General features: G+C 43.5%; 4 protein-coding genes, 9 long non-coding RNA genes, 1 other non-coding gene and 5 pseudogenes across 42 annotated transcripts in view; 13 read left to right on the forward strand and 6 right to left on the reverse strand.

The window, feature by feature from the left end:
- Positions 1-3852, forward strand: part of 4930425L21Rik (RIKEN cDNA 4930425L21 gene) — a 24479-nt gene extending 20627 nt beyond the window's left edge. Inside the window, exons 3-5 of the long non-coding RNA NR_126088.1 lie at positions 1-193; positions 545-794; positions 3702-3852. The exon at positions 1-193 is cut by the window's left edge and continues 34 nt beyond it. This is a non-coding gene — a long non-coding RNA (RIKEN cDNA 4930425L21 gene). The remainder of the gene's footprint in view (positions 194-544; positions 795-3701) is intronic.
- Positions 3853-9538: 5686 nt separating this feature from the next.
- Gm38911 lies at positions 9539-22030 on the forward strand. The gene is made up of 2 exons (XR_869507.2): positions 9539-9616; positions 21464-22030. It is a non-coding gene; the product is annotated as a predicted gene, 38911 (long non-coding RNA).
- Positions 22031-33681: 11651 nt separating this feature from the next.
- On the reverse strand, positions 33682-494076 carry Grin2b (glutamate receptor, ionotropic, NMDA2B (epsilon 2)). 7 transcript variants are annotated; one of them, NM_001363750.1, is made up of 15 exons: positions 493934-494006; positions 493326-493398; positions 491877-492343; positions 364352-364780; positions 243333-243931; positions 163549-163663; positions 100595-100797; positions 99687-99858; positions 99122-99275; positions 95244-95369; positions 92654-92883; positions 61383-61543; positions 59420-59607; positions 56745-56983; positions 33682-54409 (listed from the first exon to the last, which is right to left on the reverse strand). In NM_001363750.1, the coding sequence occupies exons 4-15, from the start codon at positions 364760-364762 to the stop codon at positions 52559-52561; spliced, it is 4449 nt and encodes a 1482-aa protein (NP_001350679.1). In that variant the 5' UTR covers positions 364763-364780; positions 491877-492343; positions 493326-493398; positions 493934-494006; the 3' UTR covers positions 33682-52558. The 7 variants fall into 7 exon arrangements, with proteins under 7 accessions (NP_001350679.1, NP_032197.3, XP_011239523.1 ...); NM_008171.4 differs by having other exon boundaries at positions 493326-493564; XM_011241221.3 differs by having other exon boundaries at positions 50533-54409; positions 493791-494076.
- On the forward strand, positions 53331-64763 carry Gm14329. The gene is made up of 2 exons (XR_001785389.1): positions 53331-53473; positions 64325-64763. It is a non-coding gene; the product is annotated as a predicted gene 14329 (long non-coding RNA).
- On the forward strand, positions 172820-206470 carry Gm14330. Its single transcript, XR_003956535.1, has 3 exons — positions 172820-172839; positions 178953-179025; positions 198113-206470. It is a non-coding gene; the product is annotated as a predicted gene 14330 (long non-coding RNA).
- On the forward strand, positions 493489-496171 carry Gm26653. Of its 2 annotated transcripts, none has more exons than XR_378074.4 (3): positions 493489-493570; positions 494315-494435; positions 494961-496171. It is a non-coding gene; the product is annotated as a predicted gene, 26653 (long non-coding RNA). The 2 variants fall into 2 exon arrangements; XR_869508.3 differs by having other exon boundaries at positions 493500-493570; positions 494312-494435.
- Gm18224 (predicted gene, 18224) lies at positions 576493-577677 on the reverse strand (annotated as a pseudogene).
- Positions 601688-601877, forward strand: Gm26105. Its single transcript, XR_003956650.1, has one exon. It is a non-coding gene; the product is annotated as a U2 spliceosomal RNA (small nuclear RNA).
- Positions 601878-647999: 46122 nt separating this feature from the next.
- Positions 648000-650444, forward strand: Eif4a3l1 (eukaryotic translation initiation factor 4A3 like 1). The gene is made up of 2 exons (NM_001142734.1): positions 648000-648109; positions 648982-650444. Exon 2 carries the CDS (start codon positions 649004-649006, stop codon positions 650237-650239), a length of 1236 nt encoding a protein of 411 aa, NP_001136206.1. The 5' UTR covers positions 648000-648109; positions 648982-649003; the 3' UTR covers positions 650240-650444.
- On the forward strand, positions 704129-705378 carry Gm15476 (predicted gene 15476; annotated as a pseudogene).
- Tubb3-ps1 (tubulin, beta 3 class III, pseudogene 1) lies at positions 718887-720596 on the forward strand (annotated as a pseudogene).
- E330021D16Rik (RIKEN cDNA E330021D16 gene) lies at positions 720773-740334 on the reverse strand. 5 transcript variants are annotated; one of them, XM_011241097.3, is made up of 4 exons: positions 739460-740333; positions 739032-739126; positions 735788-736495; positions 720773-722347 (listed from the first exon to the last, which is right to left on the reverse strand). In XM_011241097.3, the coding sequence occupies exon 4, from the start codon at positions 722289-722291 to the stop codon at positions 721176-721178; it is 1116 nt and encodes a 371-aa protein (XP_011239399.1). In that variant the 5' UTR covers positions 722292-722347; positions 735788-736495; positions 739032-739126; positions 739460-740333; the 3' UTR covers positions 720773-721175. The 5 variants fall into 5 exon arrangements, with proteins under 5 accessions (XP_011239399.1, XP_011239400.1, XP_011239398.1 ...); XM_011241098.3 differs by lacking the exon at positions 739032-739126; XM_011241096.1 differs by lacking the exon at positions 739460-740333 and having other exon boundaries at positions 739032-739268.
- A 29013-nt stretch (positions 740335-769347) lies between these two features.
- Gm36844 lies at positions 769348-775181 on the reverse strand. 4 transcript variants are annotated; one of them, XR_869511.1, is made up of 4 exons: positions 775100-775181; positions 772309-772434; positions 769851-770149; positions 769348-769470 (listed from the first exon to the last, which is right to left on the reverse strand). It is a non-coding gene; the product is annotated as a predicted gene, 36844 (long non-coding RNA). The 4 variants fall into 4 exon arrangements; XR_869510.1 differs by having other exon boundaries at positions 772309-772495; XR_869512.1 differs by lacking the exon at positions 775100-775181 and having other exon boundaries at positions 769851-769912; positions 770086-770149; positions 772309-772726.
- An 8954-nt stretch (positions 775182-784135) lies between these two features.
- On the forward strand, positions 784136-791869 carry Gm36897 (predicted gene, 36897). The gene is made up of 2 exons (NR_168025.1): positions 784136-784444; positions 791219-791869. It is a non-coding gene; the product is annotated as a predicted gene, 36897 (long non-coding RNA).
- Positions 806586-807647, reverse strand: Gm6728 (predicted gene 6728; annotated as a pseudogene).
- On the reverse strand, positions 808570-839214 carry Gm44140. Of its 7 annotated transcripts, none has more exons than XR_001785390.2 (5): positions 839059-839214; positions 838910-838953; positions 838687-838789; positions 835843-835925; positions 808570-809088 (listed from the first exon to the last, which is right to left on the reverse strand). It is a non-coding gene; the product is annotated as a predicted gene, 44140 (long non-coding RNA). The 7 variants fall into 7 exon arrangements; XR_001785393.2 differs by lacking the exon at positions 808570-809088 and adding an exon at positions 815424-815802; XR_001785396.2 differs by lacking the exon at positions 808570-809088 and adding an exon at positions 834527-834556.
- On the forward strand, positions 809196-809661 carry Rpl36a-ps3 (ribosomal protein L36A, pseudogene 3; annotated as a pseudogene).
- A 35-nt stretch (positions 839215-839249) lies between the features above and the next one.
- Atf7ip (activating transcription factor 7 interacting protein) overlaps positions 839250-902500 on the forward strand; it is a 92062-nt gene continuing 28811 nt past the window's right edge. The window contains exons 1-7 of one of the 9 annotated variants that reach the window (XM_006506391.4): positions 839250-839424; positions 880225-881900; positions 884221-884307; positions 885478-885623; positions 887109-887246; positions 891934-891999; positions 895706-895779. In XM_006506391.4, coding sequence (XP_006506454.1) covers positions 880232-881900; positions 884221-884307; positions 885478-885623; positions 887109-887246; positions 891934-891999; positions 895706-895779 — 2180 coding nt within the window. In that variant the 5' untranslated portion in view covers positions 839250-839424; positions 880225-880231. Of the gene's footprint in view, positions 843817-848285; positions 853515-871628; positions 871678-873072; positions 874546-875883; positions 876002-880224; positions 881901-884220; positions 884308-885477; positions 885624-887108; positions 887247-891933; positions 892000-895705; positions 895780-902500 lie in introns of those variants that run through there. The other 8 variants (XM_017321681.2, NM_019426.2, XM_006506390.4 and 5 more) reach the window with 8 other exon arrangements.
- On the forward strand, positions 874552-876006 carry LOC108169175. Its single transcript, XR_001785397.1, has 2 exons — positions 874552-874966; positions 875879-876006. It is a non-coding gene; the product is annotated as an uncharacterized LOC108169175 (long non-coding RNA).

A 902500-nucleotide genomic window follows, 5' to 3' on the forward strand; every position in this document is an offset into this window, starting at 1 on the left:
TAAATGTGTGGATACTAGAACAGAAGGCCCTTTAGAAGCCTTAGAGGACGCCACGCCTAAATGGAATATTTCCTACATGGTGTGAGCCGTGAGTAGAAGATTGAGCCCAAGGCTGGAGACCTAGCCAGGTTTCCTGCTTGTTCATACTGGAAGGATCCAAATTTCTGCATTTCACCCCTGAAAGCCACAGCAGGTAACTGCACAGGGCTAGGAAGACAGTGTTCATTTCTATTTGGTCAGACTACCTGGAGTCAGGCATTTCTTATTCTCCTATGAAGTATGCAGTCTGGAGCAAGTTACTCAGCTGTTCTGTTGCTTAGAAATTTTTTTCAAGCAAAGCAGAACTACAGTGTACTTCCTCCGGATTACTGTATAATTTTAGTAAGATTAATGCATCTAAGATGAGTAGCCCGGTATGAGTGCTCCGTAAATTATAGCTATTATGATCATTGTTGACGTATATTATGTTTTAGGACTCGGAACGGACAGAAGGGGAATTGTGGGCAGTAGTAACCATAAACAATCAAATTCCTCCTTGTCCTAGGTGGGTTGTTTCTTCTTGCTGTGATAAATGCTCAAGAAAACAGCCTAAAGCAGGGGACTTCGCTGACTGTTTCGGATGGCTGAGTTTGTAACAGCGCGTGTGCTGAAGTAAAGCTGTTCCCTTCCGGGCTGCCGTGGTTTGAGTGTAAAATATCCTGCCCAGGGTCACGTTTAGACACTTGGCCCACAGCTGGTGGTGCTGAATTGGAAGTCTGTGAAATCTTTGAGGAGATGGAGCCTCATTAGAGGAGGTGGGTGACTAGCCCTAGTCGGGCTTGACGTTCTATATCCTGGTCCCACATCTGTGCTATCTGCTCACTGTTCCTGATTGTGGACAACTTGTGAACAGATGTCTCACACGCACGCGTATTCTTCTGACTTGGTGGCCTGTACACCTTCTCAGACTGTAAACCAAAAGCAAGCCCTTCATTCCTTAAGTCACTTTTTTTCAGGCATATTGCCACAGCCGAGAGAGCAGTTACTGACATAGTGACCAATCAAGAAGCAGAGAGAGGAGTCGTGGTGGTGCTTAGCTGGGTCTTTCTTTCTCCCATATCTATCCCATCTGGGGCCCCAGCTTATGCTGGGAATGATACTGTCAGCATACAGCATGGTCCCTCCCTCTTCATTAATTCTCCCTAGAATCCCACCATGGGTACACCCAGAAGTGTGGCTTGCCCATCTCCTAATTGAACCTAAATTGAGCCAAGTGAATGCCACGCTCTCCGGTCCAGTCAGCTTGACAGGCTGAGGCTTGAAAGCTACTCACGAGGCAAAAGAGTTTCACGGAAACTCACTCCTGGAGTTTGGCATTCTCTCTAACCCATACATTAATTTTCCATTCCCGAGTTCGTCTAGTGTATGGATCCATGTGCTCTCTTTTAGTATTATCCTATTATAAGTGCCTTTTAAGATTGAATTCTGACATAGCTAAAGCCTTCCGCCAGTGTTCCAACAGTCCTAGAACGTCCTTGAGCAAGACCATGGGCTTGAAATCAGTAAGAATGTTGCTATTCACTGATGTTCAGAATAGCCTCTGGTACGACACTATCACTTTGAATAAAAGCTAAGTCACTCCCTTACACAGAAATTTACCATCACTAAGGAAGAAGGAAGTTTCAGACCAAAGGAGAAACCAGAATAGATACTTAGAACTATAGCAGAGTTGCACCCATACACACGTATTTACAGTGGCCTAAGCGGAAGGTGGACTATACAATAGACTAAAATAGGAACTATGGCAAGGGCACGAAGCCCTTGACCCTGGCTTCTAAGATTAAGTGAATCTTAGGTGGAGCCCTTGTTGATCCCAGTTGTTAACAATGAATTCTATCCCAGGTGGTTCCTGTTAGACCTTCTGTGTTTGCATTCCTCTGTTTTATGTAAGAATCCAGTAACCTCTTTGTACCTTGCTGGTGTGTCACCCAACTTCCTTATTGTCTTCTGTATAAAAAGTCTGATGCTCGATTTGACTTTACATTCAGATTCTACACAACCTCTCCTGTGTGCATCTGTCTGTCAATTCATTCGAAGCTTTGCCCACCCGAGACTAGAGACCCGTTCCACACAGACAAAGGGGCCCAGAGGGTCTGTGGCAAGTGAACACATTGGACAAATTTGTTTCTCCAATGTCTCCAAGTTCTGGAAGGCTGTGTATATTTTAGTTAATGGTCATCCAACCATGCATTCTCTTCTCCTTCTCCCACAAATATAACATTAATAGACACTTTGAGGTCTTTTCTAATTAATTTGTTTTTGTCCAGTTGATATTAAGAAGTCATTTGGGAAGAGGCAATCAAAATTGAGATAATTGCCCCACAAGATTTGCCTATAGACAAGTCTGTGAGGTATACTTATTAATGATGTGGGTGGGCCTGTCCTTGGAGGCCAGTGATACCCCTAGACTGGTGGTCTTGAGTTATATAGAAAGTCCATGTAGGGGAAGCTAGTAAGCAGCATTCTGCTATGGCCTCTGATTTGGTTCTTGCTTCAGCCCTGACTCCCTCAGTCGCAGCATGGGACCTGAGAGCTTAAGCTGGAGTAAATCCTTTCCTCCTCACATTGCTTTTGGTTATGATGTTTCTTCACAGCAGTAGAAACCCTACGTAAGGCATGGTCAAAGCAAGATAGCCTGCAGACAAACCTGTCTCTGCTATAGTGAGGCTCAGGTGTCTTACTGCACAGAAAACTCAAATTAGGGTCTTTCAACTCAATAGCATTAGTACCAGAGGAAAGACTAAATAAACTTTAAAGCTAATGAAGTTAATAAAAATTTGAATTAACAAAGTAAAACTTTCTAATTGGAGTCATTATTTTTTAATATCCCTTTGTTGTCTTTGGAATAGTTGCATCTGCCAAATTCCAACTAGGTCAGGCCAAATGTTTTAGTTGTCCTCTCTGAGTTGGCCTCAGGGTCATACCTCAGCATCAGACACCCCTAGGAGCGTGCTAGCTGCTGCTGATTCAGACTCCCTAACCCATGTTCTAAACCAGATATACCAAACACTGGCCTGGGGACGTTGTCTTTCCTATTGGCACACTAAGAACTTGAAAGTGGAATGACCATAGACAAAGAAGAGGACCTGGACCCCAGGTTTGATATGAAGAAAGGAAAGTGCTGGAAGTGTAGCTCAACTCAGAGCATTTGCTTAGTGTCCTGAAAGCACCAGAATCAAAAGCAAATTTAAACCAAAGGTAACTCTACAGGGTCTCAAATAGCAGGGGTCACGAATAATCCATCTTCCTTTCTCTCTGTTGGTTGACTATCCTACCTTGGCAAGAGCGAGGGAAAGGCTTTGTTGTGGTTAGGAAGGAGCCCCTTCTGTCACATTTTAGTTGAGGCTCTGTCAACATTTCAAGGCCAGCAGGCACTCAGTCACTTCTTGGTAAACTGTGAGGACAGGGAACCCGAGGACCATGATACCCAATGTGTTCAGATCAAGGTGGCGCCTGCTGGCAACAGCTCCAACATCTTGTCATCCTCCCAACGCCTCCCAACTCCTTGGAGAAAACAGCAGCCACCTCTCAGAACCAGGAGGCACAGGGGAGGTGACTCAAGCAGTTAATGGCCAAAAGACTCCACATGCAGCCCAAGGGATTCTGAAAATAAACAGAATTCTTTCCTAACCGGTTGTCTGTCTTACTCTTCCTTCTCCCAGCTACGTCCCTGCTGCCAGACATGGAGAAGTTTGTAATGATGGTGGAAAATTGCCAAGCTCAGCACACTTCTTCAAACAAATAATGAAATTCCAGTAAAGACTGCTTGAGTTTGCTGGAACAATAATGAAGGCAATAATATTTTGTATACCTAAAGTGCTCCTTCTCCCCATTTATTATTTAATATGTGAACTTTACATATTTGCATATGCCTATAGGAGAATAGGCACAATGTATATTAGGGACATAAAATAACTACATGAATCATTGGTGGCTGTTTAATTCTCAAACAACTATTCTTCTCCTATTTAAAAACTTTAATTTCAGATATCACAGTTGCTTCCAATCAATTTTAGCAATTTCTCCCATTAGCATTTTACCAGGAAAAAAAATTTGTCTATTAATACCTTGCATGCAACTAAGGAGCCATGAGTCTCTTCCTCTGAGGGTACAATTTCCCACCCTGAAAGCTAAAACATGAAAGAACTGGAGCCTTAATACAGGAATAAAAAAACACTTTGTCATTAAGGATTGGGCCTGATTTTTCTACTCAATTTCTCTGAGGTCAAAAGCTCATGAACTAGGGCACGCTAGCCAGAGTTTATCCGAAATAGTAGAAATATAAAATTCTGTGGCACTAAGATTCCTGCAGCCAGAGTGACTCAGGAACATAGCAAAGGAGATAACATTTGATTTGGGCTCTGGTCTGGAGCTGTGCCATCTTTATCTCTTTCAGCCTCTTTAATACCAAGTGTTCCCCACCTAAGATATCACAGCATCAGTCGACCATTTCCCCAAGCTCCTGGAGAAGAAAGATTGCTCCTGTGCAAAGTAGAACCCCTGCTTTATCAAGGATACGTAAGAAAATGAAACCAGGTTCCTACAGTGACTGAGAGATGTCACTTGACTGGTTACATCTCTGTCACAATGGGCTCATTGGAAAGCTTTGATTTTTTTTTCCCTATGGAAGTCAAGAGGGCTGTGAGTGTGGGGGCAGCAACAGTGAAGAGAGAAGGGCTTTCACAGGGAGGAGATGCACTTCAGCAAGTGCTCACTGAGGCAGGTACTTGAGTGGAAATCCAGAGACGACCTGCTGAGTGAAGTCATGAAGCAGACAGTTTCAACACAATGTGCTCACAAGTGATCCTGAGCTGTGGGAGTGGACGGACCTGGGGAGAGCACTGTGAGGCTCCTATAACCATGGAGACTTCAAAGAGGAGTTCCTGGTGATGCATGGTTGAACTCTTGGTTAGTGTGTCCAAAGCTTTGGGTTTGTTTTTTAGCATTGTAAAATAAATAAATAAATAAAAATAAATAAATAAATAAACAAATAAAAGAGTGTTTTTTTAAATTACTAAAATTCTAAAAGATATATGGAGAGAGAAAACATGACCAAAACTGTGAACTAGTGCAGGGATAAGAATAGGTATATAAGTATCTCGAAGTTAGGACTTAAGAGACCTTTTGTCGTATACCAAGAGGTATCTGGTTCATACGACAGATCTATTTTACACCGCTGTCCACAGAGGCCGTGCCAGTTTATAACCCCCAAAGCAGTGTATAATGGCTTCTATTTCCCTACATGCTTACCAGCACCTGTCACTTCTTTTCTTGATGGCATCATGTCTGACTGGGGTGAGATGAACTCTCCAGTACAATTTGTTTCCCTGATGGCTGAGGATGCTGGAGACAGGGGTAGACTGAGGAAGTGTATAGTAGAACTCACTTTACATGAAAGCAGAAGGGGTCACTCAGGGAGAGGAAGGGGTCCGGCAGGGGTTGGGTTGAGGGACAGGACAGGGGTGGGGTTTGGAAAGAGGAGCAACAAGAGCTATGTATGAAAATGTCATCATGAAATGCCACACTGTATTTTTTACCAATGGAAAAAAATAAAAGAAAATGACAACATTCAAGAGAAGAAACTACAGGTGTGTGGTGGGTGTGCTGGCTCCTCATTGTCATAAGAAATGTTGAGAAAGGAGAGTAGAGGGGTAGGGAGTGAGCTCTTGCCTCTTCATGTTGAAGTGGGCATTGCCTAGTATGCTAAAGTATCTAAGTCTGGTTCACTGATAGTGTTGGAGCCATTGCTTGGCTTTAGTTAAGAGCAAAGGGGGTCCGGTCTGCCTTGCATTTCAGACAGATGCTTTTGCTAGCCATGAACAGGACAGGAACAGGAGAGGCGGAAGGGAAAGAACTAGTGTGGTGCTGTTGTGAAGACAACCAAGCATTCTGGAGACATCCATCAATGGGGTTTGCTTAGTTCATTGCTGCATAGGAGGTTGGGCCTCTATAAGTGACACCTGGTTCTCCATGATGATAGCCACCATGTTGGAAATCATCTTGGATCTGACATAAAGGGAGCCATCCAGACATTCTACACCAGAAGATCCCAGGCTGGAATCCACCAATCAGCTAACAAGCTCCATACGCGATTTCAATGGGCCTCCAACCTAGAAAACCACAGGCACAGAGCATACTGCAGGGGGTTGCCTCGGAGCCCTGGTGAGTCACAGCTGATGGCTTTATCCTTTCCTGAGTTAGGGAACTCTCCAAAAGGATATTGGTGTTGGTGGATGCCAGGAATTTAAGACAGAGAGAAAACCAAGATCATACAGCAAGTAAACAAAAAGGGAATACAAGGGAACCGTGAAGACGAAGAGAGGCTCACTGAGTTGGCTGAGGGAATGTTTCCAAAGCTGACTTGCTCTTCCTGAGGTAACGGCAGGAGAGAGGTTCCAGTCTAGATTGTGATTTAGCAATTTGTTTCTGAATCACCAAAATCTCAGGGTTTTCTCAACTAGTCCCCCCACCCCCACCCCACCCGTGCCATTCCCTGCACTTGACATTAACGTTAAATACAGACAATCTGCGAAGATCTGAATCCTTCCCATCCTGGCTTGGCCAGGAAGAATAGGGGAAATCCAGGAGCCCAGATTCACGCATTCCAGGACCCATGTCCCTTTTGTTGTAAGACGAGCATTTTCCTCAGGCAGGAGCGAGGAGGTACTTTGGAGCTCATTCCAAGAAACAACCAAGAGACCAGAAAAGTTGCTTTCACAAGGATACGATATCCAGTTATTCACCCCCCAAGACTGTCATGGTGCCAGGCACATAGCCCAATGTTACCCTAGTAAGTTTTTAGGTTGGTGTAGGGGGACCTTAGGGAATAAGGAAGACCAAGGGATAAGGCCAAAGGGTATGCAGGCTCTTTTGGCTGAATGCTATGTCTACAGTTGGTAGAACTGTTTGGAAAGGACTTACTGGGAAGTGTGAGTACTTACTCTTGTTGAAAGAGATGTGTCCCTGGGGCCAGGACAGAGGTTTCCAGTGCCATTGATTCCCAGTGTGCTCTCTGCCTCCTGCTGGGGTTTCTGAGTGTGACCTCTCAGCTGCTGCTCCATGTATCTGTCATCTGCTCTCTACTCAATCACAGACTCTACTCCCCACTCACCCCACCCCACCACTACCACCCACCCACCCACCACCACCACCAAGGCTATAAGCGTCAAACAATTCCTTCTACAAGTTGTCCTGGTCATGGTGTCTTATCACAGCAACAGAAAAGTAACAGATGTGTTACTTCCGCTATGTGCTATGGTACCACGGGCAAAATGAGCAAGGACAGTTCAGGCAGTGGGGGGGGGGGGTGGGGACAGAGGAGGGGCAGTGGTTAAAGGATTCTACTGTAAAAAAGGATTCTGCCCGGATCCAGTGCTACATGCCGGCAAAAGAGGTAAGACAGCCCGGCCATTCCTATGAAATGGAGTTGCTTGCCCAGGATTTTCACATCTAAATCAGAAGATTTAGTGCACCAAGAAGGAAGACCACTTGCTTGGGCATGACAGATGTAGGGAAGCTTTTTCTTAATTTGGGTAGACATGTCTTTTAAGTGCTCTCCCCTAATGCAAATCCATCATCGCTCAGATGTGCTCCTTGAACAGCCTTTCAGCAGTGAGAATGGGGTGTGCGGATAAAGCCACATGTTCCGTGCCAGCCCTCCCAAGCCCTTGGCTTCACAGCACTATATACCAACCAACTGTTCCTCTCTCAGTTCCAAGTCATTCTATACATCAATGCCAGATTGATTTCCTAAGTAGGTCCTATGGCAGTCTTCTGCTTTGAATCCACAATGGCTCCCCGTTGCCTCTACAACTGAAAACCAACTTTTCAACTTGGCCCAGGTATCCGCGGTCCTCAACATTTATGCCTATCTCTCCCCCGAAGCTATAATGGGGGCATTGTGACACCTGGGAAGAATGGCACAGTCTCTCATTAGCATCCATTGAAAATGTAGCAGTGGGTACATTTGACAGATGGATGGAAAAGAGGCTCCTGTGGACAGAGGAGGAACATTTTTAAATTAAACCTTCATTCATCTGAGCTGTTTTATGATAGGAATTTCAATCTGGCTCATATTAATGGACAGGAGGGTGTGGGAAGTGAGGGACCCTGATGAGGTCGATGAGTAGCCGTGCTTTCATACAAGGACTCTGTACTTAGAGAAACACAAGGTGGGCCTTGGAAAGGGCCCAGTGTCCCCTGAAGCAAATCAGGTGCCGCCCAGCAGCTCCTTGTAGGAAGATGAGTTAGGAAGTCTCTGTTAGGGCAATGTCTCTGTGAAGGGGTGTGGGAGATGCAACCCCTCTCAATTTCAACTACACTCTTGCTTAATTGGTTTTCTTCTGGGGGCTCCCACTGCAAACGGGCTTCAAGTTCTTTTTTTCCCCCCTTCTTCTTAAATAATAAATTGATAATGCCAAGAAGTTGTCAACTGTTTTCTTGGGAATCATCAAACACGAACGCATAGCCTCCTGTTCCCTGGGGGAAGAACAGCTGAAGCCAGAACTCCGAGTAGCAGAGTGTGTTCTGGTTTTCTGTTCCTGGCAGGGTGCTTTGTGATCTTGGCAGAGTCACTTCGGCTGCCCGTGCTTCAGTGTCACCACGTGTAAACTGGAGATGAATCATGGCAGTCCCTGTCTCATAAGAGTCCTATAAAAATTGAGATAATATGTGAAAGATACTTGGCATGGTGCCACGGGCCATGCAGAGGGTCTACATCGGAGCTGCTGCTCCTGTGAGTGGTATGGGAAGCTTGCTCCTGAAACCAGAGACCCTGGGTTACAATCTCAAGTTCGCTTTATGACCTCGGCCAAAGCAGTGGCTTTCTTTCTTTCTAGGCTTCTGATCCTTCAAGTGGAAAGTGGAAGCAGGTAGCGAATCTTTTTCCTGAAGACTGAAGTGGAAGGAGTGGGTCCACCCCTTTAGCACCATAGCTCACGGACTATCGATCACTAGCTATTGTTTACTTACTTCGGTCCTCTACCTATCTCTACTGCCTGCCTCTACTCTACTCCAAACGAAGTGAGTCTTTCAATGATAATAGTATTTTTTTTTTAAAGTTTAGGAATCCTCAGATCTTCCTTTCTGAAAACTAAGTCTGTTTCATAACTTGCCCGTGGATTGTAGGTTTGTAAACCCCGGTTGTTTATTTCCCAGTGATGGTTCTCTGGCTCAGTTCCACCAGAATCGGTATGTATTTTTAAAACCTCTGTGATGGTTAACCTTGACTGTCTACTTTGTGGGATTTAGAATTACCATGGAAGCACACTCCATGGAGGGTGGGCCGATTCAGAGTTTTGGCTTACAGTTTGGGAATAAAGGAGAATGTGGTGTGAACATCAGGATCTCTCTCTTCATGGCTTCCCAACTACGGATAAAAAAGGACCAGGCACCCAGGTACAGAAGTACGGGATGCGTAGATGTTCCAGCTGCAGTGCCTTCCCTGACCAATCATCTGATTGGTTCTTTGAACTGCGAGTCAAAATAAGCCCCTCCTTCCGGAAGTCGCTTTCATCAGACACTTCATCAGCACAGCAAAGAAAGTGATGGAGAAACTGAGCCTCTCATTCTCATCTTAGTGAGTATTTTAGTTAGAGAACCAATGGACCAGACTAACATGAATCAAAAGGCAAGAACTCTAGGAAGTGAGGACTGCTGAGAACTGGAGGAATAACCTTTCCAGGGAAGAGCGTACCAACTGGTCAGCCAATACCATGTGGTCAGCCTTGAAAACATGCATACAAGTTACATCGTACAGACTGGGCAGGTTGTTCTAGGAATATAGATGCATATACACGTTACAACTACAATCAATGGACAAAGGTTATGAATTTGAAAGAGTATGCTGGGGTGTTATAGGGAGGAGAGAGGAATGTTATAATTATACTATAATCTCAAAAAAAATTTTAAATGAAAAAAAAAAGAACAAATGGAGACTAGACAATTACTCAGTGGTTAACAGCACCCAGTGCTCTTGCAGCAGACCTGGGTTCATTTCTGAGAACCCTGGGTGTTACTCCAGCTCTCTGCCATCCAATGTTCTTCTGGTTTCTACAGGCATCCTAGTCATCTCTCTCTCTCTCTCTCTCTCTCTCTCTCTCTCTATATATATATATATATATATATATATATATAAATGATAGAGAAATACTCACATATACAAAATAAAAACAACTTTTAAAGTGTTAGAAACCAGGAGAGCCAGTAAGGACTGAGCAGACATGCTAGGCTGCACATCAAAGCCCCCCCAAAGCCTTCTTTCTGCTGAGGAAGTGATCCGGGAGCCTTGATAAACACTCCAGGCTGATTCTGGAAGCAGCTTGTATTTATGGAACTCTTAAAATCATTCTGAAGTGTGCTTAGCTTCAACTCAGTTGCCTGCTGTGACATTCACTGTGGAGCCCTGCTCAGGTGTTCTCAGGCTGGGGAACAGAGAGTACCACTTGGGAGACATTAGGCACTGAGTCTTCAGCTATGGTCTTTAAGAATTGCTTGGGTTACAGAGGACAGGGAGAAATGGCTGGATGTTCCTGCTGGAGCGGAGACATTCGGCTTTTTTTTTTTTTTTTAATCTAGAGGCAGATTTCAGAGTCACTGTGCTTCAGGCTAAGGACTGTGAACATTATTCTGCAAGCTGTGGAAATTATGTGAAGATCCAGTGCAGGGGAGCAATATCACCAGTAGAATTACAAGAGGAAAGATGAAGGTCTAGGATGGATTCCATCAGGGAGAGAAAGAAGGCAGGGCTGTCACTAGAAGGCAGAAAACTCAGGGGCTGGGGAGATGGCTTGCTGAGCAGGCATGAAGACCTGAGCTCTATCCCCAGAGTCCGCATAAAAGGCCAGGTGTGGTGCTGTGTGCTTTTAATCCACGAACTGGAGATGCAGAGACAGGCAGATCCCTGAGGCTCAACGGCCAGCCAGCCTATCCTAATTAGTAAAACCCAGGTCACAGTGGAAAAACCCTGCCCCAAAAACTCAAAATAAAGAAAAGCCAAGGTGGATGGCTCCTGAGGCGTGACATGCAGTGTTCACTTCTGACCTCCACACTGGGCACACACTCGTGCTCCCTACCCCACATACAGACAGAGAATGCAGCTGGAGCATCCTGGATAAGGAGACTCAGAGCCAAAGGAAGGCTATGTGATAGGATAGAGAGCCAGGTGTAGTGTATCAGGAACAAAGATGGAAGTTGGAGGGATATTACCCAATGCCCTCAGTTATGTAGCCCCAAGCCCATTAGTTTATCTTTCCTTCAGCCAAACGTATACAAGCCACAGAATATGTCAGTTATGGGAACCAGTTACTGTGAGCAGAAGATGATCAGGAAGGATTATATAGCGTTCGGTCACTCCTGATGATAAACACGAAATACATTAGCCTTAAGTCCTATACAGAGGACCAAAATGAAATGGTAGCTGTTGACTGCCTCACAGACCACACAACAATTAAGCCGAGAGCCGAAGACAAGAAAGATCTGACTTGTGCTGATTGCTGGAAAATCACCCTGTGCAGAGAAGTAGAAGAGCAAAGGTGGCCATGGGCTTAAAAAACCGCAGAAAGAGGTGGGGAGCAGGTACAACCAGAGCCGGCAAGCTAGGTAGAGAGTGGTCCCGGGTAAGACTCTGGGAGGTACAGAACCAGATCACAAGGAACTTGAGAATACATGTGCTGCTCCAAATGAGAGAAGGGTGGGGTACATCTGGAAATAAAGACTGCTTTATGGAGAACAAATTGTAGGCAAGACAAAAGAGGGAAGGCTAACCTGGCTGAAGGTATGGGATATATAGTTTACAGACACTGGGGTGTGTGTTGGCGACCTGGTACGTATTTAATGGTAGAAATTTAATGGCAGGACTGGAGACCTTTATGGTGAACAGTAAAGAGAGATAAAGGATTCTTATTCCTTCTTAGCCTGAGGTTCTAGACACAATATATTAAGATGGAGACATTTCCAAACTAGCAAGGTCACTTAGGTGAGTGAGTCATTGAAGTTCGATTCCTATCATGCTGAATTTACATAATTATTAAACTAACTTTCTAATAAAGAAGTATGGGCTAGACAGAGGGCTCCACAGTTAGGAATACTTACTCCTCTTGCAAAGAGCCCAAGATTGCTTCCCAGCACCCATGTAAGATGGTGGCCAACCTTCTACTACATCATGTCTAAGGAATCTGGTGCCCTCTTCTGGCCTTTGTAGACATTGCACTTGTGCACGTGCATACAAGTGCATGCACATACATGCTCACACATGCGCGCGTGCGTGCACACACACACACACACACACACACAAACACACACACTATAATTTTAAAATAAAACAAATCTTTAAAAAGCAAGAAGTTTATGCTGGAGGAGACGTTTAGAAGAGAGATTTCCCTGGGAGAGCGTCTGAGGGCTTATAAGGTAAGAGCAGATGAGTGCCCTAGTACAGAGAAAGGTGTGTTCTGGATGCAGCTGGGAGCAGAGGCAGTGTGTGAACAGAGCACTAATTTCACAAGGAGGTGAGACAGTGCAGGGAACTGAAGTTGCTGTCTGAGTGCTTTATTACGCATTTTTATTGTGGTATAATACATTTAATGTAAGATTTACCATCTTAAACATTTTAGAGTACATTTCGGCAACAAAGCATGCACTCATTGTATAATGTCAACCATCCCCACAGTTACGTTCATCTTGTAACACTGACGCTGTGCATCAAAAACAGCCCCCTAGCTTCCCACCTCCCCACACCCCGCAGGCCTGCTTCTGACCCTCCTGGCTTTATACTTTCTGTCCTTTGATCGCTGGCCTACTCAAAGAGTCTCAAATAAGCAGAACAACAGTGTTCACCTTTCTGTGACTGACTGATTTCCCGTAGCACAATGCCTTCCAGGTCCACCTCTGTTCTAACATATTGTACAATTTCCTTCCTTTAAAAATTGAATAATTTTGCACTGTGTGCACATGCAACTGTCAAGCGGGTTAAGTGTTCTTTACCTCAGCTGTCATGAATAATGATGCTGTAACCAGGAATACAAACGGTGCTTGTAGACGGTGCTTTCCATTCTCCTGGCTATATACACTCACTAACGCTCCGTTCACTATTGTAATGCAGTGCAGCAATATTGTCCTCAGTGGCAACTGTAAGCTCCATTTCCAACGATAGCGTACAAAAGTTCCAACATCTGTTTTTAATCAACACTTCTTATTCTCTGGCCGTCATCTTGATGTGTTCAAGGTGCTGTTTGCCCAGTGACTACGAATTCATGCTCTCTTTGGTCACTTTCAAATCTTCTTTAGACAAATGTCTATTCAAGGCTTTTAGCCAGTTTTGATTTTTTTTTCTGCTGTTGCTGCTACTGTACTTAATAATTCCCTGTATAGTCTGAGTATTGGCCTCATGTTTGGGATACATGTTTTTCAAATATCTTCTCCCATTCTTTGCCTTTTTACTCAACATAACTTATACTTATAACTATAACTACCTTATGCTTTTCTGTGATGGTTTTTATTCAATGAGTTTTTACTTTTAATTTAATTTTTAGTAAAAATGAAGTTTTTATATAATGTATTCTAATCACGTGTTTTTTTTCTCTCATCTCCTTCCAGATCTTCCTCACCTCCCCACCCTTCTAACTCCACACCTTCTTTGTCTCTCTCATAACAATACAAACAGGCCAATAAACAACCAAACAAGAATAAAACTGTAGAGGAATTTTAATCTAGCAACCTGGCTGCTTTGAGTGGAATATAGACACACCCTTAGTATATACCTTTAATCCCAAACAATGTTGGTAAAGTTAGTTTATAGAAGGAAACAGCCATGATTGAATGATTGAAAGTGATATCTAATTGAGGGGCAGAAAAAGTGACAACTCAGAGAATAATTTGACAGAGATTGAATATGCCCAAACTCTCATAGGAACAGACAGGAGAAAGAGAGGAGCAGCAGCAGCAGGAGAGAGAGAGAGAGAAAGAGAGAGGAGGGAAGGGGAGGAAGAGAGGGAGAGAGGGGGAGGGAGGTTGAAAGGGAGGGAGAGGAGGCAGTTTTGCGGAGACAGTTTTAAAGAGACACATTGAAGAAAGAACAAGCTAGACACAGGTGAAGACAGAATGAGCCAGAGAATGAGAAGGAGCCAGAAGATTAGAAAAGATTGCCAGAGTTAGTATGAGGCCAAGCAGAGCAATTCAGTGAGAAGCTGAAAGAAGCCAGTTTGAATCAGTCAGCTTGGAGAGGAGTTTGAGCCAGAACAGCTGAGTTGAACCAGCCAGCCAGAGTTCAGAAAGAACTAGAAAGGGTGAGCTTAATCAGCAATAATTCTCCAAGATGACAATTACATCAGGTGACTACAATTACTTTTATATAAAACAAAATAACAATTAAAAAAAGAAAGAAAAACAAGAAAGAGCACAAGAAATACACACACACACACAAACATAACTTGTAAAAATTCAAAATTGGAAACCATAATATACAAGCAAATAATGAGTAGCATTTGAAAAAGGCCCACATAAAACAATATAGACAAAAATATTAAAAACATTCATTTTGACATTTGTCAAAATCTTCAAAATCACTTTGTCTTCATTTTGTGTAGGCCATTGAATGCTGATTATGGAGTTTGCCCTTAAGTGTGGTTTGTATACACAGTGAGACTCCACTGGAGAAACTAATTTTTTTCGTTGTATGCAGTTATTAATTGGCCATAGTTTCTTGCTTGGGGATGAGAGCTCATGCCTACTTCCCCTTTAAGTACTGGGCCCTGTCTAGTTTGAACCTTTGTAGGCCCAGGGCATGCTGCCACTGTCTCGGTGAGTTCTCTTGTGTCTGGATGTTTTCTTGGTGTCCGCCATCCCCTCTTGCTCTTACAACTTCTGCAGGGTTCCCTCAGATCCAAGGCAAGGGATTTGGTGCAAACATACCATTTAGGACTGAGTGTTACAGGATTTCAATATATTTTTCAAAGAGCAATTTCAGGTTCACAGCAAAAGTAAGTTACAGAAATTTCCCTGTACATCCTCTGTTCCCACAAACACACTCTTCTTCAAGCACTGTCTTGACGCACTTGAAAATCATTTTCATGAAGCACAAGTTGTCTATTTTTCATTTTGATACCCATGTCTTTATTTTCCAGAAATCAGTGACAAATTCAATGTTATGAGTTTTACACACACACACACACACACACACACACACACACACACACACACACATGTCAGCCCATCACCTCTGGTCTCCAAAGTTTCTGATGATAATCTGGTGATAAACTTATTAAGAATCAATTGTATGTGACACATTGCTTCCCTGATGCTGATTTTTAATACTTTCTCTTTGGTTTTGGCTTTTAGCAGTGTGCTTCATTGTGACTCTCTAAAAGTTCACTGTATCTGGAGGCCACTAAGCTTCTTAGATGGTTATATTCATGCATTTTACCCAATGTGGGGTACAGCCACCTTTTTCTTCAGATATTCTCTCTATCCCTGTTGCCCTCGATTCTTCATTTAGAATGTGCATGAAATGTGTGCACACAAACCAGTCCATTCAGTGGTGCCCCATAGTTCCTTATGGTATTCTGAGTTGAAACATTCCAAATGTTTCTTTCTGCTCCTCTCAAAACAATGAACAAACAAACAACATGTATCTTCTCATCTCAGTCTTACTGATTTTGTTCTCATACACACTAAACCCCACTTTCAAACTCCTCCAATGATTCTAGGAGTTTACTTGGGGTATCCTTGACCCTCCTGATTTCTATAATCCTTACTCCTCTTATTTCTCAGGTTTTGCCAAGTTCTTTCTAATGTTTGGCTGTGGGTCTCTGCATCTGTTTCCATCACTTGCTGGAGTCTCAGTCTTTGATGGTGATTATGCCAGGTTCCTGTCTACAAGTATAGCAGAATTGCATTCACTTTTTTTCCTGGGTGTGTTTGGTTCTATCCTAGGTCTCTGGGCCATCCTGCCTCTGGTGTCTGGGCCTGCAGTCAGTGTAACAGATGGGTTCCCTCTCATGTCATGAGTCTCAATCTGGATCAGTCACTGGTTGGCCACTCCCACAATGTCTTTACCACCCTTATCCCAGCACATGTTATAAGCAGGACAGATTATAGGTTGAAGGTTTTGTGGCTGAGCTGGTGTCCCAATCTCGCCACTGGTAGTCTTGCCTGGTCGATAGGAGATGATTGGTTCATATCCCCCCAGTGTTGGGGACCCCATTGCTAGGGTCACCATTGCCATTGATTCCTAGGAGTTTCCATTGCTCTAGGTTTCTACCCTGTCCCTGAATTGCACCCCACCCCCCCAATTTCAGGACTCTCTCCCAATACTCTCTCCCTCTATCTTCCCCCAACATTGTCTCTCCTGTTCCCATTCCCACGTGCCCCCAGTCCACCAGCAGAATCGATTTTATTTTCCCTTCCCAGGTAGATTTATGTATCTCTTGCGTAAGCCGTCCTTGTTATGTCGCCTTGCTGGGTCTGTGGATGTAGAATGAGTATCTTCACTTTACAGCTTCTATCTACCAATATGTGAGCACATACCATGTTTTTCTTCCTGGGTTTGGGTTACTTCACTCAAGATGACTTTTCTAGTACCATCCATTTACCTGGAAATTCACAATTATTTTTAACAGCTAAGACTCCATTGTATAAATGTACCACATTTTCATTATACATTCTTCTGTTGAAGGACATCTAGGTTGTTTCTGGTTTCTGGCTAGTGTGAATCAGAGGCTCACTGAGACAATCAGGGAGCCTGCATGGGTCTAACCTAGCTAGGCCCTCTGCATATATATTATAGTTGTGTAGCTGGGTGTTTTCTGGGATTCCTAACAGAGAAAGCATGGCTGTTTCTGATGTTTTTGCCTGCTTTGGGGACCTTTTTCCTCCTATTATGTTGCCTTATGCAGGCTTAATATGAGGGGAGGTGCCTAGACTTGTTGCAATCTGATGTGCCATGTTTGGTTGATATCTCTGGGAGACCTGCCCTTTTCTGAAGGGAAACAGGAGGAGTGGATCTGGGGGAGAGGTGAAGAGAGATTGGGAGGTAAAGAGGGAGGAGAAACTGCAGTCAGGATATAATATGTGAAAGAATGAATTAATAAAAAAATCTAAAAAATAAATATTGGAAAATTAATGCTAATTTAACATAAACTGATTTGTAAATAACTAATGCTTGATAGAAAATTTCCTCTAGTGAATGTATTTGTTATTGTCTTTTTCTAGTTGAATAATTTACTTATCTGTCTCATCGTTGGTATTTTCATCCTATTGTGTCATTTTCGTTGCTGCCTCTGCTTTCTTTTTGTTCATACAGCTATTCCGATGTTATCTAATACATCTGCAATCAGAGTTTTGGGTCTGGGGGATGGTATTTTTGCATTTTCCCCCTTTGGGCCATATTTTCCAGTGTATTTGTGTGCTTTTGTGAGTTTGTTTCAAGTTGTTAAAATCCATCATTTGCATCTAATAATGTGTGAGCTCCACAAATCAGCTCTGTTTCTCCCAGTGGTTTCTGGGTTTTATTTCCTTGTTATTATAGGCTGCCTCTACAAGGACCTGTGTGAGGTTTGAAACACCTAAAGTCACCGAGTCTGAGCCTGTGCTTTTCCTTGGTCCTGAGTGTTCACCTTGCCTCTGAACCCCACTCTATTCTGAACCTTGCCTCTCCCCCACTCTATTCTTGAATGTCTTAGTTTTTAATGGCTGAGCCTGGGCCATAAGATGGGAGAAAGGAACCAATGATAGTTCCTTAAATCTCCAGGAAGCTACCTCAGCCAGATGGAGAGAGACTTGCAACAATGAGAATGGTTCTGGGAGAATGGTCAAAGATCTCACAGATCACTGTGAAGAAGTGGGTCAGTTAAAAAAAAATGGTACCCAGCAAGGTCAGAAGAAGGCATCAGGCCCCCTGGTACCAAAGTTACAGGAGGTTTTAAGCTCTTCTGTGACCTGAAAATCAACCCCAGGTGTTAAGAAAGAGAAGCCGGTGTTCTTAACCCCTGAGGCACCTCTCTAAGGCAGAGCAGAAGTGAATTTTGCTCACCCTTGTTCCTTCAACTCATGTATAGGTACTTCTGGAAAATGTAATGTAGCCATTTATCTTGGGGTGAAAATAAGTGGGTGGCTAGTTTCTACTTCATTTTTTAAAAAAAAATGTAATTAAAACTGAGGAAAATTGACAGCAAGGAAGTGTCTAAGCCTTTCCCTGGATGTTGTATGCAAGGATGACACACACATCCCACAAGGGTTTTATTAGAAAAGTTCTGCACATACAGTTGTTGTCTAGGTCACGTGTAGTGTCTTCACGGGGTGGTTCTTCGTCATTTTCTGCTAACTGGTTTTACTTCTAAATCAAGTACGATACAAGGTCATTAATCAAGGGAAAGGAGAAATAGCCATAGTAGCTCTCATTGGTGGCAGAGCCGAGGGCATAAAACACTGTCCCCATCCTTACCTCTTAGAGTCATCATGGAAGACTATGCTTCTGTGACAACCTCTGTGGACTTCCATGGCTGCACCTTTATCTGCATCCTCTCATTACCCATAATCCTCATGTCTTCTCTTATGTATGCAATACTTTCCTAAAGCTATCTCACAAAGGGACCTTCTCTCTTTCTCCTCTTCCCACATTCTGATGTCTTTATTCAGAAGTTATTTTCTGGACTCCCTCATGACCATATTTATATCCTCCATATAAAATATATTATAGTTTACCCTTTAATGAGACATTTCTTCTTGTGTCTTAGCCACTTAGCTAAATTTTAAGTGCTCAAGGGCAAGAGCCATAGCCTGACAACTATCTTGGGATAGTCTTTCTGACAGTAGAAGCAGGAAAAATAAAGACTCTAATCTCTTAAATACAGGAGCTGTGTAGTAAAAGCTCAATAAACGTCTACTGGATACATATGACTGAATATATAACATTAAAGTATAAGAATAATATAAACCCCACATAATGCTTTCTCTATGAAGTCACTGTAGTTTCTTGTAATGTTTTAACACATTAAATCATGAAGACACTGAAGGCCTTTGTGTTTGTTTGAAGAGTTATTAATGCCATGGGCAGACAGATAGATAAACAATTACATGGCAGAGACTCTTAAGAGTTAAGTCCCAATGTCACAAACAAGTATGGTGGGGAAGAGAGTGGGTAGGGGTCTCTGAAGGGAACAGAAGACCCACCCACCAGACAAAATAGGAATTGCTTCTCACAGGGTCTCACAAAAGCCTGCAACCAAGATGTCTGTCTCTAGGTCATCAGCAGGCCTTGGGGAAGGAGCTGTATGTAGGAGGGGGATGTAGTCACTGGTAACTTACTTGGAGTCTCTTAGTCGGGGTTGACAGTAGCTGTAGTTCTAGAGAAAAGGCAAGGTTGCTGAGAGCATCATTGCTGGGGCAGCGGTCTGAACTGCATCCTAGCAGACACTCAGTAAGTGTCGATATTATTTCCACTTTGGAGAACAGAAAACTAAATAGAGAAGTTGGACAGTGGTCCCAAATCCCATAGTCAATTCACAGTCAACAATTTCAAATGTAATAAATTCTCTTAAATCAGTGTTCTCTAAAAATTCCCGTGACATATATCATAAGAAATACTCCTCAGACAACCATGTGACAATGCATCTGAATTGAGACGTTCACAAGCACTTAACCTGTGGTATTTCCTATTTAATGTGACTTTGATTTCGGTACAAATGCCCATTGGATTCCACACAATGATTTCCCAGCTTAACCAGTGAGAGTCACAGGCTGCTAAGTGCTGCCCTGGCCAAGGAATGCATGATCTACGTTTCTCCTGCTCTCCCAAGCCACCAGTTTAGGTAACAGTCATTTAAAGAAGAAGTATCCTAATAATAGGCCTTGGAGCTGGTGTTTAATTACACAGTGTTGAACTTAAGTTAAATGACATATTCCCTCATGAGTTACAAGTAACGTAACTACAGAATCGCTGAAGGATTAGTTAAGACAGTTGTAATTGAAAAAGAAATATAATTAAGTTCAGAGAAGTCAACCGTCTCTGGAGCAAATCCCTCTTCTAGCAAAAGATTTCCTCTCGTGTGTGCCCCACTGGCTAAGCATCTTCCTGACAGGTGGAAACTGAAGTTACTCACAAGGTTACTAATTTACCCGCACAGTTATTTGGGCAAGATTGGTTGGATGCAAAAACCAATCAGCGTTTTTAGTTTTCAGGACGGGCCCTGTCTTCAGTGTGAAATTGGGGTCATTTTTGTCTTAAAGGAAAATTGTCCCAGCTATACAGGGGGACAAAGAGCGAAGCTGTACCCAGGTCTAACGGGAATGGGTCAAGAGAAGGAGAGCAGATGCGTGATAAAGATTTTATAGGGGGAAAGGACTGGAAATGGCAGGCGGGGGGCGGGGGGGAAGAGAGACAAACGCTAGTAAAAGAAAGAAAGGGACTTGCTCAAGGTGTGGCTGGGCTCGTGCTGACGATGTAGGGACAAAGACATGTAAGCTGAGAAACGGGACAGGGACAGATAGTGTGTTCTGTGCTTAGGAGGCAAGGAACCACGAAGCTCTGCGCCCATTGAATGGCACCAGTGTTTCAGAAGGCACGCCCCTGCTTAGGAGGCGTGGTGAAGTGCAGGAGTTGGGAGTCCAATTGGAGTTGAGGGTGTGTGAGCAGGAGAAAGAACAGGAGCTAGTGATGGCCGCATGAACAGTGGCACCCTGTGCTGCGGTGGCATCCAGGCAGATGTCAGTGCAGTTTGCCAAGATGAACTCAAGGAAGGTGAGGAGAGAGGGAAGATGGACTAGTAAATTGTTTACATTATTAGATGTTGGCATTTAGTCTAGGCTCCGCCCCGCAGTTATCTAGCAACAGTCCCATGTGTGCTTGACTCACTGTAAAAGGGGCTACTTGCCTCCTCCTCCTCCTCCCCCTTCCCCCCCCCTTAATTCCCCTCCCCATGCCCTGAATAAACTCTATTCTATACTATACCTTCATGTGGCTGGTCCCTCAGGGGAAAGGGATGGCTCAGCAAGGGCCCACAGAGGCATCCCCTTCCCCCACACCTGACTGCACCTCCACCAAACATATTTCTTCTCTCCCTTATATTTTTATAAAACAGAACACTAGTGAGTTAGTTTAGAAAGCTACGCTGGTTATCACCAAGAGACGCCTGGGTGTAGCAAGGATGAATCTGGGATGATCGCTCAGACCTGATTATTAGTATAGATCTACAATCATGAGCTCCAGCAGACAGTTCAATCAGTGTAAACAGAGAGCGCTTGCGGACTCAGAGCCCTTTTTCGAGACTGCCAATTCTCAACATTCCCTAAAAGTGACATAATACTACTTAGTGATGCCTCATCTCTAGGATGGATTAGCAATGCCGCTCTCTGCCCCAAATTTGAGGAGGGCTGTATGAAATAAGAGTCTGACGTCACATCTTTGTGTTTATTTTGACCACTGTTGTTTGGACAGCAAGTAGGAAAAGGTGGAGGAGAACAGAAACTGGAGCAACCGGAACAGAACATGTAGCTGATGGGGACAGGAAACGCAGAAGAAGAGGCAGGAAATACATCAGACGTGACTCGCCAATACAGCAGGAGGCCACAGCGGGGCAGACCAGAGACTGCAGAAAAGGAAGCAGCAGAAAAGAGGGCTGACTAGGCAGTTCTGTATCGTGATTGAGGGGAAACCCTCATGACAGTCTCACTTACTCAACTAATATTGATTGAACATCCACTCTGTCTTGAACATTTGTCTAAGTCCTAGGGGATAAATCAGTGAAGAAAACAAGATAAATATTCCCCATTTATAAGACAAACGTCACAGATGACAAGGGATCAAATTCTGAATCTGCCACTTCTTTCTTGTGTGGCCTGGAGAAGTTATTTAATCAAAGCAAGTTTTAGTTTACCAGTCCATCAACTGTTGTGATAACGGTCTGTGTGTCACTGTGTAGCTGGAAGCCACAGAAACATAATGTGAATCACTTGGCTCAGTGGACGGCACCTAATTATCCTCAATAAACGTTAACTACACTAAGTAGGCTGTGGGCTACTTTTTCCAGAGATGTGCATATGATGGTAATTAAAAGAGATCTGATTACAATTAAAACTGGGTCTGTGATTGGGGGTGGAGGAATTTCTCAGGATGGGAGAGGCCTGGAGTGTGTGTGTATGTGTGTGTGTGTGTGTGTGTGTGTGTGTGTGTGTGTGTGTATGTGTGGATGAGTGTGCTGAGTGTGTGGATGAGTGTGAGTGTGTGTGTATATGAGTGTGAATGTGTATGGATGAGTGTGTGAGTGTGTGTATATGAGTGTGAGTGTGTGCGTATGAGTATGAGTTTGTGTGTGTGTCCGCACGTGCACATGTATAAAAAGCAAGGAGGAGCAGGCTGAGTGTGTGGACCTGGGGCAGAGCAGAGTATCTATGGGTTGGCCTTGGGTGGAGCTGTAGGTCAGACTCATCTTACCCAGAGGGTCAGTCAGGTGAGACAGTAGCCTGACCTCCATACTCTTTTATTATATTTTCTACATATCTGTTTTTGGATCACACTGCTCACCCACTCAGGGAAGAAGTCATGAATGGGCAACTCCACCACAAGGGCAACCGTTGTCCCAAAAGTCAAGGCAAAAAAGGATTTCTATCATTGAGGCAACTGGAAAAGGCTCGAAAGAGAAGGTGACTCTTAAGTTGACATTTGGTGGGGTAATGGAGTCCTGGCAATACCAAGGATGCTTCGAAGGTGTTCACGTCCATTCACAGGTACAAAGTAGAAGACACAGATGGCTTAAGGTATCAACAACCAGAATTCTACTGTGTGGTCACCTTGCACATTTGAAGAACAGATGGGCCTGGAACTCTGAGGGGGAAGAAGAACCTTCAGGACACCATTCGTTGCCATTGTGTTGCTCCTGACCGAGTAAGGGAGGGCCTGACCTAGACTGCAGGGAATTTTAGGCATATTTCTGAGGTCGATTTGGCTGAGCTTTGCAACTGTCACATTCTTGAGATGGGAAATGGGGGAAGTCAAACCTGATCCAGCCTTGTGTTAACCAACCTGTTGCTGTGATGGAATACCCGAAGAAATCAGCTTATAGGGAAGGAAGGTTTGTTCTGGTGTGCTGTCTCACAGGCCTTACTCCACAGCTGGTTGGCTTCATTGCTTTAGGCCTATAGCAAGGGAACAGTCTGTAGTCTAGCAAAGCCACTCAGCTCATGGAGGCTTAGAAACAGAGAATAGACCTGCAGAGAAACATTCCCAATGACCTGCTTCCTTCAATTATGCCTTAGTTTTTTTTAAATTATTTTTAAAATCTTCCACTTCCTAACTGTGTGTCACCAGTAGGTGATGGCATCTTCATTGCTGGGACTTTTGGAAGACATTTTGTACCTAAGCCACAACAAGCCCAAACATACAAGAGAAGGACAGTGGCTTTATAAGAGTTGAGAATTTACAGGGTTACAGGAGGCTAGAGGCTTTATAAATGAGATACTGCAGTAAGCATCTGCCTCTATCTTACCCATGCTTTACCCAGTGCTCATTGAACACTGGGACATTGATCCACCCAAATGTGATGCTTGGGCTTGTGAGAGTACAAGGTAGAAAGGCTGAGATTCTTATCTTGAACAGACATTGGTTCTGGACCCATGGGTGCCTCTGTTTCCCCTTTCTGTTAAAATTAGTTAAAAACTGCACACAGCCTGCTGTATTGTATGTAAGTCACATGACACAGCTTGTCCTGCATGAACTGGCCAGAAAAGAGACTGTCATGAAAACGTGATTGGTTTGTCCACATCAAATTCTTCTTATGCTGGCAGCATTATAAAGAATCTACTGTGCTATTCCTAGTGTGAGAGAGGTGGGGTTATCTCAAGATCAGACCAGATTCCAAATAATAGAATTACACTCCCTGTGAGCCCTGTCCCCTCCTTTCCCGACCCTCTTTTCTCTCAGCTGGCCCTCTTCAACTTTGTTGTGTTCCTGTGTAGATGGTTCACCCCTGCCAGACTCCACCTGGGAAGGACCTGCATTTGGGAGAAGAGGACAATGGTTTTGAGAGAAACAGGCTGTTTCCCTCCAGGGCACTGGGGCACTGCAGGGGTCTGAGCAAGACAAGGATATTAGTTTTCCCTTCTCTGCCTTCCAAACATGAAGCTACCGGTGGCATCTAAATTACAAAGGCTATGCCTCTGTGCTGGGCCCCTTGACTTGGGATTACTGTGGAAAGAAGAAAGAATTATTATGGTTTGCCTGACACCCATGGAGCCTGTCTCCATGGGAATGTGGTTATCAGTGGGATAGAAGCTCCCGGGGGAGAGTACCTGTGGTGTCTCCTTGTGATGCAAGACCAGAAAGCTTTATTGCTTTGGAGATGGGCCAAGAACTGCAAACATTCCATGACTCTGACCCTGGAAAGCAGGGTTTTAATCTAATCAGGAGGGTGCTGGAAATAGTTAGTTTAGACAGGAATATAGTTCCCACCTCCCTGGCATAAGAAGTGCAGTATGAAGCACCCCTGTGGTTGGTTCTGAAACACCAGCTTGTTCAGACTCAAATTACAGGACACACAGGGCTCTCAGCATCCAGGATCCTACACCCCAAGGATCCCAAGTTCAAGGGAGAGAGCAGAGTTGGCCTCCTAGAAGATTGCCATGGGTGACAGGCTGCACTAGTAGACATCATGGCCTCCAAGCCCTGGTGTCTGCCTGGCTGTGGCTCTTAGGAGAGCTCCTGTCATCTTCTGTTCTGTTCTGTGGCTTCTCATCCCAGAGTGGATGACATTCAGCCTAAAGCAGGTTCCAGAGGAAAACTAAGAGGGAAGACAAAGGTTTGAACTAAGAACGGAGGCCGGATTCATGTGCGACATTGAGCTCTATGTGGGAGAGAAGAGAATGACTTGAGTTTCTATTTTTGCTATATTTTGTTTTGTTCCTGTGAAAGAGGGCAGTGCTTAGCCATGGGAAGGATTGGTCCGTGTTTCTTCTATTCTTCTATTCAGTTCAATCCTGCCTTCCCTTCTTGTTCTCCTAAGAGTCTGTATTGATGCATCCCATCCCTTTTGTAAACTCCCAAGAAGGAACCCCCCTCCCCAACCCGCCTGCCACTACCACCACCACCACCACCACCACCACCATCATCACCATCACCACCATTACCACCACCACCACCACCACCCAGTGACTTGGTGCCTTTAGTTTTTCCTTGATCACGTTTGCCATTTTCTTTTGAAACATGTTTTCCTGATAGCCGGCTTCAAAAGGAAAGACCGCTAGGGCTACAGCCTCAGGGGGGACTTCCTGGGCAAGATCAATGATACCTGGGGTATTCAGAATATTTATCTCTAACAATTAGTACTCAAGTGATGCTCAGTCATGAGAGCATCCCTAGGGCCACAGAAGAGGTAACTTGTACCAGTAAGAACTGTACAGGGTCTCCTTCCATCATTTTTTTTTTGTCTTGCTTGCATAGAAATTGCATGAGTTGCAAACTAATGTGTGAGGTGTTGCTATTACATTATACAGACAAAAGAGGATGACAGAGACCAAGATAGTTTAGAGCTTGAACTGTCAAGTTATGGCCAGAAGGAGTTCAGCTGAGAATCTGGTTTACCTTCCAGGGGAGGGGTTTGTAGATGTACCTCATGTTGCTCTATTCTCATCACCATATGCCACAGTTTTCTTCTGTAAGTTCTTGCAGTTATGCATGTTGGTCGGGAAGGGAGTGTGGCACAAAAGCTAAAGCACTGGACTTGGAAAATGTGAGATCTACTTCTTCATCTCCGAGTGATCATGGAAATGTCATACACCTAGCACCGGTTCCGTCCCTCGGTGGCACTAGCTGCCTACCTACCTGTCAGGTATGCCGTGAGACTCACAGAGAAGTACTCTGGAGCCATTTCTGTTTCTAAGTCAGTTAGTGTTCTCCATCTCTCTACCTGTAACTGACAAGTCTCTAGTGCTCTGGACGGTTCTTGATGGCAGTATCTGGTTCTCACTGCAATTTGGGTGTGGCTTTGATGGACTTCATGATTTGTGTCTGTCGAAGAAGAATGCTCCTTCTCAGAGGGTAGTCACTGTGCCTGATAGCTTCAGCAGCTGTTACACTGGAGCTGGTACCAAATGAGTGTGTGTGTGTGTGTGTGTGTGTGTGTGTGTGTGTGTCACCCAAATGAGTGTGGGGTTGGGAGTGATGTCATCCAAATGGTTGTCTGAGGAGTAGCCTGGGACATGGTGCTCAGCTTCCCACATAAAAGCCAATCTGAAGGTTTGCCTGGACTCAAGCCTTTCCAAGCCTTTCCAAGGAGGCCTGAACAGGAATCCTTCTGGGGAAGGGGAGCTAGGGTTTTCTTTGTTTTGCAAACTACTACTTAACCAATAAAATAATAATGCAGAGCACACAGTAGACAATGAATACTTGAATGAATGAATGAATGAATATGAATATGAAATTATTCTAAATAGAAACTCTAGCCCCCAAATCTTTCTACAGGCTGCGGCAAGTTTTTGTGATCATTGTCATCTTGGAGGAGGCTTCCTTGATAAATATTTGCCAGTGTTTATTCCAAGAAAAATGAGAGAGAAACCGAATAAAATCTTCTTAATGTCCCCTTATCATAAAACAAGACAAAACTCTTTTTTTCTTTTTCTTTTTTTTTTCTTTTTTCTTTTTCTTTTCTTTTTTCTTTTTGCCTTTGTTGTGTTGGAGATTGGAATCCAGGTCCTTGAATAGGCTAGGCAAGCACACCACCACTGCAATAGATCCCTTACATCTCTCCATTAGTTACCACAACCAAGAGAACAAACGTAAAAATCTCCTTACATGAACTACGTATTATTAAATAAGTAATATAGAAATTAAGTTATGCACTGTATATTGTGTATTGTATAGTAATCTTATGTAAATACAACCATCTATGTAAAGTCGGTAGGGAGTAATGTCTTCTCATTATATGCAGCTTGCAAATTAATTTATTCTAGCTCACCTGCTGGGATGACAGAGCAAATCCAGTGTTAGCTGTCACTGAACAAAGAAGCCTGAAGCTCACTAAGCTTTTCCTGCAATCATGAATTGAGATATGAATGTTCCTGTTATACCCATGAGGTGTGCTTTTTAGAAAAAATTATGTTGCTGGTTGAAAGAAGGAGACTGGACAAAGCCATGTCTCCTCTTCACGCTTTGCTTTCATGCCAGGGTTGTGAAGAACGTTTGAGGTTGACAGGAAGTTCTCCTTCCGGTAATCCAGTGTTTACCCAGTGAGGATCCAGGCCGCAGTTGTAACTTGAACAGGGGAATTTTCACGAAGAATGTTGTTTATAAGGCAAATTTCGCCCGAAAGGCTGAAAGAAAACACTTGAGTTACCACCTCAGGACAACTGCAGCCTGTGCTGAGATTCTATACTCTGGTGTGGGTATGTGTGGTGGTCTGGGTAAGCATGGCTCTCATAGGCTCATATATTTGAATGTTTAGTCATCAGGGAGTGGCGTTATTTGAGAAGAATTAGAGAGATTAGGAAGTGTGGCCCTGTTGGAGGAGGCATGTCCTTGTTGGAGGAGGTGTGGCCTTGTTGGAGAAGGTGTGGCCTTGTTGGAGGAGGTGTGGCCTTGTTGGAGGAGGCAGGGCCTTGTTGGAGGAGGTGTGACCTTGGAGGAGGTGTGGCCTTGTTGGAGGAGGCAGGGCCTTGTTGGAGGAGGCCTGGCCTTGTTGGAGGAGGTGTGACCTTGGAGGAGGTGTGGCCTTGTTGGAGGAGGCAGGGCCTTGTTGGAGGAGGCCTGGCCTTGTTGGAGGACGCGTGACCATGTTGGAGGAAGTGGGGCATTGTTGGAGGAGGTGTGTCACTGGGGCTGGGCTTTGAGGTTTCAAAAGCCCACTCCAAATCCAAGCTCTCTGTCTGCCTGTGGATCCGGATGTAGCTCTCAGCCACCACTCCATTGCCATGCTCCTTCCATGCTCCCCACCATGATGAATTCAGCCTCTGAGACTGTAAGCCCCCAGTTAAATAACAGTTGCCTTGATCGTGATGTATCTTCGATAGACTAAGAATGTTAGTTAGTTAGTTAGTTAGTTAGTTAGTTAGTTAGTTAGTTAGGGCACTGTGTCAAGGGTTAGCTGGAATTTTCTCTCTCCTACTCTGTGTGAGTCCTGGGGTTACACTCAGGCCCTGGGGTTTGAGCAGCAAGCTCTTTTACCCTCAGAGCAATCTCACCAAGCCTATTATTATTAGCTGGCTTCCTAAAGGGAGGCTTCTGGGTAACCAATCAGTGCTCCTTCTGACAGGTACCCTAGGGTTCTCCAACATTGTTGGTAAGGCTAATAGGAATGATTGGGAGCACAAGAGAGCTGCTCCAAGCTGGGAAAATACATACATGTGGTACCGGGCTCCTAGGTCAAACACATTTAAAAATTATATATGTAAGTAAGTATGTAAGTAAGTATGTATGTATGTTTGCATGTATGCATGTATATATGTATTTGTGTGTGTACCTGTGTGCATATCTGCCTCTGTGTGTGTGTGTGTGTGTGTGTGTATCTGTGTGTGTGTGGGGGGGGGTGGATGTGCTTGTGCAGGCCATAGCATATGTATGATGGTCAGAGAACAACATTTCTGGATTTTTTTTTCTCTCCTTCTACTCTATGTTGATCTTGGGGATTACACTCAGGCCCTCGGGTTGGAGGAGCAAGCTCTTTTACCCTCAGAGTAACCTTTCCAGGTCAACCATTATTCACTGGCATACCTCTAGGCAAAAAAATATTCCTGTGTTTTATCTCTGGATTCATAAGGATGGGCGGCTTTATACCAGTCTTTTGCTTACTGTCTGGTTTTAATTCTGTTGTTTGGCATTAACCAACACCACTCATGACCAGTCGTGACTCCATGTCAGAATCACCTCGGGAAGTTTCACAAAATTCTGAAGATGTAGCTTTTGTCCTTTCAAAAAATCTCAAGTAACTCTAGCATGCAGCCATAATTAATGACGGACACTACAGGACACCAAGAAATAAGGTTGCTAAAAAAAAAAAAGTTAGGACCACTGCAGTGGGGCCCTATCCGGAAAAGGCCTGGGGCGAGACAGAGCTCTGAAGGTTGGGCAGCCTTATCCTTTATGCCACCCCTCATCTAAGCATATCTTGTTTTTCATCTATGTAAATAAAAGAAGGTAAATATGATTTTTCTCAGCATTATTACAAGTCACTAATGAGAGGACATGAGGAATATTTAAAACAATACTGATGGTTTTAAAGTATTCAATAGATAGTATTTTGGGGTGACAAATGGTTACTTTCACTGGCAAGAATCACTTCTGCGTGTCTTTCTCAGACTTGCAACCAACGTGGCTCTTGAACAAAGGAAATGTTTTGGTGCAGGAAGGGAACAAGATTATCCAAGAGTTACTGCCAAGTAGATGTAATTATTATGGAGCACCAGAACAGGGCAAACCAACGCCAAGGCATCGCTAGACAGAATGGTGCTATGTTTGCCCAGTAACTTCCTATAGACAGTGTGACGGACTCTTCCCGACCTACCTAGGAGGCATCAGCTTAGTGGTAAAGGGGTAAGTAGCTCCCAGGACCAGCCTCGTTGTTTTGAAATGGTCTTTCATCCAAAGGCTGAGTGATTTTAAGCAAGCAGGTGATTCTTTGAACCTCAGTTATCCTGGATTGCTAAGAGAGAATTCCTTGAGTAATAAATTAAAAATGCTTAGAATACATTGTTTGGTTGTTAAATGACAGCTTCCTCCACATTCAACTTGAAGGAAAGGATGTTGTCTTTTCTGATTTCAAAGACTCTTTTTTAGACAAAGAGTTAGAGTGCTGTCTGCACAGGGATTAGGGAAGGACTAGTGCAAACATTGTCTTATCTCAACACAGATGGAAACATTGTGGCATTGAGAGCTTTGATGGGCAGGTTTGGTTGAGTGGTGTAGGCAGCTGGGTTCAGGGGCGGCTTTGTCAGTCATTGGTGGGATGGGGAACCTGGGGATATAGACCGAGGAGAGAAAGAGAGGCAGAACCAGGAGCTGCTTTGCCCTGAAGCATCAATAACTATCATCTGGTGGAAACACACCTTTTGCAAATGTGTGGCAGGGCAGGAGGAGGCGAGTGCTCCTCTCAGGACAGGGAAGACTCAACCACCTTTCCAGGTGAGAGGTCATGGGAAACTTTAGGGGCTGCAATAAACTGGAGACTAAATTCCATCTGAGATACTCAGCTTTAAAGCTCAAAAAAAAAAAGTTGCCAAAATGAGTTTCTTTACTATGATACGGAAGACTGAAGGAAACTGAATGTGCTCTGGATTTCAATATTCCCTCCTGGAGAAGGAAACTGGCTCACAGCACTCAAGAAGCTTAAAAGGCTACAAGATTCACCAGCCCTATCTCCGTGGTTTCACACACGCACACACACTAATGCATACACACATGAGCACACTCACTCACAAAATACTAAGTGTAAAAAAAGATTTAGTGAATAAACAAAAGAATAGGTGTACCCTTAAAAAACTCACATTCTAAAATTGGGAAGTTTAGACGTTTCCTTCCATGGTTGTGAAAGTGATCACATTTAACATTCATTTCAAAATGTAAATTTATGTAAGGAATTTCTGTTGTATAGATTAGCTTTCGGCATGTCCACCTAAGCAGGTACTGCGGTCACATGAAGCACAGGACAGGGCTATCGTAGTCAATTGTGTCTGTTCTGGGTTGATTCTGTAGCTCCTAATGGAGGAGAAACAAGGTTTAGAAGTTCCCTGTTTACAAAATTGGATCTGTAATGAACATATACAGAGCTTTTGAAAACCCACCATCCCTTAAGCAGTCCAGCTTAACAAGTATTTACACAGTGCTAACATTATGTTAGGAATTATGTTATCTAGGACGTGACTCGTAGTTTACAGGAGGAAGTGCATTGGTTCTATGCAAATACTGTGCTGAATTATATAGAAGACCTGAGCATCTCCTGAGCCTAGTGATCCATAAGGAGGCCCTGGAGCCAATTCTCTATGGATTCTGGGGGCTGACTGGTTTCAAAGCAAATCACCACGGGGATTCCACTTTATGAGCAGTGTTATGGATGGTTTGGGCGTAAAATATCCCGCATAGACTCATATGTTTGAACACTTGCTTCCCAGTTGGTGGTGCTGTTGGGAAGGTTGGGGACCGGCCAGGAGGCAGGGCTTAGCTGGAGGAGTGAGTCACTGGGGATGGGTGAAGGTCTTGAGAACAATCACAGGCTGGCCCTACCTCAGGCCTCCACCAACTTCCAGGGAACCAGAGCTGTTCCCCACTTTCACTGCCACAGCTATGAGCTGCTACCATGGTCAGGCCTTCTCCTGATCTGCGACAGCTTCAAGAAGAAGAATTCTTCTTCCCCAAGGGACTTCTCGTCAGTTGTGTGGTCACAGAATGAATTCTGCTGTCTTTCCAAGACAGTTGGTGGACAGTGATGTCTGTGGTCTTGCTGGTGGTACAGAGCTTCATTGAACATAGAGACTCGGAGCCAATGAACTTTAGAAGTCTCAGATGGTGTATGATTCAGGCAGTGTGAAGAAAAGATTCCTGCTACAGTATCAAAAATCACGACATGTAATCTGGCCACTTGAGTCTTTGTTTTATCTAAAGTGTCATGACCATCATCAAAGGCTTGACTCTGTCTCTTATCTCCTCTGGCATTCTGGTTCCTGCTTTCATATTTTCTTATTTAAAACCAGTGCCAAGTGAATGGTGAAGTGTTCTCTCTCTCTCTCTCTCTCTCTCTCTCTCTCTCTCTCTCTCTTTCTCTCTCTCTCTCTCTGTCTGTCTTAAACAAAACACATTTCAGGTTTTCCAAATCATCTCTATTGTGGTAACTTTCAGAGTCTTGTCAAAACCTTAGGACATTTTGGGCCTTAAGGATGTCTGTCTAACAGTGAAGACGTGAAGATGTTTCTCTGACCAGAAACAACTCTAGTTTTATATCAGAGCTTTCTAATTTCTGGAATGTTCAAGAATAACAGGCTCTTTCACTCTGGTACAGAGAAAAACAACACAGGAGGAACCAACAGAGAGAATCTCTGAGAAAGTGGCTCCAGAGTTGTCTTGGAAGATGCCATGTGTAATAGAGATTAGAAGGACTGGCTTCTGGTCTGGACTCTGTGTTTGAACTCATGGAAGTCATAAGGCAGATAGCTATTAACTGGCCCTTGGTATGACCCTTTCCTATTGTAGGGTGAAAGATGGAGTATATGGCTTTTAATAAGTTGTGCTGGGATGTGCCCATGATTGCATTTTGATACAGCCTATCTAGTATTTTATTTCATCATGAAACAGCTAAAGAGGGACTATTAAAATGAATAAATTAGAAATTGAGACATAGAAAAAGAATCGTGTAGTATCTACATATAAAGGCCAGTGGAAGGGCTGCAACGAGGAAGAGGAAAATCCATTGTTGAGAAATACAGAAGTCAAGAGAGAAACTCTTGACTATGGAAAGCAATCTGATGCCTTTGTAGCTAGGCCAGTGTTTCTGCTGTGACCTGGGGGATACTTGTATCTCTGGCTATCTAATTCCTATAAATACAGTTCTCACTGGCCAAAGGAAAGGACAGATGACATTTCTGATGTCTCTAAGGAATGAAATTATACATCAAAAGGCATACTAATTAACAGTTTGTAGAAAATTCGGAGGACAGAGTACAGAGAGCATGTTGGTCATTAATTTGAGAGTTCAAGGGTCAAAATAAACTAAGGGAGCCCCACAGGACAAAATTCAGCAATTACATATCACATACATTCCGAGATTAAAAAAGAACCAAGAGGAAAATCTATAGACTCAAATAAACCCAAGAAAGAGTTGTGGAATCTGAAGATGGTGATCCTTGACTTGATCCCCGGAGAGTGACATTATATTTACATACTGAAGTGTAGGATCAGTAGATATGTATTATTGTGGCCTATTTGTGTCATAATGGCACTGTGACCACTAAAACATCATCCTTTTTAGGAGTACCTCCTTGAGATGCAGGTAAAAATAATCAAATTGTGGTGCTTGTTTTAGGATGATGGAGGAAAAAGACCTGAGTAGAGCTATAATTGTTCTTCATGGACATTATTACGTTTTTATTTATTTGTGCTGTCTTCATGATTGTGTGTGTGTGCACACAGACATGCCCTGGATTGCCACAGTATTTGTGCAGAGGTCAGAGGACAACTTTTGCATGTCTATTCTTTCCTTCTATCACGTAGGTCCCTGTGGTGAGCTTGGGTCTTCAGACTAAGCAGTACAAGCACTTTTACCTACTAAGCCATCTCAAAGGCCTTAGGGTAGTGGTATGATTGCAACCCCAACAAACACATTCTCATGACTTAATGGTTATAGAAGCTGCGTCTTGATATCTGCAGGTGCATCGTGGCATTCTTGTCTACTTTTGAATATATTTAAAGTTCTTGTTTTATATTGCAAAGAAAGCAAAACGGAGTTGACGGCGGTGAAATAATCTTTAAGAAGCTAAAAGATTGATTTGGGACCATGACTTCAACTCTAACTTATAACCCAGAGATTCCTAACCAGCAAGATTCGCAGGAGAGAAGAATGCTGATAACCTGAGTCCCTTGGGAAAGGAAGGCACCTTGCCTTGCTCAAGACAGGTTTTTGATAAGGCTCTCTATGCAAGCCACTCGAAAGAAAACACCAAGTCCAAGAAAAGACAGCGATTCTGGATTTTTTTTTACCCTGATAATTTGTGGTAGGTTTCTTTATTTTTTGAATATAAAGTGACAGAAATAATTTGCCATTAGAAAAGAGAAAGGATCTTTGACTATGTACAGCTTTTATACATCACAAAGGTTTTTCTTGTTTTTATGTTGTCTTTTTTTTTAACTCATTTTAATTTTTGTTCCTGCATCATTTGAACAAGTCCAAACTGGAAATCTATACAGCTCACAAAAAAGCCCTCCACCCGAGAGACCCCCCCACCCCCACCCTACCCCAATGAGAAACAAGATAAAACAAAAGAATGAAATCAACTTATTTCGATTGTTAAAGGTAAGTCATTTGCTTATATATATACTTGTATTTTTTTTTCAAGTTCAAACACCAAAATCCAAGAGAGAAAGAAAAAAAATAAAAGACCCAGTCATCCGCCCCTCCCCCCACTCCAGAATCTCAATTGATCCCTGCATGTCCAAAATAAGAAATCGATATTTACAGAAAACCAAAACAAAAAACCGAAACAAACAAACCTAAAAGAACTTGGAAGTGAATGGCCTGGGGGGATCTGAGAGTCAAGAGGAAGGAAGGCTGGCCCAGGGGAGGAATGTGGTATCTGGCCTCACAGAGTCCAGGCAAGCCTGAGTGCTTCCGGTGCCGGGGAACACCACACCCGGGAAGCTATGACCATTACCCCTCCCCAGGAATGACTCCTGCAGGGCTGTGGTTCTGAGACTGCAGCCCAAGCCACCGTGGGTGTGTTCTGTGTTTCCACCATCAGCCCTTCACACTCCTGCTCAAACTCACACACACACACCCACAGGCACACACGCACATGCTTCGGCCATTGTGGCTCAGTGTACTTATGACACATCGTTGGAGCACTGGAAGAAAAGAGATATTTCCTACAGGTAAGAGTTCATTGTCCTATCCCGTGTCGTCTCTGGTCCCATGCTATCATGCCAGCTAGCTCCCAGGATGTGTTTCCACAAATGCAAGGGCTAACTCTAAGGTATGAGTGCGGGGGTGGTCAATGGGTCACAAAACTCCCACTTAAAATTTCTTCTCCTTTGTCAACCTCTCCCCCACTTGACACAGATTCCATACTTCTTCTTGCCCAATTATGTTGGTGTGACCTCCTAAAGCAAGGGAAGTCTCAGTAGATGGAAACTAGGCTGTGCTCAGTTTACCTTTGAAAGGCTGGATTCCTGCTGGGCAGGAAGTAAAGCAGTCAACACATACCCCAGTAGCTCTGGCTTTCCTATTCTTTGCTAAAGGAGCTCTAGCCAGCATTGGTGCACAAAGCATGGAATAAGCCCTTGAGTTGGCTGTAATACTATTCCAACGCAGAACTGAAGACAGGCATTAGATGAGCCTGGGTGAACACCAGCTAATCTTTGAGAGGACCATCAGGAAGGATAAGACAGAGGTGAAGGGTACATGTTCCCTGGTGAACAGTGATGCTGAACCAGCCACTGCCCTTATGATATCCCCGGTCCCCTGTTCGAGATTCTGTTGGGTCAGGAGAACTAGAAATGCCTACTGTCTCTTCAAATTATGATTTCCTAAAGGCCCATTAAATGAAATAAGACCAGTTGGTCATTGGAGCCAGACATGAGTGTGTGGGGAAGGCAGGATCGAGTTTATGCTTGCTAAATCTCCAGGTGCTACAAAGTGGGTCCCCCAACCCTACCCTCTGCCATCTCCTTTGGTCAAACTTATTTTTTCCAGTATTATCTTCAAAATACTTCTCCCCCTCCCCTCCCCCTCCCCCTCCCCCTCCCCCTCATTCAGCCTCACTCAAAACCCGTCCTCCCTAACCAGTCATCCTAATCATCCGAAATGCCCTCCCTGCAGAGCTTTTAGAGATGTCCAATCACTTCCTAATGCTCCTGGCCTATTGTTCTCTGCCACAAAAGGAAACACCGGATAAAAATGACCAGTCAGAGGAAACCTTCACTTGCCAGGGTTGGGCAGAAGCAAAGCTGTTCGCTATTCTCTGAGATTTCTTTTAAAAGATGAACAAAGACTAAGATAAGTAAGAACAAAGAATTCTGATTCCCCCCCCCCCCCCAAGGAGAGCAACTTTAGTTGGAAGATTTTAAAGGAGAAAGGGTAAGGTTGACAGTTGGGTATGATCTTTCTGGAAGTGAAGAGTCACTGTGCAGTTTGCATTCAGGCTCATATCTAAAGACATCTGTGACAAGAGGCACAGCCAAACCAGGAGTGGACATTGATGCATGTAATTCCAGCTCTCTGGAGGCTGAGGCAGGAGGATTGGACTTTGTCTCCAATCAAGTAAATAAGCAAAAGTAGAATGTGGGGGTAGACATTTTAGGAGCAATTAAAAAGCAGGTGTGGGGTGTGGGGGTGGTGATGGACCATTACAGGTGCCACACGTTGCTGGTGAGGCCTAGTCTAGCCCGGGCAGCCCTGCCACTTCAGTCTGATAAAGACGACCAGTACCAACTTTAGCTGCCCATAGCTTGGCTCAGGAGAGTCACTGTGAGGAACCCGCTCTGACCTTCATCCATGGGTGAGCGTGTTCATCTCCTAGGTGGGCCCATCTTCCATCCCTCCTAACTCCCATTCCTTCCTGTTAATTGGGGTCCTCCACTGCCATACATTCCCTGACGATTGCTGCCACCTTCCTGGCTCATCCTTGAGGCTCCGGCAGTCTCACTGAGTAGTGTGCTCTCCTGACACACATCTGTCCTGGCACCAGTCTAGAGGTGGCTCGCTTGCTCCTCACTGCCATTCTCAGACCATTCCACCTCTCTCCCTTAAAACAACACAGTGACCAAATCTAGAGTCAAGTGCATCAGGCAATCCTCGCTGTTCTCCTCTGCCTGGTTTGGTCCTTGAAACCATCCTGGGTAGCCCCTTAACTTATGAGCTCCTTTTGCATGTCACTGAAGAATCATCAATCAAAACAGACAGAACCCCCAATCTATCTACCTACTTGCATCTGTGACCAATACCATAGTCTTTCCATTATAAATGGCCTGCAGGCACCTACATCCAGCCTTCTGTTTGTGCATTGGATTCCATTCCCTTAAGCTCATCATAGATATTACCCATCAGCATCTTCTCTTTCTAGGAACTATCAATTTCTTCTCTCTACTGGATCATTCTGGCCATCACAAAATGGGCCATTTCAAAAAACAAACAAACAAACAAACAAACAAACAAACCAAACAAAACAAAAACTTCCCTGGGGACCTCAACGTCAAGCTTGGCCTAATCTGCTTTCCACCTGAATGTCTGCTAAGCATCTTAAGGTTACTACAACATATGAAAGATTTCCTTTCAGTGACACACGAGGCTCAAGAGACAGAAACACTGGTGTGCTCATTCCCAGCACCTAGACTGTCCTGGAATAGGGTTTCAATTGCATAAGCAACCTTACAAGGATAAACATGTCCTCAAGCTGCAAACAAATGCTTTCCAAGTCCAGTTTCATAGAAAAGTAAAGTAAAACAAACGACCACTAAAGCGCCTCTTCCAAGAAAATAAATAAAATGAAACCCTGGATCTCTGTTACTTATGCAAACATTGGCGTGACAAACACAGAGCTCATTTGGAATCTAAGAATTGATGCTGGGTTTATTATTATTTTTAATAATTAAAAATAACCTTAATTTCTCATTAGTTGGTTGGACTCTGTCTCCATCCTTTTCTCTGCTTGTCCCGTGTTGCCTACTTTCCAAACGCCTTCTGCTAATTGTAGAATTAGCAGATAGAACATTCTCGAGCATTACTTCATACTTTTAACAAAGTTGGTTCAGAAACACATGATCTATTTCCCTTCAGTGAGGTTTTACAGCTTAGGAGATCAGGTCTGAGTCAATGCATTCCATGTTACTATGTGTAAGAATCAGGATTAAGGCAATCTGTAAAATGCCTGTTTGTAATTGAATCCACCAATTTCCTTTCTGGAGTAAACAGTAATCAGATTATAAAACTTGGTGTTTTCACTGGGGTGGGAAGATGTGATTGACCTAAGTTTGTGATGGCAAGCCACGCTGAACTTGAAGAAGATGAAGAAATTAAAAAGGGTGAACTAGCTCTGTACTCTTGATATATTCACCTCTCCTCTGTGCCCTTTGGCTTCTCAAAATGAGTAATTGCAGCTACAATGATCATGTGGCTTTTCTCCTCAGAATATTCTAGACTGGAGAATGGAGACGGCTAGTGGGGAGTGGTCCTGAGGTCTGTAGATGAGTCTTGAAGACTCAGGGTGTATTGTTTATCGGTACCTTTCTGTAAAAAAGTCTGAGACTGTTTCTAAAGTCAGTCCACCTCCATGTCTGAGCAATCACCAGCAGCCAGCAGTAGCAGGCTTCTCCTTCCGATAGAGCTCATGAGGGCTTGGGGGTGAAAGACTATTTTTTAGTGGGGATAACCAGAGTGTCTTGGTGTGAATATTACCCTCTTTTGTCTTCCAAACTATTCAACCCCCTTTCTTTTGCTTCTGGACTTTTTTCTCAGCTTGGTGAAGAACATTATTTCAAAACCACGCTCTGTTCTACTTGTCGCTGAATTTATTTCTCATCTATCTTTTTTTCCCTCTCATTTTAATATATTCTAAACAGCTCGTACCTGACATGCAACAGCTCATTGGTAGAAGGATTTAAAAAGCATTGGCTTCCTCTATACTCAGGGCAGAGCTGGAGCGAGCGTACCATCATCAGTGTGCTCAAATGAAAACAAACACTCTCCATGCACAGATCCGGGGCCTTGAAATGACAGAGAAAAGGAGCCAGCGTTGCAGGAAACCAGAGCTGGGGCAAGAGATTAATGTGTCCATGCGCACAGAAATCATCTTGACCAAAGCCCATGTGCACCTGCTCAGTGGCTGCTTAATATTCGGGAGCACAGCTCTCTCCTTTACACGTCCTCAGGCTCCCACTTGAGGACACTCACTTTCTGGGCACTCGACCTTGAGTTGAAGCGTTTGAGGACGAGGCCTGGTTTGCCTGCTTTCTTACTATTTCCTTTCAACTCCTTTTCAAATTAAAGAGTAACGAGAAAGCCAATGAGAAATTACTCTCAGATCATTTTCCAAGCAGACTGTCTAAATAAGAACTCAGTTAAAGGAGGGCATTCTTTGCTAACAGGAGAACAAGGTAGAGAGGGAGAGCCGCATCAAGAAGTGGTATCAGGAGCTATGGCAAGAGGCAGGGAGGGAAAGACAGATTTCCCTGTGGGAAGAACTGGAAAAGCTATTGTCAACTATAAAACCCACTTTTCAGTGGCTATAAAATAAGTATTATGGGGGCCAATTTCCTAGCATAGCTACCATTCATGTTGTAATAATGGCTTTTAAGGGGAAGGTCTTCAGAGGAGGGATGGATTATAGACAGACAGAATTATATTCCCCAAAGATGACTGGGATTTAGTGAAACACACTGATTTTACTCGTTTGTTGTTGTTGTTGTTTAATTATTTATTTTATGTCTATTTGTATCTGCATATGTGCCTGCATGCCAGATGAGGGCATCAAATCCCTATCATAGATGGTCATGGGCCACCATGTGGTTGCTGGGAATTGAACTCAGGAGCCAGTGATCTTAACCACTGAGCTCTCTCTCCGGCCCCTGGTTTCACTATTTCTTACTAAATTTCTGTATTGTATTTTGCTAGTATGGTGTTTGATTGGTGATGACTGTGCAGATTTTTTGTTTTTATCATGTGGCAGGTAATATGGGGAAAGAAACAAAGATAGGCAGAGGGCAGTCACAGCTGCCTGGGGATGTTTGGCTTTTGGTCTTGGTCTGGTCTATCTCTCTGGGAAGAAGCACATTTGGTATCCCAGGCAGTGAGCTGAAGACGAAGAGAATAGGAATATGCCATCTTGTTCCATTGAAATAAAGATGCCTCGAACCTACAAAAGCCTTTCGGACTTTCTGATTAGATTACAAGTTACTGGGCATGCACATTTGCACAGGGGGCCTCTCTTCTTGGTGTTGAAACACGTTGCCCATTTCCAACCTCCACCCAGATATCTAGCTTCATCCAGCAGGCCTTAAAACCAAACAGGTTTTCAGGATTGCTCTTCAATAGAAGTGGTAGATGACAGGAGGCTAAGGGAAGGTTATAACTTACCCCAGGGCTCAATGACCAGTGGGTAAGCTGGGCTTAGGAAAAAAATCAATCTGCAATATGAGAGGAATTCCGTTCTGTCCCCAAGGTCAGCGGCAAGGAGTTTAGGTTCATGCACACACTGCTGCTGAGGAGAGAGCCCTAGGCTCTGAGATGGACTTTTACCTGTTTCTATCTTAGCACAGGAACAATCTGTGCCAGCCATAACACCCTCACAATAGGAAGCTACTGTGATTCTTTTATATTTTCAGTTTGGCTGCTTTGGCCTTGGTTAGATAGGGACTTTCTTTCTAAGACTTTTCCCATAATGCTTCTCTGATCTGTACTGTGGGCAGCTGGGCTCGAGGGTTGCCTTTTTCATTTCCACTTTAATATTTAATATTAAGCACAGGGGCTTTGTGGTTTCAATTAAGTAATTCTCCAGCCATGCCCTTAGGGTCCTACGAATCCTCTTTCCATTCTAACCGACAATGAATATGAGAATAGCACCAAAGAGAAAATGGCCATCTCAGGGGACTCAAATGCTCCAACACCCGTCAGATCTTGGCCTTGATATCTGCTAGTAGGGAGCATCATGACATAGGTAATGCAACTCATAAGAATGACAAAGCCACTGTGGCATCAAGGTAAAATAAATGGGCTGCCCCTTTTCTTAGTTTGCTATGCATACCAACATGTTCTTATGCCAGGAAGCAGGAGGCAAACAAGGGGGAAGAGAAGTGCTATTTGTCACCAACTTAATTCTAAACTTTCAGTGTGAGGAGCATTCCTATGCTGGCCTCACTTCCTCTTCCCATGCATGGGAATGAGGAACCAGAGAAGGTAGCTATGGGGGGAGACCTTCAGTTATGATTATTAAACAATTTACCATTATAATCTTGGGGTGAAAAAAAAGTCTCATGACGACTTGCTGCAGACATTACTACTCCCCTTCCTTTAGGATTTAGGAAGTCAATCATTTATTCTGGCTCCGGGGGACAGCAGGTCTTTTGTCAGGAGTTCCTTGCACATGCTAGTTGCACTATACTTCATGTACATAATGTTTCCAAAACCAACTTGTGCCTTAATATTAGTAGTCGAATATGCTTAAATGTGGCTACATTAGATACAATGACCCAGGGAATAATGTAAATGATTCTCCTTTGAAGTAGCTATCCCTGTGGGCTAGCCCAAACTACTGACACCTTCAGCATTTCATTACCACCTCACACATATTCTTAATAGTTCCCTTCCTAGGCTACTAATCTGGGAGGTTTGGTCTGATCACATTCCATAAGAAAATTTTGAATAATGAAAGTTATTCTCCATGTCTAACCTCACAAGATCCATACATCTTGATTTGCTCTTCAAATTTCCTTCATTACAGAAAATTTTCTGTCTCTGTTTTTCAGATGCCCGCTTTGCTCCACTCATTGACTGGCTTCTATAGACTAATGGATTATGGGAAGTGGGCAGGGTGGAAATCTGGGAAGATGAATTTTGTGTGAAAGGTTTGGTTAAAACAACTGCCTGGATTTCATGGCTTCCCTCTGTTGTTTGGTATTAGAAACTTGGAGTAGGAGAGTTATACATGCCGCATGATTTTCTGAGACAGACTGTGGTACAAAATCCAGACAATGCACTATGCAAGCTTTGACTTACCAATGCATTTGTACTTCAGCGTGTTCATCTGTATAACTAAACTCCATTACGTTTCCATGTCCAAGGAGGTTGTCTGGAGAAATGGTGATGGTAAACTATCCCATGTCTTAGTGATTTCTTTTGCCGTTTATCAAGACTGAACTCAAATAACTCAATAGCTGAACTCATTGCCCTAGTCATTTAAAATGCCCAAGAGTCTCGAGGACTGTGATAAAATGATTATTTCCTCTGGTTCAAGATGCCTTGTTATTTACGTCTTGGGCATCAAAGGACAAAGTGGGGGGGTTAACAGAACTATACTGGTCAGGCTCTTGTTTAGGAGCATTAAATATCATGTACACATTAATGTTCTTAGCTTTTTATCCTAATTGTGTTTGTGTGTGTGTGTGTGTGTGTGTGTGTGTGTTTGAGGGGCAGTGGTAAAATACACAAACATGAAAGTACTCATAGCAAAGTGATCATCTAATTACATGCAACTATGAGAAGGACATGGAACCTATTTGTAAGACTGAAAGTACAATTCAGACAGAGACAACAAGGTGGCATCAGCTGTGGCTTGCTAATGTTTCTTATACCACGTCGAAACATTAAAATAGCTCTAATTGCAAAAGAAAATGATTATTGATAATAATTGACTACAATTAACTAATTAGAATTAAAATGCGGCAATGACTGCTACACAAACTAGTCTGACTAGGGCTGAGGTATCAGAAAGGCATAGTACTTTGTTTTGTTGTTTCGTTTTGTTTTAAAAGGAGAAACGAATCCCTTTGGAGCTAAGCAGTACCATCATCTTAAGGAAGCAGGCCCCTGTGCGCTTTCACATCACTGTGATCACAGCCCCTGCAGCTCCTCCCCTGTCAGAGCCAATACTGTGAACCTGCTCCTGCCAAGGTAGACAGATTTGCAAAGGTTAGCATTCTACAGCAAGGATGGTAGGACAAGCTGTGCTCTCTGTGCCCAGGGTGGTGAGCAACAACTCTCTGGGTGTCATCCAAAGGACTAGGGCAATGACTCAGGGATGACAAGTGACCAGACTTCCTGTAAGCATCTAGAACCTCAAGGATAAGGCTGAGTCCAGCTCCCTTACCTCAGGTACAGAGTTCTCTCTGGATACCTCCCCTGGCATTTCAACAATGGCTCACACAGCCTAAAGTCCCCAAGTACTTTGAAATGGGCCATTAGAAAATGCTTTGTAATATACCCTAGATCGAATCTGTCTCCCTTTTGCCTCTCAGGTTACAACCAAAAGAGGTAAACAGAAAGGAGAATTCTTCCCTCCTTTGGGAGACTCCTGGAATCATGCTCTCCTGTTAACGTGAGGTTTCGAAAATTAGCTGTGGCCAAAGGAATGGGCTATGGGCAAGTCTGGTCCTTTGGGGGTTCCTTACTTCCTGAAGGGAACCTCAAATCAGGGACCATCAGGCTCTCAGTTCTACTTGTGATGTGAAGGTTAGAACTATTATGGGCCTCTTATTATTTACCCTTTACAGGTACTGGTAAATAATTTCTTACAAAGAGTAGAATAAGACAATAGAAAATAATCATGGAAAACTTCATGCAGTTTGTTGACACATCCACTGGTCCAGCAGAAATGCCCGTCTTTGAGAGAACAGCTGTCTGTCCCCACAGCCACTAGTTAGTACCAGACTGTTCCTCTGCTTAAAACCAGTCTCATAATATCATAAGATGGACTCTACTTTAAAATGTTAATTATCCCCATTGCTAGGATTAATATTATCTACATCTATTAGAACTGACAAAAATAAACCCTACCCCTTTAGACTTAACATTTTAACTTTTACTAGATTCCTCCTAAGGTGTCACAAGTTTCACTCCAGCTTGCCAATAATAATCTCTCGACCCCTTCCTGTCTTGATGAAGAATGAACCCTGCTAGGTTTTTTGAAAAACAGACTTGTCATTGCCTGTAACTTATTTGAGTTAGGTTCACTCCAGTATGCTTTAAATTAGCACTCAGTGGCAGAAGATGCCTCCCAAAGGAGAATAATTCATGACCAATGACATCATGAGATTTATAGGGGAAGCTGGGCAGGAGAAAGAAAGAGAATATTACCTGGTACCAGAGAAGATTAAGTAAAAGTATAGGACTAGCCCCAAGAGTTCTTTCAGAGACAGAAATGGACAGTAACTAGAATGAATAGGTGGAATTGTTCAGTAAAACTGAGGGACCAACAGCAAAGGCTGCAGGAAGACAGAGCAACAAGAGGATCATCAGGCCAGTGGTGCTACACTCTCCTCTAGGGCAACGAATCTAATCACATCTAAAGAAAAGAGGAATTGAGACACTAGAATTCTTCTGGATCAAGTCATTAAAATTCTGACGTGTTCTCACTTGAGATGTGCATGTCAGAGGTAATGTGTTTAATAACCTCAGTGCCATAAAGCCTCAGAAAGGGCAAGAAAAGAAAGTCATCAAGCCAAGGGGAGAAGCAGAACAAATAGCCCCTGACCCCGGGTCTGGGCCACCTGGTTACAAAGGTGGCAACTTCCAGCACTCAGTGCAATCCTATTGGATCACAAATCCTATTGAGACTCACAAAGCTGAGTGGTTAGTGAGCTTATCTTGTAACAAGGGTCCAAATAACTCAAACTGTCTAACTCTTGAAACAAAGACCTGTCAATCCCAGCATAGATCATACTGTGCTCACTCAGGACAGTGACATGTCCCGACATCAGCTCTACTCACCTCCCATTTGATCAACATTCTTCGAAGTCTAATCTTCTGACATTTATTTTGTGCACAACCATCACTGCAGAGACACATTAATAACCATGAAGTAGCCAAAGAAGAAGGACTTCAGAGAATGAAGCATGACTTGGAGAAATACACATTTCCACTGGAAATAAGCCTGTGGAAATGCACACACATGCTGTGAGTGTACTACTGAGGCTCTGTGTGGAGAAAAAGAGAAACGTGGAGTTTGTGGGGCAAGAACTCATCCTTACATATTCCTGTAGATTCAAATATTCTGTGGGTAAAATAAGTGAACTCATTTTCCATTGTTATTTATAATATCAAATATTCACTAGTGTTCTTCATATACAAGACACCCAATTAGGTAATATAGGAAACAATAGACTACTAAATGTATGGCTTGTTCAGAATCTGGTGTGGGGAAGATAGCACACACAACCAAATCATTATGAGGGTGGTCTCTGTTGGGTGCCATCCAGGAGATATAATTGCATGTCATGGACATTCATAAATTGCCTAGATTTTTTGTGCAGAGCTTGTGAAGGGGAATATATGCTATAGTTGTTTGTCGTTGTTTTTGAAGATTTAAACAGAAGAAGTGGATTCTGTAAGAGAGGAGGGTGAGGAGAGTTGGAAGTAGGGAATTTGGGGAAAAGAGTAGTTTAAGATACAAGCCAATCTAGCTGGCTAAAGAGTAAGGGACAAGTTTGTAATTTAACTGTCCTGCCACAAGGACAACACAAGGGAACATGGCCATCAGTCCTGCTTGTTGGAAAACCATGGCCAGGGTGGCTCATTAAACTTGTTTCTGGGACTAGGGAGGATGTGTACTAGCTGTCGTTAGGACAGGCAAGCTGATGAGAGTAGACTGAAATATAAACTCTTCAAACAATGATGTACAACACTGAAACCATCAATGAAGGGAAGAGTTAGGAGGAGCAACAGAGGCCAAACCAACTCTAGAGTGAGAACCAACAGGCTTTCCAAATGATTACATGTGCAAAACTGGGGACATGAGAGAGGCAAAAATTCTTGGCAAAACCTTAGTGTGGTGAGAGACCAGTGGTACCATCAGCCAGAAGGAGACTTTCTAATTATGTTGGTTTGAAGGGGCCAATCTGGGTATTTGAGTCAATGTAAGGTGAGATTCAGTACTGAGCTGAAGAGAAAATTAGGGTCTAGGAGTGAAGACTTGAATTCACTCAGAACCATGAACGTTATAGGAGTCAGAAAGATTTTGAGGAGTTAAGATAGAGAGAGTCAACCTTAGAATACACGCCAAGTCAAGGTTGAGCAGAATCAGGAAGCAGCAAGCTCACCGAGGACCTGAGAGCTAAGATGCACATCAGAATGGACCACCTCTTGATGCTTAGCTCAGGTTAATGTCTACACATGAGCAGCAGAGCAAAAGAAAGACCGGTGGGTTTTGTAGCAAGATGCTCATTGAAATATTGCTGTTCGGTGTTTGTAGGTGAGTAGCAGATTATAGACTCATTGCAAAGCCGTGTCTATGTGGACACCAATGTCCACATTGGGTGTGGATGTAAAGAAAGACTATCCAATTGAGAAGGCCGGGAGAGCAAGAACAAACAGAGATTAAAAATGGGCATTCAAGAATCTAATCAAACGGAGAGAAGATTTGATCCTACAGTTGGTTTCCAAGTTTTGTTTTGAGATGAATATAGTCAGCTGGGTGGAAGGGAGTAAAAATGCAACATGGAGAAGCCTGAAGTGTACCTCAAGAAGGTCTCAAGGGCAGGGGTTGGTGCACAGGGATGAAGAGTGTTCAGCTGAGAAACTGGCAGAGATGAGTGAGGAATTTCAAGGCTGTGATCTAAGGGAATCTCTGAGAATTTAGCTCTAGAATGGGTTGTAATCCCAGAAGAAGTGACGAGGGCTTGGCCTTGATGTAGAAATGTTGAATCTTTGTGGTATTCTTAAATAACATGATGGATATCTTTGACACAAACCCTGACACCAGAAAATATTAAACCTTCATGTATAATGAGAGGACTTTATGCACACCTATTTATATAGACACAATACATACATGTAAATAGCTAACATTTGTGCATTTGCACAGCCTGCATGAACATAACATACTCCATTTTAAAAACTTTTATATGCTTCTCAGCACCAGCTCAGGGTCATAATAAATGCTCAACAAACATTGGCTTATTTTAAGTTACATATTTATGTAGGACTTTTTAATTGATTTTTTTCTTTACTACCCTTTAAATCACAACTGTAAGATGATTATTAACTGACAAATAGAGCTCAGGTTAGAAGCCATATCTTTAAAATAACAGTTTTGTAATGGACTTAGATTGTAACTCTGACCCTTGCACTAAATACCACTTTCACTTTTGCCAAAATCCATATGCTCTACGGCAGCATCCCAAGGCTGTGAGGAACTCTACCGTTCACTCTACTTTCCACTCTCAGTTCCCATTAACAGCCCCCCCCCAGTCACACCAGCAAATGCAAAATGTGGGCCATCACCAGCAGCTCACAATTATTAACTCTGATATCAATGCCCAAGGACACAGTGGCAGAGTGATGCACAGATTCCTAATGTTCTGTATCCCAGGCATCACTATGGTAACCCAATACTCTCAAAGCAAAGTTACTTCCCTTTGCTTCTGTACTACTACCTAGAGCTCTCTCCAAGGCATTATAAAAGCACAGACTTTCACTTAAGGCTTTGGCTGGGGCTTTGTTGTTGGAGTAGAGAGGTAATATTCCAAGCCACAGAACTCACAGAGACGGGATATGACTGAGAAAATGTGGTTAGAACGGGATGGCAGCAGGATGTACCATTCTGCCTGTGACCTTATAGATGGCTGCCTCCTCAAGTCAGATGGAATCCTAGACCCAGATCAATACTAGAAGCCTTCAGAATGACAAATGTACACTGTAGCATGGACTCAACCATATCATAGGCCCACAGGTTAAATAGCACCCGAGGGTCAATTGGCTCCTTCACAGGGAATATGGGGAAGGAGACTAGAAAAGTTTAGAATGCAGGCAAGACAATTGAGTGGCCGATCATTTGATCAGGAACAGAGAACAGATTCTTCAGTGATTCCTACAGTATACTAATGGGTTATGTACTAAATGTGAATGACCGTTTTTCTTTACGGCTTTCTCTTCACTATCTTGTATTTGAGGAGAGGTGTCTGTCTTTTGCTTCCCAAGTCACAGTTCTTACCTGCTCTACATGGTGTTAAATTCTGCTGTTTATAAACTATGTACATGAGTGTGTGTTGAAGAATCAACGCCCATGTAGAACTCCTAAGCCAGGTTCCCATGGGCCTTAACTAAACAGGTAGAGATGAGGCATGGCTTCACTGACTAGTTTTCGGGACCCTTTATTCTTTCTCCCTGCTCTGAGGTTCATGATGCTCTACTTGCCTTCTCCTGCTGGCTTATTAGAGTTTATCCCCAGGAAAAGGAATGAAAATCCTAATGTAGATTAGGTGTTTAAATGTACAAATCCCTAATATGGCTTAGTATGTCACTCTTCCTGGGAACACTTTCATTTCAACAGCAGATGGACAGCTCGGCCCTAGTGTAGTAAATCTGTCTGGGAAGCCAGCAGTTGGCAGGCTCTTCTGGGATCTTGAAAGCGAGCCATGGGTCATTTGCCTTTGGTAAGGCTAGAGCCACTCTGGTATGACTGACCTCCTTGGGGTGCCTCTTGCCCTAAAGAATCCCTTAGACAGCAAGAACATTCTCTGACACCAAGGTGAAGAAAGCAAAGGTGACGCCATGTGTTTTCGCGGCCCCTAGATCCCACAATTTCTATATGGCTTTGGGAACATACCATATGGCCACAATGCCCAGAAACACCAAACACATTCACCAATAAACTGCCATTACATCATGTATGCGCACACATGAATCATTCCTAGCACACCAAAACAGACACTCACAGGGTGCCAAGTAAGGACAGGGCCTTTTCAGAGACGGTGATCAAAAAAATAAAAATAAATAAAAAAAATAATGACAATTTGAGTTCAGGAATAGCTTTTCCAAAGGCTTTTGCCCAAATATTATAGTTAATCTTTCCCTAAATCTTCAAGTTACTGAAAAAAAAAACAAACAAACAAAAACCAAACCAAACAAAAGAAACCCTAGCTCTTAAATGAGAGGTGCAGGTGACCAGCACTCTGCAGAGAATTCTCCCTGGGGCAATTCCTGATGGCCATGGAAGACTGGGTGAGTGGTACTCACATCACTGTATAGAAGACTCCTATTTTACACATGCGTTTGGGCACTACTGACACCACCAACATTTAATGGGATCATCTGGGAGTTTTGCCCCAATCACAAAATGGCTGTGGCCAGTACCAGGGAACACACATTAGGGACGTTTCCCAAGTGCTGGTTGAGGATACACAGTGACAGCTTGGAAATAACAAGGTCCACTGTACATGCCACACTCCGAGAGGGTGTGCACATCTTCACTTCAGGCAAATTCAAGGGTCAGGTTGTTGAGGTCACTGGGCATGCGAATGGGTCAGCATTGCCACTAAAAGGAGTGATGCAGGACCACACCCATCCACCCACTCCCGCAGGGGAAGCTAGCACTCATGAGAGAGAGCATGGATTCTGAAGGACACTGTGGAACATAAGGTGCTCTCAGGGCTCTACAGAACCTCACAGTTTTGGATGGATTGGATCTTGGTCCGTATCCATCAGGGATGGAGATGGGAGCCACTGCTGAATTCTTAGGCATCCTACTGGCTTGTTATGATGGAATTTTACATCTATAACTTGACAGACTTCATTTTCTTATTCATTCTAGAGTAGGCCATGAAGACCGTACTTTGGTCCCAACTCCAGTATCCAGGTGAAAAAAAATGATCAATTGAGGCCAAATAAGGGGTTTAGGATAGTTAAATTTCCCAGATGACAGTCTCTGATGGTAAGAGAATAGGGGAGAAAATGCAGTATGTTGGGTATATCAATTTAGGAATGGGGGGGGGGAGGATGGGGGAGGGGAGAGAGAAGCTGCTATCTTTCACAAAGCCAACAATCCAGTAAAAGAGATTCTATTTGTCTGGTTAGCCCCAAATCAGATTTGGGACACCTGATTTGAGCAAAATAGCACCTTCCTAATGGCAGTAACAAGAACAAGGTAACTCTTAAGCCACCATTGATACTGTCCCTCACATACCCACTTGCCCACCTCTATAACTAGTTTTAGCTATCTTGCTAGTTTTGAGGGAGTCTGGGGACCTTTTCTAGAAAAGCATATATGTCTGTAAGACCCTTGTATCCATTGCTATCCCTCTACCAGCCTGAAACCACATGCTTAAGTAAAATTAGTGGAGATTTCTTGGGTGTGCCCGAAGAGGTCATTTCTACAGGGAGGCACAGGTAGACGGATGGGGCGCTCCGAGCTCGGGTACCAGAGCATGAAGGATCAGAATGGTAAGATGATTGTTGAGTATCAGAGAAGGCTGCTGTGAGATTCCTCGGAACCTGGCTTCCTGAAACCTCTCAGCCATGCCAAGAAAGGAGGCCGCTGGACCTCAATTCTTTTTCAAGCCCTTTTGGGGAACCTTTGTAAGCCTAGGTACTGACAGAGAAAAATCTGATGCCACCAGCTTGTTTTTGACAGATTGATGGTTTCCTATGGTCTCCCTAGAAGACAAGAGTCAGACCAAGTTTTGCTTAATACTGATAGAGACCCAGCAAAACTCAGGTAAAGTGCGTGCTCACTTCTCACAGATCCGCAGGAAGACAGGTTTCAGAGATGGGGCATGGACATAAATGGCTTTCCCCTGGCTTAGTCACCATAGTGGCTTCTGTTCCCGTTAACTTTTTTTTTCCCAGACACTCTGAAACAAAGGCCATGTCAAACAATTTCCCCAACTGAAAATGAAAACCCATAACGAAACAATCCCCCCTCAATCCCATCCCCACCCCACTCCCTCCGGCTCAACACCCTGAATACTCACAGGAGAACACTTTATCTATACAAAATTAATTAGAAAACAAAATATTTACATACCAAATAAACACCATCTTGATTTCTGTGGCCTGTGGAGACCACCAGAGCCCCCTGTTTTCTAGATTGCTGTTCGCTAGGTTAGTTGGTTTGGTTTTTTCTTTTTTTTTTTTCCTTTTTTTTTTTCTTTTTAAAATTTTAAAGGGTGAGAGGTAAGAGGAAGAGTGGGGGATGAGCCTCTGGCCCTTGGACAGAGCCAGAGTGAAGCAATGTTTCTATGGCCCTTCTCCTTCTTCCTCTGGGAGACGCCTCACGCCCTCTGTCCTCTCTCAGAGTCTTTCCTGGAACCTAAAATAAAGCACTCCGCGCTCCTCTCTCCAGGGTGTTGAGAGGTTCAGCCCCTTGCCCCCACGTTCATTTTAGAAAGAAAACAAGGCCTTCAGTTGGCATTTAAATGAGAGATACTGAGGTAAAAAAAAATTAAAAAGAAATCAAGGAGGAAGGTGGGAGACAGCAGTCGAGTATGGGGATGAGGGGAGGCCATGAGGCGGGGCGACCAGGAAGGCAAGAAGCAGGCCAGGAGGATGTGACGTGAAGAGACATGGCAGCTTCGTTCCAGAGAAGAATAAGCACCTTTCTGGTTTATGTGTCCTGTGTGCCACACGGCGATCCTGCAGTCAAGCTTCCACACAGACCCAGGGCTCTTTGGACGCCACCCTGTGTGAGGGGAGGGCAGGGCAGCAGAACTGACCCATGGAACACCCCTACCCCAAGTTTCAGGTCGGGCAGTGACAAATATTCATTTCCCTTCTTAATTTTCCAACTTTAAGTGAGGGGGCATCACACCTGCCAGCACCCCCATCCCTGTAGTTTTACACACACACACACACACACACACACACACACACACACACACAAGCACACGCACACGCACACGCACACGCACACACACACACGCACACGCAGGCACGCAAGCACATTCACTGTCGAGTGGTACAATCTGAGAGGGAACTGGGGCTTGTCGAAGCGCTTGCACTATTTCAAGTCACATGCCTAGGGACCCAGGCTCCCACTTCTCAATCCTTCATGCTCTCTGGCTTTCCAGGGATGTACCCTTGGCGATGAGCTCATTTCTCTCCCCCACGTGTCCCCTTGACACATCACCAATCCAGGGGGAATTTGCTTGCCCTTTCAGTTCTAGGTTAAGTAAGAAGGGATCAAAGCATTGAAAACATCCCCCTTTCTCACTAACCCTACCGTTAATGACTAAAAACATCCCCCTCTCTCACCCTACTGTAATGGCTCTTTCACAAAGCCTTATACGAAGAGCTTTCCCCAAAACCTCATCCAGCTAAGGGGCTGAATGCCTAGATTCTAAGTATGAGTAAAGGACTCACAGCTATTTCCATTTCCCTTCAGCCTTACTGAAAAGCTCTCTCTGCCCAAGCTGGTGGAAAGCATTAGCAGCTACTGACAAAGTATTCTGTAGGGTTGACTCAGTTCCATTCATTTCCTTCTGTTGTCTTTTCTGCAATATGGATTCGTCTTCATCAAGAATCTCTATACCTTCACTCAAGAAGGAAAAAATGGAGAGATAGCCCAAATTGGGGTGACATCAGTTTATATATAAGCCAAAAAAAAAAAAAAAAGCGCATTGCTTTCGTATGTGGGAGGAAGCAGCCAGTCGAGGTTTCGTTCTCTGTATTCAGAGGCACCTGACTACGTGTGAGTGCAGGTGTACATGTATATGTGCATACACAGTCCCATACTCTTGCTTCCAATGCACCATGGGACACTGTAGCAGTGAACTACCCACTTCGTTCAGGAATCTCTCTTCTACCAATGGCTTCTCCCTTGGTTCACCACCCCTGAGGCTTCTGAAGCTGAAGAAAGTTTTTATTATTATTATTATCTTTTTGGCTTATATATATACAACGACTTCCTGCCCTCTGCTTGGCACATGGCCCCTCAGCAGATGCCAACCATGCAGCAAGAATTCAGAGAAAGCCTCTTCTCTCTTAGGAGCAGGAGGTTCAATGGCCTTCCTTAGATAAACACCTTCGCTTCCTTGCCTGAACAAAAAGAGCAGTATCAGGAAAGCCTCGCTCAAAGTGAATCGCTCAGAGCCCTTCTGCGCTAGGAAGAAGCACACAGGCAGCGCTTCTGGTCTCCTCTCCAGCCTCCCACACTGAGGCCCGTTCTATCCTCTTATGGGAACAGGAATGGTGGACAGACGCGGGAAGAAGAGAACTGCGCAAGGGAGGAGAAAGGGTGCTGGCCACGAGGGTTGCCTTCAGTAAGGAACCAGAACTCCAGGATCCCATAGAGAAATTAAAAGAAGAAGAAAAAGCGAATGGGAGCCAAGTTCACCCCCGACTCTTTCCGTGACATGCGCACCACGCGGCCCACAGCCCTATCCCTCCCGCACCCATCTTAATCTCTCTCTCTCTCTCTCTTCCCTCACTCAGACATCAGACTCAATACTAGAAAGTTTCTCATAAACATGTCCATTGCTGGAGCCATTGAAAGCCCTGGGGTTTTTGTTGTTAGGCACACAGGGGTTGGACTGGTTCCCTATACAAATGTCCTTCTGGAAACGACCTGGCACAGCCCCATGAAGGGCTGACACCACTGGCTTATTGGTGACAAGGGCCCGGAAGTCCGGCCTTGTTTTCGACGCCCCTGCCACCGTGGGCTGCCTGAAGAAGTAGGATTTGCTGCCGTGAAGCAAGCACTGATCATCCCCAAAAGTGGGGATGAAAGGGTTTTGCGTGACCCGGTCAGGGTAGAGCGACTTGCTGAGCATGTAGCCGCTGCCGGGATTGTTGTGATGGTGTCCGGCAGTGGTCACTGAGGACTTGTTGGCAAAGGAGCTCTCACCAGCTGGCATCTCAAACATATGGGCGTAGGGGCTCCCATCCATGAATCGGCCCTTGTCTTTCAGGCTCACGCTGCGTGGGGCCAAGGCGGCCTCCTCCTTCTGCAGGTCCACGAAGGTGTCGTAGGAGTGCTGCCGGCGCAGTTTGTTCCGATTCTTCTTCTGGGCCTTGGAATTAGTCGGGCTTTGAGGATACTTGGTGGTGGAGGCGTTGGATGACACAGCCACAGGGGCAGCAGGCTGGTCCAGTTCCTGCAGGGAGTTGTCCTCGCTGATGTCATACAGGTTGCCAGCCTTCTTGCAGGCCTCACACCTGATGCAGGCCTGCCGGCCCGAGTTTTGCCCTGCCACCGTAGAGGAGTAATTGTGCAGCTTGGAGGGACAGCTGCGGCAGAAGTTGCCCCCAGACCTATCCTCCCAATCCACATTGGTCAGGTTCTTCTCCCAAGGAGCAGGCACCCCGCCTACCACTCCGTGCTTATCGCCTGTTCCGTGTTTAAGGTGAGACCTGTTGGTACAGGGCCCGCCTCCACTGACCGAATCTCGCTTGAAGTCATCACTACGTTCTTTGTAAATGTCAGTCAAGTCCACGTGCTCCCAGTGAGGCGAGTTCTCCTTTGTTCGGAACTGGTCCAGGTAGAAGTCTCGGAGCCCTTCTTTGTCCCTGAAGTAGCGCTTGTGGTCTGGGGAGCGGGGTGGTCGGCGACGGTAGGCCAGCTCGATTTCATCAAACTCCCTCCTAGATTTGGCCGAGGCTGGCCGCTTCTTTAGACTGTCCTTATATTGCTGCTTCCTCCTCTTGGCTGCGTTGCCCTCGATGTTGCCATAGGTGACAGTATGCGTGGAGATGTCTGAGACATCTGATCGAATCAAGTCATCATGGCCACTGTAGCGGTCACTCTTGAAAGAGAACTTGCCGTACAGGTCGCTGAGCTGGCTGTGTTTGGAGGAGGGCAGGCCAATGTCCAGGGGTTTCTTGCTGATTGACCTGGGCTGGGTGGTAAAGGGTGGGTTGTCACAGTCATAGAGCCCATCAATGGAGCTGGTGCTGCCGATGCTGTGGGGCCGGTGGTGATGGTGATAGTGGTCTTGGTACACATTGCTGTCCTTCAGCTGCAGGTTGCCAAATGTTCTCTCTACCTCACTAATGTAGTCACTGAACAGGTTTTCCTCACAGGGTGGGTTATTGTACGACTTGCAGTCTGAATGCGTGAAGCTGCGGCGATGCTCAGAGATGTCATAGACAGAGGACTCACGGCGGATGAAGTCCAGGGCACTCTGGGGGGAGCCGTTGACTCCAGACAGGTTGGCCATGTTTTTGGCCGTTCGGAGCAAGCGTAGGATATTGGAGTGTGTGTTGTTCATGGTGGCAGTGGGGGAGTTCATCACGGATTGGCGCTCCTCTATAGCTACTCCGTGGATACAGCTGTAGATACCCTGAAGGGATATAGGATGGTACACATTGAATTTAGAGAAACCCAAACACACCATAAACAACAGTGCCCTACCACTGATGATTTAATGAGGTAAGACAAAGATAGGAGAATCGTGAGGCAGGCAGTTTGCTGAATTCACAGAAAACGTGACTAGAAGCTTGGTTGATGTAGCCCCTTGAATTCAGCCAACTTCATTTCATGAGCTAACGATCATAATCTGCCATCAGGGAGGGGAGTGATCATACCAGAGGACTCAAATAAACAGAGGACATGGCTTACGTGCCTCAACTAAACCCGCGATCTATCTTGGGTTTCCCTCCTATTTAGGATGCAGAGTCTTACATTTTATAAAGGGATCCAGGCTGTAGACATATAGCAAAAAGCAGGAGCAGAATATTGGAAGCACCATAGACACTAGAGCCACTTAGCTCTGGTCGGCCAAGCCTGGCTGATGCTGCTCACAGTGGCTTCTTGTTTCTGGCTCTGACCGATTTTGAACAGTTATTTTTTTAGAATTTTGATCAGCAAATAACAAGGGAGCAATGTTGTTCTGCAGCTAAGCATGAACTGAATTCACACAGAGAGTTGGAAAGCCCTGGGGTCAAAGAAGGATTTTCTACTGCTGTGGCCTACACTGTGGGAGGGAAAAAGTGGGACAAATATCAAGAGCTCAATGTGAATGAATAACTCCCTTGTTGAGGTCTCTCCTTTATTCACCCTTTAACTCTTGCTTTCTTTTTTATAGTCAATATTATCATAAATAATTAATGTTCTATCAAATTAGTATTGATGAAGAACGCCAGGCAAATAGCTACTTGTTCGGGGCACTGAAAAACAGCATCTGTGAGGAAGGCTGGGTTGCTTGCCTGGGCAGACAGTGTCCCCACATCTCAAGTCAGGTCAGCTACTGTTCATCTCTCATGTGCTGCTTGAAAGGCAAACAAACTTCCCTAGCAAGGTGAGGCAGATGAAGAAGTGGCTTTAAACGGTGTCTTTACACACAAGAAGGTTAGTCTAGAAAAGAAGATTATCTGAGCGGTCAGGACCGAGAACAGAAAAGGTCAGAGGGAAAAATGGTAGCTATGTGGCCAAGAAGTGTCAGGCCTTGTGAGACACAAGGTCTTCCTGGAGGGCACTCTACTCCCTTTCTGCTTCTTATTTCTGACCTCTTGACAGTGGTCAGGAAGAAATGCCAAGTGTCCTCTTCTGTGAAGACAGTGCCCATGTCAGAGGGCCACAACTAAAATGTCTCTTTTCTCCCACCTCTCTGGCCTCTAGGAAGTGCTGAATAACGGGGCCCAGGGACCAGGAGCCCCACAAGCTCCTTTCTCCTGTTCTTATGTGACTGAATGACCTGTGCACACTGACAGCTAGAGAGGAAATGGAGAAATTTTTCCCTGTCCCTAAAACACTACAGGAAAATGTCCAGAAAATGAAACAGTTTGATGAGAAATCCATTTTCTTTCATAACTCTATTTGAGTCATATCTGCAACACGATCTTCAATCCTAAAAGGATATTTGAGTTCACCACTCCATGCGTGAGTCCACACAACTATGTCAACAAAATCAGAAGAATCCTACTCTTTAAAAACTTCCCATCTGTGACCCGAGTTTCATATATCTAACTGCTTTCCTAATACCTCAATTTGAATCAGAAATGAAGGTGATCTAAACAAAGAATGGCCTGGAGTCTTGTTCCTTTTAAGTAAGTTTTTGTAATATACTTTTTAAAAAAAAAAAAATTAATCAAGACTTGGGTTCTTTAGGCTCTTTCAAATGGTATTTATATCTGTACTCCACAGACCCAGGCACATACACATGCCCACACGTGATCCTCCTGCTGTAGTCTTCCAGTGTTGGTATTTATTGTGGGCATATGTCACTGTGTCCACCCTTTAGGCTCTTTAATTTCCCTTACTTCACATGTGGTTAAAATATAGGAACAGTAAAAACACCAATAATATGTCTTTGTGTGTTAGAATAAGCTATGTGACACTATGCTATTTAAGAAAATGTTATGATTCCTACCTCAAAGGATGAATTGATTAATGCAGCCTATACAGAATCAATTAGTGGTGGTGTAAGAGGCAAATGGGGAAAAGCCAAATTTGATAGAAAAATCAAATGTCTGAGTCTAAAATGGAAGGAAAGAAACATAGCACCACCCATCTTAGAAGCATTTGAAATTCTCTCACACAGACCCTTGGGGAAGTGCCCGTGATCTGGCTTTATGATTTAGCCACATAAGGCTGGAACAAGCACCTTCTTGGTCTCTTTGCTGAGCAAGGCTGAACTGTCCTTAGCAAGCTCTGAGTATCTCAATCAAAACACTTACTCTGCTGATGGAGAAGACCATGCCAGGCTTGCCAGAACAGACACCCATGAAGCAATGTCGGAACTGCCAATAGAAGAGATGTTCACAGATGAAGGTGATGAGGCTGAGAGCCATGGCTGCCCCCAACATATAGAAGACGCCCGCCATGTTGTCAATGTCCAGCTGGCTGCTCATAACCTCATTCTTCTCATTGTGGCAAATGCCAGTGAGCCAGAGAGCTTCCAGTTCTTCCATCTCCCCTAGAACGAGGACAAGAAGGAGACAGATAGAGGAGGGAGGGAGGAGAAAGGTGAGAAAGAAGGAAGGACATTGAAGAAGGGAATAGACAGAAAGGGGCAAACACAAAAAGAGAAAAAGAATACATTTTATTAATGCCATTATATCTTAACTCATCAATACATTCCAAGTATTTAGTGGAAATGTAATGAATGGAACACAGGTAACTCAAGGACATGGGACTTCCTTGTGACTCTGCTCTAGCCAGTGCAAATTGGCAGCTCAATGCTTGGTATTATATACAATATGCCATGCAAGGAACAAGAGTTCAAATTAGTGAGAACAGTTTGTGAGAAAAGCAGTCAATGGGTTTGAGAGGGAGGGAGAGAGAGAGAGAGAGAGAGAGAGAGAGAGAGAGAGAGAGAGAGAGAGAGAGAGAGAGAGAGAGAGAAACTTGAGACTGGGGATGGATTTTAATTTATATTATATTTAAAGGCATTGCAGGCAGCAGGTGTAGAATTATCACCAAGGAAGAAGTAGAAAAATAGATGCTCATTTACAGAGAGACAAGAAAACCAGTTCAAGCAGAGTAGTAACCCTCAGCAAAGAAAGCTTAGTAAAAGAATTCTGAGGTTAAACTCTCTGACCTCTATTTTATAGACAGTGGGGATAACATAACCAAACAAGTAAAAACTTGGAATTATACAGAGCACATTAGGTTGAGGAAGGAGAGGTAGACAGAGATTGAAAGAGGTTGAATCATTATGCTCTCTCAGAATTTCAGAAGTCTTTTAGAGGAAAATATGAAACCCAAATGAGGAGGAAGCTGGAATGAAACATGATCACCTAAACTTGCCTCCTCTCAACTCTGCTTAAAGGGACAAGGACTTCTCCAGTTGTGTCAGACTCTGACCTACTATCACTAGACACTAATCAGTAGAAATGTAAACATCTCAAACAACACCCCCAAAACCCAAAACCCAAAACCCAAAACCCAAAAACCAAAAACCAAAAACCAAAACCAACCAAACAAGCAAAAGACAAAGAAAACAAGTACCTACTCCAGGATGTCACTAATTCATACAAATGAAAGTCTAGTTTGCTAAAATTTTGCATTTGCATAGCACAATGAATCCCAAAATCCTTTCTACTGATCTACTTGGTAATAGAGTCTGGATCCATTTGGCTGTGACTACTGGTTATACCAGCATGGCTTATCAGCATTCCAGCTACAAACCCCTACTCGTTCTTATAGAAATCCACTCACGTTTCTTCTCTTCTTTGATTCAACAATGCTTTTTCTAACTAGTGTAGAAGCCAGATTCAGGTGGAACCTGGAAACCTGACCCTGGCCTTGTGTCTCTGATGTCTTCCCTAATAAAAAATGTCCCATGGACCTAGTTGACAGACCCACGTGTCTGGTGGACTTCAGAACCATGCAGAGTGAAGATCATCTCTATCTAGATTAGTTTGTGTGTGAGGATTATGGGTAGACTGTTTTGGGCAAGGACATGAAGAGAAATGCAGAAGATAGTAGTCCGGTGAGATACATTTCTCAGTGTTCAGCCCATGACCAGAAAGACACAGGAAATGCCTTCTGGTATCTACATCTGAGGATCCTTGCCCTCCACCTCTTCAACCAGAAGACCGTGGCAGGACAGAATGAAGGATGTAGAAACAGACAAACATTTGTTTCACTTTCCTTCCTCCTGGAATAGAAAGAGCACTGCCCTACATCTGTCTGGTGTTGTGCCACATGTAGGGTGACATCTAACTGTAGCCTACTTCATTCCCGGAGGCATCAAAGTCCCACACAATCTTCAAATGTTCCCTTATCTCCAACTACTTTAATTCCTCCCTCATCTTTACCCAGTGCAGGTTAAAGTATGTCTCCTTGTAATTCTCATATTAAACCACACCTTTATGGTAGCTTAGGGTGTGATTTAGAAATTGGGTCATTGCAGATGCAATTAATAATGGCAAAGCACACTGCAATCCCCAGCAGGCCCCTAACCTCATGTGATTGGCCTTAAGAAAAGGGTGGATGCAGAGAAAGATGAATACAGGAGAAAGACATTCATCCAGGTAGGATGAAAGTAGAGATCTGAGTGGTGCTTTGACAAGTCAAGGAATACCTAGTGGAACCAACAAGAAGAGAGCACCAAGAAGACACATCAAAAGCCATTCAACAAGCATACAGAGGATTCCTCCTCATCACTTCCAAGTGAAGCTTCCTGTACTGATACCTGTAGTGCCCAGAACTTCAACACAACGAATTCAACTGTTTACATCACACCATTCCTGTCATTTGTTATGGTGGCCCTAAGAATTCAAAACGTACTCTCCAATCTAATCATATCTTGTGACATGCTGATTTGGATAAATAGAGGATAAAGGTTGCTATTTCAGAACAGCTATTGGTGGAGGCCAAGTGGACACTCCCCTTTACTTTAACTCACCATCTCCAAACAGCTGCAGGATAGCAAGGTCCACCTGGCGTTTCCAACCAGAGTCTTTTTGGATAGCAATGCCATAGCCCGTAGAAGCAAAGACCTTGCCACTGCCAATGGTCACCAGCTTGCAGCCTTCGTCTCTTCCAGCCATGTAGTTGAGCACGGCTGCATCGTAGATGAATGCATCAAGTTTCCTGCACAAGAAAGAAGCGAACCAACATATACTAAGGAGGAAATTACACAACAGTACTACCTACTGGGGCATTAGTCTGAAGTGGTAGGGTTGCAGAAGCTATGTGGAGGACTGGCTCACAGTAAGGCTCAAGTTGGACTATTGTCAGAGTCTAAAGCCTGCATCCCAGGCTGCCCTTGATGGGACTTCAGGTTGAAAGGAGTTGTTTCTTTTATTCCCCCCTCCCACCAGGAGTGATAAGAATGTAAGTTGGGCCTGAGGCCAACTCATAAGCTGTGTCTGAAAAGGAGAAGGAGTAAAAAGGAATCAATAAAAATAATAACAGAAATAATGAAAAGTAAGCACCGCAGTGATAACAAATAGCACGGGTAAGAGTTATATAACATTTTTCATTTCTCAGTTCATTACAGTCCAGAGTGGGGGAAAGTGTAGGTGTATATGTTTCAGTAGATATGTGGCTATTTTGGTGGTCAGAAAGAATTCAGCATTCTCTTGTGCTGTGTGACTCTGCTTTGAGGGGCCAGGCTGGTGGCAAGCTCGTGTGAGAGCACATTCACAGCACTGCAAGAAGGTAGCATTCAGAAGGACCAAGGACTTTCAGATTCCTAAGCCTACATGCACATTGCGTGAAACATTGAGCTTTGCAAAGAAGGGATGCACCAAGAAAAGATGGGGTGGGCTAAGAGCGAGGCGGCATGCACCAATCACTGTTTCCAAACGTTTCCACACCGAAAGGCTGAGGGAGCAGTTCAGATAAAGCCATGCAAGTGACAGGCATGAAAGTGAGCAGGGCATGCAAGCCTGCACAACAGTTACAGGCTAGGCATCTTTGTCACTCCTCAAGAAAAAGGGAAACAAACAAACAAACAAACAAACAAACAAGCCCACAAGCCCTTTTTGATATGACTAGCAACAGGCAATTTCACAAAATGCATCCTATAAAATGCAGGTTGGTGGCATGCCCAAACACCAAGCATCCGGTATAATTGAGAACTATGCGGATCCCGTAGTTTGGACTATCCAGAGCACTCCTACCCTAACCTCAGATCCTGTCTTCTGAAACCTGTTGTGATTTTGTTCAGAACAGTGAGATTGAATGCCTCCACATTCTAAATGGCCATAAATCTAGGTGGTACTTGGGAACCTTAAGACGCAAAGGTGGCCAGAGGAGGTCCACGGTCACCATAGGAGAGAGGGAAACAGCTGTATGACCCATTGGCCTCCAAATTTCGACATTTACAGTGCTCAAGTGCTGGCCATTCTTCATAGCTTTCACTTTCTCCAACTAAAGGACAAGTGTGCCCAAATCGCTGCATTAACAGCTTGTGAACAAATACACTCTGGGTACAGAGAATGGCTATCAGGAGTGACAATCAAAGCTGAAATTGGGGATCAATCAACACATTTCTACTTGTTGCCGTCTACAAATTTTGCACACTTCCTGTTTCATTTCTCCCTAGACACCGGAACTGTCTATTACACCTCTTAGACTACAGCTCATGTGTAACAGATATGCGCTCTCTCCTTGACGCTTCCTTTTTAGTTTTTGATCTGTTTCTTTTCCACTCCATGCCCACATTCATGCAAGCAGAAAACAATTTGCAGGATGGTATATAGAAGCAAGTAACATCATAAGAACTCTTGTACAAGGGTTGGAATAATGCCATCAAATTTGACTTGGAAACAGTCTTTTGATTTAATGAGTATGGTTCAAGTTCAAACTGTGTCCAGTGGATGTGAGAGGTGTATCACTCTGAGCTTGGAGGCCGTTCTTACCCTGTTTTCAGGGAGAGCAAGGCATCATCTACACCCCTTTGGTTGAACTTTCCCATGTAGGCATGCATTTCTGCATAGTTATTACGGATATTCCTCTCTGTGCTGCCATTGGGCACAGTCCCAAAGCGGAAAGGGGGTGAGAAGTCATTAGGTCTCTGGAACTGGAGAGAGAAAGAAAGACAGAGAGAGAGAGACAGAGACAGAATAAAGAAGAAATGCTTTAGAAAAATGTGAAGAGACATTAAGTCAGCATTAGTGAGTTTATAATGGAAAGGAACCGACTATAATTCACCAAACACATTAGCCCTCACTCAGGAGCAGTAATTGCCTTCTGGAAGTGGACTTCAGTTCAACTCAATTTAATACGTATTGTTGAGAGATTTCTATTTGCCCAGTCCCGAGTTTAATCTGTAACCCTGTGTGTTCCTTCTATGCATCCGACACAATACCAGTGATGATGGGCCTGAAAGTGGCATGATATAGTTTGTGGTACATTAGTCACTTTTATTTCCAAAAATTGTCTAAAATCTGCACTCAGGCCTCTTAATTCAGAGGCCCAATCACATTGTCCTTCTACAATTAAGGTCACACAGCATGTCAGTCATGGAAATAATGTTTGAATATTGAATATATTTTGCTAAGAAATTTTCTTTTGACCTTCAAAGCACTCAAAATTCTGTTGATCCTAAACCAGCTATTGGATAATTCACATGTTATTTTAGCTATGTTCCCTGCTTGCTTAAACACTGAGAGTGTCTCTCCAGTGCCTAGCACTAGAATTTAAATTCCTTGGATCCTGTCTCTATGACATCAGCGTTATTCATAGCTATTACCCTTCAATGAGTTGGGTCTTAATGATGCTTCCAGAGCACACAATTTGACCATTTGGATTTTCACAGCCTCACCAAATTCATCTCTTTAATACACACTCACCCTTCTCTTTGGGCCAACTCAGTTTCTTCATTTTAAAATATAGCTCAAAGCAACGGCTTTGGGGAACCTCCTGTGAATTCTCCCTTCTATCAAGTTGGCCCAAAATGATCCCTCAGTACTTGTTATTCTGGTTTAGAGTCCTAGATTGATTCTATAAATTCAGCGACTCCCTATGTCTACTGACTAAGTACCGAGAACTAGACCTTCATGCGGTCATTAATAGTTTAAGCTTGAGATTAAAACAGATATGATGACCAACTCTGCCACTTACTACTTAATGACTGTGTTCCTTGACAGAAAAGATGTACCTCTTCTTCCTCCATAATAAGGAGTTGATGATGCCCAGTTTTCAAGAATGTAAAATAAGTACTTGGCACAGCACCTGATAGATACACCATAGGGTTGCCTGACACAAACCAGGTCACTGGGTTAGAGGGTTTTCAACTGAGAAAATGCCTGGAGCAGACTGAACTGTAGGCGAATCTCTAAGGCATTTTCTTGATTAATGATTGATATGGGAGGGCCCAGTCTACTATACTAGGTGGTCCTGGATTTATCAAAAAATCAGGCTTGAACAAGAAATGGAGAGCAAGACAGGAAGCAGCACTTCGTCGTCATGATTTTTGCTTCAGTCCCTGCCTGCTTGAGTTCTTACCTTTGCTTCCCTCATTGATGGACTGTGATTGGTACATGGAATGCAATAGCCCCTTCCCCCCATATTCCCTTTGGGTCTGGCCTTTATCACAGCAACAGAAAGCACACTAAGACAGATGCTCAGTGATTGGTCCCATATTGTTCTAAATCCATGTTCATATTAGTTTTGTTTTGCTGATAAAACAGCAGGCTACCTAATGTTCTTGTCCTGTAAGTATATCTAAGATGACACAGAATATGGGCATAAAGCTGTCCCTTGGCATAGAGGGGACACTGCAGGTGTTTAAAGTGCTCTGGATTTCAATGCTATTGCTATTATTTGTTACCTTGGAGCTGTATTTGAAAACCTAGCCCACTAACCAGGGCCCACTGAACTTTATAAACAGCACAGGTTCCATGGCCTTTCTTCTTCTTCTCAGAGACTGTGAGGGCTTCGTGGGCTATAAGATTCTTACAGCACAAGGAGCTATTACAACCACTGTAGCTGCTCCTGTTGGCCACAGTTGAGAGTTGGGTCAGTGTCATATGCTGTGGTGGTGGGATATTTAAATGTCACATCAAAAACAGACTTTCCAACTGGAAAACCCTTCTCTTGAGATGAGCACGATAAATGCCACTACTAGCCTCTCTCTCTCTCTTTTTTAAGGGGTTGCAATTTTTAAGCAAATAAAGATAGGAGAGTCAGAATTGTCTTCTCAAAACTAAGTAGCTTAAATCTTCCATTGGACAAATGATAAAGAGGGGCCCAATGAGGATAATTTGTTCACTATCACCCAGGGGTAGTGGTGGCGAATGTCATCAGCATTTTCCCTGGCCTAATTAAGAGTGACTCCTCACTGTGCCCGGCAGAGAGCAAGCTTACAGTAAACAAGGCTAGGCTTTAATAAAAGAGACAGACACCAGAAGACTTCACACATAGCTGTCAAACAGAACTCCTCAGAAATCTGAAGAAACCCATCCCCTAAATCCAAAGCCAAGCGGATGGCACAGGAGGGAGCAGCCCCCGGAGTCATGTGACTGTCCTGTCCTCTGTACCTCTGCACTTTGCTAAGTCAATGGGTACGAACATTGACTAGGGTACTGCAGGTCCCTCCCACAATAGTTTCTGAAGTAGTATTGAAAGCTGGAATCACATCCAATTCAGATCTGATAGAAATTATTTATCATCTAGGTATTTTTGAAAAGCTTAATGCATGTAAGGTCTGTGCAACGATTTTTGATCAACCAAACGGAATCCCGTGCCCAGTGTTCCACTTCCTGACGGAGCTACAGGCCAAGACACTTCTCGTTCCGAACCATAATCTTTTTTTTTTTAAGTTTTAAATGATGTTTAGAGTCTCTATATTATTTTACAGTCACATCCATAGATGCACAAAACATGTCGAAACGTGGACCTGGAAGAGCAAACACCCTTTGCGAAGAGGGGCCACACTGATGGAATCAATCTGAAGACTTCCCAAGGAGCTCCAGAGACCTTACTGCACTGGTATAACACTGATGCAGGAGAAGGCTGGCAGAATGCAGCAGCTGCCCACAGCCATGCACATGGCCAGTGTGAAGGAGGCTCAGTGGAGATAGGCGAGTTGTCAACAAATGGTGTGAAGGTGATTAGATGCTTCTGTACAAAACAAAGCTCACTCCCCACCCCCACAAGATCAATAGCAATTACGCCGAACTTGCGAACGTTCCAGGAGAAAAAAATATATGGGAACAGTTTTGTAACCTAGAGCTAGATGAAGACTGTACATCACGTGTCCAATCCACCAACAGAGGGAAATAAAGATAAATTAAAGGTCATCAAAATTCAGAGCTTCTCTTTAAAAGATGCAGTTAGGATTATGAGAAGGTAAGCCACCAGCTGGGAGGAAGTATCTGAAAATGAATTAAAGCGATTTCAAAAACAAATCAGGTAATAGCAGAATAAGACTTACATCATTTAGGGCACCATCCCCGAGCAAATAACCAGAGAAAACAACCCTGACTACAATGTGGACAAAATTTAGCCTGGAGGCGATTTGGTTTAGATTCAACCTTTTCTCATGCTTGCTGTAGGAACATGAACACAGGCAAGTTACCTAGCCTTGCAAGGTTTCATTGTATTCTGGAAATATTATTTTAACACCTAAGATAATAAATACATAGGAAAGCACTTAACACTGTAAGAAAGCTCAAAGCTGTTAGTTTCTTCTGTGGCAATGCAATTCTGTCCTGTGTGAGGCAGCGCTCCCTCATTCTCTAGTCTGCCCCTGTAACTAGGCCAGTCTGAGGGCCTAGAGTCAGCCAGAGCAGATGCAAGAGACCAGCTTGCTGTCTCCTCTGAAAGGTCTTGTTCAGCTCGATGGGAGGTTTAAATAAAGCAGGTCTTTTAAAACTGTCAGTGGACCTTGAACTTAACTAAAATTCCCATTCACAGGGAACAGTTAGTATGCTTAAGGAGACCTGTGGGGAAGAAGGAAAAGACAACTCCCACATGCCTTGATGTTTCAATAAATGCCCTTGTCATGAAACTCACCCCAAGATGTAAAGCCCTGTTGTTTAACCTTGGTGACAGTTGATGGACTCTGGGGAGGAATTAAAATGTATACTATGAGGAATATAAATTAGAACACTAAAGACCTTGACAAGTAATTTTAAAAATTAGGACTTCAAATAAGCCAGGGAGAAGAATAATTAGATTTGAAAACTCTGATTTCAAAATGGTGATAACTTAAAAAAAAACCAGCATTTTTATTAATCACCTTTGACCACCCAAATTGTGACTGCTAAAACACAGATCCATTTAGTGAAATGAAAGCACAGGAGGGAAGGATCCTCAGGGATCAGGCCCATTTCACAGATGAAGACACCAAAGTAATGGAAAGGTGAAGGGTATTGCTCCAAGCTGTGTAAAGAAGAAAGACAAGGCAAGCCTCTCCATTGCCAGCTGGGACGCTGCTGAGAGTCATTGTGCCCTGGCTTTCTGGGCAGAGAGGCCATGTGTTGTTAATGGGGCCACCTGGGAGGCCATCCATCCATTTCTGATATCACAATTGTTTGCTTCCACCCTCTCCCCTGGATCCAACACCTGCTCTTGGCAATGGCTATGAACTCACAGTAGCACAAGGGGTAACACAGAGGGAGAGCGTCAAGGGAATTGTAATCTCACTTGCTCTTCCTGAAAAACAGAGAATCAGAAATCAACACCTTGAGCCTTTAGCATCTGAACCTCAGTCTCTGTCTTGATGACCTTAAAGTGGATTCCTCTTGACAGTCAGCCATGCAAGGAGGAAGATTCCAAGGATGGGGCAAAGGCCCTCACTTTCTGTTGGACTCTGGCCATTTGGCTGCCACCACCCTACAAAAAGGTCTCTCATAGAGCTTGTAGCAAAGAAAAAAAGAAAGAGGGACAAGGGGCGTGGGAGGGTCTAGTCTAGTTTGTTTTCTTCCAGTCAACTAAATATGTCAGTTGACTTTCCCAAGTACAGGGCTCTGTTAATCCAGTGGTAAAAGCCACATTCATTCAACGCCTATGAATGTGCTGTGAATTAGCACCTCATCTTCGTTATCTATGGTAATTAGAATACAGCAGTTCATTTGGAGTGGAGTGTATCAAGAAAAGATGAATAAAACCTCCAGTTTCTAGGAACTAACCTCCCAGAAGAGTCAGAAATATAAGTGTTCTCTGCCATTCACATCTTCTCATACAGTCTCTCATTTATATTTGTATTCAGGAAGTATTTATTCTGTGCAGACAAGGTTCTAGGTATTGGCAATTTGGCATTATAGAATAAGATCCAGAGGCTCATATCAAAGAAGGAGATGGGTAACATACTAACATGCATAGAAACATATGTGTGTGTTTCCATATATGGACATTGACATATGTACATATGTGTGCTCAACTATGTGGTAGGCTAAAGTTGGTCACATACATTTTGCCAGTCCTCCTATCAAAAGGGAAGCCTGTGTTCCCTCTCCTAGGCAGAACAGGTGACCTGACATGGAAAGATTCAGAAGCCCCGCCCAGAGACTTCTGGCCTTGAAAAATGAGTGTGTGCTTTTACGGCCTCTTCACTGGCGTCCCAGAACCTCCTTCCAAGGGAAGGCTCTTAGCATATAGGGAGTATTACATATCTAGTCTTGGGGCCAGTCTTAAGCCCCAGTCTTGAGGCCACCAAACTGAAGACAGCACCTGTGGGTGCTCTTCACTGCAGCTCTAGCTTGTCTCTCAGCTCTACCCATTCCTGCCAGCACACCAGAGAAGTCAGTAAAGCCCTTTTGGTCCCTCAAGTCCAGCCAGGCCCAGCTCTACCCTTAGGTGAAGATCAGATGACTCTACCAAGGCCACATAAAGTCGAAGACACACTCAGCTCAGCTTTACACAGACATCTGACCCCCAAGACAGTGAAACACAACGAAGCGGTTTTTGTGCTGAGACTCTAAGCACTGGGATGCCGGCCCCACAATGAATTACTGGTGAACGTGGAATGTTTCAAGACAAGACAAACCGTGTAATGCTACAGACTGATTGGCAGTCATCAGTAGACCTTTGTGAGAAGGTCACATTTGAGCCGAGACTTCAGTAAGATCAGTTATCCAAAACACATGTGGGACATACAAGGAGCACAGGAATTGGTCAATAAAAAAGGTCCAGACTGCTGAGATGGGCAACAAACAAGGTGATGGGAGCCCCAGAGAAGCAGGACTGTGTCAGTGGGAACACAGGGTGAACAGCAACACAGAGGGTGACACAGAGGAGCTTTCTATTTGAACAGAAGAAGCAAAGCAATGTCTACACAGCATGCTCTGCTCAAAGGCACAATACAGACGTCCTAATAGCCACACTCACTCAATACCTACGGAATGACAAAGCTCAGGCACCATCACAGACCATGGAGACCTCCTCCCTTTTGCTACAGCCTTATAAGTAAGGCTGAGGGCTAATGAAGGATGAGGAAGGAAACAGGACCTGGCTCTCAAAAGGAGCCCATATCTATGTTATGTTATGGTTGGGGGTGGGGGGCGGTCACCACAACCTGGGGAACTGTGTTAATGGGTCACAGCATTAGGAAGGTTGAGAACCCTGCTCTAAGGTATGCTAAACGGGAGGAGAGCCTCGACACATCCCAGCTCTGCCATTTGATAGCCCTGAGACTGCACTACTCGCCTTCTCTGTGCCCCGGTTCCCACACTTGTAGAGTGCACCTATGCACCAAGTGTTCACCTAGTTTCCTGAGCACTGTAATAGCACAGTGCCTGGCCCAGGAGAAGCAAGCTGAATTACCCATTATTGTTAACACAGGCCCTGCTATGATCGCACTCACTGTCACTAGCGGTGACCGAACAATTCTGTCAGAATGACAAATGTGGGGTTTTGTGATAGAAAGAGTCCTCTGTCACCAGCACATATTCCAGGCTGGAAGGAACAAATTGAGGAGACGGGAGCTCAAGAGGATCTGAGCTCTGAGAAGAGCCTGGGCACTTTGGTGGGGCAGGGAAAGAGAGCAAGGTGAAACTTCAGGGACATTTAGTAGTGGCGTGAATAAGGATGTCCCCCAGAGGTTCTCACATGAAAACACTTTAGTCCTCAGTTGTTTTAGGGAGGGTTGGGAGCTGTGTGTGGCCTTCCTCAAGGACGTTGCTGCGGGTAGGTTTTCAGAGCTAAAGTCCTCTTGCTGTTTCATTACTCCTCTCTGTCTGACTTGTGCCTGTGGTCCATGTGTGAGCGCTCAGCATCCTTCTCTAACCTCCATGCCTGCCTGCTGCCTCGACCTTGCTATCTAGAACTCTAACCCTCTGGAACTATAAGCCCAAATTAACTTTTGTTCCACAAGTTGCCTTGGTCATGGTGTTTTATCACATCAACAGAAATGTAACTAATATGTTCTAATATTCTCCATCTCGTTGAACACAAAAGACCCTAGCGATGCCATGACTATTAAAATTCCAAATCAGAACTGCTGCCATGAGGCCAGGGTTCCTGGAAGGCTCCCTAAAGGGGACAGATTGAAGTTGCAAAGAGGGAAGTGGAATTTTCAATGGTGTGTGTGTGTGTGTGTGTGTGCCATTGGAAAGAGGAAGTTCTGAAAGCCACACCCCAGACCCCCTCAAGGCCTAGGCCTCTGTTGTTCTAGGCTGCTGCTCTGACACTGAGACCTTATACCCAGTGGCCTGTCACTTCTCCTCAGGAGGCTAACAGATCAACTGCAGCTAAATCGGGCAAGTGACACCACACAGGGAAAGAGGCTCTGCTGAGATGAAGGGGTTGGAAAGTGCCTTTCAGGGTATAGACCTGCCTGAAAACAGCTCTTCTTCAGCCTGTCTGCTCAGCGTATGCTGATTAGTGCAAACCAGAGTCGTGACCTTGAGCTGCACACTGGACACTTTGCTCACAGCTATGCTGCTAGTGAGGAGGGAGCTAGGGGCTTTTGTCTTCAGAGCGTGACAATCCCACACATAAATAATTCATCCTGTTACTTCTGATTCTACATTTGAATCACAAAGAGAATCAATGCCCGAATGCCACTCAGCCCTTCTAGGCCCTCGGGGGGGGGGGGGGGGGGGGGGGGGGGGAAAGATGGGTGGGTTCTTCACAATGTCTGTGTACTGATATGAACTCTACAGGGACCCTCTTTACCTGCCCTGGATTCCTCTCACCACCCCTATTAATGTCATTACCGTCCATCCTCCACAGCTCTTCCAAACCATGGACTTTAGACATCATTATCATCACTGATGAGCATGTCTATGAATCTTAGCCCTACATCAGATCTTACCATCAGCACTGTCAAGTTACAATATAATTTCACCACCCAAGAAAACTCCCTCATGATACTCCTCCATAGACCTCCCCTGGCTCCTGACACATGATGACCTGTTCTCTGTCCCCATAGTTTTGACTTTTAATCATTCTTCATTACCCAGGAGTATTAAACCAAACTACCATACTGCTTACTCCCATATATTCCCATTTGTCATTGGCATCTATATACCAAGTCTTATTTTCAAAAGCCAGGGTGGGGAAGCCCACCAAAACAAACAAACAAACAAACAAACAAACAAAAATTAAAAGAAAGAAGATGATAACACAGTAAACTTGGGAAAGATGTGACATACAGACGGTCTGTTAACAATGGAGGGCAATTTCATTCTAAAATGCTATGTGTATGGATTGCCTCAAGGCACAAAGATCTGTTCCAGTTTGAACTTTTCTATTTTGAAATGTGGGTTTCAGAACAGTCCCTCAAGGCGCCACTCAAGGGTCAGCCTAGCTGTGGAGACAGTGGTGGATTAAACAATGGGATTCCTCACTGTCCTTAAAGTGACAGTATGGAATGGAGGTAGGAGGAACAAATGATCACTTGGGGGCTGTAGAGAAGGGCCAGGAGGTAAAGTGCCTGCTGTGAGTTCTAGTCCCCAGAACATGTGTAAAATTCTAGGGTGGTAGTGGTGAACTTCTAAACCTTACTACCTACTGAGGGGTAGAGGGAATAGAAATATGCAAATCCTTGAAGCTCTTTGATGGGTCACACTAGAGGAGTCCTTGAGCTTCATGCCAATGAGAGAGCCTCCCTCAAAAAACAAAAATTATGGAGAGCAATGGAAGAAAGATAGGCTGTATCAACATAAGGCTTCAACACTTCCATGCACCCATGTGCATACACACACACACACACACACACACACACACACACACACACACACACACGTTCACATGTCCACACTAACAAGTACACACACATGCAAACACCAAAAATTTCGCCTTACATTTTATTATAAAGCTATATTTATTATTCATTAGAGAATATATTGTTGGAATTTACTCAAAGGTGGTAAATAAATCACTGTGACAGCAGCACTACAGAACATAGCAAGAAGACATAGATTCATAATTTAAGGTGACAACATGAATTCAGGTCTGTTTCTGGGGCCCTGGTGAGCCCAATGACATTTGCTACTACCATATGGTGGCACTCATCGAGCACTAGGTAGCCCCATTGCTCTAGTTATCTTTATCAAGTCTCTCTCTCCCTCTCTCTCTCTCTCTCCCTCTCCCTCTCTCTCTCTCTCTCTCTCTCTCTCTCTCTCTCTCTCTCTCTCTCTCTCTCTCTCTCTCTCTCTCACACACACACACACACACACACACACACACAAATACACACTACACACTACACACATGTATGCCTGTACTTGCATGTAGGAAGATTGGTTAGCTGGCCCTTCTCCTGTCCCTGGTCTCACCATCATTCTAGAAGCCTCCTTCAGAATTCTGCATGCTATGCTGTTGGGGAAGAAGATCTCTGCCTCTCTGGGTCCCTGTGGAATGGCAAATTACCCCAAAGGCTTCAGAGAAAGGAGGTGAGGGAGGGACCAGGCTTCTCTTTCTCCTGTCATCATTCTCCATTGGGGTTTCCAGGAAACAAAATGCCAGCTCTTCAGGTCTCTTGAGATTAGCTAACTACCAGATTTCCTCACAACAAGGACCTTGATGCAGCAAAACAATGATTTGTTTGGCATTTGCTAAAAATTTAAATAAACAAACATTTGTTTCTATGTTTACCACATCAATTTTATTGACTAGGTCTCCATCTGTTCCCTGAGGTTTTAGGTGTTTGGCAAAATCTGTGACTTTGCCATAAAATGCTCTCATCAATATGGTGGGTACAGCCCCAGGTATGTGCTTGATCTCTGAAGAACAATGGCGATGTACCAACATTACATGTTAACTTTGGACTAATGATAGTTTGGTGTCAATAGCAGCGAACATACCTCCCAGCACACATTATGTGCTCTACAACTTGTATGTAGCAAGTCATTAATTTTCTCAATAAACCCATGGGGTAGACATTTTTATTCCCATATCGTGGGTAAGGACACTAACATCCTGATAGATAATTTTGGTCAATCCTTACAGGTAGGTGAGAGCAGAGAAAGAATTAAAACAGAGTCCTTACACATAACCATAAGTCATATCACACCAGAATACAGACAGAATACAGGCTCAGGAAACAGATTGTCTCAAGAATCCAAAGATCCGATGACCATGACAACTTCCCAGTAGCAAATAGGAAAAGGGAGGACTATAGAAACTTAGAGCACACAAGAAATATCATGACGGGGGTAGAGCTAGGGTGGAGAAACCTTTACACACTTGCCTTGCTTGACTGTTGGCAAGGGGCTTGTGGAAGGCATCTGACCAAGTAGGCTTTCATGAACAAAGGCAACATAGCCCATGAGTACACTGTGTACCCTGAAGGTGAAAGGAATCTGTGTGTGCAAATATGATACATGAGTATGATACCTGGATGAAGGCCACTGCTTGCACACAGTGGCTGACCAGGCCAAGGAAAGACCCAGCAGTTAGCTGAATTAGGATTAAACATAAGGGTATAGCTGGGATAACAAAGGGGCTGTGTAAGAACTGTCTACTAGAGAACTACCAACTTGAACTTAAATTTATGGTATCATAATGGGCAGGTATAAGTGAAAAGGGCGCCAGAATGGAAAACCATGTTCAAATCAAGGAAGGTTCTATCCTTGCTCTTCCTCTAATGCCCAGGTTTCCCTCCTGACCACCTGGTAGTTGCAGAACACATCGGGGGTTCCTGCCAGAGCCCCCCTCTTCTCTGTCCAAGAAAGCCCTGAGTAACTCTGTGTACTCCCTCATTTCTACCAGCTCAATCACATAGCCCTCCCCTGACCTGCTGAGGGGAAACTGCTACTCCCTGTCAGCATCTATATATTGCTCTCCTCTCAATTCTCTGCCCTTCTTCCATTTACACTGTGATGTAACAGGCAAGATTTTTGCCCGTTGTACTCATTGGTGCAACTCAAGTGCCTAGGACACTCCCTGACTCTAACTAGAGTCTCCCGATGAATGATCTAAATGATCTAATAAATTAATGAATTGGATTCTGTGCATTAAGCCTCAAACTCCACTTAAAGTGCTTACTGGTTAATGCAGAATCATGCAACATGACCGAGTGCGATGTCTCTCAGATGTACTGCTGGGCTGCCATCCCCAGTGACGAGGAGTTAATTTGTCCTCATGTCAGTTGAGGACATCTTTCTTGGCACATTCTTCATTTTTCCTTCAAAAAAATTGTATCAGAGCTGAGATCCCATAAGAGCTTGTCAGATTCAGGACTTGACGATGTGTATAGATATTTCATTGGCCTCAAAAAATGTGACAGAGCTGGGAACAGTTATGATAACATGAAGATGAAGTGAGCCAGAGACATGAGGACACAGGGTTTAAGTTTTATCCTTCGGTACTCCTGTGTCACAGCTAGCCTCTGCTCTCCCCTCCAATGTTCTTTCAGGCAAGACTGAGCTTTCTGCCTTCCCACATCATGCCAGTTCCCTGCTGGCTTGGGAGAGATCAGAGACGTTTTTCCAGATTTTGTTAGAAGCTGTGGGTACCAGCAAAGACCAACGGCTCTTAAAGAAGCCTTTAGGTAAAGGATGGATGTAGAGAGACTCACCACAGAATGAGGATCTAATGTTAGTTGCTCCAGGAGTCCCAGCAGATTTGATATATTGTGGAAGGTTATTAGAGGCCCCTACCAGATATCTCTATGGAAGTTGCCTCGCTGAATCACCTGTATTTCAGTTCTCCTGAGAGCCACCATTGATGTCTTCTGAGACATGAAGCTGGGATGGGAACTTGAACCTTCAAAGGACTGTGCCAGGTGAGACCTCTGGCCCCAGATGATCAGAGGAGGGACATGTCAGGGTAACAGGCACACATCTGCTGTCCTGGCAAGCCATCTGATCAGTTGGTTTCAAATTGACTAATGGAAATGAAAGCATTTGTGTCAATTGTCACTTTATGACCATTTATAGCACAACGGGATTTTTTTCCTTTGGTCAGTAAAGTTGACTCTACACAGAGACACCACAGCTGGATGAACGTCCGAGCCCCAAGGTAGTCTAGTGATCCCACCTGGCACATTGCATCCCTCTTGGCTTCACAATGGGTCTCAAAGACCAGGAAAACCCCCTTGGTAAAGAAACTGGTTTAACTTTGACACACTCTTTCGCTAGACTTATCCTGCCCTGGGTTTGTTTTACAGCCTACCCATTATTCCCCTCTATAACCTTGTGAACTGGGAAATATAACTTAGAAATGGAGATAGAATCACTTCTATACTACACAGAGGAAGAAAGAAAAGCCAGAGAATCATCAGCTGTCTCAGATCAAAAAGCCTTCCCCATTTATGTCTCCTCCCACCCTCTTCTATTCACTCAGCACATATCTTGGGTTCCTGAGCTGCTCAAAAAATGAAGAGTCTTAATGGCAAAGATAGGCAGGGACTTTAGCTCCTTTGTCCTTGGGGATTAAGTCAAGTCTTCATACCTAACTCAAACATGAGGGACCTCCAAGAATAACGTATTAGAAGGTTAGTGCTACAAAACTATCAACAGTGAGCGTGTTAGGGGAAGGAAATTCAGCATTCCCTAGTGATAAAGGGTTGGATATCCCTCTAAACCATTAGTTCATAATTCATATTTTACTTAAACATCATATATTCAAATACATTCAGTGAACACCTTTGATGTATCAGATCATATAGCTATGGAAGCTATGTTGGGATTCGGATACAAAAGACCATGGATAATTTAAGAAATAATGTTTGGTGTGTACTTATGCTAGAAAACAATCTAAGAATCTACTAATACCCTTAATAATGCCTTTATATGAGCCTGTTTGGTTGTGGCTTGTTTCTTGTCCACTCGGAACGTAGACGGCGTTAATAGTTCATTTGGGTTGGCTGACTTTTGCTGTGAGTGACACACGGGAAAATGGCAGGTGCTCTGCAAACACAGGGCTGGCTGGGAAGAAGGCTCTCCCCTCTCAGGGAATAAAGCAGGCTCAACAACCGGCATACCATAGAGAGACACACTTTACTATTCACAAACTGGAGACAGGTGATAATCAGGGGCTCTGAAGAGGTCTAATATCTCCCCAAATAAATCCTGAAAGAATACTGTGACTTAAGATCTGACAAGCCAAAATAGTAGCACAGTTGGAGACCCTACTTACTCAGATTTCCTCTTAAATGTCTGCCTAATTTAGGTGGCTTGACAGGAGGAGAAAATAAAGGTGTGAAAATTCTATCTGGAACTGTAAATGTCAAATATTTCTCATCTACATTACCTTCCCTTTCTTTCTCCACAGCCATTTGTTATGAAAACATTTCTCACACTCAAATAGCTATATGGCTTTGTCTTATACCATGAATACTATCTGAGTTTAATAACTGTCTTCTCATTCATTTATTCACTTATTCATTCATCCATCCATTCATTCATTCACTCATTCACTCATTCACTCACTCATCCAATAAACTCTTACCTCCACTGTGGTTTTAGTCTAAAAAGAAAGGAAAAGTAGTGGGAACATCTCAAATATCTGTATATCATGCCAATTACCATGTGATTTCTATTGCGAATAAAGAAGAGTGCAGAAGAAGAAATTTAGCTTAGAACCTTTCCTAGATTTTAAATATCTTTTCCCCCACAGAAGCAGAGATTGTATCTAGGACCTTGAGGATGCTAGGTGAGCAATCTACCACTGGGCTATGTCTCCAGCATCTCAGACTGTACACCATATGCGCATTTGGTGACCTGAGGTCTGGCTTCTGCATCCTTGGAAGCTCTTGCTGATGAGACTATGCCACCAGGGAGCACCTCCTTTTTAAATATAGCCCACAGCCTGGAGTGAGTTCTCAGGAGAACTTCAAGCTTACATCAGAGAAACACATTAAAATAAACTTATTGTTTTCATACAACACTCAAGTCCTGCATCATTCCAGGCTTGGGGAAGCTACTTTGTTCAGAGGAAGCACATAGACAGAAGGAATTGGATTGCTGCCATGGTATATCACTCTGAATGGCCAGCCATCCTTGGAGAAATTATCTAGATGAGTCCATTTCACACACATATTTTAAAGATCCAACTGAGAAGAAAATATCCTCATTAATGAGGATATTTCTTTATCAACCTCCATGATATGACGATTCTACTACAAGACCAGCAGCAGGATTTCTTTATGGGATCCAAGCATTGCCCATCATGTTTCTCTGTCAGTGGACTGCAGAGAAGCTGGACTTGAATTGTGAACTTGTGAGCCAGAAGCTAATTAATAGAATGGGAGAGAGTGCCAGGATAGCTATAAAGAGAGACACCCCTCACTGATGAATGCCAGCCAAGTAAGTTCAGGGCCCTGGGTTCCAGTCCCAGAACTGAAGAAACAAAAGGATCCTTGTGAGATAGGAGATGTGCATCACAGGGAAGCAGGATGGTTAGAGAAAGGGTAGCAGTAACCATTAGAGCTGGGTCTGTGGGGTAAGGTACCAACCACATGGGAAAGCATTTGTTTTCTGTAATATCACTCAGAGGATGCAATGGAAGTACTCTCTCAATCTGAATGACTGCCGACAACACTGGATGGGACTGGAGTGCTAGGCAAGTGCTCTGTCATCAAGCTTTATCCCCCGGACAGAAAAACATCCTCCTCACAGCCTCTTCCAGTGCACTCCCCATTCAATTAATTGGCTTCTGGTTTTCAGTTTCATAAATAATTTTAAAGCAGCCTGTCTTCTCTGCAATCCATTGACAAAGAAATAAGGTACTTGAGAGAGAGAATTACCTTATGTTAGTCCCTTTTGTTATTGCTATTAACCAATACCCCACAAAATCTACTTTGGCTCATGGATTTAAAAGGGGCACAGTCGGCATGGTGCAGAAAGCAGGGTCTCAGCAGCCTGGGATGGCAGGCCACATTGTTTCCACAATCAGCAATGGAGAAGAGGAAGTGAGGCCCATACTACCAAACCTCAAAGCCAGCCCCCAGTAAGTCATTTCCATCAGTAAAACTCTATTTCTGATGGTTCTACAAACTTCTAAAACCAGCTGGAGACCCAGGGGTTAAACAATGAACTTTGGGGGGGTGAGAGGGGGTTTACTTCCAAGTCACAGCACACAGAAAAATAGGCAGTCCAAAAGAGGAGGGAGAATATGACAAGGACGAAGTTTAGTCAGAACACATGCAAAAGGGTTCTCACCATGCACCACAGCAAGAAGGATCAGGAACTCTTTGCCAAAACCATGTTCAGAAAGACAGTGCGATCCCAGTGGACCATGAGAGCCATGTGTTTAGGATGGAGTGCTGCCTTTTAATGGAGGGTTAAAGACCAAAGTGGGGTAAGACAAGTGTTTGGGCCATCATCGATGCAGGTTCATTATCAACATGGTGTATTCCCTGTTATGATTTACAAATAAAATTTGACTCATAGAAAACAAAGTTAGTTCATTAAACAGCTAAGTTGCGGAGAGCAAGGTTTTAGGATGAAAGGTTAAATATTTTTTTTCTTTGTTTTGTGTTTTTGTTTGGGTTGGCTTGGTTTGGTTTGGTTTGGTTTGGTTTGGTTTGGTTTGGTTTGGTTTGGTTTGGTTTGGTTAGTTTGATTTTTTTTTTTAAAACAGTTTCTCTGTGTAGCCCTGGCTGTCCTGGAACTCACTCTGTTGAGCGGGGAGGCTTGAAATCAAAAGATCTGCCTGCCTCTGCCTCCTGAGTGCTGGGATTAAAGGTGCATGCCTCCACTGTCCACTTTTTTCTTTTTTTTTTTTTAACAAGAAAAGGGACACCCAAGGGGATGTCTCTGACATGACATTTGTTATTCTGTCTAGCTTTCTGAAGGATGTGATTAAACTCATTCTGTAGACAAGGCTGACCCTGAACTACACCCTCCTGCATCCATCTCCTAAGTACCACCACACTTGGCTCATTCTATGCCTTTGGAACTCATTGTCTGCCTTCATCAGTGGACTGTTGTTCTCCATGTCTCTGCTACCATGCAAAAGGGTTCCTGTGCATGTTTGGACTATACTTATATTAAAATCATATTCTCGGAGGTTAAATGAGCATCTCATTTGCTCACGTAGGTAGCTCCATTTGAGGGGTCATCCAATAAGCACATCCATCCAATAAGTATACACTGAGCAAGCTGTTTCTATATACTAGGTATGATTAATATACCAGGCATCATCTATACACCAAGTATTATCTATATAGTAGGTATCTATACACTAGGTATCATCAACATACTAGGTAGCATGTTAAATTCAGAGAGTACACAGTCTTAAATAAAAATTCCAGGTAAATAATACAAAGAGACATGAACTGATTTAAAATGTTGGGGGGTAGGGCAGGGTTTTGGTAGAACTTAGACTCCATACTCAGCATGGGTCTTATGAAGGCTAGGACCAGTTTCCAGAGAGACCCTGAGATGAAAACAGCTGTTGAAAACAGCTGTTCCAGAGCATAAGGAAGGATGACATCAGCTAAGCCAGTGGTCCTCAACCTTCCTAATGCTGCAGGACTTTAATACCTTATGTTGTAGTGACTCCCAACCACAAAATTGTTTTCATTGATATTTTATAATTGTAATGTTGCTACTGTTGTGAATTATAAATAGCTAATATACAGGATATCTGATATTCGACCCCCGTGAAAGAGTTGTTCAACCCCCAAAGGAGTCACACCCCACAGGTTGAGAACTTCTGATATAAGCCCTCCTGAAAAAGACTATGTGGAAGAATACATGTTTGGCTCATGAATGCGGAAGCAGTGTCACCAGCCACCTCAAGCTTGTGCCACCACACCTTCCCCACTGTGATACACAATATTGCTTTTCATTTTTCTTCCATTGTGTGCAAAACAAAGTCCTCCATAAGTACAGGGATGAGTGGCAGTGTGCTCGCACAGACCTGCTGCTTCCTGCCCTTGGTTCCAGTGAGGGATACATAGCAGGTTTTAGGCTCTCTGTGATAAATGAGTTAAGACAAGTGGGGCTGGAGGGTAAGGCTGTACAGCAATGGTGAATTGCTATCACTCATTTGGAGGAAATCATCCTGACAGTGTCCCATCACTCAGACACGCCAGAAGAATGTGTTAAGAGTGATCCGACCAAAAGCTCAGGTGGTCTTAGGGGAAAGCTGGGGCTGCAGTTAACACTCAACATTAATATGAACTGAGGACTTAGGCATGAGGTACATACAGTTCTGACCACTTGGCAAGTAATAAACCTTAAATCACCACAAAAGCTGGTGGGTTGAAAACCTTTTACCCCCTAACTGGGAAGGGAGGCTCCAGAAGGTTTAGGAACAGAGCAAGGCCATAGAGCCTCTTGTCTTGTTTTTTCTCCCTGGTTTTTAGCATCTGCCTGAAAATTAAGCTTCAGAGGAAAAGTTAAAAAAAAAAAAGGGAGGGGGAGCATTTAGCTGAGCGTCACCCAGGGGTCACAGATGACTGATGAGCTCTCTGGAGTCTTTGTCAATGTGGCTTTATAATAGTGGATATCATGGATGGGGGGGGGGCACATGATTGCTCATCTCAAAAAGGAGCACCCAATACAAATGCTAATTCATTTGTGGCTTTGGAATGCAATTTTCCACAGGCTCTAAGCTAAGGACATACCATTCTCAATAGTTCATTGCTAAATCAGCTGTTGAAAAACACTAACACACTTCCCCCAGTGAAACAGTACTGCAAATGGTTAGCTAATTAAGGGCAATTTAATCCATCAGAGAGCAGAAGTTTAGTGTTAGTACCAGCACATGTCCTGGGAGCATCCATCCTTTAATAAATGTAGCCAGTCACTGAGAGCAGTCCTTTCCTTCAGAGGGGGCAGCGCGTGAACATCACTGCCAGCATGTACACCCATTTCCTGGGCCATTATGATGTCTTATTCCGTTCCGGGTCCCAAACCAAACAGTCTCTGTTTCATTACACAGGTGTGTCTCCAAAACCAATATTCCTCTTCTTTCCATCTGAAGGACCTCAGGCTTAACAGGGAGACGATCTGAAAAGATATCTTACTAACAGACGAGTAGGTGATAACTTTATTCTTCTAATATAAATGTAAATTGTAAATTGTATTTTAAGAGACAGCTTAAAGTTGCTTTGCTTTTATATAAAGAATTAAATGGGGATTTTAACTGCACAAAAGCCTTTGTGATGGTGAGCTTGGTTGGCAATGTGGCTAGATTTAGAAGCACCCAGAAGAGTGTTGAAGCACATTTCATGGTACACTTATACACTTATACAATGTTTGTGGAGAGTTAACTTAGGAAGAAGTGCCACCCTGAACCCTATATCCTCTTCCCTATCCATCATGGGATGAACTGTATCATATGTTGCTTCTACCGTTACAATCTGCCATAAATCCCGTGGGACCAAACTACTACAGCCAGAGTCCTCTAAAACCAGACATTTTGGTATCAGCTATACATAAGTAACCGTCATAGCATTCCAGGAAAATGGTATCACTCAGACCAATCTGCTCAGATGACAGATTGCTTGGGGAATTACTTTCTGCAATTCCTACTCTCCACAGAGCCCTGGATATTGTCCTAGTTACACGGTACTTCACGTCTAAGTAGCTAGTGCCATCATGAGTGGGAGTAAGTAAAAAGGTTTCTCAGCTGGGTCATTTATCACCTTGAGAGATGCTTCCTAGTACACGGGGCTATTGGATGATGAGTGCTTTCAGAACACCTCCAAAGAGGAGCTGAAGCCACCTTATAGGCATGGTCTATACTCAGCACACAATCCCTACTCCACCCCAACCCTGCCATGATGGCAGCTCCCTCCCAGGAACGTCCCTCAGTGCCCTGAAGAATGTCTAGTTTGCAGCATACCTTCCTCAGAACACCAGGCTGACAATTATGTTTGAAAGCCTCTTTCCAGTGATTTGGAGTTGACAGGCAAGGCTAAAATTCCAACTCAAGAGGATCCTAGGAAATACTAGGACAAGGCAGGGCAGTCAAGATCACCCTGTGACCACTGGGGAATAAACTCCCCTTCTTCTGCATAGAGCATGTTCCAAGCAAGTAAATGACTGAATTGGTCCAGGCTCTCTGCTGGTTAATCTCATGGTGGGAAAATCTGGAGTTTATTTTCCCTCATGTGTTGGTCATGCTTATAGATATGAGCACACACTTGCCCTTGCCTGCAGCTAATCCACAGTTGAGTATCATTATGCCAGGGTTGATCCAGTATAAGGATGCCCACCATATACTGAAAAAGCACATTTACAGTTGTCAGGCCAGAAGCGCATGTCAGAAATAAAATTTTCCGGTCCATGTTGTTTCCATCCCAAGCCATCCCAAAGTATGTCTAACCCTGGAGTGACTTCCTAGGTCAGGGCTAAGTGACAGCAGGATGATGGTGCACCTCTCCAGTGCTGGGAACATGGTGGAGCTGACTATGATGCTGAGCCTTCTCAACCTTCTCAAAGAAACAAACCTGGCAGCAGCCTTTTAAACGTAGCTACCTGGAGTCACGGGTGAGCTGAAGGTTGTATTGCTCTATGGATGTTTGAATATCAGTCCGCACAAGGAAGCAGGTGAGACCATCTCGTGCCTGCTCGGGAGGACCTGACTGGCAGAGAGGAAGAGGTTTGTACAAAATTTACTGCAATTAACTTGGCATGCGCCTAGAAAGAGAAATGGAAAGGCAGAAAATTGCTCGGTGCCCAAAGTCAAAGCCACACCCATGTTCTGCCATGTGTGTGCACGTGACAGTTTGCAGTGATGACTGGGTGTGTCTTGTAAAGACAACAGTGTTTGTCTCACTGCGTGCCCACCCCCCTCGCCCCCCCACCCCCACCCCCCGCCGCCGCCGCCCTCTGTCAAACAAGAAGAAATTTGTTCCCCAGAGGTTCCCCTGCCCTGGGTTGCAATGTCCTGCGTAACACTACGCTGTTAGCCGTCTCGCTCAGTCTGTATTTGAAACCAACTGGGAGGCATTGCTAGGATTCATAGCCTTCTTCCTTCAGCACCAGGTTAACACCCAACTCAACACGCCCTTTTGCATTCAGTCCAACAATGGCTGGGTCCTCTTGGCTATCTCGGGGTCTCCTGGCAATCAGTTCTTGCAAAACACTCCAGCAACTTGTACATTACTAGAAATGTTCTGTGGCGCTAACGGTCACCTGGGAGATGTGTGACGAGGTTTTACAGAATTAAGTATGAGGGACTTTACTATCACGGTGGCCTTCAAGCTTATGTCCTTGAGGGCCTTGTTGCAGTACTTCCGAGACAGTGTCCCTCAGTCCATCCTTTATTCTTTTCTCCTCTCCTCAGATAAGGATGGAGCAGGGGGCAATGTTTTACTCCCCAGTTCTTCTTCTGTTTTGCTCCCATTAAGGGGAAGGCTCCCGAGAGTGATCTCTGTTCTTAGCCGGGTTAAGAACAGGAGTCCCTGAGTAGAAGGAACTCTGGTATTCCTTACCATTCAATGCATCTCTGATCTCACAAGAAACGTGGGAAGAAACAAGATGCTGTATGCACACCAATGAAGAATGCAAAGGGCTGCCTGGAAAGACTTCAAGACTAGAGCAATTGAAGGCCAAACGCTCTTGCTGTGCACCTAAACTGGGTGAAGATCCATCCCTGTTATGGGTGTTAGAGTCATTGATTTGAGACTCAGAAGTCAGGCCAGGAAAGCTGTAATGCCTGGCCTTACGTTGGGAGTGTTCACTAAAAAAGTAAGTTGGTTTGGCCCAGCTATTACCTTAGTCAACAGCTATAAATGCACACGAATTCTGCTATGATTGATCCTATATTCTGATCTCTGAGATGTGTGTCAGTGGTGACAGAATGTGAAGGTCTTAGGGAAAATGCTTTATGAAGCAAGCATTGTAGATATCTGATATTTATCTACTCCCTGCCAGGAAAGTTCAAGGGCTCCCCAGGGATATTCTCAGTGGGAAGATTCGTCTATGAACCCTCAATACAGCTTGGTCACGCCATCACCCCCAGCCTTTATTGAATGACAGTTCTTCCTTCTTTTGACTGTGAGTACCTCATGTTGGCCTGGGGCGCAATAAGAAGGTTCCCTGAAAAGCACCTCCCTATGGAAATTTCCTCCCCGAAGAGGCTTGGGTTTTCTGGGCTCCTTGTTGACAGATATTGTGTAATAGGAACTTGTGGATCCAGACAGTGGTACAGAGTTCCATGTAATAAGAAAGGGTCCCCACATGACCATGCTGTTACATTTTTGCTGGGAGATCTGTTTTCCTGTGACACACGCATATGCAGGCCAGAGGACAACCTCACATGTTCTTTTAGTGTTGTCCAAATATTTTGTGACAGGGTCGTTCAATGGCCTAGGACTCACCAAGAACATTAGGCTGGCCAGCCAGCCCCGTGTCTATCTCTCCAGTGCTACAAGCCCATGCCATCATGCCTGACTTTCACACGTGGGCTTTGGGAACTGAGCTCAGTTGCCTATGTCTGCAAGAAAATATGTCAGCACATGACTGGACTCTCCGGTGTAAGTCCTGCGATAGAGTCCTGCAGAGACCCAATCTTTTCACTCCTGATTTCTCTGAAAACTGGAGCTGCCTCCTCTGCTAGGGAGCCTGCCTGCTCATTTTCTTCTCTTGCTGCCCTGGGGATGGAACTGGCCCAGAGCCTGTGCCCTTGAAGGTGTGGATGAAGGCTCCTGTCCAAAACTAGACAGTGGAAAGATCTCAGACTGTGTTGTTTACAGAGCGTGAGCTGTTTTTGAAAGATTCTCCATGACCCATGCTGGAAAGGAAATCTCAACATAGCACTGTGAATGAAGTACCTGGGCTTTCCCAGTGCCAGGCGGTTCTGGGTCCCCACTGCCTCTTGCAGATGCCCAGCTAGGCAGAAAGGGCTCCAAAAACTAGAAGGCTGCACACAATTCGCTGAGAACCTTTGCCACTCTTGTTGCCTTTGTAGCTGGGCACATGTAGAAGCTGGCAAGGCTGAAGCATCCATAAAGAACCAGACCCCGCCCAGGCACTGACTTTGACTGTGAATATAATTCTGACATCTATAGAGCCTGAGTCAGTCTAGGATTGATGCCTTAGGCCACAGATAAATTTTCATGCTGCGTTAATTTGTCTCTGAGGATTCAAACTTAGTTACTCAGAAGGGAAACACTAATTCTTAATATGTTTTTACCCACAAGCTGAGATATAGTAAGCTCAGACTCCCTGAATTAAAACAACTATTTTTAATTTTTGTTTTTAATCAGAGAGAAAAGGATGTTGGAGAACTGGCTTATTTCTCTTTCATGTAAATAAATTTCAGACGGAAGAAATTGTCTTTAAGGGACAGCTAAACACAACAACTCTCCTCTCTGAGAACTGGAGACTTGTCTACACAGAAGGTCCCAACTCAGAGAGTCCCCAGAGGTCACCCCAAGCTGGAGCCAGAACCCACTCCACACGGAAATCACAGATACACTCAGTGACCCTGAGGGTGAGAATGGGACTTGCAGCTTTTCCCACCGAGACCAGCAAGCATAAGTGAGCTTCCACTACAAGTGGGAGCTGCTTGCTACCTTTTGGTGTTAGTACAGTTCAATTCAGGTGGGAAAACACTGAGGGCAAGTTAATGCTAATTTGCATAATTACATTTAAAAAATTCCAGCTCCTGGGAGCCTCTGGTCATCTAGCATCTTGCATAAGGATAACTTTCTAAAGACTAACTTCTGTAGATCTAGCCCAGGAATAGGTCCAAATGGGTTGTCTCTTCAGTCTCTTCTTTCCTCCCACTCCCTCTTCCCCTTTGCTACAACTACCTTCTCCCCTCCACTCTCCCTCCCTCCTCCCTTTCCTCACTCCCTCTTTCCTTCCTTCTTTATTCTCAAATCACTTTACTTTTTGAAAATATGGCTCCACTAATGTCTGCTGAGTGAAACAAAGCTATGTTCTTTTTTTCTGGGTGAGGAAGACCATCAATCCAAGATGATGTGCTTTGACTTTCATTCTTTATACATGAGAGATGTGTGTGTGTGTGTGTGTGTGTGTGTGTGTGTGTGTGTGTGTGTGTGTGTGTGTGTGTTTTACGACAAAGAAGCCGTGAAGGGGATACATCAGTCTTACAGAAACAAGCCTTTAGTCACTTTTCCCAGTGACCTCACAACAGGCAATACAGAAGATTGTGCACAGAACATATGGGGAGAAAATGGCATTAGTCAGGCTCAAGGTCAAAAACTGGGAGCACATGGTGCCACTGAGGATCCTGTTGCTCTAAAAGGTATCAGCAAAGAAAAGACCTTCTTGGTGTAACCCATCTCCCTGACAATCTACAGCGAGAAGTGGGTGGATTCTACACAAAGAAGGATCAAAACCTGATGTGAGAAATACTCCTTTCATAAGGACAGGGCCATACAGCTGAATATAGGAGCTGAGAGAAGGAAGAGAAGACCCCAAATCTAAAGGGCAAAAAACTAGCACAAAATGCAGACTCTAGAAAGAGCCATCCATGGCTCTGTGCTAAACTCCTGTTGCTACCACACAAGAAACCTCGGGCATAAACCTCTTCCAATAAGTTACACAGCCTGTCAGCTGTGCCATAATATTTTTAGAGGACCAGGGGAGACTTCACCTCTTCCAGCTTTTAATGACTCTGCCATCTATTTGTGTGTGTCCCTTCAATCCCAGTTTCATCCTTATGTGAACTTCTATTCCTCATCTGTGCCAAAAAAAAAAAAAAAAAAACTATGCATTTTGCTTATAGGGGTCATTATTATCAGCCACACTAAATACCTTGACAACTGAAGAGAGGATGATCTCACTTCAGAGTCTTAAGTTACATCTACAAAGACCCTCTTTCCCAAATTGGGTCAGAATTCATTGAATGTAAAGGTTGGATTGTAGATGTGGATTTTTGATGACACCTTCCTGCCTCCTCAGTAACCCACTGGGACAACGGGAGTCAGGGGTGAGGAATCCCAGATGAAAAGTCACTGGGTGTTAGAAGAAAGGCAGCTACTGAGGTGATGTGTGGAGGGGCACATAGAAACGAAGCGAAAGGAGTCGTGGGAGCCCCCATGGCAGCCCAGTGGTGAATACTGCTTCATCTGCAGCCTGGATCTTGAATGTGGCCATTCCTAAATCCCAACGGAGCTTACAGACTTCCTGTCCCACTGAAGTCAGGCCCTGGAATTAGAACTCAAGGTTGTTTGCTAAGAAACAGGCAGATTCGGGCTTAAACAAAACTACACAAGTGGTAATAGCTGGCCCTGGTGGGCAGCCCTGAGCCTATTCAAGAGCTTAGGGTTTGTTTTGGACCCATATGAACAGGGGTTGCCCTGGCAAGAGAAAGGAGGGCTTGCAGTAGGACAGTGATCCATAAAATACATTGGATTAGCTCTGACAGTTAAGATAAAACAAACAAACAAACAAACAAACAAACAAACAAAGAGGCAGAAGTTCCTCCCCTAACCCTCTGCATTTTGTACTCCATATGCTCTCAGGATGTGAGCACTTCTATTCTTTTGCCATTTCCAGAAGGCTGCTGTCTATCAGCTTTTCCAAGAGGACACATTGCTGGGTGTTGTAATCCTAGCATTTGGGAGGTGGAGGCAGGAGGGTCACAAGTTCAAGGCGAGTCTCAGCAACATAATGAGTTGGAAGCCAGACATTTATTTAAACCCTGGCTTTAAATAGGTAAGTAAGTAAGTAAGTAAGTAAGTAAGTAAGTAAGTAAGTAAGTAAGTAAGTAAATAAGTAAGTAAATAAATAAATAATGCTTTATCAAAAAATTTAAAGACTGTTGTTGTCGTTGTTGTTGTTGTTTACAAAGATGATATGTTTCTTGACAGCCCCGGAAGATGCCTGTGCATGGAATCTGCCACTACCTGGATGTCCAGCCTAGGCCCTCATTGCTAGTGGTCTGGCTCGTTCGTCATGCCTGACACTTCTACTATGCTATTCTTAGCCCAGTACTCCATGATTTGACCAAGATGGTCCGGGCCACAGCCAGGATGTGCCAGATCTGGTTTGAGCTGTCTCCTGCTGGCTTTCAGCCTAAAGTTAATAGAGCAAGCAAAATACATTTGTAGAATAGGAACCATGGCCCCATTTCTTCACATAAACTCAACGAAATCCAGTTGTTTCAGGATAGTAGCCTGATGAAAATGCACATCAGCAAACTGCCCTCCCTCAGGGTTGCATGTTTGTTTGTTTGTGTGTGTGTTGGCTTGATAGCCATGCCCTACTGTCTCCACCCACTGTATGTCACTATAGCAGAATATTACAGATCTGGAGACTTATAAAGCAATCTATTCATCACTCTTCCAGAGGCCAGCAAGTTTGGGATGTGTTATCAGTATCTGGCAGAGGCCTTTGAGCCGTGTCAAAAGCAGGCCAGCATCATATTGTGAGGATGCCTGTGTGCATGCAAAAAAGAGCAAGAAGAGCAGAGCCAGGGAGCTGAGGGAACTGGGCTCACATTCACAACAAAACCAGGCTTAAGACAAGTAACCCACTTCCAATAAGGCAACATGAGTCTGTTCTGAGGCAGAGCCCTCATAACCTCAATGCATTTTAATACTGCTACAATGTCAATTAAATTTCAACCTGAGACTGGCAGAGGACGTTCAAACCCTTACCTGCTTTCTTGCCAAATAGAGACATAGTAACATTCAGAGCCTGTGAAGTATCTCAGACACCCAGCTTCACAATTGATGGAGAAAAGCCAAGGGGTCCTCACTTAGGTGTTAAGTGGCCATCTTTACTGTTCTTCCAGGGCTGCAGGCAGGGCTGAAGACTGCACTTGGCTAGAACACTTGCCTATGAATGTTGTGTGGCAAAGACTGCTATTGTCTGCATAGGTGAGCAGGCTGTCAACAAAACCTTTCTAGCTTCTTCCGTAAATAAACTACAAAATGTCACTTGAGGGTGTCACAGTGGTGCTAGGAATGTGTGGAGCAGAATGTAGCCAGATATCCCAGAGAGCCCAGTAGCCACATAACCATCTCCCTGCAGGCTTCCTTAAACCCAACCTCATCACCTCTGCCTCTGTCCGCAACACCACTTGCTGCCATCCAACAATGGCTTAAAGGTTAGGGTCATTTAATGCCCAGGCTAAAGTCAATCTGAAAGCTATTAGCCTTCCCAAGTACTGGAAATCACTGTTATTGTCTACTTCAATGCTGCCTCTGAAAGATTTATCAAACAAGTGCAAATGTTAGAATGCTATCTAATTATTATGGCTTAATTAATTAGATAGCTTAATTTTTTAGTGCAGGGAAACGATTTAGCTTGTTAAACTTTGATAAGGTATCCAGGGGAGGCAGGAAAGGGGTGCTTAACTAGAGAAAGCATCATGCTCTAAATGGTGTGGCACACTGGTGGGGGTGACGGGCGTCTGAGAATATGGTAAGGGCGAGTTACTTAACCTCTTAGCTTCAATTGCCTCATCTACGAATGAGGATATTAACGACACCATTACACAAGACTATCTCTGCAATGTGTTTGGCATTATGCCTGGCTTAAAAGGAGCCGAAAAGAGCGTTAGCCAAGATAGTGCTGAAGTCTCATTGGTAAGAATAACAGTGGTGATCTTTATCAGCAGTAGTAAGAACAGTGATACAATGTATAAAAGCTGGGTTAAGTGGACCCCAAACAGCCAGTTAATGAAAGGGTAGAGAATTGAAGAAGAATTCCCTAGAGTAGAGTCAGGGGAGGCCGTATGAACTGTCGTGGTGAAAATGTGACGTAGTTCCCATAGGATCACTTGTTTCAATGGATTCCCCCATTGGCTGTCACCATTTATTAAGGATCTCAGTGTTTTGGGGATCCTTAGTAAATGGTGCCTTGTTGGGAGAAGTGAGTTGTTGGGGGCGGGGCTTGAAGCTCCATAGTTGGGCCCTACCTCATGTACATTCTCCGCTCCAGTGTGCCAGAGCAGTGTGACAAATATCTAATACTCTTAATACTGTGCCTTCCTTATTGTGATGCCCGTATTCCATCCCACGAGCCAGAGTAATCCCTTCCTTTTTCCCTTAAGTTCCTTTTGTTAGTTACTTTGTCGTCACTGTAATAAAAAAGTAAACTAATACATTAGTCTTCATCTATGTTATAATGTTGCCTGGGATTTCCCCCCACATGGGAAACATCCTAGGAAAAGGGTTTCAGAATCAAATACTCGTGGCTTCAACCCTGGCTGTAACCTCAAGGAAGTTTCTAGGCATCTTGGAGTTGCAGTGCCCTTATGGGAAATGGGGATGGTCACACCTGGGTGAAAGATTATACACATATGCAGTAAAGAAAATGCACCTAGGACCCAGCAAGTCCTGGTGGGTGGTCTTTCCCTTTTGTACTATGTTTGGCAGACAGCAAGATGGAGCATCCATCTGGATAGGTGAGAAACATCAGAACAAACACTGTAGGCTCATTCATTGCTCAGTGGAAAGCAAGGCGCTAATTCTTTACTTCCCCTCCTCCCACCGGGGTGTTTGAAGGAGGTACAGTAGGGCTGTCAGAAGGTTGGCCGGCCTACATTTCATTATATTTCATGGTAGTTTTGGGTTCGCTGGAGTGCAGGACAATCAGAGGGAGGGGATGCAGCAGGAGCAGGTATCCTGTCAATAACAATGAAATCTCAGGCACCACTTCCTCCCCTCCCCACCCAAATATTAAGGGCTGTTTTAAAGCTATGTATAAGAGCCACAGATAGACCTCTCCCCATTGCCACTCTGAGATGCTTATCGTTTGCTTTGAATGGCACAGATGATATGGGCAACCAACAGTCTGAACAAGCTTCGGAGCCCTTCTCCACTGTGAATGCTGCTTGCCTTGATGGATGGAAAAGTAATTTCACTGAAAAAAGATCTTACACATCATCTCATTTCGACTCTCAGTAACATTGTTTCAATGCATACGTTATTTCCCCTTTCCTAAATTCAAATAACATGCTTCCTCACACACACTACCCATGCCCGTTCCGAGATTTTGTTTTCTTTGGGTTTGTTGAAGTAAAGCTGATATGAATTTTGACATTTTAAGTACACTTTCAAAACACTCTCCTGTGATTTTTATAACTGTTCCTGACACTCGTGTGCAGTCATATGTCATTAGTTACCTAAATGTTTTCTATAATTATGTAGATTATGTTGACACTTTCTGATAGGATGCTTGTAATTTACTATTTTGTCATTTGTGCCGTTCTGAAATCCATCAGATAACCATTTTCAATCGTTTCCAGATCAAGCAGCTGTTAAAGGCTCCTGCTGTGCTGTGGCTTTGCTGCTGCATCCACTGTGGGCTCAGAAAACTTCTAAATACGTGAATTCTTTCTCCACTCTCAAGTGGACTTTTCCTTCCTTCCTTCCTTCCTTCCTTCCTTCCTTCCTTCCTTTCTCTTTTCTTTTTTCCTGTTTTTTTTTTTAGCTCTAGTAATGACCAAATAATGTCACTGTAACATTCACAGTCAAATAGAAATACTACTATACACAAGTCTTCATATTATTGTACAGAACATGGAAGCTGTGTTATAATAAAGGCCCAAATAATTGTGGTGAAATGGAGCCTGCGAGCTGCCCGGATGAGCCTAGGAGAGTTCCACAGGTAAAGGTTCTCTAATCCGAGCCTGCTTTAGGTAGGAGTAAATGAGCACTGGGAAGAACAATTTCCCAGGCAGATGCCTGTATAGAGCTGTGGTAAAAATGATGGAGAGTTAAGGATTCCTAGGGTGCAGGATGAAAGCATTGGCCAGAGACGTTGGAGAGTTTATGGCCGTTAATAAAGGGCAGAGCAGCCATATTGGGGGATCAATCAGCTGTGTTTACTAGATGTAAAATTACTTATTATTAAATGTAAGATTGTGTTATTACTTATATGTAAAATTACTGATGTAATCTAATTTCTTTGAAAACAACAGTATGACAGATTCACATTTTATCTGCTATAAGTAGCCCAGGATGGCCATTAGGGAAGGGAAACACGCCCCATCCCATCTTAGCTATTTTTAGTTCAAATAGAAACACATTACAAGTTGTTTCTGAGTGAAATGAAGGTATGAGAGAGATACATGTAGTGTTAGGAGTGCTTTTCAGAGACAGATGAAGAAAACAATAAGACAAATAGAGTAGGTTATCATCATGTGTCGCCTGCGACCCACCATACCATTGCCATGGTGATGGATAGAGGCATGAACTTGTCACATATGCACAATTCATGCCTGGGAATTTGATTCACGACACCTATTAGAAATCGGTGAGAGGTGACATGTTCCCATGATTCAGCCACATTTTGATGCACCAGATGAGTACCATCTCTCTGACAAGTCTGTGCTTGGCAGCAGAGCCCTGCAAGATTCTGGTACAGCCATGAGTTTTTGTGGGTGTGGTCTACCTAATCCATATTAAGTCCAAGTGAAGGCAGTGGTAAAGCTTGGTAGCATGAAGGGAGGAACGATGTTAATTCCAAATCTAGTTAGTTACGAAGTGACAAAGGATGCTGATGATGGAACCAAAAGCCAGAGGAAGGCCTAAAAATGAATCAAGTACTAAATGGATGAACACATAAATAAATGTATAATAAATTATGAGTTAGAGGAATAAGTGATGCTTTAGGAAGGGAGTAGGCCATACAAAGAAAGACATTTCTCATTTTAAATAAAAATAAAGCCAAATAATTTAACAATTTGAATCAGATAAACTAAAACCATGTAATATATCACATATAAGCCATGAACATAGTGTATTCGTGTGTCTCTCTTTCACACACATGCATATATGCACATGTGCTCACATATAGAAATGTATATGTACACACACACACACACACACACACACACACACACACACAAGCCACCATAAAATTCCCTTGAGGAACAGTTTTACTTTCTCATACACTTCTGAGAATTCTCAGTGAATGAGAGTTGTGGATGGAGAAATCAGCCCCTGAATCAAGACAGCATCTCACCATGATCCCCACCCATGTGAGAAAGCATTACCCATTGGTCTGAAAACACATCCACTCTTATAACTTCATCCTGGAAGTGGAAATGGAAAGTCACACTTTCTAAATATTAAAGAGCCAAAAATGGAAATTGTGCAGTAAATATAACAATGCAAAGTGCTTTGGCCCCGAGCTTTCCCAGACACTATAAAACCCAGCCCTTCTAGTCTCTGGGCACCAAGGTTGTAGCATTTCCAGGGAACAAATCGCCCCTAGAAACTGGTGTGCTTCAGGCTGACCTACATGGTCCTATACGTTTAGAGCAGCTTTTGTACCCCTCAGCCAGGAAAGATGGAAACCAGTGTGTACCTCCCTTCCTCTCTCCAATACCAGGTGGGTAGGGAGGACAACAATTGGTATGGGGGCAACTCACTCATCAGTGCCACACAGGGGACAGTCATGCATTAAATAGCACTTCTCGTCAAGATACAATGTGAACAACCCCCTGGTTCAGTCCTGGGAACACACGAGTGTGCGGAGTAACAAAGAGAGAGCCCACAGCCAAACCCCACCGGGAAGAAAACGAGCTGTAAAGCTCTAGCATCCCCAGTGTGGTACACAGGGGCAGCCCTCTAATAACACAGCACATAGGCATCCCTGAGCTGAGAGACCACCCAACTGCATCCAACAAGAGCTGCTATGTACTCAGAGAACCTGCTAGTGTACCAAGCCCCTCATTTGCAGCCCAGGGCGCCCTTGTGACAACCTTTTAGGAATCCGAAGGCAAGTGTGATGGAGTATTAATTTGGTAGGCAATCCGGCTTCTGTGCCCATGGCCCAATCGAAGGAAACACAAAAAAAGAGCTGTTGACTCTAAACATTTAGAAAATTACCAGCTACATGAGAACTTCTGAGTATGGCTCAGGACGGCATAAAAAAAGATGGAAGGTTTTAAGTGGGTCTCTTACCTTCTTGTCACTCAGGCCGGAAACCTGGTCCACATACTCCTCTTGGATCATGAAGGCGGCTAAGTTGGCAGTGTAGCTGGCCAGGAAAATGACAGCAAAGAAGGCCCACACTGACACCATGATCTTGGAGGTGGTCCCCTTTGGGTTCTGCACAGGTACGGAGTTGTTAAACACCAGACCCCAGAGTAACCAAATCGCTTTGCCGATGGTGAAAGATGGGCCGCCTGGCTCTGGTGTGATACAAAAGACAGGGAGAGAAGGTTAAGCTTGAATCAATGGATCTGCTTTGATCTACAAGTTCCCAGAGCCGAAAAGGTCCTAGCAAGAGTAGGAAACCTCTCCACTGAGCCATTCAAATGACAGCTTCACAAGTCAAGATCCTGTGTCTCCTCTGGGAGCTAAGGAAGGCAGAAGAGGGTTTCTTAGAGGTAACTCCAGAGCCCTGGTGTGTGGTGAGGTCTTTTGCCAACTAATCTTTTCCTGTTTTCGTATATGAGACCATCTAGATCACATAAAGTTGGGTAACAATGGTCAACTATCCTACTGTGGTCATATTGACCTTTATTCTTAAAATGTACCATTGTATCTACCAAGGAAATACTTTAACTTCCAAGATATCAGCAAGAATAATGTGAGGCTCCTTTCTACCACTGCCATAAGCCTCCATATGTCAATATTGGATGATTGAAGGTTCTTTTGGCTAAATTTTATTTATCTTCCAGCCCCTAGCAGCCGATGTCTTTAAAATGACCTGGATTTCCCTAGCCCCTCCAATGTCAATCCTTCCCAAATGGCCTGCTGCAGCACTGGCCTCTGTACAAGGAAGCTCAGAGAAGAGACCGTAGACTGTTGGCCTGACCATGTCCATCCAGAACAAAAATGTAGCTCTTCTTGATAGACGTTCCTCCGATTAATCTTAGGGCTTCTGCCTATACATGATTGGTAACTTGTCTGATGTCCCTGATTGTGGAGGGAGTGACCTCATGCACTATTTGGATCTTTGTGCACACTGCCACTGGAGAAACGAATATCTGCCCACAGAGTTTTCCAACATATTAACAAAGGTCTTGGAATCCTGGGATCCTGACAACCTGTGCTCGGCCAACCACAACATCAGTGGCTGTACACGCTGAACTTACTGTGCTGTGCACAAACACCCGTGCGTGTGGACCTGATTTCATACAACAGATGGATAAGTAGGACGTTGTTTACGAAGCAAAGTTTTGCACACTGAGATGCTCTAAGGGGTCTTGACATTTAGAGTGGAACAGTGTTGAATTCCTCTGTAAGAGAAGCTTTGTAAGGTAACAGGAGTGATCATAAACTCCTGTACCGTATTTGTAAATCTGAATTTCTGTTCTGGTTTCCTATTTTTCTCAGGGTAGAGAGCAGTCTGCACTATCTTCAGCTGTTAACCATGTTGACTTTTGTCTACAGGAGCCTCAGATGGTTCATTTCCAAGTACCCTTTAGGTTGGAAGATAAATCCCTGCTTCAGGCTAGCCTTTAGCATAGGTCAATGGCTTGTTGTGGAGACATGTAAAACTCCACCTTAGAAAACACACTAAAATATAAGGTAGGGCAGCACTTGGAAGTCCACTGATGAAGCAATAGCGTGGCAACCACCCTAGATAAAGAGATACACCGTGAATCTGGTCATTCTAATAAGACCAAGGTAAATAACCAGTATTTTGAAACACACAGTGTCTAAGTTGCATCCCAGGTTTAGTAAATCAGTATTCTAGGTCCAAAGACCCATATACAATTCTTATTAGTATCTAAGCTTAAGAATCTGTCCTCCTGGAGGTACATTCTAGAATAACTAGAATTACAGAAGAAGAAGATTGAAAATTGGCATATTTCTTAATCCTGGGACTTTTATGAAGTTCTGGAGGAACTTCATATTTACTAGGCTCTCATGACTCCTTTAAAAGTCTGGTGAACTTTTCAAAAATATTAAAAGTGCTTCAAGCACGAGGCTAGTGTGTCGATGCTGATGCCTACCTGCCCAGTGAATGAGACCACCCTATAGTAGCTACAAGTGAGAACTGGTTTCCTGTGCCCGTTTTATTTCAGACATGAAATTTTTATACTCCTTAGGAGGGGAAGGAGGTTAGGCCAAAGACACATGCTGTGGAGACCCTGAAACTCAGTAGTAAATCTTCAACTGTGGGAAACTCTAATGACTCAGATAATCTTCATATACCCTCAGGTATTCTAAATTTTCTTATTCTTACTGTGTGTGTACAGCCTGTCTTTTTCCTTACATTCTCTCCCCAAAATTGCCTGTAAATTATGGTTTAAAAACTAGTGCCCAGACATGTGCTAGCCATCTCTGTTATCAATCTTTCTCCTTAATGATCCAGTACCAGGCTTGGATCTAATATGCACCAAAAAAAGAACAAGGAGAACCTAGCACACATTTTAACTGCACATTTCTATAACATTGCTATGCTGACAACCAGAGATGCTAATGACTTCCATCCTCACAGAAAGTAGGGAGGATATATGTAACAAACAGTGGATATAATGGTTCTGAGTTGTGCAGTCAGGTGGAAGGGTGGAGATGCAGGAGTTCCATGTAGCCTTACCTCTGCCATCAGCTAGGCACCGGTTGTAACCCACAGGGCTGAAGTATTCAAAGACAAAGACAGCTACAGCAGAGACAATGAGCAGCATCACAAACATCATCACCCACACGTCAGCACTGAATGGCTCTGGGAAGGAAAGCAAAAGAGTGCTCAGGGTCAAAACAGAGAACAAACAACTCATCATTTCCATAATCATCTGCTCCTGCAAACACCTATTTTAAGATGAGCAAGCCACAAGTGTGTCCTGTGCCCTTGGAGAGCCAGGGTTGAGTCAGGAACACATAAGATACACCCAAGCAGCCCAGTCTCCACTTGGGCGTAGAAAGACCATTTTATTTCAAATGCATAAAGACCCCATCATGCTTCTGAGCCCTGCTAGGCTTATAGGGGCAACTCTGTTACTCTCAGAACCATGCCTGGGTCTTTCGATGAGATTGCAAAGAGTAGATATTCTACAAGGAAATGATATTAAACCGACTTGCTTCATGTCCTCATCAACATAGCTATACCATGGGGGGAGGAACCCTCAAAAGTCTTCCACAGTGCTTGTGAGTCTTGTGAACAAATTCTTGGAGGCACTATTTTTGAGTTGAATCAGTTGAGCAACACTGTCATACACTGACTAACCATTCCCATTTGCTTTTGTGTCCACACCCTTTTCTTAGGGTACAGCGTGCATTTACTTTTTCAGCTTACTTTGTTATAGGATATCATCCTAGATATCATTGCGGTATGAGAACACAAGTCAATCAGTTTTTGTTTGTTTGTTTGTTTGTTTAAAGCTATCAGGCAGAGGTAGTGTACATCTTTAATCCCAGCACTTGGGGGACAGTGGCCGGCAGATCTCTGAGATCAACCTGGTCTACTGAGCCAGTTCTAGGACAGTGAAGGCTAGGCAAAGAAACCCCGTCTCAAGAAACCAAAAGCCAATACAAGACAAGTAAAACAAAACCTATCTACAGTGACTATCAGTGTCTGCAGTAGTGGAGATTTTGCAGGGAATAAGAGAATAGGCATCGTTTTTGAATCACAAAGCAGCTACAATTTGTCTCTTCTTACTAACCACTGTGGTTAACGGGCTAATGCTAGACTAGAGAACAAGAATGCTCTGTGAATGTTTTCTTCAGCATCTTTCATTGTTAAACCTATTTTAGCTGAGTTAGATCTCTCTGGCTTAGATGCACTCATATTCCAAAAGCCATCTCTATGACTCCCTAGATACAAAAGAATGATCTTAGTTCTGTCCCATGATACAGTGCCCCTCAATTGAGTCCTAAAAATAATTCTGGCCTTTTTAGCTGTCATTTCACATTGTAAACTCATAAATGGGTGAATTAACATGCTGTTTCCCCTTCTTACAAGTCATTAATAAAGATGAAGTTGAGAGAGGGGGAATTGGTGAAAATTAGAAAATATATTTCCCACTCTGAAATCTACTTTATTATTGAACTTCCAAAAGGACTATTAAAGCCCAGGTCACTTAATCAATTAAAAAATACCCTTAACAAAGTCCCAGAGTTTACTATACCAACCATTAAACACAAAGCATTTCAGAGGCAGCGGTACAAACCTACGTGGTACATCTGGTTCATCTGGTGTGGGGAAACCTCCTCCACTCTTAAGTCTAATTTATGAAAATCCTACCCTGGTTCCATGTTTTTATGGTTGACTGAGTATTGGATGAAAGCTTTGTATTTGTAATCTCCCCCCACCCCCACCCCCACCCCCACATCATCTAGTTTAGGGCAACTTTCTGCAAACAAATGTACCAAACATTATTATTGATCTTTACAATTTATAAAGGACTTCTCCACACACCATTTTTTCTAATCCTTCCAATGGGCCTTTCATTATGAGATGGCTGTATTTATTCTGCAGAGGAGAAAATTAAGTACAAGAGGTCAAGTTTCTTTCATACACAGAAAGTGGCAGTCAGCTTATGAACTGAGGGTGTCTTGAAACCTTGCCTAGCATTTCCCACAATATTGTGTGGCTTAGTTCTCTCTGTCCATCACAATGGCTCCCAGTTGTGGTGTGGACTAGAACACAGGCTATGATGGCTACCGTGCCTGAGCTTTATTACAGAACTCCTGGAAAATGCTTAACTTAACCAAGATTCCAAGGCCTAACAGTGAATCTAGTAACAACTCCAATAATTTCATAAAGCAATGCATGCATCCATGGCAGGTAGTCAGCACATCTGACATCTGTTACTATTATAATACATGAGCCTCTCCTCTACCAGACACTCACAGGAGGAAGATAATCTGCTTAACATCCCCACAATCCCAGGTCTACTAGCTGTACTGAGAGAACTGAAATTAGAACCTACTTTATGTCTTACAATGTTTCAGTCTGCCTTATAAAGTAAACTTGCAAATAAGTTATACCCAGAAGCTACAAAAATGAACACTTCAATGTGTACCATCTAGTAACATTTCATGTAAATTAGAAGGATCAGAATTCGGTACATCATGAGTAAGAAGACTGGCTAAGAAACTTAAAAAACTTAGGGAAACATTTCATATAAGTTTCATAAGTATCTATAATTCCACTTAGTGGTACATTAAGTGAATTAATTCCTAAAGTCCAGATTTGAAAATAAATGCTTGTTGTTGTCTCTTCTAATATTTCCATTAAAAAAAAAAGTCCATCCCCTTCTTCCCCTCAGAGTGATTATGACAGTCTAAAGACTTATAGCTTGTTTATGACCAGATCAGGCTTCCTGTCTCCTAGCCCAGTGTTCTGGTTTCAAGGTGACAGTTTATTCTCCAACCCCTAGCTCCATATCCCCTGCAAAAAAAAGCACAAGAAATGGGTATGAGCTCACTAAAGACCTCATCTAATTGAAGTCGTGGCCTCATCTCACCCAGTCTTAAATCATATCTAATGCTTTTTACATTTGGGTGATGCTAGAAAGTAGGGAAATCAAGAATGGTATTGGGGGAAGGCAGTGAGAAGCGGGGGGGGGGGGGTACGAGGAAGTGTCAGATGAGATCTGGCCAGCAAAATCTCAGAAAACTCACATGGAAACAGAAAATGTGGATAAATTTATGTGTGTGTTAGTCCTAAGTTCAATTCTCAGAGACAATGAAAAAGTAAATAGATCTCTTGATGATGTGGTAGTTTAAATGAGTATGGTCACCAGAGATTCATGTATTTGCTTGCTTAGTGCCCAGTCAATAAACTGCTTGAAAGGATTAGGAGGTGTGGCTTTGTTGGAGGAGGCGTGGCCTTGTTGGAGGAAGTGTGTCACTAGAGGCGGACTTTGAGGTTCCAAAAGCCTACACCAAGCCCAGTGGCTGTCTCTGTCTCTGCCTGCTGCCTACGGATCAGCATGTAAAGCTCTCAGCTACTCCTCTAGCATCATGCCTGCCTGTTTTCTGCCATGATGATAATATGTCAACTCCTTGAATTGCAAGTGAGTCCTCAATTAAAGACTTCTTTTATATGAGTTGCCTCCATCATCGTGTCTCTATAGAGTAATAACATAGTAACTAAAAGAGAAGATATTTAAATTTAGAAGTTGTTGCAGCAGAAAAAAGACTCAGAGGTCAACTAACTGAGAACCATATTCTGTCATATACTGTTGGTGAGAAAAAGGAAGTCCCTGGATGGAGTAAATTTGTTCAAGGTCAAATGAACACTGAGGATGAAGAGGAGACTAAGTGGCTTCTGATGACCATTCAGGCAGTATTTGCTTATATGACATCATACCTCAATGATTCCTGGGTGCTCTTAATGTTTTTGTGTGTTGAAGAATAACCAAGTACTCCCCAAGTGGATTAAATGTCCAACAAGCACTTCCTGCAATTGTTTCTCATCCTGTCTACTTGTTCTTGAGTCCATTTCCTATCACCAGCAAACACATGATTTACCTAAGAAGGCAGAAGGTGACACAGTCCCATTGCTGCGTGATACCATGACACTGATGCCAGTCTCTATGAAGGGCACAGAGAAGTCAACCACCTCTGACCGTTCTTCATTGATAGTTAGTGATCCCACTGCCATATAGGCCCTCTTCATGACCACCTGAAGAGAAAGACACAATGATCCAATCAAAACATTCTGGAAGACAGGTCCATCACAGGCAAAATTCTCATGGCCCAGCCGTAACTTGGGCACCATGAATACCCTTCACCTCCTCTTGGCTCTGTTGTTGGCCTGATTTTCAGCAATTTGGCCAGCAGACCCCAGCGGGCCCTCTGGGCACTTGGATTATAAGCACTCATCACTGTGCTTGAATTTTTATTTGTGTTCTGGGGCTCAAACTCAGGTCCTCATGACTATGAGGCAGCACATTACTGGCTGAGTTATCTCTCCATCTCTAGTTACTATTCTACAGTTTGTTAAATTCATAAGACAATTCTTTAGCAATATTTAAGCAAAACTTAAGTGCACAGCAGAAGTGACATTGTCGTGACCTTGCCTCCTGACACTTACCTCACCAATCATGCCGTTCCAGGTCCCGTTGATTTTCTTTCCATGCTTGCCATTGGTCACCAGGTAAAGGTCATAGGTGAACTTCACAGACTTAGAAATTTTCTTAAGGATATCAATACAAAACCCCTTGCAGCATTTTTTGATGTAGCCTGGTTCCTCATCTGTTTTATTCCTACCCAGTTAAAGAAAAAAAACAAACAAACAAAGCAAGACTTTGTACAAGAAGGAAAATGTACTTTTTCATTAAATCTCCAACACCAACCCTCATCCCCACAGTAGAATTTATTCCTAAAGGAAATAAGGAGGAAAGAGAACAAGCCTAGAACTGTGGTATTTTTAACTATCTCGGTATCCTGAACCATATCACAGCTTACTTCAATGTTCCTTTGGAGTATAACGTAGATAGGGAAAAGGCATGTATCCTACATGCTTAGTTCAATAACTTTTTCCATTGAGTTCATAGTTTTAATCAAAACCTGAATTGAGATGCAAAATGTCTACCAGACCCTGCAGTCTCCCTTTGAGATGTTTTTCCTTCCCCTCCTCCACAAAGAGTCGTATTATCCCATTTTTACAGCATAAATCAAGTGGAATTATTTCCAAATATGGGTCTAATTCTCAAAATACTAGCTTAGAGGAAACCCATTTCCATGCCCAAAGAAAGTTAAAGCTCAGTAAACTTCAGGTCCCAATCATTGAGGCTGGGCACGTTCAAAGGAAACTTAGCATAGCAGTCATTCCCTCCAGTCAGGGGTATAGATGGAGCCACACATTTGATCAGAACGCCCATTGATCCTATAGCCCAATAGCAGCTAAGAATTTCAGAGGGTGCCTAGCTCCAGGTCAACAAACAGCACATCTGACTCTCCTGGGCCACCTAGACCCATCCATCTGGGGAGGTGTCATACTCAGAGATGATGCGCTTCTGGCACGGGACTGTATTCCGCATGCAGGTCCCACTGAGAGGGTCCACACTTTCCACAATGACAAACGGTGCCTCCTCCAAGGTAACGATGCTCAGATGGTCATCTTCCTGTTCTTCAGTCTCAGGACACATTCGAGGCCACACATAGTATTTCATCTGCAGGGACTTGTCTTTCCATTTTCCCACCTGCACAGAGAGAACGAAGAACTCAGCAGCCATAAGCCGTAGATAGTTCTCTAGCCTCTCCTGGTCCTCTCTGAATTGTCTTAGAAGCTGTTAAGCAAGGGCAAAACAATTCCAGCACAGACCACGATGGAAAGAATAGTTTCTAGAACATATGCTGAAAATAAAAAGACTTTATCTAACACAACGGTTCTCAACTTTCCTAACGCCACAACACTTTAATTCGGTTCTTCATGTTGTGGTGACCACAAAATTATTTTCATTGTTATTCCATAGTGATAATTTTGCTACTGTTATGCATTGGAACACAAATATCTGTTTTCTGATTGTCTCAGGGAGACCCCTGTGAAAGGGTAGTTCAATCCCCAAAGGGTAAAGACCCACAGATTCAGGACGGCTGCTCTAAGAGAGGTAATTCTTTCAATTACCTACCCTTTCATGTACTCAGCATTGAATGAGGACCTGTTGTGGCCAGAGCATCCTCCTAACCTCATTGCTCCCACACTAAGAGATGTGTAATTCTTGACTTTCCTGGACCACATAACTGTGGGGTTTGTTTGTTTTACTTAACTATAACAAGAAATATAATCCCAAGATCACAAAGAATTATTAGGAAAGATAAAAGAATGCCTATGGCAAATGAGCAAGCTGGAAGTCCTCTGAGCTGTAATGGAAGTTCTCGGGGGAATTTTTCAGGGAACTAGGAATCTCTGATTGGAAACAAGGTAACATTTATATGAATGGATACAGACACTACTTGCTTGGAGAAGGGAGTGTGGTCGGTTGGGCTAGTGACAATGTGTGCATGTGTTAACGCAGAGTTAGTTGCACCTACTGGACTAAGAAGACATGTAGGTATGAAAGGGATAGGTGTCTCTGTGAGAAGGCACTTGGGGCCACAGCCACTATACCACTCATCACTAGGAAACACCATCACTGTGACTCTAGTGCGAAAGGTGCGCACTCTCTGAATCACCTACAGCAGACCTGCTGTCAGTATACAAACCGGGAGAAATGTATGGGTTCAGATGCCTTGTGGCAGAGGCCTTCATCCCCGATTTTATGTAGAAACTACGCAGTTTTGTTGCTAGGTTCTTACTGTACTAAAGAACCTACAGAGGAAAGAAATCATTTTACTTTTCAATAACTGAGCATCTTCAGTTGTCTCCAGGAGATAAGGCATGATCCAAGTCTACTTCTTTCCACAGTTAGGGTGATGCTGGGGAGGGACCAGGTCTATGAAACAATTTGGTTTGTGTAACTCCAGGAATAAATGAGATTAACTTCACTTTCAAGCTGACAGACACGGATTGCTATACTAAGGCCTACTCAAGCTCCCTCTCATCCGAGTGTTTGCTTTTGTCTGCATTTAAGCGTGGTTAGTTCCTCCCTCTAGCTTGTCCCACAAAGCTGATCACTTTACTCCCATGGCCAAATTAGGCCCCCCCTAGCCACCGCCTGTTCATTACATCTTCATAACATGGGCATTGATTTTGTGTCCTAGACTATTTTGTTTGGCACTTGCTCAGTTTTTCTCTGGCATTAACTCTGGGGCCAGCTGATTTGTTTTTATCCTTTAAGCTAGTTTGCTTCTAGGCTCAGAAGGAAGTGTTGAAACCAGTATTTTCTTTCCTTTCTATGTATAGATGCGCCATGACCTCTGATGGGATTATGACCTAATAATCCATCATAAATTGAAAATGTTAGATTAAAATGTATTGCACACTCTTGACCTATGGAACACAGTATTATATAGAGCATTGGTTGTTTGCCTGTGTGATCTTGTAGCTCTTGTGGCTCATGAGAGATGTGGTTCACTGCTACTGCCTAGCAGCATGAGAGGATATTCTACCACATATCAGCAGTCCCCAAATCAAAATACGCACAGACACACACACACACACACACACACACACACACACACACACACACACACACACACACACACCCCTATAGTGGAGACTGTTTGCTCGTCAATAAATTATTGATCTTGAATAAACTATTGATCTTGATTTTGTCGCAAATCTGTTCATCTCATATTGCTAAGGCTAAGCTAGCTTCAAATGACTTCCCAGAAATGTGGAAATATTTAAGCCCTCAGACAGAGCTTTGGCAAGAGAAGACACAGCCATTGAATCAGATACTTTCCCAAGCAAGCATATTTATTCCAGGAGCCAAAGCAATATTTTATTATTCTATGCATGCTTGTCTATAAGAAAAAGGTTGAAAGGCCTTAAAGTGCCTATAAATTTATTTATTTATTTATTTATTTATTTATTTATTTATTTACAAATCCCATCATCTTCCCCCAATAAGTTCTTCTGGCCTCTTTTTCTTTTAACTGCAATTGTATTCTTCTGTCTTTATTGCAATTAGCCTATACTAGAGAAGCCTAGCAGATCCTGTGACTCCCGCAGGACATCTGGGCTCACATGATATTCCCCAAGAGTTCTGTTGTACATACTGCTTCCACGTGGCTTTCTTATTGAATGCTATGGATTTGATTAGTTATAGAATGCTTTCAACGCAAACATGAAGATCTGTGTTCAGATATCCAGCACGCATCTGTAATCCCACCTCTGGGGAAGCAGAAACAGGTGGATTCCCCAGAGCTCACTGGCCAGTCAGTCTAGCATGACTTGAGAGCTTTAGATACAGTGAAAAATCCTGCCTCAAGTAAGGTGGAGAGCAAATAAGAAAAGTATTCACTATCAATTTATGTCCTTCATACACATACATGCACATGTGCACACACTGACATAACCACACATATCACTCACACACACACACACCTCAAGACTTTGCCATACAATGTCCATTCAAGGATTCAACAACTTCTCCCTCTCCTTAGCACTGTGCTCAAATGTCTTGCTGATATGTTCAAGGCCTGTGTGTGACTCTAGTCTACCTCAATGGAATTAACTTCAGTGCCATGGATCATGAGACTCAGAAAAGAAAGTCATTTGATTTAAGGGTGCCCAACTCAGGTCAGCCAGGAACAGATTGTAAGAAAACATCGTCATTTTCTTTGCTAACAGACTTAATGTATCTGGGAGGGTCGATGCTGCGGAGAGAGCTCTTTGGCAAAGTTTCCCCTGACATTCTTGTGAACAAGATGAACTACAACATGGATTACTGCATACTTTGACAGATCGAGAAGGGGTTTTAAAAATCTATATCCGAAAAGAAGAGAAAGGATTGTTTAATGAATCAGTGTCAGCGCAGAGAGGGGTCTTTAGTGACATGTCAGGAGACTCTGTTCTTAGAAGTGGCCTATATAGTGTTTTAAAGACAAAACTGAAATTGTGTTCAAGAAATTGCAGACAATAACAACCCAGTGAGGACAGATAACGTCACATAAATTGCTGAATGGAGTCTGAAGTGATGCAAATTAATTGGGATGGTGGATGGAACCGAATGGAATGAAATACAATGGTATTTATTCTCAAACTCTAGCATTCTTTTTTTTTCCCCCAAAAGCAACTGTTCTGAAAAGGAATATTTCAATCAATGGCAATCCATAAAATCTATTGTAATAACAGATGATGTATTTATAGATGTACAGTGTCTAGCACATGGTGTGAAGGGAGGGCACAGATTATCACTCCCTGCTCTGTGTTCACAATGCCCCAGCAGGAAAACTCAGTTCTGATCCTATAATTCTATGATCTCCTGACTTTTATTAAATATGCCATTCTCATTTCCCTAACAATAAGGTGTTCCCAGAGTTCTCACACACCCTTTCCCAGACTAACCGGATCATACCTATGTTGTGTGTCAATTCAATTCAACAAAAATTACACACCAGTGTGTGGCAGGCGCTGGGTTTAATATTGGTAGACAATAGGACCGCATGGTGTTTATCGGGGGTGGAAATGTGTCAGGCTCTGAACTTGTCTAATAATCTCATTTGTCATCACAGCTAACCTGTGGGATTCACTCCCCATTGATAGCTCCCTCTGCAAAAGGAGTTGCTGACTTCTAAGATATCAAGAAGGATAAGTGGGTGCCGCATGTACCATTAGTCAAGCAGGCTGACTCACTGAGCACCCGCTGTAAATGTTCTCCCAACTCAACACTGAAATAGTAAGACAAAGGCACACCCTCCAAGGACAGTCCAGAGCAGGCCAACCTGGTGGACAGCCTCACGTAAGGCCTTGGCCATTGCTACCATGGGGGGGATTAACAAATACTTTGGCATTCAGAGTAGAAGTGATCATTTTGGGAAAAGTCACAGAGAAGCTTTACAGAGACCTCCCCTCCCTTTTTAAAGCTGAACCTTAAAAAAGAAATTGTAGCCCCTGAAGTGGAGAGTTCTCCATCCCCTGGAGTAGCAGTATTCTCTTCTTTCTAAGGTCCTAATGATCACTGCTGTCCAAACTCCATCACTCTCAAGAGGCACCTCAACTGCACTCATCTCTTTCCACGTGGAAATTGCTCGGTGGCATTGGTGGCTCGGACTGAGCACAGACACCATGAAATTGTTAAATCCTACAGATCAGCACTGCCTTGGCTCACCCTGCCCTGTTGTTGGCATTGGCCAGCTCTCCTCTATGCAGAATAACCAAGCCACTCTACTCTGTGCTATTTCCTTCCTTCTTAAATGGCGTCAATTCCTTTTTTTTTTTTTGAAGCATTGTCAGTGTCTTGTCCTCTTAAGCTAAGTTCTAAGTGGGTCCCTAAAGGATTCCAGTGAGCATGAGCAAATTTCTAAAACTCTCAGGGCTTTGCTTTGCATATTCAGAAAACAGGAGACTTGATTTCTGAGTCTCATACATAGTTTTATGATCCCATGACCCACTCTGGATGGGGGATTTCATAGTATTGCCTGCAGAGAATGGCCAAGGAGGAAACTTCCTATTGCCCAGCTTCTCCAACAAGGGCAATAGCTGAGGTTTTGGTACAACACACTCTTCTGTCTTAACCACATTTAAATTTCACTGTGTTTCCCAAAGGTCCAAATTGATGGAGGACTGAAAGAAGAAACCTTTGTAGACAATTCAATACATAGCAACTCAGGTCGGAGGGTGTACTCAGATAAATACCTTAAATTTGATGTTTTCTGTGCTGGGAAGCAAACTCAGGGCTATGCCCATTTTCAGTAATTTGCTCTACTAATGTGCCATACCTTCAACCCCACCTCATATTCTTTATAGAGCAAGGCAGGTTATTTTAAATGATAAGCACTCAAAATTAAAAATCAAGGAATGGATTTAAGTAGAAAACCTGGCGAACGTTTCAAGTATTTGTTTCCACAGCAGGAGAGACTTGTGGAAACACTCCAAATGGGACTGACTGGTTGAAAGCGAAGTGAAGGGAGTAACCAGGCACGCTTGCCTCCAGAGAACGGAAGCCTTGTCTGGGAGCCTGGAAAGACGGGAGTGTGTAAACCTGATGATGTGGATAAGAAAGGAGGTGAACTGGAACTATCTCAGAGAAAACCCGAAGCAGAAAACTGAACAAAGTGTTCATAGTCAGGATTAAAATATGACCAGGAAAAATAAAATCTTGAAAAGCACCTATGAGAATGTTTGTAAAGCACTTGGAATTCCTTGGCGGTAACACTAAACAAACACCATTACCTCAAAGCTTCTTTAATAGCGACATCTGTCTATAAAAAAAAGAAAAACTTCCATTAGCTCCCATAATCACGGTTATAAAGATCTCCTGACAACTCAAACAAAACAAACAAAACCCTCAAAAACAAAACAAAACAAAACAAAACAAAAATAACAACAAAACAAAACTCTGTTTGCTTTTCTCAGGGAAAGACAGGAACCATTTCTTTAGGGTTCTTGGTTTGGCTCCTTTGGTACCAGCTGAGCCAACAACCCTAGGGCACACAGCAGACATGGCTCCTGACATTCCTTAGTGGGAATTCTAGGGGAACCAGACTGTGGTGACTTGTGACTTCAAAGTCTTCCTTTTGCCAACATACCAACAGCTACGTGCCATGACTGTCAGTTATGGCACTCATCTCTGAGCATCCTGATAAGGCCACATACAAGGGGACATCCCTGGGAGCATGGCCCTCTCTGAAAGCCATGATCCTGTCCATCCCTCCAGCATGAAGCACACACATGCATAGCAGTGTCATTGAGGAAAGGGACAGGGGACAGGACAGGCTTTGCTTGCAGGGCTTTCCTAACACAGATAAGCAAAGGATGTCAGTCTCCTCGGGTCACCTCTCTTGTTGCCATACAAAGTCATTTTTAAAGATTTTTGAACAAAAGTGCTTATTAGAAGCTCTTTAGGCGTCAAAGGTTATTTTTCAAAAATCAAAGCATTCCTGCTTCTCCCTTCAAATGACATCTGGATCTCACATGAAACACTTATTTTAAGCCTCTGACTATGACTTTTGAAATGAGGAATTTAAAGCTATGGGTTATCTCTCTGAGCGAGCCTGAGAGATGGGAGGAGCCTCAGCAAGGTTCCTGAACTCTGGATTCACTTCCTTCCAAAGGCACATCAGGTTCAGCCCTGTTTCCTGGCTCCCCCTTGTACCCCTGAGGCATGCCTGAGACCTGAAAAGGGGACTGCTGGACACAGGGAACTCCTACTTATCCACTGCCCCTCCCCCACAGTATATCTTAACTCTAAGATTTTTAACACTACACTAACACTACAATAGCACTTTATTTTCTTCAGTATTGCTCTGTATCCTGTTCCAGTAACATGTCCCTTGTAACAAACAACATTTATATAGACAACTACTTCCCACATTCATCCATCCAAACTACTTCCCATTATTCAAATCCCTCTGCACAAAGGACATCTGTGAGCATGTGCCTGCACATGTGTATGTGTGTATTTCCCAAATGCACCCATTCATCTACCGGTTGCCTTTCCTTCCAACCTAATACACTGCAGAGCTAGCTCTTTGTATATGAATATGTGTACATATGTGTGTGATATATGTATGTGTTAACATGTATACATGTGTGCTTGAATGTGGACATCAGATGTTGATGTTAACTTTTTCAGTTACTCCCCATTTCCGTTTTGGAGACACCACCTCTCGCTGGGTTCCATAGTTCCCTGATTAGACTGGTTTGGCTGTCCAGTGAGCTACAGAGATCAGCCCATCCCTCACTCCCCAGGGTGGGATTACAAATGCATAGGGCCACACTGGTCCTTTCATTAGGGTGCTGAAGATCTATCTGATCTTGGGTTTCATGATTCTGTGACAAATATTTCACTGGCTCCCTTAGTCCTTCAGTTCTTATTAAAATAGTTCTTAATATGAATGTACCTTGATTTATTCTACCATATCTCTGTGACTAAGTATTTAGGATGTTTAACACACACACACACACACACACACACACACACACACACACACACACACACACACACACACATCTTGGTATTATAACACCTATTTTCCAGAGTGAAAAAGCACAGCTATTTTCCCTTCCTTCCTTCCTTCCTTCCTTCCTTCCTTCCTTCCTTCCTTCCTTCCTTCCTTCCTTCCTTCCTTCCTCCCTCCCTCCCTCCCCCCCTCTTTCTCTCTCATTTTCTTTTCTTTGTTAAACTATTCTGGTTCTTGGGAGAACACAGAAGTTTGCAGCAATCAACACTGTCTTAGGCAGAGCTGAATGTGTCCCCTTCACTCAGTTGGCACCAACATCAACTTTTGCTCACTTGGAAGTGCCTGCCACCCTGAGGGATGGTATCTGGCTGCCGGAATTTTCATCTCGTTGACTCCCAGCAAGCACCACTGCTCTTCCCTCACCCTTAGACTTTAGATTAGCCGCTTTACCCTCCGGTCACATCCTTTCCCCATTTCCCACTGAGCTCTTTGTCTCCCTTATCTACTCCTGGGAAACAGCCCTTGGTATATTCTGACATGGGGCCCTTTATCCTTCAGACATTTTGGGAATGCTTCATTTGGTTTGGGAGAGCTTTTTAGTATGCCTCAAAGTTTCATTTTTCTTCTCCCCTTTCTCCCTCTCCCTGACCCTCTCCTCTCTCCCTTTCCTTCCCTTTCTCTCACTCCACTGTGTAGTACCAGGGTTCCTGAAACTAGCAGTCTTCCTGCCAGAGCTTCTCAATGCTAGGATTGCAGGTGAGGGCCACTATGTCTGCTTCTCTCTGTCTCTCTGTGTCTAACCCCCCAACCCCTCAGTGTGTGTGTGTTTGAGACATGGTCTTGAACGTCCTATCACCCTGTCCACATTTTCTCAAGATCTGTGACCACATATCCTACCACGCCAACCAGGTTTCCCATTTCCCTTTCTTAAGTCTACCTCCTGTCTTTGCACACAGATATCTTTTTTAATCCTGTCAATATCAGAGGTGCAGATGTGCTGTTTGCTATTATGCAGTATTTTGAGTCTTCTAAGTCCCTTTGCCAGCACGGGCGCTACACGCTTCCATGTTTCCAGAATGTTCTACCCTGTTCTCTGCACTTCCCCAACATGGCCACTTCTGTGATCATTCATTCCAGAAAAAGGAAAGGGGGTCAGGGTGGCTGTTGTTATTTTTGTCTTTCACAGCAGGTTTTGTGAGTCAACCCTGCCTTGGGTTCTGCACTAAAATATGAGCTTTATTTTGATATGCAAACTCAAGTTTCTGGGTGTGTCTTTCAGTGCTTCCAAAGTGGGATGGCTCTATCATTTTCTTTCTCTTGTCTCTTGTGCTGCCTGGTACTGTGTACTGTCAGCCAATTACGGACTGATGGACCAGCACCTCAGACTCTCCACCAAGTCTCCTTTAGATCTTATTCCAGGGTCCTTGCAGGAAAAGATGGTGCCTCGAAGACATCCTTCCCTTCTTTTCTCTTTGGCCTTTCTGATAAGAACCTTTTTTCTTTAACCCAGCCTAAACAGACCCAGTTGCATGTGAACTGTTGTAAGCGCAGCAGCATGATCTGCCGCAGTGAGCATCTAACAAGGCCACAGGCACAGCTTGACGCTCCTTCTTGTCATCATTTGCATACCCAGTCACGTCTAGGTTTAGGAATCTAGACTTTGAAAAATGTGTTTGGAAATAATTTCCATATTTATATTTAATCCATGACTGCCTTTGGCCGGTTACTGCTTTGTTGTTTACTAAGCTGAGGCCTGGTGTACTGGACCATTCCTGCTATGACCTCAGTGGCCATCTCTGGCCTCAAGATGCCACCCCTGGATGATGCTGCCTTTCCAGGAGAACTCCAGGCCCCTTGCATCTATTGTTGCTGTGGGACCAGCAGCCAGACTCCACCTGAACCTTACTGTCTGCTACTGCTTCTAATACATTTCCTCTGGAATTCTGGAAGGGGAAGGTGGAGGAGGAGCAGGTATCACTAACAAAAGTTGTTCATTCCTTGGGCACCGGGCAGCCGCTATAGTCATTTCAGATAACATCAGTCACAGAGCTGTGATAACATCAGGATAATGGCAGCTGTGAGGGTTCCAGCTTGATGCCAGACTCCCTCGGAGTCACGTCAGTTTAAGGTCACTGATTCCACCAAAGACAGCCATTGTCACATTGCCAGTTACTCACAACATAGACTGAGAAACTTGCTGTTCACTGAGGTAGTTACAAGTGTGTGTGATACGCATGAATACATTCACATTTACACGTAGGGGTGCATTGCATGGGTCACTGTTCACACTTCCGTGTGTGGGTGCATATTTGCATGGGTCACTGTTTGCTATTGCTCTCGATCACTTTCCGCCTTGTACACAGAGGCAAAGTCTCTTGTTGAACAGTGAGCTCACTGTGTTGGCTTGTCTGGCCAGTCAGCTTGCTCTCGGATCCCTTGGTTCTGCCTCTCTCAAACTGAGATTGCAGGTAACTACCACAGTCACCTGGCACTTACGTGAATTCTGAGGACTGAGATTCAGGTCTTCATACTTGTCATGACAAGGTCAACTGCTGAGCCATCGTTTAGCCCCGAGACCGAGACCTTTTATCCTTAGTCAGTTTGACTCTGGAACCCTGTATGTTTTTCATCACACCATTGTTCCCTGCGAACATTCTTGACTTTTGTAGTCCTTTATAACCAACCAGGGAGAGACTAGAAGAGTTTTTATCAATCCCACTGACTTCCCTCCTCACTGGAGCCTCGATGGCTGTGTGAAAAGGCTGCGTGTTGCACATGACAACAGAAGTTCATGGTGGGGTCATGCAGACAGAATGGTGGCAGGTAGTAGGGAACTGACATGCTGTGTGACACTTGGTCAGTTTTTTAACTTCTCTGTGCCTAACTCATTAGTTTTTGCAAGTATTTGATGTTTTCTTCCTCAGCCTCCACCTTTTCCTAATTATTGTTATTTAAACAACAACAACAACAACAACCCTCTAAATTCACCTGTTTCCCAGGAAAATAATTTTTGTTTCCAAGTAGCAAGGGAGAAACAAACTCTAACACACCAAGATTGTAACTCTGTTTCAGAATGCCAAGGTAAACTCCACACCATCCTTTTGGTTTTATTCCATACTCGTATTCAAGCAAATAAAGGTAGGATCACAGGACAGAACTGTTGCTACCTTTTTGGCTTTGAATCCAGAGAAACCCCTGGCTCCAGGCTATTGCCACATAATCCCCTTCCCAGGAAAAAGCAGGTATCTTACAAATGGCTTTAATCCCTTTATTTACAGAGCATTCTGTACATGGTTTGTTCAACAGGCTCAGCGAGGCTGAGGGAGTCAGCTCATCTCTTTCCAAGTAAAGGGGCTTTTGAACTCCCAGGCTTGCTTTGCCATCTTTGGAAAGCCAGCCTTCAGAGTGTCCTTCTGGGAACTAGAGGAGCAAAGGGCAGCACTGAGTTCTGCCTTCTCCACTGGTGTGTGTCCTTCCAAGGTCCTCCCCTCTGCCACACCTAAGCTGATCCTAAGCCATTCTGTGGAACATTCAGGATGCTCTGAGGGACCTCTCAGCCTATGCACCAACTTTCTGGGCATCAATTCCCTACTGCAAGATTGCTACCATGGGGCTTGAAGGCACTCTTCAAGGCTGCTGATGCTGGCCAGATGACACATGATGGGAGAGCCTTGGGGTGCTGGTTTAGTGTGTTTTGGAAACTAGGCTATAGGCTTCAGGCATTGGCACTATTTGTCATTTTCTCTCCTTGCCATTACTCTCTACCTTTATCCTCAGGTGACAGCTGTAAGGGAGAATCAAGGTGTGTAACACCGAACTGTCAGTTACTTTCTGGATGGGAGCCCTGACTTGACAAGATGGTCCTTCACACTTATGGCTACTTATATGCATGTCTATATGAAGTCATTCCTGCACTCCACTCCATTCCGCCTGGTCGTGTTAGTTAAGAGCAGAGGCTGTGAAGTTAGAATAGCCTAGTTGGAATCCTGCTTCTGTCACTGCTGACTAAGTGTGACTCTGGAGAAATCACCTTTAAATTTCAGATCCTGTGTTGTGGCTAACTACCGTTTGCCTGCCAACAAGCTACCCTGCCTCTCTTCTGTAACTCACTCTTTCTGCCACATCTTTTTCTTTTATCCAGGGTCTTCTTTCTTTGTGAGCTGCTCTTCTGTCAACTCCAGCCACAGGACCTTGTGAAAGTCCTTATGTTGCCACATATCCACGAGTACCCTGGACTCAGTCACAAAGGAGTGGTTGAGAAGTAGGGTACCTGACTGGAAGAGTGGAATCATTTGAATTTGGGGCTTTAGAAATAAGAAGAGTTCCCTCTAGGTCATTTTGTAGCATAAGCTGCAGAAACCCCAAGCAGCCATGTTCCATTGACCATGGAGAAACTATCCACCTACCCCATAGAGAGAAAGAAGAGCAAAGCCAATGGCCACAAAACAGCAAATGCAAATAAGAGAAAGGAGCAAGATCAATGACAGAATTGAAGTTTTCTCTCTCTCTCCTCCCTTTTCTGTTGATACTACCTAATATCCTGAAGATCCCCACAGCAAGTTGAGGATACATCCTATACCTGGCCCTGAGCCTTGAGGCAGTGGCTTAGAAGTCTACAGAGGAGCCAACCTCACTCAGCAGTTCATGTGTCATTTCGTGACCCAGAGGTCAAACCCTGCTGCCATATCTAACTGCCTGCAGGCTTTCCAGATTTTTTTCTATTCTCCATTTTGTACTCCTTCCATAAGTCCTTCCCTGGGTCCAAAGCCTCCTGATCAGAATGTTCCTGTATGATCTTGTGCTGGCAAACTTTCATTGACAAGTTAGCACAGTCTAAGGGGGCTGCGAAGAGAGAACCTCAACTGAAGGTTTGCTTGGCCTGGCTGGTCAGGCTATGAGGAGCTGTTTCGATTACTGATGGATACAGTAAGGTCTAGCCCACTGTGAATGTTAAAATTCCTTGGGCAGATGATCCTGGGCTGTATAAAAGTACTAGCAAGGGGTAAGCCATTAAGCAGCATTGTTTCTGCCCTAGAACTTTGCTTTGAGCTCCTGCCCTGATTTCTCCCAGTGATGGATGGTGGCCTGGAAGGTGCTCTGTTCATGCTGTTTGTCATAACAACAGAAAAGCAAACTAGAACAGATCCTTGCCTAGGGGGCTTCCACACCAAGGAGGTGGCAAGACCAGGGCTTAGGCAGGCTGACACCAAAGCCTTTGTCTTTTGCTTTTTTTCTTTGCCACTTCAACTCTCAGCTGGGCCCACAGAGTCCAGAGAATGGCATAAAATATACAGTAATAATGCCCTGGCTCATCTGTCCTGTTCTCTGTAGTAGCTATGATGTACCTGGGACCTGTGGAACACAGAACGTCTTAGGTATCTGAAACAACAGGAGGATGAATGGTTCCAACAAGAAACAGTACTGCAATGCAGAAGGCCCTAAGTGCCCCCTGAAGACCACACAGAGTCAGAGGTGATTTTCCTGGTTTTCAAAGGATGCTAACTCCCAACCTGCCCTGCTTTTGGCTTCCTGATCCATCTCATTACACCCTCCTTCACAGTTCTCCTCCAAATTTTAAATGCTTTTGGTATCTTTAAAGAAAACATTACTTAAAAATATGCAGAATCCTGTCCAGGGATCTCAGACACATTAAGACCAGCAGGGCTTTCAAGTATGTCTCCAGACGCTAATGCACAGTGAGGCAAATTGTCTCACATTTAATAAGCTGACCCAAACCAGCAAGATCAGCTTCTCAGGCAAAATTTTCAGAGCTAGAAAAATCTAGCTAGACCTGAGCAGGACCTCCTGGCCAGATGAGTCTGCAGAGAGCTGTTTTTATCATTGCAGGGTGCTCGTGCACAAGTGTCAAACAGAAGGTAATGGGAGAAGCTGGAGAAGAGATGTGTTGCATGAGGATAATGACAATTTTCCAGAGTACACATCTGAATGTAAACTCTGATGGTCATGAATGTGCTTTCCGGGGCAACAGAGTGACTTCATTTCAAACATGATCATAGAGGAAATCTAAGGCACGGGGTATGAATATATATGAAACCCAGCAAGCCAAGCCCTACCCATGACAAAGACTCACAGGATTATGGAGGGACTAATGGCGCTCAAACAAAAGAGGCCAACGTTTTTAAGGATCACTGCAAGACCACAGATACTGCAGGGAGCGGGGAGGATATTGAAAGCTCTGTGTCTAGGGAGATATTCACTCTTCCACTCAGTTACCTGGCTGGACCAGGGGACAGTTTGCACATACCATACAGACAGTATCAAAAGAGCTCAAAGGGCTGAGCTGGTAATATGGCTTGATGGATACAAGCATCCATATGGTAGAAGGAGAGAACTAACTCTCACAGGTTCTTGAATGAGTTAAAAATGCTCTCAATGGCACAAACCCTCTTTCCCAAGCATAAATATCCAGAACAAATATTTACAACTGAATAAGTGATGGGCAAATGTTAAAAGAAGTTCAAAGTCCACCACCTCCCTTGTCAATGCAGGGTTTGAAGGTACTTAATAATTATGTACAAAATAGTTCTGCCTAGATATTCTAGACAATGCTAGGCCAAACTAGGGCTTTCATCAACACTCGGTCAGCCCTAAACTGATATGCCTCTCCCAGCCTGGAAGACGGAAGGGGTAGAGAAGGATTCCTTCCTGGTTCCACTCTCTCCCGCTCTGCTTCTGGCCTGGTTTTCTACGTGACATCTGCTTTCCCCATCTCTAGCCTTGTCTTCCTCCGGTTCATTCTCCATCCAGTTCTCAAGGTGATCTCTCTAAAACACAGAACTTTCCCATCCGTGTGCTTCTCCCAGGCCACCAGTGCCTCGTCATTCACCTTCATCCAACCTCAGTGGAAAGATAGACATGTTTTCCTCACCTTTGTTCCTTGTCTCCTCATTCCTGCCTTTGTTTCTCTTCAGCATGCCACTTCAGTATCGTTGGCCTCTGCACAGCATTTGATAGCAACACTCTCTGCTTTCACTGACTCAAATGTCTTCATACAAACGGCATGTTCTACCCCAACCCCCTGGTGTCCCCTAGTGCCCCGGATGAACTTCACTCTGCTCTTGGGGTTCAACTTAGGCAATGCCTACAGTCACCCCAAAGTCTCTGCTTACCATAGCCCTAAGGTGGATTTGAGTTTGAGATCTCCTTCTTTGGCATTTCCAATTCCCATGTATATCGCAATTACCAAACTAGCCAAAGAACATCACTGTGTTGGTCTTTTTCAGAAGACCAGGAGATGTTGGCAGGACTGAATTTTATTTTCTTATATCCCTTAATGCCTGACATAGGGAGGGAAGAATCCCTCGATTGGCACTGAGTAAACATTAGCAAAACAAGCCAGTGAACATTTCCAAAAAGGATCTTTTTCCTGATGCTTTCGTATAAGCTTTGTCACATTGACTTTGGATTTGGCTTTGTGACTTGCTTCACTAATAGGATATCAAAAATATATGACATGTGTGGAGATTTGCTGAGCAATGGTGACATAGGACTCATGCTCTTGGAATCCTGCTAACAGGGCTTAGCACTCGGTGAGCCTCTTTGAGGATAAGTTGGAGGGGCTGGATCCCTTCTGAGATGCAGTGTTAACATCAGAAACAACAGTGAGGCCATTTTGATTATTCAGGCTTGGTTAACTGTCAGGTGACTAGCTAGATATATGAGGCCCTGTGAGTCTGTTCCAGGGACCACACAGCTAATCCCAACTCAAACCAGCCACCCACTTAAAGAAAGCAGAATGGGAAAAGGGTGGTTGTTTCATGCCATCAAATTTGAAGGTAGTTGCCAAGTAGCAGAAATGTATCAAAATATATTATTTAGGGGAAAGCTTTAATACATATACCAGGCAGAACCAACAAGTGAGTAAAGAGGTTAGGAGACTGCTCATTCATCAGAATTCTGGCCTTGCAAACACGAGAGTCAGAGTCCCATTCCCGGAACCTACTTTTAAAGGCAGGATATGGTGACACACACTTGGAATGCCAGAGCTGTGAAGGTGGCGACAAGTAGGTCCTCAGGGCTTACTAGCCAGGCAATTTAGCTTACCCTGTGTAGTCCAGATCAGTGAGAGACCCGATCACAATAAAAGGTGGGCCATGACTGAGAATAAGCACCAAGATGGTCTTTCATCCTTCAAATTCAAGTGCACGTATGTGCACACATATGTAGAACACACACGTGCAACACCCATGTGCAACATAAGAGGGAAAAGCAAGCAAAAACTAATAGACAAGAACAGCAAAACTTCTTCAGTAAGCACAGCGCTGACATCTTTCTTAATTATAGTCCATTGAAACAGAACTAACCTTACAATAGGAAGCTGCGGAAGCAGTCCCACCTCTCCCACTGAAGAGCCTCGTGAATGTGACAATTCTAACCTTTGGGCCTCTTAGATGCTTACTGTAAAAATGGGAGATTGTAATTTTATGTCTATCTGGCTATATGTATACATGTATCTTTCTTATCGCACAAAGCTGATAATACAACCGGTCATATATGGAACTGCCGATGTACAAATGTTACTGAAATTAGTTAGAAACATTGAGTTACATCACTTGCTGACAACGTACTTAGCCAAAGCAGGTGGGCTGTCGAGGGAAGATGCTCCAGGGAGGGGACCTAGCAGCAAGCTCCTTCCTATTGGGTGATGATGGCTAACAGGTGCTTCGCCACCGTGAGCATCACTGATTAGCATTGATTTCTTTAATGAGGTGCTATTTCAGGCAGCACTCCTGTAACTCTCCTCCTGCCCCACTCCCAGTGTTTAGCACCTCCTTTTACATTCTGCTGAAGGTCAGGAGGAAACCTGGTCTCCAAGGAAGAAGCTCAAGGCCAGGAGTATGAAGACAACGGTCATGCTCCATCTCTGGCTAGCTCTGGGATTTTGTCCATTCCCATTGCAGAAACGGATTCTCTCTCTGTAAGGCGTAAAGGTCACAACAGTTGTCAGCTTATCAACAATGGGTTGGAGAAAGACCAGCATAATAATGCAAACAGAAGTAGCTTGAAGCTAGCCATCCCTGAGCTCAGCACAAAGTCAAGGTTAGTATGGGAGATCCCTCAGAGAGGCATACCTGGAGTATAGAGAGTGTCAACCACACTCCAGGTCCCAGGCTAAGCGGTAAGGGTTGAAGGAGGGAACGAGGAAACTGACATTTTGTGATGTGAGACAATTCGCCTGCAGCCACATAATTAATAAATGACTTAATTGAATCCCAATCCTTACTGACCTTCTTCCAATGCCCAGATTTGCCCAGTGCTGGGCAGCCTCCAAACGACCTGTCCGGAGCCTGTAGGAGATTGGAATTATTGGCTAGGTAGTTTGCCATTAAGTAGGGTCATCAGCTTGTGGCTAAAGAAACAGATGATCACAAAAAAAGGGCTAGGGGAGAAAATGCCTGTTTACAAACACAGCTTAATTAATTAGTCAACTCAGACCAAGCGGAAGAGGCGGCTTCCCAGATGTCTGACATAGAGAATTAATTAACAGAGAGGCACCAGTCCCCAGGCCTTGGGTTCATGTCCAGACCACATGGTGGAATTAAATTACTAAATTGCCTCAGTGCTCCTCACCTTAAAACTAAATTGTCCCTCAACTTAACTAAAGCCATTTGACTGAAAAAAAAATATTCATTGAAAATGACAACTGAATTGAAAAGCCTCTGCCAATTTAAAGCTTTAAATGAAGCTCAAAGAGCAAGGCAGAGAAGTTTCTAAGTACGTTTAGTGTAACATTAGAAGGTTCTAGAATAAAAGTGAAGGTGAAGTTAGGTTGAGCGGCACAGATAAAATTCCACGTCTATACTTGCCACTGTGGTTTGAATACGAAACACCCCCCACAGGCTCATGTGTTGAATCACTTGTCCCAAGCTGGCAGAGATATTTTGGGAGAGCCTGGGAGCTGTGGAGGGTGGAGACTAACTTGAGGAATTAGATCACTGGGTGGATCCTTGGCCGCTGAGTTTTGTCCTTCCGTTATAGTTTGAAAATGTAATGTCCCTCCCCAGGTTAATGTGCTTGAACTTAAATTCCCAGTTGGTGACAGTGTTTATGGAAGGGAGGAGAATCTGTAGGAGGTGGGGTCTAGCTGGAGGATGTGAGACACGGGGGCGGTGGGCTCTGAGCAGTTCAGGCTAGCCTTGGTTCTGGACTGAGTTCTCTCTGGTTTCCATCCTCTGCGACATGAGCAAGAATCCCAATGTTCCCTCCACCCTGGACCAAGCTACTCCCACCACCATCAACACTGCCGTGCCTTCCCTGACATGAAACTATGAGCCCAAAGAAATCCTTCCTCCTTTGAGATGCTGCTGGCCATTCATCAAAATGCAGAGAAAAATCCCCAATCCATGTCCTCTCTGCTTCCTGACACCCATGAAGTGAATCATCACTCCTTCATAGGTTCTTGCTACCATGACATTCTCCTTCAACATGTTGTAGCCCAGAGTCATAGCTGTGGTCTCTGGCTTGACATTTCTGCATTCCATCAACAAAGAAAACCTTTCTTCCTTCAGTCCTATTGGGTATATTGACACTGCAATGAGGAAAACGGGGGTGATCGAGGCAGGAAACTAAAATCACTGTAACCCCCGTTAGGGTTTGTCACTGTCTTGCTTGCCTCATCTTTCAAGCCACAAGCCAAATATTCTAGGGAAAGGCAAAGCATCCAGATGCCTCCACTTTCAACATCATTTTGCTTATATAAGATAAAGGATTCCTTAGGCAGGAGACAGAAATATGAGTCTGTGGGAGTCACAGCTCACCGGGGTGGACCGATGCCGGAGTAAATACCACAGAGCCAATCTCCAGTGAAGCAGTATAACGTTTCCAATCCTGTGTGGGTCTGTGAGGAAGTCACATTCCAGCAATGCTTCCGCTTCCACAGTTAACATTTTCTGGGGGTGGGAGTGGGGCTCCAACAAGTGTTCTTTAGCCTGTTGTTTATATTTCGTCAGTTAATTTCCATGTATTCTGCACTGTGTTTGGATCTCATCTTCTGTCTAATTAAGCAGAGGGAGTTAATAAAGTATGAAGTGACTTTGGGCCACAGAGTAAATAGAAGAACATGCAGGGGCATTGGGGGAGAGGGTGGGCACACAGCAAAGAGTCCAGGGGTCTGGAGAAAGGGGAAGTGGACACCGTGGAGTTCAGTGCACACCGTGGGGTTCAGTGCACATGAATGTTGACTGTCTGATCTAGCTCTGACAGCAATCTAGAGAGGTGTCAAGTTTGTGTCCGAATCCCTTATTCACCGTTAAAACTCTTATTTTTCAGAACAACTGTAATGGGATTTCTAAGCAGCATTTAATCTAAACAACAGTGTCATCCTGTGGAGTGCAAGAATTGAGAGCACTCATCTCTAGCAAGCTCTTCCTTTTACAACTGGGAGATGGGGAAATATATCATGATTCAAAATCTAAAATGACCTCAAATTCATGCGCAGGAATGTTTTTCTGATAAAGGGTGCTCACTCAGCCTATCTTCTGGGAAGGAGCAACAGGAGAGGCAGGAAGAGGATACAGTGTGAGGCCACGGTCCATTGCATGCATGGGCATCTACACTCCCTATCAGCCACACCTTCAACCTGTCTTGAGGGAAAAGAAGCCCTCACTTTTGGGAGCCTTCATCTTAGAAGGCTGTGGCTTTGTGCAAGTCTGCAGATTTTTTCATCAATGGGGAGTAAGGATAAATGGTTCAAACCAGTGGCCTTTAAAGTGTGACCCCCCCAGATCATCCCTCCCACACCCATCATCATCATTATCATCATCATCACTGCCACCACCATCCATCAGTGGCAACAGCAGCAGCAGCACCAGCACCAGCACCAGGTGCTTGGGCATTTTCTAGTGATGAAAGCAACCAGGACTCTACTCCAGATGTGCCCAGTGAGCAGTCTTGTTGGTGGAACCCACCCACATCTGAATTTCAACCAGCCTTGCAAATGCTATTTACTTTTTTAAAAAGGAATTCATGGAAGAAAGTGGGGATGGGGGTTGGGTGGGAGGGTGACCAACAGGGTCCATGAGGACATTGACCAGAACTGGAAATGGAAGCTGTCAGCATACTCTTGCGTCATCAAGAGCCACAGGGTAAAATTCAACTCTTACTCTAATGAGGATTTTAATATTTACCACGCATCCCCTGCCTGGCTTGCTGCAAGCTGTTGAAAAAAAAATGCCTCTTTTTTTTATTCAAGAGATCTGACTTCAAACAGATAAATTCCCATTTTGAAACAGTTTCCTTTGCTCCTAGGACAGGTTAGTCTTAACGGATCCATTGCTATTGTTAACACTTGCCTTTGGATGACAATAGATTAGATAGAAATGTGCATATAACAGTTTTTAAAAGAAAAAAAAAAGAGATGATCACTGTTGTAATTGACTTTCCGAATGCATTCATAACTCACCCCCAGCTACTGACATAAGCACCGCCCCCAAGCCCACCCCCACCTGTTTCTGATTTTTCCTTGGCTCCAGGCCGGTCTCAGCACCCACGACGCAGCTGCTGACAGGAGGAAGGTGCAGAAATGATGGAAGAGCTGGGTCACAGTAGATAATTCATTTATGGATAATAAAAAAAACGGGTGTCACACTTCACTGACCATGGCAGCCCTGAGCTGTTATACCTACATTAGAGATCTTTCAGACTCGAGACGGATTTCAAACCAAAACAAAAAACCCATACAATTTGGCCGAGTTACTAAGAGTGTTTTACCTCAGCCGAGAATAACAGGCAGAATCAGACTCTCTGACCAACAACTGTTTACTCGTGGCATATCTTGTGCTAGGTTCTCAGGGAGATCCTATACGTAATGCAGAGGAGATATGTTGACCCTTCCTTCAAGGAGCCGATGATAAAATGGAAAAGGAAGAGATACATGTCCTGAAGACTATGATGACTTAACTACTGAAGGGGTCTGTGAAATGTAAAATTATAACAGTACAATTCCACATCTACTTCATGACACTCCATTTTGGCTCCATAGACAACTTTGGCGGCCATTCTGTGGACTCACATGAATGGGGCTTCAGCTGCCTTCAACATAGGGCTGCCAAAGTCCCTGGGAGGTCCCTTCATTGCAGATAGACACAAAAGCAGCATGAATCTTGGTTGACCTTGCATTAGGAAAGATTTTTATGGGTCAATCCTGAAGGTGACATCTTGACAACTGCTAACTTGGCTCCTGCCAGTCACAGTCACACAGGGTAACAGGAGTCAGATATGTGACCATATCTCACTGCAACAGGGAAATAGATTCCCTGTGTCTATGAAGAAGAAAGATAAACACGTTTTGGTTAGAATATACTAATTCAGCCATGTAAAACATGACTGGAGATGAACTAGGAGACTGGATGTTGGTAGTGACTTTCTCCACACAGCCTCCACAGATGTAATCTTATTCCACTGTCTCCCACTATCCTCCATTGTCAAAGCTCCCATCGTCTGAATCCTTCCTTAGAGTGTCACAGAGCATCTGATAGAGCAGTCTAAGGATGGGTGTTACAGGAGTCTGTGGGACAGTTCATCAAGACTGGGGAAATTCCTGTTACCTTTGAGTCCCTCCGTCCAACCAGTGACCCAATTCACAGAAACCACAGCAGCGTTGGGCCTTGTTGGAAAACACTAAGTTTTACTCAGGTATCTGAGCTAAGAGAGGGTCCAGTCAGGCAGGGTGCTAACTGTTCCCTCAGCACGAATGTCTGTCCTAGAGTCTGAGGGGATGTCAATGCTAACGAGGGGTTTAGGATTATAGGACGTTAAGAGATATGTGGGCAGAGAGAAGAGGAGCTGGGGAAATAAAGTCAGTAGAAAATGGGGAGGGGATAATGTATTTTCTCCTAGGTTTACAAAGAGCGCACATAGATAGAGGACCCGCAAAAGTTTCCCTGTGTAAGGAATATATTTCCTGACCTTGACCTTGACTTTGACCTATACCTACACCTATACCTATACCCCTGCCATCTTCCCCTCAACTGGCCCAGGCAGTGGTTTGTCAGTTAAAGTTAGCAGGAGGAGCAGCAGCAGCAGAAGACAGGAATGCATAGGTAAACATGTGTGTGTCACTCTTCAGCAAAGAGACTTTTCCAATTGAAATCAACAGACGCTCAGTGTCTGCGGTGTTTGTTGAAAGGAACAGACAGAAGTCGTCATGAAAAGGTACAGAATGAGCACAGAAGGGAGAGCATCTCTGTGAACATGGCCCTATCGCTTGCTGTCCTGGGCCCAGCCATTCTTTTACTTTAAGTGACATACTGCTTCATGGAAGCAGTTTGTACCAGCGAGGAGGTAAATGCTTACTGGATTGCCACACATTGTGTGCCGGAAGGTATTTTACATCTCTGGCATTTTGTTGTGGAGAAAGAAACTCAAACAGGATTTGTGCGTGCCTGTACCTGTCATTAGAATACTAGCCCAGCATAGTCTCACAAGAGACAGCTATATCAGTGCCTGGCAAACACAGAAGTGGATGCTCACAGTCAGCTATTGGATGGATCACAGGGCCCCCAATGGAGGAGCTAGAGAAAGTACCCAAGGAGCTAAAGGGATCCTATAGGTGGAACAACAATATGAACTAACCAGTACCCCGGAGCTCTTGACTCTAGCTGCATATGTATCAAAAGATGGCCTAGTTGGCCATCAATGGAAAGAGAGGCCCATTGGACTTGTAAACTTTATATGCCCCAGTACAGGGGGATGCCAGTGCCAAAAAGGGGGAGTGGGTGGGTAGGGGAGTAGGGGGGAGGGTATGGGGGACTTTTGGGATAGCATGGAAATGTAAATGAGGAAAATACCTAATTAAAAAATATATATATACAGACAATCGGAAAAAAAAAAAGAATACTAGCCCAGTCTTCTTTTTTCTTTCAACAAAGTCTACTGCATAGCTTCTGTGATTTGAATGTCCTTATCCAAAATTCATGTCAAAATTTACCCCCCCCGTAAAGTATTACAAGGATAGAAGTTTAATGCAACTTTATATTTAATAATAAGTAAATCCGCAAGGACGGGGATCTGATCTAATGGGACTGTAGATTTCTAAGTAAGGACAGGAAACCTGAGCTAGAAGGCTTTGCCCCTTCCTCTACTTCATGCTACGACCTCTGACTCTGCAGCATCTTTACCAACAAAAAGAACCAGAATCAGCCACCCAGTCTTGAACTTGCCATCATTAAGAAGCACAGATTGAATAAAACTCCTTCTCTTGCTTACTATTCACCCAATGACATTCAGTTACAACAACAGAGAAAAGCTACTAGGAAATAAGCCCTTTGCTTTCTGTAGGGGGCGGTGATGACAACTGTAGAGAGAATACCTTGTGTGTTGTATGGATATATCACTGTCAATTAAAAGGTCTATGGCCTATGGCTTAGGCAGAGAATAGAAGGTGGGTCATCAGGAGTAGAAAGAATTGTGGGAGAGAAAGAGGCAGGGAGACTGGCATGAAAGATGTGACCAGACAGATACATGGTACCTGAGCACAGGTAACCAGCCATAAGGCAAAATGTAGGCTAAAATAACGGGTTATTTTAGTTACGATGTAGTCAGAGTAGAGCCTAACAATATGGCCAAGGTATTGGTAAATATATTTTGCGTTTGAGTCTTATTTCTGGAAGCATGGGGCTTAGAGGAAGAAGCAGGGCTTAACTACAACAGACAACCCTTTTCCTGTCTTTCAGAGGGCCACCTTCTAGCTAGAGGAAGAGATGACCAGCTAGTACAAAGCCATCCATCATTTAACAATGGGGATGACTTCTGGCAGTGTGTCATTGGGTGCTTTTGACATCATGTGAATATTATAAGTGCATTATCTTATATAAGAACAAGATAGTAAAGACGTCAGGAAGAAATGAGATCTTATGAGACCAATGTTGTACATGTGGCTCTACTGTGACCACAACAGTACTATGAAGGTTGGAAGCCATCAGCTAGAAAGAGCTGCTATCATGATAAAGGTGGGAAAGAAGATGGTGTGTGGTGAGATTTAGACAAGGGGAAGTCTAAAAGAATTATCATCTTGCTATTCGACCTTGATCAGGATACTGAGGAAACAGAAACTCATCCAGCAGAGATGGCACTCAGGAGTATGTGGGGAACTGAGGCTGGCAAGATTAGGAAGTGCCCCAAAGTTTGACAGCTGTCAACTTGAGATAGCCTAGAGTCCTCCAAGAGAGTATCAACTCAGAGATTGTTCCTATCAGACTAGCCTAAAGTCATGTCTATGAGGCATTTTTCTTGATTGATTGATGATTGGTGTGGGAGAGACCAGATCATTATGGAAAACCTTCCCTAGCATGAGCCAAAGCAAGTTAGGCTGGCAGCAGCATTCTTCTCAGCATACTTCCATGGTCTCTGCTTTACTTTTTGCTAAAGCAGAGTTCCTGCCTCATCTTCCCTTAACATTGGACTATTACCTGGAAGATCAAGCTGAAATGATTTCTTTTCTTCCCAAGTTGTTTTTGATCAGAGTATTCATCACAGTAACAGAAAGCAAACTAGGACAGATGGGGACGTTGTGATGATGATGATGACGATGATAGAGAAATACAGTATATTCTTGGAATGTAAAGACAATGGGGTTGATAATAAATTTTATATAGGAGAGGAGAAGAGAAATATAGACATAGGAACACAGGCATTTAGATGTAACTCATTGCATTGGATATTATAATACTGTCTTTGGTGAGCAAATTTACTTACCTGATAAGAAATTACCTAAAAATGAAAAGGATACTTTTAGGGCAGTGTGCAAGAAAGGGGACTAGGGTCCACCTGAGTAAATGATGCTTAAGTTGAACTCTGAAGGGCATGTTTCTCTCTGTTCAAGTTATATCACAGCACTGGTCCCACAGTCAGCAGGCTAAAATATGCATATTAAAAAGTAACGGGGCACGGAAGTAGGAGCTAGCTATGCTTTTCATGGATATGTAAGCTGAGGGCTCGACGTCCTACCACAGAGAGACTTGCATGCCCATGTTTATTGCTGCACTGTTAACGATAGGCAAGACTGGGAGTCAGACTAAGTGTCTGTGAACAAATGTATGGATAAAAACCAATGTGGCCCTTGTATGCACAATGGAGTTTTATTCAACCACAAAGAAAAACAAAGTCTTGACCTTTGTGGGAAAGTATATGGAACAGGAGATGTTAGGTGAAGTAAGGTAGGCTCACAGAGATGAAACTATGCTGCCTTTCCCCTTAGATGAAGGCCGTGGGCTTTAATGTTCTATGTTCATGTATCTGTATGGGAGGATGATCATAGGTCATGAGAACTAGAAGAGATAAAAAGAGATCTCAAGAGGGGAGATGGAAACAAAAAGATGTATGGAGGTGCATGCCATGAAGGCAGAGGTGCTACTAGCGTAAGGGGTGTCAACAAGATCAAAGGATGTATGCTCATGTCACGGTGGCAGCTCATGTCACACTGATGGCCAGTAGTTACTTTGTATCCTAGTTCTAAAAAAACAATAAAAATAAAATAAAGACAATTAGCTATGTACCGGCATGTATTTACTTAAGAAAAACAAAAACCCTTTGGTTTTAGAGATAATCTGTCACCTACAAATGTAAATGTCCCAATTTCCAAACTGCTTACAATTCCAGCAAGAAATAGTTCACAGCTTAGTCAGCATTTTCTCCAAGTGATAAAGGTGATCACAACCTGAAGCCTTTTCTAAGCCAATAGATTGTTACCCTGCAATCCGAAGCCTTCCCTAAACCAATAGATTGATACCCTTCATAACCGAAGAATAAAGAGCACCCGCGTGAAAAGATTTACTGGCTTTCTTGATGCTTAGGACATTAGAACTCTCCTGTGTACAAAGATGCTATAAAGACTAAACAGCCTGTTTAAAGAGCTCGCTGATGATTTCAAGGAACCTCTGCATTTCTTCCCCTCTGGCGCTGAAGTCCAGGTTTTACTTACTAAGAATCAGAACATTGTTTCCCTAACTAAGGCAGCGCTTGGTGAAGCGTTTAGTCCCAGACAACGCCACTGACCTGGAAATAAGCATGCATATCTAAATGGCAAAGGGAGTTTTAAAGGAACAAGACAAGATTCCCGACTGACGTGGAAAGGAAGGAGTCTGCTCTTCAGTGGAGACCTGCTGCCAGCTCTTCGCTTGCTGTCCCTGATGGTGAAAGTTCTGCGCTCCTTTCCTTAAGCCAAAGAGGATGAAAACACAACAGAGCAGTAAACAAGATCTGCTGGGCGATCGACCCTGACCGGTATCTTCAATGTTTGCACTCAAAAGAGATGTTCCCAGAATAGGACACCTCCTGACCATGTCCTCCACACTTTCCTTCACAAGGGAACTAAAAGACATCTTATGGGATACTCTGAGGACTCCCACAGTACCTAGAAGTGGTGATGATGTATTTAAAGGTCTGTAAGAAGTACATCAAAGCCAAGTTATGATCATATACGCGCATGGGTCCCTAATGGACGTGCACACAGGCAAAAGGAGTCACCAGCAGAAATGACCACTGAACTTGGGCCAGAGTGTGTAGCCGGCAACTCTAGGGGCAATCCAGGAACGTGAATCCACAGAGACAGTGCTGGGCCTTCTAGTTTTGGGTCTATGCCTCTGTCACAGACATGCATCTTAACTTGCAAGATTAATGCCTATCTGGTCAAGTACAAACCCAATAGACTTCGGTTTGAACTTCGGTTTCAAAATATCTCTGTGTTGAACATGTAAATTCCAGGGTACATATGTCCATACTGAACAGTGATAGACCTGCTCAGCAAAGAAAGATGGGGGAAGCTTCTGGAAAATCACACCATCCCAACAACTGGGTATACCTGGTGAGAGTAGTCAGCCCAGGCCTGCTCTATCCTCCTCTATAGAAATGGATGGTTCTGAATCCTCTCATGCTACTCCATTGGGACTTCAACACCCCCCCACCCCCCACCCCCCGCCTAGTTTAAGTTCCTCAATTATGACAACCCATGGAGAAGACTAACCGTGCTCTGTGCCTTGCACCCTACAGGCAAAGAGAAATGAAAGGTAGAATTTATGGGATCACTCTTATTCCTTGAAGATGGAAAGTCTGCACTCCAGGGAGATATCTTATATTCTCTCTATTAACTTAGAAGGAGAATGATGCTTGCAAAGTGTAAAGTTTGTAACTTGCCAGGGGTGGATTCAATACACGGCAGTGTAACAATTGGTATGCCATAGTCTCTCCTGAAGCCGCTATCTTTCTAGGGAAGGTAATGCGGGTTGTATCATGCCTGTCCTACTAAAGATTCCTGCAGATTGTCAGGGGCAATGCTTGCCTCACAGGCTGAGGCAACCAGTGGGCAGAAGCTCCTGATGCTGGGCAGTTTGGGACAGACCACAAACCCCACAGGATTCTGTGGAGGTACAGCTTCAGTGTCCAGACATGGAGAGGTTGACCTATGATAACTTAGCAGTCACCACGCTAATAGCTATTTCATACCTGAAAACCAGCAGTGGGTCACTTCTCTGTCCGAGGTCCCATTTTCTTTTAAGATTCCATAGGTCTTCAAGCTCCCTTCCTTCTGCAACCTTATCTCCTCTTGAAATGGACATTCACAAACTTCTTTTTTTTTTTATTTCTGTGCATTCTACAGGTCTTGACTGGGCCCAATACTGGAGGAAGTTTAGAAAAACAGTGCCATATAGATAGGTACCCGGCCAACACCCAGGTCACTCTTGCCAGCACCTACCACACCCTGAGTATCGGGTTTGCATTTCTCTACCTAGCTCTGCAGCCTTGATCATCTCTGGTTCCCCATTTGTTCTACACCTTGTTCTGTCTCTTTCCTCTACTCCTCATTTTCACGCTTCATTCCCAATGCCTCTCATTTTTCCAGACCCCCGAAACTCCCTCCCCTCACTTTATCCCTCATGTTTTCTTGAGGCAAATTATTTTTGCTGAAAGAGCTAAGCTACTACAGGTAATAAAGCATGTTCAAATGATATTTCTTCTCTGACAGAGTCCTCGGACAGGGAAGCAGCGTGCCCTTCCCTCGGCATTCTGCTTATGCGCCGGCATGAGAGGTAAGAGCATCCGTGGGAATTCAGGCCAGGACTTTGTATAGGAGTCAGACACTAACAAGCAACAGGCAAACCCTTCCCTATCGATACATCTTCTCTTTGTTATCTCCCAGAGCTGTTGTTTCTGATCCTGGCTCCTCTCCACACACCTCTTCCTGGATGATGGTTCTCTATGCTGAACCCCCCTTTAAAAGGAAAGAACTAGAGATGATAGTGTGTTACATATCAATGAGCTGCTGGGTTTTCAGACATAATAACACAAACATTAAATACGCTGAACCATCCTGAACTCTTCATTGAGAATGAAGAAGATGAGGTCCAAGGGGTGACCGGGTTTCTGTACTCCAGAAACAAAATGTGGGAATGAAAAGAAGTCTATCTAGAAAATCGATCAAGTAGGTAAGGGTCAAAGTCTTTACCTGGCCAGGTCAACAAAAAAATATTGAAAAACACTTATTTGGAAATGATTTTAAATGAGGAACAATGCTAACCTATTGGTATAGTTTAGCTTCTGTTGTCCCAACAAGCATGTTGGCCAAAAAACAACTTGAGGAGTAAAGGATTTATTTTAACTTACAGGTTCTAGTGTATCATTGAGGGAAGCCAAGGCAAGAACTCAAAGCAGGGGCTTGAAGCAAAAACCTAAGGAGGAATACTGCTTATGGAGTGCTCACTATGGCTTACTTCGCTAACTTATACAGCCCCATCTCATCTGCATAGAAACAATCCAACCACTGCTGGGCCTTCCTACCTCAGTTAGCAATTGAAATATGCCCCCACAGACATAGCCTCAGGCCAATGTGTTGGAGACAATTTCTCTGTTGAGGCTCCCTCTTCCAAGGTGGCTCTGAACTCCTGTCAAGTTGACAGCTAATAACCATGAGTTTTTATACTAGGGTGCTTTTTTGGTGGAGACAACTGTAGTATAAGGAGAAGCATTTTGGTTGAACTATTCACAGATGTTTCAGAGTTTCTTCTTACCAGGAGGCACTGGATCCCCCACTCGCTTCACCCTCCAGATACTCATCCCAACTAGCAGAGTTCCCTCTGCAAATGCTGACTCAACAGTCCTTAATTACACCGTGTTAATCTGAGGATCAGGAGAACTCACAAGGCTTTGCTAGCTCTCAGCCTGTCCAGCCCTTACTGTGCCTCAGATTTTTCTTTATTTTCTCGGTGATCTTAACTTCCTTTTTGTCCTTGGCTTGACAGAGCTTCATCCTGTTCCTCCCTGATTACTTGACCAATTTGTTGAGGCCATTCCCACTTCGCCTCATTGTTGGACTTAATGAACACGTTGTGGCAGCATCCAAGTCAGGGCTGACAGTATTAACTAGATGTGGGTCTCGGACCTAGACCAGTGCGGCAACATTCTTATGTGTTCACTTGTCAAAAGGAATATGTGTGCAAGCACTTTAATGAAGTTCATTTTAGAAAATGTGAAATACTTCTCTAAAATCTGGGATGTTTCCAACAGGAACTGACATTTTTTGGCAATTCAAAACTGTCTCTCCACATAGGTGACATTAAGCAATCAAAGTCATTGTTCAAAACATAATTTTATTTCTTTAAAAAAAAATTTCAACTCATTATTTTGACTATAACAGCTAGTACCCTGTTGTCACCAACATTTTTCTGGGAATTAGTCTTGCTGACACTTTGTCCTGCTAAAGGAGATCAAAGCCTTGCCATCTTGCTCCATCTCTGTCAGTTAGTGTATGACCTTGGGTGGTATATGACCTTGGGTTAGTCACCTGACCTTGCTCAGCCTAGACTTGAGCCTCATCAGTAAATGGTAGATGTCTATTTGGTGACCACTGATACATCTTCCAGATTCAAGATGTTGTGATTTTTCTCTTAATTAAGAAAGTAAGCATTTCCAGTTGCAAATTACTACATGAATTCTTTGATTGCATGCTTTCCCATGGCATTTATATATTTTATTACAATTTTGAACACACTTAAATAGGGTTGGGTTGGATTTGCAAATCATTTAGAATTTGTTATCTGAGAGCCAGGCAGGGTGGTTCACACCTGGAATCTTAGCACTCAGGAGACAGAGACTGGGGCATCATCTTAAGTTCCAGGTCACTGGGTCTATCCAATGAGTTCCAGGTCATGCTGAGCTATAGAGCAAGACCCTATCTTGAAAATATCATGTGTACATTTATGTATTCCTTTTCTATCTAATCTTGAATGTCTGAATGCTGATTATGTGATGGGTTATGTGATGGCTCGTGTTCTCATGGTAGCATAAGCAACTGATATTTTATTAACATTTCTCACATGAGAAAACAAAAACAAAAACAAGCAACCTGAAGCACAAGCTGGTTTGGGACTGCCTGGAGTCACACAACTTGCTTATGAAGGAGTGGCAGCTTGTAGCTGGGTTAGGACGTAGTTCTGAGGTCCTCTCGCCTGGTGGGATCCTTCAGACACTTGTTAAAACTCAGTCTGGGTTACACAGGAAAGTGCTATCACTCCGCAGCACTAAATTGAAACGTCTTACCACACAATGGAAGACTGTCTCTCTCCCAGTGATAAATGACCATCAACTTAGCCTCTGGAGAGAGAGAAAAAAATATTCTAAATTTTCTTACATCAGGAATATATAAATGATCCTTTTATGGAAGTATGTAAAGACTATTTTCTAAAAGATATTTGGCTCCAGGCTTGGTAAAGATTTATAATTTTTAAAAGGTTAGGCACTTGATACTAATCTCTTTAATAAAAACAGCTCTGTTCTCTCCCCCCTACCCCCCTTAACTTCAGCCTTCCATTTCTCTTCCACGGTTTTCATCCTCCAGGCAGGGAAAAGACTTCAACAGCTCCTTCCTCAACTTCCCTAACACCTTTCCCCTCCAATTCGCTGGCTTCCTTGGACTTTCTTGCAAGGCAGTTTCTAAATAAATACATGTTTCTCCAACAGGGAAAATGGGAAGGTATTTTAGTGATTTAATGTGGATTAAGGGGGTGAGTAGAAAGGAAGAGATGTATGAAGGATATGTTGAGAGGAGTGACCAGAAGAGACTCAACAATCTCTTCACTTCAATAAAATATATTCTTCTAGTCAGTCACTAGAGACCATTGGAAGGCTTAAAAGCACTCACAAGACAGTGACTCTGATACCAGAAAGGAGTAGTCTGCAGTAGCTGCTGTGTGGGACAATAAGAAACAAGAGCTGGCCACAATACAAGTCCTGGGCATAGAAAGATGGCTCAGAAGTTAAGAGCACTTGCTACCCTTGAAGAGGATGGGTGTTCAATTCTCAGCACCAACACGGTGGTCTATACCTCCAATTCCAGGGCATCCAGAGCCATCTTACTCTTCTGCAGGTGCCAGGAGCACATATGGCACACATGCATACATGCAGCACATAGCACGATGCATTCATGCAATAAAGATACTCTTACCCATCATTAACAATCTTCAAAAGTTTTGAGAAGTGTTCTCTATGCTCAGCTGCATAATCACATAGACAGATTTTTTTAAAAAATGACTTAAATCTAAAGAAATCAAAGACAAGTCACAAGAGGCCAAAACTAAGAGGATCATCTTCCAATCACAAGAGACAAACTCAGAGAAGTACACACAGTAATTCTAATGATGGGCTCTGACCCTAGGTATCTATCTGCTCCTAGCTCACCTTCCTGCATACCTGCCCCTCATCAACTCATTTGTTCTTGGTCCTCTCATGTGTGTCTTGGAAGGAACCAATGCTCTATTTACATGGTTAACATAGACAGGTTCATTAAGTCCTCCCCATCTATTAATGTGGTGGAACTACCACAGTAGATTCAGAGTTACCAGCTGTGTGATCCTCTCCTCTGGGATTCCTCTAACTGATAGAAGAGGCCAGATGAGACAGTATGACACTCACTTTCCCCTTTTTATATAGTCTCTCATATACTATACCCTGACATCAGTTTCCCTTCTCTCTCCTCACCTCAGTCTCCCCTCTACTTCTCCTTTCCTCTAGATCCACACCCTATCTACCTTCCCTCAGAAAAGAGCAGGTTTCCCAGGGACATCAACCCAACATGGCATAATAAGCTACAGTAAGACCAGGCACATACTCTCACGTCAAGGCTGAATGAGCTAACCCAATAGGAGAAAAAGAATCCCAAAAGCAGGCAAAAGAGTCAGACACAGATCATGCTCCTACTGCTAGGAGCACAAGAATATCAATCTATACAACCATAACATATATGCAGAGGGCCTAGGCCAGACCCATATAGAGGCTCCCTGACTTATGTGAGTCTACTTCAGTCTGGTCAGTTGATTCTATAGGCCTTGTTTTTGTGGTATCTTTGACTCCTTAGTCTCCTCCAATCTTTCCTCCCCCTCTTCAACAGGACTCCCGAGCTCTGCCTACTGTTTGGCTGTGGGACTCTGCATCTGCTCTATCAGTTGCTGGATGAAGTCTCTCTGTTTTTTCTGATGATGACTATGCTAGACTCTAGTCACAGCATATCCTGTAGGCATGACAAACTAAAGGTTGGAGGTCTTGTGGCTATGTTGGTGTCCCTATCCCTCCACTTTGGACCTGGCCTGGTTACAGAGGATGGCTGGTTCAGGCTATGTGCCCTCCATTACTAGAAGTCTTTGTTAGTGTCACCCTCATAGATTCCATGGAGTTTGCATTGCACCAGGTTTCTACCACATTCCCAAGATGCCTTTTAATTCCAGTCAGCTCTCCAGCATTCTCTACCTCCATTTCCAACCCGATACCTGTTGTTCCCATCCTTGTCTACCCCCAGACCACCCAGGAAATATATTCTATTTCCCCTTCCCAGGGATATCCTTGCTTCCCCTATTAAGCCCTCCACAGAGAGACTAGGTTATATTGTAATGGCAAAAGTTGTATGATGTTCCAGTATGATTATGATATGTTATATAAGCTGTCTTAATAGACTTTTGGAATGAGCCTCCTGCTGACATTGAAGGAGCAGAAAGCATGCTATTAACTATCTATGGAGAAGACCACATGACTAGGGTCTGTGTATGGCCTCTGAAAGCTGGGGGTCCATCCACCATCCAGTAACAACACCAGTCAGTGTGATAAGAGCTGAAGCAGATGAACCAGCTAAACACACGTCCAGGCTCCTGAACCTCAGACACTGTGAAAACATGCCTGGGCTCCTGAACCTCAGACACTGTGAAGCACTAAGTGTACTCTAAGTTCCACTGGGCTTGTGGGAATTTGTTGTCCGACAATTGAGAACTGTAAACCAAGTTTTAGAGAGGTTAGTTAACTGTATTCTAGATCACACAACCAGCAAACAACAGAATTCAATTTATACATCAATCTCCCTAAAGCCCAGAAGACCAGATGTTTTCCAGTACATTCTTGCCTTCGGACTTCCCTTCTCATTGTTCTTGTTGATATATTATTATCAGTATGGGTTATGAAATTACTCTGGGCAGTAATGAAGCTGTTATGTTTATGAGCCTGAAGTTACAATTTAAAGACTGGGGGGTATTGTGTTCTTTTTCCTGTGTCCCACTTCTCATCTAGAGAGCAAAAGGAGAGGGGGAGGGAGAAAGGTAGAGAATAGAGAGGAGGATGGGGGGGGGGCGGAATCACACCTACTTGAAGTGGGGAATCAGATAACTGTCCCTGTGTTGGTTAATTTTTTTTCCCACTCTAATAAAACACCCGAAGGAAGTAAGTGAGGAAAGACTAATTGGCTTCATGGTTTAGGGGGTACAGTTCATCACGGCAGAGAAAGCATGGCAGCTGGAGTTACCTGGCCATGGCTTAATTGAACTTGGTTTGGAGAGCCAGAAGCCTGCAGGGCAATTTCTACAACTCTTCAGAGTTTGAATGAGAGATGGACAGCATCTAACCCTCAAGCTTAACTTCTATATCCCTGTGTCTATCAGCTACACTTGATGTCTGAAAGGCTTTACAGCCCTTCCCAAACAACACTACCATCCAGCGACCATGTGTCAAACACATGAACCTATAGAGGATGTGTCACATTCAAATCATAACAAGGGAATTAGATGAATATCTTCCAAAGAGAAGCACTCCAGCAGGGAAAGAGCTTTGAGGATAACAGGAATGAACCCCTCTCCAGGAACACCCATGAGACAAAAGTCTGGAGCTTGTGGGTAAGTTTCCGTGCTTTGGGGTTAACGCCTGGTTACAATTAATCCCACAGCTTAACTTCCATACTGTTGGTTTGGGTCGGCTGAAAGAATGCTGGCCGAGGGCTGACTTGGAGCTTGACAAGTCAAGGGACATTGGTTCAGAGATCTAAGGGGTTGTTTCTTTGATGTGGGTTATAAAGGCTGAAAATTCATTGGTTAGGCTTGGCTGAGCTTGTCTGTTGTTGGGCCGAGTTGGACTGTATTTTATATGTGCCTCCGTTAAAGCACTGGAACAGTAATAAACTAGGTGTATCAAAATTTTGACACGCCAAATTACATGGGAGTGCATAGGGAGCAGTATACAGCCCAGCTTGGGCTAGTTCATCACAATGCTCCATTATGAAATCTCTGTTTAGAAAGAGCTTAGCAGTTGATGCCCAGGGCTGGGTGTTCTGTTGGAAACTGGGTGAGTCCTGTGCACTTTCACTCTTCTGAAGTCCATAACCCAGTGGCACAGGGATGCCTCAGCAACTATATAATCTTGCAGACATTTGGAAGAATTTGCCTCTAGAGTAGGTGATGGTGAAAGTCACAGCCAGAACCAGTCAGTTAGGTGACAGCAAGTCACCCAGAGAAACCATCATCAGGTGTGAAACACCTAAGGGACCAGCTGTCATTCGCTATAAGAATTCTTAACATCTTAAGAGAAGCAGTCTGTCTTTAAATGAAAGATCTTAGCTATTGCAATTATGCCCCAATGACAACAGGCAAGGTCCAGTTGTAGAGTAGGAGGCTGGTGAACATTTCTGAATTTCATCATATTCACATTCTGAGTCAATGTGGAATTAGGACCTGAAAATATGGATGGAAAAATCCCTGCCCCAGAGGCTCTTGTGATCTAGTTAAAGAAAATGATATTACAGGAGAAACTGAATAACAAAGGGGCACTGAAGCCTTCTGAGCTTTATTGAAAGTCTTGAGAGTCCAGTACCTTTTACAATTTATGACAATATTAATTGCAACACATTCCCTGAGTGATAATATTACAAGGGAGAGGGGGAAACCAAGGGGATAAGAAGAAATGATGTACAGAAAATGGCGCAGTAGACAGAGACACTTTAGTTACACACCGGTTTGAATGTGGCTTTCCCACTAATTTGCTTGTGTGATTTGGGGTAACTTTACCTGCCATCTCATCTCCCATTTCCTCATGTTTAGGCAAGCAGTGCTGTCACTGTCTCTGAAGTGCTCATTAAGGGTAAGCAGGACAATGCTTGTCAGAACTACAGCAATATAAAGTTCGTGTAGCTGATGTTCAAAACACAGTCTTCTTAAGCCTGGCAAGGTGGGGTACAAAGGTATGTCACTAAGGTATGTCACTACCTGCGTGGTGGAGTGGCCTTTCAGTCACTCCTCACTCTGTTCCCTCGTTTGTAAGATAACAGGTTGGATATATACATTCTAAGCAACTGTGTCACCTTTAACAAGTTAACATTTCTATAAGGAAGTGGACATTATGACTGCACACCTCCCTATATCTCTTCTTGACAGTCAGTAGTGTCCTTCATGGGTGCTCAGCAGACACATACTATATACCTTCTGGGTGACAGCCATGTGACACTTTAGCTTCCTTCTATTGATGGCTCCTAAGGGGTTCTACTAGAACTAAGCTCCCATGGCCTGCTCAAGGCCTCTAGAGCTTAGCTGTTTTCTTTCTTTTCATCTCCCAAGAGTTTCATCCCAGCCTGAGATCTCTCCATCATTTCCATAGTATTTGTGGTATTATTCTTGGCCACGTGCCATCTCCCTTCTCCTACAGCGCCATCTTATTTTCTATACATTTCTTCCTCCACTAGCCAGCATAAGGTCCACTCTTCTCTCAGGATCCCACAGGAAGTCTCCCCAAACACTGGAGGTGGGGGCTGTCTCAGTAACACAGGCAGATCCTCATAGAACTTCCATGAAGGGGACAGGATGTCCCCATGTGTCTTTTTATCTTTGCAATCAAATCCTATGAGCTACAAGCAGAAAATGACATCAGCCTCCCCCCACCCTTATGCTCTCAACCAAGATTACATTCCATAATTAGCAATAGGCATGATGGTTAATCTTTATTACCGACTTGACCAGATTTAGAATCACCATGAAAACACACCTTTTTGGATTATCTCTAGATGAGCATTTTGGGGGAGGTTTAAGTGACCAGAATTGAACAAAAGAGAGAAAATGAGCTTTGAGCTGAGAGGAACTGTTTCTCCCCCCTCTGCCTCCTGACTGCAGACGCAATGGGACCAGTCACCTCACAGTCCTCCTCCTCATGTGACGTCCCCTCCTCATGTGATGTCCCCACCACGATGGACTGAACTTCATCTAGGAACTGAAAGCAACCCTTTCTTAAGTTGCTTTTCTCAGGAAGTTTGTTTCGGCAGCAAGACAAATGATTAGTAATGATAGACAAATGTGGCCAGGGACGTTCTCCCATTAGGTAATTTCTAATTCACCCCGTGAGGTCGCCCTTCTCTTACCTTATCGATAATGCTGACACCTCCCTTCCATCGCCTCCTTCCTTTCATTTTCTCTCTGTAGCATTTCCCCCGAACTAGGATGGTACACTATTTATCACTTCCTAATGATACTGGGTACTCGATGTAGCAGAAACTTGTGTTTTTTCATTTTAGGTTTTGGTGTTATCATTAAACAGTAGCGCTAGAGCACTTGGTGCACAGTAGGTACAGAGTAGTTCCTGAGAGAATCAAAATATGCAGAACTCTCTGATAAAAGCTGTCAAGAAAATATCTAATGAGTTCAGAAAACCTCTTCCTGTATTTTATTTAATTTCTTGACCCATAGATGGAGTTTTCTCCCTAAACGAGAATGATGGTAACTTGGAACCCTTTCACCAGGGCCAAAGGAAAGAGAATAAGAGAGACAGCAAGAACATGCTTTTGCTTCAAAAGCTGACTCCTGAACTAACCTAGATTTTTTATCCCAGAGGACTGGAAGTAAACCAGATAATGTCGTCGTGTGGCAGGAGAGAGGAGAAATGATAAGAACTATCTCACTTGAATAAAGATAAAGATAAGGAGGATCAAGCAGTGTGAGAGATGAACCACGAAGGAGTCAGGCAGACTCAGGGGTTCAGTACCATACCAAAACTGGCTATGTGATCAACCATGTGTTACCCACTCATGTGAATAGGTCAGTGTCCAGCATCTTTCTCTTAACCCAGTGGAGAAAGAAACACAGGAAGTATATCTACACCGCAGAAAGAGACATAAATTAAAGGGCAGTGGTTTGAGGGCCAAGGGATAGGGAAAGCATTTTAAAAAATATTTGAAAAATGTTCTCCAAGAAGATAAGCATAAACAGTGGTTCCATGCCTGCCTGCCAGTGGGTTGGTTGGTAACATTTTGTTTGTTTGTTTGTTTTTAGTTTTAGTTTGTTTTTTGTTCTTTTTTACATTGGTTGGAATGCAGAGCAATACAGAGGACAGGACCATGTCCATTCATGCACTGGACTTCAGGTCAGAGGACGGCACAATGTCTGTCCATGTACTGGACTTCAGATCAGAGGATGGCACAATGGCCATCCATGCACTGGACTTCAGATCAGAGGACAGCACAATGGCCATCCATGCACTGGACTTCAGATCTACAGCGCCCTCACTCCTTAGCTTGACTCTCACCCTCAGTCCCTTACCAGCAGTGCTTCCTCATCACTCTATCCCTAGCTGGAACCACCCAGCATCACAAGTTGTTTTGTAGTGTCAGTAGACAGAAGTCAGTCCAGTGTCCAGAATCCATGCCAAGAGTTCACAAAGCTTGGACCGACCCCAGTGGCTCCAGGGTTTGGCAGGTTTTCTGATGCTAAGCCAGCTATTTAATCTTTCCAGATCTTGGCAATCCCATCTGCAAAGTGGGGATACTATTCATTGAGAGGATCCTGTGGAAGATTAGTAAAACACTCCAGAATTGTATGCTGCCTTTGTTAAGTGGTTCTGAGCATTTAGTGAGCTCCTGGCTGTGCTATGTATGAGGTATTGAAGCCTGAACACTCATACTTTTGCTGTTCTGGAACGCACAGTGTAGAGAAGAGAAGCAGGGAGAAATGAGCAGTGGGAAGCAGTTAATCTCATAGTCCTTATGAGAATGGTTCCAAGACCTCCTTGGATCCAAAACCCAACAGATTTTTAAGTCCCTTATGGAAAAGCAAATCACACATTCATGAACATTATCTTTGCATCCTTGTATAACGACGTATTTATTCCTACTTTGTGTGTAAGGATATTTTGCCTGCATGTACTGTACATGTCTGTGTACTGTATAGTGTTCTGGTACCTATGAAGACCAGAGGGTTTTTGATCCCCTGGGACTGGAATTACAGATGATTGTGAGCTGCCATGTAGATGCTTGGAATTAACCCTGGAGCTTCTTAAAGAGCAACTAGTGCTCTTAACCATATCTCCAGTCTCCTCCTGGATTCTTACTGGATTACTTATAATATATAATATAACATTAGTGGCATGTACATAATTGTATACTATACTGCCGAGGGAAGAAAGAAAGGAAAAAAGGCTGTACATGTTAGTTCAGTTGCAAATTCCTTTGCTATGTATTTCTGATCTACATTTGGTTGGACCACGGGACACAAAACCTGGAGCTATGAAGGGTTGACTGTATGCTAAATGTACAGATGGAGTGTCTACTGGGTAGTTTGAGAACATACATAATTGGTTCCTAATGGGTCCTTTGAAGAGTTCAAGCTTCCCACAGGAGGTAGCATTTGTACTGACCCTGGATGAGTCACTGAGACTTAGCCAAGCAGAACAGGTCTGAAGGAGAAAGAAGAAACGTGGTCTTGCTAAGTAAAGTGGAAGCCATGTATCTATAGAAAGAAGCAAGTGTCCAGGGTGGTCAAAAGAACTGTAGTCAGTGTCTGGAGGTTAGAGCTCTTGGTCTGAGCTGAGAAACACTAGAAAATGAGAATAGAGAGACAGGTGAGAACCTAGAGGCAGAATATGAAGACCAACGTTCTTCAGTGTGGCTTTGTGTTTATACCCAATGCCACTGGAGAGCTATGACAGAGTCTTAGTCAGGGAATTGACATGACTAATTCTGTGTCTGGGGAGGAGCCATGTGACACTGTGTGAAGGCTACATTAGAGTAAGGAGAGATCAAACTAGGGGAGGAAGTAACTGTGGTAAGTCATATAATAAACGACAAATAAGAGAAGAGATAGCTCCAAGAGACTCTAAGAACTCAAAGAGATGAGAAAGAGGAACCTAACAGCTTCCAGCTTCTACCTCGGATATTCAGGTGGACAGTGGAGACAGGATTTATTCAAAGAAAGCCTAAGCCATGTCTTAGTGCCTCTGTAGAGCATAATAGTCAAGGCTTAAAAGACAGTGGTGGGGAGTTGGGGAGACTTCTCAGTCAACAGTGTTTTTGTGTACTTCCCTGAACCCATGCAAAAAGTTAGGCATTTTGTCACCCCATTTCTGTTATCCCAGAGCATGGGAAGTCAGTCCCTGGGGCTGGCTGAGCAGCCAGCCTAGCTTACAGGACAGACTCCAGGTCAATGAGACATGGCTTTGAGGAATAATACACAGGTTCTTCTTTGGCTTCTATGCTCATACAAACACATAAACATGTGTACTTGAATGTGCATAGATGTGCTTGCACACACACACACACACACACACACACACACACACACACACACACACACACACACACGGCTGCAGGCTCAAGGGAAGAATCCAGGCATATCTATTGAAAGTTTCGGTTTTAGGCATGTGTTATTCTTAAAGTCTATGTAGATGGGTTTGTGGAACACTTCAGTACATTAACAAATAAGAGAAAGTGGAATGAGGGTGAAGATGAAAATGAAGGAGACAGAAAGAAAGAAGCAGAGGGCAGAGGGCAGAGGTCAAAGAGATTCCAAGGAGAGAGATAGATTGGGGGAGAGGAGAGAGAGAGAGAGAAAGAGAGAGAGAGAGAGAGAGAGAGAGAGAGAGAGAGAGAGAGAGAGAGAGAGGCCAATAATGCAAGTATTAAAGAAGTCACTTAATATGTCTAATCATTGATTGAATGCTGGAACTCATACGTGACCTTCGGAAGAACAGATATAATGAAAACACACACTGTAATATTAACTCAATAAGCAATATCCATCTTGTTCATCAGTATAGACAGTAGAATCTGGTATGGCATTGAGTTCATGTCTTAGCCACTTTCACCAGCAAATCTCGTCTAGACCACTCATTGGTGACATTCCCTGACCATCCTTTGCTTTTTCTGCAGTGCAGACCATGATGTCTTCATATCCAACTTTGCAATTGCTGAGCCAAAGGATTGAACAGTTAATGCTTTATGCTATAAATCGTACATAAGAAAGGCGCTTACACAACCATGTTTCCTCTTTTCTGTGCTCCCCTGCCTCTCAAAAAAAACAAAAAGGCTGTAGCTTTGCTTTTGCTATTTCCCTCTGTGACCCAAAGCAGAGGTGGGCTGCTGAATAGCTGGCCCTGTTGGAGGAGCACCATAGGATCCCTGGATAAAAGGCAGGTGGAGAAGGTAGTTGTTATTTCTAGAATTATCACGATAAGAGATGTAATGAGGAGCTCACTGCAGGGCAGGGATGGAAAGAGGAAGGGGGAGACAAAGAAGGGAAAGAAAAGGCCCTGGTTTCCATGAAAAGCAGTTCTAGGAAAATATTTGAAAATATAATGTGCACACTGAGAAGTAAACCGAAAGCAAGAAGGACGGCCCTTGAGGATGGTCGGCTTGCCCCATTTGCTTGTTTATGAAAGACCAAAGTGAAAATCTTGACAGGGTGTGTGTATATCTCTAAAGAAACCCCTGGTGACTCTACAGCCTATGGCTGCTGATTAGGCTCTGGTGCAACACAGAACAGCCTGATGGGGGATAGTAAGGTGAAAATGAGAAAGGTGTTTATGTCACTGGCCCCCTGGACCACTCACTGCCAATGAGTGAAGGGGTTCCGCATCTGAGCTAATATCCATCCAAGTTCTGGTGTACCGCAAGTGCCAACTCTTCTATTTCTTAACCAAAACTACAAAAGGCTGTAAAGTCCAGTTCTCCTCACCCTGCTGGTGCCTGGCCCTCAAGCTTGGTACTGTTCAGATAACCAGGGTCCCGGTGTCCCCATCCAACAGGTAGGATATGATTACAATAGAGAGAAAAGTGATTTGCCCAGCCCACAAAAGCCATTTAGAAGGATATCTTATCCCAAGTCACAGGTGCCTCACTGAAGTTTTCACAAGCGAAAGACATTGTCAGTGAAGCCGGGAACCCAGGGAAACAACAAAACATTGCAGCTGAGGAAGGGGGTGTGATGGTGTGAGTCTTCACAGGGAAGAAAGAAATCAATAACCCTCTCTAACCCTCTCACTTGGGCTTGCTGCCGAGACAAGTCTAGCTGGCCCTCACTTCCGAAAATCCAGAAACATTAGACAGGAAGAGGTGGGACGGTAGCTACTGATCATGTTGAATGATTTACCATTGAAACAAGAAAAACTGACGTGCCAAGATCTCTGAAGGCGTTCCTAAGATGTATCATTGTAACCTTCTTTTCTCTGCACAGGGACATCAATGGGACGAATTTTTCTCAGGAGCCCTTGAAACCCCTCATCCCAGAACAGAGCCACACAACTCAGCTTAGGATTGTGCCTAAGCTCCTTGAATTGAAAGCCAAGATACTAGCTAGCCACACTCTGCAAATGAGGCTCATGCCTGGATTTCACAGCAGCGACCACTGATGGAATGAATCAGGTACAGAGACTCCTGGAAAGCCACTGTCCCTGTGTCCATTCTGGGCCGCCGATGGCATATGAGTGGAACCAGCTTTTCTGTGATATTCAGCCTGTGCATGTTGGGATGGAGGAGGCTCATTACAGACTGGAATTTAGCTATGACCCAGATCCTGGTGCCTCCACAAGCTGGCTGTACTCTCCCTGGGTTAGTATATGTCTTTCCCCCTTTGTCCATTAGCAACTGGGCCATGAGGACAGTCATTTGCTTTTTGTTACTCTTTAACAGTGTCTCCCCAGAGGTGCTATGAGGATTATTTTGAATTAAGTGATCTGTTTAGAATAGTGCTTGGATTATAAACACCAACACACTGCAGACAGACAACAGTGCTACTTATTACAAGCTTGCTCTTATCTGTTAACCAAAGTGTCTATGGCATTGGAAAATCTACCTTATCCTGAAGAGCTGACCCCACTGAATCTGACTCTTCTTTCTGCTTCCCCCACATCCTCCCCACATCCTCCATGGAGGTAGTCTTCCCTCCCTCTCGAGACTGCTCCTCCTACATTATGGTCGGTCACCCTTTATTTCATCTGTTCTCTTGTGTACCCCTCCCATCTCCACTTACCTACCACCACCCCCTGCCCCATGGTATTGTCTTAGAAAACATATTCTTGCAAGTCATGATGTGAATTAGAAATGTCTTGAATTACCCGAGTATAGACATAGGATTTAGTTTTCAAATACCACCGTGATTTCAAAGTCCAGAAAGACAACAGAGGACCACTGGGGTCCCAAGTGCTGTCTCTAATTCTGACAAAAAGAAATCACAAATACCTACTTGCTAAACATCATCTAGAAATAAGACAAAAAGAGAAAGGGTGTTGGGCTGTGAGGTCACACTGTGGTCTGGGTGTTATCTATGGCATACCAGTATGCCAGGCTCATCAGGGAGGAGCCTCGGATAGGAGGTAAGTCTAGGACAGTCAGGTAGGACAGTCGGAGGTCTCTGACCACTCAGCAATAAAGTTCCATCAGAGGATGCTTCATGGTCATTGTTATTGCTGTGGGTCACTAAAAAGTCAGAAATAGGGGACATGGGGAAAATTCTCCCTTCCGAGCATCTGTCCCCAACAGCAGCTGGTAACAAAGCCCCTGGAGCTGAATGACTGAGCTGCCCCACGCTGGAAAGGAAGTTCTAAAAATAAGCAGTTCTATAACCAATTCTGTAATTAATGAATGAATGGTTGTCACTGAAAATATGCCATAGTCAGAGTTCTGGAAAACCCAAGGCTGTACTTAAAACCACAGATTGTTTGAAGTTCTTAGACAGAAACTTACAGGTTCATCGCACTCTTTTCTTACACAGATAAGAACTAGAGATGAGGAATATTTGGGGCTCAACCCGGTGCACATAAGAAATTGATGTCAGACACATATTACATAAGCCTGGCAGGGAAGAGCCACCTATATATGGGACTCTGGTATTAAGCAAATGGATCCTTCCTATCAAATCAGGTATAGGTATCCTGTTTGGGAATATAAACCCAGATGACTGCAGACCTCTTAAGGCAGCCAACTGGTTACAAAGATTTGGTGCAAGTTGAGTCAGGACTGAGAAGGGAACAGGAAGAGAAAATGGAGTAACAAAACCCACCAGGAGAGCCACCTGCTTCCCTGGGAGGAGCAGTGTTAAGTGGCGACCTGGGGAACTGGGAACACGGCATACAGGGAATCAGCTCTATGGGCCAATAGCATTCCCAGGTTCTACAAGCTGCCCAAGCTCTCTTCCGTGAAGAAGGGCCCAGGTGCTCATCTGTTATTGAGCATGTTTAAAAAGGCATTTAGGAAAGAGCATCAGGAGACAGATTTGCAGCTACGACGTCAGTCCCCAGAGGGCTGTGCTGGCTTAGAGACTGAGCAGGGTTCATGTTAGCAATGTGGGAAGAGCCAATGCTGGCAGGTGTCCTGGTGCTCTCTGAGACACCTGTGGGCATAGTCTCCTCCAGAAGCTCACCCACAAGTGAGTGCTGTGAAGGGTAGCAATCCACACAGACAGACCTCCCTCTGTCTATGCACTCAGCCAAACAGCTACAGTGACGATTCTGACTCTTTTGGATGAAGGTTGAGTGTGGGATAAAGGAGGCAGTGATTCAAATGACGACATGTCGTGGGACTGGGAAGACAGTTCAATCTATAAGTTGTTTGTCTTGCAAGCATGGGGGTGCAAACTTGATCCCTCAAATCCATGAGAAAAGTTGAGCATAGTGGCACACAGTCATAACCTCAGCATTGGGGAGGTAGAGATAGGGGGATCCCGGGGCTCATGGGCCAGCCAGCTTACCTATATGGCAAGTTCTATGACAGTAAGAGACCTTATCTTAGAAACAGGTGGGTGGTCCCTAGGGATAAAATTCCTGAGATTGTCCTCTGAGCTCCACATGTATGTATGTGTACATACATACACACCTACATACAGTACCTAAAGATATATAAATACACACATGTATAGGTACACAGAGATGCACAAAATTATGCCATAAATAAATGTACAATAAGCAATAGATAACAAATAAGCAGGTGTGACATGTATTGGTACATACCACTCATATTTTTGAAAAGAAAAATGGAGACTACAGAACTAAATCAATAACTTCCAGATTTTATGAGACTATGCCTCCATGTATCTTTTATAAACTATGCTTCCAATATGTAAAGACAAAGGCACAGGCCTGGAATGGTAGAAATCAAGATGCAAGCAGAGACTGTGCCTGGATAACAGAGTCCAGAGTGAGCATCATTTTCTCCTTCATGCTTGAGAATGGATTTCTTCTCCATGCAATGGACTAACAGTCTTTATGTTTTCAAAGAGTCCTCAAAATCTCATGGGAAACATGAAAAAAAAAACCATACTTTTTCTCTTTTAGGAATCTTCCCCATAAAAGGGTCTGTTAAGTAGTAGTAAGTCCATCTAGCTAAAAACAGATTTGAATATTGGCTCAGAGAAGAAGCCAGGCATGGTGGAGTATAGCTGTAAACTCAGAATGTGGGAGGCTGAGGCAGAGGGATCTTGGGACTCTAGAAACCAAGGTCTGCCTGGACTGCCTGATAAGACTGTGACTCGGAAAACCAAGAACTAGTCAGCAAGCTAGCTCAGTGGTAAAGGAGCTTGCGGGGAATCCTGAGTTCGATCCCTGGGACCCACATAGTAGAGAGAGAGAACTGAGTCCTGAAAGTTGTCCAGTGTACTCCACATGTGCATTGTGGCATGTGTGCCTCACACACATATACAAACAATAGATAAATGTAATAACAATTAAAAATGATAAAGTCAGCAGGATTGGGAGAGATCTCCAAGCTAGAAGTCCATGAATAAGAAGATCCATTCAATTGAAGTTGTCAATTGGAACGACCTAGTCCTCTGAGAGATTACAGAACAAAGTCCATAGACTGTTTTCAGGAAAACACAGACACAGGCCTGGTGTCTTAGCAATTGCATTAAGACTCCTAAGATACTCCTTCAAAGAAGTTCACCTTGAGAAAAAGAAAAACTTGAATTTGGGTGAAAATACATGTTCACTTATTCCTTAACCTAACAGAGCCCTACACATTCCAAGATTTACCCAAGCTGCCAAGGAACTGGACAGCGTTGCCTGATCTAACTCTTCTGGGGACAGACCTGGTGAGACATGCCATCTGATAACGCATGTGTGAGCCCCCAGTGACCTTCCTTGGCATCCTCTCCTCTCCTCCTTAAAGCTGCTGGTCATTGCACAAGGCTTTCCTCCTACCCCTTGCAGGACAGTTTCTCCCTTTCCTCTGACAATTCTACCATCTTCTCATGACCTCAGGCAGAGTCTTTAGCTCATACATGCCCTTGATCCTCTCTTCCCTGGGTCTTTACCCATCTACTTACTGGCTTTTAGTTACTTTTACGGAGAACAACCCCAAATCTGCACTTTTGTGGCATCTTCCCAACAGAATAATAAATGTATATAAATTTATATTTCTTTTTTTTCCCTTCTCGACAATGACTCAGCTTTAAGACACTTAAAATAGAATCCATATAATCTCTTCCCTTGCACTGACTCCCGTCTCATTTGGATCCAAGTGCCCCGTGCTCATCCTGGCGTCCAGAGCTCGGGCTTTGTCTCTTCTGATATGGTCCTGATTCGTTCTCCCTGATCCTCGTCTCTGCTCCCTATGCCCAGTGTTTGTCCATGGGTCCTAGATAACGAGAGTGGTCATCTCAGTCCCTCAAAGCTAGTAGATACATACTCTAAATAAAAGCCATAATTACATCTGGTTTTCTCATGACTCCATAGTTTCTGATTGCTTCTTGAGTTTTCATCCAGGCTCTCTTTGCCTTTAATGGCCTCCAGGGCCAATGGTTCTTTAAAGGTCATTCTCTAGTCTCTTGTTTGTACCTACCATTAGGACAAGTCAGAAAGCCTATTATCCTATGAATAAAAACACACTTCACCTTCCATTACCTCTGGCTGTAATAGTACTCTCTATCCATTGTGACCTGCCTCATGAAGACCAATTTAAAATCATAGTCTCAAATCCTTCCACAATTTTAAAATCAGAAATGTCATTTTATTCTCTAAATCCTTTTCATTTATTATCTATGACTTTGTGAAATTTTCACCACAAAATGCATTCGAAGAAAACACTTTATTTATTTATTTATTTATTTATTTATTTATTTATTTATTTATTTATTTATTTATTTATTTTTTGGTTTTTTGAGACAGGGTTTCTCTCTGTAGCCCTGACTGTCCTGGAACTCACTCTGTAGACCAGGCTGGCCATGTACTTAGAAATCTGCCTGCCTCTGCCTCCCAAGGGCTGGGATTAAAGGCGTGTGCCCGGCTACTTTTTTTTTTAAATCATAGTTTTCATGGGCCAGAAATCCAGGTGCAGCCTGGCTGGATCCGCAGGTTGGACGTTGTAACTAAACCCACAGTCAGATTTTTGGGCGGCTTGGAAAATGGCACCTGGCAGGCCCCAGATCCTTGTTGGCTGTTGGTCAGAGACCAGAGCTCTTCCTCATGTGAGAGAGCTTTTCTGCAACAGTATGGTGAGCTTTCTTCAGATCAAGGAATATGAGACGGAGAAAGAGTAATCCAAGAGAGGAGTTCATCGTACAAGTTCATCTCAAAAGCAGCAGCACACCATCTCTTCTGGCTTATCCCATGCCTGCTACTCTAAGCTCCGCCCCCATCTCTTCTGGCTTATCCCATGCCTGCATCTCTAAGCTCCGCCACCATCTCTTCTGGCTTATCCCATGCCTGCATCTCTAAGCTCCGCCCCCATCTCTTCTGGCTTATCCCATGCCTGCATCTCTAAGCTCCGCCCCCATCTCTTCTGGCTTATCCCATGCCTGTATCTCTAAGCTCCGCCCCCATCCCTTCTGGCTTATCCCATTCCTGCATCTCCAAGCTCCGCCCCCATCTCTTCTGGCTTAGCCCATGCCTGCATCTCTAAGCTACGCCCCCATCTCTTCTGGCTTATCCCATTCCTGCATCTCCAAGCTCCGCCCACACTTGGAAGCAGGCTGAGCTAGAACTTTGGTAAGAGCAGGGGCCATGTCCAGGGAGTATCTCATTGCAGCATGCTCCTCATAGTCTTCCCTGCCTCTTGACCTTCTTATCCCTTCTGCTAAGTGCACACAGTCCTTGAGAGAGAGAGAGTGAGCTGTCACATTCGCCTTGATTTTTCTCTTAGCCTCTGATGCAGGGGTCTCTATGACTGAGTCCTTCACCTATGTCTGCGGACTTAGACTAAAGCTGACTGCATGCTGACAGCACAGGGGGGTAAAGGCCAGACTCTCACAGACTGCAGAAAAGCCAGTCGGGATGGATTTGTCTGTGCTCTGAAATGTGGCTACATGATCCTTGTGGTTCTCTGAAGAACCAGTTCCACTCTGAGATGGAATGCTTCTAACTTCAGGAGTAGGATGTGGGAGAATCTAAAATGCCACTTTCCTGGAACAGAGAGAGACTAGGCCCTCCCCTCACATCCTTATTTAGAACTTGCACAAATATACAAGCAATTAATGCCATTACCTTCTTCCTTTCTATCTGGAGCGCTGAACTAACACACTCTCTCTCTCTCTCTCTCTCTCTCTCTCTCTCTCTCTCTCTCTCTCTCTCTCTCTCTCTCTCTCCCTTCCTCCCTTAATCGCTGTCAGTTTTTTTTTTTTCATTTTACATTTAAGATGTGACGGCATTTTCCTATTCTAAGGGGAGTGGGGTTTTTGTTTTTATTTATTTTTCTGTTGTTTGTCTGTTTGTTTTTAATTCTACACTTCTTTCTCTTACTCCCCACCAACATACCTTTTTGAGCCCTCCTTACTCTTGGTTGAAGCCTTCTCCTCTGGGCCCACTGGTACTTTTGGATCACTCCAAATCCTCTTGCAACGCTTTAAGGTGTTAAATGGTGGCATATTGTTTCTATATTTTGTTGCCTGAGAAATAGAGGGGCCTTCACCCAGTGTCTATTGTTTTCTAAGGTGAAATGGGAGACTTAGTGTATTACAGACTGAGGTGGTTCAGACTTCGAAGACATAGCACAGAAGTCTCAGTCGCCCTCTAGAGACCTCAAGATGAACTGCAGGGAGGCACCAAAAGGCCAGATAAACTGGGTACCCCTTAATCCCAGTGTGCCCTTTCCCAAGGCACACATTTTAGCTCTTAAACAAGGAATGGGTGCTTTCTGAAATCTTCTCTGTTCTTGGAGATGACTCTCCAGTGTCTCCAGGGGTGGAAATGGAGAACGTGTAGTGCAGCCAAAGGAGACTGCTCTCCTTAGCTCCAGAAGGGCGATAGTCCGCTGCTGCTGCTGCTCTCTCTGATATTTAGAAGATTCTGAAATCCAGAATTCTACAGAAATCTGAATCCTTAAGTGCTAGGAGCCAATTTAACCTTTAGATGTCCCATCTTTCCTATAGGACACACAGATCACATCTATGATCTAAAAACAGACAGAGAACTTCCTGTTTTATATCCATCTGCACCACGTCCCTGTGTAAGGTCACATTGGGATGCTACAGGGTCAAGTGAGGACAAGTAAAAAAGTGACATAATTGCCATAATTAACAGTCAGGAAAGAAAGCCAAAAGATGTCATGTTCGCTTATGACAGCAGATTAGAGAGGCAACTTACCATACATAGCTCGTAGTGAACAATGAACATTCATGCTTTGTTGGGAAACGCAAGCATAAATATTGAAATGGTTACAAAAATTCATCTCATTCTCTATGGGCTAGCCACAGCATAACAACAAAAGGAGATCAAATATTAACACCACATTGCTCCGTTCCATGGGTAGGAATGTGCCTGAAGTCTCGGCACAACAGCTTTATAAAATTTCAGCAGAGGGTCTATCGGCATAATTTTAAAAAATTAAATGTTTACTTGAAGTCAGTCATGGTTTAAACTTTCCCCAAATAATGTTTCACAATTGGTACACATACAAGTAGCAACTTTCTCTATGAATAATCGCATTTCCAGGAGGCCCTTTGAGGCTGGGACCATATGGCTCAGAGCCACCGCATCCTGGCTCACGGTTCCCAGAGCACTTGGTATTATATTCATTCATTTGCTCATGTGTTAGCTCCCTAGCCCCGCCCACCAGGAAATGAGCTCCCTGAAGCCAGGGAAGGGGTCAGTTTTGTTCAAAACTGCCCTCCCCTGGTCTCTGCCAATCCCTAGAAGAGTGCTTGGTGCATTCATCTTCTGTGGGCCACTTAGAGTCTCCTAGAGCCACTGGGACAGGTCTTAACTCTTTCCTGCTGGGCTGATGGCTTTCTTCTCTCCTTTATGAAAGGATAAAGATTTGGTCTTCTTTTAAAGCTTAATGGCTGGGAGATAAAATGAGAGTAGGGGACAGAAGCAGCGCAGCAGCTTAAGTATCTATTAAACAGATACTTCCCCCCGGGAAAAGAAATGTCTGTTATAAACCATCCCTGGGTTTTATAGGTTAAGCCTCGGATGACCGGACTTCATCTCTAGAGCTTCCTGGTAGAATCTGAGAGTTAGCACTCCCCAGAGGTTCCAGGGTGGAGCCAAAGCTCATGCCCAGTCACACTGTGGGAATGTTAATGTCTGTGGGCCACAAAACACTATGTACGTATCAGGTGTTGCTGTAACTCAGTCTCCCTCTTCGCCAACATTTCCTTTATATGCAACCCTGAATCTGGCTTTGTCTTTTATCATTAAACAATGTTCTCCTGTGGAAGGAATTCCTTTATGGTTATAAGCCGGTCTATCCACCGCAGATGGAAGAAGCCATAAAGGGGAGTCCTTTATGACCAACCACAAAGTTGTGGTTTATTACAATGAAACAGGATCCAAGTATATCAAAGAGCACAAGGACACGCTCTGAGGTTTCATAAATAGGTGTGCCTCCTTATGTGCTTCGGCTGCTATTGAAAGGCTACTGAGAGGCCACAGAATGCTTAGTCTAAACAGTATTTCCAATACTCCCGTGACTCTGTGTAGCCCTCGGACTGCTGGAGACTTGATCTGCCATGATCTTGCTACTCATTAGTATTTGAACTGTGAAAGTCCATGAGCAAAAAGTCATATCAAACCTAGGTCCTCAAAAATACTAGACAAGTGATCAATCCCTCAACTATATCCTGTTTCCCAGAAGTCATCTCAGAATGACAGGAGAAAGGATGCTCATTATCAATTTGGGGGTTTGTTTGTTTGTTTGTTTGTTTGTTTTGAGACAGGGTCTCAAGTAACCTATGTTGGCATGGAATGTGCTACATACCCAAGGATGACCTTGGACTGCTGATCTTCTGGCTTCTGCCTCTCAAATGTGGAGAATAGAGCCACATGTCCTCATGGTGGCTTGTTCAGTCATCATCAAGTACATGAACAATTTCATTTGCTGCTTCCTAGCTTTGGTCTTGGTTCAAGACCAAATTGAATTTGTTCTTAGTGTGTGTTTCTATGTGTATAAGGGGTCATTTTCTTCTTTTCTAGAATCTGATTCAGTTGTATCATTTGTTTAAACTGTGTTCAAATGCAATCATAGTGGACACATTTATGATAAACCTTGGTACATGACAGGTACTATATTAAGAATTTCCCATGAACTAAAACTCATTTGATGCTTACAGCAACAATTTAAAGGAAGGCACTGTTACTCTCCCCATTTGATAGATGAAGAAACTGAGGTACAAAAAAGATGGACCAGAGAGAGATCCCAGGGATATTGAGGGAGGTTGGTTGTAATTATCCTGGAATGTAGTCTGAGTGGAGAGAGGTGAGGGCTGGGAAAGGAAGGCAGAGCGGGCCAGCTTTGAATGTTGTGACCTGGACACTGCAGTGAGAAGCAGGGCCGGCCTAGTTCTAGTTGCTCTCATGTGTATGTGGTGTTCCTATGTGGGCCTGTGAGTCTGAGTGTGAAGGCCAGAGATGAAGCTTGGGGATACTCTTTCATGATTTCCCAGCTTAGCTTTTGATATTGGGTCTCCCATTAAACATGGCCCTTGCCAACTTGCCAACTTAGCTAGACTCTCTGGCCAAAGAGCTGTAGGGGTTCACCTGTCCCCACTGATCCACCTACCTACCTAGTGCTGGACACACACACAAAGATGCTAGGACCATCCTGTTTTGTGGGTTTCAGGCATCCAAATTCAGTTCCTTCTGATTTGTGCAACCAGCATAACATTTTTTGTGCACTGAGCCACCCACTGCAACGCTTTTGCAATGTAGGTGTACCAACTATACTGCTTAGAGTTTAAGCATTGAAATACTGTCCTCCTTAAAATGCCATATATATTAAAATTTTTCATATCATACTGTAAATATGAGCTATGTTATTTGCTTAAAGTGAAAGACAGATATCTAAATAGATAAATGATTATTGAAATTAAAAATTCCCATCCCTGTTAAATTAACTAATGTCGAGCATCTGAAGCCCACAGCTCAGGAAATACCGATATAGCAATGATGAATCACCACTGACTGCTGCTTCTTGGTTTCTTTCATCTCTATATTTTAACTTAACCAACCTGGTTTGATCGATAGTGTTTTATTTGAGACTTTTAAGCCCTTTCCCCTTAGCTGGTTGAGTTCATAAAATATTTGGTATATTGTGTTTCATATAAAAACAAAGCTGAATTTTAATGTCACTGTTTTATAGGTCAGCTATTTTTAATTATGTTGCATTCTCTCTTTTTTTCTGTACATCCAACAGATGCTTGATCAATGGGGCTGTGTGGTTCCAGGACCATGACCATAGTGGGGAACGGATTTTCAGTAGCATTTATTCAGAAGATGATGGTTTTCTAGAAATTCCCCTACATCAGGATGATGTGGACAGCTGTCCGATCTGTTTATGTAAGTAGCATGGCTTTTGTCATTCAAAGACACGTGCTTTCTGTCCTTTCCAGTTTGAACAGAATCAGGTGTGTGTGTGTGTGTGTGTGTGTGTGTGTGTGTGTGTGTGTGTGTGTGTAGGAACATTCATATCATAGGATACTTTTGGAGGTCAAAGAACAACTTGTAGGTATTGGTTCCTCTCCTTCCAACATGCAGGTCTTGGAGACTGAACTCAGGTCTGCAGATTTGGCAGCAAGCACTTCACCCACTGAGCCATTTTGGCATCCTAGCGTCATTTCCTAACACTTTGTTTTAAGAGTCTTAAGTGATGAGGCCCACACATTGTCACGGTGTAAACCATCCTCTGGTCTACATAGTTGGTTCCACTGACATTTCTAGACTTTGATGCTGCTAGCATCTTCTACCCTGTTACACGGATTAGTCAGATACTTGGCATGAAGGGACTAGGTGATAAACTGATCTCTGCCACTGAGCCTGCATCACTTTGATAGTGGGTTCATATACCCTAAAGTTCTCCATCAATGCAATTGCTAATCAAGTGCTGTATGCAAATACATTAGCTGAGTTAATGGGCATCTAACGCTCCTTAATCCTAGGCAAGGATGCTCCAGCCTTGTCCCCAGTTCCTTAGAGAAAATGGATTTTTTTTGAAAACTTTTCTATAAAGGGAATGCTGAGTTGGCTCAAATAGCTTCCAGAAATTCTACCTAAGAGGTTAGCTCCTCCTTTGCCAGCAAGAACCTTTTCCTATGGGATAGAGGAATAATGGAAAAGAAAGAACAGATTGTAGGGGAAGCCAAAGACCATGACCTCAGAAGATGTCCTATACCAAGCCCTGAGACTAGAAAATGGAAAAGGGTGTTCAGAGGAGGTCTGTTGGAAACCAGGACGTGATGCGCCTGGGAAGTTCAGCAGGAGGCTGGTCAGCTGGCCTCTCTGGGTCCATTATTCTCCCTCCAGTGACTTCTGAGATACAAAGCCTTTCCCATGTTCTACTTCCTCTCCACAATCAGACTTGCCTTCTCTGCATCCCTTGGCACAGACTAGCTTCCAATCCGAGCCTTCGCATTTGTCGGACGGGCCTGAGAAGGGGAAGTTCTGTAGACCCTGCAGTGGGTGTTTTGAGCAGCTGCATAAAATGCTCAGACGTACAACAGAGAGTGCGGACACACAGAAGGGATAAAAGCGAACAGCTAACCATCAGGAAACATCAGAATAAATGAAAACAACCCATAAATAACAAACAGAAACCATTCTGGAAGAGAAAGTAATAAAATCATCCGGAATTATTTAAGATCTATGGCTTCTGTGGGAGATTTACAGCCATGATTTTTATTAATAACTTTCATTTTTGAAGACAATTTGTTTTCCTTTGTTGGCCAGTGCTTAATTAGATCTGCACAGCACAGACTGCTCAGCGGTTAGCATGTTGAGTGAAGTCAGAGCCTCTCTTTCTGAAGGCACTTTTACTCTGGTCCTGGCCGGCTCTCACAAGCAGGCATAGACATTGTGGAAAGAGGCTGAGAGAAAACAGAAAGATGGCTTGCATGCACCAATACAAATCCATCATCACTGTAGGAAAAACGAAAGGTGTGAGATTTCCCGGTGCAGATCAATAGAGGTATGCTTGCATATGAAGGGCAATCAGGTATCATAGCTTTAACGTCAAACTTAACACTTAGTGAATGTCAGTATGCCTTTAATATATTCACAGAGTAGCTTGGGCAGTAGAAAATACACAAAGGTATGAAAAGAGTGCTAAGTACACCATTGTAAAAGTCTCACTGACCTCCGACATCAGCTTGGGGGTGGAAAGGTCAGTCAGCTGGCACCCCTAGTGGCCAAATAAAGTTTCTCTGTGGACCAGGCAGTAGAAATGGCAGAGGAATGGCATACACCCAGGGACTTCCTGGGGTCTGGGGAAGGAGGACTTGAATTTTTCAAATCTCTAACACTCAAGAAAATGAAACAAGTATGATTAGAGCAGAAAGACACAGAATACGGGGGCCACCCGCACTGCCCGGGTGACGTCATCACCCAAGGAAAGAAATAAGAGCATGGCTGAAAGGAAGCCTGTTCAAATGAAAGGTCAACAGGAGGAGGTTTCTAAAGGCCCCAGCAGATCAGGGCAGCCTTCCACGGACTGCGCATCCACCGCAGATTACTGAAGTACAGCAAACCAAGCAATTCCTTATTTAATAATAAGAAATAAAAAGAGGGTGGGCAACCTATTTTCAGGACCCTCCCTGTTGCAGAGATTTTCTTTTTCTCGGCTTCTTAGTAAAGCCTTGGCTGTTTACCCTTCATCGAAAGTGACCAGCTCTTCTCATAATTAAAGCGATCGATGGTCTCAAATATGGGCCACCTGTGACTCTGAAATTATTTCTACATGAAAACACAAAAATGAATGGCTTGTTGTAAAGGACCTTATTGCAGAAGTTTGACATTCATACATTGAATTATTAGGCAGTTACTGAGTTTCACTGGTTTGAATATAATTTAATAAGAACAAACATGTCTACAGTCTCTTAGTGAGGGAGGGAAAGGGGCAGTTGTTTATTTGTGTACTATTTTCTCAGCTATATTGTATCTTGTGTTATAACAGATACATTCATTCAGGTATACAGAAAGGGATGGCTGGGAAATATGAAACAGCTAACTGTTAATTCTTTTTATGTGTAGATATAGGTAAATGTGATGGCACTGTCTTCTAAAATGTCTAATAACACTAAATATCTTTAATATGTGAAAAAACAAATGTTTTTTAATGAAAAAATAAACTTCCCTATCTTCTATATTCTCTGATATCCTCTCTCCCTCAACCCCTCCACTGGGGGTGGGGGTTGGGGGAGAAATAAGATGACCTATAAACTAGAAGAAATAGTCGAGAGGCCTCATGGGCTGTCTGCATGTGACACTCGTGGAATAAACACTGCAGTAGAGTTAAACAAGATGGTTCATCTGTCTTTGGTTTGGGGCTACTTCCTTCTGGCTGAGTTCTGCTTTTACCCCATTAACAAGTCCAGGTTTCAGAAGCACAGTCAACTAAGGTCACCTTGCTTTCTAGTTCTTTTGTTCTATGGTGATGACAGCATCTAAAAACATGTAGCCTTTCTGGAATATTTCATTTTAGAAAAATCAGTTATGAGGGAGTTCAAAACCACAACTCCCAAGCTTCCTTGGCAAATTGGGTGCTAGGTCTGGGGTTGAGTCTCACAGTATGCCTTGCCCTTCTTCCTGATCTGTTTCATATTTGTAGGGACTGGGCCACACAGTGCTCCTAATATACCCAGGGTTAATGGCATTCTTCCTTCTGCCCAACTCCCCCACCCACCAGTTCACATTATCTTTCTCCTCCTCTGCTAGAGTTTGGTTCCCAGTGGCCTTTCCCTAGAACCTGAGAAAAGGGAGGAGATTAGCATGATGCTCTAGCACTCAGGAACACTTGAATGTGAAGATTCCCAGTATCCCCAACTCAGAAAGGCATACCCAAATGTGTACACCCTTTGCACAGCCCTTTGGGTTAACTTCTGACATAAGCAAAAGAAGTTGGTGTGAGTTAGTTATCAATGACCTTGCAGCATCAACCCACCGATGGGGCATATAGATGGGAAGATTGGGCTACAGAGACATGGAATATCAGAAAAAGCACCTTTCTTATTGCAATGTATTTGGATTGTGTTGTTGTTTTTAAAGTCAGCCACCAGCAAAACTATGATATCGAGCTGGTAGGAGAAAGCTTTGGCTCATAGAAAATATTGAATAACAGTGTGTGGGTAAAAAATGGAGGGAGAAAGGGAGGAAAGGGGAATGGAGAAGAGAAAAGGAACACAAAGCAGGAGAAGAAGGAAGGAAATGGGGAAGGGAGGGAAGAGAAAAGAGAGGAGGGGAGGAGAGAGAAGAGGAGAGGAAAAGATGGAAGGGGGTGTACAGGAACAGAAGGGAAGATAAATGAAGGAAGGCTGGAAGGCTCTTAAAGGCATAGTTCACTCGTTGCTGTTTAGGTGGAACTGTGTACTTCACAGAGAAATAGGGGCTTAACCATTTCTGAGGTCTTTCAAAGTCATCTGTCTGTGTTGTTAACAGTTTGGGAACTCAACCCTTCTCTCTATTAAGAAATTTTCTCTGTAGTCAACATAAATCCCTTCTGCTTGATCTTAAGCCCACTCTCTCTGGGTCTGTCTCAGGAGGAGAAGAACAGCGGATCTCTGTGCTTGGCATGATAATTCTTCTTTCATTTGAAGAGAGTAAGCCATCACCTTGCAGCCTTCCCCTGCTCCTTAATGATCTGAATTCCCATTGCCTTTCTCCATAGACCCTGCTTTCTAATCCCTTAATCTAATGAAGCATATTAGGACTGAGTTCAGAGCTGGTAAAAATAGCATGTTGTTGAATGCAGGTACCAGTAGATCCAGAACAAGCCCGTCTGACACAAGGAGCTCTGTGCCACTCCTCCACCCACCTCTGTGGAGCCTGGGACAAACACAGACAGACCTTTGTGGCTGAGAGATGGACTAAGGTTTAAGCACCTGTACTCAAGCAGTCACCGAGTGTTTACTGGCCAGTCGGTGGCACTTCATATTATTCTGGGCACACAAGTGCAATGAAGATGAAAACATATATGGATCCTGTGTCCATGAGCAGTCTGCCAGTTTGATCGTGGGTGTGTGAGAGAGACTTTTAGATCGTGTCAGTCAGAAATTCTTATGTAACATCTTCCTCTATCACAGTATCAGTTGATGGATCATGGTGGATGGGGGCCATCACTGCTCAGGTGCTAGGATCACAGTGCACACACACACACACACACACACACACACACACACACACACACACACACACACACACAGATCCAGTGCTGTCTACTGTGTGTACAGCTACTAGAGGCAGCAACTTCTCCTGCCTCTTTTAGTCATGTTAGGCTCTAATACCTGCAGCACATTCAGCCTTACTGTGCTGTTGCCATCGCTATTATAGGTATTGTGGGGGGCAATCCTCTCACATTTGGGATCCCTTCTTCCCTCTCACTGACCCCTCCACCATGAATCCATAAGCATTGCTGTGGGCCGAGCACCAAGTGCTAGGCTATGCACCCCAACTCTAGCACTTTCTTCACAAGGAGATCTGGCTGTGACTTCTCAGTGTCCCAAACTATAGATGACAATGGATTCTTGGCATCCCCCAAATGGTACACACTAAGGATGCCCTACTCTACAATGGGAGGGGATCTTTTTCAGGTAAAGTCACAAAAGAGGGAGTGGAGTTATAAAACATATCTCTGGTGTCTGTGTGGAGACAGCCCACAGAGATTTAAGTTTTGTATTGCCTCTTTCTGTTCTGACCCGGACTGTCCCTTGGAGGTCTGTTTACATCTTCCAGCCTGAATATGCACCATCATCATTTCTTAAAGTCATTACTCAGAACAACCCCCCACGCTGCATTTCATTTTTATTATCCCCGTTTTAGGAACGATTAAATGGAAGCAGATAGCAGTTGCAATGAAGCAAATCATGAGAGGCTCTGATAAAGACAGCAGCCTGAGCAGGCTCAACTGCTACTCTGTGCCAGGCTATTCTTAATGCATGTTTATGCAGCTGTCCCCCACTTCCAGGCTTTTATAAATGAGCCATCCTGTGCCCAATTATCATTATTTTTACCATTCCCTGCCCTTCTGACTCCCCATGCCATGTGTACGTGTATGTGTCTATGTGTATTTATATGCAGGATATAGGTGTTTGCTTTGTTTTAGAGAGGTCTTGCTATGTAGTCTAAACTGGCTTCAAATCCATAATCCCGCTGCTTCAGCCACCTGAGTACTGGGATTACAGGTTTGTGCAACCACACCCAGCTGATATTCCTTTTAAAATGTCCCACTCCACATTCCTTAATGGCAGAGAGGTTTTACTGGCTTTCTGTAAATAGGATTCTGTTCCAGAGATCTCTGCCGTTCAACCCCCATTCCTCTTACCCACTATTTACAAAAGACCTCATTAAAGGTTCCTAGGAACAAATTCAATTTCTTTTTTTTTTCCTTAAAGCAGGTTGAGTCAATACATCAAAGGCATATCTGTTTGGAATATTTTCAGAGCAATACATTAGAAATTATGACAATGCCTGCTCTGGGGAGGGTTCCAGAATTTCAGAAAAATTGTGGCCCTAGAGAACAGTGCAGAGATGGGAGGAGTTTCTTTTTATTGGATTACCAATTGACATAACTTTTGACCACAGCAAACATATCCCCAAGAAGTTACCCAAGAAGGTTGGTGACTACCGATCGACTTTGTTGAATTCTGATTGTGTCCCAGTCACTATTAGCTGGTGTTTGACTGTAAAGTCTCATTTGATATTTACAATGGATTTGTTTAAAAACCTATTTCACTAAAGGGAAATAGACTGGGGTAATACCAGCTACTTCTCTTGGCTTCTCCAGCTGATAAATGACATTGTGGAGAATGGGATGTAGCTCTTTCTGACTTCTGAAACCATAAACTAGGTTGTGTTGACCTCAAGTCTTTCCAACGGAGCCAAATTTATAAGCAGCTGTAGGATTAGTTTTAAAAACCAAAAGGAATGTTGTGAAAGCCATCACATGGCTCACACCCACAGCGTCATGAATCTTCCTCCAGCTCCTTGGGAAAGCTGCTGACAGGCCCCTCTGTTGGATCCTGAACTGGCTGGATACTCCCTGGTCTTTCTCAGGCACGGCAGCACTCATTTCAAAGAGAGGAGATGCCATCTCTCATGATATCTTCTGAAAACCATTCTGTCTAAAGGGAGGACGAGGTGTGTATGTGTGTGTGTGTGTGTGTGTGTGTGTGTGTGTGTGTGTGTGTGTGTGTGTGTTCACGCCTACATGCACAGGCCAGATAGAAGTGAAAAGGCTGGCCCATGGCTTTTTCAGGTGTATGTATTCTTCATTTATTTAACAGTGATCTCTGCATGCTCACTTTGAGCCAGGCACTCCCCATAAGGGTTACAATTGTAGGCGTGAATGAGGTCCTTGTCTCCATAAAACATCCATCCTGTTGTGACGAGATAAGCCACAAGGAATCAAGTGAAGAAGTAGAATCCTGGATAAAAAAGTGTCCTGAGAGTAAATTAAATTGGACTGTTGTGACAGAGCAGATGGGTGACTACTTTAGCACAGGTCGCTGAGGGAAAGTCTGTCTGCGGACACTTTATTTACCTACATTACCGGAACAAGAATGACACCATGCCCTTCACCTACTGTGCTTCCAAATATCCCAGGCTTCTCTTTATTTACAGTGTGAATCTGTAATCCAGAGCTGTAAAGGGTCTAGACTGGGGGGATTAGTTTTGACTTTAAATGCTATCATTTTAAAAATGAAGAAAGGCACCAAGAAGAGCAAACTACTTAATCAGGCTATAGAATTAGTGGGTGATCTGGCTACGAGATGTTGGCCCTTCTTTCAAGGACCCAAGTGGCCCCTACCCCCCTGCTAATTTTTGTAGTATCAAGCTTTCCCTGTAGAATGCTTACCATCATGCCTACTGGTCACGAGTGAACAGATTCTAAGTTCTCATGAACCCCAAGGGACCTGGTGAATGGACACTAGGAACCTTGGAAATGATATCCTGGAGGCTGTGGCAACAATGAGAAAGAACATCAACTCATCCATCACACCTAGCCATACTCTGGGGCTGAGGCTGCTCCGGCCACTCCTTTTGGCCTATGAGCAACCAGAGCTTCTGGATTTGGGGATGGGCAATGCCTAGCCCAGTAAATTCAAGTATCACTAAGCACCTTTCCTCAGTGATGCTCTCTCCTTTAACCAATTTGATATGCAAATGTTTTAGTCTATGATCTCCACCCCGCCCCACCTGCCTGACAAAAAGATTAGCCTCAGAATTTCTTTAAATAGTGAGTTCCTTTGGTGCATTTAAAGTGTGATCCATAAAAACTCAATCTATGTAAGGATTTTATTCTTCCCTTTAAAAAGAAAACAGCCATTATATCAAGGGCACTAGCATAAACTTGGACTCTTAATGATGGATTTTTGGACTCTCTTATTATGTAATGGTTCCCATTCATTCCACAAATATTTATTGAGCTGCTTTATGCAATGCACACATCCAGATTGCTATGAGGACACAGGGACAGAAAGGATGGCACAGCCTCTGCCCGCTGGGGGTGTGCAGGCACACAGTCCTAACTCAAGGCAGCTATGATGAGGCTGTGACAGAGGTATGAACCAAAGTTGCAGGGCACATGGTGTAAGACAGTATGCCACAATAACAGATGCAAGCAGGGGAAACAACATCCTAATTGGACTTCAAAGAAGGCTCATAACTTGTATAATTCTATGACTCGTTCATGCCCAGAAAAGGAAACTAGGTATATTATGCAGGAAGTAGGATTCACCAGGCACATTCTCAGAACCGAAGGAGCCAAGGGTAGACAATGATAAGGAAAAGATGATAAATATTGGAAGGTGAACCAGAGCCTTGAATGCAAGAACAGATAAAATGTAGACTTGGTCCATAAACCCTAGCAAACTCTGGTGTTTGGGCCAGAGATGAATACAGAGTTGTATTTTAGGAAGCTCATTCCAGCAGCCACATGTAGGGCTGATCTGAATGGGAAAAGGCTGGTTTCATGACAAAGAAGTCCATTCACTTAAAGTCTACATATAGAAGATGGAACAATGGTTGAACTGATGCTACAAATGGTCTAACCCCCGGAGGGAAGAATTAGTTGTAGAAAAAGGTGAGTGTCCCAGGCCTCAGAGATGGGGCCAAGGCAGCAGAGCTCAGCAGGCTTCTAAGTAGTGACTTTTAAAGGACAGTTCTAAGATGCTAACTGAAACAGTTATGATGATCCTAGCTGGACAGCACATTATCCATGCATGAAGTCTCAGTCATTAATAACTCCTCTCCTGGAAATAGGCAGAAATGCATGGTAAAAAATGGGAGGGACGAGAACACTTCAGAAATTATGGCATCTCAACAGAAACAGTGAAAAGTCGGTTGAGTAGGATAGAGAGCAGGAGCCCAGGGTTCAACTCATTCTGATCAAATGAGAACTCAGTCGTGGGAAATAGCTTTAACCATCAGGTATCATTTAGATCTTTTAGCTCTGATGATGTCACAATAACATGATGGGCTGGGGCCTTTCAATATTAAGAATTGGGCCTTGAGTCCCACAAGTGTTCAGTTCACAGGTGGATATTCATATAACTTAGCTGTCTGAGGTTCTGCGACAACCCTGTGAGTTTTGGAGAGTTCATCTCTGGCTGCTTGGTCTTAAAGAGAGTCGAATGTTACATTATGAATACTGAATCTACCCCAAAGTACACACACCAAAGGCTTACATGTTAGCCTGTGGCATGATTGGGAAATGGTGGAACCTTTAGGATATGAGGTCTAGGGAGAAGAAGTTAGGTCACTGGGAAGGTGCCTTCGAAAGTATACTGGGGTCATGGTATTTTCTGTTTTCCAGATATCACGAGGTAAGTAGGTCTTCTCTGCATCATGTCCCATTGTTATCTTTGTCTTACTATAGATGAGTGTTTCTCAACCTTCCTAATGCTGTGACCCCTTAATAGAGTTTCTCATGTGGTGGCCCCCAACTATACCATCATTTCCACTCTTACTTCATAACTTCAGTTTGCTACCTTTATGAATCATAATGTAAATATCTGATATGCAGGATATCTGCCATGAAATATGAACCATAATGTAAATGTCTGATATGCAGGATATCTGCCATGAAATATGAACCATAATGTAAATGTCTGATATGCAGGATATCTGCCATGAAATATGAACCATAATGTAAATGTCTGATATGCAGGATATCTGCCATGAAATATGAACCATAATGTAAATGTCTGATATGCAGGATATCTGCCATGCAACCCTGTTGAAAGAATCATTCAACCTCCAAAGGGGTTGCAGCCCGTAGGTTGGGAACCTCTGCCAGAGACCCAGATCTACAGGCTTACATGACCATGGAGTATATATCCATAAACTAAAACCAATCTTTTCTTTATGAAAGTGGGTGTGACTCATTATTTTATCACAGTTATAGAATACTGATGAACATACTTGGTTTCTACTCTCTTTAGAACCACACGGACATCATGAAATCTATTCTCAGCCAACTGACCCATAGCAACCAAGGACATAGTCTTAAACCAGTTACTCAGTGTTATTTTCACGGAATAATATTATTATGAACTGAGTGGTCTCATGATAAGAATATTTTGGGAAAAGTCATATTACATAAAGTTAAAGATGCCTCTTTGTTCTAAAAACACATCTGAACTTTTCAACTGTTAATACATCCTGAAATTGCTCTGGCCTGAACAGCAGTAAGCAGCATCTCTCAGTCTTATTTATTTTATTTTCAGAACCACTTGTCAGAGTGTTTCAAGAGACAAATGCTAGCAGGATGCACCTCCAAAAAATACCCAGTGATTACTCTCGGGTATTTAACCTGGGATCTAGAATCATAGCTAAAGACAATGATTACTGAGTGCTCACTGTATGTCAGGTATTGCTCCAAATATTTTAAAGATGCCAATATATTAATTCTCATTTTATAGGTAAAGAAACTGAGATACTGAGTAGCTAAGAGACTACCCCGTTTGCTCCCATGTCCTAAATAGACAAGTAGGTAAGCAGGGGTGACAACAGAAATTGATGTCTAAAGGTAGAATTTCAAACGCTATGGTCAATTAGTAGCAGAACAGATTCCAAGTAGAGCCCTGTGTACCAAATTCCAGTCACAGCAAACCTTGTCAGCACTTCTGCTTGTGTGCTTGGCTTATTGGCTTCCTCCAGCACCATGCAATAGAAGCTCTAACCGGTACTGCCTAGTTAGATTCCTCAGGAAATGTGTTGGTTTGCATACATATCATCTCCCATTACAGCAGACATGAGTTATACAACCAGCGATGGATAGCAATCAGAACATAAAGAAAAACAACTCGTGGTTAGCCCAAGTAGCAAGAGACTGAAAATGAATGCTTGCTTGAGGTCTAGCTTCTCCTGGCCTCTCAGAGTTCCAGTATCTTGCTCCTGATGCCTAGATAACCAAGAGGCTGCTTTTCTTTAAGGCAATGGGAAATTGTGTACTCCTGCTGCTAGGGTGGGATCCAACACCTGCCTGTCTACTTAGCTCAAGGATTGCCAAAGTCATGTCCTACCCTCTCCCACTTCCTCTCCTTGTTCAGAAGGATTATCACCAGCTTCGGATGCATCTGGTAGCCATCTTCACTGAAGGACAGGTTTCTCCCTTCAAAAGTGACGTTGATCAGATACCTGTAACGATAAAATTAAAGGAAGATTAAAAGTATGAAAAAGGACTTGAAAGCAGAGGGCACTCAGGTTGACAAAAAGATGAACCAGTAGATAGGAACACAGATGACCATTAGTCAACTGACACTCTTCAAATTCCTATTTATTATATAATACCCATGTATATTTTACAGTAGGAATCATGTGGAAAAATAATACAATTTAAAATAAGGCTGGCTCATTACCAAATAATTGAGAAAATTATTTTAATTTAAATTATATGTGTACATATTTGTCTGTGTTGGGGTATATGTACATGAGTGCGGGTGCCTGCAGAGGCCAGAAGGAGGCACTGGGTCCCCTTAAGCTGTAGTTACAGATGGTTTGTGAGCTACCCAAAATAGGTTCTAGGAACCAAACTCAGGTCTTCTCTGAGGGCAGCACACACTCTCACCTGCTGAGTCATCTCTCCAGCCCTCACTTAGAGACTTTTAAGACTGTTTCCTCTTCCCCCCATCTGCAAAAAGTCTGGTAATAAAAAGATCACCTAATTAAGTCTGTAAGCTTAAATGAGACAACTAGGTTAAGCACTTACCATAGGGCCTGGCGCATAGTAAGTGCTCATTAAGTGTTAACAATCATTATTCAAAAAAGGAGGCGGAATAAAGGGGTGGAGGAGCTAGAGACAAGAAAAGAAAATGGCTATGTATCAAGACAACTTTCTGCCAAGAAAGGTAGCAAGTAGGCACTTAGGGTCTGTCTCCACCCCCAACTATGCACATTCTTTAAATTCTTACTAAGGTCTTGCTCAGCCCTTATTTGTAAGTCAAGTGAGCATGGCAGGGCAGAAGCATGTAGAACCCAGGACTTCTGCTGGATGCACTGTAAGTGTGGGGAAACGAGGTGTGTGTGTTTCATACTGTGCTTTGGGGATGAAAGCATAAATTAGTGAAAATTCTGGAAGCCACCAATATCAGACCAATAGAATGGTTTTCCTGCAGGACACTTATCCCCAGCCTATCCTGTCCATTGCTAGCTGCTAGAACTAAGAAGCAGCTGGGAATTCCCATAGGCCTGGTCATTACAAGTGCATTAGTGCAACTGGGCTGATAGTAATTAATGTCCCTCTACCATATAGGCCCACAGAATCGATAATGAAGTTCTGTGCTACATGATATGCTACTCCAGCATTTTAGGACTGATGCTGTTTGTGAGTTGAGTCTCTGCGAAGGAACCAACTAGGCACCTCACAAAGCAGTGGAAGAGGCCAGTTCAGAGGACCTACTTCTAACTGCTCTTCTTGAGAACATCTGGGAAAGTTGCCTGACGCAGGCAAAGCTATAGAAATGTAGAACCTTCTAGCAACTGTAGAGATGTCTGTGCATCATAACCGCCCAGCCCCCAGGGATACTTTTTATTCTAGGGCTCTGTGGGAGTGGCAAGCTTGTCATGACTCTATCATATGCAGCTTTAGAGGTACAGCTGTGAGCACGGAAGACTCCAAAAGAACAGAAGTTCTTAGAATTTCAAGCTAGACGTTTCAGGCCAGCTAGCTTGTTTCTTACAATTGATGCTTTCTTTATACAGAATCATTGGCTTTGACCTCTAGGCTTCTTTTGAATATTCCTATCTGTTGAGGTACTCACCATGGTGTCTTCCATCCTCAACACACCATCATCTCATGATTCTGTCTTATTTAAAGCTGATTCCCACCCCTTTACAACTCTTGAAAACTTGTTTCTTCTTATGATATTGTATGGTCTTAGTCTAGTCCTTCTTTGATCTGAGCATTCTTCAAGTATTTGAAGACATGTATCAAACATCCTTTATAAAAATTCATTTCAACCTGTGAAGACACCTTAAGCTCACTTGCTTCTATAATTTTAATTTTGTGGATTAGGAAAGAAAACATTAAATTATTTGCTCAATATTATCTTACTAGTTTTTATCAGAAGTAATAGTTAAGTAACATATTAAGTTCCATGGCCTTTCTTCCACACCATCCCTGTTCTCACAACAACATAGGATTTAGGATCCCATTTCCTTACATGATCATCGTATACCATGGCCTCAAGTTCCTCCTCATTTTGAGAGCCTTAAATCAGTCAAGTGTGGCATCCACGATCCAGCTCAGGTCCCACACAGTATCTTCTTCATTCCTTACTCTGATCCTCACCTCTTAGCTCAGTCGGTGCAGCATCCCCATTGCTGCTTTGAAGATAATATTCAGGTTTCCTGTAGCTGGCACTAATTCCAAATACAACCCAAATCCCTACAGTATTCAGTCTTAGGGATATAATTACAAAACCAGCATTTTAAATGGACAAACTACAGTAGAAGCATCCACCATCATGAACCTGAAAAATATGTTCTTCCTATAATAGTACTGAGCTACTTGGAATTATTTCTGGACATCTTTAGAGAAAGATTATACAACAAAAAAAGTTTAATCCCATTTTGTTTTTAAAGAAGGAAAGATGAGAGAGAGGAACAAAAGAGAGGAAAATAAGGAAGAGAAAGAGGAAAGACAGAATGGAGGAAGGAGGAGGGGGAAGGGAGGAACTAAATTACCAGCTTAAGTACCCACCTCTTCACCAGGCATGGCTATAAATTATTCTGCCTTTATCTAAACTACTCTTAAAATATTTAAAAGGAAGTGTCCATTTCTGAAGGCAATTACAGAAGTTCCAGAAATGATTAAATTTCTACGTAACATGAATGGGGTTGGTATATAGCCTCACGATGACATCTCTGAAGGGGATAGCATTGAGCTGCGAGTCCATGTGCAGAAATTTAAATTTTCAGGAAATAAAGCCCACTTGAAGGCACTGCAACTGGCCTGCAGTGGAACATCTCTCTTCCCGCGTCTCCACGTCCTGATTTCATGCAGAAACCATTGCCTTGCAAATACGTTCTTTCTCTTCCTTTTCTCTGTGTTCATCCCATCTATCTAAGCTCTTCTTGGATGCTTCACACTTATCAAGACCATTTATAAAGCTTCATGACACTCTACAAAGTACTCTACTATGTGTGTTTTAATCATCTGGGTCATTCCACAGCATATGGATCAATCATGCACAGTGTGTGTGTGTGTGTGTTTTCTTTCTGAGGAATTGCCTGTGCTGTGACACCATTTAGCTATTGGGACATTTGAAAACTTAAACATGCTCTGAGTGAGGATGGCTTTTGTACAGCAGAGCCCATCAGTCCACTCGGTGGTAATAAAGGGTGGAAATGATTATGGCTAAGGTCGCGTCTCAACTTGTGAACCTAAATGATACCTCGTTAAAATGAAAATGTCATTGGACCTTCAGCTATCAGAGAAAACAGCTGTGGTCATGAACAAATGAAATCGTCAATAGGAACACTGTATAAAATGTGGTTTATATATGAGGTTATACAATAGCAAGCATTTTAAAAAATGGTCATTATCATGATCTGACCATATAACAGCAAGACACCTGCTTCAGTGAAGGAGATTCTGATAGGACATCTAGCGAGGCCTGCTCATAAATGAGCTACACAGAAAGAATGAAGGCTGACGTTCATATCTGGAGGTAACATGAAGTCGTAAGATCACATGGATGATTAAACTTCCCATGAGAACTGAAAATACTCAATATCTGACTATACTTTATCAATTTAAGACATTAAGACCTTGAAACCTAAGTCCTGGGTAAGAAGCTGAACTATAGTTAAGACTCCGAGACCCCATAAGCACTGGTTTCTCTATACAAGCCATTATCTCACACACAGAAAAGACCCTGGCTTAAGTGGAAGCCCAATGCAGAGTGTTGCCCATTCATTACACTCTTTGTCTCTCAGAAGTCCCATCAAGGTTGGATAGGTTAAAATTTTACTTGATTTGTTTCTCAGATGTGGTTTCACATCCAAGAAACCCAGTGGCCTACCTCCTTAAGTTGTGGGATCACACCGAATGTGAGCTTGCTGCAACTCAGAGAACAGCAGAAAACTGTTTGCTGGAAACTTATTTTAGAGAGGAAACAGATCCCGAGATGCTAATTGATCTCCCCCAGTGACACTCACACTCAGGATCAGAGATCAGACCTTCTGTTCTGAGTTCTATATCTTCTCATGACACTCTGAAGTGACATCAGTGTCCAAAGCCTCATCAGCGCCTGTCATGGTGCCTTATATCACCTCAACTGGAGACTAAATGAACTAAAACAAATGTCCCTTCCTGCTTACCTTCTTGTTGAACAAGAAACTCAGAATCTTGACGGGCTTCCAGCTAACACATTTGTTTTACATAGCCTAAGTCACACACCGGAAGGTTTAATAGGGTCAAGCTAAGGTTGGCAAATCCTAGGCCATTTTTACTTTGACCACATAGAGCATCCACAGCACCATGTAGACAACTGGCATCGTGAGTCTGCGGTGTGTGCTGGGCAGGAGGCACCTGATGGACTTCTGCCAGCATTTGTCAGCAAATCAAGAGCCCTGGCGTGATGGCATCTTTCTGTCTTCATATTGTTACAAAGCATTAGCTTTATAAAAAGTAATATCCACTAACATGGTGGCAAAGTGAAGTAGCTCACCATCATGGCTCATCCAGTCCTCTCTCTCGCCGTCATCCAGAGGTTTCTATGGCTTTAACCAGATCACACCACAGGGATAGAAACAGCATCCAGATGTCCTCAACCCCAGCCCAAATTCCTTCCAATCACCACCATGTTTCAAAAGTGGAGCCAAAGCTCTTCCCTCCTTTCCTCACACTGATTGCTCTCTACTGGATCAGACGAAGGCAGCTTCGGGTCCACCATCTTACCCGGAAGTTTGGAATCTGTCTATTTGGTAGATGACGGAAATAAAGGTATCAGACACAAAAGGTATATTCATGATACACAGTTACACAGGAATTTTCAGAGACAGAAACTTGTAAGCGAGAGGTCAAGAATTCATTCTCCTGCAGGATGAGCTAGAAAATAGAAATGTTTTGAAAATCTGGCTCTACTTTTGAAAAAGCTGAGAAAAGGCAGGCCATGCACCAAGAAGTACACACAGGCCTCCAGCCGGGGCTTCCCTGGAAGCTGGAGAGAAGCAGAATCCTCATCAAAAAGGTCTCCCTGCAGCCTGTGTGCAGGGAGCCATGGTGCTGCCCTCAAGAGTAACCCGCAGCCCTCACAAGCCACAGACCCGGCAGTGAGTTTCGGTAAGACACTGATTGGACCAGGGCAGCGGAGGTACCATCCTGAGAGTGGCCCACTGTTAAAACTGGGATACTCTAAGGGTTTGAGAATAGATGCTGAGAGGGAATTGTGGAGAGTGAAAAGAGAATGATTGGAGCATGAATCTGAACAATGTATAGTGGGAATTACATACCAAATGCCATGATGAAACCGATTACTTATATGCAATTTCAAAAACAATTAATAAAAAATAGATTGGTTAAAGCCATCTTAGAGCTTGAATGATGTGGGTAATAACAGCTATACTATATTGACATGTTCTCTGGGGCATTTTATTCTTTCTTTCTTTCAAATTAACCTTCTTTAAATTAATATGCTTAAGGTATACAATATTATGTTATAGGACATATGTAGTTAACAGATTATACAGGAGAGCAATTAATCTACCCCTCATTTCTTCTGATAAACACTGAGTCTGCTTGATTACTGATATCTGATTGGCGAAGCCACAAGGCTTTCTAAACCTCTTCCTAAAGAGTAGAAGGTGCTGTTGGAAATGACTGTTTCTTCTACAAATTTACCCTGGAAATAGTGGAAACAATTTCTCACAAGAACATAAACATAGATTTTAAAACCTTTTAAAGCCATTTCATTAAAAATAGTATTGAAGGAGAGAGGCCAAAGTATTTGTAAATTAGCTTTTTATACCTGTTAACATTATCCTTTGGATAAACTTAATAGGAATGTCTTACTTTTTCCTAAATTAGGAACTCGTTTATCAAAACGGATCCTGAACTATCAAGTCAGTGTAGTGGGTTTGTTTTGGTAGGCTGTTGCTGGTGAATTTTTGTCAAGCCCTATGGGAGAAGTTTACAAGCAAGGCCCCCCCTCTCAGGAGCCCTGCTTAGTTCTTGGATTCATCTGACCTTAAGCTGTGTGGTAACATTTCCAAGAGGGATAAATTATTTCATCTAGTCAATGTTTTTTATTTGTTTGTTTGTCTTGCTTTGCTTTTGAAAGAGGACTTTGAAGAAACTTTTAAAATCCCCCTGAAGCTATAGTGCCATATATAGCAATATGAAGCCATGCACCAGACAAAATAATTAGAAAATTAGTTTTGTAAGCTTTTTCTCTTATTTAGGAAAAATAATAGCTAGTAGAGAACATTGAGAGAAACTAATTTAAAGGTTACACCACAATATCCATTTATAATTACTTGAGGCACATTAAATATAGTTTGCCTTCTAATAAATTAAACATTTTTATCTTTCTGAAATGGTATTTAATATCATTAATTTCTTTCACGGAACATTCACAAACAACAATAAGTTCAAGTGTGGCCTAGTCCATATATAAATTATTTAAATTCTATTTGTGATGTTAAATTAATGAGAGAGATTTTAAGGCACCCTGAGAGCTGGCTGCTAGAACCCCGCCACGCTCCTCTCCTCTGCTAGAGGTAAGAAATATACTTAATCCTTTTGGGAGTTTGGGATGAACTACTTTCATTTGAGGGACAAATGGTGACATCAATCACAATTTTACTACAAAGAAGAAGGAAAAAATTCTCTTCAGACTCCAAAGTCCAACAATGAAAAATCCTGAGAGCTTTCGCATGGACCCTGTTTCACAACTGAATGTCATGACTTAGTTTTATCTGAAATGAAAGAAAATAGAAGAGAATTGTTGAGACTTTCCCAGTAATCTCTGCTTGGACCGAGGAGGAGGGCAGAGAGCATTTATTTTCCTCCAGAAAGCTGTTATTTATGGACAGTCATCAAATCAATGAGATTTGTGTACAGGTGCTACAAACGTACAATAGAATCCTATTCGCCTCAAAAGAAAAATGAAATCATGGAGTTGTGGCTCTGCCACAAGCTGTGATGGCTGCTGAAATCCTCACCGTTCTACCAAGTGGGTCAATGTGGCTGTCCATGCCAGGGGGCAATTCTCTCCTGAGCTTGTTTAGAGTTCTCTCTGGGATCAACACAGAGTCTTGTTTTCAGTGGTAAGAAATATAAGCAAATGAAAAGGCCTGTCCTGTGTCCCCAGATGCTGCTGGGGAGAGATGAGTAGAAATAAAATAAAAGCAGGAAACAAAAGCAATTAAGAGAAAAGAGAAAGTTTGTAGAGATACTATCTATCTCTCTCTCTCTGTGTCTCTCTCTGTCTCTCTGTCTCTCCCTCTCTCTCCCTCTCTCCCTCTCTCTCTCTCTCTCTCTCTCTCTCTCTCTCTCTCTCTCTCTCTCTCTCTCTCTCACACACACACACACACACACACACACACACACACACACACACACAGACACACACACACACAAAGTCCAATAAGTAATGTTATGGCATTGGGGTGGATGTAGGGTATATTCTTCAATTACCCATCATCTCATTTTTTTGAGTTATCATCTCTCACTGAACCAGAAAGTTGAGGGTGTGGTCAGGCTGGCTGGCTCAAGAGCTCAGCCTGTCCAAGTCTCTCCAGTGCAGGTATTACAGGCACTCATCTCCACACCTGACTTGTGTGTGACTGGCATCCTATTTATTCAGTCAGCCATCTCTCAGGCTTCGATTGTTCCCTTTTTTAAAGATTAAAGATTGTCATCTTCTTCTATGCTTGTGTTTGTGAGCATGAGTGTATGTGTGGTCCACATGCATGCAGGTGCCTACAGGGGTCAGAGGAGGGAACAGAATCCTCCGGAACTGGAGTTAGGAGTCACGTGACGTGGGTGCTGGAAACAGGTCCACTGCAAAAGCAGCAAGTGGTTTGAACCTCTGTGCCATCTTTCCAGCCTCACTACTGTTCTCTTTCAAAAACACTATTTAGAAGTTGGAAACTTTTAGCATTTGGGGGACTAGATCACAGCCTCCCCTTCACATTTACTGCTGATCATACTGAGGTCTGGAGAACTGCTGCTGAGCTTTGGCCAATTAAGTTCAGAGTCTCCCAATTCCCCAACTTTTCCTTTGCTCTTAATACTACAGTCGGAGCGTCTCTCATTGCTCCAGCAGCCCAAGCTGAGGCTAGAGAACATTTGCTTCTCGCTGTTGTGGTTTAGTGAATCCCTGGGAGGGTTTCTGCAGTTGGAAATCACTTAACCAGACTCCTGTAATATGATGTTTCCTTCCCAGAGAACACAAAAGATAAGCTTACATCCCATAATTTCAGTCCACAGTAAATGACTATTCAAAATGACCCCTATTCTGATCTCCTAGAGTTCTGCCTGAACACTATGTAATCCTTAAAGTCTCTTCAGGAAAGACATACTCCTACTTGGATATGAAAGTATGGTACTTCCTATGGGGAGGCAACGAAGCCATCCTTTGACACTAATTAATGAGCAATGCGGCAAACCCGCTTCCAATTCAATTTTGCGTGGAAAACCAGAAAGAGAAAAGAAATGACTTTTCACTTCACCACTCTTAGTCACCTTGGCTATTTGGAGAACTGATAAGGTCCTGCTAAGGTAATCACAACAGTGGGACTTCCCAGTGACAGGCACCAAGAGATGCTTTGATAACAGGAAGATCGCAGAATTGTTTTTGCTTTCTAGCTCATTTTCACATGGCATCCATGAGTTCAAAATATTGAGTATAAGTTGTTTTCTTTACCACCTTACTATATTGAATACATCCAGGATATACTGTCCTCACTAAGCCTCAGGACTTATTCAGGGAGAAATGTTAAAAGTCAAAAGCTAGCTAGCCCCTCACTTATTGCTGTTACCTCTTTATGTATACTGCCCTGGTTGGTTTGTGTCAACTTGACACAAGCTCAAGTCATCTGAGAAGCGGTAACTCAGTTGAGAAAATGCCTCCATCAGCATGCTTGTAGGCAAGTGTGTAGGGCATATTCTTGACTAATGATCGATATGGGAGGGCCCAACCCACTGAGGGTGGTGCTACTCCTGGTCCTGTGCTGTATAAGGAAGCAGACCAGGCAAGCTATGGGGAGCAAGCCAGTAAGCAGCACTTCTCTGTGGTTTCTGTTTCAGTTCCTGCCTCCAGGATCCAGCTTTGAGTTCCTGCCCTGACTCCCCTCCATGATGGATGGTAGGCAGCAAGCTGAAATAAGCCATTTCCTCCAAGATTGCTTCTGGTTATAGCATTTATCACATCAATAGAAAATATCTAGGGTGCCTACTATGACTTTTAAGGCAAAGGCTTGTCTTTCTGATATCCATTTTTTTTTTTTTGCTTATGAAACAGTATTTAGGGAAAATGTCAAAACTAAACAAGCACCAATTGACAAAGATTTCTCTAGAACATTCAACTTTAACCAGAAAACACTTCTTTCCTGTGACCTTCCAGTTAGGTTGAAAGAAACCCTTGATGTATAATCCCTTGACCGAGGACCTGAAGGACCCTGGGATGAGACCCTGGGAAGAGGATGATGAGGCTTTTCTCATCTTGACCTTGGTTTGTTCTTCCCTCTTCAGGATCCTCTCCCTGTCTATCACCTTAAAGGATCAATAAGACAAGCACACTGGAAGAAGCACATGTAGTCCCCATTCTCCGGGCAGCTACCACAAGTTTAACTTTGCCTATTATTTAGCTCTACTAAAGCAAAGGACAAAAGGAGTGAATGAATTTAGGATGAATCAGTGACAGCTTCCGTCACCAGGGATGGGAACAGAGATTATGAAGAGTTGTCACTCATGGAAAATGAGGCTGTAATTTAGTCTTCTAGCGATAGTTGACAGATTTCTACCAGTGGGGCTTCCCAGAAGTCATTATGCTGTATGGGGAGGGGAAGGGGACCAAAGGAGTCAGGGTGATTGCAATGGTCAGAGATGGTTTGGAGTAGACAGGGAAAGAAGATGTCGCTGAGACTATTATGACTTTAAGGGATGTGGGTATTCTATAATCCTATCATGCTGCAGGTGCAAGAAACATGGTTGTGGAAGATGCTGACTTGTTTAAGAGCACATCTCTGTTTTAGAAAACCCAGCTGCTGAGGATGTTGCTCCTTAGTAAAGTACTCGTCTAGGATGCACAAGAGGCTATGAGTTTGAGTGCTGGTACAGGTTCATGAGAGGCTGTGGAGAGGACTTATCTACAAACCATATCTGCCATGTGGATGAAACTCTCCCACACGGAGGAAAACGTAATAACTTGTTGAGTGTAGGACTTAAGAAAAGACATGAATAATGAGGGAGGCAAAATGGAACACAAGATGCTGATGGAGACAGTAAAAAGGTTGTGCTAAACCTACATGCGAAGAAGAGGATGCAGAGTGTAAAATGGGATGGGAGTGAAGAGGGTAAGCAGCCTGAAGGTCAGCAGGAAACGTCAGTGTGGGGTTGGTTCATGTTGCTTCTGTCATGAGCCTAGCGAATGGCTCTCTGGATAACAGATTAGTGAGAGGAGACGTTCCTAAAGTAGGATTGGAGTCAAGAGCTGAGGAGTTTAGCATGTTTGTCCTGGGTGGATCTGAAAACAGTAAGAATCAAGGATGGTATTCCTCTTTGTAATGCTTGATGAGAAGGCCTTGGTTAACATTGTTTAGCCTGTCTGTCTGGGCTTGTGAGATAGCAAGTAAAGGGACCTGCTCTCAACCCTCATGGCCCAAGTTTGAGTTCAGGGACCCATGTGGGAGAAGGAACAAACCCACTCAACTTGTCTTCTGACCTGTGTTATGCAGCCACATAACACACACACACACACACACACACACACACACACACACACACACACACACACACACACACATGCGCGCATGCACACACACACTCTCATACACACACACATTAAAAGAAATAAAATGTAATATAAAAATTTAACATTGTCCGCCAAATCTAAATCTTAGTTGTTCAGAGCTTGTAAAAACGTAGCTTTCAACCCCAGCACACCGTGACAGTGAGCAGACTGGAATGGAGAAGGAAAAAGGGGTGGGGTGCAAACTGACCTGTTTACTTATTTACTTACTGAGTTAAAGACATCTGTTAATAACTAGTCAACCAGTCTAACACGGGTTGGCCTCTGATTCAGAGCTTCAGACAAAATGAGGACAAGAATTTATGTGAACCAAACCAGCCCCCCCATCCCCCCGCCGCGCCTGCCTAAGAGGACAGCACCGTGAACCCCAACTGCATCTCCCCGGGGTAGATGAGAGAACCGTGTAATCATCTCTGTTGCTGTACTGTGTGGGGGCTAGAACTCTGCTGTTCCTTCTTTGTCAGGGGATCTCAGTTCTCTCTCTCCCTCTGTAGGTTGATGTTTCCATGGAAACCTGCTCTTTAATGCTTCTGAAATTACTGTGCATTTATACCATTAACTCTTTGTTTACTGGGGCAGTTTGCAAAGTGATATTCCAACCCCTCTCAAAGGTAATTATATGGACATCTCTACTTACTGAAAACTTTTTGCAAAGATAATAGACACCTGTTGCCTGCCTCTCAACATCAAACCCTACTCCTCAACCCCTTCTGTCTTGGCTCTTGCCTCTGCTGGCTAGTCTACCAATATATTTCACGAAGTCACTGATCATCAAAACAAGGTCTAGGAAATTAGATGAGAGCAGTGTTGCTCTGTCCTTCTGTTCCTTGCTCACCTTCTCCTGCTTGATGCTGGTGAGAATTTCCCCCGTAGACATTTGCTTTGCATATTTGCTGCTTAAAGTAAAATATTATCTTGGTTTTCTTTTTATACCTCAGGCCAGACTTCCCTCCTTTTACGTCCCTTTCTTATTGAAACTCTCTGTTTTGAGAGTACCCAAGTCTCAATGTCGAACCTACAACTCTCCCTCTGGCTCACTCAAGACACAGCCGCTCACTCATCACCTCCGCACACCAAGAGTTCGGCATCTATTCCAGATCTCACCTCTGCCCTGAAATAAGCTCCGTATGTCTGCTCAGCCAAGTGCAACACATGCCTTGAGATTAATTCGAGCTTAACAGGACCAGCTCCAAGGCCAGCTTCCCCTGTCATTTCGTGATGGAAGCAATGTAAGACTCCAATCCTTAAAGGGTTCCAAATCTTGGTATAATTTGATATCTCTTTCTGTTTCAACTCCTTTTTCACCACGTGAATGGAAAGGAGGACAGATTGGCTCTTCTTAGGAGCTGTGTTCCTAGAACCAATAAACTCAGTGAAAACGCAGCAATACTCCAGCATTGGGTACCGAATTTGCTGATTGACACCTTCTTCTTTTTTCAACATACAGCTTCAGAATTCTGTCTCCCTGAGGTAAATTAATCTCCTAGCTTTCTAACACATAAGTAAAAATGCTTGGAAGTCATATTTCAGCTCTGGCTGGGCAATAAAAGAAAGCCCAACAATGAATGCTATCATTTATTGAACACATGCCAAGCTCTGTTCTGGGTGTTTTATGTTATTTTAAATTCTCACAGCAATGCTATAAAATAATAGCATATATTATATGTGATTATGTAATAGCTATGTTATAATGAAGCCTGAGGTTGTTGGCAGCAGGGATTGAATCCATCCACTTTTTAGTAATCCCCAAGCTCATGTTCCTTTTCACATAGCCTCACACTGAGCATAATGCTGTCAACAGAAACCATGGTTAGAAGAGAAGGACACAAAGAATCCAGAGACTTCTACCGTGGTGGAGCCAACAGCCCAAGCACGGACCTCAGTGCCTTCCCCTCGGGATTTTAACCAGTCATGCTCTCCTCGACCCCAGGGATGACTGGAGTCATGGATGGTCAGGACATATAGAATAGAAAGAGAGCCCTGCTCTCTAGGGGCTGTCAATCTGCCACCTGTCACACACACAAACCCCTCAGAAGTGAAGAAATGGAATTCATTTGCCTTATAAGACATCAGGGGACAAAGCACAAAGCGGTAAGCTTGACTGGACTTATAGGGGAATTAATTTTCAGCCCGTGCTCTGGGAGGCAGTCAGTTATGAAGGCTGGGGCCACATTCTCAGAGCATTTGTTAGAGGCTGGGCAACAATAGCTAGGGTATTTATCTGGCTCCATTAAGATTGGAAGTTTATCTTGGTTTGGCACAGAATGTCCAAGTTCTCACAGGGTTTCAAAAGTATGATATTAAAGTCATTCTGGGAGCTATAATAAAATCTCATTTACTCTCAATGGGGGAGGCAGGCCCACACTTTGGGTCTGGACAGTCAGATCCACGGATCACAAGGTAGACATATTCTGCAGCGTCGCTTCCTGTCTAAATGCTCTCCTACAACTGTGACCTGCTCTCCTTCTTCAGCTGTGACTCAGTTTCCCTTACCTCCTTTGCTGTCTGCACCCCTGGCCCCTCCCTCCCTGGCCTAGACTCCACTTAAATCCAGGCTGGTGAACTTTGGTTTGCTTGAGAGATCTCGTTCCCCTTCCTTCTTTGTCAGTCAGCACAGGCTGATGCACCCTGGGAGCTCTTCTTAGACGCCATATCTTCAGTCTGACTGACTTGCAGTCCTATTCGGCTCATCTTTATTTTTCCTTCCGTTTCCATGTATGTACACATGTAGACATGTTTGCCTTGGGTGGTCACACATGTATGTAGGTAAATGTGTACATTCGTGGCTTGTGTATGTGGCGGCCTAAGGATGAGAAGTATCCACTATCTTCTACTTTGTATACCGAGGAAGGGTCTCTCAGGCAAAACTTGCTGATATGGTTAATCTTGCTGGCTGACTTGCTCTGGGGGATCTCCCAAATCTGTCATCTCAGGTTGGAATTACAGAATGGCCATCACACCTCCCCAACATTTATAACATATATGTGGGCCATGGGGATCTGAACTCCATAAGTGTGCAGTCTCCATTAGTGTGTATCAAATGCTTTAATCTTGAGCCCTCGCCCTAGCCCTATGCCTCCGGTCTGAACCTCATCTCGTCGTCTATTTTCACCCCCTCAGCTGAGATCACTAGCCTTCCCTCCATTACAAACTCACAGTGCCTGAGATGAAGCTGAGAGACCACTCCCTCAAAAGAGCCAACTGCCTGATTACTCTTTCTCAAAGTTATTGAATACTTACGAAGCACTTGGACAATAGTAGGCACCCTGTAGATGCTAGCTTGTCTGACTCCTTCAGTCCTGAGACTTGCCAGGTGTCTCCATCCTCACTCATCACTTGACACTCCTGCTCTTGTCCCAAATGCTGGAATTACAAGCCCACCAGCCCTTACAAGAAGCCCCTGCATGAGTCCCCTCCTTCCTTCTTTTGTGCTATGGAGCCTTATCGTTTCCTATGCAGATCTCTCAAACAGCCTGTCTCTGAGACCTCTGTCTTACATCCTCAAGATCCTTAAGTGCATCCCTACTATAGACTCCATATTGCTGTGTCAGCCATTGCTTCCAAAACTCCAATGGCTTCCTACTAGCTGGAGTAAGAGCTGAACTTGACTCAGGGCCCTCCCTCCACACCTTGACCCCCATCTGCACAGCTGGACTTCTCTCCCGTTCTCCAGATGAGCCATTGCTAAAGTCAAGTGGCTTCTTTGCTGTCTTGGAACAGATGCATTTGTCTGCTTCTCTACTGTTCACTTTCATATGAATGCAATTTGAATATTGCTCCTGCTTAATAGCCCCGCTAAGCTCTTACCCACCTTCTCTCACTTTCTTGCCCATGCAGGCCTCCTCCCTTCTCCCCTCCCTCTGTCCTCTAGCTTGTGGACTACATTTCAGTAGTTCATGTACTGTTCCTACAGCCCATTTTATTCCTGTTGGCTATTTAACTTTTCATGCCCGTGACTTGAATTCTGTGACAGACAATGCACTATTTAAAGAGTCAAATCTCATCCTATTATCCTCTTGCAGAATCTAAATTAGTTCCTTTCTGGTGCTAAGTGTTCAATAAACACCTATCGATTCGTTAGAACTTCTAGAAGACTAGCTTGGAAAGTGGCTCTCACTACTTTCTGGCTTTTCCATGCATACACACACACACACACACACACACACACACACACACACACACGCACATACGCACACACACAATGCACATACATGCACATACGTGCACACACGTACACAATCAATACACATACACACACAGAGGGAGAGGGAAAGGGAGAATGTTTCTTTGGGGGAAAGTGACTCAATTATTGATTTTAGGGAAAAAAAATGAAGTATCAAAAACTGGTTTCTAAAAGCAGTGAGAGAAAATGTAGGTTGACCTCATTCTTGTGCAGGTCCCTGTAAAATGTCTCCTTTTTTGTTTTCCACATTAAATCATCCCTAAAGTCAGCTTTACCTTTTGGATCACGTGACCTGCTTGCCCTCCTGTCCTCTCACGGCCCTGAGAAAGCAGACATAGGTAAGTAAACACATTGGAGAGCCATGGGAAGAGAATGGCGAGCCCTGGTTGTTTCTGAGCAGTTTTGTTATAGAAGAAAGAAAACGATATCGGGCTGTGTCTTGTTGATCATCTAAGGTGACTGCCTAGTGGGTTGCTTTGAGTTTAGAAAATTGAGGCACCTGGAACATACGTAAAAGGTAATTCTGGGATTGTTTTTACTAATGTGAATTCTTTTATCAGTTTAGGAAAGAAAGAAATATAACTCATTTTGCTTATGACATTACAGATGAGAGAGCTTTTTTTTAAGGAAGGGGATGAGGGAAAGGTATGTTTATATATTTATTTCCTAGTGTCTTTCTAATTATCGAGAAAAAGAAAAACATCTTTGGTATACATAGGAGAAACTATTAAATTTTCACCTGGTTAGGTACACATACTTACAAAGTCTTTCCCTCAGCTCTTCTCATTATCTGCCAGTTACAAGAGTCATGGGAGGGGGAGGTTAGCAGTCAATAGTCACATGACGATTTTCTTCATGTGTGGACCAACTCCTGACAATGCAGCATGCTGGCATCTACAGCGATGCCTAAGGCTTAATGCAAATAATGGGCAAAATGGATATTTCATGGGCAGGCAACTGGGAGCGAAGGCATCTCAGAGCTATCTGCAGAGCAGAGATGCGAAGGAGCTCAGGTGGAAACCAGCAGGTATTGCTACTAAGTCTCTCTCCACCTGGTAAAGACCTAATCTCCGGGAAAGTAGAGGGATGTTAATTTGATTAACACTTGCCTGAATTCCCTCAGCCTCCCAGGCAACCAGCATAAACAAGGGAAATTTAACATTTGGGGCAACTTTCTTCCCTGTTTCCCAGTCAGTACAGGTTATTCTGATTATATGAAATTAAAACACGTTCAATAAGAGTGTGTGTGTTCGGGGGAGGGGGGGCTGTAGCAAAACGGCTTGAAGAAGTGTGGTGTTTGATATCTTCAATTAGGAAAAAAAAAGGTTGGGGTGGGTGTCTGCGAGGTAGAATGGGAGCGAACAAGCACACACTGGAGAGAAATGAAGAGATGGAGAGAAGATGAAACAGCATGCGGCATGCTGGGTAGCATCTCCATGGCAACCGCATTGCACATCCAGAGCACTGCCAAAAACAAGTCAAGATCCAAGTAAGTAGGTGTTGCAGAAAGAGGAGATAAGGGCCGGCTGTGGACAGGAACCACCTGGAGGAGATGAATTATCTTGAGGGTTTCATGCTTCTCATTTCTTTGCCTAACCACACCTGAGGCTCCAGTTGGAGCGCGAATGCCTCTAAAGCAACCCTGCTGCCAAATCTACATCTTAGGCAGGAAGGTCTCAGGACAGCAGGGATGAGGTCTGAGGCACTCCAGCTGGAGCCAAAGAGGAAAATTATGAATGAGGATCCCAATCTCCTTGCAGCTAATTTGTTTGCTTTCTTAAGCCATTATTTAATCTAGTAATTTGCACCGAGTAACTAGATGTTGTTCTTCATTTTTCAGGTCCAGTAAGGAGGGGAGGCTACATGGGTGAGGATCTTATTGAATGTGGAAAGTTAGGTCCTGTCAAGACAGACACTGCATTCCCGTACTACTGTCCCTTAGTAAAAACCTATGCCTGTAACTTACAGGAATTCTACTTTAAAAACATGCTCAGGACATCCCTGGAGATAGTAAATGGCTGGAAATGTAGTTTCTGGGCCATTTTAGATTACCCAGCACACGTAAACTGAAGGATGGTGTCTATCGTGGTTCATAGGTCTTCCTTCACACTCAACTAAGAACAATTAAGATCTTTAGAGCTCTTGTGCCTCCTTTAAAATTGCAGCCTGAAAACATGGCTTAAAGAAAGCATCGCAGGCATGTACATGTTAGCATGCCATCGGCCCTTGCAGGTTTATTGTAAGAGATCAAGCTGGGTCCCTGATACTTACCCAGTAATCCTGGTGAATGTGCAGATCTCGGGACCCTAGTCCTAAGACTAGGACTCTATCGATATTCCTCGGATAGAACCCGAGAACGTGTGTTGTCAAGCTCTCTTGCTAGTTCTGCAGTGTAGATGGTTCTGTAAACCATGAAATGGGGGCACTTATCCCTCCTCTTCTGCTCTAATGACTCTGCTACTTGTGGCTCTTTGCCTGGATGAGAAGAGTCTTGCCTCAAGCCCAGGAACGGCAGAGCTGTCAAACCTGCCAGAGAACTGTGCAAGGTAGACTTATAACTCAGTATCAAAAGAAAAGCACAAATCTGAAAGCAACTCAGGGCCACTGGCCAGAAAATGTTAAAGGAAGGGGAAGAGGTGAGATAGGGAACAAGAACATAAGCTAGGAAGGAAGTGAGAGGAGTCGGTTCTTAGTGTTCTGAACCAGAGGTAAGGACGCCCAAGCCCTGCCTATCCATGTCCATTCAGGTGCTCTCCTCATGTGAGAGCCTTGCTATGGAAACTATAAGCAACCATAAGAGCCTTTGCCCTCATTTAACCTGCAACTTGGCTCTCCCGCCTCTCAGTAACGTGAAATTCACTTGCTAGGGCATGTGACAATGGTCAAGTGGGAACAGAAAAGTGAGAAGCCACGTCTCGCAGGCACTCACTGCTCCAGGGAGCTTGCATGTGATGCCGGATGTGATGCCATATTACAGATGAGGAAACGGGCTTGGCCATGGCAAAAGACTAGTGATGTCAGACAGGTCAGAATTTAAATGAGATATGCCTAAGCCCCAAAGTCTATTTCTGAACCCCAGCCCACCAGCTCTTTCCCACGGTCTAGTCTGTAATTTGAAATGACTACATCAAGGATAACCTTCCTGATCACATGCCTACATCTCTTCTCTCCTTCCATCTTTCTCCAGAACTGAAGGAACTGGTACAAGTCTCTCTGTGTGTAGGGTAAAGCTTCCTTTGTGACTCTGTTAATCTTTCCTCTTATTCTTCCTCATTCATAATACTTGAAACAATGTGCACACCATTCTTTGGATGCATCTGGCTTGATGTCTGGTTATATAAGCCTGTATTAGAAGGCATGGAGTATAAGCATCTACATACCTTAAGTGAACCTCTGGGTGTGATACCTAGTAGTACAAAATAAGCAAACAGATACTCCTATAGCAGAAAAGGAGTGGTATCACTAGAAGGTCAAATAACCCGAGTTTTAAGCGATAACAAGGCTTCTCTGACTACCTGCTAATTTCATGGCCAGGTTCTGATGCAGAGATGTGCCTCTGAGGCAGACAGGGGAGTACCTAGTCCTGATTTGGTGACAGTGACAAGGAATGAAGAACTTGTTGTCCTATGGAAAGCAACAAGGAGTCCCTAGGGTTTCTGCATTGTCCCGCTCCATCAGCAAGAAGATGAACATGAGGGGGCCCTTGGCAAGGAATCAAAAGAACATGTATGGCTGGGGCACACCCCTGAGGTGCTAGAGAGGACAGAAAATTCTGACAACTGTGTCATCTTCACTCACATGTCCCCGCTCTCCCAGACCGCCCGGACCCTGCATGTTTTCTCTCTCAGGAATGGAGCCACAACGATAAGTGAGCCACAAATATAAAGGATTTAATCCTAAAGCCCCACAAATAACAGCATCATAAACACAATGGTTTCAACACTAGAAGCCTGTAAATTCAACGCCTTAAATACCCAAGCCTAACAAGGACCACAGCTTACACTGTGCAGCAGAAACTGGCTATGTTGGCCCATACCTCTAAGCCCAGGCTGAGGCAAAAGGAACAGAATGAAACAGCGTATCAAAACAACAACAAAACCTATTCAGATAGTTTAAAAAGGGGAGGGTGTAGTGTTGGCAAGAAGGGCATGGGACTCTTTTAGCTGGGTCATAGAATAGGAAGAGTTTCTGCCAGGGAAGGCAGGCATGAACTGCCCAGAGTATGATGGATTCTGTGGCAAGGATGAAGCTGTAGTTGCTGAGTGGGGTGGAAGACAGAAGTACAGAGGTGGAGAGCTAAGGCTGCAAAGACAGCGAGCCCTTTGCAATGGTCTTGAATATGGTGCTGTGACCCTATATTAATAAGAATCTAAGAAAAGTTTTCAAACAGGGATGATAAGTGATCCAATTAATTTTCTAATTAATTTTTTATTGTGAAGAAAATAATGCCTGGAATAAAGACAAGCGAAGGGGCTCACGGTCCAGATAAGGAAAAAAAAAAGATGTGAGTCTCAGCCACAATGGTGGAGGTTGATTGAATTTTGGAGGACAGTCTCATTCAGGGTCCATTGTGAACCAGACAGAAGGATTCAGAGTGTGAAGTGGGCCGGATTTAAAATGTCTCCACATCCTGACAAAGGAGAAGGAGCATAGCTCTGAGGTCTGCAGGCAGTGCTCAGGGTGGGGCCCCTAGAGTTTATGTTCTTCCTTCCTTTAACTACGTCTGACTTTGGGCTTTATGATCATGGTGAACTGACTGGACCTTCCAAAGACAGGCAGAAGAGGAAGGAATGCTGGTGGGTCTAGCAAGAAAGCGGTGTGCTTATACCAAGCAAGAGGTAGCCAGCAGAGTCACAGGCATGTTTGAAGGTGCTGCTGGTAAGAATGGGAAAATGGTCCGTGAGAACGAGCTCCAACAAGCCATGGTGCAATCACCTTGGGAACCCATTGATTTCAGGTTGGAGAATTTGGGTGTCTTTACGTCTGGGGACTCTCATTGAAGGGTTTGAGTTGCTTTCACTGAGACCTCTCAAGATCACAAGATCCCAGCCATCTCCTTTGCTCAGTGGATGAGGTCATTTGATGATTATCTTAGGAAATTTTGCCCAAGTCTGCACCCTGCTTCCTTTCAAGTTTTGTTACATGGAAGTGCTGTGCCTGTGATTTGAAGATTGCCTCAGGTGACCCTAAAGTCCAGCTTTACCACATTCACACCCTCATTGAATTTGCGTCCATTTTACTATGTGCCTGACCTATGTGAATGGCAAGAAGGCTTGCACACCAATTTGATACTTCAGTGAATTCAGATGGACTTGGACTCCCTCTCATTACTGTATCACATTACAGGAACGTGCTGAAGCTACGGCTCACTGCAAGATCCCTGCATTTGGCAGTCCATTTCTATCCTGTTTTCCACAAAGTCAACTCTTCATTTTCAGCAGCAATGGGGACAGGCAGGGCATCAAACCCGAATTGGCAGATCCCACCCACCAGACTGTATGCAAGGGTTCAGGTTTCTCCCTCTCTCAGCCCTTGTAGATCTATCATGAATCAAATGCTTTGGCTGTTCTCAGTCCTCATCCTCACCCGATGGTGGAAGCCCTAACAAGCAGGAAAATGACCCAGATCCAGGAGAAGGTGAAAGAGTGCAAAGCAAGAGACCCAGCAACCTCACAAAGTGGATAATAAGTCCTTGAGTGATGAGATGTTAGAAAATCAGGGCCCCGGGTTGATGAGCCTTATTTCCCACCTAAATGCTATGGAGACAAATCAGCAAGCAAAGTTGCTCCAAAGATGTAAATTCCCAGTTACCATGAGTTACACAGCCCAGGAGACAGGCGAAGAATGGGAAAAGCCTCAATGTTCACTTTGGAAATCTGCAAGCATAACCTTAAAATCTATCCAATTCAGGAAGCAGCTTGTCTCTAAATGCGATGAAAAAAAAAATAGCTCAGTCTATTGAGTCTATCGGCATTCCTGACACACTCACAGATGGTGCAATTAGCATCGAGCTGAGCCACATTCTACCCCCGTTTCTCTCTTGTCTCCTAGTAACTTAGGGCAATACCTGATTTCATATCCCCTTCTGTTTTTAACCTTTGTTCTCCCTCCCATGGGTGCTACAGTTGCTAGAGGGGGATTCAGCTCCTGCAGCTGTAACCTTCTGAAAATGAGAAACAGGGTGGAAAGACTGGATAGAGCGTCCAGCCTCCACAATCCTCACCTAAGGTTGTTCTAAGATTGTACTTAGGGGCCAGTGTACCTGGCAAAACTGCTCAAGAGTTCTGCAGTGACAATAGCCAAAATTAAGAACACTTAGCCTGCGCAGTAGAACTATAATATCTTCTGACTATTTTCTGCACTTGAGTTGAATTTAAGGAATTTCATTTAATAAAGAAAAAAAAACAACAAACAAACCTCTCACCTTAGAAAAGAAAGACAGTGGTGTTTCTTCAGCTCCATGACCTCACCATGTAGATAGAGAGTAGCAACCTGCAGCCTTATTTGTAATAGCCAGAAGCTGGAAAGAACCCAGATGCCCCTTAACAGAGGAATGGATACAGAAAATGTGGTACATTTACACAATGGAGTACTACTCAGCTATTAAAGAGTAGCAACCTGCAGCCTTATTTGTAATAGCCAGAAGCTGGAAAGAACCCAGATGCCCCTTAACAGAGGAATGGATACAGAAAATGTGGTACATTTACACAATGGAGTACTACTCAGCTATTAAAAAGAATGAATTTATGAAATTCCTAGGCAAATGGAAGGACCTGGAGGGCATCATCTTGAGTGAGGTAACCCAATCACAAAAGAACTCACATGATATGTACTCACTGATAAGTGGATATTAGCCCAGAAACTTAGAATACCCAAGATACAAGATACAATTTGCAAAACACATGAAACTCAAGAAGAACAAAGATCAAAGTGTGGACACTTTGCCCCTTCTTAGAATTGGGAACAAAACACCCATGGAAGGAGTTACAGAGACAAAGTTTGGAGCTGAGACGAAAGGATGGACCATCTAGAGACTGTCATACCCGGGGATCCATCCCATAATCAGCCTCCAAACGCTGACACCATTGCATACACTAGCAAGATTTTGCTGAAAGGACCCAGATATAGCTGTCTCTTGTGAGACTATGCAGGGGTCTAGCAAACACAGAAGTGGATGCTCACAGTCAGCTAATGGATGCATCACAGGGCCCCCAATGGAGGAGCTAGAGAAAGCACCCAAGGAGCTAAAGGGGTCTGCAATCCTATAGGTGGAACAACGATATGAACTAACCAGTACCCCGGAGCTCGTGTCTCTAGCTGCATATGTATCAGAAGATGGCCTAGCCGGCCATCATTGGAAAGAGAGGCCCATTGGACTTGCAAACTTTATATGCCTCAGTACAGGGGAACGCCAGGGCCAAGAAGTGGGAGTGAGTGAGTAGGGGAGTTGGGGGGGAGGGTATGGGGGACTTTTGGGATAGCATTGGAAATGTAAATGAAGAAAATACCTAATAAAAAATAAAATTAAAAAAAGGAGAGATGCACTTCTTGATAGATGATGTGCATGGCTTTGGAAACTCGGCCCCTCTCCCCAGCCTATCACAGAAGTATATAAGGCTCGGCAAGGCTAGAGATGACACCTTTGTATCTCACGGGTAGGATGATAAATAGACCTTTCCCATTCTTCCCCATTAGGTAGGTAGCATTCCTAAAGAGGCATTATTCAGATGTGACAGGGCTGCACAAATAGCACCCTGCCAACCCCGGCGTTCAGCTGGAGTCACCTCCCACATCACTGCTGGGCTCTGCTCCATGGCTTACAAGCTGATGAGCATATTACACATGCGGCAGAAGCAAGTGTGCGCCTGCCATTCCCTCCCGTTGGACTGCCACATGCAGGAACTGTTTCACATTCAGGGATGTCTCCAAAGCCCTGCAATTTCTCAGCTTGTGGAGATCACAAACACATCTTAAGAGGAGTTCCCATGGAAAAGCAAGACAGCAAAGAAAGTCTAAAATTACTTTCTCTTGTGGGAACATACAAATATTAACCAAAGGTGGTGTTTTTTGAGAGAATAATTTCAGTTCTGCATGTGGTGAAATGATCCCCCTGTGTCTGTGTAAACAAAATATATCTAAACACATTTTCAAAGCCTGGGAGGAAATATTCCAAAATGTAAGACTACTCTCTCTGTGTAATAAAAATTTACATATTCTTAAATGTATACCAACCAAACAAATGACATAGTGTGCAACATATATGTACTAGTTTTCCATCTTGAAAAATATCTTAAGAACCAAATATTTGTATTAATCATTTGTATAGAATATGACAAGCAAATAAAAATGATTATTGTAATATGTAAAAGGTGGAAAAAAACCCATCCATCAAAATGTTGCCCTTGCTATAGTGGGATTCTGTCAGCAACAGACAACCAACAGATGCTGGCTCCTGAGTCTCCAGAACTAATAAAACTTCTCTCTTTATAAAGTTAACCAGCCTCAGATGTTTTGTTACAATGATGCAAAAATAACTTATATAATGAGTGTGTAGTTCTAACAACTTAAAAATAATTTATATAACTAGTGTGTATACAAGTTGTAACAGCCCAAAGTAAATTCTCATTGCTGTCATGCTAAAACTTAAGAATTGAAAAATTAAAATAATAGCATAACAAACTGGATGCCTAATGATAGTGGGTGCACAAAACCAAGAACAAGGGTCAGAGACGAGAACAGAATAAAAGCCCAGTGTTAGCGTGGTGGATGGGAGCTGTTTTTCTGCTCAAAATGTGTTGCTGCTGTTTTCTGTCCATGGGCTTTCATTTAAAAACAGAGCCTCGCTGTGTAGCCCAGGCTAGAATTGTGCTTTCCACCATCCACCCTCTTCTTCCTGAGGTCAAGGATAGCAGGCATGTGCCACACTGTCACACTTGTTTCTAGCTCTTAAAATGGAATCAGTACCATGTTTTTTTTTTTTAGTTGGCTTACTCTGGTTGTGGTAAGAGTACCTTCAGCAATGGTAATACATTGTCCCTTTGATGTAATTAGCCAATGGGTTTGCATAAAATAACATGAAGCCAGTACTGACAGAAAGAAATGAGCTTACCACTTGTGGTACTCTGCTGTGTATCTGCCTTCCCAGCACTTGGGAGATGGAGGTAGAAGGATCAGGAGTTCTAGGTCAGCCTTGGCTACACAGCATATTCAAGGTCACTGAGAGGGTAAGAGTGAAAGAGTGATGGAGAATGATGGGGTATGAATGTGTATCAGCTCATGTCTACCTGATAACAGTGCAGAATTATGATATGGACAAAGCAACACGGCACTACCTGCAGTATAAGAAATTAATAAACAAGTACTACTAGAGCACTTGGGTCTTCTACATCAACCAGACTGAGTAGCACTGACGATTCTAGTCCAGGTGGGTCTGAAACCATCAGCAATCTGCAGGGGACTGACAGGAGTGAACACATACAAGGTGTTTAAGTGGGGATCTTAAGAATGACTGGGGTGGCAAAGGAACTATGTCTCCTTCAAGCCTACAGAAGAAGGATCAATATAATAAAAAGTAGCTCCCTCAGCGCCACAGAGGAGGAGAGAAACACCCTATCTGATAGAAAGGAAAACTTTGGGGGTCCAAATCAGTATTTGGTAGAAGACATTACACTGGAGGTAGGCACACTCGAACAAAATTAGTGACGTCACACCCTTACAAGGCAGTCCTCTTTTCTTCTTCTTCTTCTTCTTCTTCTTCTTCTTCTTCTTCTTCTTCTTCTTCTTCTTCTTCTTCTTCTTCTTCTTCTTCTTCTTCTTCTTCTTCCTCCTCTTCCTCTTCCTCTTCCTCTTCCTCTTCCTCTTCCTCTTCCTCTTCCTCTTCCTCTTCCTCTTCCTCTTCCTCTTCCTCTTCCTCTTCTTCTTCTTCTTCTTCTTCTTCTTCTTCTTCTTCTTCTTCCTCTTCCTCTTCCTCTTCTTCTCTCTTTTCCTTCCCTTCCCTTCCCTTCCCTTCCCTTCCCTTCCCTTCCCTTCCCTTCCCTTCCCTTCCCTTCCCTTCCCTTCCCTTCCCTTCCCTTCCCTTCCCTTCCCTTCCCTTTCTTTACCTTTCCTTCCATTCCTTTTCCTTTTTATGGGGGCATGTTTTTAACTTTCAGAGAAATTTCTTCTAATGAGGCAAACTCCTCCTTTGAATAGCAGAGGAGTTGAAAACAATGAAACACTATGCATGTCAGGAGCATGGGGTGGAAAGGTTAGAACACTAGAACTTTTTAACAGTTTTTATCATGTGTGTAGTAAGTATACTGGGTCTCACTTGGATTGTGTTTATTTGCCAGATTTTGAGTGGAAAACTGATAGACCTTTTTTCATTCATTCAGTTTACATCTTGATCCCAGCTGTAGCCCCCTCCTCCTTCTCCTCCCAGTCCTACTCTCACATCCCCTTTCCCCCAAGATGGGGAAGGTCCCCCATGAGTAGGATTATTTTAAAGTTTTTTTTCAGATAGTTCCCACTAGGTAGCTCCAGCTAGTCTGGAACTCACTATGTAGGCCAGGCTGGCCTCCAAGTCATAGAGACCTGCCTGCCTCTGCCTCATGAGTGCTGGGATTGGAGGCGTGCTCTACCATGATCAGGAAATGATGGATATTTTAAGGAAGCCAAACGGCATCCTTCTCTTCTTGGCCTGTGTAATCTGCCTGTGGACTCTTTCTACAAGAACCACCACATAATGGGCAATCAACTTGAGTGGATGGATAAATCTTTACAAGGGAACTTGTGTCCAAGGGAACCTTCAGAGTTCATTCAAAATGATAAATGCCCCACCATTTGTCCCTATCAAGAGTCTTCCATTGCTCCTCCCCACTCCACCCAGACACTCAGATTGCAATGGAAGGTTCTATTTGATGGTAGAGACTAGGCAACTTCAAGAAGCTTAGCCGCACCCAACAGAGGTGAGTGGTGAGGGGTGGCTCAGCACTGTGATCTGGGCAGGCACTGGCACACAGCCATGATCAGTTCATGCCTCCTGTATCATCAGTTCACGATCTCTGAATGTCAGACAAAGGCAAACCAAAGCAGAGGCTCAGAAGGAGGAGGGAGGAATCATTGAAAGCTCCCTGAAAAATCCTTAAGCAACCCCTTATATGCCATCCCTCTTCCAAGTAAGTTGAGTCTTTTCTACAGAAGCTAATGCTGGTTGCTTCAAAGTCCAAGAACATTACTTTTTTAAGTTAAATAATCTCAGCAATCATATTACCTTAGTAATCTTCAAATTAGTATTCACATTAATTAAAATTTATGTAATGGGTGTTTTATAATTCATGGACCTCTTTCACGTACATAAGAGTTTCTCCATTATCATTCTTGGGAAATATTTCCCATAAGCCCTTTGTCTAATCTCTCCCCAGCCACGGCTGAGTATAATAACCACTAAAATGTCTACAATTTTACTAGTTTTAAGGTTAAGGATATTCCCCTACAAGAGATCTCAAGGTGTTGCTTTTATTTGATAATGTGATGTGTGGCCCAGATCCAAGGAGCACTTAGTAACAGAACCAAAAAGCCAGAGCAGACTTGTGGCATCTGTTTGTTCGGAGATCTATGGGTTTCCCGACTGGCCCTCCGGCTCCTCATTTCAGTAAGTCGGGAAGTGTCACTGCATCCATGATAGATGGAAAGATCCAGGCTTGAAATTATCACAAGTGGCTGTGGACTAATGCAGGAAGCACAGCTGTTCAATGAGCATTATGATTTGAACACAAGAGCAGATCCCATTAATCTGTCCTCCATGGGGGGCCACACACAATTAGTGCAAAGCAATCCATCCCTGGGTGGCAACTCCATTATAATCAGGGATTTAGCTTCACTTCCAAAGGCCGCATGAGGAGGGACCCTAGAAGAGTGACAGGGCAACTCTTCAGGGAGCTCCTCGGTACAGGATGCCTCAGTCAGCATTAAGAGCGTGAGATGCTGCTTTGGGGTCAGCTTTCTATTGAGTCTCTGTCTTCTTCCTTCCTTTGAAGCGTTAGTGTTGTTTCTAGCAGCCCCCAATTCCAGGGTTCATAGTTCCGTCAGACATCATTGACATCATCTGCTCTCTCCCTACCATGCAAGTAAGTATGTATGCAGCCAGCAAGACTCCATCCCTTAGCATTAAGGTCTCAATTCACCTAGGAGGAAAGAGATTTGCTTGTCATCTTATTTGCATGCAGGCTCATGCACCACAATGCGAAGGCCACCACAGTCTTTTCATTACGGTAATTTCCCACACCTGGCAATAAGGCGCTGTGAAGAATCAATGCTTTTTTCCTAATGTGTTCAAAGATGCCAAGTGAGCTAAAATATTCTGGGAATCACTGACAACTGTTGTGGACCTGGGAATGTGTGCTTATTACCTCAATAAATTTCTAACTGGACAGACATTTTAGGAAGATATTTTATCAATGAGTAGGCTTTTCTTTAAGCAATTTTATGTCTATAAAGACGGAAGACAGAAAATGGGTGATGGAATAGATGTATCATGAAAGCAGAATAGGAAGGAGGCTATTTGTAGGGGAGAAAGAGGCTGCTAACAAGAATGAGATAGAGAAGTGCGAGAGAGGGAGAGTGGAAGAGAAAGAGGAAGACAGGGGGATGGAGAGGCCAAGAAGAGTTAGAGCAAAGCACAATGGTCACCTTGGGTAATGTTTATTGTCAACTTGACACACCCTAGAGTCACCTGAGTAGAGGGAACCTCAGCTAAAAAATATTGCCCAGGTCATATCTGTGGGCATTTGTTTTTTGATAGCTAACTGATAGAGGAGGGCCAAGTCCACCGTGGGTGGTGCCATCCCTAGGCAGTTGGGCTGTATATAAAAGCTAGCTGAATTTTATCCAGCAAGCTGATTCCTCTGTGGTTTCTGCTTCAGTTCCTGGTTGAGTTCCTCACCCTAACTTCTCTCAGTGATGAATTGTGACCTGGAAATGTAAGACAAAATAAACCCTTTCCTCCGGATGCTTTACCACAGAAACAAAAGGAAAGTAAGACAGTATATGTAATATGTCATGTATAGCATGTATAATTATATATACAATAATGTCACATGAAGCCATTTTATATTTAAGCAAAACTTAATAAAAATAAAATAATTTTTTAAAAAAAGAAATGGGCTTTGCAAACACTATCTAGTGCAGGCAGAACAGCACGTTCTCCCGTGCGCCCATGCTTCCTGTCTGCACTGCTCCGCATGCACACCTGTCCTCTCACAACTTGGTTTGTAGTAATTGCATGCTCCGTGTTAATCAATCATAGTCTACAAATTAGCAAATGCAGTTATAAAACTCAATTCAATCTCCCAGAGATAACCACGTTCTTACTTTCAACAACATTCCTAGATATTGCCCAAGCACAAATATGTAAGTGAAATAAAATGCGCGTCACATCGTATACAACTGTTCTAGCTTATTTTCCTTAATACTGTCATCTCCTTCCTCACACACAGATGGAAGGGTATGAAGTGTAGTATTGAAAATCCTAATTTCTTGGTTACCTAAAAATGTAATTGATCCCTTCTTCACAGAAAGTTCAGATTTTTCAATTTACAACATCTGGATAACGTCTCAGTACGCTTTACCGGTTCTTTAAAATTAATGCTGATGAGAGGTTCCTTTAGCTTTAAAGTATTTGTTCCCACAACAACCTTCTTCTACCCAGGGAACCCACATAATGGTCCACAACTGTGACCTCACATAATTGCCTTCATTCACAATGACATTCAGAGTCAAACTCAAAGTCACAAAAAGCCACCCAGTGTGCAGATTCTGCAGTCACTTGTCCTTGTACTAAAGGAGAGGGAGAGACTGGATGTGGCAGGGGATAAAGAGATGTGGGCTGTAGAGGAGGAGGAGTTATTACTGAAAGCTAGTGAGAAGCAACACCAAGACGGAGATAGAAGAGCCATGAGAAGTTCCTGAAGATGGTGACTCTAGTTATGAGGAAAGAAGGTGGCATGGAAGCCACCAAAAAGAGAAAGTGATGCAGAGGCTGACGGTGATGGTGGTGCTTCAAGGTTGTAATGCACAGGGGAATTTGAGCCAGGAAAGGAGGCCCACTATACTCATGCAAAGCCGGGGCAAGGAGCAACAGCTTTTAGGAGACAGGAGCCTTGGTAAGAAAATGAAAGCTGAGAGAATAGAGCCACAGCTGGAAGAAGGACGAAGGACTTGATCTCTATCAAGCATACGGCTCAAATGGCCAAGCAGTTTGCCAACATTTCTCGATGACTCAAACCATGTCCTGACACAATCAGTGATTTCTCTTACTTACTGCACATTCATCTGCTGCTAGGAACCCTAGCAATGGAAACAATTCCAGTAGCCTTGTGTCCTTCTCCGTCATCATGACGTCCCCATCCTAGCCCTCAATGGATACCCACGTGGCCACCTAAACTAGGGACCTAATTCTCTAAGCCCTATTGGCACCTTCTTTACATATACCCTTCTGTGTCCTGCAGACCCACCTCTCCATAATTCCCACCATGGTTTTATTGATTCGGCTCCACGGTTCTGCCTCTTCCAAATGGAGTATGTGGTTTACAGTATTGTGAAGGTTCAACGAGCCCACGTGTTAGATAGGAACTGTTAAGTCCTCTGCCTGAAATACTGTCTAAACTTCATTTTCACCATGGTTACATTTATTTTCTCACTTAGGAATAAAGCCATTCTGCTGATAAGTTTCCCCATAACTTATCAAGACTGGAACTCCGAGGAGCCAGTTTCTTTCTGACTAAAATATCCATACAGATTGAATTCAGAACTGTCCCTGTAATGAATGCTCCTTCCCTGATTCTCTGGTGCCCTGGAATCCCTTGATATGACAATCTCAACCATTTTGTTCCTTTCTGTCATAATAATAGGCACTGTACACTCATGTGTCTGTCCACGGAGCTACCATGCACCTCACACAAAGGAGGCTTTAGGAATGCGAATTGTATTCCCCCTTCTCTCGCTTTAGTCCCTTCTCGCTGTCGCCTTAACTTCCCCACAGAGCACAAAGTCATCTCACAGGGAAACAAATGCCACTCGACTTTACTGTTATTATATCTGTTATTTCAAGGTCTTTAGGCGCAATACTCTAAAATGCACTGGAGAAAAAAATGTCCAAAACTGGTCAAACAAGAAGGGAGCAGACTGTAGGGAGCACAGTGCCTTGCATTCTCCAGCTTTACATTTCAAAGTCACTTCAAGACAGAAGGCTCCAAACTAGGCTCCTAAGGACTCCTTCCATTTGTCACCCCCAAATGGCTTGGGGACATAAAAAGTCACTGATCTGGTCTCCAAAACTGTCCTTGCCGTAAGTCTGAATTCCTGCTCACTGTAACTTTGAAACAATGTAGACAGTTGCAGGAATTCAGAGGACTTTCCAGAAGATGGCTAAAGACAAAAAAAAAAGAACACTTTGAGGCAAATCTGGGGTTGTTTTTCATGACACAGAAGAAGCTGAAAGGCTACAATGGATTGTTTGTTTGTTTGCTTGTTTGTTTGTTTCCAAGTTCATGAGAGATTGTTATTGATGACCTCATCAGCAGCCGCTCCCCATGACCTCAGTGGACAACACAAGAAAATGAATTCCAAGCAACAACATTTCAACTAGACAAGGAGACGCCTGCTCAGCTGCTTAAATACTGGGATAAAGGTCGCAAGAAACGTTGCCATGCTCTTCTTGCGAAGTGTTTCCAGGGACAATGAGCTTAGCAGAGGACACATCTGAATACAGGGGAGATGACTTCCAGTGTTACCTCAAGTGTTTGAATTGATACGGTCTTACAGGGTTTACCGGTGTGTCTCATTGGTTACAGAAATAAATTGGAACTGGAAAGAGGCCGAGGCTCAATAATCCTGAGAACTCAGAGCCAGGATTAGCGGTAGAGTTAATTCCTGAATAGACGCTGGAGGTGCCATCCACCAACATGATCATATTCTAGCTCTGTTGAGATCAAAGGAAAAATGTCTCAGCTCACACTTTCCCAGTGGGAGACTAAATGCTTAGAAATGAAATCGTTCCTTCCAGTGACTTAAGCAGAACTCAATCAGCAGAGAGAATAAAAAGGTCGCAGCAGACTTGCAGTTTAATCAGAGTTTCTAGTATACCAACATGCCTCCCATAGATGGACAGCCCAGCTAATGCTGTTTGTTTTGTGGTGAGCAATGTTTGTTACCTTCTTACCCCAGCCTGAAATTACAATCTCAACCTTCTCATGCTGGACCAATCTGACTACCTTGAAAGCTGGGCCCTGAACATGAAGCTCAGACACTGAGACCATGAAGCCTGAGGTCCCACAGTTAATAGCACATGAAATCATGAATGACAGAGCATGCCACCTATATTCCAGGGACTTGAGAGGTAGGCATAGGAGAATTGGGAGTCCAGGGTCATTCTTCATTACAATATCATATAGAGCTACCTATTTAATTCCAGGCTAGCCTGGGATACATGAGACCCTGTAACAACAACAACAACAACAACAACAACAAGGGTCTATCTAGAGAGATGGCTCAACTACTCTCAAAAAGGATTGTGAGTTTAGTTCTCACAACCTTCTATAACTGGAATTGGAACTCTAGTTCTAGGGGATCTGATGCCCTCATCTGGCCTTTATTGGTACTGCACACATGTGGTGCAAAAACAGGCCTGTAGGCAAACACTCATACATATAAAAATAAATAAATTTCTTTAAAAAGAATGAAAGAAGAGAGAGAGAGAGAGAGAGAGAGAGAGAGAGAGAGAGAGAGAGAGAGAGAGAGAGAGAGAGAGAGAAACCCCTGGCTCAGTCCTACCTTTTTTTCCTTCCTGTCTTGAGAATTTAACCCAAAACTTCATGTGTGTTAGGCAAGTGCTCTGCCAATAAGCTACTCCAGTCAGCCTCAGATGCCAGCTTTTAAATGAAGACCCCAAGACTCCCTGGATGGGCATGCAAGACCTACATGATTCCTCTTCTAGGCCCAAGTGGACTGGACCAGAGGGTCAAAGCAACAGAGCTAATAAAATTGCCAATTGCCGATCTGGTAATTATAAGCTCGATATTCCTGTGAAGACTAAGGACTTACTAAGTTGGCCACAGTGAGAGAGACTTTGGCTCGAATCTTCCATGCATTATCTCAAGCTGGTCAGCCCCCAGGGCTTCCCATCTTCCTCAGAAGCAGGCTCTTCCCAAAACACTATCTCCACCCTCTTCCTCAGAAACTACCCTGACATTAACTACCCTTACAACACCTGAGCCTGGCCACCCGGTGCTAACCAGCTTCTCCAAACCCCAGGAGGGCTAGTGTGTAAGCCCTTTATGTCTGAAGGTCTTTCTCTGTGGCCATGGAGGTAGGTGGAAAGGGATTTTTAGAAGCACGAAATTATAATAAGATGAAAATATTCTTAGGGCTTTGGTCTGGCTCCTTGATCTTAATCCGCTTCTGCTGTGGCAAACGGAATCTTGTTTGGCTTTCATTCTTAAAGCAAAAAGCCAATAAATGTCAAACCTCAACCACTCCCCATTGTGCCCTTTTCTTCCGTGAAGGTACAGTCAAGGAAGGAGGGCTCATCTATCCTAGCATCAGGTGGCGCCGCAGATCTCATAGGGACAGCACCCAAATCAGTATGCATCCTCACATTCATTCTGCCTGAATCCAGTAGCTCAGCAACAACGAGCTAAAAATCATAGCAGAGTGGTCCAGTTGTTCTTCATTTATATAATAGCCCCTCCCACTCCAGTAATGCTACCTCTCACGGTCATTAGGATTTTATGAATCTATAGAAAAGTTAAATATGCTGTGTCAATGAACAACTCAATCAAGGCTTACTTTTTAAAAAACATCAGATATTTTGTATCAGTGCATGGTCATAAGGTAGCATTTCCATACAATGCCCAGGCAGGGTAGGGCCTGAGATTGGTCAAGAGTGTGAGCCAGAGGGCTCTGTGTGTGGTGGCTTTGAGAGGGAAATAAAGACTCGTTTAGATGTTCAGGACTGTTGTTAGCATATTTCTATTCTGTGCCTGAAAGCAAAGAATGAAAGCGTACCCTTTACCTAAGAAACAGTGTATTCAGAACCTCTATGTCATAGTGGGGCAGGCTACTGGACACCAGTGGGTAAGGCACATAGCGCTCTCTAGAGCGCTCTCTAGAGGGCCAAGGGGGAATTCTCAGCACTGCTAGAAACCTGAGGGATGCACTTTTTTTTTTTTTTTTTTTTTTTTTTTTTTTTTTTTTTTTTTTTTTTTTACTGTAGGGACCAAAGTACTCCTAGGCAACGAGGCAGAGCAGGCTGTGACTCAGCAGCCGTGGGGCTGTGTCAAACTTAGCCCAGCTAGACTGGACCCAAAGATCAGCAGCAGCAAAGATAATAAGGCTGCCGATTACTGATCAGGCAATTATAAGACTCTTTGACAGGCTGGGGAAAAAGAAAAGCAGTTTCTCATTTTCTCCTATGCCTGCAATTTTATCCTGTCACACTCGAATTAGCTCTTTGGGAGTAGATAGTCTTGTGCCCATTCTACAGAGAAATACAGGCTCAACTTGGGTGGGATGAAAACATTTAGCCCAGCCACAGAGATTCCAGCACATCTGTATGTCATGTAGCACCATTCGCAATAGCCAAGTTACAGAATCTACCTAAGTGCCCATTGACAGACAAGTAGATAAATAAAATGAGGGCACACACACACACAGGAGACTTACACGCAGCTATGACAAGGAAGGAAATTGCATAATTTGCAGGAAAATGAATGGATCATGATGTTACGTGGGATGAACAACATTTAGAAAGATAAAGACTACAGTTTATCATGAGACATGAAAGCAGACGAGGTTACACTGGGGCAGAGAAGGCTTCAGAAAGTTGGGGAAGAAGAGAAAAGAGTGGTGAGGGAAGTGTGTGGACATTGGTGAAACTGCAATGTGTAAGCAGAAGCATATAATGGAACCCATTTCTTGGTACAACATCTTTATGCCAATTAATAAGGGGGGAACTCTCTTGACTTTCATTGTCATATGTCTCCATAAAACCCATTGCCCCATCACAAAAACCTGACCCTTGTTTTTTTTGTTTGGTTTTTTTTTTTTTTTTTTTTTGCCTAGCTTCACCTTTCATTATGTTTACATTTGCAGAGTAATGGAGAGGAAATTTAGAAAAATGTGTTTTTGAGCCTGTACTATGTCCTAAATATTTTATTTCTCCCTGTGAAATAAATGTCATTCTATGGTTATATAAAAGAAAAACGTCACGGAAACACAGAGAGGTTAATCAACTCGTCCAAGGTCATCAGGATTGGTTGTGCTAATTACCTTCTTACCGCTGCGAACTGCTCAGTGCACAGCCCTGTGTGCATCCTTATTTATTGGCCTTTTTGTTGTTGGGCATCCAAATGTCCTTATTGAGAGCTTCTGATGCGTATGTACTTCCAGGCTCTGCTCTGAGAACTCGGGATATCGAGAACAGAGTCTTCCCCCTGAGGAACTTCGATTCGAACAGTGGTAACCTGGTAAGTAAATGCTAACACTAAGCTATAAGGTGAATAACTGGGTTTTCGTTTATCTTGTAAGTGTGGGCATTCAAAAATCCAAGCTTCCTGGTTCTGGTTCAAGATAAGGTGAAGTAAAGGCAGGCCAGCTTGTCTCTCCCACTGAGTAGAGCCATAAAGCCTGAGCTGACTGCATGACACAGCCCCTTCAGGTCTCTGAAAATCAAGTATCAACAAGCAGATTAAGAAGAACACTGGAATTCAAAATATCACCAAACTACTGGCTGTAATCAAGAATCAGAATCGCAAAACACAGCATTCAAGCCAGCCAGAATACACTCCTAAATCACTCAGCACACAGAGAACCACGGATATTTCAACTTATGTGAAGAAGGAAAAAAAAAAAAAAAACAATCAACAGGCAAAACCATGGCACAGATGCTGGAATTATGTGGCAAAAATGTGATGTAGCTACTATCTATAAAAATAGTTAAATGGGCAATCAGAAACATGTCTGACAAAAGGCATCAGCAAAGACAGAGGAGACATGCAGAAAAACAAGTGGAAATTTTAGAAGCAAATGTATAAAGCAGCCAGAATAAAAACATCCCCGTGGCTGAGGGCATGCCCAGAATGCTGATGACAGAGAAGGCTGAGATCTTTAAGGCTATTTAAGGTGTACCTCCTCCTCTTGAGCCCCAGATTCTATGCTAAAGTCCTAGGGTCCTAACTAAGAGTGCTTGAGTTCTTGAAGCCACCGGCTCATCTTCTTTTTTTTTTTTTTTTTAAAAGATTTTATTTATTTATTATATGTAAGTACACTGTAGCTGTCTTCAGATCTCATTACGGGTGGTTGTGAGCCACCATGTGGTTGCTGGGATTTGAACTCAGGACCTCCAGAAGAGCAGTCAGTGCTCTTAACTGCTGAGCCATCTCACCAGCCCTCATCTTCTTAGAGATCTATTTTTTATTACCTCTTTTTTTTCCTCCCCTCTAATTTCTTTTATTACCTGTTGGTGGAATATATTTCTGGCAAGGATGTAGAGTAGTACATCCATTTTTTAAAAAGTAGGTTGAACATATCTTATAAATTCTATTTTGGGATATTTGCCCAGGAGAAATAGAAATATAAATAACAAAACAGCATCAACAAAAATTCTTAGAGCATTTTTATTCATCATAGGTCCTAAAGGAGAAACAACCCAAATGTCCATCAGTAGAAAACAACAGATTCTGATCTATTTATACAGTGGTATAATGCTCAGCTTTAAGAAGAACATATTGTTGATAAATATGATGATATGAACGGATTCCAAGCCTGCGCATTGCTCATATGGAGGTCAGAGAACAACCTCCAGTGTTGCTCCTCGGGCACTGCCGACCTTTTAGATTTCTTTTAGTTTTTTGAGTTATTCTGAGAGATAGAAGCCAGATTCAAAAGAACACAAATCTTATAACTGCTTTTGTGTAAACTAATATTTTCTGTCAACTTTTGATACTATGGAGTATCAGCATATGGCTATTTATTTATTTATTTATTATTGGATATTTTCTTTATTTACATTTCAAATGTTATCTCCTTTCCCGGTTTCCCCCCTTTCTAGAAACCCCTTGCTTCTATAAAGGTGTTCCTCCACCCACCCATCCACATACTCCCACCTCCCACCCTCAATTTCCCTACACTGGAGCATCTATCGAGCCTTCACAGGATCAAGAATATCTTCTCCCATTGATGAATGACAAGGCCATCCTCTGCTACATATGCAGCTGGAGCCATGTGTACTCCTTTGTTTTGTTTTTCCTTCCCTCTAATTTCTTTTATTACCTGTTAGTGGGATATATTTCTGACAAGGATGTGCAGTAATAAAACCATTTTTGTAACCATGGCTTAGTCCCTGGGAGTTCTGGGGGGTCTGGTTCATTGATATTGTTGTTCTTCCTATGGGGTTGCAAACCCCTTCAACTCCTTTAGTCCTTTCTCTAACTCCTCTGTTGGGCACCCCACACTCAGTCCGATGGTTGGCTGCGAGCATCCACCTCTGTATTTGTAAGGCTCTGGCAGATACTCTCAGGAGACAGCTATAACAGGCTCCTTTCAGCATGCACTTCTTGGCATCCACAAGAGTTTCTGGGCTTGGTAACTGTATATGGGATGAATCCCCAGATGGGACAGTCTCTGGGTCACCTTTCCTTCAGTCTCTTCACTTCATCTCCATATTTGCTCCTGTGAGTAATTTTGTATTTTGTTCTCCTTCTAAGAACTGAAGCACCCACACTTTGGTCTTCCTTCTTCTTGAGCTTCATGTGGTCTGTGTATTGTATCTTGTTTTTTTTGGAGCTTTTTGGCTAATATCCATTTATCAGTGAGTGTATACCATGTGTGTTCTTTTGTGATTGGGTTACCTCACTCAGGATATTTTCTAGTTCCATCCATTTGCCTAAGAATTTCATGAATTCGTCGTTTTTAATAGCTGAGTAGTACTCTATTGTGTAAATGTACCACATTTTCTATATCCATTGCTCTGTTGAGGGACATCTGGGTTCTTTCCAGCTCCTGGCTATTACAGATAAGGCTGCTATGAACATAGTGGAGCATGTGCCCTTATTACAAGTTGGAGAATCTTCTGGGAATATGCCCAGGAGTGGTATAGCTGAGTACTATGTCCAATTTTCTGAGGAACCTCCAAACTGATTTCCAGAGTGGTTGAACCAGCTTGCAATCCCACCAGCAATGGAGGAGTGTTCCTCTTTCTCCACATCTCTGCCAGCATCTGCTGTCACCTGAATTTTTTATTTTAGCCATTCTGACTGGTGTGAGGTAGAATCTCGGGGTTGTTTTGATTTGCATTTCTGGCAGGGCCTCTCAGGAGACAGCCATATTTTGATTGGAACATTATCTTTATGAAATACTTTTAAGACTCTGCTCATCATGAAAAACGAACATTCTCTGTCAACTGTTGATACTATGGAGTGCCAGCATATGTTTCTCAACTTCAAAATTATAAGCCTAATTTAATACTGTAAACATTTCCCAAGTTCCAGTCATCCTTACTTCTCAAGTAGTCCCCAGGAAAAGCTTTGTGTTGTAATTTAATTTAAATTCAGAATGCATAGTGGTAAATACATTTCTCCACTTAAAATTGCTTCACCTCAATAAATACTAAAAGTACAACTTTGTGCAGAACACGACAGTAAATGATGGAGGAGTTTTAAGACTCGTGATATATAGCCCCTCCTTTCATGCCATGTAGCATGAGATAAAACACCAAACTACTGTATTACAAACAGAATATATCTGTAAAGATTGTAGTACAGTATAAATGGTTTTTGAAGCCTGTATAATACATTTGAGACATGTTAGCTGCTTCTTCTAAGAGCATTGGTTGAAAGTCATTCCAAAATGATAACACATTAATCCATTTAATGTGCTACTGAAAAACATAGCTAGCAGACATGGGTTAATTCAATTCATCAAACCCCCCCCATTTGACCAGCTTTAATACTGTTAGCAAGTAGTCTCAAAAATCAACAGTAGATGACGTAGAAACCCCAGATGCCAAGAAGTCTTGCCTCTGCAAGACAGGCAATGGGATTTCCCCTCCAAGGAGGAACTGACTTCTTTCTAGAGGAATCAGAGAGTTTAATTCTCTCGATTCTTATCTAAGTAGCAATCAGGACCCATATGCTACTAAAAGAACAGCTGCAATACTTCTACCCAAAGAGCAAGAGAGTCTTAAGAGGCCACATGCTTAATAGCACACTCAACAAGTGAGTAGCTGAGGATGTGCCTGTAGGTTTTTTATCTTGTCCTTCTTTACGGCTGTCACTGTTACCAATGCTTAATAAAGAACAATGGAGAGAGGGTGGAGCACCCTTGAGACCATGCAATAAGTGCATGAGAAAGTATTCTACAACCGACCCAGAAGGGGAAAACAAAGCCCAAGCACACTGAAGTTCCATTGCATACTAGTCCGAACAGCCACCATTAACAAATAACATGTAGACTTGGCTTCCATCTTTGTGGACTTTCAGTCCGCATATAAATTAGTCCAGCCCTTATAGAAATTAGTAAGGAGGTTCATAAAAACTAAAATTAGAACTATCATATATATAATCCAGGTGAACCACTCTTAAGCGTGTGCCCAAAGGGCGCCAAAGTCAGCAAACCATAGCTAAATCTTCATGTAATGTTTACTGTAGCAGTATTAGCAACAGCTAAGTCATGAGGCTAAAGCACCTGTTGGCGGATGAATGTGGTGCGTATCCATCCACACAATGAGCTTATCTCCATTTCTATAGAGAGAGCAGAAGTATGTGACGTGCAAGAAATGAATGAAACTGAATATTATCATGATAAGTGAAACAAGCCAAAGCCAAACTCAGAGAGACAAGGCCACATATTTTCTCTCATAAAGGTACCTGATATATATATATATATATATATATATATATATATATATATATATATATCATTAAGGTAGGGGATTATATTTGGGAAGAGGAAGGGACCAGCAGGAAGTGAGGAGGTGGACAAACGAGATTAATAAGACTATATGATTAAAATACATTTTATATACATGCATGAAAATATCATAACAAAGCCCATTCTTTTGTACAATTAACAGGTGCTAGTTAAACAGGGGGAAATTGAGGCAAGAAATCCTCTACGTTGGGAAATCTGGTTCCTCTTCTGAACACTACTGCAATCCCATACAGCTGCCCGGCTGTCCACTGGAAAAGCGCATTGTGTATGAAGTGTGAGACACCAGTGCTTTGTGAGGGCTATTCTTCCTCCTACAGTCCTTACCGCTCCTCTGGACCTAGAAAGTACCATTTTCAGTTTCTGTTTAGCATCCTTAAGGTGAGCATTGTTTTTAGCCCTAGTTTCCAAAAGTGAAATCCTCAAGGCTCCCAAATTAAACAGAGTTCTAAAAATGGATCCTGTATCATTCAACCAAAGACTGTCTCTCAGGAAATGGGTGGGAATAAAATTCTCTCCTTCCTGTTCTCCCCTCCCCCCTCCCTTGAGCCATCACTGTTGATGGATTGGAGATGTCAGCTTGTCAGCTCTTATTGGGTGCTGCCTGATGTAAGTCCACACTGAGGCAGTGAAAATCTGTTTGCAGTCAGCTCTTTTAATAAGTCCCAGGAAACAGGAGGAAAGCAGATCATTGGGCACGATGCTTCCTCTGATACGGTAGGGGAAATCGCCGATGACAGAGGCTTGATATAGAGAGGAAGGTTTGAAACAACGAACAGTTCTTTTAAAGAAAAAAAAAAACTGAAAAAAAAATAAAAAGTTTCCCAACAACTTTGGGGATTCTAAGAAACATGACACTTTTATGTTTGTGATTTAAAGTTGACCTAGACTCCATTGTTTCTAAAGGAGGTCAGATCTCCTGCATAGAAAGCCCCCATTCCAGTGAGTCCTGTGGGTCCTTGGCATTCAGTGGGTTCTGAACTCTGGTGAATAATATTAGTGCCTCCTCTTATTCTCAGTCCAAAGAGGGATCCCCCAGGGGGTTACCTAGCCTCTTTTCTTCCCCAGAAGGATAACGATGTCTGATGCTATCAAAGGCACTGGAGATGTATCACACAAAGCATCTAGCATTTCAGGGAACCCAAGCAGAATTCCCTAGAGAGTTCTGAATTCTAAAAGTGTTTCCATTGCACCAGCTTCACGTTATTAAGATCAAATTAGGTGCCAGGTTCCTGAAAAGAGCACTCCAGTCTTTTCAAATATCCCCTGACACTGTGTCAGTGAATTGCCAGAGTCGCTGTGCTGTGAGTCTTATGATGCTAAATGCTGGTGGATGATGGAGATAGAATAGTCACGGTGAAGATGCTGACGGAGATGATAATGGTATCCACTGCTAATAATAAGGCAATTTTCTTAAATGAGCCAACTAGGTGAAATAATCTAAGAACAATTATTATGTATGTGGTAATTCAATCACATTTCTGGAGTCTCTCTGTTACCATTAGCCACGTCACACTGGAAGAACACAGAACTGACAAAAAGTGAATTTCAGAAGTCTGGCTATCAACGTTCCAGCTAAAGTGATTGCAGGATTAGACTGACAAACATGTCCTCTCTGGTAGGAATTAATAAAGTAATGACTACTGAAGGCCCAAACAGCATGTGGCTTTTCATGATTAATCTTACACAGAAAGTTAACTATTTCCTTCATTTCTGACCTCCAAGGCAAGTAGCCTGTCATAAGCACACAGCTTGTGGTTTGAATGAATGTGTGCATGATTGGATAAAGGAGCGTATAAATGAATAAGTTAATGAGTGCTTCTCTGCTTTTCATAATAAATAGTACATGTGCCAGTAATAAATACATTTTTAGCAAATTTTGGTGTTATGCTCTAATAAAAAATCATCTTGGGCTGGGCATGGTGGCTTTCCATTGTGACTCCAGTACGTAGGAGGCTGGACAGGAAGATCTGAAGTTTGAGGCCAGTCTGGGCTACATAGTTAGACTTCATCTCAAAAGGCGTATGTGGCAGTAGGGCATATCTGCTCAGGGAACCTGAATCCCAATTTTGCAAATGAACAATATTACATTATATCAACTTAAGGGATGTATTAAAAATATGACAACCCCTGCCTCCCCCAACCCCCTCAAAGCAGAGGAAACTGGTAATGATGGCATGAAAGTAAACCCCTTTTAAACCATTATAAATGTCTTCTCCATATCCAGAGAAGTTTGATTAAAATATCTGCAGAAGCATAGGGGTTTATCCTTATGCAGCATTTCTGTGTTCTTTCTAACATTTACATACCTTCCCCATAATATCTATTTAGTGAGCTAACATCAATAAAATCTTTTCTGTAGATTAAAAAACACTCAAACCTGACAACTGAAGTCTCCAAGGAGAGCCAGTGACCTAAACCAATACTAGACTAAGAACTCAGTGGTGTTATGAATATATCACATTTGCTTCTGTATCTACAACAAGATTGATTGTAGGTTCTATATTAAATGTGTCTGACACCATGCAGGAAGAGCTGCAACGGACAAGTGAGCTTCCTAGAGATGGCCCACCATCTTGCTCTGCTGCAATAGGTGAACCCTGAAGAGGCACAGACCCAGGAGATGGCCCACCATCTTGCTCTGCTGCAATAGGTGAACCCTGAAGAGGCACAGACTCAGGAGATGGCCCACCATCTTGCTCTGCTGCAATAGGTGAACCCTGAGGAGGCACAGACCCGGGAGCTTTCTCCCTGGGTTGCATCTTGCTACAAGAATGCCTTCTCAATTTTTTCATTGCTATAGTCCTCATATATCTGGCTTGATGTGATTGGGCATTGCGAGACCCTCACTGCCTATAGCCTGGTGATTACTTCTTGGCTCACCTGTTGGGCAAGTTTCCTATCCATCAACATGAAGATGTACGCTCTTGAGACAATGCTGTTTAGGTGACTTAAGGATTTCATGGAATTCCTGATTTGATTTAGATAGTTTTAGAAAGCTAGGTTGAATTAAATAAGTTTGGGAAGTGAGGGTAGTTGATAGAAAGCTTGAAGTTAGAATCAAGAATAGAGCATGCCCCTTCCTCATAAAATAGCAAGAGCTGAATAGGTTAGAGAAAGGAGTACATTTTATACATTACAAGCATGAAAATTGTAGTATAAATAAAAATAGATTGTGACAAGTTAATGATCAAAAAAATATTCATTCTAGTTTGGGCCTGAATTCCTTAATCTACTGAACCAGGGATATGACCACAGGTTTCAATGTGTACTGTGAGGGGAAGGTCACGAACGAAGGGTAGGGCTCATTCACATTTCATTGTGAATGGAAGAACAAAGAACAGATCATTACCCATTTAGTTGACCATGCCTTCAAAAATAAGACCTAAGATAGATGACCTGCTCCTTAGTAAATACAAGTTGTCATCAGCTAAGAATAGGGAAAATTTTCTTACTATAGACTTGGTTGTTAATCTATGACATAAAAATTATTGCTTTGGGGTTACAATGAACTCATGGAGAGAAAGAGAGATGTTAAACATAAGTTTCAAAAGAAGAATATGCAATCATAATGCTGCTGTAATTCCCCCTTCCTGTAATGACTTTAATCTGTTATTTGAAGAATATGTTTTTGTGGTGATTGTTTTTAGAAAATTTTTAACTGTGGCAATGAGGTAATTTTCTTCTTACATAGAAAACTTTGTCTTAAGGGGTATAAAAGGGCTAGGGGAAAAAACTAAGTTGTTGAAGCCTGCTCATTGGAGCTTGCCTTGCTTCATATACTATCTCTGTGTGTGCGTGTGTGTGCGTGTGTGTATGTGCGCATGTGTGTGTGTGTTTGTGTGTGTGTGTGTGTGTGTGTGATTTTTCTCTATTCTTTCTTTTCTCTAGCTGCTGGCTGTCCTTGGCAGCAGCCTCCATTGGGTGGTATCTGAACTGACCTCTGTTAGCTCTACTAATACCTGACACCTGCACTGGTTACTATTAGCCGTGACACTATTGCTGATGCCAAAATCAACCCTCACCTGCTAACACTGTGGTTACTGTGTTAACTTTGACAAAAAAAAACAAAAAATACATTCTTAACGAAGGTATGCTAGTTGTTAAATAGAGGGGTGGAACTGGAATGCAAACGTGGAAACTTAAGAGTGTGCAAGGTTAGAGACAGACCAGCATTGTGTGAGGAGGTGAATCAGAGAGGTTCCATGGAGGATTCGAATAAGAATAGTATTCTGCTGGAATAGTAGCTATGCTAGGGATCAGTACAAAACTAAGCTTCTCATTTGGAAAAGCACTAAGCACTTAGGGACCTCAGCATCCACATGTGAAACTTATATGAGGTTGTCTGTCCTTTAGCATCTTAGTCCTTGAGCAAGACTCTCATTGCATGGTCACAAGGACCTCTGGTAAGTACCAAACAGCATGCTTTGTAAAGAAATGTTGTGAGAATTCCATAGATGAGCTCAATAATATATATATATATATATATATATATATATATATATATATATATATATATATATTATATAAAGAAATAAAAGACAGGGTCAGGCAATGAAGACACAAAAAATAAAGGTGGAAGAAACAAATTCTCTTGTTAAAAGAAACCCTTCTTTCTCACATCTGAAGCTGCAGAGTTAATTTGAAATTGAAAGCCCGTGGTTGAGAGGAATTAGCTGCTCCAGGATACATGTTATTATACTATTACATTCCTGTCATGCATGTTCACACATGTTGGTCCTACTTGTCCAATTTCAGATCTTTGAGACGGAGGAAAATCCTTTTTATATATTCTTCACCTCTACATATGATGTTGAGACCTGATATAACTAATAACAAATTCTAATTAGTCCTGGTACTTCAACTGTAAAGTAGATATAGAAAAACTTCTAGGTGTGCAAACACAAAACATAAGAAGAGTGGATTTTCATGAAAAGTGGAAGTTAGGGGAAGATGAGTTAGCATTTCTTGTGTAAAAAGCACATTTGAATTATATTATACTCTGCCTCCCCCCCTCCCCTCCCTTCCCCTCCCTCCCTTCCCCTCCTCTCTCTCTCTCTCTCTCTCTCTCTCTCTCTCTCTCTCTCTCTCTGTATGTGTGTTGTACACCCAACTGTTACATACAATCTTCATCTAGGAATACCATCCTTTTAGGATTGGCAAAGCTGGAATGAGAGTGATTTATACATTCAGTTAAGCAGCTAGTAAATTGTTATGGATTCTGGATTCCAAGCATATTAGAATTTATAGCAAGGTAAGGCTGACTAAAATATATAGTAGCACAGAAAACAGATAGAGCATGACAATTTTTGGAGGTAATAATAATAATGATGATGATAATAATAATAATTGACTTGAAATAAAAGGCAGCACTAAATAAAAGTATAACTAGAATTAAACTTACAAAGGCCCATTTAGAATAGTATCTCTAATTTAGGAACATAATATTTTCCATTAGCCTTAGTTTTTTCAAGAAAATATAAGGTAGAAAATAAGAACGACCAGAAAAACATAGTAACAGAAGTCAGGTCTGATCATTGCTGAGGATGGGCCAGGAGAGCTACTGGCAAAGATTCTGCACACCAAAGGTGGATAGTAATGAGGTAGAAGTAGGAGAAGTCATGAGACCATCTTCTTCTCCCAAATCTACCATAGACAATAAACTACTAGATATTTTAAAGGATTTCCTGTCCTGCTGGAAACCCAGGGACCATTCTACCTTTGCCTTCATTTTATAGATGAGAAATGAAAATCACAAACATATCGGCAGTAGAGGGGAAGGCTCAGTTTAGGAACTGTGAGTCTGAAGTTGGAAACATCCTTTTTTGTTGTTGAACATCTCTTTTCTCTTTGTCTCCCCAGGGAGACTACCTGACAACTATGGTTATCTTTGAGAGGGGAGAAAAAGGACAGAATTATCCCAGGGGACAACCATGACACTGTAGTGTCCCTAGCTTTTTACCCTGGGTCATCTGCCTGCCATCATAGGTGCCCCAACAGACACAACCATAGGTGTGCATGCATCTCCCCGACTCCAAACCCTACAGAGCTTCCATTCCTGCATGGTCCACCACCAGGACACTAGAGAGTTTCTGCTTCCTTCCGTTTGGTGAAACAAAGTCGTACAAGCTGATCAATTGAGAAACGTAATGAAGAATACTCGTGGATTCACAGCTGTAAATACACACTGGCTTCAAACAGTACTAAGGGAAAAAAACAAAAACCCGGTCTGAAATGGATGGGTGAACAGAAGACGTGTGATGTAGCAGCTGGCGTTTTATCATGATGGGAAGTTTCTCTGGGAAACTCCCATGGGACTGGAGATGCCAAAAACATAACTAAGAGAGCATGGTGCTGCCTTGCACATTTAAGAGGATCGGGAAGCCCCTCCAGTCGATTATATGAAATCCCATGTAGGCAGAGTTTGTCACATGAGCTTAAACTTAGTAGAGATGACAAAGTCAACATGCCACCAGTCTATCACAGACTATGTGGCTTTGTATGTATTCATTCAGGGCGCACAATCCCTGGCTTCCTTCGTGACATGAGTGAAGCACAGTTGCAGAACGTATTCCATGAGCATCTCTCTCTAACTCCTTGGCTGAATGCACAGTGGTTGCAGAAGCCCTTATAGAGCAGCCCACTCCAATTCCACAAATGCCCATACACACACAAAATACATATGAGCATGTACCTGCATACTCTCACCAATCATAGGCAGCCTGTACTACTCAGTGTGTCTCGGAGGCTACTGGTCACTCCACACACACACACACACACACACACACACACACACACACACACACACACACACAGACACACACACACACACACACACACAGACACACACACACAGACACACACACAGACACACACACACACACAGACACACACACACACACACACACACAGACACACACACACACACTCCTTTCCTCATCGTCCCTCACACCTTCCATTTGCAGCTGTCCAGATGTTGATTTACACCCAGCCTGCAGCAGATCCCCTTTCCCTTCTGTGCCCAGGCTTCCTCTGGATCTCAGCCTGTACACTGATGCGATCCACTCACTTTCTGGATCAATCTACGTGAACATTCCGGGGGCATTCAGCCTCCTGTCCTTGCTTGCTCTCACCCAGTTGAGTGAGCACTCAAGTGAAATTCAACTTCTTGGTTCGCTCATATTATTCAGACAGTTTTCAGTAAACAATCCTCCATCTGCTGTTATCACTCACAAAGCATGCATGAATATGGTTCTTTTCACAGAAAAGCTAATTCATCCTCTAACACGTTGGGTCACTGTCTGAAGGTCACTTTTCTTCATATAAAACCTGTGACCTGCTCTAAACGCAGGCATCAGGTTCACATGACAACTTCGACACATTGCATGTGCTTTGGAAATCTATCCTTATGTTAACACGTCCCTTTTGTGCCATGGCTACCTGGGCCTCGGGGTTAGGAGACAATTCCGTTCTTTTACAGAAATGGAATCTTCTAGGCAATCTTCTAGGGCAATCCAATCCGTCTAATTAATTGGTGTTCTTCTCCAGTAAGGCCCTGCTTGTGAATGCCCAACTGGTTAATCACAATACTACTTCTAGTTCTACAATCTTGTGTACTTCTAAGTGGATACAGAAGATGACTAACGCAAACCCTCAGTTCCCATATAAAGCCAGGAAAGAGTTGGCCCCAGGGAAAGTGAAGTGTACTTGCGGCATGACGAAAATCCTAGCAAAAACCAAGGGATGTACCTGGAGTAGTGCAGACATAGGTAAATGTTTGATAAGCCCCTTTTTTGTCTAATTAAAAAAATAACTTTCTCCTATGGACAATCCCTGGCTAGTGTCACCTCCTGGGCACCTGTGGCCTGGCATATGTCAGAGGGTGTCTGACTCTATTTTGGTTTATATCAGCTAAGCCAACTTCCTTTTCTTATATAGCCAGTTAAAAATAGTATGCCATTTCTAGCAACTGTGGGCAGGACATGGTGAGATGCAAGGTCTATATGGAAGGTACTTAATTCAGTAGCAGGTTGGTGTAACTTGAAGGGTTACCTGCAGCTCGTGACACTAAGGAATACCCTGTTATCATAAGAAATGCTTGCCTTGTTCAAGACACATGGATGTAGTATCTGATTTACCTTCTCCTGCAGGTGTGCTTCATAAAGGTTTCATAATTTCACAGATGCCCCCTAAAAGCCTCAGCCCTTAGCAATTCTATCCCAGGCTCTCTCCCCATTCTTTGAAGTTTAGCAAAGAATTAAATAAACACCTTATTCATAAACAGCCCTTCTAGAGTTTTAGAGAGAAAGGGCGGGCCTGGAGTAAAGGCAGGAAGAAGAACTCTGGTGTAAAGAGTGAGACTACACAAGTTAACTGGAAACTGCCCAGAGTCAGTGAACCATATTTGCTAGTTTTTTTTAAAGCAAATATCATATATTATATAGTGGGTTAAGTGTTCAGAGATCAATACAAGTAAGTTAGACACTGGTCAAAGGGTCATAATACAGACGTCTAAGTGAGAAGAGAGATAATAATGCTAAAATGAATTAAGTGAAAGAAGCAGCCAAGGAGAGGGAGAGACATTCAAGTATGCAGGGTAAAACAGCATGTTTGAGGGACAGGAAGAATGTGAAGGAAGTGTGGCCTGTAAAAATGACAGCAGACAACTGAGGGGCTGGGGAGGAGTGCCTGGTTGCTCACAGACAACTGAGGGTCAGTGAAAGAATGCTCGAATACCCATACAGATGTCCATTTGACTCTAGACTATGTGCCTTTTTGTTTTCTAAGTCATTCTGGTGTGGTGTGGGCAACCAAGAGATTCTTGTATCCCAGGAAGATGCTGGCTTTGACTTGATGCCCGAAGGATAGGAGAGTCTCCCATGTGAAGAAAAGGCAGCTCTAGTGGTTTGTGCATGAGTCTGAATTTGGTAGTAGAGAAAAAGGATAAATTAAGGAACATTTGAGCATCTGAGCTACTCCACCCATCCCTTTCCTGGGCATGAAGATTAAAGTGTGAATTTCAGAGTGGGAAAGATGTTCCTATCTGTCACCTTGGATTTTAGGTGCCCATCACACAATGTGTAGGAGCATCTAGTGGCCAAGATGGCCTAGAGAGTGCAGGAGAGGAGTCCTGGTTGGGAGATCTCTACTTGAGATTTGCTGTATCAAAAGAATATGTAAAGCCACGGATTAATTGAACTCACTTGGTATATTTTTGTAAACATGGAGAGCCTTTCTGACCTTAGCTGTCAGGATAAAATCGTGTTTTCACTTGTCTATAATCTTTCTAGTCACTTGGAATAATTAAAGCACTCTGGTAAGGAAATTTGATAATGGAGTGTCTGGGTGTACTGCTGGAGTAGATGGAAAAGCTCTTTGGTATCTTGTAAATTTTGGTGTGAATCTGGGACAATGGTAAGCAATGATGATGTCTATTAAGATAATGATAACTTGTTCAACTGTCTCAGATTTTAGAATAAATACATTTTCACTTCATGCATAGCAAGAAAGAAAGCAAGGGGGACTTTAAGACAAAGCCCTTTGGGTTGCCACATCCATCTCTATTTAGAAGTGGAAAGTGGAAAAAATAAATCTAACAGAGAATATTGAAAGGAAATGCGTCATAAAATGGGAGTAAAATCACGAGAGTATGGTTTCACAAGAAACAAAATGAAAGAAAGGAAAAAAGAAAGTATTTAAAGGAGACAGTTGTCAATTGCATCACACCCTGCAAAGAGGACATTTGGCGCACACTGACTCTTGGGACTGACTGCTCTGTTTATCAGGTATGAATGGAAATCCATGTGAAATGAACTGGGAGACACGGTGGCAAGGAAGGAAAAAAATGCAGACAGGTCTTTCTGGAGCTTTTGCTATTTAAAAAATAGTGACATGAGGAAATAGTCAGTGGAGGATGTGGATAAAGGGTCTTCTTAATTTCCATACAGGAGGTATACACGTACATCTATACCTAGTGGAAATGGTACCGGGGAGAAAGAGAAAGAGCAAAGGGTTTGGAGAGAAACAAGGCTGGGATCCCACATCTGAGAATGTAGAGCAAGATTCTAGATCTGCTTCCTCGAGGAATAGGCTGTCTGTACAGGTTGGTCCCTGATAAAAGCAAGGAACTCCATGGCAACAGACCTGAGAATGGAGGTCCTAGCAGGGATGCAGTTGGCTGACAAATCTGTATGAAAATGAGCATGTTCCTTGGAGTCGCTCCACTTTCTCAATGACTTAAGAGACTGATTTTATCAACAGAGTGCTAGGGAGAGAGAGGAGACATGTTGAAGGAGACAAGGGAGGTTATTCTGGGATGAGAGTTAGCTTAGGAGCTGAAACAGGCATGCTAGGCAGGTCTAAACCACAATGGGAGGGTTGTGGTACCGTCCCGGGAGTTGTGCTTCCTTCCCCAACTTGGAGGAACACAGGGAACTTAAGCAGCTGCTTTTCAGAGCATAAAGGAGATATGAAGTTGGTTTAATCAGAGCTAAGTGTCAGGCACTAATCTGAACTCCTTCAAATACCCTGGCCACCTCTGCCACTGTGGCTGCGTATGACCATAGCGACCATTTCCACCTGAGACTTAGCCAACTTCATTTAGCATCTCACCAATGGGTGTATGTATGGTCTGGATTCAGCGTCTTGTAGCTTTGGCTTCTTGTCCTGAGTTTTCTCTGCCAGGAGGATGTTAGACACTGATAAAGTAGTTACTGGTTGTTTTAGCACATACAACTCAAAAATATATGACTATACGTGGGAATGTGTGAGCTAAAGTCTGTGAATCAATGTGTCAGTCTTTTGTCTTTGTTTCAGTCCTAAGGACTCTTCAGAGCTTTCTGGAAGGATGGAGACTGCTTTCTTCCACCAGTGCTCAAACCACTAGTACCGACTTTCTCTCTCTCCCTGGGTGAGTCTTCTGGTTTCTGACTCCTGTGGCCTGCCTGCAATTGCTTAATTTTTTTTTTTAACATCATGGTCTGTCTCCATGGAATTCATGGAAAAGATCATTAGCATCAGGAATTGCTCTAGAAATTAGAGGCTTTGCGGTCAATTTCTGTGCAGCACAAATTGTACTCCATGGCTGAAAGAGGTAGATGCAAAGTTGCAGAGGTGGGGGTATGAGGTAGTTCTTGGAGGGGCTACTGGGGGGAATGGGGGTGAATATGATCACATTGCATGGAATTCTCAAAAGCATGAATAAAAGTGGGTTAAAAGAAAAAAAATCAATGCCCTAAGATGGGATTGTAGATCTCTGTGAAGACCACACTGTGGAACCCTGCTAGCAATTACTAGTCTATATTCGAAGCACAAATTCCAAGACTTTCACCTAGTGGACTGCAGTGGGAGTGAAGCACAGGTTGATGGGTTGGGTTGAGTTAGGTCTTTGGGGTTTGAAAAATGTAGATTCTGGAAATAAAAACATATAGAGGTTGGGAGTAAGCCTTGGAAATAGAAGCTGGAATAGTTAAGTCAACCAACTGTCCACTGAAGGACACCATTGAAAGTTACACACAGTATTAAAGCATAATGACAAGGACAGCCCCAGACTCCAGAGAGACTCCATGAAAAATCTTGGTACTTATGTGTAAAATTTTTGACAGAAAAAGAATTGGGTGGTAAGGCCCATATGGAGACATCCAGGTATACAGTGTGAAAAGATTCTCCTGAAATCTCTAAGAAGACAAGAAAAGCACCTCTCTTTTGGCTAGAAGAAAGAAATCTGCCCTTATGTAGACACACTGCTAATTGTTACACAATGCAACTGTCTCTCAATGGGACTCTTCCTTCTGGATTACCTGCCTGCTCCTCCTCCAGCTCTCCAGGGACACAGGGTGGAGCATAACCAGAGCTGCACAATGCGGTTCCACCAAGAGGACCTACAACCGGGAGGGAATCGTTTGTATGCTAAGAGAATTACAATTGAAGAGCCTTACTCTTACAGATCTGTTTTAATTGGGAAGGTCAAGGGAGAGACTTTGAACTAGGAGCTGGCTGAAAATAGGACTTCCTCTCCAGCATGTTCTTATGAAATGCTTCACGTTTCTTGCAAGTGCTCAACAGGTACGGTCACTACCCTCCTGGAACAGAAGCCTAGTAAAGGAGGTGATAAGGGGTGGAGGATGGGTTTGCTAAAATACTGCACAAGAGCTCCAAAGATTGTGCAGGATTCAGTGTAACGACATTAGTGTGCAAGAGTCTGAGGATTGACTATCCAAGGTGTATGTCATGGTCAAAGCCTCTCCAGAAGCCCTGGTAGGATCTGGTCACTCCTCCCCTTAGGGGCTAGCATCTCAAACCTATGATTGCCTCTCCTTGCCAGAGTCACTCTCATGCCCCTGACTTCCATTCCCTAAGACTATTCCCACCCCCTTCCTGCCCCCAAATTGCTTGCACATGTGCTTCTGAGAAGCAGAAATTACAGGTAAGTTAGGGTGTCCTAAGATTGCTCTGGGTGCCACCACTGACTCCAAAGTGGTTACACAATACTCTACTGAAGAGTCTGGGACAAGCTGGACCCTCAAGAGATAAAGGTTGTCTCCTCCTTCTTCCTCCTCCTCTTCTTCCCTCTTCACTTGAATCAGACTGGTTCGCTTGAACCAGTCAATTCAGATAGGGAAAGGCAAACAGCTCTTGGAGGCAGAAGAATAATGCAAATTCCTCAGCAGCAAGTGTCTGTGTTCCCTGCCAATGCAAAGTCCTCCACCCCCAGAACCCATTCTTCTAGAGTGGGACTCAGCTGCCTCCTTCCATGGTCATGGTCTGGCCTCAGGAGAGCTGCATCCCCTGGAGGGATCAAATCCCCTCCTGGGGAAATCAAAGAGGAGATCAGTAATTAGTCACTGGATTGTGTCACTTGGAATACAAGGAAGAAAGGAAGAATGAGAGGAAAAAGAGTGGGAGGGGAGGAGGAGGGAAGGGAGGTGGGCAGGTGTGAGGAATGAGGAGGAAGGCAGAAGGGCAGCCGTACTGGATCTGACAGCTTCACATGATGTATTTTATTTAACTAGCACAATCCATTTGCAAAGCTTTCACCTAGTCATACAGAAGGGGATGCCAAGGCTTGTGGGGTGTGGGGCTGGATGGGGAGAGAGGGACAGAGACAGAAAGAAATGAGAGAGGGAGGGAGGGAGGGAGAGAGAGGGAGGGAGAGAGAGGGAGGGAGAGAGAGAGGGAGGGAGGGAGAGGGGGAGAGAGAGACAGAGAGAGAAGGAGGGAGAGAGGAAGGGAGAGAGAGAGGGAGAGAGAGAGAGAGGGAGGGAGGGAGGGAGGGAGGGAGAGGGGAGAGAGAGAGAGAGAGAGAGAGAGAGAGAGAGAGAGAGAGAGAGAGGCAGTACATGCATGCGGACATGCAGGTGTTCATGCCTCTGTGTATACTTAGTGCCAGAGAAGAACAGTGGGCATTGTGTTCTGTTACTTTCTGACTCATTCCCTTGAAATGGCACTTTTCATTGAATCTGGGGCTCCATTAAGCTCCATGATTGTCCTGTCCACAGCCCTGGGGTTATAGGTACACCTGGCCACACGTGGTTTTTGACCTGGGTGTCGGGGTCTATATTCAAATCCTGGTGCCTGTGCAGCTAATACTGTTACCTACTATATTATCTCTATAGCCCCTAATTAACCCATTACATGCCAGAGTGGCAGGTAAGAGTTACAGGTGCCACAAAACCAGCCAAACACAAAGGTCACACAAGAACAAAGAGTCAGATCACAGACATCACTTGGCTTCTGTTTCTACAGCTTGAACTTAACTTGGAGGTGCCAACAAATGGGAAGCCATCAAGTGACTGGGACATCGACAAGCAGAGAATTTTCAAGCTCCCTCTGCTTAATAAATGATGGGAACTGGACAAGCACATATGAAAACATTTCCATGGATGAGGACCCAAAGACTTGCAGGGAGTACTGACTTTATTGGACTCTGTATTGTATTGCTGCCGGGTGGAGGAGCTCTAGGTGAGGCTAAGAAGAGTGAGGTGACTGGTTAATTATAGATGAAGTGACATTGATAGGTGATAAGATCAAACTGATTCTGTTGAATATCCATATTTTCCATACTTTGTTTCTGGAGAGTCCTGGCTACCACCCGTCCCTGACTTCCTACTGAGTGTTGCTCGTGACTTCCTACTGAGTGTTGCTCGTGACTTCCCAGTTATATCCATGGAATAGCTCATTGCTCCTGTATCCCTTCTGAGGTTCCCTGCTCACATCGTCACAGCTCTTGGCCTGTTCAGCTCCTTTGTAAGTCTTTGTAAGTTTTATATCTTCTCACTGCTCCCGATGCTAACAGGCTTCAAAGGCTCACAACATCCTAACACTAAAAGGACCCCCCCTTTTTTAATTTAAGAAGCCATTATATAGCATTGACTCCAAGCCATACCCCATTTAATCACTTAAAACTATTAACTTGTTTTATGAAATGTGCAAAGCAATCTAAAGAGATAGGTGCAATTCTTTGCCTCAGTTTTCAGATGAGGAAGCTGGGCAAAAAGAGATAGTGGTGTGCTCATTTTTCAATCTGCATGGAAAGTACGAAGAACTAGAATCTGGAACGGGGAGGGACTTGTTATTATGGAGAAAGATAAAGAAGAGGGAGGGAATGCTCAGAGGTGGGATTCGGAGACAGGCAGTCCAGTTCTGCAGTTGGCGCTTTGAACCTTGGGAGGCATTTAATCCATTCCTTTTATCTTGCAACTGAAACAATAAAACACAACGAACCCAGTAACTTATATAGGGATGATGTAGGGTGTAGCCAACATGATGGGCACATGTGGAAGTCTTCTCATTTTTGGATCCATACGTGGCTTTGTTTCTAAGCAATAGTCTTTTCCCCACTGACCCACCGTCTCAGGTTTTGTTGTGTTTTATTTTTATTATGTAAGTGTGATGTATGTATGCACAGGAGTGTCTGTGCACAGGTGCATGGAGTTTTTGAGACATCATCTCTTGCTGAACTGAGAATCCACTGATAGGCTAGACTGGCTGCAGCAAGCTCAGCTTCTTTTCCTCCAAGTGCTGGGGTACCAATATGCAGCACCACATCTTGATTTATGTGTGCTAAGGATCTGAACTCTGGTCTTCACGCTTGTGTAGCAAGCGTTTTACAAACAGAGTCATTTCCTCAAGCCTCGTCTAATGCCTCTATAATGGTTACCCTTGAGTTCTTCAGTTGATTCGTACATTTATCATCACGCAGTAGCTCTCCACTTTATCCATGCCATGGAATAGAAGCCTTGGGATTGGGAATGTTCAAACTCCCTCTGGTCACCTGGGGCTCAGAACAGCATAATCCAGTTTCTGGCTATTCACTCATTAGCTGTAAAGCCACAGCATGCTGCTCTAACTCTCTGGAGTGGCCAAGTGGTAGATGCGAGGGTGCCTGACAAACCATAAGAAGACTATAAATCTTGTTATTACAGTAATGATGGCGATTAGTCCTGTTAAAAGCACGGTGTGCTCATTCCTTCAGCAGAGTCTGTGAAACCATGACACAAATATAGACTCAGATGGTCATTGTTTCTCAAGGTGGGAGGACCCAGCGCTGCGCTTGCTGCTGGGAACAGAGGAGGCTGGGAGTAAAAGGCTTAAGAAATGTAAACTGTGTTCCTGTTTATTAATGGCTCAAGATGAGAGCTTTGTGGCATAAAATGGAAAACTGTAATAACAGAGAATCTGGCATCCATAGAAACATACCTCTGTAGGCCTCTCTTCTCCTGGGCATGGGAGAATGCGGTCCCCAGCCCTTTCATAACTGCTACTAATGTAGCATCGTGGGTGAGCGGCCACCTGCATTATTAGAGACCAGGAACTCTAAGGGGCAGGAGTGTGTGCATTTTATTCTCTACTTGCAAAGCAAGCAGCATGGCTGACCCCTGGGAGACAGTGGTTAGAGAATGAATGGATGAACAAATAACTGACTGTTAGACCAACTTGAATTATCTCCGTTTTCCTTTCACTCAGCAGCCCATGGCTGTTGAAGACACTCTAAGAACAGCACACCCAGTAGCCCTCCTAAAATCGTGTGTAGAAAGTGGTTGACATCAGAGAGGAGGAGTTGGTGCAATTTCCAGGAGACTGGGAATTGCTTTACATCGTGAGAACCGACCTTTGGTTTCCTGATGCTCTATCACTTAACGAACCCACAAAGTGTTGCCACCCTTTCCTGTGCAACTGAGTGCTTGCCTTACTTACACTAGACAAATAAAGAACAAATCAGAGTTTTAGATATCAAGACATATTATATTGTCTTGCATGTGCTTTAATCCATCCTGAAGTGTAGCTGTCAGTTTCCATGGAGTCCCTTATTTGTAATCTGAGAGCCAGCTTGGATTGTTCAAACCTGTGTTAGCACTGTACAGGCCATTACCAGATTCTAAAATAGTCAACAGTCTCCAGCTCTCTATGTCTCTGTTTCCGTCTCTCTCTCTCATCTCTCTGGTTGTCTCTGTCTCCCTGTCTCTCTCAAAACAAAGAACTGAAGAGAACAAATGACTTAGTTTAAAGCCATGATTATAAACCGTCTCCTAACTCCACCGGTTTGCCCAGCCATTCTGATCCACCCCTGAACTGGGGGCCTTTCTTCCTTTGTTCTTTTAATCGTTGTTTGTTTAAATGCTTTGGAGTAAGGTATCAAGTAGCCTAGGGTAGTTTTGAACTTGCTAGCTATCCAAGGTTGCTTTTGAGTTCCTAATCCTCCTGCCTCTATAGACTGAAAGATGACAAGAGCCACCACATCCAGCCTTGTACCTCTAATCTGATGTCACTCTTGATGTCACTCTTGACTGTCCTAGATTTGGATCATGATAACGATTTCCAAAGCCAGATAACTCAAGGGCCAAGAATAATTTATTCATGGAGAGACAATCTTGGAGGAACAGGGAAGGACTTGCTATTACTGAGAAAGATAAAGAAGATGGGGGGGGGGAGCTCAGTTTTCAGAAGAAAGTGAAACACAGAGGTGCAGGGCACAAGCAGAGAAGACTGCTTCCCACTTCCCTTTTTTTTTCACGAACTTCCAGAAAAGAGATGGCTGAAGGAATGGAGGGTGGATTTGGAGACTACTCCTCTGTGAGAGGATTCACTCCGGCTGCTGAGGGGAAATAACCTACAGGATAAGAGAGAGACAGAGAGAAGGCAGGAGTGGGGTGGGCGAGACAAAGAGGAAGACATATGGGGAGGGGGGTGGGAGGAGATGAGTGAGGAGTAGAGAACATGCTATGGGCGGCAGCAACACTGTTGGAAACATAAGAACCGCCCCCGGAGACGAAATGCCAGCGTCTCTGGGCAGAATCGAAATTGTCAGCGCACACATTCTTGCTCGGAGAAATAGTCACTTTTCTTTTCCTTTCAAGATGACTTCCTCTTTCAGCCTCAATAAAACCTTCTGATAGAAACTGGTGGAGCTTCAGCCCCACCATTCTTGGCCCCTTCCCTGGCATTTCAGCTCAGATCCCATAGCAAGGGAAATTCAAGAACAAGTAAGAGCCTGGATTTCATATAAACTCGCATCTTACAAGATGAGAATGGAAGAAATGCATCTCTCCCAAAAGGACGAGGAAAATATCATCGTTAATGATCATACTTTCTAAATATAATTCCCCACTCACTTCTCAGTTATTAACGCCAATAGGAACAGAGGCAGTGCCATAAAACAAGTAAAATTAGATAATAATAGCAAAGCTGACTGTGCTGTGAACACTCTCTTCAAGGGCCCTCTGCAAGGAGCTTTGGTGTGTTCTCATTTAACAGATAAGAAGGGCAGTGTGATACAGTTAGTGTTGCCTCTGCGGAACAGCTGGGGAACCAAGTTCACAGAGGTTAGGTAACTGGCCACAGCTCTGGGTTAACAGGTGCAGGAACCAGGATGGCGAGGAGTCCCTGTGGCTTCTAGTCCTGTACAAAAGGCTCTAAATCTTATTTTAGCCAACAGTTGAATGTTAAACTCTTTCCTCACCAACTTTTTCTTGTACCTGGTGACTGGGGATTGTTTTAAAACCTTTCAGTCCCTTTAATTTCTTCCTTATGCTATGTAAACAAATTAAGGTGATCAAAAACTAGATGCTGCCTGATTTAAAAACCATAAACAATCAACTTGTGGTTAATGATAGCTGCATAAAAGAGAAGAAAAATTAAGAAGGCACATGACCGCATAATGTCCACCTTATATACCATATCAGACACCACTCTTTTTCCTTAATGGCTTTAAAAAGCTATGCCCCGATTCAGCTGGTGACCACAGTCTCCATCAGGCCTGTGACTTTTGCTCAACACTGTCCGCACTCTCCCGCTCCCATGGTTGTGAATGCTGGGGAATTCAGCTTGAATCACACCTTCCTCTTCTCAGCATGCTCTCCTGAGAGAGCTCATCTTCTCTCAGCTCGGCGGCCGACAGCCGTGCCAACTCTACACTGATGAATCTGGAAGTTCACATTCATAGCTGTAGGCACTGCAAGGCAACCGCAGGAGCCGGTACAGCTTCAGCTTAGAATCAGCTGCATCTTGTGTGAGAAACAGGCTCCAGTGTCAATCGCTCTCCCTCATGTGTTTCCTTATTAGTCATCTAAGAGCCGGCTTTGATTGTTCAAGCCTGTGTTAGCAGTATATAGGCCATTACCAGATTCTAAAATAGTCAACGTTCTCCAGCTATCTTTGTGACCCCCAACTGGTCCTTGTTTCTTCACACGTAGGATATTTACCAAAAGCTTCTCAATCTGTCTCTGTCTCTCTGTGTCTGTCTGTCTTTCTCTCTGCAAAAAAAATAAGCCAAGCCCTAGAGAGAATAAATGACTTGATTTAAAACTACAAAATTAAAATGATTAGAAGCCAACTCCCAAGATGGTTCCTTGCCAGTATATCCTGTTGTCTGTGAAAAGAACAAGGCTCTTCTACTGTGATCCATCCTCATTTGTCATCTCTTCTCCCCAGTTCCACTAAGATATGTTGATAGCAACATGACCCTCTCTGTCAAGTTTTGAGTTTAAATCTTTGGTCATGTGATTATTCCCACTTGGAGAAATATCAGCTTCTTAGCTATTTTTATTCCGCATCCTTTGAAGTCTAGGATGAGGACCACTGCCTACACGTTCTCCAAGCAGTTCCAGGGCTTTAACTTCAGCGATACAGACAGTCCCCGCCTCTATAGCACAAGAGCCATGCCACCCCTTTGAAACACTTCACTGTGATCTGTCTCTCACACTTTTACTCAATATGTTTGTGTGGGCGGGCTTTGCTTCCTGAACTGAACTTGACTTGTGAAGTAAATTCGATTGTGTCTTTTCTATTGTGCTGTCTTTTACACTGAGGACAGCTCTGGGCTAGAGTAGATACTTCACCATTTGTTTAAAATAAAAAGAATCAGAGAATAGAACCTGACATCAAGTCTTCAATAATATAGAACACCAAAAACCCAGAGGAAATCGAGTCCATAGGTAATGTAAAGCTTAATTTCACAATTAGCTTCAATTAACTCACTCATTCAAGAAACCCAGAATGGGTTGCTCCAAGCATCCTGCTGATGTGGAGCCAACCATCCAGGCACAGAAAGAGTCATGTATGTAAAGGTTAGTCAGAGTTGTGGGTAAAATGAGAAAAAGTGGATGGATCCCAGATGAAGTCAGTTAGAGACATAGTAAAATTCAGGAACTGAGAGAGGTGAATGGAGGAGAAGGAGGATTCAAAGAATGGCAATGGGACTCCCAACTCAGGCAAAGAAAGGAGAGCATGCTGTTTCTGGAGGCAGAGAAAAGCAGCCGGCATTCATGAGGTCTTCCATGAATTTTCAAGCATCGGGGTGGTGAACAGTTCCGTGGTTGGAACTGTGTCAGAGTTTGCAGCCCCCAGGCCACTGAAGGTTTGTTTCATGACTGTCACCCTGCTGAACTGCAAAGAGTTTTTCTCAAAAAGCGCTCCCACAAGAGGCCCAAGAGGAGGACGGTGCTGCTCAGGCCAGCACCTGGCAAGCAGACTGAATCACTGCCCAGCAGAGTTTGCTGAGGCAGGAAGAGCGTAAAATGAACCCTCCTGTCAAAGAAAATCAAGTCTGACCTATTTGTTTTCCTTTATCAAGTGAATCAAAAGCTTAGCCGAGCGAACTAAAGCCAAGTCTAGAAAAGAGTGTAGACAGCGCCACAGAGAGTAGACGCAAGATGCAAGCTTCCTCTGAGACCCTTAATCTCTCCTCCCCTCCAGGTGTGTGGTCAGCTGCTGCAGCATCCTGTGGTACGAATCAGACTCAGGTTCCTGTTCAAGGCTCTTCACTGAGCACAGTTCAAGGAAAGGGCCCAATCCTTCCCACTATCAGAGAGTCAAAAAAAACCTTCCTAATTAGAAGGAAGAGGAGGCCCCAGTCTCCCAGACCCATTCTTTCCAAGCAAACACCTCTCCTGTGATACTACAAAGGAATCAGAGAAGGTGAATGCCTTGCTTGCCAGGAAGCAACAGCACTGAGCTAGCGCAGAGCTGAGGAAGTTCCATGCTCTCCTGCCTTCCCAGGAGCCTTTCCTCCACAGCACCTTGTTCTGGTAGCATAGGAAAAGGGCGGTGACTGGAAGAGTCCCTTCTGAGATCTGCGATCAGGCTGATGGGATGCAGGGAGGATGGTTTTCTAAGTGAAGTCATCATAGGTCCTTTATCACTTGCATAAAATGATCCAAGTGAGATGTGATCCATTTAAAGTAGAGACTGGGTAAGATGATTCAGTGACGTGTAAGAGAGCACGGAGAAGCTTGCTACAGAATCTAGGGGCAGGTTAATGAGTTTAGTAAGGATGGAAGTAAAGAGGAGAGTGTGACTTCACTTAGGGCCACTGTGCAGGAATGAGTGGTGTCTGACCAGCTGTATACATAAAAGGGATGAAGGGCAGAAAGGAATTACTTCCAAGTACATGACAGCAATGATTAGGTATAAGACTGTGTGAACACTCTCACATAAAACAAATGCTGAAATTCAAAGCCAGATTTTCCTATCGGTGAATCTGCAAAATCACCTTCACACATGAAAGAGAGAACATTTAGTCTTTACAGAGGGTGGTAAGCTTTCCACTCCACAGGCACAAATCCTGCCTTTCAATTCTGTACTGCTTCATCTGTACATGGTGCCACCCCTTCCCTGCTGAACCATTGGCTACTGGCAGGTTCTCGGGGTGAGGCAGTTATTGTCTTCCATTACATACCCAACAGTGATACCACCAGACTCCAATATATAGCTTCAGACCTGTAGTCACACACACAGCCCTCTCTGGTCAAAATCAGTGTGTCATAAAAGAAAATAAAAAAGACGGAAATGTGGTTGAGGGCTTCATAGCAAGAAAGGAGGATGAAAGAGGCAAGAGGGAGAGAATGCACTTGGAAGTACTCAATTCATTATCTACAAGTATGAAATTGTCTAAGAATGGAAGTTAATGATTTAAAAAAAAAAAGGTGGTGTTTACCATGCACGGAGTTCTACTTAAGACAACTACAAAACATGAATGAGATGTTCCAATCCATCAGTACCCCACGTATATTATTAGTTTGACCCATGTGCACGTAAGACTGCTTAAATAAATAAATAAATAAATAAATAAATAAATAAATAAATAAATAAATAAATAAAAGAGGGATGGACAAAGGAGTGTGGGAATGTGAATTTGTATCTGCTGATTTTCAGAGAAGGCTTCATAGAGGAGGAAACACGTATTACATCTTAGAGGACATTTCTAGCCATCCCCAGGGATAAAAAGAAAGGGACATTAATGTCAGTGGCTGTTGCAAGTGTGGGGAGCAGTAAGACTGTTTGCTTAGGGGGTGGTCAGCCATGTCGTCTGTGCCATGTGATGATGTGTGCTACAGAAAGCAGGCCATGTGAAAGGGTGTGATGGTTAGATGAAATAGGTCCTATCCGTAAGGGCAGGCTCAGATGTCCCAGAGGCTAGCTTTGAGACTCTGTGCCTCATCTTGTTCATAGAAGGGAGGCACCAGAGATTTGGGGCAAAGTGAGATTTCCTCTCTAGATGCCCAAGTCTCTCCTATGTGCAGCATATTCAATTGTTATTCAGCCAAATGCTATGACACCTTCCTCCTCCACATTTGGTTTGAGAAGACTACTGTATTCTTGTCCCAGCCTCTGTCTACAAAAGCAAGGTTCCCAGGTTGATGGGTTTTCAGCAGCAGCTTCTTGGAAGAGGATCATCAAGGGTTAGACCATGCGTTTGGACTTGGAGTCCTTTGTGAGAGAATGAAAGCCATATTTGAGGAAATTTTGAGCACATGACACTTGCAGAAGAAGTTAATTTGAGTTCAACTTCCAGGAGCAAGGTTTTTCTCTCTCCTATGGCACACTGCTGCCAGGTTAAAGCTTGCCATTCTCCTGCCGTGAGGCTGGTGCCCGTGCAGCAGCATGTGTGGCTCTTGCAATCTGGACTAAAGGCATGTGCTGGGACCCTGCCAGCCGAGGCTCTGTACTGAGGACTGTGCATTGACCTTGCTCATGTCTGCTATGTCTTTCCCATCAGTGAGATCCTAGTCTTTACGTATCCTGTCAAATTCTTTTCTTTTTTATACACATATTCCCAGTTGCTTACTAATAGCCAGATGACTGATTTCGACAGCTGCTTCAGCCAACTAAGTAGGCTTCCTGCTCACAGCTCAGAAGGAATGGAAGCCACAAGGATCTCTCTCTCTCTCTCTCTCTCTCTCTCTCTCTCTCTCTCTCTCTCTCTCTGTGTGTGTGTGTGTGTGTCTGTCTGTCTGTCTGTCTGTCTCTGTCTGTCTGTCTCTTAAATTTCTGGAAATAAATAACTTTGGCCAGAAGCGTGTGTCACTTCCGGAACTGACAGACCAGCAGACTAAGCATGTATGACCTTTACACAAGACCCAGAAGACCTGGGAGGCTGACTTGAATGCAGTGTTTCCTGTCATTTTCCACTTTCGAATCTTACCTTCGCGGTAGAAAAAAGAGCATTCCCCAGCCCTGCCAGCCCTTAGACACATACCCATCATGGTCCACCGCACAGAGAGAAGAGAGAGGCCAGGTGAGCTCTCTTTAAGTTGATACTCAAATACAGGTCCAGGTTTCCAGTGGCATTTCTGAGTTACCCCCTTTGACTGAACGTGCAAATATAGATAGATGGGGGTAACTGGGAGATGCTCTGGGCAGGTTAACTATCATGTCTTTGCTACTTCCTGCATGATTCATATAATACCAGCACCAAATGGCTAGCATAGCATGAGGCTCAGATCACATCAGGCAGGAGGACCAGAGCACCAGCCAGGGAAGGGAAGTGTAAAGAGCTAGGGGCATTAAAGAATGGTCACAGGCCCTAAGCTACTAAATCCATGAGTCTATACTGGTCTGAGAGTGTAGTGTGGTTGCTATCTGTCTTTCAACCATCTGTGACTTCCAGTGAAAACCTTGGGTGTGTGTGGATATAAAATCCAGAAACGCTTATAATGCCAAATGCATAATTCTGCTTGCAGAGCCTGCCATTAAGTCGTGTGTAAAATAAGAATTCGACTGTCTGCCTGTGTAAGATATTTTTCTATCAAACCTCAAGAAGCCAGATGAATATTAGAATATGCTACACAAGAAATGCCTGGCTGGTTCCAAAAGGAGAGCAAGCACTGTAAAGCAATTAATAAATGCTATTTACGAGCGGTGATTAGCTCTTTTCTTGTGTTGCGTTATTGGTGAGGGGATGTAGGAAAACTCATATAGCCACTCTGTTGGAATCTCGATTTGAAAGGGAACAAGAACCCTAGATTCCCACCCCTTCTACTCATTCCACAAAGCCTAAATCTTACAAACGTAAGGATCAGATGCAAAACTTCTGCTTGTGAGGGAGACGCCTGGGTACGTGGAAGTCTGGCTAAAACCAATGGCAACGATCACCTAATGATGCCCCTGTGGTAAGTGCGCCTGGTGGCTCTGCCCTGGTTCTCTCCTACAAATCACAGGGAACTAACAAGAACAACGCAGCACTTTTTTTTCCTTTGTCTTCTTATTTCTTTGGCGAAACATAGCATCTCCCCCCAAGTCTTTAATCAGACAGTTGGCACTCGTCTGTTCTGCAAATGCAATATTCCTTAATTGTGTTTCTTAATACAATTACAGAGCTGTGCTTTGGCCGCGCTGGCTCACAGAACCGTGCCAAGATCGAGCCCAGTCAGAGCCACAAAAGTTTAAATGCCACACGTTACAGAAGTGCCTACCAGCCCCTGCCACCGTAGGATCAGAACCAATGAAACTAACTGCTCAAAAGGCAGAGGCAGCAGGGAGAGGTAGAAGGTGGACATCTCACTCTCTGCACTGTGGTACTCACCCACTGCTCCTCACTCTAAATACTATTTTCTCTTTCTTGCATTTCAGTCTACAATTCCATTAAATATAATAACAGCGTAGAAATACAAAGAACATCTTTTTTTTTTTTCAGCACGAAAAAACTTTCATTTTAAAGCCCACTGTGTGCTCCAAAAATTTAGCAATGCATCAATTTCTCATCGGGGCCAGGGCACACATGGTACTGGAAGCTTTAAAGTTCAGTGTCTTTTCTCTGTATATGGGTTGAACTAAAGACTCCTTAAAGCCAACCCATTCCGATGCTTCTGTTGCCAACCATGCTGATAGAAACTCATCTCTCTGCATAAAATAGACCCACAAATGTCAGCTGAAGGAACGGGATGCACGAGAGAATCAGGATTTCTTCTCATGCGATAAATGTTCACAGCTTGTACCCTTTCCAGAATTTGAGGTTCCCAACACCAGCAACAATTACAGTTTTTGGATTGACCTTCAGGAGGGAAGCAAAGGAAGGGATTCTTTCATGAACACCAGGTTTAAAATCCATTTAAAATGTCATTCTACCCTGTTCTGTTCATCTGGGCCACACAAATGACAGCAGAGTGGTTCTAAGCCCCTGGCTGCTGGAATCAACCTCCAAGCCCTGATACACATCGTTTCTGACTGAGCCTGTACCCCTTTCTGGTCCTTCGGAGTTAGAATTTGCGTTAGGTCAGGCCCGGGTTCTGGACAGACTCTCATCAGTTTTCCTGAACTCTTCCATGCAATTGGCAACAAGAAACTGAGGATTCAAAACACAGGGAGGGGAAAACGGCAAAGACAGCAGGCAAGGAAGCCAGCTTGTCAACACTTCCCCGAGGCTGTTGACTCATTACCAGGTGATAACATTTTGAAAGACTCCTCTAGCTGGAAAACTAAGAACGCTAGCTGCTGATCACAGCAAATCTCCCTTGCTTAGTGTACAGTAATGCCACCGCTCCCTCAACCACCAGCACCCCACATTATCCTACTAAGAGTTGTGGGTTGCAAATCCCCCGCCAACTGCCCCTTCCCACTTTGTAGCATACAGTAGGCATCGGCCCATTATCATGACTACGAGGACAGATCTGCTAAAAGCTGATCCCCTAGAGTCCACTCAAAACATCCCAGTATTCCACTTGCCCCTTGCGGGTTAGTTTGGGGACTGGGCAGAACCGGGGAAGGAAACGCTTCCCTAAGGATTGTGCCGCCGCTAGAGGCCGCTCTGAGCCAGATTCTCGCCTAAATCTGCTCTGAAGGGAAATCGCATCAGAGGGAAGAGGCAGCACTGAGTAGCACCGGGAGTCATGGCAACACCATGGCTCCTATTTTTAAACTTGTGGGTGAGTGAGCACACCAAGTGTGCGTGTATGTGCGTGGGGGGAGGGATTGGGGCGCATCTCAGAGGAATATCCTCCCATATGCTTTTGAGTTTTCAGGGGTGAATAATCTGTGTCCAGAAGGTCATCGAATTAAATTGGAACTTGGGATGGAAGAATGTGTTCTTTCCTTAACTTCACTACCTTGGTCTCAATCACAAAAGATCCTTTAGGTCCTAAAGGCACACCTAAATTCCTGATAGCTCCAGCCAGCGTCCTCTTTAATGCTGATCTTTGTTCCTTCCGCGTGCTTTGCCAGCCTCTTGGGTGATTCACTTTGTGTTGCTAGAAGAGTAAGAAGTCTAAGACTGCAAATTAAAGGGATCTTTTTGCGGATGCCCCACTCCTCCTGAGGCCAATCAAAGTGCATGCTGGGTAGCATTTGCATCGTCCAGAACCTTGAACAAGCCTCAGTATAGAAAAAAGGGTGCAGACACCCACTGCCTATGTTATCAATTAAACCAAGTGCAAATGGCATCTAAAATGCAGAAAACTGGCCCAGGTTGGTTCAGCCCGTTTCTTCCCCAGCAGCACTCCCCCACCTCTGTTTCCTTCTGGTCTGCTCTCCGGCAGTGTGTATGCTTTGAACAAGTCCAAACTTATCTAACCTGTCAAAAATGAACGGTGGCCCTGGAGAACATCTGTAAATCAAGACAGAGGTCAAGGTCTTGCTTTTGTCTTAACACATGTCCAACGACAATATTTTCAATGTTCCTCTGACCTTTCTGAGTGCCAACAGACTCTAGAACAGAATGTTTGCCTCCTCCTCTATAGGAGGAATTGCATCGGCCACCTCTATGTAAATGCCAAATGCCGGGACCACGTAGCCATAAAGGCATCTCTTATAGGAGGATTTAATTGAAGACTGTCTGAGAGACCAAGGATTTTTGAAGTAGACAATGCCAGCCAATCAGGAACTGTTGTTTAGAAAAACTGCTCTCTTGGAACCAGTGGAGCATAGGTGGAGGGTATTAAAGGAGCTTGCAGCCGTGCTCAGACGAGTTTGCCACTGCACTTCTTACCTGCTCCCAGAGTCTGTGTCATTTACTCTGTGCCACCTCACCTCCAACCCCAAGGACGGGGAGGGTCAGCAGCCAGTAGTCCAGGGCACAGGCAACACTCTTTCATCACAAGATTCTCAGGTGTGGAGTGATTGGGTATGCTTTTCCATGTATGAGATAAAGAACTTGGGAGCATACAGCCAGAGTAAGAAAGAAACATCATCCTTTCTTGTGTGAAAAGAAAGGGGCCCAGAGCATCATAGCAAAGTGAACCTAGATACAAAGTGGTGTCCCCTGGGATCAATGTAGATGTCTTTAAAACACATTTATTGGATGTTGCCCTCAGGCTCCCTCTGGGTTTCTCATGGTCGAGCAGAGGCTAGTGCACATATGTGTGCAGTGCGTCTTTATTTGTGTATGTATGTATATTTATTTGTATGTGTGTGCACCTGTGTTCATTTGTGTGAGTATATGTTTGTGCATGTGTGGGGGTGTGTTCATTTACTGAGTGTGGGCACATACACACAGAGATCAGAGAATATTCTTGGTTGTCAGCTCTCACCACCTTGCTTGAGGCATAGTCTCTTGTTCCCTGCTATATATGTCAGGATAGCTGGCCTGAGATTTTCCAGGGGTTCCCCTGGGTCCACCTTTTATCCCAACAAAGGAATGCTGGAATTACAGACCCCCACTGCCACTCCCAGCCTTGTGTGAGTTATCGGTACTGCAAGTACTTTACACACCAAACCACCTGCCCAGCCTAAGGAAGAAATTCTTGATTCTGAGCCACTCTGTCCTGCGAGTTAATGCTATGATCTTCACAATCAAAGTCCTTCACATTTGAGTCAGTACTGAGGGAAAGGAAGTGGTCCAAGGTGGGTCGACATCCGGGGGCCCACTGCCTCTGAGATTTGTACAGTGTGGGCTGGAAATGGGATCCCACCTGCAAGTCAAATGTAAATGTAACCCACTCTGTTTGAACTCCATTTTTCTAACCTGAGAAAATACGGAGGCAATAATGCTCTAGGCTATACTCTCCAGATTAAATGATGCTGCACAGAACACTTGGCACATAGTAGTCATTCAATAACCCTTAAAAAAATAATTTTACTAAATTGCTGAAGCTTAGTGTTTTCAAGTCCCAAGCCTCCTTTTTTTTGTTCCTGATTATAGGAAGTCTTTTAATGGAAATTTTATAAAGGTAAGATAGAGCTCTTGGGCTCCTGAAATCAAGGCTAATCAATATAATTTAAGTTTCCATTGATGACTTCACAATGACTATGCTGTTTTGCTACATGGAGATCATTTATACTTCTGGGCAGTGTTTGAGATTTTCCCCAGTAGCCTTCCTGTGGTGCTTCTCAAGGTCTTCTGCTGGGTTTCCCTAATGCTGTCCCATTTCAACAGTCCTTTGTTAATGCTGTCAGCTGCCTACCTGATCCCTGTCACCGTTTGTGTGATTCCTAAGCTGTTGTGTTCTGAAGAGTCACATGAGCAAGTATGTCAGAGACTACTCATTGCCTAACAAAAATATGTTCTTGATGTTCTCCAGTTCACAGAACTTGATTTTTTTTAAACCTGGGCACATTGCTGTCCAGGTTAGAAGCTGAACTTTTCAGTTGTCATTGCAGCTCTTTGTGAGTACAGAATGATTTCTGGCCAATAATGTCTAAGTCGAGTGTGGTATCATTAGGACTCCCCTAAAAAGAAAAACCTTTCCTTTTGAGAAAGCCTTCTGCTTTCTCATATTAACTTTATTGGTTGCTTCTTGAGTTTTGGCTGCCATCTTGGGCAGAATGATGTAGGCCACACCCAGAAGGGAACTAGCAGGAAGTGGGTCCGGGGAGTCACATAGCTCCTGTGCAGCTCCTGAATGCTGTCAAGATTTTGTTTAAATTAGGTTACAGATATTGTTCACAGCTTCCTTTGAAACACAGAAAACTTGACTAGGTTGACTCTGAGTTAAAACAATCCCTATAAACTTGGTTTCAGTGGCGTTAGTTCAGGGTGCTTGTTTTCTTTCCTCGTTGGCTATGCAACAGGAGAGGTTGGTGAGTATGTGACCCCATTGCCGCGAATAGAAAAGCAGGTCTATGTGTGAAGACATGTGACATATGGTGCCAGAGGAATGCAGATGATGGTCCTGTGCAGCCTGTGGAGTCAGTATTTTAACTAATAGTCTACAGCACACTCATGTACAACACACACACACACTATTTTATTTTTTCTCTATATAGGCAATAATAAGTAGAAATTTGTCCCACTATTCAATCTATGTAATAATTAAGTACGTTCTGATAGCCTTCTATTGTGCTATGTTTCCTTAAGCAAAGTACCTGGCAGACTTTTGTTCAAAGAGAAGAAAAGAGAGAGAGAGAAAAACTGTGTTGGGAGTGCCTGGATAAAAGAAGAGGAAGCAGCTGACTTCTCCCTGTCGATGGCCATTGCCCATACGCACCAGGCTTGTTGCCATGGTTACGTGAGGTGATACACATGTCAATTGCCCGCATGAAAATGCTCACTTCTCTTCTCATATTTCCTAGGCACGATAATGAACAACTTGCAGTTTTTGACCATCAGTTTTGTGACATGGGTCAGATGATGACCAGTGTCTCCTGACATACAACCTCATGGACCTTCTACTTGTAATCTCTTGTCATAAAGATGTCCACTCCATGCAAAATGAGCATGTTACTGGCACAGCATGACTTCTGTGGCTATTTTATTGTTTTGTCCAGGGAGAATGTGACTTAAGTAAAATAAGACATTTATGCCTTGTCAAAAATGTGTAACGTCATTTGACTGCTAAGCCTTCTTGCTTCCCTCCATTTTGGTACTGAACTCAGGTCCTTGTGTGTACTAGGCAAATGTTCTACTACTGATCTGTATATCCCCAAACCAAGTCTCTTCTTTCTTTGACCAAACACAAAAGCCTTCATTTTCCCAACTGCCATTCTTATCCCCATCAAGACTTAAAAGCTAGAAATCACCAAAGATTCATTGGGGTGAGAGTGAATTATATTTTAAAGGGTTCCTATCCCACAGTCAATACAGACTTAGCAATAGGAAGAACTAGGTAAACAATTCTTCCTATTTTATCCACCTCTCTTGATGATGCTCAACTTTATTGGACACATGCACACACAGGCTCTCATTGCATATGCAATATTCACTAAATGACTCCAGGTAAGTGCATGCAAGAACTATACATAAGGTTGCTGGTGGATACAGAAAACTGTCAAAGCTCTTCAATGAAAACCAGCTGAAAAGAGAAGGCCAGTCAAAGATCAATGAACACAACACTATCCTGGAAAGAAAAAAAGAAGACGGGAGGAGAGGGGGTGGGCATGAAGCAATAATGAATGGGGAGATGCAGCCGGAGCAGAGCAGTGAGAGATCTGTGGGCAGCCCCTGGCCGGCTGCTGACACTGGAAGCTGGACAAGAAGGAACAGACTTCAGCAGCAGGGAGCTCTAATCTGTCAGCTGCAGTTCCTCCATGTGTGACCAGCCTTCCCAGCTTGGGGACAGGTGCCAGTCTGGGTATGTTCACCACTCCAGACACTGCCACAAGATAGTATGCCACTGGAAAAACCTTGAAAGCCCAAGATAGGTTTCTTGTGTGTAGCAGGTACCTCCAACCTACTCCTCCTTGGTTTCTACCCAAGGACTATATACAGTGCCACTTCAGACACCTTAGCAGCCATGCTGAGTGTCCACTTTTTCCAAATCCATATTGGGCATCTCATGTACTAGTGATCTGTCTCTAGGATGTGACCACCTATGCCCCACTGTCTGTGTCACCAGAGAGGAAGTCCGAAACCACTGTTTATCTAAAACACAAGATCTTATATGGCTGCAAAGGCCATATGCTTACCACTGCTCTCAAGACACCAAGGTTTGCCCAGATAACCATGACCAGCTGGGGTCCAAGCCCTTACTAAGATTTCCAGATCATGTCTATAATCATAAATGACAGTCCTCTAGCTTCCTGGAAACCCCCACCCTTTATTCTCTGGTGGGAAGAGAGTGCAGACAGAAAAACAACTCCCACTCAACCTCTAAATAATGCCAACTTCAGCTCTCATTAAATGTGAATCTTTGCCTTAGTCTGGGTTAAGAAGCAAAGGAGAGGCAAGAGTTTTATAGATGCAGTCAGGTCAGGGCTAAAGTTAACAGCCAGCCCTGGGCTCCCTGGTTAACACTGCCCCAGCCATCAGGGCCCTTGGGTTTCAGGCCTGCCAGCCTCTAACAGATAAGTAACCTCTGCAAATCTCTTCTCAGATTCACAAGATTCTTCTTTGCATCATTCCCTAGGAAGACAAGGGTGGAGAGGGATTGGGTTAGATGAGCACCAGCCGTGCAAAGGGGTGGGGGGGCAGGCCTTTCCCCAAAATTTCATTCTGTGCCACACAGGAGTGGCTGTGTCGCAGGTTCACACACAGATGCAGCCCAGGTCTGACAAGGTCCCTGAGATTCAGGTTTCTTAAAAATACATGGTGATAAAAAAAAAAAATCCCAGCACTCAGGAGGTGGAAGCAGGTGGGTAACTATGAATTTGAGGCCACTTTGTTCTACACAGTAAGTTCTAGGCCAGCTAGTTTGCTATTTGTGCTCTCCCTCTCCCTCTCCCTCTCCTCCCTCTCCTCCCTCTCCCTCTCCCTCTCCCTCTCTTCCCTCTCCTCCCTCTCCTCCCTCTCCCTCTCCCTCTCCCTCTCCCTCTCCCTCTCCCTCTCCACCTCTCCATCTCCCCCACCCTCCCTCTCTCCTTCCTTTCCCTCTCCCCCTCCCCTCCCTCCCTCTATCCCTTCTCTCTCTTTCTTTCTCTCCCTCTCTCCTCCTTCAGCCTCTCCATCTCCCTCTCCCTGTTACTCCCCTCTCCCTCCCCCTCTCTCTCCCTCTCCTTCTCCCTTTCTCTCCCTTTTTGTCCCTCTGTTTCTCTCTGTGTGTTTCTCTCTATGTGTTTCTCTCTCTCTCTCTCTCTCTCTCTCTCTCTCTCTCTCTCTCTCTCTCTCTCTCTCTCTCTCCAAGTTGCTTACTATCTTTTTTTCCATGCTCTTACCTAACGTACATTCACCAACTATCTGCTTATCATCTATTCTAGGAATATAAGCATTAATTAATGATAAAATATTTGGAGATCGAAATGGTCTGGGAGGAGAAAGTTAGGAAAACCTGTAAAGACGAACTGTAGTTAGCTGTTTGTTGTGTGTCATAGAGGGAAGTAGAGCAATAGAAAGGGACAGGAATGGTTAGAAGGGTGAGAAGGACAGGTTACACCTTTAAACATGGTGACCAGTGGATGTCTCTTGAGAACATTTGCATCAGAACTTTTGCAAATGTTCAATAATGTGATTCCTCCTATTGCCTGGCTGGTGACTACTGTGTTTCAATGTGTACAGGATACCTTCCTTTTAAATCTATCTCACTGGTTCCAACCCCATGATTTCAGAGATGAAGTCTCTTCTGCCAAGTGAGATCTGCTTAATCCTCCTCTCTCTGCTTTTTTCTCTCCAAGAGGATTGTATTCCTTCCCATAGACAGGGTGCCACTGTATCTTCCTACAGGCATGCAATGTCCTTGCTTAGTTAATGCTTGTCTTACCTTCCTCTTCATTCTAATCCTCTTATATGTCACTTTTTAAAGAAAGAGAAAGGACAGAAGGAAGCAAGAAATGGAGGAGGAAGAGAAAAAAATTCCACCTATGCCATGGGTAAATTTTAAATCTTGCAAATCAGACCCAGAATAAAATATGATCAAAGAAATAATTATGTAAGGGTCTCAACATTGAGCATTAGTGAATAGCTATGAAGAAAAACCCAATCACGTGGGGTTGGAGAAACTGCTCAGTGGTTCAGGGCAATCTTTCTACGGCACAGGAGTGGAGTTTGTTCCTAGCGTCCATGTCAGCTGGCTCACAACTTTCTGGAACTCCAGCGCCAAGGGATCTGATGCCCCCTTCTGGCTTCCTTGGGCACTGCACTCATGCATATACCCACATGTCGACACACATACAATCTCATGATTAATTGGTTTTTTTTTTTAAAGAATCAGCTGACTGGAATTAGTGTATGTAATATTAGAGAAAGTAGACCAGAGCAAATAACAATTTAAACAACCCTCAAATCTTATTATTGTTCATGTCTGCTTTGTTATGCTTGCAAAATTCTCATTGAATACATATTTTAGTATAGTTAGTATATCCTTCAGTCCTGTTTCCAGTTTCCATGCCCTCTTAAAACCACTGAGTGGATAGAGTCTCTCTTCCAGTATACACAGGTAGCACTTGCTTTTCAAAACAGTTTATATGAAAGAGCTTTCTATAGATCCTTTAGTGGCTTTGTCTGACAAGGTAAGGACGACTACAGCAGGTCCTTAACTTACAAAATACATGTTCACATAACCTTTCACCTGGTAAACAAGTAGACTGGATGGAGGTATATAAACTGAATACACATGTCTGCCTTACTGTAAATCTGCCTACGCTTGGTGCTTAGTGGACATTTAATAGCAAAGCAGATGGAAACGACCACTCAGCTCTTGCTCATACGATCTAAATCTAACTCTTTTAATTCTTTGTTTATTTCTTAAGCTCCCAGCATTTTCCAGGCCAAGAGAGTCAAGTGGGCATCCCATGAGAGCAGCCAGCTGACGCAGTGGTTCCAAACCGGGAATAGGCCTCAAGGTTGCAGGAAGATTATATTCATCACAGCTCAGTTACTAAGGATCTAACAATGCCCCTTTCTTCATATCTCTATTCTTCCATAGCCAGGCTGGGAAGGGTCTGATCCTTCTGAGATGAAATCATTCACTCAGAAGGAATAATGTAGGGTGAGTGCAAAACCAGAATGGAATAAAACCAGCATGGGAGACACTGGGGCGCAGGGGGAGATCGTTAGGCAAGACTCATAAGAGGACGGCTATATTAAGATCCATCTTTCTCAAGTAGCATCTGCTCTTCCTCCAAGTTCCATCCGCTGCTGAGCAGAGAGAGCAGAAACACTAAGTTTTGGGGATTTTAAAAGAACCCAGAAGTACATGGCAGGTTCACCATCACCCGAATGACAGAAAGGACCCAACAGAGTATTAGCCCACATATTGAGAAGGAAAATAGCCATGAGTTCTCCCTGGGAAGGGTAAAGGAAGAAATGTAGACCTGTGCTCACTAGTACCTTAATCTCCTTCTCTAGCTATGTGACAACGGAGCTAGACATATCTTAAAAATATTTCAGATAATATGCTATCAAAAGATTGGTAGATGTTTCTCAGTAGAGGAGCCTTCACTAGCCACAAGAAATTCTCCAGCTCTTTCCATCAAATGAAGTTCCCAGTTGGAATCAATCCCTCTCAGCATGCTCTGCATTGTGGCAGGGCATTGTACTGTATTTATTAATAAGGCATAAATGGATGTGACACGGTTCCAAAGTAAATTAGTTCTTATTAATGTACAAATTAGAGCTCTTAGATTAGCAAGTAAAAAACAGGAGCCTCGTTAAACTTGAATTTCCTATGAATAACAAATATTATTTCTGCAGATGGAAACCCTGTGCAGTAGGGGAGATGGACTCACACCAAGACTTATGTTCCTTGTTTATGCAGAGGTCAGAGTCCACTGAGCTCTGTTTTGTTTCTTTGTTTGTGTCATTTGTAATCTTTGAGACAGAGTCTCCCTAGACAAGACTTGGTTGTCCACAAACAATCCTCCTCTTTTACACTCCTGACTTCTGGAATTCAATACATGGACCAGTGCACTTGGTCTGTATGTGTCGTTAGGCAAGTAGATGGTAGACAGATGGAGAAAAGAAGTGAGGAGAGAGGAGAGAACAGAAGAGGAGAGAACAGAGGGGAGAGGGGAGAAGGGAGAGGGGAAGGGGGAGGGAAGAGGGGCGAGGGGAGGGGAGGGGGGGAGGGGAGGGGAGGGGAGGGGAGGGGAGGGGAGGGGAGGGGAGGGGAGGGGAGGGGAGGGGAGAGGAGAGGAGAGGAGAGGAGAGGAGAGGAGAGAGAAGAGTGAAGCTCTCCAATCAACCTAGAGTCTCTCCAGACATAATCACCAGATCTCCAGCTAGTCAAGCTTCAAGGTTTAAACTGATACTTGATATAAACCATTTATATGATAATGATCTGAAATTATGCAAGGGTCCTCTCGGAGGATCATTTTTTAAGACGTCTTTGGGTTGCTAAACAAGTGACTCATAAGTACGTATCTGTCTTTGAGACTCAAGCCCATTAATCTTCCTCCAACCCCCTCCCCATGTGTGTGTGGTGTGTGTGTGTGTGTGTGTGTACATGTCCATGCATATGTACTTGTATGTACAGGTATGTATGTACATACTTATATTCATGTGTAGAGCCGAAAGGTCAACATCAGTTGTCTTCCTCTGTCATCCACTAAGTGTTTGTTTGTTTGTTTGTTTGTTTGTTTGTTTCGTTTTGTTTTGTTTTATGATAGGGTCTCATACTGGATTTGGGTCTCAGTGACTTGACATGACTGACTGGCCCATAAGCCACAAGGGTTCTCTTGCCGCTGCCTTCCCAGAGTTAAGATTATAGGCACATATCATCATGTCTGGCCTTCCTCATGCGTGTTAGGGATGCAAATTTGCACCTTACTGAATGAGCCATCTCCCTGGTTCTTCGTATAATCTTTTATCCTGGTTCCTGAAGGAACTTGACACGCATGAGAAGAAAGCCCTGATTCAGTGGATGTAAATAGGTGCTCAATCTCCTCTCGATATTTCTGGAAGGACAGAACTTGGGGGTAAGAGAAGCCCCCTTCCTGCTCCCCATTCCTAATGTCCTCTAGTGTCTGGGCCACTCTTGGAATTCTCCAGAGGAGCCTACCTCTCTGGGCTGTGGTCAAGGAAAGGAACAGCCTGCCAAAGGGACCTTCTTTGTCATAAAACAGCCAACCCTTTGCAGCTATTTTATTTGCAAAGATTTCCTGCTGTGGCTAAATAGTGCAGCTGCTTGGGTTGTTATTTAAAAGAGTGACCCTAATGAGACCAGAGCTCTGTTGAGGGCCAAGTCTTATTTCAGAGAGTGAGAATTGCCAAGACAAAGAGTGCCTAATTGAGTCCCAGGGAGGTCTCCAGAAGTCCATGCCTGGTGACAGTACCTCAGGCCTGGGGAGACCACTTTATAAGTCCCAGCTAGATAACACAAGCCTTTCTGAGCTCACTTAAAATAATCTACTAAAATAACCCCATCAGAGGCTGCAGATTGGAGCCAAAGAGTCCCTAAAGCTGTGCTTGACATGAGAGGGAAAGGGGAGAGGATGGAGAGGAGGAAAAGATGCAACAATAGAGAGGAGCAGAGACCAGGAACCGGTGCCTAGCTGTCAGGTAGCTACTTACAGGGAGGGATATCAGGAGCTGAGGTGAGAGAGCATATTCACCAGGTAGAGAGGTGGGGAGAGCATGCAGAAGCTACTCTTGATGGTGATGGTGGAGCCTGCAGGCCGTGCTCTCTCTCCTCCCTGGAGCCTGCAACTGTGTGAACAATCTGCACATTGCAGCCCCTGCCCTTATGCTTCCGGTCAGCTACACCCAAGACAATGGAAGGGAACATCTGTGGCTCAATGTGTTGATTTTCTTCTGAGGGTGGGGTGGCTTTTTTTTTAAACACAGGGTCTTCATATACTGTGTACAGGCTGATCTGAAGGCCACTGTGTTGCCAAAGTTGACCTCGAACAGGTCACTCTTAGCTCAGAGTTAACACTCCTGTAGGGTGACATGCGCTCCTAGTGACTTAAATATAAGGAGAGGGTAAAGGAGAGCTGGGGAGAGCAACCTCTTCGTGGACCTCACAGGGCCGCTCAAACCCAAGAGATTCTGGACAAAGGTTAAACTAATGATGGTCTCGGGGATGTGTGGAAAGGGGCCCTGGTTCTAGAGGTGACATTTACACTCTGGTAGAAGATAAGCTAAGCCAGAAATAATATACCTGAAGGTTGCCGTTTACCCTAGGGGAAGGTTTAAGAGAAAAGCGGGCGAGCGGGCAAGCTTGAACTGCGTTTAGAGGCTTAGCGTTCTGTTCCCTTCCCTTGATTTGTGCTGTTTGACAGATGTTTTGGTCTCAGTAGTCCTTGGCCTTTGGCTTTGGTTTTAATCAACAAATTCTTGGGAAGCTGACATGAATAAGATTTGAATTGAACACTAAAAATAACAGAAAAGTGCATGGGTCTGCGGAACCGACTCAGCAGGAAGGTTTTCCCACCTCAGAGAGAACAGCAAGACAGGCTGCCCTCCTCTACAGTGTGGACAAGCACTGAGTCCTGGAGGACCTCGCTCACATCCTTCCCCATGTCACACACTGTGCTAGAATAAGGACAGAGAGACGGGAAAGGACAGAAAGCTGCTGCTTGCTGTCATGGAGCATTTTTGGAAGGCACCTTAATTAGGAAAGCATTAGATTTAGTGAACTCTTGTAATTGGGGGATGCCAGTCCAAGGCTTACAAGTAACTAACTTCAGGGTGCCAGTTAAGACAAACGGAGGCCTAGCAATGACTAGCACAGGGTAAGCAAAGGAGTATCTGTTTGTGTTTGCTGGTGGCAAGGGGCATGCAAGTGCGTGGAGGGCTAGAGATGTAGCTTTGGGGCAGTGTGCTTGCTTAGCATGATTGAAGCCCTGGACTTGATCCCCAGCACCACATACACATAGCTGGATGTGGTGATGTATAGCTGTAATACTAGCACAGGGGCTGGGTCATCAGGTGTTTAAATCATCATCCCTGGACTATGCTACAAATTCCAGCCTGGGGCGCATGATGAGACACAGTGACAGAAAGGGAGTTGCACGCGAGAGCGACCCTAGTGTTTTTTATGTTTTTTTTTTCCTTTCTTTCTTTCTTTTTTTTTTTTTTCCAAGACAGGGTTTCTCTGTGTAGCCCTGGTTGTCCTGGAACTCCCTCTGTAGACCAGGTTGGCTTCAGACTCAGAAACCTGCCTGCCTTTTCTTCCCAAGTGCTGGGATTAAAGGCATTCGCCACCACTGCCTGGCAGCCCCTAGTGTACTAAAAAACAAACAAAAACAAAAACAAAAGCAAAAAACAAAAAAGTAAAGTATTCAATGCTTTGGGAAGGTCATGTTGGAGGGAGAGCAGGCATGAGATGGTTTTGCAGAGACAGGCAGAGCCCATGCTGTGTAAAACTTTATAAACCATATTAAGGAGACTCTTCCTTATTAGAGCAGCAATAAAAAAGCTACTAGAAAGCATTAAACAGGCGGGCGATGAAATCGCGTTTGATTGTAGATCACTCTGGTTGCAGCATGGATTGCAAAGAAGCAGAGCTGGCTCCAGGGAGAGCAGTCAAGAGGCCTGCAGCAGCAGTGTAGGGAAGAAGATGGGTGGGTGTGGGGTGCAGTGGGAAAGAGGACCACACAGCCAAGGCATTCCAGAAAGACTTGAACCCACAAAGAACAGCCCACTGGCTGTGAGCTATCAGGGACACAAAGGACTGAGGAGATCTTGGGAATTTTAATTTCATTAATCCTCTAATAGGATGCATCTCAGACAGAATAAATTTGGTTAGGAATCTGGGAATGGGAAAGTCGTCGGACCGGTTCAGATTTGGAGACATGGCTTCCCAGTGCCTGTGGTATCAAAAGAAATGTCTTTTCTGGTTGAAAACACAAGCTGGGAGCCAGGCCTGGTAGAACAGGCCTGTAATCCCAGCTACCCAGGAGGCTGGTATGGAACAATTACAAGTTCAAGGCTGTCTAGGCTGCAGAGAGAATTCAAAGCCAGTATAGGCAACTTAGTCAGACCCAGAATCAAAATTAAAAAAAAAAAGTGTGTGTGTGTGTGTGTGTGTGTGTGTGTGTGTGTGTGTGTGTGTGTGTGTGCCAAGCCTATAGCTCTGTGGTATAGCACAGAACTAACACACACATACAGGGCCCTAGGTTCAATTCTTAGTACAAAAAAAAAAAAAAAAAAGGAACCCGGGGCTAGGGTGTGATCAGAGATGTAACCTCAGAGAATATGCAGATATTGAGTCAGTGACCATTAGTTCAGAATTAAACAGCCAATAAAGCTGTTTTTCATTTTAACTCTAGATTAAGAGCTTTGCTTAGAGACTATAGATCAACCTCCCTCCCGAGATTAAACAGAGCTAACTCATGGGAACCCTGAGCAAAGGTGTTTTAAGTTTCTCAGACTACACTCTAGCCTTTTGGGAGCTAGATGGTGGGTACTCGAGGATTCAGGGTTTCTGGAGAACATTCTTTATGTCCTATTTAAATAGCTCAAAATAAATCTTTACATGGATGTGTTCAAAGCATGCTGCTGTACAAAAGAAAGTCATCTATTGAACAGCAGGCCATAGTTCCACATGTGTAAAAGTGTATACTTAAACCCATATAGATACAAATGTGTAGCAAGATATCGAGGGTGGTTCCTAACTAACTTAATTATATATGGTTAGTTGAATCATACATAATTCAGGTTAGCTTAATTTTCTTCTTAGTGTTCGGTTTTGTTTGGATCTGCACAGCCTACATAGAGGACGACTTTACAAAAACACAAAAATCACAAAGGAATGGTATAAGAGCCCCTCATGCTGTCAGTCAACTTCCAGAAGGGCGTGGCCCAGTCATGGTTGCCTCAAATGAGTCGAGGTTAGGATCACAGCATCACAGCATTCCACAGGTGAAGTTCTGGATGTGAGGCATCCTCCCTGGGGCTCACATTATCAATGCCTGGTGCCCAGTTGACGGAACTATTTTAGAATGTGGGAAGAGCTTTGGAAGGTGGAATTAGGTGACTGAGGGCAACTCTTTGAAGGATATACCTGGTATCTCTTTGTTTCTCTCTGTTTTATGCATCCTGTGAGGTAAACTGCCTTCCTCACCACATACTCCCAACCCTGGTGTCTTCCTTCTTCATGGGCAGAAGCCACAAGCCTGTCAATCATGAACCGATGCCTCAAAAACCACGGGCCAGGATGTCGTCGTCCCTCCTTTTAAGTTGTTCCCTTCTAGTGTTTTCTCGGAGCAAAGAAAGGGAGTGGGGGATTGAAACAGAGTCTTGGCCTTGCTACGAACTAGACTAAAAGGAACATCTCCTGAGCACGCTGACTCATGAAGACAGACAGATAAGGAGCAAAGATAAGGAGGCCATGTCTGTTTCTACACAAGCTAATGGAGGCTGTTCTCCACTTCCTCCCACTACAGCAACTTTCCAAAGGAAGTTGACTCCTCTTGTCCCTTTTGTCAAAGCCTACTAACTATGGTGATCAAAAACACTCAGGGATCAGAGAGGCCTGGGCTCGGTCCCAAGTTGACCTGCTCACAGTTTGGTTGAAGACAATCTGTGTCTATAAGCCTTATTCTCATATATTATAAAATGGATATGATTTTTTTTTAAAAAAACCCTGACTGATGGGATTGGGAGATAGAGGGAAAATATGAAAACTCTTACAGCAACATTTAGCACATAGTTGGTACTCAATAAATGAGGCCTGATTTCCTCTGTGTGTGTGTGAGAGAGAGAGAGAGAATGTATGTATACATGTGTATGCATGTATATATATGAGTTTGTATATGTTCACATGTGAGCATGTGTATGTATATATGAGTTTGTATCTGTGCATGTGTGTATGCATGTGTGTATATGCACGGGGATGAAAGATACAGGGTTTTACATACCCCAGGCTGCCTTAGTTGCATGCAAATGACAACTATGAACTTCTGATCCTCCTGCCGTCCCATGAACTGGAATTGCATATGTGTACCACCACACCAAGTGTGGGGATAGAACCCAGAGCTTTGTGTGTGCCAGGCAAGCATACCAATTGATTTGCTATTTTTTAGAATAAGAACACAAAAGAGCAATATTTAACTACATGCTCCCCACCACCACCACGACCAAACACCATTTTAAGGCCAGCTTTCAGTCTGCTGCCATTCTGAACGACCAATCCCTGCTCTTGCCTTTGGACCACCTCCAAGCCCCGCCTTCGAGGCTCTCTCCTGACCCCCACCAGGAGCCCAAGCAGGACAGTTCCACACTCACCTATTCAGCATGTTAGACTGGTAGATCCTCTTCTCGTGGGTGTTGTAGCAACTGCTCTTGGGCTCAGGGATGAAACTGTGTTCGGACAGCATGTCCGAGGCAGCAGTGGTGATGATGGCAATCCCATCTCTCACTCTGGCAGGAAGGCCATAGTCCCATTCGTCATATGACACAGAGATGAGCCCCGTGGGGAACTCTGAAGGCACCGTGTCCGTATCCCCCGCCACCAGACTCGGCACGATCCATGTGTAGCCGTAGCCAGTCAGCCCAACTGAGTTAGCTACTTCGAAGATGTAGGTGGCTTCTTCCTTTGTGCAGTAGAGGAGAATGATGGGGCTCTGCAGCTTCTTCAGCTGATTCTGGATCTTAGAGTCGCCATCGTCTAGAGACATGTCTAGCAGGAGGACTTCCTCGAGCTCCCAGCCCACAAAGCTGTTCTCAATAGTGCTGCGGATCTTGTTCACGAAGTCCTGGTAGCCGGGGAAGTAGGTGGTGACGATGGAGAAGATGTACCAGTCGTATTCTTCCATGATGTTGAGCATGACAGAAGCTTGCTGTTCAATGGATGGGCCAAACTGGAAGAACATGGAGGACTCATCCTAGAGTAGTCAAAATACAAGAGAAAGGGGAGAAATGGAAAAAAGAAATCAAACAGATAGCCACAGGGATTGTGAATCAAGTGGATGCAAAAGTTCATGCTCATTGTTTTTTCCTCATAGATATTTTATTTTCAAAATTTTCAGTGGAAAAAGATGTTTTTGAATTTTGGTGTAAGGACATTCATCTACAATGTACCTGATGCTTAGCTATGGAAACCAATGATAGCATATACCTGTTAGTAACAGCGCCCACATAGTACTGGAGAATGAAGCCAAGGTCTCATATGCTATGCTTTACCACTGAGTCTATATACTCACTGCCCCCCACCCCCACTGTTCATTAAAAATGATGTAGGCTCTCACTAGGCTGGACTTAAGCTCACTCTAGTCACTCTGTAGTCTCAGGAGACTTTTGCTTGGAATCCTCCTGCTTTGGGTTTCTGAATAGCAGAAATATTACTTGCATTCTCTTTTAACTTAGCTTATTCTCTAGTGGTTGTTCTGATAATAAGATCTACAACTTAGAGTGAGCTCAAGCTACACCTCCAAGCCACACATGAAAGTACTTGTAGCTAGACTGTATATGTGGCTGTGCTTGATTTTAGAGAAACCAACACAAGAGGGTTTGCTTTCTAACCCATAGAGTGTCATGGGTCTTAGACTGATCTGTGTAACACATAGGCACATATGTGCACATGTGCTCACACACATGTATACACACACAGATAATTCTGAACATGTTTTTCTCCCTGTCCTTTTGAGGGAGAAGCCATTTGAAATTTCTCTCATTGTAAGCTCCATTTCACCTGCTGCTTTGAGAAGTTGAAACCTGGTATTTTGGCTCAACTGTACAGCTACAAGAATCTGAAAGCACAAAATGAATACCCTCTCAGCCTCAGCCTCTCTCCATTCATTTCCTCCTGATTTGTTCCTGGTAATGGTGTCACTTCTCTTAATCTATGTTCTCACCTTACATCCGAGAGCCTCTGTCCATTTTGAAATAGTCTAGGCTAACACAATTATATCCCTCTTCAAGGGACATTTCTTCCTCCGACCCCCAAAACCCAGGCTTTAAAGTATAGTTACAAGAGACCAAGAAATTGGACCTCTAAGCAAAATTATATAGAGATTTCTTAACCCAGGAATAAATAGCCAAGAAACACGAAGTATTTCTTGAATGCCAGCTATTGAAAAAAAATACAGACTGGGAAATATCCTACTTGTATCTCAAGGCTGTAGCTGGGCAGTGAGAGCTGCCATCCCCTAGGCTTTCCAGAGTGACATGTGATTCTTCTCATGCTTGGACTGGTCACATTAACCCCAGCCTACCCAGAGTAGAAGATATGTTTATCTACTGGGTGGTGAATCTTTCTGCTAATGGAGCCATGTTGCTTTTCATGCTTGTCCCAACTGAGCTTAACAGAGATGAGCCCCAAAAGACTACAGAAGTCAAAAACATAGGGAAGATGAAGCAGCAACAATAGATAGAAAGAGGAATGGGAATTACTTCAGAGTAGAATAATTAAAGGCAGTGTGTGTGCCCATTCTGAACTTTGGCTAGACCTTCCTCCTGGATCTCCTTTATGATACAAGGAGTATTCTTCAAGCTAAAGTAGCCAGTCTTCCATTGAACGTTACAGCTGTGATGTGGACTAAGTACTGTCTCTTCCTGTTAATAAATTCTATAACCACCAGGGTGAAGGTAGTAAGATGTGTTGTCTTTTGAGAGATGATAGGTCTTATAGGGGAAAAGCTCAGAAATGGATTAATGTCCTTTTAAAGGAGACTCCAGAGAGCTGCCTTGACCCTTCCACCTTGAGTGGACACAAAGAATATCTGCCTCTACAAACTGAAGAGGGAGTCTTCACTAGACACCAGACCTGCTAGCACCAATGATCTTTGACTCGTCAGCCTTCAGAACTATGAAAACTAAACTTGTGTTGTTGATAAGCTGTCTCTTTTATGACATTTTTTTAAATAGCAGCTTAAAATGACTAAGACAAGTGGGTATCTGAGACAATGAAGCTTAATTATTCCAATGCTTGTCAGGGACCTGCAGAGAATCACAAGGGAAAAAAGATAGAAAAGAAAGCCCGTTGACAGAACAACTCATTTTGACTAGACGCTGCTGAAAGAGATATCTGCTTGATTTTCTTGTAAACATGGTCTTGGAGATTCTCACATGGGAAATCTCATCCTGTGAGTTTCCACAAGCCCAATGGTTACACAAAGTGAAAATGCTTTCAATATACTTTAAGGTGTACAGGACTTAGGGAGAAGGAAATCTCAATTGCAAATGAAATAAATCAACCTGTTCTGTGATGGGTGAACAGAATTTAATCACAAGGAGACTCTTGAGTGCACACGAAGCCCCACATATGGTGAGGCCATAATTGGCTCAAATGCACAGCAAGAATCAGCTTTGGGGAAAAACTCATGGTTGTCTATCTCAGACGGTCAATGTTAATGAGATTGAACTTAAAGAATGAAAAAAATCTGCTAAACAGCATCTTGACCCTCTCTCCCTTTTGTTTCTCCTAATGCCTCTCCAACAGTTACAAATGGCTATTCTGCAAAGAAAACTAATCTACAATGAGCATGAGACACTCTGAGCATACCTTCGAATGCCCTGATCATATACAACCCCTCTTCTATACAGCCCTCAGCATGCTCACCTTACCCATTTTGTATTGCCAGGCCTCAATTCAATGAGTATGCCTTCTACAGCCATTTTATTTGCCACCAAACCAAGTCTGTTGAAGCCAAGTAGAAACCAAGAGACAGTTATGGCTTGAGCAAAGGCTTCCTGTATAATGAGGAGTGTAGTGTTGTTTATTTAGTTGATGCAACAGTCTGGTGTACAGTGGTCCGGAATAGAATAGCTCTTTTTTTCCCAACAAAGCTTTGAGCTAACTCTAAGTTGCAAATGGTGACAGGTTTTGCAAATTACGGTCTCTGCCACAAATCAAAGCATAATCTTCATATGTGCACGGAGTGGAAAGCCCTGGTGGCCACACATCTATCTTTCCAGGCACCCAGCATGCGCTACGATCACCCACTAGTGATCAAGATGAAGGACAGAGACATAATTCTGTTTGCAGTTCACTGTGATTCCCCGTGAACAATTTTATCTTCTAATGCTATTACAAAATGTTGACACTCAGGGATCCTTGGAGAAGCCACCTCCCTCCAGTGAAAATTCCCAGCCAAATTTATTGCATGAATGCACTTCAACTTGCCTTAAGAGCATCTTGAAAGTCTTCCTGCATAAAAGGCTGCCTTAACTGAGATGAGCAATTAGCACAGGGGAGGTAGAATTGTACATTAGACCCCATCAGTCTACAACCTTTATGCTGTACTTCCATTACATTGATGGTTGTGGTGTTTATTTGCTAATAAGAAAAAAATAAAAAGATTTTTTTTCCATTCCATTATCTGCCACAGAAAACAGTTGCCTAAAGAATTAGGAGCACATGATGTTTTTCATCATCCAGATCCCCTACTGATCGTCTTCCAAATTAAAGAAATAACTATCCCAGTGACCACAGTGCCCCTGGTAACAGACGTCATCTCAGTTCCCTGCCTCCAACACACACACACACACACACACACACACACACACACACACACACCAGATGAAACAAGCCATTCATCTAAGAATGTCTCTTCCTTGGATACAGAACCCTCCCGGCATGATTGGCTGTCAAGGTGTTATAAAGTCCTGCTCTGTTTGCTCTAAAGCTAGGCAGCTCTGAAGGGTCTGTCTAGCTTCTTAATTCCCTACAAGGTTAGTAGAGTGCTGTTACAACTGCATTGCCCGTACCTCCTCGTCTGCTCAGTCTAGTTTCCACTGCCTGTACCTTTCTTAGTGTTGATGTCAGTTCCCTCCTCCCTCAAGCTTCACCCTGCCTTCACACTCAGCCTGCTCTCTGTGGATCCTGACTCCATTTTCCTCCATTATAAGCATGGAGAAGGGTGTCTTAAAGGTATGAACAGAAGGGCTGGGAAGATGGCTCAGTTGGTAAAGCGACTACCTTAGTAGCATGGGGAACCTGTGTTTGGGTCTCCAGCATCCATACTTTGAAAAAGAAATGCTGAGCGTGGTTGTATCTGGCTGTAACCCTAACTCAGTGATATAAGAGACAAGCAGGTCCCTGAAGTTCACTGGTCGGCCATTTTTGCCAATTTTTAAGCACCATGTACAACAAAAGACCCTTTCTCAAAAGACAAGGTGAACTATGATGGAGGAAGACACCAAATATGGAGCTCTGGACTTTATGTACCCATGTACAAACATTCACACCCATGTGGATACACACACAACACACACACACACACACACACACACACACACACACACACACACACACACAAAACACATAAATAAAAATAAAAAGGAAATATTTTAATGTTATACTTACGTTCATAAATTATGGTCATTTATGCAGTAGAAAGATAATCCTCTGTTCTTTGACTAGAGATGTCATAACTAGGGTGAAGCGGGGTCAGCTGAATATCAGAAATGCATTGATGGAATGAGCCTCACAAGGTAGTGAGCTCTCCATCACCCTAAGAAACAGGAGCTTCATTCTTATCTGATGAAGGGTTCTTTTCCCTCGCTCTATCTATCTTCATTCCTCCCTCTAAGACCCAGATCATGGGCTGTTCCTTTGATACATGGTATCTTTTTTACTCTCAAGGGGAGGTTAATCCTCATCTCCTGTGCCTTTTAAACTGTGCATTTCTGTCTCTAACCTACCTACCACATGATAGCAAGCAGATTTATCTCTTCTCTCTAGCAATGTGGGTTTTCTATATGTGTGTGCACATAGTATGTGGTGTGTTTATGTACCTACATACATCATGCAATGTACCTATATACATGCACATAAATGTACCTCTGCACACGTGTAGAGGCCAGTGGTGTCTTCCTTGATCATCCTCCTTGGTAGTTTGAATAAGAATGGCCAAGTAGGCATATACCTTTTCATATTTGGTTACCAAGCCAAGGAGTGGCTCTGCTTGAAAGTATTAGAAAGATTAGGAGGTGTGGACTTGTTGGAAACAGTGGGTGACTGAAGCTTGGCTTTGAGGTTTCAAAAGCCCATGCCAACCCAGTTCCTGTCTGTCTACCTGTCTGCCTGCCGCCCCTCCCCATTTTCCTCTCTGGTTACAGATCAGAATGCAGCTCTCAGCTACTGCCGCCATGTCGCCGTGTTTCCTGTCATGATGATAATGGGCTAAACATCTGAAACTGCGACTAACTGCCATATAAATGTTTTATATAGTTGCTTTGGTCATGGTATCTCTTCACAGCAATAGAACAATGACTAAGACAGAAGTGCCACTTTTTTTTTCTTCCTGAGACAGTGTCCCATTGAACCTAAAGCTCACTGATTGTCTAGACTGACTGAGCTGTCCCAGGAATCCACCTATCTTCACCCCTGACTCAGTGCCAGGTTTACAGAGGCTTGTGGCCATGCCCAGTTTTTTTTACAAGAGTATTGGGTACTCAAACCCAGGTCCTAGTACAGGTTTCTTACTGACTGGCTCACCTTCCCACCCTCAAATGTCTTTATTTATCTCTAAAACTATAAACAGCACACAGGGGGAAAAAGCTCTGTGTGCTCACTATTGTTACAAAGAAACTTGATTGAATGGGTGGAAAGTTGGCAGAAAATATCTTGATGACATCATGAAGTTTCCTACGCTGATGGTGCAAATCACCACCATGAAAATGGGCTGTGCCTACAATGGTACATGTAACCTGCACTCTAAGAAGAGGAGAGCAGACCCTCTTCTGTCGTAGGCAGTCATGTTGGCAGAGAGTACTACCAGCACATTGACACACTCCCATTGCTGAAAACATTGAGCAACTCATCTTTGCACACCTCCTCTAACCCCCTTCCTCTCATTCTGTTCTTTCATAAAGAAGCAGGGTGATTCTTATAGAATATAAATCAGTCATGCTACTCTCTGCCTTAGCCCTCCATGGCTTCCTGATTCACTAAACAAAGCAGCCAATCCACTTGGCGTCTCCTTTATCCAGCACATCCTATGTCCTCATACCCCACCTCCCCACTCTCCACCTGAAACTATCCTGCTTCCCAGGTATCCACAGGGTTAACACACATATCTGCTAAAACCATGCCTTCTCTGGTCAGGGGGTGTGGCTTTGGATAAAGCACTTGTTTGCTGACACATGCATACAACACACACACACACACACACACACACACACACACACACATAACACATAGAAGTAAATAAACAAATAAACAAAATCTTGCTTTCTCAGATGCTGCAAGCATATAATTCTCAAATCTATTACTAGCTTTCTTTCTTGAGTACTTCTTTAGTATCTTAACATCTTTTGCATTATTCTTTTTTTATTAGATATTTTCTTCATTTACAATTCAAATGCTATCCCAAAAGTCCCTTACACCCTCCCCGCCCCTTTGTAATATCATCGGAAAAATGGTTCTGCAGGGCATTTGAGTCATTTCATATCAAAACAAACAAAAATTTTCCTCTGTTCTCCCCAAGTCATTCTCCTTAAAATTTCAATTAGTGTGTATTAATTGTACAAAGTAATGGGTTTCGTTATGATATTTGCATTTAAGTTCATCATATCCTTGACTCATAGCCACCCATTCAAGTCTCACTCTCCACCCCTCCCTGTCCCTTTCCTTCTCTTTGACTTTCATGGCCTTTCATATATTTTCATCTGGATTCCACAGGGGAGAGGGAGTGTGTGGTCATTGTCTTTCTGAGTCTAGCTTATCTTGAGTCACACAACAGCCTCCAGGTCCATCTCACTATCAGCAACATCTCATGCTTCTTTATGGCACACAGACTGGTTCCAACATCTAGCTCCTGTGAACAGTGCCACAACAGTCGTGGACGCTCAACTGTCTGCTTCTCACTTGGGATTCCTGTAGCTATGCATACAAGTGGGTAGCAGAATTGGAACAGAAGACAGTTCTAGTTTTAGTTTTCTAAGGAGCTTTCTCATGGATTTCCACAGGGGCTACACTCATTTACATCCTCACCAATAGTCTTAGAGGGTTCCCTTGGAGAGAACTCCATCTCGCTGAAAGTCTGGATCTTCTGGGCTTTTCCTGACAACTCTTCAGCTCACCAGATTTGAAAGAAAGAATAAGACAGTGGGACAAGAATACAGGCTATGAAAGAATTCCTGGGTATCCCTTTGTGTTTCTTCTACATTTACAGAAAAGTAGAAGTTACATGAGGGATAGAATCGTTCCTTCCATGCTAAAGGGAAGATTTCCTCTCTACCTGGACAGCAAGAAACCCCTAGCTCTGCAGAAGGCCCACCCTCAGACCATGCTACCATTTCATCTCTACTCACCAAGGCTGCAGTTGCCTACCTAAGATGAGTTTGTATGGTGCCAGTTTTGTGTGCAATGCCTTAAAATACAGGGACATCTGATCTTCTCCAGTGTCACCATTAGCTGGAAATGCCACAACAGAAGTATAGAACAGAAACTTCTGGATTGAGAATCTGGAGTTTTCCCCCCTGTCAAATGTCAGATTCATTTTCTTTAAAGCCCCACACATAAAGGAGAACACTGAATGTCGAAAGGTCTACAAACATAACACCCAGTAGCTCAGTTGGGCTCCTTTAAGAGCCACCCCAAGTTGTTAAATCCCTTCCACAGAAGCTAGCATTTTTTGCTCTTCCAAAGATAAGTTTACTCCCTCCTGGAATTTTGTTCCACTCTCCTCCCTGGTGGGCATTCTTGGTTTCGTGATCCTCTAAATGTAAACTGGGAAACACCTTAAAGATATTTACTCTGAGAATGTCTTTCCAGTCCCTCATGAACTCTAGGTCTTGGATAGCTGTATACCAAGAAGGACCCTGGGAGGAATAAGGGGGGAGATTGCAAATTCTGATCCCCATTCCTACTTGGACACCCAGCTGAGCTCCTGCCCTGCTGTCAGAGCAAAGGGCTGGGGAACAGGAAGAGAAAGGAAGAGAACTGCAGCAATGTGTTCCTGCTCTGTGATGTACCCGGGCTGTCAAAATCTTAACAAGCCTATTACATTTCATCGTAAATTAAAATTCCTCTCTATGGCCTACTCCGTTCCACAGATCAAAACAGTTCTCTGATGGGCTGTAGTTCCGTTAAGAGGCCTCTTTTCTACAAAAAAGCAAGCTGACGAGCCCCGGCAACAACCAGGCTCTGTGATGGATGAGATACAGCTTTTTCAGTTGAGAGTTTCATACATGCATCTAATGTGTTTTGATCAAATCTACTTCATCCTCCCTACAGCTCCTCCCCATCCTCCAGTAGATCCTCTCCATCCTGTGTACCTCTTATCCCTCCCAACGTCAGCCTACCCCTAGCTTAGATGCCTTAGATGCATCTTAGCTTTGAGGTAATAGATGCACTTTTAAATAGATGGGGAGTGCAGAGAGAGTGGTTGAGAAGTATTTTAAGAAACAAGGTGAGCAAAAACAGCGTAAATATTAAACTAACATTAATTAGATAGTAAAGTTATCAGTAATCAGACTCAATTTATTGAGACAAATCAATATAAAATCAAATGTGTCCCATATTTATCCCAGTGTAGATATGGGTGGGCATAGACAGGATATTAAGAAAGTTACATAAATCCAAAACCTAATTACTAAGAGGGAAATCAACTTCCCTCTTATTAAATATGAAACCCCAAACTTACATGCTATCAGAATCTCCTCATTGAACTTAAGCCAAGCAGGTAGCATCTCTGGATTTATGATTGCTGTTAAAGAGTGGGGTCAAGTACAAGCCAGTGGGATCCCTGACATGCAAGGGACAATTTTCAGAGTAAATATGTCGGCATTTGTCTCCAACAAATTGCCATTCCCTGCTCCTCGTGAGTGTTTGATCAGAACACCACGTTCCCACACGGAGGGGAGTGGGGAGAGCAAGGCCCCAAAGAATAGAAAGGTTTTCCACCATCTTATTTGATTAAGCTGTGAGTGGCCCTGCTTCCTGTGTGGCCAACGAAAAAGAAAGCCCGGGTTCTAGATATAGTCACTATATTTGTCCCCATGGGTCTCTTTACGGATTGCTGGAAAACAGGGCACTCTTTGTCCCCTGGTTGCTCCATATGGAGAGAGCAGAGCCACAAGGCATGGCTGGCTCTTGAATGCGGATCAACCACACTTATTTAGCACCAATTAACAAGCCACTGTCTCCAATGGCTAAATCCAGCAAGAAGTTTAATGAGAAAGTTTTTCTTTTCTTTCCCCCTCACTAAACATCAGTGATTGATTTCGCCATGTCTCTGGTTTGGAAAATAGATTGCTCGTTCACTGAGGACAGTGAAGTATTCACAATCAAAATGCCTCAGAATTTATTTACATCATTACACCCAAGCTGGTCATTTGTCTTAAAAGAAACAAGCATTTTGAACTGCTCAAGAAAGGAAAATAACATAGCATACCAAAAAAAAGGTGTTTTAGGTTTATTGGTGGTGGTGTTTGAATACCAGCAACACTTGGCAGGACCTGCCTACCCTGCCTCACTGAGAGGACTTAGAACACTGGCCAGCAGGTAGCTGCCTGCTGTTATCTAAACTCAGACTGGCCAAGAACCACCCTCACAACACCTTCTTCTAAACCTGACCACGAGCTTGGCTGGATATTCTTGGCCATCAAGATTGAGCCGGTTTTCCTGTGTGCCTACCATGTGCATGCACCCAGCCAGGTGGACTACGTTGCTTCCTCTTGTCCTGGTTTTCATTCCAGTCTCCTCCAGATGAAGAGCTCTATTCAGAACCTCCAACTACTTTGCACAGTTGCTGACAACCTGCCTAAACCCAGTTCTCCACAGTTACAGATGCCTCCTAATTCTCTCTCAACAGTTCCAGCTCCTGCTCTGCAGTGGGGTTGCCCCCAAGTTATTAATGCCAGTGCCCTTGCATTCATTTGTGACCTTTAAAGAACCCTGACTGCATACCCACACTAGTCTGAATGACAGCGAGGGTCACCTGATCTTATGGGGTACTGAGACCTTGGAAAACTGCCCTGTGGCAGGCAATACTGTGTCATAGGTGAGTGTAAAATCTCTCTCCGACTCTCCCTGAATCTATTGTTCACAACGATAGATATCATGGTCTGCATGGCGTAAAGGTGGCATCCCATGTTTGGCATCTGTGTTGGATTAGCTGCACACAAGTTTCTCTGAACTTTTGATGTTACTACAGTTTGCTTTAAATGGGAAGTCCCTTTCCTTTGGCAGAAGTACCCAAAGCTTTTGATGGTTCGTTCTTAGCATAAGTTAGCACTGAATACCAAATCCTTTAGAGTTCTGAGTTCCTTGGACCAGTGAGATGGCTCAGTAGGTAAAGACACCTGTCACTTAGCTTGGCAATCTGAGTTTGATCCCTGGGACCCATATAGTGGAGACAGAAGACCAACTCTGCTAACGTGTTCTCTGATCTTCACAGGTATGCCATGGAATATACACACGTGCACACATGTATACATGCATACACACAAACACTGAATGAATAAATGAATGAATGTATGAATGAAATTTTAAATTTGAAAGAAGAAAGTTAAAAAAAACAAAACAAGCTTGGTATTCTACTAGGAGTAACAGTACACAGCTATGATCCCAGCACCTGGAAGGCCGAGGCTGTGAGGTCGTGAGTTTGAGGCCAGTCTGGGCTACATGATGAAACCCAGCCTCAAAAGAAGTAAATATACATCAACAAACAAACACAGAAGGGGTCAGCATTCCTAACTTTTTACCCTTTATCATCTACGCATTTAACTCTAATGGGAATGACTACCTAGAGAACACAAGCAGAAGCCAGCTCTTAGCCCTGCACAAGGAAACCCATCCTAAAATTACCTGCTGGTCACACACTCCCCTCCACAGTCTTAGAAACGAACCTTCTTATTCATCTATCCATACAAAGGGGTCTGATTTGGGATAATGAAGAATTAGCTTCAAATAAAGTCACTGTCTATGGCTTAGTTTGTCCTTTCTGATTTGCCATTATAGAGCCTGCCAGCCTCCCAGTTTCCCCTTCACTACTGTGACCTCATACAGCCTGGGTCCCAGACTTCTTCCTTTGCCTCATAGAAGGGGTCTGCAAGCCTATAGGATGAACAACAATATCAACCAATGAGACCCACCCCCAGACCTCCCAGGGATTAAACCACCAACCAAAGAGTATATATGGAGGGACCCATGGCTCTATCCACATATGTAGCAGAGGATGGCCTGGTTGCACATCAATGAGAGGAGAGGCCCTTGGTCCTATGAAGGCTCAATGCCCCAGTGTAGGGGAATGCCAGGATGGGGAAGCAGGAGTAGGTAGGTGGGTGGAGGAACACCATCATAGAAGTGGGAGGTGGTGGGATAGGGAGTTTCCGGAGTGCAAACCACCCAGGAAAGGGGATAACATTTGAAATGTAAATAAAGAAAATATCTAATAAAATTTTCAAAAAGGAAAAAAAGCCCTTATGTTACATAGCAACTTGTCATCGGAAAATCCTCACTGTTCCAACTACGTGTTCATTGTCCCCTTGGGACTTAGAGGAACCGAAACACTCATTTGTCCACTTGATGCTGGGAGACTGACAAGAGATAGGAACAGCATCAGCAACCTCTGAAGGAAGATGACAAAGTTGGTCAAATCTTTCCTAGAATTAAGAGTTTGAAAAGTAATAGAATAGCCCATATCTTTTTATTTCAATAAAAAGGTTAAAGGCTTATTTATTTTTACTTTATTGAGCACACACACCACCAACGTGTGTTTGGCCTGTGTTTGTATGTGCAACACATGTCCGCAGTGGCTCCAGAGGACTGAACAAGGTACTGGATTCCCTAGAAATTGAGTTACCAGAGGTTATGCGGTTCCATGTAGGAGCTGGGAAACAAACCCTGCAAGCACATTAAGAATTCTTATTACTGAGCTGGCCCTCTAGGACTGCTGAAAATTGTTTTTACACTATCTTCAGTAATATCCAGCATTTCCCCCACTTCATAACAATTCGCTGAATTCTCCTACTATGGCAAAGAGGTCTTCAAAAGAAAATGGTAGTAGGGGACATTGCCCAGTTGGTAACATTCTCACTTTGAATGCCAGAGCATCTGATTCCCAAATGTTCACATAAAAACACAAAACCCTCTGGGTGTGTTGCTGCATACGTGTAATCCCAGTGCTGGGGAAAAGGCTCTGTAGCCATGCAGTCTAGCCCTCTCTGTAAACTCCATGCCAGTGAATAAGCTTCTTATACAGATAAAAGGGTGAATAGCATCCATCCAAGGAATGGTACCCAAGGTTATCCTTTACTCTCCGCTTGCATACAACACACACACACACACACACACACACACAGAGAGAGAGAGAGAGAGAGAGAGAGAGAGAGAGAGAGAGAGATTGTTTTCCAAAATCTCTAGTACTCTTCCATTTCAACTTGGCTCAGCAGAATGGCCCCTACAAAAGAAGATAACAAGAAAATCAAGAGCCATTTTGCCATTCATGCTATCTTAGCTACTGACTTGTGACCTGAGGATACTTCATCATTCACAAGCCCATCCTTGGCCCATCCTTCAAGGGATCTGTCCTTCAGACACTCAAAATGTATGGGAATCTGCATGAAAGATATGGAGACTCCGGGGGGGGGGGGCGGTGCACAAGTACCAGACTCAACAAAGCTGCCTGGGCAGAAGAATAAGAGATGCACTATATCACATCCCTCTGCAAATATTTTTGTTTTCAGAAAACGCAATAGGAATCTCTAAAGAGTCAGTAAACACGTCCTCTACTCTGGTAACCTATATTCTTGTCTCCATGTTACAAATCTACAGATCTAACTGCTAAATGGATGGAATAAGGGAGAGGATGAGGAGAGAGGGGGAAGAAGAAAAGGAAAGAGAGAAAGGGAGGAAGGAATAGAAAGGAAGGAACAAAGGAAGAAGATAGGGAGGGAGGAAGGAACAGAGGGAGGAAGGAAGGAAGGAAGGAATACAAAGGAATGAAGGAACAAAGGAAGAAGGGAAGGAGCAAGGGAGAGAGGAAGAAAGGGAGGGAAGGAGGGAGGAAGAAAGAAAGGAAGGAAAGAAGAAAGGAAGGGGGAATGGAAAGAAAGAGTGAAAGAGAAAAGAGAAAAGAAGATAGCAATTGTTATTTCAAACAGAGAAAAGTAGCATTTGTTTGTTGTCCACTCCTTTCAAACCTCCCTTGAGTAGCCAATTGGCATTATAATTAGATACTGACTGCAGTTCACTAATTGCTAATCTGCACCCTCACAGTTGGGTCTCTGACCACAGATGAATCAGCAGACAAGCTTGCGGCTCACATGATATTGTCCCTGTAGACTTGCCACTCCAGCAACTCACCTGGAGTCATCAGGCTTATACCAACTGGCCAAGGACACTGGTCTGTGCTGATTAACCAAATGGAAGCCTCCTATGGCTCAGCAATGGCATTTCCATATAGCTTTGGTATGCTTCAGCCTGTGAGCTGAGACAGTCAGATCACAAGAACAAATATGCAGAATGGCCTAAGAAGTTGGTGCCCAGCACTGAGTAAGACCACTGCTAAGCAGATGAGAAAGATGTATGAGGTGTAATTAGATTGTTTTCTAAGTCTTTTTTTAAAAAGTCGTTATTTCCTCCAGTTGCATAGGCCAGTGAGCTCAGCAGAAATACATCCTGTGTCTACCTCAGTGCCATCATGCTGCAGATTAAGTTCTTTGGTTCTCGTAGTCTCTTTTGTGAAGGAACAAAACAGCCCTTAAAAAAAATCATCAATCAGATCGGTGTTCAGATGGGTCATGGCTTGTGCATTACCCATGCACAAAGATTACGATTAAATACACTCCACATCGTTCTTCCTAGACACAAGCAATCATCTTTTCTTTTTTCATCTCTTAAGGCTCTATTGCTGTTCTTTGAGTTTTAAATATAGGGTTCTTTGTAGCCCACGCTGGTCTTGAATCCCCTAGGTAGCTAAGGCTAGCCTTGAACTCTGGTTACCCCTACTTCCTCTTCCTGGGTGCTAGGATTGCAAGAACGTGACCTAATGCACAGATAATTTCTTACAGTTCTTATGACGATATTTATTGAGCTGCTTACAGGATGTTCTATGCTGTCTAAGCATTATGCAAATTAATTCTCATATCCTTGTGCAATGAGCTCTGCTATGTCCTGTTTCTTACCGATTGAGACGAACGAGTTTTGAAAAGTTAAATGACTTGTTACAGTTGCTGTCAGGAGAGAATCTAGGCAGGTCCAGCTCAGGTTGTTTGTACATGTAACCACGGCAGCACACATGTGCTAGAGCTTCCTGGGGTCACCTCAGAAGCTCCTGTCTGAGTCATCTATGTCTTACTTCAGTTGAGAATGGCCCATCGAATACTAAAAGTCTAACCTATATGACACTATGTAGTGAGTTTTACAACCTCCCTAAGCTTCACTCCCATGCGTTCTCTCTCTCTCTCTCTCTCTCTCTCTCTCTCTCTCTGTCTCTCTCTCTCTCTCTCCTTCTCCCCGCCCCCCCCTTCCCCGCCAGCTAGAAATGGCCTTGGTAGTATTCTTTTGTTGCACAGTCATGGAACAAGTTCTTTAAAACGTTACCACTGACCAGTCAATCACACATTTATTAAATGCTATAGGGTGTAGAAGTGAAGTTCGTCCTCAGTGAGCTGAAGGGAAGATAATGATAGCTGACACAAAGTAAGTGTATCTAATTCAAACCATACATGTTAGTTTTGAAATGTCCTAAGATACATGAGAAGAGAAACAACTATGTGTGGCTAGCTATACTGTGTACATGTGGTGTGTGTCTGTGTGTGTGTGTGTGTGTGTGTGTGTGTGTGCGTGATGCATGTGTGTGTAGATGTTCCTGTGAGTTTGCATGTGTGCTGTGTATGGAGGCCACAGGTTGATTTATGGTGCCTTTCTCAGTCACTTTCCACCTTATTTTTTGAGACATGGTCTCTTACTGAGCCTCACACTCTCCAGTCAGGCTAGACTGACCACTGAGCTTCAGAGAACTGCTTCTCTTCTCCCCACCCACCAGCCAACCAGAACTAAAGTTACAGATGTATGTAGGCTTTTTACATGTGTGCTCCAGATCCAAACACAGTTTCTCATGATTCCATGGCAACGAGTTTGCCACTGCCCCAGGACAGCCATCATTTTAAGTCTTCTCTCTATATACCTTAAAAAAATTGGTCATCTTTCCCACCAGTCAGTACACTGAGCAAGCAATACCCATGTGTGTGCACTGACACCCAAGTGCCAGACTGTGATCAGGGGCACGGATAACCCTGGGCCTTGAACTTAGCCTTTCAGCAGTCCTTGATAGACAGTGAAACTCAGGTGTCTGCTATCTCACAAGCAAGGTGGAAGATGACGGACATACCACATTGCAACACATCCAAATCGTATCTACAGCCTAAATGAATTACACACAACTCTTCTCCCTTGATCTTCCCAGACTTTCATTTTCATCTCAGAAGATTAGATTAGTATGACAGGACTTGTCCATTATGAAGTCAGGCTCCCAGATAAAAGGCTTCTTCCCTTCAAATGATTGCAAATTGGTTTTGTTAGGATTTCATTTCAGTATTCCTTGAGAGAAGCTACTATGGGTGACCATTTCTAGTTTCATTTTGTCCTTCTAGGGGAGCAATCATGTCTAGCCTTTTCTCCTTCCATATATTGGATTCCTTTCTGCTGCCCCTTTCCCTCTGGACTTACATTACCTTTTAATTAGACACACTGGCTAGAAGATCAATCACTAATTTAAATGCTGCATAGAAGTGACTTAAGTTGCAAATTTATATCTAAGCAACTTGTGAAAGCAGCCTGATGCCAAATTCTCCTCCCATTCAATGTCTTACTCCCTGCACTCCAACCACTTATCAATATATAGATGGATACATAAAAACCACCAGTTCTCAAAGCTGCCTGCCTGATTATCAAAGAAATATAATGGCTATGTTTCTTGACTTCTTACTCATTGAGCAAAGATCAATTTTAAAAGAGCTGCTTTTATACTTGGCCAAAAGAAATTAAATGATCATGTGGTGACACCAGGTGTGCTGGTACCTGCCTGGATCCCTGGTACGCTGGTGTGATTCTAAGGAGGATGCTCATGAGTTAAAGGTCAATTTGGATTATATAGTGAATATTGGGTTAGCCAAGGCTACACAGCAAGACTGTCTCCAAAAACAATGCTAAACTTGCTACACTTATCATAATAATTAACAATGATAGTAAATATAGTAGTTATCTAGTATGATCTTCTACCCTTTTCATACTAACATCACAATCTGAGCTAGAGAAGCTTCCGAGAACAAGAGACAGGGCATGATATTCTTTTCTACCTGTTGACATACATAACAATTTCTCAACACAGTTACTAAAAGTTACTTGCAAATTATGCTTCACAGAAAAGAGGAAAGATGTCTTTGGCTCTTTAGGAAATGGTTTGTTTGATTCATATTTCTGCATTCTTCAATGATAACAAGATTATCAGAAATATCTAGATAAGAAACCCTAAAATAGTTCCCACAAAAGAAATGTGATCTCTGTGTGATGATGTAGCCACTATGGAAATACTATGAAGCTTCCCCCCAAGTTAAAAATCAGAATCACCCTATGACCCAGCTGTACCACTTCTGGGTACTTTCCAGAAGTAGTCTAAGTTCACTGATGACCAATAGATCCATTTATATGCCTGTTGACTATTGCACCATCCACAATAGGTAGGGAATGGAACCACATACACATTCATTAACAGATATAAACAAAGAAAGGCATGGCACATATACAATAGAATTTTATTCGGGTACTCAAAAATAATTACGACACGTGCTCAGATTAACCAGTGAAATAAACCAGTCTCAGAAAGACAAACACTATGTGGTGGTGTGATGTCTAGGTTTGTTTGTATATGTGTGCATTTATGTGTATTTGTGTATATATGTGTGTGTATGTGTATTTGTGTGTTTGTGTGTGTGTGTGAGGGGGGGCGGTATGGATGCAGGCAAGTGTGTGTTTACCACAGTCCATGTTTGGAGGTCAGAAGACAACTTCCATCTTTGTTTCTTCACGGCTGCATAAGCAAGTCTAACAGGCTGTTGGAAGTCTAACAACACTTTTGTCTCTGCTTCCCGTAACCCTGAAGGAGCACGCTGAGATCACAGACTCCTGTACTGCTCCCCCACCCCCAATTTTCCATGGGTTCTGGGGATCTGAACTCAGGTTGTCAGGCTCACAGGCCACAAAAGTAGAAAGGGAACCTATGAAAGGGGAGGAACAGATCTTAAGGGTGGGAAGGAAAGAAGAGAGCAGTAGAATTCTTATGAAATGAAAGAGGGGGGTGAAGTATTTGGGGACTGTGGAGAAAGGGGATTAACAAGAGAGGGGGTGGGAGGAAGAGGGGAGATCAGTGGGGGAGGCAGAGGGACAAACCCAAAATGTAACAATTACATTGTACGCCAACCTAAAATATTGATTGCAAATAAGAGTCAAACCCCGTCAAGGGATTGCACTGTATCAATAATCTGGTCGCACTGAGTTCTCAATGGTCTTCTGTAACAAAAAACAAGTTCATTTAGTCTTAATTCTGCCAACTCCTTAATTCTACCCTACTGTAGAACAACTTCCAGATTCTTCTATTTGTTCCCCCATATGAAAGTTTGCCCTGACTATCCAGAGACTACCCCACCTGGGGATCCATCCCATATTCAGCCACCAAACCCAGACACTATTGCATATGTCAAAAAGATTTTGCTGAAGGGACCCTGTTATAGCTGTCTCATGTGAGGCTATGCCAGTGCCTGGAAAATACAGAAGTGGATGCTCACAGTCATCTATAAGATGGAACACAGGGCCCCCAATGGAGGAGCTAGCTGAGGCAATCCTATAGGTGGAACAACAATATGAACTAACCAGTAACCCCAGAGCTAGTGTCTCTAGCTGCATATGTAGCAGAAGATGGCCTAGTCGGCCATCGCTGGGATGAGAGGCCCCTTGGTTTTGCAAACTTTATATGCCCCAATACAGGGGAATGCCAGGGCCAAGACGTGGCAGTCGGTGGGTAGGGGAGCAGGACAGAGGGAGGGTATAGGGAACTTTCGGGATAACATTTGAAATGTATGTAAAGGAAATATCTAATAAAAAAAAGTTTGCCCTCCTCTGATCACAGTAAGACTCTTCAGACACCACGTTGCCTTTTTATTAAACGTGTTCCAGGGGAGGATTTGAACTTTGCTCAGTGAATGGCTTCTACCTTAAGCAACGAATCCCCTCCATCTTAATCAATCTTCCTTTGCCATGACCTTGGGCTCTCAGTGTCAGCTTCTCTTTTTTGAAAGACACAGTCATCATTACTTAGAGGTAGATGCTGGGCTGTACTGAAGCTGCCCATTGTGGTGGGAGCCATCGAATCCCATGTCTCCTGGATTAAATCTTTAAATGATGAAAAGACAGTAGGTCTTTCATGTAAGACATAAAAGGAGCAAAGGCATGGAAAACCAAGGTCATGGCACAAGAAGCTGAGGCTAGGGATTGCAGAGAGGAGCTGGGCTAGGTGACTCGGACCACAAAAGAACTGGAGGGACTTTAATATACAGACCTATGGCTGGGAAGATGACTCTGTTGGGTCAAAGCACTTCTATGTGAGCCTGACAACCTGCACATAGATCCCCAGAGCCCATGTAGACGTGGGGGCAGTGGTATATGAGACTGTAATCTCAGTGTGCCTCTATGTGGGGGTGGGGGTGGGAGGTGGGAGGTGGGAAGCAGAGACAGAAGTATTGTTAGACAGCCATGTCTACGTGCCTACACTTACACAGGAAGAGACCATGTCCCTAACAAAGCTGGAAGTTGTCTTCTGACCTCCAAACATGGACTGTGGTACACACACTTGCCTGCACCCATATATCACACACACACACACAAACACATACACACACACACAAAACATACATACACATAAATACACACACACACACATATATATATACACACACAGACACACACACAAATACACACACATGCACACACTCGCCTGCACCCATACAACATACACATATACATACACAAACTCACACATATACACAGAAATACACATACACACATACATACACAAATACACATACACACATATACACAAAAATATATACACAAATACACACATACACACATATACACAAAAGTACATACACATACATACATACTTACCTGCACCCATACATCATATACATACACAAATACACACATATACACACAAGTACATACACAGATACACCTACACTCATTTGCACCCATACATCATATACACACACAAATACACATATATACACACAAATACATACACATACACATAAACACACACATACACAAATACACACACACTAGCCTGCAACCATACACATCACACACACATTCACCTGCACACACACACACACACACACACACACCAGCCCTTGTGTCTCTGAGAGAGTCCCAGTAGGCAGCCCATCCTGAAGTGAGCTCCCACCTTCTCCAAAGGCAGCCTGACTCTAAGTTGCCAGCTACTGTGTTTTGTTTCCATTCTGGCTTTGCCCTCATCCCATTGACAACTATTCTCGCTAAGTTCAAGAGCCTTACAACATAAGCCCACTGAGGTAGCCAGTGTTTTGATTTTTTAACATTGTATATGCTTTCTGTTTTTGGAGGCAAGCATCTACCTAGGTGACTTCCACCTTGCTTGGAATTCAACAGGACGGAGCCACTACGGTCAGGCTTGGCCCCGGGGCTGAAGTTAGTGGAGCAGAAATGGTGGCTTGACAGAGTTCCCTCAGCAACACAGGTCATTCTCAGAAGAGCCTCCCACCTCCAACCAAAGCCCTTTCCTTGGTCTCCATTGTGCCCCCATCCACTGGCTGACTGGCACTCATTCAAGTGTGGCCTTTTGTCACAGAGGCCTAAAGATAAATGGCTTCTTCACTGTGTTCATACCACAGTAGCATGCACACGCCTGGCAGTGCAGGGGCCCACACTGGCAGCATCTCTCCATTTTCTCTTGTACCTATGCACCCGCTGATGTCTATTCAGTATGTAACACGTGGCTGACACAGGGTAGGGCATGGCAAGGACAATGTAGTTTGTGACAGAGTAAAATTTGTTTTAAAAAGGCGCAAACCAAAATAATCTAGTTTCTGAAATACTGAAGAATTTGTTGGGCCGGGGGAGGTGGCAGCCATGTGTTAGCGCTGACTTGAGGTTGGAAGGTCAGATTGTAAGTTACCCCTTGTATGGATCTATCTCAACACAAGCTGCAATGTCCTCCTCTTTAGCTACCCAGAGAAGACAAATGCTGTTTATTTAGAAATGCAATGGCTTAAGTTACTCTGTGGGGGTTTCTATTAAAATCAAGAAGCTGACCCTCCCCCTATCCCTCCCCTAAGGAGACCTCTGCAAACATTTGCCTCCTGTGTTCCGCCCACAGGACAGGCATCTCAGCATTTTCAATGAATTTTGATACCTGGCATCCTCTGGCTCATACTTCATAATTGATTCCAGAAAAAAATACCTAAAATCTATGTTTCAGTACTATGTTTCAGTAAGCCAATGTGGATGTAAAAAAGATTTTACTGAGTGGCTGAGGCAGTAAAGCAGTAAGTGCAAAATTTTCTTTTAAAGCAGCAATGACTGATATATATATATATATAACTAGATCAAAATGGGGAAGTTGAATCTTAGCCTCCTATTCGCCTGGAAGATGAGAGTGCCCGTTATTAGTTAATAGATCAGTAAATAGGTTGACATGAAACCAGAATGTTTTGTATAGTCTCTGGTGCCTGCTCAAGTTTTCTGGTTCAGTGAAATATTAATCTATTAAAGACTACGGATGCCAGAGAGCCTTATCTCTGGCAGGTTTATAAATTGGTTAATTTGCAAAATTCTTCATTGTCTCTATTATCCTCTCATCTAGGCAGCAGTCGTGTCTGTTCAGACACAGCTTCTAAGTTTGACTGATCCTGCAGGGTACTGCCGGGGACCATTGACTCCTGCGTGGACAGACTTTGAGTCATCTCCCACCTTACATTGGGTCTACCCATGACGTCAGGCTGTTCCTCGGTAGGATGACTGCTACAGTGTCTAGCCTAAGAAATAGACTTTGCCTCTCTCTTGTTTCTTACTGTCCAGAGAGATATCTAAAGATGAAGCAGTGACTCAGTGAGGAACTCTGTTCTGCTGTCTTACAAAGGCCATCTTCTTCCACTACTGTTTGCAGCTGCCACCTGGACTCAGGTCGGGCAGCTCCCATCAAGTAGGTTCACCAGGTGCCATTTTGGCAACCATCGGGCTTCCCTGCTGTGCCAAGTGTAACAGCTCTTTACTACCATGTGAGAAACAGCCCTTGTCTTCACACAGGGAAACAAGGTTTCCTCTATTTGTCCCATTGTGAGTCCTCCCAGTTGGAGGAAGGCTATCGTTTCTGTCTCCTTGCTCAGCACATACAACGTGAGCATCTCCTTTCTTCTTCTCATTTGTGACCCTCTTAGGCCACAAGCTCCTCTTGCTTCTCTCTGATGACTCATTGGATGCGATATGACCACTGAGGCAGCTTTCTAATATCATCAGCTCATCAGAATCTGACAGTGTGAAGTTCTGTAGGTATGGATGCAAAAGAATGCAAAAACAGTCTCCACTAACCAAGAAGTGCTGCTTACATCGTGACTGTATGGAGTAAATACTTGGCTTGAGAGCTGGAAGAGAGGAAGGCAGAAATGAAAACCAAGTTTCCAAATATCTGATATATTAGTCACACAGTTTTATCACGGGCGACCTGCCATTTTTAAAATGAATTAATTTATTTTATATTATCCTTTGTTGTTTGAAAACTCCATGTATGTATATAAATGTTTATTTAATCAAATCGATCCCAAATCTCTTCCCTTCCAATTCCTCCTTCATTTCCCCCATCACTTCCGCCCTCACCCCAGCTTCATATGCTCTCTCTCTCTCTCTCTCTCTCTCTCTCTCTCTCTCTCTTTCCCTCCCTTTTTCCAAATCCACTGCATTCGTTTAGTGCTGCCTATATGTGCATGGGTCTGGGAGCACCCGCTGGAGCATGGGTAGCCTCTCCGGGCCTCAGCCTTGAAGGACTGCCTCTCTCCCTTACACCCACTCCCACACAGCAGCCATCAACAGCCAATAGCTCCTCAGTAGTAGGAGGAGCTCGTGAGCCCCACTGCTTTCCGTGTAGGGATTTTAGTTGGCATGATCTATCTTATGAAAGTCTTAAGCATGCAGCCCCAGCTGTTGTGAGTTCCTGTGTGCAATGGCCCTGCCATGAATGGCAAATGCTGTTGGCTTTACTGCAGAGGTCCTCTACCTCTGGCTTTTATAGTCTTTCTGCTCCCACTTATTGATCTCTGAGCCTATGAGGGGACATGGTGTGATACAGATGTCCCTTTGCTCAAACAGACATTGACAATCTATAACGGATTGTTTTCTCTTACAAATCAATGAATTTCCAAACTTGTTCATAGGAGTCCATAGGTAATCATCCTTTCCAATGCTACACATTATTATCTAATCACTTCTTCCTTGATAGTAAATTGTAAATTCTTTCTTGATTATTTTGTATCCTTATATATGTGCTTGTAAAATTGTATACTACAGGATTCCAATTGGGTGGATGTTTTAATGTACATACACCTTGACTGATAAGTTCTCAAGGAGAATTAAGAGAAGTAGGTAGGGTCAGTGGCCAAGCAGAGGGAAGTCACAACTTCTTATATCCATAACTTCAAAAATAAGACAAGACTGCAAGGTTCAGTCTCTAAGAGGGACCAGGGAGCTCACTGGTTCTGGCCATGGGAGAAGCTCACCCTCAAGCATTAGGATACTAGGAACTGCCCAGGGGGGTAGTCAGGATGGTTAAAACTATAGCAGTACTAGTGTACCCATGTTGTTACCCAGTGATCACAGTCAAGTTCCTTGCAAGCCACATGGGAACAGAGCAACTCCATCAAAGAATGACTATTTTTTCTCTAAGGACCTACATATTTCTTGTTGTTCTTTTCCAAGATAAATGTTTACATTATTGGGAATGGTCTGGGTATTGTTGTGGGCATGTGCATGCCATCCTTGCAATGTGTTGTGTTGTGTGCATTTGTGACATACAGTTGGGGAGACAGGAACACCTAACATATAGGCGTTCCATACACACGACTTAATGTTGTCAGGCAAGAGAACTTGTTGGCCCTTCCTTATTATGGTATACATAGGCAATGGACCTAGAAGGAACCCACATCTTCCTAGAGATGCTCTAAGACAAACGCCTCTCCCTGGAGGAGACATAAAGCACACTTGGCCATCATCATGCAAGGATTCTTCCTGCTCTGGCTGACATTGACATCAGGAGCAAAGGTGGGGAAAAGTCATAAGACTAGAATATACCATTGGGATAGACAGATTCATACACCAAATCCTATCCATTACATTGAGAAGTGGGAGCATATCTTAGTAGTAGGACATTTTCAGGCATTCATGAAGCCTGGCTTTGATTCTTCACACTAGGAAAAGAAACACAGAAGAAAACCAAAGGAACTATTCCAGATAAGAACAACCTTCAGATAGGAACTGCTAATCAGAAAGAACCACAGTGGCTGGCTCTGTCTCAGACATAGGGCTATGCAATGAACAAGCTCAGCATAAGGTTTAACAGGTGCACAGAAGAGGACAGTTACAGTACTGCACGAGTCACCGTCTGGACGTCCTTTCAGATATGGTCACCCTGGAATAATGGCTTTAACTTGGAAACACTGAACAAATTAATTGATTAAGTTAATTTGACTACTTTAATTAAATTCTTCCATTATTTAATTAAATGAAGCAATGCAAACGAACGAGATCTCAGAAAAATAAATCAAGGAGAAAATGTAAGTTCTGATACTATGACAAAATTCCCGAGGCTAGCTTGATATTTTAGAAGGATGCTATTTAGCTCCCAGGTTTGGAAGTATTACATCCAAAAGCATGGTGACAGCTCTGGTGAGGACTTCATGGTACAAGTGAAAACAATAGAGGAAGGTTTGTCAGATGGGAAACCACATGGGAAGGCACCATCCATGGTCTTCCGCAACAGCCCCATAAAAGAATCAACTTCCCAACCAATCACATCACTTCCTCTTGGGATCACACCCCATCAGCATATGAGTCCATCGCTTGCAGTTTCCACCATGTCCCAACAGTGTCGTACTGGGAGGCAATCTCCCACCACAGGACTCTCTGCTGGAATAACAGCTCCTCTGCCCCGTTCCCTCTGCTTGTGCTGTTCTGCTCCCTCCTCCCCTAGGGTCTAGAGTCAGGCTGACCTAAGGGAACTCCTGACGTTCTGCAGCAATCTGGTGAGATAATGGAGAAACGTCAGGGTTGAATTGTGTTTCCTGCTACCATGGGCAGAAGTGAGGTTTAGTAATAAATTGGAAAATAAACATGTGACTACGTTTTCTCCCCAAGCCAATGACTGGTCCAAGTGAGGACAAAAATCAGTCACACAGAAAATGAAGTTGGAACCACTCTGGCTCCAATTTACATCAATTTGCTAGTAGATTTTGTGTTTATCTCAAATGGTGAAAAGATAGAAAAGTGATACAGTAAGAGATAAATTCCTAGGTGATTTATGTGGTTGTTCAGCCCAGTGCTCAGAAATGGGTGGGTGGGGGGATAGGGGGCAGCTCAAGGTGAGAGCATTTGACTGGCATGTGTGTGTGTGTGTGTGTGTGTGTGTGTGTGTGAGAGAGAGAGAGAGAGAGAGAGAGAGAGAGGGAGAGAGAGAGAGAGAGAGAGGAGAGAGAGAGAAAGACAGACAGACAGAAACAGAGACAGACAGAAACAAAGACAGAGAGACAGAGACATGCAGAGAGACAGAGAGAGACAGAGACACAGAGACACACAGAGAGACACAGTCAGGGACAGGCAGAGACAGGTAGAGACAGGTAGAGACAAATAGCAACTTTGTCAGAGGAAGTTCATTCTAGGAATGAAAATTCAGAGACAAAGGAATGAGAATGCTAAAATGGTTAAGCACAGAAAAGGCATTTACTATGATTTACAGATTTCATAATAATTGCAATGCAGGATTTAGCAGGAAGGGCTCAATACCACTGTTTTCCTAATTTTGCAAAATCAGATGAACAAACAAAGAACAAACACCGTTTTTTGATTGTCCATATCTGTTTTGTTTTTTCTATTGTTTTGGTTTTCATTGACTTATTTATTTATTCACTTTACATCCCAGTCATAGTCCACCCCTCCTCCTGGTTCCTGCCTCGTGCAGCCTTCATCCCCATCCCCACTCTACACAAATATTAATTTTAAAACATGGTATCATACTAGAAGCAGTGCTTTGCTAAGGCTGCTCTCTGTGGGGGCTGCAGTGAGGGCATGTAGCACACAGAGCCCTGTGAATTTGCATGCTTTCAATCACTTCTGAGCACATACTTTATCCAAGGCCTGTGTGAGGCACAATGAGGGTACAACATTCAACAACACAACAGATTTTTTTTTTTTGAGACTGGGTCTTACTGTGTAGCCTCAGGCTGCTGATGTGACCTTCTTGCTCCTACTTCCCAACTCTGGGATTACAGACATGTCTCTCCATGCCTGTTGGAAATGACCTTGGATCAGAGTTCAAAGCTCTGACAGCTGTAATATACAAGGGACAGCAGTGCAAAGTAGAAGGCAATTGTCACCAGATGTTGTAGGGCTTCCGAAGGGAAGGACACACATGAGCAGGGATCATGACAACTGTCACTTTTTGAGGAGTGGAAGGTAGTCATGATTCAGGTGGAGTGGCAGAGATGATTACAAGATACTCCCAGGGATTCGATCAGAAATTAGAGGCTGATTGATGGCTCCTTGGGTAAAGAAAGGTATCTGTCACCAAGCCCGAGTTCAGTGTCATCCCCCTCTCCCCCAAAAAGCTGACTCACAGAGGGGAAGGAGAGAACTGAACCCCAAAAACTGTCCTGTAAACTGTTCTCAGACCTCCATACATGACACCACTGTGTCTATATAGAGACACATATAAATTTAATAAGTATATGTAGTCAGGACATTCCCTGGGCAAATATTTTTCAGAATTTCCAATAAACTCTCTGCTACAACTTCACAGAAAAGAGAAAGGACACAGTCAGGAAAGGGGTGACATAGACTCCCCTGTACAGTGAGCCTAATGAGGAAAGAGAGAGTCTTATCACCATGGTGGGCAGGCAGGGCCAGACTTGGAAGTAGGAGAGCATTAGGAGCTAGAAGGAGCATCATACCTAGGCAGCATGACCAGGCCTTGAAGAGAGGTTTCCCTTCAAATATGGAGAAAAAGAAGGGTCTAATTCACAGGTTTTCGTGATGGGGCACAAATTTTGTACCACATAATTTTTTGTGTCAGTGCCTATCCTACATATCAAGGGACACAGAGGCAGGTATCATGTAGGACCATAAACTGATCTTGCAGATGCAAAGCAAAGGGGCTGCAACACCACAGCATAGAATGATTCTGTCCCAGAGAAAGCTATGGTGGGGCGTGGTCTGATTTCTAGGCAGGAGACAAGAAGGCAACTAAAAGATTGGTCTAACACTCTCAACACTAGACTAGAGGCTAAAAGTCAAGGCTGGGGCTTTCCACTTCAGCTTGCATAGTACAATAATAAAATAGTACTTAGTTATTAAGTGGCCTTTCCATTAGTCAGTACAATAGAACACTGACTAATGGAAAGGCCACTTAATAACTAAGTACTATTTGCCATCGGCCTTGTAGAATGGAGCCCAGGAGCAGTCAGTGCTCTTTGATGAGTCTGTCCGGTCTGGAACCAGACCCTACCATCTGAAGCTGCTTGCTACCATAAAGCAATTACATAGCCTGTCTTGCTATGGCTTCTTAACCTATAACTGGGTTAGGAAAGTGCCCACCAACAGGGTAAGCAAAATATAGCCTGTGTGGTGCTGGCTATAGAGTGAACCATGCATTAGGGCTCAGCAGGTAATTCCACAAGGCATGTATTTGTTTCCATATCTTTGTCTCTTTGGTGCACCATAAAGACAGCTTTTTAAAGATTGCCTAGGGAAGACTCAGGCAAATATACTAAGTTTTCAAAAGGCAGTAATGGGTTTTTACATATTACTGTATCAGCCAGTATACACAGTAGACAATAAGCACATTACTGCATAATACAGTAATGTTATGTTGTTTCATACTTACTCAAGCAGTATATATAAAAGTACTCTGACCCTATAGCTAATGTGCTCTGTACACATGCCTGTGACCCTGGGACTTGGGAAGCAAAGGCAGGAGGAGCAAAAGTTTAATGTCATCCTTGGGTACATAGTGAGTCTGAGGCTAGCCTGGTCTGCATGAGTTTAATGTCATCCTTGGGTACATAGTGAGTCTGAGGCTAGCCTGGTCTGCATGAGTTTAATGTCATCCTTGGGTACATAGTGAGTCTGAGGCTAGCCTGGTCTGCATGACGTCCTGTCTCAAAAGGAGACATATATTATACGCATGTGCTCTTTAATTACTTTATTAGTTTGGATGGCTAAACCATGAGCTACTGTTTTACTTTCAATCTATTTGTTTAAAGTGAGGTTGAACGTTTTTGTGTCATTGGTGACAATTACATTTGTTCACAGAACAGTATGTCTGTTTTGCAGTAGCAACTCTGTGGTAGAGACTGGTTTTAACAAGCAAAGAAATGTGACATTCTCTAAAATAGCTGAGAAGATACTTAAGTTAGTACTACCTCATACTCCTCCATACAAGTGCTGGGTCATCTCATGTGTATTCTGAGGGAAGGGAAGGCATAAGCTAGAAAATAAAGGTGAAAATCTGTGAAGGTTTTGAGCAGGAATCACTAGGAATGAGGGCAGACGAAAACCGAGAAGACTATAGTCTGCTCCGAGAGAACAAAATGAAGCTGCAGGGAAGAGAGACTGAGCTTTAAAATGATCGTCAATGCCAAGCGAAGAAAGAGAGGACACATTAAAAAAAAAGGAGTCCCCCAACCGTTAAAATCAACGTATTCAATTAATCATAAATGATTACCCTTATGTCCTTAAGTGTGGTCCTGACCACAGTGCCATGCTGTGGAATGAGAGATGTTGTGGGCAACGGAGGGATAATAATAGTCCAGGGGGAACAAGAGCATGCTAACGGGAGTCCCAGAGGTGCATGGCACCAATGCCAAGATGATCTGGAGCCCTCTTCCATTAACCTGGTGGCCCTGTCTCTGTCCTGATCCCAAGCAAGAAGAGCTTCTGAGTATGGATGCGTTGGGCCAAGGCACCTTTGGAATGCCCCCTTTCAGTTCTGAAAATGGAAGGACAGCTCAGAGAAAGCAGAGTCAGCAGTGGGAGCCAGCACAGCAGTGACTCACAGCCTTCTTCCTGTAGGCTTCCTGGAGAACTCTTCTTTCAGACGACTGGTCACATGGCAAGCTCTGGTCCACATCTGGACCGCTCAAACGTAACTGATACCCTCCGTTGACTCTCCTTATCCATGTCAATGTCAGCCCACCTCAGTTGTACTAGGGATCCACAGTGAAGCCAAGTCAAGATGGGTAAAGGAAAGAAGGCAGGAGGAAGATTTAAAGAGAGTTGCTGCTTGGGCCAGAGAACCTTCTCCATGTGGTGACCAGCAGTTAAACAGAGACTCACGACTGGTCAAGTGCTGTGTGTGAGTGTGAGCCTTCAGCCTTGAAGGGCACTTGTACATCAACTCCCTCCTGAAAGCTTAGGTCACCCTGTCAAAAAGAGAGCAGAGAGAATGTAGGAGCCAGAGGGTTTGTGTTTGGAGCAGCGCTATGAATTGATGTCTTCTGGATACACATGTCTGCTGCAGTCATGAACTCACAGCAGCTACGGTTACCTACTCAAGACCCATCCAAGATCAGCTAACGTTCTTGTGGACTTCACTAATTGGACTTAAGGAGTGAGGGAGAAGAAGACATAGAAATACAAGGGAGGGGTGTCTCAGAGAAAGCAAGAGAGTTGGGATGGGTAAGATCAAGATCATTGTAGACATGTATGAAGCTGCCAAAAATTAAAATATATTATAAAAACAGTTATAAAAAGGAAAATGTAAAGATCATGTCTCCTAGTGTACTGGTGGACACAGAACCCCATTGTACAACGGGAGCTCGGGAGGAGATAGGCCTCAGAAGTAGCTGTAAAATCAGGAATGGCTGGGCAGAAAGGCTCAAAGCCAGAAACGATGTCAGCACAGAGGTTCATGCCTGAAACCTCAGCCATCAGGAGGCCGAGGTAAGAGGACTGTGGACCACTCAAGGCCCTACACAGGCAGTGCCAGCCAGCCGGAGGCTTTCTTCCTTGTCCCCCTTCCCTGAAGAACGCAGATGTCCCAAATGTACATCAGGTATTTTGGGTGCTCTGTGCTTCTTTGAAGCCCACGTGTAGGTGGTGCCCCTGTTCTATGGAAGCTTTGTTGACTCAAATCCAAACAGCAACTTTAAGGGCGTCACAACCAAACTGTCTCCCTGGATTACCTTTGCCACAATTCCCGTGTCTTCCTTCTGGTTATCTCTATGAGCTCTCAAGCCTGATTGCTACTGTTCAGCCCACACCAATTAAAATCTAAGGTCAAGCTTTTTGACTTGTTCTAGCACAGAGGAACTCCCGGCCATACCATCCACTCTGTGAGTGTAGGAACTTCACAGACTTGAACACATCAGGGAGGCCCAGTGTTGCAGATCGAGTGACCTTCCCCAGCACTGTGGACACACTACTCTTTCCTGTCACATTCTTCCTCCAGGGTCCTCCTATTTTTGAACATTAGAGATGTGAACAGAAGTTTCTGGAAAGAAACTGCAGTTTCCGCTGACCTTTCTGCAAATCTGAATGTTGGATTAGAATTCTAGTGATTGAGAGAGGTTGGGATGATGCAAGTCCAGAGCCAAATTATCTTGGGAGCATTTTTAGCCTCCATAATAGCCATTGATTGCCCTCCTTCTCTACCTTACCTAATTATTTAAATTATTTGGAATATACAAACACAGACTTAGTTTTCAACCAAACAAAAAGCTTAAAATGTCATCAGATAACATCTGAGGCCTATAGCTGTAACTTTCCTGCTTTACCTAACCCACCTGCCTAAAAAAAAAAAAAAAAATCTCCACCTGTGTTTGATTTATGACTTTTCTTGCTCTGTTACTATAAAAACATCGTGAAACTGCTTCCACATTGGAACACGTAATTTAGGGTAACCTAAATCTGTATCCCTGGGCCGTGGTCACTCATATGTGGCTTCCGGATAAATTGTCCCTTACCCCCTTCAAACTGAGAGTTGTGTCTTCGCATCAGCAGATACATTTATTTTTATCTTGTTCATGTATTTCTTCTTCATTTCAGACAGAACATTTACCTCTTTGAAGTCCTCTGAGTTCTCAGTTTCTACTCCAAGTAGATTTTTTTTGTATTATTTTTATCCTGTTCCCATTTTCCTGTCTGTCTGTCTGTCTGTCTGTCTCTGTGTGTGCAGGCTTGCTTTTGTATGTGTGTGAGCACATGTACATGTGAAGTCACATACAGATGCATATCTGAATGTAGAGACCCAAGATTGACATCAGACATCATCTTCAACACCTTTCCACCTGTTCACTGAGGCAGGCCTTCTCAGTCAAACCCACTTCCCAGCAGTCTTGCTAGCTATCTTGTTCTGGGAATCCCAGTCTCTACGTTCCATGACTAGAATGACAGGTTGGTTGCCATGACTACCCAGTATTGGTGTGGGTGCTGGGTCCTCATGCTTCTGTGGCAAGCACTTTAGCCTCTGAACCATCTTCCCAGCCTCTGAATTAACTCTTTTAAAGATCATATTACTCTCTCTGCACAGGAGTCCACAGGATATACCTTTCTTCAGTCAGATCTCAGGATGATATAAATTGCATAACACTAGAGAAGTTGTATGCCAAGAGTGTCCCCATAAGCATAGGTAATATTCAAAACATAGCTGGCACAATGCCTTTAATAGTCAGCCTTATTCAGAAGTGGAGCATGCTCCTGCTAGGTCCTGACTTATGAGAAAATTAGAAGGACTAATTGTCCATTACTAACTGGTATAGAAGTACAGATGTCCCTCTTTGTCCTTGGGGGATCAGGCTCAACAACCTCCTCAGTGGATACCAAACTCCGAGACTGCTCCCTCCAGTCCCTGATATAAAATGACAGCACAGGATTAGCATATGACATATGGCATCCTCCAGCAAGTAGACTTTAAGTCATCTCTATGCATAACTCCTAGTATAATGTAAATGCTAATGCTAATAGCTGGGTAAGGACTAATGGTAGTGAAAAAACTGTCCAGACTCAAATGTTTCATAAATACTTCGGGTCCATATTCGCTTGACTCTGTTGATGTAGAACTTGGGGATACAGAGTCTGGTTGTGCTTCATGAACTGACGTCAGCATGAGCATATAGGTGCTTAGCAGCTGAACTCCAGATCATCCTGGATTAGTAGGATGCCTAATCCGAGTCAGCGGCTTCTCTGACATCTCACAGGATCCTATTTTATTTGACTGGAAGTATTGCTTCCCGTCTTCCCAGTCCTTCTCTTATAGAATCACCTAGAAGTCATCGTTTGAAGGAACCCTGCCCCTAATTTGATCATGTACTGATGGATTTATAATTTGGCCGAGGATCAGTGTTCTGAGGTGTCTGAGAAATTCCCTCACTTTTGACCAAATATTTTCCTTTAAGTTCATGGGGAAATTAACTCCATTCTAAATCACTCAAATGATTCTGACCTTTCCAGTTTCCAGTTTCCACTTTCCCAAGGTCCTTCCAATAGCCTCTTTTCCAATAGGTCCAATTCAACTCACCTTACCATAGGTCTGTCTTTGTTCATTTGAAGTTTTATAGATTTTACTAAAACTCAACATTTCCCTTTGCTTTAAGTTTTTGTTAAACAGCAGTCTTGATGTTCATGAAGAAAAATATAATATGGACCGTTTTTGTAATAAAGTTGTCTCATAGGTACATTGCAAACAAACAAAAATGAATACGCTAAGGCTCTGTAGATGAATGCTAACTAAATGTATAAAAACGTTCCAATGCAAAATCACTGTATAAATTAATAATGAGCTAACTCATGTTTCTTGAATTAAATTATTGGTGTGTACTTTGCACATATAATGCATCTCAATTTGGAGTAGACATACTTTAAGGGTGCACATGTGCCCAATTGCAGACGCTGGAGCTGGGGCCATACTGCCCGCCCAGCTACCGACAGCTCAGCCAGTTGTTAGCTTGGTCTTAAATAGGAACTACTCTGCCTGTGTCCCCATCTTTCAAAAGGCAATGGTGATGCAATGCACATCAGACGATTACCCGACAAATCACCCGTGAGGCTGGGATTCTGAAGCAGAGAAAGACTGGATTAAATGGCACTGTTAGCACTATCATTGCTATGGCCTTTATTTGCCCAATACTACTTACTGTTCACCTTTTCAGCTCTTTGTTCAAAATATCCAAAAGAACTGGTGTCACCACAGCAAAGCAACTTTCCTGTTAGAAAATTATTTTTCAGCTACTTCTTTCTCTTATCTGGAAAACCCATACCCTAGAATGATGCTCTCTCTCTCTCTATATATATATATATATATATATATATGTGTGTGTGTGTGTGTGTGTGTGTGTGTGTGTGTGTGTGTGTGGTGTGTGTGGTGTGTGTGTATGTGTGTGTTGTATATATATATACATATATATATATATATGTATATATATATATAGTAGTTATAGGATGCTGTTCCAGAGGCTGCAGACTGAAGGTCACACAGAGGTGAATTAACTGAGTATAGCAGCCCAGGCACAAAGATACTCAGAAGTGCAAACTTTATTTAGCTGGATCCTTATTTATTGTAGAGCCATCTTTTAAACCAGTCTTCTCATTTATGCGAGCAATTTCATCTCTATGCCTGAATCCTAGACAATATTTCATGATGACTCTGTAGGAAAAAAGCACTCAGTGTGATTTACCCTCCCAGATATTGTAGGATATTATTTATGTGGCCTGAAGCAGGTGCCGCATCCATCCCCAGCTGTGGCTTCCTTTCAACCACGAGAAACAGCAGGTGTTCTGGTTCCCAAAATGTCTTTCAAAAACAATTCTGACGGTGCCAGGAGCACTGGGAACACTGGTGACTGGAGAGCTGCTCGTGTGCACAGGGATGACCATAGACTGCAGAGTGGGGAGAAACTGAATTAGAATCCAGCTCTAGGAAGGGTCAAGTTCAAGAGAGCATAGGGAGAAGTGAGTTCAAGTTCAAGAGAGCATAGGGAGAAGTGAGTTCAAGTTCAAGAGAGCATAGGGAGAAGTGAGTCAAACGTTGACAGTCAAAAATCCTTTAGGAGCAAAGATATTTGCAGAACTAGATTATATGATATGTGTATGGGAAGTGACTTCATTCTATGTCTCATAAAATGGTTTGAGAGAACTTGAGGGGGGGAACATGAGAAGTTTGCATAGGCAAGAATCATGGTTTATGATCGTTCAAGAAAAGAAAAGAAAATCCACGAGAGAGGCTTGTGCAGTGTGTCAACCTATAGTCTATATGGACTTTTGCCTTGAAGGGAGATTTTTATCATCACGTATATAGCCAAGTAGCTCAACAAGACATTCAATAAGACCCATGTGAAATTCTGACAAAATTGTAGAAATAATGGAGAGAAAGATGGCTACTAAGTCCTGTTCCATTCAAAGTTTGATCAGTGATCTGGAGAACATTGGATTAATCTACAAAATGCATACATGCCAAGAAGATGAGAAGAACAGAGGTGTCCAATGAAAGACCGAAACTTGAAAATTACTCAAGTAGGCTAGGGAAATTAGAATCGTCTGATCAAATGACCATGAACAGGGTTATCTCTGAAACCACCTATATCAATAGATCATGAGACATTTAAGAAACCAGTCTGTCAAAACAGCTAATGTCCCCAGCATCTTTAATAGGCATACCCTCCTATAAATGAGGAACATGACAGTTCATCACATTAGCCTGTAAGCAGGACACACTGATAAGCTGATCAACGGTGTCTTGATCAAGTGCCTACCCTGGAACAGCTAGAATTTACATTGAGAATAATCCACAGAAATTTAGGTGACTTAGGTTATAAAAGAGAAAACCTGGGGCTGCCCTGTGGGATCTAATGTACTCTGTGGTGGTCACATGAAAAGCGGTCTTAAAATAACTCCAGAAAGCAAAATGTGACTCCCCCCAAATGTCAATGACAGCACAGCAGATTTCTCAAAATAAAGAAAAATGTTCTCGTTCTGAATAGAACAAATTCCCTTGATTACCCAAGTGACTTTCCTGCTCTGAGGAACATTCTAAGGAAAAGCTACTGGATACCTGTCAGGGATTCCTGAACAGAATGAGATCTTGAACTAAGTGTTCTTTACTGCTCCTTGTAAGATTCTGTAAATGTGCTGTCTATGTAGAAAAGCATGAACAATACCAGAGGGCTCTTTTCTCAAAGTCTATATAGTTTATACAGGTTTATCTCGCCCACTACACTCAACCTTCTCACTAAAGGTCATGACTGCTTCCACTAGATGAAACTCAAGAATAATAGATGGAAATGATCTTTTCTTCTTGTCTGTGAAGGCGAGGAATGGATCCACCTAGCATTGTTGTTAATAGTCCCATGCCAAGTGGCATCTGGTGCTAATAGTCTGAGTTCAGACTACTCTGTTAAAGATTTGTTAATTTATGTTATATATGAAGTGTTTGCCTGAATGCATGTATGTGCACCACATGCATGCCTGGTACCTGAGAAGGCCAGAAGAGGGTGCCATATCCTTTGGAATATTCACTTACAGGCACTTGTGAGCTTCCATGTGGGAGGGAGCTGAGCCCTTGCAAAAACAGCTCATGCTGTTAACTGCCGAGCCACTTCTTCCACCCCAATTCAGGATACATTTACTTCCAAGAGGAACATTTTCTTATATAGCAAATGAAAGAAGTCTTAAAGTCTATTATTTGTACGTTCGCTATCAAATTTCAATAATACAAAGATTGAGCAATTTTATTACATACAACCAAAAATAAAATCATTTTACTCGACGGTTTTGCTGAAAACTCACTCAAGTATTCTCCACATGGGTTTATTTCTCTCACATACCCCAAACATCATGGGGAAAGATTGAAAAGACAATAGTATTCATCACCATGGAGAGATAGAGAGGAGAGGGGAGGAGAGGAGGAGGAGGAAGAAGGGGAAGAGGAGGAGGAGGAGGAAGAGGATGAAGAGAGATAGAGACAGAAACAGAGAGACAGAGACAGACAGACAGACAGACAGAGACAGAGAGACACATAGAGAGAAATACAGAATGAGACTTAGTGTTCTGTGCATAACCAGGATCCCCTCTGTATTGCATTATGACATCTACCAATCTCCAAAATATAGGACAAGAGCGTTGCTAAGAGGAACAGACCTTCAGAGAACCACAGAGAGGAGGTGAGGTGAAATGCAAGCCACCCTTTGTTCCAAGCAACAGGCAGAGTTAGGTAGGTGTGAACAGAGAAATATTTCAAAAGCTAATAGCCACAGCAACAAGGTCGCCTTGACCTAGGCACAGCGATCTGGGTTACACAGACAAAGGGAACCGACTGAGGTCTTTGAAAACCTAGAGAAGTTGATTAAGGTATCCAGGCTCCTCTGTGGAGTTAAAATATGTTTTCATCATGATGAAACAGACATCATTTCCATTAAGCAAGCTCTTTCCAAACAGTTAAACTCTAGAACCTGCTTACTGGCCAGTCTTGGTATATACTAGTGCTGAATAAGCCTCTTAGACGATCAGAAGAAGGTAGAAATGAGAAGATACCCAAGACATAGAAGGTATCCCTTGGTGTTCTAGCGAGTTATTTAAGTGTCTCCACAGCAGAAGCCTTTCAAAGGCCAGAGAAACTTGGAATGGTGACTAAAATATACAAAGCTTTCAGCAAACATTTGCTGTGTGGATACACAAGCTCAGCTTGATCTGTGACCACGTGACAGACTGAATATCCCTGGCTCCCATCCGTGATCTATTGTAGCCATGCCTCTGTGAGTGTGAGCGAGCAGTTTTTCCCACTAAGAAGTAGGTTTATTTCCTCTGCCTTTCTAATGAGTTAGCATCGGGAGTGATTTCTGCCAAGGTGATGTGGATGAACTATTGCTGTACTCGCTCTAAGGTTGGGCCAAGAAGCACCGGAACAGGCGAGAACTCAGCTGTGATTGGCAGAGAAGACTTCCCAGCACACAGCGGACCACAGACCACAGAGGGGAAACCAGAGGAACCACCTACTTGATGACTAACCTCCTGGGAGCAAGATGTGGTCACTGCACTCAATCCTTGCGTCTTGCATCATCGTATTACAAACAACAGTGAGGAACGCGACTGCTAAGAGCACATCTAGCGATCTTATTGTTGACCTTGCCCACTCACATTTGTGATCTATTTTAGTGGTTCCTAATTTAGTTTAAGAGAAAAGGTAAAGAGGCTCTCATTCTGTAGAATCCTGAATCCTCACAAGCTTCTACCTGCCAGTGCTTATTAACGTCTTCATTTGGTTCCCAGCCTTTCATTTAAATTAGCCTCAAGCTACTTCCCTGGCGTCCACCTCAGCTCTAACCCTACCCAAAGCCAAATTGAAAGAACTCGGGGCATAATTACAACGAACATGTCAGGAGAAGTCCATCCTTTTAAGCCGTTTGGTACACAACCTAGTCAACTTTCCTATATTCCCGATTGTGCTCAGTTCTATTGCAAACATACAGTTCCACGTTAGGGTTCTAACTATAGACCCCATGAGGTTTCGCATCCCTCACCTCCGAAAAAACGTTTAACTCTTTCGCACCATGTACGGAGTAGGAAGGAATAGTGAGCTATTCGTGCGGCCAAGCATTGCTCACAGTTTTACCCAATATGTGCTTTCATTCTGGTCTGAGACCTTGGCTCTCACGGCAATTACATCACAGACTTTCTAGGCTCCATCGCCATTTGCCCTCCTCCCCTCCTTTATGTCTTGGTTCAACTTGTCTTGTTAGCTTGAAACCTCCTTTTAAACAAAACCCCACTGGAAGCCACCTGCTACCCCTGAGGTGCTACCCCAATCTTGACTCTCTTTCTGTAATGAAAGGGGCATAGCAACAACAGCCATAATATCTATCAAGCACATGCAGATTCAACCTGTGTTGTTAATCACAAAACCCTTTGACATAGTCACCGTCGTTATTTTCTATATATATTGCAAAGGAAGAAGCTGCCTATATACGCACACTATGTCATCATATGTCATATGTCTATGTTAATAAAGTCAATTAAGCTGAATTAAGTGACTTGCCCAAGGTGACGCAGTCACCAGCAGGACTCGATCATTAATCAAAATATTTTTCATCCCCCAGTCTCACACTAATTTTCTGCTCCCTAGGAAAACATAATAGCTCCCTGGCTTCTCCAGCAGAGTCTGAGAGGTTTGGCCTTTGCCCATTTTTTTTTTTCCAGTAAGAATTCCTAAACTGAACACAGCAGGTAAATTTTTATTTTCTCCTCCGTGTCACACTCATTGTTTCTCAGTCAGAGTTCCAAGGCAAGAGGGAGAAAGTAAGTCTAAAGCTAAACTGAAATAACAATTTGGAGGTAATTAGAATTAAAAATTTAGAGAAAAAAATCCATCCTCTTAACCCATTCATCCGTGGCTGAGCCAATATTTTCATAATCCCAACTGTGCTCCGTTCTATTTTGAACATGCCTCTGCATGGAGATGTGTGTTATCACATTCATCCAAACGTGCGCGCACACACACACATGCACACACACACACACGCACACACACACACACACACACACACACACACACACACACTTCACTAATGCCTTCAACATGCTAATCTCCTTCTCTCTTTCACACATTGATCTCTCAAAGAACATCACACAAAGGTGCTTTCTGATCTTTGCTGCCCTTTAAAACTCACATTTATTCATCTGTTTAGAGCAAGCAAGAAGCATGGAAATCAGAGAATCTGCTCTCTCTTTCTACCGTGGTCCCAGGGATGGAACTCCGGTCCTTGGGTGTCAGACTTGGCATTAAGCATCTTTACCCTCTGAGCAACTGGGCCTATACTGCTTTTAATGACATAACATGGCACCCACAACAATCCTAGTCCACGTGAGCCTGAGGGGACAAGTGTCCAAAGACCAGAGGCCAATACAGGCTTGGAGAACCAGGAAGGGAGGAATGAATGAATGGATCGCAAGTGTCCAAGCTAAAGAGGAAGGCAAAATGCGAAGAGCTGGATATAAACCCGGGTGAGCCGTGTAAGTTTGGAAGTTACTCTTTTACTAACTCAGTGGGGAATAAAGGAAGATGCATGCGTTGTTTAATGCTCAGCTTGCCCTCTGCCTTTCTCTGTGGGTGACACTATGCAGCAGGCGGGGTCGACTATGGAGAGCAGCAGGGGCTAGGAAGGGAGCCAGAAAGGGTCTATTCACGATTGCTTAGTCCTCCCAGTTTGAGACTCCTCACAAAAGAAAAGCAGCCAATGCAAACTTGTGGGAACTTGAGGGAACATGTGCAGAGGGATGCACCGCCTGCCTCCAAGGGAACTGACAGACGGCTCTTACCCTCTGCTTTATGGCCATCCCTCACCTCTTCCCTACTCATCGAAAAGTATTTAAATTGCTTTTTCTCAAGTCCTATAAGTGGGTTATTGGATGAAGCCCAGGGTTCAGGAAAAGCATCTACTGAATATCATCTGAAAAACTTTCTTAAATTTCCGAGGAGCTCTGCACAAAGGAAGGCGACAGCTGGAGCGCGGAACTCACTCATTGCTTGTCACACGTGTAATCAGTAAGGGCGCAGACTCTGCAGCTTCTGCAATCTAGGAGCGAGGAAAGAAATGGCAGGTGAAATCGCTCTTTGTTGCTATAAATGCTCCTAAATAGAAAAGGGAGAACTGATGGTCTACAGCAGCGCATCTGCTCTATTGTATCCTTGAGTCAAAGGTTGGCTTAACTACGCCCTTGCGTCTCCTAGGTCCCTCTCCTTATGCAAGATGACAAATTGTCAGTGCCTGCGCCAAAGGGCAGCAATATGGAGAACCACACACTAATGTCAGCCATCTCAGCAAGAAAAATATTTTAGGAAGGAAAAGAACAACAACAACAAAAATGGCTGTTCATAAGACATGCTAATTACCGAAGGGTTTCATAAGTTCTGTGTGCTACACTTGTTTTGATTGATATCTAAGACCGCTAATTCCAACACGTGTAACAGGTCATCAATAATCTGGAGATGCAATCCAAGCTAGTCAGAATGGTGGATCTCGGTGCTCCAGTGTGAAGAGCTCTGTACTGCCAAGTACTTCAAACTAAAAGTCACTGGGAGGCAGCATCTCTCGCTTTCTCCTAATCCAGTCCCCACAGATACAGGAAACAAAAACTAGAATCCTCTTCCTCAAAGTCAAACCAGAATGCCTTTCTGTTTATAAAAGCCAGACATGAAGAAGCCCTCTTGACCTATCTTGTCCAATAGGAAATCAAACACCCTCACTCCATGGAGGTCTTGTCCTCGATCCAACAAAAGGAGATGCTGTGCAAGGGACAGCAAGAAGAATCTGATAAACAGGTTTCAGGTTTAGTTCTCCCTTTGGCCTTATACATTAGATCCCGCTTTTTAGTCAGATCTCATTGATATGAATTGTCTACTCTTCCAAAAGAGTATGAAAGCACAGTTCCACTGGGCCCCAGGGATCCATTCTGAAGGCTTCCATGTCACATGAACGTCAAGCAAATGAATGAGCAAAATTTCCTCTTGTTAAATTGTCTGTTGTTATGGGATGTTGGTTATGAGGCTAGTGTGTATATGAACACATCACGCCTTTCTGCAGAAGCAAACATTCAGAGGAATTACATTTTTAAGAATAAAAATTCAGTCTCAGAAAGACAAATTGCATGTGTTTTCTCTCATTTCGTCCTAGATTCTGCGTTGATAGATTAAATCATGTATTGTGCTGGTTTGACTAGGTTTGACCCCCATAGACTCATGTGTTTGAATGTTTGACCCATGGAGAGTACCACTAATAGGAGGCGTGGCCTTGTTGGAGGAGGTGTGGCCTTGACAGAGTGATTGGTTGTCAGGCAGGCTTTAAGCTCTCCTATGCTCAAGCTCCACCCAGTGTGGACCCTAGTCTCCTCCTGGCTGCCTTTAGATCAAGGTGCAGAACTCTTGGTTCCTCCAGCACAAGTCTGCCTGGATGCTGCCATGTTTCCCATCATGATGATAGTGGACTAAACCGCTAAAACTGTAAACAAACCCTAACTAAGTGTTTGCCTTTTATAAGAGTTACCTAGGACATATTGTCTCTTCACAGCAATAAAACTCTAAGACATTTCTGGAGTATGTATATATAGCATCAAAGAAGGAATGAACCTCTCTGGAGAACAAGGACCCTGGGACATAGGAAGGAGCAAGATAGATGGGTATGGGTTAAGGAATATGTTCAGTGCTCAATATATACTGTACAAAAATTGAAAATAGGAATAAATATCTCCATTTCATTATCTCACAGATGAGGTTAGACACAAATATAACCATATGTCCCAAGTTTATTTTCAGGCCAGCAACTGAGAAATCTGAATTTACTTAGAAATATCATTGATTGGGTGTGATAAATGGTGATAGCAAGTTCAGACCATCATTACACCAGGCTATCTCAAATATGTGGAAATGATTTTCATAGTAGCCCTGTGCTCATGAAACCCCACTACATTATTAAGTCCTTCGGGACTAGTGCCTTGACATACAGATCCAAGGGAGGAAAAGAGGAAAAGACTATATTAAGTTGGGTTTTGTTTGGGGGTTCTGGTTTGGTTTGGGTTTGGGTTTTGTTTTTTTTTGTGACAGGGTCTCTCTACATAGCTCTGGTGTGCTAGAGCTCAGTCTGTAGACCAAGCTCAAATTGTCCAACTCACAGAGATCTGCCTGCCTCTCCCTCCCGAATGCTGGGATTAAAGGTATGCACTGCCTTGCCTAGCCAGTTGCCTTGCCTATTAAGTTTACCTGGGTAGTTTCTGAGGCAGTTGCTGAGAGGCTCAGGGTGGGGAAACTAGAAAGATGCCCTGTCTTTGGAGCCAGTGACTACCCCAAGGATGGTAGATTGTGTGTGACAAAGCAAGCTACTGTGTTTCTGAGAAAAGGTACAGAATCTAGAGGGTGACATTGGACTCTCAGAACATTGGAAAGGCCACTGCGGTGGCATGTATAATATTTTTAGCAAACATAGCCATTAAAATAAATGACAGCTTTCTCTCGTTTGTACTAATCGGAACCACCTCATGCTGGTGGTAGAAAACTAGAATAAAAAGCTAATTCACAGGCTCAATTCAGACAGAATGTTGGGTCATTTAGGGGTCATCGACTCAATCACCTATATTAAAAAACAAACAAACAAACAAAAAAGGTCCCCAAGGGGAGGGAAATGAAATGACTTCCAGTAAATGAAACACAGAAGTCACCTGGTACCCATTTCATGTTCTCCTTCTATGAAATCTGGCTTCTTCCATCCTTGGAACCTTTGGTTTCTCTGTGTTGATACTCCTGCTGGGTACGTAGGTTCTGCCCCTAACAGCAATGCATGTGAGATAAGGACCAATAGCTTCAGCCCAAGCAAACCCTCGTTGATCACCCATGGCTCAGCTGCAGCGCCTTTGCTGCCAGAGAGACGCCTCCCTCTTGTCCAAGGAAGGCCACTCCTGGCCCAGCGCAGGGGCCCCGGGTACTTGCCTCTGAGCAAGCACAAGCTGACAGGGGCAGAGCGGTAAACATCCTGCGAGCGCTGCACTCACTTAATTTGCTGACCATCTGATTAATTGCACATCTCCACACTTCAGCTCAGCCCCAGCTAAACCTCTGCAGCTTCTTGCCAAAGGCGTCTCTAAATGTCCTGACTTTTTTTTTCCTATAGACACTTAAAAACCTCATTAACTAAGAGAGAATGTTTTTAAAGCAGCCAGATAGTGTTTTATCCATAGCCTTGAGTGTTGGAGGTTATAAACTCTTATATTCAACAACAGCCTCTATAGGACCCATGCCAGGGCTCCTGAATGACATACCAGTGGCTCCAAAGGGCTACGCATTAGCGACCCAGATCTTCAGAAGCAATGTCTACAAAAGACGTCATATTAAATGGAGTCAATATCACTTCCATGTTCCAGCAAAAATGTTCCAGGATAAAAGAAGCTTAAAGAGTGAGAGAGATGAGTGTCCTCAGCTTGCTTGCATCCAATGGGACTCGGCCATATAGGTGATAAATCCCCCAGTGTTAGTACTGGATGCCGGTCCTGGATACGTTTTCTTCATGGCTGAATATTTGGCAAATTCCTGTAACTGTTACTATCCCTAGTTTCAGTTAAGAGTGAAGGTAAGAGCAACTGTGCCCTTGCAGGCTCTGCTGTGATGATTAAAGGGTCCCGGATCTGTCTGGGAAGACGGTGCAGTGGCTAAGAAGAAGTACCACTCCTTCAGAGGGACCAGGCTCCGTTCCCAGAATTCACGCCAGGTGGCTTATAACTCCAACTCCAGGTCATCTGATGTCCTCTCCCAGTTTCTCAAGACATACGCATGCTCACACACAGATATAATTAAAAATGAGAGAAATCTTTTCCAAACGTATTTAGGGTATGCATTAGAAGCTGACAAGCTTTGGTAGCAACCCAAATGACTTTGCCACCGCTTTTCATAAGACAAATTGGAAGGAGAGTTTTAGTTGTAGATAGGAGAAAAAGAAGCTTGGAGTCTTTTGCTTCTTTAAGATTCTGGGTCCCTCTCTAGGCCACACAGCTTCCGAGATAAAGCATTCATATACAGAAATGGTCTTTACTAAAAGGTAAAACAGGCCCCGGCACATGTGTGGTCATAGAAATGAGGTGAATCAGAAGTCCCAAGTCCCTTAGCATGGTGTGAGTGTAAAGCACGGATCGTCCACTATCATATCCCTTCATCCTTGGGGTGTCACCTGGGAATTGCTCCTTCCTGGGCCCTCAGCTCAGCCTCAGGTCTGATCTACACTGAGCAGGGTGTGAAAAGTATTTGCCCAGGTCCAGCTAAATCAGTTCTGTACACTTCTGCCTCCGCCAGCCTATCCACTACAAATGCAGTTCCTCAGTAAGGGATTCTCTGCTCACAGGGACCTCAGTTCCCCCTGGCAGAATCCCTGAAGGCTCCACCTTCTTAGTGGACCCCCATCCCTATGACTTGCATCCTATAGCCTCCTCCCATCCTGGTTCCTCAGGCCTCCATATCCACCTCATCCTTCATCCCTTCCAACTGGGGTCATTTCCTTGACCATTGTTGTGGATTTGATCTAATGCTTGTATTATGTTAATTGGGTTCCCCAAATTGCAAGAGAATCTGCAAGTAAGACACTGAAGGTCCCTGCCCCCAGTTAGTTCTGATTGGTAAATAAAGTTGTCATTGGCCAATGGCCGGGCAGGGAGAGAGAGGAAGGACTTTAGGATCCATGGGCAAGGGGACTGAGAGAAAAGGATTTAGAATGGCCATGCTGGAAAAGGAATAAGGTGTGGGCAAGAGAGCTACAGAATTGAGAGCCAGGGAAGAACAACCCCAGCCTGCCCCCTCCCCATTGGGTCTAGGGCAGCGAAGATGTAATATAGATTTTAGTAAGTCATAACTCAGGAGTATTGGAGGGGAGGTGTTGGCCACGAGGAGGTTTGGGAGTGGCCCCACCATTGAGCTGCTTAGGGCATATTAAAATATAAGGCTGTGTTGTCTTTCATTCAAGAATCCAGAACACTGGGGAGGGATAGCGAGGAACTTTCACCCACTGCTGCTACTGGGGTGTTTTGAGCAGGATTAATCACCTTCTGCCACAGACTGTTAGATGCATTCAATAAAAACAAACACACAAAAGTCTCCCACTTTAATCACAGTGTTCCTTAATCATTTCTGCCTAACCCAGATGAGAATATCTTTCTATTTTTCTGAGACCCAAATAGATGCATGTGCACCTAAAGACAACACCAAGAGACCTGCAGAGGTCATGCACGTTTTCCATAATTTTAAGCATAATTACATTTTATAGTGGTTGCTACTCATAAATTTTCTGTGGAAAATCATTTCTTAAGGATCATTGCCTATTGGTGCAGTGCATTTTATTAAATACATGATAAAGCTGGGCACCGTCGCTTCTGCTTGTACTCCTAGCACTCTGGATGTGGTAGCAGGAAGACTACCTGCTGTGCGTTCTAGGTAATCCTGAGTTATTTTGTGAGAGTCTCTACAAGTAGATATATGACAGATAGATGATAGATAGATAGATAGATAGATAGATAGATAGATAAGCGGATAAATGGATTGTACTGGCTAGTTTTGTGTCAACTTGACACAGGCTGCAGTTATCACAGAGAAAGGAGCTTCAGGTGAGGAAATGCCTCCATGAGATCCAACTGTAAGGCATTTTCTCAATTAGTGATAAAGTGAGGAGGGCCCATTGTGGGTGGTGCCATCCCTAGCCTGGTGATCCTGGGTTCGATAAGAAGGCAAGCTGAGCAAGCCAGGGGAAGCAAGCCAGTAAGCAGCATCCTTCCATGGCCTCTGCATCAGTTCCTGCCTCCAAGTTCCTTTCCTGCCCTGTGTGAGTTCCAGTCCTGACATCCTTTGATGAACAGCAATGTGAAAGTATAAGCTGAATAAACCCTTTCCTCCCCAGCATGGTTCTTGGTCATGATGTTTTGTACATGAATAGAAACCCTGACTAAGACATGGGTAGATAAATAGATGATAGATAGATAGATGATAGACAAGTAGATAGATAGATGATAGATAGATAGATAGATAGATAGATAGATATAGATAAGTAGATAAGTAGGTAGATGGATGATAGATAGATAATAGATAAGTAGATAAATGATAGATAGATGATAGATAGGTAGATAGACAGATAGATAGATAGATATAAATGAGTAGATAAGTAGATAAATGGATAATAGATAGATAGATAGATAGATAGATAGATAGATAGATAGATAGGCAAATAAATAATTAAACAGACTGTAGAAACATTTGCTATAAAGATGTTATTCTTGCTGTGTCATCTTTAGAATGAAATTAAAATTGTAGTTAAATCCAACCCAGAGTTGAAACTAGGACCCCTGATAAGCAGATAGGTCCAGGAAAGACCGAAGTGGAACTAAGGACCACAGAAATGAGATAGAAATGTAGGTGGGACCATGCATGCTAGGGACTGGTGTTCCAGGGGAAGGGACAAAGCTGACACCTTGCCTTGGTAACAGAACAGCCAGTCCAGAGGGAGGTAGGAGTGAGAGCTGGTATTCAGTGTCAGAGAGAGACAGTGATAGCTCAGGGAAGTTCTCTGTCTGACCCCTTCTTACTTCAGAGCAGGTAACAAAATAATACTAATCAGAAAAATGTATGGTAGATACATTTCTTAAATTAAATTAAGGGGTTCAAATAGAATCTATACAGCACAAAGGAGCTCTCATTCCATCTTTCGAAGATTTCTATTGGTTAACAGGATTGGCCTCAGGCAGTATATGAGTCACCTTATTGGTGGACACAGCTTTCTTAGTTAATCTTATGGTAATATGCTCTTGTTAGATTTTTCCATTTTTTCCCAATACCTTTTGAGGTCATTTTTAACTCAAATATGAACATGAGAAAAAAAATAAACCTTAGAGATACTGAGGGACTTGTGGGAGGCCATAGAGCTGGCAGATGCCATAGGAAATCACTCCATGTACTGATTCCATCTCCAGTCCTGCCTGCTGTCATCCTCGGGTGCTCACTATAACTGTTGGCACCATCTCCAGCTTCCTGCAAAGGTACCCAGTGGCTAGGACCGACCCATGAAGGTCAGGTTCCCATACCTGCAGCATTGACTTTTCAAAGCTTGTTATACCAGGAGAAGCCTCCTGTGGTCTACTGTAGTGGGTAAAGGAATGATGAACTTAAGCAAAGAAGGAGTTAAATTTAATACACTAACAGACCTAAGGGTTTACATGATGGAGGAGAGGTTATAAGCCAGGATGGTCAGCACAGAAACTCCTCTCTCCTATATGGCCTGCAGGTTTTCAGGGAATACAAAAGTAGTATACATAAGTATAAACTAAAGACAAAACAAAACATTTCCAATACAATTTTTATTTTAAAAAATATTAAGCCATGGTCCTGAGTCATGTTAGTAGTGGTATATAGCATGATTGTATGTTAAGGGGCTTTCTCCCTTACATTCGTCTTCAGAGGCCATGCGAAACTATAGCATCACCAGGTTCAAATGTATTTGAGGACTATAATCACCAGGGAACTTTGATATCAGGGAGTCTGTGTTCTTAATGGAAGAAGGAACAGGACCTGATAGAGGCCATGGAGCAAGGCACAAGCCATGCACATCAATGCATCTCCTGCAACAATCAGCAGCCACACCCGACATGGGCAGACGTATATATACCAGGCTTGGTGGCATGCTCCTGTAATCCTGGCCAGAAAGAAGCCAAGGCAGGAGACCAACCAGGGCTACACAGAGAGATCTTATCTCAAAACCAAAAGAAGTCCAAAAAGGAGAGAGAGGGAGAGAGAGAGAGAGAGAGAGAGAGACAGAGAGACAGAGAGAGACAGAGAGAGACAGAGAGAGAGACAGAGAGAGACAGAGAGAGACAGAGAGAGACAGAGAGAGAGACAGAGAGAGACAGAGAGAGACAGAGAGAGACAGAGAGACAGAGAGAGTGAGAGAAGAGAGAGAGGAGAGAAGAAAGAGAGAGAAGAAAGAGAGAAGAAAGAGAGAGAAAGACAGAGAGAGAGACAGAGAGAGAGTGAGAAGCACAAATATTCAAATAGTGATAACAAGGATAAATTAGGGCACACAGGGAAAATGGTAGCCACCCCCAACTGATATCATAACTGATTTTGAACCTGAGACCTCACCAAAGCGCCTCATGAATGACAACTTGAGGGTAGTTATGAACTTGAAGGGCAGGAGGAAGCAAGAATCAATGCTATTGGGGCCATTGCTGATAATGTACACTCCCAGAGCACCGAGGTCTGGGGAAATCAGTGTGACATGTCATGTCCCTGGTTCACTCCTGATGGCTGCAATTTGGACCAGTCTCAAAGCACAGCTGAATCCCTAAGAGCTGTTCACGTGCATAGATCTCCACTCTTCAAGGTGTTCCTTGCCTTCCAAACAAGAGCATCTTCAGCCCTGCCCCTCCTTTCTGAAGCAGCTGACTGCACCAATGTCTGCCTGTTCACTTGAGGCATTCACTCATCAGGAATTTGACCTCAGCACCTCTCCTCACTACAGACCTTAAGATTGAAAAGGCCTCTCTGGTCTTAGCTCTTCAAGTTGGTTTGGCTCCTATGACCACCCTGTCCTGGCCTCTGCATCAAAGAACAGTTGTTGAGTTCTGTCCACACTCAAGACCTTGGGAGAGGGGGAGAGCAGGAAGGCGGGTTTCTAATGTCTGAGAAATCTGACACCTAATGAAAGTTAAAGAAAATGTAAAAAGAACGGGAAAGCCTGGGTTTACTCACCTCTCTGTTCCCAAACACTACTTCCATCTCTATGGCAATGGCCCAGGAGCTGCCTTTTAGCTGGACAGCCATTTTAGCATGTCCACAAAGACACACCTCTTTGCTAAAGTGCTCAGAGACAATGAGCACACACTAGAACCCACTAGCACCTCTTGGCTCTTCCATCTCTACGATACCAATACCACAACCTTTCAGTGAACTAACAAAGCCTGCAAGACTGGTAAAAAATTCCAGGGCATTAAGGAAAATAGTGTATTTTTGCATCCATTCACTCCCAGCAGAACTCCCTTTAAGTTGTCTGACAGAGACATCATTTTTCACGTGTAAAAAAATTGTTGAAGACAATTGAGTAATCAGGAGAAATGGAACTAAAACTGAAGTTAGCTGTGGCAGGGAGAACTCAGCAAAACCCTGGCAGGTACCTCTCCAGTCTCCAAGCTCCAGGACACACAATGCCCTGGTCCATTCAGTTGTGACAATCTAATTCAGGTCTCATTCTCCCAGGAGGTGATCGCTGATCCAGATGGACACCAAGACACCTCGTCTTCCTGGACATTGAAGCCAGACTGCCCTGCAGGTAGACACTAACATTCAGCTCCCTGTGTCTGCTGCCAGCTAGCCTGGCCAGGAGAGGAGCTGCCACATGCCTTGAGCCAACTCCTGGGTTGCAGGGTATGGCCAAGAGCCCCAGGACTCCTCAGGCCATTCTTATGTCTCAGGACTTAAAGGGACAGTCAGAGTCCAGCTCTGCTCCCTTGCTAGAACTGGGGGACTAGAGCACACCATCACAACGCTATCGGAAGCAGGCAAAGGTTAACTCTAACAGCTAAGGACTAATAACAGCAAAAACAATCACCATCTGTATTGAGCAGGCAAAAGTTAATGGCCTTCAGTGGTCAAGAAGCTAACTTAGCAATGCAACGGGATGGGAAAAGCTATCACAACAGGATCCTACATTTCCAGAGAGCATGGCAGAACTACGATGGGATTTGTTGCCACTGAAACATGTATTAGAACTTGCCTACAGTGAGGCTGGTTATTGTAATGGCAAATTTAGACAAACAAACCAGCAAACGTTACTTAGAAAATGTGGCCCTGACCTCAGCATGCATTTCCACTGTACTGTCAATGGAAACCCTCAAAAACACCTTTTTATTCACCCATAAACCAGGAATAAGGACAACACACAATCCTGTTCTTGTGCAAATTCTAAGAACCCCATGAGGTAATGTATATGAAACATTTGTGTAATGGGCAACGGGAGTCTAATACACACTAGCTTTTAATAGAATGTCTACTTAGATCTCCCCACAAAGGTGGATGGAAGAGGGAGGGGGGAAAAGGACCAGAGATGAGCCACAGAAGACTGGCTGTCAACTATAGCTGGTATCACCAAGTATCAGGTAAGTCCTTCCCCGCTTTGGAGTTGCTTTTAAGATCATTTCAGACTGGAATGCCCACTAACCCAGAAAGCAAACAGCTAGTCTACTACGAAGTCACCTCATAAAAGGCACAGGGGAAGCCAGATAAGCTTAACCCTCTGCGAGACAAACGAGCCTTTGGCAACACGTTTATTCTCACCATCTGGCTGGCCAAATCTCAGTTCTTCTGTCTGCCACTCATCCCCCTGTTCCCGCTTGACTAGCTGTGCCCCTACAGCCACAGGAGGCTGAACTGAAAGGCCTTAAATGCCATCCAGCCCAGGTCGGGCTTACAGTCTCAGTTTCATCCTTTGAACGCCTAGGGAACTGAGACTGTAAGAAACTGACGTGTTTCCAGGAACTGAACTTGGAGGCTGTCTGTGATCTTAACAAGATGCTGGTTTTCAGGGTTACCTGATATGACTTCCTGCTTCAACCCAATACATACTCCGACATCTGTAATTATCAGAGTATTAGTGTGAGTGAGATATATGAAACTTACATGCTTTTATCCTATTCTGAGTAGCTAATGATTTAAATAGAAGAGGGAATAATTATAGCCCACATCTTAATAAAATTTAAGTTCTTAGAAAATGTGAAGCCCCAGCCAAAAATGCTAGCAGATGTAGTATATGGCAAAAACTGACTTCTTGATTCAGAGATGGGGCCTTCCCTACCTGGTGGAGGGGACCACAAAGTCTTCTTCAGGCCTGTGGGCTCTGCCTCTCTAACCTATCTGGAGGCTCCATGTTCTAATAGCATCACTTTCAGAGTTAGATTTCATCCTAAGAGTTAGGGAAGACCTCAGCAAATGCTATCATTTGAACCTTACTAAACATGATGGCAGAAAAATAGAAAACCCAGTTGCCATTAGGGCAGAGATTGGTATATCCTGTTTGAGTTAAGTTATACAGAATTATGTTCACAATTCTGAAATGTACTATCAATTCACAGAATACAGGTCAACCACTTTCAGGGACATACGGTTGCATCCAAATGAACACAAAATTACATTCTAAGTAAAGTCATAACCGATTGGAATTTCCTTTAACATAGGATTTAAAGCCATTGAATAAGTGCTCTGCAGGGGTGGGTGGGTGGTACACCTGGAGGCAGAAAGATCAGGAGTTCAAGGTCACAAGGCCACCCTTGGCTAAATAATGAATATGAGACCAGCCCAGGCTACCTGATTTTGTCATACACACGCACACACGCACACACACACAGAGAGAGAGAGCGAACACAAGGGAAAGAAAAAGCTATTAAATCAATTAACTATAGGAAGAATCTCATGTTCAAGAGGATGGCTCTTTGGATAAAGTATTTGCCTCACAAGTGTAAAGACCCGAGGTCAGGTCCCCCAAATCCACATAAAAGTTGGGCAGGCACAGCAGCTACCTGCCGTTCCAGAACTCAGGATCAGGGCAGGGAATCCCTGAAGCAACATGCATAGCTAGGCAAGCTAGAAGGGCAAGCTCAGTCAGGTTCAACCAAAAGACCCCACCTTAGTAAATAAAGTGGAAAGGAAAGGGGGAAGGTACTTGACACCAATTTCATACACATATATCCACCTAGACATGTGAATACACACACACACACACACACACACACACACACTCACAGACACATACACACTCACACTCACTCACCACACACCCCCCAAAAGTTCAGAGTTTCTTGATCTACAAGACAGACACTACGCTCTTAATAATGGACAAGAATCTATGATCAGACTTTGTATGATCCGAATCCCTAGAAATCTTATGAACTAACACTGTCCACGATGACTGGCCTCCTGGGCCCCCTTCTGTGTTCTCTCATCTTCCACTACTCAATAGGAGCATTTTCCAGTCACAGCCAACACTTCACTGTGATCATCCATCCCAGGACTAGCACACCGCACATTTTACTTCATAGGATGTTCCCAGCCAATCAACAGTGCTTGGGGGTATCTTTAGGAAACTTAGAGGTGGGCCCCCAAACCCTAACAATGCCCTGGGGAATACTGATATATTTATGATTTGATGACCATGTCTTGAACACTAGAGCCCTAGGATATACCCTATGAGCAACTATACTCCACACACCAAGACCATCCCCTTTTTTTCTAAAATGCTTGCAATGGTTTAGGTGTGTTTATTTTGAAATGAGTGTTATGGCAAGATGCCTTGGTGGATAAGAATGCTTACTGTACAAGATCAACTATTTGAATTGTATTCCCAGAACTTACATAAAATAAATAAACAAACACGTGTTCCATGGTGTTCATCTATAATCCCCCAGTCCTATAGGGAGATAGGACTATAGACAGTGGAACCACTTGGAAGCTCACAAGCCAGCTAGCCTGGAGTTGACATTATAGCAGAAATAAGAGAAACCAGACCCTACCTCAACAAAGGGGAAGGAGAGATCCAATTCCAGAAAGCTGTCTTCTGATACTACAGTATGCTTGCATGTACACAGTCAGGGACACACACATACAATAATAATACATTTTTAAAAGACGTAGTAAGTATTATGATAAATCACATGGGATCATCTATTCAATCAGTAAGGAAAGAAATCTACTTACAATACATTGTGCCAGTCCCTAAAGATTAAAAAAAATGAATAACAGAATCTTATACTGAATTAATCTCTTCATCTGTCTACTCACCAGCTGAATGACCTAGAAGAAACCATGTAATCCATTAGTGTGGGTTTCTCTTCTATAAAAGGAAGATAACACTGTTCGATTCATGAGGCCGTGAGAATATGAGACACAGCGGTGTGCATAAAGTCATAACACTAAGGTGTTGGATGCTTATTGGCCCAGAGCATATCAATTGCCATATTGTAATTGATCTCATGGTTCCAAGAGCTGGTATCCTCTATAACCCTTCCACCAAAACTAAGTCTAGCCCACTGCTTGCTTTCTATAGCATCACTCCCAGCCACTAAACGTTGGCCTGCTTCTCTTCAGTAGCGCATCTTAGAACCTTCCTCCAGGACGTTCAGTGGAACTTTCAAATCTCTGTTCTGACTGGCTTCTTAGCCCAGTGTTAAAGACCTTGAATTTAGCAAGTGACCTCATTTCCCATGGCCCTTTCTTCCCATTGATTTCAAAGCGTGCCCCACAATCACCTTTTGTTCAATAAATATTCACTGGATGGCTGAATTTTAATATCAAGGTTTGACATTTGTAAAGTCTAAACTTAAAAAAGAAAAAAAAAGACAAGTTGGGAGTTGTGTATTAGAATCTGTGGCCTGCTTTCCCTCCACCAGAAATTCACTGTTCTTTGTCATGGCGACCACCCGTCACGTCACATCCCTGGCTGCTGATCTGAGGTCTTTATGCTGCCCCTTGATTTATACACCTGTTCCTTAAGAATCATGACACTGAAGTAATTGACACTAATTAGCCCTTCTCACTCCAGGTTCCTCCTCAGGGCTAAAGGCTAATAAGGCCAAACACATTCTGCCTCTGAAGGCACAAAGGGTGACTGAGGCACGAGAGATGGGTGGGAATGGACTTCTGGCTCTCCCTGAAATCCCTTGCTGCCTTTCGCTCTAGTATCAGACTGTGCTTCCAGTCCAGCAGCCTGTCAGTCTGGCAGCAAATCCACTGGGGCTGAGGTACAGCCACCCTGAATGCTTTCAGATCCTAGGTCACCTGAAGGGTTGCTTGATGGTGGTGACCCTGGAGCCTCTTGCCCATTGCCTCCTCCAGGTGCCGCTCCACAGACAAGATTAAGAAGAAGGTTCTATTTAAATTTCCAAAAGAGGCACTGCCCTGCCTTTTTGGGTCTATTTAAAATCCTCCCGGCAGCTGCAGTACATAATAACAAATCAGAGCAGAAAGGGAGGAGAGGGAAGAGGAGGGAGGAGGAAGGAGGAAAGAGGGGGAGGAAGGAGGAGGAAAGGAGGAGGGGAGGTGATCTGGAACATCCTGGATTGTTTCTTGTGAAAATTTGACTGTCAGAGGTGGCAGGGGTGAGGACCCCTTAAAGATGCCCCCGCCCCCTGCTGTGACAGTAAGGGAGAGAAGTACTCAGCAGAGACAGGGAGGCAACTTAGGATTCTCATGTGAAAAAAAAAAAATCTACAAGATGCAAAATTTTGCTGCCAGCCTGAAATGTATCCCAGACCCACTCTGATGAACCCAGGGGACTCTAACCAATAGCCAGACAGTCACATGGGTAAAGGGTCAACCAGGGAGCAAGAGCCCTGGAAAGGAACCTGATCAAAGCCTGCCAGTGTTGCTCCTTGATTTGGCATTCCAGAATTGGCCAGTGGAAGACCCAGACAGCTAGTGACTGAGTGATCTCTTTTACAAAACAGTGTCCCCTCTCCCGCCCCCATTGACAAGGCCTTGCATGGTGGTGGCTTTGATGATCTGGACTGCCTTCCTGTCCACTTACCTTACTAGATTTCCACATCTTCTTTACTGTCTCGACAGCAAAGAAGTTTTATGAGGGATACTCACAGCGTCCATCCAGCTACAGAGCACAGTCATCTTCCTGTCCATGTTCCAGCCCCCACTCCCCACCCCCAAGAGCGTGAACCTTTGTGAACCTCACTGTGACTCATATCAGAACTCCTGGCCATTTTCTCACACTTCTTCAAAGTGATATCAAAAAAGTCAGTTTTCTGCACTGGAGTGGCCCAGAGCATATCACTCACATGCCAGGGTAAGCCTCATGCCCAGATGAAGCTGGCCAGCACAAAAAAGGACTCCGTGTTCTTGTGTGATTTTTATCTTGTTTTGGTGTGGTTGGGTAATTTTTTGTCATATTGTTTTTGTTTGGTTGGGTCTTGTTTTGTTTTGTTTCTTTTAGAGAAAGAAAGAAACCTGTATATGTACAAATTTAGTTACATTTAATTATTAATCACGATCTTCTTTTAGTTTCCAAACTACTATCCTGTATTTTCTCCTCAAGGTGTCTTTATAATAAAATGTTAACATCACTGAATTCATAGGCACAGTAGTTACCAAATGAAATGGGCACCATGGCTCTGGGCAGCATATTATTAAATTGAGAAAAAAAGGGTATGTATTAACTGATCAGTTTGCTTCTAGAGATGACCAAATTGCAAGCCCATGTTAAAAGGGTTAGCTCTGAATATAGGTCATGAGACTAGGATGTTCGTAATGATTCAATAAACCACCTACATGGCAAATCTCACTTTCTATTGCACACAGTTTAAATACTCTCAGGGAGATATGTTTATAAATTGTATGTTACATAAGATATAAGATATATGCACACACCATACATAGAAATTATAATGTGTACACATTTCATTTGCTTCGAAGAGAATATTCTAGTAGATCAGTAAATGTTAAAGGGTTTATACAAATTAAGAATGAATTCCAAGAGACTTTTTCTACTTTTTCTTTTGTTTCTGGTTGGATGCACTATAAGAGATTTATAAAGCTGTCCCTACCAAAGACACAGTAGGCAAATGATGCATACAATTTATAATCAACCAGATGCTGCCATATCAATATATACATCCTGATTATAAATATGGATTTAGAATTAAGTTTGATATGATAAGGACAGTAAATATTCACAGACCATATTATGCATAATGTACTAAATGAATATCATCTGCATACATTGACTTCATAAAACACCCTGCCATGTGTTCAGATCATTATCTCTGACCCTTTTACCAAAACTAATTTATAAAAAATTACCATATCCTGTTAGTCTCTGTCCTTCTTTTTCATTCTTGGATGTTTTCCTAGAAACATTACTGAAGAATTCCAAAGAGCGGGAGCACAGAGTAATGTAGGCTTTCCAACATGAGTAGTAAGTACCCTGACACCTATCCACAAATGGCCAAGGGAACAGACGACCTTGTGCTGACTTCCCAGGCAGGTGGAGAGAAAATGAATCTACCCTTTGTTAAGAAAGCAAATGCCATTGGCCAAATAAAATGGTTCAATAAAAATAAAGACTACAAAGAATTCCTTTTGCATGAAGTCATGGATGAAGAAGTCAACATGTCAATTTCAAGTTATCCTTTGGAAAAACATTTCAAAGGAAGGAAGGAAGGAAGGAAGGAAGGAAGGAAGGAAGGAAGGAAGGAAGGAAGGAAGGAAGAAAGAAAGAAAGAAAGAAAGAAAGAAAGAAAGAAAGAAAGAAAGAAAGAAAGAAAGAAAGAAAGAAAGAAATGTAGCCATGCTGAGCTGCCCCTTATTCAACTTTCCCTGGGAGTTTTAGCAAAGGACCCATACCCAGAATTTCTGTCCCCTCTGGTCTCTAGGGCATGTTGTAAGACTTTTGTTAAACTGATTTTGCTCTAGTCTTAGAAACTATACACACAGCTTAGACAAAGAGTTGTTACTCTGCTGTACAGACTTCTGTACGTCTGATGGAGTAGACAGAGATCCCCTCTCACCTTGGTTCATCTCTTCTTCCATCTCCTTGGTACCCAGGCATGCATAGCTCCATCAGATGTTTATGGAGTCCTTACTGTGTGGTAGTTGCTCTCAACACAAATAAAATATATGAAGAAGTCTAAAATCCAGATGAAGAAACAAATATGCCAATAAAGAATAGCAGTAAACCAACCCAGAAAGACAGAGTGAACATCTTCTACCTGAAAGTATCAGCTGAAACGGCAGACAAGTCATAAAAGCAAAAAAAGAATCATGTAGCTGATAAGTGTATTTTAAAAGCTCAACTTACGTAAGATTTAAATAGTAGTGTTTTACTTTCTTAACTATGCAAAGATATTTTTCTCATTATTATAAAGGTAGATGAAGTGAATATTGTCACATATTTTTGCTAAATGTGAATGCTACTTAAAATTTCTGAAGGTCAATGTGAAAATACTTCCAACGCAGCTGACACAATTAACTAAACAAATCCAGTTATATGAATTTACGATAAGGAAATAATTAAGATAGACAAACAATTTATTTACAAGGATGCTAATCATCAAATTTTTATAAAAACAGAGTTTTAAAATATTAGGACCTAGAAAGATGACTCAGAGTTCAAGAGCACTGACCAGTCTTCCAGGTGACCTGAGTTCAATTCCTAGTACCCATACAGTGACTCACAAGCATTTGAAACTACAAGTTTCTAGGGATCCAACACTCTCTCTCTGCCCTCTAGGGCTACCAGGCACAAAAGTGATCCAGAGATATATATGTAGGCAAAATGCCCATATAAATTAAATTAAATAACAATATTTTAACAACAAATGAATTATTTAAATTACAGAATCCTATAAAGTATGAGAAATGATGCAAAACATCTATTAGAATAACATTATTTACGAAAAAATTAAAAAAGGATGGATACAAAACAATATGTATAGTATTGCTTGGTTTTGGTTTTATACCCAGCACAAGGAAGATACTTAGAATGCTAACCGCTACCCAGGAGAAAGACGGCTGGGTGAACTTCTTCCTTCTCGTCTGCTCTCTCTATTGTGTATACATTGCTTTGACAACAAGAAAAATAAGGTTGTACTAAGCAATGCTCCTTCCATATGTGCATGCGTGTTTGTGGAAGTCAGAGGACGACTTCCAGCATCAGTCCTCACGTCCTCCTCACCTTTGCCTTGTTTGAGACAGGGTGTCTCATGCTTGCTGCTGCATATACCAGGCTAGCTTGCCTGCAACATTTTGGGACTCTCCTGTCTCCCACCTTCTGTCTCACCAAAGAGTAGTGGAATTATAGATAAAAATTGCTGCATCAGTGGGTTCCTGGAATTCAAACTCGGGTCCTCACACAAGCATAAGCACTTTACCCACTGAACCATATCCTCCTGCTAAGCATGGGGGAGGGAGAGGAAGAGGAGAAGGAGAAAGGGAAGGCCATGTGACAGAAGTGACAGGTGTTGCTCAGTTCTGTGTATAATACCCTGCCAAGGACTGCTGAGACAGACTGACTTACCAGGTCAGGAGACTTCTGAAGCCACACTCCACCTCTCTGTCCTCTGCCCATGATGTCTACCCACAATGCTCATTTACCCAAGATATGCCTTTAAAAACATCTGTTTTACAAAGCCAAAGCCTCTCTCAACCAAGGCTAAACACGATGATAAAACTCAGGCGATTGTGAATAGACGAAAAGCTGTGTTTCTGAGCATACAACACAGCACCACAAGCCCTGGGCTCTAAAATGGAAGACACATTCAGAAGCAAACAACAGCTCACACAGGATCACTCTGTGCAGAGTCCACCCTTGTGGACATCGTCTTCCCCCTGGGAAATCTACTGTTGAAAGGTGTCAACCAGCCAGCCGGGCCCCTCCACGCCTGTGCTCCATATCAGCTGTCAGGTTCATAAGTGCATTTACTCATTATTGACCCTGTGTTTATCTCTACCTCAACCACACACATTGCATCTCTCCGTTGGAATATGTAATCCTGGGGAGACAAGTTAAAACCTGCGATGCTTTAGTATCTTTTCTGGGATCTGCCCATGTCTGCGGCTCCAGCAGTCCTTTCTTGCCACAAGATGTTCCTGTTTGTAAGCAATCTATGCAATGTTCACATTGTTCTCCATAGCTTGTGGGGTTTCCCCCTCTACTTCCTGGTTTTAGCAGCATACCAGGAAGATCAGTGTTCCACTGGTGTTCTGGGTTGCTGTTCATATAACTTTCAATTTTATATACCTTTTGGGCTGTCTATGATTATTTGGGGTCTTCATAATCCACCCCCACCCAGTTTAGAGTCCTTCCCTCCCACACACCTTCAACACCAAAAAGCAACACAATAGATCCAAAGTGGTTATTCTTAAAAGTTCACATTTTCCATTTCTTATTCCAGTCTCCACATCTTAGTTGAGTGTTCTCTCCATGGCTCCCTTGTCCTGCCCTCCTCTTGGTCCTTGTCCTTCCAGGACATCTATGCCAGAGCACTGCCCTCTGCTTAGTCTAATTAAAGCCTCTTTCTGAGTTCATATATAACACTTAGTCTTGCAGCTCCTATGGTGCTGCTCAAGAGATTTATACTATACACATATGGTTATGTCTTATCTCCTCCAATAAATCTCAGGCTCCATGAGGTCTCAGCAAAGGGCCTGGAAGCAGTAATGTCCACCGTGGACACTTGAGATTTGTAAAAAAATATGAGCAAATGAATCCAACCAGGGTTCACTGAAATCCCAGCTATGAAGGCAAGGACGCATGTGCGCAATGGATCGATCCCTATGTGTCTTTCTGCACTAAACCAGTTTCCTGGACTACTGGGTGATACATTGATTCCTGTTTGTCCCCAGTACACACAGAGAGGTACACAAAGCCTTGCCCCTTTTCTGAAAATGTCAGTCTACTTTGGCTTTGATCTGACATATTTTAAATTTAGGAGTCAATTTGCATAATCTTTTAGTATTTATTTAGTACATAATGCTCATTCAGAGCTTTGTGGTCCTTGACGAATTATCCTCCTGAAATGCAGATCAGTGTTGTTATCTGTTTCACAGTTAAGAATCTGGAGCCCGGGACACTTCAATGACCCACAAAGGCACAAAGACAAAGTCGATATTAAAGCACTCATGCACCTAGACAAACGTGCCTCAGCCTATTCCCACTCAAGCCAGGTAGGTCCCCAGGGTCCCCAGGAGACAACCTCAGACCATAAATGAGACCAAGGCTGGGAAAATATGACTAATTGAAAGGTCAAACATTATCTTAACATGAGAGAAATCACTTGTTCCATTGAAATTTATGTCGCTGGCGTACAGTGTAGTGCAAGATACTGGATCCCCATAGTGAGGTGTTTATTTCTCTTAGGACATTAAGTATTCAAACTATTACCCTCCATGTTAGTAAAAGTGCAAAAATACTTGGAATTCTTTTTGTGTTTTTACTTGACGAGTAACTAGTAGACATCTACACATGCATTAATAGTATACAAATTATGTTTTGAAATATGCATATGCATATATGCATCATAGAATATTTGGGCATATGTATGTGCACACATGTATGCACAGTGTATGCAAATGTGTTGTAGGGTATGTATGTACATGTACACATGTGTGTACAGGAAAGAGGTCAACCTCAGATGCCATTATTCAGACAGCCATCCAGTTTGACTTTTGAGAAAGGGTTTGTCACTGGCCTGGAAACTGCTAAGTAGGCTAGACTGCCTGAGCAGTGAGCGCTGACTGCATCTACATCACCAGTGTGTACATCACGAGAGAGTGTGCATCACAGGTATGTGTGCCTCACAGGAGTGTGTACATCACAGGAGTATGTGTGTGCATAGCAGGAGTGTGTGTACATCACAGGAGTGTGTGTGTGCATCACAGGAGTGTGTTTGTGTGCATCACAGGAGTGTGTACATAGCAAGAGTGTGTGTACATCACAGAAGTGTATGTGTGCATCACAGGAGTGTGTGTGTGCATCACAGGAGTGTGCAGCAATGCTCAGCTTTTTCACGTGGATTCTCAGAATTAGACCCAGGACCTTACATTTTCAGGAAAAGTATTTTATCAAATGAGCTACGGTCCCACCCTCAAGACCAATTCTCATCAGATGGCTCTTCTGTTGAGTTTGAGTCTTTGCAGTGTGAATATTAACTCCTTCACAAATCTATGGCTTGAAAATACATACGTTCTCCCATTCAGAATGCAATCACTTCTTGTTAACTGTTTCCTTTTCTGGGAAGACTGTTTCAGTTCAGTGCAACCCATTTGCCCATTTAAAAAATTTTGTGATTTGTGCTCTGAGGATCATATTTTAAAAGAAATCTTTACACCCAGTTGTGGTGTTGGACCCCTATAATCTCAGATTTTGGGGAACAGAGGCAGGATAGCAAATTCCAGGGTGGCCTGGTCTACCAAGTGACTTTGAGGGCATCTTTTAATATATAAAACCCCACCAAAAAGAAAAGGCAGTGGGGGGTGGATTCCTCATATGAATTAAAGCTCTAACACCTTTCCTCCTATATTTTCTTCCAGAATGTTGACAGTTCCTGGACTTACAATGGACTCTGTAATTCAAATAATCGGAATCTTGTATACGGGATGAGAGAAGTGTCAAAAGTGTTTAGTTCAAATTCTACTTTGAAAAATACTGCCTGCCACTTAGATGTATTGACCGTGCTTTGCAAGTAAGAGTACTTCGAACAACGATAAGGCCCATCCGTCTTCAGCTGCTGTGGCTTCCCTTCGTGTCCCAGCAGCTTAGTTAACAGGCTTGGCTTAACTGCCTTCAGGTCTGGTAGTCTCAGACAGTGTTTGCATTCCTTAGTGTTGTTCTAGCTGGACAGGACAACTTCCTATCCTCCCCTTTAGCCCTAATGTCACGGCTGTATAAGTGCCAGTAACGGATATACTCCAATTTCCCTGTGAAAATGATTCAGGGTGGGGAGTGGCAGCTGTGTAGACAGGAGTGTAAAGTTCTGCTCAACACTTTTCATAATAAGCCCTAGAAAACACAGCCACTCCGCCACTGGCCCACCTGTCCGCATCTTACCTCATGCAGTGTCTTTCGCTTGGCTCTCCCCTCTTCTCATCTCTCTGACCAGTCACCTTGCCTCCCCTCTTCTCCTGACAGTAAGTAAGCTCTCCTAGGCAAGGATGGATTCTCACCACAGCGAAATTTGCCTCAATTTCAATCAGCCACACAGAGGGGGAAAATGTCCAAATTAAGCTGCTTGATTACAGAAATTAATCTTGTCATTTAGCGGCCCCGTTCTGCAGAACTGGGCCTTTGATTAGTCTCCTTGTTTCCGAATACTACAAGCAGACGTTTATTAAGCAAAGGCATCTTTTTTATAGTCAGGAAAGCCAGAGGGAAAGTAAAGGTATAGAGAGGCTTCTAAAAGAAGGGCACCGAGTCAAGGGTCCTAGCTCACTCTGGGTCCCTATTCTCCCATAGCAAGAGCGCATGGAAGAGGGACCTCAAGTCTTGTACACCACAGCAGGTCGCTCCCCCGAGTCAACGTTAAGGTGCAGAAAGAGGAGGCCTCATCTGGTTTGCTTTGTTTTGTTGTTTGTTTGTTTTGTTTTTTAGTAGTGGGATGAGCTACTTGATCTAGACAGCCAATAGGTCCGAATAGCAAGATTCCCTGTAAACTAACTACGTGGAGTCTTGTTCTGCATCGCACATTCTGCAGCTCTGGATGCTGTTACTGCCCAGGTTGAGCAAGTCATTCATATCTTATGAAGGCAGCCTGAGCGCTTGGAGAAGAAGATGTTCTGTGGAGGCTATTCTCCCTCCCATCAGGGTATACTACACACACACACACACACACACACACACACACACACACACACACATATGGGAGGTGGATGTGTGGTGCATGCAGGTGTGTGTACTGGTGTGTGGATGCATACGCTTGTACACGTTCACATGGAGGACTGAAGTGGATGTTGAGTGTCTTCCTCTATCACTCTGTACATTATATATTGAGACACAGATTTTCCCAGATCTGGTGCTCACTAATTGGGTAGGCTGGCTGGCCAGCGAGCCCCCAGGTTCCTCCCGTCTCTACCTCCAAGCACTGGCAAACTAGGCACGGCATACTACCTTATAAGGCTAGTGATGATCTCTGGTCGTTGAGCATGCTTGCACAACAAGCCCTTTACCCACTGAGACATCTCTGCAGATCCACAACGCACATTTAAACTCTGCAGGGGTGCTAACCGCCATACCACATCAGAGGGCTTCCCAGACACTCTGAGTCTTGGGGGCAGGACTTTAAGTATGTCCTGAGAGCAATTCTCAGGACCTTCTGTCAGAATAGTCTTCTCAGGGCTTGAGAGCTTTGCTCTCACCTCTGCAGAGGAAGTCAGGCATGACACAATGGAGTCATTCAGGGCTTAAATCCCAACACCTATAAATGACTGCAACTACCTGGAGGGCCCCTCTCCTCTCAGATAAGCACTAACACTACCAGCCTACAGACCAGACAATGCAAGAAAAAGAGCTAGCCTTCAACAAAGACTAGCATATCAATGGACTCCATCTCCTTGCATAGTCACTAACTTGTTCTGTGAGAGTGAAAACCACAATGTGCCCTAATTACATTTGTAAGAAGACTGGGAATGCAAACAGCCCTGGCACTGAGCGGCTCAAATTTGGACCCACAGACACTTTTGTGAACTAGCTATCAATGTGGGCACTTGAAGCAGAACCCCAGCTTCCACCAAGTAGAGATCAGTGGCACCCTACCTGAAGCTATGATCACCAGCATTGTCATCAAGTATTGACAAGAGTGACCTGGGGGAAAAGTCAGTGTATACACACACACACACACACACACACACACACACACACACACACACACACACACACATTCTCTCTCTCTCTCTTTCTCTCTCTCTCTCTCTCTCTCTCACACATTCTCTCTCTCTCTCTCTCTCACTCTCACACACACACACACATTCTCTCTCTCCCTCTCTTTCTCTCTCTCTCTCTCACACACATTCTCTCTCTCTCTCTCTCTCTCTCTCTCTCTCTCTCTCTCTCACACACACACACACACACACACACACACACACACACTATCTTAGTCAGGGTTTCTATTCCTGCACAAACATCATGACCAAGAAGCAAGTTGGGGAGGAAAGGGTTTATTCGGCTTACACTTCCATACTGCCGTTCATCACCAAAGGAAGTCAGGACTGGAACTCAAGCAGGGCAGGGAGCAGGAGCTGATGCAGAGGCCATGGAGGGATGTTCTTTACTAGCCTGCCTCTCCTGGCTTACTCAGCCTGCTCTCTTATAGAACCCAAGACTACCAGCCCAGAGATGGCACCACCCACAAGGGGCCTTTCCCCCTTGATCACTAATTGAGAAAATGCCTTACAGTTGGATCTCATGGAGGCATTTCCTCACCTGAAGCTCCTTTCTCTGTGATAACTCCAGCTGTGTCAAGTTGACACAAAACTAGCCAGTACACACACCAAGCAAAAACTGTTGAAAAATATCAGCCCCCCCCAAATTCCTTACTTTCAAATAAGTTCATACCATATTCTTCAAGAATCTTTTATTTTCTAATTGTGTGTGCACATGTGTGTAAAGTCCCACTTCACCTTCTACCTTGGAAAGGACTTCCTGTTCACCAATACATACACTAGGCTAACGTGACCAAGGGATTCTAGGAAATATCCTGTCTCTGTTTTCTGTCTCTCCATAGGAAAGCCAGGGTGACAGATGCACACTACCATTTCTAGACGTACGTGTGTCCTGGGGATCCAATCTCAAGTCCCTGCGTTTGTGAGCTAAATGTTTTACCCACTGAGCCATCTGCCAGGATGATGTTAGGAGAAGGTGGTATGATAGGAAGACCAGAGATTTAGAGATCCAAATGTCTATCAAGAAGTCTGCTTCATACAGTGTGTGTGGGCACAACTGGAACTTCATATCTCTGAGCTTTCGTGCCCTCATTGCAAAATGAGAATAACAATTTCCTGATAGGAAGGCTTTGCTGAAGATTAAAAGACAGAATGTGTTCTTGCCATCTGGCTATATTTGGAGAAGTTAAACAGTACTAGTTATTATTTTATTTCTAAAACTATTCTCTACGACAAAACCACTTGCCAAAGTCAGCACCTGAATGAAAGTCTTAACCACAGAGATGGCCACCATAAATGTTTGTTTAAGAAGGGCTCAAGTACGGAGAGGAAGGTTGGAGTAACCAAAACCTACCAGAAGTTGAATCTCTTGAAGGCAAAACACATTGTGACATAGGAGAACTAAATGAATAAGGAATATGTGCATGATTCTAAGTTGGCCTCTTGTTCTGCTATGGGGCCCCTACCACCCCCACCTAATCTTCACGTAGAAATCGAAAGTAGAGGCCTCCTTTGTAACCACATAGCCTGGCATCACTTCTCTGCACACTGAGGGTTGGATCCAGGATTCTCATCAGGGCAGTCAGCCTCCCTAATCTCACTTCTAACCTCCCAACTCCCTCTGTTCTATGGGGGAGATCTTTTCATACCTGAAAGGTCACCCCTTTCCTGTCATGGGGTATCTTGACCTCCTGTGCTCACCCTTCATGACTTTAATGAAATGCTGTCTCTCCCAAGAGACCTTCCCGGCCACCATGTCTCAATGAACCTCATTAAACGTCATGTTTATAACCTCAATCACACTTAATCTCCTAAACCTCCTTACTTACTTCGAAGCACACAATTCTTTCTCAAATCACTATATATATATATATACATATATATATATATATATATTGCTTGCTGCCTTCCACTGAAAGGCAAACTTCATAAAAACAGAGATCCCGTCTTGCCCACTCAGGATCCCCAAGGCCTATTCTCTAATGGATACTTAATAAATATCTATTAAATAAGCATTATTGGATTAATACATGATCATTCTAAAGGGCTTATAATTGCTGAAAGAAGCCTATTTTTTTTCCTAGAAGCTCATTTCTCTTAGTAGAAGACCCCAAGACGCGAAGTAATTCCCATTGCTACTAAATGAATGAAGGGTTGTGAGCATGTGTTATACTCTGGACTTGACACAAACCAAAATCAGAATCTGTGTCACTCTGCTTGGCAGTTTTTATACATCTCACGCTTATGAACTGCCAAGCACATAGTAGGCACTCACAAATGTTGGTTTCTTTTGATGACCAGATGGATGAGAAGAACACAAAATAGCACTCATTTTTCCAAGGCTTGGACCTTGGAAAGATTCATATTGATCCCCCAAATCCTGGCTCACCTTCATTCCAGAACACCTAATATATTCCCACAAATAACGCTATACCACCTGGTCTGAAAGTCCAACTCTATGAACTGAATTTAGGTACCAGTGTTGCAATAAAACACTGGCTACATGTCACATCAAGGAAGACTAATGTATTGCATCTATCAGCAATATTCATTTATCTGATCCATTGCCAAATATAGAAGCCAGCCAAACATGAAGGCTTCAGTTCAGGGAAATGAAATTGGACACATATCAATGATCAGGAAGGGGATATAAGGAAGATGCCAAAATATAATTGACAGTATAAAAATCTAACTCTAACCATCCAGTTCCATTCTGCAAGGGACAGCTGCCACTAACAAATAACCTAGTCTTGTAAAGTATATGTTCACAATGACTACAGAAACATCAACGGTCTTATCCTTGCTTGTAGTGACATGTGTACTATATTACTTTCCTGGATGCTGAACCAGCCATATTCTTTCAAAGGCAGTACTCTCTGGGCTTGATGTATAGACCTGCAGGATCCAACTAACAGACCAGAATGATGGGAAAGCAGAAAGTGGAGGCTGACATTAAGGCTTGTGACTGGAACAGGGCACAGAGATCAATTTCTATGAGGAATGAAGGAGATAATAAGGGAAATAGATGATGGCGGGGTAGGAAATGCTAAATTTGGAATTATTGATCAGTCTTGAGAGATTTTTTTCTCAACATGTGAAATTTGGCAAATGGATACATTTCTGAAAGTGGGATCTATCACTTTCTGCAGACTCTTGAGAGCCCTATGATCAGTCAGTGGCCACTGTTTTGTGGAACTCTCAAAAGTGAAAAGTAAACAATCTATCATGAATTTCAGGGTATGATGATAGTCACGGGCTCAGAGTTAGAATTTTAAGTTAATAAATCAAATAGACCTCAATTCAATGGGTATTTATAAAGCTTGCAACGGTGACCAAGACTCTATATATCATAATACTTCTAGATCTATGACCAACAAAAGAAACTGTAAGAAATTATAAGGGTGAGTTTCTTCCATGTAGGAACAAAAATTAGCAAAATATGGACTGAAACAACTTCTGTGACCAAATATTTGAAATGAATTTTGTTTGCTTATGATATTAGCATTTTCTGATACCTATTCTTTCTGACCTCCATGTTCATTGGTACATATTTTTCCATTTCCCTTTTCATTTTATTCAGCTGAATCTATTTAAATTTTAAGTATCTCCCATGAGCAACATGATATCCAGTAAAGAAAGATTAGTATAAAAACCAAACAAATGAAATATAAAATAGAATAATTAAAGAGCCAGGATGTTTTCACTGTTAAACCTGAGACATCTATGGAGAGTAGGCCACAACATCTGTAAGAAATGGCTATGAGGAAAATCAATGCAATAAATAGCATGGTCAGAGATCTTGATCAGGTTGTCTACCACAAACATGAGCTATTGAAAGCCACAAACTATTCGCATCTGGGATGGAAAGGTCATAGACTTTCCCTTAAAGTCATAAGGGAAGATAGCAGCTTCACAAAACATAGCTAACTGGTATCCGGAATGAGACAAATAATTGGGAAGTTGGAGAGAATTTTATTTAAAATTGAAAAATCAAGAAAAGTAAAGACCAAAAGAATATTATTTAATGTTATTTAGAGTTTTCCATTTCGATACTGAATAGGGAAATCATAACATACAGGCAGGGAGATAAGAGAGCAGAAAGGAGAAGTGTGGAAATTGGCTTGGATCACAGGCATTCCTGTGCTTCTTAGATGCTAGGTCCTAGCAACCAGATGCAGGACGAGAGTAAAATGTCTGTTAGCAGCAATAACAACAGAATCAAAATCGAAATGAAATCAGCAGTGTTAAGAAGAGCCCACTATGCACCAGTGATGTTGGGATACCCACCCTCTCTCTCAATGGCTCTTCCACAAGGTTCTGTAGCTTACAGGAAGCTGAAGATCTAAATCATGAAGACACTTTCATTTACCTGGGACTTAGACTAACTCCACAGTGCTAATTCCTTCAGTGAGGTGTAGAATAAGTCAGAGTGCATCATCATTTCTTTTTAAGAAACATTCTTTGGCATGGAAGAGGGAGAGGCATGAGTTACATAGATAAACATATTTAAAGTTCTCAAAAAACGTGAAATTATCAAAGAACAAAGTTAAAATGGGGCTATTAGGTTGAGTCCTATCATAGTTTAAATGACAAATATCCCTGATAGACCTACAAATTCGAACACTTGGTCTTCACCTGGTGATGCCTTTGGGGAGGCTATAGACATGTTATGAGGAACAGCTTTGTTGTTTGGCGCACATCACTGGGGAGGCTCTTGAGAATTTACAGTCTCACCCCATCTTCTGTTCTCTCTCTTTGCTGCATGTTTGCAGCTGAAAACATGTTCTCCCAGATTTTTACTCTCACCACCATTTCTCTCCTGTCATTTTGGACTCTTTCTCTGAAACTGTAAGTCAAAATAAACTCCTTCATTAAAAACAGCAGCAGCAGCAGCAGCAGCAGCAACAACAACAACCTTATCAATACATGTATTCAATCTCACAAAACAGGTAATGAAATCACACTTCAGGAGTTTATTTTTCTGTGTCATTTTAATCAGTCTGACCAGTCTCTCCAGTGGAGAAAGATGAAGACTTGAGTCTCATATGTGTGCCTTTATGACATACATCACCATAAACCATCTATTGAGCCTACAAGTCAACATGGCCTCAGAAGAAATAGTGGCAAGCATGTGACAACTGAAGGGAAAGCCCAGAATGGCTCGATTTGGAAGAAATGGAAATGTTAACCGAGATTACATCTTAAGGAAGGACAGAGCAGAGGTCAAGGTTTGGTTGTGTGGAGTTGAGGCCAGGAAGCTGAAGGCTCAAAACCATTCCAGACAAGTGAAAAGAAAAAAAGACAAACCTCTTTCCTCACTCAGGAGCTCCCCAGAACGAGCTAACGCTCAGTGAGAAAGTCTATACAGGGAAAAGACACACATGGCCCTTGGTGTTGGCAAAGATGGCCTACAGGTCAGAGATGTGCCTTTTCTAATGTGATGCTTGCTTTGTGAAGTCCAGGCTTTATGACACTTCACTGGGCCATTGTGTGAGCCACTGGTCTATTTCTGTAACAAGATAGCTGTGGTGAGTGCATCTAAAGGAGGAGAGATTTGTTTGGGATCACATCTTTGGAGATCTTCGTCCATGGAGTTTGTTAACTCTTCTTGCTTTTGGACCGGGAGCTAGGAAGCGCACCATGTAGGAATACCCAGAGGGAAGTGCCACCAGCCTCGTGGCATTTGGAAAGCTAGGAGAAGCTACAAAGTCCAGGATCCCAGTAGCCTCCCCACAAAGGACTACAACAAAGAGTCAAAATTTCTCCCATGAGACTCCACATTTTACAGGCCCCATGCAATAGCACTGTGTGCTGGGCCCTAGGACCTTACCATGGGAGCCTTTAGAAGATGCTCCAAATTCAAATTATAACAGCATCAGCTACAAATGGCCATGAGGCTCAGTCCTAAGGAAGACATCCAATGAGTTTCAGAGAATAACTAGAGTCCCTTCAAGCCACTAAATCTGTTCTTTACCATTGTAGCTTTTTCTCAAACAAACAAAAAACCCTGACAGTCCCTTCACCTAATTTTTTCTTCCATGATCAAAATCTCTTTAAAATTACAGTACCAACCCTTAGAACACCCCAGGAAAAGTGGAGTGCTCTGTGTCTCTGCGGTCCAAACAAGCTAACAGTTGTATGTGGTTATTGAGCCTTTCAGCTGTAGCTCATAACAACTGAGAATCAATATTCAGCTTTATTTCATGTTAGTTAATTTAACTTGAAAGAGCCACAGGTGGCTCATGGCTCCTCTATTAGCCATTGCCTCAGCTTCCAAGCGGAGAGAAGCCTGGAATTTTATTTTGTGGTTCTTCTTGTCCATGAATACTATTTCTACTTCCCTCTTAACTTTCATCTCTTTGAGTTTTTAAATCTATCTTTAAATGTCAACCTTGTTTTTCTAGGTTTTGTTTACATTTCACTTTTATCTTCAGTTAAAACATATAAAATTGCCCTTTGATAGGTCAAAAACCCAGCTCAGTATCAGCCGTCCTTCTCTCTTTTCGGCTTTCCCCAAGGCCATTGGTCTTCTTTGTTTGGACCAATGTTCAGCAGAATTATGTAGAGATGGAAAATGTTTGTGGCCAAAGAATTAAAGGACAGACGATTGAATTGTGGTCACTGAGAAAGAAAGCTTTCTTCAGGCCAGCTTGATATACTAAGATTGAGATTAAACAGCAACATTTCTTCAAATTAAAAAAAAATGCAATGGTCATATGGTTCGGCACATGAAGACATGATTCTAATATCACAGAAACAAAACCACAGTAAGACATTATTGAAAGACAATAAAATATAGAAACTAATGACACAATATGGAGGGACTTACAAATTCCTTAAGCAGAAATTTATTTTAAAATAATTTGATAATTCAAATTAGGTCTGATGTCATAGCTACTCTGAAGGCTGAGGCAGGAAGATTACAAGTTAGAAACTTGCCTGGTCTGCAGCATGAGTCGGCGCCATCCTGATAGCTTAGCAAGACTCATCTCAAGACAAAAAGTAAAATTACTAAATCTAGAGTGGTACAGTACTCCGCTAGCGTGTGTGAAACCCAAGGTTCAATCTACTGGGAAAGAAGGAGGGGGAGAAAGAGAAGGAGGAGGAGGAAGAGGAACAAGAAGAAGAGGAGGAATAGGAAGAGGAAGAAAACAACTTGAGTGGGTTGTTAACTGAGAAAAGAAATGGGATAACTGAAATGGGACGATTAAAGAAGGTAATTGGGAGATGAATTTGGGGGAAAGAAGAGAAACGGAGAGAGGGGGAGACAGAGAGAGAGAGGGAGAGGGAACGGGAGCAAGAGAGAGAATAGCGTATGTATTTATACAGGGAGAAAATAGAAAATACCAAAGAAAATACAGATTCACATTCTAATAAATGCCCTTTGGGAATGTTTCTCTACAAAATGACAAGCAGAGTTTGTCTGTAAGCCTGTGAGTATAAGCTTGCCAGTTTTTAAAGTCTAACAAAATGAGCAAAATAAGCATTCCCTGTAAACTAGCCTAGTCTGCTGTTGTTCACAAAAGCTCATTTTGCCTATTTATGAAGTAAAAAGGTAGGGTTGAAACCCTCATTCATTTTCTTTCTCCCATTCTCAAAACCATGCCTGTAGATTTTACCCATTTTCTTTCCTCTGGTACTTGTATTCATGAGCTGCATTTGACGTCATTCCCAACACTGGAATCTTTCCATTAAAAGAACACAAGCAGGTGGTCACTGCAAGCACAATCGGCCCCCCATGTCGGGAGAGTGAACACCCGTGCACACACGTGCACCGCCCCCCACCACAGTCCCCTGTGTATGAAGGGTTTCTACTGTAACCCCTGCCAGCCATGCACACACTGTGGAGAAATTTGCATAATGAAGAACCTATAGTGACTCAACCATGACCGGCGTCCTAGCCCACATGTGCCAAGGCATGGGAAGCATGAGATCACGGTGTGACGGCAGATCCCGAAACATACTAAGAAAATGGGAGCAAAACATTGGCCCCTGTGATACCATGGGACTTAGCAATGCTACAAAATGTAACTGGTAAAAGGGACAACTCGGAGGAAAACTAACTTTTTATCCTCTATCCTGATTTAAAAAAAAAAAAGTGGGAGAGATTTTTAAGATTCAGAATTTACCCCTGTGTTTCAGACTATATTCTTATATTTAACACTCCCCCTACTTCTAAGAGGCCAGAAGAATAGGTCACACAAGGTGACAATGGTAAAGCCACCATGTGGATCAGATGCCAGGGGCTGCACTGGAGCCCATGCTATATGAAGCATGGAAATTCCACTCCAGGAAGAAGAAAGGCTCGGGACCTGGTTTCCATAGCACTACCATGGAGACAGCTCTCAGTGACTCTGCCTCCAGGCCCTCTGAAGCCAAAGCATCTCCCCTTTCTCTCCAACACCCACCTCTGTATCACCATGCCTCCAGCCCCCTCACAAATGATTAAAGACTGCTGGGAAGGCAGGGGCTCCGCCAGGCATTAACCTGGCAATCTTAATGCACATCGGTGTCCTTAAAATAAGAGGGGGGAAAAGCAGGTTTCTTCCCCTTTTTGGTGCAAAGGGAAAGACAAAAATGAGAAAATGAAAACTCATATCACTGAACCCCTGCACTTAAATTGCAAATTTTAAAAAAAAATCTTGCCAAGTTATGTATTAAAGACATAGGCATGCTAATCCCATCCACTGGGTACATTATCTTCTCTTCTCTGCCTGGCATGCCAGCATGCAAATATGAAAGATTTAATTAATTTAGAGCATCCAAGAGGTTCTCCTTAATCTTTACCATTGATGACTAACTGGAGTTTGGTAGGGTTCTCTCTCTCTCCCTCCTTCCTTCCCTCCCTCCTTCCCTCTGTCCCCCTCTGTCCCCTCTCCACTCCTATCTCTTGGTTGTCAATATGAAACTAAACTAAAGCTGGGACTTGGACTCTAGACTATGGTAGAAATTTCTACGTAAAGAATCCTGGGCTCTTTAGCACGTTCTTGTGCCTCACCCTGCCCCTCTTCCCTTTCTGCAGTGGCTCCAGGGGAATGAGCGATGGCGAGCCTGTAGTGCACTGATCTGGACTCTGGCTGGGCAGAGTGACTCCATCCCATCTGGAGTGATGCCCACTGACCTGGAGCAAAAGAAAGGCCAAGAATCCTGTTAGCCAGCAGATGCTTGGGAACTTGACAGAGCATGTGAGAAAGGCTGCTGATCCAGCTGACCAGCCTGCACACCCGCCAGGGATTGCAGTTGAGACCTGGCAATCCCATTCCTGAGTTCAGGTCTTCCTCCACGTTTAAATATGAATTTAGGGCAACTGGCCTGGACACGTGTGCATTGTGTGAATACAAAAAGGCGTCACGGCTGAGAGGACCCTGAAGATCCGGCTGCTGTTTGATATCATTGAGGGGGATACAAGAGTGGAAAGCTTAAACAACTGCTGATTGGAAAAAGGCTGGCAGGTTTTGAACCTCCAAATGGGAGACAAGCCTGCACACACACACACACAAAGGTGTGTGTGTGTGTGTGCATGTGTAAGCAAAGAGGAACTAATGTCAGACTGAGTCTCCAGCAGCTCAAGAATGGATCTTCTGGGGCGACTCACGAGGAAGCCCTGTGTCTATATCTTTATTGCTCAAGCTGAGAATTCTCTTCTGCCTGCCTTACTGAGCACTGTAAAATGGAAAGCAAAGCCAGGGTCGGTCAGAGGCAGGCAGGACAGAGTGAGATGACACAGGAGTTCTGAATTATTCATTTTGATTTATGTCTCATAGTGGCAATTGTTGCCACTTTCTGTTGTTTCTCCTGAATGTTGAAATTGTAAAAAGAGGACTGAATAATTCGGCATGACTCAAGAAGGCAGCCAGTGCTGGCAAAATAGGTTCCTTTTGTGTTTAGTCTGAACATTCGTATGATATATTGGTTTGTAATTTAATTAACAATCTATGATGGCCCTAATGAGTATGGTGATATTTGCAAAGCATTTCAGTGTTCAGTGAAAAAGCTGAATGGTCCGACCCCCTTTATTCTTATCAAAAAACAGGAAGGAAGGAGGACCCAGTGGCTTGGAGACAGGAGCATGGCTGAATTCAAGGCTGTTTCTGGGAGACATCAGAGTTCACCCATTCCAAAATCCATAGCTGCTGCTTCCACATCTGTGCTGTCTAAGCATCTTGCCTAAGCTCTCTTGGAATCACAAAATCCATTTGTTCCTCTTAAAGTGCTTCACAGGGCACAAACACACTGTTTAAAGGGCGCAGGTAAAACACAAGGGAGCAGTTCAGTGTGGAGGCATTCAGTAGTTCTAGGGAGAGGACACTCATTGCCTTGTGATTGCCAGCCACTAGGGCTGGGGATGTCTCAGCCGTGCCACACAAGCATGAATCCCTAAGTTCCATCTCCCAGAACCCACAATCAAAAGGCAGACCTAGCACATGCACCTGAAATCCTAGTGCTGGGGAATGGGAGACAGGGCCATCCCTGAGCTCACCAGCCAGTTTAGCACAACTGATGAGCTCCGGATTCAGTGGGAGACCCCGTTTCAAAACATATGGTAAAGAGTGACTGAGGGAGATGCTTAAACTCAACCTCTGGTCTACACACACACACACACACACACACACACACACACACACACACGATCACACATGATCACCAGCCATCAACTTAGTGTCCCTCCACAGAGTATGCCACAATAGAGGCTACTCGGCATCCCCAGACGCGCATTACTGCCACACTGCACAGCCATGGAAGAATACATTCACTCCTTTGAAACACCCTGTAGGAGTGTGATGGGACGCAATGTGTCAATCTGAGTTTCATGTGTTGGAGCCTTAAGCCTGGTGACTTCAGACTGTGGCTTGGTTTGGACTTGGGGCTTTTGAGGAAGTGATAAAATTTAAGTGATTGTTAGCACGTAGAGGAAAACCCATGTGAGGACATGGGTTTAAGGTGGTCATCTCTAAGTCAAGGAAGGAGAGACAATTGCTAGCTTTATATGGGAGTGGGGAAATTGTATTTGTTGTTTAAACCATCTAGTCTTAAGGATTGTCTTATGGCAGTGTAGACAGCCAAGAGAGGGAACAGTACTACACCCTCCTGAGGACCAGGCATAGGTCCTGCACACATGCAAGATCCACATGTACCTTGTCCTACATCTTTCCAAATACCCAAAGGAAGTAAAACCCGTGATCCTTTATATAAGATGGTAGCAGGATATGTTTTTGATGCCAAAATTTCAGATTTTAATAAGATAATAAAGTGTCACTGCCAAATATTTCCAATCATTATCCTAGGGGTGTCCGGAACAAGACCTTTTAAGGTATCATGCAAATGTTTATTCCATGAAACATAAAAACTATAAGCGCTATTCATTTCAAATTAAGTGGGACATACTTGCCGAATGAAGCTTCATATTAGGGGAGATTTTAATGCTTATTGAGTTACAGCAATGCCTTCTTTTCAAAACCTGTTGGATTTCAAAGTCTTGATGAAGGCTCTCATCTACCTTCTAAGGAAAAGTCTATGAAATGAGATCTTGAATCTCTAGGTTGGCAGTTAGATGACGTCTCTTCTGGTGAACTGGAGCAACCTTCAAACAACCTTAAACACTCTGCCTGGAGGCTCCACTGTGCTTAGGATTCTCCCATCAGGCCGAACTCCAGATTGATGCTACTTTCCAAAATCTCTGGCCTTTTTCCTCAGTATCCCTGATTTCTAATGGATGAAGCTTCCACAAGATTTTATTGAATTTCAGGTGATAAAAAAAGACAGATAAACAGCTACACACATCCTACTTTGGCTAACTAGCTCAGAAGTTTCCAAGCCTCCAGTAGAGTTCCCAGGATACCCTGAAGAGACTCCATCTTGCAGTCGAATACCTAGTGAGCCCCCAACACTTGCACCTAGGAACACAGCAGTGTGTATCTTTGCCTTTCCATCTTTAAACTCTCTGGGAAAGGTCTCTTCTTTGGCCTGCATTAAAGTGTGGGAGAATGTTGTCAGTCACCTGCCTCTCCATCCACCCAACCAAGCTTCATTTACTCTGCTAAGCAAGCACTGTCTTTACCTAAGCCCTGCAGATATAGTTCTAAGCAAAGTACCAGAGCTTCTTGGAAACCTTTGCACTTTCCTCTTCAACAGCACGGGTCCCTCTCCCTCTCTAGTATCCATTGTACTTCATGTTAATTGTAGTGTCTGCCTTCCTAATTCTACTTGAACCCTGTTAAGGGAGAAGCAGCATCTTTTGATTTTTTTTCAAGTATTTAGCACAATGTTTGGCCTTCATTATGGAGCTCAGATAAATGTTTATTAAATTAAGGGATAAATGAACTGGCATGAGGGAGAACTTGGCCACTAAGTGCTGTCTAGTCCATCTTTGAGCTGTCTAAAAGGCAATCCGTTCCCTTTTTCCTGCTCCTCTGCTTTCAATGATCCTTGTGTACACGTCTGCAGCAGAGGCACTTCAACTGGTCTTACCACCCACAACAGTCTGCCCTCCCCTCACTGACACCAAGAAAGACTTTGTACTCCACCTTCCATGATTATTTGGGACCAATTCAAACATCATTTCTCACATGAGTTCTCCAATTCCCCAGGCAAATTTATCCTGTTCCTTTGAAACCAAGCAAGAATGCTAAGTGCCAGGACAGAGGGATCAGTTCATCTCTTGCACACGCTGTACACACAATACACATTCTACACACATCATGTATTCTCCGTACACAGTACATTAGGAAGGGGCCATTCCTGGGGCCCAAATATTAATCGTGAAATGCAGTTCTCTACCTTCAAGAAGCGGCTGTGAAAAGAAAGCACCCGGGGAATGCCATATACAAGAGAGAGTGAACTGGCAGCTGAACCACAGAAAGTGGGTAGTCCCAGGGAAGACAGGGAGGTAGAAAAGAAGCTACATAAGAAGAGAAAGAACCATGTATCCCATTTCACTGTTCACCAGGGACCAGTCCTAGACTCATGTACTAACCTTGATCATTTGGCCATTCAGAAAAAAAAAATAATAATACCAGTCATGTGAAATATTCCCTCGAAGCCACATGTGATTGAATGAGATGCAGGCAAGATCCTGAAATTGTCAACAGCTGAGTTAACTCCTCAAGAATTTCAAGTTGGCCATTCTATCCAAGGCCAAATTTAAAAATAAATAATCCAAACATAGGACGAAAAATATGCAGTTAGAATTTTTAAGGCTTATAAACACTAGTGACTTTCTTTATTATGCAGGATAAATACAGGAGGACATTAATAGTTAAAAAGCTAGCCTCTAATATTCTCAAAGCTGGACATGAAATATGTTCTGACTTTAGCATAAGTAAGGTAGCAACTCAAATAAAAATCAGAGACTTAATTGGGTTTGCTTGCTGCAAATTCTGTTCTCTGGACTGTACATATTCTCTCAAGGGCTAGGCTTAAAATAATTGCAGTTTTAAACACAGCAGTTTCTAAGGGAATTTGGTGTGCTAAAAACAGGAAGAACTATGTAAAAATGATGGACTTTAATTTGGTTAAAATAATGGTGCTTTTTTTTTTCTAGTAAATTTGACTAAAAGCAGTCATATAATCTAGTGAATTCTGGACTATGGATTTAGCTCCATGTTTTCCAGTTAGACGGTCCAGAGTTGAATTCCTAGCATGAGGGAAAAATAATTCTAAAAGTATCTGTATTAATTATTTCTCTATTGATGTGCTAAGAAACAATGACCAAGACAACTTACAAGAGAAAACATTTAATTGGGCTTAAATTGTCATGATAATGAAGCAACTACATGGTAGCAGGAACAACAGCTGAGAGCTCACAGTCTAATCCACAAGCAGGAGGTAAAGAAGCTAAATGGGGATGGGAAGCCTCAAGGCTCATTCCAGTGCCAAGCTTTCTCCTGCAAGGCTACACCTCCCAGTCCTTCCCAGACAGTCCTAGGAAACACACACGCTATGCTGTAGTCAAGATCTAAACTCACCAGGTTCTAGAATATGGTTTGGGGCCTACAGATAAAAACAGGACACAGTCCATCCAAGTAGGATCCATCTGGTAAGACCTTGCGTGCTCGGAAAGAAAAGAAAGAGACAAAGACTAATAGGATGAGCAGTTTAAAAAGAAAGCTTAGAGTTTGGAGTTAGACTAAAGGCTCCTAAAAAAAACTAAAGTTGTTTTCCAAAATATTCAATAAGTCAAATACTTTACCACAGCTCTATTAAATTCTACAAACACCACAACAATGACACCATCACAAACTATCTTTGTCCGTTTATCTAATAAGGTAGGATAAACATTTTTTACTGTTTTATTTTTCAATTACTTCTTTTATTTTTTAAAACTTTTTTTAAAAAATTACATTTTCCCCTCCCTCTCTCTCCCTCCAAACTCAAACTCTTCCATATACCTCTCACTGCTTTGAATTCATGGCCTCTATTTTGCAGTAATTGTTATTTGGTACACACACACACACACACACACACACACACACACACACACATCACCACCACCACCACCACCACCACCACCACCACCACCACCACACATAAATGTGATTTGTATAACGCTACTTGTACGTATGTTTTCAGGACTGACCATATGGCATTAAGTAACCAATTCCTGGGCCCTCCCCTAGGAAGACTTTCTCCTGCTCCCAGCCCTCCTCAGTTGTCTACAGTGCTTTGGGTAGGGTTGAAGGCTTGGGGCCTTTTTTTCCAGCTACTTTGGCATCTCCATTGGTGTCATCCTTGCACAGCTCAGGTTTAGGAAACCAATCAGTGAAACTTGACGAGTGGAACTTCTGACATTACTTAGAGACACAGTCTCATAGCAAAGTCCCTGATCTTCTAACTCTTACAATCTTTCTGTCCCCTCTTCTGCCATGTTCTCTGGGCCTTTTTATGTCTAAGAGTTGTTTTGTAGATGCATCTATGGGACTGGGTTCTACAGTGTGACGTTTTGGTTGGTTGGTTGTGATAATCTAGAGAGGTTTCTGTCTGGTGCAAAAAGAAGATTCCTTGCTGAGGGGTTAAAGCTACATATAGCATAAAATGTTGATTAAGAAAAAAACTATCTCTACTCATTGTATTTTCAATTAGAATATAAAAATGTTCACACATTTGCCAAGTTTTTTTTAATAGGGACAAAGCCTTTCTTTGGCTATTAATTGGATGACTGAACGTTTTATATTTTTTACATAGATACTCCAAGGTCACAACCATGCTTCCCAGTTTTCAGTTCTTTATGGTGGTGACCTCATAGGATCATTTCTTGGTCCATAGTCCCATCCAATTATGCTGGAAACATTTGTGGAATGTCCTCCCACTGAACCTTCACTGAGAAGCAAGTGAAGTTAAGGCACATATTCCTTTCTAAACCCTGCTATGCTCCATTATCTTTGTGCTTGTTTTCATGCCAATACCACACTGTCTTTATTACTGTCGCTCCATTTTAAGTTTTAAATATGGTCATGTAAGTCCTCTGGTCTTATTCTTTCATGTCCAGAATGACATAGACTTTTCAGAGCCCTTGAAGTTCCCCCGGAACTTTTTATAATGACATTAACTTTCTAAAAGAAAAAAGTTTTACTTATGTAATTTTTCACACGGGGGCTCAGTGACAAGGACTCATTATTTAAATTTGAGTGGTATACAACTCTCTGTATAAACCAAGCTCACAGTGGTCTACCTGCCTCTGCCTTTTAAGTTTTGTTTAAAGGTATTCACCATCATGCCCAACCCTTATGAAAACATTTTACCAGCTAAGAGATGAATCGCAACATGAAGCTGAGGAGAAGTTAAATATTAAAACATGGATTCTCTAGATCCCTTATGTTTGCTTAGAAATCCTCTAATTTTCAGCTTTATTATATATATGTTACTCTATCTTATTGTGTGGTTTTGATGTTACTATGAATCATCATCACCTGTTAATATATAAAAGATAACTGATATTCACATACTGAATTTTTATTTAATAACCTTTCTAAATTCATGCAAGTGCTCATGATTTTATGTAAACCGCTTTAAATGTTCTAAAAATGAAAGATCATAGCATATTAAAGGTAGTTTTACTACTTCTTTTACTATGGGTGTGCTTCTAATCTTTTTCCTATCTTATGCCATATGCTACAATTGCTAGTGTAATGCTGAGTGGAAACAGTCAAGGCAAGCATCCTTGCTTTCTTCCCCATTTTAGGGCAAAACCATTCAGTGTTTCACCACCAACTACGATGCCAGCTGTAGGTTCTTCGTTGGTAATTTTATCGAGAGGAAATTCACTCTTACTTTTTATTACAATTATCTGTTCAAACTGACTTCTTGCATCTATGGTGATTATTGCATATTCTGTCTCTCTTCCCCACTCTATGGTGAGTTTCACTGATTGATCTTCAAACATTATACTAATGTAGCAAAGCTGAGATGAGATAGTTCTTAGAGAAGACAGTGTATCCTCCTTGTGTCTTTCTGGATTTATAATTGTGAATACTTCATTGAAAACGTGTCCTTTCCATGTTCATGAGGAATATTTCTTAAATCTTATCTCATAATGTCACCAGGAGAATACTGATTGTGAGTTTTACAATGTTCCTCTTTGTTTTATGTTCTGGAAAGTTTTATGTAGGCATTTCTCTTATATAGTAGATAGAATTCACCATTGAAACTTTCTGGCTTTAGATCGGTGAGAAACATTTTAAAGGAGAAATAGTCTTTTGACTGCATGTGGAGTTATATGAGTGATTGTTTTTCTGCTTTAGAGAGCTTTTACAGTTTTGTGCTTTTCAAGGAGTTTTCTCATTTACCTAAACTGCCATGGTTATTGGCATAAAGGTAATTGTTTGTTTATGAATCTTTAAATTACTTTCCAATCCAAAGTGGTGTGCCTCTTTCATATCGGATATTGGTAATCTGTGCTTTATCTCTTTAATTCTTGCTATTTGGGGAGATATTTTTAATTTTACTGGGTCTCATCTAAGTTCTAGATTTTGGCTTTATTCTTCAATTCTTGTTTAAATTCCATCTCATTGATCTCTTGTTATTTTTATTATTTATTTCTTCATTCTGTGCTTGTGTTGTTCGTACTATATTCTTCACATGGAAGCTTAGGTCATTAAAGACTTTTCTTCTCTTCTAACCTAACCTTATAAGTCTCCAAATGTCTCTTACTACAATGGCTGTATTAGACCAATTTTTATATACTGGATTTTGTTACAATTCAATCCAAAATATTTCTTTTTGTTTTGTTTTTGTTTTGTTTTTCGAGACAGGGTTTCTCTGTGTAGTCCTGGCTGTCCTGGAACTTGGTCTGTAGACCAGGTTGGCCTCGAACTCAAAAATCCGCCTGTCTCTGCCTCCCAAGTGCTGAGATTAAAGGCATGTGCCACCACACCCGGCCCAAAATATTTCTTAATGGCCCTTGTGATTTCTTTTTTGGACCCATGTGTTGCTTAGAAGTTCATTGTTTAATTGTAAAGGTTATTTGTTTGGTTTTTTTTTTGGTTTTGTTTTGTTTTGTTTTTTGTTTGTTTTTGTTTGTTTGTTTGTTTTTTTGTTTTTGTTTTTGTTTTTTAGCAGACATGGCTCTGTTGAATTCTGATGTGGTCAGAGAGGCAACTTTTAAGGTTTCAATCAGCATAAATTTATAAGACTGTTGCATGGTCCAGAATACCGTATCTGTTTTGTACTTTTGCCCTAGGATCTCTTGGTGAAGTCCTCTGACAATAGCTTCGAAAAAAAAAAAAAAGAGCCAGTTCAAAATAAAAGAGGATAGATTCTCTTCTCATGTTGGGAGCACATGAAGAAGTGATGAGACAACAAATTAGAGGTGAGTGAGCTTGGACAGAAGAGGACAGGAGATGAGACTCCGGTCTGCGTGGCAGGACTAACGTAAATTACAAAGCACCTGTCCCTAACTCCCAGGGAGAAGGGGAGGCATGTCTATCAGCACACCAGACAATGACTATGGTCTGTCCACAGCTAAGTCCTATAGACTCTTATCAGGAAGGTATCTAGTAAAAGCCAGAGCTTTACAGAGAGAGGTCTTACAATCCTGAGAGACATCCAGAGCAAAAGGCATGATCAAGTTCACACAGCCAGGCACATACCTGCGGTCAGACTGAATAGTGCTATTTTTGTAACTCATCACCATGAAGACCTTTAGTTAAGAAAACTGCCAGAATTGTAAGAATGGAAACAAAGTAAGTGTATTCATGAATCGTCTTTGAGAAATAGGATTTTCCAATAGATGATATCTAACTTTGTGGTCCTCCATGAACACCCAGAGATGCTATTTCTTTCATCTCTTCATGAGAATGGGAACCATCGAACAACTATGAAATGATTGTAGGAAAGAAAACAAATGCCTGACCTTTTCTCCTTCAAGTCCACACATTGCTTTATCTTTCATACACACTAGTCTGTCTTTAAATAACTTTAATAGAGGAACAAGGCTGTGTACCTGTGGATTACAATTCGTGTACTTATTAACCCATTATATTAGTTACTTTATATTGTAAATACCTGAGAAAAGCAACTTAAGGAAGGAATGGTTAATTTTGTCTCACAGTTCCAGGGCATAGTCCATCATGTCCAAGAAGTCATGATGGCAGGAAGCTGAATGGTAGTCACATCGCCTATGCAAATGGCAGTCAGAAAGAGACAGATGATAGTGCCCAGGTTCCTCTTCTGTATGTGGTCCAGAACCTCAGCCCACACATGGCGCTCCACAGACTTAGGGCGGGCCTTTCCACCTCAGTTAATCTCATCTAGATTACTCCTAACAGACATACCCAGGGGTTTAGCTCCTTCATGGAAGCTTAGGTCATTAAAGACTTTTCTTCTTTTCTAACCTAACCTTATAATTCTGTCAAATGACCAACAATAGTAACTATCACGCATGTTATCTCCTTTCTTCATTGCAGATGAGAAACAACAACAGGATGGCACTAGGCATACACGTCTAAAGTCTTGTTTTGTACTGAAGCAGCCTGAAGTTACATGTGATATGCTGAAGTATAACGTCTTAGAAAATCCTATTTCTCCAAGTAGAGAGAAGATGAGGCATAGACAGGAAGTCCCAATATATGTAGCATCATGACGATTTCCCCTGTCCAACCCATCACTCATCACAGCTAGACATTAAAACAAAATGCAAGCTAAAGCAAGTGTCTTTTAAGTTGTGTTGCTGACAGTAGAAGAGCTGGGCATGGGTATTCTCAGTGTCCCCAGCTTTTGGGGATCCTTTCTTCCATGCCAGGAGCAGGCATACAGCTTGGATACTGGAAATACAAGCTCAGGCCCAAGAGACATGAAGACCAGGTGAGGGCACTGAAGCCCACGGGTGAGGGGGATGATGTCAGTTCACACTGATGCACAGTAACACACAGTAATCAATAGGCTTAAAGGGACTGAGATTGGGCCTGTGAACACAAGCAATAGGCAAGGACAGGAGGAAGTGGCGAGAGGTTCACGCCAGGAAACTGACAGCTACACACACTTACCTCCAGATCTCTTCAGATGACCCATGCCCTGGCCACCTGTTAGTACCAGTGATGTATCCTGTCATAACATATTTCCACTCTCTCTCCTCACTCAAACTTACAAAGACTGTATACTGACATATCCAGAAGCACAAACGAATCTGACGGTGATTAAGAGAAACTAATAGCAGGCCTTGAATGAGCACAAGAAAAAGTATTGTGACAAACATTAGAGTTTGGAGCCCTTCAGAGAAATCTGAGCTCCCAAGGGAAGTCTCTACATAGCAATTCTGAAATCCACACATCTACGTGTATACTTTTTTTTTTCCTCCTGATGATGGTGAATAATTTTTTCTTAACTTACTTTTATTTATTGATACTGGCCAGTAAAGGCAGATGGTCAAACTTAAACAAAGACAGCAAAGTAAAAATGAAATCCATACATGAAAATAGAGTCTAAGAAAAATGTTATTGTTTCAATGGTAAGCGTCTCCAATAGTCTCTGGCATTTGAAACCTTGGCCCGGGGTTGGTGGCACTGTTTGTAAAGTCTCAGTAGGCGTGGCCTTGTTGGAGGAGATACGTCACTGAAGGGACATTTTGAGAGTTGAAAGTCATGCATCATTTTGAGTTTGCTTTCTCTCTCTCCTTCCCGCTTGCCGTTTAAGCTGTGAGCCCTCAGCTGCTGACCCAGCCACCGTGCGCCACCGTGCACATTGCTCTCTGCCTTGCCTCAAAGCCATGATGGGCCATATGCCAAATAAACCATTCCTTATATAAGTCGCCTTGGTCATGATATTTTATTACAGCAGTAGAAAAGCTCCATAAAAGAAACTTGTAATGTTACTGAGACTCGTGTGTTTAAAGGAAAAAACATATTTTATCATAAAAATAATGTGATACATATTAATCATGGGAAACTGAACACTTAAAAAACACCAGAAAGAACATTTTGACTACCTATGCTGCTATCCAGAGGTAATAGCACTATTTTGGCATCTTCATGCCAACCTCTTTAAATGCTAATATCATCACAATAGTACACTGTTCCTGTCTCCTGAAAGAAACACACACACACACACACACACACACACACACACACACCCTCAGTAACCTCCACCACCACAATGGATTTAACTTCCAAGGCAAGGGTCTATCCGATTTACTTATTATCATTCTCTGAATATACTAGACTCAATATTTATTGACTGTTATTACAGCCTGCTGCTTTTCATGTATTTATGGAAATGACATTTTCCCATTTCATTAAATATTCTTTTGCTTTAATGTAATTTTAATGATTGTTTATCATCTATTCTATAATTTCATTGAACTATCCCTTCATTGCTGAACACATATAAAGTGCTTCACATTACTTATTTTGACAAATAATGTTAGAGTGACTATCTCCCAAATGATTATTTTTGCACTGTCATGGGATCAACTGGTCCGCATTGAAGAATTGAATGAGTACGCACAGCACTGCCAAACTGTCTTGCACAAAGGTTGTTCTGATTTAAATTCTTACCACAAATTCACAAGAGTGACTTTGCAACCTGATTATGTAACAACTTTAAGTACTTTTATCTTTGGGGTGGGACTTCTTACTGATGGATAACCACATCATGAATAAAGAAAGCAGAAGGGGAAGGGAGGAGAGTCTTCCACATATCTGATCATTGTTGATGTTGTAGCTATTTATGTTGTTGTGAGATTATTGAGAATACTGCCCTGTGTGGTGCTTGATATATGAAAATTATTCTTTTTAATTATTGCCCCTTACACTGAACATAAATATAGGCTGTGGCTTTTTATTAACCTGTGAGCATGGCATCCATCTGAACTTGGCAAATACCAGGCTATTGAGACATATCATAATGGAAATCAAATAGTCAGACAGCTGTAGGGACTTATGAGAACTCTCTATTGTCCAGGTTCACTGCCCAGGCCTGGTCCTCAGAAGAGGAACCTAGAACCTCTCTTAGACATTGAGAATTGGCCTTGGAACCTTCTCTGTGCCTTCAGAATCTTGGTCTTTATGTCATTCTAACTGTGCTCTCTAGTTTCTCCCCGATTCCTAGTTCGGTTATTTAAGCTGGATTCTTTTTTTTTTTTCCATTTTTATTAGGTATTTAGCTCATTTACATTTCCAATGCTATACCAAAAGTCCCCCATACCCACCCACCCCCACTCTCCTACCCACCCACTCCCCCTTTTTGGCCCTGGCGTTCCCCTGTACTGGGGCATACAAAGTTTACGTGTCCAATGGGCCTCTCTTTCCAGTGATGGCCGATTAGGCCATCTTTTGTTACATATGCAGCTAGAGTAAGCTGGATTCTTTAAGAGTATGTTTCATTAAGCCTGTGTTCCACTGTTGTAAGTTACAATGGGTTTGCCTGTATAATCATTGATCCCATGATACTGCATATATGAAATATATTTTCTCTGCCCTGTCTTCAACACTGGCCTAAGACGAGAATGCCACCTTGTTGCCAGATGATAAGAAAGGTTTAGCAAGTGGTGGGTAACAACCTCTTCATAACTGAGGAGGCCTCGATGGCCTCATTCTGCTGGCTTCCCACCACATTTTATACACTAGGAAAGAATATTCCGACTTCACAGCATCAGGGATTGTAAGTGACAACCAGGGAGAAACTAGGATCATCTGAACTGCCCTCCCCACCCACACGCCAGATTTCTCCTCAGTAGCAACCAAAGAGTAAACACCCAAACTGAAGGTCATTCTAAAAGTGCTTTCTGAATGTGATACAAAATCTGAAAATTTCAGTGGAAGGCTCCTACCATTCCCTGAAACATACACACCTCTAACTTGCAATGGCAAGCTAGAGGTGCAAGCTGAAAATATAGCCACCTACTTGCCAACTTTTGGAGATGTAACAGATCAATGGGAAGATCTATCCACAGCTCTAGGTCAAACTCCAAAAGCAAATCAAAATGCCAAGTCCAGCTCACAGCTAAGAGCTCGTCTTTCAACCTAAGTGCAAATCCATTAGCAGCCGTGACCCTGCCTGGATTGCCCATTCTGTCATGGCTGCCTTGCTGGTGAACCTTGGCCTATGACAGCACCCTCCTTGTTTACCTAGCTAATTGTGTTGGCGTTCTCCCTTCACCTCTCTCACAGGTCAAGGAACATGATGTCCACACAGTTGAATCAGTGACCTTGGATTTGCTAAAGGTGATAATCAGGGCATAGAGAGGGGAAGGCCCAAATTGCTAAACAGCGCTTTTTAGCCAATGGTTTCAGGAACGGCTACTAAACGCCCTAATGGGTAAGACCCATGATTACTTCCTTCAAAATTGATCCCTATCCCATCTCATAAATCAAATTGCTTGCTTCAATAAAAAAATTCTGGTGACCAAGTTATTTTCCAAAATGACTGTCCCAGGTACTTAGTAATAATGACCTAGTTCTCCTCTCTGTGTGTGTGTGTGTGTGTGTGTATATGTGTGTGTGTATGTGTGTGTGTGTATGTGAAAGAGAGAGAGAGAGAGATTTCAAAGCATGCCTGAGCTCATTCATTCCTCTGAACATTTATCAAAAGAGTCTTTTCTAATTGGCCTTAATGTAATAATAAAGAAGCAGAAAGGGATGCATGGTCTACCTTGTTCTCTCCATCCTCTTTCTCTCTCCATTCTCATCCAGTCTATAACTTTAGGGTCTCAGGTAGCCTACTGTGAAACAGAAGTACCCCGAGGGAAAGAAAGGCCACCATTGTCCAGCCTGCCCTCATTCTTTTCTCCCACCTTTCTCTGTGCCCACCTCCTCCCTCCTACCTTTTGAACACTGACAGCCTCTGTTGTTCTCTGTTCCTCTTCCTGTTGCAGTGATAAGGTACAAAAGCAACTTTAAGGAGGAAGGGTTTATTCTGGTTCACAGTTCAAGGTACAGTCTGCCATAATGGGAAAGTGTAGGTAAGGAGCTGGCCACACAGCCGAGAAACAGAGCACTGTACGCATGCTGCTGCTAAGTTCTTAGGTCATTTAGATAGCTCGGGATGCCTTGAACAGGGATTGATGCCAGCCACAATTAGCATGGAGCTTCTCATATCAATAAACACATTAAAGAAAATCCCTGAAGTGAAGTTGGCAGTTGACCCTAACCATCACACTTTTATAATACCAAACTTTCTGAGAGTATGTAGTGTCCTGGGACCCTGTGAATTTCATTGTCAAGCTGGCACGATTTAGAATCACGCATCTGTTTGGAAGCACACATCTGTATCTATGAGGCTGTTCTCAGAAACATGTAATGGAGCAGAAGAGACATATCCTGAAAGTGGGCAGCACCTTTCCCAAGTGAGAGTCCTGGCCAAATAAGGAGATGCAAGCTGGGTACCAGCATTCAGCTCTTTCTGCTTCCTGACCACAGATAAAACATGGCCGCCACCTCATAACCCTGCTACCATGAGTTCCACATCACAATCAGCTATGCCTTCAAACTCTGAGGTAAGGCAAACCTTGTTTCCTAAGTTGTTTTTAAGGAATTTTGTCACAGCATTGAGAAAAATAATTAAAACAGACCCTGAAATGCCTTGTGTGGGAAAGATGTTTGCACCCCCATTCACGCTGAGTCCGTTTATCGCCCTAGTGTCTCCTAAAGTAGCTGTGAGCCTGCTGGAAAGATTTGAGGACATTGGAAGTCTAAACAGCAGAGCATCTTCCTCGCCACATTCCTCTCACAAAAGGCTTTTTGGTAAAACAGAAATTCCTTAGTGTCACCCAAACCAAACAGATATTAGGTGCAAAGACAGCAAAAGAGGACTCTGATGGTCTCAAGAACCTCCATGGGCACAGACTGCCAGGGACGGGGTTGGAGGATGCATGTAGGCAGAGCATTGAGGAAGTATAAAGACCCACCCAGCTCTGACTACAGGTACTTAAATTAGCATTCTGGGGGAGAAAAGCAGGCAAGGGCTTAAGGAAGCAAGAGAGGAGGGAGGGAGGGAGAGAGAGAGACGCAGAGACACAGAGAGACAGACAGAGACAAAGTGTGAGACAGAGACAGACACAGAGAGAGACAGAGACAGAGAGAGACAGAAAGGGGCAGAGAGACATTCCGAGAGAGACAGAGATACAGACAGAAATAGAGAGACTGAGAGACATGCAGAGAGAGAGAGAGACAGAGAATGAGATAGACACAGAGAAACAGAAACAGAGACAGAGATGGAGAGACCACATCAGAAAAAAAAAGGAAGGAAGGAAAAGCAGCTGCAATGTGTCCTAATTTGGAGAACCCGGCCACATTGCCATGGCAACCCTGAATCGCCACAAGGCAGCCAGGCAGGGCTTTAAACACTGAGTTAAATAGTTTAACTATGAAAAAGAAAGAAACAGATGTAGGGGGCTTTTTAAAAAAATTCCGAAAGAAAGGCCTGGAGCCTGCAAAGGTCCAGAAAGAGACGCTGTCCTGGCCTGGCTGGATTTCAAGAGAGATTTCAAGAGTGGAGCCAAGGGCTCTACTCTGGATCTTCCTTCTCTGATCTGGGCAGGCTGGAGACTCGGTATGTGTCTATAGCTAACCTCTACCTTAAGAAAAATCCCCCTAATGACAGTTGGATGCTAAGCTAGACATTCCTCAGGCATCTGGGCGATGCTCAGAACTACAGCCCAAAGTCAAACCTGTACATCACTCTGAGGCCTTGTTCAGTGAGCCACAGGACACGGTAGTCTCCTAAAGGCAAAGATACTGAGACCACAGAGGGCTAAGCTAGGCAATGGTGTGGCTGCACCTGTAACCTATACATGGCACACTGGCCTATGGGGCCTGTATGCCTACACAGTTCTGGGCTATTGGGGGGGAGGGAGAGGCACATTTCACATGTTTAAAACAAGAAATTAAAAGCCACCCTGAAACCATGCCTCTGTGAGCTTCACCGTGTGGGATGCTTTCAGATGTAGGCAGCGATGACAGCAATTTGGAAAAGAGTTTTCAGAGTGGCTCTGGACCTTTGGAAAATATGAATTAGCATATAAAACTGTTCTTCCATCTGGAACATTAATTACTCAAATTACACACTTAGTGTTCGACATTTTGCTTTACCTGGCAAAAAGGCCCTCGACTCCTTGCCTACTGCAGCCCTTTTGATCTTCTGCTGTTAACAACAAAAGTTCCTCTTCCCTTACCTACCCCATCACATCCTCTTACTCCTCTGGTGGGGCCCAGGATCTCCTGTGGGAGCTGAGGGTGCCATGTGACTGGGCCGTGTGGGATCAAGCCAGACAGCATCGAGTTGGTCATGCCACACAGCCACTCGGTGTCAAAGGAGGGAGTGGTGTGTGTCACAGGTATCCAGGCAACTGGACAAGCTCTGAGATGAGCTTGGGATGGAGATGACACTGGGATGGAGAGTCCATTTTCCTTGTAGCTGGACACCAGTAATGAACCCAGAAGAGCTCCGCTTTTCCCCCAGGCCACGTTCATCATCTCCTTTCTTGTACATCAACTTACATTACACCCCTTGCTCTATCTTCATATCCCCAGCTGCTGTAGCTGACCAGCTACTTCCTCTTTTCTGCTCTACATGAGCATCCACTGAGTACCCACCCCACCAACACTGCCCAGAAGCCTACCATGTCTCTCTCACGGCCAAGACCCAAGGCAAATGACAGAGAACACATGGCAAGCTTCCCTGGGTCCCATGACAAATGAAATCGGGCCTTTCTCACTGTGAGCCCCCTTTTCTGAGCCTCTCCCTGTCCCCTAGGCCAGACCTTTTATTAAGTCTTGTCCCAAACCCTTAACTTCTTCCATCCGGCTCCGGCTCTCCTCCGTGCGACCATTGAGAAGGTTGAATGAACCATCTATTGCATGGGGCCAAGTGCCTGGCAACAAGAAGGGCTTCCATCTCGTCAAGCAATGTGCTAGGCGCCCGGGCATTTGTTTCACTGGCAAGACTGGCATTATCCATCTGATTGGACAGTGCGGAACCCAGTGCTCACAAAGGTTATGTAATATCCGAAGTCAAAACTGGTAGGAACTACTAAATCCAGTTTGATGCTCAAAGCACTGCATTGAATCTCTACCCACTTCTCAGTGGGGCCTCAAATTGCCTCCACAGAAGCATGGTGTTGGCAGAGTGGCCAGAAGGTGACAATTCCAAGGAGTGCTGAAGACCTCTGCAAAGCCCAGATAGTGTCTGCATGGAGCATGTGTATTTATTTGCAGGCTAGCCTCTCCTGGAGCTACTGTGGCCCACTGCCTTTCTAATAAACAGGATCAAGCTTTTGGTTAAGGAAAAACATCATGCTATGTATTCCTGAACTGTAATACTGTCATCTCCAGGCCGGTGCCTGAGTCAACCAGAGATGTGATGGTTCAGGAGGGGCAACTAAGAGGAAAGGGGAAACTACTTTCCTTTCAGTAAAATTAAATGAGGAAACGTCTCCATAGCAGAGGGACACATTAGATAAACGGGACAGATGAATGCTTAGGTAAGAAAAGTAGCAAAGGAGCAACAAAGTCAGGATCCAGGGTTTGCTCAGGCACTGCAAGCCTCCATGATCAGCGCTGGGGCGGCAGAATCAGATGGGTCTCTGTGAGTTCCAGGCCAGCCTAGTCAGTATGGCAAGTTCCAGGCCAGCCAGGGCTACATAGCAAAGCTTTGGCTCTAAAGCTATGAACACGACCAGAGAGACCTCCAAACCACCTACGGGGAAGAAGTTAGCAATAAATCCAATTTGGACCCTTCTGAGTGACTGCTGAGATGCCCATGGCTGCCTCAGTCACGGAAGAGAGAACTTCTAGCTGAAATTCCCCGTTTCTGAGCAATTTCCAGCTCCATCGGATTCCTATTCTCACTAAGCTCCAATCTCCCTTCCTCACTTCTCCAGTTTTTCTTTCTGCTTCACTGTTGAATTAACCTGCACTTAAGGAATAATAGAATTATCCTGCATTGTTTCTGCACATTACTTAAATGGTTTCTTGTGATTATAGTGCCAACCTTTTGGCCTTGGCCTCCTGCTGTCTGTCTCTTTTCCACCCCCTAGTCCCCCAATCATATCTTCGTTCTCTCCTATCACCCCTTCAAGGATTTACAGGGTCATGTCACCTAGCCAACTGGTCAGTTGTCACTGATGATCAGGTATGACACAAGAGAACCTCTAACATGGCCTTGAAGGTAAGGGCCAGAGGTGGTGGGGTGGGGAGAGCAGTTGGAGAAGGCCAATGTCCTACCCAAGAAACGAGAGTCACTGAAGATAGCTGTGCAGCTGGAACTGCAGGCTCTCCTGCCCTACTCTAGACAAGCTAAGGCATGGAGCCCATCTCCTTCCCAGCTCCATACTATACCAAGCATTCCATCACTTGCAAACCTCACATTAATAGATAGTCTGATCCACTGGAAAGTCCTTATCTGGGAGCAAGTAAAATCACAAAGTCCCTTAGCAAGGCACCCAATGTCTGGTCCACATCTTATCATTTACGCTGCCAATGCTTAACCACGAGGTGCCACCAAGGACTCTTCTGTGTCTCAAACTTACTGATCACACTCCAGTTAACCCAGCCCTGGCACAGGAAGCACGCCTGTGGACAGCAGTGAAGAACGCCACACTGGTCTCTGTTGCAGCATGGCCGGCTGATTTTCTGTCATCCAAAATCAGTTATGTGGCAACATGTCCATAGAACAGAGTCCCGGAGCTCAGGAGTGGCTTTGGTGACTCACTTACACAGAAGCAATGTGTGGACTCAAGTTTTCCCAATGAAGGGAATTTGAAAGGGGTCCAATCAGATTAAACAAAACTAAACACACAATCAGCACGGCGAAAATCTTTGAATCATTTCAATTCCTCCTAGCCGGAGTCATGCTCATACCTAAATGCTTGCACAATGCTGAAAGATGAGCAAAGCCTCTTACAGACCTCATTTTAATCATGATATCATCCATTATCATCTTATGGACAGAGAAATTTTGGCTCAGAAAAGTCCAGGGACTTAGGCCAGAGCTCTGCAGCCAACAGGAGGCGCAGCCAAAGTGAAGAGCCAGGTGTCAGGGAATGGTCTTGTGACTTTACCTCAGATTTGTGCCACAGCGGTGCACAGTCCTCAGAGAAATGAGGGCAAACACAGAAAAAGCCCCCAAAGAACCATGACTAATTCACATACTAAAGCAATCCTCTACTGCCCATTCGATATTGAAAATTCACCTTTAGTGACTAATAACCTGTCACCTCTTTTAATGGATCTATACAGTCAAATGAAATATGCGTCATATCAGGACGGGGATCATAAGCCCTCCACGACTCTCTGAAGAACAACTGGCAAATGGCTGCTGGGGAAAGGGGTGTCATTTTCTTCAGTGATGTAGCCACTGGTAAGTTCTTCTGCTCCAATGAATAACCCCATAGCCATGCTCAGGCGAGCAACACTAAGAACGGATCCAGGTAACAGCGGGTAAGAGATGGTGAATGTCATCAGATGACATTATACACATGCGTGAAGTTGTCAAAGAATACACTTTAAAACAAAAATCATAGAAAATCTGCATCCGTATATTTATTCATTTTTCTAAGAGCTATGGTATAGATTTATATTTGAATATCTCAAAAGAAAATGCAATGTGTCTCCCAGACGTGGCTGAGGAAAATGAGCAGATTATCTAATGAAAGGCCAGAGCACTTGTATCTCAAGCAGTAGAGAAGGCTTCTCCTCCTCTCTAAGAGGATATTATGCATGCCACCACAGCAGGCCTTGTTGCTGTTTCATCCTGCTCCTCTCAGTTCTGCCCCACTGCACCCTTCTCTATCACCAGGGCCAGACTCACTTCCTCTGCTACCACTTCATTCGATCTAAACTGAAGCTTGTCCCAGACATACAGCCAGAAAACAATTCAAGGTCAGCTTGTAGGAAGGCAAAACAGCAGACTAAGACAGGTAAACTTCCAGAGCCGAGAGCAGAGCCCTGGATGCTTTCGAATGATAGGAAGTAACCGTGTGGGGCCTGTAAATGCAGGGAGACTCTTGAGATTGGAAACCAAAGACACCTAGTTAAATCCTGACAGCCATTCACTATGTCTGAACCTCACTATCGTGTCTATAAAGATGGGGTGTACTTTCTTCCTAAGAGTATAAGAAAACCAAGCAGTTTCATTGATGCAGTATCAATTAGCAAATACAAATAGGTAATGAAATCCTTGAAATACAGGATGAAGTAAGCAGCAATTTTCAATGCAGACAACTTACCACCTACTACATGCAAAACATACTAAATATTTCTTCATTGATTTATTTTTTAAGGACAATAAACAGCTGCTTTTTAAAAATGCAATGTCTGTAGGGTTTTGTCTTCTCTTGAATGGTTTGCTCTGATTTATTTACATATATTTTTTTTCTTAAAAGTCATTGTAAGGCCAGGCAGTGATGGTGCATGCCTTTAATCCCAGCACTCAGGAGGCAGAGGCAGGTGGATTTCTGAGTTCGAGGCCAACTTGGTCTACAGAGTGAGTTCCAGGACAGCCAAGGCTACACAGAGAAACCCTGTCTTGAAAAACCAAAAAATAAATAAATAAAGATTTTTTTAAAAAGTCAATGTAAGAGAAATTCTTTCAGTTTGTTTCTCTAGAGGCCAGAAGCAAGAAGAAGAAAAAGTATTCCTCGCTCTGGGTATGAATAATGCCCTATATTCATACCTTTATTAAGTAATCATAGTTTTCCTCTTTTTATAAATAGACATTGTAGCAACATGAGAAAACTGTACATCAATGAGCTGTTACAGTATTAACTCAAAGCAAGGAAATGTACCGTTTTTCTCAGCCCAAGCAGCCTACTTGTGGATGAGTGCAAGGCTCCTGTTGGGGTTCTTTGATCCTGAGGATGACTAGATCTGCTCTGGGGGACACCATTCTCCTCTTACAGATAAGGAAACCGAGACCCAATAAAGCACAAGTTGTGTTCAAGATTGCTCATCCCAAACCAGGCTATCTCATTCAGTCTTGTTAAAACCTCTAATGAACAATACAAAGATTAATGATTGTAACTCTCACTCGAGTTTTCTTCCCTTTACAAGACATTTTAATTAACTAATTAGTTAATTAATAATTAATTCACTTTACCTTTCAATATCCATCCCTGCCTCAGTCTCCTTTCTGACAGCAACCCCCCCCCAACTTCACCTCCCCTTATCTTCTGCAAAGGGGAGGCTCACATAGCTATCACCCCACCCTGGCACATCAAGTCTCTGCAAGACTAGGTGCAGACTAGCCTCTCCCACTGAGGCCAGACAAGACAGCTCAGTTAGGGGACCAGGATCCACAAACAGACAAGAGATTAGGTGACAGCCCTTGCTCCAGTTGTTAGGGGACTAACATGAAAACCAAGCTGTACATCTGCTACATATTTACGGGGGAGAGGGGGCAACCAAAGTGCAAGACATTTTTGAAATCACCTTCCCTCCAAAAAGTTGTGTCGAGATTTCCCTCTCTCACATTATTGACGAATATGTCACCACCGACAGAAATAAAAGGCTCACGAAAGCCAAGGCAGAACATCCATCACGCCCCCCATTTCCTCGTGCCTCATCAGGTTGTCACTGGAGGAGAGTGTGATATGCCACAGAAGCTCAGGGAAACACTCTCTGTCACACTGTTATTTCTGTCACAGAAGCAGGTGTGCACAGTCCCTCCTCACCTGTCAGGCTGGACATCGACAGGTCAAGGGGCACAACTGGAGTGAGATCCCGTAGAAGTAATATGCACAAAAATGCTGCCTCTGGTCATAATGCTTCCAAAACCATGTATCAATGACAAAGCCTGATAGAGTTACCATTGAGACATGGAGACATAAGCACAGTGAAGACAGCGAAGGATGGCATAGCATCCAGGTGGCACAGGGAGGTGTGTTCAATTGGAAGGGGCATCCTGCATCCGATACCACACTCTTTCCGGTTGTAATTCTACTTTCAATATCCTTTTGTCAAGAAAGGCACAGTGAGGTGAGGAACTGGCTAAAACCTCTAAGGGACAACATAAAGATTCATGATTCTCCAGCCACCACTATGAGATTAGTAATTTGAGAAACTTGGTCTGCACTTCCACCAAGACTGAAACACTTCCAACAGAAGACCAGTGAAAGAGGATGGCCATCACTGCTGGCGGCGAGGGACTCTGAGTCCAGAAGATGGAGTAAGACTTTGTATAGTCACACTCTGTCCCCCATCTCCAACTCAGGGATATTGGAATTAAGTCTCCTGAGCTGTTTACTATGTGACCCTGGGTATTTGGTTTTAATTCTTTGCTTCCATTTCTCATCTTCAAGACATCAGTGACAGCCATGTGCTGCCAGCCAATGCAGAAGATCAGATAGGCTTTCTTCTTAGAGTTCTGAGGTGATCCCTTAGAGTGCCTAAGTTGAGCATGCACACTGCACACATGCACACACGCACAATTTAAATGATAACCCATGGACCTTAGTTTCTCAACCTGGACTTCCTCATCTGTCTTCTGTGTCATCTTCTTTGGTTCAGAATCCTGCACATTAGCCCTGAGTCCAACCCTGCTTCTGTTCATTGTCATGAACATCACCGCTGTGTCTTCAGTGATTTGTACCATGTGTAACACCGCTGTGTCTTCAGTGATTTGTACCATGTGTAACCCCTAATGGATACCCAATTATATTTACTGAATGAATGAATGAATGAATGAATGAATGAGTTAATCCCAGGCCACTTTCCTGGGCATTAATTATAAGCTAATTTGATGACATTATCAAAATATTGACACTTCTGTGAAAATGGGGCTGAAGAGCAAGCTGGCATCGACAGTTCATTATGGAAAGAGGGCAAACGTGATGACTTTCCACCCACAAAACAGCTGACTGAACCGGAATGAGCTAGCTTGACCAAAGCCCTGGCACACTGCGGGTGCTCTGAAGGCAACCATCTTCCTTTGCCACTGCTTTTCTCATTGTCTGACAATTGGGATGTTGGGGTGGTGAATTTTTCCTTTTTGAGAAAGTCTGCTTTGCTGCTATCCTAACACTGCGTTAAAAACCTAGTGTCAACCCTGAACCAAGGAATAACACCTTATAAATTCCATTGTATCATCCATTTTATTATGCAGGATCCACATACATAGTACCCAAGGCTACACATATATGTGCAAATATTCACATAAGTACACACATTCACATTTATACATATGAGCACACACATGCACATTCATATACATGGATACACACATGGACACACACATGAACTCATACATGAACACACAAATGTACACACTCACATACATACATACATACATACATACATACATACATACATACATACACATCACATACTTTTAGATTTGGGGGTGGCACAGATTGCTAGTTACTACAAATATGATCTTTTAATTAGCTGTGTAAATGCTTTTAGGAAGACACTCAATTTGCTACAGTTTTATTCTCTGTTTCTGTGTGTCTCTCTATCTAGGTCTCTGTCTCTGACTTTATCTCTCTCTCTGTCACTATCTCTCTCTGTGTGTATCTGTCTCTGTCTGTCTCCGTGTGTGTGTGTGTGTGTGTGTGTTCCAGTTAAAAGTTTCCTCAAGTAGAGATTAGATATGTGTGTTTTTATAAAATGTCTGGACCTTCAGGCATCATGGGATATTAAATCCATGGGACAGGACTTTTAGGAACACTGGAGAGGTCATGGCATGGTTTAATTCCAAGAACACGGGGTGGGAGGTACTGGCTATATATTAAACAGCCAGAAAACTGTTAGCAAATGAAGCACCAGGATTTCGGGAGCCATGCAAAGTTATCAGGGACATTTTTGAAAGAGTATTTATAAGGAAAAGCAGGTACAAGCTGAAAATCTATCAAAATACCATCTTTGCTGAGTGTTTTTGAGTCCAACACAACTTAGATATTTATAAGTTGTTTACAACAAATCATAGACACTCTCTGAAATGTGTCATATTATGTTGGCGAGGTCTTCTCTTTCTGTTTATGGTTATGGATTTTATTTACATCACCCAGTGTAAAGTGATGTTTAATACCCATTTCAAAGCCAATGCCATCAAAATATATTTTAGCCTACATTCAACAACTCTGGAGTAGGCCAAAAACCTAGTGCTTTTTCTCCTCATTATCACCTTGGTAAGGGTCCCTTGCCAGGACCTGGCTAAGAGCACCTATCTGACAAAGCTTAATGAAGTGTTAATGAAGGGAAAATGTCCCAGGCCATCATGGGCTTTGTTCTGAAAAGGTTCAAGTGCACCCTGCAAAAGGCTTTTGGGGTGGTTCTTTTTGTCCCCTAAGAGAAGACAAGATAGGTGAAGAAGTACAGGGTTGGTTTGCTATCCTTGGCTTGCATGGGTTGTATAGAGCTTTGTCCATGAATTCTGCCCAATATATTTGCCCAAATTTTCCAATATGACTTTTACTCTTAAGAATGTAGACGTCCATTGTGTAAATGTACCACATTTTCTGTATCCATTCCTCTGTTGAGGGGCAGCTTCCAAATGCTGACACCATTGCATACACTAGCAAGATTTTGCTGAAAGGACCCAGATATAGCTGTCTCTTGTGAGACTATGCTGGGGCCTAGCAAACACAGAAGTGGATGCTCACAGTCAGCTATTGGATGGATCACAGGGCCCCCAATGGAGGAGCTAGAGAAAGTACCCAAGGAGCTGGGGGGATTGCAACCCTATAGGTGGAACAACAATATGATAGGGTAGTTACACAATGCCCCCCCCCCCCGGAGCTCGTGTCTCTAACTGTATATGTATCAGAAGATGGCCTAGTCAGCCATCAGTGGAAAGAGAGGCCCATTGGTCGTGCAAACTTTATATGCCTCAGTACAGGGGAACGCCAGGGCCAAGAAATGGGAGTGGGTGGGGGAGTGTGGGGGGGACTTTTGGTATAGCATTGGAAATGTAAATGAAATAAATACCTAATTTTAAAAATAAAGAAATGTAAATAAAGATAATATTCAATTTGAAAAAAAAAGAATGTAGACTCCATACATAAAATGTTTTTGTTTGCTTATTCGTTTGCTTTGCTTTCCTGGAGTAACGTCTCAATTTCCCCATTCTCTTTCCTTTTATCAAAAACTCATCAGCCAATGTCAATAGAGAATTTCTTTAGTCAAATCTCCTACCACTTATCCAAACACTGTTCAGCATGGCCTTAACTACAGGGCTGGAAGACCGTTTCTAGTCTTCGTCCTTAAGTGTAGACTCTCTCCACCTCAGGTACCTCATTTAACTTCTTGGCATCTTAGAGGATGATGGGATGGACTCTGACTCAGAGGACTGCAGACCCACAGCTCCACTTGGCACAAATAGGGAGAACTAAATTAAGGCAAAGCCTAAACATTCACTTTGTAAACTATGAAGCATCGTATGTGTGTGCACTTATTTCCCTTTGAAATCTCAATCTCTGTCCACAAGTGGTTTCTTGCAGACCATTCTTTCAGCACAGCCTCTCGGCTGCACATCCATTCCCACACACTCACAAGTTTCCTCTGCCAAGTGACTCAGTTAGAGGAACTGCCCATATGAGGAGGGAGGGCATACCTACGTTAGCTACTTTTCTGTTGCTGTGATAAAAACCCTCTGATAAAAACAGTTTAAGGGAGAAAGGACTTGTTTTGGGTCACTGTCCCAGAGGGATAGAGTCACTGTGATATAGGAAGGAACTGCAGCAGAAGCAAGAGGCTGGCTGGTAACACAGGCTCTGTATTCAGGAAGCTGAACATAAACAGGAGGTGCGGCCAGGCTATCTAGCCTCACAAGCCCATAACATCTATAAGCAACATCATCACCACTGGAGGCCAAATGTCCAAACATGTGAGCCTATGGGGGCATGCAACATTGGAGCTATAATAGTACCTCTGATGGAGAAATGGGAAGTGCTACCTTTACTCTGCAAAAAGTTGGTTAGACACAGCCACTGGGAATATGTCCTTTGATTGCTGAAACATCTCCAATAAGCAGTCTGTTTTATCCAGAGGAGAAAGAAAGGCGAAAGGGAAAGCAAAGCAGTTACTCCAAGAAAGCAACATAAACAAAAAACAAACAAAACTTCCCATCTGCCTATTTGTGATTACCATAAATCCACCAACCCCCAAAATATATAGGCCAAAAATCTTTCAAGTGACAATTTTAGCAATATCTGGCCTACTTATTATACAGTCAGTTACCCCAGGCCACAGTAGAATGCCATGCGACCCCATCCTAATTCAAGCTTCCCACATCTTCCTCCTCAGCTGTAGGCAGGAGAGGGGAGAGAAGGCATCCATCATGACTTCCACCTTTCAGACTTTGAGTAGGCAGTAGGACTGGTACCTTGTGGGGGTTAAAGCCCTATCAGAGCCTGACCTGGTAGTCTAGAGAATCAGGCCAGCTCCCGGAGAGATCAGACGCAAGGCATTCCATCTTTCTTGGCTCAGCAGCCTCCCCTGTGAAATAAGGGCATTACACTAACCTCTGAGATGCCCTCCAGGCTGAACAGTCTTCCACACAGGCCAGCAAGACAACGTGCCGTCTAAACTTCATGTTGGAGGGGAGAAGCAGAAGTGATTTGGAATGGAAAGAGAGTGTCCTCCCAGGAGTCCATTTTCTTTCCCTTTGTATACTCTGAATACCCAGTCTTAAAGCCTGCCAGGCAAGGATGTAAGGTGAAACCTCAAATTTGACCACACCTCGTCCCATGGCACAACAGATCCTCACTTGCTTTGTCTAGTTCTAATCCACTCTCCCCGACTTCCTCTGCATCCTTTGTCACTTCCTCCTCAATCAGCATCCTGTGCTTTTAGATGCTACGTATGAACCAACTTGAATGGATTACAAACCTCAAGGCCTTCATTTTCAAATCAAGACAAGGAGGCCTAAGAGTGGTTAAGGGACTTTTCCACAGTCAAATAGCCATGGCTGGTTATAAAACAAGGAAGCTTGGCTTGGTAGGTCAGCATAGACTCTTTCCCTGGAATCTGACCTGCCTCTAATATTCCCATTCAGCCAGAGGAAGCAACTCAGTTAAGTCCCTCCAAAACTAACAACGTCAATTAGTACCTGTTTTATGATGTTGCTTGTACAACGCATATTTTATTTCATTATTTATGTGCATATGTATCTGTGTCTGTGGTGGTGGTGTGTGTGTGCATGTGTATCTGTGTTCATAGTAGTGATGTTATAGATTCATTTACGTGTGTAGGTGTACATGCTCAATGTGTATATGCATGTGTGCATGTGTGTAATAGGTATACCTACGTATGCAGGTGTACATGCTCAATGTGTATGTGTATATCTATTTGTGTGTTGTAGGTACACTTATGTGTGCTGGTCTATATGCTCAGTTGTATATGTATATCTATGTGTGTGTTATAGGTACACCTATGTGTGCAGACACACATGCTAAGAGGACTAGGAGGCAGTTTGCTCAAGCACTCCTTACCTTATTTCTCTTGGGATGGTGTCTTTCACTGAACCCATAGCTTGTTGTATTTCTAGCTAGGCTGGCCGGCCCAGTGATCTTCCTGTCTCTATCCACCAATACTACTGGGTTTTTAGGCCCTCACGGCCATGCCAGCTTTATTACATGGATACTGTAAAGCTAAACTCAGATTCTCATGCTTGCATTGCAAGTCCTCTGAATGACTGGGCCTTCTTTCCTCAAGACATTATTTTTTGAATAATAGTAATGAGCCTACCATCTTGTCCTTCATTTTAAACACTGGTAATGTTTACATCCTTTTTTTAGACCTAGTTAAGTATGATGGACTATCATCTTCCAGTTTCTTGACAAATAAGAGTTAAACTCCAAGGTATCCTCTACACTTTTTTTTTCAATCTTAAGCCAATCATTCCTGTGTCCAGGGTGCCTGCCTATACATCTCATTTTTTCTATTGTATACCCCAGCCCCTGGTGCTAGTACCTATGTGAAAATTAATTAAGTCATGTATTTAATTATTCTCTCACACATCTAAATAATTATAAGTCATGCATTCTCCCAGAAGCTACAAAAGGCATAGAAACCATAGAAGATGGGAATTGGGGAGGAAACATATTGGCAAGGGATGTTAAATTTAATATGGAAATTGAAATGATGAAGAAATACTGAAACTGACAATGAGGATCAGGTAAGAAAGTGGAAAAATAGTGTAACACTGAGACATGAGAGGGAGGAGTCTGAGAAATGCTAGCTAAAAACATTAAAGAACACTTATGGCGGAAAAAAAGTGCCAAATAGATTCAGGAATAAGAGAGGAAGAGAGAGGGCTGCAGGCAGCAGAGGCTGAAGGCATCCAAATACTGGTGCAGCTCTGTTTTCCTCACTGCATGGATAGGGAAACTGAGGTACAGAAAGCTTAAGTATGTGAAGGGCTCAGGACTAACAAGAAACGCCCAGGTGTGGTAGTGTATACCTGTAATTCTGGAAATGGGAGGCAGAGACAGCAAAGATGAGGAGTTCAAGGTTACACTTGAGCCCAAAGTCATCCTGTACTACATGAGACCCCATTTCTCTTCATTCTTTCCCATTCCACAAAAAGGATAAGTCAGAAAAACAGCCAGAACCTGAGGCCGTATGTCTGGGGCTGAATTCCATACATTGTTTATTGAGCATGAACTATCTTCAGACTTAGAATTATAAGATATTTGTCTGTGAGGATCCCAATGTAAAGTGTAGCTAGATATCTGTGTAATCTATTAAGGCTCAGCATTGACCCAGACACCCACTATGACCGACTCGAGAACGTGAATGTGTCTGCTGGTGCTCATGTATGCCAGGGTATCAGGGAGAGCTAACAGGATCCTATAGAGAGAAGACATATGCCCTTGGATGGCCTCATTAAATTCCAAGTTCTAACCAATGCAATCACCTTTGCCACAGACTCTGAAACTGAAGTGTGACAGCTCCAGCAGGCAAGAGCAGACCACCTGGGAACGTTTAAGAGTGCCAGATCCAAAGGTAGGCCACTGAGGGCCATGGCCTCTGACAAAATGAAGCATGGAGAGAGCTGTGTGCACCACAGAAAGTATGTCGTGTAGAAGACTGGGTCACGGAGATGGAGAGAAGCAAGGGGAGGGAAGGGCACAAATGCATGAACCAGGAGTGAGATGATGGGGCGGGAAGTAGGTTACAGAGGAAGGAGAGGAAGGAGAACATAGAGAAGGAATTGTGGGAGACTCAGAAAATGTCCATACCTAACAGGCTGAGAGCTTGGTCTAGCGCACCAAAGCGCACCTAGGACAGTCTGTAGAAAGGGCTGTTGACACCTTCTCTGTACAGTGGAAGTTAAAGTGACCCCCAACTCAACTCATTGACCTGGGTAGCACCCCAATTTCTCTCTTCCCCCCTCCCTGAAGGAGCCCCAGAAACCCAGTTGCTTCAGTGGAGCTACTGTTGGTTCAGGCTTCCTAGTGGGCTCTGGATTTTTTTTCCCCTACTTGGCCAAGCATGACTGACCTATCTCTGTGAGGCAACCCAGCAAGCAGAGTGTGTGGCTTTGGTCGGGCTACTGTCAGCCCTCAAGAAAATACCTACCATTTTAAACACATGGCTCCCTAATGAGCCCATGAGGTATCTGAGATCTCCCTATCACTTATCCTTCAATGAGTCAGGCCAGAAGTATCCATGGAATGGGTCACACTGCTGCATTTATTTATTTAGATCCTGGCAAGGAATCAATCAATAGACAGCCTGAGCTTAGTGTAAGACAAAGACCCATAAGGTGAAACTGCTAGGGCAATGTGGAGACCAGGTCTGAACTGAATTGTACAGAGCTTTATGGGAAGCCCTATTGGTGGGCTAGGGAAGGAAGATGGGGGCTGAGGAAGGGGCAGCCAAGAGACCAAAGAAAGGCACTGGATAAAAAGGGCAGTCTGAGTTGTCAAAAATGAAAGGAGGTAAAATCTAATTTGAAAAGCAGTAGGCATCCACTCCATTGACTCTCCTCCGGGGCTAACCATCCAGACATCTGGGCGATAGAGTTGATAGCTTGGGTATTTGAGAACATATAAGTGAGTTCCTGCTAAAACCTTTGTGCTATTTCCTGGAAGTCAAGGAACTAGCTGCAGATACTGGCAACTCCTGGAGTCTCTAAGCCCCTGCTGTAGTGTCCAGGTAGGTCTCCTGGGTTAAGGAGAGTGTAAGAGGGGCAGGAAAGAAGGGGCCTTTTCAATGCAGCACCCAGAGAGCTGCACTGTGTCCTTAAACCCTTTCTGCCTCACCAGCTTGTTCTCGCCAGGCTGATCTGGTCTCCCCTGAGGAAGAGCTGGGGTCACACTAGCACCTGCTGACTGTCACCCTTTGACTAGTGAAACTTCCTATTGCTCCCTGAAACCACAGGGAACTCCAAAGAGAGAATTTTGTGGCTGTCACTGGGTAAAGCTATAGCTATCAATGTAATCTCAGAGGCGAGCAGTGAGCAGGGGCTGGGACCAGAAGAGTGTTCCTGTCTCTCAGCACCCTCTGACAGGAAAGGCAAGCAAGCTGAGAAACAGGATGCTGACCACCCCTTGGTCCCTGCTGCAGAGAAGCCTGTTGTGGGTCCTGCTGCTCAGCCTGGGCCCCATCCACAGCTCTGCATGATGGCGACAGGACCTGCTGCTGTCACTGCTGTTGAGCATCTGTTGATGGCCTCAATGGTCAGTTCCCTTGTGCCTTTCTTGACTGGTCCTGAGAATCTCTGCCCTCATACTTCCTGACGGAAGGCCTCAACCCTGGGCTCTGAATTGCAGATTTGGTCTTTTTTTGCTCTGAGTACCTGGTCTGCATCTGGACCCTCTGACATCTCCATTCAGAGGGGCACAAGGGGGTAGGCTCTGGCAGAGACTCCAGGCAAGCAGCCAGCCTCGGGCCAGGGGAAAGAGAATTATTCATAGAATCGCAGATGTTTTTGATGAAAAGAACACACAAAAACGCATCTCACTTATCTATCCCACCTTGCAATGTAGGCTCCTGTCCAAAATCACATGGCCTGTCCCCATCTGCAAAGGATCTCTTATCATGAACAAATACATACTAAGTGAGCCTTGTGTCTTCTCCCTTGTCCCTGTCAGGTGGAGGAGACGGGCCTCTTTTCTTTGAAAGAGGCTCACACACTATGTGAGAAATTTGCCTTTTACACTCATTGCCTGAGCATACACAGAGAGCTAGCCCACCCCTTGACATGGATTTTTTTTCATACCTGAATACCACTTTTACCCATAAACAGACCAGAACATCAAAGAAATAAACAAGCAGGGTGTGTGATGAAAACCAAGCAAAGAGGCAGGCGCTGGTGGGAGAGCAAGGGCGTAGTACCTCAGGGTAGCACCTCTAGCAACTGGTAAGGAAGTCTGGAACAATATGACGAAAGTTGTGGATAATTCTCTAGGACGAGTCAACAGTGGGAAGGAAGCACGGGGCCAATACGCCAAGACCTAAAGCCATTTCGAGTAGGTAGAGGTAAGGTAAAGGCACTGCTTGTCTTTTTTTATATCCCATCTTCAAAGTGGGAGCCGAGACCTTCAACTGATGACTATTTGGATCCATTTTCTCCTGACACACACCATGGTAGGAAAAGAAAGAAACTCAAATCCAGAACCAATCCACAAGTCATACCTTTGCGGTTTGCTTGGAAGTGTCAAAACCTGAAGGTTTCTGGAAAGTCTGAAGTCCACTCTTGTGGGTAAAGATCTTGGAGAGAATGAGTGCTCCCATGCTGAAACCCCCCTGGTCTAGTGCTCCCAAGTTGGTCCCTGCTGGCCCACGCCCAGCATGGTTAGAAATGCCCACTCTAGATCCTTTCCCTTCCAGCTACCTTCTGTGTCTTGCCTCCACCTCAACCCTACTCTTCCCTTTGAATTGTTTCTTGTTCTTGACATTAAGATTCAAGTCCAGACTGGCTGAGTAAGGGTGGGATCGTTTTTCCCAAGTGCCACCCGGGCACCGTTTGAGCAGTTGGGACATCTTCTTCCAGCTAAATGCTAGCTGTTCCCAAAAGGCCAAGGCCATGAGGCTGTTCAACAGGAGGTGAATCATATCAGCAGATACAATAAGTTTTGGCCACTTAGTCACCGATTCCAATTTCTATCCTGCTACCATGAGTGCGAAACTACAGACCGCTTCCCTTTCAAATCCTGTCTCTTCATCTGCAAGTGAAGGCAAGTAATACTTCTATTTCAAGCCTAGATTATCTTTTGAAGGCTAAACCAACTACCGATACAGTACCAAGTACACACAGGGCATGCAGACCCTGCCACATAGACGTTATCTAGCTTTTTGAACAACAACAACAAAGGGAAAAAAAGGGAAGAAAACTGACCTGTTCTGAAAATTCAGATCTGACCCACTGCAAGGTTTAAAACACGTCATGGAGTTGCAGGCCAAGCAGGCCAAGTCCTCAGCAGCCTGTCCCCGAAACTGAAGGCCAGATATGGCCATTGCCTTCCAATTTCCACAGGGCTTGCTCCCTTCTGCACGCTCCTCCCCTCATCTTTTAGCTCCTCTCCCCATCTTTCTCTTTCTTCCCCTTTGTTAAGAAGCCACACAAACACCTTCACAGGACCATAGTCAGAAAGCTCAACAACCAAGACAACACCTATCCCAGAGTTGTATCACCCAAATGGTATTATCACACAGTGTGGTGTGTTCTACTCTGCAGTAGCTCTCAGACTTTGCCATATCTCAGGATCCTTTGGGGGAATTTTATGAAAACAGCAGTTAATGCATCTTTACCCCAAACCTGGAGGACAAAGCCAAAGATTCTCTCTTAAGATCATAGTAAAATAAAATCTTCTTGCTGAAATATTCAAGAATCCCTCACTAAAATGACTCCTGGCATTCTACTACACAGAATCGCTTCCTCTTTCTGCAGATGTGGACAAATACAGAAACCCACAGCCAGACTATATGCAAAGAACGAGAGGCTTGGGGCAGTCATCCCTAAGAGGGATGGATATATTTCTCCTTCATATCCCTCTCTCAGACTCAGGGAGATCTGATGAACAGGGGACAGAAAGAGTGTAAGAGCCAGAGGAGACAGGATACCAAGGAAGCAGTGCCTTCGAAAACCACACAATGGATGCACACATGAACTCACACAGACTGTGGCATCATTCTTATGGCCAGGACCAGAATGGGTCTGCCCCAAATGGGGTCCTAGAGCCGAGAGAAAGGACACATGCCCCTATTCCTAAGCAAAGAGCTATTTCCAGCAGAAGACAGCCATTTGCAAATGAAAAACTAGTTTTGCCTCACTCGGGAAACAAATCACTTCTAAGGCTAGGTCCCATGCCAACACAAAATGAAGTGGGCAGAATCCTTGCAGAGTCCTGGTCTCTTAATGTGAAGTCAGGTGTTTGTTAGTTTGTTGCTGTTTTCTACCTTACAGATCCTTTGCAGATATATTACAGCTTTTGGTTTTGTATTTTTATGGGATTCTTGTGTGTGAGAATGTGTGCATCTCTGCACCTATATGGATTCCTTGTGCTTTTTCTTCAGAGCTTTTTCTTGTTTTGTTGTATTAGGATTTGTTTGTTTGTTTTATCACCTTTTATTGTATTATTATTATTCCCTAGCTACCTGCTTGCTTTCTAAGGAGAGACAGAAAGGGTGTGAATCAGGATGGGAAGAGCAGTGAAGAGGAATCGGGAGGGGTAAGGGAGGGAAAACAGTAATCAGAATAGATTAGATGAAAAAAAATCTATCTTCAATAAAAGAAAAAAAAACTTATATAGACCAATAGAAGAGGAAGAAGAAGAAGAAGAAGAAGAAGAAGAAGAAGAAGAAGAAGAAGAAGAAGAGGAGGAGGAGGAGGAGGAGGAGGAGGAGGAGGAGGAGGAGGAGGAGGAGGAGGAGGAGAAGGAGGAGGAAAAGGGGGGAGGGGAGGGGGAGGGGAAGGGGGGAAGGGGAGGGGAGAAAGAAGCAGCTCTACCATGCTCTAAAAACAAACTATATAAACTGTATGAAACTTCTTTTTCCCCTTCTTACTGTATCTTTAAGCCCTTCATTTTAACTCCCACAATTCCCTTAACTGATTAAGGTATGTCGTTTTAGCTTTTGAGAGTTTATAATCTTTCCTTCAGTAAACCCCAGGCATGGTAAAAGAATAAAAAATATGTTTGGGTGTGCAGACAGCAGATCTATCAAAGCAGACGTGGAGGGATACAGATGGAAGACAGCAAAAATAGGAGTAGGCAGGCAGAGTAGGAGGGAGGGGTGGGTGACAACAACACTCAGTGACAGTGATTCTGACTTCCCATGAAATCTGTTGTCCTGGCAACAGGATACTGAAAGGTTAAAGGCTGCTGCTCCTTACAACTCTACAGAGCATGTTGCCAAGACAACAGAATGCATCCAAGACACATGGTGGCAGACCATGAGGACTTGGGGGTATGCCAGGAACCCTCTCCTCACAAGGCAGGCTACCTGAGATGGCCAAGCCATTATTGCTCCAATTCCCGTGATTGATGTCATTAACATTTATTAAACAAACAATCAAACAAACAAACAAACATATTCCCCCTGGACTTACCAGTCCCTGCAGGTAACTTCTGATGACTGCTACTCCATTAAGAAAGAAAGAAAATGACACTGGGCTGTAACTATGTAGACATAAGTCAAGGAGCTGCCAAAGGACACCCTTAACATGGAAACTACGGGAACTATTTAGAGAATACAAAGACAAAGACAAACCACGTGTTTCTAGCTGTCTACACTCATTTAGTGTTGTCACAGTTATGAACAAATTTTGTGAACAAAGCAAAAACTAAGTAACCCATAGAAATACCAAAACAAGAGCATGTCTGGCTTGAAGAAATCATTCTGTTAGGAATAATCCCAATCATTTATTCACTAAGAGGTGTGCCCGGCAAAGTAACAAATAATGATATTTACACTTCAGACAGAAGTATTCAGGACTCAAGAGAACCCAAAGAGGGACTGCTTAGTCTGTGGGGCAGTAGAAGGACTCTGGGGACATATAGGTACTAGCCCTATCGTACAGATGAGGAAACACAAGCAGCTAAGTTACATGCAGAAGACATTGCCTAGTCTAGGAAAGCCAGAGCTCAAACTCACCAGGCTTCAACCCCTTGAAGTATGCTAACTCCAACTGAGAGGACAGGACCTCAGCTTAGGCCACTCCCTTCCTATGCCTAGGAAGAATACAAAAATATCCAACTACGTGCCAGGGTTCTTCAGTCCTATAAGATCTGGCCCCAGACGACCTCATCAATCTAAGTCACGCTGACCTGTGACTCATCAAAAACCAACAAAAGTAAAAATAAAAGAACATGCTTCCACTTCAAAGCCTTCTCACCTGCTCCAAATATCATCCCTTACATCTTCACACATAATGCAGGTCCTCTGGGACCTTCTGGGAGAAGTCTAACTAGAATAGCTCATGATATTCCTTCATTCACGCTCATTAACGTTTACCACTGCTTTAGTCAGGATTCTCTCACTGTGACAAAATACTGCCCCCCTAAACAAATTTAAGGGAGGAAGATTATATTCTGGTTCCTGGCCTCAGAAGTTGTGGCTAACATAGGCGGGCATGGCTACAATATGCCTGCTGTCAGCAAATCGTCATGGAGGAGGGAGTATGTGAGAGGGGAAATGTCACCTCATGTCCACCAAGAAACAGGGGAGATAGACAGGAAACATAGGGAAACAGACAGGAAACACAGGGAGGCAGACAGGAAACACAGGGAGGCAGACAGGAAACACAGGGAGAAAGACAGGAAACACAGGGAGAAAGACAGGAAACACAGGGAGGAAGACAGGAAACACAGGCACACAGGCAAGGAACACAGGAACACAGTCAGGAACCATAAGGAGACAGACAGAAAACACAAAGGACAAAGGGTATCTTTTCGATGCATGATGCAAATAGCCCACTTCCTCCATTCAGATCCCAGCTTCCAGAGTTTCCATCCCTTCCCAATAGTCAATCCAATTATGAATATATCAAAGGATTAATCACTGATTACCTCAAAATCCTCAGGACCTAGTCACCCACAAAACACCCTTTCATCTGGCCACCAAGCCCTTAGTAAATGAGCCTTTCCAAGGGACAGTCATATGCAAATCACAATAACTCCCATTTTAAAAATACTGCTTAAATAAATTATCTGTTTATTGTCAATCCACTCCATACAATAAGTCTTTCTTCTAGACTCTAACTCTAGAACCTTCGGTGGCAGAGACTTTGCTTGGATGAATAAATGAAGAGAAAGAATGATTTTGCTAAGTGAAATTCCTAAATCTTGGAAATTCCTTGAAGTTCCTAAATACCTTAGGAAATGGTACTGTCTGCATTTAATGACATCACCTGATTGCTAGATGATTTAGCACGTCATAGGAACTGCCTATGTTCATCTTTCAAGATTAAAAAAAAATGTCTGTTTTCTCTTTTAAATTTGTGCTAATAAAGTCAAGACTGTACTCCAGTGCTTTGTTACATAAAGATTTACTCTGCTGCTTCACACGGAACCCCTAATCCAAGACACCCCACTTGACCACGTGTGTTAGAAATAAACTGGAAATGCATAATCTAACTCTAAGTCTGATGCCACATGGAAGGCTGGTACCTGGCCAGATGTGAAGAAGGGAGGGTAATAGAGATAGCATCCCAGAGAGAGATAAGAAATGGCTTCGCCAGTAACTAGAGACATTAATCCTATTATCCATTTTCATTTGGATTTAAAACACTTTGCTCTTAATTGCAACTCAAATTGCTGCCCTAAAATAACGAATTCATACATACATCTACTAAATAGGTATTAAGGGCTTACAATATGCTAAATGTAAGCTAGGTTCTGGGAATACCAGGAGGAAAAAGATGCTATCCCTGCCCTGGCAAAGCTTGTAGGCTTCTAACAGGGTGAACAGAGAACAAATAGGGACTGCAACCCGCTATGGTCATAGTAGTGATGATAGAAAGCAGGCCATGGAAGGGAAGAAAGGAGAAAGAAGTTTTGACTTTTCATCATAGAGAAGATGTGATGTCAATTCTGACTGGGTTGAGAATCACATAGGAAATTAGATCATGTCCCTGCACCTGTAAGGGCATTTTCAGAGATAAACCATAAAGACCCTGAGCTAAAAAGTGGGCTAATACACCCATGCATTCAAGCTTTAAGCACAGGAAGTTGTAGACCTGTGGGGGTGAGGCTTGGTTATAGAAAGTAGCTCCCTGAGGCTATGTCCTTTCTGGTGTGTTTTGACCCTGGGCACTTCCTGTTATGACTCCTTTCCATGTCCTATTTGCCAGGTGAGCCAAGCCACCACACCCTCACCTCCATGGCGAACTGACACCTGTGAAACTGAACTGAGACAAAGCCCTGCCTCCCCTCAGGTTGACAATGTCAGGTACTTTGGTCATGGCAGTGAGGACAGATAACTTGCAGAAAAGAAAAGCCCCTTGAGGCAGGAGAACGTGGGTGAAAGCAGGTGAACCAGAGGCCCAGGAAGTGAGAACACCACACTCAGAGAAAACACCCAAAGTGCGAACCCAATCACCCCAGAGCTGGGTGAGTTCTAACCGTACAGCTAGACTAATGGCTTATGCCTCTGGTTATCTTATTAACCTATTTCCCAGGTATTTTCTCATTACTGTGTATATGTACATGTTTGTCTAGGCGTGTGCACATGTATGCATATGTAGTTAACAGTGTCTTCATCATTCTTTACATTTGTTTTTGGAGGTAGTGTCTCAGAAGAAGCTGATTGGTCCAGCCAGGCTGTCTGGCCAATGAGCTTTGGGGATTTGCTCATTTCCTCCTCCCCAGGGCTAGGGTGATAGAGCTACACCTCCATGTTTACAGGGTGTGCTAGGAATCAGAATCCAGAGGCTAACACTTGGAAGAAAAATATTTGACCGGCCGAACCATCTCCCCTTACTCTCCTGTACTTTGAGCGTCCTGATTCAATGCAAGGAGGATTAGAGTCTCCTTGAATCTTTATTTTATGAATTAGGAAACTAAAGCTCAGAAAAATGTAAATGATAAAATTAATAATAATAATAATAATAATAATAATTCTCAATGCCACACGTAAACAGGAGTAATGACAGGTAATAGCCTAGGCAGTGGCAATCTGGTGTGTCTCCTCTTAGCTGTGGCATGCATGTTAGTTTGCAAGGGACACTGCAGCAAATTATCACATACTTAGTGCCTTTAAAAAGTAGAAATGAATGATCTATGGAGTTCCTGGAGAGCAAAATCCTGAAACTGAGATGTTATGCAGGTAATCCTTTGGAAGAACTGGGGAGGTTCCTTCCTTACATCTTCAAGATTCAAGTGGCTTTCTTGGCTTGTGGTTCAGTAACTCCAGCCTGACTTTTTACACAGGCATCTCTGTGTCTATGTCTTTCTTCTCTTCTGTCTCTTAGAAGAGTATCTGTCACGTAGCTTAGGGTCTATCCAAATAATCCAAGATAAGGCCACCATGAGATCCTTTATGACATTTGCAAAGACCCGTTTTAAAACTAGGTCATGGTGACAGCCAATTTCTATTGTCAGTTTGAGTCACCTAAGAGACCGGTGAGACAGGCCTAGTGTGAGGATGTTTTTAGTGTGTGTGAGGATGTCTGAAGAGAGAGTTAACTGAGAAGACCAGCCCTCAGTGTCGGTGTCACCATGGTGGGAAAGGAAAGAGCAATTCTACCACCAGAAACCCATCACTGGCTTTGTGGCCCACCACGATGTGAACCGCTGTGCTCTCCATGCCTTTCTCAACGTGATGGACGTCCATCTTTAAAAGTGTGAGCCAAATTGAGTCTTTCTCTGCTCAAGTTGTTTTCACCAGATACATTGTCATAATGACGAGAATGCAGACACATGTATAGGTTCTTTAGGACATTGGCATATCTTTTGGGGGGGGGGTCACGACTCAGCCCAGTTAGTGTTCATACAGAGTATACAGTTCAGTGACTGTCAACTTTTAAAGGTCCTCATTTTAAGGCTCTATGTGTCACACTGTGCCAAAGGCTGGGAATAAACTATTACTGATTCCCACAGCAAGCCACTGTATGGCATAGGGAAATGACAGGTAAACAAATTATGAAGAAACATAAATAAGGCACTGATCAACAAATGGGAGAGAAATTGCAAATTCCAAGGTGGGAACCACAGGAGGATCTGCTGAAGGAAGAGAATGGCTCTGGGGGGACAAAGACAAGGATGTTCTAAGGAATGGAGGAAGCACAGACAAAGGCACAGAGATGTAAACCAGCCAAGACCATTCAGGGAGCTGTAAATTTAGCAAGGCTTGACATTGCTCTTCAAGGGCGGGGAGACTAAGAAAAGTCCTGGTGAGGCAGTCTGGGCCCTGATCAAAGAGCACGTCATACTCCAAGCCATGGGAAGCCAGAGCAGAGCTCTCGGTGAAACCATCCCCATCAGACTTGAGTCTCTAAAGAATCTCAGATGAAATTACCCATGTAGTACATGCAAGAGAAAGCCAGAGCTTGATCTCTAGTCAAGGAGGATGCAGGCATGGGGTAGGGACCCAGTGGAGATACCCTAAGAAGATGGGGCTAACAGAACTCCTCAGAGAACTTGATTATTGCTGGAGGAAGAGAGTAGCCTGGGCTGGCTCCCCAACTGGTAACTATCATCCTCTGAGAGTGTGTCTCTTGGGTTTCCTTCTTGGCCACCCCGCCCCCACTCTGCTCTTGTTTTTCTTCTCCTCTTAATGTTATCGAAGGACTTCTGTTTGACCTTTGTTATGCTTTGCACCTGTCCTGGCCACCCCACAAATTATGCTGCAATCAAGCTTCTGCTCTTGACCCCCTACATCCAAGGCTCTGACCTTGACTGCCCAGTGTGCAGTTTTATGCTTGGGCTCAGAATCCAGGGCTCTGTCTCTGCACCTGCTATTCTAGCTTGAAACCTCAAAACCTAGGCTTTACTCTTGACTCCTGAACCCGACCCACTCACTGCGCTCAACACTTTACCCCAACCCCTTCATCCCTTCTCCCCACTGTTCACTCTGAGCCTTAGCCTGCTCATGTCCTCAACCACCTTCTTCCTACAACTGAGGAAACTAACTAACTGGTATAGTAATCTAGACGCCCAACCCATGGGACTCTATACTTGTAGACCCAAAGGCTGACTACACATTTCGACTTCTATGACCACAGTTCCTCACTCCCATTGCCACTGTCACCAACCTGTGATGTATCTGATTACACTTGTCATCATACTTCCTGTAACTAGCATCAAAAACATCAACAGTGCACAGTACCTCAGAAGGTCAAGAACAACTTGAAAATCTATTGACTTTGCCAGTTTGGTGAAGGTGAGAGATGAGGAAATCCACGGTTTGAGCCCACATTTTCAGATCAGAATATAAGGGAAGAATGAAGAGCAAGGGAGTTTTCATGTTTACTCAGATTTATTAATGCGGATATGATGTGCGTATGATTGTGAGTCACAAAGGTATTTTTCCATAGATATACAACTAATATTTTGAGTGAAACTCTCCTGACGATGGATGCTATTACACACTATGGGATGTTTCCTATGCTTTGTGACCCCATTTCAAGTGCCTGCAATGCAAGGAAAGCATGCATACGCACAGCAGACATTGTGACATCTGATCAAGTCCTGATCTACTTTCAAACATCTCCTAAGAATCCCTAAGAGTAAAGATGAAAAGAAGAAAGAATAATAACAAGGAGATCAGAGGAAACACCTGGCGAATGAGGACCCAGGCCCAGAGCATGGTAGTATCTTAAGTTGTGACTCAGGTCTCCATCAGCAAAAGGTTTCTAGATATCTGAGAACCAAAAATTAAGTCAAAACCAAACGTTTAGCAAATCAAGGTGCTTCCATCTCTGCTCATTTGTGTTGAATTGCGAGACTTCACATACATAGCCTTAGTTCTGAAAACATCTTTTCCAGTGTATGGGCCTTCATGAGCCACTAAGAGATTCCATCTGAAACAGGTCAGATGTGAGACTATAGTGTGTTATAAATCACAGGGTTTACACTGCCCACATAAAGTTCTCAGGTTTTCTCGAAATATAATGACTTAGTTGTGGGAAACAAAACATAATGTTTTCTGTCCATTATTCTTCAATGTGCAAATATCCAATCTATATCCTAGGATTGTATCATATAAAAAAAGTTTGATGTTTAAATTACCATTTGAGTTACTGAATTAAGTCTTATTTAAAAAATATTAAATTGAGTTTGCATTTGGGATTAGGGCACAATTTCCAGCATTTCTGAAATGGCCTTCACCATACTTCTGTCACTGATTACTATGTATTTATGTGAAGGGATAGTTGTTATTAATGTTGAAAATTGTGAATGCAAAGTATCAGTCAAATCTGAAATACACCGAAGATGTTCTCATTCCTTGTAGTACCAAATACTCAGCCAAGATTTAATTCTTTATGTAAAGCAGGATGAACACAGTTGCCTCTTTAATATTCAAATTTGCTTTCATCTGGAAAATTATACTCATACCGAAGAATTGTCTTAAAATAAATTTCTTTATGATTTACTATTATTACTGTTAGATTTTATATTTATCTACTACACCTTTATACTCAGGGTCACATAAAAGTTTCTTGAGCAAAACGGGGTCACAAGCAGAAGGAGGTCAGGACTCTGCACTCCAGAGGACATGAAGAAGCCAGAGCAAGGACACTGAAGCAGCATTTGAGGTGAGGCCCAGGGAAGGAGAGATGTTTGGGCTTTTGTATCATATGGATATTAACTGAATTGCTAATTGTCATTTTCTTTGAGAGGCACCTTCAGAGCCACCCATACCTCCAATGTCCCTTTGTCATTCTTCCACGGAGGCCAGATACCTCCAAGGGCTGGCCACGCGACAGACATCACTTTGGACGGTGAAGTCAGGATGTGAGGAAGATGTTTCCTGATGTAACACTCTCCTAACGTTTTCCCCTTCCTTGAATAAGGACATGATGTCTATGATAGTGAGGATAGCCACATCTCAACCGTGACAAAAATACCAAAGGCCACCACACAGCAGGGCTGGCATCATTCAGTGGCTGACCCACCTCCAGAGGAATATTTCTGAGACCCCATCTGTCTAAGCCATTATGTGCAAATCACCACCTAGAGGTCCTGGACAGCATTGCTAAGCCTCTTTGACCTATAGCTTCCTCATCTGTAAGACAGAGACAAACTGTCTCATAAATTAAATGAAAACATAGGATAAGATGTTATGTGTGAGGTGACAAGCTGCAATCAGGTGACTGGGCCAGAGCTTTACACAAAGCAAACGATTATCAGTGTCAGTCTTTCTCATCACAACAGCATAAAGACTTAGGATAATTAAGCCACCAGGTCTCAGATGATGGAAATAAATGCCCCAAGGGCTTCTCCATCAGTTAATAAAAATGTCATTTTCCTTTCCGATTCAGGAATGGTGTGCAGTATGAAAATACATTACGGCACATACGAAAGGTCTGAGTTTTACCATGCTTCACATCTGTCACCTCCTGAGGCTCACTCTGAACCAGGAGCTTTTGTCTACCTTGGAGAACTCGACACTCAGCAAGGTCAAAGGGCAGGACCGAGGGTACAAGGCTGGAAATGAGGACAACCGAAACTTACCACACCAACCCACACTCCACAGCCAACACCCTCCCCTTGCCGTGCCTCTGCACCCGTGTAGACTCCATCATGTACCTGAGGGGTGGTTGGGGAGTGATGTTCGAGTGTGGTAGCTTCATGACCATCTTCATTTCTGTGAAAAGCATGCTTAAGGCTTCAAGTTTTACAAGCAAAATAATGGCCCTGGACAAGTGGGCAGTATTCTGAAGTCTTTTCAAAGAGATGGTGTACAGGCCAATTAAAAATGTACATCATAGAAGATAGAAAAAAATCTAGAATCTGCATAAAGTTGAGTGCTGCCTATATACCTGCAGTTTCCAGTACCTTAGAGAGAGCTGCTTGCCCAGCTTTCCACAAATCAGGGACAAGAGAAAGCTGGAGAGATGTTAAACTCCAGACAGGCAGTGCTATCCTGGCTTCTTCCTTCCTCGGGCATGAACTGGGAGAAAGGAACCATGACTTCAGAGTCCAGTCCAACAACTCTAGCTCCTGGACTTTGACAAAGGTACACAAACACTCACGTTTAGTTTCTTCATTAAGACAAAGGAAATGTTAGGGCTTAGCTCCTAGGATTGCATGAAAAACTAGCCGGCCAGTGGTGGTGCATGCCTGTAATCCCAGCACTTGGGAGGCAGAGGGAGGCGGATTTCTGAGTTCAAGGCCAGCCTGGTCTACAGAGTGAGTTCCAGGACAGCCAGGGCTACACAGAGAAACCCTGTCTCGAAAAACCAAAAAACCTGAAAGCCAAAAAAAAAAAAAAAAGAAAAAGAAAGAAAGAAAGAAAGAAAGAAAGAAAGAAAGAAAGAAAGAAAGAAAGAAAGAAAGAAAGAAAGGAAGAAAGAAAAGAAAAACTAAAACACTCACTAACGAGAACCAGGCCTACGCTATACCCGTGCATGATACCAGTTTGCTCCTAGAATGCCTTCTTCTAGACAAGCAAAAGTGGGTGAAAAACCACAGCACTTCAAAAACTTCAGAGAAGACACTGGCAAAGGTACATGTAACATGTAGTTACCCCGGCTTAAATGTGATGCTAGCTAAAGAAACCCACATGAGAAAATAGAGAAAAAGAAAGAAAAAGAAAGAAGGAAGGAAGGAGGGAAGGAGGGAAGGAGGGAGGGAGGGAGAGAGAGAGAAAGAGAGAGAAAGAGAGAGAGAGAAAGAAAGAAAGAAAGAAAGAAAGAAAGAAAGAAGGAAGGAAGGAAGGAAGGAAGGAAGGAAGGAAGGAAGGAAGGAAGGAAGGAAGGAAGGAAGGAAGGAAGGAAGGAAGGAAGGAAGGAAGGAAATCACTCAGGATGCAGAGGCAGGTGGATTTCTGGGTTCGAGGCCAGCCTGGCCTACAAAGTGAGTTCCAGGACAGAAAAACCCTGTCTCAAAAAAACAAACAAACAAAAAACAAAACAAACAAACAAACAAAGAAAGGCAATAATCACAGGTTAAAGAGGATAATGAACTCTGTGGGGGGTGTGCAGAGAGAGATACAGAAAGAGGGAGACAGAGAGAGAAAAGAGGGGGGAAGAGAAATAGGGAGGAAGAGAGTGGAAACAGGGGCCACCATCCTATCTGTCACTTCCCAAAGTGGCTTTCTGCACAAAAATCAAAATAACAACAAAAATTAAAAATCAGAAAACAGTAAAACCTGAAAATAATCTATGGAGCATCACTGCCCAACCACATCCTTTAGAAAGGCGAGAGCGAACCACAGAGCACACAATGAGCATGCGCACAGCCTTCAGCGAGGAGAAAGGCAGTCTTTCACTCTGATCAACCCATACACCCCGAACCATGACTTGCACTCAGCGTGCCCTTTCCTCTCTGCAGAGATCTGATCTCACTCCATCTTCCTGGATCCTGCTGCAATCTCCAACCTTCTGCTTTGTGTCCTACATCCTGTCCAAGCCATTCTCATTGTCACCAACGCCAGAAGCAGAACGATTTTCGGGACTCTGGTGTTCTTTATTGAGTGTGTGTTTGCTGGGTACCATTCCAACATTTTTACCATATTTTCTTCAAAACGATGTAAATTGGTTAGAAGGAAGCCAATTTATATCTTACAAACCGTCTACTGAGCCTCATATCACTTAAGCGATGATTGCCTACATTTCCCAAGCTCATCGGAATGGAGATTGAAATGTGTGACTTATAATTCTTAATTCCGTGTCTTATGAAGCAAAATTGTACACAGAAAAGCATGGGTTTCCAAACATGTGTTTCTAGGAGTTGAATCCCAGTTTGCTGCTAACTGGGAGCTATGATGTTCTGGACTGGTTACTTAACATCTCTAAGCTAAAAATGCAAGAACCCAATCAATGGAGAAAGCTCCTGGAAAGAGAAGTGCTTCTAGCCTGATTTCAGATCGGCATCCTACACCTAGGATCTCAGTAAGAGTAAAGCAATTATAACAACACAAAATAAAATACGTTATTCATTCTCATTCTCAGGTGGGGGACTGCCAAGAAGCACCTCAGACATGTTTAAACATTCCTTGTTACTGCTCCCAACAGTCTTCTGCTAAAAGTTCTTCAGTAGCTAGACGGAGCTTTTTCTGTCGTGGGTGTACCCTTTTTGGCCATGGCAGGCTTCCATACTCTAATGAATCTCAACTTCCTGGATGGGATAAGAGGTCTCTTCAGCGCTCTTCTTCAGAGCTCTCTCCGAGATTTCTCTCCTGAGTTTCCTTTGTCAGTGTTATCCAGGCTCTTAGCACAAGGTGCATGTTACATATCGCATTTAATCCTTAGCCGTTCACCCATGGTTGCCTTCCTCCCACTGTGCAGCCAGGGAACTGAGGTCAGCCATAACAAGCTGGTAAGTAAACCGGAATTCCACATCCAGAAGGTTCTGGTTGAAGTCGCTCAGACTCCAGCTTCTGAGTTCTCAGCATCTGTCCTACATTGTGTCCTGTGCTTCTCCCCATCAGAGTACCATGTGCATTTGCCTCCCTGAGAGCAGAACACTGGCTCTTTGACTGACCCGTCTGTGTATACAAACATGACTGCACACCATTTGACCAGACACTGCGGCAGATCTGTGCATCTTTGTCATCAGAAGTCCACTGTTATACAGTGGTGTCTTTCAGGCACCAAAGGCTCCGCAAATACGGAGAGAGAGCATTAAGTTCTAGCCAATGGAAAGAAAACAATAGACAGGAGGTGCAAATGAAACAGGTTCCCTTAGTTACTAAGTTTCAGCCACAGACACTACTGTAGCCCAGAGTTCCCCCATCAATTCCATTTTGAAATATGTTATCCTGTTGCCCAACTATTGCTCACAGCTGTCAAATCACAGGTCCTCTTTCTACCTAGACAATGTGCAACCATGGCAACTGAGTGGATGCTTTGATTTAAAGCCAAAGACACCTGACCTCAGACTTTGAAGCCAAAGCGTCTCTTGCCATGACCTGGAGGGCTCTTGGCTTGATTTCACGAAGATCCTCTAAGCCTGTGCATATTCCTCAGCACAGCCTGAGAGTCACTTCTGTCCTCTCAAGTGCCTCTGGCCCTGTGACACTGCTCCCGTGGCCACCATCAATTTTACCCCATACCCTCCATGACCAAGCATCTTACTCTCTGTCTACCTGGGTCTTCTTCCTCCTTCCTCTTTCTGACTTTGAACTAAAATTCAGTTAGACATTATTTACTCTATGTTGGGACTTCTTCCAAAATAGTCACTGTTCATCTCCTTTTACTGATGGGGGGGGGGGTGGTAAAGGTGAGATGAGGTTTTTGAATGAGGCAACAATGGGGACGGGATGAAGAGTGGTTGCTCGGGTGCATCTCATGATATGAGACTCCTGAGATCCACACAACCAGATCAGTTCTGCCTGTTACTCCTAGGAGGCAGGAGCAAGCAGGTTCTCTGTAGAACTGTGCTGCCCTGGTTCATTCTTGATTCTCTTCTGCAATGAGCTTTCTTCATTGCTAGACATTGAATCGAGTGCTAGATGACTGTGACATCCCCCAAAATGCCATAGGACAAAGAAGAAAGGAGCAATTAAAAATGTTTATGAAGCCCCCAGCAGCCTCATTCTTTCCTTAGGGACAGCAGGTTATAGAGTTAGAGTGTGGCTTCCTGTTCCTACAGTATCAGCTTAGATGTGCTCTTTGATCTCTTTGAACCTTGGTTTCACATCTAAAAGAGATGCATTGCCGCTTAGCTCAGTGGTATTAAATAAAACGATGCATGGTCAGGCTAACTGCCTAGCATACAGTGAGCACGCTCACAGCACCCAGCATGCACCAGGGAGCACGAAAGCCCAGCCTCCACCCGGGTTGCACCTCAGCTCACAGTTTTATATTCATGTTGAGAGTCTGCAAGAGGTACCAGGGGGATGCAACCAATCAGCGTATGCACAAGCTCCCCGCTCGAGGGAAATAACACAGGTTTGCAATAACTCAAGTGAGCAACAGCAACAAAATTATTTTTATCTGTTGTACTCTGGGAAGAAGCACACACTTATTTATGATTTCAAAATTTGGCTCTTAATCATGTCACCATTCTTCCAATGCAATATCACATCCTTAGAATACCGTGCATGAAATAAAACGTAATTTACCCAGGACCACAATCTTTAAAAATGTTGCCTACCCATAGCAAACACTCAATGGGTTTTGCCACAGTGGGTTCCCTCTCCTTTGCATTTGTCTGTCCCACTTCCTGGCATCAGTGACTCCTGCCAGCATCTGTCTTTAACTTTCATTCTGGTGTCCACAGGGACATAAGAACATCCTCTCGCCTGATAGTGAAGCAACTCTCCCTGCCGCTCTCACTCCAGCCTGCCCTAGACTGAACTATGGGAGGAAGCAGCAACAGTCATCTCTCCTGGCACCAACAGATGGCGACACTGGTCATAAGGGGTTACTCTCCACTAAATTTGTGCTGATGGTTCTCATCTGGTCAAGCAACACACTTGTTTGTGGTGGCTTGGCAAGGCTCTGGGTATTTCCAAACATCTTTGACCACAGAGCATGCCCTTTAGACAGAAACATAAAGGCAGTTCTGAAATTGGTGACAACAAGCATAGATGGTGGTACTAAGGTGGAGATGATTCTAAAAATGGCTAATGATGCTCGTATTGCATGGGGGTGACTCACTCTAAAACAGAAATGGCTGAAAAGGACAGGCGTACGGGCTGTGGGAGCTTAGCAAGGACACCAACCAGTGAGGAAACACGACTGAATAACTAGCCGTGGTGTAAAAATCCAAGTGGGACATTTTTCTGTGATTTCAGATTCAGTGGTGATGTCAAGAGAGATTCTGTCTGTCATTAGTCACTGAATCTAACGTGAATTTGCTAATTTCCTTTCAGAAGCTTCGAATCGATGCTCTCGGCTTTAACTGCACTCTGGAATCACTCAAGGTGGTTTTCAGATTCCCCAGAATCTCAGGCTGTGATGGAACCAGATATCACGCCATTCGGAGTCACTGCCAGTCACCCCAGCTTAAAATCTTCCAAGCTAATCATGGGGGAAACATGGTTGAGTTTGTGGGGCGAACATCCCTCTGAATGTGCAAACCCTGAGATGTTAGTAGATACCTTTCTAGTCCTGTAAACATTTGAGTCTCCCTGGACAGTAACTGCCTGCCCTGGGGCATTTTTCTTTGTGGAGGAGAACGCAGCTATGATGGTAGAACAGCGGGTACTTTATAGTGTTGAAGGATCTACTCACATACCTGTTTGGAAAAAGGCCATCTACCAAGACTCCAAGTTCAATACCGCTTAGTCAGACACACAAACCTGTCTTAAACTTTAGATCATTGGTTCTCAAACTTCCTAATGCTGAGACCATTTGATAAAGTTTCTCGTGTTGTGGTGACCCCCCCCCCAACCATAACATTATTTTCCTTACTACTTCACAACAACAATTTTTCAGCTGTAATAAATCATAAGGTAAATATCTGTGTTCTCCAATGAGACCCCTGTGAAAGGGTCATTCAATGCCTGAATGGGTCACGACCCACAGGTTGAGCGGCATTGCTGTAGACCTTTCTACACCACTATCACATTTTCACTTTCATCTCCTAACTATCTGACTAGTTCCCATCCATTCGCTCACTCATCGATGTGCTCTGGTGCACGTCTATCTTTAACTACTTAGTTTTGCCTTAAAAACCAATGCATCATTTGCTTTTTGGAATAGCCTCCTTTTTACCTTATCTGCCATTATCATAGATGAGCCCCCATGGATGCCCAGGATGGGGGTGAGAGTCTGAGCAGAAATGAAATCGAGGATCTGGGCGATGGCTTCCTGGTCCGTGTCATCCGCGAACACCACCCCCTGGATCTTCCGGTCAGACATAAGATCGCAGATGCGGGTGATTATGCTCTTTGGGTCAGTCTCGTTCATGGCTACCAGCTCCACCCGGGGAACTACTGAGAGATGATGGAAGTCATCTTTCTCGTGGGCATCTTTTATGGCCACTTCGTCGGAAGTGCCCACGAGGATGACAGCGATGCCGATGCTGGGGGCGCTCTTTTGGGAACGAGCTTTGCTGCCCGATACGGCCAAGACGGCCAACACCAACCAGAACTTGGGAGAACAGCACTCTGCGCTGGGCTTCATCTTCAGCTCGTCGACTCTCTGAAAAAGAGAAGGAAGAAATTTATTTAAAACGTGACCCGCGTTGTGGAACGCATCCTTGAAGTGTCTGAATGCTAGAAAATCAAGAACCTCGTCTCCGTCTGCGGTTCATGAAACTCGGTTTCTCTCCGCTAACCCAGTCTCTTAATTCTGACGTTCATGGGGCATGATGAGAGAGAAAAAGAAAATTTCAAGAGCCCAATAAATCTTTGACCAAGACAAATGTGCAGCCAACAGACAGAGATAAAGCAGGCGAGGATATGCTGGAAAGTGTGAGCCAGCCAAACACACACACTGGAAACACCAGGAGGGGGCTTGCTGTCCTGACCCCTGGCACTCTAGTTATAACCCTCCTTGAGCTGCCCTTGGCAAAGATTAGGCCAAGTGAGCTGCAAAAGGGGGCTCAGTAGAGGCTGGCCACAAAACACGGCCTGGATAAGATGAATCCAGTAAGCTCTAGGCACGAAGGCGGGTGTTCTTGTTGTCTGGGCCTCCCAGAGAGTGATGACCAAGAAACTACTTCAGTGTTTCTCCTTTAGAATCTGTCTTTTAACACTAAATCAGAGAATCAATACAAGGGCACTTAATTTTAATTGATCTTTACAATCACCTAGCAGGAAAAAAAATGAAAGGGAATATTAGCATCTCATTTTATGTGTGTTGACACAAAGGTTCAATGAAGTTAAGAGACCCACCCAAGACTTAACAAGTTAAGTGAAGCAGACTTAAAAAACAGATTCCAGTGTGTGTGTGTGTGTGTCTGTGTGTCTTTGTGTCTTTTTGAATATATACTACATTTGTGCAGGTATTCTCAGAGTCCAAAAGAGGCATCTAATCATCTAATCTCATGGAACCCGAGTTACAAGTGATGGTAAGCTGACAGTTTGGGTGCTGGAAACCAAATAAGTGCTGGTAAATGCTGAGCCATCTCTTTAGACCCAAGACATTAATCTTGAACCTAGTCTTGAATCTGATTTCCATTCTAATGTGTGTTTCACAGCACCATACACCCTACCCTGACTCGCCGATGCCTGTACTATGAGAGGCAGCATTATCCCGGCCTTCTCATGCATCAGAGTACAGGAGCAAGCAAATACTATCATAGTTGGAGTCATGGAGTGTCACCCTTGAAGATAGTTCTTTTTTATTTCCAACAAAATCCTGTAGCCATAACTTCCTGAAATGATGGTTTATATTTGTGTATAACGCACTACCTTCTTCTTACTAAAAAGTAGCCTTTTTTTTTTTAATCTCTACACAGGCCCCCAAAGCACACGCCATGCAACAGATTAATGATGCAGAATTCTGTAGCACGTGAGCTGTAGCCATTTCTCTTAGGTTTCTCATCACTCACCCTAAGTACCTCTCATCTTATAAGAATGGGCCCTCCCTATGTTGCTTTGCTTTAAATCACCATTTATCGTACAATATTATACACTGTGCACTAGCAAGTATTTTCCTCACGTGCAATCTCTTTGCTTCCCATGAAAATTCTACAAATTAGACCTTTTATTCCCCATTTCTCAAATGGAGAAACTGAATCTCAAAACAGTTATGTAATCCTGTGAGGTCAATGGTGTTATAATGCCAGAATGCAAATAGATTTAACATAGCATTATTCTCCAAGAAAACAGCCTACAAATAGCACCCAGACTTAGAAGAGACTCCTACTTTTCAATCAAACATGAAAACGCAATTTAATCTCTCCTGCTTCCTTGACCAAAAAAAAAAAGAGGGACTTTACAAAGGAATTATTAGGAACCTAAAAATTTGAGAATTTGGCTAACAAGAAGAAAAAAATCATAATGAAGGTATTGAACAAAGAAAGATCAGGAAGCATTCAAGCTGAGCAGACTGACCACAAAGGGCATTAGCGATTCGGGAGTGAGAGGCTAGGACATTTTGTGGCTGAGGAAGCACAAAATCCAATCCAGTTCTTGGCAGAAAACCTTTTGGAACTCTTGCTGTTGCAGTCATCCTTCAGCCCTGCCAAGAGGAGACCTGTATCGATTGCCTCACTTCTCCGGAAAGAAATGATATGAGTGTCTCCATGGTTCACACCCGGCAAAGCTCACACCTGACAGCTTTCTGGTCTCTCTGTTTCCATAGAAATGAGAAATGACTCCGAAGCTTCCAAACTTTCAGGCTGCTGAGCTATGCATGGTCGGCCAGGGCAACTGGGGACTGAGCATCTTCCAGCGTTTAAAGAACGTCAGTAGGATACAGAGGCTCAAGCAGGACCAGGTAGTCAGTGGGAGACAGTTGGATTTAGTATCTCAAGGAGATGGGGACTATATGTATATATAAAAAGCCTGCTTGATTCCCAGGGCTGATTTTCAACGAGAACCCAGAGATTCAGAATTTGGCAAAATCTATCCACTCGCTTCATTCCACTGGGATTCTATGCCTACAGTTACAAGTCCCTAAATCAGATTTCTTCACATGTAAAGGTGGCCCGCTCTGCCATGGCAGTTTATTAACTTTAATGCACCCAATGCTCTCCTGTTTCAAGCTCTTATTTGCTCTCTTTAAACACTTCTTGTGTTCCTCCATGTTCCCTCACACAATGTATTACACTTTTTCATGCAATGGCCAGTGGTGACAGTCAGCAAATAGAATCTGGTTTTCACCAAGCATCTCTCTTATACCGGGATATAGCAAAGCTCTTTACAAAGTAATACATTATGGGAGATAGCGGTGACAGAGGGACCATGAGCAGACACAAAGCTTTGAATACAAACTCAGTTTCAGAGTGTGTGCGGGGTGGGGAGGGGGCAGTTGAGAGAAAGTGCGTGGTCCGAGATAAATGCTGCCGTTCCTTTCTTCAGACACACTGAGACCAGACTGGATGCACTGGCTGTTTGCTGTTTGCCTCCTCCTCTCCATGTTACATCATCCTCTCCAGAACTGAAAAGTGCTGCCTTGGCCTCTCACCAAAGCCCCTGAGGTCTACCTAATGCCTGTGACTGGTTTTGTGCACTTTCACAACGGTGCATCTGCCCATCTTGCCCAACAGGAGACCTCCCAAGCAGGCCATTTACATGAGCAACCACGTACCAAGCATCTACTACCTTGCAGACAGAGTTTCCCCTTCATTTCCTTTTATCCTCCAGTGGTGGGAATCGAACCTAAGACCTTGCACATGTTAAGCAAGTGATCTATAACTGTGCTATTTCCCAACCCTGGACATTAGTTTTGATTATTAGCCTTGATCACTAGTTTTGACGCTGAAGATGTCATGGTCTCTCTACCTTTCAGAATCATCATCTAAGAGAAGATATAGACACAAAAGAAATACTTTGTCTCATTTCTATTTACATTCTGAGGATACAGCACTGCCTCATATACAATGAACAGGAACTATTCAACAAACTGTAGCCAATTTTACCACTACATTAGAGCATTATGTAAGACTGTGATATATAACATTTTGTATATCAAATAGTTCACGTACTGAGTCTCAGATGCTATGATTGATGGAAACTTTTCATGCATTATCTGATCCCTATGGAAACACTGGAAGTCATAATTCCCCCTGAGTTAAAAGTGAGAAAAGAGTTTTGGGAGGTTAATTACATGGACCAAGATCATGTAGCAAGTTGGGCTTCATATCCAAGTTTGTCTGATTCTAAAAGCTTTCTCTTTCCATTCTTTGATAGTACGGGTAGCTAGAAGTTAGAATGAACAAATGGATGAATGAATGAAATTACGAACCTGGCTTTAGAGCCGTCTTGTGTTAATGAAGAACATTAGGATGCGGTAGTCACCTAATTACTGTTGTCTGGTTTGTCACTGGTAAAATCAGGATAAGAGGCCTAACCTACATACCTGAGAGGGTTTGTGAAGATCAAAATGAGAATATGTGTATGGAAGAGCTTTGAAGAATATGAAATACTCCACAGATGCAAAGGATATTACTTTTGAGCTTTCAGAAGCTGTTCAAGGAACCCAGCTATTTTTGACAGCACAAAGTGAGCGTGTAGGAGGTAGTGGGGGGGAATGTTAGACAGAGGCTGAGGGGAATATTAAGAGGAACCAAACACGGGCAAAGGACATTAGTTCTCTTCTGATCTAACTTTCTGGAAAAGATGTCACATATAATGTCCTCAGAGTAACATCTGCCTCACTGACAGAATCCTAGTCATGTAACTGAAGTAGCTGAACTCAGGAGCCATCCAGGCTAGGAGCCAGTAGTGAATGACCATCAGGAAGCTTGATGGCCTCATTCATACTTTCATGGTTGTGAGGAAAGGGGGATTCGAGAGAATCCGCAGGAAGGAAGAGACTGGCCATCACCTTTTCAACCGTGTGCTTCCTTGGCATTTGGGCTGAGTGATCCACACATAAGGCTTCATTCTTTATGGTGATTATGACAAGAAACAGCCTATACTTGCTCCCAATTGACTCTACATCCACCTGGTGTACGAGATGGACCAACTCTTTCCTTAAAGAAAGTAGAGTTCCAGAATAGCGCCAACAGGAAGTGTGACTGTGTAGGAAAACTTAAGCCAAAATTGCCAAGCACTGCTCCATCAGGATGCGACCTGGAGTTACTCCATTAAGAGTGTCCATCATAGGGATATGACAGACAGTGGTCATCCACAGATTAAAAGTTTAGGAACTAGACAGATGTCCTTGCACATGCTTGTAATCCCAGCACTTGGGAGATTGGGTCAGGGAGACTGCAGGCTTGACCAATCTGGGCTACACAGGGCAACTGTGTCTAATAAAACAGTACCAGAGGCAGGCTTCAGACCCAGGAATGAACCAAGCCATGAGTGAAGCCGGAAAGCTATGGAGCACAGGCATGAATACTTGCCACGTGAAGTGGTAGGAAAAGAAAGGCGGTCTCCACGGGGAAAGACATGACCTTCCTGAAGGTCAGAGTGAGCATCTCAACATTACGATGCCAAGACAAAATCCAACAGCGGGAATGTCAACAAGTAAGGATAAATGCCACACTGGCACCAGTGTGACACAACCAGCAGTCCCAAGTACATATAAATCTAAGAATACAGTGTCACACTGGCACCAGTGTGACACAACCAGCAGTCCCGAGTACATATAAATCTAAGAATACAGTGTCACACTGGCACCAGTGTGACACAACCAGCAGTCCCGAGTACATATAAATCTAAGAATACAATGTCACACTGGCACCAGTGTGACACAACCAGCAGTCCCGAGTACATATAAATCTAAGAATACAATGTCACACTGGCACCAGTGTGACACAACCAGCAGTCCCGAGTACATATAAATCTAAGAATACAATGTCACACTGGCACCAGTGTGACACAACCAGCAGTCCCAAGTACATATAAATCTAAGAATACAGTGTCACACTGGCACCAGTATGATACAACCAGCAGTCCCGAGTACATATAAATCTAAGAATACAAGGTTGATGTGCAGAAAAGTGCAGTTAATATTCCTAAGAGGAAAAAAAAGCATAAATTCAACAGACAAAACATCTTATAAGTAATATATGAAAGACCTTTATCAGAAGTATGAGCAAAAAGCTTGGATTACTTCAGATATCTATAAATGCTCATAAGAGAATACACATTAGACATAAATCTATAATGTGGCAAATTCTATAGAGTCAAAATGAAAGAAGTATCACTTTTTTTAAAAAATGTGTTTCAATGAGAAAAAAATTACGTCTTGCTTTGATTTATTTGAAGATAGGGTCTCTCTACATAGCCCTAGCCATCCTATTTAGACCACTGTGTAGACCAGGCTGGCCTCAAACTCACAGATATCTACCCATACCTGACTTTAAAATAACTAATTTTTTTCAATCACATATATTAAACTTTTGAAGAGATTTACTTTTAAAGAAAAAATAAAGGAAGCCCAAAGTACAAATCATTTTGCAGGATAACGATGAAAACACAAATTCCAGAGCATTTAGGGAAAAATGTATACTTTAAATACATTTCTAAGAAAATAAAATGTTACTGAGGGCAACCAATGTTTATAATATTTATAACTAATATTTCACTCAACCCTGAGAAGAAGAAGAATGGTTGTAAGAGCCAGAGGTGGTGGAAACTTCTAGGAAACAGCATGTTCAAGATACAACAGGACAGATGTACATATGAATACACATATTCCTCACACACAAGATCAGAGCAGACAGAATCCCAGCAGTGAGCAGAAGCAGGCACGACAGCCCACTCCTTGCCAAGAAGATACACATGGTTAAAGCTGCTGGAAGGCGGAAGGTGGTTATCTGCAATGGAGTGAGTGACACAAGGTGCATGAGACAGGCCCCAGGGCAGGCCGCGTGCTCAGAAGTAGGCAGGCCACACTAATCAGGCTCCATATGTTTAGTTGTTTGCTTGTTTCTTAAAAGAAAAAATTGAAATAAATTTGGATTATTGACAAATTAAAAAGAAATAAATTTGGATAGATAGGAAGGTGAAAGAGAATCTCAGAGCAGCTGTCAGAGAGCAAAGAATATCATCAAAATATAATCTATGAATTTCTTAAAAAGTAAATAGAATGAATACTTTTTTCTCATTGATTTTTGGGGGAGTCTCATCTTGCTTATAAATTATGATTCCTGATAGTGTGTGCGTTTCTTGTGCTTTTTAAATTTTTAAAAAATTCTGATTTGTTTGTTTGTTTGTTTGTTTCTTTAATTTGCCTGTTTTGATTTCTAAAGAGAGAGAGAAGAAAAAAACATGGAGTCAGATTGGTGGGTGGGGAGGGTTGGGGGAGATAGGGGAGGGAAAACCATGATTGGAATATAGTGTGTAAATTGTCAATAAAAATTAAATAAAGCCAATGACAATGAAAATGGACAAATGATATCAGTGAGATGCATGCAGTACAGAGGACAGACATAGCCAGCCCCCAAGGGATCCTTTAAATGGCAATTAAATGACAAAGCTGTAAAATGAGTAATGACAGAAAATAATGGAAAATGTGAAGGAAACATATCATAAAACATAATTATGACACCTCAAGCAGAGATTATAAAATAATGAAAGAAAATACTCTAAAAATTATTCTTAAATTTGATGCATAATATTTAACAACACTAATAATAACATCAAATAAGAAAAGAAGTACAAAAGAATGTTGAATTTTTAAAATAAAGCAACAAAGAACCCTCGTTCAGAACCAAAAATCATACCTGGCTTTATCCTGTCTTGTCTGGTTTGTAGCCAGCAACTCCCACCCTGCTCCACCCTTGCCAAAATAAAAAGAAGTAAAAGATTCAGGCAAAATAAGATAATGCCAGACCTCTACCACATATGACCATAAAGGCAAAGATAATCTATTAACTAGCCAAAACACAGGGAATCTCTCTAACAATGATTGCAACAGTGATGATCAAATATGGTTGATAGCAAGAAGCAGGGATGGGGTAACTAGGATCTACGTCTCAAAGCAATCCCTATACTAAAGGGCCAAAGATGACAGGAGAATCTCCTAGCAACGAAGAAGGCACGAACTGAAATACCCAGCAACAGCAAAGAAATAGGAAGCATTCACACAAATAACGTTCTTTGATGGTGGAAAGTAGGCCCCAAGATTCCTCCTGTAAGCTACACACTAAAAACCTCTGATTGTTTGCCCCTTGTCACTGAGAAGATTCAAGGTTAATTTTTTTTGAGTTACTGGAAACACTAACAAAATAAATCAAGAAAATTAAACGTTCAGCCGAGTTTGGCAGCTGTATGTATACGTATATGTATAATATATAATGTATAATGTATATGTATGTGTATGTGTATGTGTATGTGTATGTGTATGTGTATGTGTATGTGTATGTGTATGTGTATGTGTATGTGTATGTGTATGTGTATGTGTATATGTATATGTATATGTATATATAATTCCAGCTACTTGGAAACCAGAAGCAAGAGAATTACAAGTTCCAGGTTTGTCTGGGGTACTTAGTAAGTCCAAAAGCCATCCTGATACTTAGTGAGACTATTCCCAAAGAACATTTTGGAGGCACTAGGGCTCTGGTCAGTAGGAGAGTGCTTTTCTCTTGGGCTCAATACCTACATCAGCACCACAAGGCTAAGTGTCAAAGATAGGAGAGCCAAGAAGAAAAATGGCATTTCATTAAGAATATAGTTATCTACATAGAGAATCTGATAGCACAAGAACTGTTTGAATTAATAGGAGCTCAGCCAGGCCTGTAGATAAATGGCCCTATTAGGAAAAAAAAATCAATACTTTTCTTCTAACCAACTAGAAAACATAATATTCATAACAGCAAAGACAACTGTGAATTATTTAAGAATTAATAAGGAAACGTCCTAACCAAACGTCTATAGAGAAAAACTTAAAGTTCCATTGCAGAAAATGACAGAAGGCATCTTTGCCTGAACTGTAAAGCCAGTGAGTCACGAAGCCAACATGTCTTTAACTCAAGTCTGTAAAACAGAGCCAAAAGAACTTGTTCAGAAGCATCCTTTTGCAATTGTCAGTTCCAACTTAGTTTTGGGTTTTAAATTAGACCCTTTTTAAAACCATCTTTTGCTACATTTGTGTTTGCTTGCATGTATGACTGTGTACCGTGTGCATATAGCAGCCACAGAGGAAAGATCCTCTGGAACTGGGGTGATAAGAACCTAACCTAGCCTCCGTAAGAGCAACGAGTGCTCATAACCGCTGAGCCTTCCTCTCAGCTACTTAAGTTGGAATTCTAAATCTTAACCGTCTGGACCAGAGGGTTGCAGATGTGGTGCAGTTAGTTAGCAGAATGCTTGTCCAGCATGCATGAAGATCTAGATTCGACACTGTAGTGTAAAACCAGGCATGGTGATACACATCTATAATCCCGACACTGTCGAGTGCAGCAGGAGGAACAGGAGTTCAAGGCTACCCTTCGTTGCCTAGTGAGTTTGAAGCCTGACTGAAAAAAAAAAATGTCTTAAACAGAGGACAAAGGATAGACCTAACCAAACAGAAACTTAAAATGACAGTGACTATTGACTCTGTGTGTGTGTGTGTGTGTGTGTGTGTGTGTGTGTGTGTGTGTGTGTGTGCCTGTATATATGTGTGTGTGTGTGTGTGTGTGTGTGTGTGTGAGAGAGAGAGAGAGAGAGAGAGAGAGAGAGAGAGAGAGAGAAAGAAATACAGGAGAGAGAAGAGACAGGACAGACAGACAGACAGACAGACAGACAGACAGAGGCTGTTGAGCTCGTGTGTTTTGAGTCAGAACACTCAGTTTGGGCAGCAGATGCACTCACTGGCCATCTGAGCAGGCAGTGTGAGTAGCACAGATGGCCAGCCTGCACTGTCAGATGCCATTACAAAGAACAAGATCAACATCTATTTGCAGCAGGTGAAATGCAATGGCATCCACACACTTTTCATGTTTGCAAATCCAGTTTCAATCTCTAAAATGTATTCAGGGGGGGCAGCAAAATGTGTAAGTGGGTAAAGGTGCTTCTCGTACAACCCTGATGACCTGAGTTTGATTCCCAGAACTCAGAGTTGAAGGAGAGAACCCAAGATGTGAAAGGTTGTCCTCTGACCATCATATATGCATTACCATACTCACACCACCACCATCATCTTCCTCATCATCATTATGGTTACCATCATCAAAATAATAATAATAACAATAATAATAATGCGAAAATGTTAGGTACTTGCTGTCTAATATCTACTAAAAAACAGCTAAATATATACAAATGAGATATAAAGAGGCCATCTTTTGTCTTGGGTTGACTCGAAACTTCACAGCCATGTCTGAGTTCTGCCTATGTCTTCCTTTTCACTGTATAACCACCATCGATTTTTCTTTGGGGATGCAGCTCTCTGAGCCCGGTGGGAAGCTGGAGAGTGTGGGCAGCTACCACACCTGCATCCCTCTGAAACCAAGGAAGAATGCCAGATTGACAGGTTATCTTACAAACAGGCCAAACCCGTGGGGCCTACGTGGTCACAAGCAGGAGTATACTCCTGTGGGAAATGTGTGTCAGCCTGTCATGGATACCACAGATCCAAATGACTGAACTAGAAAATGAGTGAGAACAGATCCTAAGTCAAGTCGCTTCTGAGGAAGTATGTGATGGAGAGCAGACTTGGAGGAGGGGGAGGAAAGATCAAGCAATAGGTGCCTAGAAAGAAAACCATTCAGTCTTCACAATGCAGGAAAGCACACTGTCATAGGACCACCAGCTCCTCAGATGCCCCAGAAAAATCCACCCCATTCCTGCCAAGGGCAAATATGGCTGAGTTTGCAGAGCTATTTTTTTTTCCAATTGTACTGAGCAATTGCCTGCTTGCCCTCACTCCATCAACTCATGGGTCTGCTTGAGTTGCTCTGCTCTGTGAACTCCCAGTGACCAAACCCAGAGCTGTCCCCACTTTATGGACAAGCATGTGTCAATTCTGCCCATATCCAAGTCTTGGAGGAGAGTTGTGCCGATCACTGATGAAGGGTTATAGATCACTTTACACATGTATGTTTTAAGACACGCGCAGATGACCAACTGCACTCCCAACTGCAAGCAGTCACTCGTGACTGCCTTTTCTTCTTTTCCTTTCATGATCTGCAGGAGGAGGCAACAACATTGTTCAAAGTTTCTCTTCTACCATCTGCACATGGTTCTTAATTATAATTCATTTATATGCCTCCTAGGACAGTGTGGGTAGTCCCGCTGAAAGCCAAACCTTTTGAAACCTGAGTCTGATTGTCACCGTTTGGTATCTAATTAGGGCAATTGTGTGCTCCAACAGCAAAAGAGCATTTGCAAGTGTTAATAATAATAAAAAAAAACATTGGCTTGTTCCTGAGTATAAGGAGGGGGATGGGCAAAGATAACAAATGCAATGATGAGAGAGAGAGAGAGAGAGAGAGAGAGAGAGAGAGAGAGAGATGAAAAGCAGGAAAAACTGATCTGGGAAGGAACTCAAAGATTCCAGGACAACAGAGAGCAGAAGTAGGAGATGGACCATCGGACAACAGAGAGCAGAAGTAGGAGATGGACCATCGGACCCACAGGCATCTTGCAGAGGTAGGAGATAGACCATCAGACCCACAGGCACCTTACAGAGGTAGGAGATGGACCATCTGACCCATAGGCATCTTACAGAGGTAGGAGATGGACCATCAGACCCACAGGCATCTTACAGAGGTGGGAGATGGACCATCTGACCCACAGGTATCTTGCAGAAAATAAAGTTCTGGGCTGCTGAAAAACAGCCTGACCTGGACTCAATTAAAAATGGTAATTTTGAAAAAAAAAAAAAAGCTGTTTTCTGTGGCCTGAGCATACTCCAAGCCACTACAGCCACCAAGAAAGCATTTTCCAAAAAACTCACACATTGAACATAGTAACAGGAGCAAAGCTTTGAGGTTCATAGGCATGTGGTGGTTTGTAGGTGTATATGCATGCATGTATATGATGGTCATGTGCAGACAGACACCAGGGGTCAATGACAAGTATTGTCCTTCAGCCCCTGCCACCTCACTTTTAGAGTCTCTCACTGCATCTATGGCTGGCCATCGGGTTCCAGGGGCTCTCCTGCCTCCATCTCCCCAGTGCCTGTAGGCACATACTGCCATGCTTGGCTTTTTCCGTGGACACTGTAGATCTGAACTCATGTGAAGCAAGCACTTTATTAAACTCTCTCCCAGCCCTAGCCGTGAGAAAGGCTGTTTCTAAGGCCTGAGTGTATTCCAAGCCACTACGGCCCGCATTCTTAACTTTGTCAAGATCTTGGATCACTTTCTTTAGTTGTATTCGCCTCAGCAGCTTTATCCATAAAGTCTGAGATAACCTCCTTGTCAGAATGACTCTGAAAATTGACTTGTCTGACAAATATTAATCAATCATTTTCTAAGTGCCAGAGGACACCCAACACGGAATGGGGTCCAATCTCCAAAGAGCCATGACATACAAATCGGGCATCACTGTCACATGCTCTGAGCTCTCAGAGAGGATGCCCCGTGTGTTGTGAGACTCATCTAATGCTGCTAACCGGTGAGTAGGAGACATCAGGAAGTGAAAGTAAATGTGACAGCCCATTTTCATAGTCAAGAGGAGAGTGTTTGAAATCACATAGGAAACACACCCTTGGGGATGTGTATGAGGGTCTTCCAAAGAGATGGAACAGAGAATAGAAGATCCACCCTGGCTAGAGATGGCCTCATTGCATGAGCTGGGTTCTTATACTGAATATAAAGGGGTAAAGGAGCTAGAGGCTCAAGCATGAGTAACATCTCTCTCCACTTCCTGATTGACACAGATGCAAGGTTTCTTGTCTCCATGGCAATACCAAACCCTTCTTTCCTTGAGTTACTGCTGGTCAGGCATTTGTCACAAGAAAATTAACTAATACAACCAAAATATCTAATAGTGTTTTAAGACATAGTGTAATAATAATAATAATAATAATAATAATAATAATAATAATAATAATAACAATTCTCTAAGGTCCAAGGTGCTGGTGTTGAAGCTTGGCTTGGACACTTGCTTATCTCGGGAGCAAAAGAACAAGAGAACCAGAAAACACTTGGTCCTCATTTTCCTACATATAAAAGAGGACTATCTTTCTCTCATGGGGTCACTGGGAATATTAAACAATTTACTTGAAAGCATCTAGCAAATAGCAGGCACCTGATATTTATTCACTGAACGTGAATCGAGAATCTTCTCTGCTTGGAGACAGATAAGGAGTTCCTTTTGATTCAAATTACTTAGAGAGGAACCCAAGAGCTTCTGCCCTCCCCTCCCCTCTCCTCCCTCCTCTAACTCAAGTGCAATCTCCACTGACCTCAGAAATAGGGCTGCTTTAAAGTCTGCAAGGAACAATCTAGCATGAGCTGTATTGAAAATAGATTCGAACTCTCAGGGGTGACCGGCAATGGTCCTGCCTCTGCTCAGCAGCCACTAACCAGCCTCCTTTTATGCTAAGTAACAGGACAGCATCGAGTATATCCAAATAGCTAGCCATTGTACCTCAGGGTCATGTCTGCAGCCATCAGCTCCAAAGGAACGGAGATGGGAACACGAGCACTGTAGGACTTAGTTCCCATTCTGTTTACTAGTCAAATGACTCTTGTGCCAACCTTAATGAAATGACATGTGGACCACATCTGTCTCCTTTCTCCAGCCCCAGTATTTACCAAAGTGACATGCATAAAATCAGTGCCCAACAAATGCCTATTCGTGACTGGAAGGAATGAACAGCACCAATAATGAGTCACCACCCTCCAGCCCCACCAGTGCTCAAGCAAGTAAAGGCAGCATTCTAGAACCTTCTAGAACCTTCATTCCCCAAAGTACTTAACTGAAGGGGAAATGCCATAAGCATCATTCCCGTTTCTGATAGCCTGGTATTATACAGAGATTATTCCAAGATCAATGTTCTTTGTTAGTAATTACTGATATATCTAGGGTTACTTGCATGTGTCTACATGTAAGTATAAATCTATATACAGATGAGCGTTATATGTGTGTGTATCCATTAACCCTCTGTCTCTTGGTGTGTGCTGATAAAACACGGTATCCAAACATCACGGTCTTCACAGCGAAGCCTAGGTTTACAATCAACCTCTGAAACTGTACCTCAGAATGCCCACAGCCAGTCCAGAATCAATAGGGAATACAAGCTATTCTATCTGAGCTGGCTGGATATCAGGTCGTACACGAAGCACAATCAGACACTCTCTAATATAAAATGCTGTCTTTATTATTCCAATCAATAAACACATTTGTTAACCACACAGCTGATCATAATTAAGTTCTAAACTTGCTTAAATTCCTCTGACATCCTGCGGTATCGAGCCCCTTCGCAGAGCATCCACCGTCAGTTGGTCCTTAACTCTCTCATTTCCCTGTCTCTCTTCTTTTTCCTTCCCTAGGAATAACCACATGAGCCGAAGGCACAGAACTGTGGATGGGATGGTCTTATAATTGTTACAGTTCTGATTTCTTCTGTGAAATGGAGAAACTGGCTGGCTGAAAGTCTCCTCCAGTCTTTCATTTTAAATTATTTTGTTTTAAGTTTGAGATAGGGTCTCATGTAGCCCAATGTGTAGCCAAGAATAACCTTGAACTTCTGACCCTCCTGCCTCCAGAGTGCTGGAATTATAGACTTCCACCAACACGCCAGATTTTGAGGGGAGCTGGGGAGGTAGAAGGAGCTATGTCCCCAGCCTGCTCAAAGTTTCTTCCCATCTGAATGTCCCGTGGACACCCTTCTTTCAGTGACTCTTCAAGCTGTTCTCCCCACTCCACACAGCTCTGTACAGACTGCCACGGAGTCCACTCGCTAGATGTAGCACTTCCATGGACATCACAGCTTCCCTCCAGGAATCTTCTCCACAACACTCTTTCCATGCAACCCTCTGGAGATTCTAGGCGTCATCCCCTCCCTCCCCCTTCACGACCTCCAAGGGCAGTCAATGTACAAAGATCCGACTTGCTTCAAAACAGCGCCCCTTTCTTGTAGCCTCTGCACATTGCCCATGCATTGGCAAGCAATCCTTTACTTAAATGTTATTGCAATTAAACCAATTAAAGGGGCCATCTGATTCCTTCTCTAACCACCAACCATATGCATGCCACCATGATCATGCCCACAAGACTCTGGTTCAAACTGGAAAAAAATCAGGACCTGAGTGCCACAGGTATCACCCACCACAGAATAGGACGGGTATTTCTGATGATGTTTGTGGCTCAACCTCACTTTGGTACCACCAGTCTTGGAACAGCAATGCCCTTCGAGTACCTGGCCCCCGGGAAGAATGGGTACATTTCTGAAGAACATTCCCAGAGAATAGTCTTTACATTCTAACTAACATTCTTAGAATGAGAAACATAAAACGCTGAAAATCAGGGGAGGGGGACAGGCAGAAGTTATCAGAAAACTGTTGTACAATAAAATTGAGAGTCAGGCAGGGCAACTTCACCCAGAGACATGTAAGCACTGGGTAAGATGTCCCTTGCTGAAGAATCACCCTACATTCCCTTCATTGTTCTCTTTGATTTGCGTGGAGTATAACCCATGGTGGGGTAGCTTCTGGAGTTAATTGTCCCTGATGGCACAAATGAAAGTGTGTAGAAAGAAATAAAGGCACACAAGAAAGGCTAGGTGGGCTGTGCGTCAAGGAAACAGACAACAGTTGGCTCTATTGTTCTTAATAGACAGAAAAGAAATTAAAGTTAGTAGGAAAGAGTAAAATATAAATCCACCCATGCCATGGTAATAATGCAATTGCAAATTGGCCACTCTAACACTTCATACAGGTTTTCATTTCAAACAGCCAAGGGCTGCTGTCCCCAAATGCAGCACTCTGCCATTGCTGGAACAGCATGAACATTGAGCCCAATTACCATGTCTACCCTCGTCATAGCTATGAAAGGAGACAGGACAGGCTGTCTTGGGCCCTGTCTCCTTTCAAGGCCAAGCTCAGCTCCTCACCTTGAGTGCAACAGTCTGTGGGCAGAAATTGCCACCATTCGACCAGGGTGTACCATCGAGGTGTGTAACTTCCCTGTGTTAGAGTTGGAAAACAGAAAACTTGACTAACAACTTCACACACCAAGACAGGGCTCCAAACCCCAACAAGTCAACAAATCCCCACTGTGTACCCATGCTCATGAGCCTAGCAGCATGGGTTGGAGTCAAGGCTGGGCATCTGCCCCAGGATGAGCAAGCAGTTCACCACAGGGTGGCAGCCAGGGCCTAGCAGAATACTGGGGAAGTGTGAAAGGAGCATTGGTAGTGTGAAGAGGGCATGAGGTACAAGAATAATGACATGGGAAGAGTGCTCTTGGGTTGGACCTTACTGGAAATGAGCCTAGGGGCAGTTCGAGCACTGGGTCCACATCACTGTCTCTGTGTATGAGTGGAAGGCAGATACCGGATGTGAGAACTGTCAGGCTCTATCCCCTTAGTATTTTGAGGCAGAGTCTCTTACTGGGTCCTGGAGCTCACCAACTAGGCTAAGCAGGCTGCTCTTCAAGCCTCCTTTCTCTGCTCTCCCAGCTCACGCCACCACGCCCAGCTGTGTACGTGGGCTCTGGGGATAGAACGTGGATCCTCCGGTTTGTACCTCCCCTCGGGAGCGCTTCACCAACTGAGCCATCTCCCCAGCCCCAGGAAGCGGCCTCTGGGCTGAACTCAGAGGATTTGGTGTATCTAAGGCAAGGGATTAGTCTGAGCAAGGACACTAGAGCAAGGTGCCCTGAGAAAGGCAGAGAGGAGGCCAGCAACAGTGATGCTCAGGGGATGGACGGCAGGCAGTGTGACCTGGCAAGATGGCAGACTTGATGTGACCTGGCTTACAGGAAGGGCAATGGGGACAGTAGTGAAGGAATGGGGGAAATGAGGTTCAGATAAGGAACCAGTATTGAACACATGACTGACAGAAGAAGAAGGATTGGAGGGAAAGGATCCTATCTGCTCCCTCCAAATCCCATTTATTCTCAGCCTCCACAGCAAATGGGACATGGAACTGCCTTTAAGAGAGACTTAGAAGGTTGAAGGGGCTGGCTTACTCAGGCAATGGAGGTTCCTCTGGCCTCCTGGTACTAGCAAAGGAACAACTGCTGTTGAGAAGTTCAGACCCCAATTTTATCATTAAAAACCGAGGCACTTATGACAGAGCTTGCACTGTGGTGGTTTGATTGGAATGATATTCAGGGAATAGAATTCATCTCCACGGGAACATTTCCTGTGGCGAGATGAGCATTCATACAACAACCCTGGGCTCCTGCTTCAAACTGTCCGTGCTCAGACTTCTCTCCTCCTCCCTCCATCCTAGGGCTGCATGTTCTACACATTTCTTTCTGTCTATTGCTCCTCCTGACCCATGCACACACTGCCCTGCAGTGTCTCTGAAACCCTTCAACTTTATCAAGAACTGGCCGATTTTCAGTTGGCTCATTTTGGCTGAGGGTGTGTGTGTGTGTGTGTGTGTGTGTGTGTGTGTGTGTGTGTGTGTGTGTTCACACGTATGCATATGTGTAAAACAAATCTTGTTTATATTCCGCCTCTCTTACTCCATCTTATCTCTTCCTCATCCTGTGTTCTCGGCCATGACATTTCTTCTTGAATTTTTGGTTTTTTTTTTTTTTTTTTTTTGCATGTCTCCAAACTTGCAGCCATCCTGTTTTACCAAAGGCACCTGACGTACCATGTACACGGGCTGCTGCCGTTGCTTCCTTTCTCGATGCTATAATTTTCCCCAGTGTTGAATGACAAAAAATGAATGATCAACTGCACCTGTGTCTCATCATCTCAGTGTTTAGCCTCTGTGCATTTGCTAGCGCCCTTACACCTGCGGATGGCAGGCACCCCCTCCTCTGCTCTCTTATATTCTCTTAACCTCTCCGTACTATTCTTTCTATCTATCTGTCTGTCTGTCTGTCTGTCTGTCTGTCTGTCTATCCATCCATCCATCTATCTACTATCTATCTACATCTGTATGTGTCTGTCTCTGTCAGTCTGTCTGTCTGTCTCTCTCTCTCTTCCTCCCTTCCTTCCTCCTTCCCTCCAGAACTGTTATTTTTACCCAGGATTCACCCATGGCCCCTGTGCCTTCCTTTCTCCCAGATGAGCTGGTGACTCAGGTCCTACTCATTCCTAACTCGTAAAGAAAGGTCTAGCTTCAAAATTAGCCCATCTGTCATGCTACCTGCCTTGCTTCAAGGCTAGCATGTTTGGAACACTTTAACAAGGTTTCGTGCCCCCTCCCCATTTCTCTTTATCTTACTTATTTAGGTAGTTTTGAGATGGGGTCTCACCATGTACTGCTGATGCTCTTAAACTTGAGTTCCTCCAGGTGTGCCATCACACCCAGCTCCTTTGATTAATTCACGGGCAGATGTAAGTTAAACCTTGTTTTCTCTATTTTTCTAGCAAATACTTTAGCTCCTGGTAAAATGTCGTAAACTGTTCTTACATTTCCTCTGAGGTCTTTCTTTATTCCAAACCAAAATATCCCCATTAAAATCATTTCCAAAGCAGCTTTTCACACTGCTTTGATTCTTTTAAGACCGGATTTTGGGCCTGGAGCTGGGGCTGTCACTTGGTGGTAGAGAACTTTCTTAGCAAGTGTAAGACTTTCCCATCTGCAGCCCCACAATAGGAAAGGAGGCCTGATGCCATCTCTTGTGTAGTCTTCCCTACTCTCGTCTTCCCTCCTAAATCTATATAGAAACATTGTCACATAGTTTGAAAGAACAAACTCAGAGCCTACCTTAGCTTAATCAATGAGCTGTCGCCCCTCCCCACACACCCATACCTGATCAGTCAGCATTCTTTTTTCACCCTACATGCTTGTCCACATCCCCATACCATGTCCTAAACTGTCTCCATATTTTTCTCAGTCCTTGAGAGAAAGAGGTAAAACTCGATTTGAGAAAGGTTTTCTACGTGACCTCAATACACCACTTGTCCCACTTGTCCCTCTCTGAACCCCAGTGGGAAGCTCATCACTGAATTCTGAGCATGTTGCCCATTACGTGAGGTTGTAAGACTTCCACGGAAAAAGAAGAAAGTAGTTCACAAATTGAAAGGAGGTGCTATGCAAATGGAGAGGTTCGTTATTGCTAAATGGAACTGACAAATAAATTATTCATTTATGCATATATCACTATGTAAATTTTAACTAATAACAAAGTCCTTTTTTAAGGTCCAGTTTACTGAGATATAATTTGCATACATTAAAATTCACCCTTTTAGGTTCATACATATAAAAGTATGCAGGATGTAACAACCATCAAAATGAAGTGCCTCAAGAGGACCTGTGCTTTCAGGGTCAATCCTTTCTCTCTCTCTCTCTCTCTCTCTCTCTCTCTCTCTCTCTCTCTCTCTCTCTCAATTTCTCTCTCTCTCCTAGCAACTACTGATCTGATTTTCCTCATATTTTTACTATTCCAGAATGCTCTATACATGCAATAAAATAGTGGGCTGCCTTTTTGTGTCTAAAGTCTATCATCTGACAATATGCCTTTCTATAATTCATCCGTATTATGAAATTTTTAACCTTTTTTACTTCCAAGTAGTATTTCTTGTGCAGATACTACACTATTGATGCATATTTTAATATTTCCACTTTCAGTGATCATGAATAAACCTAACAGAGCACTCACATATAGTTCTTATATAGACAGATGTGTTTATACCTCATAAGGAGGTGCAAGTAAACCATTCCAAAGAGGCTATAACATTATAGATTCTCACCAACTGTTTTTTCCTGTTCTTATTAGTTCTATTTTGGAAAAGCTCTGAGAGAGAGAGAGAGGGAGAGAGAGGGAGAGAGGGAGAGAGAGGGAGAGAGAGAGAGAGAGAGAGAGAGAGAGAGAGAGAGAGAGAGAGAGAGAGAGAGAGAGGAGAAAGAGAGAAGGAGAGGAGAATGGAGGGAAAGAGGGAGGGAGAAGGAGAAACGGGGATGGGGAGAAGGAGAGGGAGAGAAAAGGCATAGGCCTGCAACACACATGTGATGATGAGGGTAACCTCTGGTGTCTGCCTTTACCTTCTACCATATTCGAGACAGAATCCCTTACTTTTCAACACAGTGTTCACTATATTAGCTGGCCTGCATTCGTCCAGGGTTTCTCAATCTCACCCCAGGAGTTCTGGGACTGTGGAGGCACACAGCCATAACTGGTGTTTTATGGGTTCGAAGGATCCAAGTTCAGGGCCTCACTCTTGCATGGCACACACTTAACCTGCTGAGCCATCTCTTTATTCCCCATCAACCTTCTTCGCAAGAAAACTGACTTTGCCTTGCCTCTTCCCCTCCCTCCTCTCTACTCCTTTGCCTTTCCTTATTTCCCCCAAATAAACCCCCGCTTTACTTTCATTTAGTGTTATCTCATTGGAGATGTTTATTTGAGTTTTCTTCTAGTCAGGAATGCTAATGTTCTTGCCAAGTGCTGAGTCATCAGGTGTCCCTCTCTATCAATGTCCATTCAGTTTCTCCACATTTAAGTGTTCTGTGTGGTTGTTTTACTGAAGTTATTCATACAGTCTAGATATAGATCCTTTATGTCAGATGTGCATTTTTCAAATTTCTCTCCCGCTTTAAATATTTACCTTCTCATTTCCTTAGCACTCGTGTTCAAAAACCAGAAGTCTTATTTTTTTGTAAAGTTCAATTTGCCAATTATTTTGTTATGGTTCATGAACTTTTTGTGTATCTAGGCAATCATTGTCATAACCGAAACACAAAGTTTTTTCTCTGATCTTTTTCCAAAACATGCTTAATTTCAGAATTCTCTGGTAGCAATTATCAAATTTGAGCCTTTAACTGCTTATACATAAGATATGTATCAAGGTTTGTGAGTATTTGTGTATGCTGTACACAGATGTACTCTTCTCCCCATACCATAAGGGGGAAAGATCATCTTTCTCCACCACCTCACCATCAGTCTAGTCCCTAGCTGGTGTGAACATGAATCCACATCTGGACTTTACCTGGATCAATTGCTACAGCTTTCCTCATTTGAAAACATACCATTTTCAATACTGCTGTTATACAGCAGAGCTGATCATGTTTGCAGGCAGTATAGTATGTAGCCCACTGCTTCCTACTTCTATTCTGAACTCATTTTGGCCTTCTTAAGCTTCCAAATAAATGTTAGAACTGGTTGTAAATGTCTACAGAGAAAGCCTATTAGGACGCTCAGGGTTGAACACAACACAAGTACATGAGAAAAAGTAAACTCTCTTGGCATTGAGTCAGCAATTGCAGGAAGTACATCTGCAAACTCTATTTGATATTATATCTTAGGCCTACTTCTAATTGTCCACCAGTAGTAAATAACATATAAATAATTTTTGTCTTGATATATTAATATATTTGTGAATTAATACCTTAACGTCTTGTGACTAGCCTAATGTATTTCGTAGCTTTCTTGGGCATGCTGATTTAAGCCTTCTCACGATCATGTTGCCTGTAGACTAAGACAGCTCCACTTTTGCCTTTTACTTCTTTTCCTAGTTTATATCCCTGGCAATGGCCTCCAATATAACTATCCACAGAAATCAAGGCTGGAGCTTCCCTATCTTGTTCTTCATCTTACAGGTAGAGCAGCCTGTCTTCCACTGTTGGGATACGATTCCAGGAGATTGTGCAGATGCCTTCCATCGAGCTGATGGCATTTCGGCTCATTCTAGTTTGATTAAGAAAAAAAAAATAACAATCATGTGATCTGAAGATCTGAAGATAAATTCATCGGTAGAGAGTTTGCATAGAACAGACAGGCTTTGGGTTCACCTAGTTTGTCATCTGGGCTAGTTTGGGACAGTGGCTAAGAGAAACAAAGAAGACACCATAGAGGTGGTCACAGCTATTCACAGAGAACATAATCAGGCCACAAAAGTCTCAAAGAAGACCAGATAACAGATCTGAAACCCATGAAAAGATGCAGAGGAGGTGGAAGAGGAAATCACATTAAAACTGTCCCTGGCACCAAAATGTAGAGAAAGAAATCATTATCACTGTCTTGGGGAATAAGGTTTGCACCACTGACATCATTTCTAGATGCCACCCATGCATCATAGGAAACCCGATGGGCAATGAAATATAAATATTAAACGACAGAAAAAGAGCAGTCAGAATAAAACAAAACAACAACAACAAAAACTGTGGCCTAAGTTTCAATTGCATAAAGAAAGCACATAAAAGACCCCTGCCCCTAAGTGTAGCACACAGCTGTACATCCCTAAGAACTTGCTGGCAGTGAGGAGAGTAGGAAGCACTTCACAACAAACCTCTCCATGTTAACAAAAGGACTATCACGCCTTCCATCCTTCTTCGCCTAGTATGAATGGCATCTCCTGCTATGTGTGTGTGGTCTTCCATGCTTGCCTATAACACACATCCTAATGGCTCCTTCATTCCTCTAGCAACAAGTCTGAGAGCTGTAGAAGGCAAGGATGCCCACAGGAAGCTTTATCTGGTTTAGGAAAGCTACACACTGCTAAAGCAAAAACACAGGTCTCATCTCAAAGGAACTAAGAACTTGTTTACTCTGGGTCAAAGATGAGTCTCCCTGGACCATGGATTTGTGTTGCTCGGAATAATAGGTCCCAACATGGAATTGGTTGCACAATTTTTTATAGATACAGAAGAAAAGAAAGTCATAAGTGAGGCCATTTCCCAGATACTTGTGGCGTATTAGAGCAAAGCAGAGAAGATTGTTACAGGTCTGGATGTTATTCGGTGACATTCTCAGATGTTAGGTTAGGAAAGGTGTTTGAGGTGACAGCTGAAAGGTTGTTTAGGTCAAACACAGATGTGGGCAATGAATGGCTAATAAGGGGACTAAAGATAGCCAAGACAACTTGTCTCTATATCTTCAATATTCCAACTCTGCATAATCATATTGTTCAAATCAGTCAACTACGTGAAATATTTAACATAGGTCCATGGCTTTTTTTCTAAGAATTTAAGTTCTCACAACCTGAAAGTTGTGTTTTGTTTTCAAGCAAAAAAGTCCCAAGAACTGCTTTTGAGATTCCAACTTCTTTATAATATAAAGCATTTGTGCATAAAAGAGGAAAAAAGATGGAAAATTAAAGACTTTAGTAGAAAGTCCATAACGAACCAGTATTGTCACAATATGACTGGAGCCAGCCTTGACCAGGAATACATGAACTCTAGGCAGAATTGGTCGAACTTAGGCCTGATGCAAAACCAGGTGACACCCAGTAACTAGAACCTGTGCTTTACATGGGTGCTTAAGGTAGCATGTTACGCATGCTACAATGTGATATGCATGAAAGCTCAAGTGTCATGCATGAAAGATGACAAAGTCCTCATTAGAAAAGTGGAGGCGACCCTCTAGCTCAGCACACAAGCATCAGGCTAGTCGTAGCTAGTGGTTTTTCTAGTGGGACAAATTAATATAGCCCAGTTCCTATTAAGCTGTAGGGCAAAGGTTGTTTTCCATTTTACTTTTACAGGCATATGTGCTAGTTTGATGTCAAATGCATTCCTCTCTATATATTTTATTGAAAAACTGAAAAACATATCCTATAGAAGCTTCCTTAAAAGGAGAGTCTTATAAGTCACTTGCTTTATAGATCCACCTCCCCTGACTTGCTCCTGCTTTGGTCCAAGACTGAATCCTGGACCACACTCAACCAATGAAGAAAACAGAACTGAAAATACAGACAGGCTAACAGATAGTCACTTGTAAACAATGGACTTAGGAGTTTAAACTAGAGTGGGTGTTTGGGGTGATAGATTTTCAATAGTGGGGCACTGCTGAGTAAGCAAAGGTAGCCAAGAAGTAGAAATACAGACCAGGCAGTAGGCCTTCCCACAGCAAAGGGAAAGACCAGAGTGGAACACGTACTGGCTTCTCATTAGTTGACCACTATCCACCACTCTGCTGGGTTGCTTTAGATCAGTGGTTCTCAACCTGTGGGGTGTGGCCCCTTTGGTGGTTCCATATCAGATATCCTGCATATCAGATATTATATTACAATTCATACCAGTAGCAAAATTACAGTTATGAAGGAGTAGTGAAGTAATTTTGTGGTTGGAGGTCACCAGCACAAGAAACTATTAAAGTGTTGCATTGTAAGGAAGATTGAGAACCAATAATCTAGATGCACTTATATCCTTACTCTCCAATGATCTTATGACACATGCCAGCTCCAGGTTTTGATGTCTCCTAATGACATGTCATATGACAACAGAGGTCCACAGACTAAATACTCACTCTTAGGCACACAAGTATCACTTATTATGTGATATGCCCCAAGGGCTCCTCTCAGTAATAATTACACATTGTGCAACCTCAGGTTATAAGTCCACATAACATAAAATGAACTGAAGTGCAGAAGACTGACATAACTAAGCCCAGCCTGTGGAGGGAATGGATGGAGGAGATGGGGCACATAGCCTGACAGCTATCTCTAGCTTTTATGCTTTTGATTCCCAAGTGCCCAGCCCCCACTGTAATAGTTTGTATATGCTTGGCCAAGGGAGTGGCACTGTTGGGAGGTGTGGCCTTGTTGGAGTAGGTGTGGCCTTGTGAATTTGGGCTTTAATACCCTTGTCCTAGCTGCCTAGGATCCAGTATTCTGCTAGCAGCCTTCAGATGAAGATGTAGAACTCTCAGCTCCTCCTGCACCACGCCTGCCTGGATGCTGCCATGTTCCCGCCTCGATGACAATGGACTGAACCTCTGAACCTGTAAGCCAGCCCCAATTAAATGTTGTCCTTATAAAAGTTGCCTTGGTCATGGTGTCTGTTCAAAACAGCAAAGACACCCACAATGCAAGAAGTGAGAAATAAATTGTCAACTTGGAAAACAATTATAAAGGCGAGTAGAAATATCTTAGAAGAAAACGCAGAAAGATGCAGAAAATAAAAACAAAATGATAAAGGAATATAGCATTTGAATAATGTAGATGACTTTTGAAAAGTTTCCTCTGCAACAGATAATAGTTACACAAACAAGTACCTTACAAATGGGTACACAGTTCAAAGACGTTTCATAAAACCAACGGCCACTGATGTTTTTAAAAATGCTTTTATAACTAAATATATATACATCTTCATGGAAATAAAAGTTCCGTCTCTCCTCAAAGCTTGGAAAGAAAGAAAAAAAAGAAAACTAATATGGAAGAGAAAGCATAGAATTCAAAGGAATTCTTACAAAGAAGATCATCAAAAGCCAGCATGAATAGAACAGAAAAAGAAACCCGACTCCTTAAAAGACCAGACTGTGCTTAATCAGAGTGGCTTGCTTCCAGAGCACTTGGGGACTTTCTTCAGTCTGACCCTTTGCCGGTCTCTTAGGGCAAGTGACGGTTATGGAAAATGAGTATCGGACGGAAGGAAGTTGTGGATCTCATGGGTTCTATTTCTTTGGCACAACCTTGGAAAGAGAAGAGCGCCAATAAATGCTCCCCTGGGCTGGGATCTCAGACCTTCAGTTCTGCAGCTGGCTTGGTGGCCAGGCATGGCCACCTTCTTTATGAAATGTGAGGAAAACTGTGTTGTGTCCTGTAGTATGGTGGCATTGGCTCTGACTTGATGGCCGTGAGCTGAACCCTCAGGTCTGACAAAGTTCCCAGACCACCTTCATCCCTTCCAGAGATCTACAGGGTTGTTGTCTCAGTGAGAAGTCAGTTACAGGCTGGGGTGGTGTAGCTGAGCAACCAAGTCCTTGTCTAGTGCACATATGGGGTTAGTCCCCAGCACTGAAACCAACAAACGTCCAACTCCGCTGAGCAAACGAGACAGTTGAGTTGGTATTAAAAATAGAAAATAAAAATAGTGGAGAAATTGGTAAAATAATTGGAATATAAAAGAAGTTATTTTGGGGCTGAAGAGATGACTTCAGTGTGCTATCACTGGCTGCTCTTGCAGAGGACCCAGGTTCTCTTCCCTTCCCGAGGAGTAGCCTACAACTGTCTATAACTCCAGTTCCAGGAAATCCAACATATTCTTCTGGCCACTGCAAGTACCAGTCATACATGTATTACACATACATATATTCAGGCAAACACTCATAAACACATTAAATAAAAATATAGATTTTTCTGATGGATGAATACAAAGAGATTTTCTTTTTTAATTGACTTTTTCTCATACAATATATTCTGAAATATATACAATATATTTCTCATCTCCTGACTCCTCACAGATTGTTTTTAAAAAGAAGAGAGCTGGTGGTGATTAACTACTAAATTAATATACATAACACACAGAGACATGGAAAACAAAATTGCCATCTACCTATTTAGCCTGGGATAGGGCACGGAAAATGCTTTTATATCCAGGCCTGCAGAAGGAATTTTAGGTTAGCATAGAATAATTACCCAACTTAATAACATTTAGTGCTTCATTTTCTAACTACTTTGTAACCTTTGCTTAATTAATTCTCACAAAACCTCTGCGAGGCACGTGTGTATTAAACACCCATTTTGCAAATGGGAAAAGCAAGTGCAAGAGGTTAAGTGACTTCGCCAGTGACGAGACAGAGGCTGGCATGCAAGTCACAGTAAAGCCCATCTGTTCCCCAAGACCATGCCAAGCCATTGCTACCCTACGAAATGGCTGCACTCTCAACCCCAAAGCTCGTCTGGGATGCCACCAAAGATGCATTTTTGCAGTGGTGAAATTGGCCTGGCCTTCATTCAGGTGACAAAAAGAAGGGCATCTGAGTCAAGGAGGTGAAACTCGAGGCAGTCACAGAGAGAAATGCATGGTCAGATCAGAGCTCACTTTCAGTTACTGTCTTTCTCCAGCCTGGTAGAGCAGAATAGCTCTAAGGAAAGCTTGACCAAAGAATATTGAACCAAGTAACCAAGATCCAGGAAAAAAAAAGCATCGCAGATGCTCTATCATCTGAGGCTCTTGGCTCATCCCTCATCAAGGAAACTTCTCTTTGCAACAGAAGACCATTGCACAAAACACTACCAATCAAAACGCAGAGCTGTGGAGCCCAGTTCCAATGGCTTCATCTACAAAACACCCCCACGCCCAATGCTCAGGGAACACTTCAGAAGAAGGAAAGCAAGGACCGTAAGAGCTGAAGGATTGGGAAGTTCGCTGTGAGATTGGGTCTCCCAGTAATGTCAGAAACTAGCCATAAAGCCTTAGCAACATGGCTGCCTAAATATACGTGAACAAGGACTACACCAGTGAGCCTACAACAAAGTGGATGGGGGAGCCCATGAATCTCAACCCTACATCAAGAAGTACAAGCAACTGAGGAATTCTGAGGGTGAGAGAAACTCTTGTGTGGGAAGACGACATGAACTGGTTACCCAATAGCAAATGGTCAGCCCTGAATAAATATGGACTAGTAACATTACACAGACTGAGTGGGTTACATTTAGGGATATATATGTGCATGCATATGTGCTCATAAAAACAATTCATGTATAAGAGGCTATGAATTTGTTAGAGCAAGGAGAGATATACTAGAGGTTATCAAGGGAGGAAAGGAGAAATGATATAATTATACTACCTCAAAAAGAAAAGAAAAATGAATAAATAGAGAAAACATTTAAAGCTTTATCAAGATTATGGGTAGGACCACTTGTGAGTGAGAACCACTCGAACAGTCTTCCAGACCTAACTCTATCCTTCCTGAACTGAGGAATCTGGGACCCTGTAGCCCACCAGTCTGATAGCTGGGTAGCCTGGCTTCCCTCATGGCTCTAACATGCCCTACCCCATCTAGAAATCTGTCTTGAATTTCAGTATACCAACTGGAGCCTGGGTCCTCTTCCAACTCTTACCTCTGCCTTCCTTCTATTCTCTCAGTAAGGGATGGGTCTAGACCCATGGTCCTTCAGCCCACCTGGACACTATGATTTGGTATGTCCCTTAGTGCTGGATTAGACCAGCTCTCTTACCATCTTCACACTCACTGTCCCCTGGGTCTGCTACTCCAATTCCATGGCCCCTTGAAGTTGATCTTCATGGCTTGTTGAACTTTAAGGAGTTGAGAATGTTTTAGTGCTGATGACAAACAGGTACCATGTCTCTGGGAAGTCCTCAGTACCAGAGCACCAAACCCCTCCTTTTGCTTCATCTCTGCTTTTGTTGAGAAGCTTTGGGCTTTTACTTCCTATGAGGGTTGCATGCCTAACGTCATCCCCTAGGACATAAACCACGTTTGGGTGATACTGTAATCTGAATAACTTGCCAATCAGCCTGTCTAGTACCAGCTCAAGAATTTTCATTTAGGGGAAGACAAGGGGTGGCAATGTAGTTAGAGGAGGAAGCCAGGGGACTTAACTATAAGTAGCATCGCTAAGTGGAACCATTTTTATTAATGCAATGCATACTGCAGAGACAGGCTGCTTCTTGAAGGGTTGTCCAGTCAGAACTGACTGCATTTCTCCCAACCTCCCCTCAACTCGTTACTGTACCAGCAGTTAAGTCTCTAGGCTTAGACATGGAGGATTCATAGGATGGAATGGAAGACAGGTGTCAGGCATCTTCTTGTGCACAATATGACTATTTTGGGTGTTTTGTTTTGTTTTGAAATAGGGTCTTATCATGTAGCCTTAGCTGGCTTGGAACTTACTATGTAGACTTGTCCTCAAACTCGTAGCCATCACCTGCCTCTGCCTTCCCAGTACTGAGATTAAAGACATGCACCACCATGCCCAACTACCAGAGTGTGACTTTTGTCTAGCCCAGTTAGGGTTTAGGAGACAGCAGAACTCTTCAGACACCGCTGTGCATATTTTCCACCTTGGCAGAGGGAACGCCTTGGCACCAATGGCTCTGACACTGCAGACTCCAGCAGGAGTGAGACCCACCCAAGCAGACTTCCTCTGCAGAGGACATTTAAGGCAGCAGTTTTACCCATCCTACACTCCAGCCACACCAGACAGTCTCTGCTCCCAGTCAGTATTCACCACCACCTTCGACTGATTGCCATCTTCCGTCTTCAGAAATGTGATCTTTAAGTGTGTTATGTATTTCATTTGTGTAACGCCCTGGATCCTGGATTGGAACACAATGGCAGTAGATTACACTCTTTATTTTACATACTTGAAGATCGAGCCTCTTGAACTCAGTATGCAAATGCCTGTGAATAATATGCAAATTTGCGTTTTCTGCCAAGACGTTGGCATTTTCCTTCTGAGGGGACTGCAAATCCAGTTCAAGAAGGAAGAACATCTTCTGTGCATCGGCGCCTCCTTCTCCTTCTATGAAGGTCCCGACCAGCGTTAATGATGCTAAGCCCTGGGAAATTGTAGGTGCCACTGGATTACATTTAAGCCTACAATGTCCATTTCAAACCATTACTCTGTGCTTCTCAATAGGTGTGTTACAAGTGAAATGGGGCTCCCGAGACTTCCCTGCCAATCTGGAGTTTTATTCTTAACCTGCATAGAAGCTGGTAGTCTCTTTAGTAATTCTAAATTTAAATGTCCTCACCTACCATCCAGATGAGCCTCATGGCCTTCTAAAGAAATTTAGAAAAAAAAAAATTTAAGTTTACAAAGCTTTCTAAGGTGAGATTTATAATGGTGCTGGTAAAACAGGGTCAGACCGGCAGCTGTAAAGCTGTCTTCTCTGCTTAGCCTCAGAGCGTGAACTGCATGTGCCATACACGGCAGCCCACACCATCGCCACTGCCACCACCCTCAGCACCCAGGAGGTGCCCTGACCTAAGGGAAACTGCCAACAAGACTGACCACCAAATTGATAATTATTCCTCTAGTGAGGACAGGACCGTCTCTAAATCATCAAAAATATAATATGTTAAGAGTCACCCTTGTCCTTTGAAAGTAAAGAGTCAAACAAAAATGAGGATGACAACTGATTGTCCTCTGAGAAGCTCATACCAATTCTGGAGTAGATCTTACCTTCTTCCCAACAAGCACGTTCTTTGAACCCAACTGCTTGAAACCGATCTCATTTTTAATGAACCCCAACTCTACTTCCAAAGAATCATGGTGACAGCTAAGAAATATTCACACTTATTACATATCAGGCGCAATATCAGCTTGTCATCTGAGCTTCCTGATAACAACTCTTGCCCAAGTTCTTAGACTTAATAAACAGCAGAGGCTAGATCTGAATCATAGAAACGGTCCCATGACTGTGCATACAGAAGTAGGGACAAACGGACCTGTTTCCGTAGGCTAACACAAGTGTCCCCAAGAACAGAGCTCAGCTCCTCAAATTAACTCTCAGCAATGCCTTTCACTGGTGTTATGACAGAGGGAGAGAAAGAATTCACAAGCTCCTGCTCCCAGTGGCCCAGTTCTAATTTGTATTTTATGCTTTTATATTGGATTCAACAAGCTTTCCACACTCTTCTCTGCCCCTGCTCTCTTTGTAAAGACTATTATGTTTAAAACTAACTCGGGTTCTTATGATGAAAACGAGCACGGGATAGACTTACCTTCCCTTTGTTAGTGAAGTTCCCTAATTGACCCAGGAGGCTGGGGTAAAGAGATTCCCAGGTACCTAGAGCTGTAACAGTGCACACAATGAGGCTGAACCTCTCATTCCCCTCCATTCCCAATGATCAACTTCACTACTCAGAAGTGACAGGGGTAAGGCAGAGATTGACACCCTGAATAAAAACAGTTTTGTCTATAAATTCCAACCATCCCCAAAAGCCCAGCATTGCCAAGGCCCAAGCTTCCGAAAGGAGTCCCAAGAGCCACCTATGGCTTATATGAGTCACCTTTTGAAGACTTTGAGGGAGTGGAAGTATTCAGCAAGTCCCCACGAACGGTGTGAAATGACAGGCGTCTTAGAGAATGAGCCTTAAAACTTGCTGTAAATGAGTAAGCACTTGACTTCCTGCAGATACATTTTCATTGATGGACCTAGAGGATTCAAAGCTTGGAGCAGGAAGGAAGACCTGGGGGCAGACTGAGTTTCTGACCAAGAACATCATTGTTATCCTTGTTATTCTGTTGGCTCTGAGCTTCGTTCAATATTCAAATTGGCTTGATCAACATTGATCAATGGCTAACACTTGGCCCATATCTGAGTACGACTGTACAAATAAATTTGATTAAGTCATTCTGAACAGCTTTGGAATTGCATCTAAACAGTCATATTTCAAAGCAGCAAACAGTATGTCATCAATATTATCAATAAAATATTCATAGGGCCTGTACCCATGCTGATTTCTAACAGCATGGCTGCCTGCTGAGACCATATATGTTCCTGCTATTCTGTGCCAATGGAGAACCATGCAGGGGACAGATGGTAGAAAGCAAAGGAACAATGGGCCATTAACAATGATATTTCTATCATTAGAAATATTTTAGTGTCAGGAAAATCTTCAAATGGTGACATCAAGTGGAAGACAAACCATTATCCACTGTCATTCAAATCAACTAATCTATTGGTGAAAAGTAGGAAGAGATCAAAATATTAGATATTAATAATGCATCAGATCCTCTGATCAACATTGACTAATCCCAAACTACAAAAAAATGTGATAAAATTCTAGCTGTCTGTGAAAAATTAACATGACTGTATATCTCACTTTACTATATATCTGAAAAGCCATATCAAACTCAATTCTATAATTTAATCTCTGTAGATTTGAAAAACACATACTCAGGATCATATTATGAAAGTTTATATTTAGAACTAGATTTCATAAAAATAATAATACATAAAAACCTCCATCAACAAGAACAATAAAAATGTGTATCTATGTGTGCACATATATGTATGCATGCGTGCATACATATGTGTGTGTGCATGTGTGTAGTTCATGTGTGTCTGTGTCTGTGTGTTTGGTGTGTTCATATATATTAATGGGGGCGTGCATGCTATGACATATGATTTGGAAGTGCAATCTCTGAATGGGTCCTCTCCTTTTACCTTATTTGAGCCAAGGTCTAGTGCTGTTCTTCATGGCATCGGCCAGGCTAGCTGGCCTAAAAGTTTCCAGACCTTTTTCTAACTTCACCTCCAATCTTGCTGTGGAAAGCTGAGTTTACAGATATCAACCACCACGTCTGAGTTCTTGCATTGGTATTGGGAATCTGAGCTCAGGTCTTCATGTTTCTATAGCAAGCGTAAATCACTAATCCATCTCCTTAGCCCAATATTTGATTCATATATATATATATATATATATATATATATATATATCCATATATAAGTATATATACATGTATATGTAAGTATGGATGCATATGAATATATATATGTGTGTGTGTGTGTGTGTGTGTGTGTGTGTGTGTGTGTGTGTGTGTGTATGAATGAATGTGTGTACTATAGCACACATAGAGGTCATAGAAAAATCTGCAAAAGTCAGTTTTCTTTTTCCATCATGTGGGTCCTGGGAATAGAATTCAGGTTTTCAAGCTTGGTAGCAAGCTAATTTACCTTTTGTAGTAGTTTCTTTGACTTGTCAGCTTAACCTAATCTAGAGTCACCTGTGGAGGTAGCTTTAATGAGGATTGTATATACCAGATTAGTCTGTGGGTCTGCCTGTCTATGGGAGACTATCTTGATTATGTTAATAAAGATGGGAGAACCCACAATGGGAGGCACCATTCCCTAGGCAAAGGTTTCTGAAGTGTAGATGAGTGGAGAGAGCAAGCTGAGTTGAAGCTTATATGCATTCCTTGCTCTCAGATTCCTGACCATGAATGTAATGTGACCAGCTGTCCTGAGCGCCTCTCTGTGTCACCTTCTGCCATAACATGCTGTGAACATGAACTGGAAGCCAGAATAAACCCTTTCTCCTCTAAGTTACTTTTACTGGGGCATTTTCCACAGCAACAGGTAACAAAACTAAGAAATCCAGTGAGTCACCTCAGAAGCCACAACCCAGCCCAGCATTTTTAAGAGAAAAGGGGAGTTTGTATTTTATTAAGTGATGGCATATAATTATGTTTACCAATATACCAAGTAATTTAAAACTCATAGCAAATATGAACAGAAATATCATAAGAGAAATTATGAGCATACATGGAAAAGAATGAAATGAATCAGTTATAGAAATAAAAATTAGCCCAGCATTAAAGTGTAATTTTATCTATCTATCCTAAGGAAAACTTACTTTTAAAGAGCAAATAGCAAGGGTAGGATGAACCCTGACACATTCACAAGGGAACACAAATGAGCAGAAAGCATTTCAGAAAATCCAATTGATATTATGGATCAAAAAGCCTTAAAACTGTTCACACCTCTGACCCTGTAATTCAATTTATGGGGATTTCTGCTAAGGAAAGAATGCAAAATGCAGACAGAAAGACTTTGTACACCAAAGTCTTCACTGCAGCATCATTTATAACAGTGAAAAATTGAAAGTAATTAAATGGCTGACACTAAGAAGGTGGTTAAGTAAATTATACTATAGCACTATGACAGAATGCTAAATAGCCTAAAAAATTATGTTTACCAAGAGTTTTTAATAACGTAGAATAATCCTTTTGCTTGTGCTGTGAAGTTAAATCAAAAACAGAAGCAGAGGAAACATCGTGGTTTCATCTCTTTAAAATTGCATACAAAGGATGCTAGAAGACAATATCCATCGTCTTTGTCAGAATGTGAGTGATTTGTTTCCATTCTGCCAACTTCTCTGTTTTTCTCCCTAAAATATCCCACAATGAGCATATGCTACCTTCATAATCAGAAAAAAAAATGCTGGTTATATGTTATCCATATTTCAAGGATGTGTAGCAGACATTTAATAGGAAGAGATAGAGGAAAAAGAAAGGATGAGCTGAAATGAAGCAAATAACCAGATGAATGAAGACTCCTGTCCCCTTTCCACAATGCTACTAAATTTTTAAGACTATGTTGTGATTAGCAATTACAAGCCTGTGAAATATTTACCTCATTATCTGGGCAAAATTAAGTTAAGTCCATCAATCTGTCTTGCGTCTTCTATTTCCTACTCGTGACTTAAAGGAGTCTTGTGATGGATCGTGTGGGCAGGAAGCATCTCTGTAGAGTGAGAGTCATGATCCAATTTTGGGTTATCTGGTTTATCTAAAGTGCTTCAGCCTCTTGCATGTGAATATAAGGATTACTCTGTGTGTCAATGCGACGTGCATGTAAAGCAGACATATGGTCAAGAGTATTAGAATGGAGAAGCATTGGTTGATTTAACAGAACACCCCCACCCCACTCTGTGGTGACTGGAATATGGACGGGCCCCATGGGCTCATATATTTTAGTGTTTGGTCATTAGGGAGTCTGCAGTACTAGTCAGGGATTAGGAAGTGTGGCCTTGCTAGAGGAAGTGTGTCATTGGGTGTGTTCTTTGGGGTTTCAAATGCTCATGCCAGGCCCAATATCTCTCTCTTCCTGCAGCCTGTTGGGCAGATGTAGAACTTTCCAGCACCATGTCTGCCTGCATTCTTCCATGCTCCCCACCATGAGGATAATGGACTGAACCTCTGAAACTGTAGGTCACCCCCAATTAAATGCTTTCTTGTTATGGTCATGGTTTCTCTCCACAGCAATCTACTGCTGTATTCTAACATTGACTAAGACTTCACCCCTCCTTTATCCTATGAAGAAACTGAGGCCCAGAGAAGTCACTTAGTCACTTTTCTCAAGCTCCCTCACCCATCTTGGGACAGGGACAGTTTGTAGGTTTTCCACTGGTTGAGACCACTGCATTTACACCTGACTTCTGCATATGGGAGAAGCTGGGAAGCTGAAGTATCGTCACCAGGATGCTCAGCTATTCATTCACAGACTAAAGGAACTTGACCAGCTGCTATGTGGCAGAGCTGTCCTCGGTGCTTGGAACTGTCATCAGTGATGTCAACCAGCAGCAAAGGCAGAGTCTGAAGCGATGCCTCCTTCCCAGGTGCTCCCTGAGCAGAGCAGCAATTCTGAGAATTTGCAAGGCCAGAACTCCAGAAAAGCTTAAGAAATAACAGAAAAACAGGTTCCATAAACCCAACTCTAGCCAAGTGTCTACCTGCTTTCTAAGTAAAGCTTGTTGTAGTGAACAGGATGACTGGATAAGGTTTTAGGCTGAGGTTTTCGGAAAGAGGTTTTGAAGGCTGGGGATACAGTTCAGTTGAGCGAAGTCTTGCTTAATAAGCATGGGTTTGATCCCAGCACTACATAAACAAGGTATTGTGGTCCATAACTGAGACAGTGCTCAGAGGTGGGGGCAGAAAGGTCAGAAGTTTGAGGTCATCCTTTATTATATAGTGAGTTTGAGGGCTCATTTGGAATATGGAAAACCTGCCTCCCAAAAAAGGAACAGAGAAAGAAAAAGAGAAAAAAGGAAAGGAAGAAGAGAAGGAAGGAAAGGAGGGATGGAGAAAAGAAGGAAGGAGGGAGGGAGGGAGGGGAAGGGAGGGAGGGAGGGGAAGGGAGGGAAGGAGGGAGGGAAGGGAGGGAGGGAGGGAAGGGAGGGAGGGAGGGGGAGGCAGTAAAGAAGTTTTGAATATAGAACTTTAGGTCTCTTTCCTAACTTTGAAGCCTAGGAGGCATTTGCTGACTTAAGAGTCTGTGGCTATATTGCCTATAGTAGAAGTTGATTAAATTATGACTTGAAGCACAATACCTAAACTCCCTTTATATCTAATGGACACTAACATAGACGTGTAGATCATTATTAAGTATATTACATAGTATGTCTATACTACTTAACAAGAAATTTTAATATACAATTATTCCTACATACAGAAGTTCAAGCAGATGCACAATAACTAAGAAATGTAACTAGCCCACGTATGCATCAACAGACGACTGGATGAAGAAACTATGATTCATTTATACAGTGGAATTCTTCAGCCATAAATAAAGTGAAATCGTGGCATTTACAGGAAAATGGATGGAACTGGAGATTATTGTGTGAAATGCAATGAACCAGGGAAAATACTACATGTATTCTCTCACATGTAGAATCGTCTTGTGTTTGTGTGCATGTGTGTGTGTGTGTGTGTGCACATGTGTGTATATATGTATGTGTGTATGTGTATATGTGTGTACACCTGTGTGTGTGTGTGTGTGTGTGTGTGTGTGTGTGTGTGTGTGTGTGTGTGATCTAAGGAGATCTAAGGGGCAGGAGGAAAAGAGCAGAAGGGAGTGTAACATCATAATACGTGTCATAAAAGCAGACTGGAGAACTAATTTAGTGAAGGAAAGACAGCAACAAGAATTGGACAGAAAAGTGAGAAAGACAATGGATGAGGGGCCCAGGCTAGAACAAAGAGCAGTCACGGGTGTAGGAAAATGCAGTAACAAAGCCTACCACTTTCTCTGCTAAATATTTACACTAATAGGTTACACACTTTTTAAAAACGAAGTATGTGAATGAAGGCTGACATTGCGATATTGGGAGGGGGGCAGGATAATAGAAGCCGCCAGAAATGAGCCAGCTCCCTTTATTTGGCAATCAGCTCAAAGCTGAGAACAGCAAAGGCATTGCCAGGACAGAGTAATAGTGGACGGGGAGTCGGCTGCAGAGCTGAGGAAGCTAAGGGGCAGGATGAGCTTGGCTATGACAGGCCCACGGGGACGGTAATTAAAGATCAAGGCAGATATTTGGAACAGCATCAAGGTGAGGATAGAGTGCCCAGCAAAAAGAACAAACATCTGCAGCATCTCCACGGAGCGTGAGGCCGTAGAGACCGTCCACCCAGACACAGTTACGGACAAATGGGCAATCTAAGGATGTGATTATTAAAGGCACAGCAGCATTTAGAACTTCTGAGATATATCTCCAGAATGAATATAATGTGTGCTACATGGTAATAGCTTCTGTACGTCATGCTAAAAAATAATTGCTGCTTCTTTATTCCCATCGTATGGTGATCTCATGGTTCTGTAGACAGATGGCGTCCTCAGCAAAGTTCAGAATATGAAACGCACCAGAGAGGCTGGGCCTTTGATCTTTAAACATAAAGATGATTCACACGTCTCAAGCAACTTAATCTCTCTCTCTCTCTCTCTCTCTCTCTCTCTCTCTCTCTCTCTCTCTCTCTCTCTCTCTCTCTCTCTCTCTCTCTCTCTCTCCCCCCCCCCCTCTCTCTCCATCTACCGAGGCTTTAACATAGAGTATCAGTGTAGCCTTGAGAAGCTGTTAAATGTCTTGCACCACAGTTTTGTCTTCCGTAAATTGTCTACCCTTGCAGTATCCTTGTGAAAATTGAATGATGGTGGATGTAAATATGGCCAGAGCATCTGGCTCCCGACAAATACTAGTTATGACCACAGTTACGATGAAGATGCTTAACTGCAGAAGATAGACTGCTTTTTCCCACATGCTTTTCCATTATTCTAAAAAAGGCAGCCATTCTGCCCTCCTGTCTTCCTTCCTTCAATTCCAAGAAATAGACAATAACTGGAGAAAATCCTGGCAGGTTAAAAAAAAAAAAAACTCTCAGTAGCCTTGTCAGTCACCTTACTGCAGCAAGTCCCAGGCAGACCTTCACAGCAGGGTCACTAGGGAATAAGTACACCTGGAGCTCCTTGAAGAATCTGTCCAAACACATTGCCTGCCAGGAGAGCATCCCCAAATAAAGAGCCCCCAGTCTTACTCCCATTGAGCTGCAAAGCTAAACATTACCAAGGAACACACGCAAAACAGCAACACCTGAATAAAGGGAGCTCAAGTTGACTGGCTAGGAGACTCCCAAATCTTTAACATTTGAAAGTAGTGTGAACAAAAATATTGCCATCTGTTCCTGTCATTTCCCAAGAAAGATCTCCGTAGCCCTTAAGCATCCTAACTGTTTAAATATATAGAAAAAACAGGCTCTCCAACAGAGCCCAGGGACCTATGGAAATCATTAACTCTGGGATCGTGAGCAAGATGCCTTTCTCACAAGATGTCCTATAAGAGAATCTCAAAAGTTCAAGCTAGAAATAATAGTCTACAGATCTTTAAAGAGCATTTAATATATACACATATATGTTAAGAAAGCACAAAGACATTGTTGGTGGATAAAATATTTAAATGAGGCTGTGTTACAGCCATGTAATGAGAGCATGGTTTTATTGAAGGGGGCACAGTGAAGGACTATTACTCAGTTCACTAGTTCAGCTGGGGGATGATGGGCTCCAGAGCTTCATTATCTTAGCAACTTGATCCTTATCATCTTATTCTGCTTAAATTCTCCCACCGTCATATTGGTAGTAAAAGGCTACCTAAATCTAGATGGGATTTACCACAAGGGTTGATTTTATTGATGAGGAAGATAGAGGGAATGAGAGGGGGGAGAAGAAGGGAAGGATGGAAGGAGAAGGGAGAGAGAGAGGGAGAGAAGGAGGGAGGGAGGAGGAAAGAAATGAGGAAAAGAGAGAAGACAGGAGAGAAGAGAAAGAGCACTGACAACAAATACCCATGGGTTAATTTTTTTTCTCCATTCCTTTTGAGCTAATCAAACTTCAATCAACAAATAGGACCCATGAGTATCTAATATTAGAATGTATCATTTTCTACTTCATTCTTCTTAGCTAACGCCTAATATTATTTGAAATAGAACTAGAGGAGATAATGTAAGCTTCTGAAAAATAATATACCCAGCCACCATGGCATGTCACTTATACATATATTTGCATTTGCTAATCAAAACTTATTAGAGATAAATCAAGCTTCCGGTCAAATACCATATCACTTATTCAGAGCAAAGTAGGGATTTGAACCCCGGGGTACCTGTTTCTGGGCATGGGATTTTTAACTACAAATATGTAACTAGTCTCTTGGTTTGCATGGCAGCCAGAGACCTCCGCTTATAGCCATAAGGAGAACACAAGAAGCAAATCATAGGAACTGGAGAGATGGCTCGGTGGTTAAGAGCAGCTCAGATTTCATCACCCATGTTGCAAGCTGGACATTCTGCAGATACTTGTAACCCAGCCCTGTGGAAAGACTGCTGGGACTCACTAGCTCTTCAGCCTAGCCAAGAAAAGTTGAGCCTCATATCAAAGAAGAGAGTTTGCCTCAGAGAATAGACAAGAGAGTGAAAAAAGATACCCAGCCTTCTTGGGCTTCTGTACATGTGCACGGGCACATAAACTCATTCACCTACACATGCACACATGCACTCACATAGATGCACACATGCACTCACATAGATGCACACATGCACTCACATAGATGCACACATACACTCACATAGATGCACACATGCACTCACATAGATGCACACATACACCTGACTAAATAAATACAACCAAGATATCCCTTCCTTGGCTGCCTTTCACACTTCCTGGTGCATTCCTTAACCCAAATAAAAATAATGACAATAGCTACCTAATATGAATATTTCTACTGCTGCTGCCTCCACAACCACTGACTGAGAACTGAGTTTTGTCAAACTCTGTATTGAATTTATATAAGGATCATGTTTCCCATTTAAGAGAAAACTTAAAATTCAGAAAGCACAGTGGCTTGCCTCAAGACATTCTAGTTTATAAGGTGGAGACAAGTCTAGAAGCCAATAGAGTCAAAATGCATTATAAATTCAAAATACACTAGAAAAGACCTGGATGCTAGAATCAAGACCACATTAATGAAACTGACATAGGAGGCTGACGTAAGCCTAACACCTACTTGTTCAAAGCCAAAAAGAAAAGTCACTTTCTTAAACTGGGGGGTGGGGGTTGGGGGTGGAAAGGCCCTCACGGAAAAGGATGGTGCACTGTTCAACAGAAATAAGACAAGACAAGAGGATCTGGCAAAAATAAGTGGGTCAGTGCCAAGCTGAAGACTTTCATCACATGCCGATCGGGTGCTTTACATAAGCCACGTTCAATCCAAATGACAACGAAAATGGGCAGGAATGTCCTAAGGAGTGTCTCTTTTCTGCCCTGAGCACTTTGAAGGCAGACAGTGTAGTGGTAACAAGTGCCAGACACACATTAAGGAATCTATAAATATTAGATTTAATTATTTTATATGTCAAAATGATAAGTTAAACCAAATGATTCATCTGGAATTAAATAAGTCAAAAGGGGGAAATATCCAACTGTCTGCTTCCTGTTAGATCATATAAACAAAGACAAGTGCGTTGGGTCTGAAGTTGAGAACTTTTTCTTATTTTGTCTGATCTAAACCCCTCGGGATATGTAGCCATGGCTGTGTTCTCTTTCAAGAAATCCACAGGTATGCTTGGAAGATGACGACACCCACAGAGTTATAGTTCAAGGATTTATTCCATTTTTCATTGTTTATGTATGTGCGAAGGTTCACATGCAAGTACAGGGCTAATGGGGTCCATGAAAGGGTATGAAACCCCTTAGCGCTGCAGTTATAGGTTGTGAGCCTGAAGTGGCTGATGGGAACTGAACTTGGGCCCTCTGCAACAGCAGCACATGCTCTTAACTAGTGGCCATCTCTCCTGAACGAGAGGTCCTTTGATTTTTTTTCTTAATTGAGGGATAATTTACAGCAGTCTTCAAGCCTTTCTCCAAGACCACACATGACATACCACTAACTTGTCAGGTAACAAACCAAATTTCCTACCAATTCCTCCAAAGAATACCTTCATACTACTCCAGGACCCAAAAGAGTATCTCCTGGCACTTAAACCCTCTCATTCTGGCCCTCTCTTATCAAGTATAATAACTATATTTTCTTCCTTTCTTCATATTTTTCTTTTTATTTATTCTCTCATACTATACATCCCAACCTCAGCCTCCCTTCCCTTCCTCCCAGTCCCTCCCACACACCTCCCTGTACCCCCGGATCTGCTGCTCCTCTGTTTCTCTTCAGAAAAGAGCAGGTTTCCCAGAGATATCAACCGAACATGGTGTGACAAGATGTACTGAGACCAGGCACCGACCCTCACAGTTTGTCTTAGCCAAAAGGCTAAGAGACAATTGATGTCTCCAAATTATGTCCCCAAATTTGCATGTTACTGTTTGCTTTTTTTACCGTATATGAAGAAAAACACAGTGCATGTATTTACTTCACCTCTCAGCTTCTCTCACTCTATATTGTATTTCTGAGGGGCAGCTACATTGCACTTCGTCTGCCTTAGTTACCAAATTCTGTTCCATTCTAACGTTGTGCTTTAATTTCTGAATCTGTATTAGAATGCAGATGAGACCTTTGAACAGATTCCCAATTGTAGGTCATCCTGTCATCTCAATTTGTTATCCAAGAACATTCATACAATCACATATGGGGTCCTCTGATATGGCCAATTATACTTGAAAAAGCCACATAGATGTATCCTTCTAAGTCTATATTCCACCAATGTAAAAACAAAACATAATCAATACAATCTCTTAACTTAGCATTGTCACTTTTTTTAAAAATTAGGGCTGGAGAGATACTGTTCTTCAGAAGACCTGAATTCAGTTCCAAGCAGCCACACTGGGAAGCTCACAACTACCTATAACTGCAGATCCAGAGGATCTGACGCCCTCTTCTGGCCTCAGGGGGCTCTGCATGCACGTGCACATACCCACATACACAGCCATTAAAAATAAACTTAAAACATTCAAACATTACCCAATCCGTTGAGTACAAAGTGGTAATATATGATGGTTTTCATTTTCACTTTCTGGTTTTCTAATGAGATTGAATGTCCCTTTCATATAGTTATTAGCCACTTAAATATTCTCTTCTAAGAAGGGGCAGTTTGGACATTTTAATACTAAATTATTTCTTTTATTCTCATTACATGTACAAGAATATCAATTTCTGTGTAATTATTATTACTTCTTATCTATGGAAACTGGCCTAAAGTTGTGTTAGCACCCTCACGACTTATTATGGATATATAGTAGCTTATAAAATCCTGATCAATGCTATCCCATAGGGCAGTCAGTGTAGCCCCTAAAATGTGGATAATAAAAAGAAAAGACAGTTTAAGTTAAATTATATTTACCTAAATTTATATAGCTACATGTGGCTACTGGCTATCATACTAAATAGTACAATATTAAATATTCAATCTGTCAATTACCTTAAAAACATATTTTCCTTTTCTATGTCCATCTTTCTGCTATCTTTATTGAATAATTTGACAAATGAACTCTGTTAGTCACACTTTTTATCACTGTGGCCAAATATCTGATGAAACAAACTAAGGGGTGAAAGGTTTATTGAGAGATCATAATTTCAGAGTTTCTAACTTGACCCATGAGCTTGGGCAGAATTTTATGGTGGTAGGTGTGTACAACAGAGAACAACGGTCTCTGGGGAATGAAACCTGGGAAAGAGTGGCAGAGAGAGTTGGGACAGAGGAAGTAGGAAAAAGGAAAGAGAGAGGAGAGGGGATGCTGGGCGAGAGCACAAACCTGTGCCAAGAGCTATCTCTCTCTTGTATTCCATCAGAACCCTCAGCTCTGGGATAGTACTGTCACATTCAGGGTGCACTGTCCTTTTCTGCTTATCCTCTCTGGAGAGAAACTCATGAGCACACTCAAAACACGTGCTTTATAAATCTCCTAGGCCCTTCTCAAACCCACAAAATTGGCAAGCAAAAGGAACCACTGGCTGCTGTCCTGTTGACACCCAGATGCATCTATTTAAGGTAAAACACTCCCTCTCTGGCCCCCACAAGGATCGTGTCCCTCACACACTGCAGTGTGCATTCAACCCAGCTCCTCCCGTTCCTAGCGGTTTCACTGTTCCAATCTGCTTCAAGAGTTTCAGTTTAAAGCCACTCTGGGACACAAAGCCAGCTCTTGGCTATGATCCTTTATAAAAGCAAGAATGAGTTACATACTCCAAGGATACAAAGGCACTAAGTAAATATCTCTATTGCAAAAGAGGAATATGAAGGACTAGATGAAAGCAAGATCCAAGGCCAGCAGAACAAACATTGACTCTTCTAGATTCGAGTCTAGCATAAGGTAGGTCATTTGGTGGCTTAATGTGACTTATGAAGGGCTTGCTGTTGTGTGACAACTTTTCTTGAAGAGAAGCAACGTAAAGGTCTACTGCAGCCCCTACGTAGGCATCACATAACAGACCAAAGTACAAATAGCACTAAAGTCCAATTTGATGAACCAATGAGTTTTATTAGAGTTACTTTCAAGAGTACAGGTGAGGGATTACTTCCAAGAGCAGAAATGACTCAAAGATAGCTGCATTACCAGTGCCCAGTCCAGCACTGTTGTTAACAGTGCACCAGCTGGGAAACCTAGAGCATACTGCACACCGACAGGCAGCTCAGCAGGTTAGAGGGTGTCCTTTCCATGCATCTCTGGTGTAAACCTCTTTCAGGCAGCTCGCTCATTTCTGCTTTTTACAGGCAGCTGGTCTGGTCCTAGAGTCTTTGCAGCTTAAGTAAGTCTGATAGGAACTCTCAGCTTCCATCACTTCCTCCAGAAAGGAGAGGCCTGGTGAAGCTGTAAGTTTCAGGGACTTCCTGGAGCTATTCTGAGTTGTTTGCCTACCTTCTTCCCTGCAGGAAACTGTTTGACAAGACCTGCCTTGTACTCCATGCCAGTTACAACTGCTATAGGTTTCTTAGACTGCATCTGGTTTGGTCCCTGATGCCTTCCTTGGCAAGACAGTCCTGATTCAAGAGCAAAACAGCTTCTTCTGGACATGACAGGACCTTTGCCCTCATGAACTCAAGAGTAGCCATGGTTGCCTGCACAAGACCTGAACAAGATCACATTGATAACATTCTATCATGGAATAGCAAGGAGCTTATGAGCCCTCACACCTAACTAATCTATTATGGACAGGTGATGGCATTGGGGGAGCAAGGAGAAAAATCAGTTTTCTTTAATGATGGTTGGTTTACCAGACCCTTCAAATAGAAGCGTATGTACAGCATTAGAATCAATAGATAATTATAAGGGGGATTTTTTTGTGTTTCTTTTGTTTTGTTTTTACAAAAAGATGAGAAGAAGGAACTGTTAAGGTGAGAATAAATCTGGAGAGAGTTAAGGGGAGGCGCTGCTGAGGGTGGACACAATAAATGTGCATTACATGACATTCTCCACTAATAAAAATATTTATTAAAAAAAGATTTTCAAAAAATTAACTGGTCTATCACATTTAGCCTAACCTCTACAAAGTGTCAGGGCATGAACAAAATGTAGACAAGCTTTTTGCCAGAATGTAACACAAATAGCTGCTGGTTCCATTCCCAGGAGACTCCTTGCCTCTGTCTGACGCAGATCACTGTCTGTGTCTGTCATTTTGCCACTGTGACAAAACATCCAGAGTCAGGTTTCAGTAGGCATTCGGTTTTGAGGTTTGAGTCTGTGCACACAAGGCTCAGTGAGCTTTGGCAGAGCATCTGGGTGCTGCCATTGTGTGAGGGAGGACTTCTCCACCTTGTGGTAAGGGAAGCACGCAGAGAGAAAACACCTGCAACCTGGATTTAGTTCACAGCACCCACACAGCAGCTCACAACCATCTCTAACTCCAGGCTTAGAGGATCTGTCTCCCTCTTCTGGTCTCCTTAGGCACTACATGTATGTTACATCCATGCCTGCAAAACACCTAGACACCTAAAATAAAAACAATAAGTAATAAAATATTTCACCAAAAAAGTTTTTAAAAAGGAATATGTCACTCATGATTAGATCTTTAATGTTTCCCAAAGTCTTTGTGTACCTATTGAAATAATATAATTTTGTCATTTAAACTTCTAATGTGATGAAATATACTACCTGATTTTTTTTTAATATTTTCAACCTTGGACTCCATGAAAAATGCTTGGTCATGATATGTAAGTAATTTCAAAGATTTTGGATCTCATTTGCTGCGATATTTTCCCATCTATATTTATGAGTATAATTGACCTATAATTTTTCTTTCTTGTGTGCTCTTGCTGGGTTTTAGTATTGAGGTTACCTGAACATTCTGAAGAGAGAGAAAATAAAACAACAAAACACTTGAAACTCATCTCTTTTTATTATCTTGATGAGTCTGTATAAAAATTAATGAGATCTTCTTTTCACATTAGACCACTTTTGCCAATGAAGCCATCACACCCGCCTTGGTTTTTAAAGGAACATTTCTTCTGCTAGCAATTAAATGTTTTTTACGATAATGTTTATTTTTCCTATTTATTTGTGAAGCAGTGTTGGTAACTCCTATCCTCTGGGGTTTTGTTGTTATTGTTTTTTGTGGGTTTTTTGTTTTTTTTTTTTTTTTTTTTTTTACCATTTCAGCTACTTTAAATTTGCCAGCATAAATATTTACAATGACCTTTCATCTTTTCATGAGAATGCTCCCTTTTATTTCTTAGAGGATATGCGCTTCATATTACTTCCTGCTGACCTGTCTTGTACGTAAAGGCACGTTTCTTTTCCTAAAATATTTACTTTATAGTCTATCATCAACTTAATTTTTACTCTTTATTTCCCTTTGTATTTTCAGATTTTAATTTTCTTTAACTTCATGAGAAAAGTGTAGTTTATTAATTTTCAGTCAATTTTTAAAATATAAGCTATATTAAGAGAAATTACCCAAGGAGCTAAAGGGAACTGCAACCCTATAGGTGGAACAACAATATGAACTAACCAGTACCCGGGAACTCTTGTCTTTAGCTGCATATGTATCAAAAGATGGCCTAGTCGGCCATCACTGCAAAGAGAAGCCCATTGGACTTGCAAACTTTATATGCAGTACAGGGGAACGCCAGGGCCAAAAAGGGGGAGTGGGTGGGTAGGGGATTGGGGGGGTGGGTATGGGGGGAAGTGGGTATGGGGGACCTTTGGGATAGCATTGAAAATGTAAACGAGGAAAATACCTAATAAAAAATCATTTTGACTGAAAAAAAAATAAAGTCTCTTGATTTCACATATATTTTTATTTTGCTATTAGACTTGTACCATCTAAAATCTTTCTAGGAACCTGAAAACATTGATCAATTGAAGTGACTCATCTGTCTGAATTATATTTTGTCTGCTATTAGTGTAGTCATAGCAACATTGTTTGATTAACATTTTAATGATATATGTCTCCCAAACATTTGTGCTCATTCCTTTAATATCCATATATTTTGTAGATGTGCAATCTAGTAAAGCATGCCATTTGATTTTTCTCATAAACTCAGTCTGCTATTTACTTTTTAAATGTGAGCAGTTTTAGTTATTGGGACCACAGTACAGTGTGCTGTGACTATAAATCTATTCCCTTTATCTGATGCTTTCTCTCTGAGCCCTCTCCTCTTTCTTTTATCCTGTCTTTCTTTGCATTCTTGGCAGTGACTATTTTTATAATTTTTAATTTCCTATCTGCTACATTATGTCAGATAATTGGTTTCTATTGTTTTAGGGATTATGCAGTGAATTAAAACATGTCTGCTTAATTTATCACATCTTAAAGTAACTAAATACCATTAGCCTTATCTCAGGAACTGTAGGCATCAGAGGGCACTCTAAGCCTCTGGACCTCCCTGCCTAAGTTAAAAGTACATCTTGGATGAGCATTTCTCAGTGTGTTATCTTTGATGGGATTGAATACACTTAATGCTCATTTTAAGTTCACTCACACACCTGCCTACCCATTCTTCACTCCATCTTGTAGCTCAGACAGTATGGCTTAGGCTTTGGTTCCTTCTGCCTAAGTCAGAATAGCAGCAAGTTCTTTGGTGAGAGTCTGTGGTTGATGAAGAGTCAGCTTCTCATTTTCCTGAAAAGTTTTAATTCATTCTTAGCAAATATATTCACTGGTAATGAATTCTGCAATACCAGTTATTCGCCTCCCATAGTTCCCGGCCCAGCTTCTGATGTTTCTATGGATTTGTCAGCAGTCATTTTCCCCACCATTTCACTATAATATTTTTCTCTACATTCTATTAAGAGATTACCTATCTAGTTGATATTCAAACATGATAGTATGACATAATTTTAAGGTAGGAAACATTTTGAGGCATAGCATCTAAATTTGTTTCTTTGTGATCCTTGGATCTTTTGAATCGGTAGATTTGATTTTTTTAATAAATATGTTCAATCATAAATACAGTTATATAGCCATAGGTGGGTGTAGACAACACTTGAAGCCATGCATTTAAACACATGCATATTCAAAAATGGTCATGTACTTCTGGAAAATTAAACTAGTTATGGTCATGATTAGTCAAGGATATTTCTATGGTATTATTTCTCCACTGTCTTGCCTAGCTTCTGGTATAACTTGTAGAAAATTCTATATGCCTGGAAGGATAGGGAAAATGCCTCCCCCTACTTCCTCCTGGACAGTTCTTCAGACCAGTCATCCAGTTCACCAATTCTCTCTTCAACTATATACAAATCAGCCACATAAACTCTTTGATAGCATGGTTGTAATTTTAATTCCAAGAATGGTTCCCTTAAAAACCTTCAAGAATACTTTTGTATTTTCCTTTAAATGTGCTCTTTATATTTCTTTGAATATGGCATCTTCCTGGTGACTCTAACGCCCAGGGAACTGGCCGCTCTGCTTCTGTATCTGTCATTTCACGGGGTTCTTGTTAGTTTTGTTAAATGCTAGTTATGACTGGCTGACTGCAAACTACCCTAGGAAATAAGGGAGCGAAGAGGCAGCTGGCTCTCAGCTCTCCCGGATCAAAGTGTCATCTTCCAAAGATCAATGCTGCATCTGATGGGTGTTTGGGATTACTGATTCGATTTAGAGTCATCTCAGACTGAACTACACATTGTTGCAAATATGCTTTTCAAGTATTCTGATAACTAAGAAGCCAGCTAGGATTACAATTCCTGAGGGGTGTTTCATGCTTTTACCCTCTTGGTGCCTTTCTGTTTAGCCTCAGGCAACTCTCCATTGAGTTGCCTGGTGGCATGACTATGGTCTCATCTGGCTCTGATTATAATTTGATATAAAGGGTTCCTCTAGGCTTCCAACTTGGGTTGAGTCCCAAGCTTTATTTCTGCCCTCATTGGCCAGGACAGGAAACTACAACCAACCTTCTAGCACTGGCAAAGCCCACTGCAGCAGTGGGGCTCGCTGTGGTTTTTTCGAATGGGAATTTCAGCCTTGTGATGCCTCATTATCCCATGGAAATTCGATGTTTTTTCAGGGGAAATGCTTTTATTCAGCATTCTAATTTGTGTTTATAGAAATATTAGTCTGAATAGCTGTGTTGCCATGTTTCCAAGAGTGAAATAGCCTTTTCTTACATTTCTGTCGTTTCATTTACTTCCTTTTGTGCCTGGGAAATGTCCATATATCCACAAGCAGTCATAGTTTTCTCTCCAGTGTCTAGTGAGACACCGACCACAAAGGGCACTCCTCAATCTCCTCCCAGCTTCAGGCAATGGTCAGTCAATCGCCAGAGGAACTTTTAAATTTCCAGGAGCAATGGGCTTTAGAAAGGCAGCTGCCTGTTTGACAACACAGAAGTGATTGACTGCATCCAATAGATCGTTCGTTTTCATGTGGCCTATTACAGGTTCATGTTGGTTTGTGTGGTGTGTGTGTGTGGTGTGTGTGTGTGTGTGTGTGTGTGTGTGTGTGTGTGTGTGTGTGTGTATAACAATTTCATTTTTTGACTTGGGTGAATGAAGACTGTGATAGTACATCCCATAGCTAGACCATCCTAAGGATGTCATTGTCAAAATGTGTGTTTTCTACAAAAAGCCATTCCATTAGTAAATGGGACTAACCAGTATAGTATCATAGTGACTTATGGTTTTAATTAAATCACTTTCTGGATAGAGTTTAGATACTAGGTGCATGGCTCTTCCTGAGAATAATGTTTGCATCCCATCTACCATGTCCCTCACCCACTAATTAGCTGTGCAAGTTGATACCAGATACTTTATCTGTCAATCCAACGTTGTAGACACAGAGCTGAGGACAAGTCCCCCATGCTGTACATTTCTACCAGGGACTTTTCTGTCCTCAAACTAATATCCTTTATAGAAGGACACTTGGAAAGAAGCTCTTGCATAAACTAGTTATGTAAACAACAGGAAAGAATATCACAGGCAATACTCTAAGCAAATGCCTTCAGACACAGGGATACTAATACCTGCTTCTCTTTATCTGGAGATCAAGAACACACAAAAGTTATCTAAGGCTGTCAGAAGTCTAAATGGTAACTGTGTCAGGACGTGGAATGACATGTACTATAAAGAGCTGAGGAATACACTTTGGGGTTATTGGAAATGTTTTAATTCACTGTCTCTCTGGTTAGGTGGGAATGCATGTCTGCACATGCACTTGTGTGTGTGTGTGTGCAGGTATAAGATTTTGCATATGCTTGGCCCAGTGAGTGTCACTATTAGAAAGTATGACCCTGTTTAAGCAGGTGTGGCTTTGTTGGAGTAGGTATGTCACTGTGGGTTGGGCTTTAAGACCCTCATCCTAGCTGCCTGGAAGCCAGTATTCTGCTAGCAGCCTTCAGATGAAGATGTAGAACTCTCAGGTCCCCTTGCACCATGCCTGCCTGGATGCTGCCATGTTCCCACCTTGATGATAATAGACTGAACCTCTGAACCTGTAAGCCAGCCCCAGTTAAATGTTGTTCTTTATAAGAGTTGCATTGTTCATGGTGTCCCTTCACAGCAGTAAAACCCTGACTAACATAGCAGGTTTGTATGCAAAAGTTCATTATAGGTTTATATATATATTTCTAAATGTATTACATATGAGTATCTTTTTGAAATGTAAAAATAATGATTCAAGAACCTAGAATCAATGGATTTATTTTTTTGATGTTTCCTAAAATTCAGAATAAAATAATTTATTTCTTCTTAAAAAGGAAGAATATATTTAACGTATTGTTGACCATGAATTTCCCACTTGAAAATGTGTACAATATTTAAAAACCCTTTCTTTGTTTCTTTATTTAAACACACACTGTAAAGTTTTCACCAGCTCAGTACAGCATCCTCATCCGCCCTACTCCCTGCTCCCATTATTGTGAAATCATGGTGTCTCACCCAACACACCTTAGTGTGTCCCTTCTCCTCTGGAACAGCACCAGTGTGCTCTGTGTGGCACACTCATCAACCACTTTAGAGCATCAAGATGCTCAGAGGGGCCCGGTAAGTAGGAGAGTGGCAAGGCCTCTGGGATTCTATGTACACACTACGTCAGCATGAGCAGCTGCCAGTTCATACTCTGTCACAGATGCAAGTTCTGGAAACCAACATAAATGTATTTGCTTCTTTCGTCTGCCTTTCTCACACTGGTCGAAGCCACTGAGCCTTCGATAGCACAGAAATATCACTGCTAAAATATCCACTTATATCAACTAAAATATTGACTTGGCAAACACAAGGCTGAGGCCATTTTCTTGTTCTATTGCAGAAGAGGTTTCACCATGTTTAAAAGTGCAATAAAATGATATTTTCTTATAAGATTTAAAGTAGCCAAGTCACTTCCTAAACTAACTGTCCCATATTGACAATCAACATGGGGATTCTGGAGGTTGGACCTTATTACTGTTAAATGCTTGCTAAGTATTCTGGAATGCTAAGAACAGTACACATTGTAGATGGATCAGCATGCTATACCCCGTCCCGTGAAGACCTTAGAGTCTGTAAAATTCACAGGATGCACACACCCACACCCTCCAGTTTCTTCCAGAGAACTTGTACAGGAGCCCACGTAGAAGAATGCAAATCGATCCATTCTTATCTCCCTGTACAAAGCTCAAGTCCGAGTGGATCAAGGACATCTACATAAAGCAAGATACACTGTTTTTATTTTGTTTTGTTTTGTTTGTTTGTTTTTTGGTTTTTCGAGATAGGGTTTCTCTGTATAGCCCTGGCTGTCCTGGAACTCACTCTGTAGACCAGGCTGGCCTTGAACTCAGAAATCCGCCTGCCTCTGCCTCCCAAGTGCTGGGATTAAAGATATGCACCACCATGCAAGACTGAATCTAATAAAAGAGAATGAGGGAAAGTCAGACACGTGGGCACAGGGGAAATTTTCCTGAACAGAACACCAATGGCTTATACTCTACGATCAAGAATCAACAAATGGGACCCGATAAAACTGCAAATCTTCTGTGAGGCAAAAGACACTGTCAATAGGAAAAAATGGCAACCAACAGACTGGGAAAAGATCTTTACCAATCCTACATCCGATAGAGGGCTAATATTCAATATATACAAAGAACTCACGAAGTTAGACTTCAGAGAACCAAATTACCCTATTAAAAAAATGGAGAACAGAGCTAAGCAGAGAACACTCAACTGAGGGATACTGAATGGCTGACAAGCACCTAAAGAAATGTTCAACATCCTTAGTCATCAGGGAAATGCAAATCAAAACAACCCTGAGAGTCTACTTCACACCATTCAGAATGACTAAGATCAAAAATTCAGGTGACAGCAGATACTGGCAAGAATGTGGAGAAAGAGGAACACTCCTCCATTGTTGGTGGGATTGCAAGCTGGTACAACCACTCTGGAAATCAGTTTGGCGGTTCCTCAGAAAATTGGACATAGCACTACCTGAGGACCCAGCTATACCACTCCTGGGCATATACCCAGAAAATACCCCAACATGTAATAAGGACACATGCTCCACTATGTTCATAGCAGCCTTATTTATAATAGCCAGGAGCTAGAAAGAACCCAGATGCCCTTCAACAGAGGAATGGATACAGAAAATATGGTACATTTACACAATGGAGCACTACTCAGCTATTAAAAACAATGACTTCATGAAATTTACAAGCAAATGGATAGAACTGAAGAATATCATCCTGAGTGAGGTAACACATTCACAAAAGAACACACATGGTATGCACTCATTGATAAGTGGATATTAGCCCAAAAGTTCAAGATACAATTCACAGACCATGTGAAGTACAAGAAGAGGGAAGACCAAAGTGTGGATGCTTCAGTATTTCTTAGAAGGGGGAACAAAATATTCATATATTATATGGAGATAAAATGTGGATCAGAGACAGAAGGAAAGGCCATCAGAGACTGTCCCAACTGGGGATCCATCCCATATAGTCATCAAACCTGGACACTATTGTGTATTCTAGGAAGTGCTTGCTGACAGAAGCCTGATATGGCTGTCTTGTGAGATGCTCTGCCAGAGCCTGACAAAAAAAGAGGTAGATGCTCCCAGCCAACCATTGGACTGAGCACAGGGTCCCCAATTGAGGAGTTGGAGAAGGGACTTGAAGGAGCTGACGGGGTTTGCAGCCCCATGGAGGGAGTAACAGTGTCAACAGTTCAGACCCCCAGAGCTTCCAGGGACTGGACCACCAACCAAAGAACGCACATGGAGGGACCCATGGCTCCAGCTACATATGTAGCAGAGGATCAACATCAGTGAGAGGAGACGCCCTTGGGCCTGAGAGGGTTCGATGCCCCAATGTAGGAGAATGCCAGGGCAGAAAGGCAGGAGTGGATGGGTACATGGTGAAGAGGCAAGGGGAGAGGGGATGGGGAGAGGGGGTTTCAGAGGGGAGACCTGATAAGGGGATAACATTTGAAATGTAAATAAAGAAAATATCCAATAAAAGAGGGAAAAAATGAAATGTAATTATTCAACAAATAATTTAATTTTTCCTTGTTGGCAAGGCAGGAGGTAGGGGTCAGAGCTGGACCACTTGAATCAAAAGCACTTTACCATTTGTATCTTCAAAACAAAGACCATATTAGAAGTCATGTATAATTGTCATAATTCCTGGGATAAAATCAAATTAACTCATCAACCAACAACAACAACAAATGTCAAGTGTTATGCAGAGATGGAGACTGAACCAATTTATATAAAATTTCAAAAGCACTGGCCTTGGAGAGATGGTTCAGCAATTAAGAGTGCTGGTTGCTCTTTCAGAGAACCCAGATTCAATTCCCAGCCACCATATGGTAGCTGACAATCCACAACTCTGGTCCCAGGATATCTGTCACCCTCTGCTGGCCTTCAGGAGCACTGCATGCACGTGGTACATAGACATACATGCTGGCAAACACCCAAACACATACAATAAAACCAAAAAATTAAATTATTTTAAAGTAATAATAATTTGTTAAAGCCTATGGGCCTGGCTATGATTGTATTTTGCTACTGGAAGCCTTTGTCTCCCAGAACCATACAGTCACCTCACCTGAAACTAATTCTCCATACAAGTCCTCCCTCCCGCTCCTCCCTCTCGCTGTGCTAGCTCAGCCTTTGCCTCGCCGGCTTGTATTACTAGGAGGCCTCTGAGGGAACTCTGCAAACAGCTTTGAACAGATTTGGTGAGCCTCCTGCACACTTGTCAAGGACAGTTTTTCTCGTATACATTTCTCCAAGAAACCGCATGCGGTTTGCTACATTGTTTCTTGTGATAGTATCTTTCTGTAGTCTAGGCTGGTTCGAAACTCAGGTTGCCCTAGGATTTAGTGCTGAGATCATAAGCATGAACTGCCACATCCAAGTTCAAGGAATGTTTTCTAAATAAAATGTAGATTTCATTGTGTCAGTCCTCTGCCCAAATTTTTCCCAGATGATTCTCAAAGCTCAGGCTACAGTTCAGCTCGATCCCTTGGCACCACAGAAAGCTCTTCTCTCTGCTGTGCATCTTTTCCGGGTTTTTACTTGCATCTTGGAGCCTCCCTTGGGGGCACATTTATTCCATTTTATTTTTCTTTACTTGAAGATTTCACAAGTATGTTTGCTTGTACCTCTGTTAACTCTGAGTCATACTGAAGGGGTGGTTAGGGCATCCTTCCCCAACACACACACACACAGACACACAGAGACATACACACCGACACAGACACACGGACACACACAAAGACACACACACACACAGCCACTGAATTATTATTTAGACTATTATTATATCTAAGGTGTTTCTTCATTCCTAGAGCTGACTGCAAGCCACTCTATGTCTTCATGACACCTAGTAGACACTTCTAGTAGAACACTTAAATCTATAGTGAATCTTCTGGGAAAAAGTTTCACCCCCCTTTTTTTTTTTTTTTTTTGTATTGCTGACATTTGGCACAGAATGCATAAGAAAAATAAAAGGCTAATGATCCTAAAGAAGAATACAATATTTTTTAATGAAGGAATGTATTCATGGATGATCGCTCCAGGTGTTTAGCCAAATAGGCCAATGAAGGGTAGATGTCAGAGCCTGGAGCACAAGGCCTTGTGGGGAATCGAGAGACAGAGCCTGAGGAAATCCGTAGCCAGGAGCACATGAGCCCAGAAGATGCTCTGATCCCCCAACCCTTTGCAGAGTGTTTGTCAGTATTTATTTTTTATGTGGTCCATAGTTCTCCATGGCTTCCTGCTCCCACCAAGCAATTGATCGAAATGCCACCTCATTCCTTTCCACAGACTAGTGAACAGAAGGCAGTTTCTCCTTGTTCCATTTGTCATGAATCCCCATCTAGACCTCGAACTGTCCTTCCACCCCAGTCTACATAAAATGCCCCTCAGAATGTGAGTCTGGTGTGGGAGATCTCCTGCCCATTGCCCATCAGTCAGAGACAGATCCATTGCGGAAGGTGACGTAGTCACGGATACCCCTGGGAAGATAGGCAAGGACCACCTTCCCGTCACATTCTTTAGTCTCCTCCTATACTTCTTTTCCCCATCTCCTTGCCCTATTTCTTCAAGTGAAAACAAAAACCATTTTTAGCTGGAAAGCAGCAGGCTTGACTGCCCAAGCCATCAGCTCTGCCACACTGACTGGTGCAGGGAGACAGAGATGAGGCCGGGAGACTGGGCTGGATTTAACCCGGCCTCCGATGACCCTGCTATCCACTCATTAGGATGGAGATGCTATTGCAGAGACTGGAAGGCTAACATTCACCATGCTACAATTTATCAACCGCATGCAGGGAATGATAACCGAGAGGGTCTGCCAGCACAAGGAGAAACAGGATCAAGAGCAAAGCTAAAGAAAGAGAAGGCAGGCCAACGTCAGAGAAGAACAGAGGGAATGGGGGGATACATGAAACAAGGAGAAAAGTGAATCACTTGTCAAATGTTTAGCATTTGGGGGAAACAGTGTCTGAACAACACTCTAAGGAATTAGTATTCCCATCAGAGCTACAGATTTAATATCACTGTCAGAAAGTCACCATCGAGCACACCGGGTCTGAGTGGCACCGCTGCCCCACTTCCCTGTACAAAGCTCTGTACTCTTAACACCTAGTAAGGAAGTGGCCTGGATCTTTCTGAACTCCACGTGGCCTCTGCAACAAAGTATATGCAGGACAGAAGGAGCATGGCCCTGGGATTAAGAGGTGCTCAGTTCCAACAGCAGGCTCTGATCCCAGCCTGGGGAACCGCGGCCGGCCTCCAACCTTCCCGTGGTTCCCCGTCAATATTGATTGTGCTCTGCATACTTGGTCTTGGTTTCTGCTCACCTCGGGCATTATATCAAAATGTTGTCTTCTGCCTTTCTGGAGGGTCCTTTGTCCTCTACCTCTTTAATCTTTATGAATAACCTATAAGGCAGCTGATGTCTTCAATAGCTGTCTGTCTGTATATCTGTTTGTGACAGGGTTTCACCTTACATCTCAGGATGTCCCATATAGCTCTGTCTGGCCTTGAACTCCAGATGCACCTGCCTCAGATTCTCAAGTCCTGAGATCACAGGCTTGAGTCACCACATCCAATCCATTTAATATTCACTCTGGAATATCCATTCCCCACCTATAAATGAAGGTGAATATAGTGGCCTTCTCAGATTTGTTTGGGGAGATGCTACTATTTGTGCAAATGTTGAACTACAGTGTCAGTTTTTGGTGCTTCTCAGCCTGGTGAAGCAAGGGGCCAATCGAGGGATGGAAAGATGGATCAATCAATAACATGACAGCCACACAAGCATGAGGGCCTGAATTTGACTCTCGGGCACACATATAAAATTCAAACCGGGTGGTGTTCATCTATAACCCCATAATGAGATTGTTGAGTGGACACAGGTGGACTGATGGAGCTCACTGGCCAGCCACACTAGCTAATCTCCATGTTCAGTGGAAGATACTGTCTCAAAATCAATGTGCAGAGTAATCTACTGGCCACCACACACACATATGTGCATGTACACCGGTATGCACGCATGCATATAAATACATAAACATGCATGTTCACTATACATGCATGTACTTATATGAACATGCACAACATGCATAAGAAATCGGGTAGAGGAGTTGGAGGGTTGGTGGTGTGCATTACACACTCCTGGGGTCACTCACCGACTCTATACAGAATGGCAGGTGAGCAGACAAGGGGTTGAATAGACTGATTGTTATTCTGGCTTGACTTGTAGCTCTGTACCCTGGTGCATTGGTCATATCTCACTCCACACAGAAAGGCATGAAAGCTCTCTATCCACATATAGAGAGAGCCCAGTGGCCCTGGGAAACTGACCCCATGTAAAGAAAACACGCGGCCCGGACAGAGACGTTTCCTGTGTCTTCACTTCTTTAAGTCGCCTCTACATTTGTTTGTCTTGGGACAATAAAAAACTTATGCAAGCATGGGATGACATTAGCATTAAAGCACAGCCGTAGTCCATGTGTACCAGTTCAACATAGTATTCAGGAGGCTAAGTTGGGAGGGTTTCTGTTGAAGTTGAGGTAATCCTGGACTACATACTAAACTATATAGGTCATCGGGGCATGTAGTGCAAGTCCCTGTCACAAATTAAAAAAAAAAAAAAAACAAGGAGAATAAAAGCCTAATTACAAAGACTATACTGGAAATCCCAATTCCTTCCATGTGTCAACCCCAGCATACAGCCCGACGCACCCATAGAATGGGAGAAGTGAGTGACAAAGGAGAGTTTCTCATGGCGCCCCCTTCAAGCAGCAGCTACTCCAAGGAGGGGCCCCAGCTGTAAAGCTGGGAGCTGAGAATGGCACCCGTTAGGGTGACAGGTTGGTGGGGTTGCTGTCTGAGAGAATGGGGTGAGTCATGCTGTGCCTTCAGCCTCTGGTCCAGCCTCTCCAACGCTTGCAAACTCTCTGCTAGTCTGCAGTAGGCCAATTGCAAGGGGGCATTTCTCCAGGCTTTTATTTAAGGTGTTGCTGTTGTTTGGGGTGACTCTAGAAACAGAGGAGTTGATGCATCTTCCTCTGTTCCCAGTGCCATAACATTCAGGGATGCCACATATCTGCACCACCAACCTTGATCCAGGACCAGCTGAGATAAACATCTCAGAGACCTATGTGCTGTGTGAACTTAGACAACTCCTCACTCCAAATATGGTTCTTGTCTATAAACTAGGCTAATATGCAGGATACTGTGGTGTCCAGCTGCAATTCCAGGACTTGGGAATCTGACGCAAGGAGATGTAGAGTTTAAAGTCAGCCAGAGCTTCTCAGAGAATTTCTGGCCAGCCCAGGCTGTCAAGTGACACCCTGGCTCAAATATCAAAGCTGGGGGTGTGTTTCATTCCTGGGTCAGTCATGAGTTAAATGAATTAAGATGCTTAGGAAATTATACTTGATACACAGCAAGTGCAACCACCACTCACATTTCTACATGGTTCCTGATGCCCATTCGCCTCACAAAGTCTCCTGCTGAAGCATTCTTTCCTGACATATTGACAATTGCGCTCACCCGGCCCCTAACTACCTTACCCTCTTAAACCCAGACAAGCACTTCAAATAAGGGCCCTGTCCCTGTGTGACCTTGTACATGTTACTTGATGGCTCACCCCTGTATGCTAGCTGTCCATGTCCTAGTGGGTGTCCCACACTCATTCCCACACAAAAGCTGAACTAGAGGGTTACTGTTGGCAATGTAAACATAAAAGAAGCACAAGTAGACACTGGAGAGAGGTAGAAAAGGACGTGTGTGATCAAAATACATTGTAGAGATGTATGAAAATTTCAAAGAATAAATAAAAATATTATTTCCTTAAAACCATGCCTCACTTACAGGATAATAGAGGCCAACATAACCCGTCCTGTTCCTGGCATTTGTTTGTAGCACAGCACTTCATTAAATTCTAATTTGAGTCTAAGCCACTTCGTGTCCTCTGTCTCCACTGGGTTTCAGGCCTGCTAGTTATACCCATGGGCATCACCCACTCCTGGCCACAGGCAGACCAAAACTATCTGCTGATCCTCTTCTCTATTTTAAGCTGCACCTCCCGGGCCTGCTTCTGGCCATTCTAGGAAAGTCAGGCATCTTCGTCAAAGATGCCACATTGAGGCCTCCAGTAGTCAGGCACAGAAAGTCCAACAAGACTTTCGGCAGTGGTGGGACCTTTATCTGCTCTGCCCGGTACAGGAGCCACATATGGCCTCTGAGCACTTGAGTAGTAGTTCACTGACTTAGAATCAAAATTTCTATTATTTCATTTAATTTTTATTTCATTTAATTTTAATCCACTTAAATGTAAAACAGCCAACTCTGGCCAAAGGTGACTGCATGAGACAGCAAAGCCTTCAAGATGCCTCCAGTTGGAGCCATGGTGCAGGCAATGCAATGCACCCCAGGCAATGCATCTTCACCTTTCAAATGTGCATCTGGTATCTCAACTTGATCTTTGCATACCTATCAAGAGTATCCTGTTAGCATGCATGCACACATTCATGCACACACAGAGAGCAATTCATTCAGTGGCTATTTCTAATCACTGATGATCTAGAAAACATGTTAAAATGCAAGGGAGTAGAGAAATGGCTCCGTGGGTAAGACTATTTACTGTGCAAACATGATGACCTAGTGCTGGATCTCTAGCACTCACATTAAAAACCTGAGCATGGCTGTGAACCTACCTGTAACCCTACTTCTTGGAGCAGGGGTAGAAACAGGAGCATCATGGAAGCTTGCTAATTGCAAGCTTGGCTTCAGCTTTAATAAGAGACATCATCTCAAGAGGATAAAGTGGGTGGTGTTAGAGTAGCAAGCCCAATGTCTTCCTTGGGTCTCCACAGATATGTGTACACACATTCACACACACACACACACACACACACACACACACACACACACACACACACACACAGCAGAGTCAGAGCCTATCCTCTTGAGGAACATTCATAAATTGGAAATATCTCTTCACCAGCTCCAGAGGTTTTCATACAGTAGGATTATTATGCATGATACTTTGGCAAAAGACAGAGAGTTTAGGCCATCAGCTAAAATTCTTATTCACTGACCCAAGATGAAGGCCAACGAGCCATTTCTTAAAATTAGATACTTGCTGCTTCCATCTCTCTGAGTCAAGGATTCTACAAGAATTATCTTACTTCACAATATTTTTATCTTAATCTTGCCAAGATAAGATTCCAAGAAGCAATAAAGAATATTAAGTTAGCTTTCATTTTAAATCAGTAAGTTTGTTAGGTTTGAAACCATAAATAAATTATCTTGTTTGCCTAGCTGAGACTGGCCCTAGAAAAGAGAGGACCATCCCTCTCATTTGAAAAGAGAGCCTTCCTGTAGTTCTTTGACTTTCATTCCAGAGTGAGAAATGGGTGGCATGGATCACTCTCAATGAGTTGTTCGAGACCAAAACAAATCAAAAAACCTTGGCACAGGTAGGAGAAATCTGGGATGGAAGAACAGAGTCACCTGTTGTCTCTGTTCATGACTTTCTTATTGCTGTGACAAAGCACCATGACCAAGGCAAGTTACAAAAGCCTTCAATTCCAGAGGGTTAAAGTCTATGACCATTATAGCATGGCAGCAGGCAGGCCAGGTGGGTGCGCTGCTGCTGCTGCTGCTTCTGCACTAGCTGAAAGCTCACATCTTGATCCAAACTGGAAGGTGAAGAGAGCTAACTGGAAATGTCATGGACTTTTGAAACCTTTTAACCCACCCTCAGTGACACAATGCCTCCAATAAAGCCACACCTCCTAATCCTTCCAAAACAGTTCCACCAACTGGGGACCAAGCATACAAACATATGAGCCTTGGGGTGGGAGGACCATTTTCATTCTAACTACCACACCTGCTATCTGATCATCATCTACCAAATCTTTGCTGAATGTCAGGTTGGCATGGAGAACAATGGAGCACCCATGGATTCTGGGACAAATTTGTAACAACCACCATATCTGAGTTGCATTAGACACAAAAGATGCTTGGAACCACACACAAAAAGGAGCCACATGGGAAGAGTCAAGAAGGCATCAGGTGTGGTCCTTTGGTCTACAGGGTCCCTGGAACCACACAGGGGAGCAGTGTGATCAAAGCAACAGGCTTGATGTCAGACATACATCAGCTCTAGCTTTCAAGGCCTGCACGGCCCTTTCCTCCTTGTGTGCATTTTTTTTTTCAAAAGACACGTTTCTTTACATTCTGGACCTCACACCCAAAATCCCAGCACACTGGAGACTGAGACATGATTATCATGAGTTCAAGGCCAGGCTAAACTACAACATGAAACTCTGCCTTGAAAACAAATTAGAAAAAGAAAAAGAGGGAAAGAGGACAAGAAAAAAAAAAGAGAGAGATGCAAGAGAGGAACGGAGGGAGGGAAGGCGGTTCAAGAAAGACTTTACCAGAGGTATATTGTAAGAAGGAACCTTGACCAAGAAACATATCAAGCAAGTGTGGGAACAAGAACATCCAGAGAACACGGGAAGAGGGTGGAAGCAAATAAAGATGTGTCTTCTATAATAGAGAGAGAACACATGGCTCTGTCACATCTTGGAGTGTCTCAATGCTCTCAATCCTGCTTGCCCCCTTGGTCCTCTTCCAAATGCATGCCACTACTCTACATACAGTGGCCCTCTGGCCACATTCCATCATGACTTCTCATAAACTCTAAACGGAAATCCGCAAACAAAACCTAATAATTTCGCTTCAACAAGCTCTCAGCAAACCCACTACAGATGTGAGTTTACTACACAAGGGAAAGACTCCACACTGGGGTTGTAAGACACCTGCTAGCCACTCAATGACGGCTTAAAAGATTTAGAGGAATTGGAGCCCCATTAGTGTGGGCTAACCTATTGGTGTGGGCTGCCTGTGTGGCCACACATTGCAGTATTTAAGAGAAAAGATAAGAGACACTAAATTACAGTTGATTTAATGAGAAGAATGTGTGAAGGCTAAAAGTGACCCTAAAGTTCTGAATGACTCAGAAGAAAACAGAGACTATGAGGACCAAGGTAAGTATGGAAATCTGAGCCAATCCAGCCTTTAGATTTTAAAATAGTATCCATCTAAACTGTGCTCAAGAAAGCAAGTTTAAGAAGGACTGCTTACCCCAAGGTATAGAAAGAAGTTAGGTTATAGGCAATGGATTAAATTATTATGTCCAAAACCATTATAATTTCTGGATGAGGGTCTGGTGAGATGGTTCAGTGGGTAAGAGCACTGACTGCTCTTCTGAAGGTCCTGAGTTCAAATCCCAACAACCACATGGTGGCTCACAATCACCTGTAGTGAGATCTGACGCCCTCTTCTGGTGTGTCTGAAGACAGCTACAGTGTACTTATTTATAATAATAAGTAAATCTCTAGGCTGGAACAAGCAGGGACTGAGTGAATGGAGTTGACCAGAGTGGACGGGGCCTACCAGGGCAAGTGGGGTAGAGCAAGGGGGTTTGGCTGAAGGGAGCAAAGGTCCGAAATTCAATTCCAACAACCAGATGAAGGCTCACGACCATCTGTACAGCTACAGTGTGTACTCATATACATAAAATAAATAAATAAATCTTTAAAAAATAATTTCTGGATGAATAGCATTTGTCAAGCTATGTCTTTCCACATTCCAGTGTTGAAATAGCCAGAGCTACACCTTTCTGCCTTCTCTTTTTTTCTACATGCTAGAAAAAATGTCAGAGTTTTTTCCCTAGGATTCTCCCCTTATCCTCTAATAAATTAGGTCACCTCACCAGGAATTTTGGACGTGCTGGGTGGATTTTCCCAAATAAAGACATCACCATGGTCAGTTGGCAGTATCAGTGATAGAACTGAGGTCCCCAGAAGCCAGAGCCACGGAGGGAAGCAGCATTGCTTGGTGTCAGTCACCCAGCAGACCTGGCTTTCAGTGGCTGCTCTCTCCTTTCTCCCTGTGGGCATTTTTTTAAAGACAAGTTTCTTTACATCCCAGACCTCAGTTTCCCCAACTGTCAAAGAGAAACAGTAGTGCATTCTGGGGTTTCGATAAAGCATGTATGGAAAAAAGCATTCACTAATTTTATTTGAGGAGCTGGGGGAGATGGCTCAGCCAAGCATAGCACCTACTGCATCTTCATGAGGAATTCCCCAGAAGCCATGGCTGCTAAGATGGCTTGGCCAATATAGGAGTTTCCTAGGTCCCACGTGGTAAAAGGAAAGAACCAATTCCCACAGGCACCGCGACATGAGTGCCTATAACTTCTCAACACATACAATAAATAAACAGTGTTAAATGTATCTTATTTCCATCAAATTTGATACCAACCAACGCCATGCATTTACTCACTAGAAGGTGTTTCATGTTCTGAACTCTAGATGCGCTAAGTAAAATGCCCCACCCAGTTCTGAAAAGTCCTATGTCTGATCATCTATTCACCACTCCTGCTTATGCCCGCCCTGGTCTCCTTCCTTTTCATTGTATTTACTCTGCTTCAGACACTGCCTAGGGTCAAGAAAATATAAAGGTCTAATTATTTGCTTTCTCCCCTAAACCCTCATGAAGAAGTGCTCGTAATATGTTTCTTGTGAACTTGTGGTCTCCTCTTTAAATGTGAGTCTAAAATAAGTGTGTTTGTCGAGACATCTTTGGGAAAGGACTTCTTTGCCGCTCCCTCTCACGGTCTCTCTCCCTAGCCATTAGCTTCAGGTTCTCGGCTCTTCTTCGCTCTCCCTTCTTTCCCAGGACAACTTACTCACTCACTTTGACTTGTTTCAGTCGCTTACAACCTGTCTTTTCTTCAAAGCAGATAGAGAGCTGCAGCCGCAGCCTTGGGACTCCTAAATCCCTGTTCTGAGAAATTGCCAGAATGGGGCTGAATTGCTTCCTCAGCCACTTGTCCAGCCCAGAGGCATCTGAGCTTTTCTCACTGCCCTCAGTATGTCATCGCACAAAAGACCAAGCCTTCCCTTAAATACGAATGGAGACCTGGCTTTTGTTACTCCTCATTTTCTGGATCAAAATGCAGAAGTTCAAATTTTGCATTTGGTGGTCTTTTAAGTCTAGTTTAGAATTTGTGGATCACCATATATAATCTATGTAGGAGGAAATGGAGGTAAAGAAAAGTCTTGAGAACTCCTGTTCCTTGGGATTCTATTCTAAGAAACACCCAAATAAATTGAACACCCACTTGTTTGTCTTACGAGTTTTCTAAATATTCTTTTTTTCCAAGCCACTATTCCTTAATACACATTTCTGGATGGCCCCATCATTTGGAATCAATGGCCCTATCTGATGTTAAAGATCCCAGGCAGATCCCACATGAAATTCTTTTATTTGTTCATATCTTACAGGCTTAATATCAACTCAAAAAATAATGAGAAGCTTATGCACATTATGGAAGACAGTCTATCAACTTAAACTTACTCGTCTGGTCTGCTAGTGAAAAATGGCAATGGCTAGGAGTTGAGACACAATTAACAGCTGATGGTTTCTAAAGAGGAAAATTCATTTTCTTTTAAAGTTGTGGACCCTGATGGATTGTCCATGCCCCAGTGGAAGGCCCCACACTCATGAGTATATGAGAAATTGGACTTGTGAATTAACATCATCATCATTACGATTATTATTATTATTAATTATTATTATTATTATTATTATTATTTAAAAGGCAACATGAAGTTGGGAGGGAGTCAGGAGATAGGGAATAAATCTAGGAGGAGTTGAGGGAAGAGCTAAGGTTGAGTGTTGTCAAAATATATTGTAAGAGATTCAAATAATTAATAAAATATTAGTGTTTTTAAAAGAACTTATCTTTGAAGAGGTAAGAAGTCCCCAGAGGAATTCTCAGACTGGGACTGATGCCCTTCTCTGCTAGAGAGGGGACTGGAAAGCCAAGAAGAAGGAGAGGAGAAAGGGGAAACCAGGAAGAAGAATTCACAGAAAACACAATTTCCCCAGTTCTATTAGGATTCTCCTAAACCAAGCATCAGTCCTTGGAACTTTAGCTTGCCAAGAAGGGTTAAAGAGACAAGAGAGAGGTAAGACCAAAGAAAACAGGACATCATTGTAACTCGGGCCAAAGAGTTCCTTTGCAAGTGTAGAGAACATTGTTTTTCAATCTTTATTCCCACCCTCACCTCTCTTGGTCATCTGTTGTATGCTAGGTTCATTAGCCTAGAAACCTTGTCAGATGATACCTTAACAATGGATTAGGGACTAGATGCCACCAGTGTGGGATACCTGAATTAAACGTGAAAAGCAAAAGAGAAAGATGCCACGATATCCCAGGTCATTCATGACAAGGACAGTCACTTTGCCAGTGACTCCTGCAACTCCTCAGAATCACACACCAGCTTCACTGTAGTCCTTCACATACCAGTCCCTGAATAAGGCTTTTCTTCCTTCCCCCCCTCCCTAGACTTCCATGGGTTTCCTAAGGTTCAAATACCTAGTAAACTATACCCTGTTCAAAACATCTATGGTGGCTTCTGTCAGTCTGAACATATTCATCTATTCCATGCCTCTCAAGGGCACCAGGGGTATTGAAAACTGTTATGGCCCATATTCTTGGGTTCTTGGGACATTCTCCCCAATGATGTATAATTTCAGGAATTTACTTTGATATTTAAGTAATCATTGAAGTGAGAAGACATCAAAGGAGGAGGATGACTTACTGGGAAGAGAAGGACTTCAGTAGGAGGAAAATGTAGGAAACTTCCAAAGAATATGATGACATTATAGGAGAAAGAGCACTTTAAATCAACATACGAGCTAAAACACACATGTTAGAGAAAATACCTCTTGAAGAAGGCTACTTTGCATCACATTCTTGGCACTGAAGGGGATGGCAGTACCAACCTCTGTGCCTTGGTGAACAGATCGGAGATACCACAGGCCTTTCTGTCATTGAATCTGTGTAGTCAACTTTCTCCTGTGGCCCTGTTCCAGAAGGGATTTAACTCGCTTCTCATCCTTTCAGATAAGCTCAAAAGCACAAGGGATTTTAGGTGGCAAAGCCACATCCGACAGGTTGAAAGTCGGTGCATTCTCTAGTAATCATGCAGGCAGGGTTTAATTAAATGAGCATTTCCATGCACAGTGCATCTGATCTGGCATCCTGCCACATCCTCCATTGCAGGGAAGATACCAAGTCAGTCAGTTAGGTACTCTACCCTACATGCTTGCAATAATGCCTATATATGCTTGCAATAATGCATATGTATATATATATAATATACATATATATAGTATACTATACTATATATTATATATAATATACATATATATCATATATGTATATTATATATATTATATATATATGCATATATATATATGTCAAAAAGTCAGTGGATAGCTGGGTAGTGGAAGAGTAGTCAGGAGCACATGCAGCACAGAGCTTATAGTGTATAAGACAGATGTCATTTATCAGAGGTTGCTGATATATGAAAACCTGTAGAACAGAGCTTAAAGCATATGAAATACATACAGATGTTAACTGTGTAAATTTGGCCAATTTATTTTGTCTCTGATTCCTTAGGTTCTATCAGAAAATTGAGAACAATAATTAGACTTCCTTTGTAGGGTTTCTAGGACTAGGGGGAGAAGATCAAGGGCACACACTGGAAGGCAGAGCACTCAACAGGGCGCCCTGCACAGAGCGAGCTCCCCATAAATACCGTCTATTAGCATTGACTGTGCTCAGTAGATCTGAATAGTCTAAAATATGCTCAGGCTATGCATCTAGATGGAGTCTAATTCAATCTTTCCTGAATGGTTCAGAGAACACTAAAGTACTTCGGCAGGGTCATTTACCATAGAAATTGCATCTCCAGTTCATTAGCCAGAATGGTGGGAGCAGGGTGCCCCTGCTTGTCCTAATGCAGGCCCTCGCTGACTCGAGGGAGTTGGCTAGAAACAAACAAGGCTTGGACCACATGGCAGCCTTCCAACCAGAGTTGCTATCTGGGTTAGGATTACAAGATTAGCACAAGGAGCACAGAGCCAACGGAATAATACATTCTGATAATTAAAAAAAAAAGAAAGAAAAAGAAACTGACACCATAGCCCACGAAATTTTACCCTTTACATGAAATGCAAACTGGTGTGAGCGTAAAGCACCGCACAGAGGCTAAAAGCTGACGGAAGGCAAATGACAGTTATTAGTGCTAATGTATGGAGGCAGAGGGATGCCTGGTGTGAAGCCCGTGGCACCCATGGTAAGCCCTGTTTTATTTAACATCTTAGTTAATGACCTGGAAGAGAGCAAAACAGAAGACTGAAGCCAGATGCTGAAATGGATATCTGTTAGCTGTGTCTGCCGAGTATCACACCTCCTGTGGGCGTCCAGTTGGACTTGGGCGAGGGACTCTTCCTCTGTGGATAAAAATCTACATAGGATTGTCAAACAAGATGTCCAATTCCTATTGCTTTGCAGAGGATGACAAAGTGACACAAGCTGGGCCAAAAAGTTACGCTAGCCCCAAAATTTGGATCTTAAGCACACATTCACTTAAGAGTACTTCCACACATCAATCTTAAACCAATGCTATCTTTGAAGAAATAAAGTCTTTAGAAGCCATTCTGTTTGGCAGGCAATAAATGCATAAATGCATAAATGCATAAATAAATAAATAAATAAATAAATGCCAACTCTAATAGAGTCATAGCTTTTAAACCTATGTAAGTATATTTATGTACGCCTAAGAAATTCTGAGACCACTCTTCTGACTTTAAAATTAGAGTGTGGTGGTTTGAATAAAAATGGCTCCCGTGGGCCCATAGAGAGTGGCACTATTAGGAGGTGTGGCCTAGTTGGAGAAGGTGTGATAGGGTTGGAGGAAGTGTGTCACTAGGGGAAGACTTTGAGGTTTCAGATGCTCGAGTCAAGCCCAGTGTCTCATGCTCTCTTCCTGCTGTCTGTCAAATCAGAAACAGAACACTCAGCTACCTCTCCAGCGCCATGTCTGCCTGCACCCTGCCATGCTTCCCACCATGCTGATACTGCACTAGACCTTTGAACCTGTAAGCCAGCCCCAATTAAATGTTTTCCTTTATTAGAGTTGCTGTGGTCGTGGTGTCTCTTCACAGTAATGAAAAACCTAACTAAGACAGAGAAACACTATATACAAAGAAAACCATTTTTTTAAAAAAAAATCAGTATTTAGATTCAACTTGAATAGCATTGTTATGGGCATTGTCAGGGTGTGTGTGTGGCAGGAATAAGGATTTTCATAGTTACACAATAGAGTTGATGTCAAGACATCAGAGAATCCAGAAGAGGATTGCAATGAGCTAAGACACCTTTTTTAAGCACTGTATTTTTTAGGTGGAGTCTCACTGTATTGCCCAACTCATCCCCCACTCCTTGGATCAGCTTCCTAAGAGGATGGGACTATAGGTGCACATCAGTTGGAAGTACCTTTAAGAGTTATTTAACTTCTCTGTTGCATAAAATATAAAACATCAGACATCAACCAGAGACTTGAGTTCTAAGTGACCTCTACAGTACATAGCCTGAGTTATGGGCCATGTGTTTTCTTTAAAGTAAAAGTCACAAGAGAGTAAGTCTAATGGAGTTTGGAGGAATGTAGTAAAGTTGAGTCAGGTTATCCAAGGAGGTGAAATGAATGCTTGAAACGCACTGGTCTCGATTCCAGTAGTCCTGCCCTCTTGAGAGGAATGTAGGTTGAAGGATGAAGATCTGCTCTGAGGGCTGAAGACAGCTATTTACAAAACTCTCAGCTACTCCAGTTTAAAAGAAGACAGGAAGACTAAAGTTGAGGGAGGCCAACTTCCACTCGGCCTCATGGGGTGTTATCACTGAACAAATGTCCAGCCTCTGGGATAACTTACTCTACTTTGGGAGCCATGTGGAGAAAACTACTTTCTAACAATGACAATGGTCATTCTTTTTCAGGAAGAATTTGGAAATAACTTTTTCCCCGTATTGAATAGAATAAATATCTACCTCCTAGCTTTCTAGATAACAGAACCCTATCCCTGCTCCTCCACACTCACTCTATATAAGCAGTACCCATGGGGGAACCAGTCTGTGCTGCAGAATGGCGAGTGCTTTGGAAAGACCTGAAGTACCCATCCATCGCACACTGGAGAAGGGGTAAACAGCAACAGGTACATCACATACTAAAAGAGCTACCTAGAATCATACCAATCATGTCTAACAGAAAACAACTGGCAGCTACAAATGGAGACCTCGAGAGCTTAATGGAGAGATTATTTAAATGGATAGAAGTAATTTGGGTGAAACCAAGAGGGAGAAATGAAACACTGTAGACAAGCCAATGTCAGCGCTCCTAGCACCCCGGTCCCTGTGTTAATGACTTCTCCTCGGTGCTCTATGATCAAATACCTGACACAGGAAAGTTAAAAAGGGAAGTTTTATTCTTGAATCATGGTTTAAAGAGATACAGTTCTTCATAGCCAGGAAGCTGAGGCAGCTGGCCGGTCACATTGGGCCCACAGGCCCACAATCAAGAAGGAAAAAGAGAGAGAGAGAGAGAGAGAGAGAGAGAGAGAGAGAGAGAGAGAGAGAGAGAGAGAGAGAGAGAGAGAGAGAGAGAGAGAGAGAGAGAGAGAGAGAGAGAGAGAGATTCACGCATGCGTACGGCTCTCCTTTTGCTTCCATCTGGGACCCGAGCCCAGGGCCTTGTGCTCCTCACTCGGCGAGGGTCTTTCTTGTTCATTTAAACCTTCTAGAAACACACTCATAAAGATACCCAGACATGCATACATGCATGCACGGCGATCCTAAATCTTGTCAGGTTGGCAAACACGATTAGTTCCCTTCACAACTCCCCAATGGAGGAAAGGTGAGGGAGCTGAAAGGGTCGGATCTGCGAGAGGGATCATCCCAAAGGCACCGTGACTGTTGGGAGGCAAAGTTAAACATCCCCTACCCCACAGCACGGTAGAGATGCAGGGAACTGAGGGAACGGACTTGCAGCCTTGTCTGCCTGACTGCTCTGTGCAGCCAGGCATTCCTCTGGCTAGTTCTAGCCATGTGAGTTGGGAGAGTGCTGACGTAAGCTGGAGAGTTCAGTCTCAAAATGGAGATAACACATGAGGAAGGGGAAAGAGAACTGACTGTCCATTCACATCTCTCACACCACAGCCAATCTTCACAGTCCTCTAAATACGTGGACTTAGTTCAGTTTTGTATTGAGTTTTGGGTGCCCGGGGTTGAACTTAGTGTGGCGCTCCTGCTAGACGAGTACACTATTACTAATCTTTTGTCTCCAGACCTTTAAAAAACAAAATTTAAAGTTTGAGTCAGAGTCTTACCAAGTTTCCAAGGCAGGCCTTGAACTTGTAATCTTCCTGCTGGGTAGCTGAAGACTTGAATTTTCATTTCTGAGTAAGATCTGTCACTCTCATGAAGCATCAGGCTACATTTTCCTTAATTTTTATACAACTAGGGTTCAAAAGAGGTAGTGTCCTATTTCCCACCATTTACTCACAGTCATAAACATGGAACAAACCTTCCTAATGATGTAATCATACAAGGAATGGCAGGAGTGCTAACTGCCCCCAAATATGTCAAAGGACAGAGGAAGTCTGTGCCATAGAGACTGCTGGGTAGAACGCAAGACTTCCTTAAACATACACTTGTTGCAAAAACTGCCCCTATACCTAGAAGGATTTATTTTAATGGCTGAAATAGTGGGGGTACTTGTGATTCAGAGACTGACCTCTACTTTGCCTGACTCCACCTTGGACCCAGCTCCTAGCACTGACTAAGCCCAGGGCCTCCTGTAGAAGTTTGACCCAGGACTCTGGTTTCTACAAAGTCCTGTTATATAGAGCAGGACGGAGCAAGGAGAACATCAAGAAACCAGGGAGCCATTTAGGACTTGGAAGAGGCTCTAACAAATCTGCGCTGTTATGTCATGAAAGAACTGCAGAAAGTAGGTCAGCTGTCAGAAACCCAAGATGTTTGCTGACAGCCTCTTCAAAGGCTGGCTGCCTCTGATTTCCACCATTTTGAAAAGGACCATGTGTCTGGCTCAGCAGGTCAGACCCCTCTTCCCTCTACTGTGCCTTTTGCTGATGGTGGCACCCAGAGATGCCAAGACATTCCTCTCTTCTGCATTAGCATCACACTGGTGGGAAGAACCATTAACATTCTGCAGGTGCCTCTCAGCCTGAAAAGCAACTCACTCCCCTAATCTTGTGCCACCTTTTATTCCTGACCATTAAAGTGCAAGCATTCTGAAACAATTTTCAAAGCCCTTAAAGCTATTGATAATGAGATTCTGATGAGCTGGTTCAAAGTCAGCACTAATGACCTGTTGATGGTCCTAACGACTCTTACAATACATACTGTGAATGACCTATTGTTGAAATGGAGAGTGACTGGCTTTTGCACTAGCCCATTAACTCTTCTCGGCTCCTCATTCTTTCTAGACCAAAATATTTTCTTCCCCTCTGTTTGAAAAGTTAATAGGTAAAGAAAATGAGAGAGGGGCACAAAAGAATACATATTGGTGACTGACAGCCAGAAGAGACAACGGAAAAGGCAAGAATGCACAGGAGACAAAGGCCAAGGCCTGCTTATACAATGTTATAGTTTAGAAGGTGATAAATCCCCGCAGGAGTGCACACAGCAGCTGGACAGGGATGGACAGCATGCAAATTCAGGCAATGAGAAATGTGGATAGGAGACAAAACCAGTCCAGGGAACTTCTGGGCCTCTCACCATGAAGGAGACATTCTTACATATTCAGAAATGCACATTCAGTTTCTTTTGAAATGCAACATCGGCACTTATGGATGTATATTACCTCCATTCATCTTCCCGTGCATATTGCTTAATCCTGGGACAACTGACACTTGTCTGTTTGCTATGCCTTTAAGCTGCTAGCCACAAGCACAGAGAGAATTCCTTTCCTCTATGGGGGCAAAAATGGTTACCGTCTTGGGTAGATGAACCCTCTCCATTTCACAGCCTGTATTCAGAGACCACCCAAGAAGGACACATCCTGCTTCATCTCCTTCCAGACACTAAATACTTTGCCCCACAGGCAGTGGTTAGATCCGAGCAGGGTAAAAGCTCCAGCGTTTAACAGCAGAAAAACAAAGTCTATGCGTCGACAGTCAAAGTCTCTGCCTCCTACTTGACTGCCTGTATTGTATTTTTTTTTTGTTATGTGAGTGTGTATATGTATACACATGCACATATATGTTCATGCATGAGAAGGCCAGAGGCCAACATAAAGCATTGTTCCTCAGATGTCACCCATCTTGTATTTTGGTGACAAGTGTCTCACTGCCCTGGAACTCATCACGTAGACTCTGCTAGCTACCCAACAAACCCCAAAGACCCTCCTGTCTCTGCCTTCCTAGCACAAGTATTACAAATGCAGACCTTATTGCCTGTTGTGGTGTTGTTATTGTTGTTTTAAGTGGCTTCTAGGGATCAAACTGAGGTCCTAATATCTCCATAGTAAGCACTTTTATGACTGGGTGTTTTCCCATGGATATATGGAAATTCCAGGATATGTAGCTGAAAGCATCTGAATGAGAGATAAAATAAGAGAAAATATATCACAGCGTGTTACAAACCACCAAGCCTGGAAGCCTGATAGAGGATGTTGACTCTGGATCCTGAAGAGAAACCAGAGAACCATCAGGACCAGAAAGGCTGGATCCATCAGTGACCTCAGAGTTTGATATGGAGACACACTCTAGAAGGTTTTGTTCTTTTAAGATGGGGCATCTGATCTTTCACCCTAACAGTATCATTTCCTAGAAAGCTAAGAAACCTTCAAGGAGAATTGCTGTCTGGGGTTTAATTCTGTACCTCAAGGAAGCCTTTGCAACAGAGCTGGTATTTTTCCTGTGAAGTGTCAAATAGTTACTATTCTGATCTCTGTGGGCCATGTCTCTATGTCAGATATGCAGCTTTGTCTTTAGAACTCAAAAGCCACCACAGACAACACGTCAATGGATGAATGTTGTTGTGTACGAATAAAACTTTATTGGCAAAAACAAACATCAACCATGTCTGCCTAAAAGGAACTGTTGGCCAACTCCTGCCCTAGGGAGTAAGGATATTCCTATGATCCAACAGCCACACCTGACTAGGGTTTATACTAAGAAAGCAGATACCATGGGCATAAAAACTATATAATTTAGTTTAAAAAACATCTGAATATAATAAAATGTTGGAAGAAATGAATCTGTGTCTGTGGCTACTTCTAAAAAGGCAATGTAAACCAGATGAGGAGGTACATTTCTGTGACCCCTGCACTAGGATGACTGAGGTAAGAAGATCGTGAGTTTGAGGCCAGTCAGAGCTATGTAAAACAAAGTTCTACCAAAACTACAAAGGCGGCGGGGCTCAAAAGAAGACCTCTATTTTAAGCAATTACATTCTGGTTGTAATATAAGATCTGTGGTTAAATGAGATTATGTAAGAAAATATACAGAAGATAAAGATGCAGTTGTAATACATAAAAACAGGACAGTTACAAAAATATAGAGATAAACTTGTACGGTGAGTAACCAGAGCTTGGGAAAATGGTTAAAAATAAAAAATTTGTTCAAGGTATGTTCAAAGGAAAATGACCCAGGAAGTGATAGAACCAGCTTGTGTGATGATGTAAACGAAAGCTAACAGGGAAGACAGACGGTCCTGGCTTTCATCTGTCCCTTCATCTCCTTCACCAAAGAGGCTGATCTGAAAACTACAGGGGAAGGGAGTCGGGGCTATGATGACATCGAATCTTCTATGGTAAATGAACAGTGAAGATGTGGTCACCTCGACAATTAACTGCACTGTCCCAAGACAGTGATCACCACCAGCCACAGTAGCCACTGTTTACTGAGAACTTAAAGTCAACCAGGCAGTGTGATTAAACCCTCAATAAGTGTGAACCAGTTGAGTCCTCAGAACACGGCACATGGAATCATTTGCATTTTCCCATTTTATGAATAGACAAAGAATTAAAATCTTGTAAGGATAAAGCTCAGCCTTGAACTCAAGGATGTGAAGTACAAATGTCTTAGTGTGTTCGTGTGTGTGTGTGTGTGTGTATGTGTGTTCATATGCATGTTTATACATATGTGTGTGTGCATGTTACTATTTGTGTAGGTGCACATGTGTGTGAGCATATGATGAGGCTAAGGACAACCTCAAGTATTGTTCAGGCACTGTAACCTGGAGTGTGTGTGTGAGAGAGGGGGCAGAGGGGAGGAAGAGGGCGAGGGGGAGACAGAGAAAGAGACAGAGAGAGGTAGAGCTTTCATTGGCTTTGAAGCTACCAAGTAGTCTAGGCTGGCTGCCACTGAGCCCCAGAGATCTCCCTGTATCCACCACCCCAGCATTGGGTTATAAGCATACACCAACAAGCCTGGTTTCTTCATGTGAGTTTTAGGATTGAAGTCAGGTCTTCATGCTTTCAAGGCAGGCATTTGACTCACTAAGCCACCTTCCTAGACTCAAAGCCTTACTTTTAGACATATTAATATAACAGCACTTTCAAGGCTGAGGCACAGGGATTGTAAGTTTGAATCTGGCCTAGGCTACATGTCTGTGAATACATATATGTTTGCATATTAAATGCATATAATCTAAAGGTTTGACCAATAGTCACAATTAACACTTAAGAAATCAAACTGAATTTAAAAGTGAACTAAACGAAATGAACTAGAATTTGCTGTCATTTAAAAAAAAAAAGTAAAGCAAAGAGAATTTTCAATGACCAGTTCTAATTTGTATTCATTCATGTGAAATCCCTAAGAAGTGATTGGTTGTGGTTAGTTTTTTAAAATATAGAAAGATGTGACTATCAGGAATTCCTGATCAAGCTCCCATCTACCACATGAAGCCTCCCTGAAGAACACTGAGAAGCCCAGTAGATGCCCGGTGATTACAAGTGCTTGCTGCTCCTGCACAGGGCCTGAGTTCAGTTTCCAGCACTCAGGATAGGGAGCTCACAGCTGCCTGTAACTCCTGCTCCAGGATATCCTATACCACCCTCTTCTGGGCTCTGTGGGCACTGCAGTCATATTGCATACCCTCACAAACACACACACACCACATACACTCACTCACACACACACACACAATGGGATTGTTGGACTGTAAGTTAGAGAATATGCATATGTGACTCACAGTGGGGCATCTGACTACGTTTCCCATGGATTCATATGAACCTATGGCAGTGTGGCGAGCAGAATAATTGTGCAGGAAAAGAGACTCATGGGTCTCTAAAGGTCATTCAGATGGAGCCTCCAATAAAATGTTATAGGCAGATCCCCAAAAACAGGACTGCCCCTGCCCCAAGTTTTGAGCCAGTTACAACAAGCCCTTCAGCCTTGTGTGCGTTCCCATTGTTGAGTAGGAAGCCATGTATACACATGTGTATCATAATTTATAATTTCTGCCCACCCACTTCCACAAAATATGTGAAGCAGTTAACAAGTCTATTAATTAATGACTTGGATGATGGAGGTATTGGGGGGGTGCTTATAACGGTGACATCAATCCCAGAATGACAGGACATGGACCCAAAATAGCCAAGTCAATGATGACATCATTAAGTCCAAACTAGACAGATCACCCATCTCTACAACAACAGGATGAAAAAGATTTGAGATAGTCCACTTGTTAAGGCTCTGAGGCTTGTGGGTGATGACAGTGTTAATCAGTTCAATGTGTCTTTCAGAAGAGGAAGTGTCTTAGGCTCCCATTACAGACATATGGATCTTAGATTCATTTTTTTCTGGTGTATTACAAGTGACACAACTCATACACCGATTGCCACAGGAGTGGTATGCTCAACTCTGGGAAACATCTAGAAATACAAGAGGTCATTCAGAAATAGGTTGTCGAGAAAAAGAAGTGAACAGAAAAACATTCAGGGCTAGAGCCGTCACCCAGTGGGGCAGGACTTGTATGGCACGTGATCAACCATCAACATCACAGACATTAATGAAATTATACCCTGAACCCTGTTGCTGTGGGCACCCCTCTTTCATGGTCTTCTAGAATTGTTATACAAAGGTCACCAATGACTCTGGATCACAAGGTCAGTCAGGGGGCCTTTCCACCCTCCTCCTCCACCCATAGACCTTCTATGGCCTTATTTGTAAGTTTGATGGTGAGTTCCAATGATACCAGAGCATCCTGGTTTCTTCTCCGTTCATCGGTCATTCTCATCAGCCCCGCCTCCCTCTCCTAAATCTGCAAGCAGTGGAATCCCCCACAGCTCACCAGGTGAATAATTTCTAGAGCTTTTCAAACCTGAAATGATCACATTCAGATCCATCTTGAAATTCCACCTTAGCGGTGGCTCTTACACATCTTACACATAGATCTCTCATCCCATAAGTCTCCCAATCTCAAACCACTGGTGTATTTCTAAGTCCAAAAGAGTGGAAACTCATGCAACATCCCGAACCTTCCCTGTATCAGCTCCAGGGAAGCTCCAGGGTGTCCTTGCTCCCAAGCACCCTATTCCAACTCATAGTGGCACCCATGTCCTCTCTTTCCTTCTCTCTATCTGCATGCAATCACACACATGTGAAGTCTAATAGGTGGTAAATCTTAATCTCAAAACACAAACTCCCTACATTCATATCTGCCCCCAATCTACCTCTCACCTGGACTATGAAATAGCCACTTGGCTATTTCTTGCCCCTACAGACTAGCAACAGCTTAGTTAGTTTTTCTAAGTAGGAGAATATGCTTCTAGGCTTGATCCCACTTAGCACAAAACTCCAAGCTTTCTACCAGCCTAGGTCCCCCTACCCCAAGTCTCTGTCTTGTTCCCTGACTTGTTGCACTCTTGTCACATGACCCTCTCTGTGATGTTTTATATATGCTCAGCACTGGGAGTGGCAGTATTAGAAGGTATGGTCTGTTGGAGTAGGAGTATGACCTTCTTGGAGTAGATATGTCATTTATGTGTGGGCTTTATAAGACCCTTATCCTAGCTGCCTGAAAGCCAGTATTCTGCTAGCAGCCTTCAGATAAAGATGTAAAACTCTGAGCTCTGCCTGCATCATGCCTGCCTGGATGCTGCCATGCTCCTGCCTTGATCATAATGGACTGAATCTCTGAACCTGTAAGCCAGTCCCAATTAAATGTTGCCCTTATAAGAGTTGCCTTGGTCATGGTGTCTGTTCGCAGCAGAAAAACCCTAAAAGACATTCTCAAAGCCCCTGAACACACCAAACTTGCTCCCGTCTTCAAGCATTCCCCAGGGCTTCGGATCCCCTTGTGGCATGTACTTTTTAATCCATCAGATATCTACACAAATGCCACCTCCTCCTAGAGAGCATCCTAGATAACATCACCTGAAAAGACTCCTCCCTCTTTTATTTCACTTGAGCAACTTTCTAACAGCAAATTGTGTTAATTTCTGTCAGATCTGCAGCAGCATGTCTCTTGTCTGTTTTCCACCCCACTAAGCAGCAGTAAACGGCTGCTTAATGCACGGTGGGGGATCACCCAGCACACAGATTCAAAGATCAAATTCATTTATCTGATTCCTTCCTAGCATTTCCCAAACCTAAACGCTGTAGCAACTGCTTCCCTTATTGGGTTTTCTACTCTCTAAAATCCTCTCGGGAATCTTTGTGATTATGCTTATTCTAGAACACAGCCTATCATCCAACAGCCATTTGGTGTTTATTGAAAGGAACTGAGTTTGGAATGACGCCTATCTCGATTCCATCTAAAACAGAATTCTCGGTTACCACTATCGCGTTGATAGCGATCTTGCCATCTCTGAGAGTATTCACGTGTAGATTCAGTGGGTAAGATACAAAGGGTGTAAGGGACCGGCCGGTGTGTCAGAGGAAAGAAGGGACTAGATACTGTCTGACACTCAGGATGTCACCCCTTCATCCTCTGTAGGATGCAGTGAGGTGGCAGAGAATATGGGAGCTGTAGCCAGTTGTGGTTATCAGGTGAGTGAGCGCTGAGAAATACGCATAGCAAAAGGTAGGAATCCGCTGATGAAAGACTATGGAGAGGGAAGATAGTAGGTTACAAGGGAAAGATGGGTTCGGAGAGACTTTGGAGGTTATTTAAGCATGTTTGGAAGCAGCCAAAGAAAGGACGCTGGAAGAAAGAGTCAAGCGCAAAGTGTTGGAAAGTGTACCTAAGGCCCTCCGGCCGAGTACTGCTGCGCATGCGTCACCCACAGCCGCTCGTAGAATCTGGCCAGGCTCTGAGACACAGAATCTGTTAGAATCTGTTAGCTAAGGAAGAGATGGGATGTGCAAGAAGTGATCTCTAAGAAAGTTTTGTTTGTTTGTTGTCCTAGTTAGGTTTAATAGCACTTATTGTTTTGATGTAATGTTTTGTTATTATTATTTGTTTACGATGGGCGCCTGGCAGAACTGCTCTGAGAGAAAGAGCTCCCTTTCTAGGTCGCATGCCCTAAGTTTCTTCTAGAAAGAGTAAAACTACCTCGGAGAAATTTCTAGAACTAGGAAGGAGTCCTACATAACATTGAGTCCAAAGCCACGGTAATTCTGACTTTAGACCCAGCAGGGAAACTCCGGATGGGGTAGGATGTGATCTCCCCTTGGACCGCTTCTCCCATTGGGGAGAGAAGGAAGTTGGCTACGGCTCCTACTAGGAAGCAATTGCTCCGTGGCTGCAGTCCTCACCAGGCTCACACAACACACTGCCCCCTCTCCGTGCAGAGGCGATAAAGGCTCCCAGAGGCTGATACTCGCTGGCCTATTCATCATCAGCTCATATTGAGTCCCTGAATTCTTCCCATATATCTGCAAACGGTATGCTCATCAGCCCCTGCTCCACTGGGCCCTTGTGAGTGGGCCGTTACATCCTTGCCAGACCCTGGCTACAACACTGACAAAGACCCGAAAAAATGAATCCCTTACCTGGGGCAGACCTTTCCATCATCCACTCATCTGAATGGGACTGCTATATGCCACTTTTATTGGTCATTACGCAAACTACAGAGCCCACAGATTAGAACTAACAAAGTGATTTCATTTCTAGCAACTTATCTGTTGGATCACCCATGACACACTAGATGTCAACTGGCTATAGCCTCACCTGAATGTCCTTGTGCTTACAGTTCTAACCTGGCTCCACTGCTGACCTTACTTCCTCAAGGCCACAGTGAGGGCTGGCAAATCGTAGACTTGGGCTATCTCTATGTAGCTCTGCCTTCAGTTCCTACAGTACTTTACGTTCTTGTAATAAATAAATAAATAAATAAAAAAGCATCTGCCCCCTGGCTGCTACTACCTCTAAAGGAAGACTTCCAAATACTAGGTAACTCAGCTAAGACTCATAGACAAGTTTCTGACTCTGCAGAGAATTTGCAAAGCAAATCAAGAAAGTGAAATCGAGTTCTATGGTGGAAATTCACTGTAGGAACTGAAGGAAAAGCTACATAGAGATAGCCCACGTCTACAATTTGCCAGCCCTCACTGTGAAGCAGCCTCCCTGAGCCAGATCCTCTAGTTTAGACAGGACATGGCTCCTTGAATGTCCAAGCTGAGCTCCACCTTCTACTATCTCCCAAATGGGGCTTAAATTTCACTGAAATGAGCATTTCAGAGGGGTCAAACATATTCAAAGCACAATGGCCTTGTGTTCTTTCTTTGCCAGTGTCTAAACCTCCCCAGCCACCTCTTTCTGTCCGTTCTTTTCCCAAATTCAGAAATTACACACTAATTAAGTGGTCAGAAATCATGCTTTATTAATTTGTTTACTCCCATAAACTATCTGAAAGGAGATTGGGTAATCTACTTTTCCTGTGTATTATTTCATTTTCTCAAATAATCCGTAAGATTGGATTGTCCCATTTTAGGATCAGTGAAATCAAGGCTCAGAACAGTTAAGTACTTAATGCAAGGTTACAGGATATTTTAACTCAGCTTAGAACCTGAGTGTGTTTATCTGCAACTCCATGGCCTTCCTTTACCAATGCGTCTCTTCCCCTGTGCCCAGATTAACAGTCTCTTCCATGGGACGTCAGTAAAACAAACAGGACATCTCAGCTGTAAGCCACAGCTTCATCAACCCTAGGACACGGGCTGAGTTCTAAACCCAGACTTTTGCTTGCTGATCCACACACACAGGAGCAACGCAGACCTCACACCACCTACAGAAAGCACTGTCTCAGATCTGCTGTGACCGAAGCCTGTATACCTGTGCATCTCCACTTCTGATCACTTGCCACAGTCAGAACAGTATGTGCTCTGGAATTCCACTCTCTTGGGCTCAAGAGTTAAACAAACAAGCACTGAGCAGAGGCTGACCCTCAACTTCTACTTGCATTTTCTCTTAGGAAGAGAGAGAGAGAGAGAGAGAGAGAGAGAGAGAGAGAGAGAGAGAGAGAGAGAGAGAGAGAGAGAGAGAGAAGAAGAAGAAGAAGAAGAAGAAGAAGAAGAAGAAGAGGAGGAGGAGGAGGAGGAGGAGGAGGAGGAGAAGAAGAAGAAGAAGAAGAAGAAGAAGAAGAAGAAGAAGAAGAAGAAGAAGAAGAAGAAGAAGAAGAAGAAGAAGAGGAAGAGGAAGAGGAAGAGGAAGAGGAAGAGGAAGAGGAAGAGGAAGAGGAAGAGGAAGAGGAAGAAGGAGGGAGGGAGGGGAGGAAGGAAGGAAGGAAGGAAGGAAGGAAGGAAGGAAGGAAGGAAGGAAGGAAGGAAGGAAGGAAGGAAGGAAGAAAAAGATATCTAAGAATGAAGAGGCAGGAAGCCCTTGCCCTTCCAGACAGATGACAAAAGAAACAGGAAGTCTGGGTGAAAGATGGAAACGTAAGCTAGAGTTGGAGTTTAAAGAGTTGCAGCTGGTTGACCAAGCTTAGTCTACCTCTGCTATCCAAAGTACCAGCACTTGTTACAGTGAGAACGTCTATCAGACACATCCTGGATATGAATAATAATTGTTCTTATACTACGACAGAACTCACTCAAAATATTTGATTTCACATCAGCCGCAGAGCATGAGATAAATGCATCTTTTGAAGGTCCCACATCAATAAGCATTTGTGGGATACTTTATCTCTTCCTAGGAGAGCACTCTATCAGTGGCAAACATGACATCGAAGGCTAGTCACAGAGCACTAGTTTCTGGCAAGTCAGGAAAGAAAAGCATGGCCTCTTGGGACAAACTGGCTGAATTTGAGTTCAGTCTCGAATATTCGCTAAATTTTTAGCCATTGAGTTAGTCACCTAGGACAGCTAGTTGCCAACCTATGATAACTATCTTATTTATTCCATGGTATTGTGAGAGTTAAGAAATGCTATTCATTAAGTCAATAGAGAAGCATCTTGCACGAAGTATTACTAAATACAAAACCCTGTATCGAGGGCAAGATATCTACTTTCTGCCTTGATAGAATAGCTGGTTTCATAGCAGCCCTTCTATTAGGAGCAAGTGTAAGTCAGAACAGACTACGTAGGGGAACCATCACCAGGCAGCAAACAACATAGAGCATAAGACTTGGAGTCCTGCGAAAAATGAAACTCATGAGCTAAGCCTCTGACCACTCTGGACCTAGGCCTAGACACGATTTCCTGGCTGGAATACAGTAAATCAGAGTCCAGCACAGCACAACACAGCAGCCCCACTCTGCTGAGGAGGCAGAGGTCAGAGTTGCTGGCATCTAGGGAGGACAAGACCTAAGAAATACAAATGGTAAATAAATATTTGAAAAGTATTCTACATCCTTACCTCTGTGAGAAATGCCCATTAGATTGCTTGAGATTCTATCTCACCCCAGATAGAATATCATAAAACTAAAAGCTGAACTCCCAGGTCATCTGGCTCTACTACATCCAGGGAAACACCCAATGGACTCAAAGTCAACAAACCACAGAGAAACGTACTCCTCCATGTCTAGTACCACACTGTTTGCAATAGCTAAGCCCAGACTAGGTGTCCGACAGCAGATGAATAAAGAAAACATAGTATACACACATACACACACACACACACAAAACATTTTAGCCACAAAGAAAAATGAAATCATGACATCTGTGGGATAGGTAGAGTTGGGAGTCAATGTGTTAAGTGAAACAACTCCAATTCAGAAAAGCCAACATCACGTGTTAGCTTTCAGATTTGTGTGTAATGGCGAGAAGAGGAAAGGGGGAAAGGAAGCATAAGAAAGAAGAAGTACTTCAAGTGGAAGAGGAAAGGGAAGGGGGGGAATGGAATACACGAGACACCAAAGCAAGAACTGTTTCCATGGAGAAGGGGGACCAGCAAGAAGGGAGCATGGCAATGGAAGAGAATGGTGGGAGAGGGGGTGGGTAAAGACAAAGTATTATGGCATATATGTATGAAAATGTCATGGGGGAGCCCATTGCTTTGTGAATTGAATTAAAAATTGAAATTTTAAAAAGTTAAGGGAACATTTAAACCATGATAAACCCTGCTGCTGCAGCACCTGAGGGGTGTGCACAAAGAGGAGTCACCTAAATGAGTTCTGTTTAAGATGTGATCAAGGCCAGACACCTAAGATTTCCCTGACCATGGCCAGTCTATCCTTGAATGTAAAGCACAGCTCTGCCTCTCGTTGGTTTCCAGCCCATCCGGATCAGATTGATTGATCTTCTTTCACATTGTGTGATTGATATCTTTAGCATCAATCTGAGTTGCTAGAAAGGCTAACCCTTAGGACTAAGGACTATAACCAAAAGGAAGATATACTCCAGTTTATCCAAAGAAACACAAAATCCAAACTCCGAGAGAAGCCACAAGTGTTTTTCCAGTATGTATGAAGCTCTGGGCTCCAGCACAGCATCCCATAAAGCAGGTGGTTTGTATCTGTAATTCTGGCTAGGAGAGGAAGCATCGGGAGACTCAGAAGTTCAAGATCACCCTCAGCTAACATTGTGAGTTAGAGGTTAGCCAGGACCACATGAGACCCTGTCTCAGCCATGGGAGTCAGAGATTAGAGATTTCAGTCCACAAAACTAAAGAGAATCATGGTTTGCACTTTCCATAAATAGGAAATAGTGAAGAATAAAACTATGGCCAAGCAAGTTCAAGATGATTATACAGCATTTAAACTGTAAGATAAATTAGAAATAGATATTTCCCATATAAAGCAACAGAGTTGCTACATTTTAAATTCTCTACTTTATCCATTTTCCCAGCATTCAGTTGAAAAGTAACTTACAAAGAAAATGAAATCCAGGTTTTCATTTCACCTATGAAGATTATGAAACTATTAGAAGCTGTCACAGGCAAGTGTTTGGAAGTAGAGGAAAATGTGACCCCAATGAGTGAGCAAAGAAAAGGTTTCAATAAAAAAAAACAAATTTCACAGGGGAAGATGAAAATACAGTCTCAGACATTCATAAAAGGTACAAGAAATGCAAATTTTAAAAAACACTCTGTACGCTTAACAGCAAATTGGAGATGACAGAGTTGGTGAACTCACAGACAGATTAATAATATCATTGATCTATTCTCTCGTGTTGTTTGCCTTGGCGCTCTGCCTAGAGAATTTTTTGACTGCAGTAAAAAGACCCAGTGCGCAAGCACAGCTCAGAAATGGGATGGGGATGACGAAAAATGGGACTGCCATACACTTATAACGGATGTTCCAAAAATGGAGGATGATTAAAGCAAAAGGAGACACGTGAAGAAATTACAACCCAGAACATCTCACATGCAGTGCGAAACACAAGACTTAAAGGTCCAAGGAGCTTACATCATGAAATCTTGAAGGCCGATCAGCCCGAGGCTCAGAGAGGTAGCCAGCATAGACCTAATGATGCAGCTAAGGGTCTAGCTCAGGGTAAAGCAAGGAAAAAACCAAAACAGAACAAGAAAAGGAAAATCAAATACAGGGAACCAAAGATAAGACTCAATGCGGACATAGGATAGGAAGGTGGCTCAGTGGGGAAAGCATTTTGTCACAGCATAAAGACCTGACCCACAGCCCACATATAAACTGGGTGTGGTAGTGCCTGTCTGGAATCCCAGCATGTCTACAGGGAGAAGGGAGGCAGAAACAGGAGAATGCCCAGGCACTCACAGGCCAGCTAGCTGCTGTTCACTGGACCAACAAGACACCATGTCCCAAGTGAGATACAAGGTGAAGACCATCCACTGAAGCTGTGCTCTGATGTGTGTCTATGTGTAGCTGCACTCACAGGGATAGACAAACACGTACAGGTACATACACGCACATACCACAATGATAAGATGAAAATGAATGCTGACCAAAAACAGTGGGATCACATACCTGTAAAGTGCTAAAAAAAAAAAAAATTCTAAGATAAATAAAAGTTTAGTGAAAGAATGACCTTCAGAGTAGAGTGAACAATGCCACATGATGTATAGACCCAGCTCTGCCAGAAGAAATAAAGAACACGGAAGTGTAACATGTAGGAGTAAGTAGCAAGGTTCTTGCCGTCATTCTCTTCATGATTCACATAAGACAAAGTACAGGACACTTACAGCATCCATCTCTGTAAACAAGAGGACAGTCACGCAAAGAACTAAATGCTCAGCTCAGGGCAGTTGCAACGGTAGGTGCATTTACTAAATTTGTGAAGAAGACGTCGGAAACAAGAGTGGAAGTTAGGAAGTGGCCAGAAATCAGAAGTGGGACACAAAAAGTATGTAGAGTCACATATAAAGGGTAAACAGATAAAAAGTTAAGTCTAAATGTATTGCCCTTATGAAAGCATACCTTTAGCCAATATATATAGATAGATAGATTGATATATTGATTCCTTGTGTTATATATATATATATATATATATATATATATATATATATATCTTTAACACAAGGAAATGAAATAGAAGTACTATAAATAATACTTTAGATAGAAATTATATTTTATTAACTTAAAAGATAAAAACAAGAGGAGCAACAGAGATAAAGTCATCATAAGACATCTCAAGGTTCCCACCCTAGTGAAGAGCTACAACAATTATCGACTACTAAGACTACTAAGTCTGCCTTCCTCAGGGATGAGTGCACACAGTTCTCCCACACCAGTGGTCAGCCCTAAACATATAGGAGCACCAAACGGACTCAGCGTGTGGAATTTACATATTTATAAGTTCACATATATCAATAATAATTTAAAGGCTCATGCATTTGAGAGGGATCTGGGAAGGTGAGACATGAGAGACATTGGAAGGAGAAGAGGAAGACAGGAAATGAAGTAATACGGTACCGTATACAAAATTCTCAATAAGTAAATAAAATCATGCTTTAAAAGCACAAGACAAAAAAATCCACATAATAAGACGATAGACATCAAACCAAATATATCAGAAGCTAAATTATACTATACCGATCTTCCAATTATAGGACAGATGTCCTGTAGATAAAAAACAATTAAACTCTGTTTACCAGGAAAACGTTTAAAATACCAAGGAATGAACAGAAGAACAGAAGACACTCTGTCAGACAGCTGTATAAACCAGCAATTCGACTCCCAGACATTTCCAGAAAAATATCTGAAAATGAATTACTTGTAGCATCTAAAACTAGAAACAATTCATCTGTCATAAGCATCGTGGTATATTTATAAAGTCGATATTCAATAACCAAGGATCACACTACAGTGCATGCAGCAAAATGGACAAGCCTTGCAAACATTTTCCCAAGGGGAAGATAAAACTAGACTTTAATGGTATGTGCTATAATTTGATTTATATGAAATTCTAGAATTATCTTGACTGTGAGGATACAGAACCGCTGATAGTTGCATTGGGCCAGGAGCTCAAGAGTGAGCTGGATACAGGGGACCACTCTGAAGGGATGCAGAGGGTGTGGACTACTCTAGGGGTATGCCCTGAGTAGGGGAACTGTCTGAGGAGATATAGAGGCTCTGATTAGAATGATGGCCACAGTGGTTACCTGTCAAAAAACCATTGACCAGTACACTAAAAGCATGTGACTTTCATTCTATGTGAATTTTACTTCAACAATGATTATTTAATTCTTCTTAAATATAAAAGCAATTAAACTTTCTGGCCCCATATCAAACATATTCACCTCATGTCCACTTGGGAAAGAAGGAATTGAATTAATTACCTGCCACAGTAGAACATTAAAATGACAGAACTACTTCAGTGGGCTGTAACTATCCAATCCCCATCTACTCTGAAGGCATTTGTTAATGGCCAGCCAATTCCATTCTTGTTACTTTTCTGCTTTATTGATCATCAACAGAGTTTAACTACCTAAAAGTCTCATTTCTAGAATTCTCTTGTAGGCCCTTGGAAGCTCAGAAACCCATGGTGTGTTCCTAATCCTCCACACAAGAGGACACAAAATATGAGCACGGGAAGGGTCTAACGACCTCCGGGCTGGCCGCAGCCTCAGTGTGGAAACTGGGAATCTACTGTTTGGGTAGGAAACCCTCGAGCTTTGGTTCAGCATCCATTCCCAGTCTCCATGCCAGGCTCAAGCTTTGGTGGAAAAGCCTGTTTTCTAGCAGTCAGTTTCTCAGTTCCTGACATATTTACAGTCTCGCCGTTACAAGCGAACCCCAGTCATTGAGAGTCAGCCATTCAGAATGGCTCACCTCTTCACAACTGGATGGCATCTTCCCAACAGAATCCTCAGGGACAGTGGTAGAGCCATGCAACCGGATGTCATGGCATTTACCTCAGATCACTACAATTTATAGAAGCCGATGGGGAAACTTCCTCACCTTCAAACAGCTCTCTTGGCACAGACAGATGTGTGAATAGGTTTTCTCCTAGCCTTCCCTTTTACCCTCTAGAGAGCCCATCCCTTACACACACACACACACACACACACACACACACACACACACACACACACACACAGCACAGCCATTCCTAATCTCTATGCAGCCTCTATGCCCCCAACTCGAGTGAAGTGACTCTCTCCATACCTTGCAGAGCTTCCAGACCACATCACACTAATTCTCTTGCTCCTAGCTGGCCACCACATCATTAACCTCTGACCTTCCACTGGTCCTGTGTCCTGCCCACCATCTCTCTCACTTTCCCTCTACTTCCCGTGTTTTCCTCTACTAAGCATTCCTTTCTTTACAGCTGCCCCACTGTGGGTAGGACTGTCGCCAGGGAGAGTAGACACACACATCAAAGTGGGCAAGCAGAAGCAAGGGAGGCAAGCAGGGAATTGGCACCCTAGGTGATTCTCAAATTAAGCTCAGCAGTTAGGAAGAATGAGATCCAAACAGTATTTCTAGATAATGGGGGTTATCTTATGTCAGCGCCTCCCCTTATTTTAGTGGCTTTTGACACATCACCTTCCTACACTTGGGCCTGGTCAAAAGCACAAACTGCCTGCACTTAAGAGGCTCAGTTTCAGGTTAGGGCAGGCTGCAAAATCTGCTGCTGGGAAGAATCTAGGTGTGAACTTTATTTCCCTTAACACATGACCTCTCTGGGTAGTCCTAGGCTGTCATGGAACACACTATGTGGACCAAACTGGCTTCGAAATCACAAAGATCCCCCATGTCTCTGCCACCTGAGTGTTAGGTTAAATGTGTGTGCCACCATGGCCAGCTTGATCTTTTAAAAATGTTTAATTACATGTGTGTGCACACAGGTGTGTGTGGACGCTATCGGTGTTTGATCACCTACAATTACAGGCATCTGGGAGCCACCTGAAACAGGTACTGGGAATCGAACCCCTGTCCTCCTGGAAGAATGGTCCATGCTCTGAAGCACTGAACCATCTCTCCAGCCCAGGTGTGCATTTTTGTTTCTAAGTCTAAGGTATAACTCCCTTCAGTAGGCTGAAGACTATTAACCCTTGGGGACACATTTATATTTGGCGACAATATAGGTAGGACGGTTGCTGAGATGAAGAGGCATAGCCATACTTACAGGTTGCCCACCAGGAGATAGTCATCATGGCACAGCATACAGCATTCACAAAAATACAAACGGGCAGAGGGAGGTTGCTGCAGATTTCCAGCCTGTAAGACAGCTGTGAGTCAAGGACTAGCGTCCCTAAACCATCCCTGCTGAGTCTTGTGTGCAGACTGCAACAGCTGAAGTCTGAACTAAAGCCGACATGGAATGCTGACCAGGTGAGAATGTGAGGCCGGCTGTGACTAATTCCCTGCCAGCTCATACAGTACAGCCTCTGGTAAGGGCTGTAGCGGAACTGAAACGCTAGCATGTTACTGCCCTCTCCTGGGCGAGAGGTCAAATCCATTCAGACGTGTGAGTCATAACTGAATCAAGTTCGTGAGCCCCGAGGTGGTCAGTCTTTAATCCAATCTTCTACAAAGTGTTGGGGGAAAAAACAGCTTCCCCCATCTTCTCCTTGCAAGCCCCCTCCCTGCCCACCCCCGTTTGTGCTCCCCCACTCGCTTCTGCCCTCAGTCTTCCCTGATGGACGTAAACAGATGAGGAAAGAGCTTGGAACTTCCTACTGGAAAAGTTGACAGGATGGATGTCAGAACTATAGTCCCAAACATCAAAACATCCTGCAGATTCACCTTTCATTGTCTCTCAGCCTGTAACAGTTCATCTGTGTCTCCAAAATAACAAACAAACAAGAACAAAAACAAAAAATCCCAATCCGCATCCACCGTATAAAACAGAGCTTGCAGCCCTTGTACTTGATGCTTGAAAACTCAGCTTTTACAACTAATGGCACATAACTGAGTTGAAGTCGTTTGTTTTGTTGGTTGTTCTTTTATTTAAGAGCTAGACCTTCCTGTCAAAATTTGTCCAAACTCAATTCGATAGGAAGTAATTATCTTATGACTTTTAATGGCTATACCAATAGCACTTTACACAGAGACACATGAGAATATTACGCAAAGAAAAAAAAATGAAGCAAATTAATTAACTGTGCCCTGATATGCCTAAGTTAGTTAGTTTCCATTCTTCATTTCATTCAAAATATTAAGATCAGGCACAATTTTATATAAATTAAAGGAAATTGGTGAGAATTTATAACATGGTGTCTTTCATAGAAACTATAAGCACTTGAAAGGACTATCGTCCTCAGCAAATATTTATCCAGTGCATTAACCCTGGCAACTGAACGCAGTTCTATTATATGTCTTCCTATAAGGCTAAATCACAAAGCATGCTGAGAGCCAGTGTCAGAGTCACCTTGCTCAGCCCACACTATCAGCATCACACTCCTGACTACTCTGGTCATTACAGGGATCCTACCATCACATGTCACTGAAAAGCGTCTACCTTAGTAGCAGGTAGCGTAAGATTATGAGGGTGAAGGGGTGCTGTGGGGAGGCACCTGACTTTCTATCACTCTCTGACAGAACAGTGGCCACCAGAACATCGGGATGACTCATTTCAACCTGATTGGAACTCACAGGGCAATTTTTCACTTGATACTTGTCCTAGGTAAGGGTAGTATTGCTGTGATGAAACGCCATGACCAAAAGCAAGTTGGGGAGGAAAGGGTTCATTTGGCTTACACTTCCACATCATAGTCCATCTCTAAAGGAAGTCAGGGCAGGAACTCAAACAGGGCAGGGACCTGGAGGCAGCAGCTGATACAGAGGCCATGGGGGAGTGCTGCTTACTAGCTTGCTCCTCCTGGCTTGATCAGCAGGCTTTCCTATAGATCCCAGGACCACTAATCCAGGGATGACATCACCCACCATGGGCTTGGACCTCCCATATCAATCAGTAATTAAGCCTTCCACTTAGATCTCACAGAGGCATTTTCTCAATTGAGGCTCCTTGCATTCAGATAACTCTAGCTTGTATCAATTTAACATAAAACAAGCCAGTGTAATATTTTATTTTTATTTATGTGTATCTAGTTATTTATTTATATGGGGTTTCTTTATTTTTGAGATAAGGTCTTTTCAGCTATCCTCAGTGGCTTAGAGCTGATGGTTACCAGACCTCCACCTTCCAAATCCTAAGGTTATATAATTAGGCTCTTCCATGCCCAGTTTGGGTACATCTTATCACTCTACTTTTTGAAATATGGGGAAAAAGAAGTGTTCAGAATGTAAGTATTTCACCCAAAGTTGTGAAATCCAGAGACGTGGGATAGGATTCAGATGCCAGTGTGAGCTGTAAGGCCAGGCTGTTATCTGCTGAGCCTTCCTCCTCTGGTCATTCTTTAAATTAGAATCAACCAATCAGGCTTGCCATGCAAATCATCTAGAAATGAAAACAAAGGGCCTTTAAGGGGGAATCTGATTATATGAAAGGATCACCTAGTCAGACTATGCTATGTCCCTACTCAAAATTCCAAGTCTTGTCATGGCCCACAAAGTCCTCCATGTGTTAGTGTGACCTCCTCTACCCTACTCCTGGCTCCTCTGTCAGCACCCCTCCACACACAATCTCCACTCTTGCCAAGGTATCTTTGCCTGGGTTGTTTCCAGTGTTTGAGGTGCTCATGCCCACTATCAACATAAAACTCCTCCTCACATCACGGAGCCCCTCTAATCAATGGGAACAGCCTTTCCAGACAAGTCTAAGCCTGAATCTTTCAGCCCTGTCTTATCCTCACCTGAGTCAGGTGTCCTCACAAGATGATGGCTCTCACAGACCATTGTATCACCATCTGACTGTTTGCCATCTCTCCTAGAGAGGTGAAAGCTACAGACTGGCCATGACCTTACCTCATCTGCTCACTGCTGGTACTACAACAGTTGATAGCCATAGGAGACCACAATAAATATCTGCTGAATTAGGAATGGATGGAGGACGTATCCACACTTCCCACTTTTCTGTAACTTTCATCTGCAAAACAGATCTATGAAGGAAAACCTTAGACTTGTGTGCAAATGAGCCTACTCATTGCCCATCTTATTCAATATCTACACACAGAGACACACACACACACACACAGTCTTCTGTTGTTCTCTAAAACCTGAACTCTCTGCTCCAAACTCATTCATAAGTGCCTTCAGTCTCCCCACATCAGACTGCTGAGGGAAAGTGGTTACTTCAAGGCCACTCTTAGTCACAGAACCACCATTTCACTGGCTTAACCAAATGAGCAGCGTTGCATTGTTACAGATGGGATTCTTGCCCTTGCCCCAAGTCAGTGCTACAAACTTCTCATAGAAGACATATTTTCCCTCTAATTTTCATAACTGGATTCCAGCATGGCTGTGTTATAGGGAGACAGTAAAATTTCCTTAAGAGAAAGGGCAACAATAGCACCATGGGTCCTGAGCTCTGTCCATTACACACCTGTCTCCCTTAGTCCTCCCAACTGTGCAACTGTGCAGAGTGGCTTTGACACTCCTCACTCTACAAATGATAGCACTGGAGTCTCAGAAAACTTAAGGATCATTTTATCCCTTATGAGCAGAGAAGTGAAATCACATCTAACTTGAATCCAAAGAAGGAACATTTCTTATAGTCTTAGGTAAATGTCAAGTCTGTCTTCTAATCAAACTGGATTTGTTTGGTTTTGGGTTTGGTTTTTGAGGGTTTTATTTTCCCCCATGAACTAACCATTACCCTAAGAACATGGCTGCATTGTAGTTTTGTTTCTCTTGCTGTGATAAATACCATGAACAAAGTAATTTGCTGAATATGTGCTGAAGGACCATAGTTTATTTCATCTTACAATTCTCAGATCACACTCTGTCACTGAGGGAATTTGGGGCAGAAACTCAAAGCAGGAACCTGGAGGCAGAAAGTGAAGCAGAAGCCATGGAGGAGAGTTGCTTTCTGGTTTACTCTCTCTGGATTGCTCTTCTTGCTTTCTTATACAACCCAAAAATACATGCCCGGAAGTGGTATCATCCCCAGCGGGCTGAATCCTCCTACATCAATCATTAATCAAGAGAATGCCTTATAGACTTGCCTACAGGCCAATCTGGTGGAAATATTTTCCCAATTTAAGTTTCACTTCCCAGATGACATTATCTTGTGGTAAGTTAACAAAAACAAAAACAAACAAACAAACAAAAGTAGAAATCAGCCATAACGGTGTGCAATCTGGAATACAAGACTTATGAGAAGAAAAGTTCTCAGTGTTAATTTTTCCAGACCTCTGGACTCCTGGTCAGACTCATGTGTGTGGTACCTGTAACCCACGGAGTTCTTTGTCAGTGTTCACTTCACTGAGCAGACGGCTGGCTACACAAATACACTGCTTTTTAGGGTGTGTGTGGTGTGTGTGTGTGTGTGTGTGTGTGTGTTATGTGTGTATGGTGTGCATGTATATGTGTGTGTGTATGACGTCTGTGTGTGCACTCATGTGCGATAAAGAATAAAATTATTCAGTTTGGCCCCCTAGGTCAAATAGGGTAATAATAATTGACTGGAAATCCAATGCCTTAAACAAGGGGTAAGACAGAAGTCTAACAACAAAACAAAATAAATCCACAGGGACTACTAAGTAAGTGCCTGGTACTCCTCTTGTCTGAGCTGCCCCATCCATTGAGTATACTGTTTCCATGACAGCAGGAAGAGACGAGTGAGAAGTGATGGGTAGTAAGCATCCTTAGGAGTTGTTACAATAACTTAACAAACCTACACTTCTTCCTTAAGGCTGTTTCCACTACCACTGCAGGTTCCTATTACACTACTGCATGTGGCTGCTAGAGCCTGGCTCTGCACAGGTGGCCCTGGCAAAGCTCCTCACATCACCTGCCACCACTAGCATCTGCATCAGATCTGCTAGAACAAGGGAAGGTCTTAGGCACACACAGGCAGCAGATTACAAACTGCCTGCTTTTCTCTCTCTAGAATTAGCCCCTTTACAGAGCCCAGCAGACACACCAGGACCTGGGTGCCTGCCCCACAGTGGCATGTGCTGTGCAGGAGCCATCAGAGCTATCCTTTCTACTTCTGAGGTGGCAGTAGTAACAGGACAGTTACTACCACTGAGGTCACAGATGTGGGGGACCAGAAGCCACTGGGTGATTTCAGAAACACAGAATGATCCAATCACATTTGGGTATTAACCATCTACCATTAGAGTTAATTCTAAGCAATGACTATACAGTCACCGTGCAGGGCAGCCTAGGACACCAAACACCATATTGTAATAATGCAGCAGTACAAAGGAAGTGATGTCCAAGCCTAATTTTGGAATGAGGACAGTGGCACTGTGGGACATTCTGGAGGATGCTCAAGACATTGGGTTCAAATACTGGTCAGTCAAAAGTAGAATCAAAAAAAGGAGGTTTGGAAGTTACTTTAGGCCAGGTGTGGTGGCTCTTAATCCCAGCACTCAGGAGGCAGAAACAAACAGAACTCCCCCAGTTCAAGGCCAACCTGGTCTACAATGAAAGATCCAGGACAACCAAAGCTACATAGAGAGCTTATGTCTCAAAACAAACAAACAAACAAACAAACAAAAAACTTCCTACATGTGTAGGAGTATCTTAAAAAAATAATTTCAACACTTCTTCTTTTTAGCTCAAAAGTTACCACACAGGAAGCATGATAGAAGCCAAGAGGCTGAGGCAGGGGAATTGTGAGTTTGGAGTCAGGCTTGGCTCCATAGTGAGTCTCAGACCCTCCTGAGGTATCAAGTATGACCTCATCTCAATTTTTTTTTTCAGTCAGTGGCCGTTGGTCCAAGAGTCTCCCATCTGACAACCTGCATTTCCTACTCACAGACTAAACCCACTGGTGACACCAAACATGGCACCATGACAACCATCATTGCCATACCTTGTATGGTAGAGAATGAAGCAAGGATTCTCCAATCCACCTCCATAATGCTAACCATGAAATCTACGCTCCCTAGGCTGTATGGTCTGTTCCAAATAGGGAAGCAACAGTTTTCAGTTGAAAGTCTCATTTTACTCTCCTCTAGGCATGGTAGCATTGCTTAGAGACTACATTTTCTGAAAGCATAGCCTCTCCGTGAATTCAAAAGTCAAGCAGAGCCTATGGAAATGGCTCAGTCAGTAAAATGCTTGCTACATAAGTGTGAGGTCCTGAGTTCAATACCCCAGAATCCATGCAATAAAAATGAGGTCACACCTATGACCTCAGCACTGGGGAGGTAGACCCCTGAGACTCTGTGGCCAGCCTGTCTACCCCTATGGATCCCTGGGACTTTGTGAGCAGCCTATCTACCCCTGTGGCTCTATGGGACTCTGTGGCCAGCCTTTCTACCCCAAATGCTGAGTTCTAGCTTCAGTGGGAGGTGCTGTCTCAAAATGATTAAGGAAAATATCTGATGTTAACTAATCTCTGGCTTCTGCACACCACAAGTACACATGTACACACAGTATGTACACATACATGGCATGTGAACTTCAGTTAACTGTAGAAAAACAATGACTGAGCTTTCATGAAAATGTAATCACAGCAGCCCTAGCTGTCTATTCTCACTAGTGATTGATGGCTGTTGGGTCTCCCTGGAGACAGCAAAGCCATCACCTCAGAGGAGAAAGGGAGGGGGTGGGAGAGGAGCTTGTGAGGGGCAACTGGGAGGAGCAGGGCTGCAATCAGGATGTAAAGTGAATAAATAAATTAATGAATGAAAAAAAGATGAAAGAGGGAAGAAAGAAAGAGAAGGAGGGAGGGAGAATAAGGAGGGGAAGAGGAAGGAGGGATAAATGGAGGGAGGGAGGGAGGGAGGGAGGGAGGGAGGGAGGGAGGGAGGGAGGGAGGGAGGGAGAGAGGGAGGGAAGAAAGACAGGAAGGAAGGAAGGAAGGAAGGAAGGAAGGAAGGAAGGAAGGAAGGAAGGAAGGAAGGAAGGAAGGAAGGAAGGAAGGAAACTCTATTACCAAATTAGCCTCAAAGGCAAAATCCCTTGAGACCTGTGTCTACTGGGTCAAAGGTGTACAAAGAAAAGGCTCTTGGGTGAAGAGCTCACCAAAACTTGCAGTCACAGGAGAAAAGTGAATTTTAGTAAAGGTTGTAAGCTGGGGTACACTCTATCTACAGACACACATGCAGCCTTCCTTGCAGACACACACCAACACAGCTCTCACTCCTGAGATCCTCAAACAGATGACGGCCATCAGAACTAAGCCAAGGGTCATGGTTGAGGGGGCCCTTGCAGGTCACTGAGTAAAAGACTTCAGTAAATTGATTTGTTTAAGCACTATTAGGGAAGAATGAGGTGGTATTTAAAACTAGCACATAGACAAATTTAATACCAGATGCCAAATAGCTGTTGAATGGACATAACCAAAAGAAAGAGAATGTTCTGGGGCAAATATAACCACATTGCCTCACAGAGGGAAAATGTTTTAAAACTAAAGAAAGTCTCTGCCAGGGGGATCCTTGGAGGTGAAGCTCTCCCCTTTCATAAGGATCAATCCAACCGTGCCCCACATGTTTAAATGCTGAACTCAAAAGCACTCCTCCATGAAAGAACAGCAAAGCTTTGTTCCCCCTCCAGGAGAATAAAGATGCTGCGGTGTGTGCCTTGCTGAGACAACACCGTAAATAGCAAAGGAGTCCTACTTTTCTTTGTGTTCAGACAAAGCACAGCCCTACTGATTCGGATCTTGGGGGATATACAGATTCATTTTTGCCAGAGTCATCCGGTTCTGCTCTGATGCCAAAGATTTTAACACCATTGGTGGCAGCAGAGCCAACACTGGTGACTTAACAAAGACTGTTCCAAAGCCACGTTTCTGAAGGGAAGAGACCTGGATTCGACGAGGAGAGCAACTCCTCTGGCCACAGCCTTTCTGAAAGCCCACCCTGCGTGGGGGTTATACCATAAGCACATCAAAGATGGTGCGTGTAGATTTAGACTCAAAACACCGTGGTACTCAGGCATCTGGAACATAAGGAAGGCTGCTGATGAGCAGCTGGGATTCTTTTTAGAGCTACTCATCCTTTGGTTCCTTTAACTGATGGGGAGAGGCTTAAGACACCCAGGACCACACACTGACCTGAGCAATGCAGACCACAGTTTTCTTTGGAAGAACTAAGTGCTCAGGAAAGGAGACTTCAATGAACTCACTCCTTGGAGGGCACTCTCAGATTACGGCTACCTTCCCTCCATCTCCAGCCCCCTCCCGTCATGAGTTCAGATCTAGTCTCCGCAACTGGTAGTGTGCCAGTAAAGTCTATGTGGTAGGGTCAATTTGCGAAGTCCTTACTTCAACCCTAAGAGCCTTCTAAGGTGCAAATCAGGATTAAGTCCATTGACCAAAGAACCCAAGGTTCTGAAGGGATGGACAGGAGACACTGGTTCATTTCTTAACCTGGACAGCAAGCAAACCTCAGCTAGGTAAAAAGAGTTAGCAGAGATATCTCTCAAGAACCCGACTGCCATGGGGAAATCTCCGAGTGTTCACAGTTGTCTGTAGCACCTCCTGAGCTCATTCCACTCTACTGAGATGGGTGGTAGGAACTTCTCACCCCTTCCCTGCCCCCTTACCAGGGGAAGCTGCAGGGTTCTGAGCCTCAGGCTGGGCTCAGTAGGAAGCACAACAGGATCTCCTGATGTCTTAGCGCTTCATGGACATTCTGCAATCAGGCTCTGATCAAGAAGTTTGGATGTGGGGTTCTTGGGAGTTACAGGGGGCACATTAGCCTTGACATCTAGGGAATCAGATATCCAATAACAGATTCAAGAGTGACATTTTATCTATGTGCATCTTCTACTGTTATAGAATAAGATCACAAACTACCAGGTTTCCTCCAGCCCAGCGAATAGACTTACACACTGCAACATGATACAGACTGAAGGAAATCAACAAGGGTAGCTCATCAATAGATGTTTCCAGGCTATTCTGCTAGAATACAAAAGCCTACAGCAGCCAAAGCAATCAAAAGCAGTATTTATTACGAACTCTCTACATGAAAGGCATATGATTCTTCTTGTATTAATTGAGGAGAAACTCAAAAGACAACAACAAAAGGCTCTAACTGGTAAGAAGTGGGCACTTGAATTATCTTTGACCATGATGCTGATTTCAAAACCCAAATGGAAAATTTGAAAAGTGGCTGGAGGTAAAAAATAGGTGTTGCCATCTTAAAGGAATATATTGATCAGTTTGTGATTTCTAATGAAGCTAAGGGGTGGTTTTCTGGTGCAGAAGAAAATATTACAATTGTGTATAAGCAGCAGATTGTGAACAAAAAGCCTCACACGCCAGAGGCAGTTATTAATTAATTAATGAGATTGTTAAACAACCCTGCATGTTCAAAGTAATTATTGAAACAGACTAGATATGTCAATCCGTGAGTTTTTCCTACGGCCACTGCAAGCCCAGTCCCCACCCCGTATAGGATAGGGTGAAAGTAGGAGGTGTTTGGTCAAACTATCATGAGATAAAAGTCCTAACTTGCCCACTGTACGTTTTAGGGCACAGCATCTGGGCTCTTTCAGCTTGGGTCTCCTTTTGGACGACAAGGACGAGAACAGTAACCACCTCCTTTAATCAATGTGAGGATTAACTGTGAATATTTAAGCAAAGAATCAAACCCAGTGCTTGGGACCTGCCCCCAGAATCACTGTTACCGCTGTTACCCGTGTTTGGCTTCCTTACCATCTAGAAGTTACTTTCCCAGAGACCCAGTTGCCAGATGACAGTCAATGATAAAGAGCTACGAACCAGGAGTGCCAAGATTCCAGCACAATCGGAAATGCCTTCGCTCCCTAAACCTACCACGAGTCATTCCTTAGCAAGCATTTCCCCTTAAAATTTATGGACAGACATAAGTTTTAGGTACAATATAATTCTAGTAAGACAGCTCAACCGAAAGCCAGATGTTTAATATTGTCATGGCTTCATCCCAGAAATAAGCACAGCACAGAGGCTGTGGTTGACAGGTGAGGTCATATGTGGGCGGGGCAGCAGCAGGGGTGTGTGAGGGACATGCTAAGCTTGACCAGGAAAGAGAAAAATGAAGAACAGAATCTCCACTTCAGAAGTAGTTCTAGAAACAATAATTTCAAACTTTCCACTCCCTTGTCAACATGGCAAAAAGAGCGAGACCAAAGCAGGGCAGTGGTAGGACTTGCCAGGTAAAAAATATAGGACTGAAGTTGGAGTTTGAATTTCAGTGATATCAGCCAATGAGGACTTCCAGGAGTATGCAAGCGTTATAGTATCTGCAATAAAATTATGCCAGAGAAGTGTTATTAGAAATTCAATTTAACTGTTTTAATTCACTAAGTCTGGTGACCTACATGTGACATAGGTTACAACCTGAATGTTGGCTGATTATAGTTAGTAATGAAACTGAAATACTAAGGCGGGGGGGGGGCGACCCAGAGTGATCTAAAATGTCTCTGCCTGGTAGTCAGGCTATGAGAAACCCGAAGCCTGAATAAGAAAATCCAATATGGAAACATGTGCCCTGACTTTAAAGAGGTAGAGACATCTCCTTGGGCAAATTAGTTTGTCTTGTTACCAAGATATGCAGGTCAAACAATCCAATCTGTTTGTGGAAAGCTGACTATATTCAAAAGCTGAGCACATGCAATTCATGGTTGGTAGACTTCTATAATTGACCCCATTTGTCACAACTGTAGAAGACTTCATAGAAACTAAGTGCACATACCACATGCTCTCCAGAACACTAACTACAACATCACAGCACACAGCACCCAAGATACAAGAATAGTCTGTCTATATGGCTTTCTAAACTTTGAGCCACTCAAGGAAAGGGACAGGGTCTCACTTGTCAGAGAGACTCCAGGCCTAATCATGTCCTGCTACAACACAGTTCAGCAGTAAGAAAGCTGCCAAATGGACTTTACGGGGGAAGGTTAGGTAAGAATAAATAAATAAATAATAAATAAATAAATAAATAAATAAATAAATAAATAAATAAATAAATAAATAAATGTGTGTGTGTGTGTGTGTGTGTGTGTGTGTGTGTGTGTGTATGTGTGTGTGTGTGTGTGTAAGAGAGAGATGGGGGAGGGAGAGAAAGAACCTCATTTAGTTTTATACAGAGTACACTTTGTGTGTATATACATGTGTATATGGTGTATGTATGTATGTGTCCATGCATATGTGTCTGGTGTACATGTGCATACATGTATGTATACATGTTACATACATGTTGCATGATAAACATGTGTGTATGTGTTCTGTGCAGACATATTCTGGGCATATTCATGCCCAAAAGTCGATGTCAACATGTCATCTTCGGCCATTTCTTCACGATTGTCATCAGACAGGGTCTCTTGCTAAGCCTTCAGCTCAACTGGCTGGCCAGCAAGCCCTGCTCTGCGCCCTGCCCCAGCACTGAGGTTTCAGATGCACACTGCGATGCTTGACGTACAATGTGGGTGCTGGGGTCCGTGTGCCCGAACAGCAAGGGTTGTACCCATTGGCGCAGCCTCCTGACCTCCAAAGCATTCTTTGTTCAGTGACAGATCTGAGTGCCGTACAGCAGTGAAAAGGAAAGTCAGCAAAGGTCTTGGCTGGGTTGTCTTTTTCTTTGAAATGGCAGGTAAAGGAAGATAGATAGATAGATAGATAGATAGATAGATAGATAGATAGATAGATAGATAGATAGATAGATAGACAGATAGTGGGATAAAGATAAATAATGAGATAATGAGTAGAGCCTTAAGGATATGCTCATATGTATATGTCAGCTACAACACGTGTGACAGACTACAGCCTCCTCAAAGTAAATAAGAAACATGATGGGGAATTTCAGCATCATCCCTTGCTAAGAATACGCAGATCATGAGGTGCTCAATCACAGAGTTAGCTTTCACTAACAGACCTGTAGTGCTAATAGAATTGTAACACAACATCCCTACATGCTTGCCTCTATACTGTCTACCTGGAAGCTCTGAAAACTGGGATCTGGTCATGGTTCCCACGGACAGCATCACTGAATAAAACCAACATGTTCTGGATGCCTAGTGCAGCATCGGGAAAGTCTCCTCTGCCCCTAGGAGCCCCTGCTCTACCTCACAGAACTTTTCCTTATCGGCACTCACCCTCCTGTCCACAAAGCATCCCATCACAAAGTACCTCCCCAACGTGCCCTTTGCTAGCATGGCCTCCCATCCTCCTTCTTCTAACCTGCTAGAGCAATCATTGGCTGATTAACAGAGTGTCAGTGTAACATTGTATCCTCTACTGACCATAAATTTAATGTGTACAATGCATGCTTTCCAGTATGACTGGTGCTAGTTATGGGTGAAAACAAGTGAGAAAATCTTTTCACTTTTATTTTTAGCACGACTATTTCTGATACCCGTTTTATGTGTGCTTTTATAGCACGCACAGTCTATTAGGCAGTATGTGTATATAATTAGACACTGAACAAACATCCTGGTCATTGGGACTACAGTTCTGTAAGGCTGCAGAAAAAAACTTGTAAAAGTGACATGGGATACCAGATTCCTAACCTCACAGACTCTGTAGGTTAAGATCTGAATGACACAGAGCCAAAGGGGCTTGACTTAGTCTCCTGACTTTTCCTTAAGCAAAGAAGCAAATGTCTGCAAATAAAGTCGCTCCAAGAACTGGGTACTGAATTTACCTGCTACTAATTTTTTGAGGGGTGGGGGTAAGAACTATAACTGGTTATCATGTAGCCCAGGCTGTTCCTTTACTTGTGAGGTAGACAAGGCTTATTTGAAAGACTGATCCTCCTGCCTCCATCTTCCAAATGTTAGTGAAGGTGTGTACAACCATACGTGGCTGGAATGTTTCAATGTCGTCTGGACCCAAGTAGGGCCAACCACAGATCTATATGTAATATTCCAGGAGGCACAGCACGGGGACGTCCCAGAGCAGGAGTGGAGAGCACTAGGTGGGAACCCCATGGTCTCTTGAGACATGAGCTCAGAAGTCACCAAGATTCACGGTCTCCATACTCAATTAGTCAAAGCAATTTCAAAGCCATCCAGATGCAAGGGTGAGGAGTGTCACATCACATTAGAGAAGAAAATACGGCATGAGATGTACTCTGGCTGCTGCCGTCACAAATATATCTGTCCCCAGCTTGCCTGTCTGCTCTGAGCTCTGTCTCCTCAGCTCTTCTCTTCAATGCTAGATCCCTCTGGTAGCAAAGGCCCTGAAGACCACATTGCCAAATAGAATCTTGGCAATGTTAAGTACCTGAATGATTCCCAGGGAGCAAGGAGATATAGAACAAGTGACCAACTACAATAAACCTCTCCCTTTCTCTCTGATCTGGTCGGTATCTTCCCAGTGGCTATGTCTTTCCTCCTCATAAATTCTATCTCTGCTAGGCAGCCACCACCTGCTCAGGATCCCAATGGACAACTTCTACCTTATTCTCTTTGACCCGAAAGTTCACACTGACTTTTCGATTTGCTAATCTGGGGTTTCGTGTGTGGCTGGCCATTAGCTTTTGAGCTCTTCTGATCCCTGTTTAACAAATCCCCAATGATAAGCTCTCCTTTTGAACTACTTGCTGGCTGTATAATAAAAATACACAGAAAGGGGATAAATAGACCAAAATATTTTATTGAAAAAATATAGGATAATAAAGAATTATATAGAACTGTAATGTAATTTTAAAGCCTGGAACGGAAGTCGGGGTACTCAAGTTCTGGTTGTTGGTATCAGGAACCAGCTTTACAGTCAGTCACAGGTTACCTCTGAATTCAGCAATAATGGTGATATCACCCATAGGCAACAAGGACCCGCACATCTGTTGCCATGGCAATCACCATACATTGCTAGCGACCACCTTTACCTGCACCAGTGGTGTGAACAGTTACATCACAGCCCAAATAAAAGGTAGGCCCCTCCTTGGCCTTCGCTCTCTTATTCTCTTTGTCTTCACTGCCCCCCTTTGTCCTTTCCCCCCACAATAAACCTCTCTCCCATGGAACTGTACTAGCCTGGTGTGATCTGTCCGGACGAGCCTCAATTCTAACATAACACTGGCTGTAAAGCAGCCATTACCTATGTGCTATTTGTTTAGCTCATGGGCCTGCCTTTGTGTCCTCAGCCACCTGGTGAATGAAATCTCTGGGCACTAACACACTCTGACTGCCACTCAGATATAATCTACTCACCAGATCCAGGTCCAACCTAGAGGACCTTACTTCTGAACATCTCACTTTGGCTTCAAAATAACCCAGCACTAACAAGCAAACATAATTGGCTACATGATGTCACATACAGTGTTGGCAAGACTAAGCAGAGCTGGAGCCAGGTCCACGGGTATGGCTAGTCCCTGGTGTTTCACCTGCAGTAGAAGCTGGAAACAGGATCAGCACATGAGGCTAGTAGCATGAGAGTTCCAGTCACGAGTTGGAAAAGTTCTACTGCCTTGGCTCTAGAGAAAACCACGACGGCCACTTGGACTGGGAGCCTGCAAATGAATCTAGCCATCTGCAAATGGAGACCCACCCAAGATCAGGCCTGCTACAGAGGCACTGCCTCCCCACACCGAAAGAAAGCTTCTTCTTGACAGGAAGCCATAGCTTGTTACAAAAATAAAATTATACACATGAGACAGGACATTACTTCATGGTGGGCCACATACAAAGAAAGAAATTCATGCCTGTGTTCCTTATCTGATTCAAGAACATATATATGTGTGTATACACACACATATATGTACACACATACATACACACACATATATATATATACATACATATATACATATATATATACATATATATGTGTGTGTGTATGTATATGTATATACCTATTTATATGTGCACATATATACATATGTGTACATATATGAATATACATGTGATATGCATATACACATTTCCATACACATGCACACACACATATGACTTGTCATCAAAATTACTCAAACCCAAAAAGCCTGTGTCTCCTTCCTATTTTAGTGTGTGGATTGACTGTAAACTTTAACAGACCTTCTTTAAGATATTTAAAAGAAAGGAAGTACTATAAAAAACTAGAAATAATATGAGCATGTACTTTTATGTAAAAAAAATTTTTGCTTGAGCGGGAAAGAGATGGCTCAGCAGTAGAGGCACTCACTGTGCAAGACTGGTCTGAATTCATTTTATAGAATCTATGGTGGAGGAGAGAACTAACCGGCAAAAGTTGTCCTCTGATCTCCATATGTATACTATGGCACACATATTTACATGCCTGTGCTCACATGTGCACACCACATACACTGAATAGTAATAGTAATAATAATGGCAAAATTCCTGTTCAACTGCATAGTATTTGAGGGTATACAAAGACACCAGAACACCTTTTCAGCAATACAATTAAGGAGAGCCGATTCCAAAGCCACTACCGTGAAGATGCACTAGGTTGCCAAAGATCTAACTAAAAGGGCTGCGTTCTCACCATGTGCCTGCAGCAGGCCTACTTGAGTCTTACCCAAGCCACCTTGGCATCCAGTACCCAGAGCAGAACCCATGAGACATTGAAATCCCAAGCTTTCCTCTCTGATGATGGAGGGAAAGTGGGAAACAAGCTGAGTTATTTTCCACTGAAGCAAAACACACTTTTCCCACTTAGTTAACATTAGATCTGCATCTGAATGAGATTGAGTTAGGGTGGGAAGACTTCATCTCAATCCCATCCTTGAGCCTGCACATAAGAAATGATAACTTGAAACAATGAAGAGATAAAGGTAAGCAGACAGCAGGCTCAGTCTGCAAAGAGCAGCTCCACCCAATTCATCCACTGTATGCAGTGCTCTTTTAGTATAATGTGAAGATGACAGAGGCAATGCCCAACCCTAGGGGACCCATCATTGTATGGTGAGGTCAAACACTTATATTAACAACCTAGAAACAAGACTGGAGAGTGATGCGTACCTAGTACCACACAGAGGTGCAGGAAAAGGTCCAGGGCAGGGGATACAAGCCATATCTGAAGGACATGGGAAACTTCTCTGAGGGAGTGGAACTCCAGCAGAAGCATGGAGAGTAAATAGGGACAGAGCCAGGGAAGAGGACCTCACAATGCCTATACCTGACTAAAGGCATGAGCCAATCCCAAGAGATCCTGTCAAGGTCATGGGCACAGTGCACAGGTGAGCTAGAGAGCAGGAGGTGGCATAGAGATGTGCAGGGAGCTGCAAAGGCCTCCTGGAGCCATAATGCAATACCCAAGCACCTCTCAGAGGGAAACAGGACTTCATTCCCCACGCGATGATGAGCTATTAAAGGTTTCCAAGAAGACAGATATGATTAGATCTCTGATTTAGAAGACAACTCGTGGCAATGTGAGTTATGTTCTTCAAATTCATATTCCACAGAGAAAATTTTGCAACAAAAAAAAGAAGAAGAAAGGAAAAGATCTCTTATCAGGGCCATAACTCTCTCTGTCACAGCTGCCCTGGATGTGCCTACCCTCGCTCTGTCTTAAAACGTTTCGGCATGAAAACAAGTGCTTTAATTCTCCAGGCTGCTGCCTCCAACTGTTCACTCCATTTGGACTCTGGATACCCTGTGTGCTGGCACATCTGTCTGGCCAGCAACAAGCTGCGACATCAGGAGCAACCCTGGAATGTCTCCTGAGGGCCTGCTCAGCCACAAACCACCCAATTTCTATGTTCATAAACTCGTACATGACAATGAAAATCAAAAAGGATTCAAGATTGAATAAGGGGGGGAAATTGCCTCTGTGGCCCTTAACCAGTTATTTCAAGGTTATCTTATTCCGGAATTTTCCAAACTCACAGAATCGTCATCCGGAATCTTCCTGCCAATGTCGTGATATTGAGTTTCCACCAGAAGTCCCTCCATTCTACCCTAGGTGTGCAGAGACTTGATCTATCTGGGGTAAAGATGTCCCACAGGCACAGGAGAGTTCCGCATTTCTTTTTAGAAGGAATAAAAATGAACTAGTTTACAATTCCATCTGAGCAGAATATGTGAACCAGAAAAGAGAAGAAACCAGAAACAATGAAGGGCAGGCCATGTCACAGCACAGGATCAAATATAGCCACCATCAGCTATGTTTGCTCTCTTTGCTCTCCACCGTTTCACTAATACAGCCACAGACTGCTCACTGGGAGTCTTTTCTGAGGAGTCAGCCCCTGTTAATGCAGTAATTAGTACTTTTGAAGTCATAAAACACATGGGAAGAAGGGCATATGAGATACATACCACATGTATGCACGTGTGTACACACACTGATACAAACACAGGAGAGAGGAGAGCGGGTAAAGGGGTTTAACCACCCACAAGGTGCTTCTGTTACCTCTCCATAGAAACTTAAGGAAGAGCATCAGCGACCTCAGCCACATTCCTACTGTGGCCATGGAGAAGGCTGCTTGTCACCCATACACCCTCCTCCGAGTGGGCTTATGAGAAGCATATCTGTACCTTCCCAGGTCCAGGCTCCTTCCTCCACAGCTGGTCTCTCCATGGAAGGTGAAGGTGATCCCTCCACACAGGTGCAGGAGGCCCAGGAGGGAAGGTTGAGGTTGAAGCTGCACAGATGCTCACACACACACACACACACACAATGCTAGCCCTGAAGGCAGCAGTCCGCACTCCCTACTCCCTTCTGTTACTGTTTATTACTCTTTAATTGACAAATGAAATTGTATGTATTTATTTGCATGAAGCATGATACTCTGCAGCATATATCCATTATGGAATGGCTAAATTAAGCTAATTGACATATGAATTACTTCATTGGGTTATCATTTTTGTGGTAAGAACACTTAACATCCACTCTGCGCTATTCAATACAATATGTTGTTATTAATTATAGTAATCATAGTGAATGATGAGCTCTTGAACTTATTTCTCTCATCTGACTGAAATTTTATGTCCTTGGCCAACATCTCCCCACTAGACAGCCACCATTCTAGTCTCTACTTCCATAGGACCAAGAAGTCTAGAAGCCATGCACCAGAGAAGCTGTGTAGCATTTCCCTTTCTGGCTTGCTCATTTAAGGAGTAAAATCTAAAAGGAGGTAGAGCTAGGGGTGTAACCTAGTGGTTTATGACTTATTTAGCATAAAGAAAGCCCAAGTGTGATCCACAATGCAGAGAGGAAACAAAGAAAGTAGAGAGGGGAGGGAGGGAAGGAGGAGGAAGGGGAAAAGACAGGAAATAAAAGGGAAAGGGATGGACAAAGAAAGGGGAGAAGAAAGGACAAAAGGAAGGAGAAAGGAGAGGAGTGGAGAAGGGAGGGGAGGGGAGGGGAGGGGAGGATAGAGAGAGGGGGGAGGGATGGAGGAACTGGGAGGTAGGGAAGGGGAGAAGAGAGCTGTGGAGAGGAGGAAAGGAGAAGAGAGAAGCAGGACGATCCTTTGCAACATTGATAACTCTCTCCTCTCTCCTCATGGCGATGTTCAAAATGATGGTACCACAAATACTCTGACAAAGTTCTGCTCTATCCTCTGATACATCCTAGTCCCTGAGCAGGAAGGGCAATGCAGAAACCCAGAGAGGCTACTTTCTGACTACAAATCAATTTCTTCACACAATCACTGTAGTCTAGAATGGCTGTGTCTGCCCTGGAAGCTACCTGCCACATATGGCTGTTCAAGTTTAAGTTAACGTGCATCCTCCAGCCTTGCTATTGCCCCATGGCCCAGTGACTATTACGTTGGACAGCAAAGAAAATTGGATATTTCCAACATGGTAGAAACTCTCTTGGACAGCGCTGGTTTCCAGATTATTTCAACAAGTTCCAGTTGCACCTTAAATTAAGACTAAAATAGAGTGCTTTCGATAAAGAGAAGCGAGCACTAATTAGGATTAATTTCAGGCCATCTTCACTAATAATGGTCTAATAATGGCACTTTCTTCTTAAACACTGGCATTGATCTAGACAGGTGAGCCCTAAAGCCTTACCTAACAAAGTAGGAAGAGGCAGCCAGAGACAGTAAGGGAAGCAGGATCCCTAAGTTTACAAGGGATGAGTCCAAACATCAGCACAATCCAGGCGCCCATAAGCAAGTCACCTGATCTCCTCTCCCTCCGTTTCCTAATGGAATCAGAACATCTATCCCATAAATCAAGCAGCTTGGTTCACGTGGCTGTTTGTTGCAACGTCCTAAGCAAGGGCTAGGCATTAGATCGGTTCCCTCCTTCTGTTTTTTCTCCCACCACCAACACCACTACAAAGACTCATGAAGTACGCCATGCGTCCTTCCTTAGCTTTGAGAAGGAAAGGAAGCAACTACATGGACATCGTTCATTGTAGTTCTACTCTATTCAGAACACTTTATTTGTGATTTTCTTTAAAAGAGAGGGAGAGGTGGAATAGTGGAAAAAAAAGATGGAGAGGAAATAAAATGTAAGCTCTTGGAGACGTTTTTAAGAAACTCCTTAGGGAGCTGGGGATGCAGGTTAAGGGCAGAGTGCTTGGCTAGCATATGTGATGCTCTGCATCTAATGTCCTGCGCTACGAATAAGCAAATAATAGTCTTGGAGATTATTCTTCCGATACATCTGGAAGAGTAAAGCAGGATAAATGGAGTCTAACAAATACTGGAATCCAGATGTGATCCTGGAGAATAAGAAGAGTCTGGTTTGTTATTTGAGATGTTTTCCCAGGGGAGTTGAACACGGAGCCCTGTTCTGAAAGTTGTAATGGTGTGGTCTGACAAACAAGGGGGAGGAAGAAATGATAGCACTTCAAAGTGAAAAGGCAGGGAAGGACAAGTTCAGACAGATGCATGCTGGGAAACGATGGCTGGTGGGGTAAGAGGCAGGTAGCTGCTGGGGTGAAGCCCAGGTGCGAGCGTGGTCAGGCAGTAAGGGCTCTGTGGGGAATTTCCCTTTCCTAATAATGAGTAATGTAGAGCCACTACGGATTCTTGAGCAGAGGAAAACAGTGTTTAAGGGAGACAATTCCGGCAGCTGTGTGGAGGATGGAGAGAGGCCTACAGGGAAGCCAGTGAGGGCCCTGTACTAAGCAGGGAACCATAGAAATGGAAATGAGAATCAGAGGAGGCCTTTCTAAGAAAGAACTGGCAAAGACTGGTGTGGACTGGAAGTAGGGGCTGCTGGAGAGGGAGCCAGAGGGAATGGGTGCCAGGTCAGTGTGCCTGTTGAAAACAACGGAAGCTGGGGGGGGGGGGGGTCTCGTGGCCATTGAGACAGGGAAGGGAGGAGAAAGCTGGGGGTTTTCTCTCCTTTACTGTTTTCAATACAAGGATAACATGCCAGGGGAGATTTTTCTATAAACCACTGGAGACATAATCACATGCTGGAAATGCAGATTTCAGAACCATCAAAATCAATGTAACTGAAACCATGTGAGAAAATGAGCCGTCTAAAGAACGGAGGGCCAAGCAATGGGAAGTGGGACTAGATGATGCTTTGAGAAAACAATGCGCATGGAGAGCAGAAGGGATGGTTGGCTTGCTCAGCTGGAATGTAGCCCTTTGGGGCTGCTTAGCTCTTTGCTGCAGGATACTGCCCTGGGCAGAGGGGAATATATCTTTAGCTTCTACCCACTAGATGACAATTCTCTCCCCCTCTCCCAGTTGTGACAACCAAAAATATTTCTCCAAATATTGTCAAATGGACTCCAGCTAAGAGCTACTGATGGAGAACTGAGAACAGCATCCGTTTGTTCCAGGCACTGTTGAGAGGGCTTCAGATGTGTTCACTTATTGAATTCTCCAAACAACATGCTGAAGCAGCTGTAACTGCTATTATTCTCTATTATTCCCAAATTAGGAAACCAAGACTCGGAAGTTAAGTAGGAGCTTTTCCAAAGTTCCAAATACCAGGATCTGACAAGGGCACGCAGTGTGTCTACAGGGCTCATGGTTTGGTTTTGATTGGTTGAGTCTTGTTTGCTTGTTTGTCTGTTTGCTTTTCAAAACAAAAAAGCTTTAGTGTCTTATCATTAAAAAGTAGGGATCATATGCAAACACACTGTGGAGACAGACTCCTCAGAGCCCTCTGGGGCTGAGTGGAGAGTGTTAAGTGGATGTGTGAGATACCAGAAACATCAGGTTTGAGGAACTGGGACACTGGGACAGGACAACTTGTCTGGGAATGTGGACTCCAGAAAGAATGACAGGGCTGAGGAAAGAACGTGCATTTTGGGTTGCAGCAAGTAAGACTTTCCAGTCACCATGTTGGAAACAGCCCAGGGGTGGAAAGATGAGATTTTACAGTGACCAGCTGGCGGGAAGCAGTTGAAGTGGCAACTAACAGGTAAGAGAAGGAATAAGACACACAGATGCTCTGAGATTTAATGGTCCACGGACTAGACACAGCTACAGGGTACGCCAAAGTAAAGGTCTGTCACTCAGTCGTCCAGACATAGTGGTATCTGAGAAGAAGAACTCCAGAGTGGATAGGTGAAATCATTTTCAGAACTTCCTTTCTCTGCCTTTCATATTATGGTGACAAAATAGAGGGAGAGAAAAAAGACAGGATTATAAAGAGTTTGATCCATAATAGAGAAACTGAATTGGAGTATGAGAAAAAGAAAGTACAATAAGGGGCATGTGGTGGTTTGAACATGCTTGGCCCAGGAAGTGGCACTATTAGGAAGTGTGGCCTTGTTGGAGTGGGCGTGGTCTTGTTGGAGGAAGTGTGTCACTGTGGAGGTGGGCAATTAGACCCTCCTCCTAACCACGTGGGAGCCAATCTTCTCTTAGCTGCCTTCAGATGAAGATGTAGAAACTCTCAGCTCCTGCTGCACCATGCCTGCCTGGACACTGCCATGTTCCCACCTTGATGATAATGGACTGAAGCTCTGAACCCATAAGCCAGCCCCAGTTAAATGTTGTCCTTATAAGAGTTGCCTTGGTCATGGTGTCTGTTCACAGCAGTAAAACCCTAAGACAGGGTGGAAAGAAACAAATGGTATCCACACTCTGGAGAAAGAAGTATCTAAGATGTCACCTGGTGAGGTCAAATGTCAGTAACCCACCTGAAGCAGAGAAAGCGAAGCCTGCTATCACAAGACAGGAAATGAGGTCTTAGGGGAGGGGATGAGAGAATTTTGGGATGGCTCCTGGCTGGAAAGCTGTAAGGAAGGGCACGCCAATGCAGAGAAGACACTTCTGTGCCAGCAAGGGACAATTTCTGTGCAAAAGAATTGTGAAAGAACTCGTAAACTCAAAATGCTGAAAATCTTTGAGGTGAAAAAAAAAACAGAATAAAGAACAACGCTGTTGACCATTTTATCTGAATAACTAAATAAACACCCCTTCTATTAAGATCAGACAAAGTTCCTTCCCTCTGGGCACGCTGGGCCATCCACTTAGGATGAAAAATCTAAGAACAGTTATTTCCACAGCGTGAGGAGTTCTGTGCATAAAATTACAGCGCTAAGAGCATTTATTTAATCAATCCACAAAATCTTCAGGAAGCAGGAGTCTAGTGGAATGGAGCCCAAGTGTGGCCGGGAGTTACAGGAAAGCAGAGAGTGCCCTCCTCCTCCTCCTCCTCCCTCCCCCTCCTCCCCCCTCCTCCTCCTCCTCCGTCACAGACATGGTGGGCACAGGCACAGCAAGGATGCTTGACTTCTCCACACTAGACAAGGAGCAGCTGGAGGCAGGCAAAGAAGGTCCACAGAGTCCTTCTCAAGCCTGACTGTGTGTTTGAACTAACTCGGCAGCACACATACTAGCACCGTAGAGATTAGAATCCCACTTCAATGCGCATTCTGTAAAGTTTCCCATATCCTGCAAACAAAGAGCATCTGGTTTGTATTGTCATGGTATCTATCTTCACACGCACGTGTGCATACACACACACACACACACACACACATTCACACTCTCACACGTGCCTAGAGCTGGCTCTTTCAAATAGAAGTACAAGGAACAAGACTTCATTTAAGCTTTACCCCCCAGCTGCATCTAGGCTGTAGCCCAAAGGCAGAAGGAAGCATGAAGATAGTAGCAGTCTGGGTCTCTTCTTGATTCCACACCCTCCTCTCTTCCACCCCTGATTCCGGTAGGAAAAGGAGATCTGGAGTCAGTACCTTAAACACCTCTTTTCCAGTGGAAAGAGAAAGGTTGAAGGGTGCTATCAGGAGCAATGTTTTTCCCAGCCTCTGGTTATTAAACTCAGATTGTAGCTAACTACCGTAATTTTGTGTAGAAGCCCTGAATTGCTTACGTTCCTAGTAGGTACAAATAAACTAAGACAAAGTATTCATTCAAAACTTGATTTAACACATGCCATTTGAATACCATCCCTAATTCTTTTCTAAAATGTCCGTTCACCACCATTTAGGGGCAGCAGTAAGACGAAGGGGCTTACACATCGTAAATATCAGCGCTGAGGAGGACTGGACTGTCCCAGTGATTGTAACACCCAAGCAAGCCCGGGAGGGGCTGGCAGCGGGCAGGCTGGCTGACCTCCACAAAGAGGTTGCAAAAGCTCCCTGGAGTCCAGACTGAACTTCCCAGGGTGGCAGAGCAGCTGTCGCATTCTGATTCTCCCCCAGAAGTGTGCCAATACTGCCTCTGACTTGTCCTCTAATCGAGGACTGAGCAGTGGGGATTCAGCACGGCCCCTCCCTGGAGAACACAGCTGGCCAGGCGGTCTATCCACTTGGGTCTCCTCCAGATGTCTATCTAGGAAGAGGACATTCCCTGACAGCTCACTCACCCTCCACCTTTTTTGCCTCTCCCTTCCTCTTATATTTCTCCTTTCCCTGATTTTTTCCACCTCACCACAAAATAAAATAAAATAAAATAAATATAAAATAAATATAAAGGTGAAGGAGCAAACAGCCTAATATCTTAAGCATATTCTCTCTCCCCCTCTGTTGCTCCTCCCTCCCCCCTCTCTTCTTCCTCCTCCCCTCTCTTTCTACCTCTTTTTCCTTTTTTCTACCAATCTCTGATAATTCAAGGCACCAAGGCTCCAATTCTCTCCAGAGATCCCCTGACTCCCAGACACGCCCAGTGTCACCTGAGACAATGGTTTTCTGTGGCTTTAGCATCTCCATCATAAGCACGACACATTTACATGGAGACAGGAAAGAAAATGCAGAACATCCTTCACGGTTGTTAGTTCTTTATCTTGCCCTGCCAAGCATCCAGCAGCGTTGCTCATGGAAGGTGAACAAGACAGGCAACAGAGCTAAGTTCCAGGTGCTTCACCTCCCTGGCCTTACCCAACCTTCGTCTCACCTGCGTGGGCTAGAAGCCAAAGAACCAGGTGCCCTACCCGATGTCACTCACAGGCAAAACGACAGATCCAAGAGTCCAAACTCAAGTCTCATTGACGTTAAATCCCTGTTCCTGACTCCTAAGGATGCTAGGGGTGGTACAGTACCAGTCTTACCCTCCAGACCCCAGCTTCTAAAGTTAGAGGTTTGCCTTGGTGTAAGAGCCGCAGCAGTCCCAGCCTGGAAACCCTGAGAACGTGGGACAGAAGTGTCCAAAGAAGGCACAGCCCGCCTAGCAGAAGAGAGACGTATCTCCCACTGTGAGAAGGCATATGGAGTTTGTGGAGGGGAGGAAAAGACTATCAGAAATCTTAAAACCCTTCTCCGTAGGGTCCCAAAGGTAAGTGAATCTTCATCGGTGACAAGAATTTGATCTCAAGGCCTCAGGCAAGGAGCACAAAGTCTGTTAGGATGCATAGTGATACCCAGAAGAGCATAAATAAAGCCAATTTTCTGTGTATTTCCATATTACCTGAACCACATTAGCCCCTCTCAGGACTCCTCATCCCATTCCCTGCACAGCTCTGCTGCTTCACCCCCATCTTTCCATTTATGCCAGTGTAGAGACACCTTCCTTTCTGCCTCCTTCTCTAGAACTTCTCCCTGAGTCTCCGTCATGGCCCGTCAGCTCTTGGAAGATCATCGGTAAGCCGGAAGACCCTGTCCTAACAAAGACACCACTGTACACATTCCATACAGCCACCAGGCTTTTTGCTTCTAGAAGAACAAGGTCCCAAGGAAAACTGTCCCTTGAGATCTCCACTTTCTAAAACCACACAATTAGCTGCAAAGCCAGCAGGTGAGCTCTGGGCAAGTGGTTCACAAGCACGCTTCACACACTGGCATTAAGGAGGAACCTCAAGGGTTCCAAATCCCCTAACATTTCAACTGGAGGAATCTCTGAGCCTGGTGGGAAAGTGGCTCTTTCTGGAAAAATGGTCCAGAACATTCATTTTAGGCACAGCTGATTAACCAGGATACGGCTTAGAGGTAGGGGTAGAAGTGAGGGGTGCCAAAGACAGAGTGGGATGGAGTTTGAAGGCGATGGGGTGGCCCATACAGGTGCTCTGCGGCCCCATGGCTGGGCAGCTGACTAACAGAGTGCCTTCCCCTTTTCTGGGGAGGAGCGAAGCACAGTACTTCAGAGGCCCCAGCCTTGCTGAGGATGTTAGGAGAGGTTGGACTCCAATCCACTGCCCCACCAGCCCAGGACAAGAAGGAATCTATCACTAGGTGTGTTATCAGTCACAGCATTACCCCCACCCATGTAGGAGTTAGCTGGGGAAGCCTGACTAACTGCGCTTATTTTCCCTTAACTGTATAGATCAGCTTCCTAAAGCTTTCTGCCAGGCCCGTCCTCCGTGCAGAACCATGGATCCATCAGGATCTGTCTTTTAGAAAGCTAGTTAGATGACCACCATGCCCTAGACACTTCAAGGTGTTGGAAACTGACAGTTTGGCTCCATAGATTCTCAACTAGCCATTTATGCTAATGATTCTGTAGTTTCTAGCCACCACTCTTTTTAGAAAGAGGACAAGCCAAGCTAGCCTTTGGCTATATTTCTCTGACCTATGCAATAGTCTCCAATGACTTCCTTTGGCCCCAGTCATGACCATTTCTTTCTTAAGATATTTTAGCTTCTATCACTAAGACCTGAGGCTGTTTATTATTTTCTCAGTAATGTATGTTTTAAAATTCTCTCTAATGTTAAATCATTTTTTGTTCCCTAGCTTACATTAAAATTCAAATTATAGACATACACACACACACACACATACACACACCAGCATCACTGTGTATCTGCAACTAGTTCCCAATGACATTGCTTTTGTTACATTTTATTTATTTAATTTGTGAGAAGACAACCTGTACATTTGTTAGCTCTTCCCTTCTGCCTTATACACCCTAAGGATTAAACTCAACACACCAGGCTTAGCAGTAAGTGTCTTTACCCCCAGAGCCATCTTGCCAGCCCTCAGAAATTAACAATGTATTTCCTGCCTTGGCTCTGTGAAGACAGGATTTACTATTTTACTTTTATTTAGTTGTTAACATAAAATATCCTCATCATTTTTTCTGATTATGAAAATAATAGAAATTTTGTTAGGATAAGGAAAAAGATAAAGAGGTAAAATAATAATTGTCTAGTTCCTGCCGGGCAGTGGTGCCGCATGCCTTTTATCCCAGCACTTGGGAGGCAGAGGCAGGTTAATTTCTGAGTTCAAGGCCAGCCTGGTCTACAGAGTAAGTTCCAGGACAGCCAGGGCTACACAGACAAAACCTGTCTCAAAAAACCAAAACAAAATTAATTATAACTATATAATAATAATAAACCTCTATGTCTTTTCAATTTTCATTCACATTCAACCCAAATTAATAGAAATTCTAAAAATGCATGTTCTTTTAGGTTGATTAGTGTTGAATGCAGGGGCTCACACATGCCTGCACACGGAGGTCAAAGGACTACCTGCTGAACTCAGCTCTCTCCTTCCAGCATGTGGGTCCTGAGGTTCAAAGTCGGATCATCAGGTTTAGCAGCAAGTACCTTTATCTGTCAAGTTACCTCAGGAGCCTCACCCTTGTATGTTTCATATGGAATGTTAACCTTGTTTTTGCAGGCTTCGTGGCCTTCACCATTTCTGGCTATGACCACCATAGTAAATTCCTTGTTCACCTGAGATGGACATCAGCAAGCATGCTACTCTAAGTTATCGGCAGGGCTGGGCAGAGGGAGCCTAGGCCTGAGATTCAGAAGAGCTGAGAACAAACTCTGGGCCTCCCCCACCACCCCTTGGCTCCTTGCTTTCATAAACATGACTTCATACTTTGGTTTCTTCATCCATTAATGTCCAGGGTTCCTTGCAAAGAAAAGCTATGTCCAGAGAAAGAAATCCACACGGAAGACTCCAAAAGCTACAGAATTTACAGAAAGATAGAAGTGGGGGCTACTGCTCTAGCCAGCATGCTCTGTCTTTTGTTAATGTCATTCTTAGAAAAACCTTCCTTTCTGGCACTTTGGTTTTTTGTGTTTGTGTTTAGCCTTCTTTACAGTTATTCGTTTTATTCAACTCTAGATCAGTTCATAGTTAATTTCCCCAAGGTTTATTTCAGCCTGTAAATCTTAAATGAGTGAGTCTCTATTTGAGGCTATCTTCTGCATTTTTCTGTACTAAGAATGTGTCCTCCAAAATAATAATTATAATTATAATAATTATTTTTAAAATGTCACCTCATTGTCATATTTTATTTTTCCAGGTATAACTTGATGAATCTCTCAGAAACGTCAACACTAGATTAGACCTGGGAATCTGTGGGATATAGTAGCAACTACTGTCTCCATCTACAAGACATTAAACATCACTCCTCCAGCACCCAAACTGGCTCCGATTAGAGTAGATACCAGATGAGGAACAGGGGTGGCCATGGTAACTAGGACTCTTGGGAAACTCACTTTCACCAAGGCCTGCTCAAAGGGAAATAAGAGAAGCTGTTGACTAGCCAGAACGATGGCCAAATAACGGTCTATCACAGAGAAGTGAGGCTGTCTGGCAGTCTACAGCCTCGGGTCTTACTCTCATCCTCTGCTTTCTGAATGTTCAATAAGAAAGGATGGTGGAGATGGTAGCTATGAATGTCAGCGGTCCAAGGGGACAGCAGGAACCTGAGCAGCAGGAGCGATGGCGTGCTCACCCTCCGTTCACATTCGTGACAGCTGCATCCATCGCATCTCTAGACAACTATCCTGGGTGTGTTCTCTCGATGATGAGCATACAGGGAGCTGAAAGTCCTCAAACACCCAAACAAATCCTGACCACAATCATTAAAGCCCACAGTGCATCTCCTTTCCCTGTTCCACTGTCCTCATTATATAGAGCTTAGCACACACTATGTCCCTCCTAAGTCTATGACTACAATTTGCCCATAAACATTTACTACAAAGATATAGAGAAAAGAGCTTAAGAGGGCAGCTCTGGCCTGACTCCCGAACCCCAAGCCTGGCTCTGCCACTTACGCTAAGCAGGCTTTGAACTTCTCCATGGCTACATATCTGTAAGGTACATATAGGATACTCATTGCACATCCCTCCTATGGTGGTTAGAAGGGCTACATTAGGTGATTCCTGAAGCCCCCACAACACGGCAGCGACACCAGTTAATGTGCATGGTGCCAGCACTGAATTGGGCACACACACAGGGGAACAGTCTGGATGCTGTTTCTACCCTTCAGAAATTGACAGGCATGGGACGCAGATACACAAAGGGCTTGTTGATTCAGCTTATGGGGGGACAGGAAGACCTGGAGCAGAAGGTCCTGGAGGAAGATCATAAAGGTGGATTAGGCATAAGGCACAGGTGAGACGGGAGAACACTGTACACAGAGTGACAAGCCTACGGGGCAAGACTTTGAGACTATCCTTCTTGGCTTCTGTCACCATTTCCATCCCTGCTCTTCCTGAGTCATGTAAAGATGAAAGATGAGCCTAGAAAAAAAAATAGTTCCACACATAAAGCCGGAAAGATCGGTCTTGCTCTCCTGTCTGACAAGCATTCGTCTAGTTTTCTCGATAAATACCGTGAAAGAGAACCTGAGAAGGAGACACCAACCAGAGATAAAGACTCTCGGGTCACAGTGCCTGGATGTTGTTGCTCTGTGCTCAGAATGTCAGTTTCTTTGCCACTGTTGTCTGTCTTCCCCATTAAATGTGTTCTGTTCTCTCATCCCCTGGGAGTAGATGTAACACGTGGAAGGCCCCAGAATGTATCAAAAGCCCAGAGCGGGACAGGCTTCTTAATAATGCTATACTGCATGTGGAGATATTGAGCCTACACTTGAGAGGACTTTTTACATTTTTCTCATTTGATCTGCAGTACAACTTCGTGCCCTAAAGATATCATTTTACGGGCACAGAATGAAGTTCCGTGAGGTTGCAAAGCTTGCCAGAATCACACAGGTCAGCTTAGTGGGACCCAGTGGGACCTGGTCTCAATAATAATATTTACACTTGTGGCAGAACCCAACATAGAGTGATTCTCCCGGCTGTCATTCTCCACTCAAAGTAGAAATTTAACATGGGCTTTAGAATAAAAGAGATGCATGAGACTAGGTGATCTTTAACAAGTCTGTGCAGGGAGCAGGGAGAAGGACCAACTTCTCCATCCTAGAGAAACTCGAGTCTACAAGATCAGGATGTAGTAAATGCACAGAACAGGAGACTAAGGAAATCTTCCCAGCCCATCTCTATATGAAAGAAGGCGGCACTGGCTAGCATCATGAATGCCTTACCTTTCATCCTCATCAAATTAAATTATGATCCAGGAATTATCTGTCCTATAGGAATTCTTGTTTCCACTTTAGAACAACCTTGCCTTTTGCCAAGTGCAGAGCCCAAAGAGAAAAATTCTAAAAGGAAGTTGCTTCAGCTGGAGTGTCAACGTCTATCACATTAGAGGCTGGGGAGATGGCTCAGCAGTGTGCTTGTCTCTCAGGCACAGGGACCTGAGTTCAAGCCCCCAACACCCACAGAAAACACTGGTAGTTGGGGAAGAGACAGGCGGTTCCTGGAGCTTGCCAGGCAGCCAGTCCAGCTGAGTCAGTGGACTATAGGTTAGTGAGAGACCCTGTCCTAAATGTAGGATGAAGAACCACTCTGAGAATCTGACCTTTACGGGCATGTGTACACATGAACACATACACATACCACACACGTACACACACACACACTTACACACACATACCACACATGTACACACACACACACACACAAACACACACACACACACACACACACACACTTATACACACATACACATACCACACATGTACACACAAACACACACACACACACACACTCACAAACACACAGTCTATTATGTTAATGAGTCCACATAATTCTGAATCTTTTATTACACAGCAGAAGTTCCCTATAATTTAAAGGGCCAAGGGTTAGTCACACTCGGAAGACGTAATTTGGGAATCTGGCTGCAGCTTACAGATGTGTGTCCTTCAGCTCTCTAATCCTCACCCTGTTAGTCTAAGAAACAGAAATAATAACATCGGCCTTAGAGAGAGGATTAAATGAGATAACCCAGGTCAACATAACTCATAACATCACTGGCACACCATGAATCTTTCCAGGCAACTCAAGGCCCCATCTCCGCAGGAAGCTGTCTCAAGAGAAGACAAGGAAAGACCTTGTATGTGACTGTCATATTTGGGCAGACAGCTATAATTCTTAGCATTTTCAAATCTACCATTTCCGGCTACCTATTTCCAGAACCTTCCCAGTCCTGGGATCTAATGTCTCTTCCAGATGCATCAACGCAAGCTTCGTCACCAACATCGATTCCTTGCTATGGCCACTGAAAGATCACTGGTGCCAGCCTTCATCTCGAAATCACAGACTCCTCGGAAGCAGGTAAAGGCTAAAAACTGAGGTTGGAAGATTGGATGACAGCAATCCCAGACAGCCCGGGGTTGAGAAAACTGAGAGTGTCATGGGACAGACAGTATTGGAAACCCCTGATGGAAGAGGTCTGTGCGCAACGAGCTCCTCATAAGAAGAGTGGGACAAGCAGAAAATCATTCTGGGAACAGGCAGCCAAACAGAGCTTGGTTCCACAGAGGGAGGCCAAGCAAGGCTTCATGGGGGAGACTCCCTGTGAAGCAGACCTGGAGGAAGGATCTAAAGGCCATGGTTAAAGAGAGTTGTTGTGTCCGTTGCATGATGTGGACTCCAGTCCAGTGATGTGGGGTGCTGGGGTGGGGTGCATTTTCATTCCTGCTGCCTAAGCTGTATCTAAGCATGACTGTGTGCTCTCAGATTCAGCTGATCCCACCCAAGGCAGCTAGATGTGCTTAGCTGACAAAGAAGCAGAGACATAACGCCTTCTTCATCAATCACACTGTTCCTTTGCCATCTTTGCCAACATCTTCCAACTGCTGGCCATGGACTGATATCCCTGACCTGAGGACTGAGGACACACAGTGACACCAAACATGAATACAGGACGGGGATGACAAATCCACGAGAAACAAAGTTAATTTCACTTCTCCCCATATCAGCTCTAAGTGTTCCTTTCTTTAAATACCCGAAAGACCCACACAATCCAGAGGATCTCGAAAGCCATGCAACTGGATTTGGCCAGGTAGAGTTTTTCTGAACCCTGTCTCAGGAAAAGCCAGGATCTACACTGGGACAGAATCTGCAAAGGACTAACATTTTCTCTATTCCCCGGAAAGTCAGAAACAACCCCGGGGTCTGAGCCATCCACTTTGGCCCCCACAGAACTCGGGGGAAGGAGGCCTGAGCCACATGAGAGCCATTCCCAGGGCTAGTGCTACAATGTCCTCAAGTTCAGAATGTTCTGCACACAAAAGGCCACCCAGCAGGTACTCTGAAATTCAGATCTTTGGCTGTTTCTCCCCTAAATATTTAGTGCTCTGAACACCACTAGCATCCAGCCATCCCTCCCACATCCCCGTCCCCATCCCCAGTGGCTATTAGCAGATGTCCAAAAGAGAACAATGGTTTGTCTTTGAAAAGAAAACAGACCCATAAATCTGGATTCTGTTCTTGCCATTGTACATTTAGATTCACATTTATTTTAAAACGGGGAAGGGAGGAAGCTGAGAAGGAAGGATGCGAAAAAACTATTAGCCCAGCCAGCCTAATAATCGGTGACTAAAGTTACAGTCAGGAAGAGCGACGTCTTAATGCCTCCTACCCTCTGCCTTCCCTCCATGCCTTTAATATTCCACTCCGGGCACAGAGAGGGAGGGCAACGGGGCCTAGTGAATTCCAACTGCTCCGGGATAATTGCACCATTCAGGGCCCTCACCAGTCAATCAGGGGCTGCTTATCCAGCCCCATTTATTAATAGTTTTCCTGCATTTACAGTGTACAAAGGAGTGAAATGGGGCTCTCTCTCTCTCTCTGAAACAAGAAATGGGGCACCCTCAATACCGACTAAGTGGAACGGAGCATGCTGGCAGAAGTGGAGGCTGCTCGCCCTATTTCACAGCCACACCTGTCCTGGGGTGTCAGGGAAAGTCTTCGTCTTATGCTTCCTAACATTAAAACCAGGCCCATGTCAACATTGGGAAAGCTCAGGCACATGGTCAGGGGGTGCTGAGTTTAGTGCAACCCAGGCCTCAAACTCTGTGTACACTCTTTGCATTGAATCCCCTCACATCCCTGGCTCTCTACAGGGTCTCTCTATACAATCAAATTGCTAGATCGTGTCATAATCAGGGCTAACACCTGCCTTGTCAACCAGCTAATGGAAGGGTCTCAAATATGGCCACACATAGCCTAGTAAACGTGCATACCTTTAATTCAGCTCTTAAGAGGCAGGGCTATAATAAGTTTGAAGCCAGTGTGGGCTAGACAATGAGTTTGTGACCATCCTGGGCTACGTAGTGAGAGTTCAAATAAAATAAAATAAAATAAAATAAAATAAAATAAAATAAAATAAAATAAAATAAGGTAACATTAGACTCCACTAAGGGACTTTTAAAAATGGCCACTGTTGGAATTCTTCCTGAGATTGTGTGTGTGTGTGTGTGTGTGTGTGTGTGTGTGTGTGTATGACTGTGTATTTTGTGTGTGTATATATGTGTGTATTCCTGAGTGTGTCCATGTGTGAGTGTGTGTTCCTGTATGTGTGGGTATGTTTAGACTGTAGGTGTTTTTGGAGGTGAAAGGATACCTCCAAATATCATTTTGCAAGCACAACTGTTCTTCATGGTAGGGATTTTCAATCGCCTTGATCTGGCAGGCTGGACAGGCTGGGAGTGAACACCAGGGTTCCCCAGGGCTGGGATTGCATGTATGTGGTGCTAAATCCAACTTCAGTTTTCTTACTTGTGTTCTGGGGCTAGAACTCAGGCTCTCGAGCTTTCCTGGCTATGCCATCTCCCCAGTCCCTTCCTGGGAGTTTTCTTTGAATGGTTTAGGGTCACATGATGATGATTCTTTTTTGGTTGCTCAGCTTTTAAAATTTGTTTTCAGTTCAGCTCTGATGCAGAACGAAGGCTAACAAAGGCTAAGGAAGGATGTAAGGTTGTATCGCCCCCGTTACTGGGTGAGGAGTCTGAGACCCAGAGCTGAAGTTTTACACACAGTCGTGAAGCAAGGAGCAGCACAGACACAAATATAAATTTCTCCCCCAAGACCACCTGCTCAGTCATCTGCTGGATAATGAGACTGAACCCCACAAAGACGCCTGACTTACAAAGGGGGTGACCTGTGCTCCCAAGATCTGTGGCGCAGTAAGTGCCCATCACTGGCTAACTCAAGGTTTATCCTCTGCAAGTGAAGCACGAATTTAAGATTCATTGTGCAGACCTACTGTTCACACACACACACACACACACACACACACACACACACACACACACACGCTGCTTGTGATTGTCAGCATTGTGTGTGTTGTTCATCTCTGGACCAGACATGTACATACACACACACACACACACACACACACACACACACACACACAAACACACAGAGACACAAACAGACACACAGACACACACACAGAGACACACACATACACAAACACACACACACATACACAAACACACACACACACACACACATACAAATCAAGGCTACACTGGATCTAAATTGTATAACCTTTCAATGCATCTCACATTTGATGTGTTTAGTGATTCAGGCCAGTGTTCAGAGTAGGTAAGTCACCGCACCTGCAGTATGTTTGGTGTTGGTGAAGAATTAGCGTGTGTGTGTTCTGATCTCTAGCCCAGACGCTGTAATGTATATGAGCAGATCATGGCATAATAAGGGGGGAGTCTTACTTTAGAAAGCTTGGTCACTTTCACAGAGGCAAGGGAACTGTGGGAAGGGAGGATTAAAGATGCCATGTAAACCCTAGGAATGGTTCTTCCCCACTTTGCTAATAATACAATGCTTTTAAACAACAGTATTTCACTAAGTCCCATGACTCAAAAGAAATAAAAATCTCCTCATTTCCTAAAATAATCCACCCAGTTAAAGTGCTGAGAGGGTCTACAAAAAGAAGAATGAGAACTTGAAACTTGGCATTGAAAAAACAGAATTATGAATTTGCAGTCCTAGTGGGCCAGTGATCAGAGACTACTTGGGGGAGAATGAGCAGGGGTGGGAGGAGGAGGCCAGAGTAGGAGCATGTGTGGAGACACACACTGGCCTCACCACTCTGTCCTTTGGAGGTTTTTCTTTCTCTTAAGCATCCATCCCCAAGGAAGGACAAGGCCAATCACTTCTCTCTTTTTCCTGATCTGCTATTCCTTGGGTCCAGCCGAGCCTCTGCTCTACCCCATCCTCAACTAACCAGAGAAAGAATAGCTTATTGCTCTGTTTCTATTCCCTGCCCCTCCAGTCACCTTAGAACACACGACCTTTAAGTCAAGATATTTATTCACCCCTGTATCTTCATTCCCACCATACTCTTTATGTGAAATGGACCTTAAAAGTGTCTCCAGAATGAAATCTAGTCCTGGTGGCACTTGCCTAAAATCCCAGCCACTAGGGACGTTAACAGGGGAAGATCATGAGTCCAAAGCCATTGTAGACTACAGAATAAATTCAAGACCACCCTGAGTACTTGGCCTCAAAAACAGAAGTGTTTTAAATGAGTGGGAGACATACATAGGACATGCATCTTGGTGCTGAAGTGCTTATCTTACCTAGTATACATACACAAGGTCCTAGGTTGAATCCCCAATACTGCAAAAATTAAAATTAAAAGAAATCTTCAGACCAAGCTTAATAATAAGCTTTTCCTAATAAAATTAATAAATTTCACCACGTACAGAGAGATGGGGAGAGTGGGGAATGGGGACTAGAAATAGATGAAATACAACTTAGCAAAGAATCCATTCAAATTCATCTTTCCTTAAGCACCCATGTGACAGTTTAACCAAAAGGTGACCGAGATGTCACCCATCATCCCTACATCCAGGCATCCCTCAAAGTAAAAATATCTACAATATCAGGCCACTCCAATAAGGCAACTAAAATGTGTCATGGAGTGCCTGAGAATAATGGGCACCTCTGTTCTCCTCGCCCCTCTGTGCTGCTACAGAAAGCTGCTAGCGGATGAATGGTGCGGCACTCTACCTCACTACTCAAGAAACACATGGGGCCCGGCTGGTCCTTCATTCCAAGTAGCCTGGCCTGGGCTGGGATCCAGCTCTTTCCTTGGACACGAATCAGCTAACAGCTGTCCCTTTCTTTGTAATGGCCATCAATAAAGTTAGTTGCAATCCAGTGGTCTAAAATGAAAACTACATCATTTGCTCATTCTAGAGGCAAGTCTAACAAACCGGGTGAGGATTCATTAACTGTAGACTCGCCAAAGCAGAAATTAGAGAGCCTCAGCCCTCCCTCTACCCTGGTCCTTTGTGGTCAGAGTCTCGGAGCTAGGGAACCAGCACAGTCCTGCTCTGGTCCTCAGGGATGCAAGACAGGAGGATGGGTGTCTATAGCAGCCTGACTATAGCAGCCAATGCATTCTCACGGAATGGCTTGTCCTTCCTTGCCTCCAAAACTCTTGTTTGTTCTTCAAGAAACAATTCAACCACCAACTCCTTCCATGAATCCCTCCAAACCTCTTCCCCACCAACTTGCATTGAAAGGTCTTAAATAAGTGAAGGTTTCTTCACCCTGTGTCCTTGAAGACCTCCAGGATATAGCTTATCTGCTACTGCAATATGAAGAGCCAATTCTTTTTCATAGCTTGATTAATATTGCCTTTTTATCAAGTATTTATTGAATAATTGAACAGAGCATAAAACATACAGATAAATGAAATAAGGCAATTGCTGTGTGCATGAGAAAAGATAAATGGATGTTAATAAGAAATAAACTAAGAAGCAGGAGAAAATGAGAAGACAATCCATTATAAGAAAGCCCAGAAATAAGAAGGTATAGAGGAAACAAAAAAAGGGGTACTTGAGTAGAAGAATTATAAACAAAAAAAGTAGAATAAACGGATAAAATTAAACATATTTTTTCTGATTAGAAAAAAAAATAATCAAAGCAGAGATGCTGTGGATGCCACAAGATTTAATGAAGAGATTAGGCATTAACTATGATGGTGCTCAGATGTATAGTGGGTGTGGACCTGAACCTGGTCATACAAGAACTCTGACATGCTAAACTTGAATATCAGGTCTCACCAAAAACCTATCAAATCAGGATGTGCATTTTAATAGCACCCCGCAAGCCCCCATGACTTCTGTATGCAATAAAGTTTGAGATGGAATGATGTAGATATGCAAAGTGCACAAACAATCCCCAGTTCTCACTACCATCAATGGTGGATAGCAGGAAACGTCAGCATTAAGGAGCTACATAACCTTGGGACAATCACTTCCCCAGATCTCAGCTTCTTCATCTATGGGATGAGGACAGAGTAGTTGCCTACTGAGTTTCGAGTTCTTGATTACATCTCCCAGCATACCATTACCTCATTCTATACCATCAGGCAAAAAATAAATAAATAAAAAATAAAATAACAAAAAGCACCTCTGACTGATAAACACTGTGCATCCTGTCCCAGCTCATTCTCCCAGGGTTATCCCGCATCTATCAGATGCCTGTCTCTGCGTTGAGTACAAATGATTCCAAGATGAATACACATCTCTCCCTGCCCTTGGGGAGCTCGTGAGCTTCTGGGAGAAGGAAGAAGGACGCGTAAATAAGAGAAAGCAAAGGGGTCTTAGAACTTCAAATACATGCTAGTAAAACACAGAGAGGGCAAACAACCACACTGCTGGGAGCAGTGAGGAAGAGCTGTTACCAGGAGACAACAAAATCATTTGAGTTCTTCCCTGCCAACCTCAGCTGACAGGGCTAGAGAGTGACAGGATAGAAAAAAGGTACCGGAACACCAAGCAAAGCAAAGAAGGCCCCTGAGCACACCTCTCTGGTCTACACATCCTGAGAAGTTGACCCACCAGATGGGCAGGTGAATCGGGCTAATAGTCACAGACAGTTAACATCTCCACTGCATCTAGACCTCAGAAACCAGAAACCTACCTCCTCCGAGTTCTGTGTGCTCCCTCTACTGACTGTGCTCAGTTCTTAGCATCTTCAGCCTCCTGGAAGACAATACCAATTCAACCACTAATCTCTCCCTGGAGGTTTCTTCTATGGTTACAAAGAAGAGAGGCACTTTAATAAATGTAAACAATTCATTACACCAGCAACTCTTTTGATCTATATTTGTTTACATAGGAACAGTGCAGTAGTTCCCAACCGAGTACAGGGTCACGGAGACTAAAAACGGGGTTCACTGAAGGATGTAATCTCTAGGATTCTTAAGGACTGTAAAATGGCAAGGAGAAAGAAGGCAATCTTAAATTTGGCAGCCCCTACTCTTGACCCCCATCAAGATACCAAGGATGAGCTGAGAGGTCATTTGCTATCATCACCGTTCAAGAAGCAGGCCGTCATTTGGAACACCTGCATCCAACCTCCACAATGGTGAGGCCATCCCTGGATTCCATCTCTTGTGTGGCTCTAGGTGTTGATTTGAGGTCATAGTTTCTTCATGTTCAACTTCCTTTCCCCCTGCTTCCTTCTGTGTTTCACAGCCCCCAAGTATTCACTAAATGTTTACAGTAGCTGGCCAATACTGGTGAAGATGTTACCTTCATTAGATCCTTGAAGAAACCCTGCCCTTGGGTTTACCACAGCCATAAAGGAGATGAAAAATACATCTTAAAGCTTATGATAGGCCGCAGAATCCACTCAGTCCTGATTCTCCCCCCACCAAACACCAGTCACTCATTACAGCAGCCAACTTTTATCGTGTCTCTCTCAAAGGTAGCCATTGCCCCTCCCCATGCAAGCCTACGTGGAAGTTGAAGGTCTGAGAAAATGGCTGAGTTCTAAAGCCATTCTTTGGGAGACAGAAGCACAGAGACAAGACCCCTTGTTGTTCACCCTCCCTCCAGAGGAAGTCGCTCTTCTTAACCAGTCAAAAAACAAAAACCAACCAAACAAACAAACACACCTGGGGAACAAAGTAGTGACAAAAAGAACTTTTCTCTCCTCTCCTCTCCTCTCCTCTCCTCTCCTCTCCTCTCCTCTCCTCTCCTCTCCTCTCCTCTCCTCTCCTCTCCTTTCTGCGATTCTCCTTACTTGTACTCTCTGCCTACATCCACCCCTGACAAAGATCACACACCATCAGTAGCAGAACAAGAATCTGCAGGTGGGCAGGCTTCCTAGAGCTGGAACCAACAAGAGAGACAAATTAGACAATTCTCTGGCATGCTCTGCTTCTGTCCCTGCACACTAGCCCCTGGAATGTCACTCCTTCCCCAGGTCCACCCTGCACTAGCATACCTAGAGCACAGAAATCGAGCCACATGTGGCTCACTCCCCTTAAAACCACATCCTTAGCCCTGCTTTCCTGGGAAGTCATAGTTTCCTATTGATGTTTCCTTAATTACAGACCACAGAGGCTCTTTCATTGCTGTCGAATGTGTTCTTCTTCATCCCACCAGTCTCACCACTCCCCATGTTGCCCATGCCACAAGGGTGAGGGCAAAAAGCAAGGAGATGAAAGGAAACCCATTCAGTGATAAGAAGCAGAGAGCTACAACAACAAACCCAGGAAGGCCCAGAATGCCACCAAGTCAAGCAGCATGGGCACTGCTCATGATGACAGGTCACAACAGAGTCCTCAAAATGGCTTGGAATACCAAAAAGCTGCAGGCCACCTGTGGCAGTGCCTCCTTGATACCTGACAAGTCTTTCCCAACTGGATCGCCTCTCTTTTCTCTCTATCTTTCTCGGCCCCTTTGACTTCTCTTCCTCTGTATTCTACTCTTTAATGTCTTCTCCTTTGCCCAGTCCTTGGGCCAACCGATGACAGCTTAGCACTTGAGTGCATCTTGCTGGCATGCATGGTTGAGACCCTGCCCAAAGTCTCCCTATTGATTTTATCACCAAAGAACATTGATTTTTTTTTATCACCAAGGTCCTACTCAGTTGCAGAACACTATCACAGGCAACTGTGATGCAATAGTGGCCACATGCCCTGTGGATAGCCACCTCTCCTCGTCCACTCGTGTATACAAACTCTCCGCACATTGAGCTGGCATCCTCACTCATTCCTCTGTTCTATTTTGAAGTGAAATGAAGAGTTCTTCCTCCTACTTGGAGGAGGAGGAGAAGTCAGGGAGCCAGCTCAGGTGGCTCTAAGGTGAACACACACCAGATAACCTCAGCTATTTGTAGACGTGGTGAGAACATGGTTCAAATTGGGATCCCAACCTCACTCTCATTACACCATGGTTACAGATTAAGGCTTCAGCAACGAGAGCTTAAAGAATGAGGCCTAGGGGAGAGGAGCAGGAGATTTGGATGGATCCATATCCATCCTTACTAAACAATAAAGAACTATCGCCCACTGTCATTCTGAGGGGCTGGCAAGGACCTTCTACTACCTCCCCTACAACACTTTAGTATTTTTAGGTTGTTATAAAGGGTGATTATTTTGTAAACGACTTGGGTGAAAGGGAAGGGAGTGCTTGGGAAAGGGCTATTGACTGCTCATGGCTCTCCTACATATTTTTGAAGACCCTTTCCCAACCTCACTCTTGCATGAGAACATCTTCGGAGATTCCAGGGTGTATAGACAGTATAGAAAGGAGATGAGCAGCTGGGTCCCCATCTTGGCCCTCGAGCCACAGATGCTATGATTTTCTCAGGAGTTGTCTTGGCTTGCCTGAGTGGCTAGCAGAAGAACTGTTAGCTAAGTCTTTTCCATTCCTGTTGCTATTTCTCTTTCCAAATGCTGTCCAAGATATTGGGCATATTTCACATATTTTTATATTTATATATATTATTATAGGTTATATATATATTTCTTCACATATATAACAATTTCAAATGTTGTTGAAATGAATGGGATGATAAAAGAAATTAAAATATCAATTCTATTTTTGAGGGTACAAGATGAACACATGCAAGCAGCACATCTCTTTGTTTAACACAAAGGCTCACATGTCGAATTCTGCACCCCTTCCACATGCACGGCGCTTTAGAAGTCTGCAAGATAGCCATTTTGCAAGAGTGTGGAAGTAACAGTTTGCTTGGAGGATGTGCGGGTATAAATAGATGTGTGGACAGAAGGAGAATTTTACAGCTCAAAAAATAATAGCACACGGGGAAAAGATACAAATGAAAAGCAGAATATTGACAGACTCCCTTCTTTTCAGGCTTAAGGTTGAAGACTCCAGCTTGCAGCATCCAGGTGTTCTGAGACCAGCCAGTCCCTACCTGCACCTGCACCTCTGCAATAGGCCTCCTGGGATCTACGGCCCAGTTTCAACCCTTTCTTTAGACACCAAGTAGGTTCCAGGGCAAAAGCCATGATAATCTCGATCAGTATTTTTCTGTTTCTGCATATATACATATATATTTTTACAGAGCATAGAAAGGATGCCTAAAAGGAAAGAGGAGATAGGGAAACAGAAAGGAAGATGGCAAGAAACAAGTCTCAGCTTGGAGAAAAAACATATTTATCTAGATGCCCATCAAAATCTAACATTAGCTCTGTGTAAATCAAATGCTCCTTAAGTCGGAGAAGCATACAGGTCCCCTGGCTGCCTGTGTCTGCATATAGACATACCCCCTCCCAGCCTGCAACCTCTTCTGTGCCTGCATCCAACCACCCCCACCACCTTCCCGGAAAAACAAAACCTGTTAGATAGCAGAAGCATGAGAAATGACCTGGAGGTCCCCTTCTTTGTCACAGAAGCCTTTCCCACAAAACAGCATTATTTTGAGATCATGTTATTTTTTTTCTCTCCCAGAAAAAAAGAAATATCATCTGAGACACTGGGGGAAAAAAACAGATTTAAAACAAGAAATCCCCACCCCAGGTGAGGAAAAAGAATAAAATAGAATGTGCCCTACCTTGGTTTGTAGAAGCCAAAGCTCTAGGCGGACAGATTAAGGGAGAGCGCATGTTGGGAATATCCAGAGTCCTCTTCTCGCTTGCATATCCACATAAGAAAGACGGAGGATAAAGGGACAGAAGAACATTTAAAATCCAGTGGAGTGTGAATTTGGTTTTAATCTTGTGTCTTGAAGAGATGTAAATTCAAAGGAAAAAATGTAATGTGAAAGGGAATCTCAGGGTGTGGAGAGCGGCTCACAATGCAGAATCCAGAGCCATTATTCCATGTGCATGTGAGGTTAGTAGCCCGAATATATAGATTTAAGGAGTCTCCGGCAATTAAGGGTTGGGTTCTCTTTTCTTTTTTCTTTTCTCTTTTTCTTTTTAATTTTTTGGAGCTTTAGTAGAGGAGTCTCTGTGTGGAGAAGCTGGGGGCAGGCTCTGTCCCTCCGTGGAGCGTGGTCATTCCCAAAGCGTCCCCTTCCTAAGGGGAAAAAACGAGGAGGTCAGGGTTTGATTCGAGTGTCTCCCGGAGGGTTAGCAAAATGCATGCCGGAAAAAAAAATATAGATATCTCTATACCAAGTCGTTATAAGGAAAGGGGGAGGAAACCCTGCATTTCCCACAGAGTACACACCAGAGGAATTGAAAACAGCTGGCACCAATCTATAAATAATTCCGAAAAGGTCTGCCTATGCCGTTCCTGGGACAGGCATGGATGAAAGGTGAGAAAAGCCAACCTGAATGGAAGAGAGGGAAGAGGGAAGTGGAAAGCAAGGAGGAAGGCAGGGAGAGGAGGCTCCACACAGCAGTTCACACTCACACACACGCGCGCGCGCGCGCATGCACGCACACCATCCCCACTTAACTCGCCAGTGAGTGCGGCCCCCAGCCCCATCTGCAATGCTGCTGACACGTCTGGCTCGCTCTCCTCATCTCCTCCAGCAGCGGAGCCTCCTCCCACCCCGGGCTCGTGCTCAATGGGTTCTGATTGTGCACCGGCCGCACACTGGGCATTTCTTGGATGGGGCACACTGACACGCGCGTACACACGCCCCCGACGCGCACGCGCCCCCGCGCGCACTCACACTCACCCCCGCGCACACTCACGCCGCCGGCGCGCTGATGTGCAGCGCACCGGGCTGCACCTGCAGCCAGAGGATTGGACTGGAGGGTCGCAGCGCGTGGCTCCCGCCTCTGGCACCGCTGCCCAGCCTCTCCCCTAGAAGGGATTAACCACCTCAGAAAGACCAAAGGCAGTCCTGTCCCCTTCCCCCTCCCCAAAAATATCCTTTTGTTTAAAAGGAAAAATAAAAAACCATCCAAAATAGCAAGTGCCCGGTGCTGCTGGATTGGAAAGCTGTACCCAATACCAGGTTGGTTAGCAGTGCCAAGGCTTCGAGCCTTTATCTGCCTGATTTCTCCAAACCCTCAAAATTGAGACTCCAAAGCGGGCATTTACGTACCGGTTCTGCACCTCCGAGGTGGCAGTCTCCGGAGAGGGGTGGCGGGTGTCGAGGGTTTGAGACGTTTTCTTTCCTGCAAAGCAGGATAAATGGATCAGTCTCCTGGGTTGGGAAGTTCACTACGACTCTTTGCAGAGCAGAAGGAAATGTATTCGGATGCCAGCTCCGCTGGATGCCGGGGATAGAAAGGCAGCTTGACCCGAGAAGCGCTTCTCCATAGAGCCAAGCCCCGAGATTTCCTAGAGGTGAAGGAACCCAAGGAAGTGGTGCTGGAAAGGGGGTGGGGGAGGACCTTCCTTTCTCAAAAAGGGGGGGGGGGAGTGGAGAGGCAAGAGAGCCCAGATTCCAGTTGGTGGTGATGGGAGCCGGGGGAGGGGAAGCGGGCGGGGGCAAGTCAAGCGTTCGGCAGCAGGAGAGGAAGAGCAGGGGAGGAGGGGGAGAGTAAGAAAAATGGGTATTAATCACCGGCGACGCGGGGAGGGCGGGGACATCAAAGGTCCTGGTCTTGATTTGGGTCTCACACCCAGGAACGTGCCACTCAAGCGCGCGCTCGCGCGCGCACACCACACACACACACACACACACACACACACACACACACACCCTACCTCTCACACAGGAGGTTCAGGAGGAGAAACCCAAGAGGCAGGGTGTGTGTGCACGCGCGTCCTCTTGCTCTCCACCCCCCACCCCTCCCCACTCCCAAACCCCCTCCATCACCCCCTCACTCCCACTGCTAAGACTCTTGGCTGAGGCTGCTTCTCACGTCATGAGCTGGGGGAAGTGGGGTAGCCAGGGGGTGGGAAAAGCTTAACCCGAGGCCGTGGTGCCTCCTCCTGGCAGCAAGAAGGAATAGCAGCGAGATGGGGCGGCTTAAGGGAGAGGGGAAACAGTGGCCACCTTGGACCACCGCGCAGGGCTGTGCACCTCAACCCGAAGGCCATGCTGCAGACTGACACTGAAACCACTCCCCTGGTTCCATTCAGCAGTCTCTGCTTAGTACCTGCTTTCCGGGTGCAGAGTGCAACTTGATGACAGGATTCTTGTCTTCAGGGAGCTTGAGATCTGTCTTCAGTGCAGGAAATTGACAGTTAAACAATAGGGAAGCAGGTAAATGTAATTAAAAGGCTGAATTGTACAGCAGTGTGTGTGTGTGTGTGTGTGTGTGTGTGTGTGTGTGTGTGTGTATGTGTGTATGTGTGTGTATGTGTGTATATGTGTGTGTGTATGTGTGTGTGTATGTGTGTGTGTATGTGTGTGTATATGTGTGTATGTGTGTGTATGTGTGTGTGTATATGTGTGTATGTGTGTATATGTGTGTGTGTGTGAGTGTGTGTGATATTTTCCGGCTGCTGGGAAAGATTTGAGGACTTTGGGGTTCTTTTTTAAGTGGATTGCGTTATTTAAAGATCTCAAGCAAAAATGATAGACAAACGAATGTTTCCCATATGAAATGATTTTACAGCACTGACTAACCCAGCTTCTCTAAAACGGAAAATAGCAGCCATTTCTCTCCCTCTTGAGCTGTTTTATGTTTTGGGAGTCCTTGTGATCACTTGTAGTATTATCTATTCTTCAATATTAATATCCTTGTAGATACATCCTTGTTATTCTCACCCATTGTCTCTGTTACAGTGGAGGTGAACTTTTATGGCAGTAAAACAACGGGCTTCTCACTCACCAACCTGGGAGAATGTGACCGGAACACACAGGGATCGGTCCCATTCCAAGCAGCCTGGAACTCCGGTCTACGGGCCAATGCGCACTGGCCTCTAGTCCAGTCAGCACCAGGAACACCTCAGGCGGGTTCTCCACAGCAGTGTTTTTTCCCGTTCCCTGAACTTTGTCAGGCTAATTCTTGGCATCTAATGTTTTCACGACACACAGAGGAGAACACAAATATCGCGTATTCAAAAGCAATACCGTGTGCCTCTCTGTGACCATTCCCATTCTTTCCCGAGACAAAGTGAGGTTGCGCATCTACTCCTTTGGGAAAGTGTGGAATGTGGTCACTGCTCTCTGCTGGATGCACACAATGGCCGACTGGACCCAATCATGTGCATGTTCTAGTGACTGGAACAAAGGCAGATGCCCTAAGCCAGGACACAGTGAAGCACGCTGCCCTTGCTCTTACAGTAATGTTTTCTTTTTTTCTTTTGAAATGAGATCTACACCCACTTAGGCACCCTTGTGGGTTGACTGGTAACCTACTATTCTAAATATGGCTATCTTTTACGTTTCACCTCGTGGGCCACCCTTCCCTCCCGATGCCCTTTTCCAAAACTTGCATACTACTCTTATTTGTTTTCATTTCTCCTGTTGCCCAAACCTAACATTTCCATTTCAGTCTATCCACTTTCCCTAGCAGAGAGCAAAGAAGGAACACACATCTCCTCTGCCCGTGGCGCAGTCCACGGTGCTCTCCTTTGGGAGTCTAATTCCAGGTCGTTTTCATCATCCAAGCCTGAATTGATTTCTGTAAGCATTTCAAGGATTTGATAGTGAGAGGTGGCATCTGGCCATCTCACTCTCCGAGTCTACCTGTTCTGTGTAGAGATGCAGAGCATGGTTCACTCCGCTGACTTTCACAGTGACTGAAAGATATCTCGTGCGTAGATCATCCCGGTATGTAACATATTAACATCAGCACGGTGGAGAAAGAGCTGACCAGTCAGAAGAAAAAAAAAAAAACATCCCTGAGCCATCTGCGTTATGCCATACAGTACTATTGGCAATTCAATCATGATAGTCTCAATCACACAAAGGAACCATTATTGACCTATAATAAAAAGGCAATTTCATGAAACTCAATGGAGAATTGTATCCTTCAGTGTCTTTCCTGTCTTCCCAACCAGCTGCTTAGTTCCTTGTATGAAATTATTTTTTCTGAGAATTTCTTACATGAGTATACAGTACTTGGTAACATCCCCAGGCCTCCCTGCCCACTCTTTCATGGACTCAGTGATTCTTGGGTTTTTCTGAGGCTTCTGACCTGCTTAGTTGTTCTGATGACAGGACTAAGACATCTTAGGAAGCACAGAGCTAAATGAGAAGTGCTATCCTTCCTCCACGGCATACATTCCCTGGACCCGAGGGCTTCTCTCCCTGATTCTCAGACTTGTGACACCCACCTCTTATTTCTTCCCTTTTCTTTTGGGACTGAGTTGAGCCCAGGGCTCTTCACATGCTGGGCAAGTGCCCCAGCACTAGGCTATATCCCAAGCCCCATTCCTACTTTTTATTTTGAAACAGTCTCACTATGTCACCCAGGCTGCACTTGAACCCACATACACTCACGTAGCTCAGGAAAACCTTCTCTGAGCTTGGTGTCCTGACTAACTGGAATCTCCACCCAGCCAGGCTCCACCCACCCACATTTGGGCTTCTCACAAAAATCCACAAACTTTCCAAAGAACGACCTCAGGGACCCCCCAGGACTCATGAATTTGTAATGTTATTTCTCTGTTTTGCAGAGAATATATTTGCTTATCCCCAGCCAGGCACAGAAGGTGGTATTCTAACAAGAGAAGATGGCGGCCTGTACTTTGAAGCCTTCTTTATTGAGGAAAAGCTCTTGCCTCAGGCTGCTAAGGACATAGCTGAAAGTATTCTGCCAGCTGGCTGGACCTAAAAAGAAGATATGAGAGAGGCTGCAAACATTTGTTCTTAACCCAATAGGCAGACATAAAGCACATTACAGAACTATAGATACGTGCATACCATTACACACCTTACAGGACTATAGATATATACAGACCATACAGATATGGCAATGCCTTTCATATCAGACAGTTGTAACAAAAGATAGGCCTGGAGTGTATACAGTTTAGATTGCCTGTTTAAGAGAAAGGTTTTTGGTTTTTTTGTTTTTGTTTTTGTTTTTTTTATGGTATGAATGTAAATACTTAAAATGTAGAAATAAATCACAATTTAAAACTCTTTAATATTCATAAATGTTATGAAACAAAAAATTTAAATAACAATGCTTGTGAGGAAAGTGCCTGACACCTCTGTAATACTTGCTTCCGTGTTTAAAATACATATCTTGGAGCATCTCTTTACATAATGATTTAAAGTGACATGCCCATGAAAGTAATCAAAATAACAGAAAGTTGGTGCTGTTTTTCACTTTTGAGATAATTTAGAATAATGGCTTTCTTATTGCTAGACATGGAATATACAGTTTTGGGACTTGCCAAGGTTGGGGGAGAAAAAGGATCATCAAATTTCACTTTCCTGTAGCTGCAATGTTTTAAGAGTTTCAACTTTCCTGAACTAACCTTGAATTGTCCTAGAAACGATGAAACTGACTAGTTTCCGATGAGTTTTCGGTTTGACATTATCAGCGGCAGCATCAGACAGAAGAATTGCAATCTTTCTTCCTAGGTGTCCGTATGAGTCACTCCCCTTCATTAATTAGATTATCCAATAATGCTGCAGTCTGCTCATTATTTCTATTCAAAGTTCTCTCTCTTCTAAGAGAACTCCAGGTTTATATGATCTGTGCTGGGGGGAGCTGGAGGAGGGCTGCACTGGCTCCCTCTCTCAGACTAATTTCTGCTGATGTCGGTGTTCGGCTTTGGCTGAACTCTTTTTGTTTTCGATTTCACTAATTTCCACGCGTCTTCTCTTGGTTCTTTGATAAGTGAATATATAGCTATTGGAAGGAGGTGGTGCATGCCTTTAGTCCCAGCACTCTGGAGGCAGAGGCAGGTGGATTTCTGAGTTCAAGGCCAGCCTGGTCTACAAAGTGAGTTCCAGGACAGCCAGGGCTACACAGAGAAACCCTGTCTCAAAAAGCCAAAAACAAAAAAAAAAAGGAAAAAAGAAAGAAAGGAGGGGCTCTTTCAGCACACCCTAAGAGACTGCCATCTTTGGGCCCTCCTTCATCAAAAGGTCCCAAAGTGTCCCTCCAAACTGCACCAAGCTTTGCATTCGTCCCCTGAACCTTGTGCGGCACTCGCCTTGGATTTCTCTCCCAAGCCTAGTGAAATTTTGAGACACTTGGTGTCGATGGGCTCATTTCCAAACTCCCGAGCCCCTTTCAAGTGGGGAAACGGTGCACACAGATTCTTTAAACAAAATTCGAATTTGTCGAGCATGTTTAAAATAGATACTTTGGCGGGGACGAGATGGTTCAGTGGTTAACGTTAGGTGCTTATCCTCACAGAGGACCTGGTTCTGTTCCTAGCACTCACATGGTGGCTCAAAAACACCTGTAACCCTAGCTCCAGGGAATCTGATGTCGCCTTCTGGCTCGGAGAAGCAAGCGCACACATACAAACAAACAATAAATAAGTACATAAATCTAAAGCAGATACTTTGTAAACCAGATATAGCCATTATGGTGCACGCTTGTACTTTTAACACTGGGGAGGAGGAACACAGGCAGAGCCCTACGAATCCATTGGCCGGCCATCTTGAGTGACTTGGCAAGCTCCAGGTCCCAGAGAAAGGGGCGGGGAAAGAACTGTTCAAAACACAAGCGGATGGCTCCTGAGGAACAGCACTAGAAGTAAGCCTCTGTGAACACACACGGAAGGAAGGGAAGGGAAGGGAAGGAAGGAAGGAAGGAAGGAAGGAAGGAAGGAAGGAAGGAAGGAAGGAAGGAAGGAAGGAAGGAAGGAAGGAAGGAAGGAAGGAAGGAAGGAAGGAAGGAAGGAAGGAAGGACGGAAGGACGGATATCCACAGTGTTACGGGTTCTCCATGGTCTGAGATGGGGCTGCGGTTCTGAAGCTGCCTGTACTTCAAAGTACCTCTGCTCTGTAACCTAATAAACAGCAGGCTTCTTGTTTCTGAGGGAAACACTTGAATGATTTTTTTTTAATCATTGAAAAGATAATTTGTTAAGGGCTCATTTGACAACGAACGTAGAAAACCCTTGTGCTAAATCCAACGCACCTTCCTTTGCTTGCTCTCGGAGAGCATTGACACGGAGCAGCAGAGCATTCGGTTTTAATGCCTCTCACCAGCACGCTGAGCTCCTGCCTTCTCGTCTTAACTCTTTTCAGATAATCTTTGTTTTGTTCTTGTCATAATGATATTAATTATTCAGCCCGGGCAATCTTTTTCAGGATAGATAAATAACTCGCACCCTTATCTGAAGGCTTACTTGTCCAGCAACCATGAAGATTACTCATTTCCCAATGCCTTCTACGGAGCCTCTTGTGTGCTTTCTTGTGACACCTTGCTCCTTATATGTGCCCCGGTCTTTGAAAACTTACACAAGAGAACAGATGTGAGGGAATAAGGAAGACCAAGAGGAGAGTGGCCTCTAGGGAGGAGGAAGATGCAGTGTGGTGGGAATGGACCAGGGGACCCCAGAAGGGGAGGATTTGCACAGGATATCCTTTCTACAGTCGCTCAACTCTTGCAGGAAAACATCCAAAATGGAAGCAACCCTAGTCAGCACAGTTAGTGTTAGCATTGCCTTACTAGTTTGGTTTGCTTTTATTTTGTTTGTTTGTTTTCTATTGCTGATCTCCCCCTTTAACATAACAAAGATGTAACACTATATCTGGCCCAAGGAATTTTTTTTATTTTGAAAATATTTTCATGTGTGTGTGTGTGTGTGTGTGTGTGTGTGTGTGTGTGTTTTGTCATATGTATGTTTGTATATATGTGTATATGAACACCGTGTGTGTGCAGTTCCTGAGGAGCTGAGAAGGGGTTGTGGATACCTGGAACTGGAGTTAGAGACAGCTGTGAGCTGCCATGTAGGTGCTGGGAATTAAACTCAGATCTTCTGGAAGAGTAGACAGTGCTCTTTACTGCTGAGCCATCTCCCCTATCCCTTGTTCAGGGTTTGTTTGTTTGTTGTTGTTGTTGTTGTTGCTTTAAAGAAATCCCTTAGAGTTTTAATTTTCATCTCTCTAAATATCTATGGTGTGTGTATGAGAGAGATCAAAATACAAAAAATAATCTCACTGTTACAATCACACAGAGAAGATATTTACTATCAGGTTACTCAAACTTCTTAGGCTATGTGGCCCTATTTTCTTCCCATCACAGGCATTGTGGATGAGAGATGTAGTCACTGTCTTAAGGCACTGTGAAATATCTTAGCAGAAGCTAAGATAATCAGATAATGATGCAAACAATGGGATGGACTGGATCCTCACATCTCCCCAGCTCCCTTCTCCCTCTACACTCAATTCTCTTATGGGCAGTATGAAGATGCCAATATATTTTTTACACATCATATCTCTCCTCCCAAGCGGCTCTTCACCCTCAAAGCATCACTGGCATCATCCCCACAGAGACACCATCTCTTTTTCAACTCCTCTTTAGTAAGTCAACTCATCTCAAGGGTAGTTTCACTGAAAGTGATGTCTGCTCACTTCTGTAAAAGGCAGATGGCCTTCGTCACTTGTCATCCTGCACCATTCAGTCTCCGTGGACATCAAGAAGAACTCACATGAAGCTTGATTAAAGCCAGAAAAACAAAGCAGCTTTGAGATCTCCTGCTTGAGATGGGGGTAAGAAGTAAGACTGTCACACTGAAGAAGCAAAGGGTCCCAGCAGAACATGACATTCGTGAGGACCTACAAAACACAGGGGAGGCTGTGCAGAAATCTGGACTTCATTAACATACAGAGACAGACAGAAAGACAAGCACACACACACACACACACACACACACATACACAAACGTATACACACAGACACATACAGACACACACACACACACACACAGTGCTCTGGAAGAATTCTGAGGTTTCTATCTGAATTGGTGGAGGGAGGACTATGTCCACAATCCATGCAAGCAAGTGAGAGCCAACTCTCTGAGAGGTGTGCCATGTAAACGCCCCAAGAGTCCCAGGAGCCTGCTGAGTTCCTCTGGAGTGTCTAGATGAATAAGTGAAGGACTTGCAAGAGGCCTGAAGAAGGAGGTCAGTAAATATTTAAAGGCTTTCTACGATGCTGCAGTATGGTGACCCCACATGAACTTCTCCATGGGATACCCCAGGATTTAGTTCTGATCCTCCCAGGATATGAAGACCTTCACAGTCTGACCCAAGTTGGTTCCCCCTGTCTCATTTGCATTTTTCTATTTTGTTTTAAAACTGGTTTTTTTTCTAAGTTATAATATTATCAAAACTGTATGAGTGGAGAGTTTAAAGAAATCAAAACCATTAGGCATGAGCCTCCCAGCCTCTTCACCACCTCCATTTTTACTCTCCAAAGATCACTGATAGAATTGTTTTATCTTTATCTATCAGAATTTCTGATATATTCCCCCACAATGAAAAATGGCACATTTTGTTACCTCCTAACTTCTTAGTTCATTTCATTATCTACTGACATCTACAGAAAGGAGGGGTCTGCTTCCTGTCTCGGACAAAGTCACCAATGCATTAAATAAACACGTTTCCAATCTGGACACCCTCTGATACACAGGTGTCATAATTATAATCAATACACAGAGTTTCTAGATGTTGTGTGAATGTCCTTTATTGTGTATTTTGTTTGGTTATCTTGTCCCCTTAGTCCATTCTCATCTAGCGTAGTTCCTCCCTTCCTCTTCGAATGTCATTAATTTTTGTTGTGTTTTGCTTTGCTTCATTGAAACAGTCTCAGTACATCGTGCAGGCTGGTCTTGAACCTGCAATCCTGCCGCCTCCATCTTCAGAGTGTTGGGAATATAGGCATATGATAGACTACCTGTTGGCACTGGCATTCTTTCACAATGCAAGTGGACATGTGTTAGTTACCTTTCTTATCGCTGTCATCAACCTGACAAGAAGGAACTTGAGGAAGGAGAGATTTGCTCTGGCTCACGAAGGAGGGAACCAGCCATCTTGGTGAGGAAACCATGATGGCAAGAGAGTAAGGTGCCCACAATGAGGAAGCAGAGATCAATGGACACTGGTGCTCAGCTCTCTTGCTTCTTTTACTCAGTATGAGACCTCCCAGCCCATAAAATGGTGCAACCCCATTTGTGATGGTTTGCATATGCTCTGCCCAGGGTGTGGCACTATTAGAAGGTGTGGCCCTGTTGGAATAGGTGTGGCCCGGTTGGAATAGGTGTGATCCTGTTGGAGTAGGTGTGTCACTGTCCGTGTGGGCTTTAAGACCCTCATTCTAGCTGCCTGGAAGTCAGTATTCTGCTAACAGCCTTCAGATGAAGGTGTAGAAACTCTCAGCTCCTCCTGCACTATGACTGCCTGGATGCTGCCATGTTCCCACCTTGATGATAATGGACATTGAAGGTAGGTCTTCCCACCCAAGTTAACCCAATATGGAGGCTTCCTCCCAGACATTCCCACAGGTTCATTTCCATGGTGATTTTAAATGGCACCAAAGTGATAAGATTAATCATCACAGCCAACATTATAGGATATTTTGCATCAGATCTGCCTGATTTCTTTTCCTCTTGAATAGATTAGGGATAATATTTTTTGGCAACTTGATATTGCTAACCTCCCTGCTGCATCATTTCAGGTGTTGCACAAAGCTACACCCGTGACTAATGATGTCAATTTCAACTGGCAATGTGGAGGTGATTGACAGATGTCAGCATTGTAAAGGCTCATCTTCCTTTCTTTCATTAACAAGTCCTCGACTGGGTGACAATTGGAGACCATGCTCCATGTTCCCCACTGCCTAATAATTCAAGGAAAGAGATTATTGAGGTATAAAGCTTCAGACTGAACGTCTGTTCTTGGCAATGGTATTAGAGCAGCAGTTGTGAGCAATGCTAAAAAGTTTGTATTTACAAGTGAATATATATTATATAATTATATAATATATGTGTATGTGTGTGTGTGTGTGCGCACACACAATGACATTCCAGTACAATAGATATATGCAATGACATTCCAGTGACAATAGGCACATCAACCACCTAGCTTCTAAATACCATTTCTGGTGGGAGAGAAAAAGGACACTTGGAGGAGCGACAAATTTCAAGTCAGTAGTAAGGTGAAAACAGGTAGCTTTGTTTGGCTGAGGAACATTCTCTTAGACAAATAATAATGTGTCAAAGGAGAAAGACTGGCTTAGTGGGTCTTATAGGCCAATTTGGGACTATTATAACATTTTTTAAATGACCATTATGATTGAAAAAAGAATCTATCAGTCCATAGGATACTTCCAAGGGAGAACAAAGGAAAGAAAATTTGTTCAGTGCAGTAACCCCATGTAATAGCTGACTGTTAGTGAGTACCCCCATGTAATGGCTGGCTGTTAGTGAGTACCCCCATGTAATGGCTGACTGTGAGTACTAATAAATAGGGGTTTGATGATGAACTTTGGCAAGGCACAATCACAACCTTATCCATAACCTACAAAACAACAAAATTCATATTCTTTTGTATTCTGCAAATGAAAATCTTCCTTCTACTAGATCTGTGTTTACTGGAGCAATTTTTCAAATCCTTTCAAAGTCCCTTCTTGGCAAATTTCTCTCTTACCTATTGAATGATTTCCGTGTGCACTAATTTGCATATAATTTACTGATTATTTAGAGGGGAAAAACTCTATTAACCATTATTTAGGAGCAATTTATGAATTTCTTTTCACAGAAACACTCCACAAATTTGTTTTTGTGTGACAAAGGGAGGGGACCTACCTCTATGTAGCTATGGGGAAACCATCATCCATGCCAGGCAAAGACTTTCCAGTATGGCTGATTTGGAGTCACTCATGTTTCTATAGTAACCCCTTACCCATGCTTTGTACATAAACCCCATAAACTCACTGATTCCCCAAGGGGGAACTTTAGTGGACTCAAACTTTGGCTTGTTGTTGGAACCTAAGAAAGACAGGGACAGAAGTAACCTACTCCTAGCCAGGAAGAAAATTCACAACATTTTTTTCTGGTTTGTTTGTTTGTCTGTTGTTTTTGGAGACAGAAGTGAAAGTCTATAAGCAGACTTATCTATTCCAGCTAGAATTTGGAAGGTTGCATTTTGGCCTGAATTCTTTTCATCCTCCTACAATACATTTGCCCTTGCACTACATGATATACACACACTACATCTTGGGAGGGGCATTTTCCCCTGCACATTGACTTTGGATTTGGCCACATGACTCTCCTTCTCCACTAGAATAAGGCAGAGACTATGAAGTATCATCTCCATGTCTAGAACTAACGAAGCCTGTCTGCCTCTGCTCAAGATATCACACTCCTGCTGTGGCCCCAAGAAGAGCACATCTAGACAACTCTGTTGGCCCTTGTGTGAATGGATGCCAGTCTGAATGCTTGCCATATAATGGGCCAGTTAAACCAAGAGACAAGATCAAGTTAAAGCAAGGATAATGACTTTGTTTGAGAAATTGGCTCAAGACAATGGAAGATTCTTGTCCACCTGTCTTGCCAGGATGCTGATTCGGGAGTTGTTCATATCGACAGGTGTAATTCTTTTCAGACTGATCACCTGAATCAGGTGAGACATGGGGAATGCCAGTTAGCTTATCGTGAGACATTTTCCAGTTCTGCAAACATCAAGAGTGTTCATTATTTCCTTAAGCTTCCTATCTGCCTGTTTGTCTGTTTGCCTGCCTGTCTATCTGTCTAACAGCTGGCTTTGAACTCAAGATATGTTGCCCTCATCTCCTTAGTGCTGGGATTATAGGTGTGCACTACCACACCTCAAGCTATTGTTGAAACTGATGGTTTTCTCCCCATGTAATTCATGAGCTACTGCACTGGACAGCCTGGAGTGAGTAGTTTGCCTTGAGACCCTCTTTCTAATTAAGAAAACATCCTTATGTTCAGCTTCAGCAGGAGGAAAGAAGAGCCATGCAGAGAAAAAACCAACACTCCAAGTGAATGCATCCTCCTGTAGGTAACCTTTGCCAACCTTCAGATCTTTAAGAATAAATCCTTGATGTTTTGATCCACTGAACTCGAGAGTCATTTGTTGCACATTGATTTTATGATACTATCAAGCTGATTACATGGAGAGCTAAAGGAAGGTGGACATCTCAGAGGCTATGGTACCATTTCTGATTTTTGTTGTTGTTGTTGTTGTTGTTGAAAAGGGCGGTTAGGCATTCCAAACTGAGGGAGAAACATGGTGTGACTGCAGAGAGGTATTCATGCAAAACCAAGAGGTGGGATGAGGGATTACACCCCCTTGTACATCCATGAATGTAAAGCAGGACCTAGCCTAACCATGGAATTAAAACTGGCAATAATATGGGCCACATTCAATGGAGGGAGAAGTACTCAAATTGGATGGTTGATTCCCAGCTACATGTTGAGAGAGAGCATTGCTGGTGGTCTTAACAACCATGAAAGTACCTTTTGGTATCCCCTTTAAAGAGGAGAAAAGAAAAACAAAAATTAAGCAACTTTCCTCAAATTCTACATCTGGCCAGAGATAGAGCCAAAGTTCAAGATCATTTATATGACAAAAACATAAGCTCTTTGGCAGGAGTAGTGGTGTGTACCTTTAACCCAGTGCTCAGGAGGCAGAGGCAGGAGCATGTCTGTTAGTTCAAGGCCAGCCTGATTTACAGAGTGAGTCCTAAGCAAGCCAGGGATACATAGTAAAAATCTGTCTTAAAAAAATAAGTGTGCTGTTGCCTTTTTGTTTGTTTTGTTTGTTTGTTTGTTTGTTTGTTTTTGGTTTGGTTTTTCAAGACAAGGTTTCTCTGCATAGCCCTATCACCCTGGCTGTCCTATAGACCAAGCAGGCCTTGAACTCAGAGATCTGCCTGCCTCTGTCTCACAAGTGCTAGGATCAAAGGCACCACCCAGCAAGTGTGCCTTTCTTAATATCACTGTTTTGTCTCCCAAACATTGCTATGAGGCAACAAAACTGTGACAAGGGAAGTGAGAGAATAGACCAAGTAGTATATCCAGAGTTATTATAGTTATATTTATTTACTAATATTGAGAAAGTAAATTTGATGTGATATAATAACTGACTGAATACACTTACTGATTGAGTGAGATAAGATTCTGTTTCTCATCGCCACTAACAGAACTGGGATGAGGCCTTTTGTTGGGCTCAGGAATCACCACATGAACCATACAAACGCTGATCTCAGCTAAGCTAGAATAGTTTATTGAATAAACACCACAAGACTGATTGATCAAGACCACAAAAAGAACTCGAGAGCCTAATTTTGTGGTACCAATCTGTTCTCAGGGCAGGATTTTTATAGGAAAAGCCAAGTTCAGAAGGCCAGGGTGGAGGGCAGTACTACATTTTTGGATAACTAGACAAAGTGTTATCCACTAGTCTTTAAGCTGATTGGTCCTAAATGAGGTAAGAGGGCTGGTGGACAGGTGGTAACCAGGGGAGTTTCATAGCATTGAGATAACAGAGTAAGTCATACAGCCATAGTGTTTTGATCTTTTGGGAGAATTGTTTCATGTCAGCTATGGATAATTACTTCTGAGAAGTAGAGTCTGAGAACCTGAACTTAATTCCACCTTATAAGCAAACTGGAGACTGAATACAAAATGTCTACTATGTTAAAAAGAGCAGGATTCAATACCTTTCAGATAGTGTACATAGAACCAGCAAGTCTGGAAATAAGAACCCAAGTTGAGTTTAAGATCTCACACCAGTCAGAATGGCCAAGATCAAAAATTCAAGTGACAGCAGATGCTGGCAAGGATGTGGAGAAAGAGGAACACTCCTTCATTGTTGGTGGGATTGCAAGCTTGCACAACCACTCTGGAAATCAGTCTGGTGGTTCCTCAGAAAATTGGACATATTACTACTGGAGGATCCCGCAATACCTCTCCTTGGGCATATATCCAGAAGATGTCCCAACCAGTAAGAAGGACACATGCTCCACTATGTTCATAGCAGCCTTATTTATAATAGCCAGAAGCTGGAAAGAACCCAGATGCCCCTCAACAGAGGAATGGATACAAAAAAATGTGGTACATTTACACAATGGAGTACTACTCAGCTATTAAAAAGAATGAATTTATGAAATTCCTAGGCAAATGGATGGACCTGGAGGGCATCATGCTGAGTGAGGTAACACAATCACAAAAGAACTCAAATGATATGTACTCACTGATAAGTGGATATTAGCCCAGAAACTTAGTATACCCGAGATGTAAGAGACAATTTGCAAAACACATGAAACTGAAGAAGAACAAAGACCAAAGTGTGGACACTTTGCCCCTTCTTAGAATTGGAAACAATCACCCATGGAAGGAGTTACAGAGACAAAGTTTGGAGCTGAGACGAAAGGATGGACCATCTAAAGACTACCATATCCAGGAATCCATCCCATAATTAGCCTCCAAACAATGACACCATTGCATACACTAGCAAGCGTTTGCTGAAAGGACCCTGATATAGCTGTCTCTTGTGAGATTAGGCCAGGGCCTAGCAAACACAGAAGTGGATGCTCACAGTCAGCTATTGGATGGATCACAGGGCCCCCAATGGAGGAGCTAGAGAAAGTAACCAAGGAGCTAAAGACATCTGCAACCCTGTAGGTGCAACAACATTATGAACTAACCAGTATCCCGGAGCTCTTGACTCTAGCTGCATATGTATCAAAAGATGGCCTAGTAGTAATCCATCACTGGAAAGAGAGGCCCATTGGACACGCAAACTTTATATGCCCCAGTACAGGGGAATGCCAGGGCCAAAAAGTGGGAATGGGTGGGTAGGGGAGTGGGGGGGATTGTATGGGGGACTTTTGGGATAGCATTGGAAATGTAATTGAGGAAAATACGTAATAAAAAATATATTAAAAAAAAAAGAAGCTTGGGTTTGGGAAGCTCCATAGTAACAGGAGCAAGTGACAGCTGCTTTCTCACATCTTAATCTACCAGAAAACTGAGAGGCTTCAAAAGGAGGCTATAAAACATAAATGTCCACCCCATCTTCTCCTGTGACTCACTTCCTCCAACAAGACTCTACCTCCTAAAGGTTTCATAACAGCTCCCAAAAGCACCACCATCTGAAGAATACATGCTCAAATACATAAGCTTGTGGGGTAGAATTTACATTCCAGCCATAACAAGTAGGTACTGTTAGCATCTGTGATGTGTCGGCTTAATTGTTCATTTGACACAGCCTATAATCACCCAGAAAGAAAGTTTCAGTGAGAGATTGTCCACATTGGGTTGGCCTTTGGATATGTCTGTTGGGGATTGTCTTAATAAAGTCATGATATCGGACAGCCCAGCCCACTACGGGCAACAGCACTCCCTAGGCAAGAGGTCCAGTGCTGTGTAAGAGTGGAGAAATTGAGCTGAGCACTAGAAAGCATGCATATATTCATATCTCTCTGCTCTTGACTGTGGATGGGAAGTGTTTAGCTGCTAGGAGTTCCTGCCTTGAATCCCCTACAATGATGAACTTCAACCTGGAATTACGAACTACAATCAACTCTTTCACCCCAGAGTCACTTGCTGTTGGGGATGTTGTGTCACAGCAACTGAGATGAAACCAGAAACTAACATCCCACATTATTGCTAAAGAAACCAAAGAGCTTAAAGAACATGTCCAAGTAGCAGTAAAAATTGGATAGGAACCCAAGCAATACAACTCTAAAGCTGTTAATAACTATACTGCGATGAAATCATCCTAAGGGTTCTTTAGGCCAAAGGTGGCCTTGCACTAGCAGATATTTTGGGAGCGTCAGGCTTATACTGCAGTAAAGAACCCCTAAACAACAACAGCTTGGATGTAAAAGCAGTTTTGCTTTGCCAGACGTAATTGTAGTCTCGGAGGCTTGCTGCTGAATAAGCTCACCCTTTCTAGTTCCTTTAGAATTCTGGCTGGCTGGTTCAGTTCAGCTGTTTGGGCCCAAAACTCCTCTCCAAGTTGACTGATTCAAACTGGCTTCTCACTGAATTACTCTGCTTGTTAAAAAAAAAATGCCTGTGAACTCCACAAACAGAACTACACTGGCTTCACAAACTGAACACAACTGAAAGGAACTGCACCGAATTACAACAAACTGAACTCAACTGAACTGCCCTTCCTGGACTGCCCTCCATCTCTCTGGGATGCTCTTTTAAGTAACTGTCCTCCCATACCCTATACTGTTACATCATTTTCTGATTTTTCATTTTGTCCCTCAATGAGACATTGCTGTTTGGGATTAAAGGTGTGTACTGAGGGCGTGCCTATATTTCAACCAGAGGAACTAAAGGTCTGTGGCATGCAGGCTTTCCAGCTAGATCACACAGACCTAGAATGTCTTTGGATGAAATCCTCTTTGCTGGATTAAAATTGCACTACACTTGATACAACCAAAAAAGTTACCTCTTTCTCTTTCGAAATCCATTGCATATTCAAGCAACCCTTCAAGACACAGTTATGCATGGGCTGACAAAACACTATCTGGTGCATCCTACATTACTTTTACAACAAATGTACTACCAAGACAGCTGCAGAGGAAACAGAAGGATAATGTTTCTTGAATTGTCAATCCAGTGTGTTTATACATCTCTTTCTTGCCACAGCCATGGCCAAGCCCACCGTCACGGGGCAGAGAAATTGCAATCCTGTTGACAAGGACAGTCAAAAATACCGAGAAACAGTACTGGTATCAACCCCCCTAAATCTTCTTCTAATAACATTATCATACCAGCAATTCTGCCTTAAAATGTTAGGTCAAGTCACTAATTTGGATAAGCATGTGTGTGCTTGCTATCCTAACCACCCCCTAACTCTCTCCTCAAGATGCAGGAATCTGTGTTGCTTCAGTGTTCCATTCTTGCCTAGAGCTGACTGAGAAGAATCCGATGGTATCACCCTCTTCTCTGCAAACTTCTAGACACAAGAATCATACTGTCTCATCTGCCAATGGGATCATCACTCACCTTCAGTTATACATTAGGCAGCCATTTAAGTCATAGAAGCATCTAGACAAAAGGAATTCTACCAGACATTGTGGAAAACTAAGGCATGTCCCTGTGTTGTGTAGCTAAATTTTCTGAATTAAAACATTCCCTGGAGGGTAGAAGGAGGCTAGGAGGCTTGTAAGAGTAAGAACCCTCATGAAAATTACAAAATTCACAAGGCCCTTCCCCAAGGTTGTAAAGCTATAAACTGCTGGGGAAGGAGATGGAAGATCGGGGATGAAACTTACATGGCTTACCACCCAGGCTGGGGTGGGTCCCTCAGTGCTGCAGGTGCCTGTGAGCCACCCACACTCTTGTGAGTAACCTCTCACCCAGGCCTCTGTAAGCAACCCCCAAGGAGATTATTTATCAAGCCAGACTGGAGTAGAATCCATTTCTTTTGGTCTGTCATTGGTTTTTGGGGTTTTTTTTGTTTTCAAATCTAGGGTGAAAAGACATTTGTTAACATTGCCTCAGGAAAAGTTGCCAATGCACTACCCAAAGGAGTTACAGTTTAAGGAGTAAGACTACTATTGTGAAATGCTAACAAACACAAACAAACAAACAGAAGATGTGTGACCTTGAGGGTCCCCAATAGAAGTACTATTTTAAAGGCCGCTGAGGAAGAGAATGCAGATGCTCTGAGGAGGTTTAGAGATAGAAGGGTGGTGAACTCAGATGTGTGTGGTACCCAGGCATGGTGGGGCCATCAGGAACTGAACATCACAAGAACAAGCTTTGAAGGTCAGGGTTCAGGGGGAGAAAATTAAAAACAACCTTTCAACAAAAAGTTGAACAAAACACATCTTCTTTTAGCTGTGTGTGCTGCTGCATGCCAATAATCACAGCATTGAGAGGCAGAGAGAGGAAGCTTAGAGAGTTGAAAGTAAGCCCCAGGGTACAGGGCAGGACCATCTCAAAAATAAAATCAAATAAATACAATAAAGACAATTTCTTGGCAACATTTGGGTGGTGGCCCCTGAGAGTCCTCTTTCAGCTGCTAGCAAATGCATGTTTTAAAAAGCTGGATTTCTAGAGCTGGAGAGGCATTTCAGTGATTAAGAATTCTTATTTCTCTTCCAGGGGACCTGGGTTCAATTCCCAGCACTCACAATCATCTGCAACTCCAGTCCCAGGGAACCTGAGGCCATCTCTGCCTTCTTCAGGTACCGGGTAAGCATACAGTGTGCAGACATATATGCCAGCAAAACATACACATACTTGAAAACAAAAATAGTATTTTAAAAATATTTTAAAAGTGAATATTTGATAGTGGTGGGGCACGTGGACAGACAAGACAGAAGGGCAGTTGGAGGGAATAAAGTTGGAGGTCTCTGTTGTCCCTGAGAAAGTTCACCACAGTCTCATCAGGCAGGTTAGTAGGCCTCTGACACACAGCTGACTGAAGCACAACCATCAGTTTCAGGAGACGAAGATGGAGGAGACCCTCCTATTTTTTAAAGATACATTTCATGACATGATAGATGTTAGAACTAAAATCTTAACTGTGTAATAATGTTAAAAGATAAAGGGAAAGGGAAGGAAAGAAAATAATTAACTAATCTAGATTGGCTTAATTAAGACTTTCCAGAGAAACATGCTTGTCTTGATTGTATAAGGTTCTTTTTTTTTTTTAATTTACCCTTGACACCAAGTCTGTTAGACTGATTAAGTAGGGTAGCATAGATGGTCTAGTCAGTAAAGAGGACCATGAGAACCTGAGTTTGAATCTCAAACATCCATGCAAAATGCCAGGCAGAGTGGTGGGTACTTGTAATCCTAGAGCTGAGGAAACAGAGGCAGGAGATCCTTGGAGTTTTCTCCCCAGTCCATGTACCCAATCAGTGAGTTCTAGGCCAGAAAGAAATCTTGTCTCTAAAAAATAAGGTGATAGGGGAAGACACACAGACCATACACATGCATATACCACACACATGCATATACCACATGCATGCATATACTACACACACACATATACCATATACACATTTACCACATACGCATATACTGCACATGCGTATACCACACACACATGTACCATATGCACATATACCACAAAAGCACATACCACACATACACATATACCACACAGGCATATACCATACATCCATATGCCACACATAGGCATATACCACACATGGATTATACTACACACAGGCATATACCACACATAGGCAATCAGTTAAGCAGGCCATTCATTTCAATGTCTTCCTTGCCCTTTGACTCTTAAAATGATTCATGTTTTATTTGAAAGGAACTTAAATTTAGAAATGCTAATAAGATTATTCTGTATTAGGTCTTCCAGCTTCTTTTTCTCTTAAAGAACACCATTGCCTATACTTTAGCTTTAAAACATAATCTAAGATGGGCGTGGTGGTTCAGGTTTATAGTCCCCACAATTCAGAGGCTACATAAAGACAACTGCAGCAAGTGAAGCCACATGGTGCAGTCCTGACCTACCTGAGCTGAAGGGTCCCGAGGCCTGATTCTATTCAAATCAGAATAAAACAGAAAGGTGAAAATGTTGGCTTGGCTGCTTATTATTTGCTTTCACCCTCATAGTGTGTGTATCTGAGCCTAAATTTTGTGTTATTATACATAGTTATGTTATTTGTGTTCCTTTTTTTCTGCTTGAATCTATTTTGTGTGATTTTTCTAGATGTGGACATAGTTCACATTTTTAAGAGGTGAAATTTACTAACCCATCTCTCAAGTTTATTTCTAATTTTTTAATGAGGAACCATTTACTATAAGTACAAGATATAAACACACTTTTAAATTTTATGATTTATAGGGGCAGAGACATTTCCTCAAAATAAGGGTATTGGTCTTCTGCAATGCCCTCATTCCTAATGTCTTCTCGGAAGAGTCTCTGTTCCTCTTGCCTTTTGCCTCTTTTCTTCCCGGTCTGCAAACCTGGAAATTTACTATTACTTTCCTTAGATTCATTTATGTAAGAGTGGAGGAATACTCTTCCACATTTGCTATGCAGCATAGTTCTCTCCAGACATGCTGTCCTACTGTTCATTACATCATCGTACAGAAATGCTTGTCTCATCTTCTTTAGCCAATCATCTTAGAGAGAAAAACCTACCACCTTAACATACCTTTAGTCAACCTCACTACAGGTGCATGCCCTACACTGTACCTGTCACATTTGTTTTGGAATTTCCCCTGTAATATCCTAATTTTTAGATTTTTTTCTTTTACAAAATTAACTAAGGAAATACAGAAACTCATGTCATAAACCTGCAGCATCATAGATCATAGTCTACATTGCTATGAATCTTCAAGTCTTGGAGTGTTGATCGGTTCTACTTTTCCTTACGTCAAGGTTGCATGAATTATTCACTGGGCCAATATTATAGATATGAGGGCTAAACCTGGCATATAAGCACCATTTATACATCTGTGAAGTTGGTGAATATACCTTAGACAGTCAGCTCTTGCCATCCACAGAGTACATATCAAATTGCATATTATGTGCAATACTTTTCTGAATATTCAGGAACATAACACACACACACACACACACACACACACACACACTATGGATAAATGTACTAGCTGAAGGAGAACAGACCACATATGCTCTTTATGTATGGATACTTGATCTTAAGTTTGGTACAACCATTTGGGAAGGATTCGGAGGTGTGGCCTTGTAGAAATAGGTGTGACTGGATGAGGGGGGTTCCCTGTGTCTGTCTCTCTCCCTCATACTTGTGGATTAAGACATAAGCTCTCAGCTGCTCCTGTCAACACACCTTTGCTCTGCTATCATGGACTCTAACATTTTTATACTACAAGCTCAAATTAAATATTTTCTTTTATAAGTTGCTTTAGTCATGGTGTCTTATCACAGCAATAGAAAATTAACTGGAATACCAAGATCTCATTGGAAATAGAGAGCAATAATAATCCACTTTGTTCAGAAAAGGCCCATTGTCTTATAGTAGTTTTAAGTTTCTCTCTTTTCTCCAACAGGAACAGACACCAATCTCTTCCAAGTTAAGAGAACAACACAGTTTCTTGTTGGGGAAGTCCCTGCTGACCTATGAACTCTCGTCCCCATTATAGAAAAATACTGCATCAGAAAGTTTGCTGAAACAATATTTATGCCAGTATGGAATTCATTTCCCAATTAAACACATTACTCTCATGGGTTTAAGACTACAAGCTGTACAATAATAATTTCCGAAGATCATTTTCATTGCTGAAGTTCCATATGTAATTATATATATTAGATTAACAATAACAGTGGACTCTAAATTGCTTTTCCACCCTACAGACTCAACCCTATTCCTTGTGGCACACTATCCATGGCATCTCTCATTTAAAAATCTTTCAACTTTCTCATCACTGACAGGATTAATTCCGACAGGATCAGCATAGATGAAGCACGCGGTCTTATGAAGGATGCTGGCTGTTTGCTAAATCTTAGCAAAGTAGGGTTGAAGATACATTCTGTTAATTCCACGACAGTGGGAAAGGCTATACCACCCACATCCTCACATGGGCTATCCCATGGCTATAAAACAGATCTCATGGGACTGAGTGGAACTAGAACAGAGTCTATATGCATCCCCTGTCCGTCATTCACCCTATGAATAGATAATTGTTGCTTCCAGCATAATTTCTGCTTTTTGTGAAGGGTTAGTTCATGTTTCTGTTTAAGTCGTGATGCCCTTAACTCTATGCCCCATTGTATCTTAATCCTTTTAGCATCGCTGCCATTTAATATACTACAGATGCAAACCACATTAAATATATCTTGTGTGACATATGGACTACATCAGAATCACATGTCACAAAACCACACTTACATAGAATGACAAAAAGAAAATCAGTGGCTGAAGCCCTTAATTTCAGCCCAAAAGAGACAGGAAATGCCTGAAACAACCGAGCAATGGGCATGGACAATGTTTTGTTGACCTCCCTGTAATCAACTCTCTACTCCTTCAAGTTGTACTAATATTTACACATGTAAATTTTTCTTTAAAATGATGTTAATTAGCGAGCCACAAAACTCTTAACCCTCTCCAAATTGTGTTCCAAAATCACTTCCAAGACTCACTCTTTCCCTTCCACAGTTGGATGACTTTCCATTTTAGTGTTTCTTTTCTTAAATCAAACATATGCGAAGAACTATCACGTTCCAAGAGAGAACAGAATACCATAAAACCTCCTCTTATGCTCAAACTTTTGAATATTCAACGGCGTCTCTAAGATGACTCCTGCATGGGTGTATGTCAGGAAAGACACATAATGAGACCAATTCTATATTTTGCAGGGTTTGGGTTTTTGACATGTTAGCTTTCTTTCCTGTGCTCATTTCAGCAAGGCAGGAGGCAAAGGATCAGAGGAGACAGAGACCAGGGAGATGCAACTGAATAGAATAGAATGAGGTTCTCCCTGCTCACTCCTCCTCTGGACTCCACAGCTGCTGCTGGGTCCTGGAGTTTGTGACCATTTTTAGGGTGAAAGAGGCTCTCTCACCATCCCTCCACAAAGGAGCCATCCTTCCTCCTTTTTCATTGAAACCCATTTGTGGAAAACATGAAGAATTTTCAGCAAAAGCTTTCCAGAATGTTCTCTCTAAACTTCAACTCTTATCTTACTGTCAAGGTGGTAGCTTTGATCTAAAGTTCTTATAGAGAGACCATTAGGAATCACATGTAGATCCAGAGTCATCTTAGAGGATAAAGGTTTTATTCTTAATGAAAGGGGTATAAATGTGTCCTTGGAGGATGGGAAATATCCCTGGTCTTACCAGGGAAAATAGCTGTATTCATACTGTCAAATATTCAGTTCTTACGCAGGCTCAATAGCAGTCCAAAAGCTGTCTCTCAAAAGGACAATATTTGATGATGGGCAATACAGATGATTGTAGAACCTGTCTCCAAAATTCCAAGGTCTCTTCTGTGATTCACCTCTTGGAGCACGCCAAAGGCTCCAAACAGTATTCCTCTCCCTCTGACACCTCGAATACTATCAGGTCTACTGGATCATATGGCTCAAGTGGTAGAGCAGCCTGCACAGTAGCCTGGATGTGTTGAAGATCATTCTTTTGTTCCAGGCTCCACAAAAAGCTAGCAGCTTTCTGAGTTACTTGGTGTATGGGCTGTAGTAACACCCAAGTAGAAAACATACTATTGCCAAAATCCAAGTAAGCCCACTAAACATTTGCTTCTTTCTTGGTGGTGATAGTGGCCAGATAAAATAATTTATTCTTCACCTTAGAGGGAATATCTTTGCATGCCTCACAGCACGAGACTCCTAGGAATTTCGCTGAAGTAGAAGGCCCTTCAATTATTTTCCCCATTCTCTAATGCACATATATGTTACTAACAAGTCCAAAGGGGTTGCTAACTCCTACTCACTTGTTCCAACCAGCATAATGTTAATACCGTGAATCATTTGATATTTTATGGAAAATCAAGATCCCTTTATGATACAATTAATATATCCTTGAGGTAAAATTGTAAATACTACTGACCTTGACAACTGAAAGCAAATTGCCTCCGATGGTTCCTATGGATGGGTACTGAGAAAAAGACATTTTGCTGATCAACAGCTACCTACCATGTACCAAGATAAGAGTTTATCTGCTCAAATAAGGACAACACATCTGGTCCAGCAGCTGCAGTCAAAGTCAGCTGTCATTCTCTACAATCCATCTGTCTTCTGCACTGGCCAGTTAGGAGACTTAAATGGAGACGTGGTGAGAACCGTGACCTCTGTATCTTTCAGGTCCTTGCTGGTAGCTCTAATTGCTGCAGTTCCTTCAGGAACACAATATTGTTTTGATTCACTACTTTCCATGGCAGAGGCAATGCTAAAGGCTTCCATTTTACCTTTCCAACCATAATAGCCCTCATTCCATAATTCAGAGAACCAATCTGAGAATTCTGCCAACTTCTAAGAATATCTCAATTACACCTTCTGGAACTGTAGAAGTTACCACGGGATGAGTATGGGAACACACTGAACCCACCATGAGTTGGACTTCAGCCAAAACTCAACAAATACCTGATCTCCATTGGCCTCTACTTTAACTGGAGAGCCACATACTTCTTGGGGTTTCCCAGAATCAATGTAAATTCTGCACCAGCATTCAATAAACTTTAGAAAGTACAGTTGTTTTCTTTCTCCCGTTGTATAGGTGCCATTATAGAAGCCTAGAGGTTCCTCTGGGGAAGGACTGGAGAAAGGCTAACAACAGTAAAACTCATAGGTATTTTATCAAGGCCCCTTCTTAAGGGAAACTGGCTGTCCCTTCGTTCAAAGGATTCTGAGTCTGCAAACTGGCTCATGTTTAGAAATTGGTTCAAAGACCAAGATTCCCTTTTGCCACAATCCAGTATATCCCTTCTTCATTTGTTTGAAACTTTCTTCGCTTAGACAAATCAAACAAAATTACAATAGGTTTCTTATCTATTTCATGCCTGGAAACACATGATTAACTAGCCAGTACAAAAAGTCCACACAAGTCGTGCCACTATAAAAATCCCTTTGCATGTGGTGATCATTACGGGTTAGACCACTGTGGACATTGTTTTGACTATGCTTCTCATTGCAATAACTATGATCACCGTGCCCTTGGTGATGGGGTGCTGCCTCCTGGTCCCTACTACTTTGAGGTCCAATTAAATATAATTCATCCGACAGGGCATCAGCATCTCCAAGCCTGAGTTCTGGCACAGTGGAAAGTACAGCAACAAAACTTCAAATATGCTGGTGTCCCTCTCACCATGTGTACCTTATAGGATTAGTAAAGACTGTGTCTTCTGAGACTTCCCATTGTGGAGTAGGTTTGACACAGAGCACCCACTCTAGCATTGCAATTTCCTTGAGCCATAAAATCCCTTCCTCGACACAAAGCTAAGAGATATCAGGCATCTCCAACTCCTTTTCAGAAGCCAATTTTTTTTTTTTTGACAAATGCTTCAACCGACAATTCAAATAAACTTGTGACAGCTTTCTAACTGTGCAAGCTTCCATATTAAATCTAGAATCTCCAATCAGAGGTCCCATATCAATTAACTCATCCTGATTCAGTTTTATGTTCCTACCACTATCATCCCATACCCTTAAAATCCATTCTCACACATATTCCCCAGACTTCTGCTTGAATGAATTAGCAAACTCATTAAGCTCCTTAGTAGTGTAGTGCATTTCCTCATCTACCATCTCTCTAGGACTCTGCTCAGCCTTAAGGCTGGTTGTAAGTCTAAAGGCAACTATCAGTGATTCCCCGAGGCACTTCAGTGTGGTCTTAGCTGCCATTTCATTCAGAAAAAGTCACTAATGGCTTAGCAGACAATGAAGGATTAATTTCCTCAATCAAAGTTGGAAAAGGAGATATTTCAGTGGGTGGAGGTGGGAGTGTGAGTACATCTGCTGCTGCGCATGGAAAGACTACTTCCTCAGGTGAGATAAATCCTTGAGAATCAGGACCATCAAAGTTCTCAGCTTCAATAGGGTCCTCTCACACATCTGTATTCCATTACACGATCCCATTCCTTACGAATTTACAATGGCTGTTTTCCAAAAATGGGTCCAAGAATCCATAGTTGTTCTATCCACAGATGGAATATCTCAGCTGGTCTTTGGTATACACCAGAATCCAGAAGAACGTAGGCTCTAATGCCAATTGAAGGAATGGACTTGCTGGAGAGACTAAGGGCAAGCAGGCAAAGAGAGCAAGCTTTTTCTCCCATGAGTTTACATTGGCTGCCAGCAGAAAGTATGGTCCAGGTAAAATTGTATCTCCCTACCTCAGAGGATCTAAATTAAAAGTGGGTCTTCCTACTTCAAATGATTTAATTAAGAAAAATCCCTCACAGATGTACTTGGATGCTTGGGCTTTAGTTAATTCCAGATGTTGGCAACCAAGTTAATATCCATCATAATAATGTAACTATTCTAACAGTATTAATTCTGCCAACCCATGAGTGTGGCATCTTCTTCAATTTTCACTGAGTAGATCTTTCATCACCTTTGTTAGATTTATTCCTAGGCACTATAAATTTTTGGTTAGATTTATTACATGTATGTGCATGTGTATGCATGCCATGCATAGTTCATGTGTGGAAGTCAAAATACAACTTGAAAGAGTCAGTTCTCTCCTTTCATGTTGGTCCTAGGAATAGAGCTCAGATCATCATGCATAGCACTAAGTACCTTTACCTGCTCAGATATCTCACTGCCTCAGATATCCCACCCACCCAGCTATTGGGAGTAGACGTGCCTTTACCTGCCGAGATAGCTCCCAGCCCCCCCCCCAAGCTATTGAGAATGGATGCATTTCCTAAGTCCTTTCTCATCAAGCTCATTATTGATACCTACAAAGGCCACTGCTTTGTGTGTGTTGATTTTGTGTTCTGTTCCCTTGCTGAAAGTGTTTAGCAGAGTTGACTGACTACGTCTTTAGGGCCATGTAACTGTAAGAGTATTCCATCAGCAAAGAGAAAAATTCACTTCCTCTAAAATCAGCAGTTGGATAAGGATGCCCACTTACTACACTCGGAGTCTTTGAAGTGATGGACATTTTAGCTAGAGCAATGATGAAGGGAAAGAAATGGATGCAAATAGGAAAGGAAGGGATAAGGATTCGCTTTTTATGTACTGGCTTCAAGGTTTCTCTCCCCTTCCTGAATTTCATTCACTCACAGGGTTAAGAAAAGACCTGGGTTTAAGGAGTCCCTGAGCAATGCTTTAAAAAAAATTCAATGGCCTATTTTTCAGTAATAACTCTGTTGGCATTCCTTAACTAGGGACCCAAACTCTTTGGCCTGGATGTGCTCAGAGTGAATTACTCGGATGGACAGCTGAATTGCTTTTAGCCAAAGGAATAGTTTTCTGACTTTCTGACATTTAGCTTCCAAGGTATTTATCCTACTGAGAAAGCAAAGCCTCACCTCGCTTCCTCTCTACCCTCCTTCAGAGGGGTGAGGTTAATAACAAGTATTGGTCATTCGTAGGGCAAAAACAGAGAGATAGGGAAAGAGAGAGGGAGAGGGGGGGAGGGAGAGGGGGAGGGAGAGGGGGAGGGGGAGGGAGAGGGGGAGGGGGAGGGAGAGGGGGAGGGGGGAGGGGGAGGGGGAGAGGGAGGGGGAGGGGGAGAGGAAGAGGGGGAGGGGGAGGGGGAGAGGAAGAGGGGGAGGGGGAGGGAGAGGAAGAGGGAGAGGGAGAGGGAGAGGGAGAGGGAGAGGGAGAGGGAGAGAATTATAGCAAGTGTGGGTTAACTGCACAAGATCAAGCCAACCAAACCTCAGAATAGAGAGTGGAGTAGCTCTCAAGGCTGCACTCCTTGTTGAGAACATATTGGTAGTTAGTAGATTTTAGGGGAGGGTGAATCATTCTTCTTTGGCAGTGTGGACACTGGTGGGTTGCCTACACACCCTTGCACACATAGGCAGCACTAATTGCAGTCAGTGAGTTACGGAGAAGGAGGAGGAAGAGGTTGTGATGTTGTGAGAGTGATGTGTTAGAAGGGATACAGGGGAGAAGGAAGTGGGAATGGAGGGGGTGTGGTCATATTTCACTGCACACATGGACGAAATGGTCAAAGAATCAATTAACGGAACAAAAGACAACCAGTAAAAAACACGTAGACCTCAATGGTATCTTTTCAAGTATCTGATGATCCTTTGACATTAGAATAAAAATCTGTAACAATGTTTAACTCTGAAAGTAGTAGGGCAGTTGGATATTTATGCTCCTGAATTAAATTCTTCATGTCTTGCTCATATCAGTCAAATTACATCATGTTTGGGAAGGATAAAGAAGACATAAGAAGGAATCAAGCAAGCAAAGACTCCAGAGTAATTTATTGTCCTCAATTACATGCCCTCCAATATGTCCTACTCATTATGATTGCCTTTAGGAATTTTTTTACCATAAATATATATTTCTTCAAAATATAATTGGATTGGTTTTGTTTCCACCAGAAGAGTATCATACTTGTTTGTTAACATGGTTTAAAAAAATCTTCTCTTTCATCTTAAAAGTAGACAATTGGAGGAGCTGTTATCATGCTTCCCTACGTGTATAAAGTGCCTGGACCATTAAATGAATGTTACCCAAGAGGAAACCAATCAGCAATAGGAACAAAATCAGCAAAGTAGTTAAGAGCGGGCAGCACAAACAGGCAGGAGCACCGTCATTTTCCTTTTAATCTTCCTTTATAAGAGCGAGATGAAAGCCTCAATAGTTTTACAGCACTAACCGCATGCAGAGTATCCAAATGGAATGGGAAACTAATGGCCATTTTAATCAAAGGAGTTTGGGGAATAGAGTATTTTGCAGTTGTAGAAAGAAGTGGATGCCAGTGTGCTGATTGAGTTTTGTCAACTTGACACAAATCTAGACATACCTGGAAAGAGGGAATCTCAACTGCAGAGCTGCCTCCATCAGATTGGCCTCTGGGCATGTCTATAATAGGGCATTTTCTTGATTGCTAATTGATGAGGGAGGCAGAGCCTACTGTGAGCATTACTAGGTAGATGGGCCTGGACTGTATAAAAAGGTAGCTGAGAAGGCCAAGAAAAGCAAGCCAGCCTTCCTCCATGGCCTCTGCTTCAGTTCCTGCCTCCAGGTGCCTACCTCAAACTCCTACCTTGGCTTCCCTTGAGGATGGACTGTAACCTGTAAGCCTTTTTTTTCCCAAGCTACTTGCTGTATGTTTTATCATAGCAACAGAAAGCAAACTTAAACCAAGTAGGAAAGTAAAGACTAATTTACTCTTAAGAGGTTTGAGCCTGGAGTATTTTGTAGTCATAGAAAGAAGGCTTAGGCGCCATGTTTCTGTTGCTTGGTGCAAATGTCAGCTTCCTCCATACTCTGGGGAACAAGATGAGTACACACGCGTGCTTTTAGGCTTTTCTATCATGAGTCTTTACATTACTTCTTCCATGGTCAACTACTAGGCTATGAATGTGAATGTCACACAGGCTCAGAAGTTGAAACCTTGGCCTCCAACTGGGGTGTTCGTTCTCTCTCTCTCTCTCTCTCTCTCTCTCTCTCTCTCTCTCTCTCTCTCTCTCTCTCAACTTTGGGAGGTGGAGATGAGCTGGAGGAACTGTGCCACTTGGACCATGTCTTTGGAGATAATACCTGATCCCTGGTCCCTTCCTCTTTCTCTGCTTCCTATGTGTTATAAAGAAATCTTCCTGACACATACTTGGCTGGGATTCCACCATGGCCAATTTCAATGAAACTAAGTATGAACAGACATCTATAAAACCATGAAATAAAGCAAATTATTCTTCCATTTAAATTGTTCTCTTGGATGCTGTGGTGGTTTGAATGGAAATGAACCCCCCACATAGGCTCATAGGGAGTGAGTGGTACTATTAGGGGGTGTGGTCTTTTTAGAGGAAGTATGTCACTGGAAGTGAACTTTGAAGTTTCAGATGCTCAAGTCAGATTCAGTGTGTGTCTCTCTCTTCTTGCTGCCTGAAGATCCAGATGTAGAACTCTTGGCTCCTCCTCCAACACCTTTTCTGCCTGGACACTGCCATGTTCCCTGCCATGATGATAATAGACTAAACCTCTGAACCTGTAAGCCAGCCCCAACTAAATGTTTTCATTTATACAAGCTACTGTGGTCATGGTGTGTCTTCACAGTAACAGAAATCATAACTAAGACAAGTGCTTTGGTCACAGCCATAGGTGTGATAGCCTTCGTCTTCAGCAAAGCCTTTGAGACACAAGCATGGGAAACTGAGTCTTGCATTATGGTGGCTAACATGAAACTGGGTCAGGCTAGAAGAAGATAATATTTGTTCATCTTTCTCTTGCTGTTTATATTTTCCTAGGCCCTGAGACAGAATACCTGACAAAGCAGGAGGGATTTATTAGAGCTCACAGCTCCTAGAAATACACAAAAGATGAGAGGGTGGGGTGGGTGTGGTCTGGGATGCCAGCCAGAGAGCACAGGAAGGCAAATGCTGACCTGTGGCGGGCTTTCTCCTTCTTCTCTATTTATTCAGTCTGTGTCACCAACCCACTGGATGGCGCAGATAACATTCAGGCAATCCCTTTCAGGCAATCCTCCCTTGAAATGCCTTTTAAGACACACCTGAAGCTCTCCCTCACTAATGCCCAGGGCATTTCTTAAGTTAATGCAGTTAGTAATCAAACTTGATCACCACGCTCTTCCTCTGCTCCTTAGTCCCTGTCCAGGAACACCTCAGGTTTTCTAATATTCAGAACAACTGTAGGTGTTTTCCCCAGGCACTGCTGACTTGTTTTCTAGCCAGGGTCTCTCACTGGCCTATTTAATGAGGCCTGACTGGCCTGTCTTTGCCACTCCAGTACTGAAACTGTGAGCTCATACCAGCACAAGTGTGTGGGTGCTTCATATGGACTCTGAGAGCTGAACTCAGGTCTTGTCTTTACAGATTGTGGCATCTCCTCTTAGCTTTCTAGTGGGTAGATTGAGAGCTCTTGGCTTCCCAACTGGAAACTGGGGCTCAAGATATGAGAACAATGAGACAACAGCTTTCTCTTCAATTTCCCTTTGTTTCACACCCCCTGCCCCCCCCCAGGAAAATGCAGGGATATAAATCATGGACTCAGTCTTGGTGAGCTAGGAATGCAGGATCCTTCTTTCCATCTTCTAGTTTACAGTGGCTGAGGTCTGGTGATTGCAAAAGAGATTCTAGGGACCATCCTTCATATTGAATGACTCCTTTTAGCAAGTAGTACTAAAACTTAAGTCTTTGAGGTAAAGTCCTATTAAATATTAAAACTAGTCAAAGATATAAAAAACATACAGTGTATTTGTATAATAAAAATGTACTTTAAACATAGCTTCAGTGTAATCTTACAGAATAATAGGCCCTTTATTCTGATTCTGGTTCTCCATCAGGACCAGAGTTCCACATTCCATGGAAACCAGAGGCCACTTTTCAATTTTGTTTTGTTTTGTTTTGGGTTTTTTTTTTAAATTAGATATTTTCTTTATTTACATTTCAAATGTTATCCCCATTCCAGGTTTCTCCTCTGAAAAACACCCTCCCCCTCCCCACTCCCTCCTCCCCCTGCTCACCAACCCATCCACTCCTGCTTCCTGGCCCTGACATTCCCCTATACTGGGGCATAGAGCCTTCATAGGACAAAGGGCCTCTCCTCCCATTGATGTCCGACTAGGCTATCCTCTGCTGTATATGCAGCTGGAGCCATGAGTCCCACCATGTGTGCTCTTTGATTGGTGGTTTAGTCCCTGGGAGTTCTGGGGTTACTGGCTAGTTCATATTGTTGTTCCTCCTATGGGCTCTTCAGCTCCTTGGGTCCTTTCTCTAGCTCCTTCATTGGGGATCCTATGCTCAGTCCAATGGTTGGCTGTGAGCATCCACCTCTGTATTTGTGAGGTACTGGCAGAAGAATATGGGAGAAGAGGCCCTTGGTCCTGTGAAGGCTCAATGCCCTAGTGTAGGGGAATGTGAAGGAGGGGAGGTGGGAGTAGGTGGGTGGGTGGAGGAACACCCTCTTAGAAGCAGGGGGAAGGGAATGGGATAGGGGACTTCTGGGGTGGAGGGCAGAGATCAGGAAAGGGAATAACATTTGAAATGTAAATAAAGAAAATATCCAATAAAAATAATAATAAAGAATATTTAGGTTTGAAATGTTCTGAACTGAGAAGCAACCAGATCTCATTGCTTTACTCAAAGACATTTTTAAGTGTTTTAAAATTTCTCAACAGACATCTGACATGAAAAATGGTGTGATTATAGCCACAATCATTCTAATGCTCAGATAAATACAAGTATCACCTCAAAAACCCTGAGGAAAAGAATCCTCCCACACCAGTACACGTTTAATGCCATTTCCTGTGGTGGTGGGGAATCCTATTTTGGTACAACAAAGCCTCCCGTGGATTTGACATCATTCCTTAGAATGGAAGGATTTACACGTGGGAAATGGGGTGAAGAGAAATGGAAGGAAGGAGCTATACATCTATGTGACAAGGATATGCAAGAGATGTTTAGTAGGCAGTCAAGATTATAAATGTCTAGTAGAAGAAAACTTGTACTTGGTATAAAAAAAATAAAAATAAAACTTGTCATAATCACAGCACTTGGGAGGCAGAGGCAGGCAGGTTTCTGAGTTTGAGGCCAGCCTGGTCTACAAAGTGAGTTCCAGGACAGTAAGGGCTATACAGAGAAACCCTGTCTCAAAAAACCAAAAAAAAAAAAAAAAAAAAAAAAAAAAAAAAAACCTTGTCTTAAAATGACATCAGAACAAAAAAGTATTGTGTCCCAGTAACTGCATTTGGAGGCATGGACCGGGCATTCATATATTCACACATAAACACATGCATTCAGGGTCTTCATAGCACCCTTGAGCATGATGCTGTTTGTATATCTTTAAAGCTTAACAACTCAGTTTGCAGTTATGTGAAACAAGCTATGTAGAAATCCCGATGTCAATGTATTAACTCCAGAACAATCAAATCATGCAGATATAGTAACAGATGCTTATCATAGGTCCTGTGACAATAAACATGGCTTCCACAGCAAGAAGGTCCTGAGCAGCTCTGGCTATGGAGTTAAAGTCCACATCACTTTCTGGAGGAAAACCTCTTTTGCATTTATATGTGATTATATATACACATACACACATTGCTTCTGTCAGAACTACAACTCAAGTTATTAAAATTTAATAAACTATTCGTGGTATTATAAACTGCCTGCATATCTATTATATGAGAATATCCTGATATACTGGTCAATTTTAGAAGCTTAACAACTGCTTACAATGCTGCAGAAATATATTTTCCTCTGTGTGTGTGTGTGTATGTGTGTGTGTGTGTGTGTTTAAGATCATAAATGTGGCTGTGTGTCAAAGCAAATGTGTACACAGCATACTTAGGGGGTCAGAAGGCAACAATGGACCTTATATTTTGATCACACTTGTGGGTAACCGTGTAACTTTCTAAGCCATGAGGACTTTTTAGAGTCCTTTAAACAGTTTCATGTGTAATCTTCCCCCACCCTTGTTGAAGACACTTCCTTCCCGTCGTTCCCTTTAGATAGTTAATGCTAAATGGATAGAAATGAGGAAAAATGTGTGCTGGGATAGAAAGAGCAGCCAAAGGACTGGAAGGGCCGAAGCAAACATACTGTAATAGGAAACATCACATTGACAAGTGTGTATGCAATGCCATTTGGGCGTAGCTGTAGTAGCAAAGTTTATGATGGGGAGAGGTAATGATGGTGAGAACATGATGCTAAAAAGACAAATGGAGTACCCATTGCACAGAGCAGCTGGACCGTAGACAAAAGTTAACCAGCCAACATTATGGAAGATTGGCTGGAGGCCGAATGTGACCTGAGATACAAAGGACCATTTGGCGGCAATGACAGGGGCATGTCAGGGAGGTAGTTAGTCTAAAAGAAATCGAGAAAAGAAAGTCTATTGAAGTTGACAATATTAAATGAAGACAGCTTCCAAAGATAAATTAAGAGCTGGATGTTTGAGATCATTAGTTGAGGCATGGTCCCCTAAAGAGGGCAAAGATGAAAAGATAAAGATTAGTTGGGGGGGGTCTGGGTGGAGGAAATTAGGTGTGGAAAATGAAAGAGAAGTCTAAAGAAAACATGTGTTGCTGCAAACTTAAGTATACTATAACTTTGTGCCCTTCTGCATTGCTGTAACAAAACATCGGACAGAAACAACTGAAAAAAAGTAAAAGGCTTATTTGGGCTCACAGTTTCAGGGGGATCAGTCTATCATAGTGAAGAAAGCATGGCCATCAGAAACAGCTCATGGCCTAATGGGCCAAGAAGAGACATGCTGGCATATGACTGGCTTTCTCTTCCCCCTCTGTGATTCTTTCTGGTTTCCAGACCAAGGGATGGTATCTCTCACATTCAGGATGAGTCACCTGCATGCCCCCCTCAGTTAATCCTCTCTGGAAATGCCCCACAGATATAGCACAGGTATGCCTTGCCACCTAAGTCCAGCCACATTGACCATGAAGATTGATCAGGGCATGCACATATCTGTAAGCATACCCAAAAATGCTGAATTATGGACTTCATGTGGGTAATTTCACAGCATGAAAATATGTGAATTCTATATCAATGTAACTGTTTCAGGGGAGAGGGAGCAAAACTGAGATTTCTGTGAGACAGGAGAAAATCTACTTGTAGAAAACATCTTCAGCTACCATCAATCTGTAGATCTGGGGCTTGCCTAACACTCAAACAAATTGAGGGACAGAGGGAACAAATAGGGAGGAATTCTATTGATTCTGTTTCTCTGGAAGAACTCTGAGTAACAGATTTTAGAATTTGGGGGGAGAGCATCTCTATAATGTGTACATTAAAATGAGGTATGAGGCCATTGCTCTGGAACTGAGCTAAATTGAAGCAGAAAGAATTGGGAAACATCAGACAGAAAACCTTAAATGAGCTGATTGAGATAGTTGGTGAAAACATGTGTGTTAAAGGTGCTTCTGCTGAGGCCTCACGAGAATTGGCAGCAGGGTACTAGAAATGGAAGGAAAAGTTATCCTTATTAAGAGTGTCAACAGGGCCAGAGTTCGATTCCCAGCAACCACATGGTGGCTCAAAGCCATCTATAATGGGATCCAATGAACTCTCCTGGTGTGTTTGAAGACAGCTACAGTGTACTCACATGCATACATACATACATACATACATACATACATACATACATACATACATACATCTTTTTTAAAAAAACAACACTGGCCTAGAAATGGAAAGACAGCCCCAAAGCTGCAGTCATGGTATGTTTATCTAGGGGCTCACCAGTCTGTCTAATTGGACTTAAGGGCCACTGTATAGACAAGAATTCATGCTAAGTACTGTAAACTCAGACAACTGCCCTTGGTTGGACAAGGCATAGACACAAGAGGAGAACCTACTACCATAAAATAATTTCTATTTTCTAAATACCTGTTCTTCCACTCATAGATGAGTATAACCCTCAATCCTCATCCAGGAATCTTGGTTTTACAGCAGATGGGAACCATGAACAAATGACGGGAGGGGTGCACAGCTCCAGTTTGTACATCTACAGTGGAACCCCTATACCTAAGCTTAGCTCAGGAACCTCACAGGAGAGTGGGCAGAAAGAAGACAAGGACAGGATGCCCACAATGCCTACTATAGTGCCATGTAGACATGACAGAGAAGCTGCACCCATGTCATCTCGACAATACAGTTACCAAAACAAGACCTGCACAATGACCATGACACAAGACATGCTGACATGGATGAGGGCGATTTCAGAAGGCCCCACCTAGATAAGAAAATACTAGCAATCAATAGCTGCTAAGAGAGACAGAATCTGTTGTCACCATGGCCAGGTTTCCCAATTCAAACTTGTGAATGCTAAACGTATATACATATTGGCAACACTAAGTGGACTCAGCAGGTTGTGTATATATGTATGCATGTATGTGTGCATATATGTATGTTTGTATGTATGTATGCATGCATGTATGTATGTACATATGTATATGCATAGGTATATATAACAATAATAATTTTAAAAGAGGTCATGAATTTGAGAGAGTAAAGGGAACATGAGAGGAGTTGGGGTAGAAATGATATAGAGTATTAATACGTGAAATTATCAAGAATTTTAAAATTTAGATAAAATAATAAAATAAAATATTCAAAACACAGGAGTGGCAGAAATTGGCTGCACTGCAGCTGGGCTCTAGTCTGGACTCGTGGGACTTATCGGAAGCTTGACAATTTAGTTGAAAATATTTCTGAGCAAAATGTTGAGGGTACTACCCTGCTCATCTTGTTGCTCAAGTAAACTGGAGTAACACAACCCAGTATTGGGTGGTTTCAGAGGCCCTCAGCCCACATAAAGGATGCCATATGAGACACTGTCCATAAAGCCTCTTATAGGAAGAGCTTGAAGAGACACTATAACCAAGGCAACTCATAAGAAAAGCATTTCATTGGAGCTTGCTTACAGTTTCGGGGGTTAGTCGATGATCAACATGGTGTGAAGTTGAACAACGGCTTGTTGCTGGAGTAGTAGCTGATTGTTTTACCTTCTGACCTTTGAACAACAGGCAGAGAAGAACACTGGACCTTGTGTGGCCTTCTCTCAAAGCCCCGCCCCAGTGACACACTTCCTCCAACAAAGCCCTGCCTCCACCAAAATCCTTCTAATCTTTCTCAATCAATTCTAATCCCTGGTGAATGATCAGTCAAATATGTGAGCCTATGAGGACCATTCTCATTAAAACCTCCACAAGGAAGACACCAGAGCAAAAAATATTGGCTAAAGAAATCAGCCAAATTTCTTTTGGATCCAATAAATCACCATTTCAGAATCAAAGAGTAAAGATCAGGTTAATCTAGAAAGGACCTGAGGAGAACCCTCTTGTTTGACAGTGCAAGATGCTGGAGAACTCGAAGCCAGTAGACTTCTTACCAGCTTGGATTGTTAAGGACTGAAACTGGGCAAAATTATATAGAAGAGAAATGAATTAGCAGAATTTATTTTTTGCCAAAAAGTAGATTGTATTTTTTAAAGAAAGAAAAATGATGATCCATGGGGTTAAAATGTGGCCAATCAGAAGACTATATGCCATTGTGCCACATAAGAAATTGGGCCATTGTCACAGACATGATAAAATGAGGCTGCCTTGGGCATATAGGATGACATCATAGATACAGAGAACTATCACAGGCCTTGAGCTCTAATAGGATTGGCTCTTGCTTGGCACTGTTGACCTCTTAATCTCTTCCAGTTTTTCCATTTTTGACAAGAGACACCTGGACTGTACCCATCCAGCAACTGTATTTTGGGAGAGAAAGAATAGTTTTCTGGGTCCAGAGGTCAACCCAGAAAGTCATCCATACCTGATTTGGACAATGAATTATTAGTTTGGGGTCAAGAGTTGGGGTTTAGTGGGCTGAGACTTTGAGGAACAGAACGATGGGGTGGAAGAGGTTTGTGTTGCCTGTGAAACAGATGTAAGCTTGAGAAGATAAGGGTAGATGGTGAGTTGTAATGAATTGATCAGTGGTCTCTCTGATAACACATCTATCCAGAACCAATAAATATGACTTCAGTTGGTCAAAAGGACCTTTGCTGGTGTACTTAAATATCTTGAGACACATTCATCCTAGATCTGCCTGGGCCGTAAATCCAATGACAATTGTATGAGTAAAGATGGAGGCACAACTGAAAAGACCATGTTGATAATTAAGAGAAAAGGTTGGAGTTGTGCTGACACAAGGTGTACAAAGCCAGGTGCCCCTCCGAGCTGGAGAAGAGCCCTAGAGCCTTCAGAGGGAATGCAACCCTCTGAAGTATGACACCAAGATTTCAGACTCCAGACCCAAGAAAGAGCATAGTCTGTTGTTTTAACCCACTGGGCTTGAAGTCATATTTCTCAGCATCCCTGAGACACTAATTCCAAGAGCAAGAAGAATTCTGTGGATGTCCAGTCCACCCCAGAGTTATCACTTGTCCATGACCACAGATAGCTAAATGTTCAAGTCTAGTTCTATGTCACAGACTCACCTCTGTATTGTGGAAAATGTATTCTCAGCCCTCCTGTTGTCCTTTGCCACTATGGGAGCCAGCCCACAGAATGTGTGTGATCTTATATCTTTAAGCCGTGGTTTAAAAAAAAATGGTTTGGCTAGGGTGACAACTGGCTTTGCCATAAGAGAATCCTCCACTTGTCTCTAACCTGCTCGGGGGAATCATCAGTTGTGGATGCCAGAGCACCCAAATTAGATGAACTGCTCCAAACCCTGTGACACCCGAATGTCCCAATGTTCAAATGTCCCAGAAGGTCACTATGAGGACACTTCGTCTTAATTGTGTCTTAATTTATCTCTGACATATTACTTTTGTGATTATTATGAGCCAGTGATGTGAGCTGTGAACTCAGGATACAGCTCCTGTCTTCTGGGAACTAATAATCTAGTTGTGCAATACTAATTACCACCAGCATTTACATATAAATGAATCAATTAATAGGATGAGCTACACAAAGCACTCTTGGGCGCATGCACGTGCACAAACACACACACACACACACACACACACACACTCACCTTTATTAGGCTCCATTTGGACAGAACAGCTTGAGGTCTTAGTTGCTTAATGGCTATCTTCATACCTAATTTCAATGTTTGAATCTCTTGTTATGTGGATGTGTTACTTTTTAATAAACAAATAGCCTCCCTTTAGAAGCAGAGGGATTAAAGCAATTATGACACTTGGCATACAGCACTATGGGCTCTAGTTCATGCACCAGTATGAGTTTATCTAGAGCAGTCTTCAAGAGCGTGGGAAACATAGCCACCCTCTCTGACTTCTATCTCAAAGCCTTGGTGTTAGCCCAGCTCTGTCTCAGAGCCATTTATGATCCTGTGACTCACAAACATAAACATTTATTTTTAACTAATATTTGAAATGTGGATAAACTGTATGCTGCAAGAACTGCTCATCCAAATGCCGTCCCTTAATGAGCACCATTCTCGAGTAGATAGAAAAGAATCAGAGGTTTTGTTCTGACGCAAAGACGTTTCCCCACCCTCTGTGCTTAGCAGGTGTATCCTCTGGTGCCAAGTCGTGGCTGTATATTGCAGAGAAAAGAAAAACAATGTCTTAAACAATAGAATTTAATTTCTCTGCTTATTCTAGGAGGAAAGCCTGTGTGGACAGACTATATTATCATGGCCATTTGTCAAAATCCATCGAGTCAAAATCACAATGCATTTTTTTCTCAACCCTTGGAAAGCATAGTGTCCATTGTAAGCATTTATTTAGTTCTGGAGTGGCTTGGGGAATTCCTCCACTCTTCCTCTGACCCTAAGAAGAGAGAAAGCTGTAAGGAAAGATTGAAAAAAAAAAAGTTCTCTCTGAAATTTTAACACTTGAGGTCCAAGAAGCCCCACCTTAATGTGCACTTCACACAACTTCATGGTAGGAAGGAGTCTGAGACCATGTTCAAAACACCACCCTTCCGAGAGCCTGGTGTTTGACTGCCATGACCAACACCAGCAGTTAGATGCACAGCCAAACACTGCCCCCCCCCAAGTCCACGAGCCGCCTGTCCCACTGTCACCTCCACTCTGCCAGGCCCAGGTGTTTGATTCAAGTCACTAGGTGAAACCAACAGAAGACCATGGGAAGGAGAGCATAGCCCGCCCCTCTTGGTAAAGTTAAAATAGGCAAATTAGGGGAACCTCTCTGCCCAAAAAACCAGTGAGAATGTCAACATGGGAAATACATGAGGGAGTCTCTTGACTGCTGGAACTTGACACAAGGTGACAGAGTGCCAGCAGGACTTCATAAGGGTCCAAGGGCTTGCATGGTGCCCTGATTTCTTTTTGTTACTGTGACAAACACTATAACCAAAACAAATCATGAGGGAAAGGATTTATTCGCCTTATACCTCCAGGTCTCAGGATATCATCAAGGGAAGTTGAAGGACGAATTCAGGCAGGAAGTTGAAGCAGAAACGATGGGAAAACACTACTTAATGGCATTCTCTGGCTCATCTATAAGCTCAATCTTAGCTAGCTTCTTATACAGCCAAGAACCACCTTCCTAGGGAATAGAGCCGCCCACAGTAGGTTGGGCCCTTGTACATCAATTTACAATCAAGCCAGTCCCCCACAGGCTTGTCCACAGGTCAGTCGATCTGGGTGGTCCCTTAATTGAGATTCCCTTCTCAGGTCTCTCTACGCTCTCTGAAACTGACAGTTATAGCTACCTAGGACACATGGGCAGTGTTTCAGAACTGGAATAATTTAAATTACATGTGAATTTTTCATGGAAAGAATTTGACACTGTGGTCCTTTGCATACCAGTGAGGAAGGATTGGTGGTGGTATTTGAACACTTGGTCTCTAATTAGTGGCACTGTTGTGGGTCAGGGGTCAGAGGTGCAGCCTTGCAGGAGGAAGTCTCTCACTAAAGGCAGGCTTTGAAATTCCATAGACTCACCCGACTTCAAGTTTGTTCTCTGTGCTTTGTGCTTGTGCTTAATGATGAGGCGATCTCTCAGCTCCCTTCTCCTGCTTCTATGACTACCCCCATATTATGGACTCTCCCTCTGGAATCAAAGTCAAAAATAAATGTTTCCTTCTAGAAACTTTCTTGATCATAGTGTTTTATCATAACAAGAGAAAATCAAATGATACAGGAATGGACAGTTTGACCCCAGAGAAGATGCAAAACACAGGCCTAGGGTCATAGTAGATACCAGTAACACTGACATGAGCTAAGTCAACCAAGAGACAGGATGCCATCTAGATCACGATCACTTGGACATTTTGAAGCTGAGCTAACGCACATGTCACACTCTTTCACAGGAAACTATTTTTTAGAAGTACAAACAAAAAGAATAAAAGTACATCCTAGCAAATCACAGCCATTACCAGTCATTTGTTGTTACATCAGGTAGTATTAGTGAACAAGATTTGTATGCAGCACAGGTGAGGTGGTTTGAATAAGAGTAGCCCCCATAGAGTCATGTGTTTGAATGCTTGGCCAATAGGGATGGCACTACTAGGAGATGTGGCCTCCTTGAAGTAAATGTGGCCTTGTTGAAGGAAGTATGTCAGAGTGGGGGTCGGCTTTGAGGTCTCCTATGGTCAAGCTACACCCAGCATGGAACACAGTCCCCTTCTGCTCTCTGTGGATCAAGATATAGAACTCTTGGCTCCTCCAGCACCATGTCTGCCTGGACACTGCCATGCTTCCCACCACATTAATGGCCTAAACCTCTAAAACTGTAAGCCAGCCCCCAATTAAATGTTTGTCTTTACAAGAGCTGCTGTGGTCATGTTATCTCTTTACAGCAATGAAAACACTAACTAAAGTGTTTGTTTAACCAGCAACATCACACATGTAAGCAACAAACTGTCACAGTTACAGTGATGTCATTGGTTATTTTTCATTATAATCTGGTGAGATCACGGTCATAAACTGACTGAAATTTTGTCTTGCAGCATGTGACTGTGTAGTTGTAAGAAGTCCTTATTTGATGTAAGTTTTTAAAAATTATTAACCTTCTAGATTCTAATTGTCATGTGGACCGCGTTGAAGCACAAAATCATGAATTCTATTCTAGCAAGGGGATTGGAGGCTGGCAAGCCCTCACCTCTAACTGAGGAACTAATGATAGTTTATGGATTCTGGGGGAAGGAGTGACCAATTTTCTTTAAGAGTATGGCCCCTCGTAAGTTGACCACACTCCAATGGAAACTCCATACCCAGGAGTATCTGGACAGTACAAATTAGACCGGGTGGGTTATCTTCAGAAAGAGGACACAGTATTGGAAGAAGTGGGTTGAATCTTGGAGAACTTAGGGGAGGGATGGGGGAAATAGGCTTAAATAACATTGTATGAAACTCTCACAGAACAAAAACAAATACTTTTTTGACTGCATGTTTGAAGACAGTGTCAGATATGGGTTGTGGAGAGTAGCAATCTGACGTGGTCTGCCTCGGGAGATGCAACAAGACGTTGGATTTGCTGCAATATAACCAACCAGCCATAACAACGAAACCTAAAGCTACATAAGCGGGTCTGCTCTTTAATTCTGTCAGGAGCCAGGGCCTCAAGGTTTAGCTGGTTATGCTTTCAGAATTGCTCATTTCCCCATGTACTGAAATTTTTATTAGGAAATTTTTCTCTAGTATCAGTTTTTTCTTCAAGCCTTGTAAAAATTTATTGCATTTGTATTAATAAAGCAGTCTAGTGCTTTGGTGCTGTTTGCTTTTCTATCCTTTGCTGAGATCGGTTTGAGTTTTTTTTTTTAATATAAAGCCTGTCTCTCATAGAAATCTAGTTGTCTTGCTTTTGCCTCTATTAGTATCCAAACTACATTCATTCTTTTCTTAATTCTTAAAGGTTACAATGTTCACCATCAGTCTATCATAACGTGCTTGAGGGTGATGATAACTGACCAGCAACTTTGTAATGTAATTTCTACTCTTCTCTCACTCTAATGCTGACATCATCACATATACGTGTGTGTAACAAACCCACAAAACATAACGGTATAACTACCGTTTCACTAGCCTTAAAAAAACAAAAACAAATAAACCCAACCATAAAAGAGACCTGGGGAGATGGCTGTGAGGTAAAGTGCTTGCCACATAACACATGACTGAAATGCAGGGCTGGCTTGACATCCCACCTGTCACCCCTGACCTTGAGAAATAGAGACAGTAAGAAGCTGGCTAAGTACACTCAGGGAATCAAGAAGCTCTGGGTTCAAGTGAGAGAGCATGCCTAAATACAGGAGGAAGAGAGCAATCGACTGAGGAAGACATCTGACATCAGCCTCTGGCCTCCACATGCATTCACACACATATGCATGTGTACCTGCCCATGTGTACACACACATACAAACATGCATACGCATGCACGCACACACTCGCGCACACGCACACACACACACACACACACACACACACACACACACGTGGGGAAGGAAAGGCAGACAATGGGAGAGAAGGGAGAAGAAAGAAAGGAAAACTGTTAGGTAAGCTTTTCCTGGGGAACAAGTGTCCTTCACAACAGATAAAGTTCCAACACAAAAGCAGAGAAGCAGTTCCTCCAGGGGCGTCCTGCTGAACCAATGCGTTTGATTGGAGTTCCTTAAAAGAGCTCTGTGAGCGTTACCTACAGGATCTGTAGGAGGAACTTAGCCAAGCAGGCCCAGACGCCAGAACTTCCTCCCCAGCCAACCTAGAAACTGCTGTCACGGCTAGAGACTCCTAATGCTGGATCAGGAGATGAAGAGAGCCAATGAGAAAGACAACATCACATCTGGAGATCTGAGAGCCAGTGAGATGCCGGGAAGGGGGTATAAAGGTTTGCCCAGTTCCTTCAATAAATGAGTCTGCTTTTGCCACTTGCCTGACTCCCCAGTGTCTGTGTCTTTAACTCTTCATCTTCTTACCCCTGCTCCAAGAGTCTTGATTGTGTCACAAGCAAGGATCCACTTAACAGTCATCATTCTACTGAAGGAAATGGTCCCAACTCTTCACTGCCTATATCTGTGTGTGTGTGTGTGTGTGTGTGTGTGTGTGTGTGTGTGTGTGTGTGTGTGTCTATGCCTTACTCTCCCTTAATGATGGAAAATTAAATGAGGCCAATCTTGTGCAAGTCTACTGTAGGCAGTCACAGCTGCTAAGAATTTCAGAGGACAAGGTCTGCATCATGGCCAGAGGATAGCACTTCACAACAAGGAGAAATAACGACACATGGGGCCATCTTCAGATTTACCTAGACTGTTATTGTTTCTGTGCTCTTCATTCCTCTCTGTGATGTGAAGCCATCATTCTGCTTTGATATCCTTTCAGTCTGAAGTCCTGCACTTTGGCATCTCATGGAGAAGTTCTGTCTTTATCTAAAGAAGAAGTCTATTCTCCCTCGCCTGTTGAATGATGCTTTGCTGAATACAATAATCTTGTGCTATATTTTTTCTATGAGCACACTGAGTATTATTCTACTGCCTTCTGAACTATGTATTTTATGAGGCAATGGCTCCTGGACACGCCTTTACTCCACATCTATGATTAAATAGCTTGCCACTTCAAGATTCAGCTTTTAAATTTTCTATTATGACTGGCCCAGTTGTGAAACCCTTCCTGTATGGCCTACTTGGAAACCAGTGATCTTTCTGAACACCCAGATAAAGGTTTTCCATCAAATGTGAGACACTTCTAGTTATTTTTATAAGAGATTCTCTCTCCATTTCTCTCATTCCTCTTGTCTGTCCTATTACAAGTTTGTTGATAAGAATCTTCTCCTGGCTCTCCCTATTGACTTATATGTTGTTCTAGCTTCAAGTAAATCAATGGCTTCCCTGACCTCCTAAGGTCTTCTGCTGACACCGCATCGCATACTTTCCACTTCACTTTCTGTGTTTTCAGACGGAGCATCTCTAGCCAGCTCTTTTGCTGCAGTTCCTGTTCCCCGCTTAGATTTCCCATTCATGGCATCATTGTCAAGATGTTTTCTTTTGCTTCTTTTAATTACTCAAAAGCATTCAGAGTTTATGCTTGACTTCTTCCTCTGCTAAATTTAAAATCGTGACCTTAAGCTCAGCTCCTACTCAGAACTTATTCTTCTGCACATGGATGTTACTGTCCTGTCCTACATAATAAGTTGCATACTTCTGTTGAAAGGTAGGATTTTATATAACATATTTTGGCAATTTATTAAGATATATACATATATATACATACACACATATACATATATGTACACACACAAAACATATATCCATATACACATACACGTACACATATACATACACATACACACACACACACACACACACACACATACACATACACATACACATACACATATACATATACAATCAGTGAACTTAAACTGCAGGTTCTGACTCCCATGATGGATACAGCTAAGACCTGAAATTGGGGATTTTAAGCTCTTTTCCCACTTGCCTGATCAGAGTTCACTCATGTGTCACTAATATGTTCAAAGTCAGCTGATAATGTGGGCAGATGTTTACACCTCAGACCCTAAAACCTTTTCATTTGTTTCTAATCAAACTGTATGAAGTTCAGAGGCAGATTCAGAGTCCAACCGGTTCTCAGGTGTGCCAGGGGGTTTTCTTTCCATGAGAGTCTTCTCCAGCCGTCAAAGTGCATATACATAGCTTGTAGCTCCCCAGTCAGGAGTATGAAAGGCTTACTGAGCAATGCACGCCTCTCTGACTCCCAGAACCATCTTAAAATGTCAGCACAGCCCATCACTCTCATCAGATAGAACCAGAACCTTAGAGCAGCAAAGTTCTAGACTTTTCTATTTGTTTTTTGCATTTGCCACGTTTTCACAATAACCATTATAGTTGAGTCTTCCTCCTCAGAAAACAAACCTATCTGTGTTCATGACTCAGCTGCTGTCCTAAAGTCACCACTGTCACCCACCAGCCTGGGTGAAGGGACACAATGGATCAAACCCAAGGGGAACAAGGTTACATCTGCCCATAGTTCTTACAGGAAATTCATGTACATTTTTCAAGAATAAATACCTCTCTTCTATTGCCTGCTCCAGGTCAATTTCCATGTCATCCAAAAGTACATTATTGATTTTTTCATCTTATTTTATATTTGATGGTTTTGCAGAGAAGATCCACTGACATTTTCTTACAACACAACTAAAATATTTCTATACTGTAGCTTTCTAGTATCTCTCTCAAGAGTAACGAGAGGGTAGTTCATTGTCCTGTTACCATTCAAATTGGCCATGTGACCAATTCTATACTATCGAAGGCTTCAAATGATAATCTGACTCTGCCATTACTTCCTATCATCCATCATCAGAAGAGAATTGGATTGAGAAGTAACTGGCCCTCAAATAAAGATATAAGAAGCAGAGCTGTATACAGTATTCAGGCGACCAAGTTCAGGCAATTACATCCCAGTACCAACTGAACCATACTGGTCTATAAATATGAAACTAAGAAATTAAATATTTATTATTATGAATGTCTGAGAGTTGGGGCATGGTTGTTACACAGCGATGCCAACTTATATGGTTGTTTATCATGAGTGACATCCTAGCTAGTCTGTTCCTTGGCAACAATACAATAAGCTAATACCCTGCCCTGCTTTGCCCAGTCCTTCTGATAGACCCTGGCTGAGTGGTCTACGTTCCAAGGATTACTGTTTGTCCTGAGACAACAAAATTGGTATAGATTATCATGAAATTCTTTGTTTTGAGGGGACAGTAGGATAAAAGGTGACTTAGATAACCATTTGCCTCTGAGAGCTATTGACAGAAAGTGAAAAAAAATACAATTGTGTCTTTTGTAAGACTGATCCACTAAGTTTCGATCTACCTTGAGTGTCTCTGCTACTCTGGCATTGCAAATCAAATGTTCAAAAGGACACGCTTTAAACGTTTGTGCCTCTTATCTAAGCCCTTATTCTGCCTGTTGCACTTGCCGTGCAGTTTCAACACCTAAAACTCTGAATGCAGAATGAGGCATCTTAGCCTGCCTCACTTGCTATATTAAATAGCTATTTGTAATGCAATGTCTATGGGTCAGAATAGATGTCTGTGTGTTAGGGACAATACTACCGCACACGTAAGAATGTTAACTTAAGAATCCAACCTCTCCCCAGCACGGAAAGAGGCATTGTCAGTCTCGGCATTGAGCTGGTCTTTCTACTGATGCTCTGCTGGAATGTGTGTACACAGAGAATGGAAGACAGCGGGACACTTGGGGAGCTATTGTATAAGGAAGCTGATGCCTGTAGAATCACAAACAAGGCGAGCAGGATAAATGCCATAAGAACATACTGAAACCCAGCAGCAAGCAGAGGAATGGAGGTTCAGGCTGCTGGGCAGTAGCAGTGGTGTACAAAACAGCCACAGCCACAGCGACAAAGGATGCAGGTGAATAGCTAAACAAGAGCAGACACCTGCCAAACCTAGGTCGATTTCACATGTGCATACTTCATCCTGTATGTTCTTGTGAGCCACCCTTGAGCTTAACAGTTGTGGCTTGGGCCCACAGTGTCATTGTAAAGAAATAGAAGCCAACAGAATAATTCCACCTGAGTCTATTTTTTATTATTAAATTTATCTATTTATTTGCTTTACAACTCAATATCTGCCCTTCCTCTCCTCCCAGCACCCCCTCACATAAGTCCTCCACCAATTTCCCTTAGAAGGGGAAGTTCCACCTCTGGGTGTCAACCCCCAATTCTCCCCACCTCACTGCCACCCCTCTCCACCTACCCTATCTCTCCAACCCCAACCACCCCACCCCACACATCAAGTCAATGCGGGACTAGGTGCATCCTCTCTCACTAAGGCCAGACAAGGTTGTTCATTTTGAGGTGTAGGGTCCACAGGCAGGCAGGTAGGCAACAGGCTCGAGGACAACCCCTGCTCCAGTTGTTTGGGGGACCCACATGAAGACCAAACTGCTCATCTGCTACATATGTGAATGGGGCCTAGGTCCAGCTCTTGCTCACTCTTTGGCTGGTGGTTCAGTCTCTGAGAGCCACCAAGGATCCAGACTAGTTGACTCTCTTGGTCTTCCTGTGGAGTCCCTGTCTTCTTCAGGTCCCTCAGTCTTTCTCCCAACTCTTCTGAAAGACTCCTGAAGTTCCATTTAATGTTTGGGTTTGAGTCTCTGCATCTCTTTCCATTGGCTGTTGGGTGGAGCCTCTCAGAGGGCAATTGTGCTAGGCGTAATTATGGTATATCTGCCAGCATAACTGAATATCATTAATAGTGTCAGGGATTGGTTTTTACCTATAGGATGGATCTAAATTTGGGGCAGTCATTTGTTGGCCATTACCTCTGTCTCTGTTCTATCTTTGTCTTTGCACATATTGTAGGCAAGGTTGAAGGTTTTGTGGGTGGGTTGCTGTTCTTATCCTTCTACTGGGAGTCCCTCCTGGCAACAGGAAGTGGCTACTTCAGGATCCACATTCCCCACTGCCAGAAATCTCAGATAGGGTCGCCCCTTAGACCCCCTGAGACCTCTCCCCATCCCAGGTCTCTGGCATGTCCTAGAGATTGCCCAATCCCTCAGCCAATTTCTATTCTCTCTCTCCTGCTCTCCTGCCCCGCCTCATCCTCCATCTCCTTTTCCAACCAGTTTCTTCCTTCTATCCACCTCCCATATCTATTTTTTGTTTCCCCTTCTGAAAAAGATTCAACCATTCTCCCTTGTGCTCTCCTTGTCATTTGGTTTCTTTGTGTCTGTTGATTATAGCATGGCTATCCTCTACTTTATGGCTAATACCCACGTTTAAGTGAGTACATATCATTGCATGTCCTTTTGGGTCTGGGTTACCTCACTCAGGATGATATTTTCTAGTTCCATCCATTTGCCTGCAAAATTCATGTTGTCCTTGTTTTTAATAGTTGAGTAGTATTGCACAGTGTAGATATACCACATGTTCTGTATCCATTCTTTAGTTTAGAGACATCTAAGTTGTTTCCAGTTTCTGGCTATTACAAATAAAGCTGCTATGAACATAGTTGAGCAAGTGTCCTTGTGGGATGGTAGAATACCTTTGGAGTATATGCCCAAGAGTGGTATAGCTGGGTTTTGAGATAGAACTAGTCCAAATCTTCTGAGAAACTGCCAAATTGATTTCCAGAGTGGTTGTACATGTTTGCACTCCCACCAGCAGTGGAGCAGTGTTCCCCTTACTCCACAGCCTCGCCAGTGTGTGCTGTCCTCTGCATGTTTAATCTCAGCCATTCTGATGGGTGCAAGGTAGGATCTCAAAGTTGTTTTGATTTGCATTTCCTTGAGGACAAAGGATGTTAAACATTTATTTAAGTGCTTCTCAGCCATTCAAGATTCCTCTGTTGAGAATTCTCTGTTTATCTCTGCATTCCTTTTTTAAATGGGTTATTTGGATTGTTGGTGTCTAACTTCTTGAGTTCTTTATATATTTTGGATATTAACCATCCACCTGAGCCTATTAACCCTTTACATGTTTTATATGATTTTCCCCCAACTGTATACATGAACTTCAGCATCATTTGCAAATGTCTCATGCTACAAGCAGTAGATTAGCACGAAGGCTTTGGGCAGCCATAGATATTGTGCCCATTACAACTAATCCAGAAATCAAAAAGATTTCTGTCCTGAAAGGATAAGAAAGCATACCAGCATTATCTACAGAAGAAGCAGGGCTGATATGGGCCTGCTGACCTACAATTCTATAAAAGCCTGCAGACCTCATGAGCTGCCTGACTGCTTCCTCTGGAAAATGGTCAGGTTTACTTAATTCATAAAGAGCTTACAGGAATCCCTCGGGAGCGACTGGAGAGCATAAGGGAAACAGCTAGATTGCCAATCATAAGCACACCTCAGCCAGGACCTTTTTCTGTGAGACAGACAGTTCTACATGATTCCCTAACTCATAGGTTATCAATAGAACACAACATCAAGAAATAGTGCAAATATTCTGCACTATCAGATGAAGATGTAGAACTCTCAGCTCTGTCTGCATCATGTCTGCCTAGATGCTGCCCTGCTCCCACCTTGATGATGACAGACTGAACAAAACTGAATCTGGAGGATCTTCATGACACAGGGCAACAGGATATCTGAGAGGAGTCCCAGTGAGGTTCCAGTATTGACAGAGTAGCAGAATCCAGAAGCCTCAAACCAAACCAACGATTCATTGCAATGACCATTTGCAAGTAAAGCTGTAGGGACAAAAGGGTGTCCCATATGACACACAGTGACATACCACAGCCTCCAAGGTCAGTGTCTAAGGGTATGAAGCACACATGCGCACACAGAACAAGTCCTTTCCTGCTGAGGCACCATCACTTGGCCAAAGGGCACCCCTGGCCTCCTTCGTCTCTCAGTGGAATGATGACAGGCCATCCCAAAATACAAAGTATCCACACAGCTCTTTGGAGAAGTTCCACCCAGCATCTGACTCAGACAGATGCAGACACCCACAGGCAAACTGTGGCTGGAGCTTGGGGATTCTTATGGAAGAACAGGAGGAAGTACGTTCTGAGTGGGATAGGAACTCCACAGGAAATCAACAGTCAGCAAACCTGGACCCTCTGGGCTTTCAGAGAAAGAACTGCCAACTAAAGAACATATACAGGCTGGACCTAGGCCTTCTGGCAAATATGTAGCAGACATGCAACTTGGTCTTTATGTGGGTCTCGAACAACTGGAGTGGGGACTATCCCCAAAACTGTTACCTATACATGGGATATGCTCTTCTAGCTGGGCTGCCTTGTCTGGCCTCAGTGGGAGAGGATACACCTAGCCTCATGAAGACTTGATGTGGGTAGGTAGATAGATAGATAGATAGATAGATAGATAGATAGATAGATAGATAGATAGATAGATAGATGGAGACTTGATGAAAAATAATACCCAAAGAAAATGTGAGTAAAAAAATGTTTTGTTTATTTTAAATAAATTGTGAACTATTGAACTATTGAAGGGGATTTTTTAGAAATATTATCCAAGAGTTTACTTATCCAGATGTGTTTGAATTTGTATTTCTTCCCTGAAAATATCTTGGAATATTAGGATTGTCAAGTAAAAACATTGGGTATTTTATAGTCACCTTTTCCCCATATTTATTGTCAAGGAAAGTGGGAGAAAAAGAAGCCTAGCCCCCTTTCAGTAGATCTATAGCTCATACATTTTCAGTATTAATTGACATCTTTATATAAATTAGGTATTTATAATAAAATAATTATACGTTTACCTGGAAAAAAAGAAGTAGTGCAGCAAAATGACACTGACTTATCAAAAATGTTATACTAAACTGCTTCTTAAGATCAAGATTAAAAATTATTATATCTTTAAGTCGACCCCCACACACACACAAAGATACCATAATTTCTTGGTGTTTAAATATGCCTGGAAAATATAAATATGTAAAATACTTCATTCATAGTGACTCTCAATTACACCAAAGACTTATTGAAATAGGTTGGGACTGGTGGTACACACTTCTAATCTTAGCATTCAGGTGAAGGCAGGAGGATCTTTGTGAGTTCAAGATTAGTCTGGTCTATAGAGTCAGTTCCAGGACAGTTATAGTTGCATGGAGAGGACCTGTCTCAAAATAAATGGAGCATATACGTGTGTGTGTGTGTGTGTGTGTGTGTGTGTGTGTGTGTGTGTGTGTGTGTGAGAAATGGAAATTACATATGTTATCTCTGGTTTTTCTAGTAGTCACATGCAAAGAGATTTTAAGAGAGTGAAATTAATCTCATTAACAAATGTTAATCACCCCAATAAAGTAAAAATGTGATCATTTTAACTAATTTGATATCACAAAAATATTATTTTTATTGGAAATAATTTTCCATCAAGTGTATTCTGGTCATATTTTCCCCTCCCACATCTCCTCCAGATCGCCCCATTCCCCCACCCACCCAACTCATGTCTTCTTTCTCTACATATAGAAAACAAGCAAGCAAATAAATAAATAAATAAACAAACAAACCAGAATAAAACAAAAACAGAATAAGCAGAAAAAAAAACAGAGTAAACAAAAAAAAACCATAAGAAATACACACACACACACATACACACAAAATTTATAAAAACCTAAAATCAGAAACCATAATATATAAGCAATAAACAAGTAAGGGGGAAAATGCCCAAACAAAGCAAAATGATAAAAAAAAAACTAATAAAAATAAACTCTAAAAATTCCAGAGTTAATTGTGTGTTGGCCATCTGCTACTGGGCATGGGGCCTGCCTGTAAGTCTGGTTTGTATACCCAGTGAGACCCTATTAGAGAAAACTAATTTTTTCTTTAGTAATAGTTGTCAGAGATAGCTTCGTGGCTAGGAATGGTGGTTTGTGTACATGTTCCCTATCAGTACAGGGACCCCATGTGGCTTAGATCTGGGCAGACCCTGTGCACGCTGCCACGGTCTCTGTGAGTTCCTATGTACATCAGTGATGCTGTGCCTGGAAAGCCTTATTTATTTGGTGTCTTATATCAGAAAGCCTTATTTATTGGGCATCTTATGTCTCCTCTGACTCTTACAGTCTGCCAGCCTCCTCTTCTGAATATTTCCCTGCCCCCTGAGGGGAGGAGTTTGATGGAAACTCCCACTTAGGGCTAAGTGTTCCAAGGTCTATCACTCTCTGTGCACTGTCGAGTTGTGGTTCTCTATATTAATTCCCATCTATGAAAATATTAGGTTGACATTTGATGAGCAATAAATTATTAATGAAACCCTTACATTATTATTTATTAAATTAACACTTCATTGGAAATAAATTGTTAATTGAAACTCTTACATTGTTTGATTTATGTTGAGTATATGACATCTTGTGTGTGTTTTATGATCCAAAATGTCTCAGTGCGTACTGAATGTATGTCAAATGCTCAACAGACATGTTTCGATAATGGCTACGATACTGGACACAAGTATTAAGAAATGAAGCTTTATTGAATAATTGGGATTAATAAAATGTGTGACCGCAGCTTTCAAATCTAACATTCAGAGCCACTTGGGAAGATGCAGATGGCACAGATGTTTCTAGTACTATCTCTCAAAGCTCTTTAGGTTTGGATGTGTATTAGTTGTGTCTGAAAAACATCAGTGAGGGCAAAGGTTACGACTAATTTCTTGACAGGAAACATAAAGAGACCTGAACTTTTACAAGTTTTAAATTCACAAAGAAACTTTCTTAGAAAATTTTTTTCTTAAGCCCTCCAAAATGAGGTGTAGCCTTTGATACCCAGGTCCGTTTATAATTGGAGAGGAGGAGGCACTTAAAGCCAATTATACTGTCTCTTCTGACCTTTCTAGGCAATAGAATGTCGATCCTCAGACTGTAACACTGTAGCAACAGAACTCCCAAAGGTTCAAGATTCAGTCTATGTCTACAACACAGAAAGAACCTACTAAGCAAAATCATGCTCTGAAAGTTAAAAGCACGGTTGTTTCTCCTATTTTTACACCAAATGTTCATTGGTTTGAAGTTGTTTGATTGCTTTTAAGATACATTTTAGTTTTAATTCATGTATGTGGGGGTGTTGGGCATGGGTGCATAACTGCAGGTCCCCATGGTTACATGACTTTGAAATGTTACCAAAATCTGAAATCAAAGTTTGCTAATTCTGTTATTAGTTGGGAGTGTATAAATAGTCATGTGTAGATTTCATTGTGTTTGTCTGTTTTCTAAAACAGATGTAGATAAGGTGGTGATAGCGTGCCTGTCTAACATGCACAACACCCTGGCTTCACCATATCCTGGCTTTGGTGGATGGTGACACATTCCCAAATCCCAGCACTTGGGAGGTGGAGGCAGGGGGATCAGAAATTCAAACATGTCCTTAGCTACACAGTGAGTTTAAGGACAGTCTAGGATACATGAGACTCTAAAATAAAGTAAGAATTAAAATAAACTAGATATAAATAAAAAGCTTTACTAATGCAAAAATGAAGTTAAACTTTCTATACAAAGAACATATTTTGGGGGCAAGTGTGGTTTTACCTTAGTCTAATTCATACCTTGAGTCATTAAAATATTTTCTTAAGCAAAAGCATAACTGTAGACTTAGGCTAATGTGGATTGGCATGACAGAAAATTCTCAAATATTGGGTCCTAAGAAACAGACAGAAAAGAAAACATGGATTCTGACAGTATCAGACAGTGAATGGCAGAGAGAGGGGGGAGGGGAGGGGAGGGGAGGAGAGGAGAGGAGAGGAGAGGAGAGGAGAGGAGAGGAGAGGAGAGGAGAGGAGAGGAGAGGAGAGGAGAGGAGAGGAGAGAAGAGGAGAGGAGAGAAGAGAAGAGAAGAGAAGAGAAGAGAAGAGAAGAGAAGAGAAGAGAAGAGAAGAGAAGAGAAGAGAAGAGAAGAGAAGAGAAGAGAAGAGAAGAGAAGAGAAGAGAAGAGAAGAGAAGAGAAGAGGAGGAGGAAGGAAGGAAGGGAGAGAGAGAAAGAGAGAGAGAGAAAGAAAGAAAGAAAGAAAGAAAGAAAGAAAGAAAGAAAGAAAGAAAGAAAGAAAGAAAGAAAGAAAGAAAGAAAGAGAGAGAGAGAGAGAAGAAAGATGAAAGGAAGAAAGATATAAAAGATATACATGGAGATTAGAAGGACCCCTGTACTTCTGGTAGGAATATAAGTTAATGGAGCCATTATGAAGAACATCACGAAAGTTTCTTTTAAAAAGCTAAAAGTAGACCTACCACATGATCACTCAAGCCCACTCTAAGTATATATCAAAAGAAAATGAAATCAGTACATTAAAAGTTGGAATTCCTAACCTTATTGCCACACTACTGACAACAGGTAGGGCATGAAATTATCTGCTTGCCTATCAATAGAGAAATGATAAAGAAAATGTGGCTTATTGACACAGCAGAGTAACGACCATTCAGCTAGTAATGACCAAGGAGGCCTACTAGATGGGACTGTAAGATATTACTGTCAAATGAAATAATCCAGACACCAAACGACAAGCCCTTCCTATCATCCATGGTGGATATTGACAGTTAAATCTTGTGTAAGTCTTTCAGCAACCAGAGCTGCTGAGCGTTCAGAAGTACAGCGGCCATGTCAGTCACAGGCCAGTATCCTGGGACCCTTCAACTTGTCCTCTAACTCCACGGAGTTCTCTGAATCTTGAAGGGGGTGATAGTCCAAAACTTGGTTGCTTTTATCTGAACTTCCTCCAAGATTTCTTTCCTGTCTGAGAGGCTAAGGATTTTAGTAGAAGTCACCACACATATTAGAACCTAGAAAATTAGAAAAACACACAGGAAATCAGGGTTTAACTTGATTTTATAAAGTTGGCTTCTAAGATGTAACTGCCTGTCAGTCTTAACCTGGTGGTGTGGTTACCACACAGGATGAACTATGTATCATGGGCTGATGCTTTCACCATGAACCGACTGGGAAAGTTGAAGCAACTAACTAGATGCAAAAATAAATAAAAATTAAAAAGGCAATCCAGTTGAGGGAATGGCTCAGTGAATAAAGGTATTTGCTGCCCAAAACTAGGGGAGAAAGTTGTCCTCTGACCTTCACATGGGCACTGTGGCACATATACAACAAAATAACAGTGATGATGATCATGATGATAAGTATTTTTTAAAGAAATATGACAACCCTATGGATCTGGGTCCTTTTCAATGTCTGAATTCAACATCCTACTATCTTTCAAAGTGGCAGAGCCAACGCCTACAGTACAGTGCACCAGGACAAGTTTTCAGAGTCCAGAACTCATTAAAGCTCTCCATCCATTACTCTGTTAGCTCCTATGGCTTTCCCTCCCCTGCGCCCTGCAGACGTCAGCATGCAGACAAGCATCAGAAAGGAAATGGGGGTGGGTGACTCAGAAATCAACTCACACTGAGACACACATGAGACCAAAGTAAACATCAAATGGTATTAAGCCACAGTGAGAAATATAACACCCTGTGCAAGAAATATCCACATCAGCCTAAACAAAACACTTCCTTTGCGTGCGTCCAACACATGGAAATCAAAAGCCGGACTTATGAGCACAGGCTCAAAACAGCAGGAAAGATAAATCAAAATGCTAATGCATTGTTTCCCAAAAACGTGTTTGTTCCGTGAGATATTCTAACGTAACTTTCAACAACGGCAAAAGGTTCTGTGATGAAATAAATTTGAGAAATGCTGCAGAAAAGCAAGTTAAAAGGCATTCCTAGCTGCACATTGCCCGTGGCCTGCAGAAGCTCACTTTAAGGTAGGCAGCTTTTCTTAATTGAGCGACTCCCACTTTTCCCAGAGACTATTTATCAGTCTTGTGAAGCAAAATCATTCTACATATTCAGTTCCAGGGTCACTGAAAAAGTCTTAAGCCTAGTGTGTATCCTTACCTGAGAGATAGACTTCCCAATAGGCTCCATGAACGTGAACTTGACATGCAAACACAGCAGTGTGCCACTCCCTGTAGGAGCACGCTGTACGAGTCTTTCTGCAGGCACTGCAGAGATATAGCTGACACAAACAACATAGGAAAGGAGTTAGTTTGCCTCATAGTTTCAGGAGTGGCAGTTTATCCTGGGAGGGGAGGACATGGCGGGATGAGGCAGTTCGTATCATGTCAGACAGGAAGTAGGGTAACGAGAACTCTAGTGGTCCCCAGTTTTGATCTCGCCTCCGTTTGCTTCATGTAGACACCAGCTTATGGCATGGAACCTTCCACATCCAAGGTGGACATTTTCCCCTCAGCTGACAATCCATGCAAATACTGCCACCCACACACCCTCAGGTATATCTCACCAATCTCCTAGGTGACTCCAAGTCAGTAAGACTTGACAATCAATAGTAGTCACCACGTGTACGTACTGACCGTGACAACTGAATGTTCAAGGTCTAGCACTTGAGTTGCCTGTCACCCTGAAGTGTTTGTGTGCTACCAATATGAATCTCTTATTTCTTTCATTTGACTTGTTCTCATCAGTAATTAAGACATTAAACAGGTTATGGTATAGGTTTGCTTTCCTACAACCAATCTCATTTTTAAAAACAATTTTAAATATTGTTTATTCAAATAAAAAAATGTAAGCATCTTTATTGTGTCATGGGTTGATTTTTAAAGGTGACTGGAGAGGGTGGTAGCATACATTTGTAATCTCATCCCTTGAAAGGTAGAGGCAGGAGAACCATGAGTTCCAAGCCATCTTTATCTATGTAACGCATCTGAGGCCACCTTTGCTCATATGAGATCTTGTCTCCAAGACAAGTAAGAGCAATAGGGACTCTCAATGGTGCTACACTCTCTATTTAAAATTTTTAAAGGCCTATCACAGTAATGTACCGCTCAATCTAGGAAAAATGTCTGTCTATTAATATTCATACCCCAAGTGTGCTGGATAGTTTTGTGTTAACTTGACACATGCTACAGTCCTCTGAAAGGAAGGATCCTCAGTTATGAAAATGCCTCCATAAGATCAGGTTGGAGACAAGCACCTGCCACCAACACACCCACAGGTACATCCCACTAATCTCCTAGGTAACTCCAAGTCAGTAAGACTTCACAATCAATAGTAACCACCACGTGTACATATTTCTTAATTAGTGGAGTTTATGAGGGAGCCCAGAACATTGTGGACACTACCATCCTTGGGCAGGTGGTCCTGGGTTCTACAATGGTCTAAGCAAGGCATAGAGAGTAAGCCAGAGAGCAGCACTCGTTGAGGGTGTCTGCATCAGCCCCTGCCTCCAGTTCCTGCCCTGTTTGAGTTCCTGTACTGACTTTGATGATAAACAATGATATGGACATGTAAGTGATATAGACCCTTTTCTCCCCAACTTGCTTTTTGGTTATGGTGTTTTTAGTTGCAGCAAAAGAAACGCTAAGACACCAAGGATGTGTTATTTGACATCACAAAAGGAAACTTGCAGAGACAGTTAAGGATGTGAAGATGCTGTGGATGGTCTGGGTGGGCTCAGTGTGATCCAGAGCAGCAAATGAGCAGAAGAGAAAGGCGAGTGAGAGTCTGAGAGTCACTTGAGGCTAGAGGGTGGATTCAAAGGCCAGAGTATTGCAACTGGCTAGTGAGAGCAGGCCATGAGCCGAGGAATGTGGGTTGCCTCTTCCAGCTAGAAAAGCCAAGAAAGAGGCTTCTCCCCTGAATCCTCCAGAAGGAATTAACAGCCTATTAACACGCTGATTTAATTCCCAGGAATCCTACAGCAGAGTTCTGACCTTCCAGACTACAGGACGGTAAATTTGTGTTTTTTAGACCATTAACTCTGTACTGACTCATTTATTGGATCATTTGGTGTTGATGCAAGGATGAAACCCAGGATCTTCCTCATTTTTGCTCTATGAGCATAGCCTAAAGCAACAACAGGAAGTGAACACAGAAACCACACAGACCCCCTTCTCATCCACTCTTTAGCCTTCATTGCCCAAGGTATGGCCCGCTAGGATCCAGTGATAGTCTAAGCCACAGCATCTCTCCATCCTATAAGACCCATTAGAATATAAAGGGATCTTACTTTATGGTGCCATAGAAACTTTAATTAAAGACTCTGAGAACTTTAAGTAAACATGAAATAAATCACTGAGCATCTCGGAAAGAGATCAATGAAGCAAGGAAAGGAAGGAAGAATATTAACAAAATATAATAGCAAATTGAGGTTTTAGGGCCCACCCCCGGAGTGTAATGAATCGAGTAGAACTGACCTACGCTAAACAAATTCACAAGAGACTTGAGATAAATCAAAATGTCAATTTATTAATTTGAGCATGGGACATATCTTTCCAGTGATTAAAGTATCTGTGTCTACACGCCAGGAAGGCTTCTTCATATCAGATCATCAGATGGGTTTAATTAAATAACCCCAAAGCTACTTGAGTCAGAACATAAGGAGCAAAGTAATCATGGGAAGAAATCCAGTGTCCCGGCCAGGTCCTCCCAGGTGCCTGTCAGTGTCACCACCCTTCAGACAAGTCTCCTTTTTTTTCTTTTGGAAAAGTTCACCATGGGCTAGTTTTTTGGTTTTTGATTTGTTTTGTTTTGTTTTTTCCGTTTGCTCCAATGAAGATGCCATCTAGGGATCCAGCCTGGGGTCTGTACTAGGTTGCAGATAAGCTCACTGAGGCAGATCAATTCTCTTTGAGGAGGCAAATATTAAATATATGAGGGGCGGGGACAATCCAAAGCTTTGAAGTGTGACAAGCCATGTTTTTAAGCAGAAGTAGTGGTTGGGAGACATGAAAACCGTAGTCAGTTCTGCTGTGCAGAACAAGCGAGGGGGGAAGAGAAGTCATGTGGAAGCTTTGAAAGTACCCCTTGCAGCCTAGTGGACGGGAAGACCACTGCTATGCTCCTGAGCACTGTCACCTCCCAGCCCCCACCTCTCCATGAGACCCCTAGGGATTGTTCTCTTGCCTTCCTTGCTTCACTAAGTATTTTAATAACAAATAACACACACTGACATAATCAGTGAAAGGCTCTTCAGGTTTTATAGCCAAAAAGTTAATCCATTTATCTCTACTCTAGGGAAGCCAGACAAAATGTTACCAGCTGTGATGGTTAAGTTTATGAGACCCACCGACTGGGGCAAAGGGCACCTTGACAGTTAGTAAATCATACTCTCCAGGTGTCTCTGTGAAGGCCTTGCTGGAAGACCTTAGCAGCTGTATCACTAGATTGAATGAAGACCTCAACAACACAGGTGAGCATCAGGTAAGCTGAGGGTCCGATGTGCTCCAGTTTGTGGGTGAGAGACCTTGTTAGACCATGGGATTCCTTAATCTTCATAACCATGTGAACCAGTTCTCTAGATTGTATCTTGTTATAATCAGCATGTGTCCTACTGGCTCTGTTGTCCTGGAGAACATTGATCATGTCATGATCCCATAGAGAAGACATCTTGTCTGCAGGCCAGCATGTTCCTCTGGTCCCTTGGCTACATCCTAGGTTCTCTGGATAATTCTCGAGAATATAAAGATACCATTTTGTAGGTTCTGTTAACCATCAGCAAGATCCATGAACCCAAAGAGAGTAGCAGACAAATGATCACTTCAACACTCTAACCTTATTATCAGATGACAATATTCAGCTTGTCCATCTGTTTCTTAGAATAATTTGGTTACTCACATATAAAAAAAAAAAGCTGGAACTCCAACAAAACTAAAAATATAATATTTTGGATGCATCAAATCTAAAGTTTTCTTTTAGCAAATGATCCTGTTGAGGACTAGGAATATAGCTTCACTGGCAGCCTGACTCAGTTCTGAGCACCAAAAAGAGAGGCAGAGGTAGGCAGGGGGAGGTAAAAGGGGAGAGGTGAAAGGAAGGGGAGAGGAGAGGGAGAGGGAAGGGAAAGAGAGAAAGGTGTGTGTGTGTCCATCTGTCTATCAGCAGAATGAAAAAGTGATATAGAAAATGGAGAAAACTTTAAATCATTTATCTAGTGAGGGCAGATTGCTCAAAACATCTAAAGAATTCCTGCTTGGGGAAATCAGGAGTCCAAGGTCATCCAAGGCTACACAGTGAGGTCCAGGTCAATCCTACCTGGGATCCTAATGTAAAAGTCACAATAAAAACAAACAAAGCTAAAGCACAGGTTAAAGCCGTGGAGACAGCTCAGTGGGTACAGTACCTGCTGCAAAAGTTGATGACATGAGCTTGGCTGGATACTCCTGTACCTGTGTGAAAAGCCAGGCCTGCTGGCACTCGCCTATGACACCAGTGCTGGCTGGTAATCACAGGAGAGCTCAGGGGACTCACTGGCCAACCACACCAACCAACTGGTAAAATCCCCAGTGAGGGACCTCTTCTGGAAACATGAGATGGACAGTGTGATGGCTTGGATAGCTTTGTCCCACATAGACTTGTGTGCTTGAATGCATGGTCCATGGGGAGTGGCCTTGTTGGAGGAAGTGTGTCACTGTAGGGATGGGCCTTATCATCTCTATACTCAAGCTCCACCCAGTGTGGAATTCCAGTCCCTTCCTGGCTACCTTTAGATCCAGACATAGAATTCTCAACTCCTCCAGCACCATGTCTGCCTGGATGCTGCCATGCTTCCCACCATGACAATAATGGACTAAACCTCCGAAACTGTAAGCCAGCCTCAATTAAATGTTTGCCTTTATACGAGCTGCCTTGGTCATGATATCTCTTCACAGCAATGGAAACCCTAACTAAAACAAGCAGCAATAGAGGACATGGACTGTGGACCTCTATCCTCCCAACCAGCACGCACACATACACCACATACACACATAATAATAATAATAATAATAATAATAATAATAATAATGTTTGACATTTTGACTTGAATAAATATTTCTCCATAAAAATACAACTTGTTAATAAGTACTTGTAAAGATATTAAACATCACTAATCATTAGTAAAGTGTACACAATGAGGGCTGGAGAGATGGCTCAGAAGTTAAGAGCACTTGCTGCTCTTGCAGAAGACTGGAGCTTTTTTCCCAGCATGCACAGGGAGCAGCTCACAACCAGGGGATCTGACATTCTATCTGACCTCTATGGATACCCATAAACATGGAAACACACACAAGCACACAAGCACACAAATAAAGTAAATTAAACAAGAAGAAAATAAGGTATTATGTCATACTCCTAAGACAGTTAGTAGTAAAAAGGAAAGAGATGGGTGTTGCTGAAGATGAGGAGGAATCCATTGTGCCTGTGGGTTGCGATGGGGCCACAAATTGATGTAGCTCTTATGGAAAAGTGTGATGTTTCCTTAAAAATGAAGAATTTCTCTATGACCCAGCAACACCACCACTGCTGGTTATATATCTAAAGGAACTGAAAATAGGTTTTCTCTAAAAAAGATATTTGTCACTTGTGCTCAGCTTTATTTCCAACTGCTGAAAAGGGGAAGCAGTCCAACTCTTCCCTGATGACAGATGGACAAATGAATAAAAGGTGGGACCTACAGACATGGGAACAGCTCAGCATACAGTACAGCATAGAGCACAAAGCATACACTACAGCACATAGCATACAGCACACACTTCAGCATACACTACAGTATATAGCATACACTACAGCATACACTATAGCACACAGCATACAGCACACACTTCAGCATACAGCATACAGCACACAGCACACACTACAGTATACAGCATACACTACAGCACACCCCATACAGCACACACTACAGCATACACTACAGCACACAACATACAGCACACACTTCAGCATACACTACAGTATACAGCATATACTACAGCACACAGCATACAGCACACACTACAGCATACACTATAGCACACAGCATACAGCACATACTTCAGCATACACTACAGTATACAGCATACACTACAGCACACCCCATACAGCACACACTACAGCATACACTACAGCACACAACATACAGCACACACTTCAGCATACACTACAGTATACAGCATATACTACAGCACACAGCATATAGCACACATTACAACATACACTACAGCACAGAGCATATAGCATACACTACAGCACACAGCATACACTACAGCACACAGCATACACCACATACTACAGCATACACTACAGCACACACCATATACCACACACTACAGCATATAGCACACATTACAGCACACAGCATACACTACAGCATACAGCATACACTACAGCATGGGTGACTCCTGAAGACATTAGAATAAGTGAAATGGCACAAAAGGCCAATTCCATACCATTTACATGAGGTATGTAGAGTTGGCAAAGGGGCAAAGATGAAGAGCAGATGGGTGGGCGTGGTTAGGGGGACCCAGGGAAGGAGGAATGTTGAACTCCTGTTGAGTGAGTAGAGAGCCTCAGGTCTGTACTGTGAAGAGCTCAAGCTTGAATGAACCAGAGACCCACATTCAAACATGTTAAAGCTGGAAAAGCAACTGTGGTACTTTGGTGCCTTCTACACTACCCCAGTCACATGCCTTGGCCTTTAAGGTGTCTATACATTTTAGGATGGCTGACCTCACCCATTATGTATGCGATTTGTTTGTGTTTCACAATCACAAGTTAACCTCATCTTCTACATCTGACAAGGCATACTTCATTGTTCCTTTCTGTGTGGACATCAGCATCTTGCTTGTCAATGCCATCGATGAAAAAGTAGCAAGCTTTAAGATGAAGTACACAGTACTTAAGTACACAGTACACGTCAGGATTATAATGTGCAAATCTGGAGGGCTTTAATCAAATCTGGCATTATTTCTATTCAGAGGGGAAATAAGAGATCCGTAAGACTCAAGTCAAGGTCTTCTCTGGCCTTCTGAAAATGCTTTGCAACTAGGTGAGCAGATGTAAGGGAGAGAGTGGCCAGAAATAGTGGGCAATGGGTTGAAGCCATCTGCAGAGAGCTTCCAGGAAAAGCCAGCAATCTCTTAGGACCAAGACAACCGTGAAGAAGGACCTAGAAGACACCGTGACCCAGACAACATGAAGAAATCCTTCCCAGAGAAGAAGGACAGCAATATGTTAGAACAAGACAAGAGGGCACAATGAAACAGCCACAGCCCCTCTGATGGTGGCACGGGGGCTGCTGCCTTGCCCCCACCCTGGCTTCAGGGTGGCTTCAGAGGGTGTAGAATACTCTGAACTTCAAGGCCTTGTTTCTAACTGGGAAGAAAGGTTTGAATACTGTTCTTGGATGGTGCCTGGGCAAAGTTCAGCTTGCCCCACTTTCTTGTCACAGGAAGCAGGCTGCCCTAAAAATCCTTTAGAACAGTGGATCTTTTTGTAATAGTTAGCAAAAGAACCTTTTTTTTAAGTGAAAAAAAATTTTTGAGGAACATCAATATATAAAAATAGTTGAAAGCCTATCGGCTCTGCAACAGCTCAGCGCTTGAACACATGGTGTCTCCCACTGCGCTCCATCCCCCCCCCCCATGGCAGCCTCTGCCACCTTCCCTGAAGCTCCAGTGTGACAGCCAGCCACCACCTCAGAAGGCCAGGCAGGCTGCTCGTGAGAACCAGAACATAAATGCCAGGCAAATGAAAAAAAGCTAAAACCACACGTCATGCACTAACTCGAAAAGACTATCAAATGAGTGGGTTCCCGGGAAACCCAAGCTCTAGAGCACCCGTGAGTTCCACACCATCATCTACTGCTGGAAAAATCCCAAGAGACCGTGTGATGCCGTGAAACAGCTTCTAGACTCGTAAGCCCAGAACTTAAGCCATCCTTCTACGTGCTAGCTCTGTGACTCTGAGAAAACATCTTCAATTCTCTGGGCCGAGACTTTCTCACCAGGAAGACAATGATAATAGTTTTCTTACACACTTTACACAGTTACGAAGGTCAGATGGAAGAATGAACCAAAGTCATATATGAACGCTCAAGCTCTGTGCCTGGATCAGGGCTTAAAGATTACTGGCTGCTCTTCCTTCCAGAAGACCTAAATTTAGTTCCCAGCATGCATGTGGGACAGCACAACCGCCTATATCCAGCTGCAAGGGATCCCATACTCTCTCATGGCCTCTGTGGGCAGCTGCCCTCTTTTGTACAGGCCTCAACATAGGTGCACATAAGTACACACAATTAAAAGTACAATAATTTTTAAAGTAACCTGTAAAGATCTGAATGCATGAAAGTCATTGATATCATAAAATCTCTAAGCCAGGCATCATGATGCAAGCCTTTAACCAGCCTGGCCTATATAGAAAGTTCCAGGCCAGCCAGGGCTGCATAGTGAGACCCTGTCAAAAGCGGAAAGACTGGGCCTTGGAGGTGAGCATCTCTCTCTGAACCACACGCAGGCGGCTGCTGAATGAGCAATCAATTGAGAAGGTTCGGATGTGACTTTTCAGTATCGAACAAACAAGACAACAAACAAGTAAAACTGCAAACGGCGACCCGTGCCCCTGAGTGGGGTGAGGACCCGCTCTGCCTCCAGTGGTTGCTCCACTCCTTCCTCTCTCCACAGGCCAGGGCAATTGGCTCACATGTGTCAATTCCTTTCAAAACTGCTGCCCTCAGCATTAGTTCCCTGCCGGTGAAGCCCTCGGGATCCACAGTCTGTGGCTCTATGTAGAAGACCCTAGGGCCAACTGATCAAGTCATCCCACGACAGCTAGTTCCAACTCTCACCACTAGCTAGACCTCGGGCAGTGTTGTGCAATGATGGAAATGTTCTATATAAAGATGCCCTCTGGGCTGCAGACGCATTTGGGGCAGAGGAGCATTACTCAATGCACATCAAGCTGTAGGTTCAATTCCCTGCATCAGAAAAATAAATAAATAAATAAACTTATTCTCCCACCCTTTTTGATACAGTCTCTCCAGATGAATGCATGCTAAGGTAAAGGGGTGTGGTTCCGTTGACGAGCCCTTGCCTGGCATGCACATGCTCTGGATTCAATTCCCAGCAAAATATCAATCCGGTGTGATCATTCGTGGCTGGAATCTACATCCAAGAGACAGAGCAAGGAAGATCAGAAGTTTGAGGTCATCCCCAACTACGTAATGAGTTTGAGGCCATCCTAGAATACATGAAACCATGCATTTTCTGCTTCAAAATACATCTTATACCTAACCTACATCTGGAGGGCTCAGTCACACACTGTAGACAGAGCACAGGTTGGGTGTTAGAGCATAACTCACCAGGACTGCCCATCAAGAGAGTACCTACAGCGTGTCAGCAGCCTTAGGAAAGATCAAAGTTCATGATGGGAACTATCCTTTCTACTGTTGCTTATGGCATTAGCACCAGGGTAAAGTTGAACCATAGCAACACTGTCTATACCCTATGGGAGGGAGCCACTAGCCACACCCAGCTATCGAGCCCTTGAAATGTTCCTGTTGTCCCTGAGAAATTAATCTAATGAGTTACCTAGATTTTAAATAGTCACAGGTGACTGCTAATGGACAAGTCAGACGGGGTAGTCATGCTTGATCTCTCTGACAAAACTGAGACAAACAACATGTTAAATGTACCTGGGGCTAGCAGGATAGCTCATCAGGAAAGATGTTCGCTGCTGAACTTGATGCCCTGAGTTCTGGGACACAGCTGATAAAGGAAGAGAACCACATCCTACTGACTGGGGCTTCTCTGACCTCTGACCTCCACTCATGCATTGTGGGACATATACCCCCACACATTCATACACCATGCTGGGTGGAGAGAGAGAGAGAGAGAGAGAGAGAGAGAGAGAGAGAGAGAGAGAGAAAGAGAGAGAGAGAGAGAGAGAAAGAGAGAGAGAGAGAGATTTTAAATATAACTGATAACTGTCATTTTCTGCACACAAATTTACTGTCAAACAAATAATGTTACCATGTCCACATGCTCTTGACAAGAGCAGATTAAGGGCTCTGTCTTAACCCAAGTCTCTATGAGTCCATTTGCCAGTTGTTGGAACTTGTAAGCAGGCACTCTACTCAAGCTAGATGAAAAGACCTCTCACCTGTGGGATGCTGCACTGTGAGCCGATGAGATTTAGAATAAGTCTAATCTGACACCAATTAATGATGTGCATAATAACTATGGCTTATGCAATAATTAGTTATAAAGGGTAAAGTCATTCTCATAAATGACTAAAATTAGCATAACTTTTACACTGTTTGTTCTCTGGTGTTATCGACTGCATCTGTATCCCCAGCTTCCCGGATTCTTTGTAAATATTCATATACAGCCCACCCCCGGTACCACCAGAAGGTTAGAGTCCCGCTCTCAAGCTGTTGCTTCATGTTGTCCTGTCTAATTGTTCTTTCCCACCCAGCATGGCCCAAGGCTGAGATGTTTGACGCTCCTGGCCACACTGCTGAGACATACCACTCTCTGTCTCCCTGAGATAGGCAGGATAAGGACTCCCCTTTGAAGAAGGTGTCTGTCCCTTCCAGATAGACTGTCACACAGCTCCCCTATTCCTGTAACAGTTTAGGATCAGGCATGCCCTAATAAGTAAGAGAGATAAACAAGGTGACTTTTTCCAAACAAATTAAACCATTTATTGAGTCAATCTGTCTGAACAGGAGACCCCCCCCCCGTTTTTTAACCATCTCATATATATACATGATGGGGTTTACATGTTTAAAATATGGGTTGTATGGGCCATGCATGAGCAGACTATCCAACGTTTATAACAACCTGTTAATCATGGTGAGAATCTACCCTATCCTAGCTCCTAGAGATGAGCTTTTCTCTCCACCTAAACTTTGAGGTATCCCCAACGACCTCAGGGATCTTCCATCACGTGTTTGTCTATTCTGTGAAGTGTGCTGTATGCCATCACTCCAACTGTTAATGAATATCTGCTTTTACTACCCTTCTGTATCTTGTCCCATGCATTGTCTGAAACACAAAGAACCTGAGCATCCCTGAGAAGGCAACCCTAGAATCCCACTGGCAATGCTGCCTTGATATGTCATTGAATGTGACAAATGTCATTGCTCACTTCCTGGGAGAATCCAGTGGCAAAGACTCTGAGACCAACTGTGGCTAGACCGCCCATCAAACCAGGTCAGGAAGGGGAGATAGCTGGAAGTGGTGAGGGCAGCCACTCGGAGTTCTGCAGAGAACTTGCTCCTGTAGAGATGAACAGCTCGAGGGGGAGGGGAATGGGATGAAAATAAAAACAAGAGGTTGCCAGGTAACAAGAGGGCAGAACTGAAATCCTCCTCCTGAGGGCGCCTGGCAGAAGCTGTGGCCTCAGACACTTAGGCTGAGCTGCACAGAGCAGTCCTTGGCAGTCTGCTTCTTGGGGTTCTTTCTCAGAGATTGTGTTGACATGGCGAAGAGAATCAGTTAATAGGATCCATTGGAAGAGGAAAATCATGAGCAAAGGGGCGCTGGAAATCAGCCGTGGGGATGACAGAAAGGGAAAGCTTGGAGCTCCAAGGAAAGAAACATCATTTTCCTAGGCACGGGAGGAGGGGGAGGCCACACAAGACCTGCTAGATTTAGAGGAAACGGTAATTTTTATTTTTTTTATTTATTAATTTGTTTATTTTACAGTACTGAGATTGAACCTCAGGCCTCACAGATGTTTGGCAAGCACTCAAGCACTGAGCTAAATTCCACTCCTTTCTCACAATTTTTTTTTGAGACCGAGTCTCCCTAAGCTGCACAAATTGAACATGAATTGTGCTCTGTAGCCCAAATGGTACTTAAACCCCAATCCTCCTGCCTCAGCTTCTGCATAGCTAGGATAGGATTATGGATCTGCACCACCAGGACCCCCAGGAAATTGTAATTCGTGTGGCATATGTTATGATATGTATTTGGTCCATTTAACCAGGGCTGGCCTCCAGCCTGGCTGAGAGGGTTTCAGGTGAGGAGGTCAGGACTGAGAGGACCTGAACAGTAAGGCTCCTCGGTGGAGTTTCTCCATCCAGGACCTAGATCGCATTCTTCTCCAGTTATGCCTCTAAGCTGGGTCCTGCTGGGTTATGCCTCTAAACTGGAGTGCTGCTTGATTATATCAGAGCCCCAGTTAGGGAAGAATGCACAGGGCTTTTACCAACCAAATCCCTCTCTCTGCAAGGAGCCTTTCCATCTTCACAGCTTACAGTGACCCAGAAATGGAAGACCAGTGGCCACATTCACCCAGGGCTTTGTATACGCTGAACTAAATGTCTATATACACACACATACCTGCATTCATGCATATGCAAACACACACACACATACACAAAGGAACACATGTAAAAACACACACACAAGTTCACATCCACACATGTGCATGCACACACAGACACTAGCACATATGCATAGACACACACATGCACACACACACACACACACACACACACACACACACACACACATCCCTTGCAGAGTCTTAGCCATCACAGCACGTGCTGCTTCTCTGAATCCCAGCTCCTTAATCACATTCCCCTTTTCTGGAAATCTCCTAAGCCCCACCTTTGGTTGCTTAAATCCTGGCACAAGGAGAGTCTCGAAGTGCTTGGACTCTCCTGTCCTTCATGCATGCCTTCACTTACTTCATTTGCTTGTAAATAACAGGATGCAGCTTTCACCTGTGCTGACTTGATAAGCAGCCAGGCAACCCACCAGGAGGAGCAGGATCCCAGACATAGCACTCCTGGGGTTTCTGTGCCTCTGGTCCTCCCTCTATAACCCCAGTCCACAGCAGGACTACTACATGGGCTTTTGACATCTTTTTCATTCACAGATCTGGCTTAGATAGAAACCAGCATTCTTTGCTCTAGATTCAATCGACGTGAAGGAATACCTAACCCAGCTTGAGCTAGAATCAGGCTTTGGTTGAATCTCAGGTATTCAGAGAACAATGTTGTATAGCAGGGAGGCTGCTAATGGACACCTAACTGGGTGCAGAGGATGCCAGTTCTCAGAGAGTGGGTCCTGAGCTGAGCAGACACTGAAAACCCTGATTGATTGCCATACCCCGTTTCAATGTAGTCTGTGGACTCGGGAGAGGATGATCATCACTAGAGTTGAGAAAAGTGCTGGCATAGGGGCTGAGGTGCAGTTTTACCTACACATGTGTCCGATGGCTTCCAACTGAGTAAGACAAAAAAAATAGTTACACACAACAGAATCTAGCTTTGCCTGGCCACCTACATACAGGGAAACTGAGTCACTATCTCTTTTAAATGTGTTCTACTTCTCATTCCTGTCACCTCAGGAGATTCCTTGGGAAGGAGATGTGACCAGTGATAAGGTCCTGCAATAGAGGAGTTACTGTGTGCCTGCCTTCCTTGGAGAGGGTCAGAAAAGCTGGCAGGGAGTGGCACAGAGGGGGGATGGGCCTTGGCAAAGTATGAAGAGCTGAGTTTACATCCTCTTTACATACCGGGGTTCCTCTCCTAATGCATCAGAGATCAAATAATTAAAACCCCTATTGCATTCAGGATTGTAGCCGTCTTTAGACTAAAGCAATGACCTGAGACCAACGAGTGAAGCTCCCCTTCGAAAGGCCCTGTCTTAAAGCAATTCTGAGCTGCCTCTTCTGTGGTACTCTCTTTGTGACTAAGAAGAAGACACCGATGCAGAAGCCTGTCTGTGGGAAAACTTTAAATAAAGAGAAGCCTTATCTCCTAGGAAACCAATTCCCTCCTCCTCATTCTCTGTGCAAAAAGATGGCCAGCTTTCCCCTCTCCCGTCCTCAACCCCATTTCCATTTCCTTCTTCAAGCCCTTTACAATCCAACAAAGCAAGCTTTCTAGGGGAATATATGCTTTTTGACGCTGGATAGTATCCAGTCAGGGTCCAACACGACTTCGAAATGCATAATCCGTTTGAAAAGGTTTTGGGGATGTAGGAAAACAGACAGCTGCAGAGTCATCTTCTAGATCTGACAAGGAGTCAGGGCTGTGAATAGGGAGACAGCTGGAGCCTCTGCGACACTGTTTTCCACTGGGTGGAATTTAGAAAATGTGTCTCTATTACTAAGCATCTGGTTCCTTGTATCACTTATAAGCAATTTCAGCAATGTCATGACCTCAAGGCACAGTGCCCTACGGAAGCTTTCATGTACCCATGTGTTCCATAGGGATTGAACCAAACACTAGGTGGGGCATGCGGGAGATAAAAGCAAAGAGGAAAACATTTAAGGAGGTCCCAGTGTAGGAGAGGAGGCAGACACATGGATGGATAGTGTGTCCACTAAAGAGGCGAAGGAAATGTTCAATGATTTCCCAAGAGTCAGGATTGCTGGGGTGATGGGGGACCCACACAGAGAGGATCTGAAGTATAGATGGAAGGCTGGGAAGACTGCTTATTCAGTTAAGGGCTTACCTTGAGAGCCAAAGAACTGAGTTTGACTTCCAAAACCCCTGTAAAAATCCTGCCATGCTAGCAAGAAATGGTAGTCCCAGTTCTCCAGAGGCAGAGACAGGTTCCTGAGACTCAGTTGCCAGCCAACCAATCATATCGGGTGAGTTCAAGCCAATGAGAGACCATGTCTCAAACAAACAAAGTGGATAGCACCTGAAGAAAGATACCTGAGATTGTCCTCTGGTCTTAATATGTACACACACACACACACACACACACACACACACACACACACACACACCACTGTAAGTATTTCAAGAGGGCATTGATGGAATCAAGTGGACTTCCACACATGGATAAAAGTCCATGAAAAGATATAGAATGTGGTGTCACTGCTCTTATTATAGTTGAACATGGAATGTCCCTCATGGGCATGTTTGAACACTAAGTCCCCACGTGGTGATGTCCTTTTAGGAAGATGTAGAGCCTTTAGGAGGTGGGGCCTTGCTGGAAGAAATGGATCAATCAAGGCAAGCCTTAAAGTTTAACAGCTTAATTCTTGTTAGCTCTCTTCTTCCTGACTGCGGAACCAATGTGACTAGCCTTTGCCAATCCTTAGTCATGATTCCCCACTACAATGTACTGACCATGTTGTCTTGAACATAAATCAAAATAAGCCCCTCCCACTTCTGGTGCTTATTACCCATATTTGATCACAGCAACAAGTAGTTAAGAGTCCTTCAACAAGGCCAGTGCATACATCTAAAAGCCCAGCACTGGAGAGTCTTGGGCAAGGAGATCACAAGTCCATCCTGAAACACAGAATAAGAACTAACCTTATAATCAACCATCCCACCAAAAATAGACCAGCACTGATGAAAAGAGGAGAACGGACTGGTGACTGGGGAGGCAGGAAGCTCCCGTTTTGTGAAGGACATGACCTGTCTATTCCCCAGAACTATGGATTTTTTTTAAAGACTTCATTTTTATTTCTCTGATGGTGGATCATTCACTCAGATGTCTACAAAGGCCAGAAGCAGGCACTCAATCCCCATAAAGTTGCATTTATAGGTGGTTGTAAGGTACCTGATATGGGTGCTGGGAATTGAACCTGGGTCCTCTGAAAGAGTAGCCAGTGCTCTCACTGAGCCACCTCTCCATCCCCAGCTGTTTTTTGTTTTTTTTGTTTTTTTTTCCTGAATGTCAGATTACCGCGGTCCTCAGAGCTGTGTTATCCTCCATGTTCTCTGCTGGGTTGCCTTAGTTTAAAACCTGGGACTGGGTTTCCCAGATTTTGAATTTGTTACTTTACAGTCTGACATCCACCAATTCGGGATCCAGATTCCAACAGCAGGAAGAAGTCAGTGGCCATGCGTACTCTTATGCAGAGGTTAGCAAGCATGTGAGCTTGGACCAGTATCAGGTTGTTCTCATTTAGCTGTGTATGAAGCACCCACGTTGATGCGACCAACAGCTAAGGGTACCATAGTGATTTTTTTCCAAAGTCTTAACCTGAGCCACAGCTGCTGCTTCCTGTGTTCTCAGAAAGCCACTTTCAAGATCTTGAGCTCCTGGCAAACTTCAGCTTTTTCTGACCTTCAGTCTTCCACAGGCTATGGCAAGTTCACACATGTTCTCAAAGAGGTGCGCACTTTCTGAGGTATCATAAAAAACATTTGATAACACTAGGTCCATAGCTGTCTAAAATACTTTCCTGGTTTCTGTTTTCCCTAATCTAGACTCTGGCTGGGGACATTTTAGAACTGGACCCTGTGGCTTGTAAAAAAAGAGGGGGGAGAGAGAGAGAGAGAGAGAGGATTTAATAACACAATGGAGAGACGATGAAGCTCGTGGCTAAGATGGTGGCAATAAGAGTGTTGGAAAGATATTTGAGATGTATGACCACCCAGATGGGGGAGATGAAATGTGCACAGAAGGTCCTGTGGCTGCTGGTCCAGGCAACTGTACCAGAGATGGGAGGATGGCACACAGAGCAAGTGAAGGAGACTTGGCAGGCATGACAGATGATGAGCCCCATGTAGGATGTGCTAAGCTTCTGATCTAGATATTAAACAGGCTAAATAAATCCGAAAGTGGGAGATTTCGACTAAAGGTAATTTTTTTTTCTGGCACATTGGGAACATGGATGTGGTCATTAAGTCAGTACACTTGGTAAGGTTGGTTAAGAAAAGTATACAACACACACACACTCACACTCACACTCATTCATTAAAGAATGACACCTGAAAGGGGAGGGAAGGCTCAGAAGGTAAGGCTGTGTGCCATCAAGCCTGATAACTTGAGCTCCACTCCTGGAACCCCCATTTTGGAAACAGTGCCAAGTCTTACACCCTGGTCTCTGCCTAAATATATACTGCAGCATGTCCATACACACACACACACATACATACATACATACATACATACATACATACATACATAAATGTAAAAAATAACAATTTCTGGAAACCATTAATGCTTCAGAATAGAAGAGAGGGAGGAGAACATAGGATGATTACTTTCTTTGCTCTATGACAGACACCTGACGCAAACAAGTTAAAGAAAGAAAGGGCTATCGTGGTTCATGGTTTCAGTGGGTTCATTTCATGACTGTTTGGCTTCATGCCCTTGGGAGGAACATCACGGCAGTCAGGGAAAGTGGCAGATATCTGTCCATTTCATCACAGAGCTGGAAGCAGAAAGACGGAAGGAGACGTGCTTGGCTGACTACTGACAGGCGCTTGGCTGGCTGCCTCCTGTCTCTCCTATTCTTCTGTCATCATCCCAGAAGGTGGTGCCACCCACATTCAGATGGCATCCTCTTCCTTCCCTTGATTCCTGTAGACTTCCCAGGAGGAACATCTCACTAAATCTCCTAGGTGATTCCAAATGAGTCAAGTTGATGATGAAGACTAACCGCCTTGAGTGGAAGCATCCGGACAGAACAATGCCAATCAGGATGAAGTGTCTGAAGCCGTGGATAAGGGATTGACAATGATGTGAACCATGGCAGATGGAAGGAACGTGAAGATACAGGCAGGAGCCAGGCTCTGTGGTGCTTTGCATCCCAGCACTCGGGAAGGAGATCTCTGTCCCAGGCCACCCAAGGGAAGCATGACATCATGTCATAATACATGAATAAATACTAACAAAGAAGCAAATCCATTTCACGTATGAACTTAAAATGAGAAAATAGAGGCCGGACTCTAACAGACCCTCCCCTCACTCAGCTGTTACTGCCAGTTGCCGGCGCCCGTTCCGGACACTGTGGGGATGGGGGAACAGTTTCTGCAGAGCTGGAAGCTGAACCTTGCCATGACGTTTCCTCTTGTCCTCTGCCTTCTCCCTACTGGTGCCCTATATCACCCCACCGCCACCCCGGCATGGTGCTGATGCCTCTTCTAATGAATCTACCATTGCACGGTCTGCAGTGTGTGTGTGTGTGTGTGTGTGCAGACCCCCAAGTTCATGCAGTGTGGGCTTGTAGCTACTTATAAACTTAGGGATTTAAAAGGTGGTTAACGGTCCTTTACAGCTGTTAAAATCAATGCAACTAAGTCATGATCAGCTATTTCACGCATGAATGCTAGAGAGAGAAACATCGTAGGAAAATGTAAAAAGAGAAATGCCATTCCATGTAACATGTGTCTCTGTCAAAAGCCTCAGCTTCACGCAAGGCAAGCATGGTGAGTCACAGAGAAACAGGCAAGATCCCCCTCCATGGAATAGAAAGAAGGCCTACCCTACCAGCAGGATCGTAGTCTATTTCAGTCTTCATTTCCCCCAAGGTAAACATGGCTTCACACGAAAGCAGCTTATCTGCAAAGGGGTTCTAAGAAAAAGTGATAGAAAAGAGAACTAGAAGGATCCAGAGACCAATAGAACGGTTTGTATTGCACCGCTGGTTACAGTTGTGGCCATCCAGGTCTCCATCTTGTTGGAAACTCTCTGGGGAGCTAAGTAAACTGCCCCACTAGAGCAGAGTTTGGCAAACATCCTCTGCAGAGGATCTGGTGTTAAATGTTCTCCACTTGGCAGGCATGCAACCTGTGCCCTTATAGAATTAAGGTATCTGTAGGCAATATATAAATGAATAGCGGAGTCTTTATTTGCAAGAACCGGCAGCCTGGATTTATCCCACAGGCCCAAGTTTTCCAGTCCCTTCCCTTGAGCACAGGGAAGCAGAAGCATTGCGGTTTCCATGAGAACTCTTTCGATGTTGATGATTGCCCTAGGGAGGAACGGCCTCCTGGTTTTGGTACAGTGCTTACCATACAAGTGGGAAGGTCTGAGTTTGGAAGCCCAGAATGCATGTAAAAAGCAGGTCTGGCTGATCCAAACATGCAAACGCTCCATGACACAGGGCAAGAACAGGATAACCCAGACGAGTCCTGGTGAGGAGCCAGTGTTCATGGTGTTGCAGAAGCCAGAGAACTGGGATAACCCATCAAAATGAACATTTGCAAGTGAAGATGTGTGAACAGTGGGATATACTGTGGGACACACTGTGACACACCGCAGCTTCCACAACAAGATGTTTTATTGTTTGTTTTATTTTTATTTGTTTGCAGAGGAGAGGTTGCAACGGCAGAGGAGAGACATCAGGAGATGAGGACATGAGGACATGAGTAGGACTGGGATGCATGATATGAAACTCACGAAGAAGCAATAAAAAGTTTAAAAAAGAAAAAAGCCAGATGCAGTGGCCCAGGCCTGAGGCCTCGTGCCGAGAGGGTAGAGAGCAAAGAATCTCTATAACAAGTTGGTCAGCTAGTCTCACTGAATTAATTGATGATTCCTAGCCAATGAGAGGCCCCGTCTCACAAAAGTAAGATGGAGAATGGTAGAGAAAGATACAAGAGCTCTACTGTCCATGCCATGTGTGTGCCTCTCCACATGCATGCGTGCACTCATATGCAAGTATTTACCCATGTATATACATCATGAACACATAACAAATACATACATGGTACATATATATATATACACACACATGAAAAATGCAAATTAACACCTGGTATGTGCTTGAGAGTGCAACAGTGACCCATAAGAACATGACAAAGTGGTGGGTGGGTGGAGGAATGTAATGATGTGTCCCACTGATATCTGCTAAATGGCCCAAGAGAGATTCACGCACGCACTCACGCCTTCATCTCTTGGCTGAGATGACCTCACAGGGCTGTCCTGAGGACTCACGCCTTCTGTCAGTGTCACCTTTGCTCTGAAAACACCAACATTTTGTGGTTTCCACTTCCCGTGACTCATTCCCTAATCAATGTACTTGTTGCATTTGGGGAATGTTGCCTTTCAGTTCTTCAGACTCAGCCATGTATTCAGCTCTTGTTGCAAGTTTGGCACACACACACACACATATACATACATACACATATATATGCACACACACACATACACAAACACACACATTCATACACATATAAACACACACATATAAACACACACATACGCACACACATATACACATGTACACACACACATACATATATACACACACATACACAAACTCACATACATACACACAAACACACATACATACACATACACACACATACACACAAATGCACACACACATACACACACATACATACACAAAAACACATATACACAAATACACACATAAACAAACACACACACATACACATACATATAAACACACACATACACACACTGCCATTTCAAATAATTTTCCTATAAAAACTGTGCACACAAAGGACTGTCCTGATTATCCCTGTGCAGCCTAAGACACGCTCTGTGTTATGCTCCCAAGTTTATCCTCTCCTTTTTCTTCCCCTCCGAAATGGCTACCTCTAATTACTCCCCTCTCCGCTGATTTAAGTTCACACATTTTTGTACCCTTAGAAAAACCATGGATTGTACTATATTCACAGGCATGTCATCCTATAGCATTTACATCGAAGAAAATTTTTGCAGACACATGTCTTTTGTAGCTACATAAACCTCAGATTATTCCCTGTTTTAAACTGCATCGCTAGAGGCAGGGGGAACAATGCTCTTTCATCTGACTTACTTTCGGTGACATTTTATTTGCACTTTTATAGGTCAAGGAGCTCCCTACCATGATAGACATGTGACTGACACATTCTCACATGACTTACAAGGAACCTAAGGCTGAGAGGTCGTGTTCAGTAAAATTTATAGAGTAGTTAGTAATGAAACTGGCTCTATGGTAGAATCCTTCTGTCTCCATCCAGCCTGCCTTCTCAGGTACCTAACATACAGCTCTCCTCTTGACTATGGAAATACAAGGGCTATCTGTTGTCTCTTAGCTTCTCACAAGGATATTGTGGTGCCTGCCCTCCAATTTATAGGTTGGTTATGCCTAATTTTTTTTTCTTCTAAATACAAGCAAGCCTCAGGCACATAGATTGTTTACAAAGATAGCTACCACAATGCCTCTCATCCTGTGTGTTCACAAGATTGCAACTGTTCTTAGAGATAGAGATAAATGAAGAAAGGGATGGTAGATAGAGAAACACAGATGATAAAAGATAGATAAATAGATGATAGATAGATAGATAGATAGATAGATAGATAGATAGATAGATAGATAGATAAATAGATAGATAGATAGATGGATGATAGATAGTATATATATGAATAGATAGTATGTAAATAGATAGTAGATAAATAGATGATAGATAGATAGATAGATAGATAGATAGATAGATAGATAGATAGATAGATAGATAGATAGATAGATAGATATGATAGACAGAAAGACAAACAGATGGATCAATACATAGATACACAGATAGATGGTAGACAAACAGCAGACAGATAGACTGACTTAGGAATAGGGACAGAAATAAAGCTAAGGGTAGCAATCTAGAGAAAGGGGGAAATGGATAAATATCTCAATAAGGATATAGATGGAGGTAGAGATACTAGAAGTAAGGAAAGAGAGACAGGGACAGATAGAGGTAGAGAGAAGTTAAAATGGAGTTAGAGCTAATATCCGCTTGTCAGTGAGTGCATACCATGTGTGTTCTTTTGTGATTGAGTTGCCTCACTCAGGATGATATCCTCCAGATCCATCCATTTGCCTAAGAATTTCATGAATCATTCTTTTTAATAGCTGAGTAGTACTCCATTGTGTAAATGTACCACATTTTCTGTATCCATTTCTCTGTTGAGGGGCATCTGGGCTCTTTCCATCTTCTGAGATCTTCTTTGGTTTCTTTCTTCAGAGACTTGAAGTTCTTATCATACAGATCCTTCACTTCCTTAGTTAGAGTCACACCAAGGTATTTTATATTATTTGTGACTACTGTGAAGGGTGTTGTTTCCCTAATTTCTTTCTCAGCCTGTTTATCCTTTGTGTAAAGAAAGGCGATTGATTTGTTTGAGTTAATTTTATATCCAGCTACTTCACTGAAGCTGTTTATCAGGTTTAGGAGTTCTCTGGTGGAATTTTTATGATCACTTATATATACTATCATATCATCTGCAAATAGTGATATTTTGACTTCTTCCTTTCATCGTATGAACTCACTGATAAGCAGATAGTAGCCCAGAAACTTAGAATATCCAAGATACAATTCGCAAAACACATGAAACTCAAGAAGAAGGAAGACCAAAGTGTGGATACTTCACTCCTTCTTACAATGGGGAACAAAATACCCATGGAAGGAGTTACAGAGACAAAGTTCAGAGGTAATACAGAAGGAAAGACAATCCAAAGACTGCCCCACCTGGGGATCCATCCAATATACAACCACCAAACCCAGACACTATTGCATATGCCAGAAAGATTTTGCTGACAGGACCCTGGCATAGCTCTCTCTTGTGAGTCTATGCCAATGCCTGGCAAATACAAAAGTGGATGCTCACAGTCATATATTGGATGAAACACAGGGCCCCTAATGAAAGAGCTAGAGCAAAGTACCCAAGAAGCTAAAGGGGTCTGCAACCCTGTAGGAGGAAGAATGATATGAACTAACCAGTGCCCCCCCAGAGCTGTGTCTCTAGTTGCATATATAGCAGAGGATGGCCTAGCCAGTCATCAATGGGAGGAGAGGCCCTTGGTCTTGCGAAGATCATATGCCCCAGTACAGGGGAATGCCAGGGCCAGGAAGTGGGAGTGGGTGGGTTGGGGAACAGGGCAGGGGGAGGGTATAGGGGGCTTTGAGGATAGCATTTGAAATGTAAATGAAGAAAATATCTAATAAAAAAGAAGAAAAAAAGAAAAAATGGAGTTAGAGATAGAAATTTGTAAAGGTCTTGAGTTCAAATCACAGCAACCACATGGTGGCTCACAACCACTGATAATGAGATCTGATGCCCTCTTCTGGTGTGTCTGAAACCAGCTTCAGTGAACTTATGTATAATAATAAATAAATAAATCTTTGGGCTAGAGCAAGCAGGGACTGAGCGAGCAGAGTTGACCAGAGTAATCAGGGCCGACAGGAGCAAGCAGAGGTCCTAAAAATTCAATTCCCAACAACCACATGAAGGCTCACAACCATCTGTACAGCTACAGAGTACTCATATACATTAAATAAATAAATAGACTGCTTTTCCGCTGAGTAGGGGTTAAAGGTATGTAACTATCCTGGAAGATAATCTTGTTTCACTATAAAACAGAGGAGCTGGTGTCTTGGGTTTTGGGTTTTCTGTTTTGTTTGTTTTGGTTTACTTTATTTTTCATCTACTGCCCAGCTCAGTGCATATGTCAGATACAAATGAATCCTGCCAATAGATATTTAGCTGATAAAGCTGGTCCTCTACCTGCCACTCTATGATCTTATCACACCATCATTAGCTGTGCTGTTCAGATCAGCTTGGTTGCAGCAGTGGGAAGAAACAAAAGGCCAGAAGATGCTATCTGCAATGTCTATCTCAAGAAACCGGGTACTGTGTGCAGGGTCTGCTCCCAGCTGCCTATCAGAGCAGCTGTGGCCATTATATAACCCTATCTCCCACGGCAGAAGAAAAGAGCTATATTCCTCTACAAATGACTCTAATATTCTGATTTTATATAAGACTTAAAAGAGCTGGGATCTTACATAATTATCACAATTCAGTTTCCAGCAAGTAAAAAGAAAAGATGACAGTGTGTAGCCAAATCATTTTCTATCATACCTGTACGCAAACAGGTGAGCGCTGCTGGCCGCCTCCTGGAGACATGCTGTCTGCAGTGAGAGATCAACACTTACTTGGCTGTCTCAACCCCCCACCCCCATGTTCTGAGGACAGATCTGTTGTGTAGCTGGAAAGAGGAAATCGTCCGGCGAATCAGAACTACAGAGACTTACAATGTCACAACAATGTTTTGCAAAGAATGAATGAATCAAGGAGAAAATGACATGTCTCACTAACAGGTGGTGATGAACCTGTACCTTTTCAGTATGCTGAGGGAGTATGAACAAGGTCTGTGAGTGGATTTAAAGCTTAGAGAAGCGATATCACTTAGTAGGCAGCTTCCCCATGGGTGCGAAGTTATTTATCTCTATCTTTTGCTATGTATCAATTATTATATCAAAGATTTGTTTGCACTGATTTTGAATATGCATGTGGATGTAAATATGCCCACATGGATGCAGGTGCCTATGAAGGCAAAGGCATTGGGTTCCACTGGCACTGGAGTTAGAGGTAGTTGTAAGCTGCCCCACTATGAGGCACCAATCATTTACCTCTGTTAGAGCAAAGTTCCTGGTTCTAATTAGAGAAGAATTTCTCCCTCCATTTTCAGAAACCAAAAAGTTGAATTTTTCACAAGTTAGCAATTAAAAAGAAATCAGTTTTTCTTCTGAAGTGATTAAAGGGAGCAAAATTATAAAATATAAAAGTGGAGAGTGTCTCTGCGTCCGGCTTTACAAGCCTAAAAGTTTAAAAGAAGTTTCTTTTCACTGACTAAAACACACCTAGGGGCTTTACTTGTAGGAAACTTAAGGGAAACACGTGCAGAAGCTGAAAAGACGGCTCAGTGTCTAAGAGCGTTTTCTGCTCTTGCACAAGACCCAGAAGCTGTTATTGGCATCCATATAGTTGGCTTACAACCAACTGTAAGTCCAGTTCTAGGAGATTTGTCCTTTTCTGATACCACTGGTACTTCATGTTCACGGCATACATGCACATACTTAGGCTCATACATACTTTAGGCTCATACATACTTATAACACACATGATATATATATATATATGGAGAGAGAGAGAGAGAGAGAGAGAGAGAGAGAGAGACCAGTATAGGCCTGTATAGTCCCATTGCTCAAGAAACTGGGAAAAGAGGATTTTGAGTTTGAGAGGCTACACTGAGAAATACAACAAGACTTTGTCTCAAAGAAACAGAACAAAGATGAAGGAAGAGAGAAAAGGAAGCATTTGGTTTCCAGTACCACATAAGCAGCGTGGTGCTACATGCCTGCTGTCCTGGCTCTTGGGAGATTAAAGCAGGAGCATGGACCAAAGATTCAAGGTCATCCCTAGCTTTGCAGCAAGTTCAAGGCCTGCTTGGTCTTCAGAGTGTATTTTTGGTCAACCAGGGACACACAGTGAATCCCTGGAGAGAGACAGAGACAGAGACAGAGACAGAGAGACAGAGAGAGACAGAGACACACACACAGAGAGACAGAGAGAGAGAGATTCAACCTCATACTCTGTATTCATAATGAATAAATTTCAGTGTTTAAATGCTCCAAGAAAAGATGAAATATGATCAGTAGTAGCTACCAGTCTTTCCACAACCTGTGCCCATGACCTACAGAAGGCTTCCTTTCAGTCTCCCATGCGCTCACACATACATTCAGAAACACTTACTGATATATTTAGTATGCCAGGTGCTTTCGTCAGTGTTCTATTGCTGTGAAGAGACACCATGACCACGGCAGCTCTTATAAAAGAGAGCATTTCATTAGGGCTGGCTTACAGAGGTTTAGTCCATTATCATCATGGAGGGAAGCATGGAGCGGCACAGGTAACCATGGTGCTAAAGGAGTGGCTTCAGAGTTCTGCATGTGAGTCTACAGCAGCAGAAAGAGAGAAACGCTGAGCCTGGCTCGAGCCTTTCAAACCCCAAAGCTCACCTCTAGTGACACACTCGCATCTCCTAATCTCTGTCAAGGAGCTCCATTCCCTGATGACCAAGCATCCAAATGTGTAAGCCTAATGCTCCCTTCCTACTCCAACCACACAGGCAATATGCTACCACAAAGAAACTTAAAACACAGCTCTTGTAGATAGAAGGGTTGCTCAGTGGTTAGGAGCACATACTGCTCCAAGCAGAGGATGCCAAGTTTGGTTTCCAGCACCCATGTGAGGAAGCTCACAGCCATCTCTAACCCCAACGCCAGCGGAATGCAAAGCCTTTGCCTTCGTAGGTACCTGCTCCTATGTGGACATAGCTACATCCACACACATATTCAAAATCAATAAAAACAAATCTATGAAATAAAGTTGTCATAAACAAGCCTTACTATACTTTGGAAATTTTATGTTCCATACACCCAATCATGAAATTGATGCTAATTTTTTTTTCTTCCATTTCCTCCTCATCTCTGACGTGGTTACCTCACAAGTAGATCGCTGGAATTGTTTTCTGGTTGGAATGTTTACATCCAGCCTTATCTTTGTGCATGGATTGCTTTTTATTATTATTACATTTTAAGTTTATTTTTTGAGTGCATGTATGTGTATGGATGCATGCATGCATGCATACATGGGAAGTCAGGACAACTGTGGGAGTCACCTTTCCCCTTTGCCGTGTGTTTCATGAACTCACGTCATCAGTCTTGGTGGCAAGCTCCATTACAAACTGAGACATCTCTTAGCCCATTCCATGAATTCTTAGTAAGATTTTTGTCACTGACCTACCAAAATACTCGTTTGGTCTTCATATTACCTCTACTCAAAAATGGCATATAGCTTGTCAGTAGAAGACTCTCCACAGAATCCAAGATGGCTACAAGTCAGTTCTGAAAAGGAAGGAACAGAGGAGCTTGGGAAGGATGGGTGCCTGTTCTCTGGGAAGGTAACACACCCAGCCTGGCCACCCTGGAGTCTTCCAAATGGCTTCATGAGTGTTCATGTTGCCACAGCCTCTGTCAACTCAGGAAGATGGCCCAGGCCGTTACTGCAGCTGTCCTCTGTTCTGCACATGTGAAAAAGGAACATCTAGAGATCTCACTGCTGGTGATGTCTCCAACCAAGACCTAGCACCTCTCAGCCTCTCCTACTTCCTCTAGCCACAGGGCTAGCCTCAGGATGGAGTTCTCCACAAAGCCTGGGGGAGTTGTAACAGCAGCACGTGGGGTTCGTAGATTACAGAGCTATGTCCCCAAACTACCTAGTGTGTGCCTCAGGGCTGGGTGGCTAGTTACTCCCTTGCTTGCTTTGGAGGCTACAGCTAGTGACAGAAGCCTGATCCCCAGAGCAGGCAAAGCTCCTACTGTCCCTTGGACCAGGCTACCTTTCACGGTCTGCTGCTCCACAGAGGGTGTTAAGTGTTAGACAGGGAGATGAGCTGAATAATTCCATAACCAACTACCACTGCCTTTCATCAAATAACCCCAGTAGGACCTCCAAATTATTGCATTTCAACCCTCTCAGGAAGGGCTTATTGGTTTATCCTTTTAGTTGTCTGTCTGACTGTCTGTCTGTTTTGAAACAGAGTCTTGCCATGTAGCCCAGCTACCCTTAAACTCATGCCAAGGCAATCTTCCTGACTCAGCCTCCCATGTGCTAAGGGATCACAGGCATGCACTACCAAACCTGGCTTTCTGGCTTTCCCCTGTGTGTGTGTGTGTGTGTGTGTGTGTGTGTTTGTGTGTGTGTGTGTGTGTGTGTGTGTGCACATGAACATTGTAAGCACATGCATGTGGCTGTGCATATGTGTTCATGTACAGGTGTACATGCATAAATACAAGCATTGTGTGCATGTATATGTATGTTCATGTGCATATGTGTGTGTGTGTGTGTGTGTGTGTGTGTGTGTGTGCGCACAAGCATGTGCATGTGGAAGCCTGAAGTCAACATCATATTTCGTCCTCAATCACTGTCCAGCTAACTTTTTGAGGCAGGGCCTCTCATTGCACCTAGAACTTGCTGATGTAGCTAGATGGCTGGCCAGTGAGCTCCAGTGATCTGTCCCAAGTCTACCCCCTGCGATTACAGATGTGACTTTTATGTGGTCCTGGGACCTCCTGCCTGTGAAGCAAGCACTTTATAGACTTGGCTGGTTTTCCATGGAGGTAAAGAAAGGAATGCATCCTTCCATGTTGTATTAGCAGCTTAGAAAAAGAACCACGTCTCTCGTCCTTCAAGTTCCTGACAGACAAGCCAGAGATGCTCAAGAAGTAAACAGCCTGGGATTGTGGCAGTTTAGTCTCTGACCAGCATCTTAGCATCCAATGAGAAAAATGTCAAATGGAGATTCCTAACACTGCCCCTCTCCCAGGGTTCCCAGCCAAACTGTAAGTCAGCCCCCCTCCCCCCCCCGAGAGGGGGCGGGGCTTGCAAGGAGCCATCAGTGAGCCTCTCCACCCAGGCCCAGCATCCAATTCACACCTGCACTGCATGGATGAGTCCGGGTGAGGGGTAAGCTAATTCCTCCTCCTCTGAGGCAGGGGAGCTCTGGGATGGATGTGATGCCCGCTCTGCTCCATCTGTCCTCTCAGTTTTCCACATGGAAATTTTTCACTGAGCTCTCGTGTGAGCCTCCTCTTCCACCAAGATCCTCAAGGAAAAACTGCAGCTTCACCAGTAATGGAGATTTTGCTCTGCACGGAGTGTTACTGTGAAGTCTGACCTGTGGCTGTCAGGCCCATGAGAGAAAAGATTTGCTGTTGTGGATTGAGTAAATAAACATCTCTGGAAAACAGCAGTGCTGGCCGATGGCTCAGAGAGAGAAATGAGACCAGGTGCTATTTTTAGTGCTAGCTTCATGATTATTATTGTGCTTAAAGAGCAACTAGCATGAACAATACAAACACAGAGTCCACGTCAGACTCAAGCCTGCCTCACTGTACTCTGGTTATCTGAAACGCAATGGGAACCACAGTCATTTTTCAGCCGGCTGACAAGGAACTCTGTAGCTACTGTAAGGCTTGTGTGTAAAGAGATCTGAGGAGAGTTGATTAGGAGAAGACAGCTTGCTTTTGTAAAAATCTCCTAGGCTAGTCATGGTACCTTGCTTTTATAATCCCAGGACTTGAGAGGCTGAGGCAGGGGAATTTCCATGAGTTCAAAGCCAGCCTGCGTGAATGCAGTTTCAGGCAGGCCGAATTGAAGACCCATGCCCTTAGTCAATCAATCGGTTCTATTGTGTGTGTTCTATTTTCTCTCCCAAGCTAATATTTACTGAGTACTTGAGGTGTTACAAGTGCTATGCTAACTGTAGCTGAAATGATCTCTTTAATTATACAACTGTGACGCAGGGAGTCTTATCGTACCATCTTCCAGAAGCCTTACAGACTGGAAAGCTGAAACTAGAACTGAAACTTACAGCCACATCCTTGTGCCACCACAGGGGCAGAACAGAGCTAGCTAACTTATCCTTACGCATTCTGTCCATTGCTAAAAGGAAGAATTATGTTTTCTACAATGTGTACTTTCCCCAGTGCCAGGGATTGAACCTGGGACCTCACAAATGCTAGGTAAGTTTCTAGCCCCAAGCTCTACCCTCAGACCAAGAATTGGGTCTTATATCTCTCTCCTCTGAGGGCAGGGTCTGGAGAATTGGTGGGAGCAGCCCGGAAGAAGAGCAGTGACCATGCTTGCAACGAACACCTCCCCCTCTGCTCTCTCCCATGCTTTCTGAGTCTGGCCCTGGAACTCACAGCTGCTTTCCAGACCTGACCTAAGTCACAGGTAGCCAGGTCTAACTGTAGTCTCCTCTCTCCTGCCGCACGAAGAACCAAGTAGATCCAAGAGTAAGTTTTATGGCCTATGGAATTGTCTCTCCTTCCTTCTGCCTCTGGCGAAACCTACACATTCACTAAAATGTGTGGGCACAAACCATCTTCAACCATGTAAACTACGCCAAAGGCATAGTCTGCAGAATCAGTGAAGCAAGGAACAAACTAATCCATGTCATGTGACGATCTAAGCATCCATGTTTACCTTGCGATGCAATACCACGACAATATCCATGTATGGAGCACAGCCATATTTTGGTTTGTTTTAAAAAGTGCACAGGTATTTTACCCAAATATACTTGTGTGCACCATGCACATGTCCAACGCCCCCGGAGGAGAGGGCATCAGACTTCCCAGAACTGAATGTTTGTGAGCCACCATATTTGTGCTGGAATTGAATCTATGTCCTCTTAAAGCAATGCTCGTAACCTCTGAGCCATCTTTCCCATCTCTGGAGCCCTACTGTTAAGCACTGAAAATATTAATAGATATTTTTATATTTAGCATACACAGAAAATACAGACAAAATACAGACAAAGGCAATTCTAAAGGAAGGGATGTCTAGGTTTTGCTAAAATCACCAACTTTCTGACAGAGTGCTGGCTGCTGTGGTAAGGTATTTCTAACACACTATGGAGATACTTTTTAAGGGGAAAAAACATGTTAATGAAAGTGATGGGGGTCAACTGCTTTACCTGGGAGGAAAGGGCCCACACAAATAATTTGGCAACAGTATTTTGTAAGAAACTTTAGGCTTCCAGTAACAGAAAATCCAACTTAAAAGGGCCCGAGTGAAAAGGAACTCGCTTGCTCATTAGAAGTTCTTGCCCTGGTTTGTGAAACAGACTCAGGGACTCAGTTGCTGTCACCAGAGCCTGGCCTCTCCCCATACCTAGCTTCTGCTCTTCTTCATGTTGTTCCTGTGGCCAGTGTCCACTCAAGGCAGAAAGGACCACCCAGACTTCCTGTCTCAACACTCCCATCAGGCCAGGCCGGACACTGGCAGGCCTGGCACACTTCATACTCTCATCTTTGTGTGTTTGCCTGAGGCCCAGGGGACAGAGCACACACTGGGGCCAAGCTGAATCACTGGCCGACCACAGTCTCAGGGCCGAGGCGGGAAGGATGCCCCTGGAAACTCAGGGAACTATTTCTGCAAGGAAAGGGACAGAGGCTTGAAAACAATAGCTGCTCTCTTAGCCTCTTTATTAAATCAGAACTACTTATGATCATTTACTAAGATTACTCAGCACTGACACATAAAAACATGGAAGCATGGATACAGTGAAGCTTTCTCTTTCACATTGCAGTATTTTTAGATGAACCTAATAATAGTAGCACATATTTTGGAGATTTGGGTATCCACTGGCACATAGGCGCCTCCCATTGACATTCAAGTCAAAGATGGAGACCAAAAGTCTCTTATTTCTATAGACTGGCTTCTCGCTCCTAAGATGCTACCCTGGTAATTTTATGTAAAGGTTTAGTTCCACATCTCTGTATTTCCTGTTGGCCCAGCTCTCAGGAAGGGTGTGCCTACATGTCCACAGCTCAGGTGTGGTCCCATCTGAATCCTCTCTCACACCTCTCCAATCTCACCTCTGCCCTAATGAGAGTAGTTAACACAACTGTAGCCATGAGTTAGCTCCCTTGGCCAGCTTCTTGCTGGACTAGGCAAGAGTGGGAGAGTCTGTATCACTCTGTGGATGGACCCAATGCCTGCGGAAGACACACTTTCTGCACTGTCTCCATCACCGCCCCTCAGCAGCCCTTCCCTGGCTCCTGGGCCTTCTGTTATAGCTCACGGACACACTTCCCACAACCTTGTAAAGAGTCTCTTTAATAAGCTCTCCTCCAGCCTTTCTATTTTAAACGTATTGTCTATTTCCAATACGGGACCCTGATTAACATAATCTGCAAAAAGTTTGTAGGAGAGGATCAGAAATAAAAAGGATGACTGCAGACTATCTCACTAATTGCCTGGTTATTGCTAAAATTTCTTTCCTTGACTAAATAATGTCTAACCCATCCTTCTAAGGGCCAAACAAACCAAAGCTCACCCTGAGGAGCCTGTATTGGGCCTCTTTACAGAGCACAGATGAGAGGTCACTGATAGGAACATGGATGGATCTCGGCCCTGGAAAGCCTGCCCCCATCCTATCATGAATGATGGTGTCCCTGTAAATACATGGATGGGACCCCTTCTTCATTGACCTCCGCCCGGATTTATCCTTCCTCCCCAGAGGACATGCAATTCAAGCAGAATTGGATAAAATGTCCTGGGGGAGGGGTTAGACGTTCCCCCTCCCCCCTTCTAGGAAATAACAGCAGCTGTCAACAAAGCAGGCTACAATGGTCTTAGGCAAGCAGACAGCTGGTCTTGTAATGGCGGTGCTTGTGCTGCCCCAAGGATGGCCCTGCCCAACAATGATAAAGAACAAAATGCTAGAAATGTCCCAAGCAACTTGATATTGGGATTCATAGACATTTTCCCTTTAGCTACCCATTAGAAGTGGAAACCAAGTCTAACACCAAACACTTTCTGCTTTAGAGACAGGTATAGCAGTAGGCTCACAGCCTTTCCAATGCTGGGACCCTTTAGTACGGGTTAGCTCCTTGTATTGTGGTACCCACAATCGCAAAGTCTCTTTCAGTACTCCCCCACAACTGTAATTCTGCTACTAATATGAATCACAATATAAATATCTGTATTTTCCTATGGACTTAGATGACCCCCAACGGAGTCACTACCTACAGATAAGTATATCCTAGAAGGATATACCTATCTCTCATCAATTTATCTTTCAGTTTGTTTCCACTTTTTTTTCTTTTGAATAGAGTATTGCTCTGTTATCCAGGCAGCCTGGAACTGTAATCTTCCAGACTGTAATCATAGATGTGTGCTGCGAAGCCGGACCCTTGGCTACAGTTTTTGGTAAACACAAGAGATAAAAGAAGGTGATGCTTTGGACGGATGCAAGGAAGGTGGACCATTTGCTATTTAAGCTCTTCCTTTCTGGTGGCGTCTTCTCTTGCACCTACTGTGCTCCCTTCCAGCTCGGAGGAGCCAGCTGTTTCTGCTGCAGTCATTAACAATGCTCAGTGTTGGTTCCACTTGCTGAAGCCTCAGAACAGTTATGATGACAGGGTGGGGACAGAGGACAGAAGCTGGGAGAGAAAGAATGGGGAGCTTGGGTAGAGAGATGGGACTCCACAATGGAAGACCTGTAACGGATGAGAGTGTGGGGTAAGGAAATGGGACAGAAAAGAGTGGAACAGAGGGACCAGATGGTTGGATCACTGGACATTATGCAAGGAGATTAATGGGGGGAGGGGATCAGGCCAACCTTCACCATTGCTCGGTAACCAGACAACAACAACCTGGGAGCTATTTAGCCTACATCCCACTGAAGACAGGGGCCTACTATGGCTCAGTGATCACACTCTAAGGATGGCAGACTCACTCATACTTGTCTACTCTTTGTCAGATCCAATGACATTCCCCGTTCACAAACAGAGGGAGTGAGGCTGTTGCCTTAGATTTCATAAATCTGAAGAAGAGACAGAGAGAGAGACAGAGAAAGATACTAAAGAGGAAAAAGATCAGAAATTAGCCTTAAAACTCCCATGCTTTTAATTTGCGTCAATTTTCCTGTTGATTTTCAGGGGGCTGACAAGACAGCTCACCAAGTAAAGTGCCTGCCACCAAGCCTGCCTACCTGGATTTGAACCCTGAGACATACATGGTAGAAGGAGAAACACAACTCTCATAAAACATCCTCTGACTTCTACAAGCACACATATACATGTGTGTACACACACACACACACACGTGAGCGCACATGCATAAGATAAATTTAAAATGTCGCTAAAAATTAAAAAGAAAAAATTCCTATCATAGCTCACTATCCTTTGGCCTGACACATGGGGACTATGTCAGATAATGAGACAGGCAGTTACACTATTTCCCTGCTGCTGCGGCTACAGATGTAGCTCAGTGGTCGAGTGCTTACCTAGCATATATTGAGGCCATGGGTTTGATCCCTTCTGATGGGGAGAATGTCTACTGTTATTCTTAATTGTTTTTCTATTTGATTAAAATAAGTTTAAGGATGCCTGTAAAAAAAAAAAATCCAAGGAGGGAAAGGACATATTTGCCTTGTCATTTTGGCTTTTGGCCATTTTTAAATTTAAGAATTTTGCCTGGGTGTGAACCCCCCAAGGCTGCAGCTTTCAATTGCTCAATTGATTCTGGGATTTAATGGAAAGTACTATCCTCTCCCCATTCAGTTGGGATAATTATTGCCCGGGCAAATCATTGTAATTAAATTCAATTTAAAAGTGAGGACCCACCTGCAACCATATGTTAATCCTGCTTTTGGATAAGGAACTCGGTATTTTCACTTTGTATTTAATGCAAAGGTGGGTAATGACAGGAGATTTTTCAATGGAGATAGTTAAGGAGATTCGCCTCTCTTTCAAATGATTAATTATAATTTACATGCGTCTGAAAGGAAATTACTTAAACCTTAGAAAAACATTTCCATTAAATAGAATCTACCATTACATGGGCTTTCTGGCAAGTGGATTTGGTATTGACATAAGAAAATAAAGTAACAGAGATGAGAAAACTAGATGTGGTGATTTTAGAGGATTTTTGACTAGTATCAGAGTACACGAGAGGCTTGCTAGAACTTCTGAGAAGGATAAAAAATAATCTTCTCTTTGGGAGTTCTGCAAAGGAACACACAAACACACCTCACTGAGGGAGGGGTAAATGGAAGACTTACAAGCTGTTGCCCACTAGAAGCTTTATGCCTTTATCATTCATAATTGTGATGGGCTTTATCCCTACTGACTGTTGGAGTAGGTGTGTCACTCTGGGTGTGGGCTTTAAGACCTCCATCCTAGCTACCTGGAAGCCAGTATTCTGCTAGCAGCCTTCAGATGAAGATGTAGAACTCTCAGCTCCTCCTATACCATGCCTACCTGGATGCTGCCATGTTCCTGCCTTGATGACAATGGACTGAACCTCTGAACCTGTAAGCCAGCCCCAATTAAATGTTGTCCTTATAAGAGTTGCCTTGGTCATGGTGTCTGTTCACAGCAGTAAAACCCTAACTAAGACAATGCTACTGGAAGGTACTCTGCATGATACTGGAGAAGAGTAATCAGTAATATCACCCAAGTAGAGTTCCTACAACTTACAACACTGACCTTCCTGCAAGATGTACTGGAGCAAGAAAGGCACAAATGTTATAGAAATGACCAACCACTTTTAAAGTTTGGGTTTAAGGCCCACTCCATGAAACCTATATCTGGCACTGCTAAAGTGGCCAAGAACCTGAAACTGGATATGCCATGAGCCTAGCGGGAAACCTACTACTATTGTCCTGCTAAAGGAACATGACAATAAAATGACTCGTAATGACACACTGTGACCCGTCCAGCAGGTCCAGTTATTCGAGGGTCTCAAGGGGACCTTCTCCTAATAACCAAATGGGGGGGGTAGAGAGAGATGAGGGCCTTGTGCGAATAACAACACAGAACCGTTCTGAATTGCATCAAAGCTCCAAATGTATTAGCCAGGCCTGAGGTTTAAATGCACAAGAAAAAGGGGAAGTGCCTTTCAGCAGGAGGAATGGGGCAGAGGAAATGCACCTCAGCAGGAGGGATGGGGCAGCAGAAAGAGAGGAAGTATTTCTCAGCAGGAGGGATGGGGCAGTGGAAATTTTTCTTTTGGCGACTATCCGGGAAGCAGGAACTTGGTGGTATCAGGGTACTCTGACTTAGGGCTGGAACAATCTGTGGTTGTTCTTGGAGTGGTGTGTCCAGTGGCCCGCTTTTGACCCCCTTTTCTTCTGGGGGGGGGGAGGCTCAATTCAGAGATCAGGACAATTGTGTTGTCTTAATAGCTCCCAACAACACTGCTATCCCCATAGGTCAGTGCATCTCTCAAGCCACATCAGAGAAGCTCCTTCTTGAGTAGCTGAGGATTAACCCAGAGATCCATATCCTGAAGTTGGGCAGAGAGAGAAAGACTTTGGAGCTCTCAGCCCTGAATGGGATGTTACCAACCTCCTCCTCCCAAGGCTCAAGGAATCTCTGCAAAAGAGGAGGTAGAAAGATTCTGAGACCTAGAGGTGATAGATGACTTCAGAGAGAAGATGTCTTCCAGAAACAACAGGACTGATGCACATTTGAACTTACAGAGATTGTGACATTGCACACAAGACCTGTACAGGTTCAAGCCCGATAGGATCTCATCACCAAGAGGCAAAGGTGGGCATGGGATCCCCAAAGCAGCCATTTACAGTAGGTACAAGCTAGCAAAGGGGAAATCAGCTTCCTCCGATGAAGCACCATCCAATCCCATGCAACCAGTGCCTCTGCAGTGGTTGGACAACACAAATGGACTCCATGGGTTTTTTTCCTGGCTTGTTTTTATTGTTGTTGCTTGTTTGTTTGTTTGTTGTTTTGTTTTGTTTGTCTCGTTGGTCTTTTGCTTCTTTTTGGGGGTTCCTGAATTTTGTTTTTGTGTTTGTCTGGGTTTTCTTTTTCTTTTTTGGAAAGAGAGAAAGAACAGAAAGTTATGTGGGAAGGGCGTGGGGAGTAGTAGGATGAGTTGGGGGGGGGGACACATGATCAAAATATATCATATTTAAAAAGTAGTTAAAAAGAGAAAATGAGCCAGGCGGTAGTGGCAAACACTTTTAATCCCAGCACTCAGGAGTCAGATGAAGCAAGTGGATCTTCATGAGTTCAAGGCTAGCCTGGTCTACAGAGAAAATTCCAAGACACCCAAGGCTACACAGAGAAACCCTGCCTCACTCCCCATCACCACACTCCCCACAAAGAGCAGGAGTAAGATTTCTAAGTATTAAGTCATTTTTTTAAATCAGGAGAAATGACCAACTAACTATGGTCCCTATTTAACACATAAAGCAGACTCTGGCCCTCAGGCCGTGCTTACCTGTTACACAGTCATCCTGGTTGGCTTCCTAAACCTCTCCAGGCCCCGGGTTTAGCTGCCCTTCCTCCAGCTTCTCTTTTCCTTTGGCTACACATCCTCTTGGTTCTTGTGGTTCTCTTGGTTCCCGGTCCCTCTCTTGGCCTCCTCTTCTCTCTTTTCCTGTCTCGCTGCTCACACACGCACCCTCCATCCCCTGTCTGTCTCCTCTTGTTCATCCCAGTTCAGTCTGCTGGCCTGCTTCAGTTTGGACTCCTCCCGATGCCTCTGGCCGTTTCCTTCCTCATATCTAGAATAAGCTTCTCGTCGACCATACTCAGAGACATGAGCAGTCATGTCCTCATTTTTCATTCACTAAGCACCTCTGCCTCTTTGAATCAAGGGCAAGGTCTGGAGTATCCAGGGTCACTATGGTGACTGCATTAGCTTCTTTCTCATAGCCCTCCCAAAACATCTAACAACTCAAAGGAAGGATCTGGGGTGTGGCAGCAGAGGTTGTTGATCACAGTAAGTCTACAGCCAGGAAGGAGAGAAAGATGAGCGTATGTCCTTAGCTTGCCTTTCCATTATTATCATTTGCTTATTCAGTCACATTAGCCTTTGCTCTGAACATGTAGCATGCTCTTCCTGCCTGGGTTAAATCTCTCTAAACACAGCTTCACAGACACACCCACACACGTGTCTCCCAGGCAATCATAAAGACAGTAATGACTAACTAAGTCTACCCCTTGTCACCTTGACACTCATTTTAGTTCGAAACCATCCAATTCTGGTCCCCTAAAAGTCTTGTGGCTATCTCAAAGAAAACTGCATTTAGTTCATCTTGAGAGTCCTCTACATCTTAATTGTTTACCATTGTTCAAAAGTCCTTCTGGAAGGTCATGGCAATCTCTTAAGTGAGACCCATGTAAAATTAAAACAAAAGTTAAATATTTGTCATACACAATATCTCAGAATAAACATCTCCATCTCAAAAAGAAGAAATAGGTAGAGTCAAGAAAGATTATGCTTAAGCAAGGACGAAACCTGGCAGAGAAAACACCAAGTCCTTCAGCTCTCTACCTGGCATCTGGGTCTCTCAGTGTCACCATATGACCTATAACAGTCTTCGATAGCCCAGCCCTCCAGTCTTAATGCCCACCACACAAATCTCCATTGAAACCTGGACTTCACCATAACTTTATATAATAACCTCTCAGGGCCTCCTTGAAGAAAATCTGTCTTAACACACACACACACACACACACACACACAATGTCTGGTCTCAGCAGCTGTTTGGAACATTTTTTTTCCACAATAGTGTCTGGGTTTAATGACTGTATATGGGATGGATCCCCAGGTGGGGCATTCTCTGAGTAGCCTTTCCTTCAGTCTCTGCTCCACAAAGTCTCTGCATTTATTCCCATGGGTATTTTGTTCTTCCTTTTAAGAAGGACTGAAATATCCACATTTTGGTCTTCCTTCTTCTTGAGCTTCATGTGGTCTGTGAATTGTATCTTGGGTATTCTGAGCTTCTGAGCTAATATCCACTTATCAGTGAGTGCATACCATGTGTGTTCTTTTGTGATTGGGTTACCTCACTCAGGATGATATTTTCTAGTTCCATCCATTTGCCTAAGAATTTCATTAATTCATTGTTTTTCATTGCTGAGTAGTACTCTATTGTGTAAATGTACCACATTTTCTGTATCCATTTCTCTGTTGAGGGACATCGGAGGTCTTTTAGCTTCTGGTTATTATAAACAAGGCTGCTATGAACATTCCCAGAACATAGTCTATGTCTTTTTACTGGGGAATTGAGTCCACTGGTGTTAAGAGATATTAAGGAATAGTGATTGTTGCTACCTGTTATTATTGGTGTTATTTTTATGTTTGTGTGGTTATCTTCTATTGAGTTTGTTATTATAAACAAGGCTCCATCCATTTGCCTAAGAATTTCATTAATTCATTGTTTTTCATTGCTGAGTAGTACTCTATTGTGTAAATGTACCACATTTTCTGTATCCATTTCTCTGTTGAGGGACATCGGAGGTCTTTTAGCTTCTGGTTATTATAAACAAGGCTGCTATGAACATAGTGGAGCATGTGTTTACATGTTGGAGCATCTTCTGGGTATATACCCAGGAGTAGTATTGCTGGGTCCTTGGGTAGTACTATGTCCAATTTTCCAAGGAACCACCAAAATGATTCCCAGAGCAGCTGTACCAGATTGCAATCCCACCAGCAATGGAGAGTGTTCCTCTTTCTCCACATCCTTGCCCGCATCTGCTGTCACCTAAATTTTTGATCATAGCCATTCTGACTGATGTGAGGTGAAATTGTTGAAGTGGGTTGTTTTGAGTTGCATTTCCCTGATGACTAAAGATGTTGAACATTTCTTTAGGTACTTCTCAGCCATTCAGTATTCCTCAGTTGAGAATTCTGGGTGCCCTTGCAGTTGGAGCATAAATGTTCAGAATTGAGAGTTCTTCTTGGTAGATTTTTACTTTGGTGAGTATAAAGTATCCTTCCTTATCTTTTTTGATGAGATTTGATTGAAAGTCAATTTTATCCAATATTAGAATGGCTACTCCTGCTTGTTTCTTGGGACCATTTGCTTGGAAAAAAAAATGTTTTCCAGCCCTTTACTCTGAGGTAGTGTTTGTCTTTGACACTGAGGTGTGTTTCCTGTATACACCAAAATGCTGGATCCTGTTTATGTATCTAGCCTGTTAGTCTATGTCTTTTTACTGGGGAATTGAGTCCACTGGTGTTAAGAGATATTAAGGAATAGTGATTGTTGCTACCTGTTATTATTGGTGTTATTTTTATGTTTGTGTGGTTATCTTCTATTGAGTTTGTTGGAAGAAGATTACTTTCTTGCTTTCTCTAGGGTGTAGTTTCCCTCCTTGTGTTGGAGTTTTCCATCTGTTATCCTTTGTAGGAATGGATTTGTGGAAAGATAGTATGTAAATTTGGTTTTGTCATGGAATATCTTGATTTCTCCATCTATGGTAATTGAGAGTTTTGCTGGATATAATAGGCTGGGTTGGCATTTGTGTTCTCTTAGGGTGTGTATGAGATTGCCCCCCCCCCAGAATCTTCTAGCTTTCATAGTCTCTGTTGAGAAGTCTGATGTAATTCTGATATGTCTGCCTTTATATATTACTTGACCTTTTCCCCTTAATGCTTTTAATAGTCTTTCTTTGTTTAGTGCATTTGGTGTTTTGATTATTATGTGACAGCAGGAATTTTTTTCTGGTCCAATCTACTTGGAGTGCTGTAGGTTTCTTGTTTGTTCATGGGCATCTCTTCCTTTAGGTTAGGGAAGTTTTCTTCTATAATTTTGTTGAAGATTTTTACTGACTCTTTAAGTTGGAATTTTCACTCTCTTCTATACCAATTATCCTTATGTTTCGTCTTCTCATTATATCCCAGATTTCCTGGGTGTTTTGGGTTAGGAGCATTTTGCATTTTCTTTGACTGTTGTGTCAATGTTTTCTATTGTATTTTCTGCACCTGAGATTCTCTCTTCTATCTCTTGTATTCTGTTGGGGATGCTTGCATCTATGACTCCTGGTCTCTTCCCTAGGTTTTCTATCTCCAGGGTTGTCTGACTTTGTGGTTTCTTTATTGTTTCTATTTCCATTTTTAGATCTTGGATGGTTTTGTTCTGTTCCTTCACCTGTTTGGTTGTGTTTTCCTGTAATTCTTTAAAGGATTTTTGTGTTTCCTCTTTAAGGGCTTCTACCTATTTACCTGTGTTCTCTTGTATTTCTTTAAAGGAGTTATTTATGTACTTCTTAAAGTCCTCTATCATCACCTTGAGATGTGATGTTAAATCAGAGTCTTGGCTTTCTGGTGTGTTGAGGTAACCATGGCTCACTGTGGTGGGAGAACTAGTTTCTGATGATACCAAGTAGTCTGGGTTTCTGTTGCTAATGTTCTTGTGCTTGCCTTTTGCCATCTGGTTATCTCTGGTGTTAGCTGGTCTTGCTGTCTCTGACTTTGGCTTGTCCCTCCTGCAAGCCTGTGTGTCAGTATTCCTGAAAGACAAGTTCTCTCCAGGAGGAATTTGGGTATGGAGAGCTGTGGTACAGGGTCATCTCTGGTATACAGAGACCAGAAGGGTCCTGTCCCCAACTGATCCTTGGTTCCTGTCAGCTGTTTGGAATCCTGCTGCAAGCTTCCATGACTCCACAACTCCTACATTTTGTATGCCTGCAAAACCAGACTATGTGGACAACAATGTAAAGTTCTGTTGCCAGTCTGAGATGCAGTTTAGCCAGCTTCAACCAGGGCTGTATTGGTCTTTCTGCTAAGGTTTGGTCTGTTGCTATGTATTGTAATGCCAAATACTGCCCCCCAAGGCCTGGTTGTCCCCATAGATGAAGAGATCCTCATACAAACCAGGTGATGTTATGTAACCTTGCCCCTCAAGTTATCCCTGATTGTTAAATAAAGATGCCTACAGCTTGTAGTTAGGCAGAAAAGAGGTAGGCAGGGCTTTGGTTCCCAGGCCTTGGGTCAGAAGGAGAGACTGTGAAGATAACGGAGAAGGAAGAGAGAGGAGAAGGTGCTACAGGGTAGATGAAACATGAAAACATGGCCATGAGAGCTGGACAATTGGAGTAAGAGCACCCCAGACATAACATGGCAAATTATAACTCGGAGTTATTGACAGGGAAGTAAACAAAATAGCATAGAGGGTTGGTATCTGCCCAGCTCTAGTGCTTTAAGGCTTCTTATAAATGTAAAGGTTTTGTGTCTTTTATCTGGGAACCAAATGGTTCAAGGCAAGGCAGAAACCCCCAGCTGATACTAATTATTAGCACAACATCTCTCCTTGGTGGCTGAAGCAGGAGAATACTTCCCTGGACAATTGTCCTCCAGCAGTGATCTTCTGTGGCAGCAGTCTCGATTTAGTCTTTCTCCTTTCTACTGAATTTATATTGCTAGACTCTGGAGATTTTGCTGGGTAGGATCTTGCCCTCAAGGCACCTTGCCCATTTTCCAAATGTAAAGCACAAGGTTGCTCCTTAAGCATGAATGATTACAGAAGCTTTGCCACTAACCCCATACCATTTTCTTTAATAAGCTTCACATTTTTCCATCTCTTTCTGATTTGAATTCTCATTACCAACTTAGTCTGTCATAACCATCCCACAGCAGGCCATCTTGAAATCTCTACCACCAAACAAATTAGCACAATATTTTTGATTCAGCCTCACTCAAATGTCTATGCTATGGGCAAAGTGCAGGCAGATTCTCTGACAGAATATAGCATTAATAATACCTTCTGACTTGGCTGCTGGCAGAGTCTAGCCCCTCTCTGAAACCCGTGAGCAGAACCCCCACTTTCCAGTTTCCTCTCAGTGCCCTGCCCACTGTATCTGTGTACAGTGTTCCTTGGCTCTGAGGCCTGGAGCTATACACTCCTCCATATTGTCCCACTAACTTTGTAAAGGCCTGTGGACCACACGGCCAGGCTGACCACAGCCCTAGCTCCACTCCTTAGGACCAGTTTCCTGCTCTCAGTCACTTTTCTCCTTGCTCCTACCACACATCTGACACAACGCAACTTAAGGGAAGAAGGATTTACTTTGGTTCCTTGGAGGCACAGCCCATCAGAGCAGGGAGAGCACAGCAGCGGGAGCAGGAGACACTCAGTCACACTGTGCATCCACCCTCTTTGTCCTAATCTTGAATCCCAACCCGTGGAGTGACACCACTCACATTCAAGGTGTGGTTTTCCCCTTATGTGAAACTCCTCCAGAAATGCTTTCATAGCCACGCCTGGATGTGTGTCCCAAGTGATCCTAGATCCAATGGAGTTGACAAAACCAATCACGACACTGGCATGATTTGAGCCACTGTGCAAAGCTAGAGATACCTATAGATTATCCAACCATGCATACTCATCCTTATAGTTTGAGCTAACTTTGGTTTTCTGATTCTTTCGACCATTAGGATTTTTGGTCACACTGAAGCAAAATATCTCCCAGTGTCTGACTCAGTAGGGCAACTGTCAACACCTGCAATATTGAGGTGGTGTTGGGCTCTGGGGTTCCCAGGTCTAGCTGAATCCCCCCAAAACTTGATAAACATGGTTGTAAAACTTGAAAAACAGACTTGGCATGGGTATGCAGCTGCAATATTAATATTCAGGAGGCTGAGGCAGGAGGACATCACTGCAAAACTGGTCTGTACTACACAGTGACATCCAATATTCCTCTCCTTCCCCAGCCCACCAAAAGGAAGACAGAGAACTCTAACAACCAAAGACTTTAGGAAATCACTTTTAAAACAGGTGGTTTGAAAAAGAGAATCACAGCATTTAAAAAAAAAAAAAGTAACCTGAGAGCACAGGAAATAATAAAAGGTAAAAGTAAATAAAGAAGGTAGACTGTCACACTCTGCCTATCATTTGAGTCTCACAAGAGCCCTTTGAGATCAGCACTTGCATGTCCTCATTTGGCACAAAGCAGCTGAGATTAAAAGTGTGCAAGGAGAGACGTAAATGAATGTCACAGGGGCATTATTCAAAGGAAGGGAAAAAAACAGAAAACTACTTACACGTCTGTCAATAGTGCAGTGGCTAAATCCGTTAATGAAATGAGGTTTCTGTCCTAGGTAAAGGGAAGTGTGCATAGACTACCCTTTGCTGCCGAACTGGGGTTGCCACAGTTATACACCAAATGCTGCAACATGCCTAGTAAACTTTTCTCTTCAGATAAGTATTTTTTAATCAATTTGATTTTTTTAATTGACATACAAAGTATTGAATATCATTATGGAATTTTCAAGCAGAGTATGTTTTAGTCGTTTAGTAATTTAGTAGCTAGTTTAGGAGTTTAGTATGTTTAGTTCTCCCCTTCAACAAGGATTGTTTTTAGTGTTGATCCTGTGTAATATTTAAGAAATTACAAAACACAAGAAAATCAAGAAGAAGGAAGACCAACGTGTGGATATTTCATTCCTCCTTAGAATGGGGAACAAAATACCCATGGAAGGAGTTACAGAGAAAAAGTTTTGCAAACTTTATATGCCCCAGTACAGGGGAACCCCAGGGCCAAGAAGTGGGAGTGGGTGGGTAGGGGAGCAGGGGAGGAGGGTATAGGGGACTTTCCGGAAGAAAATATCTAATTAAAAGATTGAAAAAAAGATAGAAAAATGATACAGGCTGACGTGTATCTTATCTGGCAGCTGATAGTGAGCATAACCAAAATCATAGATGAAATGCTTTAAGTTACTAAAGACCAATGGCCACAGTAGTGAAAGATCAAGGACCGTGTGGCATGCTTCTTGAGACTTTGTTCATTTTCTTCTCTTGTCCCTGAGCCTGTATTGAAAATCAGTGTAAGTGGTACACGCCTTTAATCCCAGCACTCGGGAGGCAGAGGCAGGCAGATTTCTGAGTTCGAGGCCAGCCTGGTCTACAAAGTGAGCTCCAGGACAGCCAGGGCTACACAGAGAAACCCTGTCTCGAAAAAACAACAACAACAAAAAATAATAAAAAATAAAAATCAGTCTAAACCCAAGAGCTGTGAACACAGAACAGACAAGGACCCAACAGATGTCCTCCCTCTCTGACCCAAGGAATGAGAATTGTGTCTTGTATAAGAAAGACAGAGTATCCAAGTAAGAAACAAATGTTCTGAGTCCTCCCCTCCTTTGCTTTCTTTCTTAATTATGATCCACAGCAAATCACATGTCAGAGCTCCAGGACAGCCTCAGAGTAGCCAGACCATCATCATAGTGTTTGTAAAAAAGACACTCAAAACTCTTAGGAGACTGTGATGGTTTGTATATGCTTGGCCCAGGGAATGGCACTGTTGGGAGGTGTGACCTTGTTGGAGTAGGTGTGTCACTGTGGGTGTAGGCTTTGATACCCTTGTCCTGGGAGCCAGAATTCTGCTAGCAGCCTTCAGATGAAGATGTAGAACTCTCAGCTCCTCCTGTACCATGCCTTCCTTGATGCTGCCATGTTCCTGCCTTGATGATAATGGACTGAACCTCTGAACCTGTAAGCCAGCCCCAATTAAATGTTGTCCTTATAAGAGTTGCTTTGGTCGTGGTGTCTGTTCACATCAGTAAAACTGTAACTAAGTCAGAGACCCTTCCCTTGGAGAAGAGGACCTGTGAGATGACTCAGGTAGGGGGCACTTGTGTGTGACATAGGTGTGGAGGTAGATCAACTGCAGGAAGTTTAATGCCAAGTCAGGAGAACAAATCCTCTGGTTTCCATCAAAGGCTCAGAAAGACCAGAGTGTCAGAGAGTTTGAAGAGAGGACATAGTTTAGAAAAAATAATCCCAGATTGCTGTAAGGAGATCCACGGCTCACTCTTGAGAGACATATGATCCTAAACAGTGCTCTAAAATATAAGAACTGAACCCCATAATTGAACACCACCCAGGTTCCAGATGACTTAACCCATAGTACACACATGGGGCAGATTCAGAAAACACTCCAAAGTATATCAAAATTGAGATGATTCGGCACAGCCCTGAAGAAACAGGGATGACTGACAGACTAAACACACCTAGGTTGGATGGCTCCACTGGTGGCCAGCCTCCAAGATGGTCCGCAGTGACCTGGCATCCCCCGATTCACACCCTTTCTTCTTCTACCATTCTATAGAGCAGCAGTGAGTCCCCGTGTCTTTTGAAAGGATAAAGGCTGTGTCTTTGCTGTTGGGTGCATTTTCTTTTTGTCATCCTATCCAAGGAAAGTCAAGTTGTGAATAACCCTTCAAAGAGGAACTGCGTAACAAGGAACTGAGGTCCTGCCAGCATCTATGTGAATGACCTTAGAAGTGGGCTGTCACGATGCAGGCAATGCCATGCTAACATTTAACACTGCAGCATTGTAAGAGAGCCTAAGCCACAACCACGCAGCCATGTCTTAGACTTCTAGACACCAGGGATTGTGATGAGTTTGCTGTGTCAAGTTACCAGGTTTGGCATATTCTGTGGTAAAGCCATAGACAACGAAGGTTCAAGCAAAAAGCTACTATCTCCACAAGGTTCAAGCAAGCTATGGCATCTCGGCAGAAGGGACCTGTCAGTGGTGGAACTCAGACTGCTTTGGTGAAGAAGGAATCCCAAGAATGTGCAGACCTACCTCATAGTCCCGTAATCTCACTGCAGTGCACAGACCCAAATAAAATGAAATTGGTATATTCATGCAGCTTGTTTCTGGCTTCTAACTCCCTATACAGCCCAAGCCTGTACTGAACTCCCAAGTACAAGGATCACAAATATTTGTCACCATGCCAGCTGAGTCTAGCACTATTTTATTTACTATATGCTTTATGAAATTTATTACATTGTTTAATTAAAACTTGAATAATAAAACTGAGATACAAATCTATTATTTGATCTAAACTCAGAGTAACAAGGGATACAAGCGCCAAAGAATGTTAACATACCTAACTTGTTTTGTTGTTGTAAAAAGATCTTTTTACTTTATGTATGTGAGTATTTTGCCTGTACATATATATGTATGTTTGTAAGTATGTATGTATGTATTATGTATGCATATATGTGTGTATGTATGTATGTATGTATGTATGTATATATGTATGTATATGCACTGTGTGCTTGCCTTGTGCTTTTGGAGGCCATACGAGCTGGATCTTGGAACTGGAATTACCTAGACCCACCACGTGGATGCTAAGAACCAAACCTGGTTCCTCTGCAACAGCAACAAGTGCTCTTATGTGCTGAGCCGTCTTTCCAGCCTGGCCTAATGTTGTTTTTAGTAATCACAAGAAATGGAAAGCCTGATGAGAGAGTCAGGGTAACTGAGAAAGGCTTTACAGAAATAGCATCTAAAGGGAAAGACAGGGGGCTGGAGAGATGGCTCACTCAGCATGGAAGCATACTTGTGAGGTTGTTTCCCAGCTCCCAGATGGTGGCTCACAACCATTTATAACTCCAGTTCCAGGTGATCTGATGCCCTCTTCTGACCGCCACAGACACCCAGACACATATGATGCAAGAGTAGAACTGTCAGGTACATGAAATAAATAACTCTAAAAATATATTTTTAAAGAAAAAAAAGACGATTTCTCCTCTTTCACTGGCATACTTATATATAAAACCTCAAATGGTCACCTTGAGGATTTCCAAAGGCTCTGAGTCCTCAATGCTGTGAGAAAGTCAACCAGGAGCCTATGAAGACTTCCAGGACCAGCCTTGCCTTTGTTTCCTTTAACATGTGGATCAGACATGTAAGTGAGCTTCCTTGTCTTTCCAAATAAATGTGTGGATATTATGGAGCAGAAATGTGATAATTTATTGCATACAAGACGATTAGCCACCTCATCCCTGTCACACCTGTCCCAACATGGTGGACGGAACCCTCACACTGCAAGCCAGAGTAAACCTTTCTTTTAAAAGGTTTCTTTCAAGGTCTTTTAGGTTCGATATTTTGTCACAGCAATGAGAGGGTGATTGACAGTGGTAACTCACACTCAGCAAATCCTTCCTGAATTCCTGACCCACAGATAATTAAATGACCGCTAGACTACACTACTAACTTTGGAGTGGTTTGTTATAAGTGATCTCCAAACCTTGACTTACCAACAATCACTTTTCTATACGTAATGGGTAGAGAGACATGTTGGAAGGCAACAGTAACAGATGGGGAGAAGGAGATGTGGAGGTTGGCAATCAGAAGGCAAAATAAGACGCATACCTAGACAAGGCCGTGAAGAAGCTCCTGGCACAGAAGAGCCAGAAGGTGAGATAGGTTTGTACAAGATTTGCTGATGACAGTGAAAGGAGGTACGTGGACCAGGGCTGTGATGGGTTAAAATACACAGAATGAGCTGGGATTGTAAATGTTCTAGGAAAGCAACAAGACCTTGTTTAAAAGACTGCTCAGTTGAAATGAGGGCCCAGCTGGATTTAATGGCATGAATTTGGAGCGGGTCATATCAGCCCAGTAGGAGTGTGTCCTCCAACAATGCTTAACAGTGTGGAAGGCAGAGTAGGCGATTCGGTAGTGGGAAAGATCTGAGCTTGATGAGGCAGTGACAACTCCTCACACAGTCCTTAATTCATCTAGTAAGCATCTATTTAATGCCTTCCATACCTCAAAACTATGCAGAGTAGAGTAAAGAAGGCAGTGGAACTGAGCATAAAATACACACATTGGAAAGGCTTTGAGGGAGCTCGGGGTTTTTGCCAAGGGAAATGAGATAGGCATGCCTTTTAGTAATTTCATTAAAATGAGCACAAATATTACAATTTAAAAAAAAGTAACCCTTTGGGTTTGGAGATGGCTCAACAGTTAAGGGCTCTTGCAGAGGACCTGGAATTTAGTTCTCAGCTCCCACATCAGGCAATTCACAGCCTTCTGTAACTCCAGTTCCTGGGGATCCTATGCCCTCCCCTCTGCTGGCCTTCAGAAGCACCTGCAAGCAGTGGTGCACATAAACTCATATCCACAAAATACGAGCAAAAATAAATCTGAATGGAAAAAAAAAGCAAGCCTCAGATAAATGAAGACACACCAACACACACACACACACACACACACACACACACACACACACACACACACACACACACACACACACCTGCATTCCTGAGAAATTTTAGCTAAGGGAAGAGGAACCATAACTCTAACAAGATCTTAAGTGGCACCCCACGTTTAGTTAAATGATAACTTCCTCTCCATGTGGACTCTGTTTTGAGCTTTTTAACATCTAGTTACATTGTATCTTAGTGAATACCCATGATTGTGAGACTAAGAGGCTATTGACCAAATAATACGTTTCAAAGTCCAGCTGGATTTCCTTACAAGGCAGTTTGGGCTTGGTTTATCTGAACACTGATGCTTCGCTGGTCAAGGACCAAAAGGGTGTGTGGTGCTCTCAAGGGAGAAGAGCTCTCCCCGCAGCCCGCTTCTTTTGGTGTTTGGAAATAATCTAAACTGTGTCAAGATGCTCATCTACAAATCGTCCTGAATCTTAAGAGTGTCCATAGATCTGTATTATAATATCTAAAATCAAATGAGGCTATAGCCATGGGTCTATGAGTTGTTGGGGGATGGTGGATCAGCCTGCCAGCATTTAAAAACAATGATAATGGATTTATGGTTTCCCTGGTGTCTTTGAAAGTTGGGTTCTAGGCTACTCCATTGAAACCAGACTCTCGGGCTGCTCATTTGGATATAGCCTGATACCAATTCACCATAGATTCATGGGTTTATTTCTGAACTCTCAATGCTAATTAGCTGGTGTATGTGTCATTATTTCCCTGTGTGCTTTAAATTCTCTACAGATTACTCGGAATACTGGATGCTATGGAAATGCTACGTAAGTAGTTTTGTGCTGAAGTTAGTGTGACAAGAAAAATCTACACATGCCCAGTAAAGATAAGCTTTTTTTTTAAGAAGAATAATGTTCATCTGCAGTTGGCTAAATTCATGGAGTGGAATCCACGATATGAGTAGCCTGGACTTAGTTTGGAAGAGCCAGGCAACTTGACAATTACATTTGATCACATGACTGTGATGTGCTTGTATAGCTAGCTCCTTGTGAATGGCATGGCCCAGGGGCAGTGTACTGGACAGTTTTATGTCAACTTGAAACAAGCTAGAGTCATCTGAGAAGAGGAAACCTCAGTTAAGAAAATGTCTTTATAAAAGCAGGCTGTAGGCAAGCCTTAGAGCATTTCCTTAATTATTAATTGATTGCTAGGGAAGGGCCCGGACCTTTGTGGGTGATGGTGTCCCTGAGTTGGTGCTCTTGTGTTTTATAGGAAAGCCACCTGAGCAAGCCATGGGAAATGAGCCAGTAAGCAGCACTCTCCATGGCCTCTGCACCAGCTCCTGCTCCAGGCTCCTGCCCTGTGTGAGTTTTTGGCCCAGTTTTCTCTGATAATGGACTATGGTCTGGATTATAAACCCTTTCCTCCCCAGCTTGCTTTGGTCATGGTGTTTCATCACGGTAGTGACCCTGACTAAGACAAGCAGTGATGTCAGCTCCTGGTATTAAAGGGCTTTGCGGACACAATGACTATAGCTCCAGAACCTGTGACAAAGTCTATCTTGTTTGACCCAGCAGGGGAAGGACAGAAAAAACGTGAACTTGCAATCTGTGGATTATTTAAATGTATGTATCCTTCTCCTGACACTGCCGTATCCTTGCTTGCAATAAAACTGCTCTGTGATTATAAACAGTTTGAGTCCTGTGCCCAGCTTCAGCAATCAGCAATGGAACACTTAAGGTAATTGATACAATTAATGCACAGAGCATGCAGGACAGGAAGACAGAGATCTCTGGGGGAAAGGCTTATTTATTTATTCAGTCTTTATTGAGTGTTTACTGGTTTAAAAAAAAAAAACTCTAGCTAGGCAACTGGCAGACAAAAATAACTCAAGCATGACCCTTGATCATAAGATGTTCACACTGGGAAGAAAAATATATAGACAGGCAAACAAAAGCTCGCAACCCGTGGTAATAACTGCCCAAGGAAGGGTTTACAGAAGCAACAAGGAAGAGAGTAAATCTTTCTGAGAGAGGGTTTGTTTTGTTTTGTTTTGTTTTGTTTGGGTTGTTTTTTTTGTTTTAAATGGGTTTGTGTTTGCACTTAGGAAAGACGGGCATGAGCTATCAAGAAGCAGAAAGGGGCAGAACAAGGAAAAAGTGTACTCCAAAGAAAGGTGTCGTGTTTGCACAATATTTCATCAGTAAAGAGCTATTTAAACAAACTACGTAGTACAGCTGAGAACTATATAAATACTGCCTTACATCACACTGCAAAGCAAAAGATCATTCTCTAAATACTACCAAACTCATCTCTATTATCTATAGTATGTGTGTGCAGGGACACTGATGTGCACATGTATGTGTGTGTCATGCATGAGTATTTACATGCATATAAGGGTGCATGTGTGTACGTATGTGTGAGTGTGTGTACATATGTGTGAGTGTGTGTGTGAGTGTGTGAGTGTGTGTGTGTGAGTGTGTGTACATATGTGTGAGTGTGTGTGTGTGTGTGTGTGTGTGTGTGTGTGTGTGTGTGTGTGTGTGTGTGTTTGTGGGGGGGGTAAGCCCTACTTAAGAACTATGACTTAATCATGATGACATGCATGAGACAAAAGCCGAACACGAATAAACAATGGAGGCAGGCAATCTTCCAAAGCACTGAGAACATGGGGTCACAAGCATAAGGAGCCTATGAATACCAAACAGGATAAATCCAAAGAAATCATATTACACACATAAGATTGATAAAGACAAAAAGCAAAGAAACCATCCTGCACGATGACAGCCAGATCAAGCCAGATCAAGCCAGATCAAGCCAGATCAAGCCAGATCAAGCCAGATCAAGCCAGATCAAGAAAGCGGCCTCCGAAGTCCAGAAATCAACCCCTGCACTTATGATGGCTTGATTCACAGGAAATGTCAGGAAGATGAATATTCTTTTCAACAAGTGACCTAGGCATCCATATGCTAAATATATACTTGATATAGATATAGATGTAGATTCTGAACCCTTTCTCACACCATATGCAAAAGTTTGATCAAAATGGATGATAGCTCTACCTACGATAGTGACAGTTTTAACGCTTTAAAAATATGAGCATCAATTTTCATGATCACGCATTGGGCAACGACTTCCTAGATAGAACACCAAAATCAAAACTGGCAAAAGACAACACAAACAGAGGAGAGTTTACCAGAGGAGCGTGTGCCTTCCAACGGCACCATCGAGAAGGGTGAAAAGGAAATGGACAAAAGAAAGCAAGGGCTGATAAATAATGCAGGGGGTAAGGGACTCATACCCAGAGTATTTAAGAACTCTAACACCTTATAAAAAGTCAAATAATTTCTAAATTTTAAATGTGGGATGAATTTTCTCCAAAGACATTAAGCTTGCCAGGAAGCACATGAAAGGGTGCCCAACACCATATCAGGAAAGAGCGATAAAAACTACTCATTAAATAAATAAGTAAATAAGTAAGACTTCACACCCAGCAAGAGGTATAACGAGTTTATGGGGAGTTGAGGCCTTCAAACAAAGCTGGTCATGGGTATGTATTCACAAAGCAGTTCATTCTGTAAACCTAGAGCTAACAAATGGCCCAGCAGTCCTACCTCTAGGTATATACAAAAAAGGATTAAAGTACATACGAACACAAACACTTGCACATGAATATTCATAGCAGTACAATATTCAAAAGTGTGGAAATGCCCAGCTTATGCCAATGGCCAGTGGGAAAGCAGAACTTTTGATCTCCTTATGATGGATCATTTGACAGCATGAGATGCTGAGGACGGAAAGACTGTAGGCATAGACACCATACTCTGAATTAATCAACTTAGATAAAATGTTATGACCAAATTTGGGGACAAAAACACCGTAGGGTTAAGTCAAGGACCATGCAGTGTCCCTAGCTGCTAAATAGTAGTTCCTTTTAGACCAAAACCAAGCAATCCTGACATGGCTGGAGAGGTAGCCCAGTGGTTAGGAATGGATACTGCTTTTGCAGAGGACCCAAATTTAGTTCCCAGCACCGGCATCTGGCTTCTCGCCACATGATGTAACTCCCACTTCAGAGGATCTGATGCCCTCTTGTGGTGTGCACAGGAACCTGCACAAACATGCACATACCCAGAGACACACGCATACATACACGCACACCTACATACATACATACACACATACATACAGTTAGAAAATACATAAAAAATGTTTTTTTAGTCATGAAATTAGATATCAGTGCTGGCTGCTCGACTCTGAATATATTAAACATTGAGTCATACACTTTACAATTTTATGGTGTATAAATTTTACGGTATGCTAACATGATCTCAATAAAGCCATTATTGAAAAAAGAGAAACTAATTAAGACAAAAATAGAAATGATGTAGAAATAAAAATTAATAATGAAACATCAAGACTAGAATATATCATCAAGATATAAAAATACATCAAACCATATTTTAGAAACACTTTATAGTGACACACTTGAAATCGTTCATGAACATCATCAGCCTCTGGGGAAAGAAGCCTTACCCACACTGGCACGTGAGGAAATGAGCCCAAGACTGAGTTGAATCCCCAGGGGAGGTAGAAAACCAATTCTTGAACCTTGATACATGCACACATGTACCTTGATACATGCAAGCCCATACATACACACTAGACACACAAAATAAAATACATAAAATGTATCCAGTTTGAGAAAAGATAAACTTGGTCAATAATATAATATGTAACTAGAAAACCCAAATAGCTTAGAGATGTCATTGCATTGATAACTCGAAAAATTCAAGAATAAAAGATCAAGAAAGGAGAAAAATAAATATCTGAGCACAGTACCATGGTGGTTAACTATATTATCTAAGTTAGTTAGTTAGTTAATAATACTTAGTAATAACTACATTGACTACTAACTTGAGTAGGTCACAGGGTACTACATATGTTGTTAAACCCTGTTTTGGATGTGTCTGTGTTTCTAGATGAGAAGCACACTGGACTCAGTGTACTAAGGAGCAGGTCCTCCCCAGCATAGACCTGCAAGTCACCTAAGCTTGGAGAAACTTCGGCCAGCCCAGGCTGTATGGCAAGTTCTAGACCAGTTTAGAGCTGCACATTGAAATCTCAGGGAAAGGTTTGGAAGTCAGGTAAGATGCAACTATCATAAAGGAGGGTTCACTATAAAATAGCACGGATTGCAGATCTTATCTTGTAAAGTGGCTTTGGTGCCTCTATTGCTCTAACTCCAGCACTTGGAAAACCAAACCGTGAGGATAGGAAATTCAAGGCCATCCTCGTCTACGTAGCAAATTGGAGGTCAAACTCTAATGCCTGAGACTCTGTCTCAAATAAAAGCACTTAGGGGAGTGTTGGGCTAAGGGTAGCCAGCAGATAAAGGTACTTGTTGCCAAACCTCAGGACCTGAGTCGGATCCCAGGGAGCCAAATGGTGGAAAGAGAAAGCCTACTCCCAAAAGTTGCCCTCTAACCTCCATACATGTGCTGTGGCAGACACGTGCCTCCCATACACATATACACAAAATCAACACATGCAATGATGGTTAGTTTTAAAGATCACTTCTTAACCGTCTTACTAAGATCAAGGGCAAGACCTGTTCTCGTCAGTTTAACACTGGCTGGGTCCCCCATCTGAAGACCACATATTAAATGACTTGCGGAGCTAATCAATAGACTAGAAACTGGCTCTGCCCTCTACACCCATTGACGTGGTATTGCAGAACATCCAGGGATGGTGGATCCTCCGAGGGGTGTGGGAGGAGACTAACTGCTTCAAGTAATATTAAAGATATAAGGGGAAAAATGTGTACTGTCTTTCAAAAGAATACAGAAGACAAGGGGCTTCGTCTCCACTTCCCCTATTTGTGAGACATGCTGGAGAGCATCTTCCATCTGAAATAAAAGAGAGTTAAATAACAAATCAAACAGGAAGGTAGGCCAGATACTGGTAGAAGAAACCACAAAGAGCTTTGTTCTACCATAGCCTTCAAACCTGTCCACCTGAGTTCAGTCCCTGGGACTCCCATGGTAGAAGAAAAAAACCCAGCTCCCACACTGTCCCCTGACTCCATGTGTAATCAGAAATGTTTAAAAGACGATGGTACTGCCATTGCAGTGATCACTGCTAAAATTAAATCACTTAACTTTACGATAAAAGGTAAAAGACAAAAGTACTAAAGCCTAAAACAGATGACGTTGCAGGGTAGGTAAGATAAACAGATATAAATGGAGATCAGTGCCAATAGTGTGGAGGGGACAGGACTCGAACAGTTTCCTATGCTAGTGAAGCAGTTGCCCTCCTAAACTGGACTCTTATCTCTACGTGCTGTTCTCTGGCTGCCCTGTGGAAACCATGGAGAAGACGACTGTAGACATCCTGGAAGAGGAGCCAAGCATATCAACATGAAAAACGCTGAGAGAAAGCTGTGACAGGAGAGACCGGGGAGCGCAGAAGAACCGCGTGACAGACTGAAACCAGCGTGTCCGACAACAGGGATTCCACCCTGTCAATAATTACTTTAAACCTAAGTGGATTATCCTCTGCAAACAAAAGACATAGGGCAGCTAAATAAACCAAAAGCAGATTCAATTACATAGTGTGTACAAGAGACTCACTTTAGATTTCAGGACAGCTTGGGTTGAAAGGAAAGATAGAGAGAAAAATATTCCATGCAAGTGGTATTTGAGAGAACAGGGTGGCCATATTTCTATCAGATAAGATAGACTTCAAGCCCAAGCTCAAGACTTCCAGAAATCACTCAGGACTCCTTGTAGTGATAAAAGTATCAGTCATCAAGACAAAACAATTGGAACTGCATAGATACCCAGTACAGAGTGATGGCTCAGTGGTTAAGAGCACACTGGCTGCTCTTCTAGAGGACCTGGATTCAATTCCCAAGCCCTACATGGTAGCTCACAACTGGCTGCAACTCCAGTCCCAGGGTATCATGGGCACCAGGTACACATGAAGTACCTAGGCATACATGTAGGCAAAACACCCATGCACATAAAAAAATTAAATTTCAAAAAAATTGAATTAAGCCAGCCATGATGGCAAGTACCTATAATCCTGTCACTCTGAAAACCAAGGCAGAAAAATTGCTAAGAGTCCAGGGTTAGTGGGACTTCATAGCAAGCAGCAGGCTAGCCAGGATTGCCTACCAAGAATGATAAAGATATGGATATAGATATGGGTATATAGAGATATATATGCATATATATTAGATAAATATGTGTGCATGTATGTGTGTGTATATGTGTGTGTATCCACCTTGATATAACATAAGACAGGAATATTTAACAATATAATATTATTCCAGGATATCAGTCCTCCAGTCTCACCAATAGCTAGGTGAACCAGAGCATAAACAGTGGACTTACAGACCCAGGATGAACATACCTCTAAACAACATCAGAATCTGTAATGTCAAGTGCACGTGACACCTTCTGCAGGTTAGAGCATGCTCAAAACAGAGCAGAAGGTGCCAGAACCCAAGAGAAGACATTAAACAGGGGTAAAATCCTAACAAGGGTAAGGAAGGCCCTCTATCTGTGGAGAACAACACTCTACTGCACATACATTTTCTCAGCAGGTAACTCTCAGATCATGTTCTTGCCAAACGGGAAAAATCACAATAGTACTGAAGAAACCAAGCCTTGCAATGCTGCACACTGTATTAAAATCGGGACTCCCGTCTCTCAAATGAGCCAGTGGAGCTAAGCATGCTACTACTGCACAGCTCTACACCTCTTGAGGGACTGAAACGGGGCGGGGGGTGGGGGGGCAGGGGACGACCAAGAGTTCAAGACCAGTCTAGGCTACAGTCAGAGGAAGGACAGGTGAAAGAGTGGAAGGAAATGAGGCCAAGGAAACCAGCAGGGGGCGTCATATGCTGGCGTCAAAGACCATTTAAAGGCAACCGATTCTTTCTGAGATTATAATGTAACTACACTTCTCCCTTCTTCCCTCCCTCCAAGCCTGCCCATATACTCTGTTTCCACTTCATGGTCTCTTTTTCGTTGTTATTCAGTGTGTGTGTGTGTGTGTGTGTGTGTGTGTGTGTGTGTGTGTGTGTGTGTGTGTGTGTGTGTGTGTGTATGTGTATGTGTGTGTGCACATTCCTGGATATGTCCCGCTCAGTCTGTATAATGATGTTACTTGCATGTGGTTTTCATGGCTGACCGTTTGGTATTGGATAACCCATTGCTGTGCTCTTCCCTGGGGAAGGTTATTCCTCCCGTGCCCTCAGCTTTCCTCGGTTGCTTGTGGTTCCTTGTGTAGAGCTGAGGCCGTGTGGGCTTTTCTCCGTCCACCTAGGCAGGTCTATTGGTGCTGTCCCTGTTCAGATCATATTTAGGCAGTCACGTTGGTGAGACTTTGTAGATGTGGCTTCTGGTTTCTAGGAGATACCGTTTCATGGCGGGCAAACTCCCTGATTCCCTGCCTCTGTCTTTCCATCCTCTCTTCTGCTGTGTTCCCCCAGCCTTAGCTGCACTTAGGGAGTGTTTTGTAGATGTACTCTCTGGGACTGGGCTTCATTGCTCCTCATTGATTGGTTGCTGTTTTGTGTAACGATCTCCAAAGACAAGCTTTTCAACCAGGTGGTGGTGATGGCGGTGTGGGCCTTTAGCCCCAGCACTCAGGAGGCAGGGGCAAGCACATCTCTGTGAGTTCAAGGCCAGCCGGGTTTACAGGGCAAGTTCCAGGACAGCCAGGGCTACATAGAGAAACTCTATCTCAAAAAAAAAAAAAAAAAATAGAATGAGAGAGCGAGAGAGAGAGCAAGAGAGAGAGAGAGAGAGCACCACAATAGGTGGGATTAAGTTTCTTAATTTCACATAGTATCACAGTCATGAAGCTGTCTAAGGGGACAGTGAACTGGTACAATGGCTATGCTGGCTAGGCTTTGAACGTCTGTAACAAAATCCCTGACCAAGCCAACTTGGGGAAAGGCCAGGTTTACTCCGGCTCACTGTCTCTACTGTTCAGCTCCGGGGTCTGCTGAGCGTACTGCTTTTCTTTGGGCCTGACATGAGGCCAGATATCATGGCAAAGGGAGTACAGACAGCAAACAGGAAGGAACCAGTACAAAACACACTATTCAAACACCCAGCCCCCACCTGTCAGGGTGGGCCTATGAATAGTGCCCGCCCCCAGCTGGGTGCCATTCAACCCAGAGCCAGTCTTTATCATACCCACACCTCTGCAACGGCTGAGGGAAAAGACACAGCAGAATCTACAAAATTAAGCAGAGCCCGGCTGTTTGATGTAGCAGTTCCACCTGAGGTGTGCGGATAGGATAGCAGAGAGAAATGCAAACGTACCCACCAAAATACATGGGCAAAAATACTGGCAGGAGCATTATTCATAACTGCTGTATATCGTAGATTAAACAGACGCCATGCAAAAGAAGTGGCTTGCTATTCTCAAAGTGCTACCATCAGGACATTTAGGGGACATCAGAGGACTAAAAAACACTACAGAAATCTGACAATGAAATCCCACATGTGCTCCTAGATCACACAAACGACTTTATTAATGAAGTCCAGTCATGGCCGCTCCTTAACTTACCAGCGCCAATTCTTTAGCCAAACCCTAAAGATTTTTCGCTCAAATATACAGAGCACTCATATAAGCCTTCCTCGGTTTCACCCTCATACTCAGAGTGAGCTTTCCAAACACAAGGCTTCTTTGATGTCCCAGTGCCTGATTTGTTCACTTCCATCCCAACCTTGTTAGTCAAGTTCAGCCAAGCTAGCTCCTAGCCACAGACAAACAAGACCAGCTGAGACCAGGATAGCCAGCCGACTGATCACTACCCCCAACGCCAAACCACAGAATTGGGAGCTACATACAGTTGTTTAGGATAATAAGCTTGAACGCGTTTTATAATGAAACAACAGCTAGCCACGCCAGTTCCCGCGTTCAAGAGGTCTCATAGAGCCAGAGTCTTCAGGGAAAGCTGTAATTGTGGCGGATACCTGGTGCAGAATTTAACACTGCATTGCATGGCATAAGTGAGGAATTGACCTCTGGTGGAAGAGGATGCTCAAACATCAGCCATCCATATAAATGACCCTCTAAAGTAGCTTGGGGTCTGCTTGCGGTTGACTGCTTTGTTGGTTGGTTGGGTCTTTGAGACAGTCACCTCAGACAACACTTGAAACTCAGTATATAGCTGAGGCTGGTCCCCTGACTCCACTACCCCAGTGCTGGGATTACAGACTTGTACCAGCATACACAGATTCAATGCAATATCATTTATTAATACAGAAATTTTAAAAATTTTTTTAGCTCTGGCTAGCCTGGAACTCACTATATAGACTAGGCTGAGCTCAAACCCCAACCTCTTTCTTCCGAGTGCTGAGATTAAAGGCATGAACCACCACACCAAGATCAAAATCAATTCTTTAAAACCTGAACTGAATACAATATTTAAATTTTCAAGAAAGCCTAGATCAGACAACAACATAAACACAATTTCTACTTAACATTCAGAGGTGCAGGTAGAGAGGTCAAGAGATAGTCGGTGGCACTAAAGAAACCAGGAAAGTGGGACTCTTCCTTCTCAGCCTGCTTAACACTTAAAACACGTGACTGTCACTTTGTAATAGGAAACTCAGATTTCCCTGCAAAATGAAACACACGCTCATTGACTCCCATTCTTCTGTCAGCACCTGACCGACTGGGATCGACGGGGCTCACGGACATATCAGTCAAGGACGAGGAAGGGCAGCTGTCGAGACTCAGCACAGACGGAGTCTGCAAAGCCAGTATAAAGCAACTTCAGTTTAGACATTGCTTTCTGCCTCAAAATTACAGAGCCAGGATTACATTAAAGAACCTGCTAGAAGAGGCAGACGAAATGTGTTCATCTCAAAGCTCTATAGCCAAATGTTTTTAATGGTCTTACCACAAGCTCACTAAAATTAAAATAAAATCTCAAAAACACTCTCCCTGATTATCTTTCCTAAATGGATTTGAAGCAAATCCATTGAGGGGTGGGGGTGTGTTTTTATGCAACACACTTGTTCTTTATGCAGCCTCTTATGTATTTAGCAATTAATGACAGTTCCATTTCCCCAAGGAGCAGTCTTGGACCGGCATACGCAGAGGAAACACTACCATCTCTGTCCCTAACAGCAATGAATAAAAATCACCAACCAACTCAGCTGCAGGGAGCGACATTGAAATAGCATAAATAAGGAAAGGAGGTTTAAATAGATTAAATTGGGAAAATGCTTTAAGTCATAAAAATAGTGTCTCTTCGTGGGTTAGAAGAGTTATACAAGGCTGGTGGGATGTCTGCCTCATGGTTAAGGGTGCACTCAGCATTTCCAGAGGACAAAGTTCGGTTCTCAGCTCCCACAGTAGGTGGCTCACAACTGCTTGTAAGTCCAGTTCAGAGGGAATTGGATGCCTCTGGCTTTTGTCATGTGCAAAAATGCTCGTGTACATACATATGCAACTAAAATAAAAAATAAAGTGGTTTAGAACAATGATATTAATATTGGGATATTGGGTGCCTTATAGCGTGAACTTACGACTGTGTCCAAGCTATCGGCCACACGTGTTACAAATATGGTATTAAACTTAACATTACATATGCCTGCCCCCATATAACTAAGGCAGGCATATTCTTCCTCTTTCCAGCAAAAGAGAAGCAAAGGGAGGCTCTCCCTCCTGTATGTATAAGGGAAGAGCCAATATGCTGAGCACTGTACACACTGTGGCCCTCAAAGCTAATCCCTAAAATGCTCTGCCAAAGATGAATGTAAGTCAGGGAATGTGAGCCTCTGAGCTCATTCTCTTTCTTTATCTCCTGCCCAAGAGTATTAAGGGCAAATGACCATCATTATTATATTATTAATTTTCCAAGACTGTTGAAAGGACCCATGAACGGAATCACCGGCTCCTTGCTCCTTTCTGTGGTTAACCAGGAGTAAAGCGATTTGGTGCATCCCTGTAGACAGGGCAAGTGTGAATGACTGCTACCCTGACATGCTAGCATCTTTAAGTTGATCGAGTCAGAGAGGCAGTTCTGGAGGTTTGATCCCTGGGACCCACATAAAAGTGGAAAGAAAGAACCAATTCCACATTGTTGTCCTCTGACCTACACACACACACACACACACACACACACACTGTCACTCTCACCTACCTGTGCATTTGCACACAGAGAGAGATAATAAATGTGATGTGTTTTTAAAATGTCCTGAGCGTGCTCAGTCCATAACCAGGCCACTGTTAGTCACGTGGGTGAAGCCAGCCCAGATGGGAACAGTACAGACAGCCAGTCTCTAGCCATCAGATGCAGAGACAAAGGGAATGACAAGGTTTAAACCATTGGTTTCTGGAGAGGTGGTACTTCTAAGGCATAGGAAACAGATTGTTATGACAACCATAGATAACTGAGGTACACAGGCTCTGCGGTGGTTTGAATGAATGGGGCTCCCACAGGCTCATAGGGACTATCAGGAGATGTGGCCTTGTAGGAGGAAGTGTGTCACTAGGGGTGGGCTTTGAGATTTCAAAAGTTCAAGCCAGACTACGCTCTCTTCCGGCTGCCTGGGGATCCAGATGTAGAACTCTCAGTCAGATACCTCCCTAACGCCATGCCTGCTTACATTCCACCATGTTTCACACCCTGACGACAATGGACTAAACCTCTGAACTGGAAGACACCCCCAGTTTATAAGAGTTTTGTTTAGTAAGAGTTGCTGTGGTCATGGTGTCTCTTGACAGCCATAGAATCCCTCAGACAGGCTTTCATATTCAGGGGGAACCACAACTTCCCAATCAGGTCAGTACAGGTCCAATCTCAGCCAGCTACAGAACACCTGTCGTGGAAGCTAGCGCTCGCTGGTTCAGCTAGCCAGCTGGCCAGGGAGCTCCGGGGAGCGCCCCATCTCTGCCTCTAGGCACTGGGATTACAAGCTAATCTACTTTGCTTTCTTTCCCTGTGCTAAAACACCAACCCAAACCAACCAGGGAGAGGAAAGGTCTTATTTGTAAACACTTCATCATCAGGAAAAGACAAAAGCCAGGAGCTGGAGGCAAGAACTGAAGCAGAGGCCATGAGAAATGCTGGAGAGTGTCATGGGGAAGGGCCGTTAGCGAGGGTTTGTTTTTCAAGTCTCCATCACTGTCACAAAGTACCTGAGACGGTTAAACCATAAAACAAAAAGGGCTATTCGGGCTTGCTTTTTGTTGTTATTGTTTTGTGGTTTTTGTTTTGTTTTGGTTTGTTTTTGGAGGTTCCAATCCATGATCAAACACACCTGTCTTGTTTAGTTTCCTGGAAGGGATGCTGGGTAGTAATGTCAGGAAGCAGGTGACAGAGCACACCGCTCACTCCACTGACAGGAAGGAAAAGCAAAAGAGGCCCCTGAATCTGTGGAGGATGTGCTCCTGATCGCCTACAGACCGCCCACAAGACCCTCAGTCTCCTGACGGTGCCATCATTTCTTAATAGCGCCACTTAGGGAATGAGACTTTAACCCTGGGGCCTTAGCAGACCATCAGAAGCCAGACTAGAGCTGGGAGGTAAACTGAGCCTGTCACTGAGCAAGTAGAATATGTCCCATTTTATAATACATATAAAACAGAAGGTATAACATAAATATGTGTATATGTGTATGAATTATATGTGTTTCTATTAATAGTCCATGTAATAATATTTAAAGGAACTGGCTGATATGGCTTCAGGGACAAGCCAGAACAAAGTCCATAGAGCAGCCAACAGTTGAGAACTCTAGGAAGGAGCCAATTTTTCTTTTAACTTTTTCCTGCTTCCTTCCTTCCTTCCTTCCTTCCTTCCTTCCTTCCTTCCTTCCTTCCTTCCTTCTTTCCTTCCTCCTTCCCTCCCTCCCTCCTTTCTTCCTTTCTTCCTTTCTTTCTCTCTTTCCTTCCTTTACATTTTCTTTCTTTCTCTCTTTCCTTTTCTTTTTCTCCCCCAGATTTATTTATTTCACGAGTAAGAGTGTGTCTTAGTCAGGGTTTCTATTCCTGCACAAACATCATGACCAAGAAGCAAGTTGGGGAGGAAAGGATTTATTCAGCTTACACTTCCATACTGCTGTTCATCACCAAGGAAGTCAGGACTGGAACTCAAGCAGGTCAGAAAGCAGGAGCCGATGCAGAGGCCATGGAGGGATGTTCTTTACTGGCTTGCCTCTCCTGGCTTGCTCAGCCTGCTCTCTTATATAACCCAAGACTACCAGCCCAGAGATGGTCCCACCCACAAGGGGCCTTTCCCCCTTGATCACTAATTGAGAAAATGCCTTAGAGTTGAATCTCATGGAGGCATTTCCTCAACTGAAGCTCCTTTCTCTGTGATAACCCCAGCTGTGTCAAGTTGACACAAAACTAGCCAGTACAATTGACCCCTTGTCAACTTGACACACAAACACATCACTAGTAAGCCTCAACCCTTACATTCTTATTCATCCCCAAGGTCTAAATAACTTTAAAAGTCCCACAGTCTTTACATATTCTTAAAATTTCAATCTCTTTAAAATATCCATCTCTTTTAAAATCCGAAGTCTTTTTACAATTAAAAGTCTCTTAACTGTGGGCTCCACTAAAACAGTTTCTTCCTTCAAGAGGGAAACTATCAGGGCACAGTCACAATCAAAAGCAAAAGTCAATCTCCAACCGTCCAATGTCTGGGATCCAACTTACGATCTTCTGGGCTCCTCCAAGGCCTTGGGTCACTTCTCCAGCCATGCCCTTTGTAGCACACGCGTCATCCTCTAGGCTCCAGATGCCTGTACTCCACTGCTGCTGCTGCTGCTCTTGGTGGTCATCTCATGGTACTGGCATCTCCAAAACACGGCATGACCCCTTCAGTCCTGGGCCATCAATTGCAACTGAGGCTGCACTTTCACCAATGGCCTTCCATGGCCTCTCACAGTGCCAAGCCTCAGCTGCTCTGCTCAACTCCTTCATGCCTTCAAAACCAGTACCACCTGGGTGACCCTTACACATTACCAAGTCCAGCCACAGCACAAGGTACAACTTTGACTATATCTGGAACAAAGCCACTGTGCTCTCAGAAAACACTTCCCAGAAGATGTCACCTCAATGATGCTGGTCTCTTCTTAATCACCGCTAATTTCTTAGCTCCAGCTAACCAGCATCAATAGTCCCAGTAATGCAAAGTTTTTGCTTTAGTAGTTCTGGTATCTTGTCAATCACAGCTGATTCTTCAGCCCCAGCTAACCAGAACTACAGAAACTTCACAATCAAAACAGCAATGGCCCTGAAAAGAGTCTTTAATTTTCCCTCTGAAATTTCACAAGCCAGGCCTCCATCTTCTGCACTGTTCTCAACATTATCTTCCAAGCTCCTACACAACATCCGACAGAGCTCTTAACAAACTTTCCAAGCCCAAAGTTCCAAAGTCCATCCACAGTCCTCCCCAAAACATGGTCAGGTTGTCACAAGAATACCCCACTCTGCTGGTACCAATTTGTCTTAGTCAGGGTTTCTATTCCTGCATAAACATCATGACCAAGAAGCAAGTTGGGGAGGAAAGGGTTTATTCAGCTTACACTTCCACATTGCTGTTCATCACCAAGGAAGTCAGGACTGGAACTCAAGCAGGTCAGAAAGCAGGAGCCGATGCAGAGGCCATGGAGGGATGTTCTTTACTGGCTTGCCTCCCCTGGCTTGCTCAGCCTGCTCTCTTATATAACCCAAGACTACCAGCCCAGAGATGGTCCCACCCACAAGGGGCCTTTCCCCCTTGATCACTAATTGAGAAAATGCCTTAGAGTTGAATCTCATGGAGGCATTTCCTCAACTGAAGCTCCTTTCTCTGTGATAACCCCAGCTGTGTCAAGTTGACACAAAACTAGCCAGTACAGAGTGTTTCTCCTGCATGCATGCACATAAGCCTCATGCATGACTGCTGCCCACAGAGGCCAGAAGGCGGCATCACCTCCCCTGGCACTAGAGTTACTGGCGGTTGGGAGTCACCAAGTAGGTGCTAGAAGAGGAACTTGAATCCTCTGCCAGAGCAGCAAGTTCTTGACTGCTGAGCCATCCCTCCAGGCCCTCAAGCATGCCAACTTGAGGCAGAATATTAGGCCCCTCAAGATAACTGCGGCTTTGTTCTTAAATGAGTTCAAGTGATTAGTTATGGTCCCCTCACATTATTGAGGGAGATGTCAAGTGTTATACATGTTTAATTAAGGTAAAATGTTGTAAATGTTAACCACATCTATAAAATCCCTTCAAAACAGCCACACTCATCTTCCTGACTGACCGAATACCTGAGCGCAGCAGACTGTCCACAGAAGCACACAACTTAGGACATGTGTAAATTAAGCTGAGGCCCCTATGAAAGACAGAGCCAGCCCCGTGCTGAACAAAAACAGAGCCATTCAAGCAAGAGGAAGTGGCCGTGCTGAAGCTCCAATGATCAGCTCAGTGTAGGAAGAAGAAATGGAATTTCCCCATAACCAGCACAACCCGACCTAGGAGGCAGGAGGGTGCATCCGGAGACTCTAGCAGGGACTGTTTCATTTGTAGCACATGATTTTAGAGGTTGTGTTGCATTAGTCTAAGCACTGTAGGAGACAGCCACCAGAGCCCAGCCTTCTCGGAAAGCAGGTCTGACCATTTTGGGCCATATTTTGTTAGGTAGACTCACATTCCCAGGCACTGGGACCTGCCTCTCCAAATATTTTCTTAGTTGTCTTTTAAACCCGTAAAAGAATGTAAAACTTGATGTTATCTTAACCAAGGCGCCTAAGTTGTAAAAATAAGTAACCAGTTGCCTGCCAAGCCCTCATTAAGTGTGTGCAGTTGACCAACTCCTTTGTTCCCTTATCACCTTGAGCTCCTGGACCAAATCGGAATGTCTAAGGGAATGAGTTAAGGGCCTTGAAGCCCGTTGTCCTGAAAAAGTTTCAATATCCAACAGGTACTCCCTTGCTTGACCCTTAATGTCAAAATTCTATTGGATGACCCTGCAGCTTATCCAAGCCCCCCTCGTTTTTGCTGTTTTCACTCTTTAAATCTGCAATACAGCTTCCCCTCTGGGACGGAGTTCAGATCCGGAGCTACTGCCTCCCTGAGCGCTCAGAAAACAAAGCTTTCATTTTTAAGTTCCCTGCAATGATGGTCAAAGAAGGAAAGCAAATGAATCCAGGCGTGCTGCATCCAGAGATGCCGCAAGAACTAAGAAGTCTTGCTGACGGCTGGGCGTGTAGTAGGGGCTGGGATGATGTGTAAGACTGGAATTTAGGAAAGACATCAACGCTAAAGACATAAATGTGAGCCAAGTGTGTACCACACATGTGTAATCCCAGCGTGGGAGAAGCAGAAAGAGAAAGAGCCCTGGGGCTTGTTGATCATCCAGTCTAAACCAGTCGGCAAGCTCTGCATTCATTAAGAAACTTTATATCAAAAAAATTAACGTGAAGAGCTAAAGAGATGGTTCGGTGATAAAGAGCGGCTGTTGCTCTTGCACAAAAGCTGGATTTAGTTCCCAGCGCCCACCTGGTAGCTCTCACACCGTCTGAAACTCCAGTTCCAAGGAAGCTGGCAACTTCTGGCCTCCATGGGCACTGCCAGACACGGAGCCCAGACATAAATGCAGACAAAGCAACCATACACATAAAATAACAAGAAATAAGTAAATGGTAAAAGAAAGAAAGAAAAGTTTTTAAAGTGGAGAGTGTTAAGGACGAGATAAGATGTTTACCTCGCTGGCCTCCGTTATGTGCATGCGTGTTCTGGACACGCGTCAGTTGTTGCCCTCATGACATAGCAGGATGACGATAATTAACGATAATTAATTATACATCTAAAAGGAAAGGATTCTTCGCCTGCTCACCACAAAGGAAGAATAAAGTTACAAGTGATGGGTGTACCACACCTGAGTTGATCATTATCCAACATATATGAATTTAAAGCATCATACTGTACCTTGTAAATACAAAATCCCATGTCAATCCAAAAAAAAAAAAAGTTAAAAGGGAAGGATATATTGAGCTGAATGGAAATAAAATAAAACTCTAAATTTTGTGGGACACAGAGAAAACAACAGTGAGGAGGGCATTGATAGCAGAGCTGCATATGTTAAAAAATCCGCAAGTCCCAAATCAGTAATCCAGTCTCACTTAGAGAACCTGGACCAGGGCTGGAGAGACAGCTCAGCCGGTAAGGTGCCAAGTACTCTTGCAAAGAAAACACACGTACAAGTTCCAGGGAACCCTGTCGCCCCCTGCTGGCCGCCACAGGTACTTCACACTGATGCCACACACACACCTAGACGCAGACAAACTAGCCATACACAAAATAAGCAAATAAGTCTTTTAAAAGAAACCTGGAAAATAAAGAGCAATTGATTCAAGGCAAGAAGAAAAACAGAAATAGTAAAGGTAAAAGGAGAAATTGGTGAAAAAGAAAATCAGTGACAACACACTTGACTGTTTGAGGAATTAGAAAAATGAAATGTATGAATCTCTCTTATCAGACTATCAGAGGGGAGAAAAAGGAAAAGACATAAAGAAGTACCAGAAATGAGGCATTACTACAGCGAGGTCCATATACACCAAGGGGAGAGTAATGGAGTGCCGAAAGACAAGATTAATTACAAATTGACACTTTAAGCAGTGGCTCTCAACTTGCTGGGATTGTCTTTTGTATACCTACACCTACCCTTCGTGAAGGTGTAGCTCTGTACAGCCATTTCTTAATTCTGTACTGGCCGAGAGCTATGGCCCATTCACGGGGCTTTCTGTTTTATAAACGTTCACCTTACTCACTTGCTGATTGGCTTAATAGATATCTGAGAGCCAATGGCTGGACAGGAAGGCGAAGGTGGAACTTCCTTGCAGAGAGAGGCTCTCTGGGAGAAAAAGAAACCGGGGGATTCACCAGCAGAATATGTAGAGGTACAATTGTGCCGGGGTTAAGAGAGAGTTAAAGAACTAGCCATGTGGGGGGGACATAGGTTAGACTAGTCAGGACAACTTAGATGAAGTAGCAGAGAATCTGCCCAGCTATGTGCCTAATCTTTAATAGATAGTAGTAAGTTCCTGTGTCGTTATTTAACTGCTGGTGGGCACAGGGAAGTCCCATTATGCTCATCCTTCCTAAAGCTATGACCCTTTAATACAGTTCCCCATGTGTGGTGACCATAAAATACTTATGGTCAACCTTCCTAATGCTGTGACCCTTTAATACAGTTCCCCGTGTGAGATGACCCCCAACCATAAAATTATTTTCATTGCTACTCCATAACTGTAATTTTGCTACTATTATGAACCGTAACATAAATGTCTGTGTTTTCCCATGGCCTTAGGCTACCCCTGTGAAAGGATTATTTGATTCCCCAATGGGGTTGAGACCCACAGGGTGAGAACCACTGTATTAAGGGCAATGTACCACTACTTCAGAAAGAAACTAACTCAAAAATTACCACAACTCTCTCAAGATAAAATGAATAATGTGGGATGATATGTAACCATTAAGAAAATTAAACATGTGACTTAAACCCCACACATACCCCAAAAAGAAATCGCCAAATCTGGTTAGAAAATTCTGCCAATGAAAGCAAGGACTGATGGGTGAGCACCTGCATTTCTAGCACTTGGGAGTAAGAGGCAGTTGGTTCTGGAGTTCAAGGCCCCTGTCCTCTTACATAGTAAGTCTGAGGCCAGCATGAACTACATGAGACCCTGTCTCAAACAACCAAACAAAAACAATCAGTCCCTTTCACAACACACAGGAGAGACTGTTTCCCAACTCATTTTATAAAGTGGGTACTTATCTAATAACAAAACCAAAAAGGAAAGCCGGGCAGTGGTGGCGCATGCCTTTGAGCCTAGCCCTTGGGCGGGGGAGGCATGTGGATCTCTGAATTCGAGGCCAGCCTGGTCTGGAGAGTGAGTTCCAGAGCAGTCAGGGCTACACAGGTAAACCCTGCCTTGAAAAACCAAACACACACACACACACACACACACACACACACACACACACACACACACACAGAAAAAAAAGGCTAAAAGAAAAGATAGAATGAAAGAAAAATAAGGAAAGACATTTTGAGGGGAAAGGGGGCAAATTAAAGACCAACGTCCCTAATAAAAGCAGACGAATGAATCAAATAGACCTGTGAAGCTCAGCACTGTGTGACAGAATCAAACACCATGATACGCTTCAGGTTGTATATCAAACGTCCTCCTAAGGTGTTTGAAGACTTGGTATCCAACTGGGGGCGCTGTTTGAGAAGGTTGTGTAGCCTTTAGGAGCAGGTGCCTAGCAGGAAAAAGTGGACCACCATAGGGCTGCCTGCTTCTTGGCTTTCCTCTGCTTCCATATTGGCCCAGATTCAAGAAGCTGCCTTGGCCACAGCCCAGAGCCACACCATCCTTTGCTGGCCATGACAGACTGTTTCCCCTCAACCCTTCCCTCCCCTTGGTTTGTTCCTTTCTGTTATTTGACCGCAGTGATGAGAGCAGTAATTGTAGTTACCATAGGGAATTGATTCCAGAGTTGCAAGATAAATGCAACATTTGAAAAGATAGCCAACATAATCCATTAATTAAGCTACTGAAGAAAAGCTATATGGTATACAGGGATGAAGAGAAAAAAAATCACAAGATTCAATACCCATTCATGATTTAAAAAAAAAAAATTAGTGGTGATCTTCAACTTGAAAGGAACCAATTGTAAAAACAGCTTCAAATAACATGTTTTCTGGTGAAACACAATGATTTATGCTCAAGGTCAAGAGCAAGCCAAGGCTGACTATTCTTTCGCTCTTTGACATAATGCTCGAGTCTCTAGTCAGTTCAAGTAAGGCCAGAACAAATAAATACAAACATGTCACTATGGTCATAAAACAATACCAAGCAACTTTACAAAAGCTTCATCCAGAATTAATGAGTGTGTCCAGAGAAGTAAATGGGATACAAGATAGATACACAAAATTCAATTATGAGGAATAACAATGAAGACAAGGACTGTCAAAACTGAGATTAAAGTATCAGTTACCATTGCTAGAACTTAAACTATTTCAGCGTGAGTCTCACGAAGGATAGATCCATGAGGACTTGTCTGCTCAAACTTAGAAAACCTGATGAGTGAAATCAAAGACTGAGAAAGTGAGAGACATGGCGTGCTCCTCCCAGGACAACTGAACACGGCAAAGACACGATTTCTCTGTTTCCCTCGATTAGCATTCAAGCTTAACGTTATTTCTCTCAAAAATCTCAGCCGGACTTGTAGCTGTAGGTAAGATTTCTCTAATAAACCATAACTATAGAAAAGCAGAGGAACTAGAATTGTTCACGAGTCTCAAGAGGAAAAGTAAAGTGGGACAAGTCCTCTCACTGTTCAGCATAATAACACAGACACATATACTCACATATGTGCAGTGATATGAAGTGTGTAATAACACAGACACATATACACACATATGTGCAGTGATATGAAGGGTGTAATACCACAGACACATATACACACATATGTGCAGTGATATGAAGGGTGTAATACCACAGACACATATACACACATATGTGCAGTGATATGAAGGGTGTAATAGCACAGACACATATACACACATATGTGCAGTGATATGAAGGGTGTAATAACACAGACACATATACACACATATGTGCAGTGATATGAAGGGTGTGGTATTGACAAAGAGGTAGATGCACATGCCAGAGGGGCAAGATAAAGAACACAACAATCAGCCCCACCCAGCAACTTTCTCACACTTTACAAGATCAACTGGATGAAGGAAGGAGATATTACCAACAAATGGTAGCAGAACATTTACATATCCATAAGCAATGCACAATATCTGTAAGCCATGAATTAAGCCTCACCTGTCAGGCAAAAGAAGAACAAAAAGAAAAGACAACAGACTTAAATACTGACTAAGTGTGGTGGTGTGCACCTGTAACTTCATTACTTGGGAGGCAGACACAGACTGGTCTCTAAGTTCAAGTTAATTCCAGGCTACACAGCAAGTTCTAGGCCAGTGAGAGCTATATAGTGAGACCCTGTCTCAAAATCAAAACAAAACAGACTTAATTGTGAACCACAGAACCATACAAAGTTTAGGGGGTGGGGGGAAGTATTGAGATTCTAAAACCAGGGCTGAAGAGATGGCTCAGCCTTTAAAGGCTAGGCTTACAACCAAAATACAGGATTCTAAAACCAGGTAAATACTGTTTATACTTAACATCAAAAGACAATACTTAATAGGGGAAAATGATAGATTTTAATTCATTAGAATGAAAACTTTTGCTCTTTGAGAGATTGAGAGCCTGGAAGAAGATACTCGTACACTCCACTGCCAACAATGGACCGTCGTCTAGAACAACGCAGAGTTTCCAGAACTTAAACATTCAAGGAAGGTACGGTCCAAGTAATCGAAATCCCTGGATACTTATTCCAGAGAAATAACTGGTGTTGAAACAGAAAGTCTGTCCAAACATTTCCTGTAGTTCATGCACAGTAGCTCAAACATAAAAAGAACAACTGTCCACGGAATAACGGCTTTTGACACCTGGATTGTATTCATCCCTGTGTTGTGCTCAATATTGTCAACATGACATGCTCTAGAACAGTGATTCTCAACCTGTGGGTCCAGACCCCTCTGGAGTCAAATAATCCTTTCCCAGATGTCACAGACCAGATTAAAAAAAAAATACAGTGACGAAGTAGCAGCAAAATAATTTTGTGGTTGAGTGTCACCACAACATGTGGAGCCGTGTTAAAGGGTGACAGCATTAGAAAGGTTGAGAATCACTGCTCAAGCATCTCCTAGGAGACTATTCCCCGAGCATGTCTGGGAGGGGTTATCTAGATTAGCTTAATTCAGGTGAGAAGAGCCACCTGAACTGAGTACCAGTAAATAAACTGGTGTCCTAAAATTAGTAAGAAGAAAGTGAGGTGAGCATCACCACCTGTCACTCTCTGTCTCCTGACTATGGATACACTGCGACCTTCCTCTTCCTGCTGCCATGACTTCTAGGCCTGATGCCATGTCTTCCCCCATGAGACAGACTCTCCAGAATTATGAGTCAGAGGACAACCTTTCTATCTTGTGGTGGTTTGAATATGCTTGGCCCATAAGGAGTGGTACTTTCAGGAAGTGTGGTCTTGTTAAGAAGAAGTTTGTCACTGTGGGGGTGGGCTTTGGAGATCTCCTCCTGTGCTCAGCCCCAGCCATTGCAGAAGAGAGCTTCATCTTAACTGTCTGCAGATGCCATTCTCTCCTGGTTGCCTTCAGATCAAGATGCAGAACTCTCAGCTCCTTCTCTAGCACCACGTCTGCCTGCACACTGCCATGCTTCCTGCTAGGATAATAATGGACTAAACCTCTGAACTGTAAGCCAACCCCAATTAATTATTTGCCTTTATAAGAATTGCCCTGGTCATGGTGTCTCTTCATAGCAATGGGAACCCTAACTAAGACATACTTAAATTTATTTTTATCACAGCAACAAAAAGGACAACCAGGATGATCTACAGATAGTGTACCCACCTCAAGAGGCTGGTAAGCTGCCTACGGTCAAATGGGTTGACTCTACAGTCAAATATGTGCACACTGAGTGTTAACATAATAAGGGGGAAAAAAAACTATGGTCTAGAGATGGCTGCATGGTTAGAACCATGTATTACTCTTAAAGAGTTCAGGTCCTATCACCCACGTGCAGCTACCTGTAACTCCAGCTCTAGGAGATCTGATGCCTTCTTCTGGCCTACAAGGACAATGCTCCCATGTGAGTAAACCCCAGCTCAGTTACACCCATATGTTTTGTCAACTTAACACAAACTAGAGTCACATAGGCAGAGGAAATGTCAATTGAAGAATTTCTTCCCTTAGACTGGCCAGCATACAGACAGGTCTGAAGGTCATTTTCTTGACTAAAGGTTGCTATGTGAGAGTTTAGCCCACTGTGGGCAGAGCCACCCCTCCTGGACTGGTGGTCCTAGACTGTATGAAAAAGCAAAATGAGCAAGCCATGAGGAGCAAAGCCATAGGCAGTGTCCCTCTGGGCTCTCTGGGTTCACTCTTCCCTCCAAGTCCCTGCCTAGACCACTTGCCTCTTTTCTTACTGACCCACAAGCCAAATAAACCCTTTCCTCCCCAAATTGGTTTTAGTCAGCATTTTATTACAGCCACAGAAACCAAACTAGGATACATATATAGAGATAATTAAAAGTGAAATTAAAGTATTGATTAAAGACATGTTAAAACTTGTTTTAGTTTGTTATTTCTGACACGGTCTCTCTCCTTCACTTCCCCTTCCATTTTCTCTCCATTCTCTCTTTCGCTCTCTTCTCTTTCCCTTGCCCTCATTTGCAGAAGCACCTATTAGCATCTAGTCGGCTGTTGGAGATGCTCTGATGAGGGTCTGTGGATAGGTGCCTTACATACAACAGGACTGAAGACAGAGAAGTTCAAGGTCAAGATGCTAGCAGGCTCGGTATCTGCTTAGGCCTTGCTTTGCTTTCTCACTTGTGGGCCTTCTAGCTGTGTGGTCACTGGCAGAGAGGAAGAAGGGTCCCTTTGGGATCTCTTTTGCAAGGATACTAATCAGATTTGGAAGGGATCCTTCAACATCTGATCACCTTCCAGGGGCCCCACCTCTTAAAACCTTCATCTTGAAGAAAAGAGTTCTTTTTCATTTGAGGAGAAGCAGCATTCAAGGTATGTGTGTGTGCATATGCATGTGTGTGTGTGTGTGTGTGTGTGTGTGTGTGTGTGTACGTGCACGCACACATGAGAGGTCCTTCCTGAACAGCCCAGGCTGGCCTCTAACTTGCAATCTTCCTGCCTTGGCATCCCAAGTTCTGGGATGGTGGACCTACATCATCACACCTGACTCAGGGTTAAGATTTTGGCCTGTGGATTCATCAATACAAGCTTTCAGCCCCGTCACAGAGTCTAGTGAGACGCTGACTCAAAATCCACTTTGAGATGCAATATTATAAACAGTTAAGTTTTAGACTTGTGGTTCTATTTATTTTCAACCTTTATTAGCTGATACTAATCATATATAGTGAGGGGTATACATGTATACTTTCATACATGTACATATAACATATTTTGGCCATATTCACCCTCCCCATTACTGTCACCTGTCCCCTCTCACAGGTACAGATCACCTACCTACCTCTCCCCAACCCGCCTTCCATCTACTATCAAAGCTTATCTATGAACCACTGAGTTTAATTCGATTTACATACAGGCACATGGGTGATGGGTTGTTAACAGGACAAAGGACAGCTATCAGAGGCTGCACAGCTAAAGGACTTGCCTCCCCCCCCCCTTCCCCCCCTCCAGCAACCATTAATGGCCTTTACATCCTCAGGGAGACTGCTGCCACAATGTCATTTTTCATCCTCAGTACTGTCTCAATTCTGGCTATACTTTTGTACCTGAGACCTCATCTGTCTTGTTGCACGGAATTCAGTGCTCCCTGAAGGCTAAAACCGTGCCTCCTTCCTCAGAGAAAAATCAACCCTTGCCTTACGCTGACCTGTGCCTCTCTTCTGCCAGAGTGTCTAGGAAGTTTTTTTGTTCTTTTTTTTTTTTTTTAACTGATTTTACTTGTGGTGATTGGAATGGGAAATGTCTCCTGCAGGCTTGGGGATCTGAATACTCAGAACCCAGTTGGTGGCACTGTTTAGGGAGGTTTGGGTAGTGCAACCTTGCTGGAGCAAGTGTGTTAGTGGAAGTGGGCTTTGACAGCGTATTGTCTCACACCGTTTCTGGATTACTCTCTCTGCCTCCGCTTGCAGTTGGGGATGTGGGCTCTTAGCTTCCCTCTCCTGACACTATGTCTGCCCCTTACTAGCATGCTTCCCTAGCATGGCCGGCTCTCATCCCTCTGGAACCAGAATCCAAAGTAAAACCCTTCTTCCATAAGTTGGCTTTGATCCTGGTATTTTATCCCAGTGACCCTCTGTGATTTGTCTGTCCCAACAGCAGTGCGCATCTTTGATAGGGTATGGGAGAGGTGGGTGGGGGGCATTGTTAGAGTCTCCGGTATGAAGACACATGTGTACTCCATGCTATAGAAAGGGATCTCCAGGCACATGTTCTGAGTAACGTGTTTACATTGTTGATGATTTATTTGTTCTGGGAACACGCACGAGTACAGCCCAGATGCTCCTAGGAGAGCACAAGATTAATACCAGCTAATGCTGCTAGAAAATGGCCCTTGAATGAAACCTGTGGGGAGAATTCTGGGAGTTTTTGAGAAACTGACTCACCCTGCTTTGAGTCAAGTCATTATGGTGACTATTCATCTCAGAGATCACTCAGCCAACTCCATTCTTCTCTCCAAAATGACCACATCTGACCTGTGCTTTTACCCACTGAATGGTCTCCTCTGCTCTTATCTGTCCCCGTGTCTTAAGAGGTCACTCAGAGTCCATAGTACAAACTCAAGCAAGCCACTGGGTGAGCAAGGACAAGGCCACTCAGAAAAGAACTAATACACAGAAGTCCTGAAGCTAGGGAGTCTCTGAGGTTGGTTTTCCTGGCCTTCCACTCCTGTGTGTCATGTGTGCATGTGTTCGAGCATATTTGTGTGCCTCTGTGTGTGCACATGTGTGTGCATTCATGTGTGTTTGGTCCCAGTTTGACCCTGGTTTGGGCCTTGAGGACAAACCCTAGCCTGGCTTGAGTTTTGAGACCTGTCTCAGTCAGTTCTGTATTGGGGTGACTCAGCAAGACCTGTTTGGCCCTGCCTCTGCCCTGCCTTTGCTGATGCAGAGCTTTGCCATTGGCCCTGTCAGTCACTCCATACCCTCTGTCACCCTTCCCCACCTCCTACATCATCTTACCCCACCAAAAATCCCCCTTCCTATGCTCCAAACTTATATAATCGAGAGGCTGATGCCATAAAGTTGGGTTCCTGCTTTGACAGACTCCCGGCCTGGGTGTGTTTCTTTGGGGCCATCACCATTAACCTCCAGAGAGACCCCAAAGAGTGCAGAACAGGGACCAGTATGGGAGAGACCCCAATGGGTCCAGAACAGGGACCGGGACCAGGACCTAGACCTCTCTCCTCTCAGCTGGACCTGTGTGTGAATGCAGGCACATGGGAGGGAGGCACTGTATGTGTATGGATGTCAGAGGACAAGGGAAATGTCAGCCTTCATCTTCCTCCTTGTTTGAGGCAGGTATCTTCGTGGGTTTTCTGCTGCGTACAGCAGACTGGCTGGCCCATGCACTTCTGGAGTCTCCTTTCCCTGCTTCCTATCTCCTTTTAGGGGCACTGGATTACAAGTTCTTCCTCTGTGCATCAGGCTCTTATGTGTGTTCTGGGGATTGAAACTCAGCCTCGCCTCAGCCTCCACTTGTTTGGGTTTTGTTTTGCTTTGCTTTGCTTTGCTTAGGTGGTCTCGGGCTGTATCCCCCTCATTGCAGGTAAGTTACTTCCTCCACTAACACACTCCCATTGAGCTTCTCCATTCGCACTTCCTCGCCCTAATAAGCAATGAGATGAAGACTGGAGCTTATCACGCTCGCTTTAACTTATCTGGATCCCTTAAACACCTTTTTACATATTGAGTTCAACCTGATGAGCCATCCTGGTACCCACTGAGCTCTTCAAGAGGAGAATAAAGAAGGATTCAGATGAAAAGTGGCCAGGACCAGGAAGTGTGTGCCACGTGAAGCCACAGGTAACCATCAGAGAGAATGAAGACTATACATAGAAAACGGGATCAAAAGAGAGCCAGAAGAGAGTGTTTCCCACTGTGTAAGTGCGGAGGCCCGAAAGGGTGGCCCCTACAATATAAGCGGCATTTTTAAATTACTGTCTACCTCGAGATAGCCTGCAGCAGCCAAACAGACAAAAGGAAATGACAGGAAAGAAAAGTGGGGAGAAAATTAAGATTTATGAAGTGTCTAATATATCCCAGCAACCACACTGATTGCTTTCTGCCCTCTCTTTCTTCTGGCCCTACTACAAGCACAAAAGTGTTAAGCAGTTTGCACTCAAGGTGGTGGCTATTGCAAAATTCAAACACCAGCCTGTTTCTTCATGCCAGGGAATCCTGAGGCTACTACAAGGGCTTATGTCAGAGTTGGGTAGCTGAAGTCTGGGAGAGAGTGGAGCCTGAGGTAACCACCTCAGAACCAGCCCAACCCCATGTTAGAGTAGTTTGGCTGGCTCTATGTGTGGTCCTATGTGGACCTGCATGGAGGGGGCTGGGGATGTGTATGCATGTATGTGTGCATGTGTGTGTGCATGCATTTGTGCACATGTGTGCATGCATGTGTGTGCATGTGTATGTGTCATGAAACTACAGAGTAGGTCTTGAAAGGCAAGGAAGAGATCTGAAGGGAGGCAGGAGAGATGTAGTAATGGAATGTGGGTGACCAGAAAGCAGAAAAGAGAATGATTTGGGGGACGTTACAGGGGACATTAAAGGAAGGGAAGAATTAAAACAGAGCATAATAATGAGCGCATCTGGGGAAAAAATGCCATCGTGAAAGTCACCACTTCATACGCCAACTTTAAAAATTAAGTGTAAAAAAAAAAATAAAAATGGGGATGTGTTCAAAAAAAGAGATACTTATGTAAGTCAAGATGGGTGTGGTCATAATCCTTTGATCTCAGCCAAGTCAACTAACTAGCTCTGGGCTGTTGGTAATGGGGTAGGGGGTAACACAAATAACAATTCCATGAAGACAGTTTGATGCCGGAAGTAAGAAATCTGGATCCATATTATATAATCTAAAAGTGCCCCCACCACCTACCCCCACCCTACGCATGAGAGAAGGAAAGGAGGAAAAAAAAACTCACAGAAATCACACAGTCAAGGCAAATGCAGTGAAAAGGCTCATTGGTTACTGTGGCAACCGACTCTTCCTTGCTCTGGCTGCTTATCCCACGATCCCTCTGTCACCCTATTTTTAGACTGGAGACAACGAGTGAAAATGGCTTTAATTTTTTTTTCTTTTCTATGTGATTAAGACATGCATAACCTTTGGGGAAAGACTCAGAAGACAGAACTTGGGAGTAGGGGCCAGGCCCCTGGTTCTGATTCTGAGGACCTGTGTCTGTCTGGGACCTGGGCCACTGGGTTCTTAGTCAGTGGCCACAAAGGAGAGATACTGAGGGACTGAGGGACCGAACCCAGCTCGGCAGTGTGGAGACTCACACCAAGGCGGGTGGAGGGTCTCGGTCATTTAAATAAGTAGAAGGAAGAGTGTGACGTAATATCTGTAATCCCTGCCCTCGGGAGGACTGGGAGTCTAAGGCTAGCCTTGGCTACATAGTAAGTTGGAGGCTAGCCTGAGATCCACACAACCCTGTCTCATAAAATCATAATAATTTTTAAATGAAAATAAAATAATTATAATAACCATTCCAGGAAGGGGGAGGCAGCTGTGGACTGTCTGATGTCTTCAAGATGCCCCAAAACTCAAAAATTAATCTCCCATCAAATCACTGAGACTATGTATTGTACCCACACTGCCAAGGAACCAAAGGCTAAAACCTCCAGCCTTTTTCCTGAGAGTGAGCGCAACTCTTCTTACAATATTTTTTTTCAGTTGTGATATTTCAAATGTTATTATGGACTATCTGTCTCCTTTCTCTTTTAACTGAAGGAAAGATACTGTTTTGAAAAACTGCCTCTGCCAGATCTTGAATGTTCCCAACACAAAGAACTGATGTATGTCTGCGGTGATAGATATGCCAATTACCTTGATGTGATCACCGCACATGGCATATTGAAATGACAGGCCGTGTTCTGTAAATATGCACAATTACTACAAGTCAATTAAAAGGAAAATGCACTTTGTATCACTTTTCCCCTCTGCTGATGAAGGCGAGCCATGAAAACAGTGTCTCTCTGCCTTTGCCTCGTGGGAAACCTGAATGTGGGCCACATGCTCTCAAGCTGGTTTCAGGAGAAAACCGGGCCTCCTGAAATGCAATGGAAAAGCCATTGACAACCACAGTGCTAAACACCGGGTCTGCATTGCGGCAGAAAATAGACCTGAGCTGGAGACAGGGAGAAGTTGGGGATAGCTCCCTGTGGGAGGAGAAAAAGCTAAGCCAGACCCGAGCCACTTGTTATATTTTGTTGACTCAGCTCAGGGATGAAAAGGGGTCTCGTGGGTTCAAATGGGTCTTGAGGCTCAGCCCGACAGAGTCACCCCACTCTGTCGGAGGGGGAGGTGCAGGCTGGGAGGTAAAGGGCTGTTGTCTCCTCTGTTTATTATGTTAATGAAGAGCCTTGGTCGAACTCTTTGAGAAGCTGCGCTGGAGATGGGGTTGTGTCCACTGCTGCTTTTCAGACCCAAGGGTGTTCTCCCAAAGTGCTATACAAGATAAGGAGCCCCCTATCTCTCTTCAGGAGAGGGACAAGAACAGAAAAACAGCCAATGAGTGGAGGTGTCTCCATGAGGACAGTTAGAAGGTGAACCACTTCAAGCAGATGTTGCCATCATTCACCCCGTGAGATGAAGCCGCCCGCAGTGGGGAGAAGGTACGGAAAGTTCAGCTGTGGGAAGCTCGGCCACGAAGAGAAGGCTCCTCAAGCTACTATCTCACTTCCCCAGTCCGTTGCCGGTGGGTGTTTTAAGTGCCCTATTTGAGAGCGTTTGGCTATCTACCCTCTGCCTGCTATTTATCCTTTTACTGTGGGTAACTAAATACTTAAGAAACCCCACCCATTCAGAACTCAAAGTATGGCTGTCCATACTTTGATTATCCAGACCGTACAGAATGGCCTTACAGGTCATTGATGGGAAAAGCGGGGTTTCGTTTTAGATCAGCTGGGGTCCCAGGGTGCGGCTGCCAGTGTCCAGCATGCTGGACTATTGCAGACAAGCTATGTGCAGGGAAAGTCTGTTTGCAGTCTTCTGGCCTCTGTATTCATCACCTGCTGACACTCACAGTTTAGTTAACTCTCCCATCTTCAGCGCTCTCCTCCACCACAGACTGTATGCATCTCCTCTCGTGTGAGGCCATCACCTCTGCTGCTTCCTCTGCTATTTCTACTACATGTGTAACCATTGCTTAACATGTACCATTCATGTAGACGGCGCAGACTGCAAACCCCCACGTGCGGCATGAGTCACATCTGATTCATCAGTGCCTAATTACCAGAGGGTTTTACCTTCAGAAGTATCTGTTGAGTAAAACGTGACTGCTCCAGGTTGAAAGTGACCCTCAGAAGGCGTGTGCATTCAGACTCTGGAATGTGACCTTATGTAGAAATGGAGCCTGCAGGTGCAATTAGTGAAGATGACATCATACCAGGTGTCAGTGCTTCTTCGGCCAAGGGACTGACACCCTTATAAGAAGGCTGTATGGAAACACAGAGGGAAAGAGACAGCACCCTTGGGGGTGCACACATACACTAGGGAATATCAAGGGCACTGGTCAGCACAAGAAGCTAGAAGGCAAGCAAGGAACAGACTCTTCAGTGTGTCCATTAGGACCCACACTTACCAATGACCTGACTTTGGGCTTCTGGCTTCCAGAATTTGAGTACAAAATCCTGTTGTATTAAGTCACTCCGTTTGTGGTAATCAACAGCTTCCCTGGTAAGGTGATGTGATAGCTCACCTGTATGGAGTTTAAATTCAGTACAAAGTATCGCCCTTCTACTCATTGTACTTTGTGGTTGTTCTTGTTTGCAAACTGTTGTCTATTTAGACCATCAGAATTGTCAAATGTCCTACTCCAACCAGTAGACAAAAATCACACAAGTCCAGATTAACCTTTACAATTACCTTTGACCTGTAAGGTACCAAAATGGGATTGATTCCATGGAAGAGAAATGACGAACCAGTCTCTCTATTTACCTTACAAGATGGAGTTTCATCCCAACCCCTTTCCCTCCCATGGTCACAAGATGCCTTCTGCCAGCTCTCTAGGCTCCAGTTCTGTCCCTCTGTTACTATTGTTATTTATTTCTTCACAAAAAAAAAAAAAAAACCCACCCAAGCCACACAGTTGTCTGTCAACTTGGTTGCTATGGATATGGAATTCCCCCTAGGATTTGTTTGTGGGATTCTGCTGAGATCATTTCTCATAAGGTTGCAACCACATGTCAATCAAAGCTGCAGACATCTGAAGACTGTCACAGAGCTAGTAGGTCATCCTCCAAATGAGGCTCACGTGCTCGAGGCTGGCAAGTTGGCACCTGCCTATGTGGACCTCCTGGCGTGTCAAGGGTCTCCATGACACAGCATCTGGCTTTCCCCAGAGCAGGAATATAAGGAAGAAGCTGCAATATCTTTTAGTCACAAAAGTGACACATCAGGAGTACTTCAAATGACTTAATGGTTGAAGGTGCATGCTGCCAAGCCTGGTGGATGACCAGTGCATTCAGTTCCCAGGACCCATACATACATTGGAAGAAGAAAAACCAACTCCCTCAATGTCCTCTGGCTTCCATGTATACACAGAGATGTGCTCCCATACTCTCCCACCATGCTGGAAATAAATGTAAAAACTAAAACTGTTAAAGTCATACACCATAGTGGAGTATGGTGGCACACACCTCTAATCCAGGAACAGCACCGTGAACTTAGGCAGGGAGATTGCGAACTAAGGCAAACCTGAGCTACATAATGAAGCTCTGTCTTTAAGAACAGAGTCACACATCACAACTCCTACAGTAACTCAGTGGCTAGGCTAGGCTGATTCCATGATAGGCTTCAAATTGGCAGTTAAGGAGACTAGACCTAAATCTCTGTTTCCAAGGACGGGGCATGTCCAGGCAAATCCAGGCCTCAGAAGCTGCCCTGCCACCTGGCCTGAGGCAAGGACAATGGGGCAGCAGCAGCTTCCAGACCTCCTCAGCTACTACCTCAGCAAACAGTTTCCAGCCTCCCCAGCAAGTTTCCAGTCCCCACACCCTGATAATGGAACGTCTGTAGAGATGGACCCAACAGAATAACTACCCCAGAGGTCACCTACCCCAGAATTCCCTAATATGCTTTCAAATCAGGCCATGAGCTCACTTGGTTGTCTTTCTATCTTGGTAATAAGGAGACCCCAGCATGCTGGACTTCTGCAGAATAAAACACTCGTTGCATTTACATGCTATTTGAGCCCAGGGTGTCATTCTTCAGCGAATCATGGACTCTTACAGTAGTTTCCACATATATAGGCCCTGATTCAGCATAGGTCACACTAGGCCCTGGGAACCAGGACAGCATCTTAAGTTCTGGCTACCATTTCTATGATCCAAAGAAGTATCTTCAAATGACTTCCTACTTTTTTTTTTTTTTCAGACCAACAAGGGGTTTGTTTTTCTTCTAGATACCTCCAGAAAACCTTCTTCCTGCCCAGGATCCATCTTACACTAGAAATTGTAGTTAGAGTCCGAGGCTAAAAAATTGGGTCTAAGCTACATACCCTACCACTGGGGCTGCATGAAATAAAGAAGTGTGAATATTTGTGTGCAAATCTGGGTCGATATTAGAAAAGGGGGAGATATGTTTGGCTATGAGGACAACCAGAACACAGTGCTCCCTAAATCCTGTAACTTTAGTCCCACAGCTGCTATTTAAGTAACCACCCTAGTGAATTTATTCAAAGAGAGGCTGGAGAGACCATTCAGGACTTAAGTGCCCTGGCTGCTCTTGAAGAGAATCCAGAATTGATTCCCGATACCCACTTGGGAGACTGGGGCAGGAGAGTTGTTTTGAACTTGAAGCCCTGACTTGAAAACTAGGAGGTCAAGTTGGGAGAGATGGCTCAGCAGTTAGACACACAGACTGCTCTTCCAGGTGACCTGGGTTCAGTTTGCGGCACCAAGAGGTCTGGTACCCTCTTCTGAAGGCGCTTACACCAAGCATACACGTGGTATACATACATGCAGATAGAACACTCACACATAAGATAGAATAAATCAAACTAATTTTTTTAAAGTGTATAAATAACCTCAAAAGGAGAAAAATCATAATACTGTTACTATGGCTTTGGTGTGGACACAGTGACTCAGCAGATATAGAGATGCCTGTGAGAGCCTGCCAGAGTTACAGCCTGGGGCCCACAGTGGTGGCAGAGGACTGAGTCACAAGAGTTTTCCTCTGACTTCCACACATACTCACTGTGGCACACATACACACACACACACACACACACACACACACACACTCACACGCACACATTGTATACTCATGAACTCAACAGAAAAATATTGAATTTACTGTTTTGTAAACCATTAAATGCCCATAAAGACTTGATTGCCCTGTATGATTACATTGGATTATTTTGTTCTTAAACAGAATCCATACCTACAGCCCCAATACTTGGGAGACTGAGGCAGGAGAGTTGTCCTGAATTTGAAGCCCTGACCTGAAAACTAGGAGGTCAAGTTGGGAGAGATGGCTCAGCAGTTAGACACACAGACTGCTCTTCCAGGTGACCTGGGTTCAGTTTGTGGTACCAAGAGGTCTGGTACCCTCTTCTGAATTCTCTGGGTACTACGCTTACACATGCCTGGACACACATTTGTATACACACACATACATAGTCACACAGTTTTTTAAATGCTTAATCTTTAAAAAAGAAGAGGAGGAGGAAGAAAGGGGAGGAGAAAGAGAAGAAGGGAGAAGAGGAAGAGGAGGAGCCAAAGCAAGGTTCAAACTTCACTTAAAATTATATAGGTTTTGCAGCTATATTTTTCAATCCCAACTTATTGGAAAAAAGCAAGACAATAATCCTGAAGTGTGTCCCTGTGTGCTGCTGGCAGTGTCCTCTTCTGATGTTCCCCGTCTCCTGCATGACCAGGCAACAGGCAAAACCACAGGCTTTGCTGGACCCGGGCTTGGCTCTTTTGGTTGGCCTGTTGTAGAGTGTGTGTGCATGAGTGTGTGTGTGTGTGTGTGTGTGTGTGTGTGTGTGTGTGTGTGTGAGAGAGAGAGAGAGAGAGAGAGAGACAGAGAGAGAGAGAGACAGAGAGAGAGAGAGACAGAGAGAGAGAGAGACAGAGAGAGAATTTTGTTTGTTGGCCCCTGCTAAGAATACGCAGTACATAATGCTGTTTGTGGCGACCTGTGTTGTAACAAATTGATGTTTTACAAGCATGTTCCCTTTAAGTTTCTGGAGTTGACAGCAGCCAGTTTATGTCGAGAGAAGCAAAGTGTTAGTCACGGTTAGGAAACTTCTCTATACATTATCTCCAACTGAGAATACATTGGAATGCATTACTGGCACCACACCAGAGGTGTGGCTCGATGGACCTGAGATAATGCTACAACCCACATCTTAGCACACTGTGGTCACTGGATACAGTTCTGACATCTGAATACCTTGGATGGAACTCAGATTTTCAAGTGTTGGATGGACAGTCTTAGGAAACTCCATAACATAACCTCTTTGGTGGTTTATATATGCTCGATCCTGGGAGTGGCTATATTAGAAGGTATGACCCTGTTGGAGTAGGTATGTCATAGTGGTTGTGGGCTTAAGACCCTCATCTTAAGACCCACCTGGAAGTCAGTATTCTGCTAGCAGCCTTCAGATGAAGATGTAGAACGCTCAACTCCTCCTGCACCATGTCTGCCTGGACACTGCCATCTTCCTACCTTGGTGATAATGGACTGAACCTCTGAATCTGTAAGCCAGCCCCAATTATATGTTGTCCTTATAAGAATTGCCTTGGTCGAAGCAAATTCACCCAAGAGGAGTAGACGGCAGGAAATAATCAAACTCAGGGGCGAAATCAACCAAGTGGAAACAAGAAGAACTATTCAGAGAATCAACCAATCGAGGAGCTGGTTCTTTGAGAAAATCAACAAGATAGACAAACCCTTAGCCAGACTCACTAGAGGGCACAGGGAAAGCATTCTAATTAACAAAATCAGAAATGAAAAGGGAGATATAACAACAGATCCTGAAGAAATCAAAAAAACCATCAGATCCTTGTACAAAAGGCTATACTCAACAAAACTGGAGAACCTGGATGAAATGGACAAGTTTCTAGACAGATACCAGGTACCAAAGTTAAACCAAGATCAGGTTAATGATATAAACAGTCCTATATCCCCTAAAGAAATAGAAGCAGTCATTAATAGTCTCCCAACCAAAAAAAGCCCAGGACCAGATGGGTTTAGTGCAGAGTTCTATCAGACCTTCAAAGAAGATCTAATCCCAGTTCTTCACAAACTATTCCACAAAAATAGAAACAGAAGGTACTCTACCCAACTCATTCTATGAAGCCACAATTACTCTGATACCTAAACCACAAAAAGACCCCACAAAGATAGAGAACTTAAGACCAATATCCCTTATGAATATTGATGCAAAAATCCTCAATAAAGTTCTTGCTAACCAAATCCAAGAACACATCAGAACAATCATCCATCCTGAACAAGTAGGTTTCATCCCAGGGATGCAGGGATGGTTCAATATACGGAAATACATCTACGTAATCCAGTATATAAACAAACTCAAAGACAAAAACCACATGATCATCTCGTTAGATGCTGAGAAAGCATTTGACAAAATCCAACACCCATTCATGATAAAAGTCTTGGAAAGATCAGGAATTCAAGGCCCATACCTAAACATGATAAAAGCAATCTACAGCAAACCAGTAGCCAGCATCAAAGTAAATGGTGAGAAGCTTGAAGCAATCCCACTAAAATCAGGGACTAGAATAGGCTGTCCACTCTCTCCCTACCTATTCAACATTGTACTTGAAGTCCTAGCCAGAGCAATTAGACAACAAAAGGAGATCAAGGGGATACAAATTGGAAAGGAAGAAGTCAAAATATCACTTTTTGCAGATGATATGATAGTATATATAAGTGACCCTAAAAATTCCACCAGAGAACTCCTAAGCCTGATAAACAGCTTCAGTGAAGTAGCTGGATATAAAATTAACTCACACAAATCAATGGCCTTTTTCTACACAAAGGACAAACAGGCTGAGAAAGAAATTAGGGAAACAACACCCTTCTCAATAGCCACAAATAATATAAAATACATAGGCATGACTCTAATTAAGGAAGTGAAAGATCTGTATGACAAGAACTTCATGTCTCTGAAGAAAGAAATTAAAGAAGATCTCAGAAGATGGAAAGATCTCCCATGCTCATGGATCGGCAGGATCAATATAGTAAAAATGGCTATCTTGCCAAAAGCAATCTACAGATTCAATGCAATCCCCATCAAAATTCCAACTCAATTCTTCAACGAATTAGAAAGGGCAATCGGCAGATTCATCTGGAATAACAAAAAACCTAGGATAGCAAAAACTCTTCTCAAGGATAAAAGAACCTCTGGTGGAATCACATGCCCGACCTAAAGCTGTACTACAGAGCAATTGTGATAAAAACTGCATGGTACTGGTATAGCGACAGACAAGTAGACCAATGGAACAGAATTGAAGACCCAGAGATGAACCCACACACCTATGGTCACTTGATCTTTGACAAGGGAGCTAAAACCATCCAGTGGAAAAAAGACAGCATTTTCAACAAATGGTGCTGGCACAACTGGCTGTTATCATGTAGAAGATTGCGAATTGATCCATTACTATTTCCTTGTACTAAGTAAGGTCAAATCTAAGTGGATTAAGGAACTCCACATAAAACCAGAGACACTGAAACTTATAGAGGAGAAAGTAGGGAAAAGCCTCGAAGATATGGGTACAGGGGAAAAATTCCTGAATAGAACAGCAATGGCTTGTGCTGTAAGATCAAGAATCGATAAATGGGACCTCATAAAATTGCAAAGCTTCTGCAAAGCAAAAGACACCGTCAATAAGACAAAAAGACCACCAACAGATTGGGAAAGGATCTTTACCTATCCCAAATCGGACAGGGGACTAATATCCAATATATATATAAAGAACTCAAGAAGGTAGACTCCATAAAATCAAATAACCCCATTAAAAAATGGGGCTCAGAACTGAACAAAGAATTCTCACCTGAGGAATACCGAATGGCAGAGAAGCACCTGAAAAAATGTTCAACATCCTTAATCATCAGGGAAATGCAAATCAAAACAACCCTGAGATTCCACCTCACACCAGTCAGAATGGCTAAGATCAAAAATTCAGGTGACAGCAGATGCTGGCGAGGATGTGGAGAAAGAGGAACGCTCCTCCATTGTTGGTGGGATTGTAAGCTTGTACAACCACTCTGGAAATCAGTCTGGTGGTTTCTCAGAAAATTGGACATAGTACTACCGGAGGATCCAGCAATACCTCTCCTGGGCATATATATATCCAGAAGATGTCCCAACTGGTAAGAAGGACACATGCTCCACTATGTTCATAGCTGCCTTATTTATAATAGTCAGATGCTGGAAAGAACCCAGATGCCCCTCAACAGAGGAATGGATACAGAAAATGTGGTACATTTACACAATGGAGTACTACTCAGCTATTAAAAAGAATGAATTTATGAAATTCCTAGGCAAATGGATGGACCTGGAGGGCATCATCCTGAGTGAGGTAACCCAATCACAAAGGAACTCTCACAATATGTACTCACTGATAAGTGAATATTAGCCCAGAAACTTAGGATACCCAAGATATAAGATACAATTTGCTAAACACATTAAACTCAAGAGAACGAAGACCAAAGTGTGGACACTTTGCCCCTTCTTAGAATAGGAAACAAAACACCCATGGAAGGAGTTACAGAGACAAAATTTGGAAGTATGACGAAAGGATGGACCATCTAGTGATTGCCATATCCAAAGATCCATCCCATGATCAGCTTCCAAACGCTGACACCATTGCGTACACTAGCAAGATTTTGCTGAAAGAACCCAGATATAGCTGTCTCTTGTGAGACTATGCCAGGGCCTAGCAAACACAGAAGTGGATGCTCACAGTCAGCTATTGGATGGATCACAGGGCCCCCAATGGAGGAGCTAGAGAAAGCACCCAAGGAACTAAAGGGAACTGCAACCCTATAGGTGGAACAACAATATGAACTAAGCAGTACCCCGGAGCTCTTGTCTCTAGCTGCATATGTATCAAAAGATGGCCTAGTTGGCCATCAACGCAAAGAGAGGCCCATTGGACTTGCAAACTTTATATGCCCCAGTACAGGGGAACGCCAGGGCCAAAAAGGGGGAGTGGGTGGGTAGGGGAGTTGGGGGTGGGTATGGGGGACTTTTGGTATAGCATTGGAAATGTAAATGAGCTAAATACCTAATAAAAATGGAAAATAAATAAATAAATGAATAAATGGAAATGTTTGTATAACCAAAAAAAAAAAAAAAAAAAAAAGAATTGCCTTGGTCAAGGTGTCTCTTCACAGCAGTAAAACCCTAAGACAACCTCTCCAAGTCTCAATGGCCTTATCTATAAAATGAGATAGTTCATACAAACCTTAGCACTGGGCCTTGCCTTTGCTTCACTTGTCTATGACATTAAACATTTGCCATTTTTGCCTTCTAGTTATACAAAAATGATAAGCATGTGTTTCCTTGAGACATTTTCATAGGAATCTTCTTAGCTCATCTTCGTACCCCCAATTCTTTGTACTGCTACCCTTATCCACTGGCCCCTTCAACACTCCAAAGACACTACATTCTTCTTTCACAGTGTGTGTGTGTGTGTGTGTGTGTGTGTGTGTGTGTGTGTGTGTGTGTGTGTGTGTGTGTGTGATACATATACACCATCATACCTGCAGAGGCCACAGCAGGCTGTCAGGGGTCCCTTCCGTAGGCTTCTCACTTTGTTGTTTCAGGATAGGAGCTTACACGGAAGGAGAAGCTCACTCGCCCTTCTGCTTCAGGTAGGCTGGCTGCCCTTCGAGTTCTCAGGACCTGCCTGACTCAGTCTTCCAATGTTGGCTGTGGATGCTGGGGATCAAATTCAGACACTGATGCTTGCATACTAGGCACCTCTTCTGGTCATTTTCTGGCTTTGTTTTTTGTTTTGACTGTTTTGTTTTTGTCAACTTGCTAGAGTTGCTAGTAGTTTTTTTAACAAGCTAGAGTTATCCGGGATGAGGGCCTTCAGTGCGGAAAAGATTTCCATCAGATCGTGTATAGGCAAAGTAGTGGGGCATTTTCTTGGTTAATGATTGACATGGGATGGCCAAGCCCAGTGTGTGTGGTTCCACCCCTAGGCAAGTGATCCTGGGAGGTTTAGTATAGTAAATCAGGCTGGGCAAGCCATGAACAGCAAGCCAGCAAGCAGGGATCCTCCATGACTTCTACAGGGCCCAGGTTCCTGCCTTGAGTTCCTGCCTTGGCTTCCCTTCACTGATCTGTGTTCTCAGATATGTTAGCTAAATAAACCCTTCTTCCCCAAGCTGTTTTGGTCAATGTTTTATCACAGCAATAAGAACCCTAACTAATACTACACCTTTACCCACCGAGCCATCTCTCCAGTCCCAATTTCATCGTTCTCTATGGCAATAAAATTCCACTCTGTGTGTGTGTGTGTGTGTGTGTGTGTGTGTGTACATGTGCGTGCATGCTATTGTGGATAATATCACACTGACATTGTTGTACAGGTACTAAGATGCTTTATAGCACATACCCAGGTGTGGTATGTACTCAAACCATATGGTAATCTACTTTGAATTTTTCACATAAATCCCACATTGGTTTCCACAATGCAGCTGTTTGCATCCCCTCCCCCACAGCATATGAGGACCCCTCCCTCTTTCTCATGTCCCAGGCAGTGTTTGTGTGTGTGTAGTCTTTCTTGATAATGACCATTCTCATGCTGCAACTTCAATTTCCATTTCCTTGATGGCTAAGGATGTTAAACATTTTGTCATATACTTACCGGATATTACTTTTGAGAATTGTCTGTTCAATTCATTCGCCTGTTTGTTGATTAGGTAATTTGGTTTGGGACATTTAATCGTTTTTCAGTTCTTTATAGATCTTACAGGTTTGCCAGCTTTACAGTTAGGGGGAAAAAATCCCACTCTGTATACTGTTTTTCTTTTTAAAAAGATTTTTATTGTTTTTAATTATGTGTATGTGTACCCACATACACATCTGTGTGTGGACTTATGCAAGTGAGTGCAGGCGTCTGATGCGACTGGAGATGCCAGATGCTACTGAGCCAACACTTGCTCTTAAGGGCACTCGCTCTTAAGCTCTGAGCCATCTCTTCAGCCTACAAACTCTCTTCTTATTTTACTCACTGTCCCTCCACTGTGCTAAATTTCCCATCCTGTCACCTCCTAGATCACTCCCTCTGATGAGTTCCTATGCTATCTGAGTCCCTTGAGAAAGCCCTCACCTATATGTCTGCACCTTGAAATATTTGCCTGTGTTCCCCCCCCACACGGCATTAATGCTATATACAGCCCCCAAGATCCAGTTTCGCCAGAGAGGAGAGTCCCCACATATCCAAGTGACTCTATGTGATCTTGCCCCCAAGTTGTTTCTGATTGGTGAATAAAGATCCCCACAGCCAATAGGTGGGCAGAAGATACATAGGCGGGTTTAGGGTTCCTGGGCCGGGGGAAGTCAGAGGAGAAATGTGAGAGGAAGAACTGAAGAGGAAGAAAGCCACCACCATGAGTTAGGTGAGCCATGAACATGTGGCCCTGAGGGCTGGTCAGTTGGAGTTAAGAGCAGCCCAGAGGCAACATAGTAAGTAATAACTCAGGGTTATAGATAAGAAATTGATTTTAAAAGCATAGAGGGGGTAGATACCTGTGCAGGTCTTGTGCTGTTTAAGGCTTATTATAAATAGAAAAGGTTGTGTGTGTGTGTGTGTGTGTGTGTGTGTGTGTGTGTGTGTGTGTGTGTTTATCCAGGAACTAAATGGTCAAAGGCAAGGCAGAAACCCTGGATTGGGGTTAAACATTTCAACAACATGGTATTTTCAGAATTTTAGGATCTTTGATTGAGGACAGGGAGTTTGAAGGAGCTAGGAAGGATGTCTCCTACACCAAGACAAGAGAGGTTAGGGTGAGAGTACTCAGAATTCATGAAATTGTCAAAAAGAATTTTTTTAATCATTTTAAAAGAATCTATAACCTCAATGAAAATGGGGGGGGGGTAAGTCTTTGACGGATTTTGAATTGATTTTTGCACTAGGTGAGAAACCAGGATCTAGTTTTATTCATTGGCTCATGAATATCTACTTTTCCCAGTATCATTTGCTGAGTAGGCTGTATCTTCTCCACTGAGTTCTTCTTATAATGCCAAAACCTAGGTAGATGTAATTATATTGGCTTATTTCCATTCTATACAATTGATCTATATGTTTGTTTTTGTAGTGATGGGCTTCGTGAATAGTCAGCATCCAATAAATGATGTTAGTATTAATTATTCTAATTCTTATTGTTAATATTATGTCATCAGGGCATAGAAAACTATTGCATTATTATGGTCCTGAAGAATCTGCCCTAGGATAAAACTCTCTGATGCTGTATAGCTGTGGTGGACCACAAACTTGGAGTGGAAAAAAAGACGTCTCATAGCTGTTCAAGGTCAGAGATGTTTACCCTACTCAAAAGTTCACATCGATATCTCATCACAGAGTCATTATAGAAGACACAGGACTTCCTTTCTCATCCAGCAATACCAACATGGTTCTCCTTGTTCTCTCTCTGTTATTTTTAATTAAAGTTATAAAATTTATTTTAAAATATACAACTCAGTATTGACATTTTTTAAGTCATCAAAATAATTTATAATAGCTAAATGCCTCTTAAACATACATGATATCTTCTGAAGCCAAAAGTAATATGCACTCAACCAGTTTTTAAAATCTGTTTGGAACATTAAACATGATAGAAGTAGAAAAAAAAATCTCCTATGAAGTCCTCTATGAAAGGAAATTGTGAAAAGTTCCTGATTAGACAAAAACCATTCCATCTCAAGGGAGAATACACAGCATACATATGGCTTCATAGGATGGATTTGGTAGTGTTCCTTCTGTTTCTGTTTTGTGGAATAGTTTGAAGGGTGTTGGTATTAGTTCTTCTTTGAAGGTCTGATAGAATTCTGCACTAAAACCATCTGGTCCTGGGCTTTGTTGCTGTTGTTGTTGAGAGACTTTTAATGACTGCTTCTATTTCTTTAGGGTTATGGGACTGTTTAGATGGTTTATCTGATCCTGATTTAACTTTGGTATTTGGTATCTGTCTAGAAAATTGTCCATTTTACCCAGATTTTTCAGTTTTGTTAAATATAGGCATTTGTCGTAGGATCTGATGATTTTTTGAATGTCCACAGTTTCTGTTGTTATATCTCCCTTTTCATTTCTGGTTTTGTTAATTTGGATACTGTCTCTGTGCCCTCTGGTTAGTCTGGCTAAGAGTTTATCTAGCTTGTTGATATTCTCAAAGAACCAACTCCTGGTTTTGTTGACTCTTTGCATAGTTCTTTTTGTTTCTGTTTGGTTGATTTCAGCCCCGAGTTTGATTCTTTCCTGCCATCTACTCCTCTTGGGTGTGTTTGCTTCTTTCTGCTCTACAGCTCTCAGGTGTGCTTGTTCTCGAGTCTAACCTGATTGGGCCAGATGCCACTGTTACTCCCTGGGAATCGGTTTTTACCTCATTTGGGAAGAGGCAGCAGGAGGATCAGAAGTTCAAGGTCCTCGGTGCATAGAGATCTCTAGACCAGACTGGCATACCTGGAATCCTGTATGGAGTAAATAAAGTATACAAATATTATATAGGTCTGGCACCTGGAGCCAAGGCTCCCATCGACTACTTCAATTGTCTTTACTGAGTTCCTAATCAAAAGCCGGACTCAGTAAAGTTTAAGATGGACTCCAAGAATTGTAACAGTTTTCAATCCCTAGTGACACCCATCAGCAAACCCTGCACTGCACAGGTAGACACGGGGAGGACAGAATTTCAAGATCGCACAGCTACCATTGAGTTTGAAACCAGCTGGAACATGTAAGCCCTTGTTTCAGGAAGGGTTACTTTCCAGCCCAGCTTAATAGCTCAGACCTATAACCTCAGCTACTCAGGAGGCTAAGGTGGGAGAATTATGAGTTCAAAGCTTGCCTAGGACAACTCAGATCCTGTCCGACTTTTTGTTCTTCTAATATTTGTTGATTGCTAAGCAATATGTCCTTTCACTAGGAAGCTATATACCCAGATATTACTCTATCCTTTACAGAAATATCTCCAGAAACCATATTTTAATACTGTGCCCTTACTTTCTACCAAAAATGTGTTTGGATGGCATAAAAGAACACCTTATTTTGTTGGCCAGTGTCTTGGCTAACACCCCTGAAAATTCACATTTTTTCCCCTTAGGGTTAAACTCCAAGAAAACATTAGTCTAATTTTTTTTTTCATGTTAGGAGTCAGAACTTGTGTGACCCCAGCGCTATCCATTCTGGGGTCTGACTACAAGGAAAGGCAGACATTTTCACCAGGTATGGTGTATACACCTTTAGCCCCAGCACTTGGGAGAAAAGCACGGGCCTAACTCTAGTCTGAGGCCAGCCTGGTCTATATAGTGAGTCTACTCACTGCACATACATGCATATTGATAGAAGATTTAGGCTGTGTTTGGAAGTTCAGATGTGGATCGTGGGCCTCTGGGGCAGGGAAGGGGCGTGTACAGACCACAGCTTTCTGCCCAGGTCATTCTTCAGTGAGTCAAGACTACCAAAGATTGTTAATCAGCTCAATGAATACCCAAATCTTCAAAGATACACAGTCCCTTCCAAGGCTACATAGTGAACCCCTGCCGTGGTGGGGGCAGGGCGGGGAGCCTTTTCTTCAGCTTGGTTTTCGGGCATAATTACTCAACGCTCTTCATTCCTTGGTCTTTACAGGCATTTTACTTCTGGGGTTTTAAAGAGTCATGGTCCACTGGCTTAAATCGTGTTTTGGAAACAAAGTAAAAGTAAAATAAACCGGTAAACGAGGAAAACTACCCAAGATTGCCTTTTTATCATTTCTTACTGTTAATATTTTGCCAAAGTGCCCAGAAAGCTTTTTAGTTTAAGACATAACTGTCAAATTAGTTTTTGACTTACAAATATAAATCAAGATTCCAATAGTTAGTTAGTGTGCCTTATATTACTAATCCTCCTGCCAGTGCTCTTATTGAGGTTTAATCAGAGACCATTGTACGACTTTCTAAATTTGAGTTCTAAGCATTTGACATTATTAAACAGCTGAATGAGAGGGAACAGAAGAGTTGCAAAGTGGAAATACATTTATTTTTAAATTGAATAACATTATAAATGTAATAACGCTAAATGCTACGAAGCATTAGGCAATGTTGTCGGCTTCTGCTTCATAAGGCAGAGATGAAAATGGAAAGAATTTCTGAGGAGCCAAGAGGTATGGCTCTGGTGTCTATGTAGGGTGAGTCCTAGAAATAACAGCAGGAATTTCTAGGTAGCAATGAATGATGATGTAAAGGCTGTGTTGCTGATGCCTGGTCTTGCCCGGGCAATGACAGTGTGACAGACTATTTCATGGGCCAGTCACATTCTTAAGCGAGCCCTACCATGTGTCCAGCAGTTTGAATGTGAGTTATGGAGGCCTTTGGAGGACCACAACCCACGCAGGATTTTTTGCCCAGCTGTCTGTCTTTAGTGGGTGAAAACCACAAATTATGTCTGCTCAATGAACATTCAAATCCTCAAAGACACACACAGTCTCTTCCCAAGACTTCACATTTACCCGGGTCCTGTCTGCGGGTGTCGTAAGTGAGGGCGCCAACTCGTCCACCCAAAGGAAAGGCAACAAACAAACCTTTTACAACAGAGAGGCCCACCATTGTCCATCCCTGCTGCTTAGGTTGTCTAACTTTCAAGTTCCATTTGAAAGTCAAAAAACCAAACCAGGAAAAGAAAAGAAAATTTAAAGGAAGAAAAAAATAACTGATTTTGATACATCCCTCCAACACTCTCTCAGGAGTACTGACACACAGGCTTACAGGAGAGACAAGCCACAGTCAGAGACAGCAAGACCAGCTAACACCACAGGTAACCAGGTGGCTAGAGGCAAGGGCAAGAACAAAAGAAACAGAAATCAAGGCTACTTGGTATCATCAGAACCCAGTTCTCCCACCACAGTGAGCCCTGGATACTCCAACACACCAGAAAAGCAAGACTTTGATTTAAAAAGCATATCTCATGATGATGATAGACGACTTTAAGAAGGACATAAATAACTCCTTTAAAGAAATAGAGGAGAACAAAGGTAAGCAACTTGAAGCCCTTAAAGAGGAAACACAAAAACCCCTTAAAGAATTATAATAAAACACAACCAAACAGGTGAAGGAACTGAGTAAAACCATCCAGGATCTAAAAATGGACATAGAAACAATAAATCACAAAGGGAGACAACTCTGGAAAAAAAACTAGGAAAGAAATCAGGAGTCATAGATGCGAGCATCACCAACAGAATACAAGAGATGGAAGAGACAATCTCAAGTGCAGAAAATACCACAGGAAACATTGGCACAACAGTCAAAGAAAATGCAAAGTGCAAAAAGCTCCTAACCCAGACGTCCAGGAAATCCAGGACACAATGAGAAGATGAAACCTAAGGATAATAGATATAGAAGAGTGTGAAGACTCCAAACTTAAAGGGCCAGTAAATATCTTCAACAAAATTATAGAAAAAACTTCACTAACCTAAAGAAAGAGATGTCCGTGAACATTCAAGAAACCAACAGAACTCCAAATAGATTGGACCAGAAAAGAAATTCCTACCGTCACATAATAATCAAAACATCAAATGTACAAAACAAAAAAAGAATATCAAAAGAAGTAAGGGAAAAAGGTCAAGTAATATATAAAGGCAGCCTTATCAGAATTACTCCAGACTTCTAACCAGAGACTATGAAAGCTAGAAGATCCTGGGCAGATGTTATACAGACCCAAAGAGATCACAAATGAAAGAAATGAAGAAAGAAAGAGAGAGAGAGAAAGAGAGAGAGAGAGAGAGAGAGAGAGAGAGAGAGAGAGAGAGAGAGAGAGAGAGAGGGAGGGAGGGAGGGAGGGAGGGAGGGAGGGAGAGGTTGGGATGAGAGGGAAAGGAAGGAAAGGGGAGAGGAGGAGAGGGGAGGGGAGGGGAGAGGAGGAGAGGGGAGGGGAGGGGAGAGGAGGGGAGGGGAGGGGAAGGCTGGACCAGGTGTGGTAGGTATACAGCTTTAATCCCACATCAATCACCAGTGAAAAGAGTGCCCCACAGGCTGCCTGGAGAATAGTCTGATGGGGATATTTTCTCCATTGAGGCTCCCTCATCTCAGATGACTGTAGTTTTTGCCAAGTTGTCAGAAATCTAACCAGGACAGTGGTACACATCTGTAATCTCAGTGTTCAGGAGAGAGAGGCAGGAGGATCAGTTGAGCAGTAAATGTAAGGCCAGTCTCATGACACCGACTCAGAAAACAAGAACAAATAAACAACAGCACAACCCTTTACAACCCTCCTGCCTCTGCCTCAGAAGTGTGGTCTTTGTCTTAAGAGCAACAGGAAGAAAGTCCTTGGGATTTAGGAAGATAAATGAGCACCGTGGTTCCTGTTCTATTCCTAGGAAGAGACACCATGACCAAGGCAGCTCTTGTAAGAAAAAATAATAAAATTAAAATAAAGCCCTTAATTGGGGCTGACTTACAGTTTCAGAGGTCATTACATTATTTCAGCATGGAAGCAGGTGAAGAGAGGACGACGAGGAAGAGGAGAAGGAGAAGAAGGGAGAGACTGGCCTGGTATGGGCTTTTGAAAAATCAAAACCTACTGCAAGTGACACACCACCTCCAACAAGGTCACACCCTCTCAGCCACAAATCCTAATCTTTCTCAAATAGTGCCAGGCCCTAATGACAAAGCTTCAAGTATATGAATCTGTGGAAGCCATTCTTAATCAAACCACCACAGTGACTAATCAGATTTTCATTTTAAGAGACAATTTGAGATGGCTCAGCACTTAAGAGCCCTTGCTACTCTTCAAGAGGTCCCCGGTCCAAGGCCTTGAACCCACACAGTCACTCACAGCTGTCTTAAACTGCAGTTCTGGCTGATCCGACACCCTCACACAAACATATGTGCAGGAAAAACACTAATGCATATAAAATTAAAAATAAATTATTTTTTTAAAAAGAATTTGAGCCGGGTGTGGTGATGCACACCTTTAATCCCAGCACCTGGCTGGGAGTCCGAGGCCAGCCTGGTCTACAAAGTGAGTTTCAGGACAGCCAGGGCTATACAGAGAAATCCTGTATCAAAAAAAACAAAAACAAAAACAAACAAACAAACAAACAAAAGATAATTTAATCACATGTATTTAATCCCAGAACTCTGAAGAATAGGGCAGGATAATCTCAGTGAGTTCAAGGTCAATCCAGTGTGCATAGCAATTTCTAGGCCATCCAAGGACCATATAGTGAGACCCTGTCTTAGATGGATGGATGGATGGATGGATGGATGGATGGATGGATGGATGGATGGATGGATGGAAGGGTGGATGGCTGGGTGGAAGGGTGGGTGGATGGATGGATGGAAGGGAGGATGGCTGGGTGGGTAGGTGGGTGGGTGGATAGAAGGGTGGATGGACATGCAAGATAGATAAATAGATAGATAGATAGATAGATAGATAGATAGATAGATAGATAGATAGATAGATAGATATAGATAGATAGATAGATAGATAGATAGATAGATAGATAGATAGATGGTACGAGCTATATTTTAGAATTCTTTACTGGAGAGAACACAAAATATTGGCTGGGAAATGCCTCCTCATGCACAAAGACACAACATACATACAATTTTAAATAAAAATACAATCCTTTTTAAAAACACAAAAAGAAGAAAACGAATAAGGGAAGAGAGGGCAGGGAGAGGCAGGAGAAGAGAATGGGAGAGAAAGGTTTTCTAGGTAGTTTTTAAGGAGTGTTTCTTAATTTATTTGAATGAGGTAATAGGCCAAAATATTTGTAGATCAAGTCATAATTCATAATGTGTTAATAAACATGCATGTCATTTATAAAAGACAGAATAATTAGAGAATTGCAGCTCATCTTCTTGAAAGGAAGAGACAATGCCAAGGTTATCCCAGAAGGTATAGAAAAGCCCACATTTCCACCTTCACCCTGAGCAGTGGGCTGCCCTCCCTGGGAGGAGGTGGCTTTGGGCTCAAACAGGGCTGAGCCCCTGCTGCCTGCTGGAGGCATTTGCTGGCAGCTTCCCATGCCTCTCCTAGTGACTTTGTCCCTTCAGCCAAGGGAAGTCTGGGCAGCACAACCCCATGCTGTTTTCAACAGAGGCATTCTAATCTATTTCTTTCCTGTGTCCCTATATTCCAAAAAGTATTCCTGTAAGTAAAGGATTGAATGGGATATCATATTTCTCTTTCACGAGAGAGAAAGAGTGGGGGGAGGGAGAAGGAGAGAGAAGAGAGGAGCAAGAAGAGAAAGAGGAGACAGACAGAAAGAGAGGAGAGGGAGAATGAGAGAGAGGGGAGAGAGAGAGGGAGAAGGAGAGGAGAGAGGGGAGGAGAGGAGAGAGGGGAGGAGATGATAGAGGGGAGGAGAGGAGGGAGGGGAGGAGAGCAGACAGGGAGGAAAGAGGGGAAGAGAGGAGAGAGGGAGGAGAGGATAGAGGAAAGGAGAGGAGAGAGGGAGGAAAGAGGGGAGGAGAGAAGAGAGGGAAGAGAGGAGAGGGGGAGGAGAGGAGAGGGGGAGGAGAAGAGAGGGGGAGGAGAAGAGAGGGGGAGGAGAAGAGAGGGGGAGGAGAAGAGAGGGGGAGGAGAGGGGAGAGGGAAGGGGGAGGAGAAGGAGAGGGGGAGGAGAAGAGAGGGGGAGGAGAGGGGGAGAGGGAGGAGAAGGGGAGAAGGGAAAAGAAGGGAGAGGGAGGAGAAGGGGAGACAGAAGAGGGAGGAAAGGGGGAGGGGAAAGAGAGGGAAAAAGAAGGTAGAGGGAGAAAGGGAAGAGCAGCAATAGGCAGAGGAGTTTTTGAGGCACTGAAGAGAGAGGAAAGGAAAGGGGAGTATTAATGGTAAAAATTCATGACCCACGTTCCATCCCCCATGTCCCCATCCTGAAGCTGTAGAGTACAGGCACTAAATAACAACTCTGATGACGTCATCACCACACGGGTCATGGGCCAGCTCTGGAGGAGAGGCTCTCCAGTGGAACGCAGTGGGTTCTGTTCGACCCAAGTCTGCAGCAATAGCTTTACTATTACAGCCCAAAGGCTGTACCACCAGTCACTGACTCTAAATGTCTGTTACAGTGAAGGCAACCAGGATGATGAAGTTAGATTTAGTACTCAGGGTCGGCTACCTGCTCAATCAAATTACACACGGCATATGCTGTGAAACCACAATCATTTTCACAATCTTAAATCACAGACATATAAAAACACTTAATGGCTAAACATCCGAGGTCAGGATAACAGCACCTCCTTTCTTTCTATATACCCACTGCTACAGTCCCCAACTATCAGTGTCCCTACCCAGATCACTTATAGATCAACTTCTCACATGCCCAGTTCCTGACAGTTACTGGCCTGGGCTATAGAGTCAGATGGTCTTGACACCCTGAGGCTTGCTCTCTGGGAACCCCAAGGAAGGAGGCTAGAGAAGTCACCATAGGAAGGGAGAGAGAGGAGTGGGGGAAGAGAGAACGAGAGAGAGAGAGAATTCGTGGAGAGGATGAGAAGAGAGAACTCCAAATAGATTGGACCAGAAAAGAAATTCCTCCCGTCACATAATAATCAAAACACCAAATGCACAAAACAAAGAAAGAATATCAAAAGAAGTAAGGGAAAAAGGTCAAGTAATATATAAAGGCAGCCTTATCAGAATTACTCCAGACTTCTAATCAGAGACTATGAAAGCTACAAGATCCTGGGCAGATGTTATACAGACCCTAAGAGATCACAAATGCCAGCCAAGGCTACCATACCCAGCAAAGCTCTCAATTACCATAGATGGAGAAACCAAGCTATTCCATGACAAAACCAAAGGTACACATATCTTTCCACAAATCCAGCCCTACAAAGGATAATAGATGGAAAACTCCAATACAAGGAGGGACACTGCACCCTAGAAAAAGGAAGAAAGTAATCTCCTTTCAACAAACACATTAGAAGATAACCACACAAACATAAAAATAACATCAATAGCAACTGGGAGCAACAATCACTAATGGCCGAGAAGCAACACTCTTACATGTTCAACACTTAGTCCCATTGCTGATGAGATTGCAAGCTGGCACAACCACTCTGGAAATGAGTCTGGCAGTTCCTCAGAAAATTGGGCATAGTACTATCAGAGGACCCAGCTATACCACTCCTGGGCATATACCCAGAAGATGCTCCAACATTTAATAAGGATACATGCTCCACTATATTCATAACAGCCTTATTTATAATAGGCAGAAGCTAGGAAAAAAAATAAAAAACAAAAAACAAATGTCCCTAAACAGAGGAATGGATACAGAACGTGTGGTAGGTACATTTACACAATGGAGTACTACGCAGCTGTTAAAAACAATGACATCATGAAATCAACAGGCAAATGGATGGATCTAGAAAATATCATCCTGAGTGAGCTATCTCAGTCACAAAAGAGCACACATGGTATGCACTTACTGATAAAGTGTGGATGCTTCAGTCCTACTTACAAAATAATCAAGGGAAGTAGAGGGTGGGAAGAGAAGAGAGGGAGGGTATGGAAAAGAGGGTGTAGTGGCTATTCCTGGTTGTCAATTTGACTATATTTGGAATGAACTACAATCCAGAATTGGAAGGCTCACCAGTGACCCTTATCTGCAGTCTTGGAGATGGAAGATTCTGATCTGGACCTTGGTAGGGAGATCTTGAGGCATAGTGGCTATGGATTCCAGAAGATTGAATCTCCGAGTTCAAGGTAATCCGGGATTAAAGGTGTGTTTCACCACACCTTTAATCTGGGATAAACCTTCTGCTGGAGACAATATAAGGACATTGGAAGAAGGGAGTCTTGCTCTTGCCCTTTGCCTGCTTCCTGTGTGAGACTGAGTAACGACTAGATCCTTGGACTTCTATTCACCACTGCTGCGACTGAACCATTGTTGGGAATTGGGCTGCAGACTGTAAGTCATCAATAAATTCTTTTACTATATAGAGACTATCTATAAGTTCTGTGACTCTAGAGAACCCTGACTAATACAGAGAGGAAGAATCAGGTATGGGAGGAGATGGAGAAGATGTACAGAGGGTCAGGAAATTGAACACAGGTGTGTAGCAATGGGGGGGGGGGCGGGGAGTTGGGGGCAGCAACCAGAAAGTCCCAGATGCCATGAAAGCAAGAGCCTCCCAGGACCCTACAGGGATGACATTAGCTGAAATACCATGCAGAGGGGAGGGAGAACCTGGAGAGACCATATCCAGAGGTTAGGCAACCCGACAAACACACACACCCCGCTTGAGGGATGGGACCACCCACCCTGCTCCAACGTTTTAACCCAGAATTGCTCCTGTCTAAAGGAAATATAGGGACAAAGAATGAAGCAGAGAGTGAAGGAGAAGCCATCCAGAGAGTTCCTCACCTGGGGATCCATCCCACATGCAGATACCACACTCAGACACTAGTGCAGATGCCAAGAAGTGCTTGCTGACCTGAGCCTGACACAGCTGTGTCCTGAGAGGCTCTGCCAGCTCTCGACCAATAATACCGATGCTCGCAGCCAAGCATCGAACTGATCCAGGGACCCCCAATGAAGGAGCTAGGGGAAGAACTGAAGGAGCTAAAGGGGCCTTATTAGGCATCAGTAGGAAGGGAGGCCCTTTGTCCTGTGAAGGCTTAATGCCCCAGTGTATGGGAATGCTAGGGCAGTGAGGTGGGAGTGGGTAGGTGGGTGGGGGAGCAGCCTCATAGAAGAAAGGAGGATGGGATAGGGGGTTGCAGAGGGGAAACCAGGGAAGGGGTTTACATTTGAAATGTAAGTAAATAAAAAATTTTAAGGTCTTTCAGCGGAATCGGGATCATGGCGACCACGACCAGGATGGCGACGTCTGGCTCGGCGCGGAAGCGGCTGCTCAAAGAGGACGGCATGACCAAAGTGGAGTTCGAGACCAGCGAGGAGGTGGACGCGACCCCCACGTTCGACACCATGGGCCTGCGAGAGGACCTGCTGCGCGGCATCTACGCCTACGGTTTTGAAAAACCTTCAGCGATCCAGCAGCGTGCTATCAAGCAGATAATGAAAGGGAGAGATGTCATCGCACAGTCTCAGTCTGGCACAGGCAAGACGGCCACCTTCAGTATCTCAGTGCTCCAGTGCTTGGATATCCAGGTTCGAGAAACCCAAGCTTTGATCCTGGCTCCAACCAGAGAGTTAGCGGTGCAGATTCAGAAGGGTCTGCTCGCTCTGGGAGATTACATGAACGTGCAGTGCCATGCCTGCGTTGGGGGCACCAATGTCGGGGAGGACATCCGGAAGCTGGACTACGGGCAGCATGTGGTGGCAGGCACGCCGGGACGCGTCTTTGATATGATCCGCCGGAGAAGTTTAACGACACGGGCTATCAAGATGCTGGTTTTGGATGAGGCTGATGAGATGTTGAACAGAGGTTTCAAGGAGCAGATCTATGATGTGTACAGGTATTTGCCACCAGCCACACAGGTCGTTCTCGTCAGTGCCACACTGCCTCATGAGATCCTGGAGATGACCAACAAGTTCATGACCCACCCCATCCGCATCCTGGTGAAGCGTGATGAGTTGACTCTGGAAGGCATCAAACAGTTCTTTGTGGCCGTGGAAAGAGAGGAATGGAAGTTTGATACTCTGTGTGATCTCTACGACACGCTGACCATCACCCAGGCCGTCATCTTCTGCATCACCAAGAGGAAGGTTGACTGGCTGACAGAGAAAATGAGAGAAGCCAATTTCACTGTGTCGTCCATGCATGGAGATATGCCCCAGAAAGAACGAGAGTCTATCATGAAGGAGTTCCGGTCAGGTGCCAGCCGGGTGCTCATCTCCACAGATGTCTGGGCTCGAGGCCTGGATGTCCCTCAGGTGTCCCTCATCATTAACTATGACCTGCCCAACAACAGAGAACTGTACATTCACAGAATTGGGAGATCGGGTCGGTATGGACGAAAAGGTGTGGCCATCAATTTTGTGAAGAATGATGACATCCGGATTCTCAGGGACATCGAGCAGTACTACTCCACCCAGATAGACGAGATGCCCATGAACCTGGCTGACCTCATCTGAAGCTGGTGCTGGTGCACCGAGGCCCTGTTTGGAAACAGAAGCTTCTATTTAATGGGGTTGGTTGATATGAACTGTCTTCTCGGAGCCCCTCGGGAAGACCCTCAGCCTCCGCCATCTTTTCTAATGCACGTGTAAATGACCCAATGCTTAAACTTTTACATTAAAAGTGGACATTTTCCCATGGGGGGAAAATTTTTTTAAAAGGAAACAAAAAAGTAAATAGCATATGATTCTGGCATAAAAATTTTAAATTATACTATAAATATTTTTAAAAAAACTTATGGTGGGTGGGAGAGCATCTGGGGGACTTTTGGGATAGCATTGGAAATGTAAATGAAATAAATAACCAATAAAAAAAAAGAAAAATAAAAAACTAAAAGAGAGAAAGAGAGAGAGAGAGAAATTCACAGGTATAAAGAGATTTCTAAAGAGCTGATAGTTTTGCTGTAGGATCAGGCTGGTAAAGACACTTTGTATATAGTTAAGAACATAAAATTGGGCTGGAGAGATGGCTCAGCAGTTAAGAGCACTGACATCCCTCCAAAATTGAACATTGGGCCCCACCCATAGCAAAGGAGTTATTGACAATTAGTAGTTTGGGGGCAAGGGAGAGGATGACAGGGAGCCATTTTTCTTCAGAGGTGTAGACACTGGTAAGTTGTCTATGCCCCAGAAAATAAACACAAGCACCCATAATTAATCTCAGTAAGGAAATAAAATGAAAGGAGGTGGCATGTGGATTATACTATGTGGCAAACCAGAAGAACAAGACTCAATTTTAAAAACCAGTAACCTGGTGGAGTTGTTAGTAGGGCGCTTGCCCAGCACGCAGAAGCCCTGGGCCGGCTGTGGTGCTGCAAAGCTGGAACTATAGCACTAGGCATGGAAGCCGGAGCATCTGCAGTTTAAAGTTCATCACTGACATAACGGAAGGCAGCTGACTTGGGTTAATCTGTATCTGGCCACTTTGCTGAAAGTGTTTCAGATATAAGAGGTTTAGGTGGGGTCCATGGGGTCTCTTCATCTTCCGTTCCCATCTGATTCCCTCATGTTCCCTTCTCTTGCCTTATTGTATAGTTAAGTCTTCAAACAGCAGCATTAATTAGACTCAGGGATTTTAATAACCCCCTTTTTTTTTTAAAAGAATACATGAAATTAGAAGAGAGATGGGTGGGACAAACTAGAGAGAGTTAGAGAGACATAAAGGTAGATTGAAATCATCGATATATTCAGATCTCTAAGTGTATGAAACTTTCAAAGGAATAAAAAATTAAAGAAAGTGAAGAGTTCAAAGTTCAAGATTCACTCCAGTTTGAGACAGGTCTAGGTTGGGAGACCCTATCTCAAAGAAAGAAAGAAAGAAAGAAAGAAAGAAAGAAAGAAAGAAAGAAAGAAAGAAAGAAAGAAAGAAAGAAAGAAAGAAAGAAAGAAAGAAAGAAAGAAAGAAAGAAAGAAAGAAAGAAAGAAAGAAAGAAAGAAAGAGGGAGGGAGGGAGGGAGGGAGGGAGGGAGGGAGGGAGGGAGGGAGAAAGAAAGAGAAAAAAAGAAAGAAAGAGGGAGGGACGGAGGGAGAGAGAGAGAGAGAAAGAGAGAGAGAGAGAGAGAAAGAAAGAAAGAAAGAAAGAAAGAAAGAAAGAAAGAAAGAAAGAAAGAAAGAAAGAAAGAAAGAAAGAAAGAAAGAAAGAAAGAAAGAGGAGGGGAGGGGAGGGGAGGGGAGGGGAGGGGAGGGGAGGGGAGGGGAGGGGAGGGGAGGGGAGGGGAGGGGAGGGGAGGGGAGTCCAGTAGCCATGTTTATCATGGGGAGAGAGTGGCCAGGACCCGCCCTCTCTGCCTAGCTATGGAAACCCCTGAGTGTCCCCAGCTCACCTAGCTGGGTGGTAGAGTGAGCTTACTGGAGATAGCAGCTGTCAAGGTAACTGAGGAAGGCCCAGCAGCCTTCGAAGCTGATTTTCCAGCCTACAGCAGGAACTGGAGAAATATACAAGGGCAGAGAGAGAAGTCAGAACCAATGCTCGCTGGAGTCTGGTGGCTGCTGCTGGTGAGAGCACCAGGTTAGGCAGACCTCTGGAGCGATGCTCCCACTACAGCCTCAAACAAGGCTTCACCCCACCAGGAATTTGCTTACTCTGTTGCTCTTTCTGCTGCAGAAAGAATCTTGTAAAGTGTCAGCAAAGGTGAGACAAGCCACAGCCTTGTCATGGAGACACATGGATTTCAAAAGAAACCTCTTGAGAACTAAGACGGTTTTAAGCCTCGACTAAAGAAGGGTTAGATAGGATATATCCTTCTCAGATATGATGGGTGTTTCAGGTGCACTCAAATTACATTGCTGGGGTAGGGAGGGGGTTTTCAAGTGGCTCTACTGCTGTCACACTTGGGGTTACTCAAGGTATAACAGGATAAAATGGAGGGATCCCTCTCAAACTGTGGGGGACTTTGCATAAGAATTATCACCATTGAGAAGAGAATGCTTTCATCTAACAGCCAAGTTAGCATCAAGAGTTGGCTAGTTTGGGGCCAGAGAGCAGGTTAAGGATTAGTAGCATGTGTTGTCCCTGGAGAGGATCCAGGGACTGATTCCCTTCCCCACAAGACAGCTCACAGGTATTTGTAACTGAAGTTCTAGTGGATCTGACACCCTTATCTGACCTCTCTGGGCACCAGGCAAGACAGTGGTACCCAGACGTAACAGGCAAAACACCCGTGCACATAAACCAAAATGAGACGTAAATAACTTTACAAAGAAAGCCTGTCTCAAGAAAACACAAAAGAACAAAAGGAGTCCTTGGTTCACTTTGACAAATATCCAAGGACATCTTGGGAACTTTAGCATAAGATACAAGGGCACACAAAAATGAGCAAGACACCACTCTGGCCCTCGAGGGAGAGAGTCACACAAACAATAATTTAATGGAGCCATATTTTGACTGGCTTGTATGTGCTTTGTGCCATCATCATCAGACAGTGGATGAGACTGCCTCAAGGATCAAGTTACCACAGGCAAGAAAGACATCTGCACTCTACAGCAAGGGACTGAGATTTCACACAAGCTAATATTCCATAAGACAAGAGAGGGGGAAAAGTTGAGGTATGCAAATTAAGTCCGTCCTATGGCAAAGGTTTTGCTTTATAAACTGGAAATCATTTCAGTTACAGATTTAACCGTATCACAGGGTTGAAAGAAGAAACAGAGCAGAGGCGATGGCTGTACGTGTTAATATGTTCAATTGTAGCGTCAGTGAAATGGTGACCACTGTGTACTTTAGGGTTAGGAACCTGTGTACTTTTAGGACTGAGGAACCAGAAGTGAACAGAGAGAGAGAGAACTGTGGTGTGGCCGGAGAGGCAGATGAGTGAAGTCAGCGGGTTCAAAGCAGGGTCCAGGGGTAGGTGACTACTGAACCTCTCAGCTGGTGTCAGGATAAGGCCAAGTTACAAGGACTGAGATCCAGAGACAATGAACCAAAAAATGCAGAGAATCGGAGGTTAGCGAGCGTCACTTATAGCCACAAACACCTAACAAGGAAGGGACCTCTGTGGATTTTGATTTCACATCTATGAAAAGGTGAAGTGCACTTCAGAGCCTTTAAGCTCTCTTCTTAAGGGGGGGAGGGGGATGCTAGAAAGAGCCAAGTTCAGTGGCACATGCCTCTAAATCCCAGCTCTCAAGGAGCTGAGGCAGAAAGACTGCATGAATTTGAGACTAGCCTGGGCTAAATTATGAGATCTGTCACAAAGAACTGGTATATCTATATCTGTATCTGTATCTGTATCTGTATCTATCTATACCTATATCTATATTTTATATTGGAGAGATAGATTGATAGATACATAGATAGATAGATAGATAGATAGATAGATAGATAGATAGATAGATAGATAGATAGATAGACAGATAGACAGTTAGACAGATAGACAGATAGACAGATAGACAGATAGATAGATAGATGATAGATAATTCCATATTGTATAAAACAGCGGTTTTTTTTTTTCAGGGTGTGCCTTCCTCTCAAAGACTCCATTTTACAAACAGCTTTGAACTCCATTTTGAGCACAAACACAGAGGCAGGGTGACCCTGTACTGGTAAGTGTATGTTTAGGGCCATCTGTCAAGAGTCCCCAAGACACACAGGATGATGAGTAACTTATGCAAAACATAAAAAGGTGTCACACTGTAAGTCTATCAGAGTCATTTGGGACCAAATGAGTACATGGGCTGTTAAAATTGCACAAGGAAAAACAAGCCTGACAACATACCAAAGACATTTTCATACTGAAAGGGCACAATATTCTTGCCTGGACCCCAAAGAGAAGACACCTACCTAACCCTGAGATGGTGATGGCCCCAGTGGACATATCATCTGACATAGTGTGTGTGCCAAGGGACCTACAGGCAGAGAACTCCCAATTGTCCCAGGGACTTCAGCATGGCTTGGTTCCCACTGTTGATTCAGACTACATTGAATTATGGTCAATGTATTTGCTTGTTTGTCTGGCTGGCTGGCTACCCATCCATCTACCCACCCATCCACCCATCCATTCATCTACCTACCCACCCATCCATCTACCTACCTATCCAGCCACTCATCCACCCATCTACCCACCCATCCATTCACTCATCCATCCATCTACCCACCCATCCATCCACCCATCCATCCATCCTCCCATCCATCCATCCATCCATCCACCCATCCACCCACCCACCCATCTACCTATTGGCCCACCCATCCATCTGCCCAGCCCAGTCTTGTCCTTCACCTCTACAGTCTTTGCAATCTCACAACCCTCATTTTCCCAGCTTGGCTTAAACACTGGGCTCAGCCTTCACACAAGCTCAACTCCACCGCTGTAGCTTGACCCCAAGGTTGTGTCAGACCTGTAGCAAAGTCCATTATCTAATATCCTCTCAGATACCCTATCAACTTCCTGCTTTCCTCCAGTTATGACTCTTAGGAACTCCTTGAACCCTGCTTCAAACCCTTCAAACCCCTGTAACCATTCTGCAATCTATATGTTTATTGTTACTGTGTGATATGCAATGTGAAGGAACACTAACCCACTTGAGCATGGCTCTGGCAGGCCTTGGCCTTCTCCCCAGTTCTCTCTGCCTTGCTAAAAAAAAACCATTAGATTATATTCCTAAAGCTAGCCCCAAAATCTATTGCCTCATTTAGCCACTTCCTTCTCCTCAGGCTAACTACCAAGGTCCAGCTATCAAAGTATTGAAGTCCACCAATCAAAAGCCCCCTTTGGCTCACCTAATCAACATATCCAATCATCCTAACACAGGGTTTCTCATTTTACCTTTATAACCCGCTGTTTTTCTATGGGCGATGTCTGTCTTCTCTCTATCCAGAGGCAGTCCTTTGTCCACATCTCACACCCACCTCACCCCACCCCCATGGACCCCAGACAAATACCCCTATGCCTGCCCCTTATTCCTTTTCTCCTCCCTTCTCCCTTGTTTCCTTCCCCTTCTCCCTCATCCTCTATCTTCTGTCATTGTCCCTTTCCCTGCCCTCTGTCCCTCTGGGGCAAATAAATCTCCTTTGCGCCGAGAACTTGGTCTTAAGGGTCCTGAGTCAATACTTTTCCTTTGACACTATGTGATCCAAGGGTTAATAAACAGTTACAGTCATAATAATGGAATCTGTGTTTGCCTCAGCCAACTATCTCGTGAAATCTCAACTACTTGGCAAATTTCAGCCAACAAAACCAACGTCCCTTACAAATTTATCGTTATTTAATAAGTTCTGACATTGCAGAAAGACAAAAATGTGTCCATCTATGTCTCTGACCTGGCACATTCACAACACATGCATAGTATTGTGTGAGATATTTAAGAGTTAACACACACTGAGTCTAGGACTAAAGCTGGAGGAGATTAAGACGATATCACCATCGAATAGGGAGAGAAACCGACATTTTTCCCCTTGACATTCTATGCTGGCCCCAAGTCCCCTTCACTGGTAAAGAAATAAAATCCAAATGGATTTGGTAACCTGCTTAAAGTTGTACAAGCTAGTTGTAACTAGCCCTTACACCAACCAGTGCACTGACCCGCTACAGCTCTCTTGACCTTGAGATAAATAGCTGAATGGAGAGTTAAAGGAACAGGGCTGACCTTAAAGGATATGCTGGGGTGCTGTGCCTCACCAGTCAAAGTTAGTTTCTCTTGGTGACTCATATTCAGTAATGTATTCAAGAAGATACATCTTCCTTTTTAACATTTATTGAAGCATAATCTGTAGGTGGTGGGGAATAAAGAATGCTTTGGATTTATTAATATAATTAGCAACCAAAACTATAAAAATTACAATAAAAATCACCAAACATCTGACTGCTAAATGAACTGTAGAAAAAAGCCTGTGGCCAAACTAAAGACTGAAGGAATGAAGAAAATCCACCAAAGGGATAGAGTTGCTTCTGGTAAACTTAGACTCTACCCTCAGACAATAAAATCTCGACCATAGAATTCATTCTATGAAGGTGGCTTGGTCTCCTGAGAATAGGCCCAGTGATTCCTATCAGACCCCGGAAGACAGCTCTTCTCCTCCTGCTTTGAGTATAACTTATCTGTCAAGTCAAGAGAGCTAGGATTTATTTGCATCATCGTTGAGAGATTTTTTTGCTCCAGCTACGTCAGAAATGAGAATGGAGGTTTCAGAAGCAAAATTAATGTCTACACTCACTGCTATACATCAGTGCATATCGGTTGAGCAGTACGGAGCCTGGGACAGCCCCAGACACTGTGCTCTCTGAACCGGAAAAAAATGGACACTAGGTTCCTAATCTACCACCATAGCAGTCTGCATGTGTCCAGTATCAGCTCAGTTTGTATCTCAGAAGCTGAGCAGGATTGGTCCTCTGATTGGATAGGGACAGCCAAGGACTGCACGGATCTTGGGAATGACTACGGAATAGGAACCAAGGGCTTAGCGGCACTTGACTGACTGGCAACTAATGCTATTTTCATGCTTGGCTATGCTCACTCACCTTTTCATTATTATATGTAAAATCCCTAAGGCGGGATGCTTTTTTTAAATATTTTTTATTACGTATTTTCCTCAATTACATTTTCAATACTATCCCAAAAGTCCCCCATACCCCCCCACTTCGCTACCCACCCATTCCCATTTTTTGGCCCTGGTGTTCCTCTGTACTGGGGCATATAAAGTTTGTGTGTCCGATGGGCCTCTCTTTCCAGTGATGGCCGACTAGGCCCTCTTTTGATACATATGCAGCTAGAGTCAAGAGCTCCGGGGTACTGGTTAGTTCATAATGTTGCACCTACAGGGTTGCAGATCTCTTTAGCTCCGTGGATACTTTTTCTAGCTCCTCCATTGGGGGCCCTGTGATCCATCCAATAGCTGACTGTGAGCATCCACTTCTGTGTTTGCTAGGCCCCGGCATAGTCTCACAAGAGACAGCTATATCAGGGTCCTTTCAGCAAAGTCTTGCTAGTGTATGCAATGGTGTCATCGTTTGGAGGCTAATTATGGGATGGATCCCTGGATATGGCAGTCTCTAGATGGTCCATCCTTTTGTCTCAGCTCCAAAATTTGTCTCTGTAACTCCTTCCATGGGTGATTGTTTCCAATTCTAAGAAGGGGCAAAGTGTCCATACTTTGGTCTTTGTTCTTCTTCAGTTTCATGTGTTTTGCAAATTGTATCTTATATCTCGCTATGAAACAAAAAGTCTTTTGCTCATTGGAAGGAAAAAAGTAAACAGCACAATGCAGCCTCTGAAAAGCCCCAGCAGGCCCACCTCTGTTAGGAGTCGAACCACCTGTGTTAAGAACCGGCCCATCTGTGTTAGGAGCCGAAACCACCTGCATTATGGGTCAGCCCATCTGTGTTAGAAGTCACCCAATATGTGTTAGGAGCACACATAAGCACAACTCTATAGGGTCTCATTTCTTCTTTTAAAAAGAATCATGGGGGTTCCACATTAACTCCCCAAAGGACTCTCCTCTAAATGCTCTATCTGGATTATAGGCATCTACCCTTTCATTAGCTCCAGCACAACACTAAGAGCAGACACTAGGATGGAGTGGTCCATAACTGTGTCCCAGCACTTGAGAGACTGAGATCGGAGGATGAAGAGTTTGAGGGCAGCCTGAGCTACCCAGTGAGCTTCAGGTCAGCCTGGATGCATAGCAAGACCTATCTCAAAAACAAAAGAGAAGTCTTGATTACCCTAAGACTCCTGTGTAGTTCAGGAGGATAAATTGTAGGGACCCTGTTTCATGCTGGTGAAGAGTTGGAGAGACAGATCAGTAGAGCCCCAGGTTCCCAGTGTTTCTTGCTGTCTAACCCCATTGTTACAAAGTTGCAATAAAGATATCAGATACTCTCTATTTCTCTACTTCAGCTTGTGTCCGTATTCAAAGAGGATCATGGGGAAAGCTGAGGAGGTAAACAGGGCAGACTCTAGACAGCAGTGGGGAAAAAATGGTTTTGATTTTTTTTGTTTGGTGGGAGGAGTTGTTTTGTTTTGTGACAGGGTCGCTCTGTGTAGCCTTGGCTGCTCTGAAACTTACTATTAGACCAGGGTGGTCTTAAACCCAAGGAGATTTGCCCTGTCTCTGCCTCCCAAGTGCTGCGATTAAAGGTGTGTACTACTATGGTAAGCTTAAGCCTATCTTTCAAGATTTCTTCCTTTTTTATTCATCCATTTGTTTGTTAGTTTGTTTTCCAGTGCTGGAGATTGAGTTTTGAACATACTTGCCACGTGCTCCGTTACCCAACATCTCCACAGAAAACACCTAAGGCTCAGCTGGGGAACACTTCGGAAGAGGGGCAGAAAGCCTAAGATCTAGAAGATCAGGGAGTTTTCTGTGCCTGAGACGGTATCTCCTGTCAGAAGCTGCTCACATAAAGTCTCACCAGCAGGACCTCGGAGATGTGAACTGAACAAGGCCAACAATGGACATGCCAAGGTGGACGGAGAAAAGCCCATAGGCTCCAACTCTGCCCAAAGAACTACAGGCAAGGCAGGCAAGCTGGGAGCCAAAGAGCGGTTCCTCCCCAGGGAAAAGCACACACCAGCTGACTGTCCGGTGCCAGTCAGCCCTGAAAATATACACTCAGGTAGCACTGTAGGGAGTGAACAGATTATCCTCAGGAATATATACATATATCCATGCAATAACAATTAACCAGAAAAGAGGCTATCAATCTACAGGAGAGACGGAGGGGATGTGGGAGGGTTTGGAGAAAGGAAAGGGAAGGGAGACATGTTGCCATGATATTATGATGTCAAAAATTAAAAACATTTTTTAAAAAGAATATTTCAGCTGTGCATATTTTTCAGTTCACTAGGTGGGCACACCCTCATCTCTGCACCTGGTACCCCACAGGTACTTTGAATTTATTATGTCCCAAAGTGCATGTATCAGTCACAAAAACTAAACAACTTAAATACAATTTAAGAAAGGAAAGGCTGGGAGCTGAAGAGGTGGCTCCACAGCTAAGGCTGGGTCGCTGAGTAGTGAGCGCTGCTCTTGCAGAACTGGAGTTCAATTACCTACTAACTATGATATGGGGCAGGGCACAACATCCATAACTCCAGCACCGGGGATCCAACACCCTCTCCTGGACTCTTCTCTCCTCTCCTCTCCTCTCCTCTCTCTCTCTCTCTCTCTCTCTCTCTCTCTCTCTCTCTCTCTCTCTCTCTCTCTCTCTCTCTATCATACACACACACACTTAAAAATACTTTTAAATAAATTAGAGAGAGAAAAAAAACAGGTTTATTTCAGCTGGCAGTTTGAAGCTGTCTCATGGCGAGGAAGGCAGCAGGACCTTGAATTACTGCATCACATCTCATCAGCGACCGGAAGAAGAGAGATGATGAGTGGTGTTGCTCAGCCTGTTTATTAAGCCCAAGACCCCTGCCCATGGATTGGCGCTACCCGCCTTAGGGTGTGTTTTTCCGTGCCAATTCACTTAATCTGGAACTTCCTTCACAAGTTTGTTTCCACGGTGATTTCAATCTATCAGATTGAAAATCAACATCAAACCATCTCAGTTTAGCGTTTGATTCCTCCTTGATATCGCTTCTTCCTGATGCATTCCGTGACTGGCTAGTGATGCCCACCGGGCCAAAAGGCAATGAGCCAACCTCATCTCTTCCTCTTCTCTCCCTTTCCCCCTCAGGCCCAGCACTCTCTGTTCTATCCCACGAACATATCTCCGAACGAACGGTGTCCTCCCTTTAGTCTTTACCATTCCAGTCTTAGTGCATAGTCCGTTGTCTCTGCGCTGGGTCAAAGTCCTAGCAGGAAGCAGGTCGTACACTCGGAAGAACTTAATTAATAGGGTTATCACATGGATCAGAACAGGTGAAGGGGATGCATAGGATGGTAGTTACCCCCCCCCCCCACCTAATCTGTAGGGAATTGTGTCTGATTGAACAGGAAGGAAAGAGAGTTGGACCCCAGAATGAGTTGTAGCTATGGAAACGGGGTCATCTATTCCCACCACAAGAATGAAGGTGTGAGGTATCAACTGTGATTTATGCAATGCACACACTTCAAAACAACATGTTATACTTCCAATTATAGGCAATTTTTACTTGCCACGTTTAAGAATGAAAACTTAATAATGAATAAGAAAAGGAACCTCCTAGCAATGAGCTCATGTAGAGCCACTGGCAACCTGAGGCCCAGTCGGAAGGGGTCGATCGCTCGCAGACTTCCTGTCCTCTGACCCTGCTATGGGTGCCCTACTTTGGGATGAACTTAACAAGAAACAGAAAGAAAGGGCATCTCGATGGGAAATTTCTAGAAGGGCAGCTTCCTGAGGCCAGGCTGTAGGTCTGCAGAGGAAAAGGAGACAGCTAGCCACAGAGGTAACCTAGCACACTCAGCTGCACACTAAGTATTTTTAAGAGATGTCTGGGGAGGAAAAATCCCTTCAGATTTGTTTTCCTGGCTGTTTTCCTGATCCTTCTGAATTGAATCTCACCCAGCTGCATCTGCTTCCTAATTGCAGCCATATATAACTCCTTAAAGCACAAATCTTTACAAGTGAAATCTTTGCAAGTTACTCCCCTGCTTATAAATCTGTCAACAGCTCCCGATTATCCAGAGGACTGCGGCTCCTAATCTTTAAACTTGGAACCTGTTCCAACACACAGACCACACCTTCATATACGATCCCTGTCTCCATCGACCTCGCCTCTAGGCTCATTGACCTCCTCAAACTCCCTGATTCTGGGTCCTATGTTGTCCCTCTATTTGCCCACAGTACTACAATCAAGTGGGTTCAATGCTAACAAGTTGCTTTTGTGCTCCCGTACAAAGCTGACGGTCACCATTTAAACCGTATTGATGCTTTGTGTATGTCTGTATTTGTCTCAATATTTAAACTGGAGGACTTGGGAGTTATGTAGAGGAATGTATGTGCATGTCATATGTATGTGCACACCTGTGCATGTCATATGTATGTACACACCTGTATGGGGTGGATATGCATACTTGTGTGCATGCAGAGACCAGATGTCAACACCAGGTGTCTCCCAACAACACTCCCCACCCTTTCTTTTTTTTTTTTTAAAGCTGGTGTACTGGCTGGTTTTGTCAACTTGACCCAAGCTGGAGTTATCACAGAGAAAGGAGCCTCCCTTAAGGAAATGCCTTCATGAGATCCAGCTGTTAGGCATTTTCTCTATTAGTGATCAAGGGTGAGAGGGCCCATTGTGAGTGGTGCCATCCCTGGGCTGGTAGTCTTGGGTTCTATAAGAAATCAAGCTGAGCAAGCCAGTGGAGGCAAGCCAGTGAATAACATCCCTCCATGGCCTCTGCATCAGCTCCTGCTCCCTGACCTGCTTTGAGTTCTAGTCCTGACTTCCTTTGGTGATGAACAGCAAAGTGTAAGCTAAATAAATCCTTTTCTCCCCAACTTGCTTCTTGGTAATGATGCTTGTGCAGGAATAGAAACCCTGACTAAGGCAGCTGGTTTGTTGTTTTATTAGTCTGTTTGTTTTATATATTCGATATGAATTAAAGTGTGTATTTGTAGGTATGTGTGTGTGTGTGTGTGTGTGTGTGTGTGTGTTTCCTCTTTCTGTCTGTGTATGTAGAGTGTCAAATTTAACACTACAGTGTCTTTCCCGATCCCCCAGCACTCTATTGAAGGAGAGTCTCCCCTGAACCCAGGGCTCACCGATTCTCAGTGGTCCAGCTGTCCAGGAGGGCTTCTTAAGTGCTGGGACTAAAGGGATACCCCCCATACCTGTCCAGTTTTTACATGTGTTTGGATGACCCAAACTCCTGTCTGTCAGTCCTTTACCCACTGAGCCATCTCCACTTCCCACCGTGTTGTTCTCTGAGACAAGGCCTCTCATGGACCTGGAGCTAACTAATTTGCCTAGACTGGCTAGGCAATGGCTTCTGTGGTTTTCTGTCTCTGCTGCCATCCCCAGCCCTGGGGTTGCGGTGGCACACATGCACGTCTTTTAAATGGGTGCTGGTGATCTGAACTCCGGTCCTCCTTCTGGTGCGGCTGCTGCTATTTTACTAGCCAAGCCATCTCCCCACTCCCAACCCACACCCCTTTAATTTAATTTCTTGACTATGTAGCCTAGGCTGACCTCAAATTTATGGTGACCCTCCTGCCCCAGACTCTCTAGTGTTGGGATTACAAGCAAGCACCACCAGCCCCAGCTAATATTTCTTGATTAGTAGTTATGAGTGATCAGTTCTCTATGCCTGGTGCCCACCTTGAGGACCAACACATGACAGATGCCCAGTGTCTGTCCTCCTGATCTGACCAGTAACAACCACGGAGCATGTGCAGTTAGAAGTGAATTCTATAACAAATCTCCAAGACAGGGGCAGAAGGGGTACTAGAAGTGCCTGCCAATGTCCTGATTCATATGGATCTTTTCAATAACTTTACAGCTGCTCCAAGCTCTGGAGATCCAACCCTGGGCTTCACACAAGCTTGGCAAATCATCTTCCCCTGAGCTGCTCCCAAGCCCAGGAACTTTTGTTTCTTGATCAGCTCCTTATTCTCTGTCTGTAACTCTCAGTACCGGAAACTATGGAAGGAGCTTTGCTCCCGGGGGAAAAAAATAGAAGAGCCGTGAAGAGCTACTGGGGCTCCCACAGACTCCTGAGTTAGTTCCTAGGGATATTCAGTGCCTCTGGCCTCCATGGGTACCTGTGTGCACAACCCCCACACAGACATACAAGCATACATATAATTAAAAATAATAAAAATAGGCCAGGCAGTGGTGGCACATGGCTTTAATCCCAGCACTTGGGAGGCAGAGACAGGTGGATTTCTGAGTTCGAGGCCAGCCTGGTCTACAGAGTGAGTTCCAGGACAGCCAGGGCTATACAGAGAAACCTTGTCTTTTTCGACAATAATAATAATAATAATAATAATAATAATAATAAATACTTTTCAAAGTAAGGGTGAGAAACACAGGGGAAGACAAGATGTCAACCCATAGCTTCTGCAGACAAGTGTATACATATGGATGTGGACCTGTGCACACATTAAACACTTACAACACACACACACATACACACACACACACACACACACTTACAAAAAGTACAACTAGCCTGTCATAGACATATTTTACTGGCTGAACAGTCTCCCCACCCCCACCCCCTTTAATTTAATTTAATCTTGACTATGTAGCCCAGGCTGACCTCAGACTTATGGTTATCCTCCTGCCCCAGACCCACCAGTGCTGGGATTACAGACATGTGCGAACATGTCCAGCTAAGACTTCCTGACACCTCAGAAGGAGTGGGAGTTGTTGCCCCTGTCCGGGGCAGATCCACATCTTGCTACGGTATGGAAGATGTCTGAGGTACCACTGGATTTCAGGCCAAAGACAGCAGTGGGGAGGGGTGGGAATGGTTCCAGTCCTAACTCTACCTGCACTGGCTTGGGGACCTTGGCTGAGGGATTCTGATGTTTCTCCATCTGAAGAAAAGGAGTAAAACCCCTCTGATGTGGTTACCACCATCATTGCTGGAGAACAGGCCAGAGAGTTCACTAAAACCTTTCTCCCCCCCCCCTGCTCTAAGGCCTGACTAAGGTGACTTGTACAGTGAGGTATGCTACCTTGTTTGTTTAAAAAGAAAAAAAGAAGAAGAAGAAGAAAAAGGAAGAAAAGAAACTTAATTTCAAAGCTTCCTTATGGCAATCCTGTGACAGAAATAAAACCAGGCAGTTGTTGCTATGCAACGTCAGTAGCTTGCCGGGGACTAGATACATCTTTGCTGTTACTTATCTTTAGTTGGATCTTGAGTGATATTTTTCTGACTCCCCAGCATTAGCCTGTTCTCATTACGTAAAGGCACAGTGGAGAGGGAATGTCTGGGAGGAAGTCCTGCCCTGAGGTTCGCTGGGGTTCACTGTTCCTCCAAATCGGTTTCTGCGGCCTCTTCTCAGCTCTGGTTCTTCTTCCTTAATTGGTTTTTATTTTTCTCCTACTTTTCTTCACCGTGATTAAAATTAAGATTACAAGTGGATAGGTATGATGCAGGCCTGTAGTCCCAATACTCAGGATGCTGAGGCAGGAGAATTGTGGATTTCAAGCCAACATATGCTACAAAGCAAGAGCCTTACTTGAGAAATAAAAGTGTGGGTTCAGCAGCAGGCCCCACCACCAAGCCTGAAAACCGAAGTTCGATCCCCAGCACCCATGTGGCAAAAGGAGAACAAAACCAAGTTGTCCTCTGGCCACCACACAATAGCAAGAGGAGAGGGGGAGGAGGTGAGGAGAGGGGAGAGAAGAGATAGAATTGTAAAAATATGAAAATGATACTGATTTTCTTAGCCCTTTTGTTGATGGTGGCCTTCTTGGTCATGGATCAGATTAATGTATTCTCTTTTTCTCTTTTGAATGTTTGAGGGGGATTTTTTTAAAAAAAAAAAACACAGTCTTGCACGGTAGCCCTGTGGTGTCAGCCCACAATTTACTGAGGCTAAGGTGGGCCTTGCACATGTGTTGATCTTCCTGCTTCAGACTCTGAGATCACAGGCACGTGCCACCACACACAGCACAAGTTGTCTCTTTTCAAAATAATAAATGTGAGGCTTTGTCTAAAATTTGGAGCTTTGCAAGATGGCTCAGCAGGTTAAGGTAACCGCCTACCAAGGCTGCGGTCTGAATTTAACCCCCAAGACCCACAAGCTAGGAGAAACCTGCCTCTGATAACAGTTTCTCTGGCTACCCATGCCCCTGTCTCATACACAGTGAAATTCACTGTGACCGGCTGCGTTCTCTGTCCGTTCCTCAGACTTGTCACCTTTCAGCATACTCCTTCTTTTTCAAACATCTGCAACCAGGTTCATGGGTCCATCCTGCCCTGTCCCGTGTCCTTTCCCGTAGAGCTCCTGCTGGCTCTGCTCAGAGCCTACTGCCCTCCAAGCCAACTCTTCAGGGCGGGCCTGTGAATTCTAGCCCCACTGGCTGACGTGGAGGGGAAGGGCAGAGTATACAGTATGGCAGATGGCATTTGGGTTACTGGACCACAGCTTGGTTGTGAGACCAGGCCAGAGGGACAGCCTCAGGGCCAGGGAGCTGAGATGGGAGGGGACATCACTGAAGAAGGCAAGCTTGGTGCCAGGAGGAAGGACTTCCTGCTAGATTCAATAGCCTGACGCTCCTGTAGCAAGTCCACCTGATGGCCCTTCTGCCGGCCTCCTGCCAGTGTTTGAGAGGACTCCCTTGGCCATTAGCTCCCTCTGCTCTCCAGTACTGGCTGTATCACAAAGAAACAGAACTAGGAGGGCTGCCTAGAATGTGCGCTCTGGCTCTCAAAGCCCAACCCACAGCCCCAAACCTAGGAGAGCCTGGCTGCTCTGGCTACGCTACTCGACCCTCTTCCTGGGTTTTCCATATCTGTGTTCTTGTCCTCGCTCACATTTGCTGCTTTACCAGTGAGCTACGTTTCCAGCTTGGTGGTGGTGGTGGTGGTGGTGGTGGTGTTTTCTTTTCTCTCATTTGAAACATACTCTCATGCAGCCCAGGCTGGCCTCAAACTCGCTGTGTGGCTGAGAATGACCTTGAACATCCGACCCTCCAGCCTCCACCTGTGCTGGAACAGCATTGCAGGCACGTGCCACCATGCCTGGTTTGCACAGTGTTGGGGATTAAACTCTACAACCCTGCACATACTAAGGCAAGCACTTTACAAGCAGAGCTACAGCCTCAGCCTAGCTTGCTAGCTAATTAGGACAGTGTTCTGGGCCCCGCCTTGAGAAGGGGCCGTTTAAAAAGAGACTGATCTTGCAGCGTAATCCATGACATATAGGGTGAAGAAATGATTTTAATCTCAGAGAGAGGGCAAAGAAGATGGTTCTAGGGTCTGAGGATTGTGGGCAAATTGAACTCCCCCACCCCACCCCCACCCCCCCACCCCCACCCCACCCCCCCGCACCGAAAAGTGCAAGGTAAGCAAATTCCCATACCTCTCGTTGGTGTGTCTTGGTGCTGGTCTTCAACAAACACTCCTGTGTGGCAACATGGGTTAAGTACCCACTGTCCGCATATCTGGCACTGGACTAAGGGATATGAATACATATGGATATGCAGGCTCTCCCAGTCCCCGAAATACTTACAGACTCCTGGCAAGGCCAAATCTCACAGAAAGCAGAAGAAAGATAGAACTATGGGGAAATATCCTGAGAGAGATGGAGACAGACACACATTGAGATACACACAGAGAACATGATTAGTCCTCAAGGACTTTAGAGCTCTGTTTTTTTTTTTTTAAGATTTATTTATTTCATTTATATGAGTACACTGTAGCTGTCTTCAGACACACCAGAAGAGGGCATTGGACCCCATTAAGATGGTTGCGAGCCACCATGAGGTGGCTGGGAATTGAACTCAGGACCTCTGGAAGAGCAAGCAGCCAGTGCTCTTAACCACTGAGCCATCTCTCCAGCCCCAGCAGTTTGGAGGTCTTAAACGGTAGGTGGGAGAGGTGTTCAGGGTGTCCTGTGATGAGCAAGGTGAGAGACAGGTGTGTGCAAAAGGACTCGGGGGTGGGGGAGATGAGAGGACAGACAGGGCGGAAACGCTCCAAGAGGGCTCGGTGCCGGGGGTGGGGGAGATGAGAGGACAGACAGGGCGGAAACGCTCCAAGAGGGCTCGGTGCACCAATAATAAGGATGATTTCTAAATTAATTTGCCTATTTATAGTGTACTTGAATAAGAGGAAGATTTCGGTATGACATTTGGGCTTATCCTGCGAGCCACAGGAGTGAAGGGGTTTTGCTAATCAGTGCATCATGATGGGATCTGTCCACGCTGCAAAGCATTTCAGATTCTCAAGACTGACCCTTCAAATGCACAGCAAAATGAGTAAATCTTGCATCTCTCCCCGGGGCAAAGGACTTAAAGCCCCTGATGCTGAGTTTGGGGGAGGGGGGCGTTTCTAAAAGGCTCAGCTTATTCAGACTATTAATTCTAAATAACCATGGTTATGATTCAGGATAAGACTGAAGGGTGGACAATGGGACATCTGTGACTCTCCAGGAGCCCTTCAAAGTGTCCAGCTGCAAAGCTTTGATGGTTAATATAGTTATAATGCACAGAGTAACCCCCTAGCGACCCATATAGATAATAGCAACCACCAATATTTGTAAAGCTCTTCACGTTAAAAAAAGTTATGTATTCCCTTCTCTGTGTTGATTCCCACACAAGTGCATAGAACAGTGTTGTTTTCCTTTCCATTTTACAGGTAAGAAAACTGAGCTTCAGAGAGACAAACTAGCTTGGGAACTGGCTCTGGGTTCTCTGGCTCAGGCTCTGGTAAGTTTTTTCTTTGCATCCTGCTGATGTCAGTAGTGTGGGCTGTAAGTACTTTACTTACTGCTATGACCAAATAGCTGCAAAAGCAACCTAAAGAATTATTCCGGATCACAGTTCAAGGGCATGCGGTTCCTCGTGGTGGAAAAGGGCTCACCATTGGGAGAGATTCAGTCCATCATGATAGGGAAGGCACGGCAGCAAGATGAGACAAGTTGTCTCAAGGCATCCACAAGCAGGAAGCAGGAGCGGTGATGCCAGGTTTCAGGTTTCCTGGGGCCACCGGTCCGTGAAATGGCACCTCCCACATTTAGGGTGGGCCTTCCCACCTCAATTAACAACATATAGATAATCCCTTACTGAGTCTCCTCTGAGATTCCAGTCAGGATGACAGGATTAACCATCACAGGGACGAGTGCAACAGCCAAGTCCTCTGCACAGAACTGTATTGCGTGCTTGGTACTGACAGCTGCCACACCAGTCTGCTAATGATCCTGGCCACATCTGAGTCCCATAGAAACAGTAACACCTGCTGCCTGGGGTCAAGAAGTTGCAAAACCCAAGATTCTCCCCTGTAGAGACAGAGCACAGGATCTGTATCCATTCAGCATGGCTGCCCACCCCTCCCCCAAAGCCTAAACAACCACCCATGTATTAAACTTGATGACAAACTATTTTCACCTTCAACTTGGCACTGCTGTGTAGAGAAAAAGAAGCAAACAAGTCTTATCACTATGGCGGTGTGCCTCTCCTAAGAGGGAGAAGCAAGGACGTGTTTTCACAGTGGGTCACATTGCAACATACTGCAGGGATTTCATTTTAATTAATGTTTGTTTACTCTCGGTTTTCCGAGACAAGGTCTCACATAGTCCAGCCCAGCTTCCTCCTGCCTTCACCTCCCAGTTGCTGGATTTATAGGCATCCATTGCCATGCCTGCCTCCAAGTCGGGAGTTTGAAATGATAGTGGTAAAGTGACTTGACCTTGCAGACCTCGAGAGGCCTTCTCTTTAAAGGAATGGAGTTGAGCGGTGAGTGCTAAAGTCCTTTTCTTCTGTTCTTCGGGTGAATTCTTGTTTGCAAAAGGGAAATATGTGTGAATTTCATCCAAATGATTGCTTTTTGGTACACACTAGCAATCCTGTCACTGGAGTCCAAAGCAAGATGATTTTATATTCAAGGACAGCCTACACACACACACACACACACACACACACACGTGCACGAACATGCATATGCACATGGCTTCCAGAGAGATTATTGGAAACCATATTGCCTGTTTATTTGTTATTTGTTCATTGTGGAATATTTTTCCCTTTTAGAACAGCATCTATGTAGCCCAGGCTATCCTCAAACTCAAGGCAATCTCCCTACCTCTTCCCCTTGAGTAGTAGGGATATAAGATTGAGCTCCCACACCCAGTTTAATGCCTATTTCTGCTCTGAACCTTGAATCACATCCGAAGGCTTAAACTGATTCACCCACAAGCAGCCATAAGGAAAAGGCCAGAGGCACAAGAAGTGATCTGTCGCATGGTGTAGCTGCAGGAAGAGAAACACTGCTCACTCTTCTGTCAGTGACAACCGAAATAAAAAATAAAAGAGGAAGTGGCAGAGACAAGCACAATGATGAACATTTGAGTAAAGAGCTTGAATAGACATCTCTCTGCAGGACAGACCCAAATGGCCAGCCAGTGCATGGAAAGGTGCTCAACATGGTTAGGCATCATAGAAACGAAAATCAAAGGTGCCCTGAGATACATCATATAACATCATACAAGGTCATACAAGGTCATACAACGTCACACCTGCTGTGATCAGAAATGCGCGGGGGGGTGGGGGGAAGTGAACTGGGTAGTGAGGTTAGTGAGGCGAGGTGCATCCCTAAGATACAAAAACAAACAAACAAACAAACACATGTTTGATCCCCTGCAGAAGGTAGAGGCATCAGGATCTAGAAACTCAAAACCGAGTCCCAAGCCAGTCTAGGGTACAGGAGACACTGTCTCCAAAACACAAAGCAAAGACAACATCAACCAAAACTAACAAGCAGTAGGTGTTGGTGAAGTCATGAAGAAACTGAACCCTTCAGCCACTGGGACTAGCTAATCTGTCGAGAATTACCTGAAGGAAGGTAGAGACAAGCCACCATGTTTCCCTCAGCCTGTGCCTGACTCAGTGTCTGGGAGACAGGCAGGAGAGGTGAGGAGAGAGGAGAGGTACCAGTGTCCCTTCCTCACAGACCCCAGGACCACTGATTTAAGATGAATCAGGGAAGGGAGGCTGGACCTTTAAATTAGACAGCAAAGTAGTGTCTCTAGACTCTGAATCCTGTGTCCCCTAGAACATGCGTGTTGGCACTTCCTAGCCAAGAGGATAGTATTAAACAATCACTCATATGCACTCAAGGGCTAGAAGGGGTGAGCCCAAACCTCCAGTCTCTTGCACACTGTGAGGACACAGCCTCCAACTTCTCCAGAGGATGACATCTCAGCAAGAAATCAGCTTGGAAGCAGGGAGAACCCGCCCTCCCCAGACATCAAATGACGCAACTTCATCCTGGACTCAGCTTATGCCACATCGAAAGGTAAATTCCTGTCCTTTGTAAATTATGCCGTCTTGGAGAGTTTGTTATAGCAGCAGGCATAGATCAAGAGACGGCTTTTAAAACTGGGAGGAGGTCATTCTGAACAGACCAAGGTATGAGGAAAAGGAATGCAGACCCGTTCTTAGGAGGCAGCGGCTTCACAAAGGCAGGTTGGTGTCATTGAACAAGTCGAGTGTCACTCATAATTATACTGTAGTGAGTTCAGTCTGTTTAATAAACAAGTTGAACATTAGTGGAGTTAGATGCTCAGATTCTCCCATTTCTTTCTTAGTAAGAAAACTTGTTGCTAGGTGGGTGGTGGTGGAACAGGTCTTTAATCCTAGCACTGGGAGTTTGGGGGGTGGGGGGGGCAGAGGCAAAGGAATCTCTGAGTTCAAGGCCAGCCTGACCTACAGAGAGAGTTCAAAGAGAGCCAATGCCACATGCAAAGATGGGTCTGTGGCCAGTGAGCAGACGCACCAGGAATCCATAGCAGAGTCAAACCTCATACTCCCATCACCTTCAGATTGAAACCCTTTAGAGAGATGTGTCTGCAGAATTCATTGAAGAAACTGCTTTTTGCATGTGCACTTGAGTGTGTGTATGTGTAATTTTTTTCTTGCTGTGCAGGCTGGTCTTGAACTTAAAACCTTCCAGCCACCACCTCCCAAGACCTGGGATTACAGGCACGCATCACCACACCCAGCTTGTGCATGTGTGTAACTTTGTAGTGCTGTACACTTCAGAAATCTCAATTTGCGGAGAACACAAATCCACTCTGCGGGGCTTGATAGACTCTCCGCAGAAAGCGCAGCAACACCACTAAGCCCAGGGCTCACGGGAGCCTGAGTCTTGATTACTTTCCACCCACGTTGCTACAGGATGTAGCAGAGACTTTTCCGCTTCAGCGGGAAAGGCTAGGACTTCGGCGTTCTCATGTTTTCCTTGGGTCTTAACCACTGCTTCACTGGACAGTGACAGTCACTGGAGCTGTTTATACACATGATGGACAGACAGCACGACTGATCAGAAGTGTATAGCCCATGAGGTGATCCCTGCAACTTTTCTCCATGTAACTAACACAGGGTGGCCTCAAACCTGCTATGTAACCATGGATGACCTTGAACTTCTGACCCTCCTGCCTCTACCTCTTGAAAGCTAGAATTACAGGGCTATAGAACCGCGTCCATTGTTTTGAGATGCCAGGAGCTGAAACCCAGGGCTTCATGCATGACAGGCAAGCACTCCAGCTATATCCCCAGCCCTGTCACTACACTTTCAGAGGGTGTCCCCTGATGCCATATAGGATGAACGAGGCTAGGTGCTGGCCCCTGTGTTCTCATTAAACAACCCTGTGGTCTTGAGCAAGTCATTTCCTTCTTCCATGCTTCCATCTGTTGCTAGATGCAGAAATTTAAAATTAAACACGGCGTCTCTGGGGACCCTTTTAAAAATAACACTTGGTATGTCTCTTACATGAAAAGTACTTTATTTAATGTACACATTGTCTAAGTTCTCTACAGAAAAGAATTATCAAAGCTGACATAATTATAATGCAGACTGAGAGCACTGGAAGCCAAGTGTAGATACATATTTTTAATAACTAGAAGCCCCCAGCACTCTGGGGTCTTTAAAGAGAAGATTGCAATGAAAAGGCTTGTGTAGGGGCTGGAAAGATGGCTCAGCAACTGGGAACACTTGCTTTTGCAGAGGCCCTGGGATCAGTTCCCAGCGTCTACATGGCAGCCCAAAACCATCTGCAATTCGAGTTCCAGAGCACTGGACACCACCCTCTTCTAGCCTCTACTGGCACCCACACATATGAGGGACAAATCCGCTCAGGCAGGCAAGCACTTGTGCTCAGGATTAAAAGCAAACGCATGGTTTTTAATATATGTCAGACCATTTTAATCATGTGAATGATCATTGTCCATACTCAATATCAGGACAGGAAAGGCCATGAGAAGAGGCGGAGGTGATTTTGTGCTCTGGCAAGGACAGCACAAAGCAGCATTGCTCTCAGAGCCTGGCAGGGAATTTGCTGCATATCTGCTAGAGTCAGTTTTATGTGTCAATTTAGCTAGGCCATGATACTCGGGCATCCTGTCAAGCACGCCTGCCTGTGTCTGTGAAGATGTTTTCAAATAAGATTAGCACTTAAATCAATAGACTTGCAGTGGAGGACATTGCCCTCTGTAAGGTGGGTAGCCTCATCTAATTAGCTGAAGGCCTTAAGAAAAAGTCTGGGATTCCTCAAAGAAGAGGCATTTTGCCAGCAGGCTGCCCTCAGACTCAAGCTGTAGCATCAAGTGTACTCTGGAGGCCTGGACCCTGGACTTGCCAGCCTCCATAATCCTGAGATAGATGAGAAAAGGGAGGGAAGATAGATAGATAGATAGATAGATAGATAGATAGATAGATAGATAGATAGATAGACAGACAGACACAGAGAGAGAGAGATAGACATAGATAGGTAGACATAGATAGATAGATAGATAGATAGATAGATAGATAGATAGATAGACAGACAGACAGACAGACAGACACAGAGAGAGATAGACAGACAGACAGATAGACATAGATAGGTAGACATAGATAGATAGATAGATAGATAGATAGATAGATAGATAGATAGATAGATAGATAGATAGATAGATAGATAGATAGACACAGAGAGAGATAGACATAGATAGGTAGACATAGATAGATAGATTGATAGATAGATAGATAGATAGATAGATAGATAGATAGATAGATAGATAGACAGACAGACATAGATAGGTAGATAGGTAGATATTGATAGATAGAAGATATGCAAGCAGACAGTAGAAGATAGATAAATAGATAGGCAGATGATAGGTAGATAGATAGATAGATAAATAGATAGATAGATAGATAGATAGATAGATAGATAGATAGATAGATAATAGAAATAGATAGCTAAATATGACAGATGAGAGATCAATAGTAGAGAAATAAATGGCTAATTATATAGAGATAGGTGATAGATGGATGGGTGGTATGATAGATATGGAAAGCAGAGATGGAGGGAAGGAGGGATAGATGGGAGGGTGGGATGAGTCTGACTCAATTCTCTAGAGAGCCCTGACTTCTGTGAAGACTTCGAGTCAGAGGAAGAATGGCCAACCTCCCCATCCTTATCCTACGTTCTTTGGTTCAAGAAGATCTGTCCCCAGTGAGACCATCCAGATACCTCCAGGCTGAGTGCAAGAGAAGGTGCTCTAAAACTGCCAAGTGTTATGCACTCGGATGTTCCCATGATAACACCACTCTTTGTTTTAGCTATTTCCATTGGAAACATTAGGTGTACTCAGCATTATGTAATGTGAAAGGTTGAAAGGCTGAAGGCAGGCAGAGCGCACAGGGCAGAGTGCTGGTGCGTTCTGCTCCCTCAGCCCATTATTCCACTGCCCAGCCACATATCTGATCCTTACATCCGCCCTGGGAAAGACCAGGATTCGTTGATCATGCCTTGGTCCCACATAGCTCTTGGCTTTTGCAGTTCTCTACACCTCCGGAGACCACTCATCTTCCTCGTCTATATTATCCAGAAAAGAAATAAAGCCAGCTGTCAGAGGGAGTGAGCTTTTTAGCACTTAAATCAAAACCAGCTTTCCTGGCTCCCTGACTTCCTAGAATAAATGCTGTTCACTCCCCAAACCTGCATGGCTTATTGGTGCGCGGACTCCACCTAGTGACAGATGGAGAGAATGCACCCAAACTTGTTCTCATTTGCAAGCCTAGAAGCCTTTGCATCTAAAATTCAGGTAACACATCCTTAAATTCCAGAGACTTCCAGGGAACAGTGTACATTGCTTGTTTTATGACTACTTAGAGATCTGGGGAAATGACTCAACAGTAAATGCGTGTACTGCTCTTGCAGAGAACCTGGATTGGTTTGCAATATCTACATTGGTTGACTTAAAACTGCCTCAACTGTTAACTCTAGTTGGGGGGGGGGGCAGATGCTCTCTTCTGCCCTCTACAGGCACTGCATGCACATAACACGCATACTGTCGAACGCGCACACACATGCACACACACAAGAAAAAAATAACCTTTTTTATAAATACTACTTAGAAATCTTCAGTGTCTGAACCTTGCATCCAAGCATCTCTGAGCTAACTCACCTATTTTAACTCCCACTGTGTTTTGTCTGTATGAATTTGGACTTGTTATTTCCATTAAACTTCATGACACTGTAAAAATTGGGCTAGTTGTAAATATTTAATATATAGTCTCTCATAATTAGTGTAGACCGAACGCTTAATAGTCCACCAATAATACTTGCTAAAACCCATAGTTTATTTTCCAGTTAACTACATGGAATTTCCACAGAATATCCTTTCTCTGGGCTTAATGGTCCTCAGCCTTCTAATGAGACTAAATAGGAGGTGGTGAATAACTTTTAAATCTCTACGTTAGGGCTGGCAAGATGGCTCAGTAGGTGTCTGCTGCCAAGTCTGAGGACCAGAGTTCTATCCCCAGGATCCACAGGGTAGAATAGAACCACCTACAAGTGGTCCCCCGTATGCCACACATGTACTGTAGCATGTGTGTATACACACACACACACACACACACACACACACACACACACACACACACACACACACGGAGGAAACAAACCAAGCCACCATGTCTTTCTGGTGCAGGTAGTGGGCATCCCTACAATGAACAAATGCTCCATGGGGAGATGGGAAGATGAGAAAGTCAGAAAGTGGAGTCAGCACAGTGGTGTGCAGCAGCCTGGAGCTTACACAGATGCAGACTTAGCCCACGGAACATGCTAGTCGGAGTGAGGATCGCCCTGGCTCTGGGTAATGATGGAGGCCCTGGATGGGGAAAGGACCACTTGGTCTAGAATGCCACCAGTGGCCGTGTTGGTGTCTGTGGTCCATGCTGCTGCCCCTGGCCATGATGAAGCCTGGGGTCCCTGTGGACATATGCAGTCCGTGCCTCTGACTGATGCCTTGGTGGTGACCTTGGGCTTTGCTGTCTTAAGACATGCTGGTAGGAGTGGCCTGTGTAGTCACTTGAGGCCATGCTGAGGCTCAGGGTCCATGCAGCCCCTGAGGGCCATGACTGGGTCTGTGCACCTGATATGGCCAGGGGCTGTGTATGTCTGATGCTCATGTTACCACCGAAGGCCATGCAGATGTTCATGGTCTGGACTGACAGCTGAAGCTGTGTTGATGTCTGAAGCTGGCCCTGCCCCTCATCAGCTGCTGAATGACTCTCCACAGTTGATGGCTTCAGGAGGAAGTACAGGTGGAGAAAGACTTATCTGCCCTTGGAGGACTGGCTTTTGACTTTGACCATGCTCTACTGAGTATATGGACAACATAAAATAGACTTGTATTGGGGGGGGTGTCCACTTAAGGGGGTGGACATAGGACTGTGATTGGCATGAATGATGTGAGATTCCCAAATAATCAATAAAGAGTGTAACCACATTTTGAAATGTTTACACTATTACAACCAGATGAATATTTTTCCCTACAGCAAAGGTGTATTTTTTTCCCTGCACTGCTGTGTAGAAGATAACACTCTAATGAGTCAAGGATGACACTATTATTATCAATGCATTTATTAAGTGTGAGTTCTGTTCTTTATCTGGTGTTTGAAGTTCATTCTTTCATCTAAAACGTTAAAGTGCCTTCCTGTGTCTATCCCTCCAAACATAATTATCATTCTGCTCTGAGTGCTAATCAAGGCGCATCTCTTTTTTAAGATTTATTTCTTATGTATACATGTCTTGCCTGTCATATACACATGGGCATCGTATATGTACCTAAAGAGACCAAAAGAGGACACCAGATCCCCTTAGAACTGAAGTTACAGACATTGGTGAGCTGCCATGCTGGTGCTGGGAACTGAACCCAGGTCTTCTGCAAGAGTAGGAATTGCTCTTAAGGACCCAGCCATCGCTTCCGGCCGTCTAAGTGACTTAGTGCATCAGAAGGCTTTATTCAATGGTGAGACAACATCGAAAGACCATAACAAAACCTTATTGCATTCCATAGCCAAACCCCACATCCAAAACCCTCCGTTCAAGCGCTGCTGTCAGACAGGGTCCAGCTTTGCTCCCAGCCCCGTCCATCCTTTTCTTTTCTTCTAGGGAATACATGTTTAATATCTGATATCTCACCTGCTATCACTTGGGTCCCAAAGGCTCATGGGATAATTTTCTAATTTTTACATTTTTATTAGCATATATTAATTATACTTAATAATGGGTTTCATTGCAGCATTTTCAAGCACGTATACTTTGATTATGTTCATCTTCTGTCACCGTGCTTTGGCCCCTTCCCACTCACTCTGATCCCTCCCTCTTCTCAACAGCCTCCTCTTCCATTTTCATGTCTTGTTTGTATATGCATATGACCTAAAGAAAGCTCCCTCCCTTCTCCTTCTCCTTCTGCTTCTCCTTCTCCTTCTTCTCCTTCTCCTCCCCCCTCCCCTCCCCCTTCCACCTTGCATTTCGAGAAGGAGGAGTCTCATTTAGGGCTAACTAGTCAACAGTCACTTCCTCTCAACACTTAGGCTAATCAGTACTCTCAGAAGTGACTGCCACCCCACGACAAAACGATGCTTTTCTGACCTCGGCAGCAGTAACCTATAGGAATACACACAAACATTTAGAAGCCGATTGGATGAACACATCACGTTCATTTAGCAAAAGAATAGCAGTAGCTTCCTTCTGGGACCTGGGTCTTACCCAGACGTGGGCTTTTGGTTGGCTTTCCAGGACCAGACATGAATGACCTCCTGGGAAGTAGGTCTCAAATGCAATCAGAAAGTGACTGGTGATGCTCATCAGAATTGTGCCACTTCTGCACCAGTGGGCACAACTTACCTGGCAGGTAGATAATGTAGCATGCAGGGTCAACAGTGCTGCTTCAATAGCCTGAACCTTCCAGACCCATGAGAGCTGGGCAGCTGGACGATGCTCACAGCTTAGTTCCAGCTACATTCTTCTATGCCCCGTGACTAAAGTGTGTTATCTCCAACAATGATTGTTTTAAACACTCTTTTCATAGGGTAGCACAATTTTAGGCGTTGGAAACTGTCTAGCAGAAGTAGGTGATTGGGGGCTGGATCTCTACTTCCTGGTCCGAAGTTATGTGACAGTGATCCTGGGTCACAGGTGTCTGCTGCCACCACTCTCTGTGGTGATGTCCTGATGCCTTCTGAAAACATGGTCCAGGATAAATGTTACCGCTGATGAGTGGTTATGTCGGGCATCTCCCCACCAGTTACGAATATGTGTTCTTCCTCCTGGAGATGCTGTCTTCCCTCATAGCACAGAAAAGAAAGCGTTGTGCCAAGGCCATGGGATGTGCCAGCTCATCTAATTGATCCAGTGTAACTCCCTAAAACCAAATCTCACTTACACATCTGAAAAGCAGGGATATTTTCTTATCTCACCCTATAGCAGCATGGATGGCATAAGTTCAAAACTCTCTGTACCTTAGAATGTATTAAGAAATACAAAATTAGAGTGTCCATCCCAGGACCAGCGCCAACAGTTCAAGATCCATTACCAATCATTTTTATTTGGAGTTGGAGGGGTAAGGCAGTGTCTCATGTAGCCGAGGCTGGCCTCAAACTCACTACAAGATGAAGACAAGCTTCAGAACTACACCTTCCTCTGTCCACTTCCCAAGAGTTGGAATTACAAATGTGCCACCCCACTGGCCCTACCGATCTTTTCATTATAGGAATTGTCATATACTTAGTTGTAATCTTAATTTCTAATGATTGAGAACATACAGGTTTTAATTTGGATCTCACGTCCTTCACAAGAGTCTCAAACACCCAGTAAGGGTCATGGTTAGCTCTTCAGAACCATGACCAAGTCAATAAACAGACTAAGACCAGCCATAGTGGTTCATGCCTTCTACCTCAGCAGAGGTACATGAGGATGATCAGTTCAGAGTCAGCCTGGGCTATGTCATGAGACCTTGTATCATGAAATCAAGAGCTGGCAATGTAGCTCAGTAGGCAAGAGCTTCCCTACTTTATGCAAGGCCCTGGGTCTGAGTCTAAGCACTGACAGTCAATTAATAAATATAAAAATATAAAGATTAAAAGCAACTTCAACACTTTGGAAACTTTCTTCTCATTTTAATATTTCTCTAAGCCAACTACTTCCTTCTCCTAAAAGCCTACTTACTTTCTTTAACTCCTCCCCCCCCCCCCCCGTCCTCTGCTAGTCTCTGGTAGAATCCCATCAGCCATTTCTTCTATAACCCGTAATTATACTAACAAATCCACAGTTATTCATAAATAAGCCTACTTAGGCATACACCTCAACAAGAGAAAGCAAACTTAATGTCACACACAGGGATGGAAAAATTTGGGTCCAAAGCACAAACCTATTCCCTTCCCCACTCCTTGCATTATTAATCATCGTGAGGTTGCAGTTTGCAGACATCTGCTGGATAAAAGAACAGATTAGAGAGAGGCAAGGAGCTCTGCCAAGACCTGAGGCAGATGCCTCCTCTTACATTTGCGCCTGCTTGCAGTGCTCCATGTTCTGGCTCTGCCTTGGATCTAAGTCCTAATATCATATTTCTCTGATACATCAAAATAGCCCCAGAAGAGGTAGGGCTTGATCGCAAATCTCCAGCATCACTGGGATACTTCGTATACTCGCTGAGAGGCAATAATTAACTGAGAGCCTGACCAATTAGCTAATCTATTTCTGGGCTGAAGATTTAGGGATAAAAGACATGGTTCCCACCTTCTACAATTGCTCTGTCTCCTCGGGGGATTCAGTTTACAGTGTGGTGTCCAAAACTCTGTGGTAAAAGAAATCTGAGGTATCCTGGACTCTCAGATCAGTGTTCAAACCAAGATTGAGAGCCAAGTGATTTTTTCCAGAGAGGGTGATGTCTGAAGAAATAACTAACACCCAGACTCACCAGGGGAGGGAAGAGGAACCCACTCTAGGCAAATGGCAGAGTCAGAGGGTTGAAGGAAACATGAGCTGAAGATGCAAACAGGGCTGGGGAGATACATAGGAAGCAAAGAAGACAGAGCTCAGAGGTACAAGATGGCTTGTGGGGTAAGAGCACCGGCTGCTCTTCAGAGGTCCTTTAATCTTCATAGATTTGCCATTGCACCTGATGAGACCCACATACTTACACATAAAAATACAAACAAATGAAAATGTGAGAAATTGTTTTTAATGTTCTACAGTTGAGACTGGAAAGATGGCTCAGCACTTAAGGAAGCCCACTGCTGTTGCAGAGGACCTGAGTCGATTTTCAGCTCTCATGTCGGACAGCTCTCAGTTACCCATAACTCTAGCTCCAGGGGTGATCCAACATCGCTGGCCTCACAGGCACTGGTATTCATGTGCACGTACCCACACACTGGCACATAGTCTACAATAATAAATCTTTAAACATAAACAAATAATATTTCACTTTTGTTAGCACACATCCAAGTAAGATCATTGTACACATAAAAAGAATTACTATTGGCCCACCCTGGCCAACCCCATACTGGCCTAAAGTGGCCCAAAGACAGACACCCAGGCACCTGCTGCACACACCACTAAGATGGACAAATGTGTGGTGGAGAAATGGGGAAGATGAAGTGGGCAGTGGAGAGATGAAAGAGAAAGCAACGCTGAGGGCTTTGTACACTGGACAAAGACAGGACTGGGGACTTGACGTCATTGAGAAACGTGCAGCTATGAGGAGTCCATGGTGAGATCTTGGCCCTGACTGCTGCCAAGGGCCATGTCTGAGTCTGTGGCCCCTTCTGCAGCAGGGGTCTGTGTCGAAGTCTATGACCTAAATAACCACTAAAAGCCAAGCAAATGTTTGGACTGCCACCTGAGGCCTTAGGGACATGTGGGCCCATTATGTTGCCAGGGACTGTGTCTGGATCCATGGTCCTATGGCAACCTGTGTTGATAGCTCAGGCCCGTGTTATCACCAAAGGCCATGCAAATGTCCCTGATCTGGACTGTTGCCTAAGGCACTGTGCTGAGCTGGCTCTGTTCCCTGCCTAGGCAGCACAGAAGAGCTGACCCTAAGAGCAGGAAAGCTATCTCTGCCCCTCACTGGCTGCAGCACATGGGAGAGCTGACCCTGCACCTCGCCTGGGCAGCGCAGTAGAGCTGGCCCTGGTGGAAGGGGACACAGATGAGGCAGCCTGAAGGCAGGCAAGCAGGAGAGCTGACACCCTGTCTCTTGCCAGTTGTGGCATTGGGTAAGCTAGCTAGGGCAGTGCTACAGAACTTACCCTGGTTGTGTGGGCACAGGAGAGCTGGCAGGCTGACCAACTGAGCTACCTCCCAGGCCCAGAGCAGAGCTTTGAGTTGGCCCACCCCAACATTGATCCTATCTATGATCTGTTGGAACATGTGAAGGGGCCAGTCCTACAGATCCAAGTCTGTGGGATTCTCCAAAACACAGGGCAGCAACAGGATATCCGAGACGAGTCCCCTTGAGGATTCGGTATTAATAAGAATAGCACAAGTCAGAGGCTTTGAAACAGACCAATGACTCGTTGCAACGATCATTTGCAAGTAAAGATGCATGAACAAAGGGGTACACTGTGTGATACACTACAGCTTCCATGACAAGATGGTTTTTATTATTATTATTGGTGGTGGTGGTGGTGGTGTTTCATCTTATTTTATTTTATTTTATTCTATTCTATTTGGGGGGGTAGGTTCCAAGGGCAGACAGGAAAGGATGGGAAGATGAGTGGGATTAGGTTGCATGATGAGACATTCACAAAGAATCAATGAAATTTTAAAAGGGGGCTGGAGGGATGGCTCAGCAGTTAAGAGCACTGACTAGTCTTTCAGAGGTCCTGAGTTCAAATCCCAGTAACTACATTTCCAGTAATTACAACCATCTGTAACGAAATTGGATGCCCTCTTCTAGTGTGTCTGAAGACAGCTACAGCATGCTTACATATAATACATCAATAAATCTTTTAAAACATTTTTAAAAGAAGAATTACTATTATTGTAGAGTTGAAGCACGGGTCCCATGACATGAGAATCGCAGCAGCGTGGGTCCTGAGAAGATTGTGTGTCTTGGACCCTGCCTCCACGGCTGCTGGTAGAGTCCAATAGTGGGGAATTGAAGCCCAATTGAAGGCCTTCTATGGCATTTAACTTGCACATGACCCTAGCGTCAGGGTACCGTACAGAGAAATGCCTGTCTGAATAAAGATGGAGTGAATTTTCATTATCTTGGTGGAATGGGAGCTCAGAGCTGGTATTAACTTGACTCATATAATGTCCATTCACAAACAGCTAGTAAAAAAAAAATAAAATTGATGTTGTGGTAGATTAAATTATAATGGCGCCAACTACCTGAAGCAATATTATGCATCTATGACCTTGTTGTGGTATCAGGATGGATAAAGAAAATGTCTATCAAAGCAAATTGCCATGTGATAGCCAATAAGATGTCTGTAGGTGAGCTGTGAGCAGAGACTCAGCTTGAGTTCAGATAATAAGTGTGTTTGCTTGTGTCTGGTACCCCAGTGAGAACAACAGAGCCAGGTGTCTCCTGCTCCACCAAAGGACAAAGCTGCCTCATTTCATCTACAGACCTGTGGCCCAAATCACAGCCCCACAATGCACATGGAGAAACAATTGCTCATTTGTGTATGCTGCTGATAGTCCATGATTGGTTGTTACCCAGAAAGTCTGACTGATACACAGCTCATCTATGCTACCAAGAATTCTCTAGCTATTGAACAAGGCAGATGTTGATGAAATAGTATAAAATGATCTTTTACAAGGTACCGAGTATTTTTCTTAGCATGTATGGGTTGGGGGAGGGAATATGTGTATATATTTATTTGAATAATTTTAGACTGTGTCTAGGAAGATGTTGCGTTGGAATTCTATAGAAAAACAGACCTAATAGAATGAATATATTTTTTAAAGAAGAAAATTTTTGAGATGGGATTTCTCTATGTAACAGCCTTTGTTGTCCTGGAACTCAATTTGTGTAGAACAAGCTAGCCTCAAATTCACAAAGCTTTGCCTGTCTCTACCTCCCGAGCTGCTGGGATCAAAGGCATGCAACACTACACCCAGCAGAATAAATATATTTTAAAAGAGGATCTATTAGAGTAGCTTATTCCTGGAAGGGCTTGCATAGTCCAGTATTAGCAGTCTGTGTACTGGGGAGACTAAGAAGGCAGTAGTTGCTCAGTCCACGAGGCTGGATACCTCAGCAGTCCCAGGCTGGTCCTGAGGACCAGGATAATCTCTGAAGAATCATCATCAGTCTGAAGGCGCCAAGGATGGTGGCAGCGACAATATCAGGTTAGATGCACTCACCAGCAATAAGGGAAGGCAGGCAGGCAGCAGTGCTCTTCCTCATTTCCCCTTTATATCAGGGCGTGTGTGTGTGTGTGTGTGTGTGTGTGTGTGTGTGTGTGTGTGTGTGTGTGTGTGTACATGCACTCACATGAGCACACACACAGAGCACCTCCAGCTCTCATGGAAGGAACAGTGCTTACCGATTTGCTCTCCCTTGGCTTACTCAGCCGGCTCTCTTACACCATCCAGAACCACCTGCCTAGGAACAGCGCCGCCCACAGTGGGCTGGGCCCTCCCCCATTAATCTATAATTGAGAAAATGCCTACAGACTTGCCGACAGACTCAAATTGATAGTCCCTCTTCCCAGATAACTCCAGTTTGTGTCAAGTTGGCAGAAAACTTGCCAGCACAGTGGTTAACTATGATTGTCATCAAAGCCCAGCCCTGGTTGGCTGAGGGATAAAATGGGAATGATGTAACAGCTACCCAGACCTTAGTAGCCCCAGACACTGGCACAACTAACTCCTTGATGGAAGTGCTATTCAGCCTTGGGATGCAACACACAGGCAGCAACACCCGCCAAAGCCTAGCCCATCAAAGTCCATAGTTTTGGGAAAGTCTCTAAATATACTAATCTTGCCTTTTGGCTGCTGAAGTTCCACTTCTTCATAACTAAGGCGTGTCAGCCCATGGTGTGGTTTTTGTGCCTAAAAGCTCACAAAGGCTTGGAACTGTACTTGCGTCCCAAACAACCACTGTAGTCACTGACCAGCTAATGAAACTTTCTATCAGCTTGAGTCCATGTCCAAGTGGTCTTCTCTGGTAGTTACCTCATAGCAGTGATAAACCACTATTTTTTCAGCACCTAGCAACAAGGGAAGGCAGTAACGATCCAGCTGAGGCTCCGTCCTGGATGAATACCACCTAGAAATAACTTTGGTTCCCACACATTTTCTTTTTAAAACTGATTCCCGCACATTTTTTCTTCTTTTAGAGTATTATATTTATTTTATTTTATTTATGTATGTGCACGTGTCTGTGTGAGTGGATGCCACGTGTGTGGATGCCCATGGAGGCCAGAAGAGGGTGTCGGATCCTCTAGATCTGGAGCCGCGGGTACTGGGAACCCTGCAGAAGAGCAGCCAGCACTCTTGACTGCTGAGCCATCTTGCCAATCCAGTGAAGCATTTTCAGTATTGTCTGTGTAGATAGGGAGGTAATATCTAGGTCTGAGGAGGATTCGATTGGGTCGATAAAGACCGGAATGGGAGCATGAAGGGACAAAGAGGAAATTGTGCTAAAAATGGGTTGCCATCCATATTTTCTAACAAGCCACCACCCTCATTTCCTGCCTCCCTCCCCCTCCCTGTTTCTCTCTCTGACACCATCCCTAACCTCTGAGACTATCCCTGAAGCTGATATCATTATAACTCACAGCACCAAGAAAGTGGGTTCAACTACTTAGAATAAACCTATTTAGGAAAAAAAAAAAAAAGATAGCTGACCAGATATACATTTTTTTTCTCCCAATGAGGGGAGAAGTCTATGTTTCTTTCCATATTTCCCAGGGTCCAAGAACCACTGTTCGAATAAGTGCATGTTGCCATGGAAACCCAATTCATCATTACCATCATCAACAGTTACTAAACGCCTGCTAGTGCTGTTCTGAGTTACTTCCTACTTAGAAAAGAAAGAGATGATGTTTGCTGTGAGAGAATTTCTAATTATAAAGACTTCTAGAATAGAACTCGCTGGATGAGGAAAGGATGAACCTTTATCATCCATCACTGCCGGGAGCCAGGGATGCAGGGATTCACAAGACTCAGCTCCTAGCCACAGAGTTCAGCTGCAGGTGGGCAGGGGGCAGCATCAGGAAGGAGTGGTTACTGGACAACATGGAAATGTGGGGATGGACCCCAAAACCATCAGATTGGACACCAGAAGCACATACTTGCTCTGCATGTTTGTATACCGGTCCCTTGCTTCAGTGTGTATCTCTGAAGGTAACATCTTAAGACCCATCATGCACAGGGCACAGTTCCTACGTCCTCCCCCTAGATTCCTTCCCTGCTCCATGTCGTTGCTTTCGTGCCCCACCCCCTGTCACATGCAAACAGCACTCCTATAAAAAGTGTAAAGGATGGAAGTGTGGCTTCAGCAAGCTGTTAAGCCACAGAACTCATGAATAATTTAGACTCCACCGACTGCCAATGAGTCTCTGATCCAAAACTCTGGGTCCAGGGAGCCAATGCTGGGCAGGGCACCTGGGAGGGCTAATATGATGCCCTGGGGAGTGATTCATCTTTATTTATTCTGTGTTGTCAGCAAGCCTTGATGCAGGATGCTGACTGCCTGTCTGGATCTGCAATGCTTTTGGATCACCCTCTGGGGCCCTACTTGTTGCCAACCCTCCGTTAGTTGCTTCTTGCCAGGCCTCTGTGACAGACCCAACTAACTGCCTCGACTCCTGCATCTCACCACACTGTCCGTCACCTCTTCCAGTCCATCTACACTTGCCCCGCATATCCTACACCCCACCTATGCATCCACCGCAAAGCAAGCTTCACCCAACGGCAGTGGTTCTCAACCTGTGTGTCCCGACCCCTGCAGAGCAAATTATGCATTTCATAACAGTAGCAAAATTACAGATATGAAGTAGCCATGAAATAATCTGATGGTTGGGGATTGGGTTGCCACAAGGTAAGGGACTGTATTAAAGGGCTGCAGCAATAGGAAGATTGAGAACCACTGCCCAACAGGGTAGCTTTTTGTCCCCCTTTTGCAGTGGCTACGCACAATCCTATGTCCTACAGGAATGAAATGAGTGTGCTAACCCTCTTACATGACAGTGGGGTTCCCTAGAGAAGTTAAAGCAAAAGGTGGGCTAGTAAGCTTCACAGGCCAAGGACGTGGAATCAATACTGCAGTCTGCCCCATTTTCAAAGCTGCTGCAGTTCTTAAATGTGATCCTGAGAACATCAAGCCTTGTAGGCCATGAACACTCTATCTCCCTTCTGGGCAAAAGTAAGGTGATACTTAAGGGGTTTCTAAGAGTTGCATCCTGTTTCCTACAGGGAAAGGATGGCTAAAGGAAGGCCCACAGTTCATAGTGTCTAAAGTAGGTCTAGAGATAGACTATTATTATTGCACTGCCTAAAGCCTGCTTGGGTCAGCCTCTGCAGCCGGAACTCTGCGTAATAAGCTCAAATGTCACTTCCTTAATCCAGAGCCTCTGTGTTCACCTCCTCACATATGGCTTATAATCCTGTCTCCCCAGTCGCTGATACTTGAACTGGTGACACCTTCCTCCATCCACTGTCTCACCTCTTAGGGGCTAACATGCCCTCTACCAGACAATGCTTCCAACTTCACCAGAGTGTGACCACTGCAAACTATGTACCCATCGTCTTCCATGTCCAGGCGATGGATTATTAATATTGCCCCTGCGGGGACATGGAGTATTCAGGAAGACACAGTGGCTAGAGTTCTCCAGGGAGCCAAAGCAAGGAACTCCACTGAAGAAGGTCTTACCAAATATCCCACTGAGTGGGATTAGGTTCCTCCTTGTGCAGTAACTACCCACAGGAAAGGACTAGAAGACTGGATGCCTAGCCAGCACTACGGCTCAGCAGGTGACCACTGCTCACCTGATTCACAGATATGACCACTGCTCCCTAACCAAGAACACACAGGCATCCTCTGTTAGAGAGGTCCAGGCTCTGGGCTGGTCTGTGACTCACACTAGCAACCCAGGTCCTAAATTGCAAACCATATTTGAATTGACTTGGGTTTGACTGTTTTTTGTCCAGGACGTGTGTAGTGGTGGTGTGATGACATTCAGAATGTAGTCCAGCCGGGCGGTGGTGGTGCACACCTTTAATCCCAGCACTTGGGAGGCAGAGTCAGGCGGATTTCTGAGTTCAAGGCCAGCCTGGTCTACAAAGTGAGTTCCAGGACAGCCAGGGCTATACAGAGAAACCCTGTCTCAAAAAACAAACAGACATGCATACATACATACATACATACATACATACATACATACATACATACAACAATGTAGCCCAGTTAGGCCTGAAGTAATGGCACCAGGAAGGATGGAGCTCTAAGATTGCATGCAATCCTATAGTCTGCCCAACTACAGATGGTCTTAAAAGCAGTAACTCCGGGGCTGGTAAGATGGCTCAGTGGGTAAGAGCACCCGACTGCTCTTCCGAAGGTCCGGAGTTCAAATCCCAGCAACCACATGGTGGCTCACAACCATCCGTAACAAAATCTGACTCCCTCTTCTGGAGTGTCTAAAGACAGCGACAGTGTACTTATATATAATAAATAAATAAAATCTTAAAAAAAAAAAAAAAAAAAAAAAAAAAAGCAGTAACTCCACACACTGGTAGGTTATCGTAGAAGAAACCCAACAAGAGGAGATGGAAAGGAAAGATTACAAAGGGGCATGAGGAAACTTGTGGAAGTGACAGTTCTGTTCATTATTTTAGTGCTGTGTGTTCGTCCATTGCACCAGCTGGTAAACCCTATCAGCCCTCCTTCCCCCAACCCCTCCCACACAAAGAAAACACACTCCACCCCACCCAATCCCACCCAACCCTACCCCCTATCCCACACTCCCTCCCTATCCTACCCCCATCCTGCTTAGAAACCCCACCCCGCCCCGCCCACTTAGGGAAAACACCTTCAGGGCAAATAAGTCATCCCCACCCCCCTTGCCTGTTTCCAGCGACCCACCCAAGTGTGCCCGCCCAGGGGTTCAGTTTTTGACCGCGTATGGACACAGTCCCAACTCCTAGCTGGCACGCACGTCGTCATCACCCCTAGCCTAAACTCTATAAAAATCCCCTTGCCTTATTTAGCCTGGATGTGTGACTTCACGAACCTCCACCTGTGCGATCAATGAACCCACCTTAGGGCTGCCTCCTGATAAACTGGCCTTTATCTCCTTTTAATCTGGTCTAACCTGGCCTATATCTGTGTTACCAGGGAGAGCAAAAGCCTGTTACTCTGCTCCCACTGGTGTGCGTTTATGTCAAGACAAATGACACACTCTACATTTGGTTCTTTTCTGTGTGTTTTCTTTCACATTGATTGTTTATCAATAAACGGACTGTAGTTATCAATGACCACTGTGTGTCTGTAGCACAGTCAGAAGTAAATATAAAACCAATGACAACAGTGACAAGAGAGTGCTGCAGTTCACACTGACGTGCTGCAGCGCTCCCAATGGTGTGCTACAGTGACATACTGCAGCATTCACACCGACCTGCTACAGAGTTCACCCTGACATGCTCTGGCATTCACAGTGACGTGCTGCTGCGCTCACACTGACGTGCCTCACAATGAAACGCTTCCACGTTCACACGGAAGTGTTGCAGTGCTCTATCGATGTGCTGTAGCGCTCACCCTGACCTGACGTGCTTACAGAGTTCACACAGATTGCTGCAGTGCTCACACTGACATGCTGCAGAGTTCACACTGACTGCTGCAGCATTCAAACCGATACGCTGTGGTGCTGGCACTGATGCACCTGTGGTGCTCACACCAACATCCCACCGCACTCTCTCTGGTGTGCCATGGTGCTCACACGGACATGCTTCAGTGTTCACACAGGTGTGCTATGGCACTCACACCAATGTACTACAGAGTTCACACCAATGTGCTGCAGTGTTCACACTGATGTGCTGCAGCGCTCACACACATGTGCAGAGTTCACACCAACGTGCTGTGGTGATCACACCAACATGCTGTGCCTTTCGCACCGAGGTGCTTTAGCATTTACACTGACATGCTGCGGTGCTCACAATGACTTGTGCAGAGTTCACACCGACATGCTGTAGCTTTCACATTGATTGTGCAACGCTCACACAGACATGCTGCAGTCGTCACATGGACATGCTACAGAGTGCACACTGACGTGCTGCGATGTTCACACAGATGTGCTTAAATATACCTCCGCATCTCAAAACCCTGTGTTTAGAATTCTATCCCAGTACAACTGTGCTGCCGGGGCAGGGCCCAATGGCCCTTATTTAAGTCACAGTGATTGGATTCATAATGAAAATCAGTGGGCATGAGGACACACTCTGTCTCTTGTTCCCTCTTACCCTCACTCACCCTCTATTCCTACCTGGAGGTGACAAAGCAAGGAGGTTGTAGCCCCCCCCTTTTTTTAATATTATGAATACGTTTATTTCTACACTTTTTGGTTTTTTTTTCCTTTTTCCCCCTTTTATTGGATATTTTCTTTATTTATATCTCAAATATTATACCCTTTCCAGGTCTCCCCTCTGAAAACCCCCTATTCCATCCTCCCTCTCCCTGCCTCTATGAGGGTGCTCCTTCACCCATCCACCCACTCCCACCTTCCAGCCCTGGCATTCCCCTACACTGGGCCATCTAAACCCCTCAGGCCCAAGGGCCATTCCTCCCACTGATGTCCAACAAGGCCATCCTCTGCCACATATGCAGCCAAAGCCACTGGTCCCTTCATGTGTACTATTTTGTTGGTGGTCCAGTCCCCAGCAGCTCCAGAGGTCTGGCCTGTTGACACTGTTGCTCCCTCCATGGGGTTGCAAACCCCCTCAGCTCCTTCAGTGTCTTCTTCAACTCCTCCATTGGGGACCCCATGCTCAGTCCAATGGTTGGCTTTGAGCATCTGCCTCTGTGTTTGTCAGGCTCTGGCAAAGCCTCTCAGGAGACAGCCATATCAGGCTCCCATCAGCAAGCACTTCCCAGCATCCACAATAGCATCTGGGTTTGGTGACTGTATATGGAATGGATCCCCAGGTGGGCAGCCTCTGAATGGCCTTTCTTTCCATCTCTGTTCCACACTTTGTCTCCATATTTCCTCCTGTGAGTATTTTGTTCCCTCTTCTAAGAAGCACTGAAGTATCCACACTTTGGTCATCCTTCTTCTTGAGCTTCATATGGTTTGTGAATTGTATCTTGGGTATTCTGAGTTTGGGGGCTAATATCCACTTATCAATGAGTGCATTCCATGTATGTTCTTTTGTGGCTGGGTTACCACACTCAGCATGATATTTTTTAGATCCATCCATTTACCTGTGAACTTTATGAAGTCATCATTTTTAATAGCTGAGTAGTACTCCATTGTGCAAATGTATCACATTTTTTTTTATCCATTCCTCTATTGAGGGACATCTGGGTTGTTTCCAGCTTCTGGCTATTATGAATATGGCTGCTATGAACATAGTATAGCATGTATCCTTATTATATGTTGGAACATCTTCTTGGTATATTCCCAGGAGTGGTATTGCTGGGTCCTCAGGACTATGTTCAACTTTCTGAGGAACTGCCAGACTGATTTCCAGAGTGGTTGTACCAGCTTGCAGGCCCACCAGCAATGGAGGAGTGTTCCTCTTTCTCCACATCCTTGCCAGCATCTGCTGTCACCTTAGTTTTTTGTTGGTGGTGGTGGTAGTTGGTTTGGTTTTTTTGTTTTTTGTTTTTTATATTTTCTTTATATACATTTCAAATGCTATCCTGAAAGTTCCCTATACCCTCCCCCCGCCCTGCTTCCCTACCCACCCACTCCCACTTCTTGGCCCTGGCATTCCCCTGTCCTGGGGCATATAAAGTTTGCAAGACCAAGGGGCCTCTCTGCCCAGTGATGGCCGACTAGGCCATCTTCTGCTACATATGCAGCTAGAGACACGAGCTCTGGGGGTACTGGTTAGTTCATATTGTTGTTCCACCTATAGGGTTGCAGACTCCTTCCACTCTTTGGGTGCTTTCTCTAGCTTCTCCATTGGGGGCCCTGTGTTCCATCTTATAGATGACTGTGAACATCCACTTCTGTATTTGCCAGGCACTGGCATAGCCTCATACGAGACAGCTATACCAGGGTCCCTTCAGCAAAATCTTGCTGGCATATGCAATAGTGTCTCTGCCTTAGTTTTTTATCTTAGCCATTTCGTCATTCAAGTTTCCTCAGTTGAGAATTCTCTGTTTAGCTTTGTTCCCCATTTTTAATAGGGTTATTTGTTTCTCTGGAATCTAACTTCTTGAGCTCTTTGTATGTATTAGATATTAGCCCTCTATTGGATATAAGGTTGGTAAAGATCTTTTCCCAGTCTGTTTGTTGCTGTTTTGTCCTATCAACAGTGTCCTTTGCCTTACAGAAGCTTTGCAATTTTATGAGGTCCCATTTGTTGATTCTTGATCTTAGAGCATAAGCCATTGGTGTTCTGTTCAGGAAATTCTTTCCCTGTGCCCATGTATTCGAGGCTTTTCCCTACTTTCTCATCTTTTAGATTCAGTGTACCTGGTTTTATATGGAGGTCCTAGATCCACTTGGACTTGAGCTTTGTACAAGGAGATAAGACTGGATTGATTTGCATTTTTCTACATGCTGACCGCCAGTTGAACCAGCACCATTTGTTGAAAATGCTATCTTTTTTCCACTGGATGGATTTAGCTCCTTTGTCAAAGATCAAGTGGCCATAGGTGTGTGGGTTCATTTCTGGGTCGTCAATTCTATTCCATTGATCTACCTGCCTGTCACTATACCAATACAACACAGTTTTATCACTGTTGTTCTGTAGTACAGCTACAGAGGTTGTAGTCTTGCCATAGCTTCAGATGTCAGCTCAACACAATTCAGAATCACCTGGGAGGAGGGAACCTCAAATGAGGAATGGCTTGGATCAGTTTGGCCTATGGCTGTATATGTCTGTGAGGCATTTTTTAAACTGACAATTGGTTTAGGAGGGCCCAGCCCACTGTGGGTGGAGTCACCTCTAGACAAGTGAGTCTGGGCTGTATAGTAAAGGTATCGTGGGGCTGGAGCAACAACTGAGCAGCTAAGAGTATTGGTTGCTCTTACAGAGGACTAATGTTCAGTTCCCAACACCCACATGGTGGTTCACAGCCTTTCTGAAATTCTACTTCCAAGGGATCCCAGGCCCTCTCCTGGCGTCCATGGGCACCGCACATACACTTACATTGCATAAAAATAAATATCTCATTAAAAGAAACAAAAGGCCTAGGAAGGTAACTGAGAAAGCCAGTAAGCAACAGTGTTCCATGGTCTCTGCTTCAGTTCCTGCCTTGACTTTCCATAGTGATGAACTAGAAAATGAGATAACCCCCGCTGTCCCAAGGGCAAGCTGGGTCAGTGTTTTATCACAGCAACACGGAAACAAACTAAGATGATTCAACTTCTTTTCCTGATGACCAAATACCTGAAAAGAAGCGTCTTTAGTGAGAAAGGGTTTGTCCTGGCTCACATGGAGGCTCCACCTAAATACTCCACAGTCATCTTCCAAAACACCAGCACCCTGTGGTGACTGAGTGAGCCAAGGCGACATTTCATATGCAAACCACCACTCAGGTCTGCACCAGGCTTCTCAGTATGCAGAGATTAGATGTCTGTGGTAGGCAGCTCCAGCACTGTGAGAAATAAATGCCTTTATGAACGGTCCAGCTTATCATATTCTATTAAGACAACACAAAAACAACTAAGACACATAGAATATGTGAAATGATATAATATTTAAAAACAGGCTCTAAGATGTTTATTTATATACAAGTATATATTTGTTTGTACATTTATATAACGCTCAATAATATTTCTCTTCAGGATAAGATCTCACTATGTAGCCCTGGCTAGCCTAGAACTCACAGTGATAAGCCTGCCTCTGCCTTCTGAATGCTAGGATTAAAAGTGTATACCACATTAATATGTTTTAACTTGTAAAATATGTATGGGTGCTTTGTCTGCATGTTATGTCTGCCCAATTCCAAATAATTCAAAAAGAAAAGAAGAAAAGAAAAATTTGAACTTGCAACCCAAAGTGGTATGACAAATACTTGTAATTCAGTATTTAGGAGGCTGAGGGAGGAATCCTGAGGCCAGGTTAAACTATGTATTTAAACCCTTAGCAAGAAATAACCAAACCAGGCATGGTGGCACATGCTTGTAACGCTACTACTTGGGAGTTGGAGTCAGAAGAATCAGGAGTTCAAGGTCATCTCTGGCTATATATCAATTTCAAGGTCCAGCCTGGACTAAGGGAGACCTTGTCTCAAAAACAAAAATCAAAGAACTCAAAAACAACCTTCTATAAAACAATAAGCAACTGTGGAGCCATCCACTCAAACAACTGAGCAAAATCTCCCCCAAAAAGGGCTGGAGAGGTGGCTCATGGTTCAAGAGTACTACAGATCCCAGCACTGAGTACAGATCCCAGCACTCGCGTAAAAAGCCTGTAGCCCCAGCGCTGAGAGGGATGGAGACACAGGCTCTCTGGTGTAGCAGAAGAGTAGAGACTTACACTGCTGCATCAATATTAACATACAAGAAACCAGCTGGCAAGGACTGGCAACCCTTCCACCCCAAGATTTCAATCAACAAAGCATGCCCAAGAAAAGCTGACGTTAACAGGCACCGGCAAGGGTGAACTGTAATCCTGCACTTGTGGGCCAGAAAGAACTCTTGCAGCAAATGCTTTTCCTGCTTATGGGCCACTCCTCCTCTCAGGGGTGTTTTCTCTTTAGTAACTGTCTCTGCCAGCCTACCTTAAGAAAACAGGAGTTTCGGGTCCAATGGGAGACCCTACCTCAAAAGAATAGATAGAAAGAGTAAGGAGGACTATGACTAGCTTCCTCTGCCCTCTCTACAAACACACAAGTGTGCACACATGGGTACACAGATGTGCACATATCACAATATACCACATACACTTACACACACACACAAACCCTCACAACACAAACTTCCCCAAACTAACAAGCTTAGTTTCCACTGGAGCATGGTGTTACATGCCTATACTCCTAATGAGATGAAGACTAAACCTGCTGAACTGTTTCCAAAATAAAAACCAACACGAACAGCCAAGCCTGCAGCCACGATCATTGACCTGCCTTCCAATGGGGCTGTGTTGAATCATGTTGAAACTTGGTAATAATTTTTCTCTTTTGAATTGAATAAAATTGAATGGAATGCTATTGCCTGCCTTTATTTATTACCCGTACACTTTAAAAGGAAATATTTCATTAGAATACCAGAACTGAAAAAATAAGTGACCGTAAAACGACAGCTGCTCACAGGTCTTGGAGAACCAACACTTCAGGTCACACCGGTGCTCAACCTTGCCCAGTGTGTCTGCTCAGGGCTGCTTCACTTCCAGTGTCCCACTTGAAGAGTAGGGCAACATTCCTGAGTGCCCCCTCCCTAGCCCTCCAGCTTATCCAACACATTCTGGGAAACTGGATGCACATAAATGTGGGTGCCACTCACCCTCACCTCCTCTGACTTCCTCTTGGGTCAGGAAAGGTCATCTCCTGCTTAGCTCCATTCCATCTAACTGGAATAGAGTTCATCAGATCTGGCCTTGGATACACTGACTGGGAGTTCAAAAACTTAAAAGGGCTGACGTGGAAACTTAAGTTCTTTGGAAAGAGCTGGATGGTGTTTTGCTGGGGCAAACACATGGAGAAATGTTTAGCTGAAGTGAAAGACTAAGGTGAAAGACTAAGGCAGATTTGTAGGGGAACATTTGGCTGAAGCAGACACAGGAGAGGATATTCTGCTAAAGCTACAGCAAGCATGTGAAAGGACTCCTGATGAGGGATTCTTTGCTAATGGCATGCATTTATTGGTCTGCCTTATATTGTATCGTTGAGCTACATTTGTCGGATCTCCATAGAGAGAAACACACCAAGTAATTTCTGGTGGTAAGCCTTGGTGTCTTGACGCAAGTGCTGAGGCAAGACCCGTGGAGGGCACGTGATGTTTGGAGGGTATAAATAGGACTTGACAGACACTGACAGAGGCTTGCTTATAGAGCTAGCTGTACAACACTTATAGGTCTCATGTCTTCATTGATTTTCGCTTCCCTGAAAGAGGCACAGCTGAGAACTCCTGGTGTCCCTCCAGGTCCTTCCTGCTGCTGTCTTGTGCCAAGGCTGAGGTCTGGCTGTCTCTGCTAGGTCATGTCACTGCTGCTGATTCGTGTTTGCTATCCCGACTCTACCGAACTGGACTGCTGGTGTATACAGGAGGTGTTTGCGAATGGATCAAGCTGTCACTGCTAACCTGTGAACTGACCTGCTGATTTCCAGCCAACACAGATGGTAGTTGCTCCAAAGAACCTTTCTAAACAGATCCACTTCCCTGTATTTTTCCTTTCTCACTACCTCTGGTGGGTGGTGGGCCAAAAGGGAGGCTAAAGCATTTAAGAAGCATCATTAAAAATAGGTTTTGAAAAAAGTTAAAGTTACAAAGGGCTTTTATGTCTCAACCCTGCCTGCTCCCTAATCTATTGTTATGCTATGGAATTCTCATGAGCAAAAATCTTGCTTTTTAAAAATTCTTGCTGGACAACCCCAATTCAAAATTAATCTGTCCCCCTTTTTTTCTCCCTCTTCCCTCCCTGAAGCTTCCTCCTTCCTCCTCCTTTCCCCTCCTCCTTTCCCCTCCTCCTTTCCCCTCTCCCTCCTTTCTCTCCTCCTCCCTCTCTCACACCTGACTCTCTCACACTCTTCCCAATTCTATGTCCCCTCCAATGGTCTCACACAGAACAGGCTGGCCTCTTACTCCATCAGTAGCTAAAGAAGACCTTGAACTCCTGGTCTTCCAGCTGCCATGCAATCCCCCACATGCTGGAAGATTACAGGCACGCAGCACTATGCCTGGCTCCAACCCCTCATCTCTCTCTCTCTCTCTCTCTCTCTCTCTCTCTCTCTCTCTCTCTCTCTCTCTCTCTCTCTCTCTCTCTCTCTCTCTCTCTCTCTCTCTCCCAGGACACTTTTGGGAGGATATTGTGTTTCGAAAACAGAAAACTGTAATTGTACCCGTGGTGACTGGAATAGGAATGATCCCCACAGACTCATGTGTTTGAACGCTTGGCCCATGGTAAGTGGCACTATTAGGAATGAGGTCTTGTTGGGGTAGGGGTAGCACTATTAGAGGAAGTGTGTCACTGTGTGGGGGAGCTTTGAGATTTCCTAAGTCAAGCTCTGCCCAGTATGGAACATAGGCCCCCTACTGTTGCCTGCAGATCAAGATGTAGAACTCTCAGCTCCTTCTTAAGCACCGTATTAGCTTGCATGCTGCCATGCTCCTGCCATGATGATAAGGGATTGAACCTCTGAACCTGTAAGCCAGACCCAATTAAATGTTGTCCTTTCTAAGAGCTGCCTTGATCATGGTGTCTCTTCAAAGCAATAGGAACCCTAACTAAGACAGAGGGACTGGGGTATTGCTGAGGTAGATTGCCCATGCTTTTGTTTGGAGGATTGCAGAGTTTGAAATTTTGGATTAGGAAAGTAATGGGGGTTTACTGGACATTGCTAGTAGAACCAAGGAAGAGAGGTGTGCTGGGGGTGATTTGAACTGCGGGGGTCTGGCTCAAGAGGTATCAGAGGAGAAGTATTTTATAAATTTCTTAAAGATCATTCTTGTGATATTTTGGTGAAGAATGTGGCTGCTCTTTGCCCTAGTCTGCCTGAAGCTAAGGTGAAGAGTTTTAGATTAGCTGAATTGGCTAAGGAAATCTCAAAACAGCCTAGCATAGACTCTGTCCTGTGGTTCACTCTTATGAAGAGCATTTTGATGAAATGGAACAAGTTTAGAAAGGAAAAATGCAAAATGTATGGTTCAAGGATTAAAGGGGAATCTGGAAGTGACATGGAGCTAAATCCTATGTTCAAGGATATTAAATGGAATCAACAGGGTGGTGACCTTGGGACAAGATCCCACCCAGCTAAACTTCTGTCTTGTGGAAGGAATTAAAGAAAAACTCACATTGAGGCATAGTGGTATATACCTTTATGCCAGCAGAGGGAGTCTTTAATCCCAGCACTCAAGAGACAGAGGCATGTCTATCTCTGAGCTCAAGGTCAGCCTGGTCTACAGAGCAAGTTCCAGGATGGCTAAGCTTAGGCAGTGATGGAAAACAGAAAGCTGATGAAGGTGTAATTGTATGAAGAGCCATGTTCCAGCCCCAGCAAGCAGCAGTACTTGGCAGCTTCAGCCACATGGTTCTGGCTTTAGACTCGAGGATAAAAGAAAAGGGTTATGGAATTCCTATCTGTGACTAAGAAAAGCCACAGAGGCCAGTGTGTCAGGGGTGTCCCTGAGTGGAGGCCCAGAGAGACCACTGTGTGAAAGGGGTTGTGGACTCTCCCTCCCTGACTAAGTTGCTGAGACTAGATATGTAGCAGATGTGTACCTACATGGAGGCCTAGAGAGGCCATTGTGTGAAGAATGAAGGTGAGCTTGGATTGCCTTAGAGACCCCAAGATGTTAGAGATGTCAGAGCCATGGGATACCTGCTGAGGAAAGCTGCTAACAGGGAGTGGAACCAGCCCAAGAGAAAGAAGTATGTTGCAGCCAACCCAACTGAAAGGACTTGGAGGTCTGAAGAGCCCTTTGACATCAGACATGGAGATGCAGGGTTTGGAGTTTTCGCAGCCAATTTTGTTCTTGCTTAGGTTCAGTTTTCCCTCACTGTGCTCCCTTCCCAACGACCTGGAACCTGTGCCACGGTGTGTTAGAGGTATGCGATCTGCTTTTAGATTTCGATTTACAGGTGATTACAGTTAACAGATTGCATGAATCTCAGAAGACTTTGGACTTTTAAACATTGTTGAGACTGTGTCTTAGTCAGGATTTGTATTCCTGCACAAACATCATGACCAAGAAGCAAGTTGGGGAGGAAAGGGTTTATTCAGCTTACACTTTCTTCCACATTGCTGTTCATCACCAAAGGAAGTCAGGACAGGAACTCACACAGCACAGGAACCATGAGGCAGGAGCTGATGAGGCCATGGAGAAATGCTGCTTAGTGTCTTGCTTCCTCTGCCTTGCTAAGCTTGCTTGCTTATAGAACCCATGACCACCAACCCAGGGATGGCAATGCCCACGATGGTCTGGGCCCTTCTACCCTTGATCACTAATTAAGGAAATTCCTTACAGTTGGATCTCATGGAGGCATTTCCTCAACTGAAGTTTCTTTCTCTGTGATAACTCCAGCTTGGTCAAGTTGACACACAAAACCAGCCAGTACAACTGACCCCTTGTCAACTTGACACACAAACACATCCCTTGTTTTCTTATTGATCCCCAAGATCTAAATAACTTTAAAAGTCCTACAGTCTTTACATATTAAAATTTCAATCCCTTTAAAATATCCAATATCTTTTAAAATTCAAAGTCTTTTTACAATTCAAAGTCTCTTAACTGTGGGCTCCACTAAAATACTTTCATACTTCAAGAGGGGAAAGTATCAGGGCACAGTCACAATCAAAAGCAAAATCAAACACTAACTGCCCAATGTCTGGGATCCACTCACAATGCTCTAGGCTTCTCCAAGGGCTTGTGTTACTTCTCCAGCTCAGTCCTTTGTAACACACACCTTGTCTTCTAGACTCCAGCTGCCTGTACCCCACCGCTGCTGCTGTTCTCGGTGGTCATCCATGATACTGGCATCTTCAAACACTGCTGTCTTCTGCTGCAACTGGACTGCACTTTCACAAATAAGCCTTTCATAGGCTCTTTTCATGGTGCTAAGCCTCAACTTCTCTGCATGACCCCTCTAGTCCTGGGCCTTCAACTGCTACTGTGGCTGCACCTCCACCAGTGGCCTCTCCTGGCCTCTCACAGTGCCAAGCATCAGCTTCTACCCCTTCATGTTTCAAAACCAGTACCACCTTATACATTACCAGTATAAAAACCTTATACAAAACCAGTACAAACCAGTGACTCTTATACATTACCAAGTCTGGCTACCAACACAAGGTCCAACCATAGCTGCCCATGGAAAGCCTTCTGGGGTACCACTTGGCAGGAGTCTGACATTGGCTAAAAGGAGATATCCATAGGCCTTAAGAAACCAGAAACAGGCCATTTATTTCCAATGGCATATCTGGAAGTTAGCTGTAGCTTTCTATAAAGTTACTTTACAGATAAAATTAAGACAGGATCTGGATTTCAAACAAGTGTTAGTGCATGTGTTAAAGCTCCCAATCTTTTATTAATTGGCCATGTCAAAATTACTTTTGTTTCTTCTACAGTATTTAATGTGAGTTGTATTGATTGTACACTTTCTAATTGTGTTAGTGTGCTGAAAACGGGCATGTCTATTATGGTGGTCTAGCAACCTGCTTTTGTTTTATTGCCTGTGAATAGTACAGGACCTTGGTATTCTGGAAAAAGCTTGCAGGTACCGGAAGAAGTGGGTCAGGCTTTAAGCATAAGCACGAGGGCAGTGGGCTTGATTATTGCTGGTATAGCAGCTTTAATTGCATTGATATAGCGCCACTGCCTCTGCAATTGCTTTAACACAAGAAGTTAAGACAGCTGCTTTTGTTAACCATCTAGCAAAAAATGTCACTAATGCTCTGAGTATTCAGGAGGATTTAGATAGGCATTTGGAACAACATAGTGATGCTCTTTATAATACAATTCAAATGATTGGAGAACAGGTTCAGAGCCTGAAAGAAAGGAGCCATCTCGAGTGCCATGCCAGCTACCAGTGGATTTGTGTTACTTCTAAGGATTACGACGACAGTCATTACAATTGGGGAAGGGTTCAAAGACACTTGCAGGGTATTTGGCATAATTCCAACACCTCTCTGGATGTTTTAGTCTTGCACACAGAGATTATCAATTTAAAGAATTCTGCTCCACTAAGCTTCGATGCTGCTGATGTTGCTGATAGGATTATTCATGGCCTGAAGTCAGTATTTCCATCCTGGTCAAGCTTCAAGAATGGCATAGATGGCTTGATCATGCTAGCATTTCTTGTCCTTGGAATCCTCTTATTCCTGCCCATCATGTTAAAGCTTGCCTTTAACAGCATCAACATGTTAGCGACCCAAGTACATGGCTTGAAACTACGAATGAATCCCCAAACATAGTTATTAATTAAACAGGCTGGCAAGCCAAGGACAGGTAAGATTCTAAACAAGGGCCTTGCCAAACTAAGACAGAAGCATGTGCCTACGGGCCATGTTTGTTTATAACAAACACTAAAAGGCCATGTTTGTTCATATAACACAAACAAGCTGTGAATGTCTTGAGGATGGGTAAGGAAGGCATTCTTCTCAGAACAACCTAAGACAGGCTCAGCCTTGTTTATTAAATTAAAAGGGGGGAGATGTGGAAAGCCTTCTGTGGTACCACTTGGCAGGAGTCTGACATCGGCCAAGGACAAAGAAATGGGCTCCAGACAGGAATCTGACATTAGGACATGATAAGGAAGTAAATTTTGGCAAGAATCTAACTTTCGGCTACAATAGGGAAGTAGGGGAAGGCAGGAATTTTAGTCTTAGGGTGGAACAGAAGAAATAGGCTTCAGGCAAGATTTTGGGCTTGGACAAGGAAGTGGGCCAAGCCCTTTTAAATCACTGTCACATGAGTAATCTCGGGACTTTGCTTACTGCCTTGTAAGTTCCTTATTGTACTGCTCACCCTTAATACTGGCATGTAAATAAAATGGTATAAAGGTGGATTGGAAAATTAAATTTGTCTTCAGTCGCAGACTTGACTGGGGTCACGCTGCAGCATTGTCTAATTGTCTCCTCCTTTTCAATCCTCACTCCTGCGCTGGAGAACCCGTTGACTGACTGAACGGACGTGGTCAGCTGCCTCTGGAGCACAGCTTCTCTGTCTGTACTCTCAAGAAACACTTCCCAGAAGATTTCACCTTAGTGATGCTGGTCTCCTCTTAATCCCTGCTCATTTCGTAGCTCCAGCTAACCAGCATCAATTGTCCCAGTAATACAAAGGTTTCCCTTTAAGTAGTTCTGCTATCCTTGTTAATCACAGCTGATTCTTCAACCCCAGCTAACCAGAACCACAGAATCTTCACAGTCAAAATAGTAATGGCTCTGATAAGTCTTTGGTCGCACGCCTTTAATCCCAGCACTCAGGAGGCAGAGGCAGGCGGATTTCTGAATTCGAGGCCAGCCTGGTCTACAAAGTGAGTTCCAGGACAGCCAGGGCTATACAGAGAAACCCTGTCTCAAAAAAAAAAAAAAAAAAGAGAGAGTCTTTAGTCTTCAATCTGAAATTTCACAAGTCAGGCATCCATCGTTCTCAACATTGATAATGTTGCACTGTTCTCAACATTATCTGCCAAGCTCCTACAGAACATCCCACAGAGTTCTCAACACCCAATGGCTCTTCTAGCTCAAAGTTCCAAAGTCCTTCCATAGTCCTCCCCAAAACATGGTCAAAGTTTTCACAGGAATACCCCACTATGCTGGTACCAATTTCTGTCTTAGTTAGGGTTTTACTGCTCTGAACAGACACCATGATCAAGGCAACTCTCATAAGGATAGCATTTAATTGGGGCTGGCTTACAGGTTCAGAGGTTCAGTCCATTATAATCAAGGTGTGAGCATGGCAGTGTCTAGGCAGGCATGGTGCAAGCAGAGCTGAGAATTCTACATCTCCATCTGAAGGCTGCTAGCAGAATACTGGATTCCAGGCAGCTAGGATGATGGTCTTAAAACCCACGACCACGTGACACATCTACTCCAAGTCCACACCTTTTAATAGTGCCACTCCCTGGGCCAAGCATATACAAACCACCACAGACTGTGATAGACTATGGGGACTTTGGAAATTGGCTCTACAAGCCTATAGAGGCCATGGAGTGGAATATGTGGTTTGAATAGGTCTGGCCCAAACAGACTCATGTGTTTGAATTCTTGGCCCATAGAAAATACACTATTAGGACTTATGGCCTTGTTGGAGTAGGTGAGGCCTTGTTAGAGGAAGTATGTCATTGTGGGTGGCAGGTTTTAAGGTCTCCTATGCTCAAGCTCTGCCCAGTATAGAACACAGTCCCCTACTCCTTCCTAGAGATTAAGATGTAGAACTCTCAGCTCCTTCTCCAGCACCATGTCTGCCTGCACACCGCCATGCTTCCTGCTGTGATGATAGTGGACTGAACCTCTGAACCTGTAAGCCAGCCCCAATTAATTGTTGTCCTTTGTAAGAGCTGCCTTAGTCACGGAGTCTCTTCACAGCAATGAAACCCTAAGGCAGTACTTCATCGTGTTTCAGAATCTTTCCTTGTATGGTGTTTGTCTTAGGGTTTTACTGCTGTGAACAGACACCATGCATGACCAAGGCAACTCTTACAAGGACAACATTTAATTGGGGCTGGCTTACAGGTTCAGAGGTTCAGTCCATTGTCATCAAGGCTAGGACATGGCAGCATCCAGGCAGGCATGGTGCAGGAGGAGCTGAGAGTTCTACATCTTCATCTGGAGGCTGCTAGCAGAATACTGGCTTCCAGGCAGCTAAGATGTGGGTCTTAAAGTCCACATCCACAGTGACGCCACACCTACTCCGACAGGGTCACACCTCCTAATAGTGCCACACCCTGGGCCAAGTATATCACATTTTTGATGTGGGTCCTATGTTATACAGGTCCCACTCCCCTATCCAGAGATAGAGGGACCCCTGTCACATAGCCTAACCCACACACCCCTGTATGTCTGTCATGTAGCATAAGCCACAGAGTTAACTTTGCCATGATAGGTTTCCTCCTCTTCCCATGAAAGTCTTTAAGAGAAAGTGCCTGGCTTCGTCTCTCAAAGACCCGCATGCTGTAAGTGTTCATAAGCCACTGTGCTGAGGGAGCAGCCTAAGACTCAGCGTACTCTCTAGAACTTTCTCCCCTCTCCCTCCCTAAAACCGGCAATCACATCTTCTGACATGGAGTAGGCTTATTCTCGACCCAAAGGTCACTTCCCGTTAACATCTGTTCTCGGGCTGCTAATCTCACCCACAGTTTCATCACAGCATTATTATTTATGTATTTGTTTACTCATTGTTTTCCCCATAGAAATGTAAGGTCCGCAAGGCCAGCAGATCTGTTGACTGTATTCATAATTACATGTCCAGTGCTGAGCACAGCAAGACAGGCCTGTGGCAGATGTTTTAAAACCTTTGCTAAGTAAGTAAACCTTTAGAGCATTTTATGGATCTTGAGGTGGCAGATCCATCCCCGTCACTCAGAGCTGAGGCTAGGCCACCACTCCAGCCCTTAGCTCTGTGTGTCTAGAAAATCTAGAGTCTGGGAAGGGAGATGGGGGTTCTACAACTCACCCCTCAGGAAGTGAGTGGGATGGTTTTAGCCCGACATGGTCAGATTTCATAAAAGCAGCCAGGGCTGAGGAGAGGGATTAGTCCTTACACAGCTTGCCATGAACCTGGACTTGGTTTTCAGAATCCATATGAAAAGCCCGGTGTTCTGTCATCCTGATGTTGCAGAGCCAGAGACAAGAGGGACCTGAGGCTCACTGGCCAGCCAGCCTAACCAAATCAGCAGGTCCCAGGTCCCAGGGCGGGGGTCCTGTCACAGCAAACAAGATGGGTAGTGTTGTGTCTTATAAAAAGAGACCAGAGATGTGTTTGATGGGTACATAGTAAGATGTGGGGGAAGGGGGTGCCTCTGTGGGCCCATGCTGAGGTATCCCTTCCCCCTGAGGGACCAGGTACTGTATAGTATAGAACAGAATGTATTCAGAGCATGGAGAGGTGAGATGAGAGAAAGGCACAGAGAGAGAGAGAGAGAGAGAGAGAGAGAGAGAGAGAGAGAGAGAGAGAGAGAGAGGAGGAGGGAGAGGGAGGAGGGGGCAGAGGGAGGAGGGGGAGAGGCCCGCCATCAGCCCGTGTAGAGAGAGGGGGAGGGGAATGGAGAGAGTAAGTAAGGAGCAGGAGCAAGAGAAGAGAGGAAGAGAGCAAGAGAATGAGGCAGGGGCAAGCAGCCCCTTTTATAGTGAGTCAGGCACACCTGGCCATTGCCAGGTAACTGTGGGGCGGAGCCTAGACTAAATGCCAACAGGTAGTGCCTGAGGAATCTGAGGAATAACACAGGAAGTTGACCTCTGGCCTCCACACAGGCATGCATGTGTGTGCACCAAATAAAACAAAAGAAGCAATGGGTGTTGGGGCTGTCAAGGAGAAGTGAAGTGGCTAAAGAGGGTGGAATGGGTAAGGTGGTGGCTCTACCCTTTGGTGTTGGGAAATACCCTAAGGGCTCCTAAAGAGCTCGGTATGATGTCAGAGGACTGTAATCACAGCTCTTAGGAGGCACAGGCAGAAAGATCAGAAGTTCAAGACCAGCCTCAGCTACGTAGATCCTATATTCAAAAGCTAAACACGTGAATTTTTTTATTATTATTAAAAGAATGAAGGAGCCAGACTGCTCTGCGCCACTACGTTTGCGCTGCTGCCTTCAGATGCTGCTGCTGCTGCTGTTGCTGCTCCTGATGAAGCTGGACAAGGGTGCTGCTTCCATCCTGGCTGCGCTCCTTCCGAGCCAGCCGGGTAATGGTGATGCCCCTCCGCAGGCAGTCCTGTGTGTCAGGTGACAGTGACCTTCAGAGACATGGCTGTGTACTTCTGCAGGGGAAAATGGGAGCGTCTCAGTCCTAGCCAGGGAACCTTCCACCACCATGTGATGCTGGAAAACTTCAGGAATTTAAATGTGCTGGGATGCTATGGCCCGAGACCGGGCCTTATTTCTCACCTGGAAGAGTGGGATGAGCCGTGGGTTGAAGACTGGGATAGATCAGAGTTTCTGGAAGGACAAAAAGGTGTCTGCCTAGGAGGCAGAAAATCTGTAGATCATAAGGTGGCTTCAGCTCCTGAGAGGACCCAGTCACAGACAGGAGCCAGGAGAGGGGCTACCTTGAGGAAGAATGCCCTGACGTCCAATAAGGTGCGCCTCCCGAGTTACCTCTGGGAGGAGAATGGACAACTATGAAACTTTCCAGAACCAGATGTGTGGGAAATCCCGCAGGAAGCAGCCAGGCATCAAGGAGCAGGGCAAGAGTGGCGCAGAGGGACAACCATTTATCTGTAGCATTTGTGGGAAGGCCCTGAGTTGCCATAGCCGGCCGCCTGCTCACCAGACAGTACATACGGGAACCAGGTCCTTTGAGTGCTTCGAGTGTGGGTTCCACTGGGTTTCAAACCTTCTGCGCCACCAGAGAAATCACACAAGTGAAAGGCCCTTCTGCTGTGAGGAATGGGGACAGGCCTTCAGCTTAAAGGACCGCCAGGCACAGCATCGCAATATCCACCCTGAACACCGGCCCTATGTGCGCAATGACTGTGAGAAGAAGGCCTTCAAACAGAAATCAAACCTCCTGCGGCACAAACGTGTTCACAATGGAGAGAAGCCTTTCTCCGTTGACAACTGTGGCAAGGACTTTACAAAAGAGAACCTCAAGCACCCCCAGCGGATTCACAGCGGAGAGAAACCCTACACCCGTGGGGAGCGCGGCAAGGTCTTCAGGTGGCCCAAGGGCCTCCACGTCCACCAGAGGCTGCACTGGACAAAGAGGTTCTATGAGCTGAGCAGTGTGAGAAGGGCTTCTGCCACCTGGGCTCTTTCAGAAGACATCAGAGAGCTCACGGGTAAGGAGAAGTATAGATGCTCCTGTGGGCAGCTGGGCCTTTCCTGTTCTCAGCAGTGGGGAAGACTACAGCAGGTGCTCTCAAGCCAAGGCCATGCATATGGTCCTTGAATCCGCCATTTCTGCTCTTCACAAGGCTCTGAGGAAGTTCTGCCAGGAAATTGACACAAGGAAGGGGTTAGATGCAGTTTTGAGCCAACCAACGTGGTTGAACCAACCAATATGATTGGTCCAAATCACCCTCAGGTCTTCCGAGGTTGGTGTGTAGTCTTCTCGCTGAGCCATCTCCCCAGTCTCTTCCTCTTAAAGAGGAAGGTCTTCCCTGTTTGTGCAGTTCCTAGAACTTACAGTGCCTTGGGTTTATTTTTACTTTTAAAAAGAAAAAGGAAAGAAGGAGAGGAGGGGTGAGGGGGACAGGGAGGCAGAGGAGGAGGTGGAGGAGAAGTTAGTGCTTTTAGGGGCTGGAAAGATGGCTCAGTAGTTAAAAGAACTGGCTGCTCCTCCAGAGAACCCAGTTTTGCTTGCTCGCCAGTGCCCTCCTCTGGTCCCCAAAGGCGCTGCATGCACAGCAATGCATTCAGGAAGACACCCACACACAAAGGAACCATAAAGAAATAGCGGTTTTGCAGTGGGCCTCCACTAAGGCGGTGTGCACTGGCCTGCTTTTCTGAGACTTCGTTAGCCTCGCTTCTGTCTCAGCTGTTTTAAAGACTTCAGAGTAATTTTCGCAGAGATAGTGAGGTTGCCTGCCAAGAAGACAGTTTCCTTTCCTCTTCTAACATAGTATGCCTGTTGCTTTGCTGTCTCACCTGACTGCTTTACCTAGGAGCTGCAGCCTGGGGTGAGATGGAGGTAGGAAGGTTGGCTTTCCTTCCCAACTATGGGGAGGAGGAGCCGCCTTCCACCTTCAAGCCACGTTAACTGTGCCCCTGAGTCCTTTGACCAAACTGAGAAAAACATCTGTGCAACTCTTATTTGCTAAGATTTTTTAAAACATTCTTGTTATAAATAGATGATTTTGTCAAAAAAAAATATTGTGGGGGAGGGGGAGGTTTCCAGCCATCAAGAAAGCCATTTGTGCCAGGCAGTGGTGGCCCACGCCTTTAATCCTAGCACTTGGGAGGCAGAAGCAGGTGGATTTCTGAGTTTCGGGCCAGCCTGGTCTACAGAGTGAGTTCTAGGACAGCCGGGGCTATACAGAGAAACTCCGTCTCAGAAAGAGAGAGAGAGAGAGAGAGAGAGAGAGAGAGAGAGAGAGAGAGAGAGAGAGAGAGAGAGGAAAAGAAAAGAAAAGAAAAGAAAAGAAAAGAAAAGAAAAGAAAAGAAAAGAAAAGAAAAGAAAAGAAAAGAAAAGAAAAGAAAAGAAAAGAAAAGAAGGAGGAAGGGAGAGAGAGGGGAGAAAGAGGGGAGAAAGAGGGAGGGAGGGAGGGAGGGAGGGAGGGAGGGAGGGAGGGAGGGAGGGAGGGAGGGAGGGAGGGAGGGAGGGTGTTTGATTCTCTGTGTACATGTAGACATGGTTCTCCTTCCACTATGTGAGTTGTAAAGTCCTGAGGACTGAACTCAGGTTATTAGTTTCGGTAGAAAATGCTTTATCTCATGAGCCATCTTGCTCACACTCACACACACACACACACTTTTTTTGAGACAAGATCTCATGTAACCCAGCTTGGCTTCAAAGGTGGCTATGAAGCAAAGGCTAACCTTGAACTTCTGGTCCTTCTGCTTCACCCTGCTCCCCGGGGATAGGGTTATAGGTGTGTGTCACCATGCCCAGTTCATGTGGCTCTGGGCCTTGAACTCGGGCTTTGTGTGTAATGGTTTTGTGGCTATCAGAAAGCCAAGGAATGCCACAAAAATCACACCAGGCAACTGAGGAGAGGGGAGGACTAGAGGGAGTAAGGGGGAGGAGAGGGAGAAGGGAAGGAAGGGAGGGAGAGAGAGAGAGAGAGAGAGAGAGAGAGAGAGAGAGAGAGAGAGCGAGCTGTGGTGCAGGCCTTACAAAAGGGGTGGAGCATAGTCATCTGCAAGGGTGGGAACTGTTGCTTTAGTGACTGAGCTCTGCCTTAGATGTTTGGTTGGTTTTCTCCGCTACTTCTGGTGTACATCCCCATTGGGACCTGGATCTAGATTTTTTTTTTCTTTTTTTCCAGGACGGTTTGTAGCAACAATGTTAGTGATGGGCTTAGGGCTACTGGGCCATCAGTCCTAGAATGAGCTCTGGCAGTGTTGAGGGACCTTGTCCATTCCATGTAACTTATTAAATTTATCAGCATGAAATCATTTATAATGTTTCCCCTCGTGTCTCTGGGATCCACAGTGATATCCCCACTCATTGCTGGGAGTTATAAATTTTGCAGTTGTCTTCCTGGTTTTAAGTCTGGCTGGAGGCCTACTGATTTTATTAAATTTGAAAGAAATGGCTTTTACTTTTATTGGTTTTCTGTACTAGTTTTCTCTTTTCTGTTTCATTGATTTCTATACACTTGTATATTATTTCATTTCTACTGTTGCTTTGGCTTTTATTTGCTCCCCCCACAACACACACACACCTCAGGTTTCTTACAGTAAATGCTTAGGCTCCTTTGCTTTTTAAGCAGATACACATGGAATTACTGTCCACCTCCTGGTTTAGCTACATCTCATAATTTTGAAATGTTGAGGTTTCATTTTTATTCAAAATATTCTCAAGTTTCTTTAGGGATTTAATCCCCTGGTCTTTCAATCATTCCGATTGACTTTTGGAGGCTTGCCAGATATTGTCCCATTATTGATTTTTTGTTTGTTTTTATTCAGTGTTTTTATTATATATATGTATGTGTGTATGCATATATATATATACATATACATATAGATGGATCATCTTAGTGAACATTTCATAGACTTTGAAAAGGTGGTGTTTCCTGCTTTCTGTGCATCTACAGAAGTCAGTTAGGTCAGAGTGGTCAACAGTGTTGATCTTTTTGTCTACTTTCCATTTCCTAGAAGATCAGCATTTAGATCTCAGATGTGTTTATAGAGTCTTCTATTTCTCCCACAAATTATATGGGCTCTTATCTTGTGTACTTTCTGTTATTATAAGTAGATACATATACAGCTGCAATTGCTACATTTTCTTAACAAATTGCAACTGGCTGCTTTATCACTAAGAAACATTATAGCACTATACACAGGGGGCAACAAGATGAATCCCTGGTTAAGAACATTGGCTGCCATGTTTAGGTGATATCCGTGAAAGGCCTGTCCTTCTCCCAAGGGAAATGGAGGAGGGATGGATTGGTCAGGAAGCAGAAGTGGGGGAGGGGGAGAGACCCTGGGAGGAGACGGCTGAGGGGAACAGTGGGCATGGTGTATATATGAGAGAGTAAATAAATTAAAAAGAGAGACAGCACTGACTGCTCTTCCAAAGGACTGTGATTTGATACCCAGTGCCCACATGGTGGCTCAGAACTGTCTGCAACTCTTCTGGCTTCCACAGACACAGGCAACCAGGACCGCATGCAATGCAAACACTCTACCCCAGAGCAATAGCCCCAGACCTTTCAAGGTCAAATTTTACAAAGCATGGAAGCCCTGTGGAGTGCCTGTCCTTCAAGGGTGGCTTTCTAGTGTCCAGACACAGGCTAGTTAAGTAGGCAATCTTTGTCATCATCAAATGGTGTTTTTGAGAACAATGGGGTAGGTCTTAGGACCGATTCCTGGGAGAGAGAAAAGGACAAGAAGGACAGATAACCTCCCCAAGGAAGAGTGGAACTATTTTTCACACTGGCAAGAGCCGCGAATGCTACAGCCTCACTAAATCACCCTGCATGATTGTAAGACTAACAGACCTTTCCACGATCCCCACTGAATCGCCCTGCAAGACTGTACTGTCTAGCAGACCTTTCCGCGATGCTCTTCCAGCTGCTCACCAGCAAGCTCCCAGGCAATCATTGGCGGCGTGCACAGAGCCGGCAGCAGAGACTGCCTTGTGTTGCTTTGTTCCTGGGAGTCTGTAAGTTTTCTGGCCTCGCGTATGAAAGAGTAAGGAAGGAAAATGAGTGTCACAGGATGGGGAGAGATTCCCAACTCTCCCAAGCTCACAACCAGACCTGGTTCCACGCCACAGTAGTGTATATTTAGCACTGCTCCTTTTGCGGAAAGACGAAAAGAGAAAAAATTAAGGTGGCTTTGGTATCAGAAACCTCTTCTGAAGGTGCCCACCGCTTACTCTTTCTGGCTGCCAGGTTTCTTTTGCTTCTGCTCTTGGCCACAGACCCGGCTGGCGCTGGTTGGATTTTGTCAACTTGACACAAAGCTAGATGTATTTGGAAAGGGGGACTCTCAATTGAGGTACAGCTCCCATCAGACTGTCCTGTGGACAAGTGCCGTGGCGTGCCATAGCGTGCCGTGGCGGGAGGGGGGCGTGGGGTGGGGAGACATTTTCTTGATTGATGATTGATGTGGGAGGGCCCAGCCCAGCCCACTGAGGGTGGTGCCATCCCTGCGCAAGGGGTCCTCCCAGGGAGCCAGGGCAGCAAGCCAGTAAGCGGCATTCCTCCTGCACCCTCTGCTTTGGTTCCTGCCTCTAAGCCCTGAGTTCCCACCCGGACTTCCCTCAGTAATAGACTGTGAATGGGAAGTGCAAGGCAAAATCAATCTTTTCCTTCCCTGAATTGCTTTGCATCTAAATATTTTATCACAGTGATAGACAAGCAAACTAAGACAGACACAATAGTTCTACATTTTCCTACCAATCAGAAGTTCCACAGCCTCTAAGTCTGCCTGCAGAGGACTCAGCTGGTCCAGATGTCTATAATTATCCAGGAGCACAAACAGCACTTCCTTTGCAAATGGGGAATGTGATAACGAAGAGGTTCTGTGGACCATGGTCACGTTCGGCTGCTGGTCACTAACGGGCTCTTGCCCTGAGACTAGGGCTTTCCTGGGATTCCTCCCACTGGCAACTTTCCTAAAAGAAACTCCTATGTACTGAGCCAGTCAAGATGCTGGAATAACAGACTAGTGGCCAGGGCCTGTCATATCAGCTCCTTGAGAGGCTGAGGCAGGAGGACTTCAAGTTCAAGGCTTGCCTAGACTATAGAGTAAGTTCAAGGCCACCCTGGACACTTTAGACTGACCCTGTCTCAAAAGGAAAAAAAAAAAAGGAAGAAGTAGTCTGGGACTGTAACTCAATGGTGAAGCATTGCTGCGGAATCCTGAAGTGCTGAGAAACAGAGCAGCAGTGCAAAAACAAAGAACGCAGCAGCGCAGCATGCCTTCTGTAGGAAAGGGGCTCCTCGACCAATTAGCAAGCAAATAAGCCACCACTGACAAGCACAGAACTCAGTGCCTCTGAGCTGGTGACAGCTTGCACACTGCTCCCGCGTGTTCTAAAAGAAGGTGACCTTAAGCCATAAGGAAGCTTCTCTCCTTGCTATTGTTTGAATGGGAAATGTCCCCCCACAGGCTCGGGCGTGTTAGCATTCTGTCCTCGGCTGGCGGCAGTATTTTGTTGCCATGGAACCTGTAAGAAGTGGAGGAAAAGGGGCTTGGAGGCCATTGCTCGCTCGGCACTGCTTCTCATTCTGCTGAGAAGCAAGGAGTCCCAGCCACGTGCTCCCTCACAGGAAGGAGTGTTCTGCCACCAAGCCTGCCCCATCATAATGGACTTGACCTTCAACTATGAACCAAAATATATCTTGCCTCCTGGAAGTTGTCCCTTGGCTATTTACCAATGAGAGAGCCTGCCAGCCACCACCATTAGTCCTTTCTGGGCACTTGTGAGCCTGCCTCGAGGTGATAATGAACCCCAGTGGCCCCCAGGTGTGCTTGGGAAGGACTCCCAGCCACCCCAGCTCCTAAGTGCTACCTGTTCAGAAAGACCAGGTTTATGCACCAAAGGCAAAAATAAATAAATAAATAAATAAATAAATAAATAAATAAATAAATAAAGGAATGCCCAGGTGTGTTGGCACACATTTATTATCCTGGTACTCACTCAGGAGGCTAAGGCAGGGTAGTCACTGAAAGTTCAAGACCACCCCAGGCAATAGAGTGAGATCCTGTCTCAGAAATAAATAAATAAAATAAATAATATTGATTTTAAAGCAATAGATGGGACTTTAGCTGATAAACAGAAAATAAGAAGGAAATGACAGGGCTAGAGAGATGGCTCAGTGGTTAAGAGCACTGACTGCTCTTCCAGAGGTCCTGAATTCAATTACCAGCAACCACATGGTGGCTGACAGTCACCTATAATGGGATCCGATGCCCTCTTCTGGTATGTCTGAAGACAGCTGCAGTGCATTCATATAAATAAATAAATAAGTAAATAAATAAGTAAATAAATAAATAAATAAATAAATTTTAAAAAAGAAGAAGGCAATGACAAACTGCTTCCTCTTTCTCCCTTACATCCCCCTAACTCGGGGCCAGTTCTGAGAGACAGAAGGTCTTTACCATCTCTCAGGAGATGTCCCAGCTGGCAGGCAACTGATTGCCTCTTTTAATTTTGTTAATTTTTTGCAAGCTTATTTAATTTTGTGTGTGGGAGTGGTTTTGCCTGCATATGTCTGTGCACCATGATTGCACAATTTCCGCGGAGGCCAGAAGAAGTCGTTACAACTTCCAGAACTGGGCTTACAGATGGCTATGAGCTGTCCTGTGGGTTCTGGGAACCGAACTCAGGTCTCGGGCAGTGCTCTTACCCTCCATCCCCACCTCTGTAAAACACTCACCCACTCATTAAGGTCCAGCCCTCTGTTTGCCTCGCCCTCTCTGTGACTCAAGTCACCTCCTCCATGTCCTCCACAATTCCACTTTGAATCCAACCTGAGGCTTTTACTTTGAGCTTTGTCCCGAGGTGTGGTTTTTCTAGTGTTTGCTTTTGTTTTGTTTTGTTTACCACACAATTCAAAGACAAAGGAAGATGTCTTGAAGATCAACAAAACAAGGTGTGGTAAAGACTTTTTTAACTTACAGGGGGGTGGAGAAACGAAACGATGCTCACAGAAAGTCCAATAGAGCACAAACAAGAAAACAATAAATATGAAACACATGACCAGAGGCATTAGTGGGAGATTACAAACGGCTTGGGACTGAAGCGGAAACAATAACCAGGTGTGGTGGCACATGTTTGCAACCCCAGCATTTAGGAGGCTGAAGAGGGGGATTATGGGCTAAAGGCTAGCCTGGGCTACATGGCTAGACAATGGAAAGAGGGGGAAAGGAAGAAAAGAAGGAATTCCGGGAAGGAAGGAAGGAAGGAAGGAAGGAAGGAAGGAAGGAAGGAAGGAAGGAAGGAAGGAAGGAAGGAAGGAAGGAGTCAGGGAGAGAAGGAAGATGGGAGGATGGGAAGAGGAATGGAGGGAAAGAGGGAAAAGGAAAGAAGGAAGATAAGAAGGATGAAAGGAAGGAAGGACAGACAGAAGAGCAACTAACTTGGTTGGAGAGAATTTAGAGAAGAGAATAAAGGTGATGCCCAGGCAGAGAAGAGAGGGGTATCTCAGACAAAGGCAGACAGGGATTCCATTGAGAGAAGAGAGGGCTATCTCAGGCAAAGGCAGTCAAGGATTCCACTGAGGTCTGAGAATGCAGGGAATGCCTCAAAGCTACCCAGAGAATGAGGTCACTAGAGTGGGTGAGGTGGATCATAACAGACCCTTTGTACTACACTCAACACTCAGCTGTTTCCCCAGGGCTGTAAGAATGATGTCGTTGAGGGTCCTGCTTACTCAGACACTGGTGTGGAAGCTGAAAGGGAAGAGGAAACGTAAGCTTTATGTGAGTATAAAATGTGGTGAAAAATAATTGTTTTAAGCACAAGGGAGTCAGAGATCATAACCCTTCATGGAATCCTACAACATGTGAGTGTGTTGCTTGGAAAGTTCTCACCTGTTCTGTGCACCAGGGTGGGTACAAAGTCTGGAAGTAGATATTCGACATCATCTGAGAATTCAAGAGATACCGAACTACTGGAGGAAGGAGGAGGGAAGGGGCTTCCCACCGTAAATCTCTCGGTTTCTTTGTTTAATCGTGTTTGTTTATTTAGGGCAGCATGTGCCACCATGTCCATGGAGAGCCCGGAGGACAGCTTGTAGGAGTCATTTCTCTTTTTCCCCTGGATCAATAAGCTCACCAGATTTGGTCACAGAGCCTGTACCCACTGAGTCACCTTGTGGACCCCAAATCTTTTCATTATAAACCACTGAACTTAGAAGAGTCCTCATGCAGGAAAAAGAAATCTATGTATTAATATCCATATTATAGAGCCTGAGAGATGGTTCAGCAGTTCAAAGCACCTGCCATTAAGTCATAGGGACTAAGAACTAGGGCTTGGGTCCCAGCACTCACGTCCACCATATTCTCTGAAACTCCAGCTACAAGGGAATCTAAAACCCTCTTCTGGTCTCAGCAGGAACACAGATGTAGACATGCGCACATATAAACAAATAAAATAGCGGCTAGAGAGATGGCTCGGTGTTGGGGGATGTTTCTGTGCACTCACATGGCAGCTCACAGCTCCAGGGAATTTCAACACTCTCATACAGGCATACATGAAGGAAAAACACCAATCCACATAAAATAAATAATAAATCATTTAAATAACATTTAAAAGATAGTATTATAATAGAATGAAATCCAAACCAAATTCCTATGCAAAGAAACAAAAACAGGACAGGTGTGGTGGTGCACAAATTTTTTTAAAAATATATATACATATATTTATTTCATATATATGAATACACTGTGGTTGTCTACAGACACACCAGAAGAGGGCATCAGATCCCATTACAGATGGTTATGAGCCACCAGGTGGTTGCTGAGAATTGAACTAAGGACCTCTGCCAGAGCAGTCAGTACTCTTAACCACTGAGCCATCTCTCCAGCCCCATGTGGTATATAATTTAAAATCCAGTAGTCAGGAGGCAGAAGCAGGAAGATCTCTGAACTCTGGCCAGCCTGGTCTATACAGTGAGTTCTGGGGCTATGGAGAGAACCGTGTCTACCAGAAGAATGAAAGAATAAAAGGAAGAAAGAAAGCCAGATATGGTGGCAGAGGCCTTTAGGAGGCAGAGGCAAATGGATCTCTGTGAGTTCTAAGACAGCCAGGGCTATGTAGAGACCCTGTGCCAAAATATATGTATTGACAGAAGAAAGAAAAGGGAGGGAAGGATGGAAGGAGAGAGGGAAGGAAAAAGGGAAGAAGGGAAGGAGGACGGAATAAATTTTTTTGACATGGGTGCTGGGAACTAAACTTAGGTCCTCTGCAATAACCATTTATGCTCTTACCCATGAGCCATATCTGACCTAGCACCCCAACCCCGACACACACACACACAAACACACACTTTGTGTGTGTGCAGCACTGGTGGTATAATACTGAGCATAGCTGCCTTCCAATTCCTTATTTCTGAATTATTTCTTGGATGATGATAACTTGGAAAATACCTGATAGAGGTCTTCCGAGGAATGTTTGTTTGTTGACCTAATTACAGGTCCTTATTAGACATCAATAGGGCCTACGTTGGTTTTTAGTCACCCTTCTGGAAGCTGTTTGTTTCAGCTCAAGGCATTGCCATGGTTCCTTAATCCAGTCAGAGGTTTTAACTAAACATCCAGTAGCTACATCCCTGATGTGTTCTTTGTCCTGAAGCTGAATGAGTCTCCTTCTGCAAGATGGCTGCCCTTCAGCTTTTGCTGCTTGGAGAGTGTGGTGGTTAGAACAGGCTTAGCTCCTGTAGACTCATGTGTGTGAATCCTTGGCCACAAGGAAAGGCACTATTAGGAGGTGTGGCCTAGTTGGAGTAGGCAGGGCCTTGTTGGCAGAAGTATGTCACTATGGGATGGGCTTTGAGGTCTCCTATCTTCAAGCTATACTCAGTGAGATAGACAGTCTCCTTCTGCTGCTATGGATCAAAATGCAAAACTCTCAGCTTCTTCCCCAACAGCATGCTGCCTGCCTCCTGCCATACTTCCTGCCGTGATGATAATGGACTGAACCTCTGAACCTGTAGCCAGCCACAGTTAAGTGTTGTCCTTGTAAGAGTTGTCTTGGTCACGGTGTCTCCTCATAGCAAAAAAAAAAAAACCCTAACTAAGACAGAGGGGGAAAGAGTTCTTTTCAATAGGGCTCTGAAGTCCCTGGATTCTCCCTTCATTTTCAGCTCTACTTTTGAACAGCCTGATTCTGCTTTTCTGTGCACAGTTCTTCCTTGTAGTACTGTATAAACTAAAATCACCTACCCCATGATTCTAACACCCAGCTTTGGATCTCTCTCCTCAAAACCCATACATCTACTATCTGGCATACATTTGTAGTCTCAGCCCTTAGTAGACGGAAGTAGGAAGGTCTAGAGTTAAGGCTAACCTGGGCTGCTTAGTGAGACCCTGGCTTGGCTGGAGAGATAACTCAGTGGCTAAGAACACTGTTCTTCCAGAGGACCAGGGTTCAGTTCCCAGCAACCACATGGCGGCTCACAGCCATGCGAAACTCCAGTTCCAGTGAGTCTGATGCCCTCTTCTGGCCTCCAGAGGGCACACAAAGAGCAAGCATACATACACACAGACACACAAATAGACAGAGAGACAGAGAGTTCCTGTCTCAGTTTTTTAAACAATCAAGAAAGCCAAGATGGTGGCAGCTGCTGGCATTTGAGGAGCTGCACAGGGTCTCTAAGGAGCCTTCAAGGGGAGATGTGGCAGTGGGAGATGAGCCTGTAGACTGCACAGTATCTCCAAGACAACTTAAAAAAAAATGCAGGTCTTAGAGCTGGAGAGATGGCTCAATGATTAAGAGCACTGACTGCTCTTCTGAAGGTTCTGAATTCAAATCCCAGCAACCACATGGTGACTCACAACCATCCATAATGAGATCTGATGCCCTCTTCTGGGGTGTCTGAAGACAGCTACAGTGTACTTACAAACATGAAGTAAATAAATCTTTTTTTAAAAAAATGCAGGTCTATGGGAAAATGCTTTTTGTTTGGCTTGGGTTTTGGGGTTTTTTTTTTTCAGGGGAGGGGGCGGGGGGAACATGTCAAGACAGTGTTTCTCACTGTAGCCCTGACTGTCCCTGGAACTCACTTTGTAGATCAGGCTGTTCTTGAACTCAGATCTGTTGGCATCTACCTCCCAAATTCCCAAATGCCAGGATTAAAGACATATGCTAACTCCAGCTTTTTTTTTTAATTATGTATTGGGGAACGGGCAATGTGAATAACTGGATCTCCCTGGAACTGGAGTTACAGACAGTTGGGAGGCATCATGTGGTGTTGGGAACTGAACGAGGTCCTCTGTAAGAGCAGCAAGTGCTCTTGACCACTGAGCCATCTCTCTAGGCCTGGGGAAGATTTTGTTTTTTGTTTTTTGTTTTTTGTGTTTTGTTTTTTGTTTTTTGTTTTTAAGAGCCAGATGATTGAGTTCTAGAGCAGACTGGACTATATAAGCAAGAAACTATCTCAGAACAAAACAAAACAAAAAAAAAGTTAGATTCAATGTTTGTTCTCTACCCCGCCCACTACCCGTCTTTATTTAATTAAATTCTATTATAATCATCTCTGTAATCTCCGCAATCATCACAGTAATACAGTGATCAATAAAATTTCTGAATTAAAACCCTGTGTCTCCTACTTGAGAAACATCCCCTTCTCTGTGCCTATTCCTGAAATAGAAATTCCCAGAACAAGGCTCCGTCTGTGTTAAGGATGCTCCAAGGCTGGTTGACTAACTAGAACTGCCGTGATTTTGGAGACATTCTGGAAGGTTGCCAGTCTAGAGCCAAATTATCCTGGGCTATCTTTAGTCCCCTTAATAGCCAGCTATTCATTGCTCACCTCTGTGTTTGACCTAGCATCTTGGCGACGTTACATAAATCCACTCGGAACATCCAAACAGACTCCTAACTTCCACCAACACGAAGGCTAAGAATGCCATCAGAAGTATCTGAGGCCTGAAGCAGAATTTCCCCTACTTGGCAATAACACACCTACCCGATGTTTCTACTAATACTTCCATAAGCACCTTGATATATGACTTTGTTCTGTTACTATTTAGAAAAAAGAAATACTTCATGAAACTATTGTGCTGGAACATGGTATTTGGGTCAAACCGAATCCCTACTGCCAATTCACACTCAGCTCATGAATAAGCCGGTGCTTGTCCCCTACTGGGTGAGAGCGGTGTGCTTATGTCAGCCGCGCCAACAATCCTGAGCGTTCAGCTTCTGCCTGCCTCCCATTCTCTTGGCCGCAGTGGCACCAACCTGATATTCTCTCCTGAGACTCTGGAACTGCACATGTGGGTATCCATCGGTCTTTTCTATTTTGTCTTGAAGGTTAGAAGCCAGAGCAGACAAAACCAACTCTTGACACTCTGTGAAACAGCAAGCAAAAGAACCCCAGAAAGCATAGAGCAGAAGGGATGGAGGAGGGAGTCAGTGGCTACCTTGTGCCAGGGCATCCCCACTGCAGGTCTCAAGACATGTCTCTGCTCTGATTCAAGCCGAGGCTTGCTCCTGCATGTGCCTGGGGAAATGAACGCATGCCGACTGCAGACTGCTCATGCTGCACCCATCCCAGACAACACTGATGTTAGAGGCTTGCCTTTCCTTTCCGGGCAAAAACTTCAATAATCCCAGAGTCTACAAACTGAGAACTTGTCTCCATATGGCTGAAGACTGATTGATGTTCCTGGTCACTTTTGAATCAAAACATACCAATGGGCTTTCTTCTCTTCTAAAGGCTTGTGGCAATCAAACAAATACTTTGTATTTTTTACTGGTAGGGTGGGTGTGGAAAGAGAACCCTACTATAGGTGTGAATCTACAAATCCCTCAGTTCCTTATTTTATGTGGGGAGCACAGGTAACCAATATAAATGTGGGGGGTCTGGTTTGGCTTCGCTCTGCTCTTTGGACACAGGGTCTTCGATTGTTGTGTTCTGAATAGGTACGGCTACCATAGTCTCAGGTGTTTGAACCCTTGGCCCATAGGAAGTGGCACTATTAGAAGGTGTGGTCTTGTTGGAGGAAGTGTGTCACTGTGTGGTTGGGCTTTGAGGTCTCCTATCCTCAAGCTACACCCAGTGTGGTACAGTCTCTCCTTCTGCTGCCTGTGGCTCAGGATGTAGAACTCTCAGCTCCTCCAGCACCGTGTCTACCTGCACACTGCCATGCTTCCCAGTGTAAAGATAGTAGACTGAACTCTAAAACTGTAAGCCAGTCCCAATTAAATGCATTCCTTTATAAGAGGAACGGTTGCATTGTCTCTTCACAGCAGTAAAACCCTAAGGTAATAATCAGAGGCTCCTCTGGATATCTCAGTCTCGCTGGTAGAAGAGTTTGAGAATGGATTCAGTAAAAATCAACCCAGGCACTTCTGAGAAAAGGAAGATGGAGGAAATGAAGAGAGAAAGCCACACCATGTGTAAGCAGTGACATGGGAGAAGGTGGGATAAATAACTTAGAAAAACATGGAGAAGACCCAGGATGTCTGAAACAGGGTGCCCAAGCTTTGGCAAGAAGTTGAAATAAGAAAAAAGGAGTTGTCCCGCAGCCTGCTGTCCACCTGACTTTTCGTCTCTAGCCGCGTGAAGTCAGCATGAGGGAGATCGTGCACATCCAGGCCGGCCAGTGCGGCAACCAGATAGGGGCCAAGTTCTGGGAGGTTATCAGCGATGATCACGGCATAGACCCCAGTGGCAACTATGTAGGGGACTCAGACCTGCAGCTGGAGCGCATCAGCATGTACTACAATGAGGCCTCCTCTCACAAGTATCTGCCCAGGGCCATTCTGGTGTACTTGGAACCTGGAACCATGGACAGTGTTCGGTCTGGCGCCTTTGGACACCTATTCAGGCCCGACAACTTTATCTTTGGTCAGAGTGGTACTGGCAACAACTGGGCCAAAGGGCACTATAGGGAGGGCGCAGAGCTGGAGGACTCAGTCCTAGATGTCGTGCGGAAACAGTGTGAGAATTGTGACTGCCTGCAGGGCTTCCAGCTGACACACTCACTGGGTGGGGGCACACTGCTCATCAGCAAGGTGCGTGAGGAGTATCCCGACCGCATCATGAACACCTTCAGTGTGGTGCCCTCACCCAAAGTGTCTGACACTGTGGTGGAGCCCTACAACGCCTCCCTGTCCATCCACCAGCTAGTGGAGAACATGGACGAGACCTACTGCATCAACAATGAAGCCCTCTACGACATCTGCTTCCGCACCGTCAAGCTGGCCACACCCACCTATGGGGACCTCAACCACCTTGTGTCTGCCACCATGAGTGGAGTCACTACCTCCCTTCGATTCCCTGGTCAGCTCAATGCCGACCTCCGCAAGCAGGCTGTGAACATGTGCCGTTCCCACGTCTCCACTTCTTCATGCCCGGCTTCGCCCCACTTACAGACCGGGGCAGCCAGCAGTACCGTGCCCTGACGGTGCCTGAGCTCACACAGTAGATGTTCGATGCCAAGAACATGATGGCTGCCTATGACCCGCGCCACGGCCGCTACCTGACTGTGGCCACTGTCTTCCGTGGGCGTATGTCTATGAAGGAGGTGGACGAGCAGATGCTGGCCATCCAGAGTAAGAACAGCAGCTACTTAGTGGAGTGGATCCCCAACAACGTCAATGTAGCCGTGTGTGACATTCCACCCCGTGGGATCAAGATGTCATCCACCTTCATTGGCAACAGCACGGCCACCCAGGAGCTGTTCAAATGCATTTCCGAGCAGTTCACAGCCATGTTCCGGTGCAAGGCCTTCCTGCACTGGTACACGGGTGAGGGCATGGATGAGATCGAGTTCACCGAGGCCGAGAGCAACATGAATGACCTGGTGTTCGAGTACCAGCAGTACCAGGACGCCACTGCGGAGGAGGAGGGAAAGATGTATGAAGATGACGAGGAATCAGAAGCCCAGGGGCCCAAGTGAAGTTGCTCACAGCTGGGGTGTGGGGCCAAGTGGCAGCCAGGGCCAAGACAAGCAGCATCTGTCCCCCCCCCCCAGAGCCATCTAGCTACTCACACTGCCCCCAGCTTTGCTTCTCACCAGCTCATTAGGGCTCCCAGCTTAAAGTCCTTCAATATTTATGGCCACCCCCACTCTATGTGAGTCCACTTGGCTCTGTCCTCCCCATTTTAGCCACCTCTGTATTTATGTTGCTTATTCGTCTGTTTTTATGGTTTGTTTTGTTTTTTTACTGGGTTGTGTTTATATTTGGGGTTAGGGGTATACTTGATAAAGTTGCTGTCTGTCAGATTAAAAAAAAAAGAAAGAAAGAAAAAAGGAGTTGGTTGGGTTTTGTTATTTTTTTGTTTTGTGTTTTAAAGATAAAGTTGTACCTGTCTGAGTCAGGATTTAAAAAGATGGACAGGCCTAACAGTTGACACCATAGCAACTGCACAAGGGCAGGAATTCTGGGAAGAAAAAAATGTATTCTTTTTTATTCTTTTTTTATTTTATTTTATTTTATTTTCTAAAACAGTATTGGACACTGGAAAAACTTTTATTAGTACTAAATGGAACAAATGTTTAAAAATACTCATTATCCCCCCCCCAGTAGCCTAATAACCAGCATTATCTAAAGTCACAACTGACTGGCCTACTTAACACATTTCACTTAATCAAGGAACATGGAAGACTGAAAATGGAGTTATGATTATTTATCAGGAAAAACCACAGTAAGGCTCACAGTTCAGCCCAAGACCCCCACAGTAAGCAAAATGGAAAGGCTGACACTTCTACTGGTGGTCAGTTGAGAGATTATCCACTAAAGCACCAATTAGCTAATAACTTTCTCACTACTGCTACAAATACCAAATACATGATGCTCTACTATTTACCCATCTTTCTGTGGAGGAGTGAACCAGCCTGATTTCTCATGCTTCAGCACCATGGATTTATAGACCCGTCTAGCCACTTGTTCAGTATAGTGATTATCTACTCCAAAGCGCACCCTGGCCTTGCCTTTGACTAAGGTGGCATTGATCTGCAAGATGACCGATTCTATGGAGTAGGCGCTGCTCCAGCCCTGATTGGTAAGCAGTTCCATACACAATGCCCCCCCATCCAAGACATAACCATCAGAGAGTACAGGCAACACGACTCGAACAAATGGAGGATCAAACGGAAAGTTATCTTTGAAAGAGAAGTTAAGCAAAATATAGTCTATGCCTTCTTTTTGTTTCAAGCGCTGAAGGTCTCTGTACAAGCAACTATCAGGGTCAACCTTCCTCAGTTTAACGTGCCAGTCATATAAGCTGTCATTTATCAGTTCCACTGAAAAAGTCCCTGATTTGTAACTCTGCGATCTGTATATTTCTCTGAGTTCTTTCATAAGTCTATCTGAAGCACACACTGAGCCAGACGTGGCACCACTTGCATTCTTTTGCCAAAGGTTTTTCTGGATATTCTCTAATATTTCCAAATCCTCTTTCTCAAGCCCTTCATTCTCTGACGTTTTCTCACTACTCGTCTCTTCTTCTTTCATGTCATAATAATCCGAGTCGTCCAGTCCGTAAGATGCATCTTCGTCTTCTTCTGAAGACCCATCTTTGATGGTGGCCTTCTGAGCGATGGGGACCGGCTGGTCCAGCATCTCCACATCCAGGTGCTCAGGCAGGTTATATAAGCGGCAGAGTTCACAGATCAGCCACTTGAGCTGCTGACTAAGCGAACTGTCTGGCTTCGAATTTTCCAGGCGTTCCAGGATCGATGTGAGATCTGGATCGTCAGAGTCCACGAACCACATCGCCGGTGAAGATGGGTAGGACTCGGTGATGGTGCAGTGAAGGGTGAGCGGTGGCGGCGAGGGCGGACTGCCCACAGTTGCCTCCGGCACCAGGAACTGACACTGTAGGTCATCCAGGTGCCAGCTCACGATGCGCAGCCGCTCGTGGTCCTTGTGGAAGATGGATGCTAGGAACTCCAGCTCAGCCTTAAGACCTGACGACATCCTTCCTCTCCACTCCTCCGAGACTAGTGTGGAAGCGAAGTGGCCCGGCAAGACGCCTGATCAAAAATGTATTATCTTAGAAAGGAATAAATATTCTTGCTGTCCCCTTTAGCATGGAGAATCCATCTTCCCAAGAGGTTGTCTCTTAGCCAGGCAATAGGCCAGCCCAACTGATGTGGGATCTCCACCCAGGCTAGAGACTTCATTTTCTCCATGAGAAGAAATTAATTTTTCTCATTGAATAGTTGTCCAACGCTACTGTAACAATATAACACAGGCTGACCTTGAATTCCTTCTGCCTTTGCCTCCCAAGTTTTGAGATTAGAGATGTGTTCTACCATGCTCAGCTAAATATGAAGTTGATATGAGTGCAAACTGAGCACACCACATGGTGCATACTTATAATCCCAGCATTTGAGAAGCTGAAGCAGGAGGGTTGCTATGAGTTCAAGGCCAACTCATGCAGGCTATATCATGAGTTATGGTTATGCCTGGACTATAGAATAAGGCTGTTTCAGAAAGAGAGAAAGCCAGGGCTGGAAAGAAGATTCAACAGTTCAGAGCACTCACCAGGGTTTAATTCCCAGTACCCAACATAAAAACTTACAACTGTCTGTAATTCTAATTCCAGGAGACCTGATATTGTTTTCTGGCCTCGATGGGCACCAGGAATGCATGTGGTTTGCAGATATACATGCAAGGAAAATACCCATACACGTATGGAATAGGTGAAGAGGGGAGGGGAGGGGAGGGGAGGGGAGGGGAGGGGAAGGGAGGGGAAGGGAGGGGAGGGGAGGGGAAGGGAAGGCTGGACCAGGTGTGGTAGGTATACAGCTTTAATCCCACATCAATCACCAGTGAAAAGAGTGCCCCACAGGCTGCCTGGAGAATAGTCTGATGGGGATATTTTCTCCATTGAGGCTCCCTCATCTCAGATGACTGTAGTTTTTGCCAAGTTGTCAGAAATCTAACCAGGACAGTGGTACACATCTGTAATCTCAGTGTTCAGGAGAGAGAGGCAGGAGGATCAGTTGAGCAGTAAATGTGAGGCCAGTCTCATGACACCGTCTCAGAAAACAAGAACAAATAAACAACAACACAACCCTTTACAACCCTCCTGCCTCTACCTCAGAAGTGTGGTCTTTGTCTTAAGAGCAACAGGAAGAAAGTCCTTGGGATTTAGGAAGATAAATGAGCACCGTGGTTCCTGTTCTATTGCTAGGAAGAGACACCATGACCAAGGCAGCTCTTGTAAGAAAAAATAATAAAATTAAAATAAAGCCCTTAATTGGGGCTGACTTACAGTTTCAGAGGTCATTACATTATTTCAGCATGGAAGCAGGTGAAGAGAGGACGACGAGGAAGAGGAGGAAAAGGAGAAGAGGGGAGAGACTGGCCTGGTGTGGGCTTTTGAAAAATCAAAGCCTACCACAAGTGACACACCTCCTCCAACAAGGTCACACCCTCTCAGCCACAAATCCTAATCTTTCTCAAATAGTGCCAGGCCCTAATGACAAAGCTTCAAGTATATGAATCTGTGGACGCCATTCTTAATCAAACCACCACAGTAACTAATCAGATTTTCATTTTAAGAGACAATTTGAGATGGCTCAGCACTTACGAGCCCTTGCTGCTCTTCAAGAGGTCCCCGGTCCAAGGCCTTGAACCCACACAGTCACTCACAGCTGTCTTAAACTGCAGTTCCGGCTGATCCGACACCCTCACACAAACATATGTGCAGGAAAACACTAATGCATATAAAATTAAAACTATATTATTTTTTTTAAAAAGAATTTGAGCTGGGCGTGGTGACGCACACCTTTAATCCCAGCACCTGGGAGGCAGAGGCAGGCGGATTTCTGAGTTCAAGGCCAGCCTGGTCTACAAAGTGAGTTCCAAGACAGCCAGGGCTATACAGAGAAACCCTGTATCGAAAAAAACAAAACAAACAAATAAAGATAATTTGAGCACATGTATTTAATCCCAGAACTCTGAAGAACAGGGCAGGCTAATCTCAGTGAGTTCAAGGTCAATCCAGTGTGCATAGCAATTTCTAGGCCATCCAGGACCATATATATAGTAAGACCCTGTCTTAGATGGATGGATGGATGGATGGATGGATGGATGGATGGATGGGTTGAAAGGGTGGATGGCTGGGTGGAAGGGTGGGTGGGTAGAAGGGTGGGTGGGTGGGTAGAAGGGTGGATGGGTGGGTAGAAGGGTGGATGGGTGGGTAGAAGGGTGGATGGGTGGGTAGAGGGTGGATGGGTGGGTAGAGGGTGGATGGGCATGCAGGATAGATGGATGGATGGATGGATAGATAGATAGATAGATAGATAGATAGATAGATAGATAGTCCGAGCTATATTTTAGAATTCTTAACTGGAGAGAACACAAAATATTGGCTGGGAAATGCCTCCTCATGCACAAAGACACAACATATACACAATTTTAAATAAAAATACAATCCTTTTAAAAAACACAAAAAGAAGAAGAAAACGAATAAGAGAAGGGAGGGCAGGGAGAGACAGGAGAAGAGAATGGGAGAGAAAGGTTTTCTAGGTATTTTTAAGGAGTGTTTCTTAATTTATTTGAATGAGGTATTGGGCCAAAATATTTGTAGATCAAGTCATAATTCATAATGTGTTAATAAACATGCATGTCATTTATAAAAGACAGAATAATTAGAGAATTGCAGCTCAGCTTCTTGAAAGGAAGAGACAATGCCACGGTTGTCCCAGAAGGTACAGAAAAGCCCACATTTCCACCTTCACCCTGAGCAGTGGGCTGCCCTCCCTGGGAGGAGGTGGCCTTGGAGGAAAACAGGGCTGAGCCCCTGCTGCCTGCTGGAGGCATTTGCTGGCAGCTTCCCATGCCTCTCCTAGTCACTTTGTCCCCTCAGCCAAGGGGAAGTCTGGGCAGGCAACCCCATGCTGTTTTCAAGAGAGGCATTCTAATCTATTTCTTTCCTGTGTCCCTTTATTTCAAAAAGTATTCCTGTAAGTAAAGGATTGAATGGAATATCATATTTCCCTTTCACGAGAAAGAGTGGGGGGAGGAAGGAGGAGAGAGGAGAAAGAAGAGAGAGGAGACAGAAAGAGAGGAGAGGGAGAAGGAGAGAGGGGAGAGAGAGAGGGAGGAGAGAGGGAGGAGAGGAGAGAGGGAGGAGAGGAGAGAGGGAGGAGAGGAGAGAGGGAGGAGAGGAGAGAGGGAGGAGAGGAGAGAGGGAGGAGAGGGGAGACAGAGAGAGGGGAGACAGAGAGAGGGGAGGGAGACAGAGAGACAGATAGAGAGAGACAGAGAGAGACAGAGAGAGACAGAAAGAGAGGGGTATAGTTACTTCCAGGCCAACCTGAGTTACAGATCCTGTCTCACAAAGAAGAGGAAGGAAAAGAAGAGTGAGGAAGGGGTAGGGGAAGAAGACAAGAGGGAGGAGGGGGAGGGGAAGAAGAGGGAGAAAAGGGGAGGGGAAGAAGAGAAGAGGGAGGAAGGGGGAGGGGAAAGAGAGGGAAAAAGAGGGTAGAGGGAGAAAGGGAAGGGTAGAAATAGGCAGAGGAGTTTTTGAGGCACTGAAGAGAGAGGGGAGAGGAGAGAAGAGGGGAGGGGAGGGGAGGGGAGGGGAGGAGAGGGGAGAGGAGAGGAGGAGAGGGGAGAGGAGAGGAGAGGAGGGGGGAGAGGGGGAGAGGGGGAGAGGGGGAGAGGGGAAGGAGAGAAGAGGAGAGGGGAGGAGAGGGGAGGGGAGGGGAGGGGAGGGGAGGGGAGAGGAGAGGGACCGGGAGAGGGACCGGGAGAGGGACCGGGAGAGGGACCGGGAGAGGGACCGGGAGAGGGACCGGGAGAGGGACCGGGGGAGGGACCGGGGGAGGGGGGGAGGGGGGGAGAGGGGGAGAGGGGGAGAGGGGGAGAGGGGGAGAGGGGAAGGAGAGGAGAGGAGAGGGGAGAGGAGGGACAGGAGAGGGACAGGAGAGGGACAGGAGAGGGACAGGGGAGGAGAGGGGAGGGGAGGGGAGGGGAGGGGAGAGGAGAGGGAGGGACAGGAGAGGAGGGACAGGAGAGGAGGGACAGGAGAGGGACAGGAGAGGGACAGGGGAGAGACAGGGAGAGGGACAGGGAGAGGGACAGGGAGAGGGACAGGGAGAGGGACAGGGAGAGGGACAGGGAGAGGGACCGGGAGAGGGACCGGGAGAGGGACCGGGAGAGGGACCGGGAGAGGGACCGGGAGAGGGACCGGGAGAGGGACCGGGAGAGGGACCGGGAGAGGGACCGGGAGAGGGACCGGGAGAGGGACCGGGAGAGGGACCGGGAGAGGGACCGGGAGAGGGACCAGGAGAGGGACCGGGAGAGGGAGATGGAGATGGAGAGGGAGAGGGAGATGGAGATGGAGATGGAGATGGAGATGGAGATGGAGATGGAGATGGAGATGGAGATGGAGATGGAGATGATGGAGATGGAGATGGAGATGGAGATGGAGATGATGGAGATGGAGATGGTGGAAAAGGGAGAGTATGGAGATGGAGATGGAGATGGAGATGGAGATGGAGATGGAGATGGAGATGATGGAGATGGAGATGGAGATGGAGATGGAGATGATGGAGATGGAGATGATGGAGATGGAGATGATGGAGATGGAGATGGAGATGGAGTTGATGGAGATGGAGATGGAGATGGAGTTGATGGAGATGGAGATGATGGAGATGGAGATGGAGATGATGGAGATGATGGAGATGATGGAGATGATGGAGATGGAGATGGAGATGGAGATGGAGATGATGGAGATGGAGATGGAGATGATGGAGATGGAGATGATGGAGATGGAGATGATGGAGATGGAGATGATGGAGATGGAGATGATGGAGATGGAGATGATGGAGATGATGGAGATGGAGATGATGGAGAGGGAGATGATGGAGAGGGAGATGATGGAGAGGGAGATGATGGAGAGGGAGATGATCGAGAGGGAGATGATGGAGAGGGAGATGATGGAGAGGGAGATGATGGAGAGGGAGATGATGGAGAGGGAGAGGGAGAGGGAGAGGGAGAGGGAGAGGGAGAGGAGAGGGAAAGGAGAGGGAGAGGAAAAAGGAAAGGGGGGTATTAATGGTGAAAATTCATGACCCACGTTCCATCTCCCACAGTCCCCATCGAAGCTGTAGAGTACAGGCACTAAATAACAACTCTGATGACGTCCTCACCACACAGGTCATGGGCCAGCTCTGGAGCAGAGGCTCTCCAGTGGAATGCAGTGGGTTCTGTTCGACCCAAGTCTGCTGCAATAGCTTTACTCCCCAAAGGCTGTACCACCAGTCACTGACTCTAAATGTCTGTTACAGTGAGGGGAACCAGGATGATGAAGTTAGATTTACTACTCAGGGTCGGCTACCTGCTCAATCAAATTACACACGGCATATGCTGTGAAACCACAATCATTTTCACAATCTTAAATCATAAACATATAAAAACACTTAATGGCAAACATCCGAGGTCAGGATAACAGCGCCTCCTACCCAGATCACTTATAGATCAACTTCTCACATGCCCAGTTCCTGACAGTTACTGGCCTGGGCTATAGAGTCAGATGGTCTTGACACCCTGAGGCTTGCTCTCTGGGAACCCCAAGGAAGGAGGCTAGAGAAGTCACCATGGGAAGGGAGAGAGAGGAGTTGGGTAGAGAGAATGAAAGAGAGAGAGAGAGTTCGCGGAGAGGATGAGAAGAGAGAGAAGGTGAGAGGAGGAGAGAGTAAGAAGTCTGGTTTATATAGGGAAGAGCCTCTGGGGGAAGGGCAGCTCCGCCCCTGGGCTGGAAAGTTCAGGGTGGGGATCAAGGTATGCCAGGTAGGCCTGAGGGATGCTGGGAGAACCTGGAAGCCAGCTCTGCTTTGGTATGTGAAATATGCACCCCAGCCCCTTGTCCTGGAGTCAGAAACCAAACAAACAGAACAGAGTTAATAGCAAAAGGTAAGCCAGGTCCCTAGCCCAAAGCACTGCTGGCAGATTGGGGAGCCTTGGAAAGTGGAAACTTGCTGAAAAATGGGTGTGACCTTGACCTTTACAGCCTGGGCCTGAGTGCTGCCTGAGGTACTCTCTGCAGTCCCTGCTTCTGAGTCTACTGAGAGGTATGCAGGTGCCCTTGCTGTCTCACCACCACAGCCTCTAGCTGTCCTTGCTGCCACACCCTCCCTCCCTGCCAGGTTGAGAGCAAATAGACCAAGAGGTGTTACAGGATATTTGATTATTGTACCTAGAAAACCTAATAGTTAGCAAACTACAAAAGCTTACATAAATGTCAGATGCAGTTAGGTGTGTCCTGAAGAGAGGTTTGAGTGCGCCTCTAAAAGCCTCCATAGATAAGAGTGCTCAGGAATGGAAAGTCCCTGCCTGGTTTAAAACAAGTTGCTTGGGAGACGTTTTGTGGTTTCCATCTGCTCTATGACCTGAGGCAAAGCCAGCTGGATAGCCTTGAGCTGCCTCACTGTAAAGGTGAAATGATTCGACCCTTACTGACTTGTCTTGGAGTCCCTCTCCTCTATGGTGGTGACATGGTTCAGTCTGGCAAGGGTGCAGGGGAAAAGCTAGAGATTTCTTTTTTTTTTAAAGATTTATTTATTTATTATATGTAAGTACACTGTAGCTGTCTTCAGACACACCAGAAGAGGGCGTCAGATTTCATTACGGATGGTTGTGAGCCACCATGTGGTTGCTGGGATTTAAACTCCGGACCTTTGGAAGAGCAGTCAGGTACTCTTACCCACTGAGCCATCTCACCAGGCCTAGAGATTTCTTTTATAAGCAACTGGATCTCTCTCTCTCTCTCTCTCTCTCTCTCTCTCTCTCTCTCTCTCTCTCTCTCTCTCTCTCTCTCACACACACACACACACACACACACACTCACACACACACTCTCACACTCTCACTCACACACTCTCACACACTCTCACTCACACACTCTCACTCACACACTCTCACTCACACACTCTCACACTCACACACACACACACTCACACACACTCACTCTCATACTCTCACACTCACTCACACACACACACACACCTACCTTTGTGGAAGAAGCTCCAGATAAGAGATAGGGATTTTAGGAATTTTCTCTTTGGGCTCCCAGGGACAGCAGAGAAGCAGCTGTCAGGACATAGGTAAAACACTACTCTAAGAAAGAGAGCAAAGGAGTCCTCTAGGTTTGGAAAGGCTTAAGAGAAGGGTAGACTACCTATGTAGAATGACACAGGTAGCTTTCCCATTTGCACCCAGAGATGACCTTGTGCCACAGCTCTCTATACCCGGTACCCAATGGAAGAGAGCTCATCTCCCAGGAGTACACATCTGTGAGCACAGGTAGGACCACCACTTCTGCTCAAATTTCTGGCCCAAGAGGGATCCACCCAGAGCCATCAGGACACAGGAACCATGGAACAGCTGGGGACAGAATCCTTCCGGTTTCCATCTGTGCCCTGGAGCTGACCCTGTGCCACAGCTCTCCCTACCCAAATTCTTCCTGGAGAGAATTGGTCTCTCAGGAGTACTGACACACAGGTTTGTAGGAGGGAAAAGCCACAGTCAGAGACAGCAAGACCAGCTAACACCAGAGATAACCAGATGGCTAGAGACAAGGGCAAGAACACAAGCAACAGAAATCAAGGCTACTTGGTATCATCAGAACCCAGTTCTTTCACCACAGTGAGCCCTGGATACTCCAACACACCAGAAAAGCAAGACTTTGATTTAAAAATCATATCTCATGATGATGATAGACCACTTTAAGAAGGACATAAATAACTCCTTTAAAGAAATAGAGAAGAAGCTGGGCATGGTGGTGAATGCCTTTAATCCCAGCACTCGGGAGGCAGGTGGATTTCTGAGTTCAAGGCCAGCCTGGTCTACAGAGTGAGTTCCAGGACAGTCAGGGCTACACAGAGAAACCCTGTCTCAAAAAACAAAAACAAAAAAGAAAGAAAGAAAGAAAGAAAGAAAGAAGGGAGGGAGGGAGGGAGGGAGGGAGGGAGGGAGGGAGGGAGGGAGGGAGGGAGGGAGGGAGGGAGGGAGGAAGGAAGGAAGGAAGGAAGGAAGGAAGGAAGAAAGAAAGAAAGAAAGAAAGAAAGAAAGAAAGAAAGAAAGAAAGAAAGAAAGAAAGAACGAACGAACGAACGAACGAACGAAAGAAAGAAAGAAAGAAAGAAAGAAAGAAAGAAAGAAAGAAAGAAAGAAAGAAAGAAATAGAGGCGAACAGGGGAAACAACTTGAAGCCCTTAAAAAGGAAACACAAAAATCGCTTAAAGAATTACAGGAAAACACAACCAAACAGGTGAAGGAACTGAATAAAACCATCCAGGATCTAAAATGGAAATAGAAAAATAAAACAAAAGAGAGATCACAAAGGGAGACAACTCTGGAGAAAACCTAGGAAAGAGATCAGAAGTCATAGATGCAAGCGTCATCAACAGAATACAAGAGATGGCAGAGAGAATCTCAGGTGCAGAAGATACCATAGGAAACAGACACAACAGTCAAAGAAAATGCAAAGTGCAAAAAGGTCCTAACCCAAAACATCCAGGAAATCTAAATGAGAAGATGAAACCTAAGAATAATAGGTATAGAAGAGAGTGAAGACTCCAAACTTTAAAGGGCCAGTAAATATCTTCAACAAAATTATAGAAGAAAACTTCCCTAACCTAAAGAAAGAGGTGTCCGTGAACATACAAGAAACTGACAGAATTCCAAATAGATTGGACCAGAAAAGAAATTCCTCCTGTCACATAATAATCAAAACACCAAATGCACAAAACAAAGAATATTAAAAGCAGTAAGGGGAAAAGGCCAAGTAACATAAAAAGCAGACCTATCAGAATTACACCAGACTTCTCAACAGAGACTATGAAAGCTAGAAGATCCTGGGCAGATGTTATACAGACCCTAAGAGAACACAAATGCCAGCAAAACTCTCAATTACCATAAATGGAGAAACCAAGCTATTCCATGACAAAACCAAATGTACACATATCTTTCCACAAATCCAGCCCTACAAAGGATAATAGATGGAAAACTCTAACACAAAGAGGGACACTACACCCTAGAAAAAGCAAGAAAGTAATCTCCTTTCAACAAACACAATAGAAGATAACCACACAAACATAAAAATAACATCAATAATAACAGGAAGCAGCAATCACTAATGGCTGAGAAGCAACACTCTTACATGTTCAACACTTAGTCCCATTGCTGACGAGATTGCAAGCTGGCACAACCACTCTGGAAATCAGTCTGGCAGTTCCTCAGAAAATTGGACATAGTACTATCGGAGGACCCAGCTATAACACTCCTGGGCATATACCCAGAAGATGCTCCAACATTTAATAAGGATATATGCTCCACTATATTCATAGCAGCCTTATTTATAATAGGCAGAAGCTAGGAAAAAAACAAAAACAAAAAACAGATGTCCCTAAACAGAGGAATGGATACAGAAAGTGTGCTACATTTACACAATGGAGTACTACGCAGCTGTTAAAAACAATAACATCATGAAATCAACAGGCAAATGGATGGATCTAGAAAATATCACCCTGAGTGAGCTATCTCAGTCACAAAAGAACACACATGGTATGCACTTACTGATAAGTGGGCATTAGGCAAAGAGTGTGGAATACGCATGATACAAGTCATGGACCACATGAAGCTCAAGAGGAAGGAAGACCAAAGAGTGGATGCTTTAGTCCTACTTACAAAATAATCAAAGAAGTAGAAGGTGGGAGGGACTTGGGAGGAAGAGAAAAGGGGGAGGGAAAGAGGTGAAGAATCAGGTATGGAAGGAGATGGAGGAGATGTACAGAGGGTCAGGAAATTGAACAGAGGTGTGTAGCAATGGGGGTTGGGGAGCTGGGGCAGCAACCAGAAAATCCCAGATGCCATGAAAGCAAGAGCCTCCCAGGACCCTACAGGGATGACATTAGCTGAAATACCATGCAGAGGGGAGGGAGAACCTGGAGAGACCATACCCAGAGGTTAGGCAACCCGACAAACACACACACACACACACACACACCCCGATTGAGGGATGGGACCACCCACCCTGCTCCAACGTTTTAACCCAGAATTGCTCCTGTCTAAAGGAAATATAGGGACAAAGAATGAAGCAGAGAGTGAAGGAGAAGCCATCCAGAGAGGTCCTCACCTGGGGATCCATCCCACATGCAGATACCACACTCAGAAACCAGTGCAGATGCCAAGAAGTGCTTGCTGACCTGAGCCTGACACAGCTGTGTCCTGAGAGGCTCTGCCAGCTCTCGACCAATAATACAGATGCTCGCAGCCAAGCATGGAACTGATACAGGGACCCCAATAAAGGAGCTAGGGGAAGAACTGAAGGAGCTAAAGGGGCCTTATTAGGCATCAGTAGGAAGGGAGGCCCTTCGTCCTGTGAAGGCTTGATGCCCCAGTGTATGGGAATGCTAGGGCAGTGAGGTGGGAGTGGGTAGGTGGGTGGGGGAGCAGCCTCATAGAAGAAAGGAGATTGGGATAGGGGGTTGCAGATGGGAAACCAGGGAAGGGGTTAACATTTGAAATGTAAATAAATAAAAAAAAATTTTTAAAGAAACAAAAAAAGTAAATAGTATATGATTCTTGCATAAAAATTTTAAATTATACTATAAATGTTTTAAAATAAAAAACTTAGAGTGGGTGGGGGAGCATGTGGGAGACTTTTGGGATAGCATTGGAAATGTAAATGAAATAAATACCCAATTTAAAAAAAATTTAGAAACTAAAAAAAAAAAAGTGAGAGAGAGACTGTCACAGGTATAAAGAGATTTCTAAAGAGCTGGTAGTTTTGTTGTAGGATCAGGCTGGTAAAGACACTTTGTATATAGTTAAGGAAATAAAATTGGGCTGGAGAGATGGCTCAGCAGTTAAGAGCACTGACTGCTCTTCCGGAGGTTCTGATTTCAATTCCCAACAACTACGTGGTGGCTCACAACCATCTGTAGTGGAATCTAATGCCCTCTTCTGGTGTGTTTGAAGACAGCTACAGTGTGCTTATATACATAAAAAAGTAAATCTTTTTTTAAGGAAAGAAAAGAAAGTTACCTCACTAAGTTAGCAGGTTTTTACCTCCATTCACACCTCTCCTGTCTTCAAAACTGTTAAAAAAAATACTGGATAATGTTAGTGGTTATACATGTCAAATGGGCTCTGCAGAGCATCAAGTGCCCCCCAGCTTTTGACCATGACAAAGCTGACTGCCTTCGGGTTACAATTGCTGTGATGAAACACCAGGCCAAAAGCAACTTGGGAAGGAGAGGGTTTGTCTCGCTCACAGTTCCACGGGACAGTTCATCAGCAAAAGCAGAGGAGTCCTGTAGGACAGGACCCTGGAGGCAGGAACTGACACAGAGAGGACAGGACCCTGGAGGCAGGAACGGACACAGAGAGGACAGGACCCTGGAGGCAGGAACGGACACAGAGAGCACGGGGTCACTGCTCACTGCTCTGCTCCCCATGGCTTGCTCAGCCTGCTTTCTTATAGAACCCAGGAGCCCCAGCCCAGGGGATGGCCCCACCCACAATGGCTGAGCCCTCCCACATCAGTCACTAAGAAATTGCTTTACAGGCCTGCCTACAGCCTGAGCCTATGGAGGCATTTTCTTAATTAAGGCTCCCTCCTCTCTGATGACTTCAGTTTGTTTCCCAGCTGACATAAACTTACCGGGACAGCTGACCTCTTGCCAATTTTATACACAAACAGATCACTGTTAAGCCACACCTTTTCTTTCTTGATCATCCCCAAGATGAACACATTAATAAGGACATCACAATATAAAACTATGGTGATTTGAATGAAAATGGCTCCCATAGGCTCTTAGGGAGTGGCAGTATCAGGAGGTGTGGTTTTGTTGGAGTGACTGTGGCCTTGTTGGAGAAGTGTGTCACTGAGGGTGGGCTTTGAGATTTCATATGCTCAAGCCAGGCCCGGTATCACCCGCTCTCTTCCTGCTGCCTACAGACCCCAGTGTAGAACTCTCAGCTCTTTCTCTTGCACCATGTCTGCCCGGGCACCACTATGTTTCCCACCATGACAACAATGGACTAAACCTCTGAATCTGTGAGCCAGCCCCAATGAAAAGTTTTCCTTCACGAATTGCTGTGGTCATGGATTCTCTTCCTAGCAATTGAAACTCTAAGACAAAACCATTTTACAAACTTGGAAAGTCCCACAGCCTTACAAACTCACCACTTGAAAGGTTGTCTCTTTAAAAAAAAAAAAAATCCAGTCTTTTAAAACACAAATTCTCTGTAAGATTAAAAAAGTTTTAAGTTTAAAATCTCTCAAATGTGGGCTTTTATAAAATCAAAAAGAAATGAAGAGCCAGGCGTGGTGGCACCCCCCTTTAGTCCCAGCGCTCGGGAGGCAGGGGCAGGCAGATTTCTGAGTTCAAGGCCAGCCTGGTCTACAAAGTGAGTTCTAGTACAGCCAGGGCTTCAGAGAACCCTGTCTCAAAAAACAAGAAAAGAAAGGAAAAGAAAGGAAAAGAAAGGAAAAGGAAAAGAAAGGAAAAGGAAAAGAAGGGAAAAGGAAAAGAAGGGAAAAGGAAAAGAAGGGAAAAGGAAAAGAAGGGAAAAGGAAAAGAAGGGAAAAGGAAAAGAAGGGAAAAGGAAAAGAAGGGAAAAGGAAAAGAAGGGAAAAGGAAAAGAAGGGAAAAGGAAAAGAAGGGAAAAGGAAAAGAAGGGGAAAGGAAAAGAAGGGGAAAGGAAAAGAAGGGGAAAGGAAAAGGAAAAGAAAGGAAAAGGAAAAGAAGGGAAAAGGAAAAGAAGGGAAAAGGAAAAGAAGGGAAAAGGAAAAGAAGGGAAAAGGAAAAGAAGGGAAAAGGAAAAGAAGGGAAAAGGAAAAGAAGGGAAAAGGAAAAGAAGGGAAAAGGGAAAAGGAAAGGAAAGGAAAGGAAAGGAAAGGAAAGGAAAGGAAAGGAAAGGAAAGGAAAGGAAAGGAAAGGAAAGGAAAGGAAAGGAAAGGAAAGGGAGAAAAGAAAAGAAAAGAAAAGAAAAGAAAAGAAAAGAAAAGAAAAGAAAAGAAAAGAAAAGAAAAGAAAAGAAAAGAAAAGAAAAGAAAAGAAAAAGAAAGGAAAGGAAAGGAAAGGAAAGGAAAGGAAAGGAAAGGAAAGGAAAGGAAAGGAAAGGAAAGGAAAGGAAAGGAAAGGAAAGGGAGAAAAGAAAAGAAAAGAAAAGAAAAGAAAAGAAAAGAAAAGAAAAGAAAAGAAAAGAAAAGAAAAGAAAAGAAAAGAAAAGAAAAGAAAAGAAAAGAAAAGAAAAGAAAAGAAAAGAAAAGAAAAGAAAAGAAAAGAAAAGAAAAGAAAAGAAAAGAAAAGAAAAGAGAAAAGAAATTGAAGTGCTTTCATACCTCAAGTGAGGAAAAACCAAGACACAGTCACAATATGAACAAAGCAAAATCAAAACTCCAGTAGTATAAATAATTCAGTGTCTAATATCTGAGAGTTACTCACAATCTGGGCCCTTCCAACAGGCTTGGGACCCTCTTCTGGCTCTGCTCTCTGCAACACAGCTTGTCTTCTAGTGGCCGAGACTGCCGTTCTTGGAGGTCATCCCAGGCGTGGTACTGGAATCTCCGAAATGCTGGAATCTTCTGCTAAAGCTAGGCGACACTTTCACTCACAGCCTCTCACAGCCTCTCTTCGTGGTGCCAAGCCTCAACTTCTCTGCATGACCTCTTGAATCCCGGAGCTCCTATTGCCTCTTTGGCTCTGCCTTCCTTTATGGCCTCTCCCAGTAGCAAACCTCAGCTGTTCTCCGTGACCCCTTCCTGCCTTCTAAACCAGTACCACCTGGGTGACTTCAACTACCAAGTTCAGCTGCTATCACAAGGCTGCACAAACTTGGCCACTTCTGGACCGCAGCTTCTGTGTGCTGGCCCTAAGGAAATGCTTCCCAGAAGATTTCACCTCAATGATGTTGTTGGTCTCTTCTTAACCATAGCTGATTCTTCAGCCCTAGCTGACCAGCACCTATTGTCCCAGCAAAGCAAACATTTTACTTTAGTGGTTCTGGTCTCTTATTAATCACAGCTGATTCTTCAGTTCCAGCTGACCAAATACCACAGATTCTTCATGCAAGTGCCCTGGTAGAGTCTCTGAAGGGTTCCAAGCCAGGCCTCCATCTTCTGCACGGCTCTCTCAGCATTCTGGTTTTGAAAGCTGCCACAGAACAGCTCAGTGAGCTCTTAACAATCAATAACTTTTCTAGCCCAAAGTTCTTCCACAATCCTCCCCCCAAAGTGTGGTCAGTTCTGTCACAGCAATACCCACTATCCCGGTACCAACTTGTCTCAGCGAGGATGCGTATTGCCGTAAAACACCTTGGCCAAAGAGTTGGGGAGGAAAGACTTTATGTGGCTTCTGCTTCCACATCACTGTTCATCACCAAACGGAGTCAGGACAGAAACTCAAAGCAGGGCAGGAACCTGGAGGCAGGGCTGGTGCTCTTCAATGAGGAATTAAGAAAATGCCTTACAGGTAGGCCTGAAGCCTAAACTTATGGAACTGTGTTCTCTAAGGACCCTAGGTTCTATGAAGCAGACATAAAACTAGCCAGGACACTGACGCAAAATGAAGTGACCGAAGGGCACAGACTTGTTCCTGGAGTCTCACTGAGCCCAAGGAATCCTGAACGCAGACCACCATTCCCTTCCTTTCTCCACACAAAACACCGGAAGCTGTGGAACGGGGTATGACGTTCTCTCAAATCAGAAAACTCATGTGTGAGGTCACAGGCAGCAGATACACAAGTCTTTCCTTGAGTCTATCCCTTCAGCAACATTTGCTTCCATTCTCACCATGAACACCAGCTAAAAGGACCAAAGATGGCCAACATGCACATTCGAGGAAACTAAGTGTGCTTTTTGCCTTGAAATTGCTAGGCCAACAGGCAATAAAATCACCTCAGAATGAAGTATGACCTCAAAATGTGGAACGTTAGAAAACTGGAAGGTACTGGTTAGGAAAGGGTTAACAAGGAAAGCAACCCTGCTTCTATAAAGTCCACGGTGCCCACAGAGTGTCTAGGTTTTCGGTATCATTGCCAGCAGTATTTACATACACGGCTTCTTCACGTGTCGAGCATGACACGGCCTCTCCTTCTGAACACAGTGGCTGGACACAGCCTTCCTGGACGGTCTGGTGAAGAGTTGTTTATTTTAGGCATTATTGATACCTAGTTTGAAAGCGCTTACCAATAGGTTTCTGTATGAGGCGGCGTTCCATTTCTATAGTAAAATACCTGAAGCAAATAACTTATAAAAGTAAAAGGTTTAGTCTATCATATATAGGGACTAGATTTAAATTACATATATGTATATATGTGTGTGTATGTATATATATGTGTGTGTATATATATGAATATAAGCAAGGTGTATATGATATATAGGCAGGAAAATATAATGAAATATTGGACGGTAGCACATGCCTTTAATGCCAAGACTTGAAAGATGTTGTGTGAGGATCAAGAGCTTGCCATCTGTGGCTACATAGTAACTCTTGGGATAGCCTAGGATACTCAAGACCTTCCTTCAAAAAAGAAAAAAGAAAAGAAAAGAAAAGGAAAGGAAAGGAAAGGAAAGGAAAGGAAAGGAAAGGAAAGGAAAGGAAAGGAAAGGAAAGGAAAGGAAAGGAAAGGAAAGAAAAGAAAAGAAAAGAAAAGAAAAGAAAAGAAAAGAAAAGAAAAGAAAAGAAAAGAAAAGAAAAAGAAAAGTTCCCGGAAAGAAAGTTATTGTCAGTTCCCCACACCAACACAGTACCTCACAACTGCTTACGACTTCAGTCTCAGGGAATTTGATGCCCTCTTTTGACACATATGCTCACACACGCTCACATACAGACAGACAAATAAATAAGTTTTTAAAACAAATTAAAATTCAGAGAAGAAAGTTTATTTTGGAATCGTAGTTTTACATGGTCAGTCCAGAATTGAGTGCTCAGCTCTGTGCAATGGCAGTATCATAGCCAATGAGTTTTATTCGAGGTGTGATTATTGCCAATTGACAACAGAATAAGAGATAGCGGGGGCCGAGGGGGGTGGGGGAAAGAAAAAAGAAAACAGAATTGAATGCCCTGTTATGTGGGGCCTCAACCTGTCAGGTCCTAAAGAAACCCTGAAGGAGGCTAACACTCCTGTGAGCTCCCTGAGGCTCCGCCCAGAACTTCTCAACCCCGCCCCCAACAATGCTGGGCTTATGGGCATGTCCTGCCTGCTCTATTCATACAGCACTGAGAATGGAACCCCAGGACTGTGCCTGCTATGAAAGCACCGTGCCAACTGAGCTACATCCCCAGCCACACCCCAGAGGGAGCAGGAGTTAGATTCCTGACAAGCAGATAGATAAGAAGAGGGGCCAGAAATAGATAAAAAAAAAAAGATGGGGGTTTAACAGTTTCTTCTCATACTTCTGACTGGAGACAAAGATCTAAATGTCCGGTGGGCCTTTTCTCCTATCACTAGGGTTCCCCTGCCACTGAGATTGGAGACTCGAGGAGTTGAAATGAACACTTATTTTATCACGAGGGGGAGGCCGGGGTGGAATTCCGTGGCACAGAGCGTCAAATGCATGTATTTTAAAGGCTTGGCTCCTGGGGGGTGGTACTGGAAGATGGGGAGCCTTTAAGAGAAAGCTTATTAGGTCACAGAGGGCATGCTCTAGAAGAGGATTGTGGGACCAGTCACTTCTCTTTCTCTTACCCTTCCTGGCTCACAAGAAGCTTCCTCTGCCATGCATCTCCAGCATACAGTGCCTTGGTGAAAGAAAAAGAGGACGTGCCCGCTCCAAGGAACGCCTAGGAGGAGGGGTTTCATGTAGATAAGAGGGAGAACAGCCAGAGGCATTTGCAAGAGTCCAGACTGAAGCAGGCCTTGAGGGGAAAGAGAGAGAGAGGAGAGAGATAGAGAGAGAAGAGAGAGAGGAGAGAGAGAGAGAGAGAGAGGGAGAGAGAGAGAGAGAGAGAGAGAGAGAGAGAGAGAGAGAGAGAGAGAGAGAGAGAAAAGAGAAGAGAGAAGAGAGAGAGGAAAAAGAGAGAGAGAAGAGAGAGGAGAGAGAGAGAGAGGAGGGGGGGAGAAGCCAGATGGGAAGAGGGGAGTTTGAGGCCAAGAGAGGCTACGTGAGGACATACCTCAAAAACAGGCAAGAAAGTCAGCGTCGCCATGGGAGGAAAACAGGTCCAAGGGTTGTAGCCTGGGCAGCAGGAGTGACCTGGGGTTTGTTCAGAGCAAAGAGAACGAAGGCGAGGGCTCAGGAAACTTGCACACTCCAGTGCCTTGCCAGCGAGAGCAGTAGCCACCACTCGCATCCTGGCAACCTCCTTTTGGTGCTAAGGAAGTTGCTGGCACTATGGGTGCAATCTCCATTCGCCTTGCATGTTGTCTTTCCCTCTGCCTTGTCATCCTGAGAGGGAGACACGACTCAGTTCCCACTAGAAGACGGCTCCATCTTAAGTGTGCATTATCCTCATGGGATGAGCTGCCTGCAAAACTCCAGTTCCTGGAAAGTGCTGAGCCACGAGTGTAGACTTCTAGGAATGTCCCTCTAGGAATTCTACAGCAGGGCATTCAGAATGTTCCAGAAAAATCTTTAAACCCCCTTAGGTACTTATCTGGGTGTGTTGAACCTTGAAGCAGAGGACAAACACTATCTAAATGATTAACATGGAGAGTGGAGCAGGAATTTGTCCCAGTTTAAAGCAGAAGAAGCAAATACAAAATGAAGGCAGAGGGGCAAGGTTCTACCTTGCTTTTAGTTACCCATTAGACATCTGCCCGGGGCAAGGTCAGCATTTCCTGCAGATGCAGCCCGTGTCCCTGTCAGAACCCCAGTCAGGACAACCATTGTCGAAATGATTACTGCAAGTGCTGGCGAGGGTGCAGAGTCAAAGGAGTTCTCAAACGCTGTGGAAGAGAATGCTGAGACCCATCAGTGAAAGCAATCCGGGGACTCTCAGGGAATAAAAATAGAATGACCATAAGACCAGCAACCCCACTACTATCTCCAAAAGTAATTAAATCAGTTTGCCAGAGCACACCCTGTGTTCACTGAATCATATGTGGGGCTTTTTTTTAAAGATTTTATTTATTTATTTTATGCATATGAGTACACTGTATCTGTACAGATGGTTGTGAGCCTTCACGTGGTTGCTGGGTACTGAACTTGCTCTGGTCAGCCCTGCTCTCTCAGTCCCTGCTTGCACCGGCCCAAAGATTTATTTATTATTGTACATAACTACACTGTAGCTGTCTTCAGATGCACCAGAAGAGGGCATCAGACCTCATTAAGCATGGTGGTGAGCCACCATGTGGTTGCTGGGATTTGAACTCAGGACCTTCAGAAGAGCAGTCAGTGAGTGTTCTTACCCGCTGAGCCATCTCACCAGCCCTCATTGAATCATTGTTAACGACAGAACAATAACAGTAACAATAAAGACAATGAGATGTGCAGGTACCATAAAATCCTCTCCAGTCATACAGTCATAAAAAAAAAAAAATTAAAGGAAGAGGTGGGGCTGGAGAGATGGCTCAGCAGTGACCAGCATTGGCTGCTCTCCTGGAGGACCTATGTCCATTCCTAGCATCCACATGGAGTTGACTACCATCTGTATCTTCATTTAAAGGGAATCCAGCATCCTCCTCTAGTCTCCTCAGGCATGGGCAAAACATTCATACATAAAATAATGATTTAAAAAGAAGATTCAGGGGCTGGAGAGACAGTTCAGTGGTTAACAATAATGATTGCTCTTCCAGAGGTTCAGAGATCAACCTCATGCAACCACATGGTGGCTCACAACCATTTGTAATAGGATCTGATGTCCTCTTATGGTGTGTCTGAAAACAGCTACAGTGTACTCGTATACATAAGGTAAATGAATAGATAATTTTTTTTTAAATCAAAAACAGTGAATGAGGGCAAGAACTCAAACAGAGCAGGAACCTGGAGGCAGGAGCTGATACAGAGGTCATGGAGGGGTGCTGCTTACTGGCTTGTCCAGCCTGCTTTCTCACAGTACCCATAATAGCCTGGGGCCTCTGCCATTAATCACTAATTAAGAAAATTCTCCACAAGCTTGCTTATAGCCAGATCTCATGAAGGCATTTTCTCAGTCAGGGTCTCCTTCTCTCTGATGACTCTAGCTTGTGTGGGGTTAGCATAAAGCCACACCATGCTCCTCAAGACTAGCTCTTGGGACTTGAGCCCACGAGGTCCCTTCTCTTAAAGGTTCTACCTCCTCCCAAAAGCACCACGCTGGAGCCCAATCCTTCAACACCTGGGCATTTAAGGAACACTCTCTATACAACTCTAGCACTATGAGGGAACAGTTATCATCTTCCCCATTGCTGTGGTCTGTGACAGTGCTGATTTCTATGTACAGCGCCCTCTACAGACCTGTGTTTGAATAACTATTGGTCCCCAGCTGCTTAGGGGTACTGCTTTGAGGAGTTGGAAAATCTTTTAAATGGGAGGCCCCCAGGGGCAGTCCTTCAGCTATACCTACCCCCATTCAGGCCTTAGGAGTCTGCTTCTTGTTTGACCAAGATGTAAACAAGCTGCTTCAGGTTCCCATGGCCATGGGCAGAGCCCTCCAGCATCCGTGCCTTCTTCACAGTATGGGCTTCATCCCCTAGACCTGCAAGCCAAAATAAGTCCTTCCTCCCTTCCATTACTTCTTTGGGCCCCTTTTCTCAGGGGGCCTAATGGATACTTAATTACACAGGTCATTATAAAAGGTGACCGTAGGGGGCCACCCTCTAACCGTCTTCATCATCAGTTACTTTTCTGTTGTTGTGATTAAAAAAAAAAAAAAAAAATCACATGGCCAAAAGCAGCTTAAGGAAGAAAGAGTTATTTTAGCTTCCGGTTCCAGGGAATAAAGTCCGTACAGAAGTTGCTGGAAATAGAGATTGACATTTCATCCACACACAGGAAACAGGGAGGCAGAGCAGGAAGTGGAGAGGCTATAAACCCTCAAAGCCCACCCATCCCCCACCCCCAGCGGCATGCCTCCTCCTCCTCCAGCAAGGTCCACATCATCAAGGTTCCAGAACCTTCCCGACCGCACCAGCAGCTAGGGAGCGGGCCTTCTGATTCATGAGCGTATCGGGCATTTCTCATTCCAGTGGGACTGTTATCACATATGGCTCAGGCTCTTAATGACAGAAGTAGGAAGTTTATCGCTTTTCTAGAGAGCAAGCTGATTTAGTAAAAGGCTTTTGATGGAAGATGTGACCTTCATTTGATGGACAGAGCCAGCGTCCTCCTAGGAATGGCACTGACGGAGGAGATGCGCCAGGTCAGATCCCTCCTCTCCTTTTGATCTTGTTTTGATGCTTCCCACCGCCCTCATCTGCCTGGAAGTTAAGGACACGGAAGCTTATAGATGTGCCTCCCATAGGCTAGCCTACGCTCCCAAGGCATAAATTTAGCAGGACAGAGAACAGGGAACACAAGTCCAGAAGGGGGATATGATGACAGTCCAGCTAGTTTACACTACGATGTTAGCACAGCATCCTTACTCTAGCGGGTGGCTGGAACGGTGACAAATAGCTATGAATTTAATGAGGGAAATAGGAAAAAGAGTGCCCATGCCTTTCCAAAATGAAAAGAGTGAAATTTCTCACCTCAGACATAAAGAACTTACTTGATTCTTCCTTGCGTGGTGCAGTGCACAATGCCATCCAGAAGGTGGCAGCATTGGCAAGCCATCTGCCACTTAGAAATCCAAGGTACAAAAACATTTTTCACAGTTATCACTGATAGACAATAAGCTTCCTAGACAGAATAACTTTGAGAGATTCCGTTTGTTTTATTATCTTTTAATTCCGTATATGCATCTGTGTCTGTGTGCGGGTAAGTGTGCGTGAGCACAGCCACCTGCAGAGACTGAAGACCTCGGAGCCTCGGGAGCTGGAGCTCAGAAGGCTGTTGAGCTGCTGGGCTTGGGTGCTGGGAACTGAATCTGGGTCCTCTGGAACAGGAACAAGTCCCCTTAGCCACGGAGCTGTCTTTCCAGCCACCAGAATAACAACTTTTAAGTCACGGATGGTCCTAAGTAAATGACGTGCAGAGCTTACTGTTTAGTAGCTATATATAGTTCTGTGCATTTTAAAGAGTATAAATGCCCCATGTTGCCTGATGATATCATCAAATGCAAATACATAATCTACAAATATAGTAGTGTCAAATGCCTATATGTATTAAAGCTACAAAATATCTCCCATTGTAGATATGTACAAATAATTTATAAACTGCATTCTAACATTGAAGCAAAATATGCTGGCGAACACTTGAGGTCTCAGCAATTGGGAGGTGGAGGCAGGAATGGCAGGAGCTCAAATCCAGCCTCAGTTACATGGTGAGTTTGAAGCAGCCAGGGCACATGATGATGGGCTAATAAGACCATACCAGGTGGAATAACTAGAAACAACTGTTCACAAGCCACATATAAAGCATCATGTTTTGGGAACTCAGGGGATAACTCAGTCAGAAGAGAGCTTGCCCCGCAAGCATGAGGACCTGAATTAGACTCGGAAGCCACAACGAAGATCTGAGAGTGGCAGTGCTTGCTTGTGCGGCCAGCAATAGTGAGGTGGGGATGGGCAGATCTGGGGGCCCAGCAGCTGGCCAGCCTAGCTCACCTGGCAAGCTCCAGACAATGAGGGAATCTGGGCATCACAGATATCACATCAGCTATTGAAAAAGAAAATATCGATTGGCTTCTAAATGTCATTTGTACTTTGTTTACCGTGTGTGCCTGTGTGTGTGTGTGTGTGTGTGTGTGTGTGTGTGTGTGTGCATTGTGGAGGTGAGAGGACAACCTGCAGGAATCGGTTCTCTCCTTCCACCCACGTGGGATCCTGGAATACAGCTCAGGTTGGCAGAGTCAAGCACCTTGACTTGCTGAGCCATCTTGTTAACCCTTAAATGTCCTTTTTTAATAAGACATTTATTTTTATGTAGGTGAGTACACTGTAGCTGTGCAGATGTTTGTGAGTCTTCATGTGGTTGTTGGGAATTGAATTTTTAGGACCTCTGCTCACTCAGATCAACCCTGCTCCCTCAGTCCCTCTTGCACCAGCCCCAAATTTTATTTATTGTTATTCATAAGTCCACTGTAGCTGTCTTCAGACACACCAGAAGAGGGCGTGAGATCTTATTAAGGGTGGTTGTGAGCCACCATGTGGTTGCTGGGAATTGAACTCAGGATTTTCAGAACAGCAGTCAGTGCTCTTACCCACTGAGCTATCTCTCCAGCTCTTAAATGTCATTTTTAAATTGTTTTAATAATATTCAAAATTGTGAAGTTTTTAAAATGTACATAGAGATATTGTCAGTACTGGAGGCCAGCTTTAGCTAAGGACACAGGATAGCACGTAAAATGGGAACACCAAACCACGACAGTGTGAAGGCCTGATTTCTCAGTCTAACTTGGAGACAAGTAATACATGAGAATATGGTTGAATAAGGCACCATGCTGTGTTCCTGCAGGCAGCTTGCCACCTCCACAGAGTCACAGAGGGCTGAGCGGAGACCATGTTTGTGGGGCTGATCACAGTGGAAACATCACCCTGTGGTGATGGGTGATGGAGACAGATGGGCTATAGAGACAGCTCAGCAGATAAATGCAGGATCTGAGCTCAGGTAAAGCCATAGGTCCCAGGGTCAGCCAGCTTGGCATACAAAACAGTGGATCCTGCCTAGAACAAGGTGAAAGGCAAGGACTACATCCAAAGTGGCCGGACCTACACACACACACACACACACACACACACACACACACACACACACACACACACACACAGAGGCAGAAGTGCAGGTTGTAGTATACCCATGAGCATGCATATGGGGAGGAGAGTAGGGAAGGGGGAGAGAAAAGAAAAAACTGGGGAATAACACACTGTACCCCCCAGCCCCCCCGCCGCCCCCATAGTAAATCAGGGGCAATTTTTACTCTGAAAAGATTTTGGGGTGTCTAGAAAAAGATTTGCTTGTCACAACTGCAGCAGTGTTAATGGCGGTAGCTAGTGGTTGAAGCCAGCTAGACAGGAAACGCCCTGGACACACAGAAAGCCTCCCTCTACAAATAAATCCTCTGACATGTGTAGGGTCTCTGTGAGAAACTGCTCTAACAGAAACTGCATCCTTAGGGTGACAGGAATAGGAGGGAAGACGGGGAGAGTGTAGAGTCACAAAGACGGAACAAATTTAAAGATGCCTCACTGAGCAAGAAGAGTTGAGATGTTCTTCCAGATGTGAGAGAGCTGATCATGATCATATTTGCATTGCAGAATGAAAAACAAATGGCGACAGGATGAAAATGGGTTGGGGATGGGCGGGGTTGAGAAAGAAACGTTGTAACAATTCTCTTGGGTTTGTTTCCTTTGGGTTCTTGTCTTAATCACAGCGAATGTGTTCAGGGGAAAATGCATTTCAAGATTGAAAGTGTGGTAGCAGACTTCTCAACCTTCCTAATGCTGCAACCTTCTCCGACCACCAGCGGTGTGAATTACCACACACAGACTTTTATACAGTTTAGAGCTTAGGCCCTTTGCTGGGGCAGTCTCCCAGCTACCATTTAAACTTAACCTCACTCTTCTAGCCTGGGACCTGCCTCATGGCTTGCTCTATACTTCCCTGCTCCCTTCTGGGTCGGCCTCCGAATCTCTTGCTTCAGCTCGCCTCTCCCGGCGACACTCTCTGTCTGGAAATTCCACCTTTGTACTTTCTGTTCCAGCTATTTGCTGTCAGATCTTTATTGTAACCAATCACAGGTGAGACAATGCCTGATACATCTCTAAGGTTGCCTTTAGACAGGTGAAGAAGACACAATAGAAAACCTGGAGATGGGAAGAAGTGACAATACCAAAATCCTGTGGGCACTCAGCTCTCTTCCAGTAGACAATTAAGCATTGAAAATACAAGGGCACACCTTCATACAATTTGAGGAAGGTTGCCCCAATGGTGGCCCAGTAATACAGTTCAGCACGCTGTGCTAAGCCAGCCACCAAATTATTTTTGTTGCTACCTTTATAACTGTAAACTTTGCTACTGTTATGAATCATGATGTAAGTATCTAATATTCTGTATATCTGTTATGTGACCCCTGTGAGAGTCATTCAGCCCCCAAAGGTGTCACGACAGAGGTTGAGAACCACTGGCTAATGGCTTCAAGATTAAATGAAACACCACCACCTACACCTCCGTTCCTACCTCCCCTGCCTCCCTCCCACTAAGCTCACTCCAGCTGCTGCTGCTGCCCACTCTGGCCCAACCTGCTCCTTTATGACTCCCAGACTTCAGCTGCAGTAAAGTTCTGATGCCCGCCCTACAGACTGGCGGCCCAGTTTGACCTGTTCTTCTTGTTTGGTCTTTGAAATTTCACTCTAGCCCTTTGTACCCATGAGAGGGTTGGAACGACTCCACTCCTTAGCCCTTTGGATGCTAGCTCTTAAAAACAATTGTGGGGCAGGGATGGTGTTGGGGGGGGGCGTGCAGGGAGGGGCACTTGGATATACTTTGCTCAACAGTGCTTGTTAGCATGTCCAAAGCTCAAGTTTGATCTCCAGCATCATACTGACCAAGATGGCATACTCTTGTAAGTGAAGGCTGGAGGATTAGATGTCAAGGTCATCCTCAAGAAATATATATGCATATTTATATATGTATGTGTATGTGTGTATATACACATACATATATATATGGTTTGAGGCTACCCTGGACTACATAAAACCCTATGTCAAAAGAAGAGAAGAGAAGAGAAGAGAAGAGAAGAGAAGAGAAGAGAAGAGAAGAGAAGAGAAGAGAAGAGAAGAGAAGAGAAGAGAAGAGAAGAGAAGAGAAGAGAAGAGAAGAGAAGAGAAGAGAAGAGAAGAGAAGAGAAGAGAAGCAACAGGACTGGAGAGATAGCACATCATTTGAGAGCAAGTACTGCTCTTTCATAGGACCTGAGTTCAAATCCCAGCACCAGTGTTTCACAAATGCCTGTAACTCCAGTTCTAAAGGATCTGATGCCTTCATCTGACCTCCTCGGACATCTACACACACGCACATGTGTGTGCACGCGTGCACACACACACACACACACACACACACACACACACACACACACAAATTAAAAAATAAAATACGGGGCTGGAGAGATGGCTCAGCAGTTAAGAGCACTGACTGCTTTTCTGAAGGTCCTGAGTTCAAATCCCAGCAACCACATGGTGGCTCACAACCATCCATAATGAGATCTGACTCTTTCTTCTGGAGTGTCTGAAGACAGCTACAGTGTACTTACATATAATAAATAAATCTTTAAAAAAAATAAAATACATGTTTAGTTTTTAAAGAAACAAACAAAAGGAGGGTGAGAGGAAAAGACAAGGCTTGGAAATTCCTTCCTTCATCCCTTTGGAAAAGGCTCTGTCTTCCCGTCTGTGTCTGAGTCTCTCTCCTTCCTGCTCTCTTCTGCCAAGTCAGCACATCTACACACCACATTGCAGGCCAACCACCATGTGTACCTGCGGTATTTTCTGCATACTTATGTAGACTACGGAAATATTTCAAAACTAAGCAAACTAGAAACTTAAGAATGCTGCCCCAGCTTTCTTTTCCTCCAGTCCACGCCCACCCTCACCCCATGTCCCTTGGACGCTCCCCAATAACTGGATCTAATCAGAATCCAGCAAGCAAACAAGCTCACTAATGCACTGAAATAGGCCAGCCTCTCCCTTCCGCCCAAGACACAAGCTAAGCAAGAAGAGAGGGCCTTGAGTCTGGAGAGGGAGAGAAATCAGTAAATCCCTTCCCCAACCTCTGTACCTGTGAGATGCTTCATGGAAAATTGTTCAAGCTCACTGTGAACCCGACTCTTGAAGTAGGGTTTTCAGAGTCTCCGAGTGTCCTTCAATGCCCCTTCTCTGAAGGATGATCTGGTTCTGTTAACTCTGTGACATGGAGGCAGAGAGCAGCAAAACAGCCCCAAAGTGAAAACACGGTGCCCCTGAGAACCGGAAGATGAACCCTTTCCTACACGGGCCGCTGTTATTCATCCCGCTATAGAAAGATGGTGGAGGAGGTGGGGGTTGGGTCGTTTGCCCAAAGAAAGAAAGCTCAACCTGGAACTCCAGCTGATACCTCAACCTCCCCAGTTTCTTTTGGATGCTGTGAGCACCTTATTTGATGACATCACCTTCCTGCAATTATTTGTTCTTTTGCTTGGAAGCCCCGTGGAGGAAAACACCCTGTTCTGTCAAACCTGCCTCCATCACGAACAGCAGGCTACCTTAGTGGGGTTTTTCCAGTTAATTTCTTCTGGGTATTTTTGAGCACCTGATTTGATGATGGTTTACTGCCTATCTATCTAACACTACTTATCCTTTTCCTTTGGCTATAGACTTATCAAACTCACTCATACAAAATAAAAATAAATAAATAATGTAGCTGTCACAGGTTCTTCTCTGCACTATATGGAACAGCTCCACTATGCAGCTAAGGTAAAAGACGGAAAGCATCTCCCAGGCAGTGGTGGCGCATGCCTTCAATCCCAGCCCTCGGAGGCAGAGGCAGGGGGATCTCTGAGTTGGAGGTGTTGATCCAGAGGTTCACCACAAAAACCAACTGTAGCATTTTGGGCCAAATTTGAAGCAAGCTTTATTATTAAGTAGTACATACTGATCAATAGATGGACTTTGGTCAGGGCTGTTACTCAAATTTTCCCACCTGAGAATGGCCTCGAGCCTGATGTTACAGGGGCGTATACGGACATGAGGTGTTATTTCCCAAGAACTACAATTCCCAGCATTCAAGGAAATGACCTGGTTCCTGGGCAGCTAGGGCTTACAGGTTAACTGGACTTTACAGAAGTTCCAGGATTAGCCAGGGCTACACAGAGAACCCCTGTCCGGAAAGACAATTAAAAAGTGAAGCATTACTGACGTTCTCAAAGCCCCTCCTCTCCTCTTCCCTCTCCTCCCTTCCCCTCTCCCTAAAGACTATTGGTTTCTGACTTTATCTCAATTGGTAGAGTGAGTGTGCAGCCTGTACAAGGGTTCGATCCCCAGCACCACATAAACTGGGCACAGTGGCACATACTGTACTCCCAGCACTAAGATATATAGGAAAGGGGGATCAGAAATTCAAGATCGTTTTTAGTACATAGCAACTTGGAGACCAGACTGGGCTACTAGAAACACTGGAAAGAGGGAGGGAGGGAAGGAGAGAGGGAGGGAGGGAGGGAGGGAGGGAGGGAGGGAGGGAGGGAGGGAGGGAGGGAGGGAGGGGGGAAAACACCCCATTTCCCCACTCACCAGGAGCCCAGGACCTCCCACATGGGAGCCAATCACTCTGGCACTAAACTTCATCCCTAGCCCTTTTTATTTTAATTTTGAAGCAAAGTCTTGCTAAGTCATGTAGCAAGCTGGCTTTGAACTCACCCTGTAACCCACAAAAGCCCCCATTTTTTTGATTCCTTCTGCCTCTGCCATCTGACACTATCTTGAAACACGTGCTTCTCCCTCCAGAAAACCCTTACACTCAGACCTCATCTATTTATATATGAGTTAGTTACATGATTACATTTATGTTTATAAGCTCTCTATAGATGGGGCCAGCAAGATATCTCTGCAGTCGAGAGTGCCTGTGAAGAAGTCGGCTCAGGAACTTTAGAAAATTCCACCTCCTGGAACAGAAAGGTCATGAAGACTATAGGCAGCCCTCCCCTCTGGAAGGGAGGAGCTAGGTACATTCCTCAGACCACAGGAAGGAGGGACCAGCCACCTGCCACCTGCAGGTAGGGGAGGCCCAGAGCTGGTGGACACATTTTGCGACCCTTGGCCACCTACCTCATTCCTTATAGATCAATCAGTTTAAAGGTCACACTGTCCTGCCAATCACATTGTGCCAAATGGCTGCTGCATAGAGAACTGTATAAAGGCTGCACAGGGTCGTTCTTTCTCCCCATGTGCAGGGCAACCCCAACAAGTTGGAACAATAAATTTTTCTTGCTTTTTGCACAGATTCCCGACTCTGCGCCATGCACTCTGGGAGTCCCTGGTAAGCTAAGGCTCACCAGAGTCTTAAACCTGCTGCTCTTTCGGAGAGGAGAGTTCATTTCCCAGACCTCTCAGATACCGGAAGCCCCGGCTCCAGGAGGATTCTGGCTTCCACCTGCACCTGCACACACTTAACAAAGTTACACAGAGACACCAACCTACGTAAAGCAAATCTTTTTTAAAAAAAAAAAAACTTTTATCTAACAGAATAAAGAAAATAGCCGGGCATGGTGGCGCAAGCCTTTAATCCCAGCACTTGGGAGGCAGAGGAAGGCAGATTTCTGAGTTCGATGCCAGCCTGGTCTACAGAGTGAGTTCCAGGACAGCCAGAGCTACACAGAGAAACCCTGTCTCGAAAAACCAAAAAGAAAGAAAGAAAGAAAGAAAGAAAGAAAGAAAGAAAGAAAGAAAGAAAGAAAGAAAGAAAGAAAGAAAGGAAGGAAGGAAGGAAGGAAGGAAGGAAGGAAGGAAGGAAGGAAGGAAGGAAGGAAGGAAGGAAGGAAGAAAGAAAGAAAGCTTTACTAAATCATCGTGCAATATGGGGTTTCTGACATTTCAACGTTTACTTAAAAACAAAAACAAAAAACACTTTTTTTTTGTTACATATTTGGCTCTGAAAGAACTCAGTGGGGAAACCCCCACTCAGCTCCCGATTCGGCGTGCACCCAAGAATCACGAATAGAACACAACACCTTGATGTAACAACAAGAGGTATTTTAATGGCGGAGCTCCGGGTCGAAACGTATCTCACACAACAGGAGACAGTGGATTCGACCACGAGGCTTGGAAGCTAGGGGTTTTTATAGAAAAGGAGTGGGGCTGGGGGAGGAATTGGCGCGGTTTCACATGATTGGTCCATTTAAACATCAGCAGCCTGTAACATTTAACTTAGGTCAGAGGGGTGGGAGATAGGGAGGCGATGGGCCTGCCCAGGCATGTCCTGGTCTGTTCTGCTATGTTCTCAGCCCCAGGTTTCAAAGCTCACAAACAACTCTTTGGGCTATTTGACATACATTACATGAATTACAGTTTTATTTCCTTTCAGCTCCAGGCCTTTGTTTTCTGTTTTCAAGAGCTATGTTATCTGTGTATAAAAACCAAACACAGTAATGCCGAACAGTTTATAATTCTTCACTCTTTACACAAAGGCTACGATGAAGGTTCTAACAGATTCCTCCTTTGTCAAATGTGAAAGGTTCACTCTATGGCAAAATCATAACTACCTTAGTATGAATCCTCTAAAAAAATAAATAAATATACTGAGCCTGAAGCAAAGATTAAGTTCTTGACGTTTGGTTTAGGAGGCATAAGCCTGGGGCAGCCAGCAGCTTGAGTAAGAAGATACAAAACGCACACAAGGCCACACTGCAGCATGCTGGCCCCTGCATCAAAAACCACAAAAAGATGGGTGACAGAAGGCAAACCTTGAGCAACAAGTATTTTAAGAGGAAATGGTGCCCTAGCAGAACCCAAGGAATGGAGAAGGGTTCTTATCTCCCTTCCCCTCTCCCTTTTCACCCCATAAACTTGAGTTTCTGTGTCTGTTGTACCATCTGGCTGCTTGCCAGCCATGCAGGCAGTCAAACCCTCTAATACCCTGTATAGCATTGTATCCAAGCCCAAGAGTGGAGCCATCCCTCCCTGTAATTAAAGTTTATGCTAAATAAATTTCTGGAAAGTCTAGGCCAGGTAATAGGAAGTAGACATAGGCTAATTAAGAAAAAAAAAATATATATATATATAGTAAGGAGGACGGATAGAGATGCACAGGAAGTAGACAGGAGAGATGTTCTGTTGGAAGGAGGTTGTTTGAGACCCGGTGCGAGGGCGCATTTCCAGTGGGTCACCTGCTGAGGAGGAGGGCCCACTGGGGGCTTTCCTGGGGGCTTTCCGTGCCTCTGAGCCAGCAAGCTTTCACCTCAGCATCTGGCTCGGGAGTCTTCGTTAGTAAAAACCGAGCAATTGGGATCTGGGTACAAAATAAATATCATTCCTCTCAGTTTGTTTTTCTTTCCCAATGTACAGAAATTTAAAAGAGACCACTTCATCCCGTTCTCAGAGCTAGTGAGTTCACAAACACAGAAAGCCAGCAGCTCCATCCTCCCCACAGGAGCACCTCTGCCCGTTCTTATCTCTCCTGCAGGCCTCTCCAATCTCAGGAATTCCAGAGCAAGGGTCAACGGCCCTCGGGATGCCTGGTACCACAGTAAGTTTCTTTAGCCATCACAAGGGAATTAATTATAAATTATTATACGGGTCCGAGCACTCGAGAGTAAGTGTCACTAGAGTGGGCAATAATACAGTGCTATCAGGTTAGGGCTGGCTGGCACCCCCTACAACCTGTTCAATTCTTTTCTTTTCTTTTCTTTTCCTTTCTTTCTTCCTTTCTCTCTCTCTCTCTTTCTTTCTTTCTTTCTTTCTTTCTTTCTTTCTTAATATACTGACTTGTGTGTGTGCTTTTAAATCTTAGGTATGAAAAAAAATATTTTTCACATTGCAAACTTCTTCTCTGACCCTGGATTATATGTCCAATTAGTCTATGGCATCTTGATAAGGACGAGTTAATTCTAATATAATCAAAAATCTTAATTACTCCAGTGTTTTATTGGAAATGATTACTAAAACCTATCAACTATTTCTTCAAAACAGCTGACTTTTAAAAAATTTATTAATGACTATCTTGATAGTTCTGCTCTTGAACTGTCCTTGAATTCAATAACAAGTCTTAAAACTTAGCAAATCTTTATTATGGATACCTAATTATGAACTAGTTGATTATATTTACTAGTAATTTATTTAATTTCCATACTGGAGTTGACTTTTGCAGTGTCTTTATCAGGGCTGATATTTAATTTAGCTAAAATCCAAAAGTGCATGAGACTGAAGGGATGTTTCAGTATTTAAGAGCCCTGGCTGCTCTGGCAGAGAACCCAGGCTAGGTTCCTAGCACACAGGTAGTGGCTCACACCATCTGTAACTTTCAGAGGATCCAATGTCCCCTTCCACCCTCTTTGGACACCGCTTGTCTGTGGTACACGGACACATTCAGGCAAAACACCCGTACACATAAAATAAAAATAAATAACTCTTTAAAATAAGAGGAAGCCGGACGTGGTGGCGCACGCCTTTTCCCAGCATTTGGGAGGCAGAGGCAGGCGGATTTCTGAGTTCGAGGCCAGCCTGGTCTACAAAGTGAGTTCCAGGACAGCCAGGGCTATACAGAGAAACCCTGTCTCAACAACAAAATAATAATAATAATTATTATTATTATTATTATTATTATTATTATTATTATAAATAATAATAATAATAATAAAAAGAGGAGCAAGGGGAGATTGAGAGCTTTGTCCTGTCCGACCAATGCCAAAGGTCTCAGTTGAGTTAAGCTACCCAGAACTACATTCCAAGAAGCCTGTCCATTTTCTTTACATGTCCCTCCTTTTCCTCCATGGTCTTCGACCCCATAAAATACTGTCCAGGACACACTTCAAGGTTTATCTCTCATTCCCATAAGAAAACGTCCCGCCGAGTTGGAGAGATGGCTCAGCGGTTAAGAGCCCTGACTGCTCCTCCAGAGGTCCTGAGTTCAATTGCCAGCAACCACATAGTGGCTCATAACCATCTGTAATGGGATCTGACACCCTCTTCTGGTGTGTCTGAAGATAGCTACAGTGTACTCATATACATAAAATAAATAAATATTAAAAAAGAAAAAAACATCCCTCCAACAGTAGTGTATGCAGGAATGCATGGCTACGTTGCACTGGCTCTCAAAAACAAAACAAACACAGGGTGTGACTTAAAGCATTTGCCAATAAGACACCATGGTGAATTTCACAACACTGAACATGGAGCTCGGAAGAAATGACCACAGTCGGAGCTTACTCGTGAGAGCTGGCCTGAGCTCACAGGTCACTCAGATCTGTTCGCTCTGACAGACCGGGGAGGAGTTAAGAATTAAAGAAAGAGGAATTTGATGTTGATGTCAACATCAAGAAATCAATTTGATATAATGTCAACAGGGAAGGTGCTTTCCTGGGCCTCTCTGCCACCTCCCCAACCCATATTATACCCACATTCTGTATTTCCATTCAGTACCTGGACCCAGTCAGTAAACGGACTCCACGGGCCATTTTCTTCAGGGCATATTTAAACACAGTAGGCGTCGGTACGTTTCCTACCTTCCCTGAGTGAGGTTACACAGATGCTGTAAAACTATGACACACACACACAAACATACACACACACAAACACATACACACACAAACACACACACACACACATACACACACAAACACACACACAAACACACACACACACAAACACACACACACAAACACACACACAAACACATACACACACAAACACACACACACACAAACACACACACATACACACACAAACACACACACACACACACACACACATATACACGAGAGGCTTCATTCATGGTCCCTAGCTTACAACGCCCTCCTCAGGACAGGCCATAGGAACTAGAATGTTAAATTCCCCACGGCACATCACAGACACTCCAACTCTTCCCTCCTGCCTTTCTGCCTTGGGACTAACAATAAAGAATTCATCCACCCTACCTCTGTCTGGGTAAGACATGAGGTCATATGTATGACATACTTCATCCCAGAGGAATCTTGCCTCGAGCCCTGGAGGAACGCTCACAGTCTAGAGTGGCCAAATGCTACCTCCGACAGGCCTGGCTGGATCTGCCCACCCAGATAGATGATGACATCTTTTCAGAGACAGCCATTGGCTCAGTGACACTTTTACAACATAACATGTCCTTTTCTTGTCCAGTCACATTTCAGCATGGTTTTTTGTGCTTATGTCGTTATTATACAATTAAGTTCCCCTCAAAACTCAAAAGCCAGGGTTCATAGACTCTCCCAAACAGCTAAACATATTCAAGTCCCTGGAGACTTGGTGCTCAAGAGGCAGGGAAGCTCTGCCCCCTTTCCCAATATGCTGTTCTATACACATACTGATCTGCATCCTCTTTAATAACATTCTTTATAAAGCCAGCAAAGAGTCAGGCATGGTAGCACACACCTTTATTCCCAGCAGAGGTCAGCATATCTTTGTGAGTTTGAGGATAGCCTGGTCTACTTAGTGAGTTTCAGGCTAGCCAGAGCTACAAAGTGAGATCCTGTCTCAAAAAGGGGGTGGGGTGGGGTGCCAGCCAGGTGGTTGTTAGACACACCTTTACTCCCAGCACTTGGTCTGTGAAGGCAGCTGTCTCCCTGTGAGTTTGAGGCCAGCCTGATCTACAGACCCCAAAACTAAATAACCCTTGAATCACCCCAAGTAAAGTTAACCTGTCTCCCTGCAGCTGGGCTGGTACTGGTGTGTTGTGTCCTCGTTACTGTACATACAGAGCATCCAAACTCCCCCAGCCCCCTGACCACCACCAGCCGCTATCTCTGCTCCTTTGCCAATGATTCCCCCAGGTCACAGGTTTTGAACTGTCTACACAGAATAAACACGGATGGTGTATGCAGGAAGACTGTTGTAGACTCATCATCCTTCTGGTAAGTTAAAGGAAGTGACAGGTTATGGATTCCCAACAAGCCATCCACCTGAAGCCACAGAAACTCCAGATTCCCTCAGATTTGAGCATTATGTTCCAAATTTGGAAAGCCCGATTAAGGACACCGCTTTTAGATGTGCCATCTGTGCCTGGGTAAACCCCAAAGAAGGGAAGAAGATCCAACAAGGGAGCCAGGCTCAAGGAAATGGATGTGGGACGCTGGGAGTTAGAATTACCTGAAATCAGGCCTATTGTTTTTAGCTGTAAATATCTGCTAGTGTTTGCAGATACCGTCTCAGGATAGATGGAGTTCCACCTCACTTAAACAGACAGTGCTCCACCAGTTACTAGGAAACCTGTTCAGAAAATAATTCCTAAGTTTGGGGTCAGACAGTGGCCCAGCCTTCATAGCCAAAACGTCTCAAAATCTGACAAGGGCATTAAATATTAATTTGACGTTACAATGTGCTTATAAACCACAGATCTCAGGTCAGATAGAAAGGATAAATAGAACTCTTCAGGAGACTCTGACAAATTGGTCCTGGAAATGGGCAAAAATTAGGCCAGTCTCCTCTTTCAGGGCCTGATGTACTCCTTATTGGGAGGGACTTTGATAATGGGGATTTTTACCTGGACCCTGGAACTGTAAGACCCCCGAAACTGGGGAGACTTCCACTCAAGTCCCGGGATGAGCTGGCTGGCACCCCAATAACTCCAGAGAAAACCACACCTGATGCAAACAGTAGGGGGCTTTTAAAGGAAAAAGTGAGGAATTGGGAGGAGTCGAGAGGAGAGTTGGGAGGAGTTGGGCTATAGCTCTTCTCTGGTGGGTGTCCTTGGTAAAATTACAAGGCATGAGGAGTGGAGAGTGAGTTGTAGCTCTTCTTTGTGGAGTTTATCTCCGTGTCCTTGGCACAGGGAGCCAGGCAATCACTTGGCTAGGTCTTTTTACAATTATCGCATCTCTGGCTGTAAGGCACAGAAACAAAAAGGCTTTTTGCTGGCTATAGAGAACAAAGAGCTTCTTTCTGGCTGTATTTTTAGAGATCAGGGAAAACAAGCTTGGGGGAATGTTTAGGGGCTTTACCTTTTAGGGAGAAATGCTTTAAGTCGGGGTCTCACATCCCCCACTCCTTCTAGTATATAGTTCTAATCTTAGAACTAGGAACATTAAACCTCTGGCCCAGCACGGTCCATATCAGCCTGTTCTACTTTTTCATATTGCTGACGTAACATAAGAACCTGTATGGTGGGCTGGAGAGATGGCTCAGCGGTTAAGAGCACTGACTGCTCTTTGAAAAGTCCTGAGTTCAAGTCCCAGCAACCACATGGTGGCTCACAACCATCTGTAATGAGATATGACGCCCTCTTCTGGTGTGTTTGAAGACAGCTACAGTGTAGTTACATGTAACAATAAATAAATAAATAAATAAATAAATAAATAAATAAATAAATAAATAAATAAATCTTTAAAAAAAAGAACCTATATGGTGCTGACCCTCTGTCTAATAAAAGCCATTATTTTATTAATTATGCATGGGCCTATAGTGAATATTAGGAGCAGGATTAATAATGGCTCTGTCAATGCAGACAATAAGGTAGTCTTTCATGAGAATTTTGTGAACTATCTTTTGAACCATCTTTCATTAGCCTCTCATTCTCATTTTCATTTCTCTAGCCTTTCTCTGAGTTTGGCCGTGGAGTCCCTTATCGCCCCTGAATGATCCATACAGAAGCAGCATTCTTCTTTAAGGGCTCTTTGAGGAATAATAAATCTAAGCCTCTCTTATTCTGTAAGACTACTTCAGAGAGTGAAGTCAAAGATTCTTCTAAATGACTGATTGACATTTCTAAAGCATTAATGTCTGCTGTCATTGCCGTCTGCAGTCCTTCTAGACCTTGTTTCAGTTGTTGGGGTCCAGTTACTAGGGCAGCAGTCCCCATACCAACCCCAGCTGCTAGCCCTATTCTCATAACCATAGCGAGGGTGAGAGAAATAGCTTTTCTCTTTTTCCTGGTATTTTTGAAGTCATAAGCGTCCAGGACTTCGCTATCAGGGTGGTAGTAAATCTTAGGGACTAATTGTGTTAACACACAAAAATCTTTTGACTGATCAAAGACAGCCGTGGCAACACATGGGGTCAATCTGGAGCTACAAGCCCACTAATAACGGTTACCGGGCCAAAGATACTGGTTTTTATAAGAAACAAGAATAGTCTAGGTATGATTGCAGAGGCGTCTATGAGAAGGAGGTACCACCCCTATACATTTCCCTGATCCTGAAATTTCGGCTAAGGTGAGACTATTTTTAGACTGCCCCCAGGGGCAGTGGCTTGCATCTGAAGTCACAGTAATTGATCCATCTACTTTCGATCTTTCATAGTAAGGGTGCCCAGCTGTCAAACAAAGCCAACATGAGGTCACAGCTTTAGGATTTGTAACTTTGAGAGCCTCAGAAGCCCCTCGAATGAGACTAAAGAGTCTCTTACCAGTGGTAGGAGGGAGGGAGGAGTTTCCTGTGCTGAGCCCGGTGAGTGTGAGCAAGGCCAGGCCAGTGGGCTGTGGAGGAGATGGGAGGGGGAGCTGGGCACATGTTGGAGCAGGGCTTGTCAGAAGCACCAGGTAGGGTCTTTTCCATCTGGGTTCAAGCTTGCTGGAACGATGGCGCCGGACCAGGACAGGATCCCCTATTTGAAATTTATGTGGCACCGTGGTGGTTCCTGGTTCGTACATTTTTTTTTCCAGCAATTTCCAGGTGTCTTTTCTGACCAGTTTTAGAGCCTTCAAGCGAGCTTGCAGGGGTTGGGAAAAGGGACATCAGGGTCAAACATTCCCCGTGCTTCTGTTAAGGGGGGGTGGTCCCCCATGGAGGAGTTCAAAGGGTGTAAGTTTAAATTTCCCTGGGGTGTTCCGTACTCAGGAACAAGGCAAAGGGAAGGAGAGCTGTCCAATCTTTTCTGCCGGACTCTAGTCAAGGTTTCTTTTAATGTTCTATTTATCTGCTCTACCTGTCCTGAACTCTGGGGTTTGTAAGCACAATGTAACTTCCGATCAATCCCCAATTGTCTGGCTAACCCTTGGCTTACCTGGGCAACAAAGGAGGGGCAATTGTCTGATGAAAGTACCTTAGGGATGCCAAATCTTGGGAAATTTTCCTCTAATATCTTTTTGGCCACGACATTGGAGGTCTCCTTCTTAGTAGGGAAGACTTTGACCCACCCTGAAAAAGTGTCTATAAAAACTAATAGATATTTATTACCGTACTTGGCTGGTTTAACTTCAGTAAAATCTGTTTCCCAGTATGCCCTTGGCCGTTCACCTCTTAGTCGCCTTCCGGGGGTGTTCTTGTAGTGCCCGGCATTGGTGAGGGCACAGGCTTGGCATTTATTAACAATCTCCTGGGCAATGTCGAGCAGTCTTATAACATAGTAGTTTGAGCTCTTAACAATTTCTTTGAGCTTCTTAGTTCCCAAGTGCGTGAGCCAGTGTAGATTGGCTACATATTGTTGCCCTTCTTTGCTAGGCAGGACTGAGTGACCATCTTAGGACTTAGCCACTCTTTGGGGAGTATACCCACATATCTCAGGTATTTTGTTCATTAGTTCCTGATCTTCTGGAGTGTAGTCAAAGCCTGCGTCTTTGAGTTCATAATGGTCCTTAAGTTCTTTATTTTTCTCTCTAGCTATGATCCTCATAGCTAGACTTGGGCTGCCTGTTTGGCAGCTAGGCCAGCCATCTGATTTCTCTTCGCTATGGCATCAAGGCCTTTCTGGTGACTGGGGCAATGTATGATGGCCAGTTTTTTTGGCAAGTGTATGGTTTTTAATAGGCTCAAGATTTCTTCTTTATTTTTAATATCTTTCCCAGCAGATGTGAGTAGCCCCCTTTATCTATAGGTTGCCCCATGTATGTGAGTGGTGGTGAAAGCATACCTGCTGTCTGTGTAGATATTGATGTTCTTCCCTTGGGCCACCCACAAGGCTTGGGTGAGTGCGATTAGCTCTGCTCTCTGGGCTGTCGTCCCTTCAGGCAAGCTGCTGGCCCAGATGTTTTGTTTTCTGTTGACCACTGCTGCCCCTGCTTTTCACTTGCCTTTAACCAAGAAGCTGCTACCATCCATGTACCAGTTGGGGCAGCCTGGGCCTGGCTGGTCAGTGAGGTCTTTCCTAGTTCCGGTTTCTTCTGCCAGGATGTCCATACACTGGTGCACTGGTAGGGAGTCGTCGGCTTCTGGCAGCAAGGTGACGGGATTCAGGCTAGCACGGGGTGCAAACTGCACTCTCTCAGTCAGTAAGAGGCTCTGCTTCGAGGTTGTTGGGATGGGGATTCGAGTCACAGTCTTTCTGAGCTTCTGTCAGCCATTGCTTCCCACCCCTGAGAGTATAACCCAAATAGGTTATTTCTATGTGGCAAATCTGGGCTTTCTTAACGGATGTCTTGTATCCCAACTCACTCAATTCCGCCAGTAATTTCTCAGTTCCCAGTCTGCACTCTTGCTCAGTGGTGGCAGCAAGAAGCAGGTCATCAACAATACTGAAGGAGAGAAATTTGGGGGTTTTCTGATCTGAACGGTGCCAAGTCCCGGTGGAGGGCCTCATCAAAGAGAGTAGGAGAGTTTTTTAATCCTTGAGGCAAAAGTGTCTAAGTTAGTTGTCCAGCCTGTCCCGAATCTGGGTCTCTCTACTCGAAAACAAAGATTACCTGACTCATAGGATGTAGTTTTAGGCAGAAGAGTGCGTCCTTCAAGTCCAGTACCGTATGCCATTGTCTGTCAGGGGGGAGAGAACTGAGTACATTGTAGGCATTAGGGACAGTAGGATGAATATCTTGTACTCTTTTGTTTACTTCTCTTAAGTCTTAAATTGGCCGATAATCATTAGTGCCTGGCTTTTTAACTAGTAGCAATGGAGTATTCCAGGGAGACTGACAAGGGACCAAAACACCTAGTTCTAAGAGCCTTTGAATGTGAGGTCTGATGCCCTCTCAGGTCTCTTTGCTCATGGGGTATGTTGTACCCTGATAGGAGCTGCACCAGTTTTCAGCATCACAATGATCAGGGGTACCCTCTTTGCCTCTCCCATACCCCCAGTCTCTGCCCAGGCTTGAGGATATCTCTCTAACCAGGTCCCTTCTAGTACTTTTTTTGATGGGGCTTGAGGCTCATGTAATCTATATTCTTTTTCTAATTTTAAAGTTAAAATTATGATTTGGGATATGGGGCTTGCCAAGAAACTGAACTTCCTTCCAAAGAGAAGCTTATTTGGGCTTTTAATTTTGATATTAAGTCTCTCCTCAAAAATGGGGTGGGGCATTCAGGAATGACGAGGAAGGAATGAGTTACTTGGATTCTTCCTAGATCAACTTTCCTATCAGTGGTCCAAGAGCATGGTTTCTGACCAGTAGCCCCCATTACTACGGTTTTCTTGTTCGTCAATTTCCCCAGTGGCTCTTTCAGGACTGAAAACTCTGCTCTGGTATCAACAAGGAAATCCGTGGGGGTCCCCTCCACAGTTAGGGTTACCCTAGACTCAGGGAGGGGGTCTGAGCCCCATTTCCCCTAGTCATATCTTCTAGGGTAAGAACCTTGGGCAGTCTGGTGTCTGTCTTCTTCTTAGGGCAATTTCTTGCCCAGTGTCCCTTTTCTTTACAGTATGCACATTGGTCCTTATCTAGAGGTGGTCGTGAAGGTCCTCCAGAGTTCTAAGGTCTTCTCAGCCCTGTGTTGCCCAGGTACCCTGTCTGCCTACTTCCTCCACCTTTTCAAAAAACTTCCTTATCACCTGTGAATGTAGCTAAAATCCTAGTTAAATTTCTTTCCTGCCTTTTATCTCATCTACTTTCTCTTGCCTTAGCCTCTCTCTTTTCTTTCTCTTTTTTCTTCTTCAGTCTCTCTCTCTTATGGTACACTTTCTCTGCCTCCTTAACCAGATCTTGAAAAGATAATGTTTGTAGACCCTCTAGACACTGTAATATTCTCCTAATGTCAGAAGCAGACTGCCCAATGAAAGCCATGGCAATCACCACCTGCTGGCCCTCTGACATAGGATCACAGGAAGTGTAACGCCTGTATGCTTCTAAGAGGCGCTCTAAAAACACTGCTGGGGGCTCCTTTTCCTCTTGTAGGATTTCTCTTACCTTGACCAAATTGGTGGGGAACCTGCCAGCTCTTCTCAGACCTGCTACCAGAGCCCGGTGGAAAATTGTCATCAGCTCCCTACCTTCAGGCCTGTTAGGGTCTCAGTCAGGATGTGTCAGAGGGAAGCCTGCATCTATTTCATTCAGAAGTTGTGTCGGAAGTCCATTGGCCCCCAGCACGTTCTTTCTTGCCTCTAGCAGAATCTTCTCCTTTTCTTCTGTGGTGAAAAGAACCTGTAAAAGCTGCTGACAGTCATCCCAAGTGGGCTGATGAGAGAACATGAGAGATTCCATTAGATTAGTAAGGCTAGAGGGGTTTTCAGAGAAGGGGGCGTGATTTGCCTTCCAATTATAGAGATCAGAGGAGGAAAAAGGCCAGTACTGAAGGGGCTGCAGTTGTCCGGGGTCCGCTGGAGGAGGGTCATAAGTACATAAAGGCAGTGCGGTGGTTGAGTCAGGTCCTTCTGGGCTCCAAGCTCACCAGCTTCGGGTTCCAGCAGCTGGTCTCTCTGCTGTGTCTGTAGCAGCACCCTGTTGAGAGATCTGGGAGGGGACCGGTTGGGGATATGGGGGTGGGGTGTTACACCATTCTGGAGGTTCTTCTATCTCTGGATAGATCTTGGGAGGAGCCAAGGGTTGCAGTTCAGTTCCCGCCATTTTTATCTTAGTTTTTTTTCTCTGAGTCATGGAGAGCTAGGACTCGGGAGCCCAGCTTGTTCTTCTGAACCCAAGGATTCAACCAGGATGGGGGGGGGTCCTGTGCTAAATTTTCCCAGATGAGAATGTAGGGTGCTTTATCTGGTTGAGACCTTGGTCTCTTCTGCAAAACAACATCTTTAACAGCAGAAATAACAATCAAATCAAGAGTGCCCTCTGGTGGCCAACCAACATCAAAAGCTGGCCATTCCGTAAAGCAGAAAGTTCTCCAACATCTCTTTCTGACATCTACAGACAGATTGTGAGCCCTAGTCTTAATTTCAGCCCAATGCTCAAGAGTCAGTCCAAGGGGAGTGCTAATAGTCTGTCCCATCATCTGAGTCACATACAGGGAAACAAACAAGATATACACACAAAAAGATTACAATAACCAAGACGAGGACCCAATCAGACAGCCGATTGAGCACACTCTCACCTGGCACTCAGATGGGAGATCTCCAAGCATCCCTGGAGCTCCCTCAGACCTCCTGGGATGTCTCCCAGGGTTACAGTTGGTTACCTCTGACATGTCTGTCAGTAACTCTCCCCTCCATCCCGGACAGGGAGTTTGTTGCTCTCACAAGCACAGACAACTGCAGACCAAGAATATCGAATTCAGACACAGCCCAGATCAAGAATACCAAATTCAGACACAGCCGGCAGACAAAGACATAGACAGAGACAGGATCTTACCTCCAAGCAGGTTCTCTGAGAATTGGGGTAGGCCACAAATCCGGGACGAGCCCCCACATGTAAGGCCCCCGAAACTGGGGAGACTTCCACTCGAGTCCTGGGATGAGCTGGCCGGCACCCCAATAACTCGAGAGAAAACCCCTGATGCAAAACCGCAAGAGACTTTATTGTCAGCTAGCTGAGGACAAACTCCTTTCACCAAGCAGGGCAGGGGAGTTCGATCCCAAGTGGTAACAGTAGGGGGCTTTTAAAGGAAAAAGTGAGGAGTTGGGAGGAGTCGGAGGAGAGTTGGGAGGAGTTGGGAGGAGTTTGGCTACAACTCTTCTCTGGTGGGTGTCCTTGGTAAAATTACAAGGCATGAGGAGTGGGGAGTGAGTTGTAGCTCTTCTTTGTGGAGTTTATCTCCGTGTCCTTGGCATGAGGAGCCAGGCAAGCGCCTGGCTAGGTCTTTTTACAATTATTGCATCTCTGATTGTAAGGTATTGAAACAAAAAAAGCTTTTTGCTGGCTATAGAGAACAAAGAGCTTCTTTCTGGCTGTATTTTTAGAGATCAGGGAAAACAAGCTTGGGAGAATGTTTAGGGGCCTTACCTTTTAGGGAGAAATGCTTTAAGTCAGGGTCTCACAGAACCTGTCAGGAAGGGGCACTGCCCAGTTATCCTCACAACCCCAACTGTTGTCAAAGTAGCTGGTGTCACCTCTTGGGAAAAGGCCACTGAGGATGGCGACAGGTGGAGCATCATGTGGACCTTCAACCCTTTAAAGATGAGACTGACTATAGTTTACTCACCTGGGATACCCAACACCCATCGGCCCCAAACTTGGACATAGGAATTTGAAAAAAGGGAGGGGGGATAGGCAACTATCTGGTAAACCTCTGGACTCCTGTGTCCCTTCTAGGGGTGGAATAATATAGGTCTAGGAGATGGGGGGGGAGGTCAGTAAATCAGGTGTGGAGAAGACTGGCGGGAAAAAAAAGCTGTCAGGAACTATAATTCCACGCATATCTGTCAATCATGAGTTGTCACACCAAGGACATGGTACATGCATCATATCCTCAGATTACCTAGCTTGCTTGTCCTAATGGTTTGACTAAATGTGCCTCTTCCACCTAGCTGGAAAGTTACTCCCCCACCTCTATGTATACTGCTCTATGTTATCTCCCAGGTATATGTCTATAATGGAGAAGAGGCAAGAACTCATATTGGCCTTGATCCGTTCAACGTTAACAAAGGTCAAATAGGCCTCAGTTTTGGTCCTCATCCTAGTAGGGGTACAAATAGCAGGTACAACTCAGCCTTGATCATTGGGAAACAAAACTTTGGGGAACTTAGTTCCCAGACAGACTTAGACTTAGGCCATTTGGAGAATTCCATTTCCAGGCTGAAGAGTCAAGTTGACTTCCTCACAAAGGCATTCCTGCAGAACTAAAGGATGGTAGACTTCATTTTTATTAAACAGGGAGGACTTTGCACAGTCTTAGGAGAAACTTGCTTGTTTCAATGCCAACCAACCAGTGGTAATTAGGGAAAACCTTGCCATGGTCAGAGAAAATATCAAAGAAAGGAAAGAAAGAAGACGCAGATCAGATGATTGGACCAGTAGTCCTGTTTATGTGGTCCCCGTGGCTGACAACCTTTCTGTCATCCTTAGCCTGACTGTTGATTCTTATTCTGATCTGGCTATTGATTGGACTCAACTGAATGGCCAACTACATCAAACTGAGGGTAAACTCAGTTAAGCAACTCTTCTTTAGAGCCAGTCAATGTCCCCTTACAACAGGACAGGTCAATGATTTGACCAAAGCCCATAGAACCGTAGAGATGTGACAGGGCAAAAGAGCCCAGAGGTTCCTCCATTTTGTATTTTTGCTGAGGTAATTTCACGTTGAACATGAATTTGATCACCTTAATGGAGAATCCCATGGAAAAATTATCTAACTCTATTCTAGAAACTAGAGGTTAAGTTGTTCCAGTTAACTTAGCTTCTGTTAAATTGCCTGTTTGTGTAACTGTCCCACCTCCTACAGCTAGCTGCTTGTCTTAGCTTCTGTTGAACTGCTTGCTTGCACAACTCGAACACACCCCTTCCCACACCCCACCCTACCCCCAACAATCCTGCCTCCCTAGGTCCCGATGCAGAGTAAGATATCAGGATGTGGTTTTGCCTTTAAAAGCCCTGGGGGACTTTTGTGTTTGTTTGTTTTTGTTTTTGTTTTGAGACAGTGTTTCTCTGTGTAGCCCTGGTTGACCTGGAACTCTCTCTGCAGACCAGGCTGGCCTCAAAACTCAGAAATCTGCCTGCCTCTGCCTCCCAAGTGCTGGGATTAAAGGCGTGTGCCACCACGCCCAGCAAAAGCCCTGTGTTCTAAATGTCCAGACCTATACTTAGGTCCCAAATACTTGAATATAATGCCAGCTAGAAAAAAGGCTTTCGATTGGCTATGAACTGTGTGTAAATGGTAATCTATGTCAGGCTCCCAGAACATCAGGGCGTGGAAAGATAGCTCAATCAATAGAGTGCTTTTCTTGCAAGCCCGAGAACCTGTTCTCCATCCCCAGAATCTACTCTTTTTTTTTTTTTTTTCCGAGACAGGGTTTCTCTGTGTAGCCCTGATAGCCTCGAACTCAGAAATCCGCCTGCCTCTGCCTCCCAAGTGCTGGGATTAAAGGCGTGCGCCACCACGCCTGGATCTCTCTTTTTTTTTTTAAGATTTATTAATATATATAAGTACACTGTAGCTGTTTTCAGACACACCAGAAGAGGGCATCAGATCCTGTTACAGATGGTTGTGTGCTGGGAATTGAACTCAGGACCTGTAGAAGAGCAGTCAGTGTTCTTAACCACTGACCTATCTTTCTAGTCCGCAGAATCCACATTTTTAAAGCAAGGTTTTGTGGCATGTGCTGGGGAGGAGAGAAAAGGTGGACCCATAAGGGCATTGCCCACTCAGCCTGATTTACTGGTCTCAATTCCAGGCCAAAAAATACAAATTAAAACAAACAAACAAACAAACAAAAAACGTGCCTTATGGTGCTGGAAGCATGATATTCAAGGATGTCCTCTGGCCTTCATACACAAGTATACATATGTGCACATATGCCTTCTCTCTCTCTCTCTCTCTCTCTCTCTCTCTCTCTCTCTCTCTCTCTCTCTCTCTCTCTCTCACACACACACACACACACACACACACACACACACACACACACACGAAACAACAGGCCCTAAAATGTAGAATGCACCTGCTTAAATTACTGATTATTTTTATTTAGAACTCTCCACATGTAAAATAAAGCTCAGGACTGGCTATGGGACTGTCTTAGTTAGGGTTTTACTGCTGTGAACAGACACCATGACCAAGGCAAGTCTTATAAAAAACAACATTTAATTGGGGCTGGCTTACAGGTTCAGAGGTTCAGTCCATTATCATCAAGGTGGGAGCATGGCAGTATCCAGGCAGGCATGGTGCAGGAGGAGCTGAGAGTTCTATGTCTCCATCCAAAGGCTGCTAGTGGAAGACTGACTTCCAGGCAACTAGGGTGAGGATCTTATACCCACACCCACAATGACACACCCATTCCAACCAAGTCACACCTATTCCAACAAGGCCACAACTTCAGATGGTGCCACTCCCTGGTCCAAGGATATACAAACCATCAATTTCCACTCCCTGGTCCCCATAGACTTGTTCAAAAACATGAGTCTATGAGGGCCATACTTAAACATAGCATAATGCAAAATGCATTTAGTCCAACTTTCAAAGTCCTCATAGTCTATAGCAGTCGCAACAATGTTAAAAGTCCAAAGTTCAAGGTCTCTTCTGAGATTCATTCAATTTAATTAACTGTAATCCCCAAAGCAAGGCAGGAAACCAGCTGGGCAAACTCCAAACTCTGCATCTCCATGGCTGATGTCAAAGCGGTCTTCAGATCTCCACTCCTTTTTCATCTTTGTTGACTGCAACAAAATGCTTTCTCCTGGGCTGGTTCCACTCCCTGTTAGCAGCTTTCCTCAGCATGTATCCCATGGCTCTGGCATCTTTAACATCTTTGAGTCTCCAAGGCACTTTCAATGTTACAGCTTCTTGTTTCAGTGTCTGGGATTCCACTTGATCTTTTGGACTCCTCCTAAAGGCTGGCATCACTTTTCCAGCTCTGCCCTCTGTAGCACTCTAAGCTCAGGTTGATCCACTCCACTATGGCTACTGTTCTTGGTGATCATCCCATGGTACTGACATCTCCAATACACTGGGGTGTTCCACTCCAACTAGGCTTCACCAATAGCCTCTCATAGGCTCTCTTCAGGGTGCCAAGCCTCAAATCCTTTGCATGACCCCTTCAGTCCTGGGCCATCAACTACAGCTGAGGCTTCACCTTCTCCAATGGCCTTCCCCAGCCTCTCACAGTGCTAAGCCTCAGCTTCTCTCCATGATCCCTTCATTCCTTCACAAGCAGTACCACCTGAATGACTCTTATACATTACCAAGTCCAGCCGCAGCATGAGGTACAACCTTGGGCATCTCTGGAACACAGCTTCTTTGTGCTCCCAGAAAGCAATTTCCAGAAGATTTCACCTCAGTGATGCTGGTCTCTTCTTAATCACTGTTAATTCCTTAGCTCCAGCTAACCAGCATCAATTTTCCCAGTAGTTCCTTCCATGCTTAACTCTAGAGCCAGAGCTACATGGCTGAAGCTGCAGAGTTCTGCTCCTTGCAGGAACTATAACATGACTTGCTTGTGCTATTACATTGTCACTGGATTTCTGTTTTCCAAATCCTTCTCTGCCTAAGCTTGGCTATCCTGGGTCTTGCTCTGGAGATTGACCTTGAATGCAGAGATCAGCATGCCTGTCTCCTGGGATTAAAGGTGTGTACCACCATGCCTGGATCTAATTTTAACTGGGTAGGATCTTGCTCCAAAGTCCCAATCCCTTAATCTGTTATCTCCTAGAACACAAGATTTTGCTCCATTTCCCTTCCTGGTACTCCTTTAATACTCGAACCATATTTTTATATTTTTCCTTTCTAAGCTTACTATGCTTGTTCAAAGTTCTCTTCATAGGACTTAACCAGAGAACAAAGTCTCTGCTGGGCTTTTTTTGAAACTTCCTTTGTCAATGCAATTAATCTGAGTCTCTTCACCTTAGCCTCAGGCAGAGTTTTCAGGAAAGGGCAAAAAGTAGCCACATTCTTGACCAAAATACCACAAAAACAGTCTTTATGCCACATTCTGAAATTCTTCTCCTTTGAAATCTCTTGGGCCAGGTCAACACAGTTAAAATTACTCCCAGCAACAAAGACTTCCATATTCCTACTAGGATGACCCATTAAGCCCCATTTAAAGCATTCCACTGCTTTCCAAATCCTAAGTCCCAAAATCCACATTCTTTCAAATAAAAGCATGGTCAGGCCTATCACAGCAATACCCCACTCCCAGCTTGGCACCCTGAAGAGAGCCTATGAGAGGCTATTGGTGAAGCCTAGTTGGAGTGGAACACCCCAGTGTATTGGAGATGTCAGTACCATGGGATGATCACCAAGAACAGTAGCCATAGTGGAGTGGATCAACCTGAGCTTAGAGTGCTACAGAGGGCAGAGCTGGAAAAGTGATGCCAGCCTTTAGGAGGAGTCCAAAAGATCAACTGTCTTAGTTAGGGTTTTACTGCTGTGAACAGACACCATGACCAAGGCAAGTCTTATAAAAAACAACATTTAATTGGGGCTGGCTTATAGGTTCAGAGGTTCAGTCTATTATCATCAAGGTGGGAGCATGGCAGTATCCAGGCAGGCATGGCACAGGAGCTGAGAGTTCTATGTCTCTATCCAAAGGCTGCTAGTGGAAGACTGATTTCCAGGCAACTAGGGTGAGGATCTTATACCCACACTTACAGTGACACACCCATTCCAACCAGGTCACACCTATTCCAACAAGGCCATACCTTCAGATGGTGCCACTCCCTGGTCCAAGGATATACAAACCATCACAGGGACTGACTGGTGATTGGTGATATAGGGCATCTTGAATTTAATCCACAACACTAAAAAAAGCAAAAAGTTAGAGACTTGATTGATGGTACAAAATCCTTCAGTTAGAATGTTTGCTTTTCTTGTAATAAAATTCAACTAAAAAGAAGCAAACTTTGAATCTGGTTTGTCTAAAAACAGGAAGGAGGAGGAGGAGGGAGGAGGAGGGAGGAGGAGGCGGGCACAGGAGGGAGAAGGGGGAAGAAGAGGAGGAGGAAGAGAAGAGGAAGAGGTAGAATAAGAAAAAAAAACAAACAGGATTGATGGTAATTAATAATCTAAGATGGCTGAGAGTCTTCGTCCCTCAAGATTTCAAGTGTTCAGATACTGCCCCCAGCAGAAGCCAGAGCCAGCAATGCCAGAATCCTGATACCCACGGATCACGCCCACTCACTTCCTGTTTTTCACTCCGTAGCAGACAAGAAGGGCAACTGTTCTAGCTGCAGCGAGCAGGACCTGGAATGAAGCCAGACGTGGAGGAGTCGATGTGGTTGGACGCCTTAGCTCCACACCAGACGCCTGACCAACCAGGTCCAGCCAACCCCATCTCCCATCCTCCCAGCAAGCAGTTCTGCTTTGAAATAGGCCTGGTCCTAGCTTTTGCTGAGGTCACAGAGAGCATTGTGGACCTTGGGCTCTGGTGTCTGGTTATTGGACTGGAAGTGTGTGCTGCTGGGAGGCAGGAAGCCAGACCTATAGATAAAAATAAATATTTTTAAAACAAATATCCTTGTTAACCACACACACACACAACCACACACACACACACATTTTTTTTTCCTAATTAGCTTTAACTGTCAATTTGACCCAGTTCATAGTTACATGAAAAAGAAGTTTCAATTAGGGAATTGTCCAGATCAAATTGACATGTGGGCATGATTGGGGGTAAGGTAGGAGGGAGTGCCTAGCTCACTGTAGATGGCATGATCCCATGGGCATGTGATTCTGAGATGTGTTTGAAAGCTAAGCTGGCTTGTGAGAGAGCCAGAGAGCAAGCCAGCTAACAGCATTCCTCCATTCTTTAGGCTTTGGGGTTGGGTTGCTACCCTGACTGCTCCCAAGGAGAGACTGCAACCTTTAAGCTGAAATAAACCCATCCCCCAGCCTAAATTTGGTCAGAGTGCTTTACCACAGCAACAGAAAGGAAATGAGATCTTCCGAGATCTTGAAGAAAATTTCCCCATTATAATTCTCTTATAGGGGGTTAAAAGAGGCAGGAGGAAGATCAGAGCTAGATGGTAAGATCTGTTACTAGAGATACCATATGTTCTGGTCACAGGACATAGAAAAATCAATCCAGAACTGTTCTGGGGGCCTCTTCCTTGCTGGCCAGTGTTATGTAGACTTCCTGTGTGCTATGCTACCAACTAGCCAGGCAAGATTCACCACTAGGGCAATAGTGGTAAATCTGTTGCATGTGTAAACAACCACTTTCTGATTGGATTTGACTCCCCAGGAGAAACATTGTGTCTGTTACATAAACTTGTACGAAAGCACATATCTGTGGAGATCGTGGGCTCTGGACATGATGGCCTCACGGAAGGACATGTGCCTTCTTCAGGACCGTGCTTATGCTTGTGGATTAATGTTGCTGTCACCTTTGAAAAGAGAAGCTTCCTTCCACAGTTAATGCGGTAACTGCAGAGTCCTGAGAACAAGTGACAGTTGACAGTTTGACCATAAGTGGGAAATCTGTATCACTCCACTCCAGGGCTGGAGGAACGTTTCAGAACAGGGAGGAGACAGAATGTAAGAGCTGGAAGGAGAGGCAGAACAGCCTTTCATGTCACAGATCTTAAAGGCCGCAGCAGTTACTCCCTGCACAAGACTTGGACACGACTGGTCTGACTAACACCTGGCGTGGCCATGGGGCCGGGGTGGGGAGAGGGAGGGGTTCATGAGACCTCGTTCCTCCCTGAGGCTCTAAAGGCAATTAATGATTACAGAGGGAAGGGAGGACATTTTCTTGAGTGGTGTAACTAGTGACAAGTTGCCTTAGCTCCACTAAATAACCTCTCACCCATGGTCCTATGCACAGCTCCAATGAAACCTATTGTGTCTCACACATGCACAAATGAAGTGAAAATGAAACAGGAATTAGATGAGACAGCAACAGAGTGGAGGGAACAAGAGATTGTAGTGTGAGGGGACCGTGATCCAACGACATTGTACACACGTATGAAAATGTCACAATGAAACTCATTATAATGGGTAATCAGCATATGCTGATAAAAATTTTAAGACACCTGGACAAATGCAAGATACGGACTAGAAGACTAGAAGTCCATGAATACACAACTAGGAAAGTAACTTTCTTCTAATCTTACTATCTATGTCTGTTGGGTATAGGGAGAAGCCAAAAAACAAACAAACAAACAACCAAACAAACAAACCAAACCCACTCCAAAAAACAGGCTTGAACCGAGGGCTTATTCTCTAAGTGCACAGAGAGGTGAGCAGCTCAGGATCTGAACGTCATCCCTAAAGGGAAACTGTACAGTACATTTAGAGGAAGGGGGACCATGCTAGGCTGTAGCATTGGTCCAATCATATTTTGACATGAGGAGTTGAGCAAAAGAGCTTCCATTGTGGTTCTGCCCTGACTTGGGGCTGGCTAGTCACAGGAAGGGAGTAAATATTGGGCCTTATCTGGAACACCTGGTTTCAAAGTCCTCTACTCAAGAGCCTTGGTGGGCAGGCTCCATCCTGGACATTTGGCCTATAACTCAAAAATAATAAAGAAGTAAAGTTATGGGCAAGCTGCATGTATGTGGGGTTCCAGGGTGTCCCACATCCACTCGGGGCTCGGGCCGCTGGTGGAGGCAGAACTCAGGAGTTTTGACTGCACTTACCCCAGAGGCCAGTGCCAGGCGGGCATCAGGCTATGGGAAGCCACAGGACCCCGCTCCAGGGGTGGGAGCTGGGGAGTACAGTCTGAGGTCCCAGGGACGTCGGAGCTGGCTCAGGGGTCCCCAGACCTGCACGGAAGTAGGGGACATCAGGTTCTCAGGCTCTTGGGTACCCAGGAGCTGCTGGGAGCTACGGAAGAGATGAGAAGAGTGGCAGCCCTAGGCTGGATCTAGCCTGGGGCCAAAGGGGAAAAAAGGGGAGAGTTCTGGCTGGGTCCTGCAGGGATAGAATCATTGGCTTGCTCAGCAGGCAGCTTAGCTTGGTGGAAGCCATGGCTGGGAGCGCTGTGAGGCCTCCTGCAGGAGACTAGACAGCCAGCTCTTTAGGCGAAGACCTGTTCCATTGCTCCCCTTGGCGGATTCCAATAAAAAGACATAGTCTAGGGTTTTAAGGCACTTATTGTCATGGTGGAGAGTGGTAATGAGTAAACTGTACCCCACTTTCTCAGGGCAGGCCTGAGGTTAAAAACCTTTTGCAGGGAGGAGTGTCTGGGAAGGAGAGTTGATTGGCTAAGCCTCCAGGCCTATAGGTGCCTCCTTAAAATGGAGATCTGTCTTGAGGTCACATCCTCTACCTTTGGGGGGGCTTGGGGTGTTGCTCTTATGTGACTGATGGCCACAGAATTATGGAGAGCTGCTGCCTCGTGTCAGGAGCCTGGTGTCCAGGAGCATGGCAGAACACCTATCATTTCTTGCAGGGTTATCCCCTGCAGGGTCACTGGGGTTTCCAACCTAGCTCAACCAGAAACCAGGCTGCCTATCACAGCCCACCGCCCCACACATGTAGTCAGTTAGGATGACGGGCAATCAGTTATATACCTTTATGACTTGTGTACTTTAGTTAACAGTCAACTTTTTTTAAATATTCCTTACTGGTTAACAGACAAGCAAGAAACATCTGGAACAACAAGATAGGAGTGGGTTCCTGGGCCTGGGAACATGAACTCAGTTTGACCCGGCCAGCTAGAAGAAGTTGTCCTTGAGAAAGCTGACTCAGACAGCTGTCCTCAGATAACTGTCTCCTTACATTCCCCCATGTCTTTATGTACCTGAACCCAATCTTTGATGTTATGACTCCTGCCCATTATACAAGGAATTGTATTGTGTCCTCAAAAGCTGTAAGTTTGACGGCATTAATGTGGTCTTGGACAAAACCTGAGATGAAATTTACCATGCAAGGTACAATAACCAAGAGAAACAGAACTAAGGGCCCAATCAGACAAGAGTGGGAAGGGGCTGGCCTGCAGCTGAGGAGGGGCTGAAGCATGCCTAATCCCCTAGACTTTCTCATCTTGAAAGACACAGGAGTTTGGTTGCTCCCCAGCCTTGCTCTGTCACCAACAGACCCCAGGGAGGGCCTGAAACATCCCTGGGTGAACTTCTTTTCTCTATCATCTTCTAAGGTATCCTCCTGTTGGCCCCTGCTGCTCCAAAGCATGCATATGAAGCACCCTCAATGTTTCTGCCCCAGCTAATAACAAACAACCACATGGGCCCAACCGGCCATTCTTCATGGGCTATAAGCATCCTCTAACCTATCCTAATAAATGAGCTGTTTAGCCACAGGGACCAGTAGAAGAGACTCAAAGCAGTTTGGGTCATTTGCTCTGTCCCTTTCTCTCTGTAAGAGATTCTCCTTAACTTTGGAGAGAGTGTCCCTAACAATCTCTGGGCAGCTAGTATAAAATCAACATTTCTCTCCCAGGGCTGTGCAGAGCTCTCCTTGACTTAAAAACAACAGATCTAAGTCATGCCAGTCCTGGAGGGCCATTTCAGCCAATGAATCAACTTGGGCTTCCAGAAAGGAGATGGAAGAACGTAAGCTGGAGATGTCTCTGTCTGTCTGCTCACTTCGAAGCCTCAGATTCAGATCCCAGCTATCAAGGCTGTTGTTCCCAAGGCAGCCGAGCCAGCTATCCCTGTCCCGATTAGCACAGGCACTGGGATGGGAGCCGCTCTTCTAGGTCTTGCCCCATATGTGCCCAAGTGTTATCTGTAGGCTTTCCCAGAGTAATATAAAACCTGGGAGACAATATGTACAAGGACATATATTTCACATGATTCGGTATCTTGGAAATGGTCCAGGGACAAACTTGGGGTAATTCCGTAGGGACAAGCAAACCAGGTGGATTTTCCTGTTGCTAACAGGTGGCAGAGCTTAGGTTCCATTTGGTGGGGCTGTGTGTAAGTGTCATTACAAATGGCAGAGTAGGGGGAAGTTTGTAGCAAGTATTTGTCAGACTTGAAACGGGTGCCTGCCCCTTTTGAGTTCCTCTAATGTCAGGGTTGTTTCTCATGGACAAAGAGCAGAGGAGTGATCTATAGAGAAGGTGGTTAGAATCGAGGTAGAAGGATCCTCCTGCATTGCTCGTTGGTGCCAGGTTTGTGAACTGGCAATAAGGGAATATTCTAGGGAACTGGCAAGAATTAGAATCCCAACTTCCAGCAGACAGGCAATGTGTTTAGAGATGCCAACCCCTAGCCACCAGATCTAATTTTTTGAACAAATAAGCTATTGGCCTACTCCATGGCCCCAGTCACTGATTAAGCACCCCTTTGCCACCCCCTTTTTTTCTCATCCACAAGTAAATGGAGAGGTTTGGAGATGGATGGCAAGGCCAAGTCCAGTGCTGAAGGCAGGGCGTGTTCTAGGCCCGTGAAAGCCTTTTTCTCTTTTTTCTGTCCAGAGGGGCTTACCTTCTGACCTTTTTATGGCTTCATAGAATGCCCTTACCAGTTCCAGGAATCCAGGAATCCAATTGCTGTTCCTAGGAATTCTCATTTCTGCTCCTTTGTGATGGGGGTGGGGATCCTCAGAATTGCCTGTTAGGGAGACATTGACAGGAACCTCTTACCTTCAAACACCAAGTAGGTGGCCTTCTGAGTATGAAACTGAACCTTCTTTGCAAATACGTGATACCCCAGCGAATATAGGGACTCAAGAAGTCAATCGATTGCATCTTTACTGTCTTTATGATTTGCTGCTGCGATCAGAAGGTCGTCCACATACTTTAGCAACCAAATCCAAGTAAAACTATCGGAACTCTCCCAAGTTCACATGTAGGGCCTCAGCAAAAACAAAAACAAAACAAACAAACAAACAAAACCATGCTCAGTCCTCTCATTTACCTCCCAGAGATCCTGTGCTTGGCCATGCTCGTTGGTGCCAGGTTTGTGAACTGGCAATAAGGGAATATTCTAGGGAACTGGCAAGAATTAGAATCCCAACTTCAAGCAGACAGGCAATGTGTTTAGAGATGCCAGCCTTCACCTCGGCTGACATAGGATATTGTTTGACTAGAACGGGTCTGCCCAAGCCCTCAGTTTCACAATGACAGGTGCCAGATGTCTTGCCAGCCCCAGGTGGAAGGTAGGGGGCATTGATTCTGTCCAGACCTGGGAAAACTTCTACTGCCAATTTCTCAATAAGGAGATGATTTGATTCTAGGTTTTGCCTACTAGGGAAAGGAAGTATTCTCCCAGGGCAGGGTGGCACAAATGTCAGAGGGAATGCTAGTTGGGAGTTCAATCGTTCCATCTTCCTGAAAAACAATTGGAGCCTTTAATTTAGGGATTTGGTCTCTGCCCAACAGGGGACATAGAGAGTCAGGAAGGACTATGAAGGAATGAGTGGTGGTACCTTTTCTGAGGTCCACAGTTCTGGTACTGGTCCAGGGTATGATTTGGACCCAGTGGCATGCTAGACTACAGTCTACCAGCTTGTCAACAGTCTGTAAGGTTGCATAGGACCAATAGTTGAGCCCCAGTGTCAATTCGAATATCCACAGGCTGTCCTTCTACTTTGAGGGTTACTGATGTTCAGTTGGGGCTTCCAGCTTGCCTCCCAAACCACATGGTCCAGTAAACTCCATTTCTCCTACTCTCTCCCCAACCCTGACTGCTCAGAAAGCCTCTAAACAGAGAAAGGGCGCCCAAAGCCCAGTTCTGCATTCCTGAATTCCTGCCAGCTGTCGCAACCTCCTTTCCTGAAGTCACCAGCCATCCAAATCCTCACCTTAGGTGACCATACCTTGGCACAAGCTCAGAGTGTGCCAGACCCGTCATTTTCTTTTGCCTACAATCCATTAAAAACTTCCCTGCATAGCCTGCATGAGACTTTTCCTGTCTTTTTCCAGAGGGTGGTGAACTTGCCCAGGAAACCTTGGGGCTAGTCTTCCAGTTTCAGTATTTATTCTTCCAACGACCCATCTCCTTGTGATAGGCACAGTGGTCTTTCTTTAATAATGGCCAATCTTGGGCTGGAGGGATGGCTCAGTGGTCCTGAGTTCAATTCTCAGCAACCACATGGTGGCTCACAACCATCTGTAATGGGATCCAATGCCTTCTTCTGACAGCCACGGTGTACTCTTATAAAACAAATAAATAATTCTAGCTGTCTTCTTAGCTTGTGTATTTCTAAGTCATCATGGCTGTTGTTTCACCAATTTGGAGAGAATTTTTCTCTCAAATTCCTCCAGTCTCTGCAACTTCCTCCTAATGTCAAGGGCAGACTGGGTCACAAAGGTGATATGTATTGTCCATCAGTTATCTGGAGCCTCTGGGTCAATAGGAAAATATTTGTAGTAAGTGTCTATGAGGTGATCCAAAAGGGCAATGGGTGATTCATTAGGCCCTGAACTACCTGACTGACCTTAGACAAATCTGTGAGCTGTCTAGCAGCTACCCGGAGACCTTCTAACAAAGTCTAGCAATAGACATGCAGGGACTCCTTGCTTGTGGAGTGTTTGGGTTTCAATCAGGTAGAACAATGGAAAGGTAGTTTCAATTACCCCAGGGCTAGTTCATGGATGCACATTATTGCTTAGAACCAGTTTTCTGCCTTCTTCTGGAAATCTTTGAAATGCTGTAAGATAGAATCTAAGGGAGATGTAACTCAGGAGCTTTGACCCATGTAGAGAATGGGAAGTAGGCTGGTAAGAGGATTGTAAATAGAAATAAGATCTGACACAAATGAACAGGGCAATGAGAGACACTACAGCAAGCAGACAGTCAGATGGGTATGACATCTGCCAAAGGAATGACGGTCTCCAGACTTTGACAATAAATCCCAAACAAAATTCAGAACCAGGTGTTCCCCAGAGGGAATGAGTGAGGAGCCAGGACATGTCCCCACCTCCTCTGAACCTAGGTGCAGTGTTACATCCATCTCTTCTCCTCTTTTGGGTCTCAGAGAGGCGCCACAGACCAGAACCAAACTTACTGGTGGGGATCTGCAAGATAGGTGTGAGAGCTCTGCTTCCTGGCCAGTGCACCAATCACTGGGTTCAGGGAGAAGCCAAGAAAACTCCCTTCAAAGACTGAGACTTAAAATGAAAAAAACTTTATTCTCTAAGCATGCAGGCAAGCTGGGGATCTGAACCAAGTCCCAGAAGGGAAATTGTACAGCGTATTTAAAGGATGAGAGTAAGGTGGAGAGGGATATAGGGAGGGATGGAACACTATCTAATCATATGTTGACACAAGGGATTGAGCAAAGGAGTTTTCATTGTGAATCTCCCCCGATGACGAGGGGCTGGCCAACCCCAGGAAGGGAGTAAATGTTGGTGATTGGCCCTTATCTGGGCCACCCGCTTTCAAGGTCTTTGACTTGGTAGTCAGGTCTCATCCTGGACATCTGGCCTGTAACTCAAAAATGACAAGGGATCAAAGTAGTGGGCAAGTCGCATGTAGTCAGTTAGGCCACGATGGGCAATTGGTTATATACATTTATGAATTGTGTACCTTAGTTTAGTTAATATCAGCTTCTTTTTTTTTATATTCCTTACTGGTTAAAAAACAAACAAGAAACATCTGGAATAACAGGATAGGAGTTGGTTCCTGGGCCTGGAAATATGAATTCAGTTTGACCCTGCCAGCAAGGTAGAAAAGTTGTATGTTAGGTAAATGTCAAGACTAGTGTGGGCAGGCTGGTGAGATGGCTCAGTGGGTAAGAGTACCCAACTGCTCTTCCAAAGGTCCAGTGTTCAAGTCCCAGCAACCACATGGTGGCTCACAACCATCCGTAACAAGATCTGATGCCCTCTTCTGGTGTGTCTGAAGACAGCTACAGTGTACTTACATTTAATAAATAAATAAATCTTTAAAAAAAAAAAAAAAAGACTAGTGTGGGCAACTAACAATACATGGGTTCCAATGAGGGCCGGAAGGAATGAGGAACAGGAGGAGGAAGGGAGGGAAGGGAGATGGGTCTTCCGATTAGATCCTCAACAACTCAATACATTAGAAAAGCTGAGTGAGGGCTGGAGAGATGGCTCAGTGGTTAAGAGCACTGACTGCTCTTCCAGAGTCCTGAGTTCAATTCCCAGCAACCTCATGGTGGCTCACAACCATCTGTAATGGGATCCGATGCCCTCTTCTGTCACAAGGTTTCTCTTTATAGCTCTGGTTGTCCCGGAAGTCAATCTGTAGACCAGGCTGGCCTTGAACTTTGAGATCCACTTGCCTCTGTCTCCCAAGTGCTGGGAATTTTTCTACCACTGTAATAGGACCTTTCTGTAGATGGGTGAATTTCTCCTCTAGTTGGCCCTGCAAAGACAAGAGAGCTCGGTGCAACAGAAGCCTATTGAGCTGTAGCAGACGGACAGACAGACAGGGGTGTGGAGAATAGATGACTGCCTGTTCATCCATTTTATCTTATGTATATGTTTATGTTAAGATATGATGTTCAGTCCTGGCTGGAGTGAACCTTACTATGTAGGTAAGAATGGGATTGAACTTCTGGTCCTCTGGCTTCTACATCCTGGGTGCTGGGATTACAGGTATGCACCACAAAGTCAGGTTTGTGTGGTGCACAAATAGTGGCAACAATTCTCTACTATTATATTCTTTTGTGTGTTTGTTTGCTTGTTTTTCGAGTCAGGGTTTCTCTGCATAGCCCTGTCTGTCCTGGAACTCACTCTGTAGACCAGGCTGGCCTCGAACTCAGAAATCCGCCTGCCTCTGCCTCCCGAGTGCTGGGATTAAAGGTGTGCGCCACCACCATGCCCGGCTTATTCTTGGCTGGCATGTAGAAACATGTATTTATGTATATATGCATACACATCTACCCTCCTGACTTCTGTTCAGTTCAGCAAGCCCTCTCCTAGCCCCAGATGGTTATCACATTCCAATCCAAGGGCGCTTTTATCTGTGTACATATCTAATTACAACACACAGTCCCAAGACAGGCTGCGAGTGACCTGCATTCCTCTGAGGCACTTCATTCTGTCTGATGACATTTACCTGACTGCAAGTGGAACCCTCCTCAAGACACCAAACATACAACAAAGGCGGCAAAAACAACAACAACAAAACAGCTCTATTAAGAAGATATGTCAGCATGGGCCTGCAGAGGCACCTCCTTTCCCAGTACCACACCCATACATATCTCTGGTTTTGTTTTTTTTTTTATAAAACACAACACTATCAAGTTAAGGACCCGTAGCTCCCTGTCCATATCTTGCAGTCTCCGGAATCCCCAACAGAGAGCTGTTTGAAAGTGATGGTACTCTCCCTCCACACCTCACACGGTCTCCCTCCAGACACGTGAGCCCTCAATAAACTGTTTGCTGTCTCGTGTGTATTCTTTTCCTCCCCGGAAAACACATGTATGTGCATGCACATGCACACATATATGCATGTTTCTTTATGCATACATATATACATATTCAGCCACCTCCATTCCTGTACTTCCTGAAATTTGACCATGTGACTAATAAAATCTATTTTCTGGGGGGAGAGGGTAGTGTATGCCTTTAATACTAGTCCTTGGAAGACAGAGACAGGTGGATCTCGGTGAGTTTTGAGGCTACTCATCAAATTACAGGTCACCCAAGCTAAACAGTGATGCCCTGTCTAAACAACAAAAACATCCATTTTCGCTCAGGCTGCTATCGTGTTCTCCCACCATCCCTTGCGGCATCCTATAGACTTTTACTCCTGGTAGGAGCTCGGGGGGCTTGACTGACCACACAGCTTTCTTCTCCAGTCTTAGTCCAAACCCGTCTCGGTCTCAGCTGACTGCAGCCACCCAAGTCCTATTCACCCCCTCACTCCTGGAGCAAGCCCCCCTGCTTTCTGACGAGCTATGCCCTTCACTACCACTTAACCTTCAGATTTCCCCTTAAGCCTCACATGGTCATGCTAACAACAACGTGTTCAATGGTGCTAATCTTAATTAGCTTCCTGCCATCATTTTGTTTCATTCCTTTTGCTATTGTTGTTTTACAATTATACACACACACACACACACACACACACACACACACACACCCCTCTGAACTACTTGCAGGAGTCAGTTCTCGCCTTCTACCATGTGGGTTCCAGGGATCGAACTCAGGTCCCTGGGCTTGGCAGCAAGCTCCTTTACCCGGTGAGCTGTCTCTCCAGCCCTGGCTTCATTTTTATTCAGAGCACGCTCACTGCCTGTAACAGGTGTTGACTGTTAATATTTGAATTGTCTGCCTCCGTTTCTAGATTCCTACTCGTGTTGTATTTATTACAGCAGTCTGTGAATTAAGCCCAGGCACAGAACAGAGGCTCAGTGAGTACGGAATGCATCCTTGCAAGTCATCAGTCACATGTTTCACCGAGTCCAAGCAAAGGAGCAGAACCACTGTGAGGTAAGACGAGAGGCATATCATGTAGAGTTTACAGGTGCGCGCACAAACACAAGACATCTGCAACGCATGTCTGCTGCAGAGACTGAGCCAATGTAATGGTGAGATCTCTGTGGACAGTGTCCCTGGAGCCATGACCATCTGATACTGCACCTTCACAGCAAGCAGCAAGCCAAGCAACTGGACAGAGGATGGATATGAAACAGAGGAAGTGCCGACTGATGCCCCTGTCACTCACACTGCCTCCAAGCCTGGAGATGGTCCTCTTCGTTACCATCCTAAAGCCACCCTTGACCCAGGATGCTGCAGTAGGTGGCTAGCAAGTCCCAGTAATCTACTTGTCTCTGTGCCTATCTATGATGGGGTTACAGATGTTGAAAAAGAAACGATTCCATCCTCTGTACTAAGGGAAAAGCTTGTGTGTCCCTTGAAGCTGATAGTCTATGTTGACAGTCTAACACTACAAACCTGTGACTGTTTACTGTCCGGATGCGAAAGCCACGTTGCCCTTAGGCACTTGCGGGCATGTTTGTGTTGTCTCCGGTCTTGTCTTCATACTTCTTCATAGCCAAGACAAAATTCTTTGTGGGATAATGAGAGAAAAGATAATATTCCTTATAAAAATGCTGTGACAGTTATTCTTGGTTGGTTGTCAACTTGCTAGGATTGGAATTAACTGCGATACTCCCCCTGTGGGTCTGCGCTGTCCTTTGAAAGCCCATCGCCTAGTGTGGCAGCACCTTTCGGGGCAGCCCCTATGCAGGGAGAGCTGAGAGAGCAGTGTGAGGTGCCTGCCCTGGTTCTGGGCTGTGAGAGTGTCTATCATGTTGCTGCTGGACTCCTTTGCTGATAAAAGAAACCAGCTTCTTCCAGCTTCTGATGTGGACCACAGACTAGCAGCTGAACCCCTCAGGTCATCAGTGCTAAACTGGGAATAACAGCTTCCAACTTGCCGGGCATGGTGGCGCACGCCTTTAATCCCAGCACTCGGGAGGCAGAGGCAGGCGGATTTCTGAGTTCGAGGCCAGCCTGGTCTACAGAGTGAGTTCCAGGACAGCCAGAGCTACACAGAGAAACCCTGTCTCAAAAAAAACAAAAAAACAAAAAAAACAAAAAACAGCTTCCAACTCTCGGACGGAGCAGCAAGAGGCCCTGGATATTGGACAGCCTTTGGAGTTGATTGGAGTTTCCTTTGGCCACCTTTCTTGCTTTTGTGTGGTGGCCTTCTTGCAAGCTGGGCTGCTGGAGCTCTGTCCTTGGCTCTGATTTATATGTGTGCCTGGTATAGGTAGAAGTCAGAATTCATGTCTGTATTGTACTGTGATCTCAATATATTCCTCTGTGTAATCTTATTTAAGTAAGTAACTTTTAATTTAATCTGCTCTATAGGAGGATTTCTGGTGGTTAGATGAATGCTCACATTCCTCAGGAATTTGTGAGGCTGGCTCCCCTCCACCAAAAGGCAGGTCATTCCCCTTACCGCTGGCAGAAGGGCAGAAGGCTACCTGTGGTGCCTATTAGCATATCAAAGTTCATGCTGGTATCACAAAAATAAATGCTGGTACCGGGAGACCAAAACAGGAGAATTACACTTTACAGGTAAAGAGTTTGAGTGCAGTTGAGAATAAGTCCCTGTTTGTCCTCTGTTCTCTGACCCCCATCTGCATGGATATGCTTGATCACATGTGGTCAGGGTGTACGCTCGCCCCCATTGGACCCGATGGGGGAAATGTGGTCCATTTTACCTTTTTAAGCCCCTGCAAAACGTGATTCGGGGCCATTTCCTGGAGACCCAGAAATGGACCTGGTCAGAGAGTCCATCAACCTGGCCAGCATTTAGTTAAAGCTTGCTTCAGATTTGTCTCAGGATCGTGGTGGCGGACTTATTCTGGACCCGTGCTACTATTATCCGTTGCACATTTCCAAGCCTCCTCTCCTCCCACCCCACGTTCACTCGTTCCCACCCCACGCTCGCTCCCACCCCGCGCTCGCTCCCACCCCACGCTTGCTCCCTCCAGCTCACCAGCTCACTTCCCTGAAGCTACACCTTCTCTCTGTAACCCTCTCATTCTGGGCGCGCTCGTCTCTAGTTCTAGGCTTCGCTCAAGCTCCTCTCACCATGCTTTCTCGTCCTCCATCTCCTTCTCTAGTCACAGACAGCCCTGGTCCTAGCCCTGGCCCTGGTCCTGTCCAGTCTGCTAGCTGCATTCAACCTACTTATTTCTCTCTCTGTTCTGGAATCTTCCAGATGCCTCTGGTGGCTCTCTCATACCTACAATAAAACCTTCCCCTTGGGGCGGGAGCGATGGCTCAGCGGTTAAGAGCGGTTAGGAGTGCTCTTACAGAGGTCTTCAATTCCTAGCAACCACCTGGTGGCTCACAACCATCTGTAATAGGATCTGATACCTTCCTCTGGTGTGTCTGAAGACAGCTACAGTGTACTCATATACATTAAATAAATAATATTCTAAAACAATAACAACACCTTTAATCCCAGCACTCGGGAGGCAGAGGCAGGCGGATTTCTGAGTTCGAGGCCAGCCTGGTCTACAAAGTGAGCTCCAAGACAGCCAGGGCTATACAGAGAAACCCTGTCTTGAAAAAACAAAAAAAAACAAAAAACAAAACAAAAAACAATAACAACAAAAAACCCCTTCCCTTTAATCATCCCTCAGAGTGGCTATGCCATCAGTTTATATACCTGGGAGGTGACACACACTCAGGAGGTGGACATAGTAGAATTACGGGGCTCGGGTCACCTTGGCCACAAAACAAACAGTTCAAGGCTAGTCTGGGATCAATAAGATTATGCTAGAAAACATAATAGTAATAGTTCAATTAAAAGTCACTTAAATAAGATTACACAGGGGAATATACTGAGCTCACAGTATAATAAAGGCATAATTTCGGGCTTTTACGTTTTCTTCAGGGCAAAGACCAGGTATCTGTCGAGAGCCTTAGCTCAGCCTCCTCCTCTGGGCAGGGTTGAATTTTTGCTAGGATGACACTCAAAACAGTGCTAGTCCAACAGTCTCAGAAGCAAAGAGGTTAGGTGGCAAGATGGAACAGGAAGGGGGAGGAGGAGGGCTGTGCTCCTGTGAATCACTTGCCTGGGCCACAGGAAACCCTAGGGTAAATCCCCAGCTCCATTTAAACAAACCAAAGAGACAAACAATGCAGGCACGCGCGCGGTCTGTGTCTATAATCCTGTGCTCTGGAAGGTGGGGGAGGGATCAGATTCAAGATTATCCCTCACTAGCAAGGGCGCTTTAGGCCAGCCTGGGCTACATGAAACAACAGTTGCAGCGGAGAAAGAAGAAACAGGACCACCTCCACAGCCACCAGGAAGAAGACGGAGAGAACCGCGGGGCCACATTGCAGCCTCTTGTCACTCTGGCAGGACATCCATCCCCTCGGGTTCCTTCTTCACTGTGCAGAGTGGAGAAAGAAGCTCATTCCAGGTAAGGCTCTGATGCGTGGTGCAAAATGTCAAACAAACAAACAAACAAAAAAAAAAACGGTATAGCTAAGGCTAGCCCGGAACTCCCAGTGGTCCTGCTGCCTCTGCCTCCCGATCACCGGCGCTACAGGCAGATGCCACTAACCCAGGCCTGGTTCCTCGCCCGTGGACTTGCATTTCCTCTTCTGAAGAAGCTGGGGGCTGGGCTGGCGCCCAGTTTCCACGGTTTTATATTAAGGTTTCCTGAGGAAAGCAAGGGAGGAAAGCAAAAGAATGCCATCTGAGAGCACGGAGCACGCGCCAGCTTAACAGCGACTCAAACAACATCCTGCTTTTGTCAATGTCCTGCCATCTACAGCTGTGTGACATTAGGCAAATTACCTAACCTTTCTGAGTCTCCAGTTGTCAGGCCGCTGCTTTGCCTGTACAAGCAGCCGTGAGGCTGAAACTTGCTTCTGCATGCAGTGGTTGCTTTCACACACACCGCTGAGCAGAGCTGGATGAGGTGGCTTTGGTCTGTGTGACAAATGCCAAGCAAGCCATCCACAGGAGGAATAGAAATTTAACTTGGCTCTGTGTGCTGCAGGCTTTATTTAGTCTGGGGTTCAGTCCGTGGTCAGCTGTTTGTGCTGAGTCAAAGGTCTCTAAGGGAGGATGGGGGAGAAGGAAATTTCTTAGTTTTTGTTGACCATTGCAGCAGCAAGGGTCACAAGAGGACAGGTTTTCAGGGGCGCATCTTTAATTCCAGCATTTGAGAGATAGAGGCAGATCGCTGTGAATTCAAGGCCAGTCTGGTCTACTTAGAGAGTCTCAGGACAGCCAGGGTCACAGAGAGAGAGACCCTGTCTAAGAGAAAGAGGGCTGACAGCCCCTGAGACCAGGCTCAGCAGTTACTTCTCTAATTAGGCTTCACCTCCAGCCTTTATCATCTCCTAAGGGTACAGAACTACCAGCCTGCAATGTCAACATTCCAAAAACTGAAGCTGGAGGATTGCTTAGAGTTCAACACAAAGAGCATCAGACCAGCCTAGTCTATAGAGTAATCCATGTCTCAAAATTGAATTTATTATTAAAATGAAGTGAAAGCCACAAGTTACAGGCAGTTGAGAAAATTCAGTTATACAACCATTCGTTAAGCAAAGCCACTTGGTGAGCCGGGAGTGTTCACTCATGCCTGTAATCTCAGTCCTCGAAAGATCACGAGTTTGAGGCCACTGTGGGTTACCCAATTACCAGGCTAGTACCAGGCAACCGTGATCGCATAGCAACACCCTGAGTCAAAATACAAACAACCAGGGCCGGAGAGATGGCTCGGCTGATAAGAGCACATTCAAAACCTTGAGGACCAGATTTCAAATCCCATCACCCATCTAACAAACCAGCAGAGAACCTGCCCAAATCTGAAGCTGCACCATTGAGAGGGTGGAGACAGGAGGATTGCTGGGATTTGTTCACTTCCCAGCCTAGCTGAGATAACAAAAGGTCCTGCCTGGTTCGGAGAGAGACCCCGCCTCAAAGGAATAGGACTGAAAAGGAAAAAGATGCCCTGGAACCCTCCTCTGGCATCTACTCGCACGTGTGCGTGCGCACGCACACACACTTAAAAATCTTAAATTCAAACAGCAGCTCAGAGAATACAGAACAGAGACACATCTCCAAAGTCTTCTCTAGAGCTTTTAGAACTATAGAATGAATCCAAGAAAGCCAGGGTGGGGCTGTAACTCGGTTGGTAGGGTATTTACATAGCATCCACAAAGCCCAGAAGTCAATCCTCAACACCAAATAATCTGGGGATGGCGGCCCATGAATATAAGTCTAGGACTCAGAAGTCGGAGGCAGGAGGCCAATCTGGGCTAAAGAGCATGCCTCAAACAGGAAGAAATAAAAATAGAAGAGGAGAGAGAAAGAAATTATAGCTTCAATAAATTACTCCTGGGCGTGGCTGACAACCAGAGAAGAAGTGACACCTGGGACACAGGCTCAGGACCATGCAAACTGCCACTTGAAGTTCTGGGGCTTTTAAATGTAGCACAGCCAAGGCCGCCTGTGGCCAGCAGAGGGAGTTCTTTTAGAAGATGGAATGGTAAGGCGTTTCTCCCCCGGAACAAAGGAAGTATTGTTGGAGGTGGGGGTGGGAGCACCACGCAGGCAAGCAATCTCATGCTCAGACAACACCCCTGGAATCCAGTTCCACCTCAGGATGAATCAAGTACCACTGAGGAGAAAACACAGACTGCCGGGGCTACAGGCTTGTTTATCAGGACGTCAGGAGCTCAACTGCGAGGAGTCAGCTGAAAGCTCTCACCCCAGGAAAGACACCCCAGAGCCCAGGACAGAAAAGGCATAGAAGGTCAAGTGTCCAAAAAGCCACGTGATAGGAAAAGAAGACTCCAGGAAGTGATAGGCCTGGGCCAAGAGAATGTATTTGAATTTGATCCATCTGTTCAACACATATTTATTCCTTGCTTTTTAGCAGGTACGGTGTCACAAGCCAGTTGTTCAATTTTGATCAGAAGGACATGGCTTAAGGGGAATATAAAGCTTAAAGGAGGAGACAGGGAACCTATAGAACAAGCACACCATGTGAGGGCGCACGCGTGCACACCACTGCAGTGTACTGTAACCAAGTAGACTGGGAGGAGGAAGGAGGCCAAGTGTTCCGCCAGGCCCAGGGAGGAAAGGCCTGAAACCAGAGAGGATGAGATGCCAGGGCGCCTGTGGATCGCCAGCTTATAGAGCAGATAATGAGGGTGGCCTAAAGAGCCCACTGGACCATCAGAAGGCCAGAGGCCATACCTTAATTTCTACCTTTCTAGAATCCCCTCTAAGGTTTCACATTCTGGAAAGTTCTATATAGATATTTTGTGCCTTCCTACAATAATTACTTAGCACTCCTGAATCTCAGAGGACCAAATTCAATGGATGCATTCACATTTATCTCATACCCATTTTCAGGATTCCGGGAAACCAAAGGTACCTACAGCAGACTCTATCCGGCAGAGAGAGAGGAAGGGAGCAGGAAGGGAGCAAGTGTCAACCTTCCCTTTCTTATAAATAAATAGCTTCTCTAGGTTGCCTGCTACAATTGGCCTTTTCCCAGAACTTTATGCTCCACTGAAATTACTTAAATAAACAACTTTGGGTTTTGTTTTGCAAAATGCAGGGTTTCATGTACCTCAGACCGGCCTCAAACTGCTTACATAACCTTGAACTCCTGATCAACACACCCACCTCCTGAGGGTTGCTGCCACTCACCACCTTCGCGACTCTGGTTCTTAACACAGGAGAAAAAAGGCTGTTCCCAGCCCTTGACTCCGGATTTAGGGCTAAACTTTAACTAATTAATTTATAGTTAATCCCATGAACTATTATAGAAGCATTTCAAATGCCATGCATAGGAATAAGAAGAGATGCATATGAAACAGGCAGAATGAAGCATCCTCAGCTAGGCGGCCAGGCATTTTGGGTTTGGACAAGAAACTGCTCAGCAGCTTTCTGACAGCTTCACACACTACCTGAACTGGCCAGCAGAGGGCGACGAGGGAGCCGTCAGACACAACATGGAGCCACACCCAGATCATGGTTGCTTTTTCTAGTGTCTCTTCCGGAGTTCTCAAAAAAACTCGAAATAAGAAATTCTTGTCAAAGAAAAAAGAATGAGAGAAATCGAGACGATCTTTTTATTGAGATAATAGCATAAACATACGACTACTGGGCATTTTCAAGTGGACAAACCTGGGGGAATTTCACTTCAGCATCATGCTACATGCCTGTCTAATCCCAGACATAAGAAACGCCTGCGTGTGATATAGCTAAAATTCACAAATCTCTCAGCAGTGTTTTGACCTGAATCTGTCACATCCCCACTTTGCCCCTACCCACATTCTGGGAAGAATCCTGCTCTTCCCTCACCCGGCAACCCCCAGTCAGCCTCCTGTATCTTACAGTTCACACCATCTGATCCAGGGGTAAAGTTACAACTGGAAAAACAAACCCATCTGCGTCCTTCAGTTCTTCCTCTGGCACGTCTACAGTTGCGGAAGGCAGTGAGCACAGATACTGTTCCCCAGCTCTGAATGGTAATAAAAATTATCAAATTCTTTTACCTTACAGTTAATGAAATGGAAATGAGCAATGAACTCTACCCAAAACCTTAAGTCAGTGATGAGAAATGTAGTTGTTTCTGGGCCTGTCTGAGCATCATTTGAAGCGCACCATGTTAACTGATAAGATAACAACTCAGAAATAACTAATATCATAAAGCCAAAAGGCTTACAACCTAGATCCATTAAAAAAAAAAGAATTTAATTTAATCTACTTCATAGTTTTTTTGTTTTGTTTTGTTTTGGGGGGGTTGTTTGTTTTGTTTTTTAAGAAAAAGGGAATGGGGGTGGGGTGGGTGGGAGATTGTTGTAGGACACTGGATTGAGGGAGGGCGGGAGGTGTAGAGAATGGGGCGGTTCCGCCCTAACAAAGAGGCAGAAACTGTGTCTCAACAGCCACCAAATCCAGTTCAGGGCGGTTTGAGCCAGTTTCTGAGCTGGATTGAGAACAACAGCCACAGGCTGAGACTTCACTAGGGTGAAATGGAAAATCTAGCATGGATTTTACAGACAGACCTGAACTGGACGGGGACTTGCTGGAACCTAAACCCAGTTCCTGGGGTGGCAAAGTCAGATGAAATACCAGGCCTGGTGCCGGATCGGTTGCATATCATCGCAGAGAAAGTTCAGAGTCGGGACTCTCTGTTGAGATCCGGTCCACATTTTCCCTCCTGCTGCTTCTGACTGTAGCTGGTGAGGGAAAAAGGGCCCCAGGATATCAGTTTTCAGAGAGCTGGCCAAGGCCTTGGGGGGAGGGGAGGACTTTGCGGCCTGGTTTATTGCCTGTGCTGGAGAGTGGGGGCGGGGAGGGAGGTAGGAGGGTCTGAAACACTGAGAGGAGCACTTCACACCCTGCATGCAGTTCACACCATTTTCCAACACCTATGTTTGCATATCTTTGCAAAGCACAAAACACACAACCCCCCCATGCCTATGGTACACCCGGCTAACAATTGGATGACAACATCTTCTGCCCCAGGCGTTGACAATGCATGTGCCCAGTTGGGCCAAAGTGCTCTCCTTCTGTGTCCCCAAATACACACATGCTGTACACACCTCAACTCAAAGCAACAGCAATCTCAGACGACACTGGAATGATGGTTAAGTCTTTGACCGGCTCCCCTCCCCCAGCTGGTTGTCCAGCAGCCCCCAGGGTGAGCGACTCCAGGAGCAGCTGCCACCCAGTTGAACCGGATGTCGTCCAGTGTGCACTTCCTAAGGCCACACAGGGGTCAGAGGATTCCCAGACAGCTACCACCCCTCCACCTTAAAAATCTCCCAGGACTTTGAGGAGTTCTAGAACCTAGACAAAGCCCAGGTCAGTCTCGTTTGGAAAGGAGGAGGAGGAGTGTGGAACCTCTCCTCTTGAATGTCCCCAAATGGTTGGAATCTTTCAGGGTCAGCAAGGGAGCACCTGGAGTCTTAGAAGCCAGTCTGCTCTGGGAATGGGGGAGGGGAGTTCCTTTGGTGTGTCTGTGGGTGTTGAGACGTTGAGGGAGAAGACTGGGAGACCCAGGGCTGAAATGTCGACATGCCATTCCTTCTGTTACTCTTAGACATCTGGAGAGACGGTTGGAACCCAGCCTACTTTGCATTATTTATGTGTGACCTTTGAAGCAGGGGACGCTTGTTACTGGCAGGCATTCTCTATCTGTTGCTTATTGCACAAGTATTGACTAAGTCCTTACATAGAAATGGCAGTATCAAGTGCGCCGGTATGGACCCTATTTGTTTGTATGGTTGTTGCTTGGCAAAGAGGTGGCTGACTTTACGGAGAGCAGCACTTTTATGTGACGATGTAGTAACCCACAAAAGAGATTAGCAGGAGAAATCATTAGAAGCCCCACACAGTACCATGCATTTCATATCTTACATGAGCCTAGCCACTGTACATCCCTGAGAGCGAACGGCATTGCTGTTCCCATTTTAGAGATGAGAAAAATAAAGTTCGAAAGGATCAGGTAGTGTTACTGATCTATAAAACCTGTCAGAGAAAGATATTGGCTCCAAAATCCGTTCTTTTAACCTGACTCTATGCCGCCATCATGGTGTCAAATGCTTGCCAGCATTTCTAAAGCGCCTACTGTGTGACAACCTACTCTGGGTGGAAGACACGGTCCTGGTGACGCTGATGAGAAGATGGTCCCTGCCTTCAGCAAGCTTTCAATCTACTGACTTTTGTTCCAAGAAAATCTCGGGCCTGGCAAGCGCAGGGCTTTATTTTCGGACTCAAAGGCCATCTGGGAAACTTGAACTTCCCAGCATTCCCGTGCAGTGCTGGGTGTGGGGAGGCCTGGAAACCGGGAGTGACCTGGTAACAGCAGGCACCAGACAGGCTAACAGCCTGGCTGCCTGGAAATGGGCAGGGCCTGGCCCGGGGAGCTGTAGCCATGGCAACCCAGCCTGTTTCCAGAACAATGTCTCCAGCCAGGGAAACAGCTCCCGGAGCCTCCCCCTATATAATCCCCAGAGCAGACTGGAGGCACAAAGGACTTCATTCTAGTGTGGCTCTCCACCCTAAGCCAGAACAAAGCCTGCCATTTGTTGCCTGGGCCCTGTCTTTGTGTTGCGCTTGTGACAACATCCACAAAGCACAGCAAATTCCTTCCTTTCCGCTACCTCTTTCATTTATATCGTATTTATTGTAATTTTCCTTTATCCCCATTTTACAGATGCAAGATCTACAGCGTGAAGGAGCTTGATAGCTAAAGCGAACCTTTAAAACCCAGAGGCCTTTCAGGTTTGCCTGTTTTGTGACAGGGCTCTCCAGACACAGTGAAGAGAGGTCCTGTCCACGGCCCGGACACGGTGGCACTTGGAGACTGGCCCTGGACTCGCCCAGGCCGGCTCTCTGGAGATTGAGGTTCGCCCCGCCCCCACGCTGCAGCTCGCCCCTCCCCCACACCACGCCCGCCCCTCCCCCACGCCGCAACCGCAGTCTGGGCCGGAAGAGGAATGCGAATGCAGAAGGCACGCCCGCCCCGCCCTGCAGGCCTCCGCAGCAGCTGGTTCAGAAACTCAGCCTCACAACCTTGAAAAAAAAGACAGCCAGCCGGCGCCTGTGCTGGTCCAGGCCACCCAATGGTTACTTCCTGTGCACTGAAGGTTGTCAACCACCCATGCAGAGTGTAACCTCCCTGAAACCGAGCACAGGGGACAGCCTCCACCCTCAACACCAATAACCCGACAGATAGATGGAAGTGTAATATAAGGACGGGAGAGATGTTAAGGTCTAAGCTCACAATCAAAAACATAACTATAATTATCCAGAAATGTCTACATTTATAAGTAATATAAATATTTAAATTATGTCCCTCCCAAAAGAAATGAGACTTCTAATACTTTATTGTACACTTTTAGCCCCAACACTTGAGAGACAGAGGCAGGCAGAGTGTAAAGGCCTCCCTGGACTACCAAGTGAGTTCCAAGACAGTCAGGGCGGCACAAAGAAATCCTGTCTCAAAAAAGAAAAAAAAGAAAAAACTTGCCCTAAAAAATCGGTGATAGCTCACACACATAATCCCAGCACTCAGATGCTAAATCAGGAGGATTGTCAAGAGTACCCGGCCAGCCTAGGTTGTATAGCAGGATTCTGTCTCAAACACACCTTTCTGCCGCAGAAAAACATGAAAGGAAAATAACTGTTGTTCCCCCTGGAACTCGTACAAGGTTTCAAACAATATTTTCCACCCAGTCGTTAAGAGGTTTCTTTGCTCAAGGGTAACTTATCAGTAAGAACTGTCTCCACCCAGCCCCAGAGGAACAATTGGGAATCACTGCCTTAGAGCCCTCAGAAGGCTTTCTTTCCCCAAGCGTTGAGACTAAATTAAGGGTCCACACTTGGGATAGTCCTTATTTAGAGGCTGACAAAAGAAGAGAGGGAGAAAGGGAGGGAGGGGAGGAGGGAGGGAGAGAGACAGAGAGAGAGAGAGACAGAGAGAGAGAGAGAGAGAGAGAGAGAGAGAGAGAGAGAGAGAGAGAGAGAGAGAGAGAGAGAGAGAGAGAACAGAGCTAAAGGCCAGCCAGAGGCTCTACACGGAGTCCGAGGTCAGCCTGTACTGAACAACTAAGCCTTGGTCTTTTGGTTTTTTTTTTTTTGTTGTTTTTTGTTTTTTTTGCACCCCCTACAGTTCCACTTCAACAGATAGTTTACTTTCCTTCATGTTTGTAAATGCGTGTTTAGGAGTAACCTTTATTCTTCCTTAAACTCAAAGATCTTAAGTAAGCTGGGGGGGGGGGGAGAAGATACCAACTTTCAAACATTATCTGATATAAGCCAAGGATTTTCCCCCTGAGGCGGGGAGGAGAGAGTGCTGGCTAAGGGCCTCAGGACTCTGGTACCTGCTAGGCCATCACTCCACTTCTGAGCTTCAACTCCAGCCTAGAAATGGATCTTCACGGTGAAGTGTAGAAGGCTACTATCTATCATATTGGTAGATGTTATAATAAACTGACATCATTGTTCCCCAGGTTTGATCCCTATAACACCGTGTATGCAGTCAGCAGTCAGCCAAGCACCATGGTACTAATTACTGTGCTGGGCTTGTGGGTTTAGCAAGTACAACACAAAGTGGAGCGTACTTTCAAAGAGCCAGCACCGTGTAAAATGGACATGACGGTGGAGGCCGGCCACACTGCATTCTCCAAGTGGACATAGAGGAATCTCGAGAGTCCAGGGGCATCTTCAGCTACTTAGTGAGATTGAGCAGCCTGGGCTACATGGTTCAGGTCCAGTAGTGACTAAGGCAGATCTTTACACGTTGTCCTTTGCAGAGTTAATTTGTTTCTGTTCCCTTGGTCCCATGGTTTCAATTATAAAGAAAAGCTGCACCCAAGTGATTAAGATTTTGGGGGTGTTTATCAACCTAAAATGCCTGGTAACCTTCACATGTGCCGCGCCTCCCCGCCCCTTCTTTAGTTCTGTATCAGCTAGCAGGAAACTTGACCCATGCTATGAAGTGTAACTTGCAAAACAGTGTTTTTCTAAAGAACTGCAGGAGCTAGCCCCAGGGAAGCCGAGGTCCACAGGGATGCCCAGGCCAAAGAGAGACACAAACTCTGCTCACCTGAGAACCTTCCTGCCACGGTCCCCTTGTCCCTCCTGTTCTTCCATCAGAAAGTCCTATCAAAGTACCTTGATTCTCCCAAAGTAGTTTTGAAAGATGCCAACCCTCAAATAAACCATTTTTTCCAAGATTGTTTTTGAAATATATTTAAAATATATTATTTTGAGAAATATATTTTAAATATTTAAATATATTCTGAACTATATATTTATTTTGGCTGGGCAGCAGTGGTGCACACCTTTAATCGCAGCACTCAGAAATTCAACGCCAGCCTGCTCTACAGAGTGAGTTCCAAGAGAGCCAGGGCTACACAGAGAGAAACCCTGTCTCAAAAACAAAACAAAACAAAAAAAAACCAAAAACAAAACAAAGAGCGAAACAACAACAAAAAGGATTGGACTTCTGTTAGGTGTGTTTGCCACATGTGGGTATGTGCACCTCTGATGGGGGCGTGGGGGGAGGCGTGTGCGCGGGAGCCTAGGTTCCTGAAGAAGCAGGGGCATCAGGCAGATTGTTGACAGCGGTGAGCTGCTTGGTGTGGGTGTGGGAACTGAACTCTGGAAGAGCAGCAGGATTATCAACTGCTAAGCTATCTCTGCAGCCCCAAATTAACTCTTGTCTGTCTAGTAGTGACTGTCCGTGGTGAATAGATGCCATTTGAAAACAGTAAAACTGTGGCTGCATGACAGCAAGGCAGAGGAAGGAACTGATAACTACAAGGAAACAGTGTGCAGGCTGCTGCCGCAGCCTCATCGGCTCATTAAAGACCCGGAGCACTCTTTATCTTTATCCACAGGGTCCCATCATGTACCCCTGTCTGGCCTAGAATTTGCTGTGTAGATTAAGCTGGCCTTGAATTTTCAAGACTCCTCTTGCTTCCCGTTCTCAAGGGCTTGGATTACAGTCTGGCACCTCCATGCTGGTTGACACCTCACTCTTGAAGACCAGCATTATTGATCTGTTCATGAATGTAGAACCCCATGACCTAATGACCTTTCATTGAGTCTCACATCCTTATGACTGTCCTAGCCCATGGAAGCCATGTCATGGACCATTTCCACAAAATGAACCTGAGGGAGGAAGGTCCAAGCCTCAGCTATCCTTACTGGCTGTGATGGTTTATATATGCTTGACTCAGGGAGTGGCACTACTAGGAGAGGTGGCCCTGTTGTATATAGTAGGTGTGCCATTGTGGGTGTGGGCTTTACGACCCTGATCCTAACTGCCTGGAAGCCAGTCTTCTGTTTGCCTTTGGAACAAGATGTAGAACTCTCAGGTCCTCCTGCACCACACCTGCCTGGACACCACCTTGGCTTGCCTGGACACCGCCTTGATGATATTGGACTGAACCTCTGAACCTGTAAGCCAGCCCCAATTAAGTGTTGTCCTTAAAAGAGTTGCCTTGGTCTTGGAGTCTGTTTAGAGCAGTAAAACCCTATCTAAGACACTGGCTGCACTACCCCATGGAAGCCATGTCATTTACCGTTTCCACAGAGGGAACTTGAGGAAGGTCCAAGCCTCAGCCATCCTTACTGGCTTACATTCACCAGTGATGGTCACTAAATGGAAGTTCTCAGGTCAGGGACATAACATAATATTATACTGCCTGACCTCTTTATGTTAATTCTTTGTTTTGTTTTGTTTTGTTTTGTTCTGGTTTGGTTTGGTTTGGTTTTGGTTTCTTTGGGTTTCTTTGATGAAATGTTTTTCTGTGTAGCCCTGGATCTCCTGGAACTTGCTCTGTAGATCAGGCTGGCCTTGAACTCAAAGATGATAAATAAACTTCTCTCTGCCTCCCTAGGGAGCAAGCTCTGGGATTAAAGGTATGAACTACCACCACCCAGCTCTTAGAATTTCAAAGACAAATACGTATCGTTTCAAGGGCGCTTTAGGGACCACTAAGCCACTTTCTTATTCTGGTCATTGTGGAGATTAATTCAGTGGACACCTCTTTCCAGGGTGTCCTTACAAAGCCATTTCGGGCATGAGGTGTTGAGAAAGAACTAAAGTTTTCATGTCTTAAATAACTGAGAAGGGCAGGTATTTGTTATGCAAAGCAACCAGGAGTGCCTTGATCAAGTCTTGTAATCTCAACACCCAACCAGACTTCCCTCTTGATGGAAGCCACTGTGGTCCCCCATCTCTGCTTCACAAGAAGCTGATCTGCGCTCCATCCCTAGGGGGTAGCCTTTGTTCAGCATGACTCAGTGATGTAATAGCAATCCCTGATTGTGATTGCTTCAGTAATTGCAACATGACCCGAATCTGACTGATGCAATGTAGAAATAAAAAGGCTGTCAAATGTTTCAGTAAAGTTAAGAAAATGGGGCTATATCCATCCAGGCAAGCAGGAAGGCTGACTGCAGAGCTTCAGCTCTCCCTCTTCATCTCCAAAGCCAATCCCATTCTCCATAGCAGCACTCGCCTCAGCCTGCCCCTCTTCTCTGCCCCCATCTCCAATAGATCGCACAGGCTTTCTCCTCCAGCCTTCCCCCACACTCCTGCTGTTACCCAGCCCCCAACTCTCGCAGGCATTCCCTGGGAATTCACCAGCCAAGCCTGACAGAAACAAATGAACCAGCAAAGCAGGCGGGCAAGTCCCAGATCTTCACTCTCTTTCCTCTGATCCAAATCTAATTCTCCAATCCTATCCTCAACTCTGGACAGACTACTTGTGTCCTCTCCTCACTCTCTGTCCCCCATTCTTAGCACTAAGCAAATCCTGGTGGAACGCCCTGCCCTGTGTTCCTCCCTCCTGTGGACCCCTCACTGTCCCTCCTATCCCGATTTCCAAGTGTCAGCTCCCAATACCTAGAAATACATTCTACCTTTAAACCCTACTGGCCACACCTAACAGAATCCCAAAATTCCCTACCAGGCAACAAGCAGCCACCTCATCCTCCTAAGAAACAGAGAGGGCAAGAGGAATCAAGGAGAAAAACTGGAACCCAACAAAGACCAGACCAGATATCAGCACCTAGAATTACAAGTTTCTAAAACTCAGGTACTTAGACCATATCATATAACCACAATAACAGCCAAGACAGTACGTCTCCACTAGAACACAGCAACCCAAGACAGCAGCCTACGAGAGAACTGCAGCAGAGTTAAAGCACAAGACAGTGACCTTGACATGGCTTTTATGAAAAGGATAAGGGTCCTTAAAAAGGAAATAAATAAATTCCTAAAAGAAATCTATGAAAACACAAACAGTGGGAGGAAATGAATAAAACCGTTCAAGACCTGAAAGTAGAAATAAAATCATTAAGGAAACCCCACACTGAGGGAATCTGGAAATGAAAACTGTAGGCCCATGGATACAAAGCTCAGGCAAGCTTCAACAAGAGAACTCAAGATGAAAGAAATCATCCCAGGCACTGAAGACACAATAAGTGAAATGAATACATCAATCAAAAAAAAAGAAAAGAAAAAGAAAAGAAAAGAAAAGAAAGATAAATGTAAAAACTCCTGGCACAAAATATCTAAGAAATCTGGGACACTATGAAAAGACTAAACCTAAGAAAAATGGAAATAAAGGAAGGAGAAGAAACCAGGTCAAGGCACAGAAATTATTTTCAACAAATCATAGAAAAAAAAATTCCTAGCTTAAAGAAGATGTCTATCAAGTTACAAGAAGGATACAGACCACCAAATAGACTAGAATAGAAATTTTCCTCTTGGAAAATAATAATCAAACACTAAATGTACAGAATGAACAAAGAAAGAATATTGAAACATACAAAGGGGGGCCAGGGGGAGCCAAATAACATATAACACTCAACTTCTCAATAGAGACTCTTAATATCCAGAAGGGCCTGGAGAGATGTGATACTGATTCCACAACTGCCACAGCTGTCAGCCCAGACTACTATGATGAGCAAAACTTTCAATCACAATAGACAGAAAAAAAAAAAAAAAAAAAGATGTGTTTTAAAGAGGTTAAGCACATCCAAGAAAACACAGGAAGTAAATAATCACAGACCAGAATCAAAAGAGGGGAAACACACACACACACACACACCACCACCATCACCACCACCATCACCACCACCACCACCACCACCACTACTACCTCCACCACATCAGCAACAACAAAACAGGAATCAACAAACATTGCTTACTGATATCTCTCAACACCAATGGTCTCAACTTTCCAATAAAAAGACAAAGACTAACAGAATGTATGCAAAAACAAAATCCATCCTTCTGCTACATCTAAGAAACTGATCTTAACATCAAGGGTAGACACACAAAGGTAAAAGGATAGGGAAAGATATTCTAAGCAAAATGACCTAAGAGGTAAACTGGTGTAGCCATTTTCAATATCTGACAAAATAGACCTCAAACTAAAACTAACCAGAAGAAATAGGGTAGGACACTACATACTACTCTTTTACAGATATCTGATCACACTGTGAACCTTGAGATTGTATTGTTTACTGGAAAAAACCTGTTTCTAGTTGTGGTGTGGCTCAGTCCTTGGCCACACCTTTAATCCCTTTAGCTGGAATACAGACACACCCTTAGTAATTCCAAGCAAAGAAGGTAAAGTTAGTTTGTAGAAGGAAGAACCAGTGTTTGAAGGTGATATCTAATTGAGTGTCAGACAACGTGATGAATCAAAGAAAGAGTAGACAAAATATGCTAAACTCTCAGGAGAGGAGAGAGGAAAGGGCAGTGCAGAGAGAGACAGACAGAGGTAGTTTTGGGGAGGGAGGGAGGGAGGGAGGGAGAGAGAGAGAGAGAGAGAGAGAGAGAGAGAGAGAGAGAGAGAGAGAGAGAGAGAGACAGGTGAAGACAGAACAAGCCAGAGAATGAGAAGAAGCCAGAAGACTAGAACATATTGATTGCCAAAGTTAGTATAAGGCAAAGCAGGGCCAAAGTCCGAGGCTGAGAGAAAAGCCAGATGGAACCAGTCATGTTCAGGAGGAGCCTTGAGCCAGAACATCTGTGTTGCCCAGCCAGTGAGAGCTCATAAAGAACTATAAAGGGTGAGCATATTGAGCAGCAAGTTTCAGAGGCTGAAAACCTTTTAGGCCTGGATTAGATTGTAGAGGGGTGAGAAGCTTGCAGGACTAGGCCTAGGTTAATAGATAGAGGCAGTAAGTCTCTGAATCAACAATTACCTCAGACAAGTAAAAGTTGTGTTAACACTAATCAAAAGGAAAAATCTACCATGAGGACATTGTAATTCTTAACAAATATGTACAGCAAACAAACAAACAAGTTCATAAAAAAACAACTACAGCATAAATCGCATATTGATCCCCACACACCAAGAGTGGGTAACCTCAGTACCTCACTCTTATCAATAGACAGATCATCCAGACAAAAACTAAACAAATACTGAAGCTATTGACATTATAAATCAAATGGACCTAACATATTTACATAACATTTCATCCCAACACAAAAGAATATACCTTCTACCAGGAGTGGGGCAGTGAGCAGGATGTAAAGTGAATAAATTAAATACACACACACACACACACCTTCTCAACACTTCCTGAAACCACATACCCAGATATAAAGCAAATCTCAGCAGGTACAAGAAAACTGAAGTAATACCTTGTTTCATATCTGTCCACTTTGGATTAAAGCTGGATTAATACCAACAACAGAAACAGAAAGCTTACAAACTCATAAAGACTGAACAACTTACTACTGACTGACAATGGGGTCATTACAGAAATTAAGCCAGGCAGTGGTGGATTTCTGAGTTCAAGGCCAGTTTGGTCTACAGAGTGAGTTCCAGAACAGCCAACACTACACAGAGAAAACCTGTCTAGAAAAACCAAAAACAAATATCAATATATCCCCCAAAAAAAGAAAGAGAAAGAAAGAAAAAAAAAAAAAGAAATAAAAGACTTTCTAGAATGTTATGAATATGAGTCCACAAAATACTCACGCTAATGGGATACAATGATGGCAGTGAATTCATAACACTAAGCGCCTAAATAAACAAAACCAAACCAAACCTGAGAGATGTTATTATACTGGTAACTTAACAACACACATGAAGGCTTGAGAACAAAAGGAAACCACACCCAAAAGAAGTAGATGTCGAGAAATAATCAAACTCAGGGCTGAGATAGAAAAAATACAAACAATAACCATAACAAAAAATACAACAAAATCAATGAAACAAAGAGTAAGTTATTTGATACAATCAACAAAATTAATAAACCTTTATTCATATTAACTAAAAGGAGAGAAATACAATTTTACAAAATTAAAGATGAAAAGGGGGATTATAGCAACAGATACTGAGGAAATCAGGAGTCAAAAAAAACATACTTTAAAACGCCACCAAACTGAGAAATCTAAAAGAAATAGTTTTTTTCATGCAAACTAGTTACCAAAGTTAAACGAAGATCAGATAAACAATTTAAATAGACCTATAACCCCTGGTGAAATAGAAGCAGTTATTAAAAGTCTCCCAGACCCAAAACAAAACAAAACAAATAAACAAAAGACTAAAAAGCTCAGGGATGGATGGTTTTAGCACAGAATTCCATCTTACTTTAAAAAAAAGAGTTGGTGCCAATACTCCTCAAATTACTCCACAAAATAGAAGCAGAAGAAAAACTGTCCAACTCAATTTATGAGGCTATAGTTACCCCAATACCCAAACTACACAAAGACCCAATAAAGAAAATTAAAGAGCAATTTTCCCTATGAAAATACAGAAATTCTCAATAAAATACTTGCAAACTGAATCCAAGAACACATTAAAAAAATCATCTAAGCCGGGCGTGGTGGCGCATGCCTTTAATCCCAGTACTTGGGAGGCAGAGGCAGGCAGATTTCTGAGTTCGAGGCCAGCCTGGTCTACAGAGTGAGTTCCAGGACAGCCAGGGATACACAGAAGAAACCCTGCCTCAAAAAAGAAAAGAAAAGAAAAGAAAAGAAGAGAAGAGAAGAGAAGAGAAGAGAAGAGAAGAGAAGAGAAGAGAAAAAAGAAGAGAAAAGAAAAGAAACCTTAACTAATACACTTATAGACACCTAATTTTGTATAAAGATGTATAAAGAAGCCACAAATAAACACTAGAAATAAAGACAGCATCTTTAACAAGTAATTCTGGTCAAACTTTCTAGCTTCATATAGAAGAATCCAAATAGAGCTGTATGTCTCTCTCTGAATAAACTCAAGTTCAAATGGGTAGAAGATCTCAACATAAAACCAGAAACACTAAACCTAATAGAAGAGAAAGTGGGGAATAGCCTTGAACTCACTAGCTTACTATTCTTTCTGAATAGAATATCAGAACACAGCACTAAGACCAGAAATAAATGGAACCTCATAAGACTGAAATCCTTCTGTATGACAAAGGACAAAGTGGCAACCTTCAGAATGGGAAAAGTTTTTTTTTTTTCCAACTACACCTCCAACAGAGGACTAATATTCAAAATATATAATAAGAACTAATAAACAGGACAGTATGGAAATCAGTGTAGTGGTTTCTTAGGAATATGGGAATCAAAATACTTCAAGATCAATTGATAGACCCTAAAATATACCCCATTCTTAGGCATACACCCAAAAAATCCTTCACCCTGCCATGGCCACTTACTCAACTGTTTCTTGCTGATCTACTTGAAACAGCTCAAAATTTGAAAATTGAAACCATCTAGATGTCTGTGGTGGTTTGAATCAAAATAGCCCCCATGGGTGTAGGTATAAATTTTTCTAACCTACTTTAATAACTGTTCAACTTCTTTCTCCTCTTGCCCACCACCCACCAGAGGTAACAGGAGAGAAAAGATATTAGAATTTGGAGGAAGTGTACCTGTGTAACAATAGTTTTTTCAGTCCCCTAGCAAACACCAAATATGAACCAGCAGCTGCAATCCAGTCCTCTTGGCAGGCAGACACCAGGCACGAACCAGCAGTTGCACTTCAATTCTGAAGAAACTGCCAGGCTTGCCAACCAGCCTGAGGTGAGGCCTTGGAAGTAGCAAGCTGCTGTAGGAACCTCATGAGCAATTAATTATTTGGTGAATCTCTTACTGGCAGTGTTAACACAATTGGAGCGTGCATAGTGCAAGCGAACCAATACATGTGTGTTGTCAGCAAAGACTAGCAAGGAGAGACAAACAAAACCAATGCTCCTCCCCCACATCTGTGAGGTCATATTTATACTCCTTCACGCATCCTTTTACAAGTCTGCTATAGCAAGGCATCCTTTCACCTGTGTCTGCTTCAGGAAAACATTCTTTCACCTGTCTGCTTTAGCAATACATCCTTTCACCTGTGTGCCTCAGCAAAACATCATTTAACATAACTGATTTCCCAAAGAAACTAAAAGTTTCCACTTCACATGATTCCATAGGGGATGGGACTATTAGGCAGTATGACCTTGTTGGAGTAGGTATGACCTTGTTAGAGAAGGTATGGCATTGTTGGAGGAAGTATGTCTCATTTCACTTCCTGCTGCCTGCCAAACTGAGATGTAGAACTCTCAGCTCCTTCTTCAGCACCATCTCTGCTTGAACACTGCCATACATCCTGCTATGATGATAATGGACTAAATCTCTATAATTGTAAGTTAGCCCCCAATTAAATGTTTTCCTTTATAAGAGTTGTCATGGTCATGGTGTTTCTTCACAGTAATAGAAACCCTAAGTAAGACAATGTCCCTCAACATTGACTAGATAAAGAAAATGTAACATTTATACAATGGAATAAGACACAGCCACTAAAAAATTAAATCATGAAATTCTCAAGGAAATGGATGGAACTAGGGAAAAAAAATCATCCTAACTGAGGTAACCCAGACCCAGAAATACATATCTGGTCTGTATTTGTTTATACATGAGTAGTAGCTGTTGCTGTTAAGTCAATGATATCCAAGAACCACAGAGGTTATGTGTAGAATAAGGACTGGGGTGGTGGTAGTGGTGGTACTGGTGGTAGTGGTGGTTATAATGGTAGTGGTAGTGGTGTGCAGATAGCTTTCTCCAAAAGTAAGTGAAATAGAATGCATAGTTATTGATGAATGGACAGGGGACTGGGACTGGAGGATCAGATTGGGAGGGAGAGGGAAGACGGAAACAAGGGAGGAAATACCAGAAGAGAAAACTAAAAATTAAGGCCCATTTGAGTAGTATGGGAACCTAATACAGTAGAATATTCCTGTGATCTAAATGAAATCACCAAATAAGCAGGGAGGTACAGCCCCACCTGGCCATCTCCTGTCACCAGATGAAGCTTCCTGTTACAGGATTAGGTTATAACTCAATCAATTATAGTCCAATGGGCTCCCATGGGAAGCCCCAAACAATCCAGGCAGGTGACATACATTTTTTTTGCAACCTATTTTTTAAAAGGGTTCAAACTCTCCTCTAGCCTACCACCCAGCAGAAGTAGTGGAAGAGACAAGTTATTAGGATAGAGGAAGTGGACCTGTTCAGCAACAGTTCTTTAGGGGCAAACTCCATTTTCTTTCTCAGCAGTTAAGTCCATAGCAAACACCAAATACAAATCAGTAGTTGCAGACCAGTCCTCTAGGCAGGCAGACACCAGGCATGAACCAGCGGCTTCAGTCTGTCTGGAAGGAACTGCAAGACTTGCCAACTGGCCTGACTTGAGGCCGCAGAAGCGGCAAGAGACCTCGGGAACCTCATGAGCAGTTCCTGGGCTAGTTTCTCTCAGTGATGTTATAACAAATTGAGCTTAACCATGTTATGTCAGGCAAACTAATATTTCAAAGTGAGACAGGATTTCACAGAGAGGTGAAGAAAAGCTGTACAGATACATTGAAATTCCTCAAGGGAAATTTTGGGTTTTTAGCCTCATTAATAAATGAATTTAGAAATGGACTTAGAGGAAATTCAAGAAAAATTTTATTAGTTAAAAATTTAATTATATTTTTATTTATTTTGTGTGTATACATATATATGTGTGAGCTCATACGCAGTGGTGCACATGTAGAGTCCAGAAGTTCTCTCCTTCCACCATCTGGGGCCTGATAATTGAACTTAAGGTGTGAAGCTTAACAGCAGGCACCCATACCCACTGAGCCATCTCAGTAGATCTTTGTAGTCACTGGGAGAAAGACAATGGGAAAAAATTATAAATCCTCACAGCTGCTGGAAGGAGACAGGCGAGAACAGGAAGTCATTCTCACCTCCTTTTTTGGGACAGGGTCTCATTCTGTAGCTCTGGTTGGCCTGGAATTTGCTACTTAGACTAAGATAACCTCAAATTCACAGAGATCCACCAGTATTAAAGGCGTGACAACCAAACCTTGTGAGTCATGCTTTGTAAGTTGAGCATGGAGGTCCTATCTGAAAGATAGGAAGTAGGAAATGTTATGGTCTTTGAGTTGGAGCTCTGAAAAGTAGGCAGGTTTACTGGGGAGCATCTGCAAACTCCTGCACCAGGGAGAAGCTTACAGGAGGAGTCACTGCCTGAATAAGGAGACAATCATTCTGCCTGTCTTAGCATGCCTTCATGTGAAGCAGCTTTCTGATGCATGTCTCCCAAACAGGTTACTTTTGAGCCCCACTGCATTAGCCCTTAAAGGAGGGACAATAGGATGCAATATTCTAATTTTTGGAACCCCCGAGGCTGAAATCAGATTCCATTTGTTTGATGAGGAGGAAACAGTTCACGCTAATTAGCCTCAAAGAAGCCCTGAAACCATCACTTTTTCATATGGTATTTTAAATCTTAAAAGGGACAGTTGTGGCTGGAGAGATGGCTCAGTGATTAGGAGGACCAACTGCTCTTCCAGAGGTCCTGAGTTCAAATCCCATCAACTACATGGTGGCTCACAAGCATCTGTAACGAGATCCGATGGATGCCCTCTTCTGAAGTGTCTGAAGACTGCTTCAGTGTACTCATATAAATAAATACATCTTTAAAAAAAGTGTGGGGGGGGGGCAGTTGTAAACCTTCCCTTTCAAATGTTACCAGGGTAACCACAAGTATGGTCCAGAACTCACTATAAGGAAGGAGTTCATCCCAAATGGCCTTCAAAGCTCATCATTCTTGTCTAGCTGCCTAACAAAGTGACAGTCATTAGATAGTTTACACTAAGTAACTTCTCAGTTCCTCTTAATATACCACTGCTCTTCATTATGCAGGCTGTTTTTTAACAAAAGGTTTCTTGCTGGGTGTGGTGGGACATAATTTAAGGAAGCTGTTAGGCACATTTGAGATCAGCTTGTTCTACATAGTGTGTTCTAAGATAGCCAGGGCTATGGTTGGACGCCCTGTCTCAAAAGACGGGGAAGAGTTACCCACACACACCATATACCTTTTTCAAAGGAGGAATTGAATAGAGTTCCAGCTGACCTCAAATTCCCTGTATAGCCAAATGCTGCAATGAATCGGGTTCAAGGTCGTGGTGGTTTAAATAAGAATGACCCCCATAGGCTTCTGTGTCTGAATGCTTGCCCTCTGTTTAGTGGAACTGTTTAGGAAGGATTAGGAAGTGTAGCTTTGTTCGAGTGGGTGTAGTTGATGTTTCAAAAGCCTATTCCCAGGCGAGTGTCTTTCTTTCTTTCTTCCTGCTGCCTGTGAATCAGGCTGTAAAGCTGTTAACTAGTGCTCCAGGGCCAGCCTATCTGCTTCCTTCCATGATGAACATGGACTAACACTCTAAAATTCTAAGCAAGCCCCCAAATAAATGTTTTCTAAGAGTTTCCTTGGTTACAGTGTCTCTTTACAGCAATAGAAAGTAACTTAAGACAAATATGTTATTTTTCAGGTGTACAAGTGCCCTTCTTTAGAATGTTTGCATATCTGCTCTAAGGAAGAACAAATGATCTATGCAAACCACACCAGATGCTCTTTTTCCTATACAAATATTACCCTGGTGATTTAAATAATGACTTCACAATAGGCCCAGCCCACTCACATGAGAGTTGGCATCAGAAAAATCTAGGTTACCCTCCTCTATATTCATAATTTGAGGTCTGGGTTATGTGAGATTCTGTCCCAGAAAACACCACCACCAACAACAAAGAAAAAATAAATAAAAATAATTAGGCCCAAGGTTCAATTCCCAGTATTATCATGATACACAACTGTAATCTCAGCAATTGAGAAGTAAAGGTGATTTCAAGGTCTTTGGTGAGAGACACTGAGATTTGTGCTCATAGACAAGCCCTAGGGGAGCCAAGAATGTTAAACTCACAGTGTTGTCTCTTCAAAGGGAATCATGTCTAACCTGTTTTCCACCTACAAGGCTGGGAGCAAATACGGTTAACAGCCCAGTGATATTGTGCTATTTGTGTGACATAGACCACAGTAGATCCTCCCAAGACCCTAAATCATGAGCTTGTAAATCTATAGAACCCATCAAGATGAACAGTGTCACATGTGGCCTAATCTATAGAAACCATCTTTTTTTTTTTTTTTTTTATAAATAACAACTTTATTTGCCAACATCCTTCTAAAACATCTAGAATCAGAATGGCTTCTTGAATTACAGCTTTGGCAGTGAGTACAGATCATAATAAAGAATAATGTGACCCAACTTCTCACAAGGAGATTCTTAGTGAGGAATAAAATAAAGCACACGGCCATGTCATAAAAGCCATTAGATGAGTTATGCAAGTTGTTATCTGAAGTTCCTGAAACTTTGGATGAGAAGGAACAAGGGCAGAAGGTTGCAGAATGCTAACACTGGGGTCTACCCAACCCCAGGTCCCTGCGACGGGTGCTGTGACAGGGAGTTGGTTGAAAGCAGCTGCAGTAAAGTCCAGTACACGCTGCCCGCGTGCTTCTTACTTCTTTAACAGATTGCTCATCCAAACCTAACAATGTAGTCTTAAGCCCTGAGAGTTTTACAAATGAGTTTATTTGCTAGGAGAGAACCCAGAGCCTTGGGCACACTGCATGGTGCCCACACTTCCATGAGCTACCACTCTAGTTGGTGTGCTTGAGCCAGGGTCCTACTATGCCGCTCGATGCCTTGACCTCACAGTTTTCCTGCCTCTGCTTCCTGAGGGGCCAAGCTCAGCTCGTCTGCTCACTTCCCACTCTAACGGCTTCAGCATCTTTTGCTTCTTCTGTCTTTTCTTTGCACAGGTTTCCAAGGACAATCCCTAAGAACAGGAACATTCCTACTGTGCGGTTGGAGGTGAACTTGGCCCAGCAGTCCTCGGCTCTGTGGATGTCTACAGTGTAAATCTGGTGAGCCAGGTGGGCTCCCACTGCAGCCACAGCAGCATAGTAGGGGACGGTCTGACCATTGTTGGCTCCAGCCAGGCTCAGTGCTGCCACCATGGCAACCCCAAAGCCACTAAGCCACTGCCTGGTGTTCTCCTGAAACAGCAGTGCTGTGGACTTCAGGCCAATCAGAGCATCGTCTTTCTTGTCCTGGTGGGCATAGATAGTATCATATATCAGTGTCCACATAACTCCAGAAAAATACAGAGGCAGGCATACAGCTGGATCACAGGAGCCCTTGACAGCAGACCATCCGAGTAACACACCCCAATTAAAAGTCAATCCCAAAGCCAACTGAGGCCAAAACGTGATTCTTTTCATTAGTGGGTAGGTGATGACAAGAAGTAAGGACGCTGCTCCCATTGCTATACTGTAGTAGTTTAAACACAGGAGAACGCCCAGTGCCAAGGTCAGCTGTCCCCCAAGGAAGACAAAGGACTGGAAGGTTGAAATGTCTCCAGCAGCAATTGGGCGACTTGCTGTCCTTGTAACCTTTTTATCGAAGTCACGGTCCCACATGTCATTAATAGTACAGCCTGCTCCACGCATCAGAATAGCTCCAGTGCAAAAAAGTGATAACATGTCTGGAAAACAACCTGGGTCAGCGGCCAGACCAAAGCTCCAAGTGCATGGCAAATACAGCAGCCAGGTTCTGATGGGCTTGTCCAGGCGCATGAGGCGCAGGTAGGGCTGCAGCGGGCGGGGCGCCGAGTTCACCACGGCCGCGGCCGACAGGCTGAGAGCTCGGCCGCACTGCGTCCCGGGGGCCGGGGCTCGCCGATCGCGCACCAGGGCCAATGGGAGTCCGCGCGAACCTCGCAGCCATGCGGACCCAACGGCCCGCAGGCCCCGCCTATAGAAACCATCTTGTTTAATGTTTTATTCTTTGCGAATTTTATATCATCCACCCCCCCCCATCTCACTCATCTCCTTGTCTCTTTGTACCTGCCCTTGCAATCTTCCGCTCAGAGGAAAAATAAACCTCACTGTGGAAGCTGTAGTATGTGACAGGCTGTCCCACAGTGTACCTGTTGTCTACACTTCTTTACGAGCCAATGTTCATTACAATGAGTCACTGTTCCGGCTTGAGGCCTCTGGCTCCTGACATACTATTAATACTGGATCCTCACTGGAAATCTTCTCAGATATTCTGCTGTTTCCCTGTGTCATGGAAATCCTGCAGCTTTGGATCTGTAGGGATGGCCCTTCTACCTCCTCCAGCAGTTCATAGATGGGGTAGATGTTGAAGTGGGCCAACTCAAAGCCCTGGATTCAGGCCTGGGTGGTAGCTAAGCTAGTCTGCCCACTAGGTCTCTCCCACCCACACCACCAGGGAGAGCTCTCCAGCACTGCCCTGGCCAGCTCACCCCATGCCTTAACCAGCAAGGGGTAGAGCCAACTCTTCCACTCTCCTATCCTTTGGGCTGGGCCCACCTGTGCCCATTCCAGCAAGGCCAGCTCTTGTGTAGCCTAGGAGAGGTGCAGGACCTGCTCTCCCAAATGTTGTAGTCTTAGAGGGGCAGGACTAGCTCTCCAACTTCCATGAACTTGGGGCTAGCTCTCCCGCCTGCCATAGGTTGGATGGTATGTGTGTTGGGGTCTCTCTCCTCACCCACATTACAACCTATCTTTACTAAACATGCCATATGTACTTTACAGAGTTGTAATATTGTCATATCTTAAGCTTTATTGTGTACATTAGTTACTTACCACCAGGAAATTTTTCACAAAATTGTGCTTTGCTTAAATATGAATATGCCTAAAATAAATTATTCATGGTCAGAGCTCCAGAGATTGAACCAGCACTGGTTACTAAGTTGAACCCAACTACTGTCTCGCCTCTGATGGATTATTACTCTGCTGGCGGTGGCATTCCCAGACACTCCCTTAGTCTTTTGCTGCATAGCAAGTTGGAGGCATAAGGCGCTTAAGGAGGCATAAAGTGACTTTTTATCCTGTGCTTCAAACCCTACAGTGTCACAGTGATAATGTCTATGAATACTTGGCTTGCCATCTATAAACTCCGTCTTAAGGAGGGAGTGATGATGTTTGGAAAAGGTGTCCGAATGCCCAAGTGACCTTTAGCTGGCAGACAAGAATGTGTCCAACAGTCGTGTAGTGAAGGCCACACACTCTATCAAGTCTTGAGAGCCTATGTAAAGGAGCAGTTTGCCTGGAGACACTTCTTCTGGTACCTTACCCACGAGGGCATCCTGTACCTGTGCCACCTCTGGAGCTCATACCTGCTGCTCTGTGCTGCAGCCATCCCGAGACTGGCAGGGTGAATGAAGACCTACAGGAGTAACAAGAGAGGTTGGGGTGATTAGAGATGCCTACAGAAGAAGCACTGTGTCCCCAGGACAACAAGAAAGAAAGAAAAAGGAAAAAAAGTGTTGCCAGGGCGCGTGCGGTTGAGTCGGGGTTCGCGGCGGCCGGTCTCTCGTTCTCATCGCAGACACTTCTACTGCAAACATGGTCAACGTACCAAAAACCCGAAGGACTTTCTGTAAGAAATGTGGCAAGCATCAGCCTCACAAAGTGACCCAGTATAAGAAGGGCAAGGATTCCCTGTATGCCCAAGGAAAGCGGCGCTACGGTCGCAAGCAGAGTGGCTACGGTGGGCAGACAAAGCCAATCTTTCGAAAGAAGGCCAAAACCACAAAGAAGATTGTGCTCAGGCTTGAGTGTGTTGAGCCCAACTGCAGATCCAAGAGGATGCTGGCCATTAAGAGATGCAAGCATTTTGAACTGGGAGGCGACAAGAAGAGGAAGGGCCAAGTGATCCAGTTCTAAAACTTGTGTTCTCTGAGAGGAAAATACTGAAGCAGTAGAGAAATGACCTGCTAGAGAATAAAGATACTGTTAATGATAAGCCAAGGTGCATCCCTGAGAAGTTATACCATCCAATAGATCTGGTAAAAGGTTCACTGCAGAAGGGGAGAGGAGTGAGGCCCTGAGGAAGGGATAGAGGCAGTGAGAGCCACGTAGACAATCGGGAAGCAGAACTGTGAACAGAGAAAAGAAAAAAGATGGGGCATGCACACACAGAGAGAATGCCAGAAACAGAGAGAGACACAGGAGGGCAGAGAAAGAGATCTGGGATGACTGGTTGGGGGGCTTTCATCACTGAAATCACAGGGAATGGGGAACCTAATAGCAGTGATGACTAAATGGTTGCTAGATCCTTGAGGGCAATCAGCAGAACTGCCTGTGTGCTAACAGGTACACTCGTACACTCTACATATACAATACATTAGTGCTGCTTTATATAAAGGCACAAAACTTGATCTCCTTATTTTCCATTTGCTTATTTGTTTATTACATTTTGCAGTACTAGACATGACACTCAGTCTTGTTTGTGTTAGGCAATAAATCTGTGTTTAAGGAAGGGAGGGAGGGGGCAGAAGTAGTTGAATACCCCTTCAGTTTCAGCATTAGGAAGGTAGAGGCTGCCTTCTGAGGTTGAGGGCTACATAGAACCCTGTCTCCAAACAAACAAACAAGAGATAGAAGAGGTGGGCAGGAAGAGGGGGGAGGGAGGGAGGGAGGGAGGGAGGGAGGGAGGGAGGGAGGGAGGGAGGGAGGGAGGGAGAAGAAAGAGCAAAACATAAAAACTTCAGTTGGATAAAAGGATAAAAGACTAATATTTACTAGCAGTGTTCCTTAGAAATTGCCACACCCTTACTTCCTGCCTGAGGAGCAAGTTCCCTCCCTGACCGGTTGGACTGCCTTTCATTTCTTTCACTTTGTATGGAATTAACTCATTTATTGACCTTATTAACCTTGAGCCTCCCAAAGCTCCCATCTAGTTTAAGGCACCGACCACACCCAAGAAACAATTTCCAACACAAAGAGATCATCAGGCACACAATAGTATTCTGCCCAGTGGCCAAAGCAAACTCGGTTCAAATCCAAGTCATGTCACCCATGTTGTACTTTATAAAAAGAAAGAAATGAAGAATGAGCCAGGATGTTTTGTAGAGGTGCAGTATGGTGAGGTGGAAGGGGTGGCTCTGTGGGCCTATCTTGAGGCATCCCTTCCCCCCCCCCCCTCCAGGTACCAGCCATACCATAGTTTGGAATAGAGTTTATTTAGGGCATGAGGAAGGAAGTTGAGGATGGAGTAGAGACAGAAAGGCAAAGAGGGAGAGGGAGAGGGAGAGGGAGAGGGAGAGGGAGAGGGAGAGGGAGAGGGAGAGGGAGAGGGAGAGGGAGAGGGAGGGGAAGAAGAAGCCGGTCAGGAACATGTGGTGAGAGAGGATGGAGGGGAATGGAGAGAGAAGGGAGAGAGAGAGTAATAGGATAAGAGAATGAGAGAGTAAGAGAGTGAGGAGGGGGCAAGCAGCCCCTTTTACTGTGAGTCAGACACACCTGGCTGTTGCCAGGTAACTGCAAGGCAAAGCCTAGAAGGAATGCTAACAAGGGTGGCTGATTTTGAATCTAGAAAGAGCAGCAAATGATTCTGCAGGAGTGATCTTGGTGGCAAAGGAAGGAAGTCCATGCTAGGGTGAGTTGTTGAGTCCTGGTTGGACATGTTAGTCGGTGAAGTGAGATAAGTAAATTTGATAGCTGGACCTTGGTGGTCAGCATCAGGAATGAGTCAGACATAAGTAAGTATTCAAATAAGAAGTCTAGTGGGGAGTCCAGTGGTTTAACAAAAGGGAAGGGTGAGGGAGGACCTCCCCCCCTCCCAGCACCAATTTTGCCACGTTTGGGCCTGTTTGAGCTATTCATTTCTTATCCTTGTTAGTGACTATATTGTGTCCCACTCAAAATTCCTCTTGTGTATGTTTATGCATGTGCAGGTGTGGAAGCTTGAAGACAACTTTTAGGAGTCAGTTTGAGGCAGGCGAGCACAGCCTCCACCTGTTTCTGAGGCAAGGTCCCTAGCTAGTTTTCTTCTGCTGGGTTGAACACTTTAGGTTAGCCAGTATTAGGACAAAGCAGCGGAAACGGAAGCTTGGTGGGTGGGAGCCAAGAAACATCACAGTCACATTATGCCACAGAGCTAGTGCAAGAGCTTTATTGGGGGAGAACAAAAGAGAGATTGAGAGATAGGAAAAATAAACAAGACAGAGAGGGAGAGAGAGAGAGAGAGAGAACATGAAACAGTAAACAAGGGAGGGGGGGGGAAAGGAAGGAGGAGAAGAGGAATCAGGGAGGGTGGAGAGAGAGAGAGGGAAAGACAGTGCACATTTGAGCTAGCCATGACTTTTAAAGAGTTTACAAGTTGATACACAACTCATATCGACCATGGAAATGCACTGCACCTGGCACAGTTGGGTGATGACTTAAGCTGCTGCCACCGAGTCACTGAAAGGCAGGCTGGAGGACCACCAAACTTAACACATTTAACAGCTGTCCTGTGAGCTTTTGGGCAACTCTGTTTTGCCTCACATCTCATCATAAAAGCACTAAGATTGCAGATGCGTGCTATATCGCATGGCTTTCAGCAGGACTCCAGTGATCTCTGTTTAGGTTCAGGCTTGTGAATTACACATTTTTATCTACTCAGTCATCTCTACACATAAATCTCTGTTGAAGCAGGATGTGGTGGTTGCTCTCTTGCCCGTAATCCTAGCACTTGGGAGTTGCAGAGAGAAGAGTCAGGCGTTCAAGGTCATCCAAGTGGCCATACTGAGTTGGAGGAAGGAAGAAAAGAAGGAAGGAAGAATGAAAGAAAACTATGTTGAATCCCTAACCTCCATGTGGCTGTTTTTGGAAACAGCATCTTTGTGGAGGGGGTTGAGATTAAGCAAGGGTACGAAGGTGAGCACTGAATCCACATGACTGATATCTTTATAAGACAAGACTCCAGAGATGTGTTCAACATAAAGAGGAGACACATTAAGGATACAACCACCAGAAAACAGAGAATTGAGGTCTCAAGAGAGATGAAGTCTGGCCATAGGTTATCCAGAACTCTAAGGCCCCAGAACCAAGAGCATGTGAAGTTCTGCCATTAAAGCTCTCAAGGCAGAGGTATTTTGTTATGACAGACACGGATGACTAACACATTCCCTTATGATTGCCGCTCAGAAGTTCCTCTTTAAGCTACATCTTCCATGACCATATCTGGGTTCCCTTTTGAAGCATTGTGATGAGCTTAGGTAATGCACTGCTTATCTAGCCCTTGAGCTGTCAGTCAACTGAGAACCGCCCACATTCCAGAATTAGGTGCTCCCACCCGCCACTCAGCCTTTAGTGACTCAGAGCCAATGGCCATGTCTTCACTACTGTCCAATGGGAATCCTTTTCATGGGCATGCTCCATACCTCCCCTATAAAGCCCACCATCATGACCTGTTTGCTGCTGGCTCCATTCCTGCTTTTAAAGGCAGCCACCATTTTGTGATTCCACACCCCAATAAGTGTCTTGTTCGGTGAGGTCTCCTTGATGATGTATGCTATTCCTCGGTATTCCTCGGATCCCCAAGATCCCCTTCCACTGTAAACCCTTTCACTTTCTACCTATGTAGACTTGGGGATTCCTTTAAGCCTCAAATACACTCACAGATATTTACATTCAATATAATAGCTACAAGTATAATTTCATTTCTTTTTTTTTTTTACATACATTCAGTTAATTACTCAGCTAAAAGTAATTGTTTCCAAGCCCGAAAATTGATGTTTTATTGTATTGTTAGAGACAAAGAGCAATCCCAGCGCTACACAAAGAAACACAGGAACAAAGTGAAAGCCGCTCAGCAAGACTTTCTTCCTGCTAAAGGGGAGCCCCAGGGTTAGCAAGCACACTGGGTCAAGATGGCTCCCATCTTCTGTTCCTCACGTAGGTGTGACTGTGTCTCATCCCACTGGTGGGAGTTCAGCTCCACAGGCTGATGTGATTGGCTAATTGGTACAAAGTGGGAAGGGAAAGAAAAAAAGGGTCCTTGCCAGACTAACTTTGATAAGAATAAACAAAAGTTTCTCACAGTAGTATTCTATCTGCCCATTCATTCATTTGCCTCTCAGTATAAGGACAACTACTTTAAAATTGTTGAAAACAGACTTAAAACGAGAGAACATCTTTACAAGTTTCTGAGACTTAATGTTTTTGTATGATGATGTGAAAAACAAATTTTATCCTGCTAAGATCATAGTTTTTAGCTGATGGATAGAATTAATTCTATCTTGAGGTGCAAAATCTATTGTCCTTTTTTCCTGGCAGGGGAACAAGTGACTAATTTCACGTTCGAGCCTCTCAAGAAGCTCTGTTAGCCGAGTGGCAGTCTCCTACATCTCTGTTCTTCACTGTCTGTTTCTAGCCTCTCAGGCTTAGTGTGGTGACGCAGCTGTGGCACACGAAAACCATTAATATTTTCCATCGTGTCTTCTAAATGCACAACCTCAAACAGTGTGTGGTCTCCTTGGCCTGCTACAGTGGGTAAACATTTGGTACCACATTACCAGTTCTCTGATACAGATATTATACTGCATCATTTACGTGGGTGTCAGGTTTAGTACCATGTTCATGAGTACTTGTTTGAAGGCAAGACCACACACACACACAGACCCCTACTTATCCAAAAGTGGAACCCACAACAGATCAAAATAACAGTTATACCAAAGTCCAATGTATTGAACCAGTGATTTATTGGGGTTACTTAAAGGAACATGGGCGCCGGGTGATGATGGCGCATGCCTTTAATCCCAGCACTTGGGAGGCAGAGGCAGGTGGATTTCTGAGTTCGAGGCCAGTCTGGTCTATAGAGTGAGTTCCAGGACAGCCAGGGCTACACTGAGAAACCCTGTCTCGAAAACACCAATCAATCAATCAATCAATCAATCAATCAATCAATAAATGGAACACAGACAAGTCAGAGCCAGGGCTACACTGAGAAACCCTGTCTCGAAAACACCAATAAATAAATAAATAAATAAATAAATAAATAAATAAATAAATAAATAAATAAATGGAAAACAGACAAGTCAGAGTGGCCACATCACCCAGAGCCCACCCTCACACAGAGGACAACTGTGAGAGCTACAAGCCTGGCGGTCTTAGCACACCTTGCAGGTAACTTGGCAAGTCAGAGAATCTTCTACACAGCTCTCAGCTCATCAGATTTTCTTTTCTCTAACTGCAGCATTGCTGGTCAGTCCCCCTTCCCTATCTAGCAGCTGTTACGGTTTCCATGACCCTGGTAAGCCACTAGGAATCTTGTAAATTGTATCTTTCCCAGACTTTGGGAGGTTTGTTTACTGGCTGAGTCTCTCAAACCGCCCTCCCCACTTCCTGGAGAGACTGTTTCAATTCCTGGAATTGGTATCAACAATACTTAATCTTATTATGTCCATTGGGAATCTATTCAGGAGCTAAGCATGGTGCTCAGAATATCCAGGGTCTGACTTCAATCCCTAATACTCGCAAGACACAGCAAGCATGAACCCATCAACATACGCTGCCGTTTCTAGCTAATACAAAGGAGTGTGTAGTGTGTGGGGAATAGTCAAACATTTCTGAAGACAGTTTTCCAGAAGTGCACATAGATGCTCCCTGGAACGCAGTTTGGCTACATATAGCTTAAAGGGGTGCTTTCTTCAAACACTGAGGCAATAAAGGTTAAATACCAAGTTACAAAAAAAAAAAAAAAAAAAAAGGAGAGAGAAAGAGCTAAGAAAGAAAAAAACCTACACACTCTCAGTATTTTTCTTGTTGGTGTGAAAAAATGTCCTACAGAAACGATTTAAGGGAGGAAGGATTCATCCGAGACCACAGATTGAGGGAACTCGTGGCTGGCGAGGCATTTCTGTGGAGTGCAAGACGGCTGGTCACACGTTTGCAGTCAGCTCAGGATCTCATTTTCCCTCTGTCTGGACTGTAGTTCATGGGATGGAACCGTTCACATCCGGGTGGATCTAGGAGCCTGGCTCAGTTGTCCAGCATTTGATTGCAGGGTGGGTGTGGTGATTTAAATTGGAAGCGCTCCCACAGGCATCAGGACTTGAGTTCTTGGTCTAAAGTTGGCGGCTCTCTTTGAGGAGGTTTTGGTGTCTGTCTGGCCCTGCAGGAGGAAGTAGGTCATCGGAGGCTGGATTTGAGAGTTTAAAAGCCTTGCTCTAGCCTGGTGTGGTGGCGCACGCCTTTAATCCCAGCACTCAGGAGGCAGAGGCAGGCAGATTTCTGAGTTTGAGGCCAGCCTGGTCTACAAAGTGAGTTTCAGGACAGCCAGGGCTATACAGAGAAACCCTGTCTCAAAAAACAAACAAACAAAAACCCCAAAAAAACAAAAAACAAAACAAAACAAAACCAAACGCCTTGCTCTACTTTCAGGGTGCACTTTCTGCCTTATGATAATGACTAAGATGTAATCTCTTTGTTTCTAGCTCCTGCCGCCATGCCAACCACTTGCCGCCATGCCAGACAACCTTACATAGGTGGCTGATTCCTGCTATTTCGAGTGATACTACTTTAAAAAATAAAAAATCTTAAGAGAGATATTTGCTTTAGGCTCACAAGGAAACTGAGCAGAAAGTACAGAGAGTGGTGGCATCTCTTCTCCCCACCCCCACTCACATAGCTTCTCCCACCTTTAATGGGCAGCTTTTTGTACATACCACATACAAGTAAAATCCAATGTCTTTGTTTGTTTAGTTGTTGTTGTTGTTGTTGTTTGGAGACAAGGTTTCTCTGTGTAACAGCCTGGGCTGTCAGAGTTAGGGTTAGTCTAGGCTGGCCTTGAACTCAGAGATCTGTCTGACTCGGTCTTCTGAGTGTTGGGATTAAAGGAGTGTGTCAACTAGGCCTGACTACACAGTCTTTTTTTTATCATTAATGAAACAAAATTTAGCTGCACACAAAGTCAGTTCACTATGACATAAAGAGATCTTAGTGTATGGGTCTTAGTGTATAGTGTCTGAGCTGGCTTGCAACTTGGTATAAAGACTAGGGTGGCCTCAAACTCACAAGATCTGCCTGTCATTGTCTCCCAAGCACTGAAATAAAAAGTGTGTGCCTCCATAGCTGGTCCTTAGTTCATACATTTACAAGTATTTATTCATTATTATCTTGGGGCATATATACACTATATGTGAACATGCTATAGAATGTATGTGGAGGTCAGAGGACACTGTTATGGAGTGGGTTCTCTCTTTATATGGGTTCTGCAGATTTAACTCTGGCTGCCAGGCTTATACCGGAAGCACCTTTATCCACTGAGCCATTTCAGTGGCCCCTTTTGTTTGTTTTAAAACAAAGACTTGATATGTAGCCCAGGTTGGCCTTGAACTCATACCACTCTCTACTTTAGCCTCCTCGGAATTGGAATTAGGAATCTATCCCACCACGCCCTAATCTGCAGTGGATTTTAAAGAACAAAAGCCCCTCAAATTTCCTTTTGTTGCTGTGACAAGACACACCAAACGAAATCACCCTGGGAAAGGAAGGATTTATTTGTTTTCTACTTCCAAGTCCCAACCCATCACTGAAAACAGTCAGGGCAAAAATCCAAGCAGGAACTTGAAGCAAAAACCACAGAAGAACACTGCTTGCTTTGGCTCATGCTTAGCTAGCTCTCTTATATAGCTCAAGGGAATGGTGCCACCCACAGTGGGCTGGGCTCTCCTCTATCAATAAACAATAAACAAAACAATCCCTTACAGACATGCTTACAGGTTAATTTGATCTAGGCTATTTCCAAGTTGAGGCTTTCCACTCAGATGCTGTAGATTGTGTCAAGCTGACAAAGCTAAGACAAAAACCCAAAGCTCTTTACATTTTCCTATGTTTATATGATTAACACTTTTAAACAACCAGGTGGTATTGGCACATGCTTACCTGCATGTGAGAGACAGAGGCAGCCTAGATTCTATGAATTCAAGTCCAGCTTTATCTACATAATGAGTTCCAGGTTAGTTAGGGCTAACTAGTGAGAATATATCTCAAAAAAGAAAACTCAAACAATAACAAATGTTAGTTAGGCATAAATCAATCGTATTTTCGATGCACCTTTGATTATATGAACTATGTAAATAAGTTGGTCCTCCTTATCTGTGGATTCTGTATCTGTATCTTCTATCAACCTACAGTAACTGAGACTGTAAAAACATGAAGACCAAGATAAAACAACCCACTCAAGAAAGGTTCAGGCCACAACCATCATGATGATGGTGCTTGTTTTTTCAAGATAGGATGTCTTTGTGCCACCTTGGTCATCCTGGAATGTGCCTCAAATTCATCCAGATCCACCTACCTCTGCCGCCTGAACGCTGAGATTAAAGGTGTGGTCCACCACATCTAGCTTTGACCACCATAATTACTAGGACAGTTGAAGGTATAAATGCCCTTTTATTTTTGGCCAGTGACCAAGAGTAGGCTAGTGCCTCAGAAAGGCTCTTGATGCCAAAGCTCAAGAGATATGGGGTTTTAAAGGCAAAATACTATAGAGATGACAATTACATTAGTCTTTGATGACAGTCTGAGAACTTTTACAATGTTTGTCCTCCACCCCCATCGGCCACTGAGCATTGGTGGCCTCAGGATGAGGAGGAGCAGGGTCTCCTCCGGTAGCAGTGAGTAGAGCAGGTATAAATGACCCAGGAGACTGTTCAGGAGGACAGCTCATTCACTGACATCGTGGAACTTGCTTATATAGCTCAAGTCAGGGAGGGGGAGGGGAAGACAAAAGGTCAAAGGAGGAAGTGTAACAGTGGGGGCAGGGACTTTCCACTGGCTGTCACATGACTTCTAAGAAGCTAGTTCTTTGGCAGGGGAACCGAAGTTTAACTGGCCTTAAGGTGACAAGGCCTTTGTCTTTATGGAGATGAGAAGGCCCAAGCCTGATTTGGGTAGGGAGCAGGCCCCCGTCCTGCAGGGCTCTCTGAGAGATGTCCAGGGCATGGGCAACACTTGACCACTCCTTCTCTGGCTTGAGAACCCAGGGCAACGCTGTATCAGCAAAGCCCAGTAGGCATTTCAATCACAATGTAACAGTTAATCATCCTCAGACACGACACAAGAGGGTATCAGACCCCATTACAGATGGTTGTGAACCACCATGTGGTTGCTGGGAATTGAACTCAGGACCTCTGGAGGAGCAGTCAGTGCTTTTAACTGCTGAGCCATCTCTCCAGCCCTTGAGACTAGATTTCTTTATGTCACTAGTTCTTAACCTTCCTAATGCTGTGACCCTACAATACAGTTTCTCATGTTCTGGTTGAATGAAAAGAAGAAATAAAAATGAAAGGAAAGGACATGCGTCATCCTAGGTATGGTGGAGAACAACATTTATTACAGGTGTGTGGGAGAGCAGAGGCAAAGGCATGTGGGAGATGGGGAGTGGGAGGGGGAGCAGAGAGGGGAGCCAGGAGGCCAAAGTTACACAAAAGAGGGCAGGTAGCCAAAATGTCTGGATTATATGCAGAATAGCCTGTGTGGAAAAGGAAGCCCATGCCCTAGGCTGGAGAGTTCAGGATGGGGGTGGAGTATGCCAGACTAGGGGATGCTGGAAGAACCTGATTGCCAGGACCTCTTTGATATATTAAATGAGGACCTCAGTTGTTTATTCTGGGTTTGAAAGTTAACAGTGGTGACCCTCAAACATAAAATTATTTTTGTTGCTACTTCATAAATGTAATTTTGCTACTGGTATGAAATATAATTTAGGCATTGCATATGCAGGATATCCAATATTTGACCTCTGTGAAAAGGTTGTTTGATCCCAAAAGGAGTCTTGACCTGCAGGTTGAGAACAGCTATTCTCTGTAGTCCTGGAATAGCTGTGTAGACCAGTCTCACCTGAAACTCATAGATCTTCTTCCGGCATCTGCCTCCCAAGTGCTGGGATTTAAGGGGCACGACACCACACTTGGCTCAAGAGAAGCAAATTTGGAAGCAATGTGTTCCTGGTTTTCTTCAGAGATGGTTTTCAGCCCCGAAGTGAAAAACCACAAGGAGGTGTGTAGAAGTGAGAGCCCAAACACGGTCCTCAGTTAGCTCGAGTTCTTGTCTCATGTTGTAGCTCAGAATGGACTCACAAAACTCACAGTCTTTCTCCTGCCTCAGCCTTCCAGAGGCCAGTCTTACAAGTGTGAATTACCACACAGTTTGCTGTAACCCTCTTAATTGATGGTGTGTAGCTTGTGACTCATGTTCATGTTCTCAAGCATGAGTCAACATTCACTCAGCTGAGGGTGTGGGAACCAAGGACCGCATTGGCCTGCCTTCCCACTCAAAGTAGCTCATCTGATCTCTGGGCAGGACAGGACATGCCTTCCTGCCTCCCACAGCCAGCTTTCAGGAAAATTCCACTCTCATTCTTCAAGGCCTCGAGATTAGCTGCTTAATCTAGCATTTAATGTCGACAGCCTTGGACACTGCGGGTTTGTTTGTTTTGAGAGAAGGCATTCGACTGTTCTGCTCCTGAGGGTGACCTTACACTTCTGACCCTCCAGAGGCTGCCTCCCACTCGCCGGATCACAGGGATGCACCACCACACCCAGTTTATGGGGGTGCTGGGGATCAAATAATAGGAAGCTCTCTGCCTACTGGGCCTTTGTCCCCATTGTCCCCAATGCCAACAGCTCTCCTTTATTCTCTCCGGTGAGCACTCGCTTTCTGAGGCTGACCCATTGTTTTCCTCCCTAGCATTTTGCACAAACTCCTACTCTTGTTTGTCTCCTGAGCTATCTCAGTCGTCCAGTCCAGCCTGGAACTCACTAGCCCATGCTGGTCTGCTGAGTGCTGGGACTACAGGCATGGGCCTCCATGTCTGGCTTTAGAAATTTTCTTTATAGCTGACATATCCAGGTGTTTTCTTTACAGTGCTTGAGAACTGACTGGTAAATACAGGCGAAGCACCGCGCTTTAGGAGAGGTTCAGTTCTTCCTGTGGTCGTCTATACTTACAACGTCAGCTTGAGACAGTAGAAGCAAGAATGGCAGGGGCTCAAAGGTAGCCTCTGTTAGTAAGCTTGAGGCTGCATGATACCTTGTCTCAAAGACAACACCACGCATGAACAAAACCCCTGTCCATACATAGTGCATGCCTGCAATCCCAGTGCTCTGGAGGCCAGGCCAGGGAACTGAGGCAGGTTTAAGGCCAATCTGGCTTATACAATCCGCTCTAGGAGAGTAATTAGTTAAGGCTTTGCTTATAGAAGCAGTAGGGTGGGAACTTGGGGAGAAGAAATGAAGATTGTAACTCACTAGAGTTCCAGCCAATAGGGAAAGCAGGAATGTCTTATGATCAGGGACTTGAAAACCACAGGGTAGCTATTTTTGTCTTTTCTCTATGTTGGTGTGCCTTTCTGCAGAATGGTGAATAGGAAACTGCTTTACTCTCACCAGTTAGTCTCTCATATGTATTCTCGAGGGTCTTGCTTCTCACATCCCTTCTGCCACGGGCAACATGACCAACATGAGAAGGAATTCAAAGTTCTCATAATTGCCTCAGTTCTGATAAGCTAAGGAACCCTATGGGCTTTTCCAGTCCCATCCCCTCCTTACAGCTCCCCCCCACCCCCATCTGCTGTCAAGGCTAGGCCAAGTTCCATTCTCCACCCACAGGAACATTCTTGAGTAAAAAAAAATCTCAGAAAAATGGCAGAATGTACTGATTAATAATCACCTGACCCTCTGGAAAGTCCCAGATAGAGCTCAAATGCGTGTCATGATCTGCCCATGCTTGCTGGCCAATAGACTTAAAGGTCAATATGCTTAGCCAATGTTTGAACTGTAACTTTGGTGATGTAACCTGTGCCCCTAAAATGTATAAAAACTGCTTGTAATAGCTATTTGGGGCCGCCTTCTCATCACTCGCCTTGAGGGACTGATTAAAGGGAGACTTTGTGCTGGAAAATAAACCTCTTTTGCATTCATCTGTGTCTCAGGGCCTCACTTGAGGGTGTCTTGAAGTAAGTACCACTGACCAAGAGTTGAGGTCTTACAAAGCCATGACAACATTCACAGAAAATGCTTCCCCTATGGTGAGTTTTCTTGTTGCAGAAAGTTACTGGAATACATGCAAAAAGCAGAGAGTGGAAGGAACGCAGAGACTCCATGTCCTCTGCTCATGGGATCAGGGTGAGCTACCCTCCTGGCCCACTGCAGTGTTTGCCAACCTGGAAGCTCCACTGAGCTTTGATGTCTAGTTTATCGGTGCTTTAGTACTGGGCAAGATTGCTAATACCTTGGCCCAGTAGGGTTTAGTGGTTAGGGTGACTGCCTCAAAGTCCCAACCACCTAATCCGATAATCACATGGTTGGTCTTTCTGAGGCCATCATGTGGTCCAAGATGAGTCACTCCCATCATAAGAAAGATGTATTTCCCTGGAAGTTCAAAAGGCTTTTAAGGTTCTGTGCCAGAAGCCAAGGGAAAATTATACATACATATATAATAATAATAATAATAATAATTATTATTATTATTATTATTATTATTATTATTATTACACCATGCTATATCATCATGCCTCATCAACTTTTGTAAGAATCTGGCACCCTGGCTGTGATAAAATGAGAAGGCTTTAGAGAAGGGAGAGTGTGTGTTTTGTAGTTGTGGTTGGGACATGGTCTTACTCTAGAATCTAGATTGACCTAGAACTCACGGCAATCCTCTAGGATTCTAGGATCACAGTCAAGAAGGACCAGATCTGTCTGTGAAAAGAAATTCTCAGATAAGAAAAGGACCAAGAAGGCAATTCAGATGGCACTTCTATTACCAGGACAGACTGTTTAAAAGAAAATAAGGATGATTTTTGTTTGGCCACAATGAGAGTTCTTGGATGACAACGGGTGAAGGCTGCTTTGTTCAACAAGGAAGCATCGTGGATCCCCAGGTAAGGACTTTGGGAAACTTAGGTGAGAGGAAGTTTCAGTAAAGAAGAGACTAAACACCACAAGCAGTGCTTTAGGGTGCCTTGGACTGTGGGACAGAATAGAGGAAACAGAGGAGCTGCTGTCACAGTATAGTTTTAAAATATACTTTTAAAATTCAATTAATTTTTGTGGATGGTGTTTGGCCTGTATGTTTGTTTGTGCAAAGACACTGCCTGGTAACCAAGGCCAGAAAAGAGTGCAGGAGTCCTTTGAACTAGAATTTAGACAGTTGAGAGCTGCCATGTGGGTGCTGGGAATCAAACCTGGGTTCTTTATAGGAGCTTTTGTCCTCTTTTTTTTTTTTTTTTTCAAGACAGGGTTTCTCTGTGTAGCCCTGGCTGTCCTGAACTCACTTTGTAGACCAGGCTGGCCTCAAACTCAGAAATCTGCCTGCCTCTGCCTCCTGAGTGCTAGGATTAAAGGCATGCACCACCATGCCTGGCACTTTCAGTCCACTTAAGTGATGAGTCACATCTCCCAAAAGTATATAATTTTCAAAAGCACAGCTTTCTTACAAATCTAGAATGAGCACGTGCCAACTGCAATTGTTTCAATTCACTAGTGAGCTGATGTCAGTTGATCTAAAGAATTACAAGAACAAATCCAGCCAGAAAGGCATAGAGAAATACATTTGCAAGGAGCATGGTGGTGTATACCTGGAACTGAATATACTTTTGGGAGGCAAAGACTGGAAGATCAGGAGCTCAAGACCTGCCTGGGCTACATGGTAAATTTGAGGCCAACCAGGGCTACAAGAGACCTTGTTTTAAAAAATAACAATAACGTATCTGCTAGGTTTAGGAGGTTTCATATCTTTTTACAGACAAGAGGTGATTTGTATCCTTCTCTGGAAAAAAAATAATAAGACTTAAGCCTGCAACTTCAAAAAATGCCCACAATCAACAGTAAATACAGGCACTCAGAGGAGTTTCTTCAATACTAGAATGGTGCAAAGTGACCAAAAAAAATATGAAAATCATAACTTAGTGCAGTAAGACAGGGTTGAAATAATACAGAGCCGATATTTATGAGTCTATTGTTCAGTTGTTGAGAAAGATCCGGGCATGATGGCAAATGGTGAGACTGAAGGTGCTACAGGCTGAGGCAGGGGAGGGCAGAGGATAGCATTCTAGATATCCTAGGTATTTTAGATCTCATAAATACTTAGATATCCTTTGCCAAGACCCATGACATTAGTTAGGTAGGCAGGATCTTGGGCTTGCTCTTAAACTTGGCTTCCTGCTGGAGCTTCCTGAGTGCTGGAATTACAGTATGTGGCCACACGGGGCAAATACCGAACTTTTACAAGTATATGTCAGGTGAGTGTGCTCACTAGTTTTATGTCAACTTGACATAAGTCAGACTCACTTGTAAAAAGGAAACTTCAAATGAGGAAAATGCCCCACTACATTGGCCTGTGGAGGATTTTCTTGATCAATGTGACAGGGCCCAGCTCATGGTGGGTGGATGCCACTACTGGTCGGGGAGTCCTGGGTGTTATAAGAAACCAGTCAGGTTGAGCAAGATGTGGAGAGCAAGGCAGTAAGCAGCACTCTTCTATAGCCTCTTCAACGGATCCTCCATCCAGGATCCAACCCTGACTTCCCTCAGTGATGGACTGTAATGTGGAACTGAAAGCTGAAAGAAACTTTTTCTTTCCCAGGTTGTTTTTGACCATAGTGCTTTAATCACAGCAACAGAAATCCGAACTATAACAGCAAGCATGACAGAACAGCAGGACGGAGGTTGATTGGCTTTGATTATTAACAGTCAGCAATAATATGTTAGTACAGAAAATAAATTTTATAGGCTGTTGTTGTTAACAAAGTCTTAGATGTTTGATTTTATCAATGAAGACTTGAGAGCCAGATGTTGGAGTAAAAACTCGCTAGCCGAGAGAGGCAGAGAAAGCACCTCGCTGACCCTCCTCCTCAGCAAACATCCCTAAAGGCAGTTCTCTGTCTTAAAAATCCCTCAAGCTTAATGTCCCTCCCTTCCATTTCCTGTGCATCTCTCTCTCCATCCTCCTGACTTCCCTTCCTCTGTTTTTTCCCCTATGTTCACTCCCTGTCAACTGGTTTCTTGCTCTACCTTTTGACCTATGGCTAGCTTTACTTAATACTGTTTACAATAAGCAGAAAGCCCTGAATTAGGGGTATGTTAGCTTTTCCAGTAAATAACTCTATGTAGGGTTTCAGTGTGATCAAATATCCTGCACCAATGGGGCTTGACAGGAGTGGGGTGGATGGGATAGTGATGCAGGCTTTTAATCCCAACATTTAAGAGGCAGAGGCAGGCAGATCTCTGTGAGTTCAAGGCCAACCTGGTCTACATAGTGAGTTCTGGGTCAGGCAAGGTTACAAAGTGAAACCCTGTTTCAAAAACAAAAGTTTATAAGGTAAACTTTATAATAATTATACTAAATATTGATCAAAGGTCTTTTCCTAAAATTAAAAAAAAAAAGTTTATGTAACCTATAGTTCTATTGAGGACCATTTTTTAAACCAGTTTGAAATTAGCTAAGGAGGTTGGTGATATTTAGTGGTAAAGGCCCCGGCATATTCGAGGTCCCCGGTTCACGTCCATCATCAGAGGCGCTGGCTGTAGTAGTAGCACATACTGTAATCCTAGGACTCAGGTGGCAGAGGCTGTAGGGTCAAGAGTTCATGGCCTGCTTCTGTTACATGATGAGTTTCAGGCTCCATGTTCTCCTGTCTTAACATTCTTTGCTTTGCTCTCATAGTTCCTAGTATGCGCATTGTTTGCTTGGTTTCGTTTTCTTTATTTTTGAGACAGCCTCATTCCTTAGCCCTGGCTGTTCTGGAATGCACCAAGTCCACCAGACCAGGCATGTTTCAAAATCAGCCTTCTTCCAAGCCTCTGCCTCATGTGTATTCGGATTAAAGGTATGCATACTCTGGCTGCCTCACATTTACTTTTTTATTTATTTATGGTGTGTGTCTGTGTGTTCTATGTGGGTGGGCACATATATTGACGTCAAAGGACAATTACAGGAGTTGGTTCTTTTCTTATACTCTTGTGGGTCCCAGAGATAAGACATGGCAGCAAGCATCCTTGCCCGATAAGTCATCTCAAAAGCCTTGGTACATGTCTCTTAAAATAGTGTTGGTACCTACAAAACGTGGAACATATCTAATTTAAATTTGAATGTAAGATAAAATATCAAACTCGTTTAGTGGTCAGGTCTTCTGGGAAACCCCTAAGACCCCAGGAGTCTTAAAGACATTTCCCCTTTCTGAATATGTCCTTGTTCTTTTTTTGGGGGGGGGGGAGAAACCCTAAAACCTAACAGATTTGAAAACCTAGCAGAGATTTGGCCACTTATTTAAGCTAGAACCATACATCTTAACACACAGTTTAAGTGACTGCAGCAGGTGAATCTACCCAGGCATTTTGGTGACAAGACCTTTATAACTGCCAAAGTATCATTTTTTTTCTTTTCTTTTTGTTTGTTTGTTTGTTTGTTTGTGAGAGAGGGTTTCTCTGTGTAGCCCTGGCTGTCCCAGAACTCACTTGGTAGACAAGGCTGAACTTGAATTCCCAGAGATCCACCTTCCTCTGCCTCTTAATTGATGAGATTAAAAGTGTGTGCCACTACCGCCCAGCTTCTTTCATATCTCTTAAAAGAGCTAAATGTTGAGAAATATGAGGCATGAAAGCAACAGGAAGGGGTATTTCAGAGTCACAGGGGGTGTAGTGGCTATTTCTGGTTGTCAACTTGACTATATTTGGAATGAACTACAATCCAGAATTGGAAGGCTCACCAGTGACCCTTATCTGGAGGCTTGGAGATTCTTATCTGGATCTTGGTAAGGAGATCTTGAGCAATAGTGGCTATGGATTCCAGAAGATTAGATCTCCGAGTTTAAGGAACACACCTTTAATCTGGGCTACACCTTTTCATCTGGGATTAAGGGTGTGGTGGCACACACCTTTAATCTGGGCTACACCTTCTGCTGGAGACAATATAAGGACATTGGAAGAAGAGAGTCTAGCTCTTGCTCCTTCGCCTGCTTGCTGTGTGAGACTGAGTAACTGCTAGATCCTTGGACTTCCATTCACAGCTGCGACTGAACCATTGTTGGGAATTGGGCTGCCGACTGTAAGTCATCAATAAATTCCTTTATTATCTAGAGACTATCCATACGTTCTGTGACTCTAGAGAACACTGACTAATACAGGGGGACTAGCACAAGGAGAGGAGGAAGTACTGAGGGGACAGTGGGATGTAATGGTATATTTGTGTCATTGTAAACTTTAACTGTCAATTGACACAGCCTAGAATCAACTGAAAGAAAAGTCTCATTTGAGTAAATTGTCTATATTGGTCTATGGTCATGTTTTTGAGGGATTGTCCTGATTGTGAATTGATAAGGAAGCTCAGCCAACTGGGTGGTGACATTCCCTGGACTGTGTAAGGGTGTGACCCAAGGATGAGCCTTAGTGGCCAGTAAGCAGCCTTCCTCCATGGGTTCTACTTCAAGCTGTTGCTTCAGTTTCTGTCCTTGCCACCCTCAGTGGTGGAGTGTGACTTGGAAGCATAAGCCAAATAAATCCTTTCCTCTCTGAAGTTGCCTTCTGTCATAGTGTTTTATCACAGCAATACTGTGGGAACCAGAACAATACAAATAAAAATTGTACAATGAGGCCCTTGTGTGCTAAAGAAGAACAAAGGAGACAGTAAAGGTAGTAAACTCTCTTACTGGATTTGAGGCCTGCTTTGCAGGAGAGGATCTGATATTTTACACCTGGGGGTCACAGGACTAGAGCAGCGGCTCTTTCTATTGCTGATTTGCTAACTGGACATAGCATCAAGGTGTCTTTCTGACATTTATTTTCAGGTTCATAGGTTAACACTATTCTCAGCCTTGGTCACAAAGCTCCTCTTTAAATGCCCATCAAGTGAGTGTTTAGCAGCAAATGGGTATCAAAACCACCAAAGCTCAGCAAACATTGTGGGGTCTTAATGTTACAAGGATGAGTAGGAGCAATTTCCTCAGTGGTGTTGCTATGGTAACTTGCTCATGCTCCTTCCATTATCTGAGCCAACATCCTTCAGAATTTCGACATATACAGAAGACCATCAGAGAGAGACATTCGGCCTTGTGAACGGAACAACTAATGGATTCTTGAACTTTCCATTGATTGAGAGCCATTGTTGGACTAGCTGGATCTCAGCCAGTAAACATTCTAATCTCGTGTGTGTGTGTGTGTGTGTGTGTGCATGTGCGCATGCGAGTATGTGTGCATGCACACTCAGGTGTGTGCAGAAAGAGACAGACAGACAGACAGAAGAAACCCTAGCTAATACATGTGTGGAGGCCAGAGGACTAATTCTACTAATCAGTTCTTTCCTTCTACCGTGTGCCTGCTAGGCCTTTCAGAGAATGACTCTGCAGAGGATTCTGCTTATCCATTCTTGAAGGGGAGGGACTTAGAGAATCTGGTTAATTTCAGGGACTTCCTGAAACTGTTTTGAGCTGTTACTGTCTTAATAAGCTTCCCTGCAGGGTGGAATGTTTTAAACTTGGAAGAAACTGCTACATAACAAATCTGGAAAGAAGCTCTCTGTGAATCTGCATAGTGAATTCCAAACTAGCTGGTGCTATACTGAGAGACCCTATCTCAAATAAATAAATAAATAAATAAATAAATAAATAAATAAATAAATAAATCCAAAAAGATCTGCCATACGGTCCAATATAAATGGACTTTAAGCCTAGTGATATATAAAATATTCTCGGGAGATCATCTGCTTTTGGTTTCCATAACTGCCCCTTCTCCTACCTCATAGATAAGTGCATTATGTACTGCTCAGAGCCAGGCCCTTTGCTTTGTGCCTGCTAGGCAAGCACTATTCCAATGAGCTGCTCCCAGATCCTTTTTTGCTTATTTCTAAGACGTTTTCATTTGAGTTGGCAAGCAAGAGTGAGGGCAAGCAGGCAAACCACAAGGGCTTACTTCTTCTATGTCCTTTATACAAGCACCAGTAGAAGGTATGTACCAGATTTAAGGTGGATCTTCCCATCTCAAAAGATCTAGATTAAAAGTGGTCTTCCCACTTCAAATGATTCAGTTAAGGAAAATCCCTGACAGGTGTGCTGAGCTACTTTGGTTTTAGGTAATTTCAGATGTAGTCAAATTGACAACCAAGAATAGTCATTACAACACACATGCTGTCTTAGGTGTCTTAGTCAGGGTTTTACTGCTGTGAACAGACACCATGATCAAGGCAAGTCTTATAAAAAACAACATTTAATTGGGACTGGCTTACAGGTTCAGAGGTTCAGTCTATTATCATCAAGGTGGGAGCATGGCAGTATCCAGGCAAACATGGCGCAGGAGGAGCTGAGAGTTCTATGTCTTCATCCAAAGGCTGCTAGTGGAAGACTGACTTCCAGGCAACTAGGGTGAGGATCTTATACCCACACCCACAGTGACACACTCATTCCAACCAGGTCACACCTATTCCAACAAGGCCACACCTTCAGGTGGTGCCACTCCCTGGTCCAAGGATATACAAACCATCACGGTTAGGGTTTGCATTGCTGTGACGAGATACCATGACCAAGGCAACTCTCATAAGAACAACATTTAATTGGGACCAGTTCATGGGTTCAGACATTCAGTCCATTATCATCAAGGTGGGAACATGGCAGTATCCAGGCAAGCATGATGCAGAAGGAGCTAAGAGTTCTACATCTGGCTCCCAGGTGGTTACAAGGAGGGTCTCATTGCCTACTCCCACGGTGACACACTTCCTCCAACAAAGCCATACCTCTTAATAGTGCCACTTCCTGGGCCAAGCATATTCAAACCACATGACAACTCCCTGGCCTCCATAGGCTTCTTCAAATACTTAAGTCTATGGGGGCCATATCCAGGCATAGTATAATAAAAAACACATGTAGTCCAACTTCCAACGTCTCCATAGTCGACAGCAGTCTCAACAATGTTAGAAGTCCAACATTTAAAGTCTATTCTGAGATTCTTCTGACCACTTAACTGTAATCTCCAAAGCAAGACAGGAAAACAGCAAACTCCAAACTGTGCATCTCCATGTTCAAAGTCAAAGTAGTCTTTAGATCTCCAACTTCTTTTTCATCTTTGTTTTCCTGGGCTGGTCCTGTTAGCAGCTTACCTCCACAGGTATCTGTAGTGGCTATTCCTGGTTGTCAACTTGAATATATTTGGAATGAACTACAATCCAGAGTTGGAGGGCTCACTTGTGATCCAGGTCTTGAGGCTGCCAGACACAAATTTCTGATCTTGATCTTGGCATAGAGATCTTGAGGCACAGTGGCTACGAAAAGCTTAGGCCCAGGCAAGGGAGTGCATGTCTTTAATCCCAGGACTCTAAGGCAAGGAGATCAAGGTCAGCCTGGGACAAAACAAGTCCCAAATCCAGGAGTGGTGATTTCACCTTTAATCTGGGCCACACCTTCTGCTGGAGGCCTACACAAGGACATTGGAAGACGGAAGGTTCTCTCTTCTTCACCTGCTTGCACTTACTTGCACAGCACACCTGTTGCAATCTACTTCTACAGAAGACCAGCTGAAACAACTAGCCTTGTGGAACTGAGCAACTCCTAGATCCTTGGACTTCCCATTCACAGCTGACCATTGTTGGGGAGTTGGACTACAGACTGCAATTAGTCACAACAAATTACCTTAGCATATAGAGACTAGTCATACAATCTGTGACTCTAGAGAACCCCAACTAATACAGTATCCCACAGTTTTGGTTATCTTTAATGTATTGGGGTCTCCAACTTCAACTTCACAGCTTCCTGTTCCAATGTCAGGGATCCACACATGATCTTCTGGGCTCCTCCAAAGGGTTCTCCAGCTGTGCCCTCTTTAGCGCTCGAGGCTCAGGTTGGTCCACTCCACTGCCGCTGCTGTTCTTTGTGGTCATCTCACAGTACTGGCATCTCCAATATGGTGGAGCCTTCTGCTGCAACTTCTTTGCATGACCCCTTTGGTCCAAGGACATCAACTGCAACTGAGGCTTCACTTTCACCAATGGCCTTCCCTGGCCTCTCACAGTGCCAAGCCTCAGCTGCTCTCCACGACTCCCTCATATCTTCAAAAGCAGTACTACCTGGGTTATTCTTACATATTAACAAGTACAGCTGCAGCACAAGGTACAACCTTGGCTATCTCTGGAACACAGCTTCTTTGTGCTCTCAGAAAACACTTTCCAGAAGATTTCACCTCGGTGATGCTGGTCTCTTCTTAATGACTGCTAATTTTTTAGCTCCAGGTAACCAGCATCGATTGTCCCAGTAGTCCCTTCCATTCTGGACTCTAAATTCAGAGCCACATGGCCAAAGCTGCCAAGTTCCACTGCTTGCTAGGGATGGAACATGGCTCCCTTATTCTTTTACCAGCTTCCTGTTTTCCAACTCCCTCACTGACTAAGCTTGGCTGTCCTAGAACTTGCTCTGTAGATTGACCTTGAACCCAAGAGATCTGCATGGCTCTGTTCTCCTGAATGCTAGGGCTAAAGGTGTACACAATGCCTGGATTTAAGCTTTTCACCCCAAGGTACATGGGAAAGTGCATGAGAGGCAGAAAGAATGTAAGAGCCAGAGGATGGAGACAAGAGCTTTGAAATGTTGTCCTGTGGAAGTGATACGGTTATTATTATTCTCCTAAACTCCTGGCAGCCCTGGTTATCTATGCAAGACCTGCAAACACCAAGCCAGCCAAAATCCCAGTCTAGATGCATGTCCTAATTAGCATTAACTCCTCAATTTGACATAGTCTAGAATCACCAGAAAAAAAGAATTCCAATTGAATGGTTTTTATCAGGTTAGTCTGTGGCATGTCTGTGAGAGCTTTCGTGACTGTTTCTTGATGTAGGAGGGTGCAGACCATTGTGGGTGACACCATTCTCTGGGCAGCTGATCCTGGGCTGCATTCCGAAGCTAGCAGAGCATAACCTGCAAATGAAGCGGAGAAATCCTTTCCTCCTCTAGGTTGTTTTGGGTCAGAGTTTCAACATGGCAATGGAATGAATGCGAACAATGGAGAGGCTTCTCTAGTCCCCAGCGTTTCCTGGGAAGCTGCTGGCCACTGGCAGCGGCTGGACGAGGGAGAATTCTTTGGTGTGTATGGGTTTTTCATGCTACAGTGGATGGCCCAATGCCCATGCAGTAGCTGGACTTAGATAGATAGATAGATAGATAGATAGATAGATAGATAGATAGATAGATAGATAGAGTAGGGCACAATGGGTTGTGTGGATATGATATTTCACTGTTCACACATATGAAATTCCCAAGAATAAAGAAAAAAAAAATCAAAGTACCACTTATCCAATTAAAAAAAAAAAGTATACAGAGAACCTTATAAAAATGACACCTGTCATATCACTAAATGTAGAATTTTCAGTGAACAGATTTAATTTGAATGATGCAGTAGTCCAGGACTGTTTTTTGTTTTTGTTTTTTTATTGTTGCTCTTTTATTGTTGTTTTTTAGTTCTATCATTAAATAACTGTATAGCCTTGGGCAGGATTTAAACCAAGAACAGCAGTAGTCTGTTCCTTGTAAGATTGCTGTGAAGATTAAATGAGACAATTTTCTTCAAGTTTTTAGAAAAGGCAAAAACGAAATAAAGCAAATAAATGAAATTAACTACTCTTTTCTTTTTGGCTCATAAATATTGATATTTCCCAAGGTCTGGTTTGACTTCTATTTTATTATGCCTTATATGCTCGAAGAATAACCATGATTTAAAAGTCTATCTATGTTATAAACTCCCACCTTTGTATTTCTAATGGAGTTCTCTGTGTATCTACTGTGTCTTTCAGAAAAGAAGGAAATTTAAACCAGAGATGATTTGAGTATAGCCAAATATCCTTCTTGTAGCTTATTTTACATCTTAAACTTATAATTTTTTTTTAAGTAATTAGTTGTACTTGGGGATGAACACAGGGTCTCATGAGTGCTAGACAATTATCCAGTAATGAACTTGTATGTCCATTCTCAACATAGTAAAATTAAAAGTAATTTAATTAGATGATATATGTATTTGTTACTTTCTTATTGTTGTGACAAGATACCTGACATGAAGCGATTTAAAGTCTGAAGGGCTTTTTTTGGCTCATGGTTTGAGGGACACAGAAGGCAAAGCAGCATGAACATGGTGCAGCTAGTCACATTTCATCTACAGTTGGTGTTTTAGTTAACTTTCTACTTCTGTGATGAAATCCTATGACCAAAGCAACTTATGAAAGAAAGCATTTATTAAGGGCTTGCTAACAGTTTCTGAGGGTGTGGTTGTTTGAATGAGGACGCCACACCACTGTGGACTCCTGTCTGAATGGTTAGTCCTCAAGTGGTGAAACTGGACAGGATTAGGAGGTGTGGCCTCGTTGGAGGAGGTGTGTCAAAGGTACAGGGCATTGAGGTTTCAACAACCTATGCCAGGCCTCATTCTTGGCTGGCTGTCTACAGCTCAGGATATAAGGCTCTCAACTACTGCTCTAGTGCCACACCCATTGGCTTCTTTCTATAAATATCATCAACTACGCTTCTAAACTGTAAGCAAGCCCCCAATTAAATGCTTAAATGCTTTTATAAGAGTTGCCTTGGTCATGGGGTCTCTATCAATAGACCAGTAGCTAAGGCAAAGTGTGACTCTGTATCATCAAGGCTGGGAGCCTGGTAAGAGGCAGACCAACATGGTGCAGGAGCAATAGCAGAGAGCTTACATTTGATCTGCAAATTGGTGTGGACGACTTTCCCTCCCTCTCCCCTCCCTCTCCTTCTTCAATTTATTTATTTATTTCATGTATGTGGGTATACTGTTGCTGTCTTCAGACACACCAGAAGATGACATCAGATGTCAGATGGTTGTGAGCCACCATGTGGTTGCTGGGAATTGAACTCAGGACCTCTGAAAGAGCGGTCAATGTTCTTAACCACTGAGCCATCTCTCCAGCCCCTGGTGTGGATTTTTCAAACCTCAAAGTCTACCTCCTAGTGATATACCTCCTTCAAGGCCACAACTCCTAATCCTTTCCCCCAAATGTTCAGCATTCCAATTCATGAGCCTATGAAGGTAATTCTCATTCACACTACCATTTTTGGGAAACACAGAAAATGAATGCTGGTGTGTATTAGGCTTTCAGTTATAGTAGGAATGAAAAATGTCTCATTTAGGCTTGTATATTTGAATACTTGCTCCTAATCTGGTGGTGCTGTTTGTGGACATTTGATGATACTGTGGTGGAACCTTTACAAGAGGCAGCCTGGCTGGAGGAAGTACAACACTGGGACCTGCTTTGATGCTTTGAGCTTTTATAGTCTTGGCCTACTTATTGCTTGCTCTCTGTTTTCTGTGTGCAATTGAGATGTAGTCTTTCACCATTTTACTCCTTCCTCCTGTGTGACTATGAACAGCTAGACTGCTGGAACTGCAAGCCAAAATAAACTCTTCCTTAAGATGGTGATGCATGCCTTTAATCCCAGCACTTGGGAGGCAGAGGCAGGCAGATTTCTGAGTTCAAGACCAGCCTGGTCTACAAAATGAATTCCAGGACAGCCAGGGCTATACAGAGAAACCCTGTCTCGAAAAAACAAAACAAAACAAAACAAAACAAAACAAAACAAAACAAAACAAAACAATACTTCCAGTTATGCTATTTCATCACACAACAGAAAATAACTAATATACTTCCTCAAGTGCTTCCTTCTACTTACGTCTTACTCCATTAAAAAAAAAGTCTTGGCCACCGTCTTAGTTTCTATTGCTGTGGATAGACACCATGACCAAAGCAACTCTTTCAAAGGAAAACATTCAATTTGGGTTGGCTTACAGTTCTGATGTGTAGTCCATTTTTGTCATGGCAGGAAGCATGGTGGCATGTAGTCAGACATAGTGCTGGGGAAGGAACTGAGAGTTCTGCATCTAGATCAGCAGGTAGCAGGAAGAGAGGGACTTTGAGCTCGGCGTGATTATTTGAAACCGCAAAGCTTACCTCCAGTGACACAATTCTTCTAAAAACCCTGTATTTAATTCAATAAGGCAATACCTCCTAATAGTGCCATTCCCTATGAGCTTAAGGGGCCATTTCCATTAAAACCACTATAGCAGCTGTCTTAGGTACTTTTAAATTGCTGTGATAAAACACCATGGCCAAGGCAATTAATAAAAGCAGTATTTACCTGGGATCATGGTTTCAGAGGGATCGGCGTCCACTACCATCCTAGGTAGGGAACACGGCGGTGGACAAGTAGGCACTGTGCTGGAGCAGCAGCCGAGAGCTTACATTCCAGCTCAAAAGAGCAAGCAGTGAGTTCATTAGAGATGATGGCTGGAGGGTGTTAAAGCCTCAAAATCCAGCCCGTATGATACACATCTTCCAACAAGGCTATACCTCCCAGTCCTTCCTAAATAGTTCCACCAAGTGGGGACCAATATTCAAACATGAGCCTGGGGGGGTGGGGGAGCGGTCATGCTCATCCCAACCACCACAGCCACTATGAAGTCCTTGCAAGCACAGTGAGTTTCTGCTGCTGATTTCTCCAGGCACACACACAGTAACCTGAAACAGAGCATCTCTTGGGGATTCGGAGAAGAGCAAAGTGAAGGGCTGTGACTATCTTTAAAGAATGAGGCAGTATGATCATGATTGATTGGCCCTTTTCATGAGTTAAGGCCCGATGTCTGGGCAGTGAAATCAAGTCAGGTGTAAGTACTTGTGGTTAGATCTTGTTCAACTTATTTAATCTAGAGTTACGAATTCATATTTTGGCTTCCTATAGTTTTCAGTGCTAGAGTGTCCAGAAGAGGATCTGATGAAACCAGGGAGGCAGAAGCAAAGCCCTAGCAGTTCTCTTTCTCAGATGTGGTAACAGGGAGATTGGCACTTTCTGGGTCATGCTGTCTCCTTCATTTCACCTTTAGCTCTCTTAGCTGCCAAATCTGTTTGAGTAACCATAACCACGAGCAAGCAACCAACAGAAGTGTGACTATTCACAAGGAGGAGAGACAACAGAAGCAATACACCCCTTTTGCCATTCCACTTAAGCGAGGACTGGACCTCATGTTTCTGCGTAATTAGCTGGTGACTCTTTCCCTTTTAGTCTAGCTAACTGGAGTGGATTACGTTTCATCAGTTCCAGAGGCAGGTAGGTATAGGGGGCTTAAGTAAACTTAACCCCAGAACTCATGAGAGTGTCCAATCATCTTACCAAATCCTTAGTGGATACCATCATTGGTTCCAGAAGTGGGTCCAGGGTCCTGATGAGACTTTAAATTTAGTTCTCTGATCTTCCTAAATGTGAAAGAACAGTGACATTGTCAGTAATAAAATGGCGGCTCACTTGGTAAAGTGGCAAAAATATTTTTTGTTTGTTTTGTTTTCTATCACAAGCCATAGAAAACTGGGATCTACATGCAGAATGATACAGTTCAGACTCCTGACTCTATGTATAAAAATTTCAACTCATCAGGACTGCTGGTCCACGTTTGCAATCCCAGAGATCTGGAAGGCTGAGGATTTCAAGTTCAAGGCTTGCCTGGGCCTCACTGACTTTAAGGCAGCCTGTAGAACATTGTAGGATTTGTTGCAAAAATTAAAAAAGAAAAAACAAAGATCCAATTGACAAAAATAATAAAAAAGTAAGAAAGGGCTGGGCATGTGGCTCAGTGGTAGAAAATTAAAGAAAAATACCTTGAAATGGATTAAGGACATAAACAAACACAAGCCTTGAAACTAAAACCAGAAATAAGAAAGTGTAGGGGAAGCCTTCACAAAATTGGTCATAACAAAACAATTTAAAAACTTAAAAAAATAAGTCCCTTTTATTCAGTCTTAAAGGCTTTGTACATGCTCTGGGCTCAGCACATACATTTATTATTTAAATCTTTAAATATCACTCCTCCACACACACAAAGAGAAAAACCCATGGAAATTTACAAATCCCCTACAAATGTCTTTTTGGTTGTTCACTTCCTCTTTATACAAACAACCAGAAAACAGCCAAGGCTGGCCCTGTAGCCCACTGTCCTGCAGAAGCCCAGAGGAAGAACGAAGAGCCCCGGGGGCTTCCTGCAGACCAGAAATCTATATTCAGACCAGGGGACTTGTCTTTTGACTTCTGTAGACCCTTGCGTATGCTCTTTATGTTCAGATGCAAGCAGTTCAAGGTGCTGAGGCTGTTGAGTTTTTGATAAGGTTGTTTTGTTTTCCTCCCTCTCTTTGCACTCATCTGGACCATCACTGGCACTCCTGCACTCAGAGAACCACTGAGGCCCACAAAAGTCAGCCTTAGAGGGACCTTCACCCCTGCAGCTGGCCTGCATCTACAGGGCCAGGGATGCTTGCACCTGCTTGGGCTCTACCAGTGGCATCTGATCTTGTGGAAACCATGAATTTTGATGTTCTAGAGGGTAGGCTAGTGCACATGATATGGTCTCAGATGATCCATCACTAGGCAGGAGTAGGCACATGTGGGTGGAAAGATGGTTCACTCATTGTCCTGGTTGTTCAGAACTGGCTGCTCTTCTGGAGAACTTAGGTTTGATTCGCCAAGACTGACATGGAGGCTCACCTGGGTGACAGCATGAGGCAGCACAACCTTGCCCAGCTCTGACATACATCTCTTGTGTGTTGGTCCTGAGGAAACACTTCCCACAAGATTTCACCTCAATGATGTGGGGGCAGTCCATCGGCCACTGTCCCGGAAGAACAAAGTTCTGGTCTCTTGTTTATCACAGCTGGTTCTTCAGCTCGAGCTCATTTTAAACCACAGATTCTTCACACAAATGGCCTGGTAGAGTCTTTGCTTCCCTCTGAAACGTCACAAGCTGGGCCACTGTCGTCTGCACTGCTCTCAACATTCTTGTCTCTCTAGTTTCTACGTAACAGGTCCCTGAGTTCTCCACACTCCATGGCTTTAGTACAATGTCCTACCAATCTGCCTCTAATCAACATGCCCAGGTCTGTCACAGGAATTCTGGGGCTGGAGCAGGAACATGGAGCTGATGTTTTCTTCCTTTTCTTCTTTCTTTCCTTCCTTTCCTCTTCCACCTTTCTTTTCCTTTCTCTTCTGTTTCCTTCCTTCCTTCTTTTATTTATTTATTTATTTTTTTTGAGTCAAGGTTTCTCTGTGTAGTCAAGGATGTCTTAGAACTCACTCTGTAGACCAGGCTGGCTTAACCTCACAGAGACAGGCTTACTTACTGCTGCCACCCAAGTGTGGGTGGCACCACACTCAGCTGGGTGTTTCCCCTTTCAAGGCCTCTTGTTAGATTAAGTCAAGTCTATTCTAGATATTCTCTCTTTCAACTCAAAATCAATCTAGAATCTTAAATACATCTATTAAAAACACTTACCTTTTTCCTTTTCCCTTTTTTGGAAACAGGGTTTCTCTATATAGCCCTGGGTATCCTGAAACTAGATCTGTAAACCAGGCTGGCCTTCAAGTCTTAGATTTGCCTGGACACTGTATCACATTTTATGACCCCAGAAGTTGTTTCTTGAATTTCAATTTCCTTGGGTTTGCCTGTTTAATGTCCTAGTTGAATTGTCAAGTACAGGACAATAATGAAAGCTGTGAGCTTCTTTGGAGAGAGAGTCTCAAGCTCTAGATGATCTGGGAGCATGTGGCCCCAGGTTGTCCTTGTTCTCTCAAGACCTGCCTCATCTCCCTGAGTGCTTCTGGGAATTGAGCCACAGCTGCCCATGGGAGTGTAGATTTCCTCAGCACTGACAGCTACTTAACTTTTTGATTGGTTAAGTTACTATTGAACAAATACTTAAAGGGAGAAAATTAAGTTTAAGGGATTCCACCTAATATTATTTTTCTGGCTCTTACTGATTTACAAAACATATTTAGAATCTTTTCTTCATTCTAGCTTCTCTCAATTTGTCGGAACAGTGATTACTGTCTCTATTTAAGCGACACGTGAATTTATGAGGTGTGAAGGCATGATTGGTACTGCTTGCTCTCTTACAGGATATCCCCCCAAAAGATGTTCATCTCCACATCTTGATGATTAACACAATTAACTTAGTGAACTTTAAGTGATACCTGTAACACTTTGACAGAGTTTGAGGCCGATAGATTTCAAATTCCAGACCAGTGTGGGCTACGTGGCAAGTTCAATGGCTAGACTGAGTTAAACTGCACGAATCTTCATCAACAAAACAAAACAAAAAGATAAAAATTAAAAAAAATTTTTTTTTCGAATAAATTACCGTACTCTAGGTTCTCTAGACTTATGGAAAAATCTTTTCGCTTTTTAAACACCTACTTTTTTTTTTCTCAAGTCTCATGGAGGGGTGGCCACTGAGGAATCTCCATGCAAAAAAAAAAATAAAAAAATTAAAAAAAAAACAAAAAAAACCCCAATCACCTCCAGGATAAAAAAGAAAAGAGCCAACCGGAAAAAAAAAAAATCACCTCCGGATGCGATCGAAAAGACGGCAGCGCCACCACCGCAGACGGGCTACAATTTCAAGGCAGGAGGCGTGGCCAAAAATCCCTCATTCAAATAAAAAACCAGGAGATTTGCATGGAGAATAGGCATCGCGCACGTTCATTGGCCGATCGCTCAGTGGGTGGAGTACATAGTGTGCCCACGAAGCTCCGCCCCCATCTATTTGCATAACGGCCCCGGCGCGTGCTGGGGAGAAGCGGGTTTGTTTTTGAATCTGCGGTGGCGGCGAGTGGAGCGCACGGCTGAGACGGCAGCGTCCGGGACGGCTGCACGGGACGGCTGCGTAGGAAGGAACTCGGGTCCCAGGCTCTCACCTCCCGCCCCCGAAGGTATACGCGAGTGCCAGGGGCTGTTCTAACCACTGTCGGAGAAATGACTATTGTATTTCGGAAGAGTCAAGACCGCATTATGGCGGCTGCGGGAGTTGAGTGTGCGCCTGCGCGGTTGCGAAGCTGCGGGCGGGCGCTGCATGGGAGCACGTGATCGCGTGGGGTCGGGCTCTAGCTGCAGTTGAGCAGCTGGCCGGGCGGTGGCTGCGCAGGCGCAATATTCATTTTCAAGAGCTAATGTTCTTGTTGGACGCCATTTGGGTTCTAGATTTAATTTTCTCATTCTCGAGGGGGTTTCGTCTCGTGCTTCTTCTTTTCACATTTTCCGAGGAAAACGTTTCTCTCGTGTCTTACACCTACCCGCACCTTAAAATCCTTTATTTCTCTCACGGTTTCACCGGTGCAGACTTGATATTTTGGTACAAATTGCCTCTTGTGGTTCTCGATTATAATTTCGCGTTTAGTTAGGTATTTCTGGATTCGCGTTCCATTTAGGGAGATAAGATCGGCACCTAGTGGTGCTCTCGGGGGAAGTGCATTTACTTCAGCTGCACTTTTGTAAATACATTTTTAACCCTGTTTTTACCGGTTCGCTTTTGGATGTGCAATGTTTACAAAATAGAAACTTTTATTTTTGATTTGTTTGAGAGGACAAGAAAAGGATGTACAAGTTAAGTTGAAATCTCAATTTTCTCAGGTATTACATCTTTATTATTTTTTTTTTTAAAAAGGAACATTTCATCCAAAGTCAATGAAGTTTTAATCCAAACACTTGAGTCTTTCATGTTTTTAGTTTTACTGTTTCTTCAGTTAGAGAAATGTTAAAGAAAATTAGTGAACACGATTTCTCATTATTTTGGGATGACGTATAAGCTATTATATCATTTTTTGATGAAGAATTTTACAAATATTACAAGTTCTATTGAGGTCCTTATTTAAGGGAATCAATTAAACATTTTGAGTTTTTGAAAAAAATATGTGCACTGTAGTATATGTGTATAATGTACACTTTAAATATGTTTTAGGTGTATATGTCCTGGTTTTAGTTTCTTAAAATAACTATGGGTGTGCTACTGATTAAAGTTGTGATGCCACTAAATTTCAGTTGTATGTAGCACAATTAGGTCAGTTGTATGTAGCACATTGGGTCAGTATACGTATAATTTAATATAATTTTCTTATTCTACCCGTTGTTTCTTACTAGTCTAAAAACTTGTGTTTTCATAAACATCTGTCATTCATATGTATAGTTGCTTTTTTGGTTGCTTATGTAACCCAAGTTTAAATCAGTCTGTTGTCAAATTAAGTGCTGTTATAATGTCGATTGGTTTGGGCTATCTCTATTACCCGAAACAAATACTCTTAGAAATAATAGGATATAATTGAAAGGAACATTTTGGGCTGTTTTTTTTTTTTTTTTTTTTTTTTTTTTTTTTTTTTTAAATGCTGTGACATATGCCCTGGAATGGAAGGACGGGGAAGGAAGTCTTCTCCTCCTGTAGCTAGCAGGTCTAAAGTTGATGTAATGGGAATCTTGAGCCTCTGCTGTCTTGTACCAGGAATGAAGGCAGTTCTGCCTTTTTGAGACTTTGATGCTTCTGAGGTGGTTTCCCCTCACCCCATTTTGTACTCCTAGTATTTGAGTTTATGTATTTAAGCTTAACATTTTTGTTTGAATGCATGGGTAATTGTGTCATGCGTTAATATTGAGCATCATAAGAGGCACTAGAAAATTACATAACATGCAATTTCAATATTGATGGGACAGTTTTGCTGTATTTCTTAGAAGGTAAATGTAATTTTAAGTTTACTAAAATTAATGAATTGTCTGAATGTCAGTGGTTGATTCTTTAGTATTTTAGAAACAAGTACTAAAAGTTTGAAATTTTAGTTTGGTTATAATTAAATGAAGCATTGTGCATGTATGTACACACACACACACACACACACAGACAGACAGACATGTTACTCAAAGTATGAACAATCACTGATATGTAGTTTAGAAAGAATCAGGCTGGAATGATTTAAGTCATAAAATTAAAATTTTATTTTTTAAAAATTACTTGATTTTGTACTCTGTTGGAATATTTTCACGTCCACAGTATGAAGATTTAGTATTGTGTTAATCGCCCTTAACTACTGTGGTGATGTTTGTAACTTCACTTTTGCTGTGGTAGATCAGTCTATAAATATTTATCACTATATATACATATAAATACGTACACACACACACACACACACACACACACACACACACACACACACACTTACATGTGTATGTTTTCCAAGACAAGGTTTCTCAACCCTGGCTGTCCTGGCACTCACTCTGTAGACCAGGCTGACCTTGACCTGCCTGCCTTTGCTCTGCCTCCCAAGTGCTGGGATGAAAGTCATGTACCATTACTGCCTGATTTCATTTTTAATTAATTTCCTGCAATTTTCCTTTTTGGTTGTGTGTGCTGTGGGTCAAACTCAGGGCCTCAGGCATGCTAAGCACACACTGTCATGTTAAGCACACACTCTCATGCTAAGCACACACTACCATGCCCAGCTGCATTCCCCAGCACACTGCATGCTCTTGTAACTTAGTCTGACTAGCTCCCCATTTTAGTGTTCTAAAATGTTTTTTAAATAACTGCATAATAATGTATTATCAAAATCTTAATTATCAGATATTTTCAAATCAATCAATGTCTTTATTCCTTTATTGAGACAATGTATCCCTATGTAGCCCAGGCCATACTAGAACTTGCACTGAAGCAGATGGATATGGTTCTTCTGGGATTAAGTGCCTGGCTCCAGTATGTTTGTTTTTAAATATCTGAAGGTTATTTGTACAGGATGAGTGCACTCTGACTTTGTAAGCCTCCTGCTCAGACTGTGTGTGGCTCTGTTTCTCTTTGTTCTCCCCTCCTCACCCCAGCTTCTCAGATGTAGCTCAGGCTGGCCTAGCCCTAGGCTGTTTTTGCCTCAGTAGCCTGAGTGCTGGTTACTGGCATTGTCAAGCTAGCTTGTTGCTTATTTGCCTAGTAGAAATTTTGTTATGGTAAACACATGGTGAACACAATCATAATCCATAAAAATAGCTGTTCAAAATTGGTGTTTCTATGTGGAGCAGCAGTGGCACACAACACAGAAACCTGGCTTGGAAAAAAATAAAAATAAATAAATGCAAAAAAAAAAAAAGCGTTTCTAAGGGTTTTGCCAGAACAATTAATTTGCAAAATAGAACAGTGTAGAGGTTTTTAATTTTGTTTGCTTTGTTTTTGTTTTTCCAGGGGCATTTCTCACACTGCCACCAGTTAAGGGGAGTCACTAACTTTAATTAGGGAAGTCGATTTCTTTCCTGTGAACTGAAGTGTTTGAGGTGTGTGTGTTCAGTTTGCTAATGCTCCTCCTCTCTGCTTGTCAGCAACAGGTGTGCCAACTGGCATACTTAATGGAGCAAGTAAGGGTCTCCCGGTGTAGCCCTGCCTGTCCTGGAACTCACTATGTTGACCAGACTGTCCTGGAATTTACAGGAATTCACCTGCCTCTATCTCCCCCTGGAATTAAAGGCCTGTGCCAACATACCTGGCTGCACTGTCTTTTTAATTTATGATTTATTCCAGAGCTTCTCTGTTGACAAAGTATTACCTGTGGTGAGATAGATTTTTCCACTTCATTTTCTTCTAGAACTTCATGATTATTTAAAAGTAATCTTGTGTGTATGATGTGTGCGCATGCACTTGTGTCTGCTTATGTATGTGTGTGCTCTTCCTTGGCTTCTGTATGGACTTTAGAGTAGATGCTCAGGTGACTGTCCTTGTTTCTGACTTGGTTTGTGCCAGGATGCCTTAGTTACTTTGCTTTTATTCCCTGCCTACGTGAGCTAGGAGCTTCTGGGTGTTGTGTCTTTCTGAGAGAGCTCTTGGATGACAGACACTTACGCTGTCATGGCTGCTTCTGGGCTTTGAACTCCGGGCCTTCCATTTCTCTAGCTCTGCTTTGTTTTTCAAGACAGTGTTTCTGTCTAACAGTGTTGGGTGTTCTGGGACTGACCTTGAATTTAGAGATATCCCTCTGCCTTTGCCGTCCCTAAAACTGAGATTAAAGGTATACACTACCACTGCCAGCCTAAGTATCTTTTAATTGACTTTCAAAATCGATAAATTATGTGTGTGTCTTTACAGATACAGGAATGCATCTTTTTGCAGAGAGGGTCTCATTAGCATGGAGCTGAGCAGTTGGACTGACTGACTGGCCAGTAAACCCTGGGGATCAAGCAACCCCCAGTACAGAGAGGACAAGTGCGACCACTACCATCATCAGCCTTTGATGTAGGCCAGGGGTGGAGCAAAGGTCCTCAGAGTTGCACAGTGTTGTAGGGCCATACACTACATTAAATAGTAGGTAAGAGTTTTACAATGCTGCTATGTACTGTTTAATTAAAATACCCATGACTTGGTCTCACAGTTGTGTTAGCTAACGTGTGGTTTTGCAGATGAACATGAGATTCTTTTGCTTAAAACAGTAGTCTTTGTTTAGAATTATATACAGTAAATTTAAATTTGAGGAATTTTTAACTCATATACTTAACGTGTCGTAAAGAGCGTACAAACAAAACGTGCACTTCTTCTAGACTCCTAAAATGTACTGTTTTTAGGAAATGTTGGGAAAACTCACAGTTCCTATGATCATTCAATAAGTTGCCATTTTCCTGTTTTCTGAGTATTGATAGTAAGAGGGATAAATTATGAGAGAGCATAAGGCTAAATTTTTTTTTGAACATGTTGATTAAAAAAGTAAGCCAGTTAGAAGCTGGAAAAGTAGGTTTCAAAAGAAAGTATTTTACAGTATTTGAAGCCATTATTATTATTATTATTATTATTATTATTTGTTTTTTTTCGAGACAGGGTTTCTCTGTATAGCCCTGGCTGTCCTGGAACTCACTTTGTAGACCAGGCTGGCCTCGAACTCAGAAATCCACCTGCCTCTGCCTCCCAAGTGCTGGGATAAAAGGCCACCACTGCCTGGCCATTATTATTTTGATTGGTGGAATTTTGAAAAGTTATTTACTCAATGTTTGGCCAGGATGGGACCAAATTTATTGCATAATAAATACAAAAATAATTTTATTTGGGAACATTAAATTGATATACTTTTCCTACTTTCTATATACATTTGTTATTTCATTCAATTTTTTAATGTTGATTGTAGTAACATATTAATTTTTTTGTTTTGTTTTGTTTTGTTTTGTTTTTTTTGGCTGGCCTTAAACTCACAAAGATCCTCCTGCCTTTGCCTCCCAAGTGCTGGGTTCAAAGGTAGTGTGCCACCACACCCAGCTCCTATTACTAATAATTACTAATGACATAATTAAACTTTTTAATCATTTTTATATTGAAAGGAGTCTGGTTATTGCCCAAATACTTATTGAACTTGTAGAGGCATGAAAAAAAGAAAAGAAATAAAGAGAACTCAAATAGGAAAATCTTGCTGGCTTTGTGAAAATGAACCTAGGAAATCGATACCAAGTGTTAAGACCCTGGCATTTTATCATGCCTGTAAACTTAATTATTTTGCTTTTTTTTTTATGTTAGCTTTGACCTTGGTCGAGATCTTTTCAGCTTCTAGTGTAGTACATAGAGCATTTGATTCCTTACTTGGCACAGAAGTGCCCGTAGAGAAGGACTTTGATGAGGAGCAAGACATGAAGGTTGGCATCTTGGCAGAGTACAGGGGAGTCACACTTTAAGGGCTAGAGACAAGAATTTGTCATTTCATTTCTTTTTCCTTCCCTCGTTTGTTTTCTTTCTTTTCTGTTTTTTCCTCCTCCCCTCTCCCTTTCTTTCCTCTGTCCCCGCCCCCTTCCCCTCCCACCTCCTGAGTGCTGGTATTACAGGCATGTACCTTCCTGTCTGGAGATTGATAGGCAAGCACTCTGCCAATTGAGCCGCACCCCAACCTCCAGTTTTGTCTTTTCTTGTGTTTTTGTTGCTGCTGTCTTGTTTTTGAGACAGTTTGGTAACCCTGGCTGGCCTGGAGCTTAATATGTACTTCAGGCTGGCTTCAAGGTCACAGAGAGCCATTTTCTCTGCCTCGGGAAGGCTGATTAAAGGACAGGCTTTGAGACAGGGTCATGGTCTATTGCTCAGTCTGGCTACAACAAGGTCATCGTCCTCATGCCTTGTCCTCTTTGCTTGTGTTCACCTTAGATCCTCAAGCCAACTCTGGAAAATACGATGCAATGACACAAGTAATGATTTGTGTCTTATGCTTGTATCATTTTCTCCTTCCCTATCAGATTTAAGTGATTTAAAAGTTGAAAATGTGGCGAGGGGTGTAGCTGAGTTGGCCGAATGCTTGCTTAATGTGCATGGAATCTTGGATTTGATTCCCAGCACTGCATACAACTTGGCATAATCTTGAACACCTGTAACCATAGCACTGTGGAGGTAGAAGTAGCAGATACATTTCAAGTATAGTTGTGATAACGGGAGACTCATAAAATATTCAAAGATGAATCAAGTAAATGAAAGACAAAAAGAACAAAGGCAGAAAATATTTCTAAACAAGTTAGAACACCGTGAGGAGCTGTTGTAATTTGTGTTAGGATCTTGGCAACCACCTGGTGTCTCTACAGTTTTTCTTTGTTTGGTTTTTATGTTAATTATTTTTGCAGTATTGGGTTTTAAACCTAAGACCTCATATATGCTAGGCAAGTACTCTAATACTGAACCCTATTGCTATCCTTCCTTTCCGTGAAAATAGATTTAACATCTGTGTGGTGCAATAATAGGGCTAGAGAGCTGGCTCACTGGTTTGATTATTAACATCTACAGCAGGTGCTTTACAGTCGCTTGTAGCTCTAGCTTTAGGGTGTGTGGTGGCCTCCTGCACTCACATGCGTGCATGCATACATGCATGTGCAAACTCTCACTCTCCACTCCCTCCCCCATCGGATCTTTATAAAGCCTTAGCAGTTTAAGGCATGTGCTATATATAAGATTAGTAACCTAGGTTCTATCCCTAGAATTCACTTAAAGTTGGAAGGAGTTAATTGACTCCAATTGTTATTTGACCTACACATGTGTGCTGTGGAATATACCCCTCACACACGATGAACATGCAGAATACAATTTTAAAAATCCTTGTGGACAATAGTCTTAATTTTTTTTCAGATTTTTATTTATTTATTTAATGTATATAAGCACACCATTGCTCTCCAGACACACCAGTAGAGAGCATCAGATCCCATTACAGTTGGTTATGTGCCACCATGTGGCTGCTGGAAATTGAACCCAGGACCTCTGGAAGAGCAGTCAGTGCTCTTAACTGATGAGCCATCTCTTCAGCTTGACAATAGTCTTGATTATACTAATAGAATTTAAATGTTTTGAAAAGTAATTTAGGAAAAAAATGGTTTGATAATAAATGCATAAGGAATTTATACATTTAGAAAGGTTAATTATAATTTTTGTGTGTGTGAGAATCTGGTTTTAGAACCAACTAAAAACTTAAACAAGCCACATCATTATTATGGTCACAGTGAATCTCTTCATAATGAAAAAAAAATCAGCTTTTTTTCCATTAATAATTCTATTTGCTGGTCCAGGAAGTATATTATCATTGAAGATAATTGTTCACTAGTATGCTACCACAAAGCATCTTACTGAAAACATATAATCTGACTTATAAAAGTAAGAGATGATCTGTGAAGTACCCCAGTAGATAAAGCTGACTGCCACCAAACTTTTATCACATGAGTTCAATTCCTGGGACCCACAAAGTGGAAGGAAAGAATTGGCTCCTACAGATTGCCCTCTGACCTTCACACAGAACCTGTAGCATGGGCTAGCTTCTGCTTCCTACCCCAAATGGAGAGAGAGAGAGAGAGAGAGAGAGAGAGAGAGAGAGAGAGAGACTGAGACCCCTTACTCAGTGTAAACATTTTGAACAGTATTTCTACAGAATTAATCTTAAAATGTTTCTGATAATTTAGCTTATTATCTATAAAGTCTTTTTGAATAAGTGCTTTAACAAAGTTGTCTGTTTTGTATGAATATTAATATGAAAATCCTGACCTAGTTCCTTGATACAGATGTTAATTTGTGAGAGTAATGACTCCTTTATGTCATAACAAGTCTCTCTGGCCTCTTTTCTATTTAACTTTAACTTTTGTTCAATATTTTGGAGGTTTCTTTTTCTTGTAGGACCCTTGTTTCCCAGGTGGCACATATTTTGATTGACTTAGCCTCTGAGGAGGAGGAAACTATAGTATGTAGTAAATTTTATATTTTGTTTATAGACAGGACATAGGAGATATTTTTGAGGAATTTAAAGATCATCTATGTCAGAAAAATATTCAGTATTTTCATGTTTTCTATGATAGTTTGGCTGGGTATAGAATTTTAGGTTGAAGTCATTTTCCTTTGTTTTACAATGGAAGATTGTGCACAGGAAGCAAGTGTTGTACACTGGAAAGTTTTCTTAATTTCATTGGTGATATCTTCTGTCATTTGGCCATTCCATTTTGAGTTTTGTATAGATACTTCATTTCTCTCTATTTATACTTTGTCTTTTGTTGAAGCAGTTTTCTTCAAGTTCATTTTTTTAATTGGTTTTTATTTCTCTCTTTCTCTCTCTCTTTCTTTCTCTCTTTCTTTCTCCCTTTTCTGAGATGGGGTTCTCTGAGTAGCCCTGGCTGTCCTGGAACTCATCTGTTTGCTTCTGCCTCCCTGAATGATGGGATTAAAGTCATGCATCACTACCAGCTGGCTGAATTTTTCATTTCTTATATTAAATTTTATTTTTCATTTCCTGCCTATACTATTCTGTTCTGGACTTGAAAGTATACCTTTTCCCTTCATATAATAGGTTTTATAGTGTTCTTCTTGATGTGTAATGTATTGCTGATATGTAATGTATTGTTAAGTATTTTTTTGGCATTTGCTTTCTGTCTTTCATGTTAAAGGAATGCCAAATATGTTTTTCATGTTTGAGTTCTTTCTTGGGGGCTTAAGGCATAATGTAACGTAATAGAAGTCAATTGAAATATCTAAATTTAGATAGACTTAAACTTTTCTCTAGTATGATTGGGGGGGCATTTTTGGTGAACTCAAAATGTCTTGAGTTTTGTATTGGTTATACACTTATGCTTTCCCTTTTGTAAGTTGGTGCACATGTATATATGCATACACGTATGTGTGTGGGTGCATATTAACATATACTGCATGTGGAAGCCAGATGGCTTAGGGTTAGGGTTAGGGTTAGCAGAGGTCAGTGCCCTATGTCTTCTTCAATCACTTTTTATCTGTTTTTGTTGTTGTTGTTGTTTTGTTTTTGTTTTTTTGTTTTTTGAGATAGGGTCTCTCATCGAACTTGGTGCTTTCCAATTCAATTCACCTAACAGGCTACCAAGTCCTGGGATTTTCTTGTCTCTGCCTTCCAGCCCTGGGATTACAGGCCCACAGCCTCACAAAGTAGATACTGAGGATCAGATTTGTGGCAATCATTTAATCATTTTACTGCTGTCTCTCCACAAAAGATTTCCATTTTTATGCATGGAGAATAAAATTCTGATTCATGGAGGAAGAGGCTTAAGTATCTCCTCATTCAGTCTGCACTCTGTCAGTTTTCAGTGTTTTTCTTCCCTCTTTTTCTTTCTTCCTTCCTCCTCCTCTCCCTTCTTCTCCCCCTCCTTGTTTTTTTGGCTGTTGTTACTGTAGTTGGAATCCAGCACCTTGTAAATGGTACACAAGCCCTCTCACAAAACTACAATGTTGCTGTGACCCTCTTACTTATTTTCAGACCTTGCTAGGTTTAGGGAAAGCTAGTGTTTAGTGATCTGTTTTTGATAGGAGCTTCTAGAGTTCTTACCTCCCCTCATAGCTTTGGCCATTGGTAGAGCCCCCTCTACCATTCTTTTTTTTTAACTTGTTGCCAAGTGCTTCTTGAAATACGTTTTTGGCCTTCCAGATCTTTCTAGCTGTTTTATCTTACTTTCATTTAAAGAAAAGAAATTACGCCTTGGAAAAACCTCTCCTGACTGCCTAGGAATAAAGCTCAGCGGTAGAGAATTTGCCTAACGTGGACAACAAAACCGAACAAAACAAAACAAAACCAAAAAACCAAAAACCAAAACTTCTCGTTTATAATTTTTATAGGATTAAGGGGATGAAATGAGGTATCTTCAGTTTGTATCTTAGTTTTCTTTTCTTCTTCTTTTTTTTAATTACAAGCTTATTCTATTTTATGGAGTGGATCATGTGTTTTATTTAATGGGTGTGGGGGACATTGAGGGACTTGATTCTTGCCAGTCACTGTGTGGGCCCCAGGGACTAAACCCAGGTTGTTGGATATCCTCAAAGAAGTTTTTACTGAGACTGCCTTGAGGGAGTCGAGGACAAGGACAGAGATGCATGCCCTTTGATTCAGGTCCCAGGGAGTAAGTGGGCCCAGCTCTGCCTTCTGTAATTGCTGCAGGGAGGGAGGGAGGGAGGGACAGGGCCTCCAGAAAAGGAAGCGGGTTGGCATGAGAAAGTGGAAAGTTGTGTTTAAAGTTTGTTTAGGATTTTGGTCAGTAACCTAAGAAATAAAATTACATTACATTGTTTGAATTATAACCTAGAAAAGCTAGTGAAGCCATGAAGATGTAGTGTGTATGTTAGAGCCCTTTTATACCTTTTCAAAAGAAGTTTTCAATAATTTATACACGTTATTCCACTAATGTGGTAAATAAAAATTATAGTAGCTGACTCAAGTGAATTTCTTCCCTCTTGCAAATGATTATAGTTCTGGATATAAAAATTGGTTTGTAACTCTTGTTTTCAGGGCTATCTAGATTCTTGATTGTGATATTACTTTATCATTTACAAATTCATTAGACCAGATTCTTAGAGCAGAGCCATCCTGACTGCAGGTTGTAGTTGGGACATGTCTGCATCACTGTCGTGATGAGATGAGAAGACTGTGACAAAGCATGCTATTTTCTCCTTGTGAGATGAAATGTGAGATTGTCGAGGAACCAGTTACCCAATTAAAATTCTTTCCAAGTCATTTATTTTTACAAATAAATGATGTGGCTTTGTAAATAATCTCATCTAAAATTTCCTAAAAGATTTCTTGTGACATTAAGTTAAGCCATGTTAGACTTAGAAATATTAATAGAATTTAAAAACAAGTAATTAAGTTATTATGTGAAAATGTCATAATGAAATCTGTTATATTTTAATTAAGAAACAGTGCTACACAAGCCTGACCTTAGGTCTGTTCCTGAAACCTACTTTGGAAGGAGAGAACTCCTGGAAGTAGTCCTCTAATATCCATGCAAAAGCCATGGGCATGCATATGTGCTCATATATGTGCTCATATGGGCATATGCATATGTGAATATGTGCATTCGTGTACATACACGATGATGATAATGACAATTGAACAGTAATAATACAAAGTTGAAACAATATTTCTATAGCTGTCTTAGAACTCAATTATTCTATGCAAACAGTAGACACTACAGTCCTTCTCAAAACACTAAAAATGGGAATGTGCTGTATAAAAGCACATTCTTTACCACATTGAACTCTGAACTGTAGTCTTATAGGAGAAAATTAGGAAAAAAAGAGACATTGTAAGTGAAGGTTCACAAAATGCACAGTTTGCTGAGTTTTTATGTCAGAAGCAGAATAATGAGAATCTCAAAGTACTGTGTGAGTTGAGATAATTTTATACTATTGAATAGAAAAATGATATTCTAATGGAAGACAAATTAAGGTGCAGTTTCTGATCTTCTGATTTTACATGGTATGTGAAGAGAGAGTGTTGAAGTGTGGTCAATGAAGTGGAGATAAGAGCTAGAGATCTTGAGAGCAGTTACCTCAGGTTTGGATGATGGACACAGTGAGGAGAAGAGGGTTGGCTGTTAAGGAGAGGACCATTAGTGTTAGTTCTGAATGGTGGGTGTTCTAGCCCATGTTTGTTAACCCAGGACTTTGGAAGGCAGATGCATGAAGAATGCTATATGTTTTAGGCTAGTCTAGGTCTAAAGAGTGAGACTGTCTCAACCAAACAAAACCTGTTGAATCCAGACGAGCCTAGACTAGAATTTATCTGTTGAGTTGGACTGTTGTTTTTCTGGGACACGGAACAAAAGGTATAAGCCACGACAGCAGCCTGATATTCTCTTTTCTTGTTTTTATTAGAAGGAGAAAACCCAGTATCTAAACAGGTTGGCTAAAAACTGTATGGATGAGTGTACAGCTAGGTTATTTTTCAGCTTTTATTGAAGTTTGACTGTTATTTAGTCTCTGAGCCTGTTATGGATATCACAGATTGGTGGTAAAGCCTGCCATTAGACTCAGTAACAATTGAGATAGTACCCAAGGTTTATCAGGTTAGCTATACTGTGAGCACATCTATTCAGAACAGTCGTAGTTTACTAACATCTTGATTTTATTGAATAAACGAAACCATCCTCAGCCACAATGCTCTAAGGCTCCTGTGGCTTGGCCAGGTAAGGTATCACAAATACCTTCGGGGGGTAGATGCAGGAGGATTGCGAGTTTGAGGGCAGCTTGAATGTACTGTGGATTCAGGGTTTTGGTTAGTGAGATTGTCCCAAAAAAATACAAAACAAGGGTTGGTGTCATACTTCAGTGATATGAAGCATGTAGTATGGTCAAGGCCCAGGCTTGACCCCCCCCCCCAGACTAATTTTTTTTTTGTAACTTTTATTTTTATTTTTATTTTATTTTATTTTGTTTTCTAATATAGCTTTTAAGACAGTTTTCACAGACATTGTCCAGTTCATCTCATGGAAACTTGAATAATGTCTCTTTTAAGACTGAGTAATTAAAAAAATGTATATGTAATATATCAAGTGTATACAGAAATAGAATGAGATAAGGAAACACGTGAATTATCATCTCTTGCGGCCAGTCTGTCTGTCACCTCTCTTATGCCTTAAACAGTCGTAGTAAGTGCCCACATTTAGATAGCACAACACAAGAACACTGAGCTTGAACCCGTGTGCGGAAGGATGGAGGAGCCTGGCTCCAGAGCTGCTGGAGCCTGAGAAGCAGAACAGGCCCTTTGTGTGCCTTGGGGCCTTTCTTCTGCCAAGTTTGCTGGGGTGTTCTCAGATGTGGCTTGATTATACCTCCCCACTTCCGGACTAGGTTGCACCCTTTGTCCTCCGGTTCCCCTTCCCTGGGAGTCTCTGGTCTTCATTGACTTTATACTAGTACCATTGACTTTATACTAGTAGCTCTGTGTATCCTGGGAGTGTACTCAGGACATTCAGACTACAAAGAGATATTTAATTTTATGGGAACTTATTAAAATATGCTTTGTTACCACCTTAGTTTTTAAGACTGTATCATTCCAACTAAAAAATGTGGTTGTAAAGTCTAACCATTCTGCTAGATTGAGTACTTTTGAAGCTTAGATTTTGTCAAAACAATTTAATTAGCTTTTTAAAATTAAAATCAACGTGATCAAATGAATATAGGATTTAGACAGATTTGACACTCTTCTTGTGATGGCCGTGTTCCATTAAAGGTAAAATAGAAAAGGTAAATAGAAAGAAAAAGGGGCTCTTGAGTGGGGTTCGAGGGACTGGCTTTCTCCTCTCTTTTCTGGACTGAAATGGAGGCTTGCTTTCAGGCAATTCCCTGGTGTGCACTCTGCGTGATTTGGCTCTATCTCTGTTACTGCTAATACGTGGCCTGGATTTCAAGTTGTTTGGGATCGGAATGTGCCCAGACTCTGTATTGCAAGTCCGGATTCCCAGGCATTTTGTTGCAAAACTGGCTTGCTGCCTTCTTTTTTCTTTTCTGTGTCCTAAGTGGCTGCATTGTTTGTTGCAGTATATGCATTAGCTATCTGTGTTCAGTTTATTGCAGCCTGACAAAGTGGGAGGGGCTTGCTTTGCTCCATGGCTGAGTTTTCACTGTGTGAGTTCTTCAGTGCACAGTGCAGCCATCTTAATTACACTTTTGTGCAACTGAGACTGTGCAGCTGTCTCAAAATGGCTGCTAACCCAATCCCTGAAGCTGCATAGGCAGCAAGTGTGCCAGTGAGGAGACTTGTCACATGCACCAGGATCAGAGGTAAGAGCCAGGAAGCTTTGATCTTTAAGCATTACAATTAGAAAACATTAGAACATGACCAAGCTTGGATAGGAAGGAGAACTCGCATGTGAAAAAGTTGGCATGTTTACTAAGACCTGTAAGCTTGTGTTAGAGAAACCGTGTGTTGGGATGGTGAGGTCAAAGGTTAAATTCCTCCTGTGATTCCTCACCAGTTTGTTGTCATTGTCAGGACACTGGATCACCACAGTGGTGCTTTTCTGATCCATGCCGAATTTAATGCTCCTTGTGTATTTGATAATTAATTCATTAGATATTTGTAGAAATTCAAACTGTATATTGAGAGTTTTTTAAGAAGCCATTAATTAGCCTTGTTTAGAAAGATTATGATTTTCTGACTTTTAAAATGAGATTTTTATGGTAGTTTTATAAAAAGAATGGTAATTTGCTACATTAAAACATAGAAAAAATATTGTTTTTTTGTTATATGCTTCAGTGCTGTCTCACATGCTCACTAATTATAGTAAATATATGTGTACACATACACACATGCACACACACACATGCACACACACACAAACACACACATTTATATAGTGTCGTACTTTTCCTTAGGTTACTTTTTGTTCGAATTGGCATTTGGATTTAGATTTTAAATTTCAGAGTAGTTTCACATATAGACCTGTACATTTTTTGGTCAATCTAATGCAATCTGGTACCTAGAATAAATATTGTTTTAGGTAAGTAGCATTATTGTACATATTTAAAATTGTTAATACTCAAATTGTAAATTTGAAAAAGGTGTTTAGCATTGTAAAACAGAAATGTTTGCTAAACTACAATATCATGGTTTCCTAGCAAATTGGGAGAATAATTTTTTCTTTCTCTTCCTTTCTCCCTCCCTCATTCCCCCCCCCCACCTTCTTTTCTCCTTTTTCGAGTTGTGATCTCAGTGTGGCCTGCTGTTGGTTGTGCCTAGATTGCTAAGTATGTGAGGCCCCTGACCTCTAGTCTCTGCCTCACCAGTACTTGGATCACAGGTTCGTGTGCTGCTGCGCACTCCCGAAAGCAGGAATGACATTCCACTCACATAATTCAGGTAGAACAGTTTTATCTTAAGCAGTGCTTATGTTATAGTAGTTACTAAATTATTTTCTGAATGCTGTCATATACTTCTGTTGCTTTGTTAATAGAGTAGTTTAAATATATTCTTGACTGATACAGTAGAGAACAGTTAGTTATGTATGTTTTGATAGAGGAGCTTTTATTTTTTATTTTGTAATCTTTTACGCTTTTCGATTTTTATTTTCTCCCCTCTGTTTTTATTTTTATCTTTAAAAAACAGTGTCTCATATACTATAAGCTGGCCTTGGAACATTTGTTCTGTGGCCTGGGCTGGCCTTGAACTTGTAATCTTCCTGCTTCAGCCTACCAGAATTAGAGGCAAGTACCACCACGTCTGATTCTAAAGCAACTTCTAAAATAGCAAATTACATTTTTGCAAATTGAATTTGTAATCACATGTGCCTGTGTAGCTTTGAACCTTGAGCTTGTGATCCAAGGATGGGAGGCAGAGACTGGAGGTCAGGAACCTAAGGCAAGCCTCGCCTACTTAGCAGGCCAGGGGCAACCAATAGCAGGCCACACTGAGATCGTGGCTCAAAAAAAGAGCAAGAGGAGGAGGGAGGGAGACAAGGAAGGAGAAGGGAAGAGAGAGAAGGAAGGAGGGACAGAAAGAGAAGAAAGTTACTCTCCCAACATATTAAAAGGCTATACATGAAGTTTTATTTTGTACTTATTTCATAGTATAAATTTATTTAATTTACTTGTAATAATTGTATTTAATAAATAAAGTATTGTGTTTAACAAAACTTTGAAATAAGATCACTTATGACCTTAAGAATTTTATATTAGTATCCAGACCTGGTTGACTTTTTTGCAGAGCTCAGCCTCTAAGGCATTATGGAATTCTGTTTTGAGTTTTCCTGAAATGCATCTACTTTTATTCCTTTTTTGATTTTTCTTGAAGATCTACACTGGAACATTAAAGCTGCTACTTAATAGTTTAAGATTGCTGCCTTGTCATGAACTTTAATTTATACTTACTCTTGCTTATATATTTTTAAATAAAATAATGTTTTTTGTAATTTAAACTCAAGTAAAATTATGAATTATTGATAATCTTAATGATAGTTTATATAAATCATCTACTCGTGTGCATTTGCCCCCCAAACAGAAACAAGGTGATAAGTATGAGAGTGAGCCCTGCTTTCTGTAAGCGTGTGCTCAGTGTGGCAGAAGCAGGGACTGGCTCCCATCTCTGTCACTTTCCTTTTCACGTCTGAGCAGTAAGGATCTTGGGATAAGGATGGGGGAGGGGAGTGTGTACTATTTAAAATATGTGTATTTGAATAAAATGCCATAAGACAGCCATTTGGTTTTTAATATGGTAGAAAACTACTGCTAAGGTTGAAGTGCCCGAGTAGTTTACGCTGGCAGTCACTTTTTCTGCCTTCTGTTGCTCAGTATGTAATTTACTCTCATACTTTATAAGATTATCTATCAGTTATTCTGGCTACCTTAGAATATTATTGCTAAATTTTTCATTGCCGTTTCCCATTTTTACAGCTTATAAGCATAAAGTAGACCTCAGGTTATTTTTCATTTGGTGGAAAAATTTTCAAAATTTCTGTGAATTACAGGTTAGATGTTATGCTGGATAATTGAAGCCATGGTCCATATTCTGGGAACTGAATTCTTGAAGCCATATATTATCAGTTCTTCTTTTTCTCCTTTCCTGTTGTTTACCTTATCTCATAAGCTATTTTTAAAAATTAGCGTCTCAAAAGGAAATGTTGGGATGGGGAAAGTTCATTGATGAAGAATGCAGTTAAATACAAATCTCCTGTCTGAGCTGATCGGCATCTTCCGATTCTTTAGTTTATTCTCTCTCTCTCTCTCTCTCTCTCTCTCTCTCTCTCTCTCCCCACCTCCACATCCCTTGTCATATGTGACTAGATCAGAGTGTCACAGGACAGGAATGGGAGTTTCTCACATAATTCATGCTGACGTATATATTTGTAAGTCAATCCTGAATGGAATGTTGCTATCACAGGATTGGAAGTGTAGCTGTAATAAATGCTTCAGCTGTATGCAGTCTGGCTGAGTCTTTCAGATATACTTAAAAACAAACAAACAAACAAACAAAGAGGGAAAGAGGGAGATAAAGCTTCTCCGAGTGATGGATGGCTGCAGGCCGAGTGTTCCCTGTGCTGGTGCAAATGAGGACCTTTCAGTGGCCACAGACTGACAGCTGCTACACTGATTTCTGTCCTTTAACCACGGCCCATTTTTCTAGTTAACATCTAACGTCAGTTAGATCCACATATCTTGCATCTTAAAAGCTGCTAGATGGGGCATTGGTCAGCCTGTTTGTCTGCCCAGTCATCTGCACCGAACACAAAGCATATCTCCTCTGTTCCATCCTCTTCACTCTCCCTTTTGTACTCTGTTAATTAATGGGAGTGTTGACAGCCATCAATATCTAAAATACAGTTTCTAACGGGGAAGAAAACAAACACAAATAAAATCTAGTCTACTAACCCTAACCTAAGGAAGATCTAACATGTAAATTGAGTGTACTCTTTAGTAGATATGGTACCTTAGGTAACATTTTTTTCTAATTAAAAATTTTTTGAGATTTTAAAAATTTTATATGTATAGGTGTTTTGTCTGTGTCTATATACCCTATGTTTACAGTGCCTGCAGAGGTCAGAAATGGACATCAGATCCCTTGAATCTGGAGTTAAAGATGGTTGTGAGCTGCCATGTGGGTGCTAGAAATTGAAGCTGGGTCCTCAGAGCCTGTGATCTCCAATCCCAATTTTTTGTATAATGGTACAGTGCCGTGGGGCCTCTTAGAAAGATTAGTGATGTCAGCCCACGGTTCAGAGGGAGAAGAGTACTCACTGGAGTGTAGAAAGGGTCTGTGAGGTTTCTTCTGTTAATGGTATCACTGTCTTAAAGACATTACTGTTGTCAACCAGTCTTTATGGTGGTGTGGAAGAACAAATTAAATTGCATTCTGAAATACAGTTTGGTGGACAGGTAAGTAAAATAACATTTTTGTCAAAAATTTCTGCCAAAACTGAACAACATGTAATGAGTTTTCTAATATGAACTTTTCTAAGTTGAAATTTTTTTTGATACAATACTTTTCTTGCATAGATAACAATAAAAGCCAATATAAATTTAGCTTTGAAAATCTCTCTTTACATTTACTAGTTAACAGCACCATGTTAGCTGTCAAAATTACTTTGATGTTGTGTGACCATGGTATGTTAACATTGTGATTGGTATGATTTGAATTCACATTCTTCCAGGGTGTCAGCCCAGCTAGGTTGGTTGGTTGGTTGGTTCCTTCCTTCCTATTTATTTCTTTGGGTGATAGTCTTACTGTGTAGTCCAGGCTGGTCTCAAACTCTTCGTGCCTTCTGGAAGCTGGGATTAGGCAGATGGCAGGCACCACACCCAGCAGCTTCTTGACATTCATAGAATGACAGGTAACTCCAAGGAAACTCCCCTTTGGAAGCAGATTTCAAGATAACAATGAAACCATACTGGATGAAGAGGTTGCCAACTTGTACAGGAAGTAGACCACTCTGGTTCCCACACTGCCCCAAGACAGTGACTGGGGAGTAAAGGTAATTACTATTCACATAGCTTGAATAGTTCAGGTGAGTTAGAACTTTCACAAAGTGGGATTTTTGTTTGTTTTGTTGCTCATTCATAATCGTTTGGATTGGAACTACCGAGTACCACATCAGTTGACCACAACAGTGTAAGTTTAATGAGGAAGGGGCTTTAACTTGAGAGATGTCTGAGGAGTTTTGAGTTTGCCTGAGTGCGTCCATCCTGTCTCTGAAGTAAGGCAAAGGCAGCTGGTGAAGAATGGCGACTGCGGTGCTTCTTGGTTGCATATGGATGCTCATGTATTAGAGTGGGGCGTTAACACAGATGTCAGGAAAGGTGATCTCAGCTCTGCTGTTCATGACTTCAGGGTAAATCATTTAATCTCTTTGCACTGTTCTTTGATCACTAGAGATGATTAAAGAATTAGAAAGTACATGCTAGCCCCCTGGAGTAAGAGGATTCTAAGTTTGAGGCTGGCTTACACAACTTAGCAAGACTAAAACATAATGTCAAGAGTCCTGGCTTTGCAGGTAGAGTAGGTATCTTAGGGTTTTACTGCTGTGAACAGACATCATGACCAAGGCAACTCTTATAAAGGACAACATTTAATTGGGGCTGGCTTACAGGTTCAGAGGTTCAGTCCATTATCATCAAGGCAGGAATATGGCAGCATCCAGGCAGGCATGGTGCAGGAGGAGCTGAGAGTTCTACATCTTCATCTGAAGGCTGCTAGCAGAATACTGACTTCCAGGCAGCTAGAATGAGGGTCTTAAATGCCACACCCACAGGACACACCTACTCTAACAAGGCCACACCTTCTAATAGTGCCACTACCTGGGCCCAGCATATACAAACCATTACACTAGGTAAGCACTCAGTGCAAGAACTGTTTGTTATAGGACCCAGTCTTGGTCCTCCATAGCATAAAAGCTTTAAACCAGAGGGTCCAGATATTTTTTTCCAATCAGTTTGATAAACTAATTTTTGGCAGTTTCATAAAAAGTAAATTAAGCTCGTTTTGTTTTGATCTCTCTCATGTTTCAAGCAATTCTTTTCATTGTCCATCACACACTATTCATGTGTTGGTGTACTGGAACTACGGTGCCTCTCCTCTGCTGCTGCTGGCTAAAGCTGCTGGGAGAGGCTCACCAGTCCTCCATGGCACTTTCAATAAGCAGGAATGTTGAGGTGTTTCTGATAATTCACTGCAAGTGATTAGTTAACTCATTTGATATTAAAATAATATATAACTGCTTATTATTTACATTGTATTTTATGCTGCATTAAACTTCAAGTTGGATGCTTAACCAAGTACACAGAAGGAGAACCAGCACCTGAACAATGAGAGGCTGGGGTCAGAATCACAGGCCTCTGATCACAGCACCTGACAGCTAAGGTGGAAGATTAGTACAGCGCTTCTCAACCTTCCTACTGTTGCAGCTCTTTTAACACTCAGTTCCTCCCGTAGTGTTGATCCCCAACCTTAAAGTTATTTATTGTAATGTGACTATCTGATATGCAGGATATCTGATCTGTGACCTCTGCAAAAGGGTTGTTCAACTCTCAAAAGGCGCAACCCATAGGTCAAGAAGCTCTGATACTGGGTTTAAGGCCAACTTGGACTCAAATGTAAAATAATAAAAGGATTGTACCTGGTGGTTTGAATAAGAATGGTCCTCATAGGTTCATATATTTGAATTCTTAGTTACTAGGGAGTGGCACTATTTGGAGATATTAGTTAAATATGACCTTGTTGGAGGAAGTGTGTTGTGAGTGGGATGAGGTTAAAGCCCATGCCAAGCCCATGGTCTCTCTGTCTGTGGATCCAAATGTAGGTCCTGCACCATGCCTGTCATGCCTACTGCTATGCTTCCCACTGTCATGATAATGAATGAAATCTCTGAAACTGTAAGCAAGTCCCCAATTAAATGCTTTCTTTTATAAGAGTTGCTTTGCCCAGTGGTATTTTCACAGCAATAGAAAAATGACATACAGAAGTCAGTATGAGGTGTGTGTGTGGAGTGCTGCTGTGACAGGCCTGAGACCATGCAGCTTGTTGGAGGAATATGGAAGACTTTGGGACTTTGGCTTAAGAAAGTACTTGAATGCTCTAAGTGGGGCTTAATGAATCATATCAATAAGAACATGGAAGATGGTGGTGCATCAACACCCCCTCCCTCTCACTCACACACACCCCCCAAGAGATTTAAGAGGGGGGAGAATATTAGTAAATGGTTCTTGTGATATTTTAGCAAAGAATGTGGCTGCTTTCTGCCCTTGTCTGCAAAACCTTCCTTGATGTTGAAGAATTTTGGATTAATGGCCTTTGAAGAGGAGATTCCAAGACAGCCTAGTATTACTGACTGTGTTGTGTGGTTATTAGTGGCTACTCTTATGCAGATCTATAATGTACAGGAACAAGCTGGACAAATACAATTACAGTTTGTAGAGAAAAAGGAACACCATTGTAGTGTCTGTGCCTGGCTGTCAACCTGCTTATATCTGGAATGAGCTACATGCAGAATTGGAAGGCTCACCTGTGATCCTAATCTGGAGACTGGGAGATATAAGTTTCTAACCTGGATCTTGACGTGGATGGAGATCTTGAGACATAGTGGCTATGAATTCCAGGAGATCTCTTGAGTTCAAAATCATCTGGGACAAAGCAAGTCCCTAGATCCAGGCATGGTGGCACACACCTTTAATCTGGGCCACATCTTCTGCTGGAGACCTACATAAGGACATTGGAAGAAGGAAGATTTACTCTTTCTCCTCCGCCTGCTTGCCTTGTGGTATTGAGCAACTGCTAGATCCTTGGACTTCCATCCACAGCTGCTGCTGACCATTGTTGGGAGTTGGACTGCAGACTGTAAGTCATCAACAAATTCCTTTACTATATAGAGACTACCCATAAGTTCTGTGACTCTAGAGAACCCCGACTAATACAACCGTGAAGTAATGATGGAGCTAAGTCTTGTACTAAAGGAGATAGAAAGTTTAAGGAAAAACGTGTTGCTAAATGGAGTGAAGGGAGTGGTGACTTCAGGGCAACATCCCACCCTGCTCACTTTCCAACTTTAGAGAAGGAATTAAAAGCTTCAGCAACAAAGATGGAAAGCTGATATAAATGTTATTGAACATGGATGCCAAGTTCCAACCCCAGCAAGCAGAAGAACTTTTTGGCAGCTTCAGCCGCATGGGCCTGGCATCAGAGTTAATGATACAAGAAAGGGTTGTGGAACCTCCCTCTGCTGCTAAGAAAATCTGCTGTTGGGCATGTGTGAAGGGTGTCCTTGTGTGGAGGCCTACAGAGGCCATTGGATGAGGGTAAAGCCTGGATTATGTTGGAGACCCAGTGTTGGTGCTGGAGGTGCCAATCTTGGCACACCTGCCGAGGAGAGCTGCAGAGACAACAACATTGGAAGGAGTTGGGGAGACAGATTTGGAGCTTGCCCTGGTAGTTTTGGGTCATGGTTTGCTTCAGTATTTTCTCATTATGTTCTCTTTCCTCCCTTTGGAATGATTATGTATATTCTGAGCAATTATATGTTGGAAGTATGTGACCCACTTTTTGATTTTGATTTTTGATTACAGGGGTTATGGTTAAGAGAGTGCCATCAGTCTCAGAGACTTTTGACATTTAAACAGTATGGAGAGTGGCATCATAGACTAGGGTGATCTTTGAAATTGGACTGAATGCATTTTTGCATTATGATATGGCTATAAGCCTATAGGAGCCAGGGACTGGAATGTGGTGGTTTGAATAAGAATGAATGGCCATGGAGTCATGTATTTGAATGCTTAGTCACCAGGGAGTGGCTCCGTTTGTATGTGTGGCATTGTTGGAGAAGTGTAGCATGAGGAGAGTGGGCTTTGAGGATTCAAAAGCTCATGGAAACTCAGTGTCTCCGTCTCTACCTGTGGATCCGGATGTGGCTCTCAGCTGCTTCTGCAGCGCCATCCCTGCCATGCCTGCTGCTAGTCTTCCCACCGTGATGATAATGAATTAAACCTCTGAAATTGTAAGCCAGCCCCCAATTAAATGCTTTCTTTGTCTTATTGCATTGGTCATGGTGTCTCTCTTCACAGCAGTAGAGCAGTGATTATGACGCTGTAAAGCCTTCTAAGCTCTCTTTGCAGCTCTTGAGCCTTTCTGATGAATGTGGTACTTAAGAATCTGGTGTTTAGAGCTGTGTGCCCCCCTCCCCAATATTAAGTGTATGGTTAATTCTGAAATTGCATTGTATTTTACTGTCATTTTGTCTGCTGGGGTGTAATGGGCATGGTGGACAGGTCTTGAGAGGACAGTGTGGTTGTCTGAGAAGAATTTATCCATTCCCTTTCAGTTATTCTCTTTCACAGGGGACAGTTATAATTGTCTGCATATTGAAGATTCCGATTTACTGTTTATACAATAGTACTTCTTTATTCATATTTAGAGTCTCATTACTATATAAAGGGTGACTTAAATAAGTTAAAAATTAGGATAAAACTAGAGACATGGTTATAGGAGATGGCTCAGCAGCTTAGGAGAGCTTACTGCTCTTGCAGTTCCTGGCATCCACTTCAGGGAGCTCACTCACAACTGCCTTCATCTCCAGAGAGATCTGACACATCAGGCCTCTGTGTGCAGCTAGCATTTACATGAACCTACCCATGTGCAAAATGCATGCAGACAGGTAATCTAAAATAATAAGAATAAATCTAAAAATAAAAATGTATTTTGAAGTCATCCCTAGAATTTTAAGTATTTTCTAGTTTGTTAATTTGAATGTAGAACTAGGCTGTGGATTTGGCTATAGTTTAGGTTGTCTGTACTTTTAACATAGGGTAAAGCCAAGTAAATGGAGTTGCAGAATTTGTATCAGTAAATCATAAATTAGCCAAAACAGTTTAAACCAGGTACCCACAATCACCAGTAGTGACTTGATGCTTGCACATGAGGAAATTGAAATGATAAATCAGCCACATAATTTTGACAGGAATTGTGGCACTGACATTTGTAATTCAATATGTCTTTGTTTTGGTAGGAAGAAAGAACATACTTTACTAATGTTAGTTGGTGTTAGTAAATATGTTGAATTATTTGACCATCATAATAATGGTACATGAGGATGTGCGTTTTATTCAGTGAATATGTCTAACAGCAAGTTTGCTTGCAAAAATTTATATTTATTCATTAATAAAACTTGGAAACATAATTGTATATTAGAGTGAAGATAGCTTTTATTTAATGAGTTATAATTTATGGTTGTAATGATTTATAATTAGAAAATATTAAATTTTATATATACATATATATTAGACTGTGACCAAGTAAGCTAAGGATTTAAAAAATTTAGTGGGGGGGGTTAAATTGTTTCATGTGGCAGGGGTTGAGTTTCGGTAGAAGTTGCTTTTGTTTTTTTTCTGGGAATTGAATTCTTTTAGTGGCTAGCTAGCTAGATGGCTTCTAGAACCAGCCAGTGCCTGCTGGAGAACTAATGGAAGGGCTTTCTCTCCAGCCATGAAGAAAGGACTGCTTTATTTATGTAAATTGTTCTTACTGGCGCCAGCTAGCTGGAACTGCAGTCTGCCTGTGCAGTGGCAGCAGATAACACGTGTCCTGGACTTCCTCTTTGGAATGTGTGGGCTGACAGTGAAGGGTTGAAGCCTTAGTGTCCCAGTAATGAGACTCCAGCACTGGCAGTGCCGTGGATGACGAGAGCAACTGTGTGTTTTAAGCTTTAAGTTCGGCTCTTAGAGACTGACACCATTAGTAATAGGTGGGAGGCACTTAACTTCGAACAGTTGCTGCAGACCCCATAGTTGCCTGGATAGAGAGTGGCACAGAGAATCCAGATTCTAGGCATCTTCACTGCAAACGGTCCTTTTGAAGATAAGAGCTCTTGTGCCCCGTGAGCATCACTGATACATTGAATAACAGCTTTTTGGCTTCGTGGTTAATGGGATATTAATGGGATGTTTGCTACGCAAACTACTCAACAAATGTGAAACAACAAAGGGAATCACAACACTTAGCCAACTATTGTATTGTGTTCCTGAGTTTTTAAAAATGAATATGAATCAAATAAGAAACTTAAACTCAAGAAGTCTCATTAGATTTTAAAGTTTGCACTGCCTTAAGTGAAGTACAAAGCTGCCCCCAGGGAAGAGATTCAGGTCCCCTCTCTGGGACAGCTCCTCATCATAGGTGCTCCAGCTGTCTCTCTGCCTTTGGGTGTTTGTTTGTTTGTTTGTTTGTTTTTCCCCCAGCTATAGTAATGACAGGATTGGTAGATTATTAGTGTTAATATTCAGGAGATTTTGAGAGCCTTATTTGGATTTAGTCTTTTAAAGAGATGTCATTGTAAATTCACATTTGAAGTGAAATGAACTAATTAATAAATGAAGTGAGCTTCATGTGGATATTACTAATTTATATTACATATGAATCAGCCACTATAGCCTGTTACCATGTCCTCAGTTATATCAGCACCAACTGGTGTATGAGGAGAAATGGCATTCTTACCATAACTAACTCACTGCAAAGTTTTAGTGTGCATTTAACAGAGGTCAGCATTTAGATCAGACTGCTTATGCATTCACATTTGACTGACATGTTAAACAATAGATGTTTATACAGAGTTGATAGTATCGTTTTCACTCCACATAATAAATTAATTTCCAAATATTTAAATTTATCACAATTTTAATATGTATTAATTAAGAATTCCATTATATCTAATACTTTATTTCGTAAGTTGACCAATGGTACACAGGCATTGTTTTTCTTGTGTTATATACCTGAAATATTACATCCTGTGGAAATAAAAATATATGTATAATAGAGGTTTATATAATTACTACAAAGATAGAAAGATGTATGTTTGTGAAGAAATGCACATGTGTTTATTAATGTCATACAGAGATTAGGTATTTTAAATTGTTGTAATTGTATTTGTGGAATAGGTGTAAGTAGGAGGAGATGTGAAGTAGTGATGCCAACTTAGGGACACAGAGGAAAATGCTCCAGCAGGCCACCCTCTTTTGTGTCTTCCTCTATCTAGCAGGTAAACACTAGGCTTTTCCTACAGCCTTAAAGTGTAATTAGGTGGTGTTTCCAGTTCGCTAGCTTCTGAAAGGTAGCTGGTCACTATTACTTTATGGTTATGCATGTAAAGAGCTAGCTAGCTATGGTAGAGTATTGCCATGTTCCCCGAGTGTGGACTTAACTGTTGTCTTTTGACAGTTTTGCTCATTAATACTGTTTTAACGTATAAGTCTGTAAAGTACAGAAACGTATGTTTTTTGTTTGTTTGTTTTAATTCTGTTTCACTATGATTACAATAATAATACAAATCAGCTTTGAGTAATTTTGAGGTAGATGGGAAGAAGGTTATAATTTTGTTAATGTTGCTGGACAAAGATGTCTGAAACATTTGGGAAATGTTCCCATGTATTTTGAGCCATTATGTTTTAGGAAAATGTTGGACTGGCCAATGGAGTGGTATTTATGCATATGAAAAGGAGAGGGTTATTGAACTCAAACTAAGTAATTTATTGAATGCTGTTAAAAGTTGAGGGCCAAGCCATAGCAAATTAAGATGGGGATTCTGTGTATAGATGAACCTGAAAGGAAATATGCAAGGCAAAGGTGAAAGTGTCCAATCTTTGAGACGAGGGAATCTGGGAGTGGCTCCGACCTGTAATGTCAGCACACTAGAGGCTAAGGCAGGATCCCCACTAACTTCAGTCCAGCCCGGACTAGAGAATGAGTTAGTTCATGGCAGCCTGGGCCGTCGGTGAGACTCTGAAGGATAAACAGCCAAACTATGTAGGCAAAGTATGTAGTTCTGTTTCCTGTACAGCAATACGATCACTTAGAACCATAGAACCATAGACTCTTGGAAATGGCTTAGGCAGATTGGAGTAGTTGGAGCGCCTGTATGGGCGTTGTTGCTTAGGTTCCTCACAGACAGGGAATCCTCTGGTCCTGCAGCTGCCTTTTCATGGCCAACGGGGTTAGAAGCCGAGGCAGCTGCTCCGGTTTTAGTCTGTTACTGTCAGGCATGGGGCAGACAGATTGGTGCTTTATACAAAGTTAGCTGTCCTCATAGCTCTTCAATTCCATCTGTCCCATGTCTGTGTTCCTGAAGTCAGTAAGATACCGTGTGTTTCCTAGGCTAAATATTCTCCATTTGCCACAACTCTTCCTCTTACAACATGTTGTTCAGGGCGTTCTTCAGGGTGGGCATTCTCATGTTTAGGTTTTAGGTATTATAAGACTGTCTCTAATGTTTAGTCAACCTGCTACCCTGAAGCGCTAGGAACTTTATATTTCTTGACATTATCTTTCTGTTCTGTGGCTTAACTTTGTTTTGGTAGCCATTTTGTGCTGTTGAAGGTTTTAAGTTTGGTTGTACATTTATTTGTTGAGAGAGTGTATGTCATGATGCCTGTGTAGAGGTCAGAGGACAACTTTTAAAAGTCATATCCCACACCCCCCCCCCCACACACACCCCCCCCCCCCCCCCCCCGGTTTTGTGGATTAAACTCAGGTCATCAGATTATGAAAGCCTTTACCTGCTGAGACATCTTACCAGCCCAGATCTTGAGTTTATAGTAAATTAAAAGCCTTCAGTTCTTTCTGGTGCTCCATTGATGATCTATAATTTACCTGAATACTTGAGACAAGTAGATTTTCTTAAATGTGTGTCTTTCACATTTCTGTTAGTGTGTTCTGCTTTCTCTGCACGCTGCTTGCTCCATTTCCCTTTATCTTCTCATGGTTTGACAGCGGTTAGCCTGGAACTCAGATACCTGCCTGCCTCTTCTTCTGTGCTAGGATCCCTGCACCTCCACTGATGTGGGCTCTCAGTTCTCTTATGACTAGCTTTGCAGAATTACTTAGGATATATTGTTAGTGCTTTGCTGGTAGGTTTTGTTTTTTTACAAATTCCCTCTTTATTCTGAGTTTTGTTCTTTGTTTTAATAGATAATCTTCCTCTTATCCTGCCGGTATATATGGTTTTATTTGTGTGGTTTTTTTTTTTGTTGTTGTTGTTACTGAATTTATAAAATATTTATTACCACATGTGAGCTCACTATTGATATTTATTGGTATATTTATAAGAATTTTACACTTGACTATATATATGATTCTATATATTTCCCTATCATTCTGTGTTGTTAATAGATTTTTTTTTTATTTCATCTATAGATTTTAGGAAGAAATGTGTGCATTTTGGGCATAGAAATTTCTTTTCAGAAATTTCTTCACACCTTAAAAAATTATATCAGTTTACATGTTTAAAACTGTCTAATGTTCTTTAGTTTGGATGTTCCATTATTTTTGGAAAGTATTTCCTTAGTGATTTGTTGTTGTTGTTTGCTGTTTATAGTGTAGCTGTGTACGCTGTTCCGATCCTCTTTTAAACAGTCTGAAATAACCTGAGATGTAAAGGTCAGGCCCCTGGGTGGGGCTAACGCCTGCTGGCTCTCACCCGTGCTTCTGATTAATTATTCTGACACTGAGCGACATGACGTCTGTACACTAATGTTAGTGAGAAAACATTTATTGTTGACATTTTATTTTTCTGAATCGTTTGTGGCTATTTCTGTTTTTCCATGGTCCTCAGGGTTTGTGTTGAATTTCCATTCTGTGCCATTGGGTTTCTCTATGACCGTATAGAGCCTTCTTGATATTCTGCTTATGTCTACTCTCACTTCTTTCTAAAGTTGTCTCATTGTTTATTTCATTATGAACAATTCTACTGCACTCTAAATTTTAAACAAGAATTTACTTTTTCATAAGCTTTTTTATTTGATGAGAAAACATTTTTGGTTTTTAAAAATATTCCCTTTTTATAAACTATTCTTTTGTTTTACATATTAATCTTAACACTTTTGTTATAGTACAAAAATTACATAGGTGAAATTTTAGCCAGAATTTTCTTTTGACAGATTTTGCCTAGGAAAAGTAATGCATTTTTTTGCATTAAGTCTTATGTCTTCTTACATAGTTCCAATATTTCACATAAATTAAAAATTCATATAAATGTTTTTAGATAGGTTTTTTTTTCCTTGCTATACGGAATGGAGGGTTTTCTTACTCTAGTCAGGTATTTGAGATCTTTGGTCAGGGTTTTTAGTATTGAACATAGCACCACACTGGCTTAAGTATGAAGATTTTTTGATTGACATGATCTTTGTTTAAGGACTAGATCTTGACGTTGCAAAGTTTTATTTTTATCACTGTTAATTTGTATAAATGAATGAATTTTGAAACACTCATTGCCATCCGAGTTTTATTCAGAAAGGACAGTTGTAATTGTTTTGGGTTCTTAGTACATTTTCTAAATTTAAATTATTACAGTTTTAAGATAGAAAAATAGTTTGGTTTAGTGTGCACACATTATCCTTTAGCAGTGTGTCAAGCATATAGGAATAAATTTCAGGGAAATCTAGTTGGTTTTTTCCAGTCCTTAAAGGTCTGATGTCATGGAAGTCCTGCGCATGCTCTCGCCCGTTTCCTCCCTCACCCAGGCTACATTGTCTGCTTATTAGAAGAGGGGCTTCAGGATTGCAAACCTCCTGACGATTGTCAAGTTTTGGAAATCAGGTGCTAGCATAAATAATATGCTTGGCATATTATAGTTTTTACTGTCTAGTTTTGGATTTTTTTTTCTTTTCCCTTTCTCAGTTCCTCCTCATTGTCCCGCCTCCCTTTCCTCTTCTCTTTCTGTCTCTTTCTGTTCTCATCCCTTTTCTCCTCCTCATCTCCTTGTCTGCTTCTTTGAATTCTGGAGGCTCTAGGCTCAGTTAAATTCTCTAATGTGGCAGACAGCCAGCTCTCCAATAGGCCCAAACTGAGCATGCTGCTGTTGCCTAGCAACTACTTGGGAAGTCTTTGTCTATGACTGAATTATAAATAGGGTTATGAGCAAAAGTGCAATTGAAAATGGGATTGGAAAGAAAGGCATACTCTCTTTTTTTTTTTCTCATTCGAATTTGAAGAATTAAAGATTTTTTTAATGTACTCTTTTGAAATCTGGCTTATAAAAATTGAGCTAATCAGAAAGAAAATAAAGGCTTTATAAGTTTATGTCTGTAGTTAAACATTTAAATCTTTTAAAATTTTATTTTTATATTTGTGTGTGTGCGCGCCCGCATACACACACACACACACACACACACACACATACACAGACACACACACACACCCCTGCATATGCTCGTGCACATGGTGTACACTTATGCTCGTGAGTGACTTTGGCCCCTAGAGGAGGACTTTGGATCCTATGAAGCTGGAGTTAATAGCAGTTGTGAGTCAACAGATATAATTGCTAGAAACCAAACTTGGATCCTTTGCAAGAACCACCAGGCCAATTCCCTAAAGTCTATTCTTTTAAATGATTAAAAATATCTGTGTTGTAACTGTTTATTAGTGCGTGGGTATAGATTAGGCCATTGGAACCTCTGGAGCTGTAATCACAAATTGCTGGGAGTTTCCTGATTGTGGGTGCTGGGGAATGCTTGGTTTTCTCAAAGTAAAACTGACCAAATGTAAGATGTGAAAAATAAGTTTAACTAGTACTGCAGTAGAAGAAAATAGCAATTCTAAGGCTTATGAATAGTTTCAGTAATGATCTAGATTAATGATCTAGATTTATCAAAGAAACTCTCCCATCACTGGTGCCTTCTGACACATTTGATCACATGTGAGGACTAGACCTCATTAATTGTAGCTTATTGCTTTCTTGTGTGATGGTTATAATAGTTTACTTGCTCATGATTTAAGATTTTATTTTAATCCTTTCTATTAAAATAAATATAGCTAGGTTCTGGATATGCAACAAATAAGAATAGAACGTTAAGAAGAAGTAATCTTTATTTACTTTTTAGGTAAACTGTTTAAAATAAGTAATTTTATGCTAGATGAAACTCCATTTTAATATTTAGCCATTGTGTTATAGAAGGTAGATTTAACGTTTATCATCTGTTTCCTGGAGCTTTTTCTATTTATTTAAGTGAGTCTTTGTTTGATCCCCATCACCACAAGAACAAAACCAGAAACACTTAAAAGAAAACCACATAAGGCAATTGCTTGTTTTAATAGGAGCGGACTCTGCCACAGTCTGAGATTTCAGCAGCTACAGCTTGCGTTGAAGTGAAATGCAAGTGTTACCTTGCATTTTTATTTTATTTTTATTTTTTGCCTTAGCTTGCCTCTTCTTTGTTCCTGTCTTAAACTTTCCTTCATTATCCATGTGTCCTTCCACCTCCATACCTAGGATTCTACCCTAGGGCGACACACATGCTTGGTGAGCCCTCTTCATTTTGAGCCAGATCTCTTGCCTTTATATTCTTCTTTGATAGTTATTATTAGATTGCAGATTATCACCTTCAGAAATAAACATTATTTCTGGAGCAAATATGTAATTTACAGAGAAAAAGTCATACATACGCTAAAAACCACTAGGTCGCAAGTTCAGAGTGAAGAAATGTGTCTCACATCTTGACAGCTCAAGATTTTTTTTTTAATTTCATTTTTACTTTTTTTTTTTGTTTTGTTTTTTGAGACAGGATTTCTCTTCAGTTGCGCCAGGCTGGCAACTGAAGAAATTTTAAACATGTGGACTTTAACATCTCCATTGTACTAGGAACCAATTGAAACATCAAAAATGGAATTTTGTTGGGATTATTTATGTTCAAATATATTTTGTTTGACAATTTTTTTCCTCATTGATACTAATTAACTTTTGATAAAATAATTTATGTCTTGTGTGAATAGGAGGTTTATGTTTTAAAACACAAATATGGAAATCCTTACCTTATTTAGAGGTCTGCTTTATTGAGTTGTGCTTTTAGTACACAACCAATAAGCTTTTGAAAATTAATAAATGACATTCTCAAATAATTGCACAAAAATAGGTAGACAAATGCTGTGTTATTCAGATATTTGGATTTTTCTTTTTCTTGAAAGCCTGGGATTTGTTAGAATTGGGATTCAAGTGCCTCATTGTTCTCCTGGAAGAGGGAAATCGCGGAGGTGCGTGTGCAGTGGAGGCGCGTGTGCAGTGGATGTGCGTGCTTGTATGGGCACAGGAGAACAGACAATGGAATGCTACTTGGCACTGATCCATTTATTTAATGGAACATGCTTTTTTTTTTTTTTTTGTAATTGGAATCTAATAAAAGGTATCAGCTATGTAAGGTGTTATAAAATGCAAGAGTCTATTTCTCTCCAAGAAAATGAGATTTTTTAGCCAGGAAATTTTGCTGTTAGGTTCACATCTGTTCTAGGAATTAGGCTTGCATGTTGTTTCTATTTTTAGGCTGTTGCTAGGTGGATTTAAATTTTCTCCTCTTATGGTTGCCCAAGTTCTAACTTCCTGATTGGTTACATGACCCTGCTTTCATTAGCCAACCACAGTGACTATGCAAATTGTATTTCAGTTTCTGTTTCTGTCAAAGAGCTGCTAAGATGGCTGCAAGGGGCTCCTTTGGGGTATGTTTATCATTTCAAGGAGGGCTTTCATCAGCGTGTAGTGTAGTGATAAGTAGAGATTTCTCTTAAAGGGATGTTTTAATTTTGAAATAAAAACACACTGTCCATGCAAACTTTCATGAGGCTGAAACCGCCTCTTGTCAGCTGTGATTTTAAGGTGTTCTACTTTGATACTTAGACACTGTGTACATTTTATTACTTACATGTAAATGTGTGAGCATGCTAGCTTAGAAACTGTTAGAATGTTCTAGATTACTACCTTTGCTTTCAAAAAGAACAGATTTTTTTATTTAAGAAATTATTTGTAGGTGTCAGTTACATACATGCAGGGCATAGTCTCTAGTCGGTATTTATTACATAGTCTGAACTATATAGTGTGTGCTCATTATTATAACATTAGGATACTCCAATTTTCATTATATTGTGAATGGCTTTAGAAGCATATCATGGCATTGGTATATTTAAGATGTTTTCTGATATGAAAGTTTTGCCTTCCTAAAATATGCCTGTACTAAAAATCTTATACTGGAGATATAACGAGATATGCTAAAGTGCTTTGTTAATGTACATGTAGGTATTAAAACCAAATAATGTTTATTTTTAAATGATGCCTTAAAATGGTGGCAGAAATAGGAAATGGTAGCAATACTGGTGAAGAATTGATAAGAATACTGGTAAAATATTGTAAAGCCACCAGTCCAGGACGTGCGATAATGCATCTCCTGCACCCTGCCAGGTTTGGTTACATGTTAGGCTTCGATTAGACTCAGAAGACATTTGTTTCATTTCAGATTTTCTGGTTGTCCTGGGAAAAGATAGTTAATGGAATTTTCCATGAGTAAGAAGACTGTTAGATTCTCGGCGCTGCAAGCTTTGATATTTTATAGTGTGTTTAATGAACAGTCCTATTGTCTTTTGAGATAAACATGTTATTGAATCTTGTCCTATTTAGAATAAGGAAGAAGAGTAAGAGGCTTTTTTGGGTATGCAGAGACAAATGTTAGTAGTATTTACATGTACTACCTTTATTAAAAGCAGAAATCACACCAAATACTTAAGCACCTGGAAAATTGAACTTCCTAAAATAAAGTATGAACAACACTCAGTTTCTTGGAATTTTTTTTTCTTCTAAATTTATTGTGTATATATGATTTTGCCGGCATATACATACAACACACACACACACACACACACACACACACACACACACACACACACACACACACACACACACACACACACACACTGTGCATCCCATGTATGCTTGGGGCCCAGGGAAGCCAAATTTTGAGCCATCTCAGTGCTGGGTGCTGGGAATTGAACCTGGTCCTCCTGAAGAGCAACCAGTGTTCTTCTTAAGCACTTAGCCATCTCTCCAGCCCTGGTGGTAGGCCATTTTGTTTTGTTTTATTTTTAATGTTAAAAATATGACCGAATGAAAGAGGTCAGAGTAAAGTCACAGAAAAAGAATGCACTTTAAACAAAACAAGGCATCTTGGTTTTTGAGGTACATTTTTTTTAAAGTTTTGATTTAATACATATTAACCTGGATAAGGCCAAAGTAATGAATTATTATCAGACTAATGGATAGTAAACAGTGAGAAAGGTTGTTAGTATTTATTGTGTAACTGATTATTTCTTATGGCCCTTCATGAATAAATACTGCCAATTCCCAAGCAATGCAAACCTTAGAGCTATCAACTGAGAAATGAGGGTTTGTTTGTTTTTAGTTTATATTACTTATCCACCCACCCATCCATCCACCCACCCTCCATCCACCTACCTATCCATCCATCCATTTATTTATTTGGTGTGTGATTGTGTGTTCATGTGTGTCTTGGGAGTCAGAGGACAGTTTGTGGGAGTCTTCTTTTCCATTCTTCCAAATTCAAGTCATGAAGATCATGATGATGAAGGTCAGGCCAGGTCAGCATGACGACAAACAGATTCTTAGCAATAGAAATCGTGGGTAATGAGTAAAATGATGTTTAGGGGTTGATTATTAGTAGTCACGTTTGTTGATTTGATTTTGTTAAGCCATCTAAGGAAAGAATTTGAATAAAACATTTTCCCGGCCTAGAGAGATGGCTCAGTGGTTAAGAACACTGAGTTCAGTTCCCAGCAGCCTTAACTCAGGATCCAAGGCATCTGATGCCCTCTCTGGCTGCTGATGGCACACGCACACATGTGACAGACATTTACATAAATGAAAACAGAAACAAATTCTCAAAACCTGGGATTTTCAGCATCTGATTAGTCAGAAAAGTATTGGTGATGTTTCTCCCAGCGTGGACATAACTGAAGTGTTTGTCAAAGAAAGATCTGGGCTGCATTTACTTAACATGATTTTGCTTTTGTTCAAAATTTTTTGTGAGTTGTATTTTTATGTATTCTTTATTAAAGCTACTAACTTAAATTAGCTTGGTGGTTGTGTGTGTGTGTTTTGAATCAATGATCTTGGTATTTATTTGGGCTATTTTTAGAAACTACAGACCCTAGTTTAAATATAAACAATAAAATGGGGGAGAGACTTCTCAAAAATCAACAGCACTGTAGATGGCTTTTATCGACACAAAGCATTTGAGTTGTGGTGATGTATAAGAGGTTTCCATTTTCATTGTTTCCTTTGACTTCCACCGTGCCTGTAGTTCTTAGAGCACTTGCCCTCATCTGCTTCCTTTGTTGCTGGGTAAGGTTTGTGATACTTTTCTCTGATTGGCTTTAGGCAGCTAAGGCTTTGAGCCAATCAGAGAGTGAATTTCAGTTCCCTCGCAGGACTGAAGGACGCGCTGAAGCAGCTGTTGATTTATTTCCCTTATGGGGCGATTATATAAACTAAAATTATGGCTGCAGCAAGCTCCCTCTTGGGTATGTTTGAAAAATTGCAAGGTTCACCTGTAATGAAGGGGGAAAATGATGAGTTTAAAAACGTGTTGACTAGGAAAAGCTAATAAAGATAGTGAATTTGGGGCAAATAAATTCTGATCATAGATTTTTTTTTGTAGTATTAAAAAAAACCCTGTAAAATTAACTTACAATCCATACCTTTTATTGCTTCAAAAGCAGAGCTTGTGTTGTCTTTTTAAAAATCAACTGTGAAAGGCAATTAATTGTGCTTGTTGTAGTAAATACATTGTTACCACTTAGAGCAACCAAAACCGGACATTTTGATTTTGTTCTGTGATTAAGCTGAGTCAGGTCCATGCAGTAGACAACACAGCGCTTTGTCATCCTACCCATGGTCCAGAAGCCTGTTGAATTTTCCGTTTGGAAATCTGTATTAGTAACGGTAGGTGAAATGGTTTGAGAGATCATCTTAATTATTGGGACTTAATATTTTGGTGGGATATATATATATATATGTATATATATAAACAAATAGAAGAGCTATTAACCTTGTAAAAGAAAATATACTTTGAATTTTATAGGTTCTAACTCATTATGTAGGAGTGGTATTTTTATGTATTGTCCCTGTTTAGCTGATTCCTCAGATAAGTTATATTTTAGAAACATTTATGAACATTGATTAAATCCAGATAAAGTAGCATAAAAGATCTGTAAATCTTAGCCACTTGTCTATGTGTGCTGTATATGTAAACCATATCATGGATTTAAGACAGGGATCTGTGTTCTAGGTTATTTGTTTCAGACAAAGAACCACATTGCACCATTTCAGCTCTGGGCTTTGTCAACTAGGTTTCTCTGACCTTATTGTCTGTCTCCTGTTGCTGGGCAGGAAATAGAATGCTGGCTACTGATTGGCTGAGTTTCTATGTAGCTCTTGAACAGCCACTTAAATTCTTGAGTTTTTTGAGCAGGGAGATTATAAGCTAAGACAAAACAGTTTCCCTTTGTTTCATGGCTGTCTGTGATCTCTTGCTAGAAAATGAAAGAAGTGGGTGCGGGGAGGGGGCTCAGGAAAAGTTCTCCTTTGAAGAAGAGGCTCACTGCTCTTCCCTTAAAAAGAATTTATCAAAAAATTGAAAAAAATTACAAGGCATAGAGACATCTCAGGTAACACACTTTTCTCTGGTTATTAATGTATAAATTTCTATAGAAAAATGTTGATAATATTTCACCAAGTTCTTGGATCTGAATATGTAAAGTAAGGACTTAAATACTTCGTTTTTAAACTCCTTTTAGATTAAAAAAGTACTTTCAGGAGAAATTTAATTCATCACGTCATGTGATGTACTTCTAGGTACGGCAGACATGTTCTGCTGTAAAATAGAAATGCCTTTCCTGTAAACTGAGGTGCGGTCCTGTGGAAGCGCTTTGACCCATGTTGCTGCTGTACCGAGGAGCAGAGATTCTCCAGAATAATGTAGGTGGATGTGGATGGTATCTGAAGTCCAGAGGGCGATGCTAAAGTGAGCTGTAGGATTGCTTACCTTCTGCTAATGCCGCCTTGGAGACTTGTTTGCAGGGTACACGCCCTTCCCTAATGTAAATTTTTCCTAATGAGCTTTGCTTATGCAAAATAGATTTCTCAAAGCAGACTGCTGATTGGTTTGCACAGATACGCCTGAACTAATTTGAACTTGTTCATGCTACTTCCTTATTGCTTTGTCTGTTTAGTTATACATAGAACCCACGAGAATCTGCTGAATGGCTGTAGTGTGCCCCCTGGTGGGGATGGAAAGTATGGAAGGTCTCAGGCAGGACTTTAGGTGATTAGTGAATTCAGTGGCTTTGTTGCAAAAAACCAACTTGACTTGGGTTATATTTATTTGTATTAAGTGTTATTTGGTAGAGAGAATTTAGTAATAGTGTTTGTTTACACTGGCTTACTATATTTTCAAATATCTCTCACACAAACACACACAATATGTTATTTAAGAGAAAATTTGTCTCAGAGTCTGAAAGTTATACTTAAAAACTCCACGGAATGTACATAGAGGCTAAACATAGAATCATTCTAGATGACCTGTTTGTGGTTGCAGTCTCACACTGTAGCACAGTTTGGACAGGAACTGACGATAACTTAGGCTGGCTCAGACTTGTAATGATCCTCCTGCCTCAGCCTCCCAAGTGCCAGGATTACCAGTGTACTCCACTTTGCTTGGCTTCAATCCTTAATATTAATTAATTAATCATCAATTAGTCACATCTCAGATAATTCTCAGCAAAGCTGGTGTTGGTATATGCAGTTCCTCTTAAGATACTTTAAGATACAGTTTCTTTTAAACACTTTAAAAACTTGAAATGCTAGGCAAGCAGCCTCATCCCGGAGATGTGGGACTCAAACTTACAACTCCCAGCCAAGTTCATTGATTATTTGCATTGTGAAAAGTTAAGTATGGTTTTTTTGTTTTTGTTCATTTGTTTGTTTTTGTTGTTTTGAGACAGGGTTTCTCTGTATAGTTCTGGAACTCAGTCTGTGGACCACGCTGACCTCGAACTCAGAGATGATGCCTCTCTCCTCCACACCTAAGCTTTGGAATTAACGGCATGCACCACTACACTGGCTTATGTTTTAAAAATGTTTAATTTTAATGTAAATAATTATAACTCTTGTTTAGGCATAGAATATCTGAAAATGGATATTTCAAAGTTTAAAGGAATAGTACTTCAGTATTTGAACATATTTAAATGGCAGTCACACTACATTTAATATGTTTATTATAGTCAGACTCATGAGTGCTAAGCTTGTGCTGCCTGGCTATAGTTCACAGCATGCATTGGAAGCCCCTGGGTTTTATCTCCTGCCCACAGTTTATGCAGAAAAATGTCCAGGTAACAGGACTTGCAGGTGGAGGAGAAAAGATGCTCGCCGAGTGTAAATCCTAGGCTTAAACAGGACCAGTGGGGGTTTGTTTCAAGGTTTCTGTAAATAGAGTTGAAAGATCATTTTTCTAAGAACTGTACTTTAAATAAAAAGAAGACACTAAGAACTGTTTAAATTATTGACTTAAATTCAGAAGGTGAGTGCAAAGTGTAACATAATCGGGACATTCGTTGACAATGTACCGTGTCTTTAGAGCTGTACTGGTCTCTGACAAATAGGTCAAGCTTTGTATTTATTGAACAACATTCACTATTAACAACTTAGGGTGCTTATTTATTGCAGGTAAGTTATATTAGTAAGGGTGCTAAACGATACAGTGTAGAGTAGATTGTTTTGTGGAATTTAAAAGTAAAGCCTCACTCTTGATTGGGTGATACCAGGAACTAAGTGTATCAATAAAAGAGAGAAAGGGGTGGGGGAGAGAGCATCTATGTGCATACACATGCACATTTACATATGCTTTTGTCTGCCTATAGTTAATCTCTTGCTTTGGTGGTTCTGGGCCCATACCCAGGACCTTCCTTACGCATGCCAGGCAGAACTGCTCTGCAGTGAGCAGGTAGTCTTAGCTCTGTCTTCTTACTTGCTCTTTTGTACTAGCCTTTTGATAACATAAAATTGGTGATATGGGCTGCCTTTGTTTCTCTTGTTATTTTAATATCATTTCACAATTAAATGTAGCATCTTCCTCTTGAAAACCTTTAGCACTCTTGCTTTTTTAGAGTCTTAGTTTTAATTATAAGGTAGTACTGAATATGATCTAATGGATATTCTGTCTGTTCAGGTGGGTCCTCGCTTACTCTTGCTATTGTGTTTATGTGGTAAATCACACGCACACGCACACACACACATACACACGAGCACAGGCACGGGCATATTGTTTTAATTTTACAGACTAGAAGTTGAAAGTGATGCTGTAGTCAAGGCATAGTTCCTTGGATGGCTCTGAGGAAGGATTTGTCCAGACACATCTCCGAGCTGCTTCGAGTTGTTTGGCCTGTGATGGTATAGCTCTTGTTTCACATGGTTTTACTCTGTGCATGCTGAAGTCTCAGAGACATTAATCAGTTTGTACTAAGGCCCATCCTATTTATCCTCTTCTCATCTACAATTTAAGCAGTAAGACTACAGTACCATATTCTCACTCATTTTAAGGAAAAATTGTCAATCAGGCTCTTTTGTGGCCCTGTATAGACCAGGATGCTTCAAGACTTGTTAATGATCAGCCTTGCTTGGCTTTTGGATAGGAATTTTTGATAATGATCATTGGTTGGGTTTTGGATGTGAATTTTTGATAATGATCTTTACCTAGTGATTAGTATTATCTCTTGAAGAAATATTCTGCTTAGTCATTTATAGATAGAAGAAGAGAAAACTATGGAAATTTGAAAATGCTTTAGCAGAAGACAAGCTGTGAGCTGGAAATGTAGCTTGGCAGTTAAGAAAGAATATTGGCTGCTCTCACAGAGAAGCCGGGGTTTGGTTCCCACCCACATGGTGGCTCAGAACTGTCTGTAATACTAGTTCTATAGGATTCACCACCGTTTCCTCACCTCTTCGCATGCATGGACTCGACATAGCTATTTGGTTACATGCACATACAATAAACATAAGCACCTTGGCAAACATTAGATTCATTTGTGTGTATATATTAGGAAAGGTGAAATTTAACGGAGAACCGAGGACTAAGCTTGAACCACAGGGGAAGGACGAAGTGCAGTGCTTAGTCTCAGTTGTCAGGTGACAAGATCTAGACTTCTTGAGAGGTGGGTGGGCCTCTGGGATTTGCCTATGGATGGGTTTATCTTGATTAGGTTAATTATGTAAAAGACCCACCCACTGTGAATGGCCCTGTTCCCTGGGCTGGATGTGGGAAAAAGTAAGAGTGTGCGGGAGTTTGTCATGGCTCTGACTGTGTCTGTGTCTGTGTGTGTGTGTGTGTTTGTGTGTGTGTGTGTGTGTGTGTGTGAGAGAGAGAGAGAGAGAGAGAGAGAGAGAGAGAGAGAGGCATGTGACCAGCCACTTCAACCCCTGCTCATTCAACCTCCCCAACATAATGGGCCGTATTGAACTGTGTTTCAAAACAAATTGCTCTCCCCAAGCTGTTTTTGGTCAAGAGTATTTTATCACATTATCTGAAAAAGTAACTTACCAGATGCAAATTAACCTCATTCAAAAAGTCAAAGCCTTGATATTAGGGGAGAAAGCAGCAACTGCTGGCAGATGCACAGCAGGAGCTTGAGCAGTGAGAAGAGTACATTCTTTGACAAACAGACGTGATGGGACTCGAGCAAGATTGACCAAAAGGAAGAACATATTCAATAGTTTGTAGCTATCACCACAGTGAATGTTAGAACATTTTCATTATTTCAATCCTGTACTCTAAAGCATTTATTTCTTGCCTTCTCCAAACCTGCAAAGGGAGCTGGAGAGCCGGTCCAGTGATTGGTTAAGTGCTGCTCTTTAGACAGTGACTCGGTTTGGTCTCTAGCACCTATTGTTTTCCTGGACTTTTCACGCCCCTGAAGCGGCTCCTTTTTAACTCTTCATTTGCTTCCATTGATGTTCTGGTGTGTGTTGTTTGTCACTTCTGTAGTATGTGAGTAGTAAATATGAGAACTCCGACCGAGTAATTATTAAGGTTTTGTCAGTGTTTTAAATTTATATGATCTAAATTTTACCCTTTTTAATTTTCATTAAGCCTGTAGTTAAATGACTCTTATCTCAGTTTATTAAAATCCTTTTCTTTTTATTTAAAGATTCAGAATGGATAGTGTAGAAGAACCTCAGAAAAAAGTCTTCAAGGCTCGGAAAACAATGAGAGCGAGCGATCGCCAGCAGCTCGATGCTGTGCACAGAGTCAAGGGGGAGCTGCTGAGAGCCGACGGGAAGCTGCTGAACGGGAGCCATGAGAATGGAGACTTGGATCCCACTTCACCCTTGGAAAACACAGATTGTATTCAAGATCGAGAAGAAGTGAATGGTATTGATGGGATTTGTTTTCAGTCAGAAGAAAGTACAACGGAATGGAAAGAGACCCCTTGTATGCCCAATGTTGCTGTAAAAAACAAACAAGAAGATTTGAATAGTGAAGCTTTGTCCCCCAGTATAACTTGTGATCTTTCTTCTAGAGTAACCACTGAACCAGGTTCTGGTAGTCCAGCCTCTGATAACCCAGGCTGTGGTACCCCAGTCTCTGATAACCCAGCCTCCGATAACCCAGCCTCTGACAACCCAGCCTCTGACAACCCAGACTCTGGTGATCTGGCTGCAGGAGAGCTGGCCACTACAGTACAGGCTACTGGTGACTCTGCCTGTGAGGAGCCTCCCTCCAGTGATCCCTCTTCCAGTGATCCCACTTCCAGTGAGCCCTCTTCCAGTGAGCCCACCTGTAGTGAGCCCATCTCTGGAGATCCTGTTTCTGAAGAAGCCGCCTCTCATGATCTTGTCTCTGGTGATTCCACTTGTAGCGAGCCAGTTTCTGGTGAGCCGGTGTCTCATGAAGCAGCTTCGAGTGAGCCAGCTACAAGTGAGCCAGCTTCAGATGAACCGGTCGCAAGGGTCGTGGCGGCCTGCGAACTGGCTCCTGGGGAGTCAGCCTTGGATGATTGTGCCCCCTCCGGTGATTCACAGTCTGATGAGCCACCTTCTAGTGAGGACTCCCTTCCTAGGTCTGTCTGCAGCGGACTGGCTTCTGGTGAGCTGACTCCTGGGGAGCTCTCTGTGGAACCAGCCACCGACACTGTTAAACCAAGCTCATCGGCAGTTTGTGAAGCAGGTCCTGACCCTGACAAGACAGAGCCGAGTAGCAATAACAGTGATGATTGTCCAGGCAAGAGTGAAGACGACGAACACTTAGACCAAATTCAAAGTAAAGACTCCTGTGATGAGGGAAATAAAGTGAACAGTAATGTCGTCGAGAAGGAAGAACCTCTCGAAACACACAGTGCAATTATTTGTTCTGATCTACCTCCAGAAAACACAACGAAGATAGCGGAGGATCCCATCGCTGAGCCTGCTCTCGAGGAAGAGGCCATCTCCAGCAGCATGGAAGTTGACCAAAGCGAAAAGGATGAGCATAAAAGTCCTGCAGAACCTGTAGCCGCTGTCAGTGAGGACCCCGCCGAGGAGGACAAGGAGGATACTGTCGTAGACAACACGGACTCCATGGAAACAGATGAGATCATTCCGATTTTGGAAAAACTCGCACCCACCGAGGATGAACTCAGTTGCTTTTCAAAAGCTTCTCTCCTTCCAGTCGAAACAAGTCAAGATTTGGAGGATAAAATGGAGGGCTCTTTCGGCTCACCCTCGAAACAAGAAAGTAGTGAGAATTTGCCAAAAGAAGCCTTTTTAGTCCTTTCTGATGAAGAGGATCTTTCGTGTGGAAAAGATGAGTCCGAAGCTGTAGCGCAGAGTAAGATGAGCACCCCAGGTTAGCTGATCCCGGACTTTTACTTGCTTTAATAGACTATTGAGTACAACATGCTCAATGATGTCAGGACTAGTGATCCATGAGGAAGATTTTATAGAATGCAGCTAGGTGGGTTGACACAAGGAAGTGCAGAAGTGGGGGACCAAGGAGTTGAAAGTTAACTTTGGCTCCATGGGTAGCTGGGGGCTACATGAGACCTAGTCTCAACCCATTAACAAAACAAATAGAAAAAAACTTACAAAATCAGAAGAACTAATGTGTCGTCGTCCATCTGGGGACACGCTGTTGCATAGTGCTAAATGATAACTTTCTAAATGATGAAAACCGTAGTTTAAGGAGACTAAGCTAGGGTTTCCTTTTCTGGGGAAGTTCAAACATCAGTGGATGTACGTTTATCCTAACATCAGTATGCTTCATCCTACACAGTCTTTACTGCTGTTTGATCTTTTTCTTCATTTTCAGATCAAGCCCTCCAGCCGCATGTACAGAGCTAGCACTTTGTTTCTTCTCCTGTTAAAAGTCTAGCTGTTCTCAAACCTCACCTAGAGCATTAGTCCTCAGCCTTCCTAGTGCTGCGGCCCTTAGGACACTTACTCAGGAAGTGGTGACTCCCAATCATAAAGTTATTGTTGCTACTTCATAACTGGAATTTTGCTGCTGTTTTTCATTGTAATGTAAATATTTTATATGCAGATGGTCTTAGCTGACCCCAGGAAAGGGTCATTTGACCCCAGAGGGTGCAGCCTACAGGCTAAGAACCACGAATGGGAACGATAGCATTTGCACTGTAGTACTGGTGTAAAGCTTGGAAACTGTGGGGAGGAGGGGGATTTTCCTGAGGCCATATAGTTATTGTTATTTCTATAGGACAACAGTAAGTAGTACTGTGTCAGACTTGTACTCTTTGGCCATTAAAAGGAAAATAACTTATTAAATGTAATGCTATCAGGAAGATATTAAATGCTTTATTTGAGTTCTCAAAGGTTTTGGCGTTACCAGAACGATAAGATCTAGTCAACTATCTTTAGTGCTCTTCCAGTCTAGCTTTGACAGACTGGAGCGAAGCTTATGGCAGTTAGAAGTCTGAAAACACAGCACCTTAATGAGAAGGCTGATCTTGAGACGAACAGAGGCATCATAGCAACCTTGCCTACGTAGAAAGATGGAGCCGATAAGAACTGATGGGCTAATAGGCTTTGTATTGGAAATGATGCACAAGTAGTTTCTGTACAAGGGCATTTGGTTATTATTTTATGTTCGAGAGATGGCTCAGTCCTGAATATTAATTTGCTACTCTTGAAGAGGACTGAAGTTGGGTTCCCAGCACCCACATGGACTCTCATAACCACCCATAACTCTAGCTCTGGAAAGCCAGCACTCTTGTCTGGTTCTGCCGTACCTACCTACCTACACACACACACACACACACACACACACACACACACACACACACACACACACACACACCACCCACATAAACACTAAATCTTCTCAAAAGGCAGTTTGCACAATCCCTAGAGACTGAGCAAAAAGTTAAAGAAATATGGGCCTGCCGGGCAGTGGTGGCGCACGCCTTTAATCCCAGCACTTGGGAGGCAGAGGCAGGCAGATTTCTGAGTTCCAGGACAGCCAGGACTATACAGAGAAACCCTGTCTTGAAAAACAAACAAACAAAAAAAAACAAAAGAAAACAAAACAAAAAAAAAAAGGGCCCTACTTCCTCATAAGATTCTGTTAACATTTTTTGGTATCAAGAGTTCTTTCTATGATAAAATGTAAAACTCTAGCATACATTCTAATCCTCGTAATTTATTCTAAAACTCAGTGTATGTTCTTATGAATCTAGTAGGCAGATGTGAAAAATGGTAATTCAGCATAGGAGAGTTCTGAGTTGTTTAGGGTTGTTAGGTGGTCAGCGTATATGTGAGGGTCGCGATAATGGGTCACTTCTCCTTCCACCACGTACGGCTTGGGAACTGATGTCAGGCTTGTTGGCAAGTGTCTTTTGGTTTATTTTAATAACAGAAAGTAAAGAAATCTTTAAGATTTATAATAGTTGCTACCGATGATGGAAAGTTTATAAGTAAAATTGTTGGCTGTGAAATCTAGTATTTATTATTTCCGTTTATTAGGCATAAACAGTCTGAATGTGACTTCGCATTTTGTGCTCCCTCCCAGAGTCTCTATAGTTCTTACTTTGTGACTTCAGCTTTGTAAAACATTTGCTTTGTAGCCCGATTGGTGACCAAAAATGTGAATTAATGAGCTGTTCCTGATTTCCATAGAAATAAGGCTCCCTTCTCCATCTTTGTCCTGACAGAGGGAGAAAAGAGTGAGAAGGACGGCAAAGCTGAGGAAGAGGAGCGAGTTCCAGCCGAGGAGCAGCCACCTGTGAGAAGTACGTACGGTATGCACCAGCTCCTACCTTCGTGCGACCCCAGCCATGGGCTTCCTCCTGCTTCTCTCCACTTGTGAATTTAAGCCCCAGTCCCTGATGCTGTTCATTAGTAGCTCAGGGATCTTTGAATGTATTATTTCAAATGTTAATGTGCTTACTGTATTGTTTATGGTAATCATTCTGCAGTGAGTACTTAGACCTACACTCTGAGGCACCAGTGCCCTAAGCTGTGCTGAGGACAGGAGGGTTTGCCTTGCTGTAAGTGAACTGCAGTACATTTCTGTCTACAGCCGACGCATAGGGAAGGAAGGAATGCTAGAAAACTGATGCCATAGACTTAGAAAAAGCTAGACGTCAAGGTTTGATTTTGGTTTATTATATCTACATTAAAAAGTTGTAAAGTAGAACTCTATGAAAGAAATGTCTGGGTGGATGTGAGTATGGTTGCGCTGCTCCCTGCCTTGTATCCTGAACGTTATTTTACAAATCAAAGGAAGTAGCTTCTACTTATGGAGAGGCTTGGCCATAGAAGGTATGGAATATGCTGAAAAGCCAGTACAAAATTTCAAATGACTTCATGAATGTTAACATTTGAAAAAAATGTTTTAAGTAAGATCTTCGAGTGTGTGTTCTGTGCTAAATGTACTTTTGTGACACTAATTTTGCTATGTGTATGTGTCTTAACTCTACTTGGCTATGTTAACTACCTCTTGGAGTACTGTCACTGCTCTAAAGGTTGAATGACTTGGGAATGGCGCAGTCAGAATGAATGACTGTCTTTCAGCAGTTTTCGCAGAAGGAGGAGGATTAAATAATTGAGAATGTGCATAGCTAGTAGATCTCTGGGGCATAGTGATGGCGGTTACATGTTAAAGTATTCCCATGTGCTGTGGAATTCAGTATAGCAAAGCTATAGACAGCTCTCTGTCTTGATGTTAAAATGTTTCAAGGAAAGAATGCTGTCTTCAGTGTACATTGCTAAGCAGTGGGAAGTTCTGTTTGTCATGCTGAAATCCTTTATTCCATCTTTAAAGCTGAGCGTTGTATGCCTGCTGAGTTCTTGTGATCTTGGGAGTGACTAGGATGACCGACAGAGTGTGGTCTTGGCTGACTGTAGTGTGAAGCCTATAACTTACACAGCAGACTCAGCAGTGCTGCTTGCTTTGTTGTTTTTCTCAGATGAGTTTTCTAGACGAAAACGTTCTAAGTCAGAAGACATGGACAGTGTAGAGTCCAAACGCCGGCGATATATGGATGAAGAATACGAGGCTGAGTTTCAAGTAAAGATCACAGCTAAAGGTGACATCAACCAGAAGCTTCAAAAGGTAGCACACATTTCATGTCAAATGTGTCAAGAATGTCACAAGCTGCACGCTTGGAGATTTTCAGCATGATCCTATTATTCTGTGTTTACCTTGACATAATCTAGTCAGCTTGAAGACAGTGACAAGCTATGAAATCTATGATAAATTTTATTCCTCTATTTGGCTACAATAGTTTTATTTTAAAACATGGTAGTAAATATTAAAATAGAAGGAAGCTATGACATTTCTCTATTATTATTAAAAAATTAAGGTTTTTGAACATTTCTTTTTCTATATGAACACTATTATACAATGCAGAAGAAACAAACTTTATTTAGTAGACTTTAATTTCTATAATATTAAGTTGGTACAATCTAAAACCCTTTTTCATGTTAGTTTAAGGCATGATAGAGACAAGACTTCGGATGGATTAGGAAAAGTGAATGTTCAGAGTAAAGATTTTTTTGAAACTTCCCTGTATATGCTATGGTAGCATTACAATATATGTTGAAAATAATATTGTTATATGTACTTCTGGAAGTGTGAGAAAGCAGAGATCTCTCAGAGGGAAATTAGTATGCCAGCACGCGGTCCCAGTTCTCATTGGATGCACTCATACAAGCCAGGCGTGGTGGTGCTTCTAGCTAGGGCACTAGGAGGGGAAGGGAGGCGACTTCGGGGTCCCAGAGGCCAACTAGGAGAGCCAGTTGGTATACTTCAGTATGCGATATGGTTTCAAAACTGAAGAATCATGGAAGATACCAGGAATCCATGGGTAAATTCATGAGCACACATACCTGCATGTACATCACACATATGCACATTGTGTTCAGATACCTTTTGTAGGGAGACAATCTGAAATTTCTTCCACGGAGATACTAGTACAAGAACAAATATTTATGCTTTCTTTAAAAAGAAAAATTAAGAAACAATGCAATAAAAATGCTGCCCCTACCTAGTGTCTTTCTCTTGTGCATGTTGAGGTAGTAATGAGAGAATTGTGAAGGAGGGAGGAATGCCATGGGCTGACATCATCTCGAGAACAGAGTTCACAGGGGTGAAGGACGACTGCCGGCTCTGGCTCATTATGGGCCAGATGGAGTAATAATGCAACTTTGAATAAGCATTTAGAAATATTTTCCAATTCTGATACCGCAGTGGCATTTTTAATGTATCTCACACAGTTTCCAATCTTTAATAGGTTAGAAGAATCTTGTTCTTTTTAACAAATTTTGTTTTTATGGTTTCAGCATAAGGAAGATAAGAAAATGCTAGAGCTTCAAATCATTTCAGAACTCTGCTCTCTGCAGATGTCATTCTTAGCATGTACTTTCCTTTTGGGGTTGTAGAGAATCTTAGCAGGTAGCAGTGAGTTTTGGATTCTTTAAATTAGTTTATCATGTTTTATTCATTGAGTTTATATTGTTATTAGCCCTTAATATTTACTGTTTCTGTTTTGTTTGCTGAATTGCCTTTTTACATCTATGGATTTTTTTACTTTTTTAGGTCATACAGTGGTTGCTACAAGAAAAACTGTGTGCCCTACAGTGTGCTGTGTTTGATAAGACGTTGGCAGAATTAAAAACTCGAGTGGAGAAGATAGAGTGCAACAAGAGGCATAAGGCAGTGCTCACCGAGCTGCAGGTCTGTCCCATGGACCCAATCTGCAGCCTTGTACCTGGGTTCATTATCATTTATCTTTTGATCGTGTGCTACCACTTTTATATCTTTGAGGTTGAGCAGAAAGTACATTTACATTCTATGTAAGAAGAAAAAGTGTTTGTTATTAGTTTTTCCTGGGGCTGCTGTGAAAACAGAGCCATACCTAGCTGGATGCTTTACCCAATGAAGTGATTATCTCACAGTTGGAGGTGAGATGGAGGCCCAGGATGAAGGTATCAGCAGAATAGCTTTCTCTGGAGGTCTAGTATTGTGAGGAAGGGTACATGTCATATCTTCTCTTCTCATGGTTGTTGACAGCTTTGTGGAGACATCCTTTCCATTCCCAGCATTACCTGTAGAAGCTATTCTCTTTGTGTGCATGTTGTATCCAAATTTCTCTCTATTTTGAAGGTACCAGTTACATTCATTAGATTAGAAGGGGAAATCCCAGTCCAGCATGATTTCATATTAATTACTTTTGCAGTGACCCTGAGTTTGTAGACTTTATGATAATGAGCTTTAGTTAGTATAGTTTAATCCATAGCAGAGACTCCGAAATTACCTAAATTAGTACTTAAGTTTTTCTTGGGGGTGAAGGTGGGGGCATTATTTTCGCATCAGTATACTTTCTCTGTGGATATTGTGCCTTAATGATAGTTTATTGTGTTGGAGAGATGACTTGGTGGTTAAGAGCTTTGGCTGCTCTTTCAGAGGACTTAGGTCCAGTTCTCAGCACTCACACGGTCACAACTGTCTGCAACTCAAGTTCCAGAGGATCCAATACTTTTTAACTGATCTCCTTGAGCAGAAGACACATACATGGTATACATACATACATACATGCTGGTGGAAACATTTGTACACATAGAATTAAAAAATAAGATGTTACCTAATCCATATTAAAAGTAAATGTGTTTTTCTGTATATAGTTAAGATGATCTTGAAGTTCTGGATACCATCCCCCCTCCCCGAATGCTAGGATTACGAGCATATCTGCTTTATGTGGTGATGGGAATCAAACTCAAGGCCTTGTTCATGTTGGGCAAACACTCTGCCAGCTGAACCATCCCCAACTGCTGCTTTTTCACTCCCTGCCCAAGTGTTTCTTTATTCGATCATTTGAGTTCCCCCTCAAAAAAGGTTTAGTATATTTCCCAGTAATTCTGCAGGGAGAACAAAAATGGAGAACAAAAATGGATATAGAATGAGTACTCCTTTTATCATCATCATCATCATCTTTCTCCTCTTCTTCCTCCTCCTCTTCTTCCTCCTTCTCCTCCTCTTCCTCTTCATCATCTTTTTTATTCCAACTTTGGCTTACATTCTACTTTATCAGATGTGTAGGTACCTACCCCAGCTTGCTTTCAGTTATCATTTCTTTGGATTATCATTTTCCATTTTTTCATATTAACTATTTTTAACAGTGTGATGTGTTTCTTGCAGACAGTAATCAGTTGGATTTTCCTTCCCTCTGTTTAGTCTGATCAATGAGCCTGTCTGCATCTTTAAACTGGAGATTAAAGATGATTTACGTTTATTACTGATAATTATATTCTTATTCCTGGAAATCTGTCTTTGTGGTCCTTGCTCCTCAGTTAATTTGAACACACTTTTTTCTCCCTCATCTTTTTTTTGCTGGTTCACTGTGTTAAACTTGTTTCATTTCCTAGTTCTGTTTTCACATATTTTCTCATGGAATTCATCCTTTTCTAAACTTTCTTCTTTATATATGTAGGATTCTCTAATTTTCTCTAATTTTGATTAAGTAGTCATGGTTTGATTTAGTGTTTGTTCATCTTAAAATGTCTTTTTTCCCCTCTCCCTTCATTAGAATTTAAGGGATAACGTTTTTGAATATAATAACCTGTTTGATAAATATCATTCTATGATTCCCTGGCCTTAGCTCTTAACACTGTAAGAAAATTCTAATGAATTTTCTTAAGATGGCCTTTCACTTTTGTAACTATCAACATTCTTTGTTGAGTACTCTTGATAATTTAACTACTATGTGACATGAAGAATATCTTTCTGTCTGATCAGAGTTGTAAATACCTCTTATTTGTGAAGGTCCATATCTTATAAATCAGGGAAATTTTCTGCTATAATATGATTGAATAGATTTTCTGTGCTTTTAGTTTGCATTTCAGTTCCTTGTACCTCATAGATTTACGTTTGATCTCTTGATCAGAGTTCCTGAAAGTTGTAGTCATGGTTCATTATTCTTTTTTTCCTTTATTATTATATGAATATAAGAATTTCTTTACTTGTTTTCAATTTCTGGTATTCTTTCTTCTGATTGACAAGCTCTTTGGGTGATACTTCCTACTGAGGTTATATAATTGACCTTTCCATTTCTAGTATTTCTTTCTTTCTTTCTTTCTTTCTTTCTTTCTTTCTTTCTTTTTCTTTTTTTTTTTTTTTTTTTTTTTTTTTTTTTTTTTTTTTTTTTTGGTTTTTTGAGACAGGGTTTCTCTGTTTAGCCCTGGCTGTCCTGGAACTCACTTTGTAGACCAGGCTGGCCTCGAACTCAGAAATCCACCTGCTTCTGCCTCCCAAGTGCTGGGATTAAAGGCGTGTGCCACCACTGCCTGGCTATTTCTAGTATTTCTATTATATATTATTCTACAGAATCTCTCTTTGTTAAATATGAATTTGTTATCTAAATGCCCAATTTTTATTTACTTCATTTAACTTCATTTTTTTTCCATTGAGGTGCTTGTTCTTTTTTTTTTTTTTTTTTTTGTTTTTTTGTTTTTTTTTTTTTTTGGTTTTTTGAGACAGGGTTTCTCTGTGTAGCTCTGGCTGTCTTGGAACTCACTGTGTAGACCAGGCTGGCCTTGAACTCAGAAATCCGCCTGCCTCTGCCTCCCAAGTGCTGGGATTAAAGGCGTGCGCCACCACGCCCGGCTGTGCTTGTTCTTTTTAAAATTATATTTTTGAATTCTTTGTCTGGCATTCAGTCATTTTGTTGTTTTGGATTCAGTTATTAAGAGGTCATTAGCTTTTGGAGAACTCTCACACTTCTGTGTTTTTTGCACTTTAATATATGCATCTCTTGGTTGATACTTCTGGTTTTATGTAGGATTGTCTTAGCTGGTTGCTTTCTCTTGAGGTTTCAGTCTCTTTTACTCCTCAGAGACGAGAAAGCATACCACAGTAACAATTGCTATTTAAAAAACAAACATATATGTTGAAATTTTCATTATGTTTATTTAGTATGTATATGTATGCATATGTGTGTATATGTGGGAGTGTAGACATGCCACGGTGCACGTATGGAATCACAAGTATAGCTTTCTTTTTGTTCTCTGGTTCTGCCGGATTAAGTGCAGGTTGTTGTCTTGGTGGGAAGTGCTGAGCCATCTTGCACAACATCCTTAAATGTAGTAAAATAGTTAGAAACATTCGGTCTTATATTCAGGGTGAAAGATTTATGGCCCAGGAAATGTGTGATAAACTCAGGAGTTCATTAAAGCACAGTTCAGTGGAAATAGAGAACAGTGTAGGAAAGGACAGAACGAGAGCAGCAACGTCATGAAAGACAGGGCGGACAGGCTGTGGAAGAGTGAGAGCTGTAGTGAACAATGGCAGCACAGAATGAGTGCAGAGCCAGAGGACCAGCAGGGACCAGCTGACTCCTGGTTGTAGAGGGGTTAGGAGCCCTCTGGGTGTTCTCTAAGCTCATCCATTGGCACTTCACTTTAGAAGGCCCGGGATCACTGAGTTGTTTTCTCTGAGAATTCCAGACAGGGTAGATATGAAAGGGTTTTTGCCATCTAAGCTCCCTTCATCTTTCAAGGGGAAATTTATCACCCCTCACCTGCCCATCTGAATAGAGTCAGTAAAGCCTTTCTGAAAAACATTTAGAAGACTTCCATTAGAATATGCGCTAAGAATTCTACTTCTGTGTATAAACAGAAAAAAATATTCTGATAAAACAAACCTAACAATCATAGCCTTATGTGAATAGCAAGGCACTAGGAAACACTCAATTTATCCAATTTTTAAAAAATTTGTTTATAATCAGCTTCTAGTACAGTGGTTTTCAACCTGTGGGTCACAACCCCACTGGTGGGCCACATATCAGATATCCTTCATATATTAAGTATTTATAATTCATATAGTAGCAAAATTGCAGTTGTGAAGTGGTAGTGAAATATTTTTATGGTTGGGCATCATGACAACATGAGGAACTGTGTTAAAGGGTTGCAGCATTCGGGAGGTTGAGAACCACAGATCTAGGAGGAAGGTGCATGGCAAAAGAGCAGTCAGTTACTACCGTACATAGATACCAAGTAGTTTCGTCCAGGAATCTCTTATGATTTACGTGGATACCTCTATCCTATATGTTTTCAGTAAAAACTTAAGTGTGACTGTAGCCATTTTGAAAAATAGCTGTCAATAAAGCCTTACATATTCCAAATAATCTGGTGTTGAGAGCAAACACACCAGTTGTTAAGGGCAGGCTGGCCTATGTGTGTTTATACCTGGTAGTTATTGCAAGGACCACAGTGGGTTTCCTGTGATTTTTCTCTGTTTTCCAATATTTTATAACCATCTTGTCTTATTTTGCTCCGGAGAGCCAAAGCCGTATGTTTTTGGTTTCTCCTCTGTGTAGCAGACTTTAAAGAATGGTATACCACTTGACTTTTATTTGTTTATTTTCTAGGCCAAGATAGCCAGGTTAACCAAACGTTTTGGAGCAGCCAAAGATGATCTTAAGAAAAGACAAGAAGTAAGTCTGTCTGTTTAGTCTTCATCAGTGCTCTGTTCCTGTAAGAGACACTATGATGGTGGCAACTCTTATAAAAGAGGACATGTAACTGGGGCTGCTTACAGCTGAGAGTTTCCTTTGTCTGTCTGTGGAAAGCATAACAGCAGGTATACTGACTGACAGGTGCTGAGAGAGTTCTACATCTACACCGGCAGACAGGGTTTGGGGACTGCAAAGGAGGGGAGACAGAGACAGACACACGTACCACTCCGTGTACTCTGTGCCTGGCCTGAGCTTCTGAAACCTCCAAGCTCAGTGACATACTTCCTCCAAGGTCACACTCCTTGGTGACCAAGGATCCTTTGTGGATAATTCTTATTTAAACTACTACATTTAGCTACTTTTTAGGAGATACTAATATTTCCTGTATCATGAAAGTAAAAGTTGCTTTTTTCCTACTTATTAGTATAGGTGGTTTTAGAGCTAAATGTTTAGACTAATTAGTTCTTGTCGATATTAGTGATGTCAGCGTTATGAATCTGTTTGCACATGCAGATTTTCTGAAGCTGTGTTTCTGTCTTTAACATTATGTTTTAAAAGGCTGGGCATATAGCTTGGTTGGTGTGTGCTTGACTAGTGTGCAAGAAACACTGGAACCCATCCTAGCATTACATGGGACAGGGCATGATGCGACAGCACCCAAGAGGAAGGAGGCGGGAGGATCATGAGTTTAAGGCCTTCCTTGACTATCGAGAGTTTTATGAGAGCCTAGATTTCTGGAAACTCGGTTTCACAAAACAGAAGTTCTCTTTTGGAGATTTGTCTTAATCTTGTTTACCTCTTTGTACGTTCTTGCTAGCATCTTACTTTCATTTATAGTTTTCCTTACAGTCAATCGTCTGTTGTGCTGTTTATAGAATGCAGACAAAGATTAGATTATTCTTGTTGCCTCTAACAGTTTGAACATATATAATTTATTTATTTATTTATTTATTATATGTAAGTATACTGTAGCTATCTTCAGATACTCCAGAAGAGGGCATCAGATCATATTATGGATGGTTGTGAGCCACCATGTGGTTGCTGGGATTTGAACTCAGGACCTTTGGAAGAGCAGTTGGTGCTCTTAACCACTGAGCCATCTCTCCAGCCCCGGAACATATTTTTTTAATAGAATTAAATATAAGCATCAGCACAGCCTTTGTCTGACTTTGGCTTGTTGTTCTTTCTTTTTGGTTATTTCTTTATTATTCCATTATATTTTTATTCCTAATTCAGTATAGAAGTTTTAAGTTTATTTTCAGTCAAGTAAATACCATTTCTGTGTTTTGATAGCTCCATTATCTGGTACATGGTGATTGCTAGCAGCCATCATTATTCCCAGAGCCCTTTCATAATTGACATAGTTCCATACCACGTCCTCCTGAAAGACCTGAGTTACTGTTCTTGGTGCCTGCAATCACCGTGTAGTGGGCCTGCATCTCACTTAGGCCTGTGGCCAGTATACTAATTGATGGCAGCTGCCTTTGTAGATTGGAAGAGAAAGTGCCTGGTTTCCTTCCCTGGGAGAATAATGGCTTTTCAAGAGATAATCCATGTTCCCCAAACAAAGCCATTTTTAAGGTTGGCTTGAAAAAAAGAAACCTGAGAGCTTTCGATTCCACAGAAAATGAAGAAAAAGCGTCTGAAGCTGAGTGGATCTCAAATGGATCACAGCGTTGCTGCCGCTGGCCAGACCTCATTCTGAACTAAGAAGTTTGTGAGACTGAAGAATGATTGCTTCAGTAGTGTGGGCCACACTTGATGTCTATGTTTACTTTAAAACATGGAGTGACCAAGAGAATGGGAAAGGATCTTTACCTATCCTAAATCAGATAGGGGACTAATATCCAATATATATAAAGAACTCAAGAAGGTGGACTCCAGAAAATCAAATAACCCCAATAAAAAATGGGGCTCAGAGCTGAACAAAGAATTCTCACCTGAGGAATACCGAATGGCAGAGAAGTGCCTGAAAAATGTTCAACATCCTGAATCATCAGGGAAATGCAAATCAAAACAACCCTGAGATTCCACCTCACACCAGTCAGAATGGCTAAGATCAAAAATTCAGGTGACAGCAGATGCTGGCGAGGATGTGGAGAAAGAGGAACATTCCTCCATTGTTGGTGGGATTTTAAGCTTGTACAACCACTCTGGAAATCAGTCTGGCGGTTCCTCAGAAAATTAGACATGGTACTACCGGAGGATCCCACAATACCCCTCCTGGGCATATATCCAGAAGATGTCCCAACCAGTGAGAAGGACACATGCTCCACTATGTTCATAGCAGCCTTATTTATAATAGCCAGAAGCTGGAAAGAACCCAGATGTCCCTCATCAGAGGAATGGATACAGAAAATGTGGTACATTTACACAATGGAGTACTACTCAACTATTAAAAAGAATGAATTTATGAAATTCCTAGGCAAATGGATGGACCTGGAGGGCATCATCCCGAGTGAGGTAACCCAATCACAAAGGAACTCACACAATATGTACTCACTGATAAGTGGATATTAGCCCAGAAACTTAGGATACCTAAGATATAAGATACAATTTGCCAAATGCATGAAACTCAAGAAGAACGAAGACCAAAGTGTGGACACTTTGCCCCTTCTTAGAATTGGGAACAAAACACCCATGGAAGGAGTACAGAGACACAGTTTGGAGCTGAGACGAAAGGATGGACCATCTAGAGACTGCCATATCCGGGGATCCATCCCGTAATCAGCTTCCAAACGCTGACACCATTGCATACACTAGCAAGATTTTGCTGAAAGGACCCAGATATAGCTGTCTCTTGTGAGACTATGCCGGGGCCTAGCAAACACAGAAGTGGATGCTCACAGTCAGCTATTGGATGGATCACAGGGCCCCCAATGGAGGAGCTAGAGAAAGTAACCAAGGAACTAAAGGGATCTGCAACCCTATAGGTGGAACAACATTATGAACTAACTAGTACCCCTAGTCAGCCATCAGTGGAAAGAGAGGCCCATTAGACTTGCAAACTTTACATGCCCCAGTACAGGGGAACACCAGGGCCAAAAAGTGGGAGTGGGGGGTAGGGTATGGGGGACTTTTGGGATAGCATTGGAAATGTAAATGAGGAAAATACCTAATAAAAAATATTTTAAACAAAACATGGAGTGAGTTAGTTGAAAGAAGCTGGAAGTTCTGTGAAGCCACTCAGGAAGAGAAGTAGCTCACCATTCCCCGCTGTGACGCGCACAGAGCTGCGTGCCTGTCACATAGCGTAAGCGTCTCGATACCCGTGGGCTCGCTGTCCAGCAAAGGCCACCACACAGAGAGAGCACCGCCATATGAGCACAGAGTCCCTCAGGGGCTTCTGAGAAACTATCAAGCAAATGACCAAGTCCTAAAGAGAAGGAGAGTGTGTGGCCCTGTCTCCTAAGTTAGAGATAAGCATCAGAAAGAGGAATTGACTGAAGTCTCCAGCTGGAGACTGACAAAATGAGAAAGTTCGAGGTTTATGAAGATAAATTATCAAGAGAAGATAGGAAAAGACAAAGTGGTGTTGTCTGATCTTGCAGTGATTTCTATTGTATTAGTTATTAGTAAAATAACAGATCAGGAAATGAGAATGCCTTGAAGGACTTATTTTTTTAGACAATTCCTATATATTAGAATTTACTTTATTATTTCCCCCCTTACTTCCCCCTTCCAGAGCCCTCCAAACCCACCCATATCACCAGGAAAGCCTGCCAATGACACCAACAGCAATAATAATATGACCTACAGGTAAGACCTGTGCTCTCTTTATCTGTTGTTTATGGTGGAAAGCAAGGTTAATCTTGGCATATAATGTAGATACCTAGGCTGCAATACATGGTGTATTGGGTATATAACATATATTAGGTCATGTAATTGTTTTTTCACTTCTCTCTTGTAATTCACAAAAACAATACATTTTCTTTTGTTAAGACTTAAAGCTGCTTTAAAAGAAAGTTATTTGTTTATTTTTAGGCTTTCTGTTTTTTTTATAACTTACTCTAAATCCTGCTCACTACCCCTCTCATGATCACTACCTTCCACAATCCTTCTCCCACTCTCTTTCTCCAGTGATTGGTTGGGGCCCCCCCCCGGGTATCACACACACACACACACACACACACACACACACACACACACATACACACACACGCACGCACACACACGGTACTTTAAGTCTCTGTGAGGCTAGGTGCATCCTCTCCCACTGAGGCCAGACAAGGCAGAACAGATCTCACATACAGGCAACAGCTTTTGGGAAACCGCCCCCCCCCCAAGTTGTTCCAGACCCATATGAAGCCCAAGCTGCACACCTGCTACATATGTGCAAGGGAGGCCTAGGTGCAGGCTGGGTATATTCTTTGATTGGTGGTTGAGTCTCTGAGATCCCCCAGAGTCTAGGTCAGTTGACTCTGTTGGTCTTCCTGTAGAGTTCCTATCCCCTTCTGGGCTGCAATCCTTCTTCCTATTCAATAAGAGTTCTCAAGCTCCATTCACTGTTTGGCTGTGGGTGTCTGCATCTGTCAGTCAGCTGTTGGGTGGAGTCCCTCATAGAATAGCCATGCTAGACTTCTTTCTACAAGCATAACAGAGTATCATGAATAGTGTCAGAAATTGGTGCCTGCCTATGGATGGGTCTCAACGTGAGCCAGTCGTTGGTTAGCCTTCCCTCAGTCTCTGCTCCATCCCTGTCCCTGCCTTTCCTATAGACAGGATGAATTTTGGGTCGGAAGTTTTGTGGATAGGTCCTTTTTTTTTTTTTTTTAACATGTATTTATTTATTTCATGTATATGAATACAAGGACCTCTGCTTGCCCCAGTTAGCCCCGCTTGCTCAGGCCCAAAGATTTTTATTTATTATTATAAATAAGTACACTGTAGCTGTCTTCAGACGCACCAGAAGAGGGCATCAGATCTCATTGCAGGTGGTTGTGAGCCACATGTGGTTGCTGGGATTTGAACTCAGGATCTCTGAAGAGCAGTCAGTGCTCTTCCCTGCTGAGCCATCTTGCCAGCCCATTTGGGTTCTGTATCTGCAGTACTGATACCCCAGTTCATTCTTGGGTACCTCCCTTATCTAAGGTCTCTTCCTTGTCCTGGAGATGCTGCCCACCTCACCTGTCAGTTGCAGGTTTCTATTCATTCTCATGGCCATCTGTTCATCTCTCCTGTCCTTCCCCTCACCTGATCCAGACCCTACTCCCTACCTTTTCTCTACCCAGTTCCCTCCCCAGTCTGCCTCTTATGACTATTTTATTCCCCCTTCTACGTGGGACTCAAGCCTTCCTTTTTGTCTAGCTTCTTTGGATCTGTGCAGTGTAGCATGGGCATCCTATATTTTTATGACTAATATCCACTTATAAGTGAGTACATACTGAGTATATCCTTGTGGGTCTGGGTTACCTCACACAGGATGATATTTTCAAGTTCCATCCATTTGCCTGCAATGTTCATGATGTCTTTGTTCTTAATAGGTGAATAGTAATATATTGTGTGGACGTACACATTTTCTTTATCCATTCTTCAGTTGAGGGACATCTAGTATTTGTCTAGTTTCTGGTTATGACAAATAAAGCTGTTATGAACATAATTGAGCAAGTGTCTTTGTGGGATAGTAGGGCATCTTTTGGGTATATACTCAGGAGCAGTATAGCTGGGTCTTAAGGTAGAACTATTCCCAGTTTTCTGAGAAACTGCAAAACTGGTTTCCAACGTAGTGGATAACTTTGCAATCCCACCAGCAATAGACAAGTGTTCCTCTTGCTCCACATCCTCAGCAGCGTGCTTTGTCAGTTGAGTTTTTGATCTTAGCCATTCTGATGGATGTAACATGTAATCTCATGGTCATTTTGGTTTGTATTTCCCTGATGACTAAGGACTTTGAACATTTCTTTTAGTTTTTCTCAGCCTTTCAAGATTCCTCCCTTGAGAATTCTCTTTTTAGCCCTGTACTCCAGTTTTTAATTGGGTTATTTGAGTTGTTGGTGACTAACTTCTTGAGTTCTTTATAAATTTTGGACATTAGACTTCTGTCAGATGTAGGGTTGGTGAAGATTTTCCACCCCAATCTGTAGGCTGCCGTTTTGTCCTATTGACAATGTATTATGCCTTAGAGAAGCTTTGTAATTTCATGAGGTCCCATTTATCTATTGTGTGTCTTAGAGCCTGAGCCATTGGTGTTCTGTTCAGGAAATTGTCTCCTGTACCATTGTGTTCAAGGCTATTTCCCACTTTCCCTCTAAGATTTAGTGTGTCTAGTTTTATGTTGAGGTCCTTGAACCACTTGGACTTGAGTTTTGTGCAGGGTGATAAACATGGATATATTTGCCTTCCTTTACATGTGGACATCCAATTAGTTTAGCACCATTTTTTGAAAATGCTTTCTCTTATCTATTGTATGGATTTTGGCCACTTTATCAATAATCAATTGTCCATATGTGGGTTTATTTCTGTGTCTTCATTTAAATTCTATTGATCAGTGTTTCTGTACCAATACTGTGCAGTTTTTATCACTATTGTTTTGTACTACAGTTTGAGGTAAGCGATGGTGATTCCTCCTAAAGTTCTTTTATTGTTCAGGATTGTCTTGGCTATCCTGAGTTTTTTTTTGTTTTTCCATATGAAGTTGAATATTGCTTTTTCTAGGTCTATAAAAAATTTGTGTTGAGATTGCATTGAATCTGTAGATTGCTTTTGGTACGATGGCCATATTCACTATGTCAATCCTCCCTATCCATGAGCATGGGAGAGCCTTTCATCTTCTGATATCTTTCTTAATTTCTTTCTTCAAGAACTTGAAGTTCTTGTCATAAAGATCTTTCACTTGCTTGGTTATAGTTATACCAAGATATTTTATATTATTTGTGGCTATAGTAAAGGGTGTTGTTGCCTTAATATCTTTCTCTGCCCCTTTATCATTTGTATAAAGGAGTGCTACTGTTTTCTTTAAGTTTGTATCCAGCCACTTCACTGAAGGTGTTGATCAGCTATAGGAGTTCTCTGGTGGAGCTCTTGGCATTGCTTATATATACTATCATTTCATCTGTAAATAAGTGATATTTTGACTTCTTCCTTTCCAGTTTGTATCCCCTTGACCTTCTTGTGTTGTCGAATTGCTCTAGCTAATACTTCAAGTACTATATTGAGTAGATAGGGAGAGAGTGGGCATCCTTCTCTTATCCCTGATTTTCATGGAATTGCTTTTCCATTTTGTTACATGTTGACTATCGACTTCCTGTCTATTGCTTTGATTGTGTTTCGGTATGGGCCTTAAATTCCTGGTCTCCCTGAGACCTTTAACATGAAGGGAAGGGGTGTTGGATTTTTCTTTTCTTTCAGTTTGTTCATATAGTGAATTTTGTTGATGGATTTTTGTAGATTAAACAATCCCTGCATCCCTAGGATGAAGCCTACTTGATCATTTTGATGTGCTTGTAGATTCAGTTTGCGAGTACCTTATTGATTATTTTTTACATCAGTGTTCATGAGAGAAATCAGTCTGAAGTTCTCTTTCTCTATTGAGTCTTGTGTGGTTTAGGTATCAGGGCGACTGTGGATTCAGAGAATGAGTTTGGCAGTGTTCTGTTTCTATTTTCTGGAATAGTTTGAGGACTATTGATATTAGCTCTTCTTTGAAAGTCTGGTAAAATTCTGCACTAAAACCGCCTGTCCCTAGGCCTTCTTGGTTGGGAGACTTTTAAAGACTGCTTCTATTTCTTAAGGGGTATAGGGCTGTTTAAATAGTTTACCTGATCTTGATTTTGGTACCTGGTGTCTGTCTAGAGAATTGTCCATTCACTAAGATTTTCCGGTTTTGTGGAGTACAGGCTTTTGAAGTAAGACCTAATGATTCTTTCGATTTCCTCAGTGTTTGTTGTTACGTCTCCATTTTCATTTCTGATTTTGTTTATTTGTATATTGTCTATCTTGATTAGTTTGGCTAAGGACTTGTCTATCTTGTTGATTTTTCTCAAAGAACCAGCTTTTGGGTTTATTGGTTCTTTGTATTATTTTCTTTGTTGGTAATTGATTGATTTCAGCACTGATTTTGATTATTTCCTGCCTTCTAGCCCTGTTTGGTTTGCTTGCTTCTTTTTTTTCTCCCAGATTATGGGATCTCGGAGTGTTGTGCCTTCATTTTCATTGATTCTAGAAAATATTTAGTTTATTTCTTTTTTTCTTCCGTGATCCAATGATCATTGAGTAGAGAATTGTTCTGTTGCCTTGAGTGTGTAGGCTTTCCCGTGTTGATGTTATTCTGCCTTACTCCATGGTGGTCTGATGAGATACAAGGTGTTACTCCAGTTCTCTTGTGTCTTGAGGCTTGCTTTGTGACCAGCTATATGGTCAGTTTTAGAGAATAATCCTTGAGGTGTTAAAAAGAGGTATATTCTTTTGTGCTTGAGTACAATATTCTATAGATGTCTGTTAGATTCATAATGTCTCTTAGTTTCAGGTCCATTTGATTCATAATGTCTGTTAGTTTCATTATTTCTGTTTTTGTCAGAATGACCTGTCAGTTGATTTGAGTTGGGTGTTGAAGTCTCCCAATATTAATGTGTGGGGTTCAATGTATAATTTAAACTCTAGCAATGTTTCTTTTACAAATGTGGGTGCATAGATTTTTTTTCCTTTGATGAGTATAAAGTGACCTTCCCTGTGTTTTTTGGTTAGTTTTGGTTGAAAGTCTATATTATTAGATATTAAAAAGGCTACTGCAGTTTGCTTCTTGGGTCCATTTGCCTGGAAAATTTTTTTTCAGCCCTTTAGCCTGAGGTAATGCCTATCTTTATGGCTGAGGTGTGTTTCTTGTGTACAGCAGGATGATGGATCCTGTTTTCACATCCTTTCTGTCAGTTAGTGTCTTTTTATTGGGGAACTGAGTCCATTCTGTTGAGGGATATTAATGGCAGGTGCCTGTTCTTTCCTGTTACTTGCTGTTGGTGGTAGTAACGTGTGTGTGTGTGTGTGTGTGTGTGTGTGTGTGTGTGTGTGTGCGCGCGCGCGCGCGTGTGCTTCCCTGAGTTTTGCTGGTGTGGATTTACTTATTTCTGGTGTTTTTCTTGAATGTAGTTATTCTCCTTGGGTTGTAATTTTCCTTCTAGTATTTTCTATAGGGCTTGATTTCTGGATAGATATTGTTCAAATTTAGATTTGTCTTGAAATATCTAGTTTTCTCCATCTTTGGAAATTGAGAGTTTTGCTGGGTATATTAGTCTAGGTTGACATTTGTTGTCTTTTTTTTATAGGTTGCAAGATATCTGTCCAGGCCCTTCTAATTTTAGAGTTTCTGTTGAGAAGATGGGTGTAATTCTGAGGTCTGCCTTTGTGTGTTACCTGGCCTTTTCCTCTTGCATCTTTTCTTTGTTCTGCTGATTTTTGTGTTTTGATTATTACGTGGCAGGGCTAGGATCTTTTGTTTTTTTTGTTTTTTTTTTCTGGCCCAGTCTGATTGGTGTTATATACACTACTTGTATGTTTCTAGGAATCTTTTTGTTTAGGTTGTAAATTGCTTTTTCTGTCATTTTGTTAAGGATATTTCCTGGACCTTGGAGTTGTAGCTTTTCACCTTCTTAGCTTGGGTCTTTTCATGGTGTCTCATATTTTCTGGATGTTTTGTGTTAGGAATTTTTTAGAGTTACCATTTTCTTTCACTGATGTCTCAATTTCTTCTATAGTGTCTTCTACGCCTGATCTTCTCTGTGTCTCCTGTATTCTGTTGGTGATGCTGGCACCTGTTGTTCCTGGTCTCTTCCCTGGGTTTTCCATCTCCAGGATACCCTTAGTTTGCTTCTAGTTCCACTTTCAGGTCTTGCATAGTTTTATCTATTTTCCTCCACCTTTTTAATTGTATTTTAATGTGTATCTTTAAAGAATTTGTTTCCTCTTTAAAAACCTGTATTGTTTGTATTTTCCTATATTTTCTTAAGGGATTTATTCATTTTTCTCTTTAAAGGCCTCTATCATTTATACCATGAATATTTAAATCATGGATTTAAGGTCATTTTCTTGTGCTTTGGTTGTGTTATAATATCTAGGGTTGCTGAGCATGGTAGCTGTACTCAGAAGGTGTTATATTTCTCTGACTTTTGTTGATGGTCTTCTTTCAAGGGCCTTTAGCCATCTGGCTGGCTTTTATCCCTGGATTTTCCCATGGTAGTAGGTATTGGGAAGGGGGTGAACCTCAATGGTTCTAGTAGGGCAGGCCTCTGATGGGTGTCCTTGGGCTGTATGGTTCTGGCTCTACAGATCTGTATGTTTCAGGAGCCTCAGGTCTGATGAAGGTGAGTAGAGATGTGTTTGGGAGACTGGAGCTCCTGCTGGAGTAGCAGGCTGCTTGGAGCAGCTTGGCCTGCCTTGGTGGACTCAGCGAGCAGGGAAGATGGGTGGGGGAAGGGCTGCTTCCCTGTATGGTTTAAGATTTGAAGGTCTGCTAAAGGTGGGTGGGGAGGTGTCTGAATCTTTTTTCTTT

This window comes from Mus musculus, chromosome 6 (assembly GCF_000001635.26).
Source record: "Mus musculus strain C57BL/6J chromosome 6, GRCm38.p6 C57BL/6J".
Lineage (NCBI taxonomy): Eukaryota > Metazoa > Chordata > Mammalia > Rodentia > Muridae > Mus > Mus musculus.

Bases quoted from the DNA above. Each gene is read 5' to 3' on its own strand.
- Grin2b (NM_001363750.1), bottom strand. From the start codon at position 364,762: ATGAAGCCCAGCGCAGAGTGCTGTTCTCCCAAGTTCTGGTTGGTGTTG. The intron at 243,932-364,351 runs GTAAAAAGGAGG...TGACTACTCTAG, and splicing joins CTATGATAATGGCAGATAAG to GATGAGTCCTCCATGTTCTT. The intron at 95,370-99,121 runs GTAAATCATGTG...TTTCCTTCCCAG, and splicing joins GTCACCTTCTGCCTTCTTAG to AGCCATTCAGTGCTGACGTG.
- Eif4a3l1 (NM_001142734.1), top strand. From the start codon at position 649,004: ATGGCGACCACGACCAGGATGGCGACGTCTGGCTCGGCGCGGAAGCGG.
- E330021D16Rik (XM_006505223.4), bottom strand. From the start codon at position 722,291: ATGTCGTCAGGTCTTAAGGCTGAGCTGGAGTTCCTAGCATCCATCTTC.